The following is a 1,153,433-nucleotide window of genomic DNA, read 5'->3' as shown; positions in this document are numbered from 1 at the left end:
AGTCTGGTTCTGTGGTGTCTGGCAGCAGTGGGTCTGTTGCAAAGGCTCATGGTTTGTGTGTGTGGGCCCTTTTTATTGGTCCATGGGTGGGTGTGGCAGTGTTTGAATTTTGGGTGGGTGTGTTATAAGGAGTGGTGGTGTATTGGGCCTCTGTTTGTTTTTGACAGTTGCAGGTCAGTGATTGTGTTATTTTAGTGGTTGTTGGCCATGTTTAGTGGCTGTGTGCCTTTCGAATGGTGTATTGTTGAGTTGTTTTGTTTTGTCCTTGTTGTGTACGTGCGTTTTGAGCGTGTGTACGGTGTGTACATGGGCCATTTGGTTGTACGATTTGGTCCTTGTGTGTGGCTTTGTACGACTCGTACATGCGGTTGTGATGTTGGGGCATGGGGTGCGCTCCGTACTTAGGAGGTTGTGTTGGGGGTGCGCCAGGAACGTACTGGGGTGGGGGTACGACTGGAACGTACTGGGGTGTACATAGACGGTGGTACGACACGTACAGGGGTGGGGGGGTGTACATAGACGGTGGTACGACACGTACAGGGGTGGGGGGGTGTACATAGACGGTGGTACGACACGTACAGGGGTGGGGGGGTGTACATTGACGGTGGTACGACACGTACAGGGGTGGGGGGGTGTACATTGACGGTGGTACGACACGTACTGGGGTGGGGGTACGACTGGAACGTACTGGGGTGTACATGGACGGTGGTACGACACGTACAGGGGTGGGGGGGTGTACATAGACGCTGGTACGACACGTACAGGGGTGGGGGGTGTACATTGACGGTGGTACGACACGTACAGGGGTGGGGGGGTGTACATTGACGGTGGTACGACACGTACTGGGGTGGGGGTACGACTGGAACGTACTGGGGTGTACATAGACGGTGGTACGACACGTACAGGGGTGGGGGGGTGTACATTGACGGTGGTACGACACGTACAGGGGTGGGGGGGTGTACATTGACGGTGGTACGACACGTACTGGGGTGGGGGTACGACTGGAACGTACTGGGGTGTACATGGACGGTGGTACGACACGTACAGGGGTGGGGGGGTGTACATAGACGGTGGTACGACACGTACAGGGGTGGGGGGGTGTACATTGACGGTGGTACGACACGTACTGGGGTGGGGGTACGACTGGAACGTACTGGGGTGTACATGGACGGTGGTACGACACGTACAGGGGTGGGGGGGTGTACATAGACGGTGGTACGACACGTACAGGGGTGGGGGGTGTACATTGACGGTGGTACGACACGTACAGGGGTGGGGGGGTGTACATTGACGGTGGTACGACACGTACTGGGGTGGGGGTACGACTGGAACGTACTGGGGTGTACATAGACGGTGGTACGACACGTACAGGGGTGGGGGGGTGTACATTGACGGTGGTACGACACGTACAGGGGTGGGGGGGTGTACATTGACGGTGGTACGACACGTACTGGGGTGGGGGTACGACTGGAACGTACTGGGGTGTACATGGACGGTGGTACGACACGTACAGGGGTGGGGGGGTGTACATAGACGGTGGTACGACACGTACAGGGGTGGGGGGTGTACATTGACGGTGGTACGACACGTACAGGGGTGGGGGGTGTACATTGACGGTGGTACGACACGTACAGGGGTGGGGGGGTGTACATTGACGGTGGTACGACACGTACTGGGGTGGGGGTACGACTGGAACGTACTGGGGTGTACATGGACGGTGGTACGACACGTACAGGGGTGGGGGGGTGTACATAGACGGTGGTACGACACGTACAGGGGTGGGGGGTGTACATTGACGGTGGTACGACACGTACAGGGGTGGGGGGGTGTACATTGACGGTGGTACGACACGTACTGGGGTGGGGGTACGACTGGAACGTACTGGGGTGTACATAGACGGTGGTACGACACGTACAGGGGTGGGGGGGTGTACATTGATGGTGGTACGACACGTACAGGGGTGGGGGGGTTTACATTGACGGTGGTACGACACGTACTGGGGTGGGGGTACGACTGGAACGTACTGGGGTGTACATAGACGGTGGTACGACACGTACAGGGGTGGGGGGGTGTACATTGACGGTGGTACGACACGTACAGGGGTGGGGGGGTTTACATTGACGGTGGTACGACACGTACTGGGGTGGGGGTACGACTGGAACGTACTGGGGTGTACATAGACGGGTGGGGGTATACATATACGGGGGGTACGTGTCGGACGTACGGGGGCTGGGGGGAGTGTTGGGCGCGTATGCGGGCACATGTCTCCATGGTTGCTATTGGTGTTCGGTGCGGACGGTGTTTTTTCCATACGGTTGTAGGCTCGGACGCACGGGATGGATCGTGATTCCTCGGTCGGACTTGGATTTTTACGTTTGTAAGGTAAATCGTCCGAGGACGTGTCGGACACATTTTCCGACCCGAGGACGTGTGGGGAATGATTCCCGGTGCGGGTCGTATGGACTTTTTACCATGCGAATCGTGATTGCCAGTTCGTACGGCACTTGTACGATTCGTACGGTAAAAAGACCCGATACGAGTCGCACGGGGGAATTTTTTACCGGATCGTGATCGGCACCACAGTGTCTTTTCCAAACCAGCAGTTTTAGATATTTTGTTTTCTAAACAATCTAGTTTTGATCTCAACTTACCCGTCAAAATAATAGTGATTCCTTCATGTAGTATTTTATCGATGGCTTCCATTTTAACAATTTCTTCATTTTCCAATTTTAATAATTCTTCAGTGTCGGCATTAAGCAAATCACTGACTTATTTTTAGCAATTTCCACGTACACTTTTGCGGCAACTGCATTTTCATTTGGAAAGACATTGCAAAGTAATCGACTCTCCAAAGCTTCTTTCCCTTTTTTTGAAAGAATTCCAATTCTTATATCTTGAAGAATACTTCCATATTCAGCATCATTTGCCTGTCGCATATTTGTTGTCAGTTCTTTGTATTCAAAATTACTCCAAATGTTCACATTACCAACACAGCCAAGAGACTTTCTGGTATCTTCATGGGCAAGTGTTTTAAATACCGGTTGTCCTTTTACCGGTGTCAGTTGCAGTAGATCTCCAAAAACTATGACGTGTTTTCCTCCAAATAACACGTCATACTCTGTTTTAAGAATTTGCTGCATTCTTAAATGCACAAAGGCAAGCATCAAGTTTGAAACCATGCTCACCTCATCAATAATGAGAAGTTTCATTTTCTTCAGCACTCTTGAAACTTCACAAGCTTCTCCAGATAGCTTGTTGTATTCCAATTTATTCTCATGCTCTACTGGCAGCATTAGTAAACGATGTAAAGTAATTCCTTTAATGTTATGTGCTGCCAACCCAGTTGGAGCAGTGACAAAACAAGACAAATGCGACTCAGTTGTTTTTTGCAGATAACTTGTAATTACTTTAATTAAGAAACTCTTTCCTGTTCCAGCTTGACCACTCACATACATTCGGATAGGTTGACATGATGTACATGAGCACACTCTCTTTTCATGAAGTAATCCATGGTCAATCTGCTCTTTCACTTGCTGATATATTTGTTTCTGTTCAACATTTAGTTGCTCTTCCAAGTTTCCTAACTGTATTGCATCTTCTTGTGCTTGATACGTTGCTGTTTCCACCTCATTCATTGCAATCGCTGCTTCATTTTCAACAATTGGTTGTCCTAGTGGATCTTGACTCAGTGCAGCAGAACTTTGACTGTCTTGAGAACTGTCTCTAGCAATCTCAGCTGCAATTGTAGCTTCTTGATCAATTTCATCATTCAACATTTTCACATAATTTGCGAAAGCACTGCATTGTATGTTATCTTTACAAGCATTAAATGAATCTTCATAGCTGGGAAAATCTCCAAGTAATTCCAGTTCAGAACGCCATGGTTTGAACATTTGCAAAAGGGCTAAATAGTAAAATTCCCTTTTGTCAGCAGTGTCGCAACTCAGTTTTCTGTGATTAATTAAATTTCCTTTCCTTTGTTTCACCAGACATCCTTCAGAACCAATCACTCCATATTATCCATCGTTGATGTTCTCTGTAATATTCCGTTTAAAAGTGTAGTTTTGCAGCACTTCATAGAGGCACATGTTCTCAAGATGATGACTTCTCTTTGGATAGTATGTGTCCAACATATTGGTTTTCAAAATATCTGTACTTTCAGGGTCATTTTCTGCTAAATATTCAATTTCTTGAACAGATTTCAGTACCCGATTTCGCATTCCTGCAAGACCTAGACTCACCCAAATGATTCTTCTACTTTTGGAATATAGACTTGCAGATCATAACCAATCTGAACATTCATATGCTCCAATTTCACAATGCAATAACATCTTCAAACTGAAACTGTATAATTTCTTACTTAGACTCTTCTCGTGAGAAATCTCTTCCCACATTTCTTTCAATTCAGTCTTGTCTGATTTAGTAATGTAAGACATTACATATCGAGCAACAGCAATGGAATTGTCCGCAACATACTGAATATCCATGTTAGCGTTCCACATGGATAAAATAACTGGATTGTAGTAATTTATTTATTTCAATTCTTCGCTTCTTCTTGAGTTGTAGGTGTTTTTCGGAGACTTTCTTGTGATGGTATGTCGTACAGCTGACATAAAACTGTTCACTCTTCCTTTGGCTAATACAGGACGTGGAAATCCAAAACGACATTTGGTATAGAACTTATCCTTTGACTTGTACTTTCGTCGACAGTATTTTCCACACCTGTGGCTTTGAAATCGTAAGACTTGTTGTTTTAAGTTTTTCTCTTCTCTGCTATTTGGAAGAGCACATGTAGCATAATCTTCAATGAAAGACAAAACAGTTTCATCTAAATCTGTTCCAAATTTGGGGGCGTCCTTGACCCATAACAACATATGTATGTGAGGAGCACCTCTTGCTTGATGCTCCTTTCTCCAAAAGAAATTCACAGCTTCTCCAAGAGGAGGATTCTTTTTATTGCAGATGAAAGACATCATAGCTTCAAATCTATGATTGAAATATCTGCATACATTAACAGGATCCAAGGAGCACAATTCTCCAGGTGTCTTGTATTCAATACTTTTTATATTGGAATTTGCATTTCGAAGAAATTCAAATAAATTATCCCAAGCGTACTCAGCACAGCTTAGGGTAAGAAACCACGTAGGAGTTCCCAAGTTCCGTAGCATACATTTCAGTTCTCCATGTCGACGGTACCAATATTCATTAGTCCCACGCTGACATGCCATCAGATTAATCAACTGAGATTCTAAATGGTCATCTCTCTGATGCACTTTATCCATAAAATCCTTTGCAGTTATATTTTGCAGATGCATTCCAGTTTTTAAAATGTGATTTACTGCATATGAAAGTCCATACAAGTCACTTTCAAACAAAAGATGAAACATATAAGTGATACATTGTCGAAATCTTGGATCTTCTGCATATAATCTTGTTGTCCGATATTCAGATGCAGGAATCTGCACAGGACGTTCATCATATCGTCCACCTTTTCCTGTTGGAAACAACTGCGGGAAACAACGAGCTTCCAAGCTCTCTTCCCATACACTCATGGGACTTCCTGTTACTTTTTTCATTTGAAACAACTCAATTGTATTCCCCATCACCTCTTTGGAATTAAGTGGATTTACACTGTAATGTTCATAGATCTCTTCACATCTGGACATGTCCACTTTTTCAATTTGTCCACTTAATGTTTCACTAACTTCTGCTAAATCTATTTCTTCTTCTCCAACAAACACATTTCTATAGTACTCATTATTTTTTATCAGATACAATGATGCCTTTTGCACTTTTCTAACATCCACTAACTCTTGCCAGATTTTCTTATTCTTAGTAGGAACACCATTAACTAGAATTACTAGTGGCTCATTTTCTGCATGATCTACACCAATAGTTTCAACATTTTTCCTTCAATCTAATGTTAAATACACAACTCTTCCTTTCATTCCTCTTTGCATTTCTGATGGAGGTAATTTACTTGTTTTGGGCTCCATACGAACAATAACCTGAAACGGGTGAACACATTGTATCAGAATAGACTCATACGTATTTAAATCAATCAGCTCTGGAGGAATAGCAACCAACTCTAGATTATTATGAACAGCTCTAGCAGGCATTTTATTTTCATCTAATTTATTATAACAATATTTGCAAATACGCTGCTCACATCCCAAATCAAAACAATCCTCTACCAACAAATAAGTTGCAAATTCCATCCACTTATCATTATCTTCTATTTCACTTTTAAATACAGATTGACACCCCTAGTCTGATTTTTATAGTGATTTCGCCGACAACAAATACAAGAAACATTTGGTCTTTCACCTGAAATTACCTTAAACTTTGTGATTTCATCCTCAAATTTTTCTGTAATTACAGGTTCTACATTGTCTTCAACATTTTGTTCTACTAATGTGTCAGTTTCTTCACTCTCTTGCTGAGGCCCAAAGTAACAAAACTCAATATCCTCACAAACCTGCTTCACATCTGAAACTGACCCACGTAAAAGAGCACTGTTCAACTCACTTAACTTTAGTGCTGGACTTTTTGCATAATACAACCTTCTCACTAACTTCTGCAATTGAGTATGATGAACTGCTAGCATTCTGAAATGGTGAAAAACACTTTCACAAACTTTCCTAGAAAGACATGCCAGAGAATGACCTTGCAAACCAGTATGTTTTCTCACTCTGCAAGGGTCTAGTCCTTGCAACAGCTTAATCTTTTGTTTTACACTTTTTTTAGTATAGACTCGTAAAAAACTACATAATTTTTCAATAGATTCCTGTCGTACACTACAAACACTACTGCAATCCCAAGTGTACACAGGGTTTTTAGCACGTCTCCCTAAAACTTCATCAGCTATCACTTCTTCTGCATTTCTTTTAATCATTTTCTCTTTCTCCATTGGACAACCATCACTAACCTCATAACCTCTACCACTAGTGTCAACTGCATACAATAATTTTTCACATAGTGAATAACTCTCTTCATTAAAAAAAGGCTCTGAACTAGAACTGTGTTTCCATTCTCCCAAAAAAACATCACAATTTTTTTTTATTAATAACTCTTTTCCTCCTACTTTTGGCCTTCATTACAAGTATTGGTTTATCTAGTGATCGAATTCTGTTTAACAGTAAAATAAACAGTTTACTTTTTACTTCAAAAGCCTTTTCCACAATGCTTTCAATATGCTTCTTCTTTTTATAAAATAAAGCTCTCTTTTTATATTTCTTCACATCTTTCGGAAAATTATGCACTACTCTCTTGTAAAATATTTTTTTGCGTAATTCCTTATACTGATTTTGTTTTCTTTTACCATACTTTATCTCCTTTGACTGAACATTTGCTTTTCTACTTTTCCTCTTATTTTGATTTTTTTTCTTACTTAAAACTTTTTCTGAAGTTGCAGCATTCTCTACATTCTGTTTGCTCCTACAAACATTTTTAATAAATTGCTTCGTGATCTTACCAGAATTTTTTTTCCTTTTAGCCACATTATCTTGTTCATTCAATACTTGTGGTTGATGTTTCTTCAAATAATCCTCCTGTCTCTGTTCTTTTCTTTTTCTTTTTTTTCTGGCATAATTTCTCAATTTTAACGTTGAAAAACAGTATCTGCAAAAAAGAATCACAAATAAATGTATATTAACAACTTTCAAATTTACAGTATTCCATTACTGTACAAACACATTTTATATAAAAACAGACTAAGAAATTATACCCTGAACCTCTAGTGGGACGACGATTAAAACACTACATACATAGTGCATACTACTTTGAAGCAGTTCATGCCCTAAAGCCTACTTCACTAAAAGACTACATGCTAATTGACTGAATGATTACACTACTAAAAGGAGACACACTGGGTGAGTACCAGGGTGTTTGCTAAAAGTATATGAATACTAACTGGGGAATTGAAGGTGCAAAAGACAACTGTGTAGCTGATTAGAGAACTGAATGCATACTGCATACGCATTTAAAGCAGTCCATGTGCTAAGGCCCGGCTCACTGCATGAGTACTTCGGTACTGACTGAATGATTAGACTACAGCAAGGAGACTGCCTAGATGAATTTATAAGTGGTTGGGTTTTCGCACAGGGAATGGATTAGTACTTGGTACTGAATGGGTCACTAGAAGAGTGCAAAGGGAGTGACAGGATGTTTGCTGGACTATATAGATACTGACTAGGGAATTGAAAGTGTAAAAGACAAGTCTGTAGGTGGTTAGAAAACTACATGCATAGTGCATAGGGGTTTGAAGCACTCCATGTGCTAAGGCCTGGCTCAGTGCATGAATACTTAGACAGTGACTGAATCATTACAGTACTGTAAACAGAGTGTCTTAGTGAATTTACAAAATGTTTGCGTTTTGGCACAGTGAATGGATTACTACATGGTGCTGAATGGGTCACTAGAAGACTACAAAGGGACTGACAGGGTGTTTCCTAGAAGTGTATGGATACTGACTAGGGAATTGAAGGTGTGAAAACAACTGTATAGGTGGTTAGAGAACTACATGCATACTGCATAGACACTTGAAGCAGTCTATTTGGTAATGGTTGGTTCACAACATAAGTACTTAGAAACTGACTAAATCATCAGACTACTTCTAGGACAGTGCCTGGGTAAAAATTTTCAGCTCTGGTGCAGTGAAGACAATACTACATGGTACTTCACTTTAGTGTCAAATCATGACTCATTTTATCAACACATAAGCAAAGACTGGCTTCTAATGCTACTAAAAGTTGACAACATGACAGGTTTTATAACAGTTATCTGTCAGCAAATACACAATCTAACCAAACGCTTCTCTCACAGTGGTTCCCAAATGCACACAGACTCACAGTGTGATTCTAGACAAGCACCACTATCCCTGGGAGTTTACCAAAACTCATTCACTACACTGGAAGTGGTAAGCGAACTGCACACAATCTACATATTTCACGACTACACTTTACTGTCAATACCTAACACATTTAATGGAAGCTTAAGCCATAACTGTCTTCTAATGCTACTAAAACTTGACAACATGACATGTTTTAAAACAGTTATCTGTCAGCAAATACACGATGTTACCAAACGCTTCTCTCACAGTGGTTCCCAAATGTACACAGACTCACAGTGTGATTCTAGACAAGCACCACTATCCCTAGGAGTTTACCAAAACTCATTCACTACAGTGGAAGAGATAAGGGAACTGCACACAATCTACATATTTCACGACTGCACTTTAGTGTCAATGCCTGACTCATTTAATCAACACATAAGTAAAGAATGGCTTCTAATGCTACTAAAACTTGAGTACATGACATGTTTTAAAACAGTTATCTGTCAGCAAATACACGATGTTACCGAAAGCTTCTCTCACAGTGGTTCCCAAATGTTCACAGACTCACAGTGTGATTCTAGACAAGCACCACTATCCCTAGGAGTTTACCAAAACTCATTCACTACACTGGAAGTGGTAAGGGAACTGCACACAATCTACATATTTCACGACTACACTTTACTGTCAATACCTAACTCATTTAATGGAAGCATAAGCCATAACTGTCTTCTGATGCTACTAAAACTTGACAACATGACATGTTTTAAAACAGTAATCTGTCAGCAAATACACAATGTTACCAAACGCTTCTCTCATAGTGGTTCCCAAATGTACACAGACTCACAGTGTGATTCTAGACAAGCACCACTATCCCTAAGAGTTTACCAAAACTCATTCACTACAGTGGAAGAGATAAGGGAACTGCACACAATCTACATATTTCACGACTGCACTTTAGTGTCAATGCCTGACTCATTTAATCAACGCATAAGCAAAGACTGGCTTCTAATGCTACTAAAACTTGAGAACATGACATGTTTTAAAACAGTTATCTGTCAGCAAATACACGATGTTACCGAGCGCTTCTCTCACAGTGGTTCCCAAATGCACACAGACTCACAGTGTGATTCTAGACAAGCACCACTATCCCTAGGACTTTACCAAAACTCATTCACTACAGTGGAAGTGGTAAACGAACTACACACAATCTACATATTTCACGACTGCACTTTAATGTCAATGCCTGACTAATTTAATCAACGCATAAGCAAAGACTGACTTCTAATGCTACTAAAGCTTGAGAACATGACATGTTTTAAAACAGTTATCTGTCAGCAAATACACAATGTTACCAAACGCTTCTCTCACAGTGGTTCCCAAATGCACACTAACTCACAGTGTGATTCTAGACAAGTACCACTATCCCTAGGAGTTTACCAAAACTCATTCACTACACTGGAAGTGATAAGGGAACTGCACACAATCTACATATTTCACGACTACACTTTACTGTCAATACCTAACTCATTTAATGAAAGCATAAGCAATGACTGGCTTCTAATGCTACTAAAACTTCACAACATGACATTTTTTAAAACAGTTATCTATCAGCAAATACACGATGTCACCAAATGCTTCTCTCACAGTGATTCCAAATACACACTAACTCACACTGTGATTCTAGACAAGCACCACTATCCCTAGGAGTTTACCAAAACTCATTCACTACAGTGCAAGTGGTAAGGGAACTGCACACAATCTACATATTTCACGACTTCACTTTAGTGTCAATACCTAACTCATTTAATGAAAGCATAAGCAATGACTGGCTTCTAATGCTACTAAAACTTCACAACATGACATGTTTTAAAACAGTTATCTGTCAGCAAATACACGATGTTACCAAACACTTCTCTCACAGTGGTTCCCAAATGTACACAGACTCACAGTGTGATTCTAGACAAGCACCTCTATCCCTAGGAGTTTACCAAAACTCATTCCCTACAGTGCAAGTGGTAAGGGAACTGCACACAATCTACATATTTCACGACTGCATTTTAGTGTCAATGCCTGACTCATTTAATCAACGCATGACTGGCTTCTAATACTGCTAAAACTTGACAACATGACAGGATTTAAAAGTTATCCTTCAGCAAATAAACAATGTTACCATATGCTTCTCTCACATTGGTTCCCAAAAGCACACAGACTCACAGTGTGATTCTAGTCAACAACCACTATCCCTACGAGTTTACCAAACCTTATTTACTACTATCGAAGTGGTAAGAGAACTGCACACAATGTGCATATTTCAAAAGTGCACTTTAGTGTCAATGCCTGACTCATTTAATCAACGCATAAGCAAAGACTGGCTTCTAATGCTACTAAAACTTGACAACATGACAGGTTTTAACCCCTTCGACGCTCATGACGGAACGGTTCCGTCATGAGCGTCGGTTGAGCTGTGCTCATGACGGAACCGTTCCGTCATGACCACGCCTGCGCAGGTAACGGTCAGCACCGCGGGGGAATCCGCCCCGCATGGAAGGGGTTAAAAGAATTATCTGTCAGCAAATACAAGATGTTACTAAATGCTTCTCTCACAGTGGTTCCCAAATGCGCACAGGCTCTCTGTGTGATTCTAGACAAACAAAACTATCCCTTGCACTATACCAAAACACATTTCTTCATCTACAAGGAGCACTACATTTTACTGCAGAAACATAACTCATTTCACAAATTCATAAACAATGACTGGTTTCTAATTCTACCAAAATATAAAAACTGCAAAGTTATCTGTCTGCAAACACATGAAAAAAACAAATCCTTATCACAAAATGGTTTCTACATGCACACACACTGTCAATAACATTGTAGAGAAAAAAAGTACTCCCTACACTTTAGCAGAAGAAATACATTAGTCTGATTAAAATAAAAATAGTCTACATGCATCCCCTAACAATTAATTAACTCACCTTTCAAGTTGTTTTGTAGATTAAGAAGTATATCAGTCACACACACCAGATTTTCTTATACAGAATCTCTGCACTGTGCACCTCTCAGCAGAACCAAAGAATGGCAAAGTTTCCCTCTCATTTTCCACACATATACATGTAAACATCAAATCACATTCCTTCCCACATAAATTCAAAAGCAAACACACATTTCTATTGGTTAAACATTTCAACCCTTTCCAAATGACATAAACTTCAACCCTTCCCCCAATCTGCCTTCTGCCCGTTACCATAGAAACAGGTCATGGAACACTGTACTGAGCACACAGGTCACAAGTTCAGCACACACAATGTTGCTAATCAAAACAGCAAGTGTGCTTGACTTCTCAACATATCAGCTTATCATATATAATGTTCCTTACAATCAGTTTTTGTTAACCAATAAGAATCATGCGTTTAAAAAACAGAAATATGCAACCTACCTTTCAGTGTAGAAGGTTGTTAAACAACCAATGATTTCTTGTCTTTTTTCAAAATTGCATCTTAGCCACCATTTTAGAAACATCTTACTTTCCAAACTGCCATTTCATTTTGAGAGACCATCTGAGTGCATCCAGACCTCCTTACAAGATGCTTACAGTGTGGATTGTGGGACACAGCTACATTTTCTGGAGCCAAAGGTATGCAGAAACCAAAGGCATTCACAAAGACCTAGGTTTGCCAAATGTAGACATTAAATGGATTGGACAGAGAGGGTTAAAGTGGCACCAATTGATGCCATTGGTGAAATCCTTCATGCAAATCCAACACCCTGACCTCATAATAGTGCACTGTGGTGGCAATGACCTAGGCCTTGGGTAGGTCTGGAAATGCTTATGAAGGACACCTTTGCAGAACTGATTTCACTTTTCCCTAAATCTTCCTTTGTGTACTCTAACATATGCCAATGGCAGAAATGGAACTGGTCCGATCATTTTTGTCCACAGATTGAGAAAGCTAGGAAACATGTGAATAAATCTGTTTCTGCTTTTCTCCAAGACTACAGAATGGGGTCCATTTACAATAACAATCTGCCCTTTCATATGCAAGAGATGTATAGGAGAGATGGAGTACACTTTACTGATGAAGGAAACAGAGTCTTCCTCAACAACTTTAGACTCTATATAGGTACTTACTTATAAGTACCAAAAACTCTCAATGAACACAATGGCTCTTTTTAGAGTCACTCAAGAACAAAACACTTAAGATTAATCTTTATCTCCCAACAATTTCATTTTTTTTCCCTCGGATCCGCGAACCCACCGCGAGAGAATCCGTGCATCCAACGGAATAGGATGCGCGCACCGTGCGAGCATTTTGCCGGTTTAAAAAAAAAAAAAAGGGGGGCCCCAGGGGGTCCTTCTGGGACCCCTAAGCACCTCTAGAGGGTCAGAGTATTTCCACTCTGCCCCCTTTATATGTTTTACACACTTATTCCCCTTACTAAAGCAGCGTCGCTTCTACCGAGGCAGAAAATGGCCGCCAACAGTTCCTGGTTTCGAATGTAGAGAGACACTCGACAGCCAATTAGCATTCAGCGCGCGATCGGGAGGGTGCGCGCTCGGTTCGGGGAGGGTGCGCTTACAGTGCGGGTACGGTTTGCGGATCCTCCGCGGCCATAGATATCACTAACTTTTTTACCCTAATTTTCTCAGGAACTACTGAACAGATTCACACCATATATGCAAAAGGCACGAGTCTGAACTGAGGACTACCTCTTTGCCTAATTTGGTGTCATTCCGTTCAGCAGTTCGGGCTGTAGCTGCGACAACAGATCCTATGGGAAATTGCATGGGGAAAATGCGTTTTGTGACCCCCCTTTTTTCTCGGCCCCCGCTTGACGGATCACAGCAAAACTTTCAGGGTAGGAGCGGAGCGGAGCTGGCCAACAGTTTGGAAAATTTCGTGAGGATTCGTCAACCGGCGCCAACGTTATTCCAAATAAAATGTTGCGGATTTCCTATGGAAAATAGGTCCTAACTATAACTATCTACTGGTGACCGCCAGTAGATGATATATATATTACATATTCAGGACAGAGGAGTAAGTCCCTGAGTCCTGTAATTGCTGCCAGTAAATGTTTTCTCATGTTGCTGGCAGCCAATAGGATCACTAGCTCCCATGGGAGCCAATGGGCACAAGGGAAAAATGCTCCCTGGGCCAATCAGAATGCTCTATGCAATGTTTTTAACTCCAATAACCACTGAAAATCCCCTGTTATAGGTATCTCTAGTAGCTCTCATGCTCTAAAATAAGTATAACTCCCTCCCTGCCATGAACAGTGTTCTCATCCATGATGTTATTACATATGTTTCAATTATGTTATCAACAATGAGATTAAACATGTCATGAGTGATGTAATATCTGGGGTTGTTAGCAGTACATACCTAGGGCGTGAGTTACAGTTACTTTAGGGCAAAGGTTTTAATGTGCAGAGACTCCGCAAAATAAACCATAATACTAGTAAAATACTTTTGCGAACAGCAAACAACTGTAAACTTCAACAAAACTGTAAGTTTACCTTTGTGATTCAGTTCCAGTGTATCTTTTTGATTTTCAAAAAGCAGTGCTTTTCGGAACCCATTTTGTTGCTCGTTCAATTTTCACTGCCTTGGAAGCTCGAATGCACAATTGTTTACAGACATGTACGCTTCTTATTCTGGATGAATTCTGTATAAAAAATACACTATGCACCAGTGCCATAGACATTATTTCTCCATCATTTACAAAGCATTTAACATTCTTTGTGCATGATCTTCTACATATGTTGGGAAGCCCTGCAAAATATTGACTACGATTTTGGGACAAGGTTAAGTCACTTTTGAGGCGCAGCCCTATCACAAAATAAATATTCCCATTTCCTACATCCCACAACGTTGATTTGCGTGGCTTTGCATGGTTTAATAAATAAAAAAAGATAGCAAAGCAGGGCATAGTGCTGCCTTGAATTACTTTGCATTGGATAGACACTACATGGATAAAGCATGAGTATTCCTGTTCATCTACCCATGTATTCTGATGCAAACCCAGATTTACAGACATGTTTAAACCTGGGTTGTGCCAAAATGGTGCATGTACCCGACAGAGGCGTAATGAGGAGAAATATATTTATTTTTCCTTGTTACTTTGTCTTTCCATGTGTTGTGGCACACATAGAAAAAGCAATATCCCTTTAATGATTGTTTTTCTGCGGGAGGGTGTGCCTTCCTGCACAAAAACTATCCTGCCCCTAGCTCAGGCACAGTTGTAGTATGATCCAATGGTGCCTTCATTGGCGCAAGCCTTAATACAGTACGCCAAGTGCAAGAAGAGAGCAGAAATGCCCCATATCTTTGTTAACATGGAGTATGCCTGCTCTCACCCTTTCATGCAAAGCAGCGCAGCAAGTTCTGGAATTCCTTCATGTTTAATAGGCTTTTATGGTGATGCTTTTGCTTGGTCTTCCAGAACATTTCCTTGCAAAAATACCTTGAAGGACAGACGTTCTCATGATCCTGAAGAGCAGTAAACATTTTGTCACTGCACTTATAGTTTTCAAGTCTAAATGTGAACTTGACAACTGTAGTTTCCAACTCATACGTGACCAACCTACCATTGAACAAGCCATTGGACATAGCTAGGAGCATTGGAACATCAGAAAAGGATGCTAAACAATTAGACCTGTATACGTGCTGATCACCTATCAACATTCATTCAGGTATTAATGTGGTGACACAAGGAATTATCAAGAAGGTTCAAAATTCAACTTGTTGTACATATCTCCAAACACATTAGTTGCTAAAAGCATAGTGTGTTTCAAGTTTGGCTACTGCTACCATTTAGACAACTTGAAAGTTGTCAAATATTGGTCAAATTTGCCATGAATGTGGCAAAATAGATCAATTCAGCAAAGCATGCAAGAGTTGAAGGAGGGGTAAAGAATATATTTTTGTATATCTCACCCTCACTTTTTCCCCCATTATTGGCAACTTTAGACTGATGCTGCTAGCGTTTGGACTCTGTAGGTGCACTAAGTCCTGCCAGACAAGTCTCTGACCCCTTAAAAGATATGTTTCTAATTTGCTCAGCCACAATTTGCATACGTGTACTTACTTATAAGCCCATAGTATATGGTACCGGCAGTACCCAGGGTCTGTAGATTTACTTTTCCCTCATGGACTGAAGCATTAGTTGTGCCACAAAGAGTGTGACAAGTTAAAACGTGACTCCCACATTGCCATTGCAGGCTGGTAGAGCAGTTTTTAAACTGATAACTTTATCTTGCCAAATTGGGTAATTGCACAGGCCAAACCTTCCTTTTTAATATGTATAAATCTCCCCTAAGGTAGTCCTAACAAGGTGCTGTATATTGAAAATTAAAACATATTTCTACATGTCCTGGTAGTATAAACCCCACATTGTGGTTTTACTGTAGGACGGCTAGAAGCCCCATTGGTGAGTACAGGTTACATGCTAACAACTCTGCAGTGCCACCTTCTGAATGAGACTACTAAATATGGTGCTTCAAGTTATCAAAAGAGTTGTTGCATCAAACCTGACTTGTGGCTCAAGTTAATGTAACATTTCAACAAACGGCAATTTTAAAAAGTTTACACTTTGTTACCCACAGTTTTTCAGTGACTGTTTAGGGTTGCACAGAAGCTGCTTTCCTCGAGACAGCTTTCTTCTCTCCTGGCCTGAGATGTGATTGGCTCTTAGGCAGGAAAATAAAGGGACTGCCATTGGAAGAGGTGTGGCCCCTCCTAGTAGGAAGACAAAAGAGGATGTGAGCCCAAAAGGGGAACTTTAAAGAGGAAGCCGCCTTTGATGGGCAAATGGTAGTCATACCCAAGAGGGGTTTTAGCAGGCAAGCTGGCATCAACGACATAAAGGACAAAGCTGTTGCCCAACTGGTTTTTTCTGTTGGCGTGAGCAGTCTCAATAGCCACACATATGGTATCGGCCAGCGAGCTCCATACACCAAAGGAAGGTTTTGGCCATTTTGGGAGTGGGCAGAATTGTGCATTCTGAGCTAGCTAGATGCCATACTTCACAGGAAGTCATCATTAGACGAGAGGGTACCTGGAGGCCCATTGCCTAGTAGTCGCTGCATCTCCCAAGGGTGAGAACTAGGCATAAGAGTTGCATCCTTTTTACCCAGACCTCAGATCACACCTGCACTGGAGATAGGACTGCTCTGTTGTTCCCTGAATTCAGCAAAGAGAGGCAGCATCCCAGACTAGACTGGACTTGCTGCACCTTAGGCTACCAAAGAGAGTACTGAGCTTGTGGTGTCCCACTTGAGAAAAGTCATTCCAGAGTGCCCGATAGAGAAGTTGACACCAGGAGTCAGGTTTCTATCTCCCTCTTCCAGCCACAGAGTCATAAAAGAGGAAGAAGCCTGCTTTGGCAAGTTGGTAACTATGAATGCCTGATTGCCCCTGACTGCTGAAGTGCAGCCTGGGAAACTGAGTCCCAACCCTCAAAAGTTGCACCCAAGTCAACTGGACCACAGAGAGCAATCAGAGTGCAGCTTGATCACCCAGCAGGGAAGTTTCCACAGTTAAAATACATGGCTGGTTTTGCTATATTTAGAGCCCACTTATCCAGTGGTAACTCGTTTTTTGGCTGGACTGCACACACACTTCGAGGGACATGGACAGTTGTGGCCAAATCACCCTACCATGTTTGTGGACCAAGGGGTGGCCCCAGGATGACCACCAACACCAACCCAGCATCTTCAGCATCCTTGATCGTCTTAAGCATCCTGCATCCATTGTATCAGAACCACACTACTGAAGTCTACGGCGGTTTGCCCACAGAGCCTGGAACTCGACTGAAGACTGATTTGACTGTGAGGTAACTGTTCTCCTGGAATTTATTGGTTCCTGTGACTGGCTCGCTGCCAGATCATGTCACCCTGAGACTGTGGTTATGAAAGCTTTCGAGTTACTTTACATAGCTAATTCTAAATCGCGAGTCATGGAAAATTACAATGATTTATTGCATGACTTAAAAACTCTGATTTATAGTTTTTTTTTTTTAATTCATATCTATTTGTCACCGAAATGTCTATTTAAAGATAAAAATGCAATTAGAAATTGGTGTCCGAATGTTAGTGTGTTCTATTTTCTTCTTATTCAGCAGTTTTGAAACTTCTAAATGCTTTAGACATGTTCCTTTGATAAAGCCTGCCTGCTCTGAGCAACAGCTACCCAGGACTGAGCTAAGGTTCCAAATGAACCTCACTGGACCTGATGTAGAATTGTGACTTTATTAAATGGTGAGTTCACGCAACCATACCATAAAATAAACCACTTTTCTCACAGGTTGGAATCAGTTTTGCAGTGAATGAAGACGCCTGAGATAGTAGGGTTGATGTGTCTAATGCCTTGAATGAATTAGTCCTTGCCATAGACTTGGTTAGCACTTATGATGATGCATCATCTAATATACTTGAAGACCTTAACATGCAAGTCAAGATTGACCACTTAAGTGTTGAGTTGTGAACTCTGAGCAGGAATAACAATAATTTTGGGTGAGAATTATTAAATGGTATGGAAACACAAAGGGCCATATTATCAAGAACGGCGTTAAAATTATTGCTGCTTTAGCAGCAGGAAACTGCTGCTAAAGCAGCGATAATGGGCTTGATAATATGTCCTTGAGAATTCCAATATAAGCCCATGTTCTGGTGTGAAGCTGGGTGAAGTGATGAGGCAACTAAAGTAAGTGAAACTCCTTTATTAAGTTGAAGAGTAGAAGCACCCCCAGCTTGCTGGTAAACAAACTCTCAGGTGAAGGCAGCCCGTCAGCATTCCAAAGCTGCCTTCACAGCAACATTCTAAGACATACCATTACAGAAGTAGTAAGGGAGGGGGGGGGGGAGTGCGGAACGTACCAAGTGGCAAATTACAACACATCTTCCCCCTTAAACAACTGTCATGAAGAGGGACAGAGAATGGCTAAATCCTACAGGTGGCAAGGGCCGCCTAACGCAGGCCAGGCGGAACCCCTACCTATCATACCATTCTATAATCCTTGTGCCAACTAGGGGGGTTGGTTTGTCTGAGCCCCCTTCCCTCTTGGGTCTCCCTTACTCTGGACCTGAGGTCCTGATTACCCCTTTGCTCCTCTACAACAGTCTCTCTCGAGCCCGTGGCAACCCGATCCATGCTCCACTTTCTCCCATCTTCCAAGATGACCACATTTCTCTTCACCTCTCTTATCCTTTCAGGAGCATAGTATTTATCTCCTTTGCCCCCCAGGCTCACTGGTTTTCGAATACAAACACTTTGTCCTTTGCTCAAGGACCTCTCCTTCGCACCCCATTTGCTGTCATATCTCTCTTTGTACCTTCTTTGCCTGGCATCAACTTTCCCTCTGTACTCGTCCGGATTGACCCACACCGGATCCTTGGGTTTCAACCAATTTGGAGATAACTTAGAACCCGCTTTTCTTCCTCTCAACAGTTCAAAGGGGTTGTGACCCGTTGAAAGGCTGGGTGTTGTGTGGTAGGACCAGAGCATGTCTCTCAGTGCCACTTCTATGTTCCCTCCAGACCTGACCGCCAGTTGGATACATTCCTTCAACATCCGGTTAGCTCTCTCCACCTTTCCGTTGGCTCTAGGACAGTACAATGGGGTGCGTATGTGTTTTATGGACATATCTCTTAGGAATTCTCTCATTTCCTCTGACACCAATTGTACGCCGTTGTCCGTGATCAACGTGGATGGAATGCCCTCCTTTGAGAAAACATCACTTAGGAATTCTACTATGGTTCTGGTGTTGATGTTATTCATGAATTTGTGGGTTACCCAATTAGAGTAATAGTCGATGAGTACTAACAAGTACCATTTCTGTGGCCCTTTGGCCTTAATCGGGCCTGTTATGTCGAATCCTAATTTATCCCACGGAGACTTTGGGATTTCCACAGGACTGAGCGGGGGTCACCTTGTACTTTTGGATTTATCGCTAACCCCACACACGTAACACTCCTTTACCTTCTCTTCCATGCTTGAATCCATGGCTGGGAACCAATATTCAGCTCTCATCCTTGCCTTGCATAGACTCCTACCCAGGTGTCCCTCGTGGGTTAGGTCTATGATCTGTTTCCTTAACCCCTCAGGGGGGACTATTCTGCCCGCCTTGAGGAGGTACTCTCCTGCTATAGACAGCTCGTTGCGTACATTCCAAAATGGTTGTATGTGCTCGGGTAGATCTCCACATCTGTTTGGCCATCCTTTTCTTACCCATTTTTTTACTTCCTGGAGTGTATTGTCCAGTTCCATTTGTTCATCCCATTGTTCTTTCACTATAGCCGGGAGTTTAATTTCCAGGACACTCCCCTGGGCACTGACATCTTCTTCCTGACTCTCCACAGGGGCGCCTTCACGAAGTCTCAAGGGCGATAATTTTAACGCCGTTCTTGATAATATGCCCCAAAGTGTTGTAACCTCCAATGTCACAAAAGTTGCGCTTTAGGGAGGCAAAGTCGATGTTTGGGTTATTGTTGGGCTCACATTGTTTTCAAAGAAAGAGCCATCAGAGGTAACATTATGTATCCAAAAGATAGATTCATGTTTTCGAGTGGTGGCTTCAGATCATATACAAAATAATATTGAGACGTGGAGAGGAAGTGCAGGTCTCTGTAGTTGAGCAGAATTTATTTTCACACCTACATATTGTAAAAGTACATATTTTAAATGTTTGTTGAAACAATAAAATAAATATATTTTAAAAAATATTCCCAATCTTTTTCCCTACAACACCCTGCTACAAAAAATAAGAAAAAAACTGAATGTTATCACAATTATTACTATAAAATATAAAACACAATTCAAAATTCAAAACAACAAATGTAACCAACATTTTTCAAATTAAACATTTTTCAAAAATACAAACATATAAACACATTTTTTTAAATGATACTAATAACAATATTTGGTCAACAATAGATAAAACAATGATGCTAAAAATACATTAAAAGAACAATATTCTTACCTGCGACATTCCTTTTGGCGATATTTTCTGATTCATAATATTCTTGCGACAATATTCTGGTCTCATGTATTTTGTCCAAGCACCCACACGCCATTTCCGAATTTCTTCTGTTCTGTGGAATTACATATATCAGGACTCTACTCTATTGAGGATAGAACAATAGTTTAGTTGAGAAATTAAAAGAGTTCTAATTGGGTGTGTGCAAAAAGCTCATAGGAGCAGAGAGGATGTGTGTGAAACTAAGAAGCATATTGCAGTCCTACAGGGCCACTCCACTTTTAGCCATGGCCTAAACAAATTTAGATTTGACGAGTCCAGTGTGCTATTGGTGTAAGAAAAACAAAGGTGACAGGTCGGTAAGTTTTTTTGGGCTGAGGCTAAAAGCAGCCACGGCCTGTCCAAGTAATAGCAGTGGAGGGGTGGGGCCGTGTGGGGGGTATTTCGATGGACGATGACAAGGGAAAATTAATTCATTATTTATTTTTCCCTCATCATCGTCTGGCGAAATCCCCCACACACGGCCCCACTGCTCTTACCTGGACAGGCTGCGGCTGGCTAAAGGTAGGGTACATGTTAGAGCTCAGAGTGTTGGATGATAGAAGGAGTGTTTGTGTAGTGTTGGTGGTTAGGCCAGATTGAAGGATCCTTTGCTGCTAAGAAAAGGTTTATCCTGTTAGAGTAAAGAAGAATCATCACAATCGTGTGTAATTGGATAATTATCAGTGGTTACCAATGGGGGGGCTAGATATAGTGATAGAAGTGAGACAGATCTCTAGAAGCGAACCTAATTCTCTGCCGGTTGGTGTGTATCACGTCAACTAGGCACCCAGATATTTGGGAAACTAATGGACTTAATTTTTCATTTGAAATGATGTACCTTTTTATAGACCTGTGCATTTACGTCATTGGTAAATGATTATGATCATCTATTATATTAACAATGCCGATTTTTGCTGTTATGCCTCAGAACTGTAGAGTTTGTTTATATCTCTTGATGTTCCACATAATTTTGTATACTTATTTTTTTTAAGATTCTCTCTAATAAGTTAATTTCTTTTGCCTGATGGAGGTTTGTGAACACAGGACTAAGATCCATGAAGAATTGCATCATGGGACATGGAGCATGTTGAATATCTTGAGAGGTTGTATGATAGCACAACGCATGACTTAACCACACCGCCTTAACCACGACTGCATCCTTACCTTATATGTCCTTACCATGTAATTTTGTGGTAAACACATGAGTGGTAAAGGACATGTGTACTATAGGTCATAACCCTGCCCTCAGCCCTGAAACCTGTCCCTTTTCTCCTACAAGGTGTTCACTACATCCGTAAAGTACACTGACCAAGCCTCCCACGCTCTAAGGCCTAAAACTGCACCCAGCCCTTAATATTGTCCCTTTTCGCCTGCCTGCCCTGAGCCCTACACACTGTTCCTACACCTTAAAAACTACCCCAGTCCCGTGCCCGAGTTCTAAAAACTGACCTCTACCCTGCATACAACCCCAACTCAGCCCCACTGCCCTGGAACCTAAAACTGCTCCCAGCCCTGAAAACAGCCCGTTCCCCACTCGCCCTGAGTTCTACAACTGACGCCATGCCCTAAAAAACGACCCCGACCCCAGCCCCCCGCCCTGAACCCTACAAATTGTCTCCTAAACCTGTAAGGTACCTCGACCTAGCTCCCCCTGCCCTGAGTCCTAAAAACTACCCCACCCCAAAAAACTACACCCACCCCCTCATAACCCAGCCCCAGCCCCACTTACTTTACCGCGTACTCTCCCAATCCTTCCTCTTTCTGTGCCCGCCCATCCACTGTGCATCTAGACCACACATTGCCTTAACCACACATATGCGTTGTTAAGGCATATGCAGGGTTATGGCAAGCATGGTTCGGCTTTCAGGGAAATGGCACTTGTGACTGAGCCCATGTTGTTAAGGCCGTTTCCCATTCTATTGATTTTTGGGGGCCATTGGCGGCTGGCAGGCTTGATGGGAGGATAACTTGGGTTGTGTCACCAATAACATCTGTGTCCACCTTGCTTTTCAAAGGGTATGACGTAGTTCTGATTGTTGGCAGGACATAAGGCTTATTTGAAGGCTAATCATTGCAGAAAAGTCCATTAGACTGAACACATCATGGGAAGTTGTTGGTACCGTAACATGCCTGACTTTCACGGAATTAAATTAAATCTTACTTTAAGTATGGTGCTTCCTATGAAATGTGTAAAACATGTAACAATCCAAACAACAGTTGCTGATGGTTTTATCTAGGACATTTCACCAAGATATAAAATGATGCACAACGCTATTTATTTATACCCTTTCCATTACATGGCTCCCTCCTTTTCTGTTGTTTAAGAATTCTCTTTTTCAATCTTGTGTTTTTGTCACACTAGTTCTTCTTAGCCTCAAACATCTTTATACATTATTATAATATTACTATAATATAGTAACTGAAGGCCAGGTGTACACATTTTTTTGCAGTGGGATACACTCTGATTCGGAGTTATTGACTGAAAAATGCTTTCTCTAATGTACTAATCCTATTTTAGGACTCAGCAAACCAAAGTTTTGCTGACTCCTAAACAGGGATTGCAAACCCATATTGATTCGGGATTTGGAAGGGGCACGCTGTATACATCCCTTCTAAATACCAGATCAGTATGAGATGCATTAATGTTTTGCAACCAAAATCCAGTCGCAAAAGACCGAAAATGACCGACTCCTGAATTTGAGAGGTAAGCCATTCCCAAAAGGGAAGGAGTCAAATTGGAATCCTTAACACTATGTGAGTGCTAAAAAGACGTTTTTTAAAGAGAAGCCACTGGACCACTGCCAAGACTCAAATCAATCCAAAAAAAGCTTCACTGTTTCCTTTAAGAAAAACAGGCAGATTTTTTATAAAAAGTTTACTTTATTTAAATGTGCATACAGAAATGATGGTCTACTGGATAGGCCACAACCCTTGTAATGGCCGTCAATCAGACTGCGTGCTGCAATGTGCGACCTACCTCCACAATATTAATGAAGTAGGTCAGGATACAACTCTCTCTGAATTGGAATTTTAGGAGCCAACCTCTCAGTACATAGGACTGTTCATAAAATTCTTTACTTGTCACAAAAATACTGGTCAACATTGCGACTAGTTTTTTGCGACCAGTATGTAAATAGGGTCCCCGTAGAAGTTGCTTACAGAATAATGAAACTTACTAGGAAACCAGAAAAAGACAAAATCCAAAAGTGGCGAACATTAAGACCAATATTTATCAATGAAAACTTGTAAAAACTGTTGCACCTCTTGATGTCCTAATAATTTATTAAAGTGATTATGTGCAAGGCACTAAGGAGTTTGCTGAAACTATTTTTAACTATAAGTCTCAACTTGGGTTTGTGTTTGCTACACAGCTTCCGGGTTGGACAAGACCAATGGATGGTTAAGCTAATTAAATATTAATCATTAAAATTACGTCTGGATTTATATCCAATTGATTAGGTTGCTGAAAAATAGCTATGTCATCCTAGGAAGAAGGCCAGGGAGTTGCCCAAACTAAATTAATATGTCTAAAACAGGTAATGCAAATGTTCCATTGAAAAGATGCAGTTTGCAAAATCACTTCCTTATACTCTATGGTCTAATTCATATAAAAGGTTTCACCTGCGTTCTTTGTGCTAAAGAAATATTGACACAGAATTTAAAGATACAACTATTATGGTGTGTGACATAAATGCAAACAACCCTCCTAATGGCCACTGAGAGTGTTTTATTAATTTTAATTAGTAAAAAAATTGTTTAGCTGTTGTTAGGTTAGCATAACTGGGCCACGAATTGATGATATTAGCCCTCAGCTTACTTCCATTCACATTCATTTTAAAGCTGCTGAAGAAAAAGTGTTGCTTTTATTTTCCATGAATGAATTTTCATGTTTTAGGTTTCTAGCTGATGTGTTTCCTTTTCAGAAAATAAACTAATTGGCTTTGTTTTAATGTTGTTCTAGGCGTTGCAATTTTTTTTGTATTAATTTGTATTCCTGGAAAACAGAGACATGCACCAGGAAAGGTGCTGTGCAAGTAACATTTTCAAGGCCTGCTCCCCATGCCTTCACTGCACTTCATTCATTGCCTAAATACTTATTATGTATTGTTTGCTTCAAAAGTGCAATGTCATCTCCTTTGTTTGCACGGTAAAATGTGCTTAATTATTATTCAGAATGTATCTGTTTTCTAAAACTTTCTTATTTCATATAACACAATATCTCTAATGTTGATGTGTACATGTTATGTTGTTAATACATCTCTATCATGCTGAATCTTACCATGTCGAGTGTGTGGTTTTTCACCGTCTTAAACCTATAAACTGTGCCCTTTCTGGGATATGTGCCAGACTTTCTTTATCTTTCAAACTGAGCAGTTTCTATGCCAGACTGTTCTCTGACTCTAGACCTTTTTTCTCTCAGAATCAAAGACACTGTCCTTGCTGTATTGTGTGCGGATTTATGGTTAGATCTTTTGATTCTTTCCTCGGAGTCAGATTTTTTGTTGGTCATCATGCTGATTTATATTTAGATTTTCCTTGACTTACGAATAGAATAGATTTATGCTGGTTCTTTGCTGAACTATATTTTGGTTCTGGCTATTTACTTGCTTTCATAAGGTGACCTTTTGTGTCTCAAAATTTACAGTGTTGATGCATTATTAATGCTGATTCGAAGTTGACTAACTATTATTGCCTTTTGTGATGATTCATAAATTTATCGTTTTGACTTTTAATTTTATCCAGTGAAGTTGTTTTTATTTTTATTTACACAAGGGCCCCCCATCCTTTGGGATTCCCACAGCCCAATCCCGCAAATCAAACCTTTTGAGGTTAAAAGCATTGACACCACCTTTTCATTGGGGCGTATAAAAAATTGCTGTGTGCAGCAATGGCAGTTCACTGTCTGCCACATTACAACTTCCAAGGTCGATGCGGCAGTGGATCGTCAGCTGTGCCAGGCAACAGTCATTACCTGGCAGTGGTGCAGGAGCACCACAACGCAATATGCTGAGTGGGGACTGGCGCAGTCCCGCTCACTATATAACTAGTTCCTGGACTGCCAGCCTTTTCATGGTAGAGCCCTGCCATGAAAAGGCTGGCAGTGCAGGAACAAAGGGGACCCTACAGGGTCCCCATGGCCCCCCACCATGGGAATACATTCATGGGGGCACAACATGCGCCCCCCTGTTTGTACACTCACAAAGTTCAAGCATGGCATGGACATTCACGTTCATCCATACTGGAACTTCTTTGCTGTTCTCATTGCAGTGCCTGATTTCTAGGCACCGCCATGGGAATAGCAAAGAACCGCCGACCGTATTATGTGTTGTGCATTTCCAACTCGTAATATGATTGGCGGTCCTTGTCAGTCTTCAAGGGGTTTGGCACAGCGGAGGCGGCGCAGCGCCAAAGTGCGCCAAACTCGTAATCAGGCCTAGAGAATACAGATCGTAAAACCTCTTTTGAGGATTTGAAACATTAGGAAGTGTAAAGAGGCTCTAGCATATTTACAACTGCTCCAGTATGTGTAACTGTGTGTAGATTTATTTCCGCCACTGTCAAATATAGGAGATTAGTTGCAAAATAACGATCATCACATTTTAGCCCTTGTTGAGGGATAATATTTTACAGCTGTACTGGGTGTTTTTAAATTTTTAGGCACTAAAGCACTTTACTTGGATTTTATAATGAACTGTATGGTAAATCTTTTGTATATACTGTGTGACTGGTATTGCTTGTAAATGGATACATTCCCTTACCAGCTTTTTTATATGTATGCTTTCATTGTTTGTTTTAAACCGAATAAAGCCTTGTTGAACTTTGAACCTAGGCAAATGTAGGAAAACAAGTAGGTGCTTAGATGTAGTTCACATGCTACCCATTACATCAAGATTTTAATAATGTACAGGAATACACTGAGTATTCAGCACTAATGCTATTTGCATCAGATTATTTTTGCACCTGCTATTAGTTTGCTTACTGATCCTCTATAGTGGTATACTTGCCATATAAGGTCTCACGTTATACCATCAGGAGACTTGTTCAAGTAGAAAATTTCTCCATGCAATACATTCTCTGCATAAGCCAGTCTCTAATTGGCAAACGTTATTGAAAGCAGCATAATGCAACATTTTGAGAAATTTGAACAGTTTTCTGTAATATGAATAATATGAAATTCTGGAATTTCTTATATTTTTTAGGTGAAAATTAAATTCCACCCATGCCTTCTATCTGTCAACCACCTGTGCTAAATTGGATTACATATAATAAACTCTTTGGACAAAATTGTACAAGTCAGGGATTATGAGCCTCATTTACAAGCCCATTGCTCCGCCGGTGCGTCACTTTTTTAGACTCACCAGTGGTACTGTATGCCTGCCCATATATACAAGCCCACAAAATACCACCCTGCGTGACTTTTCATGACTTTGTTAATATGGGCCTCTTTCATGCATTAATCTGTGTGAAAGGGGCATTACAGTGGTGTTGCTGTGGATGCTCCCATGCATCATCCATGGAACCTAAAACATTCCCACATTTGCAAAGTTTGCAAACCTGAGAATGTGTCAGAATCCTTCACCTTTCCAGGGGAGGCGTTCTAGTGTCACAACAACTTTTATTTCTCCTTGTTTTATGTATCTTTCTATGTGTGCTGCTAAATAAATTTTGCAGCACACATAGAAGGAGCAAAACATCAATAATGATTGTTTTTGTGCAGGAAGGTGTCCCTTCCTGCACAACAATAATCATGCCTGCAATGCAGGCACCTTGCACCATGCCATAACGGTGTCTGCGTTGGCACGGGAGAAAATGACAATAATGCATCATATCATGCAGCAGGAAGTTTTGCTGTGCTGCCGTGCGTCAAAATATGGTAAATCAGGACTTATAGTTTAGAAAAAGTGAGGAAAAATTATAGATGTTAAAAAACTAACGGCCTATTATTTTGCGTCACTTTTAATATGGGAAAAAGTGACGTACCGGTGGCGCAAGAGGATTGTAAATAAGCGCCTACCTTTTTTCATTATAACTTTTTTGAACATACACTTGGATATTTGTATATTCACTGCTAGACACTCGAGGATACAGAAAGCTCTTATACATTTCCATTTTCTTGAACACAAACAGGAACATTGCAATAGTGCTGTAGGCAAAGTAACACTCGCCCTACTAGAATACACAGCTTGCATGGCAGGGAGGCAATTTGTGAGGCGTTTTGTAATAATTTCGCACGCCACTAGGTGCCTTACTTGCCTTCTGTAAGTGGAGCTCCACCAAGCCCAGGCAACAATAACCTTTTGAAATCTAATACATAGGCATGAGTGAAAAGGTCCAGAATGCACTGCGATGTTGTCTAAAACACCAGGGTTGGGGAGAAGTGCAGCCACTTGACAGCTCGGTCAAGCGTGGCTGTAAAGGAAAATGGAGTCCATGCAATGGCAGGCTTGAGTAACTTAACAGTCTATTAATACTGTTATAACAAATGATTCCTCCAAAATCCACAGGAACCAGCTGGGCACTGCAGGGACGTGTTTTTTAATATGTATGCAATGTGTGTACGTCACATTGCTAGAACAAACCTGCACTACTATATGATTATTGTTAGCCTAAAATATCTTATGTAATGTCTGCCATTATTTGAAATTACATATTATTTATATGTTCTCTGACTTTCTTTTGTGCCTGCAGGATATTATTTCTATCAAACAAAGGAATTATGGGCCCACATAATACCCAACGGAGAGGTTTTCAATTAATGCATGTACCACTCCATTTAAAAATAGTTGCCACAGGAACACGAAGAAATGAAAAACCGGCTCTGAAGATAGGGGCCACTGAGAGAGCAGACACCTGCTTCTGACAGCTGTGGCTGACAGTTCTGCATTTTGGGACCTGCATCTGAAAATTAAAAGTTTACTTTTCGATTCTAAGTTCAAGTGTATGTTTGGACTGCGCGCATTCTTCTCTTGTTTGATACACTCGCCTGCACCTGTCTGGCTGACAGCTTATTTACATAAAATGCAGCGGTTCCTATTGCTTTCCCAGCTGTCATGACAGTAGCTGTATTATCTCCATTTTGCTGGAGCAGATGGTATTGCATCTTTCAAAATTACTTAGGTTTAGTAGGTTTCTTGCTTTAAAGTGAAGTACTGCAAATCTGCCCTAAAGTGACTATTTTCTCATGCCGTTTTTTAATTTAATTGTCTCCAAAGGACAGTGAGTGGTTTCAAATGTCATGCTCCAAGTGGAATAATATCTCATGAATGCACAATGTCATTCAACATGCGTTATGTTCTTATTTGGTCAAAGTGTCAGAAAAAGTATTAATCACACTGGGGCAGATTTATAATAACTGGCGCATCCCTGCATATCAGCAGGGATGCGCCAGTTATTTTGCGCCCCAGCTCCGCCATCATGAATGCGCCGCATTTATAATGCGGCGCACCATGGGGCAAAAACGGCACAGATGCGTCACGCATCTGTGCCGTAAAAGTGGCGCATTGCTGGAGTTGCGTCGCAAGCGCGACGCAGCTCCAGCAATGCTCTGGGAGGCCCTATCTGCACAATGCTGCGTCAATCCTTACGCCTGCTTCAAGCAGGCGCAGGGTTTTGACGCAGCATGGGCTCAAAAGTGACTGAGTGAAATCTTGTAGATTTCACTCAGCCACTTTTAGGAGGCGTTCCTGCGCCGGAACGCCCCCACCTGCCCTGGAACGCCTACATGTGGCGCAGGGCTTTACAACGTGACGCATCTCCCAGATGCGTCACGTTGTAAATACCCTGCACCATGGCGCAGGATTTGCGCCGCTGCTGCGTCACAAAAGTGACGCAACGGCGGCGCAAAAGTGGCGCAAGTGCAACATAAATCTGCCCCACTATTTTTAATATTTTATCATTTGCAGATTTACTGTATCTCTGGGGGATCCTGCATGCTGGGAGATTTACATTTATTCATCACGTTGTATTTTTCCTAATAAAAATGTACATTTAAATATTAGCGTTCCCCACGCACAGATCAATAGAGAGGAAAAGAGTGCCTGTGCAAAGTCACCAGAAGTGACAGACATTGGTGCAAAGTTTACATTCGCCATTTACTTTCCAGTTTAAAACTTTATTTGTACGGGAAAGTTTTTTAAAATATTGTATCGTAGAACTACTCACTACTTTGATATTAGGGGGCATCCCGTGGGTCGCACAGTGGTATTCTCATGCTGCTACCCATTGTTTTTGGCACAAAGTTCTTCCTACTAACATTTGCAGATAGGGTTTTAAAGCAAAAGAATGCCTACTTGAGGCAAGAAAAAAATAGGAGAGTGTATTTTTTTTTCAACAAATTACGCAGCACACATACAAACTAGAAGTGTGTGCAAGTATATCGAAGTAAAGTATTTGTACTGGGAAGATATCCTTTTAGTACAAAATCTATGCTAGACATCACACACACTGTTTCATTATGGTGTAAAGTTTGTGCTGGCACAAGGCCTCCAAATTGTGTGCCAGCTCTTGGGAACAGATCACCAGTGCTATATTTTAGTAGCTATAGTGCTGTCTTTATCTCTGACTCAATGCAGACAACAGCTTTGTTGGATTCACTGTGTTGCATGACCTATTAGGAAATCTCCCCTTTTTGACTTGGCCTCTTTACAGGGTTATCCAAAACATTTTGCCTTCTTCCTTCTATTTTCTCTGACCTGTGTTTGTTGGCTCTAGGACTCTGGGCATTGTACCACTGCTAATCAATGCTAAAGTGCATATGCTCTCTGTGTAAATTGTGTTGGTGATTGGTTAATCCATGATTGGCAATATTTGATTTCCTGGTAAGCCCCTAATAAAGTGCACTGTGTGTGTCCAGTTCCTGTAAATCAAATGCTACTAGTGGGCCTGCAGCACTGCTAGTGCCACTCACATGAGTAGCCCTGTAAACATGTCTCAGGCCTGTCATTACAGTGTCTGCAAGTGCAGCTTTAAACTGTCATGTCAACTTGCCAATTGCATATACTTGCCAGGCCCAAACCTTCCCTTTTATTACATGTAAAGCACCACTAAGGTAGGTGCAAGGTAGACCCATGGGTAGGGTGCAGTGTATGTAAATGGTAGGACATGTACTGGTGTGTTTTACATGTCTTTAAAGTGAACAACTGCCAATTTTGTTTTTCACTATTGCAAGGACTACCTCTCTCATTGGTTATCATTGGAGTTGCCTTGTAACATCTTACAAGTGTAATTTTCAATTGGGAAGAGATAGAGATTTGGAGTTTGGGTTCCCTGAACTCAGGATTTAAGGACACATATTTCTGTGAAGGTGATTTTTAAAATGTGTGTTTGAAAATGCCACTTTTAGAAAGTGGAAATGTTCTTGCTTTAACACCGTGTGCCTCTGCTTGCCTGTGGAATCCTCATCTGCTAGAGTCTGACAGTTGGGCTGTTTGTTCATTCACTCCAGACAGTCACACAAAGGGAGCTGAGGTGTGCCCTGCATAGCCTGATTGCCCATCACTAGGCTGATTTGCCTTCCTGAGCTAGAGTGGTGGGAGACGTTGTCACTGATGCCTGAATAAGGCTGTGCCTGTCCTCTCACAATGCTGTCTCCCCCCCCCCCCCCCTTAATGTGTCTAGAGCCAGGACAGCGCAAGGCCGGATCTGTGCAATACAAAGACTATCCTTTGAAGTATGCCTACTTCAAATGCAAAATGGGGTATAATCATTGGACCTGTGACTCCACATTTTTAGAACACTTCTGAATCAAAAGGAGATTCTTTCAAGAAGAAGAGCTGGAGAAGCTGTAAGAGGAGTACTGCCATTCTGCTTGTTGCAGTGATGTGGTGGCCTGCTGCTTCTGTCTTGGGTAGAGGAAGGACTGGACTTTACTCTCTCATCCTGCTTGTCAACGTTCTCCAAGGGCTTGTGTGTGCTTGATTCCTGTTGGAAGTCTCATGGCCATCAAAGACTTTGTCTGCAGCTCCCCTGAACTCCTCTGACCTGCCAAGAGGTGCCAATTCCAGCTCTGGGCTCTAAGAGGTGGTTTGCTGCTTCAAGGAATGGAAATCCACAGATCGCCCTTCAGTCCGTGTTTTTCCTGCTGTAAGGTGCTATGGGGTTCAAAAACCAATGTATTGCTGTGGTGCAGCCGGGAAATCTATTCGGCGCCTGTTGTGTGGCTGAGAGATCGGCGCTGCCGAGTCCTGAGAACAGTGTCTCCGACGTACAAGATCCCAGCTCCCACTTCGATGTAGGCCTTGCTATGGGGCTGAAGGAATTGACGCATCACCTGTCCATGGCTGTGAAAATCGATGCAGTGCCTGTTTTGCCTCTGTATCGATCCAGCAAGCCTAGCCTTTCCACACATCGTACCTGTGTGCCAAGTCTTCAGCGTTCCGTCCATCATCCCCTTTGGTATCGCTTTGTTCGCCCTAAGTTGGCAGGGTATGCCCAGACGTGGGTCCCTTGCTCACTTTACCACTGGATTCAAGATAGCCTGGCTGATGAGAGTTATGAACCCGAAACTGGTCCCAGGATGCTTGTTTCCGGTCCAGGGAAGACATGGCTTGGCAGTTCGGGCTGGACTGTTCCCATGAGGCACAGGGTCAGACTGATTTGCATATGGCCATGTCTGAACTGGGGTGGTGGAGTGAGCTAAAGAATGATGATGGATTAAACCCAGATCAGTTGACTGGGGTGAGTGTTTGATTTGCTCAAACGCTCCGTCCATCATCCCCTTTGGTATCGCTCTAAGATAAGCCTGACTGCACGTGCCAAGTTATCAAAGAGGTGAGCAGGGGTTATCTTGCGTGAGTAACTCACTTACCCTGACTAAAAGGAAGGGTCCCTACTTGGAGAGGGTGCATACCACTGACGTCTAGAGACCCCCATTTCTAACACTGGTGGTCTGCAGTAAGGATAAGACTTGTGTTTGTACTTAACATACAGTGATTGGTGTACACTACTTCATGGTGCAAACCATTATGCAACCACATACTGTTTTACTTTTTAAATTCTTTGATCGCCTTCAGGAAGTTTTTGTTGATACTTGGAACTCTGTTTGGTTGCTGTATCTGTGAGGCCTTGACAACACGGGAGTCAACTTCTGGCACCCTTACATCTACTCTATGAAGAAGCTAAAAGTCTTTTGCAAGGGGAAGGGGCTGCCTGTGAAGAGAAGATCCACAAGATGGGATCTTGTGGCAGCCCTCAAGTGCTATAAGGAAACAATCTTTTCAGAAACACTCACAGATGATGATTAGTACTCAGAAGGACTTCTCTGAAAGTCTAAAGCATGTAAGTCCTTGGAACTCCCCAGAGGATCCCAAACCAGGACCCCAAGAGGGCCTTGCTTCTTCTGTAACATTTTTAAATTTGGATGAAAGCTGTATTCAGTGCATTGCTTGTAATGCAACCTCTGAACAAAAAGTTAATTCAATTGATTTTTGTTTTTACTGTGCTTCTAAAATCAATATCCAGTATGGATCCATTTCTTAATACTAAATGATAAGAAACAAGTACAACTTATCATCTGCTTCATTTTTCATTGCTGCAGTTTCGGTAACATAGCCATTTTTTATAACATAGCCCCAGTTGAATACAAACCAAATTTAATATGTACGAGAGGGACATGCATTGCATTTTTTTTTAAATATTTATATTATTATTTTTAAAAACAAACATAACATAAGTAACTTCAGTTACAGTAATACAGCCTCTGATGTTATTAGTCATCATAAAAAACAATTTTTCTTCAGACATTTTACATATCCTTTAGCAGCTCAGACACGGGGTAACCACAGATTTAAAACAGTTCCTTAGGGCCACCCCCACCCCTGAATAGCCAGGTATACTCAGGTTATTGAAGTATTAGGGAGAACATGTCCATTAGGATCCAGTTGAGCATCCCCACTATTGCGTCGAGAACATAATATTGCCTCCATTTGCACCATTCCTTATGAAATTTCTTCGGGCAGCCCCTCGCCTTGTAGGTGACCCTTTTGGGTGCCATATACATATCCATCCCTGCCCTCCATTCTCGCAGTAGTGGTGTGTCCACGGCTCCCCATTTCCACTCCACCTCTCTTTTCGGCACTACCAGCACCAGTGCAAGGAAGATTAATTGAAGTCTACCCAGATCAACATCATATAAGATACCCAATAGTATAAGTTTGGGATCTAGGGTACCGTGGCTTCTAGTATTTTGCCTAATTCCCGCTTTATCTTTGCCCAGTAGGTTTGTATCCGGACGCATTCCCTGATAATATGGTAAAAATCGCCTTCTCTGTGTCCACATCTCTGGCATTTAGGATCCTCTGCTCGTCCCATTTTATGTAATCGAACTCGGTCATAATATGTTCTATACAGTATTTTATATTGTATGAGGCGAAGTGGTGATTTAATCGCCACCTCTCTGAGGTTCATCAGATCTGCATCCCAGTGTATGTTTTCTAGCTTGCTCAAATTACCTTCCCAAGTAGACCGCAACCTGCCCAGTCTGTCTGGAGCATTATTATTCAGAGTCTTGTACGTTAGTTAGTCGTGATAGACTCCTGAAGTAGTCTCCCCTCTAGTGGTGCATTTTCTGGCAGTGTGGAATCATCCCTCTTTTCCGCTAGCCAGGCGTGTCTAAGCTGTGCGTACTTGAGGAACTGGGATGGGTGCAATGAGAATTCAGCCTTGAGAGCATCAAAGCTTTTTAGTGTACCATTGTGGATAATATGTCCTAGTGTGGAAATACCTATGTTATCCCACCCTCCAAAGCCCTTCAGTTAGTGCAGTTCTTTGAGCCAGGTGCAGTGCCACATGGGTGTCTCTTTGGTTGGTTTATGTTCCCATCCCATTGCCTTCGTAGCCCTTACCCAGGATTCTAAGGTAACCTGAGTGGCCTGGGGGAGCTTCCCCTTGCCTTTGCCACCATATAAATAGTGCAGAAATGCGTGGCTGCTCATGATTGCCCTTTCTAACCTGCAGGTAGGGTGTGCCCCTGGTGAATGTATCCACTCGTTGATTGAGGTTAGGTGATCCTCCCAAAAGTAGGCTTCTATATCAGGTAATGATATTACCCCAGTGTACTGATTGCGCTGTAGTGTATGAAGCGCAATCCTGGGCTGTTTCCCTAGCCGCAGTAAATAACATAATTTTGTTGCTATCTCTTAGAAAACTGTTTGTGGTAGGGAGAAGTATGTGTTTTGTAGGGCATAAAAAAATTGTGGTAGTGTAATCATTTTGAACAAGGAGGCCCTGCCCAATATTGTGAGTGGGAGTGATTTCCATTGTTGCACTTCTTTCTTAAAGTTCTTAAGTATGCATTTCATGTTTCTCTGATAGCAGAGGTTTTTATCTGTTATAAGGTAGATTCTCAAATAGGGAAACCCACTGTGTGGGCCACGTGTGTAACACACCTGGGCTGTATATCAAAGATGTATGGCTATTGATTGTGTAACCCCGGTTCTGTCCATAGTTATCTGTGATGTGGAACAGGTTAGATATCGTTGTGTCTGGGTGTGTAATATATAGAAGTAAGTAATTCGCATACAAAGAGATCTTTTCAGCCATATCGTCCATAGGGTGATTAGAAATCCCTTTATCACCGGGTGTTGGCGCACCAAACAGGGTAGAATCTCTATCGTGAGAGCAAAGAGTTGTTGGGACAGCGGGCATTCCTGTCTCGTACCACTTCTTATGTGGAAATCTTTAGAGGTCCTTTTGTTTACCCGGACTCTTGCTCTAGGTTCTTTATGCATTAGTCCCACCCATTTCCTGAAATTGGGGCCTAATCCGAATTTAATCAGGGTGGCCTCCAGGAAGGGCAAATGGACTGCGTCAAATACTTTCTCTGTGTCTAAAGATAGCAACATATATGGAGTGCCTGCAAGACAAAAAGAAAGATAAGATGGTGCGTCATGCATCCAGCCAAGGAGAGAGAGAGAGAGAGAGCAAGAGAAAGAGTGAGAGAGAGAAAGAGAGAGAGAAAGAAAAAAAGAAAGAGAGAGAGAGAGAGGAAGACAGAGAAAGAGAGAAAGAATGAGAGAGAGAAAGAGTGAGATACAAGGAAGAGAGTAAGATAGAAACAGTGTGAGAGAGAGGGAGAGAGAGAGAGAAAGAGTGAGAGAGAGGAAGAGACAGAGAAAGAGAGAAAGTGTGAGAGAGAGAAAGGAAGAGATAGAGAATAAGAGAGAGAAAGAGTGTGAGTGACAGAAAGGAAGAGATGGAGAGGGAGAGTGAGTGTTGACAGTGTGGAGAAAATCTTCACAGCTCCCCTTTCTGCCACGGTGTCTCCAACCACATGCCGGGATATAATGCAGCCCTCAAGTTTAGTCATCTGAAATATAGTATAGAAATAGTAATGGCAGAGTACATACAACTGCACACGCGTAATTCTCTGTTTCGCCCCTGCGCACTCAGGCTGCTGCACCCCATCTACTCCCATCGCCCAGAGGTGTCTGTCCAGCCTGCGCACTCAGGCTGTTGCACACCATCGACTCCTGCCACCCAGAGGTGTCTGCCAGTGTCTGCGCACCCAGGCTGATGTACCCCATCCACTCCCACTGCCCAGGGGTTTCTGCCTGCTGCTGGGCACCCATGCTACTGCACCCCATCCACTCTCAGTGCCCAGAGGTGACTGCCCTTTCCTGCGCATCCAGGCTGCTGCACCCCATCCACTCCAAGTGCCCGGAGGTGTCTGTCCGCTCTTCTATACCCAGGCTGCTGCACACTATCCACTCCCACCCCCAGAGGTGACTGCCCACTCTTGTGGGCTGGCCTGACGTATGGCAGTCCTGCATGAGGCTGTGAACAATGACTCCGGAGCTCTGGGCATGGTACCGTCCTGGTCTGTATGAGGAATCAATTGATGCGGGTGTCCCTGTTGTAGTGCTGCCGCCACCGGGCCGCAAGCGCCAATGTGTCACCCAGTACTCTTGGTATTGTGTCCATTATTACATTATTATTGGTGGGTGACTTGCGTTCTTCACACATGTTTGATTGCCACATCTCGCTACATTTAGCTATTGTGTAGGTGAGGGGCCATGCCGTTTTGGGAAGGTCCGCTGTCCTGTTGTGCGCTGCCTCGGTGGTAGTGGGGGGTGGTCCGTGGGGAGGTCCTGAGGGTGGTGGCAGTGGGTTTTGTGGCCTTCTTGGGTGTCGGAGGTGCATGAACAGTAGCTCTATGACGTGTTGGTCTTCAGATTTGGCTGCTCGTTGAAAATATCGGGAAGTGGTGTTTTTGTGTTTTTTTTGTATAGGAACGCCTACTCTGTATATTATTTGCGTTAGTTGTTGCTCTAATTTGTGGCAATTTTTTTGGGCAGGAGCTATTGCTGGAAAACTGGCGATATCGGCTGTTTTAACCAGTTTGAGAATTGAATGATAATTTAAAATCACTGAAAAAGACTATAGGTTTAATGAACATTATAATTAGAAATTAACATTTAAAAAACCTTTGAAATTCACTGAAAAAACCCTAGATTTAACAGACATTTTAGTTAGAAATTAGCAGTTACAAAACCTTTCAAATTCACTGAAAAAACATAAGTTTCAGGTATGTTATACTTAGAAATGAGCATTGAAAAAACCTTAGAAATTCACTGAAAAAACCATAGGTTTCAGGGATGTTATAGTTAGTTGGTCATTTCAATTGTACAAAAACAGAGAAATTCGAACGCTATAACTCGCGCCTCCGCAATGCACTGCTGATGACGTCACATATTACATCACTCATGACATGGTCAGTGACATCACTGATGACATCACTCATGACATCTCAAATGACATCACTGATGGCATCACTGATGTCATCATCCACGTGATGATCTGATGCACCTCTTCACACACTAATATAACCTTTGATACACCCACTCTAAAATACTGACTACCATTTTCTAAACCATAGACAAATCAATAGCAGGTACTATATACCCACTTCCTACTTTCTAGTTATACACACACATTCATTCATTCACCCATACAGTAACTCATACATGCAGTCACTCATCAATACAGCACTATTATATGTACTCATACACCTATACAAACACTCATACACCGTCACTCATCCATAGAGTTATTGACACACCTAGCTAGTCATGTAAAGAATCTATAACACTGCCGCTTACTCACCTATACAGCTATACATTCACTATCTAACCTATTCATAGAGATACTAATGTATACTCTTATAAAATCACTAACACAAGCACACACTCATTTATATAGATTCAACCAAATCTCTAGGAATAACACTAGACCAAAGCCTAAACATGCAGTCACACATTAACACGCTGGCTAAAAGTGCAAGATTTCACCTGAGCTACATTAAGAAATTGAAACCTTTCATTGAAATGGCGGACCTCAAAATGGCAGTTCAAGCATTAGTAATCTCGATGATCGAATACGGATGCACAACACTTTCTGGGCTCCCCAAAATTGCAACAGCCCCTCTAAAAGCCTGCTTCAAGGCAGAAACAAGGTTCATAAGAGGGTCAAAAAAATTCGACCACATCTCTCCTCACCTGAAAGCACTGAACTGGCTACCTTTTGAAGCCAGAATTCAGCTCAAACTAGCGTGCATAACACACAAAGCTCTACACTTCAAGTCACTAAGATACCTAGCTCAGAAATTGGTGATTTCTGGGAGAAACGGACAATCAAGGAGCACCAGAGACCTAGTGCTGAAACCACAGATTTTCCGCAAAAAATAAACTTATAACAGAGCGTTCTCAGGTGCCGCACCGAGAATATGGAACCTGCTACCTCCAGACATCAAAAGGCTACCCAACCATGCAACATTCAAGAAAGAAACCAAGATCTTCGTAATGAGTAAATTCCTACCGTAAACAATACAGAGCATCCACACATGGCTCGCCCAAATACTCTCGCTCAAGGACACAAGAGTTTTGTTTTTTTTCATATTTTTTTTTCAAGAGCTAATGTCATATGTCCATTACAGGGTCTTGCTTCCCTTGAGGACATGGTCCCTCTAGTCTTACAGCCTGCGAACGTACTATAACAGTTATCAAAAGAAATAGATGTGTCAACTTTGAACTGGAGTGGAATATATTAAATGCTATACAGAACTCTGTACCGGAAAAGTTACCATGTCCTGAACTGTGAAACGCTCTGATACCATACGGGGTCAAGTTTGCGCTACAAAAAACACTGAATAAACTATCTAACCAAGTAAGCAAAACTTATATTTCAACTACAATGTACTTGTTAGTAAACTTTAAAATGTAAAATAGCAAATAATAACACACTCCCCAACTTCTATCTCTTTATCTTGACTTCCGAAAAGAAGAATCTTCGAAGCCTCCATAAAAAAACAACTATCACAAACCTGCCAAAAGATATACTGGCCCGATTCACAAAGGGCCTCCGCACTCATGGTGGAGGCTTCCCAGTCATGGCGGGGGCCCTGTACTCATGGGGAGACCTCCGCATTGCAGTTTCTAATGTGCACGGGCCACCCCGCCACAACTGTGAACAGGCCCATACGAAAGTAAATATACAAAAATCAATAAAACACTAAAAACTCACCCAAATAGCAAGTAAAAATAAACCTAATGACCTCAACCTATACAAACTACCAACAACTTAACATTTAAAATGAAACTGATTTTTGTTTCATTCAACAGAAAAGAAAGCACCTGCTCCACATTTGAACACCCCCAACAGAAAAGCTTCAAAACAATGTGAAACATCTAAGCGGTGCATGTATATAAATGTAAAACATAGAAGTAGTTGCATAATTTTACATGTAAATAACAAATGTACAAACTTTGAAATATTGTATTTATTTATACTATAACACTACTATGACATACAATGATCCTGGCAGCAAAATACAGAACATCGCAGAAAGGAAAGCAGTTACAAAATCACATGAGCTACATCTACAGCCAAGAAAGTGTATCAACCTAAAATATAAATTGGAAATTTAGCTAATATTATTTTTAATCCTTGCTATTCTATTCTTAGCATTTCTAAAATGATTGGCTACCCAACAGGCCTCCTAGTGCTGATAGATCATGCCAGTTTCAGTATCCTCAACACAGTTAAATGAACAACAAGGTCTTTAGCTGTTTACTGAAACTTATCTCATCTTTAGTCTTCTGTAACACAATAGGCAGAGAGTTACATCATTTAGGAACCAGTCAAGCAAAAGATTTTCCTCCACTTCTTGATTTGTTGATCTTGGGATCTGTCAGTAGACATAGAGCAGAGGAACATGTTGTTCTCTTGGGAAGGTTGGGACAAACCAGGCAATGTGATAGTTTCGGGGCTTGTTATGTACGATCTGTTGGGCAGCTGCATAGAGACTTGAACTGTATCCTCTTAGAAACTGGCAGCCAGTGCAAAGAGGCTAATGGGGGAGATAAGAGTTTGGTGGTCATGGTACCACTGTTGAAATGGTATCCAAGTCACCGCCGTATGGTTGGCGGTCCACTGGCCCTATTACGATGCATGCGGTTTCATAGATGAAAGATCACCATGGTCCCACCGCTGCTGCCAGGAAATCCTGCCTGCAGTGATATAGGCCAATGTGTCTGTCAGAGGGTGGACTGCCAGTGTTACCGCCAGCCCAATCACGATGTGCTTTCCCACCGATAAGTCTGTGGTGGTTCAACCACTTCACACGTCCTGTGCTGCTATTGAGCCGATGCTACTCATCCTACAGCTGCTGTTCCTGCTTGATGTTGTCCAAAACCGACACCGTCATGAACACAACAAATGGTAAGCTATATGCGTACCTGTTTGTATGGACTCCTCAGCAAATCAATGCCCCACTGTAGAAATTTCAAGGAGTTTGGGGTCCCAGTGCCAAACATATTTTGTGGGCCCTGTTTGGAATAGTTGTCAATGAATGATCCGATTACAGCTTTATGATGCGCTCTTTGGCCAGGTCACTGACACTGCACACGTCCACTCTACCAAAGTCGGCACGTCTTTACATTTCATAATCAGGGATAGGGATGTGTGCATTAAATTGTGTCACAACAACACCTCCTCATCAATATTACAGCTAATCATCTCTATGATGCCCTCACATTGCTCACGTGCTAGGTCCTGATGTGATATCAAAGATATATCTGTATGGATCTGTATGAAATCTCTGTAATGAACTCTCACACGTCACCAACATTTAAATGTAATGTTAGGTAAATTGGATTCAAAATAATCAGTGTGAGAAGCATCCAAAGGTCACAATCTAAATACTGTCTGCAGAATAGGTATGCCTCTACCAGGGGTACCCCTGAAAAGCTGGGGCCCTGGGCCGCAATCCAATTTGCCCATGCCTCAAATCCTCTGTGTTCACAGGACCTGCAGATTGAAGTATATCAGGGACAACCAATATCATAACAAAGTGCCTTGCATATGTGGGAAATGTGTAAGTGCAAGTCATGAAAGCAAACACAGCAGTAACAGCAGTTGTCAGACATTTAGATAAAGTATATGTAAGCTACACACACGAAAATTGACACATGTCCATAAAAATGTCTGCAAAGGTATGACAGTTTAACACCATCTTGTGTGGATGAACAAATATCTAACTTGCACACATCAAACACATATCCAATCTACATCATATAAAGAAGTGCATGCTAAAAAATGTTGATATTGGACTAGCCAATCCAAGCTGAAATACTTACCATATGAAATACCACCCAATGCAATGTCAGACCCAATTGGAATTAATTCTACTTATCCATCCATTGAACATTTCCCCTTGTCCAGTGTGACTCCAGCACTGGTTCCTAGGTCACATCATACTAACCACTTCAAATAGAACATCAATCAGGGTGAAACAACCAAACACAACTGTAGTCACATATCCCAAAGATTCCAATAACATCATATAGTTTGAAACGTAATGGCAGGACTAATGTGTTCTAAACAAATCAAATGTTTAATTTTGCAAAAACAATTAGATGTAGTAAACCAAAGGCCAATGGCCAGTCCATTTTCACACTGTGTGCTCCAGCACAATGCTGTGCCACTAAACTTGCCTTTCATGACACTGTCAGGAGAACCTCCCCAGGAAGGGGTATCTAGTGGGCAGTCCAGGCATGTCAGTGATGTTACTTGGCAGGGGAGTGGTTGGTATTTGCATGGGTGAATTTGGTTTTGGGAGGGATGGTCTTGACTTTGGGAGGGGTGTCTTTGGTTTTGGAAGGAGTTTGGGATTTCTTAGGGGTATGGCTGGGTTTAGTGGTGGGGAATCAGGTATCTCAGATGTGGCTTGGTATGTGGAAGGGGTGATTTGAGGTGTGGAAGATGTTCTTTTGGCTTTAGGGGTTGACTTTGACAAATGTAAGGGCAAATAAGACACATTAATGGGGAACATTGGCAAGACGTTGGGGTTGGGATGTAGAGGGAGTAGAAGTGTCAGGTGTGAGTTGGTATTTTATTGGTGCATGTGTCTGTGTGTCTTATGTATCTTGTTTGTGTTTTGTAGGTGTAGGTGTAGGGCTTACTGCACATCTCACATCACAATAGTGATGTTAAGTACACACAGTGCAGTGCTCCATAACCCATTACATGATTGTCCTATGTAGGGACCACATGATGGTACAACATTAATCTGAAATCACTCTGAGACTCAGAGGGACATTGCAGCCTGTGGGAATGGAAAGGATGGAGTTGATCAGAGTATAATATGTATGTCAGATAGTTACCTGTTCCTCTGGTGTGCTGGCCATACAGGGCAAGGACCTCTTCTACCAGTTTCTCCAGCTCCTCTAGAGAGAAGGCATTGGCTCTCACCTGTTTGGCCTTTTATGATTGCTCTGAGAGGTGGCAAACGGCTGCTAAAGTGGAGGAGGTCTTGACAGCAGCAGTGTCAGGAGGCAAGTGAGTTATTTTTCAATCAATGGTGTACATGTACACCACTTAATGTCAGGGGCTGTCTGGGACTATGTCAGGAACACAGTCAGGGACTTGGGCAAGGACTGGGAACGGGATAGAAAACGTACACAGAGAGGAGTGGAGCGCTGCCCAGGATCACACAGGCAGTTAGGTGGAAAAGGTATCCAAAGGGGAAGCCTGTACAAGTGAACAAGATGGCTAAGACTCAGAGGTACACAGCTACAATGACCAACCTTGGCCTGAAGGGAGCTAGGGCTTAAAAGAGCTCACAGTAATCAAATGCAGCAGGTGTAAGCAGGCTAGCAGCAGCCAGCTTTTCTATCTTGACCGTTTCACTAATTTTTGGCCCCCTCCCTGGGACACCCGTTAATTTAACGTGTCCATTCCATGCCGGAAACTGATGGGGCCAGTCATGAATATTTTATAGATGAGTCATGGTTCTCATCACTCTGCTACCATATTTTTAATCTCTTTTACCCACTGCACCAGAAACAATGGTTACAACTGACACCCTAGCTGCAGAGATCAGTCCTTACATATGTATTGTGAGCAAATGGCGAAGAGTGTGCGCACATTGGTGTTTCTTAGGGGAGCATGAGGGTGTGATCCTCGATACATTCACAAATGCAATAATTCTCTCATTAGTTTTTTAGATTGGCCGCTGCATCAACTGGTACTACACCATTCTGATGCAACTTGATGGTAAAAATAGGCTAACACACCACACCACCATCTGCTTTTAGTGTAGACACCTAAACCCCTTTTTTCACTAGGTCCTGAAGAATTGCCACCAAATCCTCCAACTAACAGGCAAGAAACATGTTGACTGTATGAAATTGAGCGCAACAATCTGCAACATCATTGCAGAGAGTCGCCACTTCAGCTTTTTAACCAGGGTGGAAGGCAGGATCATTAAAATTACTTTTCTTGACTCTTCCAACTCCCTGTTTTAACTCACAAGGTCTTCTTGACTTACACTTTTGCACTTCTACACTCTCTAGGCCCCTTACCCCCACTGCACCAAACAGCAAGGAATAAAAGATCTCTGCCAAAGAGCCCCTGCATAGGGTGTCCGTCGGGTATTGCAGCGCCGACCCGACGAGGAGCATGCCCGATGATGAAGCATGACATGACACCCAGCAGGATCTGTGAGGGCCCTCATTCCGAAAGGAAGGATTCCTTGTCCTTCCTCTCGTTTGACACTTTAGGATCACACCTTCTCTGTTTTCGTTACCTTCCTCTTCTCCCCCTCCTTAGGAAATGCATACCCTTTTGTTCTGTATTCTAAATAGGGCCTGAATGCTGGACCTTCCAAGCCCTTAGTCCCTCCCTCTTGATTGTGCTAGAATTGAGCAGCTCATTAGATGTGCTGATATGTTGCATTTTAGATTAAGGAATGAACATGGCATATCACAAACATTTAAAGCCAACACAGTGGAGACGTAACATGCATATTTGACCATTCCAAGGCCTAGTTGTGTACAATACAGGAGGACACACAATTTGGTTGTATATTTAGCAGTAGTCACCATGTGAGCAGTGCAGAGTGAGTGGAGCACCTGCCACTTCTAATCAGCTGACACACAAATATTTGAGGTACACTGTTAATATGGTATCACTCATGCCATCAATAGTTTCAGTTGAGGAGACCAGGACAACATCAAGCTAAGTAGACAGACATGTCTCTGAATAAAGTATTGTATGTAGATTGGTCAGTCCATGATATATGAAAATCATGTCAGACAAGTAAGAATTGTCAGATTTACTATTGCATTTTTTTTTGTTACCGAAACAGACCCTAATGGTAGTTGTAGTCATTTCAATACCTACTTCCAACACTTGACACATGAATAACTTCAGTTTTAATATGGCAGACAAATGAGAATGTGAAAATTCATTATTGCATCTTGTTTGCTGTGACAGAAACAGGGCCTCCTGGTAGTTATAGTAATTTCAATCTCTACTTGCCAACACTTACAAAATGGTTGGTGTAACATACCTGTTGTTAAAATGCAGTTGAGCTGGACCATACATTTAAATATTGACACATGATGATTTAATAGCAATACACTTACAGAAACCAGTCCAAAATGTAGAATGTAAGGGAGATTGATACATGAGTTCTTATATTAAACAATACATATTTGACACTGACAATGAAATACTCTGATACTTTGAGTATTGCATGGTAGGAAAGTGGATAGACAACACCATAGTAAAAGCTGGGATGAGAGCACACAGGACAATGAAGTGTTGTGACAGTTAGTGAGGTATAACTTACCAGATTCTACTCCCTCAGGTATTTGTGGAAAGCTCTTAATATGCAGGATGGCCAAAACCTTCTTCTCCCAGGGAAAGAGTTGGAGGACCAGTGCTAGTCTTCTGTAGCTCCAGGTGTTGTTTGGATGCCAGGGAAAGCACCTTCTCTCTCAGGTAATTCCACCTCTTCCTTATTTCCTCCTTTGTGTACAGGGTGGTAGCTACAGCATTCAGTCAGTTGACTATTCTGTGCCACATTTCCCTTTTTCTACTGAGAAGGGTATGTTGGACTTGGGCTCAAAACAGTTGTGGCTCTTCTCTTATGATTTCATTCCCCATGACTGACAACTTAGCCTCTGAAAAATGTGGATATTTTTTAAATGACATAACTCTAAATTAAACGGAGTGACAATGACAAAAAAAACACCAAGGTATGACAGAAAACAATGCAACAAAAGTGTGTGGGGAGTGTTAAATGGAATAGGGAAAAAAGGGCTGCTTTATCTCAACAAAAAAGGGTGATCTCTGTCTTGCTGTGCTGCAGTGGAGACGCAAAGGATCTTGGTCTGAGATGTGGTGTGTTTTACAGTGGGATTTGCAGGTGTTTGCACTTGGCCAATGGATGTCAGTTGTGTTGTTTTTGTTTCCATCCAATGGCCACTATTCTGGTGCCTTGCTGAGAGCATACAGGGATGGCCTACCACCGTCGAGGAACCACCACAAGGGGACTGCCAGTACAACTGTGTTTTTGTAATTGACTCAGTAGGAAGCCACAGCCTCGACAAAGTACGCCTCACAAACATTGCAGTCCACTGTGAGTCAGGCAGAACACACTCTGTCAATGGCGATTGGAGGTTCAGGTTGCATGCATCGTAATATGGTGGTTCTTGGGACTGCTGCCGGCGAAGTATGTCAGTGAGACCTCCAAACTCATAATCGGACCCAAAGTTATGTTTAGGTAACTTTAGTAATATTGGAGCAGCTGCACTTTGTACCACTTGAAGTCCTCTTATAACATACTGAGGACGTCCAAGGTAAAGCGAATTACTATAATCCAATCGTGATAGCACCAATGCTTGCACCGCCACTCTCCGAGCAGAAGAGGGTAACCGTCCCAACATTTTCTGAGTGTTGTCAGCAGACCAAAGCAACTAGCGGCTAGCTTTCTAGCTGTGTCTCTAGGATAAGCTTACTATCAAGACATACCCCAAAATGTTTTATAGCTGATTTGGGGATGGAATGGTTACCAAATGAGTCTGGCCAATGCAAGATGACCCAGCGAGTGGGTTCGTTCCTTACTACTAATACCTCAGTATTGTCTCCATTAATCTTTAGGCAACAGGCTGACAATCATTGTGCTACATCATTTAGGCAGACATTCAGCTGGTTAGAATCTGCTGCTGTATCAGGGGTAAGTGAGATGACAATCTGAGTGTCTGGATGTGACACTATCAAAAACCTGTGTGAGTGCACAATCTCTGCCAGAGGACGGGCATATAAATTGAATAAAGTAGGAGTTAGTGATGAGCCCTGAGGCACTCCACACTTTAGGGTGTGTGATTCCGAATAACGTCTGCTGTCACGAAAAGAGGCAAGCCATTTCAGAGCTAGACTGGCCACTCCAGCCTCCTCTAGTCCATTCATGGGGTGTGATTTTGTGTCAAAAGACTCATTCAGATCCAGTAATCTAACTGGAGCTGATCCATCTTGGTTAATAATATTTTTCAGCTCTACCATAACAGCTAAAAGTGGCATTTCCATGCTACATTCTGGTTGGAAACCTGTTTGTGTGAAATGAAGTACCTTATAGTTTTTCAGAAATTAAGACAGGTATTGGTTAACAAAAATATTTGCAGCACCTTACTTATGCCTGATAGAAGGGATATTGGCCTATAGTTTTCTGCTAGTGCAGGGACTGTTGAAGGTTTCCTCAACAAAGGACTATTAACCACATGTTTCCAAGAAGGTGGCACCACGCCACTCTGAAGTGACTGATTCAAAATGTCCACTAGAACACTGTAGATTACATTTCCCCCTTACATAAAGGCAGTGAGAGGAGCGAGGTCAAATGAGGAACTTGATTTCACTGTCTTCATCAACCATACTATGTCCACTTCCATAACATGGGGAAGGCCAATAGATCTTCATTTGATACACTGTACTGAAGGGTCCGATTAAAGGACTTACAATGCTGTTCTTTTTCTGCAAAGGTGGTATAAATGTTATTGACTTTTGAAAGAAAATACTTAGCCAGCAAATTACAGCATGAGTCAGGTAGAGGGGGTATATTTTGCATTTTGGCATGATTCATAAAAGAGTTAACTATTTTAAATAGCTCTTTTGCGGGGGCGTACCCAAGCAGCCGACCAAGGGGCATATTATCAAGACAGGCGATAAACTTATCACCACTTTAGTGGCAGAAAACTGCCGCTAAAACAGCGATAATGGGCTTGATAATATGCTCTATGGAATTCCAATTGAAGCCCATGTTAGATGTCCTTCACATCTAACATGGGTTTCAATTGGAATCCCATAGAGCATATTATCAAGCCCATTATCGCCATTTTAGCAGCGATAATTTTATCGCCTATCTTGATAATATGCCCCCAAGATGGTTGTGTTGGCTTGCAGCTCTACCAGCATCCCCAGTAAACCTTACCACTCCTGAGCTCTTGCATAGCCATCCTCACGACACAGTATTGTACAACATTGCTGATTACAGTGTGAAGCAGACTGCTGAAGTGGAGACGGCTCTTGACCGGCCCCACCTCGTGCATGCCCTCTGAAGGCCTGGAGGGGCATCCCGGGCCGGCTGTGGAGGTGTAGTTGTGTGAGCCCCTCCGGGACGGGGTTGCAGAGAGGTGCTGCTTCGCAGAGGGCCGAGGCATAGGCTGCTGGGCCAGGACCACATCAGAGCCCTGCAAAGGGAGAAGAAGCGGGTGCGGTGTCCTTAGGTGACTGAGGACCACCAACACTCAAGGGTGAGCGAAGTTGAGACCGGACCTGCCAGGGGCCTGCCGCCGTGAAAGGAGGGACGTGAGTCTCGCTGTCAGCGCTGGAGGGCCGAAAGACCCCTGACAATCACCGCAGAAGAGGTAAGCCTGGCCTTCTTCTCCCCAGAGGCCCTGCGGTGACAGGGGCTGTAGGTGAGCTTGGGGAGCCACCTGAGTGGGCCACAGTTGGCCGTCTGCCTTGCACTGGTGCTACCTCATGCTGTTGCCTCTTGCCTCGAACACTTGCTGAGTCCGGGCCGTTACTGTGCCCTTGAATTGCATTGAGCCTGCGGTGCCGGGGATGGGCGCGGTCTTTGGTGGGGGTGAGGTGGCCAGTCTGCAAGGCCAGACCAGGACACATCCTTGACCCTGCGATGCCGCATCGGCTGATGTGATTGCGCTATTCATGGTGAAGTTCTGGTGCGCACATGTTTATCCCCTCCACATCATCTCCTCACATTTAGAAAATGTGTGCCTGAAATGGCTGTTCCACAAATACTCTGACTGCCCAAGAACACTGCACTGCTGACTTATCCTAGGCTAGATGTGTAGCCTAATTGAACAGCGTAAAAAGGGGATGAGTGATCCTTGATAGCAGACGGACGGAGAAACATTGCACAGGATCTTGACGCTCTGCTAACCTGGGAAAGGGGAAAGCAGAAACCCTGTCCCACTATAACAAAAGGGGATTCCACAGTGCTCCCCAATGGAAGGCCGCTAGGGGTCTGGTGGTGCAGTTAACAACATCTCTGTATTTTCACTACAGGAGCTACCTTGCAGGACATTGCCCCCGGCACTGACCCCCCTCCCCATTGCCCCCTGGGCCTGTACTATGGTGCAGGGAGACCCCAAACAATACCGTCTAACCTTTGATAAATCTAAAGCCTCAAGTACTACTCTGGCACCCGCAATGGCGGAGGGGGGGGGGAGAGAGCCAGAGACATCCATGACACAGCCAGCTGGAACTGATGCCCTTATGGTCGTACTAACGTCTGGAATTTGGGTGATGGAGGGCCACTATGAAGTCCTTCACAGGAGGCTGGATCCAATGGGCCAGCAAATATAACGCCATGAGAATAGGCTGGATGCTCTTGAGGGTAGGATATCAGATCTGGAGGATGGAATGTCACAAGCCACAAAAAAAATGGAGTGGCTTGAAAAAGCCATGAAAAAAATGGCTCTAAAAAATGAAGGTTTATGAGCGTGGGGCAGAAGGAACAATATGCGGATTCTTGGACTCCCTGTGACTACAAACACTGGCAGGCTAGACCAGTTTGTGGATAACTTGCTGACATACCTCTTCGGTAGAGACTCCTTCACACCTACATTTGTAGTGGAGAGAGCCTACCTGTCCTTGGGTGCACGGCCCAGCCCCAGCTGCCCGCCAAGACTGCTCATTGCCTGCCTATCGAACTTTAGAAACCGGGACACGGTCCTGCGCTGGGAACGAGATAAGGGACTGCTCAACTAGCATCGCTATGCCCCGATTATCTTTCCTGACTTCACAGCAATGATACAGGAAGCCAGACGGAAATACACAGGAGTGAAAACTACGCTTCGGAACCCAGGCCTACAATACAGAATACTGTGAGTGCTTACGATGTTCAACACTCCGTCCATCATCCCCTTTGGTTTTGCTTTGTTCGCCCTAAGTTGGCATGGTATGCCCAGACGTGGGTCCCTTGCTCACTTTGCCACTGGATTCAAGATAGCCTGGCTGATGAGGGTTATGAACCCGAAACCGGTCCCAGGATGCTTGTTTACAATCCTGGGAAGACATGGCTTGGCAGTTCGGGCTGGACTGTTCCCATGAGGCACAGGTCAGACTGATTTGCATATGGCCATGTTTGAACTGGGGTGGCGCAGTGAGCTAAAGAATGATGATGGATTAAACCCAGATGAGTTGACTGGGGGTGAGTGCTTGCAATGTTCAACACTCTGTCCATCATCCCCTTTGGTTTTGCTTGGTTCGCCATAAGTTGGCAGGGTATGCCCAGACATGTGTCCCTTGCTCACTTTGCCACTGGATTCAAGATAGCCTGGCTGATGAGGGTTATGAACCCGAAACCGGTCCCAGGATTCTCGTTTCAGGTCCAGGGAAGACATGGCTTGGCAGTTCGGGCTGGACTGTTTCCATGAGCCACAGGGTCAGACTGATTTGCTTATGGCCATGTCTGAACCGGGGTGGCGGAGTGAGCTAAAGAATGATGATGGATTAAACCCGGACCAGTTGACTGGGGGTGAGTGCTTGCAATGTTCAACACTCCGTCCATCATCCCCTTTGGTTTTGCTTTGTTCGCCCTAAGTTGGCAGGATATGCCCAGACGTGGGTCCCTTGCTCACTTTGTCACTGGATTCGAGATAGCCTGGCTGATGAGGGTTATGAACCCGAAACTGGTCCCAGGATGCTTGTTTCCGGTCCATGGAAGACATGGCTTGGCAGTTCGGGCTGGACTGTTCCCATGAGGCACAGGGTCAGACTGATTTGCATATGGCCATGTCTGAACTGGGGTGTCGGAGTGAGCTAAAGAATGATTGTGGATTTAACCCAGATCAGTTGACAGGGGGTGAGTGGTTGCAATGTTCAACACTCCGTCATTCATCCCCTTTGGTTTTGCTTTGTTCGCCATAAGTTGGCAGGGTATGCCCAGACATGTGTCCCTTGCTCAGTTTGCTACTGGATTCAAGATAGCCTGGCTGATGAGGGTTATAAACCCGAAACCCGTCCCAGGATGCTCGTTTCAGGTCCAGGGAAGACATGGCTTGGCAGTTCAGGCTGGACTGTTTCCATGAGGCACAGGGTTAGACTGATTTGCTTATGGCCACGTCTGAACCGGGGTGGCGGAGTGAGCTAAAGAATGATGATGGATTAAACCCAGATCAGTTGACTGGGGGTGAGGGCTTGCAGTGTTTAACACTCCGTCCATCATCCCCTTTGGTTTTGCTTTGTTCGCCCTAAGTTGGCAGGGTATGCCCAGACGTGGGTCCCTTGCTCACTTTGTCACTGGATTCAAGATAGCCTGGCTGATGAGGGTTATGAACCCGAAACCGGTCCCAGGATGCTTGTCTCCAATCTAGGGAAGACATGGCTTGGTAGTTTGGGCTGGTCTGTTCCCATGAGACACAGGTTCAGACTGATTTGAATATGGCCATGTCTGAACTGGGGTGGCGGAGTGAGCTAAAGAATGATGATGGATTAAACCCAGATCAGTTGACTGGGGGTGAGTGCCTGCAATGCTCAACTCTCTGTCCATTATACCCTTTGGTTTTGCAAGAGAAAGGATATCATACTTGTACTTGGCTTGAAAATTGGATGAAATACACTGAAAATGATGGTCCTCTAGCTTTTGCACAGTATGGAACATTTAATATTAGAATTCTTGAAAATTTGAGGACACAATTACATGAGATGAAACCGCCACCAAGACGTATGAAATTCAAAGCACTTAAATGCCTGATTACAAGTTTGACGAACAAGTTACTCCATCACAAACGCGACGTATATCCCGTCCGCCGTATTACAAATTCAATTATATTCAATTGGATATAATGGAACTAGTAATACGGCAGATGGGAAATCCATCATGTTTGTGATGGAATGTCGTGTCTGCCAAACTCGTAATCAGGCCCTTAGTGAACGGGCGCATATAGCCTACCAAAAGAAAAAACTGAAATATCAGGGAACGTATAAGAATACTGTAAATACATATACAGAAGCCAGATGGGGTGCACAACAGAATGCCTGGAGAACTGATATAGCAGAGGGAACTAAAACGTATCCTGTAATAATTGCAGCGAAAGAAGTTGGAGAGAAACTAAAAGAAAAGAAAAAACACATTGAGGAATGAAGGCACAAACTCTTGTTGGAGATAGCGATGGTAAATTTGATGATGAGTTTCTCAATGTATTATTGTTGAATCATCTTCCACCTTAAAATGAGAATCAGAATCTTACAAATTCAGATATTGGGAAAATTCCTGATGCACCTTTCACGCCAATGGAAGGAAAAACAGAAATTCCAAATACTGCTAGTCAGACTGTTCAAAATCCACCAGATGCTTTAACTGTTCCGGTGACTATAAGTCTTGTAGTTGTTTTGTATCAGCCTGGGAACAGAGGGAGCAATGTACATATGCTGGCTGTCCCTGCTGGGACAGATGTTTCAACTTCTACTCCAGCATAATTTAGATGGAGACAGCCTACGCTGATGCCTTTGATCCCAACTCTAGTTGATGTTCCTTATAGAAAAAGTGCTGGTTCAGTTGTGCATTCGACACAACGCAATTACTTAAATGGAAGGACAGGGTAAACCAAACCTTTCCATGCATCTGTGAATGATGTTGTATCACCTTCATGAGGGACTCAGAATGCCACGGGAAACACTCTTCTCTCGGGAACACCAGACTCTAATGTGTCTCTTTCGCATTCACCACCTACTATCGGAAGAGAGGGTCATTATGGAGGCTTACTTTTGAATACTTCCTACTTGTCCTACTTCTCAGGAATTCGATGACGGGCTTAAGGGTATAGATACTCCTTTAAATGACAAAGGTGCTGGAATTTATTAAATGAATGCCCCATGAATGGACAAAACTAGATCCCTTGATGCAGCAAGATTCAAAGTGGAGTTAGAAGAAATGATTATAGGAACAATAAGTCTTACTAGAATACTCAGCTATATGGGCAATAAGTTATTGTTCATTTTCAAAGACATTACCAGATGTGCTCGAAGCACTCATGAAAAATTGTCTGAATTGTAGAATTTAGTGGCATCGATATCAAAAACATGAGACCTTCAGGAATGAGAGTGCAAATTAAAGAGTTTCTTGCTATCCTTTGGAAAGGGGGAGAGCTGGAAAAATGGGAAGGCCGGTGGGCTAAGAAGAAGGAAACAAAGAGAGTTACAATACATATGCTTCCCGACATTAAATATGATGGGGGTGAGAAGGTGAGGATGCTCACCATAAGGGAAGTACCTTGAGGAGGATACATACACGTTCCCTGGACTAGACCAGACATATTGCCTTTAACAAATGACTTTCTGAAATTGAAAGACAATCCAGTCGAATGGTAGAAATAGTTTGAGCGGTTGGTGAAAGTTTTAAAGGTTTTGTTGAAGGATCTAGATACCTTATTTGGTATTGTGGTTCCAAGTGATTTGTGGACAGAATGTACAATTACTGTTGATTGGCCTTAAACAGAACCAGCTAAAAATCCCCACACAGGTGCACCATCTGCTGAGGTAATGAAGAAATATAATCAAGCCATTACCTATTTGAACGGCAACATTTCTCCTAAGGAAATTGATTTGATAAAAATTGACATATCGACTCAAGAACTGAAGGAAACAGTTTGTGCTTATTATGAGAGATTGCCACAAGCATTAAAATAATACAGTGGAATGGAAAATGTGTCAGAGAAAGATATGGGACATTTCATTAATTGATTTATTTTCGGATTGAGGCCAGAGATTAGCAGCATGATTCACCAGCATTTGATTTGTTGGCAAAGCCAGTCAGTCAACAAGATTCTACTGTATGCGAAATACTGTGGAGATGAAATTGAATTAAAGCACAAGAACCTTTAGTAGAAATGAATGGTTGCACAAATGAAAGCTGTTCAGAAAAATAAGAATGGGTCAGGGATTGACGGTATGCTTGTTGTACAGGGGTGTTATCAGCAAACTCCTATGATGTGAGTTATAAATGGAGTTCAACAACAGGGTATGCAGCACCAAGGTAGAGGTCAAGGTATTTCAATTGATGCACTGAAAAAGACTAATCCATGTCACATTTGCTGCAAGCTTGGGCTTTGGAAGTGCAAATGTCGATATAATCCACTAAATCAGGAAAATGGTGAGCAAATACAGAATGTTAAACATGCACAATCACAGGTAAGTGGCATGACAAAAGACTCAACAGGTACACTGACAAAGACATCAGATTCAGAACGTAACCCAAGCCCCCATGCCTCAAGCGAATGGCCAGGTCCAAAAATATAATTTAAATAAAGGATTTAATGCAAATTCAGAATCCTTCAGCAACCAAAATCTGTCCCAATAATAGTCTTTGATTCAGATAGGTGATGCAGACTCATCTCTCACAAGGACGGTGCCTGTGAGGGGAGAAGAAATGCGTGCTTGGCGCATCCTTAGAGGTAGATTAGAGTGCCCCCTATGTGGACGGCAAGGTAAATGGGACTATTATCTCATTTCTTGTTGACACTGGTGCTACCCGTTCTACCGTGTAAGAATTCAAGTTGAGGGAGTTGCTAACAGGCAAATGTTAAACCCAGTAACAGAACCTGTGTCTGTCAAAACAAGTTCTTTTGAAGATTTATACAAATTTTTTTGACGAGATTTGTTGTGTAAACTCAATTGTTCAATCTAGTGTACTCCAAAAGGGATTGAGTTTCATACAAACAATTAGGGTGGCTTTTTTAAATTGGCTAAAAAAAATCAGGAACTGAAAGATTGGTTCCATTATTAACCAAAGAGGTCTTGCCTCTAGAATTTAACTTGACACTGTGTCACCAGAAGTCTGGGACTTTATAGGAAAAGACATTGGTCTTATTAAGGGTGTTGCTCCAGTTAGGATAACTGGGAAGCATAATGCTGAATTTCCACGAATCCCACAGTATAATTTGAGTCCTGAAAATATTGCAGAGATTACTCCCTTGATAAATTAGAATATTTAACAAGGAATACTGAAAGAAATAATGGGAAGTCCAAGTACCTCTCCTCTTATGGGTTTGCAGAAAAAAAATGGTAAATACAGCATTGTTCAGGATTTGTCAAGGGTTAATCAAATTGTGGTTCCATGTTGTCCTGTGGTACCGAATACAGCTGTGATATTATTTCAAATTCCATATGAGGCTGAGTGATTCTCTATCGTTGATGTGCCAAGCTTTCTTTTGCCTTCCCTTGCAAGAAAATAGTCAATATCGTTTCGCTCTTCCGTTAGGCAGTCATGTCTTGGCAAGGAGCTGAATCCCACGAGGGGACACAAAAAGCCCTTCTATATTAATCAGATTCTGAAGAAATATTTGGAGTCTTTGGCGATGCCAAATTTTTCAGTCCTTGTCCAGAACATTGATGACCTGCTGGTAGTGTCAAGTAAGCAGGAGGGTATTCAGACAAAATATAAAAAATGTAATATCAACTTACATAAATATCGAGTTGCAGATATCGTGCTACAGAAATATCGTCAGCAAGAATATCATTCATAAGGATATCGATTTTAAGGTAAGTGATATCGATGGTAAAAAAAATTAAAATGTTGTTATAGATTACACAAATATTTATGTTGGTAATATCAATCTAAAAAATATTTGTGTTTATTTTAATATATATTATTGTATAGGCTATAAATTGTATACATATTGTTCATGTTTTTTAATATAGTTTGTAAATTTTTTGTAGTTTTAAAATTGTATGTACTAGTTTGTTGTCATTCTCAGTACCGTAGCGGGTTGTGGGATTTATAGGGGTACAGGGTGGGAAGTAAATGAATTATAATTTATCAATAACTAATTTGTAATTAATATTAATTATTTAATTGATAATATTTTGGTAAGCTGAGTTTTAGGTGTGTGGTATGGGTTTGTATGGGCATGGGGTGGGAAGTAAATTAATTATACATATTATAAATGATGTATTATTATAATTAAATATTTAGTTGATAATTAATTATGTGAATTGTGTAATACATAAAAATAAAAAAATTGTTTTGGGTGTGTTGTGGTTTTAGAAAGGGTAAAGTGTGTGTAGGAAATAAATTATAATATTTAATAATTAGTCAATTGATAATTAATTTTGCAATTTGTGTCATTATGATAGTCTTTAAATTATATATAAGGTTTGACTTGCATTTGTAGGGGTAAAGTGTAGGCAGCGAATTAAATATAATTTGTTTATTATTAGTTAATTATTATTAATTGTTTAATTAAAAATAATTATGTAAACGATGTAATTAATTTTTGTTAATTGATAAATTAGGTGTTGGCTTTTAGTGTTGTATGGATAAATGTTGGGAAGTAATTAAATATAATTATTTTATTATTTGTTATTTATTGTTAATATTGTAATTGAAAATTAATTATGTAAAATGTGTAAATATTATAATTTAAAGACTTTTTTTGCTGTATGTTCTGTAGTTTGTAGAAATAGAAGGTAGAATATTATTTAAGTAATACATTTCAAAATATATATTTTTTTAATTTATGTTATTTACTATTGTGTATGTTAATTGTTTTCTGCTTTTTAATTGTAAATAATATTGTATGTATTTGTTGATGTCATTGTGAGAACAAATGGCCCACATAGGATGGCAGGCAAACTTATGTCCGCCCGCCAACAAATTGGAAACGGGACCGCCTAGCCGTCAGCAGTCCCACCATAGGGATTGCAGGCGGTCGCATTGTGTATTCTTTGTATCGCGGCGGGTGCTGCAGGCTGCAACACCCGCTGCAATGTAAAACATGTACCCTGTACATATCCTTGCAATACATGGTAGGCACCATGCAGTGTCTGCCACATGGTGCAGGGATATGTTATAGGGCGGCACCATAGATTCCCCCCAGTGCAGACATCAGAAGGCAAGGGGGGGAGCGGGGCCTGCTTCGGGGCCCAAAAGTCCCTTTCCGCCTGTCTGTTCATGGCGGGTTAACCGCCATGAAAAGGCAGGCGGAAAGGGACATTTTATAGCCTATGGCGGTGCCTGGTAGGCACTGCCACCATTATAGGGAATAAGGCCCCCCGCTGCACCGGTGGGAATCAAGGAGCCCATGAGATGCATAGTGATCGGTCTTTCCGACCACCACCCATCTGCCCGCCATTGAAATATGGCGGGCGGATATGATAGGTTCCTCCGTCATCCTAATCTGGCCCATAGTTTGGTATTTTAGTTATAATAATATTTGTATTTATTTATGATATGTATTAAAGATTCTAAAAATATGTAATTTGTTTTTTAAAGAATAAATATACATATAATTTTTACATTTAAATATCTATATGTTGGGGTACTTAGTATAGTTTTGCAAATATATATATTTTTTAAGTGAATTAGTCTGTTTCTAATGTTGCATAGAGTGCAGTAAATGTAACCCTTTAGAATCCAACACTTTCACTACTGTTGCATTGACTGGAGTGAGAATAGTACATTTAACACCTCCGCAATTCAACACTTTCCATACTGTTGCACTGACTGGACTGGGAATAATACGTTTTGCCCCTCTGAAATCCAACACTTTCCCTACTGTTGCACTGACTGGAGTAGGAATAGTACATTTTCCCCCATGCAATCCAACACTTTCTCTAATGTTGCATTAACTGGAGTGGAAATAGTACATTTTAACCCTCCGCAATCCAACATTTTTGCTACTATTGCACTGACTGGAGAGGGAATAGTAAATTTTACACCTCTGCAATCCAACTCTTTCTTTACTGTTGTACAAACTGGAGTGGAAATAGGAAATGTTAATCCTACTGAGTCCAACAGTTTCCCTACTGTTACAGAAATTAGAGTGGGTACAGTATATGTATTACTTGTATACTTTTATAGTTTAGTTTATATTGTTTATCTTTATATTTTTATGTTTTTGTGTATTTGAAATTATCCTAATGATAATTATTAATGTTTTTTAAATGCAATATTGTTATGCGTAAATTGTAATTTTTTAATGCGGTTTACATTTTTTCATTTGAAATTAAATATGCATTTAAATAACGTGTTATTGCCATAGGGTATATGTATAGATAAATATATTTATTTGTTATATTACTACTTTTAAAATAAATAAAATAAATGATTAAATTGTGTTATAAATTGAAAACATGAGTTTAATTATATTTTTAATTATATATATGTAGTAAAATATATAGATATATATTTATATATGTGTGTGTTTTTGTTTTTGTGAATACGGGGCTGAATACGATGTCGGTCGGATCGGGCATCTGACCACTGTGTCTGTAGAACAATTCCAACCGCCAAGGCCCTGAAATAATCTCTGCCCTATTACTATGAATGCAACGCAAATTGCGGACTGATTCAGCCAGAAAGCTCTCTACATGGTCCGCTGCGGTCGATAACTTTGCCAATAGGGATTCCGATGCTGACAGCACTCTGGTCCAACCACCGAGCAGATTACAATGAGATCGATGTACTATCGGTCGGATTCTGCAGTCATCCCACAGCGATTGACCTCCAAGCTACTGCTGCCACCAAACATCACAACTGTGTGAATAGGAAGTAGCATGCCTACATTTCAAAGTATAAAACACATCCCATCCCTGACCATGATCCTTTGCCACTACACTAAGTGCAGCTGCAAATACTACTTTATTGGAGAGAAAGAGAAGGCAGCCATCACTATCCCAAACAACCCCACATACACACCCCATACACATTTGGCCACACACCATTTCTTTCTCTTCTGGTCAATATATATTTTGCATCACCCTCACCACCACACTCACTTTTCACCCTTTTTATTTTCAAATGGCACAAAAAAAGCCAACATTTTTCTGACAATGAGTTGTCAAGGATTGTGGATGAAATCATTAGAGTAGAACCAAATTTGTTTAGAGTCCAATTCCAACAAATCTCTGTTCAAAGGAAGAATGAAATGTGAGACAGGGTCATCAACAAGATCAATAGTGTCTGTACCATGCTGTGCAGAAAGGAGGACATCAGGAAGAGGTGGCATGACCTGAAGATAAGGGTCAAGTGTCTCATCAACAGGTACCACTTGGTGGGTCAGAAGATTAGCGGTGGGCCTGCTGGGCCACCATTAGACCTTGGAGCCTGGGAGGAGAAGGTGCTTGCCATCCTGCACACTGACAGCTTAACTGAAAATACCTGGGGGACTGGAGAATGGTAATTAACATTTCACCAACTGGCACAACCTATCAATATACAGTTTGCACATAACTCACCTTTGCTATAGTCCATCATATCCAATTGTACCATACACATTAGCTAAAATATCATGTGTTATTGACAGTTTCAAATAGTATTCCTGCATATGTATCCATCTCCATCACATCCCAGCCGTGGGAATGTTGTCTGCAAGTGAATTCCTATCAAATTATCATCACAGGGCCCATATAGTGTGCCTATGTAAAACAGTATGTGCCAACAGAACAACATCTTGCCAACCGGTGTGTTACACAATGCAGTTTTTCCAAATTGTAACTGAAAAGACTAACATTACCATCAGGCCCTGTTGTCTGAGCACCTAACAGCATGTACTGCCCTCCTTTCCCCATAGCTACTTGGAAGCCAGGTTACTTCTCGGCATCACCTCACTGGTAGGAAGCCATTGCTCAGGTGTGGGTTGAGACAGAATGACAGGACTGCAACCCCCATCAGGCCTTGTTGCCTCAGCACCTAACAACATGTACTCCTCTCCTTTCCCATAGCTACTTGACAGGCATGTCAATACTCAGCTTCACCTCACTGGTAGGTAGCCATTGCTCAATTGTTGGCTGGGCGAGAGAGTCAGAACTGCAACTACCATCAGGCTCTGTTGTTTGAGCACCTATCAACATGTACTCTTCTCCTTTCCCAATAGCTACTTGGCAGCCATGTCAATACTCAGCTTCACCTCACTGGTAGGTAGCCATTGCTCAGGTGTGGGCTGGGACAGGGAGGTAGGACTGCAACTATCATCAGGCCCTATTGTCTGAACACCTAACAACATGTACTCCTCCCCTTTCCCACAGCTACTTTGCTGCCATGTCACTACCCAGCATCACCTTACAGGTAGGTAGCTATTGCTCAATTGTGGGATGGGAGAGGTAGTCAGGACTGCAACTACCATCAGGACCTGTTGTCTGAGTGCCTAACAACACGTACTCCTCTCCTTTCCCCATAGCTACTTGGCAGCCATATCAACACTGACCCCTATGTCCAATGAATTGCACATATTGCACACAAAGCTCTGCTCAGGCAAATGTCCTCCTACTCAGCCTGAAATCCACCCAGTCCTCAATAATGAAAAGAATAAAAACATACCAGACAGTCAATGAAGTGTGTAACAGAAATTTCATCAATGTGTGAAGGTAGCTCAACCTACATGACTTGTGTATCATTGGCAATGCACAGCACACATGATAACCAGTAAAAAATGTGCAACACATATGTCAATAGGCCAGTATTTGACACACCTAGGAGTTTGATCTTAACAACACCAATGTGACATCTACAATGGTCTTGCATTAAGTTATTGGGATATGCCATGTCCATCCCTATTGTCAACATGAAATAGAGCACTTCACCTAATGAAAATGCCACACATTCTTCATGTAATGGAAGTCAAATAAACTGTTGTTAATCTGTCAAACACAACGGCTATAGTCCATAATGTCTACCTGCAGCCCTTTTGCCCCTTACATGCCTCTACTCAATGTGTAACGGAAGATGTGTAATGTACATACTAGACTTACAACTAGGACAATCTGTTCTATCGCAACAGGTGGATCATGCACAACATCTGCAGAGATGCAAGATTACGACAAAAGTCCAGCTCCAACCCAGGGTCAAGACTCCAGTGATGCTCAAGCTCCTGCACAGATGTACATGGAAAAACCACCTGGCCCTTCTGGACAACCTTGGCGTACAGAACCAGTGAGTCTCACTGTGCCAAGGACCACACTTCCCACCTCAGTGACAACACCATAGCTGACCACTGCTCCAACCACCTGTGGACCTAGCTCCAGCACCAACATCACCTGCACCCTAGTCTGAGCTCTGTGGGTGAGCACTGACACCACTCTCACTAAGAATGGAGGGGCCAGTGGGAGGGTGCAACCAAGGTCACAGGGCCATGGGGGTGGGGGAAAGAGGGTCATTGTGGGCCAGAAAAGCAAGGCCACAGGTCCCACTGAAGGCCATGGCAACATTGCTGATTCATCGGGCATATGAGGGCATACAAGGACAGGTGGGCCAGGGACTTGAGGAACTCCAGGAAATGAAACAGCTGCAGAGGTCCATAGACCAGCCTTATATACCAATAATGACAATAGGGGCCAACTCATTGGGGTGCTGAGGGACATCCACATCACCGTCTGCAGGGCTTTGCCCCCGCCATCTACCCATTCTTGTGGCCAAACTAAATCTGGGCCATCAAATTTAGCGACTGACACAGGAATGGATGCCCCAGCAGAGGGTAACTACACAGACTCCTCAGAGCCTGCAGAAGTGGACCCCCTGCAAACAGAAGCCGGATTTCCCAAAACAAATGCAGGAGATTCGGATGGCAAGGCACTGACCCAACCCAGGAAGAAGAGTCACCCCTGATATCTCCTTTCTGTGCAACATATTGACTTTGTTGACTATTCCTGTCCACATCTCAGTTCTGATGGCAGGAGTTTGTAGGACTTTGAACTTCAGACAACGTGATTACAACTAAAATGATTTAATACGTCACCACTCACATCTTTACCTCTGTGTGTTCACCACTGCACTGAAAATGTTCTGTAAATAGTTAAAATATACTCTTCAATAAATGCACTTTTCGCACACCCAGTCATTCTTGTTGTATCATTGTAATCTGTCACACAATAAAGTGAACACCCTGTCTATCGCCAAATGTGAGTAGAGCCAAAATGTGTAGTCATGGACTTGGCAAATTTGTGAAATATCCACATGAGTATACCAAACATGTCAACCAACACACACATAGAAGTGTACAGCTTCAACACATCTTTATTACAATGTTCAAAACTTAGGTGGTCATGATGTTGTCCACAGAGTAAATTGACCTATCTGTGAAACGATCACTGTCAGTAACCACAAATGTCATGGTCAGACCTCAAAAACAGGTTAGGAGAGGATACATCAGACCATGTAAAAATCAGTAGTAAGGTTACAAATGTGTCAGAGAAACAGCTAGTGCCATATGGACTAACCCATAATGGGAATCCCACATCATATATATCACTAGGTACCATAATAGGGGATCAACACAGTAACTGAGCACAAGTACACTCCAAACAAGTGTAGCAGCATCTGGTGAAATATCACATAGATTTGCCAGTGGTGTGCAATAGGCACTGTGGCATAAGATGATGACACACATGAACACCTAGATTCAGCTCATAGACAATGAGTGCCAAGCCAATGTGAAGCTAGTCAAAAATGTTCTGGCCAAACAACCACATTGTGTAGTTGAAGGTAATGCCACACATGTTGCCAAAGGATCACCACATGACAGAGCAGAAATCCTATGGTGTAATATGAACTTATCATCCTATCGATGTGCACGCCGCCATGTTACCAGAGTGGTACAACAAACATCTGTGCCAGACATTCCCAGATATATCCCATGTCCAATTTCCACTCCAGAACTGCATCTCACACCTGCTGACGTCACTACCCTGAAATGTCCAAATGACAAAGAAAGGGTGAAGCTACCTACAATAGGCAAAAAGTCAGATATCAGGTAGGCAAATCACAAACAACAACAATCACAGTCTACATCTGCAGTACATGGTGCATTGAGAAAAGAAAACTACACAAATCAACATTGTGTGAATTTGTGATGAGGTGGTACTGCTGCTGACGTCAGTTGTGTATTTGTGGATCCTGATGGTGATGGCTACAATGAAGAGCCCAATGGATACCTGTCTCACTACAATCCTTTTTGTTTTACCAGTGCTCAGCACCGGCAGGACTCCACTCACTGTAAAGGCCTGAGGCCTCCTCATGTCCAGCTTCACTACACATGTTTATTTGCAAGTTGTCCCAGCATGAGATGACTGGGATACATATTCCTCAGACACCAGCAAACATGCAGACACAAGTGTTCACCTGCTTTATGATAGAGACCCATTGATTAACTACGGGATCTCAGTGGAGGGATCGGTATGTCACTTACCCACAGTTGTGTCCACGACGTTGTCAGTTTTCCTCATCATCGAGCAGATATAGGAGCGGCAGGAACCATGTTGTCACAGGATGTGCTCAGCTGTGTGGAGGTGGGTTTCGGCCTTATGTGCCTCCCTTTCTGCCAGCTCTGATGAGCTGGTTGGACCGCCTCGGCACCCTCATTGGAAACGCGCATCGTATTTGGGCTGGCGGTTATACCTCTGTTTCGATCTCCGAATCGCTCTGATGGGCCTCTCCAATGCCACCTCAGTCAGATGTTATTGTCAGAGTTGGAGGACTGTTGCAGCCAGAATGCTGTGTATTTGTGCGCATCGTAATATGTTGCTTGAACCAGCCACTTCCAACGTGGCTGCGGTGGTCTGAACACCTCCGACAGGACTGCAGAGGCTGGTCCGACCAGCACCATAATGAGGCCCTAAGTATAATAGTTATATTTAATTTTAAACTAATTAAGCATATTTAATTTATATTATATTACTGTTACTTTTTAATATATTTAAGGTTTAACATTTGTATTTATATAAATATATTTTTAATGATATTTTGTACATCAATATTAGTAACAATATTTTTAATCCTATATTTTTGTCATTCACATAATAAGTATAGGATGATGATATTTTTGACATCGATATTTCTGTCACAATATTTTTGTAGGACGATATTTTAAGCTTCGACATTTTGTCAGTGAACCACACAGGAGGCTTCCACACTCAATATCATTGTCTTGTTGAAACATTTAGCTGAGAATGGATAATAAGTATTTCCACCCAAGTTGCAATTTTGCAAAAAGAGTCGTCCTGTATCTCAGACATCACATTGAAAAAAGAACAAGGAATGTGTCCCAAGATAGAATCAATACAATTCTAAATGAGTTCACCCAGTAAACCAAAGTAAGTATGTACTTTTTGGGGAGTGGTTGGCTACTGTCGTCAATGGATTCATAACTTTTTCCTGACTGCAAAGCTTCTCCAGAGGTTGACACACAAAGATGTCTCTGATCCAGTGCCCTGGGATGACAATTGAATGTGCTCTTTTACTGAACTGCAAGGGAGCATTTATAGAGCACCAGCCTCAGAAATACCAGATTATAACACAAACTTTACTCTGTTGTGAGTGAGCACAAGGGTTGTGTATTTTCAGTGCTAGCTCAAATGCATGGTACTATGCATAGACCTGCAGCATATTTTTTTACTGCTCTTGATCCTGTGGCCGCCGCATCGCCTGTAAGTTTGAAAGCTGTTGCAGCCACATGTGTGAGCTTGGAACAAAGTGAGAGGATTGTCATGGGACATCCATTGAAAGTTCATGTGCCTCATTCGGTCGAGGTGTTGCTTACTCGTACTTACACACAACATCTTACCAATAGCCGCCTTTCCAAGGATGAGAAGATTATTTTGGGAGCAGAGAATGTTACACTTATGAGATGTATGAGTCTGAATCCTGCAACCTTAATGCCCCTTCCTGGAAATGAGATTGTGATTGATGAAGCTGATCAGGATTGTCTGAATGTTACTGAACTGTGTATGAAGCCTCAAACTGACAGACTTGGTACTCTCTTGCCTGAATCAGATTATGTGCTGTTTTGTTGATGGATCTTGGTTGCGAGATGTGGAAGGAAAGCTGAAGGCTGCATATGCTATTCAAACGGTTGCAGGTATAAATGAAGCTTCATGATTGCAAGGAGTGTTTTCTGCACAAGTGTCTGAGTTGGTAGTCTTAACGCAAGCTTGTAGCATCTCTGACTAATTGTGAGTCACCATTTTCACTGACAGTCAGTACGGATTTGGTGTCGTACATGACTTTGGGCAATTGTGGTCACAGCGGCGTTCATGGTTTGTTTGGTTCACCTATAATGAAGAGAATATGAGCAACCTTTTGCTGTCACTACAGTTGCCCACCCAAATTGCCGGGATGAAGTGTGCTGCCCATCGGCAGGGCAATGATTACATTATGGTCGGCAACCGCTATGTGGATGAGACCGCACGCTATTGCACACAAAATTCTTACACCATCAAGGAGGTCTGATGGGAGAAAACACTGATGTCATAGATTTAAAACTGTTGTTATCCACTGGAGACAACTGGGAAGAGGAAAAAACCAGACAGGATGAAGTACCAGAAATTGAGAAACAAGGGTGGATTAAGGCAGGTTGTACTAGGAGACAGGAAGATGAGGTGTGGTATACACTGATGGGATGCCTGTGTTACCAGATATTTTGCTGCCTCCCATGGCGCCAGACTATTATGGTCCTGCACATGTCGGGAGAGATGCCATGATGCATCTCTTTTGCCAAACATGGTTTAACCCAAGGTGTAGGTCAGTCGCTAAAACCCTGTGTCACAGATTCATGGTTTGGAAACAACAGATTGCAGGAAAAAGGACTTCAGTCACAATGTGTCATGTAGAAAGATTTGTAGATCTTTTTACTCGAATGCAGCTTGACTTCATTGAAATGGGCGCTTAAGGAACCAGAACTTAGAATAGTGGGAAATCAAGCTGTGTTAGCTTTAGATTGGCAACGTAGAGTAAAGCTATGTATATAACAGCGAAAGACTGAAGTTAATACAAACTTTGTTGGTTCAAGTGAATATGGCCATTCATTCCAAGTTTTGGGAAATTGGGGATTATTTTTAGGGGGTGTGGATAATGGGTTTCATGGAATTTATTAAATCTGTGCAACTTATTTACAGACTGCCCAAAAAAATTGTACGGATCTTGTTACATGGGAATAGTTTCTCCAAAAATTGAGATATCTTTGGCGATATAATACCATCTTTTGGAGTGATACTGAATTCTCATAAATTACGAAAAGCTCTCTACCATAGTAAATAAAATAACTACTGACACTGCTGGTGGATTCTTAGTAATGGATGCTGAAACGATTGCTTTGAGATCCATGGTTCTTCAAACTTGTCTTGCTTTGCATGGCCTTCTCACAAAGGAAGGCAGAGTCTGTCAAATGTTAATGGTGCAACATTGTTGTACTTACATTCCAGATAAATGTAAGGAACTGAAAGGATATATTAAGAACATTACCTATCTTGACAGAGACCTGAAACATTTAAAGGCTGATGGTGCCTTGGAATCCATAGGGAAAGGATTTTCCTCTATAGGTAGATGGTGTGCAGACTTAGGAAGTGGATTGTTGGGAAAAATCTTGAAACCCATCTTGACAATTGCTATCTGTATAGTAATTTTGATTGCCATCTTCAAGATTTATAGTCATCTGAAAACATAAAATTAAACAAGCAGTATAAAAAGAAAAAGGGCTGAGATAGAATTAGAAGGCATGCAAAATAAATCTTTTGATGAAATAAAGACATTAGAAGACTCTAGGCTAAAAGTTATGAATACTTTAGAGCTGTAAGATGTGAAATCAGATAAGAAATAATGTGATGGCTTAATTTGCCATCAGAAGGGGGACTAAGGCAGCTGAAAAGCTGCAAAAATCCCTATATGACACACAAATGGATTTGAGACATTTCAAGTAATTCATGAATACATGTGCACCATGTATATGTTAAAGAGACATGAGAAATAAACTGGAGAAACTTAGTTACAGCATCATAAAAACACACAGAAAATTATAGGATAGATGAAATCACATTCATATAATATAGGTGTATATTTCATTAAGCAGCCTTAGCATAATTATTTCAATGTGTAATAAAATGGTAAAGTGATGTACTCATGTTGTATAATGTTCCTTACCATCCTATTGAGATAGTAGAATTGTGTGAAGGTTTAAAGAAATCAGGGGGGATATTCTCAAGAACGTGCGATAATCATCACCAAAATAGGTTAACAAAATGTTTCATATCGCCGTCTAACACAGGAAAATAACTCAGTTTTAACTTCCTATTCACAACACGGCGGTAACATGTGATAGATTCCCGATAATGCGTCAAATGTCTGCGATAAAATCACCGAGACGGTGATAAAAATCCAAACCCGAATGTGAAAAAAGTTGTGATTTGGCCAACCGCTATAAAAAAACAGCGATAATCTGTGCCAGGCCTGCAATTCACACACGTCAGGCGGGAACAATCACTATAAAATTAGAAAAAAACACAAACAAGACCAAAACAACTGCGAAGAACAATGGAGGTAGCCGGAGCAAGTACAGAGGACAACCAGAACCCCACAAGCCCCACGGAGGACCAGCCTGGGACCCCGGGGTCAGGGAAGGGCAAGGAGAAGAAGAAGAGGAAGACGCAGTTCAGTCCGCAGGAAAACAGGATCCTGATAATGGAGGTGGTAGAACACCATCAACTACTGTTCGTCACCTACACTGTGTCATTGGCAACAAAAAATGGAATATGGCTGTCCATTGTGGACAAGGTGAATGCAGTCGGAGTGCTGAGGAGGCCAATGGAAGAGGTCAAGAGGTGCTGGAATGATGTGAAGCGCAAAACCAAGCAGCCTCGGCAACAACCAGAAGGCAGCCATGTAGACTGGAGGTAGGAGTTCAGCGTCACAGGAGGAGCCGGATGAGATAGAGGAAATGGTGTCCACAGTCATCAGTGTGGAGATGGTGGCAGTAGTCAGGGGATAGGACACTGCTCAACATGACCTGATACAACAGCAACAGGGTGGGTAACGACCAGGGCCTGGGGGGACGGGGGGAGATGGGCACAATTTCACACATGCACAATTAAGTATAGCACAGTGCACTCCCACAATGTCTCTGGACCATGTCCCCAATCCCCTTGGCAGACTTTCGCACACCTAGAAACAGCAAGTAGGCCCCCGTCGACTATGTGCCCAGAGGGGGCCCTTCCCACACACCACCAATCTCACAACCAAACCATGCACATGTGCTAAACCCAGCAAAGCGGCGTGTCTGTGAGCAACACTGACAATGCATGTGACACTGCATGACGAATAGCATTGCTGCAGTCAATATATCATGACATGTTACAAGCCACGACACTGAGGTGGCTGAGTGAGGACCACATCCGTAAAGGAGCTGGTCACACTCTGACACATCCACATGCACAAACAACCCCTGATGTCAGCAACACATCTGCGGACAAACCATGCCCCAGACTCCCAACTCCCACCAAGAGCCCAATGTACCCAAGTATCCAACATCTCAGCACTTTATAAGCACAGAAGTCAAAGACACACCGCCTGAAAGGGATAAGGGACAGCAAAATCCGAGCTGTAGGGGCAACTCTTCCAAAATGCAGCACACACACATAACATTCAGAGCACATCAACATTGAGAACAATGTGGTACAAACTGCAACACATGCACAATAGAACAGAGGACACAACTGGTGCCGGTTGTGTGTAGAAACTGGCCAATCACATTTGGCATAGCAGGGAAATGTGAGATGATAATGTACAAGTACAAACACACATCCGTGATGTTGTTGGAATGTCCACTGTCCCGCATCAAATAGGCAGCTCCTCCCAAACAGTCACAATGTATATTGTCATGCAGTCTGTATGTAAACTTGTGCAAAGCGCCAACATTCATGTGAACACAATGTTAAACTTCATCTCCCCTTCACATTGCAGAGGGAAAATCAACACCTCCTGCAGAACAGACCGGACATCTCTTCACTGATGACGTCGAGGACCTCCACACCATCAACCCCGACGCCCTCCAGCAGTTCATGGACAGCCTCAGCACCCCACCTCCTGGAGCAGAGAAGCCCAGCCGCATCGAGGAGACCCCACCCCCTGCACAGACCACACAGCAGGAAGCACCCACCACCACGGCTGTCTCCCAAGACTCCCACGAACAACGCATGGCCTTCCAACACCGTGTGTTGGGGTGCCAGGAGAAGATGGCTGAACAGGTGAGGGTGGGGTTTGACCTCATGGCATCCAAACAAGATGCCATACGTGGGTGTCTAAGTCCCATCAGGGACCACTCACAGTCCCTAATGGACACACACAGTCCGCTCCATGTTCTCCAAAGATCCATGGCTGACATCACTGGAGTCCTGACTTGGAGACAAGAACAACTGTCTAGTTATAGTGGCTCCAGCGATGTCAGCCGGGAGTTGGGACACATGTGGAGGATCATGGAGAACATGGAGTGGACGCAGGCGGAAAGAATGGCTGCCATGGCTGCACACCAGCGAGAGGTAGCTGGGTTCTTCCATGCCCTGAAGGCCCTCATCATGGCATTGCTGCCACAAGTCCTGGCGCAGATGAATGCTGCTGCTACCACACTATCCACATCTCCGCACCCTGAAGTGTCAGTGCTACACAGTGCGGCAGACAAAACAACACCACCCACATGTGAGGTACATGATACATCAGAGGATGAAGATGCAGAAGAATCTGCCTCAGTGGTAAGAAGGACGCAATAGCATTCATCTGTGCCATATGGCCTGTTTCTGCTTGGTTCTGCCTTTTGCATCATCACCTTCCACTGTCCCCCAATACACTCTGCGACACTCACCTTGGACCTCAACATGGACTGCCATATCCTGTTTGGTTACCAATGACATAGCAATCAGACTGCGGACTGAACTCTTCCTCTTCCGATGAACTTGTCATTCCCTAAAGGAGTCTGGCTGCCCCTCCACGGGGTAACAATGTAAAGTGGGGTTTTTCATGGCCATGTACTGCTCCAGCTTCAACACTCTACTGAATGTGAATAAAACATTCAAATTCACACGGATGTGTCATGTCTATGATCAATCAAGTATGAAAGCATGGATTAATGTAGGGGCAGTGATTCCCCCTCACATCCATGTTGCTAATGTTGTGGGACTTGAGTCACAGGGTGCAACTCTCTGCATCACTGTGGTACATATTTGAGCCCAAATGATGCCCTGTGGTCTTTTCTTGGTCACAAATGACAACCTTTATTTCATGAATTTGGACACATTTGACACGCTGTTGATTGGGATTACGTACTATCTTTGACACCTTGAAATGGCATTTTGAATACGTGACACCCTTCACAGGCTCTCTGTACAGAGGTGACACACCCACCATCTAATTGCCATTTGTGAGATTGGTAGCACTAAATGTTGCACTCACACTTGTCAGAGTAATGTACTTATGCAGAGTAGTGACATGCACATTGGAATGTGTGTTGGAATGATTTTATTTGCATGTGCTGTGCCTGTGGTCATTTTGTCTTGTCTCATGATTGCTGAGGACAGTCACAATGTGACGTGCTCATGTGAAGAAATTGTTGATGATTGTGTTCCTTCGGGCTGTTCCTGCTGCAGCTGCAGTGGGGTGTGGTCCACCTGCCTAATCTTCATCATCATCGTCCGGTGCATCTGGCACTTGGATCCATAGGGCATTGGTGCATACACATATGTTGTGCAACACTCAACATGCAATCTTCATCTTGCATACTATTTCCAGGCAGTACAGGAGTCTTCCACATGTGATGTCCAGGCACCTGAAACGTGACTTTAACACGCCAAATGAGCACTCCACAATGCCCCTGGTGCGTTTGTGGGCCGCATTGTACTGCCTCTAGGCCTGGGTGTTCGTGTCTCGGAGGGTGTCATCATCCACGGGCAGAGTGCATATCCTTGAATACCTGTGACAGGGGAGAAAGATATGTGTCAATCGGTGGTTATGCATTCTGTTTTGGCAGGCTTATTAGTTAAGTAGAGTGTGACGTGTGCAACTTTGGGATTCATGTTTGACATGTATTGCTTGTGGCAAATGAGCGGCATCCATGTGTGTTACATTGCCCTACAGCTGCTCCTCACTCCCCCGAGCCTATTTACTTGTGTGTGCTGCGCGGTTGCATCACATGCACTCCTAAGACGCACCATTGTCATGACTGTCTGCGCATATCCTCAAGCCTGACAATGACACTGTGATATTGGCCGTTGAAGGTGGTTGGCCAAGTGTGTGTAGGCCTATGGTCAGGATATGGCAGACACTGAGACACACGCAGTATTTACTTTGTGGGCCATCCCGGAAGTGAACCACACCCAGAGCCCAGGGCTATTTATTCTCACTCCTACGCTGGACTGGCGTACGCCGGTCCAGCCAACTCCGCTTACGCTTACAGGGGGAAAGACATAGCTCCATGTCCAAGGTCTTCCCCACTGCCTGAGGTGTCATGGTTGCGTCCACTGTCCACAACACTACAAACACCAGCAGTATATGTCCACAGGGACATGTCTGTGCTCTGCATACTGAAGTCTGTCCAACACATCACCACCACACTTGGCATTGTGTACATTCTTATTCATGGGTCACTTTCCTCCTTTGCACATTTTTGGTTCCCACCTCTCCCCACATTCAGCGATTGTGTGGCAGAGGTGCCATGACGTGAATGGTTTGTTTACATGGCTGGCCACTTTTACCACAGTTACTTGTGTTGTCGTGTCTGGTAGGTGGACATTTTGTTTGGCATGTTGTATTTGATTTTGTAGCATGTGCATTCCCACAGTTGTGAGTTGCATGATTGTGGAGTTGAGGTGTGTCGTGTGTTCATTTGGTACTTACCAATGAGCAGTGCATTTCCATTGGTGCCATCCTGGAAGCGATGGTTGATGATGGACTGTCGGAAGATGTAGGAATCATGCACACTGCCTGGGTAGTTGACGACGACCTTGGTGAAGAGTCCCCGGTGGTCCACTATTGCCTGCACATTGATGGAATGCGTGTGCTTTCTGTTGCGGTAATTGTGTGCAGTGTCGGCAGGGGGCACAAGTAGGACATGTGTGCAGCCAGTTGCCCCAACACGTGCAGGAAGCCAGCTATGGCGTAGAAGCCTTGCTTAGTCTCCAGCTGTTCCTGCGCAGTGTGGGGGAAGTAAGGGTGCTGGGGTACCAAGCTGATGATGGCATTCAAGACAGGTGTGAGGAACTTTGATAGGGCTGGCTGTGAGACTCCTCTGACTCTGGCAGTTGTTGGTTGGAAGGTACAAGAGGCCAACAGGTGCAGCACAGCCAGCAGCTTTGTCTGCGGAGGGATGTTGGTACTCCACTGTGTTGGTACCGTCAGCCTGTGGGCAATGTGGGTCAGGATGCGGTGGATGGTTGTCCTTTTGGGCCTGTAGTGGGCAATGACATCCTCTGGCGTTAAGTCTTTGAGGCTTGTGTGTTTTCGGAAGGTCCGCTGTCTTGTTCTGCACTGCCTCTGTGGTTGTCCGGGAGGGTCCAGGGCTGAGGGTGGTCCTGGGGGTGGTGGCATGGGGGTATTGTGGCCCTCTTGGATCTCCGAGTTGCATGATCAGTAGCTCCATGACATGTGTTGGTCTTCAGATGTGGCTCTAGGCTGGGCTCTCTTTCATACTGCAGGTTGTCGTGCTGCTTAACACCAGTAAAAGGCATGTGTTAAATCCCTGCTGCTAGCGCACCTTATCGCCTGTTTTTGGATTGCATCGCAGATCTGGCTGGACGTTGAGAATATCGCGAAGCGGTGTTTTTGTGTGTTTTTGCACGGGAGCGCCTACTCTGCATATCATTAGCATTAGTAGTCGCTCTCATCCGTGGCGATGTTTTTGCAGCAGCTATCGCTGGATAAGTGGTGATATCAGCAGATTGCACCAGCTTGAGAATAGTGCGATAAATCTATTGCCACTTTTGCGAAGCTACAGTGCAGATAGATTGGCGATAAGTCCTTGAAAATATGCCCCCAAATTTAATTTAATGTGTTAATCAGGGTTTTCCATTCTGAATTCCATTTTCTGCATATGTGAAGATTGAGCACCGAATGAGAAAAGCAAAAAGTGGTGGTACACAGTCATATTGAGTGTAACGCCCCTGAAACCCTTGGACAATAATCTTCATGTATATGCTAATTTAGAACACTTGAAACGAGATTAATATTTTATGATTTGAAATATTTGTACACATAAAGTTTTAACTTCTCTGAATCCATATAAGTTGAAATAGGCTAATAGAATATTGCTTTACTTCTATGAAATGTATATTTCGCTACTTATATCCTGTATTTTCTTAAATTGACTACATTCGAGGCCTGCATTTTACTCTTCTGTACTGTCTTATACATGTGAGATGCTTTCTCAAACTTACATTGTGAAGCAAAACTGTTGCTTCCTAGAAGGAGTTCTCACTCACTCAGAGGGACTTTTGCAACAAAATGTTATACTTTGGGAACCTTTGCTATGGGGAACTGTCCTCTTGAATGCACTCACATGCCTGCTGCTAAAGTCATTGTTTGGAGCTTTACATGTCCTGGCTGACCTACAAGCTACTTGATCAGTACCACCTTATCTATTGTATGTTTCTTTCTTTATGCCACATGATAATCATCTTATATTAACTGACTAATGAACTGAGTGGTCCAACAAGATGAGGTGACCAAGGAGATGTCAACCCGGAACTAAAGGACTATATTATACATTGATCTGATGAATGAACTTTTTGGTGGGATACGATACGGTTTAGTTCTGTTAGTCGGACAGATTTAAGAGAGACTGCTTTTGGCTTTCCTGCAACTCTTTCCGTTGATGCGCATCACTTACTGACTTTGCTGGCTTCCTCCTTTTGGACTGGTGCATATGCTGTGTGCACCATTCAGGGACTTCTTCCCAATGTGACACTGCACAGGAGCTGTCATGGTTCATGTCCTTGCTGAACTCTCCTAATCCTTTGTCACCTAATGGCAATTCCAAACTAACTAGACTATTCTGTACTCGTTAGTAAAGAACTGCTTATTATTAATGTGATGTCCTTAAATTTTAAATCTTTTATAAACTAAGCTTTAACCAGAAACCTGAGGCTATGGTTTGTCACGACTTTCCTTTTAAATCTGATTGTGCTTTCTAAATTTGTATTTTAATGCCAAGGAGAGATCAGCTTAGTGAAATCTCCGAATATCAAGTACTAATGTTATTGTTTTGTACAGCCCTAGCAGTAATATTGGTTTGCAAAATTTTGGTCTTGCTAAACGTCTTCAGAAGGTTCGGACTTGCAGTAGTAATCCTTTACATGTATAGCCTGGTTTAAAGAGTCATATACATTAACTTAATTATTAGCCTGTAAATCGGATATTCAATTCCTGATCCTCATTAGAATCTGGATATTGGATCCCTTATATAGTTATATTCAACCCCACAGTGGCACAAAACAAGATCTATTTGAGGATCAAGTGAGTCACAATAAATAGATCAGATAAAGAAAAAGGGCCCAGTTTCTGTTGGAACAGTGTTAACATACCTTGCCTAACAAGCTGCTACCATCAAATGTAAGATGGAACCTGATTTAATTGCAGAAGAGGTTTTGAATGTGTTGTTTCATGGATGTTTTTAATCCATAGTCTGTTTGACAGTAATCATAGCTTGTGTGTTAGACTCAAAACGATTATAACTTCAGGTTGAGATGGCAATATATGTGCATTTACATAACGTTTTTGAAACCTTGAAATTAATGTTTTCCATTCATAACAAAACCAAAACTTAATTTTTGTGAGCTCTGATGAACTAAGTGTGTGATGTTTGCTATATTTTTAGCACTTACTAACATGCAATTAAATTGTAAGCAAGTAACTGAATGCCACTGTGAATTATAATTTAAGATTCTGAAAGCAATAACAACAAAACAAAAATGACATTGATAAGCCATTTGACTACTCGAGGGAAGGTCCTGGGGATGCTGTTGCATCAACAGTCTTTCTCCGCAAAAATACAGCTTTTAGTTGGTTTTGAAAGCCTACATTTAGTACACTTTAATGATGCTGCAGTCTTTTTAACAGCATTGCCTTAGAGGAAGAAAATACTTAACTATCAGAGACAGATATTTTATTAATGTTGGTTTTCATGTTGACATATAGCTTAAGCCACAGGCCCAACCGCTAACCATGAAACATGCTAAAAAAGGAACGTGGCAGAGCCGTTAAGATGTGCTCTGCTGTGTTCAAAGAAAATGAAGCATGCTCCATTTAGAGCGATCAGATGACTTAAAAACTGAAAACTAATCTCTAACAAATCACCTTATGTTTCAAATCGTTATGTAAATCATCTTCTCTATCAAAGTTAGAGCTAGTCTAAGGTTCTCAGTTGTCTGTGACTACACTCAAAATGCTAACAAAAATCAACCACAGCTTTGGAAATTAATTTAAAGCAGTCGGCACATTTAAGAACATGGAAAGCTTTTTTTCCGCAAGCAACCGATTTGAAAAGCATAAGTAAAGTAATGAATAGAAATAGTACAAATATATATTTTCAAGGATGGAGACTTGCAAAGCACTGCTCATTGTGACTTGAATGTGTTTTGTGTAAGATGGCAATGGAAACTGCAATTTTATGTGTAATGTAAAAGCCGGACTCTAAATCTCATTATTCACTGCTATGATGTATATGCAGTGTAAGTTGTTTTTTCACTGGTCACAGTGCATCATCAGGGGAGGCAGACAGGGGCAGCTCCTCTGTTATGGTGGAGGAGAATTGCCCCTCTGCTGAGAGGCTGCAGAGGCAAACTTTAAAAATAAAATTATGATAATACCATTTTATTATCATTTTAGTTTTTTCTCACCTATCCATTTCCAGGGCGTGTCCAGGTTATCCTGATGAAGTGTCACATCAGAAGGATGGAGGAGGAATGGTTGGTACTGTAAGCGCTCATGTTGGCTTGCACATCCGTCTTAGGTTGGCCAAATTGATGTGCGCCCTTACATTTCTCCAATCCAGCTGCGCTGCACAGCCGGATGGAAAACAGGCCCAGGCTTCCTGTGCCTGAGCGAGCCTCAAGTCAACCCGCTCAGGCCAATCACACTACTGCTCTCATGCTGGTACCACTATGCAAGCAGCGCTGTGATTGGCACCTGAGAGCCTTTGCAGTGTGCACCTGCTTCAGGAGAAGAACACTGAGGTGGCAGTTTTAGCTGAAGCTCAGTGCGTTAATTTATTATTTCCAAATCCCCCCACCCCACCCCACCCCTGCATTTGCATTGCTCTACCACTTCTAAATCAGAGCACCTGGAAGTAGGAGCTTCCCTAGTGCTGTCCCAGCCTCATCTCGGTCACCTCAATCAGCAGGGACACATTAACACTGCAGAGTAGAGGGTAATGTTCAACATACAAGAAAGCTAGAGGTGCATTACATTTACAATAATTGCAAGGTTTTCAAAATGTTTCCACAAAGATCAGGAATCAGTAAGAAATCTTCTCTTCATTGTTGCATCATATGTACACAGCAAAACCAGCCAACGCGTTTCGTCCATTTACAAATTGACTTCTTCAGGGCACATCAAGAGTGGAAAATTCTACTGCAAAGTCCAATTTCATAAAAAACTGTATGCTTCATCTGTTCAAACCGTCAATATGAACATCAGTCATCCTGAACCGGTCCATCAAAAAGTTATAGAGTCATCAACATCTCCCCCATCATTTGGTTCTATGCTCATGTGTATTACATATTTCAGCTGTTTGGAGAGTCAGGACATATCTGACCCTCATTAAGCACTGCAATTGATGCCAATCGGGAAAACCAAGCAACTCCTCTCAACCTGGGTGTCAGGAAATACAGTAGAAAAATGTTGATGATGATAATACCTTTTTGATGGACTGGTTCAAGAAGACTGATTTTCGTGTTGGGGTTTTCAACAGATTAAAGTTTTTAATGAGATTGGGCTTTCCAGTACAATTTTCCACTAATGTGGTGCCCTGAAGGTGTTGGCTGGTTTTGCTGTGTACATATGAAGTAACAATAAAGAGAAGGTTTCTAACTGATTTGTGATCTTTGTGGCAACATTTCACAAACCTTGTAATTATTGTAAATGTGGTGCACTGCTAGCTCTTTTGTATATTGATTCTCCTTAGTTTAGGGAGGCACTTTTGGCAGAAGGTGTCCGTAGAGCGTGCACACAGAAAGATACTCTCTCTTGTGAATATCAAGTCAACTAACTCACCAAGTTCTTACTAGGAACTGTTAGTCGGAGGCATCTTTAGAACTCTGTATGAAAGCAGACTTAAACCCTTAAAACCCCTAGTCACCTATGTATGGTGTAAGCAAACCAATTAAGATATGTAATTATATCAAAGTAGGCCTACAGACTTTGCAACAGGGTGTTCAAAATTCAATTAGATATAAATGATAGACATGTCTATATAAATGAAAATGTCAGTGCATTCTCCAAATTATGGAGACACTTTCAACCTAATTATGATATCGGTCAGATGAGCGCCTGATCGACATCATAGCAGAATGGAACCGCCCGGCCATATGTTGGTAGTTCCACCTACTGTATTTGGATGCGACTACCCCATGAGCGGTTGGAAACATCAATTTTGCAATTGCAGCTTGTGCTGAGGGCAGAAAATCCGCTCGCATTCTACGAGCCACTGCATGTTCAAGACTGATTCCGGTTACTTGAGCGCTTGACGCCGTGGTTTACCGCTCCACCACAATTCTACGGGATACCGCGCACTCAACGCGCATTTCCCAGTTGGATTCCAGCCCCGGTCGGGACCCGCTGAACAATTCGCTGCTCCTTCTGTGTGCTGCATCCTCCACGGCCGCGCTACCCACGCCGTACCCGCACCTTGGCTATCTGCAATCTTTCCTTCCTGACCCCGTGTGGTCAGTGTACCGTCAGGGTTTTGCCGGTCTAGCCCATGCGGCGCTCCCGGCTGACTCACTGCTAACTTCCCAGGCATTTCTGTCATCAATTTGTCCTGAAGAGATCCCACTATTTCCAAGGGAATCGAAACGTCGTCGACTACCATCTCTAAACTCTATAATAATTGTTATCTAACTGTTGAGGTATGAGATGCCGATTTGACTTTTTGTTACTGCTTATTTTTGTGCACTAAAAAGTCACCTTTTAAGTCACCTGCCTGGGTTTAGGAAATCGGCTGATTTCCCCTTTTACCCTGTCACAGTTAACTCACTCACCGGTTTATTATTATTTGGTTTGTTAAACAATTGTACTGCATCGACTAATATTCCTTGCATTGACTACATATATAAACCCAATTTCTCATTGTATCAATTGTGGTATTATATCTACTTTATGTGAGTGGGACCATTGTTCCTTAAAAATATGAGGGCAGAAAAGGCACACAGCACAAGCTAGAATTGTAAAGTGGATGTTTTCCAACATCCCTGCACCGTGTGTCACTTACCATGCGGTGCCTGCCTCAGGGTGCTGGGATGTTTACAGGGCACCATAGGTTCCCCCAGGGCCCATAGCGGAGAGCAGGGGGAAGGGGGCCCTGCTAGAGGCCCCCAAAGTCACTTTCTGCCTGCCTTTTCATGACTGGGGGACCTCCATGAAAAGGCAGGTGGAAAGTGACATCATGATCCCGATGGCGGATCCGAGGCTGGCTCTGCCTTTATTATGGGATTTTTATTCCGCCCCCCACCCCAACGGGCACTGTGAGCCTATCGAAGCGGAGGTGTATTTCCATCCGACCATCAGTATTATAATACCACGGTCGGGCAGAAACCATAGATGTCGGATGAAAAGCCTCAGACTAATGGTCAGGTGGCTTTCTGTCCGGGCCCTTTGTGTTTCATTATTAAAAATACAAACTTAATGACTTTAACACATTTTCAGTAACAAATATATAACAGAAATGAATAGTTTAATGAAAAAGCTGATTTCTATTTTCACACTAGGTTTCCTTGAAACCTCTAATGATACAAAAGACAGTTGAATCACTCACACTCAGCCCTGGGAGCAGCTCGAAACACTATTTACATTACATTGGAGTCTCTGATGCCTCTCCCCAGGAAAACTTGGGTTTAGATTTTCTCCAAAGTGGAGTTCCACTTCTGCCCCTGGGCAGCCCCTAGAACTTGACAATACACTTGTTAATTAATGCCTCGGCCCTTCTAGGGCAGTACAGCCAAGAGTAGGCACATTTTATCCCAGTCCATATGGCTTATGAGGCACTTCTTCTCTTTAACCCCTTCGATGCTCATGACGGAATGGTTCCGTCACGAGCATCGGTGCTCCTGTGCTCATGACGGAACCATTCCGTCATGAGGACAGGGGCACGAAATCCCTCTGCTGCAGATAGCAGAGGGATTTCCTTTTCTCCCCCAGAGCCTCAGGAGCTGGGGAAGAGCTTCCCCAGCTCCCGAGGCCCCCTCCCTGGTTTCTGTGAAAGGACGATCAGCGCGCACCTCGCGCTGTCGTCATTTCACAGAAACCGAAACTAAAATGAACCTTTAGGTTCAGTTCACTTTCACTTTCTACATGTTCAGGGGGCTATCTCAGCCCCCTTAGCACGTAGAAAGACGGGAGAGGTATTGTTGGAAAGGGGAGAATCTCCCCTTTCCAATAGTACCACTCGCCAGTGGATCCCTGCTTGGGGATCACCACAGGAAGGCGATCCCCAAGCAGGGATCCACCCACTAGGCACCAGGGAGGGGGAGCGGCCCCTTGGGCAAGGGCTTTTGCTCCCCCATAAATATTTTGGGCACAATCAGTCTTTCTGCCCCCCCTGGGGGGTAGATGGGGGCAGTAGCCCCCAATCTGCCCCCCCCGGGGGGGTAGAAAGCCCACTAGGCACCAGGGAATTCATGTAGATTTTTTCATTAGGGGTGGGGGCTGCCCAAAACGGGCATGCCGATGCCCCCACACCCCAAGGCACAAAATCAGTCTTTCTGCCCCCCCTGGGGGGTAGATGGGGCAGTAGCCCCCAATATGCCCCCCCCGGGGGGGGTAGAAAGCCCTCTAGACCCCAGGGATTTTATGTTATTATATTCATTAGGGGTGGGGGCTGCCCAAAACGGGCATGCCGATGCCCCCACCCCCTCTAAGGCACACAAGTAGTCTTTCTGCCCCCCCTGGGGTAGATGGGGCAGTAGCCCCCAATCTGCCCCCCGGGGGGTAGAAAGTCCACTAGGCACCAGGGAATTCATGTAAATATATTCATTAGGGGTGGGGGCTGCCCAAAACGGGCATGCCGATGCCCCCACCCCCCTAAGGCACACAATCAGTCTTTCTGCCCCCCCTGGGGTAGATGGGGGCAGTAGCCCCCAATCTGCCCCCGGGGGTAGAAAGCCCACTAGGCACCAGGGAATTCATGTAGATTTTTTCATTAGGGGTGGGGGCTGCCCAAAACGGGCATGCCGATGCCCCCACATCCCAAGGCACAAAATCAGTCTTTCTGCCCCCCCTGGGGGGTAGATGGGGCAGTAGCCCCCAATATGCCCCCCGGGGGGGTAGAAAGCCCTCTAGACCCCAGGGATTTTATGTTATTATATTCATTAGGGGTGGGGGCTGCCCAAAACGGGAATGCCGATGCCCCCACCCCCTCTAAGGCACACAAGTAGTCTTTCTGCCCCCCCTGGGGTAGATGGGGGCAGTAGCCCCCAATCTGCCCCCCGGGGGGTAGAAAGTCCACTAGGCACCAGGGAATTCATGTAAATATATTCATTAGGGGTGGGGGCTGCCCAAAACGGGCATGCCGATGCCCCCACCCCCCTAAGGCACACAATCAGTCTTTCTGCCCCCCCTGGGGGGCAGATGGGCAGTAGCCCCCAATCTGCCCCCCTGGGGGGGCAGAAAGCCCACTAAACGCCAGGGATTTTATGATAATTTATTAATTAGGGTGGGGGCTGCCCAAACCGGGCATGCCGATGCCCCCACCCCCCTTAGGCTCACAATTAGTCTTTCTGCCCCCCCTGGGGGGCAGATGGGGCATTAGCCCCCAATCTGCCTCCCCGGGGGGCAGAAAGCCCACTAGACGCCAGGGATTTTTTGGGGCAAATTTTTATTAGGGTGGGGGCATTGGCATGCCCGTTTTTGGCAACCCCCACCCTAATTAAAATTTACCCAAAAAACTCTCCGGCGCCAAGTGGACTTTCTGCCTCCCCTGGGGGGCAGATTGGGGCATCAGCCCCCAATCTGCCCCACCGGGGGGGCAAAAAGCCCACTAGACGCCAGGGAGTTTTTTGGGGAAAATTTTAATTAGGGTGGGGGTTGCCCAAAATGGCCATGCCCATGCACCCACCCCTCCCCGCAAAAATTACAGCCTTCCTGCCTCCCCGGTGGACAGATGGGGCAGTAGTCCCCAATCTGCCCCTCCGTGGGGCAAAAAGCCCACTAGACGCCGGGGATTTTTTTAAGCAAATTTGAATTAGGGTGGGGGCATTTGCATACCCGTTTTGGGCAGCCCCCACCCTAATTAAAATTTGCCCCAAAAACTCCCTGGTGTCTAGTGGACTTTCTGCCTCCTCTGGGGGGCAGATGGGGGCATCAGCCCCCAATCTGCCCTGTTGGAGGGGTAAAAAGCCCACTAGACGCCAGGGATTATTTTGGGGCAAATTTTAATTAGTTTGGGGGTTGGCCAAAACTGACATGCCCATGCCCCCACCCCCTCCCTGCAAAAGTTACAGCCTTCCTGCCCACAGTAGGGGACAGATGGGGCAGTAGCCCCCAATCTGCCCCCCGGGGGGCAAAAATCCTACTAGACGCCAGAGATTTTTGGGGGAAAATTTTTATTAGGGTGGGGGTATTGGCATGCCCGTTTTGGGCAGCCCCCACCCTAATCAAAATTTGCCCCAAAAACTCCCTGGCATCTAGTGGACTTTCTGCCTCCTCTGGGGGGCAGATGGGGGCATCAGCCCCCAATCTGCCCTGTTGGAGGGGTAAAAAGCCCACTAGACGCCAGGGATTATTTTGGGGCAAATTTTAATTAGTTTGGGGGTTGGCCAAAACTGACATGCTCATGCCTCCACCCCCTCCCTGCAAAAGTTACAGCCTTCCTGCCCCCCATGGGGGACAGATGGGGCAGTAGCCCCCAATCTGGCCCCCCAGGGGTCAAAAAGCCTACTAGACGGCAGAGATTTTTCGGGGAAAATTTTAATTAGGGTGGGGCCATTGGCTTGCCCGTTTTGGGCAACCCACACCCTAATTAAAATTTACCCATGAAACTCTCTGGCGCCTAGTGGACTTTCTACCTCCCCTGGGGGGCAGATGGGGGCATTATCCCCCAATCTGCCCCACCGGGGGGGCCAAAGAGCCCACTAGACGCCAGGGAGTTTTTTGGGGAAAGTTTTAATTAGGGTGGGGGTTGCCCAAAACGGCCATGCCCATGCCCCACCCCCTCCCTGCAAAAATTACAGCCTTCCTGCCCCCCTGGGGGACATATGGGGCAGTAGTCCCCAATATGCCCCTCCAGGGGGCAAAAGCCCAATAGACGCCAAGGATTTATTTAGGCAAATTTTAATTAGGGTGGGGGCATTAGCATGTCCGTTTTGAACAGCCCCCACCCTAATTAAAATTTGTCCAAACAAATCCCTGGCATCTAGTGGACTTTCTGCCCCCCCGGGGGGGCAGATAGGGGCAGTAACCCTCAATCTGCCCCCCTTGGGGGGCAAAAAGCCCACAGGACGCCAACGATTACGCTGGCTTTTTTTATGTGTGGGGGTGGGGGCTGCCCAGAATGGGCATACCAATGCCCCCACCCCCCAAAAATAGCCACAGTGTTTCTGCCCCCCTTGGGGGCATATCGGGGCATTCCCCTCCCCCCGATGCCCCCCCCCGGTGGCAGAAAGTCAACTAGGCAGAGAGTTGTTTTTAGCAATATGCCTACCTGTGGATTTAGGGCCCTAGCGCAGCCATCACATAGGGAAACCTACCACACCCACACATTTCTGAAAACTAGACACCCGGGGGCTTCCAGGGAGGTATGGCTTGGGTAGATCCCCCAACGTTTCCTTACCCAGAATCCCCTGCAAACCTCAGTTTTAGCTGAAAAAAACACTTTTTTCACATATTTTTGTGTTGGAAAGTTGTGGCATCACCAGGCTCACACAAATTTCCCACCACCCAGTGTTCCCCTAGGTCTAGTGGTAAAAATGGTGCCTCACTTGTGTGGGAGGCCCAAGTACCAGCGACAGGCAAGGGCCCAAAACGTAGTGAGGCGACATCAAAATTGCCTATCTCAAAACCACCTGGTTTTGCAAGAGGGGTCACCTGGGTTTTTGGCCCTGTGCTCGGCGGCACATAGGGAAACCTACCAAACCCATACATTTATGAAAACTAGACACCCGGGGGCTTCCAGGGAGGTATGGCTTGCGTGGATCCCCCAATGTTTCCTTACCCAGAATCCCCTGCAAACCTCAATTTTAGCTGGAAAAAACTATTTTTTCACAAGTTTTGGTGTGGGAAAGTTGTAGCTTCACCGGGCTCACACAAATATACCACCGCCCAGCGTTCCCCCAGCTCTCCCGGTAAAAATGGTGCCTCACTTGTGTGGGAGGCCCAAGTACCCACGGCAGGCAAGGGCCCAAAACGAAGTGAGGCGACATCAAAATGGCCTATCGCAAAACCACCTGGTTTTGCAAGGGGAGTCACTTGGGTTTTTGACCCGGTGCTTGGCGGCCATCTAGGGAAACCTACCAAACCCACGCATTTCTGAAAACTAGACACCCGGCGGCTTCCAGGGAGGTATGGCTTGCGTGGGTCCCTCAACGTTTCCTTACCCAGAATCCCCTGCAAACCTCAACTTTGGCTGAAAAAATCACTTTTTTCACACATTTTGGCGTAGGAAAGTTGTGGCATCACTGGACTCACACAAATTTACCACCACCCAGCGTTCCCCCAGGTCTCCCGGTAAAAATGGTGCCTCACTTGTGTGGGAGGCCCAAGTACCCGCGGCACGCAAGGGCCCAAAACGTAGCGAGGCGACATTAAAATGGCCTATCGCAAAACCACCTGGTTTTGCAAGGGGGGTCACTTGGGTTGTTGGCCCGGTGCTCGGCGGCCATCTAGGGAAACCTACCAAACCCACACATTTCTGAAAACTAGACACCCGGCGGCTTCCAGGGAGGTATGGCTTGCGTGGATCCCCCAACGTTTCCTTCCCCAGAATCCCCAGCAAACCTCAATTTTAGCTGAAAAGATCAATTTTTTCACACATTTTGGTGAGGGAAAGTTGTGGCATCACCGGACTCACACAAATTTACCACCACCCAGCGTTCCCCCAGGTCTCCCGATAAAAATGGTGCCTCACTTGTGTGGGAGGCCCAAGTATACATTTAGGCCGACCCGCACAAGTGAGGTACCATTTTTCTTGTAGGACTTTGGGGAACGCGGGGTGGGTGGAAATTTGTGGATCCACGCAGATTCCGGAACTTTCCATCACAGAAATGTGGGGAAAATGTGTTTTTTTGTCAATTTTTTACGTTTGCAAGGGATTCTGGGTAACAGACCATGCTGGGAGGCACTCAAGTCACCCCATCCTGGATTCCCCTGCTTGTCTAATTTTCAAAAATGTATAGGTTTGCTAGGTTTCCCTAGGTGCCGGCAGGGCTAGGGTTCAAAAACTACAGCTAGTCACTTTGCCAAAAAAGGGTCATTTTTCACTGCAAAATTGAGGTGTGACCACGTTGCGTTTTGCGCCGTTTCCTGTCGCGGGCACTAGGCCGACCCACACAAGTGAGGTACCATTCCCCTGGGTGTCTAGTTTTCAAAAATGTATAGGTTTGCTAGGTTTCCCTAGGTGCCGGCAGAGCTAGGGTTCAAAAACTACAGCTAGACTCTTCACAAAAAATGTGTAAATTTTCAGTGTGAAAATGTGGTGTGTTCACCTTAGGTTTTGAGCCACTTCCTGTCGTGGGCACTATGCCTACCCACACAAGTGAGGTACCATTTTTATCGGGAGACTTAGGGTAGTTCAGATTTGTAAAGCAACTGTTATTACCTATTGATTTTTGATGCATTTCTCCCTTCCAAATGAAAGACATTGTGTAAAAAAAAAGTCATTTTGAAAAATGACCAATAAATGTCAAGTATGAGTATTCCCAATTTCGAAAATGTGCAAATATGCACTGTTTCTAAACTCTGTAATTTGTTCCCATTTCAGAAATACATAGGTGTCTTTCATACCAAGTTTTCCATGTATACATTTTCACACTATAATTGCTATATACCCGGAACTAAAAAAAAAAACATTACAAAATGCTGCTCAGTTTTTTACTCCGGGTTTGTTGGGCTCTTGGTGAACCTACAAGTCCTATATATCCCCACAACCAGGAAGGTCCAGCGGATGTAACGGTACATTGATTTCTAAGAGATGTCATAATTAGAAGAAGTTACAGGTGAAAACGTTGACACAAAAGGCTGCTTTTTTCAACTAATTTTTAATTTTTCCTATATTTAACTGTTAGTTTCTATAAAGAAACCTTGATGGATCTACACAAATGACCCCTTGCTGAATTCAGAATTTTGTATACATTTAAAAAATGTATAGCTTTCCAAGATCCATTATTGCTTTTCTACCCATTTCTACCATTATCTGGAAGGAGGTTGAAAGCACAAAAAATTGCAAAAATAGGGTATGTCCCAGAAAAATGTCAAAACTGTGTAAAAAAAGTTGGATTTCTAACAAAAATCTGTCATTCCCTAAAAGCTGGAGAAATGGTGATTTCAGCCCCACAAACCCTTTTTTGATATCATTTGCAGAGAAAAACCCAGACGCTTTCATTTGCAGCCACTTTTCCCCATTTTTCACAAAAAAAACAAAATTTTGCTGTATTTTGACTAATTTCTGGGAACCCTCTAGGAGAATCCACAAACCCTGGGTACCTTTAGAATCCACATGATGTTGGAAGAAAAGGACGCAAATTTGGCGTGGATACCTAATGTGGTCAAAAAGTTACAGGGGCCTAAGCGCGCACTACCCCAAATAGCCCAAAAAAGGCTTAGCACAGGAGGAGAAAAGGCCTAGCAGCGAAGGGGTTAAGACTTTACCCTTTGCAGTGGATGCCACTAGCTGTTAAATGTTACTTTTCATTTTTGCCTTTTCATGAGTCCAATCATGGGCATTTCATTTGAAGTAGGAATCTCTGTCCCAATGGGACAGCCACGAACCTCCACACACGAACTGCAATGCAGTGCCTGAGTCTGCACAGTTCTGCAGTTCTTCCATTATCCAACATTCTCAACTTTGAGTTCAGGTGGGGGAAGATGCATGCTCCTGATTTCAGTGTATTCTACTTTTTCAGTGTGAGGAATAAGGGAAAATGTTCGATGATTGTGCTTGGTTACAGGTAGACCTCTCCACAGAGATGCCATTGGTACAGTTCTGGGTATTCCTGAAGTGATGATGGTGGTCCTGTACCCCTAATGGGGGGACTTTGTAAACATAAGAGAGGGAGTGGTAATGGTCCCCCAGGCACATTTAAAGGTATATGGGCTCCCCTAGGGACTACGTGGAAACCATTTGGGATTTCCTTATGAGGTGGATGGCATTGACTCACAGATCAAACACTGCTGTACTTGTAGCACTGTACTCAAGAGGCTACTTCTTTATGTGAGAATGCAATTCCATTAAGATTTTTTTGATATTTTGCTCCTTGTGGCACAATCCAGCAATCAGGAGTGATTTGGTCCTCCTAAAATTCCCTTGATTAAATCTGGATATCTTTCCACAGAGTTTTGGCACTGTTGTTACGTTCTTCTTTAAATAAGCTCCCTATAAGTGTCTTACTGCCCAGGACTGGTGGTCTGCCGACCTGAGGTCAACATGGTGGCAACAACCGACAGTCTTCACAGACGAGCCCTCTGCCTGCCTACACTCTCCATACACCTAGGCCTTCACTCCTTGGAGGATGTCTGTGTGTCTAGTAGCAATCCTCAAAACTCCAAAGAGACCCCTTCCTTCAGGGTTCACAGGGGGCCACCCTCTTCTGGCATTGAGACGGAGTCAGGGAGCTAATGCCACTAGTTTTGGAGATAAGGTCTATAAATCTTCCAGAGTGGGCCCCTCATACTTCAGACAAGGGCTCTGACTGCTCCATCCTCTTGTAGCTATTACCCATCATCTTTTCATCCCTTGCCTCTGACAGGGTGTAGAAATGGAAACAATAGAATGAAAGTTCAAGAAACCTGTGTGTCACCTTACCAAGTTACTTAGCCAGTTCCTTGATGCACATGACTCTTCCCATACTAAATGGCAATTCAAGGGAACAGTCCACTGCTTGGCCAACCTCTAAAGCCTCATTCTAGGGAAAAAACAAGATTAAGACTTAGAGCAGAATGAAAGCACACTTCCCCTTTGAGCCAGGTCCAGTCAATTCATATCTGGTTTCTTCCCTCCAAGCAGCGGCGGCTCCTCTTAAAGGGGCGGAGGAGCTTCCCCTGCCTGCTGTGAGCGCAGCAAGTTCATGTAAATAATGGTCATTTGCATTACAATTTTATTACAGGCACAGCACAAGTGTCATAGTGTGTGGGCAAGGGTGGGGCTGATGGCAGAAGCAGGATCAGGATGACTTGTGAACATGTCAGTGCGGAGTGCGCATTTCAGATAGGCTGGATGTCTTGTGAGGGCCAACCTGACATGCACACTTCAGACTGCACGAATCCCAGGGGTTTTAAACTGCCAAGGATTGCAGGCACAGCCACCTAGGTTCAAAAGAGGTGCTGAGTACGCCTGTCTAACCAATCCTGGCACTTCTCTCACGCTGAAAACAGCATGAGAGCAGCTCCAGGATTGGCTAGGTTTGCTCTGGCTGCAGGAAGTCAGCCACCTTCTGTCCCTTCCCTTCACTGCGACCCAGCAGCCATATGCGCGTGCAGCGCACACCAGCCTCTGCTGACACTTCCAGCCAGACTAAGCTGCAAGCGGTAGGACAAATAAAGAAACAGCTGTGAACATGTATACACTCCTTTTAACTTACCTGAGGAAGGGGGTTGCAAACTGGGGAGTTTGATTGGGTTACATCTGCCAGTAGCTGTTAATCTTGCTACGCCACATGTTCAATGGACAAGGAGAACTGTCATCATCTCCTAACTCCTCTTAAAACCAGATAAAAATACTTTATTTTCTTTTACCCGGGTGCTTTGAAGCAACCTTAAAGTTGTGCAAGTCCTATAAAGCAAACCCAGTAACAATGTGTGTGTTTTGATCATGTGGCAGGGTGTGGCTTTTTCTGGCCAGCAGGTGAGGTGGGTGTAGCTGGGATTGACGGTTGTTGAAGGGTCCAAGGCAACTCCTAGGGGAGGCACTCTTTTCACTACTTACTGTGTGTACCGTCAAACTGTCACAGGCTGCTTTGCCACTATCCAGACACTGCGAATACGGCTCTCTAATGTGCTCCCCAAAGCGGTTTCAGGGAGCTTATAGTCGCCCAATGATTTCAGGAAATAAAACACCAGCTTGGTACTTTCTAAAAGAGGGAGGGCGGTGACTGCAGAAATAGTTCAGGGCTCTGGAAACAGGGATGTCCCTGGCAGTGGGACACCGTGTCCTGTGCACCAGGCAGGTGCCCACAGCTCCAGAAATAGGTTTGTAAGAATAACTAATATGATGAAAGTCAGAGTCTTAAAATCCTGTTGTTTTGATGCAAGGATGGTGGAATATTCTTTCGCCAGTGAACCAAATTCATTGCCTGCATGCAGACTTGCAGAACATTGCTGTGTACGGTTTTGACCAAATCATGAATTTAAAAAACCATTTGCAGCCCAACCTGCTTTCTGCAATCTGGTCTAATCTGGACCATTCACACCACACTGTTCCACGTACAGCGGTACAATAATTCATGTTTGTGATGCTCGTGCTAGGATTAGCACATACTCGGCTCACCACACTGTGATTCTATGCAGATCCCTTAATCTCTGTATGCCTAAAAAGCAAAAGAAAATTCTGTAATGTGGTCTGGTTTTGTTGGAAACCGCCCCAATGCCCTTGGGACAGATTCAAGCTTTTGAAAAACTGACAAAAAAGCTTCTCTGTAATTTAGCTGTGGATTGATCATCAACGCTATATCAAACAGTGCAAATGTATTTTTTTTATTAAAGAAAACAGACCAAGCAGTAAGCTTATGCATGTGAATATTGCAAAATCATTTCAGTTATCTTGTACCTTAAGTGCACTTGCACGTCATGCACTGCTGTCTCGTGCAGCACTTACGTGAGAAATTAAGAAGTCGACCACCCCTCAGATTTGTATTCACCCAGGTTAACAGGTTGATGTTTTAGATAGCACATCTTCCTCCTGCCATCCGTACCCACACTGACTTCTGACATTGTGTACAGCAGAGAGCCTTCAGCAGTGGGGCGAACCAGTATCAATGTTGGGGGAGGTACTGCATAGCTATGCCTGGGATATGACAAGATGGAGATGGAAGAGCAGCCACGAGGGCATGGGCTGTAAAGTCAATGATTTGAGGTTCTGGTGTTTGGCAAGATAATTAAGTCACATGACAATAAGGTTTACTCGCAATGTTTATGACTGTCAACTCAAATCAATTGCATTGTATAGTATTGTATTGTTTGGTATACACCATTTGTATAGCACCTCCTATGAAGAAAGTAAAGCAAGACAATATCTGAATCTCAGCTTCCTGTCCTCAAACCTACCCTGCAAGACTAATCACCTTTGCAATATGAAATGGGAGGCAGTAAGTGAATATTATATTAGCTTTGAGGGTTGAAACACTTGCTGTAGAGTTCTTTGTGTGATAGGAATGTTTAAGGGAATTATCATAGTCTTAAAACAACTCTGGTAGAAAATGCATTTTTTGGGAGAGGTCTGTTTTTGTCCAGCAACAGTTGAGGCCAGGGCCAGACTGGGAACCGAAACCGGCCCTGACAAACTGCTCGGCCGGCACCCCCTGTGGGGCAGGGGGGTGCGGCCGAGCTGTTTGCTAGAGCCGGTTTCGATCAATTTTGTTACATGGGGCCGATATTGCCGGCCCCTGGTAACAAAAACGGTCCCCCAGGGGCCAGAAACCGGCCCCATCCTGGTGGCCCACAGGGGAAACGCCCGGTGCCCGCTACGGCCAGTCCGGCCCTGGTAGTGAATCATAAGGTAGAACAGAGGGCTAATGTGTCGTGTGCAATGCATATCATGTAACATACAGATCACAGAGTTGTATTTTATGAAGATAGGTAAGTGGACTACTGCTTTTAACACTGAGATCATTTTGTTACTTCCAGTTCAGGAGTTGCAATCCTTCTAATTTAGCACAGTAATCAATTTACTGGCATCAAGGAGTTGCATGCAGACTGTAAGTGATGTGTATGTGTACTGTTTGCAAAGCAGGAATCTGGCCAAAAAAGGCAGAGAAGCTTTGCTGAGGGTCAAAGGTAAGCATAGGCAATGAGTGATAGGGATGGTAGCTGGTTAGTGATGTGTTACTGCATTGTGATTAGGGCTCCTGATTTTATGGTATTTATTTTCATGACATTTCCGTCTGTATTTATCCATATTTATTTGTTGTCAACTTTATCTGTATTTATCCATTTTTATTATGGCTTTTGAGAAAAAAATAAGGTGGAAACTGGTATATTTGCATTTTTATTTAACCAATAAATATGCAGTCATGCTTGAATGCCTTCCAGGTTTTAGTGATATGAACACCCACAGAAGATAAATCAATGCACTTATATGAAAATATGCACATTTCAGTATCAGCCTTATGCATATCTACTGCTGTTTAAGCTCTTTACTCAAAATCCTTTTTTTAACCCCCTTACCTATCAATTCACACAGTTATTGGCCTGGCAGTCAATGCAAAGTGTATTTAGAATCCCTCAAAAAGCACCAAATTCCGTTTTTATCCATATTTAAAAATAAATACAGACAAGAAAATAAATGGTTTTCTGTCTGTATTCAGCTGCACAAACCAGTAAAAACGGAAAACAGGGAGCTTTAATTGTGATGCACTATTCTTTTAAGAAGTGTGGTTTCAAATCTTTCCTACATTATAGCAGCGTTAGGGTGGTGTTGATGGCTATGAGGACGTTGTTTCAGATCCTAGGTGCAGAGATGGAAAAGGCCTGCTGTCTTGTTTTATTCTTTTTTACAATTCTTAGTCTTCAGTCTGAACGTATCCTGGAGGACCGCTTATATGTTGGGCTTGCATGCTTTGCTATTCATCGCAAACTTCTACGGCCCTCCTCTTTGAAATGTCCCTAGCCGTCATTGCCTTCAAGGCTTTAAAGAAAACGCCAGTGTTGAATGAAGCCATATATCTGCCTGTCTTCCCTTTGTTTCATGTGGGATAAACCTACAACTAGTTAAAAGGGAAGCCCGGCTAATCAGCTTGTGGAAATGTTAATCCTCACCTCTCTCTCTGCCAGGAGAAGAGCATTGCGCCACGAGAACATCAATTTTTACCATGTTCTTGTCGCGCAAAGCCCTGCTCCATATTTACAATGTGGCATTAAGCCATGTTTGTGGCTTAACACCACTTTGTGACTATGGTACCATTTAACACAGGTATCTGCGTGAAAAGGGCATGCAATGGGTGTTGCTGTGGACATTCTACCACGACACCCATTGTTTTTTGACACTGCCTCAGATTTAAAAGGATGTGTCAATCTAAAGCAGTGCCAAAAACGAATGTCATTCATATTTCTCCTCATTTTTGCTATTACTTATTCTTCAGCGCACATAGAAAGAGCAAAACGTCAAGAATGATTGTTTATGTGCAGGAAGGGACACAATAATGCACATAAACAATCATTAAATAATGATGATATGCTACTTCTATGCATTCTGCAGCACACTTAGGAGTAGCAAATCGCCATTATGGATTGTTTATCAATCATTCCCTGCAATACAGGCACTCTTGCACTAGGATGCAAGGGGCCCTGCGTTGGCACTATGAAGCTAAGTTTAGCGCCAGCGCTAGGGGAAACACAGGGGTGCGCCGTTTTGTTGTAAATATGGCGCATCCCTGTGTTTTGGAACTGTCGGAGCATGGGCTGCCAAATTCGGCGCTGTTCTCCGCGCTGACATTTCCTTGTACATATACACCTGACTGTCCCAGTGTAGGCCTATCATTACATCGAATTTTGATTCGACAGCTGGGCAGCAGAGTAATTAACTTGCAAAGTCGAATAAAGCAAAACTCAACTAAGCCTGAGTCCAGGTAATATGTCCTGTTTTATAAATACATGAATGAACTCACATTGAGGATAATTGACTCTGCATATGTGTTTGGTAATCTGGCTTTGGTGAAAAGGAACACACCATTGACATTTCTACAGTGTAACAATATTTGAGGCATGCTAATGTGAAACCCGGTTCGAAATAGGCCACAGTGAAATTACCTAATCCTGTGCAATTCCAGCATTTCATATTACGATTATTAAACAACATGGATATTACACCACGGACCCATGTAATATAACTGAGAACATTAACGAAGCAAACAGAAGACACTGTTCACATGGTGCTTGATTTTGCCATTAGTTTCAACACAGAACGCATCCTTGTGGCAAAAATAGTGCTTTTTGAGCTAACAAGTACTGCAAAATGTTGAAGACAGCATTTCCTGGAATAATGCATAATTTCACATAATTGTTTAGGAATTTGCCGTATTTTCTGAAAAGGAGATTATGCAAATAATTAAAATAGTATATATTTATACTTCAGCCATAAAGAAATGGAGGCATTGCTTTTAGGATTCCCAACTGAATTATAGGGGCAAAGTCACGAGAAAATACAGCATATTCACAAGTATATTCACAAGAAAATTCGGAGGGCAGCATCATGCTCTGACATTTTCAAAACAAAGGTATGCACCGTATTCACAAGAATATGGCAAACCCCAGTGTTTCCCCTAGTGCTGGCACAAAGAAAGCTGCCTAACGCCAGCACGGGCACCCTACCGCCATGTTACAAGGGTGCCTGTGCTGCTAGGGTGCTTGTTTATTTTCAGGAAGGGACACCTTCCTGTGCATAAACAATCACTAAGGAAATTCAGACCTTCTATGTGTGCTGCAGATAGCAAAAAACGAGGAGAAATTAATTTCTCCTCATTGTGCCATTTTGATTGCCTGGTATTCCATGGCATTCATGTTTGGCGCTGCCTCAGCCTTGTAAATCTGCGCCAGCATCAAAAAGCAATGGGTGTTGCAGTGGAATGCTAAAAGTAACAGCCATTCCATGCCCCTTTGCCACAGAAAACAGCGGCAGAAAGGGGCAAGGTGTTAAGTCAAGCACAGTGGCTTAGCGCCACCTTGAAAATAAAGAAAACGGTGCCTCGCAAGCCGAGCATCAAAAAAAGTGACACTTCGATGGTGCTCAGGGCTTGTAAATATGCCCCCTAGTGTCTTAGTTGACCACAACCAATTTACTCTAAGCACCATCTGGTAAAATATTACATGTGCACAGATGCCATTTTGAGTCAGACAGCATTCTTTGTCACTTAGTCTGCATATATTTGCAAACGAATCTAAACACGTGTTCATTATTAACCTACGCAGAGATTTCTACCTAAGCAGTGTAGCAACCCACTTAAAAGGTGGGCAACAAAAGTTACATTATTACGTTCAATAAATGACATTGCGTTGGGGTGCCCCTTCCACAGAAGAGGTCCAAATACCAAAGGTTCAGAAGTGCAACATACAGTAATGTTTCACAGGTTAAAAGCCACTTCATCATATTGACAAAGACACAGAACTTATTTATATCTATGATATTTTGAGACATACCCCATGCCAATTAGCAACTTCTTTTATGGTTCCTAAACCAAAACACTCTGATGAAAAAGCATACGGTATACATAGGTACCAGACTGTCAATTGTTTGGAGATAGCGGTCATTGTTTTAATTTGAATTGTGACTGAGCTTGCTTGTTTCTGAAAAAGAGATGCCCACACGGCTAAGCCTGTTACCTTATTTTATATACTTGCTCCATATTTGCTAAATTTGCCAAAAAGTTTACTAAAATCTTAAACAAATGTGTGTTAGGAATGACAAGCCCTATACAAAATTAAGAATAGTTACAGTTAAGTGTCTACAAAAATGTAAGGAAAATATTATGTAAAAGTCAATTTAAACAGAAAGTGATAGAGGAAGCAAAATGTACTTATTTGAAGACAACTAGTGGTGGTTCAATAGTTTGATGAAAAGTCCTTTCGTGGAATGTTTAAAAAATCAAAAGAGACTAGCACACAAGTGTATGTGGTCTACCTGAAGTGGGGACTTAGGTCAATTAAGGATTGTCTCTTTCAACAGAAAGTGCTCCAAAGGGAGAAAATGTACAGTGGACAGAAGGCTTTATACAGCAAGGTAGTTTCATAGTGAGATGCACAAAATTAATAGACATCGTTTTGGAAAATTGATTGTTAGTAGTGATATGTATTGACTTAATACTAGTAATATATGGCCATAAACGCTGTAAACGGTTCAATTATAGTCTCAATAAATGATTCCCTTGCTCAACCCTTGGTAGGTGGCAACAAGCAGGCAGGCATAACTTAGGAGACAGATGTGTAAAGCATTTAAAAACACCAATACATTAAATTAGACACACCACACAATAAACATCGAACTTCAATTTAAAAAAATAGGTGCTATTTTTATGAACAAATAGATTCCAAAATGAGATACATCCAAAGGAAGTAACCAGAGATGTACATTTTTAAAGATTAAATGTAAAATTTGCGTTTAGAATCACATAGCATACAAAGGGTTAAAAAAAATCAATTTCTGGACCGGTACAAAGTCAAGAGTTCTTTACACTTACTTCCAGAAGTGTATTTTGATGCAGGAAAGTGGTCCACAGCACCAGCCAAGGATTCAGATGCTCTGGTATGCCTCTTGGGGTCTGGGACTACAACTCCCACAATGCACCTGGTCAGCTTATGAAGCTTTTTATAAAAGTTGCTCCAAACTACTCCAAACTTCAGGGACTTCTTGCAGAAAGTATCCTTGAGGGTTCAAAGTGTACACGCCACCAATCCAGGGGTCTAGGACCTCTGAGATGGTACTTGGGATGTTGGGACTGCAATTTCAACAATGCACCTGGCCAAGTCCACTGGATGCACTACAGGTTGGGGCCTTCTTGTGTGGAGATGATGCAAGTGAGCTCAATTGACCTGCAGCTTGCAGGTAGTCCAATCCTTAATCCTTCTAGAAGTAAGGCAAAGTCCTTAGGGCTGAAAACCCAGAATGTCCAGCAGGTGCGATCCTTCAAAGTGCAGACCTTTGGGGTACAGATCAGGTTCCCAGCACGGCAGGCCAACCTCTCCTTGTAGTTTCAGGCAGCAGTTCTGCTGAGCTATGTAGCTCTCCCATATTTATTCACAGTTTCTGGGCGTCAAGCAGGGGGGCACCCCTGACCAGTGGGATGCAGGGTGCCACCCGGGTGTATGATCACTTTCTCCAAAGTATGGCATATTCTTGTCCCACAAAGCATAATTTGTGTAGTATATTGTCTTGATGTGTTTATCTTGTCACATGCGCTTTGCATGAGCTGCTTCTCATGCCAGCTGGTGCCATCACAATGCATTTAGAATGTGGGCGCTCTGGCAGTTGGTTACCTGCTGTTGAGCCATTAGCCTTCACTACACTACTGGGAACTGTTGTAGAAATAAACTTACCTTCAAGTTTTTTGCCTCAACGCTTTTTACTTCTTTTTTGGCGATGATCCCAACTCCAGATGGATGCAGCCCACCCCATGGAGTGATTGCCCTTGCTTCAGCGTTTTTTGACTCCATTAAAAAAAACATAATGTTTAAGAAGAAGAATTTTTCTGACGTAATCTCTGCGAAAGTCGTCTGCTTCTGCCTTTTTCGTATCGCCTGCATCTCCTTCTTTCGAATCACTTTTGGACATCCGGTTTTCCTCTGCCAGTGCTCCAGGTCAGGCCATTGTTCCCTGCTTGGCCTTCTTTGCATGTCACATGCACAGAACTTTAGAAGGACTTTGCCCCTACTTGCCACCCAGCGCATCATCCTTAATGTGCGGCCATTTTGAAGATCAGCTCAGCTGACACATACCCTGCTGCCACTGTTTTAAACTTCCAGTGATTGCATCTTCATGAAGGAGTGCTTCTATTAGCATCTGTTTTTGGTTTTAGTGAAGTTATTATAGGGTTTAAGGTGAGCAAGAGGTAAGCAGACATTTTGCTTTTTGGTCCATTTGGACAGATCTTTCATATCTATCAGTTTCCTCCTATTTTCTATCATGCAGCAATATTGTAATCCACCACCGCACTTTTACAGAGTCTAAGTGATCAACCCATCAAGTGGCAGAAGTTGTTAGGATTGTTTAACGACTTTATGCTTGCCATAGATGCATATCAATTTTCGGAAGCTAGGAAGAAGGGTCTACTGTTAAACACCATAGGTACAGATGCGCAAAAAAACTTTGAGCATTTACCTGCCATTCAACCCCCTCCAGGTGTTGAAAATTATGATGATTTTTTGTGGACCATTGACAGACTTAAATTACATTTATTTGTGGAACCTAATAATGTCATGGAGAAATTAGATTTTTATTCTCACCATCAGTTTGCTAATGAGGCTATTGAGAGTTATGTGGCAGACTTGCGCATATTAGCTTCTTCATTTGAGTTTGGTACCCCGGTGATCAATACATCAGAAATCAAGTCACTGGGTATATTCATAAGAACGTGTGATAACTACCGCAAGAGTAGCGTAAGGCAACTTTCAATATCGCAGCACATCGCGGGAAAATAATCCTGTGACAACATCGGATTCACAACAAGGCAGTACCATGCGATAGTCTGCAGAAACCGTGAACAATTTCTGCGATGAAACCAGCTCAATGGAGATAAAAACACAAACCACAACACCAAAAAACCTGCGATGGACAAAACGCGATGAGGAAATCAGCGATAAGCAGTGCCTGCAAAACACACCTGGCGGGTGGCAAAAATCTCCATAAAAGCAGAAAAAACAAACTGACCTACACCCAAGCACCATGGAGGCAGCCTGAGCAGGCGCAGAGGATGAGCTCAACCCCACAAGCACCCAGGACGACCAGCCTGGGACCTCGGGGACAGAGAAGAGCAAGGAAAAGAAGACGAGGAAGACGAAGTTCAGTCCACAGGCGAACAGGATCATAGTCACGGAGGTGATGGAACACCATCAACAACTCTTCGTCACCTCCAACGTGTCACTGGGCACCAAAACTGCAATATGGCAGGACATCGTCGACAAGGTGAATGCCGTCGGAGAGCACACGCGGACAATGGACGAGGTCAAGAGGCGAGGGAACGACATCAAGCTGAAGACCAAGGAGAAACTCTCCGCCAACCAGAAGACAGCAATGCAGAAAGGAGGTGGGGGCCCAGTGCCACAGCTGGAGCTGGATGACATGGAGGAGCTGGTGTCGACAGTCATCAGTGTGGAGACTGTGACCGGAGTCGGGGGACCGAACACTGATCCACAGGACACAACTAACCCTGGGCATTGTTCGCGTAGTAGCGCTACGCGTAGCTATGCGAAGTGCACGTAGCACTACGCAAACTGCGTAGTATGCTGTTCGCGATGATTGCAGTGCTGGATGCTTGTTCGCATTGTGCAATCGTTGCAAACTGCATCTTGCACAGTCCAAGCGGTCGTTTTCTGCCGCTCGAGTAGATTTTTACTCGAGCGGCAGCTTTCTAAATGCGGACTGGTAGTTTCTCATCGTGAGCGGTAGCGAGCATACGTGACCACTCGCAATGAGAAACCTCGCCGGGAGGTTTATTTTCCATGCCCGTGATCGTCAACTTGATGTTGCTGATCGCGAATGAGGAAAAAGTCTCGCCGGGATGTCATTTTGCTCGCTCGCGGTCACCAACTTGATGTTGAGGACCGCGATTGAGCAAAAAATGCCAACTACGCTACCCCACGTGTTTTTGCACTGTGGTACGTGCAATTTATGTAGTGCGAAGTAGCACAAACTACGCAAACTTCACGAGCGTAGCATAGTTTTCCGCCCAGGGTTAGACACAACAAAACCGCAACAGGGCGCGTGACCACCAGGTACTGGGGGGACGGGTGGAGATGGGCACAATGGCACACATGCACAATCAAGCAGGCCACAGTACACACCCACAATGACACTGGGTCATCGCCCAGATCCACAGACTGTCACAATGTACAATACCATGCTGTCAGAATATCAACCTGTACCATGTGTCTACACACATGTGGACACATTGTAATACACCATCTCCCCTTCAAATCACAGGGGCACCATCAGCACCTCCTGCAGAGCAGTCCCAGCCACTCTTCACGAATGACAAGGAGGACAACGCCAGCATCGACACCCAAACCATCCAAGACATCATTGACTTCATCCGCCACTCACCTCCAGGCTCAGCGCAGCCCAGCTGAGACCCCACCCACCACCCAAACCACCCAGCAGGAGGCACCCACAGCCCGGCACCCTCCCAAGATCTCCAGGGACAACATATGGCCTTCCAACGCCGTGTGCTGTAGTGCCAGATGGAGACAGATGAGCAAGTGCGGGTGGGCTTCGGCAACATGGCTGCCAAACTGGACGCCATCCTTGGGTGTCTACGTCTGCCCCATGGTTCCCAATGAGTCCTGACTGACACCACTGGAGTCATGACGCGGAGGGAAGAATACCTGTCCGCTCAGAGTGGCTCCAGCGATGCCAGCCCTGAGCTGGCACACATAAGGAGGCTCATGGAGGACATGGTGTGGATGGAGACGGAACGGATGGCAGCCACCGCTGCACATCATCGAAATGTAGCTGGTATCTATCATGCCCTACTAACCTCCACCATGGCATTGCCGCCACAAGGCGTGGCGCAGATGAATGTTGCTGCCCCCACACCATCCACATCCCCACACCCTGGTGTGTCAGTGCCACCCAGTGCAGCAGACGTATCCACTCAGGCCCCTGATGTGTCAGTGGCACACAGTGCAGCAGCCGGATCCACTCGGGCCTCTGATGTGTCAGTGGCACACAGTGCGGCAGACGGTTCTGCAACACCCACAGATGGGGCAGGGCACACACCCGGGGACAAGGACGTGGATGGGATTGTGGTCTGATGGACCAGGCACTAGCATTCATTACCGCCACCTGACCTGTTTCTGCTTGGTCCCGCACATGGCCTCATGACCTTACACTGACCCACGACACACTCCGATGCACTCACCTTTGACCACGACATGGACTGCCACTTCTGGATTGGTGACCAATGACACGGCGACCAGTCTGCGGATTGTACCCTTCCCTTCAGCAGGACTTGTCATCCCCGGATGGACTCTCGCTGGCCCTCCATGGGCCCATATTGTGTAGTGTGCTGGGCATTGCCCTGAACTGCTCCAGCTGCATAACTGCACTGGATGTGCAATAAACATCCATTGACGCACTGCTGTGTCACGTCTTTCAGCAGTCATGTATGCATGTGTGGATGAATGTAGGGGCAGTGATTACCCTTGCGTCAATGATGCTCATCCTGTGGGATGCCAGTCAGAGGGTGCTACATTACATTTAGTGTACCGGGTCCTGTGGACAATACAACAGGGACACACGCATCACTCACTTCCATGTCCGGACATGTACTGAACCACATCCAGAGCACACGTGTCATTGTGGCAAGCCCTGCACTGGTCTGGTGTGCTGCAGGCCAGGCCACTCCTCTTACATTCAGAGGGGGGGCACACATAGCTACCTGTCGCAGGTGTACTCGCTGGTGGTGTGCAGGTCACTGGTCTAGTTGTCAGCATGTCACAGCCACTCCCTGAGGGCAGGTTTGCGCGCACACCACACCCATCCAGCACAGGCGTCACAGGCCATGTGACTCCACCAACAAAGGGGTCTGACGACGTCACACTCTCCTCTGACTGTGACGACTGGATGAGGGACTCCACGGTTCACAATCATGAAGGGCCCAAGAGTTTTATTGCGCACAGGGTTAGTGGCAACCCAGGCCTGTGTACGGCAGGGCCGACCACCACGTGGCGCTGACTGGGGTTGCAAAGGGTTAGTCGCACCGGGTGCATTGCGGCAGGCACAGTGGCACCTTAAGCTGCTGAGCGGGTGAGCACCCTGCGATGATGCACTGTCCCGGTGGTCCGGGCAACTCAGGTTTTGTAGTGCCCTGCTGGACTGCAGTGTCGGCCAGAGCCAGCAGGCAGCGCAGGCCTACCACCTCGTGGCCTCGCTTCCGGGTCACAGACTTTGTGGCACCCATTGGGCTGTGATCGTGTGTACAAAAGAAACACAATTGATGTACGGAATGCTGAACAAATCAAAACTGAGTGGGGGGGTGCAGCCTGTGATGTTGCCGGGTGCACTGGTATGTCCTCTGCCATGGAGTAATCAAGACCCAGCACCAAACATGAGACCTGTTGGCCTGCGTAGCGTGGCTGCATGGTGTGGAGGGTGCCATGTCCACAGGCCTGGGCTTGTGGCTTGCAGCGGCACGTGGTGGGACATCCAGTCTACATGCCGGTGGCGGTAGGTGAGCAGGTAGGCCTGGGCGTGCATGAGCGGGCATGCTCCGTGGGCAGCGGGTGCCTTTGTGATGACTCTGCCTGGGTGTGCATGGGCAGGCAGGCGCTGTTGTCTAGTGCAAGTGTGTGTACTGTGCCAGTCATGTATCTGGGCTCTGTTTCAGATGATGGCTCTGACTCAGATGTGTGTCCTGGTGTACTGCTCTACATACAGGCACATGGTTGGAGACACACCGGTGGCAGCAGGTGAGCAGTGTGGCCTGAATGCGCAGGGGCGTCTCTCTCTCACTCTTTCCCTCTCTCTCTCTCCCTCTCTCTCTCTCTCTCTCTCTCTCTCTCTCTCCCTCTCTTCTCTTCTTCTCTCTCTCTCTCACCCTCTCTCCCTCCCTTCTTCTCTTTCTCTCTCTCTCTCCTCTCTTCTTCTCTCTCTCTCTCTCCCTCTCTCCTTCTCTTCTTCTCTCTCTCTTTCTCTCTCTCCCTCTCTTCTACTCTCTGTCTCTCTCTCTCTCTCCCTCTTCTTCTCTCTCTCTCTCTCTCTCCCTCTCTCCCTCTCTTCTCTCTCTCTCTCTCTCTCTCCCTTCTTCTCTCTCTCTCTCTCCCTCCCTCTCTCTCTCTCTCTCTCCCTCTCCCTCTCTCCCTCTATTCTTCTCTCTCTCTCTCTCTCTTCCTCTCTCTCTCTCCTTCACTCTCTCTCTGTCCTTAGATGTGCGCAGGACACACCTTCTCATCATGTTTTTGTCTTGCAGGCTGTGACCTATAGACTGACCCCCGGGGAGCCGCCATGTGTCTTCATTTAATTTCGGTGTTAATGTTATTAAAGTTGTATTTGCTTCTTCAAAAGAGAATGTGTGATGCTCATTTCTGTGATGACACATGCATTTCAACTGTTGTGATTGTGCGACATCATGCAGAATATATTGTACATGTTTTTGTGTAGCTTATGTGGCATGCCTTTGTTGGGGGGACCAGGGAGGGGTGGTCTGGGGGGTGGTGTAGGTGGGTGTTGTGGCCCTCTTGGGTGTTCGGGCCACATGATGTGTGGCTCCATGGCATCTGTTGCCCTTCCGATGTGGCCCTGGGCTGGTCTCCCTTTTGTGGTGCTGGCTGCCGTCTGTCTTAACACGAGGTCAGAGCAGGTGTATTGCCGGTTTAGTGTTTTTTTATCACCGATCTGTCTGGTCGTTGAGAATGTTGAGGTGTGGTGTGGTCGTGGCTTTTGGCACGGGAATGCCTACTCTGCATCTCATTAGCGATAGTTGCGGTGATCCTCTGTGGCGATGTTTTTTGCGGCTGTTATCGCAGGTAAACTCGTGCTGTGGGCTGTTAGCACCAGCTTGTGAATGGGGAGGTAAATGTATCTCCACTTTGGCTGCGATAAAGTGCTGATGACTCGGCGATAAATCCTTGTGAATGTGCCCCACTATGTACTGTGCAAATAAAAAGGTCCAGGAACAACTGCTTTGTCATAAGAACCCCAAGCTCAGTGAAATGGTTGAGTTTGCCAAAGGGATTGAAAGAGCCACTAAGTTGTATAGATCTCAATGAGGAGAGTCATTCTGATATAGAGATGGTGCGCAGTGCTAACACTATCAAGTATAGAGGCATCAAATTTTGTAAGTATAAGTTTCCCAGTAAATCTAGATGTTCCAGATGTGGATCTAATGTACATGTAACAAGTCAGAATATCCAGCATTGGCAAAATCCTTTTACATGTGTGGAAGATTTGGTCACTTTCCGGTGGTCTGCTATGTAGCATTAATCTGGTTTCAGAAGATCAGATTGGTAATGCGCAAAAACCAGGGGAAAAGAATAATATGATTTTGGTGGTTCATGGATCTACAGATAAAATAGAAAATAGAATCTATTGAGTTGTTTCTTACACAGGTGAACACAGACTCATGTCAGTCTCCATCTAGTGAAGTATTGATGGATGGTGTCAGAACACAGATGTTGATAAATTGTGGATCATCTTTTTCGTTGTTGTCTGAGACCTTTTTCAAGGAACACTGGAAAAAAAGAATTCTTGAGGAGAATTACATCAAAGCTTTAGGTTATGGCAAAACTGTTATAAACATTTGTGGATATTTTGTGTGTTCTATTTCTATCTTATCTCACATAGGTAAAGTCTATGTGGTCAAAAATGGGCAACATATTTTGGGCTGGAGACACAAGGGCAATTAGGTCTCCTCCTTGATGCGTCTGCTGATGTGCCTATATATTGCATGACAATCCAAGAGCAAGGTATTGGAAATGTGATTTCTGGTTTTAAAGATGTATTTAGGAATGAACTTGGCAATGGCAAAGGTTTTACACATGAAATCTGGTTGCGGGGTGCACAGTCAGTTCGGCACAAACTTAGAAATGTACCCTTGAGTGTTAGGAATGTCCTGAGAAAGTAAATGCAACAACTACAAGCTGACGGTGTGATTGAACCAGTAGATGCTTTAGAATAGGTTTCTCCGATTGTTTTAGTTTAAAAAATGGTCCTTTAAAGTTATATGTGGACTTGAGATCCCTTAACAAACAAATTATAATTAATTGTTATCCCTTACCCAAAAATTGAGGAACTGTTCACCCAGTTACAGAGCTCAAGATATTTCACATCCTGGGGTCTCATGTCTGTATATCATCAAATCCTTTGAAAGAGAAATGCAGACACTCCTGATGGTACATTCAGATATGTACACATGCCCTTAAGTGTAGCTTTTGCCTTTTCTGTTTTTCAAAAGCTTATGTTCACACTGTTCAAGGGTATGCATGAGGTTAAGGCTTTCCAGGAGGATACATTGGTAATTGCAGACTCTGTAGAATTGCACAATTCCAGTTTAGCAGAGACATTATACTATTTGCAGATCAGGAAACCTACCCTCCACTCGGAGACATGTAAGTTGTTCTGCCACAGAGGTGGAGAAACTTGGGCATGGAATTTCTGGAAGAGGGATTTCTCCTAAAACCAGCCTTGTTCAAGCGATTGCTAATTTAGCTACTCACAAGGATAAACTACGGTCAACTTCGGATTATGTGAATTCGATTCCACATTTTTTCATATTGCCTTACCTCTTAGAGAACTTCTAAAAAAGGAGCGCAATTTTTGTGGAACATAGATCACCTAGGTGCTTTTATCAAATTGAAAAATTTTATTGTAACTGTGTTACTGTTGTTTCCTTTTGATCAGAAATTGAGTTTCTATTTAAATGTGGATGCCAGTGCGAGGGGTTTGGGTTTTGAGAGAACTGGGGCTCTTGCTGCGAGACCTTTGTCAAGTGCTGAAACAAGATATTCCACTATAAAATGTGAGGCATCGGCTTAATCTTGGGCAGTGGAATATTTTGAAACATTTTTGGGGACAAGAATTTACCTTAAAAGTGATAACAAACCCTTATTATCTGTGCTTAACAGAAATGGTACTGGAAGGGTATCTGCATGTTTGGTCAGGATTTTATCCAAGCAGTATGAATTTTATTTCCATGCTATTCACATAAATAGTGTGATTGCAGACTGTTTATCTAGGTTACTGGATGTCAGTAATGTATGTGTCAAGGAATCATCTGAGGAGTGTGTTGTGGCTTCAATTCTTACTTTGTTTGGTGGAGAATTATCCAGGGAGGCATGAGTGAAGAGTGATCAGGATGATGAAGAGCAGTTGAAAATCATCAATTTTATTAATAGGGGTGGGCCAAGTGAAAAGATTCTAAGTTACGTTTTACAAATTATGTGGAAAATTAATGATAACATTTCCATGGAAGGTGAATTGATGCTCAAAGGAGACTGTAATCAACCAATCAATCAATCAATCAATCAATCAATCAATCAATCAATCAATCAATCAATCAGGGATTTGTAAAACGTACTACTCACCCGTTCGGGTCTCAAGGTGCTTGTGGGCGGAGTGTGCAGCTCTGTTCAGGTCATTCGAAGAGCCAGGTCCCGCATTAGTGCAGTGTCAGGCTTTGCCGGACGTGAAGAGGGAGATCGTTCCAGGTCTTGCCTGCGAGGTAGGAGAAGGACCTTCCACCCTCTTCATTCCTGTAGAAGCATGGGACGGTGGCTAGGGAGAGTTCAGCTGAGCAGGTGTTTTTCTTGGGGGCATGGAAGGAGAGGCAGTTGTTGAGGTATTGTGGTTCGATGTTGTGGAGGGCCTTGTAGGCATGCTTGAGCAGCTCAAAAGTTATTCTTTTTTTACGGGTAGCCAGTGGAGGTCGCTGAGGTTTTGGGTGATGTGGTTGTGCCGTGGGATATTGAGGATTAGTCTGACTGCAGTATTCTGGACAATATTGAGTTTGTAGAGAAGATTTTTGTTGATTCCGGCATAGAGGACGCTGCCATCGTCCAGTCTGCTGGTGATGAGGGTGTGAGTGACAGTTTTACTGGGGTATCCATTTGAATGTTTTACGTAGTATGTGGAGGGTGTTGAAGCATGCATAGGAGACGGCGTTGATCTAGTGATTTATAGTGAGTGATGAGTCCAGTATGATTCCTAGGTTACGTACATGGTCTGTCGGGGTGGGTGGGTTTCCAAAGGCAGTGAGCCACCAGGTGTCATCTCATGCAGAGGGGGTGAAGCTGAGGATGAGGACCTCTGTTTTCTATAAGTTTACTGTATTATTCCTCCAAAGGGGTTCCTACCACGATCATTCAGTTGGCTCATTCTGGCCATTTGGGGGAGGCCCTCACAAAAAAAGAATTAGAGAAGTTTTATGGTGGCCCTATCTAGATTTAGAAATTTCAACTTTTGTCAAAAATTGTACAACTTGTGTTAACTCAGATGAAACATTGATTATGATTAAAGTTACCCAACATAGTTCAGAATTTCTCAATAAGCCATGGAGTAAACTTGCTTTGGATATTTTAATCCCTCATGATACTTTTTTTGCTGGAAAGATGTATGCTTTTCTTCTTATAGAATATTTTTCTAAATGAGCAGAACTTAAATGGATTGCTCATCCCACTACTGAGAACACCATCCAATTTTTACAAGAAACATTTTATAGAGATGGGTTACTGAGCAGTATTATCTCAGATAATGGGAAAAAATTTGTTTCTGTAAATTGTCAAAGTTTTCTGAATAACGGGGGTATTACACATCTCAAAACTGCTTTGTATTTACTGAACATGAATTTATTTTTATTTATTTTATTTGATTTATTTGAAAGGTTTTATATAGCGCTAGCTACACCCAAGGGTATCAGAGCGCTTTACAACGACAATGAGAAATAAATTTGGACACAACAATAGCAATAGATAAAGCAAATTACACACAAGGTTATACAAAAATAAAAGGAAAAATTAGGATTACATTTTTGGCAGATTGCGTAAATTGTAAACAGAAAACAAAATGAGAGGACCAGAATGAAGTTATAAGTAGTGATATAACAGTATGCCAGGGAGGACTTATTGCACATGGTAAGGGGGGAGGGTATGGTGAGCGGAGATCAGGTGAGTAATTACCCCAATAATTTATTGAGAAGGTGAATTTTAAGGTTTCTTCTGAAGCTGTCGTAGGAGGGGTTGCAGTGAAGGTCTTTGGGAAGGGCGTTCCAAATGGTTGTGGCCTTGCCGGAGAAGGAGCAGGATTTCGAGGCGTTTTTTTTTTTAAAGAGGGGGTATGAGAAGAAGAGTGTTGGAGCTTCTCAGCGTACGAGCACTGCCAGCTCTTTTGAGGTTGGTTGAGAGATAGGTTGGAGCATTCTGATAGAGGGCTTTGTGCATAATACATGCAATTTTGTAGGGGGATCTGCCTTCGATGGGGAGCCATTTGAGGGTCTTGAGGGCAGGGGAGATGCAGTCGATGCGGTTGCAGTTGGTTGTCAGTCCTGCTGCAAGGTAGCGGACGGACTTAAAGGGGGCAAGGTGGATTTTGGGAGTACCAGAGAGAAGGGCATTCCCGTAATCAATTTAGGATAGGACAAGAGATTGGATAATTAGTTTGAAGTCGTCAGCTGGTATGATGGGTTGGATTTTTTTTAGATGTCGGAGTGTGAAAAGTGCACTTTTTGCAGAGTTTTTATATGGGAGTTGAGTGTAAGTTTATTGGTGATGGTGATGCCGAGTGATTTGACAGATTCGGGGAGGGAGAGAGAACAGTTAAGGGCATTAAGGTCCATGTTTGGATGGGGAGAGGGTTGTTTTTTGGATGGGGAGAGGGTTGTTTTTGGGAGAGAAAAGGATGATCTCAGTTTTGTTAGGATTTAGTTTAAGATGGTTATTATGGAACCAGGATTGGATCTTGGTAAGTGTAGTGTTAAGGTGTAGGATATCGGCATGGGACTTTATTTTATAGTACAGTTGTGTGTCGTTAGCATATAGGTGATAGTTGATATTTGCTTGTTTGGGTATGAGGGTCAGGGGTTCCATAAAGAGGTTGAAAAGGGCGGGGGAGAGGATGGATTCTTGAGGAACACCTAGGGAGAGTGGGGTTGGCCTAGAGAGGCTGTTTTGAATTTTAATTTGTTGGGTTCTATGTTGGAAGTAGGATGTGAACCAGGTAAGGGCCGTGCCATTAATGCCGAAATGTTCTTTGACTGCATTGAGTAGGGTTGGGTGGTAGACTGTGTCAAATGCTGCAGTGAGGTCAAGGAGGATGAGTAGGTAGCTCTCGCCCTTGTCCAGGGCTAAGTGAATATCATCGACTATGTTGAGCAGTGCGGTTTCAGTGCTGCAACCTTTGCGGAAGCCAGATTGAAGGGGGTCTAGGAGGTTAAATTTGTCAACGTGTTTGTCTAGTTGGCGGAGGGTGCATTTTTCGAGGGCTTTGGAGAGGAGGGGGAGGTTGGAGATGGGGCGGAGATTGGTAGGGTCATTGGGGTCGGCTTTGGGATTTTTGGGGATGGGGTGAGTTGTCCGAGTTGGAGGGAGATGGGGACATTTCCTGTAGAGAAGGAGGCGTTAATGATGTTGGCCCAGTAGGGAACGATGACGTGTTTGAGATCTTGGACGAGTGCAGAAGGGAGAGGGTCTTTAGTGTGGGAGGAGGGTTTGAGTTTCGTTAGGATGTTGAAGACTTCCTGTTCAGAGACAGGGTGGAAGTTATGCCATGTGGCGTTATTTTTGAGCGGTAGGATATTGGGCAGGCGTTCAGGAGGGATGTTCGATGGGATGAGGAGTGAGTGAGTCAATGGTGAGTTCAAAGGGAGAGGTGCATGGGGTGTAGTATCCAGGGGGTGTTGAGGGGTGGGAGAGTGTTGGGGGTGGAGGAAAGCGCGGTCAATTTTATCAATTTTTTCACTGAAAAAGTTTGTGATTTCTTCACATTTGTTTGTGGAGGCCACCGGGTTAGGGAGTGCAGGTGAGATTTGACTTCTAATAATGTTGAACAGTTCTCTAGGTCTGTGTTTGGCACGAGAGAGTTTATGACGAAAGAATAATGGTTTTTCCGAAAATATGTGTTTTTTGTAGGAGGATCTTGCATTTCTGGGTTCATTCCAGTGGAGGTTAACCCCTTCAGTGCCCGCCCCTTTCCCCGCCCTGTGCCGGCCGTTGAATTAGCGGGCGGGGTTTGTGACGAGCTGGACTCGTCATGGGCACAGCGCCACCGCGGCCCATGACGAGTCCAGCTGGTCACGGGCATTGAAGAGGTTAAGATCTCCAAGGAACAGATCATTGGAGAAGGAGAGTAGCGATTTAGTAAGAAGGTCGGATAGTTCTTCGGCAAATGGAAGGGATTCACCAGGAGGGTGGTATATGCTATGGAGCCGGATTGGGGGGGAGTTTTTTATTTTAAGTTCGGCTCCTAGGTATTCAAAGGTTGCGTAGTCAGTGTTAGAAATAGGGGAGAGTTGAAGTTCTTCTTTATAAATAATTGCTAAACTTCCCCCTATTTTTTCAGTTCTGTGTTGTCTGAGAATAGAGTAGCCAGGGGGGGCCAGAAGGTCAAGGATGGGTGTAGATTGGTCTTTGAGCCAGGTTTCAGAGAAAGGCAATGTCAGCATCCTCGTTGAGGATGGTTTCAGAGATTTCGGTCGCATGTCGGACAGCCGAGCGGCAATTAACGAGCATGCAGGAAAGGGGTATAGAATTTGTATTAGGGGCGGGGAGAAGTTGAATGCTGGTGAGTTGAGGGGGGTGTCTAGGGGCGCTCGGAGCCTCAGGGATTCTGCTAGTCCCCAAGATAACTGGGATCTTGGAGTGAGTGGGGGAGGGGTCATTAGGAGGGGGATTGTTAAGGTAGGCATTGCAGAGGGCAGAGATGTTGTGGGCGGAGTTGGGATTCAAGTTTTGAAGGGGTCTGTCAGAGGGGGTGAGGAGAGGTGATGTTATCCAATGTTTGGGATATGGGTGTTTTCTGTGGCTAGTACTTGGTGCAGAGGGCAAGAGGGGCAGGCTATGGGTTTGTGGGAATTGATCCATTTGAAATCCTTTCTGAGTAGGGTGAGTTCAGTAGTTAGGGTAGAGAGATTGTGGTTTAAATTACGAAGTGTCTGACAGAGGTTGGGTAGGAAGGAAGTGGAGGTGTCTGTGCTGGAGGAGGGGTTAGGGATGTAGTAGCTAGGGAGGGGATGTTGGCAGCTTGGAGAGGCCGTTTTGCTAGGGGGGCGATAAAGCAGGTGGTTGGGGTTGGGGAAGGTTAGGGGAAGGGAGGGGTGTGTGTGCCGCTGTTGAGATGGAGGGCTGGGAGTTACATGTGATGGCCTGGTGGGGGGAGGGGGGAGAGGGGAAGAGGAGGGGGGAGAGTATGAGGGGTGAGAGGGGATGCGGTAGCGGTAAGAAGGGTGGACGTGTAGTTTGTGAGGGAAGGGGTGATGATCTGAGGGGTTGCGGTCATCAAGGGACTGGAAAGAGGGGTACAGTGGGTACAGGGGAGGTTGCAGGGTGTCAGCGTAGGTTGGTCATTAGGACGCATGGGGGTTAAGAGGAGTGTATCATCGGGGTGAGGACGGTTGGATCCAGAGAGGAGGGTAGGATAGGAGTTAGTGCGAGGGCTGAGTCAGTAAGGTTGGGAGTAGCATGGGGTGAGGGGTTGGTCTCTGGGGGGCAGAGGAGAGTTGAGAGAGGGTCTGGAAGGGGGTTGGTGAGGTGATGGGGGATCGGATTGTGACGGGGGATGGTTCAAGAGAGGGTGACAAAGTAGGAGTTGTTGCACGAGGACTATCATTGGGGAGAGGGTTGGGAGTATGGGCGGTTTGGGAGTAGATAGTAACAGCAGGTCGGAAAGAGTGTTAAAGAGGAGTTAAAAAATTGCGAGGTGCTGTTCAGAGGCTTGAATCAGGATGTTTCCAGTTTTGTAGATGGAAATGGTTAATTCACCAGGGAAAAGAGAGGTTGGGGAAGTGGCGAGTTTGTGACCATGGGGGATTTTAATCGAGCTAGATACTGGGAGGTTTTGTAAAAAGGTGCTCTTCCATTTGGAGGGGCGTTTGGTGTAGAAAATATAGTTGGTTTTAATGGGGAAAGTGAAGCTGTGGTAGTTGTCTTCAATAAGTGTTTCAGGATGTCGGATTAGGAGTTTATGTTTGAGGTTCTTTTTGGCATTTTTTGAAAGGTTGGTAGGGTATGGAATTGTCCAAGAGTTGGGGCCATGTTTGGAGAGTGCAGGGAGCTTGTCAATTAGAGCCTGAGAGGGGCGTGGTGTATGGGTGGGATTGGGGAGGGCATGGTTTAGAGGTTTGGCTGGGGGGGGAAAATGGCGGCTGACAAAGAGAGATGGGCAAGGATATGGGGGAAGAATGGGGGAAGGGGATTTGGGTAAGAGCGATGAGGGGGTGGGTGTGGGAGGGGTGGGCGGGGGTTAGATTTTGGTGACCCGGCTGCAGATTCAGGGGGAGGAGAAGATATGGGTAGGTAATGAGGAAATTTGTGCAAGTTAGCGGAGTGCAGGGGGAGATTAAGATTAGGAAGGTTGCCAAAAAGAGGGCGGAAAGAGGTCTAGGTTGGTGACCGAGCAGGGGTTCAGTGCTAATAAGATAGGGGGGGGTAGCGGGTTGGGGTAAGGGTTGGGATGAGGTGAGCAGGAGGGTAGGGGAAAGGTAAGAATCTGAGTTCGGGTGGGCAGTGGTGATTCTCATAGGGTGAGGGGTAGGGAAGACTTTGTATAGCAGAGAGGGGAATAGAATGGATAGGGAGGTGTCTGGCAATACATTAGTGGTCTTGTTGGGAGATTCAATAGGGTGGTGGTTGAGACAGTTCAAGCTGCTTTAGCTAATAAGTTGGATATTAATAAATTGATCTGTGAGAAGATGTGGGTGTATCATTCTTCTTCAAACCTCAATACTGGTTTCTCACCTTTTCCCAGGCTTAAATGGCGCATTCCTAGAATATCTGTAGTTCCTTCTTGGAAAAAAAGGTTTGCCTATTATAGATTTATCACAGATGATCCAGTCTGCTGAGGAGAATGTGCAAATAAAAAAGAAGGAGGATGTAATTAGTGGTGAGGTTAAAATATGTTCTAAAATAAAACACTTGTATTCAGACTGAGGATTGTGTTAAAATCAGTCTTCCTTTCTATGTCAAGATGGGTAACTCTAAATTTTCAAAGGCTTTCAAGGTGATCAGAATGGGTAAAACTTCTGTGACTCAATAATGGGTCAGTGTTAGCACAGTTTTCTGATGAATTGTGATTTGATGGTGACAATAGTCAATCAATTAATTAATCAATATATCTTCATTCGGAGGCCAATAGGCAACCATAAAAGCAGTATATGAAAACAGTACTAACAATGCAGTTTATAGCAGCAATTCCAAATGTGTACCTAACTATACAATAAAACTCAGAATAAGACAATATCTGTAATCGATGAGGAATACAACAGTAAAACAGAGTGCGATAATTTAAGATTAAAAAGATCAGTAATTACATCCAATCAAGTTCTTTCACCAAGTTCATAGTCCATCCAATAAAGGAAATCCATGAGCACAGAATCCCTAGAAAATGCTTAACTAAAGTTAAGTAAAGCCAGAATACTGAAGGAGGACAAAAACCTCATATTGGGTCCATCATGCACTCCCCACCTACCCTGGCAAACATAAATAAATCGTTATCACTTACAGGGACATAAAGGTACCAATGGCAGCATGTGTACAGGGTGCTTATCCTGAGATCAAGATAAATCTAATTCCTGTATCCCTTTACTGTTGGAAGGCTAGGAGAATATTCTTTCTGGGATAAAAAACTGCCCATAACAATGATGACACACTAAAACAGACCTCAAGGTAAGGCAAAGATTGTATATAAAGTTATGCAGGTCGACATTGCATGCAGTGTAGAGGTTTTATGATTGGTATAATATATCTCTTCCTCTGGTCGTTATAACATTTACAGAAAAGCACCATATGCACAGTTTCCTGTTCCATCACATCATCACAGTTACATTTAGATAAAGATATTGACCTGTCATTCATATTTGGAAAACTGACCAGTCAATGAAAGGTGTCCAGCCGTAAACGAGTCGAGAGGAACCTATCTCCTGCTTTAAAACTGCTTAAAGATAGGGTTGCATGTTAAAAGTAGTTAAAATCCTTTGATTCTTCAGAACATTGGGTTTGGGGATTTCAGTTGTCAGCCTTAGATTTTCCAATTTCCTACTTATGAGGCCAAGTGTTTCAGGTTTATTAAAATACTCAGGGTGACTTAGGTCATTACAAAAATGTTTTACATAAATGAACCACGGCATTTACTGGTATTTGCTTGAGTTGAGGCAATCCATGATTATAAACACGATTTAAATCAGTGTGTTCGCTCGTCCATACTTTATACCAGAGTAAGATTGGCTGTAGCATTATTAGGTCCATAATAAATGGGACTCCAAGTTCAGCATGGCATACTTAAACTAGGGCACTGATAGGGGTCACCAGGAGGTACCTAAAGAATGTGTTCTCTATCAATTGTATGTCACTACATTTCTTATGAACTCACACGCCCGCCACATATAATACAACACTGAGACATTTAGCTTTATCAACTCTGGTGGGTTAGAACCCAATTGTCTAGTAAACCCTCTGAGAGCCATACAAACTTTAACACATTGCAGTATCCTGTTGGCAATCGCCTTATTCCATAAGCCCTAAATATCTAATAACATTTCCAAATAGGAAAAAGTACTAGTAAAGCCAATAGATGTGCTGTCTATATTCATTGATCGGCACTCAGCAGTGTTCCTCACACATTTTATAAGAAAGGTTTTGGATTGATTGACTAAGAGATCAAGATCCTGCATGTATTCTGTAAAATTTACCAGCAGTGTCTGGAGGGCTAATGGGGTGTGTGCCATAATAATGGAATTGATTACATAGAGGAGGGATGATACAGGTTGGGTTCCTACTTGGGGGACGTCTTCACTTGATGCTTCAGGTACCGCTCCCAAATTATTTATATATAAAGAGAACAGGGAAGGAGCCAGAACACAGTCCTATATCACCCCCCTCTCCACCCTTAAGGGTTCAGTACGCTCCCCACTAATACCATATTTAACCCTGGATTTACATTCAGAGTATAGATCCCTCAAGAAACTAATAATCAATGTCTCTACCCTCTGGTCTTTCATGATCAACCACAGTTTAGCATGCATAACACAATCAAAGGCGAGGATAGATTGAAAAAGGCTAGGTACATATTCCCTGCTTTAATTTTGACGTACTTCATGACTAGCATACTTACTCTGCTCTATTATCCCAACCCCAGGATAAAAACCATATTGCAAATCTGACAAAATGTTATGTGTATCAGCCCATTCTTGTGTCATGTAGTTCCTAAGAGTCCTCCAGGATGTGCATTTTGGATGAACTAAACTGAGGGATTGGTGTCCCAACCGCTTTCGGACACCCCACAGAATATGTCAGCTGTCAGACCAGCAAGCTCTATAGTGCCATTACCTCCCCCCCCCTCCGTTTTCTACAGTGGGGTAGGTAGTTTCTGGCAGCCGCTGAACATGACAACCCTGATTCCCCAGGGATCATGGAAAACAGTACAGTACTTTTCGCTCAGACACTCGTGCTTGTTTTCCCTCAGAAAATAAACAGGATAGCGATTAGGACATTTCAATGAGTATTGATTGGTCCAGCAACAGCCTTGTGTAGAACATATATGCTGCTACAATCAGGAGACAGAAGCATACAAAAGGGATTGCTAGTACCAATATAGTAAATAGTAGATACATTTCAACCATAGTGCTAATAAGATGAACAGAAACAGTTCAGATAAAACAGTAGCACATACATAGTCCTAAAATGTGCACCCTAAGTAATGTTGCTAAAATGTACCTAACCTAACCCTGAAAAGTATGTAAATTTCTGTGCGAATGTGGCATAACTAACTTTAGGTGGTGTTGGGCAATGTTCCCATTGGTGGTAAGTGTTCACAATGCATGGAACACTAGCTCTGAGCAAAAAGAGATGACCATAATGCTGGCAGGTGTGTCTTCAAACAATTGCCTTTAAGAAAATGTAGCAGATTGTTCTAAATCTGAAAGCATAGCATTTACAGTCTTGATGTCCCAATCATCAGAGAGTGTACTCGGGGTAATGAAGTCATTCATTGAAATATTGAACATGTGTAGAATTTTCAAATGTTCAGTAGGACCATAAACATCATATGAAACTCTATCTCAAACTATACCATCTGGTACTGGAATTGCTAAAATGTTTACTAGGAATAAGTCTCTCTGTTCATGGTGTGATGACGTATGTGGTTTCAGGAACAAATTCACTGGTTGTACTGCTGAGCGTTGTGGGAGGTAATGTCCATTCAGTAATAGAAATAAGACATTTACTATACCAATCCAAATTAACAGGAACATGATCCCTAATGCAAACCAAAGATTCAGCCAAGGTGATGCCTAGTAATTCTTTTTGAGCCTGAGATAGAATTGTCGAAGTTCTTCATTTTTACAGATGGGTGGCATTTCCTCAGGTTCACTTGGATCTGAAGAAAAGTCATCAAAGTTGATGAAGTAGCCAGACTCAGTTTGATCTGTCTTTGGGAGCTCAGCAGTGTTGGTAGAACTGGTAGTTGCTTCTTGTGAAGGCACATTGATGTAAAGGTCATTGTTGGGCCGAATTGCAATTTGAGTTTCAGTTTCATTTGGATGTTGTTCAATTTCAACAGGTGTAATTCGTACTCCGTTATTGGCTACTCCGACATGTTGCACAGAGGAGTCTTGAAATGTTATTAGTCTTTCCATCTAAACTTCCTGTATAGTAGCGAGAGAAGATCTGCGGCTACTCAGGATTCTACAAAGCCTGCTGGTGAGAATCTGCCACATAGTGTGGCTTGATAAGATTAACCCCTTCAGCGCTGCGCGGATTCCTCCGCGGTGCTGAAGGGTTCGAGCGCGGGCGGGGCCATGACGGAACGGTTCCGTCATGAGCACAGCTCAACTGATGCTCATGACGGAACCGTTCCGTCATGAGCATGGAAGGGGTTAATGGCAACAAGTCGTTTTTCTTTTTTGCTGGGCGAGAGAAGTACTTTTCTTGATTCTTGAACTGCAAGGACAGGTACAGGTGTTCGGTAGGATGACCCAAACTCTTTCTTGTCCACAAGATTTTCTCTGACCAGGCCCCCACCCTTTGAGACCCAGACAGGTCATGGTGGAACTGGTTTCACTTCTCCAGCGGTGGTGTGTTTTACTTGGACATTGCTTTGCAATGCCCAGACTTCATTGAGTTTTTGTAAAACAGCCAAATGATCATTCAACTCCAATGGTTTTACATCCGACACTGTTCTGGCACAATCGAGGTCAGGTACCCACATTCTTGTCCCAAACAGGATCTCATGGGGCGTACATCCTCCCAAGGATTTTTTGGCATATTATTCAGTTCCCTCTGTACCCCATATAGGTGATTGACCCAACTACGATCCACACCTAATACCCTTGCTGTTAAGGATTGCCTTAGGTCCCGGTTTTTCCTCTCCACCACTGAATTTTCCTTGAGGTGGTAAGGGAGGGGTACCGCAAGGCCACGGCCATACTTTCCATGGTTTTCTTGTAAGCCTGAGCGATAAACGCAGGGCTGCGGTCAGAATGTAATGTGTCAATTGCTTAACTCCCGATAAAGACTCTCAACTTTTTTGTAACAGTTCAAGCATCAGCCAAGTGCTGAGGCCCAACCCATAGAAATCTCGAGCATGAATCGACTGCCACCAAGATATACTTGTAAGCCCCGTCCGAATTTAAACCTTTCATCTGCTGACAGATGTCGCACTTTAAGACATAAGCCTTTGTTTGTTTAGACAAACTTGGCCACCAGAATCGCCGCTCCTGCATGTGCCGAGTCCAGACCCTCATGTGTAACTAGAATCAAACCTAATCTGCGATCAGTGTTTGGTATAACTCTATCCTCTACTCCTGGAATTTGACCGTACAGTGTGATTGCAGCAACGGCAGCAGTTCGCACTGTCGCGTTGGCAGCTTCATCAGCCAGTTAATTCACTTCAACGTGTACGTCAACATGCTGGTGACTCAAGGTGTAAATAACTTGAGCCTGTGGCAGGCATGCTTTCAGCTTTGCCACTTGTTCCCATAACAATTTATGCTTAATTGTGCAACCCCTTGGAGTCTCTAAACCCATTCTCGCCCCAGTAATGAAGATATTCACTGTAAGACTGCACACAGTAAAATGAATGGCACACTGTCAGTGTGGGGAATTCCTAATCCGTATACTGTAGTGCCTATATCAGGGCTTTCAGCTCTGCCATCTGCGCTGTAAAATATCCTAGAGATTGTGTAGTTGTATTGCTGGGATGGAACTTGCTGTCCTGCATACGTCCCTTCACCATAGCACATGCAGCGCTATATTGCTCTTTACTTCCTATGGCAGGCTGAACAGATCCATCAGTGTAAATGATGTATTCATATTTCTCTAGAGGCAAGATTTCATACGGCAGAGTGTATTCTTGTTCGTACTGCAGGAACGTTTGTGTTTTTAATGTAGAATTGTATTTGTAATCTACATCTGTTGCAGTGAGAGAATTAGCCCATTGTACTCATCGTGGATGTATTGCTTTCACATTTGGAATGGTCGCTTTGGTAAGAGCTTCTAAGGTTGGTACCGGGGTTACTTTGATAATGCATTTCCGCTGTGCTAGTGCTTTTTCTCTCACAACTGCATTTGTGCATAAATGTGATTTATATGCAATCGGAACGGTCTCACCTTCATTGAAAGTGATGTAGGTATATCCTGATAAACCCATAATGACCCGGATCACCAAATTAGTGGTATTTAACCGTGTGTGCAAATGTGTAGATGCTATCATGTCAGCCTGTACTGAACGGAGAGTATCTTGTTCTGTTGCGTGGTGTGAAATCAGGTCTGAATAAGTCATAGAAATGTTTTACTCTTTCTGCATAATCTAGAGTGTGTATGCTACCAAAATCTAGAGGTCCTAAAATGGATTGCAAATCTTTGAGAGTCTTAGGAGGTTGGAGCGGAGTGTATTTTTCTAAAAAGTTGGCTGCCAGGTTCTTGCCTTCACTTGACAACACGTATCCCAGAAATAGGACATTGAGATGGGCAATCATTGATTTCTTAAAATTAAATTTGTAGCCCAAATTGTCAAATCCAACAATTATAGGGGCATATTATCAAGACAGGCGATAAAATTATCGCCGCTTTAGCGGCAGAAAACTGCCGCTAAACAGGCGATAATGGGCTTGATAATATGCTCCATGGAATTCCAATTGAAGCCCATGTTAAATGTGAAGGACTTCTAACATGGGCTTCAATTGGAATTCTATAGAGCATATTACCAAGCCCATTATCGTCGCTTTAGCAGCAGTTTTCTGCCGCTAAAGTGGCGATCAATTTAGCGCCTGTCTTGAGAATATGCCCCTTATTGTTCAACCTGCACAAGTGTTCAGGTAATTAATCGTCCCTCAGATAGATGCCATCTACATAGTTCACTGCCTCCTCGTCACATGTTTGTAATAATTCTGACACTCTTGCTGAGAATAGCCCCGGGCTTTTCTTATCCCCTGAAGCAAACGACAAAAATGTTGCTGAGTGCAGAGCGCAGAAAATGCTATATTCTTTATAGCTTTATTCTAGCTGAAGAATCCATTCGAGATATACAATATTTTGCATTTCTTCCGCACAATGTTATTCATTAATGCGGCACTCACTATGTGCATTTTGAACTGCTAATGTTTGTGTGCATGTGTTTAAATGTGGGTAATCTAAAACTAAACAATATGATTTGTCAGGTATTATTACTGGAACCAAAGGATTATTCATCGGGGAGGTGCAAGATTCAATTACACTTAGGTATTCTAGTTGGTCTAAGATTTCTTTGACCTGTTTGTTTGCATTGTTTTTAATAGGGTACTGTCTCTTTGGATTTGGAGTAGATTTTAATTAGTGTTGTGGTGAGTAGACTCCACATCCCACCCTACATGGTTGCAGCATAATGCTGGAGCTAGCCCTAGTGCCCACTCATGCGTGCATTAATTTTTTTAACATTCTGGAACGAGGTCGGGGAAAGCAGGCAAAGTTACGCTTTCACCTTTTGGGCACTCCAACACAAATTCAGGTGGCCATTTTCTTTCTGCTAACAGGATGTTATATCCAAATGTCAAATTCTCCCAAAAGAGACCTTTCATTTTTCTTGATATGTCCCCCTCTATCTGTAGTGTGATTTCGTATAGTCTATGTGGGTCACTCACTCTGGTATCAGGTGTTTCCACGGTGATAAGTTCATTCAACATTGCTGTCACCAGAAAATCCTTCAGTTTCTGGCAAGCTATTGTTACTTCTGCCGTACTGTCTAGCATAGTCAGAGCCCATTCCCTGTTCAGAAGCTGAGTCCTCATTAATCTGGGCATGTCTAATCTTTAAACCAGCTACTTTCTTCTTTTTAAATTGGGTAACTTTTTGTGCTCTGCCGAACAGAATTTTCTCTCGTTTGGAAGGTATTGTCTCTATCACTGATTTTAGTGTCTGTGGGTTAATTGTAGGTATTGCGTGATGTGGACCGGCTGGTGCATGTCTAGCAGGTTGGACTGTCAATGTTTGCATGACGAACTGGACAATCTGTCTGTATAGCCTGACTATGTATTTGTATGATGTCGGAGGGATGGGCAGAAACAGAAGCCAGGAGGCCGTAATGGGTTAATAGTGGTGATTTTATTCTTCAATCGTACAAGTTCGTTATAGGAAAATCTTTACATATGCATGTATATATAAGGCTGTTCTGAATGTCTTTAGATCATTTCTTCACACTCTTGCGCTTCTTTCTTCCTTCTTTAGGTATTCCCCTGCCGGTGGACGGGATCCCGGGAGGCTTGGAGGGATGGAAGTACACAACAAAAGGAAGCGGTAAGTATGTATGAATAGGAAGGGGAATTATTCTTCCACCACACCCAGGTGAATTACGGAAGTGTCAAAAAAAAATAATTAAAAAAAAAGTAGGATACACTTTATCTGTAGGGCTTTTGTTTTGTTGCCCAGATTTCATTGCATTCTTGAACGTTCCGATTTGGAACAAGTATCTTTCCCTGGAAAGGGGGTGGGGTAATGCTGGATAGTGAGGCAGGAAAGTGAGGCAGGAAAGGGAGGAGGGTGAACAATTTCTCAAGGCTGTTTAACACCCAGAGTCGGCGCTTGAGCCTTTCTAATGCGGCCTTGAAGATCCCTTACTCCACCCTCCACTCACCAACACATCCTTGTGCCCGCAGCACGTACCGCCTCAAGCCGCAACCCTCCTGGGTTGTGGTAGCTCCTGCGCATCTCCCGGCATCCACCACTCTTCCCACCACACGTCTGGGTCTTCATAAGCGTCGGGGTCTTCTTGAGCATCGGGTTCTTCTTCCACCGCAAATGCCTGTGTTCTGTAGGGGGTCGTCTGCTCATCCGGTCCTGTTTCTAGAACCGCTCTCCCCGGAATCCTCCTTCGCGTCTTCCTGGTTCCTGACGACCTTCCTCTCTGTCTCCGGCTCCTTTACAACACACCTCAGGGCACCGGATTTGCCTTCCTGACTCACATGCTTGATCTGGATTGGCTCTGATCCTGGAACCACGGTAGCTCCGCCCTGGGAAGGGGAAGGATAGTTCTTGGTTAGCGTTTGATGCACTACAGGATTTTTCTCCTCATCCGCGGCACACGGGAACCAAGGTGAGTAGTTCATTGATCCCTAAAGGCTTCAAGGGGGGGTTTAACTGCGGGACTTCCTCACATCTGACTTCATCCACTGGTAGTGTATCTATCTTGGGATGTGGAGTGTATGTTGCTAAGACCGGCCAGGTCACTACTTCTAAACTGAGAGGACCGAGTCTCACAACAGATGTTGTGTGTGGGAGGGTGCCTTTAAACCTGTTTTTATGCTGATTGTAAGTTAACAGGACTTGAATGTCTTTGTACGGAATTCATTCTTCTGGTGGTTCAACTACAATGTTTATGTGGAACAATTTAGTCACCGGATCTGCAGGTTGGAGCTGAACCCACAAATAGAATACCTCTGATCCGAACATCTCGTGTGCCTCAATCACAAAGGTAACACAGCCACCTGTTGCTGGTACGCTGTGTTCTAACAGTTTTATAGTTACTGCATGTCTGCAATTCACTGTGATGTTAAGAGCATTTGCATGTTCATCTTACCCCGACATACTCGCAGGGTCAGTCATTTTAAAAGAGAAGATAAGTTAAGAGGTAGGGTTTTGCACAGTGTGGGGAACCTTTTATCCTTAAAAGCTTGCTAAACCTTCAGCCAATACACAGAGTATATCAGCTCAGCTGAGGCAGATTTCCCTCCCCACTTCAGACGTCTCTGAAAAGGTGTGAGTAGAGGCTTTCTGAGAAAGCACGACTGAACTACTCAGATTTTCACTGTTAATATAAGAACCAAACCCACGTTTGGCCAGATGTTCCTAGGAGTGCAGAAAAACAATAGAGAGAGTGAGGGTAATGAGGATCCCGAACCCCCAGTCTGGATATGAGTATATAACAGAGGAGGGAGAAAGATTCAGTCGAAAGAGATTCAATCGAAAAGAAGGGGGAGAGATAGAGAAAGGAATAATTCAGAGCAAAAGAATTTCCTATTTGGAAAAAGACCCATCACTCACCAACCTGGTTGGTGACATGCTTCATCATCTGGGTCCCACCCTGACCGCCGAATGCCGTCAGGGTGTGCTTCGACGCCTGGAATTCCAGCGGAGCGGGTTTTCGTGTATATGGGTGAGTGAAAACGTGAGTGAGGAAAAATAAAAGTGATATTTAAAAGTGTCAGCGGTGATCTTCCTAATAATTTAATATGAAGTCACTTGGCACAATTTAAAACTGTGAATAGATATCGTAACTGGTATTAATGGCCAGTGATATCAGTGTTGGTATGTGTGTTTGGTCAACATGCTTCAACCTTTCTAGTATTTCTTAGGTTTTCGTCAGGACCAGGAATTTATTTGAGGAACGGGGGGTCTGCACTCGCTAAGGTGCACCCACACCCTGAACCTCTGTGTACTCCACCTTTATTAGAGAGTAGTTTGTTGTGCCTTCAAGCCGTTCTTGAAGGATGATTCGGATCTGTAAAAGTAAAAAAGAGAAACTTTCTATTGGACTTATTCCTATTAACTCTCCATGCTCACTTATTATGGTATGCAATATGAAATGTGAGTCGTTGCATGCAATCTATTGCAGATTATTGAGGGTATTTATTGCATGCCTCAATCCATGTATAGGGCATGCATTGTAGATCTGGTCGAAAAAAATAATCATTATTAATATTCTCGCGTCACGTGCATTAATTGTGCCTGTCTACTGGCAATACAAGAAAGGCATACGTGATGATTCACACTGCTGTCAAACATTTCTAGTGCAGTGCGCGTATATTGGTAGAAGTACAGACAGAGACAAACAGACAAATAAGGAGAGCTCAAGGACTCACGTTAAAAAGGCTAAATATAAAGCCTCATGGTTCCCGTGGGGAGCGTGGGCTCTGAACCATTGCTGTGATAGAGAAGGAAAAGAGATTTTCAGCATGATTTGTCTTACCTTGATCTCGTAAGGCCCTTCTATAGTTGGGATAAGGATACACTTACGTTCTCTCACCGGTATGCCCGATTACACACCTACTTCGGGGTCCCACAGTTCCCAAATGCTGAAGCATGTCACCAACCAGGTTGGTGAGTGATGGGTCTTTTTCCAAATAGGAAATTCTTTTGCTCTGAATTATTCCTTTCTCTATCTCTCCCCCTTCTTTTCGATTGAATCTCTTTCGACTGAATCTTTCTCCCTCCTTTGTTATATACTCATATCCAGACCGGGGGTTCGGGATCCTCATTACCCACACTCTCTCTATTGTTTTTCTGATGATTTAGCAGAGCACAGCTGCGAGAGTGCATGTATCTGTGACAGAGACAGCACAACAATGGGAGAGAATCAGGGACTCACGTATAGCGTTGAAGATGTGGACGATATATTAGCAGAATCATCAATATTTGCAGACCCTACCATTTCCCATACCATCTCCCAGTCAACTGACTGGGAAACACTCTCTGAGAAGAAGAGAAGCAGAATTAGGACCATTTTACACGGTACAATTCTAACGGAATATTTACGCAATAACACCGCTCCCCGTATCTTTCTAGACGACCATGTCTTCAGAAAGGATTGGGCCCAGATAACCTGCCACTGCACACGAGACTGGTTAGTGCTCATTATAAAAACTGCAGTCAGACTATCTGAAGTCTTAATGATTGAAATACAACTCACTGAAAACCACATAAAAACGACCATCACAGGGTATAATAAGAAACTAGAGGAAATGAATAAGGATCTTAATGAATACAAAGAAAATCTCACACAACAAAAAATACAGAAGTTTCATAAAGACCTTAAAAAATTCTCTTATATAAAATCATATCCCTACTCTGACCCAGACTATGTAGCTAGTTCCAAACAAGACAGAAGCACGGATCAATCCAGTGATGATTCCTCCATGAGCAGCGACTCCAGTTCCGGAAGAGGACGAGGCAGAGGACAAAACCAGTGGCCCAACACAAATTACAAAATGAATCCCTATCAAAATCCATACCTTCCTCCCCCACAACACTACCCAATTTATGGTTGGCAACCCCCTTTTCAACAACCGTTTTTCCCACAAAACACCTTCAGGCCTCCTTTTTTAGGGAGGGGAGGGAGAGGGAGAGGAAGATGGAGAGGGAACACACAGGTACACTGGGAGGACGACGACAGTGTAGACAACAATACCAGGAGCAAAACGAGGGAGCAGGGCCCAGGAACAAGCAAGAGTTAATAACTAACCTGTCCTCTAGAAACCTGACTGAGTCTGAACAAAATGTTCTAAACAGAGGATTAGGGTTTGTACCGACCCCTAACCTTGATAGATTCAAGGTGCATGCAGAATTAGGTTTCTTTAGAAAATTGAGATTAAAAGCCTTTTTTGAAAAGGAAGAGGGTGGCGCAGCGTCCACCAGTACCAATTCTATTGTGACTGGTTTTAGAGGGAAATCCACTTTCATTCCACCTCCCCATACTACTCCTCCTGAGGTTCTAACTTTCGAACAGGCGGTCTACAATGACATAGAGAAACTTTCCCCGAAAAAACCTTTTATGAATATGACTAAAACTGAACAGGAATCCCTAATAGCGCTACGTAATGACGACACCATCGTCATAAAACCTGCCGATAAAGAAGGTGGGATAGTCATACTGGACAAAACATCTTATCAGGCTGAATGTAGGAGACTCCTCGAAGATCGTAGCAATTACAAACCCCTCACCTCGGACCCGACTGTTGCACTGAAACAAGAAATCTCCAATCTTGTCAACAGCGCTGAAGAAAGAGGAGATATTTGCAAACAGGAGGCGAATTTCCTAACCAGTAACGAGGGTAAAATACCTTACTTTTATGTACTTCCTAAGATGCACAAAAATAAATCTCCCCCACCAGGCAGACCCATCGTATCAGGCATAGGCTCTGTCCTCCAACCCCTCTCTGAATATAGTGACTTCTTCTACAAACCCATGATACAGAAGACATCCACATATCTGAGTGACACCAAAGATGTCCTCAATGTATTAAAAGACATTGAGACCAATGAAGAAACCATCCTTGTCAGTTTCAACATAGAAAGCCTCTATACTAATATCCCTCAAGAGGCTACATTGGCAGTCTTAGAAAAAGCCCTGGATAACGCCGTTTGGGACCATAATGTCCCAAGAGATTTTGTCCTCAAATGCGCAGAACTCGCCCTAATGAGGAATTATTTTGAATTTGAAGGTCAACTTTAACTTCAAATAGGAGGCACATCTATGGGGAGCATTTTTGCCCTGAGTGAAGCGGGCCTCTATGTTTTTGATTTTGAGGAACAATTTATTCTCGGGACTAACAGACCCTTCTCCAAGTACCTCAAACTCTGGCGAAGGTATATAGATGATGTACTGGCAATCTGGCAAGGCCCAATGACAACATTGCAAGATTTCATCATTTGGCTCAACACATGTGACCCCCATCTAAAATTCACACACAGCATTGATAAAACCACTATGATATTTTTAGATGTGGAAATCCGCAATGAAAATAACAAACTTGAAACAAAAACTTATACCAAGCCAACATCCAAAAACAATTTACTACAATATGATAGTTTTCACCCGAGAGCACTGAAAGAAAATCTACTCTATGGCCAGTTCCTTCGATTAAGAAGGAACTGTAATAAATTGACAGACTACAAAACACAGGCCTCTTTTCTCTCCAGAAAGCTCTCAGAAAGAGGCTACCCTCAGCGTATTTTGGACAAGTGCCAAAAACGGGCGAGAAACCAACCCCGAGATGCCCTGTTAGAAGAAACCAGTAGACCGATACAGAAACCACCCCTCACCTGTGTGACAACCCATAACACTATGTCAAATCAGGTGACGAACACCATCAGAAAAAGATGGTCAATCCTAAACACTGGCAATCTGTAATGGGAGAAGCCTTTATTCTCACACAAACAAGCGAGAAGTCTAAAGGACTCACTGGTTAACACTCGACCGAAGAAAATCACTGCAGTTGATGCAGCCACAGTCCTGAGCGTTTGGGGACTACCCAAAGTTACAGGTCACTATCCCTGTGGGAACTGCTCAGTATGTCAAAACACTGACACTGGAAAACAATAAGATCTGGACACAAAGAAACCATACCAATTGTAACAGTTGCAATGTAGTCTACCTCATAATATGCCCCTGTAATCTGCATTATGTAGGCATGACCACTCGTAAAGTTAAACAACGCATAACAGAGCATCGTAGCACTATCCGATGCAAGAAAGCGACTACTAAATTGACTGAACATTTTATCAGCAATAACCACACTCCAAATGACATGACTTGGACTGTTATTGAATCTGTTGAAAGTCAGAATCCACTCTTTGAAAAGGAACAACGATGGGTGTACCGTCTGTCAACCCACATAACAGGGCTGAACGACAATATACCATGGAATTCGGTACTCAGTGGAGGAATCTGATCCCTGTTATCTCTTCTTCTCAGTTCATTGTTATAACACACACCAAGGTTTCAATCAGAATCCAATGTTACTTATTTCTCTGCAATATACCTCTTTACTGCAGAACCCTTATTATTTACGCGAAAAACTGAATTTTATGCTGAGGCCTATGACTCAGCTAAAATATCTGCAAAAACACCTCTTTATTGCAGAACCCTTATCACCCTCACGAAATACTGAATTTTACCTTGATCCCCATGACCCAATGAAACCACACCCCCAGTCACAAGGGCGGAAGCATTTTCTCTTAAATACCGACCGTGACAGCCACAGCTCCAGCATTCGGTAACTGTGGGACCACGAAGTAGGTGTGTAAACGGGCATACCGGTAAGAGAACGTAAGTGTATCCTTATCCCAACTATAGAAGGGCCTTACGAGATCAAGGTAAGACAAATCATGCTGAAAATCTCTTTTCCTTCTCTATCACAGCAATTGTTCAGAGCCCACGCTCCCCACGGGAACAATGAGGCTTTATATTTAGCCTTTTTAACGTGAGTCCTTGAGCTCTCCTTATTTGTCTGTTTGTCTCTGTCTGTACTTCTACCAATATACGCGCACTGCACTAGAAATGTTTGATAGCAGTGTGAATCATCACGTATGCCTTTCTTGTATTGCCAGTAGACAGGCACAATTAATGCATGTGACGCGAGAATATTAATAATGATTATTTTTTTCGACCAGATCTACAATGCATGCCCTATACATGGATTGAGGCATGCAATAAATACCCTCAATAATCTGCAATAGATTGCATGCAACGACTCACATTTCATATCGCATACCATAATAAGTGAGCATGTTAATAGGAATAAGTCCAATAGAAAGTTTCTCTTTTTCGGATTTTACTTTTACAGATCCGAATCATCCTTCAAGAACGGCTTGAAGGCACAACAAACTACTCTCTAATAAAGGTGGAGTACACAGAGGTTCAGGGTGTGGGTGCACCTTAGCGAGTGCAGACCCCCCGTTCCTCAAATAAATTCCTGGTCCTGACGAAAACCTAAGAATTACTAGAAATGTTGAAACATGTTGACCACACACACATACCAACACTGATATCACTGGCCATTAATACCAGTTACGATATCTATTCACAGTTTTTAATTGTGCCAAGTGACTTCATAGTAAATTATTAAGAAGATCACCGCTGACACTTTTAAATATCACTTTTATTTTTCCTCACTCACGTTTTCACTCACCCATATACACGAAAACCCGCTCCGCTGGAATTCCAGGCGTCGAAGCACACCCTGGCGGCATTCGGTGTTCAGGGTGGGAACCAGATGATGAAGCATGTCACCAACCAGGTTGGTGAGTGATGGGTCTTTTTCCAAATAGGAAATTCTTTTGCTCTGAATTATTCCTTTCTCTATCTCTCCCCCTTCTTTTCGATTGAATCTCTTTCGACTGAATCTTTCTCCCTCCTTTGTTATATACTCAGTTCCTAGGAGTGCCCTAGGACCTGCGTGTTTTGGATGACCAAAACTGAGGGCTGACTGTCCCAACTGCTTCCAGACACCCAGACAGGATATGTCACCCGTTAGACCATCTAGCTCTACAAAGCCACTACCATACCCCTGTATTCTACAGTGGTATATCTAGTTCTGGCAAACACTGAAAATGCCAACCCTGATTCCTCAGGGATCATGGAAAACAGTACTGTACTTTTCGCTCAGACACTCGTGCTATCTTTCTCTCTGAAAATACACAAGATGGTGATTAGGATGTTTCAATAAGTATTTATTGGTCCAGTGACAGCCTTGTGTAAAACATATGTGCTGCGACAATCAAGAGACAGAGGCATACAAAAGAGATTTCTAGTACCTATATCATAAATAGTAGATTAATTTCTACCATAGTGCTAATAAGATGAACAGAAACAGTTCAGATAAAAACAGGAGCATTTGCATAGTCCTAAAATGTGCGCCCTAAGTAATTTTGCTAAAATATACCTAGGCTAACCAGGATGTGTAGGTGTATGTGTGTATCGCTACGTGTATCTGTAGCCAAGAAACCCCCAGTGATGAACCATCCCCCTCACCTGATGGTTGGGAATGAAGGACCCCATCTCTGCGTCAACAATGACAACCCGCAAGGGATGTCAGACCACTGCTTGTCAGAGATTAAGTATGCAGGACCCCCGTCTCAGCTTGGAAGAAATTCTCCACAAAATTTGTAGGGGGAGTGCAGGTCTTTTATACTAAAGTGGTCACTCCGTGGTTTTCGAGAATTAATTTATTTTTAAAACAACCATGACCATGGATGTTTTGAAAACAATCATAAATGTTTTGAAAACAATCACCAATGCTTTTCTAAGCAAGTGTGATCATGCACAGCTGGCTGTTGGCCAAGGATGACCCTTATAGAGAATACTTCTGCTGTGCCTGGGGACATGTTTATGTACCTCAGGTACAGGGATTATGATAGAATACTTAGAGCCTGGTGTTGAGGAGACAGGAGCAAGCTACTAGGTAATAGGTCACCTGCTTAGAATCGCTATTGTCGTGTGGATGGGACCATATATGTAAAAATAGGGTATACATCGATGAGACATAACAATTGCAGTCTGTTCAAAATAATACAGTCTGCGATCTTCTCCAGGGAATCGAGTAGAGAAATTGGTCTGTAACAAGCCGGGTTGTTGATAGGAACGTTTAAAGTAAACTGACTGTGCAACTTTCTCGAATTAATAAAGTCAGTAGGGGCTTCTATAATGCGATCTTCGCTTTATATAAGTCTACAGGGATTGCGTTTGGACCTCGTTAAATTCTTCCAAATAAAAGGGGACCATGAAGAGAATCTGGGGGGAAAATGGTTGCAGTGTGGCTATCTCCCGGCTCTGCTGCAGAAGCCGGAGTTGGTAGAGAGTAAATATTGGTAAAGTGCTTTATCCAATCTTCCTCTGTTGTAGCTATCTCTATTGTGGGGACCTCTTCTGCTCTCAATAGTGCAGAGTTAATTGCTCTCCAGAAAGCTCTGTTATCATGGATTCTTAGGCCTTTTCCCTTAACTGTGATTTCCTGAAACTTCACCACCTTCTTGTATTCAAGTCTACAAGTCTGCACCTCAATTCTGCATCTGGAGGTTTTTTGTAGAGCTTCCTTTAGCCATTTATGTGCCCTTGTACATGTCGTATCGAACCATCCCTTTCTCTTCGGTCTTGCTTTTTTGTTAACAAAAAAGAGGCTCTCCTTCACCCCCTGTGTGATTGACCAAAAGGTCTTAATAATATCATTTGGCAGAGCTGATTCATCTAGGCTAATCTCAAAAGCCTCTCCTTTAGCAACTATCAATTTCTTCAGGAATCCCTCTGGAACAATCTGTGTCCAGCACTGGGAATACCCATTTAAGCTTGCTAGGTCAATTTCTTCTACTTGTAAGGTTGGTTTATCATGCTGCACCCTGAAGAATAAAGTTAACAATAATTCGATCCTTAGGGGCTAATGATCACTTAGTGAAATCGTGAGAGTATGGAAGCTGAAAGCCTGGGTTGCACACCTATTAGAAAGTAGAATGTGATCAATGATACTGTGTGCGTTTCTCCCGTTGATAGTACACTCGCATAATGGGAGTAAATCTCATTTGCAAGGGCAAGATCAAACTTAAATATTAGTTCATTAATCTTATCCCCATAAATATTGTGGTAGAAGTGAGTTTGATCAGCCTTTTCTACATTTGTCAATCCACAATTTTTTGTTGACTTTTCATTGCACAACCGTAGATTAAAAACACCTCTCCAAAGAATTACTGTATGCTTGCTATTGTTTGTCTCAATGTGTTCCATTTCATAATTAGGTTTGTATAGTGTATCTACGATAACTAGCATAGTGGCATTATTTCAAAAGTTAATTACTAGTCTGGTGGGACCCTGTGAGTCACATAGTATTCATTTGTAATGGGGGTTATGTGCTACCATGGTGATGGTAAATTGTATGTCATTAGATTCATTTGTACACAATCCCCCCTTTGATCATCAGTGCAGAGATGGGATAACAGGGGTAAAGTATGTTTTGTGCACATTCATATGGGTGGGCTCCGTGAGCCAAGTCTCTTGTGTACATATGAAGTGGAAACCAGCTACAAACTCTAGCCATTCTTGATTTTGGACCTTGCTCCACAAGCCTGGCACATTTCAAAAGACAAAGCCAAGCGTTTCACAGGTGACAGATGCAAGACTGGACTTATCATTAATACTCGAGGCAGCTGACAAATTACTTCTAGGATGTTGAACAGTTCTATCCTGTGGTGACGTAGATCCCTCACTGTCTAGGTTGGTGGTGATCGTTGAGACTTCCTCACTAGGTAAAGTAACCTCTCAAGTAAGTCTCTCACTAGCTAAATTAGAGGATATGAATAGATCTCCTCACTCACAAATGAAGCCTCTCTGTTAAGTCAACCCTGCCCATCCAAGTTTGCCAAGCTGTGGAAGTGGTTATAGGTTGGTAACGCAAAGTTAAAATACGGTGTGCATCCTGGGTTGACTAAACACCGCAATCTACCCCTATCATCCTCTTTAACAATTTGATAGAAAGAACCCAGGGGTAGGGGAGAGATAGAAGTTGTGGAAATAATAGAGATCCTAGTTTTGCGCAAAACAGTATCCACCAAACGTGAAGTTTTAAAAGACAGGACTATACAATCACCATGATTAATTGTTTTACCTTTCCCCACCCATTTGACCCCCCTTGCCATTTTAATATCATTAAATAGCAGGTAAGTTAAACCTGTTCTTACACCCAATCAATTTAGCAACTTGTTTCTTAATGCAGTCCAATTCTTCATCCTATTGGGGGGTAAAGGAGGAACATTGGCCAAAACAATCACATATGGGGTAGTTGCCGTGGGGGAGATCAAGCTGGTCATCTAGTTGTTCCATTTGATCTCATGGATTATAAGGTATAGATGAAGTTATTGCGACAGAGTCTAGAGGTCTGCCTTCACTCATCTTGGGGCCAGGAGCTTACTGTATTTGGTGTCTCCCCATCACTCATTCTACCAGATTGGGTGCTTGGGTGCTTGGGTTGATGGGTGCATAGATGTGAGGGTGCAGACTAGGGCCAGCATAGGATGCTTTATTTGCTGCATGCTTAGCTCAGGCCTCTGCGAGATGCTGGCTGGTCATGGTGTGTTTTGTATTTAACGTCTTCCCCTTTACCAGAGAATTCAGCTGATCAAGACAAGAGTTGGTTTTAGTTTCCACTTTTGTTAAATGAGTTTTTATAGCCCCCAGTGCGTTACTGAATTTCTGCTCAAATGACTTAAGTGCCTCGCATAGGCGACTAACGTGCTAATCATAAAGTTACTGAGAGCCGTATTGCTTTCAACCGATACCTTTTCTATTTGATGTGTATCTTTATTTTGAATATTTATTTTCTTAATACGTAACTCTCTATGGGATCCCTTGAACCATTAAGGGAGACATTGGTCAAAGTTGCAGAGGTTATTACAAGTTCTCCACATGTTAACAGTGATTCTTCCAACGAAGATATTGGCCTATTTATGGCCCCCATTACTCCTGTAATATATTTTAATAAAGACAGGTGTTATTTATCTGGGGACTGAGTCAAAGACTTATTCGCAAGAGCAGGGTGTTTTATTGTACCCAAAATACTTTAAAGGAGCTAAACATAATGACAATAAAAGCACGAAATCATCAAACATCAAAACAATAGGATGAAAACTAAATTCCGGTTAATACAAAAATGATTGAAAGGATATTGAAGCGCCTTCCCCTGAAATCGCAACACTAGTACAGCCCTCCCCCTGATATTTGTGAATCCAGGACCAGCAAAGCACAGTTCGATGGCCCTTTTCAGAGTACAAGAGTCAATACCCCTCCTCTCCGTTTTAGTGAGGTTAAGTTTTCAAGTCCTGGAATACATATACAGGGAGTAGACGGAGAGTGACTTACAAATACTGATTTGCCTTTCACAAAAATCACCAGGAAAAGTATATAGATAGATAGTCAAACATCACAAAGTACCTTACTCTGGACGCAGCTTGATGGTATTTTCCATGCGGCTTACGGAGGCCTTGTAGTCCTGTGCTCCGACTTTGGTTCCCCCCGGGTTGGGGCAGGCACGAGTAATCTAGGATGTCTAGCCTCAGGAGCATCTGCAAACGTTGAGGGGAGGATGACCACCCTCCAGGCGAGATCAATATTGGGCGATCTGATAGCGATGCAGATCATAACCACCAAGGGGTGCTGGCCCCGCCCCACCTGCTCCTGTCACCGACGGGCGCTGGACGGACCTGCCCTTGGCCTGGGCTTCGCCCTAGCGCATACCGCGCTGCGGCTGGTTTCATGCAATTTGTTGCACAGCACCTTGGTCCCGGCCCTCCTCCTGGGCATAGCAATGCCTCTTGGGGTTTGTAGTCCCAAGCACTCTCCCAGCCGCAGTGACAACCGGTTAGATTAGGTGACAATAGTCAAATAAATTATTAAAATGGGGTCTGGTGATGATGGTGTGATTTGTTATACTGTACTGATGGACTTGAGCTCACAATAATTTACTTTTAGAGATCCTACCAATGCACTTCCTTGTGGAAACATGAATGAAGACTCATGCGAGTTACCTCTTTCATCAAAATTGTCAACAAGTGATAGAGGGAGATGTTTCTAGTGCCATATCTCCAGGTACTAGTGATTTGAAAGGTTTTTCCACTCCTACTGGAAGTGATGGTTCTCTTCCTGTGGTGGAAGAGGTAATTGACTCAAGCGTTCAGTGCAATAATAAAGCTGGTGATATGCCTGATATTTTAAGATAGGAACATGTTGGTGATTCAATAGACAGTTCTGTTCATGATACGGAATTGTTAAGTATACCAAAGAGGTCCTCTGTTCCCCCCTAAAAACTGGATGATTTTGTTTTAAGTTGAGTTCTTCTCATTATTATTGGCATTACGTTACACTCTTGTTACTGTTATTTTAAGTCAGCCTGTTTTAGGCTTTTCATAACACGTTCAGGTTTTGTTGGTCTTCCACTGTTCTTTTGTCCTTCATTCCATTTTCTTCAACTCTCTTTTTGCCATGTATTTTTAGTAACCTTGTTATTTTCATGTTCGGTATTGACATCCTACATTTTCATTGTGGTTTTATTATAAGGGAGGAAGATGCGTAGACTTTTGTCTTGATGTGTTTATCTTGTTACACACTCTGTGCGCAAGCTGTTTTTCATGCTAGCTAGTGCCATCACAATACATTTAGAATGTCAGCTCTCTGGAAGTTTGAGGAAATATGAATTTTTATGATCAATTGTGTCCCCTATCTAGACCCCAACGGCTCCATATACATGCCACAAGTACATGTATGTTCCCTCGCTTCAAGCTATGAAGACGCAAATGCAATTGTGTCCAACGTTAATATGTCCTCTTTCAGATCTGCCATGAATGGGTCAGATATTCCGTTCCTAAGTATGCCTTGCCACCGTCTTTATATGGTGTACCTTTCACGTTTTCCAGCTCTGGCAAGGTAGGCCCTGAATTCTGCCATCGAGCTTTTCCTGCTTCTGCCTCTGAATGCTCCAGCCTGGACCTGCATCTGTATCCATGAACTTTGTCTTACTTCCTGCGCGGTTAACGGTGCCTAGCCCGGCCTGTTGCCTGCCAAAACTGTATTCAGCCTTCAAGTTATCTGCCCCGCTCCTCGAGAAATGCATTCCTGTCTAGTAGCTTAGGTAAACATCACTCCAGCTGCAGAGCAAAGGGCCCGGCCTTACTGTCTTCTAGCAAGTAATTCATGACTTTCGTTACCATGGTAGGCCCATGCCCCCTCGCATCTCATGTAGACACTTAGACGCTTGTACACACACTAGCAGTCAGTATAGAATAGGCTTTGTCCGAAAAGACCTTTCCTTCTAGATAATATAGTTCCTTAAACACAAGATATTAGATATGATTTGGGACTAGGTTGTCCTGACATCCCAGACCTCTGTCTCCTCATGTAGGGCTAAATGTCAAGTTCCCTTCACCCTCTAGTTACACGTCAATCACACGTCATGCGGCTGCGCGCGCATCTCTGCCATGTATTTTTGCTGACTTTGCAGGATTCTCTTATGGATCCACCCACTTGTGTCATCATCATAATGACGTTTTTAGTATACGCCTCTATGCACGCCTATTGTAACGCCTTTTTATTACGTATGTGTATTCTTATCTCTCTTCTCAGCTGTTACGCCTCCTGCATCTGTCTTTATTGTAATACATTTACTATATATACTATAACCTGTCAATAATGTATTGCTGATCCCTTCCTGAACCTTCGTGGTGACGGAACTCGATTGCCTGGTTCGAACCATCATTCTTTTGTAAGGAATAAATTCCCTTTTATAACCTCAAATACCACGGATTCTGCCTCTTATTTTTCTGAGTTATTCTTACTAGACTTTTACCGCATAAAAATAGTACAGGTAATTTAAATATTTACCACATAATTGGCGCCCGAACAGGGACACCTCTCACACCCCACGCGCCGGAGGTGCGTTGCAGACCCGGTCTCCTGCCGCAGCCGGACGGACAATTACGCGTACCCGCAGGATTTCCTGTATCTCCCTCAGGCCAACGGGGGCGACTGAGGCTGCGATCAACACCCAGACGAGGCGGTGAGGAGTGCGGAGAATCCCGACCAGAGCCTAGCTGAGAGAGCAAGATCCGAGGTATACAGAGGCCCACCAGATTCCGAAGTTCCGAAGTATCTAAGTCACGAGTCGAGTCCAGTCCAGTTTGGTCTAGTCCAGTCCAGACTTCCGAGGCCTTCCGTTCCGTGCTTCCCGGTGAGTACCGTTGCTGGGGACGCATCTAGACGTGCACATTAGTTTGTGCCGGTCAAGACGGGTTTGGGTACACAAACCTGGTCTGCACTGTTTTAGCAGTGTATCTGTACTGTTTAGCAGTACATACAGTATATTTAGTATTATGCAGTTAACTAGTTTTATTCTAATTATTATTGTTCGTTCTAAAATGTTTTGATATGTTTTAAATGTCGTGGTATGAGTGATTGTTCGATCTTCATTATTGTGGTTATTGTAATTATTGTGTTCAAGACCGAGTAAAGAATTAAGTAGCAAGGTTCAAGATGTCGTTTTTTTCAAAATTAAGACAGATAAAAACTAGAAAAGGGATACTCGAGGAAGCTGTTCCCATTCCACCTAGGGACACTCCAGGGTACTTTATGTACCATAAGCATGGCCTAGATGCCGTATTATATCTTGATCTATGGGTGGACTACACCAAGGATTTAGCAGAGAGTCAGAGATGGCCCGTTGCTGGAACATGGGATGCAGATTGCATCATGAGAATAGAAGAAGTATTATGGAAAAAGAAAGCCAGACAGTCACAGAAAGATGCCATTGAATTATGGCGTAAAGAATCGCATAGGCGCACAGAGAAAGCGCTCAGAAAGGAAGAGAAAAGTAGGGAAGATTCAGAAAGAGCCCGAGAAAACATATTAATTGACGAAGGTACCCGAGTAAAAACAGAACAAGTAGACAGACAACGAAACACTCTTATGAATGGTATGTATCCTCTTCTGGCCAAGGGTTTGCCTAAGGCCACCCTGGAGGTACCAAAAGATCTGCCACCTCCATTACTCCCGATTAAAGTACATCCCAAGACCGCAAAAGACATTTTCCTTTCCTCCTATTTAGATGATGCAGCCCCCGAATATGCTAATGGTGCGCAGCAACGCACACCACCTGTTAATAACGCTCGACCCCAAGATCAGCTGCACCAACCTCCGCAGCAACAAACCTCTCCTCACGTTCAGACCATTCCATCTGTTTCTACAGTCCTTCCTGCACCCACACTCTCTACCCTACACCCAACAAATCCTTTTGGACTTGGCACCTCAGGAGGTGCGACAGGAGGTTTTTCCACGCCACCGCCAGCAACTAGATTGACTTATAGGGATTTAGCACACCAACGTACACCGCAAAGAGCTAATGACAATATATTAAATGAGCCTCTTACAGATAGTAGATATGACCCAGTGCCAGGTAAACACGACAGAATGTTGCTATCTTCAGTACGTTTACGACGAGCCGCAAACTATTTAATGACATTACCAGGAATGGTTGAACATTTAGACAAAATATATCGCTTTGTCCAAACAGGGCAAGGTCCTGAAAGTATTGGCGAGGCCATGGAATACCAGAAAGTAGATATACAGAGATTATTGTTACGTTTTTTCATAAACTGCTTGATCAGAAATAGAGATAGGCCTGAGGTAGAGCCGGAGGAAATGCAAGTACTTACCAGGTGGGGTCAGAATATAACCGACGGAAAACATGATAAACAGAAGTATATAGAAGTCATGTGCCGAAAGATCAGAAAAGAAGTAGAACGAATACATGAAAGAAGATTAGAAGCAGATAAAACTGAATCGGAGGAAGAGGAGGAGGAACAGTCAGAAATGAACACAGGACAATTAGAATTACCAGCTAGACAAACGATAGCTTATGTAGGAAAAGGAAGATCTTTCAAATATCCAATACGTCCGATGCATCCAGAATGTAACAGAATTTTTCAAACAGCTATCTCAAATCCAAGGACCCCTGAACACTTATTCCAGGCTACTGATAAATTACTTCGAGAACGAAGGGGGTACCATGTGCTTGATTCTATGGATGAAAAAGAATTAGCCAGGTCAGCAGTACAATGGGCTGACAGCTCTGAAAAATACAGTGATGATGCGCTAGCACACACGTTTCTGAATCTCACCCCAGATGAACAGCGTTTAGCTAATATATACATGATACAACATCTCCTTATATTATATAAAGGCCAACACTCCGATCCTGGTCCCCTACCTGATATACTGATAGAACTACTCCTGAATAAATGGAGAAGTCTAGGTACCGATCTAATTAAAGAAATTCTAGAATACCGACATAGATATAGTGCCTTTTTGTGTCCAGAACATGATCCAGCTCCTTCCATGGAGAGAAAAACGTATTACATAGACAGACAGAATCCCTTACGCGAAGTACACCCAGTTAGAAATGATGATAATACGTTTAGACGCGTGTTTGTGTACACGCCCATAACTAAAATAGAACTATTGGAAATGAAAAAATTAGTGCCCAGCCATGATAAGGATCCAGCAGGTTTCCACCGTGAACTAAAGGACATGTTACTCATGGGTGATTATACCTATCCTGACATTATGAAAATATTGAAAGTATTATTGCCTGCCGGTATTTATGAGAAACTCAAAGAAAAGGAGTGGGAAGTGGGAGACCAAAAGATTGATTGGACAGTATTAGAAAACGAAGAAAATGCCCAAACCGCAGGCGTAGGGCTTGGGGACAAAACTAAAGCATTACCAGGATTATTGGTACAAGTGTTGCCACGTTTATTAACTACGAAAAAGGAAGACTGGGGAGCAATCTCAGCTTGCAAACAGAAACCCGATGAAGACACTAGTGATTTTTATTCCCGATTTGAAAAATGTTTTGGTATTAATAGCGGCCTGAAAGCAAGTAGCGATTCATATCCACATCTTTTTGTAACAAAACTAGTCGAGAATTCCCTGCCACAGGTCAAAAACAGAGTATTGAAAGTTGAGAGCACTTGGCAAGCTAACACTCCTTCACAAATGTTACAAATGTTACAGTATCACCAGAACAGAATTAGAGAAGAACAAGAACACGAACACAGACGTATGAAAGACACGAAAATGAAAATGCTCGTCGCTCAGTCAGTTCCAGCTGACGGTCATAAAAAGGGTGCGACACAGTCCAGTAATTCAGCGATTCCCGTTAAAGGGACATGCAACTATTGTAAACAGCCAGGTCATTATATAAACGATTGTGCAGTTCTGAAACATAATATCTCTACGGGTAAAACCAAGAAGAGACCACGTCCGCCTAGACAGGATCAGATCCAACAACAAGCACCTCAACATGTACAGCCTATGCCAGTTCCACAACAGACCGTAGTGGTACCGCAGCCACAGTCTATTGCCGCAACACAAAACACGACACAACAGATGTACCAATATGCACAAAATGACTATCCAGATTATCAGCGCTACACATGAAATAGCCTAGAGAGGGAAGTTGGCTTACCCCTTATTGAGGTTCCTGTAGATCAAGAGGGTCCTTCTGTACAGAGTCAAGTATTAGGGAAAGAAAGAAAGTTTTTACTTGATACAGGGGCAAGCAGAACAACTATAAGTCACGACGAAGTCCCAGGGGCACCCCTCTCAGGCTCACAAAATATTTCCCTTGGTTTTTCAGGAAAGACTACTATTAACGAAGTATCGCAACCGCTTGCACTTAAAGTTGGTCCATTGACACGGACTACAGATCTATTGCTTACAAAATCTTGCCCAGAAAACTTGTTAGGTATAAAAACATTGAAAGCTCTAGGAGCTATAATATGTTGTTCTCCGGACGGAGTACGACTATTTTTGCGTGACTTTAAAGGTCACTACGTGTCAAGAGACATGGATCACCGGTTACAGAATCTACCTGCACATTTATGGGCAAAAGGCCCCACTGATGTAGGTTGTATGCATATTACACCATATCGAGTCACACTCAAAGCAGGAGTGGTATTACCACGAATGCGACAATACAAGTTACCTCCAGATGCTGTAGTGGCTTTACTGCAAATCATTGACGAGCTCATTGCACAAGGAGTGGTTGTGGAAACCGACTCCAATATATGTAATTCTCCGATCATTCCGATTCTTAAACGAACTGATCCAAAAGCACCCCCAGTATATCGATTAGTTATTGATCTGCGCGAATTAAATAAATGCATTGTACCACAATACCCCGTGGTCCCAGATATCTCTTCATTACTGACAGCCATTGATTCAGAAGCAACGTTCTTTACTGTAATTGACCTCAAGAACGCCTTCTTCAGCGTCCCAATCGATCCGGAGAGCCAATATTTGTTCGGATTTAGTTTAAATGGACGAAGTTTTAAATTCGCACGCGCACCTCAAGGATTTACAGAAAGTCCTAGCATCTACAGCCAAGCACTGAAAAGACAACTTGACAGTATCCACATGCCAGTAAACACTGCACTGCTTCAGTATGTCGATGATCTGCTGATCACCGCCCGAAGCGAACCCGAATGTGAAAAAGCATCACTGACGGTTTTACATTTTCTGGCCGACAAGGGGCACAAAGTGTCCCCTTCGAAGCTGCAATTCTGTGCCCAGCAAGTTGTGTACCTTGGGCACTTGCTGTCCAAGGGGGGGAGACAGCTCACACCTGACCGCATCCAGTTAATTGTAGACATGCCCCCACCCAAGACACAAAAGGAGGTACGGGCCTTCATAGGCCTCACTTCGTACTGTAGGCAGTGGATCCCCCAGTACGCATTTTTAGCAAAGCCACTCATTCAGTTGACAACCCAGGAGGCAGCGACATCGACTGTCCTCCCTTGGACTCCAGAACATACACAAGCTTTTGAAGACTTAAAGAAAGCTTTATGCCAAGCACCTGTTTTAGCGACACCATGTTACAGTAAGCCTTTTACACTCTTTGTTACGGAACGTGAAGGTACTGCTTTGTCAGTACTCACCCAGGAACAAGCAGGATCACACAAACCATGTGCTTACTTTTCTAGCACTTTAGATCCCGTAGCTCAAGCTCTTCCTGCGTGCCTGAAATCAGTTGCAGCGACAGCTCTAGCGATCAGACAAAGCGATTCCATGGTATTAGGACATCAATTGACAGTACAAGTACCACATGCAGTAGAGGTTCTCTTGAACCGGACACAAACACAACACTTGACTATAGCACGACTGACAGGTTACGAACTAACATTATTTCAGCCACACATAGAAATCAGACGTTGTAGTACATTAAATCCTGCCACACTTTTGCCATTAAGTGGAACAGACCCACTGGCACATGATTGTATCGAAGTCATTACTATTACGACAAAACCCAGACAAGACTTGACAGATGTCCCATTACCAGACCCAGACCTGACACTTTATGTGGATGGTTCATGTATGAGAACAAGTATAGGAGAGTTAGTGGCCGCTTATGCAGTCACGACAGACACCGAAGTTATTGAAACAAATTGTATTGACACATTATCAGCTCAAGCAGCAGAGCTTATTGCTCTGACACAAGCCTGTATTCAAGCCAAGAATAGAAAGGTTAACATATACACAGATTCACGTTATGCATTCGGAGTTGTACACGACTTCGGAGTCCTTTGGCGAGAGAGAGGTTATTTGACTTCTCACGGTGCCAACATTCAACACGGTCCCCTCATTCAAGCTCTGTTAGATGCAATACATCTACCTACTTCAATATCTATCATGAAGTGCAAAGCCCATACAAAGGTCACCGATATTATTTCCCAGGGTAACGACCTAGCAGACCGAACAGCTAAGCAAACAGCACAGAATAGGAATCACGCAACGGACGTGACAAAGACAATAGTTCCGACATCAACACACTGCATGACAGTTAGGGATCCCGCCCTTGATATAATTGACATACAGACACATGCTACACCAGAGGAAATAAAGAAATGGACTGAATTAGGAGGGATCCAAACAGATCAGGGATGGATGACGAAGGGAAAATCTATATGGTTTCTCCCCGACTCAATGGTTCAAGTTATCATTAACACAATACATAGTCCCGCACATCTAGGAGAAAAAGCTATGTTAGACAGTATTCAACACATTTGGTTCAACAAACACTTACGAGCTGCAGCCAAACAGAAAGTCCGAACTTGTATGATTTGTTGTCAGTTCAATCCAGGTAAAGGCGTACCTGTAGAGCAGGGTGGATTTCAACCTCCCGATCACCCTTTTGAAGTCCTCCAGATGGATTATATCCAGATGGAACGATGTCGAGGATTCAAATATGTCCTCGTAGTTGTATGCGCTCTTTCCCGTTGGACAGAGGCATATCCCGTCTCAGATTACACTGCCCCGACTACTGCCAAACAGTTAGTTCGAGAATTCTTCCCACGGTATGGTTTGCCCCGTGTCGTGTACTCAGATAACGGCCAGCCGTTCTCATCCGAGCTAATGAAACACATTTCACTCTTGTTAGGCTATCAATGGAAATTCCTCTGTGTCCGACATCCCGAGGCAGCAGGTCTCGTGGAACGTCATAATCAGACCCTAAAAATTCGACTTTCTAAAATCTGTAGAGAGAAAGGTGTCAACTGGATAGTAGCCTTGCCAGTTGCACTATTTTACATGAGAATGGTAGCACATTCTCGAACAGGGCTATCCCCGTATGAGGTGGTCTTCGGTAGGCCACCAAATATGTGGGGGACGCCTATACCTCGTAAAATTACTGACGTTGATTGTAACATGCTGACAGATTACCTGGCTTCCTTGATGTCTGCACTACAATCTTGTCGTTCACAGGTAGCTGCAGCTTTTCCCGATAACACTGAGGTGAAGCCCCATGAAGTGGTTCCAGGTGATCTAGTGCTTGTAAGAAACTTCGACAGGAGGAGCCCGCTGGAGCCTCGTTTGCAGTCGCCAAAACTCGTTCTTCTCACCACAAGGACAGCCGTGAAGATTGAGGGTCGCAAGGGTTGGCTACATTCGAGTCATATCAAGAAATTTCATGGACTACCATCGGATTTGAACTTTCAGCCCTGCATTCCCTCACAGACTGACTCAAAACTCCCCCTGGTTGAAAAATCCGAACAAGAGAACTATAAACTGAAACTAAGGTCTAGCAAGTCAGACAATTCGATTGTTTAAGTCCTCTCCAAGGTGAATCGGTTGAATTTAGTCTTTGACATGTATCCTCTAGACCGAATTAGAGAAAGAAATAGACAGAAACAGCTCGAGAAACATGCATATTGTAAATCACTTCATAGCCACTGTATAGTAACATTGTTGATTATGTTTTTTCTAAGTCTTTTTATTATTGCTGCAAGTATGCTGTTGCACATGTACTATCCTATTTTCAAGCGTGCTCGTCCTGCTTACAATGTTACTGTCGAACATTCTTTTAGTGAACTACCTCCGCATGAGTTGTCCTATAGATTTGCGCTGCGCAACAACACATTCATTAGTATGTTACATCATTTCCATCAGACCAGCAATGCTACAAATTGTTGGATATGTGGCCGACTTCCTCCCTATCAGAAATACAAAGGAGTTCTGCCTCTCTTCCCGTACCCGTTCACACACAATGGTTCCTGTGGAGCATGGTTTAGTTTGATTAACTCTTTAGATTTAAACACTGTAGTTTACCAGAGCAACTGGGTATGGGGAAACCTGAACTCAGCTTTACTTAAAGCCTGTTATCCTAACAAGGAGGGACTTCCCAAAAGAACAGGAACTGATCTAGAAAATGAAGTATATGGATTAGGTAATTTTAGACTTAACCTCATGATTCTGAATGTTGAATCTGAAGCTGTACTAGTCTTGCCTGCTATGTCAGTATTACCAGTCAAAGGTGAATTCTGTGTAAGAAAGAATGGTTCAGTACACCTGGGTCATAGTAAATGTACTACTGTGATCGAATTCAGTGATAAAGGCAAGTCTACATTTAGAGCTTTCCGTCATTCCTACTTTATATGTGGTCATACCGCATATATACGCCTACCTCTAGATTGGGATGGTACCTGTTACATTGCATTCCTTCTGCCACCTGTTTTCCTAGCCCCTCCTGATTATCATAGAAATACCAATCTAGTACACCATAGACCCCAGAGAGATATCCCGATTGTTGACTACACTGAAACAGCATGGGAACAATATACAGACTTCAATAAAGGTCTCTTTCCTTACATAGGTGTGGTCTCAAATAGTAAACTGATATGTAGATTAACCAGAACCCTTGAAGCAGTAGTGAATGAAGCTACTTCCGCCCTAGGCAACTTAACAGAGGAGCAGTCTGCGATGCGGATTGTTGTTCTCCAAAATCGTCTTGTCCTTGACGTCATCCTAGCCGATAGGGGCGGAGCCTGTAGGGTCATCGGATCAAGTTGCTGTGTTTTCATTCCAGAAAACGCGCCATCCGTATATAAAGCCATAACTCGTCTTCACAAGATTGCAAACCAGATACATCAGAATCCAGGCACCTGGACATGGTCCGGTTGGATCTGGAGCGTGTTGTCAGCCTGGGGATGGAAAGTCCTATCCTTCCTAGGTATTGGCCTTCTCATAGTATTCAGTTGTTGCCTGTGTCTACAATGTGGACCAGCGATTTGCGGCCTGTGTGCCACATCGTGTATTCCACGTTCAAGTTTTCATTCAAGATCCCGGAAGAAGAAAGAAGAGCAAATGATGTTACATGAACAGATTGATGGATTCCTGAAGATCGATATTTCATGAAGGGTCCGTAGGGGACAAGGAGGGAATGAGGAAATATGAATTTTTATGATCAATTGTGTCCCCTATCTAGACCCCAACGGCTCCATATACATGCCACAAGTACATGTATGTTCCCTCCGCTTCAAGCTATGAAGACGCAAATGCAATTGTGTCCAACGTTAATATGTCCTCTTTCAGATCTGCCATGAATGGGTCAGATATTCCGTTCCTAAGTATGCCTTGCCACCGTCTTTATATGGTGTACCTTTCACGTTTTCCAGCTCTGGCAAGGTAGGCCCTGAATTCTGCCATCGAGCTTTTCCTGCTTCTGCCTCTGAATGCTCCAGCCTGGACCTGCATCTGTATCCATGAACTTTGTCTTACTTCCTGCGCGGTTAACAGTGCCTAGCCCGGCCTGTTGCCTGCCAAAACTGTATTCAGCCTTCAAGTTATCTGCCCCGCTCCTCGAGAAATGCATTCCTGTCTAGTAGCTTAGGTAAACATCACTCCAGCTGCAGAGCAAAGGGCCCGGCCTTACTGTCTTCTAGCAAGTAATTCATGACTTTCGTTACCATGGTAGGCCCATGCCCCCTCGCATCTCATGTAAACACTTAGACGCTTGTACACGCACTAGCAGTCAGTATAGAATAGGCTTTGTCCGAAAAGACCTTTCCTTCTAGATAATATAGTTCCTTAAACACAAGATATTAGATATGATTTGGGACTAGGTTGTCCTGACATCCCAGACTTCTGTCTCCTCATGTAGGGCTAAATGTCAAGTTCCCTTCACCCTCTAGTTACACGTCAATCACACGTCATGCGGCTGCGCGCGCATCTCTGCCATGTATTTTTGCTGACTTTGCAGGATTCTCTTATGGATCCACCCACTTGTGTCATCATCATAATGACGTTTTTAGTATACGCCTCTATGCACGCCTATTGTAACGCCTTTTTATTACGTATGTGTATTCTTATCTCTCTTCTCAGCTGTTACGCCTCCTGCATCTGTCTTTATTGTAATACATTTACTATATATACTATAACCTGTCAATAATGTATTGCTGATCCCTTCCTGAACCTTCGTGGTGACGGAACTCGATTGCCTGGTTCGAACCATCATTCTTTTGTAAGGAATAAATTCCCTTTTATAACCTCAAATACCACGGATTCTGCCTCTTATTTTTCTGAGTTATTCTTACTAGACTTTTACCGCATAAAAATAGTACAGGTAATTTAAATATTTACCACAAGTTGGTCACCTGCAGTTGAGCCAGTAGCCTTTGCTCTACTGCTGGGAACTGTTGTAGGAATAAACTTACCTTCAAGTTATTTGCCTCAACATTTTTTGCTTAAATTCTCTCAAAATCCACCTTGGAGATTGTTTCTCCTTTGGGGTTAGACCTGGGTTCCGTAACACACTACTTCCAAACCCCTGGCTAATCTGATTACTGAGGCCCCTCTGGGGGTGCTGGATGTGGGGGCCGGCCTGTGTTGTTCCTAAACTGTCATTCTACCTTTGAAGTCCAGTTTGGCTCCCCCATCCTTTTCCTGTCTTTTGGCTTCTGCAGCTAAAGTATGTTGCTTCATCAGGGCCAAGAAATATAAGGTTCAGATTAGCTGTTAAATGCTACTGGAACTATGTTTTACAGAATTATAAGTGTGAAGGAAAATTAAGTGTTCTTCATTTTTTACAGATCACCCAGCAAAAACAGGCTTTCAGCATTTGGACCGAAATTGTGAGAATGCTATTTATCATATTAACACTGCAAGATGATATACAGAGTATTTGTTATGAGCATTATTCGAGATTAATATGAAGAACACTTAATTTTCCTTTACACTCATTATTCTGTGAAAAATAGTTCCAGCAGCATTTAACAGCTAATGTGAAACTTATATTTCTTGGCCCTGATGAAGCAACATGTTGTCGTGAAACACTTGTGGTGTCATGTAGTTCCTACTTATCCGTAGGATCTGGGCCTTGTTTGGACAACATAAACTAAGGGCTTGGTGTCAAGACTGATTCCAGACACCTCCGCAGGATCTGTTGTCCTGTAGACCAGCTAGCTCACAGTGCCACCATAAGCCCCCCTAACCTTACCATGGAGTGAATGGACTCTGGCAACTACTGAACATGACAACCCTGATCACTCCCGGATCGTGGTAACAGTACAGAATCTTTTGCTCAGTCACTCGTGCTCACTTATGCTCAGAGAAGTACAGAGAATAAACAGTGGGATGATTTCAATATATTTATTGAACCAACGTTATTCTTGTATAAAACACATGTGCTGCAATGATTAGTAGACAGAAGCAGATAAACGTGATTACAAGCACTGAAAGAGTAAACAGTAGATACATTCCTACTATGGTGCTGAAGCAATGATTATATGCAGGTATATATGCAAAATACAATAATCTAACAATGTGGACCCTACTCGAAGTGTACTTAGAGTGTGTATGGGTGTAGAGCCAGGAATTCCCCCAAGGGACGATCCAACACCATTCCTGATAGGAGAGAGTAAAGGACCCCGTCTTCGTCTCGAGTTGGACACCCGTCGCAGAATGTCAGACCGGTGTGTGGTGATTTCTCAGTAGGCAGAAACCTTCAGTGACCGCTGAAGTACCTCCTCTCCCAAACTATCGAGATGCCAAATATTTATAATAAAAAACAGCCTTCGCGATATGCGTGTTAGATTAGAGATGTTATGGATATGTAGATATCGCTGTTTTCTTGTGGCTAAAGATAGGACAACTTTTGTACGTAGTGCCTTAGAGAGGCCTAGTACATGATGTTCAAGGAATTGTGATAATCTTGTGCAAAGTTGGATGTGTAAACGAATTAGTTTCGGAGAAACACATGCAACATTGTCGTGCATGCAAATGTGTGCAAAAGTTCACCGCTGAAATTTTATTTTCTAGGACAATGTAAGAAATAAGCAGCTTTGCTACGTGGGCCTAACACAGAAATATAACATTGGCTGATGAAGAATATCTTTTGATGTATAAAGTATTTAATAAACTCTCAATTGATTAACTAAATTTTGATTACCTAGTTCTACTCATTCAGTCTTAGACCTCAAAACCAGTTATTGTTTACCATATTAAAATAGAGTCTATACAAAAATATAGTTTAACTAAATCATTTTATTTACAACATCAATAGTTCATCAGTTTTGCCTATATTCGTCATACAAATCTTTAATATGACCAATTTATTTATTACCGACAACTGAAGATTAAAATATATATATATATATATATATATTACCTACTGGCGGTCGCCAGTAGGTAGTTATAGTTAGGACCTGTTTCCATAGGAAATCCGCAACATTCTATTTTGAATAACTTTGGCGCCGGTCGACGAATCCTCGCGAATTTCTCAAAATAGGTGGGGCGCTACGCTTAGCTCCTACCCTGAAAGTCTCGGGGGGATTCGTCAAGCGGGGGCTGAGATAAAAGGGGGGTCCCAAAACGCGTTTTTCCCATGCATTTTTCCATAGGACCTTTAGACAGGGCTACAGCCCGAACGGCTGAACAGAATTACTAGAAATTTGGCAGAGAGGTAGTCCTCAGGTCAAGGAAGTGCCTTTTGTAGGTTTGGTGTAAATCTGTTCAGTAGATTCTGAGAAAATAGCCTTTAAATCAATATATATATCTGAGCCAGCTTACGGTACGCTTACCGTAAGCTTACCGTACGCGTACGGTGGCGTGCGCGAGCGCGATTCTGATTGGCTGTTACATCTAAGTAAATATTCGAATCGGTCGAAACCAGGAAGCGGCGGCCGCCATTTTCTCTCTCGCACTCTGAGGGGGGGGCTGTAAACAAAGGCAAAAAACATATAAAGGGGCTGTTTAGACAGCGCCCATGCACATAGCCATGTTAGTTGAGTCCTCAAAGATCCCCCAAGGCCAAAAACGGTAAATTTTTATTTTTTGAAAATTTCGCCGATTACGCTTACCGTACGCGTACGGTGCGCTTAAGTTAAAAATTTTAATTAAAAAAAAAAAACACTCTCTGTGCATGGCATATTATTGTCATCACTTACAAATTAAATTTAACAGATTACCTATCACAAGGAAGCGCATAATATGTCCTCCATGTGCGCACGGTGCGTAACGTGGGCACGCGGTGCGCGTAGCGCACCGCGTGCCCACCTTGCGTGTACGGCACTAACTGCGTAAAGTGGTCGCGCGGTGCGCGAAGCGCACCGCGTGCTCACTGTGCGCGCACGGTGCGCGAAGCGCACCGTGCGCGCACGGAACGAACTGCGTTAAGTGGGCGTGCACGCCACGAATGGCGTAAAGTAACTTAGCATTTAAAAAAACGTACAAATTCACTGAAAAAACCATAGGTTTCACACACGTTATAGTTAGGAATTAGCATTTAAAAAACCTTGCAAATTCACTGAAAAAACCATAGGTTTCAGACATGTTATAGTTAGCGGAAATTTTACTGATAAAAAACCAATGAAATTCCCCCGTTATAGTTAGTGCAGGCAACTATAACTCACGCGACCGCAATCTTCTGCTGATGACATATGTGTCTTTATGAAAAAAAAATATTTGTAATATATGTATAGCTAAAAATTTATGGAAGAAGACATGGGCAAATAAGTGTCTAAATACAGTATTAGCATCAGCAGAGGATTGCGGTCGCGTGAGTTATAGTTGCCTGCACTAACTATAACGGGGGAATTTCATTGGTTTTTTATCAGTAAAATTTCCGCTAACTATAACATGTCTGAAACCTATGGTTTTTTCAGTGAATATATATATATATATATATATATATATATATATATATATATATTATCTACTGGCGGTCGCCAGTAGATAGTTATAGTTAGGACCGTGTTTCCATAGGAAATCCACAACATTCTATTTGGAATAACTTTGGCGCCGGTTGACGAATCCTCGCAAAATTTCCAAAATAGGTGGGGCGCTCCGCTCCGCTCCTACCCTGAATGTCCCGGGGGGATTCGTCAAGCGGGGGCTGAGAAAAAAGGGGGGTCCCAAAACGCATTTTCCCCATGCAATTTTCCATAGGGACCTTTAGTCCAAGGTACAGCCCGAACGGCTGAACAGAATTACTTGAAATTTGGCAGAGAGGTAGTCCTCAGCTCAGGGAAGTGCCTTTTGCAGGTCTGGTGTCAATCTGTTCAGTAGTTCCTGAGAAAATCAAAAGTAAAATCATATATATATATGTGGGCGGAACCTAACCACACATCTCATCCTGAGATCTTATTGGCTGTCAGCACTTCAGCCAAGAAGTGTTGGCAGCCATCTTGGGACCAATATACATGATAGCACCTCATTAAAAAGCATTGCAGTTAATAGAAGGTTTTAAGACTTTAGTTACATTATAAATCATTTGTTGATGGTACCATACTCATTTTTGGAATTGTGGTATGTTCTAAGGTGATTTCACCATGTGAAAAAGCCTTCTGCTGGGATATCATGATTGAGAGAAAAATATTTTCTCATGCTTTTCCCACAGAGGTTTGGAAGGTGATCTATAAGCTAAACTGAGAGCTTAATTTCTGTAAATTCACATTATCTTTCTCAGTCATGTGAGAATGAAGTCTGACATTCTCAGTAAAACATGTACATCCATCAAGGACAGAGACTGTCAGTTGATTCCTTTGTGTTCCACTGCAGCTTCCCAGAGTGCTCTAAAGAACAACTAGAGCGCTAACAGTCTTACTTATGACAAAAGTATGGCACAACTGAAGCCATCTTGATTGGAATAAAGTGGTAACTCTTAAAACATTTAATTTAAAAAGGAACAAAATGAGGGGGTTCATTTTTCCATAAAAAGTATGATTAGTGCTGCAGAAAGAAAAATATGGGCACATTTTGAGTGACTTCTCAAATCCTCTTCTATTTCATTAAAAAAATCTGACATGCAGACTGAAACATGCCCTTTCAATACCAGCAGCAGTTTTCCCTGGTGAGCAGTAGCTTTACTACAGTGATCTAATGAGCAAAAAGAGTGCTAAAATTCTGAATTTATGGCAAATGTGTGACACATCTGAATGCCTTCTTGATGGAATCAAAGTAAAAAACTGAAAGTATTTCCTACTGAGGAGAATGCAGTAAATGAGGAAATTAGGAAACTTGATAGCAAATTAGTCTCCCAAGATGGCCACCAGAGACAAAAGAGCCCAAATGTAGCCCAAATATCACCCAGATGTAGCCCAAGTATAGCCCAATGACAGAATGTCCCAGAGTGTTCTTAAAAACAACTAGAACGCTTACTGTCTTCATTATGACAAAAGTATGGCACACCTGAAGCCATCTTGATTGGAATAAACTGGTAACACTTAAAACATTTAATTTAAAAAGGAACACAATGAGGGGGTTTATTTTGCCCTAGAAATTATGATGAATGCTGAAGAAAGAAAATGAGGGCACATTTTGAGAGACTTCTCAAATCCTCTTCTATTTCATTAAAAAATTCTGACATGCAGACTGAAACATGCACTTTTAATACCAGGAGCAGACTTCCATGGTGAACAGGAGTTTTACTACAGTAATCTAATGAGCAACTAGAGTGCTAACTTTCAGAATTTATGGCAAATGTTTGACATATCTGAATACCTTCATGATGGAATCAAAGTAAAAAACTGAAAGCATTTCCTACTGAGGAGACTGCAGTACATGAGGAAATTAGGAAACTTCATAACAAATAAATCTCCCAAGATGGCCACCGGAGACAAAAGAGCCCAAATGTAGCCCAAAATCACCCAGATGCAGCTCAAATATAGCCCAATGACAGAAGTGTGCAAAACACTTATTATTTTGTGTTTTTGCAGTGTTATATAGTGCAGACTTGTCAGGTATTGGAGTGCTTTACATGAGCATTGGTTACATCACACAAGAACAAATTCATTTTGGTTGTAGACATGGGGAGACTAAGTGATTTGACCAGAATCACAGAATGTCGAGCTGAAGCAGAAACTCCAACTTGGTTCCCCAGTTGCAAAGTCTGCAGTTCTGGAAGTAACACCACATCCTCTCCCCTAAGTGCAACATTTAATCAAGTGGTCAACTGGATAAAAAAACATAAAGATAACAAATAATTTAAAAGTGCTTTGTCACTATTTGAAAACTCAGAAAATATGTCCTTATTTTAGTCTTTTAGAGCACTAACCATAATTATGATGCCAATAAGACCCTCTCATATATGTAATTTCTAAAGGAAATGCTCTAGGTATTACAGTTTTGATTACATCAAGATGACGTCAGGCGTTCCACACTTTTGTAATAAATATAGAATGTTAGCAATCTAGTTGTTCATTAGGATACTGTTGAGAGGCAGAGGCCAGGGGCACGGACTCTGAAAATTGAAGGCAGGTAGGAGGGTGCAAAGGCAACAATTTAACCACACTGAGCAGGCAGGAAGGGGCGTGGCAGCACAACAGACTATGGAGGGCAGTGGAAAGGGGGGCAGGGGCAACAAACCAACAATACAGGACTTGCAAGAGAGGCTGTGGCAATGTAATAGACCATCGTGAGCAGAAGGAAGTGGCAATGGTAGTACAACCATACATGCCAACAGACCCGATTCAGCCAGGAAACGTCAAATGTTTTTAAGCTCAAATGGGCTTTATTTGATCTGTCTCCTGTCTACAATCTCCTCTTTTTCAATGTAACTCTAAGGGGAAAATCAATACCCCAGTTTTTTTTCAAAATCTCCCTCTTACCAAGTTCAAAATGTTCGCAAGTATGGTACATTGGATCATGGAAGGAAATTGGGTAGGGACATGGACTTGGATAACAGAGGACAGGAGGGACATGTAGAGGTGCACCAAACTGACCCTGCAGGGCAGGCATCAGGGTTGCAGCAGCACAATACACCACACAGGGCATGCAGGACGGGAGTGCAGCACAACAATCCATAGGAAGCAAGAGGGAGGGGACAGGAACATGCACATGGACAACAGAGAACAGAGGGGCAAGAGGCAATGGTAGCTAGCTGACCATAATGGACAGACAGGAGAGAAAGCTGCAGCATAACAGACCATAAAGGGCAGGAGGGACGGATCAGGGGCATTACAATGGAACAGACAAGCCAGGAGGGAGGGAGTAGGGGTCTGCACATGTAAACAGAGGGCTGGGGGCAAGGGGGCAGGGCAGGAGCAGCAAGATAGCCATGGAGGTCAGGCAGGATGGGCACTAGAAGCAAGACACACCATGAAGAGCAACAGTGAGACTGTGATGGCATACACACAGACCATGGAGGGAAGGTGGGAGGGGGTCAGGGGCAGCTAACTGACCACACAAGGAAGGTGGGAGGGGCCATGGCAGCACAGAAGACCATGCATGGCAAGTGGGAGGGTTAGTGGCAGCACAATGGCTATGATGGGCAAGAAGGAGGGTGCAGGGGCATGCACAAAGGACGATGGAGGATAGAAGGGAGGGTCAGGACCTGTGCACAGACAAGAAAGTTCAGGGGAAGGGGCCTCACAACAGACCGCACGGTGCAGGCAGGAGGAGCAGTTGCAGCACAACAGACCAGGGAGGGCAGAAGGGTGTGGCAGTACAATGGACCATGTAGGATAGGAGGAAGAGGATAGGGGCATGGCATGTGGACAGGCAGGGTGGAGGTGGCAGGGACAGGTTACAGTCATCTGACAATGCTAGGCAGGTGGGAGGGGAGTGGCAGCTCAACAGAACACTCAGAGTAGATAGGAGTGGCAGGGCCATGGAACATGGTGGGCAAAAAGGATGGAGCAGGGGCATGCACAAATACATCGGAGGGCAGGGGGAAGGAGAATAGGGGCAGCAAGCTAAGCACAGAGGCTAAGCAGGAGGTCAATGATGGGCCATAGAATTGGGCAATGGAGGGCAGGAGGAGTGGACTGGTACATCATACTAAATTGAGGGCAGTGGCAGCACATCAGACCATGCATGGCAGGAGGGAGGAGGCTAGTCCATGGATTCACACAACAGAGGATAGGGGGAAGGGGGATGGGGCAGCAAGCTAACTGTTCAGAGAAGGCGGGTATTAGGAACTTTATTGTTTTTAAAACATGTGTCTGTGCGAACTACTTAAAATATGAACAAGTATGCAGCATAATCTCACTTTTATTCAGGAAGAAGTGGACGTTTGTGACTGTGACTCCGGGCTCACTTGGCAGAAACACCCCCTGACCCTCCACCCCCTATCGCAAAATGTAATGCCCGTGAAAAGGGTAGGTGAACACAGTGTTATATAGAACATAGTCCTGAGAGCACGATTGAAAATGAAAACAAGATATAGTGTATGGTATAAACTATGCACCAAAAAGTGTGATATAAGATGAACCGGGCGTGAAATATAATATGCAATACATTGTGTGCAATGACAGATTCATTGGAGAGCGCGAGATAGCACAGGCACTAGCGCGTGCTATGCGATATGCGCCTTGGAGTGTAATATGCACAGGGCAGTGTTGTGTAACCTAACTAGTCTCTAAAGTTGTAATATAAAATATGTGCTGGGGAGTGTAACGTTGCATATGCACTGTGATAAAGATATGGATCCCAGATTGTAATATGTATGGCATAGCACTGTGCGTTATAACATAGGCATCGAGGAAGGCACGTTAGATGGGGCAATATAACCCGTGCGAAGACATGTCTGATGCCCTACCGGGCCTAATCCCGGTAGACACCCTTGTCATTTATTTATACAAACATGGGTAGCTATTGACGGGCACATTTAATACACATGCACACCAAACCATTCAAAGGGGATTTGACAAAAATTCGACCAAAACTTTGCAAGAAACCCCCCTCACGGTTAATAAAACACACATCCACTGCCGGATGTGTAATACTTTTTATTTTACTCTCTGGAAAGGGGACGAACATCACTTGAGAGTCACAGCGCGCTCCTGGCAGAGCCCAATGCTGTGTTACACCCACCATTGCCACACACCTCTGTGTTGTATTCCACCAGCTAGTGCATATGCTATGACACTCTCTAGCCCATGTGCACTGTAACACCACCCCGTGAATATGTCATGCCACACGCATGACATATTCACGGGGTGGTGTTACAGTGCACATGGGCTAGAGAGTGTCATAGCATATGCACTAGCTGGTGGAATACAACACAGAGGTGTGTGGCAATGGTGGGTGTAACACAGCATTGGGCTCTGCCAGGAGCGCGCTGTGACTCTCAAGTGATGTTCGTCCCCTTTCCAGAGAGTAAAATAAAAAGTATTACACATCCGGCAGTGGATGTGTGTTTTATTAACCGTGAGGGGGGTTTCTTGCAAAGTTTTGGTCGAATTTTTGTCAAATCCCCTTTGAATGGTTTGGTGTGCATGTGTATTAAATGTGCCCGTCAATAGCTACCCATGTTTGTATAAATAAATGACAAGGGTGTCTACCGGGATTAGGCCCGGTAGGGCATCAGACATGTCAGAGCTTCACTAGTGGTGTAAATACATTCCACGTGGATTCATTGTATGCATAGTCGCTTTTAATGAATATCACGCAAATCGTCATGGTGATAGGTACGTACGGATTGTCCAGCATGTCCTAGGTGTGTCTATAAATATATATTTTTTTAAAATAATAAAAAAACAGTGGCCGGCCCTGGCGATTGGGGTCAAAAAAATATAATTAGGAGAAAGGCCCTGGGGGATGGGGTCATCAGGGCCAATAAATTAGAATAAGAAGGGGAACCACACAGCCCCCCTTCTTAAAAAATTAAAATAAATAAAAGACTGACATCGTGCCGGAGGCCACGCCACCTCCTTGCAGCACTCTGCAAACGCACCCCCTGGCGAGTTGTAAGTTGGGGAATTAATTCCTCTTCAATACTGAGGGTCCCTGAGGGCCAACTAGCCCAACAGGCATCTCCAGTATGCGCCACGGAGCTGTGCTGCAGACAGGTGTTGTGAGGCCAAGCCCCTTTTTCACTTCTCTGCAACGCAGCTCTGTGGCGCTTACTGGAGGTACCTAGTGGTCTAGTTTGACCCTAGGGACCCTTAGGATTCAAGGGGACTTAATCTCTCAACTTAGAACAGCCACAGGGCGCGTTTACACAGTGGTGAAGGGAGGGGACAGGGCCTGAGGTGACATGTGCAAACACGCACTATGGCACGTTTTAAATTGGGGATATAATTTCCCTTCAATACTGAGGGCCCCTGGGGGCTAACTAGCCCACCAAGTGCTTCCAGTAATCGCCACTGAGTTGCATTGCAGAGAGGTGGTCCAGGCCGTGCCACTTTTTACACCTCTCTGCAACGCAGCTCTGTGGCACTTACTGGAGGTACCTAGTGGGCTAGTTGGACCCTAGGGACCCTCAGGATTCAAATGAACTTAATCTCCCAACTAAAAACGGACACAGGGCGTGCTTACACAGTGGTGAAGGGAGGGGACGGGGCCTGAGTTAACATGTGCAAAAACGCCCTGTGGCCTGTTTTAAGAGGTAGTTTTAATCCCCCTGCCCTATTATATACTAGGGGCTTACAGAGGAGGTCATGCTAATCACAGGGGGACCCCAACGCATAATGTTCCCTAGTGTATGTAGGTGTTTTCACTGTATTCTAAGTGTCTTTTAACATAGCACTGGCTCTAGGACTGGTTAGTCAGACTCAGTTACCACCAGTATCCGTCTGAAAAAGTTGAGGGTACAGGATGGTTTTGCAACAAGGATTCTTTCTGCTCTTCTTTTTGTTCTTTCTGCACGTTATCCTTCTTCCTGCACTTTTCTTCGTCTTTGAGGACTTCTGTTGCTTCTTTCTGCACTTCTTTTTTTTCTTTCTGTGCATTTTTTCTTCTTTCTTCACATGTCCTATCTCAGTAGGCATAGTTAGAAATTAGCATTTAAAAAACCTTTGAAATTCACAGAAAAAAACATAGGTTTCAGGCACGTTATAGTTAGGAATTAGCATTTAAAAAACCGCAGAAATTCACTGAAAAAAACATAGGTTTCAGGGGTGTTATAGTTAGCTGGACTTTTCACTTGTACAAAACCATTGAAATTCCCCCGTTAAAGTTAGTTCAGCTAACTATAACTTGCGCGCCCGCAATGCACTGCTGATGACGTCACATATTACATCACTCATGACATGGTCAGTGACATCACTCATGACATCACTGATGACATCTCAAATGACATCACTGATGACATCACTGATGACATCATCCTTGTGATAGAGTGGCAGACCTCCTCTCACCCTAATATAACCTTTGAAACACACATTCAAAAATAGAGACTAAAAATTTCAAAACAATGGACATACCAATACCAGTTGCAACAACCTCTTCAGTAATTCTAAGATCCACATACACATCCACTCATTCACCAACTGTCCTATACAGTCACTCATACATGTACTCACTCATCATATGTACTCATACACCTATACATCCTGTTACACAATGCCACTCATCCATAGAGTTACTCACACACATAGTCACTCATGCTAATAAAGAATCAAACATACATTTACTTGCATATACAGTTATACACACACCACCACACTTACTTCTACGGAAACTTACACATACTTAGTCTTTTAAACAATCACTTATAGAAACACATACTTATTCATACAGGAACTCTTTCAATCTCTCACTCTCACATATACTCTCTTATATACACCAATAGTCACATATACTAGTTTAAAACATATGTAGTTACTCATAAAGACACTATTGAGACAGTCATTCACTCACTAAGACACCCATACACACACTCATCCACCCATACAGTCCTGCACACATGCTGTCTTCAACACATACAAACAGTGAGTCACTCATTCATGCACCTATGCACTACGTAATACCCCCCACCGAACCATGCAGACACTCAGACTGATACTCAAAAAACCAACTAATAACCTATATAGACACCCATGTAGCTACTCACCAACCCATGCAGCCACTTATACACAAAGCGAGAGACTGATACAGATATTTACATATTTAAACATTACTCACTAAGCCATGTATTCACTATGATACACTTAATCAGTCAGTTACACAATCAATTTTTCAAAAACAAATCATCCATTTAGACACTTATATACCCATTTATTCTTCCATCGACCTTGAGATATACATATATAAAACATATCTAATTTTCAGAAAAACAGACATTCACTGGATGATGTCATCAGTGATGTCATCAGTGATGTCATTTGAGATGTCATCAGTGATGGCATGAGTGATGTCACTGACCATGTCATGAGTGATGTAATATGTGACATCATCAGCAGTGCATTGCGGGCGCGCAAGTTATAGTTAGCTGAACTAACTATAACGGGGGAATTTCAATGGTTTTGTACAAGTGAAAAGTCCAGCTAACTATAACACCCCTGAAACCTATGGTTTTTTCAGTGTATATATATATATATATATATATATATATATATATATATATATATATATATATATATATATATATATATATATTACCTACTGGCGGTCGCCAGTAGGTAGTTATAGTTAGGACCCTGTTTCCATAGGAAAACCGCAACATTCTATTTGGAATAACTTTAATGCCGGTCGACGAATCCTCGTGAAATTTTCAAAATAGGTGGGGCGCTACGCTCCGCTCCTACCCTGAAAGTCTCGGGGGGATTCGTCAAGCGGGGGCTGAGAAAAAAGGGGGGTCCCAAAACGCGTTTTTCCCATGCATTTTTCCATAGGACCTTTAGACACAGCTACAGCCTGAACGGCTGAACAGAGTTACTTGAAATTTGGCAGAGAGGTAGTCCTCAGGTCAAGGAAGTGCCTTTTGTAGGTCTGGTGTAAATCTGTTCAGTAGTTCCTGAGAAAATAGCATTTAAATCAATATATCTATCTGTGGCAGCTTACGGTGCGCTTACGGTAAGCTTACCGTACGCGTACGGTGCCGTGCGCGAGCGCGAATCTGATTGGCTGTTAGATCTTAGTAAACATTCGAATCGGTCGAAACCAGGAAGTTGCGGCTGCCATTTTCTCTCTCGCACTCTGAGAGGGGGTTGAAAAACAAAGGCCAAAAACGTGTAAAGGGGCTGTTTAGACAGCTCCTAAGCACCTATCCATGTTGAGGGAGTCCCCAAAGATCCCCCAAGGCCAAAAATGGATTTTTAATTTTTTTGAAAATTTTGCCGATTACGCTTACCGTAAGCGTATGGTAAAAATAGTTTAAAAAAAATAAAATTATCCATACTCTCCCCACCCCGTGTGCAAATGGTGCCTGATGGGCACCACTTGTGCATGGCATACGAGATTCCTTAAAAATTAAAATATTACCTTTCACAACGAAGCACATCATATGTCCTCCATGTGTGCACGGTGCGCGAAGCGCATCGTGCGTACATGGCCCATCTAGCGTAACGTGGGCACGCGGTGCGCGTAGCACTAACTGCGTAAAGTGGGCGCACGGAACGAACTGCGTTAAGTGGGCGTGCATGCCACGAATGGCGTAAAGTAACTTAGCATTCAAAAAACCGTACAAATTCACTGAAAAAACCATAGGTTTCACACACGTTATAGTTAGGAATTAGCATTTAAAAAACCTTGCAAATTCAGTGAAAAAACCATAGGTTTCACACATGTTATAGTTAGCTGGACATTTTACTGATAAAAAACCATTGAAATTCCCCCGTTATAGTTAGTGCAGGCAACTATAACTCACGCGACCGCAATCCTCTGCTGATGACATATGTGTCTTTATGAAAAAAAAATATTTGTAATATATGTATAGCTAAAATTTAATGGAAGAAGATATGGGCAAATAAGTGTGTAAATACAGTATTAGCATCAGCAGAGGATTGCGGTCGCGTGACTTATAGTTGCCTGCACTAACTATAACGGGGGAATTTCAATGGTTTTTTATCAGTAAAATGTCCAGCTAACTATAACATGTGTGAAACCTATGGTTTTTTCACTGAATTTGCAAGGTTTTTTAAATGCTAATTCCTAACTATAACGTGTGTGAAACCTATGGTTTTTTCAGTGAATATATATATATATCCAAACGAAGAGTCTGACAAAAAAGAGCGCCTCCACCTTGCGGGTTGGGGCCTGTCTCAGGTGTGCCAGACACCTCCAATATTCCACAGGACAACACGCACTCCCTCTACAGCGTGAAAACAGGCCAACTCCAATCGTGCATCTGAGTTTCTTTGTTTGAGGCAAGATAAAGGTAGGCATTACGCGTTTCAACTCATGCGAGTCTTAATCATATGCCACTGTGTGTTTGGCGGGTTCGTTAGATTTTAAATAACGTGACTCCTAAACATTGAAAAGGGACAAATGTCCGCTTAATCACAGTTTTTAAAGGGGCAGTCAGTTAATATATTAATGGATTTCTCGTAATGTATTTACAAGCAGCAAAAGTAAGTACCATTATTTAAATTTCAGTCAGGTTAAATCCTTTGAACAAAAGTGTTCATAAATACATGTTCCACTCTGCTGCTTTTGTCGTTTGTGTAGTCACAGTACCACAGTTCCCATAATGCTTCAAAACTGACCTTTGTTCCCCACAATTCATTATTCAATATTTGTTATTGGCAAAACTTCAATCGTTCCACGGTGCTCCAAATGCAGTCACTGCTTTAAACGGAAAGTTCCATAAGACGGGCACAGTGTTTCAAATGACATCCTGCTACCACCAAAAAATCTTACAGCTTGTGACTTGCCTTTCGAACTGGTATCCTCATAGCACGAAGTGCACAGGGAAATCCCTTCTGCATACCCTGGCTGTAAAAAAGTTCAATCACCAAGTTGCGGAGGGCCTCTGAATGCGGCCCTTCCATCAAAACTCCAGTCATGTTCCATATCGCATCCGGTGGGCACTCTTTACATGAAATCCAAACGAAGAGTCTGACAAAAAAGAGCGCCTCCACCTTGCGGGTTGGGGCCTGTCTCAGGTGTGCCAGACACCTCCAATATTCCACAGGACAACACGCACTCCCTCTACAGCGTGAAAACAGGCCAACTCCAATCGTGCATCTGAGTTTCTTTGTTTGAGGCAAGATAAAGGTAGGCATTACGCGTTTCAACTCATGCGAGTCTTAATCATATGCCACTGTGTGTTTGGCGGGTTCGTTAGATTTTAAATAACGTGACTCCTAAACATTGAAAAGGGACAAATGTCCGCTTAATCACAGTTTTTAAAGGGGCAGTCAGTTAATATATTAATGGATTTCTCGTAATGTATTTACAAGCAGCAAAAGTAAGTACCATTATTTAAATTTCAGTCAGGTTAAATCCTTTGAACAAAAGTGTTCATAAATACATGTTCCACTCTGCTGCTTTTGTCGTTTTTGTAGTCACAGTACCACAGTTCCCATAATGCTCCAAAACTGACCTTTGTTCCCCACAATTCATTATTCAATGTTTGTTATTGGCAAAACTTCAATCGTTCCACGGTGCTCCGAATGCAGTCACTGCTTTAAACGGAAAGTTCCATAAGACGGGCACAGTGTTTCAAATGACATCCTGCTACCACCAAAAAAACTTACAGCTTGTGACTTGCCTTTCGAACTGGTATCCTCATAGCACGAAGTGCACAGGGAAATCCCTTCTGCATACCCTGGCTGTAAAAAAGTTCAATCACCAAGTTGCGGAGGGCCTCTGAATGCGGCCCTTCCATCAAAACTCCAGTCATGTTCCATATCGCATCCGGTGGGCACTCTTTACATGAAATCCAAACGAAGAGTCTGACAAAAAAGAGCGCCTCCACCTTGCGGGTTGGGGCCTGTCTCAGGTGTGCCAGACACCTCCAATATTCCACAGGACAACACGCACTCCCTCTACAGCGTGAAAACAGGCCAACTCCATGCGTGCATCTGAGTTTCTTTATTTGAGGCAAGATAAAGGTAGGCATTACGCGTTTCAACTCATGCGAGTCTTAATCATATGCCACTGTGTGTTTGGCGGGTTCGTTAGATTTTAAATAACGTGACTCCTAAACATTGAAAAAGGACAAATGTCCGCTTAATCACAGTTTTTAAAGGGGCAGTCAGTTAATATATTAATGGATTTCTCGTAATGTATTTACAAGCAGCAAAAGTAAGTACCATTATTTAAATTTCAGTCAGGTTAAATCCTTTGAACAAAAGTGTTCATAAATACATGTTCCACTCTGCTGCTTTTGTCGTTTTTGTAGTCACAGTACCACAGTTCCCATAATGCTCCAAAACTGACCTTTGTTCCCCACAATTCATTATTCAATGTTTGTTATTGGCAAAACTTCAATCGTTCCACGGTGCTCCGAATGCAGTCACTGCTTTAAACGGAAAGTTCCATAAGACGGGCACAGTGTTTCAAATGACATCCTGCTACCACCAAAAAAACTTACAGCTTGTGACTTGCCTTTCGAACTGGTATCCTCATAGCACGAAGTGCACAGGGAAATCCCTTCTGCATACCCTGGCTGTAAAAAAGTTCAATCACCAAGTTGCGGAGGGCCTCTGAATGCGGCCCTTCCATCAAAACTCCAGTCATGTTCCATATCGCATCCGGTGGGCACTCTTTACATGAAATCCAAACGAAGAGTCTGACAAAAAAGAGCGCCTCCACCTTGCGGGTTGGGGCCTGTCTCAGGTGTGCCAGACACCTCCAATATTCCACAGGACAACACGCACTCCCTCTACAGCGTGAAAACAGGCCAACTCCATGCGTGCATCTGAGTTTCTTTATTTGAGGCAAGATAAAGGTAGGCATTACGCGTTTCAACTCATGCGAGTCTTAATCATATGCCACTGTGTGTTTGGCGGGTTCGTTAGATTTTAAATAACGTGACTCCTAAACATTGAAAAAGGACAAATGTCCGCTTAATCACAGTTTTTAAAGGGGCAGTCAGTTAATATATTAATGGATTTCTCGTAATGTATTTACAAGCAGCAAAAGTAAGTACCATTATTTAAATTTCAGTCAGGTTAAATCCTTTGAACAAAAGTGTTCATAAATACATGTTCCACTCTGCTGCTTTTGTCGTTTTTGTAGTCACAGTACCACAGTTCCCATAATGCTCCAAAACTGACCTTTGTTCCCCACAATTCATTATTCAATGTTTGTTATTGGCAAAACTTCAATCGTTCCACGGTGCTCCGAATGCAGTCACTGCTTTAAACGGAAAGTTCCATAAGACGGGCACAGTGTTTCAAATGAAATGTTTAGGAGTCACGTTATTTAAAATCTAACGAACCCGCCAAACACACAGTGACATATGATTAAGACTCGCATGAGTTGAAACGCGTAATGCCTACCTTTATCTTGCCTCAAATAAAGAAACTCAGATGCACGATTGGAGTTGGCCTGTTTTCACGCTGTAGAGGGAGTGCGTGTTGTCCTGTGGAATATATATATATATATATATATATACATATATATATATATATATATATATATTTGAGCAAAGGCATACATACCTTCAATTGCATAAACCACCACCCATATGCAAATTAGGGGAAAAAATAGTTCGCTAACGCAATGCATATTAACTAAGCATTTGTGCAAGCAGAAGTCATTGACAAATAAAATCATGTTCTTGATCGTGAACGCCCTCTCGTTAAATCCTGAATAAATATCTTCAAATGCTAAGCAGCTATTTCCAAGGCCAAAAAGTCAGTTCCTCCAAAGCCAACATGTCAGTCTCCCCTATTTGCTGAAATAACGTAAATAGAGTGCATAATTGGGAACGATATCGAATATTGCTGTTTGGCATCGATGTAAGGAAGAAAAGCTAGCTAACAGTCACGAATATTTTTTCACAGCTGCCATTAGCTGACGAACCATTGAATTTAATCAGGCGAATACATCTTTTAGCAGATTTCATCAACTAAACTTTGATAAACAGGCGTGTTATCACTGTGCGCTGTGCATGGAACTACGGGCAATTACATCGAATGGGAATCCCGTGGAGCGATAGGGTACGGTGTGACTGGATGAACGAACGGACGCCAGAGGCGGTTTAATGTCGACAACAACATGACATTATTTGACTGTCACCTACAGCTATGAAATCCAGATAGGCAGCAGGACGTCCTGCCACACATGGTAAATATTTCTGACACCAGCATGCTGTATGCTATCAAAAAAATGTCAAGGCACGTGAAGTTTCCGAAGCCACAATTCATCTTGATTTATTGTTCCCAGTGCATTACAATGACGGTAATGTGATCGCAACCTTCGAGCGTATTCCAGGCAACCTATTCCAAGCTAGGAAAGTGCGTCATGTGAACAGTATTTACAGTTGGGTTTGCAAAAAGCAGGAGAAAATGTTGCTGTTGATCAAAGGGAAACATTGTGGAAATATGTCTATTTTTCTCCTGCTAAATACCATCAAAGGGCAGCCAGCATGAAAGAAATGTGTGTTTCGCTCAAGATGTGTGACTTGCTCTTGCAATATTAATGAACATCGACTAGATGCCTCAGGAATTTTGCTGTTGCAACGCATTAGCAGAGGCCCTAAGTGCTAGACATTAAGAACAACATAATTGCAACACAAAACAATGTTCTGCATTTTGATGTCATTTGAAAGTAGAAAATGCAAAGGTTTTGTGAATATACTTGGTAAGGAATGAATCAGTGTTAGACCTGGCCCTTTTGACAGGTTTATCCCCAAACTTTTTGTCTCCCATTTTTCTGACCCTGTTTTCGTTGGCTATACGATTATGGGCACTTTACCACTGCTAATCAGTGCTGAGGTGCATGTGCTCTCTGTATAAATTGTGAAATGATTGGTTATCTATAATTGGCATATTTGATTCTCTGGTAAATCCCTAGTAAAGTGCACGGTGTGTGCCATGGCCTGTAAATCAAATGCTACTAGTGGGCTTGCAGCACTGGTTGTGCAACCAACATGAGTATCCCTGTAAATGTATCTCAGATCAATCACTGTAGTGTCTGCACACACAGTTGTAAACGGCCATGTTGACCGTGGCAAGTGCATCCACTTTGAATGAATTAACAAGTTTGTTTGAGGGACGCACTCTAAGCAAAATTAGCAGAGTCAACACAAGAGTTTGATTCACAACAAGAACACCAACTTGAATCTAGTTATACATTGTTTGGAACAGCGAAAAAATATCACACAACTATGATTCCTGATTTTGGAAACCCTGAAACTCAAGGAGGGTGTAGACCCGAGTAAAACACTGTTACAAAAAGAAGTCCAGGGGATTAAAAAAATCAACACCATGATGTTGTTTCGATTGAAAGACAAACTCGATATGAGCTGCTGCTTATGAGAAGATGCAATTGATAGGAGTCATTTCCCATGAGTATATAATATCTACGTGAGTCATATGTGGGGGCGGAGCTTGCCTGAGCCCAAGATGGCCACAAAGAACGAGAGCTCCGCCGAGGCATCTAACTATTTGTTAATTATCCGACTTTTGTGCTGATCTATTGCCAAAACCTAAGCTGGCATCAACATCGGAGAGTGCCGAGATCACATCATGCCGTTTTGCTCGCGCCACAACCCTCTACAAGTCACGGAGCCGGCGATCGGCGCGGAGGCCTAGCGCTAGGCTGCGCAGGCTGGATTTGTGGTGTGGGCGGTGTGCCGGCTGGGACCGAGCAGTCGCTCCCCCTACATGCGAGCCTGCGGAGTGAAAAAGACAGATTCCCTGTGGAGCCGGCACCTGTAGAAGAGCGTTAAATACCTGGTACCCCGGAGAGCTGCGGTAAGCGGCGGATGGCTGCAGTGGTGAGGCTGGGCTTCAACCCAGAGCGTACGCTCTGTGAGACCCCTGTTGCAGAGCAACGTGTGGAATACACTGCAGGACTGGGGACCATGTGATTGCGGGGAGGCCCTGGTCCTGGATGCTGCTGCGAGAGCCGCTGGGTGGAGTGAGGTGTCGAGTTTGGCTGCCATGGACCCCCCTGGAGTGTGCTCCTCCATCCTCCCCTGGCCAGCCAAGTAGCAGAAGTACGGCCTGATGAAGCGGAGAGAGGCCCGGTGCGTCCATTCTGGGAAGCTGTACTGGAGCACTTTCTAAAGGCGGCCTGCCCAACGGAGCTGAGGTGAGGTGACCTCTCTATAAATAGCTACAAGTGGATTGCTGACTCCTCAGAGCTGCTGTAGGTGCCCGCACATAGATAACGACATTTTGCATTTCTGCACCTCTACTATGAGGTAATCTGGCCCCACGGTCCCCCCCCCCGCGGGGTGCTTATAATTTCCCAAGGGCTGTCAACACATCTCCTTGAAATTGTCCGCACAAGCGGCCTAACGTGGCAGGTTAGCACTCTGAAACACTACATGGCCTTGAGCGGGGAGGAAATTCACAACCTACATCGGGTCAGCGTGTGATCTAGAGCAACCCTAGCTCATCTCGCAGACTCAGTCCGCAAAGTTCTAATGAAGAACTAATAGTAGCAGCAACTCGTCCACTCTCCCGTGCTCTACATAGTGTTGGCGCTTGCGAGCGGTGCCGCAAGCCTCTGATGCACGTAGCGACATTTGCTGGGAGCAGACTCGGTCAACTGATTGAAAACTTGCAACACTACTGGCGGGCCCGCTGGCTCTCAGAGTCACTGCCATCGGAGGACGCCCGACACCGGGTAAAGGTGCCCTGGAGGTCTGTTGAGTCTAGAGTGTTGCTAGTTTTTATACCAACTGGAAGTGCAATAAGGCAGTGCCTCCCCCCAAACGGTAAGTTCTTGGCGCAGTATTCGCTGTAGATTACGGTGTCTGTCAATTGAAAAGACATTGACAGCAGCTAGTCAGGTGGCATAGCGGTGTGACGCAGCAGTCTAATTGAGTGCACTGAGCTCATACTGGGAAAAACATCGACGAGTAGGCCATGGGAAAGGTGGATAAGACACAACCCAAGCTCCACTTTGAGCAACGGAAGTCCAGACTCAGTGAGCAGGACCCAGAAGAGGACCTGAACGCACATGCAGAAGTGCCAGATGCTACGGAAGGTGATATCCGCACCATACTGGCTGCCATGCAAAAGAGCTTGCAAAAGAGCTTGACCACCATCGACAGTAAAATTGACTCTTTGGCACAACGTATGGACTGCTTGACAGAACGTATGGATAAGCAAGTCGAGCAACGAGAAATGACGGAGTGAGGAGTCACGGAAGTGGAAAAAGCCCAGACAGAATTGGACTCTGAGCAACAGCAGATGGGCAAAATGTTGCGCACCCTACAAGATAAGGCAGAAGACCTTGAAGCTTGTTCTCGTAGAAGAAATATTAGAATTATGGGACTTCCGGAGTCCACAAATGTGGGTAACATGGAACTCTTTCTGGAGAAGCTTCTAGAGACACTGTTAGGTCGCAATACAGTCTCCCCGATATTTGTGGTAGAGTGTGCGCACCGCTCACTGGGGCCAAAACCTCCCCCTGGAGCAATGCCGAGGCCTATCATCGCCAAACTGTTAAACTACAGAGATAAAAAACGCGGCATTGAATGCAGCCCAGGAGAAGAAATCATTGCATTATGAGGGATCTGCTATTTTGCTCTATCCGAACTTCACGGTTTGTGTGCAGGAGGCACCAAGACAATTTACACCGCTGAAGAAGCAACTAAAAGAACAAAATCTGGACTATGCCATGTTGTACCCGGCAAGACTACGAGTTAATAGACAGGGCCGCTATTGCATCTTCACGGACCCTAAAACTTTACGCTAAAATACTGGCAGATTCATGGAATCATGATGACGGAATATCTATGTGCCAATGTGGCTCCACGGGGTCTCATCGTCAGAAATGAGCCATTCATCTGTCAACAGGACAAAGTCTTCAAAAAGGATTGGTCACTCATCTCGTGGCATTGCACAAGAGATTGGCCGATCCTTATTATAACAAGCATTTGCAATGCAATAGGTCTCGCATTTACATGAGTTTGAGCTATTGACATTGTAAATGACAATGCCTTTTATTTGTGTTTTCGTTTTAAAACATAAATAAAAAGCATTGTCATTTACAATGCCAATAGTTTAAACTCTTGTATACTGTACACGTAGGTATTTTATATATCTGCAGTGATAGTTATCTCACACGTATATTTACAGTGATGGTGATCTCACACTGATATCTGTAGTAATAGTGATCTCACACCTATATCTGCAGTAACAGTGATCTCACTCTTATATCTGCAGTGATAGTGATCACACACCTATATCTGCAGTGATGTTGATCTCACCTATATCTGCAGTGATAGTGATCTCACACCTATATCTGAAGTAATATCTGCAGTGATAGTGATCTCAAACATATATCTGCAGTGATAGTGATCTCACACCTATATCTGCAGTGATAGTGATCTCACACCTATATCTGAAATAATATCTGCAGTGATAGTGATCTCACACCTATATCTGCAGTGATAGTGACCTCACACCAATATCTGCAGTGATGGTGATCTCACACCTATATCTGCAGTGCTAGTGATCTCACACCTATATCTGAAGTAATATCTGCAGTGATAGTGATCTCACACCTATATCTGCAGTGATAGTGATCTTACACCAATATCTGCAGTGATGGTGATCTCAAACCTATATCTGCAGTGATAGTGATCTCACAAATATATCTGCAGTGATAGTGATCTCATACCTATATCTGAAGTAATATCTGCAGTGATAGTGATCTCACACCTATATCTGCAGTGATAGTGATCTCACACCAATATCTGCAGTGATGGTGATCTCACACCTGTATCTGCAGTGATAGGGATCTCACATCTACATTTGCGGTGATGGTGATCCCACCTATATCTGCAGTGATTGTGAACTCACACCTATATCTGAAGTAATGGTGATCTCACACCTATAACTGCAGTGATAGTGATCTCACACCTATAACTGCAGTGATAGTGATCTCACACCTATATCTGCAGTGATGGTGATCTCACACCTGTATCTGCAGTGATAGGGATCTCACACCTACATTTGCGGTGATGGTGATCTCACCTATATCTGCAGCGATTGTGAACTCACACCTATATCTGAAGTAATGGTGATCTCACACCTATATCTGCAGTGATAGTGATCTCACACCTATATCTGCAGTGATGGTGATCTCACATTTATATCTGCAGTGATGGTGATCTCACACCTATATCTGCCATGATGATCTCACACCTATATCTGCAGTGATAGTTATCTCACATCAATATCTGCAGTGATGGTGATCTCACACCTATATCTACAGTGATACTGATCTCACACCTATATCTGCAGTGATTGTGACCTTACACCTATATCTGCAGTAATAGTGATCTCACACCAATATCTCACACCTATATCTGCAGTGATAGTGATCTCACACCTATACCTGAAGTAATATCTGCAGTGATAGTGATCTCACACCTATATCTGCAGTGATAGTGATCTCACACCAACATCTGCAGTGATGGTGATCTCACACCAATATCTGCAGTGATAGTCATCTCACATCGATATCTGCAGTAATAGTGATCTCACACCTTTATCTGCAGTGATAGTGATCTCACACCTATATCTACAGTGATACTGATCTCACACCTATATCTGCAGTGACGGTGACCTCACACCTATATCTGCAGTAATGGTGATCTCACACCTATATCGGCAGTGATAGTGATATCACACCTATATCTGCAGTGATAGTGATCTCACATCTATATCTGCAGTGATGGTGATTTCACACCTATATCTGCAGTAATAGTGATCTCACACCTATATCTGCAGTAATAGTGATCTCCTCCTATCCGGAACAGATGGAATCTTGGTACAGTGCAGAGAACCAAGTTGGAGGACCTTAGGGGACGGAATGCAATGTAAGATGTCATCAGCTCTTGAATGTAATTTGGCCCTGTTCTTGCTTGTGTCTTAAACATGTAGCAAAGAGCCTGAAATTGGATCAGTTTAGAGATTGTCAGCCAGTGCAGTTCACGAAGAAGGTGCGAAACAGAGGCATGTTTGGGAAGTCAGTAGAGCAGTCTAGCTGCTGAATTCTAGATGCTCTGCAGACGCCTCATGGATACCTGGTCTACTCCCAAATATAAGACATTACCGTAATCCAGTCTGGATATAACTAAAGCCTGGATCACGATCTTCTGACCAGATTGGGGGATCATCCAGAGGATCTTCCTCATCCATATCAACACAGCGGAACAGGTAGCGGTAACTTTAGACACCTGAGGTTTCATTGTTAATTTGTTATCAAGTTCAAAACCAAGGTTCTTAACCTTGGAAGACAGAGTTTAAATAAGTCCCAAGGAGTAGGGCCAGTGTTAAGGGCCCAAAACTGGGCATGTTTATTCAGGATTATGACCTCAGTCTTATCACCATACAGCCTAACAGAATTAGCACTCATCCAGGTGGCCACTCGACTCGAGCCCACATTAAGGTCAGAGGGTCCATGATCCTGGACAGATGACAAAGAGAATATAATTTGTGTGTCATCTGCGTATGAAAAAATAGTCAGTCACAACTCTCCACTATGTTTGCCAAAGGCCTGACAGATATTAAATAGCAGAGGGCTTAGCATGGAGCCTTGGTGGATACCAGAAGGTAAAGCTTGAATTTCAGATCCGGCACTGGGTGAGTAGACTAGAAATGTACGGTCCTTGAGAAATGAAGTCAGCCACACAAGGGCCTTTCCTTCCAGGCCCAAAGATGATAGGTGTTCAAGCAAGATGGAGTGAGAGACAGCAAGGTCTAATAAGATAAGCGCAGCTGTACCGCCATCATACAGGAGTTGTCTAAGATGTTCGGTGACTCCAAGGAAGGCGGATTCCATACTGTCTTGCCCTGAACCCTGACTGTGAAGGATGACAAAATATTGGGCCTCTACATAGAATGTGACATGAGCATTAACATGCTTCTCTAAAATTTTGAAAAGCACAAGTAGCCAAGACATTGGTCCGAAGTTTCAACAGATCGAAGCGTCCAGATTTGGGTTTTTTAGGAGTGGAAGCACCAAGGCATGCTTTCAACTATGAGGGACAAGGCCATCATGTAATGAAGTGTTCAAGAGATTACCCATCATATGTAATTGTATTGGATCCAATGGGCAAAATTTGGACGGTGGTAGGGGATCCAATGAGGAGCCTGATTTGATAGCTTACAGAATAGTGAGAAAGGTGAAGAGGTCAAAAGTAGGCCAGAGTGACATAGTGGGGGTTAAATTAAACCTATTCACACTGTTACAAAGTACTTGTTGAAGCTGGTTCATTCGCTGATTAGGAAGGTATAAAACACCATGGGGTAGATTTACAAGCCCTGTGCGCCACTTTTGCGGCACCGTTGCGTCACTTTTGTGACGCAGCGGTGGCGCAAAGCTAGCGCCATGCTGCGACAGATTTACAACGTGACACATCTAGGGAGATGTGTCACGTTGTAAAGCCCTGCGCCACATTAAACCCGCGTCAGGTTTACTGTATGCAGGGTGGGCGTTACATCGGAAAAAGCCTCAGAAAAGTGACGCAGTGAAATCTACAAGATTTCACGCAGTCACTTTTCCGACGCTGGTGCGTCAAATCCTTACGCCTGCTTCAAGCAGGCATAAGGCATGACGCACCATGTTAGGGATAGGGCAGGTTGGAACAGTGCTAGAGTTGCATCGCGCTTGCGACAGAACTTCAGCACTGCGCCAACCTTACGCTGGCAGATGCGTCACGCATCTGCTTGTCCTTGCGCCATGATGCACCGCATTGTAAATGCAGCGCATCTGCGGTGACGCAAGGGCAAACTTGCGTAACGCATCTTCCCTGGTACATCCCTGCTGATTTGCAGGGATGCGCCAGGGAACGTAAATCTGCCCCCAAGTGAGGAGCTGGGTGGAATGAGGCTAGATGGCATCCAGTGATTTACCAACCCAAATGTCAATTAGTTTCAGATTATGATCGGTCTTCTCCATTATAACAGGTTTCCTGTGTAAAAGTTGGGAGTTTAGCATCGAAACATCCAGGTTAGGCCAGACCCTAGTATTAATAGCTGTTTTATTCAGCACATTCACAGGGTTAGCAATCTGCTTGGTATACAGTTGCTTGTAAAATTCCTAGAACCAGAGCTGCATGTAGATGTTAATTTTTTAAATCAAATAGAGTTTAAAAGGTAGAAAATGAATACATGCATATACCCAGCAAGAGAACATACTATCAAACAATCTTTAGTTATTAGTAAAGGTGCATCAGCAAAAACATACAAAAAGCACGAGCCAATCTAATTTCAGAGTACAATACAAAGGTTCTAAAACTCGTGAACAAACTTTTGACTTCTAAATAATATTCTTTTTTTAAATGAGCCATGTTTTGCAATCCTTGAAACAACATTCCTATATATGGTACCCGCAGTGTAACATGCACAGAGCTAGCAGTGGGCTCTGGAACAGAACCCTAATGCATATCTTTCCTGGCACGTCCCGTCTCGACTTAACCCAGAACATATGGACCAGTCGCTTTGAGGGACGAACGTAAACAAGGGCTGCTTTAGATTAGGAATGGTTTCAGAAGGCAGAGCGACAACTCTCGTCAACATTTTCGGAACTGTATACGGCTTCCCTTTGAGCTCACTCCCCACTTCACCGGGTCAGAGGCTGTCCCTTTCATCCCACATCAAACTCCGGTAACAACTTTTTACTCCATAAAGAAGGTCTCTGTTGGGGACATAAAAGGTAGCTTTAAGCGGGTGCGCCACATGTTGGAGCCTGGTGAACTTCTGGTACACCAAGTGCCTCGACATGGCTGCCCCCACCGTCAACCTGTCCGCAATCTGGCTTTGTTGATAAACTCGGCGACTTTCACCATCCCTTCCGCAGGACCACTCTCCGGGGCCCACAGCCAGAAAGAGCTGAGGAGGAGCCGTGGTGACCTCATGGAAGGGCTGAACTTCAGAGCACTTGTGTGTGCACGGGAATTTAAACACCACTGTAAACGTGCTCGGCGTGCAGACTCCCTGCAGTGACTTTTCAGCGTGCGCAGGATGGGACTGCCATGGGCCCCACGTGCATGCATTTGCTGAATGCGTCAAGGCGGCCACGTGGGGACATTCCTACGCGGTGGCCCGCTGGACGTGTTATAAGTATTCGCACACGTCTGGCAGGCATTGGCTACAACATGCAGTTGCCCAATTTTCTACAGAGGTGCATGGAGCCGTAACAGTCTATTTCTGGACTTTGCAAATACAAAAGGAGGACAACACCCCAGATAAGGTGCGTACTATGTGTGCATGTTTACAGCGTTAACAATGATGGGCGAACATCACTCTCATACTGCTGACACTACAAGTGTTTGGTGCTTTTAAGGGGTGTCCCTTAAGGTATGCATATAAGACCCATAATGGTATTGGTACATTTCGGATCGAGGACATCAAAAGTCTTGAAAGTACTGTGTAGGGTGACTTGAGGGCTGTGAGAAAGCAAACTACGGACGTTGAATGACAACTTCAAACTACAGACCAGGGAAAATAGGTAAAATCCTCAGATAGCTGTAAACCCCCGAGCCATGTCATGAAGGAATACCTCAGGTAACCAAAAATTAACAAGGCTGAATACCGCTAACAAACACTGCGGTCTCTTGTTGTCAAAGTGAGTTATAGCATCCGTCAATTATATTTTAACGCAAAATATACTGTGCAAAAATAGCGTAATTTTAAAACATGACAATTCAACTATTAACATAAAGGTGCTTTTAAATCCCCCTCAAGCCCCGAGGGTAAAAGGCACACATGTGCTAAAACAGCAACGGTCTACAGCTCCATGAACAAGCGCGCGGTGGAAGCATGTGAGCACGCGGTGGGAGAATGTGAGGCAAAGAGGAGACGCCTTGCACGTGCACATCACCTGTCCGTGCGCGCACATGGTTTGTCTCCCTTCTAGCACCAAACCGACAACAATAGTCTCGCCAAGGCGAAGCACCGCATGCGCTGCGTTTGCTAGGTGAGACCTAAAAACAGCTACTAGACTGGCACAAGAAATGAAAACTCAAATTCAGGATTTAGAGATCTGCCTTAAGTCTTACCAATCGGTGACTTCATTGAAGAAGAACCTTGAAGAACTGAATAAATCATTGAATGATTTTGAACTATCGCTCAAGCAGAGCAAGTTTATAAAACTCAAGAAGGACACAGCCAACTTCAGCCACGAGAAAGTCTACCCCTATATCAGGGAGGACTATGTGCCCGCAAGGAGGAATAATGGCTACAATACGGACAGCGAAGGATCAGACACCGGCTCAGATCATTCTCACTCCAGTTCAAATAGTAGGAATACCGGCAGAGGCCGGCAATCGTAACGGAGGAGTTACAATAGGGGTCCACGAGGCAACTGGGGACATTTTCAACAAATCCTCATATATCCATCACCATTTTTCTATGGTCCCCCACCCCAAATGCTATTACACCAGCCATTCTACTACCCATGGGAAGCACCACAAGTTCACAATAGACCACAACAACAGGAGAATTTACATGAGCCTTTTTTAGGGTTTGGGAACTAGAGGGGGAGGACGAGGAAACGGAACAAAGTCCATTGGGCAACGAACCAACAAACACCACGAGTAGCAACGTGGAGCATGATCGGCTCCCTCAACCCACAACCAGGACCGAGCAATCAGCCAGTCTAGTTGTTAACCTGAGTGGCACCATTATGACTCCCATACAACAAGGTGTCCTGGAGAAAGGACTTGGCTTTGACCCGACATCTAACGTGGACAAGTTTAAGGTGAGCTGTGAAATAAATGAGTTCATAAGAAAACTCAAGTTGAGAGCGTTCTTCGCGGATAGACCGAACGAAAACGAGAATGAAAGAGAAGATGCTACTGGACTTAAAAACAAATCATCCTTTACACCCCCAACCACCAGCATACCGGTTGAGATCCTGGCCTTTGAAAAGGCGGTAGTGAAGGAAATAGGTGATCTGGACCCTATAATATCAAGGTTTTCCATAATACTTCCAGAGCAGAAATACAAGCTATCAGGGAGCTCTCAATGAATGATGACCTAGTTATAAAACCTGCAGACAAAGGGGGCGCAGTAGTGATCCAGACTAAAGATGCATATCGTACTGAATGTCTCCGCCTGTTACAGGACCGAAGGAGCTATGAACCATTGACAACAGACCCTACAGAAAGAATCAGAATAAGAGTGGTCAGCATGGTGGAAGAGGCTTTGGCACATGATTGGCTCTCAAAGAAGGAAGGCGATTTCCTTGTGAATAAGAAACCAGTCACACCGTATTTTTTATACCATCCCAAAGTTACAAAAAAATCTAACGAAAACCCCCGGTTGTCCCATTGTTTTGGGAATAGGGTCAATTTTGGAACCCCTTTCAAAATTTGCTGACGCTTTCTTACGACATTTAGTCCAAGGTACAGAGACCTACTTACAAGACACTAAAGACATCCTACACATTCTTAATACCTTGCCATTTAATGGGGAATACAATGCCTCATAGGACTCGATATAGAGAGCTATATTCTAGCCTCCCCCATACAGAAGCTTTGGAGATCCTGGAGACAGTGGTCTTCAGTACTGACTGGAAATACCAGACACCCTGCCACCTGTCATGGGGTGCTGCCATCTAGCATTAACCAAAAACCTTTTCGCCTTTGGGGACCAGCTCTTCTTACAGAAGCACGGAACTAGTATGGGCAGCACATTTGCTCCAAGTGTGGCAGGCTTGTACCTCCATCACCTTGAACATCAAAAGATCTTGTCATCCAACAACCCCTATAGAGAGAAAACAGGACTCTGGAAGAGATATATAGATGACGTTTTCGTCATCTGGAATGGGGATGAAGACTCAGCAGAGTCTTTTCTCGCCTGGCTTAATGAACAGAACCCTTTCCTGAAATTCACCTATACAATCTCCAGGACCTTGATGGTCTTTTTGAATCTGAACATCATGGCCTATGGAACAGGTCTGAAGACAACCACCCATTTCAAGACCACAGCAAAAAACTGCCTCATGAGCTTCGATAGCCATCACCCAAGACATCTGAGAGAGAACCTACCCTTCGGGCAGTTCTTGCGTCTCCGGAGGAACTGCTCTGAGCTGAAGGACTTTAAACAGCAAGCAATTGATCTCAGTGCTAAACTGAAGGCACAAAACTACCCTGACCATATAGTTTCACGCGCTCTGAAGAGAGCAAGGAACAATGACAGGCAAGCGCTGTTGGATCATGTAAAAAAAAAAACAGACAGCACATGCCCCATCTGTATAACCACATACAATAGTGCCTCCAACACCATCATGAAGATCATAAACAAACATTGGCATAACTTGAGTGGCTGCTCAATAACACTACAGAAACCAATGTTCTTGCATAAGAGGAATCGAAACTTGAAGGACCTGCTGGTCCACACGAGCCCGAGACAGCCCTGGGTTGATGCACCAAACCAAGGTTTTCTAGCATCCACCAGTGTCCAAAACCCCTGAGGCAACTGCAGTGTGTGCCCCCTTACTAGAACGAGCAAAAAAATTATCTTCAAGGATGGCACCATTTTGGAAAAACAAAAATTGACAAACCGTGAGTCCAGAAACGTTGTATACCTCATCACATGCCCCTGCAATTTATATTATGTGGGCATGACATCCAGAAAAGTACCAACACACATTTGCGAACATCGTGGTACACTAAGGTGCCAACGAACAACCACCAGAATGACATCTCATTTCTTGGAAATGAAACACACTCTATCAGAGATGAAATGGACCATAATTGAATTGATCCCCAATGAAGCAGACCACCCTGAAAAAGAACAGAGATGGGTCTATGGACTCAAGTCTCACGACAATGGATTGAATGAGAATATTCCATGGCGCCAGTTTGCCTCGCCCTTATTGATTACTGATTACCCTCGGAGGTCATGATACACATACACTCTTCATGCCTTGGGGTCATCATGGATTCATTCATGTTTATTCAGTATGTTTGGTCTCTAATACAGTCTAGGGCCATATATGCAGTTTTTTATCCATACGTTTGTACAGGTCAATCCACCTCGGTCCTGTTTGTTAATTTTTTTCTGGTCACTGTGTCCACAGTCCATCGATTACTAGACTTCTAAATCGGTATCATATTACTTCTGACTTTTTTTAAGAAAACCACCCCAGTTCACTTCATTCATAGTTATATCTATGTTTCTTTTCTTACTCAGCACATGAACGATATCACCTTGAGATTATTCCTCCCATATGGCATATCCCCAAGGCATTTTGTGGTTTTCAGCCTTCTCATGTGTATCAATAAAGTTATATATGGAAGTAACGATCCTAATATGAGAGATCGAGGCTTTCAACTCTACCGGATCATTTTGGGACTCTGACACCCGTATCGATTTTTGGGCACAACCGTCTTGTTATTTCCACAGTTTTGAGTGTTTTGGAACTATTGCTCAGCAGAGTATTGCTTCTTAACAAATCCGGAAGTCATGGGTTTGTCGTTTACTAACCGCAAGACGCAGTCTAGTCTTTCCCTGGTTTAGCCGCATCAAACGTGCATCACGTTTAACGTGTTCAAATAGTTCCCCGACCCGCGACTCCAGTAACTTCGGAGCACGGGCATGTTTTCTTGAGAGGGAGTAGCATGGACAGAATAAGTAGGGCTGTCATGCCCGGTATTCAGGACATACGCTGGGTTGCATTACGATTCCAAATAGCTCATGTTATTTTTCCATTTGGGCATAATTATAGGGTTTGACTACAGGTGTCCCTCTACATACTCACCATTGGACTCATGGGGCCCACTGATGGTCAAATTATAAGTATGAAACCTTCCTCCAACACGTTTTGCTGGTGACATTTTTATTACATGTTAAATGTTTGTATTGTCTTGTACGTCTTGTTTTCACAGGTTCACGCACTCCGTGTGGTATAGTGTAATTAGTTATCTCACCACCACGTAATCACCATGTTCTACAGACTACTATTCAGACCGTTAGGTCATGTATTTTTTAACCTTTTCACTTTTATATCCTTGCAGATCTTTTTTGATATGTAACACAGACCAATTTAGGTGCTGTATATTTATTTTGACTTTTTCTTCATTATTATTGTGTTAAGTGTGACACTTGGAGTGGGAACATTATTTTTCCTCCTAGGTCCTGAAGAAATGCCTTGGGGAAAGGCATGAAACTAGTCGACCAGAAGGGAAACGATAGGTACTGATGCCTAAGGTTTTCCCACATATCCCAGATTTTAACATACCTCCTTTGGGGTAGGGAATAAAATTTATTTTTGAACCCACAAATTTGGTATTTTTTCATCTTTGCAAAAAAAACACTCCCTTTGTATTCTATCATATGTGGTTAGGTTTATAGGGGCCCCCCTATATTTGACAACTTAGTGCTCCCACGTATTTGCTGGTAGCAGCACGCCCCTGTCCGTAGAGAACAGGGATGGACCCTATAATGAAGCATGCCACCAATGGGCAACCCAGATGTGTGTGGGTTTTATGAAAAGGAAAATCTTTCTCTTTTCTTTATATTTCTCCTGCAAGGTATTGTGAAGAACTCCCCCCTTCTTTCCCTTTAGAGGGTGCCTTTTTTGATTAGTTACATTGTACTGTTGGAAGACAGGCCCATACTCCCCCCTATTGCTTTTGATACCTGCATGTATACACAGAGGGGTAATCCGGGCACTGAACGCCATAAACCTTACAGCGATTGGTGATATGTTCACTAAGGGCATTGCAAAAACGTGGGACGCAGTGGAGACACAGGGCCAGCAAAATACATCAAGATCAATCAAATCTACACAATCTGTTGAACCCCACAAGATCCACAATAAAAAGTTGGTCTTAAGAAAACTTGCATCACTATTTGTCCATTCTTGCACTCAGTCTAAAAGACGTCGAGAGCCCTAAACTATCAAAAAACAGCATTCATCACAGTGTTCGCCCTAACGTTTTTTTTTTTTTGCTAAGGCACATACTACATCTAAAAATTCTATGTTCCCCAAACATACAAGTGCTTCATTCCGATGTTTCATATAATATTTTATAAAAAGTCACTTTAAAATCAGATGAGTCTTATAAAAATAAAGACAATCTAGTACAAGATGAACGTTAAAATTTTGAAACCTTAATCCACGCCTACAGTTATTCTCTGTCTCCAAAATCGCATCAAACTTTTCCAGCAGTAGGTACCGAAAATTCAAAGCAACTCATATTTTAATAATAATAACCGTAGCCGAGCATCTGGAAGGGCAGATGTGTGCAGGAACCCCCTCTGGTTTTCCCAAGATTCCAACATATAGTTAGGTGAGGGTTTCCTCTCTACCTACTCCACATCACACAACCTAGACACTCTTCTGCAGTCCTCTTTTAATTCACCTTTAGCGAGGTGGGAGGCCTCAGACAGCTTACATTTCTCCATTTTAGCGATGCAGCGATTTTTCCTTTTTCTGTTTCTGACCAGCCCCGCCCAGCCCAGCCCAGCCCAGCCCAGCCCATTTGAGTTAACTCGTTACAATTTCGTTAGCACAGAGGGCTGATACCTTTTGAACTTCTGAAGACCAAATTTTGTCCCAGAATCGCAGGGTTGATTTGTATGCCAAATAATTCCAGGCCTGCAAATCCCCTCCAATCTTATTGCTGGGCCCATCGCACCTTTTGGGAAGCCTAATAATTTCTTCAAGCATTTGCCTTCACACTTCTCCCAGTTTAACTCCATACTTGGGATCAGGAACTCGCTCCCATATAGGCATTGATTGAGTACACTAGCATTATAAGCGGTCAAAAGGGGCCTCCGAAGCTGTTCTTAAAACGTACTTCTATTGTCTCCACTAAATCTTTATGTAGAGTCAAGATCAGCTTTTTAGAGAACATCATACCCAAGTATCTGTACGAGGATACCAACTCCACCGTCCTACTACCCAGCTTCCATTTAAATGGTTCCAATTTTTTTCCAAAGGCTATTGTAACTTTTTCCATATTTACCTTGGCAGGTGTCTCCAACCAGTTGATCGCGTGCTACCAGTAGCTCGCAGCAACCTTCAGAGTAGCTCCCAGCCTGGAGTTCATTTTAACTATGAAATCCAATAAATAGGTGTTGCGTTTTTTTTTTACGTTAAGGAAAGGCTATATTTATTTTTCATTATGAACAGACCGCAGATAGCAGAGCCTGATAATAAGCAGTGGTCCACTCAGATTTATGACAAATGTAGGTCACAGAGGTAAAGAGCGGAAGCACTCTCTCGGAATCACCTTGGACAAGCACCTGAACATGAAGAATCATATCAGCAATTTGTGTAAGGGAGCTAATCATTTGATGAGGACACTCAGAAATATCAAACCATTCCATCCACTAACTGATTTCAAGCGCTTGTTCTACCGAGGCTAGACTATGGCAGTGCTACGCGTTGTGGCCTCCCCAAATACACCCAGGATCCACTAAGAGCATCACTGAACGCTGCGGCTAGATTGGTCACAGGTACCAAACGAAATGCGCACATATCCCCAGTCCTAAAATTGTTTAAAAGGTTGCCTTACGAAGGTCGAATTCAGTTAAAGATTGCCGTTCTGGCGCACAAAGCCCTCCATTTCAAAACTCCCAGGTTGAATTATCCTGTGGTGGTAGAGCCTCAAGAAGCGCTAACTCCTTCCTCTTGAAACCACGCATCTTTAATAAAAAGTGAACCTGCCACCGAGCCTTCTCCAGCGCTGCCCCGAAGATATGGAACTTTCTTCCACCAATAGTTTGCTGAATCTCTTCCACAATTGCTTTTAAAGTGGAAGCCAAAAGATTCCTAATGAACAAGTTCTTATCTTAATTGGGTTAGGATCATCTGCTCTTAGTCGTTGATCCTACAACCATTAGACCCTCAGTTGATGCTGTTCTTCTTTGCCTTATCATGTGCCCACCTTGTATCCCGCTATGTACATGTTGATTGTATTACTCGCCTTTGACCCCTTTGTCATGTAATCATGTGGTTATTCTTCTTTGTTATTCCTACTTGATGTCGATATTGCATTTATTATCTTCCTTCCATCCTTTTGTAAAGCGCTCTGATATACTTCGGGATCTTGTTCGCGCTATATGAATCTTTATAAATAAAATAAATAAATAAAATGAATAAGATACGCTGCTGAATAGATTTCAATTCCATAAGATGCGGCAATCGCTAAAGGAGGTTCTGGGCAGTGACTTAGCCGAGCCGCCTGATGTGGCTGCTCTTACATTTATGATAAAAACAGAATCACCGGTACAGATTGTATCCAAGATATATAAATTGGCTCAGGGCTACCGGGCTAACCATTACACAAAGGCTAGACTGGCTTGGCAGGTTGGTATTAGGGGTGGGCGGAATTTACGTAGTCGCGCTACACAAAGCTCCGCGAAATGGTAAAAAATCTCAGCGAACACGCAGAAATTCCGTGGACAGGCAGAATTTCTTGTTAGCGATGCTTTTTTCCTGTTCGGGATCGCTGTTTGCGTACTCGGGGGGAAATATCTTTCAAACATGCATTTTGAAAACGCGAACAAGCAAAAAATTCCGCAAAGCCACGGAACGCAGAATTTTGGGCAACTCCGCGTTCTTCGCGGAATGCGAAATTACCCAAATTACCCAAATTCCGCGAGTGGAACGGAATTTCCTGCCCAGGCCTAGTTGATATAGGGAAAGACATAGATGATGGAATGTGGAAGTATTGCTGCGAGAGCACGAAACGTATCTCTCTAAACGGCCACCATAGGCTGATGCACTTTAAATTCCTTAACAGAGTATACTACACCCCAGAAAGATTGCACAGGTATAGACTGCGGCACTTCGCTGATTGCAAGCGCTGTGGTGAAAGCCCGCCTGATTTTATTTTCACCTAGCATGGTTGTGCCCAGGGATTGCCAGCTTTTTGGGTCCTGATTTTGAAGACTTTAGGGGACATCACTGCTATAACAATTACTCCGGACACTATGCTGGCTTTACTGGGTTATTCCCTACACTTGCCAAAGCCTATTAGCAGGCTGGTTGATATGGGGCTGCTGATAGCTAGACGTAGGGTGGCGATCTGTTGGTCCCATGGCCCGACTTCAATCATGGCCTGCTGGTCCAGAGATATGGTATACTATAGCACGCAGACTGAAAACTATAGTGAACTCCTCAACCCCCATGTAACCTCCCTAAGAACATTTGGGAATTATACCAAACTTATTTGTCGCCAAAGATAATGATGTCGGGAGTGAGGATGCCCCTGCTCACGAGTGAGTTCTTCAGAGGCTGCCAGACTGACTGTGATTGATGTGCCAGACTCTGCGGGCGATTCAGAGACTCATTGCTATACAATTGCTTGATTAACTGTGATGTTGGGATGAGAGGCTATATATAACTGGTGATGCCTTTCTGTGTTGCAAGTTACTGTTATATCACACAGGGGTTTAGGCCTTGTGATGAGCAATGCGGACACGTAAAAAACACGATGTGGAAACTAGAATGCGTAATGGACTGTCATACTGTATGTTATGCTTATGGAATTACAAATGAAATGTCTCTGATTTCTCTTTTTTCCTTTCTGTTTTGTATCAAAATGTAAATAAAGTTAAAATCTCATATGTACAGCTTCCATCTACGTATACTCGTTTCATACCATTAGGAGATTGCAGTTACACTCACTAGGTCGCTTTCACATTCAATACCACACATACAAGCATGCACAAGTTTTGTAATCTACTGTTGTGTACTGTATAAATGAATATGACATGTAAAAAATACTGACTGTCCTGTGATATTTGTTGTGCAGGCATGCTTTCAAATTTAGAGACAATCGCTGCTGTACACCTATCCTGTTGTCTCTCGCTACGAAGGACACGATGGGGCATATCAACAACAACCGGCGATAATTATCGCTGAGCGCACTTAGCGCTCGGATAATTATCGCCGGCTGGCGCCGATTTTTATCGCTGAGATAGCGTGCTATTAGCAACGCTTATCTCATCAGCGATAAAAATCCTAGCACTAACTGGCTAACGTGAGATTATCGCTGGAAACCCAGCGATAATCTCACGTTAGCTAGTTGATAGGGACTCACAAACTTAGCCATGATATCCACCTTCCATAGGATATCATGGCTAAGTCAGTCCTGAAGCAGGCGTAAGGAAAGTAGCGATAACAGAGGATATCGCTACTTTTCCTGACGCTATGCTTCATAGCGTTAGGCTTGCTGATAGGAGAAATGTTGCTTAGCGACATTTCTCCTGTCATGTCAGGTCAGGAACGCCCACTTTGCATCTCATTAGAGATGCAAAGCTGGGCGTTAGGAATCCTGACGCTAAAGCAAGGTTTCACGCGTTAGCGTGACTTTGCTGATTAGGCAATAAAATTATCACCGCTTTTTGGCCGAAAACGGCCACAAAAGCGGCGATAATTTTTTATCGCCTGCTTGATGATATGTCCCATAGTTGGTTGAAAAAGTTTAATATTAAGATGGCCATCACAGGAACTTATGAGTTGAGGAAATTCGGAATAACAGCATTGTAGTTTGAACACAAGTAATTCCGAGCGTTGAAAATACGGTCAATAATGGATTTTTTTTAGTGTATTCTTAAATTGAAGGAAGCTAATGTATACCCCCCACATGCACAATAAAAACACACTGTGAGATGGACAAGCACAGTGGTGAGATGGCTGCCGTAGTATACGCGAGTAGAGCATGGTTGTTGTGGGGGCGGAGTTAACATCAGTCTGAAGGTACGCTACGTAGCGATGGACATGAAAAGGCATGTTTTCACAGGGCATGTTTTTACAGAGCATTCTTTTGAGCAGACTAGGTCCTTGGTGCTTTTTGGTTTGTTTCAGGTCCGGGTCCAGATCTGTGTATCTTGACCCCTTGTGTATCTCACACAAGGGGTCAAGGGGAAGTGTACACTACTAAGTAGTAAATTGAGTCCTGCACTGCGTCTAAAAATGATTATGCTCACACAGAGTATAGAGTAGTGAGGCACAAGAAGAACGAAATAAATGGAAACAACAGGTGGAGGCACTACAGGTGTTTGGACGAGAACCCTAAATCACCCGAGGGTGACATGCTTCATCATTGGATCCCTCCACACGCTTGGAACCACAACATACTCAGTGTGGGCTACAACTTTCCCGTAGGAAACGAGCAAGAGTGTTTTTAATAGCACGTCTATGTGTTAGTACCTATAGGGTGAGGGTGAGGGGCAGAGTGCAACTAAAAAAGTGTCTTAAAACTATCTCAATGAGAACAGACCAACTTTATTTCTATGTCCTAATGGAGAGAGGTTAAAAGCATAGTGAGACAGGGTTATTCACCCGGTATACAGTCAACATGTTTCTGCCTTATGTGACTAAGACAGATGTTTGATTGAACCACTGGAAACACAGCAATCTCGTAAGGTATGTCGGTGCCGCATGTGCACAGTAAGTGTTTGGGTTGGTTAGCCGTTAAGTGATATTGGCAACACTCATATTCTTTCAGATTCTAAGGAGTGAGTCTATCCCCCCTAGGATCGTATTTTAAGACTCTGTTTTGCAGTGAGTATATTTAATACTGTCAATATCTCACTGCCTATATCAGAAGCGAAGTACTGTTGGTCACACAAAGCCAGTGAGGGTCACAGTGGTGATCGTTTAACAAACATTAGAGTCACGGGAGATCAGGAAATTTGTCTATGATAGTATGCTTTCACAGTGATCCCCTTGGAAGTTGGCAGACAGCTTGGATGTCACTCAGCCTAATAATCACATGGTAGATAATGCAGTTATTTCCTGAAATTGGCCCACTGTGATGTTGGAAGTTTTTGGAAGTCAGTGTACCTTAACTGATCATGTCGGTTTGAAAAAAAATCATATTTAGGAGGCCCCTGACGAAGGGACCATGTGTCCCGAAGTGCGTGAGGCATCATACGAATAGGATGGAGTCACATCAAGAAGAATTTTGCATTGATGTTTGTTTTCTGTATATATTGTGTTGATTTAAAATGAATTCTAATGTGTGATTACTCATAATTATGTACGTAATGATGAAAGAAAGATAAATCGTTTGATGATCAAGCTGTTGTAATTTGATTTGTCATCACAAAATGTTCTTTTGGAATATTTTGTGAATGTTAAATACACATAGTTGTGCACACAGTTGCTCAGGTACATGCTTACTTGAAATATCATTTGAATGTTCACCCACTTGCCAGGTGATAGCCCTCCCTTTTCTTACATGTAAGGCACCCCTCAGGTAGGCCCAAGGTTATCCCATGGTCAGGGTGCAGTGTATGTGAAGGGTTGGACATGCACTGGTGTGTGTGACGTCCTGATAGTGAAATACGGCAAATGTTGTTTTTCACTGTTAAAAGGCTATCTGTCCCACAGGCTAACATGGGAGTTGCTATGTATCATCTTACAAGTATACCTTTCCATAGGGACAAGATATAAAAATGGAGTTTAGGATCTCTGAATTCTGAATTTATTAACACACCTTATGGTGAAGGTGGTTTTTAAAATCTGTGTTTGAAAATGCCACTTTGAAAAAGTGTGCATTTTCTTACTCTAATATTCTGAGTGCCTCTGGCTGTTTGTGTATTTAGCATCTGGTTTTGGAGTATCAGTGGCTGGGGATGTGCATTCCCTCAGTCACTGGGGGATTGAAGTGTGCCCTGCTTTGCCTGGGTGACACATTGCTGGGCTGAATAGATCTGGTCTGCATTTAGAGTGGTGGGGAGTTTTGTGTGCACCTAAATAGGTTGTGTCTGTTTTTCACAATGCTGTCTCCACCCCCTGTGGTCATGCTGCACCAGGGGGGACAGGAGTGGTTTGGACTGGGTACAGAGACCCTTGCCACAAAGAGAACAATAATAAAATGGGGTATAAGAACAAGGCCTAGAACCCCAGGATTTTACATTACTTCAAGAAACAAGAGGACCCTGCCATGAAAAAGAGCAGAAGGACTGTGTGAGGAGTGCTGCATTTTCTGAGTCATGGGTGGGTTTCCCTGCAGTTGCTGCTTCTGTCTGTGGTGTAGGAAAAGGACACACTCTTTTGCCCCGCTGAAGTATCCTGCTTGGGAAGGAAATCTCCAAGGACTTGTGTGTGCTTGCCTCCTGTTAGAAGTCTCTTCGAGATAATAGACTTCAAAGAAAGACTGGACTGTTCTTCACCATTTTTTCTCTACTAAAGAAAGAAAAAAAGACTGCAGAAGTACTGTGTTTTCCAAGGCTAGTGCATGGTTCCTGGGAGACAGTGTGTGTAGAGCTCTCCCTACTTCATCAATCCTTGACAAAAATAAGCATGTGTTGAACGCTTTATTTTAAAACGTGTGAGGAGTGCTTTGTGTCCTGCTCCCTGGTCAGCACTGTTTATAAAACGACCGGCGTTGGCTCATCATAGCGTGTGCAGGGCTGCACTGTCCCTTGTGGGTTTGAGCTGAAGGAGAGGAGGAAGAGCTCTTCCCCTCCCTCACAGCCGTTGTGTGTACCCGGTGGACGAAGACAACACAGAAAGCCCCAGACCGGAGCACTGACCACGTGGGTCAGCAACGTAGCCAGGAAAAGGCTGTGAGGCAGCCAGGAGGGGCCTGGATCCCCCAAGCATGTCCGCCTGCACCACCTTCAAGAGTTCTGAGTAAGAAAGAGGGAGAAGCAGGCTCCGCAGCTGCACCGCCCAGCTCCAGCCCGTGCACTGCCCATCACAAGACGGAGCTGTGTGATCTCAGGTGTGCTGTGGGCAACTGGGAGATGAGCGGAAGGACTGAGCCTGTGCACCGGGCTGACATGAGCCCCCTTTGTTTTGACCCCAAGGCCAGCCCGCCGAGCAGGGAGAGAGTCTCGGCGGAGGTCTCGCTCAGCCCCATTCTTCAGAAGTACCACTGCAATCTTGACAAACTGGGCCAGCGGTCCTGTAAAATGAGCAGTGGTAGTGCACCGGGAGGTGTGCTCAAGAACGGTTATTACTTGTGTGCTAACCCAAAGGGGGGGAATCTCTGTAGTGTGCTTCCGTGCAGCTGGTACCTAGTGGGGATTGAAAGCCCCATTGCCTACTTCTACCACCATCAGTGACTACATAGTTCCCTATTATTTGGTGATTTATGGGGCTCTCACTGCTGCATGTTCCTGCCCTAATGTTATGATGTAGGCCTTAAACTGGCAAGAGTAACGAGTGTTATGTACAGGGGCAGTATGAGGTTTTCTGAGGTGTTATCACATGTGCTTTACATATAATACAAAGAGTTTGATGGCCTAATGTTGTGGGTTTTTGCTAGTCACACCTGGACATGATTGGGGGACGAGTAACCCTCTCAGCCACTGCACTAAATGCGGTGTTATGCCTAAGGTTTTCAGTTTTTAGAACCTGTTCGATGTAAAAGTATTTACTTCAGTGCGCTACATAGGTTGTGACAATTGCATTGTGGCAAAGTGATTTATAATCCAGGTGAGATTATTGACCATTGCCTTATGGCAAAATGAATTATGTGATTGTGGTCTAATGTGTTTTAGGTACAATACAAAATAAAAATGTATATAACCTTATGTGGAGTCTCTGTTTGTTGTGTGCCTAGTGTGTCACTGGTGTGTGTTTGTGTGTTGAGCAAACGCTTTACACATTGCCTCTGGGATAAGCCTGACTACTCTGCCAAGCTACCAAGGGGGTGAGCAGGGGTTATCTTGGGTGTGTAACTCCCTTACCCTTACTAGGGTGGTCGGCTCTGCCTGGGTTAGGTGCCTACCATAGCTAACCAGAAATTGAGTTTCTAACAATCAGGTAGACATTTCAAACTGTTTTTTCTAGTGCTATGGTTTAAAATAATCCCGTCTGACAGTATGTTGGCTGTGGTGGAAAAATAAGGCAGTCAAAGAAAGCAAAAACAGCCATGATGGCAATTGATGATGTGAGCGCTGATGTAATGACTCGTGGAGTGTAGACATTTTTAATTGTGAATAGAGATTCAAGCGAATTAAAGGTATTTCATAATTTATGAAGAAATATGAAGTTTCCTAATTATACCCAAGTCAGGCATAGTTTTGCATAATTCCTGTATGTAAATGTACTGGGCAACACAGACAGAATGGCAAACTGCAAGGATTTGTGAATTCCTACTTTAAAGTGAGTTGGCTACCCCTGAGTTATAACCTAAGGCACTTGTAATATACTGCACAGGTTATCTGCCACGTTTTGACTGAGTATCCACTGAGTGACACTGTATTGCTGCAGATTTAAGGCAATATTTATCAAAAATGTACGCAACGCAGCAGGTCATCTTGCTGTACTGTGCTGTGTGACAGAAAAAAGGCAGAAAAATTCAGTTTTTACCAATATACGGCACATTCTTGTCCTTTCCTAGCACTGGTGCACTTTTGGCTGCCTAGAGTCTTTGCAGTCTCCCTTGTGCCATTTCGCAAGAGTTCCTGTGTTGCAGGCAGGATTGATTTTGCGCAGAAAAGGACAATCGTCAGAGATATTTTCCTCTTTCTAAGTGTGCTGCAGAATTCAGCACACTTAGAGAGAAGAAACAAAGAGGAGAAATAAATATACTTATCCTCATTGTATCTATGGTGGGGAAGCGTACAATTCTGATGGATTCCTAGGTCTACCAATGTTGGTTAATCCGTGAATGTGTCAGAATCAGTGATTTGCACTATCTTGTGTTACTCTAAATTTATCAAGCCACACAGGTCCATGCAAGGTGGTCGTCCATGGCTTGATAAATTTCATTTAGGTTTTGGGTTGTCCTTGCATGGTGCAAGGGTGATACAAAACCTTGATAAATATTCCCCTTAGTTTCCATTTTCATCTTACTGCCAGCGGTATTGTAGTATAGTTCCTATTTCCCTTATAGGCTCTGAGCATTGGAATAATATACACTTTAGTTGTGGCATTGGACTGAGGTCAGTATGCCTCTATCGAGTACATTAAACTTAATTACTTTGTGTGCCAGCTAATTCAGAGGCCACTAGAAACTCCTTGACTAAGCAAGAAGGGAGTAGTTTCTGGCAACCGCATAAACATGACAACTTTGTTTCCCTGAGAATCTGAACATGTCTCAGAATCGTGGAAACAACAGATAACAGTTTCACTCAGTCAATCGTGCATGCTTAGTTTCTTCAGAGTTACACAGAAATAGATAGACGGGCGTTTCAATAAAAAGGATTTATTGAACAGTCTTGTTTCTCGTGTAAGAGATATGAGCTGTTGCAATCGCAAGACAGTATGCGAGATATAACACATACAGTGTAAGCAGTACGAAGAAATAATACTGCAACAGCATTGTATTCTAGCTATGACATACATACATATACACATACATAAATAACATAGGCTAAAAGGTGGATACTCGTTTTAATGCTTCTAAATAGTTCTACCCCAGTGCACCTAACCTAAGTGTAGTACAAGGTAAGAAGTAGGCGCTGTATTCTATAGTATGGTAAGCTATAGTTTGGTATGCCAAGAGTCCCTCTAGGTTCTAGTCAGCTCCATACCTTAGAATGAGAGAGGTGGGAATCTCTTTCCGGGTCTCAAACTCTAACACCCCGCGAAGGGTGTCAGAACACTGAAAGCTGGATTCTCTGCATGCAGGGATGACAGCGTCTGGTCAGTGCGTAAGTCGAGGACTCATATTCTTCCGAACTTGCCTTGGCGAGCCGTATCGAACTGTGTAGTCGAGCCGTGGTTTGCCATGGTAGGGGAAGGTATATTTATACCTGAAGGTGCTTAGGAATGTTAGCATTGACGTAAAGTCGGGCAGAGGAAGAAGTCATGAATGAACCCCCAAGGAATAGAAGTTCATGTATAATAGATGAGTTCTTGGAGAAATCAATAATCCTAGCTAGGGAAAGTCCCAAAGGCTTAAGGGTCTGGTTTCTAAGTACTCGTTGTGACGTTGGGATGGGCGGATGTAGGTGACCATGCCTGTATTTGGATGGCATGGCTAATGTCTAAATAAGGACTGGGATTCTCTGCCTAAATAAGGGCAATGCGAATTGTGCCGATATAAGGACATGATTTAGGAAAACCTATGTACGGACATCTAAATCGAAACAGAAACACCCACTCCACTTTCAAATGAACGATAATACAAAATGCTAAACATGAAATGCTAAACATTTAAAACTGAGTACCGCATGTGTGCTAAAACATTTGTAAAAGCATACTAAAAATAAGTCTTTGTTTAAAAAACTTTTGCTAGGCATGAAATGCAAAGGATACTGTACATATTAAAGCAATGTTTCATTCTAAGCATATGTTTACAGTGAATGCTAAGTGAATGAACATAAATATATACAGATGATGGGTGAAATAAGGGTGACAATGTGTCCCTGGAAGTGTTCAAAGAAGTCTGTTCTCTATGAATAGTTCTACTTTAGCCATATTACTTCGCCATATAAAGAAAAATTCAAATTTAGAAGAAAAAATAAAATTTATGAAAAAGTTCCAAGGTTTTGTCTTTGTTTTGAAAAATGAAGGCCAAATTCGTAGCTTTCCCGGTACACTGTGAGCCGAATCAAAAGTCAGTGTAAGGAGCTGGTGAAAACATGAAATCCTCTATTCCTGTAGACAAAAGATCGTCTACCGATGTCGGTGATAGTTGGAATACCTCGTCTAGAAGACTAACTGCACATAGATGTGAAGCATCGCCAGTAGCAATGTTCCCTTCCGATGTTACCTGTGTGCCTGTTGATCCATCTCGAACCTCAGCAGTAGCATTTTGCGTCTGTGAGATCTCAACGAATGCCGTCATCAGGATTGGTAGCCTCTGGAACAACACAAAGCATTTGACGTTATCGGGTCCAGCAGAGTATCGATATCCGTTGGCATGACTGATGGGAGTGTTAAACAGATGTCTAGCACGCATTCTTCGCTGCAAAGCAGGCAGTGTAGAACAGGTAAGATGCAATCTTCCCAGATTGGTCTGAATGACAGAAACCATGTGGTATTTTAATTCTCGTAGACGAGGTAATCCCAAAAGTTGTACTATGCGCTCACGGCACTTCCTTTCCAGGAGAGATTTCTCCAAGGTGCTGGGAGTGACGCTGGTGGATTGGCTTGCCATAGCGTAGTAGTAGGAATAAAAACAGGATTCCTGCAACGAGTGCTAGAAGTAGCGTCATACCACCAAACACCGAGTGCACTAAGTTTGGAATGATTCCGAGGACTGCTTGAAAAGGTGTTAACAGTCCTGAACATATGGTCTTAAATACATGCACAATACCGCTCATATCAGACATGTTTAAGATACGTCCCAACATTTCTGTGAAATGTGTAGGGCAGTTTGTACATACCAGAACCTGTATCTCAGCCGAAGTCCTTGCAATTTGTAGATCATAGGTTTCTTTGGCAGAGTTCAAAAGGCACGGTCTGTTGTAACAGAATGGCTTTCATTCTGCTTAAAGTATCAATTCGTATAGAAGATATGTTCAGTGAAGGGCATAAAGGCGACTCCCTGACTGTGTTTATTTGGGGGAACAAAACTTGCATACAACAAGTGACCCTGGAGCCAACCGTTACTAGATATGGGATACCTGGCAACATGCCACAGCAACTCTGATCATTCAACATGAGGTAACTCCCATTTGAAAGTTGTCCAAACGTTGGCTTAATCACAGCAGCTGGTGAACCTTGCGGGTGGCAGGATACATTTGCAGTAGAACCGCTACAGGCCCAGTGTAAACTAATATCCCGACATATGGGTGAAGCGCTTAGTGCATTTTCACAGTGTGTGCTGCAAAGAAACACATCACGCCCCTCACTCCAACATCTGTGTGTGTAAGGTAAATCCCAGGATGTTTTGATGTATTCTTTACCCAACCTTTCAATCAATCAATCAATCAAATAACTTTTATTCAGTTGATATACATAAGCCATATAACAGACAGCATATAAAAACAAAATTATCCTTGATATAAGTACATAGAAATTCATGAGCATATGATAATCTTAATACGTAAAGTGCAAATGCATTAATACAGTACAAATGAGTATCCTTATTTACTGGCAGACAAAAACAGTAAGTGCAAATTACATATTAAAACTAGAATTTATGGAAGATGTAACTAGTCAAGGACTAGAGTGCAAAATGCAATAATACAGTACATAAGAGATCCAAATAGACTCAATATCAAGAAATAAGTGGACATAGGTTTCCTAATACCAGTGGATTTCAAGTTAAAAAGAGGCTAAATAAAAACACAAACCTGGGTCTTCTGATTTAAAAATTGATTTTGTGGGAGATGTAACTAGGCAGGGACTAAAGTGCAGAATGCAATAATACAGTACATAAAAGATCCAAATGGACTTAGTATCAGAGGTAAGTAGGCATAGATTTCCTAATACCAATAGATTTCAGAATTAAAGTAGCTAAATGGAAACACAAACCTGGGTCATCTAATTTAAAAAGCAACTTCATAGCATCTTTAACCGACCTGATATTATAATATAAGAAAAAAGGTTTCAGATAAAACTTTCTAAAATTTAAATAAAAATTACAAATTAATAAGAAATGGCAGCAGCTTTGGTGAGATATACCATCACATGGGCAACATTGGGCAGTACTCTGTTTCATGACTGGGAAATTGACAAGGTGATGTAATGTGCCCAGTCTTAAACGTGTCAGCACATATCGGTGTGATGCTCTAGTCACAAATGACAAATAAGGTTGAAAACCCTCTTTAACTTCCAGTTGTTGGTAGAGCATAAAGGTGGTTTGTTTATTAAGTGCACTAAAACAAGCCTTTAATTGCTGTGTACAGAAAGCTAATTTTATCTCCTTTTTAGAAACAGAGGCTATACACCCGGGGTCCGACCGTATATCATAATTAAAAAGAATTTTGTACCAGTGCGAGATGTATTTAAGCCATGGTATTTTTAATCAATTTTCCATTTTGACACAGTCCCGTATAATAGATTGACTAAACCTGGTTTCTTCCTTTGACCAAATTAATTTCCATAGGAGGAGAGGTCGTAATGAAGCAGTGTCCGATATGTAAGCAATGCTCACTTCCCGGTGAATAACTTCCGTAGAGGCGGAGGGGAGGGGCACATAGCAAGCGTTTTAAAAAGGCATTTTCTGCTTGTAAAAGAGAAGTCGCTTGAGTGTCCCCCCAAATCCCAGCACCGTAAAGGGCAGCAGAGACGCATCTTGCTTCATAGATTGCCATCATATCTTTTATACAGCGGTGGCCCAATTTAGTGGTAAATCTAAAAATGCCGGTAATATTTCTCTCCATCTTAAGACGGGCATTCTCCTGTTCCTGTGCCCATGACCCATTTCCAGCAAAAGTGATACCCAAATAACAGAAAGATTTTACAGTTGATACTTTAAAATCCTCTATATAAAAGCGTCTAACTGCTATAGGGTTTTTGCTGCAAACCATAACAAAGGTTTTTGATTTATTAATCAAAAGCTTTCTTTTAGTAATGAATATAATAAAATTGTCGATAAGACGCTGGTGCCCAATGGGGGTCCGAGATAATAAAACCGCATCATCCGCGTATAAAAGAATTGGGATGGGGTTTCCTTCAATCCTTGGTGCATCAGCTTCAAATTTTTTCAGGGCGGCATCGGCATTATTAATAAATAAAGAAAACAATAATGGAGCCAGCACACACCCCTGGCGGATACCTCTCTTAACTTTAAAGGAGGGGGTATATTCGCCTGAAGATCCATACCGCACCTTACTGGTTAAAACTTCATATAATCTTGCTAGAAAATAAACTATATCTTGTGGTGCACCAATTTCGAGCAACAGGGGCCATAGAATCAAATGATCAACTAAATCAAAAGCGCTAATCAGGTCGGCGAAGCATAAGTATAAGTTTCCCTCCTTTGCCCCTGTATACTTCCCGATCAAAAGATCCAGGTTTACACACTGCTCTAACGTTCTCAAACCTTTCCTAAATCGGTATTGGGCATGTGAGAGGATCATCTTTTCTGTAGCCCAATCTTCTAATCTTGAGAGTAAGACCCTACTCAAAATCTTTATAGAGGAGTCCAACAATGAGATTGGGCGATAGTTACGAGCATCAGTCTTTACTCCCTTCTTATATATTGGAATTATTATTGACTGTCCCCATGATGTAGGGAATAATGTTTCAGAGGCAACATTAAAAACTCTGGTTAAAAGGGGTAACCATAAATCCATATTATTCTTATAAAGGTCAATCGGAGCCCCATCTGGACCGGGCGCTTTACCGCCCTTACTACTAGACATGCCATCTAAACCCTCCCCATTACTAATCATCAGAGGTATAGTTGGCCATTGAGCGGGCATATCATGTGGAGTGGCAGACGGGGTATTACTATCAATAGAATTAAAAATATTTGAAAAATGTTCAACCCAGGAGTTACTAGTGATATGGGAGTTAAGTTCTGGTACATGATCATCTTTCAAAAAGGAGCTATTAACAGTGGTCCAGAATAGCTTACTATTTTTTGTATCAGTTGCATAACGTAATTTTTCCCATGCATCATCTCGGAGTTCGGCTTTTCTTATCTCCAAGGCAGAATTATACTCTATTCGTAAATTCCTGAATTTTTCCCGATCTCGTGGATTGCACCCCAGGGCTTGTTTAAGATGGTGTAAGGCAGCTGAACAGTTCTTGTCGAACCAGCCTACCTTGGGGTTTCTTTTAACATGGGCAGGTTTCGTCAAAAGATTCTCAATAACTTTATTGATCTTATTAAAATTTTCAAGCAAAGATTGAGAATCGGTCTCATCCCTTAAACAAAGTTGTAGTTCAACCTGGCATAATTTAATAACGTCACTCTGAATTTGTGTTGGATTCAAACCTGTCCATTTTATCCGCACACCGTTAGTTCTAATAGGGGCAATACATGGACTGGTAAATGCATCAATGGGGTTTTTAAGACACCAAGAAAATAAGTTAAGGGAGATACTGCTGTGGTCACTTATAGGTTGCTCCGTTACCCATGGTGAGGAAAACAGGTGTGCACTATTACTAGAAATTAAAAAATGATCAATGTTAGACCTTACATTCCTCCCTGTAAATGTAGGACATTTCACATTATTTTTGTCCATAGTACAATCCAGCATTTCCAGATCTAATTTAGCAGTAACATCATTCAAAGCAACACCATAGTCACAATGGGGGAAATGCATATAATCATCACTTTCATTTTCCCCGTTCCTATGCCCACATACTTTAGTCAAGGATAAGGGACATGCCTGAATATTAAAATCACCAACCCAAAGGATTATATGCGAGTTCCTAATGGTGCTGATCCATTTGTCAACTTCTCACTCCAGGGTAAAAACAACTGACCCTCGAGTTGAGTTGAACAAGTTGTTATAAAAGTTGATCAAAATTACATCCTTTCCCGCCATGGACTCCAACCACATAATCTGGGCATAAGCACCAACAGTAATACAAGACTTAATATTACATTTATTCAGGTTGATGGCAATCATAATCAAAAGCCCCCCCTGGCTCTACCTGAGGTTGATGGCAAAGCCGGTAGCGAATGAGTAATATAGCCCTCTACATAAAGTGGCTCCGTACTCCATGTCTCCTGGAGACATACAATATCATGTTGGGCTGAAATAAAATCTAACCATGCCGGGGTACCAATCTTACTCTTAAAACCTGATATATTCCAAGAGGTTACTAAATAACCAATACCAGGTATAGTGTTGGTGGCCTCAACAACTTCCGGTAGTAGGACGTTATCAACTACTTTATCATTGGGGAATGATGAAATTAGAGGGGGACAAACATAGTTGACAGTGGTGGGAGAAAATAGAATTAAACTAGAAATATACCCACCGACCGGCTTTACCCCAGGAGATTCCGTATTACCCAAATTAATAATATCTTCGGCCTCCGTTCCCCATACAGGTTTGGCACATGCATATCGATCCTGTTGTGCCTGATTCCTCTGTGGGTGTCCCTTACGTCAATCATTGGTGTTGAGGTCACTCAGAGCCTGAAATATATTAGCCAGTGGAATGGCAGGATGAAGTAGGGAGCAAGAGCTCGAAAGGGCTAAAAAAGATCTATTTCTGGGGCGGTTATCAGTTTCCTGTGCTGGCATTAAGTGTCTATAAAAATACCCTAAGGGGAAAAGAGTGATATTAAATTACATACAGGAAGGAGGGGGTGCATTATTAAGAGTTTTACTAACCCAACTTGGGGATCGAAAATTAATAATAATGCAATCACCTTCAATACGTTTTTGTAACGGACCAACCCAGCTCACTCTGTGTGTGGTCAGGATCTGGTTTACTCCGGCTATTGGATATCCACAATTTTTTGTCAGCCAGAACACCACTTTATTCAGGAGAGAGCCATGATCTTCTGTCTGTCCTACTGGGAGTTTGGTACATTAGTAAGGACAGCAACATAGGCACTACACTCAGGCGGTAGGTTTACGGACACACAGGATCTACCGTTCCTAGGGGTCGCAGTTCTTAATTCTCCTAATTTTACGGGACCCAGTAGGTTGGAGTTACATAATTTTGCTTCTTCATTATCTTTCGTAGGTGAGGCTGATCTGTGGTTATCAGTTGATCTACTCATTGGCAGGGCTTTTGGGGCTTTTGGGTTTACCCTATTTGCCTCATCTATAATGGGAGGCCTATCCTTTGGATTAACAGGACAGTTGTTAGAAAGTACTGGGTTAAGCTCTAACATTTGCGCCCTACTACTCTCACTAGTAGGGCTTTCATTAACTTTAATAATGGAAACACTTAGCATATTAACTTCGCTAATGAGGGAATCCAATTTATCATAGAGTGGCCTAAGTAATTCTTTAACTTTATCAGTTATGACTTCAAGTGTTAGATCAAGTTGTAAATGGACGATTTTGTCCGACTTTTCACCTAATAGGCCTTGTTTTCCTGTAGGGTTATCCTTTTTATATCTTTTTGGCCTAAGGTTAGGTTTAAGATTTCCCTGACCCAGAGTACTCTTTCTGCCACATCCCCTAGTATTTTTCATGGGCAATGTGCACGCTGGAGTAAACAATGTGGGGGATATGGATAACCGAGTACAATCTTCGATAATCTCACCCTCATTGGCAGTGGCCATATGTGTCACCTCGGATATCTGTGGGTCAATCATTAAATCAACTGGGCAAAGCTCACATGGTGAATTTGCAGATGCCATTACCTCATCCCCCTGTGCGACACCCGGTTGACTATGGCCCATAGATAGCCGCCTCTCCGTGCGGTCTATCTCCTCTGATAAGACATTCACAACCTTAACCAAATATAAATCTAGCGAAGTACATTGTCTATCAATAGATGGTTTACCAGTCTTCCTTTTTACCATGACAAATATAGGGTTGTATTATTCTCTTACTTATTAGTTTATCAAGTCCTGAATGTCAGAGAGTTAGCCCTGCCCCGCCTTTGTCGGTCACAGATGGGCAAGGACGGGCCCGCCCTTGGCCCGGGCGCGACCCGTGTGCGTCCCGCATTGCGTGGGGCGGGGTTGCTTTTATCCGTGCTTCCTCTGCGCTGTTTCAGGCATCACAGAGCCGCGCCGCGCCTGCAGGGGATCCTGTGATCTGTAGTTCTCCTCTCCACGGCGTCGCTAGGGCTGCAAAATGGAAAGCGATGGCCGTTCCCCTCACGGCGTAGAGAGCAGCTGGTAAGCCGTTTCCCTCACAGCAGAGTAAAGGTAATTATAAGTCCATAAGCGCGTCCCGCGTTGTGTGGGGTGGGGTTGATTTTATCCGCGCTTCCTCTGCGCTGTTTCAGGCGTCACAGAGCTGCGCCGCGCCTGCAGGGGATCCTGTGATCTGTAGTTCCCCTCTCCGCGGCGTCGCTAGGGCTGCAAAATGGAAAGCGATGGCCGTTCCCCTCATGGCGTAGAGAGCAGCTGGTAAGCCGTTTCCCTCACGGCAGAGTAAAGGTAATTGAAAGTCCATAAGCGCGTCCCCAACCTTTCATATTTGCCTGCTATATTTGTTTGAGGCAATACTGAAAATGGAAAGTTGTAACAGGCAGAGTTATTTTGCCATGAATGATTCCTTCGGTAGCTGGTTTGTCTGCTACTGTAAATGGCAATTTTTACCAGTTTTTCAATGCTCAGCATGGTATGCTTTGCTCCCCTTTGTGCCTGTTCGATCTGTTTATCAGTGAGATTGTATTCTGACGACAGAGACAATGTGTTGATGAAATACCAAGGCACATAGCCTGCACGCAAGTTTTGTAGCATCCAGCCTAATAACAGAATAGAACGTAATTGAGACTGGCCTTGTCGCAGCAGGACCAAATCTTGTTCCACAAGCAGAGGATACAATGTTGCCCAGTGAATATATCCTGGATGACAGAGTCGTTAACCCATTGTTGACCATAGTGAGGGATTTTTCTAAATTAATACGATCAATTTCTCATATTCTTTCTGCGGCGTCTGCTTGGGTAACCTTCCATATTTCAATATAAGCAGCATAGATGCCGGCATATATGAAACATTTTTGACGTGGTTTCTTGGACCTAGCAAGAAATCCCTAAAGTCTGCGCCTTCTGTAAGTAAAGATAAGTGTTGTTTCACATCCTCTAGTGTAGATGTCTGTAGCCAATCAAGGCATCATTTTCCTACACTGTATGTTGTTACTACCCCTGGATGCTGTCTTTGAACATAACGTTGGTCTGGCCTATTGATTGCAAAACTCTGTATTCTGTTCAGGAATCTTTCTTGACAGATGTTTGTGTCTGTGGGCCAGAGCAACCATTTTTCTCATTCAGGATCTGATCTGTTGTTTTGTAAAATTGTATGGACGTCGACCTCCCCCTGTGTAGTGCTATTACTTGCAGGCGTAGGTATGGACGGTGTGTTCATGTCTTTGATCTTGGCTAACCGAAGGCAAGACATTTGTTGGACAGTGTCATTCAAAAACATTATTTGCTGTGGGATGATGCAGGCTCTAAACAAAGCTTCTATCCCCTGCACCTGCCAATCTTTTGTACCCCAGACAGATTTTGTGCTAATTGTGTCTTTCCAAAAGTCGAAACCCTGTCTAGACAGTTGGACAATAAAGGCTGCAGAATAAATCTGTTTTGTATTAGTTAACATATTTTTAATTCCTGTTTTGTTCACATTTTTAAAGTAAAAGGTTTCCGGATTGGATGTGTTTTACTCTGAAAAATATGGAAACGTCATTGCAAACATTTTTGAGCTACCCCTTGGTGGTGTAGGACAATGTTTCCATTGGTTATACATAAATACATTTCTAGGTGTTGCAGATCTATGCAAGAAATGATGACCATAGAGGTTGTAACAATAAAGCTGTTCATAGTCTGATGAACCCTCTAAGAATTCATGGTTAGAGAATGCAGCATACCTTTCTAGATCAGACATCATGTTATTAACGGTCTCAAAGTCCCAATCATCAGAATGGGTACTGGAGGTAATAAATTCACTTAATGAAATCTTAAATAAGTGTGGAATCTTCAAAAGTTCAGACGGGCCAAATATATCATAATCCGTTTCGTCCCAAACTATATCATCCTTTATAGGAACGGCTGTGATGTTCACTGCTGACAAGTCTCTTGCTTCACAATGGAATGATTTGTGTGGTTTCAAAAGTAAGTTCACATTTTTACTTTCTGTGTCCAAGTGAATATATCTTCCATTTATCAGCATGCTCGGAGTCATTACTAAAGCTAGCCAAAGCAGAAAGAAAAGTATTCCAGAAATAATCCACAGTTCAATTCAGGAGATGAAAAAAGTCTTGTGCTCATTCTTTGAAAGTTCTTTTGACTAGCATTGTTTCTGGTTCGCTTGTATTCTCAGAAAACGTATCAAAGTTAAGGAAATAGCCAGAGGCAGTTCTGTCAATGGTTGAAATTGCATCAGGATTCGTTGAAATTGCTGGCAACAGTTGATCACGTGTTCCGTTGGTGTAGACAGGTGTATCAGGACGAACTGTTATTTGGGTTTCAAGAGGAATGAGTTCCATAGCATTGTTGCTTAGTCCTTCATTTCTTACTACTAACTCTTCGATGGTGATGAGTATTTCAGTTTGAACCTCTTGAATGGTAGCTAGAGGAGTGCGTCTGCTACTTGGTCAGAGTCCACAAGGTCTACTGCTGAGTATTGGCCACATAGTGTGGTTTGGTGAGGTCGATCAACACAAATCTTTTCTCCTGTCTTCCAGCAAGGGGCGGCAGAAGTACTGTTTGTGATCCGTGGATGGTTAGGACAGGTACTGGTTGTCTGTAAGAAGGCCCAAATTCCTTCTTGTCCGTGACCTTCTCTCTGACTAGATCCCCAAGCTTTGGGATCCAGGCAGGCCTTGCTGGGAAGACTGGATTTTCCCCAGTGGAGGTTGGCTTCAGGAACACGTTGCTTTGTTTCGATCTTAGTTCATTTAAATCTTGTAAAACAGCCAAACAATCTTTGATATCAAATGGTTTATTTTCCACCACTGTGCCTTTACATTCGAGATCAGGAACCCACATTCTTGTCCCAAATAGGACCTCATATGGAGTGACCCCCCCTAGAGAATTGTTTAATGAGCGTAGAACCCCATAAAGATGTTTGGCCCACCCATCACCCAAACCTAATACCTTAGCTGTTATAGACTGCTTTATGTCCCGGTTTATTCTTTCCACCACATAATTTCCCTCAGGATGGAATGGAGAGGAGTACTGCAATGCAACACCCAAACTGGCCATGGCTTCTTTGTAAGCCCGAGAGCTAAACACAGGGCCCTGGTCAGAATGTAGTGTGCCAATTGCGTATGTGCCGATAAAGACTCACAAATCTTTTATAACAGTTCGAGCGTCAGCCGAGTGCTGAGGTCACATCCATAGGAACTTTGAACACGAATCCACTGCGACCATGATATATTTATAGTTATCATCCCTTTGCAAGGGACAGCAGTGATCCAGGTAAACACAAGCGAATGGTTCATCTGAAATTAACAAGGGTGTCTGCGCAGGACGTTTCACTTTAGAGACTTTAATCTGTTGACATGTTTCACATTCCAAAACATAGTTCTTGGTCTGTTTCCTAATGCCGGGCCTCCAATATCTCTGTTTTAATAATGATACTGTGGCAGAAACACCTGGTGGGCAGAGGCTATCCCTTCATGTGCTGCTAGGATTAGTCCTAATCTACGTTCCATGTTTGGAATTACCCTATCCCCCACTCCAGGAATTCAAGCAAACTGAACTTTGTTCGCATCAATTATATACGAATGGAAATGTTTTAGGTAATGCTGAACCGCTGCCTTTGCTTGAAGCATTGACAGCCAATAATATCTCACTGTCTATGCTAATTTTTGAACGAGTGATCGCAGCTACGGAAGCCGTTTGCACAGCCCCCTTCGTGGCTTTGTCAGCAATGAATTCCCTGCAACGTGAACTCCATCACATTGATGACTCAGCGTGTGTATCACGTGAGTGTTTTGTAGTCCGTTTCGCAACTGAACTACTTGTTCCCAAAGCGTTTTATGCTTCATTGTGCCACCTTTTGCATCTTTGAAACCATTTTGAAGCCAATTCTGTAAATATTCATTGTATGATTGAACACAGTAAAAAGAATCGCACACTATAAGTGCGGGGAATTCGTGATCTGTATTTTCAAGTGCCAATTTGAATGCTTGTAGTTCAGCTCGCTGAGCTGTACAATCTCCAAGAGATTGTGTTTTAGTGACCATTGGTCGGAATTTACTATCCGCATGCGACCTTTAACGATTGCACACGAAGCACTATAAGCTTGCCTACTTTCCGTAGCTGGTTGTGCTGATCCGTCAGTATAAATTATAAATTTGTCCTGATCAAGAGGGAGAATCTCAATAGGCAGAGTACATTCATGTTCATATTGCAGGAATGCTTGTGTTTTTAAATAAGGATCAAAAACATATTCAACATCTGTTGCAACAAGAGAATTAACCCATTGTATCCATCTTGGATGTAAAGCTTTTGCATTTGGAAGTCTCGCTTTTGTAACTGCCTCTAAGGCTGGTACCGGTGTCACGACAATAATGTGTTTCCCTTGAGCTAGAGCTCTTTCTTTTGCTACAGCGGTTTGAACTGCCGTCAGAATGTTTTGCGTCGAAGTGAAGCGCATTTCCGCTTGTGTATATATATGTGATTTGTATGCAATTGGTATTTTTTCACCTTCATTAAAAGTTAAGTAGGTGAATCCGCATTGACCCGAAATTATTTGGATCACTAAATTGCGTGTATTTACGCATGTTTGTAAGTTATTTTTATGCTAACATGTCAGCTTGAAGTGAACGCAGGATATCTGTGTGTGCCTGTGTCCAATTTTAGATTTTGAAATCAGGTTTGATTAATTCGTAGAGAGGTTTAACCCTTTCTGCGTAATTTAGAATGTAAGTTCTTCCAAAATTTAGGAAACCTAGAATCGACTGTAAGTTTTTCAGCGTTTTTGGAGGTTGGAGCAGCGTACACTTTTCTAAAAAGTTAGCTGCCAGGCTTTTTCCTTCACTTGAAAGCTCATATCCTAGGAAGAAGACATTGAGATGGGCAATTCTTGATTTTTTTAAATTGAATTTGTAGCCCTCAGAGGCGAAGCCCAGTATAATGGTATTCACCCTGTCCAAGTGCCTATCCAGGTGATCGTCTGTCAGATAGATATCATTGACATATGACAATGCCTCGTCATCATATATCTGTAGTAACTCTGTTACTCTTGCTGAGAATAACCCCAGGCTGTTCTCGAACCCTTTAGGTAGTCGACAAAAGTTTCGCTGGATCCCCATTATTGGGAAAGCTGTCAAGTACCTACTTTCAGGTGCTATGTTTTGAGAAAAGAAACCATGAAATGTCTAATGTGGTTTTATATTTTTTACGCAGAATGTTATTAATTAATGCTGTACTGTGTGCATTTTGTACTGCAAATATCTTGGAACAAGTGTTCAGGTGTCTGTAATCGAAAACTAGAGAATGTATATTGTCTGGTTTGGAGGCAGGAAACAAAGGATTGTTCATTGATGAGGTGCATGTTTCAATCACCCCTTGGTATTCTAGTTGACCTAAAATCCCCCTGACCTGTTTTTTAGCTTCTTGCTTAATTGGGTACTGCCTTTGTGCAGTAGGTTGATTTTTTAACTGTATCTTATGGTGAGATAAGGACTTATCCCATCCTACATGATTTTTGTATAATGCTGGGGCCTGGGCAACTGCCCATTTCCTGGCATATGTATATTTTAGGTGTATTGGGACATGGTTAGAGAAGGCTGGCATAATGATGTCTTCGCCATGTGGGCACTCCCTGACAAATTCTGGTGGCCAGTCCTGTTCTGCAAGAAGTATATCATAGCCCCTTGAAAGTTTCTCCTAAAAGAGTGCTCTCACTTTTCTTGGTATGTATCCCTCCATCCGGAGTGTTATTTCATATAACCTTTGTGGAGTACTAATCCTGGTGTCTACAGTCTCAACTGTGATGTACTCATTCAAGTCCACTATCTCCAGAAGTTCCTTCAGGTTCTGGTGAGCTATTGTTACTTCTGCTGCACTGTCCAGCATTGTCTGAGCCCATTCTCCATTCTTGAGTTGTGTTCTCAGAATTCTCGGCATGTCTGATCTTCAGATCTGCTACCTTCTTCTTGGTGAATTGAGGTTTTGATTTGTTTTTCTGAACGTGTTGATCGTCTTTGGACTTCACATGTTCTTCTTTGTGATCTAACCGTTCTCTTCTTTTGGATGTCTGTGACGATATCTGAAAGGTACGAGAGGAACATGTATCAATATCTTGATACCTGTCAGGTTTTCTCAAATTATCCCTATTCCTGAGGTTATACCTCCTTTAAGAGGGTTCCTTTTGAGGAGACCTACCTCGGGATTGAGAACGTTTCTCTTTTGAATGTTGTTTGTTATTTTCCCACTTATTTTTAGAAGATGTAGGATTGTGTTTAATGGAGTCCTTCTCAGGACCTTCAGACAGTTGTGGTTTAATTGTGTAATTCTATTAATTCTTGTATTTGAATAAGTAATTCCTTGTCTGATATTGCTTCAATGTCCGGATGAGGTGTGTTGCCGTCTATAATCGGCCATGTTGCTCCTGGTCTACCTAGTAGACCGAGCCTAATGTGATTGTAATGTTTTAGGGCGCCTTTAAACCAGAGATTATGCTCCTGGTATGTGAGTGGAATTTCAACATCCTCGAAAGGAATATATTCCTCAGGTGGTACATCTTCTTTATAGAAGTGAAACACTTTTGTTACTGGATTTGATTCTGGGAATACTATCCACGAATAGAATATATCTGAAAAGATTCATGTGCCTCTATCACAAAAACTGCTCTACCGCCTCTTGTTGTTAGATTGTGTTTTATAGGTTTTAGAGTGATGGCTCTCCTTAACCCCTTCGATGCTCATGACGAGCTGGACTCGTCATGGCATACAGTGGTCGTGCGCTCATGACGAGTCCAGCTTGTCATGAAACATCGCCCTTGAAATCCCTCTGGTGCGGGCACCAGAGGGATTCCCTTTATGCTAAAAGAGCCTCAGGAGCTGGGGGAAAGCTTCCCCAGCTCCCGAGACCCCCCTGGTTTCCCTGAAATGACGATCTGCGCAACGTTACACTGACGTCATTTCAGTGAATTCGAAACTGAAATGAGCCAAGAGGCTCATTTCAGTTTCAGTTTCTACGTGCTCAGGGGGCTATCTCAGCCCCCTGAGCACATAGAAACTCAGCAGAGGTATCGTTGGAAAGGGGAGAATCTCCCCTTTCCAATGGTATCCCTCCCTAGTGGATCCCTGCTTGGGGATCACCCCAGGAGGGCAATCCACAAGCAGGGATCCACCCACTAGGCACCAGAGAGGGGGGAGTGGCCCCTTGGGCAAGGGCCTTTGCTCCTCCCATAATTATTTTGACATAATTAGTCTTTTTGCCCCCCCAGGGGGTAGCCCCCAATCTGCCCCCGGGGGGGTAGAAAGCCCACTAGAAACCAGGGATTTTCTTATGGGGTAAATACATTTATTTATTAGGGGTGGGGGCTGCCTAAAACGGGCCTGCCGATGCCCCCACCCCCCAGGCACAAAATAACAGTCTTTCTGCCCCCCCTGGGGGGCAGATGGGGCAGTAGCCCCCAATCTACCCCCCGGGGGGGCAGAAAGCCCACTAAACGTCAGGGATTTTGTTATTGCACCATTTATTTTTAGGGTGGGGGCACCCCATTACAGCATTTCTGCTCCCTCTGGGGGGGGTAGATAGGGACAGTAGCCCCTAATATGCCACCCCTGGGGGGATAGAAAGCTCACTAGACACCAGGGATTTTCTTATGGGGTAAATACATTTATTTATTAGGGGTGGGGGCTGCCCAAAAGCCCCCACCGCAGGCCACAAAATTACAGTCTTTCTGGCCCCCTGGGGGGCAGATAGGGCAGTAGACCCCAATCTGCGCCCCCGGGGGGGCAGAAAGCCCCCTAAACACCAGGGATTTTGTATTTAGGGTGGGGGCTGCCCAAAATGGGCATGCCAATGCCCCCCACCACCATTACAGCCTTTCTGCCCCCCCTGGGGGGCAGATGGGGGCAGTAGCCCCATCTACCCTCCAGGGGGTAAAAAGCCCACTAGAAGCCAGGGTTAGTTTGGGGCAAATTTGAATTAGGCTGGGGGCTGCCCAAAATGGGCATACCCATGCCCCTACGCCCTCCCCCGCAAAAATTACAGCCTTCCTGCCCCCCCTAGGAGGCAGATGGGGCAGTAGCCCCAATCGGCAGCCTGGGGGGGGGGCAAAAAGCCCACTAGAAGCCGAGGATTTTTTTGGGCAAATTTTGATTAGGGTGGGGGCATTGGCATGCCTGTTTTTGGCAACCCACACCCTAATTAAAATTTGCCTCACTTGTGTGGGTCGGCCTTGTGCCCACGACAGGAAACGGCGCAAAACACAACGTGGACACACCTCAATTTTCCTGTGAAAAATGACCCTTTTTTGGCAAAGTGCCAAGCTGTAGTTTTTGAATTATAGCTCTGCCGACACCTAGGAAAACCTACCAAACTCACACATTTCTGAAAACTAGACACCCAGGGGATTCCAGGGAGGTATGGCTTGCATGGATCCCCCAATGTTTCCTTACCCAGAATCCCCTGCAAACCTCAATTTTAGCTGACAAATGCACTTTTTTCACACATTTTTGTGTGGGAAAGTTGTGGCATCACCGGGCTGACACAAATTTTTTACCACCCAGCGTTCCCCCTGGTCTCCTGAAAAAAACGGTGCCCCACTCGTGTGGGAGGCTGAAGTACCCGCGACAGGCAAGGGACAAAAAATATAGTGAGGCAACATCAAAATTGCCTATCTCAAAACGACCTGGTTTTGCAAGGGGGTACCCTGGGTTTTTGGCCCGGTGCTCGGCGGCCACCTAGAGAAACCTACCAAACCCACACATTTCTGAAAACTAGACACCCGGGGGATTCCAGGAAGGTATGGCTTGCGTGGATCTCCCAACGTTTCCTTACCCATATTCCCCTGCAAACCTCAATTTTAGCTGCAAAAATAATTTTTTTCACACGTTTTTGTATGGGAAAGTTGAGCATCACCGGGTTGAAACAAATTTCCTACCACATAGCATTCCCCCGGGTCTCTCGATAAAAACGGTGCCTCATACATGTGAGAGGCCCAACTAGTGAGGCAACATCAAAATTGCCTATCACAAACAACATGTTTTTGCAAGGGGGGTCACCGGGGTTTTTGGCCCCGTGCTCGGCGGCCATCTAGGGAAACCTACCAAACCCACACATTTCTGAAAACTAGACACCCGGGGGCTTCAGGGAGGTATGGCTTGCGTGGATCCCCCAACATTTTCTTACCCAGAATCCCCTGCAAACCTCAATTTTAGCTGAAAAAAATCACTTTTTTCTAGGGGTGGGCGGAATTTGCGTAATCGCGTCACGCAAATCTCCGCGAAACGGTAAAAATCTCCGCGAACATGCAGAAATTCCGCGAACACGCGGAATTGCTTGTTCGCGATGCTTTTTTCCTATTCACAGTTGCTGTTTGCGTGCTCGGGGAGAAATATCTCGCGAACACGCATTTTGAGAACGCGAACAAGAAAAAATTTCGCGAAGTCGCGGAAAGCAGAATTTTGGGCAATTTCACGTTCTCCGCGGAACGCGAAATTACCGACATTCCGCAAATTCCGCGAGCGGAATGGAATTTACCGCCCAGGCCTACTTTTTTCACACATTTTTGTGTGGGAAAGTTGTGGCATCACTGGGCTGACACAAATTTCCTACCACCCAGTGTTCCCCTGGGTCTCCCAATAAAAACGGTGCCTCACACGTGTGGGAGACCGACCTACCCGCGACAGGCAAGGGCACAAAACATAGTGAGGCAACATCAAAATTGCCTATCACAAAACAACCTGGTTTTGCAAGGGGGGCCACCTGGGTTTTTGGCCCAGTGCGTGACGCCATCTAGGGAAACCTACTAAACCAACACATTTCTGAAAACTAGACACCCGGGGGCTTTCAGGAAGGTATGGCTTGCGTGGATCCCCAACGTTTCCTTACCCAGAATCCACTGCAAACCTCAATTTTTAGCTGAGAAAATCACTTTTTTGACACATTTTTGTGTGGGAAAGTTGCGACAACACCGGGCTGAAACAAATTTCCTACCACCCAGCGTTCCCCTGGGTCTCGCCATAAAAACGGCGCCTCACTCGTGTGGGAGGCCCAAGTACCCGCGACAGGCAAGGGCCCAAAATGAATTGAGGCGACGTCAAAATTGCCTCTCACCAAACAACCTGGTTTTGCAAGGGGGGTCACCTGGGTTTTTGGCCCCGTGCTCGGCAGCCATCTAGGGAAACCTACCAAACCCACACATTTCTGAAAACTAGACACTAGGGGGATTCCAGGGAGGTATGACTTGCGTGCATCCCCCAACTTTTCCTTACCCAGAATCCCCCTGCAAACCTCAATTATAGCTGAAAAAATCACTTTTCTCACACTTTTTTGTGTGGGAAAGTTGTGGCATCACCGGGCTGACGCATATTTTCTACCACCCAAAGTTCCCCATGGTCTCCCGATAAAAAGGTGCCCCACTCCTGTTTTTATCTAAAGGCTTTGGGGAATGTGGGGTGGGTGTAATTTTGTGGATCCACCCAGATTCCAGAACTTTCCACGACAGAAATGTGAGAAAAATGTGGTTTTTTGGACAAATTTTTAGGTTTGCAAGGGATTCTGGGTAACAGAACTAGGCCTGAGCGGTAAATTCCGTTCTGCTTGCGGAATTTGCGGAATTTGGGTAATTTTGCGTTCCGCAGAGAACGCGGAATTACCAAAAATTCAGCGATCCACGGTTTCGCAGAATTTTTTGCCTGTTTGCGCTTTTAAAATGCGTGTTCACGAGAAACAGCGTTCGCGAACAGGAAAAAAGCATCGTGAACAGGCTGAGCAAGCAATTCCGCGTGTTTGCGGAACTTTTGCGTGATTGCGGAGATTTTTTACCATTTCGCGGAGCTTTGCATAGAGCGACTTCGCAAATTCCACCCATCCCTAAACAGAACCTGGTGGGAGGCAGTCAAGTCACCCCATCCTGGATTTCCCTGGGTGTCTAGTTTTCAAAATTGTATAGGTTTGCTAGGTTTCCCTAGGTGCCGGCAGAGCTATGGTTAAAAAATTACAGCTAGGCACTTTGCCAAAAAAGGGTCATTTTTCACTGCGAAATTGAGGTGTGTCCACGTTGCGTTTTGCGTTGTTTCCTGTCGCGGGCACTAGGCCGATCCACGCATGTGAGGTAACATTTTTCTAGGAAGACTTTGGGGAATGCGGGGTGGGTGGAAATTTGTGGATCCACTCAAATTCCAGATCTTTCCACCTCAGAAATGTGGGAAAAATGTGGGTTTTTTTGACAATTTTTTAGGTTTGCAAGGGATTCTGGGTAACAGAACCTGGTGGGAGGCAGTCAAGTCACCCCATCCTGGATTCCCCTGGGTGTCTAGTTTTAAAACATTTATAGGTTTGCTAGGTTTCCCTAGGTGCCGGCAGAGCTATGGTTAAAAAACTACAGCTAGGCACTTGCCAAAAAAGGGTCATTTTTCACTGCGAAATTGAGATGTGTCCACATTGCCTTTTGCACCGTTTCCTGTCACGGGCACTAGGCCGACCGACACAACTTAGGTACCATTTCTCTCTGAAGACTTTGGGGAACGCGGGGTGGGTGGAAATTTGTGGATCTACGCAGATTTCAGAACTTTCCAGCACAGAAATGTGGGCAAAATGTGTTTTTTGGACAATTTGTAAGGTTTGCAAGGGTTTCTGGGTAACAGAACCTGGTGGGAGGCAGTCAAGTCACCCCATCCTGGATTTCCCTGGGTGTCTAGTTGTCAAAAATGTATAGGTTTGCCAGGTTTCCCTAGGTGCCGGCAGAGCTAGGTTTAAAAAACTACAGCTAGGCACTTTGCAAAAAAAGGGCAATTTTTCATTGTGAAAATGTGGTGTGTTCACTTTGGCTTTTGAGCCATTTCCTGTCCAGGCACTATGCCTACCCACACAAGTGAGGTACCATTTTTATCGAGAGGCTTAGTGTAATTCAGATTTGTAAAGCAACTGTTATTACCTATTGACTTTCGATGCATTTCTGCCTTCCAAATGAAAGGCATTGTGTAAAAAAGAAGCCATTTTGAAAAATGACCGATAATTCTCAAGCTAGTATGAGTATTCCCAATTTCGAACATGTGCAAATATCTATTGTTTCTAAACTCTATAATTTGTTCCCATTTCAGAAATACATAGGTGTCTTTCATACAGTGCTTAATTTGTGCCGGTGTTTTCCGGTGCTAAGCACCGGCACCTATTTCTCAGGGCCGGGTCTATAGAATTTGTGAGCATAGTTATGTTCCAGAGGTGTGTGTTGCAGGTGCTTACTTTTTCAGGGTGGAGTTTATTTCACTGCTTGAGGCTTGATCGGGGTCCATCAGCTGCGGAGCAAGGAGTGAAGTGGTGAGCAGGGCTGTGGTCGGAGGCACCTTCAAGGCTCTGCAGGGACAGGCAGGCCTTAGCGCAAATTGAACAGGCAGGCCTCGGCGCGAACGGAAGAGGCAGGTCTCGGCACAAAAATCGGCTTCCGGGGCAATCCTAGCAGCGCGAGAGCTGGTTGGTTGGTTGTCCCTATCCAAGACCCCGGCCACAAATGAGGGTTACACTTGACACAGCTCAGGGGTCCTGCGCTCCCTGACACCTTGCATAGTTTAAATGCAAAACTTTCCTTCAGACAAACTCCGAGCGCTCACCGTGCTCGGGGATAACAGGAGCGAGATCCCCCCTCCCCTCAAGCCTCCATCTCGGCTCTCTCTGGGCCGGACGTGGCTGTGTCAGTCGCCAGTGCTCTCGGTGTGTGTGTGTGTGGGGGGAGGTGTGCTGGGGTTTGTGTAACAGGGAGTGGGGTGAGAGGGGCGCCGGGGAATCTTAGTTGTTCCTGTTTCTAGGCCATAACTTTGGGAAGGGCAGAGTAACGGGACATGCTAGCACAGCTGAGCGAGGCGCAGAGACCTGCCAAAAAGGGACGGGGTGTGAGGAGGGAAGGGAAAAAGAGGTGGCGGGAGAGGAGACGATAATGAAAAGTAGGTCTAAAATGGGGACGAGAGAGAACAGAAAAGAAGAAGCGCAAAGAAAACCGGAGGAAGGTGAAGCGCAGAGAGCGAGAGTGTGAGGAAAGAGAGAAAGAACACTAGATGGAACAGAAACGTACAGACAACTTGGAAGAGAAGGGGAAGCGAGAGGCAGGCAGCGACAGAGCCGGAGGAAAGGGATGAGTTCATGCATATTTATATTCAACTGTTATTGAATCGATTTGATAAAGTTTATGTGTAAATATCATCTGTGAATATAAGGTTTGTTTGTGTAAGGACTGTTGTATTGTGTTCGATTTTTGTTTTTTAAAATTCCAAATAAGTCATAATCAAGTGATCTGTTTTGTTATTTTATGTTATAATTATTTGGCATCGGGCTGTTAGGGGTATTGCCTTATAAACCCCACTGCGAACTGTGTCTTGTCACCTTCTTTTAAAGGATTTCATGGCATACTGGATCTTTCAGTGCTCATGCCAAGTGATTTGTGCAGTCAGTGTGACAATGTTTGATTGTTGATAATGATATGTGTTGTCCGTTTCCTGGGTGTGGCCGGAGGTCTATCTACCAGGCTTATGCGCCAACTGGTGATCTGGTTTGTTTATTATCAAACACAAACATATGTGTTTTTTACTTGATGTTGTGGGTGCTGTTTGTGAACTTGGATAGCCAACTGATGCCTTTCGTGGGCTGTGTTGTGTGGAGTTAAGGAGCTCTGTTTACACACATTCTGTTGTATGTTGGTGGGTCCTGATGGTGTGTGCAAGCGCTGTTGTGGGCACAGTAATATACATCTAAGTGGTACATCTGTGCAGTGCTGGAAGTGTGTTAGGTGTTCCATCTAATATTTTGTATTTTATGATGCTCTGCGCTATTTAGAGCTGTTGTGGGCACACTGACACCCGTGACTCTATGACATATGTATATCTGACCTGGGCCAGATGTATCAAAGGGTTTTACCCATACTGTGTCTATGGGAAAATGTGTTCATACATATGGTCCCTGGTGTTTGTTTGCCCAGAGTTCTGTCTAACTCAGTATAATATTTTGACTAATTAATAACATGGCGTTACTGAGCGAGGATTGCCAGGTTGAAGACATTCCACCCAACCAAGGCAGTAACCAGATGGAAAATAAACTATCTCCACCCCCCTTCCCACTTTGAACCAAACGTTTCAGGGATGGGAGTCGTATAAAATATCTTCTTGTGCAAGGAATAAGATGCTTCCAAATTACTTTACCCTTTTACTACCATGCAGTGAGTAGACCGATTAGGGCAGCGTTCTCATTATTGCAGTTTAACAACCTCTTTCATTATGCCGTGGCTCCTGTTATATCTGGGTCTGGATTCTTGCAAGGTTCTCACTTTGCCACCTTTCCACAGCACTGCATACAGGGACTAGAAGTAGGCGGGAAGCGCTAGTTCCTGGTTTGGAATGTCCCATGAGTCTGTGCATACCCCTAAACTTGCATGTTAAAGGGTATTCACTAACTACTCTGCAATGTATAGCATCACTCAGCAATTGCATATGACTTTTTAGCTTGGCACACCGGAGAGAATACGCTTTTTAGAGATTCAGCGAGCAACACTAAATTAATGCATTTCACTTAATTAAGGAGAGCAGAGGCTGCCAGAGCAAGGACCACAGTTTATAATTTTGAGGTTAAGACATCTGTAATTGAATTCCTCCACACTCTTTACTAAGTTGTCTGGCCTGTCATTTTTTCTGAGTTTGCGTTATAATAATAAATTCCAGCGTATCACGCGGCTAATGTGGCGATGGGGTGGAAGGATCGTCTGACCCGGGCGTCACCACTATACGCGTCCGAGCAGTTGGGCTCCCTGTGGACCTCGAAGGGCTTCGAGAAGTGGGACATGATAGGCATTAGCAAGGTGGGGGATCTCTGGACGAGGGGAGGATTTAAAACGTTCGAGATGCTGCAGACGGAATTCCACTTGCATGGCAGGGAGTACTTTCGGTATTTGCAGATCCGTCATGCACTGGGCTCCGTCGTCCCGGACGTTGCATCCATCCCGGAGTGTTCCCCCCTTGAGGATAGAGTGCTGGATGGACACGTTCCGGACAGCACGATCTCACTGATCTACAAAAAACTGATCAATGACCGCACGGGATTGCTGACTGCCCTTCGTGAGGCTTGGGTTGCCGATGGACTGGAGCTGGACGACGAGGACTGGACCCTTGCGGTGGCCTCCCCGAAAGAGGTGGCCATACCGGCCCGCCTTCGCTTCGTCCAGCTGAAGATACTCCACAGACTCTACATGACGGGGCCGAGGCTTCTGCGTATGGGCTATGCTGTGGACGGGTTGTGTAAGCGTGGGTGTGGCGCTTTGGGGACCTTTCTGCATATATTGTGGGAATGCCCGGAGGTGGAGCGATTCTGGCGTGGTGTGCATGAGGTCCTGCGTGTGGTTACGCATGTGGTGCTGCTACCCGAAGCGAGGAGATGCCTGTTGAATGTGTGGGAACCTACCGACTACTCGGCGCCACAGACGTGGTGGGTGACTCTGGGATATATGGTGGCCAAGCGTGATATTGCTCAACTGTGGGGATCTCAGAGGTCCCCGACTGTCTCGGCCTGGAAGGAACATATGGATTGGTGCATGTTTCGGGAAAAGGTGGTGTATGTTGCGAGAGGTAAGCCTGGGACATGGGTGAAAGCCTGGGGCCCCTGGAACGCCTACCGCGGGGGAATCTGTACTCCACCGTTATTGCCCGATCCGTCGCCTGCCCCATCCCCGTAGCCGACCCATCTTCCCTGTTCCGGGCATTGAGTTTTACCCAGCCCTAATCCTGATCTCTTCCCCTTCTTGATACTCCTATGGATTGGTAGGGTCCCCCTCTCAGGGGAGCACATGCTGCTATTTCTGATTGTAGATTGCCTTGTGGTTTTTGTTTTTTTCTGGTTGTTATTTCAGTTTAAAATGAAACCGTACAGTGGGGTCCGGATGGTGTGGCTATCAACGCTGCTAACTCCTGTGCATCTTCCTTAGCCGCAACGCGCGCTCTACAATGTGTATCATATGCTCCTTTTGTTTACTAGCGGCCGGCCGGAAGGTTGTAGGCCCATCTTTGTATATTTTTTGAGTTTTGTAATAAACGGTTTAAAAAAAAAAAAAAAAAAAAAAAAATTCCAGCGTATAAATTATTAAGGGCCCATATTAGCTCTCCGTACATCCAGTGGTCTCTCTGTATATGTGTTAGCCTGTCTTCTTATCTATCAGACCATGCGTCAGCTTCATTGTATGTTTCTATGCCTCCAGGTCTGTGTCCTGGTCCGTGGTAGGTAGAGCCTCCAAGACAGAGCATGCACTGATGTAAGGCATATTGTGGGGTTTCTAAGACCATACATTAGCTTAGAGCCCTCCCATTGATTACAACTGATTGGATCTCCTGCCATTCTCTTTTGCCTGCTTCTTATTCGAAGGGTTTCCTTCTCCAACCTGTGTCTGCCCCTCCCAAGAGCACTGCCAATTTACTTGCGTCCTTCCCAGTGCTTAATTTGTGCCAGTGGTGTCCCACAAGAAAGCCTAGGGTCTTGAGTTGAGTAGAGCCAACCCAGGTCCACCCTTCTTTTCAAAACATTGGAGGAACAGAGGAAGGCAAACTCTGAAAAGCAAAGCTTACAGCGATTCCATCTCAAACCCCGCAGGGTTTGGTAACTGCCCCCTCCCAATGAGTCTGGTGATAATTATACATCCAGGGATTTCTGGAGGAAAGGAAGTAAGGAAATCAACAGAACGTATAAAGATCACCCCCTCTCTATGCTCCTTCTTTAAGGTTCAGTCCAAAACACGAGAAGCACATAACTCCATATCCCCTTAGACCTCTCCTAGTGGTCAGAGCAGAGTCACAGGAAAGCTACACCAGAACTGTGGAGGGGGCAGGGGAAGAATGGGCTGTCCCTCAGTATCTGCTTTTCTTCCCCCATTCACACCTCACTCCTTTGCTTCTCTCCATTTTTCCTTCACTTTCTGCCCTACGTCCACGTTTCCTCTTAATGGCCGCCTCCCCTCATTAACTGCTTTTCATTTTACACCTTTCCATCTTTCATTTACACTCTCCTTTCATGCGATCCCCGCTGTCTGCTCTTCTTCCCTTGCCTTTTACTCTTTCCACTTTTCATTCTCATCATGTTTCACTCCAATCTTGCATTCCCAATCTCCTGCTTTCCCCACTTCTTTTCACATGCTTTGTCTACCTTTGTATCTTTGTATCTATCCTTGCCTTCAGACCTCTCCTTCTTCCTCCCTTTCCCTTTCATGTTTTTCCTTCTCGTACATATCTTTATATCCACTCCAGGAATCTGTGTTTGATCTCAGGGTCATACATTTAAATCTTGGTGTGGTCACTAAGTCTTTCATCTTTCTGGGGTCGATAAAATGAGTGCCATTGAGCTGGATAGCAACATTTTGAATTTGGTGTCAAGGCCAGCTCTGGTGAATATGTGCTTTACAAAGGACACATAAATGTATTTTAATCTTTTGTTTTTCAATTTCTTTGCAATATTATACTGTCATTATTCCCTCTGTCCCTGCTTCATCCAGTACCTTTCAAACTCGCATACATTCCCTTGACCTCCTTTCTTTCCTTCGTCCCATCTTTTTCCTTTTTCTCTTCCTCTGCCCCTCCAGCCATACCTCCTTTCTTCTTTCCATTCTTGCTTCCATACATCCTCATTCATTCCCCATCCTTCCTCCCTTGGTGCACTTTTCCTCCATTTATTCCTTACTTTCTTTTTTTCACTTCTCCTTCCTTCACCCCATTCTTTAATTTCTTCCTTTCTTATCCTTAAACCTTCCTTCTGCTCTTCTTCCTTTCTTCTTTCTATTTATCCATTACACATTGTTCACTTCTATTCTCGCACTATTCCTTAATTTTTTCCTTTCACTTTTTCTTATTTTCTCCTTCTTTCATCCATCACTTATTTGTTTCCTCACTCCAGTACTCCCCTTTGCTCCTGCATGTGTTGCTGCCTTCTTTAATGTATTCCTTCCTTCATCCTTTCCTTTCTTTTGAACAGCGCAGTGCAAGCACATTCTCTTTAGTTTGCAAAACTGCTTCAAGTACTCAAATGAACTTTCCTAAAGCTCCATTTTGAGTTTTATATACATTCTCTAATTTGAGTTCATTTTTAAGATGTTGTCATAGGCTTCCTAAATGTTATATTATGTTATGTAATATTGATTTGTATAGTGAACTAATCACTCAAGAGGGTAGCCAGGTGCTTGGGCAGGTATGTAGGTGTGAGGCCCCCGAGGTAGCGCTGATGTGTTGAGGCTTATGGGGATGGGCGGAGCCAATAAATTAAGTGGGTGGATCCACTGGAGGAAGTGGGAGGAGCTGGGGGAGTGGGTGTGGCTTTCTAAAAAAAATGTCAGCACCTGCACTTAATATTTTACAAATTAAGCACTGCTTTCATACCAATTTTTCCATGTATACATTTTCCCACAATAATTGCTATATACCCGGTGGGGAACAACCTTTACAACGCAACTTTTACAACGCACTACACTTACAACGCATTTTTTACAACGCAACATCCACTACAACGCATTCCATTACATTGCATGACACTACAACGCATTTTTAAAAACTACCTTTACAACGCATTCCATTACATCGGATACTACCTTTACAACACATACCATTACAACGCATAATATTACATTAAAACCCCTACACTATCCAACACTTACCCTACTGTTGCACCCCCTGGAGTTAGAATAGTAATTTTTACCCCTATACTATCCAACACTTACCCTACTGTTGCACCCCCTGGAGTTAGAATAGTAATTTTTACCCCTATACTATCCAACACTTTCCCTACTGTTGCACCCCCTGGAGTTAGAATAGTAATTTTTACCCCTATACTATCCAACACTTTCCCAACTGTTGCACCCCCTGGAGTTAGAATAGTAATTTTTACCCCTATACTATCCAACACTTACCCTACTGTTGCACCCCCTGGAGTTAGAATAGTAATTTTTACCCCTATACTATCCAACACTTACCCTACTGTTGCACCCCCTGGAGTTAGAATAGTAATTTTTACCCCTATACTATCCAACACTTTCCCTACTGTTGCACCCCCTGGAGTTAGAATAGTAATTTTTACCCCTATACTATCCAACACTTTCCCTACTGTTGCACCCCCTGGAGTTAGAATAGTAATTTTTACCCCTATACTATCCAACACTTACCCTACTGTTGCACCCCCTGGAGTTAGAATAGTAATTTTTACCCCTATACTATCCAACACTTACCCTACTGTTGCACCCCATGGAGTTAGAATAGTAATTGTTACCCCTATACTATCCAACACTTACCCTACTGTTGCACCCCCTGGAGTTAGAATAGTAATTTTTACCCCTATACTATCCAACACTTACCCTACTGTTGCACCCCCTGGAGTTAGAATAGTAATTTTTACACCTATACTATCCAACACTTACCCTACTGTTGCACCCCCTGGAGTAAGAATAGTAATTTTTACCCCTATACTATCCAATACTTACCTTAAATGCAATTTAATATTATGCGTTGTAATGGTATGCGTTGTAAAGGTAGTATGCGATGTAATGGAATGCTTTGTAAAGGTAGTTTTTAAAAATGCGTTGTAGTGTCATGCGATGTAATGGAATGCGTTGTAGTGGATGTTGCGTTGTAAAAAATGCGTTGTAAGTGCATGCGTTGTAAAAGTGTGCGTTGTAACGACATACATCCATACCTGGTACATAATAAAAAGCCATTGCAAATTGCTGCTCAGTTTTTGACTCTGGGTTTGTCGGGTTCTTGGTGAACCTACAACTCCTATATATCCCCAAAACCAGAATAGTCCAGTGGATGTAACTGTTTATTGCTTTCAAAGAGCTGTCATAATTAGAAGAAGTTACAGGTGAAAACGTTGACACAAAAGGCTGTTTTTTGCAACTAAATTTCAATTTTTCCTATATTTAACTGTTAGATTCTATAAAGAAACCTTGAAGGATCTACACAAATGACCCCTTGATGAATTCAGACTTTTGTCTACTTTTCTAAAGTGTATAGCTTTCCAGGATCCATTATTGCTTTTATACCCATTTTTGCCATTAACTGGAAGGAGGTTCAAAGCACAAAAAATAGCAGAAATAGGCTATGTCCCACAAAATTATCTGTATTTTGGCTAATTTCTGTGACCCCTCCTGGGGAATCCATAAACCCTGGGTACCTTTACAATCCCCATGATGTTGGAAGAAAAGGACGCAAATTTGGTGTGGATACCTTATGTGGTCAAAAGGTTACAGGGGCCTAAGCGTGCACTACCCCAAATAGCCAAAAAAAGGCTTAGCACAGGGGGGGAAAAGGCCTAGCAGCGAAGGGGTTAAATTTGGATGGATGTTTATAACACCCTCATCAGTTTCATTTAAAACTGTAAGATTAAAAGCTATTCCGACTTGGTCAATCGCAGCCTCACTGGTCACGGTATTATTATCCCCGTCTTGGGACATTTTTTCTGAAAAATATAGAACAAGTTTCAAGGAAACAAAGATAAGGTGCACAATATTTTGGAACACAGTGTCCTTCAATGTTGAACAAACCAAACAGCTAATACATAGAATTTTCGTCCTACTCAGCTATGGTGGTTATTAACCCTACCCACTCCAGACGTCTGATGGAGTATTATGAGTAGGGGTCTCTGAGAAAAGCACGACTGAGTTACTCAGTATCTAGCGTTAAATTAGTGCCTTTACCAAACCGTTGGGCGCCATGTAGTGTAGTTCTTATTTCCCTTATAGGCTCTGCACATTGGAATAATATACACTATAGTTGTGGCATAGGACTGAGGTCAGTATGCCTCTATCGAGTACATTAAACTTAATTACTTTGTGTGCAAGCTAACTCAGAGGTCACTAGAAACTGCTTGACTAAACAAGAAGGGAGTAGTTTCTGGCAACCGCATAAACATGACAACTTTGTTTCCCTTAGAATCAGAACATGTCTCAGAATCGTGGAAACAACAGATAACAGTTTCACTCAGTCAATCATGCATCCTTAGTTTCTTCAGAGTTACACAGAAATAGATAGACGGGCATTTCAATAAAAAGGATTAATTGAACAGTCTTGTTTCTCGTGTAAGGGATATGAGTTGTTACAATAGCAAGACAGTATGAGAGATATAATATGTACAGTGTAAGCAGTAAGAAGAAATAATACTGCAACATCATTGTCTTCTAGCTATGACATATATTCATATTCACATACATAAATAACACAGGCTAAAAGGTGTATACTCGTTTTAATGCTTCTAAATAGTTCTACCCCAGTGTACCTAACCTAAATTAAGAAGTAGTTGCTGTATTCTATAGTATGGTAAGCTATAGTTTGGTATGCCAAGAGTCCCTCTAGGTTCTAGTCAGCTCCATACCTCAGAATGAGAGAGGTGGGAATCTCTTTCCGGGTCTCAAACTCTAACACCCCGCGAAGGGAGTCAGCACACTGGAAGCTGGATTCTCTGCGTGCAGTGATGACAGCGTCTGGTCAGTGCGTCAGGCGGGGACTCGAATTCTTCCGAACTTGCCTTGGGGAGTCGTATTGAGCTGTATAGTCGAGCCGTGGTTTGCCATGGTAAAGGAAGGTATATTTATACCTGGAAGGTGCATAGGAATGTTAGCATTGACGTAAAGTCGGGCAGAGGAAGATGTCATGAATGAACCCCCAAGGAATAGTAGTTAATGCATAATAGATGAGTTCTTGGAGAAATCAATAATCCTTGCTAGGGAAAGTTCCAAAGGCTTAAGGGTCTGGTTTCTAAGAACTCGTTGTGACGTTGCCTATATGAGGACATGATTTAGGAAAACTTATGTACGGACATCTAGATCGAAACACAACAGTATTTTCTCTGTAGGTTCATACTTTTTTGATATGTGTCTTTATTAAAATTTTGCACAATCATTTCAATCTTATCCCTATACTAACCCACATTTATCAGATTGCTTTTTATATTGAATCTGTTTCACATTGTTAATGTGCATACTGATTTTTTTTTAATCACAATTAGTATATATTGCTCTAACGGTCATCCTTACTTTTTTTTTAAGGTGCTAAGCAGTGCTGTGCTAAATGTTGTGCTTTGGCAGAAAAATAAAATGAAAAAAACCTTGCACCTGTCAAGGTTTATCAGTTTTGAATATGTCATGCAGTTAGTCGTAGAAACAAATATCCACATTTTAGTGGGCAAAGCTAATTTCAGCAATTACTGGACTTTTGATACATCATCATTTATATTGTTGCTCCCCCCCAAAAAATGGTCTTTGGACCTGTTCAGAGGACAATCACTCGCTCACCTCATTCTATTAACTAGAGCATTGTTCTGTCTCCTGAGGTTGGCTTGCATTGAAGAGAAACTGTTTTACATCTGAAAAAAAACCTCAATAATCATTTTACTTTTCTCATACAAACTTTGTATACAGAAATACATACTTTTTATAGCAGTATGTTTTTCTTAAAATAATCTTATCAGAACTTGACCATAAAAAATACTTTTTGTCCACAATTTTGGAAGGCCTAACACTAAAATGCCTGAACCCTCTTGCAAACTCCCACCTCCAGGTCAGCCCTGCCCTCCTTTTTTCCAAGGCTATTTTGTAGCTAGACTACTGCCTACACTTTCAGTGCACCTAGCAGCTATGAGCACTATTATGCTCCCTACTGAATACCTACTGGGTGCTTGTGTCTGTATCACTGTATCTGAACAGGTGGCTTATTAAATGCTTGCTCCTGGCAGCTCACTTGAGCCTGTCACATTGTGCTCCCAGCTCCAGCATAATCCCTCTTTGCTTTGTACCATGGTTCTTCTGCTGTCAGACCCTAACCTACACTTTCAGTGAAACCAGCAGTTACCCTGACGCTGCCCCATTGGGTGCCCTCATTGAGCCTTACTGTCATTAGTGTTACCACCACCAACACTGTTACCATTATGACCACCCCATTACCATCAAGTTTACCACTAAAGAATTACTGCCACCACCATCACTATCATTGTTATTTCCAGCACCAACTTTGCCAGCAACATTGTGACCACAAATGTTGTCATTATCACCAGCCTTACCGCCATTAGCATTGCCACCATTACCCCACCACAATGTCATCATCACGGCAATTTGGAATTTCCAACATAACCAAAACTACCAATACCTCCACCATTTTATCCCCATTCCTTTTACTAGCTTCACCATCACCACTGTAACCACCACTATTACCATTCCAAACTTCATTACTAATACAATTACCATCAACACTATTACTTCTTGTACCAACCTTATGACCATCAACAAAATAACACTGTCACTGTTATCAATACTACCAATACCACACTACTGTCACCACTATTACCATAACTCTCCACCAGTAGCATCACCGTCATTACCACTGCCACCACAACCATTACCAAGAACATCAATGCTGTTATCATTACCAATACCACTACCACCATTACCAATACCATTACTACCAGCATTACCACCACTACCATTACAACTATCATAACTATTTCCACCACCATTGAAACCACCACCATTACCATCATCATAACAACTCCCATCACCATTGTCACCAGCATTACCACAGCACCTTTATCATCAGCAGCATTTCCAGAACCATCATTATTTTTACCACCAACAACAATTCCAGCATAACAGTCCCCACCATTATCAACAGCATTATTAACTTCACCACTTCACTACCTACCATTATCACAAACACTGCCACAATTTGCAAAAACATTGCCATCACTTCAATTTTAATAATGACCTCTACCATTATTTCTTCTGCATCTACACCTACTACCACCACTATTAGCATTATCACCCTTTATATCACTGACATCATTATTACAAACACTCTCATCACAATTGAAACAATCATTATCACAACCACAATCATTACATGCATTGTGGCCACCATTTTCAAGACCAGCATCACCATTGCTACCAAAGCCAACAAGTCTGGCTTTAAAAAGTTAATACATTCAGCAAATATAGCCTGAATGTGTTCGTTTTTTAAAGACAGACCTATTCACTTTGCTAATGAATGTGTATGTCAGTTATTACTGTCCATATATATACAACTTATGAATTGCCTTCCTAATAAATGAATTGACAGGACATACATTTTGAGGCAGAAACGTTAATTAGTGTGTTTTGATGGAGACTTTAGAGGCAAAGGAACTCTTGGCAGTCTGCATTTGTTCAAACAATAGCAATACATTGTTCTAGTATTAAATAGGAGCATCAACTAATGAAGGAAGCTGCAAGTTCTTCAGAAGTCCACAGCAAGGGCATTCTTTAATTGAAAGATGAATGTCCATATATTTTCCTTTCTATGGAAGCTGCACTTAGCTCAATGTGCCTCCAGAGCTTAATTGGCAGTATTTAGTGGATCACACTCCAGATGATCTGAGCCAGATGCACCAACACTTTTTTTTAGAAAGGCCTTCAGCACTAATCTGTTTGGCTAACTTTGCCCCTGTAAGAGGTTACTTATAGTTGCCTCATGTGGGGGGTTTGGTGCTATAATACTATGCTGAGTCAATGATGTATCATTTGGTTAATTTATTGAATCACTGGAATGCTGAATCGCAAAGGGGCTTATTCCGATGGCGGGCAGACATTAGTCCGCCCGCCTTCGTCGCGGTGCTGGGACCACCCACCAGACGTGCGGCGGTCCCACCACTGCAACTAGGATGTGCCCTCCATACTGGCGGGTGGATCCAGGACATTTAACATTGCAGACGGCACTGCTGGCTGCAGCACCATATGCAGTGCTAAAAATGCCATGCTGTGTATTTCCCTGCACTACGTGGCAGGCCCCACGCGGAGCCTGCCACGCAGTGCAGGGAAATGCAGGGGGGTACCATAGGTACCCCCTCAGTGCACCCCCCATCACCAGGGGCCCCCAAATCTAACTTCTGCCTGTGTTTTCACAGTGGGATTACTGCCACGAAAAGACAGGCGGAAAGGAAATTAAAAATCACAATATCAAATCATCACATAAAGTACATAATAAAAACATATCAAGGTGCCACAGTGCCCTGCAGCAATTAAAAAACATAGTCAAAAACCATGATTACTACAAATAATATCTCACGATTAAAACAGCTATCAAACACCACATGAAAGGAGCATGAATAAGTCAGTCAAAGTATGCCTTTACAGGGTTAATTTGAAACGACTGTGAACAAGGCAAGGAACAATAAACTCTGGCCACTATGCTTCTTGCCCCAATTCAAATGTAAAACAACTTCCTGCTTCGACGCGTTTCGGTAGGACTAAATGTCAATAACGTGTGATGCACATAAAACATAGCCTAATGTTTAACTGAAGACATTTAGATGATTTGGAGAAGAAATAATAATTAAGACAGAATAAAATGTTAGATGTCAGTGGCTTTTCAAAAGGCACAAATTAGGATCTAAATATTAAGATTCAGATGCTATTGAGTCAAATAATGACTGGTAAGCAAAAGAGATATGATTAATTATGAAAATGTTAGGTAGAGCAATTTGAAATAAATGGATATCACTTTTAAGGAAAGTGACTGACAATCTGTATATTTGGTCTTTATCTAATTATTGGCTAACATCTAATTTTTTGAAAACAAGGAAAGGGGCTCATAAAGTCCAAAGAGACAGAGCACCAAAATCAACAATTAAGTTATAAACATTTCCCTTTGGACTAAAGTACTTCGTATTACTCCATACAACACCTATAATGGCACTAATCCACCCTGTCACACTTGGAAGACCTCCATTTGAAATATAGCAGTCCTTATAAAAAATGTTTTTTATTTTATTAAAATATCAAAATGGAAAATCACAATATCAAATCATCACATAAAGTACATAATAAAAACATATCAAGGTGCCACAGTGCCCTGCAGCAATTAAAAAACATAGTCAAAAACCATGATTACTACAAATAATATCTCACGATTAAAACAGCAATCAAACACCACATGGAAGGAGCATGAATAAGGCAGTCAAAGTATGCCTTTACAGGGTTAATTTGAAATGACTGTGAACAAGGCAAGGAACAATTAACTCTGGCCTCTATGCTTCTTGTCCCAATTCAAATGTAACACAACTTTCTGTGTTGACGCGTTTCAGTGGCACTAAATTTATAAAGCCACATTCTTCAAGACTAACAAGAATATTCCTTCCTCGTTCAATTTCAATCAAATAATATCAGCACAAGCGAGGCAGAGTCTCCATCATATTTAAAGACACTATCAGCTGCACCACCTACATGGACATCTCCTACACCTACACGGTACAGATCATGTTCAAAATATGCATCTCAGCCAATTGCTTCCTGAGCAGAACACTAGTATACAGACAACAAGGACCCTGCACCAATTTTGTCAGCGACACCATGGACTTCGCTGCATCCCTTATCATCAACGACAGTAGCATCATCCTACTTAGAAACTCTAACTTACAGCTAAAAAACCGCACCAAACCTAACTTTATGTCCCTTCTAGATAACCTCCGAAACCTCCACTTCCAACATTACTTTACTGAACCCACCCACAATGCTGAACACCTATTATACCAGATTTCTCCTCAATCAACTGCATCACATTCGACACAGCAGCAATTAAGACATGGACTGGCCACACCCTTGTGAGTTTCACAATGCCCATCCCGTATCAGTACAGACCTACCACCAATGGACCCACCAACCACAGCTGGGAAAGCATCACAGAAGTTGACTGGGATTCCACCTTCTCTGCAAGCCAGCCTTAGCACACCAGCAATTTATAGAAAGCATCAACTGTTGAATCACTACATGTGCTGACACCCTGGCTCCCCTGAAGCACAACGTAACAGAAAGAGATCAACCTTAGGTGAGCCGGAACACAGAGGACCTCAGAGTAACAAAATGCCACTGCAAGCAACTGGATCACAGATGGAGAAGTCAAGTAACTGCAGATAAAGAAATATTCAAATATGTCTTAAGGCACGACCACCAGAAGATATGGAACCCCAAGCCTACAGTTTTTACAGACCACATCAACACCAGCACAACAGTAGCAATGAAATCTTCCCCATGTTCAAAGCTTTTGCTGCAACTTTTACTGCCTCCAGCAACATTATCCCCTGTCAAGACCTTTGCAACAAGCACTAGAAATTATTCTGTAACAGAATCACTTCCATACACGGCAACTTGAACCCTAAACTGGAGCTTCTCACTATCGCAACTCAACGTCCTTTCACTGATAAAGAATGAACCCACACCTCATGGCCTACCATCACATCCATTAAAATTGCCACTACCATGAAGCCCATCCACTTGGGAGCCCTATCTGACCTGCCTTCACTAAAGGACTCCTACCGATAAGCAAAGCACAAATACTTGTCCACAATGCCTCCATCGACTCAGCCTCATTATTGGACACATGAAAATATAACACCATCACTCTCCTACTCAAGAATCTATTTGCTGACCAAGCCACACCCTCCAACTCTAGCGCTTACCATACCCAGCCAAGATCAGAGAGAAAATAATCAACCAACACCTCAAAAGCTACCTTGGCAACCACTATCTCCTCAATGCCACAGAGTCTAGATTCAAGCCCAACCACAGTACACAAACAGCACTCATTGCCACCACAGATGACATCTACATGATCATTGACAGAGGAGAAACCGCTGCCTTCATTTTCCTGAGCCTCTATGCAGTATTTGAAACAGTGTCACATCCATTCTCATCAGACACCTGCATGAGATTGGAATCCAAGATCCCACTCTCCACTCGATCTACTCCTCCTTGAAAGATAGAACAGAAACTGTTAGTCTGGCACCTTACTTCTCAGTAGCCTGCAAACTCATCTGAAGAGTGCCTCAAGGTTCATCACGGAGCCCTATCCTCTTCAACACGCACATAATCTCTCTGGCCAACATCATCCACCCACATGACATCAACATCCTCTCCTACACAACTCATGCTTTTGATCCTGGACAAGACCCCAACACAGGAAACAAGTATGTCACCTGCATGATCGAAGTTGCTAACTGGATAAAAGCCATATTTATCAAGCTCATCATCAACGTCAGCAAAGTATACATGACTGTAAATGACCACACAAGTCAACGCCATCATTGCATCCTACTTCCACATGCTGAAGATGATGAGAAAGATCATCAAAACCCTCCCAAACCCTAGTCAGTAGTAAGTAGTAAGTTGGACTAAGGAAACACCCTCTATGCCGGGATAACAAGCATCTCACCAGAAGATTACAAACCATGCAGAAATCAGCAGCCAACCTCCCACACAGAATTCACATCATAGCAACCCTCAGGCACCTCCACTGGCTCTTGAAACCCATACATGCTCATTTCAAACTCCACACATACACATTCAAGGCAATACACATGTTGGGCACCGCCTACCCAAACAGTCACAGCTCCTTTGACTAACCACCCAGACACCTTTACTCTTCAGTACTCCTTCTTGCACACATCCCATGCATACACAGAACCATCTCAGGAGGACAGCTTTCTCTCACATCTCTCCTAAAGTATGGAACAACCTCCTATGCCAAATCAAAGCCTTCTCCTTTCTTCTTCAAATCTGCAAGAAACTGAACAGTTGGCTTTTCAATTAGTCAACCTACCCAAGCCAGGGTTACACACAAACACCTTCTCAGTGTCAGGATACCCTTGTGAGTGATAATGCGCTTTACAAATACACATATCATAACATGACACAAAATGAGATAAGATAAGATAAGACAGCATAGCATAATATAACATAAAATAAAATAACACAACATGACATAACAAAACCTAACGTGCGCTTCCTGTTGGGTCTTAGTGGTTATCCTTATCCAATTTGGTAATAAAGTTGTAACCCAAATAGACATGTTCACATTCAATATCCAATTTTTTGTTGGTAAACCACCAGGACTATGAACTTCTAATTCCCCCCCTCACACCCCACAGACAACATAAACATAATTTTATTTTACTGTACTTCGAGTTTAGTTAGTAAACAATAGCGCTCCTGAGCGCCTTCTGCTCTCGTTGACGGTTCACTGGGGTATAATCCAGCATCGTCTGGCCAGTTGCACACAGTTGGTAAACCATTCTAAAAACATCATTTTTTGGGTAAAACAGCCCTTGCAACACAGATATCCTTGGAAGTTCTGAAATAAGCAATCAAAGCAGGGATGGTGCAAACACACATCCATGTTTTAAACTGTTTTACTGCATGTTTGGCCAGGTATTTTTCTAGAATCTCCCACTCCACTTGAATGTAGTTAACCAAGTGTAGTATTTCAGCAGGCAAATGAAACCATTGGGCACAAAAAACCTCAGTACCTTCATCAAAACAGGGGCCTTTTGATCTCATTAAATGTTACATGGAAGTCAATAAAACAACAAAGCTTGACAGTTTACTGAGTCGACCCGTTAGCCAGAGGCAACCCCCTGCTCCAGGGAACTGTAACTATCTCTAAAGTCATTTTTTTCTGGTGACATAAGTGATTTCTCCTCCATCCATTCTCCCATTTGTAACAGGACCAAAGTTTCAAACATATTTGAAATGGTAGTCATGAGAAATATTAAACAATATGATTTATTTTATTTCTACTTACTTTTTTGGAGATAATGCATAAAGATAGTGGGTTCACCAAGATTGTTATTAAGTAGTTGGAGGAGCATGGAAGTTGCCCAACACTATAGCCCTACCTATGTTCAGTACATTATTTATATAGCACATAGCTGCCTCATTTACCAAGTCCAAAAACCTTTGAACATTCACAATCACTTTCTGCATTATCTGATGTCTTATAAATCTCTATGAGAAGATTCCCAGTGACTACTAGGAATTCTTCTTTGGCTGCCAATTACTTTCTGTTTACGTTGTTTACCTCTGCTTTTGCAATGAAGTCTTACGCATTCCATTACATACCTATTAAAATGTGATGATGAAAGATGTGTAATTTCGGAACTTTGAGTCTTTCATTAGAACATCGCTTGCCTTTCTGAGTAGGTGAATAGGTTGAGTATTGATTCCCTGTCATGGTTCCATAGACATATTATCCAATTAATTCTATTTGCTCTAGCTACCATTGTGAGGCTTAAACATAGTTTTCTTTAATCAGATTCTTATTATTTTTACTTAGTGCAATTTCAGTGTGACATGTTAGATCATAATGTGACTGCAGGATTCTTTCCACAACAATGTTTTTGAATCCAGGATTCCTACTCTGTTGCTAAATTCATAAAGCTGTGAAGTTAAATTGTTTTGGGATTCTCAGAATCCAGGTTGCAGTTCTAACAATATACCCCTATTGATTCCTTATTTAGTAGTTATATATGTTCCACATTGCAAATGCCCCAGCCTTTGTACGCTGAAATAGGGACTTAATAAATGTATGTCCCGCCAGTTCTTCAGATTGCAAAATCAACCTAATATGTACTCACGTTCCTTTATGTCCAAAGCTTTGCGCAGGCACTCTGATGCCTTCTCTCAGCCTTGTTAGCACTTAGTGCAGCTGTGACATTTATAGTGAAGGATCTTTCAAATATGTCCTCCCTTCTGTGCACAAAACAATTTAACTGGTTTATGAACTTTAGTTCACCAAATCTTACAATCTGTGCCTTTCTTATAGTGACACTGTCTGATCGTTGCTTTGCCTCTCTGCAGTGTTAATGTCTTTCTCTTTCATTTTATGCCTGTCTAATAATCAGTTTGCCCCAACAACATTTTTGTTATTAGCTTTTTTTTCTTAGTGGATTTCTTTTTTCCATTCACCCTCTGTGAAAACACGTGTGGTTTTGTTTGCAATATGAGCTGGTTTGTGCCACATACCACTTGTGGCTGTCTGATGTAAAAAAACAAATCCAGATAGCCATTAATTTGTAGGTTTATTCTCAATACCACATCTAAGCACCATGCCATGTGTCTTCCTTAATAGTTCTGTTTAAACTTTGCTATGATATATCCATTTTGGGAGGGACGTCTCACTTTCTCTTTAAAGCTGTGTCCACACTGTACAGATTTTTAATCCTTTGTGAGTTGTGATTTCGCATCTCAAACCATCATTAGACTTTTCTTTTCCATAATGTAATTAAGTATCGTCTGAATATTGCAAGGCCGAGTGCTCCATTTATCACACTGAAGGCACACAAACCTAATATTGTGAAGCTTAGGACTTTTGTTCCAATACTCCACTGTAGGTGCTTGCCTTTCTCTGAGTTTATATTCCAACATGCTACTCTGATCATGTAGATTTATGCATTCATATTGTATTAATTATGATACATGCTTAAAGTGTATTTAAAGGCTCTCTCCATCATTGTAAACATTTTCTTGTTTCTAATAACTCGTAGAATGAGTCTTTATGACTATTTGTCATCATTCTCTCACACAATGCTTTGTTTTTCCTGTTAAAGAAATATGTAATTGCTTGTGGAAACATACACGCAAATTTGGCAATGACAGCGCCTATGTACAAGAATCTGGTATGAAGTATTGAGAGTGAAATGTAACAAATGACTGTACTTTGAGTACTATGCTTGCATTTAACCTCACTAACACAGGACTACGATAGTTTGTGTCATTCCTTCACAACTGCTGCTATCATGTAATATTGGGCCTTTTTGTCTGATGGATAGCCAGCATCTAATATAGCATTCCCAGCTTGTCTTCAACATGATTCAGAATCCAAAAATCTTCCCTTGTTGCATCTTATAATATTACATTTATAAGTAGGTGGTTAACGGGCATAGAAAAAACATTATTGAATACATTTTAAATAATACGTATTTTCATATTTATTCAATATTGTACATATTTTACAAACATATTTTATATACACTTTATTAGTTTTATTAACATAAACATTAATAATATATATAAAACAATTTTATATGTGTTATAATATGATGTAATATATACATTACAATTTTTGTAATAATTTTTGGTACATTGTTGTACAAGTTTAATTCTTTTTTAACACTTTAAAACATTTGATTAAACGTTTTTTAAAATTATTGGGTATTTTTCCCATTTAATCCTATGGGTCTACTTTTATTAGGTGGCCATTTTTTTCTACTGCTAACTAAATTTATTAGTGTATTGGAGTTGTTATTGGGTCATTTGAGGATAGAAGGAGCCGTGTTTGGGTGCTGCTGTTCATCGGTAAAGGTAAGTACATTTTTACTTATTTTTAAGGTGTTTGAGAAGTAGGGGAGATGGAGGAAGGTTGTGTATAAGATGTGTGTTTTTATGATTGATAAGTTTATTGTGTGTTTTCTTGTTTTTTCCATGCTATTTGGTGTTGCGTTGGTTTCTTATGTGTTTTGGGAAATAGAGTGTTTTGGTGTATAAGTTATGTATAGTATATGTATTGTTAACTATTTTTGTGTACTTTCATCATATGTATGTATACATTTGGTATTGTAGTGTTTTGTGTGAGAGGGTGTTTTGTCTATTTTTTGCAGGTTTTCATTATTAGTACATTTGAAAGGGAAGTTGGACATCTTGTTTTAAAGGAAATCTGAATTTGTTTTTTATAGATGAATTTCTTGATCTATAGATTGTCTTGTTTTACGCGTTTCCTGGAGAGGTTCTTTAAAAAAAAAAGTTTTTTATGGAACCTACAGGCTTTGGATTTTCTCAAGGTATTGCTTATTTCACCTACATCTTTTCAATTTTGGGGGCTTTTTACTTTTGATTTTACAAATGTTTAGTGGATTACTTTTTTTAAACTGTGTCGATTTGGAGAGAGATCTACTACAACAAAATTGTAAGTTTATTTCATGTATTTACTGTGGGTGGGTAATATGATATACTTAAAAAAACGTGATATATTTATTACGTGGTTTTGTTAACAGTATATGATGCCATTTTTAAATTGTACATACTTTGTTAGTTAGTTTTATTTTTAATTAAAAATGTTTTTTAAATGCTAATATTAATATTTTATCTCAGTGAGTAATGTAAAATTTAGCATTATTTATTCACTGATATAATATTAATATTTTATTAGTATTAAAAAAACAATTTTTTATTATTTTGGTTTACTATCTTGCAATTTCTAAGTTGCCTGGTATAATTTATATGTAATTTAGAGGAGAGATTTGGCTATTATTGCCAAGTAGTCCAGTCCTTTGACATTTAAAAATATTCTTACTTTGCAATGCAGCATTTCATACATTTTTCTGGTTTGTTTGCTTAGTTAAGGCCATAGTTCTCTAACTGATTGTTCTATTCTAAAAGTTCTTGGTTGTTTTGCTCTTTTTGTAAGGCTTCCAGTAAATTGTATAGCGAAGGTTCTGACTAGTGTGGATTGGAAGGCATTATGCCATCCTTCCACTGCATTGCTTGTTTTTGCCTCCTGTGCCTGGTGCTGTTGTAGACATTCTTCCATGGTATCTGGAACTCTGCTTGGCATCTGTGTCCTGACCTTTGCAGTCTTCCAACACATGTATCCTCAAAGTAGTCCATTAGGGGAGTCGGTTTGTCTTCATTATTTTAGCAATAGTGGCTTTCAATGTTGCAATTGTTGGCTACTTCTGTGGCAGGGACGTAGGCTAGTGCAGACATTTTTTAACTTTAAAGGCAAATTGGCTGTTGGTGGTGTATTCCACACTTAAGGCCTGATTACAAGTCTGGTGCTCCACGGAATGCCAGACTCGTGGTGGCATGGCGGTCTTCCGACTACCCTATTACAGCTAGGGTGGACAGACTGCCATTGCACCACCTCAACCACCATGGATCAGAGATCCCTAGTTATGGAGCAGCAGGCTTGAGGCTGCAATATGCTTGGTGGGATCGCTGTGGTCCCGCCAAGCCTATTCCAAGTTTCTTCTCTGCCACGGGTTTCATGGCAGTTCCTCCTCCATGAAAACCATGGTGGAGAGGATACAAAGGAGTCCTTATAGGGCCTCTGGGACATGGGGTGCATGTAGGGGGCACATGTTATGCCCTACTCTTGGCATGCACGTCTGCACCTGCACGGCATGGACTGCACCAGTCCATGCCATGCAAATATTACATTTGACGTTCCTATTGCGGTGCCTATTTCCTAGACACCATCATGGGTGCACCAAATAACAGCCCCCCCAGTGACTGAAAAAGTAATAATCTGGCAGGTTTGGTGGTGCGATGTCAGGGGGGGTCCCGCTCCCGCAAACTCATAATCAGGCCTTTAATGTAGATTTCCGTTGGTGACACCATATACTATGATTAAAATGATAGTGGCATCATATATTGCTGTGGGAGGGTATATTTTTAGGATAGATTGGATCATAGCTTGTTCTAGATAAATAATCATTTGTGGGGAGAGTAATTGTTTGTTTGTTGCTAAATGTGCGTTAGCAGTTCCATGTAGGTACTGCCTTGTTTGTTTGGAAGTAATGCATGCACAAAAGGTATATTTGTTTTTTGAAATTCACCACATGTGGTGTATAGTTGATGGAATGGTTTTGGACACATTTTGAATGTGCCATCCGTCATCCATGTTTGACATTGGGCTAGTTTGAGTAAATTGTTAGGGGTAGCAAAGATTAGTATACATTTATCATTACTTTTGTTATCATATAATAGGAATTGTTTCTCTCTATGGGTCATTGTAAGTTCTGGTGGTCCTGTTAGGTCATGTTATAATGTGGTTTAAATTGAGTATTGATTGAAAATAGCCTGTTAGATGTTCTGGCACAAGGGGAAATATATCTTTCAGTATTTCTGCTATGTTTTCTTGGATAATAGTGCTTGCTTCTCTTATATTTATATTTTCTAGCACTTCTCTCACTTCTATTCCTGTTATACTTGGTGGGTGGTTATGCTATTTTTCATTAATTACTACTGTTTAGTTTAGTAGTTCCCCTTCCATAACATGAATTAGAATAGTATTTTTTACATTTCCAATGAATATGTTCTGTAGTAGCATTTTCTTGACTGAAGGTGTATCCCACATAACACAGTAACAGTAGTCCCTTCTGTGATGTTGTAAATGTTGCACCTTCTGTCGTCTTTATATGCTGTAATAATATGAATGTAGAAAAATATTTTTTTACTAAATGTTCTTTATTAATATTCCTTTGGCAAGCTTCTTTGTGAAACAGTTGTTTGATTCTGTTGGAAAACAAAACATAGTTTTATTTATTGCATATATTACATATTTGATGTTTAATGATGTTTAGTTTATTTGGACTTTAAACTGTTGCAGCATGTTTAAAGCTGTTTTTTACATGTACTTAAATCTTTATGTGCTTTTTGATGTCTAGGTGTCAATGGAGTTTAGTTGAAGTTTGGATAATCTGTTGAAAAGGAGAAACGTTAACAACCATGTTAGTAATTGTTTATTAATAATTGTTATTATAAGTTTAAATTATTTAACTTTCTATTTTACATATAATTCATACTTTTTTGGAGAAGTGGATGTACCGTTGTATATTTGCAGAGTTGTCTTTTACAGGGAAAATCTGGCAGAGTTTCCTCCTCTTAAAATGCTTTTTGTTTTGTGAGATATTTTTTCTGTTATTACTCTCGCTTTTATATTGTTTATTTAATTGGTTAAGCTATTTTATTGCTTACAGTTTTGTATAGTTTCATGAAAAGAAATAATATTCTTTATGAATATAAATATGTGTTCCATGTAAGTAGGGAGTAAATATGTGCAATATATAAGTTAGAGGAGATCTCTGTTAATATACTTTAAATGTATTATTTTGGTTGTGTAAATTATTATAATTTATTTATATATTGTAGGCATTATGGTAGGATACATTTGTTGTTGTTTGTTGATGTAAATAACATGTTTCTCATAATTGTTAATACTATTTTTCTCTTGCTTTAATGATATTTATGTTGTCGATATAGTTGATTTCCATATTTTTTACATAGTCTGTGTTCAGTTGTAAGAGAAAATATTTTTTTCCAATATTTTTGCTTTTGATATATGTTAGAGTAGATACCTTTGATTTTGATATTTATGTGTACAATATTAGTCATTTTTTAAATTAATTATAGGAACTCAATATTTTTGTAAATGATATTCATCATCATCATCATAACTTTATATCGATCACACAGATCCAAAAAAGTACACAGCAAAAGATTAAAAAACAGAAGTATAAAACATTTTCAGATAAAAATGTTAAAAACCAATTTCATAAAATAGTTGTGCAAAATACAGGGTACAACAACTCTGGAGAGACTAAAGTGCTTCGTGCAGATAATTTCAAACACCTTATCCACAGTGTATACAAGAATCTTGAGAGGCCAAAAACCATTACTCTTCGGGTATCAGTACACAAGATTCTCATCACCTCGAGATAGTGACCCAGACCTGCAAGTCTACAGAGCGGGAGTATCGATTTTTTCCTTGGAGAAGAATAATGTGGACGGAAGAAAAGCAGATGAACAATGGATTCCGGGCAGACTTTACACGTAGGGCACAGATCGTCAGTAAAAGAGCTACGGCACCACTTAGAACAAAACAGTCTGGTGGGCAAGGTCTTTTTTCAGATCTGTAAGAAAAGTTTGCTTGCCATGGGAGGAACAATTTCATCAATGCTAAACACAAAACAAGGGACAGGTTTAAAATTCAAAAAGTTGTTAGTCAGACTGATCACAGGTTTTACCAGGTCCTTTGCAAGTATCAGTTCCTAATACATTTCTTTCAACTTTACCCTAGGAATTCTTTCCTGGTTGGACCACAATGCCTCCATCCCCTACCTCCCCAGTAGTTCCCGTAAGGAAGTGAACCGCCTGATCGATGTAGCCCTAGGGAATTTCTAAAGATCAGACAAAGCCTCTTGATAGGTTTCAAGTTCTTTCACTGTACATAGCCTGTACCAGAACATTAACAGTTTATAGTTCAACTTGTGTACCAGCTGCCTGTGGGCAAGGTCCATGTGCAGGGGTATAAGAGGGGAGCTAGATGGGAGATCTACCAGTGATCTTAAGAATCGGTTTTCAATGGATGTAAGGGAGGTTGGATTACCCAAACCTCACAGCTCTGCACCATAAAGTGGCCCCCCTAGGACCTTGGTGTTGTAAATTTCAAGTGCTGAAGCAATTTGGCGGGAAACCGTCTTCCTATGTATTTTACTAATGTGGGCGCACTGGTGGATTAGTTGCAGCTTTACTTTCTCAATGTGGGCAACTTGCTACAGTTTGGTACTACCAGCCCATACAGGTCTTTTTGACAATGTATTCATTCCTCTGTTAAAAATCATGTACTTGGTGTTGGCCTCATTTAAAACCAGACCCCTCTCATCACAAAACCGAATAAAATCATTCAAAAGGCCCTGCAGAGATTTAGAGATTACAAGTGTGTCATCTGCAAACAATAATGCAGGCACTATTCTTATGCCGATTTTGGGGGCATCACAGCCTTCTCTAGCTAAAAAATCAACCACTCCATTAATAAAAAGAGTAAAAAGAGTGGGGGCTAACACACATCCCTGTCTCACTTCATGTTGAACAGGGAAGGTTCCTGTTACTTGGTTGTTTGCACCCCACCTGACCTGCACTGCGTTAGATGAGTGTAGTCTAATTAAAATTTCTAAAAGGTTTGCCGTGATGCCCATCTCTTTCAATACTCTCCAGAGTCTGGCCCAGGGGGACAAGATCAAATGCTGTGCACAAATCAACAAAGGCCACATTAATCACCCCCCTTAACAGCTACTTCCTTCCAATAACTACAGAGAAGGCGGAAGGCCTGGTCCAGAGTATTGACTTTTGTACAGACACATGCCTGAAAATCACTCAAGATTTGGAACTCAGTCATCCAATCCTGTATCCTTCCTAAAACCCACTTACAAAAGATTTTCTGAAGAGATTCAATAATGCTTATCGGCCTATAACTCACCGGCTTAGCTCTGTCCCCTTTTTTGTAAATGGACACTTTCTCTGCAATCCGCCACGATGATGGTATGGGAGCACCAGACATGATCAGGTTTGTTACCAGATTTATGCAGGAACCCCAGAGAGATGTATCCTCTCTATACAGATCATTGGGAATTCTGTTTGGTCCTGGGCCTTGCGCGGGCACACTAGATGAAATCACCATTTGGCTTTCATCCATAGAGAAAACCAGAGTTTCACCTTCCCCACCAAAGATCGCAACCCACATCTCACTTGTCTCATTACTTGCATAAGTGCCATTACCATAAAGAGAGCCAAAGCGAGCAACCCACTCTTCTGGCCGGACAGTGTATTCCAAGGCTGGCCTGTTTCCCTTAAGCCAATACGCTGCTTTTCTCCAAAAAGTCTTGGGGTCTTTATCTGTCAATGCAGGGTGTAGGGACAACCAAAGAGAACCCTCCCAATCCTTTTTAGCTCTGTCAATGGCCTGCCTGTACTTGACTCTGCAAATTGCAATCTCAGGACCTCCCTTTCGTTTTACTGCACAAATAAGCGCCCCCTTAGCTTTCCTGCAGTCCAGATTGTACCAGGCGCTCTTTGTGTCCTGCATCGGGTCTGTGCAGTGTCTCCCCCTTTTCCACACTTTAGGAGGCGCCTAAGCATATCCCTTATCTCACTAAAAAACAACTCATGGCCCAGACTCTCCACAGCGTCCTTAGCAGGAGTTTTGCGAAGTCCTCAATCACCCGCCGCACTTTGCTCTTAACTGCTTCAAGGGCTACCGGTTGCTCTTCCACCCAACTCCACTTGATTGAGCTTTGGTTGTTTGTAGCAGAAAGCACACCCAAATCAGGACACCCCCTGATATCGGTTTACGGGGTGTCCGATTTAATGGGAGTAAGGGCAAGGGCTTTATGGTCACTCTCAAATCTTTTAATCACTGCCATATCATCCACTAGTGGCCAGAGATTGGGAGTAATTGAGCAATAGTCAATTCTACTTGTGGGGCCAGGTCTATTAAAAATGCACTCCCCATTAGGATCAGATCTAGTTCTCCCAGTTGTTGCTCTTAAATCATGCTGTAGGGTAAGGGCGAGCACCTGGTCTCCTCTCTTTGTCCATCTTACTTTCGGTAGGTCTAAAGGTGGAATTGACCACTCACGATCCCAATACTCAGTCAGGTCTGGAGAGGTAAGGGCAAAGGGTTCAAAAGTACAATTAAAGTAGTCCGCCACTAATACAGGAACACCATCTTGGTACTCAGCCAAAGCATGATCTAATATGTGAATTGAATTTGTTTCCTCTAGGGCATGGACCACTCTATTATAGACAATAAAAATTGTAACCTTCCAACCACTGTAAAGAATCAGCTCAAAGGCTAAAACATCCTGCGAGTCAACAAGAAGGAGCTTGACTTTAGGCCCCAGTGCATTTTTCACCCAAACTGCTGGACCTCCAGAGGGTCTACCCTGCTCTTTCCTAGTAGCATCAACGGCGTAGGCAGACCCCACTTCTAAATGGAGTGGACATACTCCACGTTTCCTGAAATAAGATTACATCATAGGTGTCCACAAAAGTACACCAATCTGGATCAGATAGTACGTTCCATACTAGGACCCTTAAAACAGGGAAGACAGGGGCCCCTCCTTCTGTAGACCCACATCTAGGAACTATACCACTAGTTACATTAACAGTGGGGGACCCACCACAAGTCTCAATATTACATGCTAGACCTCTAAAAATTAATTTACATTTTCGATAATTCAGCAAAATTGATATTTTTGGTCTTGATAATATGCCAGTGATCCATAATGTCATGAACTCCCAAATGTAGTGTAATTTCGTTCCTACTCACAGACAATCCCACTAACCTTGCTTTCGCCCCAAACACACTAAGAAGTCATCCCTGCTCGAGGTTGCAGACACTCTAAAGCTAACTTTAGATGATCGGAAGAATGCTGTGCTGATCTTATTAGATCTATCAGCCGCATCTGATACCATTTCCCACAACATATTACTGCAGTGGATTAAAAAGTGTGGCATCTCACATCTGGCCCTAGCATAGCTGGGATCATTCCTTACTGGCCATAAGCAAACATTTCCACATTTTCATTACGTTTAACCCTTACGCAGGGTTTGTTTGTATGGGTCTTGTCCCACTACATTAGGTTACGGGTCATGGTCCCATTTACTCTAAACATGTTACAAGGAGACACTTTCCTTGCGTGTGTAGGACACCTTGTGCTGCACAAACAATTTTGATGCAGGGTTGAGTTCCTCTGTGTGCGTAAGACACCTTGTGCACACGTTTTTTATTTGTTGCAAGGTTTTGTCCTTGTGTGCCTTCTCACACGGAGAGAATATATGTTTTTCACGGGTTGTCCCTGGTTAATGGTGGTGGCAGGACAATTGGGTTTCAGTCCCTTTAGTCCACACGACTTGTCTCCCTACATGAAGAGCACAAACTTAACATTTTTGTCCCCTGTTTAAGTTGGGTGCAGGAAATTGGGTTTTAGTCCCTTTGGTCCACATGACTAGTCTCCTTACATGGAGAACTTACATCTTGACATTTATTTTTCGTTATTAGAGGAGGGGGATGGGTATTCTGTATCCATCTTTACTTCTTGTCTTTAGTTCCTTACTCTCTCGTGATGCGGTGTTCCCGTCATCCCTGGGTTTGGGTTTTGACTCTGATTTAAATAGTTCATTTCCACTTTATGATGTGGGCGGTGTTTCCTTCATCTCTGGGTTGTGGACTATTTACTATTGCCATACTTTTATGTTTATAGTTTAATGCATTGGTTTTGTTATTCTTCTGTTCAATAGGAAAGAGTTAATGTAGTATTCTGATGTTATGGTTTTTCTCCTATGTTATCTCCTATGTTATCCTGTCCCTAGCTGCTCAGTCTGTATGAGTGTTCTGAGTGGAATGTTGGTGTGTGGGCTATGAGTGGAATGCTTGAGTGTCTGGATGAGTGAGGACAGTTGGTGGATGGGGCTGAGCAGCTAGCAGGCTACTCCTGGTGGGGCTGTTAATGATGACTTGCAGGCTGCCCTACAACACTTGATGAGACTTTATTCTTCCTGTTTATTTACCTGAATAAACCTACTTGGATTACAAATTACCACCGTGTCATCATTACTACACAGTAGTACTAGGATCATTTCCATCCCCTGAAAAAAACCACTTACCTCTGGAATCCCACAGGGCTCATCATATATATGATCCCACTTATTTCATTGATCTCCTCTTTTGGAATTAAAACCACATCATATCCTGACTATACACATCTTATCCTGGCCTTGTATAAAATGTCTATTAGCTCTGAGATGAATTTCAAAAGATGTTTAAGGGAGGTCCGTTGGTTGATGCAAACTAACTACCTGAAGAGTAACGCTGACAAGATGAAGATCATGCTTTTAGGCAATGATAAAACATTTGATCCTATGCCATAGTGGCCTAATTCTGCCCCCCCTCGCCTAACACCATAAAGGTAGTAAAAGACCTGGGCTTGAAATGTTACTCCTCTCTATCATCCTGCACACAAGCTTTGGCAGAGGCAGGAATGTGCTTTAACATAATAAAATTACTAAAATAATAATTTGACTACCTTCCCCTTTCAGCAACAAAAACAGTGGCATTTGCACTGATTACATCCAGGTTAGAGTATTGTCATGGTATATATACAGGTACCACTAAACAAACTCCTCATAAACTGTAAGCAGTACAACATGCAGCTGCTAGGCTAGTGCTAAAACTGCCAGGTTGTTTATCGTATTTTGTTAATCCTGGCGACAGGGCAATTCTGTGCATTCACAGCTAGTTATGGCAGCAGGAGGACGCTACCGGTTTCAAGGCTTCAGGCCCCCATTCATTGCTCTGTCACCAGGATTAACAAAATTAACACTGCCATCGCGTATATCTGCACCGCCCTGCAGTACAGCTTCCTGCAAATTGCATCACTAATCGCAAAAGAAAATCTCTGCCCAACTGCCAGATCTTCCACCAATTTCGTGCAAGCTCTGAGCACGCTATTCAAATAGAACTACCATCAGTCTACCCGAGGGTATCTGTGGAATTAACAGATCCTTTTTTCGCCATTAATTAGCTCACTTATGTCCTGAAGATGAACCCTACTAATTGGGTTTGAAATGTCGTCGACCACTCTACAGCATGAACTCCACTCACTGTGTATAAATTATTTGTGGAGTTCAACTATATTGTTGTCAATGCGATATCTTTTTAAAATGCACTATCACTACTAAGGGTGGGAGGACAACTCGGTTCTGCCCACGGAATGTGCGGAGATTTGCCCTTCCGCGATAATAGGCAGAGAAACAGGGCAAATCTCTGCACACTCGGGGCATAACGGAAGTTGGCCGCCCGCCTCCCGCCCGCCTCCAGCCCATCTTAAATATATTACAAAAACAATTGTTAAGTAACCTTACCTTATCGGCGGCATTCCCGGGCTTCGATCCTTCTCCAGCGCGTCTTCTTCTGGGAACTGTGCACGCGCGGGAGACGGCGCATGCGCAGTTCCCAGAAGAAGACGGGCTGGAGAAGGATCGAAGCCTGGGGACGCTGCGATAAGGTAAGGTTACTTAACAATTGTTTTTGTAATGTATTTAAGACTGCGGGTGGGAGGCGGGTGGGAGGCAGGCGGGAGGCAGGATGTGCATAAGGAACTATGCGGAGAGTGCGGGGATTGGTTTAATCTCCGTGCCTCTCCGCATAGGTCCCTTACGCACATTACACCCACCCTTAATCACTACTCACATTACGCTTTCTTTCAATTTATGTGTGAGCACCTGAATACTAAGCACATTTGACAAATAAATATCCGTCATTTTCTGACATACATGACCCTTTGTAAATCTTTTTCTGCTCCTAACTGAATTTAAATCTCATACATGTAATAAGTAGTGCCCCCTTCTGGGTCACCATTTTCGATCTGAAAATGAATTTTATTCAAACAACAGTGCCCCGCTCCGGGTCACCTTTTTCGATTTGGACCTGTGAGGCCACCCCTGAACCATTGTTCTTTAAAAGTAGGATGTGATCAATGGCTCTCCAAGCACTGACCTATAATATTGAACTTGTGGAATAAACTATGAGGCTAAATCATAAAGATATTTCTGGGAGTAAGTCACAAATATTTATGGGGAAATCTTTGTGAATCAGGATGGTAGGCTACTGGTTTCCTACTATATTTCATGAGTAGTCATTGGTCACTTCTAGCTTACTCCAGGAATTCATGAGTAAGCCAGGAGTTCTACAGTAGAATGTGACAGCAAAAAGTTGGTCAATTGGGCCTTATATATCGCTCCATCAGGGACCACAATTTCACAAACATGTTTCTCCTCAATTGCTTTCGCTCATTGATTTATAACACATACATTCCAAATGGCAGAAAGAAATGTTAGTCCATTGTGTGCACAGTAATGTGATAAATTATACATTTTTCATATTTGATTTTCCCAGCAGCTGTGCATATTAACAATTATGTTGCATGCATTGAAGCATTTGAATGTATTCTTGACTTTAACTCACTAGCTGCTAGCCACTGAGTCCATCATATTGCGAAAGTCATGCTGACAAAAGGAGGCAAACTGTTCCAATGTTTATTATGTGCTCCCATTGCTAATGGCAGATCATTTGGCACATGCCAACATTATTTATGCCCCTTAGGCCAAATCACATCACTGATACTTCCCTCATATTTGACCCATACTGCCGCAATGTGATTTTATTTTTTCGGGGCTATATGTAATGACAAAATCTGCTTTAAAATGAATATATAAGGAAGCAAAACTGGCAAATTAATGTAAATTAATTTTATATTTTTATCATAAAGTACAACAAAATAAAAATGCAAAAGCACTATTGGCTTAATTTGTAAATGAATATTAAAAAAGTGGAAATATATTAAATGAAATAAAAACTATTTTTCTGAAGTGTAAATTAAAAAATACATATCTATTTTATAGTCATTATGCATTAATAATTACTAAAAGTAATGTATAGATTATATTAAAATTAATCAATTATATTTTAATAAAAAATCCGGTTACATAAATCTTTCAATTTAAATAGAATGCTGAAATAATGTATAATTAAATGATAAATGTGGACCGTTTTTATGTATGATTTTAACATTAAGATATATTTATTTATATGTTTTACTACTTCAAATAATTTAATTCATTTTAATTGAACATTATTTCCTTTGAGGTTTCATTTTAATTCCCTACCTCCATTATTTTCCATGGTTGGGTGTTGCGGTATCAGAAGTTCATCATCTGTGGTGCTGTACTTACTAATGTTTTTTACTAGTAACTTACACTTGGATTTTATGAAAAAGCAAAAACTAGTAAACTTATTAAAAAGTGTAACCTATTCAAAAGTGTAAGTAACGTTTGTGAAGCAGGCCCTTAGTGTCTAATGTATGCCACTCAGGTGCCAATTCCGATCCGGGTCGGAAAGCACCACGACCGGGAGTGTTTTCCGACCAAGTCCTGCAGTCCGACCGAGCGAGTACGATGCGGCCGTATGCTGCCGGACTCGGTTCGGTCAGACTCCCATAGAAGTTAATGGGAGCCGGTCGTACGATGCTTACATGGGCTCCCATTGACTGAATGGATACGTCTCGGACAAGGGCACCCCCTACAGTGGGTATGCATTGGTGCCATCCACATCGTACATGCCTGTGTTGGGGGGACCCTTGGGTCTCCCCCTGTATCTGAGTTGTAGGGCTGCGGGTGTCAGGGGGTCCGACCCCCAAAGGCAACCACCCAGACGTTTTGCGAGCAGGACACTCCGGCTTGCACAGGCTGTCTGACGCGTGCATCGTACTGGCTCGGTCGTAAATCGCATCCATTGCATGCCGCGGTTAGCTTACGACCGAGACGTATGGAGCGGTTCGGACCAGGAAACAACTCGGTCGGTGAATTTCACGTAGCTCGCATCGTAATTGATCGCTCGTACAGCTGTACGAGTCGGGCAGAAAACACGCGTATGGCTCGTACTTTTTCCAGCCGGATCGCGTTCGGTGCCCTTCCGACCCGGATTGGAATCGGCCCCTCAGTCTCTAACATTTGCAGTTGCATAGCACTGTGTATATATGATTGTTAAATTAAGATATATATTAACAAGAGATTATTTAATGTGTAAATAATAGATATACAATCAGCGAGTTATAGTTGTTTGACTGTATGAGTGAAGTAAGATTGTAGACCGTAATATAAGTCGATTAAAACATGTTTGAATAAAAGACCCTTATAATAACTATTGCATAGTATTTCTGATGTTTGTGTAGTGTACATTTGTTGTGTAATAGTGTTGCGATATAATAAGACATAACTATAACTGAGGGCCTGATTATGATGTTGGACAGACTTTTTTCCAACCGCCATCCCTTCGGAAACAGGACCGCTCAACTAGCTGTTGGTGGTCCTGGAACCGGTATCACGATTCAACCGCCTTTTACGATGTGACCACCTTTAAGGTGGGCGCAATGTGGATCTTTTGTATTGTGGCATGTGCTGCGGGCTGCAGCACACAAACCCCAATACAAATTATACACTCTGTACATATCCCTGCACTGTGTGGCAGGCACCATGTGATGCCTGCCACATGGTGCAGGGATATGTATGGGGGCACCATAGCACATGTTGGAGAGTGAGGGGAAAGGGGGGCCTGCTACGGGCCCCCAATGCCCCTTTCTGACTGCCTTTTCAGATGGTAATTACAGAGAAGTTACTAATATATGCTACAATTTATCACCCATCAGGGTGCAGGTAAGCATTTTCTTTCATTCATCATCATATATTGGGGAAAAACATTGATCAAATAGATTGTGAAAAAAAACTTCAACTGTGAGTTGTTTTTTCATTTGTAATGTGATTCCTACTAATTAACTACATTTCTTACCTACAGCAGTAACTTCCTTTATAAGCCATCAACCATGGTAGTCACATATTGACATATCTACTGTAGGTAGTATGTAGTACAAGAACAACATATTTCACAGATGTTGAAGTTTTCATCTAGACTTAATATAAGAAAGTAACAGTTCATTAAATTTTTTCTGCAATCTGTGTTTAAAGGTTAACTTACTGTCCTTAAACGGTATGGCCAGGATGGCGGCTGCATGGGACATGCTCCTGCGAGCTCCATCTTGAGCTCACTAATCATCCTACATTATCCACACGATCCAGCCAAAAATCACAAAATGTGTGGGGGACTCAGCCGGTGAAAACTGCTGCAGCTCTGGCTTGAGAGCTGCTGTGGCTGCTGCAGTGCACATGTAGGTGTCAAAGCACGTCATCACTGGAGCTGAGATTGCAATGCTGTGATTGCCTGGGCTCGTGAAGAGGCGGAGAGACTCCTGCTGACAGACTTCCGAGGGCCTAGCTGACAAATCCCTGCAGAGAAGTGGGAGTGGCAGAGTGCTGGGTTGACCCCCTGTGCACTTGGGGGGGCCTGGCCGTGCACTGCCAAGGTCTAACCAAGAAAGAAGCCCTTTGCATGAGACCATGCGATGCAGGTCGCGACAAGTGAGTGACGCTAGGCAGGAGCTCACAACAATGATTGGAGGCACTAGGACCCAAGAAGAAGACCCCACAAAAAGGGCAGACTGCTTGTGAATGTCATGAACTGCTCAGAGATGGTGCTGGAGCCAAGAGTAGGAGGCATATGTCCTTTCCTGCCTGCACCACGGCCTGGAATATTCTTGGACCTTGTGGTAAGTTCACGGGGATGGCCATGTCAATGACCTGTTATTGGAGCAGGGTGCCATGTGAGCACCTCCGCATAAATGATAAAATAAAACACGGGGAGTTGGGGATTCCTGGGGTTTAATTTACTCCTTGAAGGAAGGTCCCATATACCCCCTCCTTTATTTTTACCATGCCCCTGGGATTTGTCCCACCTGGGGGCTTTAGAAAAAATATTGCCATGGATACACAGATCCATCCACGAGTACATGGCAAGATTGAAAATAAACTGCTTTTTACCCCCCGGCAGGGTACATGAATGCCCCCCCACCACATTGGGGGGTCAGGGTATTCCTATCCTGCCCCCATTTTATTTCTTTTTTATATTATTTTGGGGTATTCAGCTTCAGGCTGAGTCCCAATATTGCTGTCAACACTTCCTGATTAAAGTGTTAACAGCAAATCAAATTTAATTATGATCCGCGAGTCCAGTCACCAGATATCTATATTTTTTAAAGTTAGATAACTAAAAAACTACTGAACGGATTTACACCAAATCACAAAAAGCTTTCAGGACCAACATCTAACTTTCTGCCAGATTTGGTGTAATTCCATTCAGCAGTTCAGGCTGTAGTCGTGTTTAAAAAATGAAAAATCCCCAAAGACATAACTTGGGGAAAATGTGTTTTGGGACCCCCCCTTTTTTCTCAGCCCCTGCTTGAGGGATCACCTCGAAAGTTTCCACACTGCAGCTGAACCAAAAGGAGAAGTTTTGGGGAAAGTTTGTGGAGATCTGTTAAGCGGGGACAAAGTTATTGGCAAAACAAAGAATGATTCTCCTATGGAAACATTGCTCCTAACTATAACGACCTACTGGCCAATTTATTTGATATATATATCCATCAAGAAAGTCCAAATATCGAAGGGCGCTCTTTACAGATGGTGCCTTCAGCAAGGCTGGACTGCGCCTTGAAATATGTTGGTCACCAAAGTGTATACATGGTGACCAAGACCTGTGTGGTTATAACGCGTAGGTGAAGGAGTAATTGGCTTGATCAAATAAAGAAAAGTTAAAACCCTAAGGCTGTGCTGATTTATACTTTGTCTTTGGTGATCAATATATATATATATATATATATATATATATATATATATATTCACAGAAAAAAACCATAGGTTTCAGGCACGTTATAGTTAGGAATTAGCATTTAAAAAACCTCAGAAATTCACAGAAAAAACCATATGTTTCAGGGGTGTTATAGTTAGCTGGACTTTTCACTTGTACAAAACCATTGAAATTACCCCGTTATAGTTAGTTCAGCTAACTATAACTCACGCGCCCGCAATGCACTGCTGATGACGTCACATATTACATCACTCATGACATGGTCAGTGACATCACTCATGACATCACTGATGACATCTCAAATAACATCACTCATGACATCACTGATGACATCATCCAGTGAATGTGTGTTTTTCTGAAAATTAAATATGTTTTATATATGTATATCTCAAGGTCGATGGAAGAACAAATGGGTATATAAGTGTCTAAATGGATGATTTGTTTTTGAAAAATTGATTGTGTAACTGACTGATTAAGTGTATCATAGTGAATACATGGCTTAGTGAGTAATGTTTAAATATGTAAATATCTGTATCAGTCTCTCACTTTGTGTATACGTGGCTGCATGGGTTGGTGAGTAGCTACATGGGTGTCTATATAGGTTATTAGTTGTTTTTTTGAGTATCAGTCTGAGTGTCTGCATGGTTCGGAGGGGGTATTACGTAGTGCATAGGTGCATGAATGAGTGACTCACTCTTTGTATGTGTTGAAGACAGCATGTCTGCAGGACTGTATGGGTGGATGAGTGTGTGTATGGGTGTGTTAGTGAGTGAATGACTGTCTCAATAGTGTCTTTATGAGTAACTACATATGTTTTAAACTAGTATATGTGACTATTGGTGTATATAAGTGAGTATATGTGAGAGTGATAGATTAAAAGAGTTCCTGTATGAATAAGTATGTGTTTCTATAAGTGATTGTTTAAAAGACTAAGTATGTGTAAGTTTCCGTAGAAGTAAGTGTGGTGGTGTGTGTATAACTGTATATGCAAGTAAATGTATGTTTGATTCTTTATTAGCATGAGTGACTATGTGTGTGAGTAACTCTATGGATGAGTGGCATTGTGTAACGGGATGTATAGGTGTATGAGAACATATGATGAGTAAGTACATGTATGAGTGACTGTATAGGACTGTTGGTGAATGAGTTGATGTGTATGTGGATCTTAGAATTACTGAAGAGGATGTTGTAACTGGTATTGGTATGTCCATTGTTTTGAAAATTGTAGTCTCTATTTTTGAATGTGTGTATCAAAGGTTATATTAGGGTGAGAGGAGGTCTGCCACTCTATCACAAGGATGATGTTATCAGTGATGTCATCAGTGATGTCATTTGAGATGTCATCAGTGATGTCATGAGTGATGTCACTGACCATGTCTTGAGTGATGTAATATGTGACGTCATGAGCAGTGCATTGCGGGCGCGCGAGTTATAGTTAGCTGAACTAACTATAACGGGGTAATTTCAAGGGTTTTGTACAAGGGAAAAGTCCAGCCAACTATAACACCCCTGAAACCTATGGTTTTTTCTGTGAATTTCTGAGGTTTTTTAAATGCTAATTCCTAACTATAACGTGCCTGAAACCTATGTTTTTTTCTGTGAATTTCAAAGGTTTTTTAAATGCTAATTTCTAACTATGCCTACAGAGATAGGACATGTGAAGAAAGAAGAAAAAATGCACAGAAAGAAAAAAAAGAAGTGCAGAAAGAAGCAACAGAAGTCCTCAAAGACGAAGAAAAGTGCAGGAAGAGGATAACGTGCAGAAAGAACAAAAAGAAGAGCAGAAAGAAGCCTTGTTGTAAAATCATCCTGTACCCTCAACTTTTTCAGACGGATACTGGTGGTAACTGAGTCTGACTAACCAGTCCTAGAGCCAGTGCTATGTTAAAAGACACTTAGAATACAGTGAAAACACCTACATACACTAGGGAACATTATGCGTTGGGGTCTCCCTGTGATTAGCATGACCTCCTCTGTAAGCCCCTAGTATATAATAGGGCAGGGGAATTAAAACTTCCTCTTAAAACAGGCCACAGGGCGTTTTTGCACACGTTAACTCAGGCCCCGTTCCCTCCCTTCACCACTGTGTAAACACGCCCTGTGTCCGTTTTTAGTTGGGAGATTAAGTTCATTTGAATCCTGAGGGTCCCTAGGGTCCAACTAGCCCACTAGGTACCTCCAGTAAGTGCCACAGAGCTGTGTTGCAGAGAGGTGTAAAAAGTGGCACAGCCTGGACCACCTCTCTGCAATGCAGCTCAGTGGCGCTTACTGGAAGCACTTGGTGGGCTAGTTAGCCCCCAGGGGCCCTCAGTATTGAAGGGAAATTATATCCCCAATTTAAAACGTGCCATAGTGCGTGTTTGCACACGTCACCTCAGGCCCCGTCCCCTCCCTTCACCACTGTGTAAACGCGCCCTGTGGCTGTTCTAAAATGAGAGATTAAGTCCCCTTGAATCTTAAGGGTCCCTAGGGTCAAACTAGACCACTAGGTACCTCCAGTAAGCGCCACAGAGCTGCGTTGCAGAGAGGTGTAAAAAGGGGCTTGGCCTCAGAACACCTGTCTGCAGCGCAGCTCCCTGGCGCATACTGGAGATGCCTGTTGGGGGCACGTTTGCAGAGTGCTGCACGGAGGGGGCATGGCCTCCGGCACGATGCCAGTCTTTTATTTATTTAAATTTTTTAAGAAGGGGGGCTGTGTGGTTCCCCTTCTTATTCTAATTTATTGGCCCTGATGACCCCATCCCCCAGGGCCTGTCTCCTAATTATATTTTTTTGACCCCAATCCCCAGGGCCGGCCACCGTTTTTTATTATTTTTCAAAAGTATATATTTATAGACACACCTAGGACATGCTGGACAAACCGTACGTACCTATCACCATGACGATTTGCGTGATATTCATTAAAAGGCGACTATGCATACAATGAATCCACGTGGAATGTATTTACACCACTAGTGAAGCTCTGACTTGTCTGATGCCCTACCGTGCCTAATCCCGGTAGACACCCTTGTCGTTTATTTATACAAACATGGGTAGCTATTGACGGGCACATTTAATACACATGCACACCAAGCCAGCCAAAGGGGATTCGAAAAAAATTCGACCAAAACTATGCAAGAAACCCCCCTCACGATTAATAAAACACACATCCACTGCCGGATGTGTAATACTTTTTATTTTACTCTCTGGAAAGGGGATGAACATCACTTGAGAGTCACAGCGTGCTCCTGGCAGAGCCCAATGCTGTGTTACACCCACCATTGCCTGATGAGTGCCACACACCTCTGTGTCATATTCCACTAGCTAGTGCATATGCTATGACACTCTCTAGCCCATGTGCACTGTAACACCACCCCGTGAATATGTCATGCCGCACTTGTCTTCGTTCGGGTTATATTGCCCCATCTAACGTGCCTTCCTCGATGCCTATGTTATAACGCACAGTGCTATGCCATACATATTACAATCTGGGATCCATATCTTTGTCACAGTGCATACGCAACGTTACACTCCCCAGCACATATTTTATATTACAACTTTAGAGACTAGTTAGGTTACACAACACTGCCCTGTGCATATCACACTCCAAGGCGCATATCGCATAGCACGCGCTAGTGCCTGTGCTATCTCGCGCTCTCCAATGAATCTGTCATTGCGCACAATGTATTGCATATTATATTTCACGCCCGGTTCATCTTATATCACACTTTTTGGTGCATAGTTTATACCATACACTATATCTAGTTTTCATTTTCAATCATGCTCTCAGGACTATGTTCTATATAACACTGTGTTCACCTACCCTTTTCATGGGCATTACATTTTGCGATAGGGGGTGGAGGGTCAGGGGGTGTTTCTGCCAAGTGAGCCCGGAGTCACAGTCACAAATGTCCTCTTCTTCCTGAATAAAAGTGAGATTATGCTGCATTCTTGTTCATATTTTAAGTAGTTCGCACAGACACACATTTTTAAAACAATAAAGTTCCTAATACCCGCCTTCTCTGAACAGTTAGCTTGCTGCCCCATCCCCCTCCTCCCTATCCTCTGTTGTGTGAATCCATGGATTAGCCTCCTCCCTCCTGCCATGCATGGTCTGATGTGCTGCCACTGCCCTCAATTTAGTATGATGTACCAGTCCACTCCTCCTGCCCTCCATTGCCCAATTCTATGGCCCATCATTGACCTCCTGCTTAGCCTCTGTGCTTAGCTTGCTGCCCCTATTCTCCTTCCCCCTGCCCTCCGATGTCTTTGTGCATGCCCCTGCTCCATCCTTTTTGCCCACCATGTTCCATGGACCTGCCACTCCTATCTACTCTGAGTGTTCTGTTGAGCTGCCACTCCCCTCCCACCTGCCTAGCATTGTCAGATGACTGTAACCTGTCCCTGCCACCTCCACCCTGCCTGTCCACATGCCATGCCCCTATCCTCTTCCTCCTGTCCACATGGTCCATTGTACTGCCACACCCTTCTGCCCTCCCTGGTCTGTTGTGCTGCAACTGCTCCTCCTGCCTGCCCAGTGCGGTCTGTTGTGAGGCCCCTTCCCCTGAACTTTCTTGTCTGTGCACAGGTCCTGCCCCTCCCTTCTATCCTCCATCGTCCTTTGTGCATGCCCCTGCGCCCTCCTTCTTGCCCATCATAGCCATTGTGCTGCCACTAACCCTCCCACTTGCCATGCATGGTCTTCAGTGCTGCCATGGCCCCTCCCACCTTCCCTGTGTGGTCAGCTAGCTGCCCCTGACCCCCTCCCACCTTCCCTCCATGGTCTGTGTGCATGCCATCACAGTCTCTCTGTTGCTCTTCATGGTGTGTCTTGCTTCTAGTGCCCATCCTGCCTGACCTCCATGGCTATCTTGCTGCTCCTGCCCTGCCCCCTTGCCCCCAGCCCTCTGTTTACATGTGCACACCCCTACTCCCTCCCTCCTGGCTTGTCTGTTCCATTGTAATGCCCCTGATCTGCCCCTCCTGCCCTTTATGGTCTGTTATGCTGCAGCTTTCTCTCCTGTCTGTCCATTATGGTCAGCTAGCTACCATTGCCTCTTGCCCCTCTGTTCTCTGTTGTCCATGTGCATGGTCCTGTCCCCTCCCTCTTGCTTTCTATGGATTGTTGTGCTGCACTCCCGTCCCGCATGCCCTGTGTGGTGTATTGTGCTGCTGCAAACCCTTATGCCTGCCCTGCAGGGTCAGTTTGGTGCACCTCTCCATGTCCCTCCTGTCCTCTGTTATCCAAGTCCATTTCCTTCCATGATCCAATGTACCATACTTGCGAACATTTTGAACTTGGTAAGAGGGAGATTTTGAAAAAAAACTGGGGTATTGATTTTCCCCTTTGAGTTACATTGAAAAAGAGGAGATTGTAGACAGGTGACAGATCAAATAAAGCCCATTTGAGCTTAAAAACATTGGACGTTTCCTGGCTGAATCGGGTCTGTTGGCATGTATGGTTGTACTACCATTGCCTCTTCCTTCTGCCCACAATGGTCTATTACATTGCCACAGCCTCTCTTGCAAGTCCTGTATTGTTGGTTTGTTGCCCCTGCCCCCCTTTCCACTGCCCTCCATAGTCTGTTGTGCTGCCACGGCCCTTCCTGCCTGCTCAGTGTGGTTAAATTGTTGCCTTTGCACCCTCCTACCTGCCTTCAATTTTCAGAGTCCGTGACCCTGGCCTCTGCCTCTCAACAGTATCCTAATGAACAACTAGATTGCTAACATTCTATATTTATTACAAAAGTGTGGAACGCCTGACATCATCTTGATGTATTCAAAACTGTAATACCTAGAGCATTTCCTTTAGAAATTACATATATGAGAGGTTCTTATTGGCATCAAAATTATGGTTAGTGCTCTAAAAGACTAAAATAAGGACATATTTTCTGAGTTTTCAAATAGCGACAAAGCACTTTTACATTATTTGTTATCTTTATGTTTTTTATCCAGTTGACCACTTGATTAAATGTTGCACTCAGGGGAGAGGATGTGGTGTTACTTCCAGAACTGCAGACTTTGCAACTGGGGACCAGGTTGGAGTTTCTGCTTCAGCTCGACATTCTGTGATTCTGGTCAAATCACTTAGTCTCCCCATGTCTACAACCAAAATGAATTTGTTCTTGTGTGATGTAACCAATGCTCATGTAAAGCACTCCAATACCTGACAAGTCTGCACTATATAAAACTGCAAAAACACAAAATAATAAGTGTTTTGCACACTTCTGTCATTGGGCTATATTTGGGCTACATCTGGGTGATTTTGGGCTACATTTGGGCTCTTTTGTCTCCGGTGGCCATTTTGGGAGATTTATTTGTTATGAAGTTTCCTAATTTCCTCATGTACTGCAGTCTCCTCAGTAGGAAATGCTTTCAGTTTTTTACTTTGATTCCATCATGAAGGTATTCAGATATGTCACACATTTGCCATAAATTCTGAATGTTAGCACTCTAGTTGCTCATTAGATCACTGTAGTAAAACTACTTTTTACCATGGAAGTCTGTTCCTGGTATTAAAAGTGCATGTTTCAGTCTGCATGTCAGAATTTATTTAATAAAATAGAAGAGGATTTGAGAAGTCACTCAAAATGTGCCCTCATTTTCTTTCTTCAGCATTAATCATAATTTCTATGGCAAAATGAACCCCCTCATTGTATTCCTTTTTAAATTAAATGTTTTAAGTGTCACCAGTTTATTCCAATCAAGATGGCTTCAGGTGTGCCATACTTTTGTCATAATGAAGACAGTAAGCGCTCTAGTTGTTTTTAAGAACACTCTGGGACATTCTGTCATTGGGCTATACTTGGGCTACATCTGGGTGATATTTGGGCTACATTTGGGCTCTTTTGTCTCTGGTGGCCATCTTGGGAGACTTATTTGTTATGAAGTTTCCTAATTACCTCATTTACTGCAGTCTCCTCAGTAGGAAATACTTTGTTTTTTACTTTGACTCCATCAAGAAGGCATTCAGATGTGTCACACATTTGCCATAAATTCAGAATGTTAGCACTCTTTTTGCTCATTAGATCACTGTAGTAAAGCTACTGCTCATCAGGGAAAACTGCTGCTGGTATTGAAAGTGCATGTTTCAGTCTGCATGTCAGAATTTTTTAATGAAATAGAAGAGGATTTGAGAAGTCACTCAAAATGTGGCCTAATTTATCTTTCTGCAGCACTAATCATACTTTTTATGGAAAAATGAACCCCCTCATTTTGTTCCTTTTTAAATTAAATGTTTTAAGAGTTACCACTTTAATCCAAGCAAGATGGCTTCAGGTGCGCCATACGTTTATCATAAGTAGGACTGTTAGCGCTCTAGTTGTTCTTTGGAACACTCTGGGAAGCTGCTGTAGAACACAAAGGAATCAACTGACAGCCTCTGCCCTTGTTGGATGTACATGTTTTACTGAGAATGTCAGACTTCATTCTCACATGATTGAGAAAGATAATGTGAATTTACAGAAAATATGCTCTCAGTTTAGCTTATAGATCACTTTCCAAAGCTCTGTGGGAAAAGCATGAGAAAATATGTTTCTCTCAATCATGATATCCCAGCAGAAGGCTTTTTCACATGGTGAAATCACCTTAGAACATACCACAATTCCTAAAATGAGTATGGTACCATCAACAAATGATTTATAATGTAACTAAAGTCTTAAAACCTTCTATTAACTGCAATGCTTTTTAATGAGGTGCTATCGTGTATATTGGTCCCAAGATGGCTGCCAACACTTCTTGGATGAAGTGCTGACAGCCAATCAGATCTCAGGATGAGATGTGTGGTTAGGCTCCGCCCACATATATATATGATTTTACTTTTGATTTTCTCAGGAACTACTGAACAGATTGACACCAGACCTGCAAAATGCACTTCCCTGACCTGAGGACTACCTCTCTGCCAAATTTCAAGTAATTCTGTTCAGCCATTCGGGCTGTACCTTGGACTAAATGTCCCTATGGAAAAATTCATGGGGAAAACGTGTTTTGGGATCCCCCTTTTTTCTCGGCCCCCGCTTGACGAATCACCCCGAGACTTTCAGGGTAGGAGTGGAGCAGAGTGCCCCACCGATTTTGAAAATTTTGCGAGGATTCGTCAACCGGCGCCAAAGTTATTCCAAATAGAATGTTGCGGATTTCCTATGGAAACACGGTCCTAACTATAACTATCTACTGGCGACCGCCAGTAGATAATATATATATATATATATATATATATATATATATATATATATATATATATATATATCCCAAAGTTGCCCTGTTAGTAGAGACACACTCACAGTGGATGAATCACCAGGATACTTTTATTCAAAATCGGCATTCCTTCCCCAATGTAATACCGTTGCCTGACGCGTTTCGGAGCGGGCTGCTCCTTCCTCATAGGCTCTGAAATGCAAACCACAGTTCAAGTGAATCAACCCTTTCTTCCTTTCTGCATGCTCCCGGTAATTGCCCTCTGGTGGGCCTCTCAGGTGAGTCAAGTCTTTGCATGCTGGGAGTTCGAGTCCGCTTCACTTCAATTCATCTCCTCGGGTGGAGTCCGTGATTTTGCCACAGTCTTCGTTATGTAATTTTAACCCTCCAGTGGGCCCCAGGGAAAGCCGGCCGATTCCAATTATGCATCCACTGCGCTGCTTTGGCTCCGATATTCAAAACCAGCAGCCCCAGATTCCATTCTCCTGGTGGTTTGCCAGACTCCCAAGCTTCTCTAAATCCTAACTGTAGAAGAAGCTTTTTGATATTACACAGCCAGCCAACTCTATGTGAGCCCGGAGTGTTTATCACTTCTCTGAGGCCCTCTGTGTACCTTAATAACTCGGGGGTTCACCATAAGCGGGCCCAAAAAAGCAGGGGACGCAGTCTTGCCAAGTCCTTGATTGCACGCCTGCCCAGGTCACAAAATAAGGGTTTAAGAGGGGTGTGCCTTGGGACTGAGACCAATTCCCTCAAGAATTTAATTTCTGACCCAGAAATTTCTTTAACATCATCGAAGCCCCAAAGCTCAGCACCATATAGGGCGGAGCTGACGGCTTTTGCTTGGTAAATCACTAAGGCGGGTGCGATGGGTCTGCTCTGTGAGGAGCGATGTTCTTTGATAATGGCCCCCGCAACCCGCTTGTGATTAAGGAGCATCTTATCTAAATGGGGTCTCCAGCTAATGTTATCAGAGATTCTAATGCCAAGATAATCAAAAGTTTTCACAAACTCGAGAGGGACCCCGTCCAACTTAAGAATAAATTTAGAAGGTCTACGTAAGTTAAACGAAAGAAGTTTGGTCTTTGAGGTGTTTATGATCAGTCCTCTTAAATTGCAGAACAGGTGAAATCTATCCAAGAGCTTCTGCAACCCTGCTGGGGTCTTGGAGATTAGCAGGGTGTCATCTGCAAAAAGGAGGGCGGGAACCTTTTCGCCCGCCAGGGCCGGAGCATCTGCTGGAATGTCTTGTAAAAATGTTACCACCCGGTTCACAAATAAGGAGAATAGGGTGGGTGCCAAGACACAGCCCTGGCGAACTCCCTTATTAACAGGAATTTTTGCTGTTTTTTGATTCTGGGTTCCCCATCTAATCTGAGCAAAATTGCCCTCATGTAGGCGGATCAGAAGGTCAAGGATTGGCGTAGGCAAGCCCATTTCCCTCATGACTGACCACAAACGGTCACATGGGACCAGGTCAAAGGCAGTCTTCAAATCTATAAAAGCTAGATGAAGGCTGCCTTTGCCGATCGTGACAACCTTCCGGTGCAAAAGGAGGAGTCTAAAGGCCTGATCAATTGTGCCTGTATTTGATCTAAATCCTGCCTGGTAATGAGACAGAATATTATTCTCATTGACCCATAGCAGGATTCTCTCCAGCAAAGCTCTGCCAACCACCTTCTGACCAGCATCAATGAGGCTGATCGGTCGGTAGTTTGCAGGGTCCCCTCTAGAGCCCTTTTTAAATATTGGGACCACCTCAGCTCCTTTCCATGAGTCCAGAACAGGTGATCCATTAATAAGGGCATTGAGCAAAAGAGTAAAATACTTTGCCCAATTTCGAGAATCAGCTCGAAACAAGTCACCGGGGAGACCATCGGGGCCAGAAGCCTTAGCAGGGACTATTTTATTAATGGCAATCAAAACCGCAGACTCAACAAAAGGATCACATGTATCTATAGTGGAGGTGGTTGCTATTGGATGATGTAAAATTCTAGGGCTTTGTACATCCTCCCCAGAATAAAGTTTTTTGAAATGTGTAAACCACTCTTGGCTAGAAATATGATTGGGTATAGTGTCAAAATCCGAACCTGAGGACATTCTACACAATTTCCAAAAGGAATTGCCGTCCTTAGCCAGACTGGCGGCTTTAAGATCCTGCCAATGGGATTCCTTCCATACGCGTTTTGCTTGCGTTACCGCCTTTCTGTACTCTTTCCTAGCTCTTTGCACTAGGCAAGAGTCAGAGGTTTTAACGGCGGATATTAGTATAGTCTTTTTTTGCCTGCACTCTGAACTATACCATGAGCCTGCTACGCTATGAGATTTGTTAGAGGTTCTCAAAGGACAGTGTATCAAAAAAAGTGAACCTATCTTCGTGACTGTGTCGTTATGAATGGTCCCCACCCTTAGGCACCCATATGGATCACTACATGCTTTTTGCAATTCCATAATATTGGCTAGCAGGACCTCCTTTATGGCTATCATTTTCTGCTCATTACAAATAATTTTGGGCCATTTGAGGTATCTCCTGCAGTTTGATGGGACTACTTCTTTGGAAAGAATAATGGGACCTACACCAAAGCCTGATGAGACAGAAGACCATGGACTCTTCAGAGTTAAGCACAGAGGATTATGGTCGCTTTCGACAGATGGAACTATGGCCATATCCACTGCGTTTTTCCATAGTCGCCGATCAATCAAAATATAATCAATTCGCGATGGGCAAGACATTTTATTTAATGTGTTAGCTCCGTGGAGATCGGATGGGAGACGACCATTGGCTGCTCTTAGGCCAAATTCTAATGTTATAGCATTTAGTTGAATTGCTACTGGTGTCCATTTTTAATTGGAGATAGTGTTAAAGGTGGAATAAACCACCAGGCATCCTCATTCTCCACCTCAAGAAAATAATCTGTGGCCAAGGGTTTGAACGTACAGTTCATGTCACCTGCCACCAAAATAAAGGAATCAGGTGAACACAAAGAAAGTTCGTTTCCCAGATCTGTTAGTATCGATGATTTGGAGACACCACTTGTTCCTCTGATGTAGACATTAAAAAGCTCAATGACAGGGCCGCCCCTAAACCCTCTCAGCGTCAATCTCATTATGTCAGTGGAAATGTTGAGAAAACCGCAAACCTCGAGATTGAGGGCGATGCTCACCCAGACAATAAGTCCTCCCGAGGGGCGTCCTCGCCCCTTAGAGGTTGCTGGAACACAAAAACAGGCATAGCCATGTTTATGTAATGGAGCAAGGCTCCAGGTCTCTTGGAAGATACATATATCGTGGCCTGCAATCAACTCATTCCAATCTGGAAGAGAAAGTTTGGTTCACAGGCCAGCAATGTTCCATGAGATTATTTTAAGATTTGGGAGAGGGGGCGGTGAGATGTCGGTAGCGTTAACATGAGATAGATGCAATTGGGGTGTGTTAGCTCCACCTACTCCGATGGCATTAATATTATGAATCCTAACAGAAGATTTTTGGAGTTGGGCCATTTGCATATCATAACCAGAAGAAGTACTTGGATTGCTTGACAACATCACATCAGGAATTAGTCAGTCAATATTATCAAGCACAGAGTGGTTTGCCTCTTTTGGGTCCTGTTCTACACCCCTTCTCCTCTTAAATTTAACGGGGGGTGTTGCCTAACTTGGATGCAAAAACAACAATTGATGGACAGAATGCAGAACAATGTCATACATTCACCCCAGTACAGAGATCTGGGCCTAAATCCATCGTTTTTTTGCTCACCATGCCATTCCAGTTTGAACCCAGCCATATGCAAATCAGTCTTGACCCTGTGCCCCATGGGAACAGTCCAGCCCGAACTGCCAAGCCAGGTCCTCCCTGGACTGGAAACAAGCATCCTAGGACCGGTTTCGGGCTTCCAGCCCTCGTCAGCCAGGATAGCTTGATTCCAGTGGCATGGAGAGCAAGGGACTCACGTCTGAACATACCCTTCCCACTCGGGGTGACAAATGCAAAAACAACAATTGATGGACAGAATGCAGAACAATGTCATACATTCACCCCAGTACAGAGATCTGGGCCTAAATCCATCGTTTTTTTGCTCACCATGCCATTCCAGTTTGAACCCAGCCATATGCAAATCAGTCTTGACCCTGTGCCCCATGGGAACAGTCCAGCCCGAACTGCCAAGCCAGGTCCTCCCTGGACTGGAAACAAGCATCCTAGGACCGGTTTCGGGCTTCCAGCCCTCGTCAGCCAGGATAGCATGATTCCAGTGGCATGGAGAGCAAGGGACTCACGTCTGAGCATACCCTTCCCACTCGGGGTGACAAATGCAAAAACAACAATTGATGGACAGAATGCAGAACAATGTCATACATTCACCCCAGTACAGAGATCTGGGCCTAAATCCATCGTTTTTTTGCTCACCATGCCATTCCAGTTTGAACCCAGCCATATGCAAATCAGTCTTGACCCTGTGCGTCCATCATTTGTTTGTTGTAACGCATTTCGCCCTAAGTGGGATGGGTATTCCCAGACGGGGGACCCGTGCTCACTACGCCACTGGAGTCAAGCTATCCTGGCTGATGACGGCTGATAGCCAGAAACCGGTCCTAGGATGCTTGATTCCGGTCCAGGGAAGACATGGCTTGGCAGTTCAGGCTGGACTGTTCCCATGAGGCACAGGGTCAAGACTGATTTGCATATGGCCATGTCTGAACTGGGGTGGCGTAGTGGGCAAAAGAACGATGGATTTAACCCAGATCTCTTGACTGGGGGAGAATGTCTGCATTGTCAGCATTCCGTCCATCATTTGTTTGTTGTAACGCATTTCGCCCTAAGTGGGATGGGTATTCCCAGACGTGGGACCCATGCTCACTACGCCACTGGAGTCAAGCTATCCTGGCTGATGACGGCTGATAGCCAGAAACCGGTCCTAGGATGCTTGATTCCGGTCCAGGGAAGACATGGCTTGGCAGTTCGGGCTGGACTGTTCCCATGAGGCACAGGGTCAAGACTGATTTGCATATGGCCATGTCTGAACTGGGGTGGCGTAGTGGGCAAAAGAACGATGGATTTAACCCAGATCTCTTGACTGGGGGAGAATGTCTGCATTGTCAGCATTCCGTCCATCATTTGTTTGTTGTAACGCATTTCGCCCTAAGTGGGATGGGTATTCCCAGACGTGGGACCCGTGCTCACTACGCCACTGGAGTCAAGCTATCCTGGCTGATGACGGCTGATAGCCAGAAACCGGTCCTAGGATGCTTGATTCCGGTCCAGGGAAGACATGGCTTGGCAGTTCGGGCTGGACTGTTCCCATGAGGCACAGGGTCAAGACTGATTTGCATATGGCCATGTCTGAACTGGGGTGGCGTAGTGGGCAAAAGAACGATGGATTTAACCCAGATCTCTTGACTGGGGGAGAATGTCTGCATTGTCAGCATTCCGTCCATCATTTGTTTGTTGTAACGCCTAAATTGGATGGCAGATGAATCTGAAGAAGAGGTTCTAAACTCTAAAGATAAAAGGCCTACAGCCAAGGAGTGGTTAGCCAGAGTAAGTTCAACGGTTTCTGTGAAATTATCCTCTGATCTATGTCTTTGTGCTCGGATAATATCATCCCTTATTAGGGATCGACAACCTCTAACATGGCGTATCCAATGGGTAACCTTATTTTTTAGTGATCCTTCATCTTCTCTACCTTTTGCTAGCGGAACCCCGACCATATAGACCGTAGGCTTATTAGGGGCTAGAGATGTTTTGGCTAGATTGGAGGGCATAGGTAGACTAGAAGCAAGATCACTACGCAATTGGTTGGTCTGACTAAAAAGGTTAGGTGGAGTGGGGGTCGAATGGAACTTCTTAGGAAGGTTAACAGAGTTAGGGCCAAGTCTATGCGCTGCCCTTGGTTCTATTCTGCTACATTCAGATAAAATAACAGGGGAAGTGTGAGTTTCGGTATGTCTTAAGGTGGCAGGCTGAGTTGGAATACAAAATGCAGGATATAGAGGTTTATCAGTAGGGGTTAATGCAAAATGTGGGACAGATTTTTTGATAATCGACATCAGTTCAGAGATTAGCATTTTCATTTCACCAATTTCCTTTCTTAACAAATCAACAGTTTGCCTGACATCTAATGCCCCCCACCCGTTCGATCTTGGGGCCCATATTCCTTTGTCATATTAGTCAGAAGTCGCTGGTCATGTTCTAGGTCCAATTCGGGTAGTGTAGCCAAATCAGAATTATCAGTTAAGACTGCATAGTGGTTGGAGCACACAATCACTACAGGGTCAAGGGGTGCTGGGATTACATCAGTAGTCATAGGATCTGGTCCAAGATTAGCCGCCAAAGCGCTTCCCTCATCACTCCCTTGCTCCTAATTTTGGGGTGCTGGTTGACGAGGGAGTATTTTGCTAAACATTTGAGGGATGGACTTAGTGCCAGATCGGTATTTTCTCGATGTGAGAGGTTCCGTACCGGGTGTGGTTATTGCATCCGGGGCAGCTTGTAGTATCTGTTCACAGTCCTCAACCAAAGATTCAATACGATCCATTGCGGCAGGGCTATTCAATAGGACTTTCTTACAAGATTTCTTGGATTTTTTCCGTTTGGCTGCCCCACCTATGTTTGCTTGGGACACTCCAGTAGCATCTGGCAACTTCCTCTTGCCCATAATTTACAATGTTAATGTCAGAAGGTCAACTTAGATGACCAAACCAGGAGGAGAAAATGGGGACAAAAGGAAAGGTACAATACAGATGAATATCCCCGTACTAGTTGGAACGTTACCTTTAGCAGGACGCCAAGGGAACCACAATACCTTAGAAGGTAGGCCCAGCCCAGCCTTGTACAGCCCCGGACGGCCACAGACGGCCCGCCCTTTGCCCGGGCCTGGCCCAGCTCCACCCGCGCGCGATCCCACGACGCGGGGGCTCTCCTCGAGTTAAGTACATCTCCGGCGGCCGCCGAGGAGGCGTGTGCGGCTTCCTGCCGCTAGTACTGATGGGGGATGTAGTCCTCCCCTCACTGTGGCCGTGCCGGGATGCAAGAACGGCGGCAGGGGAGACAGGCGGCAGGCGAAGGGAGCAGCAAGGTACAGTAGCCTGGGCTTGTTAGGCAGCAATGGACAGAGCCCCCGCTCCACCGGGGCTCTCCTTGAGTTAAGTACACCTCCGGCCGCCGAGGAGGCGTGTGCGCCTTCCTGCCGCTAGTACTGATGGGGGATGTAGTCCTCCCCTCACTGCGGCCGCGCCGGAATGCAAGAACGGCGGCGGAGGCAGGGGAGACAGGCGGCAGGCGAAGGGAGCAGCAAGGTACAGTAGCCTGGGCTTGTTAGGCAGCAATGGACAGAGCCCCCGCTCCACCGGGGATCTCCTCGAGTTAAGTACACCTCCTGCCGCCGAGGAGGCGTGTGCGGCTTCCTGCCGCTAGTACTGATGGGGGATGTAGTCCTCCCCTCACTGCGGCCGCGCCGGGATGCAAGAACGGCAGCGGCGGCATGGGAGACAGGTGGCAGGCGAAGGGAGCAGCAAGGTACAGTAGCCTGGGCTTGTTAGGCAGCAATGGACAGAGCTGTTATAGTTAGCTGGCCATTTCACTCGTAAAAAGCCATTGAAATTCCTCTGTTATAGTTAGTTCTGCTAACTATAACTCACGCGCCCGTAGTCCACTGCAGTTGATGTCACATATTACATCATTCATGACATGGTCAGTGACATCACTGATGACATCACTGATGACATCTCAAATGACAACACTGATGACATCATCCAGTGAATGTGGTTTGGTTCGTTATTTAAATATGTATTATATATATTAAGGATCGGTGGACAACACTGTTCCGCCCACGGAATGTGCAGAGATTTGCCCTTCTGCCTTCCGCGATAATAGGCAGAGAAACAGGTTACTTAACAATTGTTTTTGTAATGTATTTAAGGCTGCGGGCGGGAGGCGGGCGGGAGGCAGGCGGGAGGTAGGCGAGAGGCGGGATGTGCGTAAAGGAACTATGCGGAGAGTGCGGAGATTGGTTTCATCTCCATGCCTCTCCGCGTAGGTCCCTTACGCACATTACGCCCACCCTTTAATATATGTAGCAATCTGCATTGAAGAATGAGTGGATATATAAATATAAATATCTGGATGGAGGATTTAGTAGCAATGTGATTGACTGTTTACTTGACTAATTTATAGTGTCTCACTAAATATATTGGATAGTGACTAAACTGTATGAATATCTGTATCACTTTGTCAGTTGTTGTGTAAACTGCTGCACCAGTTGGTTACTAGCTATGTGAAAGTCTATATTAGTTATTGATTAGTTAACTGAGTATTTGTATGGAAGAGTGAATGTGTGTGTGGTTCGGTGGGGGGTACATGTCCAACAAACTAGAAAAATAAAAGGCAGTGTATGTGACAGTTGTATATAAATAAGTATACATAAGACTCAGTGATTGTATGAGTGACTATATGGATAACTGTATACTTGTAATAGTGATTTTATAACACACTAAGTATATGAGTTACTATCTATATGAATAAATGAAGTGGTGTTTGTATAAGTGTGTAGCTGAATAAATGTAAGTATGATCCATTGTTTGCATAAGTGAGTAGGATGACTGCATAAGTGGATAGGATGTGTGATGGTGTGTAATGCCGATATAGGTGTATAAGTATATTTGATAGTGTTCTATTGATCATTGACAGCATGTATGAGTGAATCTATAGGTAAGTGATTAGATGTGCGTGTAGATCTAGGAATCACAAAGTGGGTTTTTAAAAACTTGTATTGGTGTGTCAATGGATTCAAATATGGTACTCTGTATTTTACAGTGAGTGATGAAAGGTTATACTAGTGTACGATGATGTGTATCTGATTGTCACGTGGATGATGTCATCAGTGATGTCATTTGAGATGTCATCAGTGATGTCACTGACCATGTCATGAATGATGTAATATGTGACATCATCAGCAGTGGATTGCTGGCACGCGAGTTATAGTTAGCAGAACTAACTATAACGGAGAAATTTCAATGGTTTTGTACGAGTGAAATGTCCAGCTAACTATAACAGCCCTGAAACCTATGTTTTTTTCAGTGAATTTCTAAGGTTTTTTAAATACTAATTCCTAACTATAACATGTCTGAAACCTATGGTTTTTTCTGTGAATTTCGAAGGTTTTTAAATGATAATTTATAAATGTAATAATAGTTATATGTATTTTTTTATACTGATTTTCTACAGTTTTTTAACTGTTTATTTTTACGTATTTTATTTTTTAAATTACATTATATATTTTTAATATAAATGGAAATACAAATGTTTTTTAAAATATTGAAACTGCTGCGTGCATAGTGGATAGGGGTTTGAAGCAGTCCATGTGCTAAGGCCTGGCACACTGCATGAATACTTGGGTACTGACTGAATGACTAGAGTACTGCAAGGAGAGTGCCTGGGTGAATTTATAAGTGTTTGGGTTTTGGTGCAGTGAATGGATTAGTACATGATGCTGAATGGGTCACTAGAGGAGTGCAAGGGGAGTGACAGGGTGTTTGCTGGAAGTGTATGAATACTGACTGGAGAATTGAAGGTGTGAAAGACAAGTGTGTAGGTGGTTAGAGGACTGCATAGTGGATAGGCGTTTGAAGCAGTCCATGTGCTAAGGCCTGGCTCACTGCATGAATACTTACACAGTGGTGAAGGGAGGGGATGGGGCCTGAGGCGCGTTTTAAGTTGGGGAAATAATTCCCCTTCAATCCTGAGAGCCCCAGGGGGCTAATTAGCCCACCAGGTGCGTCCAGTAAGCACCCCTGTGCTGTGTTTCAGACAGGTGGCCCAGGCCGTGCCCCTTTTTACACCTCTTTGCAACGCAGCTCTGTGGCGCTTACTGGAGGTACCTAGTGGGCTACTTGGACTATAGGGACACTCAGGATTCAAGGGGACTTAATCTCCCAAATTAAAACAGACACAGGGCGTGTTTACACAGTGGTGAAGGGAGGGGATGGTGTAGATAAGTGGCTCTATATATACTGGACCAAAGTAAGGTACAGTGTGTATAGAGTCCCAAGTCCCCAGAGGTTTGGCAGAGGTTAAAGTTAGATATAACCTTACTCTCTAAAGTGGTAGCTTGGTCAAGCAGTTAGGCAGTATCAGAGGACATTGTAAAGCATTTGTTGTACACACTCAGTCAGCAAATGGTCTCACACACTCAAGAACTGAACTAGTCTAGGGCAATTGTTTTGTTTCAAAATATATAGTTGTTTTATTTTAGAACCAACAAGGTATCAAAACATACTTTCTCAGGATGACTTACTTTAGTTAAATACTTTTCAAATAGTCAATAGACTTTTTGAATGCAATAGTTACAGTTTGTTGCAATAGGCAACACAATTTCAAACACAATGCAACATTGAGCTCAATGGGAATTTCTTGTTAAATGCAATTAGTTACTTTGTAGATTACTTTTCTACCCACAGGACTGGATCCTAGATTCAGTCCCGGGACATGAGTTGTAAACAGTTAAGTAAAAGTGTTTTGGTTACAGTAGTGATTTTTAAGGAATATTATTGTATTTTAAAAGTTGACACTTAGAAACTTTTTCAGTTGGAATTACCGATGTTATCCTATAGAAGGAAATTCAATTTGCAGGTAAAGTATGTTCATGTTACTTTTTTAATCCAGTGCTGAACTCCTAGGTTTAGCACTGGGGCCGCTATCTAAAACAGGCAAGTAATTACGTTTTTATTGTTGGCACGATTTTTAGAGAATATTTGTAAGTTTCAAAAATCGACACTTAGAAACTTTTTCAGCAAAAAGCATGCAATGATATCATACGGAAGGAAATTCAAGTTACTGGTAAGTACGGTTAGAATTACTTTTCAGGATCAGTACTGGGCTCAAAATGCAGCACTGAGGTCTCTCCTGATATTGGGTGAGTAAATCGGAATTTGCAGTTCGGCTGATTTTAGAGGAATATTTGTAAGTTTCAAAATTCCACACTTAGAAGAATTTCCAAGTGAAACAAGTCAATGTTAGCCTATGGAAGGAAATTCAAGTTACTGGTAAGTACGGTTAGAATTACTTTTCAGGATCAGTACTGGGCTCAAAGATGCAGCACTGAAGTCTCTCCTGATAACAGGTGAGTAAATCGGAATTCGCAGTTCGGCTGATTTTAGATCAATATTTTAAAGTTCCAAAACTCCACACTTAGAAGAATTTCCAAGTGAAACCAATCAATGTTAGCCTATGGAAGGAATTTCAAGTTACTTGTAAGTACGGCTAGAATTACTTTTCAGGATCAGTACTGGGCTCAAAGATGCCGCACTGAGGTCTCTCCTGATAACAGGTGAGTAAATCGGAATTCGTAGTTCGGCTGATTTTTCTTTGGTCCAGTATATATAGAGCCACTCTTCTACACATCCCCTCCCTTCACCGCTGTGCAAACGCGCCCTGTGTCCATTTTAATTTGGGAGATTAAGTCCCCTTGAATCCTGAGTGTCCCTAGGGTCCAAGTAGCCCACTAGGTACCTCCAGCAAGCGCCACAGAGCTGCGTTGCAGAGAGGTGTAAAAAGGGGCACAGCCTGGGCCACCTCTCTGAAACACAGCGCAGTGGCACTTACTGGAAGCACCTGGTGGGCTAGTTAGCCCCCAGGGGCCCTCAGGATTGAAAGGGAATTATTTCCCCTACTTAAAACATGCCTCAGGGTGTGTTTTCACACGTCACCTCGAGCCCCATCCCCTCCCTTCACCACTGTGGAAACGCGCCCTGTGGCCATTTTAATTTGGGAGATTAAGTCCCCTTGAATACTGAGTGTCCCTTGGGTCCAACTAGCAAACTAGCCCACTGGGTACCTCCAGTAAGCGCCACAGAGCTGCGTTGCAGAGAGGTGTAAAAAGGGGCACGGCCTGTGCCACCTCTCTGAAACACAGCGCAGTGGCGCTTACTGGAAGCACCTGGTGGGCTATTTGGCCCCCTGGGGCTCTCAGGATTGAATGGGGAATTATTTCCCCAACTTAAAACACGCCATAGGGCGTGTTTGCACACGTCACCTCAGACCCGGTCCCTTCCCTTCCCCACTGTGTAAACACGCCCTGTGTCCGTTTTAAGTTGGGAGACTAAGTCCCCATGAATCCTGAAGGTCCCTAGCGTCAAAGGAGCCCACTCGATACCTCCAGTAAGCACCGTTGCAGAGAGGTGTAAAAAGGGGTTCGGCCTGGACCACCTCTCTGCAACGCAGCACAATGGCGCTTATTGGAAGCACCTGGTGGTGCCACAGGACGTGTTTGCCCATGTCACCTCAGGCCCCGTCCCCACCCTTCGCCCCTGTGTAAACGCGCCCTGTGTCTGTTTTAAGTTGGGAGATTAAGATCCCTTGAATCCTGAGGGTACCTAGGGTCAAACTAGCCCACTGGGTACTTCCAGTAAGCACCACAGAGCTGCGTTGCAGAGAGGTGTACAAAGGGGTGTGGCCTCTGAACACCTCTTTGCAACGCAGCTCCCTGGTGCATACTGGAGGTGCCTGGTGGGCTAGTTGGCCCCCAGGGACCTTCAAGATTGAAGAGGAATAAATTCCTCAACTCAAAACGCACCACAGGGCGCGTTTGCACAATGGTGAAGGAAGGGGGTGGGGCCTGAGGTGACATGTCTGCAAAAACGCCCTGTGGCGCGTTTTAAGTTGGAGAATTAATTCCTCCTCATTCCCGAGGGTCACTAGGGGCCAACTAGCTCACCAGTTACCTCCAGTATGCGCCAGAGAGCTGCGTGGCAGAGAGGTGTTCAGAGGCCATGCCCCTTTTTACAACACTCTGCAACGCAGCTCCGTGGCGCTTACTGGAGGTACCTGGTGGGCTAGTTGTCCCCCTGGGACCCTCAGGATTGAAAAGGAATTAATTCCTGAACTTAAAATGCGCCACAGGGCGTGTTTGCACACACATCACCTCAGGCCCCTCCCCCTCCCATCACCACTTTGCAAACGCACCCCGTGCCACGTTTTAAGTTGGGAGATTACCTCCCCTTGAATCCTGAGGGTCCCTGGGGTGCAACTAGCCCACCAGCTACCTCCATTAAGCGCCACAGAGCTGCAAAGGTGTAAAAATGGGCGTGGCCTCAGAACACCTATCTGCAATGCAGCCCCCTGGCGCATACTGGAGGTTCCTGGTGGGCTAGCTGGCCCCCAGGGACCCCCAGTATTCAAGGGGAATTCGTTCCCCCTTTGCAAAAGTGCCAGGGGGCGCTTTTGCAGAGTGCTGCAAGAAGGGGACGTGGCCTCCGGTGCGATGCAGGTCTTTTTCTTTTTTTCTTCAACAGCAATGGAAGGTTTTTCAAAACGAGCGGTAGCAGGCATCTGTGACCGCCCTCATCGAGAAATCTCGCCGGGAGGTGGTCTGGAGTAAGATTTTCCTCAATCACACTTACCAACTTAATATTGGCAGGCGCGACTGAGGAAAAACTCAGGGAGCGGAGTGGAATTTCACATCCAGGTCTAATTGTTAGGGCAGGAAAGTTTGCCAACTTTCTAAACGTAGCGTTTTCAAAATTGTTAAAATCAAATTTTACTATTAAAGAAAATTTTTAATTACAATTTCTCAGACACCAAACATGACATTTCTATCTGCTCTCATTTGAAAGCTATCACTTATTAAATGTAATAAGTAAATCCAATGTTATTCTATGGGAGAGGTAGACCTTTCAAGAGTTTTTGTCACTATCAGAACATGTAAAATTTAAAAGTACATGTCCAACCTTTCAAATACACTGCACCCTGCATTGTGGGATATTTAGGGCCTACACTAGTGGTGACATATATGCATTAGGAAGGAAGGTTTTGGCCTGGAAAGAGGTTTATTTTGCCAGGTTGAAGTGGAATTTTAAAACTGCGCACACAGTCTGCAATGGCAGGTCAGAGACATGTTTTCAAGAGCTGCTTAAGTAAGTGGCACAATAAGTGCTGCAGGCGTACTAGCAGCATTTAATTTAAAGGCCTTGGGTAAATGTATTACTACTTTACCGGGGATTTACAATGAAATAAATGTGCCAATTGGGTGTAAGTCAATGTAACCATGTTTTAAAGAGAAAGGGATTCATGTTAGCACTGGTTACATGTGGTAAAGTGCACAGAGTCCTGAAAATCAACACAAACGGGTTAAAAAACAGGAGGGTGGAGTAGGAAAAGTTTTGGGATGACCCAAGAGAAAGGGCTAATGACAGTACTCTCCAAAGTTTGAAGCAAACTAAATTTGTATGGCACATTTTCTCCAGGTTACAGGCTGTGAGGATGGCAAATGTGTTTTAATTTGCCCTCCAAGTTCCACTGAATGCATGATGCTTATTTACAGACGTTGCAAAACATCCTGCATCAACACATGTGCCATTTTGTTTGTGTAATGTGACAGAGCGCATGCTCTGTATACTTGGAACATGACCCATACCTCAACGCTACTACGTATAGCCAACACAGATATGATCATTCACGCAGGAGAAACAGGGCCAATCATTGAAAACACTTTTGCCATTCTTAAAGCTAGATTTTGCTGCCTACACAAAAGTAGTGGAGCTCTAAAATAATTATCTGAAGGGACTGTCTAAGTAGTAGCAGCTCGGGCTGTGTTGTACAGCACTTCAACCAGGAATGGATATCCTATGCAGCCTGAGGTTGACAGCTCTGATGAGGTGGAAGACCTACCACTACAGAACTAAAAGCATGATGCCACATGATGGCATAAGGACTACAGAAGGAGGGGATAAACGTACATACATTATAAACCACTATTTCCAAGGTAAGTGTCTTTAAAGTGCAAAATGGACTACAGCAAAAAATACAATAGTCACAATGTAGATAAGTAATTTTTCTTTCAATGTTTGTGACAGGGAATTTAAAGACCCTAAATTACAGAACATTAGAATATTTCTTAATGTATAAATGATGTTTACTTCAAAATGTACAGAACAAAATAACATTTATGTTTAGCTCCCATTCAACTTGGTCGCAGTTGGCCTTGCCATAACTGTCTTGCTAACATGTCCCTTCTCTTTGCACAACCTGGCTATGAGTACTCCTGTATCTTATCTCATCAGACACAGGCAAACTACTGGAAGCCTCCTCATCTTCTAGAGCCGGGGTTGCTTGATCGCTGGAACATGTTTGCGTAGTTTGCAGCATTTTCAGTGATGAAGTAACCTGCTCCAAACCTTTAGCGACATCCTTGCTACAGTGTGCCTTTTCCTGTTAAATATATATGGTTCTTCTTCTAAGCATCCCCGTAGCAGTTGCCAATTTTTCAAAATTCTTACAATTCTGAACCTCATGGATATGCTTTCTAAAACCGGCATGACATTCTCTTTTGATCTGTTGCTGAGTATCCTCATGAATTTCACCACATAATGGTTTCATTGAAATTATGAAAGCTAATAAGGGAAACTAATCCTGCATCCATATTTCAGCCAATCATGTTCATAGTATCAAATTTCTTATTTTGTACTTTCAACATAGATTTCTCTATGCGGACAAATTCATCTCTAGATGGTGTTGCACCTCGCTCATCATGTGTTTGAGTAGGGCGTACTCTTATTGGTAGTGATCTTTGCCTTCTTAGTCTTTGGATATAGACGCCAGTTCTACGTCTTGTAGGCGGATGTACTGGTTTAGAAGATCTAGCTGTTTGTCTTCTGGCAGGCACATTCACAAAGTGTAATAGGACTTGTAATGTCCATTGGTGTATGAAGATCAATGGCATGGAGAAGATCTGGGGGGCAAGGAGGCTGTAGCTTCTATGGGTGAGAATTGCCTGCTCCCCCTATGGTACTTGGGGGAGCAGGCGGGGAATGGGCTGTACCTCTGCCTGTTGTCCCTGCCCCTTTTCACCTGCAGTTTTACTGGATGTGGATCCCCACCTGGTAAAAATGGGTCTGGGAACAAATTTATCAAAGTGTTGCATTGCCCTTGACAAGGTAGCGCAAGGGCAATGAAACACTAAAGTAAGAATTACCAAGCCATGCAAGGTCACCTTGCATTGGCCTGCAGTGCTTGGTAAATCTTGAGTATTGCAAGTTAACGCCTTGAGTTACTTTTTCTCCAGGAAGGCATTTCATGGGTGGAGCATGGGTATTTCATGCATCCACACATGGATGTTGGTGCATTCCCAGATGTACCATGGGTGGTAGACCTGGTAATGCATCAAAATGATATGCCTTCCTAGGGGAGGCATAACAAGAAGAAATATCTTTCTTTCTCCTCATTATTTCCTCTTCCGACGTGTGTGGCATTCTGCACCACACAAAGAAAGAAGAAAAAGCCTCAGAGGATTGTTTTTGTACAGAAAGGTGCCCTTTCCGGCACAAGCACAATCCTACCTGGAATTCAGGGACCCTTGCACTATGAGACAAGGGGGCCTCCATTGACACTAGGCAGCCAAAGGTATGCCAACCCAAGGAGAGGACAATAATGCACAATATAATGGCAAATATGGCGCATTCCTGCCCTATCCATATTTATAAATCTGTCCCCTGGAGTTTATGATCCCCGCAATTTGAGGTCTGCAAATACAGGACAACTAGTAGTTGTCAAGAGCACTGTCCTATGACTACCATCTGATAATCGCATAAAGACAAATGTGATCTTCTGGTCAGCCTTCTCGCCATTTGAGCCAAACAGTAACTGTTTTTATTTGCGGTTTTGTGTTGCACAAACTCAATCCAAAGGTATCGGAGCATTAACACGAGCACTGTTACATTACACTAAGTCACATTTCTTTTTTTTTTTGAGACACAAGGAGATTGATTTGCCCAGAATCAAAAGCAAGATGAGCCCAACCAATGCCTATGAAATTGACATACATCTCTTCAGAGGTTTTCCAATATCAATCAACATCACCATCGGAGTTCTGCATGACTTTGCTCCATTTCCGATACTCTTCAAAATGTATATGCTTTAATTGGTGCAAAGAATACCTTCCCAGACTGCTGACTTTATCAAGTATGACATTGAAACCTAGATCCAACAAAAACTACCGGACAAGATGAGGCTACAACAACACGGTGTTGCTGCCTTCTTTATGTTCAAATGTTCAAAAAAGGGTCCATCAAAGCTTTGTCTTAATTGCTTGTGGTGTTCTGTCTGTGTAAATGTATATTATATGTGCCTTTCTGTAGCTTCTGGTCTATATGATTGGGACTTCACAGGGTTCTGGAATTGAATTCTCTGTGGGGTCAAGGGGTTTTGACTGTTGAAACCGAGAGTTGGATGAGACAGAATAAAAGATTTTGCTTATCATCTTCCAGTGTCAACACAGAATATTTGACCATCACACTGGCGACAACTTAGCTTGGATAGTCTGAGGACTATTCTGTCTTAATGCGCTCAGTTGGATAGAGTTGAAAAAGCAGGAGCGAAACGTTTTCTTGTTAAATTAGGAAAAAACACAATAAAACTGCATTTTATCCTCTTGAATCTAACGGTATGGGAGAGCACCTTAATAAAACTGTCAAGGCAGGGATTCCATTGGCTGGAAATAGTGGGATGGACTAAAATAAAGGATTTACAGAATCCGTTAGTGTCTTATCGTCTCTCTCTGCATATGACTACTGGAAAATCTCCCTTTGAATTATTCAGAGAGAGAAAATCAAAATTCCTTACTAGTGCCAGGGTGGATGGTTCGGAATAAAAGTTATGCGAATGTTTCGCATGAGGATGTTTGGAGGAAAAGGGAAATAAAATAACTAACTAAAAATAAAATAACTGTGAGGAAAAAAGTTTGAAGTAAAACATGTGGTGAGAGAAATGAAAGTTAAAGCTGGGGAATGGATACAAATCCTGATTCTAAGTTCACAGAACCCAGAAAAGTTATCAAGTTGTTTAAAAGTGCTGTCAAACAAAGGATGGCAGGAATTGGAATTCAAGCAGAATGGTTCTATTAAAAACAATTACATGTGAACCGAAGGCCACTGATTTTCTCTCACAAAAGAAGATATGAGTTTTGATCACCGTAATAAACAAGCATTGGCATAGCCAATAGGTCTCGCCTTTGGGACCTTATGTGTTTAGCCATGCAACAGTTGCATGACTAAATACTTATAAGGTCCCAAAAGCGAGACCTATTGGCTATGCCAAGCGGCCGTGCGGCCGCGAAAGTGATCGCGATCAAACATCAAAGCGGCCGCGAAAGTGAAAGTAAATCGCGGTAAAGCGCAGTGCAGCACGCACCCCCGCGCACATGCACTGTAGCTCTAGGCTGGCCTGGTAGCACTTTTTGGAGCCCTCTCAATAAGTCTCGCCAGACCAGCGCATGCGCTGGGTCAGGCGAGACCTAAAAAAAGGATGCCATTGATCCGGCCCAGAGGGATCTGTCCAGACCAATGAGAATTTGTAAGATGAAGTGTTTATATTGTGTGTTAAGTCTTTTAGTATTTTTTATATATATTTTTCTTCTTTTGCACATGTTGAAGATTCAACTGTCGGTTTAATTAATGTTTTCAAAGGGAAGATGTGTGGTGTTCTTTCTATGTCAATGTATAATATATGTGCCTTTCTGTAGCTGCTGGTCTCTATGGTTCTGGAATGGAATGGTCCGTGGGGTTACGGGGTTTTGACAGTTGGAACTGAGAGATGATTAGACAGATTAAATGATCTTGCTTACCATCTTCTGGTGACCGCGCAGTATCTTTGACCATCACATTCCTACATGCAAGGTTTCTGCTGCTCTGACAGACATTGCTTTGCAGCAAATTAACAGGATAATGGCACGTTGAAAAGATATTAGGCTTCCATCATGCTTCTAAGTTTGGGATTCCATCACCAGTTTTTATCGGTGCAGTGTTTGAATGTTTTTGTCGCTTATAATCTGCCATTAAATCAGAGTTTTTTAATTTCTAAGGTCATATGCTGGTGCCAATTGCTTCAGTTTCTTACGTTTCATTCTGATTTCATTCTTTGCTCTGTAGCATTTCCTCATTTAGAATGTACTTGGTTTCGCCAGGTGATTTTCACATTTAGGTTTCATTCTGATAATGCACTGGGCCATTTCTGATGCACTTCACCTTGCTCAGTAGAGCAGTAGGTGATTGCAAAAGAGAGTGGCAGAATGATTGTCCTCCCTGAGGTTGTATTGCTGGAAGATGTTCTTTTCCATTCTGCTGGGCTTTTATCTTGTGCTACCACATGCTTTAGGTTTCCAGCTGTTTGTTGTCCTGATGTCATTTATGTCAGTGAATCCCAGACACTCCTTTCTCAGAAGCAGCATGTGGAAGTCAGCAGGATCGATTTTCTGTTTAAAATTATGAGAAATGATTTTTGCATTCTCAGAAATATACTGTTTTGGCCATGTTGCTATGAGCCTTATCTATGTCCAAGCAGATGTTTAACCTTTTAATCATTTTAACTCTTTTGAAATGTGTTTACCGCTCCAGCTCTGTATCTAATGTATATGTATGTACATGTTCGTATTCATGCTTGTTGCGGCTAAATTCATCTAATTGTTTTCAAAATTAGCTTAGCTGGTGGCTATTGTCATTAAGGAAAATGTGTCAACATCAGGGAATCAATTGCTTTGATTCCGCTAAAGCTTTTAGGGCCAGATGTACAAAGCATTTTTGTCGTTGCAAACGGCCCATTGTACAAAAGGAAAAATGTGATTCAGTATCTTGTTGCAATTCAATTGTTTATTAAGATTTGGGACTCAAAAAGAGGTCCACCTAAAAAATTACCAGAGGATCACAAGATAAGATAACACTGTACATTGTGCAAATAAAGACCTTTAACATAATATATTGTTTTTATAAAGGACAAAAGAGGAGTCGCTCACTTTTAGAGGACTAGAAAATGAAATAGCATTTCATAAAAGTACAATTTTGTACCAATTAAGGTCACAACCATAAAATCAACAGAAGATATAGCTTAAACGAGAAAAAAAAGCGTATATAATTGTAACGGAAACATCCTAGCAGCGATAATTAAGTGCAAAATTCAACAGCTAGTATAAAGATAATAATAAAAACAACATTGAAGTAGAAGAGGACAAATATCATAATGAAACTAGATTGTAAAATACCGTAATAATTCCTTTACCACAGCAAATAAATAGAATTGATTATGTACACAATTTCATGCAATACAAGAAAAAAGAGAATGACAAAGAATCTAGTTGCTCAAGTCTGCAAATGGAAAACGTCATTCAGTCTAGCAGCAACAGTTCGTGCAGAGTTCCATAAATGATTTAGAAACACTTTAAAAACAATAAAGGGAAATTAAGGACAATAATATAATGAAGTTAGATATAGTTACAATTCCTTTACCACAACAGATAAATAGAATTATTTGAGTACATAATTTAAATAAGTACCAAAATAAAATAATTGGTATACAATCAAAGACTTTACTTACATTCTTATGGTGAAACATCAACCACACTAAAACTAATTTAAAAACGCCTTAAAAATCTTGAAGATTTTTTTGTAGACTAATTCATTCTTTGGGAAAAGGAGAAGCTCATGAGCTAAAACTACAGATTTGATATCGTTCTGAATAAACAGAGGATGTAACAGATGTAAGCGGTGACGTTATAGGACAGGGCATACAAACAGAATATGGTCAATGTTTACACCAATTGCAATGTCTTCCTGTGCTCGCAGGGTGAGACCAACTTGCGGTTAAGTCATTTAAAGGTGAAAGGTTCATACGGAATAAAATCAAAAAGCGAAGAAGCACATGGTCTAAATTCCAGAATACATTTTTCTGGGCAGCTCTCTTCTGCGATCTCTTAGATAGCTAATAGTACAGCTATTGCTTTATATAAACGTTTTGAGTTCTGTGGGTGAAATAGAGGGAGCACTAGCTCCTCTTGTGTGCAAAAGAGATTTATTGCTGAGGTGAAGTTGGTGAAGCTCCATTCTTCAATTTTAATGGATTCAAAAGCATACAGGAGACAGACAACATGTGCAAAAAATGCCTACAGCCCATTTCATTATAGAATCTACGCATGTGATATGGCTTTACGGGAGCAATGATCAATATGGTTTTTGTTCTTAGAGTTACCGGATAGCATTTTACCCAAATAAAGGTAGGACTCTACAATCTCGAGTGTCTCGGATCCTATGCTCTATACAAAGTTACAAACTTTTCTATTCTTTCCAATTGTTTTAGAATCAAAATTGTACTTTTTGAGGTGTTTATATTCAATTATTGAGGCGCCATATATTTTTATAGAGCTTTCAGCTTCTTACTCAACCCAATAGGGGTCAGATCCATAATTATAATATAATGTGCGTACATTAGATATGGAAAAGGGCGGCCACCTACCTTCGGTTCATCCCCCTCTTGGGAAGAAAAACAGTCTGGAAGATCCACCACATAAAAGGAAAAGAGGATCAGTGCTAAAAGACAGCCTTGCTTCAGGCCATCTTTTGTATGAATTGTGGCTGAAAGGCCTTGAACTCCTCCCAGAAGAACATGGGACCATGTATTAGAGTACAGAGCTATTATGACAGATAAAAGGGGGGAAGGGATTTCCATTTTTTGAAGTTTTTTCCAGAGTAATGGGCGATCAATCTTATTGAAGGCTGTTGTAAAATCTATAAAAGCCATAATTATGTGTGAGTTACAAAATTGAGTGTCCTCTTCAATTAATTTGCAACATACAAATATTATCTATGGTACAATGGTCTTTCCTAAATCCGGCTTGTTTAAGAGGGAGAATTCTCTTTTCAGACACCCAATCATTAAGGTGATCCAGTACACTACGCGCAAAAACTTTCCCAGCTGATTCTAATAGGGCTATTTGCCAGTAGTTGTCCGGGAAGTGCCTAAGCCCTTTTTAAAAAAGAGGAATTAAAATACCACCAGACCAGGAGGGACTCTTTCCTAACTGGTAGCAATATCTAAAATGAGGGGCAAGGAGTGTGGCCCATATCAGGGGCTCCTCCTTGATCAAAGACATGGGAATTTGGTCTGGGCCCATAGCTCTTGAGGACCTCATTCTTATAATGAGACCTACAACCTCCCACCTTGCTAAAGGGAAACTAGATGCCATCTGACTAGATGGATTACTTGAAGAAGCAGGGCTTCCCAAAGAATTAGGGTTAGCTGAGTACAAGTCTGTTAAATACAATTTTCAGTCTTCCGCTCAAATGGGGAAAGGGAGAGATGTTGCCCTTGAGTCACAGCAGTCAGATATTATTTCCCAATACTTTTTAGCCTTATTCTTTGAGGCTGCCTCCTTTAGGTGGAACCAGTTAGAGTCTTCCTTTTCTTTCCCGAGGGAGCGCTTATTGCTAGATCTTTTCCTCTTTAGTAGAAAGATTAATTTATGGTGATCCAGGGAAAAGTTCAAGAATTGGGCCGTCACTAAACTATTTATTTCCTTATTTAAAGAGATTGGAAACGTATCCAATGGCTTAGGCCAAGGAGGTTCAAAAGTGACCTTACAGGATGCAACCAGAGAGGTCATATTACAATTGAAGGAGACCACCAGATCTAAATTAGAAATAGGCCTGGCCGTAGTTCATGGAGTTTTGCTACACGGAGCTCCGCAAAGTGACAAACAACTTAGACGACTGTTGGTTTCCTGATATTGATAGTGGCTGGTCATCTATTAACGTTAATAAGGTCTGTTTTACTTTAGAGGATGCCTTAGCATTCTAGTGGATTATGCCATGTGTTTTATTAAATCCCACAGGATTATATTTGAAGTTTCTTGAGTTTATTTCAGTTAAAATTACCTACAACTGACAGGAGATCAATATGTGGTTGTTAAGGGAATTGTCCAGAACTTCCATTTGGGACAGCCTATTAAATGTGTCTGAGGATACAATTCAATAATCAATAATAAATCCCCTAGTAAGCGATTGGTGGGTGGCTTTTCTGAGGATATAATTTCCAAGTCTCCCATTAACAATTAATAAGTGTCTTTCTTAGGGCTTCTAAGAGTGTCACCATTCTTCTGTATAACTGACTATTTTTGGAAAACAAAGCCAGAGAAATGTTTAAAGCTTCATTTTTTTGGGAATTGGCAAATAATCTTATACCATGATTTGAGACTTTAGCGTTAAGGTAACCTACCAATATTAGATGTAGACAGTTCTCTCTTGCCATGGTTGAGGAGATGAAAATAAAAGTTTTTCTATTAAAAAGGAATGAGAGGACCTGGGGGGGTATAAGCATTTACAATTAGTAGAGGCGCATTACTATCAGAATTCTTCCCAAAATAAATTTTGACAGCCTGGATTAAATTAGAATCATGACTAATGTCTTTATAGACCCATTTAGTATTGGTTCCGAGAAGTATGCCTCCTTTAGCATGACCTATATTCACCGGGAGCGCAGGACTGCCTAAGACAATGTAATCCTCTATAGACCAGAATCTTGTGGACCAAGATTCTTGTATGCATATTATATCTGCTTTTTGTTCTTTTAAAAATTGTAATTTACTTTGGACATTGAATAGGCCGGCTGAATTCCAGGCAATCAATTTAAGCCCAATACTAGGAGTCATTTCCCATACCTTAGCCCTCTTGAGCTGTTAGAATTTATGGCCACAGCTATCCAGTTCCACTTTTTGTCAACCTCAGCTTTGGACATTGTTTCATTAATCGTTCTTTCCCAAAGCAAGGAAACTCTCCTACAATTTTTCCCTAAAGAAACCCGTAATTCTTTTTCTCTCTCCTGGAAGAGACAGATACTGGGGGAGGTACAGAGGAGCTGGTAGGCAGACCACTGATACTTTTGGGGTAATGTGTTGCTTTCTTAAAAGCACTCTCCCTTAATGGAGCGAAGACATCAATTCCACAACTTCACAATTTGTCACTGTTCATGAGTATAAGGTTAGATATCACTTTTGAACAAAAGACCACTCTCGCCACCCCAGCACAATTTGTAATTCGAGAATGTCAGAGAAACAACCTAAAAGGAAATACCTTTTCATGATTAGTTTGTGATCAGAAATTTAAAAACAATCAAGGAAGAGAGGCACTAACCTCAGACCATTTGCCAGACTATCCCAGAAGTGTAATTCCCAACAGGATTACTGATAGTATTTACCCCTATTGAGGAAGAAAATACAGTAGCTTCGGATTAAGACTAATTGACCATTGACAGACTAGAAGCTGGGGGAATAGATGCTTGTAAAACCAAGGCTGAGTCCTGGTAGTCGCTTGAGACAGGGGAGAGCTTCTTGTAACGGCTTTAGGCTGATCTTCTTCCCTCTCCAGTAACAATGGAAGAGGATTCTGGGAGGGATTTGAGTTGAAGTGCCGTCTCTTTACTCTTTTTTTGGTTATTCTACTAAGCTTTCTCCCTTTTTGTTTCTTCTTCTGAGTTTGGGCACAATTAAATTTCCTTTCAGTTTTCATAACCTCTTCAACAGAATTATCAGTTATAATGTCCTTTTTTTTTTTTAAAACAGGGAAAAAAGCCTGATTTTGACTCATTTGTTTCACGTTAGAGCCTGTAGTATCCCCAGATGAAGGTAAAGAAACCTCAAGATCGAAAAACGGCTGTAATGAAAAAGGCTGATTTATTTCAAATAAAGGGCTGATTATGATCGGTCGCAAAGGCTCCGAACGGGATTCTGATTTTTCCAACCTGTATCGAAATCAATGTTTTCGTCCAATACGAAACACTTCCGACCGACCGATTACGATGGAAAGTTAACCGTTCGCTGTTTCCGACCGGCATTTGGAGACTCCGAGTTGGTCAGAGCCGAATCATACGAGTCTATGGACCGCGTTACCGACCAATGTATTACGATTTTGTTTCGGACAGCCTTTCAGAATTTGTCTGTCCGACACAAAATGGCTGTCAGAAACTGACTTTGTGGCCCGTAGCAGGCCACCCTTCACCAGGAGGCCTCCAGTTGGGGCCTGTGGGGGTACCAATGGGACCACTCTTTACAACCATGCACAGTGTGAAGGTTTTCCACAAGCACCCCTTTTTTTAATGGGAGCCTGTGTTGTCGGTCAGACCACAGGCTCCATTGAAGTCAATGGGAATCCGACCAAACAGTGTTTCCGAAACATTGTAATCAGAGGGTCGGATTCCCCGAACTCGAGTTGGCGGAAATGTTTCTTACAAGGAGTTGGTCGGGATGCTTTCCGACCGACATCGTAATGAGGCCCTAAGTCTACATTACCCTTCCCCTTACAAATCCTCCTACTGATGAAGGGGGTGCCACTTGGCAACCAAAGTCTCGACATGCATAAATGGGGTAAACATAAGCCTGAGGGGATTTAGTAAATTGAAGAGTTTGACGTGGCAGTTGTTCTTCTTTGGGAGAGGTATCCTTTTTTGAAGGAGTAGATGAAGGCATGAATCCTTTACGTGTTGAAGTTCTTTGTTCCAGGATTACAAATTTAGTGAAAGGTAAAAGAGAGTCCAAGATGCTGTCAGAATTGGCTATAGATCTTTCCATAAGAGCCGATGTAGAAGACAAGACTCTTTCCAGACAATTTAGGAAATCAGATAAAAGAGCGTTAATCTCAGGTTCATTATTTGGCCCATGCAGACTAAATCAAGGGTGACTGATGCCCTAGAGTCAACCTTGAAGTTATATAGAGATAATCCGCTGCTAAAAAGCTGCATCTGAACAATGGTGTTGGAACTGCCCCTGTGTTTGATAAAGGAGAGATATTAAAGGGTAGTTTAAATGCATGAGGGTGATTAGCGATAAAGTCCATATTTGTATCTGGGAGGGTAAAATCTTCAGGTAGAGAACCCTCCTCTCTGAGTGCAATCCTGCCCCAGACCTGGACCCCTTTTCAGTGGCTGAAAGAGAGATTTGATGTAATAGAAGAAACTTATCTGCTTTAGCTGAAACGTTTACCCCCATGTTTCCACAACGTGCTTCAGATATATTCACCATAGCCGCCACTTTATTTAGTCCTGACTCGCTTTTAGAGAAGAAAGTAGAGATTCTGTTGAAACCTTTCACGAGGTTTGGCTGCAGTGATTTATTTCTGAAGAGGTTAGCTTTAGTCTTCTTGCAGGCTTTTAGGAAGACCAATCTTCCAGAACAAAGTTTTTGGGTGGTCATAATCCACACTACATACACTGACCTTTGTTCAAAGATTGCTTTTGTATTCTCTCCTAGAACAGCCGTTTCTAGTCAAGAAAGATGCTGAACTGAGCTTGTGTCAGGGATAGCTTACAGCTCATGGAAGATAGTGGTTCGCAGTGGGTACTCTTTTACTTTATGTTGCTTTATGTTGTCTGCTGTAAAGCTATAAAGAGACTCAAAGACCAGAGGGTCAGTCCTGACCAGCAATGGTGTTGGTCCGAATGCCCTCCATGTAAGAAAGATGTCAGTCACTGGGCCGAACTCCAGGCAGACTTATAGCAGGGAAAGTAAAAATGGGGAAGGGAGGTGGGCCCCGAGCTGGAGCTCACCAGGTCTGCCGCAAGCCGCTCCGGACCAGGCAGGACTGCTTCTGTGAAGATCCAGGCTCTCTCCTAGCAGGTTGTAGCTCCTACACCACACTGAGACCTTACCTCCACTTACTATTGCTCAGCTCCAAAAGGGCTCCAGCTCAACTTCAATGAGGAATCCACCAAAGAGACCGTCTGTCTGCCCTTTTATCAGATGGGATGCCTCAGAAACTACTGGAGGTGCTTAGGTGGTCCGCAGTCTGTAATTCGGCGGATGATGAAAAACCCCCTGGCTCCTGGGAGTTCGGCCCCTTCATCTCCTGCATTACACTGTTCTCAGCAATCTCCCGGCTTCCTGCTTTCTGCTACAGGTGACGTCACTAACTGAGTCTCAATAATCACTAAAGATAACTTGTTGCCGAATCGCAATTTGCATCTGCAATTCGGTATTTGGAAGAGGCATGTTTAGGGCGTTTCCTCCAAATACTGAATCAGTATTGTATGTATTGCTTTTTGCGACCAAATTCCAATCACAAAACATGAATACTGTACCACTGGTTTAAAAGTTGTGGTAACCCATTCGTGGATGGGAAAAGGTCTACTTGGGGCCCCTTCCTCGCTGAGAATGTTACAAAGCACAGTGGTCCATGGGACCACTACCTGCTCAAAATAAATTGTTTCATGTTTTTTTTTTTTTACATGCATTCTGTTTTCCTTTAAATAAAACAGACTGCAATTAAAGAAGAAAAAATTGCTTTATTGAAAAGTAATCACAGACCTTATGATCTGCTGACCCCATCAGATCACTTATGAGTAACTTTACCTCTTTTGGTAATTCACAAGATCAGAGTGTGAAGCTATTCAAAAGTGTAGACTAATATTTACCAGTCTAAGGGCCTGAATACCAGTTCAGGGGTTGTACTGTCATAATGCCATGGTAGCGGTCCCAAAATGAATGCAGCTTTGACAGTCCCAAAAAGACCAGCGTGGCGGTGTTCTCCTGCCTGCCGGATTACGATGTCACCGCTGGCCCATATGTGTCAATGCAGGTGTGTATATTTTGAATAATAAGTGTAAATGTAGTACACATATGTATGACACATGTGAAAAAGTACCTGGAACAAGTACTTTCTCATTGCTGGAGTGCGAAATGGACTTACATGGATTTCGTCGCCAACATGGTTGTTTTCTTCGGGGTCAAGATGCTGTTGTGAAGGGGGTCCTGGAGGAGGGATCCATGTGAAAGACTTAAGGTAAGAAAAGGAAATCGGTGAAATTTCATCCCAATTTCACCGACTTGAAGCAGGTGGTCTTTACGCCACAGTCAGCTTGATGGAAAGCCAACTCCCAATTCCGACGGCAGTGACCTTGTCTGTACCACCAACTGACAGCTGCTTTACCTCTATTGCCATTACGGTGGTCTGCAAATGGCTGGTGGCAGGTGGACCTTCAATTAGGCAGCGGTAAATCCGATGCAGTTTCATTGATGTTTCCCTTACCGCCGAACTCGTGATCAGGCCCTAAGTTTCCAATCTTAAAAGAAAACAGTAGTAAGTTCAATAGAGAGCCTGACTGTGAAGCCTTCCTACTGCAAAATGGAAAAGTACAAAATGTAATTAAAAAAATGTGTAAAAATATTTTAATGTCAGATTTTAATTTTAATTAATTTTATATATTCATGTTAAATATAGAAGATAAAACATTCTATAGCACATTAGCTTGATTTTGAATGTAATTTTTAATTTAAATATATGAAATTGAATAGAAATAGTTTTTCTGAAGTTTAAATTGAAAACTAAATTCACATCTCAAGTAAGAAATACAAACATACTTATTTTTGCATTTAATGATTATTAAAAGAGATGAACAGAGATAATTATAAGTAATTTAATTTAATTTTAATAAAAATGAAGGCCACATTCAGTTGTATTTTCAACAAAGGCTATTAAAATATTTCATAATTAAATAAATAAGTGTTCTTACTTTTTTTAATACTAAATTATAATTGTTAATATTTTTAAAACATTTTTAAATATTTATTGAAGTTTGCAAATAGCAGTGGGCTTACTCTTTTGTGGGTGGAGGCATGCCCCCCCCCCAAGCTCCACCGTAGCTATCCCTAATACGCTCCTTACTCCTCCCCAAACTTCTCCTATTTAAGTAGTAAGTATGCTCCTTTTTCCAGCCACTCCCCCTTATCCTTCGTAAATGTACGTGTGAGGATGTACCCATGGAAAAGACAGGAGAGGTGGAGGTGGAGATTTAGATTCACAGGCTAATGAATAGAATTTTGTTGTTCTTTAGTAGTACTATTGTAGCACTACTAAATGTAATACAAAATTGCAGTTTGTGAGTAAGCCCCATTATTTCCTAATGTCAATAGACTTCACAGGAAACATAAGCATCAGGCACTAACGAGTTAGTTTGAAGAATCAAAGAGCATTATAGTTATTCTTAAATATCATCAGTTAATAGGCTCTAGGTGTGAGCCTGTGGAAATCTCAGGTTGAGTACAAGAAGCCCATTTGTGAAGTGATGCAGTTCAAGTTAGAGTGCTAGTGAATATAATAAGGAAAAATCAAGCAGTGACCATAAAATCAGTTGGCGGGAAAAACTAGGGAGATGATTTATAGACTAAGGGACTGGATTACACAATGGTCAATTAGTAACGTCCCATTGAGGATGATGACGTTGCTTTGTTACAAGATCTAATGCTAGATTTAGTGACTTATTGAGCTCCATTAAGAATAGGAAATAAGAATGTAGTACTTATATCTTAAGAAGGCTAAGAAGGCTAAAATTAAAAATTGATACAGAGTTATGTTCTAATACATATTTGGTACATGCAAATTACCAGTTATAGTTTCAGATCGCTCACTGATATATTTATTCATCCAAAAGAAACACAATACTACTTGTAAAATCACAATTGTTTAGTTGAAAGCCCGAAATTGATGTTATTATCGTATGACTATAAAAAATGGATTGAAATTAACAAGGCATAATCAGCCTTTGGAGCTGTGTTGGGTTGGTTCAAAGACTTTCTTGGAGGTAAAGTTAGTGGAGTTAAATAAAATGGAGCAGTAGTTAACTCAGTTACAGTAGAGGTTAATACAAGATCTATCTGTTAATAACAAAGTGTGGGAGAGGCCTATTCTACTTAGGTTGGAAAGAGAAACTGTAAATTCTAATATGTTCTTGGAATGCACATTAAAAGAGAGGAAAATAACATAGGTCAAGTGTAAATAGGAGCACCCAAGATAAGAGCACCAAACACAGTAAAAAAAAGAATTCTAAATGAGAAAACTAGCTGCATAGTTGAGGACCCAGGAACAAATGGGTGAGAGGGAGTATTCTTTAATTTGTTAAAGAAATTATGGGCCTAGCACAGAAACCTTTTTTGCTTTTGGTTAATTTTGATACATAATTAATAGAAAAATCTGAATTGCAAATTGCGTCTTGAAAATTATTTTATATTTTTACGGATTTTCAGTTGCTTTTTTCAGATATCCAAATAGCAATCTCATATTTTTCGCAAACTAAAAATGTTGAAGCAGATGATGACACCACAACCAGGAAATACATTTCCTGGAGCCAATTGCTGACTAGAAAATTCCATAAAAGAAGTACACAGAAAAAGAAGAAGCTTGAAACAAACAATGGCAAACCAGGAGCTACGGATAAAGGATGGTGCAGAAGAAAAAGGAAACAGACATTTTCTGATTTAGACTTAGAGAATTCTAGTAGAACAAGGTGGTTCTAATATTGACAAACAGTGTAATTACCTTTTCCAGAAGCAACAAGAAACAATTTGTCTTGGAATTCCTAAAAGTATAAATGGAGTAGATGTCACACAATGTTGGAATAAATTTAGATCTCTCACAACAAAAAGCTGGCTTCAAGGAGGAGTGAAGTAGCTCAAACTGAAGATACGTTAAGTAAAATTTGCACATTTGTGGAAAATTACAAAGATCTTATTGCATAAATGCCCTTTGCATGTGCATATTTTTAAAAACATAATCCAAAGTATATGACTACAAATCCCATAATGAAGTTCAAAGGTAATCATAAATATTGGAAGTGATGGCTGTACTTTACTTCTTTATAACTGAAGTATGTATCCTAGAATGTTTCTACCATTGAACGCATACAGAACAGTTATTCAAAAAATAAATTAATAAAAATAACACTGAAGGATTGAATTAGTCTTGAAAATGAGTCTGAGGAATCAGCCAGGGGTCAATCCACAGCATTTGCACCCATAGCCCAACTACAGATAAGCAGATCTCAACGGGTTTCACAAATCAGGACCACAAGACTACGCCATGAGAAAAACCTATGAGATCACCTCTAATACAAGCTCAATCTGCAGTCAGCTTACATCTCCTCTGGATCTGAAAAATGCAAGTTGTCGGTCTGCTATTAGGTCAAAGCAAATATATATTTTAAGAGACAAGAAGGAATATCATCCCTTTATGGTGCTAGAAAAATCAATGTTGTTTGTTTCATAACAGCAAGTAAAGGCTATGTGGATATTAGGTCAAAAGTCGAGGCATACTAAAACTATTCAGACTGGTTTTAATGCCATTAGAGAAGGTCATAGGTACACAGGGACATGACATCACAAATGGATTTGTTAACACAGGTTGCAAATGGTTTTTTAGAGGTATACATTAAGAGTCTATTAATAAACAATGCAGGCACAGACATCTTGCAACCAGACCGCATGGATTTGGATGATCTGTTGATATGTTAGCAACTTCTTCACGAGGTATATCTAGCAGAACAGTAAATTTACAAATAGAAGGTGAGACATTTTAGTTGGGATGTATCAAAGGGCCTAGTACACTTGCAAATAGAGGAATTGCAAACTATTCACTATGCAACTACTGAGCAAGGACCTGTTGCAGAGAGTGAAAAGATCTTCAGCCTCAGCAATGATTCTGTCCATAACATACCTTCTGCACATCATACCAGGAGACAAGTTTCAGAGGGGCAGGAAGTTGTGGCTTCCACTAATACTGAAAGTGCAAATGTATGCAAGAAGCAGAGGGGATATAGACATTAGAAAAGAAATGAACTACATGTGAAAATAACATGCCAAGTTTGCTTTTACAATGTTTTTTCACACAGATATTTTGATGGAACCACTACTGTTTGCATTATTTTTACCCGCTTTTGTGCTGAGAATATCCTGTTGACATCCTCCACACTATTTCTGCACACTACATGGGTGCGGGAAATCCTCCGGTGCTTGCAACAGAGGCTCCTCCGCCTATTTTCACTTATGGGGGCGGGTGTGCAATCACATCTGCCTCAGCTACGACCAACTCTCCCCCACCTATCAATGAAGTCAGTCACACATCCCATCAGATGGTGCGAGAAGGAGCAGGCGAGTTAGCTCTACACATGTCAGGTGAAGTTTGCTCTCAAGTTTGAGAGACTACTTTGCTGGAAAGGTAATAATATCCCCTTTCCAGCAATGTCCATCTAAATTGATTCCTGCTCCTGGGTCGTTGTTGTGTTGCAATCCCACTAGGCATCAGGGATTCCGTCTATGTTTTTGGGGGAAGGTGGTCCCCCTGACATGGGTTGACACTCCCATGGGGCATAAATATAGATATAGAATTTCATTTCCCTTGAAAATCAGACCCCAGAGGAGGGTTCAATCGGCCACCCCTGGGAAGGACATTTTTAGCTGCCATTTTGTTTGCGATTGTAGGTGTCTTAAGCATTTCTGTTGCCCCAGCAAGCAAAATAGTATAGACATGGATAACGTGTATACTATTGTGGGTGGAAGTAAAATATAAATAGTACAATAGCATAAGTGTGATGAAGTGGGCTCACCCATTGCCCCATAGTGTATGATGTGGTAGGCGGAGAGCAAAATATGAAAAATGCAATAAATGATCAATGGCAGATGTGAGCTGACAAATGGCCATATGCTGTGGTACAAGGAAGCAACATGTGAATGGCACAATAGCACATCAATGGGTGGAGTGAGGAGTTATCTTGCAATAGGTTTCTGGTGTATATTTCTGTGCTCTTTCATATCTATATACAGGCATGGAATGGGACCATTTAGAAAGCCGAAGCCATGTGCAATTGCTTACCTTGTTTGCCTATGTGCACAGTTAATCCTCATCTCCTTCGGTGACTGTGGATCAAAGAATGGTATTGATAGACAGGGCTGCATAGCATTTTCACTGTCACCTACTACAGTAAGTGGTATGCTAATTTAAGTTTGATGTCATGACACAGAAAATGTAATATTGAAATAGGTTTTTATTGCCTAACAAGTACACAGCTCCAAGTTCTTCTCTTGCAAGATGGTTGTAAAGTGCACAATGTCAAAACATACAAGGAATCTGGATATTGCCCGGGTGACATGCAACACTGTCAGTAACAATGAACTCACTGTTACCTATCACTAGCATACTTAGCCAATGGTCACTTTCCAGTTTCTTTATGGAAACTTTGTCCTTAGTGGTGGACTTACTCATAGGTGGGTCCAACCCAGTTACCTTGAAACTCCCCTTGTATGTTAGAGAAAGATATCTGGGGATATATCCTAAACAGTATTCTATCTAGGCAATTACAGTATTTCCTGGAGCTTACACTTTGTGGTATTCTATCTGCCGCAGGTCATTTGTCCTGATAGGTACCTGACACTAGCAGGTGTAATATGCATTAGACCGGCACATTAATGAGAATGACCTGAATTCTATGATTTTCTCTCTTTAACAATAGAAGTAATTAATTTATGAGGTCAAAAATATTACTATTGCTTAGTCAGCATTTGCTGTAACTCTTCTCCCTCTGTTTGTTCGAAGTATTGCAATTTGGACCACAACAAACCTCTCCAATCTCCTTCTCTGCTGTCCTGCTACAATTCTCATTCTTCCCACCATTTCATAAAGTGCAGCCATTGTGAAAAATTCTGGACTCTTTTTATAGTTTGCATCTGGTTACCACCTGCTTTCGATTAATGATAGGTTGCAAGTGCAAAATAAACTTTCAACAAGTATTTGTAAACTGCAAATCAATAGTTCATATCAATTTCAAATTGCAATTTCAGAGTCACACATGGGAACTATTGCTGATTTACTCACTAGGTACCTTATCTATTTGCTATGCTATTTCGGTGTTTCAGACATTTTACTCTGTTTGTTCATCCATTCTTTTTCAGTTATAAACCAGCTTGTAACTGGTGTGCAATTAGCAAAACATTTGAACATCTGGCCATAACTTAAGAAATATTGCATCTCAATATTGATCACTTCTTGAAGCAATATTATCTCTCCCAAGCTCTAAATCTCCAGTTGAAGGTGGGATACCTACAGCAGCGGCTGGCATGGATGGGGGGTGGTAGGCCGGGGGGGCGGCTAGATGGGGGAAAGAAAAAGTTAAATACCACTTACCTCTTTGCCTCGTCTCTCCTCCTCGCCATATCTCTCCTCCTCATTCCTCCCTCTGCCAGAACAGAAAGCACCCAGGCTTCCAGGGCCCCTGAGCCAGCATTGTGATGGTCTGAGCGCCATGGTTTGGCACTCAGATGGGGACTGGGGGCCTGGGAATGTTCTCCACCCAGGCTGTAATGCAGCCTGGGTGGAAAACATGCAAAGTGCTCATAAATGTTTGACCCGCCAATCAAACATTCATGCACACTTCAAAGAGTGCCCGCTACTCCTACTCTGTTCTGATAGCAGAGCAGCCCACCCCGCCAAGCTGCTGCCCTACTGCAGCAGGAAAAAATAAAATGATAATAAAATTGAGTTATTATCATTTATTTTTCCTTTATGTACACTGCTTTAAAGCAGTGTGATGACGCTCCTCTGTCTTAGCCGAGGAGCCGCCACTGGTTGCCTATTGAAGTTTAACATGTTTTTCAAAAGAGCTAGTGCAAAAGCTAACTATGCATTAAAATGCCATCTTTCAAGTAGAGGAAATGGCTAGAACATTTCGTAATGAGTAAGTAACGTGTCAATTTTAAAACCTGAGAAGAAGGTTCAATTGTGCAGCTCAAACCATTCAATAACAAATGTAACCTCAGTTTGCAAGATTCTTATAAAAAATACTGTTGATAAGACTAGCCAGAGTGATCCTTAATCCCAGGCCAACTACTGCAGGCCAAGCATATTATCCAGTAGAAGCGATTGCCCTAATGATCCACCAGCATTACTTCAATTACTATTCTAGATCTCTGGTATGGTGAACTGGATGTTTTTGGGACCTGTGTTAATTGGAATGACCGTCACACCCCAGTTTACCAGGGTGATAAGTCCTAGTATGAGGGTAGGTTTACTGAGATTTTTGTTAATGTAGAACCTGTGGGTTCATGGCATGCTGCATGTGACACATAAAAATGTCCAGTTTCTTCATTACTATCTACCCTGTTCTCAGAACCTTAATCTGCACAGATATGGGTGAGGAATAATTTAATGGGGGCCTGGAGTTCCCTTGACCCTCTCAAATTTAACTTCAAGCACATAACTTTGCATTATTTTAGCATTTCACCAATACTCTATACAAATTAATAAAAACCTATCTATGTTATCCGTATAGCTTATGATTATTAGTAAGACATATATAGATTGATTCAGATGATGAAAATGTTCCATCTATGGAACTAATAGGGTACAATGGAAACAACTCAACTCAATATTTTGGAATTGGGGTTACTTAAAAAATATCAGCATTATATAAAATAATTATACAAGATTACTAAAGAAGATTTGTAGTGCCGAAATCAGATCCCCCTTTTCTATGGTGGGACATGTCAACGTTGTTAAAATAAATATACTTTCTCCAATGTTTCTTCCTTTTTCAATCTCTGTTTTGTTTCCTCAATGCAGATTTCATTAGGAAATTGAATTAGTTAATTATTTATTTTGCATAGGCTGGAAAAACCACTAGGGTGGCCAGGATTAAACTATGTTTTAAACATAAAGACATAGGATATAGCCTCTTCCATTTCAAACAATATTACCTTGCTGCACTATCTTTGTTTATGTCACAAATTATTTTCCCTAGAGTGGATGATGAATACTCTAAGGAAATGGCAGACAATTTAGGACTCTATGGTTTATTACACAGATTTTATGAACAGAACCATTGGCATCAGATTATGTTTATTTCTTTGCAATTATTGTGTAAAAATGATAACTGGCTCGGCAAGATTCGCCCCATTGGATTTGTTGGCTATATCCCTATGTGAAGAACACCAAAATAAATGAATTTTCCAAAATATCTCACAGAGTCACTGGGTAGAAGGGAAATTAAAGATACTAAGGGCCCCATTATGATGTTGGGTGGAAAGTTTCCTCCTGACCACATCCCGGATTCAGAAACTGACCAACTCGCGGTCGACGGTCCCGCCCAACCATTATGACGCAACCGAACACTGTTCGGTCAGAGTCCTATTGATCCCTATGGAGCATGGGTACTGACTGGCAACACAGTTCAGGGTTTACAGGGGGGTCTGGAGGCCACAGGATGTATGGAGGCCTGCTAGGGACCCTCAAAGTCACTTTCCGACAGCCTTTTCAGGTCAGACAGGATGACTCGGAAAGGCTGTTGGAATTCGACATCGTAATCGGTCAGTAAGAAACGCTGTCCATAGAGCTGCATGAGGCGGTTCCAACTTACACGACTTCTCAGAGAGCGAGTTAGAACCGATTTGGAAGGACTGCGAACATAGTAATTGGTCGAGTGGATTGTAAACTGACCGTGTTGGTCAGAGGCTTGCTGCCCGATATCGCAATGCGGCCCTAAGTGCCTGATTAAGCATAATTGTATTTCCGGGTGCAGTAAATTCCACCCAGCAAATAGGATTTATCGTCCACACTCTGAAACTATGAGACACTATTTGAGTTTTTGATGGGTCCAGTGGAATCAGACTTACTGAGTATTTCCCACACCCAGTATATTCACTTCTGATACATAACAGTGAAGGTACATGTGAGACACTCACCTCCATGGAAAAGCACATTTCAAGTTTGGGCTTTTGGAAATTCTTGTTGCTGACAACATTCCCATCCTCTTTGTTAGTGACCTTTGCAGCGAGATATGAAACAATTTAATTTTCTTATGGCTGCTAATCATCAGAGGAAGTCAAATGTTTCAGAAAGGGAGTTAATTGTTTGGCAGAGAAAGATGCAGATTTTTGCCATCTAATGTTGAAAACTGTTCCTAAAGTGTTCATCAGGATTTGGCAGCAAATAGCAGATAAGGTTAATGCTGTTTCCACTCATCCAAGATCAGTGGAAAACTGTAAAAAAAAGTATTTAATGACTTAAAAAGAAGAGTTTGACATCTGCTTAGCAAGCACTAAAAGAAATTCTTGCAAACAGATGAGGGCCCACCACCTGAACTGAAACTCATGCCATGGGAGGAAAAAATGTGCACTATTCTTTAACATTTACCTCTGATTACTATGAATGCCACTAATTTTAAGTTTTTCTTTTAACAATGTATTTCAATAAGTATTTTAGTTAGCAGAAACGCAGATAACTTGAAGGGGATTCAATGTAAATATTCATAAATGTGAAAATGTGAAAGGCAATTTTATGTAGCACTGAAACTAAGCTAATTAATATATGAATTATATATTAACGTGTTATTGATACATGAAATTCACATGTGTGTACAAAAAACATATTCTATATGCAAATGTCCAACTTTTATTCATATAGGGCCACGTGTACTAACAATTTTTAAGGTCAGAAACGGCGTATGAGGCTGTTTCCGACCACAAAAATGCTTTTACATATGTATGAAACACAAATTGCGATTCAGTAACATGTTACCAAATGGCAATTTGTGTTTGCGATTTGGTATTTCGATGGGGCGTGTTTAGGGCGTCCCTTTCAACTACCGAATCTGCATGGGATGTAGGAATGTTTTGCGACCGAATTACGGGCGCAAATCATTAATATTTTACCGACTCCTTGAAGGAGGTGGTATCCCATTCACAACTGGGAAAGAGTCCCCAGAGGGTCCCTTCCCCTTTGTGATTGCAAAAATAAAATTAACGCAGGCAGTGGTTTCACATACCACTGCCTACTCTAAAAAAATGAAACTGCAAAGGGGCATATTATCAAGCACGGCGTTAAAATTATCGGCGCTTTAGCGGCAGAAAACTGCCGCTAAAGCGACGATAATGGGCTTGATAATATGCCCTTGAGAATTCCAATAGAAGCCCATGTTGACACCAGGACATGGACTTCTATTGGAATTCTCAAGAGCATATTATCAAGCCCATTATCGTCGCTTTAGCGGCAGTTTTCTGCCGCTAAAGCGCCGATAATTTTAGCGTTGTTTCTTGATAATATGCCCCAAAGTTTCTTTTTTCTTTTTAAATGCATCTCTTTTTCCTTTAAGGGATGAGGAATGCATTTAAAAAAAAAAGAATTGCTTTATTTAAAAACAATCACAGACATGGTTGTCTGCTGACCTCAGCAGGCCACTATCCCTGTGATGGCATAGATTTTTAAGGGATTGCAAATTGCAGCCTACCTCATTAATATGCATAAGGCAGGCCTGCCTATGTGTGACCCATTAGGAATCGCTAATGAAAGTCAAAAAAGTTTCATACATTAGAAATAGTGATTATCTAATTGCGATTCCAACAAAATCGCATTTAGGTAGTCGCTACTTGAAATAATGATACACATGGCCCTTAGTTCTGTCAAAATTAAGAATGTCCTACCTATCAATTAATTTATGTATGTTTTCTTTATTTTTAAGGTGAAACTGTTAATGAAGATACTGGCGAGGAAGATGTTCCATCAACATCCAACAACATCCTCAGAGAAGAACAAACCAGAAGTTGAAGATCAAATGAAGGTAGCACTCTCTAACAACTGCCGCACCAACTCCATGAACAAGTTTGTCAGCTCCTTCAATTTACCCAGGTACTTTTTTTTTGACAGTTTAATGAAGCACAAAAATGACTAGCGAGTATCAGAGCGCTATACAAAGCAGGACAAGGGTTGGTTACAATAATTGTAGACAATTAAAAGATGAAAATCGAAATTTGAACAGACTTAAATATAGTTAATATGGCGCAGTAGATCTGGGCACAGCTAGGTGCTCGGTGGCCATAAAAGTGTCTAGCCGTGGAGAAAAAATTGTTTGTGGTACATTTTAGTGCTCTGTGCTGACGGTGATATTTGTATCAGCGAGGAAGCATTTCTTCAAGTGTGCAAATGCAATACAAAATTCGTTTTGAAAAGCTGGCACCGAGAGAAGTGAAATCGGCCTAAAATTCTTTAAGTCTGCTGGGTCTGCATCTTCTTTCTTCAGGATTGGTTGGACAAATGCTGTTTTCCACTTAGTTGGGTAAGTGCCTGTTTTCAAAGAGGAGTTCCAAATGAAGTTGAGTAAGGGGTTCAGCCAAGAGGCTAATATTTTATAGAACTTAGGTTGGCAAGGGTCGGCTGGGGAGCCAGACTTAACTTTGTACAGCTCCAGCATAGAGATATCTAGACTAAAAGGGCGAAAATCAGACCAGCATTCCACATGCTGATTCGTAGGCAAGGTCTTAGCTGATGGCCTAGATGGAATTGTCTTGGGGAAGGAGGCATAGATAGTTTGAATTTTAGTCTGAAAAAAACTAGCTAGATCTTCGCATAAACTGGCTGAAGGGGCATTCGTGCTTTTTAAGACTTGTGGCTTCAAAAAACCCTTAACGATCTTAAAAACTTCTCATTGCGTTTTAGTTTGTGGAATCTTTTTAATGCTGTTCTATATGTGCACTTGGCCACTGCGTCATACTTTTTTCGCCATAATCGCTCAAGTCGTTTGCATAGGCTTTTCTCCTGGTGGAGTTCCGGCGAAAACCAAGGGGCTATTGGTTTATTTCTGGCCAGTTTCAAGGTTTTCATGGTGGCTACTTTATCAAGCGCTACGCTAATCCAGTTATCGAAGGCCAGCGCATCATGATTGGGGTCTCCTGTGAGTAGAGGGAGTGTTTCCTGTAGTTCTGGACCAATACACTCGGGTAGAACCTTCCTCAAATTTCTTCTATCTTCAAACTCTAAACTGGGCTGGCTGGTACTAACCAGGCCAGTTAGAGTGAAGGGAACCAGTCGATGATCCGTCCAGGTCAGTGGTAGAGGATCCATCCCCCTAAGGGTATGATCGTTGGAAAAAATCAAGTCCAGTGTGTGGCCAGCTGCGTGGGTAGGTGCAGACACCATTTGTATCATGTTTAGACCTGAGAGAGTATCGGCCAGTTGTAGGGCCAATTATCATTGTCCATATGGACATTGAAGTCACCAAGAACTAGAAAGTTAGAGTATTTTAGGGATAAGTCTGCAATAATATTAAACAACTCCTGCCAATGAGAGGACAGGGAGTCTGGAGGTCGATATTCCAATAGTCCTGCATGAGAAGAGGTAGGAGACACTCTAATGCAAAAGGACATTGCCTCTATGGATCCTACAAAATTTATTTTTCTTGACGATATCTCCCAATCTTTCCTAAGAATTACTGCCAATCCACCCCCCGTCTATTATCCTCCTGGTTGGCTGCTACCATCCAGTTGCCCTCTGGGATAGCCAGGCCTATATCGGGATTAGAGCTCTCTTTTAGCCAGGTTTCAGTTAAAAACATAATATCCCAGGAGTTTGCTTCTAGTTTGAGCCACATGTCATCTGCATGCTTTGGCAGGGATCTGCAATTAATTAAGCAGGCCTGCATCTCCAAGGAGGGTATCTGTGAGTATGCTGTAGATGGCAATGACAGAGCACCAACCAAACTCCTGCCAACCTTCCCTGATCGCTTCTCCAAGCAAAAAGAACAAGCATCACATTGTGCTCCCAGTTCGTCCCTCCTCCCCTCCCATGTAGAGAAGTCTATACATGATGGGTTCAAGCACCCCACCCGGGAGAAGGCGAATAACTCCTTTCTAGACCAAGCAATTCTAGCTACAGTGTTGGCTTGGGCAGCATGGCTAGTGCTAGTCGTGGGCCGATTGCGGACGGGCGCAGACGGGCGCAGACGGGCTTGCCTTTGGTGGGCCTTCGGCACACCATCGGCGCGCCCGCTGCGCACATCCGCTGCGCGTTCGTTTGAGCATGGCACTTATATGCTAATTCCACCCATGAAAATGCGATTGAGAGGGGAGGAGCCATGTCCCTCCGCAGCAATCGGCAAAACAGCCGTGGCGGACCGGGGACGGGCACAACAAGTCTAGGTATGTGCAAATTAGTCAATATTTAAAAAACAAATACAGCAAGTACAGAGTAAGTTTAACAGGATTTAAAAAGCAATTGCAGTTCCCACGAGCAGCATGCATGCTACTAACCGCTACGCGAGCCCTCCAGTCTGCCATTTATATGCTGATTCCACCCCCGGAAATGCGAGTGAGAGGGGAGGAGCCACGTCCCTCCGCAGCAATCGGCACAACAGCCGTGGCGGACCAGGGACGGGCACAACAAGTCTAGGTATGTGCAAATTAGTCAATATTTAAAAAACAAATACAGCAAGTACAGAATAAGTTTAAAAGGATTTAAAAAGCAATTTCAGTTCCCATGAGTAGCATGCGTGCTACTAACCGCTACGCGAGCCCTCCAGTCTGCCACTTATATGCTGATTCCACCCCCGGAAATGCGAGTGAGAGGGGAGGATCCACGTCCCTCCGCAGCAATCGGCAAAACAGCCGTGGCGGACCGGGGACGGGCACAACAAGTCTAGGTATGTGCAAATTAGGCAATATTTAAAAACCAAATACAACAAGTACAGAGTAAGTTTAAAAGGATTTAAAAAGCAATTTCAGTTCCCACGAGCAGCATGCGTGCTACTAACCACTACGTGAGCCCTCCAGTCTGCCGCTTATATGCTGATTCCACCCCCGGAAATACGAGTGAGAGGGGAGAAGCCACATCCCTCCGCAGCAATCGGCACAACAGCCGAGGCGGACCGGGGACGGGCACAACAAGTCTAGGTATGTGCAAATTAGGCAATATTTAAAAACCAAATACAGTAAGCACAGAGTAAGTTTAAAAGGATTTAAAAAGCAATTTCAGTTCCCACGAGCAGCATGCGTGCTACGATCCCTTTGAAATGTAAGTAAGGCAAGGAACAGCTCCCAGCCATCATGGCAGGATGGCCCAGACTTGATCCCCTACTGTTCACTATCTGGGTCCAATACGCATTTCTAATGTAGGGACCATTAACAGGATTGACAACCCAAAACTCCTGAAAGGCCTTAGAAGCTTTTGGGCAGGATAAATGCCAGTTTTCTAAAAGTTGCATTTCCAAAATCTTTTCAAAATTTTAACCTACAATCTGACTTTACCATTAAAATCAATTTTAAATTACTATTAATTTGAGTGCAAATAGGACATCTCTATTTGCTCCTAATCAAAGGTTTGCACTGTTATAAATGAATCCAAAGTAATTCATTAGGAGAGATAGGCAGTACAAGCATAAAATATTAATTTTGGAGTTTTTCACTTCCAGAAAATGTAAAACCTAAAAATACACGGCCTGCTTTTTTAAATACAATGCATCTGACCTACGGACTGTTAGAGCCTCCCTTAGAGGTAGCTTATATGTATCTCAAAAGTTAGGTTTAGGCCCAGAAAAAGGTTTATCTTGCCTAGCCGAGCTGACAGTTTAAAACCTCACCACAGGCTACATGGCAGGCCTGAGATGTTTTAAAGTGCTACTTTCGTGGGTGGCACAATGAATGCTGCAGGCCCACTAGTACCATTTAATTTACTGACCCCGGTCAAATGTAGTACCATATACTAGGGATTTTCAAGTGAATTAAATGATGCAATCAGCTCAATTTTACCATGTTTTAAGGAGAGAGCACAGGCACTTTAGCACTGGTTAGCATTCATAAAGTTCACAGAGTCCTAATGCCAACAAAAACTAATTCAGAACACAGGAGGGTGGGGGCAGACCCTACAGAGGGCCAAGTTAAACAGACATATATTTTTTAATAGTTTAGTAAAATATGCAGAGTTGAGATATCATTAGACCTTTTCCCTTGACTTCCTGGGTCACCCCCAGGGGCCATTTTTAGGCAAATTTTAAAATTAGTTTGATCGTTAAAAAGAGTGACCACTTATTGCCCAAAGATGCTTTCTGCTAAAACACCCCTAATTGGTTAAGAAAATTGTAATATATAATGAGGAAAGAAGAAATTGTCTACAAAAGAAGTCAGCATAAGACGTTTTATGAAATATAGGATTATTTAAATATTGTGTTACTACAGATTTTATTTAATGAGCATTTTGGAATAATTTAAAATCAGTTCTTGTTAATTACGTTACTGGACATGGAACTAAACGGTCTTTGCATGTATATCCATAAAAATAAATAAAAACAAATAAAAAATGGCTAATTTGACCTAATCTGTGCCTTGTTCACGTGGGCATATGGATTACTGGGCCTTCTCGTGGTATACTTTGTTTTGGTGTGCATTCACACAGCTCCCTATTGACTTCTGTTTGGGCTGGTGGTGTGTAGTAGCCCTGCATGTTTTATTCCAAAGTTTGGGGACTATTTACAAAAACATTTTGGCATATGTAAAGTAGTACTTCTCTATAACTCTTCTATATACTCAAATACATGTGTTAGTGCAACTCAAAACATCTACATGGTAATGCAATTGAAATAGTCAATGAATATTCATTTACAATTAGTAAAAATAAAAAGTCTGTTTCGTCTTTGCACTTTTACTAACAGGCATGTAAGAGTATGTAAAAGAGTACTCCTGTAGTACTATTTCCTGTACTTATACATGCTTTTGTGAATGAGTCCCTATAATTTGCACGCCTATTTCTCACACCTCATGCTCTGTCACGTTGCTAGGTATTGCACCTTGAGACAAGATTATCACTCTTGTCACTCACGCACAACACCTAAGGATCACAACAAACACACCACTCTGCCAACATGCACTCCCCAACAGTATAGCAGGCTACCCGTTCAAACATGTGCTTTGCCACCCCACACAGCGGTATGAAGTGCAATATGAGCGCTACAAAACACGTACAATGCAAGAAACTCGCACATAATATATCCATCACCTTAAAGTATAGATTACTTTACTGATCACCACTCTATCTAAAATGATTTACTGTAAACCATAATACAAATTCAATAATGCAACGCAGACGTTCCCATAATCTAAGAATCAAAATAAATAAACATACAGCATTTTTAAACCATTGAGCGCTAACCTACCATAATATTTAAAAGCAAACATATTCGTATAGGATTTAATTTCACATATTTTCTTCTTTCAAGGCTTTCTCTGATGTGTGCACAATTCCACAACCCTTTCTATTTTCTTTTTAATAGGACAAAGTCATGCGTTCCCTTTTGGTTTGCTCGGTTTGACCCAGCACACCTTTAAGAAATGGAATCAAATCTCTGTGAAGTCTCTGTCACTGAAGTAGTTGTCAGGTTAACTCAATCACCAGCCCGCCACCGTGTCAGGAGGAAAGTTCACATTAGGCCCATTGTCGTGATGCTTGAATTGTCAGACTATGATACTTTTCTCCTTGTGGGGAATCTTTGCTTTCCTGTAAAAGCAATGACATTTTTTTTGCAAAGCCATTTTTGCTCTACTTGTAAGTCAGCTATTTCACAGCCAGAGAGGGAAATTGGCCTTTTGGCGGCACAGAGTAGATATCAATGTTTATTTGCAAAGACACATTCGACCCTCAAGTAAAGCGTTTCCGGCCCTGTGGATGGCTCAGAAGGATGGCATGTGTGCATAGGCTGGAAACTCATGGCTGTAGGGTGAAGGCAATTTTTTCTGACAAGCATACGCCCTGCAGACACCGCTGCTCTCAGGAAGAGTTATGCATCTTAGCTAGAGAGGAAACGTCATGGGTGTATTACAGCTTCAGGATCGATGACAATTCAAAATGGAAATCTCTGCCCAAGGATTACAGCAGCCAAGAACACTCTTCATCAGGCCGCATTTAGAGAGTCTCGGGACGTAACCAACAAGGCCCCTGGGGCAACCATTGCTGAAATATGCAGCCCTACCTATATGATGCATTTCTCAGGCATCTATGCCAGGAGCATCTTGGTGGCTATAATGATACACTATCCGTCAGGGATAAAGCAGGAGGAGATGTGAACCCAAGATCTAAAAAGAATGTATTCACTTTTATTTTTCCAGACATATAGGCTATTGCACAAATCATTAATTATGGGGCGGGGGGGGGGGGGCAGAATGGGGTGCGGGAATTGAGCCACATATAACAAAATTATAACGTTTGTGTTACTCCTTCCAGGGAAGTTGCTTTAGGTGGTTGCAGGAATTTTAACAGAGTTCATCAGCTTTTATAAGTTATATGCATTGGTACTTGAATATTACCAGAATTGTGAGATCCGGCACTCGTGACGCCTATCACAAGTGCCCAGGTGCAGCACAAAGGCATTCACAGCGACCAACATAGCTTGGTGCTGACACTAGCATTGTGCCTTACCTGGTGGCTGCAACTCTGGTGGAAGCAGACAGGGGGAAAGTTCCCATTTACCACAAGTAAAGGATGACAACGCCATGTCTTGCTGAAATATAAATTTAATTGTCAGCTGCTGGACGCGTTTCGCCTGTCCTGCAGGCTTGATCACCAACAGTTTGCAATAAAGTTTTCAGCCATTTTAAGTGTCACGAATAGCGTGTCACGTGTACAAAACTACTATCAAAGTGTATCAGAAGACAGACTAGTAGTTCCCTAATCTAAAACTTGATGTTTCATTATTTTATGCAATTTATCTGCATTTGACGGCAACAATTGCGTGATGGTTGATATTTCTGTAATAACAAAGCATCATATTTGAAATTATGGGCACGTGCCCGATTCTTATACAAACTACGCATGACCACAAAAAAGCCTAATGGCGATCTCCCATAAAACAACTATATGTACATATTACTACATAGTCATTAAATTAAATATTCTAGTTGAGCTCATGTCAAAAAATAATGTCCTAGTGGGCCAACAGTAAAAGGAGAATATTATTGCATATATAAAGGGTGTGTCTTCTGAAACTGCAAGTGCTCGACTAAAGTGCAAACATAATAACCTAAAAACAAAATCTATATATATTCAGAACAGTTCACATTTACCACAAGTAAATGATGACGACGCCATGTCTTGCTGAAATATTAATTTAATTGTCAGATGCTGGACTAAAGTGCAAAAATAATAACCTAAAAACAAAATCGTGAATGGTTAAAAACATTGCAGAAAGGGAGCAGAGATTCATTAATCATATCAGCAGTTCACAAATGAGTAGGTAGGATAGTGCTGCCCCTGTACCTCAGGCCACATGGGCACTGAAGCACGTATACAGCAAAATCCTACCTGGTCATAAACGTGTGTTGCAGCACTTAAGAGCCATCAAAAATGGTGATAAAACCTATCCGGTGGCACGCCATTTCGAACGACACCACCAAAAAAATACAGAAGGGTTATTGTATTTTGTGATTGATGCAATCAAACCTAATGTGAGAGGTGGAAACCGGGAAAAGTTTTTGAGAAGATTAGAATTGTCACAAACCCCCCCCCCCGTTCCCTTAATGCAGGGGTCTTCAAACTGTGGGTCGTGATCCCCGGGGGGGTGTGGAGTGATACAAAGGGGGTCACGCATTCCCAGGCACACTTCTGCCCAGGCCCATAGAACAACACGGGCTTTAGCCCCCTTCCTCCCTGTCGAGTGTCTCAGCCCGGGCTGCTGCAGCTGTGGGCTTGGCTGGGCAGTGTCTGGAGTCTTTTCTCCGGCATGCCCAAGTTTTTGACAGGTCGTTAAAGACCATTTGTATATTTGCATGCCTTTGCAAACTGGTTACCGAGGCTTAGTTTTTTTCTGGTTCCAGCACCCCCTGGGCCCCCACTCTGCCTATTCCTTACATTTAAACAGTTCTGTCACACACAGTTGTGAATAAAACTCCAGGAAGGTAAGAATGCCACAGTTCAACAAATAATGAAATTAACCAATAACAGAAAAAACATTCATACATCTTCAAAGGTTTTTTCTGTACACACATTGTTTTTCACTTTTGCCGATTTCATTTAGAAGAATAATTTATCTTATAACAACATTATATACAAGTACCATTGCATCTCAGCACTCCAACTCGTGATAATATGGACCTCTGGATGTGCTGGAGTTGTAAACATTTTAAAGCACTGAGTATGTAGGCTTAGGGAACCGTTTGTTAACCTGCAGCATTGGCAGAGCCATGAATCCAGGCTTTTTGCCCACTCCTGCTTTGGGACCAAAACTTGTTGTGCTGCCTGGTCCAGAGCTGGAATTTGATGAATATGCAGATTTAGATGTAGATGAAGTCCTGGAATAATTGGATAATGCATTTCATGAAAAGGAATATAAAGTAAGGTTGCCAAAAGAAAAATGCCTGCCTTGTGTTGTTTAAAGAGCCTGCTAAGACCTCCTCTTGACACTAAATAGAGTTATTAATAAAAAAGTATGTATTCATTTGTTATGTGACTTTTCTGTCTTTGTTCTCTTTAATTATCAGTCATGGATCATTGAGGCAACCCTAGAACACAATTAAAAGTGATTTCTATTTCTATTTGCTCTTCTAAGTATGCACAGATAAATACGGCTTTAGGTGACTGCTTATTTTTGTACCATCTGGGCCATCAAAATAATGAGCTGGCAACCCTAACCACAGGACTGAAAGTTTGTTGCCGGATCAGCATATTATTTATTTCCTCCACCCTCGATCTCTGATTAATGCAATAATAGCAATAGTTTAACTGATATCTTAAGCCCTACAACGCCGTCAATAACATGCTGAATTACTTCAAGTGTCTGGGAATACACCCTGCATTCAGACATCTCCCTCCTTATTCTCACCCTTCACTTTCACGCTCACCCTGCACTCACAGTGATCACAATGCACTCACAATATTCACCCGCTCACCCTGCACTCACAGTGATCACTCTGCACTCACAATGCACTTGCGCTGTTCACCCTATACCTCACCCTGCAGTCACATGAGCACACAACTCACCCTGCACTCATGTGACACTTCACTCACGTGTCCACCTCTTGCTCAATCTGCAACTCACTCAAACAAGACCATCACTAAACATGCATTAATTCATCCCACTCTGCACTTACATCCGCATCCAAATTCATATGGTCACCTCACTCACCCTGCAGTCACTCCTCTTACCCTACTCTCACACTGTAGCACCTCTCACCATGCACTCACATGGGCAGTCTTGTCATCCACACAGTGCATTGGGTTAATGTTCCTGCTACAAAAACATGTATCTTGCAGATCACAGAATTGATTGTGAGTAAATTATGAGTAGCACTATAAAAAATGAAATGTTTGCCAGAAAGTTGTTATAGAGAGATGAGGCGCAATGTTGGTGAGTGATGGTGAGGGAATTAATGGAGAAGGAGGAAATGGGGGGGGCACCAAAATAGACTGTTGCATTGTGTGCGACCAGTGCTAGGGTCAGCCCTGGCTGGGAGTGTTATGCCCTCACCACCCTGGCCCCCCACCCCCGAAGTTCGGGTCTAGTGGCTCCCCTGCTTCTGCCTATTATTATTATTATTATTTACATTTGTAGTCCGCTACTGTTACCAAAAGGTTCCTGGGGCTAGTAACCATCTGCTGCCTGAAGGCAAATGAGGAACACACAGAAGGGGAAGGACAACCCGTCAAATGGGGTAACCTACAGAGCATAAAGCCAGGTTTTTATATCTTCCTATAGGATAATGGATTCTTGGTGGAGCAGAGCAAAGGAGGGTGCACGTTCCATAGCTGCGCGGGTTGCACAACAACAGTAGGACAGAAAATGTGTGCCTTCCTGAATTAGGGAACAATAAGCAGTTTGGCACAGGCCGAGAGGAGCATACAGGTCTGACCCGTATGCTCGGTGAGAAGAAATGAGAGGATGAGAGAGGACAGCAAAGCAGTGAGAGAATTCAATTGAAGAGGTCAAGGATGAGGAGAAATGTGAAGTGCCGAAGGGAAGTGCAGACACGCAAGAAGTGAGTGTGAGCCAAAGGTGAGGGCTACTGTTAAACTGTGAGAGAAGATAGTTGAGAGATGATCTGTGACCTAAAAAAAGAATTTGATACGACATGGGTGAGGGAGAGCAGCGATAGGGGAAGAGAGGGAGTACTGTGGTGGGTGCTGAGCAGTGATTAATTTGTCATAAAACATGTGACAGGGCCCTCACCAGTAGGCCACTGCCACTTTAACCACCCACCCATTGCCTGGCCTGCGCGGCCAATGACAATACCTAAGACTACCAACCACAACACTTGTACAAATGTGACTATTCAGACTATTTCAAGACCCAAAAGCTATCAGAATGGCGTGGGCGTCAGGAGTTTATCGTTTTAAATGTATATTGAATTACCAATCATAGCACTTGTACAAATGTGACTATTCAGACTATTTCAAGCCCCCAAAGCTATCAGAATGGCGTGGGTGTCAGGAGTTCATTGTTTCTAATGTATATTGAACTACCAACCATAACACTTGAACAAGTGTGACTATTCAGACTATTTCAAGCCCCCAAAGCTGTAAGAATGGTGTGGGTGTCAGGAGTTCATCGTTTCTAAGGTATATTGAATTACCAACCATAGCACTTGTACAAATGTGACTATTCAGACTATTTCAAGCCCCCAAAGCTGTAAGAATGGCGTGGGTGTCAGGATTTTATCGTTTTTAATGTATATTGAATTAATAAACAGCTTTTCTGCTCATCTCTAAATTACACAGACAGAGCCACTATGTGGAAGTCTGTCATAGTGCCAGTGTGCACAGTTAGGTGCCAGTGCGGAGCACCGGAAACCACCTGCTTAAATTAGGCACTGGTGCTGAGGTAATTGGGGAGAGGGACGTTGGTTCAAGAAGGTGTGAAAGTGCAAAGGGGAGATGGAAAAGATGAATGGGAGACTGGAGAGGTGTAAGATACAAATAGACAAAAGTTTGAATGAAGAGACTTGAGGTGAATGAGAAGTGCTGAGGGGCATGGAAGGTGACGGGGCCAGAGAGGCCATGAGATAAATGTGAGAGACTGTTAGAAATGAGGGCAGTGAAAAGACAGAATGGCAAGAGGTGATTAAAGGTGAAGTGAGAGGTTGAATGGGGAGTGTTCAGAAGTTGTAAGAAGGGGTGAAAGAAAATGGCATGCAAAGTGAGACAGGGATCCAGGGTTGGGAGATGAGAGAAGAGGGATGGAAGGGAGGGGGTGAGAGGAAAGTGGCATGGGTAAACTGCTTAACTCTGCACAAGATCTCCAAGGTTTTAAGGGACCTCTGCTGCTCCCGGCCAGGGCCAGGTGAGCATCTAATGTGGCAGCACATATTCCTGCAGAGTGGAATGCCCTTCACAAAGATTGACTAGACATCTTTCTGATGTAAATTGCTGTATTTTGGTTATAAACTGGTACTGATGAGATGAAAAAAATTAAAAATGGAAAGGCCGGCCCTGGGGATGGGGTCCCTGGTGCTATAATTGGTCATAGGAGGGAGGCCACGTGGCCCCCCTCCAAATATTAATAAAACAAAATACAATTCTGGCCAAGCCCCGGGGAATGGGGTCCCCGGGGCTGAAATTGGCCTCGGGAGGGGGGCCACGCTGCCCCCTGCCCATTTTTTTTCTTCTTTTTTTATAAAAAGGGGTCAGGCCCTAGGGATGGGGTCCACAGGTCCCCAAAAATGTTAAAAGAAGGGGGGCCACAGAGCCCCACTTCTAAAACAAAAGAGAAAAAAAAAACGTCATCTCCCTGGAGGCCCCGCCCCCTACCTGCACCACTCTGCAAATGTGCCCCCTGGCGCGTTGTAAGTTGGGAAAGTAATTCCCCTTGAATACTGAGGGTCCCTGGGGGCCAACTAGCTCACCAGGTACCTCCAGTACGCGCCACAGAGCTGTGCGGCAGAGAGGTGGGATTATGTGTTATGGAGAGTAGTTATGTTGTATAGTAGTCTGTGTTTTGTAGTGGTAATGTCAGGTTTAGTCTTCCTCGTTTCCATAGAAGCTCAACTATGAACTCAATGAGACAAAAACAGAAGGAATCACTGAGGAGCACTTCTGAACCTAGTCAGAGGTATGAGCAGGGCCACTGGAATTACGCGACTGTTTGGCTGCACCGACATTCGCACAAATATACATTTTCCGCATTAGCCACATACTTCATCATCTGCTCCCTAATCTGTAGATTTGAACAAAAAAGCCTTGTCTCAAGCTCAAACGGCTCAAACGTTACCGAAAATGCAGTGACAAGTGTTACAGCGTGTTGGAAGGTCCTTTGCAAACCTAGAATTTTCACCTGTTACTTATTGCTAAATGTCGATGTTAAATTGGTACTAATGGTGTGCAAGCCACTCTTGCTTCCTGCTGTGCTTCTCTCTGCACCTCATTTGCCTCTTTCTGCATTTCTGTTATTTCTTTCTGCACATTTCTTTCTTTTTCTGCACTTCTCTTGCCTCTTTCTGCAAATCTCTTCTACGTTCTGCATCTCTCTTGGCTCTTTATGCATGTCTGTTGCCTCTTTCTGCACCTCATTTGCTTCTTTCTGTACCCTCTTGCCTTTTTCTGCACCCTTCTTACCTCTTTCAGCACCTCTCTTGCCTTTTTCTGTACCCCTCTTATGTCTTTCTGTACCCTTTTTGCCTTTTTCTTCACCTTTGTTCCTTCTTTCTGCACTTCGTTTGTTTCTATCTGTACCAGACTTGCTTCTTTCTGTACCCCTCTTGCCTCTCCGTCCACCCCTCTTCCCTCTTTCTGCACTTCTGTTGCTTCTTTCTGCACTTATCTTGCTTCTTTATGCACCTCACTTGCCTCTTTCTGTACCCCTATTGCCTTTTTCTATACCTCTCTTGCCTCAGTCTGCCCACCTGTTTCCTCTTTCTGTACCCCTTTTGCCTGTTTCTGCAACTCTCGTATCTTTCCACAGTTCTCTTGCGTCCTTCTGCACCTCTCTTGCCTCTTTTTGCACCTTTGTTGGTTCTTTTGCACTGCTCTTGCTTCTTTCTGTACCTCTCTTGCAAGTTTCTGCCCCTCTTGCAAATTTCTGTACTTCTTTTAACTGTTTTGCACCTCTCTTGCCTCTGTCTGCACCTCTGTTCTATCTTTCAGTATCTCTTTTGCCTGTTTCCGCACCTCTGTTGCTTCTTTCTGCACATCTATTGTCTCTTTCTGTACCCCTGTTGCTTCATTCTTCACTTCCCATGCTTCTTTCTACACATGTCTTGCTTTTTTCTGTCCTCCTGTTGCCTCTTTCTGCATTCATCTTCCCTCTTTCTGTATCTTTCTTGCATCTTTCTGCATCTCACATGCCTCTTTCTGCACTTCTCTTGCTTCTTTCTACACCTCTTCTGCTTCTTTCAGCAATTCTCTTGCCTATTTCTGCACTTCTCTTCCTTCTTTCTGCACCCTTTCTGCCTCTTTCTATACCTCTCTTACCTCTTTGTGCACCTCTCCTACCTCTTGCTGCACTCCTTTTGCATCTTTTTGCACCTCTGTTGGTTCTTTCTGCACTGCTATTGCCTCTTTCTGCATCTCATGTGCCTCTTTCTGTACTTCTCTTGCTTCTTTCTAAACCTCTGTTGCTTCTTTCAGCAATTCTCTTGCCCGTTTCTGCACTTCTGTTCCTTCTTTCTGCACCCTTCCTGCCTCTTTCTGTACCTCTTTTGCCACTTTGTGCACCTCTCCTACCTCTTTCTACACTCCTCTTGCCTCTTTTTGCACCTCTGTTGGTTCTTTCTGTACCCATCCTGCCTCTTTCTGCACCCCTCTTCTCTCTTTCTGCACCACTATTGCCTCTTTCTGTACCTCTGCTGCTTCTTTCTGCACTTCTCTTGCCTCTTTCTGCACACTTTGTGCCTCTTTGAGCACCTCAGTTGCTTCTTTCTGCACTTCTCTTCTTTTTTTCTGCACATCTCATGCCTCTTTCAGCACCTCTGTTGCTTCTTTCTGCACTCTTATTCCTTCTTTCTGCACCCCTTGTGCCTCCTTCTGCACATCTGTTGCCTTTTTCAGCACCCCTGTTGGTTCTTTCTGCACTGCTCTTGCTTTTTTCTATACCTCATTTGCCTCAACCTTCCCTTCTCTTCCTTCTTTCTGCCCCCCTCCTGCCACTTTCTGTACCTCTCTTGCCTCTTTTTGCACCCTCCTACCTTTTTCTGCACCCCTCTTGCCTCTTTTTGTACCTCTGTTGGGTCTTTCTGCACCTCACTTGTCTCTTTCTGCACTTCTTTTGCTTCCTTCTACACCTCTGTTGCTTTTTTCAGCAATTCTCTTGCCTCTTTCTGCACTTCTCTTGCTTCTTTCTATACCTCTGTTGGTAATTTCCGCACTTCTCTTGGCTCCTTCTCCACCTCTGACTTTGAGGTAGTTTTAATCCCCCTGCCCTATTATGTACTAGGGCCTTACAGGGGAGGTCATGCCAATCACAGGGGTACTCCGACCCATAGTGTACCCTAGTGTATGTAGGTGTTTTCACTGTATTCTAAGTGAATTTCAGGGTAGCACTGGCCCCGGGCCTGATTAGTCAGAGTCAGTTACCACCAGTACCAGTCAGCAAAACGTTGTGGGCACAGGATGACTTTGCAATAAGGTCTCTTTTTACACCATGTTGGTTTTTTGTGCATATCTCTTGCTTCTTTCTGCACCTTTCTTTGTCTTTCTGGACTTCTGTTGCATCTTTCTGCTTTTCTTTTACTTCTTTCTGCAGGTTTCTTCCTCTTTCTGTGAATGTCCTACCTCTGTGGGAATAGCTAGAAATTAGGATTTAAAAAACCTTTGTAATTCACTGGAAAAAAACATAGGTTTCAGGGATGTTGTAGTTAGAAATTAGCATTTAAAAAACCTTAGAGATTCACTGAACAAACTATAGGTTTCAAGGATGTCATAGTTAGAAATGAGCATTTAAAAAAACCTTAGAAATTTACTGAAAAAAACACAGGTTTCAGGGATGTTATAGTTAGTTGGACATTTCACTCGTACAAAGCCTGAGAAATGTGATCGTTATAGTTACTTGAACTAACTATAACTCGCGCCCCCGCAATGCACTGCTGATGACATCACATATTACATTATTCAGGACATGGTCAGCGACATCACTGATGACATCATTGATGACATCTCAAATTACATCACTGATGACATCACTACTGACATCATCGATGTGATAATATGATGCACCTCCTCACACCCTAATATAACTTTTGATACACCCAATATACAGACTACCATTTTGGAAACCATAGACACACCAATACCAGTTACTACATACCCACTCACTGATTCCTAGGTCTACACACACGTCGACTCAGTCACCCATACAGTCATGCATACATGCAGTCACTTATCAATACAGCACTATCATTTGCACTATATACCTATACAGATACTCGCACATCGCCATTCATCCTTAGAGTAACTCACACACCTAGTCAATCATGCAAAGAATCATTCACACTACTATTTACTCACCTATGCAGTTATACACACACCACCTCACTTATTCAAACAGATACTAACACATACTTACTCTCTTTCTCACCTGTTGCCTGTGTGGACTGAAGAGGGAGCTTTGGACTGCGAGCACGCTGGAGCTGCTCTTCCTTTAATCTCCTCAATCAACTCCTCGCGGAACCCGCTCCGCGGGTCCCGCTTCGCCTCTGGTTCTCTGTTTAGCGCTGCTGGAAGTGCGCTGTGACTGCGAGGTATTTCATCAGACAGAGCCTCTGTGGCGGTGGTGTGGGCAGGGCTGCGAGCGTGGTCAGGCGAGGACTTCAAGTCCCAGGAGCGCCTGACCCTCGGCATCACCAGCAGCTGACCCGCTCTCCCTGCTGGCTCCTCCCCCGCCTCAGCGCGGCTAAAACCAGCGCGTCAGTTTCACTGTTGGTTTTCTCACCTGTTGCCTGTGTGGACTGAAGAGGGAGCTTTGGACTGCGAGCACGCTGGAGCTGCTCTTCCTTTAATCTCCTCAATCAACTCCTCGCGGAACCCGCTCCGCGGGTCCCGCTTCGCCTCTGGTTCTCTGTTTAGCGCTGCTGGAAGTGCGCTGTGACTGCGAGGTATTTCATCAGACAGAGCCTCTGTGGCGGTGGTGTGGGCAGGGCTGCGAGCGTGGTCAGGTGAGGACTTCAAGTCCCAGGAGCGCCTGACCCTCGGCATCACCAGCAGCTGACCCGCTCTCCCTGCTGGCTCCTCCCCCGCCTCAGCGCGGCTAAAACCAGCGCGTCAGTTTCACTGTTGGTTTTCTCACCTGTTGCCTGTGTGGACTGAAGAGGGAGCTTTGGACTGCGAGCACGCTGGAGCTGCTCTTCCTTTAATCTCCTCAATCAACTCCTCGCGGAACCCGCTCCGCGGGTCCCGCTTCGCCTCTGGTTCTCTGTTTAGCGCTGCTGGAAGTGCGCTGTGACTGCGAGGTATTTCATCAGACAGAGCCTCTGTGGCGGTGGTGTGGGCAGGGCTGCGAGCGTGGTCAGGCGAGGACTTCAAGTCCCAGGAGCGCCTGACCCTCGGCATCACCAGCAGCTGACCCGCTCTCCCTGCTGGCTCCTCCCCTGCCTCAGCGCGGCTAAAACCAGCGCGTCAGTTTCACTGTTGGTTTTCTCACCTGTTGCCTGTGTGGACTGAAGAGGGAGCTTTGGACTGCGAGCACGCTGGAGCTGCTCTTCCTTTAATCTCCTCAATCAACTCCTCGCGGAACCCGCTCCGCGGGTCCCGCTTCGCCTCTGGTTCTCTGTTTAGCGCTGCTGGAAGTGCGCTGTGACTGCGAGGTATTTCATCAGACAGAGCCTCTGTGGCGGTGGTGTGGGCAGGGCTGCGAGCGTGGTCAGGCGAGGACTTCAAGTCCCAGGAGCGCCTGACCCTCGGCATCACCAGCAGCTGACCCGCTCTCCCTGCTGGCTCCTCCCCCGCCTCAGCGCGGCTATAACCCTCCCTTGTGACACCGCAACGCGGGAGCGCGCCGGGAGAAGCCCGGGACAAGGGCGGGACCGTCTGAGGCCGTCAGAGGCTGAAGAAGGCTGGGCTGGGCCCCCTCCCTTGGTTCTCCGGTATTAAATCTGTGTGACACTGCCTCTATAGATTTGTATTGTATTTTAGGATTCTTAGGTTTCTTATTCTACAATTGTTATTAATTGATTCTTACTCCCCTTCTAATACAGTCTCATGACGGCTAAAAAACTACGCTCTGGGCGAGTGATTGTAGGGAGATTTGGGTCTAAAACCAAATCTAACCCCCTACGGAACCAAATTGCAACTTCTATGCAATTGAAAGGTCAATGTCAGCTTTTCAATTTATGGGACAAAGGGAAAGATAAACCCACTGATCTGCAGCCCCCGAATGAAATCCCAGGGTTTAGCGATTCGGTGCCTGTTAATGGGGTCATTGATGTTTCCTCTAGTTTAAGCTTGGTTGCTAGTCAATCTTTGCCTATTCTAGTTAGTCCCGAAGTACTAAGGGGCTCGCCTTCGGCGTCAAACAATGTACATCTGAAACAGAATGCTCCCCTTGAATCTTCGGGTAATATGCCCTCAAAATCTGATAAAATTGTCCCCTCCCAAGTTGCACTAATGGATGTTCCTAAAGTTTCAGTGAATACTGATCCTTTGTCAGCCGCGTTAGTTAAATCCCCTGTAGTGGGGAATGATTTTACACTGCCTGACATTGATTTAACAGCTCATAGGGCGCGGGTGGGATCGTTATATGGGAACCCTAAAGGTGTGCCTTTGGAGGAAGCAATAACTATTTCGAGTACCGGTCCTCTAAGTAGCACACCTTCTAATAAACTAGATTTTTCCCTTCCACAATTAAACTTTACATCTTGTTCAGGTCCAGTGTTGAACAATTTAGCTGAGGGTTCTCCAAATATTAATGGGTGGCTAATTTCTAATTCTTTGTCCTCTTTGGAATCAATTCTTTCTTCGATTTTGAGTTTACTTGAAAAGTTTGTGGGAGGTTCGGAATGTATTTTTGACACTGTAACGCAAATTTTGCAAGTTCTCTTGCTAAGTAAAAATGAGTTAGTGTCAGATCTTCCCATACCATCGGCTTCTCTGTTGGTGCCCCCAAAAATAAGCGCTCCTTCCGCTTCGGCAGTTTTGGATTCAGCTCAATCTTCTCCTTTGACAGAAGGTCAAAGGGAAAAGAAGCCTGTAGTTCTTCCTGCTGTCCCCAATCCTTCCAAAGTGGTTTCGGCTGGCGCTAATTGTATAGCCCCAATCAGTGACAAGATAGAGGTAATAGTAACATCTCCTCTCATTCCCAAATCCGAAATTCCATCTCTCTTTCCGATATTCTCCTTGCCATCAAGCAAAGAAGAGGAGATTCCCAAAGTAAATACTGGATTGATGGGAAAAGTGAGTCCCCTGAAATACAAAAAGATTAGAATGAAGAAGAGGAAACCCATCCGAAGATTCGCTAAAAAAAGACAGAGGAAACTTCTTTTTGATAAGAATGCTGAATTAAGTCTAGAAGATTCTCCGCAGGTGGAGCAGTCTCCTACCTCTCATGTAGAAGCTAGGGTTGTCTCGCCTAAAGAAGACGCCCCTTCCTCTGGTCTAGGTCCTATAAGCTTTACCAATCCTTTCCTCCCCAAGGTTTCCCACCCTTCCGCCAATCCTTTTTCAGCATATTGTAATGTTAAAGCAGGATCTTGCCAAGTTATTTCTAAGGTTACCTCTTCTTCTGTCATCCCGTCCCCTACTTCCCTAAATCCTTCAGCAAGACCCTTTCAGGTTCCATCCTCAATGACAGTTATTCTCCCAAAAGAAAAAATAAATGTGGATACTTTATATCTTGATTTTTTTCCCTTATTTGAACCAGATTTAATTTTAAATAGATCTGCCCTACTGATCTGTTTTAAAGAGATCGAAAGTTTGAAATTAATTCAAACGTCCGATTTAGATATTGTATTTCTCCTTAACTCCTTCGTGGGGAAACCAATAAGATCAACAAGGGTGAAATTCCATTCGAAAGTTGTGTTAAATCTTGTTCTACAGTGGGCAGAGGAATTACAAGTTAGAGGGATAGATGTCATGCCACATTTTGGGGAAAAATGTACTCAAAGTATTCTCGCCAATTCTTCACTATCACTTCCCTCTAATACGGGTGTGCTGTTGTCGGATTGGTCTAATCTCAGATCAGAGGACCTAAAAATTTGTGTGGCTAGGAATGAAAGGCTAGTTTCATACAAAAACCCTCCCCTTAAGCAGACAGTGAAGGATGACCAATCTAAATGGAGTTGGTTACCTGGAGTTCTAGCGAGTAAATCTGCTCCCTGTTCTAAACAACATTCCAATTTTTAACAGAGAGCTGAAATTTATCTCATGGAACACTGCCGGATTCAAGGATTATAAGGAGAAATTGGGTTTCTTGCATTCTCAAAAGGCAGATATAATCTGTTTGCAAGAAACCTGGGTTGAAGGAAGATTAGCTTTGGAAAAAGACTATTTTATTTTGGAATACAGCGCAACCAGCACTAGAAGAGGCCATGCTAAGGGAGGGTTAGCATGCTTGTTATCTAACAGATTGCAATGGAACTATTCACACTATCTAGATCCAGGGAAACTGTTTCAAGCAATAACCCTAAAAGATGTATTTGAGGATTGCCCTAATAGATTGTTGATTGTGGTTAACATTTATATTCCCCCCAATTGTAGTTTTAATGCTGGTTTAAAAACTTTGTTCACTTTTTTAACTAAAGCGTTGGATGTCTCCCCAACTCCGCATGTGTTAATGTTTGGGGACTTAAATTGTAATATATCTAACTGTGGGTCGGAGTTGTTTAGAAATATTCAATTGGAAGAGTCTTTGAATATACCATCTGCCCAGTTCCCCTCCAAAATTAAAACTAACAAAAGAGGTAAACTTATCTTAGATGGTTTACTTAAAGTTGAATGCTTAATAGTAAATTGGAGGCTTCCGTCTGACACCCCGGCAGCTTATACTCGTAAATCTAATAAGGGAAAATCTATTATTGATTTTATCATGGTAGATTATGCCGGTTTTCACCTACTGAAGGATATGAAGGTCATTGAGTCTATTCTTAGTGACCATAATGCATTGATGCTTTCTGTCTCCGTTAATCTTCAGAAAGTGGATCCGTGGAGTCTGGATATAGATTTTGTGAATTTTGATTCCAGCTCAGGGAAATGTTTTTGGAACCCTTGTACTGTTGAAAATGTGGTGCCTCTTTTGTATTTTACTGTTGAGAATTTACCCCTCTGGGAAGGGAGAGAGCTGTTGAGTTTTATTAATTTTTTAGATTCTGTATCTGCTAGTGCAAAAAAGAAACCAGGTGTGAAACAATCCCTCGTATTCCCTCATCCTCTACGGGCTATAAATAGAGAAATAAACAAAGTGGTAAGGGGACAATTTTTATTCTTTACCGAAGAAGCTAAGTCTAAGTTGTTTATCTTAAAAAGAAGGAGAGGTAGGCTTAAGGCCCGTTTAAAACGCTCTAAGGAAGATGCCCTCTGGATTCAACTGAGGGAAGCTTCTTATAATGGCCAAGCCAAGACATTCTGGTCCTTAATCGGCAAAGGTTGTGGTACCAGAGCCAGTCCTACGCCTATTGCCATTGAGGAACAGGTGTGGGTTCATTATATCGAGAAGTTGTACAGTAACAATAATTCTCAAGTTTTTAATGTTGAATCTGATAATGTCTCACGTATACTTGACTGTCCAACGGAAAAGGAAATTGAATGTGCTATTAAGAATATGCGCTCCTCTGGTGCGATGGGTCCTGATAAAATCCCAATTTCAGTATTAAAACACCAGAGTGAACTTTGGAGTAAAATACTCTTTCCAGTGTTTAAATTTTGTTTTTCTAGTGGAACAGTCCCCCCCTCCTGGAAAGGAAGTATTATTGTCCCTTTATATAAAAAAGGGGCAAGAGATCTACCGCAAAATTACCGTCAAATCGCTTTGCTTGATGCCATTGGTAAGGTTTTCGCAAAATGTGTGCTTACTTTAATGAATCAATGGGTATCTGAACATAAAATCCTTCCCATGGAGCAAACAGGTTTCAGACAAAATCATGGAACTTTAGACAACCTGACTGCATTGCAAGTTATTAATGAAAAATATGTGAAAGTCCGTGGTGGTCAGGTATATGGCGCCTTTATTGACTTCTCCACCGCCTTTGATAAAGTAGATAGAATTTTGCTGTGGAGAAAGTTATTTAACTTAGGTATGCCCCCATTCCTGATTAAGTTAATTCGCGCCCTTTACTCTGACACCTGGTGCAGAGTTCTACTTGGAGGTGAACGTGGTGTATCTAAATTAATTCCCACTTCCAATGGGTTGAAGCAAGGTTGCCTTTTGGCTCCATTGCTATTTTCCTTATATACAGTTGATTTACCCGTCACACTTTCTGCTTGCGCCGGTATTGCCCCGTCCTTGGGTGGAGTTCCAATTGCATGCCTTATGTATGCAGACGACATCCTGATTTTGGATCTCACCCCAAAGGGCCTGAACAATCGGTTGCAAGCACTCTCTGAATATGCGGAAAGTCATTTCTTATCAATAAACACGGCAAAAAGCAAAGTGATTTGCTTCTCTGGTAGAAAGAAGCCTAAATGCCTTAATTATCCATGGGTTGTGGGGGGGAAAAACTGGAATGTGTGAAATCTTACACCTTCCTAGGTAAAATTGTCACTTATAATTTAAGTGACAAATTACACATTGACAATAACTCTCGGAAGGCTATTTCTCAGGGAAAGAGTTTAGTTTCCCTGTATAAAGCCACAGGTAGAAGGCATTTTTCTATTCTTTTAGATGTTTTCAGAGCGAAAGTTCCGGCCTCCCTGTTATACGGAATTGAGTTAATTGATGTAAAAAAGTGGAGTTTTTTAAACTCTGCGGAAGGGAAAATTTTACGCAGTTTAATGTCTGTAGGTACAGCAAATTCGACTGCTTCCTTGAGACAGGAACTGGGTTTACGTAGCAGCTGGGTTCAAGGTCTGGCAAGTATCATACGTTGGGTAGTAGCTTTATCTAAAGGTGAACCTAATACCTTAAGAGATCTTATAAAAAATGAATTATTAGGATCTTTTAATGATTTCTCCCTGATTGTAAAAAACTTCAGATTTGCCGTGCTGCAATTGAAATTGGATGAGGAGACTTTATTTTTATTATCCTCTCATCAATTAAAACTGTTCTGAAGTCAGCCTCCTGGGAATTGGGGTTTTGTCAGGATAGAGACTTCTGTTTAGCGAAAAAAGGTGGTACGCCTGTTATCGAATCTTATATTCTGCGGAAAGCTCAACCGTATATGTATTGGAACATCTCCCATGGCGTCAGACGCCTTGTGTACTTATTAAGACATAATTTGCTTCCGCTGAAAGTTCTACATGCCAGCTGGTATGGTCATTCGGCATGCTGTGATCTTTGTCAATTGTATGATCAGGACTTAGATCATGTCATGTTTGTTTGTCCTGCACTGATGTCTTGCAGGCGTAGATGGTTAAGACCAATTTGCTTACAACTCAACATATTATCTGCTTTTTCATTTAAGGCAGCCTTGATTAACCCACCTAATGAAATGTTTGCTTTTAAACTGTACAACTTTTTAAAATGTTTTTTGGACCCGTATTAAGATGTCTCGTGTAATTGTGATGGAATAATATTTTATGTATTTCTTGTTTTGTATGTATATGTTGTTTTATGTGGACCTCATAAAGAGTTCCTTATCATAATAAACTTGAAACTTGTTGTGTGTACTTACTCTCTTTTACAATCAGTTTACAGACACACACTCATCCATACATCCACTCTCACAATCACTCACTCTCACATATAGTCATTTATATACTCCAACACTCACATATACTGCCTGTCACATATGTAGTTATTCACACATGTACCACTGAGACATCCATTCACTCACCAACACACCCATACACATACTCACCCACCCATACATCCCCTCACAGATGCACTCTTGAACCCATACACCCGGTGAATCACCCACTCACACATCGATGCAGTGAGTCACACACATCCCACCCACCTACACAGACACTCAGGCACCCATACAGATACTCAGACAAGAAATCAATACCCAATTAAACACTCATGTAGCTACTCAACAACCCATGCAACCACTTACACACCAACAGACAGACTGATACAGATATTCACACAGTTTAGTCACTAACCCATGCATTCAGTAAAACACGTTTAATCACTCACTTCTACAGTCAATCACACAGCTACTAAATAATCCATTCAGACACTCATACACCCAGTCATTCTTCAATACACCTTGGCGTATATATATATATATATATATATTCACTGAAAAAACCATAGGTTTCACACATGTTATAGTTAGCTGGACATTTTACTGATAAAAAACCAATGAAATTCCCCCGTTATAGTTACTGTAGGCAACTATAACTCACGCGACCGTAATCCTCTGCTGATGCTAATACTGTATTTAGACACTTATTTGCCCATGTCTTCTTCCATTAAATTTTAGCTATACATATATTACAAATATTTTTTTTTCATAAAGACACATATGTCATCAGCAGAGGATTACGGTCGCGTGAGTTATAGTTGCCTACAGTAACTATAACGGGGGAATTTCATTGGTTTTTTATCAGTAAAATGTCCAGCTAACTATAACATGTGTGAAACCTATGGTTTTTTCAGTGAATTTGCAAGGTTTTTTAAATGCTAATTCCTAACTATAACGTGTGTGAAACCCATGGTTTTTTCACTGAATTTGCAAGGTTTTTTAAATGCTAATTCCTAACTTTAACGTGTGTGAAACCCATGGTTTTTTCACTGAATTTGCAAGGTTTTTTAAATGCTAATTCCTAACTATAACGTGTGTGAAACCCATGGTTTTTTCAGTGAATTTGTATGGTTTTTTAAATGCTAATTCTTACCTATAACGTGTGTGAAACCCATGGTTTTTTCAGTGATTTTGTATGGTTTTTTAAATACAAATTCTTATATTAAACATGTGATTTTTTTTTGTTTTTGCAAGGTTTTTTACATCTTTTTATTTTTACTTTATATTCTCTTTAAACACTATGCTTAAATTTTAAAAATGCTGCAATATATTATTTTTTCTCATTTTTTTTTTACCAAACAGGTATGATATATTAGTATAACATAGTGATTTTTTTTTCCAATTTTTTTTTTTTTATTTTTTTTTTACGTGCGCGTACGGTAAGCTTACGGTAAGCGTACGTTTTGCGTAATGTACGTAATATTTCTACTCTTTTTGCGTATGGTTACACAATTTACGTAGACGTGCGTAAGCGCATACGTTACACGCGTACGTTACGCGGAAGTGTTGGGGCGTGCCTGTTATGCGCATGCGCGCGTGCGCGTGTCTTTTGTACGCGCATGCGTACTTTTACCGTAAGCGCTCCGTAAGCGCTCCGTAAGCGTAACGTACGCGCACGGTGGGTCATGTGATCAAGAAACAAAACTTTTGATTGGTTTAAAGTACTTTCAGTTCTAGAACTCTCCTACACCACACCCATTCCCCTCATTTCTGCTTGTGATCCCTTAGGAGAAGGAGCTGAGTTGTCTTTGGGATACGATGGCAGACCAGCACTCGTCTTCTGAGAGTGAGGCTAGCAGCACCACCATCGGGCAGAGAAGGAGGAAACAGAAGAGCTCTTTTATATGGGAGTATTTTACGTTTCCTGAGGGCCAGAAAAAAGTAAATGCTGCTTTAGTGACTTGCAAGCTTTGCCGGCGTGTACTTTCTAGAGGTAATCCTAACAAGAAGTATTCCTTCGGGAATCACACTATGTTAAGACACCTTGAGGATGTACACCCTAGGACACATGCTCGACATACTGGAGGAAACCCTTCAGTAAGTCGACCAAGCACATCCACAGCAGCTCAGCCGAGTCCATCTTCGGCAGCTCAGCTGAGCCCTTCATCTGTGGGGGGAGATTCACCTTTTTCTGGTCCTCTGGAAACTAACCATCGATTTGCGGTGCTCAAATTGCCATGGTGTAATTGTTCGTGGGGAGACCAGTGTTCCCCTAATTAACAACAGAATAGACCAGCACATTTGTCCTACCAGCTAATATTCCCATTCTTCCTTTCCTCTGTCCCTGCATGAACACAACGGCTCTTTTAAGAGCCAACCTTACCTCTCAACTTTTTTTAATTTTTTCTTAAAAACTTTTTTTTTTTTTTTACCCTACGCGTAAGCGTATTTTTTTTTTTTTTTTTTTTAAAACACTAAAAAACAATTACCACATTACAAGGTCCTTGAGGGATTAATAACGAAATACTGAAAATCTGTTTGAGGAGAAGTGGAAAAAAGGGACCATCAAATTTCTGACTAACCTGACCCACCCAAAAATTTAATTATCAATTTAAATTTTATTGAAATTGCTTGAAAAAATGGTTTTATTTTTCGAAAATTTTCTTTCTCAATCTGAAAAAAAATAAAAAGTATTAATATTTAATAAAACATTTTATAATACAGTACACGTATTTACATATTTTCCAAAAACAATTTTTTGCCATTTTTTTGCTGTTTTCAGAATATATTGCATTTCACTATAAATCGTGAAAGCAATTGCATTCATCACTTAACAGCGGGCAAAAAAAAAATAACAATCTCAAAGATTGTTTTAAAAAAGCCCAGAATCTCTTCTCACTTAAACATAACATTATAGAAATGCAAAATATTCAAAAAAAATATCATCTAATAACAATAACTATTTCTAAAAAATACCGTCTGACAATTTTGTTACAGAAGCATAATCACAAAAATAATATATCTCAAATAACTCCACAATACATCTGATTACCTTTCCTTTAGGCCAAATGATAATTTTAAAATTCTTTTTTGATTAAATTTCCAATGGTAATCCAATAAAATTCCAAAATTTAAATTGTACAGATGTTACCGATTCTCTCTAAAATTTTGGTTTCCGAAAGATTAATTAGGAATTAAATAACTCCACAATACATCTGGTTACCTTTCCTTTAGGCCAAATAATACATTTTAAAATTCTTTTTTGATTAAATTTCCAATGGTAATCCAATAAAATTCCAAAATTTAAATTGTACAGATGTTACCGATTCTCTCTAAAATTTTGGTTTCCGAAAGATTAATTAGGAATTAAATAAGTCCACAATACAATTGGTTACCTTTCCTTTAGGCCAAATGGTAATTTTAAAAATCTTTTTATTTGAAAATTCCAATGGTAATCCAATAAAATGGTAAAATTGTTTTGTACAGATGTTGCCAATTCTCTCTAAAATTTAGGTTTCAGGAAGATTAGATAGGAATTTGCTAAATCAAAAGGCAAACGTTGCTTAAAAACCAATTGACAATCATTACACATTGTCCAGCCTTTTTTACATTTTAGATAAACTGTGTAATGACCAGAAGTTACAGTAGGTCCATCATGGAAAATTATTGCAACTGTTACAAAAGTTTTTCCTGAAATTGATAATTGCTGTCCTGTAAACTTCTTTATTAAAGTATCCAAGTTTGAACCATCAGCTCTACATCGTTGCATCATTAAAATTACATACTGTCCGTATTCCTTTAAAATTAACGTTGAAAACATGTCAGATTTACACTCACCGCATTCCATGCTATGATTAGCATCTTTAACTAATTTAGCAAAAGTGACTATTTTACTCTCTGGCAATGTTAAATAAATAAACCTTTCAGAATCAACATTAGAGCCACATGTATTGAAACAGTTTTCACAACTATGTTCCCATTTATAAGAGAGACCAAACATATTTTCAATTTGTACCCCTTCTTCTTCCAGTACCTGAAGAAAATACATCAAGAATTCCTGTGCGTCTTGCTGTACATTTTGAGTAAAATGTGTACATCCTGAACATACATCTAAAAGTTTTCTAATTTCAGTGGCACTTTCTATTTTAGTTTTATCATTACTCAGCTTTTTAAAAAGGAGACTCAACTCAGAACAGAATCTTTTTCTCTGATTTACTATTATCTGCTCTTGCAAACTTTCAAGATAAAATACAACATTCAGCACTACATTAGCGTAGCAGTTGACACCAGAGCTATTTTCAAAATGACAACCAACAACCTCTTCAACATTTTCCTTTTTCTTTTTGCTTGCAATTACATCACTCTTCTTTTTTTTCCTCCTCTCTACATTCTCATTACAGATATTCTCAATTCTCCTTTTTCGAGAAACAACACGTTTTTCCAACACAGGATACTGACCTAAATGAGGAGCATAGGTTCTTCTTAATCTATTATACTCCTTTACACAATTTGCATCAGCACTAACTTTTGAGTCATCAAAGTCTTTCATAAATAAACCAGATAATGTTTTCACTCGTGACAAAGCAACATAAGCCATACCTTCTTTGAACACAGTTGAACCAATGTTCACAAAAGCACAATCTACAGTCAATCCTTGAGACTTGTGAATAGTTACAGCATATGCTAGAGAAAACGGAAACTGCTTCCTACGTACATATAAGTCTTTCACAAGCATGAAACGAACTGTACAACGACAAATGTCTATAACTTCTTCTATCTAATCAAATTTTATTTTTAAACATTCAATTCCATCTTTTTTCTGGTAATTAATAAAACCCACAACTCTTCCCATAGCTCCATTCACTAAACCTTTTTCAACATCCAAATTTCTCCTTAAAAATACTCTACAGTTCATGCAAACATATAGATTTTTTTCTAAGCCAGCAGTTTTGGAAATGTTCTTCTCTAGTGAATCCAATTTATTTTTCAGTTTGCCTGTTAATGTAATAGTAATTCTTTCATGCTGAATTTTTTCCACTGCTTCCAATTTCCTAATCTCTTCCTTTTCCAATTTCAAAAGTTCCTCATTGAATATTGAGCATTCACGTAGAGTTGGCATTAAGCAGATTACACTTTTCTTTTCTGCAATGTTCTTGTATATTTTCTCTGCAACTATTTCTTCCTTTGGGAATAAATTATGTAGCAACCGACTCTGTAATGCTTTCGTGCCAGCTTCAGTGAGTAGTCCAATTCTGATATCTTTCAGAATACTTCCATATTCTTCATCGTTTGCTTGCCTCATATTAGTAGTAAGTTCCTTGTACTCAAAGAAGGACCAAATATTTGCATTACCAATGCTTCCTAATGACTTCTTTGTGTCTTCATGTGTCACAGTATTAAACACTGGTTGTCCTTTAACTGGAGTAAGCTGTAGAAGATCCCCAAAAACTATGACATGTTTTCCACCAAATAACACGTCATAGTCTCTCCTTAGAATTTGCTGCATTCTTAAATGCACAAAGACAAGCATTAAGTTTGATACCATGCTCACCTCATCAATAATGAGAACTTGCATCTTCTTCAATACTCTTGAAACTTCCAAGCATGCTTCTCCAGTTAGCTTGTGGTATTGTATTTTGTTCTCATGCTCCACTGGTGACATTAGCAAACGATGTAAGGTGATTCCTTTTATGTTATATGCTGCTAACCCAGTTGGAGCAGTAACCACACAAGACAAAGTTGAATCCGTTTTTTGCTGTAGGTAGCTTCTGATGACTTTTATTAAGAAACTTTTTCCAGTTCCAGCTTGTCCGCTTACATACATCCTGATTGGTTGAAATGATGTGCATGAGCACTCTTTTTTTTCATGTAGTAATCCGTGATCAATTTTGTTTCTGATCTCTTCATAAATTTGTTGCTGCTCTTCATTCAGTTGTCTTTCCAAATTTGGTAAGTCTATTAATTCTTCTTGAGCTTGATTCATAGCCGTTTCCACTTCAGTCATAGCTATTGCAGCTTCATTTTCTACGATTGGTTGTCTTAGGGGATCTTGACTGAGTGTTCCAGAACTTTGGCTGTCTTGAGAACTGTCTCTAGCTACTTCAGCTGCAATTGCAGTTTCCTGTTCAATTTCTTCATTTAACATTTGGACATAAGTTATGAAAGTACTGCATTCTATGCTGTCTTTGCAAGCATTAAAGGAATCTTCATAGCTTTGAAATTCTCCCAGTAGTTCGTCCTCTGAACGCCATGGTTTAAACAGCTGTAAAAGAGCGAAGTAGTAAAATTCCTTTTTGTCAGTAGTGTCGCAACTCAGCTTCCTGTGATTTATCAAACTTCCTTTTGTTTGCTTCACCAAACATCCTTCCTCACCAATGACTTTATATTTTCCATTGTTGATGTCTTCTGTGGCTTTCCGTGAATAAATGTAGTTCTGCAGCACTTCATAGAGACACATGTTCTCAAGATGATGACTTCTCTTTGGGTAATAAGTGTCCAACATGTTTGATTTCAAAATATCTGTACTTTCTGGGTCATTCTCGGCCAAATATTCAATTTCTCCAACAGATTTCAGTACCCGATTTCTCATTGCTGCAAGGCCTAAACTTGCCCAAATTATTCTTCTTGATTTCGAGTAGAGACTTGCAGAAGATAACCTATCTGAATATTCGTAGGATCCAATTTCTCGATGCGATAACATCTTTAAACTGAAACTGTATAGCTTCTTACTGACAGTCTTCTCGTGAGAAATCTCTTCCCACATTTCTTTCAATTCAGTTTTTTCTGATTTAGTAATGTAAGACGTTACATATCGAGCAACAGCAATGGAATTGTCAGCTACATACTGTATATCCATGTTAGCATTCCACATGGATAAAATGACTGGGTTGTAGTCATTTATATTTTTTGATTCTTCTTTTCTTTTTAGGTTGTAGGTATTCTTAGGTGATTTTCTTGTAATAGTATGTCTCACAGCTGACATAAAACTGTTTACTCTCCCTTTTGAAAGAACAGGTCTAGGAAATCCAAATCGACATTTAGTGTAGAATTTATCTTTGCTCTTGTATTTCCGTCGACAGTATTTTCCACACCGATGACTTTGGAAACGTAAAACTTGCTCCTTTAACTTTTTCTCTTCTGTACTTTTTGGTATAGCACATGTTGCATATTCTTCAATGAAAGATAACACTGCTTCATCAGTATCTGTTCCAAACTTTGGGGCATCCTTGATCCACAACAGCATATGAATATGCGGAGCACCTCTTGCTTGGTACTCTTTTCTCCAAAAGAAATCCACAACTTCTCCAAGAGGTGGATTTTTTTTATTGCAGATGAAGCACATCATGGCCTCAAATCTATGATTGAAATATCTGCAAACATTAACCGGATCCAATGAGCACAGTTCTCCTGCTGTCTTGTATTCGATGTTTTTAATGTTTGAATTTGCCTCTCGTAGAAAATCCAGTAAATCATCCCAAGCGTACTCGGCACAGCTTAGGGTAAGGAACCATGTTGGAGTTCCTAAATTCCGTAACATGCATTTTAATTCACCATGGCGTCGGTACCAATATTCATTCGTCCCACGCTGACAAGCCATCAGATTGATCAGTTGTGTTTCCAAATGATCATCTCGGTGCTGCACTTTCTCCATAAAATCCTTAGCAGACACATTTTGTAAATGTACTCCACTTTTTAAAATGTGATTTACTGCATAAGATAATGCAGACAAGTCGCTTTCAAATAAAAGATGGAACAAATAAGGAATACTTTGTCGAAATCTTGGATCTTCTGCATATAGTCTTGTAGTCCGATACTCAGAAGCTGGAATCTGTTCTGGACGTTCATCGTATCGTCCTCCTTTTCCTGTAGGAAACAGCTGGGGAAAACATCGAGCTTCCAAGCTCTCCTCCCATACACTCACGGGAGTTCCTTTTGCTTTCTTCATCTGAAACAGATCAATAGTGTCTCCCATAACTTCTTTTGAATGAAGAGGATGTATGCTAAAATGTTCATAAATTTCTTCTTCCTTTGACTTGTCCACTTTTTCAATTTGTCCAGTTGGTGTTTCTGTATCTTCTTGTAAATCTTCTTCTTCTTCTTCTATATAAATTGATTCATACCATTTGTTATTCCTTTTCAAATACAAATTTGCTCTTTGTACTTTCCGTACATCTACCAGCTCCTGCCAAATCTTCTTATTCTTTGTAGGTACACCATTAACCAGAATAACTAATGGTTCACTTTCCAAAGTATCTGCATCAATAGTTTCCATATTTTTTTTCAAATCCAAGGGCAAATACACCACTCTACCTTTTAAACCTCTCAGTAAATCTGAAGGAGGTAATTTACCAGTTTTGGGCTCCATACGTACTATGGTCTGGAACGGATGAACACATTGAATGAGTATAGACTCATATGTATTTAATTCAGAAAATTCGGCAGGAATAGCATCCAATTCTAAATTATTATGTACAGCTCTGGTCGGCATTCTATTTTCTTCTAACTTATTATAACAGTATTTACAAATACGCTGATCTTCACCCAATTCAAAACAATTTTCAAGAAATATATATGTTGCAAAATCCTTCCACTGATAATTATCTTCATTTTCACTTTTTCTGTAGAGATCAACATTCCTGGTTTGTTTTCTATAATGAGTTCTGCGGCAACAAATACAAGTAATATTTGGTCTTTCATTAGAGATTATTGCAAATTTTGTCATTTGATCATCAAATTTCTTACTTACAGAGGGTTCTACATTCTCTTCCACATCTTCCTCAATAACTGTGTCATTACCTGCACTGTCTTGTTCTGGACCAAAGTAACTAAACTGAATTTCATCAGTAACCTTCTCTACATCTGATACCGATCCACGGAACAGAGCCCTATTCAATTCATCTAACTTTATTGCTGGACTTTTAGCAAAATACAATCGTCTCACAAACTTTCTCATTTCAGTATGATGAACAGCCAGCATCCTAAAATGATGAAAAACACTTTTACACACTTTTCTAGATAGACAAGCCAGAGAATGTCCCTGCAAACCAGTATTCTCTCTCACTCTGCATGGATCTAGACTTTGAAGCACCTTAATCTTCTGTTTAACACTTTTTTTACTATATTCTCTTAGAAACTCACGAAATTTATCAATAGATTCCTGACGCACAGTGTAAATACTACTACAACTCCAAGTATACACTGGGGCTTTAGGACGTCTCCCCATAACCTCATCCGCCATCACTTGTTCCTCATCTCTTGGAACCATTTTCTCCTTCTCCATTATACAACCATTTTTCACTTCATAAGCACGACCTCTGGTGTCAACTGCATGCAGCAAACTATTACTTTGAAGATAACTCTCTTCATTAAAAAAAGTTTCACTACTTGAACTATGCATCCATTCTCCTAAAAACACTTTACAAAAGTTTGTTCTTTTCACTAGTCTTTTCCTTTTGCTTTGTGATTTCAGTACTTTGACCATTTTATCTAATGTACGCATCCTGTTCAAAATTAAAATGAATAGTTTCCTTTTTAATTCTAAAGCCTTTACTACAATGGCTTCAATTTCTTTTTTTCTCTTATAAAATTTTGCTTTTTTCTTATATTTCTTGACATCCTTTATCAAATTGGACATAACTCTTCTCTGAAACATTTTTCTACGAATCTCTTTAAACGCTGTTTTTCTTTTTAAGTTAATCTTTATTGTTTCTGAAGGTATATTTGCATTAACTAAATGCTCAATTTTTTCCTGTTGTTTTCTATTTAAAACATTATTTCCAGTACAGACATTTTGTACATTTTTCCTTTTTTTGAAGATATTTGTAAAAAAATCTTTTGTCTGCTTACCAGAAGACTTTCTCTTTTTCCCAACATGAGCATCTCCAACTAACTTAGGTCCTCCAGTTGTCTTCAAATATAGATTTTTTTTGTGGTTTTTCCTTAGTCTGGATTTTGTAGGCATCTTAAATTTTGTTCACTGCTCTTCAGCAATACCTGAAAAAAACTAAAAAAAAAATCCTTTATTTTATTTAAATATATTACTATATTTTTTATGATCTTTTCAAATCTTAAAATACTACGTACCCCTTTCCTACAAGTGAAAATCACAATAAAACCATCACAAATTAAATATCTAAAAACAATTCCTGTGTGCACACAGAGTCATGGTTTGATATTAAGCAGAAAACGAAATTTCTTTGCCAATTTGAAAGCACACTTACTACTCTTTTTTTGGCAAGTGATAAGTACTTTTACAGTCTGACACATTTTCAATCCACTTTTCAGATTCTGAAAACAGCACATGTCCAAACAGCTTTTTGAGACCAGGAACATGTGTAACCTGGGTGAATGACTACACTCCAGCAAGGGCAACCAGCCTTAGTGATGCTGAATGTATTTGCATTACTCACTGCAACCTCAAACCCCACTCGGTTGTGAATACTATGCATGATTCTACAGGGTAAGCAGCTGGGTGTGTGCAAAGACTCTGCTTCTGCAGAAAAATAGCTGCCCCTTTCCTACTAATGCAAATCTAAAATTACCAGAGTAATACGCAATAAATCTCTGTCAACAATTCCTCTTTGCACACAGAGTCATGGTTTGATATTAGGCAGAAAACGAAATTTCTTTGGCAATTTGAAAGCACACTTACTACTCATTTTTTGGCAAGTGATAAGTACTTTTACAGTCTGACACATTTTCAATCCACTTTTCAGATTCTGAAAACAGCACATGTCGAAACAGCTTTTTGAGACCAGGAACATGTGTAACCTGGGTGAATGACTACACTCCAGCAAGGGCAACCAGCCTTAGTGATGCTGAATGTATTTGCATTACTCACTGCAACCTCAAACCCCACTCGGTTGTGAATACTATGCATGATTCTACAGGATAAGCAGCTGGGTGTGTGCTAAGAGTCTGCTTCTGCAGAAAAATATCTGCCCCTTTCCTACTAATGCAAATGTAAAATTACCAGAGTAATACGCAATAAATCTCTGACAACAATTCCTCTTTGCACACAGAGTCATGGTTTGATATTAGGCAGAAAACGAAATTTCTTTGCCAATTTGAAAGCACACTTACTACTCTTTTTTTGGCAAGTGATAAGTACTTTTACTGTCTGACACATTTTCAATCCACTTTTCAGAATCTGAAAACAGCACATGTCCAAACAGCTTTTTGAGACCAGGAACATGTGTAACCTGGGTGAATGACTACACTCCAGCAAGGGCAACCAGCCTTAGTGATCTTGAATGTATTTGCATTACTCACTGCAACCTCAAACCCCACTCGGTTGTGAATACTATGCATGATTCTACAGGGTAAGCAGCTGGGTGTGTGCTAAGAGTCTGCTTCTGCAGAAAAATAGCTGCCCCTTTCCCACTAATGCAAATGTAAAATTACCAGAGTAATACGCAATAAATCTCTGTCAACAATTCCTCTTTCCACACAGAGTCATGGTTTGATATTAGGCAGAAAACGAAATTTCTTTGCCAATTTGAAAGCACACTTACTACTCTTTTTTTGGCAAGTGATAAGTACTTTTACAGTCTGACACATTTTCAATCCACTTTTCAGATTCTGAAAACAGCACATGTCCAAACAGCTTTTTGAGACCAGGAACATGTGTAACCTGGGTGAATGACTACACTCCAGCAAGGGCAACCAGCCTTAGTGATGCTGAATGTATTTGCATTACTCACTGCAACCTCAAACCCCACTCGGTTGTGAATACTATGCATGATTCTACAGGGTAAGCAGCTGGGTGTGTGCTAAGAGTCTGCTTCTGCAGAAAAATAGCTGCCCCTTTCCTACTAATGCAAATTTAAAATTACCAGAGTAATACGCAATAAATCTCTGTCAACAATTCCTCTTTGCACACAGAGTCATGGTTAGAAATTAGGCAGAAAACCAAATTTCTTTGCCAATTTGAAAGCACACTTACTACTCTTTTTTTGGCAAGTGATAAGTACTTTTACTGTCTGACACATTTTCAATCCACTTTTCAGAATCTGAAAACAGCACATGTCCAAAGAGCTTTTTGAGACCAGGAACATGTGTAACCTGGGTGAATGACTACACTCCAGCAAGGGCAACAAGCCTTAGTGATGCTGAATGTATTTGCATTACTCACTGCAACCTCAAACCCCACTCGGTTGTCAATACTATGCATGATTCTACAGGATAAGCAGCTGGGTGTGTGCTAAGAGTCTGCTTCTGCAGAAAAATAGCTGCCCCTTTCCTACTAATGCAAATCTAAAATTACCAGAGTAATACGCAATAAATCTCTGTCAACAATTCCTCTTTGCACACAGAGTCATGGTTTGATATTAGGCAGAAAACGAAATTTCTTTGCCAATTTGAAAGCACACTTACTACTCTTTTTTTGGCAAGTCATAAGTACTTTTACAGTCTGACACATTTTCAATCCACTTTTCAGATTCTAAAAACAGCACATGTCCAAACAGGTTTTTGAGACCAGGAACATGTGTAACCTGGGTGAATGACTACTCTCCAGCAAGGGCAACCAGCCTTAGTGATGCTGAATGTATTTGCATTACTCACTGCAACCTCAAACCCCACTCGGTTGTGAATACTATGCATGATTCTACAGGATAAGCAGCTGGGTGTGTGCTAAGAGTCTGCTTCTGCAGAAAAATAGCTGCCCCTTTCCTACTAATGCAAATGTAAAATTACCAGAGTAATACGCAATAAATCTCTGACAACAATTCCTCTTTGCACACAGAGTCATGGTTTGATATTAGGCAGAAAACGAAATTTCTTTGCCAATTTGAAAGCACACTTACTACTCTTTTTTTGGCAAGTGATAAGTACTTTTACTGTCTGACACATTTTCAATCCACTTTTCAGAATCTGAAAACAGCACATGTCCAAACAGCTTTTTGAGACCAGGAACATGTGTAACCTGGGTGAATGACTACACTCCAGCAAGGGCAACCAGCCTTAGTGATCTTGAATGTATTTGCATTACTCACTGCAACCTCAAACCCCACTCGGTTGTGAATACTATGCATGATTCTACAGGGTAAGCAGCTGGGTGTGTACTAAGAGTCTGCTTCTGCAGAAAAATAGCTGCCCCTTTCCTACTAATGCAAATCTAAAATTACCAGAGTAATACGCAATAAATCTCTGTCAACAATTCCTCTTTGCACACAGAGTCATGGTTAGAAATTAGGCAGAAAACAAAATTTCTTTGCCAATTTGAAAGCACACTTACTACTCTTTTTTTGGCAAGTGATAAGTACTTTTACTGTCTGACACATTTTCAATCCACTTTTCAGAATCTGAAAACAGCACATGTCCAAAGAGCTTTTTGAGACCAGGAACATGTGTAACCTGGGTGAATGACTACACTCCAGCAAGGGCAACAAGCCTTAGTGATGCTGAATGTATTTGCATTACTCACTGCAACCTCAAACCCCACTCGGTTGTCAATACTATGCATGATTCTACAGGATAAGCAGCTGGGTGTGTGCTAAGAGTCTGCTTCTGCAGAAAAATAGCTGCCCCTTTCCTACTAATGCAAATCTAAAATTACCAGAGTAATACGCAATAAATCTCTGTCAACAATTCCTCTTTGCACACAGAGTCATGGTTTGATATTAGGCAGAAAACGAAATTTCTTTGCCAATTTGAAAGCACACTTACGCCTCTTTTTTTGGCAAGTGATAAGTACTTTTACTGTCTGACACATTTGCAATCCACTTTTCAGAATCTGAAAACATTACATGTCCAAACAGCTTTTTGAGACCAGGAACATGTGTAACCTGGGTGAATGACTACACTCCAGCAAGGGCAACCAGCCTTAGTGATGCTGAATGTAATTGCATTACTCACTGCAACCTCAAACCCCACTCGGTTGTGAATACTATGCATGATTCTACAGGGTAAGCAGCTGGGTGTGTGCTAAGAGTCTGCTTCTGCAGAAAAATAGCTGCCCCTTTCCTACTAATGCAAATCTAAAATTACCAGAGTAATACGCAATAAATCTCTGTCAACAATTCCTCTTTGCACACAGAGTCATGGTTTGATATTAGGCAGAAAACGAAATTTCTTTGCCAATTTGAAAGCACACTTACTACTCTTTTTTTGGCAAGTGATAAGTACTTTTACAGTCTGACACATTTTCAATCCACTTTTCATATTATGAAAACAGCACATGTCCAAACAGCTTTTTGAGTCCAGGAACATGTGTAACCTGGGTGAATGACTACACTCCAGCAAAGGCAACCAGCCTTAGTGATGTTGAATGTATTTGCATTACTCACTGCAACCTCAAACCCCATTCGGTTGTGAATACTATGCATGTTTCTACAGGATAAGCAGCTGGGTGTGTGCAAAGAGTCTGCTTCTGCAGAAAAATAGCTGCCCCTTTCCTACTAATGCAAATCTAAAATTACCAGAGTAATACGCAATAAATCTCTGACAACAATTCCTCTTTGCACACAGAGTCATCTTCTGATTCTATGCAGAAAACAGTATTCCTCATTTATACCAGTACACCTTAATTTATGGTGAAAACATAGTCCATAATATTTTACATGTTCCTTACATTTAAATTTCTCCCACAACACAAAATGATAAACACAACTTCAACAAAAGGAATTCCAATTCTATTATTCATTTCTTAATTTACCACATACATCCCCTCTCAAACTCATAACTCGCCTTTAAAATTAGTTAGTTGTGAAAGAAATGTGGCACTCAAACAGCAGATTATCAGAGCCAGGATCTCTGTTCTGTACACCTCTCTCCTCTCAGCAGAACCAGATAATGGCAATGTTTCCCTCTCTTTTTCCACACATATACATGTTAATTTCAAATCTCAGTGCTTCCCCCTTTTTTTCAAATGTAATCACACATTTCTATTGGTTGAAAACCAACCCTTTTCCAAAAGTACCCTTCCCCCAACTTGACTTCTGCCTAGTACCCTTCCCCCAACTTGACTTCTGCCTGCTACCATAGCAACAGCTCATGGAACACTGCTGTGTGGAGTCAGGTCAGAAGTTCACCACACAATGTTTCATTTTCAAAGTGCAAGAGTGCTTGACTTTTCAAACCTAACAGCAAATCCATAGTAATGTTCTTTGGTAACACATTTTTCTGTACCAATACAAAACATGCTTCTATAAATTTACACATACAGCCTAGTTTTTAGTGTAGAATGGTGTGAAACAGCCAATGAGTTCTTTTTATTTAAAAAAAATATGTATGCCTCCATTTCCAAACTGTCTTTCATTTCTTTTTCCCATTCTACTGAAATACACCTCCTGAGTGCATCCAGATCTCCTTTGAAGATGTTCACAGTGTGGATTGTGGGGCACAGCTATGTCTGCTGGAGTGAAAAGTATGCAGAGAAAACAGGTATGGTGAGAGACCTTGCTTTGCCAAATGTAGACATTAAATGGATTGGTCAGAGAGGGTTAAAGTGGCACCAATTGATGCCATTGGTGAAATCCTTCATGGAAATCCAACACCCTGACCTCATAATAGTGCACTGTGGTGGCAATGACCTAGGCACTTTGACTGGGGTAGGTCTGGAAATGCTTATGAAGGAGACCTTTGCACAACTGTTTTCACTTTTCCCTAAAACTGCCTTTGCGTATTCTAACATATGCCAAAGGCAAAAATGGAACTGGTCCAATCATTTTTGTCCACAGATTGACAAAGCAAGAAAGCACGTCAACAAATCTGTTTCTGCTTTCCTCCGAGACAATGGTATGGGTTCCATTTACCACAACAACTTGCGTTACAACATGCAAGACAAATATAGAGGAGATGGTGTACACTTCACTGATGAAGGGAACAGAGTCTTCCTCTTGAACCTCAGACTCTGCATCGGTACTTACTTGTAGGTACCACTAAAAAATCACTTCATAAACACAACGGCTCTTTTTAGAGCCCCCTAATATCTAAACACTTAAATCTGAATTTTATTTCTTTTTTTATTTTTCTTTTCTACCGTACGCGTACGGTAAGCTTACCGTACGCGTACCCCGCGATTTTTTTTTAAATTAATAAATGTTTTTTTCGTACTTTTGTGTCCTTCTTTGACCCCCTTTCAAATGTTAGGGGGTCTGTAACTCTCTTCCTTGCCCCCTTTTCACGTTATCTCCCTTTTTTTCTGTGTGAAACACACGAAATGGCGGCCGACACTTCCTGATTTCGTCTGATTCGAATGTTTACAGTCATGGACTCCAAGAAGGCCTGCCACACCCTCGAGAAGGCCTGGCTCCTCGACAAGACCACCGACAACATGACCGCCCTCAAACTCGCCACCCGCAGACATCACCAGCTCATCCGCACCACCAAGAAGAAATCTTTGAAGGAACGACTGGACAAGAACGCCCATGACAGCAAGGAGCTCTTCAACATCGTCAAGGAGTTCTCCAACCCCAGCACCGGCAACAACGACATCATTCCCTCGCAGGACCTCTGCGACTCCCTCGCCTCGTACTTCCACCGCAAGATCGCTGTCATCCACAACAGCTTCGGCGTTCCACCCCCACACCCATCGACTGAACCTACGCACCCCGCCGCTATCCGCCAGACATGGACCGAAGTGACCCCCGAAGACACGACACGCATGATGAACACCATCCACTCCGGATCTCCGACCGACCCATGCCCCCACCATGTCTTCAACAAGGCCGTCTCTACCATCGCACCCCACCTCCGAGACATCATCAACGCCTCCTTCGACACAGCCACCTTCCCGGAGAGCTGGAAGCACGCCGAGCTCAGCGCACTACTGAAGAAACCAACAGCGGACCCGACCGACCTCAAGAACTTCCGCCCCATCTCGCTCCTTCCCTTCCCTTCCCTGCCAAAGTCATCGAGAAGGTCGTCAACAAGCAGCTGGCCGCCTTCCTCGAGAAGAACGGATCCCTCGACCCATCGCAATCCGGATTCAGAGCCAACCACAGCACCGAGACCGCCCTCATCGCAGCCACCGACGACATCCGAGCCCTGCTCGACAAAGGTGAAACAGCGGCACTCATCCTCCTTGACCTCTCCGCAGCATTTGACACTGTCTGCCACCGCACCCTAGTCCAACGCCTCAACGACACCGGCATCCAGGGGAATGCTCTGGAATGGATCATCTCATACCTCTCCAGCAGAACACAGAGAGTACGCCTCCCTCCGTTCCGCTCTGAGGCCACCGAAGTCATCTACGGCGTCCCGCAAGGATCGTCGCTCAGCCGTACACTCTTCAACATCTACATGAAACCCCTCGCTGCCATCGCACGCCAACACAACCTCAACATCATTTCCTATGCCGATGACACCCAGCTGATTCTCTCCCTCACCAGAGACCCCGACACCGCCAAAGCCAGCCTACACGAAGGGATGAAAGACGTCGCCGAATGGATGAACATCAGCCGCCTGAAGTTGAACATGGACAAGACAGAAGTCCTCATCCTGGGACCGTCGCCCTCTGCATGGGACGACTCCTGGTGGCCCCCAGCCCTGGGCACCGCACCCAAGCCAACGGACCACGCACGCAACTTGGGCGTCATCCTGGACTCCTCCCTATCGATGACCAGACAAGTCAACACCGTCTCCTCATCTTGCTTCCACAACCTCCGCATGCTCCGCAAGATCTTCCGATGGATCCCGACCGAGACCAGAAAGACTGTCACCCAGGCCCTCGTCACCAGCAGACTAGACTACGGAAACACCCTCTACGCCGGTACAACAGCCAAGCTTCAGAAAAGACTTCAGCGTATCCAGAACGCCTCCGCCCGTCTCATCCTGGACGCCCCCCGACGCAGCCACATCTCGAGCCACCTGAGAGACCTGCACTGGCTCCCTGTCAACAAGAGGATCACGTTCAGACTCCTCACCCACGCACACAAATCCCTTCACGACCTGGGCCCAAGGTACCTCAACGACCGCCTGACCTTCCACACGCCCACCCGACAGCTACGATCCGCGAACCTCGCCCTCGCCGTCGTCCCTCGCATCCAGAGAGCCACCGCCGGAGGAAGATCCTTCTCCTACCTGGCGGCTAAGACATGGAACTCCCTGCCCGTCCACCTGCGGCTGACCCAGGACCACCTCGCCTTCAGGAAACAGCTCAAGACCTGGCTGTTCGAGCAGTAGCAGACCCCCTCCCCCAAGCGCCTTGAGACCCTTCCGGGTGAGTAGTGCGCAATATAAATTCCATGATTGATTGATTGATTGATTTATTGATTGATGTGACAACCAATCAGATTTGAGCTCGCGCACGGCACCGTACGCGTACGGTAAGCTTACCGTAAGCGCACGGAGCGCGCTTACAGATATATATATTGATTTAAATGCTATTTTCTCAGGAACTACTGAACAGATTTACACCAGACCTACAAAAGGCACATCCTTGGCCTGCGGACTACCTCTCTGCCAAATTACAAGTAATTCTGTTCAGCCGTTCGGGCTGTAGCTGTGTCTAAAGGTCCTATGGAAAAATGCATGGGGAAAACGCGTTTTGGGACCCCCCTTTTTTCTCAGCCCCTGCTTGACGAATCACCCCGAGACTTTCAGGGTAGGAGCGGAGCGTAGCGCCCCATTAGTTTTGAAAATTTCGCGAGGATTCGTCAACCGGTGCCAAAGTTATTCAAAATAGAATTTTGAGATTTCCTATGGAAACACGGTCCTAACTATAACTACCTACTGGCGACCGCCAGTAGGTAATATATATATATATATATATATATATATATATATATATATATATATATATATATATATATATATATATATATATATATATATATATGAATATATATTTAAACTTTACAGAAACACACAGGACCCGATTCACAGAACTAACCTAAGACAAAATCCTAAACTTACTACTTTTGTTATTAACAGAAGTTAGGATTTTGTCTTAAATTTGTCTTAAGACAGACTTAAGACAGACTTAAGACAAACTTAAGACAGACTTAAGACAGACTTAAGTTGGGATTTTGTCTTAAGTTTGTCTTAAGACAAATTTAAGACAAAATCTTAACTTCTGTGAATACCAAAAGTAGTAAGTTTAGGATTTTGTCTTAAGTTAGTTCTGTGAATCGGCCCCACAGTCACTGGATGATGTCATCAGTGATGTCATTTGAGATGTCATCAGTGATGTCACTGACCATGTAATGAATGATGTAATATGTGACGTCATCAGCAGTGCATTGCAGGGGCGCGAGTTAAAGTTAGCTCAACTAACTATAACGGCTGAATTTCTCAGGTTTTGTACGAGTAAAATGTCCAACTAACTATAACGGCCCTGAAACCTGTGTTTTTTTTCATATATATATATATATATATATATATATATATATATATATATATATATATATATATATATATATATATATATATATATATAAAGTTAAATAAACTTTGCATGGCTTGAACCTTCTGGAGTGCTAATTTATTATTCTACATGGATTTTGGATGCAGGGGACTTCTGAGTTATTGTTAGCGGGCCCTAATCCCACTCTCTTACACTGACTCCGCAAGTTGGATGTGGTCGGAGGACAGGAGGGAAGTTATATGTATATATATTTATATATATATTAAACAAAGGCTTTTGCCACTGCTTAGTTATAGGTTTTTTTCCCGTAATTGTATATAGCTCAAACTTGACATGAACGAGTTAGGTATCAGAGCGCTTTACATGAGTAAAGTTGCGTTACACAAGGACACATTAATTTTTTTTGTTAGGCCCTGGGAGATTAAGTGATTTGCCTGGAATCACAGAATGTTGAGCGTCATTGCCGAGACTCGAAACCCAGTTCGCCAGATTTAAGATCAACCGCCCTAGCTGTTAGGCTACATCCTCTCGCCATAGTTAGGCCGAGAATCCATAGGAAGACCGTTATTTGTTTTACTAATACCTTTTGCATCGTTTGATGAATCTGCAAAATTCTGTTCCAAAAACTTTGACCCACCTCATCTCTTTCCTGGGAAGTTTCAGAGTGAATTGTCAAGTGGGGGCATGAAAAATTGAGAGTCACAAAACATTGGCTTCCCTTATTAATTCACATTGGAAATTTGGGAAGCGATACAAAAAAAAGTGACTGAGTGGAATTACCCATATTTAGCAGAAAATGTGAACGTTATTTCGAAAGCGTGCTGTTTGTTATTTAATGTAAACTCGGTCAGACATTTTTGAGAAATTAGCTTTTAAAGAGGTGATCGAGGTGGTCATGAAGGGTTTAAATAATTAGATATATTCAGATAGTTGGCCTCATGGGAGTCTCACAGTACAGTCATTTAAAAAATATGGCCCCTTGATTGGCCAAGGGAGCTTTTTCTCCTGTCAGCATTTTAAGTACTGTGGGACTTGAGTGGCTGGCTGCTACTGGAAGAAAACTGCTGCGGCTGCCATTCCAGGATTCAAAGACTTGGTCATCTCATTCTGAAGTAAAATAAAGAAAGTATTAGGGGCTGGCTAGGGATACCCTGACTCCATAGTACTGGTGGGCATCCAAGGTATCCTCTCATGGCACTAAAATCAATAGGGTATTTTCACAAGAACATGTCAGCATAAAAATCAATGCCACGCCGCAAAAATGTGAAACGCCCAGTGCGGATCACATCCGTAAAGGAGCAGGTCACACTCCGACATATCCACGTGCACCCACAACACATGCCGTACAATACACACAGCTGACGAACAATGCACCAGACCACAAAATCTGTCCAAGAGCACACATGACCAAAGTCATAAACAAATCAGCCCCCGAAAAGCTCACAATTCAAAGGCACCCCACCTCAAAGGGAGAAGGCTACACGAAATCAGAGCTGCAGGGGCAACTCCCCCACAATGCAGCACACACACATAGCAAGCACAGAACATCAGCAATGACAGCAATGTGGCACAAAGTGCAACACCAACACCACAGGACAGGGCTCACAACAGGTTCCGCACGTGCGTAGTAACCGTCCTCTCACATCTGGCATTGCCTGACACTGTGTGATTACAATGTACGGGTACTACCACACATCCATCATGTAGTCAAAAAACACACTGACTGCCATTAAATAGTCTGAATGTAAACATCTGCAAATCTTCAACATACATGTGTTACTCTGTTAACCTGCATTTCCCCTTTACATTGCTGAGGGACAAGCAACACATCCTGCAGAGCACACCATACTTCCCATCATTGATGATGAAGAGGACAACCTGCACACATGTGAAGATACCCTCCAACAGATCATGGACAGCCTCCGCACCCCATCCCCAGGAGCAGGGCAGACTAGCTGCCTCTAGGTGACCCCACCACCTGCACAGACCACACAGCAGGCAACACACACCACCGCAGCTGTCGCCCTGGACTCCCCCACCAATACATGGAGTTCCAACAGCGTGTGTGGGCTTGCCAGGTGGAGTTGGCTGAACAGCTGCAGGTGGGTTTCGAGCTCGTGGCAGCCAAACTCGATGCCATATGTGGGTGTCTGAGTCCCATCAGGGACCACGTACAGTCCCTATCGGACAGCCCCTGTACGCACCATGCTCCACCACAGAGCTTGGCTGACCTCGCTGGGGCCATTAATCGACTACAAGTACTGTTTGGTCAGGCAGGCACCAGCAATGACAGTACAGATTTGGCACAGATGCAGAGGTCAATGGAGACCATGGAGCAGATGCTGGCTGTAAGCATGGCTGCCACGGCTGGACACCAGCGAGTAGTAGCTGGGAACTTGAATGCCCTGCGGTTCATCATCTTGCCATTGCTGCCACTGAGCCTGTCCCAGATGACTGAAGCGGAAACATCGACACACACATCTCTGACCCCTGACACACAGTGATGCTGCCCCTTCACCTCTACAGTCTGATGTGTCAGTGGCACACAGTGATGCAGCCATCACCCCGCAACACACACCGGACACCTCAGACACAGAACCCTTATCAGGGGAGTAAGATGGGGATCTGGGAATTACTGTGTGAGGAAGGAGGCAGTAGCATTGATCACCGCCAAGTGGCCTTTCTCTGCCTGGTTGTGCCCTATGCATCATGCCCTGGGACAATACCGCCCATTGACCCCCAGAACACTCTGCAACATTCCCCCGGACCCCGACACAGACTGACATATCTTCACTGCTGGACAATTACACAGCAATCCTGCTGCGGACTGCACTCCCCCTCTTCCTAATCACTTTTCAATCCCCAAAGGACTCTAGTTGCCCCACCACTGGGCTTCCATGCAATGTGGGCTTGGATGGTCATGTACAGGTTCAGCTCCGTCAATCACCTGAATATGAATAAAACATTCTAAATCACAAAGATGTGTCATGACTATGTTCACTCACGTATGGAAGTATGGCTGGATGTAGGGACAATGATTGCACATGAAGGTACACCCTGGCAACTGACATCTATGTGCATGTGTATCCCTGAGACACATGGCCAATTGGATGACTGTGAAGGTGAGTATTAGCTGTGTCCCCATTGCACATCAACAACAATCTCACAACCCCCAACATAAGCACACGTTCATGTATTCAATAGGGCTGTGTGTAGGAATGACCGAATCGGTAGCAGGCCAGGAGTGGTGTCCTACATCACATGTGACAGGAGAACTTCACTTCACATACCTATACACACACACATCTGTGTGGACACATTCTGTTATGATTTATGACATTGCTCCACATGGTCAGAGGTTGGGTACCATACTCACATTGCTGAAGTCACGTAAGTGCACAGGTCGGCCAGCAACTATCCCAGAACATTGCCTGGCTCACAGAGGTGGAGCTTGCAAAGGTGAGCCACCCCCATTGCACATGCATCAGTCAGTTCCTCCCTGTGTAGGGATGATGCTCATTGTGGCACACGGGTGGACAATCTAATCAACACACATCACAGTTAGACACCAGTGTAGTGGCATAGACTTTATTGGCATGTGCGAGTCAGTACGAACGAGGCTACGGCCACGACAGGCTGGGACATGCTTAAGACACTTACACGTAGCATGGGAACATGTCGATGTTCAGAAAATGGTCAGTCAAAAATGGACAACAATCATCACGGATGGCAACGGTCTCAGCCCACCTTGCCATTACCCCGTGTGAGGGGGCATGACTCACTGCCCATGGGATCTGCATAGTGCTCTGCCACCGGAGTGCACTGATTGTCTGCTCTGCTGACAGTGATCAGGTGAAAGGGTCCAACAGGTTCACATGTCGTGCTACAGTGCCATGTGTGTACTCTCCCCCCAGCAGTGTGTCCGAATTGGTAACGTTGCCAAATTACGCTGTGTTGCTCCGACCATGGACCAGCATCAACTTGCACAGGGTTGTGTACACACGCATAGTTCCACACACATGCATCCAGTGTCCTGACGAAGGCAGACATGTCCTCTGTTGTGGTGGGATATGTGAGCATTCCCCACGATGCAACAAGTTGTTGGGACCTGTGCTGTGGGTGCCCGTGGAGCTTCATGCGCAATGTGTTCCAATAGTACATTGTTGTCGTGTTCAAGGAACACCAGGGTGAGCCAATCCATTAACTGGTCCGGGCAGGTGTGCTCAGCCCACGCAGTTTCACCAATCCTCAACACAGCCCAATAGGGGAGCGCCTCGATGTGGTCACTGCACACGAGGAATTGTGCAATCTCCCATTGGCAACTGCCAATACATACGCAGTATGTCAAGGCATCCCATGCACGGCTGTCTCGATTACACTCCTGTTTGTGATCCAACAGGTGGCGCAGACACAAGTCATAATTAATCTATGGTTGTGTGGGATAGGCAGACATCCATGGGACACTCGTAAGTGCATGTTTGGCAGTGGAACCAGGGCTGGACACAGATGACATAGGCCAGGCGGAAGCTCAGCCGGTAACTGATCCGCAGCACTGCCAGTGGCAGTGCGCCCAGTAAATGCAGCATACGTGCACGGTACTGTTCCACGTGACAGGGGTTGTGCATGTGCCCAGGATGGACTGCCATTGCGTTGGTGTGTCTCGTGGAACCGACATTCTTCTGGACTGCGGCAGTTATGTGGAGGATATGCCACAGCTCTGAGCAATGATTTTAATGTGTGTGAAACGTTGGGGAGAATGGGTTGCTGTTTCTGTGAGTGTCAATGGCATCCCATGCGGGGGTACCTCAGGCAGGGGCTTCTGTGTGTGGGGTGTGGATAAGTCGGATAGTTCATTGGCGCAATGCGTGGTGTGGGAGTCATCCCCATCTGCCATGGCATCTCTCTCAGGGTGTTCCAGCCGCATTCTGGACAAAGGTCGGAGGTGTCTGCGTCCTCCCGCCTTCTGCATTGGAACAATGGAGCATTCATCCCTGATGTTTGTCTGACTGCTACTTGGTTTTTGGAATGTGATGTGGCTTTTGCACTGGGTTTGGGACAAGGCCTTAGGCTCATGGTGTACGGATGGCGATACACACACACATGTTGGCATGTGGAGCCAGGGGGGGACAGCCATTACAACGCGGGTTTTACCACGCGTTGCTATTACATCGGTAAAACCACGCATACCATTACATCGCATGCGCTTTTACAACGCATGCGGTGTAATGTTGCGGCTATCCAAGTCGTTGTGAGGAACCTGAGGCTGTTTCCTCACAACGACGTGGACCTCTGACGACGCAGGAAGCAGGAACCGGGAGCAGAGACAGCGATGCTGGACCCACGAGGAAAGAGGTACGGCTGATTGTGCTTAGGGTGGGGGCAGTGGTTAAGGGTAGGGTAGTGTAGTGTAGTGTAGGGGTGGGAGTAGTGTGGGTAGTGTAGTAGTGTTTTAGGGTTTAGGGTAGTGTAGGGGTGGGAGTAGTGTGGGTAGTGTTGTAGGGCCCGATTCACAGAACAAACTTAAGACTAAATCCTAAACTTAGTACCATTCTGGTATTCACAGAATGCACCTAGTACTTCTGGTATTTACAGAATGAACTTACTACTTTTGCTATTCACAGAATGAACTTAGTACTTTTGCTATTCACAGAATGGATTTACGACTCCTAAACTTACGTCCGCACTCGGGCCGGAAATTCCGGCCCGGAGGCGGAGCTTCCGGCCCGGAGGCGGAGCTTCCGGGCCGGAGGCGGGGCTTCCGGGCCGGAGGCGGAGCTTCCGGGCCGGAGGTGGGGATTCCGGCCGATTTAGCTATGGCTGAAATCTCCACCTCTGGGCCGGAAGCTCCGCCTCCGGGCCGGAAGCTCCGCCTCCGGGCCGGAATTTCCGGCCCGAGTGCGGACGTAAGTTTAGGAGTCGTAAATCCATTCTGTGAATAGCAAAAGTACTGAGTTCATTCTGTGAATAGCAAAAGTAGTAAGTTCATTCTGTGAATACCAGAAGTACTAGGTGCATTCTGTGAATACCAGAATGGTACTAAGTTTAGGATTTAGTCTTAAGTTTGTTCTGTGAATCGGGCCCGTAGTGTTTTAGGATAGTGTAAGGGTGGGAGTAGTGTGGGTAGTGTTGTAGTGTAGTAGTGTTTTAGGGTTTAGGGTAGTGTAGGGGTGGTAGTAGGTTGGCTAGTGTAGTGTAGGGGTGGGAGTAGTGTGGGTAGTGTAGTAGTGTTTTAGGGTTTAGGGTAGTGTAGGGGTGGGAGTAGTGTTGTAGTGTAGTAGTGTTTTAGGGTTTAGGGTAGTGTAGGGGTGGGAGTAGTGTTGTAGTGTAGGGGTGGGAGTAGTGTGGTTAGTGTTGTAGTGTAGTATTGGTTTAGGGTAGTGTAGGAGTGGGAGTAGTGTGGGTAGTGTAGTAGTGTTTTAGGATTAGGGGTAGTGTAGGGGTGGGAGTAGTGTGTTGTGTAGGGGTAGGGTTGTCACTTACATTGCATACTTTTACCACAAGTATAGCTTTACCACGCATGCCTTTGCGTTGTAATGGCATGCGTGGTAAAGGCATACGCGTGGTAAAAGTATGCGATGTAATGACATGCGATGTCATTAACATCGCGTAGTAATACCCGCGTTGTAATGGCAAGCATGGTATTAGTATGCGTTGTATCGTCATACATCCGAGCCAGGTGCCAGAGAGGCCTTGCGCTGCTTGTGCAATCTCACTCCGTCTCTCTCCCTCCCTCTCACACTCTCCTTCCTTTGTTGGGCACATTGCACACCATCTTCTCTTAGATTTTGTCTTCCAGGCTGTGTCCTACAGATTGTCCAGTGAGGACCCGCTGGGACTCATCCGAATGGTTGTTTTGGCTTTTGTTTGAATGTTGTTTTGTGTTGGTGATTGCATTGCTGTATGACTGATTCTTTATTTTCTGGCCACGCATGTATGTTGATTTTCCTGCTTGTGCGACATCAGGCAAAATATTCGTTTTGGGATTCGTGGTGTTGGTGTGCAGTTTCTTTGTCCGGGGTTGGGGGGGAGCCAAGGTGGAGGGTTGCGGGCCTGGGGGTGGTGTCGGTGGGTGTTGTGGCCCTTTTGGGTGTCCGTGCTGCATGTTCAGTTGCTCGGGGGCATCTGTTGTTCTTCATGTGTGGCTATGGGCTGCGCTCTCTTGTCTGGTGCAGGTTGTGGTCCGAATTTGCACCAGGTCTGAGCAGGTGTTAATTTCCTGGTGCTAACGTGCCTTATTGCCTGTTTTGTGTTCCTATTTCAGATCAGTCTGTCCGTTGAGGATGTTGCAGAGTGATTTTGTCACTGCTTTTTGCTCGGGAACGCCTACTCTGCATCTCATTAGCGATAGTTGCCGGGGTCATCTGTGGCGATCTTTGTTGCGGATGCTAACGCGGGAAAAGTGGTGTTGTCAGCTGTTTGTACCGGCTTGTGAATGGGGAGGTACATTTTTTACGACTTTGGCTGACCTAAAGTTCCGTTAAATCGTAGATAGATCCTTGTGAATATACCCCTATATTTTTTGGTTCGCCAGTACCATGGTACACCCAAGGGACCCAGTGCAACCCTCCTGTGAGGTACGGCAGAATTCCCGCAGGAGGAAACTAACAAGCTTCACCTCCATGGTATTGTAGGTCTGTGCAAGCTTCATTGGGTGATGCTTGTATAGAGCTGTGGTACCACAGGGCTACAGTTTGAGAAGACGTACAGTGAGGGCCCTGTGATACCACTAACAAATTAGAAGTTACATTAATAACTAAAATGGAGAGTGGGAGTCCAGGAGAGATTGGCGTTCATGGGGGTTGAGTTTAGGGCCTGGCCAAAGGCAAGGACCCTGCGGCCAACCTCTTGCTGAGAAGGCTAGCCGTTGGGGTGTTGGTTTGAAGCAGTGGGGGTTGGGCGCAAAGCTTGGCTGGATGCCAGGACATGCAGCCAACCCCTAGCTATACATAGCCTACTGCTGTGCATATTGGGATCATGGCTATCCACCTGCAGTTGGGTGCAGGGCCCAGCCAGGTGCTCTGCCCTGCAGCCAAGCTTTTGCTGTGCACATCCTACTGTTGTGCCCAACTAGCGATGGCAGCCTGTGGGAGTTGGGGTGGAACTGGTGGATCGGTACCGCAATAGCACTGTAATAGGGTCTGGCCATTTAGAATGTCATCAGAAATGTCTTCAATGATGTCATTTAACATGTGATGAGTAACGTTATAATGAAGGTCCTAAGCAGTGCAAGGCAGCGACAGAAGTCGTAGTTAGCTCAAATTATTATAAATTGTGAATTTCAGTGCTTTGGGGTATTAATGATTTGTTTTTGTGTTATTTCAATACCAAACTATGTCACTTTAACTTTTGTTTTCTCATCGAATTTCTGTTTTTTCTTAAAAACATAAGCTAAAATCATATTACCATCTAACTATAACATCACTTTATCCTATGTTATAACAAAATGCAGTTTGTGAATCGGGCCTGGGTGTTTTTTGGGTCTATGTCTATTTGATGAATTCTTTACTAGTTACTCGACAATTAGAGCTTTTTTCCAGCTAAACCATTCTTTTCCGGCATGCAATTCATGTAAACGAAAGAGTAGTATCTCAAAACGTCCGAGCTGCTCACCAAATCGTCATCTTAATACCCTTTCGAGCTGCATTTTTGAGGTATGTTTTGTTCAATGTGTAAGCTCTCTACATATTTTCCAAATGTGTTAATGACACAATACATACTGAGTCTGTTCATGCACACTTCACACTGAAAAGTACAAGAGACTTTTGCTTCCTAAAATGCTTTACTCCATTCGAAAAATGTACCTCTTTTCCAATGCAGTGTGTGAAAACAGAGGAGCAAGTCTTTCAAAAACTACACATTGAGGGAAACTATTCCTACGTTTATCTTCAGCATATTGCAAAAGCCACTTTCTGTAAATATTTTCAGAATGAGGACTGTCATAAAACATGCATGAAGTGAAAATTTTTCTTTAGAGCACTTGTTATGCACAAAATTGACACACACCTCTCCGATAACAATGACGCCTTCTGCTTTTGATTATCTTTTTCTATATCGGTAAACAAAATATTCAGCTTTGTCAATTTTTTTAGCATTCAACTGAAGTGTTATCCCCTCCTCAATAATATATGTATACAAGTACATTTTCACAAACGTGCAAACATGTACACAATACTCAAAAGTTTAACACTTTGGGGCAGATTTACAAGCCCCTTGCGCCAATTTTGCGTCACTTTTTACATGTTAAAAATGATACAAAAGTGGCCCAAGGGCCTTGTAAATAAGCCCCGTTGTGTTTAATAATCTGCATCTGTAACTAATTCTCGATACGATGCTAACGAGGGTCTGCTCATCGAACTGTAGGGCTGTGTACAATGGTGTACTTCTTCTCACAACATTTCCTGAAGTTCCATAAACTTTTACAAAATTAGTGAAATATGAATTGTCGATAACTTGCATAATTTTTTGTCCGTAGCCCACCTTCTTTATAAAAAGTCTTATGATATAACAGCAGGAGGCAGGTTCAAGCAGAAAATGGCTTGCAGGGAGATATTTCCGGTGTATCTAGCAATACTTATTAACACGAGAAGCACATTTGAGTAAAAAGAATTATGTGAATCTGAATAATGCATACTTTTCGGAAATTCAATTAATTTCACATAATGTAAAATTTCAGAGACCCGTAAACAACACAGGCATAATTAATATTTCACCCAGGTATATTGACTACCAGTGCCTGCTTCACACATCATTTTCAGAGCGAGATGCTCACCTTGTCCAACAGTGACTATTGGTCACAAGGGGGCATATTATCAAGGACGGAGTTATAAATTATCGCCGGTTTAGCGGCAGAAAACAGCCGCTAAAGCGATGATCTGGTGTGAACATGGGCTTCTATTGAAATTCTCTGCGGCATATTATCAAGCCCATTATCGCCGCTTTAGCGGCAGTTTTCTGCCGCTAAACCGGCGATAATTTTAACACCGTCCTTGATAATATGCCCCCAAGGTTCATTGGTCACGCTGAGAATGAAAGGTAGCTACTCAGTTTGCCCATAAGAGCTAGCTTCTCACAATGTTCACTCATTCTGGCTCCTCAACCTGCCAAGCAGTGACAGTGACCATCTACAGCTTCCTCCTCACAACAGTATCCATGTGTAGCACACCCTCACACTGTCCACTGGGGACTTTTACCCATACATACAGCCTAGAGCATCTCACACCGCCCAACACTGTCCAGTTCTCAAAGTGCCAGGGAGTTCATTTTTCGGAAGCTGTCTATCAGTATGAGCTCTGGTATGGGCCACTGATGTAATTGCATCATACTGACAATCAGTGCGAGCTCATCCTATTGCCTGACATTACCAGTTTGTCACATATTCCTTTTCTGACTACCAGTGCCACCTCTCACGCTGCCCATCAATGTGAGCTTCTCACACTGTCTACTAGTGCTAGCCTGTCCCACCTCCCTCCAGAGTTGGCAGGTTACGTTGCCCAGCCATAATGCAGCTCACGTGGGCCACTATTATTTAATCCTTTTTTTACTTATTTATAAATATTTGCATGAGCATACAATGCTCAGAAAGAAAAAAAAAACAAAGAACTAACTTACAGGCTTCAAGTCATATACCGTAGTCATACATCACTTTTCATAGTGTCCGTTTGAAATACAATCAAACATTTACATCTTATATAGCAAATCATGTTTGTACAGTTGAGTGCTTTTGGAGATAATCAACCAAATACATCCAATAATCCCTGGGTCTGGCTCCTGCAGGTAACTCTTCCTCATAGGTGTTGAGGGTATCTTTACAATAAGCCATATCTTTAAACCATTGTTTGGCTCTCGGGATATCCTCAGTGCCCCAACATAGCGAGATTCTACGTTTAGCCAAAAGCAACGCTATCATACAGAATTTACGTTTGGTGGATTTCACATTAGTGACTAGGCCCAGTAGACACGAACGAATTGAACAGGCAATAGAAACTCCCAACATTTCACTGAGCAGCTTTGTAATTTCAGTCCAATAGGCATGAATATCAGTACAGTACCAGGCCAGATCTATAAAGTCAGCACAATCTACTCCACACCATTGGCATCGTGCATCTGGGCGAAGGCCATATTTGTGTAATTGCGCTGGAATATGGTATGTTTGATGCTAGTATTTATAATGAAGTATACGTAAATTGCCATTTGGTGTTAGCATGCTAGTGGTGGTGCAACAGATAGCCCAGTCTTCCTCCGTGAGAGGAATGTCGAGCGTGCCATTCCCTCTCGCTAGTGCTTTATGAGTAGTTTCATTAATATCGCCTTGTAGTTGCGTGTATAGCAGCGTCACCATATGAGTATTGTTGGGCGTGCTGATAATCATTTGCAAGGTATTTAACTGCGGTGGCTCATTGGGATATGTGGGATAGAGCTTCTTAATGGCTGCTTGCAGACTATGACAGGTGAACCGAAAGAGTAATGTCTGATTACTAATGTGTAATAGGTCCTTTAGTTCAATAAATACGCCATTATAATAGAGATCCCCCATTGTGATTATACCCACATTTCGTAATAAATCAGTGAGTACTTTTTCTTGGGTAACTGACAGCTCTGGATGAAAGTGTAGGGGGAGCGCTGCTGCGTAGAGTGGCAGCATATTGGCTAGCTTTCCTATCTTTTGCCAGGCTGCATTAGTTGTATGAATGGTGTTAATTTCACGAGGGTGTAGGCGAGCCCGACGATATGGCAGAATAGCATTCAAAGGAATGGGATGTGCATCCCCGTCTTCGATGGCAATACGGGGCAGAAATGGGATGGGGTGGTACCAAAAGTGCGCGTATTGCGCTTGAGCACATAATAATATAGGAGGAAGTCCGGGACCTTAAAGCCCCCTTTAGAGAAAAGCAGAGTCAAAGCCCTTAACTCAATGCGTGCTTGTTAGCCCGGCCATATGAGGCAATTTACTACAGTAGTTAGTTTTTGGAATACCGCTTTTGGTGGGGTAATTGGAATGTTATTAAAGAGGTAGAGGAGCTTAGGCAACACGACCATCTTAACAATGGTCAGGCGGTCAGCCAGTGAGAAGGGCATATGTATCCAACAGTTCATCTTTTCCTCAATATTACTAATGGTTGTCCCATAGTTTACACGGATGTCTATTTCAGGGTCACGATGAAACCATACCCCGAGATATTTGACTGGATCGGTTTGCCATTCAAGTGGGAACTCTGCCTGGTGTGGGTGTGTGGTGTCTGTCAATGGGATAATAAGGGATTTAGCCCAATTCATTTGGAGTCCAGAATGATGACCAAATTTAATATACTCTCTCAAAATCAGAGACAGATTAGTAGGCGGGTTTTAACATTTAGCACCATATCGTCTGCGTATAGTGAGATATTGAGGGGCCTTTGTATAAATTGAAGAGCTGCCTATTTATGACTTTGCCGTATCTTGCAGGTCAGTGGTCATGGGCGATTGCAAATAGTAAGGGTGGCAAGGGACAGCCCTCCCGTGTTCCCCGTTTAATCCGGATAGCATCAGATACATATCTGTTAACTCGTATCCGCGCTGTAGGTTTCATATAAAATATTCAAATCTATTGCAGAAAGATTGGGGGAGATCCCATCCTGTGCAGTATGGTGTGACGGTATGGCCTTTCGATCAAATCAAATGCGTTTGCTGCATCCAAAAGGACTGCAGCTGCTTGAAGTTCTGGGGCCAGATAGTGGGACAGTGCGAAAAGTGTGCGGGAATTATGTACGGTGGAGCGACCTGGGATAAAGCCGAATTGATCAGGCAATAGAAGATTATTCATTAAAGGTTGTAGCCGTTTCGCAAGCAGCTTAGCTAAATATTTTGTATCAGTATTTATTAAAGACAGTGGCTGGTAGGATTCACATTTCTCTGGATCTTTATTCGGTTTTAGTAGGGCAATGAGCATGGCTTCCCTCAGTGTTGGAGGGAGAATCTGATTACTATGGGCGTCCCCATACATTTCTACTACGCTTTATAAAATTCACTGGTAAAGCCGTCTGGTCCCGGCGCCTTTCCATTGGGAAGGGACTTGACTATCTCAGTGACTTCTTCTACTGTTATTGGTTGTGATAAATACTTCCTCTGTGCATCAGATAACCAGGCTATTGCTACATCCTCCAGATACGTCATAGTCTCAGTCTGTGTAGCCGTGACTCGCGATGCATACAGATCGCCGTATGTGTTCATAAATGCATGTAGGATGCCCTTCATATCGTAATGAGGTGTGCCACTATCATCCTTTATTGAAAACACTGTGTGTGTCGTATGTCATGCGCAGATTTTACGCGCCAATGTTCGGCCCGGCCTAGCCCCTTCACCATATGTACGTGCAATGTGATGTTTTGACATATATTTAAGTTCCTCATCTGCGAACTCTTGGTATTCTGTCATAACCTTCCTAATATCACCAAGTATGGATGTGTTGTGCGTTTGCTCATATTCCCGCTCTAGGGCACTCAGTCGTACCTCTCGTTGAGTAAGCTGAGTTTGGATGTCCTTTAGAATGCCCGCGTTCGTGCTAATACAAACACCACGAATAGTAGCTTTAAACGCTTCCCATAGTAAACTGGGATCATCTACGGAGGTCTTATTAAAGCAAAATAATCAATGATCGCTTGTTCTATGGTGTTAGTGTAGGAGGAATCCATTAGGGCTTTGGCATTAAATCGCCATATGTACGGCGGCAGTGTATAGTAAGGTAGTTCCACAGTTAACAATACTGGTTTGTGGTTGGAAAGGGTCTTGGGTAAATGCCTAATATGTGGAGTCCAGCATACTACCTCCTCTGTTCAGAGGGTCTGCCAGTTATCAATACAAGACCAACTATTATGGATCGTGGAGTTATATGTTGCTTCCTGATGCAGGGGGTTGCGTGTCCTCCATATGTCTACCAGTTTAGATTCTTCCATAATATTTTGTAACACAGCCACTGCTTGCCTATGTGGCTCTCTAGAGGTGTCTGATCTATCTAGCTGCTCGTTTAAGGATAAGTTAAAATCTCCACCCCATAACCAGGTGACATCTGGAAAAGCCTCCAGCTTGTGCCAAATTGAATTATAGAACCCTGGATCCTCAATGTTTGGTCCATATGTATTAATTAAGCCTATGCGGTGGCCTCTGAGGTGTCCCGTGACTATAATAAACCGGCCCAAATCATCCGCTATTGTGTGCTCTATGTGAAAATTATTCCCCTTTTTCACTAAGATTACCACTCCTCTAGAATAGGAGGAGTATGATGTAGTTAAGACTGCCTCCGCCAATCTGCTTCCTATAGTACATTTAGCGGATGGAGCCAAATGAGACTCTTGCAAGTGTGCGATATGTACGTGTAGTCTATCTAGATAGGCAAATATCTGACGTATCTATTTTGGGTTATTCAACCCCCTAACATTCCACGTCAGTAGATTGAGTTGTGGCGATTGCAGTCTATCTTTCATCATTAATGTGAGCCATAGTTATAACATATTCTTGCTGAGTATGCGTGGTCCACACACCTGTCATACCTGTTAAGATCATAAAGTTGCGTGTATGACTACTAACGACTCGAGAAGTAGCAATGTAATGCTGTTGAGGTAGCCTGTGTAACAAAGAACAGTTCCATCCCCCCACCCCCCTCCCACTTTGGTATCCCAATCACACCAAAGACAAACCCACTTCAACAGTTTCAACATAACTAGATCTGCATTTGGGGAGCTCCCTCTTGGGGGAACCGCTGAGTACTCGCAACAGCATCCACTGTGGTGGATGTGGTCAGGGAGCGCGCCATTCAATCGGGTGGATATAATACCTCCTGAGACAAGTCAAGCATATCAACAAACGCATAAAAATATAACGGCATCAGTGTGACTTACCCTGAGATAGTTAGTAGCATGCTTCTAATACCCCACTTACCCCTCCTACTATAAAGTCATATATACCAGGGTAATTATGTGGGAGTGCCTGAGTATCATAAAGATAAAAGACCGGAACAGGCTTCTCATCCTGAATGGTGCGTACTACCAATTTGCTATTATCTATATAGTTCACATATCTACAATGGTGGACTGTAGTTTAAGAGAAGTGCCCTGCCCCGGGGCAAGGGCTATAAATTTACATGTCTATGACAGGTTATAGCACTACACCGTCCTGAAAGTCTATTGATTGACACACACAGTTCAGATCCCCATGTGTATGGGCATTCAAGTTCTTTCCGCCTCTGAGGGTCCGACCATACCTGTCCCCGGATGGTGTCCATAGTATCAAGTGCTACTGCTGATACATTGCAAGTGGGAGACAGTTAGCCACCTTTCATGTTCCAATGGTAGTGCTCAGTGTGGCGAGGATGAGGACCCCGATACAATACCCAAAACCAGATTTTCACAGAGATGAAGGTTGCCTGTACTCCATGTCAACAGTTCCCACACCATGGCAGTCTGGAAACATGCGTAGAAATCAAGTCTTCCCCGGTCCGGATCTTCGACACAATGTCCAAGGTTAGTACCTCACCGGACTACAATCTCGCTTGTTCCTCATGTCGACAGTATGCACGCCGGGACAACCGGTGGACAAGTGTTGAACGATTGGCCCACAACTGTGCTCATTTAGTCAGAGTCCTGATCTGTCTCTTTGCGCCTTGCGCCTTCCGCTTGGTGACTGTCTTCTTTATAAAGTCCTGTGCAGCCTTCGGTGATTGGAGGATAGTTACTCGCCTGTTGCATGTCACCCGTAGCCTTGCAGGATACAGCATCACATATTCAATGCCCAGCTCCCGTAGTTTCTTTTTGACGGGGTTGAACTCTCTGCGCGCTGTCTGAACCGCCATTGTAAAATCCAGATAAAAAGCCAGATTATTACCTTGGTAATTGACTTGTTGTTTCTCCCTAGCCAGTCTCAAAATGGTGTTGCGGTCTCTGTAATTAAGCACACCGGCAATTATTGGTCTCGGTGGGGCACCAGGAGGAGGCTTGGGTACCAGCGATTGATGCGCCTGCTCGATGATCAACATTTTGGAGAAGTTATTGGCTCTAAACACCTCACGTAGCATGTCTTCCACATAGGTTTCCATTTGTCCCGTATTTGTGCTTTCGGGAATTCCCGCAATGCGGACATTGTTGCGGCGTGACCGCGCCTCTAAATCCTCGGCCTTAATTTTGAGGACCTCCAGAATTTTCTCCATGCCTGTACATTTACGTGACGTGCTGTGTGCTTCATCCTCCACAGCGGTTATGCAGTCTTCTGCTGCATCGAGATGTTCCCCCTGCTTATCTAAATTGTTGGATATATGGTGGGTGAGGGAGTCCAATTTCCCATTTATAGCTTGGATGCTTTGCTGTATAGCATGGAGTGCGGTTTCCATGACGGTGCTGGTAGTTTGTTCTACATCCAACTCCGTATCTGAGTGCGCCATTGACCCTTTAGTATGGTGCTTGGTTTCGAAGGACAGCTTTGATTTTTGTCTATCCAGTTTACCCATTCTAGCAGTGTGGTGGGACTCAGCAGGTACCTCCGGCAATAAGCAAGAGAGCATACTGCGCAGTCAGGTAGTTAAAGTGGCAGCCGGCAGTCTGGATATGAGGTGAGAGCGCAGTAATAGGAGCAGCGGTACCTATGGATCCCAGGAGTAACCACTTGATCCCTACCTCAACAACCTCCTGCTGATGGGCAGTAATGTTGTGGCAAGGTCGAGCAGGATTGAAGAATCAAAGGCACCCAACAGCTTGATGCATGCGACAGGGGGAGGATGCCAACTATGCCTTCTGCAATAGCATTCACTGACCGGCCCCCAGTTAGCGTCGATCAGTATGTACCACACGTTCAGCCAGAGGTCAGTGCAAGCTGCGGGCATTCACCATGCAGGGTCGGGCACAATGTTCAACGGCTCAGGCACGCCATCAGCGATCTGCACAATCCCGCTAGGGTGCAATGGTATTACACCGGTGAGTACGTCCACATCTTAGACTGCATGAGGCGCGGCCGCAAAAGTATCTGGAGAGAGATGGAGCCCCGAGGCAGCACCAGAGGTGACGATCGGCGCTTCATCAACACAGGCGACAAGAAATGGCGCAGCGGCAAGGCATGTCACAGGGCACTGCCCAAGGGCTCCTGCACTCTCGCCTATTTAGGAGGGATGTCGTACCACCACCAAGTACAGCCTTCGCATAGCCCGCACAGTTAGTTCATTTTCCGCCCAGGTCCGCAATTTTGTGCAACTCCCCAATCATGTCATTATCGTCACATATCGGGTGCCTCACCGGAGTAAAATCGACCCAATCTTCAGTGGGGACAGATGGCCCTTCAGTGCGGAAGCAGCCCGATTCTTTGACAGGTCTGCCAGTACACAGCGTGCATAATCTTACTGGTTCCGCCGTCTTTCATCACTCACAGTCGCTGCCTTTCTCGATTGATTTCCTCGCCACCAAGAGCTTAGTTGAGGAAGCGAAACTCCCCCTGATACAGCGCAGGCATTCCGATGCAAGGGGCAATGTCTTTTAGAAAAAGTAATCACCCGTAACCATGATTGTTAGCAGATAACTTTCCCCGACCGGCGGAGCAACCTCAGGGAGCAGCCATCACGCAGCGCGGCTTCTAGCGCCCCCCACTATTCTTTAATCCTTATCCTGCCAACAAGGGCCAGATCGTTATACTCTGTAGTGCCAACTCCTTGCACTTCCTGCCTGTGTCAGCTCTTCACGCTGTCCACCAGCACCTGATCCTGACACTTGTGAGCTTCTCAAACCGCATGCCAATGGCAGTCCATCACAAGAACCCTTTTATGCCTGTTTCTTCCACTGTCCATGACTGCTTGATTTGCATGCTGCCCCCCAATGCTAGACACTTATATGATCAATCAACGTGATTGTCTCATTCTTTATCCACTTCACGGTCATCATGCAAGATTCCCACACAGTTCATTGCTGTTTATGGAGTCAAATATATGATATGCACAAAATATTGTGTCAAGAATATCAAGAACAAAAATATCATGAAGGTAAGTTTACATGGGTAAGCAAAGTTTTACTATACATAACTCCACATATATGTTCCTTGACACTATACATATCTTCAAGGTGTGTAGATGTGGAGTTAAGGATAGTAAATGTAAATCTATACTTACCTATTTGCACTTACCTTCTCCATAATTTCATCCCCGTTATTTTTTACACAATATTCTGTCCACAGGATATTTTTTCCTTGATTTTCTGTCAGTAACCGTAGCTCATTACTACCCTCGCCTCATTCTGCTGTTCGTGTTTGCTCTCCGCACCTTCTAGCAGTGCCACCTTCTCAGATTGACTGGTAGTGCAAGCTACTGATACTGTTTAACAATTTAAGATTCTCCCACTGACTGTCAACTCTCTTGTTTCATTGTGTGTACACAGGGTTTCAGCTTCCCATAGTAGCAAAAAGCAGTGGATCATTATAGTTCCCAGCTCCCCAAACAGTACCACTTGGACACCTCCTGACAATGCCCAGCAGTACCAGCTTCTTATTTTAGCTGCAGTGCCAAATTCTCACACTGCTCACTAGTCTCTCCTCTTCACATTACCCCCACAACCTGATCCTTACATTGACCACCAGTGTCACCTGCTTATTTTGGCCAGTGCTGTCAAATTGTCACACTGCCAACTAGTCCCTCCTCCACTACAGCTTGCCCCTCACTTTGACCAACAAAGTGGGCTTCTCACAGCACCAACCAGCGCTAGCTCCTCGTATTGTGTACCAGGGCGCTACAGTAATTATATTTGCCATATATCCTAAACCCCCTGAATAGTTATTAAGTGTGCTGTAAAAACACCAATGTCGTTGTCCTCGTTACAAGCAATAAATATATATATATATATATTCTCAACAATATCTTCAGAATATTTTTTCCTATTTACATTACCAAAAACATTTTATAGGAGACATCTATTGAAAAAATCCATTAAAGTTTAAGTCAAAAAGATCCGTAGAAATGGAAATACGTGTACTTGTCAAGATCTATCCTCTTCGAATAATAATGGACGCAACTCACCTGACACAGCCCCTTTGTCCTTGTTTATCAAAGATGTTTCACCCCTGGAACAGAGCACTGGTTTTAAGAACACACCACATACCTTTAGTAAATGAAATATAAGCGAATCACCTGCCATGTCGTCCTCACATACTTAAGAAAGTAATGTTGTTATGATGCTTACTTTGAATATGAACATTTTGTGACATTTAGCCCAAGCTGCGTTCTTAATGCTTTTAGTGATTATGTGTACAGTTTGTACTCTTACAAAGGTGACCGTGTGTGTGGGTGAGCAGAAGTCAGGTCTGTTCTCCAGTTCCTTGCAGAAGAAGGTCGTCTACCCGAGAAAGGTACGGAACACTTGCAAAGTATAGCTAATGTAAAGACTAACATTAAATTGAAATTCTTTATCTTGACTCCTAGAAGAAGATGGTTTTGATTCAGGGAATTTAAGAAGTAAATGTTCTCTCAGTTGCCACGCATTAAGGCCTTATTTATGAAGACCTTTCAAAACATTTGAGCCACAGTTCCGTTACTTTTCGTGACGCAGCGGCAGCGTAAACAATGCACCAAGGTGCATCATATCTAGGCAGATAAGTCACATTGTAAAGCCCTGTGCCACGTTATACCCGTGTCAGGTATAATGTATGCAGGGGGGTGGCCCCACATAATAAAGGGTCACAGAAGTGTTGCAGTGATATCTATGAGATTTCACTGCGACACTTCTAGGACTCTACTGTGTCAAAACCTTACGTCTGCCCCATGGCTGGCGTAAGGATGACGTAGTGAAGTGGGAATAGGCCTACCCCATGCATTGCTGGAGTTGCATCATGCTTCCAACACAACTCCAGCAATGCGTGACTTTTGCGTCAACAGATATGTCAGGGTTCCTGATGTATCTGTCATTCCTTGAAACATGGAGCACCGAACATTAAATACGGCACATCACATCCATGGTTTCAAAAGGAGGGCACAGTGAAAACTGTTGCCTCTCTGTTTTATCGCAGCAATGCAACTGTTTTCATAAATGACGCCCTAAATCTTTTTCTCAGAAACCTCTCAATAGCTTTTTCTTTTGTAAACACTACATTAGTGCTTTACTTCAGAGTGGCAGATGACTTCAAATGTGATATTGGTTAAACCATGTAAATTCTAGAGGGCATGGGATTTTATGTCAGAAAATTGCAATCAGAAAGATCGCCTGACATACAAATAGTAGGACATATTTGCTAGAAAATGGCGGAGGGTGGAGCTGCACCAAATTGGGTAGCTCCAGCATTTTCAAAATGCAGAATTGCGCCGTATTTATTACAATATGGCGTAACCCTTGTTTTATCTAGTGCTAGTGCTAAATTTAGTTGCCTAGGGCCAACGCAAGTAAGGGAATGTTTGTTTATGAGCAAGAATGTGTCCTTTCCTGCACATAGACAATACATAAAGGCTATTTATTACTTCTATGTGTGCTGCATTGTGCAGCACACATTTAAATAGCAAATCATCATTATTTAATGTTTTTTTATGTTCAGGAAGGAACGCCTTCCTACACATAAACAATCATTTATGGCTTTTTGCTCTTTCTGTGTTTGCTGTATAATGCAGCACTCTCAGAAAAAGCAACTAACAAGGTGAAAAAAAAGCATTTCTCCACATCCGCCACTCTAACGCCTGCCCTTGCATGGCATTAGTTCTTGACGCTGCCACTGATTTACAGCTTCAAAAAGCAATGTGTGTTGTGGTGGAATGCCCACAGTAACACCCATTGCACACACCCTTTCACGCAGATACATGCATGACAGTATAGCATATTTGAAAAGTGGTGTTAAGCCACACAAAGTGGTTTAACACCACTTTGTGAATATAGCTCAGGGTATACCACCACTGGAGCAGTGGTGCTTGGAGCTTGTACGTATGTCCTAGCATGTCCTATGTATAGCTTACAAAAATATGGTCCCATTTGACATAGGTTTTGAAATATTAACTCCAATAGGGCTATATTCTTGTACTCCATATTAGGACCCAATATTTATGTCAGACACTATTCTGACTACAAAATTAATGTACCACACATCAAAGGATTGTCCTCTTCACATTCCAGCTATTTGTTTTTTTGCAATGATAGTTATAACTTAATGGAACATTAATCATGTATATATTACTATAGTGTTTAGTAATGCTAAGGCTAAAGAAGCTCTAATATTCTTTAAATTGTTTTTAAAGTGCACATTTAATTCAACCTATGCTCATCTACAGGTTCAATGTCGGTTGGTGCTTGTGACATTGTGGTCCTTCTTCTCTGTTGTTTCATCCGAGTAACAGAGTGATTCTTCTTCAATGTCCCCAGTTGCAACATTAATCATTCATAGATTGCACGTCACAGACCGAAATATCATTTTTCGCTTAATATTAGTTCTCTACTATTACCATAGTGTTTAGCAATAATAACTGCTGAAGAAGTTCTAATTGTCCTTACATTGTTTTTAAAGTTCACCCTGTGCTCATTTGCAGGTTTGGTGCGTGTAATATTTTAGTTCTTCTTTTATGTTGCTTCATCCCAATAACAGGGTGATCCTTCTTCGATGTCCCCAGTTGCATGAGCCTTTATGTTTTTTAAAGTATTACTTTATATCAAACTAAACATGATCCCTTTAAGGGTATCTGAAGTGATGCTGCCAATATTTTTACTGCCCCAAGGCTCTTCTCCTCTTGTACCCTCCCTCCACCCACATGCTTAATGTGTATGCACTCTTAAAGTTCGAATGTTCCTAGAAATAAGGTGGTTATTTCTAACTATTTTAACCGATAGAATAAGTAGTTTATTAGCAGGTTTTTGAATCTATGCCCATTTTCAGCTTGAATGTCACATAATGCATGTGATATTATGGTCCTTCTTCTTGGTTGCTGGATCTGATTGCCATTGTGGCTCCTCACCTATGCCACAGGTTGCAAGTGCCATTATCGTCCTTCTTCAGTGTCACTAGCTAAATGTGCCACTACATTCCTTCCTCTAAATAGCTGGTTGTATGTTCCTTTATGGTCTCTCTTAAATACAGTACTTACCTAAAATAATGAATCCAGTCTTTCTTATATAAGTTGTGCCTCATTTAATAAATATTTTCAGTTCACAGTTACTTTGCAGTAGCATTGTAATAAATTGCAGATGTTCTTCTTGAATCCTAGGACGCCGACTGACATAATTATTGTTTAAAAAATATTCGTTCACTGGGTGTAGATTGTCTGTTATTAATTCCAATGTGGTGATATTTTTGTGAAGATATTTAGGACCCTATATTTTAGTCAGATGATAGTTAGACTGTAATGTTCTGTTAGCACACCAGTGCTGAAGAACGCCAACCAGCAGAGGAGCAAACAGCTGTCACTTCAAGTCATTATCCATTTGATATATCATTTAACCTCCTGGGGAGTGGTTACATTGCAATGCATGAGAGTTATTGTTTTCAGCATGCAGCAGGAACTATTTTGTGAATGCAAAGCTATGTTGAAACAAAGTCTCCATCCTCAAAAGCAACACATCCTGCATTATAAGCAAATACATATTCAAATTATGATCTTAAATAGAATTTGGAAGTATTTGATGGTGTGTTGTGTTATTATTGATGAAAATTATATTTTGACAGAAGAAACTGCATCAAAATGTATTTTCTTTAAAAAAACACCCAACAAAATGTATCCAGCATTTCCACACAGTTAGGAATGGGGGTCTCTAGTTGGCAATGGTTTGCACCTTTGTCCAAATAAGGGGCTCTTACTTCTAGTCAGGAAAATGGGGATACACTCCAAAAATAACCCCTGCTCACCCCCTTGATAGCTTGGCATAAACAGTCAGGCTTATCTTGGAAGCAGTGTGTGAAGCATTTGCACATAACCAACATTAATACAGTGAAAACACTACAAAAGGACACCAAACCAGTTTTAGAAAAATAACCAATATTTATCAGTGTGAAAAAGACTAACATACAGCAATCAAAAATAGGCACTTTGCAAGGATGACTTAAAAATGCAGTTCCTTCAAGTTGGTAGCTCCGTCCGGTGCTTCAGCGGTGCTGAAAACAACAGAATCCAACAGTTCCGGTGGACCTCATCGGTGCGGACAGGGGTTAGTGCCAGCAGACTTGTAAACAGTACCGTTGGTTCCGGCCGGTGTGGGCCAATCATGGCAACTGTCACAGATGTGATGTGAAGCATACCAGTGTGTCGTGCAGTGCCATCAAGTCGCGATGCAGGCAGTGGCTTGGTGACTGTCATCCAGCGGCATTGGTGAGACCAGGGCTGTGGTGCATAGTGAGGCGGTGCTCGTTGCGGTGCTGACAGGTCACGGTGCAAGTGGCAGTGGCAGTTGATGGGAGCTGTCATCGGTCGGCCCAGAATTTGGTGTGGGACGGGCCAGTGCGTCATGTAACCTATGAGCTGTGCCCCCAAACCACAGTGCGGTCACTGGTGTCACAGGCAGCAATGCCGTTGGTGAGACTAGGGCGGCAGAGTGAAGTGAGGCGGTGCTATGTGCAGTGCCGTTAGGTCGCAGTGGAAGCAGCAGCTTGGTGGTGGCAGCAGATGTCATCGTTGGTGAGATCAGGGTAGCAGTTTGAAGTGCGGCAGTGCCTCCAGGACAAGGAGCTAGCAGTGGTGTCTGTGACGGTGTCAGCTGCTTTCCCCCTTTGTGGCAATTGAAACAGCAGTTCCAGAGGTGGTACCCATAGGTAGGTGAAGTCTTTACTGTCCCTGAGACTTCGAGAACAGGAGGCAAGCTCTATTTTAAGCCATTGGAGATATTCAGCACAAGTAAAGAATGATCAGTCCATTCCTTTCCCTGCCCAAGGCAGAAGCAGCAACTGCAGGCCAGCCCAACAAAGCAACAACACAGCAACAGGGCAGTACTCCTCTGAGCAGTTCTCCTAACTCTTCTTCTTGGCAGGCTCCTTGATTCCAGCGAGTTCTAAAGTTCTGGTGTGTGGGCCCCAATATTTATACTGCATTTCTCTTTGTTCTCTTTGGCAGAGAGGGTCTGTGCTCAGTCCAAACAAGTTTGGTACTCTCTGGCCCAACTTCTTGGCAGGAGGTGGAGATAGCATTGTCCAAGGCAGACCAGGCCTATTCAGGTGTAAGGAAATCTCCTTCTACTACTCTAAATGTAGCCAGGTTTATATAGCCCAGCCCTGACTCATCGAGGAAAGGCAGGACACACATCGACCCTCCCCCAGTGGCTATCTTTAGAGAATGCACATCCCCAGCCCTTGTCACTCCAAAGCCAGATAGTCAATCCACAACACAGCAGAGGCACAGAGGATGGCTAAGCAACAAAATACTTACTCTCTAAAAGTGGTATTTTCAAACACAGAATGTAAAAATCATCTTTACTAAAAGATGTATTTTTACATTCTGGGTACAGGCATACTAAACTCTGTTTCGCTATCTTGTCCTAATGGGAAGATATACTCGTAAAATGTTAAAGAGTATTCCACATTCTATCCTATTGAACAGATAGCCTTTTGACAGTGAAAAACTAATTGCATTGTAGTTAACTATCAGGACATATCATACACACCAGTACATGCCCTACCTTTCACATACACTGCACCCGGCCCATAGGGGTACATTGCGACTACCTAATGGGTGCCTCACATGTAATAAAAGGGAAGGTTAGGGGTTGGCAAGTGGATGTACTTGCCAAGTCAACATGGCAGTAAAAACTATGTGCAGTCACTGCAGTGGCAAGTCTGAGAACCCTTTGAATTGCTGTTCTTGTGGATGGTACTGTCAGTGCTGCAAGCCCACTAGCAGCATTTGATTTACAGGCCCTGGCACTCTCAGTGCACTTTACTAGGGACTAACCAATAAATCAAATATACCAATCATGGAAACACCAATCCATAATCCAATTTACAATAGGAGCACTTGCACTGGACAGCCGTGAGAAAGTGCACAGAGACATTAAAACAGCAAAAACAGGGTCAAAACCAGGTAGCTAGAAAGCAGAAAGACAGGGGAAACACGCCAAAAAATGCCAGCTCTAACACACACTTTTCGAATGGGCTGTGTCATTAACATAATCAGATTTGAGGTTCCACTTGCTGGTTTGTTTTCTTTGTGAGCAAGCCTCTCCTAAAAATTGTATTTGTGTTTCTGTGTTGTAAGAGGCATTGTGGACTTACTCTAATGTTGTCCCATATGCTGCTTTATTCCTTCTATTTTGCTGATTGTATGTGCCTTTGTAGTCCTTCATCAATGTTGCTCGTTGCATACACCACTGTGATGCCTGTTCGTCACTGGGTATATGTTCCATTGTTTTCCCTTCTAAATATAAAACTTTGAGAAACACAATGATCAGGTTTACTCAAGCTATGAGCCAGTGCAGGGTGATGAAAAGCTGTGGAGGTTGTATATGATATTTACTTTCAGGGAAAACTGCATTTTGCACTTGAAATGTGCCTTTTTCTCAATGCCAAAAGCACGTTGCTGTTCTTTTCTATCACATTGCATTAAGAGGGCCTTCTTGGGATGTTACTTGGATGTATGTGTGTAAACCCCTAAAGGTTTTGACTCAAGTTCCACCTACATAGATAGCTGGAGACCATGCGTTGCATCAAAAACGAATTCCACCTTGAAAAAGTCACTAACAAGGAGACATTTTTTGATTTCTCAAGAACCCACACATTGCAAGTTTTCTGAAGTGCCCAAGGCCCATCCAGGGAATGGGATCCTTCTGTGTTAGTATAGGGATAGGAATCTTTAAGTGAAGTGTATGCTTGCAATAAAAATCCTATGTGCTAGACCTGTCAGCCTTAGAGTGCTCTTATCCCCAACTTTTTCCCTACTTCCTCTACTTTATCTGACCTCGTTTTTTCTGGTATTAGGACTCTAAGCACTCTACCACTGCTAACCAGTGCTAAAGTGCATGTGCTCTCTCCTCTAAACATCATGATATTGGCTACTACCCTATTGGTATATTTAATTTACTTCTAAACCCCCAGTAAAAGGCACTACATGTGCCCAGGGCCTATAAATTAAGTGCAACTAGTGGGCCTCTAGCACTGATTATGCCACCTGCTTACATAGCCCAATAAAGATGGCCCAGGCCTGCCAATGCAGAGCCTGTGTGTGCAGTTTTAAACTGCCATTTCGACCTGACAAAATAAACCTTTTTCCAGGCCCTAAATTTAGTTTTTAATACATATAAGCCACCCCTAGGGTAGGTACTGGTCAGCCCCGAGGGAAAGGTGCGATATAATTAAAAAACAGTGCATATACTTTTAAGTTTTACATGCCCTGTTAGTGAAAAACTTTGAATATATTTTTTCACTACTACAAGACCTATGTCTCCCACAGAAAAACATTGGGGGCTGCCTTATTACCTTGTATAAGTGTAATTTCCAAATGGGAACTGGTTCAAATTTGGTGTCTCTGGAAATCAAACTTCAAATCCTAACATGATGAAGTTGGATTTTAAATTACAACTCTGAAAATTCCACTTGTAGAAAGTTGGCATTTTCTTGCCTTAGGGCCTCATTATGAGTTTTGCAGTGCAGGAGCAGGACCGTCCACTCCTGTTCAGCCAAACCAGTGTTTGAACCACCCACCAGATTCAAAGTTTTCTCCTGTCAGGTGGGTGGTTATTTGGCATTCCCACAGCGGTGCCTATGAAATAGGCAAAGCAATGGGAACTTCAAAATCAGTACCTGCATGGCATAGACTGTAGCAGAACATGCCATGCAGGTACTGGGATGCATGCTCACAGAGACATGTGCACCCTCAACATGCACCTCATGGCCTAGAGGCACAATGGGGCCCTGTAGGGGCCCCCTTTGTTTCCTCACCACAACACTTTTTATGGCGGTCGCAATGCTATGAAAAGTGTGGCTGAGAGAAAACTCGGAATATGCTTGGCGGGGCCGCAGTAGACCCGTCTAGCATATTTCTGCCTCAAGACTACCGCGCCACCACCAAGGATCTCTGATCCCTGGCGGTTGTGGTGGGTCACGGCAGCCCTACCACCCTGGTCATAATTAGGGGTGGGTGGAATTTGCGAAATTCACTTTCGCAAATTATCGCGAAAATGTTAAAAATCACCACAAACACGCGGAAATATCGCGAAGATGCTGAAGTTTTTTTCCCGCCCATTCGCGGTATTTTCTGCGTGGTCGCAGCTCGCCAACTTACCCATGTGGTTGCTCGCGGGCGTGGCCATCTTGTTTTCACTTGTCTCGCGGTGCATGATCACGAGAAGAAAGACGTGATCGTGCGACGCATGACGTTACTGCGGGCGCGAACTGTCGCGAGACAGCGGAAATGGCTACCAACAATCCAACATCTCGTGGAGAACGCGACCGGATCGGGAAAACTTGACGGCGAACGCGGGGATTCAGGTAAGGCGATCGCGCGCACGCGAGAATGTATTATTTTACAGCGCGAGCAAGAAACAAATTATCGCTAAGCTGCGGAATGCGGAAATTTTGACATTTTCGCGCTTTCCGCGTAACGCGAAAATGCCAAATTATCGCAATTTCTGCAAACGGAACGGAATTTTGGCTCAGGCCTAGTCATAATAGGGTGGTCGGAAGAACGCTGTTCCCCCACAAGTCTAGTGGTCTGTGGACCACTAGACTCGTTATAAGCCCCTTAGCTATTTGATGCCTGCAGCCTGTCTTTGGTCACCTGATTGGGTGTATTTGGACTTTGTGTATTCGTCCTAGACAGCCACACACAATGGGAGCTTAGGTGTGTCTCAATGGGCTGTCCCTAGCAGAATGAGAGGGAGGAGCTTGGCACAGCCTCACTTACATAGGCTGTGTATTGTCCCCACACAAATGGTTGCATGCCCCCTATAGTTAGTCTGGAGGCAGGGTAGGAGAGGTAAGAAATCTGTGAACTTCAATGCATGTCTTTGAAGTCTCCCCCACTTTGAGGGCACCACTGGGTATATACATACCAGACCTCAGACATCTCCACTTCAGTACACTTCTGGACCTGTGGATACTCTGCCAGAAAGAAGGACTGTTGTGTTATTGACGGACTGTTACTCTGATAACTCCAGAACCCAGAGTGACTCCTGATCTGAAACCTCAGGGACATAACTGGCTTCCAACCACTGCACCTGGACTCTGCCATCTGTGAGTCTACCCTGCCAAGTGGTACCACCCAGTCCTGGACCCTTGAAAGAAGGCTTAAGGTACTTGCCAGTGGAACCGATGCATCTTCTCTGCTGCGCGATGCATTCCTGAGCAGAGGCGACACATCTCCTCGGCTGAGTGTTGCATCCCCGAGCAGAACCGATACATTGCTACTTCTGATAGATTAGACCAGTCACAATAGACTTGCATCCCTACTGCAACCCACATCTTGGAACTGATGCATCACCTTTAGAACCGCCACTGCGTGTCGCTTTTCCCAACTCAGGTCCTGGCATCTCTCATCAATGAGAGTCTTAACCATGAAAACAAAACTCCACATCGCAGCTTCACCACTCAACGGAAACAATACCTCATCTCAGCTGTGCAATGGATCCTCCACAGCAAACTTTGGATTGCAAGCCCCGTCCGCGGAATCCTCAATGTCAATGCAACAGGACCTAGCACTGCAGCCTTGCCGCATCTCAGAACCGACGCATTACCTCGGTTGCGTGACACATCACCTCAGCTGTGAGAGACATCTTCGACACGGATCCAGTACCCCATTGTGGTCGACTTGAACTTGTGACTTTGTCCCAGCGTGGAAGGACCAGATATCCCCAATAGCACTTTGGGGCAGATTTACAAGACCCTCTGTGTGACTTTTGCACCACTGTTGGGTCACTTTTGTGATGCAGTGGCAACGTAAACAATGCGGCCAAGTTACAACGTGACGCATCTATGGAGATGTGTCATGTCGTGAAGCCCTGAGTCACATTGTACATGCGTCAGGTATGATGTATGCAGGGTGGGCGTTCCCACGCAGGAAAGCCTTGTAAAAGGGATGCAGTGAAATCTACAAAATTTCAATGCTCCACTTCTAGGACGCCACTGCATTAAAAACGAGGGACGCAGTACAATGAGTATAGGCCTCAAAATCCATTGCTGGAGTTGTGTCGTGATTGCGACATTACTCAAACAATGCGTGTCTTTTGGGCCAACGGATGAATCATATTTTCTGACGCATCTGTCAATCCTTGCGCCATGGTGCACCGTATTGTAAATATGGCGCAACCATGGTGGCGCAAGGGTATTGCAGGCTGGCCAAGGAAACTGACACATTTCTACAGATGCAACAGTTTCTTGTATAGCTGCTGCTTTGTGCTTTTTGGCACTATTTCTCACTATAAAATGTAATGACCCCAGTTCTACTCATTAGGTTTTTGTAGTTTTGGCCTTGTTTTATTATTAAACTAGGCTCCATTTTTCCAAAATGGTGTGGGATCCTTTTGTGTTGTGTTTTCACTGTTTTAATGTGTGAAGTGTTGCACAACTTCTTTACACATTGCCTCTAAGTTAAGCCGGGCATCTCTGTGCCAAGGTAAAAGAGGGTGAGCATAGGTTAATTTAGGGTTTGCCTGATCCTTACCCTGAATAGGATTGTGGTTACTGCTTGACCAGGGCTCAGACCCCAGTCAACCAGTAAACCAGTTTCTAAAACTATACTAGAAAGTACTTTCTGACTTCTACACTGATTTGCATATGGCTGGGTCCAACTGGAAATGCATGGTGAGCATAAAAACTATGGATTTAGGCCCAGATCTCTGTACTGGGTTGAATGTATGACATTGTTCTGCATTCTGTCCATCAATTGTTGTTTTTGCATTTGCCACCCCTAGTGGGACAGGTATGCCCAGATGTGGGTCCCGTGCTCTCCATGCCACTGGAGTCAACCTATCCAGGCTGATGAGGGCTGAAAGCACGAAACTGGTGCTAGGATGCTTGTTTCCAGTCTAGGGAGGACCTGGCCTGGCAGTTCGGGCTGGACTGTTCCCATTGGGCGCAGAGTCAAGACTGATTTGCATATGTCTGGGTACAAACTGGAATGGGATAGTGAGCAAAAAACGATGGATTGAGGCCCATATCTCTGTACTGAGGTGAATGTATGACATTCTGCATTCTGTGCATCAATTGTTGTTGTTGCATTTGTCACCCCCGAGTGGGACGGGTATGCCCAGACGTGGGTCCTGTGCTCTCCATGTCACTGGAGTCAAGTTACTCGGGTTGATGAGGGCTGAAAGCCCAAAACTTGTCCTAGGATGCTTGTTTCCAGTCCAGGGAGGACCTGGCCAGGCAGTTTGGGCTGGACTGTTCCCATTGGACACAGGGTCAAGACTGATTTGCATATGGCTGGGTCCAAACTGGAATAGCATGGTGAGCAAAAAATGACGGATTGAGGCCCACATCTCTGTACTGGGGTGAATGTATGACATTGTTGTGCATTCTGTCCATCATTTGTTGTTTTTGCATTTGTCACCCCGAGTGGGACGTGTCTGCCCAGATGTGGGTCCCGTGCTCTCCATACCACTGGAGACAAGCTATCCGGGCTGATGAGGGCTGAAAGCCCGAAACCGGTCCTAGGATGGTTGTTTCCAGTCCAGGGAGGAACTGGCCAGGCAGTTCGGGCTGGACTGTTCCCATTGGGCGCAGGGTCAAGACTGATTTGCATATGGCTGGGTCCAAACTGGAATAGCATGGTGAGCAAAAAAACGATGGATTGAGGCCCAGATCTCTGTACTGGGGTGAATGTAGGACATTGTTCTGCATTCTGTCCATCAATTGTTGTTTTTGCATTTGCCACCCCTAGTGGGACGGGTATGCCCAGATGTGGGTCCCGTGCTCTCCATGCCACTGGAGTCAAGCTATCCAGGCTGATGAGGGCTGAAAGCACGAAACTGGTCCTAGGATGCTTGTTTCCAGTCTAGGGAGGACCTGGCCTGGCAGTTTGGGCTGGACTGTTCCCATCGGGCGCAGAGTCAAGACTGATTTGCATAAGTCTGGGTGCAAACTGGAATGGGATGGTGAGCAAACAAACGATGGATTGAGGCCCAGATCTCTGTACTGGGGTGAATGTATGACATTGTTCTGTATTCTGTCCATCAATTGTTGTTGTTGCATTTGTCCCCCCGAGTGGGACGGGTATGCCCAGACGTGGGTCCTGTGCTCTCCATGTCACTGGAGTCAAGCTATCCGGGCTGATGAGGGCTGAAAGCCCAAAACCGGTCCTAGGATGCTTTTTTCCAGTCCAGGGAGGACCTGGCCAGGCAGTTCGGGCTGGACTGTTCCCATTGGGCGCAGGGTCAAGACTGATTTGCATATGGCTGGGTCCAAACTGGAATGGCATGGTGAGCAAAAAAACGATGGATTGAGGCCCAGATCTCTGTATTGGGGTGAATGTATGACATTGTTCTGCATTCTGTCTATCAATTGTTGTTTTTGCATTTTAGAGAACCAGTGCAGGGGCTGACAGCAGAAGTAAGCCAATCTTCTCTGTGTTTTCCTCCTCCTGCAATTCATTGCTGCAAATTTGAATACTGTGCTGTGTTGCATTAGACATTGTTAAATCTGGGCCAATTAATCCAATGTGATAAGTATAAGTACAGCCTCACAATACATTTTTTCGAAATTATATCAATGTCTTTATAGGGCAAATATATTACATTGAATTAGCTCTTTTTCAATCTCGGGACACATAGTAATGTCCTGTTATAAGAGGAACAGTGCGTTGCTCACCCTCGGGACCCCATGTAACAGCCTGTGGTACTGTTGGATTGTGTTGCCTACTCTCAGGCCAACACACATTGGCAAAACCAAGATGTCTGGATGTTATGTGCTAATGCATTCAAACAGCATTTGAGTATGGCCATGTTTGCATGTGTCAGACCTTATGAAGTCAGACCAGATAACTTTATCAGTGTTTTTCTTTTTTTTGTAGTCTAATGAATTGTAAATCACATTACGTTGGTAATGTAATTGTATGGCATGTGTTATTTTTGATGGGTTTTTTCCTTGAAGTGAATCGTTTTTGATGATAATGAAGATGATAAAGACACATTAGATCTTCTCATTGTCAGCAGAAGTTTATTGGGCTATCTTAAAACAACTCCTCGACTCACCAAACAGTAAAGATTAATGAGAGGCACAGAGAGGGGAACAATTGTAAAGATTCTCTGTAGTTTATGGCAACACATTTTGCCACTTTGATAAAGATGTGAAGATAGCACTCTAGCTGAAGCTAAATGTTTATTGAAAAATCATATTTAAAACAATTTTATCTCGGTATTGACCGAAATGCAGTTCTTACTTCTTTCTGTGCTTGTCATGTTTTACTCCACAATATACAAATAGATTTACAAATTTGATCCGCCACAGTTACTCTACAGTTTAATATGCTTTGCATGTTGGAATCTGCTATTTTTTCACTCTTTAAAGCTAATATCTGTTGAACAGGATTCAGCCCTTGAATGGTCTACCTAAAGTGGCAACCTTTCATTTCCAATACAGCCACTGCTACATTAGACAGTTTAATAAAAAGGTGAGGACACTAACTAGGCTGACACAGGAGAATGCGTTACATTAATGTCCATCATAATATATCATAACAATTGGAGTAGAAAACGTGTGTGCAGTTACACATATGGACAGGTCAGGACTGGTGCAGTATGTTGTTTGCTATTTACATACTAGAAAAACGTCTGTGATTTAAAGGATGGCAATGCAAGCCTATTGCTTGGGGCAGTGACTTAGGGGCCCATTACGATGTCGTTCGGATGAACGCGCAACCAGCATCGTAGCAGAAATGGGACCGCCTAACAGGGAGTCAGCGGTCCAGCATCCCAAATTACAATGCAACCACTGTCACAGCGGTTTGAAAGTGCACCTTTCCTATTGCGAAAACAAGCCTTAATAGGAAATATAGACTTTTAAAACATCCCTGCACCATGTGACAGGCACCGCATGGTGCCTGTCACATGGTCCAGGGATGTTTAGGGGAGAACCACATAGTAGAGGGTCATGGCAAAGGGTCTCTGCTAGGAGCCCACAAACTCATTTTCTCCCTGCCTGTTCATGGCAGTGGGACCACCGTGAATGGGTAGCCAGAAAGTGAAATCGTAATCCCGACAGCAGAGCCCATCGGAAGCAGAGCAGTCAGACGGAAACCTCTGATGTCAGGCGGAAAGCCTCCGATGAACTGTCGGATGACTTTGCGCCCAATATCGTAATGGCCCCTTTGTATTTAATGGTGGAGGTGAATGATTTGATCTTCTTTGAATAAGGGTTGTTTTGCCTATAAGGATCGAATCTTCAAATTTGTTAAATATATATATGTATTTTTTTTAAACTTACAATCCTTTAAACAGCTGCAAACATATTGTCCAACAGAGATGAATTTCATAGGCAATTACATCTTGTCACCTGGAGATGAATTTAATTAGGTGACACTAATCTGTCTGCTGTAAACTGGACAAAAGACAGGTTGATGGTAGGCAGTTCTTAGGATATTTCGTTTCACTGCCTCAAATATATTGATGGTGTTTCTTATTCAGTTCATATTCACTGAAAAAACCTTCCAAGATTCTCTACCTGCAGAAGTCCCTTGGGACGATTGTCCATTCCCTTCATAAACACATAATGAAAGTCTTTGCAATTTTGAAGAGAACACTTGTATTTTTATGCAGGTAACATGAGGCATGCTTTTAAAATAAACATTAGGTGGAATAATTCTGATTGATTTAATTCTAAGTTTGTAAAAATGCATCCTGGCATTGGTAGATTCACAGAAATAGCATAGCCGTGGTGCAATGTGCATGGGGGCCCCCCCTCCGGATTTTATCCGGAGCACTCAGACCGGAGTAATGTGCTGAGGGGGGGCCCTGCAGCTGCCCCCCCCCCCCCCCCACTGCGGGGAATGCAGGGGCATGTGTTACACCCCTGAGCCACCCTAACGGGAAAAGGAAAGGGTAGAGAAAAGCCAGGTTTTCAAGTTCGTCCGGAAAGCTAACAGGGGAGTTATGGACTGAAGGCTGTCTGGGTGACAATTCCAGTGGCTTGCTCCAAGTGCACAAAATGCCTGGCAGCCACTTGAGAACGAGAAAACCATGGGGCCACCAGTAGTCAAGCTGAAGATGAATACAGAGAGTGGACGGGTGAATGATGTCTCCACTTATTGCAGATATACTGAACCAGTTCGGCGGAGGGCCATATACACATGACACAATGCTTTAAAGAGGATTATTTGGCTTTTGGCAGCCAAATGAAGTGATTGGAGGCAATAGAGCATAGGCACGGAGCTTGGAATGTGGAGAATGATGGGGCTGCAGCATTCTGAATCTGCTGAAGCCACTGTAGTAACAGGAAGTAGATCCAAGGAAAATGGAATTCCATTAGTCGAAACAACCTAACATTGTACCCTGAACACAGTTGACATAAGTTAACTTGCTTATAAGTCCTTAAAATATGATACCAGGGGTACCAAGGTCTATAAGTTGAAGTGTCCTTCTTGGACTGTAGCTCTTATAAATGTGACCAATCAAAGCAAGACTTCCAGCTTGTCATTACTGGCAGCCAGGCAGTTCTCTAACTGCTAACTCTAATTTGCCATTCAAAATAATGACAAAGTCCGAATCTTCCATTTTGATATATAATAAGTCACCCCTGGGCCAGACCTATTGAGCCGTAAGGAAAGGTGCTATATGTTAAAAAGGGGAACATCTGTTTAACCTGATCTTGCAGTTGGAACTCCAAAGTTGTTGTTTTTGCTGGACAAAGGCTAGTAGCCCCATTGGCAAGTACAGGGTTACTCACTGACAATTCAGCTATGCTAACTTCTGAATGGGACTATGAAAGTTGGTACTTCAAGGTATCAAAACCATTGTTGCATTAAACCCGCCTTGATGCCCAAATCAAATTTAAATTAACTTCTAGGTAATGGCAACTTTAGAAAGTTACGACTCTACTGCCTAAAGATTTCCAGTAACCATTTACGGTTTCTAGCCCCAAGACAACCTTTTGCCCTCCTGGGGGAAAGGAGGTGTAAATGACTCTCAAGAAGGAACACAGAGGGCTTGCAGTTGGAAGAGGCTTGGAAGGCCAAACTGGGTGTGAGACCAAACGACAAGCTTCAAAGGAGAAGCCACCTTTTAAGGCCAAATAATGGACCTACATGAGAGGGGCTGCTCTTTTGTTCTGGCATAAAGGTTGGCGTTGGGGACAGAGAGGGTGAAACAGATGACAAACTAATTTTCCCTTGGGTATGTAACCCTCAGATAGTCACACCTCCAGGGTGAGCTTGATGGAGCAGGGTTTTTCCTTTTAAACCGAATACCTGTTTCATTTTCGCATGTTATAATTAAAAGTACTACTGATTAATTAATAACTACTAAAAGTTTGTCGAGTTTGGTTTAATCAATCTTATTAACAGAAGAATTACACGTGGGAACGCTATTGCATGGCTAAATAAATAAATGAACTAAGTTGGTGAGCAAATTGACGAAATAGATGTTGCTTATGTGATGTTATTGTGTTTTGCGCTTATAATTAATATGCATTAATAGCTTTTGATGTCGCAAATGGCTAGATAAATACATACACATAAGGGTATTAGCAGGGGAATAACACTGTATAATCATTTCCGTGCAGTAATTCTGTTTTATGTCTTATTTCACTTAAGTTGACCAATATGGCCTACCAAAAGATGGCTACCACCCGCAGCCGCATTCGAGTTGATGGAAAATTTTGCAAGGAGGCTTCGTGCTGCCTGTGACCTTGTCCCCTTGACGAACTGAAAAGCCATGATCATGATGACAAATCCAGGAAGGATGCCAAGAGCCCCGAACATGATATTTGTTGCAAAACCAAATACTGAATTTATGAACTTGTAATGATCCCAAGACTGGGATACAAATTATCCAAAAGAGACATCCGTAGAAGGAACGAATTAGTTATGGACCCCTTATTTTTCTATTCATTATTTGGAACGATCTATGTGTGAGAAAATCTTGCACTGTATCTCAAATGTACCAAGATGACATTATTTCCGCCATTCATTCGTTTTAAACCAATATGATTGTAACATTTTGAAATGTAATTTTAGTATAAATATTAGTAGACTAGAGAGGTCTAGCGCCACTTCTTCCCGAACTGATGATCCGAGGTCCCGATGCTGACGGAGAGGACGGTGACTCTACATGACGGCTAGAAACTTTGATTGTTTTTACTGAGGACCGGTTCTGACTTAGGATCTGACATTTAGCCAGAATAGGTAAATATGAGAGAAATGAATTTGCATTTAATTGGCTTTTCTTACAATTTTAGATAAACAAATATTCTGTTTGAATCTCTGTGTCGGGTGGTTATTTTATTGTCATGTTTATTGAATTTATTTGCATATTGTATAGAAATGTTTTTCGCCAGATCCATAGCAACTAGTAGATGCCATTGACCTCAGGGTACATGCAGATTGGTTAGGTATTGAAAGTGTTTCCCCTTATACATGGCACGGATAGAGTGGTAGGATGAATGTTGGTGAAATGGGCCCCACCAGCGTGTGATGTGTGTGTGCGTGTGTGACTGTGAGATCACTCCGTCCGTGGAAGTAGAGGGGATTCGGAAGCTCCGATCTGCACCAAGCTACCATGCTCCACACACCAAGAATCAGGTTCTGTAATCTTGGGTGTGGGCAGAATATTGCATTCTTGGCTAGCTAAATGTCACATTTTGTAGGAAGTCATCATCAACACGGAGGGGACCTGGTAGCCCATTGACTAGTAGTCTCTGCATCCCCTGGAGGCCAGTTCTGGGAATAAAAGTGGCAGTCCTGGCACCCATACCTTAGATCACATCTGCAGTGGACTGAAGAAGAACTGTCCTGCTTTTCTCTGGACCTGGAAAAGAGAGACTGCACCAAAGACTGAAATGCGCCTGCTGATCTTTGAGCTAGAAAAGAGAGGACTCTGCCTGTGGTACCCTGATTGGCGTAAATTGGTCCCCAAGCCCCAGACAGAAAAAATTTCTTCACAAGTCACTTGACTGACTTCCTGTTACAGCTAATTTGTCATTTTAGTAGCCACAATCGCTTGAGCACAGCAGACTGCTATTGAAAGCCTAAGTGCAGCCTAGGAGACAGAGCCCCAACACTCAACAATTCCCTCCAGCCTCCTGAACCCCTGAAGAAATATCAGATTGCAGTTTGGTCACCAAGATGGACACTAGCCTTAGTTAAAGGGAACTACTGGTTTCGCTGGACTCAGAGATCTGTGGACTAGTGGCAACTATGTTTTGACTGGACTTCAACCGAACTTTGAGGCGCACCGACCCCTGTGGCCAAAATTGCCCCTCTATTTTCAAGCATCAAGGGGTGGCAGTAGGAAGTCCCCCTTCACTGCATCAACATCCACAGCATCCTTCAGCGACGTCATTATCTCGTATCCCTTGGCACAGGCCTACTCTAATAATGTCTATGGTGGTACGCCCATAGAGCCTGGAACTGGATGGGAGACTGCTTTGAATGCAAGGCAATTGTCCGGCCAAGCCTTATTCAGTCCTCGGTGGCTCACTCCTTGTTGGAGCTGGTCACCCTCACAGGGCTGGAGTACTTCTACCCAACTGTACTAATGTTTTACAAGTACCTGCTAGCCATGGCAGTTGGCAATGTTAGTTTGCGATTTTAATGAAAAGCAGTGATTTGTAATTTGCTTAATAATTTCTAACTCCTGAACTCTCTGGTGAATTTTGTGTGTTTTTTGTCCGAAAACTCAGAAAAAAAGCTATTTTTATAAATTGGTGTCAGATTTTCTTTACGTCACGTTTCTTTCATAATCAACTGTTTTGGGACTTTTTAATGCTTTTTACTTGTTCCTTTGACAACGCTTGACTGCTAGAAGCCTCAGCTACCCAGGGTTGAGCGATGGTTTTGCAAACGAGCCTGTCTGCAACCCAGATGGATATGTGAGTATATTACACGGTGAGGTTGCACACCCACACCATATAATAAACCACCTACACATACATGCTTGTGGTCTAGCAAGGAGACCCGATGCAGTTGGCTTTTTCAGGCGAAATCCTTCAAAAAGTCCCTTGTTTCTTGGTGGGATACAGACACACATGTCTGCTCGTCAGTGAGAAGCCAGGGTGCTGTCCGGATTTTTCTTACCCACAAAAGAAATCAAAACATCACCAAGATGCTTGCTAGGAAGTGTAGACATCCTAGTGTTCCCCAATGAGCAGCTGACCACTGATTTTATTTTTTCTTAGCATTAAAACTATTCCAAACAAAGTCCCAATCTTTGCGAGGGCGCAGAAGCAAACATCGACGCTCTGGCCCATTGGGGTGGAGAACAGACACTGCTTTGATTTTTTCCAAGCATCAAAAAATTCCAAAGAGAGCCTGTGTCCTTGCACACTCAAGCATGTTCCCCAGTGAGGAACCCGGATGAAAATTGGATTCTTTCATATCCAAGAAATTTTCAACAGCTTGTCACTGGAGCACAGATGCACATGTCTGGTGCTGGGAGCATGTGGCACTAAATAAAACCTACAAACCCCAGACATTTCAGACAAGTATATACGTGGATGTGTCCTTCTTGGTGTGGTGTGCATGGATGCTACCACTTTTGCGTATCCAGAATGCCCTTCACATAATTGATACGAATTTAAAAAATGAATGCCTGACGTTTCTGTGACAAAATGTCCAGGATGTATGGGGAACAGCAAATCTCCCACCAGTCATTTTGCCACACTTTCTCCAATAAAAACATTACCTCACATGGATAAGTGGGCCTATCGTAACTAAAAGGAACAGGCCAATTTGTCACCGTACAAAGTCATTATAGAATCAATGTGACTTGCACACTATAACAACTTTGACCTCTTCCTTTCCTGTGCAATAGGCTCACTGACACATGTGCGGTAGATTTATTGATGGGAGAAGTGTGGAAACATAAGACGATAGGAAAGTTGCCATTTTCTTAAAATTCTGGAGTTTTCTTTTAAAGAAAATGGAAGAATTTTGATTTTTGTACCAAAACATCGATATTGGCATGGCATTTTAAGGAATAAAACATGTTTGGCTTCATGCAAGCCACGTCACTTTGGACTCACTCCCTCCTTCCCCTGTGGTTCTAGTTTTCAGTAATGTCTGCTGTTGTGTGGTTACCCCCGGGTGCTGTCTGAACCTGCAAAATAATCCTACTGACATCTCCATGGACTTTTCCCCATCCAAAACATCCTCTGGTGTCTAAAGCCTAGACCCCTGTTCAAACCTATGAAACCCTACTCGGGCCTGATATTTCCACACTCAGAAACCCTAGGAAAACACAGATTTGGAGGAAGCCATGGGGGGCATATGTTCTTGTGTGAGAATGATTGCAGAAAAGAACCATATTTTGAGGGAGAAAATGTTAGAAAACTGACAAATGTCTTGTTTATTGCATTATTCTATTATTCTACTCAGGGATCAAGTGGAATGTATCCCAGCAAACATTTTACAAAATGCAATACAACCAGCATATTTTCTGTGGGCACTCTAAACTTATAGAAACCCCACAGAGGTCACATGTCCCCAGGTTCAGGATACTTGGAGGAACAAAGCTGTATGTCAAGCCTTGACATGTATATGTTCCTGTGTAAAGGAAACTAGTGGGAATTGGTATGCTTAAGCAAAAAATGCAAATAGGTTGACAAATGTCATGTTTAGGGCAATCTCTGTGCCAGCTAATCAGGGTGAGTGAGGTCAGGAACCAAGCTAGAGAAACCATAGGTTGCGAAGAGGTAGGTTTCCACTCAGCCAAGGAGTGATACCTTAGACCAAACAAAGGTATCCTAAACCGGCATTCAGCTTGCAGCTACTTCTCAAATCCCCCAAAATACACTGCACCAGTTTCTCAGCCTTCAGCAGCCTGAACCCACAAAAAAGCAAACATGCCTGTAAGCCTCAGGCTTCGGAGACCCAGAGGAACACATCTGAGGGTGAAGCCTTGGCAGCAATATATATTCTACATGAGGGAGACTGGAGGGAACTGCCATGTTTTATTGAAAAGGTTAGTAGAATTCTGATAAATGTCATGTTGAAAGTGTTGTGCTGGCCAGCAACTCATTGCGATGAAGGTCCGGCTTCCATCAAATGATTCCTTTGGTCATACATAACTAGAGAATATATCATTTTTATACTTTTCTTATAGTTCCTAGTCTGGTAACTGTCAATGAAAAGTGCACATATAAATTGATTCTACCCTCATTTTAATTTGGAGCAGGACTGAAAATTTTTAAGGTCAAGAAAACACAACAGTACAACTCTCAACCAATTTTGAAAAATCAGAAACGATTTAATTACCAAAAACCACCAAAATAATAATAAATTGATAACGAGTCCCCTATGTACTTTTTTTTTCTTTTGATGAAAAAACACCCCAAAACACAAATTGGCAATGAAATGTTTTTGTTTATGGTTGACCTAGGTGTCAATTTCAGACTGATAACGATGGAGTAGATGTTGGGTAAACAAAACAGATTGCACCTGCCAGTTTGTACATTCTGAATTAGGCTACCCTTTGGAGCTCCAAGCCCTCCATCAGGGCAAGAGAAGAAAATTCAAGTCAAGTTTATCATCAGCAAGCTCCGCTGAAGCCTACACTTTTGTGCAGAAAGAATCAAGTGGAACAACGTCATGCTATTTTGCTGATAAGCTCTCTTTGTGTCTAGGGTAGATATGGTGCCTAGACCTGCTTCAAGGTTATTCCTTTGGGTTTAGTCACCTTTTTGGTTTCAACAACCTAACAGAAGGGCAAAATTGGAGGCTGTGGATGCACAGGTTTCCATGAGGCCAAATATCTGTGCTGCATGCATCTAGTATGCTCAGAGTGTGCCATCACTAGGGCAGCGTCTGCCCCATGCCCTGGTTCTCTGCAGGTAGTTAAATTGCTAAGTCTCAAAGGTCACCCATCCAGGTGTCATGTCATTGGGGAGGTCATCCATTTTGATCGTTGCAGCACAATTCGTGTCCCTGGGTGCCAGGAGGAGAACGATGTCCTTGGGCCTTCTTTCTAGAAGTCAATCGAAACGAGTTTTTTTTTGTCAAGATGGTTTCCCCAGGTTCAGTAAAGGTGGTAATGAGGTAGTAGTAAGGTGTCATCTTATGCAGTGTGCTAGCAAGTGATTGATGAATTCCCCACACCCAACCTGGTCTAGATTTGTTATCCGAATTCACACCTCCCTTATCAGCACTACCTTTCTCAATATCCCGCAAACCTTCCCATAATCTCTCAACCTAAATGGCTCCACCTTTCTCATAGCTGCAGAAAGCTGATACAACCTGATAACCATTTCCCTATGGAGAGGTGGTGCCCTCCCCCCTATCACCGCTGAAACTGGGTTTTCCTCCCTCTGGGGACACTGACAGAAAGGATAGGGGGGCTCTAGATAGGATGGCTCTAGATAGGGTGGCTCTAGATACCAATAGTTCTGGTGTCAGATAGGCCCATTTGATATCTTCACATTAAAGGAAGAGGGGTGGAAGCTGTTATTTATCCCAGCTATTCTTATCCCCTTGAAGATGGCTAATCCCTGCAATCTGCCCATATTTACACCATCCCTACCGCCCTGCTTTCAGAAGCCAAACCAGTGTCTTCCTGAAAGAGAAACAGCCAAACAGGATTTTTTTTCAGTGCTTGGAGCTGGGCTGGGAGGCATTTCAGATCTAAACAGTTTACTCTCAGGCAGCACAACATCCACTTTATTAAAGTTCCAATTACTCTAAAGTTATCAAACATCTTCTTTGATCATTGAGTTGCATTTTGAAAAATAAGCTCAAAATATAATTTAATTGCACTTCTAGGATTTTCGCAAGCCAATACAGAAAAAGGTGACTTTTTTCTATAACTAGGACTGTCATGGAGAAAAAGACAGACAAAGACAGAGACAAAAGGCTTTTTGAAATTGTTCAGTGTGTCGACCTACATTTCCTAATATCTACCAGTCCCACATTTATATATTAAACATCCAGCCTGTGGGCTCACTAATCACTGCTTTGGGGTCTTTTAGCTAATATATACAATAGTTTACCTGGCAACAGCAGTGTTCCTTGTCATTTATCACTGAAGTACCTTTAAAGTGCAGCCGAGTCAGGACTTAATGGTGCTCTCTCGGGGGAAATACTTGTGTTGTGTATGTGGAGTGTGTGAACACCTACTGCAGCCCACATGTGACATTTGACCTCCCTACCACTAGCGCAAATTTGAGAACGTACAAATCACTTACTTGAAATTAAAAAAATCTAATTACTTACAACAATTTTACACTACTACTCAAGGGACAAATCAAATGCTTGATAGCATTGAATGTAAAATTCACTTGATTTGAGGTTTCAAAGTACCAGTGTTATATGCAGGGGTAAGACATGGTTTAGAATTGGGTGGTGATGAAAACTTCCCCACTTTCTGACGGGACTGATAATTCTGAAAAGAACCCATCTGTGAAATGTTCTCCACGCTAGAAAAAACAGTAGAGGAAATTCCACTGATAAATTCTCCTACAGGTTTCCACACTTCTCCAAAAGATAAATGGTTTTCCATTACCATCCAACTTTACAGGAGACTCTCCACTTTGATTTATAATGGAAAATCCTCCAATTTCTGGAGGAAGCAACTCATGGTCTTTTCTCCACGTTACAATCTCTGTGGGAATTGAAATTCTACAAATGGATTCTCCTTTAAACTTACATCCGAAACCAAAGGATTTTAATATATACCACCAAACCCTAAGGGCCCAATTTTGTTCCCGGCACAGCTATATCTACGTGGGAGTTAATGCAAACTCGATTCTATAGTCAGTGGGTGCTAACTGGCACCCTCCATGGTCAGGAGGATATCATTCCTCTGTTGAAACATCATGAATCTGTGTGAGTAAAGACATCTGGATATGGGAATAAACATGCAAAAAAGGGACTGGTAATTCCAGACGGTGCATGTTTTTCCCATTCCATCCATCGAGAACCATAATTGCATGATGCTGGTGTGGTCTACCTTTTAGAAAAGTGAATTCCAGCCAGCCCCGGTATTTCCGGTTGGAAATGTGAATTACAGACCCAGGGTTTCCCTGTCCCTGTTATCCTGCAATTCAGAATCTGGGACCAATTTAGGCGCTTAATTTTTCGGTATCGTGCAGTGGTAAAATGTAATAATATATATAGCTTTTATATGTTTGTTCTCTTCCCCTGCAACATTATCTTACATTGACAATACATTTACTTCATGGCTGCCTCAGTCTCGTTTCTCAAGATGATTATGCGCCCCGACATAGTACAACGTGCTGACAGGAAGTGATACTAGTCATTTCACACACAGTGTGATTTAACAATAGGTGGCATTGCACACAGCAGTTAGGACAGAAAAAATATGTTTTCCTTGTTTATTGTCATTTCCAATAACTCTTCTTTTGCTCATACACCAAGGGCAACGCTCTGACAGAACAATCTTCAACACCATGGTAGCAGCACATAGCTTCAATAAAAGTCAGAGCTTTAAAACGTTTTACCATAATTGTAATCATCTCAGATGCACCTAAAAAGCAGTAAGGTGCACAGGAGCTCCTTATGGAACTGCCCTCTGGTCCTTTTTATTCCAACATAAATGAGATGCAAAGATATTGAATGAATCATTGCACCAGCTAATCGTGATATAGAATTAATTTGCATAATCATGGTTGACACAGCACCGTGGCTAGTTGAAAACGGTCACAAAAAGAACCAGCCTTTATTTAATAAACGTGCTTTTAGTTTAAAACAGTGGTTTTCAGCATTTTCTGTAATTAGATCTTCTTCAGATCAATTAAAATGATCCCGACCTACTGATAATATTAGTGCTGTAACAGTGAATACATCAGGTAAGATTCCATCAGTGGTCGCCATTTGCAAGATTACCAGCAGTGATCACCTTAGCTCATCAGGCACAATTGAAGCAGTAATGTAAAAAAGGTTTTGCAAATGTGAAATGCCTCTTGGTGGGTAATACATAACTGACATAGCTGCAAAGCCCTCTGCAGAAAGGTAATATTATCTCCCCAGTGCCTCATCGTTTATCACTGAAAAATCAGCTTTCAAAAGATTTGAAACATTCATACATTTTTTGCCAAACATCAGCTTATGAGTTCTGAAAATACATTTTGACTTGAATTTTGGTATACTCATTCAACTAAGCTAAAGCTGATTATTAAGTAAGCTGGGCTACTACACACAGGAGAACTACTTAGAGGTAGCTGGAGAGCTACCAGCAGCTCACAAGCTCAGTGGCGGGTGGCAGGGAACGGGGTGGTAAGCCCGTGGGGGTGGCTGGGGACAAAAATAAATTAACAAACACGCAATTTTGCCGGCCGCTGTCAGCTTCAATCCCTTGTTAGGATGCCTTCTCCTCAACTTCAGCGAAAGCAATAAGCACACAGGCTCCCTTCCTTAAGCTAAACACAATGCTGTAATGCAGTGTTGTGATTGGTCTGAGTGCTGTGGTTTGGCGATCAGATGAGGACAGGGAGTCTGGACATGTTCCCCACCAGGCTGCGTAATACAGACCGGTGGGGAACATAAAAAGTGCACATGGCGGTTTGGCCGGCCCAAGACGGGCGTCCAAACAGTCATGCGCACTTAGAGTGTGCCCACCACTTCTCCCTCTGTGACTCCAGCTTAACCTAGCCCGTAATGAAAAATAAATTGATAATAATTTGGTTATTTTCAATTTATTTTTCCTTTCTCCTGCTCTAACAGCAGTGGGGCGATGCTCTCCCGCCTTAGCGGAGGAGCCGCCTCTGCGAAAAGTACTCGTTGGAGAAACCTGGTTTAAAATAATACATGTGGAAATACAGGCGAATGCTCCCTCACACAACTTGTTTACACATTTAAAGCAACATATGCAGTCATCATTTTCTTTTCAATTCAATGGGTGATCAATTCGGAAAAAGACACATGCCTTCTTATTTAAGATCATTAATGAGACCGTGAGTGGTGTTTATATAGAAGATCTTCTTCAATCACAACAGAACAGTTTAAATTACCGTTACCACACAACGCAGCAACAAAGACTGATTACACAAAGTAATGCTGTGCTGGCAAAGGCAGAAGTAAATAGGCCTTTGCCACTTGTTACACCGTCAATTGGAAATAAGGATGAATGAGCACCATTGCTATTTTTACCACCTGTAAACCTTGTACCAGATGCTCTTCCATACATGATGGGCATGCTTGGGGCGTCTCTTCTAGCCGTGCTGTATAAATACAGTAAAAGCCATTGAAATTATGCGGCGACGTACTATCAAATTGTGCAGCAGAGTGGACTAGATTATGCAGCAAGAAAAGGCAAATGATGGGGCTTCATTTTATACATTGTTCAGCAGCGTTGCTTCAATTTTATCCTGTATATGCGCATCCATAGTGTCTGGGCAAAGGTTTCACGCCATTAGCACCCGTTCAACATCTGCATGCAGTCATCGTCAGCTAACCAATTCAACTCTGCAGATGGCTGCACTGCAAACAATATGTCAAACTTTTTAGTAACAGCAGAAAGCCAACTTGCAGCGCTGTGTTTCACGAAACTAAGAGAGCGGAAATTGACCACATCTACGAAGATGTGGCGCACTTTGCTCCCTTCTAGCGCTGGTGCGCTGTGTGATGCCTGATTAATGCAAACATGCCTGCGTTATGGGCAAGATGTTTTTCTTCAGAAAGAAATATCTTTCACTCAAAAACAATCCTTAGAGGCGTAGTCCTTTTTCTATATGTGCTGCAGAATACAGCACATGGAACGAGGAAATAAAAACAGAAATAAAGATATTTCTCCTGCTTATGCCTCTGTGTTGTAGGAGTACATCTTTGGCACAATACCAGGCTTACTGCCTTTAGTAAATCTGGGACCAGCTCCCCCGCTGCTGCTCAATCTAGCATTCGCACCCTGCCCTCTCTACCTTGTTTTTGCTTGTTTACCGCTCAGCTAATTCATAATTGATACTGTTGTAACTGTAAACTATAAATCTAAATTCTGTATATCTACCACACTGTCAGCAGCTTCTTAAAATGTCTCTGTATTTTAACCATAGTGCACTCCTCTGTCAGTGACTTACTTTTGCCTAATTCCATTAGCAGCATTATGTTAACTCTGTTACATTGTATCATTGTATCACTATTAACTCTGGAGCAGTGTTTCAGCGTTGTATCACTGTTAACTCTGTAACTTTGTTTCTCATTGCCTGGTTTTTCACTGTATGCCGCTTCCTGCTGTTTTCTTCCCGCCGTTTCCCTCCCGCCTTCCTCCACCCCGGCCACCACCTCAGCACCCTTCCCTCCTCCAAACCTACTTTTTGGAGGCTGCAGCGTGGCTCCATTGAGCAAGCATCTCAGCCAGCTCCCTCATTGTTACTCAAGCACCTGTTCGCAACCTGCCCTGACTACCTTGTTTTTGCTTGCTTACCACACAGCAAATTTGTAACTGACACTGTGTAACTGTAAACTATAAATCTAAATTCTGTTTATATACCCCACTGTCAGCAACTTAAAGTGACTCTGTAATTTAAACATAGTGCACTCCTCTTTTAGGAACTTACTTTTGCCTAATTCCATTAGCAGCATTGTATCACAGTTAACTCTGTGTCATTGTATCAGCATTGTATTACTGTTAAATGTGTAACTTTGTTTCTGTTTGCCTGTTTTTTTGCAATACGCCGCTTCCTGCTGTTTTCTTCCTGCTGTTTCCCTCCCACCTCCCACCACCACATCCACGCCTCAGCACTCCTCACTCCTTCCTACTTACTTAATGGAGGCCGCAGTGCGTCCGTGACACTGGTGTGCCTATGGCAAGCCCATCTGCGCTCATCCGCGCCAGGACCACACCCCGCACCAGGAACCCTGGCTCTCTTGCAACCTGAAGATACACTGCGATGAGCTCCGAGCCCTGGACCCTGGATTCCACAACAACTGCATACTCACCTCACCTCGATCCACGGTAGGACCGCTGTCCTACCAGCATTGCAACTTCTCCTGCAACACCAAAGCACCCGCTCATCTGGTGAACACCAACATGCCCGTGCGCAATCTACTCCACTGCATCCTGCTCAACACTCAATCACTCTGCAAGCACAGCACAGAGATCTGAGATACCATCACCTCCCTCACCTCCAGCATCATCTTTCTCACCGAAATATGGCTCAACTCTACATTTGCAATAGACATCGCCTCAGCAATACCAGACAGTTACACGATCGCACACTAAGACCGCATCAACAAACACGGAGGTGGAATCTCCATTATCCGCAAAGAAACTATCCTCTACACCACCATCATGGGCAAGACCACCTCAATCATGGAACACCTTTACTCCCAACTCCAAAATGACAGCAAAACCACCATCAGTGGCACACTAGCCTGCAGACCTCCACAACCTCGCCTCAGCTTCTGCAGCGCCATCCCCAAATGCATCACCCTGCTCACTATTGACTCCAAGCACTACATCTTCCTCGGAGACCACAACTTTCACCTCGATGACCTTGATGACACCAACACCGCAAAAAGCTCCTGGAAAGCATGAAGAAGATCAGCCTCACTTAGATAGTCACCAACCCCACACACATCACAGGACATACACTCTACCCTATCTTCACAGCCAGCAACAGAGTAAGTACAGCCATGTCACTAAGCTCACCTTGACAGACCAAGCCATCATCCACTTCACTATCACAGGATCCCACGGTTCAACCACCAAGCCTCCCAGCACCCGTCACCACATCTGAAACAATTATCTGAGACCCAGTGGGCTGAAGCTCCCAACACCTCCCACCTTGACACCTCATCCAACCAAGAACAAGCTGTAAAAAACCTCTCCACCCGGGTCACCGACTGCTCAGACAAAACTGACCCTGTCAAGCACACCCAACCGCAAAACAAAACCTTCAAACAAGCAATCTGGTACACTGCAGGATTAAGAACCCTTAAATGCACATGCAAGCATCCTGAAATTATATGGCACACCAGCAGAAAGAATATCAAGCGTGTGGGGCAACATTTCACCCCACAACCCAGTGGCACAGCAAACATTATATGCCAAAATCATCTGAACATTCCGCAAATTTACAAAAAGGTATTCCGTGCTTTTGTTTATCTTGTCATCTTTCTTCAATATTATGCCACGGGGATGTGACCCTGCTGTTTCACACTCTTCTAATGCTCTGAATGTGTCTATCCGGACTTCGTTAAAGAACACGATGGAAAAGCAAGGTGGGTTCGAAGCAGTGTTCTTTTATTAGACCCAATGCATTTCGGGCTATTCACTGGCCCTTCATCAGGGGTTACTGTAAATAAACAAACATTCTCAATAAAAAATGTTTCAAGTGGACTTTTCACTTTTCAATATTTACATTTGTGTTACAATAATAACTTAATCACCTCAAAATAATGTGCAAAACGATCTATATACTATATTTCCTCAATTGCAACATTTTTTCCTTGATTCAAACATTGTTAATTGTTCCTACCCGATCACTCCTCAAAAATCTATCTCCCACGAATTTCATTAACCCTTTTACCCTCGAGGTAATTTATCACATAGTCCAAACCCACTTCTGTGTGCTGCTCAGTTAAGCTCATTACCACCTGATCCCGTCATTCTTTCTGCACGTTCATCTCTACTGCATACTCAACCCAGACCTCCTTCCATCGTTCCATATCACCTATTCATTTTCTTGATTATTCTAAACTTCAACCGCTCTAGATTTAAACCCTCTTCACTCGCACTTCCTATCTGCCATGACTCATTTCCATTCTCGCAGAATTACCCTCCTTTGTATACTTCCTATCTATCCATTCGAATCTCTTTCTTAACTCAACCTGTCAGCACGTACCTACCAAAGATCGCTTTCTGCTTACATTTCAAAAACGCGTTATCTCCCCCATGATGTCACCAACTTTTGAACGCAAACCTCCCGCCCTCGTTCCTCTCTCCATTGGACCGCGTGATTAACCACCTGATCTCCCTCCAAATGCCTACCAAAAAACCTCTTTTGTCTTAAACATATACCTCCCATAGTGCACTTTTTCTCATTACCACAATAAAGAAAAAAACCTTTTAATTAAATAACACATATTGACAAACGTCCCCCCAAAAAAACACAGTATCCTCAACTCATTAATATTCCACAATGTAAGTCTCTGTGAGAATGTTTGACATAGTCTCAGTTCGAACTTGCTTGATGAACTCGATGTTAATTGCCATGCACGTGGTGATGTAAAGAAATCCAATTTGCCATAATCACGCAGTGGGTGCTATCCAACACGGGGGCAACAACATTAACATCTATCAAGGGGGTTGGATGCACACAGAATTTTCTCCAAGTTAGTCTGTTTAAATGCTTGTCCTTAACAACAGCATGCTTATCACTGGGTGAGTGCCTTGCCCTGTAGCACGCGTTTCAATGAATATCAAGCATGTGGGGCGACATTTCACCCCACAACCCAGTGGCACAGCAAACATTATATGCCAAAATCATCTGAACATTCCACAAATTTACAAAAAGGTATTCCGTGCTTTTGTTTATCTTGTCACCTTTCTTCAATATTATGCCACGTGGATGTGACCCTGCTGTTTCACACTCTTCTAATGCTCTGAATGTGTCTATCTGGACTTCGTTAAAGAACACGATGGAAAAGCAAGGTGGGTTCGAAGCAGTGTTCTTTTATTAGACCCAATGCATTTCGGGCTATACCAGCAGAAGGCCCACGGACCAAACCACTTTCAAGACATCCCTTAACCAATACATCCAGCTCCGGAAAAAAAAATAAGGCGTGCCCTCGCCAACTGCATCAAAGCCAGCTCCAAATACAGCAAAGAACTCTTTAACACTGTCAAAGAGTTATCCAACTCCTCAGCCACTGAAAACAACACCACCCCCTTCCTGGAACTCTGGGACACCCTTGTGAACTTCTTCCACAACAAGATCGCCACATCTACAAAAACTTCGAGCCCCATGCCACCATCACTGACACCCTCAACAGCCTTACTACTACAAGTCCAAATCCCTACTACTCGCTCACCACCTGGGACCACCACTAAAAACTCCACTGGCATCATGAACTCCATCCTTTCTGGAGCACCCTCAGACCCCTGCCCCCAACCACATCTTCAACCTCAGGAGCAAGATAATCTGCCATGACCTCACTGCCATCTTCAATGCATCCATCACCACAGACACTTTCCCCGAAGAATGGAAGCACACAGAAGTCAAACCCCTTCTCAAGAAACCATCGTCCAAACCCAGGGATCGCAAAAATTACCAACCTATCTCTTTGCTCCCTTTTCCAGCCAGAGTTCTTGAAAAGGCAATCAACTGTCAACGTATGGAACACCTAGAAAACTACAGTCTTCTGGACACCTCTAAAGCCAGATTCGGCACCAACCACAGCACCAAAACTGCCCTCATAGCTGCAACCCACAACATCAGAACCCTCCTTTGCAAATGAGAAATTGCAACCCTAATCCTCCTTGACCTCTCAACTGTGTTCGACACTATCACACCACACCCTCATCAAGAGACTCCACCACATTGGAATCCAAGGAAACGTCCACAAATGGTTTACCTTCTTCCTCACTGGAAGAATCCAGGGAGTCTGCCTACATCCTTTAATCTCAGAACCCAAGAATGTCATCTGATGTGTCATCTAAAGTGTCCCCCAAGGTTCGTCCTTCCGCTCTACATTGTTCTACGCCTACATGACCGTCTTGGCAACATCATCAGAACCCATGGACTAAATATCATATCCTATGCTGACAACACTCAGTTAATCCTCTCCCTATCAGAAGACCCCCCACCACTATGGCCAACTTCTGCAGATGCATGACAAGTGCACCAACTGGATGAAAGACAACTGCCTAAAACTTAACACGTGGAGACCCTCACGAATGATTAAGCATTCGTAGCAAGTTCTGATTGATTGATTGATTGATTGTGTCAAATTCCATGGGCGGATGCACAGCAACTCCCAAGTTCTAACTATGAAACATCTACCCCAACAAAATGTAATGCAACACAGTCCAAGCCCGTGTGTTGCATTACATTTCTTTAAAAAGGCACGCAAGGCAGCACAGATCACCCCTTGCGTGGCTTTGCTAATCCCATTTAAGGACATGCGTTGCCTTGTGGCGGCTTACATCACACAAGTACAATGCAAATAATTAGTCAATCTGGCCCCAGGGACTCTTTTGCTATATTTATTTCTGCAAATAGTATTTGCCCTATATTATTCTTCACTGTAGCTATATTTCCTTTCAAGTTTTTCATGATGGATGACTATCATTTTGAAATAAAAATTATTTTAAAAAAATATAGAAATCGGATACTCTTCAGTCTTCGAGAGTAATCAGTAATGTTTAGTCAATGGCATAGATGTAATAAACTTTGCACAGCACAGTGGAGTATGAAGCTTGCAGTGGTGCTTTGCATGAAGGGTAAAGATTGTGCAGCACTGATGATGAAAATATTGTGTTAATAAATAGCCCCCTACTGGCATTTCATTGTTTTCTGATGCTAGTGAGGTGCACTATCTCGGCTCTCCATAGCCTCACTATGCACTGGCTACTCTTTCTTATTTTATTGTTAATAATTAATTAAAAGGCATATGCAAACTTCACAACGTGATAAACCTCCGGCTCGCAATGGTGGAAATATTTTAGATTAGTCTGCGTGCAAGTTGCCATATCATCATTATTAAAATGTCCTTAGTATCCTAGTTCCTTCTGGGCAGGGAGGTAGGTGGAAAAGGAAAATACACAGGAAAGTACAAACGAGCAGAACTCTTTTAAAGTTGGCATTCAGCGGTGGACTGGGATAAAAAATAGGGTAAGGTAGGAGACGGTTTCCAAGTGCCCCCTTGGGAGCTGAACTGTCTCTATTTAACTTCCCCTCCTTTGTCTATCAATTTATCTATCTAAACGTCTTCCTCTCTGCCTACCTTTACATCTAAGTCTGTCTCTCAAAACCAGTGTCAGCTTAAGTATTTCAAGTTTTCTTTTGTATGACCCTTTTAAATTTAACAGAAAATCGAGATTTTTTTTTTGTATCATATGGGCTTAAAATGGGTAATAAAATATAAAATTTGTTCTGTACAGGGGTTCCCAAAAATGTTTGAACTGGGGCCCCCCAAAAACTTACACCGGCCCAACGCCAGGCATCAAAATAAAAGTGGACTCCATTGGTGATTCGGATGAGTAAAAAAAGTGACCCACGTTTGAAAATCAAGGCAGCTTTGAAGTTGTAAAGACATGGGGGCAGATTTGCGAGTTCTGGCGCATCTCTGCAAATCAGCAGGGATGCGCCAGAAAAGATGCTACATGCAATTCTCTCCCTGAGCCACCACGAATGCGTCGCATTTACAATGCTGTGCACCGTGGTGCACAGATAAGGAGATGCATGTCGCATCCTGTGGCGTAAGGGCGGCGCATTGCTGGAGTTGTGTCGCAAGCGTGACGCGGCTCCAGCAATGCTCAGGGGTGCCCTATCCCTAACATGCTGCGTCACTCCTTATGCCTGCTTCACGAAGGCGCAGAGTTTTGACGTAGCATGGACGTAAAAGTGACTCAGTGAAATCTTGCAGATTTCACTGCGTCACTTTTACGAGGCGTTCCTGCGACGGAACGCCCATCCTGTGCTGGAACACCCACATGAAACCTAATGCAGGTTTCATGTGGCGCAGGGCTTTACAACGTGACGCCTCTCTCTAGAGGCGTCACGTTGTAAATAAGTCGCAACATGGCGCATGGTTTACGCCTGCACTGCGTCACAGAAGTGACGCAACGGTGCCGTAAATGTGACACATGGGGCTTGTAAATCTGCCCCATGTTATATAGGTGTTTTACAAGGTATGGAGACAGCATGCATTTGTGCTTGTTTCAGGCAATATTTGTGGTTATATAAGGGAAATCCACAGTAGAAATCCAGCAAGCCAGACCATAAAACAGGCTCGCAAACATCCAAAAGAGAGGCCTACACACTGATCTGTTAGACTAGAACTTCTGGCACTGACAGTTTGCCCTATAGGCCATTCCGACCCGGCGTTGCATTCAGTGGCGTAGCTAGCCCTTACGCCGCTCATGGCGGCAACTGTGTTTGCTGCCTACGGTGGGGGAATGGAAGAACGGGGGTGATTGTGATCCCTGTGGCCCCCGCCCGCGACAGTCACAGGTAGAAGTGCGGGGGTGGAGGCCGCCTCCCCCAAAACTCATCCCACCCGAGGGGCAACACCCCCCTACACCCTTGCTACTCCACTGGTTCCATTAATTTTTATATAAGTGCCCAGGTAAAAGAGAGCATGCCAGTGGAAAATGTCACTACAGGAAAAAGTGGCAAAGGGGTACTGGCAATAAAAGACTTAAAATGGGAAAAAATGACGTACCAGCACCGCGAGGGGCTGGTAAATAAGCCCCTGTGTTATTATATGAGATGTTTAATTAAACGCCATGGTCAAATTACTAAAAAACTCAACAAAAGCAGGCTTTGGGTCCTCCAGAGAGCTGTTGGTTCTATGTATATTAGAATGTGATATGAGTCGCATACAAATGGAGTGACATGCAAACATTACTGACAACGATTTTGAAAAGGTGAACAACAGATGGAGCGACCTCTAATATTTTGAGTTCTTAAATAATGCTTCCTCCTGCATTTCCATCATTTCGTAGCACTCTAGATAAGCAGCTACTATTCGTACTTTACGCCGATCCACTATATTAACCGACGTCGGCGTGATAAATGGTTGAGTCGGCCATGTAAAGGTTGACTACTTCAGGTTGTAGATAAGTCTCAGCAAGATTCCTTAACCTCCTGCGCTATCTTATCTACATTAAATGAAAGCCATATAGGACAGCGTTAATGTTTTCTATTTGACTTGCGTTGCTTGAGATAGCCCATATTTTATATCTTAACATAAGACGAGTGAATGGTCCAAAATTTAATTTCGAAGACTAATCTTAAAATAGATTCTCTGTGGCTTTAAAATGGCACAGGTAATGGAAACACTGGAGTTAGAGGATGCTTAAGGCCACGCGAGCATTATGCCATTGGGCATCTGCTGACGCAGACTCAGCGTTAGGAGACAAAACTGCAAGCCACAGGTAAGGATGGTTTTGCTTTCCCATTTAATTCTTGCTATTAGAAGCTATTCTGTTGGCAATACAAGACGAGAGTGTCAGCAAAGGCAATTTCCCACCACTTCGCAGCATCCGTAAAGACAAAAAATTGCAATTATACTAACAAAGCCACTTTAGCACATCAACAGATGTTAATAGAAAAAAGATATATCCCAATAGCCCCCATTGATTTTTCAAGACACATTCTGCTGCGTGCTGCAGAAAAAGCCTGCTTTCCCTGTTCGTGTTTATTTGCAATAAACTCTCTTCCAAATAGGAAAAGCTGGACAAAATTGAAAGGAGAAAACAACTATTAGTTTGAACTCAGAGTTATAGTGAGTGGATTGACGGGACCCACATGGGCAAATCACATTCATGAGGGATGTAAAAGACTGCAATAAATAACATCGTAACGTTTTTAAAGATAATGAAAAGCTCTTAACCGCCTAACCCACCATCCCAAGTGCTAACCACAATTTGAGCCAGACTCAGTATTACAGCATGTGCTCAAATTGTGCATTCAGGGTATTTTTTCACCAGGTCAAACCTATCGCACTTTTAATCGATATATAGTACATATGCCATCGTTGTGCAATCTACAATAGGGCATAACATGCATTTCTAGAGAATTGTTTCCCATTCTGAGGTGCGCATAGGGGAATCGGGGCAAAATGAGCACACGGTGAACATCAACAGCTGCAGAAGCAGTATTTAATAGGTGTGACATTTACATCTCGAAGATACCACCAGTTGTTCAGCAGTTTGGGACAAATTTACTAAACTGTCACCCAAAGTAGAGCAGTAGTCTAAAATGCAGTGCAGTGTTGCGTGACATGGCTGGAGCAGGAGAGTCCCATATCTACAGAGACATAGCACTATTTTCCCCTCTCCCTAGCACCGACGCACAATTTTGCTGCTGTTCACCATACACACTCTTTTGCGACATAGTGGAAGGGTGTGTGCAAGAGACTTGCATGGGTTTTGCACTGGAAGGGTTCCCTTCCTGTGCAAAATACTATGCCTAGACACCTTCTAAAACTTTTCCTACTTAGGGGTCAATTAGGATGGCGGTCGGAAAACCACCCTGACCGCCGTGGTAGCAGAAATTAACTGTCTGCAGGTACCGCGGCAAAACCGGTGGTCCGATTAGGATCAACCGCCAGAAAAATCTGACCACGGCAGAACGATGCCACGAAAGCCTGCCGGTAGTGGGCGGAGCAGGTGAAAATCTGTCCGTGGCTGTCGGATTTGTGGCGAAAAATCCCTAAACCGCCACACAGCCAGCGGAGTGACCACACGTACAATTAGGATACCATTGAGGTGACAGCAGAATGATCCGCTGTTTCCGACCGCCGCGATCGCAAACAGTGATGAATGGGAGAGCCGGCGGAAGGGCTGTTGCATACCCACTGCGGCGGCGGCTCCGGAACAAATATGGCAGTCGACTAAAAAAACACACAACAAGGCCACCCAGTGCACACATCAAACTAGCTCAGCCCCCCAAAACACCTAACACACCCCAATGACACACCCCCATGGCAACAAAAAAATGACAAATCCCAGGACAATCCACACAACACACCTGACAGCAATACTCCATTTTGACACACCCACATAGCTGAGTATAAAACCAGCCCCTTCCCTGACCAGAATCCTTTGCAATACTCCACCCCTGAAGGAACAAATCCCTACAGCACAAAGGAGAGGCAAACCACCACACATATCACCAGCACAACAACACATACACACATCCCACTTACATCACCCCCACCACCCTCACACCTGTACCTCAAACCATTTGCACATCACACACCATGGCACAAAAGAAAATGCTCAAATTCACTGACAGTGAGTTGTCAGTCATGGCAGATGAGATAATCAGAGTAGAACCACAATTGTTTGGTAACCTGGTCCAAAAAACACCATTAGCCACCAGAGCACAAATATGGGGAAGGATAGTCAACAAGGTCAATGCAGTAGGGACCACCCCGCGCACCAAGAAGGAGATCATGAAGCGGTGGCATGACCTCAAGAGGCAGGTGAAACAGAAGAACTACAAGAACCGTCAGCTGGCTCAGATGACTGGCGCTGGCCCTCCCTTTCCACCAAGAACATTCACTGCACGGGAGGAAAGGTGCTTGCCATTCTGCATCCAGAGAGTCTCACAGGAGTAGCCGGGGGAGTGGAGGGTGGTAAGTAACAACAAATGTCTACCATTACACTTCTATATACTGTTTGCACAACTACAGATCTACACCTCCTAGGCCCAAATTGTTTCCCATTCTGAGGTGCGCATAGGGGAATCGGGGCAAAATGAGCACACGGTGAACATCAACAGCTGCAGAAGCAGTATTTAATAGGTGTGAAATTTACATCTCGAAGATACCACCAGTTGTTCAGCAGTTTGGGACAAATTTACTAAACTGTCACCCAAAGTAGAGCAGTAGTCTAAAATGCAGTGCAGTGTTGCGTGACATGGATGGAGCAGGAGAGTCCCATATCTACAGAGACATAGCACTATTTTCCCCTCTCCCTAGCACCGACGCACAATTTTGCTGCTGTTCACCATACACACTCCTTTGCGACATAGTGGAAGGGTGTGTGCAAGAGACTTGCATGGGTTTTGCACTGGAAGGGTTCCCTTCCTGTGCAAAATACTATGCCTAGACACCTTCTAAAACTTTTCCTACTTAGGGGTCAATTAGGATGGCGGTCGGAAAACCACCCTGACCGCCGTGGTAGCAGAAATTAACTGTCTGCAGGTACCGCGGCAAAACCGGTGGTCCGATTAGGATCAACCGCCAGAAAAATCTGACCACGGCAGAACGATGCCACGAAAGCCTGCCGGTAGTGGGCGGAGCAGGTGAAAATCTGTCCGTGGCTGTCGGATTTGTGGCGAAAAATCCCTAAACCGCCACACAGCCAGCGGAGTGACCACACGTACAATTAGGATACCATTGAGGTGACAGCAGAATGATCCGCTGTTTCCGACCGCCGCGATCGCAAACAGTGATGAATGGGAGAGCCGGCGGAAGGGCTGTTGCATACCCACTGCGGCGGCGGCTCCGGAACAAATATGGCAGTCGACTAAAAAAACACACAACAAGGCCACCCAGTGCACACATCAAACTAGCTCAGCCCCCCAAAACACCTAACACACCCCAATGACACACCCCCATGGCAACAAAAAAATGACAAATCCCAGGACAATCCACACAACACACGTGACAGCAAGACTCCATTTTGACACACCCACATAGCTGAGTATAAAACCAGCCCCTTCCCTGACCAGAATCCTTTGCAATACTCCACCCCTGAAGGAACAAATCCCTACAGCACAAAGGAGAGGCAAACCACCACACATATCACCAGCACAACAACACATACACACATCCCACTTACATCACCCCCACCACCCTCACACCTGTACCTCAAACCATTTGCACATCACACACCATGGCACAAAAGAAAATGCTCAAATTCACTGACAGTGAGTTGTCAGTCATGGCAGATGAGATAATCAGAGTAGAACCACAATTGTTTGGTAACCTGGTCCAAAAAACACCATTAGCCACCAGAGCACAAATGTGGGGAAGGATAGTCAACAAGGTCAATGCAGTAGGGACCACCCCGCGCACCAAGAAGGAGATCATGAAGCGGTGGCATGACCTCAAGAGGCAGGTGAAACAGAAGAACTACAAGAACCGTCAGCTGGCTCAGATGACTGGCGCTGGCCCTCCCTTTCCACCAAGAACATTCACTGCACGGGAGGAAAGGTGCTTGCCATTCTGCATCCAGAGAGTCTCACAGGAGTAGCCGGGGGAGTGGAGGGTGGTAAGTAACAACAAATGTCTACCATTACACTTCTATATACTGTTTGCACAACTACAGATCTACACCTCCTAGGCCCAAATGCATTCATGTGCACCACACACGACCCAACACATGTCTCACAGATGTAACATTCACTTCCTCTGAATCACCCCAAAGGTAGCCAGCAACATTCCTAGGGTTGCAGTTGTACAGGCAGCTAGCACTACAATTTCCACCAGGCCCCCTTGTCTCACCCCTGTGAAGTATGTAGCACTCCACCCCACCCAGAGGCCTGTACCAGCCATTGTATTGCAACAACAAAACTTACAGGTAGGTAGCCATCTTCCCAGGGAGGGGTGTTTAGGTGTGGGAGGCCTGCACTACAACTCCGACCAGGCCCCCTTGTCCCACCCCTGAGCAGGATGTAGCACTCCACCCCACACAGATGCACGTGCCAGCCATTGTATTTCAACAACAAAACTCACAGGTAGATAGCCATCTTCCCAGGGAGGGGTGAGTTTTTTGGTGGGAGGCCTGCACTACAACTCCCACCAGGCCCCCTTGTTCCACAGTTCAACAAGATGGAGTACTCCCCACCCAGAAGCATGTGGCAGCCATTGCATTGTTTACCTTCAACTAACACGTAGGAAACGATCTTCCCAGGGAGGGGTGTTTGGGGGTGGGAGGCCTGCACTACAACTCCTACCAGGCCCCCTTGTTCCACAGCTCAGCAAGATGGAGCACCCCCCACCCAGAAGCATGTGGCAGCCATTGCATTGTTTACCTTCACCTAACAGGTAGGCTGCCACCTTCATAGGGTGGGGTGTTTGGGGGTGGGAGGCCTGCACTACAACTCCCACCAGGCCCCTTGTCCCACCCCTGAGCAGGTTGGAGCACCCCCCCACCCAGAAGCATGTGGCAACCATTGCATTGTTCACCTACACCTAACAGGTAGGCTGCCATCTTCCCAGGGTGGGGTGTTTGGGGGTGGGAGGCCTGCACTACAGCTCCCACCAGGCCCCCTTGTCCCACCCCTGAGCAGGATGTAGCACTCCACCCCACCCAGAGGCATGTGTCAGGCATTGTATTTCAACAGCAAAACGTACAGGTAGGTACCCATCTTCCCAGAGAGGGGTGTTTGGGGTGGGATGCCTGCACTACAACTCCTACCAGGACCCCTTGTTCCACAGCTCAGCAAGATGGAATACTCCCCCCACCCAGAAGCATATGGCAGCCATTGCATTGTTCACCTTTACCTAACAGGTAGGTAGCCATCTTCCCAGGGAGGGGTGTTTGGGGGTGGAAGGCCTGCACTACAACTCCCACCAGGTGCCCTTGTCCCAAAGCTCATCAGGATGGTATACCCCCCACACCCAGAACCATGTGGCAACAATTTCCCTCAACTGTGTCACAGAACAAGTAGGTAGACGGTGAATGCACCCTGCCATTTCTCTCAAAAAGCATGGAGCCATATGACCACACCAGCCCTCACATGTCATCCAACTTGGCATTGATCCAATAGCCACTTCCAGTGTGCAGACAGAAAAGCGTATGTAACTGTCACAGAAACCAAAGTGTGACTCACTAAATCACATGTTGAAGAAATTCAGGGCACAATCATGCACAGAACTGAATGCTATCTGTAAGTGCCATGGGGCAGAGCATCAAGGTGCATATGAAAACAAAACAAGCGTGGTCAGTAGTAAAAAGAAAGCAAAGCACATGATATGACAATGGTATGCATGAGACTACAATGGCTAGTTCATGCTCAGATGTAATGTCTTCCATGCAGAGTAAACAACAAAGATGCTTCACATAAAGTTGTTATGCTGCTAGTCTTTAGATGATGACATGCCCTTGTAATCACACAATCTGCACGTTGCGAATGGTATCTATTGACATGTCACACCATGGACAAGTAATGTATGTACCTCCACATCATGAAATGATGCTCAAAACTGTGCAGACATACAATGTTATATCAATGTAAACTGTGTGGTGCATAACATGTAACATGTAACAACAAAACATCTAATACCAAGCTTGAGGGGTGCACTCCAATGTCCATTTCCCCTCTGTTCCACAGGTGACCAAGAACTGACAGCTGCAGATGACCACACCAACCTACAGAGCCAGTCACCCCCCAGAATATGGGCTCTCTGATGCAGACTCCCTAGATTTCTCAGATGAGAAGCCAGAAGCCGACCCATCAGGAATGCCAGGGCGCAACAGGTCCCAGGACCCCACTGTCCCCACTGCCACAACCACAGCAACAACACTGACCCCTGCTGTAACGACCTGTGCGGCCTACACCACCACCAGTGCTGCCTGCAACACTGTCCCTGCCTCAGAGGATGCCCACCCCACCCCACCCTGGGACCGAAGCCCTGGCCAACATCGCCAGAGTTCTTGGGGCCTATGAACAAGCCCAGGGACACATGGGCCAGGCTCTGGAGGAATCCTGTGAGCTCCGCCTGCTGCTGAGGTCCATAGACACACGATTGGGCCAAATCTTTGACCTCTTGGGCCAGCTAGTGGGTGTCCTGAGAGACAGGCCAGCGGCCCAAACAACATCTCAACCTACCTCCAGTGGCCCTCAAGATGACAATTCCCCCTCCTCCCCTGCGGCCACAGAGAGGGGTGAGTCCTCAGACACCGCTGAGCCCGGAGCAGAGGTCCCCCCCTGCCAAACGCTTAAGGGGCCGTCCAAAGAAATCCTAGGGAGGATCACAAGGCAGAGAACCAGTCAAATGCAGTCAAGGAGCCAGCCATGATGGCACCCCTCTTCACCTTGCCATTGATTTTGCTGCCTGTCCTTATCCACACTACCAGGTTAATGGCATGCGACTGTTGGACTGTGTCACCACATCAATGTGGTGACTACTCTATTGTCTCATCTACAATCACTGACAACTCATTGATTCACTTTTCACCTTTTTGTAAATATTCACTTCCCTGTCACATATACCCATTGTAAATAAACACTCCTTACTCACCTATGTTTTCGTATCAGCTCCATGTTTAGTACAGGATGTACAATATTGACTCAGATTACATGTACCAGGAGCATGGATTGTTTGGAGGCATTGAGAGGCAGAAGGGACCTAGGAAAATACAAAAGTACAATATTCGCTTGTCAGGAGATGGCATCACAGACATTACACAACACTTGTCATCAAGGTACTCAAATCTGCACACATTACAATGAGCAACAGCACCGACATAGACATCCTGTAGCTTTGCACAACTACCCTGTCCCGGAAACATTAGCACCCAGCACAGAGCCAACAACAGGCAGCTGTCACAAATCTCCCCTGGGCCTTTTCACCAACAACACAATCCGCAGACAATTGCACTGTTGTATGTTTTTACTCACCTTCAAGGGACGTAGCGGTTGATGAGCTGTTGACACAGGTCAACACCTTTCTCCTCTCCTCTATCCTCGTCAATGGACATAGGTGGGTGTGCAGGCAGTGGCCTCGGCTGCTCATCAGCGTCCAGGAGCAGGGGGATCTCTTTGCGCAAGGCCAGGTTGTGGAGCATGCAGCATGCAACTATGATCTGGCACACCTTTTGGGGAGAGTACATCACTGCACCTCCTGTCTTGTCCAGGCAGCAAAATCGTGACTTAAGTAGACCAAAAGTACGCTCCACCACACGACGTGTCCTCCCATGGGCATCATTGTAGCGGACTTCACCCGGGGTCCTGGGATTCTGCAGTAGGCTCAGAAACAAGGCCGGTTGGGATATGCAGAGTCACCTAGGTGTGAGACACACAGAACAAACTTGTAACATAACTGTGGCAGAGCACAGAATGTCATACATACAGCACGCTACTTGACTCTGAGTACTCACCCACAATCCATGCAAGCTCTGGAAGCAGATTTGCCATTAGCTGTGGCACGATGCTGTTACGCAGGATGTACGAGTCATGGGCAGATCTGGGAAATTTGGCACAGACATGTGAGATTATCATATCTACTTGGCACACCGCTTTCACATTGATGGAATGGAAATGTTTCCTATCCCTGTAGATGTGTTCACGTGTCTGTGGTGGAACCAGGCCAACATGTGTGCAGTCAATGGCACCAACAACATTAGGGATGTGCCCAAGGGCATAAAAATCACCCTTCACAGCCACCAATTCATGCCTCTTGGGGAAATGGATGTATCTGTCCTTGTTGGTCATCATAGCGGACAGGACATCACGTAGCACCATGCTGAACATAGGTTGCGACATCCCACCTGCGCTGGACACCGTGTACTGGAATGATCCAGTAGCAAAAAAATGCAGGGCCGCCATCACCTTAGACGTTGGCATGAAAGCAGTCGGATATGTTCTGCGAGGCCGCAGGTGGGGCTCCAACAGAGCACATAGGTCTTGTAGGGTGGGTCGATCAAGACAAAATTTCCGCATGATGTCCTCATCCTCCATGTCCGCCAGCACTGTGAAGGGACAATGCACATTTGGGTGCCTCCTAGGTGAGATGAAAGGGGACACATGCCAATGCAATTCACCATGAGATGTGTCCAGCATCCTACGTTTTGACTGACACAGCGCCAACAATGACTGGCATCACAATTCAGCTTACAGCACCACTTACATGTAGGGACACCTTGAGCTACACTATTCGTACACTTGTCCAGTGTTCACACAGTCAGTACCTCCCAAACAGATTCCGACTATGTGAATGCCCAAAGGTACATGTCCACATCTTGCGTAACCAGCCCTGAGAGTAGTTCATACAGCATATGTGTGAAACAGCAACACTGCTGTACCTGCCACACCTTCTTGCGTAGGTCAAACAGGGCACACATCAACAAAACAATGAGCACAGTCTGTGCATTGAGATCATGTATGTACGTGAGCAAAGCATACTACACAGTGAAATAGGCACATTGTGTAGTCAGACCTTCATCACTGTGTGTTGCTTAGCCAGATCACACATTGATATGTGTACATATTGGAGAGTCCATCACATCACTGATCTGTGTACATGCACAACAATATCATAAGTGACATGTGAGGGAGTACATGCCAATGTTTGCAATCATGTTCACTGACATGGCATCTTTAGTCAGCAGTGGGCTAAATGTTACACTGGCATTGTTTGCACTATCTTGTGGCATGATTCAGATGTCTACTGTACACTGTTGAGAACTGGCCATTGCCATTGACACAGCATGATGTGTAGGCCTGGGCGAAGCACTACGCTACGCTCACGTAGTTTGCGAAGTTCGCGCTACTTCGCGCTACGCGAACTGCACGTAGCACAGTGCGAACACGCGTAGCGTAGTGTTGCGTAGTGCTGCGGTCATTTTTTGCTTGCTCGCGGTCCTCAACGTCAAGTTGGCGACCGCGAGCACGCAAAATGACATCCTGGCGAGACTTTTTCATTTGTTCGCGATCGCGAGCATGGAAAATAAACCTCCCGGCGAGATTCCCAACGCGAGAAGGTCAGGTTTCTCATTGCGAGGGGTCGCGTATGCTCGCGACCGCTCGCGATGAGAAACTACCAGTTCGCGTTGAGAAAGCTGCAGCTCGAGTAAAAATCTACTCGAGCAGCAGAAAACTACAGCTCGCACTGTGCAAGATGCCATTTTCAATGATTGCACAGTGCCGGTTGCTTGTCCGCACTGTGCAATCATTGAAAACAACATCTTGCACAGTGCGAACATGTTACTTCGCAGTTCGCGAAGTGCTACGCGTAGCTCGCGTAGTGCGAACTTCACTTTGCGTAGCTTCGCGAAGTGCTACTTCGCGAACTACGCCCACCCTTAATGATGTGTCCATAGGTGCTGTTAAATTGCTCTGCCACCCAAATCACAGTCATAGGTACAAATTTCATGCTGCCAACTCGCGGTAGCGACCGCCTGGCCCCTGCGGTGTATCACCGCCAATGCCCATGCCCTTAAAGCCAATGGGACACGCAATCACGGTAGTGATACAGATTGGGAAATGGCGGTTGGCATGCTCCGCCACTCAAATCACGGTCATAGGCACAAATGTATAGCAGCCATATTGCGATAGTGACCTCCTGGCCCCTGCGGTTTGTCACCGCCAATGCCCATGCCCTTATAGCCAATGGGACCCGCAATTGTGGTAGTGATATACAGATTTGGAAATGGCGGTTGGCATGCTCCGCCACCCAAATCACGGTCATAGGCACCAATGTATAGCAGCCATATCGCGGTAGCGACCGCCTGGCCCCTGCGGTGTGTCACTGCTAATGCCCATGCCCTTATAGCCAATGGGAACCACAATCGCCGTAGCCAAATGCAATTTTGAAAATCGTGGTAGGCATGCTCCGCTACCACGGGGCCGGTCACTGGATGAAATGAAAGAAGCACGATCGCGGTAGTGACCGCCTGGCCCCTGCTGTGTGTCACAGCCAATGCCCATGCCCTTAAAGCCAATTGGAACTGCAATCGGGGTAGCCAAATGCAATTTTGAAAATCACGGTAGGCGTGCTCCGCTACCGCGGGCCAGTCATTGGATGCATTTGAAAAAAGCTGAGCTGGAACCCCAATTGCAGCAGCTTAGAACCACTGAAACTACCCCAGGAGGCTATATATGTGTGGGAGAGAGCCTCACATTTCCACCGCTTCCAGACACTGCTGGCTGACACTCTTCACCACCAACTGCTGCTGGTCCTGTCTCCTGGACCCAGTGATGGCGAGGACTGAGAACATCAGGGCCCGTCCCTTCACCACAGAGGAGCTGGAGGTCCTGGTGGACGAGGTGCTCACACAGTATGGAGGCTATATGGTGCTCCTAATGTCATGGTAAGTGTTTCACAGTGAAAGTAGGAGAGTGCAAAGAGTGCACACATGAAGCTGATCTGCTGCAGTATGTGCCTGTGAGTGTGGGTTGGTGTGATACACTGCATAGCATGCTGACTTCAGGAAATGGGGTTTGTAGCCTATTTCACACATTCCCCGGGCTGCATTTCAAGATGGGAGGGACATGCAGTCTTTTTGCAGCCATACAGTGACACTGCAAGTATGGAAAGTGGGAGTCAGGACAGACTTTGCCTATACTAATGGATCTTTGAGTCCATGAGGTTTTCACAGGCTCATTTGTGAAATGAGAAAGACTTTACGTCCAGAGGGTACTGATGGAAGTGTGTTTGACTCTATATTGCCACCATGGATATGTAAGCATTATGTACAAGAGTGAAATGCCTGAGGGTGACACTCTTGGCGAATAATTCACATATGACACATCAGATTGCTGTACTTTGGAAATATCATACTTCCATCGTTTTAATTACTTGTTCAGACTCGCATGTGTAGGCACTGTTTGCCCTCTCATATTGTACCTGCATGTGAATGTTCTGATGGCCCACGTTAAACCTCAGTGTGAGCCCCCCTGGCCTGCACAATCACTGCCCAATTTGACAAGGACCATCACTGAATGGACAGTGAGATATATTGGTTGTCTGCTACCCTATCCATCAATGAGCTATCTCAGGTGGATTGCACAAGACAGACCTTGTGAGAAGGGTGCTAGATTGTAATATCATGTCCCTATATGTGACCTCCATGACACAGTGAGCCATTCACAGGGCAAGGACATTGAGGGGTGTGCAGTGTGTGACACAGTGAGTTTGCCCCGACACATCATTTACAATGTAATGTATGTCTTGCTCACTCACAAACTGAATCGCAGATGTGGGCCTCCTTCACATTGCTTTCTGTGCTGTCATTCAGCATGTGTATGAGATGGGCAGGTACTGTGTCCATTCTCATACCTGCATGCATTTTGGTATGATTATTCCATGCGTATGTACTACGTGTCATGCTGTATTGTGTCTGCTAAACATATCTGTGAAGCTGTACTGAGTTTGTGCATGCTCCTGTATTGAGAGATAGCGGTACATAACCCAGTGTCACTGAAATTTACTCCTCTTGTCTCCCATGCCTGCAGCTCAAAGTCTACCAGTGTAAGGCTGTATGGAGGGCCATTGCATGCAAGGTGCGGGCTCTGGTTGTCTCCAACCAACCGCACACACACTGTCACAAGAGGTGGGATGACATCTGCCGGCTCAGCAAAAACGTGGCAGAGATGACGCTGGGGCTGCTCCCTCGGACTGGCAGGTTGGCGCGCAGGAGCATGACACCACTAATGGCCTGCATCTTGGCAGTGACACAGCCAGAGCTGGATGCACGTTTTGAGGCACCATCACCAGCAAGCTGGGGGTGAGTATTCTGGGAAGGGTGACTTTGGTTGTGAGTGATTGTATGTATTCCAACCCTGAGCCAGTGCTGAGCTCTGTGATGTTGCTAGTGTGATGCAATGGCTTGTAAGTGGCCTCTCTGTTGGATGCAGCTGTCATGCATTTTCCCTACCTGTACTTTCTCATGTCATTGATGTAATGGCACTTGCCGTTGCATTCTGATTTGTGTCCTTATGGCATGGGCTGCATTGGGGGAGTCTGGGACATACCATGGCAGTGAACGGCAGTGTGCCTCATCTGAGTGTGCTTTCGTCAATGTGTGCAGTGCTTGACCTCAAAATTCTGAGAACTACACATCTGACACCAATGTGCAACTGTAGTTGTGCACCAAAGCAAGACATGGTGGATGGCCATTGCAAAATAACATTTTGGAGTCTGTATCTGTGTTGTCCCCTTATGGTGACTCCAAATGTGACTGTGACAACATGATGGGATGTACTTCTTTTTCACCCACAGGGACATAGGTATGCTCAGAGGGATCTGTGTGTCTGGTTACACAGAGGCACGGGCAAGCTATTTGGCTGTTTGGACATCACATGAGTCAATTATGCCAAGTTTGCATGTTACCATGCAATCTTTGAGTTTTGAATTAAGGTTACACAATGTGACTGCACAGGGTGGTGTGCAACATGGGGGTATCACCATCGTGTTTTGTGCTTTGTTTGCTTAGGATGTTTGTGTGTATGGCACTAATCTGAACCTATGTCTCTGTCTCTTGCAGCATCTACCGAGGGCACAGAAGGACAGGGGATGGACACCAGTGGTGAGGCATCAGGCACAATTGCTACACACGAGCACACTGACACTGATATGACCAGCGCCTCGGAGGGGGACAGGAGTGTGCTTGAGGAATCACAGCCAGAGACATCAACCTCAACATCATCTGATGCCAGCAGTGACTCCTCGATGTTGGTGGGCACAGGGAGTGGGAAATCTGCCTCCTCTTCCACCACACATCATCCAATGCCCACCCTCCCAGCTACTTCCACTAGTGCTGCCAATGCTCGCACCAGTAAGAAGGGAAGAGTGTCCTTCCCCCCAGGCACTTCTGCCCCTGCCCCTGTTTCCCCTGCTGCCCTCAGTGTTGAGGCCGTGGACCTTTTGCACCAGCTGTGTGTCAGTCGGACAACTCTCCTGAATGCCTTCCTAGACCATGACAAGAAGTTGGCACAGGTAGTTGCATTCATGGAGGGCATTCATTCTGATATGAGTGGGCTACACAGGACGACCCAGTCTTTGTCATCCACAGTGAAGGAAGCCATTCAGCTGTCACAAGCTCAGAGTCCAGCTCCAGTCCCTTTGGCCACCCCCCTTCCAGTGGCTACATTTGACGAGAGTGACCACACACCACAGCCCTCAGGCTCAAGGTACACCACATGCAGCACACAACAGCAGCACCCCAAGCAGGCCAGAATGCGGACACCATCCCCCAAGCAAACAAAAGTCACACCGGAGCGCAAAGGCAAAAGCCTTTCAGGTGACACTTAGGGGCATCAAGCCAAGAAGCAGGCCTCAGGCTCACATGCCTCAAAATCATCCCCATCCAGGACACTCCCATCTCAAAAGCGTCTCCCAAAGACAAGCAGACAGTTGCCGTGCCTGCTGTGAAGCTGGTGCCTGCTAAGAGTCTGCAGAAAAAGCCCTCTAAGGCAGATACACCCACAACCTCAACTCCCACCCACACCCCTGTGATGCTGGGAAAGGAGGGCACTGTAGGGGGCTCAGCTGGTCAACAGGGGATGGAGGGGAAAAGGCAAGGCCAGGCCAAGCGTACTGCCAGATCCTGCAGATCTCCAGAGGGAAGCCACCGCCTGCACCTGATGCACCTTTGGTGGAGAGTGTGCCTGTTGTGCCTGCCCCACCTTCCACTCCTATCAAGACCAAAATTACCTATTGAATCCCCAAGAAGTGGAAAGGCACCCCTCCACATTCTCCCTCACACACTGTGTCTCACGGCAGCATGTCTCCGCCTCCATGTGCTAACAACACCAACAGGTCCAAGCAGCCCTCCAGCTCCCAAAGCCACTGATGGCTCTACCTCAGCTGGTCCTCTCTCTCCCAGGTCCAGTCCTCTCTCCCAGGTCCAGTCTGAGGCTAAGTCCCCCTCCCACAACTATCTCTCCCACAGCGGTGCCAGGACTACCCATTGTTATCCCCCTAGCTGTGTTGCTGACCATGGCAGTGTATGGTCTCACTGATTCCCTGTGCAGGTTCTCATGCACACATGTACCTACTTTGAACCATGGACTGGCCACTGGCCTTGTTGTTTTTAATTTGGATGCCCATTCCCTGTGCAGATTCTCATGCACACATGTCCCTCCTTTGAACTGTGGACTGGCCACTGGCCTTGCTGTTTGTAACTTTGATGCCCATTCCCTGTGCAGGTTCTCATGCACACATGTACCTCCTTTGAACTATGGACTGGCCACTGGTATTGTTGTTTGTAACTTTGATGCCCATTCCCTGTGCAGGTTCTCATGCACACATATCCCTCCTTTGAACTCTGGACTGGCCACTGGCCTTGCTCTTTGTAACTTTGATGCCCATTCCCTGTGCAGGTTCTCATGCACACATGTACCTCCTTTGAACTATGGACTGGCCACTGGCCACTGGCCTTGCTCTTGTCTACATTTGATGCCTGTTGGAGGGAGGACCACCGGGGAGTCAAGGGGACCACTCCGGGGCACCTTCCTACCGCAAAGTTATAGCCGAGCGCCGCTGAGAAGCCTCCTAGGAGAGGTCTTTCTCCTATGATCGTACTAGGCCCAGTAACACCATCACACAGGACTCCGTATCGGTTGCTAATCTAGGTATTTTATCAATAGAAGCACATTCGAAATATTTACAGGGGGATCGAGAGATCCAGAAAGAGTCTCAATGTCTTTGTAGGGACAGGGTAGCGGGACAGTCTTAGTACCAGCCTGGTACGGGGAAGCTCTGCGCCAGACCTTGCGTTAGGCCGAAGGTGGCTCCGGGGACCGGAGCGGCAGGTGCTGGTCTCAAAGCAGCTCGGACGTGGAGAGCCGCGACGATGTCTGCAGGGCTTGGGTGGTAGTTCCGCTTGGGTCGAGCCGCGACACAGTCAGCAGGGCTCCGGTGGTAGGTCCGCTTCGGTCGAGCCGCGACGAGGTCAGCTGGGCTCTGATGGCAAGTTCAACAAGGTCGGGCCGCGACAGCGTCAGCAGGGCCCCAAAGGTTTGTGAAGGTCCTTAAGCACGGTGGAGCCGCGACGTAGTCAGCAGGGCTCAGCGCGTGGTTCCAGGATGAGTCTTTCTCCCTAGGGTCAGCCGCGATCCGATCAGCAGGGCTCTTGACTCCGGGATACAACTGCTGTCCTGTTGCAGGGTCGCCCCAGATATAGGTCTGGAGCCCTTTGATGTCCGGACCCTTGCGCCCGGGGGGGCAGAGAGGCCGGGTCGGGAGCGGCCAGACGCTCGGCAGGAGAGGCGCCAGGCCCAGGAGAGCTGTGGGGCGATCGCACCTAGGTGTGGGAGGACGGTTGGGGGTCCCATCAATACTGCCCTCCGCCGGGAGTGGGGAAGTGTTCACGTGGTTCCCCCTGGCCAGTTGTTGGTGCCTTGATGTCGGGGCTTGCTGGGGCCGAGGCCGGGTTGAGCAGGGTCACGTAGGCTGGTGCGCAGAGTCACGTACAATCCAAAATGGAGGGGCCCCGAGGTGCAGGGGACCTCGTGCGGCTTGGCGAGGGGGAACAGGACCACGCCACGAGGCCGGCTCCAACAAGCGTCCCCCCCAGCTGAAGGCAGGGAGAGTCACCCATCTCCTTGGGGGTTCTCCTCGCCGAGGTGGAAGAATCTGGATAGGCCGTCGGCATTGGCGTGGTCATTGCCGGGCCGGTGCTCTACGGTGAAGTCCATCCCTTGCAGCGAGATGGACCATCGCAACAATTTGGGGTTCTCGCCCCGCATCTGCATTAGCCACCGCAGGGGCCGGTGGTCAGTCTGGACTCTGAAGTGGGTGCCGAAAAGGTAGGGCCGGAGCTTTTTGAGAGCCCATACCACGGCGAAGGCCTCCCGCTCGATGGTGCTCCACCTCTGTTCTCGGGGCAGCAGTCGGCGGCTGATGAAGGCCACAGGTCTGTCGAGGCCCTCGGTGTCCATCTGGGAGAGGACCGCCCCAACCCCGTACTCCGAGGCATCTGTCTGAACCACGAATTCCTTGCCGTAGTCAGGGGCCTGTAGTACAGGGGCAGCGCACATTGCCGCCTTGAGGGTTTCAAAAGCGGTCTGACAGCGGGGTGTCCAGTGCACCGTCTTGGGCTGCTTTTTGGAAGTGAGCTCCGTGAGGGGGCCCACAATACTGCCATAGTCTTTGATAAATTGCCGGTAGTAGCCTGTGAGGCCTAAGAAGGCCCGGACAGCTGTTTGGGTGGCGGGGGGCTCCCACGCCTGGATGGCATCGACCTTCAACTGGAGGGGCGCCACCTGGCCACTCCCCACCTGATGGCCCAGATAGGTCACTGATCCTTGACCGATCTGGCACTTGCTGGCCTTAATCGTGAGCCCGGCCCTTTGGAGAGCGGTCAGGACTTCTCTGAGGTGTCCTAGGTGCGCGACCCAGTGGTTGCTGAAGACTGCAATGTCGTCTAAGTAGTCCGCGCTGAAGGCTTCTAGTCCGGCCAGGACCTTGTTCACCAGTCTCTGGAAGGTCGCTGGGGCGTTCTTCATACCGAAGGGCATCACCCGAAAGTGGTAGTGCCCATCGGGGGTAGAGAAGGCGGATCGTTCCTGGGCGCCGGGGGTGAGCCTGATCTGCCAGTACCCAGCGGTGAGATCAAAAGTGCTTAGGTAGCGGGCGGCCCCTAAGTGGTCGATCAGCTCGTCTGCCCGTGGCAGGGGGTGGGCATCGGTCTTGGTGACTGCGTTTAGGCCCCTGTAGTCCACACAAAATCTGAGTTCCGGGGGGGTGCCGGGGGCGGCGGCCTTCGGCACCAAGACCACAGGGCTGGCCCACGGGCTGTCGGATGGCTCGATGACTCCGAGGGCGAGCATCTTGGAGACCTCCGTTTGTATGCAGGCTCGGACCCGGTCAGGCACTCTGTAGGCGCGGTGTCGCACAGGGGGGCTGTCCCCGGTATCCACGTCGTGGACACACCAGGGGGTCACCCCGGGCGTGAGAGAGAAGAGGGCAGCGAAGGGTTGCAGCAGCTGCCGGCAGTCATGGCGCTGTTCTGGGGTCAGGGTGGTGGAGAGTTTGACGCCCTCCAGGGAGCCGTCTTGGTCCGAGGACCCCAGGGGGTCGGGTAGGGGCTCGGAGTCGCTTTCGCCCCCATCGTCGGTAGCCAGCAGCAGGCTTAGTTCGGTTCGGGCAAAGTGGGGTTTGAGACGGTTGGCGTGTAGGACCCGGAGGGGGTTCCTTGGGGACTCCATGTCGACCAAGTAGGTGACGGGGCTCTTCTTCTCAACCACCTTGAAGGGCCCGGTCCATTTGTCCTGAAGGGCGCAGGGGTCCACGGGCGACATGACCCAGACATGCTGGCCCGGCTCGAACTCGATGGTCGAGGCATTTTCGTCATACCAGCGTTTCATGTCTTCTTGGCTGGCTTCGAGGTTGGCTTTTGCCAGGGCCCGGAACTTCTGAGTCTGGTTCCGCAGGGTCAAGAGGTACCTGTAGACGTCGGGGGGGCATCTTGGACGCTCGCCTCCCAGCCCTCTTTAACCAGGCTGAGGGGCCCTCGGACGGGGTGCCCATACAACAGTTCGAAGGGGCTGAAGCCCAGGGATTTCTGTGGAACCTCTCGATAGGCGAACAGGAGGCATGGCAGCAGGACGTCCCATCTCCTCCTCAGGGGCTCTTCCAGGCCCTTGATCATTCCCTTCAAGGTTCTGTTGAACCGCTCGACCAGTCCGTTCCCCTGGGGGTGGTAAGGGGTGGTGAACTTATAGGTGACGCCACATTGTTGCCAGAGGGATCTCATGTATTTCGAGATGAAGTTCGTACCCCTGTCGCTCACCACTTCTCGGGGGAACCCCACCCTGGAGAAGATGCCCATCAGGGCCCGGCCCACCACCGGAGCTGTCACAGTTCGGAGGGGGATGGTCTCTGGGTATCGGGTGGCGTGGTCGACCAGTACCAGGATGAAGCGGTGGCCCAGGGCGGTTCGGGGGTCGAGGGGCCCCACGATGTCGATCCCTACCCGTTCGAACGGGGTGTGGACGGCTGGAAATGGTTGGAGGGGGGCCTTGACTCGACCCCCAGTCTTCCCGCTGGCTTGGCAGGTCTGGCAGGACCGGCAGTGGTGGTCCACGTCTCTCCGCATCCGGGGCCAATAAAAATGGGTCACCAAGCGGCTGTAGGTCTTGTCTCGCCCGAGGTGTCCGGCGAGGGGCACGTCATGCGCCAGGTTCAGTAGGAACTCTTGGAATCGGAGGGGAACCACCAACACACGGCCGGCTCCTAGTTCGGCGACTTTCTGTTCGCTATATAACAAGTCATTGTCCCAATAGATCCAGTGGGTTCCCGTGGGGTCCCCCGTGGCCTGGGCGGCCGCTTGCTGTCGGGCCCCCTCGAGGGACGGGCAGGCCTTCTGTTCTTGTTGGAACTGTTCGCGGGTGGGGCCCCCGTCGTGGCACCACTGGGCCAGCTCGGGGATCTCGCTGAGGGAGGCGGCCTCGTCGGGGTAAAGTTCAGATGGCCCGGCCTCATCGTCAGGCTCCTCCGTGCTGGAGGAGGGTGGCAGTTCTGGACCCGCAGGCTCGACGGGGGCCGCTGCAGTGGCTGGTTGGGCGGTCATGGACCGGGTGGTGGCGCAGGCCCATTCAGGCAGCCCTAGCATCCCCAGATGCTCTCGGCGCTCCACCTGGGCCCAGGGGGAGCTCTCCAGGTCGTTCCCCAGGAGGCAGTCCACTGGAGCGTCATCGCGGACAGTTACTTTCAGGGTGCCTGACACTCCTCCCTACTCGAAGGGGATCCGGCCATCTGGCACATGCTTTCGGTGTTGTCCGCGGTCCGGACAGGGCATAGGACATGCGGCAGGATCTGTTCGGGGGTCACCAGGTGGCAGCGGACAGCGGTCACACTGGCCCCAGAGTCCCGGAGGGCTTCGGCCCGTTGCCCATTGATGGTGACCCACTGCTGGTACTTCTGGGTGTTGCTCGGGATGGGGGCTCGGGGCACCATTTCTCGGGTGCCCAGGCATACGAGTGACATGGCAGCCGGTTCCCACTCGGGGGACCCGACGTCGCGGTTTTCCTCCTCTTCTTCTCCTTCCCCCAGGGCTGCAGCGGCTATTTGTCGGGGAGGGGGCCCAGCGGTCCCGTTTCGTCAGTTCACGGGGCAGGCCGGGTCGCTCGCTAAGTGGCCTGTCTGTTGGCAGCCGAAGCAGGTCACTGTTGGTCGGGGTCCAGGCCTGGCGATGGGGGTCCCCCTACGGACCAGGGTCGGGGACGTGTAGTTGGCGGCTTGGCCTCTTGGCGGGCTTCGGGGCGGCGAGGCCGGGAATTCTCGACTGCGGTGGGACCCTCCTCCTCCGCCCCGCTGGCGAGGAGGTCCCGTGGTACTCCGTTGGTAGTCCCCCACGGGGTTCCGGGGGACCCGGGTGTTGACCCATCGGTCGGCTTCGGCGGCGAGCTTCCGGGGCTCGGTCAGTTTGCTGTCAAGGAGGTGTCGCCTTAGTTCGACAAAGCAGTTTTTGGCGAGGTGCTCCCAGACAATGAGGTCGAACAGTTTGTTGTACGAGGTGACCTTGCTCCCTTTTATCCACCCTTCAAAGGCTCTGCTGAAGAAGTCCACGTATTCGACCCATGTGGTACCGGGGAGCTTCTTGCAGTCCCGGAAGCGCTGCCGGTACATCTCGGCTGAAAGTCCGTAGCGGGTGAGTAGGGCCTCTTTCATGTGATTGTACGAGGTCATCACCGCGTCGGGGAGTTGCAGCAGGGTATCCCGGCCCTCGCTGAGGAACCTCCCCCATAGGCCGGCACCCCAATCCTTCCGGGGTACCCGATGGGAGGTCATGGCTACCTCGTATGCTCGGAACCATTGCTGGATGTCGTCGTTTTTATAGTACTCCTTGACGACATCCTTGGGGATATGAACCTTTGGCTCGGTCAGTGGCAGAGCGTCCTGGGATCCGGGGGTGCTGGTCTCCCCCGTTTTGGATTTCAGTTCGAGTTCCTTGAGGCCCCTCTCGTGCTCGAGGGTTAGCCGTTTCTCTTCTAGTTCTCGATGCCGTTTCTTTTCTTCGATTTCCTCCTGCAGCCGTAGTTGCTCCAAGGCCAACTTTTTCTCCGCCAGCAGGAGTTCACCGTCCAGCCGGAGTCGTGCGAGTTCCAATTCATGTGTCCGGACCCTCTCCCGTTCTCGCATTTCTTCGTGGGAGAGGCCGGCTTCCGGGATGCTTCGCCCCCCATCTGCCGGGGTCATGGTCGGCGGCAGGTTTTCGTCCCGGGCCGAGGTCCCTTCGCCTTGGGGTGGAGTGGCCTCAGATTCTGCCCAGGATTTCAGGGCTTTCTGCATTTCTTCCTTGGTGCCCAATCCTGTGGTTGGGATCCCTTTGTCCTTGCAGAATTTTTTCAATTCTTTGTGGGTGTATTCTTCCAACCTTTCTTGCTGGAAGGTTGCGGCCACGGTTCTTTCTTGGCTGCTCATGGTTCTCTTTCTTTTTCCGTCTGGTTAGGCAGCGGGTGCGTTACTTGCCTGTACGATTGCGTCTGGCTCGGATCCCGTCGCTGGCCACCAAATGTTGGAGGGAGGACCACCGGGGAGTCAGGGGGACCACTCCGGGGCACCTTCCTACCGCAAAGTTATAGCCGAGCGCCGCTGAGAAGCCTCCTAGGAGAGGTCTTTCTCCTATGATCGTCCTAGGCCCAGTAACACCACCACACAGGACTCCGTATCGGTTGCTTATCTAGGTATTTTATCAATAGAAGCACATTCGAAATATTTACAGGGGGATCGAGAGATCCAGAAAGAGTCTCAATGTCTTTGTAGGGACAGGGTAGCGGGACAGTCTTAGTACCAGCCTGGTACGGGGAAGCTCTGCGCCAGACCTTGCGTTAGGCCGAAGGTGGCTCCGGGGACCGGAGCGGCAGGTGCTGGTCTCAAAGCAGCTCGGACGTGGAGAGCCGCGACGGTGTCTGCAGGGCTCGGGTGGTAGTTCCGCTTGGGTCGAGCCGCGACACAATCAGCAGGGCTCCGGTGTTAGGTCCGCTTCGGTCGAGCCGCGACGAGGTCAGCTGGGCTCTGATGGCAAGTTCAACAAGGTCAGACCGTGACAGCGTCAGCAGGGCCCCAAAGGTTCGTGAAGGTCTTTAAGCACGGTGGAGCCGCGACGTAGTCAGCAGGGCTCAGCGCGTGGTTCCAGGATGAGTCTTTCTCCCTAGGGTCAGCCGCGATCAGATCAGCAGGGCTCTTGACTCCGGGATACAACTGCTGTCCTGTTGCAGGGTCGCCCCACATATAGGTCTGGAGCCCTTTGATGTCCAGACCCTTGCGCCCGGGGGGGCGGAGAGGCCGGGTCGGGAGCGGCCAGACGCTCGGCAGGAGAGGCGCCAGGCCCAGGAGAGCTGTGGGGCGATCGTACCTAGGTGTGGGAGGACGGTTGGGGGTCCCATCGATACTGCCCTCCGCCGGGAGTGGGGAAGTGTTCACGTGGTACCCCCTGGCCAGTTGTTGGTGCCTTGATGTCGGGGCTTGCTGGGGCCGAGGCCGGGTTGAGCGGGGTCACGTAGGCTGGTGCGCAGAGTCACATACAATCCAAAATGGAAGAGCCCCGAGGTGCAGGGGACCTCGTGCGGCTTGGCGAGGGGGAACAGGACCACGCCACGAGGCCGGCTCCAACAATGCCTATCTGGGTAATATGTTATAAAGACAGTTACTCCTGCTGTCTGCTTCGTCAGTGTCCTTGCTTAGTAACAAGTTTTCTGTATGGGTATGTTTTAATTGTGACACATGCTCTGTATGCCACTTTAACATTGCCAATTGCTTGTTTTACTTTTTCAGAGTTTGCCAGAGGTGACAGGCACATTAGTTCTTCTCGACACTGAGGCTTGAGTGTGCAATGATGGTTGTTTGTGATGATCTACTGTTTCCATAATCATTCTATGGTCAGGTTTGCTAAATTGTACACATGTCATGTTAGGATGCACTCCCAGCACAGAGGGGAATTCTATCCACAGGATTACAGGCAGGCTGGCCAGGGTCCATCATTTCTGTGTGATCTTTCTTGATGTGTGAACAGCAGTGTTGATGTGTGGTCATCTTGTGATAGCCTGTCTTCTTAGTCACATGTGTACATTTGAATGTGTGCACTTGAGTGCTCATGAAGTATGAAGGGGTGACTTTGTCAGTAGTGTTGATGTGTGTGTGCCCCAGCAATGCCACCTGCACACATGTAGGACCCAGGAGCTGAGTGACTGTTTGTTTGAAATGTCAGCCCTGTGCTTGTGTGCACATGTAGGAGTTGTGGGTTGTGCACTGTGCAGTGTGTTGGTTTGTCCTTGCACTCCTGGGGGACACCTATGTGTTGATGCTGCCAGCTGTGAGTGTGCGGCTGCCGAGTCTGTGTTGTGTTTTGTTGATCAGCCATGTGTCTTGTTACTGTTTGTGCTCACTATACAGACCTGCTCAGCCACACTGACATTGTTGGTGAGTTTTCTCATGCATTTCTGTCACTTGACCCATTTTTTGCTCTAGCATGGTATGTGGGATGTGGAGTCATACCATCCCCTATCTGTGCTTCTGATGCCTACCCATTGTGAGTGCCTCCTCTATGTGTTTGTGTACAGTACACTCCTGACCTGTCCACTACTGACGTACACACCACTCCAATTTAATCTCAGTTACCCCTTGGGTTGCCAGTGTGTGAGCCTCCCCACCACTTCATTTGTTGCACTATGCTTTGTGGTGCTGATCTGTGCACAGGACCAATGCGCCCCTCAGGACAGTTTTCCAATTATGCATGTGTAATTTTCTTGTACTGGTTTGCAGTCATTGTAGCTCATGTGCAGTGCAACATTTTGTGCTGCACAGTCCTCTGGTCATGTTGTTTGCACCTGGGTGTCCCTGAGCTGTGCATCTGTGGGTGTTGGGTAAGCTGTATGTGTGTTTGCTGGGGTACTGCTACCCTTCCTGAGTGTGATGTTGTCTGTGTGCTGTGCTGATTTGTGTTGTGGGAGCAAATGGTGTGGCACTGGGATGTGTGTGCTGCTGATTTTGTTGGTGTGCACACACTGCTTTGTGTGCATGCAGTGTTGTCAGTGTATGTTGCCTTGTACTTGCCTGGTGTGCATCCGCCTGATGTCCAGCTGAGTTTGCTATGTAATGGATTGCATTGTGCATCTGTTGTGTTTTTTTGTGGATGTGTGCAGTGTTTGGACTGTGTTGGCTCTTTCTGCTGACAGATGCTCTGTGTGTGTGATGTCCTACTTGCATGACATTGTGTGTGAGTAGTTTGTGCATTGAGATACATTCTGATGGGTGTTGCAAGTGTAGTGTGCATTACTTGTGTTTCTGTCACATGCAGCAAGGTGTATTATTGTTACTGGGCTGGTTTTGAGTGCACAATAGAGTTATGTCCTCCTATATTTGACCTGTCACTTGTCAGGATTGTACATGTGCATGCTTGTGGTACACTATGACACCAAATAGACTTGATGGGTGGTGTGGTGTCTCTGTCTGTGTTAGCTTATTGTCCCATTGATCACAGTTTGTGCTCCTGATTGTTTTGAGATGATGCAATTCTTGTTTGTGTTGGGGTATGGTGTCTGTGCGTCGGTCTTGAGTGATAATGTTGTGTACTCCTGTTCTGTCTGGGGTCCCATTGCCTTTGAATGTTTGAGTGGCCATATGTTGGGCTTGTTGTGCTTCTGTGTATGGTGTTTGTGAGCTTTGTGTTTGGCTATTGTTTGGTTCAGGCTTCCCTGAGTGTGTGTGTGATGTTTGTGAATGCACCCCGGGGAGTGTGATTGGTTGTCAGTGTACTCACAGGACATCATTTGCACCATTCTGTGTGTTTGACACTGGAGTTGAGTGATGCAGGTGTGTGTTGGGTAGAGGAGGGGTATGTGTGGAGGTCCAACTTGTGTTTGACAGTCAGGGAGTGTGACAATGAGCCATGTGTGTTGTGCTGATGACATACACATGTCAAGTAAATTGATACAGATGTGTGGCTGATCACTGTTTGACCTCAGACACTTCGGGCCCGATTCACAGAACTAACTTAAGACAAAATCCTAAACTTACTACCATTTTGGTATTCACAGAAGGCACTTACTCTTTTTGGTATTCACAGAAGGCACTTACTCATTTCGGTATTCACAGAAGTTAGGAGTCCTAACTTTAGGACTCCTAAATGCCTTCTGTGAATACCGAAAGTCATAAAATTAGGATGTTTCTCAGTTTCGTAGTAGTATAGTTAGGACTCCTACCTTTAGGACTCCTAAATGTCTTCTGTGAATACCGAAAGTCTTAAAATTAGGATTTTTCTCAATTTAGTAGTCCTAAGTCTAAATTTAGGACTACTAAATTGAGAAAAATCCTAATTTTAAGAATTTCGGTATACACAGAAGGCATTTAGGAGTCCTAAAGTTAGGAGTCCTAACTATACTACTACTAAACTGAGAAAAATCCTAATTTTAAGACTTTCGGTATTCACAGAAGGCATTTAGGAGTCCTAAAGTTAGGAGTCCTAAACTTAGGACTACTAAATTGAGAAAAATCCTAATTTTAAGACTTTCGGTATTCACAGAAGGCATTTAGGAGTCCTAAAGTTAGGAGTCCTAACTATACTACTACTAAACTGAGAAAAATCCTAATTTTAAGACTTTCGATATTCACAGAAGGCATTTAGGAGTCCTAAAGTTAGGAGTCCTAACTTCTGTGAATACCGAAATGAGTAAGTGCCTTCTGTGAATACCAAAATGAGTAAGTGCCTTCTGTGAATACCAAAATGGTAGTAAGTTTAGGATTTTGTCTTAAGTGAGTTCTGTGAATCGGGCCCTTCCTATCCTTCCTGTGCCTATGCATGGCTTGCCTTGATGTCTTCCTGAGTTGTTGTATGGAAGTCACTTTGGTTTGATTTGACTCACTGTGCCACCCATGTGTGATTTGATGGCCTAAGGGTGGTGTGATATGTTCCTTCTCTTGCATGTGATGAACACATGCTTTGTGGCTTGCTCCATGGCTTTCCATCACTGTCCACTTCACTTTTGGCTAGGCCACTTATTGTACTCCATTGCTGCTGACATCTGGTATGTTTATGTGGCTGTGTGTCAGTGTGGGGTGTGTCTGAGTGACTTGACAGGCAGTGTGGACAGTTCAGTATATGTTCATGTGCAGTGTGAGTCTTCATTTTGTGATTGGACTCAGTTTGCTTGACATGAGTGGAGGGTAGGTGTGAGAAGGAAGGTTGCCCTGCCCCTGAGCTTCTGTGCAGGGTGTTTCTCTTCACCCCAACCTTCTGAGACAGGCTCCCTGGTTGTTTGGTGTGTGTGGTGCAGGGTCTGGGTACACCTGGCTAGTTAATTGTGCAGGGGAGCACAGGAGGAGCACGCAGCATGTCCCCAAATGGGTGTGGGGGCATCGTGTGTGAAGGGTGGAGGTTGGGCCCTGTAAATCATTGTAGACTGCCCATGCCTGGCGCTGGCCCTGCTTACTACATTGTGTGCAGGTTTTCTCACGTCTTCACCTCTGCAGTGACGAGAGCAGGCAATTACAGTGATTTCACGGTAGATGGGTGACCCAGATGAGGAGTGATTTTGTGACAGGTAGGACATGTGTGGGTACACTTGTGGATGTGATCCTGTCCCCACCAGAGTGTCTGATGTTGACAGGTTGTATATCAGCCCAGGAGTTGTGTGTTGTGGTTGTGTGCGGAGTTGTGTGATTGCATACCAGCGGCGTTGTCCTTGACGGTGCATTACTTGCTGGTAGTGGAGGAGGTACAGCACCAGTAAGGCTTGTAGAGCTGGATCCATTGGGTTCATGACCGTGTGGAGGGGACCAGGAGTCTGGTTTCACGCTCCGCTGTCGTGCTTCTGCCGTCTCTGGTTGGGTGGTTTCTCCGCTGCGGTGTGATGGGCTGTTTGGGGCATCCTGATTTGTACGGTGGGCGGGACATCATTCCGCATGGCAGTGGGTCTCTATTGGCTCCCACCGCCGCGGTGGCGTGCGCATTTGTATGGCGGTTCGCATCACTCCATGGTGTACGGGACATGGGCTATGTTTGCCCATACTAATATGGCGGGCGCGATGACCGCTGCTGGAGGGCGGAATAATACATTTTCTGCACCCGCCAGCACCGCAGTCGTGCCTCCACCTGCCATCCTAATAAGACCCTTAGGGGCAGATCTATGTCGGAGATGCGCCACTTTTACGCCGCCGTTGCGTCACTTTTGTGACGCAGCGGCGGTGTAAACCCTGCGCCACGTTGCGCCATATTTACATCGTGACGCATCTATGGAGATGCGTCACGATGTAAAGCCCTGCGCCACGTAAAACCTGCGTCAGGTTTCACGTGGGCGTGTCGACATAGGGGGGGCGTTCCGTCGCAGGAACGCCCCTGAAAAGTGACTCAGTCAAATCTATAAGATTTGACTGAGTCACTTTCCCAACGCTGATGCGCCAAAACCCTGCGCCTGCTTGAAGCAGGCGTAAGGCTTGACGCACCATGTTAGGGATAGGGTTGGTTGGAACAGTGCTGGAGTTGCGTCGCGCTTGCGACGCAACTGAAGCACTGCGCCAACCTTACGCCATTGGATGCGCCACGCATCTGTTTATTCCTGCGCCATGATGCGCCGCATTATAAATGCGGCGCATCATGTGTGGCGCAAGGGTAAACTTGCATGACGCATCATTCCTGGCGCATCCTTGCTGATTTGCAGGGATGCGCCAGGCAACATAAATCTGCCCCTACGTATATATGCTGGACAGTGCAGCACATGTGCAAAGTTGGAAAAGAAAGGAGCAATGAAAACATTTCTCCTTGTAAAGCCTGGTTTCAAAAGACGTAATTTTGTTATGAATAACCCTGTCTCACATTTATAGAAGATGGGGTTTTGAATCAAAAGGAGTAGGTGATTGCATGAGATACCCATGTAACGCTCCTTTGAGGCTAAAAAAAGCAAAAAAAAACAATTTGCACTACTTTGAGTTACTTTTAGTAAATTTCTTGTGCAATACAAGATTCAGGGAGCCACTAGACGAAGTCGCGGTGAAGATTTCTACGTTCTGACAATTTTGGAAGTCAAAGATCTACAGCAGGACAAAGCTTCAGGCTGAAGCCTTCAAGGATGAATGTGCTAGGTCAAAATTTGATTTCCTGACAGAATCGCACTTTAGTGGTATTTTAACCTGTTAATTGCTTTTTAAAAACTGCATTGTGTATCGCTGCATTAGCGCTTTAAGAAAGGGAAACCTTAACTGGGGGGAATCAATCAGCAAAGAGCATTGTGTCCAAGGTGGGCAGAGCTATTAGAGCTCCTCGCCATATAATGCCAGAATTAGCGAGGACACGCAGTTGAACAAGCTAAGTGAAAATGTGATTTTCTGAATTCCTGACAGAATTGGACTTGATTGTCTTTTAATATGCTTATTGCTTATCAAAAAGAATATTGTGTATTGCTACATTAGCACTTTAAGAAAGGGAAATCCTAACTAGGGGAACCAATGAGCAAGCAGCTTTGTGTTATTAGAGCTCCTGGCCATTTGATGTCAGATGTAGCATGGACGTGCCATTGGCTCCTCAAAGGCGCACCAAAGGCAAGTTATTCTGTGCCTGTCCACTTCTGGCCAGGGACAGAGGCCAGCCAATATGCCCAAACCTTCTCCTATTCCCCAGATGAAATCAAAGAACTTCATTCAGTATATATGACTTTATTGCATGATTTAAAAAAAAACCTTTGCAAGTGCAAAATATAAAATGTAACACATTGATGAGTTTTATAAAATTGAACCCCAATTCCTATAAAAAAAAAAAAGGAAAAGGTGCCCGGCTCCCCACATGTCCGAGCTCTCTTGTTATTACACTACCCACAAATGCCTGTGATGATGGTCCCTTAGGGGCATTTGTGGTCGTGAGATTGTATATTAAGTCCCAGAATTAGCCAGCCTATACGACAATCCCCCTTTTTTTTTTGTAGCAGTTTTGTTTTGAGATTTCCAACAGATTTTCATGCATCTAAATGCCCGCATGGAAGCTTGTCCAGCTGTTGTTGAGATCCTGAAGTCTGAGACACTACCTGAGGTGGTGGACGACTTATCTCCTCCACCAATGTTTTTGCTGCACGGTCCATAAACTTTACCAGTTCACAGTTTAAGTTTGTGTTCCGTGGGTCAAAACATGCCAATACTGCAGCTCTACATGATCTAACTTCCTTATTGTTCCAGCCCCTCCGTAGGAAGGACCTTCTTTCCTTCATGAGGCTTGGGAACAGGCCTAAAACATGAATTATATCTTCCCTATGATAGCCGCAGAACCGACATGGTTCCTGAGTTTGATCTCTTTTCCATTTGGGAAGGTGACAGGACAAGGGTATCACCCCTAATCTTAGTTTTAAGAAACAGAGTTTAGTGCGTGCACTGAATGGTAAAGTTAGATAACTCTGAGATGTCAACTGTTCATATGATCTAAGGGTCATCCAGCAGTGGCTTCTTTTTGCAAGACTTGCCTTATCTTCCATAGAGGAGAGCCTTTTTGCGCTTATTTTTGCTAGCCTTTTGAACTCATTTTGGCTAACGTGTAGATCCCATACTTTGCTCAGGCCTAAGATGTTTAACCCACTTGACAAGTAGCCATGCCCCGCTAGCCATCGTTTTGTTTTCAGGTTTGCCCAAAGATGTTGCGCTAGGCTGCCTTCCTTTGATATCCTCAGTTTATGGCAGCTCACTAGGATGGTCATCATTCTGCCCAGTGATTGTTTGCAAATTCCCAATTCCAGCCTGATTTGTGCCAGAGACGTATTTGATGGCAGCTGGAAGACTGTTCTACAGATTTTTGCGATAATTTTATCAAGTTGGCCACTGTCCAAACCTTTTAACACCTCAATTCCGTATGTTAAAGTTGGAATGATTTTTGCCTGTGCCACCTGAAGTGTTGGAGCGAATGTTGGGCCGAGTAATTTCCTGTGGATAGAGCTGAGTGCAAATGCTAGCGCTGTTCCTTTCTTTTTTTGCTCTCCCAAATGGCTTTTGTATCTTCCGTTGTTGTTGAAGATGTGATGCTTTCCGAATTTAAGACCCATGCCAACTTCTTGGGCCTTCCCGGACGAACCGCCAAGATTTTAGTTTTCTTATTGTTTATCTGAAGCTCGTTCTTAATTGAGTATGCCGCAGTTGCATCCATGAGCCTTTGTAAACCTATCTTTGTATTGCTTAGGAGGACCACATCGTCGACGTATAGTAGGTTTGACAGCTGTAGGCTGCCTAATTTAGGAGCATGCGAATTGACTGTATTTAAATTTTCCGGGAGATCCGATAAAAATAAGTTGAAAAGTGTGGGGGCCAAGACGCATCCTTGTTTGACTCCTTGCGTTGTTAAAATTGGTCGAGACAGTCTAGAACTGTCACCAATTTTGATCCTGACCCATGTGTCCTGATGTAGTAGCTGTACTGCTCTTAGTAGTCCATTTGGTATGTTCAATAAGGAGAGCTTCTGCCATAGCTTGGCCCTATTAACCTTATCAAACGCCAATTTGTAGTCTATGAATCCCATGTAGAATGATCTAGTGCTAGACTCTGCCTGATCTATCAAGCAAGAGAGGGCCATGAGAATGACCGTAGTGCCAGTGTCCTTTGTAAATCCAGTTTGGTTTAGAGGGATTACTGAGCATTCCTCGGCCCATGCCCGAAGAGAATTGAGCAGCATCCCTGCAAAGTACTTCGCCTCGTTATCGAATAGGGCGACTAACCAATAATTTTCTGGGGATTTTTTGTCCCCTCCTATAAAAATTGGAACGAGAATTGCTCCTTGCCAAGAGGGTGGGTTGGTGTTATTTTCTAAGATGGAAGTGAAGAGTGGAGCTAACTTGGAGGCCCAGAAGGCTGGATCTTCCTTAAACAAGGCTGGAGGAATGCCTCCAGGTCCTGGGGCCCCATCTTTCCGACCCTTTTTGATCAGCTTTTCAATTTCGTCCTCCGGGACTAAACTGTGCTCAATTCTGTTGATATCTTTCCAACCCTTTTTGGACAGCTTTTCGTTTTGGTCCACCGGGACTGTACTGTGCTCAATGCTGTTGACATAGTTTTGACTGTCTGTATGCTTTTCGGTTTCTAGGCCTTTATGAAAATGCTCTTCCCTGATTAGCACTTTGCGAAAGTGATCCGGAGGCAAGTTAGCCACTGTTGCTGCATTGCTGCCCTCTATACCAATAACCTGATTAAGGGTGATGGTTTGCTGATCGTTAAAGTGACTATACAGAAAGGAGAACCACTCGGACTCCAGTATGTTTGATGAGGCAGCTTTCTGGACACAACCTCCAAGACTGTTTATCGTGCGCCAGAACCTCGCAGAGTTGTTTGTCCTGATGTTGCTGTATAATTTGGCCCAAAAGGAGTTCCAATGAGCCCTTTGATGTTCTCTTTTTACAGACTTTAAGTGCCTTTGAGCTTCTCTCAGTTTGGTTATCGTTGGTGAGTCCATTGGCTTTATTTTTAGTTCCCGCCATAACCGGTTCATGCTTCTTTTCGCCGATCGTATCACAGGATCCCAAGAGATCGACTGTTGGGTCCCTGTCGCTTTTACATGCATTATTGGTTTTGTGTGTTTGGCAGACAGCTTCCTCGCGAAGTTTGTCCAATTTACAATTTGGTCTTCGGTTATTGTGCTGGTGTTCTCAATCATGTATTTTGCCTCCATTGCTACCTGCTTTAGGTTTTTGACCAAGCACTTAATTCGTTTTAAATTGATCGTAAAGCTTTCGAAAGATTGTGCCCCTGCCTTGGCATGTTGTACCAGCCTAGTGCTAAGCAGTATTTCTTAAGGGCTGTGGTCGCTTTTTAGTCTGTTGCCAAACCTGAAGCCGGAGATTTGATCCAAGAGGGGAAGGCTGACGAAAGTATAGTCAATTAAGGATGCACCAGTTTTTGATAAAAATGAGAGGCCAGGTGGCTTGTCAGGAAAAAAGCGCCCGTTAAGGGCTCTAAGGCCAAGATGTTCAAAATTTCCTTCTAAGGTGCGGCCCTTCGGGTCCTCCTTGGTCCATCCGGGATGGTCCTGCGGTGGTATGGCCCAGTCGCGTTCCTGTGATTTGATTACCTCGTTTGTTTGTAGGTCAGACATTAGCCACATGTTAAAGTCTCCAGATAGTATAATATCTGCGTCTGAGGATCCAGATCTCATTCCCAGCACCGTTGCTATCACCTCATCTGAGAGGGTTTGCCTGGACACGGAGTTTGGGCGGATGTACACATTTATTACAATTATGGTCCTGGGCTGGCCTTTGTAGGTGCTGAAAGAAATTCCCACAGACTGGAGAGAATGGGAAGAGCTTGCGAGGTCCCATGAGGAAATTGCGTTGTTTGATGATATGTAGATGGCTAGGCCTCCGCTTCCTTGTGCGGAGAATTTCGTTTTTAAAGCTGGAGTGTGGTGAGTTTAAAACCCTTCCAGGTGCTGCGGCTCCGCGAGCCATGTCTCTTGAAGCAATATGATGTCAAATGTCCGTAGGTAGGAGGTCATGGCATTGTCCCCCAGTTTGTTTGATAGCCCATTTATGTTCCATGAACTTCATTCAGTAAGATTCAAGTTATACTCCCCACTTCTGCAAAAACTATGCAACTTAGGACTTTCAAATACTACCATTGCCATGCTTAATCTTGGTGGTATGAATGGCCCATCACCCACCAACAGAATTATGTACACTAGTCACACTATGTACAGCCCCAATCCGGACCATCTTTTACCTAAACACTTGCTCCATAGTGAAACATTAAATAGAGATCTTTCACTTACTAGACTCTGAATCACCAGACATCCTTTTACTGCCTGAAACATGGCTCACTGAAGAATCCTCCCCTGATATCCTTGCTGCCCTCCATGATGACTATTGTATTCTCCAAACCAACCAACCAGCCAGTAAAACAGGAGGTGGCATAGCCCTAGTGATTAAGAACCACTTCAGGTTCTCCAAACAAACTTTGCTAAACATTGCTGAGGTTGACAGCCTCATTATCAAATTGAAATCTTTGACTTCTCCCCTTGTACGCCTCCTTACCTATAGACCCATAGATTGCATGCAGCACTTTCCACAGTTATTTTATGAGTCAATCTCCCCTTTCTTCGTTGACCATGCAAATTCTGATAAGTCGGAGTTCGAAATTTGGTTTCTGGTTGGCAGAGGTATGCACTCTGTCCATGCAGGAATCACAATCCTAGCAAGGGTAAGTGTAGAACACACTAAAGGTTTATTTGTGCTCACCCTCTGGTAGCTTGGCACAAAGCAGTCAGGCTAAATTTAAGATGCAATGTGTAAAGTATTTGTGCACACACACACAAAGTAACATAGTGAAAACACCACAAAAGATCTCTAAAACAGTTTAGAAAAATATTCAATATTTATCTGAGTAGAAAAAGACCAAAACAACAAAAATCCAACATACACAAGTCAAGAAATGAATTTTGAGGATTAAATGGAAATGCAGTGCTCAGAAGTTGATAGCTCCAACTGAGGCTCTCTGGTCACACTTGACCAGGGCAAATACAAAAGTTCAGTCACACCACAGTAGATCGCAGGCCCAAAAGAGGAGTCTTGCAGACCCGCTGAGAGTACCTTATATGCGTCAATGCTTAAGGACGATGCGTTAAAATATGGTGGTGATGTGTCGCTGTCGCAGGGGATGCATCATTTCCGAAGTCAGGCAAAGTGGTTGATGCATCGATGTCAAGAGCTCTGTGTGTCGTTTCTCATGAATCAATGTCGAACTGCTGGGCCGAAGGCAATGGGTTGGATAGAAGCTACTCTGTGTCGGGGATGGGGCATCGCAGGCATCGGCACCAAATTTTCTGAGACTCATGCAGCAGTGGTGATTCGGAGGCACTGCGTCGGCAAATTCGGGCCTCCATTGTAAGTTGAGGTCATTGCATAGTGCACTCAGACAGCAGTGTCCACGGCTTTGGATCAGTCAGTGATAATGTGTTGATTCTGCAGGGAATGCTCCAGTTCCAAATGACACTTCGGGTTCGATGCTATTGGTCTCTTGGGTTGAGCACCAAGCACACACTTTCAATGGCCCGGAATTGGATTTGGCACCACTTGGCGGAGCAGGAGTACCAGCAGAAGAGCCCAGGTGCTGGTAGCAAGCTGCAGGTGAAGTCTTTGATATCCCTGAAACTTCAGAAACAGAAGTCAAGTCCATACACACCCTTGAAGAACCTTTTGAGATGCAGTATGTAGAGAGTAAAGTGCAGTTCTCTCATTACCAGGCAATAAGCAGCAGGCAGCAGGCCAACACAGCAAAGCAAGCAGCACAGTGGCAGTCCATCCTGGCAGCACAACAGCTCTTCTTCCTGGCAGAATGTCCTCAGTCCAAAAGTGTTCCGAGTATATGGTGTCCGAGGTTCAGTACTTATACCCATTTTAGCCTTAGTAGAGAGACTTCAAAGAAAGGTCTTTGTAGTGCGTAAGACCCAGCCATTCCTGGCCTTGGCTCCAGCCACACTAGAGGGGGTATGCATCTCTTTGTGTGGGGACAGGCACAGCCCTATTCAGGTGCAAGTGTCAGCTTTCCCTCTCACTCTAGCTCAGAAACACCCATCAGACTGACAATGGGTCATCAGGATATACAGGCCAAATCTCAGCTCCCTTTTTGTATGACTGTCTAGAGGGAATGCACAAAGCCCAGCTGTCATCCAACCCAGACATGTATTCCCAGGACTGCCAGAGGCACAGAATGGTTAAACTTGTAAAGTGTTATAATGCAGCTCCTATTATGACCTCTGGGAGAGGTAGGTCTTGCTGTGAAAAACGAATTTAGCAGTTTTTCCCTGAGCTCATGTAAAACTAAACAGAACGTGTCCTACCTTTTAAATGCACTGCACTCTACTCTACTCTAGCTACAAGGGGCTACCTATGGCCTACCTTAGGGGAGTATTACATGTAATAAACGGGAAGGCTTGGGCCTCGCAAGGAGGTGAGTTTGCCAGATCGACATATCAGTTTAAACCTGTACACACAGGCTCTGCAGTGGCAGGCCTGACACAGGTTTGAAGTGCTACTCATGTGGGTGGCACAATCAGTGCTTCAGACCCACTAGTAACATTTGATGTACAGGCCCTGGGCACATGTAGTGCACTGTACTAGGGACTTATTGGTAAATCAAGTATACCAATCATGAAGAAACCAAATGCCATTACATTTCAGACACAGGGCGAATGCATTTTAGCACTGGTCAGCAGTGAAAAAGTGCCTAGAGTTCTAAAACCAGCAAAACAAAGTCAAAAAGAGAGGAGGAAGAAGGCAAAAAGTTTGGGGTAACCCAGCAAAAAGCGCCATTTCCAACAGTCAGTGACTTCAACTACTGGGCAACCAATGACAAGAGAGGACATTTATCTATGATCTTCTCTGACCACCTTAGCAACTTAGACCACGAACAGCATGTGATCTCCAACTGACATCAAAGGCCACACGTTAGAACAAGTCTGGACAATGTATCTATCTCTGTTCATCCTCACAGTATCCAAATGCGTGTGGTCCAATCACCATCTAATCAAATTTTCACTAACCGGACTGTCCACCCAGAAACCACCACCTCGTCCTGGAATTTTTTCAAGGAGATGGTCAGAGGTCGACTTGAACTCCTACTGTGACTTCTTGCAACAACCATTCAGGATCTAAAAAATAATTTGTGTTTATATGGAAATGTGATCTCTGACTGGTTTACAACAGCCAGTGATATCAGTCCCCAACCATGTAAATCAAAACAGACTAGATGACATGACGTCTCCAAATGGTTTACAGACGATCTAAAGCTAGCCAAGCTCGAATGACGCTGCTGCAAACGTAAATGGTGGAAGAATTATTCATCTGAAGCAAAGGAAATCTCTGTAAAGCACCTCAAATATAGAAAATGCACCTTTTCCAAGTCAAATCCACATTTTTTACTAACAAAATCCTTTCGTCTATTGCAAATCCAAGAAGATTTTCGGAATTGTCTTTGAACTCTCAAATCCTGACACTACTTATTGCCTTCACTCAGACTCTTTGTGATGCACTCCATACCTTCTTCATCAACAAAATTAGGATTTTTACAGAAAGCAGTCCCACAAGTTCTCTGTTAAATAAAATTGCCCTGAAAGATATGAACCCCATCACCCTAGCTTCATTTCCCAACATGAGCAAGGATTGCCTCAAGGACTGGCTGATCAAAGTAAAATCAGGCTCTCCAAATGACGCCTGCCCCCCAAAAGTTTTGAAAACGGTACCCTTCAATATTCTGCATTCAGCTGTGTCCCTTCTCAACCTCTCCCTCAACCTAGGGAAAGTACCTAGTATATTTATGGAGACTATGGTGGCATTCCTCCAGAAAAAAGTTGACGAAGACCCACTCACATTGAAAAACTATTGTTCCATATCCCTGCAATCTTTATAAGCAAAGGTACTAGAAGCACAAGTAGCATAAAACGTTTGTGCCTTCATAGAGGGGTTCGAATTTCTGGACCCATGCCACCCAGCCCATTCTACAGAAGCAGTTATCCTCTCTCCGTGATGGACGACATGCATGAATAATGTGATAAGGGCTTCACCCAGGCACTGGTCCTACTCGACCTGTGAGCGATTTTTGACATGGGTGACCCTGATCTCCTGGTGGACCGTCCCGAGGCCGTGGTGCTACAGAACCAGTGCTTGACTGGATTATCCCCTTTCTAAGGGACCATTCCCAATCAGTTCATTTTTCCCCGTACAACTCATCTAAAATCCATCTAGACTGTGGAGTCCTACAGGGATCGTTCCTTTCTCCACATCTCTTCAATTTATATATTTGCCTCCTAGTCCACACACTCAAAAATAGGAACTGTACAGTTTATAGCTTTGTGGATGACATGCAACTACTCTTCAGGATTAACAACTCTCCTGAATCTAATGAAAGTTTTCAAACTACAATGCTGTTCATCCACAGCTGGATGAACAGCAACCATCTAAAACTAAACTTGTACCAATCCAAAATAGTCTACACTGGGAAAAAGCTCAAATATTGGTCAGCATCCTTCTGGCCTACATAAATGGTAGCCCCCCCAACCCTCAAAAAATCAGTAAAGAGCCTTGGAGTTCTTAATGATGAAGCCACAAATTGGAGCAGTGATTTCCTCATCCTTCTTAATGCTCCACAGAATCAGAAAAATTGCAAAATCCCTTGTCCCTTACTCAAGCTATTATTCCTCTATTTCTCTCTAGTATAGATTACTCCAACTCCCTATATGTGGGTTTACCAAAATGCCTCATTCATAGGCTTCAAATTGTCCAGAATCGAGGCAGCCTGATTAATATATTGACAAACCAAATGGTGCCACATCACCCCTTGATGAAAGATCTCCACTGCTTGTGGAACAAAGAACAATCTTCAAAATTGGTTTCATTGTTTTCAAGATGCTTAATAAGAAAGTCTTGTTTTCATTACTTCCCGAATCCACAAGTAGACCCCAAAACGCATACTGCAGTCCACCCTTATGAACTACCTGACGATACCTAAATCCAAAAAGAAGAGAATGGGTGGCACCATATTCTCAGTCATCACACCAAACATCTGGAACTCCTTTTCCTAGCCACAACATAACATAACAGCTCCATGAGGCCAGACACCAATTTGCTGCTGTAGAGAAAAACAAAGCAGGAGCTGCCGCGAAGTCACAAAAAACAGTCATTCACCTTGGGCAGGTTGCCCAGCAGGTAAGTCCTGGTCTCCTATCGATTTTCAGAGCACTTTTTGGCAGAAAATGTTTTAAGTCCAAAGTTTTGGATTTGGGCTATCTGGGAAACTTTAGCACTACTTCCAAGGGTCCAGGACTGGAGGGACATCACTTGGAGGATCAGGACTCACTCAGGCTGGGTCCAGGTGCAGGTTTAAGATGGTTGTAGCCTTCTCTATTCCTGAGGCCTGCCAATTAGCACTTGGAGTCACTCTGGAAGTCTCTGTTCCAAGCAGGAAAACAGTACTCAAACATCTGGGTAGTCCTCCACCACGCCTGGACGGCGTCAGCTGCCAGAAACCCTGCCTCTTCCCCATAATTGGTAAGTTTATGATGCTTATATCATACACTAGTGCATATCTAAAAGAGAAAAGGAGTCAAACCCCTGGTCCATTATGCCCCAAGGGATTACCCCTAGACCAGGACTTCTTTGTGTGTAAACATTGCAACTTAAGGTGCTCCCTATCCACTTCTCAGGTTAGGTATATACTTCCATCTAACCGTAAAATTGAGCAGAAATTCTAGATACAAGAAGGCAAGGCTCGGCCTAAAACACTTGCCCCCCACAACCCCCCCCCCGCCCCCAGGCTACATTGCATTTACCTGAATGCCCGCTCCGTCCCCAAACATGCAGAGTAACTATGGGACCTCCTGGACACAGAAAGTCCTAACTAATGTTTTAGTACAGAAACCTTGCTACACCCTGCAGCACTTTCAAGTGTGTCAATAGCATTCTCCTTGGAATATAGTCTACTCAGACTTGATAGGCAGTCCAGAGTATGTTATGGGTGTGGCAATTGCCTTTCATCATACTGTAAATGTGGAGCTACTGAAATCATGTATTGCAGACTGGGCAGAGGTGCTCATATTTAAACTTGAGACTTTGTCAAAGTCTGCTTGGGGAGGGACATCGGTTTACCACCCGCCAGGCACACAGAAAGAGTTCAGTATTAGGCTAACTGAGTGGTTGGCACCCCATGTCTTAGCATTAGACAATTTTATGCTGATCGGTGACTTCAACCACCATGCTGAGCTCAGCTCGGATCCAGACACAATAGGAATATTTTCGGATATGGACTTGTTAGGTCTTTCCCAAAAGGTGGTTGGCTCTACACACATTGCAGGACATATGCTAGACCTCAGATTCACTAATTCACCCTTCATACAGGCAGACGCCCCCATTCCACAGATCTGGACAGGCAGACGCCCCCATTCCACAGATCTGGACAGACCATTATACTTTCAATTTATATCTGGACACTGTAAAACCTGACGTATTGAATGTAAGAGCCCCTAGACTGACAAGATCTAGGAGGAAGGTAGAACCCTCCCTCTTCAATGCATCCTTCTCTCCACCTACTTGATATCAACCTAGCCTTAAACGATTTTGAGGGAGCTCTCATCCAGACCTCCGCTCAAACTCAGTAGGAACAAGAAGAACATAGTATCATCCTGGAACTCTGAATCCCTAAAAAGGGAGAAAACAGCATGTAGAAAATTAGAATGCAGGTGGAGAACTACCAAAACTCCTGTAGACAAAACCAACTACAGAACTGCGCTCAGAACTGCGCTAGGAAAATATCACTCAATTATTAAAGAAGCAAGAAAAGCTCATATATATCAAAAGAGAGGATCAATACAATAATGTAGATAATTCAATAAGAGAACTCTATAGACTAGTGAACACATTCACAAATCCTATAAACTTTGCTTCACCAATTCCAGCCTCTTAGGCTTTCTGCGATAATCTCACTAACTTCTTCGAGGAACAAATTTCCAAGATCTATAAGTCCTTTCCAATGGTAAGACCCTGGCAAGATCAATTCTGACTAACCTTTCAGATACCACTGATCTTATTCTCTTGGATAACTTTAATCTGGTTGCCCCAGAACAAATTCTGATCTTGATGAATAGAATGAAATCAGAGTTCCCAGATGATCTTGGTTGAAAGTCTAAAAAAGTTAAGATTGTAAAGAAGCATCTATAATGCCTAGACAGTTAGCAAAAGGTGTAAAACTGTGAAATGTGAATAAAGTGTGCTAAATCCTTAACTCACTAACTGATCTTACTTGGAACATGATCTTCCAGCAATAACTTAAAAAATAATTAAAGAAAAACTTGTGAAGAATTTATTGGAACTGGAACGCTCAAGCTGATGAGTCACATCACCTTGAAACTGAAAACAATGAAAAAACATTGCAGGAATGTGGGATAGGTGCAGTAATCAGCCTACCTGAAATCTGTTGGGACGTAGGCCAGTCAGTGAGATGCAGGGTTGTGAATCTAAAATTTCCTAACTAAAAAAGCACTGGGTTGCAAGGTAGTAGGTGAGATGACAAGATTCAAGATGGACTTTTTCAATGAGGAACAGGGTCAGTACTGATATGTAATAGGTCGGACTGTGTCTAAAGTGGCACAGTGGGAGAAAACCAATGGGTTTGAATGGTACTCCGAGTGATTGCCACTGGTTATACTATTTCAATAATTCATCCCATCACCTTTTAAGATATTTCATTGCTACTATTAGCCTGGAAACATGAGACTGGTGTGCTTTCCCAGCATACTATTGCCGATGTTTGTGAATTCCGTAAAGTAGTACATTTGCACCCTTTCATGGAGTACTTCTATGAGTGCAGATTTACTACTTTTTGGGTCACCTGATCACTATACATTTACTTAGGATCCCGATCAAAAAAATGAGAAATGAGAATGATGAGAAAATTATACAGGCTTAGCTCAGGGCCCCAGACCTAACTGCCAAAACAAAATTACATTTGAAGGGCGTCACACTACAAACACCCCTCATTGCCCATCCCTCCTGGGCCTAGTAGAGCTCCTTGGGAACGTATGACTATAGTCACGTACAACACACGCCCTGGACTCCCTGCCCTGGGATTACAAATTTTAAATGTATTTTCACTGCACACACTCTTCTTCGTCTCTGCTACAAGAAGCGATGATGGTAGAATTGTAAAATCAGTGCATCTTGGCGGAGCTCCATGTTTACAGTCCACACCTGTTGGATTTGGCCCTTTTTGCAGGGTCATCCCTGACCTTTTGGCCTTCCTAGTCTTTTTTTCTGGCCTGGTGTTGGTGTTTTTAGGACTCTGGGTCCTTTAACACTGCTGTCCAGTGTAAAGTGTGTGTGCTCTCTGTGGTGAACATGGTAAGATTGGTCTACACCTGGTTGGTGTATTTAATCTACCTGTCAGTCCCTTGTAAAGTGGTATCTCAGATACCCAAGGCCAGTGAATTAAATGCTACTGGTGTGCTTGCAGTGCTGCTTGCGCCACCCACCAAAGTAGCCTTTCAAACCTGTCCCAAGCCTCTGCAGGGCCTGTGCGCGCAGTTTACTGCTGCTGTGACGTGGCACATAAAGTGGGTGCCAGGTCTGTGACTCCCTTTTACTACATATCAGTCACCCCTATGATAGGCCCTAGCTAGCCCTATGGGCAAGGTGCATTGTAGGTAAAAGGTAGGACATGTACCTTCATTGTGAGACATGTCCTGGTGGTGACAAACAGCCATTTTGGTTTCTCACTACTGTGAGGCTGCCCTCTCATAGGAATGCATTGAGGATTCCCCAGTAAGCGTTTCAGTGGTAATTCCTCATATGAGAGGTGCAGCGTGGTCAAGTTTGGTATGCTTGGAATGGTAATAATAAATGCTGCGTAATGGTGTGGGCAGATTTATTATCACAATTTTACAAATGCCACTTTTAGAAATGGGCATTTCTGTGTGCTATGTGTCTTTGTGCCTCCCTGATGTGTATTGCATGTCTGGCTCTGGAGTGACAGGGGCTGGTTAGGTGTGTGGCTCCAGAGAGGCTGGGTACTCAGCGCTAGGCTGAATAGGCAGATCTGCATTTGGAGTAGTGGGGAGAGTAGTCCCTGACCTTGAATAGGTCTGTGCCTGCCTTGTTCAATGCTGGCTCAGCCCCCCTGTGGTTTGTCTGAGAACAGGACATACTCTGACAATGAGGGTGTTTGTGTCCTGTAAATAAAGGTTGGAGTGCCCCCCAGAACTGGTTTGGACCAGGTCTAGGCCTTTTCTAGGAGGACAGAACAAAGACATATGGGGTATAAGTACTGGGGCTGTGACCCCATGAGTTGTGCTTACTTGTACCTACTTCGAGCTACGTTGCTGCAGGACGGCTGGGCAAGGAGGAACCGCTGTGGGACCCAGCTGCTGCTTCCTGGGGGTCCCTATGTGCTGGCCTGCCTGTGCCCAGATCTGCCCCTAATGACTTTGGACTAAGTGCCCTGCCAAGCGCACTTGACGTGAGGAGGGCACTGCCCAGAGTTGAGGGGGGTGATTGGCAGAGATTGCGTGCTGAAGCGCTTTCACTTCTTTACCTTTGAGCCCTAGAAGTGGGCTCAACATTCCTACGTGCAGGGGGAAGGGCGGGGCTCCCTTGTGGAGGAGAGAGCCCCGTGGAGCCCCGTGTTTAATGCCATGGAGGAGGCTCACTCATGTTGGCCAAGGAAGAGCCCAGCGGCAGGAAATCCCAGTCGGGGATTGCCTGAGCAACAACGCGGGCAGAAGTCAGGCAAGTTCCTGATTGTAGGTGGGGCCGGCGGGAGAAGCCAATCATGCCCAACCCGGCCGTAAGCCAGGCAGGAGAAAGCCTGGTTGTGGCGTGGCCCGCACCTGACGGTGGGAAGTCGCCGAGCCTGAGATCCAGGCGGGAGCCTACCCCACTTGGGTGAGTGCCTAATGAGGGACCAGAGCCTCGCAGGATCCCTGTGGCAGTCCTGCTGCATCCCAGTTCCCAGAAGGAAGTGGAGCCGGTGAGTGAGAAGGAAGCTGAGCACTGTTGGTGCTGATTTCTCTTGCATTCTTACAGCTACACCGCCCGATCGCGGGTAGCTGCAACAACGGAGGCACCTATTTTGCATCCTCGCCCCATGGGAGTACAGGCCGGTGGAGGCCTCATGAGGAAAGGAGTCCCGGAAATGAGGGGCTCCCAAGGCACTGTTGGTGCCTAGAGTTTTGTACCCAGCTGCACCGCCAGATTTCGGGCAGCTGGAAAGATGAGGGGGCATTGTTTTACATCTCAAGAGAGACAGGGGTGAGTAGCACCCTCGCCCCACACTTCTGCTGCCGGCCTGTTGGACCTGCACCCAGCTGAAGTGGCAGCTTAGGCCCTGACTATTTGGATATAGGGCATGGCGGGGAAGTTCCCGATGGGCCCCCGAGGAAGGCCAGTTGGCCTGTGAGCACCTGAGGTGCTGGTGAGGTGCAAGGCCCTAATTTGATGCATAATGTGTTTATGCCTAATATGTTTATGCTAGGTGTACCTTTACCTGAGATTACTGGTTGGTCCCTCCCCAAATGTGAGATGTGATGGTTAAGCCTAAAATGTTCTGCATATGTCAAGTGTCTGTACCAGTAGTTACTGGTGATTTTATTACTTACCTGGTCTAATGGTGATGACAGTGGCCCAATGGGCCCTGTCCTGCATATAAGTCTCCTGTAAAGTATTGCCTAGTGCCAGGTGGCACAGTGTGTATTTGTGGCTATGATCTAATTAGTTTATGAGTAATACAATGGCTCTTCTTCATATAACCCTCCGTGGAGTTTCTTGTGTGGTGTGCATAGTGTGTTGCTGCTGTGTGTGACTGTTGTGCAAAGACTTTACACATTGCCTCTGGGATAAGCCTGACTACTCGTGCCAAGCTACCAAGGGGGTGAGCAGGGGTTATTTTCAGTGTGTAACTCCCTGGCCCTGCTTAGAGTGGTGGTTTCTGCCTGGCTTAGGTGCATGCCCTAACCAACCAAAAATCCAATTTCTACCAGAACCTTTTACAAATCATTGTATAAAGTGATTCCCATTCCCATGTACTAAGCCTGGGTTGTAAATAGAGAAGGGTCCACAGGCAAATTAACAGGGCGAGCACAGCCAGAGCACAGCCATTGGTCTGGCTTGATACTGAGTGTCCGTGCACAAGCTGAGCCATGAAAACATTTTGTATATATATCATGCAACAAACATAATGTAAAAATATGACACAATCCCTTCAAAATTAAAAAAAGTGTATTTCTTTAACAAGTGGAAAGTTCTCACCTTAGTACATCAGATTACATCTCTACATAGAGAGACATTTATTAAAAGTGATACTTCTTAATAACATTCATGAGTCGCACCCCAACAACGCCATTGGTGAACTAAGAGGTAAGCTAGTAGTCATGTAAACCCTAAACGTGGCCTAGATTATTATTAAGCCTGGACAGAGTTCCTAGCATTTGATTTCCCTCACTCGCCAACTTAATGTCGGACAGTGCGAGCGAGGAAAAACTTCGCTTCACAGGGAGGAGTTTTTCAGAACACTGCATGCTCCGTGTAGTGCAGAAAACTGTGCACTCTCCGCGAGTGGAGCCGAGTGAACCACCCATAGCCTAATTATTATTATAGACAGAGCAACATTAGAGTCTATGAAATCAAATATGAGGTGCTTGTATAGCGCTCATACTGAACTCAAGTATTTAAAAGTGCACTCTATGTGATAATAAAGAAAAAGGAGGCTCTGCTCAGATCTCTGTCTCTGTCTCTCTCTCTTTCATATGCATCAAAGGTCAATTTTGTCTTTTCATTCTTGGTGAGAAAAATGACAGAGATAGCAGACCCGACCCAGGGCCCCCAGACCCAACCTCTAAGCCAAGGATGCACTTATTTGGGGGGTGTCACACCCCAAACACCCCCCTGAAGCTGCACTCCTGGGAATGTGAAAAGTTAGAGCCCTGCATCCTCTTCAGAAGTCTAAAAGGCAGAAAGAAAGAAGCAGAAAGTGCATGGCTTTTATACTGATTCATACCCAAAATCTGGAGCCGTACCCAAGAGCTGGAACCAAAGGAAGTTTTATAGGCCACCAGAGATTTCTAACTAGGTGCAAAATTTAAAACTGAGTCACACCCAAGGTCCGCAAGGGCATGACAGTTCCCCACTTCAACCTCTCACCCCACCAGTTTCAGCTTTGCATAATATCAATGGTGAAACTTTCTGACCAACCTTAGAGCATGTATCTGACTCATGGCTTCCCATCTACTCTTCTCGGGCCATACCTGTTGGAAAATGCATTCAATCCAAACCTGCAAGTATTTCAAGTTCAAAATGATTATCTACCAACACAGATAGAGGCTTGAGGGATACACATGCATCTTCGCGTACCTTGTTTCTCAATGAGGCATGGTAGATTTGATGTATAGTCATAGTGGGAGCCAATATTTTGATCACTGCTATAGGATTACTTTTATTCTCAACACAAAGGGTCCAGTGTACAAATCTGGAATTCAATTTTCCCTTTGATATGCAAATGCCTGGCAGACAACCATGCTTTATCTCCTGGATTCAACTATGTAGCCAGCCCACGGTGAGATTCTGCGTGCAAATTTTAGTGGGCTTTAGTTTCTGTGAAATGTTTCTGGCCAGCTTACAATTTATCACTAAATTGCCCCTGAATTTCCTGCAACGGGGGATTATTTTGAGGTTATGTCATATCAAACCTAATCATGCATATCTGGTACCCTTCGTTGGAAGAAGAATAGAGAGAGAATGCCAAGGAGCTGTGGGTCGTGTTGCTTGCAAATTCTGCACTACAATGAAGAGGCTGCCTCAATCATCGGAATCCTGTATGAACGTGAATAGTACATATTGTTCAAGCATTAGGTTGGTTTTCTCTGTCCGACCATCATTTTGACAATGGTGGCCAAAGGAAAACCTGGCATTGATGTCTGTCATGTGTGAACACGGCTCACTATTAGTCAGAAATAAACTGTAGTAGGTGCCTGGTGGCTCAGCCACTTCAAGTTTGCTCTCATGCCTGCCCCACTTGCTCAGGTGCCTTTTTCTTCTTTTTGGTTTCTCTTCCACACTCATACACCAGAGTGGGTTCCTGCCATTTTTCAGCCCACCTCCTGACTTCTGCCTTTTCCCAGTTCCTACTTATTGGTGCCTGCAGAGCGACAGCGCAGTGGATGTGTGTGGTTGATATATGCAGCAGGTATGCTGCTGATGTGCAGAAGGTGTCCAAAAGGCTAGCCAGTCTCTGCCTGGACAGTGCCCGGTGCTAGAAACCCTGGGGCCCCACCACCCACAGCATCTCTTCCGGGGAACTTCATCACCTGAACCCCAGACACAGAAGAATCCACTGCTTCTGAGCCGCACCCAACACAATGGTTGGGCTCTTCTTGTACTCACAATGACACTTTTCACCTAAGTCACACTCCAGTCGCATGTGGGTACTCAGCACTACTCCTGTCCACCACACCCACACACCCACCATCTACCACCAACCACTTGCATGCAATTCAACGCCCACTCCCTAAACAAACACGCCACTGAGGTCTAAGAACTCATCCATAAACACTCAGCAGACCTCGACTTCCTGACAGAAATATGGCTCATCCCGTCATCCATCTCAGAGATCACTAATGCCATCCCAGCAGTCTACAAGATCCAGCACAAGGACAAAAATTCAAAGCCCAGAGTAGGCATCAAAATGATTCACAAAGAAAACTTAAAGTGCATCGCCACCAATGACCCTGATACCACCTTCATAGAGCACCCCCACATTAAGGTCCAGGTGGATGGCAAGTCCACCAATATGAGAATCCCTGCGTACCAAACACTGAGCCCGACAGAAATTTAGCAACCTCATCATCGACCTCATCAACCCCACCGACCTCAGCTTTAAGAATTTATCTTCCTCTGTGACTTCAACATACATATGGACCACGCCGCTGACCCCAACATCACAGACCTGCTAGACGGCCTCCACAACACCTGACTCATGTAGCTCGTGACAGGCCCCAAGCACACAGCAGGCCACACACTGGACCCCATCTTCTCCACCAGCAACACAGCCAAGGTCAGCCATACCCGTCTGTTCACTTGGAAGGACCAGTTCATCATTCATTTCAAACATTCTCACCCCATTGCTCACGCCCCCACCCAGGGCCGCAACTGTAAAAACATCACTTAACAAGCATGGACCAACACCCTTAACCTACACAATCCCACTCTCTCAGATGGTACAGACAGAAACGTCCAATGCCTCAACGAATGGATGACCACCTGTACCAATATCCTTTCACCCTCCAAAGCCAACAAATGCAGAAGAACTTGAAAACATGCAAACTGGTACACAGACACCCTCAGGAATGCCAAGACATACTGCAAACATCTGGAAAGGAAGTAGTGATCCTCTCAGAAGCCCACAGACAGGAACACTTACAAGAACTCTCTCAGATCCTACCATCATGAACTGCAAGAGACCAAGAAGAGGGCTTTGTCCTAGAGAATTCAGGCTAGCAACAGCAAACCTAAACAACTCTTCACAATCATTAAACAATTCACCCACCCTGTAGCCGCATCAAACTCCATAACCCCATCTCAGAACCTCTGCAATCAACTCTCAGATTTCTTCAACAACAAAATCTCCAACATCTACAAGAATTTTAATCCTCCACCTCTTCCCATGACCCTTCCTCATTCACTGGCCCTCACCGCAGGAGCCCCATCGCTCTCCAGCTGGACCCCGATGACAGCTGAAGAAACCACAGAGATTATGGCTTCCACCCACTCGGATGCCCCCACAATAAGCTCAGATCTACAAGCCATCGACAACACATCTGTTGCCACCACCACATTCCCGGATGCCTGGAAACACACAGATGCCACCCTCTCCTCCAGAAATCATCCACAGATAGAGAAGTCATCAGCAACTATCGACCCATCTAACTGCTTCCTTCTCTGGAATAATTATGGAGAAAGCAATCAACAGCCAGCTCTCCCACTACACAATCTCCTTGACCACTCACAATCAGGATTTTGCAGCAATAATAGCACCGTGACAGCCCTCATTGCAGCAATGGGTGACAGTCGCACTATCATGGACCAAGGTCACTCTGCAGCCCTAATTCTTCTCAACCTCTCTGCCGCATTCAACACAATCCCCTATCACATACTCATTGCCAGACTCCACATCGCAGGAATTCAAGGGTCAGCCCGCCAATAGATATGCTCCTTCCTGACAGGTAGAAAGAAATGGGTTAGGCTGACGCCTTTCACCTCTGAACCCACAGACATCATCTGCGAAGTCCCGCAGGGGTCATCCATCAACCCCACCCTCTTAAACATTTACCTCATGCCCATTGCAAAGATCACCGCTCCAACTGACTCAACATCATCTTGTTTGTTGATGATATGTAAGTCATTCTGTCCTTCTAAGAAGATCCCAACAATACCAAAAATAACTTAAAATGCTGCATGGCGGAAGGCGCCAAATGGATGTGCACCAGCTGCCTGAAATTCAACACCAAAAAATCACAAATTCCTGATTTTCTGACCCAACAACTCCCCCTGGGATGCCACCTGGTGGCGCACCAAATTGGTACTCGCCACGACATCCACTGTCAGGGCACGTAACCTGGGCATCACCCTGAACGCTGAACTCTCCATGAAACCGCAAATGAATGCTGTCATATCTGTATGCTTCAACATTCTCTGCCTTCTTAGATAGATCTTCAAATAGCCCCCCCTGAACACGAGGAAGACCACCGTCACTCAGGCTCAGAACACAAGCAGGTTATACTGAGGCAATGCCCTCTAGTACGGAATTCCTGCCCACCTCACACACAAGCTCCTAACCATCCAAAACATCAGAGCAAAACTGGTTCTCAACCTTCCCTACCACACCCACATCACGCCTTACCTCTGTGAACTCTACTGGCTCACCGTCCAGAAAAACTGCCAGTTCAAGACACTCACCCTCGCCTACAAAGCGCTCGATCAGAAATGACCCGCCTACCTTAACTGTCGACTGCACTTCCACCAACCAACCCAGAACCACCGATCTACCTCGCTATCACTTGCACACCTATGCAGAAGCAGGACAAGTGGCCGCTCATTCTCCTACCTAGCATAGACTTGCAAAATCATCCCTCAGGACATCAGAACAGCCACCACATTCACAACATTCTGCAAGAAAGTGAAGACCTGGCTCTTCGACTAATGCTCCTGACCTTCTGCATATACTCAGCACCTGAATTCCATCGTGGGTGATTAGTTTGCACTCCACAAATCCTTTTCACATTGTATTACCTTACATTACCACAACCTTCTATCAGTAAACAGTACTGATGGCATGCATGAAGTCATAGTATGTTCTGTAGGAAGACTTGCTAATTTCTTAACTGTTGGTTGACCCTTTAATTTAAGAGATATAAATGACCAATTTTGTAAAATGGCAGTAAGGAAAAGTAATAGCAACTTCCAAGTCCAAGCATCAACTGACACACATAGAATATAATGAAGAAAGAAGATAGAATGTTCAAATAAGATTTTTTATGAGCTCCAAAGGTTGACAAAGTACACACACAAGAAGACAAGTTAAACTGTATAATACCAGGTTGTGTCAATCTATATGTGGGCTCTGTGGCATAATGGACTCATTTACATCCTCTTTGATCTGCGCTGTCAAGAAGACTCATAATAACTAGGCCTGGGCCAAAATTCCGTTCCGTTCGCGGAAATTGCGATATTTTGGCATTTTTGCGTTCCGCGGAAAGCGCAAAAATGTCAAAATTTCCGCATTCCGCACCTTAGCGATAATTTGTTTCTTGCTCGCGCTGTACAAAAATACATTCTCGCGTTCGCGCGATCGCTTTACCTGAATCCCCACGTTCACCGACAAGTTTTCCCGACCCGGTCGCGTTCTCCACGAGATGTTGGATTGTTGGTAGCCATTTTGCGCTGTCTCGCGACAGTTCGCGGCCGCATTAACGTCATTTGTCGCGCGATCACGTCATTTGTCGCGCGATCACGTCTTTCTTCTCGCGATCATGCACCGCGCGAGTATGAGAAGATTGAGATCTCGAACACGTCATTCTACATCGCAAGCCAGAGGATGAGGATGCGGGCACGTCTAATCGAACGCGAACAGGAGAAAGAGACCCCGAACACGTCATATCCAACGCGACAGGGACAAAGAGAACGCGATCATGTCATTTTCGACACGCCGGCGGAAGTAATGTGATGCTCGAGAACTCAACATGTAAAATTTTCAATTTGGAGAGGAATATCAGCTCTAGCAGCATGAAACCTTCTGCAAATGCTGATTTTGGATGAAAACAACTCCTTACATTGACTTTTGGCTGTCCTTTTTTGTGCAAGGAGTCCTTTTTTTAAAAGGTGGAGAGAGGGAGGAAGTGAAGCAGAATCTCCAACTTCCTGTTCCTGTCCAGCAGGCTCCTCCCAGTGCTTTGTCCATCTCCTGCTCATTCTGCCTTTGGATTTGGAGATGGAAAGATCACTCTTTTTGTCTGCTGCATCATTGCAATTGGATTTGAGGATTTTTGGAATAGGATATTTTACAAGTAAGTGGTTGTTGTGTTTGTTTGATTGTGGGCATTGCAGTTGTTGTAACTACAATTTATTTTTGATAATTAATTATCATCATTCCTTTTTTTTATTTTTTTTTATTTTGTGGGTAGTAGAAGTAGTAGGCCCGAGCTAGCCATGGGCATGGCCTCATGGGTGTGTGTGTGCATGATGAAGCAACTGTTCCTTTTGTTGTTTTTTTAATGTATTTCATTTTCAAGCACATTTAGGGCAAGGATGGCATTGGATTGAGTTGGGGAAGTGTGCTTTTTGGGGGTGGCCTTTGTGATGTTGTTAGGCCTGGCCATGTGGCTGGTGGCCATTTTGAAGCCTAGGCCTGCAAGCTTGCCTGGCCTTGTCTGCCAACAGGCCTGCTTTTTCATCCACTAGGATCAGAGCAGGTAGCCACAGCTTTATTAATCAAGTGTTTTCTGAGTGATCTGTTGAATTTAGACATCATTTAGGGCATGGATGGCATTGGATTGAGTTGGTGAAGTGTGTTTTTTGGGGTGGCCTTTGTGATGTTGTTGGGCCTGGCCATGTGGCTGGTGGCCATTTTGAAGCCTAGGGCTGCAAGCTTGCCTGGCCTTGTCTGCCAACAGGCCTGCTTTTTCATCCACTAGTATCAGAGCAGGTAGCCACAGCTTTATTAATCTTGTGTTTTCTGTGTGGTCTGTTGAATGTAGACATCATTTAGGGCATGGATGGCATTGGATTGAGTTGGGGAAGTGTGTTTTTTGGGGGTGGCCTTTGTGATGTTGTTGGGCCTGGCCATGTGGCTGGTGGCCATTTTGAAGCCTAGGCCTGCAAGCTTGCCTGGCCTTGTCTGCCAACAGGCCTGCTTTTTCATCCACTAGGATCAGAGCAAGTAGCCACAGCTTTATTAATCAAGTTTTTTCTGTGTGGTCTGTTGAATTTAGACATCATTTAGGGCATGGATGGCATTGGATTGAGTTGGGGAAGTGTGTTTTTTGGGGTGGCCTTTGTGATGTTGTAGGGCCTGGCCATGTGGCTGGTAGCCATTTTGAAGCCTAGGCCTGCAAGCTTGCCTGGCCTTGTCTGCCAACAGGCCTGCTTTTTCATCCACTAGGATCAGAGCAGGTAGCCACAGCTTTATTAATCAAGTGTTTTCTGTGTGGTCTGTTGAATTTAGACATCATTTAGGGCATGGATGGCAATGGATTGAGTTGGGGAAGTGTGTTTTTTGGGGTGGCCTTTGTGATGTTGTTGGGCCTGGCCATGTGGCTGGTGGCCATTTTGAAGCCTAGGCCTGCAAGCTTGCCTGGCCTTGTCTGCCAACAGGCCTGCTTTTTCATCCACTAGGATCAGAGCAGGTAGCCACAGCTTTATTAATCAAGTGTTTTCCGTGTGGTCTGTTGAATTTAGACATCATTTAGGGCATGGATGGCATTGGATTGAGTTGGGGAAGTGTGTTTTTTGGGGTGGCCTTTGTGATGTTGTTGGGCCTGGCCATGTGGCTGGTGGCCATTTTGAAGCCTAGGCCTGCAAGCTTGCCTGGCCTTGTCTGCCAACAGGCCTGCTTTTTCATCCACTAGGATCAGAGCAGGTAGCCACAGCTTTATTAATCAAGTGTTTTCTGTGTGGTCTATTGAATTTAGACATCATTTAGGGCATGGATGGCATTGGATTGAGTTGGGGAAGTATGTTTTTTGGGGGTGGCCTTTGTGATGTTGTTGGGCCTGGCCATGTGGCTGGTGGCCATTTTGAAGCCTAGGCCTGCAAGCTTGCCTGGCCTTGTCTACCAACAGGCCTGCTTTTTCATCCGCTAGGATCAGAGCAGGTAGCCACAGCTTTATTAATCAAGTGTTTTCTGTGTGGTCTGTTGAATTTAGACATCATTTAGGGCATGGATGGCTTTGGATCGAGTTGGGGAAGTGTGTTTTTTGGGGGTGGCCTTTGTGATGTTGTTGGGCCTGGCCATGTGGCCATTTTGAAGCCTAGGCCTGCAAGCTTGCCTGGCCTTGTCTGCCAACAGGCCTGCTTTTTCATCCACTAGGATCAGAGCAAGTAGCCACAGCTTTATTAATCAAGTTTTTTCTGTGTGGTCTGTTGAATTTAGACATCATTTAGGGCATGGATGGCATTGGATTGAGTTGGGGAAGTGTTTTTTTTGGGGTGGCCTTTGTGATGTTGTTGGGCCTGGCCATGTGGATGGTGGCCATTTTGAAGCCTAGGCCTGCAAGCTTGCCTGGCCTTGTCTGCCAACAGGCCTGCTTTTTCATCCACTAGGATCAGAGCAGGTAGCCACAGCTTTATTAATCAAGTGTTTTCTGTGTGGTCTGTTGAATTTAGACATCATTTAGGGCATGCATGGCATTGGATTGAGTTGGGGAAGTATGTTTTTTGGGGGTGGCCTTTGTGATGTTGTTGGGCCTGGCCATGTGGCTGGTAGCCATTTTGAAGCCTAGGCCTGCAAGCTTGCCTGGCCTTGTCTGCCAACAGGCCTGCTTTTTCATCCACTAGGATCAGAGCAGGTAGCCACAGCTTTATTAATCAAGTGTTTTCTGTGTGGTCTGTTGAATTTAGACATCATTTAGGGCATGGATGGCATTGGATTGAGTTGGGGAAGTGTGTTTTTTGGGGGTGGCCTTTGTGATGTTGTTGGGCCTGGCCATGTGGATGGTGGCCATTTTGAAGCCTAGGCCTGCAAGCTTGCCTGGCCTTGTCTGCCAACAGGCCTGCTTTTTCATCCACTAGGATCAGATCAGGTAGCCACAGCTTTATTAATCAAGTGTTTTCTGAGTGATCTGTTGAATTTAGACATCATTTAGGGCATGGATGGCATTGGATTGAGTTGGGGAAGTGTGTTTTTTGGGGTGGCCTTTGTGATGTTGTTGGGCCTGGCCATGTGGATGGTGGCCATTTTGAAGCCTAGGCCTGCAAGCTTGCCTGGCCTTGTCTGCCAACAGGCCTGCTTTTTCATCCTCTAGGATCAGAGCAGGTAGCCACAGCTTTATTAATCAAGTGTTTTCTGTGTGGTCTGTTGAATTTAGACATCATTTAGGGCATGCATGGCATTGGATTGAGTCGGGGAAGTATGTTTTTTGGGGGTGGCCTTTGTGATGTTGTTGGGCCTGGCCATGTGGCTGGTAGCCATTTTGAAGCCTAGGCCTGCAAGCTTGCCTGGCCTTGTCTGCCAACAGGCCTGCTTTTTCATCCACTAGGATCAGAGCAGGTAGCCACAGCTTTATTAATCAAGTGTTTTCTGTGTGGTCTGTTGAATTTAGACATCATTTAGGGCATGGATGGCATTGGATTGAGTTGGGGAAGTGTGTTTTTTGGGGTGGCCTTTGTGATGTTGTTGGGCCTGGCCATGTGGATGGTGGCCATTTTGAAGCCTAGGCCTGCAAGCTTGCCTGGCCTTGTCTGCCAACAGGCCTGCTTTTTCATCCACTAGGATCAGAGCAGGTAGCCACAGCTTTATTAATCAAGTGTTTTCTGTGTGGTCTGTTGAATTTAGACATCATTTAGGGCATGCATGGCATTGGATTGAGTTGGGGAAGTATGTTTTTGGGGGTGGCCTTTGTGATGTTGTTGGGCCTGGCCATGTGGCTGGTAGCCATTTTGAAGCCTAGGCCTGCAAGCTTGCCTGGCCTTGTCTGCCAACAGGCCTGCTTTTTCATCCACTAGGATCAGAGCAGGTAGCCACAGCTTTATTAATCAAGTGTTTTCTGTGTGGTCTGTTGAATTTAGACATCATTTAGGGCATGGATGGCATTGGATTGAGTTGGGGAAGTGTGTTTTTTGGGGGTGGCCTTTGTGATGTTGTTGGGCCTGGCCATGTGGATGGTGGCCATTTTGAAGCCTAGGCCTGCAAGCTTGCCTGGTCTTGTCTGCCAACAGGCCTGCTTTTTCATCCACTAGGATCAGAGCAGGTAGCCACAGCTTTATTAATCAAGTGTTTTCTGTGTGGTCTGTTGAATTTAGACATCATTTAGGGCATGGATTGCATTGGATTAAGTTGGGGAAGTGTGTTTTTTGGGGGTGGCCTTTGTGATGTTGTTGGGCCTGGCCATGTGGCTGGTGGCCATTTTGAAGCCTAGGCCTGCAAGCTTGCCTGGCCTTGTCTGCCAACAGGCCTGCTTTTTCATCCACTAGGATCAGATCAGGTAGCCACAGCTTTATTAATCAAGTGTTTTCTGAGTGATCTGTTGAATTTAGACATCATTTAGGGCATGGATGGCATTGGATTGAGTTGGGGAAGTGTGTTTTTTGGGGTGGCCTTTGTGATGTTGTTGTGCCTGGCCATGTGGCTGGTGGCCATTTTGAAGCCTAGGCCTGCAAGCTTGCCTGGCCTTGTCTGCCAACAGGCCTGCTTTTTCATCCACTAGGATCAGAGCAGGTAGCCACAGCTTTATTAATCAAGTGTTTTCTGAGTGATCTGTTGAATTTAGACATCATATAGGGCATGGATGGCTTGGATTGAGTTGGGGAAGTGTGTTTTTTGGGGTGGCCTTTCTGATGTTGGTTGTCTTAAAGACATGCTTTTGTTGTATGTGTCTGGTGTGTTGGTGTGCAATGCATGCACCCTGCAGACCTTTTTGGGGCCTGTGAATGTTCGTATTTCCATTGTGTTGCATTAAAAAGGCAGAGCAGTGTGCTTTAGCATGCATCCTTTACCTGGATTTGATAGGCCTTTTGTCAGCTCCTGGTGTTTCCCAGGCCCCCGGCTTGTTTGTGATTTGTGAGTGTCCATGTGGGTGGTGGCCTTTTTTGGTGTTTTTTTGACTGTGAGTTATTAGTGTCCTGCTTTTGCCATAGGCCTGCATGGTTTTCCTATTGGCTATTTGGCTTACTGCTTCCATCCATCCACCCCCTTTGCCAGCAGCAGCTCCATGGATGCTGAGATGCTCAAATAATTTAATGGTCCACCCCACTTTCATTACATTTTTATTTTGGTGGTTATTATTAACTTTCATATCCTTCCTGAGAGTGTAGTGTGTGGCTGTACACAGTAGTATAACATAGCTCTAGTGAAAAAAAAAGTCATAAATGGCTAGACTATCTTTTGTTTGCACTAGTACAGTACTAAGTAACTGAACCACAACAACAAATGCAACATTTCACTGATGTTCTTCTCCTGTCTTATTTGCTTTTAGGTGCACAAAAGACTAGGAGGTGTCATCAGCATCACCCGGCTACCCGTTGTACTGCCAGCCAGACAGAAGTCCTGCTGCGCATCACGTCCACGTGTGACCAGAACTTGTTGTGCATCTGCATCCTGCCTGACATCTGAAGAAGATGGCCCCAAAGAAAGGTACCAGGTCCAGTACCAAGAAAGTTGCCGGTGAGAAGAAGGAACAGAAAAAGGAAGTGCCATTAACTACGACTGGTGGTGTGCCGGTCAATGTTTTTTTTGGCACCAAAGCGTTGTCCGGGAACCAAGCTGGGAGCAGCACAGCGGTCCAACCCACTAACCTAGGCCCAAGGGCTTTAGTTAGGCCTGAGCGGTAAATTCCGTTCCGTTCGCGGAATTTGCGGAATTTGGGTAATTTCGCGTTCCGCCGAGAACGCAAAATTGCCCAAAAATCTGCGTTCCGTGACTTCGCGAAATTTTTTGCTTGTTCGCGTTCTCAATATGCGTGTTCGCGAGATATTTCACCCCGAGCACGCAAACAGCGATCGCGAACAGGAAAAAAATATCGCGAACAAGCAATTCCGCGTGTTCGCGGAATTTCTGCGTGTTCGCGGAGATTTTTTACCGTTTCGCGGAGATTTGCGTAACGCGATTACGCAAATTCCGCCCACCCCTAGCTTTAGTGTCGCAGAGGTAGCCAGTCTACTAACGAGCAGCGATGTTGAAGAAATGTCATTACCGCAAAGTAGTACACAATCAAGTTCAACGCAGGCGCAAACTCAGCAGATCAGTGTGCAGCCGCCGCAACAAGAACAGCAGCAGCCGCCGCAACAAGAACAGCAGCACCCGCCGCAACAAGAACAGCAGCACCCGCTGCAACAAGAACAGCAGCACCCGCCGCAACAAGAACAGCAGCACCCACCGCAACAAGAACAGCAGCAGCCACCGCAACAAGAACAGCAGCAGCTGCCGCAACAGCCCACCATAGTAGTTGTTGCTCCTGACTTAGTGGCATTTCAGGAAATCGAGCTTCCTGCAGACAAAGTGGAGCAAAGTCAAACCACTGTTTCAGAAGATCTATTGTCTTCCAGACCACCAGCAAGGAAAAGGAGGCTTAGTCCATCATCTTCTTCTTCAAGCCCCGCTTCTGATGATCGTGATGACACTTGGATCCCACCAGCTCGGTCTGAGAGTGATATACGCCACAAGACAATGCTTCTGAAAAGGAAGGTCCCAGAAAAACTTGGAGTTATGGAGGTAGATGTAGAAGAGGGGGGTGATGATGTTGATGAAGACGAGCCAGTCATCACGCACATTACTCCCGCCCCAAAGGGATTGGAGACCAACATTCTCACCCTATCCAGAAAGGCTGCTACTGAGCGGGATGTAGCACGGATCTCACCAACACAGGTTACACCACCACTACCTCCATCTGCCATATTTTCCAAGGCCCGGCAGGGACCTACATCCAGCTCAATCATCTCAGTAGGTAGTGGTAGTAAAAGTCACAGTGTAGGTGCACAGGGGCACACATTTTCAAACACCCCCTCTAGTTCATCTGGTGTTGAAAGTGGCACATCCAGCAGTGCCAGAAAGTTCTCCTCCCCAGTTTGGGACTTCTTTTCTGTTAGCGCCAAGGAGAAGAACGTTGCTATATGCTCAATTTGCCAGCAAGGTGTTCGGGGTGGTAAGCTTGGTACAAACTATGGTACTGGAAGACAAGCAAGTCATCTAAAAATACACCACACTATCGTGTGGGAGGATCACCTACTTAAGTTAAAAGAAAGTAGAAAAACTCAACCCATTGAAGTTGGTCGGGATGAATCAGAGAGCGATATTATTGTGGTGGCAGGTGAAGAAGAGGGAGGCATTTCTAGCCCTGTCCCCAGTAGTGCAGTAATGCCCACATCCTCCTCAGTAACATCAGAGTGGCACCGCAGTAAGAGCCATACTCAGAGTCTGGGTGAGACACCAAGGCGACCGGCGAGTACCTCAATGAGACAATCTGTGTCGTTGAGCCGTAGTGGGTTAATGAAAACAGCCCCACTAAGGAAAGTAAGCCAGCCTACCGTTGAGAGCATGTTTAGGTTGGAGGGGCAGTTCCAATGCAACCACCCAACGGCACGATTGTACAATGCGAAGCTGGCTAAAATGTTAGCGCAGGACCTTCTTCCTTTTTCATTTGTGGAAGGGGTGGTTTTCCTTGAATTTGTGTCTGCCATCTGCCCGAAATGGAAAGTTCCCAGCCGGTCCTATTTCGCAAGAATTGCTGTTCCGGCACTACATCATGATGTGCTGGAATTGGTTGGACACGCTTTGCAGAAGAGTGCTGTGCACAATATCCACCTGACAACAGACATGTGGAGCAGTTGCCAAGCCACAGATTACATGTGCATCACTGCACACTGGATCTCTTTTGTGGGGGTTAAAGATAAACTATCTGCACGAGGTGTTGTTGACACAGCTGCGATTTTTGAAGGTACTCGGAAACATGCAACTGTAGCCATGTTCGCCATGGAGAAATCTCATACGGCTCAAAACATTTTACACGAGTTTCGCACCAAGGTTTTGGAATGGCTGCGGCCCAGAGGGCTTCGTATTGGTTTTGTTGCCACAGACAATGGCAGTAATGTACTTAAGGCCATGGAACTTGGTTCCCATTTCAGGGTTCCGTGTTTGGCGCACTGCATAAACATTATAGTTCAAGACTTTCTGAAAAAAGAACCCATAGTCAGCAATTTACTGGCCATCTGCCGAAGAAAATGCACTCATTTCAGCCATTCTTTTAAAGCTCGGAAGCAGCTGAGGATCATCCAACGTGAACTTAGGATGCCAGTCAAGGCACTCATCCAGGAGGTGGCAACACATTGGAACTCAACGTATTACATGCTTAATCTTCTGTACGAACAGCACATGTCACTCCATGAATATGCCTGGAAAAGAAGAGGGGATGCTAGTGCTACTGTTAAAGGCATGATCTTTGACATGGAGCAATGGAGCCTAATTAAATGCCTGACTGAGATGCTTTCTCCTTTTGAGGTCTTCACACGTGAAGTCAGCAAGGAGGACTGTGCAATGGGCCAAGCTATCCCATTATTGCAAATGCTAGAGTATGAGCTGAATAATGTGTCTGAATCATACAAAGGTGTAGAGGACAGAAGGCAAGCCCATGACTTGGTGGAGAGCTTATCCCGGCGCTTAACTGAAAATGTAAGGTTACAAAATAAAATTTTGTCACAAGAACACTACATTTGTGCCACAATTCTGGATCCACGTGCAAAATTGGGACTACTAAAGACATTCCTTGCTTTTTCCGACAATGATGTTGCCCGCTACAAAAGTTGTATAGCTGAAGCAGCCAGTAAGTTGGAAAACGAATGGCTGCTAATTAAAAGCCTGCAAGATCAACCCACAAGAAGTACTGATACTGAAGCAGGCCATGCAGAATCAAGTGCAACTTCGTCGGCTGAGGGCAGTGCGGTTGGCTCACAATCACAACACTCACCATCACTATCGACTACAGAAACAATAACTGGATCATTAGGCCGAGTACAATCATTATCATTACAGGATTGGTATGTAAAGATGGGCCTTTGTAAGCACAGTGCTGATGCACAGAAAAAACAGCACAAAAGCTTACCAGCAGCAACCCTGAACATTGAGCTGATGGTCCAGGCCTATCTGGATGACCCAACAGAGGTATACGCTGATCAAAACCCATTGCAGTATTGGTATAGGAAAAGGTCTGAATGGCCACAGCTCAGCAGGCTGGCGATAAGCTATCTGGCTTGCCCTGTCGCAAGTGTCTCTTCCGAACGTGTTTTCAGTGCTGCTGGTTCCATTGTAACATTGAGAAGGACCAGTCTATCTCCAAAAAACGTGGAGAGGTTAACAATGATCAAAATGAATCAGCACTTCATACCACCGAATTACACAATACATGAATCAACGGAGGAAGATGAGGACAGCAGCTCAGGTGACGGAAGTATTGTGTCAGATGATTACCTACTACTGGCTGAACCCCCAGAGTTTGAGGACGAGCTATACTTCCCTGACAATTAGGCTCGCACTTACTGTCTTCCTCCCTTTTTTCCCCCTTTGTTTGTGTCTGTTGTTCAGGTTATAAACTTGTGAATCACAACCAATCCATTACCACCGTCTTCTACTCTTCTAATTTAATATACAAGTTTCAGGTGTCTGCTATTTGACAGTACAGTCCTCCGAATCCAGCTCCTCCGCTCCATCATACTGAATCTCCTGCTCAATTCCATTTCCCTCATGATTGATGATTGGATGATGGTAACAACAAATTCAAACTTTCCTAGTCCTTCCAAAAGAAGTGGACCATGAATCAGATGACTACTATAGCTATCCTCCTTTCAGAGCCGAGAGAAACTGGCCATTAACTGAAAATAAGATGGAACAGGTAATGATTGATGCCATGCATTGGACGCAGAGTCGCAGACTGAATGATTTAGATTTTGTTGTGTTTGTTGTGCATGAATTTATGTAATTGTGCACTGCCACTAATCAACTTTCTACAGAACACACTAATTTCCCCCTTCTTGCAATTAAGAAATTGGTACTTCTCCTGCAGCTTGGTGACCCATTGCTTTTAATTCAATACAGGAAGGGGACTCACTCAATCTGCGCAATGAGTATGATTGACACAACAGCTCCGTCCATCATGATGATGGCGAAATAGACGGCCCGTTAACTTAAGATAAGAAGGAACAGGTAATGATTGATGCCATGCATTGGACGCAGAGTCGCAGACTGAATGATTTAGATTTTGTTGTGTTTGTTGTGCATGAATTTATGTAATTGTGCACTGCCACTAATCAACTTTCTACAGAACACACTAATTTCCCCCTTATTGAAAATAAGAAATTGGTACTTCTCCTGCAGCTTGGTGACCCATTGCTTTTAATTCAATACAGGAAGGGGACTCACTCAATCTGCGCAATGAGTATGATTGACACAACAGCACCGTCCATCATGATGATGGCGAAATAGACGGCCCGTTAACTTAAGATGAGAAGGAACAGGTAATGATGACAATTAATGGCATGCATTGGACACCTGACTCTAAGCTATTGGTCTTTGTGTTTGCGTTGTTTGTTTGTTGTGCACAAAGTGATGTCAAAGTGTACTAGTAATCTATCTTTCTGTACACAATAAAGAATGACTCAAGTCAGTAATATTTATATTTCTACTCTTGTTGTGTCATAAAAATTTTACTTATACTGCAGGCCGATCTTCACAGTCAGTCAGTAAAAGTATCAGAGATGATGATGATTAAGTCAGGACTCAGGAGGACGTTTCATGAGTGGCATAAATGGAAAAGCCAAAAGGTAAACACGTCAACAACAACAACCACAGCAGACCCAAATGTCTGTGTAGAAGTTGAATAGAGTGTAGCGGTGGGATGACTGCAGTGCATTGATTTTACTAACTTAAACTGTAAAATGCTATGTTTGGAATGGATAATGTGCTTTGCGTTTGTCCAACTCTTTGAGAGAAAAAAAAAGAATTTTAAGTGTTAAGGTAGGATGTGCTAAATGCTAAGCACTGTGGGCCTGCTCTCTCCTGTTACTGTTGAAGGTCAATGCTGGAAACAGACTAGAGTAGAGATGATGCATAGATGCCACCTCGGAAAGTGTTCTTGTTGCACTACACCATCACTTGTGAATTTGTTTTAACTTTCTTTCTCAATATCCCCTTTGGTTTTCAATCTACAATTACAGGCCAGGCCTTGCCCGAAACTTTGTAAAACATTACAATGCATATTAATTACCTTACCAATCACCTTTTTTTTTCCAGCCGGGCAGTGGCGAGTGGCGAGGCGACACACCCAAGATTGATGGACGAGAGGAGCAAGAGGAATGCCGAGATGCAAAAATCCAGTCCACATTTTTTACCAGGATAAGACAGTAACAGTATCCACTTTTATCTTCTTTTAAATAATTTGATTAATATCTTGTATACAATCTTTACAACAGTGTGTTCTTGGCGTTGTTATTATCAATCATCATTAGGTTTGCTCTGTGTAATTACGATTCTTCCCTACCAATATTTAAAATTTCTATTTGCTATCTGTTAAAGTATTAAGGCCGGCACAACAGAACAAGAACTAGAAGTGTATGTAATACGGGTCTCTCATCATCATGCATGCATTGCCTTTTTCTCCCTTAACATATGGATTTGGTAGTCTTCAATGATTGTCGTTTGTTTGTCTATGTATGCATACTGTTTTTCTATGTCAAACCTTTCCCAAAAACCCCCTTCCCATCCATTCAACAAACCCTAACCCTCTTCCCCCGGGCTGTGTGACTTATTGTCGAGGTGTAACTAAATTAAATGTACAACAATACTTAATCACACACTTGCTGGGGCGGATGTGGTGAAAGCAACACTACTTCAATTTCAAGGCAGAGCGATTATCTTCTTCTGCTTGGCCACCCATGAGTAGGATATTTCAGAGGTTATTTTTTTTAACAAAGGAACATATACCTCAGCATGAATTGCCACCATTGATTGGATTTGTTTCTTGTCATTCCTCATATACAGCACTAACTGTTAGGCTTTAGGCCTAGTCAAGTGACTCGACACAACTATAGTTTGTAGCTCTGTCTAGTAGCCTATCCTCCTAACCACCATTCTGTTTTTTTGTCAAATATTTGAGCATATTATTGTTGTTCGGTAAGTTCTGTACTGTACTTCATTCAACTACTCCTAACAGTCTCTCATAGGCGATTGACTGTCTCCTTCTCTTTTTTTGCAAATGCTGCCGCCCTGCCAGTGTCTACTACTACTACTATGCTGCTACCACCACCACCACCACCCCAATCATGGCATGTATGAAAAAGGAAACCATCTTCACCATGCAGGCAGTGCTGTGCCACAGTTGGACATAAACATCAAGCACTGGTAAGAGAGAAGTTTGGGGAGGCAGAATTAATAATGGACATGTTGTCAATGATTTCATTTTCACACACCACTCCAAAGAATGCATAGACTACAGGACAGACTGAAAGTACTAGAAGAACCAGTCAATGAGTGAGGTGTGTTGCATCTATCTGTTTATGTCTTATACAGTCAGCCAATTATTGAAATCAAACACAAGCTATGGGCGGCCATGCACCAGCAAGGAAACAGTGTGATGTAAAACAGTTACCCCACCTACAAAACATTAACAACATTGCATGTAACATAGAAAAATATATTTAATTTACCCTAACAAAAATAAACTAAACCCACAAAAGCTGACCCACCCCCCTCCCTAACCCCAACCAATGTCCATAGAAGTCCGTAACACCCTAACAAGTTCCCACCCGCCCACCCAAACAAGAATTAAAAAAGGGGCAGAACAGGATGACAGGGACTAAGTGGTGGGGCGGGACTGAAGGAGGACACGCATCTGGCGCATCTCATCCTCTAAACGGGCGACGCGGCGTCTAAGGCCGCGGCAGTTGCAGCCACAGTGGGGGGGCACCGGAGATGGCACCGTGGCGGCGGGTACCCGCCAGACGGTGGCGCCGTACCGCTGGAGGGCAGTGGCTGGGGCCCGGGGCACTGGAGGAGGCTTGAACAATTGCTGCCGCAGTCTCCTCCTCCTCCTCGGCTAGGACCACCAGCTGCCGGTATTCCCGCTGGATTGCCTCCAGCTTCCGGCGCCGTGCCTTGGCGGCCATCTCCTTCCAGTCGAGTTTCGGAGTAGATGTGTATCAAAAAGAAAAAAAAAAGACAATTGTAAAATATACTCTTAGAAAAAGAGTAGGACAAGGTAATTATTTATACACATAGTGGCATGGTAGAGTAGCACTATAAAATAAGGCACAGTAGTACATAACATTTTAAATGTCACCCGTCCTTCTTCCTTCCACCCGTATTTCACTTTTTAGTTGAACAGTGCACCAGGTGCTCTTCTCCATAAAACTTTTAAAGCGGAGTTGAAATCAGATAGATGAGGCCATTGGTTACTCAATACTCCGGCTCCTAGTCCTATGCCAATTAAAGGGAATTCTAGTCTTCTAGTTCACTCTTCAAACGTCCCCAACAACTCATACTTACTTACGACATCGGATAGCGGGCGGACTTTGTCCGCCCGCCATCCTCATGCTAAAAAGGGTGGGGGTCCCGTGGGGACAATTAATTTGGATGATGCGCCCGGCACAGTGGCGGGCGCATCCTGTTTTTTTTTTTACATTCTGGTTGGCTTCGCTGAAAGCAATGCTAAAATGTTGTGCTGCTTTTCCAAGCACAACATGACGGGCCCCGCACGGAGCCTGTCACTTTTTGCTTTGAAAGGCGGGGGGGTACCATAGCATAGGTAGGTACCCTCCATGGGGGCCCCCAAACATACTCTGCAATGTCTGCATGCCTTTCCATGGCGGACGGCAATGCCGCCACGCAAAGGCATTCCAAAATGCAGATTATATGGCTGGCGGTGTGTTCAGAGAGACACCACCGCCATATTGAACCCTTTTCCGCCTGGTCGACATGTGGGGGGTCTGAATATTTTCTACAGGGATGGCGGGAGGTTTGCCCCTGCGGTGTCGGCAGTGAATTCCAGCCGGCCCGGCGGGGGCAATACGCCCACCATCCTAATGGGGCCCTAAGTCACAACTGTACAGTATACATATACATACAGTACACCCTTGCAGTGAGTGTACTGTCAAGTTCAACAATAGTTAAGGATTATGAATCTAACTTACCACCGCCTGCCATGGGTGCTGCCACTCCCCCTACCGCTCCGTTGCTATCTGCAGCAACTGCCGCATCCTCGCCCTCCGCGTCGCCTTCGCTGGCCCCGGCAATGGTGGTCGGTAGTGTGCCTAGAAAACATTACACATTTATTAGGCGTCATATACACCTCCCCCCTATTGATCAGTAGCTAGGTTGAAAAATGAGTTAATACTAACATACATCACTAGTACAAATCAGGTAGTAGTAGAGTAGACACTAATAGTTATATATGATCATTGTAGCCTTTGCCTAATTAGCCCTAGCCATGCTACCATTTTACCTTTGTGTCTTTTATTTTTGCACATGTGACGTTACCTTGCAGCTTCTTGTATAAGACACCTTTGAGCCCACATGACCTGCCTCACACTGCTACTGTCTAGTCTACGCGCTGCATACAAGCGGTCAACAAACATTAACAAGCCACTTTTTTAGGAAGTACTGGTGTACTACTGTTACTGTTAGTCCATATTGCTTATCCATATATGCTACACTTTTTGGCATGGCTGAGAAATGCTTGCAGGTTGCAATATACTAACGCACACCATTTCATTTTTCGCATTACAGACGCGAGATTCCCTTCTACGAACCAGAGCTTCTGAATGATGCAACAACTACCAGTACTAGGTTCTTCTAAGGTGAGGGGTCCCTTCACTCACATCTTCATTTATGAATTTATATAAACTAAATTGCTATGGGATGGTGGTGCTGCCTTCCACCACTGTTCAGTTATCATGATTTAATTCCCAACTGTATAAGTGTAACAATGTATATTGTTTTAATGTTATTGATTTTCCGGTTGGTGCTGCATTTATAAGAAAACAGTGTACAGACCTTCTCAAATTGAAATAAACATTTTGAACTTACATAGACTTGGTGGTATTTGGTGTGGACTAACTTACACGAGTGAGCAAATTAAAGTAAGGGTGTGCATGTGAATTGCTTCCACGACTGAGAGGTTGGGTGTGTTATGTTCTGGGTTGTCTACTTGTTGGGTATCTTGGGGGGAGGGTTCCGAGACCTAATAGTTATGACAAGACAGTACTAATGTCAAGCAGTGGAATTGTGGTGGGTGCGGAATTTCTGATTGAGGTGTGCAAGGAAGGTCCAACCTACCATCACCAACATCCTATTTTCTGGTGCAAATGTCTGTGTATGTGCAAGATCCCTACAACAGTAGTATGTCCTATAGGGTATCATATCAAAATAGGAATAAATCTGGTAGGGCTGTTGCTGTGAATTTTCAAAGCCTCAAGATCTATAAGAGTAAAAGTAGTACAAGACAACGACCCAACGGATTGGACTCAATGGCTCGAGCTACTGGTGAATATGAGTTTTTTATTACAACCTTTCACAAAGAGTGGCACTGGCCAACTGTGCAAGACTAGCTACTACAGTACAGACAGACTGATAGTATGTAGTACTACTCAGAGTCATCATAGCGGAGGCAGGGATAAGATTTTTGAAACCGTACAGATCGAAGGATAATTGGTGGTAAAAAAATAGCATTTGGAAACAAACAATAGTTTGGGAAAAATATGGGGCAGTACAAGTTATGGAATAAGAAATATTATTAAAAACAAGAAGACTTACTGGGGCCAGCAGAGGAGCCCTCAGCGGTGTCCTCCTGGTGGTGTTCTTCTGTGTGTCCCGCCGACTGCCAAGTCCCTGTCGGTCTGCCCCTGGGTGCTGTTGAACAAGAAAGATATAAGAAAGAGACAAACATTGATGGATGGTGTCAAACAAATACAATATTTTTCAACAACGCTCAAAAAACACTTATATAAACAACAATTGCAATAACTAAATTGACCGATCTCATCTGGTCAACAAGTAATATCGGGGGATTCGCAGTTCGACTACTTAAGTTACTATTTATCAACAGTAATCCAGTCTTCCATTCTGATTCCAGAATACCAAGTTACAACTAAGCCTAAGTACAACATACCACCCAACCTAGCCCACCTATTCCAGGCATGCCAATTGTACATTAAGTATGCATTTCCACTGTATTCCTCAACAATGCATATGGTCAAATCATGGAGGACACATGAACATGACTACATGTTTTGTATACACCAAATTTGGGTTTGATTGATTGGTGCTGATTTGCTAGTGCTAAGTAACTGCTAAGCCTACCACCACTCATTGAACAAACTAGAAAAGGTTCTAATAAAGACAGCCGTACTACCAGCACGTCACGTAACTGAGTGAGGGGGCATCCCGCATACCACTAACAAATTAGAAGCTCATACAAAGTACCTAAACCGAAGTATCAATCCGCCCCTATCTATTAGTGAGAGGACAAAGTAAGGAGTGGACTAGAGTCACTGTAGCATTACGTAACTTAATTTCTCTAAAATAAACTTGTAAAGAATCACGCTAAGCAAGCGCAAACGCAAAGCTGCAAACAAGTAAGATTAGCGCAGAAGAGCACCTGTGTCAAAAAAATCACAGACTTTTAAACGTAATTAACCTGGAATGTAAGCAGCAACATTCTAGCTGGTTGGAAGAAAAAAAAGATATTCGCAATATATAACACAGAGCAGAAGAACAGACACAAAGTAGTAATAATTAAATAGGTACTCACCAAGCCCCGGGACCTCCACTCCCAGCAGGTCCAGCAGGTCCTGCTCACGGTCCAAGATGTCGGACCACTGGTGCGTCAGCTGCGCCTGGGTGCGCCGAACACCAGAGAAGCGGGACACTGCCCGGCGCACCTTCCCCCACCGCTGCCGACGCTCCCGGAGGCCGTACCCGGACCCAGGCCTGCCACCTGCTGCCAGGGTTGAGGGGAGGTGGCGCTGCACAAAGAAAATTAGTGCAGCCAACTCCACCTCCCCAAATAAGGCCTGTGCCTGCACCCCTTGTGGGTGTCGCCTTCCGCAAGGAAGGCGGTCGCGGCTCTGGCTGCGCCGGCGAACAGCCCTACCCTTGGACATGGTTCTGGGGACGGGGCGGGAAAGAAAAGGTAAAATAAATAAAGGAGTAAAGGAAATAAATAGCAGGCAATAGAAAGAGAAAAAGTAGCTAAAAAACAAAAAAAAAGTAGACAAAAACCAAAAATATAGAGGCAGGAAAATAGTTAGAGAAATAATAAGTAATAAAGATCCAAAAAAAGTGGCTATAAACAAAGGATTGAAAAGATTTTGGGAGGATTCAAAATCAGGCCCCAGAACCATGCAATAGAGTGAAAAACAAGATGGCCGCGCCCATTGCGACCATGTGCGCAAGTTCGCGCTATATTTTCTCCCGAGCAAGCAAAAAGCAACGCGATCAAGTAAAAGCGGTCGCGAACAGGAAATATCGACCGCGAACGGGCGCGAACATGCATTGCGCGACCCGGAACAGGAAGTAAGCATCGCGAGAGGGCGGGACAAGTGAAATCAAGATGGCCACGCCCGTGAGCAACCGCATGGGTAAGTTGGCGACCCGCGATCACGCAAAAATTACCGCGAACAAGCGGGAAAAAAAGTTCCACGTCTTTGCGATATTTTTGGCGTGTTTGCGGGGATTTTCAGCATTTTCGCGATAGTTTGCGACAGTTAATTTCGCAAATTCCGCCCACCCCTAATAATAACGCATGCAACTCAATCTTAAATAGTCACTGGCAGAGCCCTTTGTCCCATTTTCCTCCTGTTGGTGAAACACTACATATTTGATGCAACTGAGGAGCAATACATAATTGGCAAAAAGCTACATTTTAAATATTTCTGGGGTAAAATGCTTGGATTTTTGTAAGCAATCCATTGTGTGAATTAGTGTGTGTGTCTGCAAGTGGGTGTCTTTGTTTAAGTGTACTTCTATGATGGTGTGTGCGTACTGAGATTGCTTATCCTATATTCATACTGCAAACATAGCCACTATTACATGTATTACATGTATTCCAGACAGCTACAACAGTGATATTTCCCACTATGCCTTGCTGCTAATAACAAAGTTATTTGTTGCTTGTCTTTTACCTACAACCAACTCTCTGCCGTATTGCTGCAACAAGACTGCATTTCTCTCAACCAATAGCCCAACTATTTTCTTTCTCAACTGGTAATCATTACGTTACCTCCATCCAATATACTCAATATTGTTTGAATATGATTCAACATATGTCATCACTATTTGAGTCAACATTGTAGCACTGTATTGCCCTTAAGGTGAAATTAGTGCTTTCGTAGATGATCTTACTAATTTGTGGACCCTTTCCACCCAATACCTCACTCATCTTACTTGGGGACATGAACCTAAATGTGACCAATCAATTGCCAAATACCTTGTCAATCCAACTCTTATCAAATCACTCTCTTTTCAACACTCACTCTACACCCATGCTTAACCTGGTAAAAACCCTTAAAAAATACTGACTCATTGAGCTTTGCCCCACATGCTGTTGAATATTCTCCCTCTGACAAAGCCTCTATAAAAGTCTGGGTCAATGCCCTTACTACCCTATGCTCTGCTTCCAACAGGAAACATTTTGACTGCGGCCCACTTTTCTAAATCAACGCCATAATAACCTTTCACTTGTGCAGCATCCTACATACTTTGCTAATCTAAACATTATTAAAAAAACTTGTGCAGCATCCTACATGCTTTGCTAATCTTAACATTATATACAAAATGTGACTTTTATAATTACCATCACCAATGCACATTCTCCCCTACTACATCTTGTTCACAACCATTGGTCCCATGAATATTTGGGCAATGAAGACCAAAGTGAGAGCTCGCCTTCACAAATGACAGAAAGACAGTTCACCCAAAATTTCAAGATGGGAGGAAGTGCCTTTTTAGCTCTCGCCTAGCGTTGCAGTGCGAATGCGCTGCCATCGCTTTGCGAGGCATGCAGTATATACCGTAGTGTGGAAGCTTTGTGGAAGCTCCGCCCACTTTCTGCCCATTGGCTTTTGTCTTAAATGCTGCCTTCCGATCGGTTTGAAGCTTGTTAGTCCCTCCTCATTCATCATTTGTATCCTTCCACAGCTATTGGCCCCTTTACTCCTGACACTATTTTCTTTTAGGTCTCGCCTAGCGTTGCAACGCGAATGCGCTGCTATTGCTTTGTGAGACATGCAGCATATACTGTAGTGTGGCAGCTTTGTGGAAGATCCACCCACTCTCTGCCCATTGGCTTTTGTCTTAAATGCTGCCTTCCAATTGGTTTGAGGCTTGTCAGTCCCTCCTCATTCATCATTTGTATCCCTCCACGGCTATTGGCCCCTTTACTCCTAACACTATTTTCTTCCCTGTCTCCCCACCCCACCGCCCCCTCCCACAGTCTTTGACTTCTCACTCTCCCCCGCCCCCCCACCCCCTTTCATGTTTTCTTGCCTGCCGGCACTTCCGTTTTCATCTTTATTATTGCCCCCTTGAAATATGCAAGTTAAAAATGCGTGCTGTAGAAAAACTTCTCGTGTATAATGAACTAGATTTTAATGTTACTCTAAATATAATAAGGCTCTAGGCAACATTCGGGGTATGCATGGCAACTGACGCCTCTTAGTTCACAAATGGCATTGTTGTCGGGCGGGAGGAGCGGCAGTGTTTTAACACATGCTTAAAACAAGCACTTAATAACGTCCTCTCAATTCAGTGCCATAATCTTCTGTACTGAGGTGACGCACTAAAGAAATTCCCTTTTTTTAATTCTGAAGAGACATTATCGCACATTTACATCATGTTTACTGTATGATTAACATGCCGATCATTTTCACAGCTCGCCCACTGGCTTGTATACGCTTGGCTCGTCTCCAGGTGGCTCTACCTGTTAATTAATATATTGGCTCGCGCACCTCTAACAAAGAGAGATGAATGGATACATGACAGTGAGCCCGGTAGATGGTAGAGAAATAGACTGGTGCAGACAAACAGACAAAGTCAGTCTCCATTGCCTCACGTCAGAATCATCACTTTCAATAACCTGGAAATCTGCTGGCAACTCCCACATGCCCCAACCTCCTCCCCCTCACCTATTCATAGCAGAAGTGGCAGATTTTGAGCTGTGTCCTGCTGGTGCAGAGGAGCACGGCAGAGTCTGTATAAGCGCTGGGATCCCTAGCCTCTCCGGGCGGGCACCTAAGCTTTCCGGGTGCGTTCACACTCAGGATAAATGAATACATTTTGTTCTGTGCTTTAGTCGTTCCTCTGTGAGCAATGTCTGGTAGATAAAGCTTTGTGTTAATAAACACATTCAGAGAGGTGGTTGTGTACAAACAAACAACAGCCACAATATCGTATGCTTTGAACGTGTATTTAAATACCTGCTCATCAAGTACCTCATTGGCTGATCATTCCATGGCACTACCAAAATTACATTTGGACACATTTGCTCAACTGTAAAACACTCCCTTCTATTGGTCATTTAACAACTCGGGGCTTTGGGGTTAGGTAACCTACTTTGGATGCTGTGTAAAAGAGTAAATACAAAAATTACTGCAATCAAACTAAGCAACCAGTACTGTCTAAAACACTGTGAAAACTGACACGCATTCTGGCATTTTGTTTAGTTAATGTCGATTTTCTCATAGATGCGAGTAAAGTACTCTTAATATCTTAATGAAATCTGCACACTTATAACTAATAGCACCAGGCGACGTTTGACAATTCGGCAATTAATACATTTTCATGTACCCCCGAAGCCCTCCTGCCCCCCGCCCCCCTGGCAAACTTGATTCCCTCCCAGTGTTTGGAGGATAACCAAGATGCAGGAGAGTGAGTCAAATAGTCTAGAAAATGAAAGAGAAGCCGGGATTCAGATTCACATGCTCCAATCCCGACTGCGTTGGTTAGTCTGTAAGCACAACTTTTATTAATGAGTTTCGCATTAGTAAATCACCACGGTGTGCATGTGTGGCGACACTTCACCCATGAGGTATGTGCCAAGCAATTGCTGACACAATCCACACTTTGCGTCCTTTTCAATATATTTATTACGAAGTGCAGGACCTTTCCAAGGGATTTTGCACACTACATACATTCACTCTAAAAATAAAATGTGTAGGTAAAAAACATTGCCATTTACAATGTCAATAGCTCTAACTCACAAATGCGAGACCTATTTGCATTGCAAATGCTTGTTTGACATAGTAAGTACCCACCCAGGCAGTGGAAGGGAGCGTTAGGTGATAAATTAGTATGCACTAATTAGGGAGGGATTTGAATGTTGGTTAACGGTTTAAAAAGGAGTGGTTTGTGGGGTTGGGAAACACTGTCATGGAAATGGATGCCGGGATGAAATTGTAAATGCAGTATTCATAGGTATGTGAAGTTTTGAGGCTGAGGTGGGGGTGTTGTTGAGAGCGTGTGAGTGGAGATTGTGATTGACAGAAGCTTGAAAGATTTTTGGGTGGGGAAGTTGAAGATGAAAGGCAGTGAATGCAGTGTGTTCCTAAGAACACGGGGCCTGACCTGCGAATTTGAAGCCGATAGTGTGAAGTCTGTATGTTGGAGAAGAGTGTGCGAATGAGAGAGGTTTTAAAGAAGCTAGCATTGTGGAGTTGAGATGAGTGGGGGTGAATGCAGTGTCAGTATGATTAAGTATAGCTGAATGCTATGCAAGTGTCGGGAAACTGAATAGTGACTAAAAGCAAGGGTTTTGATTGGTACGTTTTTAGTTGTTAGTGCGGAATGGGGTAGTAGGTGGGTTAATGGGATGTAAATAGAATCACGGTGTAGGGAAAGTGTGTAATCAGGTTAGGTTGGCACCAGGGGGTTTTATTTATATTTTTGTTATTAAGAAAAACATCTTTTAACAGAAATGAACATGGACAGAGAAACAGTTTCTGTTTCAGTGGGCAACCGGGGTTGAATCAATGTAATATAACTACTACAGATTGTTAATTTTGTTGCATGAAGAACAATGTAGTAATGGTAGTTTTCTAATTAATATTTTCAGTGACCCCTGAAGAAGGGCTTGTTTTAGTCCGCAATGCATTGGGTTGTAATAAAGAAATACTGCTTTGGATGAATCATGCATTTTTATCGTGTTCTTGACAGAGGTCTGGATGGGCACCTCTTGAACATGGGAAGCATTAAAAAAGCATGACACCGTGCATGTGGACTAAAAGGGAGAGCATGAAAGTTTTGGAATAGAAAGCGGAGTCATATTGAGTTAAATGGAGTAAAATTAACGAGCGATTTGGAGCATTATTGTAAACCTACTCTCGCTGTGCTACTGGGCTTGGAGTGAAATGACGCTCCTCACAGTATGGTTCAAGTACCCACTTCCTGCCTGATGTCTGATGTCATTTTATGCTGTAAATACACTGGGTCCCTGCTAATCAGGTCTCCAGTGCCAGATCTCTTTCCCAAAAACGATACCACGATTGGCACAACTTCAGTTACCCTTATAAGTCCCTACTAAGTGATATCCCTGGTACATAGGCCATGGTTACTGAAGAGGGTCCTCTGGGGCTGCAGCAATGGTAGTGACCCCAGGGACCCCTCACCAGGCTATGCACTCCGCCATTGTAGGCTTCATGTCTTGGTGCAGAGAAATCCTAAGAGACCACGTGGCGCACAGCCCTGTGTGCCATGCCTCCTATACACTGCATTGGATATAGGTGAGGCACCGTGCTGCAGGCCTTTAGCCGTAAGGAAGGGTGCGCTATAGGCTACGTGTGGGCATATCAACATGAGAAGATATGCCCCTACAATGTCCAATCCATCCTGAGATGTTGTAAGTTCACACGGAAGCCATACAGAGTACATAGGCTGGATACTTGTCAACACACGTTTCCTAGCTCCATGATGGCTTCACTGATTTCTGAGGTGTTTGGTAGAAAACATCTTGTTCTTCTAAATCCTCACAGATGCCAATGTTGGATTTAATAATACATTCACACAGTAGACCCTTTTAGAGGGTCCCCTGTAAACCTGCCAAGCACTGGTGTGGTTCCTGACTTGTTTTTGCCAGCCTGCCACTACCAGACATGTTTCTGACCTCATGGGGTGAGAGTCAGCACTCTCATAGAAAAGAGACAAAGCCTGCCTTAGGCGGAGGTGTTTCACGCCTCCTACAGGACAGGATGGCCTTCCTGTGCAGGAAACGTCAAAGGCAATGCCGACTTTGAAATCCACCCCAGGAACCTCAAGATAGTGGGAGAGGCCAGGCTCCCTTTCCTGCTCTTCTTTTGGTGGGGGGAAATGCGGAAAAATTAGTTAGACTAGGAAGAGGGTCCCCACTTAGCCTACATCACCCCGGGGGGGGGGCAGGTGAGGTGAACCCCGCTCGTGAAATTCCACCATCTTGGGATGGTCAGCATCCCTCCTATCAGGACTAGGGTAGTGCCTCTTCCTACAGGAAGTGGCCACTAGGGGGTGTAGACACCCTAAAGGAAAGTAGCCCATTGGATACCACCAGTCTCCCCTTGTAATGCCCCTGAATTTAGTATTTAGGTGGCACTCTAAGACTTAAACATTAGATTTAACGGACAAGAGAAGACCAGGACAAAGAAGACCCTCTGTTCGAGAACTGAAGCCCTGCTGCAGATGAAAAAGGCGTCAATCCCTGCCTGCTGCTCCCAGTACTCGATAACTGCTGCTGCTGTGTTTTAGGGAGAGGGAGAGGTGTGGCGCCGTGGCCAGGGCGACTGACACTGGACGCTGGGGATCACGGTTCGATCCCTGGCTCCGGCGGCAGGGGTCTGCCCATAACCATGCGACTCTGGGCAATAGTTTGCTTAATCTTCCCAATGGCCCCCAGAGCCGAGATACCCCTTCGGGGGTGATTTGTGCACTATACAAGTATGGGATATACATTTATTTATTTTTTATTTGTCCTGAAACCTGAAAGGACTACAAGAACCCTGGTGTACATCCAGCCTTCAAGAAATTGCTTTGAAGCTTCCTTGGAGTAAAGGTATAACTCCCTCACACAGCAGGCACCAATCCCAAGAAGTCCAATTTTCAACTTGATGCTTCCCGATGACCTCGACGCAGCACAGGAGCAAGAAAAGATACAACAGCCCCAGAGGGTCAGATCTGTCTCTCCACCAAGATTGGAAAAACCAGGACGTACCGGAGTGACAGCGTACTGAAACCCAGGGTACCAGACCCCCAACAGCAAAGACCAAGAAGAGTCCACTCCAGACTCCTGAAGCACCAGAAGTAAGCACCCCTTGATGGATTTTAAGACACCCGAGACCCACTTCCTGAGTGGCCCAGCTGCTCCGAGAATGCCCATCCAAGTTGCCCGCTCCTGACCGCAAGGACCTCAAGATCAGTGTGAGTCCAGAGAGGAACCCACCCTCATGGGCCTATGACATAGGTCCCTGAATCAAAGCACATGGAACTTGGGCTGAAAACACGATATAGTTAAGACAGAATATGAACACATGCAATAACATGGAAAAAATATATATATATTTCTTGTTTTTTGTGTTTTTTTATATATATATATATATGTATACAATATACAATTCATGTAATCAGATACTTTTTATAATTTTTTTTGTATATAAACAATTTAGTAAAGTGCAACAAATATAAATAGACAATACACAGTATTGGAATAATCAGATAGAAATATGCCCCGCTCAATACTAAACACATGCATACACACACTCATTCCATCATAGTTCACTAAAAATAAAACAGTCAAGTTGACAGAATTCCAGCAAAAAGATCGTATGGAAGATGAACATATATATCATCCAGGTGGAACGCATACGGTACAGATGGATTAAGAGATGCCGGAAGCAACGGCGCCAACGCGCGTTTCGGTGTAGGACCCGGGAAGGGGTCACACCTTCATCAGGGCCGGGAAGGGGTCACACCTTCATCAGGGCCCAGACTGATAGGTAGAGGGGGACATAGGCTATACCTAGGTTTGATCAAAAAGAGATATATAAGCAAAAAACATATACAACAATGACAAACACATATAATGCATGGAATCTGATATATTATGATTCAACATGATACATTGTCAGTGAGAATCAGCTCAAGTAGTGCAGAAAAATCTTTTTGATATCACAGACATAGTTTATATATAGGGTTGATCCGGTGCCCGTGGAGAACAAGTGTGAACAAGCGCCTCCAGAATCAGAAATTAGTTAGAACAAAGATCTATTAGATATGCCAGCTATAGAACAGGATCAGAGGTTCATATAAGAGAACAAGGGTGAACAAGATGGAGATAAAGAAATAGAAAAGAAAAGAAAGGTAAAAAGATGAGCCAATATACCATAGATGTAACCGTCGTGCACGGACAACAGGCAAGTTAGGTGTTAGTTGCTACAGAATCCCATACAAGATAGATCTAGGTGGTCTTACGTGTATTCGTTAAAACGTATATCCTGCAGCTGAGGGTTTAAAAGGACATCAACCCAAATGGGAATACAGCTTGATTTGGAGATTCATCTCAGTACTGGGGAGGTCTGTAGGAAATGAAAAGCAAAACTAGCTGTTAAAGCTGTCCATACTTTTTTTTATATATGGAGGTTTGGAAAGGGGCTGGAGGGGGGCACGTAGGAGGTCATAATAAATGCCTGAGAGACCTACCAGGGGACTAATGTATATGGTGACGTCTTCCTCATGTGCTGAAAATGTCGCAGTTATTCAGCTTCAGATTAGGTAGCAGGATATATATAAAATGTGAAAATACACAACTCGTAGTAAGTGCTGGTAGATCTGAAAGAGAGATACAAATCGTTAGCGTGGTGGATGTGTCGGGAGTTGATCTAGCTTCGAAGATATAAAGTTCCCGATGGAGTAAATTAGACAGGACGGGTGTTGGCAAAGACCCACCTGTCAATACAGTGCACCGTAGTTGCGTGATAATTGAAGATCAATAAGTTGTTTGGCCATCAAGACGAATTCAATAAGTCAGGGTATGTATATAGATACATGGCACTGGTATCTAGATATAATTCGTCTCCTAGATGTAAGGGGGACAAATGATCCGCAGTTAGCAGGGAGAAAACAGTAAATCAGCATACTGCTACCCTGTATATATGAGGCAATAACTGTTAACATTGCAGAGATGCGGAGACTATGGATACGAGTAAACTGTCCGAAACGCAATGGTTAGGGGTTATTCCTAGCGTTACACCCAGGTATATACGTAAAAGATCAAAGCAAAGGCGGTGTTCGGGACAGAAACAGAATTCTTAATTCATTGTTACCGATCGTAAAGTCGTCTGGCCACATGTATCGGATACAGTCATTAACACCACGGGTCTAGAACCTGGAAAGACATTGCAATGGTCCGGAACTAAGAGCTTACCGATTAATTCGAGCAGCGTCATTCGTTCGTAACGATCCCACAGTAGAAAAATCTAAAGTAAGTTCCGTCAGGGGGTATCGTTCTATTTCAAACGATCAGGCGGGAGTCGCCCGCCAATGAGAGGGTACGTGACGTGGGCTGCAGGGAAGTAGAAAGAGGGCTATGTAAGATGCCAAAGGGATGGTATTCCCTTTGGCCAATTTCTCCGTATCCGGAGAAATTGTTCACATTTTAAGGATTTCCTGATTCAGGCCGATATCCTTAAGACCAAACTATTGAACCGAGGTTACCCTCATAAGCTAGTCAGGAACTCCTTCAAAAGAGCAAGATACTTCAACAGAGAATCCATGTTTGAGCCTAAGGAGACTAACCGCCTAGACAAACTGGTATACGTCACCAAACATTCGAACATCAATCATCGATCAGACAGACCATAAATTCATCATGGTATCTCCTAAATATCGGCAATGATGAAACCAAAATCCCCAAACCAGTGTTTGCCTTTTGCCGCAACAAGAACCTCAAAAACTTTCTCACTAAAGGAAAAATCATGGAAAAAAAGAACTCCATCCAAACTGCTATCTCTGGATTAGAACCTATCAGGGGTAACGACCGTTGTGGTAACTGCCAGGAATGCCCTAACGCTATTGTGGGGGACACTATTACCATCAACAGTCGTCCCATCACTCTCTCTGAAATGACCAACTGTCGATCATCCAATGTGATCTATATCATCACATGCCCCTGTGGTCTTATGTATGTCGGGGAGACAGGCCGTGAGTGCAGAACCAGGATGTGTGAACACAAATCCAACATTAGATTGAAGAAATCTACCGCACCGTTAGTCAATCACTGGCTGACTGCCAACCACAATGATATGGACCTTAAATGGTCCATTCTTGAAAAGATCCGTTCCCCCCCGGGCAGAGATCCTAGTACAATCAGAAAGAAAAGAGAGACTTTCTGGATTTTCTATCTGGACTCTGTTCGCCACGGCCTGAATGAGATCATTCAGTGGAAAAATGCCATCACATTGCCCATTGTCTGTCTTCCCTTTATTGCCATGTTATTGGTGGGAACTTTCACTATATACTTGTGAATGGGTCTACCCTATATACTCTTTATACCTGGCCGTTTATAAACCCCTACATTTCATACCCTAAGTCTGTACACCATTTTCTAACTACTATCTGCCTGTAGCCTATCTCACGCTACGGGGACTTTTCCAATATGGCCGCGCATTGTCGATTGAAATCCAGCCATTACATAGCCCTCTTTCTACTTCCCTGCAGCCCACGTCACGTACCCTCTCATTGGCGGGCGACTCCCGCCTGATCGTTTGAAATAGAACGATACCCCCTGACGGAACTTACTTTAGATTTTTCTACTGTGGGATCATTACGAATGAATGACGCTGCTCGAATTAATCGGTAAGCTCTTAGTTCCGGACCATTGCAATGTCTTTCCAGGTTCTAGACCCGTGGTGTTAATGACTGTATCCGATACATGTGGCCAGACGACTTTACGATCGGTAACAATGAATTAAGAATTCTGTTTCTGTCCCGAACACCGCCTTTGCTTTGATCTTTTACGTATATACCTGGGTGTAACGCTAGGAATAACCCCTAACCATTGCGTTTCGGACAGTTTACTCGTATCCATAGTCTCCGCATCTCTGCAATGTTAACAGTTATTGCCTCATATATACAGGGTAGCAGTATGCTGATTTACTGTTTTCTCCCTGCTAACTGCGGAACATTTGTCCCCCTTACATCTAGGAGACAAATTATATCTAGATACCAGTGCCATGTATCTATATACATACCCTGACTTATTGAATTCATCTTGATGGCCAAACAACTTATTGATCTTCAATTATCACGCAACTACGGTGCACTGTATTGACAGGTGGGTCTTTGCCAACACCCGTCCTGTCTAATTTACTCCATCGGGAACTTTATATCTTCGACGCTAGATCAGCTCCCGACACATCCACCACGCTAACGATTTGTATCTCTCTTTCAGATCTACCAGCACTTACTACGAGTTGTGTATTTTCACATTTTATATATATCCTGCTACCTAATCTGAAGCTGAATAACTGCGACATTTTCAGCACATGAGGAAGACGTCACCATATACATTAGTCCCCTGGTAGGTCTCTCAGGTGTTTAATATGACCTCCTACGTGCCCCCCTCCAGCCCCTTTCCAAACCTCCATATATAAAAAAAAGTATAGACAGCTTTAACAGCTAGTTTTGCTTTTCATTTCCTACAGACCTCCCCAGTACTGAGATGAATCTCCAAATCAAGCTATATTCCCATTTGGGTTGATGTCCTTTTAAACCCTCATCTGCAGGATATACGTTTTAACGAATACACGTAAGACCACCTAGATCTATCTTGTATGGGTTTCCGTAGCAACTAACACCTAACTTGCCTGTTGTCCGTGCACGACGGTTACATCTATGGTATATTGGCTCATCTTTTTACCTTTCTTTTCTTTTCTATTTTTCTATCTCCATCTTGTTCACCCTTGTTCACTTATATGAACCTCTGATCCTGTTCTATAGCTGGCATATCTAATAGATCTTTGTTCTAACTAATTTCTGATTCTGGAGGCGCTTGTTCACACTTGTTCTCCACGGGTACCGGATGGACCCTATATATAAACTATGTCTGTGATATCAAAAAGATTTTTCTGCACTACTTGAGCTGATTCTCACTGACAATGTATCATGTTGAATCATAATATATCAGATTCCATGCATTATATGTGTTTGTCATTGTTGTATATGTTTTTTGCTTATATATCTCTTTTTGATCAAACCTAGGTATAGCCTATGTCCCCCTCTACCTATCAGTCTGGGCCCTGATGAAGGTGTGACCCCTTCCCGGCCCTGATGAAGGTGTGACCCCTTCCCGGGTCCTACACCGAAACGTGCGTTGGCGCCGTTGCTTCCGGCATCTCTTAATCCATCTGTACCGTATGCGTTCCACCTGGATGATATATATGTTCATCATCCATACGATCTTTTTGCTGGAATTCTGTCAACTTGACTGTTTTATTTTTAGTGAACTATGATGGAATGAGTGTGTGTATGCATGTGTTTAGTATTGAGCGGGGCATATTTCTATCTGATTATTCCAATACTGTGTATTGTCTATTTATATTTGTTGCACTTTACTAAATTGTTTATATACAAAAAATTTTTTTTAAAGTATCTTATTACATGAATTGTATATTGTATACATATATATATATATATATAAAAACACAATAAACAAGAAATATATATATTTTTTTTCCATGTTATTGCATGTGTTCATATTCTGTCTTCACTATATCGTGTTTTCAGCCCAAGTTCCATGTGCTTTGATTCAGGGACCTATGTCATAGGCCCATATATATACTCAGAAGGGTGGGTTTCCTCTCTGGACTCACTGATCTCTAATCCCCGTTACTCCCGCCCTCCATCCCTATCCTGGGTTCCCCCTTACTTAATCGCAAGGACCTCAAGAGGCAAGATGGCCAGCTGACCTGTTCGCTTTGCACCCGGCCCCGCTGGCCCCAGCACCGACCAAACTGCCCAGCTCCTGTGGTCCCCAGGTTCCTGCGACCTCCGCCCTCCGAGGAGACCCACCAGAATCACCCGTTAGTTCCTCTGTGGAGTGACTTTTCAAGTGAAACAAAGGCCTATTCCCGAGCATAGAGTCTATTTCCAAAGATTTCTTCAAAGAATATCAGTCCATATCCCCAGTCATTCAGGATCTTCTTTATTTTCTTGTTTCACTCAAAATCGTAGATTCTGTCAATAGGTGGTTCTTAAACGTCACAGTACATAGCTGATATAATCAAAAGGTAGCCAGCCAAAACGTGTTTCGTCTTGGGTATATCGCCCATCGACTTCCTCAGGGCTCAAAGAAAGTTCTATTTTCAATCGAGGGATAATATTCTTCTAGTATTATAACGAAAATCGGTCAAAGAATCAGAATAAGTCCTAAAAATAAAATGTATATGAAAAACTCAATAGGGTATTAATCAAGTATCAGCAAAGATAAGAGGAGTGTTTGTTAAGGTTTTTTACCTTACGATCACGTCTATTTCAGCAAACAAACATATAGTGTGCGTGAGTATTGAGTAACCGGAGAGTGCTCCAAACAGTGTGAAAATCTTCGTACTTCATACTAATAGACCTTAACAACATTGATTGCCAACAAGAACCAGTGAGACCCCGCCAGACCAAAATAGACATCAGGGGGAGGGGTTGACGAGATTAACCCAGGGATAGCTGTAACCTAAACCACTCGGGAGCACAAGGATTTAATTTGCCATAAGAATGGTTGTATAAGCAAGACAATCACTAGTACTTGGAGCCCCCAGGTAACGACCAGCACAGAAAGGCTCATTGGGAGAGAAATAAAAATTGTTTCCTGGAATATAGCAGGCTTATCTACTAAATTTAAGAATGAGCAATGGCTTTTATATATAAGTGAATTTCAGATAATATGTTTGCAGGAGACATGGGAACCCACAAACAATAATTTTTTCCTAGAGGGATATAAAACCTTCTTTTTCCCGGCACAGAAAGCAGCTCCAGGGAGACGGAGGGGAGGGTTGATTATATTCATAGACCTTACATTACAGGGAAGATGGTCAGATCTGACTTGGGACTCAGAAGTTGCGCAGGGGCTCACATTTTTTAATAAGGTTTATAGGTTGCTTCTTATAAACTTTTATAATGCAACGTCACATGGACAGGGTGACACCAGCCTGTATGAACTGAATACCAGACTGACCCAGACACAGGAGCGGGGGCAGATGGTGCTGCAGTTGGTTTTAGTAGGTGATTTCAATTGCCACTTGTGCCCAAATCTGAGGGTATCTCATGGGGACTGGTCGTCTTGTGTGCTCCTTGAAGGCCCACACATGGAACACACAAAAGAGGGAAGGTTTCTAAGTGGCTTATTAGATATGCACGCTCTAACACACACGATGGACCTAACTGTTGCCAAACAGGATAAAATGGTTCATCCCACCTTTAGGGTAGAGGATATGCCTCATTTATTGACTACATCTTTGTTTCTGTATCACTTAAAAACTGTGTATCTAGGTTCTATATTGGGTATAGCGCCTTCAGTGATCACAATCCCCTTTCATTATTCCTTGTTGACGCATGCAGCCAGCCAGTACCCCATAGGTCGGGGCCACGGATCAAGGCAGGATGCTGCGATGGACACATGCCAATGGTGAGGCATTTTATAGCTCTTTATTTAAAGAAGCAGGGCAGGTTATCCTGAAGTGTTTAGATCCCGAAGTGGAAGGGGTGGAATTAGTGGAGGCTTTCAGGAGCATCGCGCAAATGGTTGATAACTTGCTGAGATCTCCAGTACACGCAACCAAAATGGACAACCAAAGATGGTTTGACCCAAAATGTTCACATGCCTTAAGAGAGTTGAAAGCCGCCTTAATGATTTCACCAAGAGACAGGGATCGGGTGACTTCTTGTCGTAAAAAATATAAGTTAGCCATAAAGGGACGCAAGGACCACTGCAACAGCAAGCCTGGGAAGACTTGACAGAGGCAATGGCACTGAAGGACTCTACTGCCGCTTGGAGAGTCATAAATAAGCCCTGTTTTCATGATGCTAATAAACCTGGCATAAGTAATAACATTCTGCTGACGCAATGGCATGATCACTTCCAAGGGCTTTATAATTATCACCTAAGCTCGGACCAGACGCAGGAGTTGTACCTAGAGCAGAATACACCTCCACCTATATTTTCTTTGGGCGAGGTTAAAACAGGAATTGAGGCCTTCTCCAGGAATAAGGCACCAGGCCCAGATGGGATTCCACCGGACCTTTTTTTAAGTAATGTGGATTTATGGGCGCCCCTCCTAACTAGGGTCATAAACGCAGCAGTGGACACAGTAATGCCAGCATCATGGTCCAAGGATACGATTGTTTCCAATTTTAAAAAAGGTAATAAGGATAGCCCTCAATGTTATTGTCCGATTTCTCTCATCGATGTATCGGCCAAGGTTTTAGGGCGGGTGGTTTTAAGTCGGCTGACAGATTGGGCAGAGGACCATCAAGTTATAACTGATGTCCAATTTGGTTTTAGGCCAGGAAAATCAACCACCGATCAATGTCTTAACCTATACCTTATAACAGCCAAATACACTGTGTTCAACCCAGGGACGATGTACTTGGCCTTTATGGACTTGACCGTGGCCTTCGACAGAGTAAACCGTGGGAAACTATGGGCAATTATGGGTGGGCTTGGGGTGGATCCGGGGCTTATTAACATCTTAAACTCCCTACATCTCAACAATCAGATAGATTAGATACAATCAGGATGGAATGTTAACAGAATCCTTTAAATGTTCTAGTGGGGTCAGACAGGGCTGCATACTATCACCCTTTCTGTTCACCATATACATAAACAGCCTTGACCATGCACTGAGCACTTTACAGGCTGATACTCCCAGGATAGGTACCCGCAGGATTCCCGTTCTGCTTTATGCAGATGACGCTGTACTTCTTGCTCGCACTCCCAAAGGCCTGCAGCTCCTAATAGATGGTTTTGTGTCATTTATGGGGAACCTGGATTTGTCACCCAATCTTGCAAAATCTTATGTCCTGGAAGCAGGGAAGAAGCCAAGCAGATCCTATAACTACAAAATTGGTTCTTACTGTTTAGGAAAGGTACAGTCCTTTTCGAATCTGGGGATTTTATTTGACGGCCGATTACATTTTAAATATTTATTAGAAGAGAAGTGCCGAGCCATGACCAGGTGTACTGGATCAATAATGAATTTTGCACACAGGTTAGGATGTTGGACCCCAGAGCAGATTTTAAAATTATACAGCTCCATGTGCTGTGCCAAAGTGCTATACGGAAGCGAGGTATGGGGATTTATTGAGGCTAACAAACTGCAAATTGAAGAGAATATGTATCTCAGGCGCCTGCTAAAAGTCCCCCAGAGCACGCCAGCTCACATTATTCATGAAGAACTGGGCGTCAGATGCATTACGGATATGATGGCAGTTAAACCCCTAGTCTGTTGGGTAAAGATCTGGGCAAATGAAGAGGCGGCATTCAGCAGGCTGGTCATATAAGATTGGCTTTCCCTAGATCATGTTCTTAAAATCCCGTGGCTAAAATACATGAAGGAGTCCTTTGAGAAAATGGGAAGTGCAGACTTATTCACAAATCCTTCTAAAATGAGTATGCGGGATAAGGACTTGGTCAATGATCCGTTTTTTGAGTACTCCTCTGCACTTTGCGAGGATAGAGAGCTTGCCAAGTCGTCGGTGAGAGAACACCTAGCAGTTAAGTCTACTGAGGGCCTTGAAACATATTTGTCATGTCTAAGCACCCATGATAGATTTTTAATGACTCGGTTTAGGTTAAATCTCTTACATCATGTTCTAGCAGATCCAGCAGGGTTCACATTGTCAATAGAAATGAAGGTGCACTGTGGCTGCGACCACAGGTCTCCACAGGACACCCTTCATTTCGTTCTATTATGCCCATTTTATTCATATCCCAGAAGTCTCTTCCTGAAGGATCTCCTAAAAAAAGCTAGATTCAGACAGGCGGGTGTGGCTCTGTTATTTTTAAAATTGGCCCCAGATGTTTTTACACTTTTTTGTATTAGTAACTTTTTAAGGGCTTCATTTAGATTGAGGATCACAAAGAGCGGTGGAAGCCAATAGACTTTCCGCTTGCCACTCTTTTATACTGTTTTTATAAAATGTCATTGTCATTTTTCACTATGGCATGCTATAGGCCTAATTTAAGCCTGAAGATGAATTAGATGGATTAGGGACATGTAATATGTGACGTGTAAATTCCTTATTTATCTGTTGAAGTTGCACTATGCAGAAATTCATGGGGTTGAACTTTTTATAATGCTTGATTTGATTTGATATGTACCTGTAACCTTTTTTTATATTGTGTATCTTTTATGGTATTTTCATATGCCGCATAAAAATTGTGTTATTATTATTATTATAATATGTCTAATACTTTTTGAACTATTGCAGCATTTGACACCTTTCACCACCTACTTCTCAAGCCTATCTCACCGACATCACCTTTCCAAACGTAAAATTGTCCTCTTTAAATTATCGACAGACGCTTTGTAAAATATTTACTGCAGAAAAACGTGAGGTGCAAATTTGCATTTAGTTGTGTTGTACTTTACCGAATCCTAGTACGATGAGGTCACCTTTCCACTGTTGCATCTGCAGCAAGCTGCGTTATCCCGCTCAAATAAAATGAAAGCGTTTCTAAATCAGTCACCTCTAAAATATATATCAAACAGACTTGTGGACAGAATATTTTAAATGAATAATGCTACCCAGAACATTTTCGACAAGACAACCTTGAATGGGACTTCAACTGCGGAAAGCAGAGAAAAGGTCGACAAAAGTATCCATTTCATTTACAGGAAGTCGAGAAATATTACCTTTGGCTCCGCTGCTGAAGAGTAAATGTGATTCTAGCCAGAGTCGAGCGTAATTCGGAAATTGCAATGTCCATTTACTTTACTACTCGCCAGATTGAGGTCAGTCACAGCCATGTGTGGTTTAAGTATTTGAGGCCGGTGGGCCTGAGAAATGCACTCGTTGCGACTGCTGCGCGTGACAGGTTTTATAGCATATGACGCACGCTGAAGTAGAAGAGAGGTTCTCGTTTTCATCATCAAGATTTCGAACTCTCACTCGTTTCAGCGTTTCCAACTCGATAGATTTCAAGGCTAAGTGTATGATGTGTGTGGTTCTGACGGGATCAAATGTTATTTTATTTCCTGATTAAAATGTTTTCTGACCCTTTTTACCTTGGAGAGATTGATTCGCACTGAGACGGTTTCTTAAGATTCTGCATGAGTATTGCCGAGAAAGGCAGGAAATTATGCTACATAGCTAATTATTAACATTAAGGAAACGCATAGGCACATTTCAGTTAAATCAGATTTTTTTTCAAATACATGTTTAACTGACATTTTTTAAAAGCACTATGATAAGAAGTTTCACCTTCCTACGGTGTATCTCTAGCAATTGTGTGACGTACGCTAGGCCCCTTCCTCCTCCCTGCTGGACGTGAGCACTATAATTCCGAACCATGCACAAGCAGAGGTTTGCACAGGGATCTGAGTCCAGAGTTGTGTAAGAATTATCCCACTACCGATGTTTTCCCTTGACAGATTTCAGCAGGTCAAACCTACAGACATATATTGATGGATAAAAGCCCCAATAAAGGGAAGACATGGACAATTCAGTGTTTTTAAAAGCAGAATCAGAACGTTATGCTTCATTTCCAGGTGAAAACGTGGAATAGGTGGTATTTGCCAAACATGGTATATTCGTCACCCCATGGTAATGGTACATACCCACATCCGACCAACTTGTATTGAGAGCATATATGCTCATTTTAAAAAGGTTTCCCATTTGTTAATATGGAGCCTGGCTTAAACTTTGGCAGGTCAGGAGTCGTACTGTGAGTTATTAACTGATAAAGGTTAGTCCACTGTAAACTGACTTTCCTTCAAATAGGTCTCTCCAGTTTGGAGAAAAGCTCTCCATAGCCAAAAATTGTATGTTCTTGTTATATCCCAGTGACAATGTGGACGCGCCCGGCAGCCAATCTAGTGACATTTGAAATGTTATTCCCTATAATTGATAATTTTTGAATTGGGACACATACAACCTTCATTTTTGGATAACATCTGTTTAGGAATTCAAACATAAAAACACAGCGCTTTACAACATATGTTCACAAGACTACACATTGTGTACATTGTATATATCACCCACTCCCTGCCTGAATACACGATTAATATTTAAATGTAAAGAGTCTGGCTTCCTGGAATTAATTCTGTTCATACCATAGAGAGATTAAGGGTTTTAGCCACTGAACAGTTGCTATGGCGCGGGGAGGAGGAGTGAAGTGTTTTGCATCGCAGTCCTTTAGTATTTCTAGGACCCTTCTCGAGCCTAGGAATCAACTACTTGAGAGAGGGGGGAAATTATGCTTTTTTTTTTTTTTTTTTTTTTTTCTTTTTTTTATTTTAACTCTTTTTATTAACATTTGCATCATAGTACATACACGGGAATGTGAGCATTATTGGTATTCAATAGATAATATTTGGTAGAGACATCCATTATCTGAGCTTTGAAAATGCATCACCTTTCTGGGGCTTTTATGGCCAAAGAGTCACTCACTCTCCCGGCATAAGCACAGTGGGGAGCATAGCAAAATCCGCGGAGCTTCACTCATTCACCCTTCACATACTGGATAATCCCTATTTGCAGAGTTTAGCTTTGACAGGTTATTCTTGTAGACCTAGTCGTTTCCCTTAATTGTCAAATGGACATCATGTAGTTATGATAGCTATGGCGTTCAGAGTGGAAGTAGTAATTGATTAATCACCTTTGTTCCCCACCATCTTCTTTTGTTTGATGTGACACCATTAAAGTCGCTTCTGGGATTTGATATTACTACTTATTCACGAGTAATGCCTCATTAAACCACAGTTCACTTATGAGCGGATTCTCCAAACAGTTCACTAGTAACAGACTGAGTTCTTACGCTGCACACAGGATTAAATTGACTCTATAAATCCCGCCTGCCAGAGGGATTATAAATTTGATTCTCCATTTCCACATCAATAATCACGGAGAAAAGCAAGACAAGGTCACATTACCCGTTCCAGACGGCATTTAGATGCAGGCGAAAGGGTCTGCCTTTCTTGTAGAATGTTCTAGTAAGCTGCGGTGCATTTCCGATACAAAATAAGATTGTTTCCACCCACAAAGGATTTCCGTATGATTTTACAATTCGCCAGAGACTGGCATCAGCTCAGCCTCAAGAAAAACAAAGGACCGTTTAAAATTGGGATTTTGTAAAGAGCTTTGAAAGCCTCATTATATATGTACAGTTAGCAGTTTTCTTTGCAAAATATAAACAATGGCTTTTCTATAAATCAAGTCAAAGTATGCTTTAGTCGAAGGATATTCATAAAAGCAAGATACAATATACAATAACAATTCATTAGATACATTAAAATACTATTAAATACAATACATTTCGATACTACATACTTTTACAAAATCTAGTTAAATTAGATCCATAAGGGAGACATTATTTCATTTGGCAGCGGTGCTGTTCAGATCAGATGCGGGTTGACATAATTAAAGCCCTGGATTAGACATTCCGCAATAATTACAGTGGATACTTTTTGTTAAAACAATGATATTTAAATAATTAAAAATTTTAAAAGAAATTACATACGATAAAATGCTAAACATTAGCAGGGGGGGGAATAGTAAAAAGACTAGCAGTCTCCCCCGGTTCCAGAGAATAGTCAACTGACTAGCAGTCTCAATCTAATCATCCACGCCCATCCTAGATACTTTGCAGTGGCAATTGAAATCCAAGGCAATGTGCTGGTGCATATAATGCGTAGAGCAACAGTGCCACTAGTAGTTCCTAGATTTTTGCACATTGGAGTAAGCCATATACGCCGTGGAGCAGCATAGATTTCACAAGAAAACAAGAAATGACCAATGGTTTCATTTTTTGTACCACAGGCAGGGCAAACAGCACTATTTCCCGCTTCCCATTTTGCTGTTAAAGATCTAAGGGGAAGTGCTCCAGCTCTTAGTTGGAAGAGAAGCTTCCTATCTCTTGGCTTGGTTATGATATCCCAGTAAGGCTCCAGATGGGGGTACATCTTGGCCTCGAGCTTTTTGCTCCCTTGGAACGTAAGGAAGGCCTTTAAAATTTCAGATTAAAGAAAAAGACCATTGACCCACAGTGAATATTTGCTCTTCAAGAGACAATACTATGATCTTGTTCCCTCCCCCAGTTGCGTCTTTGCTTTGCCCTAGTGTGGTGACTCTAATTAATTATGGCTATTCATTTCAACAGCTTATGCACCTCCTACCATATAATTGTTCTGAGGATGAAGTAGTTATTCCTGTTTTGATTTCCCCCCCAAAAAATCAGTACCAAACCCTTCCCACACATCAGCTCTTGTTCTTGAAGAAGTCAACATGACATAATTATGCATTTTCCTAAAAACGTGTTTAGTCTCTGGCATTCATTCTGCAAGACAATATGGAAAACTGGAATCCCTCAACCCCCCTTCAGCATTCTGTTGTATATGCATTATGAGGCTTCCTTTATGAATTTTGAAATCCTGCCCAAAAGACATTGAAGTATACCTAGCATGACCACCAGAGGCAACATCTTCAGTTAATGTTTTTACACCGATTACACTTCCAGCACCACAGAGAGTGTCCCCTGAGAATTCCAGAGCTGAGCCCTATCCAATGTATCCACGTTTGCCTTCCCATTTAAATGTGACTTCATAATATATGCTATTTGTCTTTGATCAGTTTATGCAAATTTTGATTCAGACAGAGGCCATTTGAAGCTAGGGAGTTACATCCTGTCCTTTGATGGCCCATTGGTCTGGAAGGATCAAACCATACATGTTAAAAAAGGTACATGGAAGGGCTTTCTTTGCTTTTGTACCCTTGTTTTGCTTTGATTCGAATTGAAACCTTTATCTCTTTTATCAGATTCTTTATTTGCTGAAAATAACTACCTTTAAACTCCCACCCATCCACAACTTTACCTTAAAATTAGGGTGTTTAGTTTATGGAATCAAGTCTTTTCTTCGTTTTCACCTGTTGCCTTTAATACACAAAATCTCCATATTTCTATTTGTTCTGCTTGGACTATATTCATGCATGCTGTATCCAAGTGATGGTTTGTAATCTACTCCTCTCTGTCTTTACTTATAAAGCAAACATCTGCTTCACTGTCAATGAAATGATAATGGATTTGTGATTTCAGCCTCACAAGAATGGATGGAGATAGTGGAGTCTTGACATTGCACCAACATTTGCGAGGCACCGACAGCACCCTTGTATTATCTAATTATCTAATTTAACTATCATTTCTGGTATAAGAAGATAGTTATCACTGATGTGTAGACTGTTGAGTTACCCCAAAATCCAACCACAATTTTCACTAGTCCAATCCATGCCCTCAAGTTCTCAATGATCAAAATTGGAGAATTAGTGGTGTTCTGGCATTTCGGGCTGGTTGCAGCATCCTTGGAGTGTGACTACAGTAGGGCTATGCATCGTTGAGAGTGTTGTCAAGCTCTGTGGTGTTTTGTGAGAACTGATGAGGTGGTATGTTCCGCAGTGCTGTGTTTGTTTAAGTCTAAAAGAGCTTCATGCTGTTGGTCGGACTGTGATGCTGGCTATCTGGTTTGCTTGTGCCTAAGAAGAAAAACATGCTTTCTTGAAGATTTGAAGCTTTGGTATTTGGACTCATTGTAGTTTAAGATCCTGGGATGGATATTAAGTATATTATGTTGTAACTTGTCGGTTACGGTTTGTGGTGTGGATCATGATGCATTATCGGGTCACACTGAGATTGGGAACCTCTATTTTGAGATTGTACCAATAAGGACTGGTGTTGGTTAGCCATTTGTGTAGTGGAGTAGACCACACAAGTCAGGTCGACTTCCTGCTGGTCGAAATTTCAATTTGTGAGTGTTTAGATGTCCTTTTGTGTTTTTCCCCTGTTCCCTTTAGCGTGATTGTGTATCTCAAATTTTCTCTAGTGCGACAGTCATCTTGTTTTCGTTAATGTACCAAGCTGAGACGGTGCTGAGTGTGAGCTGCTGTGACATGCTTAGAGTTGCGTCATAGGGTGCCATGCAGGTATTGGTCGATTGGTCACTTTTTGTGATCTGCACTGGCATTGGTTATATGTCAGAGAGTGTTGCACTGCGAGTAGAAAGCTTTCTGGTTCTGAACTGGGATTGGCGGCTAGTGTTGTTGCATACTGTCCTGTGATTTTCTGGGAGCTGTTGGTTATTTCCCTTGCCATTTAATTGAATTGATTGTTATGAGTTCAGAGAGTTAACAAAATGTATAGCTTTATTCAGAGAAGATGCAAGAATAAATATCTTTAAAAGCATGGAAGCCCCTCCCAAGGATACACCTGCACAACATAACCACCAATTTTGGGTTTCACAATTGAATTTGGCTTAAACAATGGACTAAGATCACTGCTGCATCTGGTCACCTTAAAACCGGGGGATAGAAGTCCCAGTGCAGGATCCTGTTCATTATTGTTCAGTGAGGGGAGTGCTGTGTAACAGAAAAAGCAACTGGGAGCCAGGTGGAGCCCAGCGCAGTTCAGTACTGCAACAGTGAAAAAGATTATCATTGTGACCCACTCCATTAGGTTAATGGGAGAAGGTGGTCATGTTGGAAAACTGCGGCAGTTAGAGTTTGGTGAGCATGTGTCATCTAACCCACTTCACTAGTTTGGATGTATCTCTTCCATACCTTAAGGCTCTTTTGATGGGGGTTGTCAGCTGGATAGATGTGGATTGATTCCAAACTGTGCATGTACAGATTTTCCATGCTTGGGACAAAATGACTGTCCAGTGAAGTCCCAGTCACCTGCCAGTAAAGCTGTTCTTGCTATTGAAAAATATTTTCTGTCATGGCAATTGTTGCACGCTCTGTCACAAAATAAGTTAGGGTGAGATCATCTCATTCTCTTTGTTCCAGTAATTCCTTGACAGTCTGTAAGGTATCATCTTTTGGAATGCTTTTGTACAGTGATTCCACATTGTAAGAAACCAGGTAATGTCGCTCAGGATCAAAGGGGATGTCAGCCAATACATTGAGTATATGTTTGGTGCCCTATAGATGAGAGGGCGTTTCAGTGACCATCAGTCCAAGAAACCAATCAGCAAACTGAGAGAGAGGTTGTAACAGGGAGCCAATTCCAGACAATGGGTCTACCTGGGGGTGGTCATCTGAGTTTACGGATCTTTTGTGGAATATAAAAATAAGAAATACTAGGGTGAGTAATCAATCGGAACTTAGACTCACCCCTGGTGAGCCAACAGGCATCTTTCCCTCTTCCTACCATAGTCCTGATGGTCTTCTTTTGTGTGGTAGTGGGGTCCCTTTGCAACAGAATGTTCCATAAGATGACACCTTACAGACTGTCATGGATTTCCTGGAACAAAGGGAATAGGATGATCTGACAGAGACTTCTTCCTTGATGGAGTGTGCAACAATTGCCATGAAAGAAGTTTTTTTTTTTCCAATATCAAGACCAGCTTTACTGGCAGGTGACCGGGTGTTCATTGGGAAGTACCTTTGCCTCAAGATGGGAAATCTGTACATGCACAGTTTTGAAATATGCACATCTATCCATCAGACAACCTCTATCAACAGAACCTTAAGATATGGAAGAGATAAATAGACAACATCCTGGTGTTTTGGGAAGGTGACTTCCCCTCTGTGAATGATTTCTCAGAATGGCCTAATACAAGAAATCCTCATCTCAGAATTACTTGTGAGTACAGCAAGGTGGCTCTTCGATTCCCGGACCTCCTGTAATACCTGAAGGATAGAGGTATATACTTTGAGCTATAAAAAAACCTATGGCATGTAATTCTCATCTGTGCTACAACAGCTTTCAGCCAGGGGCACTTCAAAACAACTTACCATAGGCCAGTTCCTGAGGATCAGAAGGAACTGCACAGAACTGGCCAAATTTAGGGAAACGCGGCCACACTCAGCACCCAGTTGTCTCAGAGACAATACCCAAGGGATCTCATCAACAGGGAGGCAAAGCAAGCCAATAATACCAACAGAGAAGCTCTCCTGCAGACGTACCCAAATAGTGACTTAGACAGATTGGTGTGTGTTAGCACAAATAGCCACCTTATCAGCACTGTCAAGAAATTAGCACTTTCTGTACATAGGAGTCAAGACACCAGCAAAACCTCTATTTGCACTTAAAACGAGTAAGAATATTGGAGACATGGTGATCCATATGAGACCACAGGCACCACTCACAGGATGTTCAGTTTGTTGACAGACACAACCCACTGTCCGCATTGACCTTGGCCTAAAGACACCTGAGGAACTTTTTATCAATACAAATTGCAACACCGAAGTGGTCATCTATCTCCTCAGATGTCCTGGTATGCTATTTTATGCAGGCATGAACACCCGCAAGGTTTGAATGAGTATAGTGGAACATCAGAGTTCAATGAGATTAAAGAAATCCAGCAATAAGATCTCTAGACAATACCTTGCCTCTGGCCACACAGAGTATGATATCAGTTGAGTGGTCATGAATAAATCTTGGTCTCACCGATCGTAGGAATTCTAGAGTCAGTTCTCATTCATAAGGAGCAGCGCTGTATCTTCGGACTTAAAGGTAACACACTAAGTCTGAATGACGATATTCTGTGGACCAAATTTGGTTGTTAGTTGGTCGCCGCTAACATAACATACTGGAGGCTATTGCACCTTTGTACACAGTACCAATACATTTCCATCTTGGTTATTTACCAAGTTCTGTTGGGCATGATTTTTTTATGTAGCCCAGCTAGTCTAATCCTCACGTTGCTGAAAACAACAAGAGAGGGAGGGAAGAAAAATAAGGGCCACTCTCAGTCCCCCAAAGTAAGTATTATCAAATCAACGAAAGAGTGTGCCTTGAGTTTATTGATAGAGCACAACTGTAGAATCCAACTAGGTTTCTTAATAAAGCCCTCACTCACCAACCTGGTTGGTGACATTCTTCATCATCGGGCCCCAGCGGGAGAGGCCGAATGCCACCCCGGTGTGCTTCGATGCCAGAATTACTGCGGAGCTGGTGGTGTGTGTACAGTGAGTAGTGAAAGTGATTTTTAAAGATGTCTTGGTTGTGTCAAAAAATAAACTTTATTAGAAGCCAATCAGACATGTATAAAAACAGAGTGTAAGACTTAAAAGCTGAATAGATTGTTCAGCCAAGTCCCCTAGGATGTGGTCAACATGTTTCTGCCTATGTGTTGTATTTAAACAGGAATTCGTCAGGACCAGAAAGGACGTGAAAACCTCGGCGGTATGGGCTTGCTAAGGCCCACCCTAACCAGAGGTTGTAGATGTGAAAAATTAAAAATATAAAATTAGTATTGTTCTGGTGTCTCTCGCATTGGAGAGGAACCAAGTTTATTATGAGGTGTAATCAGTAACTACCCCATGGGTCTCGGGAGGGGGGTGGTAGCTACAATGGCACACCGCCCGCTCAGCTAGGCACCTGCTTGGCACCTAAACGATCCCTCGATAACCGGACCCCGATGGTGGTCCGGTTATCGAGGGATAGTTTAGGTGCCAAGCGGGTGCCTAGCTGAGCGGGCGGTGTGCCATTTTCATTTTTCACATCTACAGCCTCTTGTTAGGGTGGGCCTTAGCGCGCCCATACCGCCAAAGTTTTCACCTCCTTTCTGGTCCTGACGAATGCCTGTTTAAATACAACACATAGGCAGAAACATGTTGACCACATCCTAGGGGACTTGGCTGAACAATCTATTCAGCTTTTACGTCCTACAGTCTGTTTTTATACATGTCTGATTGGCTTCTAATAAAGTTTATTTTTTGACACAATCAAGACATTTTTAACAATCACTTTCACTACTCACTGTACACACACCACCAGCTCCGCAGTAATTCTGGCATCGAAGCACACACAAAATCTCCAGAATTCTGCGCTAGCCAGGGAAATCAAAAAGGTCGAACGTGCCTACAGCTGTCTTCACTGTAATGTTCGAGACTAACACCTGACCAGACATCCATGTAAGTTGAGCAGGTTTCGGACTCTTTTTGTTAGTCAAACCATCAGAAAAAATGTTTGCAACCCCTGTCTCTGTTTGAGAGTAAGTGTCATTTTAAAATGCAGAGGAGGTAAAAAGGGGTGGAGAGGGAGAGGCCAGTAGGCTAGCTTATAAGAGACTGACCCATCGTATGAGGGAAGCCCAAGGTGTATTCAAAAAGGCATAGACTGCACTTAGACCACATGAAATGACACGTGGGACTGGAGGCCTGCTTTGGCAGTGAATTAGATCTGGAATTTCTGAGTTTGAGTTGCATGGTCAATATGTATGTGTCACTTTCATAGTTATCTAGACTGTTTCTGTTTTATACTGTTTCTGCCAATATGTAACCTTGAGCCTCAACTTTGGTTGATTTTGATTGCAGTGGCTCAGTTTATTTGGTGATTCACAATACCAATCATGGGTAAAACATGGTTTGTTAAACATAGAGGAGATGTACTTGCAAATTGTTGGATTGTGTATTGCATTTCAGGTTTTAAATTTGACCAATCTTTTGACTTCTTACCAATGAAATATGAGTAGCTTCCTGGTCGAGGACCACACTGCTTTTTCTCTTATCTGTCTTGTATCAAGACCCTGCTGGACTATGGGGTGAAAGAAAGCTTCAATATGCAGCTACCTATGTTATATGACATCTCTTTATTGATGTAATAACTGAACTTTCACAATTGCTTTATTAACCTTCCTGCTTTCTCAAATTTGCTTGAAAATGCACCATTTGTCCACTCTTCTTTCAAAATGTTCTTGGGGGGGAAAACCCCCCGGAACCCTGCTTAGGTTGTTTGGGCTCGCTCGCTACGCTCGCTTGCTACGGTGCAGTATGATAATCATTTTACAGCCCACCACTTTCAAATGTCACCAGCCACCACTGATTGGAGGTCACAGAATGCACTCTCCCCCGAAGGTCACTCCACCTCTTCCTAATTTCCTACTGTGTGCGCAAGTTGTTTGGTACAGCATTCACTCTGTGAACTATTCTGGTCCACATTTTCCTTTTCTGTGCTATAATTGTAATTTGTACTTGGGCTCCAAACAATTGTGACTCTAATCTAGTGATTTCATCCACCATGACTGACAATTCACCTTCAGTAAAACAGGGATTTTACCTCCCTGCCATTCAGAGATTATGAACTTAAATAAATTAAATAACCCACAAGAAGTTAAAGAAAAAGGTCTAAATGAACAAAAAACAGAGAGCAAAAAACTGAAAAGAAATTGAATACAGTGGTAAAGTGCTCTGGTATAACGTTATGCTGTGCTGGAATGGCAAAGGATCACAGACTAAAAGGGAGTCTCTTTCATAGTGTGGTATGCAGGTGTAAACAATTAAGCAAATCACATCAGGTGTGTGATGCTAGCATCCATACTACAGCCACAGGACTAGTCCAAGGTTGACCGCATCCTGCAACAGAATCACGCCGCCGGCAAACCACCGCTAGAACACCACCAGCACAACTGTGAAATCTAAATAGGTCCAGTGCAAATCCATCACCCTGACGGCATCGGAGTATTATTTGCCAGCAGAGGAGTCCGCTGTGTCGACAGCGATGAACCGCGTACGCAAATGTAAACACTGTAGACACAGACAGAGAGTCGGCATGTATACATATACATAGGGTGGGCAGGATTCCATCAGCTTGATAGAGTACTTGGATACTCCACAGTGGAATGACAATGATAGTACAGCCAAGATCTAAATAAGGCCCTCTATCATCATTCAGTATACTGACAACCTGATAGTAGTATCAACAGCGCAAGAAGCATGCAAACAAGATACCATAGCCTTGTTTTAACACATGGCTGAAAATTTGATAACGCATCCTGGGCTAAGCTGCAGCATTGTTGGAAAAAAGTCCTGTATCTAGGACATCACATTGAAAAGGGAGCAAAAACGTGTTCAGAAGAGAATTTCCCTTATATTGCAGATTAACTTTCCCATGATGCATAGCAAAGTCGGGATGTTTCTGGGAAAGGTAAGCTACTGTTGCCAACTTTTCTCTAGTGACAAATCCTTTTCAGAGGCTTACACACAAAGATATTTCAGAACACCTACCATGGGACAACAATTGCAAAAAAAGCTTTTCTCAAGCTGAGAGATAGTCCTGGCTTTAGGAATGCCAGACTACGAGAAACCTTTTACTCTTTACTGCGCAGAGAGGGAAGAATGCTCCCTACTAGTGTCAACTCAGATGCACGGAACCTTAAAACTTCCTGTTGCATATTTTTCAGACACTCTTGAAACAATAATGGCAGCATTCCTGAGCTGCCCAAAGGCATTGGAGGCAGTGGTTGTCATCACCCCATAATGTGAGGGAATTTTGATGGGATACCCTCTAACAGTCATTGTGTCCCACTTTGTGGAAATCCTACTTACCCGCTCGCAAACTCAAAATATGGCCCATAGTAGGCTGACCAAACATGTGCAACTAATTCTTGCCTCTGAAAATGTGACAGTAAAGAAATGTACATGTTTTATTCCTGTTAGGCGATTGCCGAAGGAGGATGAAAATGATGACTGGTGTATCATGCCTGCTTGATTTTAAGAGTCACTATACCAATAACCAATACAGGTTTGGTGTGGTCCATGATTCTGGACAGTTGTGGTCCAAGCAGCATTTCATGATCTTGTCTGGCTCTCCGATAGGAAATGGACAGTATGCTATGGAGCTTCTTTAGGCATTACAGAAGCTGGCTGAAGTGGCTGTGGCGTAGTGGCAGCACACAGGAGCTGAAATGATCTCACAACTACAGAACATAATTGCCAGATATTGCACCCTTGAGTCTTGCACCCTTAATGGAGAATTTTCAAATGAATTGGAGCATGACACTTCCTTTAATTAGGACAACATTTGGGTGTCTGTTGATGATCGCCCTTTGTTGTCTGAATTGGTGTTATACACATGGCATGTTATTTTCATGATGCTACACATTTAGGTCAAAGTGCTATGGTCTGTCTTTTGTCAAATCCCAAGTTTCATGTAGTTGTAGCTGAGTTGTGTCATCAGTGTGGTATGCATCAACAGTTAAATGAAGGTAAAAGAAAACCAGTCTTCCCTGGTCACATAAGTAGATCAGGTGGTCCCTTCAATCGCATGCACCTTGATTTTCTTAAGATGCCCGTATGTAATCGACTTGTTTACATTTTGGTGGTAATCTCTTTCTTATCCGGTTGTGTTTAGGTATACCCAACCAGAAGAAATGACGGTCATACTGTGGCAAATTGCTGTTTAGAGAATTGATCTCTCATTTTGGGACTCCTTTGATATTGATGAGTTTGAGAAGCATTCCGGTTCAGAGGACAGGACTTTCCCCCCATGAGATCCTTATAGGAAGAACCATGATACTACCTGCTTCACCTGTGTCTTCACTTCTAAATATTGCAGATAACATGGTTCTTGAATACAGCAAATATCTGGCTGATGTGGTGTGCTGTGTCTCTCATTTGGTTGAATTAGCGACTCCACTCTGGAGGCAGGAGCAGTACCATGACCTCAATCGAGGCGACTTGGATTTGGAAATCGTAGCTGGGTCCCAGATGGCATGGCTCCTTCTAGGTTATTTTGGTCACTAATACTGTTGTAAAATGTTGAGGTCTATCGAACTAGATTAATTTGTCACACACTCAAAAGGTGAGACAAGTTGTAGAAGAGGTGGTAACAGCCGCTACTGAAGCACAAAGGCTGAATCCAGCGCAGCCTGAGAGCTCAGAGGGAAAAGACAAAGAGTGTGATTAAATCCCTCAAAGTCATTCAGAGACTGGTGCAAGCCCTATGGTGAATGAGTCACAAGTACCCACAGATTCCGCATCAGTAGGAGCTGCAAGCAGAGATTCGGAACCTGCAGAAGGTATGAGCAGTGTGACCAGAGGGGAGACCAGAAAAAAAGGGGTTATCAAAAAGATCAAGTACAAAGAGTTTCCATGTCCAGAGAACACATCCAAGATGTCAATGAGGAGACAGAGTTCAGTTAGCATAGTGACAGTGATTGTGAACAGACAGAGGTCAGGAAATAAAATAGAATGAGGGTGCCTAGTCAAACATTTTCAGCTCCTGATTGGACATACTTTGCAGAGAGTGAAGCTGCCTTGAGCATACTTGTTGCTGATGAGCCCCTGACTGATTTTGATTAACCTCTATGATTAAAACTGCCACATTTGGTTTTGCCTGACTTGATTTTTGATTATGCCGAAGTCAACTGACATTTCTGAATAACTGAACTTTTGAATTGAACTTTGCAACATCGTTTAGGGCCATGGCCTTATTAGAAGAGTAGGGATATCACATTTGAAAAAGATTGACACAGGTTTAATGTCTGATTTAAAGCATCTAAACCTGAATTTGTTATGAAAATGTTATCAATTGTGCTGAAATGACAAAAATCATTTACCAACAATTGCTTGTTTGAATTTGCTTTGATTTGAAATGTCCTTGCTGATTCACAACAAACCACGGTAACCCTTTCACAAAATAAGTGTAGAGCAATAGTGGCCACTGCATCAATCATCTTTACTGTCAGTTTGGGTGCTGCTCCAGAGCATGCCACTCCTACAGTTAACAGTACCCCGTTTCTGAAGCAAAGCAACCTAGTTAAGGGGGGAAATTCTTACACAAAGATAACTTTGAGGGAAACTTCACTTCTAATGTCTTTTTAGTCTTTTGATTGAGTATACTCATGTAATGCATGCAAAGGGCTGTTAGGTCTTCATCTGTGGCTGAAGGGATGGTACATCATCATATTCCACTAACCTGTCGTCTCACCTGTAGTTTAAATTTGAGCCTGCTGTATCGTCAATGATAGTTTCAGTGTTACTACTCAAACTATAATGTGTTTTTTTCTGAGGTGCCCTCTTTAAGTTTTTAAACCCTCGTGTTAATGTCCAGTCTTTGGATACCGATTGGTATTTTGTCAAACCTTTATCTAAACTTGACACTTCTCGAGCACATAGATAAAATCTAATTTGCAAGTTGAGCTAGCTTGAGAAAGATTGAATTGACGATTTAGAAGACAGACGGGAAGAGATTGAAACAAAGGTACAGAAGGGAAGAACGGAATCACGACAGATTTTGAGAAAGGAAGAGGAGTAAAGAGAAATAAAGGTACAACCAAGATTGACTTTAGACTGGGAGAAACATGGAAAGTTATGTCTTACAAAGCAGAAAGGGGTTGTTCTGATTCAAATAATGGGATGGAGTGAATGTCATCATAGATTTCAACTTTTAGATTTTTTTGAGTGTGTCTTTGCTGGAGATCACCCTCTTATTCCTATTATTATTATTTTTTTCTTTAAAGAATGCTTAGTTTAATCTTCCTAAAAATTAGTGCAGGAGCTGCTATCTAGGCTTAGTGTTCCCCAAGGTACATCAAGCAGAGAAGATGGGAGATAAGTTTCCTGGGAGCGTTTAAAGTAGTGCTTCACAAATAATGGAGGATATCTTTGGGGTGATGATTCCCCCCGTAGGTGTAGCTTTGAATGATGTGAAAATAATAATGTTGTCTACCTTAGGGGATAGGCTTGCAGTAAGCACATCAGGTGCACTTTTGGCTATCACCACTGAACCAGTTGCTATCAGAGCAATGGTTCTTCAGAACAGAATTGCTTAAGATATTTTGCTCACAAAGAATGGTAGTATGTGCAAGATGCTTTGCGTTCAACAGTGCTGCATTCATGTGCTGAAAAAGAGCCAGGATATGTCAATTATATGAGGAATCTCACAGAGGTGTCAAAGGATTTGAAGGAATTGGAAGTAACAAGCTCTTGGGAGGAAATTGGGAAGGGATTTTTAGAAGCCGGTAAATGGTTTAGTGAACTTGGTAGTGGGCGTCTAGGAGTTATTTTGAGACCTATATTGATTATTGCAGTCTGTATAATTTGCCTGTTGTGAAAGGTAAATTGATTTAATCTGATGAAGAGAGAGATAAAAGGCCGGATGATAACAAGAGAGTGAGGTTGAGGGCACCAAAGGAAGCTAGACGTAAGCAGCAGACAGAAAACAGGTTCTGAAAGTGTCAAAGAGAAAAATGGTGAATGTTTCGTGTCACAGCTCCAGGACCATCAGAGGAGGGAAAGTAATGACAAAAATGTGATATTGTTATTTGCGCTCAAATAGCATGTTAATCTGTAACTCTCATAAACATACATGATTTTCACATCATTTAATCATTTTGTACTTGAATTATGTCACAGTTATGTTTAGTGTTTTTCACATGTAGATCTAGCAGAGTAAACCATATACATATATTTGATTAACTTTCATTAGCTTGTGTGCATTTAAAGTTAGCGTAAGTGGGCCTATGTGCTCCACACCATTTTGAAATAAATTCTGTATTTTGGCCTGATGTGCATAACATTTTTTTCTGTCTCAGATACCAAAGTCACAGTGTGCTCATTTAAAACTTTATTCTTTGCTAGCTTGCATTTTGAAGGATGCAATATAGTGATTAGTTGGTTTGGACTGAAACCTCAACACTTGCAGTGGATGACAAAGCTGATGAGTTGATACTCCTTTGTGAGATATTATGAAGATTGTGATGAGAGAAAGAGTAGAAGGCATTGTATTATTTTATGAGAAGAAGGACATCACCAGTCACGGAAAGTACACAAGGCTTTGATTGGTCATCTTTTGATGGGAAACCGAAGATGGTATCATTTTGGACAAAATTGTATAGTTTGATTGTACAAATCTTGTTAGTTAGTTAGATCACTTGCATCTCTTCACATTTCCTGGCAAAAGTCTTCTCTCATCTCCTGAGATCAATGTTCCCTACTTTTTTGGTTGCAGCGATATTCTAGAGAGCAAGTTCCTTTCTTATGAATTTAATAAGAACCTTTATCTGCTTCCTCTTTCTATTCCATATTTGCTGATCCCAACTGCTTTTGAAATTTCCCGACCTACCCACAACTTTAGCTTAGAATTTGGGTGTTTCTTTTATAGAAAAGAGTCTTTGCTTCGCTTTGCACCTTTTGCCTTTAATATATTAAACCTCCATGTTTTCAATTGTACTGCTTGAATTATATTCCTGGATGCTGTGCCCAAATGAATATCACTTTTACTCAATTCAATTGATTTGAGATACAATTTTACTATTCTGATTAATAAACCTTCAAGGTTTGCAATGTGTTTCTCTATGTCTTTACTTGTGGGGCAAAAAACTGCTTCCCTATCAATTAAATGCTAAGGAATTTGTGATTTCAGCCTCAGTTCAAGACAAAGGCCCTCCGGGTGGAGATAGTGGAGATTTGAGATTGCGTCAAGAATAGCGAGGCACAGAGACCATCCTTGTCTCATCTAATCAAGCTATCACACTGTACCAAGGATGTCAGGTATACCAAGTAGGAATGGCGAAAATTCTAATGTGGAATGCCTTTTCTTCGATACACTTGCCAGCCAAATTAAAAACTATTTAGTTCTCTTTGGTAACAGATGTGCGAAAGAGGGTACAACATCTTGCACACAGTCAACAAAATAAATAATAAATAAAACTCATGTATAATATTTTGGCCGAAATAGGCCTCCATGAAATTAACATAACCTGATTTGCGCATGTAAACCAAGGCAAGTGTGTTCGTGCTTCTTTGTGAATGATAATGTGGGCGAACGTGTAGTGATATGCTTTTGAACATTTGTATCACTGTGCAATTGTGGGTGTTCCCAAGAAGTGGGAACCAAAAATAGAGAATATCTTTTCAAAGGTACGTATGGCTTGGTTAAACTGAAGAAGAAACCAGCAGAAGGGAGTAATGCAAATAATAAAATACGCTCACACATGATGAAATCACATAGTAGAAGGCCTATTAGCAAAGGAAAATGACCACAGCTACTAAAGAATTACTCCAAACAGTGCTTGTTCAAAATTGCACCTATACATCTTGAAGTTACAACCTTTCATTAATTGTGAATGACAACGCCAAACTCAGTAGCAGCCCATGGTGGGGGTGCTGACGTGGGGCGATTGAGGGGCAGGGCGTGCGCAACGAAATCTGTTTTATTTATTTATATGTTTACCTACCTCTAATCAGCCGTAATCCGTAGTTTACTACCCCCAACCTTGCCCTTCCCCCGCCCCACGTCAGCGCCCAGAAGCACTCCCACCACGGGCCGCTACTGGCCAAACTTGTAAAACAAGGAGGCATATTTACAAGGCAGTGGCGAAGCGTGTTGTTCAGACAAGAAGGCTAACGACTCTTCATCACTTCAGAAACACAGGGCTGCACCATATCTACTAGAATATGGTGCAGCCCTGGGTTCCCCCCTGCGATGGCGCTAACTTTAGCTGCCTAGCGCCAACACAGGTACCCTTGCACCATAGTGCAAGGGTGCCTGTGTTGAGGGGAAGATTGTTTATGTGCAGGAAGGTCCCCCTTCCTGCGCATAAAAATCTTTAAATGCCATTTTGGAACTTTTATGGGGCATACGTAAAGGAGAATGGAGAAACGTTAAGCAACCATTGCTAACGCCACGCTTCTCCATTCTGAAAATGCAGAGAAGTGTTGTATCCACAAGAATGCGGCACACCCCTGCGTGTCCCCTAGCGCTGAGTTCAGCTGCCTAGTGCCAACACAGGCACCCTTGCACCAAAATGCAAGGGTGTCTGTGTTGGGGGGGAGCATGTTTATGTGCAGGAAGGTCCCTCTACCTGCACTTATGTGCAAGAAGGGGGACCTTCCTGCACATAAACCATCATAGGCAAATTGCTTTTTCTATGTGTACTGCACAAGGAAGCCCACATGGAAACAGTAAAAATTCGGACAAATAAAGCATTTTTCCTTGTTTCGCCTGCTTAAGACCAGGTTTTCCCTGGTCGTAATGTTTGCACTGCCTCCTATTTAAGCTGCCCTTGTAAATAGGGGGCAGCGTCAAAATGAATCGGTGTTGCGGTGGAACGCCCACCACCACACCCATTGCCTTCCCCTTTCAGGCTAAATACAGCGTGAAAGGGTGCCTTATTTACAAGACAGCATTAAGCCACGTTAAGTGGCTTAAAGCTGCTTTGTAAATAAGGCGAGGCCCCTATCGCCATCACAACGTCACCGAAAGTGACGTGGTGGTGGCAATAGGGGCTTGTAAATGTGCCCCTAAGTGTGCTGCTTAATGCAGCACACATAGAAGTTGCAAAACTGCATTTTTTTTAAAGATTGTGTGGAGGAAGTGGAACCTTCCTGCACATAAACAATCTTAGGCAGTTAGCTGTTTTTAGGTGTGCTGCACAAGGCAGCACAAGTGGAAACAGCAAATTCGAGGAGAAATAAAGCATTTATCCTCGTTTCGCCTATTTAAGACCAAGTTTTCCCTGGTCTTATTGTTGGCGCTGCCTCCTATTTACACCAGCCTTGCAAGCAGGGGGCAGTGTCAAAATCAATGGGTGTTGCGGTGGAACGCCCACCTCAACACCCATTGCCCTCCTCTTTCACGCTAAGTACAACCTGAAAGGGTGCCTTATTTACAAGGCAGCGTTAAGCCACGTTAAGTGGCTTAACGCTGTCTTATAAATAAGGCGAGGCCCTTAGTGCCACCACAACATCCTGAAAAGGGACAATGTGGAGGCGATAGGAGCTTGTAAATATACCTCAAAGTGGCATATTATCAAGCACGGCGTTAAAATTATCGCCGCTTTGGCGGCAGAAAACTGCCGCTAAAGCAGCGATGATGGGCTTGATAATATGCCCTTGAGAATTCCCATAGAAGCCCATGTTGACACCAGAACATGGGCTTCTATGGGAATTCTCACGGGCATATTATCAAACCCATTATCGCCTCTTTAGCATCAGTTTTCTGCCGCTAAAGCGGCGACAATTTTAACGCCGTTTCTTGATAGTATGCCCCAATGTTCGGTAAATGTCATTGCCAAACAGGTATACACAACGTTATCAGAACAACAACCTTACTCCGCCTACCGACATGCAAAGCCAACAATTGTTCTCTGAAATTATGTTCTGATGCACTAGGAACAATGATTACAGCTGCAAAATATGTTGCAAATGAGCGGTCTTATAAAGGTGCAGGGCACAGTTAAGCTACACAGAGCCCCACCTTCCTTTAAGGATTGTGAGGGACAGAGAGGATGTACAGATGAGGGGTTACACTCTGGAATGTCTGACAAAGACCTGTCAAAGAGATACCTCTTCTCTCTACACTTGATCCTGGACATTGTCACAGGACGTGAGCTAGAACTCACATCATCAACAGCCCACTCCCACGACATTCGTGCCCACTTCCTGGAAGTTGCCGCACTGCACTTCCTGACTACTGGTTCATTCCAAAGGACCAGGGACATCCCAGTAGGCATCTGACTGGACAACCAACCCAGTTGGGTGTATCAGGTCCTGTGATGGTTAAAAAAACAGGTGCAGCAGTACAGGAAAGCTAAGTCCCACTGGGACAGGCAACATTTGGCACGGCAATTTTTCGCGTACCTATGCCACGTGATGCCACCACTGCCAACATCACTGCTAGGCAATTTCCCTAGTGCAGCACAGTGCAGCGTAGCTTTCTTAAATCAATTATTGCAGGATTTGCAGCACAGATTGGTACCAGTGACCAAGGGGACTTTGATGCGTGGTATCTGGCTTCGACCTCCAATATTTATGTTCACATAGGTCACACATGTCCATTCCCAAAAATAATTAGCTCACCTGATACTTCACGCACATGTTAATGCATGTGCGATGCATAATTTACTCTGTGACTCATTATCATTCCTGCTATTTTATCTCCTCTGCACACAGGTAACAGCATATCATTATTCATAGCGTTTCCCTCGATGGCCTATTACTGGACCTCAAACAGGGCAGAAGAGAGCGCAAACACTGACACGAGACATCTTTGGGCTGACCTTTGCTCTCCTGATATCTCGCCTCAGATGTCTGAGCCACACAAGGGTTGTGCTCCTATAGTCCAATTAAATCTCACATAATTTGGTATAACGGTTAATATAACACATATTGGATACGCTTTGCATATGCTTTTGTGCAGTGTTCCAGGCCATTCCCCATTTTCTGCACGGACACCAAACTGTGCAATAACACAACCTGATAAAAGAAACTTTTCACGCAGTCAAGGTTTAATACATTCTGCACATGCATGCTCCTAAAAACAAAATGTATGTCAATTTGTATATCTTTCACTTTTTAACAGTCTGTCTGCCATAAGTAAAATGATTGGACATAGATTTAACATTACACTTGTGTCTGCCATTAATTCAAGTGGAGACTAATATTAGATTCAGCCGACAATTTGACTACATCAAAGTGATCTGTGTTGAAAGATACGTGTCAATACAAAGGTAGTACTGTGTTCTTTAATGAGAAGGTTTGCTCCGTGTGCGTCTGCCTTCTATGTAGCGCACAACTATGCTGCATTACACAATATCCAGTAAACCTTATTAAATCTGAAAATAATTAGGAGCATGTGTTGGTTCTTTCGTCCTATTCTCATTGTGCTTCTTTTGCGCACCTGTGTTTATGTTCACATTTTTACACGTTTTTACATTCGCCCAATATCTCACGTTTGCTTTTTAATCTATTCGCTTCTTATACCATTCACAAACAATTATTAATAATTAATTAATAATTAACTAATAGGTCATTTGAAATTTCCCAACTTTATACTCTGTCATTATTATTTGAACGCCACGTGAGCAACGAGTGTTGGTTAATAAGCCATGCATGAAATGTATCTACGTATCCTACGAAAACACAAGTACATCACACTCAACAGAGACAGGGGCATTATGCAGACCTAGGCTGGCAGAGGTCAGGGGGCACCCATTCAACCTCAAGGCTATGAAGAATCTGAGGCATGTGGGTGTCTCGGGTGCTCCTCGATACATTCTGCAAGAATCTGGGGGCATCATTTTGCCATGCCACTGTGAACATGCTTACCCAGCATATATCTCAGATACGACCTTGACTCATTTGACGGAGGCAAAATGTTTTCAGCAATAGCTGACGTTTATTTAAGATTAGATGGGGCATGCATTGAGAACACATGCATACATCTACATGGAGATTGTGAGTGGTGTGTTAGGAGAAGGTGTGTGATGGGGAATTAAAAGAATATGCACTCTTCATATGCGGTCAGCGGGAAAGTTATTTACTATTTTGGGAATTGGACCTCCACCCTCGAATAGTTTGGGTCAAGGTAGTTCTTAGGACCTGCATCTGCACTTAAGGAGTGGCGAGGAGCTATGGGCTTGTGCAGGGGAGGAGCAGACGGAGCAGGTTCTCCAGGTACAATAATTAGATGTACGGCATTGGCACCTAGCATGCTAGATGCCAGGATTCTTAACCCCTTCGCCGCGGCAGGAATTCCGTTGCGGCGCTGGAGGGGTTTGGGGGCAGTTGCGGTGGCGCTGTGCTCGTGACGGAACCACTCCGTCACGAGCCACGGGTGAGCTGTGCTCATGACGGAGTGGTTCCGTCACGTCTCCGCCCACTGCGCTAATCGCCCGCACAGGCGGGGAATTAGCGCCGCGTGGGCGGAGCGGCTGCCAACGTCCGCAGCATGACGGAACCACTCAGTCATGAGCACACGGCACCCGTGGCTCATGATGGAGTGGTTCCGTCATGAGCGGGGAAGGGGTTAAGGGCGGCAGGACATCATTATCCCATCTGGTATACTCATCGTGATTCCTGCTTGTTTATATTGTGACACGGTAGGAATCCACCTATTATATTTTTCGCCTTTTTATGGAGTGTTTTTTTTCCTGGTATTATGACTGTACACTCTGACACTGTTATTCGGTGCCTTGGCAAGCGTGCTCAGTCCCTAAATTGTTTTCACCCAGATTGGTTATTTAACCTTACATGTACAATTCTCAAGAAATGTTTCTAAAATTACACAAGCTTTCTCACCTTTTTGCTCCAGTCAGAGGCCAGTTTCAAGTGAATCATAACTTTCATCCATTCTTCAAGAATTACATGGTTTCATTAGCAGGAATCATAGGATCTGCTGATGTGGACTATGGGGCAGATTAATGAAAAACTCACTCAGTGCAGCACAGCAAGTCAACTTGCTGCTCTGCGTGACAGGGAAAGGATGGGAATACGCTGTATATAAGGAAATAAGGTGCATTTCCACCTTTTCCACTGTGCTGGAAGCCTAGCACCTATGCAGGCACCCTTTCACCATGGTGCAAGGGTGTTTGCGTTGCATGCAGGATTGTTTTTGTGCAGGAAGACACACCTTCCTGCACTAAAACAATTCCGAGAGGCAAATTCCTCTTTCTATGTGTGCAGATTGCAGCACACATAGAAAGTGGAAATAATGAGGAGAAATAAAGATATTGTTCCTCATTACACCTCTCAGGGAAAGAATATCTTTATGGCACATTCCCAGGTTTAGTGCTGGTAAATCTGGAAATGCGTCAAAAACCATGGGAGTTGCTTGGGAAGACCCACATCACACCCATGGAATGCCTCCCTTGCACAGAGTAAGGCAACGCAGTAACTTGCACTTCGTTGCTTTATTCCAGATTTATGAAGCAACCCAGGACCCCGCAGAGTATGGCCTTCTGTGGCTTCATACATCTAACTTAAGATTTGCGCTGTGCATGTTCCATGTTTTGTGCTGCAAATACAAGGCAAACCCCTTGTAAATAGGCCTCTATATTTCTTATGCAGATCACACCCAGTTGAACCTATTTTTTAAATGTCCTCAGTCTCTGCTTCCGTGGACTCTCCAATCTAGTGTTTCTCCAATTTAGACTTGGATGAATGTGAATCTGCTGAAGATCATTACCAGAAAGAATGGTGTTTTCAGGCTTGTCCAGGACAGCCTATGGAATCAATGACCAGCTGTACAGACCATATTTGCAGTTGACCACAAAATGCATTTTCAAATGTACAAAAGGCAAAACGTCCTTCAGTAACTTGTTTTGTGAATTGCATTTTGCATTTGCGATTCAATATTTGGATGAGGGTTGTTTAGGGTGCCCCTTCCAAATACTGAATCGGTATGGGATGCATTATTATTTTGCATCTGAATTCTAGACACAAAACAGTAATACTTGAACAGCAGCTTAAAAGTGGAGGTAACCCATTTACAAATAGGAAGGGGTCCCCTCTGGGACCCTTTCCCCTTTGAGAATGTCAATAATATTTTTTAAGAGGAGGCAGTGGTCCAAGGAAACGCTGCCTGTTCTTGAAAAATGAAACTTAAACGTATCCTATTCTTTCTTTCAACACATCTCCTATGCCTCACAATATCTGTGGAGATAGAACTTCCAGCAGTGATGCAGATTGGGGTGTATAAAATCTCCCTACTTCCACGGATAAAGTAATTTCACAGTTACACGCACATACACTCACCATACACTAGGGCCCATTTCACTAACATACACTCAAATACTCCACCAGTATTGAACCTGTAGAAAGAAAACTCCTAAACTCTTAAACCCCACAACTACACCGAGGTCGATAAGACCTAGTTATTGCAATTGTCATAATCTAAACAATCTATACATCAATAATCAAATAGAGTACTCAATAATTGACAAGAAATAATCACCAACACCGTAATTAAAATTATGATTCTTTATCTAAAATTAGTCAAAGAAATTAATCAGAATAAATCATTTTCTCATAATTACCTATTCTAGCTAAATGTCAGAATGGATCATCAGGACAAGTCTCTCAGTAGAAATCTCCCAAGTCACCGTCCTCTCAGCATCGATCTTCACCAACGAAGGTTTAGGAAGCAAAATCTCGAATGCAATGACACGGACCCTCTCTAGTCTAGTATATTTATAATGAAACTTGCAATATTAAAGAAACATTAAATGTTTTACACGTCCGCTGAACCACTGAGCAGAGCGAGCAGGAAAGGATGTAGCATCGCTACATTTGGAAAATCTCCGCTCAGGAAATCACAAAAATAAAAAGACAGACCAGGAACAAAAAATAAAAAAGTATCTCTTTACAGTCCACATTTCCTCAGCTATGACACAATGCTCAGAGTTCTTTCTTAACAGCTCCTTTGTCCTCCAAGGCTGTCCAATACATCTGGAAACCTGCCCAGAACTGCTGTTGTCCTCACGGAAAGTTTTAACCAGGCAAGGACTGTGATCAAATGTGTTCAGCAAGGCCTTCTCATCACAAATTCTCACTCGAGGCCAGGCTGCAAACGGCGGACATGTTTGGTTAGGCCAAAATGGACCATCTTAATTAAAAGAGACAAAAACAACGTTCCCACAGCATAGTGATTAAACAGTGTTAACCCCACTAATACCCTTATGTGTATGTAATTATCTAGCTTTAGCAACACAGAAAAGCATTAATTCAAAAGCGTTTCGTGCCTAAAATAAACAGCACTCAGCAACGTTTATTTAATAAAACATGCACATTTATTAAATAGCAATACAAAAGCATTCCCTCGTGTCGGTTTTCTTCTCATTAGTATGTTGGTAAGTTTAAACATATACACAAAACAAATAATTAGTAATTAATAATTAATAATGTTAACTTATGACAAATAGACAAACCAGAGCTTCAAAACCCTATAGATTTTCATTAGAAAATCCTGCTCCAGCAATCCCCCTTTGGTGATTTTTATCACCAAATAACCCAAAAAAAAAAAAATTTAGTGAAAATTTAGTCCCATTTTAGGAGAAATTGGAAATTTCTTTTTCCTCCTTACACAACACTACACACCAGACACTCTTTCATCATCCCTCTTTGTTTCTAAATAGACACTCTCCCTTAATTCTTCTAATTCAATTTCTTGTGGTTCTCTTTTCAACCTTTTATTTCTCTTTTCATTATTTCTTTTAATTAATTTATTTTTCCCTCCCCTGTTTTTACAACACAAACACACCAATCTCAATATCAATAAAGCAACAATTATACAAGTTAAAGGAAACAATATCTTACCTATAATAGTACTACCTATTTTTGCAATAAAACTCTTAACAGCTATCACCTTATTAGCTAATTTAGTCCAGATACTTTCAGCTTCAAGTGTTACTAATTCTTCATGCAAATCAGTAATATTTTTGATATAGACCTTCAGGTCTTTGCTTTCGTCTGGAATGTAAGTGCAACAATGTTGAACTTTCAGCATTCCACAAACTCCACCCTCCTTAGCCAATAGAATATCAAGAGCAAGTCTATTTTGCATAGACATGGCACGTACGGCAATTAGTTCCGTATTCACCAAAAGAAACCCTCCAGCGGTATTTGTCGATAAGCGATCCACCACTGTTGACAGTTTCCGAATCCCATAAGCATTTAAAGAAATTCCCACTGCTGGAATTAAAGCTCCAAAAATGTCACCCACTATTTCAGACCAAGTTTCCCTCTTGAAGCGCATTAGTGAATTAATATGTTCTACATCTTCTATTCTATCTATATGAAAAATCTTTGGAAAAACCAGGCCCACATAACACGTGCCATACCAATGGTCAGGAAACTTGTAATAAGCCTTGTTCCCACAAACATAATACACTCCTGGAAAAATTGTATCTTCTCCACCTCTGAAACCCCATCCTGTTGCAATGAAGTATGTATCATGACATTCACTAGTCCCAACAAAATATGTATCATATTGGGATTTCCCTCTTGTAATGCACAGCTTACCCTTCTGTGGTGCATCTAAAGCTAAAGTTGGACTAGCTCCATTTCTCAATTCTTTTCCCATCTCAATGTCCCAAATTGTCTCACTCACTTTATATTTCCCTGCCTTTTCATGCATACTCAATCTCCTTTCCTCCACCATGTTCAGGAAAGCTTTTTCCTCTTCTTCCAAACTACAAGTTAAATTATTCTTAAAAATATAATCTAATGTTAATTCTTCTTTCTCAATAAAAATCTCACCAAAAATGTTAGCTTCTTTAGCTGGATTCAGCTCTTTGTTCATTGGCAAGTGTCCAAAAATACTATCTTTGTTAGACATCTTATAATCTATTTTCCCTAACAGATAAAAAACACTACTTAATACACTACAAGAAATTCCATACGTAGCTGGTAAATGGTGATAAGTAACACCCTCTGAAACGGATGCAGGTAATTGCATACAAACGTAGCAATCCCTTACTTCCATTGTTTTCACATATTCGTATAACAACTTTGAAAAAACATTACTAGAAAAATCATTAATTGACCTATCTTTATGCATGTAAGTATTACTAATTCTAGTTGGAACTACTTTTTGCGAATTCCTTTCTACATTTGTCTCATTCTCAGTATGTATCTCAAATGTACCTATTGAAACTCTAAATGTAACTAATAAAGCTAAAATACCCCATAGTAGCATTAATAATCCAGTACAGCAGCAGCACATTCTACACCATCTTATCTTATGCTGTATTTATAGAGCGCACTGACACCAAAGGTTTCCTGGCGCTATGATTGAGATTGGAGGTGGGAATCATAGTTTACATGAGTTTTGAGAAGAGCCATGTTTTTAGGCTCTTTCGGAAGCTTAGTAGGGTACCAGAAGTTTTAATGTGAAGAGGGAGGGAGTTCCATAATTTGGGTGCCAAGTAGCTGAATCTACAGCCGCCCAGTTTTTTTAGTTTGGCCGTCGGCGTGGTGAGAAGATGAAGATGGGCAGAGCGGAGGTTACGAACCGGACAATGAGGGTTCAGAAGGGATTCTAAAAAGGCAGGGCCCTTGGACTGCCGGGCCTTGTATACCAGGCAGCCAATTTTAAAAGCAGCTCGCTGTGCGATAGGCAACCAGTGCAGCTTGGCCAGGAGAGGCCTGGCGGATTGCCATTTGGGAGTTTTGCAGATAAGTCTAGCTGCCTGGTTCTGCACCAGCTGGAGACGATGGAGGAGGGACTTGGGTAGCCCCCAGTAGATTGAATTAGAAAAATCCAGGCGGGAGAGGACGAGGGAGATGACAATTTGCACCAGGGATTCGTGGGAGAATAAGTGGGAAATCTTGCGAATTTTGCGTAGCTGAAACATGCTGGCAGAAATGGTGGTACCAACATGAGTTTTAAGAGAGAGATCAGTGTCGATGGAAACGCCCAAGCTTTTTACCGAATTCAAAGGTTTAGGTGGAATGCCAAGCTCCTTAGGCCAGAAGTGAGGGCCCCAGTATAGAGGGCTGGTACCAGGCAGGAGGAGTTCCGTCTTCTCAGGGTTTAATTTGAGCTGGTTGGAGATCATCCATTGTTGGATATGCAGCATTGCTCCCTGAAAGTTAGGTACAGCATCCTGGGAATCTAATGGAAAAATGATTTGCATGTCGTCAGCATAATTGAGGACAGTGCAATTCCAAGAGCTCAGTGAATGGATAAGTGGGCGCAGATATAAATTAAACAATAATGGAGACAGAGAGGAGCCCTGGGGGACTCCACAGGTGGTGGGGACCTGGGTGGCGGTAAAGGGGCCTAGATGGACTGTTTGAGCTCGGCCCGAGAGGAAGGACTTGATCCATTCCCAGGCGGGTCCCTTGATGCCTGCCTGTCCGACACGGTGGAGAAGGATGTCATGATCCACCGTGTCGAAGGCGGCCGAGAGGTCCAAAAGGACCAACGCCTGAGGGGACCCTCTATCGGCATTCTCCCGAAGGGTGTCCAAAACTTTTAGAATGACTGCTTCGGTTGAATGCGCTGGTCTGAAGCCTGCCTGGTTAGATACCAAGAACCCGGAGCTCTCGACGAATGCCGAGAGGCAGGTGGTGACGTAGGCCTCGAGAAGTTTAGAGATATAAGGCAGACGAGAAATGGGCCTATAGTTGGCAGGATTGGCGGGGTCGGCTCCTGTCTTCTTTAAGAGGGGGACCAATATGGCTTCCTTAAAAGCCCTGGGGACCGAGCCGGAGCTGAGGGAGGTATTCAGAAGGGGGAGAATACAATCAGGCAGAGCAGAAAAGGTTGCCCTAAGAACTTGGGGGGGGCAGCAGTCCCTAGGAGATCCAGATTTAACACGAGTGGTAAGCTCAGCGAGAGTGCTGGCGGTGACTGGTGGAAACTGTATGAAAGAGCAAGGGTTAAAAGGGGAGGAGTCAGGAAGGCTAAGAGGGGTAGAGGGAGGAATAGCATTCTTTATGTTTACAATTTTTTGGATGAAATAAGAATTGAGCGAATTACAGGTTTCCTGGGTGGGGGCCTGGGTTGGAAGTACTCTGTGGTCAGATGAGAAATCGTTGAAGATTTTAAAGATTTCTTTAGATTTATCACTAGCTGTATCGATTCTTTCCGTGATGTGTAAGGCCTTTGCTTTAGTAATAGCGTTCTTATATTCATTCCGGGCCCTCACAAACTCGGTGCGGTCCTCCTTGGAGTAGCCCCGTCTCCAGTTTCGTTCCAGGTGACGCAGTTTAAGTTTCTGTGCTTTCAGTTCCTCTGAGAACCAGCGATGAGAGTTACCATGTCTAGTATGAGCAAATTTGGTGAGAGGGGCGAATATGTCGCTGGCTGATGACAGCCAGGTGGTGATCCCATCCGACATAGAATCAATATCTGATTCGGGGAGGGTAGTGGGGTAGGTGTTGGTCAGGTGATCAATAAATCCCTGGGAATCATAAGAATTCCATTTGCGACTCAGTCCCCCGGGGAGGGGAGGAGCCTTAAGTTTCCCTTTAATTGAAATAGTGACGTCAATCAGGTGATGGTCAGACCAGATGTAGATGTGCCTTCTTAAGAAGGCACATCTACTTTGATTATTCTCTATGTTAGCCATTTTACTACTTTGACCTTGTCTTTTGACTTAGCCTCTACTACTCCACTACTGTAATTTTTCAAACTTTGGATTACTTCAGACAGCTGAATTTCAGACTTTCTCATTTTCACTTTCTCCAAGTGATTTCTTCAGTTCACTCAATTTGGATATTCATCACTTTTCACTCCTCCTTCTTCAGCAACATCAAATTGTATCAGATCATCAACAACATCCTGTGCATCTGACTCTTCTCCAATGTCAGTCAGGATAACTTTTAAGATTCCAACAGATTCTTCCTTTTCCTCAACCACTTTTCTCAAGATCCCCTCCGGATTATCTCGAGTCACTGTTTCTTCTTCTCCTTCTTCAGACAGTGCCACATAAGACCATTCCGGTGATCTGTACTTTTGGTTGGGTCTTCTAATTCTTTTTATTTCCTCAGGTTCTCTTGACTCCTTTTGCTCCTTCCTTTTTACTTCGTTTTGACTCGACACTTCATTCACTTGTTCAGCTTTTGATGTATTCCCTCTTATCAGTCTGTATCTCAGCCTCTTTACTTTGTTATTAGGCCAAAAATCTCCTCTTACGACCTTTTTCGGTCTTGTTTCTGTATTATTTCTTTCTCCAATCCAAGTTCTCTTTCTCAGAACTCGACCCTCTGATTTTCCATTCTCACTTTCATCCGATTCTGTTTCAAATGCCTCTTGTTCTTCAGCAGTTTTCTTTCGCTCCACAGTCTTTTTCACCACTATTTGAGACTTCCCTACTTCTTTCCCTCCTCGGGTCTCCGACACGCAATCTTCTTGCTGTCTACTTGTCCCTTCACCTAGCTTATTAGAAGTGTTCCCTACACCTCCTCGGGGGTCTTCCGCAATCTGTCCCTCTCTATCTTCTTCTGACCCTATTTCTTCAGATATAATCTCAAGTGGTTCTTCAATCTCCTCCTCTTTTGATTCAGGAGTAATTTCTGTGGAACTGCTCTTTTCTTTTCTTTTTCCTCCACTGCTTTTTGGAACTTCAGGCTCTCTTTCAGAATCTGATCTCCTTTCTGAGATTCTCAATGGTTCACTTGAACTTGAAGCCTTTTCTGCTTCTTTTCCTGAACTTTGATTCTTTCTCACTGGTTCTGGGTCTTCATCATCACTGGAATCTGACTCTTCAAAATACTCTCTACCAGTCCCATCCTTTGGGTTTGGAACTCTCAGAGTATGACTCGCATGCACCCAGTTTTTCACACCAGCACACTTCACTGCAGTCGTCGTAGTTAGAATGACTTGTCTTGGTCTTCCCCACCTCGGAACCAAGTAATTTCTTCTTCTGTGAACTTTAATCCTCACCCAGTCTCCTGGACTCAGATCATGAGCTTGCTTCTTCTCAAGTGTAGTAGCTTCTTCTCCAATCTGGTGAAACACAGAATGAACTGCGTCAGCCAGGCCTTTCCAGTAATCCAAAATCATGTCATCAGTTATTGTCATCAACTTATTGACAGGTACATATGCATGTCGCATTGCACGTCCCATTATTATTTCATGCGGACTTAAACCAGTAGTTCTATCTGGAGTAGATCTAATAGTCATTAGCACTAGAGGCAAGACATCCGGCCATTTTATGCCAGTGGCTAAGCACATCTTACCAATCCTGTTCTTGATTGTGCCATTTATCTGCTCAACCACACCAGAAGCCTCTGGTCTGTATGCACAATGTAGCTTCTGCTGTATGCTTAATGCTTCACAAATCAAACTCATGAGTTCATTATAGAAGTGTCCACCTCTATCAGACTCAATCGTTACCGGAAATCCGTACCTAGGAATCAACTCTCTTAACAGTAACTTTGCCACTGTTACTCCATCATTTCTCCTAGTCGGATAGGCCTCAACCCATCTTGAAAACAAACAGACTACAACTAGTACATATCTCAGTCTGTTCACTTGGGGCATTTCAATGAAATCAATCTGCATTCTTGTAAAAGGACCTCCTTCTCTGCCTATTGTTCCCAGACTCACCACTGTCTTTTTCCCAGTGTTAAATTGCTGGCAAATCAAACATCTTTGACAGATACTTTCTGCAATTGTCCTGAACTTCGCATTGTACCAGGTTTGCTTAAAAGACCTAATCATTGAATCCCTTCCCAAATGTCCCTGGCCATGATACATCCTTGCCATTGCTGACAGCATGGAATTCGGCATTACTGGTCTGCCATCTCTATAGACCCAAACATGGTCTGTCTCTCTTGGGGCACAACCTGCCTTAATCCAATCTTTCTTTTCTTCCTCCTCTGCCTCATCCTGCAACTGTTTCACTTCATCCCATGTCTCTAAGACATTAGTAAACATCACAGAACAAAAAGACATTTCACCTTCTCGTTCCCGATTAATGGACTGGTTATTTTTGGCACAATATTGAGCAATGTCATTTGCATAACGGTTGCCCACTGTCACAAAATCATCTCCTTGTCCATGAGCAGCACATTTTACAACTGCTAATTCTTTAGGCAGCTGTATCGCCTCAAGTAATTTCCCAATCACTTCAGCATTCTTTATTGGAGTCCCACTCGACGTCAAGAAACCTCTTTGTAGCCAAAGTTGGCCAAAGTCATGCACAACTCCAAATCCATACTGACTATCAGTCATCACAGTCGTTCTCAAATCTTTCCCAATTTCACAAGCTTTTGTCAATGCCACTAATTCAGCAACTTGCGCAGATTTCACTCCTTTCAATGATGATGCTTCCATTACTTCTGAAACCTTACACACTGCATATGCTGCACATAGCACACCCTCATCATTCCTCAGGCATGATCCATCCACAAACAACACATGATCACTCTCATGCAAGGGAAGATCCCTTATGTCTGGTCTCGGTTTTGTACAGTAATCAAGCACATCCAAACGATTGTGATCATCTTCTGTTTTCACACCCACATTTTCAATATCCGGCAACAATGTTGCTGGATTCACATTCACACATCTCTCAAGAGTCACATTTGATGCTCCCAGAATGACTTTTTCATATTTAGTCAACCGACTATGTGACATGTACTGAGTTCTGCTTCTCGTCAAAAGAATTGCCACATTATGAGGTACGAATACCCTTACAGGATATCCCATTATGATTCCCTCACTCTGTTCTAGGCTTCTGCATGTTGCAACCACAGATTTCAGACAACCTGGTAAACCCACAGCTACAGGGTCAAGTGTCGATGAGAAGTACGCAATAGGCCTTCTCAGTAATCCATGCTTCTGAATTAACACTGAAAGTGCACATCCATTTCTCTCACTGCAGTACAATTCAAATTCTTTTTCATAATCTGGCATACCCAAAGCAGGAGCTTCACACATTCTGCTTTTTAACTCTTCAAATGCTGCCATTTGTTCTCCATCTAGTTCCAATGGGTCTGTCATCTCACTTTTTGTCAGCTTAATCAGTGGCTTTGCTATCAGCGAGAAATTAATTATCCACTGACGACAATAACCCACCATTCCCAGGAACATTCTCACTTCCCTCTGGGTCTTTGGGGCCTTCATTTCCCTGATAATTTTGATCCTGTCATCAGTCACTTTTCTCAGACCTTTCTCAATATTGTGTCCAAGATAATGCACCTCTTTCTTGCAGAATTGCAATTTGGCTGGAGATACTTTTAACCCTCCATCTGCCAGATGATTTAATAAAGCTATAGTATCTACTTCACAAGCTTCACGTGTCTTTGATGCCACAAGTAGGTCATCAATATACTGCACTAATACTGAGTTTTCAGGCATGATCAAACTCTCCAATGACCTTTTCAATAACTGATTGAATATTGAAGGACTCTCTGTATACCCCTGTGGGATACGACACCATGCTAAAATACGCTGGCCAAATCTAAATGCAAAAATCGTCTGGCTGTCATGATGCAATGGAATTGAAAAGAAAGCATGACACAAATCAATCACTGTATACCACTCAGCATCATGTGGAATCTGATACAAAATCACTGATGGATTTGGCACAATAGGACAACATGCCACCACAATTTGATTAACTTTTCTCAAATCCTGTACAATCCTGAACTTCCCATTAGGCTTCTTTAGCCCCATTATCGGTGAATTACACGGACTACTCAGTAGTTCTCTCAGAACTCCCTGCTGAATCATTTTCTCAATTATAGGAGTTATTCCCTCAATTATTTCTGGTGTCATTTTGTACTGAGGAATGTTAGGATAAATAATTCCCTCTTTCACTGAAATTTTCACAGGATCTACATTATTCATCAATCCCACATCCTCTCCAGTAAAATCCCAAACTGTCCTTTTCACTGTGTCTCTCAGCTCTTGAGGCAAATCCTCTGGATCAAACACAGCATATGCACCAATTAACTCACTCTCTCTATTTTCTAGAGTTATTCGGTACAAAACATCCTCATCTGGTGTTTCAAAAGCTATTCCATCTGGTGTACAAAAAATTGTACAATTCATTTTACAGAGTAAATCCCTACCTAACAGGTTCACTGGACTTGTGTCACAGACGATAAATCTGTGCATGTCTGAAAATTTCCCTATTTGTACTCTTACTGGTTCAGTAAGACGTGTTCTGATTTGTGTATTGGCTACACCAACTACTTGGATTGCTTCATCCGAGAGAGGAAGATTTCTAATATCTGTTGACCTGACAGTTGATCTTGTCGCACCTGTGTCTACTAAAAAAGTAACACCTTCTTCATTTATTTTTCCATCCACAAATGGTCCTGCCTGGTCTATTTCTAGAGTTGCACCAAGTATGCACTCTTCCTCCTCTCTTCGGCACCGTCAATAATCACCCTCAGACTCACTCCCTTCATTCTTTAACAAGTACTGTTGTACCTGGTTAGAACGCCTTGGTTTGTTTACCTGCTCATCATTGTAGAATCCCGAATCCGGATTATACTTTTGTGCTCCTCTATTCTGCGGCAAGGGCGGTTTTGGCTCTTGACTCTGCTGTCTCACAACTTTCTGCTGTTGCTGCTGTTGATTATTCCCCTCGTTCTGCACCTGTTGATTTAAGGATTTTCCCTCATTATTCACTAATGGTGGATTGGTACACTCAGATCTCCAATGTCCCAATTGGCCACAGTTGTGACATGGGAACTTCTTTTTAGCTTCCTCAAGATTCCCCTTTCCTTTCCCTGCATACCTAGGTCTATTCCCTGCATTATTTCCTGCATTATTCGCCTGTTCCACCAACTGTGCTTCCTGTCTCTCCGCAACTTTCACTTGTGCCCACATTGATTTCTCTTTCAGCTTTCTCTGTTTTGCTTCAATCTCATCACTGAAGTATTTTGCATGTCTCAGAATCTCATCTATTTTCTTACTCTGCCAATCCACAGTATGCTCACGAATTCTTTCACTAATCTCAGGTCTCAGGCCATATACAAATCTGCATACAAAATGACTCAAATCCTTGTCACCCAGGTGTTCATCTCCACTGAATTGTTTAAATGCCAGTATCAGCCTCTCGTAAAAAGCATGAACTGATTCTTTTGCTTCCTGATGTGTTCGATCTATTTTAACCCAGTCTGTTTCTTTTGGAAGTACTTTATTTTTCAGGTATACAATCACCTGCTCATACTTTCTCATTACTTCTGGATCTGGTGCTCCTGTTCTCTGATCCCTTGGATATTCCTCAGTAGGCCAACTCACAACTATTTTACACTCAGCCCACAAGTCTGCTGGAACAATTATTTCAAACAGACTATTCAGGTCAATCCACAGCACTTTTGACAATTTCACAAACCTGTCTACCTGCCTATACCACTCGACGGGCTTTTCTCTCAATCGAGGAAAATCATTCGTAAATGATAAAATATCCTGTCTGGTCCATGGAACATGTACATATCCTCCTCCAGGTATTTCTCTCATAGGATTAGTATCCACTGTTTTTTCCTTTTCTCTCACAGGAAATGCTGAATAAGTCCTATCCCCTGATTCTTCTCTCTTTTTGTACCATCTATCCTTCCACTTCTCAACATCACCCCATTTTCGCAATAAAGCGATCATCTCTTTAATCTGTCCTGTTCTACCAGTACCATTCAAATTCTCTATGTCTTTGTCTGTGAAATCCATCCTGTAAGACTTCTGCAAAACTTTCACTTTATCAATGTCAACTCCATAGTCATTTGCTATTGCTCTTAATCTGTCATGTGTATTTCTCGCTCTCCAGGTGATGTTCTTACACATAAACAATAATTCACCATCATGATGATTTTTTAGAATTTCTGTTGGAACTGTCCCTGCAACAAGCTCTTCTAATTCTACACGTAACCTAGCAACATCAATTGCTTGTGAATCTTTATCCCTCTTTTGAAGAACTTTCATCCATTCATTCAAATCTTCAGCTGTTATTTCAGTAGATTTTCTCACTGGAACCACTTTCTTCTGCGGTTCTAAAATTGGCATCCCTGAACAACTAACTTCACCAACATCCAGTCCTGAATTAGACTCCTCTAATCCTTCACTACATGTGTCATGTCTGAATTTTCCTGCCCTTTTTCCTGAATCTCCTGAAGGACCAGCCAAACTTGTCAATCTATTCCCAACATATGGAATAACCAAACCATTCTCACCCGTCCTCTGCTTATCAGAAACAGGCATAACCGGACCTATGGTTACGGGTACCGTAACAGCGTCTAGATTCTTTGTCAGTTCTTTGATCTTTTCAGTCAACTCCGATGTAGTTCTGGCTAGTTCTCTCGTATTTTCGCCACTGCTTCTTTTCTCTCTTTCCCTAAAAGGATTACCACTTCTTAACTCAGGTGTCACATTTTCTGTCTCAATGATACGCACTGTATCTCTTATCGGAGAAACAACTGGTGTACTCTCTTCTGGTTCCGGTCTATATGGAGGTGGTCTTTTGTAAATCATGTCATTTAAAACCTCATCCTCATATTCATTAACTCCATATCTTCTCACTTCTGCCTCAGGAACCCTTTCTGCTCCCTCTTCAACTGTTCTCACAGGATATAGTCCCTCTAACATACTAGCATCTCGCCATCTCGTCATTCGATCATGATGAGTTTCACGACCATGTCTCCTCCCGAACATATACCTATAGTTGCCTCCAGACCTCTGTTTCTCTCGCTCATGTACTTCCTCTTCCCATTCCACTAAAGCCTCGAACTGTGTCGGCCTTGGTCTTGGGTCAAGACATAACATTTTTTCCCGTAAATTTTTCAACACGGCCAGATTAAATGAACCATGTTCTGGAAATGCCAAAACTCCATCTTCTTTGGTATACCTAACCCAATTTTCCAACCATATACAGGTATGATACCCATATCTCGCAGCCATGAAGGATGCAGGTGTTTTCGATAGAGGTAACAATTCACCCTCTCTCGTTTTAACATCTTTATCCTTGTCAAACCAATTTTTAATTTTTCTGTACAAAGATTTTTTCTTTTTCTCTTCTTGGTAATACATTTTAACGCTTACCAAAACTTTCTAATCCCTTCCGTAATACAACTGCACAATATGATTTTTCTAACCAATAACAGCGCGACTCACACTAACGCACCAATCCTGGAACGTTACGTCACTAGAATAGCTCCACCAATCCTTGCGCGGCTCACACCAACGCACCAATCTCAGCGCGAGCACTATTCTGATCTAATATCCAATCAGAGCGCGGTCTGTTTGACGTCAGCAGTCGCTGCAGTCGCTTCTGTCTCCTGTCTCTTGTCACTCGTCTACCCCTCCTTTACAAAATTTCTCAGTAGACTCCGTGTCAAATTTCTACAAAATCTATTAGTTACAACATATAAACATCTCCATTGTCTGCTTCGCTAACTACAGAATAGTAAAGAAAATCTATTTCACAAGAATCAACGGGATTCTTTCATACATTCCTTAACTGTTTCCTCTAGGACTTGTCCAAAGAGTCTTACAGTCAACTAAATATACGAACATTCACGCACATTCATACAAGAAAATATAGTACATACACTCAGAATCCTGCTTTTCCCGAGAACAGCGAACAATCTGCTCCACTACAGAATTATAACACACATCAACCAAGCAGCTTACTTCTACCCAGTTTCTCAAACAAGCTCAGAGAATACCTATTACTTCTCCCGCGATAAGCTTTAACGGCGAACCTTACGGATCCCTGGGACTTAAAACCAGAGTTTCACAGATAACCTTCACTACCATACGCACTCCTTATATACCAGAAATATCTCTAATAGTAACATACAGCAATGTCACTGATTCCGAATCCAGACAATGTGACGCGCAACTTCGATTGTCACACGTTTTCTTTTACCTGCATACATACAGGACCAACAATCCCGTCTTTCCCGAGAGCAGCATATACTTCCCTCTGCCCTACTACGGAACTGCTACTAGCTTCCAAGTTCCAGAAGCACTACATATAACTCAACATGACGACTCCAACATATAGTATTAGTACATATACCAACATCAATCAATAATCAATAAGCTAATGTACAAGCAATCTAATCAGATCAAGACAATCATCAATAACCATCATCACTCTGCTACCAGGAACTTGATGCAGATTGGGGTGTATAAAATCTCCCTACTTCCACGGATAAAGTAATTTCACAGTTACACGCACATACACTCACCATACACTAGGGCCCATTTCACTAACATACACTCAAATACTCCACCAGTATTGAACCTGTAGAAAGAAAACTCCTAAACTCTTAAACCCCACAACTACACCGAGGTCGATAAGACCTAGTTATTGCAATTGTCATAATCTAAACAATCTATACATCAATAATCAAATAGAGTACTCAATAATTGACAAGAAATAATCACCAACACCGTAATTAAAATTATGATTCTTTATCTAAAATTAGTCAAAGAAATTAATCAGAATAAATCATTTTCTCATAATTACCTATTCTAGCTAAATGTCAGAATGGATCATCAGGACAAGTCTCTCAGTAGAAATCTCCCAAGTCACCGTCCTCTCAGCATCGATCTTCACCAACGAAGGTTTAGGAAGCAAAATCTCGAATGCAATGACACGGACCCTCTCTAGTCTAGTATATTTATAATGAAACTTGCAATATTAAAGAAACATTAAATGTTTTACACGTCCGCTGAACCACTGAGCAGAGCGAGCAGGAAAGGATGTAGCATCGCTACATTTGGAAAATCTCCGCTCAGGAAATCACAAAAATAAAAAGACAGACCAGGAACAAAAAATAAAAAAGTATCTCTTTACAGTCCACATTTCCTCAGCTATGACACAATGCTCAGAGTTCTTTCTTAACAGCTCCTTTGTCCTCCAAGGCTGTCCAATACATCTGGAAACCTGCCCAGAACTGCTGCTGTCCTCACGGAAAGTTTTAACCAGGCAAGGACTGTGATCAAATGTGTTCAGCAAGGCCTTCTCATCACAAATTCTCACTCGAGGCCAGGCTGCAAACGGCGGACATGTTTGGTTAGGCCAAAATGGACCATCTTAATTAAAAGAGACAAAAACAACGTTCCCACAGCATAGTGATTAAACAGTGTTAACCCCACTAATACCCTTATGTGTATGTAATTATCTAGCTTTAGCAACACAGAAAAGCATTAATTCAAAAGCGTTTCGTGCCTAAAATAAACAGCACTCAGCAACGTTTATTTAATTAAACATGCACATTTATTAAATAGCAATACAAAAGCATTCCCTCGTGTCGGTTTTCTTCTCATTAGTATGTTGGTAAGTTTAAACATATACACAAAACAAATAATTAGTAATTAATAATTAATAATGTTAACTTATGACAAATAGACAAACCAGAGCTTCAAAACCCTATAGATTTTCATTAGAAAATCCTGCTCCAGCAATCCCCCTTTGGTGATTTTTATCACCAAATAACCCAAAAAAAAAAAAATTTAGTGAAAATTTAGTCCCATTTTAGGAGAAATTGGAAATTTCTTTTTCCTCCTTACACAACACTACACACCAGACACTCTTTCATCATCCCTCTTTGTTTCTAAATAGACACTCTCCCTTAATTCTTCTAATTCAATTTCTTGTGGTTCTCTTTTCAACCTTTTATTTCTCTTTTCATTATTTCTTTTAATTAATTTATTTTTCCCTCCCCTGTTTTTACAACACAAACACACCAATCTCAATATCAATAAAGCAACAATTATACAAGTTAAAGGAAACAATATCTTACCTATAATAGTACTACCTATTTTTGCAATAAAACTCTTAACAGCTATCACCTTATTAGCTAATTTAGTCCAGATACTTTCAGCTTCAAGTGTTACTAATTCTTCATGCAAATCAGTAATATTTTTGATATAGACCTTCAGGTCTTTGCTTTCGTCTGGAATGTAAGTGCAACAATGTTGAACTTTCAGCATTCCACAAACTCCACCCTCCTTAGCCAATAGAATATCAAGAGCAAGTCTATTTTGCATAGACATGGCACGTACGGCAATTAGTTCCGTATTCACCAAAAGAAACCCTCCAGCGGTATTTGTCGATAAGCGATCCACCACTGTTGACAGTTTCCGAATCCCATAAGCATTTAAAGAAATTCCCACTGCTGGAATTAAAGCTCCAAAAATGTCACCCACTATTTCAGACCAAGTTTCCCTCTTGAAGCGCATTAGTGAATTAATATGTTCTACATCTTCTATTCTATCTATATGAAAAATCTTTGGAAAAACCAGGCCCACATAACACGTGCCATACCAATGGTCAGGAAACTTGTAATAAGCCTTGTTCCCACAAACATAATACACTCCTGGAAAAATTGTATCTTCTCCACCTCTGAAACCCCATCCTGTTGCAATGAAGTATGTATCATGACATTCACTAGTCCCAACAAAATATGTATCATATTGGGATTTCCCTCTTGTAATGCACAGCTTACCCTTCTGTGGTGCATCTAAAGCTAAAGTTGGACTAGCTCCATTTCTCAATTCTTTTCCCATCTCAATGTCCCAAATTGTCTCACTCACTTTATATTTCCCTGCCTTTTCATGCATACTCAATCTCCTTTCCTCCACCATGTTCAGGAAAGCTTTTTCCTCTTCTTCCAAACTACAAGTTAAATTATTCTTAAAAATATAATCTAATGTTAATTCTTCTTTCTCAATAAAAATCTCACCAAAAATGTTAGCTTCTTTAGCTGGATTCAGCTCTTTGTTCATTGGCAAGTGTCCAAAAATACTATCTTTGTTAGACATCTTATAATCTATTTTCCCTAACAGATAAAAAACACTACTTAATACACTACAAGAAATTCCATACGTAGCTGGTAAATGGTGATAAGTAACACCCTCTGAAACGGATGCAGGTAATTGCATACAAACGTAGCAATCCCTTACTTCCATTGTTTTCACATATTCGTATAACAACTTTGAAAAAACATTACTAGAAAAATCATTAATTGACCTATCTTTATGCATGTAAGTATTACTAATTCTAGTTGGAACTACTTTTTGCGAATTCCTTTCTACATTTGTCTCATTCTCAGTATGTATCTCAAATGTACCTATTGAAACTCTAAATGTAACTAATAAAGCTAAAATACCCCATAGTAGCATTAATAATCCAGTACAGCAGCAGCACATTCTACACCATCTTATCTTATGCTGTATTTATAGAGCGCACTGACACCAAAGGTTTCCTGGCGCTATGATTGAGATTGGAGGTGGGAATCATAGTTTACATGAGTTTTGAGAAGAGCCATGTTTTTAGGCTCTTTCGGAAGCTTAGTAGGGTACCAGAAGTTTTAATGTGAAGAGGGAGGGAGTTCCATAATTTGGGTGCCAAGTAGCTGAATCTACAGCCGCCCAGTTTTTTTAGTTTGGCCGTCGGCGTGGTGAGAAGATGAAGATGGGCAGAGCGGAGGTTACGAACCGGACAATGAGGGTTCAGAAGGGATTCTAAAAAGGCAGGGCCCTTGGACTGCCGGGCCTTGTATACCAGGCAGCCAATTTTAAAAGCAGCTCGCTGTGCGATAGGCAACCAGTGCAGCTTGGCCAGGAGAGGCCTGGCGGATTGCCATTTGGGAGTTTTGCAGATAAGTCTAGCTGCCTGGTTCTGCACCAGCTGGAGACGATGGAGGAGGGACTTGGGTAGCCCCCAGTAGATTGAATTAGAAAAATCCAGGCGGGAGAGGACGAGGGAGATGACAATTTGCACCAGGGATTCGTGGGAGAATAAGTGGGAAATCTTGCGAATTTTGCGTAGCTGAAACATGCTGGCAGAAATGGTGGTACCAACATGAGTTTTAAGAGAGAGATCAGTGTCGATGGAAACGCCCAAGCTTTTTACCGAATTCAAAGGTTTAGGTGGAATGCCAAGCTCCTTAGGCCAGAAGTGAGGGCCCCAGTATAGAGGGCTGGTACCAGGCAGGAGGAGTTCCGTCTTCTCAGGGTTTAATTTGAGCTGGTTGGAGATCATCCATTGTTGGATATGCAGCATTGCTCCCTGAAAGTTAGGTACAGCATCCTGGGAATCTAATGGAAAAATGATTTGCATGTCGTCAGCATAATTGAGGACAGTGCAATTCCAAGAGCTCAGTGAATGGATAAGTGGGCGCAGATATAAATTAAACAATAATGGAGACAGAGAGGAGCCCTGGGGGACTCCACAGGTGGTGGGGACCTGGGTGGCGGTAAAGGGGCCTAGATGGACTGTTTGAGCTCGGCCCGAGAGGAAGGACTTGATCCATTCCCAGGCGGGTCCCTTGATGCCTGCCTGTCCGACACGGTGGAGAAGGATGTCATGATCCACCGTGTCGAAGGCGGCCGAGAGGTCCAAAAGGACCAACGCCTGAGGGGACCCTCTATCGGCATTCTCCCGAAGGGTGTCCAAAACTTTTAGAATGACTGCTTCGGTTGAATGCGCTGGTCTGAAGCCTGCCTGGTTAGATACCAAGAACCCGGAGCTCTCGACGAATGCCGAGAGGCAGGTGGTGACGTAGGCCTCGAGAAGTTTAGAGATATAAGGCAGACGAGAAATGGGCCTATAGTTGGCAGGATTGGCGGGGTCGGCTCCTGTCTTCTTTAAGAGGGGGACCAATATGGCTTCCTTAAAAGCCCTGGGGACCGAGCCGGAGCTGAGGGAGGTATTCAGAAGGGGGAGAATACAATCAGGCAGAGCAGAAAAGGTTGCCCTAAGAACTTGGGGGGGGCAGCAGTCCCTAGGAGATCCAGATTTAACACGAGTGGTAAGCTCAGCGAGAGTGCTGGCGGTGACTGGTGGAAACTGTATGAAAGAGCAAGGGTTAAAAGGGGAGGAGTCAGGAAGGCTAAGAGGGGTAGAGGGAGGAATAGCATTCTTTATGTTTACAATTTTTTGGATGAAATAAGAATTGAGCGAATTACAGGTTTCCTGGGTGGGGGCCTGGGTTGGAAGTACTCTGTGGTCAGATGAGAAATCGTTGAAGATTTTAAAGATTTCTTTAGATTTATCACTAGCTGTATCGATTCTTTCCGTGATGTGTAAGGCCTTTGCTTTAGTAATAGCGTTCTTATATTCATTCCGGGCCCTCACAAACTCGGTGCGGTCCTCCTTGGAGTAGCCCCGTCTCCAGTTTCGTTCCAGGTGACGCAGTTTAAGTTTCTGTGCTTTCAGTTCCTCTGAGAACCAGCGATGAGAGTTACCATGTCTAGTATGAGCAAATTTGGTGAGAGGGGCGAATATGTCGCTGGCTGATGACAGCCAGGTGGTGATCCCATCCGACATAGAATCAATATCTGATTCGGGGAGGGTAGTGGGGTAGGTGTTGGTCAGGTGATCAATAAATCCCTGGGAATCATAAGAATTCCATTTGCGACTCAGTCCCCCGGGGAGGGGAGGAGCCTTAAGTTTCCCTTTAATTGAAATAGTGACGTCAATCAGGTGATGGTCAGACCAGATGTAGATGTGCCTTCTTAAGAAGGCACATCTACTTTGATTATTCTCTATGTTAGCCATTTTACTACTTTGACCTTGTCTTTTGACTTAGCCTCTACTACTCCACTACTGTAATTTTTCAAACTTTGGATTACTTCAGACAGCTGAATTTCAGACTTTCTCATTTTCACTTTCTCCAAGTGATTTCTTCAGTTCACTCAATTTGGATATTCATCACTTTTCACTCCTCCTTCTTCAGCAACATCAAATTGTATCAGATCATCAACAACATCCTGTGCATCTGACTCTTCTCCAATGTCAGTCAGGATAACTTTTAAGATTCCAACAGATTCTTCCTTTTCCTCAACCACTTTTCTCAAGATCCCCTCCGGATTATCTCGAGTCACTGTTTCTTCTTCTCCTTCTTCAGACAGTGCCACATAAGACCATTCCGGTGATCTGTACTTTTGGTTGGGTCTTCTAATTCTTTTTATTTCCTCAGGTTCTCTTGACTCCTTTTGCTCCTTCCTTTTTACTTCGTTTTGACTCGACACTTCATTCACTTGTTCAGCTTTTGATGTATTCCCTCTTATCAGTCTGTATCTCAGCCTCTTTACTTTGTTATTAGGCCAAAAATCTCCTCTTACGACCTTTTTCGGTCTTGTTTCTGTATTATTTCTTTCTCCAATCCAAGTTCTCTTTCTCAGAACTCGACCCTCTGATTTTCCATTCTCACTTTCATCCGATTCTGTTTCAAATGCCTCTTGTTCTTCAGCAGTTTTCTTTCGCTCCACAGTCTTTTTCACCACTATTTGAGACTTCCCTACTTCTTTCCCTCCTCGGGTCTCCGACACGCAATCTTCTTGCTGTCTACTTGTCCCTTCACCTAGCTTATTAGAAGTGTTCCCTACACCTCCTCGGGGGTCTTCCGCAATCTGTCCCTCTCTATCTTCTTCTGACCCTATTTCTTCAGATATAATCTCAAGTGGTTCTTCAATCTCCTCCTCTTTTGATTCAGGAGTAATTTCTGTGGAACTGCTCTTTTCTTTTCTTTTTCCTCCACTGCTTTTTGGAACTTCAGGCTCTCTTTCAGAATCTGATCTCCTTTCTGAGATTCTCAATGGTTCACTTGAACTTGAAGCCTTTTCTGCTTCTTTTCCTGAACTTTGATTCTTTCTCACTGGTTCTGGGTCTTCATCATCACTGGAATCTGACTCTTCAAAATACTCTCTACCAGTCCCATCCTTTGGGTTTGGAACTCTCAGAGTATGACTCGCATGCACCCAGTTTTTCACACCAGCACACTTCACTGCAGTCGTCGTAGTTAGAATGACTTGTCTTGGTCTTCCCCACCTCGGAACCAAGTAATTTCTTCTTCTGTGAACTTTAATCCTCACCCAGTCTCCTGGACTCAGATCATGAGCTTGCTTCTTCTCAAGTGTAGTAGCTTCTTCTCCAATCTGGTGAAACACAGAATGAACTGTGTCAGCCAGGCCTTTCCAGTAATCCAAAATCATGTCATCAGTTATTGTCATCAACTTATTGACAGGTACATATGCATGTCGCATTGCACGTCCCATTATTATTTCATGCGGACTTAAACCAGTAGTTCTATCTGGAGTAGATCTAATAGTCATTAGCACTAGAGGCAAGACATCCGGCCATTTTATGCCAGTGGCTAAGCACATCTTACCAATCCTGTTCTTGATTGTGCCATTTATCTGCTCAACCACACCAGAAGCCTCTGGTCTGTATGCACAATGTAGCTTCTGCTGTATGCTTAATGCTTCACAAATCAAACTCATGAGTTCATTATAGAAGTGTCCACCTCTATCAGACTCAATCGTTACCGGAAATCCGTACCTAGGAATCAACTCTCTTAACAGTAACTTTGCCACTGTTACTCCATCATTTCTCCTAGTCGGATAGGCCTCAACCCATCTTGAAAACAAACAGACTACAACTAGTACATATCTCAGTCTGTTCACTTGGGGCATTTCAATGAAATCAATCTGCATTCTTGTAAAAGGACCTCCTTCTCTGCCTATTGTTCCCAGACTCACCACTGTCTTTTTCCCAGTGTTAAATTGCTGGCAAATCAAACATCTTTGACAGATACTTTCTGCAATTGTCCTGAACTTCGCATTGTACCAGGTTTGCTTAAAAGACCTAATCATTGAATCCCTTCCCAAATGTCCCTGGCCATGATACATCCTTGCCATTGCTGACAGCATGGAATTCGGCATTACTGGTCTGCCATCTCTATAGACCCAAACATGGTCTGTCTCTCTTGGGGCACAACCTGCCTTAATCCAATCTTTCTTTTCTTCCTCCTCTGCCTCATCCTGCAACTGTTTCACTTCATCCCATGTCTCTAAGACATTAGTAAACATCACAGAACAAAAAGACATTTCACCTTCTCGTTCCCGATTAATGGACTGGTTATTTTTGGCACAATATTGAGCAATGTCATTTGCATAACGGTTGCCCACTGTCACAAAATCATCTCCTTGTCCATGAGCAGCACATTTTACAACTGCTAATTCTTTAGGCAGCTGTATCGCCTCAAGTAATTTCCCAATCACTTCAGCATTCTTTATTGGAGTCCCACTCGACGTCAAGAAACCTCTTTGTAGCCAAAGTTGGCCAAAGTCATGCACAACTCCAAATCCATACTGACTATCAGTCATCACAGTCGTTCTCAAATCTTTCCCAATTTCACAAGCTTTTGTCAATGCCACTAATTCAGCAACTTGCGCAGATTTCACTCCTTTCAATGATGATGCTTCCATTACTTCTGAAACCTTACACACTGCATATGCTGCACATAGCACACCCTCATCATTCCTCAGGCATGATCCATCCACAAACAACACATGATCACTCTCATGCAAGGGAAGATCCCTTATGTCTGGTCTCGGTTTTGTACAGTAATCAAGCACATCCAAACGATTGTGATCATCTTCTGTTTTCACACCCACATTTTCAATATCCGGCAACAATGTTGCTGGATTCACATTCACACATCTCTCAAGAGTCACATTTGATGCTCCCAGAATGACTTTTTCATATTTAGTCAACCGACTATGTGACATGTACTGAGTTCTGCTTCTCGTCAAAAGAATTGCCACATTATGAGGTACGAATACCCTTACAGGATATCCCATTATGATTCCCTCACTCTGTTCTAGGCTTCTGCATGTTGCAACCACAGATTTCAGACAACCTGGTAAACCCACAGCTACAGGGTCAAGTGTCGATGAGAAGTACGCAATAGGCCTTCTCAGTAATCCATGCTTCTGAATTAACACTGAAAGTGCACATCCATTTCTCTCACTGCAGTACAATTCAAATTCTTTTTCATAATCTGGCATACCCAAAGCAGGAGCTTCACACATTCTGCTTTTTAACTCTTCAAATGCTGCCATTTGTTCTCCATCTAGTTCCAATGGGTCTGTCATCTCACTTTTTGTCAGCTTAATCAGTGGCTTTGCTATCAGCGAGAAATTAATTATCCACTGACGACAATAACCCACCATTCCCAGGAACATTCTCACTTCCCTCTGGGTCTTTGGGGCCTTCATTTCCCTGATAATTTTGATCCTGTCATCAGTCACTTTTCTCAGACCTTTCTCAATATTGTGTCCAAGATAATGCACCTCTTTCTTGCAGAATTGCAATTTGGCTGGAGATACTTTTAACCCTCCATCTGCCAGATGATTCAATAAAGCTATAGTATCTACTTCACAAGCTTCACGTGTCTTTGATGCCACAAGTAGGTCATCAATATACTGCACTAATACTGAGTTTTCAGGCATGATCAAACTCTCCAATGACCTTTTCAATAACTGATTGAATATTGAAGGACTCTCTGTATACCCCTGTGGGATACGACACCATGCTAAAATACGCTGGCCAAATCTAAATGCAAAAATCGTCTGGCTGTCTTGATGCAATGGAATTGAAAAGAAAGCATGACACAAATCAATCACTGTATACCACTCAGCATCATGTGGAATCTGATACAAAATCACTGATGGATTTGGCACAATAGGACAACATGCCACCACAATTTGATTAACTTTTCTCAAATCCTGTACAATCCTGAACTTCCCATTAGGCTTCTTTAGCCCCATTATCGGTGAATTACACGGACTACTCAGTAGTTCTCTCAGAACTCCCTGCTGAATCATTTTCTCAATTATAGGAGTTATTCCCTCAATTATTTCTGGTGTCATTTTGTACTGAGGAATGTTAGGATAAATAATTCCCTCTTTCACTGAAATTTTCACAGGATCTACATTATTCATCAATCCCACATCCTCTCCAGTAAAATCCCAAACTGTCCTTTTCACTGTGTCTCTCAGCTCTTGAGGCAAATCCTCTGGATCAAACACAGCATATGCACCAATTAACTCACTCTCTCTATTTTCTAGAGTTATTCGGTACAAAACATCCTCATCTGGTGTTTCAAAAGCTATTCCATCTGGTGTACAAAAAATTGTACAATTCATTTTACAGAGTAAATCCCTACCTAACAGGTTCACTGGACTTGTGTCACAGACGATAAATCTGTGCATGTCTGAAAATTTCCCTATTTGTACTCTTACTGGTTCAGTAAGACGTGTTCTGATTTGTGTATTGGCTACACCAACTACTTGGATTGCTTCATCCGAGAGAGGAAGATTTCTAATATCTGTTGACCTGACAGTTGATCTTGTCGCACCTGTGTCTACTAAAAAAGTAACACCTTCTTCATTTATTTTTCCATCCACAAATGGTCCTGCCTGGTCTATTTCTAGAGTTGCACCAAGTATGCACTCTTCCTCCTCTCTTCGGCACCGTCAATAATCACCCTCAGACTCACTCCCTTCATTCTTTAACAAGTACTGTTGTACCTGGTTAGAACGCCTTGGTTTGTTTACCTGCTCATCATTGTAGAATCCCGAATCCGGATTATACTTTTGTGCTCCTCTATTCTGCGGCAAGGGCGGTTTTGGCTCTTGACTCTGCTGTCTCACAACTTTCTGCTGTTGCTGCTGTTGATTATTCCCCTCGTTCTGCACCTGTTGATTTAAGGATTTTCCCTCATTATTCACTAATGGTGGATTGGTACACTCAGATCTCCAATGTCCCAATTGGCCACAGTTGTGACATGGGAACTTCTTTTTAGCTTCCTCAAGATTCCCCTTTCCTTTCCCTGCATACCTAGGTCTATTCCCTGCATTATTTCCTGCATTATTCGCCTGTTCCACCAACTGTGCTTCCTGTCTCTCCGCAACTTTCACTTGTGCCCACATTGATTTCTCTTTCAGCTTTCTCTGTTTTGCTTCAATCTCATCACTGAAGTATTTTGCATGTCTCAGAATCTCATCTATTTTCTTACTCTGCCAATCCACAGTATGCTCACGAATTCTTTCACTAATCTCAGGTCTCAGGCCATATACAAATCTGCATACAAAATGACTCAAATCCTTGTCACCCAGGTGTTCATCTCCACTGAATTGTTTAAATGCCAGTATCAGCCTCTCGTAAAAAGCATGAACTGATTCTTTTGCTTCCTGATGTGTTCGATCTATTTTAACTCAGTCTGTTTCTTTTGGAAGTACTTTATTTTTCAGGTATACAATCACCTGCTCATACTTTCTCATTACTTCTGGATCTGGTGCTCCTGTTCTCTGATCCCTTGGATATTCCTCAGTAGGCCAACTCACAACTATTTTACACTCAGCCCACAAGTCTGCTGGAACAATTATTTCAAACAGACTATTCAGGTCAATCCACAGCACTTTTGACAATTTCACAAACCTGTCTACCTGCCTATACCACTCGACGGGCTTTTCTCTCAATCGAGGAAAATCATTCGTAAATGATAAAATATCCTGTCTGGTCCATGGAACATGTACATATCCTCCTCCAGGTATTTCTCTCATAGGATTAGTATCCACTGTTTTTTCCTTTTCTCTCACAGGAAATGCTGAATAAGTCCTATCCCCTGATTCTTCTCTCTTTTTGTACCATCTATCCTTCCACTTCTCAACATCACCCCATTTTCGCAATAAAGCGATCATCTCTTTAATCTGTCCTGTTCTACCAGTACCATTCAAATTCTCTATGTCTTTGTCTGTGAAATCCATCCTGTAAGACTTCTGCAAAACTTTCACTTTATCAATGTCAACTCCATAGTCATTTGCTATTGCTCTTAATCTGTCATGTGTATTTCTCGCTCTCCAGGTGATGTTCTTACACATAAACAATAATTCACCATCATGATGATTTTTTAGAATTTCTGTTGGAACTGTCCCTGCAACAAGCTCTTCTAATTCTACACGTAACCTAGCAACATCAATTGCTTGTGAATCTTTATCCCTCTTTTGAAGAACTTTCATCCATTCATTCAAATCTTCAGCTGTTATTTCAGTAGATTTTCTCACTGGAACCACTTTCTTCTGCGGTTCTAAAATTGGCATCCCTGAACAACTAACTTCACCAACATCCAGTCCTGAATTAGACTCCTCTAATCCTTCACTACATGTGTCATGTCTGAATTTTCCTGCCCTTTTTCCTGAATCTCCTGAAGGACCAGCCAAACTTGTCAATCTATTCCCAACATATGGAATAACCAAACCATTCTCACCCGTCCTCTGCTTATCAGAAACAGGCATAACCGGACCTATGGTTACGGGTACCGTAACAGCGTCTAGATTCTTTGTCAGTTCTTTGATCTTTTCAGTCAACTCCGATGTAGTTCTGGCTAGTTCTCTCGTATTTTCGCCACTGCTTCTTTTCTCTCTTTCCCTAAAAGGATTACCACTTCTTAACTCAGGTGTCACATTTTCTGTCTCAATGATACGCACTGTATCTCTTATCGGAGAAACAACTGGTGTACTCTCTTCTGGTTCCGGTCTATATGGAGGTGGTCTTTTGTAAATCATGTCATTTAAAACCTCATCCTCATATTCATTAACTCCATATCTTCTCACTTCTGCCTCAGGAACCCTTTCTGCTCCCTCTTCAACTGTTCTCACAGGATATAGTCCCTCTAACATACTAGCATCTCGCCATCTCGTCATTCGATCATGATGAGTTTCACGACCATGTCTCCTCCCGAACATATACCTATAGTTGCCTCCAGACCTCTGTTTCTCTCGCTCATGTACTTCCTCTTCCCATTCCACTAAAGCCTCGAACTGTGTCGGCCTTGGTCTTGGGTCAAGACATAACATTTTTTCCCGTAAATTTTTCAACACGGCCAGATTAAATGAACCATGTTCTGGAAATGCCAAAACTCCATCTTCTTTGGTATACCTAACCCAATTTTCCAACCATATACAGGTATGATACCCATATCTCGCAGCCATGAAGGATGCAGGTGTTTTCGATAGAGGTAACAATTCACCCTCTCTCGTTTTAACATCTTTATCCTTGTCAAACCAATTTTTAATTTTTCTGTACAAAGATGTTTTCTTTTTCTCTTCTTGGTAATACATTTTAACGCTTACCAAAACTTTCTAATCCCTTCCGTAATACAACTGCACAATATGATTTTTCTAACCAATAACAGCGCGACTCACACTAACGCACCAATCCTGGAACGTTACGTCACTAGAATAGCTCCACCAATCCTTGCGCGGCTCACACCAACGCACCAATCTCAGCGCGAGCACTATTCTGATCTAATATCCAATCAGAGCGCGGTCTGTTTGACGTCAGCAGTCGCTGCAGTCGCTTCTGTCTCCTGTCTCTTGTCACTCGTCTACCCCTCCTTTACAAAATTTCTCAGTAGACTCCGTGTCAAATTTCTACAAAATCTATTAGTTACAACATATAAACATCTCCATTGTCTGCTTCGCTAACTACAGAATAGTAAAGAAAATCTATTTCACAAGAATCAACGGGATTCTTTCATACATTCCTTAACTGTTTCCTCTAGGACTTGTCCAAAGAGTCTTACAGTCAACTAAATATACGAACATTCACGCACATTCATACAAGAAAATATAGTACATACACTCAGAATCCTGCTTTTCCCGAGAACAGCGAACAATCTGCTCCACTACAGAATTATAACACACATCAACCAAGCAGCTTACTTCTACCCAGTTTCTCAAACAAGCTCAGAGAATACCTATTACTTCTCCCGCGATAAGCTTTAACGGCGAACCTTACGGATCCCTGGGACTTAAAACCAGAGTTTCACAGATAACCTTCACTACCATACGCACTCCTTATATACCAGAAATATCTCTAATAGTAACATACAGCAATGTCACTGATTCCGAATCCAGACAATGTGACGCGCAACTTCGATTGTCACACGTTTTCTTTTACCTGCATACATACAGGACCAACAATCCCGTCTTTCCCGAGAGCAGCATATACTTCCCTCTGCCCTACTACGGAACTGCTACTAGCTTCCAAGTTCCAGAAGCACTACATATAACTCAACATGACGACTCCAACATATAGTATTAGTACATATACCAACATCAATCAATAATCAATAAGCTAATGTACAAGCAATCTAATCAGATCAAGACAATCATCAATAACCATCATCACTCTGCTACCAGGAACTTGATGCAGATTGGGGTGTATAAAATCTCCCTACTTCCACGGATAAAGTAATTTCACAGTTACACGCACATACACTCACCATACACTAGGGCCCATTTCACTAACATACACTCAAATACTCCACCAGTATTGAACCTGTAGAAAGAAAACTCCTAAACTCTTAAACCCCACAACTACACCGAGGTCGATAAGACCTAGTTATTGCAATTGTCATAATCTAAACAATCTATACATCAATAATCAAATAGAGTACTCAATAATTGACAAGAAATAATCACCAACACCGTAATTAAAATTATGATTCTTTATCTAAAATTAGTCAAAGAAATTAATCAGAATAAATCATTTTCTCATAATTACCTATTCTAGCTAAATGTCAGAATGGATCATCAGGACAAGTCTCTCAGTAGAAATCTCCCAAGTCACCGTCCTCTCAGCATCGATCTTCACCAACGAAGGTTTAGGAAGCAAAATCTCGAATGCAATGACACGGACCCTCTCTAGTCTAGTATATTTATAATGAAACTTGCAATATTAAAGAAACATTAAATGTTTTACACGTCCGCTGAACCACTGAGCAGAGCGAGCAGGAAAGGATGTAGCATCGCTACATTTGGAAAATCTCCGCTCAGGAAATCACAAAAATAAAAAGACAGACCAGGAACAAAAAATAAAAAAGTATCTCTTTACAGTCCACATTTCCTCAGCTATGACACAATGCTCAGAGTTCTTTCTTAACAGCTCCTTTGTCCTCCAAGGCTGTCCAATACATCTGGAAACCTGCCCAGAACTGCTGCTGTCCTCACGGAAAGTTTTAACCAGGCAAGGACTGTGATCAAATGTGTTCAGCAAGGCCTTCTCATCACAAATTCTCACTCGAGGCCAGGCTGCAAACGGCGGACATGTTTGGTTAGGCCAAAATGGACCATCTTAATTAAAAGAGACAAAAACAACGTTCCCACAGCATAGTGATTAAACAGTGTTAACCCCACTAATACCCTTATGTGTATGTAATTATCTAGCTTTAGCAACACAGAAAAGCATTAATTCAAAAGCGTTTCGTGCTTAAAATAAACAGCACTCAGCAACGTTTATTTAATAAAACATGCACATTTATTAAATAGCAATACAAAAGCATTCCCTCGTGTCGGTTTTCTTCTCATTAGTATGTTGGTAAGTTTAAACATATACACAAAACAAATAATTAGTAATTAATAATTAATAATGTTACCTTATGACAAATAGACAAACCAGAGCTTCAAAACCCTATAGATTTTCATTAGAAAATCCTGCTCCAGCAGCAGAGCATACAGAAGCCAGAAACTGAAAGTGAAACCAAAAGTCATCCATTTGTCAAGCTTGGGGACAATCAAGGAACATTCGTTTTTTCCATTGTACAAAAACACTTTTGGAGTTGAGGTGGTAGAAAGGTATGTTGCTTTTCATTTGCTTATGAATTTACAGTATTTTACAAGACCAGATGTCAAATTTAGCCCTTATTCACACAGTTCTCCCTAAATATGACATCAAAGTCTAACAGATGAGATAGTTGAAATCTGATTTCTGTTTTGGGAGTTTTATTCCCCACCTCTATATGTCTTTTAAATATTACATTTGTAGCTTTAACCTATCCATATTTCATATTTTTTTCAATAGAAGACAATGTAGGAGAGCGATCAAGTTAAAGAAGAAGTTGGCCGTCCAGCTGTATTTATGGAACACAAATTCCACATAAACGATATTTGTTCGTGTGGACCCTTTGTCTTTTTTTCCACGTGTTTCTTTTTATATTCTTAAATGCATCATATTCCGGAATACTTCAAAGGAAAGTGCTCCCCTAAATCAGCACTGAATTATGGGTCAATAAATAACAACAGTTCCTCATAATATTTTAATAAATTGCATGCAGTATCCCAATAAAAAATCTACACATCCGTGTTTGGCTGAATGATGTGATCACTTCATCTGAGTACTAGCAGGCTGCCACTTTGCTGGTGATGCTACTACTATGAGGCTAAGACAAGAAGCAGATCATACCCAAATCATAAAGGCAATATGTTTATATTCTTGTACCTCTGGCCCTTGTTGGTGATTTGTATTCACAGAGAGAAACTACCCATGTTCTCGTCCATATAGCAACAATTTCTTTGCACACTCATGGTTGTAATCATGATTGTTGGGAAAGAATAGTAAGTGGTTCCAGATGAACTACCAAACCGATTGAAAATGGATGCTAATCATGCAAAAATGATTTGCAACATTTTTGTATGTTTTACGAGCGGGTCTGGCACAGGTAACAGTGGTGGGGCGGGGGTGAGGCGGGCAGTGGGGGTAGGGGACATGCGACCGAATAGGGAAAGGAAAAAAACAGTTACTTTGAGCTCACTGCATCGCCAAATAAGCGATGCCGTGAGTGCAAGGTAATTGGTTTTATTTATCTTTTTATTTTACTTTCCCTATCCCATCGGCTGCCCCACACAGCGCCCCACCCCCATCAGACGCACCTAATGATTTATTAATTTGTGCAGTGAAATGTCAAGTTGCAGGCGTTTGTAGAATTGCCTGGCTCATGGACAGTAATTATACCGAAAAGTATTTGCAACCCCCTACGATTGTCTATGAACAAAGGGGTGGAACTTTGTAAACTACAGCAGATCACCATCCTTGTGCTGCCATTTCCAAGCGGGCAACCTTTTCTTTAAAGTAGCCCCTGTTCAGGATGACATTGGGGCGATCAGGCAAGAATCCTCTGGCACACTGCCTACTCTCCCAAAGACCAGCTGGCACAATTTCCTAAGGGGAAGCTGGCCCATGTGAACAACTTTCCCTTTGCGAATGAGTTACCTCCTCTATTGACTGGTTTACAAACATAATTGCAGTCACAAACCATTTATGCATCTCATTCTATTTAAAACATTCCTTTCACGCCCAGTCCTAATTACGATTAGGGGTGGGTGGAATTTGCGAAATTAACTTTCGCAAATTATCGCGAAAATGTTTAAAATTATCGCAAACAAGCGGAAATATCGCGAAAATGCAGAAGTTTTTTTCCCGCATGTTCGCGAGATTTTCTGCATGGTTGCGGGTCGCCAACTTACCCATGTGGTTGCTTGCGGGCGCGGCCATCTTGTTTTGAGTTGTCTCGCGGTGCATGATCGCGAGAAGAAAGACGTGATCGCGCGACGCATGACGTCACTGTGGGCGCGAACTGTCGCGAGACAGCGCAAATGGCTAAAAACAATACAACATCTCATGAAGAACGCGACCGGATCAAGAAAACATGTCGGCGAACGCAGGGATTCAGGTAAGGCGAGAATGTATTATTTTACAGCGCGAGCAAGAAACAAATTATCGCCAAGCTGCGGAAACCGGAAATTTTGACATTTTCGCGCTCTCCGCGGAACGCGAAAATGTCAAATTATCGCAATTTCCGCGAACGGAACGAAATTTTCGCCCAGGCCTAATTACGATTTAGAATGACTCCGTAAAAGCCTTTTTCGATTTAGAAAAACTTCTCTGGTTTTGATATTCACAGGATTTGTAACATTAATACAGTTTCATACATCTTGCCTACAGTTCTATTAGAAAGGCCTGAAGCCAAGCTCTTTCTGTTTAATAATAAGGACATTAAATAAATATGTTGTTTAGTTGGAAGGATACTGCAGAGAATATGTCATTTGGGAACTATCATTGTCTGCTTTCTTTCTGGAAACTTCTCAAAGAGAAGCATGGCAGAGAGATTTGTGATGTTATCTAAACGTTTCTGATGAAGGACGTTGCAAATGGGACATTTCATTGTCTGATTCTTTCACTGGTGATTTCATTATAACAGCAAAATCATTAAATAAAAAAAACATGTTTAAACATCCTTTGCATTAGTTTTATTCTATGAAGTACGCAATGTACTCTTTGGTAAATATTCTCTTTCTTTTGAAAATTAGCTGCCAACACAGTTTTCAAGGACAAGGGAACAACCTTATCTATTCCATTTAAAGATGTTAGACAATATTTTATCTTTCGTATTCTCTCTCATAGCACAGGGAATACAAATATGCTACACGGAGTACTTCAGAAATGCACCTATGAATATCCTACTAAACACATTTAATTAAGTATATATAGCTTTAAACACCTTGAGCAAACAGGACCGGAAGTGCATTGTGAGTGACTGCTTGCATTGTGACTCATTTAGTAAAAATAAAACCCCGAAGCATATACATTAGGAATTTGCTAATCGCTATTGAAATGCACAAAAAATGTTAGCAAAAACGTGCATCAAAATGAAAAAAGGTGCATACATGGAAACTTGCCAACCCAGATGCACACAATCCAAAGATCTTAAGTGAGGCCAAAAATGCATCTGCAGGCTTTATGCAAAAATAACTTGTTTGCAGTGCAGTATGTTTCACTGTGATGTCACCGGCTTCCCCCGTATCTTTGAAGTGATTTCCAGATCCCTCGCAGCTTAGAGGGGGTGTTCAAAAATGTGCAGACTGTCCTGCTCATTTTCCTAAATGAAGCAGGGACCAGCATATGACTCATTGCAAAATGTTGTGTTTGCTGGGATGAAGGTCAGCACAGGACAGGGCTGATACTAACAGCTTAGCCAGGGAAGTCCCCGGGTGTTTGAAAATATGAACAGTACAGCCCAGCAATAAGGAGACTCTCGCTTCAATTATGTGAAATGTGACACAATACACTGACTATCCTTGGAAGACACTGTAGTAATCAAGTCCACACTGGTAGGTATGATTCAGATGATTTATTCAGGTTAGTTACAGGATCAGTGGTACAGTTACATGATCAGTAGTACAGCCAGTGTAAAGCCAGAGAAGAGACAGTGAAGAGCCAGAGAAGAGCCCTTAAGGAGCCCCACCAGGAGCAGCCAGCCAGGCGCTCAGCCCATCTCCAACTGTGTGTTTCACAGATCAACATTCCACATGACATCATCACCCAGTGTTCCACTGATGGAGAAGTAAATAGGAAGAAACACACTGTACCAAGATATAACAGACACCAATCGAGTTTTGGAGGATCTAAGTATGTGTGCGGGCTGTGGACATGGAGAGATGAAGACAGTGATTTCATGCACCTTTGCATGTTCTCATAGATGTCACATTTGCAGAGTCATTAAGACCCCTGGGGTTGCATTGTCGGTCCTTTGCACATGCAAAAGCTGTGGCACATCTCTGCTTCTCGTTTAGGTCTTCATGCCATCATTTGAAAATGTACGCAATGGGTTGTAAGACAATTGCCCCTTGTTTTTTTTAAGTTTCAAAAAAGTAAAGTTTATTGAGGTCTAGTCAACAGAAAAGTAAAGAAAAAAAAAGCGAAAAAAACAAGCATGTAAAATAGAATACAAAGTAAACTCACAATGTGAGATGGGAAGATAATCATATACATGAAGTTATGGTTCCATCATCAATATAGATTTATGAAACAAGTCTAGCAACATATTAAAAATACAACAGCATATTACTAATGACTATAATTCATCATGCTAATATAAGAAAGTAGAATGTCAAGGAGGTTTTAGGACTTCTTGTGCAGAGCTAGCACAAGTGTGGGAAATGTTGGCATCAATCAAGAATGTTTGTTACTGGGGACCATAACTGTGAACGCTTTATAGCAAGAGACATAGGGTATACAAATGCTGTGTCAAGTCTGTGATTCTGGCAAACTGCGTACCACCAAGCCTGGAAGGATAAATCAGAAAAGGATTTCCAGTGCTTGGTAATTTGTTGAAACTGAACTCCCAAAAGAACGTCCAAAACCTGCATGTTTATATGAGAGTGAGACCAATCTTCAGAAAGGGAGCCCAAAAATATATTAGACATTGAAAGGTGTATTGAAGAATTTAAAATGGAGGTAATCTGCTTCCAGACACATGATCAAAATGTATGCACATAAGGATGAGTAAAAAGCATATGTTTTAAGTCAGAATTTATGGAGGAACATGACCAGCAAGTATTAAAAATGTCGGCATTTATCTTATGAAGAAGGGCCGGGGAAAGAAGTAGTCTGTTGTAAATAAAGAAAAGTGTTTGTGTGGTGTGAGCTGCCCTTGAGGACTTGTGTATCTTGAGCCATATTCTATTCCATAGTTGGAGGGGATGAGTTGTATCCAAATCACGTTCCCAATCCACCTCCACTTTGGTTTTGTTCCTGGGGCAATTGGAAATACTTAAACAGGTATAAATAGTTGATGCCTTAGGACAAGTACTGAGACATTCATGAAAAATGTTGAGAGTAGAATTAGGCGAAGCAGGAGTATGAGCAAATTGAGTAACAGTGGTGCTTAATGCAGAGGACAGTACGTGATATTTATTGCTAAATGAGAGAGGAAGATCAAAAATAACTTTGGCCTGGGAAAAAGACAAAATTGTATCATTAAGAATAAGTTGATTAACCCGGATAAGACTTCTTTGCCTCCAAGATTTCCAATATATGGGCTTACCATTAATCAATACATGTCTATTATGCCACATAGTGGACTGTAAGAAAGAGTCTTTATCAATGTTATTACCCGGTAGAAATGGGCCTAATAGCTTGTTGGTGTGTTGCAAAAGAGGATTACAAAGTTTATGAAGCTTCCGTGTAAATGATAAGTATTCTTGAAAAGAGAAAGGGGTAAGATAGGAGTGTTCAAGGGCGATCTAAAGAGGAGAATCAATTGAGAGGTCATGTAACCAATGAGACAATTGACGCAAAATAAAGGCTTTGTGATAGGTAGGAAAGTCGGGGATATTGACACCACCTTCTAATTTAGGACGAATACGTTTTGATAATGACATCCGAGCCTTCTTTTTATTCCAAAGAAAAGATGAGAATAGGGAATTAATTTTTTTGAAAAACTTCTGCGGTATGGACAATGGGATATTAGAAATGGTGAAGAGAACTATTGGAGATAACATCATTTTTATAGTGTCCAACCTTCCCCACCAAGAGAGATATAATGGATGCTATCTATCTATCTATCTACCTATCTATCAGGGAGGACATTTTCAGAGAACATTTATCATTATTAATGGAAATTGATGATTTGATTGAATTGGAAAAGTACACACCTAAGTATTTGATATGATGTGAGTGTCATTTAAAATTAGTAGAGTGAAAGTCATCCTTAAAGGTGAATTTAGTCAAGGGTAGAATCTCACATTTGTCATTATTAAGTTTATAGCCGGAAAACGCAGAGTAAGACATTGTTTCTTGAAGAAAATGTGGAAGGAAAGATTGGGGTTGTGAGAGAAATAAAAGAATGTCCTCCGCATATGCTGCCAATTTGATATGAGTGTCACCAGAGATAAATCCAAAAATAGCCGGGTTTTGGGAATTTTTTTTATAAAAAAGGTTCTAAGGCTAAATTGAAAAGAAAAGGGGATAAGGGACAACCCTGTCTAACTCCCCTACCCAAGGTAAAGTAGGAGGACGTAAGACCGTTAGCAAAGATTGCTGCTTTATGAGAGGAGTATAAAAGAGAAATTTGGTTAGTAACTTTGGGTCCGTAAACCAAACCATTTAAGAGTTGAAAAAATAAAAGACCAAGAAACTCTATCAAACGCCTTTTCTGCGTCTAAAGCAATAGCTGCTAGAGGCTCAGAAATATGAGATGATTTAGAAAGGATGTCAAAAAATAAACGTTTATTATTGGTTAGGTAACGACACTTCACAAAACCCGATTGTTCTCTACCCAAGAGGTTAGGAAGAAGTGGTTCTAATCGAATGGCCAGAGATTTTGAAAAAAAATTATAATCAATATTCACTAATGAGATGGGCCTGTAATTTTTGCAGAGACGGGGTCTTTATTTTCTTTGGGAATGAGGCAAATCAGTGCTTCCAAAAAAGAACCAGAGGAAGAGCTTGCTTGTGAAAAAGAAAGTAATAACCAAGGTAATTTAGGGAGGAGTAATTGAGAAAAATGTTGAAGAAACTCAACAGTAAAACCGTCAGGACCAGGGGCTGTATCTTTTTTAAGTGTGAATAACGCACTGTGTAATTCTTTTGGAGATATATCAGATTCCAGAGAATCAAGATTCAAGGAAGTGTCGAAGGATTTATTAATGGAGGAAAGATAATCTGAGATGGAGTTATCAGCAGGGGAGGGAATAGGAATCTATAAAGATTCATAAAAGTTATAATACTCCTGCAGAATTTCAGAATCATTATATTTATGGGAATTTTGATTATCAAGTATTGATTCAATGCTAAATTTCTGTTTTTTAACTTTAAGATAGTTTGCCAATAATTTACCTGATTTATTTTGGCCACCATAAACGTTTGCTGTGGATTTAAGAAGATATAAAGAAGCATTATCAGTGGATTCTTTATTAAATGTAAGTTTAGTAGCTATAAGTTCGGCTAAAGAGTCTTCTAATTTATGGTATAGTAAGAGTGCTCCTAATTTCTTTATCAATGTAAAAAGATCTGTGGCTTTCTTACGAGCTGCATGACGCTTTTTTAGATACAAAATTAATAATAAAGATCCGAGTTGCTGCCTTAAAAGTATCCCAAATCGTATGTAAAGGAAGATTATCTGCGTCATTAAAGCAAAAATCTTCTTCAAAAAATGAGGCAAAAGAAGAGGTAAACACAGGATCAAGTAAGAAGGAATTATTGAATCGCCAACGTCGAGGGGCAGAGGAGGTATGAAGTATATCTAATGAAATGGAGACAAGGGCATGGTCAGAAATCAGTATTGAACCAATCTCAACAGATAAAATGGATTGTGTAATGTTATGAGAAGTGAAAATGTGATCTATGCGTGATTGTGTCTTGTGGACTGGTGAGAAGTAGGTGCATTAAATAGAAATTGAGAGAAATTGAGAGAAATAAGGTGACATAGAGGGAGAGACGTATACAAACAAAAATGGGAAGACACATACCTACAAATGTCCAAAAATGAGAGAGGGGAGGGTGAAACCACATGGAAGTGCAGTATAACCGGATATAACGGAGGGAGGCACAGGTATGACTGGATATTACATGGTGCGAGAACACAGGATAAACACACAACGGGGATACCTATAGGAGAAAAGATACAATTTAACTGTAGAATTAACAGCAAAAAGTTCATAATATAATCAAAACAACAAGACCAAAAATGTCTGGAACAGAGTAGAAAAAGGAAGGAAGATATTATTCAACACTGTAAAAAAAAAGAGAGAACAACAACAATAAACAATTAACATTATCAGCCAAATTGAGAGGGGGAGGCATTAGAGGTATCCATAGTATCAGCTTTACAGAAGTTGAGAAAACTTTTCAATTTAACAGGATCTTCGTAGGTAGTTGTTTTGTTCTAGTATGTGACCTTGAAAAGACAGGGATGAAAAAGGACATATCTAGCGCCAAGGTCACGGAGATCAGGCCTCATCTTTAGAAAATCTCTACGTCAGTCAGCAGTACTCTTAGCATAGTCTTGTGAGAAAAACAGCATGTGCCCCAACCAAGAGACAGAAGCTGATAAGACTATAAGAATGTCAGTATATTCCAGGAAATACAAAATGACGCCTCTTGGACGGTTAGGAGCAGAGATATCAGCATGTTGACGACCCAACCTATATGCACGTTGTATGTTTAGAACTGTTTCCGCAAGCAAACCCAACACTTTAGGCAGAAAAGATTTTAAGAAGGAGATAGGGTCTGCACCTTCCGTGTTCTCCGGCAAATCATAAATGCGCAGATTTTTCCTTCGATTTCTGTTTTCTAAATCCTCAACATGCTTCTGTAGGTGAGATACTTGTGAAGAGCATGTACTTTGGATTCAGTCACATTATATGAAGAAACACTCTGCTCCACCGCCGCAAGTCTTTCGTCTAGTTGGGACCATCTATCAGTCAGAAATTGAAGTTTTGAATATGTCTCTTCCATAAAGGGTTTTAAGGCACGTATTTATTCCAAGAGTAAATCTAATGAAGTAGGCGGTGGTGATTTTGCAGGAGGTGGAGGATCTTTTATGGGTTGTTTAGAATAAGCTTTGACTGAATTAGCTAGTGTGGGTACCATCAACTGCATCTGCACGGGTGCGCCATGCTTTGGTGAAGATGCAGAAGCAGATTCCATCATGGCAAATTTCTTAAAAATTATAGAGTTTTTGATAAGTTTGTTAGATGCTGATGGAATAGAAGAAGAGAGTCTCCGCAACCTACCCATAAATTGAGCAAGAGTATTCTGAGAAAAATATAAGTCAGTTGATAGCCCAAAACCAGTTGTAGAAGAGGGACAAATAAAAAAAGGAAGCTAAAAGTAATCAACGAATAAAAAAACAAACAAAAAAACAAGCAAGCTGGTATGACACAAGAATCAATTATAATTGAGAGTAAAAATGTCACTTGTCATTGAAAATGGCGATTACCTGCACACGGGATGATGTTGAGGAATGAAGAATATCAAGTTAGACTGGTTGTCTAGCCTCAACACCACAAGAAAAAACAACGTTGCAAGCGCATTCCTGAGGGGAGAACTATGGTTGATTAAAAAATATGCGTGCTTACAACATCAGCAACAGTGAGGGTAGAGCTCAGCCATATAAAATTAGAAATCAGGAGACAGGATAATGAAGAGGGTTCAAAATATTAACTGATGAAGAGTACGCATTTCTGCAACTAAACAGTGATTCTTTGCATCCAGGATAATGTCATCGGAGAAAGAATATCAAAATATACGGCTTGTAAATCCTAAATGCCTCAACAGTATCCACCGTTGCGACCGCATTCCTGAGGAGAGAAAGCCATTCGATACAAAAATAAATGGACAACGCCTCTTTAACAGCCACCCATCCAATTCAGCAATATCCAGCCCAAGGTTGCCAAAGACCAAGGAATAGCAAAATAAATGAGGCTCAAAGCGTTAATGATAGTGGGCGCGATATGCGAACCGCTGCACTTTGACGAGGCGGAAAAATCCGACGCGCGAACCACAAAATGGCGGTTGCGTCTTTGGTGACAGGAAGGATTCAGAAATACCTTCTAAATATGATGTTGGTGTGCCGCCCATATAGCCAATACGTCGTTGAGTGCTCCCAGAGGCATAACCCTTTCCTCAAACAGCTGACGGGCCAAGAAGCTCGCACATAGCGGACTTTCTCTGTGCCAGTCCGCCGGAGCTCATGAGTGTCCGCCATCTTCCGTGGGGGGCAAGCCACTCCCCCAATTGTCCCTTGTTGATATTAATGAGACAGGCTGCTTGTGACTTTGGAACGGTCCATGTATGCTGTAGTGGATTTGAAAATCAAATCACGTGATAAACAAAGGAGGAAACTGGTTTCAGTTCAAAGATGAACATTGCACTGTGATCAGACTCCTGTTAGACCTGGCCCTTTATGCAGATTCTTGCCCAAATGTTTTGCCTTTTGCCTCCTATTTTTCTGACCTATTTCTGTTGGCTTTGGGACTCTGGACACTTTACTACTGCTGATTAGTGCTAAAGTGCCTATATTCTCTGTCTAAAGAATGATTTTGGTTATCCATGATTGGCATATTTAATTTACCAGTAAGACCCAATTAAAGTCCACTGTGTGTGCCCAGGGCCTGTATATCAAATGCTAATAGTGGGCCTGAAGCACTGGTTGTGCCACCCACATGATTAGCCCTGTACAAATGTCTCAGGCCTGCCATTGCAGTGTCTGTAAGAGCAGCTTTACACTGCTGTGTCCACCTGGCAACTAGAGAATCAATGTTATATAAAATGCATATATCTCAAGTAACTACGTTGTCATACGATCGTACCACCAAACGATGCTGAGAAAGCTAGAAACATGATGTGGGCAGTGCTTAAAGTGCCCACACATGTGACCAAAGTGTACCTAGCAATTGAATAAAGAACCCAAATGTGGGGAGGCACTTGGAAATCCCAGGGTAAAGATGACTGCGACACATGGAGTCTAGGATGGGAGTTGGATACAGAATAAAAAATATCAATCACTAGAAAAGTCACTATTAGAGCCATAATGGTAGTGTCAAAGACACATGTTCAGTACAATACAATTACATATTGAAAGATATATGGCAACAGAATTGGATAGTTGTTAGATAATGGAGATTAATCTGTGGTTCAGCAAAAACCTGCTTCTGGACAAGTCAGTGAATACGTATTGAATGTTAAAAACAAAGACAAGATTTAAAGCAGTTCCCAAAGTAGCTGGCCAAAAATAATTTAACTAAAGATTCAGGCTGATCATTTAAAAAACATACAGCAGGAATCAGTCCGAAAATTCAAAGGTTGCTCCCAAGCATGAAATAAGAGGTGAGATCGGCAATTAACTCTGCAGTTGAAAAAAAGGAGGAGAAGCCCATCTGATAAAATGTAATATGGACAGGAAAAAATATTGAGAGCAGTAAAAGCAGCATATTCAAGGCGTGGGAGGAACATTTACTTGGGTACAAAAATCTCTTGGGAATCCCAGGTGTAGGAAGAGCTACTTGTAGAGGGGAGAAGACCAGCCAGCAGAAATGGTCCAGAGTATGCCATGCAATAAGGTCACATATTCAAGAGAGCATGGAAAGAAAAGAAAGAGAAAGAGAAGATAGGCTGTTTCCCATGTTAGCTATAGCCTGGACATTAACAGAGGACAAATTAAATATTCTGTCTGAGTAGAATGGGAAGTGAGAAATAGGCATAACTGTTCATAAAAAATGTAAAATTGAAAAAAAGCCAATTTTTAAATAAAAATGAGCAAATAAGCCTGATTTCATTAAAGAGTTTAATGTCTGGGCAGTTTCTTCTGAACATGGGATTGGAGCAGTGTAGGCACAGGTAAATGATGAGGGCTAGCTTCAACCAGTTACTGTTATTAGTAGGCAACTCCTGGACTAATGATGCTGTTTTTTTTACTCTGAAGGCACACTGAGGCCTGCTAACCAGACATCAGTGCCAGGGCTTTGACCCTTAAACGTTATATGTATGATTGGTTCATCGACAATAGGCATAAGTTAACTTACTTATAAGTCCCTAGTATAAGGCGCCAGGAGAATTGAGGGTCTGTTGTTGAAAGTGCCAACCCTGGACTGTAGCACTAATTGTACCACCACAAGTGTGTAACAGCAAAGCATGACTCCCAGACTGCCATTGCTGACTAACAGAGCAATTTTCAAATTGCTACCCCAACTTTGTCATTTAAAACAATGACATAGTTCAGATCTTCCATTTTGATATATATACCAGCCGTAAAGCAGGCCTTTCGAGCCCTGAGGTAGGGTGTATTAGAATTAGATTGTAATTTTTACTGTTCAAGGCTAGTAGCCATATTGGTGAGTACAGGGTGGCTAGCTGATCACTCCACTGTGCTCAGTTCTGAATGGGACTACTAAAGTTTGTACTTCAAGTTATCAAAAGAATTGTTGAATTAAACCTGACCTGAAGCTCAAGTTAAATTTGATGTCACTATTGAGTAAATAGAAACTTTAGAAAGCTTATACTCTGTTGCCCAAAGTTTTCTGTTGACTGTTTACAGTTGCTGGCCACAAGACAACATTTTGCCCTCCTGGGAAGAGGTGTAAACAACTCTCAGGAAGGAACACAAAGTGCCACCATTGGAAGAGGTGTCACCTCTCCATGGAAGGAAGGTCAAACAGGGTGCGAGCCAAAAAGGAATGCTTCAAAGGAGAAGCTGCTTATGTAGGGTAAACTGTGGACATACATGAGAGGTCTGATCTTTTGTTCTGATAGGCAGGTTGGCATCGGGGACAAAGAGGGGAAACATATTGGGAAACCAGTTTTCCTATGGGCATGTCGCCCTTTACGTAGTCACACCTAGGATGGACTACCAATCTTCACAAACCAAGAGAGGGGTTTTGCATCTTGAGAGCAGGCAGAATATTGCATTCTGAGTTATTTAGACGCCACCATCTGTAGGAAGTCATCATTAGGTGGGATTGGACCTGATAGCCCATTGGCTTGTAGTCATTGCATCACCTGATGGCCCCTTCTGGGCATAAAAGCGTCATCCCAGCATGCGGATCTCAGATCACATCTGTAGTAAAAGGTGAATGAAAGACGGATTGTCCTGTTGTTCCCTGAAGACAGCAAAGAGAGGCTACACCAAGACGTGACTGCACCTGGGTCTACTTGGGCTAGCAAATAGATGACTGTGGCTGTGGTCTTTGCTTGAGAAAAAATTGTCCCTGAGCCTCAGACAGAAAGCGTGACTCCTAGAGCCAGTTGGCTGACTTCCTGTTACAGCTGCAGGGCCACAAAGGCTTAAGAAGAACCCTGCCTTGGTGAATTGGTAGCCAAGATTGCCTGACCTGCAATGCCTGCCAAAGCACAACCTGGGAGACCGAGTCCCAACCCTCAAAAGTTGCACCGAGTCTGCTGGACCCAGGGGAGTCGTCGGAGTGCAGTTTGGTCACTCAAGTTGGGATTTATCACCAGCTAAAGGGAACCGCTAGTTTTGCTATAACTGGAGGCCAGTGGTGACTGTTTTTTGGCAGGACTTCCATCAGACTTCGAGGGGCATCTATCCCTGTGGCCAAAGTTACTCCCATCATGGACCAAGAAGTAGCCCCAGGAAGAGCCATATCACTGGATCAGCATCCTCAGCATCCTTCAGCATATTATATCAGTTGCATCAGGACCACTCCATTGAAATCCATGGCGGTTCACCCATGGAGTCTGGTAGTGGACTGGGGATGGCTGTGACTGCAAGGCATCTGCCCAAGTAAGGCTCCTTGGCCCCTGACTCACTGTCTTCCCCTGTGACTCGCTTCCTGAAAGAATTTGTCACCCAAAGTGGGTTGGAGTAGAAGTTTCCAACTTTACAAAAGTTTTCAAAATATTTCCAACTAACCGCTAAAGTTTTCAATGATTGTTTTCAATTTGATTCAGAAGCAATCATTTAATATTTGGTTAATAGTTTATATCTCTTGAGCCCTCCAGTGGATATTGTTTAATTTCATCTCTAAAAATTCATAAAAATAAGATATAGCATATAGTAAAGCACTCTCTTCACACATACATTTTAATATGGCATTTTGTTGCCCTAAGTGTTTACTTGATGCAGGCTACTCCACATTGGTAAATGAAAATATTAATCACACTTTTCATAGTTGTAACCACTTGGTTTCAAAGGCAAATGAATATACCATACAATATGAAAAATGTTACCTCAATTCCTATCTGTTTGGAGAAAGCCTTAAATGAAGATATTACAGTTGTTCTGGACTCTAACAATATTTTGAACCCCTTCTCAACATGGGTTCAGGCCAAAATATTGCACTGAATCAGCTCTAGTGGTAGCAATAGAGAAAATCCACAGGTTGGTGGATAAGAATGGCAGAGCAGCGTTGATATTGTTAATGAGCTCAATGATGTCTTGTGCGCATAATTCGTCCAACTCTTTTTTAAATCCAATCGAGCCACCAATGGAATTCTTCTAACCTTATACATCACAGGTTCTGCTCATTCCTTGAGTTGCATCTTGTGCCTAAATCCCCTGAACTTTCCCAACTTGTCTGTGAACACCACCAGTTTAATGGCAGATTTCCTGATAACAACATCCTTGTTCTGAAAACTTTTCCAGTCCTCTTCTCCAATCAACGTAAAAGGTGACCCTGAGTCAACCATCATGTTCACACACACACCTCCAACATCTACCCAACAATAAGGTCTCCTGACCATAGAGACATCTGCGTAGATATTCTGAATCTGTTGTTCGACGTTCATTGCTGACAACCTTTTCTTTCTACTTTTCCTTCCCTTTGGATTTACATACTTTTGTGAAGCGCCCTTAATTGTTAGAAATAGTACATAATTTGTTGATACCAGGACAAACATTTTTCATTTCCAAAATAATTGGCACTCCCACACCTGTAACATTTCAAATTCTTGGACTTGACTTTGCTCTTTTTACTATATTTGGTCTCCAACTAAGCCACTATTTCTTTCGATGATGATTGAGATACAGACATTTGTGCCATATAGGATGCCAAACTTTCAATGCCTGCAGGTAACTCTATAGACTTGTTCAAGGTTAAATTGGGAGTGGTCAGCAACACTTCTTGATCCTTCCTGTTATTAGTATGCTCCACCACTTGATCTATTATCAATTCATCTTCAAAATCTTTATACTCACATGTCAATGCTAAGGTTCTTAGAGCCCCCACATAACGTCCTACATATTCACCAGGCATTTGATGTCGTCTGTAGAATTTATGCCTTTTCGTAACCACATTTTAAAGGGGTCTAAACCTTACATCCAACATTTTAAGTGAAGACGCATATTCATATTCAAAATCCCCTTCACCCATTACAATTTGACATGGAAGACGCTTTAATATTTTCCTACCTTCTGGACCCAAACAATATTTCAATAGCACAAACTTTTTTGTTAAGAAAATCATTTCCATCAATAGCATCCAAGTGTGACTCAAAACCTTTCTTTAATTGCTCCCAGTCTATGGAAGGATTTACAGGACTAGGAAGAAATGAAAATGGAGGAATTTTACTTTCTTGTATATTTCCCCCCCAAAAAGTGCTGTAAACCTGCCCAACTATTGGCCTGATTCCGATGAGGTTAGGAAATCATTCAAAACAAATCAGTTTGGGAATGGTTTCCGACTCGGATTGGGAGAGTCTGACCAACCTTGTACGATGCAACCGGATGCTCCCATATAAAATTTGGTTGGCCTCCCATTGACTTCAACGGGTCCCTGTGTTCCAACTGAATGCATAAGCCCCCATTGCAGAAAGGGGTGTCTGGGGAAAATCAAGCACCCTGTGGCAGGCGGGGGGTGCCTGCCACACTGTAATTGGCTGGTAAGTGGGTACCCATGGGTATACCCACGGGCCCTATTGGAAAGGCTCCTGGTGAAGGGGGGCCCGCTACGGGCCCCCAAAGTCTGATTCTGACTGCCGATTTGAGTCGGATGGTACTATTCGGAAAGGCTGTCTTTATCCAGCATCTTAAACGGTCGTTCGGAAACAGAGCCCATAGAGAAATACGATTCAGCTCTGTACGGCTCAGTCATTCCAAATGCTGTCGGGTTCGCATTGGGATATTCCTAACGCCTAACTCGCATCGTACTCGCTCAGTTGGAAACCTTTCCGATTCGGTTGGAAAGACACGTTCCCGATCCGATTCGGGCGGAGCAAATACTGCTAGGAGACCTTCCTAACCGCATCGGAATCTGGCCCTATGTATAATAAAATATTAATTTCAACAACCACCTTAGCATAAAATATAATTCTTCGAGTGCACCTTACTGATGGGGTTGGTATTGTATTGTGGTTCAATAGAGTACCAAGTACAATGGATATGCCAACATGGCACAACGCTACATATTATAATATGTGCATCACGAAGCATCAAAAGTGCATTAGAATCCTGTTCCTGGATGACACAGAAGGTTACAATGTGTGCATCACTGAGCAAATTGCAAATATGCTGTAAAGGAACTGCCACACTACCTGAGAAAAGGGGTATCCTGTTCACAGATGACACAGAAGGTTATGGTTTGCACAACACTATTCTGTAAAAGAAATGCGTTGCCTTTGCTGCCATTCAAAAGGCGTGTGAGTGTGCTTTTTAAAAATAGTATGCACAACTAGCTGTGCGCATCACTGGGTGAACAAACACATTTGATGACAAAATATAGTGATTTAAGGTGTGTGTCACTGACACACACTGCACATTTCCTGAAAGACAGCCAGGAAATGACGATTGTGGAAAACCAGAGTGCTCCCAATATGCCCAAGATGGCCACAAATAAAGTGACAACACAACTGGTTGCTGTCTGGGCTTGCTACATAAAATGGCTGCCACTGAGACGTATGCACACGACTTCTGTATTGCTTGCTGCTTGGAGTTGGTACACTCAAGATGGCCCCCCGGTGGCATGCCGCAGTAATGTGCCACTTGAAAGTAAGCACTGTACAGCTTGCTTTTTGAAGTCCGCCACCTACCTGAAGTTGATACACTTATGATGTCGTCCGCTGTAACGTGCCGCAGTGGCATGCCATTTGGTACGTGATTAGCGCTGTACCTCTTGCCTTAAAAGACCCCAATAGAACTGCATGACATTTTTATAGTTTATACCTTCAGGGAACGGACCCGACAGACAGGCCCCTAGGAATGAAACGGCAACAAGATTACTCACATGATAAAGGAAGTGTCATTGACTGCCAGAAGAACACCAAATGTCCTCCAGCGCCCTTCAAGCTAAAAACCCTGCCAGTCTCTCATCATTAGTGAATGGAAGCTAATACACTAATGTAAGTTAATTCTTTAGTTAACCTCCTTCGTATACTAGTGGCAGGAATGCAGGTTCACAGCAATTAGCACATTTCAAGTGATAAATTCCACAGCTCCACTATGCTGTAACCACCCCATACTGTACTTTCCAATTGAGACCCCTACACAATGCATTTTTAACTATTTGCATATTCAGCAACATGCACCAACCCGTGCAATACATTTGAGTTACGTTTGGAGGTGACTGATCTGTGGTTTACCATGCAGTACATCATCCCTATAATTCATATTATGTGGGATTCATTAAGACAATATTGGTAGCACATTCTAGTACAGTGCAGTAATTGAGCAAGTACAGTCATAATGTTCTGGCTGTTTGGGAATGAACAGACTATATCATAGTTATTGGGATGGAAACAGCCACCTGCATGGCTCAGTAGATTGTGCACACCTGCCTTGATTTCCTCTGTTAGTTTTTCATTTTTCACCACAGCACACACGGCCATCACACCAATGTGCTCAAGTCTTTCTGAAAGGCATGAGACTGAGAGTGGAGCTTTATGCTTTAGGGGGACAATCATACCCCTAGTTTACTGGAGTGACTACTGTCATCGCACTTGGTAGCAGCAACAGGATATAATAGAAGGAGCAAGCCTTTCTTCCTGTTATGTTCAGTGGAAGAGTTGTTCAGCAGCCTTTCCAGTTTAAAAAGTTTGAACACTTCCTTTAAGCACCATCCTTTGCCTAACCCTTATGGGCATGGCATATATATTTGATGCTTACTGTGTTGAAGCAGGAATACATTTTGAAATTCCCAAATATGTATGGTGACAATATGGAGACTGCGGACAAGGCTTCCTCACATGAATGTGGTCAGGAACGGGGTTATCATCTTCTGGGAGTGCCCCAACCAAATTATTAAAACCACCCTGATTAGGTCAGAAAAAGCCCCGAGAAAATCTCTGCCGAGCTCCTAGTGACTGTGGCACAACCAACAGACAAATCACCAGAGAAATCCTAATTCAGTCAATCAGTCGAAAAATAGCATTGTAAAATAAAAAATAAAAAAGAAGAAAAGAAGATAAATATTACATGATAAAATAACCCACTTAGGTCTTCTAAACTGGAGAAGGAAAACTGAGAGTCTTAAAGCTCTAAGGCAAAAGCACCAAGAAAAAGTAAAGCGTCAATCAAAAGCCACTGTTCACAGTTCATAGGACCTAGGCGCAATTTCAGACTGACTGCAATGAAATGGAAGTCAGGTACTCCAAGCAGGACAGCACTGTCAAGGATTTTACCTTCTAACAGAAATGGAAGTCAAATCATTGCAGCTGGCCAAGGGGTCCAAGGCTGTTGCTGGTAAGAGTTATCAAAGGCATATACATAATCAAGCTGTTGCTGATGTCAATGGTCCTGGTATTAAAAGCTTTAAGCAAAACAAACCAAGATTTTCAAGATTCAGATGTAGCTTCCTGGGTTGCATAGTTTTTCTGCCTCAACCTGGAAAAGATTTATCCTTCAGACTTAATCACTTTTTTTCAAATTCCACTGATGTGGCAAAGCTGGAAGTTGGAAGGTATCTGGCTCCATGAGGCCATATGCCTTCTCAGTGAGGTCCCACTGGTTGACTTTGTAGGGCAGCAACTTGATCCAAGTGGGATAAACCTTGGGGCATATTTACTAGAAAATGACCGAGTGTGGCACTGCAAGCCATCTTACTATGCCAAGCTGCATCATTAGAAAAGTGCAGGGATGCTTCGTATTTACAGCAATACGATGCATTATTGTGCTTTCCTATGCGCTGGCGCACATTTGGCTGCTTAGTGCCAATGCAGGCACCCTTGCACCATGTTCTGAGAAGGTGCTGGTTGAAGTGCGGTGATATCTGCAAGACAGCTGTGGTCTGCCATGAGGCATGAGTGCACATTGCAGCTTGTCTGTGGGCAACCAGAAGGGTGATGTAATGTGGCAGCATTGACTCTGCACTTTTCAATGACCCCGCTGACTCCAATGATGAGCACAAGCTTCGCTGATGCCTTTGGCTCCAATTTGAAAACTTGCTCATCGTACACTGTAAAAAATTAAGAACTCCATTGAACACACAGAAAGTGCCTAGATGGCAATTATTTTTTCTTAGATGTCAGTAAGAAGTGTCTGCCATCTTACTCAAAAACATTCCTATCAAGAAAAGGTTTTTCTCATTCTTACATATGTTCTGTGATCCACACCAAAACATTGCCATATTCTTCTTTGGATCCCATCCAGATTAAATTAATACATAATATAGTGATTGTTTTTAGGCATCACTGAGACAATATTTTGTGCTTTCCCCACATCCTCTATATGGCTGTGACACAACACAAAATAGTTATATATTTTTAAACAAAAAATATTTAAAAGTGATGCCAAGTAAATGCAACAAGGTACTTAAACAGTAGGTAACAGTAGTCTGTCCCTAAAATTATATAAACAGGGTACCACAATAGAAGGCATGAATCACCAAACTTTTTCTTATTACATTTTTTTGCTTAATGCTTTTGTAAGTCTCCACTTGTCTAATCTGCCACGTTTTGCAAAGGCAACTTTTAGCTCCTGTGATCAAACCTTTACTGCGAATGCAAAATAGACGACTCATTTGATTATTGTTATTCATAGCTGCTTAAATTATGCATCTCATTATTAGTTATGACCAGTTCATGATCTCTGGAGCATGCTATGAGCAACCCTTCGCTAATGAGCATTCCAGATATAGAGCACTACAGAGTGAGGATTGCCCCATCATGAAAGGTCGGAATAGTTAGAAGAAAAGTTTGGAGATACTGTTCAAATGACTGATTTTGAACTCTTTAAAAGTATGTGTTAGCTGCTTTAGCTGCTTTTGGTGCACCTTCAGCAAATATAATGTGAAACAATGAACTATAGGGAAGATACTAATGGTGACAAGGTGATTAAAGGGTGGTACATAAATATTGAGAGTCCAATTCACAAAGGTTAATTTGGTCATAAACGTGAGTAGGTTTGAGTTCATTCCCAAACTCCTCTCCTTTACTCCCCATAGAAATAGTCCACCTCTCTTATAGGATAGGAGGGGGAATGATTGTGGGTGTAGTGGAAGGGCTTTCTGAAAGGGGACCATTATTTTTACTGCAGAGAAAAACAAAAGGTGCTTTTTCATAGAATGCCCTATTCCCCCTGGGTATTCAGACAAAATATCGGAACAAAAATATAGTGGTAGCCAAAATATTGTGTCCAAAAATATTGTGATATGGAAATATTGTTTGCAAGAATATCATTGTCAAGAATATCCATTTAAGGTAAGTAAAATCGATTTTGAAAATATTTAAGTCATTAATATAATTTACAAAATATATTTGTTAATAATATTGGGGCTGATCATGATGTCGGTGGGTTCGACACCGACAGCAGGTCAGTGTCAGACCCACCAATATCTGCCCCTGCGCTCTGCCCTGCAGTCCCGCTCCTGTGGTCTGCCATTGCGGTCATTATGATGCCGTGGGCGGAGGCATCGGGCGGAGGGACCATCCGCACTGCTTCTGAAGGGCTCAAGGAGCCCCTTGGAAAGACATAGCAATCCCCTAATGACGGTGGCTCTGCCGTAAGGATTATGATGTCATGTCTGACAGCCTTTCCATGTCGGCCTTTCAACATAGAAAGGCTGTTGGAAAATTACTTTGGGGGCACCTAGTAGGGTACCATTTCCCCCTGGCCCTCCGCTATGGGGCCTGGGGACATCTATAATGCCCCCGTAAACATCCCTTTACGGTGTGGAAGGCATGTTGAGGTGCCTGTCACATGATGCAGGGATGTTTATAACATGTTCACAAATATCCATTTGTCAATGGACGCTTGTGCAGCAGCCCTTTACGTCCACCATAGAAGCTTTCATTGACAAATGGATGTTTTGTGACCGCCCTATGGGTGGTCGCATTGTAATCCTGCAGTCAAAACCGCCAACCTAAGTTCAAGGGGTTCCAGACTTGAGCAGACTTGTGTCTTTATTTATCGTAATTAGGCCCATTGTTTTTTAATTATTGTTATGCATTTTAGTATATAATTTAAATATGTATGTTTAACATTTTTGATTAATTATTGTTTATGTTTTTAAATATTGTTGTTAAACTTCTAGTAGTTATTCAATTAAATGTAATACATTTTTGTGATTTTTAGTACCGTAGTGGGTTGTGGGTTTATAGGGGTACAGGGATGAAAGGAATTTAATTACAGCTGATTAATAATTAGTTTTTAGTTATTATTAACTAATTTAATTGATAATTAATGTGTATCATGAGTATGTGGCTACCTTTTTCACCCAACAGTGCAAATTTCACATATAGGCACAAGTTCTAAATGTAGTACTTTCACTCAGACATATGATGATTCTGGGATTGGATATATCATATTTAGCATTGTACCAAAGATGCCTGACGTTTTGTGTTTGGCAAAGGCTGTGCTAGTCTTATCAGTTATGCATCACCCATGTGACTTTGCTATATGAGGATTTGGGGTTGTCACATTAATGACAGGAGTGGATTGTGCTTGTTGTGTTCAAGATATTTAATCTACTTGTTCTGGGACACTGATAGGTGCTGCAAAGGCTAAGTGTGTTAATTTTGTTTCAAACATTTAGCTGAACTCTATTTATTTCAAAGGGCAGTCTTTATGTACATTAAAATGGCATGTTGGGAATGCTAGGCTATGTCAATTCCTTTTAGCATATTAGGAGTGATCTACATTTGTCTGTGTTTGGTCATCCAATGCCCCTTCAAGCCCCCATGTGATACAGCTGAAGGCATATATTTTCTGCATGACACTGCACAGCAACACTCTCCTTCTTGGCTCAGTTTATGCAAGCAGATGGAACCTTAATCTTTGGTAACAGCAGTGGTGTAGAGGATATTGAGTTCAGGGTGGATGCTGTGTGCCAGTTCGGGTTGGCGCTGGCCATGGACAGATGCCCAGGGCCTCACAAATGCTAATGACTACAGGGCCCGGCAGCAGAGTACTGCCATTAGGAGGCGGTCAGTATCACAAGCTACAGGTGGTCAGCCCCTCCCTTGGGTTTTGAATCCATGGTAGAGCAATGTGATGCACAATTGACACACAACACCTCTCACCTGAGTCCCTTATGAATGGCCAGAAATAGCAAAATGTCTGACACAAACAGCCTTTCGGGTATAGACTGTAATGAGTTTGTTTAATTTGAGTTTCTTTTTCTAACAGATCTGCCCTTCCGTCACTCCTCACTCTGTCTAAACAATGCATTGGCATAATGACAGCAAATAGCCAGAGCACTTGAGGGTGCTATAGATGAGTCTGGCACCTGCCCCTGCCTGAATATAAAGCAGGGGATCCTATAGGATGCCCAAAAAATATTAAAGTTTAACATCCATTATGCCATCATATCACAATGGGCACTGCTCACTAGGTATGATGGCAGAGGGAGAAGAGTGGTGTTTTGTGTCCACTTTTCCAATAACTAATCTTTTGTTTGTACAAGTTATAACTATGCTAATTTACACACACATAATTTGGAGCTGAGCATATGATAGCTGTATTTAGTAATTTGTGTATCTGAAAATAAAAGAAAACGGTTGCAAAGTGCTTGATGCTGGCCCTGATCAAACAGAGATGGACTTGAATGGTTATGAAGGCTAGTGGATTGCCATGTGCTACATGTGGTCAGCCTAGTGGACTGTGAGTCCACAGAAGTGGTGGGGTCTGTCTGCTGTGCAGGGGCTACAGGGACCTCTGTTAGACTCATGCACTAAATTGACAGACAAGGGAAGAGGTGGGTGTGAAACTGTAAAGCATAGCTGCACATGTTGGGTGAGAGATAAATGTTTGAGGGGCTCAGCTAGCTCAACAAGGGTAGAGGTGAGAGAGAGTTGTGATAACGGTTTGTGCACAGAGGTGAGACTCAGACGTAAAAGGGGCTGAACAAGTAAAAATTAGGTGAGAGTGAAAGGAAGGAGTAAAGTTCAAAGGCAGTGCTTGGATAGGATACATAAAGTATCCTCATTATTAAAATGGGGATTGGAGGAAATGCAGGGGTGTGGATATCAGAGTGGAAGACCTTGAAAAACTCATGGAAGCCTGGATGAGGTTTGCTAGGAATAGGTAGATGTGAAAGAGGCAGAACCAGCTAGACAAGGTTAGAGGCTAGCAAGAGATGAGAGATGAAGTATATAGCACTACGGTGAAAGGTGGCTGTGATAGAGGCAGATACAGAGAGAAAGGTAGTTGTTATTATACAAAATTATTAGAGGTACGGAGCATTGAAATGAGATGTGGATGTAAGAGAGCCACAGTGAGACAAGGTAACAGGTTGTTGGGGAACAAAGTGTATGGGTGGATGTCAAGTGGATACACCAGCTGTGAAAGTTAGGATGCTGGCTGGAGAGATGCAAGGTGTTAGCCAGTAGATGGATGGTGTGTTTAAATATCTGGATGCTCTAGTTTGTCAAATTACTCTTAATAGGCCTTAAGCAGAGTAGACTGAGTTAATGCTGAGAGGCTAATGAACGAGGCCAGATTCTCTGAGCAATGTAAGTCTCAGGGTGAGAGATGTTGTGAATTTAAGAGGTATATATTATGGTGCATCTTGGCACAAATGAGTGTAACAAACCCTGTGGAAAGGGGAGAAATGGGGATGATAAGGGTACATTACACATGATACGGTTAGCAGCTGCTGAGTTATTGATGAGTACATTAAATTGTGAGTACAGCATGAAGGGGAGAGGTGTTGTGTACATAGAGGTGAAGAGAAGTGCAGGGAATGTAGGTGTGGATGTAAGAGTGGCAGGACCAGAATGAGAAGATGAGAGTCTGGGTGGAATGGTAAGAGTTCAAGGGTAGAGCACAGAAGTAAGAGATGGATTTAGCAATGGCAGTACCAGAGGGTGATTGTAAGTAGCTTGTAGTTGAAGGAGAGGTTGGGAGATGAGCATGTAGTTTGAGGTGAATGTGAGAGGGCTCAAACCAGCAAAAGTGGAAAGGTACACATAGAGAGGATAGGTAGATGTAAGTATCCAAGATCTGTTGCCAGATTTAAGTAAGAGATGTACTTAGGGTTTGCTGCTTTTTGCTGTCTGCCACTGAGTGTTCAGTTCAGTAGAAACGGCTGCTAGTAGGCCACGAGCATGGGCAATACCTATTAGCATTACAGGGCACGTTCCCACCACCCTGCATGCCTTGGAAGAGTTGTGTGTGGGCATAACTGCTAAGTTTCCAATTGTATGTGGATTTTGTCACTGATTGGGCAGTCTTCCCCTTGGATACTGCCCTTGGATGGAGGTATTGAGGGTTCATATTTTCTTGCCTGATGCAGATCCATTAAGTAGGGGGCCAACAATTAGGGAACATAGCCCCCCAAGGAAAGACGTCACAATGTAAGTTGCTGGCCCACCTTGGGGCAGACTACTCCTAAAACCCCTCTCCACACTTCCCAGTACACTACACACTCATCAGTACTATTGGCATTATACATTTCAATTTCATAGGTATGGGGACTACAAGTAAGAGCCACGCATCATGACCATATATATCAGGAGGCGCAGGGAACAAATAGCACTGTTACAAGAGACCCACTTGGCACAGGGACAGAAGAGCCAATTCCAGAAGTGCTTGCAGAGTCATTCTTTTTCTACTGTCTACTCTTGTTTTGCAAGGGGATCCCATGGGTGGGTCTGTCTGGGTGTCCCATTTAGCCCATTAGATACTGCCATAGAGCCTGAAAGGCAATATGTCTTTGTAGAGGGGCTCCTTTATGATTGCCACTATTATTGGGCAGTGTTTATGTGCTCAAAGTGGCTCAACAGGCCTTCCTTCTGCACCTATCCCTCATCCTCACAAGGTGGGACCATATCCCCTGGCTTGTGGGTGGCAATTTCTGTTGTGTTCAAGAGCCGTGGCTTGACTGTTCTCACCCCCTACCATCCTCTCCGATGTTGGCAGTGCCAGCTTGCCTTACACAATGTGTTGCGCTCTGGTCCCTCCCACACTGTTGATGGATCCTACATCCGGAGTGCCAGGAGTACTCTTACTATTCTGCAGTACACAATCTACACATTCGGATTGATAATGTTTGTTATCACCACACACTACAGCCTGAGTTGCTAGATGCTGAAGACCTGGGGAGAACATTCCCAGACCATAACCCTATGCACATACATATTGGGTGTGGGGCGCAACAACCACCTGTCCACACATGTTAAACCCTTGCGTGCTCATGACCGAACCACGCCGTCATGAGCCACGGGCAGCGTGTGCTCATGACGCCGTGGTTCCGTCATGCTGCGGCCGCTCCTCCCACGCGGCACTGATTCCCCGCCTGTGCGGGCAAAATAGAGAGTGGGCGGAGTCGTGACGGAACCACGCCGTCATGAGCACAGCTCGCCCGTGACTCATGACGGCGTGGTTCCGTCACGAGCATGGCGGCGCCGCGCTCACCCCGCACCCCCCCCCAGCGCTGCGGCGGAATTCGCGCCGCAGCGAAGGGGTTAAATGCAGCCTACGTTGTTGGTGCCCGTGCATTTTGTGAATGGGGGGAACCATCTCCAAATATTTTACTGACAACTGGGACACAGCCACTTCTAAGATGTTGGAGGAGTGGGAAGCACTGAAAGCAGGACTGAGTGAAGGGTGCTTAGGACTTTGGTGGGGGCTAGGGCCAACATCCACAGGGCTTTGATGCAAACGGAGGCACCACTAGGTCAGCAGGAGACTGCGGTCCTGTTGCAGGCAGGAAGGTTGCCCACACTGACAGATACTCAAACACACCACACCCATCTCATTGAGCAACTGTGTTGCATTGACTTCAAAACATGAAAAGCTAAGATGCACACGGAGGGAGATAAGTCAGGGCAACTCCTGACCTACCTCCTCCATGGCATAACACCAACCCAGAAAAGTTGAATAGGGCGGTTGCACTCACAGGTAAATTGTGGTTAATCTGGTAATCTCCGTGTAAATGTTTTGGTGCTGGTGAGACCACCTCCTAATCGTAGAGGTGTGGTTCAAACTGAGAGAATACGCGTCTCTGGGAAAGACGTCCTCACAATAGCACTCAATAGCGGAAGAGCCGCTGTAAGGAAGTGATACAAGTGATATTTCTTAGTTCTTTGCTTTTTAATTCATATTAACTTCATATGATCATTATCGTAGTACTTTTTGGTTCATGCTGACATTTAGTGGATTCAGACCACAAGAGTAATGTACTACACTATATCCATCATGTAATGTTGAGCCAATTTTTTACAGATATCCCCGATGCATTTCGGGACAAGCCCTTCGTCAGGGGAAATTCTACGAAAAAAATTATAAAAGGAGGACATAAGGCTGGGATCCAGGACGTATGCAAAATATAGAGAAAGTAAACGGTAACAATGTCAAAAGTACTGGCAGTGTGGTAAACAACGTAACAACGGTAAATCAGTAACGGCACAGGGACCGTGTGAGGTGAGCGCTTAACGGTGCAGTGAAGGAAAGCTGGTACCGGAAGCTAGGGTGACAAATTATTCGTATCCTGTACAGAACTAGAGCAAGTTACGTGCTACGCAAGAAAGAAATAGGAAATGTCAGCTATTCGCGACGTGAATAAAGTTATAACGAAGGGGTGATGCGTGCTGCATATTAAATAGCGTTAGTGATGGTCGTGAAAAGAAAAGGGCGTGAGACTAACGAGTGAGAAAAACGAGTGAGAAAAAGATAGTTTACTAGGCTACCGCAAGCAAATAAATACCTGAATGGCCACAATGGTGTAAACGGCGAAGGAATCTCGTCGGGAAGAGTGAAAACATACCACCTAGAACCCGGAAATAAATATATGTAACCCGGAAGTGATGGGCAAAGTGAGGACGCGCGAGTCGGTCATGTGATTAATAGGGTTAGAAGAAAGACTAACGCAAGTGACTGGATGTTCATGAATAAAGTAATTCAAATGTGAGAAAATAAGAATAGAATAATAATATAAAAATAATTTAAAATATAAAAATAATAATTAAACAAATTCAAAAAGGTGAGAAATAAAGCACGTGAGTAAGCGAGAGGAAACAAAGGAGAACAAGAAAAAGACATGTGTACTAGAGCAAAAGAATAAGGCGGAACAAACGGAAAAAAATCCAGAGTAGGAAAAAAATAGAGTGGTGGTAAAGAATATTAGGAAAGTACAGCGACAGAAGTGCATTAGAGGGTACATGATCAAAATTACAGGAAGCAGCTGTATTCAAAACGTTCATTGAGACCATGCGGGTAAACCGAATTCAATTTATGTATCCAGTAAAGTTCGCGCTGTAACAACACAGCTCCATTGTCTTTTCCTCTTTGCATTTTAACTTGTTCTAGAATCAGGAATCTTAGTTGACTACAATTATGATTATTTTCCATGTAGTGTTTTGCTACAGTAGATTTTGTATTCTTGGTTCGGATGTTGCTTTTGTGCTCTATAAGTCTCGTTTTCATTTTTCTTTCCGTTTTGCCCACATATGGAAGTCCACATGGGCATTTGAGCAGGTACACAATATTGTTACTGTCACACGTGGCTGTAACTTTGAGTTTGATGGGTGTTCCTTTTGAGGGATGCATGAGGGTCGTACCCTTAATGATGTTGTTGCAGCCACCACAATTTAAGCAAGGGATAGTGCCTTTGAATGTTTTCGCGGAATCTGGATAACACCAACCCAGCACATGACAATGATTATTGATCATCTGAACCAGATGCACACTAGTCAGGCAGCCATCCATGAAGCATTCATGGTGTATTGTCATGGCCTATATGATTCCCCGTAGCCTGAGAGCAAGGTAGATATTTTCAACTTCCTGACTGGATTGAATCTGCCTGTACTTGATCCTGCAGCAGGCGTGGTGATTAACATCCCGTTGGCTGGAACCCTAGACAGACGGAGTGATTATGAGCACTGCCACGTTAAAAACTTCAGAGTCAGACGGTCTCCCATCCAAGCTCTACAAGGCCTATGAGCCTTTACTTGCCCCCAGGTTACTGTAGCTCTATCAGGCCACCTTGAGTGAGTGGACCCAACCTCAATCCATGTGAAAGTCCTTGTTGGGATCACTGGTAAAACCCAACAGTGACCTGACGGAACGTATGTCCTACCATCCATTGTCCATGCTAGGTATTGATTATAAGGTAGTGACGCTCCACCTGCTGGTACACATTCTGCATCTAGTGCATTGGGTCCAAAATATTTTTATCCCTAATAGATCCACCACACTTAATATTCGGAGGATAAATAGGGTGCTGAAGCTGGCCCTGGGGAGGTGGCTCTACGTAGCCTGTCTAGTGCTGGCCTTAGTGAGGCTTTCCATACAGTTGATTGGGAATACATTTGCTACTCTGTCAGAACTTGGCATTGCGGGGCATTTGCAACAAGAAATATGTCTTTTTCCAACCATGCCGACTGCCCGAGTCAGGTTTTTAAAATACATATCACTCTCTTTTATGGTGAGCAGAGGCACTTCTCAGGGCTGTCCCCTTTCCCCACTGCTCTTTGGCCTGGCAATGGAGCCACTGGCCCAGCAGCTTTGTCAGGATTGAGAAGCATGCGGAGTTCCACTAGATGCTGAGGTACATATAGTATCCCCATTGATGCAGACGACATGCTGCTCTATATTCAGTATATCTGCAGGGGGATTACAGATATTTCTGAGATACTAGCAGATTTTTAGAGTGTGTTGAGTTTGGATATTAAGTGGGCCAAGCCTTGTGTTCTTCCCCTCTATGCAGACTATCTTCCACAAGAGCCTATGGCAGGAGAGCAGAGGGTGATGTGGGAGCTTCGGGGGTTTCGGTACTTAGAGATCTGTAACTATCATGATGCATATGACCTCATTGTGGAAATCTGAATAAGGTCATATCCTCATTACGTCCATAGATGGTTTTTTGGAGCACTCTCCCAATGATGTATATCAAGATGATAACGCTCCCCTACATCTTGGATTTTTTCAATCACTTAGTGGTGGCTGTGCCTCGTGCCACCTCCAGGGAGTTAGACACCTTGCTGGGATGGTTCATCTGGAATAGGGGCAGGAGAAGTGTGGTTCAGAAGAGGCCCCGGCTGCCGGTGGAAAAGGGTGTCCTGGGTATGGCGCTTTTTAGAAAATGTTGCATGCCAGCACCTCTGTAATGGCCGGCTTGATGTTTGACTGGGAGGCAGTTGTATGAAGTGGGCAGGTTACCAACATGCAGGACATAGGAAATGGGGTGATCAATTTTGCTCCCTCGAGTGCAGATCCCCATTGGAGCTGACAGCCTGGTGAAAGTGGCTTATTTGAGCTATGAGATGAGCTTGAGGCTACTGACAGACATGATCCCGTACTTTACATCTGTTAGTCTGCACTTCCTACCACTGTTCCATACAAGCATTGTTAGGGAAGGACTGACAGCTCGGAGAGACACAGGATTGACCTCAGTGGGGGACCAATTCAAGGTCCAGGAGCTCATACACTTTGGCCAGTTGCAGGAAGATCATGACATTCCAGTGGGCCATTTCTTGGCACATGGAACACTAATATCTGAGATGGGACGCCTGTGGAGAGTCACTGACACTGAACCGGAGCATCACCCACTGATCTACATCCTGTACGTCATTGGTGCAGGGCAGAAACTAGTGACCTTGTTTGTCAATGCCTTGGCGCACACGAATACCGACCCTCTGTCATGCATTCACCAGCTATGGGACACTGATATAGGACGATCCATCATGGCCAAGGAGTGGGAATGCAGTATGCACTACAGATGTAAAGTATCTTGTAATGCCAAACTCCAGTACATTCAATTCCATATGCAGAACAGGGCATGTCTCACCCCTGCTGTCCTACACTGAAAGTTTGTGTCCTCCCCTCTAAGCCCACGATGTCATGCACCTATTTAGGATTTGATACATATGTTCTGGGCATGGCTGGATGCAGCGAACCTGTGGTCCAGAGTCACAGATGTACTTGACACAGTGACAGGTTGGGTCAACCTCCTTCCATTGGAGGGGACAAAGCTGGGGATATTCAGGCAGATGATGGTTCAAAAAGTATCCAATCGATCATAGATTTGGCAATGCTCATAGCACACCAGGCCATTTGCAAGCATTGGAAGTCCACTGCACTCCTAACACTGCAGTACTTGGGTGCAGCGACTCTCTAATGGGGTAGAGCTGAGGCAACCACTCTGCGCAGGGAGGAAGTAGTGTGCTTCCACACGATTGCAAACCTGTAGGGCAACGTGTTACAGGAGTTAAAGGATACACAGGAAGATCCACTGGATGCGTGAAGAACTTTGGAAACCCAGGCTCATGGACACGTGGTCATGGACCTATCAGAGGTCATCCAGACATGGCTAGATTAAATAGCTGCTCTGTCATGTGAGGCAGACTGGGTGCCTGACATCTCCTCCTTCGATTATGGGGACCAAGGGGAGAGGGGGTTCTCAGAATCCACATATGGTAAAATGGCAACTATTAACAATGGCTGAGTCCAGGAGACAACAGGAGAGGCAAGGGAAAAGAAAGGTTCCTGGAAGCCTTAGATTTGTGGAAGGGTATGATAAGGAGGATGATGATGATGAGGCAGTGTGGGGATCGAAAGGTGCGAAGGACAACAAGGGGGAAGTGTAGCTTCTTTTATTCGGTTTTTCACTGAGGTTTAACTGGATGTCCAATTTCATTCGGATAATGCACCTTATCTGTCCTCTGTACTCCTTTGCTTTAGGGCCTTTGCAAGTCTTCCTCCCATTCTCCTCTCTGGAAAGGTAGTAATAGCGTCTCACCCTTGAGACAAAAAGAAAATAGTGGCATTTGGTGAGTACTAGTAACGGGTGCTTATGTCAGTGTAGGGAGTGAGAGATCACCAGGTGACTTCCTATAGCGAGCAACTTGCATTTGTGAAGGGAGGGTGGTCAGATAGGATTGAGGGTTTACGGCTTCCCACTAACGCTGAGTCCCTCCCTCCTCCCGGCCAACCATGAGAGCCGTGCACAAACCTGACAAAGCCGTTTTCCCCACGTCAGTTGCCTCTTTTGTGTCCCCTCCTGGACGGTGTTTTCCGGGTTCCTCCTTCTCTCTCTCTGATGCTGTCTCATCTCCCTCTTTCATTGGCTCCCCTTCAGCGATGATGGTCCAAGGGGCGGAGTTGCTCTGAGACCCCTCTCAATTAAGGCAGCCGCTCGGTATCGTGTGTGCAGATGCCTCCGGAAGGGATTTTTGATCCTGTGTCCACTTGTGCTGATCCATCGGCTGAAAGAAGGGAAGAGGTTCTTTTCCATGAGGGAAACACCACCTAGCACTTTCCCCGTCTGCTCCTGCTAGTACAGTGCGCTCTTCGTGATAGGCAGTCATTGTGGGAGGAGACACAGAGGAGACTGACATTGCTATTCAACCTGTTCCGAGGGATGTGGCACAGGTATTACTGCCAGCTCACATATTTGCAAATACCCAACAGAGACCTGCACCAACCCCTCCTTAGGAGAGGTATTCACTGCAGAGATGCAGTCGACAACAGGCCCACTTACCTCAAGTTCTTCTTCAGGCATTGGCAGTGGCATAGTAAGTAATTGTCTCCAGTTTGGAACTTTTTTAAGGTTAGCATACAAGGGCAGCACATTGCAATATGCAGTATTTGCAATACGCATGTTTGTCGAGGTAAGCCTGGTTCACTTTATGGTACTGGAGGCCAAACAACGCATATTAAAAACATAACACAATCTCGTGGGAGGAGTCCTTTCAAGCAATGGTCAACATAGTTGTGGTGGTGAGGAGAGTCTTGGAACATCAGCTACAAGTCCAATCATGGTGCGAGGTGATGATGAGGAAGACAAGGGTGAGATCCATATGCAAAACAGCCCTGTTCCCAACAGCGTGCCAGCAGAATTCCCCAACTCAGCAACTTCACAATGGCACAAGAAGACTCAGAGTGAGATGGAGAATCCACGCCATAAAGTGACTATGCCACCACAAAGCACATTGAGTCCAACACCACCATCTACTTCTGGAAAGGCACCTGTGTCAGTGATCCCAGAAAAGAAGAAAATCCAGGCTACAATTATGCGCATGTTTAGGAATGAGGGACCCTATGAGCAGAACCACCCAACCACACATTTGTACAATGGGAATCTGGCAAAAATGTTAGCTCTGGACCTCCTCCCTTTTTCTTTTTTGGAAGAAGTGGGATTCTGAGAATTTTTGGAAGTCTATCGGACTTATTTTGCCAGAGTTGTTGTTCCAGCGCTGCATCACTATGTGCTGCAGTTGGTTGGATAAGCTTTGCAGCAAAGTGTTGGTCACACCATCCACCTGATGAAATGCATGTGGACCAGTTGTCAGGTGACTGACTACTTGTGCATCACTGCACACTGGATCTCTTTGGTGGGGGTAAAGCAAAAAATATCTGCAGGTATTGGCCCTGAAGAAAATTGTAAGTGCATTTAGCGGCATCCAACAGTGGCATGTTCACCATGAAGAAATCATATACAGCTGGATGAATTTAACAGCAAGTTATATGAATGAATGCGATCCAGAGGTCTCAGAATTGGGTTTGTTGCCACAGACAAAGGCAGTCACATAGTCAAGGCAATGTCAGACAATGGCTGTTTCAGGGTCCTGTGTTTGGCCCATTGCATCAACCTGGTGGTGCAAGAGTTTCTCAAAAATGAAAACATAGTCAGCAACAGAATGAGTACCTGCAGAAGAATATGCACTCATTTCAGCCATTCTTTTAAACCCAAGAAGCTGTTGTGGATAATTCAGTGTACTAATAGAGTGCCAGTTAAAGCCCTGATATAGGAGGTGCCAAAACGTTGGAGCTCGACCTATTACATGTTGCAACGTCTGTTTGTGCAGCACAAACAGATCAATGACTATATTATTCAAATAGGAGGGATTGCAGTTGGGAAAGCTATGACAATGTTAGAAGACAACTGGGGCCTAGTTAAATGCCTGACACAGATGCTACCCCCCCTTTGAGGTTTTCACACAGGAAGTTAGCAAAGCGGACAATATGAACAGTCAAGTTATCGCATTATTGCATCTGCTATAAGACCAGGTAAAGAAGGTGTCTGAAAGGTTCGCCCCCTCAGGTGTTAATGAAAACACAGAAGTGCATGCCTTGGTTGATAGCTTACTCTTTTGCTTGACTTGTAATGGCAGGCTGGAAAATGACATCATCTCATCCAAAGAGTAGATCTGTGCCACACAACTTGATCCATCGTACAAAATAATTCTGCCACTTTAATTCCTTTTTCTGAATGGGTTGTTTCAAAATTCAAGAGGTGGATTGTTGAGCAAGCCAGAGACCTGGAAGAAGAAAGGCTGGAACTTAGAATCCTACCCTGCAGTTTTGGAGTGCCGCCGTCACCTTCCAGAGAGGGCAGTCTCATCGCAGCAAACAACACCATCAACTAGAACAGCGCTAACAACAGAAACAGAAGGACCAGACCCAAACTCTCTGCATTATATTGGTTCCAATCAGCAGGGCTTAAGTCCAGTGCAGAGGTGATGGCAAAAAACGTCAAGCAAGTGGTAGCATCAATGACCATCCACAGGATGTTCCACTAGTATCTGAATGATGCAACAGAGATCTATGTGTTTCAAAACCATTGATGTATTGATAGCAGAAGAAGACCCAATGGCCAGAGCTCAGCAGGCTGGCAATAAAGTATCCAACTTGTCCTGTAGCGAGTGTGTCTACTGAGTGTGTGTTCAGTGCAGCTAGTGCAGTTGTTACAGTGAAAAGGACCAGTCTCTCACCTCAAAACATGGAGGGATTGACTATGATCAAATGAACCAACATTTCATACCACGTAAAATTACCGTACCTGAAACAGCATAGGAGGAAGATGATTGCCCCGAATCGAGTATGTTAGCTGGCCAACGTCTGGGTGGACCACCTGAGTATGAGGACAAACTCTACTTCCCTGACTTAGTATGCCAGTACTCCCATAGAACCTTTTAATTATTTATTATTCAACTTTTATCTTTGCAACTAAAAAAAAAAGTGGAACATTATTATTTTTGTGTCAGATTTATGCTGCCCCACAAATGTTTAGTCCCATATATTGCCCGATTGCAGTTGGCCCAGTGTGCATTGAAGAAGCCTCCTCAGTTTCTGCCTGCCCCAGGCATGCCCATCATTTTATGCATCACTTAGCACTAGAAGGGCTGCTCCAGAAGATTGTTGATTTACAAGACTGCCAAAACCAAAATTCCAATGTGTTGCTTGTGTCAAAGATTAATTGTGTACCTACTTTCAAACGTACCTGTGCTTAGATTGGAAGAGGTAACTACAACTTTTGCAATGGTGACTGAGTGATTGTGTGAGTGATGATTCATGTGGTGGCAGACAGTGAGGGAGGGTATTGAATTGGGATTTGAGAACTTGCTTGAGATGATTTGCAATGTTTGGGGCCTCAATGATGGGCGATCGTTTTTTCCCTAGAGGTGGTTTGGCCTTTACAAACTTAATTAGCAAAAATTATTTAACCTGTACAGTCCACTCCTCTGATCCTTCTATTTTTTCATCATCTAGGAGGGCTGCCCCAGACGATCATTTGATTTACAAGACTGACAATTTCTAATCTGTTGCTTGCATCAAAGAGGAGATAGTGTACCCATCATCGAGCTTGGATTGAAACAGGTAACCATTGCACTAACAAGTGATCTGATTATCGAGTGATTGAGAGTGATGATTGATGATTCATGTGGTGGCAGACATGAGGGAGGGTGTTGAACTGTAATTTTGGAACTTACTTCAGATGATTTGCAATGTTTGGAGACTGAATGATGGGTGATACTTTTTTCCATGCAGGTGATTGGCTGTTTCACACTTTACTTGCAGGGTCCTCTCCTTTTTTTCCTGGCGTTTTAGAGACCAGAACAGTCACTTCAGTTAACAAACAAAAACCTATGCAAAATACTGTAATTCTGTTTCCCGACTTCTTCTTCAGCAGCAGTGCACTAAAAGTCTATCTTGCTCCGGTCATATCTGGTCTGGGACGGAGTTACTCAAAGTCAGGAGGAGGCTGGAAGAACTCAGGGTGGGAGCTGCGGGACTATCTCATCAACACCTAGAAACAAGACGTTATCAACTTCAAAGTTAAAGCAAGAGTCCTAGCCCTAGAATTCCGATATATGAAATGTAGAAAGATGCGAATTGTAAAATTCTCCTGTGTGTGAGTGTATGTGTCTGTGTGTGTGTGTGTATTGCACTGGTGGCAAAGGTGAAACTCTGAGCCTCCTTGTTTTTTTGCTCTGTCTCTGAGTCTACTAGATACACTCCTCATGAAAGGTGACAGCTGAGCTCAAAACTCCTGGTTGCCTACCGGACCAATCCAGACATGCACCCAAGAGTGATGGACATTCCAGAGGAAAAGGCAGATGCACCACCTAATTTTGCAATAGAGTGTCATTTTTCTTTTAGCAATCATATTTGCAAAACTGAGTGGTTTGGTTCACTCCTAACCAAGAAGACAGAACATTTAGATATCTGATAACTTGGGCCTCAGGGGCAGAAGGACTGTTTGAAATGCATGTATCTGTACTCTGTCATATCCATTCCTTTGTTTCTTTCCACAACAGATTAATGACAAATTATGTGCTGCTCATTGCCCAGATGAATGTTGTCCTTCTGTAGTGTTTGTCTTTGTCAAACCTTTCCCTAAATCCGCTTTCCCATCCATTCATCAAACTACTAACCATCTTCCCCTATGCTGTGTGATTTATTGAGGTGTGGCTTAAGTTACACCATCAATGGATCACGCATTTGGTGGGGTGGATGTGGTGAAAGCAACACCAACTCACTGCAGGATCTTCTAATCAATAGCCCACGCTGGCCATCTTTACCCACCTGTGGATAAAAGTGATCCATAATTTAGAGACAGAATGAAAAACACCTAACCTAAGCATGTCCACTCCAGACTTTGAGTCCTTTTTTTATGACTCAAGGAATTTTTAACTATTAGTAGCTCTGCATTGCTCAAGTTACTAATATTGCTATTTTTGTTATTTTATCACTATCAGGACTACTTGTTGTGTCATCATGTAGTATTTGGGTCTCAATTCTTTGTAACGATTTAATGTAACACACTAACTCAGTCTTTTTATTTCCATTTAGGTACCTGCCATGGATAATCTTCTTAATTAATCCTACAGTTGGAGCTCGCCTGGGTGGAAGGAGGACCTCACTTGTGAAGTTTAGATGCCCTCCCTGTTATTGCTTCATCTTTATTCAGGTAAGACAGCTAAGGAGTGAAGAGAACTAATTAAGTTAGTAAGCAAGTGACTAACTGCTACTGCAAGTAGTTGCTTATCTAGGTTGTTGTAGACAATATAGATCATGGCAGCATCCCCCCTAATGCTCAAGATAGTTATAGACGTATAACTCTATAAATAAGCACATAAGCAGGCTGCCTGAAACCAATAGGTAGCAGTGCAAAGCAAAAGTAAAACAAACTATTTCAGCCATACATTTTGATAAAATATACTAGGTTTCCCCTGTATTTTGCTTGCAAACAGACACACCCTCTCCAACCACAACAGGCCCACCCCTCTCCCCAATGAAAGTGACCCAACCACAAATGTCCATAAATATGAAATGTCCAACGAATAAAAACAGATCCCGACTCCCACCCTCTTCACCCACAACAAGTCCCTCCCACCAAAACAACGTTTTTTAAAAAGGACTTGAAGAAGGCATTGCACATTTGGTTCTGGAGCTGGTTCAGGCTCTGCTTTATCCTGATGAGCTGGCTCTCCATAGTGTCCAGTGCTGCAGTATGCACTGTAGTAATAGGTCGTCAGAGTGGGAGGGGTGGCAGCAGTTGTGGTCAGCTGGCAGCAGCACCAGTGATGGCATGGCCAGGATGCTGGAGGCTGAGGGGGACCGACTACACTGGGGCCCAGCTGAGACAAGCTATTTCTGCTGCTTCATCGTCCAGTGCCATCAGGCACCAGTGTTCCTGCTGGATACAGCCCAGCCTCTGTCACCATAGACAGGCCACTATCTCCTGCCTCGTGGGTAGTATTGGTGGACCAGCAGGAGTAGCATATTGAGAAAAACAAAAAAGCCAAACTGTAGATAATGCTCTGTGCAAACAATTGTTTTAAATTAAGGGGTCGCCCAGTAGCAGAACATTGCTGGTCACCTAGGTCCATTGGAATTTGATTTTATTATTATCAGGAGAGTCACAAAGCACATTTTATGTTCTATCCACACATGCCTTGCATAAAAAGCACGGACTGTGTTGCAGAAAAGTATTAGTCAGAACAACAAGAACACCGGATTAAAAACACAGCACTTGAGAGGACCGAGGACCACACAGGCTGAGAACCACACGCCCCAGGAGCCCTCAGGGCAGCGCAACGCTCAGAGGTCCCGCCCCCTGACACCGGGACTGTTTTAAAGCACCTCGCGCCTCCCGCTTCGCGGGAGACGCTTCGCGGCACTTGAGAGGACCGAGGACCACACAGGCTGAGAACCACACGCCCCAGGAGCCCTCAGGGCAGCGCAACGCTCAGAGGTCCCGCCCCCTGACACCGGGACTGTTTTAAAGCACCTCGCGCCTCCCGCTTCGCGGGAGACGCTTCGCGGCACTTGAGAGGACCGAGGACCACACAGGCTGAGAACCACACGCCCCAGGAGCCCTCTGGGCAGCGCAACGCTCAGAGGGCCCGCCCCCTGACACCGGGACTGTTTTAAAGCACCTCGCGCCTCCCGCTTCGCGGGAGACGCTTCGCGGCACTTGAGAGGACCGAGGACCACACAGGCTGAGAACCACACGCCCCAGGAGCCCTCAGGGCAGCGCAACGCTCAGAGGTCCCGCCCCCTGACACCGGGACTGTTTTAAAGCACCTCGCGCCTCCCGCTTCGCGGGAGACGCTTCGCGGGAGACGCTTCGCGGCACTTGAGAGGACCGAGGACCACACAGGCTGAGAACCACACGCCCCAGGAGCCCTCAGGGCAGCGCAACGCTCAGAGGTCCCGCCCCCTGACACCGGGACTGTTTTAAAGCACCTCGCGCCTCCCGCTTCGCGGGAGACGCTTCGCGACACTTGAGAGGACCGAGGACCACACAGGCTGAGAACCACACGCCCCAGGAGCCCTCAGGGCAGCGCAACGCTCAGAGGTCCCGCCCCCTGACACCGGGACTGTTCTAAAGCACCTCGCGCCTCCCGCTTCGCGGGAGATGCTTCGCGGCACTTGAGAGGACCGAGGACCACACAGGCTGAGAACCACACGCCCCAGGAGCCCTCAGGGCAGCGCAACGCTCAGAGGTCCCGTCCCCTGACACCGGGACTGTTTTAAAGCACCTCGCGCCTCCCGCTTCGCGGGAGACGCTTCGCGGCACTTGAGAGGACCGAGGACCACACAGGCTGAGAACCACACGCCCCAGGAGCCCTCAGGGCAGCGCAACGCTCAGAGGTCCCGCCCCCTGACACCGGGACTGTTTTAAAGCACCTCGCGCCTCCCGCCTCGCGGGACGCGCGCGGGAGTGCGCCGGGCTAAGCCCGGGCAAAGGGCGGGCCGTCTGTGGCCGTCAGGGGCAGAAGGAGGCAGGGCGGGGCCATCCCCCTGACATCGGATTCCAGGACATCTGCCCCACTTCAGGTACTGCTGCTGTTCGTTACATTTACTTTCTTGTCCCATGAGCGTTGCTGTGGAGGTGTTCAGCTTTAGTGTACTTTGGCTGTAATCTGGGTCTAGTTGTAGGGGACAGTCAATTTCGGCCATATTCTATGATGTCTGGCCCTAAGAAAAATAAGGTGGTCACGGGGGCTGGCTCCATGAATAATTTTCTTGTTAAGAGGGTGACCAAAATCAACGAGGATAGAAGAGCTTCCTTGGGCAAAGTAGACGCTCTGGATTATGCCCCCTCCCCAGCTACAGCTACTACACTGGAGGATTTCCTAGATGGCGATAGAATCTTGGACTGTACGCCAGAAGACCATAACTCTACTGAACCAACCTGTAATACAGTAGTTCCTATTCACCAGGAGCATGATAATGCATTAATGGTCTCTACAATGAATGATACGTTATGCCCTGACTCTGAGGAAGAGACAGAAATATTGGAAGAAACTAGGGGAAAGAGACCTTTTAGATCATGCAGAAGGCAACAAAGCAAGAGGGGGGGTAAGACCATCCACAGGAGAAGAGTGGAAAATCACCGGCCGGATAGTTACATTTCCCCCAAATCCAAACCAAACGCAGAGATCACGAAGGAACCCAATATTACACTGAGCCCAGAGCAGTTTGATTTGCTAATTAAACGTATTGAGGCAGCGGTAGACCTAAGACTTAAGGCTTCCATTGACTGTCTTACAGTCAAATTGGACACCGCAAATGCGGAGATTAAAAGACTTGGAGGTCTACTGGATCAACAGCTGGTTAAATTCTCTCAGGTGAATCCCTTACCCCCTCAAAACAGTTTAGCAATACCTAAAGTGACGGGAGGTAGTGCTACAAAAGCCCCCAACTCTCTTTCCTTGATCCCTCCTGTTATTAGCCCGGTCCGCAATCCTACTGTTCCCCTAGCAATCCACCCTCCACCAGCAGATTTGGATGCTGATCAGGCGAGGGGATTGCTGAGACCTGGCCCCTTATATAACAATAACGTTGTACAAAGTAGATGCGTCAATACTATTAATTTGCCCCCGGATTGCGCTCCTTATGTCATCGTACTTGCAAATGTTCCGCTGTTTTGCTCAGGTAATACTGAGCCGCAAGTGGAAGCGCTTGATTCCCTTAAAAACAAAGTGGTGGCCTGGTTAGGCGCTAAATGCGGTTTCCCTTCCAAACATGCTGGAGATATTATTACGACGAGGAGAGTGAATTGGATTGGCCCATCAAGGAAATCTTGTAGAGGGGATTGCGTGGTTGTGAATTTTAAATACCCACAACATGTGGCCACTGTCCTCCTGCGGGCAGCATCCCTGTTGGAGGACAGTAATAGTATCCGAGTTCGTCCACTGGGGTATTTCTACAACAAGGCCAATTTTCCCTCCTTGTCCAGACCAAGACCTCATCCATTTACCCCGGTAGGGCCCAGTCGGGCTCAGCAATGTTCTTTGCAGGGCCGTGATAATTCTAGTTCATTGGGTCCCCCCACTACAACGTATAACAGGTTTAATGTGCTCTCAGGCCTCGACCTCTGTGATTGACGGGGAGAGGGAGAGGGTACAGAGGACGCCGCTGCAGCGGCCCCAACATCAATGGTCCACGTACCTTCTTCTGAGGCGGTCAAGAACAACTCACCAGAGATTATTACTAGTGACAATGGGGACACGGTTAGGCTGTTATCTTGGAACATTGCTGGGTTGCGGGCTAAGAAGGGAGACCCCAATTGGGAAAACTTTGTAAAGAGTTATGACGTTATTGCCTTGCAAGAGACTTGGGACTTGGAGTGTGACTACTGGATAGATGGCTTTACATCCTTCTTTGTCCCTGCCTTGCCTTCCCCAGCTGGACGGAACAAAGGCGGCCTCATGATGCTGGTTTCGGTGAATTTAAAAGGCAAATTGATTATGTTAGACTGCGCTTCCAAAAATTTTATCATTCTGGAGTTAACCTTAGAGGATGGTGGTAAATTATTGTTGGTTAACTGTTACAATGCTCCCAATAGTAATCCAGAATCCTCGCATTTTAATTGGTTATCAGATTTTTTAATTCTCTACGGAGACAAGCAAACCACTCTGTTTCGATTTATTTTAATGGGTGATTTTAATGTTCATTTGTGTTCAAAATGTGTTATGGTGGAATCGGAGGGGCCAGGCAGCGTGTCACCCCCTCATTTAGAACACACACAGAAGGGTCGAGCACTTGAACATGTACTGCAGGAAAATGAGTTATTTGAACCTGAATTTTATGACAATACTACACGGGTTGCCACCTACACGGGAAGGGCTAGCGATTCGATAATTGACTTTATTTTTATCTCGAGATATTTTCTTAATTATGTGATTACATATAATGCAATTGCTATGCCCATGAGTGATCATAATCCGGTTGGTTTGATGTTAACAAATAGTGCCTTCTTGTCAAAATCTGTTGGTCTCCAGCGGACTATATTGCCTGTAAAGGAAAAGGATCAGGGGAGAAGACTTAAATGGGAGTCGGTTGTGCCACCCCATCAGCTGGGCACAATGATATTATATCTTCCTTTGAAGATATTTGCCGGTTTGTGTCTAGCAGTCTTTTAGCCAAAGGGCAGGGGGCTAAACAATATCCGGCGAAAGGTTGGTTTGATAAAAATTGCAGTAAAGCTCATAACCGCCTTAAAAAAGCCCTCAACATCCGCCCAAGGGATAAGGAGCTTGTGGCGCGATTAAGAAAGGATTATAACACGGCCATCACTCTGCGTAAAAATGAATTAAAAAGCAAAGCTTGGGAGGATTTAAGGGATAAAGCTACTCTAAAAAATAGTGCTGAGTTTTGGACAATAATAAATTCTCCATTTCTTACAGGCGCTCAAAACTCAGCACAGGAATTAAACATCTCAGAGGTCGATTGGCTATCCCATTTTGAAAAAATTTATGACAGTCACAGGGAGCCGGACCCTTTTATAACCCCCGTAAATGGTAGCCCCATGGAGCCTGTGAGTTTTGAAACCTGTGAGGTACTTAGAGCCATAGAGGAGACAGCAGGGCGCAAGGCCCCTGGCCCCGACGGAGTGCCAGCGGACATGTACAGGGCAAATCCACTGTTTTGGGCAAACATTTTAACTAGAGTTTTTAACGCTGCCGCAATAGTGGGTTTCCCTGAGTCCTGGTCTCTAGCTACAATCGTCCCAATATTTAAAAAAGGGCAGAGAGGAGATCCAAAATGCTATCGACCTATATCGCTTCTGGACTCCTCGGTAAAAATTTTAGGCAAGGTTGTCCTGGCGAGGATCTCCGCGTGGGCCAAGGGAAATAACATCCTATCTGAGGCACAATTCGGCTTTAGGTCAGGGAGGAGTACTGAGGACCAATGCCTCAACCTCCACCTCATACTGTCCAAATACACCAAAGCAAAAGGGGGCAGCTTATTCCTTGGTTTCATGGACCTGTCCACAGCTTTTGATCTTGTTAATAGATCTAAGCTGTGGGCAATGTTGCTGGAGATGGGCCTCGACAGTTCCTTGGTACACTTTCTGGCGGAGCTCCACAAAGATCTGAGGGCCCGTATTAGAATGACCACCGACGGAAAGTGTACCGAGAGCTTTAGATCCACTAGAGGGGTCCGCCAGGGATGCATCCTGGCGCCAATGTTGTTCACGCTCTACGTGAACTCTTTGGAGGGTTACCTAACGTCTGCCACAAAAGATTTCCCGAGCATGGGGGGTGCACCAATTCCGGTGCTCCTCTATGCCGATGACGCGGTACTCATAGCTAGGACCCCAGTTGCCCTACAAAAGTTACTTGATGCCTTTTGTAACTTTATGACTAGTCTCGACCTGGTGATCAACAAAAGTAAATCACATACCATGTCTGTAGGATGTGGTATGCGTAAAGAAAAATCCTTTTTCTGTGACGGAGAGGTGATTACTAGTGTCAAGGTCTTTACCTACTTGGGTGTGATTTTTGATCAGAGGGGAACCTGGACACCGCAGCTAACATCTAAAATGAATGCGGTAAGAAGCTCATATGCTGCAATTCTGAGTTTTGCTAAGAGATTGGGGGGGAAACCTATGGAGGCTATTATGGCCATCTATAAAGCCAAGACAATTGCAATTGCTAGATATGGTGCAGCAGTCTGGGGTTACGTTAATTCTAAAGATATCCAGACTGAGGAAAACAAATTTTTTCGCTCACTGCTGGGTTTACCCCAGTCAACTGCTACCTTCTCAGTACACCTAGAGCTGGGAATGGATTACATCCTAGACATAATAAATCTAGCTCCACTATTGATGTGGATAAAGCTTTGGCTTAACCCAAACCTTATCCTTAATCATCGGATCATCAAAGATTGTCTCCAACTTGATCACAGAAGGGACATTCAGTGGCTGTCTTACATTGAAACTATGACAGCACTTTTGGGACGCCCTGAAATTTTTAGTAGACCTGAAGCCTTGTGTAGAGCTGACCTGCCGTGGGTGAAAACAAATTTTCTGAGAATTCGCATGGCCGAGCGCGAAGCCCACGATTTATGTAAACCCTCTGTGAGGGCTCATGTTCTGATATCTCCATCCTGTGTGCTGGCTCCTTATTTAATAACGGTAACCAACCCTTTTCATAGATGGCTTTTATCCAAATTTCGGTTTAACCAAATTTATACGGTGCTGTGGGATGTGAAAGACTGGTGCAAGCTGGAGGAATCGGCCCCATGCAAATGTGATGGTTTCTCTATTCAGGATAATGCCCATTTTTTGTTCTTTTGTTCCTTCTATCATGAACCTCGCACAAGATACTTAAAATCTATTTTGAAGGACCTGGGCTTTACCCAGTATAAGCCTGCACTGTTATATTTACAGATGTTGCTCTCTCCTCTAATTATGTACTGCACTGCTAGTTTTTTAGCCGCATCTGTGAGATGCAAGAGAGTAAGGCTAAGATTGGAAGAACAATAGAAATTTGGATCCATCTATATTGCTCATTCGAGTGCTTTTTTTTTTTTTTTTTTAATGTATTTTATGCAATTATCGCCCTTTTAACCTGCTTTTTAAATTTATCAACTGTTTAATACTGTATTAAATTTATCAACTGTTTTATAGATGAACTTTTGATATTTGCTGTAGAATGCTTTTATGATTTTAATTAATCGAATAAAGTGGAACTTGACTGACTGACTGACATTGATTTTTTTTTTTTCTTCGAAAGGCTTTTCAAGTAACTTAACAGACACTTTGAGTGAAAAAATAAATGACCTCTCATTAATGAGTAAGGCATTATGCACTATGGAGTACAAGTTGTGTGTTGGGCTGAAATACTGGAGCCATACTCATTGCTAGTCAGCGAGTCGGGTATTTTGCTACTGTCTGCAGATGGGGCAGCTGCTATTGACAATTATCTATTTTTAATTCCAATGGCCCAGCCCTTCCCCAAATGTCTTTCTCTTTTTTCCCTCACTTTAAAGAGACAGATGAATAATAAATATGGTACTACGCCACATACCTCGAGTATGAAATGCAGATATTATCCTGCCTATTGTAAGTAGACATTGGGTCAAATTATGCACTGTACTATGGGGAAAGGAACGGGCTATATAGATTGCATTTTGCACGTTTGTCACAGTGTATCCCATACACCAAACTTTTTTTGATTTTTTGTTTAGTGAGGTTTTTTCTTAATAACGAGCAGAATAAACACAACCATAGTCGATGAGAATGAACATACCAGCATGTTAATGACATTACAGAGATATGTATATGCACATCTGTGACCGTGGAGTCCTCTGATGGCCACGACCCCATATCTGAAACCCAAGGTGAGCACTTAATTTGTAGATTTCAGCCATACCACATACACAACAAATATGGCTATACAAAGTAGCAGAGCAACTATCCAGATAGACAAATTGAGAGATACCAATCATCGACCATTTGTATACAGTGCGTAAATTGTCGGAGAGGGAGGACAGTCAAGACTAGTTATCAGTCTTCACAGGGTGTTCCAGGAGATACGATTTACATGGGTCCCAGATATTGCGTGGTCGGGACGAGAGTGGGAGCAGTTCGGCATAGGTGCATGCTTGGTCCTGCCGGAGTGTTATGTCGCTAATCCAATCCTTGAATTTGGGCGCACGTCCGCGGCCCCATCTGCAGGCCACACGCCGTCTGGCTAGTAAGAGAGTGAATGAGACAAATTTACGGTACGTCACAGGTATCTCCTCTCTGTATCCGAGAAGCGCGGTGAAGGGGGACAAGGGGATTTGCAATGAGGTCATCAATGCCAGTGCAGTGAATACCTGCTGCCAGTAGGTAAGGACTGAGCTACAACCCCATGCAAGATGAAGAAAGTCAGCGGCTTCCGCACTCCATCTGTTGCATTGGTTTGTTTTGCGTAGTTTGTAATTGTGTAGTTTAACGGGAGTGTGGTAAATACGGTGTAAAAACTTGTAGTGAGTGATACGCAACCAACTACTGGAAGAGACTTATTCAGTCTGCCTGCAACAATACAACCACTGTTGGTCCGTGCTCTCATGTTTGATGTCAGCCGCCCATTTATCTGGGGAAGTATAGGGGGCGTAGACCATCTCTGTGTACATGCATACCAGGTGGGACGCATTGCTAACGCGAAGTACATGATGCAATGGGGTGACAACCGGGGGCTCCTGAGGGTATGAGGGAGTGCACTCTTTAAAACCTTGCTGCAGGTGGACATTGAGGAAGATGTCCATGGTAGAGGGCTGTGTATCTCTAAATAGTTGCTGTACGGTGCGAAACGTGCCATTGAGATAGAGGTTACCCCAGCAATGAATGTTATGTTTAGTATTTTTTGTGTTGAAATTTTTTATTAGCATTTAATAAGTACAATACATAAATAACTTAAAACAGTAGCTAACATTATATATTATCAGATATTTAAAGATATAAATAAGCTATACATCCTTGGGATAGAAAAAGGTGAACAAGCAAATTCATCAGAGCATAAGATAATTGATACATTAATAGAAATATAAATAGAAAATATAGATCTAAGTGCAAGACAATAGAGAATACTTAAGATAAATACATTTACAAAATTCAAATGAAGGATTAAGATAGTAAAAAGCTGAGTAATAAAATCCAAGAGTCAAATACAGAACTGAATATGATTGTTGAATTATTACATTCTTAAGTTATTGCAATTATTAAAAGTGTTACATTACATTTTAGCACATATTAAGAAGATAAATAGAAGAATTAAATATAAATATAACAACAACATTATAACAGTGTGATAGAATATTTTTAAAATGTTCTTGCCCTCTAAGAAAATTAAGCAGTTACAAGACATAAATTGAATCATCACATTTCTTAACTATATTATTGCAATCCATGTCAGAATAACTAAATAGAAGAAATAAGATATAAAGACATCATCATAGTACAGGACCGGAGAAAAATAAAGAGAAAATAGCATGAATAAATTAATTAATTAATTTGTTTGAGTATTTAGCAAAGGATTTGCAATGGTATTTACTACAGAAACGTCATATGTTTGTAGGAAAGGAGCCCACACTTGATTGAAGAGATCGGATTGGTGAAGCGCTTCCCATATCAGATGGAACCACAAAGGCAGCTATACAAGAATTTCCCTTCCATTGGCAACTTTCACGTTTAAAATACTTGGGCATTTTAGTAAATAAAGGAACAGAGCAATGATTACAGACAGTATAGGCCCTTTAATCACACAGATGCAACATGATTTTGAAAAATTGAAGATTTTAGGATTATCTTTGTGGGGAAGAGTACAAGCTGTGAGAATGGTCACACTCTCATGTTTTATTTAAACACTTGGAATGCTTTCAGATCCCTTTATCTATGTTGTGTCTCATAGATTCAAAGATCAAATCCTTTCTCTGGGGTTCTATAAAACCGTGTTTAGCTGTAAACAAATTAAAAGCGCATCATTCTTATGGGGGGTTGAGTCTTCCATCTATTGAACACTATACTCTGGCATTACAATCATCTCAAATCACGCACATGATAACAGAAAACTCCAATACGCCACAATGGGTACACATAGAAAGGTAGCGTTTGTCTACAGAATTGGTTCTCTCTGCCCTTTGTGGGACAGGCACAAGTCACCTTGATCCTACTATCCTTTACTGGCTGCAATGCGCAAAACATGGCAGAGAGCACATCATATCCTAGGTTTTAATCCACGTATTCATGATAAAGCTTCAATTTGGAACAACACAGGTATACGCATCAAAGGGTTATGTTTAGTTTTGTGAAATACTCCTTCCTGCAAGACAGGCATCCTTGGGTAATATGTAAGCGGGAGCAGCGGGGAATATAAGATGGGGGCTTGTAGGCAGCGAGTGATATGGCGCCAAGCTGCAACCGTACAATCTACAGAAGACGGGCATGATGTGCGAGGTGTGGGTGTAGTCAATCTCATACACCAAACTTGAGATCAAATAATGCACTTACTCTATTTTACTCACTGACATTGCCCGCCACCACATCTTATTTATAACAAATTAATTCACTGGGCATTAAGGAAAGCAACTTGACTTTTCTCACTGCAAGGTTGGGTAGAGGGATTAGGGGGGTTGGGTAGAGCTTTTGATATAAAATAGAGGTGTTATTACACTGATTATCGATTTGCCATCTTTGGCTTATTCAGTCACTGTACTAGTCAATGGAATTAAAAGGGGAACATTTTGAACAGGTGTTAAATAAATCTGTTATGGGAAACCATGAAATATATTTTGGAATCACTTCACATGGTTTTGGTAGGATGGAATGGTAGAACTTTGGAAACAATAAAGGACTAGCTGACTATGGCCTAGAGTACCAAAAATGTGTATTTAGTCTTACTCTTACAGTACCACAAGGTTGATAGGAGAGAGGGAAAGATTACCAACAAAGCAGAAGATAAGAGAAGTAGAGACTAGAGACAGGAAAAAGTCAGCTACCAAAAAAGAAAATTATTTAATGTAAGGGGAAAACATTGAGGTAGGGCGATCACCTGTACCTGGTGGTGAAGTCTGGCAGGTCGCATGGAGAGACGTCGCTGACCTGTGTGAGAAGACCACCTTTAGCTCATTGGAGATGTGAATGGTACGCACCAACGCACCGACGTAGGGAGGTCTGCGTTGCATACTATGATCCACCACCACACCAGGGTGCACAGAGGGTATTACCAAAGGTGGGCGGCGCCTCTCTGCATCACAAGCCATATGAAGTTATGCTGGCCGGATGCTGTGGAGGGTGAGACCCCTGAGCTGCGCCAAACTTGTGTGGCAGGAGCGCTGCAACTTCACACCTAAGGGGGCCCTGCTGCATCAACTGCATCGGGAGGTTCACCAGCAGAATTGCCGGTGACTGCGGTACCCAGGCTTGTGAAATCCCACCTGGCTGAGGCTCCTGCTGGCTGAGTCACAGATTTGGAGAGAGTGCAGCGGATTGTGCCACGGTGTCAATGTCCAGGTAAGGAGAAGGTGGGACACGTAGCGGAGGAGGCCCAGTGGTCATGTCGCCCAAGCCTAGCACCTGTAGATAACACACCCTGGTGGCGGCTCATCTGCTATGCAGTGCAAGAAGAGGAAAAATCATCACATGATGATAACTTCCTGATGTAATAGTGCTATGTTTCCTTTGCAGGCGGTAGGGTGGGTCGGGCTGCTCCACTCACGGAGTAGGGCAAGGGCGGAGTGGCATGCCCAGTCAAGTGCGCAGTGACTGTTTGGTTGGCCCACTCATGCCGCCCAAAAAAGTCATGCGCACTGTCCTGTTCGCAATGCAGGCTGTATTACAGCCTGCATGGAGAACATGCCCAACCCTCCAGCCCCTGGCTGAACGCCTTGTCCCGGCACCAATGACCAATCCCAATGCCACATTGCAGCATTGTTATTGGCTTAGGAGAGGGAGCCTGGCTGCCTACTTCCTGTTCCTGGAAGCAGACTCAGGAGAGCAGTAGCAACGAAGACACGGGACCCAGCCCCGAGTTAAGATTTCTCTCATTCAAAAATTTACAACACCCACTCACACCCCCCCCACGTCCACGCCCCATCCAGTGTGCTATCCGGTGTTTCCCACCTCCCAGCTGTCCAGTCCCCCCTGCAGCACTTCTCAATGGCGGCTGCTGTGCGGCCATGCGCAGCAGGAGTACCACTGGTTTGTCAAAGGTATATATGAAGTAACGACGCATACCCTTACATCGCATTCCATTACAATGCATACTAATACTAGGCATATTGCAACAGTAAGAAAGGTGTTGGATAGCGGAGATGTAAATATTACTATTCCCACATCAGTGAGTGCAACCCTAAAACTAACCCTTGCACCCCAAAGCAAACTCTGAACCCTAAAATTCATTTTTGAGGCAACAAATTACACCCTAAAAATCCTATTTGACCCAAATGCACACCCCAGTTTTCATGATTGACCCCAAAACACACACCAAATTACAAATGTTATTCCATAATACACCCCAAATTTCATTTCCTACACCTGAAACCCACCCTAAAACTTAAAAATATCCCATTACTGACCTCACAATGCGTTGTAATGGAATGCGATGTAAAGGCACCTGTGTTTATAGCCAAGCCAGTCTGTGTCCGTCTGCCCCTGGAATGTGCTCACCACCAAGCACCCTTCTTCTCGGACACTCCACCGCTACAATGCCAGCACCCTCCTCGCCATCAACTGGACACCACATCGCCTGCCAGGACCAACCTCTGTTCCAGACCGGACATCGCCATCGCCATCACTGACAGCTACTAAATCACCCGCAAGGACCACCCCGACATTCCAGGAGGAGGCATTGCCATCACCTACAGAAGCACACTCCGACTGACCACGCACTGTAATGACCAAACAGTGATCATGGAACACCTCAACTTCCAGATCCGGACCAACCCCAAGCCCATCCTTTGCAGCACCCTTATGTGTAGACCCCCGGGCCATGGACCTCATTCACCTATACCATTGTGAACCTCATTGCACCCCAGGCTCTCCCATCCACCGATGACATCCTACTCAGTGAACTCAAGTTCCACCTGGACAACCCCAGTGACCAGAATACCACCCCCTCCTGGGGAAGCTCCCCAACATCAAACTCAAGCAGCTAGTCACCACAACATAGCAGGACACACGGTCGAGCATGTCTCCTCCGCCAGCAGAACCTTCAACTACAGCTACACCACTGGACCCTCCTGGACTGACCATCATTGTATACAACACGTCTTCACCATGCCCACCGTACACCACCGCTATCATCACCCCCCCCCCACAGCTAGATCAAGGCCACTGAACAACATCTTGTCAATTCCCTCAGCACCACCATTCCACTAACACTTACAGACGATGACACCGCAGCGTGCAACTGCTACTGATGGATCTCCAACTGCACCAACACCCTGGCACACCCCTCAAGAACGGCACTGCAGTCCCAATTGGGTACAGAGTTGAGGAGTGGTTTGGGCTGCCCCTGAAAGAAGATGGCTGAGATTGGGGTGCGGTCTCCAAGCTTCTCTGGTTACTGGGGGGGGGTTGTTTCTTTATGGCTCCCAGACAGGGTCTTAGAGTATCTACCTGGAATGTGAACGGCCTAGGGGACAAAATTAAATTGGTATAGTCCTGCAGTATATTCACCGTCAGGCCCTTGATATAATACTGCTGCAGGAGACTCACTTGATAGGCAATACATGCATGGCGCTCGACAAGAAGGGATACCGCATGGGCGTTCATTCTGGGTTCACCACAGGCTCCAGAGGAGTGGGGATACTTCTCCGTAAGGGTTGTCCATATATCATACAACACACCTGGACTGACGTGCAGGGCAGGTACGCAGCAACCTCAGGGCTTTGGGAAGGTAGAGTAGTCAATATGGTCTCTGTATATGCACTGCCTGGTTTGCAGCGCCTGACCCTGCAGGAGATTGGAACACTGGTTTTGGACCTGCCAGTGGGCTCCCTGATATTGGAGGGGCGGGACTTCAACCTAGTTATGGACGGCCTCCGTGACAGATTTCCGCCTAGACAAGACCCACAATGGGGCTCTCAACTCCAGGGGTTTGCTGACGCCCTGGGAATAGTAGATGTGTGGAGATGGTGGAACCCTCAGCACACACACTATACACTCCAGTCGGAGCACATGGCAGTCAATCCCGGCTTGATTATATGTTCACACATTCACAAGATATACAAGACTTCGTTGAACCTACAACTCTGGCGCGTGGTATATCTTACCACTCCCCTGTGATGGCAGTCTTTGGTGCCCGGCAGGTCAGACGCCCAGGTACTATTAGAATACAGCCGTGGGCTTTGAAGATTCCCCACATCAGGGTGGGTCTTCGCCAAGACAACAAATTTTACTTCTCAGAAAATGTCTGCTTGGTCGAGTCGGCGGTCACACTTTGGGGAGCATGTGGTGCGGTAATCAAAGGGAGTGCACTGTCGCGGATGGTGGGCCATAGACATGAACGCAACAAGAGGGTGGTCGAGTTTGAAACTGACATTTTACACTTAGAGAAAGCCCTAGCCTTGGAGCCGAATCCCGAGACACAGCATAGTTTCGGCCTTAAGAGACACGACTACAAACAACTTCTGCTAGAGGACGCTACTCAGCGATCACTGGCCACACGGCACGTATATATGAACATGGTGAGCATACGGGTAAGCTTCTCGCGTGGCTGGAGCGCAAGGAACAGGCGGCAATGTGGGTTACAGCGATAACGGGCCCGGATGGCACGCTTATCACGGACACACAGGGGGTAGCTGACGTGTTCGCGGCTCATTTCGAAGGCGTCTATCGGGTCCCACAGAATTCTCAGGCCTAGTGTGCAGCAGACCTCCTCGCCAATATTAATGTGGTACGCATATCGCCTCAAAATAGCAAGTCACTTGACGCCGATCTCTCTGTGGCAGAAGTCCAGAAAGCAATATCAGACGTCGATCAGGCAAAGCAATGGTTCCTAATGGGCTGCCCATCGAACTCTTCAAACCTTTGGCCGTGAAGGTGGCGCCCCACTTGCTGAACCTGTATAACGAGTGCTACGCACTGGGCCATCTGCCGACTGAAATCCGTGATGCGGCAATTGTGGTGATACATAAGTCTGGAAAACCGTCGGAAGAATGTAAATCGTACCGTCCTATCTCTTTGTTGCCAGTAGAAGTGAAAATACTCGCCAAACTTATCACCAATCGCTTACTCCCCTATCTACCTGACCTGATCCATCCGGATCAGTCCGGCTTCATGCTGGGTTGGAATACAGCCCGGAATCTCCGTCGCGTGCAGGGGGTACTGGGAAGGGTTGACACCATCGAAGAAGACGCTTTCTTACTGTCACTCGACGCCACTATGGCGTTTGATACGGTTGAATGGGAATATCTCTTCGCAGTGCTTGCCCGTATGGAGTTGGGTCCCAAACTGATTGGGTGGATTAGGTTGTTATACGGGCAACCCATGGCACATGTCTCAGTCAATAACCACCGCTCTACCTCTTTCCCCCTCCAGCGGGGCATGAGACAGGGTTGCCCTCTGTCACCACTCCTTTTTGCCATGGTGCTGGAACCCCTGGCGGTCTGGGTGAGGGGCGACCCCGAGATCAAGGACCCACGATCATGAGGACCGTATATTGCTCTACGCGGACGATCTATTATTATATTTGGCCTCACCAGCACGATCTATACGTCAGGCTCTACACATTTTTCACATATTCGGGGCACACTCAGGATATCGGATCAACTGGTCCAAATTGCAAATGCATGCCCTTTGGGGCGAACCTCCGCCCAGCCCAAGGGGTTATGACATACCTGTGGTGGACCAATGTTTTATATATTTAGGCATATTCCTCAAGCCCGACGAGAATCTTTTTTATGACCGGAACCTTAAGAAACCCCTGCAACGTCTGCGATCGGATGTCACGCATTGGAGGTCACTGCCCCTCACCCTGCTGGGACTTGCTTCAATGTTTAAGATGCTCTCTCTCGCTCGCTTTCTTTACGCCTTGGAAAATGCTCCATACCCGATCCCTGACTCCTATTTCTCTCAGATCGAAGGGGTGGTGCACGAGTTGCTCTGGGACGGTCGGCTCCCAAGAATAGCCATAACCAAACTTACCATGGGGTGGTATGACGGGGGGATAGGTTTGCCAGACCTACGCCTTTATTACCAGGCGTCACAATTAGTCCCCATCAACAGATGGGCATTTGGACCCATTTCACACCAATCACCATAAATTACGACTGACAGGCTCCACGGCCTGTACGGTTGAGGTGTGGCACACAGTACAGCGCAAATTGGGGTGGCACAACCGTCTCACAAAAGCTGCTCCGCTGTGGGAGCCTGATCTCTTGGGACACCTTAGCACATGCCCGGGATTTGACAAGTGGGACCTGATCGGGATTTCCAGGGTTGGGGACCTGTGGGTTAAGGGTAAGAAACCCACGTTCACAGACCTGCAAGCGAAATACTACCTCGCCCCCACGGAGACCTTTCGATATCTACAAATCAGCCATGCGATTGACTCAGCCCTACCCCGAGACTGCCCCCTCCCGGACTCCTCCCCCCTAGAGGACCGACTGTTACTAGATCCTATGGACCGCAAAGTAATCTCCCTTACCTATAAAAAGTTAGTGAATAACCGGATAGACCCGATGTTGAAACTGAGAGTGAGTTGGGAGCGTGACCTGGGCGAGTTGGAGGAGGATGATTGGAGGCAGGCATTCGCCTCCCCCAGGGAGGTGGCAATTCCACAGAGACTCCGTTTGATCCAGCTAAAGATACTCCACAGGGTCTACTTTGACGCTCAACTGCTGTTTCAGTTAGGTAGGAGGGCGGATGCACTCTGCTTACGACACTGCAACCAGACTGGTACTTTCACTCACATACTCTGGGACGGCCCCCACATACATACCTATTGGACTGATCTCACCAGGCAACTGTCCAGGGCCTGTGGCAAACTCATTCATCCCTCCCCCAAGACTTGCCTCCTTAACATCTGGGACGCAACAGACCTCACCCAAATGGAACAATCGTGGGCGACAATGGGCTGGACCATAGCAAAACGTAATATCGCTCAAAAATGGGGTTCAGAGGTGTTACCATGGGTGAGAGACTGGGCGACTGATATGGATTATGCCATGGTGGCTGAAAAGACAGTGTTTAAGGGGTGTGGATGCCCCAAAATGTGGGACGGTAAATGGGGGAAATGGAACAAGTATAGGGGAGATATATGTGTTTCTCCCACGGTGGAACTGCGGAGGGAGAGGCAGACAATACTTGCTCTACGGGATGGGACAGAAGAAAATGTTTCAACGCGTGGCCACCACTAGAACTCTGCGGGTTGGAAGATGCTTTTTACTTCCCTGGGGTCTCCGTTGTCTGTTCATATGTTATCTATCACAGTGCTGGCTCAGTGCCGCACAAAACAAAGTGTTCAGTATCCTCTTACTCTGTATAACTGATGGACTGTCAATTCGAACTGATTTTCTCCTTGCCACTGATGATCCTATGATGCCTGAATTGTTGCTGGTTTTTTCATTAATAAAATAGTTTATTAAAAATAAAAAAAGAACGGCACTGGATCAGTACCATACGCTTGCCTGATGGCAGGCATAAGGGTGACACAGTGCAACAGGGATAGACTGGCCCCATGCATTGCTGGAGTTGCATCATGGTTGTGACACAACTGCAGCAATGCGTGACTTAGCGCAGTCATATACATCAGGATTCCAGATGTATCTGTCATTACTTGCGTCATGGAGTGCTGTCCAGTTAATACAGTGCGTCCATGGTGTCGCAAGAAGGGTGTAGTGAAAAGTGATGCAACACTGTCTTGTTGCAGCGCTGCAACACTTTTCACGACTGAGGCCCAGGAATGCGTTCTATCTTATTGATGGTGCGCAATCCTGCCCTGTAGTTTTGCAGCGCAGCAACATTGCTTGCAGCATTGTCCAGCACAAAACCCTGCTGTAGAGAGGCCCCAAGTGCTATCTCCATTTTTAAGACTAGCTATTTGCTGGTCTTAAAAAACTGCCTCTAACTGCAGTTAGCGGTAGTTTTTTTGGTCCTCCAAAGTTCAGGAATCCCCTTGTAAATATCGCGAAGTGAGGTTAGCTGCCATTTTTGCACGGGAACGACTCACTTTCATGTCATTATCGCTAACAGAAGTGGCAATCTTTAGAATGGACGTTTTCGCAGGAAACCTCTGTTAGCAGCAGCTTGTACATAAGGCGATAAAAATCTTGCCACAAAACCGTCGGAAAAGTGCTGCTAAGGCAGCGTGAACTCCTTGTACATATGCCCCAAAGTGTTCTACACAGGCTTACACTTATCCAGTTATCTGACATGTTTCGTGGTTGTGAAGGGACTCTTCCTTTGTATCTAGGCACTTTGCAAGTACCGGGAGACCGCATAGGTTAAAAGTTCTCTGGTGTCGCTGTTAAAGAGTCCTGCAGCTTCCCAGTTATGTATCACACCCATAAGGTTGCATGTTGCTAACAACCATGTTTTCTGGGCCTTCCAGTATAGTGGACAGAATACCATGAAGTGGGTCTCCTTTTTCTCTACCTTTGGGCAGTTTGGACAGAAATCGGACTGAGGGAGTGCATTGGCCCATTTAGAGGTGTGTGATCTCAGCGGCAGAACTCCACATCTGTATTTCACGTATACATTTGGATTGATATGGGTACATCCTATTCATGTATGGTTCAAAACCAGGTATGCACTAATGATTCAGAAAATTGTCTGTGAGGCTGTTGGATTGTTGCACTTCCCATGTTTGGAATAGGACTGCCTCCCAGTAAGACTGTTTTGCTTTTAGTGCATCTCCTTTTACTATTAGATATGGGGAAGTCCATAGGTTACTCATGCCCATTCTGTAAGATGCTTCTTTAATGTGTTTTAACCACTTATATTCTCACCCAGAGAACCACTAATATTGTCATGCACACGCTCAGAGATCTACAAAGACACTGATGTGGTCACTCACCTACCCATTGATATTCTTAGACAGTCACTCACATATCCAATCAGACACTCACTCAGACACTGATGCACCCACTGACCGACCCATTCAGAGACTTGTGTACCGACTCACAGACCGACTCAGACACTCATGCACCCACTCACAGACCCACTCCGAGACTGTTACACTTACACACAGACTAAATCAAACATTTACACACTCACTCACAGACCCACTCAGTCATGTGCCCTCTCACAATCCCACTTTTCATTCAAACTACACACGTCATCCATAATCCGGAAATGGCCACACAACATTCCAAACAATAGAGTTTACACAGGGATCCTCACAAACTTGCTACACTAAAACCATACACCATCACTGCAAACACACCTACAAATAGTCATTCTTAAAAAGCATCTGTAAAGCAAATTACTGTCATGGAGAGAACATAGATTGCTCTAGAAACAGCATCAATAATATGCACCACACCAACATACTCATTAGAATTTGTTAGATAAAAGTAGCATAAACACACCACAACCTCAATGCCCAACATCGCATCATTACCAGGCTAGGGATACTCTAGTAATCAAATACCAGATCGCCAGAGTAAACAATAAAGAAAACACAAGGTAGGAGAAGGATTTCATTAAAAATCTCACTAACTTTGTTAGAAGAGCTTTCTTCTATCCTCCCAAACATACGGTCACGTCTCTCTACAGTCAATAAGCAGTTTGAATCTTGCACTAATATAGAGACAATTACAACACCCTATCCCAGTCTTTTGAACATATATGATGTTTTTCTATCTCAGTTGTTACTCACTCTGCGCCCTACCAACTAAAATATTGCAATCCTTGGAAAGCCAACCATACAGACTCAAGCTGCTGATCCTTTAACCTGTGTCATATCTTATGGAATGCCCGCCATGGTCAGTCCAGATCAAACTCCTAAATCTACAGGATAATTAGGTGGATTTGTACTTACAGCAAGTCAGATGCCATACTCCAAAATCAATTGGTGGTGTAGTAAAACAACTCACCTTTATTAAGGCTCTAAGAAGTTATGGTAATGCTGCCCATCAAAGTCATCAGTGCCCTATTAATAGTAATTGTGGGGCAAAGAGTACTGTGTTCACGTCGAAATCTGGGAACCTTGTAATTAGCATCACAGTTTGCAAACTCCAACTAATGCTCAAGGGACACCATAGGCAATCAATAGAGTGTACTAGAAATGTACTTTGGCAAAATTAGGTATTTCACATGAACGCGAAAAACAGCATAAAATTAAAGAAGCATACAGTTGTCCAACACTGAAGGACTGATCAGAATGAATACAGGCACTTGCATTTTTGTAACCAATATGGAAATGCATTCCTCTATATATACCTGTCATGTGTGCCATATATTTCACATCATTTTAAGCTTTCCCTTTCATGTGAGGCATCACATTTACTGGAAGATCAAACTAAAATGTGATGTCCATTAACAGACAGCTGGTATAAGACTAACAGTCTTTGATTTTTATTCATTTGGATAATAATTCTAACAAATATGAAAATGTTCCTGGGTGGTTAATTTTCTTGTAGAATAAAATGCATATTAATTCTTGTAGACAAGACGTTGTATGGATAATAGTGGTTTATTGTGCAGCACATTGGAGGTGTAACGATTGTTGAAACAATTACATTACATCCGATATGGCCACAGAGAGTCTGTTGGAAACATGCTATGCGTTGGAGATTTTACAGTTAATGAAAATGCTTTACATTAGCGAAAATAGGATGTTCAGTGAAATTCTGCTGGTCTTTCTATTCATGGGAGCAATATTTTGCACAGCATACACATAGGATTTGAAAGTTTCAATGTTAATACAATTGTGATATCCCCTGTATAGAAATGCATTGAATCTTACACAATAATGGTCTGAAATCATGAAAATACCAAAAAAGAATAATCTGTCTAATATTTGCTTTAAATATTTCCATTGGAAATAGATCGGTTGGGAGCATCCTCACAATATTTAGTGTTAGAGGTTAAATTGAGCAACAATCAACAAGTATTTTATTCAATTGTTGATACAAAAAAATTCATAAAATCTGAAAATGTCATATATTCATAAAAACACAACTATAACATACCAAAGTTCATGTGTGTGTTTTACGGAAGAGAAATAAAGAACATAAAACCAGTAGCTAGACAAAGTACTTGCAACATGGTATAATGGAAACAAAGGTTTGCATTGAGTAGCTTGAAAGCACCTAATTCCCTTGTGATAACAACTGTCATCCTATGACTATGAAGCTGGGTTGGTATGTCACAGCATCGACTGAACATTATTTTGTGGAACAAAAATATAATTGCAAAAATACTACTATCACTAACAAAAATGTCGGAAGTCAAAATCTCAAGCACACACTAAAAATAATGTAAAGTAACCAAAGTATCAAGTGCAACAATATTGACAACCCACTTATCATATTTAGATCCCAAAAAGAATACACACAAATAAATGTGCAAACAAAAAATATATATTACACTTATCAAAAACACCAAAACCTAAACATTTAAAAGTGCGTATGAATTAAATCAGCATCTTCCTTAAATAGTAAAACAAATAGAAGGATCCCAACTTAAGCATGAACCAAGGAAAACCAAAAACAAAGCAGTTGTCAAATAGGGAAAACCACCTAATTAGAAATTAGTGTAAATAGATGAGATGATAAAAAAAATCTTTATTCTACACAGCTGCCCAACAACAAAGCAGAGAATCGCTTTGTCTGAGTCTGAAACTTCCAAGACCTAAGAGTGTCACTCTGCAAAAATAGACACACTTTACCTGCTGCAAAGTAAGTTAATATATATTTAAAAATAATTAAACAAATTCTTTTTTTTTGTTTTATATAGCGCATACTAGACCTGAAGGTATCAGAGCGCTTTACATGAGCAACAATCGAGTTTCACATGGACGCATTAATTTGTGTAAGGCACAGGAAGATTGAGTGATTTGCCAGGAATCACAGGGTGTTGAGCATCCTTGCTGAGACTCGAACCCTGTTCCCCAGCTCTTAGGGCAACCATTCTAGCTGAGCGACATCCTCTCCCCACTCCTAGACAACAGTTAAATAAAAATACCAGTAATAAGAATTCCATTATAGGTTGGTAAATACATTTCTATTCTTCGAAAAGATCAAAACCTCAAAAAACTGAAGAAACAGCTTCAAAAATTATACCAGGAAACCATGAAAAAAAAGCTAAGTATGAAAATAGATCTATTAAAAACTTGAAACTAAATATAATAAAGTTAAATACACTATTCAGAACATGTAAAAGTAAAATGGCATTTCTCACATGTATATAATTCACTCATTTAATAATGCCTGCACAGCCGCTAAAAAAGCCAAATCTTTGTAAACATATGTGTATGATACCTGTATTAAAGATAGTATTCCAACGTGATATCCCATTACAAATGTACCAATAATTTTTCAAATGGTTGCTAATTAGGTGATAAAATCAATCAATATAAAAACATTCGGAAAAATCAGCAGCCCAAAGAGGCTGGGGTAAGGTAGTCATATTGTGGAGATCAGCACCCCTGATGGACCAATCAGGTAGGTGCCCATCTGGAAACATTTATGGAAAATGAAAACTTGCAGCTAAGGTGTATTAACAAAATATATATATTTTAGCTGTGGCACAAAAATGAACAAATACAACTACACATAAGGGGTGCTTAACTGTTGAAAATATAATAGTACTTCAGTGCATCTTGTTATACCACATGGTCTAATTGGAGGAACTAAAAAACCTTTTGCAGTAAGCCAGGTAATACTTGCATAAAAAGGTGATATGGAGGAGGCTCTGGGTGAAGACTGCACAGGGACAGAGTAACATGTTACTAGGATCAAATGGGCCCAAGGGGAAGCTTAAATGCCACCTCACGATGTCACGTGTGAAACTGGTTAAAAGGACTCTATTCCAGGTGGAATACATCTATGACAAGTATGGCTCCATTTAAGGGGTTGTTTTCAAGTTAACATAGGCCCTTATAGAAGTGTTAGCTAGTTCACCTTCCTCTCCAAGCTACCTTGTCTTCATATGAAATGCATTTCTGACCCAGGTTAGGTCTGCCTTGGATATAGTGGTGGGGGAAGAGAAGAATTCCGGTCTCCCCAGGCCCGACAATTCGTGCTTTATGCATTGCAGCCATGGAATAGCCCAGCCTATATCAGAGGCGAGACATTCCATGATCACGTTCCTATTTAGACCCGAGTGCAGGTTCACCCAGATGGTGCACAATAGCACCAAGGGAGCAATTTGAAGTGGTCTTCAATAAACCCAACCTGAACAATATAGGTGGTACAAGCCGGGGGTACACCAATGAGGCAACACAGTGCCCTATTCTCTTCGGTCTGTAAGGCAGTAATGTTGGAATATCATTCGGGCCTCATAAGTGAGAATGGGGAAGCATTTGCTACGGAAAACCTCCAACAGAGGAAACATGGGCTTCCTGCTAATGCTTAAAGCTAGGCTAGAGATAGACCAGTAGCACTAACAAACCTTTGGGAGGCTTTATACTTACAGGGACCCCAGTTTCCCTTGCAATCAAGGAACACACCCAGGTAAGAAAAGTCCTGGGTAGAGGGAACCTGGTAGCCTTGAAGGTATATGCTGCTTGATTTCCCACATTTGGGCCCCACAAAACACAGCATAGGTTTCCAAGCAATTAGTGGTTAAACTCAGGGACTCAATAAAACTAACAACCTCCTGGAAAAGGATGTTTAAGCTCTTGTTGGTTCACCCAATAAAACAGCGTCTGCTGCATAAAGTAACACGGGGTCTTTTTTCTTGCTTACCTTTGGGACATCCGAAGCACAGGCAGAAAATGCCACCTCAAGGCCATTAACAAGAAAAGAATTGAGGCCAGTACACAGCCCTGGCATATGCCCTTCCCCAGCGGTAAGCTAGAGGTGCGCTCGCAGTAGGGCCGTAACTGATGGGCACTGACAAATCAAAATATAAGGCCTGTAAAAAGTGAACAGACATTGGATCCACCGGAGGTCACTAAACAATGGCTACAACTTCAATCTTACCACACTGTCGAATATGCTAGACAAATCCATGAAGGTTAGGCAGATGGAGCCTCGCTTCACAATGGTGCACTACCTAATAAGCAGGTGTAAATTGAGACACTGCTCCACTGTGCCCAGTCCCTCCTCGAAGCCATATTGCACCTCAGACAGTGTGTTTCGACTCCCTAGCCCAGGACAACAAGTGCTCCAACACATCCCTCTCTGTGATTTTTAGCACAGAATCCAGCAGGGAGATTGGGCGATAACAGCTCAGAGACTGCGGGTCACCCTTTTTGAAAAAAGATACAATGGTGGCGGTGTGCCATGATTTTTGGAGGCCAGGAAAAGTAAAAGCATGAAAACAATTCCATTGTTGTGGGGTCCGCACTTCCGATGCAGATTTGTACATGTGCATAAGGACCCCATCAGGTACTGGAGCCTAATTCGTCGGAGAATTAATGATGGCTTCCCAAATCAAATTTCAAAGAGATTGGGAAGACCGCCTTTGGCTCCAGGCTTTCCTGGGAATTGTCTGATTGGTAAAGAACACTGAAGTGGCTCACCCAGGCCTCTGGGCTAATTCTGATAATGACTGAGTTATCACTGGACTCCAGGGTACCAATTTCCTTTTTTATTTATTTTTTCATATTGTATTTATTGGCATTTTCAAACAATGTTACAGACATTTCGAAACAACAAGCCAGTTGCTAATCGGTACATAATACAACCACATATTACCATAAATACTGATGATATTACAAACGTGCACGTTCCTGTACATAATACATGATAGGATTAGAAGCCATCATAATACAAAAACATTGGCTACCATTCAGATAATAGCATAAAGACCATTATATCCCATCTCTAGGCAATGTACAAACAGTTGCTCTCGGCAATGTGAAAATTGTGTCCAATGTGTATTATGCGTTTATGACAGTACAGCAACCACTTCCAGACCACCTGTGCTTGCCTACAGAGCCACAGATGCCTCCAACGTACCTTCCTCCTCCTCCTGTCTCTCTCGAGCCCACAGTACAAAAGGCACCCATATGTCTCTAGGCCTAGATGCCGATGGCATCAGCTCCCAAAAGGTGGTCAATTGTGAATGACCAAATGCTACATCCTGGAGCCATTCTTTCACAGAAGGGGCACCCTTCCTCCCCCAATGCACGTCATTTAGCGAACAGGAGTAACATAGCGTGGAACTTCCAAACTTTAATTGGCGTATTCTTCACATAACCCAGCAGGCCCTGAAGGGGGTTTGGATCATCCCTTACACCTGTTATCTGGTGGATCGAAGTGAATATGTTGGACCAGAATAACGACAGCTGATGGCAGCTCCATGCCATATGTAAAAATGTAGCCGGGGCGAAGCCACACCTCCAACAGCCGTCATCCTCCTTCAGTCCCATGCGATGTAAGCCTGAAAGGAGTCCTATAGAACCTGGGAAGGTACTTAAAGTGTATTAAGCGGAGCTTGTAGTTGGGAGATAGGGCCGTGAGTTGGTTGCAACAATAGGCCCATTGTTATGTTATGTTATGTTGTGTTATTTTCCACTTGTAACGCGCACAGCTACTCAAGAGTATCCCGGCCCATTGTTACTCTGTGAGTGGAATTTTCAGTTCCTCATTCCATGCCTGGAACGCCTGTGGATGCATCAGGGGGGCTGAGTTTTGCTTTTGAGTGTAGATTTGTGTAATTTGTCTTCGCGGTGAGTCCGACTTAAGCACATTCTCTAATGCAGGCAAAGTTGGCGGGGGCTCGGGAAGGCGTTATGTAAAGACCGACATGTGGTTCAGAGTTTATAATATACGAAAAGTTCAGAGAAATGTATAGCCCGCCCCTCTATGGAAACTGGTGGAGATCGAAATGTCTCCTTCAGATATAAGTCTGCAAAAATACTGAGACCCATTTTTTGCGCTAGTGTTTTGCTAGCACCCTCCCACATGGTGGGTAACATTGGGTTGTGTGCCAGTGGCATCGATGGGGCATATAGGATGGGAATGTTGGCTCTTGTCTATACCATCTCGGGGTCGCTTGAAGGCTCGATATAATGCTACGCAGGGGGACAGGCACAGCAGCGTCCGCTTCCACAGCTGTGTGAGGTTGAAATGGAGTCGAGTTCACCCAATGATGAATGACCTGAGCCTGAGCACTCCATGTACATAGTGGCATGTCCATTGCCCCCAGGCAGCCCTGGTGTAGGGGAAGGGTCAAAAGTTCCCATGAAATCCGTGCCTGCCCGCCTGCCCAGACCAGTGAGACAAGCAGTGATCTGAGGGTGTTAAAAAAGGGTTGTGTGAGGGGAATTGGGTTGTTTACGAATAATAGTAGTTTTGGCAAAACCACCATCTTGGCCAGTGCTATTATCCCAGCTAAGGACAAAGGGAGTTTAGCCCACGCAGTTACTTTTTCTTCCAGCCATGTTATAGCCCGCCCATAGTACATGTCCCATATGTCCTGCATATTTCTACTGATCCATATGCCCAGGTATTTCACCGGTTCGACTGCCCACTTAAGAGGGAATTCAGTGAAGGTTGGGTTGGTGGCGTCTTTTAGGGGGAAAAAATTATTTGATCCACTTAATGGAGATGCCAGAAAGCCCCCAAATTTAATAAATTCCCAAAAGAGTGGATCTAGGTTTGTAGCTGGATCAATAACATGCAAGGAAATGTCATCGGCATATAGTGAAATAAGAAGGCTCCTCGTGCTAAACCCAATGCCACCAGCTGTGTGGTGTTGTCTGATACATGCTGCCAATGGCTCCATTGCTATTGCAAAAATCAGAGGGGACAATGGTCATCCCTGCCTTGTACCACGCGAGATGGCAAAAGGATGTGACAGCAAATCGTTCACCCGGATACGAGCAGACAGCTCCGTATTTAACAGATGAATTAAACTAAGAAACAGAGGGCTGAACCCCATCCGGCTCAGAATTGCAAATAGATACAGCCACTCTAGCATGTCAAAGGCTTTTGTAGCGTCTAGAAAACTGCGGCTGCTTGCAGGTCAGGGTGTAAATAGTGTACTACTGTAAAAAAGGTCCTGAGGTTATGCGATGTAGACCTCCCAGGAATAAAGCCCAATTGATCCCGGGCAAGCAATTAGCGGAAGAAGGGGCTGTAATCAATTTCCGACCAGCTTCACCAAGATCTTCACATCCACATTTATTAATGACAGCGGTCTAAAGAGTCCATTTCATTCTGGGGTTTACCAGATTTTAACAATGTAATTATAATTGCCTCGCACATTGTCGGTGATAGAATGCCCGATGTCTGAGCCTCCTCAAATAGCGCTATTAGGTGCGGCGCCAGTTCCTCCACATAAGCCTTATAGAATGTGGTGGTTAAACCATCCGACCCTGGGGCCTTATCCAGTGGTAACTCTTTATGACCTGAGCGACATCTTCCACCATGAATGGGGTGTCCAAATATTCTCTATGTCCTCGACCCAACCAAAGTAGCTCTAATGAGTCAAGGAAGGGCTGAAGACCCTCCTGAACTGACTCCTGGGTGGTAGTGTAGAGGTCATAGTAGAAATGAGAGAACGTATCTAAAAAAAATTTTGGCCTCTAATCACGGAGTTCTGAGCACCCTTCAGTTCAGTTATGTAAGCTGTGGACCTTGGGGCACGAAGCATCGCCTCCAGAGTTCTCCCCGGCCTGTCCCCCTCTCCGTGTCTCATGACCGAGGTGTGTTTCCCTAAAAATGTCACTTCGCATTGTGCCTCCTCCTCGAATCCCAGCAGTTTCTCCTTCATAAGGGCCAATATCCTATGATCACTAGTGGAGTAAAATAGCGTTTCCAACTCTTTGATTCGTTGTTCTAAAGTTGCAAGCGTACCTCGAATGGCCTTCAATACTCCAGCCTGATGAGCTATGCAATTCCCCCTAATTACCATCTTAAATGCCTCCCATAAAGAGGCTTCAGTGCTAACCAGTCCATTGTTAAGGGTAAAATAGTCAGTGATATCCTGTCTAATCTCCTCTTTGAACATGTTGTCCAGGAGGGCATCCGACGGCCAACGCCAGGTGAACAAGCGTGGAATTGAATTTGGCAGTGTTAAGCGCAAAAGACATGGTCCAATAGGGACAGAGGAAGATGAGAGACCTCACTAGTCCACGAGGCCACGTCTTGGGACACCAGCCAGAAATCTATTCTGGACCATTCCCTATGGTGTTCGGAGATGCAAGTCCATTCCTTGGCCAGTGGGTGACTGTGCCTTCAGATGTCGACTAGGTCGCCGTCTGCAATAATAGCCTTCAATGCAGCGCTAGCTGAGGGGTGTAGCGATCTAGATATCCCCTTCCGATCAAGTTCGTCCTCAAGTATAGAGTTAAAATCGCCTCCCCAAATAATGGTTTGGCAGTTTGTCGCCCTCACTTTTGCCCACATATCTTGGAAAAAACTAGGAAAGTCAACATTAGGACCATATACTGCAACTAGTACAATCTGGACCCCGCCTAGTGCACCTCGTATTATGATGAATCTGCCCTCTGAGTCAACCTGTATTTCACTTTCTTACCAGTATAGACCCCTTCTGACCAACACCGCCACCCCTCTAGAGTAGTTTGAATAAATGGATGAATACACATGACCCCATCTACTGTGCTTTAGCCTGGGAGAAGGTGTAACATTTAGGTGTGTTTCCTGTAACATGCATATGTCTATATGATGCCTTAGTAGATATGAATGAACAAGTCTCGACTTCCTGCAGTCATTCAGCCCCAGGATGTGCCATGTTAGAACATTTAAGCTTGTCATATGGTGGCCGGCAGGTTGTAGTTCAAAAGTACATTGGGAACATAGTACGTGTCAGTGGACAATAATACGGAATGGTGGTATTCTGAACTGTAAAGCAGTGTACTGGCAACAAACATAACAACGAAACATCCCCAACCCACCTACCACTCTAACCCCCGAATCAGGTTGTGAAAAACCCTTCCCAAACCTCCTACAGCAAGAGAAATAACTGTTGGGAGCTCTCCCAGAGGGGTACGGTAACGCCGGCAGACTCCCCTGCAGGAACAGGGTGGCCAAGAGAACTGCAGAAAGACACGCTTATCATGCAACAATTTTAAGTGATACCAATATACCGTGCCAGGCAGGCAAAGAACACAAAATGGCAATGAAGCTCAAAACGAAATTATATTTGTAGGCCTTAGCCTAACTCAGTGCATAGCATAACAGGTAGGGGGCACAACAGTACACAATCAACATTAGTCATTGTTGCTCAGTCGGTCCGCCAACGAGTCAGCAGAGTTAGGGCCTCGTTTAGACTTTTTCCAACCAATGTGTTTTAACAAACTTTAGGGCCGACTTAGCGTCCGTAAAGAAATGTGCAGTACCATCGTGTGTTACCTTAGGCTTGGCGGGGTACAGGAGCGCATAGGGAATCTTAGCCTGAAGCAGGATTCGTTTTGCAGGAAGAAAATCACATCTCGTCGCCTGCAGAGCTGGCATAAAGTCTGGATAAAAGGAGATGTTGTTACCTTTGTGTGTGACAGTCCCCTTCTCTCGGGCCAGGTGCAGGATAAGATCGCTGTCTTGGTAATTAAGGATTTTGGCCAGAATGGGCCTGGGAGTAGCTCCAACCAGGGGTTTGGGACCTAGGGCGCGATGAGCTTGCTCCACAGCAAACACCGGAGATAAGTGAGGATCGAAGAGCTTGTGCAGCAAATCGGTGATGTAGGTCTCCATCTTAGAAATGGCCGTCGTCTCCGGTATTTCGGTGATTCGCAGGTTGTTGCGGCGGGCCCTGGCTTCCAAGTCCTCGTTCTTTGCCCGAATCATGCCCAACACTTTATCCATATGTAACAAATGTTCCTTAGTTTCAACCTGAAACTCGTGGAAGTCCGACGCTTGATTTTCAAGAACATCTAAGTGAGTTTTGTGAGATCCCACCTGTGTTTTAACGGCATCTAGCTGGGTGGTGAGCGCATCCAGCTTGGTATCGATGTTCCAAAGCCTCGATCTCATCTCCAGCATCAAAGATCGCAGATCCTCCCCACGGTCCTCTTTCTGTGACTCAGGCGGTCTTTCCATGCTGCTCTCAGGGTCTGATTCCGCGAGCCTCGTGGTCCTCCTATTGTCGAAGTTCAGCTTCGGTTGTTTTGCGTCCTGTTTGCCCATGATCGACCTAGGCATTGCGAACTGACTGCACAAAGAACTCAGCCGTATCACCGCGCTGGCGTACCTCCCGGACAGATCCAGCTCCCAATACTCTGCACAAGTATCACTTCTTCCCACATACCATAGCTAGGAGGGGGACGAACAGTTATTAGAGGCCACACTAGGCTGTTGACAGTGCATGCCGCACCCCAGTAGCCTATCCATTACCGGACCGTGCCAACCGTCCCAATACTAGAGTCACCAGGACACATATTGATTCAGTAGTGGACCCAAGTAGACACCGTTGCAGGTCGTGTAATCAGGGTGGTCCCACCGGTTGCAGTGACACAAAGCATGTCAACTCTTATTGATTCGCCTTCTTGCACTCCGTCATTACACTTGCCCAATTGTGCACACTGGGGGTACCCAGGCTGGCGCTCACTTCGATGATCCAGCAGCTGCTTGTCACCTCAGGCATATGTAGCACTCCCATCCACTTGCCCGAGTTACCCTCTGTGTAGAAGTTCCCCTATTGGCCCACAAAATGGCACCCGGCTCAGCGCCCAACCTCAACTTGCTCAGCAGGGCAGCCTGTGCCCGTTATATCCAAAGCTGATGCAATGCATGAGTCACAGATGTCTAGTGGTCTCTGCTGGACCCCCTCTGACCTCTGACCATGTCACAGGATTACAGTGGGATATCTCCCCAGGCACCTGGCCAGCTCAGAACCGCTCCGCGGAGTTTCATCAGCTCCGCAGGTGTATGCCTCCAAGTTGAGTCCAGTGCTGCCTCCTGGGCTGGCTCCTCACCTCATGTGCTCCGGCGCTCTTCTCCAACACCTCTCTCAAGCGCGGAGTCAGTTGGGTGCCTCGGGTGGAGCACGTGGCCTACAAAGCCAGGAGCGCCACGGGCTAAAGTTTCAGGCATGTCCGGCCCCCACAGCAGCCGCTTCAGGATACACAGCTGGACTCTTCTCCGCCGGGGCTCACCGCTCGCTGCAGGAATGGCTGCAGGCATGGAGATCGGCGCACTCGGACCTCTGCTCCTCATGCACCTCCCAAGGGTGTTTTTAGCACAGCAACAGATCTCCCATTTGTGCAGATAAATGTAGGATTGAATCTTGGCCGGCGGAGCTCGCTCAGCTAGCGGCCATTTCACGGCTCGGGAGAACACACCCAGGGTACCAATATCCTTAACAACCTTCTGAAGGTTACAGAGTCCTTCTGCCTGCAAGACTGAACCAGCCACCCCCAGTACTCCATTTTGATCTCCTTACACCTACTGCAGATGGCTCCTTTGTATACAGCTGTAAGCTCTTTGATCTTCTGGCTGTCTCTGTGCTTCTTCTTTAGTGTCCTAAGCAAGTTTGTGGAGGCCTTTATGTAAGGGGGATCCACTTGGCTTCCTGGGGTGGCTGACCTACATGGCTTCATACAGAGGCTACTAATAAGTTTATAACTGGCCCCAGTTGGGTAAAGCAGTTAGCCCTGAACCGCAGGTAATCCAGGGGGGGTTAGGTGGTTCGTACACACATCTTTCAACATGACTCCCAGGTCAGCATTCTGCCATGCTAGGCAAAGCGCCTGGGACTTAACAATTAGAGATGAGGGAGGTATTCCACAAGCCCTACTTTCGATATTGTGGGTGCTAAGGTCCAACCGCAGGGGATTTTGGACACTCAAAGCTGTTACAATGGTGCCCCCTTTTGTGACCCTCCTCATAAGGGCCCTAGATACAAACATTTAAACATTTCCCCCAACATAAGTCCAGTAGTAGGTGGGATCAAAGGCTTCACAAGCATTAATAGGATCAAACATGTTAACCACAGTCAGGAGGGCCCTGCCTTTCTTATCCTCCTGCTGGGGGAACACCCCTTATGGAAGCTTTTTACAGGATTGCTAGCTCACCAGCCTTAGGCGAGTGGCCAAGTTTAGTGTTAAAATGGCCACCAACCACAATATAGAACCCCTAGTTCAAACAAACTAGTTCAGCATCAAGAACCAGTATAAAATTAGACAGGTTGGTAATATTGGTACACACATCCACACCAGAGTCTGTTATAAAAATTGATAAAAACAACAAGTGCCACAGGGCTAGTTCAGCAAGAATGATTGAATTGCTGAACTCTCAGTACATAACAGGGACATTTTACACTCCAAGGTGACACAAAAGTATGCCATTTAACCCCCCTTGGTGCATCCAGCTGAGAACCAACTAGCTGAGACCATGTAGGGAACATATCCATCCACACTTAAAAGCTCTATAGTCCAGTTTTCTTGTAGAATTGTCATATTATAACTTGAGACTAGAGCGGCCCAGTTGCCGTCGTTCTTTTTATTAGGTAACTCAGCTACATTCTAGAAGATTATTTTTACCAGGTGGATAGTGTCGACCAGACTGAACGAGCTGGCAATGGTGTTGACACCCTCAGAAGGGGTGGCACACAGGGGCGTGAAGGACCTTTTTCCAGGAAGAATCTGCCAGATACAAGAAGCGGAGGAGGAATGGGGCAGACTGGAAAAATAAAGCCTCAAACCAAGGCTTTCAAGAAGCCTGAGTGGGTCTTGGTAAATTTACTGAAATAAGTAAACCGGCGTAATTGTACTGTACCTGAGTCAGTTCACATCTGTCAGACTCCCCAGGGGTTCAAAACAGTTCTCCGCCCGGATGCTGGAAGACAGTAGCTGTGCTTCTTTGGCACCCAGAGTATCCTCCACATTGTCTTAGTAGACAGGGTGAGTAACTGTGGGCCTGTAGAAACCGCCAAGGTGTATGATCTTGTCTTTGCTGGGTTTATGCCAGCCTTGGAGTAATGCCCCAAACAAGTTCCCTGCTATACTCGGATTCTAAAAAGTAATGATCACACAGTCACCCTGGAATACCTTGCAACTTCCCAACCCAGCCCACACTTCTGACTATGAGAACTTCATTGTGTAGCTTGTCCGGGCATCAGATGTAGACATGAATCCAGTGGGTGGATCTACAGATGAAGTCCTCAGTTGACTTAACTATGCCAGGTTGGAGGGTTGGCACATCCGCGAGTACAATGACATAGGGCCAGGCAGCAGATGGAAGGTCGCACCTAGAAGTTGTGCCCTCGACCAATCCCAAATGGCTGCTGGAGGTGGGGATGGTATTGTGAGCAGCGTGGGTCCCTCTTATTGGCCCCGCCCCTGATGTACTATTGTAGCGTGGGGGGTTACATGAGATGCGATGGGGACTTCTTTACCTACGCCCTCAACAAGCCTAAGCTCTTACTTGAGTTTGCAACCTCTGGCTGGGGGCTATCTTGCTGTACACCAGGAGTGACACTATTGCCAATTGTGCAGGCTTCTCTGGGGCATCTAGGTCACGCTTATGAATGAGGTTGGTTAACTTTGCTTTGATGGATTCCAGGCGGTCAAACATACCTTTAAATTTGGCATCCACAATCTTTTCAAACATATTACCCAGCCCCTCAAGCTTACCCTTGGCACTGTCCTCAAAGGGTTCACCACATTTTATAGCCTCGCTCCTTTTAGAGCCTGGATGGGATCTAAAAAGTTCTTTGATTTCAGTGTGCTGCCTTTTTTTTGTTTAGAGTTTAGGGGTTTGGCTGGCTTTAGATAGGACTTAGATGGTGGTGGCACACTTGAAGGAGGCAAGGCAACAGGAGATAGAGCTTGTGTTTGTGGGTGAGTCTTGGGATTGATGACCACAGCTGCCTGCTTCTTCTGTCTGACTTATAAACGCAGAAAGGAAGTCAGAAAATGTTTCCACTTCACTACTAGGGGTAGTGGGGGAATGGGAAAACCTTCTTTCTACATTCAAGATTTCTTTATTGATTTCTTCCACTACCTTTACAATATATTAGTGAAGCATTTTGGCTTTCCTTCTCACCGATGAGCCCTGTGTTCTAGGTTTTAGATCTGCTTAGTCATCCATACAGTGCCGGCACAAGGTGGAAAACAATTTGAGGAGTAAATATGCTTACAGGTAGACCCCTTTTCACAGAATAGCGGCAGCTGGGGGATAGCTCCCACACTCAAGATGAACAACCACTGGAGAAGATGCAGCCTTGGATAGGCAACATAAGAGAGGAAGGAAAATTGCTTAGGAGGGCGATGTTAGAGGAGTGGCCCAGACCAGCCTCGCTCGGCTGTGGACGAGTTCACCCGGGCACATCCTGTGTTGTGGGAATCCAACAGTGCTTTTAAAGTGTCAGCAGGCATGCAGGAAATGAGGCCCCTTCTTGTGACAGGATGAATGCTGGGGACGGAGTCTCACCCCAACAAGGCCTCACTGAAGCATTGATGCAGGCACTGGTGCGGGCATAGTAGATGAGGGCAAGGAAACCACCCGATTATGTGTCCCCACAGTGTAATCACTTTTCAGAACTGGAAAGGATATTTGATCATTAACTCAAAGACTCTGTAGTAGTGTTCTCAGTTTTTTTTGTTTTAATATTAATTCTTTGGCCTTAATTACAGGTAAGTTATGTCCCTCGAGACTCGCAGGCCTGGAACTTTTTCAAGCCTTTAATTTACAGGAACAGACTCCTGGGGTGGACATGCCTTGGCCACTGCAATCCGCACCTTCGGCTCCACTTCTCCTCTTCCTCCTTCCTCTCCCACTTCAGTCCGCTGGAGTCAGGGCTCACTGCAGCATACAGGCACCAGTGCAGGGATGCTTAAAGATGTATCCCTACTATTCCTGAACATTTTCTAGGACAGATGACTCTAATCCTCAACTCCGAAGTATAAAAAAAGAAACCAGCAGAATGGAAAGACAAGTTACGCCAGCAAAAAGAGATTTGAATAAATTTACATTACTGCCCTCCTAACTGCCCTTCTAACAGATACCCATACAAAACAAAACTTTATTTGATATAATAATGAAAATAATATAATGATATAGTATTCAGCACATCTAACAAAAATAGCGGACAGAGGTGTGAGTAAAAAGTACTGGTATAACTTGTATAACTTGCACTTTGCATTATTTTACACTGTATTTTCCTCCGAACTTGGGTCAACATTTTGACAGTTGATGACCGAGACCGTTGCTTTTAATTACTCATAGAGGTGCATATCAGCAACAGCCGGCAATAATTATCGCTGGATTTTATCGCTGAGATTGCGCGCTATCAGCGACGCTTATCTCCAAAGCGATAATAATCCAAGAGATAGCTGCTGAACGTGCGATTATCGCTGGAAATCTAGCGATAATCGCACAGCGAAAGGCAATAGTTTGATGATAGGGCAGGGCAGACTTAGCCATAATATCCACCTTCCGCTGGATATAATGGCTAAGTAAGATTGAAACTAGGCGTAAGGAAAGTAGCGATAAGCGTGGTTAGCGCTACTTTTCTTATCGCTGTGCAGGTTAGCGTGCAGATTAATAATAAGAGAAATGTCAGTTAGTGACATTTCCCACGTTATTCTGGTGAGGAACGCCCACTTTGCATCTCATTAGGGATGCAAAGCTGGGCGTTAAGGGAAAGGGCGCTGAGGTGTGAGAACATGCGCTAGCGTGTCTTTGCTGATTGTGCAACAGAATTATCGCTGCTTTTTGCCCAAAAACGGACGCTAAAGCGGCGATAATTCTATCGCGGCCCCTTGCTGATATGAACCTGTATTTTCTCCGGTTTTAACTAGCTTTCTTTATTTTAATGGGGGGGATAACTTACCTTCTCTGTGTGGCTGTACTCTCTGTTCGGCCGTGGCTGTATTCCAGTTTGAGCAGAGAGAGTTTCCTTTGGGGTTCTTAGTTTTGCTCCATAGCTGGCCGCCATTTTCGTTTTTGACGGTCCCGCTTTTTCTTACTTCCAGGTTCTCAGGCATTTATGGAGAGGGAAACCCGGGTGCACAGCGGACGGAGGTGTGAGTAAAAAGCGCTGTTATAACATACATTTTGCATTATTTAACACTCTATTTTCCTCTGACCTCGGGTCAACATTTTGACAGTACAGGACCGAGACCGTTGCTTTTAATTACTTGTCGTATTTTCTCTGGTTTTAACTAGTTTTCTTTATGTTAATGTGGGAATAATTTACCTTCTCTGTGTGGCTTTACTCTCCGGTCTGCCGCAAGTGTGTTCCCATATGAGCAGAAAGAGTTTCCTTTGGGCTTCTCAGTTTTGCTCCATAGCTGGATGCCATTTTTGTTGTTGACAGTCCAGCTTTTTCTTACTTCTGGGTTTTCAGATATTTATGGAGAGGGAGACCCATGCGTGCAACGGACGCGTGCAGCGGGCACACAACTCGTTCACCGAAGGCAAGTCTGTCTGCTCCCATCCATGCCTGGACGGCGCCAGGGGCCAGGAATGCTGCCCTTTGTAATTCTGTGGTTAGAACCTACTCAAGGGCCTAACTTTTACAGTGGCGCCCTGAGAAACCACACGAGGTGTGTGTGGACAAGCTTAATCTCATTACAGGGAAGGCTGAGTATTGTCAACACTGTCAACTTAGCCTTATTAACGGTGTGGCTACTGTCCCGGGCACTCTTAATAGGGCTTGGGGGCCAGGCATGGAGAGTTTATTCAGGGCAGGGACAAAGGAAGGGCCCAAGGCTAGCTATAGTCGGGTGGTATTCATTAATGCAAGTTCAATGCTTAAGCATAAATTTTAAATTGCCTTGACCGTTCAAACACTTAACCTAGATTGCTTTTTCATCATGGAGACGTGGGCCAGGGACAACTTTGGCCATGACCTAGTAGATGCTGTCCCTCTTGTTTACAGTATTCTTAGATGTGACCGGTTAGGTCGTAGGGGTGGCGGCTTGGCTCTAGTGGCACGTGAAAGCCTAAGCTGTACACTTAGTCCTGTGGAGAAAGGCCAGGTATCTCATTAGAGGCAGTCTCTTTTGGGATTAAGATATCTGAGAATTACACTTTTGCAGGCCTTTTGATATATCGCCCACCCGGCCCGCGATCTAATTTCAAGGAGACTTGGTGCAATACCGTGGAACCTTTTGTTACCATTGCTCAGTATACCATCCTAGGGGACATTAACTTTCATTTCGATAACAAGCAGGACAACTCCTCAGTTATTTTTTTGGATCTTATGACAAACCTGAGTTATGGGTAACTGGTTCAGTCTCAAACCCATATAGCAGGTCATACCCTGTATGGCATTTTCACTAATCATAAGAACTTGGCCATTGAGGCAGTCCAGCCCCTTAGCTGGGTTGATCATTGACTGATTGGGTTCAAAGTACTTATGCCGCACCCCAAAATAGGTGAAAAGGGCCCCTCTCCCAGGCATATACGCTGCAGTTGCGTAAAGAAAATCACTACTGGAAACTGGGAGACAGCTCTAGCAACGGTTCTGGATGCTACAAATAGCTTTTACCCTTCGACTGCAGAAGGTTTCAGTGAGTGGATTAATGCAGCCTTAGATATTGTTGCCCCGTATAAAAACTGTGTCATAAAATGAATGAAACCCTCGGCCCCTTGGTTTTCAGCAAAGCTCATGTCCCTTGGGAGGAATGCCGCAGACAAGAGCGGAAATGGCAGTCCAACCCTTGCCACAGGGAAAAGGAAAGCAGAAGACTCTTCTTCAGAAATATAAACAAGCTATCTCTCAGGCCAAATCATGCTTTTTTACAGAAACGATTAAGTCTGCAGACAATTCGTCCAGTATGCTGTTTAAAGTCATAAAGGAGATTTCTGAGCCTACAGTTGGTGAACTCCTCTCAAGAATTATGTGACAAGGTTGCAGACTTTTTTCAAGATAAGGTCCTTAAGATTGTTCGAGATCTCGTCCCCTGTGGAGGAGAGGTACTATTCTCTGCTGCCTCCACTTAGGATTTTAGGAAGAGTCTTTTCTCTTCCTTTCCTCAGATTATGTTTTAGCAAAAGATGGAACTTCTGTTGGATGTAAAATGGGTGCTCCATCGGACCCATGCACACCTGCCACACTCAAATTTGCTCTGAAGCCAGTTGCCAAATGTATGTGTGAGATATTTAACGACATGCTTCAATCCGGTAGCTATACGGCCATTTGGAAAGATGCCATTGCTTCACTGCTTCTTAAAAAACCTAACGCTGACCCCATGGACTTGAAGAATATTCGCCCTATCTCCTTTTTTTCCTGCCCCGGCTAGGATCCTGGAGAAATGTATTAATAAAGAACTGATTAAATATGTTAAATCCCGAAATGGGTTTCGAGCCGGTCACATCACTGAGTCACCCCTTATTATGGCTACTGACTGTATTCGCGCTCAGGTAGATAAGCGCAGGGCAGCGGTTCTGGTAAAGCCCAACCTTTCGGTGGCATTTGACACTGTCTCCCCAGTGAATATGGTTCAGTGCCTGTGGCAAGTAGGTATCTCTGGGAAAGCCTTACAGCTTTTACAGTCATTTATGTCAAATAGGGCCCATATTGACAGCTATTGGGGCTTTAGAGCGAAGGCCTTTAGTCTTCCCTGAGTGGTGCCCCAGGGCTTATCTCCGAAGCCTACACTTTTCAATCTTTATGTGACTCCCTTGGCTGAGTTGAAGTGGTCCTTTGGCGTCCATGTCCTATGCTATGTGGAGAATAACCAAATCATCATCTCCATCTCAAATGACCTACAACAAGTGGCGGAGAGGTTCAATCAGTGTATGTCTAGCATTATTTGCTGGATGAAAGACAATCCACTGAAAATCAACGTGGACAAGACTGTGGTGCTGGTGTTTGGCTCGCAGAATTCCATCTGGTCAAACTACTGGTGGCTGGAGTTCTGTGGTCCCCTCACGGTCCCGGTTATGACAGCAAAGGATCTGGGGGTCATCTTCGATGATGGTCTGAGCTTTGACACACAGATCAGCCGGATGGTTAGTCCATGTTTCTATATTCTAAGGATTCTCAGAAAAGTTCGGCCATTTATTCCATCCGAACTGCACCAGTCAATTATTATCGCTCAGATTACCTCTCAGCTGGATTATTGCAACGCTCTGTACCTGAACCTCAATGGCATTTCCCTCAATAAGCTCCAGGTGGTACAGAATGCGACTGCCCATCTTATTTTGAAGATTCCCAAACGTCAGTCAGCCAGGGAGGGGATTTGTTCTTTTCATTGGCTTCCCATCAGGAAACGTATCAGCTTTAAAGCTCTAAGCATGGTATATAAAGTCATGCACAGCAAGGGTACGCCATAAATGAAGTCTCTTTTTCAGTGGTGCACCCCTTTGAGGCTCTTGAGATCTGCTTCACAGAAAAAACTTGTGATCTCCAGATTTCGGAAGACAAGATGTGGTGGCCGGTCATTTTCGGTAGCACCTGTCAAGTTATGGAATTAACTACCCATTTTGTCTCCAAAGTGTACTCTTATCCGGTTTTGAAAAAACATCTCAATACCTGGCTTTTTTCATCCTAGGTTATGACCTTGCACCTCGTCTTGGTCTTCTCTATGTCGCCACAGCACCGTGACACCTACGGGTATAAGTGCGCTCCACAAGTGATATCCTATCCTATCCTATTCTTAATATCCTAACACAATCTAACATCTGGCTTATTGAATGGGACATTTGGGATTTGATGGGAGGAATGCTTGCAAATAGTCTGAATCACTGCAAATCATAAGTGTAGCAATACAATGTATTGATTTTCATTCACTGTTACTCTTTACACAGTAGCCCACCTTATGCAAATCGGAACTTTTCTGCACTTCATGGAAACAATCCAACTAAAACAGCCAGGGTGTTATAATTATCATGCTTTATTCTCTTATAGGCTTCGCTCATTTTAGGTTACATGTACTGATAGTTTAGTTATAAGTGACAAATATAGAATGTATATTTATTAGTCATTGGCCATTGCAATGTGATAATCCAGTCTGCTTGGATATATATGCAGTGTATTTAATCTGAATAGAATTCTATGGTCTAAATATTTGTTGATGAGTTGTGAACACAGTTTCATAGAAGCTGATCATTTTATTTCTCATTTCTCATTATCAGTAGCGGTCCGTGGAGGGAGTTCGGTGGGGCAGTGAGGTGGGGAGGGGAAATATAAACACTGGAATATGGATGAACGGAGGTAAGTACACATTTAAATAAATAAAACGAATTCCTTTACGCGTGCTGCATCGCAGAATCCAGGGATAAAAATATTGTTTCTAGTATTGTTTTTATTATCGTTGTAAAAAATATTCATGTAGAAAATGTTGTTGTATGTAACATCCTTTGTAAGACTTATTTTGTATGAAATGTATTGTAGTGTGCTTGATTGTATATGTTCATTATTTGTTTTATTTGTTCTTTTAGTACGATTATTTATAATTATGAAATTGTTGAAATTTGTAGTTTTAGTTGCACTAATGTACATAAATAAGGATTTTATACTTCTGTTTAAGCTGGATATTGGAGTTTTAGGAGATAAGTGTAGGGAGAAGATTCAAAAGTTTTTATTTTAAAGCAAATTTTATGAGAATAATTTTATTGATATGCAAATTAATATTTTAAAATGATTACATTCATTTTGTTACATTAATGTTTTTTTAAAAAATTTAAATTAATATTAATTAACATTTTACTGGTATGAAATGTAAATAATTCATTTTAGATATTACAAAAACACATTTTTAACATAATTAAAAAGATAAAACTATTTAAGAGTATATTTTTATAAAGCAAAATATTTAGAAAGAGCTTTTATATAAAATAATAATGAAAATATATTTTTGTTTAAATATGTAAATATAGCTTTGTATTTTTGAACACCTTCCCCCAATATTGTTAGATTGGAGTCAGAATAGTAAATGTCGCACCTTTAGTGTCCAACACCTTCCCCCAATATGGTTAGATTGGAGTGGGAATACTAAACGCAATACTCATAGTGGCTGTCCAACAACAGCCACACTGTGGATCCGCTCACAGTATTTTGAGTGTGGTGACCGGACCAACACAAGACTGTCGTCTCCACTGTGATCAAGGATCTGATGCGGTGGAGACAGTGATGACAGGGGCAGCAATATGCAGGCGGTGCTGTTGCGGCACCGCTGAGCATATTGCAAGTTGCCTATCGACCGCCCATTTCATGGCGGTGAGCCCACAATCAAAAGGGTGCCAGAATGGTAACCTGCTGCTCTTGGGCTTGTGGAAGCATGCGGGGGGCACATGTAGTGGCCCCTTGGATTTGTACCCCCAGTTCCTGCACGGTGTGGAATGTATGCCACACCGTGCAGGAAGGTGCAGTCGGCACTCTGAGAGCAGCAGTCTGCATATCAGGCTCTTCAATTAGCCTGACACTGCTAAATTCATCTGCCGCAGCACCAGTGGCCCGATCAGAATTTAACTCAGAGGGCCTGATTACTATTTCAGGCAGACCACCCCTAGCAGGCCTTCGGTGGCGGCCTGCCTGACATATAGGGCAGTGGATTATGAAACCTGTGGTCGGAGCGCAGCGGGTAGGGAGAAAGACTGCTGCCTACAACAGGCTCAAGGAGCCCGTCGGGGTGGTGGTCGGAGCCTAATCCCTACAATGGAGGCGGTGCCTGTGGAGGCACCACCGTAGGGATTAGGATGTCAGTTTCTGACAGCCTTTTCATGGCGGTCCGACTGCAACGGAAAGGCTGTCAGAAAGTGACTTTGAGGGCCCCTAGAAGGTCCCCTATCCCACGTAGGCCTCCACCATGTGGTCCTGGGACACAAGTGGTGCACCCCAAACATCCATGCACACGGTTACATGGATGCTTAAAAACATCCCTTTTTCTATTGCCGCAAAACAAAAAGGGATGTTTATGACCGCCTGCACAGCGGTTGTGTCGTAATTGGGCTTGAGGGACGACCAACTCCTTGTCAGATGGTCACGAGCCTCAAACGATGGTGGTCAGATGCTCATCCAACCGTAATCACAATGAGGCCACTAATCTGGCAGGCGGCAGCCAAAGACGTATTAAGGCCTTTACTTTCGTTTCTGCAAAGTTATGTGCTATGCTGCCTCTGTAATTGTATCTGAAAGTAGTGTAATAATATGAATATATACAATATTTTACAGTTTGTATATGTGTTATTTGCACGTAAACTTATGGAACTACTTTATTTTATATACTTACATGTACGTTCTGTTTAGATGTTTCACATGGTTTTGCAGCTTTTCTGTTGGAGGTATTCTAATGTAGAGCAGGTGGTTTATTTTGTTTTGAATAAAAAAAAATGTCAGTTTAGTTTTAAATGTTAACTTGTTGGTCATTTTTACAGGTTGAGGTCGCTGGATTTATATTTACTCTCTATTTGGGTGAGTTTATAGTTTGTTAATAATGTATGTATAATTACTTTATTATATCTTGCTACTGGTTTGTGGTAGTTGTTTGTTTCTGCCCGTTTATTGCTTTTTCAAGTCATAGTTCTGTCTTTTAGGAAGTCTATGCAAACAGATAGAAGTTTGATAGTGTTTTATTAATTATTTGTTATTTTACATTTTGAAGTTTATTAACACATACGTTTAGTTTAAATTACAAGTTTTTCTTACTTGGTAAGGTATTTGCTTAGATGTACATATTTCTTCTTTTGTGGTCTTCCAGCAGTGTTTCCTCGTCTTATAGCATGTGTTGTTTTTAGTGTGCTTTTATGTTGTTAATTTAATTGTTTGTCTGATTGTATTGGTCAACGTTGCTTATGTTTTTATTTTATTGGTTGGTTTGGTTTTAGCTTGGATTTGTTTATCAGTTATTTATGATTTATTTTTAATGTATGATATATAGTTGGACAGCTTTGAATATTAGTGTATGCATATTTATTATTATTTAGGTTGGTGTTTAAATGTTTGTAGTTATTGGTAATATTATTTTCGGGTTGCATTGTTATGATTTTAGGTATAAAATGTATTGAGGTCAATGGTAAAGATTTTGTTAAGGTGATTTATTTAAATTTAATTTAAACATGTGTAAAAAATGTTTTAGGTTTATTTCCAACAATTGTTTTATGTAAAAAGGGATTTTTTTATTATTTATTATTCAATTATTGTTGCAATAATATTACAGTGGATATTGTATGAATTTATATTTTTGACATTTATTATATTTATTTAAAGGTAATATTTTTGTTTCCTATATTTCTGTTTTCTATAGAGGTAAAAATTGATATTTTTGGCTACAATTTTTTTGTTATCGATATTTGTGGTTTTACTAGTTAAGTAAAGGAAGTCAATATTTTTGTGATCAGCATTTAGAGTCTGAAAGTATTGTGTTTCGATATTGTATGCATTGATAATATGTCAGTGATCCATATGTTACACAGCGGCGGTCACAACTCTGGGGCCGATTCCGATGTCGGACGGACTCTGGTCCGTCCGACATAGGTCAGGGGCCGTAACCGACCGACCTGCTGTCGTCGGTTATGGCCCTGCAAGTACGATGCGACCGAACCCTGTTGGCTCGCATTTGTATGCTTCACAATGGGAGCATGCATTCTGAGCGGAATGCATGCTTGCATTGTGAAAAGCAGGGGTGCAGTTCAGCCCTGCACCCTGTGGCCGGCACCCCAAGGTGCCCGCCACCGGGTGCAGGTATCAACAGAGAGACACCATAGGTGCCAACTGGCCGCCATTCGGTGGCCTCACACCCATGGGGGCCCTACTGGGGCCCCCCAAAGACTGTTTCAGACTGACTTTTTGTGCCAGAAAGACCGGCACGAAAAGGCAGAGAAAAACTGCCATCGTACTCCCTTGGTCATGAAGAGGCGGGCAGGGGAGTACTGAAGGATTTCCGGATTGGCAGACGGTCTCTCTGAGCCTGTCGGAAGCCATCCGGAAATTAGAGTCGGATTCCTTTCCAACCGAGCCCATCGGAATGGCTCGGTCGGAAAGTAATCCGGCCGACACGTTCTGATTCGGTTGGAAGGGCTCCGACCATCGTTTCGGAGCCCTTCTTGCCGAAATCAGAATTGGCCCCTCTGTAGTTATAGTAAAGAACTGATTTCTGTAGGGAATTTTTTTTTGTTTGTTAATAATTTTGGCAATGTTTAAATAATCTTCAATCAACTTTCAAATAAAAAAGTATCATCCACCTCAGATCCTTCCTGACAAGTCTCAGGGTGTTTCGTCAGGGGGAGCAGGTAAAAAGAGGGGTCCAAAAAAGCATTTTCCCCACACCGTTTCCCATAGGAACTTTAGACAATGCTACAGCCAAAATGGATGAACAGAATTACACCAACTTTGGCGGAAAGCTAGAAAGTATGCTTTTTTGATTTGGTGAAAATTCATTCATCTGTTTAAGAGAAATTAAACTTCAAAATGTACACCTATCTACCAACACTGTAAAACCAAGGGACTACATAGAGAGTACCAAGGGGAAAAAAAGACAAATGAAGCACTCTGATTGTGCAAGAGCGAGCACTGTTTTTGGCTGGAAACTACATGAAAAAGAAGTTGCAGCTGCCATTTTAGCCCTTGGGTTATCCTTCATTGTGTCCCAACAATTAGAATAAAATAAACTATAAGGGGGTAGGGTATAGGGACCCAGGCATTTGTGGAAGAGCAAAACAACATTTTTTTGTGCTACTGTGGACTGGCACTGCGCTTGCAATACTCAATGTGGGCCCCTGAAAAAATTGGTTGGAGTATCAGCAAGGGAACTCTCCTGGGCTTGAAACTAAAATTGCTCCAATCTGAGCTTTCCAATTAAAAAACAATGGTTTCACCACCAAATCTATGTGCGACAGCTATCGAACCTCATGGAGCCCTCTTTGGCTACAGCCTGATGCCTTGTCCCACTGAAGACGTTGGACTTGAATTTTCCAGACTAAGTACCAAGGTAAATCTTTCAACCAGGTCGAACCAGGTCCTGTATCTGGCATGTGATCCATCGTGCTAGGTCACAAATCATGCAGAAAATCAGGTCTACTGAGGCCAGTTGACTGTAGTTGGCACTTAATGCTTTTTGGTACCATTTCTGTGAAATTCATATCTCCGGTTCCCTTAAGTGGATTTTTGATATGTTGGTATCATTTTATATATTAACATTTGCTCTTTTTTCTAAATTAGTTTGGGACTTCCCTGTGTTGTGTTTTGACTTTATTACTGTTTTGCTCCTGCATAAACACTTTACACATTGCCTCTAAGTTAAATATGTCTGGTTTGTGCTATAGCTGCCAGGATGTTGAGCTCAGGGTAATTTAGTGACTTTAGTTATTTGCTCTGACAAGAATTGTGTTTTTTGCTTAAGGTGGGTAGTCACCCCCCCTTAACTAACAACCCAAGTTCTTACACTGCACTTTCTATAAGTTTGCCCAGGAATGATCCTTTGGCTATAGTTTTGTTATTGTTGGGAATTTGAGGATGCCTTTGGTTTTCTTTAATTACGTGTATATGTATGTCTTTATTAAGTCTTTTGAAAAAACACCTATCATTAAGGAGTTATTGATCAGTGTGCTGAGATTATTGTGTCCAGATCTATACTGAAAGGTAGATGGTGTTTTAGAGCCTCCAAATTAAGCTTGTTCCAAGGTCGATAGTTAGTTGTGGGTAAGCTGAATTTGCCTGGGGTGAGATGTAGTGTCTTGTGTTGGAATTGAACCAGTGTTAGCCTGATAACATAAACAGAAAAATTATTTGGAACATGAGTAGTCTGGGTTTCAGAAAATGAAATTCAAGGTAAACCCTGCAGTGTCTGTGGGTTTGGGAATAAGCTGTTGTAAGATAAGAATGTCTGGGCTACTGAGGATCATTCTGAGATGAGGCATATTAGGGTTGTCAAACTTTATGTTCAGATTACCAAGGATGCATAGGTTTGAATATTGTGTAAGAAGGTTTGAGACTGTGCCTGAAAGGTGTCTCGGAATATTCCATAACTAAGTGGTGGTCTGTAAAGAAGAAGAAAGTTTCATGAAAATAATGTGGTAGGGTTGCATCCGACAAGGAGGGCCTCACAACCTTGTAAAGAAACATCTTCAGCTTTTGTGAAAGTTGTTTCCTTAAATATGACCACTAAGCCATGATAGTCATAGTTTCATAGCCTAGTGAGACATCTTCAGACAATACTAGTGCCATGTCTTCCCCCAGCCATGACTCATTTATGAAGAGTAAGGGTCTGATTATGGCTTTGATGAGGGGGCAACGTGCCATCCACTATAGGACCGCCAAAGCCGTGGTGTGACTGCCCAAGAGATTAGGAGATAAATCCTGGTCTGGTGGGCGGTTCTGTGGTGGTCTGATGGCAGCTGCTGTTAGGCTCATAGAAGAGCCTTACATGCAGACCGCAGCCATTAGGGCATCAACTGCACCTTCCTGCATGGTGTGGTATTTATGCCACTCCACACACAAACTGGGGATGCAAATCCAGAGGGGCAATACATGTGCCCCCTGCATGACCCCTCAGGCCCAGGAGTGACAGATACTTGCCTCTCTGCCATTTAATGGGTGGTGGACAAGCAACTTGTTATATGCTCTACAGTGCCATAGCAGCACCGTCTGCATAATGCTGCCTCTGTCAGCACCGCCTCTGCCCACAGGATCCTTGATCCTGGCAGATCCGTCGGTCTTGTGGAAGTCAGACCATCACCACGAGTACCGCAGTCCAATCATAATCAGGCCCTCATTCATGTACTGTACCTAGCAATTGGACGAAATCTGGTACTTGTTTTTAGACATAGAATAAGTATTTATTAGTAAGCAGGTTCAGAGATTTTGTGATTGTGTGCTGTGGGAGAGTGTGTGTTGTCTTTAGATGATGTAGGTCATATGTTATTGGTGATGGTGCTTACTGTAGCAAGACAGTAAACATGTGTTTTTGAGTATTGTTTGCCTTGCCCAACAGGTTTGGAAGACATTTTGTAGGGTCTGTATGTGTGTGGGTGGTGAGGAGAGTGGTTGAAATTGGTAGGATGGGCTGTGGAATTGTCTTTGATTAGTTATATTTTTGTGGGATGTACAATGGGATGCAATGTTATTAAGAGTGATGTGGAATGGCTTTCTTTTGCATATGGCATAAGATGGGAAATGTATGGGTGAGGGATAGTGCTGGTAGTGGAACATGAGGGTCTGGTTTTATGCTCTAAATTCTGCAATCAATGACAGATGGGTGAGTTGCTGTATATTTGTAGAGTAAGTGGTTGATGTTTGTTGCTTGGAAACTGTGAGTTTGAGATGGGGAGAATGGGCATTTTTTGTGTTGGCATTAAGAGCAGAGTGGATACATGTTGATATGATGGGGTGGATTGGAATTTTGGAATGTTAAAGTTGTTACAGAGAAATGTAGTGTGGGTGTTTAGTTTGTTTTTTGGACTAGTATTGCCTTCTATTCCTGCAGTGACTTGAGGCATATGATTTGTATATGAATAAATGGGGTGTTGTGGATGTTGATGGAGAATAGTATTCTTCCAGGTTTTGAGTGATTAAATTCTCAAGGGATTAGTATATACTTGGCCAACACATGTTTTTGAGATTCTCCTTTTTCTCAAGGATGCAAATGAACATAAAAAACAATAACATATTCTTAGATTCCATATACACAACCCATTATATACATAAAGCTACAAATGCACCCATTATATCCATAAAGCTACAAATGTACACAAAGATTACACACTAGCTATTGTCTTGTGCTCCAGATCCTAGTCAAGATCCTAAATCATTGAAAATACAACTTACGACCAGGTGGGGCCTCTTAATATCACATGACATCTAATACACATTGTATTATTATTGCATCTTGAGATTTATTTCCAAACCACGTTGTATATTTTTTCAAATTTCTTTGAAGCATTACATACAATTAGGATCATTTGAAAGGTGACAAAGTCTGTTTGCTTCTTTATCATAATCTAAAATGTTCATGATGGTGGTAACATTACATCCTTTGTCTGCCTGTCTGAGAAGGATTGAGTTATCATTCTACAAACTCTTTGAAGCTTGAAATTCATTTTTATTCAAATTAAAATGAGATTTCATTCACTTAAACAAGTTAAATTCATTAAGTACCAATTTATAGAAAACATCAATTACATTATTACTGCCCAAATCATAGATACATTTAGAACTTGGTTTAAGTCTACTTTCCAGGAGTGACAATTCCGTTATTCCCAGTGCATCAGTGAAATCCTCAATGTCTGCGGTGCTGCCTTCTTCCAAACTCATAAGTGTTGTGACATCTACTATTGCCTTATAGCCTGCTGTAGTGGGCTATATCGGCCATTTCAGGCCACCTCCTGCATTAAAGACCCGAGCCTAAGGCAATGGACCTCAACAAGGGAGCGGGCCTTTAATGGCTCATATAACCTGCTACGGAGGACTATAAGGCTATTAGAACTTTGCCCTCCTAGATGGCAGAATGTTCTAATTAGTAAAACAAAGGACTCACGGAGCTGAGGGGGTTAAAATCCCCTCAGACTCAGTGTAGACTTTGTTCACAGCAATAGCTGCGAAATGAAAACATTGGAATGTTGAAGCTATAGGCTTCTACCAGTCATTAGAAACATGGAGCGCTCAACATTCGAATGTTCTAATTTTGGTAATTAATAGTTCTGGGGCTAATGTCTTCTCTTATTGAGACATTAGGTCTCTGTTTAAGAATTTATCAAAAAATGCCTTCTATTTACTCTTCTCATAAATCTTAATCTGCTTTGACTTGTAACTCACCTATGTGTCTCAAGGGAGCAAAACTTGATCTCTCACTCAACACTTTTAATTTTATTGGAGTAAGTATTATCTGTGAGAGATTTGTGGGAACGATTATGTTTTACCTTCTCCTTTTCTCGTCTGCACTCTTATTTGTATCCATACTTTTCTGTCCTGTCTCCTTTCTGTCCTACTTTTTTCACTTTGGTTTGCCACACCTTAGTGAGTGAGTAGGGGAGGGCTCCACCAATTTTGTCTAGACAACAGAGCCTGGCCTTTAGGAGACCAAAAACTCGCTCCAATGGTTGCCGTGTTTTGTGTTTGCCCATGGACCTCATCGAAGCGGACTTACCATGGCATTGTTAGATTCCTCAGTGGTGCCAACAACCATGGTCAGTTGGGATAAGCTGGCTGTCCTAGTTGAAAGACGAAAAAGTCCCAAAATTATGTAACACAATTTCAGATCATGCAACTAGCAATACCATAAGAAATAATATTGAAAGAGTGCACTGACCAACAAGCCAGGCCCTCTCAGGTCCGAGTTGAGACATTTGCAGGTGTATTGGGCTGTTCCGTAGTACAAAGCAGTCATGGGAAGAGCCAGGGAAACATTCACAGATGCTTGTGATGTACAAATCAATTAAGCAGACAACTTGCACGCTGATTGAATAGAAGTTCTTTCGATTCAGGCAACTTGTTCTCAGGCGTGTGGTGGCACTAAGATATTATGTGTGCTATCAATTGTTCCAACCACATGTGGTAAGCAACCCAAACCCTATGAGTCACTCTTCAAATTGGCTAAATCCTGCTGTCATTGAAAATGGATGAAGCTGTTGATGTGTCTCATCATTGAAGATAGAACTTCTTGTAGCACACCACTGAAAGCTGGTAGTGATATATCATCAGATACTGCCACAGTGTATTGGAAGGATCCAGTGGCCACAAAATGAAGGACAGATATGATTTTGACAATTGGTGTATTAGATGTGGGATTTCTGTTGTGAGGCTGTAGATATGGTTCCAGCTGATGACATAAATCTAGTATAGTTTGCCTATTCAATCTGATATTCTTTATTTACTTCCTTTCTTCTATGGTGGCAAGGTCTGTAAATGGGCGGTACATTGGGGGCTGTTGTCTCCTCACTCTCCCAGGGTTCATATGTCTGCACTAGAGAAGCATGTGAAAATTTCCTACATGACCCACACCAACATATTTGATGAGTAACACAAAATGTGAATGGGTTAATGCATATTTAGAAGCAACATTTGCTTCTTGTCCTTTAACCATTACAAATGAAATGTATGGCCTTGATACGAATCTGAAAAATAAATGTGTAAATAAACCATTTCAAACGTATTATTTACACATTTCAACTTTTTTCCTCCAAAAATACAATGCACAGAACTGTACACAACAGAGTGCTAATATCACGTTTCAGCAAATAACATACTATACATAAATGTTTATTTTCAAAAATAAATGTCCATCGAAGTGTGATTATTTGAACAAAATAGCCCCCAATTTAAATGGCAGTGATGCACTTAACAGTCACTAACATGCTAGTTTGAATTCCTAAAATTAGCGGTGCCAGACCTCGTTGATAGGACATTTGGAACCAGACGGCGGCAGCGGCAGTCGACCATGCAGTGGGTGGTAAATTCCACTACAGACACAGCCAGAAGCTAATGTTGGTGAACGTAATGGGAGTAGGCCATGGCTGTGTCTGTCTCAGCTGACGAACGCTTACATCGCATACATGTACACAGCAGTTGGAAAAAAGCTCACATGCTGCTATCAAGACCTCCTCCACTTTTGCTGCTGTTTCTGACCTCAAGGAACAACCATGCCAGGTCCAACAGCTGAGAGTGACCCAGTCTTTATGCCAGAGGAGCTGGTGTTGCGTGTAAAGGCGGTCCTTTCCCTGTATGACCAGCTCTAAGGCTCCCCAGAGGAACAGGTCCATGTCTGGCATACATATATGAATATTTCTAACTGGCTCTTTTCCATGTACACAGTCTACAATGTCCCTATGAGTTCCAGTGAAGTGTAGTGATTGATGCTAAATGTCATATAATGTGGTTCTTACATAGGACAATGATGTTAGGAAATGGTATGCACTCTCCAATGTCAAATTTACAACACAATCAGTATGTGTGGTGTATTAAAGCCCTAGATTCAAATCGGTGTGTATGTAGAGATCAAGGCATGTATATGTCTGATGTACTTGTGGTAAGTTGCCAAAATACATAACGGTAAGTGGTAAACACATCATATACGCTTTACACCTAGAGATATGTATGTACTGTGTACAAAAACATTTAAAATGATGTTAGTTGATGATAGCCCCACAAATCACCCAGCCTAGATCAGCCCCAAAAATGTAGTTTGGGAGCTCCCAGCAGCTCGCGGTCCACTTATGAGAGGCACACAGCCTTGAGATCACTTATTGGATTGGTACAAATAAACCCTTGTAATAATGTGGCATCACGATCATCAGGCTGCAGATAGCAAGGCCTGTCATTGACCAGTGCTCGTTCATGATCATGGGCCAGGCTGGCCCTGAGTCACACGGTCAGGTCACACAACTGAAGAACTGAGGTGCAGCTGTCAACATTTGAGGTGTGCTTAGATTATGCCCCTGAATGCTTTTAAATGGACAACTGTTGAAAGTGAGAGTTCCCTGAATTCTTGAGTTAGCACTTCTTTTTAATTGACTCACATTTCAAAGAATTTTATGTTCAAACTTCAGGCACCTTATTCACATTGGCCACAATTCACTGTGCCATAATCATTAATGTTTAGCCTTCAGTAGTTTACAATCTATAGCACTGGTCAGACGTAGGCCACACCAAAGATTATGTAGGGATGGGGATATCAACAGGTCACTATGAAAGCGTATATGAGGATACATACATGTTGAATAGTAACTTATGACTCTTGACACATTTTTAACAGCAATAAGGACAAATAAAAAGTACCAATACCATTGTTTGTTCTTTCCTTTCATGCATCCATAAAGGTCAATGCCCATCAGAAGTGCAACATATTGATGGACTTCTCCAAGATGGTGTGGACCCTGGGGGTCTACAACTAGTGCAGCGTCCGCTGTCACAAGAGGTGGGAGGACCTAAGATTCAGGATCTGGATCGCAGAAGTCTAACTCGGGAAGTCCTTCCAATGTGCGAGGGGCTCACGCCGCACTCTGATACCCTTAATGGCCAATATTTACTCCTTTTTGGTTAGTCAAGATTTTTGCCATCAACATTCAAAGTGACCCATGTCCAACGCTCAAGAGTTTTTGAAGGTGTAAGTTTGGTACAAGGTGTATGATGATATGCTTTGTCTATTGTTTTTGGATAATGAGTGCAGATGGAATACTATACAGGGCAAATTGAGCTAGCTAAAAATTCTACTAAGACCATCTTTCAGGTAGTGAAACAACGGGTGACAGCTGCGCTCCCTGCTTTTACGGATTATTGTAATAAGGTCGCTGACTATTTTATTGATAAGATTGATAAGATATATGCCACCTTTCTGCAACTAGGGAAGAAAATTATTGCCCCAGTTCTTACCTCACTACTGAACCTGTCCTTTATCATGGGGCAAGTCCCTAGCAATTGGAAACATGCCATGGTGATCCCACTGTTGAAGAAACCTTCATTGGACCCCGCTCTTCCTGAAATTTAAGACCCATATCCCTTCTTCCCTATGTAGCAAAAATTGCAGAGAAACATCTGAATGGCCAACTCTCTAGGTTTTTGGAAGAGAGGCGGGTTCTTCATAATACCCAGTCCGGCTTTAGGCCTATGCATAGCACGGAGTCGGCTCTCCTCCTGGCAGCCGAAGTGTTGAGTATTGCGGCTGCTGAAGGTAAGACCACTGCCTTGATTCTGCTAGACTCAAGTGCCGCGTTCGACATGGTGTCCCTTGGCCTCCTGCTTGAGAGTTTACGGGAGGTCGGGGTCGGAGGTGTCACGTGGATTTGGTTGAAGAACTTTCTGGAGAATAGATCCTTCCAGGTCCTGCAACACCCTTTTAGTTCCAGAGTCTGTCCTTTGAATCAGGGGGTGCCGCAGGGATCAGCTCTCAGCCCCATTCTGTTTAACATTTATATGTGCCCGCTTGCAAATGTTATTTTGAGACATGTAATTAAGCTGGTGTCATACACTGATGACACTCAGCTGGTTGTGACCCTGGAACAGAAGGAATCTGGAAGGGCTGCCAATTTCAAAACTTGCCTGGGGGAGCATATGGACTGGATGAGACTGAGTTGTCTCCAGTTAAATGCAGGGAAGACAGAGGTGATGGTGGTTGGAAAACAGCCATCTCTCTGGTTGCAGCATTGGTGGCCGGAGGAACTAGGACCTAGTCCAGTACCGAAAGCCAAGGTGAAACATTTGGGAGTGTGGTTCGATGAAAATTTCTCCTTCTCTGAGCAAATTTCTGCTGTGGCTGGTACATGTTTTGGCATTAAAATGCTACGTAAGATTCTGGACCTCCTCCCCCTGGATGCTAAAAGAACTATTGTACAGGCTTTGGTCACGTCTCACCTTGATTATTGCAATCTGTATCTAGGGGTGACTGCAAAAAACCTGAACATCTTTCAGAAGGTCCAAAATGCCGCAGCCCGGCTTATCCTGAATATTAGGAGGAGGGCCTTGGTGGGGGAAGCTTTGAAGGAACTGCATTGGCTCCCAATCCAGGCCAGAGTCACCTTTAAGGCCTTATGCTTTAGTCATAGGATCCTTAGGAAAAGGGGGCCGTGTTTCCTACTCCCCCTCCTGATGGTCTACCAGCCCGCCTGCAATTTGAGATCATTCAGCAGTGCTAGATTGACTGTGCTCAGGGTGCGGTAGGCTTGGGCTGCCAGGAGATCCTTTGGTTTCCTGGCGGCCAAGGCATGGAATGAGCTCCCTGTGGATCTTAGGACATCTGAGTCAGAGTCTCTGTTCCTCAAGAAACTGAAAACCTGCCTCTTCCGTCACCCTTCGGGAGGTCAAAGGTAATTGGGTGCCATCTCTGTGTGGAGGTCTGCGTAGGAAGTTGGTTATCATGGGAGGGTTGCTGAGTTTCATTTTGTCCTTGCGCGGGACACTCCGTTTGGAGTAACCATAGTGCTTTACAAGCTTCCTAATAATAATAATGATCCCACCTGATTCCAATCCACAGCCATGGGACTGTTCTGAGAAATTAAATGAAATGAAATGAAAAAAGGATTTATAAAATGCAAACAACTACCCGAAGGTGTCTAGTTGCTAGCTCGTCCAGCAAATTTGCCATGAAGCCTAACCAGATCAATCAGAAATTAAGCAGCTAGGTTTTTGAATCTTTCCTAAAAGCTAACAGAAGAGTTTCACCTTTTAAGGCTAAGGAAAGAGAGTTCCAGAGTCTGGTAGTGCCCACCAGAAAGCTTCCGCCTCCCCAGGTACTTTTCCCAAACCTGGGAATCACCAGATTGTGGGCATGGGCAGAGCACAGCTGACGGGTGAGACCATTTACTTGAGAATTCTGTTTAAAAAAGATGTGTCCTGTATCATGTACCATTTTAAATGCTATACAAAGAGCTTTGAACTCAATGTGTCTTTTTACTGGAAGCCAATGTAATTGTCTTAATGCAGCAGTGGTGGATTTATGCTTAGGAATGTCTAGCAAAATACACGCTGCAGCATTTCGTACAGGCTGAAGTTTTGTTCGACATTTTGTCCTTAGATTAATAAAAAGGCTGTTATAGTAATCAGCTCTGGGCAAGACCAGAGCTGAGATGACAAGTTTGCGAAGATTAGCAGGTATGAACGAAAAGGTTTTTCTGAGTAATTTTAAATGTATAGATGTACGCAAAGGTGACAATATTTACATGCCCTTCCAATGTAAGCTTGGAATCAAAAGTGACTTCTAGATTTTTCACTTTGTTTGTTGGGGTGGGCAAAGAACCCAGTTCCGGCAACCAAAAGGCTGGAAACCAAAAGGTGGTGTTGTCACCAAAAAGTAGGACCTCTTTAGGTCTCGGCTAGGCAGCGCAATGCGCTGTCTCGTTGAGACATGCAGTAAATACTTTACTATGTTTGTAAACGCCTCTTTTCACTTTGTTATTTTTATTTGTTATTAAGTGTGCCTTTCAAAATGTTTTAGTTCTTATTGGTTAATATTGTTTCAAGTCCCTCCTTTTTGACTGCTGGGCACGCATATGGCTACTGGCCCCTCTACTTGTATTAGTTCGGCTTGTTGTTGTATGCTGGGGTTTTTCTGACTTTTTATTTCATGTGCCTGGCTTTGTTTTCCATCTGACGCAGGCGCGTGAGGCCCATAGGGTTCAAAGGGCTTCAGCCCCTCCCGATCTTGTGCTTCCCGGGGGCACACACAGATAGTTTTTGAACTGCTGGAGGCTGGCTGGCTTGGCGTCCGTCTTTTTGCAGACACACTTGAGTGCTTCACAGGTCTTCAAAAGGCAGGGCACATGATAACAGGGCTTTGTTGTTTTTCCACTTGGTTGGAGACCCTGCATCTCCACTCCATCTATTGCTGGAAGAATTAGCCCTTCCCGTAATTTGGCTGTAGGTGCTACTCTGCTCTGAGGTGTTTGGAAACAAATGCGATCAGATCCCTGAATGTAAGGTGCAGAATAACGCATGATACGTGTTTTGCTTTATTTCCCTGTGAGGTGTTTTTAAGCTAATGCAATTTCTTAATGTAACCAGTGTAATGTTCCAGATCGTGTGTTTATGTGCTTTGCTTTGTTTTCCCATTTGCAGTGTTTTTGAAGTACTGCGATTGCTTAATCTTAAATGCGTAATATTTTCAAATGTGTGTGGTGTTTTGTGTTAAATAAATTGTATTTAACTTGGTTTGCTTTGTATTTTGTACTACTTGTTTAACAAGTATTGTGAGTGCTGTATTTAATGTGCGTAATGTGTAATGCCAGTGCTTAATTTGTTGGACAAAAAGCAGAACTTTAAAAATGGCCCAAAACACATCAAAATGTTTTGCTCTCCAGCAGTCTACAGTCCTATAGGTTCCAAATAAAGACCTACAGGTAGGCCTTTATTTGGGACTTATATGGCTGCAGAGCGCTGGAAAGTTAAACGTGGCAGTTGCTACTTTGCTTTTAGCCCCGGTATTTCATATTTTACTAATTATGCACTAGTTGTGGGGCTTTATTTGGGACTTATATGGCTGCAGAACGCTAGAAAGTGAAACATGATAGTTGTGGTTTATTTGATTTTTAATAGGCAAGTTAGTTTATTTATTTCCAAATAGTTTGCACACAATTCACCAGGGAATTAGTATTTAGAGTGTAGTTTCACATCGTGTGGTTTTGGGCATTTTTAAAGTTTTGCTTTTCAGATCAGCACTTCATGTTTTACAAATTAAGCACTGGGTTAAGGCCTTTATTTTGAACTTATGTGGCTGCAGAGTGCTGGAAAGTTAAACGTGGTAGTTGCTGTTGGTTTGCTTTTTGGTGTTTAAGTTTTTTTATTTAATTGCAAATAGTTTGTAGACAATTTATTCAAGGGAGGGAGTATTTATAGCACTACTTAATGTGTAAAACATGAAGTGTCTGGGCTAAAAGCAAAGCAACAACTGCCATGTTTTACTCTGCAGCACTCTGCAGGCACATATGCCCCAAATAAAGAGCTACTTACAGTGCTTCATTTGTAAAACATGAAGTGCTGGGGATCTAAGCAAAACTTTAAATATGCCCCCAAACAGGTCAAAAATAGGATGAGAAACTACACTCTAAATACTCCTACTGTTGAACAAAGTGTATGCCAACCATTTGCTATTAAATAAACTAACTTGCCTTAAAAAATCAAACAAGCAGCAACTGCTACGTTTTACTCTCCAGCACTTTGCAACAACATAGGTACTCTAAAAAAGGCTTACACGAAGGCCTTTATTTGGGACTTATGTGGCTGCAGAGTGCTAGAATGTTAAATGTGACAGTTGCTGATTTGCTTTTAGCCCCGGCTCTTTATGTTTTACAAATTAAGCTCTGGGTGGAGGCTTTATTTGGGACTTATGTGGCTGCCGGTTGCTGGAAGAATAAACATAGCAGTCGCTGCTTGTTTGATTTCTGACAGGGAATTTTGTTAATTTAATTGCAAATAGATTGCAGACAATTCATTCAAAGAAAAGAGTATTTAGAGCAGTGCTTAATTTGTAAATTATGAAATACCTGGGCTAAAAGCAAATAAGCAACTGCCACATTGTACTTTGCAGCATTCACCTGCTAAATAAGTTTCAAATAAAGGCCAATATCCAGTGCTCAATTTGTAAAACATGAAGTGCTGGGGCTAAAAGCAAAACTTTAAGAATGCCCCAAAACAACTCAACAAGGGCTGAGAAACTGCACTCTAATACTCCTTCTCTTGAATGCCTTCTGTGCAACATATTTGCTATTATATAAACAAACATGTCTTTTAAAAAACAAACAAACATCAAATGTTACGTGTTACTCTCCAGCACTCTGCAGCCACATAGGACCCAAATAAAGGCTTACACATAGGCCTTTATTTGGGACTTGTGTGGCTGCAGAGTGCTGGAAAGTTAAACGTGGCAGTTGCTGCTTTTCTTTTAGCCACGACACTTCATGTTTTACAAATTAAGCACTGGTGTAGTCCTTTTTTGGGAGTTATATGACTGTAGAGTGCTGCAAAGTTAAACGTGGTAGTTGCTACTTTGCTTTTAGCCCCGGCTCTTTATTTAAATACAAAAAGTTTGCAGACAATTCATTCAAGGAAAGGAGTATTTAGAGCAGTGCTTAATTTGTAAAACATGAAGTGCCAGGGCTAAAAGCAAAACTTTAGAAATTACCCAAAACATGCAAAAATAGGATGAGAAACTACACACTAAACTCATCAATATGCCGAGACCGATTGGCATTGCCAATGCTTGTTTTTATTGGAATTTAATTTTAGACAGTTAGCGGCCATCCACTGTCCGACTTGACCGAGACAAGTATGAAACTGTGAGGCTGCGTCAGAAGGGGTACTGGTCACAGAGAATTTGGGTATCGTCAGCCTAGGAGATTGCTGAGAATCCCAAAGATCAAGTCAACTGAGCCAAAGGAGCAACGTAAATATTAAAAAGGGTAGGGCTCAATGACAATCCCTGGGGAAATCCACAATGCAGTGTAAAACTGGGTGATTTGAACTCAGAGAGAGCAACAAACTGTTCTCGATCAGACAGAAATGACCCAAGTAGTGCCAAAGCTTTCCCTTTAATGCTAATCCCATGAAGGCATTCCACCAGTTTTTTTTATGGTTGACGGTACTGAATGCGGCAGAGAGGTCAAGCAGCACCAGTGCTACATTGCCCCCAGCGCCGACCATCTGCCTGATCTGTTCAGATGTTGAGATCAATGCCAATTCCTTACTATGATGCTTCCTGAAGCCATATTGAGTAGCATGCAGGAATGCATATTCCTCAATATAGTCAGAGATTACCATATTCATGGCCTTCTCTGTCATTTTGGCAGGCAGAGGGAGTCTTGAGATCGGGCGATAATTGTTAGGGTCGGGAAGACACATGGCACATGGCATCCTGTTGTTTGATGTAATGAGGGACAGTTGTAACAAACAGGCAACTGGTCTGTTTTTTTCTCAGGTGTGATGCTCCTTCACTGATGTGGATGATGTCATCATCATCATCATATATAACTTTATTCAGTCGTTTGTACAAAACACCATCAAAGTATGCAAAGATAAAACATAAATATATATACAATTAAAATAGTATTAAACCATTCTGAGCACAAGTAGGAATAACATCCTGAATTGAGTTAAAAAACAAGATTCAAATGTACATAAATACAATCAACAAGGTCAAACAAAAAGGGATACAGAAACAGAAACAGCCACCAGGAGTTTAAGATGCTGGGCTATATGTACCAAACTGATGTATAACATACATAAGCAGTATGCAGTGGGGAAGGATTAAAAAACAGCTATTCCTGTGAAAGAGATTTTTTGAGAATCAGCCAGAAAGAGAATAAAAAATGGCTAATAGCAAAGACTATTGGCCCCGAAGTATCAGTTTTTAAAATCCTGAACACAATCTGATGTTGCCTGGTGCCCAGATTGAGACATATCGGTCTAATCCATCTCCTGCGTAACTGCCGATACTTTGTGCAAAAAGACAAAATATGCCCTTCGGTTTCATCAACTTCATGGCAGGCAGGACAAAGATCTAAACCTGATGTACAAACGTTTGGCAAGAGGAGTTGAAATCAAGTCAAGAAAAGATTTGAACGAGGAGCAAAACTTAATATTTAAGAATCTAGATGTCAGCTGTCCATTTGATTGGTTATTGGTATATTGCTCCCCTACTACACCCCAGTACGTAGCTTTAAGGATCAGGATATCATATTTGGTGAGCCTTCCCACAGACCCTTCAGGTTCAGTAGTTTATACCATTTGGCGATGTGCCTGAACCAGAGTAGTTGTTTTGCCCCATTAAGCGCTAGGATCTCACGCATACAGTTACGGTAGTCAATTAACTGCAAAGTAGTCCATAGGCGCAACCAGTAGGTTAGTGGTCTTAAGGCGGCCGGGTCGCCTATTCTTTTTATCCCGAGATCACAAAAGAGTGGGGTGAGTGGTGTTGTTACTGGTAGCGTGATGAGAGCCCTTGCAAAATTATTCTTGCAAACTATTAGTTTATTTACAGAAGTGAATCCCCATATCTCTGCTACGTACAGTGCTCCACTTTGGGCTTTTGCACGATAAATTTCGAGGGCCGATGAGAGTGGTTGGGTATAGGATTGCTTTAAAAATCTTAACACTGCTTTAGATCTTTGGCATAGTATTAGAGTACTCTTTCTTAACTGATATTCCCAAATGAGTTTCTCATTTAAGCCTATGACTAAATAGTCAAAAATGTTCAATCGCTCCAGTGGTTCGTTTAGGATCTTAACCTGTGCTTTCCCGAACACCATGATGTCATGTTAGCCCTATTTTAGGTGACATAGCATACTAGGCCCTTATAATATAGTTGATGTACCAATTGTCACATTGGTAAGTTGGGATTCTACACAACCCAGAGTGAGCGTGTGATCCAATATGACTAGTGACTGCAGAATTGATGGCTACATATTGGTATCAAATACACATCCAAAATGTGTTAAGCATCAGAAATACTATTTCATACATGTAAAGCAGTGACAGATTTACATGATGACTTGCTGCTTCACAAATGGGTGCATAAGGCAGTCTGCTTTTGGCCAAATAATTGAAATAGGGATACAAATTTTATGAAACACAGACAGGAATGTATACACAATGGTGACAGAGAGTACCAAATACCCCAAGCCATTCCTCAATGTCCAGATGAACAATCAATAAATGGAGTAAAATGGAAATCCTGAAGGGATTTTGGAAGATGGGATGTTCTATCACATGTATGTAGGAGTATGCCAGCAGCAAGACTCAGATTCAGGCCAAACTCATAACTCATTAGGCAAATGCAGAAATGCATCAAGGTGCACAATGTTGCATTGTGTGATTCACATTTCAATCTTTGAAGTAAATATTATATATGAATCATTGTGTGCAATGATTTGTGTGATGTTTTACAAGGTTATGACTACAGTGAAAGCCAGAATGTTTCAAAGGCTATGTATTTCATTATGCTGCAGTAGTCATTTCTCAATCACCACAAATATTAGGTTCAGACTGTCTTCAACAGCATAGGTATGTAAATAGCTTGTGCTACATTGCTAAGCTACTTCAGAATGTTGACACTTGACATACACTTTACTGACTTGAAGTGAGTGTTACCATTGTGAAATGTCCTAACAAAGTTAACCTGTTTTCAGTGTATGCAAATATTAGTACAATATTGCAGTATATGTTGACAGGCATTGATTCAAATTTAACTTATGGAGAATGATAAGTATGCATATTTTAGGGCCTAGTGGACACACAGTACAAATATATTGGTGTATATCCTTTTTAGCAACATCAGTTCATTGCCCCTACTACTATAGCGGGGCGACTTAAAGACCATATTCCAAGTGATACAAAGTTTGTCTCTGGCTTTAGTCCTCTTTGAAAGTGGGTGGCAGCAAAAGGAGAGGTCAAAGCCATTGTCTCAAGGCTCTCTAACACTTGCAGCACCATTTCTAGTGCACTGGAGGGGGCTGCAGCTGCTGAGGGTGGTGACTTACATCTATCTTCTCCCTTCAGTATGGTCCCTATGGCGTCACCAGTGGTTCTCAGCCAACAGGGTTGTGCCGAGGGAGATAGGGGCGAAGAACTGGCTGAGACCAGGATCATATCCACCCGCAATGCCAGCAGCAAGAAATAATGCCATGACGAGGCCAGCAATTGGTCACTCTGAGTTTTCTGAGCAGGACATACCCTCCTTGTCTACAATTCTACAGGCACTGTCTTTTCAGAGGGCCAAGGCTCCGTAATATTACACTCAAGCAGAGGTAGGCAGTCAAGACATCAAGCTATCTCTTACTGAAGTTACTCCTTGCTAGTAACTTCGTCTTCAGACTTTACTGAACTACAATAACGTGTGGCAGTAGTTGAAGAAGTTAACACTGACACCGCAAGTGGTGCTAAAGCGTGCAAAAACCAGGTGGCTTTTCTACAATCTAAAGTGGAGGATCTTGAGAACCATCAATGGCGGCACAATCTACGAGTCTTTTGCATGCCAGAGGGGAGAGATGACTCAGATCCATGGACGTATATTGTCAATCTGTTTCAGCAAGCATTTCCTGAAATATCAGACTGGGACATGGATTCACAAGTTCAACAGGCGCACTGTATAACTTTTACTATCCCACAAGGAAATCATGGCAATCCGCCCGACCACATCCTGTCTTGGTATTCTTAGGCAACTTCTTGTTACCTTAAGCAATATATGCCAAAACGCACCCTTCTACTCCTGTTAAATTACACACCATTACTATGTTCGTGCGCTCGGATCTGTGTAAGTCTACAATGGACCGACGATGGAGGATGCGGCAGCTAATCGACCCCTTCAAATCGGTGTGCTCACAAGTTTATCTACAGGAGCCTGCACATTAGAAGATCATAATAAATTGACTTTTGTACTTTTTCAGCATGGACCAGGAGGCTAGACAGGCTCTGTCAAAATGGCAGGCTGAAACTGCGGGTTGAGATGTGTTAAGCGCCCAGATATAGAAATTGAGCATGATATGCCTGGCTGCTCTTTCACTTTCTCTCATCCTATTCCTTCCGCTTCTCCAGCACCCACCTTTTTTTCTTCTCTTCTCGAGATTTTTAATCTATAAACCCTGTTTGGGGTGGGGGAGTGGGGCTGGGGGATGGGGAACGGCTAATAATGTGTGTTATATACTATTTTCTTTAATGAAACAGCCCAAACTCTTTACTTCTGTTTGAGGTACGATGGGAAGATGAGGGGCCGTTGGATCTTGGGGGGTCTGGGTAGACCTCCACCTTAAGCTGTCAGTCAGCGACAGCTCGGGTGGGATGATTCCTTTCAGTTGGCATTGGGGGGCTTAGGGGTGGGGCTCCCTTAAGGATAGGGGGAGGGTTCATGCCTTGGATATTGGCTTTTCACTGGGTGATGAGGGCGGGGGAGTGGGAGCGGAGAGGTGGGGGGTTAAACAGACATTTAACAGTTAGAATAGTAGATGGTAAGACTAAGATGCCAGAGGTTCGGGAAATTAAAACTATCCAATGTCTGATTTAAAACTTATGTGCTGGAATGTCACAAGGGTTGAATCAATCTCGCAAACGGTGCTTAATTAGGGAGGAACTTTGTATTCTGAAACCACATCTACCAGGCCTAACTGAGACTCATTTAGCATACAAAGACAGGCCTTTGTTGGGACAGCTTGGCTATGACACACAATATGTACATCGCAGACAGTCTCTATCCGGGGGGGTTGCTATATTGAAATCAAGGAGCCTAGCAGCCACTGTAATGCGTACCTTGTTGGAGAGCAGAAGGAGATAGGCCATCATTCAGCTGCAGATAGCGGGCCGAATTGCTATGATCTGTGCCATATACAGTCCCAAATCCGACTGCCCCGAGAGCTTTGATTATTTATGTGCTGAACTACTGGGTTTGGATGGGGATTTGATAATCCTGGGCAACTTTAACTGCATCTCGGGCAGTAAAATTGACACCACTAATAGCAAGATACGGGTAAGAATGGCCAAGACCAGAGCGGCACTGCGGGAGCTGTTGCATATTCACCAGCTTGACGATGCTTGGCGGGTACTGTTTCCAACATTGCCAGGATATACATTTTACTCACACCCGCATAAACAGTACTTCCATATAGATATGATCTTCATTAAGGGATCACTTCTGGAAAATGCTTTGGTGGAGGTCTGCCCTAAGATGATATCAGACCACAGCCCTGTCATGCTGACTTTAAAGAGACAACTCAGAGCTAGAAAAGCCCCCTGTCTTTCTCATTCCCTAGACACTTACATAGCAACCCTGAATACTTGGTATATATTAGAAGGGCTCTGAAGGAGTATTTGAATAACAAAATTGGCACAGCTAACGTTTCAAGTGTATGAGATTGTATGAAAGCATTTGTCAGGGGGAGACTTTGCGTTTTATCCTGGTTCAAAACTGACGGTCTGCAGAGGTGGTTGAGCAGGATCGGCGAGATCACTTAGATTTAGAGCGTCAGCACGCTGGGGAAATCGCTGTCAGGGATCCCGGAGCACAGCTAATTTATCTTAAAATTGGATCAAAAATCAATAGGGGGTTAGTGGATAAGATCTCGTCTGATTATCATAAGCACAAAACTCTGCAATATGAATACGGGGAGAGGGTGAGGCGGGTGTTGGCCCTTCATATTGCCGACCAAAAGGCCAGGACCAATGTTAAAACTATTAGAGGGGAGGGTGGCCAGTCCTTCACTCAATCACAGGACATGGTGGAGCAATTTAGGCTGTATTATGCTAACCTATATTCATCTGCCCACTCATTCTGCCGAACATACCTGTTATGAATATCTGCAGGCGAGCCATTTGCCCTGCTTGGACTCTCTGAACAATGAAGAACTACAGAAAGACATTACGTTGACTGAGGTCGAAGAAGCTTTCAAGTCCTTACCCTTTGGCAAAGTGGCTGGCGAAGATGCCATTCCACTCAAATTTTATAAGTTCTTTCAGGATCTATTGGCACCTGTCTATATGCAGTTGAGTTGTAATATCACTAATGAGGGTGACGCTCCCGACTCATGGAGTGTAACTAATATTGTGGTTTTTCCTAAAAAGGGGAAGCCAATTGAAGATAGAAGTTCTTATCGTCTGTTATCGCTGATTAATGCTGATGCCAACATTCTCTCTAAGGGGCTTCCCGCTTAGCCCCTCACATCCATAAGCTTGTATCAGTGCAACAGCACAGCTTTGTTCCCGGTAGAGATACAACGGCCCATATAGGTACTGCCAGAGATGCTTTCGACGTCTCACGCAAATTCAATATACTGATGGGCATGGTTATGCTCGATGCGGAAAAGGCGTTTGATAGAGTGGCCTGGGAGGCCTCATGGCTTACCATGATGTCATTCGGCTTTGGCTCCAAGTTCATCTCTGCTGTACAGAAGTTGTGTAAGAAGCCGGTTGCTACTAACAAATTGAATGTCTTGACATCTGCTATCCTTGACGTCCAACGGGGTACATGGCAGGGATGCCCATTGTCACCTCTGCTATTTGCCTTCTATATCGGGCCATATATAAGGCATCTTTCGCTCATGGAGGTATCTCCCCAGTATGCCTCAATGGTATGGAGCTTAAGGTCAAGGGGTACGCTGAGGATATTGCAGTCTTCTCTGTCAATCCTGGAGAACCCATTTCACATATTATGCAAGAGGCTGAGTTATTCGGTTCCTTCTCAGGCTACAAGTTGAACTTAGCCAAAACTCAGACAATTATCAACTTTCAATCGGAAGCCTTGCCCCCAGCATTAGAGGTCACACGGACTGCAACTTATCTTGGGGTATGTAAAACTGTGTCGGCTAAATTGCGTAGCTGGCATCGGCTCCCGCTAAGGATCGATGGGAGCTGTAACATTATAAGAATGAATATCCTCCCCAAATTTCTATATTTGTTTTGCCCTATACCATTGCAGGTCCCTTCATATTTTTTCAAGAATAAAGTGTCATAGGTAGCTTCATCTGGGCATATAGGCGCGCCTGGCAGGCACTCAAGTTTATGAAATTAACCTATGCATTAGGGGGTTTCAAGCTCCAAGACTTCCAGCTTTACTTTTGGGCTTCTTTTGTCAGTCAGATTTGCGGTTTGCTCTGTGGGCTAGATGCTGGCCTAACCATGCTATGTTATCAGCTCACCTGCGGTCTATTGGTGGGGTTCACGCTGTATAAAACATCTGATCCTAACTACTTTAAAAGGGTAAAGTTTAAGGTAATCAAAGACATAACTCGGATCTGGTTAGACATAGGTAAGCAAAACTCTCTTCCGGTGTTGCATCAATACACGGTGCAATGGGGTAATCCTATGCTGCCTAATATATTCCAGGACTGCATTGGGAAAGACTGGCAATGTAAGGGTATTACCCAGCTGGCTGAACTTTACGAAGGACGGGGGTTTTGTTTTTTTGCCGCACTCAAAGTTGAGTTTGGTCCTTAGCAAAAAACGTTTTTTAAATAATTACAGGTTAGGGACTTTTTCACACATGGCAAAAAGCTATTAACAATGTCAAGCCCGTCGGAAATACTGGTCGGAATATATACATGTCTCGGCCAAGGGCCTATCGGCTCAGCCTATCAGAAATTCCTGGCTTGCGCCAATGATGATAGTTTGCTGATCGCGGCTAAACTAAGCCGGGTTCTACAGGCTGAAATAGCGGTAGGGGACATACAGGAGTGCACGGATGTAATAGACCAAGGGATAACATCGGTCAATTTAAAGTTGCAACAGCATCAGGTAGTACATATGTTGTACTACACACCTGAGATTATATCTAAGTGGGCCTCCCGATATCAGAAACATGATTCTGCCCAAAATGCCATCTATATGCTGCAGACCTCAGGCAAATGTTTGACGACTGTCCAAAGCTTGACGAGTTTTGGAATGGGGTCTCCAGTATTCTCACTTCACTTCTTGGCCCAAATTTTCAGCTTACCGAGAAAGAAATTTTCCTAGGGATTAGAAGTGAGGTTGCTGGTGCTCGGAGACTGTTGGAAACTATTGTTATCGTATGTGCCCGGTTATGTATTGCTAGAGCTTGGGTAGATAATGTCAGCCCTAGTGTTAAAGAATTATGGGTATTACTCGTACAGGTCCAAGAGATGGAATTTGCCTTGGCTCAAATTCAATCGAATCTGGGCTGATCGTCTATGGGAGTAGCAAGGTACTGCTCACTCATGATATTCTCCCTCATGGCTCTATGATAAATGTTCTTCCCTATTCTCTCCTTTTTTCTTTCTTTTATTCCTTTCGGGTGGGGGGAACCTTATCGTTTCTTCTAAAAATGTTGTCATGATTGGTACTTTTTTCCTTATTTGATCTAGTTGTTGTCTTTTCTACTCTTCTACTATTTGGTTATAATAGATCTTTTTTAGAATTGTCTACACTTCTAATGTTATTTACATAATATTTGTCTTACTTTTGGCTTAAAATAAATAAATAAAACATGTATATATGTATTACAACAATGCTTTGTGATGTGCAATCTGCCCACTTGGGCAATACGGACTTTGCAATATAGAAAGCACAGCTACAAAATTTCCGCTGTAAATAGATCATAAGGTGAAGCGGAGTAACTACATTGTTTGAAACCAAGACAATCAAATTATAGTCTTAGTAGCTAATCACTGTATTATAAATTTTGTAATGGTGAACTTGCGACAACATGTTCCTTACTTCGAGTTGATTGGCTTTCATTGTGGACTGTTACTTTCAAAGGTACAATTATGGATATGTTGACGGCAACTCAAATATAGCGGGACACGCCGATTTGTTTGTATTGTGATACGGAGTGAAGCAACTCCGGTCCCGGAAGTCTGTTTTCTATGTCACCTATTGAAACACGATCACATGTTTATTTAAACGAACACCTAATGTTACTACGGCACTCGTGAACGAGGGAGTCAGTCCTGAAACGAGTAGAGTGGGCCGTTTCTACACAATAAATTACTGCATTCAAAAGCCTAAAGAGTCCGTGACTGCTGTTTTTTTCGTATTTTGGAAAGATACCAGCTTTGGTGAATATATTTATTAGACTAGAAATTTGTCATTGAAATATGAACTTCAACTCTTTATTACTTTGTATAAAGCTATAATATTTATTATAAATGATTTGTAAATGCCTAATATCATGGAATGATTTATTAAATTATTAATGACTGCAAAATTATACTATATATTTTATGTAAATATTCAAAATGCTATATAGTGTTTAATATATTACTACATATATTTTCAAATTTCCAAATGATTATTAGAATTTCTAACCCTATATTTGTTTTGTATTACATTTAAAAAAACAAAAGTCATAGATATTCTCACCCCAAGTCCTTTTGTATGTGGACAAAATGCAGATTTATTTTTCTATCTTCAAACCCACATTTATTCAGGAAAGGTGCATATGACTGAGAAGGGGCAGATATACTGTTTCAACTTCAAACACACTTTAATTTTGGGAAAGTGCAATTCATTGGGGTGGTCAGATTTAGTATTGTAACTTCCAGACCACTTTTGTTCTGAAAACATGAATATAACTAGGGAATCAGAATTCCTGGTCTACTTCTTACCTCAGTTTTATTTGTTAATCATGCATACATTTTGGGGGCCCATATTAACTACTCAAATCTTTGGTAAGGGAGATCAAGGGACTTAAGGAACCTAGAAGAGTGGGGAGATCCTTTCATGTGTACAGAGGATGTGGGTATATGTATTCCCTAGAAACTACACAATAAACATAAAGGTATCCCTCTGCTAGAAGAGCCCATATTCAAGAGGGTGAATGATAGGTGCCACACCTATACACCACCTCAGTAGGAGGTGGGGAAAAGCGAGATTAATCCTTTTTTATAAGTAACCCTGACCCATGCTTCATCATCGGGTTCACCCCGACCTCTAAGAGTCAGGGTGGGCTAGACCATATTCCAGGGAGTTCTTTGTATATTGGATTTGATGGAATTAAATGGCGTAGAGTCTCTGTGCCTTTTCCATAGTAATTTTTAATCTTTCATATCCACCCTGCTAATAAATGGACACTTTGGGAGAGGATGAGGAATTTTTATTTAGCTGTTATATCCCCCCTAGATAGTCATATACAAAGAGCTCCCTGGAACACAGTCATATTAACTAACCTAACTTAACTCCAAATTCGCCTTTTTTGGGGAAGAACACACATATAACTGAGTCCCAGGAGCAGATTTACTTTTATAACTCCAAACCCACTTTTATTTGGAGAAAGTGCATATAATTATAGGAAGGGTTTGTATTCATCTTTAGCAGTAAATTTCAAAATTACTTTTATTTTAGAAAAGTGCATATCATTGGGGGAAGCATAATATTCCACTATACTACCCCAACTAAACATTTATTGTGAAACAGTGCATACAATTGGGGGCGGGGAGACAGATTTATTATTCTAACTCCAGTTTTACTTTTATTTGGGGTAAGTGCATATAATTGGGTGGATCGTATTTATCATTGTAACTCCATGCCATTTTAATTTGGGGAAGCGAAGTGAATATAATTGGGTGGGGAGGGGGTCAGATTTGCTATTCTAACTTCAAACCCACTTTTTACTTTGAGAAAATGAATATAACTGGGAGGCGAGGTCAGATTACTATTCTAACTCCTATAACACTTTTAATTAGTGACAATGCACATCATTTTTGTTAGATTATCTATTCAAATGCCAAAGCCATTCATTTTATTTAGCAAATTAATCAAATATTATTAATAATGCAAATTACTTTAGAAAAATTAATACACTCCCCTCCCAATTGTCCTATAATCTTACTAACCTGTCAAAATATCTACAGCAATGTACATATTTAATTACATAAATAAACATTTATAATGCATTGAATATTACTTCTAAAATGAATTAAGATGTTATAAACCACATTCCATCAAATTCCCCTGCAAACCATATAATCAATAATAAACTAAGTCAAATAATTTCCCAATTAGCAAATGGAACAACTAAATTAACTTACTCACTAAAGTGATATCTAACATCAAGGACAGTTACATAACTAATTTAATGAATTAAATACTACCCAACCACCAATATTCATAAAAAACAAAATTATAATGTAAATCATAATATTTTAATCAATATTTAAATATAATGAACACTGAAAAAATACATATAATAGATAGAAAAAACATACTATCCAACAAAGCAATGTGAATTATATTTTAAACAAACTAAAAAACAACATTCCTCTGATATTTTTCTCTATGACATTCTTGATGTCTCGATATTTTGCAAACAAAATATTGGCCCAACGATATTCTGTGGCCAATATTCAGTTCAGATACTTGAGGCAGACCACCATAAAAATGGTGATGAGTATTATTAGATGAGTAAGAGTATGGCGATGAAGAGTAATTTTGAAAAAGAGACATTCGTAAACGCAATTCAGCATCTTCACAAATGTTATATATCTCATGGGGTACTTCAAGTACCCCTGAGGATGTTGCAGTACCATCAGTCTTTTGTCCCAAACATGTGTATTTTTCACAAAGAGGAAACATTATAAATCCTGTGTTTGTCACTTAGTTTATTCATTCTGATTTCGTCTTACATATATGTGTGTTTGAATGCAATGACATTTTATTTAAACAAATATATTTGCATTGGAATGAATTGATTTAGATCACAGAAGGTAAATTCTCCAATAAAAAGTGGATTTGCCGTTGCTTATGTTAATGAACGTAGAGCATGCTTATTTCAATACATGCAACAGCTAAGAATTATATTGAGAGCAGGATGTACATACAACATAGAAGCCAGCTGCAAAATGCCTAAACTGTTTGGAACACATTGATTTGGAAAACCTTGAGGCTACTGGGTAAAAGGCAATGTGTCTCATATGAAAAATGTTTGGACCTAGTTGTTTTCTGTTTACAAAAAACATTGCATTTGCTTATTATAGTTATCACAAATAATGGATATGGACACTTAAGAAATCAGACATGAAGAGAACTGAAGAGAAATACTGGCACAGCACATACGTATTACAGCAACACAAATGTTTGCTAATTTGACTATACTAGTTGTATATCTCTTACTGACTGAATACATTTGTACCATGTGCACCACCTGTATGGCCCTCCATGAGCCAGCTTTGCATGTACCAATAAGCCTGACAAAAAAAGTAGTTTCCATTTTACTTCCAGAATAAGAACAGGAATTTGAATTGCCACAGATGAAGAGGGTGTGGTATCCAATAGATGAGGCTCAAAGATCAAAATACTCTATTTCTGCTAGGTAATGCCTAATCATATTTTGTCCAGCAACAGCAGGCGTGAGCCTCTGAATCTGGATGGTAACTCAGAAGGCAGAAGGGAGCAAAACCCAAAGAAGCACTTGTAACATAAACAGATCAGCTTAAAATGCATTTATTTATTTTTATGTATTTATTTGGTGTTTTCTATAGCGCGAACATGACTCTGCGTAGGTGATCAGAGTGCTTTACAGTTGCATATCCACAAACAAAACCTTATATGTTACCAAGTCATCAGTTATTGTACCATGACTAGATCTAAACACTAAGCTTAAAATACATATATACAAACTCACAACGGGTTAATGAACGACGAGAGGTAGCAAGAAAACAGTCATGACAGGTCCGTAGACAATAGCTATACTGTTGAAAATTAAGGGAGATATTTCCTCATTTGCTTCCTTTTGAATGCCGTGATGGATGGGATTCTTCTAAAGTTAGGGGGGAGAGCGTTCCAGATTCTAGGAGCTGCCCCGGAGATGGCTCAGTCATAAGTTCTTTCCTTACAAAAGCGAGCCGGTTTCAGTAGTAGGTCTGCGTGGCTCCTGAAAAACCGGCACCCTCTTGATAGAGTGAGTTTCTGGGCTAGGTAACCTGGTGATTTTTAATGTATCGCTTTGCGAGTGATGCATGTCAACTTGAATTGAATTCTTGCTTTGAGGGGCAACCAGTTGAGTGCTTTCAAATGAGGGGAGATCATAACGTAATCCTGTCTTTAACTGGCTGCCATGATGTGAGCCCTCTTCCAAAGACAGATCAAGGACATTGAGCTAAATTTGTTTGTATTTGTCATTTAGACCTCTGAGGGAGAGAAGTTTTACTCTCTCTGTGAATGACAACTTGGATTTTCACATAGAAATGCAATAATTCAATTGATGTAAAACACTTTCAGCCGGATGTCTTTTGGGTCATAATAATGTAGACATACATTTGAAATGTAAAATTAGCATAAACACATTGTTAAATAAGAGTTGGCCAAGCCAATACCATCTTCTGTTAATAGCAAGGCTTTTCAACGCTTGATTTTTTTGTCATGGTTTTTGTGAAACCTTATAGTTGGGGAAGGTAGCAGGCTTTCACCAATATATCAATATCTGTGATGGCAAATCATTAATATTTTTGAAAGAAGTTGTTCTAATTAGGATGATCTCAATATCAATTTAGGAAAAACGAAAGAGTGGTTTCAACGAAGAGGTTACAAGAGAAACAGTGTAAACAGAGGTTGGAAAAAAAGCTCAACAAAAGGATTCATCAGAGGTAATGATTATAAAAACGGCCAAGCTATCAACATCGGAGGAAGAAAACTAAATGAGATTAATACTAACTTACAATAAAGAACACAAAGAGACAAGAATAACAATCCAAAAATATTAGCACTTGATACAATATGGTCAGGATATAGGCCACCAATTACAAGACCATCCATTAATCACATTAAATAAAGCTCCAAGTTGGGATAATGGTGTCAGTGAGGGATAGAAAGTGGGTAATTGGAATGTTGAAGGAGCGGTATCACAGGTGGGTTCCAGGAACAGCAGTTGCTGCCTGACTGGGGGACCGGTGGCTGAGTAGTAATAAACTAAATTTAAATATACTATTAGGCAAATATACCAAGGCCAAAGGGGGCAGTCTTTTTTTTTTACTTTTGTCATTTTAACTGCGGCATTTGACTGCGTTATTCATGAAAAATTGTGTTGAATCTTAGAAAACATGGGGGTGGATACGTCTCTATTATTGTTTTTAAGGCATTTATATGCGGGGGAAATAACAAGGGTCTGGTTTGGGGAGGGGGGAATGTTCTGAACACTTAAAGGTGATGAGAGGAGTGAGGCAGGGGTGCGTCCTGGCTCCATTTCTCTTCACGTTATATATAAATGATTTAGGAAGAACACTGGAAAATAAGTGCCAGGACCTACCTTTAATAGGAAAACGCCCAATACCAGCATTAATGTATGCCGATGACGCGGTCTTAATGGCCCGTACTCCAAGGGGTATTCAGAAACTAGTGTGTAGTGTTGTAAATTGTACGTCAAATTTAGGCTTAAATGTGAATATACCTAAGACCTTTGTGATAAAATGCGGGACTGGAAGAATGAAGTGCAGGCTGCTATTTTAGGCATTAAACAAATTGAATGCACTGACACCTTTTCCTATCTTGGGATTTTATTTGATAGAAGAGGGTCTTGGACTCAGGCGATCAAGGCTAGGAGGCTACAGTTCTCAAAAGCTACGGCTGCCTTAATTAATTTTAGTTGGAAGTTGGGAAAGCGGGCCCCAGAGGAAGTTTTGCTAATATACAAGGCTAAGTGTATTAGTACTGCAACATAGGGTGCAGGCATCTGGGGATACGAGGATGTAAAACCCCTGCAACTTGTGGAGAACAGGTTTTTTAGGTTTCTGCTGTCCGTTCCCGAGAGTACCTCCACTTTTATCTACCACCCTGGTTTGCCCTACATAATGGATATTTGCAAAATTCAGCCAGTCCTGTTGTGGCACAGGATTTGGACCTCTAAACAGATGCTGTTAAATAGACAGATTTTAGAAGAAAGTTGCAGGCTGGATGGGGCGACACACATTAGATGGCTTGAGTATGTTAGAAATGTTATGTTTAGCCTAGGTTATCCCGAATACCTTTTAGATCCTACAAGTCTTTGCCTAGTACAAAGGAAAGATTTAAAAGATAGATGCTTATATCAAATGGAAGAAATGAGAAGGAAAAGTGAGATGAATACAGTAACTGTTCAGGCACACCACCTTACTCTGACCACATTTAAAATCCAACCCTATATAAGTCGCACCCCAGTGGATTTTAATAGTAAATGTATGCGCCAGCTGTGGTGATTAAGGTGATGCAGCTGAAACATAGGATGAATATGTATCCATCATTATGACATTGGACAAGAGATTCAACCCAAGAAAAACAAAGTTTCAGAACGCCAAAACGTTCTTTAGTTGGATCAGCTGCCAGGAGAGTTGATGGATGATTTAGTTGGCATTAAGAACAGACTTGAGGTTACTTGTAAATATTGTGAACTTAAGGACAAAATAATTCATGGCCACAGATTGAGAGAACAAACAATAGAAAGATTCAAGGCAGAATATTGTTTACTGAAGATCTGAATCTTTATTTGGCTTTAAGCATAGCAAGGGGCATAGAACACTTTGAAATGTGTATGAGGGAGATAAACATAAGTTCAAGGCCAACCAAATGTTACACTGATTACTAAACAATCTGAAAGATGGTACATGAATCCAGAATCAGATAAACTTAAGGGTGAAATCTTTCACAGTAACAGTACTTGTGAGAAAAATTATCTAGTGGGTTTCCGTTGTGGTAGCAAATCTTATTTGGGAAATGCCAAATTCTGTGTTGCTCTCAACCAGATTTGTTTTAAATGTGGAAAAAGGGGGTATTTTTCAACGGTATGCAAAGCTTTAGTGAGTCATAAGACAAGGCCTGCCTCAATTGTCAAAGCCATTAAACAGTCTTTCTCTGAAGACAATGATAATGTTGTGCTAATGTTGTCCTCCCATGGGTGTGAGTAGGAAGGAGTATTTGAGTTAGCCACATTTGAGAATTCAGAGAGAAGAAATTTGCCTTATTGCGTTATCTCCATCAACAAAAGTAAAGTTAAGTTGAATAATGAGTGCAAATTGCCTAATCTTGATGGTGTGCAATTCAACATTTGTGTTACCACTACAGACGTTTATGTGGTGAAGAAGGAGTCAGACTTGCTAGGGTTGACTGACCAAGGGGAACTTGAGATGATGTTAGATCACAATCATCCTGCCATGGTTGTGTCCAAATGAAAGTTTCTTAATTCTTCATCCAATATGGTCAACTTTGTTAATAAGCGTGGGTGGATGGATGAATTTCCATGTGTTCATGGTTGAAACGAGAAAACTGAAAGGTTTCAATTGCATTTTGTTGAAACAGGGTGCTGAGACATTCATACATAAAGTTCACAAGGTTCCTATGTGTTTAAGAGAATAATTAAAATTGCAATTGGAGGACCTATACAATTTGGAGATTATCGAACCCATGGAGAATTCAGAATAGCTTAGTCCAGTGGTTATAGCAAGGAAGTTGGACAAGTCTTTGAGATTATGTGTTCCCTTGCGGGACCTGAATTTAAAAATCTAGGTTGATCGACATCCCCTTCCCAACATCAATAAGATGTAAGTTTCATTGAATAGAGCAGAGATATTTACTACCATCAACATGTCAGGTGCTTATCATGAGGTTGCGCTCTGCGAGGACCTAGGCACTTGACTTCCGCAGTTACACATGAGGGAACTTTTTGTAATGTGCATATGCAATTTGGTTTAGTGTAAACTTCCTCTGTGTTTCAGAGGTTAATAAACGATTAATTTAAGGGCATGAAAAGTGCCCTCTACTTTCAAGATGACATCCTAATCTATGGCAAAAATGAAAATTAGTAAAACATGAGGGTTAGATAGATGTTAGAGATCAATGGTACTAGTGTGCTAACAAGTAGAAAAGACAAGTGTAAGTTTATTCACTTGGCATGGGTTATTTGGGGCATTTTGCCTCTGGAAGAGGCATCGAGCCTAAAGTCTAAATTTTAAAATCTTTTGTAAAGGCACCTAATCCAGACCAATAAAGACCAATTGAGATCCTTCCTTGGTCTCTTAAAATAATCTGCAAATAAATAAAAACATTTGCTAGCGAGGCATCTTGTCCATGAAATCAACATTAAAACCTGTGTTAAATATGTAGGAAATGAATGAGTGTGACAGTGCATTTGAATCAGACAGAAAATACATTATCCAACACACAAAGGAGCGAGAGGTTTCACCCTTGCTTTATCCTTTCTCAGCTCATATGCAAACCCACACAAAATGGAAGAGAAAATCAAATAAAGTTTGGTCCTCTATGGGAAACTCTCGGTAGGTTTTAAAATTGCCCTCACCATTAAATAGTGGCATGCTTCATCATAGGGTGTGCTACAACACTCTGGCGCAGACCAACTATAAGAGTGGAGCAAACAAAAACATTGTTTTCTAAGGGCAAGGTATTTATAGTTAGGACCAAAGTTTCCACAGGAAAAGCATTTTTTGTTTTGCCACTTTTGCGCCGCTTGACAAATCTTCACTACATTTTCAAAAACCTTCCCCTTTTTGATTCAGCTGCTGTGTTGATAGTTTTGGGGTGATCTATCAATTGGGGTCCGTGAAAAAAAGGGGGGGTCCCAAAACGTGTTTTCCCCATATTATCTAAGGGGATTTTTCATTTTTTGAACACTACTACAACAGAATTGAACCAAATTTGGCAGTAGGCTAAATGTCAATCCAGAATTCGTGCTTTTTGTTATTTGGTGCAAATCTGTTCAGTAGTTTAAGATGAAAATATAGATATGAGGGGATGTGGATCCTTGCAGGGGACTTGCGGATCCTACTGAAATTTGAATGGCTATCAACACTTCAACCAGAAAGTGTTGGCCACCATCTTGTGACTCGGCTTGAAGCTGAGTCCCACAAAACATGTAAAACATTAAGAAAACGGAGTAGGGTAGGAAGACCCTGACACCCCGGATATGGTGAGGGGGTCCCGCAGGGGGTTAAATGCATTTGTTTAAATATCATTTTGCGGCAAATTCGTGCGTGCACTCGCAGAATCGACAGCAAAATTGAAAAAAAAGATGTCATGAGTGATGTCATTTGAGATGTCATGAGTGATGTAACTGACCATGTCATGAGTGATGTAATAGGTGAGGTCATAAGCAGTACATTGTGGGGACGTAAGTTATAGTTAGCTCAGCTAACTATAATTGCTGAATTTCTCTGGTTTTATACTCAAATGTCAGCCTAACTATAATGTTCAGTGATCGCCAGTAGGTAGTTATAGTTTGGACCATGTTTTATAGGAAAACCTTTTTAGACTTGGCTATATTTTTGGTGCAGTTTGAAGAATTTTCACAAAACTTTCCCTAAAAAAGTTTCATAGGGAGTCTTTTTATGTATGGAAAGTTTTGGGGTGATCTGTCAAGCGGGGGGCAGAAAAAATGGGGGGAAGAAAATTCAATTTCCCATGTTAATTCCTGTAGGAGCTGTGAACACAACTAAAGCCCGAACCGCTGGATGGAATTACACCAAATTTGGCAGGAGAGTAGATTTTGGTTCGCAGATCACACTATCAGTTATTTGGTGTAACAGTCTTTTAAAAGTATGGCAAATCTGACCGCCATCTTGATGGAATCAAGGTGGAAAACTGAAACCATTTTCTGCTGCAGCTTCTGCAATAAATAAGGAGATTAGGGATCTTCATGACAAATTAGTATCCTACGATGGCCACCAGAAAGAAAACAGCCCAAATGTAGCACAAGTTTTACCCAAATGTAGCCCAAGTATAGCCCACTGTCACTAGTGTGCAAAACACTTAGGGCCTGATTACGATGTCGGGTGGAATCATGTATGCTCGTCATTGCCGCGGTCTCAGGACCGACCGACCTCCAGTCAACAGTCCTGACACTGCCAATACAATGCGACTGCACAAGTTGTGTTCGTAGACTTCAATTTCTCTATGACAGCTTGTGCTGTGGCCATAAACTGACCGTAGCACAAGCCCCCATGGAGAAGTGGTAGATTCTGTTAATCCCTGCATCGCGTGGGAGGCACCTTAATGTGCTTGCCACGCGGTGCAGGGATTAAAAGGTGGGCCTCATAGGTGCCCCCTTAGCCCCCAACAAGAGGCCGTGGAGGAATGAGTGCCCTGCTAGGCGCCCCCATAGTCGCTTTATGACAGTCTTTCCATATCGGAAAGCCCGACGTGGAAAGCCTGTCTGAAACCAACATCATAATCCCGACTGCAGAAACACTATCCCCAGGGATTACGTTGGGGCATCTGAATAGCCGAGGGACTCCTTAAACCTTTTGGAATCCAGCCAGAATGACTGGCCAGTTTTATTTTTTACCGCTGGCATTGTAATGAGGCAGTCAAAAGTGAAACCAAAGATGTCGGTCGGAAAGACTCCGACCAACATCCAAATAGGGCCCAAAATTGTTTTGTTTTGCAGTTTTATTTAGGGCAGACTTGATACAAAGGTATTTAACTGCTTTACATGAGCATCAGTTACAGTACACAAGAACAGATTCCTATATCCAATTGGATAAAAATACATAAGGATAGCAAATAATTAGTCACTATTTGAAAACTCAGAAAATATGTCCTTATTTTAGTTTTTTAGAGCACTAACCATAATTTACATGGGAATAAGATTAACCCTGGGTGTTATACTACGCTTCGCCCACGTAGTGTACGCAGCGCTGCCTGCTTCGCAGTTTTCGAAGTAGGCGAAGCAGGCAGCGCTACGCACACGCCAGGGCGAAGCGTAGCTGCCTGCCACCCACCACCCGCCTCCCGCCCGCCCTCCTTTTAAAATAATATCATGCATGATAAAATAATTAAATGTAAAGACTTACCTGCAGCGCGGCGTCTCCGGTACTCCCTCTTCCTCGTTTCCAACTTCTTGTGACAAATGCGAATGTGCGGATGCCCGCGCATGCGCATTTCTCGCAAGAAGTTGGAAACGGGGAAGAGGGAGCCCCGGAGACACCGCGCTGCAGGTAAGTCTTTACATTTAATTATTTTATCATGCTTGATATTATTTTAAAAGGAGGGTGGGCGGGAGGCGGGCAGCACGTAGTGGGGCTACGTGGAGCGCGCGAGTGTGCGTAGATTTGAGCACACTACGCGCTGCTCCACGTAGCCCCACTACGCCCACTACGCCCAGGCTTAAATAAGATACTCTAATTTTTATAATTTCTAATGGAAATATTCAAGGTATTGCTGTTTTGACTACATCAAGATGACATCAGGTGTGTAATAAATATTGAATGTTAGCAATCTAGCTGTTCATTAGAATACTGTGGAGTGGAAAATGTCAGGGGCATGGAGTCAGATAATTGAGGGCAGAGAAGACGGTGCAGAGGCAACAAGTTGACCCCGATTGGCAGGAGGGAGAGGCAGTGGCAGCACAATGGACCATGGAGGGCAGGGACAACAAACCAATGTTGCAGGACCTGCAAGAGAGGCTGTGGGAAGATAACTGACCATTGAGGGCAGAAGGAAGCAGCAGTGGCAATACAACAATATATGCCAACATACCCGATTCAAGAAGGAGATCCCTGATGTTCTTAAGCTAAACATTGATTTATTTTATATGTCTCCTGCCTAAATTCCCCTTTTTTTCAATGTAAGTCAATAGGGAATATCAAACGATTTATTTTATTTGTCTCCTGACTAAATTCCCCTTTTTTTCAATGTAAGTCAATAGGGAATATCAAACGATTTATTTTATATGTCTCCTGCCTAAATTACCCTTCTTCTTCAATGTAAGTCAATAGGGAATATCAATTCCTCAGGTTTAAAAAAAATGTACTGTACATTGGATCACAGAGGACAAGAGGAATGGGGTAGGGACATGGACTTGGTTAACAGAGGGGAGAAGGGAGATGAGCAGGGGCACCAAACTGACCTTAGAGAGCAGGCGTTAGGTGTTGCAGCAGCCCAATACACTACACAGGGCAAGTGGGATGGCAGTGCAGCACAACAGACCATGGAAAGCAGTAGGGAGGGGACAGGCCCATGCGCATGTGCACAAAGTGCAGAGGGGAAAGAGGCAAGGGCAGTAAGCTGATCATACCAGGGAGGCACGATGGACAGTTATAGCATAACGGGCCATGAAGGGCAGGACGGAGGGGGCAATGTAACGAAAATGGAGCAGATGAGGCATGAGGGATTGTATAGTGGCCTGTACATGGAAAACAGAGGACAGGGGAAAAGGAGAGGGGCTGAGGCAGCAAGTTGACTCTGGAAGATAGGCAAAAAGGGCACTAGAATCACAACACACCAGGGAAGGCAACAGTGATATTATAATGGCAAACAAACATGTAACAGAGTAAGTTGGGAGTGTGGGAGGGAGCAGAAAGCTGGCTATACAGGGCAGGTGGGTGGGGCTGCGGCAGCACAGAAGGCCATGCATGGCAAGTGGGAGGGTTAGTAGCAGCACAATGGCCATAGTGGGTAAGAGGGATGGGTATGGGCTTCAACACAGGCTAGAGAGGGCAGGGGAAGGGTCTTTGCAACAGACCACATGGGGTAGGAAGGAAGAGAAATTACAGCACAACAGAGCATGTAAGGAAGAAGGGAGTGCCAGCAAAATGAGCCATGGAGGACATTGAGCGAGGGAATAGTGCCATGGAATTCAGACAGGCAGGATGGAGGTGGCAGTAATAGGATGCAGTCATCTGACTATGCTAGGCAGATAGGAAGGGCCATGGAGGCTCAGCAGAACACTCACAGTAGATAGGAAGGCCAGTGGCACATCCATTGGACATGATGAGCAAAATGGAGGGAGCAGGGGCAAACACACAGGGTCCGATTCACAAAAGTAATCTGAGAAAAAATCCTAACTTTATGTCTTTTGATATTCACAAAGGGCAACTACTCCTAAATGCCCTTTGTTAATACCAAAAGTCGTAAAGTTAGGATTTTGTCTCCGATTACTTTTGTGAATCAGGCCCACAGACATATTGCAGGGGAAGGAGGATAGGGGCAAAAAGGTAAGCACAGAGGCTAAACATGAGGGCAATGATGGGGCATAGAATTGGTCAACAGAGGGCAGGAGGAGTGGGCAGGGACATCAAGCTAAATGGAGGGCAGTGGCAGAACATCAGATCATGCAGGGCAGGAGGGAGGGGGCTGGTGCATTGACTCAGACAACAACAGTAGTGAGGAGGTAGATGGGGCAGCAAGCTAAGTGTTCATGGCAGTCAGGAAGGGTAGTGGCCGAACAACTACCACAAAGGACTGTAATCAGGAAGCAGTTGCATGGAGGTGGACAATGGATGGCAAAGAGGAGGGGACTGGAGGAGTAAGCGTGGGTGGGGGCAGCAAAATGCCAGGGCAAAAAACCTATACATTTACTGAAAAGACTATTGTTACAGGGATGTTATAGTTAAGAACTGGAATATAAAAAAAACCTTAGAAATTCACTAACAAGTTATGGTTACAGCGACGTTATAGTTAGGTTCAGATTTGACAAAAAAACATAGAAATTCAGCTGTTGTAGTTAGAGTTTTTTCAAGTAACTATAACTCCCGTCCTTGCCATGCACTGCTAATTACCCCAAATAATACATGACTCATGACATCTTCTATGACATCATTGATAATATCACTGTAACATTTGAAGTAAAATTGTTGATGAAAAAACTGTGCATGGCGAGGGCGCAAGTTATAGTTACCTTAGCGCCCAAGTTACAGTTATTTGAAATTGTTTTGCCAATAACTTTGGTGCCACTTGATGAATGTTCATAAAATTTTCCAAAAACTTCCCCTTTATGCTTCAGCTGCTGTGTTGAAAGTATCGGGTGATACATCAAGCAGGCCCAAGAAAAAAGACTACAATGGAATTACACCAAATTAGGCAGAAACCTAGATGTTGGTGCAGAAAGCATACTTTTCGTAATTTGGTGTAAATCCATAAAGTAATTTCAGAGATATTTAAGCTTAAAAAATATAGATATCGGGGGACGCGATTCTTTGCAGTGGACTTGTAGATCCTACTAAAAGTTTGTTGGTTATCAACATTTCAGCCAGGATGTGTTGGCAACCATCTTGGGATTAAGCTTGAAGCGGATTCCTACAAAAAAGTAAAGAATAGATATAAGGTTGCATGGTAGTTATACCCTGACCCCTCAGATATGGTGGGGGGTGTCCATTATTTTGCTAATTTGTGGGTTGCCATGTAGATCCCCGGAAAAACAGAAAAAAGGTGTGTGCACTCCCATGCATCTATTATAGGATGCTCTCATTGGTGGGCAAAATCCCATGGGGCATTGTTTTATAATACTGTGGGGGATGCCCATTCAGCACACGTTGTACCCTAAGGACCGCCACCTCCCATTGGCAAACAAGTAAAGTGATGCAGGTGGGGCCTGAATGGTCCCTAGCAGCCCCAGTGACCAACACATCCTCAGGGCTATTGATTAAAATGTGTGTGGTAGAGGCCCATAAAGCCTCCCTTGCAGACCTGGTAAGCGCATCCTCCCTGGGGTTAATTAATTAATGCAGGGGCTCACTAGGTCCCCCTGCAGCCCCAGGGACCCTCACCTCCTCGGGCAATGAATAATAAATAGAAATGCGGGACACGCATGCTCCCTCGCAGCCCCAGGGACTGCCACCTTCCTGTTGCAGGCATTCTGCACATGCAGAGAACTATGCACAGAAAAATGCGACTTTGGTGTATACTGGGTAAGCCTTGCCACCACCTTAGTGCCCAGGAACCCAGGATCAACTAGCTATAGTGTCTCACTCGCTCTCCTACTCACATCCCAGAACACAACACTCCTGTATCTCTCAGGAATCGCGGTAACAAGACACACCTTTTCGCTCACATTCTCCTAATTATCCACAATAATATCTGACAGAAACACGAAAATAGTTGAAAATATTTATTTCAACTATTGTGCTCTAAAATGCAGTATGCGAGCCACTACCAGCAGCAAAATGCATAATATCAATACAATTAGCATTGCAGCAAGGCCATATATTATAAAGGGAGATATCATCTTACAAATACAGTGGATAAAGGACTCTAAGGCCTAACCACCCTCCACTTAGGAAGCAGAAGTATTATTATATAATAGTAGATGTCTGGGCTTTGTCAGCAGACCCCATACCTTAGGACATAGATCGTATTTCTACATCCTAGGTGTGCATTGCTATTCTCCCTGGAAAAGTCCCTCTCCAACTGTGTGTTACCTAAACATGCATCCTATAATATAAAAGTATGATTCCCCAGCAAATACAGCTGGGTTGGTATGTTTTGTCAAAGTGCTAGGGCCTGACAAGAAATGAATAACATAAGTCAGTTTTTATCGACCTTGCTCACTATGTTCATACTAAACTCCGTGAACAGGCAGAGAAGGAGCCTGGCAGCAGAGAGTTCTCATGTGAAAGGCATAAACAAAGCTGTGCAAAATAAAGACATGCAGTGACATGTGCAAAAGCAGCAGCATGGCTACCGGGCTCATGCCAACTTAAAGATGTCGATAATATCTCTGGTAACCATGTGACATCCTCCCCTTGGCCAGGTTGTAGTGCATAGACCAACAGGTTCCAAAGATAAGCAGAGCCAAAATTGCATAATGTTTTTTTAAACAAATATATATATATGTATATTTTCCAAAAAGTGCTCAGAAACGAGGCCGCACTCCCCTGGAAGTGAGTTTCACAACCACTTTATTATAACATGCAGCTATTCAACTCGCTGGTAAAATCCTCTGCCTTACACGTTTCGAAGCCTGCGTGCTTCTCGTCAGAGGCCAGTGTCAGGAGTCAGATATTCAAAGCTACCACACCCCTGCTGCATGCTTAAAATACCTTCACAGGCTTCCCGTGTGCCTTGGCAGTCTCGTAGTTGTCACAAAGCATGCTCGGGTTTGTAGTAATTTATGCATCCTTTTTTACCCTCCAGTGGGTTTGTCTCCTGTGCCACTCAATTCGGGATTAAATTAAAAGCCCTCCAGTGGGCTCTAGATAAAACTCTGCATGTTAGATTTCAGTCACCTTCTCGCGCCAAATTAAAAGGGGTCCCTGCCCCTCTTATGGTCCTTCTTTTATTTTGTAGGTGGTGCGTCGCCCCCACGGCCGGAGCCACCGTGATAGTATCTTTTCCAAAAGCAGCAGGCATCTCCAGGATCTCCTCATTCATCTGAGGATGAATTTTTGGAAGAACCACCACGCCCACAAAGATCGCAGCCAAGCACTTCAAGGGTGGATACATCTGTGCAAAACTTGGACATCCGTCCACAGTTTGCAACCCTAAAAGTGCTCTGCATAAAATGCAACGCTGTACTATGGTATGGAGAGCAGTCGATCGACCTTATCTGTCGAAAGCAAGAGAACCATCATTGCTAGATTTTTTTTTTTCCCCTGAAGTTCATTGTTTTGTTCCTCCAGTTCTGTTTTTCCTCTTTTTTTTCAAGAAAAAACAAAAAAAATTACAAATTGTTCAAAAAAACAAGAAAAAATATATAAAAGAAAAAAGGAGAAAAAAGTTCTTCTAAGAACTAACTTTCCTGGTTGAAAAAAAGAGATATATTTGTTTGTTAGTGTGTGAAAGTTTAGATGAATGTATGTGTAGTACGTAATTGACTGAACGAATGCATTAGTAGCGTATGGTGAATGTATAGGTGCAGAACTATGAGGAAGTGCTGCAGCATCACACAGTAACCTCTTTAACTGCAGCGTGCTGTAGTACTTCAGAAGCACAGGGATGCAACATATGTACATAAATATATTTGCAAATCTATGTTTCTCTTTGCACGGCTGCTTAAACTGCAGCAATAAGGTGACACAGGCACCCTTGCACCATGGTGCAAGGATATCTGTGTCATGTGGTGTTTGTTTTTGTGCAGGAAGACACACATTCCTGCACAAAAACAACCAGAAAACACATTTTTCTCCTTCAATGTATGCTGAACATTTTAGCATGCATTGAACGTTAAAAAATGAGGAGAAATGAAAACAATTCTCCTTGTTGTGCTTTCCTACACCAATTGGAGAATGGTGCAGCATTCACACACATGTCGAGATTAATGATTTCTGATAAATCTGGAAATGTGTCTTGTTCTTATAGAACACCCTTTCAACGCAAAGTGGTGTGTATGATGAAGTTGTATTTACACGGAGAAAAAAAGGTACACAGAGTGCCTTTTCCTCTCATTGTAAATATCAATGAGTGTCTTGCGCAATAACTATGTTACAAAAAGTGACATATTTCTTGTTGGAAAATTGCTTGCAAATGATAGAAGGTAAGCACAGAGTTTTGTCTGCAAAGATGCTCAAAGAAGAATGATTGAAATGATTGCGGTCCTTCAATAGGTACAATGGGAAATATTATGAACCACTCAAATCAGTTTTTTTTTTAGGTCACATGATATGCTATGACAGAGAGATTTCAAAACTACATAGGTATAAACAGGGTGTTTTGAAAAACGTATTCAAACTTTGTAGCTTCTTCCACATCTGCCCATTGTACATTGTACACAGGTGCTCTTCTGCGCTACTACTAATCTTACTTGTTTGCAGCTTTCCGTTTGCGCTTGCTTAGCGTGATTCTTTACGAGTTTATTTTAGAGAAATTAAGTTACGTAATGCTACAGTGACTCACGTCCACTCCTTACTTTGTCCTGTCACTAATAGATAGGGGCGGATTGATACATAGGTTTAGGTACTTTGTATGAGCTTCTAATTGGTTAGTGGTATGCGTGATGCCCCCCTCACTCAGTTACGTGACGTGCTGCTAGTACGCCAGTCTTTAGAACCTTTCTAGTTTGTTCAATGAGTGGAGGTAGGCTTTGCAGTTAATTAGCAGTAGCAGATCAGCATCAATCAAACCAAAATTTGGTGTATACAAAAAATGTAGTCATGTTCATGTGTCCTCCATGATTGGATCATACACATTGTTGAGGAATACAGTCGAAATGCATACTTAATGTACAATTGGCATGCCTGGAATAGGTGGGCTAGGTTGGGTGGTACGTTGTACTAATTCTTAGGCTTACTTGTAACTTAGTTTTCTGGAATCAGAATGGAAGAATGGATTACTGTTGATAAATAGTAACTTAAGTAGTCGAACTGCGAATCCCCCGATATTACATGTTGACCAGATGAGATCGGTCAATGTAGTTATTGCAATTGTTTACATAAGTGTTTTTTGACCGTTGTTGAAAAATATTGTATTTGCTTAAGTTGACACCATCCATCAATGTTTGTCTCTTTCTTATATCTTTCCTGTTCATCAGCACCCAGGGGCAGACGGGCAGGGACTGGGCAGTCGGCGGGACAGGAACACCACGAGGAGGACACCGCTGAGGGCTCCTCTGCTGGCCCCAGTAAGTCTTCTTGTTTTTAATAATATTTCTTATTCCATAACTTTTACTGCCCCATTTCTCCCGAACTATAGTGTGTTTCCAAATGCTATTTTTTTACCACCAATTATCCTTCGATCTGTACGGTTTCAAAAAGCTTATCCCTGCCTCCGCTATGATGACTGAGTACTACTACATACTATCAGTCTGTCTGTCTGTACTGTAGTAGCTAGTCTTGCCCAGTTGGCCAGTGCCACTCTTTGTGAAAGGTTGTAATATAAAACTCATATTCACCAGTAGCTCATACAATCCGTTGGGTTGTTGTCTTGTACTACTTTTTACTCTTGTTGATGTTTAGGCTTTGAAAATTCACAGCAACAGCCCTACCAGATTTCTTAATATTTTGATATGATACCCTATAGGACATACAACTGTTGTAGGGATCTTGCACATACATTTGCACCAGAAAATAGGATGTTGGTGATGGTAGGTTGGACCTTCCTTGCACACCTCAATCAGAAATTCCGCACCCACCACAATTCCACTGCTTGACTATAGTACTGTCTTGTCATACCTATTAGGTCTCGGAACCCTCCCCCCAAGATAACCAACAAGTAGACAACCCAGAACATTAACACACCCAACCTCTGTCGTGGAAGCTATTCACATGCACACCCTTACTTTAATTTGCTCAATCGTGTAAGTTAGTCCACTCCACACCAAATACCACAAAGTCTATGTAAGTTTCAAATTTTTATTTCGATTTGAGAAGGTCTGTACACTGTTTTCTTAGCAGCACCAACCGGCAAATCAATAACATTAAAACAATATACATTGTTACACTTATACAGTTGGGAATTAAATCATGATAACTGAAGTGGTGGAAGGCAGCACCACCATCCCATAGCAATTTAGTTTATATACATTTATAAATGAAGATGTGAGTGAAGGGACCCCTCACCTCAGAAGAACCTAGTACTGGTAGTTGGTGCATCGTTCAGAAGCTCTGGTTCGTAGAAGCGAATCTTGCGTCTGTAATGCGAAAAAAGAAATGGTGTGCGTTAGTATATTGCAACTTGCAAGCATTTCTCAGCCGTGCCAAAAAGTGTAGCATCTATGGATAAGCAATATGGACTAACAGTAACAGTAGTACACCAGTTCTTCCTAAAAAAGTGGCTTGTTAATGTTTGTTGACCGCCTGTACGCAGCGCGTAGACTAGACAGTAGCAGTGTGAGGCAGGTCATGTGGGCTCAAAGGTGTCTTAAGAAGCTGCAAGGTAAAGGTAACGTCACATGTGCATGGCTAGGGCTAATCAAGCAAATGCTACAATGATCATATAACTTAGTGTCTACTCTACTACTACCTGATTTGTACTAGTGATTTATGTTAGTATTAACTCATTTTTCAACCTTGCTACTGATCAATAGGGGGGAGGTGTATATGTTGCCTAATAAATGTGTAATGTTTTCTAGGCGCACTACCGACCACCATTGCTGGGGCCAGCGAAGGCGACGCAGAGGGTGAGGATGCGGCAGTTGCAGATAGCAACGGAGGGGGAGTGGCAGCACCAGTGGCAGGCGGTGGTAAGTTAGATTCATAATCTTTAACTATTGTTGAACTTGACAGCACACTCACTGCAAAGGTGTACTGCATGTATATGTATACTGTAAAGTTGTGAATTAGGGCCCCATTAGGATGGTGGGCGTATTGCCCCCGCCGGGCTGGCTGGAATTCACTGCCGTCACAGCAGGGGCAAACCTCCCGCCATCCCTGTAGAAAATATTCAGACATGTCTAGGCGGAAAAGGGTTCAATATGGCGGTGGTGTCTCTCTCACCACACCGGCAGCCATATAATCTGCATTTTGGAATGCCTTTGCGTGGCGGCATTACCGTCCGCCACGGAAAGGCATGCACACATTGCAGAGTATGCTTGGGGGCCCCCATGGAGGGTACCTACCGATGCTATGGTACCCCCCCGACTTTCAAAGCAAAACGTGACAGGCTCCGTGCGAGGCCCGTCATGTTGTGCTTGGAAAAGCAGCACAACATTTTAGCATTGCTTTCAGCAAAGCCAACCAGAATTTAAATTTAAAATAACAGGGTGCGCCCGCCACTGTGCCGGGCGCATCATCCTAATTAATTGTCCCCACGGGACCCCCACCCTTTTTTAGCAGTCGGATGGCGGGCGGACAAAGTCCGCCCGCTATCCGATGTCGTAAGTAAGTATGAGTTCTTGGGGACGTTTGAAGAGTGAACTAGAAGACTAGAATTCCCTTTAATTGGTATAGGACTAGGAGCCAGAGTATTGAGTAACCAATGGCCTCATCTATCTGATTTCAACTCCGCTTTGAAAGTTTTATGGAGAAGAGCACCTGGTGCACTGTTCAACTAAAAAGTGTAAGACAGGTGGAAGGAAGAAGGACGGGCGACATTTAAAATGTTATGTACTACTGTGCTTTATTTTATAGTGCTACTCTACCATGCCACTATGTGTGTAAATAATTACCTTGTCATACTGTTTTATTAAGACTATATTTTACAATTGTCTTGCTTTTTCTTTTTGATACACAGCTACTCCGAAAATCAACCGGAAGGAGTTGGCCGCCAAGGCACGGCGCCGGAAGCTGGAGGCAATCCAGCATGAATACCGGCGGCTGGTGGTCCTAGCCGAGGAGGAGACTGCAGCAGCAATTCAAGCCTCCTCCAGTGCCCCGGGCCCCAGCCACCGCCCTCCAGCGGTACGGCGCCACCGTCTGGCGGCTGCCCGCCGCCACCGTGCCATCTCCGGTGCCCCCCCCCCACTGTGGCTGCAACTGCCGCGGCCTTAGACGCCGCGTCGCCCATTTAGAGGACCAGATTCGTGTCCTCCTCCAGTCCCGCCCCACCAGTTAGTCCCTGTCACTGCCCCTTTTTTAATTCCTGTTCGTTCTTGACTCGTTTGGGCGTTCTCTATTTCTATGGACAGTCGTTGGGGTTAGGGAGGTGGGTGGGTTAGCTTTTGTGGGTTTAGTTTATTTGTTAGGGTCAATTAAATATATTTTTCTATGTTACATGCAATGTTGTTAATGTTTTGTAGGTGGGGTAACTGTTTTACATCACACTGTTTCTTTGCTGGTGCATGGCCGCCCATAGCGTGTGTTTGATTTCAATAATTTGCTGACTGTATAAGACACAAACAGATAGATGCGACACACCTCACTCATTGACTGGTCCTACTATGCATTCTTTGGAGTGGTGTTTGAAACTGACATCATTGACAACATGTCCATTATTGATTCTGCCTCCCCCAAACTTCTCTCTTACCGGTGCTTGATGTTTATGTCGAACTGTGGCACAGCACTGGCTGCATGGTGAAGATGGTTTCCTTTTTCATACATGCCATGATTGGGGTGGTGGTAGTATAGTAGTAGTAGTATACACTGGCAGGGTGGCAGCATTTCCAAAAAAAGAAAAGGAGATAGTCAATCGCCTTTGAGAGACTGTTAGAGGAGTAGTTGAATGAAGTACATCACAGAATTTACCGAGCAACAATTATATGCTCAAATATTTGACAAAAAAACTGAATGCTGGTTATTATGAGGATAGCCTACTAGACAGAGTTACAAACTATAGTTTTGTCGACTTGGCTATGCCTACAGTCTAACAGTTAGTGCTGTATATGAGGAATGACAACAAACAAATCCAATCAATGCCGGCAATTCATGCTGAGGTATATGTTCCTTTGTTAAATAAAATAACCTGTGAAATATCCTACTCATGGGTGGGCAAGCAGAAGAAGATCATCGCTCTGCATTGAAATTGAAGTAGTGTTGCTTTCACCACATCCACCCCAGCAAGTGTGTGATTAAGTATTGGTGTACATTTAATTTAGTTACACCTCGACAATAAGTCACACAGCCCGGGGGAAGAGGGTTAGGGTCCGTTGATTGGATGGGAAGGGGGATTTTGGGAAAGGTTTGACATAGAAAAACAGTATGCATACATAGACAAACAAACGACAATCATTGAAGACTACCATACCATATCCATTCCATATGTTAAGGTATAAAAAAGGAAATGCATGCATGATGAGACCCGGATTACATACACTTCTATTTCTTGTTCTGTTCCGGCCTTAATACTTTAACAGATAGCAAATAGAAATTTAAAATATCGGTAGTGAAGAATCGTAAACACAGAGCAAACGTAATGATGATTGATAACAACAACTCCAAGAACACACTGTTGTAAAGAATGTATACAAGATATTAATCAAATTATTTAAAAGAAGTGAAAAGTGGATACTGTTACTGTCTTATCCTGGTCAAAAATGTGGACTGGTTTTTTGCATCTCGGCATTCCTCTTGCTCCTCTCGTCCATCAATCTTGGGTGTGTCGCCTCACCACTCGCCACTGCCCGGCTGGAATAAAAAGGTGATTGATTGGTAAGGTAATTAATATGCATTGTAATGTTTTACAAAGTTTTGGACAAGGCCCGGCCTGTAATTTTAGATTGAAAACCAAAGGGGATATTCAGAAAGAAAGTGAAAACAAATGCACAAGTGATGGTGTAGTGCAACAAGAACACTTTCCGAGGTGGCATGTATGCATATGCATCATCTCTACTGTAGTCTGTTTCCAGCATAGACCTTCAACAGTAACAGGAGAGATCAGGCCCACAGTGCTTACCATTAGCACATCCTACGTTAACACTTTAGAGTCCTTTTTTTTTTCTCTCAAAGAGTTGGACAAACGCAAAGCACATTATCCATTCCAGACATAGCATTTTACAGTTAAAGTTAGTAAAATCAATGCACTGCAGTCATCCCACCGCTACACTCTATTCAACTTCTACACAGACATTTGGGTGTGCTGTGGTTGTGGTTCACGTGTTTACCTTTAGGCTTTTCCGTTTTATGCCACTCATGAAACATCCTCCTGACTTCATCATCAGCTCTGATACTTCTACTGACTGAAGATCGGCCTGCAGTACAAGTGTAATTTTTATAACACAACAAGAGTAGAAATATAAATATTACTGACTTGAGTCATTCTTTATTGTGTACAGAAAGATAGATTAACACTAGTACACTTTGACATCACTTTGTGCACAACAAACAACGCAAACACAAAGACCAATAGCTCAGAGTCAGGTGTCCAATGCATGCCATTAATTATCATCATTTATTACCTGTTACTTCTCATCTTAAGTTAACGGGCCGTCTCTTTCGCCATCATCATGACGGACGGTGCTGTTAAGTCACAGTCATTTGCATTGCGCAGATTGAGTGAGTCCCCTTCCTGTATTGAATTAAAAGCAATGTATCACCAAGATGCAGGAGAAGTACACATTTCTTGTTTGCCAGAAGAGGAAAATTAGTAATTACTAGTGTGTTCTGTAGAAAGTTGATTAGTGGCAGTGCACAATTACATCAATTCATGCGCAACACACCACAAAATCTACATCATTCAGTCTGCTATTCTGCGGCCAATGCATGGCATCAATCATTACTTGTTGCATCTCATCTCGTTAACGCTGCAGGCCGTCTCTTTCGCCATCATCATGATGGACGGTGCTGTTAAGTCACAGTCATTTGCATTGCGCAGATTGAGTGAGTCCCCTTCCTGTATTGAATTAAAAGCAATGTATCACCAAGATGCAGGAGAAGTACACATTTCTTGTTTGCCAGAAGAGGAAAATTAGTAATTACTAGTGTGTTCTGTAGAAAGTTGATTAGTGGCAGTGCACAATTACATCAATTCATGCGCAACACACCACAAAATCTACATCATTCAGTCTGCTATTCTGCGGCCAATGCATGGCATCAATCATTACCTGTTGCATCTCATCTCGTTAACGCTGCAGGCCGTCTCTTTCGCCATCATCATGATGGACGGTGCTGTTAAGTCACAGTCATTTGCATTGCGCAGATTGAGTGAGTCCCCTTCCTGTGTTGAATTAAAAGCAATGTATCACCAAGATGCAGGAGAGAAGTACACATTTCTTGTTTGCCAGAAGGGGAAAATTAGTAATTACTAGTGTGTTCTGTAGAAAGTTGATTAGTGGCAGTGCACAATTACATCAATTCATGCGCAACACACCACAAAATCTACATCATTCAGTCTGCTATTCTGCGGCCAATGCATGGCATCAATCATTACCTGTTGCATCTCATCTCGTTAACGCTGCAGGCCGTCTCTTTCGCCATCATCATGATGGACGGTGCTGTTAAGTCACAGTCATTTGCATTGCGCAGATTGAGTGAGTCCCCTTCCTGTATTGAATTAAAAGCAATGTATCACCAAGATGCAGGAGAAGTACACATTTCTTGTTTGCCAGAAGAGGAAAATTAGTGTGTTCTGTAGAATGTTGATTAGTGGCAGTGCACAATTACATCAATTCATTCATGCGCAACACACACAACAAAATCTACATCACTCAGTCTGCTTTTCTGCGGACAATGCATGGCATCAATCATTACCTGTTGCATCTTATTTTCAGTTAATGGCCAGTCTCTCTCGGCTCTGAAGGAGGATAGCTATAGAAGTCATCAGATTCATGGTCCACTTGTTTTGGAAGGACGAGGAAAGTTTGAATTTGTTGTTACCATCATCCAATCATCATTCATGAGGGAAATGGAATTGACCAGGAGATGCAGTATGATCGAGCGGAGGAGCTGGATTCTGAGGACTGTAGTGTCAAATGGCAGACACCTGAAACTTGTATCTTAAATTAGAAGATTAGAAGACGGTGATAATGCATTGGTTGCGATTCACAAGTTTATAACCGGAACAACAGACACAAACAAAGGGGGAAAAAAGGGAGGAAGACAGTAAGTGCGAGCCTAATTGTCAGGGAAGTATAGCTCGTCCTCAAACTCTGGGGGATCTTCCAGTAGTAGGTAATCATCTGACACAATACTTCCGTCACCTGAGCCGCTGTCCTCATCTTCCTCTGTTGATTCATGCATTGTGTAATTCGGTGGTATGAAGTGCTGATTCATTTTGATCATTGTTAACCTCTCCACGTTTTTGGGAGATAGACTGGTCCTTCTCAAGGTTACAATGGAACCTGCAGCACTGAAAACACGTTCGGAAGAGACACTTGCGACAGGGCAAGCCAGATAGCTTATCGCCAGCCTGCTGAGCTGTGGCCATTCAGACCTTTTCCTATGCCAATACTGCACTGGGTTTTGATCAACGTACACCTCTGTTGGGTCGTCCAGATAGGCCTGGACCATCCGCTCAATGTTCAGGGTTGCTGCTGGTAAGCTTTTGTGCTGTTTTTTCTGTGCATCAGCACTGTGCTTAAGGCCCATCTTTACATACCAATCTGATAATGATTGTACTCGGCCGAATGATCCAGTTATTGTTTTTGTAGTCGATGGTGATGGTGAGTGTTGCGATTGTGAGCCAACCGCACTGCCCTCAGCCGACGAAGTTGCACTTGATTCTGCATGGCCTGCTTCAGTATCAGTACTTGTTGTGGGTTGATGTGGCGGGCTTTTAATTAGCAGCCCTTCGTTTTCAAACTTGATGGCTGCTTCAGCTATACAACTTTTGTAGCGGGCAACATCAGTGTCGGAAAAAGAACGGAATAGTCCTAATTTTGCACGTGGATCCAGAATTGTGGCACAAATGTAATGTTCTTGTGACAAAATTTTATTTTGTATCCTTACATTTTCTGATAAGCGCCTGGATAAGCTCTCCACCAAGTCATGGGCTTGCCTTCTGTCCTCTACACCTTTGTAGGATTCAGACACATTATTCAGCTCATGCTCTAGCATTTGCAACAATGGGATAGCTTGGCCCATTGTACAGTCCTCCTTGCTGACTTCACGTGTGAAGACCTCAAAAGGAGACAGCATCTCAGTGAGGCATTGAATTAGGGTCCATTGCTCCCTCTGAAGGGTTATGCCTTTAACACTAGCATCACTGCTTCTGTACCAGACATAATCATTGAGTGACCTGTGCTGTTCGTACAGACGATCAAGCATGTAATACGTTGAGTTCCAACGTGTTGCCACCTCCTGGATGAGTGCCTTGACTGGCATCCTACGGTCACATTGGATGATCCTCAGCTGCTTCCGAGCTTTAAAAGAATGGCTGAAATGAGTGCATATTCTTCGGCAGATGGACAGTAAATTGCTTACTATGGGTTCTTTTTTCAGAAAGTCTTGCACTATAATGTTTATGCAGTGTGCCAAACACGGAACCCTGAAATAGGAACCAAGTTCCATGGCCTTAAGTACATTACTGCCATTGTCTGTGGCAACAAAACCAATACCAAGCCCTCTGGGCTGCAGCCATTCCAAAACCTTGGTGCGAAACTCTTCTAAAATGTTTTCAGCCGTATGAGATTTCTCCATGGCGAACATGGCTACAGTTGCATGTTTCCGAGTACCTTCAAAAATCGCAGCTGTGTCAACAACACCTCGTGCAGATAGTTGATCTTTAACCCCCACAAAAGAGATCCAGTGTGCAGTGATACACATGTAATCTGTGGCTTGGCAACTGGTCCACATGTCTGTTGTCAGGTGGATATTGTGCACAGCACTCTTCTGCAAAGCTTGTCCAACCAATTCCAGCACATCATGATGTAGTGCCGGAACAGCAATTCTTGCGAAATAGGACCGGCTTGGAACTTTCCATTTCGGGCAGATGGCAGACACAAATTCAAGGAAACCCACCCCTTCCACAAATGAAAAAGGAAGAAGGTCCAGCGCTAACATTTTAGCCAGCTTCGCATTGTACAATCGTGCCGTTGGGTGGTTGCGTTGGAACTGCCCCTCCAACCTAAACATGCTGTCAATGGTAGGCTGGCTTACTTTCCTTAGTGGTGCCATTAACCCACTAAGGCTCAACGACACAGATTGTCTCATTGAGGTACTCGCCGGTCGCCTTGGTGTCTCACCCACACTCTGAGTATGGCTCTTACTGCGGTGCCACTCTGATGTTACTGAGGAGGATGTGGGCGTTACCACTGCAGTGACTGCACTACTGGAGACAAGGCTAGAAATGCCTCCCTGTTCTTCACCTGCCACCACAATAATATCGCTCCCTGATTCCTGACCAACTTCAAAGGGTTTAGTTTTCCTACTTTCTTTTAACTTAAGTAGGTGATCCTCCCACACAATAGTGTGGTGTATTCTGAGATGACTTGCTTGTCCTCCGGTACCATAGTTTGTACCAAGCTTACCACGCCGAACACCTTGCCGACAAATTGCGCATATAGCAACGTTCTCCTCCTTGGCGCTAACAGAAAAGAAGTCCCAAACTGGGCAGGAGAACTTTCTGGCACTGCTGGATGTGCCACTTTCAACACCAGATGAACTTGAGGGGGTGCTTGAAAATATGTGACCCTGTCCACCTACACTGTGACTTTTACTACCACTTCCTACTGAGGTGGTTGAGCTGGATGTAGGTCCCTGCCGGGCCTTGGAAAATATGACAGCTGGAGGTAGTGGTGGTGTAACCTGTGTTGGTGAGATCCGTGCTACATCCCCCTCAGTAGCAGCCTTTCTGGATAGGGTTAGAATGTCGGTCTCCAATCCCTTTGGGGCGGGAGTAATGTGCGTGATGACTGGCTCGTCTTCATCAACATCATCACCCCCCTCTTCTACATCTACCTCCATAACTCTAAGTTTTTCTGGGACCTTCCTTTTCAGAAGCAATGTCTTGTGGCGTACTTCACTCTCAGACCGAGCTGGTGGGACCCAAGTGTCATCACGATCATCAGAAGCGGGGCTTGAAGAAGAAGATGATGGACTAAGCCTCCTTTTCCTTGCTGGTGGTCTGGAAGACAATAGATGTTCTGAAACAGTGGTTTGACTTCGCTCCGCTTTGTCTGCAGGAAGCTCGATTTCCTGAAATGCCCCTACGTCAGGAGCAACAACTACTATGGTGGGCTGTTGTGGCGGCTGCTGCTGTTCTGGTTGCGGCGGCTGCTGCTGCTGTTCTGGTTGCGGCGGCTGCTGCTGCTGTTCTGGTTGCGGCGGCTGCTGCTGCTGTTCTGGTTGCGGCGGCTGCTGCTGCTGTTCTGGTTGCGGCGGCTGCTGCTGCTGTTCTGGTTGCGGCGGCTGCTGCGGCTGTTCTTGTTGCGGCGGCTGCTGCTGCTGTTCTTGTTGCGGCGGCTGCTGCTGCTGTTCTTGTTGCGGCGGCTGCACACTGATCTGCTGAGTTTGCGCCTGCGTTGAACTTGATTGTGTACTACTTTGCGGTAATGACATTTCTTCAACATCGCTGTCCGTTAGTAGACTGGCTACCTCTGCGACAGTAAAGCCCTTGGGCCTAGGTTGGTGGGGTTGCTGGACCGCTGTGCTGCTCCCAGCTTGGTTCCCGGACAACGCTTTGGTGCCAAAAAAAACCTTGGCACTTCCTTTTTCTGTTCCTTCTTCTCACCAGCAACTTTCTTGGTACTGGACCTGGTACCTTTCTTTGGGGCCATCTTATTCCGACGTCTGGCAGGAGGCAGATGCACAACAAGTTCTGGTCACACGTGGGCGTGATGCGCAGCAGGACTTCTGTCTGGCTGGCAGTACAACGGGTAGCCAGGTGATGCCGATGACACCTCCTACTCTGTCTTTTGTGCACCTAAAAGCAAAGAAGACAGGAGAAGAACATCAGTGAAATGTTGCATTTGTTTTTGTGGTTCAGTTACTTAGTACTGTACTAGTGCAAACAAAAGATAGTCTAGCCATTTATGAATTTTTTTTAACTAGAGCTATGTTATACTACTAGTACTGTGTACAGCCACACTACACTCTCAGGAAGGTGATGTCTAAAAATTCAACAGATCACATAGAAAACACTTGATCAATAAAGCTGTGGCTACCTGCTCTGGTAGCAGTGGATGAAAGCAGGCCTGCTGGCAGACAAGGCCAGGCAAGCTTGCAGGCCTAGGCCTCAAAATGGCCACCAGCCACATGGCCAGGCCCAACAACATCAGCAAGGCCACCCCAAAAAACACACTTCCCCAACTCAATCCAATGCCATCCATGCTCTAAATGATGTCTAAATTCAACAGAGCACACAGAAAACAGTAGATTACTAAAGCTGTGGCTACCTGCTCTGGTAGCAGTGGATGAAAGCAGGCCTGTTGGCAGACAAGGCCAGGCAAGCTTGCAGGCCTAGGCCTCAAAATGGCCACCAGCCACATGGCGAGCCCCAACAACATCAGCAAGGCCAGCCCAAAACACACACTTCCCCAACTCAATCCAATGCCATCCATGCCCTAAATGATGTCTAAATTCAACAGAGCACACAGAAAACAGTAGATTACTAAAGCTGTGGCTACCTGCTCTGGTAGCAGTGGATGAAAGCAGGCCTGCTGGCAGACAAGGCCAGGCAAGCTTGCAGGCCTAGGCCTCAAAATGGCCACCAGCCACATGGCCAGGCCCAACAACATCAGCAAGGCCACCCCAAAAAACACACTTCCCCAACTCAATCCAATGCCATCCATGCTCTAAATGATGTCTAAATTCAACAGAGCACACAGAAAACAGTAGATTACTAAAGCTGTGGCTACCTGCTCTGGTAGCAGTGGATGAAAGCAGGCCTGTTGGCAGACAAGGCCAGGCAAGCTTGCAGGCCTAGGCCTCAAAATGGCCACCAGCCACATGGCGAGCCCCAACAACATCAGCAAGGCCACCCCAAAAAACACACTTCCCCAACTCAATCCAATGCCATCCATGCCCTAAATGATGTCTAAATTCAACAGAGCACACAGAAAACAGTAGATTACTAAAGCTGTGGCTACCTGCTCTGGTAGCAGTGGATGAAAGCAGGCCTGCTGGCAGACAAGGCCAGGCAAGCTTGCAGGCCTAGGCCTCAAAATGGCCACCAGCCACATGGCCAGGCCCAACAACATCAGCAAGGCCACCCCAAAAAACACACTTCCCCAACTCAATCCAATGCCATCCATGCCCAAAATGATGTCTAAATTCAACAGAGCACACAGAAAACAGTAGATTACTAAAGCTGTGGCTACCTGCTCTGGTAGCAGTGGATGAAAGCAGGCCTGCTGGCAGACAAGGCCAGGCAAGCTTGCAGGCCTAGGCCTCAAAATGGCCACCAGCCACATGGCCAGGCCCAACAACATCAGCAAGGCCACCCCAAAAAACACACTTCCCCAACTCAATCCAATGCCATCCATGCTCTAAATGATGTCTAAATTCAACAGAGCACACAGAAAACAGTAGATTACTAAAGCTGTGGCTACCTGCTCTGGTAGCAGTGGATGAAAGCAGGCCTGTTGGCAGACAAGGCCAGGCAAGCTTGCAGGCCTAGGCCTCAAAATGGCCACCAGCCACATGGCGAGCCCCAACAACATCAGCAAGGCCAGCCCAAAAAACACACTTCCCCAACTCAATCTAATGCCATCCATGCCCTAAATGATGTCTAAATTCAACAGAGCACACAGAAAACAGTAGATTACTAAAGCTGTGGCTACCTGCTCTGGTAGCAGTGGATGAAAGCAGGCCTGCTGGCAGACAAGGCCAGGCAAGCTTGCAGGCCTAGGCCTCAAAATGGCCACCAGCCACATGGCCAGGCCCAACAACATCAGCAAGGCCACCCCAAAAAACACACTTCCCCAACTCAATCCAATGCCATCCATGCCCAAAATGATGTCTAAATTCAACAGAGCACACAGAAAACAGTAGATTACTAAAGCTGTGGCTACCTGCTCTGGTAGCAGTGGATGAAAGCAGGCCTGTTGGCAGACAAGGCCAGGCAAGCTTGCAGGCCTAGGCCTCAAAATGGCCACCAGCCACATGGCGAGCCCCAACAACATCAGCAAGGCCACCCCAAAAAACACACTTCCCCAACTCAATCCAATGCCATCCATGCCCTAAATGATGTCTAAATTCAACAGAGCACACAGAAAACAGTAGATTACTAAAGCTGTGGCTACCTGCTCTGGTAGCAGTGGATGAAAGCAGGCCTGCTGGCAGACAAGGCCAGGCAAGCTTGCAGGCCTAGGCCTCAAAATGGCCACCAGCCACATGGCCAGGCCCAACAACATCAGCAAGGCCACCCCAAAAAACACACTTCCCCAACTCAATCCAATGCCATCCATGCCCAAAATGATGTCTAAATTCAACAGAGCACACAGAAAACAGTAGATTACTAAAGCTGTGGCTACCTGCTCTGGTAGCAGTGGATGAAAGCAGGCCTGTTGGCAGACAAGGCCAGGCAAGCTTGCAGGCCTAGGCCTCAAAATGGCCACCAGCCACATGGCGAGCCCCAACAACATCAGCAAGGCCACCCCAAAATACACTCTTCCCCAACTCAATCCAATGCCATCCATGCCCTAAATGATGTCTAAATTCAACAGAGCACACAGAAAACAGTAGATTAATAAAGCTGTGGCTACCTGCTCTGGTAGCAGTGGATGAAAGCAGGCCTGCTGGCAGACAAGGCCAGGCAAGCTTGCAGGCCTAGGCCTCAAAATGGCCACCAGCCACATGTCCAGGCCCAACAACATCAGCAAGGCCACCCCAAAAAACACACTTCCCCAACTCAATCCAATGCCATCCATGCCCTAAATGTGATTGAAAATGAAATATATTCAAAAAACAAAAGGAACAGTTGCTTCATCATGCACACACACACCCATGAGGCCATGCCCATGGCTAGCTCGGGCCTACTACTACAACCCACAAAATTAAAATAAATTTAAAAAAAAAAAGGAATGATGATAATTAATTATCAAAAATAAATTGTAGTTACACAACAACTGCAATGCCCACAATCAAACACAACAACCACTTACTTGTAAAATATCCTATTCCAAAAATCCTGAAATCCAATTGCAATGATGCAGCAGACAAAAAGAGTGATCTTTCCAGCTCCAAATCCAAAGGCAGAATGAGCAGGAGATGGACAAAGCACTGGGAGGAGCCTGCTGGACAGGAACAGGAAGTTGGAGAATCTGTGTCACTTCCTTCCTCTCTCCACCTTGTAAAAAAAAAATGACTCCTTGCACAAAAAAGGAAAGCCAAATGTGAATGTAAGGAGTTCTTTTCATCCAAAATCAGTATTTGCAGATGGTTTCATGCTGCTAGAGCCGATATTCCACTCCAAATTGTAAATTTTACGTTGTTGAGTTCTCCAGCTTCACATTACTTCCGCCGGCGTGTCGAAAACGATATGATCGCGTTCTCTTCTTTGTCCCTGTCGCGTTGGATATGACGTGTTCGCGGTCTCTTTCTCCTGTTCGCGTTCGATTTCATGTGCCCGCGTCCTCATTCTCTGGCTCGCGATGTAGAATGACATGTTCGAGATCTCAATCTTCTCATACTCGCGCGGTGCATGATCGCGAGAAGAAAGACGTGATCGCGCGACAAATGACGTGATCGCGTGAAAAATGACTTGAATGCGGCCGCGAACTCTCGCGAGACAGCGCAAAATGGCTACCAAAATCCAACATCTCGTGGAGAACGCGACCGGGTCAAGAAAACTTGTCGGAGAACGCAGGGATTCAGGTAAGGCGATCGCGCGCGCGCGAGAATGTATTGTTTTACAGCGCGAGCAAGAAAAAAATTATCGCTAAGCTGCGGAATGCGGAAATTTTGACATTTTCGCGCTTTCCGCGGAACGCGAGAATGCCAAAATATCGCAATTTCCGCGAACGGAACGGAATTTTGGCCCAGGCCTAATCTGTTGTCAATTTTTCATAAACAGAATGCAACAGAGAACAAAATCTTTTTTCCCGATTCTGCATAATTTGTTCTTGCAAACCTTCAAGATATAAAACAACATTGACCACTACATTAGCATAGCAGTTGACACCAGAACTATTTTCAAACTGATAACCAACAATGTCTTCAATAGTGTCCTTTTTCTTTTTACTTGCTATAACAACATTATCTTGTTATTTTCCCTTCTCTACACCTTCACTACTGATATTCTCAAACCTTCTTTTTCGACCAACCACACGCTTTTCAAATACAGGATATTGACCTAAATTGGGAGCATACGCCCTTCTTAACCTATTATACTCTTTTACACAGTTTGCATTGCAGTAACCTTTGTCTCATCAAAATCAATCAAAAACAAACCAGATATTGTTCTGACTCGCGACAAAGCAACATATCCCATACCCTCTTTAAATACGGTAGATCCAATGTTCACCAATGCACTGTCTACACTTAATCCTTGAGATTTATGAATAGTCACTGCACATGCCAAAGAAAATGGAAATTGTTTCCTACTGACATTTAAATCTTTAATAAGCAAAAAACGAACTGAACAACGACCAATTTCTTTAACTTCTTCAATCTGATCAAATTTAATTTTTAAAAATTCAATTCCTTCTTTTTTCTGATAATTAACAAAATCCACCACTTTACCCATTGCTCCATTAACTAACACCCTTATGCATCAAGCCAAAATCCAGTCGGTAAAATACCGATTCCTTATTAGCTCCCGGTATTAAGTAAAAAATACCCAATCCCAATGCATCAACCCAAAAGCAGAAATCGGTATTTCAGGAATCCTTAAATAGCGATTCTTTAAATAGGGATTCCTTAAATACCGATTCCTTAAATAGCGATTGCATTTAAGGAATCCCAAAGTGAGATTCCTTAAATGCAATGCATCAAAGTTAAAAAATTAGCGAATTCGCTAATAAGGGGAGCAAATTACCATGAAGATGAACTGCATGGTAATTTGCAAAAACTTTGAAAAATGCACTTTTGTGCATTTTTCAAAGTGTCATGTTGCGCACACACATGCCCTTAGAGCATGTGTGTGTGCAACATATGTGCACATATCATTTTCAGGGGTGCAACAGGGTGTCCTTTTGACACCCTGGCACCCTTGAAAGTGCTCCAGCTATTAGCGATTCGGTAATACCGAATCGCTAATACAGAATGGCTTTACATTCATTCCTATGGGCCTCCAAGGCCATAGGAATGAATGGGTAGGTATTCCTTATTACCGATTCGGTATTACCGATTCGGTAATAAGGAATGTTAAGGAATCGCTATTTGAATAGCGATTCCTACATGCATAGCCTTTTGCTATTCCTTATTAGCGATTCCTTATTTTTCGCTAATAAGGAATCGCAAATGCTAATGTTGATGCATATGCCCCTAAACCTTTTTCTACATCCAAATTACGCCTCAAATTTATCCGACAGTTTACACATGCATATAGTGTCTTTTCAAAACCAGCCGTTTTAGATATTTTTTTTTCTAAAGAATCCAGTTTTGTTTTCAACTTTCCCGTCAAAATAATAGTGATTCCTTCATGCTCTATTTTATCGATGGCTTCCATTTGTGTAATTTCTTCATTTTCCAGTTTCCATAGTTCTTCGTTGAATATAGAACACTCGCGCAGTGTTGGCATTAAGCAGATCACTGATTTATTTTCTGCACTTTTCATGTACACTTTCTCAGGAGCTACATTTTCATTTGGAAACAAATTGGAAAGTAATCGACTCTCCAAAGATTGTTTGCCATCTTCTGTCAGAAGTCCAATTCTTGTATCTTGAAGAATACTTCCATATTCAGCATCATTTGCCTGTCGCATATTTGTTGTCAGTTCTTTGTATTCAAAATATGTCCAAATGTTCACGTTACCAACACTACCAAGAGACTTTCTTTTATCTTCATGTGCAAGTGTTTTAAATACTGGTTGTCCTTTTACCGGAGTAAGTTGCAGTAGATCTCCAAAAACTATGAAGTGTTTTCCTCCAAATAAAACGTCATACTCTGTTTTAAGAATTTGCTGCATTCTTAAATGCACAAAGGCAAGCATCAAGTTTGAGACCATGCTTACCTCATCAATAATGAGAAGTTTCATTTTCTTCAGGACTCTTGAAACTTCACAACAAGCTTCTCCAGATAGCTTGTGGTATTCCAATTTGTTCTCATGCTCTACTGGTAGCATTAGTAAACAATGTAAATTAATTCCTTTAATGGTATGTGCTGCCAACCAAGTTGGAGCAGTGACAACACAAGACAACTGCGACTCAGTTGTTGTCTGCAGATAACTTGTAATTACTTTAATTAAGAAACTTTTTCCTGTTCCAGCTAGACCACTCACATACATTCGGATAGGTTGAAATGATGTACATGAGCACCCTTTCTTTTCATGAAGTAATCCATGGTCAATCTGCTCATTCACTTGTTGATATATTTTTTTCTGTTCAACATTTAGTTGTTCTTCCAAGTTTCCTAACTATATTACATCTTCTTGAGCTTGATACATTGCTGTTTCCACCTCATTCATGGCAATTGCTGCTTCATTTTCAACAATTGGTTGTCCTAGTGGATCTTGACTCAGTGCAGCAGAACTTTGACTGTCTTGAGAACTGTCTCTAGCAATCTCAGCTGCAATTGTAGCTTCTTGATCAATTTAATCATTCAACATTTTCACATAATTTGCAAAAGCACTGCATCGTATGGTATCTTTACAAGCATTAAATAAATCTTCATAGCTCTGAAAATCTCCAAGTAATTCCAGTTCTGAACGCCACGGTTTGAACATTTGCAAAAGGGTTAAATAGTAAAATTCCCTTTTGTCAGCAGTCTCGCAACTCAGTTTCCAGTGATTAACTACATTTCCTTGCCTTTGTTTCACCAGACATCCTTCGGAACCAATGACTGCATATTTTCCATCATTGATGTTCTCTGTAGTATTCCGTTTAAAAGTGTAGTTTTGCAGCACTTCATAGAGACACATGTTCTCAAGATGATGACTTCTGTTTGGGTAATATGTGTCCAACATATTCGATTTCAAAATATCTGTACTTTCTGGTTCTTTTTCTGCTAAATATTCAATTTCTTCAACAGATTTCAGTACCCGATTTCGCATTGCTGCAAGAACTAGACTCACCCAAATGATTCTTCTACTTTTGGAGTATAGAATTGCAGAAGAGAACCGATCTGAGCATTCATATGCTCCAATTTCATGATGCAATAACATCTTCAAACTGAAACTGTATAATTTCTTACTTAGAGTCTTCTCGTGAGGAATCTCTTCCCACATTTCTTTCAATTCCGTCTTTCCTGATTTAGTAATGTAGGACGTTACATATCGAGCAAGAGCAATGGAATTGTCCGCAACATACTGAATACCCATTGTTAGAAATGGCGATTTCTGGTTGGCTAGGGCTTGCGCCAAAGCCAGGCAGAAACCACCACTCTAGTCAGGGCTGGGGAGTTACAAGCCAAAGATAACCCCTGCTCACCCCCTTGGTAGCTTGGCACGAGCAGTCAGGCTTAACCCGGAGGCGATGTGTAAAGCGTTTGCGCTCGCACCCAGCAACAACACCCAAGGCCCACCACAAAGGAAACTCCACACAAGGTATTATATAAAAATAGCCTTTGTATTATACCAAAACACATTAGATAATATTCACACAATTTACACTGTGCCGACTGGCACGGGCAGAATTTACAAGGGATTATATGTACAGGGGACAGGGCCACATGGACCACTGTCAGGAATTAGCACTTTTTAGAACTTAGGATATAAAATTACTGTAGCACAAAACAACACATGTAGCTCACAACCAGTAACTACTGGTAACAGGTAAGTACCACCCACGCAACCCTAACCACCTTAGGAAAATATTACGCAGGGAATCAGGACCTCACTAGCACCACCTGTACTAGGGAGCAAAACAACCACCTAAGTATCACAATACCTGTAGTGGTCTAAGCACAGTACACATGCTGTATCGCAACACATTCAGAGGTGTAGGGAAGGAAAACACATGATGCATAAAATACATTCAGCGGTGTAAAACAAGGCACATGACGCATAGAAACACATTCAGAGGTGCAGGTTAACACAATTGCGCAAAACTCACATAAGCCACCACCTGTGGCAGTCCCTAGGCCAACTGGCCTTGTAGGGGGCTAGGACGCCCTATGTCCAAATGTCAGGGCAAGGCTGCGCAGGCTGCGCAAGCCCAAGCATGGAGGGCACAACCTACACGTTGCAGCTGCCCACTAAGTGCTGGGCAGCTGTGGAACTGAGCCTGTACATCAATCTGTCCCACTTGGAGCCTCTCTGGGCTCTGAGAAAACAATGCCTGCTGTTGGAGCCACGTGGGCTCTAGAACCAATGTGGGGGCGACGTTGGAGCGGCCCGCTGCCTTCCGTGGCCGCTCTGCTCACCAAGAAATGCCCCCGTATACGTTGGAGCGGCCCGCTGCCTTCCGGGGCCGCTCTGCTCACCAAGAAATGCCCCCGTATACGTTGGAGCGGCCCGCTGCCTTCCGGGGCCGCTCTGCTCACCAGGAAATGCCCCCGTATGGTGGAGCCACACTGGCTCTACACAACTATGCAACGTTGGAGCCTCTCGGGGCTCAAGGATATCGACCGGCACCCTCGATACATGCGCGGAGTCCCCCCAGCCCTTTGCACTTACAGGGCTGCTCTCCGGGGACTCCCGCGTCGTCTCCGCTCTCCACCGGCTGCACCTCCCTTCACCCCGGACTCTTCCTGGGCAGTGCGGGGTGTCACAAGAGAGCTCCCGCTCCTCGGGGCTCTCTCTCTCTTCGTAGTTCTTCCTGCTTCGTGGAACGGAGCGCGGGGTAGGCTCCCGTCGGCTTCCGGCTTGAGGCCCCGCCCACGTCCCAGTCAGCGCTGCCTGACTTCCTGGGCTTCCCCGGCAGCAGCGGTGATTCTCTGGCCGTAAGAGGTGTAGGCTCCCTCGTAATTAACGCAACTAAGCGGTGTGGGCACCCGCCAACCAAATAATTAAATAAGCAGGGTGGGCACCCTCCGACGAGCACACAATGCGGGGTGGGCACCCGCTACAATTCTCGGCACCACGAGGGGGGATCCCTACGCCGGGGATTCCCTCGATTAGGCAAACAGTTCAGTGCGGCAGAGGCGTCACTGAAGTGCTCTCTCAGCGCTGGGGTCCAAGATAAAAGCGCTCCTAGCGCTATAAAGCAAAATAAAAGCGCTCCCAGGTGCTTAGGGATAAAAACAAGATCCAGAAACAAAGAATTCAGATGCAGGGGGCAAGGACTGGGCCCAGGGGCCAGCTCACAGGGCCCTCCAACAGGGAGGCAGTCCCCAGTGGCGGTCTCTCCTGGCGCCCAGCAGCAGCAGGCCCCCGTCAAGTTGGATCAGCAAGAGAACAACATGTAAGGGGACACAGCCCCTTTTTATACAGTGAAACCCTTTGTCTCAAGGTGCAGGGAAGGGGCAAACCAGTTACAACTGGTTCCTGAGCACTTTGTTTTGCTCAGCCCCTCTCTCTATTCAGAGAACAGGCCAGGGTCATCAGTCGCACCACAGGGGGCGGAGCCAGCATTGTGTGGGGAAAACCCAGCCCCATTCAGGACCCAGGTATACTCCTCCCACCCATCTAGCTGCTGATCTCCCCATTCACCACTGGGTGACTCATCCTGACTCTGGGGATTCCCTAACCCGTCACATGACCTCAACCAGCCAATCGCCAGACAAGGTACACATTTCATACTGCACACAGAAGTGCCCACTTCTAGAAGTGGCACTTCCACACTAGGTACATGCACGCCACACACATCATCGTGCAGCATTTCATCACAAGAGTCCGTACATACCAAACTCGCACCTGCACTCCCCATGCATCAGGAACTACCAGGGACCCATACATTCCCCATGCATTCCTATGGGAGGGCAGGCCTATCTCACCACATGCACTCAGAGTGCGCACGCACTTTACTCTGGGACACAGGGAAAGTGCATAGAAACCAAAAATCACTACCGCCATGTCACCAGTAAAAGCAAAAAGTTCAGGGGTGAACCTGCCAGAAAGGCCAAGTCCAACACCCATGTTTGCATTCCACATGGATAAAATAACTGGATTGTAGTCATTTATGTATTTTGACTCTTCGCTTCTTCTTAAGTTGTAGGTATTTTTTGGAGACTTTCTTGTGATGGTATGTCGCATAGCTGACATAAAACTGTTCACTCTTCCTTTGCTTTGAATAGTACAGGACGTGGAAATCCAAAACGACATTTGGTATAGAACTTATCCTTTGACTTGTACTTTCGTCGACAGTATTTTCCACACCAATGGCTTTGGAATCGTAAGACTTGTTGTTTTAAGTTTTTATCTTCTCTGCTATTAGGTACAGCACATGTGGCATAATCTTCAATGAAAGACAAAACAGTTTCATCTGAATCTGTTCCAAATTTAGGGGCGTCCTTGATCCATAACAACATATGTATATGAGGAGCACCTCTTGCTTGATACTCCTTTCTCCAAAAGAAATCCACAACTTCTCCAAGAGGAGGATTCTTTTTATTGCAGATGAAAGACATCATAGCTTCAAATCTATGATTGAAATATCTGCATACATTAACAGGATCCAAAGAGCACAATTCTCTAGGTGTCTTGTGTTCAATATTTTTTATATTGGAATTTGCCTCTCGAAGAAATGTAAGTAAATCATCCCAAGCATACTCAGCACAGCTTAGTGTAACAAACCATGTAGGAGTTCCCAAGTTCCGTAGCATACATTTCAGTTCTCCATGACGACGGTACCAATATTCATTAGTCCCACGCTGACATGCCATCAGATTAATCAACTGAGATTCTAAATGATCATCTCTCTGATACACTTTATCCATAAAATCCTTTGCAGTTACATTTTGCAGATGCATTCCAGTTTTTAAAATGTGATTTACTGCATATGAAAGTCCAGACAAGTCACTTTCAAACAGAAGATGAAACATATAAGGGATACATTGTCGAAATCTTGGATCTTCTGCATATAATCTTGTTGTCCGATATTCAGATGCAGGAATCTGCACAAGACGTTCATCATATCGTCCACCTTTTCCTGTTGGATACAACTGCGGGAAACAACGAGCTTCCAAGCTCTCTTCTCATACACTTGTGGGACTTCCTCTTGCTTTTTTCATTTGGAACAACTCACTCGTATTCCCCGTCACCTCTTTGGAATGAAGTGGATGTACACTGTAATGTTCATAGATTTCTTCACATCTGGACATGTCCACTTTTCAATTTGTCCACTTAATGTTTCAGTATCTTCTGCTAAATCTATTTCTTCTTCTCCTACAAACACATTTCTATAGTACTCATTATTTTTTATCAGATACAATGATGCCTTTTACACTTTTCTAACATCCACTAACTCTTGCCAGATTTTCTTATTCTTAGTAGGAACACCATTAACTAGAATGACTAGTGGTTCATTTTCTGCATGGTCTACACAATAGTTTCAAAGTTTTTCTTTAAATCTAACGGTAAATACACAACTCTTCATTTCAATCCTCTTTGTAACTCTGATGGAGGTAAATTACCTGTTTTAGGCTCCATACTAACAATAGCCTGGGTGCACACATTGAATGAGAATAGACTCATACGTATTTAAATCTATCAGCTCTGGAGGAATAGCAACCAACTATAGATTATTACGAACAGCTCTACCAGGCATTTTATTCTCATCTAATTTGTTATAACAATATTTGCAAATACGCTGCTCAGATCCCAAATCAAAACAATCCTCTACCAACAAATAAGCTGCAAATTCCTTCCACTTATCATTATTTTCTATTTCACTTATTAAATACAGATTGACACTCCTAGTCTGATTTTTATAGTGACTTCGCCGGCAACAAATACAAGAAACATTTGGGTGCCGATTACGATCCGGTAAAAAAATTCCCCGTACGACTCGTATCCGGTCTTTTTACCGTACGAATCGTACAAGTGCCGTACAAACTGCCAATTACGATTCGCATGGGAAAAAGACCATACGAATCGCATTGGGAATAATTCCCCACACGTCCTCGGGTCGGAAAATGTGTCCGACACGTCCCCGGACGATTTACCGTACAAATGTGAAAAGTGAAGTCCGAACGCGGAATCACGATCCATCCCGTGCGTCTGACGTATGGAAAAAACACCGTCCGCACCGAACACCCATAGCAACCATGGAGACATGTGCCTGCATACATGCCGACCCCCCCCAGCCCCCGTACGTTCGAGTCGTACCCCCCGTGTATGTACACCCCACCCGTGTATGTACACCCGTGTATGTACGAGTCGAACCCCCCGTGTATGTACACCCCCACCCGTGTATGTACACCCATGTACGTGTCGTACCCCCGTGTATGTACACCCCCACCCGTGTATGTACACCCGTGTACGTGTCGTACCCCCCCCGTGTATGTACACCCGTGTACGCTCGAGTCGTACCCCCACCCGTGTATGTACACCCGTGTACGTGTCGTACCCCCCCGTGCATGTACACCCGTGTACATTCGAGTCGTACCCCCACCCGTGTATGTACACCCGTGTACGTTTGAGTCGTACCCCCACCCGTGTATGTACACCCGTGTACGTGTCGTACCCCCCCGGGTATGTACACCTGTGTACGTACGAGTCGAACCCCCGTGTATGTACACCCCCACCCGTGTATGTACACCCGTGTACGTACGAGTCAAACCCACCCCTGTGTATGTACACCCCCACCCGTGTATGTACACCCGTGTACGTACGAGTCGAACCCACCCCCGTGTATGTACACCCCCACCCGTGTATGTACACCCGTGTACGTACGAGTCGAACCCCCCGTGTATGTACACCCCCACCCGTGTATGTACACCCGTGTACGTGTCGTACCCCCCGTGTATGTACACCCGTGTACGTGTCGTACCCCCCCGGGTATGTACACCCGTGTACGTACGAGTCGAACCCCCGTGTATGTACACCCCCACCAGTGTATGTACACCCATGTACGTACGAGTCAAACCCACCCCCGTGTATGTACACCCCCACCCGTGTATGTACACCCGTGTACGTTCAAGTCGTACCCCCACCCGTGTAAGTACGACCCGTACCCTCACCCGCGTACGTATGGAGCGTACCCCCCACCCCAACAGTGTATGTATGACCCGTACCCTCACCCGCGTATGTATGGAGCGTACCCCCACCCCAACTGTGTATGTACGGACCGTACCCCCACTCCAACCTTGTATGTACGACGTGTACCCCCACCCGCGTAGGCATGGAGCATACCCCCACCCCAACAACCTAAGTACGGAGCGCAGCCCAGGCTTCAACATCACCACCTTCACACAACATCGCGCATGTACGAGTCGTACCAATCCAGACACAAGGACAGCACTGTACAACAAAATGGCCCATGTACACACCATACACACGCTAAAAACGCACGTACACAACCAGGACAAAGCAAAACAACACAAGAATACACCATTCGAATGGCACAAAGCCACAAAACATGTCCAACAACCACAAAAACAACACATTCACTGACCTGCAACTGCCAAAATCCATAACAGAGGCCCAAAACACAACCACTCCTTATAACACACCCACCCAAAGTTCAAACACAGCCACACCCACCAATGGACCAATAAAAAGGGCCCACACACACAAACCATGAGCCTTTGCAACAGACTCACTGCTGCCAGACCCCACAGACAACCTACAGCACCATACTAGAACCTTTACTACACCTTACACTTGCACACCTTCACACACACACCTTCACAAAAAACCCCTCATCACATTCACACACACACCTGCACAACCACACCCACACACCCACAACCATCCACACCCCCCCCACCATCCACACCCACACCCCTCACCATGCCCACTAACAAGAATCCAAAGTTCACTAGCCGAGAGTTGGAGGTCCTTGTCGATGAAATCCTCAGAGTTGAGCCACACCTCTTTGGAACATTGGTCAGACAGACCAGCATTTCAGAAAAAACAGCCATGTGGCAGACGATCGTCGATGCTGTGAATGCTGTTGCGGACACCAGAAGGACCAGGCATGAATGCCAAGCCAGGTGGTACGATCTGCGGAGGAGGGTCCGAGCCAAAATGACCGACGACCACAACCAGGCTAACGTCACTGGAGGAGGGCCGCCCCGCAGACCCGTACAATACCATCCCTGGGAGGAGAGGGTGATGGCCATACTGCCGGTGGTGGCAGTGGACAGATTAGAAGGACTCCGAGACCCGGGTGAGTACACAAACAACTCACCTCACATGGGGGGAACATCATCCACAACCAAACTCACAAACAGGCATGCAACCACCCCAAGCTATCGCATGACTCAACCACACTCCATGAACACGCACATGCCACTGGCGCCACCATGCCCCATGCACCCAGCTGGACAATGTCAAGTCACAGGCCACAGAAAACACCAACACATGACACGGTAAGCCGGATGGCGGGAGGGTGGGCCCCAAAAATCACATAGTGCAAATCAGAAGCAGACAACAATGCCCCCTGCCCATATGGCCTAGGTCACAGCCAGACAAACAGTGTGTCCCCACACAGGAATGACTTGCCAGCAAATGGCGGACGCCTTGCATCAACACATGGGGGTGACGGCACGTTCTTGCACATGACAGCAGCTAATGAACAGCCAACACTGTGAAAGAGTGGCAGCACACACCACCACAGCAGCAGTGCAGACACAGACACTACACCCAATGGGTGCCTGGAGATCAGAAACAAACTCACATCAACAAGCCAAGGGCCATTCAAAGATCTGCTAACAGTGTGTGCCCAGGAAGCTGGGCTGAGGTGACAGAGGGTGACACACAGAGGGAGGGAGAGGGGGACAGAGAGGGAGGGAGACACAGGGAGACGGACAGAGGGAGGAGGCTGACACACAGAGGGAGGGAGAGGGGGACAGAGAGGGAGGGAGACACAGGGAGACGCACAGAGGGAGGAGGCTGACACACAGAGGGAGGGAGAGGGGGACAGAGAGGGAGCGAGAAAGGGACACACAGGGAGAGCAAATCAGCCTTGTGGTGTGTGGGAATGTCTGCTCGTCAGCAGGTGGACTGAGTGCATGTTGACAAGGGTGGCCAGTGCCAGAACCCCCCCTCTTCTCCATGGCAAAACACAGGGCCATGTCACAACCTGTGCACGAGCACAACGACAGCTACCTGCATCATATAAGTGTGTGGAACAACTCCATGTGCCCACGTACAGTGCTACACGGAAGGCGCCAATGCATGGCTCGCCACACCTGCCCATTCCACTGCTGACTGCAGTCACAATTGACGCAGCAAGTAAGACTGTGCCACACATAGGTAAAGTCGCAAAAGCTGTGCCCAAGGGACATACCCATGCACAAGTGCACTGTGAGTGGAATGCAAGACATATCCAAATTCCCAGAGGAAATGTGGCAACTTTGAAACCAATGAAACATGGATGTTGCATGGAACAAAATTAACATTGTCTCTCTCACACACAGGTCAACGTTGTGGATCACCCCCCAACACTGGGGGGGAAGACTCACAGGACCCGGCTCGTCGGGATGACGGAGCCACCGGCAGCGACTACTCTCACCACTCTGTGGACGAACCCGACCCCGACCAACCTGGCCCCTCTGGTGTCCAACGACCTGCAGCACCTGCGTCAGGTACAACTGGGCCAACCACCACCCCCACTCCTGCCACATCCCAGGAGACACCCAGGATCCCTGCCCCACCACCACAATGCAGCCAGGCTAGCCAGGAGGGACACGGTGTCCCGGGCACCCAGGAGGAGGCAGGCGACAACGCCAATGCCACCCCTCAGGGGTCCCGGAGACCCGATGTGCCCACAAGGGCAGGCCAGGTGCAAGTGGGCAGGGGTGATGGGAGTGGAGGACGGCGGAGGCGCGAGCCTGACCGGTTGGCTGGGAAACCGGTATATTCCCATGTCCGAAACATCCTGGACACATACCGGCAGGACACCACGGGCATGGCCCAGGTTCTGTCCATCCTCGAGGAGATCAAGACCCAGCAGGCCCAGCAACATGCGGAGCAACATGACTGTCTACTGCGACACCAAGGGCGGATGGAGGACAGGCAGGCTGAGCTCGTGACGGTGTTCACGGGAATTCACAGTACACTCCGTCGGATGGCCGACAACATGGGCAACCCTCCCTGTGCCATCAGGCGTAGAACATCACCACCCACAGGGAGGGATCAGGAGGAGGAGGAGGAGACATCCGATGGAGCATCCCAAACATCGTCAAGGCCTGCTTCTGAGGGTCCCCGCAGGAGGGCGGGTCGTCCACGGAAAAGACCGTGAGGGTCGGCGCAACAGCACCATCTCCCAGGACACCTGGCCTGGCACCTGGCCCACTGGAGCAACAGCAGCACAGCAGCAAAAGACATTCTCTGCCACATGGACTTGCTGGTCACTGTCTGACCAATGTTGACAAAGACTGTGGCATGGACTTCAAATCGCAAGGACACCAACTCCCCTAGTGAACTTTGGATTCCACACACCCGGAAAGCCCCTCATGTCAACCCCCCCCCTACCCCAACCAAAATAAAAAGTCACACCATAAAGAGAAGATGCCTACTGATTGCATTATTACCTTACATGTGTCTTGTAAAGTCTAACCATGCCTGAGTTCTCATTTGACTTCAACCATCCACACCCTGGGGCCTGAGTCTGGCACCGGACACACATGGGCCACATTGTATTAGGCAAGACAGACATGGAGCACCATACACACCCGTGATGGGCCCAATCAGCTGAGGGGGTGGCCGCACAACCGTGCCGACAGACATATTGAGTACAGCGACAGCCATGCGCAGAGGTCAGGGATCATGTGGAGTGTCCTGGGGGCACCCAGGTATGTGTGGACAGGTGGCAGAACCATGTCCTGCAAGCTTGAGTCAGGTGGATGCAGAGAATGGTGGCCTGGCCAACGTTGGATGTATGGGGATGGCACATGTCACAATACCCACACAGTCATGGACATCATGCACAATACACAGTCTAATCCCACACAAACAGCTTGCATCTTGCTACTCGACACATAGACACATAGCCACTATCACGGAAAACCATGCCAGACATGCCGGATGCACCGTGGCAACACACCAGCATTGACTGAGAAGAGGCACCTTGGAGGCATAGGGACACCTTTATTAGTCATGTATTCGGGATTGCAGAGGCAACTCGGAGTACACATGAACGGGTCATGTGGAGTAACATGTGGGTCCAACACTGGCACCCCCCTTCTGCAGCACAAATGCGTGATAGCCATGGAACTGCCACACAAGTGTCGGCTAACAGCTAAACACCCCCTGCTGCTCACGGAGAGACTGCCATACACCATTGATCCTCTGATGTGGAAGTCCCACACCATTTCAAGCCAATGCAAACCGTATGTGTCCGAGGGCAGTGTACCACACATTGATGCCATCATCACATTCCACAATCCTATCACTGATGACTGTCAACAAGTCTGACCATCTATTCAGGTGTACCCAGCTGCATGTCATGTGTACCATGGTGATGTGACATGTCTGCAGAGGAACCAAACATCGACAGGGGCAGTGTGCATACATCGTAAACAACTGCCACACCCAATATACCCCTGATGCATCCCTTCCCCTAAGGAGACTTCCAAACTTGTCCGTGCGTGTAACGCTGAGTCAGCACACGATGACGTGTCCATGAGGAATAGCAGTGCCACAACAATGCAACCAGCAGACAGCATGCGCAAGTACCTGGGGATGAGAGACACACAAGAAGTCAGCCACAAAAAGCACAGCCGCTTGCATGTGCATGTACTCGACACATGTAAGGATGACAACATGCCAGGTCACAATTATGACTGGGGAAATACACTCATCACTGGCACCATCACTCCAGTGACACATCCACACACACCTCTGACTCACGTGGCATACATGCAGATGGACACACACATCGCAACACATGCCACACGGGGACCAATGCGTGCACACACAGACACTGGTACTCACCACTAAGCAAAGAAGTCGCGTATGAGCCGAGTCCGGATGTCCTCTTGCGGAACCACATCCTTCACATCACTAGCCCCATTACCAAGACCTTCGTCCTCCACGGGTGGATGGTCCTGATCATCTTGATCCAGGATGAGTGGCACAGCTTTCTCAACTGCCATGTTGTGCAGCATGCAGCAGACCATGAAGATTTTGCAGACCTTTGCCGGGGCATATGGGAGGGCGACGCCGGTCTTGTGGAGGCATCGGAATTGGCTCTTCAGGAGGCCAAATGTCCTCTCTATCACTCGCCTTGTCCGGCCATGGGCGGTGTTGTAGCGGAGCTGGGCCGGCATGATGGGGTTGCGGAGAGGTGTGATCAGCCATGGCATGTTGGGATAGCCAGCGTCCCCTACATGGAAAGCACATGGACATAAGTAGGACAGGAGAAGCGGTCGTGCTGGAAGTCTACGCAAAATACAGGACAGACAGAGTGTACCCACCAACAACACATGCTCGTTCGTTGCGCAGCTGCGTCATCATTTCAGGCACCCTGCTACGCCTCATGATGTAGGCATCGTGTGCTGATCCTGGAAAACGAGCACAGACATGTGAAATCACCATGTTGGACAGACACACCACAAGGGCATTGATGGAGTGGTAGTGCTTGCGATTCCTGTACGCTACCTCCTGTGCCTGTGGTGGTACCAAAGCCACATGTGTCCCATCTATGGACCCAATGACATGGGGCATCCCTCCCAGGGCATAGAATCCACGCTTGACACCAGTCAACATTTCAGGGGTTGGGAAATGGATGAACTCATCCAGGTGAACTAACATGGCCTCTAAGAAATCATGCAGCACACGGCAGAACATGCTCTGGGACATGCCACCAACATGAGCTATGGTATTTTGAAAGGTACCCGTGGCAAGAAAATGTAGGGCTGCCATTACCTTCAGCTTGGGTGTCAGTGTCGTAGGATACCTGTGCAGCGGTTGCAGGTGTGGTGCCAGCCTCGCCGTCAACTCCAGAATCAACGGTTGGGGGAAGCGGTAGCACCGGATACAGTTATTCTCCCGCATGTCAGCCAAGTCCGGAATTGCTCGGGGAAGAGGCGGCGCTCTGCAGTAATTTGGAAGTGACAAGGAAGAGTGAGTGCACTACAACAACAATTTTCTGGTGCTGAGCACATGTTAATCTGTCAATACACATTTGCGACATACGGAGTCAGGTATGTGCCACATGCCCTGGACACGTATGGCTGGCAGGTGACACTCCTACCAAGGCCCAGCTACACACGGAGATTGTGAACCTCCACATGCCATGACATGGGATTAGCTGTGTCCCAGTGTAAGTGAACAGCCAGACGCAACACAGGAGTGACATACATTCACACATCAGCAGAAGTAGGATGTCGATTGCAGAGACTGGTAGCGGAACACTAGAGCCACAGGTCACATGACATTACACTAGGACAGCCCACACGCCTTGCCATGAAGGTGTACATGTGATGACTCACCACACATTCATAGAGAGGATGCAGACATGTCCTTGTTACGCTACTCCGTGTCCCATGCATACATACACACCTCACATCCGATACCACATGTGGCTTGGTGTGCGGAACAGTGTGCCATGTCCATCTACACACAGACACATGTTGGTTGCTGCAACAGCTGATGCATGTGAGGGAGCTCCAACATCAACCTAATGGGAACCCCCCACACATACATGACATAGTCACATCATGCACCGTGGGTAGTGACATGTCTGGTGTGGTAACCCCTGTAGCGGGCATCAGGGGACACTTGCGTGTGTTGTTGACCGTGCCATGCCAGTGACTCTCATCCCAAGTGTGCAGTATGACATGCACACATGTCAAAGGAGTTGAGGGCATGCCTGGCACACATTGCACCGTCACACATAACATCTGTACACATCTCATCATACATCTGGTGCCTTCTCTACACAGGAGTAATGTGCCACATCACAGCCTTTCACACCTGTGCCCCACACATGTAGTACTGCCCAGACAATGCCTTGATGTCCATCCATGGACAAGTATGTCAGCCCTATTCCTTCCTGTGTGCTGCCTGTCACCACTGTGATGTGTGAAAGGCACCGTACTTTCGCTAAGAGGGCCTGTGTACGTTCCCTATCACTATGGGTGTTCTCGCGTATGCGTACTCATAGTGATAGTGAGCGTACAGGCGTGTGTACGGTCCGTACCACTATGAGTACACATACGCGAGAACACCCATAGTGATAGTGAGCGCACAGGCGTGTGTACGGTCCGTCTCACTATGGGTGTTCTCGCATATGCATACTCATAGTGGTACGGACCGTACACACGCCTGTACGCTCACTATCACTATGAGTACGCATACGCGCGAAAACCCATAGTGATAGTGAGCGTACAGGCGTGTGTACGGTCCGTCTCACTATGGGTGTTCTCGCATATGCGTACTCATAGTGGTACGGACCGTACACACGCCTGTACGCTCACTATCACTATGAGTACGCATATGCGCGAAAACCCATAGTGATAGTGAGCGTACAGGCGTGTGTACGGTCCGTACCACTATGAGTACGCATACGCGAGAACACCCATAGTGAGACGGACCGTACACACGCCTGTACGGGCCGTTGATATGCATTTGGGGTGCCCCAGGGCCCCGGGACGCACCGTACCTGTGTGTGAAGCTCCAAATTACATAGGGGACACATGAGGGACAAGTATAAAGGCCTACATGCATGCATGCTGGTTGTCATGGAGACCCAGTTTAAAGTTTGAATTTTTTTAAGCAGGTGCACAGCAGTAGTCAGTTTGAATGAATCTACTTTGTTGCAATGTGCTTCTGGAGTTGACATCATGCTGAAGAAAAAAACACAATAAGAACCCACTGACTGTGCTAGGTTTGAAGGGATTGGAGGAAACATAGAATGCAAATGTGAGTGACCAATCACTCTGTACTCCTGTGCATGAAACAGGCCAGCAAGGCAGATATAAGGCAGCCAGGTCCCATGAGGGAGCACTTGCCTGCACATCTTTGTATTCGACGACCCAGCTGCTGCTACTGATTCCCTGGAACCATGTCAAGGTCTGTGGAGAGGTCACAGCCTTTCACCCTAGAGGAGAACCTGGCATTGCTGGATGTGATCCTCCCACAGTACCCCCTGCTGTATGGCCGACCAGGGTATCAGGTGAGTGCAGAGTCCACTAGCACAGACTGTGTCCCTTTTTTGTGAGTGTGACTTCTGCCATTGTGTCCAGGTGTGACACACATGCTATGTACTGTACGGGGGTTCCCAGGGGGGGGAATGCCTGATGTCTCCCAGCCAGAGCATGCTGTGGTGCATGTCTGCCGTCCTCACTAGCATTGTGTTTACTGTGACAATCACTGCATGGGGCATGCCACATTCTGCCTGTCTTGTCCTCCTGGGAATGTAGCCTCTACAGTCCTCATGTGATTATGTGGTCAGCCCAGTGTGACAGGTGACTGTACCCACAGATGTGTGTTAGTTCTGTGTACCTGTGCTGAGAGTGTCCACATGATGTGTTCGTACCCTGGACATCGGTGTGTGTGTAAGTCCCCTGTCATGTGGGTGGGTGCATATGTGGAGTGTAGCACCCGGGCTGCATGAGGGATGGATATACCCTGCCCATGTGATGTGAGCAGGGAGCAGTGCTGTGTGTCTGACGTGCAGAGCCAGCCCCACACCTGTGAGCCCCCCCCGTCTAGTGGCACATGTGCAGAGTGAGGTTTGTCGCTGCATTTGGCAATGGCAGGTGAATGTCCTGTGCCTGTGTGTGTCTGTCTACTCTGCTGCGGTAGCGTCAGTGGCCTGTGGCATGTGACTGCTTAGAGGTGCTGCACATTATCCTGGTGTAGCTTGTGATGCACAGTGTGAGCCTGGATCATTGATTGTGTAGTTTCCCTCATTCCACCTGTGTACTTTCAATGGCACGTACTGCTTTTGCCCTTCCCCAGAGGATCATGTCCCTATGACAAAGGTGCAATGCGTTGGATGCATACTATGCCTTGTTGTAAACAGCAAATTTGTTCTAATATGTCTCTCTGTGACATATGCCTGGTGTATTGATGTAGTGTCACTTGTTCATCCTCACAGGTAGGCGCCTCTGCCAAGAAGCAGATATGGCTGACCGTCGTCAGTGCCGTGAGGAGTGCGGATGGTTGCAAGCGGCGCCTGGCCCAGGTGAGGAAACGCTGGCAGGATATCCGGTGCTGGACGGGGAGGATCGCACGGGTCCTGCTGGGGGACTCACCTGAGACCCATAAGAACCGCGGGCACTGCCGTCTGACCCACATCCACAAGCGTGTGCTGGTGGTGGTATTTCCAGTCTTGGAGAGGCGCTTACAGGAGAAGCAGCAGCAGGAAGGGGGTAGGTACATGTGTGTTTGTTGTGTGTCACCAGCATGTGTAAGTGCACAGTTGCATGGATACACTGCCAGGGTTTTAAGGTGCTGTGCAGATCCAGTTACCCACAGTATAGCTGTGCTCTCCTGCCTCCCTTCCCCTCCTTGCAATGTGTTCCCTGGTCTGTGTGTAGTCACTCCTTCACAAGGTAATGTAGGCTGGCGCTTTCTCCACGTGAACTATGCCTGTAGCATCATGTGTGGGGGTGGTGTGTAACAGGTTTTGGGACCTTGCCTGTGCCCTGTCCAGTTCAGTACATGTGGGTTCCATGTCAGTTGGCACTGATGCTGAGTCCAGACATGGGAGTTAGTCTCTCAAGTGTCATGCCTTACAGCGCGCATGTCCTATGTTGTGGCCTGTGACATGATGTGCATGAGTGTGCGATACGCATAGTGCAGGGATGGTGGTGTGTGTTGCAGTCATTCCTATTCAGGACCATGGAGTTGTGTGGCCACTACTGTCCCCTGGGGCATATTTTCATAGGTGTCATGTGTGTCATCACAAAACGTGGACACTCTCAGTGTCTACAGCATAGGTTGTGCTCTGTGCCATTGTCCCCTGGCACCATGTATATTGACGTGAAATGTAGTACAAGTGTCCACTGTACAGCCTGACCTGATTTTCCTTGTTCATAGTCACAGTGGCCAGTGCCTGTGTGTCTTGTTACAATCATCTGATGATGGCCATTTGTACATGATTATTTGGACAGGCACACCTTGGGTATTTGGCGTCCAATCTTGCATTTATGCAGCCCCTGTGTATTTCACCCAGACTAAGAGATGTAAGTGCCACCTGTGTCTCAACAAATTGTCTCATGTAGGGGGTGCTTGGTGCGGGCCAAGCCTACATGTCAAAACCAGAATTCTCCTTGCTAGGTCTGGCCAGTGTGTGATGTTTGTCTGGACATACACTCAAGGTGCAGTGAGCCAGTCATGGTGGGCATGTTTTCAGTATTACCTATGCAGCATGTGCCTCAAGTTCATGGATATGGTTCCTCCTCATCCCTATTTTCGGCAACGCTGTGTGGTGCAGATGCAGTGCTGGATTGTCCCCAGGGCCTGGCTCCTATGTCAAACTCCATTTCATGTCATTTGCTATTGGGTCATGCTCTCCATGGATTTTCATTGGCATGGTGGGTCAACCAACTGTGTGCTGCATGCCCTACATCTGTACCTTGTTTTGTAGATGTCACTGATCTTTCTTTGCAGGCTATGCACTGTAACCTATGTAGATTGGACTCATGTGACATATGTATACAGGTGTGTGTTTAATTGCTGTCTCTTCACCTTGCCCACAGCATCGTCGGGGGACACGGAGGGAGACATGAGCACAGACGGAGCAGAGGGACCGAGTACCAGTGCCAGCGTTGACATCGTGGCTGGCACATTGAGTGGTACTGAGGCGGAGGAGAGTGAGGCCGAGGACCTGTCCACTGGCACGACAGAATATGAAGCTGACGGGTCCGAGGATGAGCTCTCCAAGTGGGCGGAGGCTGCACCAGCAGCTGACAGCGGCAAAACATCGCACCCCGCCCCCTCCATTGCCATCAGCCGCCTCCCACTTGCTCGTGTCCCTTCCCAGCGTGCCCGGTCACCACATGTCTCCTTCCTGCCAGGCACCGCACCCCCTGCCCCTGTCTCCACTGCTGCCGCCAATGCCGAGTCTGTGGACATCCAGCGGCAGTTGCAGGTTGGTCAGGCTGCGATCCTTAATGTCCTCCATGGCCACAGCCAAGTGCTGCACAACATGGAGGCATACTTGGAGGGCATTTTTTCATCGCAGGCTGACCAACGCCAGTTGCTGAGGTCCATAGACTCGACACTGACTGCAGCAGTGGGTCTCCTGCAGCGCCACGTCCCACCCCCTACCCCTGCCCCATCCACACTTCCCACTCCCATGCTTGTCCCACGTACACCCAGACGTCAGCATGCACCCACCACAACAGACACAGGCACCACACCAGCAGGGAAGGTCATACGCACACCTCCTGGCACGCACACACAGGGTGAAGTAGGCACACCCACTGGGTCGGGGGGCAAACGTAAGTCATGCAGCCAGAGTGGCAGTCCGCATTCCACCCAATCCACTCCCTCCAAATCCCCTCCCCTCAGCTCTCCTGGCCACATATCTGGCAAGGACTCCTTCATGGCCGCTCTGTCCCTGAGCCCCACTGTGACACCACCCCGCAAGCGGTCAAGGGAGTCCCCGGTCAGGGTGGTTGAGTACCCCCCCGTCCACACCCTCCCCCAGTGGCGCTGCGACCCATCCCTCGGCCCCCCCCTCCTTGGGGCCTGTGGTTCCTTCGGGTGCAGGGGAGACGCTGGAGGACCTTGCTAAGGTGTGCAGCGCCATCCTAGCCTCCGCCTTTGGCCCTGCCCCACCCCCTGTGGTGGAGTCCTCCATCCCTGCACCCACGATGCCTACCCTTCGCCCTCATGTCCCTGCGGTGCCTGGTCCTTCCCCCCCACATGATGCCCTCCCCGCTGTGGAAGACGAAGGAGTCTGACTGTGCAGGCAAGCTAGGGGACACGCGTCCCACTGTGTCCCCCATCCAGCTGTGACTCATGGACTGCCCTATGGGCTTTGTAAATATTGAACTTGATCCACACACACATTATTTGGAATTGCTGAATAAAGCCTTTTATTTTTCCTTAGAACACTACTGCTTTTGTAGTGTTGCTGTTGGTGGGGCTGCTACATGATTTTGGGTGGTGATCATGTGTTGGGTGTGTGGGGAATGTAGTAGTGTGCTGGTCATAGGGGGGACCCTGGTAGCTGTGTGCCATCACAAGGTGTTAGCTAGGTTTCTCTGTTCATGTCAGCAGTTACTGCATGGTGAAATTGTCCCAAGGTGTATTCCTTCCTCTGTGTACCCTGACATCTTCCCTGCAGGGTGTTCCTAATATTTAGCGCTGAGCTGTGTGTACATTAGCTGGGTGTGTGACGGACCCCTTCAACTTTGGCCATGCATGCAGAGCGATGTCTCCACCTGCATCATTCGTGGCATCCTTGGTGATCACTGTACTTGTGTATGTAGTCTGTTGACATGACTTCATGTGGACATGTTCCCTTTTAGGCTGTATGCATGTGTGTACTCCCAGCCTCGCACACATGTGTTACATGTACTGCAGGGTCTTTGTGCACCTGACTGACAATTGTGGCAATTTGATCTGTGGGTACTCCACCCTTATTTTTTTCCATGGGCAATGCTGGGGGCCTCTGCACACACCCCTCCTGTCTCTGGGCACTGCTGGGAGGACTCTGCACACACCCCTCCTATGTCTGGGCACTGCTGGGAGGACTCTGCACCCACCCCTCCTGTGTCTGGGCACTGCTGGGAGTGATAGGCACCCACCCCTCCTGTGTCTGGGCACTACTGGGAGGACTCTGCACACACCCCTCCTGTCTCTGGGCACTGCTGGGAGGACTCTGCACACACCCCTCCTGTGTCTGGGCACTGCTGGGAGGACTCTGCACACACCCCTCCTGTCTCTGGGCACTGCTAGGAGTGATAGGCACCCACCCCTCCTGTGTCTGGGCACTGCTGGGAGGACTCTGCACACACCCCTCCTGTCTCTGGGCACTGCTGGGAGTACTCTGCACACACCCCTCCTATGTCTGGGCACTGCTGGGAGGACTCTGCACACACCCCTCCTGTCTCTGGGCACTGCTGGGAGTGATAGGCACACACCCCTCCTGTGTCTGGGCACTGCTGGGAGGACTCTGCACCCACCCCTCCTGTCTCTGGGCACTGCTGGGAGGACTCTGCACACACCCCTCCTGTCTCTGGGCACTGCTGGGAGTGATAGGCACACACCCCTCCTGTGTCTGGGCACTGCTGGGAGGACTCTGCACCCACCCCTCCTGTCTCTGGGCACTGCTGGGAGGACTCTGCACACACCCCTCCTGTCTCTGGGCACTGCTGGGAGTGATAGGCACCCACCCCTCCTGTGTCTGGGCACTGCTGGGAGGACTCTGCACACACCCCTCCTGTCTCTGGGCACTGCTGGGAGGACTCTGCACACACCCCTCCTATGTCTGGGCACTGCTGGGAGGACTCTGCACACACCCCTCCTGTCTCTGGGCACTGCTGGGAGGACTCTGCACACACCCCTCCTGTCTCTGGGCACTGCTGGAAGTGATAGGCACACACCCCTCCTGTGTCTGGGCACTGCTGGGAGGACTCTGCACCCACCCCTCCTATTTCACGATATGTACGCTTAGAACATACACGGGTGTGGGTTCGCTCCATGCATACGAGGTGGGGGTACGTGTCGTACATACACTGTTGGGGTGGAGGGTATGCTCCATACGTCCGCGGGTGAGGGTACGGGTTGTACTTACACTGTTGGGGTGGGGGTACGCTCCATACATACGCGTGTGAGGGTACGGGTCGTACTTACACTGTTGGGGTGGGGGGTACGCTCCATACGTACGCGGGTGAGGGTACGGGTCGCACTTACACTGTTGGGGTGGGGGTACGCTCCATGCATACGCGGGTGAGGGTACGGGTCGTACTTACACTGTTGGGGTGGGGGTACGCTCCATACGTCCGCGTGTGAGGGTACGGGTCGTACTTACACTGTTGGGGTGGGGGGTACGCTCCATACGTACGCGGGTGAGGGTACGTGTCACACTTACACTGTTGGGGTGGGGGTACGCTCCATGCATACGCGGGTGAGGGTACGGGTCGTACTTACACTGTTGGGGTGGGGGTACGCTCCATACGTCCGCGTGTGAGGGTACGGGTCGTACTTACACTGTTGGGGTGGGGGTACGCTCCATATGTCCGCGGGTGAGGGTACGGGTCGTACATACACTGTTGGGGTGGGGGGTACGCTCCATACGTACGCGGGTGAGGGTACAGGTTGTACTTACACTGTTGTGGTGGGGGTATGCTCCATGCATACGTGGGTGGGGGTACGTGTCGTACATACACGGTTGGGGTGGGGGTACGCTCCATACGTACGCGGGTGAGGGTACGGGTCGTACTTACACTGTTGGGGTGGGGGTATGCTCCATACGTCCGCTGGTGAGGGTACGGGTCGTACATACACTGTTGGGGTGGGGGTACGCTCCATACGTACGCGGGTGAGGGTACGGGTCGTACTTACACTGTTGGGGTGGGGGTATGCTCCATGCATACGCGGGTGGGGGTACGTGTCGTACATACACGGTTGGGGTGGGCGTATGCTCCATACATCCGCGGGTGAGGGTACAGGTCGTACTTACACTGTTGGGGTGGGGTACGCTCCATACGTCCGCGGGTGAGGGTACGGGTCGTACTTACACTGTTGCGGTTGGGGGTATGCTCCATGCATACGGCGGTGGGGGTACGGTCTGTACATATGCGTCCCCACGCTATGTGATGCTTGTGCGGGCCGTACCCAGGCCTTTGCCACGTGGGTACAGCCGTCCCGCCATTGTTGGGATGACATAGGTGTGGGCGTGGTACGACTCGTACCCACGCTCTTCAGGCGTGGGTACGGGATGTACCTGTATTGTTGTGTTGCCGGTTCGCGTCGTCAAGCACTTCCGTTGTGGCGGTCGCTGGCTTTGCTGGACGTGCCCCCGCCCCCACCCCCTCGTAGGGATGTATGTCGTTACAACGCACACTTTTACAACGCATGCACTTACAACGCATTTTTTACAACGCAACATCCATTACAACGCATTCCATTACATAGCATGACACTACAACGCATTTTTAAAAACTACCTTTACAACGCATTCCATTACATCGCATACTACCTTTACAACGCATACCATTACAACGCGTAATATTAAATTGCATTTAAGGTAAGTATTAGATAGTATAGGGGTAAAAATGACTTTTCTAACTCCAGGGGGTGCAACAGTAGGGTAAGTGTTGGATAGTATAGGGGTAAAAATTACTATTCTAACTCCAGGGGGTGCAACAGTAGGGAAAGTGTTGGATAGTATAGGGGACAAAATTACTATTCTATCTCCAGGGGGTGCAACAGTAGGGTAAGTGTTGGATAGTATAGGGGTAAAAATTGCTATTCTAACTCCAGGGGGTGCGACAGTAGGGTAAGTGTTGGATAGTATAGGGGTAACAATTACTATTCTAACTCCAGGGGGTGCAACAGTAGGGAAAGTGTTGGATAGTATAGGGGTAAAAATGACTATTCTAACTCCAGGGGGTGCAACAGTAGGGTAAGTGTTGGATAGTATAGGGGTAAAAATTACTATTCTAACTGCAGGGGGTGCAACAGTAGGGAAAGTGTTGGATAGTATAGGGGTAAAAATTACTATTCTAACTCCAGGGGGTGCAACAGTAGGGAAAGTGTTGGATAGTATAGGGGTAAAAATTACTATTCTAACTCCAGGGGGTGCAACAGTAGGGTAAGTGTTGGATAGTATAGGGGTAAAAATTACTATTCTAACTCCAGGGGGTGCAACAGTAGGGTAAGTGTTGGATAGTGTAGTGTAATATTATGCGTTGTAATGGTATGCGTTGTAAAGGTAGTATGCGATGTAATGGAATGCGTTGTAAAGGTAGTTTTTAAAAATGCGTTGTAGTGTCATTCTATGTAATGGAATGCGTTGTAATGGATGTTGCGTTGTAAAAAATGCGTTGTAAGTGTAGTGCGTTGTAAAAGTTGCGTTGTAAATGTTGTTCCCCTCTCGTAGTGACCAGGGCCTGGGGGTCAGGTATGTCCAGGGCATGTGTGCTGTGTGACTTTGGTGGGGGTTTTGTGGCCTGCCCCTGCTCCTGCTCCTGCCCCCCCTTCCCCCCTCCCTTTGTTGTTCTGACCTTCTGCGGCGTCTGCGTCCAAACCTGTAGAGGAGGTCGACTGCTATGAGGGCCGGGATGACACGTAGGTTCGGGTCCATGTCTGTCCGTCGCGTACAGGTACTCCTTGTTCGAGTCGTCCTGATTTCCCGGCAGTTTTTGGCAGCCGGAAAATATTCACCGTGCGGGATGACGTCGGTGCGAATCGTGATTCCTGGTTCGTGAATGGCAGGCTGCGTGCGTCCCGACGTCACGTTGGTGCTTTCCCGGATCACATTTGTATGTTTATTTTCATCGGTCGGGGTTTTGTACGATTCGTACGGAAATGGTGTTTCCGTGCGAATCGTAATTCCATGTTTGTATATTTTGACGACCGGGTACGCGTCGGACGGAGAATATGCTCCGTCCGACGGTTCGTACCCGGTTTTTACCGGATCGTAATCGGCACCTTGGTCTTTCACCTGAAATTACCTAAAACTTTGTGATTTGATCTTCAAACTTTTTTGTAATCACGGGTTCTACATTGTCTTCAACATTTTGTTCTACTAATGTGTCAGTTTCTGCACTCTCTTGTTGAGGACCAAAGCAACAAATCTCAACATCATCACAAACCTTCTTCACATCTTATACTGACCCACGCAAAAGAGAACTGTTCAACTCATTTAACTTTAGTGCTGGACTTTTTGCATAATACAATCTTCTCACTAACTTCCGCATTTGAGTATGATGTACTGCCAACATCCTGAAATGCTGAAAAACACTTTGACTCTCTGGCTTGTCTTTCTAGGACAGTTTGTCCTAGAAAGACAAGCCAGAGAGTGGCCTTGCAAACCAGTATTTTTTCTCACTCTGCAAGGGTCTAGTCCTTGCAACACCTTAATCTTTTGTTAAACACATTTTTTACTATATGCTCATAAAAAACTACATAATTTATCAATAGATTCTTGTTGTACACTACAAATACTACTGCAATCCCAAGTGTACACAGGGTGTTTAGGACGTCTCCCTAGAACTTCATCAGCTATCACTTCTTCTGCATTTCTTTCAACCATTTTCTCTTTGTCAATTGGATTACCATCTCTAACCTCATAACCTTGACCACTGGTGTCAACTGCATGCAATAAATTATTGCTCTGTAAATAACTCTCCTCATTAAAGAAAGGCTCTGAGCTGGAACTGTGCTTCCATTCTCCCAAAACAAATCACAAAAATGTGTTCTATTAATTACTCTTTTCCTCCTACTTTTGGCCTTCATTAAATGGATTGGTTTATCTAGTGATCGAATTCTGTTTAATACTAAAATGAATAGTTTCCTTTTTACTTCAAAAGCCTTTTCAACAATGGTTTCAATATGCTTCTTCTTTTTATAAAATAGAGCTCTCTTTTTATATTTCTTCACATCTTTCAGCAAATTATGTACTACTCTCTTGTAAAATATTTTTTTGCGTATTTCCTTATACTGATTTTGCCTTCTTTTACCATACTTTGTCTCCTTTGACTGTCCATTAGCTGTTTTGCTTTTCCTATTATTTTGATTTTTTTTTCTAGTTGAAGCATTCTCAGAGGTTTCAGCATTCTGTACATTCTGTCTGGTCCTACAAACATTTTTTAGAAATTGCTTTGTGATCTCACCCGAAGATATTTTCTTTTTAGCTACATTACGTTGTTCATTCAATACTTGTGGTTGATGTTTCTTCAAGTAACTCTCCTTTCTCTGTTCTTTTCTTTTTCTTAATTTTTCTGGTATGATTTCTCTATTTTAAGGGTGAAAAACAGTATCTGTAAAAAATAATTACAAATAAATTTATATTAATAACTTTAAAATGTATACTTTTCTATTACTGTACAAACACATTTTATATAAATACTGACTAAGAAACTATAGCCCTGAAGTACAAGTGTGATGATGGTTAAAACACTACATGCATAGTGCATACTACTTTGAAGCAGTTCATGCCCTAAAGCCTGCCTCACTCAAAGACTACATGCTTACTGACTGAATGATTACAGTACTATAAGGAGAGAGACTGGGTGAGTGACAGGGTGTTTGCTAGAAGTGTATGGATACTGACTGGTATATTGATGGTGTGAAAGACAAGTGTGTACGTGATTGGAGACCTACATGCATAGTGGATATGTGTTTGAATCAATCCATATGTTAAGGCCTGTCTCATTTCAATAGTACTTGGATACTGACTGAATGTTTTGAGTATTGCAAGGAGAGTGCCTGGATGAATTTATAAGTATTTGTTTTTTGGCGCAGTAAATACATTAGTACATGGTGCTGAATGAGTCACTGGAGAAGTATAAGGGGAGTGACAAGGTGTTTGCGGGAACTGTATGAATACTGACTGGGGTATTGAAGGTCTGAAAGACAAGTGTGTAGGTGGCTAGAGACCTGCATGCATAGTGGATAGACGTTTGAAACAGTCCATGGAGTAACACCTGGATCACTTCAAAACTACCTGAGTACTGACTGAATCATTAGAGTACTACAAAGAGAGTGACTGGGTGAATCTTTTTAAGATTTTGGGTTTTGGCGCAGTGAATAGATTAGTACTTAGTGCCAAATGAGTCAGTGGAGGTGTGCAATTGAAGTGACAGAGTGTTTATTGGAGTTTATAGATACTGACTGGGAAATTGAAGGTCTGAAAGACAATTGTGTTGGTAGTTAGAGGCCTCCATGCATAGTGGAAACACATTTGAATCAATCCATGTGCTAAGGCCTGCCTCACTCCATTAGTACTTAGGTACTGACTGAATGATTATACTATTGCAAGAAGCGTGCCTGGGTGAATTTATAAGTGTTTCAGTTTTGGCGCAGTGAATGCATTACTACATGGTGCTGAATAAGTCAATGGAAGATTGCAAGGGGAGTGACAGCGTGTTTGCTGGAAGTACTTGTATACTGACTGGGGAATTCAAGCTGTTAAAGACAAGTGTATAGTACGTTAGAAGCCTGCATGCATACTGGATAGACATTTGAAGCAGTCAATGTGGTAATGCATGGTTCACTGCATGAGTACCTGGGTACTGACTGAATCATTAGACTACTGCTAGGAGAGTGCCTGGGTAAAAATTTTACGTTTTTCGGTTTTGGGGCAGTGAATAGATTAGTACATGGTGCTGGATCAGTCACTGGAGGAGTGCAAGATGAGTGACAGGGTGTTTATTGAAGTATATAGATAATGACTAGTTAATTGAAGAAGTGAAAGACAAGTGTGTAGGTGACTAGAGGCCTGCATGCATAGTGGATAGACGTTTAAACAGTCCATGAGCTAAGACCTCAGACACTGCATGATTACCTGGGTACTGACTGAATCATTACACTACTGCAAGGAGAGTGCGTGGGTTAATCCTTTTAAGTTTTTGTGTTTTGGTGCAGTGAATAGATTACTACATAGAGCCAGATGAGTCAGTAGAGGTGTACAAGTGGACTGAAAGAGTGTTTACTGGAGTTTATAGATATTGACTAGTTAATTGAAGAAGTGAAATACAAGTGTGTAGGTGACTAGAGGCCTGCATGCATACTGGACAGACGTTTGAAGCAATCCATGGGCTAAGGCGTGGGTCACTGCATGAGTACCTGGGTACTGACTGAATCATTAGAGAACTACAAGGAGAGTGCCTCGGTGAATTTATAAGTGTTTGGATTTTGGCTCAGCAAATGGATTGGTACATGGTGCTGAATGGGTCACCGGAGAAGTGTAAGGGTAGTGACAGGGTGTTTGCGGGAACTGTATAAATACTGACTGGGATATTGAAGGTGTGAAAGACAAGTGTGTAGGTGGTTAGAGGCCTGCATGCATACTAGATAGACAGATGAAACAGTCCATTATCTAAGGCCTGGGTCACTGCATGAGTACCTGAGTACTGACTGAATCATTAGAGTACTGCAAGGAGATTGCCTGGGTGAATTTATAAGTGGTTGGGTTTTCGCACAGTGAATGGATTACTACATGGTGCTGAATGGATCAGTAGAGTAGTGCAAGGGCAGTGACAGGGTGTTTCCTGGAAGTGTATGGATATTGACTGGGGAATTGAATGTGTGAAAGACAAGTGTGTAGATGGTTAAAGGACTTCATACATAGTGTATAGGCGTTTGAATCAATCCATGTGCTAAGGCCTGCCTCACTCCATTACTACTGGGATAATAACTGAATGTCTACAGTATTGCAAGGAGAGTTCGTGGGTTTATACATAAGCAATGACTGACTTCTAATTCTACCAAAACTTGAGAACGGGAAAGGTTTTTAAGCAGTGATGTGTATGCAAAGATATGAAGTACGCAAATGCTTCTCTGACAATGTTTCCCAAATGCACACAGACTCACAGTGTGATTCTAGACAAGCAACACTATCCCTTGGACTTTAAAACTCATTCACTACTCTGGAAGGAGTAAGGGAACTGCACACAATCTACATATTTCAGTACTGCACTTTAGTGTCAAAGCCTGACTCATGTTATCAATGCATAAGCAATGGCTGGCTTCTAATGCTACTAAAACTTGACAACATGACAGGTTTTAAAACAGTTATCTGTCAGCAAATCCATGATGTTACCAAATGCTTCTCTCACAATGCTTACCCAAATGCACACAGACTTGCAGTGTGATTCTAGACAAGCAACACTATCCCTAGGAGTTTACCAAAACTCATTCACTATTGTGGAAGGTGTTAGGGGACTGCACACAATCTACATATTTCAGTACTGCACTTTAGTGTCAAAGCCTGGCTCATTTTATCAATGCATAAGCAAAGACTGGCTTCTAATGCTGCTAAAACTTGACAACATGACAGGTTTTAAAACAGTTATCGGTCAGCAAATACACAATGTTACCAAATGCTTCTCTCACAATGGTTGGCCAAACGCACACAGACTCACAGTGTGATTCTAGACAAGCAACACTATCCCTTGGACTTTACCAAAACTCATTCACTATTCTGGAAGGGGTAAGGGGACTGCACACAATCTACATATTTCAGTACTGCACTTTAGTGTCAAAGCCTGACTCATTTTATGAATGCATAAGCAATGACTGGCTTCTAATGCTACAAAAACTTGACAACATGACAAGTTTTAAAACAGTTATCTGTCAGCAAATACACGATGTTACCAAATGCTTCTCTCACAATGCTTACCCAAATGCACACAGACTCACAGTGTGATTCCAGACAAGCAACACTATACCTAGGTGTTTACCAAAAGTCACTCACTACTCTGGAAGGGGTAAGGTGACTGCACACATTATACATATTTCAATACTGCACTTTAGTGTCAAAGCCTGACCCATTTTGCAATTGCATAAGCAATGACTGGCCTCTAATGCTACTCAAACTTGACAACAAACCAAATTTTAAAGCAGTAATCTGCAAGCAAATACATGATGTTACCAAATGCTTTTCTCACAATAATTGCCCAAATGCACACAAACTCACAGTGTGATTGTAGACAGCCAACTATCCCTTGAACAAAATACATTCACTAGTCTACAAGATGTAAGGTGACTGCACACATTGCAGAAAATGTTCTACTACACATTAGTACCAAAATGTTTCTCTCAAAATGATTCCTAAATGCACACAGACTCACTGTGTGATTCTAGACAAATGACCCTATCCCGTGCACTGTACTAAAACACATTTCTTAATCTAGAAGAAGTACTACATTTTAGTGTAGAAACATGACTCATTTTGCAAACACATAAACAATGACTGGTTTCTAATTGTACCAAAACATAAAAACAGCACAGTTATCTGTCTGCAAACACATGAAAACACAAATGCTTATCACAGAATGGTTTCTCAGTGCACACACATTGTCAATAAGATTGTAGACAAAAAAAAAGTGTTCCCTGCACTTTAGCAGGAAAAATACATTAGTCTGATTAAAATCAAAATACACCACATACATCCCCTCACAATTAAATAAATCTCCTTTCAAGTTGTTTTGTAGATTAAGAAGTATGTCAGTCACACACCAGATTTTCTTATACAGAATCTCTGCACTGTGCACCTGTCAGCAAAACCAAAGAATGGCAAAGATTCCCTCTCATTTTGCACACATATACATGTAAACATCAAATCACATTCCTTCCCACATTAATCCAAAAGCTAACACACATTTCTATTGGTTAAACATTTCAACCCTTTCCAAATGACATAAATGTGAACCCTACCCACAATCTGCCTTCTGCCTGTTACCATAGAAACAGATCATGGGACACTTAACTGAGCATACAGGTCACAAGTTCAGCACACAATGTTGCTAATCCAAACAGCAAGTGTGCTTGACTTTTCAACATATCAGTTTATCATATATAATGTTCCTTTCAAACAGTTTTTGTTAACCTATAAGAATCATGCGTTTAAAAAACAGAAACATGCACCCTAGTTTTCAGTGTAGAAGGTTGTCAAACAACCAATCATTTCTTTTCTTTTTTCAAAAGTGCATCTTATCCGCCATTTTAGAAAAATCTTACTATTCAAGCTGCCATTTCATTTACAGAGACCATCTGAGTGCATCCAGACCTCCCTTCAAGATGCTTATAGTGTGGATTGTGGGACACAGCTATATTTTCTGGAGCCACAGGTATGCAGAAAACAAAGGCATTCACAAAGACCTAGGTTTGTCAAATGTAGACATTAAATGGATTGGACAGAGAGGGTTAAAGTGGCACCAATTGATGCCATTGGTAAAATCCTTTATGCATCTCCAACACCCTGACCTCATAATAGTGCACTGTGGTGGCTATGACCTAGGCACTTTGACTGAGGTAGGTCTGGAAATGCTTATGAAGGACACCTTTGCAGAATTGATCTCACTTTTTCCCAAAACTGCCTTTGTGTATTCTAACATATGCCAAAGGCAGAAATGGAACTGGTCCAATCATTTTTGTCCTCAGATTGAGAAAGCTAGGAAACATGTGAATAAATCTGTTTCTGCTTTTCTCCGGGACTATAGAATGGGGTCCATTTACAATAACAATCTGCGCTTTCATATGCAAGAGATGTATAGGAGAGATAGAGTACACTTTACGGATGAAGGAAACAGAGTCTTCCTCAACAACGTCAGACTCTGTATAGGTACTTACTTATAAGTACCTAAAACTCTCAATGAACACAACGGCTCTTTTTAGAGCCACTCAAGAACAAAACACTTAAGCTTGATGTTTATCTCCCAAAAATTTCAGGTTTTTTTCCTTGGAGTCGTGCACCCAACGCGCTAGGAACCGCGCACCCTACGCGAGAGAAATCGTGCACACAACGTGTTAGGATGCGCGACTCCTAATTTACCATAAAAAAAATTAAATAGCCCCTATCACTAATTTTTATTGTCCCAGGGAACCACATCTCCCGGGGTTTATTAAAACACGTTGGGGACCGTGGGGGGAGCCCCAATGCCCCCACGGTCCCAGCCAGCTCTCCGCATCCTTCGGGAGCCAGCATTGCTTTTCCACATGGAGAGCTGCTGACATGCAGCTCCCCGTGTGGAAAAGCAATATCGTTTGGATTTTGAAAGAGAGAGCAGGTTTCCCTGCTCTCTCTTTCAAAATCCAAACGAAGTTTGCTATGGGAGGGCGGGAGAATCCCGCCCTCTCGTAGCAAACAACAGTGTCCTAGGGATGGGCACCCCAGGACACTGTAGGAGCTGGCCCTGGGGGGGTGGCGGTCCCCAGGGCCTTCGAGAGCTCAAGGAGGGGGGCCACACAGCCCCCCTCCCTCAAACAATAAAGCCCCGGGGGTGGCGGTCCCCGGGGCTGGGGGGCCCCCATTAATTTTTACAGATTTTCCCCCGGGATTTGGCCCCCCCGGGGGCTAATCATTGAGGAAGCGCGGAAGCCCACGCTTCGGATCTTTTTTTTTGGCTGGATCCGCTCACCCTGTGCGCATTTTCCGGTTTAAAAAAAAAAAAAAAGGGGGCCACGGGGGGTCCTTCTGGGACCCCCTAGGCAACACTAGAGGGTCAGAGTATTTCTACCCTGCCCCCTTTACATCTTTCAAACACATATTTCCCTTACTTAATCAGCCTCGCTTCTACCGAGGCACAAAATGGCTGCCAACAGTTCCTGGTTTCGAATGTTGACAGACACTTGACAGCCAATTAGCATTCAGCGCGTGATCGGGAGGGTACGCGCACGGTTTGCAGAGGGTGCACTTAGGGTGCACATATGGTGCGCGGATTCTCCGAGGCCATAGATATATATGTACTTTTAACTCTCATTTTCTCAGGAACTACTGAACGGATTTACACCATTTATGCAAAAGGCACGAGTCTGAACTGAGGTCTACCTCTTTGCCAAATTTGGTGTAATTCCGTTCAGCAGTTCGGGCTGTAGCTGTGTAAACAGGTCCTATGGAAATTGCATGGGGAAAACGTGTTTTGGGACCCCCCTTTTTTCTCGGCCCCCGCTTGACTAATAACTTTCAGGATAGGAGCGGATCGGAGCTGGCCAAAAGTTTGGAAAATTTCGCGAAGATTCGTCAACCGGCGCCAGACTTATTGGGAATAGAATGTTGCGGATTTCCTATGGAAAATAGGTCCTAACTATAACTACCTACTGGCGAGTGTCGGTAGGTAATATATATATATATATATATATATATATATATATACATATATATATACCCAGGTCCTCTGTACAAAGTCAAAGGATGACGACGCTGTGTCCAGGTTCAAAAAGAGTTTTATTGCTTACACAACCGGCTGTGTAAGCAATAAAACTCTTTTTGAACCTGGACACGGCGTCGTCATCCTTTGACTTTGTACAGAGGACCTGGGTATATGAATCGGGCTTTGCTGGGGTAGCCCGTGGCAGACGACGCACCCTCTGGTCTGGTGTGTGGCGGCAGTTACCTGAGCACGGAGGAGCAATATATATATATATATATATATTCCAACACTACATTGCAGTTCTTCGTGAGAAAAAACAATGCTTCACGGCACCCAAAATGCTTTAAGGCAGAATTTTATTTTGGCAAAAACAACTCTACATGTTTTGGAAAACTTCTTCCCTTGCTCACGAGTGTTGAGGCTTGGTGAAACAAACACATAAATATCACCAGTCACGTGACCTGTGACTTCCGTGTGAAGAAAAGTGAAAGCAGACTTTACCAAACATTCGACAAACTCGGACCAAAGCTATTAACAATAAATATTGCCTCCCCTTTCAAACATAATCTTTTGTTGCCTCCATATTATCGGACCAACAGATCGCGATTACTTATATTTTCAATTAGTTCATATTTCTCGTTTTCGTATTTGCTTCTTTTTTTGATATCAACAAGTGGCTCGAGCTGAAGCAATTTCTTGTTGGGTGGATATATATATGTATATATATATAATATATATATATATATATTATATATATATATATTCAATGAAAAAACCATAGGTTTCACACATGTTATAGTTAGCTGGAAATTTTACTGATAAAAAACCAATGAAATTCCCCCGTTATAGTTACTGTAGGCAACTATAACTCACGCAACCGCAATCCTCTGCTGATGACATATGTGTCTTTATGAAAAAAAAATATTTGTAATATATGTATAGCTAAAATTTAATGGAAGAAGACATGGGCAAATAAGTGTCTAAATACAGTATTAGCATCAGCAGAGGATTGCGGTTGCGTGAGTTATAGTTGCCTACAGTAACATTCACATAGCACATTCTTACGCTCTTATACAATCACTGATACAAGCTCACACTCATCCATACAGCCACTCTCACAATCACACACTCTCACTTATAGCCATTTATATACTCCAACACACATATATACTGCCTTTCACATATGTAGGTACTCACTTATGTACCACTGAGATATACATTCACTCACTAACACACCCATACATACACTAACCCACTCATACAGTCCATCACCGATGCACTCTTGAAACCATGCATCCAGTGAATCACCCACTCACACATCTATGCCCAGAGTCACACACACCCCACCCTCACAAACACTCAGGCACCCATACAGATACTCGGACAACCAATCAAAAACCCATATGGACACTCATGTAGCTATTCACAAACCCATGCAGCTGCTTACACACCAACAGACAGATGGATGCAGACATTCACACAGTTTGCTCACTAACCCATGCATTCAGTAAGATACGTTTAATCACTCACTTATAGAGTCAGTCACACACCTGCTAAATCATCCATTCAGACACTTATACACCCACTCATTCTTCAATACGCCTTTCCCTATATATATTAAACATATTTAAACTTTACAGAAACACACAGTCACTGGATGATGTCATCAGTGATGTCATCAGTGATGTCCTTTAAAATGTCATCAGTGATGTCACTGACCATGTGAAGAGTGATGTGATATGTGACGTCATCAGCAGTGCATTGCGGGGGCGCGAGTTATAGTTAGCTAAACTAACTATAACAGGGGAATTTCTATGGTTTTGTACGAGTAAAATGTCCAACTAACTATAACGCCCCTGAAACCTATGTTTTTTTCAGTGAATATATATATATGAGAATCCATTGTGGGTTTTCGTTTTCACAGTGCTTTGATCACCTGGAGTGTCCTGACCTATCAGAGTAGGACTACTGACTCAAAACGAGGGCGGGAGACCCACTTGTTGGTGACAACAATTTGGACTTTACTACAGAACTCTGTGGTATAAACAGGACACGCCGCCCGACCGCAACTTGACCCGACACGAAGAGTCCCTTCGATACTACGTGGGAAGAGTTGGGATCGGTGACGGCGGAGTGAGGGACACGCTAAACTGCTACACCACTCCCCTGCAAGAACTCGGTGAGCACTGTTGTGATTAGGGCTGACACCGCCCACTTGGGACTGCACTGGCTCTTAGGTGTCTGCTCTATGAGAATCCATCGTGGGTTTTCGTTTTCACAGTGCTTTGATCACCTGGAGTGTCCTGACCTATCAGAGTAGGACTACTGACTCAAAGCGAGGGCGGGAGACCCACTTGAGGTAAATCCTGGCAGTATTGATAAAGTTTGGATAAAACAAAACGCGTCTGCATAAATGCCGGAAATAAATGGATTTTTAACAGCATTCCCTGGAGTCTCGTTGGTGTTCCTCTCCTTGTTAATTCAGGGGGATTGGCGCAGATATATATATATATATATATATATATATATATATATATATATATATTCACTGAAAAAACCATAGGTTTCAGGGGTGTTATAGTTAGCTGGACTTTTCACTTGTACAAAACCATTGAAATTCCCCCGTTATAGTTAGTTCAGCTAACTATAACTCCCGCGCCCGCAATGCACTGCTGATGACGTCACATATTACATCACTCATGACATGGTCAGTAACATCACTCATGACATCACTGATGACATCTCAAATGACATCACTGATGACATCACTGATGACATCATCCAGTGAATGTGTGTTTTTCTGAAAATTAAATATGTTTTATATATGTATATCTCAAGGTCGATGGAAGAATAAATGGGTATATAAGTGTCTAAATGGATGATTTGTTTTTGAAAAATTGATTGTGTAACTGACTGATTAAGTGTATCTTAGTGAATACATGGCTTAGTGAGTAATGTTTAAATATGTAAATATCTGTATCAGTCTCTCACTTTGTGTATAAGTGGCTGCATGGGTTGGTGAGTAGCTACATGGGTGTCTATATAGGTTATTAGTTGTTTTTTTGAGTATCAGTCTGAGTGTCTGCATGGTTCGGTGGGGGGGTATTATGTAGTGCATAGGTGCATGAATGAGTGACTCAGTCTTTGTATGTGTTGAAGACAGCATGTGTGCAGGACTGTATGGGTGGATGAGTGTGTGTATGGGTGTGTTAGTGAGTGAATGACTGTCTCAATAGTGTCTTTATGAGTAACTACATATGTTTTAAACTAGTATATGTGACTATTGGTGTATATATGTGAGTATATGTGAGAGTGAGAGATTGAAAGAGTTCCTGTATGAATAAGTATGTGTTTCTATAAGTGATTGTTTAAAAGACTAAGTATGTGTAAGTTTCCGTAGAAGTAAGTATGGTGGTGTGTGTATAACTGTATATGCAAGTAAATGTATGTTTGATTCTTTATTAGCATGAGTGACTATGTGTGTGAGTAACTCTATGGATGAGTGGCATTGTGTAACAGGATGTATAGGTGTATGAGTACATATGATGAGTGAGTACATGTATGAGTGACTATATAGGACTGTTGGTGAATGAGTGGATGTGTATGTGGATCTTAGAATTACTGAAGAGGTTGTTGTAACTGGTATTGGTATGTCCATTGTTTTGAAAATTTTAGTCTCTATTTTTGAATGTGTGTATCAAAGGTTATATTAGGGTGAGAGGAGGTCTGCCACTCTATCACAAGGATGATGTCATCAGTGATGTCATCAGTGATGTCATTTGAGATGTCATCAGTGATGTCATGAGTGATGTTACTGACCATGTCATGAGTGATGTAATATGTGACGTCATCAGCAGTGCATTGCGGGCGCGGGAGTTATAGTTAGCTGAACTAACTATAACGGGGGAATTTCAATGGTTTTGTACAAGTGAAAAGTCCAGCTAACTATAACACCCCTGAAACCTATGGTTTTTTCAGTGAATTTCTGAGGTTTTTTAAATGCTAATTCCTAACTATAACGTGCCTGAAACCTATGGTTTTTTCTGTGAATTTCAAAGGTTTTTTAAATGCTAATTTCTAACTATGCCTACAGAGATAGGACATGTGAAGAAAGAAGAAAACATGCACAGAAAGAAACAAAAGAAGTGCAGAAAGAAGCAACAGAAGTCCTCAAATACGAAGATAAGTGCAGGAAGAAGGATAACGTGCAGAAAGAACAAAAAGAAGAGCAGAAAGAAGCCTTGTTGCAAAATCATCCTGTACCCTCAACTTTTTCAGACGGATACTGGTGGTAACTGAGTCTGACTAACCAGTCCTAGAGCCAGTGCTATGTTAAAAGACACATAGAATACAGTGAAAACACCTACATACACTAGGGAACATTATGCGTTGGGGTCCCCCTGTGATTAGCATGACCTCCTCTGTAAGCCCCTAGTGTATAATAGGGCATGGGGATTAAAACTACCTCTTAAAACAGGCCACAGGGCGTTTTTGCACACGTTAACTCAGGCCCCGTCCCCTCCCTTCACCACTGTGTAAACACGCCCTGTGTCCATTTTTAGTTGGGAGATTAAGTTCATTTGAATCCTGAGGGTCCCTAGGGTCCAATTAGCCCACTAGGTACCTCCAGTAAGTGCCACAGAGCTGCGTTGCAGAGAGGTGTAAAAAGTGGCACGGCCTGGACCACCTCTCTGCAATGCAGCTCAGTGGCGCTTACTGGAAGCACTTGGTGGGCTAGTTAGCCCCCAGGGGCCCTCAGTATTGAAGGGAAATTATATCCCCAATTTAAAACGTGCCATAGTGCGTGTTTGCACACGTCACCTCAGGCCCCGTCCCCTCCCTTCACCACTGTGTAAACGCGCCCTGTGGCTGTTCTAAGTTGAGAGATTAAGTCCCCCTGAATCCTTAGGGTCCCTAGGGTCAAACTAGACCACTAGGTACCTCCAGTAAGCGCCACAGAGCTGCGTTGCAGAGAGGTGTAAAAAGGGGCTTGGCCTCAGAACACCTGGCTGCAGCGCAGCTCCCTGGCGCATACTGGAGATGCCTGTTGGGGGCGCGTTTGCAGAGTGCTGCACGGAGGGGGCATGGCCTCCGGCACGATGCCAGTCTTTTATTTATTTTATTTTTTTAAGAAGGGGGGCTGTTTGGTTCCCATTCTTATTCTAATTTATTGGCCCTGATGACCCCATCCCCCAGGGCCAGTCTCCTAATTATATTTTTTTGACCCCAATCCCCAGGGCCGGCCACTGTTTTTTATTATTTTTAAAAAATATATATTTATAGACACACCTAGGACATGCTGGACAAACCGTACGTACCTATCACCATGACGATTTGCGTGATATTCATTAAAAGGCGACTATGCATGCAATGAATCCACGTGGAATGTATTTACACCACTAGTGAAGCTCTGACATGTCTGATGCCCTACCGTGCCTAATCCTGGTAGACACCCTTGTCGTTTATTTATACAAACATGGGTAGCTATTGACGGGCACATTTAATACACATGCACACCAAGCCATTCAAAGGGGATTCGACAAAAATTCGACCAAAACTATGCAAGAAACCCCCCTCACGGTTAATAAAACACACATCCACTGCCGGATGTGTAATACTTTTTATTTTACTCTCTGGAAAGGGGACGAACATCACTTGAGAGTCACAGCGTGCTCCTGACAGAGCCCAATGCTGTGTTACACCCACCATTGCCTGCCGAGTGCCACACACCTCTGTGTTGTATTCCACTAGCTAGTGCATATGCTATGACACTCTCTAGCCCATGTGCACTGTAACACCACCCCGTGAATATGTCATGCCACACTTGTCTTCGCACGGGTTATATTGCCCCATCTAACGTGCCTTCCTCGATGCCTATGTTATAACGCACAGTGCTATGCCATACATATTACAATCTGGGATCCATATCTTTGTCACAGTGCATATGCAACGTTACACTCCCCAGCACATATTTTATATTACAACTTTAGAGACTAGTTAGGTTACACAACACTGCCCTATGCATATTACACTCCAAGGCGCATATCGCATAGCACGCGCTAGTGCCTGTGCTATCTCGCGCTCTCCCATGAATCTGTCATTGCGCACAATGTATTGCATATTATATTTCACGCCCGGTTCATCTTATATCACACTTTTTGGTGCATAGTTTATACCATACACTATATCTAGTTTTCATTTTCAATCGTGCTCTCAGGACTATGTTCTATATAACACTGTGTTCACCTACCCTTTTCACGGGCATTACATTTTGCGATAGGGGGTGGAGGGTCAGGGGGTGTTTCTGCCAAGTGAGCCCGGAGTCACAGTCACAAACGTCCTCTTCTTCCTGAATAAAAGTGAGATTATGCTGCATACTTGTTCATATTTTAAGTAGTTCGCACAGACACAATGTTTTAAAAACAATAAAGTTCCTAATACCCGCCTTCTCTGAACAGTTAGCTTGCTGCCCCATCCCCTTCCTCCCTATCCTCTGTTGTGTGAATCCATGGACTAGCCTCCTCCCTCCTGCCATGCATGGTCTGATGTGCTGCCACTGCCCTCAATTTAGTATGATGTACCAGTCCACTCCTCCTGCCCTCCATTGCCCAATTCTATGCCCCATCATTGACCTCCTGCTTAAACTCTGTGCTTAGCTTGCTGCCCCTATTCTCCTTCCCCCTGCCCTCCGATGTCTTTGTGCATGCCCCTGCTCCATCCTTTTTGCCCACCATGTCCCATGGACCTGCCACTCCTATCTACTCTGAGTGTTCTGTTGAGCTGCCACTCCCCTCCCACCTGCCTAGCATTGTCAGATGACTGTAACCTGTCCCTGCCACCTCCACCCTGCCTGTCCACATGCCATGCCCCTATCCTCTTCCTCCTGTCCTACATGGTCCATTGTACTGCCACACCCTTCTGCCCTCCCTGGTCTGTTGTGCTGCAACTGCTCCTCCTGCCTGCCCCGTGTGGTCTGTTGTGAGGTCCCTCCCCCTGAACTTTCTTGTCTGTGCACAGGTCCTGACCCTTCCTTCTATCCTCCATCGTCCTTTGTGCATGCCCCTCCACCCTCCTTCTTGCCCATCATAGCCATTGTGCTGCCACTAACCCTCCCACTTGCCATGCATGGTCTTCTGTGCTGCCATGGCCCCTCCCACCTTCCCTGTGTGGTCAGTTAGCTGCCCCTGACCCCCTCCCACCTTCCCTCCATGGTCTGTGTGTTTGCCATCACAGTCTCACTGTTGCTCTTCATGGTGTGTCTTGCTTCTAGTGCCCATCCTGCCTGACCTCCATGGCTATCTTGCTGCTCCTGCCCTGCCCCCTTGCCCCCAGCCCTACTCCCTCCCTCCTGGCTTGTCTGTTCCATTGTAATGCCCCTGATCCGTCCCTCCTGCCCTTTATGGTCTGTTATACTGCAGCTTTCTCCCCTGTCTGTCCATTATGGTCAGCTAGCTACCATTGCCTCTTGCCCCTCTGTTCTCTGTTGTCCATGTGCATGGTCCTGTCCCCTCCCTCTTGCTTTCTATGGATTGTTGTGCTGCACTCCCGTCCTGCATGCCCTGTGTGGTGTATTGTGCTGCTGCAAACCCTGATGCCTGCCCTGCAGGGTCAGTTTGGTGCACCTCTCCATGTCCCTCCTGTCCTCTGTTATCCAAGTCCATGTCCCTATCCCATTTCCTTCCATGATCCAATGTACCATACTTGCGAACATTTTGAACTTGGTAAGAGGGAGATTTTGAAAAAAAACTGGGGTATTGATTTTCCCCTTTGAGTTACATTGAAAAAGAGGATATTGTAGACAGGAGACAGATCAAATAAAGCCCATTTGAGCTTAAAAACATTGGACGTTTCCTGGCTGAATCGGGTCTGTTGGCATGTATGGTTGTACTACCATTGCCTCTTCCTTCTGCCCACAATGGTCTATTACATTGCCACAGCCTTGAAGGAGGGTAGATTTTGTATCACAGGGGGCCCCTGGCCCGTTCTGTCCACACCTGAAGTATGAGACCCTTGTCCTTGCCCTGCCAGCTGCATTTGTAGGCCGTATTAAATTGACCAGCGGGTCCTGTGTTGCTATATAATTATCCTGAGACATCCTTACCACTCAGCCAGCATAAAACCCCTGTGTAGGCCCTTCTGTTCAATATGTAGGCCTCTTTGTTAAATTGACCATAGCTCTGCAATTTTAGTGTATAGCAGTCTGAAGGCAGGTCTGCGAGGCCTTCTGATCCAAACTAGTAGCCCCCATCCTACCCGAGTGCTCCGTGCTCGGTATCAAAGTTCAACATCCCCCTGAAGCTGTCGACATACAGTAGGCTGCATCCTGGACTGGTACTTGCTTCCTGGGCAGGTTTCCCGCTTTTAAGGAAGTGGCAACCGCAGAGCGTCAAGTTAGGAGAACTGAGGAGATTTTATACATGAATATATTGAATTCCCGTACAATACCCATTATTTTCTGCTTGCTCTATGGAACTTACGATAAGCGATTGGCCTGAGAGACTGACCTTTTCACCCAGTCCATTGTCAGCATTAAGTGGGTAAATGACGAAATGTCTGGTAAAATCTGCAGACGAAGCTTTTGGGTAGCATACGTAGGTAGATGTAGCGTGCAAAGGAGCCCACAAAATGATATAAAAAGGGAGCACCCACAGATATCGACGGACTACCTCGCCGTCTGTATGTAGGTTAACAGGCAGTGCAGGTTTTCCCCAAGAGCTGGGAGCTCTTGTCTTCCTTTGCTTAAAATGTCTTGCTCTGCTTTGCTTGAAGTATCTTATTCTATTTTACCTATATGAAATGTCATGTTATGTTTAACCATTGTTCTCTTTACTTTTGCATTTAAAAGATGTTGTATTGTAATTGCAGGAATGCTTGCTCTAAGAGTAAACGTGAGTGTTCCTAGGTAACATTTTCCTTGGTGTAACTTGTTTCTCATGATGCATTTATAGATGTGTTTTCTCTCTCTCTCTGTCAGTACATTAATTGAGATACAGAGAATATTATGACAGCTGTATGATTATCTGGATTCTGTATTTTGTACTTTATGTCTCTATTCTGCGGTTTCTTTGAAGTTGCATCTTCTCATTAAACTGCCATTGTATTCTGCCTCCAATTCCATGTCTCATATGTCTGTTTTCTTCATTTTTGGAGCAAGCGTTCCTAGGCACCCCGGCTCAAATTAAGGTGCCCCTTTTGTCCCTGACTCACTCTCCTGCTCAGTTCTGTGGTGGCTCCCGGGGATCTGGGGATCGCCCCTAGCTTCCTTGACCCGTAATAGATCTTCCCTCCAACAGCCTCTCTTGCAAGTCCTGTATTGTTGGTTTGTTGCCCCTGCCCCCCTTTCCACTGCCCTCCATAGTCTGTTGTGCTTCCACGGCCCTTCCTGCCTGCTCAGTGTGGTTAAATTGTTGCCTTTGCACCCTCCTACCTGCCTTCAATTTTCAGAGTCCGTGCCCCTGGCCTCTGCCTCTCAACAGTATCCTAATGAACAACTAGATTGCTAACATTCTATATTTATTACAAAAGTGTGGAACGCCTGACATCATCTTGATGTAATCAAAACTGTAATACCTAGAGCATTTCCTTTAGAAATTACATATATGAGAGGGTCTTATTGGCATCAAAATTATGGTTAGTGCTCTAAAAGACTAAAATAAGGACATATTTTCTGAGTTTTCAAATAGCGACAAAGCACTTTTAAATTATTTGTTACCTTTATGTTTTTTTATCCAGTTGACCACTTGATTAAATGTTGCACTTAGGGGAGAGGATGTGGTGTTACTTCCAGAACTGCAGACTTTGCAACTGGGGAACCAGGTTGAAGTTTCTGCTTCAGCTCGACATTCTGTGATTCTGGTCAAATCACTTAGTCTCCCCATGTCTACAACCAAAATGAATTTGTTCTTGTGTGATGTAACCAATGCTCATGTAAAGCACTCCAATACCTGACAAGTCTGCACTATATAACACTGCAAAAACACAAAATAATAAGTGTTTTGCACACTTCTGTCATTGGGCTATATTTGGGCTACATCTGGGTGATTTTGGGCTACATTTGGGCTCTTTTGTCTCTGGTGGCCATCTTGGGAGATTTATTTGTTATGAAGTTTCCTAATTTCCTCATGTACTGCAGTCTCCTCAGTAGGAAATGCTTTCAGTTTTTTACTTTGATTCCATCATGAAGGTATTCAGATATGTCACACATTTGCCATAAATTCTGAATGTTAGCACTCTAGTTGCTCATTAGATCACTGTAGTAAAACTACTGCACCATGGAAGTCTGCTCCTGGTATTAAAAGTGCATGTTTCAGTCTGCATGTCAGAATTTTTTCATGAAATAGAAGAGGATTTGAGAAGTCACTCAAAATGTGCCCTCATTTTCTTTCTTCAGCATTAATCATAATTTCTATGGCAAAATGAACCTCCTCATTGTGTTCCTTTTTAAATTAAATGTTTTAAGTGTTACCAGTTTATTCCAATCAAGATGGCTTCAGGTGTGCCTTACTTTTGTCATAATGAAGACAGTAAGCGCTCTAGTTGTTTTTAAGAACATTCTGGGACATTCTGTCATTGGGCTATACTTGGGCTACATCTGGGTGATATTTGGGCTACATTTGGGCTCTTTTGTCTCTGGTGGCCATCTTGGGAGACTTATTTGTTATGAAGTTTCCTAATTTCCTCATTTACTGCAGTCTCCTCAGTAGGAAATACTTTCAGTTTTTTACTTTGATTCCATCAAGAAGGCATTCAGATGTGTCACACATTTGCCATAAATTCAGAATGTTAGCACTCTTTTTGCTCATTAGATCACTGTAGTAAAGCTACTGCTCACCAGGGAAAACTGCTGCTGGTATTGAAAGTGCATGTTTCAGTCTGCATGTCAGAATTTTTTAATGAAATAGAAGAGGATTTGAGAAGTCACTCAAAATGTGCCCTAATTTTTCTTTCTGCAGCACTAATCATACTTTTTATGGAAAAATGAACCCCCTCATTTTGTTCCTTTTTAAATTAAATGTTTTAAGAGTTACCACTTTAATCCAAGCAAGATGGCTTCAGGTGTGCCATACGTTTATCATAAGTAGGACTGTTAGCGCTCTAGTAGTTCTTTGGAACACTCTGGGAAGCTGCAGTAGAACACAAAGGAATCAACTGACAGTCTCTGCCCTTGTTGGATGTACATGTTTTACTGAGAATGTCAGACTTCATTCTCACATGACTGAGAAAGATAATGTGAATTTACAGAAAATAAGCTCTCAGTTTAGCCTATAGATCACCTTCCAAACCTCTGTGGTAAAAGCATGAGAAAATATTTTTCTCTCAATCATGATATCCCAGCAGAAGGCTTTTTCACATGGTGAAATCACCTTAGAACATACCACAATTCCTAAAATGAGTATGGTACCATCAACAAATGATTTATAATGTAACTAAAGTCTTAAAACCTTCTATTAACTGCAATGCTTTTTAATGAGGTGCTATCATGTATATTGGTCCCAAGATGGCTGCCAACACTTCTTGGATGAAGTGCTGACAGCCAATCAGATCTCAGGATGAGATGTGTGGTTAGGCTCCGCCCACATATATATATGCTTTTAAATGCTATTTTCTCAGGAAATACTGAACAGATTTACACCAGACCTGCAAAAGGCACTTCCTTGACCTTATGGCTACCTCTCTGCCAAATTTCAAGTAATTCTGTTCAGCCGTTCGGGCTGTAGCTGTGTCTAAAGGTCCTATGGAAAAATGCATGGGGAAAACGCGTTTTGGGACCCCCCTTTTTTCTCGGCCCCTGCTTGACGAATCCCCCCGAGACTTTCAGGGTAGGAGCGGAGCATAGCGCCCCACCTATTTTGAAAATTTCGCGAGGATTCGTCGACCGGCGCAAAAGTTATTCCAAATAGAATGTTGCGGATTTCCTATGGAAACAGGGTCCTAACTATATCTACCTACTGGCGACCGCCAGTAGGTAATATATATATATATATATATATATATTTGCTTTAATCAAAAACATCTAAAAGATTACGAGCACCGTGGTACGCAAGGCTCTCCAAAAGAGCATTGTTGTCGTTGTGCAAAAAGAGGGAAGCCATCCAATTGAGCAGAGTGAACTAACATTCATGTTCCTCATAATCCAGTGCATCCAGCAGCACAATAGGGCAACTTGCGTGATATTCGATGAAACTTTCCTGCAAGAGGCATTGGGTTGCTTCACAGTTATTCCAACATGCCAACACTACAAGTGCAAGAGACACACAATTGATGGACGGAAAGCAGAACAAATTCACCCCCAGTCAAGAGATCTGGCTTAAATCCATCATTCTTTTGCTCACCATGCCACCCCAGTTGAGACCTGGCCATATGCAAATCCTTCTTGGCCCTGTGCCTCATGGGAACAGTCCAGCCCAAACTGCCAAGCCAGGTTCTCACATGACCGGAACAAGCATTCTAGGACCAGTTTCGGGGTTTCACCCCTCTTCAGCCAGGATAGCTTGATTTCAGTGGCACAGTGAGCCAAGGACCCACATCTGGGCACTCCTGGCACACTTAGGGCGAGAAAGCAAAAGATACAGCAATTGATGGACGGAATGCAGAACAAATCAAAACATTCAACCCCAGTCAAGAGATCTGGGTTCAATCCATCATTCTTTTGCTCACCATGCCACCCCAATTCAGACCTGGACATATGCAAATCAGTCTTGACCCTGTGCCACATGGGAACAGTCCAGCCTGAGCTGCCAATCCAGGACCTCCCTGTACCGGAAACAAGCATTCTAGGACCGGTTTCAGGGTTTCACCCCTCTTCAGCCAGGATAGCTTGATTCCAGTGGCACAGTGAGCCCAGGACCCACGTCTGGGCATACCTGGCGCACTTAGGGCCAGAAAGCAAAAGACACACAATTGATGGACAGAATGCAGAACAAATCAAAACATTCACCCTCAGTCACGAGATCTGGGTTAAATCCATCATTCTTTTGCGCACCATGCCACCCCAGTTTGGAACCGGCCATATTCAAATCAGTCTTGACCCTGTGCCTCATGGGAACAGTCTAGCCCGAGCTGCCAAGCCAGGTCCTCCCTAGACTGGAAACAAGCATCTGAGGAACGGGTTAGAGGTTTCACCCCTCTTCAGCCAGGATAGCTTGATTCCAGTGGCACAGTGAGCCCAGGACCCACGTCTGGGCATACCTGGCGCACTTAGGGCGAGAAAGCAAAAGACACACAATTGATGGACGGAATGCAGAACAAATCAAAACATTTGGCCCCAGTCAAGAGATCTGGGTTAAATCCATCATTCTTTTGCTCACCATGCCACCCCAGTTTAGACCTGGCCATATGCAAATCAGTCTTGACTCTGTGCCTCAAGGAAACAATCCACCCCGAACTGCCAAGCCAGGTTCTCCCTGGACCGGAAACTTGCATCCTAGGACCGGTTTTGGGGTTTCACATCTCTTCAGCCAGGATAGCTTGATTTCAGTGGCACAGTGAACCCAGGACCCACGTCTGGGCATACCTGGCGCACTTAGGGTGAGAAAAGACACACAATTGATGGATGGATAGCAGAACTTATCAAAACATTCACCCCCAGTCAAGAAATCTGTGTTAAATCCATCATTCGTTTGCTTACCATGCCACCCTAGTTTAGACCTGGCCATATGCAAATCAGTCTTGACCCTGTGCCACATGGGAACAGTCCAGCCTGAGCTGCCAAGCCAGCTCCTCCCTGTACCGGAAACAAGCATCCTAGGACCGGTTTCAGGATTTCACCTGTCTTCACCCAGGATAGCTTGATTCCAGTGGCACAGTAAGACCAGGACCCACGTCTGGGTATACCTGGAGCACTTAGGGGGAGAAAGCAAAAGACACACAATTGATGGACAGAATGCAGAACAAATCAAAACATTTGGCCCCAGTCAAGAGATCTGGGTTAAATCTATCATCCTTTTGCTCACCATGCCACCCCAGTTTTGAACTGGCCATATGAAAATCAGTCTTGACCCTGTGCCTCATGGGAACAGTCCAGCCCGAACTGCCAAGCCAGGTTCTCCATGGACCGGAAACAAGCATCCGAGGACCAGTTTAGGGGTTTCACCCCTCTTCAGCCAGGATAGCTTGATTCCAGTGGCACAGTGAGCCCAGGACCCACGTCTGGGCATACCTGTTGCACTTAGGGGGAAAAAGCAAAAGACACAGCAATTGATGGACAGAATGCAGAACAAATCAAAACATTCACCCCCAGTCAAGAGATCTGGGTTACATCCATCATTCTTTTGCTCACCATGCCACCCCAGTTTTGACCTGGCCATATGCAAATCAGTCTTGATCCTGTGCCTCATGGGAACAGTCCAGCCCGTACTGCCAAGCCAGGTCCTCCCTCAACCAGAAAGAAGCATCCTAGGACCAGTTTCGGGGTTTCATCCCTCGTCAGCCAGGATAGCTTGATTCCAGTGGCACAGTGAGCCCAGGATCCACGTCTGGGCATACCTGGCGCACTTAGGGCGAGAAAGCAAAAGACACACAATTGATGGAAGGAATGCAGAAGAAATCAAAACATTCACCCCCAGTTAAGAGCTCTGGGTTAAATCCATCATTCTTTTGCTCACCATGCCACCCTAGTTTGGACCTGCCCATATGCAAATCAGTCTTGACCCTGTGCCTCATGGGAACAGTCCAGCCCAAACTGCCAAGCTAGTTCCTCCCTACACCGGAAACAAGCATCCGAGGACTGGGTTAGGAGTTTCACCCCTCTTCAGCCAGGATAGCTTGATTACAGTGGCACAGTGAGCCCAGGGCCCACATCTGGGCATACCTGGCGCACATAGGGCGAGAAAGCAAAAGACACACAATTGATGGACTGAATGCAGAAGAAATCAAAACATTCACCCCCAGTCAAGAGATCTGGGTTAAATCCATCATTCTGTTGCTCACCATCCCACCTCAGTTTAAAACTGTCCATATGCAAATCATTTTTGACCCTGTGCCTCATGGGAACAGTCCAGCCCGAACTGCCAAGCCAGGTCCTCCCTGGACCGGAAACAAGCATCCTAGGACCGGTTTTGGGGTTTCACCCCTCTTCAGCCAGGATAGCTTGATTCCAGTGGCACAGTGAGCCCAGGACCCACGTCTGGGCAAACCTGGCACACTTAGGGCGAGAAAGCAAAAGACACACAATTGGTGGACGGAATGCAGAACAAATCAAAACATTCATCTCCAGTTAAGAGCTCTGGGTTAAATCCATCATTCTTTTGCTCACCATGCCACCCCAATTTGGACCTGGCCATATGCAAATCAGTCTTGACCCTGTGCCTCATGGGAACAGTCCAGCCCGAACTGGCAAGCTAGGTCCTCCCTAGACCGGAAACAAGCATCCGAGGACCAGGTTAGGAGTTTCACCCCTCTTCAGCCAGGATAGCTCGATTACATTGGCACAGTGAGCCCAGGGCCCACGTCTGGGCATACCTGGCGCACTTAGGGCGAGAAAGCAAAAGACACACAATTGATGGACGGAATGCAGAATAAATCAAAACATTTATCCCCAGTCAAGAGATCTGGGTTAAATCCATCATTCTGTTGCTCACCATCCCACCTCAGTTTAGACCTGGCCATATGCAAATCAGTCTTGATCCTGTGCCTCATGGGTACAGTCCAGCCCGAACTGCCAAGCCAGGTCCTCCCTGGACCGGACACAAGCATCCTAGGACCGGTTTTGGGGTTTCACCCCTCTTCAGCCAGGATAGCTTGATTCCAGTGGCACAGTGAACCCAGGACCCACGTCTGGGTATACCTGGCACACTTAGGGCAAGAAAGCAAAAGACACACAATTGATGGACGGAATGCAGAACAAATCAAAACATTCACCCCCATTCAAGAGATCTGAGTTAAATCCATCATTCTTTTGCTCACCATGCCACCCCAGTTCAGACCTGGCCATATTCAAATCAGTCTTGACCCTGTGCCACATGGGAACAGTCCAGCCTGAGCTGCCAAGCCAGGTCCTCCCTGGACCGGAACAAGCATCCTAGGGCCGGTTTCAGGGTTTCACCCCTCTTCAGCCAGGATAGGAACGATGGATTTAACCCAGATCTTTTGACTGGGGGAGAATGTTTGCATTGTCAGCATTCCATCCATCATTTGTTTGCTGCAACACTCCAAGTGCAGCCGCGCACATTATACGGTCGTCACCAGAACAGTCCTGGTCATGGGCCAACAAAGGACCCACCAACAGATCCTAATCCGTGTCAGCGCCTGATGTAGTGGAGAGGCAGATATCCAAGTCCCAGTTGAACGGGCACAGTCGACAGTAGCACACAGGTTGCAAGCAAGCAAAGTAAGCAAAAGGTAAGCCTATAGCTCACACTCAGTGTAACCAATGGCAAAAAAAAGTTGCTGCATTCGTTCACGGTAAAGTTGCAATAGGCCTGGCCTGTGCAGAACCACAGGATGGACATACATTGAGTAGCTGGAGCAGAAGCACCAGTACTCCACTCGCCAATTATAGGATAACTGGAAAACCACCGAAGGCGCTGGAAAAAAGAATGTATAAAGGCCGGTATTACTCCAAAAATAGTTTGAAAAGATGAGCCTACAAGTTTAAAAATAAAGCAAGGCCTTCAGTATCAGATGCAATAAAAATTTGATGAATCAGTTCCCCAAAATGTAGTGGGAGAATTGTAATCAGCGTGACTGAATTTCATTAGACATCCTAGCCACCTACAATTAGAAGGTCTATAGAAAGAGAAAGCAGCCGGGTCACAAGAGACTGCACCACCAGAGTCAGTCACTAGCAGTATGCGATATTGCCCACCTCAAACGTTCTGCTGCTTGTAGAACGTGAATAAATACTTAGAAATGAATTGAATGAGAGGCAATATAATAGCACAGATGAGTTAAATACAACACAGAACAGATCACATAAAGATGTTTTATATCTTCCGTCTTTTTATTGTTCTTGTTGTACTTCGTAAAAAACAGCCAGCCAACGCGTTTCGCCCAAACATGCCCATGTTTGGGCGAAACGCGTTGGCTGGCTGTTTTTTACGAAGTACAACAAGAACAATAAAAGACGGAAGATATAAAACATCTTTATGTGATCTGTTCTGTGTTGTATTTAACTCATCTGTGCTATTATATTGCCTCTCATTCAATTCATTTCTATATACAATTAGAAGGTCTCTCGAGCAGAAGTGAGAGCGACTTCTTATTGAAACAAAAGCACTTTGAGTCTGCTTAGTTTATTGAAGTCTGTTTTCAAAATGGGAATGGAAGGCCACAGCAAGCTAGCTACAATCCCAGGCAGGGGAGGAAAAAGGACATTGCTGCAACAAGTAACCTTTTGGGAAACCGTAACTATATACGGAATCCCTGCCCGTAACCTGCAGCAATTGTTGTTATCTAGGATAAGATAACTATTGTTGGAAAGCAATGTTAGTGTGGGAATTATTGAGGGAACTGGTGATCCTTTTAGAAAACAGGCTAAATTAAGCGCTGATACATTAGAAGCGCCATGCAGCTGAACTTGTGTACAAACTAAAGCTTGCCCCACTGTAGAATCACAGTCCTCCACTGTTAGGAAAACCTCTTTATCGTCATGCAACCAATGAAACGTAAACGGTAAGGACCACATTTCATGCAGAAACGTACTACCCAGGGGTACAAATCTCCTGATAGGAAATTGTTTCATACATGCACTAAATTGAAAGAGGGAAATTGGTAAAGAAATAACCCCATGTATTAACCATACTGAGGAATCAGTCTCCGCTATTGAAAATAGTAGTTAACTTCTCAATATGTAACAAGGTGTAGGTGGAATCTTTCATTGACATGAGCTTTTGTTTATCGGTCAAATTAAATGGTAGAAACAGAGCAGTTTTGTTCAAATAATTCCAAGGCACTCTTCCATTTTCCAATGTTTAAAAAGTCCAGCCAAATTGCATTACAGAGCGCAACTGGTTTTGACCATGATACAAAACAGACACATAATTTTGCACAATGTAAATAACAGATGAAACAATATTGTCCAGAGTGTAAATACGAGACGACAGAGTATTAATGCTGCTGTCTACAACTTCCAAAACTTTACACAGGTTATTCTGATCTAGCTGATGCAATCTGAAAGAGCCTCCGCTTGGGACAGCTTCCAGATTTCATTAAATGCTGCATATGTAAAATGTCTAGACGAGGAGACTGTGGGCCTACAAGGAAATCAGCCAGATCAATGTCACCATTTAAACAAGAGAGATGTTGTTTAAAAGAGGATAACAATGACTTTACTAACCACTGTTGACACAATTTACCCACTGAATATGTAGTAACTGTATGTGATTGAGAAAAGCGAGGGTCAGGCCTACTGAGCCTAAGCCCCTCCGTTGAATTTGAAAAACGCAACTGGTACGCATTAGTGTTGAGTGGCCAAAATAACCATCCCAAGGGTGCAGTAGTGGTTGAATTGAGGGTACCATTTAGTACCATATCTTGTAAGTCCTCTAGAGAGTAATTTGTATATTGTTGCCAGCTGTCATAAACTGCTAATGATGGGAATGAAGAAGAATTTAAATTGTTTGTGTTAGCCAAACCAAAACATGTAGTTTGCTGTACAGTCTAATTCAGGAACAACAGCTGTGACTGTATCAAACAATCACGATGCAATGATTCAATTCCCTGTACCTGCCAAATTTTGCTACTCCACATTGACTTCAAATAAATTGTGTCTTTCCAATAATCATAACCTTTCACTGATAAATCGGTTATGAAAGTCAAAGAATATATCAATTTAGTAAGAGTCAGCATGAATTTTGAGTGTGTTTGTGCATTCAATTTTATCAATTTTATAATAATAGGATCTCCAGTTTGTTAGATTATAGCTAGAAATGTATACAAACTTATTTTTCTGTGTTTGTGAACTACCTTGAAACGGGGCAGGACAATGTTCCCCTATTGTTAACCTGAGTGCATACTGTGTTTGATTTGTGTAAAAAATGATAACCATAATGTTGGAAACAGAAAAATCAGCATAATTGGCAGAATTTAAATACAAATCCTCAGTTTCCAAAGCAGTGTAATGTTTTAAATCTGAGAAATATCTAATGTACAGCATTAATATCCCAATTGTCGGAATGCTGGCCAGGTGTGATGACGTCACCCAATGACACTCGAAATACGTATGGCATTCAAATAGTCTCTGTCAGGCCATATATTTCATATTGAACGTAAGCCCAAACAATGTCATCTACTAACAGGACAGCAGAAATGTTTACGTGGGATTGGTCCCTTTTCATCATGATGAACCTACAAGTCCTACATATCCCCAAAACCAGAAAGGTCCAGCCGATGTAACGGTATATTGCTTTCATAACTCTATCATACTCAGAAGGATTTACAGGTGAAAATGTTGGCACACATGGTTGTTTTTTTCACCTCATTTTCAATTTTTCCTATTTTCAGCTGTTAGTTTCTATAAAAAAAACTTGAAGGATCTACACAAATGACCCCTTGCTGAATTCCGAATTTTGTTTACTTTTCGGAAATGTATAGCTTTCCAGGATCCATTATTGCTTTCAATAGATTGAAAGCACAAAAAATAGTAAAAATGGGCTATATCCCAGTGAAATTCCAAAACTGTGTAAAAAATGTGGGGGCATATTCTCAAGGACTTATCGCTGAGTTGTCGGCACTTTATCTCAGCCAAAGTGGCGATAAATGTATCACCCTATTCACAAGCTGGTGCTAACAGCCGATAACACCAGTTTTCCTGTGATAGTAGCCGCAAAAAAGATTGCCACAGATGACACCGGCAACAAAAGCTAATGAGATGCAGAGTAGGCGTTCCCGTGAAAAAGCCGCGACAACACCACTTTGCAACATTCCCAACAGCCAGATCGCCGATAAGATCACAAAACATGTGATAAGGTGCGTTAGCAGCAGGGATTTAACACCTGCTCTTACCTAGTGTTAAGTCGGACGACAACCTGCACCAGAAAAGGGAGCCCAGCCCAGAGACACACCTGAAGAACAACAGATGTCATGGAGCCACTGATCATGCAGGCTGGAGCCCCAAGAGGGCCACAACACCCACCGCCACTACCCCCAGGAACCCCACCCCGGGCCCTACTCCAGGCACCCCCCCACCCCCCCCCGGACAAAGATATTTCACGTCAACTTCACGAAATCATGAACAAAACAATTTGCCTGATGTCTCACAATTACAACAATCAACATTCATGTGTGGTCAGAAAAAGGAGAATCATTTATTTATCTTTGAATTTCCAAACAAATTATTTATTAAAATTAAACTCAATACAACTATTTGCAAGAGTCATGGTGGATCTTCTCTGTAAGTCACAGCCTGCAAGACAAACTTCAAGATAAGAAGGTGTGTCATGCGCTCATCAAAGGACAGAGAGAGAGAGAGAAAGAACAAAAAAGGGAGAGAGAGAGACAGTGAAAGGAAGAGATGGAGAGAGAGAGAGAAAGAAAGAGAAAGAGAGACAGTGAAAGGAAGAGAGAGACAGAGAGAGAAAGAGAGAGACAGAGGGAGAAAGAGGGAGACAGTAAAAGGAAGAGAGAGACAGAAAGAGAAAGAAAGATACATTGAAAGGAAGAGAGAGACAGAAAGAGAGAGAGAAAGAGAGAGACAGTGAAAGGGGGAGAGGGAGAGAGAGTGCCGACACTGCGCACCCAGGCCTCACTGCTCACCTGCTGCCACCTGTGTGTCTCCAACCATGTGCCGGTATACACTGCAGTCCACCAGGTCTCTTATCTGAAACAGAGTCCAGATTCATGAATGGCAGAGGTCATATCATTGCACATGCCATCATCGCTTGGCCTCCCCTGCGCACACAGGCTGCTGCACCCCAGCTCCTCCTGCCGCCCAGCGGTGATTGTCTGCCCCTGCACACCCAGGCCTCACTGCTCACCTTCCGCCACCGGCGTGTCTCCAAGAGGGCCCACCACGTGCCGGTGCAAGCTTCAAGCCCGGGGCCCGTGGCCTTGGAAGCCTCCACATCATGCGGCACTGCATCGCGGGCCACAAGGTCACACACTTGATTCTGGGTCTTGATTTCGCTATGGCAGAGATCATATCAGTGCACACGGCATCATCGCAGGCTGCACACCCACCCAGCTCTTTAGGTGCCACTATCTCTGTGAACCGCGAGGCAACGCCACGTGGCGGTAGGCCCATGCCACCCACTGGCTCAGGCCTACACTGCGGTCCAGCAGGGCTCACACAAATCCTTACTAGTCCGGACCGCTAGGACGGCGCATCATCGCAGGCTGCGCACCCGCTCAGCACTTAAGGTGCTCCTACCACAGTGCACCGAAAGTCACCGTCCCGTGGCGGTAGGCCCGTGCCAGCCGCAGTGTATACGGTGCCACCAAGTCTGTGCAACGCAAGTCATGGACCCTTTATGATTGGGTCTCGTGATATGCCAGGCGGACGCAGCCATGTCACCTCCAGCAGTGGGGAAGAACTGGGACACGTAGCGACGTCCCCCCCATAATACATAGGCCGAGTGGGCTGGGTTGGCGTACACCAGGCCAGCATAGGGGTGTGAATAATTATCCCTGTGCCCTAGTCATGGTTCATTTCTGGGCTGGACAGGAAACCAACTGATGCGTGTGTTTCTGTCACAGTGTCGGCGCCACATGGCCCGCAATCGACAATGTTGCAATGTTGCATGCACCCGGAGGGCGGCCACGCACGAAGGGATTGTACAAGAAGCGCAAGACTGCTCGGGCTCTCGGCTCATACATGCCAACTGTTGTGTGTGTATCGCTAGTGGTGCACCATAGGCCTAAGGCCTAGCCTCATTTGCAGCGTGAAAGCCACATCAAATATCCAGAATGCAAGCAGTAGTCAGACTAACATTAGGGATGAAAGCACCTTTGTCTCAATGCAAAAGGCGGAAGGACATCTGCACCTCCGACCTTGGTCTTGCATGCCGCAGGCACACCCTGAGAGAGATACCATAGCAGATGATGACGACTCCCACACAACGCACAGTGCTAATGAAAGAGCAAAGTATCTACACCCCACACACAGAAGTCCTTGCTCGCAGTACTCTTACATGGAATGCCCTTGACACTTACCCATACGTCCAAAAGTTACACACACATACGACTCATTGCTCCGAGCTGTGGCATATCATCCACATAACAGCCGCAGTTCAGAAGAGTGCCGGTTCTATGAGAGCCACCAATGCAATGGCAGAACAAGCCGGGCACATGCACACCGCCTGTCACGTGGAACTGTACCGTGACCGAATGCTGCCTGTTAGTGTCTGATGCATTGGTCTGCATGGTGTGGCCCTTGTCTTGCCCGTACTGACACGCACATGCTAATCAAGTCTACACAACTTCACTAGTGTTCAATTGTGATGAGTGTTGATTAGAATAACAAATTGTGTGCCTCAATGAGCATTGTCCATACACAGTGAGGGACTGACTGATGCATTTCACTTAGGGCTGAGTCTCTATTGCCAGCTCCACCTCTGTGAGCCAGACATTGTGGTTGGGATAGTTGCTGATAGACCAGTGCTCTAACGTGTCTTCAGCAATGTGATTATGGTGTCCAACTTCTTGCCATGTGGATCAATGTGATCCATCACTACAGGCTGTGTCCACCCAGATGAATGTGAGTAGGTATGCGAAGAGATGTTCTTTTGTCAAATGTGATGGGGGACACTACTTTAGGTCCACCAACGTCTTTGACATTTCATACACAGCCCTATTCCTAACATTGCATGTGGCAAAGTTGTAAAATTGTGTGATTGTTGTTTCAGAGTAATGAGGCCACAGCTAGTGCACACAATCCCAGTCATCGCACTGCCTATGTGTGTCACGGTCACACATGCACATTGCTTTCATTTCCCATGGTGTACCTTTTTGTGCAATCAATATCCTTACATTCATCCATAGTTTCATACTTGATCGATTATGCACATGACGCATCTGTGTCAATTTGAATGTTTTATTCACATTTGGTGGAGTGTCGGAGCTGGAGCAGTACATGCCCATGCAAACCTCACATTACATTGTAGACCAGTGTAGGGCCAGCCAGAGTCATTTAGGGAGTGGCGAGTGCATTGGAAGAGGTAGAGTACAGTCCGCACTGTGATTGCTGTGTCATTGTTAGGCAAACAGAATATGGCAGTCCATGTCAAGGTCCAAGGTGAGTGTCGCAGAGTGTTTCGGGGGACAGTGGGAGGTGTTGTTACAGGGCATGATGCAGGGGGCAGCACCAAGCTGAAACAGGGCATATGGCGGAGAGGATTGCTACTGCCTTCTTCTTGCTACACAGGTGGAATCACCCGCATCTTTGTCCTCTCTGTCCTCTGTCTGACATGTGGGTGCTGATGTTTAGTCTGCAGCACCGTGTGCTGCTGACACATCAGGGGCCGGAGGTGTGTGTGTGGAAGTACCAGCAGCATTCATCATTGACTGCCTTAGTGGCAGCAATGCGATGATGAGGACCTGCAGGGCATGGAAGATCCCAACAACTTTTCACTGGTGTACATCCGTGGCAGCCATTCTTTCCGCATGCATCCGCTCCGTGTTCTCCATTATCCTCAGCATCTGTGCCAACTCTTGGCCGACATCGCTGAGGCCACTCTGACTAGACAGTTGTTCTCCTCTCAGAGGCATGACTCCAGCGGTGTCGGGCATGGATGGTTGGACATCATGGAGTGAACTGTGGGTGTCCGTTAGGGAGTGTAAGTGGTCCCTGATGTGACTTAGACACCCATGTATGTCATACAGTTTGGCTGCCATGTGGTCGAACCCCACCCGCACCTGTTCAGCCACCTCCTTTTGGCAGTCTAACACCTGGCCTTGGAATGCCATGTGTTCTTGCATGAGGTGCTGGGAGCCAGCCATGGTGGTGGGTGCTTCCTGCTGTGTGGCCTATGCAGGGGTTGTGTCTCCTCGATGCAGCCGGGCTGCCCTGCTCCTGGAGGTGGTTTGCCGTAGCTGTCTATGAGCTGTTTAGGGCGTCGGTGTCGAAGGTGTGGAGCTCCTTTTCATCATCACTGATGAGTTGTCTGGTTGGCTCTGCAGGAGGTGTTGTTGTCCCTCTGCAATGTGAAGGGGAGGTGCATTTTAACATTGTGTTGACATTTATGTTGATGCATTGTTCAAGTTTACATACATACTGCATGACAATGTACATTGTGACTGTTTTGTAGGAGCTGACTATTTGATGCAGGACAATGGACATTTTAACTACATCACGAATGTGAGGTTGTACACATACATTCTCATCTCACAGTTTCTTGCTATGTCAGATGTGATTGGCCAGTTTCTACGCACATGCGGAAGCAGTTGTGTCCTCTGTTCTGCAGTGTGAGTGTTGCACTTTGTACCACATTGTCGTCAATGTTGATGTGCTGTTGTTGCTATATGTGCGTGTGCTGCATTGTGGGTGAGTCACCCCTGCAGCTGTGATTTTGCTGCCCCTTATCCCTTTGAGGCGGTGTGCCTTTGACTTGTGTGGTTCTACAGTGCTGAGATGTTGCAGACTTGGCTAATTTTGGCTCTTGTTGGGATTTGGTACTCTTGGGCATGGTTTATCCGCAGATGTGTTGTTGCCGTCAGGGGTTGTATGTGCACGTGGATGTGTCAGAGTGTGACCTGCTCCTTTCCGGATGTGTTCCACACTCAGCCACCTCAGTGTTGTGGCATGAACCATGTCATGATAATTGGACTGCAGCCATGCTATTTGTCATGCAATGTCACTTGCATTGTCAGTGTGGCTCACAAACAGGCAGCTTTGATGATTTTCATGTGTGCATGTGTTGGTTGTGAGATTGGTGCTGTGTAGGGAGGGTCCCCTTTGTGCCCATAGTGGACGGGGGCCTACTTGCTGTTTGGATGTGTGCTGCAGTGTGCCAAGTGGATCAGGGACATTATCCAGAATCATTGTGGGTGTGCAGTGTGCTCTACTTAATTGTGCATGTGTGCCATTGTGCCCATCTCCCCCGGCCCTGTTCGGTACTCACCCTGGTGCTGTTGTGTCAGGTCATGTCGAGCAGTGTCCGGACCCCCAACTCCTGCCACCTTCTCCCCACTGATGACTGTGGACACCATTTCCTCCATCTCATCCAGCTCCTGGTGTTCTGCTGGACAGCCACCTCCAGTCTGCATTGCTGCCTGATGGTTCTCAGCGAGTTTCTTCTTGGTTTTGCGCTTCGCGTCATCCCATCGCCTCTTCACCTCTCCAATTGTCCTCCTCCTCACTCCGACTGCATTCATCTTGTCCAGGATTTCCTGCCATATTGCATTTTTATTTGCCAATGACACGTTGGAGGTGACGAACAGTTGAAAGTGTTCTATCACCTCCGTGATGATGATCCTGTTTTCCTGCGGACTGAACCTCGTCTTCTTCTCGTTGCCCTTCCGTGACCCCGAGATCCCAGGCTGGTCATCCTGGGGGCTTGTGGGGATCTGGTCGTCCTCTGTTCTTGCTCCGCCTTCCTCGGTGGTGCTACGCAGATAAAATGATTTTGTTTGTGTTTTTCGGTGCTTTTATAGTGCATTTACCCACATGACGCGTGGGAATTGCAGGCCTGTCTCTGGTTATCGCTGATTTTTGTATCGCGATTGGCCACATCGTAACTTTTTTTGCGTTTGTGCATCGCGTTTTTTCGGTGTCGTGTTAGTTTTAACTCAATCATTTGACGCGTTATCAAGAGACTATGATGCCACCGGGTTGAGAATACTACGTTAACACTGTATTATTTTCCCGCGATAGACTGCGATATGCAAAGTTGCTTTAAGCTAATTTTGCAATAATTAACACACGTTTTTGAGAATATCCCCCTTGGTTTTCTGACAAAAGTCTGTCAGTCCCTGAAAGCTGGGAAGATGGTGATTTCAGCACCACAAACCATTTGTTGATACCATTTGCAGGGAAAAGAAACAGATGCTTTCTTCTGCAACACCTTTTCCCATTTTTCCCCCAAAAAACTGAATGTAATTGTATTTTGGCTAATTTCTGGGTCTCCTCCAGGTGAATCAGCAAACCCTGGGTACCATTAAAATCTCCATTATGTTGGAAGAAAAGGGCGCAGATTTGGTGTGGATACCTTATGTGGTCAAAACGTTACAGTGGCCTACGTGCGAATTACCCCCAAAAAAAACAAAAAAGACTTAGCACCTAAGGCCAAGCGTCGAAGGGGTTCAGTAAAGAGCACATGCACTTTAGCACTGATGAACAGTGATAAAGAGCCCAGATTCTTAAAACCAGCAAAAACGAAGTCAGCATAACAGTCAAAGCAGGAGGCCAGAAGACAAAAAGTCAGGAGAGACCATGCCGAGGATGCCAGGTCTAACACAAGGTATTTGAGAACATGGATTTCAAAAAGGCCAAGCTATAATTAGATGTTTTGCATTTTTCGCACTTTATGAATATTAATAATGGCATTGTACGAGAATAATTATTTGAAAATCATATCAGTAATACACAATTATGCCTCGCTTTTTGTGCATTTTTTAAAGTAAACATGATAAATTAAACCTCAGTAAACAACATGTTAATTTTTTCTAAAAACACGTTATTTCGCTTCCACTTCTATGCCACATGTTAACGTTTAGTATTTGGTGCTCAGTATTATGAAATATGAGCAGAAATAATGTTCACAGAAAAGGGCAGTGAAATACATGGTGCGACTCTGTTGCTACCTCACTGTCTTTGGCTTGCCCTCGCATTTCATTAGCAGACTGCGAATCTCTGCCCTCGACATTATCATCTGTCAGAAATGCCTGGCAAAGTGCCCGACACCTTTTTGGGCATAATAAAGAATGGTGATAAAAGATTATCTGGCCTGAAACTGCTGCCAATAAAAATAATAGCGCAATGCATATCGATCATTACTGATATTTTTATGAACTTCTCCCAGTTTGTTTCAAATGAATTACGACTTTTCTCAGCGCGTGTATATGTCTGCTAATGAAACACTATATAGTTTCTGGAAACTTAATATCTTCCTCTTCTGGTTTCAAAATTATTTATAGCGTAGAAAAATAATGAAGGCTCTTTTGCGCCCGTACCCGCGTAATGCTGGCCAGCCGTTGTAGCGTGAATAAGCCATACTGACTGACGGAAGGACATTTGTTGATGTTAGATGCCTAGGCTGCTAAACTGCGCTACGTATATAGAACTCTCGCAACATGGCTGACCTACATAAACTCACCACAAACAAAAGGGTTATTTAATATTGGTAGCAGTATCCTTGGTGCGAGTGCCCCACAACGAGGCTCGTTAACGGAATCATCAAATGTTTGCTACGAATCCGTCATTTGTACCCGGGCAAGGCTGTGAAACTATTTCACGCATGCGCGAGAAAAATGTTTATTAGCGGTGGGAAAGGGTGCTTAGGGAAACATTATATCCATCCTTAGTGGGGAGCATGTTGTTGAATGTTTATTTCAAACCAAACAAAAATGAATATATTGTTTAAATGTAACACCAGAAAACCTGGCCCCACTTAGTGTAGCTATGTAATTTACTTTACAATTAATGAGAGAAAAAGCACAGCGGAAGATGCTGCTTTAAGACGTAAGTATCCACACGTACACATGAAGAAATAGTTGAGGCACTGTAACCAAACCTCTGACAGCGTTACCTGTAAATCTAGCGCCAACTGCTACAGCGTTGAGTGATGTTACGCACAATTTGATGTAGCAGGCAGCTGGTTCGGACTGTAATGCTGTATGCACCATTAACATAAAAGCCAAATACGATTCTATCTTTAATTCATAAAGTACAATTCTTCGAGTTCATTAACTTCTACTCTCATTTAGCTAGCTTGATAGGCTGTGGTTTCAATGTGTAGGTCTCATGCTGAAATAAAAGTTACAAGAACGTAATATCACTTTTCTACAACACTCCCCTAAACTGGACTTCTATGCAGCCAGTAGCATGGACGCTAAGGCCGTTTTCAAATTATTCAAAATATTAACAACGTATCGCTGTTTCCTTTGAAAATACTATTTTTGACTCTTTTGATACATTTTTCTCTTCCAACGAATCTTCACAAAAAAAGCAACGGAGAACCAGTTTTCTTTCGGCCACTACATCTGCCAGTGCAAAAACGCGTTAAGAGAAGATGGTGGCAGTAACTATAAAACGTAAGTGTGAGACACTAATTAAATATATACTTAAATATATAATTATATATACCAAAATATATATAATGAAATGCTCAGCCCTGAGCTCCCGTTAATTTAACCCCTTTGCAGAAATGTTATTGGGTTCAGCCAGGATAAAAGATAATCAGATTTAAGGACCCATTTATGTACATTTAGCCTATAAGCCTTTCTCAGGATAAAACATATTAGCTACATTTAATGAGTGATGTTGTGTTACTAGCATTTTTTTTACATGCGGTGAATGAAAAGACGACGTCAATCATAGGAGCTGTGCACTTGTGAGCAGCAGCTACAGAAGCAGTCTGCGTGGGAGATTCCAGGAATAATGCTCTAGTCATGCGATTACAAGTACTACTTTAAGTACAGCCAGATTTGTTTACATCTCTTCAGTCATTTATCGATTGGTTGTCCCCGTTACAGACACAGTACTATGTCAGATGTCTGTTGGTCCATTTGGTGCAAAGAATATTTTGGACAGAATTAAGGTGCTCATTTAACAGAGAAAATATGTGAAGGGACTAAGAAAAATGTTAGCAGAGGAAGGGCAGTTTTAAGAAGAACAAGATACAATTCTGACAAATCTGCAGCATCCTTTGGAAAGGTTGAGTGTGGTGGTAGAGCTTCTAAGAGGGTTTTTCAAGGGGAACATTTGGACTTTCCATTAGAGACATTGTTGGAGGCAGCAAGTTCAAGTCAAGTGTGGCTACTTACTGGAAATCCGATACAAAAACTTACCTTTTCCCAACCTCTTCGGAATTTAGAATGTATAGTCTTCCTACAGGGCAAGGACAAATAGACCTACTTTGATACCTTGGAAAAAATCACAATGAAGGTAAAGATTTACCTGCTGGTTTATGTGGTCTGTCCAGTTATAGCTCAGAAGCTTCAGTTCAATCAGTCCTGATGGATACCACAAGACACAGTGCCAATACACTGACAATAAGAGTGGGCGCATGTGCTAAGAACCCGCGGTATCTTATAACCATGAAGTTTCCACAACATTTCAATAGAGGGCTCATTGCCCACAAGGGGAACAACATGCTACTATACACTTTGACCCTAAAATCTCAATCTCAGCAGTAGCGGCCACCATTGCTCACTGGTGAGGGGGGGTGTGAGGGGTCGCCGGTGGTGGGTTTTGCAGGGGGTGTTGCATGGGATTGTGGGACAATGAAAAAAAAAAATTAACTTACCTTTCCGCCGGGTGCCCCGTCTCCTCGGCTACTCCTCTACATCTCTCCTGCCACCAACAGGAACAGGAAGCAGGCAGCCAGGCTCCCTTCCCTAAGCCAATCACAACACTGCAAGCAGCGTTGTGATTGGTCAGGATGCCGCCCAGCCAAGGGCTAATGAGGTGGCCATGCTCTCCATGCAGGCTGCAATGCAGCCTGCATGGAGAAGGACAGATTGTGAATGGCTGGTTTGAGCTGCCTGAGAGGGCTGACCAAACAGTCTTTGCACACTCAGGAGTGGGCAAACCACTCCTCCCCTGCCCTGCTCAAAGAGCAGACAGCCCTGCCCACCCACAAGCCCGCAATGCACAAAGCTAACATAAAATGGTAATAACTTTTAGTTATTACCATTTTATGTTTTGGCTTTCTCGCACTGTGAGAAAGCAGTGGGATGACACTCCTCCACCCTAGTGGAGGAGCAGCCCTTGAGTCTCAAACCAATTATTTGTTTGAAGATCCCTAATCCAGACTTCAGGCCATGGTCTTCTACTGCAACAGCAGCCATAGGAAAGCTATCCTCTCCAGCAGGTGCATTCACAAGCACACTTCCCTGGAGATCTTCTCTAAAGCGGAGAACTCCAGGACCACTGCATGTATGTATATATGTATGTATGTATGTATGTATGTATGTATGTATGTATGTATGTATGTATATTTATGTGTGTGGTATTGCTATAGTGCTAACCAATACTGAATGCAACAGTGTGTTGTACACAGTCCTGTCCTTCATCTTATGAATGACTTTTCAATGTGCCCACCACAGGATGTAATAGTCAACTTGGATCAGCACAACTCTCCCACAGGAACCTGACGGCAGGTTCTTAAATATCCAAATATGGGGAAGCTCTTTTTTTCCTAGAGTGACATCATGCAGACTCCATGGGGGCTCAATATATATCTGTGCTTTCACTGTGTGTGCGTAGGGCCTCATTCTGCGGGTTCCTTTCTCCTAAATCATCTCTTAGTGGTAACACACTAGGCCTGGCTGTCTAGCTCAGAGTCTTCATGCTGAGACAGCACTTGCTTTTTGTTATCCAGAACAGGGTTACCATGCATCACAGACTTCCAAGGATGTCACAGACAATCCGTGTCATATCAGGTCTGCGTGGTCTGCAGCTCTCAAAATCAGTCTCCCGCATTATCAGACAACACATCCTGGTCAGAAGTAGCAGCTCCAGGTTCTGTCAAAGGGCGCTCGTCTTCAAGAGCAGGCAACGCCTGATGTTATGATTGCAGGACATGCCTGTTTCCTGCCCTTTACAATCCCCTTTGGTTCCTGAATCCTTACCTAAGGGGAATTAAACTTACATTTACTCAATATGGGAGCCTGAATTTTCACACTCACACACACCAACTCCGAATTTTTCCAGATCATTGCAAAAGGACAGTATATTGGCAGACTTGTGAAAAAGGGAGCCAGCCGCCTTTCTTCTGGGCAACTAGTTCTCCACACTTCAGTCTGTTCCAAACGAATAGGCAGCCATGCTCACTTTTATGTCTGCTGACATTATAGGAGATCTGAATAACCAACCATGCATTCTCTAACCTTAGATACCTTCATGAATGTGTTTGAAATTAGACACATTCTGAGTCTGGATACTTGGAGAAAACACGCCTGGTTATTTTTACGCTATATTGATGACATTTTTGTATTATGGCGAGGCACGCATTCTTCTTTAACCTCTGCTTTGGAACATTTGAACACCATCAATGACCGCATACAGTTTACTCACAGCATAAATGACATCTCAATAGCATATTTAGATGTCTTATTAATCAGACGGGGCAACAGAATTGAGACCACCCTTTTTGAGAAGCCAACAGATCGGCATAATCTATTGCATTATCGAAGTCTTCATCAGCTCCCATTGAAAAAAACATTTACCTTACTTGCAACTCCTACGAGTCAAATGAATTGTATCGGAGCATTCTGAACTACAGACGCAGATTAATAATATGGTATGTCATTTCCAAGAACGTGGATATCCTAAAGAAATTCTTCAGCAAGCGGTTATAAAAGTCAACAACAAAACTCGCAGGGAATTACTGCAGCCTACAGCAAGATCTGACCAATCCAGAATGGTGGTATTGACATACTCCACCATGAGCCATCAATACAAGCATTCCATTAAAGCGCACTGGCCATTGCTGGCATACGAACCAGATTTTAGTGGTATTTTTTGCAACGAACCAAGATTTGCCTATACTAGAAGCAGAAATATCCAAGAACTCATCAGACCCATGGACAAACCACACCCAGTTTCGTATCAAGGGACCATCCCATGCCATAATTGTAGCAACTGCCACAACATTATTAAAATCAACACTATCATGCACCCCATGCGAGGAACACCGATCAAGTTGCATGTTACAGCCACTTGTGACACCGCTAATGTAATTTACCTTTTAAAATGCCCGTGCAGCTTCATTTATGTTGGAAAAACAAACAGGAAAATAAAGACTCGGATTCACGAGCATAAGAGCAATATCCGAACGAAGAACACCAAGTCAACTGTGGCTATCCATTTGAATGAAAATCATCATAACATTGCACAACTGGTTTACCATTCTGGAGGTGGTGGAAAAATCATAAGGAAGAGACTAAAACAACACCCTCTTGGGAGAATCATTGGATTTACCGATTGGATTCCATGAAACCCAAGGGACTCAATGATCGCTTGGAATTCGCATGTTATCTGTGACTGTTTACTATTTTTTGAACCCTGAACTTGTTACCAGTTTTATTTAGCCTGTTCTTGTTCTATCTTTGACCGCTCTCCCTTATTGCTTTCACTCTTCTTTTTTTCTTTCATTTACTCTGAGCAATATGTGCATTATACATCTTGCGATTCATATGGTTACCACTAACAGTTGTTCACATTTGAGGATATATCACACACAACATGGCGCTCGACTTTTCAGCACACCGTGCACTCGTTAGCGGCCCAGTTGTTCGCGCTGAAACCGCAAGTCCGTTCTCACTGTCCTTCACCGTTAATTAACCATGATACTGACTACGCGGTTACAGCTCATGCAGAGCACAAGAAACACGCTTTACTAATGCGTTTCACTATCGGAAGGTAAGATACCGGTTTTGAATCTATGTCAGAGCTGGTTTGTTAGTTAGCGTATGACTTGTTATTTTCACCCGCGAATGTCACACCTTTTATACCATCACCGCGTGCTTTCAAAATCACCGTTATTTTCACCTGAAAATGACACACTTTTTAAACTAACACCGCGTTCTTTTTAAATCACTGTTTTTCTTTTTTGGCGTTACACTGGCGGTTTAATTTTGTACTTCAGACTCACGTGCAAACCAGTAATTGGTTTGAACGTCACTCGCGTTATGGTTTAGAGATCTATCGATAAACCCTGGGGCCACTTTCACTGTGGCGTCGGGCGTGTTAATTCATCACACAATGTCTTCATATCCACATGCACTTTTTTGTTATTATTTTGATGGTGTAACTTCAGGGTTACCTGTATCATCTTTTATGACATGTGTTTATTGATATGCTTGCATGGTTTCACTCACCTTGAGCACCAGAACACCGGCAGAGAAGGTAGATGCAAATTGTCACTTAATGAGGAATGAGATTGATCATTCAGGACGTGGTTACCCCCTAAGTTTATTGTTTTTCTTGTTTAGATTCCCCCTGATGAAGGGACACCTATGAGCCCGAAATGCATTGAGATCAGTGAATAAGATTCCGATAGATGTTGCCATATGAGGACATGATCCTCGTTGATTTGAATAAGAGTATAACTTTAAGGAGTGAATAAAGTTTATATGTAACAGCAAAAAGTCGACCTCTACATCTCAAGAGTTGGATATATTGTTTCAAACATTATCAAAATCGCTGATGCGATTCGGACCGCTGCGCCCAGAGGGTCGTTCTCTAAGGTTAGAGAACGTATGATTGGTTATTCACGACTTTAACACTCTGTGGTCCTGAGAGTGAGAGCTCTGTGGCACACGTCAGAATTCATAACAATAAGAAGCTTGTGCGCAATCGACCCCCACTTGATTATAGGAGATCTGGCCACCTAGGTGATTCACCGAGGATTCTAGCTTTTCAACGACCATCATCTGACCTGCATTGTTGTCCCACAATGTAGTCACGTGGGTGCTCTTCAATGAGACCAAGAGGAGTTAAATCTAAGAGTTGTCAGGCATCCGCTTTACACCAACATTCAAGGTCATTCATTAAATATTTAAAATCACACTTAATCATAATATATCTGCAGTGGCCTCTGCTTACTTTACAGACACTATAATAAAGTCAGCCAGAGTCAGGAATGCAGCATTACTGTTCCTAAAAACATGCTTTCCAACAAACTGTACAATTTACCTAAATCTCCACATTCTAAAGGTTTGCACTGAACCAAAGCCATACATAAAAGAAACCAGTTAATAGAGTCAGTAGACAGACATGCAATGGCTGCATTTGCTAACTCGCAGATAAATAAAAGAGTGTGTCCGTAATTGTATATGGACATCACACAATCCTGGAGATACATATCAAAAGTGACGCACCTGCGGTGCAAGGGGCTTGTAAATAAGCCCCATAATATGCGAAAAATCATTTCCCCCCTGACAAAAGCTTAAGAAACAGTGCGTTCTCACCGTTTTCCCAGCGAGAACATGAAACCCATAACTGGAAACAAACAACTTCTGAGTCTCACATGCCTATACTTCCATTGTAAAGACATAGGTAAAGTCCTATATTTCTGTGCTATTTTAAAAACGTAGGTTTTTAAGACCTACTACGTGTGCCTTTTCTACTCTACCAACTGGAAGCCTCCATGAAATGAAATCAGTTTTGCATGTTTCATAATCAGTGCTTCAAACTCCGGATGTGGTTGCTGTTTATTCATCACGACATAAATTATAAACTGATGTCACCTTAAGATCCTTGTGCCCCAAGCTTGACTTGTTCCCTATCTGCCATGGTAAATATTTCAGCCTGCATAGCGGTCGGATCTTTTTTATTTTTTTTTACTTTATTTTTATAAGTTTTTATCCATACATACATTTTTTATCTGAATTCGCCGCCGTTGGTCTAACATGGTATAAAAATAGTATAGAGTACATTTTCGGTCGGGTCCCCCATTGCTGGCTATATTTTTATGAAGAAATAGGTCGTAAGGTAAGAAAGTACAGGACAGATTAGAATAAGTCGAGGAGGAGGATAGGACAGAGATACAACTGTATATACCCTCTTGGACTGGTCGTAGTTTTGTTCTGGTCCTTGACAGGTCTCTTGATCAGAGCTGTTTCTTATGGCGGCTCGTACGGGACCAGGGCTTTGTCCAGAACTTCCCACAGACCTCTGGATGACGCTTTCCATGGGGAGTATTGCACTGCCAGGTTATCTGGTCCCCTGAGGTGGATGACCCAGTTGAGCCAACCCTTGTAGGAGGTTTTTGATGTGTCTTTCCAGTTCGTTAGCACCAGTTTGACCGCTGCTGTCAAGAGTAGGTCCAATAGTTCTCTCTCTCCCTCTGTGGGGAGGTCGGTTCGAATGAGCACCGTGGTGAGTGAGGCAAAGTTCCTTGTAATCTTGCACTTAAAGACATTGTCTATGAAGTCAAACACCCTATCCCAGAAGTTATTGAGTGCTGGACATTGGAAGACCAGGTGTTCCAGCTCTCCCTTCCCCATGTTGCAGTTCCAGCAAAAGTGGGTTATCTCTGAGGCCTAGTGTGTGTAGGCGGGCTGGGGTCCAGAATGTTTTGTGTAGCAGCCATAGTTTGGTTTGAGCTAGGACTGGGGTGATCGTATTTCTGGTGCATGAGGCCCACATCTTTTCCCACTCCTGTTCGTTCAGCGGGCGGAGTATACGTTTATCCCAGTATCCCTTTGTTTTGTTGTTGAGTTTGGACTTGAGGGGCCTTAGTGTTTTGTATATTTTTGATGCTTGGTGGCCTAATTTATTTATGTTTGCAACGTATTGGAAGATCGAGGGCACGGTGTCTGTTATTTTCGATTTTGTTAGGGCTGTCTTTATCTTTAGAAATCTTTACAGATCTAGGTCTTCTAGTTGGTGGGATGTCTTCAGTTCAGAGAATGTACTTGGTGTTGCTTTTTTTTCTAGTTGGTATGGGTGTGAGGGTTTTCCCCTTGTATTTAATATTGTTATTCAGCCATAATGCTTCTGATTTGGAGACTTTGATGCTGACCTCCATTTTTTTGTCAAGTTCTAAGAGCGCTGTCTTGGTATTCCTCAGTATTGGGTTGTTCGCATATGGGTATGCGTTTATTGTTAGTAGGGCTAGATGGTTCAAGTTGTTCAGAATGGCTTTTTCCACCTGTATCCACACTGGTGTGTATTCTGGTGTCTGATCTACCCACTGTATGCCTTGTCTAGCTAGGAAGGCTAGTTGGAAGAGCTTGAAATCTGCTAGGTTCACCTCCCTTGCATTTATGGTAATCTTAGTTTTTTGATACTAATCATCTCTTTCTTGTCGAGCCAAAGGAATTTGGTGCACATTTTATCTATCTTTTGGTGGAAGTCCTCTGTTAGGAAGATGGGGAGCATGCCTTACAGATAATTTATCAGAGGCGTGATCATCATTTTTAATGTTTCAATTCGCCCCCACCATGTCATAAATGTAGGTGACCATAATTGTTTCTTTATCTTTACCAATAGAAGTTTCTCATTGTGCCATATTGTGGTTATTAGGTCACTGCCGAATAATATCCCCAAGTATTTGATGTGGTTTGTCTGCCAGGCCAATCCTGAGTCCCCCAACACTTCCCTAGAGCAGTAGATATTTAGTGGCTTGCACTTAGATTTTTCATTGTTAAGCTTGTACCCTGAGAGTTCTGAGTATTCTTTTATCATGAACATTAGCGCTTTTATTGAAACCTTGGGCTGCTCTGTCATTATCAGGATGTCGTCCGCATAGGCTGCCAGTTTTATAACCACTCCCTTAAAGTTGATCCCTCTTATGTTTTCATACAATTTTATGTCTTGAATTAGGGGTTCAAGAGCCAGGAGGAAGAGTGACGGTGAGAGCGGGCAACCTTGTCTGGTTCCCTGTTGGAGCTTGAACGTTTCAGAAAGTGAACCATTTACCATGATGCGCGCTGTGGGGGTCTGGTACAGGGCCATTGTCATTCTGATGTATTCATCCCATAAGTTGAAGTTGGTTATGCATTTCTCTAGGAAAGCCCAGGACACCTTATCAAAGGCCTTCTCTGCATCTAGTGCTATGGCCACTGCTGGTGTCTGTCTCGCTGAGACTTGTTCTAGTACATGACAGAATAAAAGTGTATTGTCGCTGGCCAGACGGTTTCGCATGAAGCCGACTTGAGTGTTACTTATTAGTTTGGGTAGGAACTTATTCAGTCTGGCCAACAGGATTTTGGCGTATATTTTACAGTCCACATTGATAAGCGATATGGGTCTACAGTTTTCCAGAAATTGGTGGTCTTTGCCTTCTTTCTGTATAAAAATTATTGTCGCTTCTGTCATAGATAGGGGGACACTCCCCGATGTTGCTGTTTGGTTAAATACCTTTTTCAGGGTTGACGTTAGTTGGGGTAGAAAGGCTTTGTAGAAGTCGGACGTGAAGCCGTCAGGGCCCGGGGCCTTGGTTTTTTTTGGTGATTTAACTGCCATTTCTATCTCTGTGCGGCTGATTTCTTGTCCTAGTTTTGCTGTGTCTGCTTGGTCTAGTTTTGGTAGGTTCAGTCTTTCTAGATATCTTTTGCATTCCTCCTTGTCGAGTGTCTTATGCGTTTTATAAAGCTCTGAGTAAAATTCTTTGAATGTCCTGAGTATTTCCTTGTGTCTCGTGTGTGTTTTGTTGTGTCGGTCTGTGAATGTTGAGATCGCTACCTGGTTACGTTTGTGCTTCAGGTATGATGCCAACAGTTTCCCTGCTCTATTAGACTCGCAAAGGTTGAGAGCCTTGCATTTGTCGAACCACAATCCCGCTGTCTTGCTTATGATTTTTTTATATACGAATTTTTGTTGTGTTAGGGTGAGTAGAATTGTGTTGTCTTGTTTGTTGTTTATATGCTCGAGTTCTAACTTTTTTATATCTTCCTCTAGCTGGGTCAACTGAAGGTTTGCTTTCTTGTTTATTCTTGCCTTAATGTTGATTACTTTACCCCTGATAGTTGCTTTTAGCGCCTCCCAAATGGTAGTAATGCTAACCTCTCGGTTGTCATTGTTGGCTATGTATTCCTATATGGCTTCCTCAATTTCTTTTTTGTTGCCCGGGTCTAGGATGGTGTCATTCCTAAAGCGCGACCGTTTAGGAATTGCTTCGCTGTGGGTGCCACTTAGTTTTAGGTTGATGACTGAGTGATCAGAGACTAGCCTTGGTTCGATTGCTGATTCTTCGATCATATGTGTGTGATTCCCTGAGATTAGGATGTAATCTATCCTCGTGTATGATTTATGAGGGTTGGAGTAGAAAGTGTAGTCCCTGATGGCGGGGTGTTGTAGCCTCCATGCATCCTTGAGATTGAATTTGGAGCACATGTTCTGTAGTACTGCATGGGAGTTGGTGGGGTGGTATTGGCAGGGGGATTGTCTGTCTATTAGGGTGTCTAGTGGAATGTTGAAGTCCCCAGCGACGACAATGAGCTCATCTTGCGGGATTTTGTCTAGTGAGTCGGATACCTCTGCCCAGAAAGTAGGGTCGTCTGTGTTGGGACCATACATGTTTGCTACGTGAACCCTTTCTTCCCCTCTGGAGAGGTTTGTTAAAAGCCGTCTGCCCTCTTTGTCGTGTATATGAGAGTCTATTGTTAGCTTCGATCTCTTGGAGACTAGGGTCAACACTCCTCTCTTCTTTTTGTCTGCAGGTGAGCTTGCTATCTGCGCTATCCATTTGGCTCTGACTAGTTTGGCGTCCTCCTTGTCTAGTTTTGGTTCCTGTAGCAGGACTATGTCACTTTTGGACTTTGCTAGGTAGTCAACTATCTTCCTGCGTTTAATGGGATGGTTTAGGCCCTTGGCATTAAGAGATGTTATTTTGAGATCTACAGCAAGTGTGAGAGTTTTGCTACTAGCCATTTGCTTTGCTGTGGTGTGGCAGTTACATATGCCCAGCACTCAAGTTTCTGCGTAGGTGCCCATATCTCTGGTAATGAAGCCTCCAGTCTACATACGTCTGAACTAGTAAGCCGGCATTTGAATTAGTATATATAGTTTGGAAGGAGAAAAGAATGGAAAAAGAATAGAATGAGTACCTGAGATGTACTAACATTGCCCTCCCCCCCCTCCGGAGCCCCCCGCCCCCCCCACCCTTTCCTCCCCCTTCTTCATTAGGATACGGAAGGTGCGACGGCAGGATCGCCATTTCGCCTCCCGGAGCTTATTTTTCTCGTAAAGTCAAATTGTAAGACTCCTTTTTGTTTTCGAACTTCGCTTGTTCCAGGTGTAACAGTGGTTCTAAACAGACCCCCAACAGAAAGAAAGGATACTTGTAGTCCCTGAGTTTTACTTTTCCTTCTTCATGCCCTCCTCTTGACACTGTGGTCTGGTTTTTTTGGTTCTCCCGTCTCTTTTTCCTGTGCTCATGAGGTAGCTGTTGGTGGTTATTTGAGGTAGTGGTGTTGAATCGGCTCCTTGTTTAAAATTTTGTTTTCCACCGCACCCCCTTCGTTATTAAGCTCTGGCGAGGGGCCTCTTTTTGCTGTTCCATGCAGCGAGGTGTCCATGGATTGTGCCTGAGGTCCCTCTAGTTATCTGTGTAGATCGTGAGGGTCTGTGAAGAAGTGTTTTTTTCCTTTGTCTATTATTTTAAATTTTGCGGGAGCCACAAACGAGAATTGTATGTTCCTGTTTTTGAGTTTCTGGCGAAGAGCGAGGAATCCCTTCCTTGTGTCCACAGTAGGCTTCGAATAGTCTTGAGTTAAAATAATTTTGTGGTCTTTCCAGTTGATCTGGTGGTTCCTCCGCGCGTAGTTAAAAATCTCCTCCGTATGTTGTGATCGCAAGGGCTTGCATATGATGGGTCTTGCATATTGGGACGTCGGTGTCTTGACAGCAGGCACCCTGTAGGCCTTGTCTAGCTCAAATTGACGGTTGAACTTTAGGTTGGTGAGTTTGGGGATTAGGTCCTCAAGGAATGTGGAACAAGACCCCGTTGCATCCTCTGCCCGTTCTGGGATCCCGAGTATTCGTATGTTCCCTCTGCGGTGCTTGTCTTCCATCTCTGTTGCTTGCTTTTGTAGAGCGTTCGTGACTTCTGTCAGCGCTTTCATTTCTTTCCTCATGCCTTGCCCAGCATCCTCTGTGTCACTGATCCTCTGTTCCACTGCTGATAGTCTGATATTCACAGAATTCAGGTCTGCTCTAACCGCTGCAATCTCTAATTTGATTGTTTCTGTGGTGAGTTTTGTGGATTTCGCCAGGTCATGCACCTCCGCTAATTTTTTGAGAATCGTTTCTAGGGTACTATTTATGTCCGGTCTTTGTTTGACTGGCTAGTCAGATGTCAATGGTTCTCCCTTACTTTTCTTCATTTGCTGCTGGTGCAGCCTGTTTTCTCTGTCAGTCATGTTTCCTGTCATTTTTGTTCTCAGTGCTTCTTCCTTGTTGTTTTTGCCTTGAGCCTTTCCTTTGTGCCTTGATTTCTCGGCCCTTTTGACTCACCCGTTTTCCTGTTTCGTCTTGCTTTTGTCCCCTGCTTGAGACTCCTGTCACAATTATCTTGTGTGTCCTTGTATACGTGCTCCCCCACCTAGCGTTGTTTCGTTGTTTCGCCTTGTATTTCTATCATAGTTTATATATTTTTTTGATGATGGTTTGCTCTTGTTGCTCTCGATCGTGCGCTGTGTCCCCTCCTTCCTGTGTGCCTCCACGGGTCTCTGTGCTGTTGCGGGTTGCCCTCAGGAGGTTGGCTGTATGTGCGGGGGGTTGCACTAATTATGTCTCCTTCCTTGTTGCTCTCGCAATTTTTTGTTAGCGCTTTTTTATTTGCAACCCGGTTTTTGTCACCCTCCTACAGTCACCTTTTTTGACTAACACCTTTCGTGCTGTGTCTTATTTTTCCTACACCCCCCCGCTCTCTTGCACTTTGTCGTTCTTTGCGGCCGATAATGTGAGCGTGCTCTGTTTCGTTTCATTCCGTTTTGTTTTTATAACCGCTGTTTTCTGTGCTCGAGGTGCTTGGAGTGTACCGATTGCGATTTCGTTTTTTTTCCCTCTTCAGTTTTTTTTTCTCTGCTCTGCTGGCTTAAATCCTCCTGACCGCATTGTTATACAGCCTATTTGTTAAAAGCTGTTTCTGCACCATTTTTAACTAAGGATTAGTAGGAATATCTTGTATTAAACTACCTTCTTCCTCTAAATCCTTTTTTAACATTCCCACTTTACTGCACTGCACTGTTTGTATATCATTTTCCGGTATATACCTGCACATCCTGCCTAAGCTAGTGACTTCGCTGTCTTCTTTCCTTCCCCCCTCCCAGGCTTTATCCAAGTGCTCTGGTTGACACCGATACCACACATAATACTCCTGGTTGGAGTGGTTTATTGTGGTGGGAAGGTCGGATATCCAGATGATGACACCTACCAATCACTGGTTATTGATGGAAATCCACTGCGACCAACTAGCACTCTAAGGTCTTTCTCTCTCATGCTTTTTCATTACATCTATCTTTCTGTTGACCTTGCTCAGCACATAGACCGACAGACTCTTTTTTGTATTATTGACTACTGAACAGGGGATTAAGTCTGTCCGGGTCTTTAAACATTCCCTTGGACCCTTCCTCATTTGTGTTTTGGCTTAAATCCTCTCCCTATTCCCTGACTGCGGTCCGCTCTGGTTTGCCCCCTCTGCTTGCTAGCGCTTGCCTCCTCAGTTTCAGTTTTGTTTCATTTTCTTTCCCATCCGGCGCCATTTTGTCCTTCCACCCTCCTCGCGCCGGTCTTACCACTCCGTGCTTTTTTTTGTGTTGGTACCGGCTCACTCAGGGTAGCGTGCACTAGGCGGGCTGGGGGGTTGCAGACACCGTGTGGAGGGGCGGGGGAGGTCTCAGACCACTGTAGGCTTCAGATCGGTACCGCATCCCTTTGCTTTAGAACGCTCGCCAGCTCCCCCGCTCACCTCCGTCCCCCGCTCACCTCCGACGCCTCAAAGCGCTTCTGTTCCACTTCGTCTGTGGGGAACGCCATCTTCTCTTGAGGGCTTTTCTGCCGAGAGACGGACTCTGACCCCTCACTGTCGCGTTGATCGCATTGGTTAAGTCCGTTTCCTTTGTTCTTTGCCATGGACGCCATCTTATGTCTTACTCATGGAGGTTCTGCATTTCCACCTTTGTTTACCGTCCTGAGCTCTCATTCTTCTCAGAGGTGGGCGCATACCGTGGCGTAGACGTTCCGACGGCCCGGGGCGGCTTCTTTCTTTGGTATGCCTCAGGATTTCACGGAGTATTCTCTCTTCGCTAGCTCCATTGTGGCTCATCAGCAGGATCAGGCAGCCATTAGCTCTGCCGTCCAAGCCTTGCCCCCCTAGTGGTCGGAACTTAATTTTGCACAAAGTGAAACAAAACAGGCCTCAAGTATGCGGTATTGTTTGAAAAAAAAAAATGCAAACCGACTTGGGTTTGTAGTGTGTATTTCTGATAATCCAAACAGAGCTCTCTAAGTAGGGCAATGTGCAACATCAGCCCAAATAGACAATTTCCAATAGAAGGTGACCATCCCAGGACTTAAGGTAGGCATCAATTTACTTGTGATCACTCGGAAAATTGGGGCCAAGAGAGGCCGAGACAACATCTTCCTTAACATCTCAAAGGAATCATTAAGATCTATAACTGTTGATCTCAGCGCCTCTTGGTAGAACACGAACCTTCCTCACTCCTACAACCATAGCCCCAGTCGCAGTCCGTGGAGGGAGTTCCATGGGGCAGAAAGGTGGGGCGGGAGAGGGGCACGGTGGGGGGTACTAAACACCGGAATATGGATAATTGGAGGTAAGTAAACAAATAAATAAATACAACGAATTTCGTAGCGCGCGCTGCGTCGCATTTTGTGATGCAGCGCGCGCTACGAAATTCGTTTTATTTATTTAATTGTTTACTTACCTCCAATTATCCATATTCCGGTGTTTAGTACCCCCCACCCTGCCCCTCCCCCGCCCCGCCTTTCCGCCCCACGGAACTCCCTCCACGGACCGCGGCTGCATAGCCCTAAATACCTACAGTCATATAATTGCTCTACATTGATCTAAATACCAACAAACTTTCTTAAGGATTTTTCAGAAAAATTATATAGCCTGTGCTTTCCTTTTGTTAATGGTGAGCTCATTAATAAGGCAATATGTTTTTAATTCTTTCAGTGCACTTTATAGACTGATTGCAGATACCAAAAAAATTAGAGTGTCCTCTGCATATTGTAACACATTTAATTGGAGGCTGCAAAATGGTGGAGAAAATATGCTTACCTTGCTCAAGGATACACCAACTACTTCTGTTTAGTGGTTAAACCACAGGGGCTGCCAACACGCAGCCTTGCTTTAAAGCTCTGTAAATACTTTTTCTGCTGTAAATTCCCTTAGACCAATTTTGAATTTTACCCACGTATTAGAGCTTAGGGTAATACAGCCTTATACTCTAAGTCTTATCTGGGAGATGGTCACTTTTCCCTGCGACAGGAAACCTATTGTTTTACCTTCTACTCCATGAGCTTGGCTCAGCAGCAGGAGGGCAGAATCAAGTCTATGGTCGGCAGCAGCACTAGCTTGCTGTCAGATCCTGAAAGGCTTTTATCGGTAGTACAAGGGGTATCCCTAGGGAGCCCCACTGTGCATGGGATCATACTTAAAACAGTGGAATCGGTGTTGGGGTATAATTCCAACATGTTTGATAGCAAACATGACTGGATTCGGTGCACCCAGTATAGAGTTAGACATCTAGTAATGACTGCTGGCAATCATATGTATAAAGATGGCTGACCGCACTAACAAAGCCTGGAGAATTGATTCCAGGGTTTGTTGCGATGTCCTGCTCCTGCAGGGGCACCCTCCCACTATTAACCAAGCATCCTGCCTTCAGGACTGAAAGGCCTGCTGAAGGGGAGACTTATAGGTTTTTAGTGCAGTGATATCAGATATAAGAAAACTTATATCTCTTGTGAGGGGTGCAAGCACCAACTCACACAGGCTGCAATGGCGGGCTCTCAGTCAGACTAGTCAAAAAAACACTTATACCAGGCAAAAAATGGGGGTAACCATGCTAGAAGGATTCTACCTTCCTACAGCTGGCATGATGCTTTCTGCCCCCACCAGGCGGGAGACTTTGTACACCCACCTGACAAGAGCAATATTTGTTAGTGACCCAGGGGATGAGGTCCACTGGGCGAATATGGGGCTCAGAGAGAGGGGACATGCAGAGGCTCCCCTCCATAATTTATTAAAAAAAATATTTTCAGGTCCAAGGGATGGGGTAATACGTGAATCAAGGAGGGGCCACGCCCCTCTCCCCATGGGCTGTATTATAGAAAGTGCCAAGTAGCCCCAACAAGCAAGTGCACCAGTTTTATTGTCTCCAGGGTCCTCTGGTGTTACAGACTGGGCCTAAGACACTTGTGCAGACACTTCTGTATTAAAGAGAGCACTGGCACACATGTAGCACCAACGGTATCTCAAGAGGACATTCCCTCATTTGCATACGGACATGGCCCCATGCAAACGAGGGAATTTCTTTGCCTCTGCGCTGTATTACGGATGCGACTGCAAAGGTAAAGAAGCTGTCAGGAGGCCACAATAAGATGGTGCACAATGAGTGCCCCCCCTGAGGGCATCCCTCTGGAGGGGTTAGAAGTGGTCCCATAGAGCCTCCTAAAGGTTATTTGTATTTTTATTTTAGGACGCAGGAGCTCAGTCCCAGAGACCAAAATGGCTGCCAAAGTTCTCTGTTGATGTGAGGCAGCCAATCAGATGTTATCTTTTAATCTACTAGCCCGCAGTACTCCTGCATCTTTGGATATCTATACATTTTAAATCCTAATTTCTCTAAAACTATGTAAAGTATTTACACCAAGACACAAAAAGCACACTTTCTGGGTAAAGATCTAGCTAACTGAATTCAGCTGTTTCTGCTGTAACTGTTTCTAAAGTTCCTAAGTGAAACTGATTGGGGAAAACACATTTTCAGAGCCTTCTTGTTTTTTACCTCTGCTTGATGGATCACCTCAAAACTTTGGAGCTGAAGTGGATGAATCTTTTTTTTTGGGAATGTTTCATGAAGATTTGTCAATCACTAAAGTTATTAGCAAACCAAAATAAGAATTTTCTATGGGAACCTGGCCCTAACTATAATAACACTGTGGCAATTGCCACTTATGGTTACTATGACCCTGATTATGATGTCAGGCGATAGGATCACTGACAGGCCGCTGGTGTTGGTCCGACCCCTGACATCCTTTTGGTCTGACCTCTGTAGTTTGATACTTGCGGTCAGACCCTAGTCTGTTGGATGCAAGACCACCAGCTCCGTTAGGATCATAGATCCCAAAGGTTCGTAAATCCGAACAGCATCCTACAATGGCTGCTGTGCCAAGGCAGGCACTACCATCAGGATAATGATATCCCTTTCTGACAGTCTTTTCATTGCAGGAACCCTGCCTTCAAAAGGTTGTCAGAAAGGGATATGAGGGGCCACAAACAGGTGCCCCTACAGGTGTAGACAACATAAAAGTGGCAGTAGGGATACATGTATTGCTGCCACTCACCTCTGTGCACCATGTGCCATACACGACATGGTGCAAAGCACACAGTGCACCGAAGTGTAGAAGGCACTGCACCGCAGCTGAATCTGCTTCAGCCCTTCTAAATGGTCAAACCATGAGGCCTAGGTGGGACCGACAAATTTCCAACCACCAGCCCAAACAGGTGCCACTACAGGTGTAGGCAACTTAAAAGTGCAATGGGGATACATGTATTGTCACCACTCACCTCTGTGCACCATGTGCCATGCACGACATGGTGCAAGGCACACGGTGCACGGAAGTGCAGAAGGCACTGCACCACAGCTGAATCTGCTTCAGCCCTTCTAAATGGTCGAGCCATGCGTCCTAGGTGGGACCGCCAACTTTCCAACCACCAGCCCGTCAGTCATATCTTAATACCGCGGTTTGACCACAGCATGCTCATTGAGCAGTCTCCCGACTGCCGCAATAGCAGCCGGTGGTCCAAAGAGCTTTTTTGTTTTGCTTATAACTTTTATTCCGTATGCTGAATCTTTACAAAACTCTCTCGAAAAATTCATCCACTTCAACTCCTTCACTGAAAGTTCTGGGGTGATTGGTCAAGCGGGGCTGAGAAAAAGTGGATCCAAAAATGTAAAACTGGAGTCTGTGAGACAGTAGATTAAAAAAACTGGAGGGCCAGATTCATCATGGGCTTGCATTGCCCTTACATCATGCAAGGTCACACAAGGGCAATGCAAGCCCTTTGGTGGAATTTACTATGCCAAGCTGAGCTACTTTGTGTGGCAAAGTAAGAAATATGTTTATTTCACCTTGTTTCTATCTCTTTCTACATACTCAGAGGATTGTATTTATGTTTCCCTTCATGCACAAAAACTATTGTGGCTGTACCGCAGGCAGCCTTAAACCAAGGTGCAAGGGTGTCTGCATTGGTGCTTGGCAGTCACAAGTGTTCCTGAGCAGAGGGAGAGCAGGAATGTGCCATACATTAGTAGATATGGCATTCCTGCCCTTTCCATTTGACACAGCGCTGCATAGCAAGTTGTTGTGCTGTGTTGCATAGTCCCAAATATCAATACCTCTGCCCTAGAGTGTTTTGATTGATGGTGAGGGCTTTGTTTCCCATCGACCAGTTTGGCCCCATGTGACTGAGCATTCTTATGGCTGGCCACAGCATGAAATTATTTTTTTCTGCTGCCAATATAGGACATGGAGACTCGGTCTCTGTGTCCTGAAAATTAACAGACAATTAAGTAGTAGGGGACAGCTACATTGCCCCCTCTGCCTTTTCGAGTTGGATCCAAGAGGGACTCGTTTTTCAGCTGTTGATCCATTGTTACTCTTGGTACTCTTGGAAAACATTTTGATTGATTCCGCGGGTCCCAGCAAAGCCACCCCTCATGAGTTCTGTGGGACTACAGTGGCACCGAGAGCAACCCATAAGCTCTTGCAGGAATCCTACAAGATAAATAACCCTGATACCAACAGCAGCAAATCCATAGCAGCCAAAACGATTTCTACATCAAATGAGGCACCTATGCAAAGATCATTAGCAGCCCAAATAATCGACCTACTAGAGGAAATTAGAGCGCTCAAAGCAGCTGGGGGTAGTCTCTCTGAATCCCTCAGTAAGGTACTCACTGATGTTCAATTTGTCAAGCAACACCTGGGATCCAATACACTCAGCCCAGTAAACGACGAAGGGGGTCAGTTTGCCCCCATCTGTTAGCAGGGGAACCTCAGTGTCATAACATAGGCAGTAGCGGCAGTAGAAAAACATTGTCGAGCGCTAAGGCTGCCCACCGAGATTTTAGACATCCAGGTGGGGTAGATCATAACAGGTCTGGCTCTCGGCAACCCACAACTTTGAAACAGGCCCGGTGTTCTCGATCCAGTCCCCCTCTCCTGCAGGCAAATATGAACCCCGCTCCTCATGGCACCGATAGGTCCCCCGCCTTGAAGCAGACAGTTTACCTGGGTAATGTACCAAAGCTTACCCCCAGGTTACACATAGAGGATGAGGGCGCTTTGATTAACAAGTGCAGTCACTGGATCTGGCGAGTGAGGGGATGCCAGTCTGTAATAAAGGACGACATAGTCACGGCTAAAACACTCTCTTTTCTGGGAACAGCCACTGATGCCATTGCAATCACATTGTCTCACAGAGATCTTGTTAAAACCTGGCAGCCTTCGATCTACGTACTCAAAACCTCTTCTCAACCAACATTTGTCTCAAATACAATCTTCCAGAAAGGCAAGTGAGTTGATGCCTGCTTACTCTGTAACAGCCCAAACCAGTGTGTCCCCTCTTAGAGAGATAGATTGAAGGTTTCCCCCACCCTCTGCTGTCAGTACTCAGGTCCCTAAACTAGCATATATTAGCGAGCATATCAAATCCTCCCCTGAAGCAAATTTGCCATTCGAGACGAGCCGTTCTATCAGAACAGAGAGTGAGGTAGGCCATACACCAGGAACCATAATATCTAGGGACAGATCAACACCAGATCTCCATTTAACATCACGTAGCATAACAGTTTTATCCTGCAACATTGCTGGGCTGAGGTCTAAGGGTGCCTTCCCGGATTGGAATTCCTTCATTTAAAAGTTTGACATCTGTGTTTTCCAAGAAACCTGGTCCATAGAAACATTCAATAACCCGGGGTATCAAAATTGTTATTTCCCGACTACCCAGGGTAACAAGGGTCATCCATCGGGGGGGTCTCACACTCTGGGTTAGACAGGATATTGGCCTTAAGATACTGGCATTATCAACAGAAAGTAATAACATCCTCACAATCAAGCTGGTGTGTGGCACCTACGGAAACATTGATATCTATAATGTATACGCTAGATGCCACAGAGGGGGGCGAAGGTCAGAAACTATCCTTGCCATAAGCGAGTTCTTAGATAATCTTTCCTGGGATACCTCCATTCTTATAGCGAGGGACGTAAACTTGTTCGATTCTCTTAATAGCGAGGAAAGTGACCTGGCAGGGGAGGAGGATGAACTGTGGCGTATTCCACACTTGGAAATAACCCCAATTAAAAGATGGACAGAAGCAGCCATTCAACTGAAAGCCCTATGTCTAGAATATGGTTTAAGGGCAGTCAATGGTAGATCCACTTCCGACAGGCACGGGGCAAACACGTTTAATAATGGACATCACTCAAGTCGCATTGATTATCTCTTGATTAGCCTGAATCTATGGCATACCCTCGAGGACATGGTCGTGCGGGCATGCATGGAGACTGATCATGATTTGAAAATAAACATGTAGGAAATGAATACAAGGTGGATCTATGCTAGCAACAATATGTGAACAGAAACAAAAAGTTATTCAAAAATACATTGTTTTATTGATTTTTAATATAAAAAAGTAGTTTTTAGAAACATATTTTTACTATAAATATAAATATAAGAAGCTATGAAAATTAATACATTGTAATACAATCAGAGTGCATTTGCTAACTGGTGCCTCATTCAGTTGGTACAGTTTGATACATGAAATAGGATATACCTGGTTGCAACCATCGCTCATACCTATTCATCTTGTTATACATGAATGTTGGCTGATATTTGTGTTATGTCTAGGTAGGATCAAGCACAATATATGCACCAAGGGCTATACACGTAGATTACACTGCAAGAGAAGACAGACAACCTGTCAAGTCCAAATGCTGGTATTTAGTAGCCGTCATATTGGAATGTCGATGTTTCTACAGAGTAATGGAACCCGGTAGGGGAAATGGGATGGTACAGTGATCTTCCACCAACTTTCTTAACATCAAGGCTTCCTACCATACCACATTACCACAATTATTGGATGTTATTATAGGTAACTCATAAGTTTTCTGATTTGGGTTCTTCTGTCTGAATTCTCATGAAAACCCTCCCCCCCTTTCATCCCTTTACCTTTTCATTGTGACATTGCCCTGTTTTTAATTCAATGTATACATTTCTTTATTGAAGAGGTCTGATCTATTGCAAGACAGAGCTGGTTTGTAGGATCTACAATATGTGTCCAGATGTATATATGTATATATGTGCCTAAACATATGTGTGTTCTTTCAATATGTACATCTTCTCTTCCTTTAGACATATATGGCTACCTGATGAAGGCGTCCCGCCGAAACGCGCGTAGATTGTAACCATGTTAGCCATGATCATATTGTATGATAGTCTGATAATTATTTTGTACTGATTCACTCTAATGTATTTGTCTGTAAATAGCCCTTGATACAGATTTTGCGCGTGATCCTATCTGGACATAACATAAATATCAGCCAACATTCATGTATAACAAGATGAATAGGTATGAGTGATGGTTGCAACCAGGTATATCCTATTTCATGTATCAAACTGTACCAACTGAATGAGGCACCAGTTAGCAAATGCACTTTGATTGTATTACAATGTATTAATTTTCATTGATTCTTATATTTATATTTATAGTAAAAATATCTTTCTAAAAACTACTTTTTTATTTTAAAAATCAATAAAACATGTATTTTTGAATATATCTTTTTTTGTTTCTGGTCACATATTGTTGCTAGCATAGATCCACCTTGTATTCGTTTCCTACATGTTTATTTTCATATAACTTTGTTACCCTGATGTAGGAAACTCATTCCAGGTGTACCCCCTTTTTCCACACATGGAGACTGATCATGACCCACTCTGCTCTAGGTTTGTGTTCACGGAATTACACGCACAAGCCCAAATCCATAATTCTCCTATTAACGGTGACTTGCAACTTTCAAATGATATGTGGAGAGTCAAATGGCCCATGATCTTAGAACGCCCGGAAATACTGTCCTCTAATACCTGCAATGTTGAAAATATGTTAGCAGAGATGGAGACCTCTCTCCATAACTCCAAGCCACTTAAAGAAATAACGCTGTTCCACAACTCATTATTCACCAACATGCGTTCCTATATTCAAAGACCCTTTAAGGCCAAGGTCAAAGGCACCCAGCCAAGGCACCACTCGTATAACAAAGAGTGCAAACAAGCCCATGGTGCCCTGGGGAAGGCAACTAGATCAGGTGACTCGGCTGGAGTACAAATTGCGAGGACCGGTTACAAGAAGGCAATGTTAATTGCAAAACAATCCTAGGACGAGAACAGATGGCAGGATTTTAAACAGGCTTGTAGCAGTATTAATGCTCAACGCTTTTGGAACCTGGTAAAATGAGGTAGGGGGGAGTTGCCTAGCCCCCGTAAAACTATGGAAATCACATCTTGACGTCATAGCACTTAAACATCGGCAATTAGCGGGTGTCCTAAGAAAGGAATTTAAAACATTTTTTACAAAACCTCTCAGTCCGGTATTGCAAATTTATAATACCAAGGTGGTAAGCTCAGTTTTATACGGTGGAGAACTATGAGGCCATAAGAATCTGACACAGCTAGCAACAGCAGAAAACATGTTTCTTAGAGCAATAACAAGTCTCCCACAAAGTACACCCATTCTCCCTTTGTGGAATGATTTAGGTAGAAAATCCCTGGTGGATCGAGCCAGGTTACGGCCTATTCTATACTGGCGCAGAATCTGGTCCACGCTGGAATTGGCCACATATGCAGGGGGTCTAAGGGACATTATCGACACCAACCATTTCCACAAAATCAGTTGGCTGCGTGATAGTAGAAGTCTTTTGACCAGAATGGGCCTAACGTACTTATGGGACACCCCATTTTGCACCCAGCTTCCCCCAAAAGATTTAATTAAGGATAGATACTGGGAATTGATCGAACACAATGCGATTAGAAGTCATGATTGTACTTCTTTAACAGGGAGCTTTTTGCATATAAAATCATGGTCGTGCTTTCAGTTCGATTGGGATGCCATTACAAAGCCCTTTGGTTGTATTTTCAATTTAGAGCAGGTAGTTTACCACTAAAGTCGTTCACCGCCAAATGGATCACCTCCGATGATAATAAATGCCCCACTTGCATTGGTCTAGTAGAAACATACTTGCATGTGTAGTTTGTTTGCCCCGCATATTCTGGCCCTCGCAAAGCATGGTTGGCGCTGACTTGATGAACATGGGTACTAGATCTTGCTGTGTCACCAGATTCGGAGAAGTCTCACAGCCAGCCACATCCAAGTCCCTCACACCTGTCCTGAACATCACCATCAGCCTGGTACCCCAGTCCCTATACGTCCAACACAATGCGCAGGATGCTGGAGACCAAGCAAGGACTACAAGCCATAGATGGATGCACGCATGTGTTGGGGGCAATCCACAGCACACATGTCCTACCTGTGCTCCCTGGTGACACAGCACACAATCACCACAACAGAAAGCACACGTCTCACATCAATGTGCAGGCAACAACCGAACACCGTGGAACCTCCCCCAATGTCGCCTCCAAATACCCAGCCAGTGTGCGTGATACCTCCATCCTCTGACAGTCCATAAGCAACCAGCGTTCCCAGGATGGCACCAAGGGAAATGCACAGCCCCTTGGCAAGTTCCAAATGAACACCCCGCTCACCTCAACTCCACAACCATGCAACTCACAACTTCGGCAATGCACACATCACAAAATCACAACCAACATGCAAAACAACATGTCCACACACCAGACACGACAGAACAACTCAAAATGGTAACCTGGGCAAGCCATGAATTTGAACCATCAATGGCATGGCTCCCCAGCCACACAATAGCCAAATGCGGGGAGAGGTGGCAACCAGGCATGTGTGAAGGATGCAGGAGAACCATGATTGGGAAAGTATACAATTCCAAGAGTGGCGGAGATGTGCTGGACAGACCGCAGTATGCAGAACACACCCATTTCCATGGCGACATACACCTCTGGTGTATGGAGTGTAGTGGACAGTGGATGCAACCATGTCACCTCACCCAGTGGGAGAGTTTGTGGATATGTTGCCAGTTACGTCCCCCCCGTAAGCGTGAGTGGAGTGGGATGGCCCGGCATACGCCAGGCCAGCATAGGGGTGTGAATAAAAAGCATGTAGCCCTGGGCGTGGTCCTCTTCCGGAAAGCCCAGCATCTCTGCCAGGGCGGCGCCTCTTACCATGCCATAAGGCCAACACCGTACTCGTGAGCGGAGTTGCCTGTGATCCTGTGCGCCTGCCGTACCCCAACCCGCTGGACCCCAAACCCGTCTGGCCTGCCCCTGCGCAGGCAGGCCACACTGATCACCTTCCAACACCGGCGTGTGTCAAGGAGGGCCCACCAGGTGCCTGCGCAAGCTCCAAGCCCAAGGCCCATGACCTTGGTAGCTTCTTCAGACCATCACGGCCTCCATGACACAGGCCCACTTTAATCCTTTCTTGTTGACGTACTTTACTGCCGCCTCCAGCCTACACCACAGACAAGTAGGTCACACATTTGGAACTGAGTCTTGATTACATGATGGCAGGGTACATAAGTTCATTGCAGATTTTATATCAGTGTACTCCCTTCGATGTGGTTCCACCAACTCTGTGCGTGGCATTCTTACGACACATGTCTGTTGTCCCCTGCTGACTACTGTCTTCGCCAACACTACGGACTAGTAGGTCACACATTTGGAACTGAGTCTTGATCATACATTGTCCATGTACGCACAAGAAGGAAGATTCTACTTCACTGTACTCCCTTTGGTCAGGTGGCAGCAACCATGTGCATAGCATCCCAACAACACGTGGCTGTGGGCTATTGCTCACCGCTGCCCCCGCCCTACAATGCGGTCGAATAGGTCACACACACTTTCGAATTCAGTCTTGATTTATTTATGGCAGACTTGATGTCATTGTACAGGCCTCATCGCAGACTGCATCCCCTTTCAGCCCCGGTGCCACTATGTCTATTCTCCGAAAGCCATGGACTCTTTCTGGTTGGACTTTGGTGGCGACTGAGTCCATGGACTTGGGGTTGTCGTCACCATCATGGCGGTGATACTGTCTTTGTGGCAAAAATGAGCCTGTGGCATTCCACCCCTCCATTTGCTGCTTCCGGACAGCTTCCACCCTCTGCATCATGCCCTGGAGGACACCTTCCACTGTCCCCCGCAACCCTCCGCAACATACACCTCGGACATTGATAAGGACCCGCTCAGGTTGCATGGCCCATCTGACTGCACCGCAAATCACCTTCCCGTGGCTGGGTGCCTGTGCCAGCCGCAGTGCATCCAGGGCCACTAATTCTGTGCTGGGCATGTCCGGGACTCCTTCTTCTGAGATTTGGATGGCCTCTGAAGCGATGGCTTTGGGGTCATCAATGCCATTTGTCTGTGGCCCTGCGCTGTCCGCAGCCTCTGGCTTTAACTGTGGGCCACCAGGGCTCACACATCAATTTGAGTCCTGACCGGCTTGGATGTTTCATCACCGCAGGAGGCACATGCCACCACCGCCAGTACCGACTCCAACCGCAAAATGCCTGTGTTGAAATGGTCGTACTGGCAGACTGACGGAGATGCCTCCACATGTCGTGGATGCCATCTTCTGCCTGATCCCCTGCTCAGCACTCCAGGTGCCACTGACTCAGTGCACCATGAATCATCGTCCATCACTGTCTGGGTTATGTACTGTGGTGGGTTCACGCAGCAATGTCACCTCCAGTGGTCTGGGAGACCTGGGATGTTGATGAGGAAGATGATGGAGGTGCGACACCCCCCCCACTGCAGCTGCATCATGTAGGTCCCGAATGGACAGAATCCTAGACATTCTCTTCACATGAGCGCGCTCAGCTCTGGTGCCCCAGACTCAGCGAACTGCAACTCACTGACACTTCTGTTTGCTCATTGTTTGCCCTCTGGACTTGCACAGGCTACCGCCATGATGCTCCGCAGTTGTCCCTGTAATGCTGGTGTTGTCTGTTTCCGTATTCATTGTGTTAACTGTTATATTTGTTGCCAGCACCAACAACTCCCTGAGGGCTGGCTTGCACCCACCCCACACACATCCAGCACAGACGTCACTGTACTTGTGCCCCTGCCAATATAGGGACCGGGTGCACGTGCCCTTAGCCAGTTCGACATAATATCTGCATGTGTCCCTGTGGTCTTGTTGTATGCATGAGGGCCCTGGGACCTACAACATTACATTGTTCTGTGTACAGCGGATGCAGACATGTCACCGCAGGCAGCGGGTTGGAGTTTGGACATGTAGCTTTGTCGTCACCCACTCAATTCGTAAGGGAAGTAGACTGTGCCATCGTACGCAGAGCCAACGTGGGTGTGTGACTGATATGTGAGTGCCCCTGAGCGTGGTTCTGTACTGGGAATGTGCATCTGCGTGTGTTTCTATGGCAGTGTGGGTCTCCTTTGTGGGGTGTAGGTGGTCCCTGAAGGGTAATGGACAACCATGTATGTGTTCTGTTATGCCTTCCATGGGTTCTGACCACACCGCACCTGTTGGGCCACCTCCTTTTGGCGTTCGGACACTTGGCATTGGTGTGCCATATGTGTGGGTCGGTGAAGTGTTGTGTGCCAGCCATGCTTGCGGATGCTTCATGCTGTGTGGTCTGTTGCAGGGGCTGGGTTCTCCTCTAGGTGGCTTGTCTGCCCTAGTCCTGGTGGTGGGCTGTGTGGGATGTCCATGGGCTGTTGCAGGGCATCAGTGTCGAAGGTGTGGTGGTTGTCTCCGGCATCACTGATGGGTTGTCTGGTGTGACCTGCTGGAGGTGTTGTTTGTCCCTCTGCAATGTGAAGGGGAAATGCATACTCACATGGTATTGACATTTATGTTGGTGCATTGTTCTTGTGGACATGCAGACTGTGTGACAATGTACATTATGACTGGGCGGTGCTGGCAATTTAAGTTGGGACTGTGGGCATTTGGACTACATGACTGATGTGAGGTTGTACCCGTACATATGCATCTCACAGTTCCCTGCTCTATCCAATGTGATTGGCCTGTTTCTGCGCATGGGCAGACCCAGTTGTGTCCCCTGTTCTGCAATGCTGGTGTTGCACTTTGTGCCACATTGTCATGGGATGTGATGTGATTGCTATGTGTGTGTGCTGCAGTGTGCCACAGGGATGGGGGACAAGTCCCAGAGTATTTGTGGTTGTGCAGTGTGCTACACATCGTTGCGCATGTGTGCCATTGTGCACATCTCCGCCCGTCCCCCCAGTTCCTATTAGATCCTCACCCTGTTTGTTGTTGTTTCAGGTCCTATTGAGCTGTGTCCGGACTCCCAACTCCTTGCACCGTCTCCACACTGATGACTAGCCTCCATTTCCTCCAGCTCCTCCTGTGATGCAGGACTCCCACCTCCTGTCTCCATTGCTGCCTTCCTGTTGGCAGCGGGTTTGTGCCTGGTTTAGGTTTCTGCGTCATGCCAGTGCCTCTTGGCCTCCTCCATTGGCCTCCTCGACACTCCGTATCCATTCAAGGTAGTCTGCTTGTTGGTCAGTTGCTGGTAGAGTTCTGTCACCTCCGTGACGCTGGTCTTGTTTTCCTGCAGTCTGCACACCGTATTTCTCTCCCTCTTCTCCTTGGGCTTCCCCGACCCCATTGTTCCTTGCTGATGGTCTGTGGGGGTTGTGGGGTTCGCATTGACCTCTGCACTGGGTCAGGGTGCATCCATGTTGCTACCTGCTTTGACTTGTTTCTGGTGTGTTGTTTCTGTGGTTTTTATGGTGCGTTTTCACACCAGATGCGTGGAGTGGTGTGGCTCACTGGTTAGAGGCAGCAGACCCGGAAGCAGAGGACGGCCCGGGACCAGGGTTCAATTCCTGATGCGGCAGGGTCGTGGACCAGGGCCAGCGGACTCGATAATTCTCGCCTCGGTGCCTACTCTAACCAGGGATCACACTCGGCAACTCTGGGCATTAGCTTGCCTCATCTCCACAACGGCCCCCCACATTCGCTGGGGATGCCTGGTTTCACCTTGGAAATACTCAGGAGGGACCATCTCACAGGGATAGCCAGGACGGGTTTCCCAGCGGTCTACAGTGCCACGACGCCTCAGGGCAGCAGTGCGCTTTACAAGACACATACATTTACATTTACATTTACATTTGCAGGCCTGTGGCTGGTTTTCACAACTTTCTGTACCGCGATTGGCCCATCGCATGATTTTTTGCATTCGCGTTTCGCATTTTTGTGGCGTGGATTTTTGCGCGGCCATTTAACGCATTATTTGGTGACTATCGCATGCTACCACCGCGTTGTGAATACTTGGTTGGCACGGCGTAATTTTCCCGCGATAGGCTGCAATGTTGAGAGTTGCGTTAAGCTACTCTTGCGTAGGTTATCACACATTCTTGTGAATATACCCCTAAGAGTAATAAATAAAACTGTAGTTTACCGTTCTGTAACTATCCTGGTAGGTGTGCAGGAAACTTACTGAAGAAGAAGGGGTAGGTATAGAATCATGAACGATTGAACATTGGACTGCAGGATTTTTATGTTACAAAGAAGAAAACAAATACATGACCACTCTTCCGCCACAAGCACCCCTGACTATTTAGAAAGCATGGAGGCTTCCAGCCGAAGCCTGCAGCGGATTAACAACTCTAAAATACCCTATGCAGTGAGGTGAGGTACATTAATATAGTTAAGTTGTGCTGTTTAGAATCAAAAAAATAAAAGAGCTGAAGGGCTGCTCCATGCAAAACAATTTAAAAATACTAAGTGAAAATAACCTATGTAAGTACACAAAAAACTGGATACGCATGAGTAAATAATGACAAAACTAACTCTTGATTTACATTCCATTGGTTGCATCTTCATGACAGTCAGTAGAAAGGAAGTAAGCAGTGGTAAGAAGTGGGTGCAGGCTCAGTTCGCACCTTGTATTCTTGGCAGTTTTGACTGTTCCCTGTACAACCCTCAGAGTCCCTCTCTTCCACATGGAGTAACCAGAGTCTATGATGTAGCCCTTCCTCTATGATTGTTCTCTGATTGGTGCTTTATATCGGGAAATGAGTGTCCGGAAGCTAGAGTAGCATCAAAGGATATTCGGATATACATGTTTATGCCATTTTACTCATTACATATCTGTTGTGACTTGGAAATTTTATATTTATTTAACTTGTTATATGAATTGTTGCTTTGATGGACCACATTCATTTCCCTGAGGAAAACCTTGCTGCTGAACCAAACTTCCAGCAGCACCTGCCCAACTCTGCTGGTGAAAATCATGTCAAGCAAAAGCTGCATAAGCCCTCTTATCAGAGTCCATTGCATTCAAACCCTGTATGATTAGATGCTATCCATCCACTTCATGATCAAATCATCAAAACCTGAGAGTCTTATGTTCTGAACTCTTACCCTACTTTAGTTTCTACTCCAACCTAAGCAACAGTAGGGAGAGTACTGGACTTTGCCTCAGACAGATTTACTATTCCCACTCCAAGATAAGCAAATGTAGGAAGAGTGGTGCACTTTGGTTAGATTTGCTATTCTTACTCCAATGTAAGCAACAGTAGGCAAAGTGTGGGACCTTGGGGTGTTCAGTTTGATATTTCCATTTACATCTGAGCAACAGTCAGGAATGTGCTGGGTTTTGGAGGTGTTAAATTTATTATTCCCACACCAACATAAGCAAAAGTAGGGAAGGTGTTGACTTTGGAGGGGGATAGATTTACTTTCCCATTTCAATTTATCCTACAGGAGGGAAAATGTTGGACTTTGTAGGGGTCAGATTTACTATCCCCACTCCTACATTTTAATAAAATATTTATATATATACACACACACACACAAATAATACATATTTAAAATAATAATTGTAATAACTAAATATTGAACAAATAAAATTACATTGAAAAATACAAAATTTATCATGCAAAAAAGATCTAATATTTAAAAAAATACATATTTTGCATTTACCCTATTTCTTGCCTACTACCCTAAAAAGCAAACAATGAAAAACAATTAATTAAAGAAAATAAATAATATTTTTAGAAATAAAATATTATTCATATCAAATTGTTTCATTAATATAACAATTAAGTTGATAACAATGGATTTACAATGAATTAACAGAGCATGCGTATTTGTAAAACACACGTTCACCCGTAGGTATCTTGGTGCTGAATAAAAAATGTTTGTTGTTACCCAACCCAATGGTACTCATTTTATTAACCTCAGATGAATGAAAGGCTGAGGATTTGAACCTGTGACCATGATGTTGAGCACAGGCACCTAGAGTAAATGCCACCAGACCCAGCTCTTAATTAGCACTGTTTAACATTCAAATAAATTAACCAACAATTAATTAAAAATCAACAAATAACTAAAATTACAATTTGTCAATTACTGTTTATATTTAATTACTAATTGAAAATTGAACTACACAAAACATTAATTGTAAATATTTAAAAAAAAATCCTTTTCAAAAACCTCCCCAACCTAATTCCCTACACAGCCCACTACGAAGTTAACAATTTCTAACTAAATTAAAATAAACTACATTTCATTTAAAAACTTATAAACTATACTAGAAGAAATTAAACACAAATATTATTATAATTCTAATAACTAATACACATTCAACTAAATTAAAAGAAGGTATTTTATACAACTATATATTTCTCTCGAGTATAGAAATGATATAAATACTTAAATAACAATATTCTTACCTTCAACATTATGTGACACATTACTTTAGACAGCACAATATTCTGACCAAGATATTTGTGATGTGTGATATTTTTGATTTAATATTTTAGTCAAGCACCTTCAGAAGCACTAACTCAACTCCCCATGCATAGGAAAGGAGGTTTACAGGAGCTGGCTGGTGAAATATTCAGTTGTAAATTCTGTACTAGGTTTCTTCCAGGCCATATCTTTCTTTGTCCCAAGGTGTTCTTCATTCTCCAGACACCAAAAGGACATTTTGCTGCGAGAAGAAGGCTTTACTGAACCCTTGCACCAGTGGTGTTGGTAAGCGGCTAGCATCATTATACCCCAAAGCATCTCTCTAGTTCCAAACCTGGATAGGTAGTCACTAGGGGGCATATCATCAAGGACCGGCGATAATTATCGCTAAGCGCACTTAGCGCTAGGATAATTACCGCAGGGTAACGTGGAATTTTATCGCTGAGATAGCGTGCTATTAGCAACGCTTATCTCAAAACCGATAAAATTCCAAGCACTAACTGCCAAATGTGAGGTTATCGCTGGAAATCCAGCGATAATCACACAAAGTTTAGCGATAGCTTGATGATAAGGCAAGGCATACTTAGCCATGATATCCACCTTACATAGGATATCATGGCTAAGTCAGTCTTGAAGCAAGCGTAAGGAAAGTAGCGATAACAGAGGTTATCGCTTCTTTGCTTGTCGCTTTGCAGGTTAGCGTGCCCATTGATAATTGGAGAAATGTCGCTATGTCAGGGCAGGAACGCCCACTTTGCATCTCATTAGAGATGCAAAGCTGGGCGTTCAGTAAACAGGCGATAATGCAAGGATTCACGAGATAGCGTGACCTTGCTGATTAGGCAATAAAATTATCGCCGGTTTTCGTTCGAAAACGGACGCAAAAGCGGCGATAATTTTATATCGCCTCCTTGATGATATGCTCCTGACATCTTTAATAAAGGAGAATCAATATTGTTTTGTCTTCTTTGGTTCTAATCAGCTTTCTTTATGAAATTGTCTTGTATGGTAACCAGCCCCGGCCAGTGCAGGTAAGAGTGGTGGGGCCAGGTTAGGGGGGATTTCGACAAACGACCACTAGGGACAATTAAATAAATGATTATGTTTCCCTTGTCTACGTTTGTCATAATCCCCCAACGCCCCAACGCTCTTACCTGCATGGACCGCGGCTGATGGCAACTTAAAGGGCAAACAAGTCTGCCATTGAGGACTCCTTACCAAATCAGTCTTAAATTCATAGCTATTCCTCTCTTAAGCTTTGAAGAAACATGGCACATTTAAGATCTAGGGATATGTTTTCAAGTTAAGGCTATCCCATAGTGCTTTTCAATGCAATTATTCGTCATAGCAGAACACCAAAGCATAATGGGAACAGTTTTGGGGATATGTGACTTCCTACAAAATGCTATGGGTTTGATAAACCTACCATCCAAATGCAACCCTTCAAAACTACATGAGGGTCAATAGCTGAAAGAGGCTGACCCAAATTCTACATTACCAGCACCACATCTTATATGTATTCAGGCCCAGATTTACAAAGAGCAAAAGCAAAGTTGCAGAATTGTGTTGCATCAACTGGAGAGAGCAGAACGGTGGCATATCTACAAAGCAGTGGTGCTGTTCTGTTCATTCCCTGCACTGGCGCACATTCAGCAGCCAATCAACAATGAGGTCTCCTAGTGAGCTAAACCTGTCTATAATGAAGGTTGTCCTCTATAAGCAACTCATATGTGATTAAGGCCTTATTAGAATGTCTCAATTACTTCTGCGTTCAAAAATACCAGATGTACCGAGAACGAAAATGCAGGTAGCACAGCAGAATGCTATTCATCCACCATTACCAAGAGGAACACTAAGCATCACACGCTTACTCCTAGGGCAACCAGAGTCCACTCTGCACTCTCCTTTGCAGATTACACTCAGCACTCTTTACCTTAAATGGTAGTGAGTGGCAGTAAGTGGGAGCAGTATCATCTCACAGTTAGCAAACATGGCAACTTTTAAGAGTACACTCCGTCCTGTATGTCTTCTCCCTCAGTCTCCTTGACAAACCCTCGCAATGCTTCTGCTACCAATTGGACAACGAGAACCCCGAAAGCAGCTCTGCTTCTCTGATTCGGGAGCACCAGGAGGGCCCAAAGACTCAAGAATGCTTTCGCAGGGAAAACAATTTAATGAAAACATTAACACAAAAATTGCACGCATGTTTTAGCCCTTTAGCAAGGACATTACACTCAAATTAAAGATTAAGGGGCATTTGTAGCAAGTTTTTTACCCGTTCGCAAACGGCCGATTCTCAGAATCATCCCAAAAGGGCTTTGCAAATTAGAGAATCGCAAAATTTGCGATTCTCTATTTTGTGATTGCATTTGATGAAATCAAATTGCGATTCCTTAAATGCAATGTATTAAGCACAGAAAAAGTGTGATTTGGCCATAAGGAATCGCAAATTACCACCAACTTAAAGTTGGTGATAATTTGCGATTTCTTTGAAAAAAAATTTTTTTTGCTTAGGGCATGTAGGTGCGCCATATGTGCGCACATACATATTTCAGGGGTGCAACAGGGTGTCCTTTTGACACCCAGGTGCCCTTGAAATTGCATTCTCATTTTGCGATTCTCAAATTGCGAATCGCAAATTGAGAATGTCTTCCCATTCATTCCTATGGGCCTCCTAGCCCATAAGAATGAATAGGAAGGTATTCCTTAATTGCCATTCGCAATGTGCTAATCGCAATTAGGGAATGCCAAGGAATCGCAAAACATTTGCGAATTTTTCGTTACATCCCGGTTTGGGATTCTCAAATAGCGATTCCCTAAAAATCACTATTTGAGAATCGCAATAACGGTATTTGATACATATGCCGCCATGTCTGACTTTATGTGCAAAATAGGCGTTTGGTGCGTGAATAAACACAAGGAATGTTTCTATTTCTACTTTGTAATGCATAGTGGATAGTTTTTTCAAACTTTTCAATTGGCATAACCTTAATGTTGTTAGATCAAACTGTTTCTCGGATTTACTGAAATGAAAAGCCTGGCATTTTCATTGCTATGGTGGTTTCGGAATAAGATTAAACATATTTATGGCTAGTAAACCTGTTTTAATGCATCTAAATTTGAAATGGTGTTGCTTTATAATATTCGAAATCGTGATAAGAGGTCAAAATCAAAAAGGAAGATTAAAATGTGCTGATCTGCAGTGGTGCCTTACACAGGATTCTACCATCCGCTTTGTTGTTTGATTCTCGGGTGAAAGATCTCGCAAGAAGACTGACAACGAGGCGGTAACCTATGAGCAAAAACTTTGCATCATTTCTTCTGAATGATGCGTTGTGGAAGTATTTCTACAAATTTGAGCGGTCCAAAACAGTCACATAATATTTTTTAATTTTAAATGATATCCTTGTCTTGCTATGACTATTTTTTATTTAGGTCTGGAGTTATCCAATTCCTTTCCCCCAAAAAAAGTTTCCAAAGCGTATAAATATATAGATACATAGGTACAGGGACTTCAGTAAGTCCTCTTCAAAGATTGTCTTTTGCTTCCGCTCCCCACAGCGAACAACATAGAGTAAAGAGTAAGGTTACGTCAGCATGTTGCTTGTGCACTATGTGGACATGTGTCTATAAAGCAGTCCCCTTTAACTCCATGAACTCTTACGTTGTGTAGCTGGAGAGGTGCACAGCCAGCAGTACAGCAATACACAAAACATAAAGTACACACTGGTTTGCTGGTTTAACGGACCTACCTGGAACAGCGCAGGCCAATTTCTTTAGGTGCAAAAGTCGAATATATGATGTTACAACGCAAACAATTACAACGCATGCTTTTACAACGCGGTTTATACATCGCAACTACCATTACATCGTAATGATTTTACAACGCATGCCATTACAATGCATTTTTTAAAACTACCATTACAACACATTCCATTTCAACGCATTCCATTACAGTGCATACCATTACACCGCATAATACTTTTAGGGCAACAGTAGGGTAAGTGTTGGATAGTGCAGGGGTAAACATTACTATTCCCACTCAAGTGAGTGCAGCAGTAGGGTAAGTGTTGGATAGTGTAGAGGTAAAAAATTACTATTCCCACTCCAGTGAGTGCAACAGTGGGGAAGTGTTGGAAAGTGTAGGGGTAAAAATAACTATTGGTAGGTCTTGGACTCACTCAAAAGAGAGGGAAGAGCAAGTCTTGTATCTTGTAGCACTCACACACCCTGAAGGATGTCATGCTTCATCATGGGGCAGTTGTTCCTCGTTGGGCCGGCGCTACAATGCCCTACGAGTCCCCCGAAGGGTCACTTTGACGGAGATCTTTTGTGAAGTGCCGTTTGGTGCATATGCGTGTGTGGGGTGAGTCCTATGTGGAGGGTGACAAAGTGCATGCAGAGAGATAAAACTGACTAAGGGTTGCCAGAAGAAATACTTTTAATGTGGTGGTACCCTTATCAGAATAAAAAACCCATAGGTTAGAGGTTACCCCTGTAGGCGCAATGTTCCCAAGTAACTATGAGGTCGACATGTTTCACGCCTATATGTCATAAAGATCCCTGGCCTTTCATCAGGTCCGAATAAACTGTGAGTGATGTGTAGTGCACATGAATAGTGATATAAGGGTAAAATTACCCTCTAGACAATCAGTGTGGGCCAGAAACTAAGAACCATTTAGTTAAGGCTACAACTAAATTGTCGAGTTCACTCCTGATCGTGACCTAATAGGGAAAGCAGAAGTACTCCATAGGCTAGTGGCGTAGGGTGCCCGCACTTACCGGGAATTTAGCTCGGGTGTCAGCTCATTCACACCTGCCCTGTCCTGACGCCTGCCCGAAACAGGACTAAGGGGTAACCTCTAACCTACAGGTTTTTTAGTCTGACAAGGGTACCACCACCCTAGGGTGCACAATTTTAGATAAATAACACACATAAGGCATGATTATGATGTAAACTATTGTGCCCTCCTGCCTCCCAGGGGTGCAGAAAGACTGTGCGAAGTGTTTCGGGGGTGGGGGCATTGGCAGGCCCATTCTGGGCAGCCCTCACCTTTAGGGGAAATTCTCCCCTTTCCAACGATACCTCTCCTGTGTGTTGCGCTGCTCGATGGGGCTGAGATAGCCCCACGAGCTCTGAAGCAGTTTCAATATAATGACATCAGCACGCCATGCGCGCAATCGTCATTACATTGGAAATTTTTAAAAAGCCTCGGAGGTTGGGGAAGCTCTTCCCCACTCCCGAGCCCCCCCCAAAAAAAGAAATCACTCTGCTGTTTGCAGCAGAGAGATTTAGTGCTCATGTACACATGACGTAATGGTCCCATCATGAGCAAATGAGCACTGGTGCTCTTGATGGAACCATTCCGTCATGAGCGCCAAAGGGGTTAAAGAGCTCACTTTACTTTCTGCTTCTACTGTGACTTTCATGGGTAGCAGTGGCATTCCCACGGGAACAAAAAGGCAACATAGCACATCACTTGGTAGACCTCTCTCCCCCAAAATGACAGCCCTGGCTTTCCCTTGAGGCAGGCATTGAGTACACGCAGAGTTGTTGCTACTGCACCAAATGTAAACATCTCTAGGACATCAACCTTATAGCGTTCTTATAAAGAGAAGTAGATCTGTGGAACAAAGATGCATTTACATGGTGTCTGGAATGGCCGTACCAACCCATGTATGATGGTTCGACAGGTATTTTATTACACTGGGAATGTACTCGGTGGGCTGGAGTCCTTGGAAGCTGGTTTTGAAAGCCAGGACTACTCCTGCTGCCTCTGTCATGTTTCCCAGCTCCCTATGTTAATTGCAGGAAACACAGGAAGACAACATTTGACTGCAAGAAAAAGGGAGGGGAGTGGAAGGTAAAGAGAAAGTGATCAGAAAGGGCTAAGAGAGTGAAAAGAGGGAAAGAGAATGGATGGATGAAAAGAGAGAGAGATGAACGGAGTGGGGCTGGTTTAAGTATTTTTGCACCCCTCAAAATAACCCTGCCATCATATATCAATTTCAATTCAATGCGGTGCATTAAAATGACCTACGTTTTGCATGAAAGAAGTGAAGAGTGAGGATGGGGCTCTGAAAAATTAGGTTGTTGGTTTACTCAGGGTGAGCCCTGGTCAAGCAGCAGACTCAATCCCTTGCTGGATGAAACACAAAGCAGCACTAAATTAACCTGTGCTTAACCCTGGGTAGCTTGGCATCAAAAGCAGTTAGGCTTAACTTAGAGGTGATGTGGAAACTATTTATGCAACACACAAATAGTAATACAGTGAAAACACAACACATGAAAAGTCCCACACTAATTTCAAAAAAGAAAGTATATTCAATAAACTATTTCGCACCAAAACAACAAAAATCCAATCGATAGAACTAGAGTTGTGAATTTTTAAAGTAAAAAAAAAAAACCTAGCACATAAAAGTCAATAGCACCAACTGCAAACATCTAGTAGCCCTGGACCAGGTCAAGGTTGAAACACATTGTCAACTCTAATGGAGCGCGGTATGGATACAAGAAGTATATTGTGTCTGGTAAGCACTGACCTTCGGTCCTAAAATAATTTTTAAGAAAAATGTTCTGATAAGGTAAAGTTCAGTGGGGCAAGGCTGCAGGATGTGTTGAAGGAGGGAGCATCATTGTTGGTAGCCTTAGGTTGAAGCCACAGTGAAGATTTCTATGTTCGGAATTAGTCTCTGAAATGGAAGCCAACAATCTCCAGCAGAACGAGGCAGAGAGCTGCAGAAGAAGACAGTTCATGAGGCCTGATACCCCTTTGGTGAAGGACCGCTGAAAAGGACTTGCTGCTGCATAGAAGAACTTAGCGGAAAAAGCTGCAAGGTAAATTTGACCTGCAATGCACCATGAGAAGATAGGCAAGCAGGTTGGTCCCAGTCTCCTTCTGGTTCTCAGAGCAGTTTTTAGCCATCTGGACACCTTTAGCACCTCAACCATGGGTCCATGTCGTGGTGGAACACCACTTGGGGGGTTCAAGACTCACCCAGGCTGGGTCCAGGTCCAAGTTTGATATGGTGGAAGCCTTTTGAGTGTCTGTGGCTCTGAAGAGGAGGCTAGCAAACTAGCCCTTGCAGTCACTCTGGTAGTCCTCAGTTCAGGTGAAGATGCAGGGCTGCTAAACAGAATTGGGCCCCTGAAATACAAATAATAGAGTGGCAGAACAAAGGGAAGTGAACTGCAAATACAATTAATATTGCCAACTCCACATATGATATTGGTATGACTCATTAAAATATAACAAGGAATACTCTTGAGCCAAAACAAATACTATTAACTTATTTATTGGTTCCATTAATCTTTGTCTGTAACATTCATATTTTTAATGTATGTGAGCAAATTCACGTGCCATATCATTTACAGATTTAAATACATTTTCACTTTACAGAACATGTGATACATAATACATGGAACAAAAAGATGATAATTCACAAGCCACCCAACATTCCTCTTGTGCTAAAATATTGCTTAAATCATTCTGACTCATTCAAACCATAAACCATTAAAAACAGTATAAAATGTGGAGCCAGACTGTACTCTTGAACACAAGATGTGTTAACACATAATTCTCTCAATACAATTCCATAATTTTGATTTTAATGAAAAACAATTTTAATGGTAAATGAAAAACAATTTTAATGGTAAATGAAAAACAATTTTAATGGTAAATTACACAACACAATTTCATCCCTTCCTAGTTATGACAATTGTAGTATGTTTTTCTGGTTCCCATTCATGTTGCAATGGCACCGATGTGCATTTCGATGAAAGTCCAAAATACATTACCACCTTCTTCAGGGCGCTACAAAACATACCAGAAATAAAAGTTGCCAAAAGAAGAGGGAAGACGGGGGCCATCCACAATTAATTTAGAACATCTGAAAATAGGAAAGCATTGAGGTAATAAACTTAAACTCACATTTATAAAGGATGTGTACTCCGACAACTAACATCCAGTGGGGGCAAACGCCCACCGTGTCAGCACTGAGAGAGTCAGAGTCCTTACCAGGGAGTCTCAAAGCATCATGTGTAGATATCTAAACCCAAGATATAGCAAATGAACAGAGTACCATCACCGGTGCTAAAGAAAAAAAAGAAAGAAAGGAAATACAACCTCTGGAAAACACACATACAAAGCCTGATGTTTACATACTAATGATAGTGCCACAGGTAATAATTTCCCTAGTCCAAATGACCCCAAAGGTGAGGTACTACTGATGATCATACCTGCATGTGTTTTACGAAGATGAGGTAAGTGAAACAGGTGCTACCCATATAGGTATCCCAGGGTGCCAAGCAAACTTAAAACAGGGGCCTGATGGGGTGGAGCCCTCTGAAGCAAAAGGGAGGTAAGAATATAAGGCATAAGTGGGCACCCCAGAAATAACAGCTACGGAAGATAAGTAACAAGTTAGGTACTTACCCAGAGTGGGGGCCAAATGAATAAAGCAACTGCCCCAGAATTTCATGCTACGGACCTACTGATGTCTACTGGTAATGATTCAATAGAGTTTGCAAACTGAGGCTTCTCTGGAGAGTCGCAAAATGAGGAGGAGCCCTCCACAGAAAGATACAATGCTAATGCTGTAGCAGAGAGAAGCTAAAATATATTTTTTGCATAGGGCTGGGAAGCGCACGTTAACAATGGAAATAACTTGCTCCATATAGAGAAGACATGAGTCATAGTTCAGCGTTTGGATAAATGAAATACCTGGGGCACAGATAGAACCATAACAGGCAGTTGAGAAACGCATGTCAAAAATAAATAAACCCATAGTTTAGCTCCCAGGGGCACTCTAACTGTACCTGATGTGGGTCTGAATCCTGTTCCAATACTTGCACATAAATTGGTCTAAGGAACAGACCCACAGATACTCAAGGAACAAGATTTTCAGGATGGTAGTCTTAATGCATAGTAGCTTTCTCAGTGGTGTGAGATCTGCAAGGGGAGTGCCGGTCTATATGTACATCAACACAGCTTAAGAATCCTGAACATGGATAAAATGGCAGACAACCACAGTCACAAGGATAAGTGCCATAGAGCAGGGATGTAACACATGCCCCCGCAGCCCCATGCTCCAGGGGTCCCCTCAGCACAGCACTCAGGCCAGAGAGGTCCTGGTTCAGCTCAAAAGGGGGCCCCTCCACACACCTTGCAGGGAGGCCCCCTCAATTTTCGTTACGTCAGTGCCATAGATGTATGGGACACAGGGCAGGAGCATGCAGAAGTATCCCAGAGTCCCCGCTCAACTTCATAATCTAAGTGCCGGGATAAAGTAGGCCAAGTGCCACAAGATGGTGCAAATAGGCTTAGCATCACCCCTCACATGCCCAGGAGTGTCTAGACATGCAATTTACCAATATATGGATGCAAAGCCCCTCCTGTCAAATGCAGGTCAGAACCCAGGTGCTGCCAAACTCCTCCCATGGTATGATGAGGTGAGAAGACCCAGGTATTAATAGTAACACCTGAGTAAAATAATGATAAAACCCACCGGCAGGTAGGATGGCGAAAATTAGCAGCTACGATTAGAGCATCAACTCGGGCGCCATTTCGGGCAGGGAAGACACTCTTCCAACAGATGGTGTTTAAAACTAGTGCTTTAGCTATGGCACAATTTTGAATGAGGAGAATGCATCCAAATGGAACAAAACCTCCCTAAACCTGGCGCAAGCACTTATACAGAAATATGGAAAACATTCAAAAATTAAACAGGGGTGTAACACATAGACTATGGCATCTACGGGAAAGACCTTAGGTAAAAACCTAGCCAGGCTTCTGTTTCCTAACTACGAGGCAACCTGCAGTTGCCTTTTTCCTGACCATGGAGGACACAAAATACAAAGATTACAAGAATACAGTGTTCAGAACCCAACTGCACCCATGAGGGTAGAACATAATCACATAGGTGACTAGATATCCAATTACAGGCAGATAGCATAGAAAGCAGGGGACACATCTTTCGAGATTGGCATCCGCCGTGAGGGAAACGGCTGTCGCGCTGAACGCGCCCTGGTCGCCCTGCCTGCCTGGGACTCTGCACAGAGGCGCCGTGAGGGGAACGGCAGTGTGAGGCTCCAACTACACTCCCCAGCAGCCTTAGTGCATCCGTCGCCGTCACGCATCACGTGACATAGCTGGTGGGCCTCATCTGGCCGGGAAGCCTCCCGCAGCGCGGGACACATCTTTCGAGATTGGCATCCGCCGTGAGGGAAACGGCTGTCGCGCTGAACGCGCCCTGGTCGCCCTGCCTGCCTGGGACTCTGCACAGAGGCGCCGTGAGGGGAACGGCAGTGTGAGGCTCCAACTACACTCCCCAGCAGCCTTAGTGCATCCGTCGCCGTCACGCATCACGTGACATAGCTGGTGGGCCTCATCTGGCCGGGAAGCCTCCCGCAGCGCGGGACGCGCGCGGGCTGCGCCCGGGCGAAGCCCGGGCCAAGGGCGGGCCCGTCCTTGCCCGTCGGAGCCAGGAAGAGACAGGACAGGGCATCCCCTCTAACTTCAGAGGCCACGAGTCACAAGGTACTGTGTCTTGCGCATCAGCCAACTCCTGAGACTGGTTTATTTTGAGGGTTTGGTTATGTAACTGTTTTATTGCTTTAATACACCTTTAATACACCTTCCGCTGTTGCTATAGCCGATTGGTCACAGTGCTGTATCACTGTTGCAGTGTCTAGAGAAAACACAGCGATTCCTGCAGTTGCTGGGAAATGGGCAAGAGAAAGGCAATGGAGAGCGGGGGCCCCACAGGAAGCAAGAAGGGGAAAAAATCTAAGGTTTTAAAGCATGCTGCTAGCAACTGTGTTATGGCCAGAATCGAGAACATAGTTTTGGATTGTGAGGACATTCTGAGTGGGAACTCTACTGGGCCTGTTGGGGATAATGTGGAGAGGTTGGATAAAACTCCCCAAAAGGGTATACCTTCTATGTTCTTAAAAAAGAAAAAAACTCCTAACACAACTGCTTCACACCTGAATCCAATTCCCCACAGCTCACTAATGGAGGACACTAGACTTACCTTAGTTTTGGATACCTCGGTCTCCCACCCTAAGTCTCCAGTTAAAGGCGATCACGATTCCAAGAAAGCTTTAGATGATTCCTTTCAATCTATCCCCTGCTCCAACCGCTTCTCAGTGCTAGAACCTGCATTAGATATAGCTGAGACTGTAGCTTGCCTCCTTCCCAGTAGATGTGGACACACCGAGCAAAAGGCTCTTCTGTCGCCCCCATGTAGCTGCAAAGAACTTCTTGAGAGCCTTATGGAGAAAGTTGACTCACTCCAGGGTACAGTGACCACTCTCAGCAAGATCATTGAGGCTCTCAATGTAAAGCTAAATCTTTCCCTGCCTCTTGATATCGCCCAACCCTCTCCAACTATTCCACCTGTAGTTGCACACACTGCTAGCTTGCAGACCGTTTCTTCCCAATTGGTCCCGCCTAGACGACCTGGTGTTTTGCCCCACCCTCCAAGCACGTCTTCCCCCTTGCCATCCAGCTCTACCTCTACGTCTAGCTATGCGAAGAAAGCTAGTGTAATTAGTTCCACTCGTCCTATTGGAACCTGTAGAGGGGGCACTCCCAGGGACTTTGAAACCCACCCCGCCGCTAAGCAGGACGCCCCGGCATCTACTCATAAGGCACCTGGCGCATATCATTTGGGCCTAAATCATAAGAAGTCAGTTTTCTTGGTCAAAGTTCCCAAACTTCCCCCCAATCGGGGTCTGGAAGGGAGTGTATCACTTTGTAATAAGGCTATACACTGGTTGCGCCAGGTCCGGGGCTGCAGATCTATCATTAGGGAGGATATAATCAGGGTAAAAAGGCTATCGACCCATAATTCCCCGTTTGACTGCTTAGAGTTGGAACTTGTGGACGAAAATCTGGCGGAGAATTTAGTGGCTCTTGAATTTCGCTCTTCTTCTCCCGATTTTTCATCCATTCAAATTAGACGATCACCATTATGGCCCCCAATAGGAGTTACACCCCACATGCCATCGGGGGAAATAGGGGGGGAATCTGGCTTGAACAAGGTGGACTGACTGCCAACATTACTCAGCCCCGGTCCTAGAATCTCAAATATCCTCATTCCCCAAGACGAATTCGAGACTGTGGACACTCTTTCTAATTCGACACCCCATGCTCCAAATACTTCCACACTCCATATTATGTCTTGGAATATAGCGGGCCTGGAAAAGAAACTAGCCATCCCCGAATGGAATGCCCAGGTTGAAAAATATGAAATTTGCCTATTCCAGGAAACTTGGAGCTTGAAACCCCTACACAAGTCAGGTTATACCACCTATTTCTGCCCGGCAGTCAGATCAAGAAAGGGACGTCCCTCTGGAGGCCTGCATATATGGGTTAGTGCTTCACTGAATTGGTCAATTTCCTCTCACAATTGCATCTCTCATGACATCTTGCACTTAACAGTAGGTGGAGCACACAATAAACCCTCATTGGATCTTTTTAACATCTATGCTAGGGGAACCAAGGGCACCCTGGGATCCGCTACTATATCAACGCTGGAAAGCATTCTTTCCGGCATCTCCCCGTCTTCGTACATTCTTATAGGGGGTGATTTAAATTGCACTTTCGAACCGCTTGGTGCGGAGGATTTTTTGGGTACCGCTGAATTAGATGCCAAATGGAGTATCCCGACCCTCAATCTCCCTCCGATCAGAAAGTGGTCCCAGAGGGTTATCCAATTAAACGCCCTCGTCCAAGAGTTCAACCTTAGAGCCGTAAATGGAAGATCCATTTCAGACCTCCATGGGGCATTCACCTTTAATAGGATTTGTTCTCCATCTAGGATAGATTATATTCTCTTAGATGTCAGGCTATGGTGTGATCTGCTAGACATGGAAGTTAAACCCTCCACAGATAGTGATCACAACCCCTTATGCTTAAAATTAAATAATGTCTGGCAAGTACCTGGTGCCGACGCAACTAGCCGAGCGTTCCTGTCTACTAGAGAAGTGGTCCCTAGTAATTGTTGTAGACGCCTCAAATGGCAGAAAGTTGTGATTAAGGAACACAAATTGGCAAGCATAAAGGGCAATCTAGAAGTAGAGATTAGCAATTTTACATCTTATGCCAATTCCGCTTTGTCCCTATCTAATTTCCATAAAATCTATCAAGATTTTATTTTGAATCTGAGCGCCTTCTTTACAACTAGAGGCAAGGTCATCACTGGAGGCCTACAGGCCAAGGCTTCGAACCCCTGGTATTCTGTTACTTGTAAGGAAAAAAGGGCGGCACTCATTCTGGAAGTTAAGAAAAAAGACTCCGCCGCAGTCATTAGAGCTAGGAAGGAGTATGCCAAGGCACAAAGGGAGGCAAAGAAAAGCTGGGAGGAGGATCACTGGGCTAAACTAAAACATGCTTCATCTGAGAAAGACTCGAAAGGCTTCTGGGATTTAATTAACAAGAGGGCTAGCACCATTAATCCCCCACTGGCCAATCATATCACCGCCAACCAATGGCTGCTCCATTTTTCTAAACTATACACAGAGGACGTTAATGCTCCCTCTTCCCTTGATATGGCTCATTCATCCCCTACCAGAGCCCCCAGTCACCACCGGGATCTCTTTGCCTTAAGCGAGGTAACGACAGCAATCAAAAGCATAGCCCCTGGCAAGGCGGCAGGTCCCGATGGCCTCCCTGGAGACTTGCTTTTACACTTCGCTGAGCCTTGGGCAGCCCTTATCCTTCTGATTCTGAATTTGATAGCCAGAGGTGCACCAGTACCTGATTCTTGGAAGGGCGCCGAGGTGGTCCCCATTTTTAAAAAGGGGAATAGGGAAGACCCTGCCAACTACCGGCCAATCAGTCTAATTGACGTTATTCAGAAAGTTGTTGGCAGGGTCTTACTAGCTAGGTTAGGCAATTGGATGGAAGACAACAACATTCTTTCCCACTTTCAAGCAGGTTTTAGGACCAAGATGGGAACAATCGACCAAGTCTTCAGACTTTTCATGATTTATTGGAAGATAGTACTTCTGGGCAGGGGCAGCTTGTACCTTGCCTTCATAGATCTGAAGACCGCTTTCGATTTAGTTCCCCGGGGGAAACTTTGGCTTACCCTACAACAACTTGGTGCTCCCCCTTTGGTCCTAGACATGATCCAGCGTCTACACCAAGGCAATTACGCCAAGGTTAGATGGGGGTCCCAGGGGCAATTGACTGAGAGAATCGCCGTGAACAGGGGAGTTCGTCAGGGATGTGTGCTGGCACCCACCCTGTTTTCTCTTTACATCAACGGGGTGGTTGACTTTTTAAGCCAGGACCCGGCCGATGCACCATCACTGGCCGGGGAGAAGATCCCGACTCTCCTGTTCGCAGACGATACTCTCTTGATTTCAAAATCCCCGGGGGGACTCCAGAAACTTTTGAACAACTTTGCCTCTTTCTGTGATTCACATGGTCTGATAGTTAATACCACCAAAACTAAGACCATGTGCATCAACCCGTCCAATCGTTTTAAAAACCACTTCACCCTAGATGGGGTAACGTTGGATAACGTGGAGGGTTTTGAATACTTGGGAATCTCTCTTGCAAAAGACATGAAATGGGGCCCACACCTTGCTAAGATGCTCTTAAATCACAAGAGGACGTCTGGTGTTATTTTGAGAGAGCAGCGTCTTACTGGGTGTAGGCCTGTGGCCCCTGTCCTTGTGGTCTACGCCGGCAAAGCATTGTCCTCAGCCTTGTATGGCTCCGAGCTCTGGGGCTTTCAGAATGTGAGTGATCTTGTCTTGACGGAAAATAAGTTTATGAGAGACATGCTTTCCCTACCTTCCTCGACGCCCTTGAAGCCCCTATTTTTTGATCTAGGGAGACACTCACTCCAGGATATAGTACGCTTGCGCCCCCTTTTGTTCTGGGCCCGCATAAAAAGGACTCCAGAACTCTCCCATTACGCTGCAGCTTTTGACGAACTAGTTGCAGCGGACTCTGGGAGCAAGATAATATGGCTAACTGACCTTCGAAAACTTCTAATTTCTATTGGTCTAAAGGAGGCCTGGCGCACCCAATCACCACCCACAAAACAGGTTATCAAAAAATTGTACTGGGAATGGGTCCAGAAGCTGGTTATCCAAAATCCCAGATTGGGGAAACTGACGGAGGGATTCTTCCAACACAAACACACTCGCTCACTAGAAACTTATCTGGATTTTATTCAGACCCCCAGCCACAGGGTACTATATATGAAGCTAAGGTTCGGGACCTTGCCGACCAACAGCTTTGTTTCGCATTGGAAAGGGCCAACTATGCCATCTTTACCCTGTCCGGGTTGTGCCTACCATAACGAGACGCCGGCTCACCTCTTGTTTGCCTGTCCGGCGTATAGGCTCCCCAGGATGAGGTGGCTAAAACCGGTCTGCAAACTATTGGGCCCAATGTGCCATCGTAACGCTCTCCGCATCCTCTGCACTGATACCTCCTCCCTCACTCTGATATGTGGGGTAGCTAAATTCTTGGGATCCGCCTGGCTAATTAGAAGCAAGTTATTAGCCAGGAAGCCTGTAGACGCTGATGGCGAACACCTGTCCCTCTCATATATTGGATTTTAGTCTACATATTTTAGATTCAGTCTTTTTTCTTTTAACAATCGAACCATGAATTTTTAACTAATTGTGGAATTTGTATTATATAAGCTTTCCAGAGGATGATTTAATGACTTTTTAACCTATTTTATTTATGTAAATAATGTGTATACTTGGAAATGTATTGCTTTTATGATATTTTTTATATCGAATAAAGCTTATACCACCAGTGGATCAAACCAGGCAGAACAATGGAAAGAAAGGGAAGGAAGTTAATTAACAGCATTCTCCCATGGGATTATTTCATTGAGTCCTTGTTGTTGGGTCTCCAGGGTGAAAATCCAATAAACTTCCCTTCTCTTGCACTGTTGGTTATTGTCCAGCCCTTTCCTGGATTTTATTTTTTCCCAAAATGATCCAAGTGAGATCTCTTTCCGACCAACAGCGCTCCATACTTCCTTTTGCAATTAGCAGACTTGTGCTCGCTGTAAGTTTGTCTGAATTGGCAGCTATGTTCTACAGTTGTCAGAATAGGGTGATTTTTCTTTGTCCCCATTGTAAGAAGTTTGCCACCATGGCTCCTTCACAGGCATTGCTAGAGCCGCATTTCTGGTTTCCATTCACTGGCCTTTATCACGTTATAGACTTTTGACATATCATTCCTGTTGTCTACTTGGGATTTCACCAGGATATTTGTCAAGTTACGGTTGCGCTTGAATGCAAATGTGGGTTTAGGTAGCTTTTCAGTTGTGGGGTCAATATTGAGGATGTGCAATTGGGAGTGCACCATCTGTCTAATCTTGTGATCAGGGTTTGAATGTCGTACTACATATCAGTTTTTCTTTGTTGTGTGCAGCTCTGAAACATAATACCCCTGTCATATTATCTTGCTCTTTTAAAAGAGTTGTGGTCAAGGCTTCTGGGGTACCATCTGGACAGAAATTTGTTCTTCAGGTTCTCTGCACTGGTAAGGAAATCCTGGATATTAGTGAAGTTCCTACAAAGATATCGGAACTGGCTAAATGGAATTCCCTGCTTCACACACTGTTATGTTATGTTATGTTACAAATGTTATAAAGCGCAACAGCTGCCCCAGCTAAGAGGTGTCCCGGCGCTAAGCAGCAAGAAAATAGCATGCGCAGAAGCAGAGGAGGCCTACAAGGGACCAGTATTAGATCATGCGTCTTGTGTCCTTCATGAGTGCTAGTAAGGCACTCACCAGAGGTTTGAAGAAAGTGTTCAGGTACTTCAACAGTAGTTCTATGGCTGCTTCCATGGTGGATACAATGGCGTGTAATGGTGGATCCCGAGTGTTTTTATGAGTCTTCGGAACTCCATAGATTAATGGTAACTTAGTGTTGGTATGGTTAAAAAAACTTACATTTTTGCTTACAGATAATTCCATTTCTGGCAGCCTTTTTGGTAATGGTAGAAATCTGATTTATGATTTTCTTTGCCAGGTCTCCTTTGAATTTACAGTAGTGGTTAGGCACATTAGGCATCTGTTTAATTTTATTCTTGTATCCTTCCATATTTAGAAGGATTCTTTCTCCCCTTTTCACATGGTTTGAGCATTATCTGCTGCTTGTACCCCAACATTTCAAATGCTCTATTTGTTTGGGCAGATAGATTGTAAGGTAGCTTGCGTACACATTTTAACACGTTCTGGGTCTTAAGAGTCACTGCTTTTTAAAAAATGTCAACTTCGGACCCAAACCTGGGGGTGCTAGAGGGCGCACAGCGGTATGGCTGCCTGCTAAGTCAGCTCCGCCGGTCGGGACCATGAACTAGAGGAAAAAAGCAGCATGCGGGAGTCCCAGCGGATCGTAAAGACGAAAATACAGGGTCGGAACAGCATGGCATGGTAGTAAAGTGCAGAAGTGGGCAGACGGAGCGGCGAAACGGTATCGCAGAGCGAACTGGGGAAACGGCCTGCTGGAAGAGATCGGAGGCTGACAAGATGGCGGCGCCCGGCGGAATCCCCAGTCCGAAATGAGCCCATCAAGCTCACTTGGAAAAGGCGGACCAGGCTGGCGCGGACACCGTAGAAGCCCCGTGGCGCTGTGACTGAAGCTGGCACCGGGTGATTACAGAGAGCCCCAGAGGGTTACGTGGTAAGAGTGAGGCAGCGGGAGAGGCTCGGGACGCAAAATGGCGGCCGCCATTGCCGGTGAAGAAGGGGAGCACAAGGGCATGAACTGGCTCTGCCGTTGCGGCGCTTGTACCCTGCGCTGCGCTGATGGACCATGTGCCAGCTTGGAGTGCGGTTGCTGAGAGGCACGAAAGTGGGCATTTATGGACACTATCATCGCTGGTGGGGGAGGGGCGCGGCCAGAGATGGACCGGCCCTGACGCTAAGCTGTGCACTGCCGAACCCGTGCTGCTGGACACATGCATTACGCCGGTCTCAAAGAGCGTACCGGTGGCACTGGTTGGCGGAGCTGGATTGGCAGCATATGTGCGATGTGGAACTAGCCTCTGAGGTGTGTCCATGGGGGCGAAGAACAGCTACATTGGTGTTACTCGATGAGGACATACATGGTAAACTGGACTCCATAACACTACGGGTAGACAACATGTCTGCTAAGCTGGATGGACACGGGGAGTGGCTGGTGGAAGCTGAGACCCGCATCTCAGCGGTGGAAGATGAATCGCATGCCACTGCCCGGAAATGTACGGATATGGAGCCGCTGTTGGATGTCATCAAAAACAAGGCGGAGGATTTAGAGGCACGGTCACGCCGCAATAACATACGTATCGCGGGCATTCCGGAGTCCGCAAACATAGCGAAGATGGAAACGTATGTTGACGAGTTGGTCCGAAGCGTGTTTGGGGCACAGAACCTCTCCGCCATCTTCCTTGTAGAGCGCGTGCACAGAACCTTGGCCCGAGGCCGAAGCCGGGCATGCCTCCAAGACCCATAGTAGCCCGGGTCATGAATTATCGGGACCGAGATGTCATCCTTCGCATGGCACGTGAAAAACGCCAGGTCAGCTATCAGGACAATGAGCTGGAGTTCTATCCAGACTTCACTGTGACAGTGCAGCTAGCGCGTAAAGAATTCAACCAGGTTAAAAAGAAGCTGCGGGACTTGGGGATCGAATACGCTATGCTCTATCCTGCACGCCTGAAGGTGACACATGAGGGTCGAGCGACCATTCTTCAGACGCCTAAAGCTGCACAAGATTTTATCAAGAGGATCAATAGTAGGCGTAAGGAGCAAAAACGCACGGACCAAAGCACAGATTCGGACTGACCGTTGCATAAGGGAAGGTAACATGAGTGGATCTGCTGGAATGGACGGCTGCGAATGTTGCATATGCGGGGGGGAGGGGGTGCGTCGGCTCCTGCCGTAAATGAGAACTGTGTTGAATTTGGGAGCGGATGGCGGACCCGGGGTAGACACTGAACTGTTGCAAATGGCCTGGTGGCGGGGGCGATTTATGATCCCCTTCTGTTCCACAACATGGGTGTCCCTAGTGTTTCATTTCTTGCGGTTAAGTAGATGGGGTGGGTAGAGATATGGTATGATTGGTGGAGAAGACACCCCTACGGACATGACATGGAAAGACGTCATAAGAAAATCAAGAAACGGTTATTGATCAGGCTGTCCTGACCACAATGTTGTAAAGTATTGTCTCGCTTGCATCACAAATGTGTACCCGACCACGTCCTTTAGATTGGATGGAGTTGTGTGCTCTTGGTGGATCCCCCACGTGGGTGTTCCCCACATCAAGTTAGGTTATGACGTTTGGTTTCAATGGGGACTGTCTTTGGCAGAGTCGGGTTGCTGAAGTGGGTGGGGGGTGGAAGGGTTGGAATTGGGAAATGTTTAGTAGGCCATGGTGCATGAGAAGCATCGCGGAAGTCCGGGGATGCATTAGGTGGCACACTCAGAAAGATGAGTTCAAGGACACACACGGAGATACCAATTGCAAGCACATAGATGTCACAGTATGGAAGTACTGGATACATGGTACACGAGAGTCAGCTGCATAGTAAACAGCTAAATTTCTTGACATGGAATGTCAGAGGGCTCAATAACCCCCAGAAAATCAGACACATATTGGCATATTTGGACCGCCACCACATAGATATTGCATTTTTGCAAGAGACGCACCTCGTAACAACTAGGTCTATTGGGAGCAGATGGGCGGAGGCAGTCCATAGCTCGTCCTACTCCTCGTATTCAAGAGGGGTCATGATCCTGATTAAGAAGGGGTTGCATTTTGATGTTGATACTACATTAAAGGACGAGGTTGGGATGTTTGTTCTAATAACGGGCAGGCTACGGGGGCAACGACTGGCACTGCTGAACATATATGGTCCGAATGTGGATGATCCTGACTTCTACCACACACTATGGAGCAAAATTAGTACAGTGCCTGATATTCCGCTGATCTGGGGGGGCGACTTTAACATAGCACTTCAGGACGGTTTAGATAGATCACGCACCACGACTGAACCCCACAAAAGGGCCCTGCATGATATAATGCTTGACAGGGGTCTTGCTGATATATGGAGGATGAGGAATCCCGAGAGTAGGGAGGCAACACACACGACAGCGGCTCATAACAGTTGGTCTCGCATTGACTATTGGTTGGGCTCTGCTGAAGTAATGCTATGGGCACGGTCAGTGAGTCATTTACCTAGGACACTGTCAGACCATAATCCAGTCCTGCTCACGTTAGTTCTGCCACATTATGTGCCACCACCGTTTAGTTGGAGGTTCAATGCGAGAGCACTGTCTGACCCACTATATTCCACCGCAATAAGTAAAGCCATCAAGGAATATTTTGAATTCAACGCGCCCACCACAGGGGATCCTGGGTTGCTGTGGGAAGCGTTTAAAGCCAACTTTCGGGGGATTTGTATAGGAACCAGCGCAGGCATACTTAAAGATATACGTCAACAGATCGTTATGCGTGAGGGGAAACTACGTGCGTTAGAGCGCGAATACGAACAAACGCAAAACACTAAAACGTTGGGTGACATCAGAACTATCTTATCTGAATACCAAACATTTGCAGAAGATGAGCTCAAGTATGTATAGAAACGCCAGGTGGCCAGGGCCTACGGTGAGAGTGGTAGACCGGGTAAAAATTTGGCAGCTAAAATCTGCGCTGGGCGGGCACCACAGATTGTCAGGGCGGTGCGTACTGGCAGGGGGGACCTGCAGTTTGGAGCACAGGATATACTCAGGGAATTTCGAAATACGTATGGCGAATTGTATGAATCGCAGCCCACGGCGTCAGTCGATGAGATCGGGGAATATCTGGATGATGTAGCGATAGCGTGGCTGTCTGACGCGCATAGAGTTTACCTGTCGGAGCCTGTTACTGTGGAAGAGGTAGTGGAGGTGGTTAAATCTCTGCCAAATGGGAAAGCACCGGGCCCTGATGGGTTTACATGCGAATTTTATAAGGAATTCATTGCTCCCTTGGCGCCGCACTTAGTAGCAATGTATGGAAACGCTCATGACAAGATGTTTCTGCAGCCCACGCTGCGGGAAGCACTTATAATTGCACTATTGAAACCGAACAAAGATCCTGAATGCTGTGATTCCTATAGACCGCTGTCCCTCATCAATGTTGACGTAAAGATTCTTGCAAAACTCTTAGCTAATAGGCTTCAGCCGTTGATGACCCTGTTGATACTGCCGGACCAATCGGGATTTATACCCACCAGATCCACAGCGCACAATACCAGAACGCTGTTTGCACTATCGCATTACCTGAACCCCACGACCAAGGCTGCTGCAATCCTCCTGGATGCGGCTAAAGCATTTGATTCGCTGGACTGGCCATATCTACACACAGTTCTGCGCAGAATGGGTTTTCCACTTAGGTTTCTGCAATGGATACAACTGCTGTATACGGCACCGACGGCACGTATAAGAGTTAATAAATATATCTCTGAACCAATGCCTATAGAAAGGGGAACAATGCAGGGATGCCCGCTGTCCCCTTTATTATTCGCGCTAGCAATGGAGCCATTGGCATGTAAAATATGGCAAGGGCATCACTACTCAGCTCTACAATTCCCGCAGAGGCCACTACATATTTCGCTATATGCAGATGATATGATGCTATATGTACGTGATCCGGAGACGAATCTGAATGCATTGCTGCGGGAGTATGTTAGGTTTGCACAACAATCAGGCATTAACATTAATTGGGCCAAGTCGGTGGTGATACCGTTGACAGACACCACACATCCGTACCCTTTGGAGTATCCAATTGAATGGCAAACGGAGCCGGTAAAATATTTGGGAGTTTGGTATCACCAGGACCCGGAGCTTGTCATCGCACTAATTATGGAAGGGCTGTTGGGGCTTTGGAGGTAAAATTAGACAGATGGATCCAGTTGCCCTTATCACTAGCAGATAGATTAGCCATCGTGAAGATGGTTATCTTACCTAAGTTACTGTGTCTGTTTAATAATATATCAATTAAGCCCCCGGCTGCGGTGTTTCGTAGAATCTCAGCAATGGTCCTTCGGTTGATATGGGCGGGGAAGCAGGTCAGGATTGAACTAAGGGCTCTAATGCTACCATATGCCCAGGGAGGGTTCAAAGTGACGGATTTCCTGTTATATTATTTGTGCGCACAAGCGCAGTATGCGCATTGTTGGTATCACCCCAGCCCATTCTTGACACACGTTGCCATTGAGGAGGGAGATGCGGCACCAATTCCATTGCAGGCAATTGTTACACATGCAAGGGCTCCGCTACACAAACAAGATATAAACACAATAGACGCTACGAACAGCGCGTGGCGAACAATGGGCAAAAAAGCGCATAAGCTGCCATTATATGCACCTGCATTACCGCTGCAGTACCATCCAGAACTGTCGGTCACACACGAGAAAGTGGGTATGGGGCTACTGAGGCAAGTGGGCATTACTACTATGGGGGATTTGTTTAATAATGGGACATTTCAAACACTGGATGAGCTGACATTCATTAGTAACCAAACGTTATTATTTAAATTCACGTATCACAGACTACAAGGTGCCCTAAAGAAACTATACCCCTCCTTCCCGGAGGAGCCACCTCCACTGCGTGCTTTACAGTTTTTGATCACTACCCCCACTTCCATGAGATTAGTGTCGAAGCTATACGGTAAACTGCAGGAGGACATAGCAGGAAACACGTATAAGTCACTGGGAAAATGGAACAATGCCCTGGCTGACCCGCTGACGTTGGAAGAATGGGAGTCGGCCTGCTCTTTGACAGGGTTATTAACACCAAATGGCAATCTATGCATGCTGCATTATAAATATCTACATCAGACCTATTATACACCGGCCAGACTTTACAAAATTGGCCTGGTACTGTGCTGCAGTGGCGGAATACTGGGGAAAGGTCGTGCAGATGATAGGTGCCCTGGTGGGTATGGATATTGAATGTTCAGCCCGAACCTGCCTGCTGGGGATTGTGCCTGAATTAAGGTCTACAAAGCGTAAATTTTGTGTGATTGCACTGCTTCTGGCCAAAAGAAGAGTGTCGCTATGTTGGAACAGTAGGCAGGTACCTACAGTAAAAAAATGGATACATGATTTACCGTATTGTAAAGATACTCTAAAAACGTATGAGGAAGAACTTCCTAGGGGGTCGAGACCTAGAGATTATTGGAAGTACTTGATTGACTATTTACGAATGTACCCAGTCGAGTAATTGTGTATTGCAACCCTATTATGGACTAAGTGCTATTGATGTTGCATTGGACACTGAATACTGATGCTGATCTGGATGATGGATGCTGTTGTATCATGGCTTGGTTGTTCTTTGTATATTTTATTGTTGGATGTATTTCTAAAATGTTAATAAAAAAAAAATAAAAAAAAACTTCTGACCCAAACCTGTCAAGGCAAGAAATAAAGGTAGATTGAGTTTTAAGGCCTGAGACATTTGTTTCACATCCCATTTCCTTATTCAGAAAATATTTTTTAAGCCTAAGTCTTTTGTAAGTCAAAATTTGTCAATGATAGTACTTAGCACAAATGACAGTCCCTGTGAGGAGAGCTTGCGTACATTGATCTACTTCTATAGTGGACAGGTTGAATCTGGGAATGGGGTTCAATCCCTACAGTATTGTTGGCACCTGGTATATAGAAAATAAGGTGAGGGGTCCAAGTTCTGGTTTCTGCCCCTTGATTGGTTCCTGTCAGTGACCCTTCTGGATCCTAAATATGATTGTTATGATTGGCCTCACCTGTTACCATATGTAACAAATTTATTTTGATTTGAATTTCCCATACCTCCATGTGTCTTAGAATGTCAGGATTTTCTTGTTAGTCCAATTCTGATTATCTGGTGGATATGTGCTCTCTCTTCAGGCATTGTAGTAATTTTCACCAAGATACAGGTACATTCACTATTGTAAAAAAAACGAATATATTTTTTCAGCGTATCTGTCATTTTCTTGGGTAAATAATTACTGAAGGAGTCCAACTCCAGGTTCATTCTCGCGATGCATTACTTGGCTTCTTCTAAAGCATTGTTTTTTCTCAAATTCTCTTCAATTGGCTCAATTTATTTGATCAGAATAGCCACTACCTCTCTCGCTATCTCTATAATAAGAATCATCCATTCACAAGAAGAAGATTAGATAACAGGGACCACTTCTCCATAAATGTCCTAATTTCTACTAATAAACCTGGAACGTTCCTTACCCTTAGGCAATTAGGAATAATTCCAGCCTTGCGGTACTCGAGCATAAAGTCAGCGTGTGACTCAATTTTCTTTGCCTTCTTTTCCAGATTCAAAAGTTTGTTCTATTCATCATTTAGACCCTTAGGGGTAGATGTGAGTCTAATACCCACATTTGTCTCCCCTAAAAGTCGTGTAAAGTCTTGGTCACTGAACACAAACGTTTTGATGCTCTCCATGAATGGCGGGGTGCCTAGTATATGTAGCGATAAAGGAAACTCACCCACATCATAGAGGGAGACCTAAAGAATCTTCGAACTGAAAGGACAAGGACCAGCAAACAGTATTTAAAATAGGCCACCACCCGAGAGTTCCAACACCAGAAGACATGGGTATATGAAATGAAAAAATATAGAACAACATAAGAAAATTACATGTGTTTTTGGTACACTTACTTTATTTACATGAAAACCCTCACAGCAACTTGCTGGGAACAGTCTGCTAAACACAAGAGGGACCTTGAAATACAAATAATGGAGTGGCCGAACCAGGGGAAGGGAACTGCAAATACAATTAACACTGTCAACTCCACATCTGGAGGGCTCAAGGCAGGCTCTAGACAGTAAAACAGTCCTTCCAGGTGAAACAGCAGTCTTTCAGAGTGCACAGGAGATCACAGCAGCAGGCAGTCCTCTGCGAGTCCTTCTGCAGGTCCATTAGTTAACTGAAGAGTTGGTGTCTGAGGTCCTATTTTTGTACCCTGATGCCCTCCTTCTGGAAGGTGGGAGATGTTTTTAGACAGTGGTTTTGAAGTGCAAGGAATTTCCTGGCTCCCCTGCCCTGCCTCCAAGCTGGCTAGAATCACAATGAGGAGGCGTTATGTCCTTTGTTTGAAGGCAGAGCAATCCCTAATCATTTGCCAGTGGGGCTGTGCTCAGCTCCGCCCCCATGTTACCAGCAGATCACCAATTCAGGCTCACCTAATAAATGTATTGTGTGACTGTCTGGGAAGACTTCACAAAGTCTAATTGTCATCTACACTCAGTCATGTGACCCAGGCCAGGCTGCAGGCCCAAAAGGGCTAAGAGCAGGAAAAAGCCAACCTTCTAAAGTGTCATTCTTGAAACTGGAATAAAAAAAAAAACTTTACCCTTAAATAGGGTTTTTCATTACAATTCCGAAGACACCAAACACGATATATCTACCTGCTTTCATTTGGGAATTACAACTTATTGAATGTAATAAGGAATCTCCGATGTTATCCTATAGGAGGGTTAGGCTTAACAGTAGTGAAAGCGAATTTAGGAGTTTTTCACTACCAAGACATTTAAAACTAAGAAGTACATGTCCAACCTTTCCATTACAAGGTACCCTGCCCTATGGACTACCAAGGGACTACATTAGGGGTGACATATGTAATAAAAGGTGAATTTAAAGCTTGTCAAGGGGTTTTAATGCCAAGTCTACATGGCAGTTTAATACTGCATTCCAGCTGCAGTGGCAGGAGTGGGACATGTTTTAAAGTAGTCCTTAAGTGGGTGGCACAATAAGTGTTGCCATTCCACTGGTAGCATTTAATTTTCAAACCCTGGTTATATGGTATAACACTCTACAAGGGACATATCAGTAAATTAAATATACCAATTGGATATAACCCATTTTACCATGTTTTAGCAAAGTGAGCACAAGCACTTTAGCTCTAAGCACTGGTAAAGTCCACAGAGTCCTAAGGCCCAAAAAAACGAACTCACCAAAAAGTAGAGGGATAAAGACAAAATGTTTGGGGGTGAATCTGCAGAGAGGGCTAGGTCCAACCGGCTCCCTGCTGGACTATGGAACACTTTTTTAGTGCATATTCCTTTTTATTTCTAAAGGTACGCACTTCAGCTCTACATTGCACATTTTGTTTTGGTTGCTTAGAAATGCGCAGACTTACACGCTCTGAAGTACTGGGTTTTTCAGAACCAACCCAGCGGTGCCAGGGGACACACCCAAAGACTTCGAGTTCTTCCTGTTTCAGACCACAGAAACACAGAGTCTTCTAGATGAAGTCAAAGATCGTATTTATTGGCTGCAGACCAATCACAGGTATCCGAGAAGTACAGCACGGTGTATGTTCTCAGGAGACTGCTCCCAACCAAAAAACAGTCTTTTCTTATATACAAAATATTACGCTCCGGGCAACACCGCCCCTACTTTACAAGTGGTCGTTTACATATTTTCGCTTCAAAGAAACAGCACAGTCATGATGATAATCCCACATTTCAGCTCGGTCAGCACATAATTATTTACCCAGCGAGGCTCAGAACCCTCATCAGATATCAGCAGACCCCAATAAAACGGACACCTCCTACTCGTAAAATAAGCCATAAAGCGGGAAACAGAGTCAGGTGTGAAAGAGATTGGTCAAGGTTCGTGTGGGAAAGACGACTTTATGGTGTGTCAAGCCCTGGTGCTAATCGCATTTGGCCGCAGTGAAAGGAACCGGCCGAACAGGACTGACCTCGGGCAGTGGAGTCAGTTTGCACAGGTCACAAAGAAGTCACGGAAGGTGTGCGTGTCCTTTAGGCCTAGGCATGTCCTTAATTTGCTGCCTATGTGAGGGCAACCACAAAATGGTTACCATTCTAAAATGGAACCCGAGGGTTCGATATGTAGTGTCGTATACACGGTGCATTCATCGGTAAGATATGACGAAAACACTCATAAATACCGCATTAGTCATTTGCGGTTCGCTGATACCAAAATCGGCATGGTGGGACCATGCCTCCAACATGGTTCCGAAATTTACAGTACCACAGACCCTCCTTTTGCCCTTACATAGGCAATAACTATACTCATACTAATCAGAGTCCAGGTCTATGTTCATAAGGCCATGGAGATGTTGCTGTAGCATCATCCTATTGCTCAGCTCGTCCCTTTATACAGGTCTTCTTACACATGATGTAATACAGAGGCTACACATTACAGGAGCACACTGTACACATAGACAGAACAGGAAAAGAACTGCTAAGATCGTCCCAGTGACTATTAGGATCTTCCATCCCCAAGCTGATATCAGTCCCCAGAACCACCCCATTATCGACCAATCTCCTTTATCCATGTGAATGGATTCGGAAACCTTATGCAGTTTGGAGATGGCTTGATAGACTGTCGGAGTGTTATCTGGTATGAAAATACAACAGCTTGATTGGATAACCTTACATACCCCACCATGGTCTGCAAGTATGACATCTAGAACCATACGGTTCTGCAACGTCATGAGGCGATCCGCTTGGAGCTCAGCTGTCAAGTTACCAAGGGCACCAGCCGTTACATTGACAGTGGTTTCAACTACACGAGTCAGTTGTCTCAGGTTCCGACTATTGACCATTGGTCCCCAAAACGGCAGGAAACCCAGGAAAAAGTCTCCCGCTTCTTGACCGGCAGTATCCTCCTTACTAACAACGCCTCTCACAACTCTGGTCTTGTGATAATCAGAGGCGGCAGTAAATGTCGGCGGTAGCAAATTTGCAACATAACACGTGCCCGAGAAATCAGGGGGCAACCATGTATATGCTCGATCATTACAAACAAAGTATGTACCCTTGGCAGCCAAAAACGCAGGGGAAAACTGTGATGGGAAAGTGTACGTTTCAGCACAGTCACTCTTCCCTAATTGAGCTCTTGGGTTCTGACCATTACCTTGTAAACAGAACCGACCTATGTGGGGTACGACCCAAATCGGGGATGGACTTTTACGCTGTTTCTCGCCCAAACTAATGCTATACCCCGTCGCGTTCCAACCCACATAAGCTTGCAACTCATCCTTTGGAATAGATGAATATGCATCGATATCTCTGCTCATATCAGCAACTCCTTTCATCAAGGCCTTATTGTTCATGCTAGGTCTAGTGGAACGCGGCGGTCGTGGGGAGTAGGTTTCAAGCGCAAAAAGAAACATAGTCTGGAATGCCCATGATGACTTATTATAGCTAAACGGCAGCTCTAGATATGGGATACCCTTATTAATGGTATGCGGCATCAAACCACACACCCAGCAATTTGTCGTATTCATAACTAGTTGGTGCTGGTGCAGAAGTTGAATAAACGAATTGTTTACGAACTCAGAACGTCTAGCTTGTTCGTGTTCAGGCAGAGGGTGGAAAGAGTGTGAGGAAACAGTAGGAGGAGGTATGGGCTGTATAGTGGGTGCAAACGGCACTTGAAAAGACAATAATACATAACCTACGGAAAACATCATCATGCTAAATAGGACAAACAGACATAATATTACAAAACGTTTGCTATTCATTACTTTACATATTCTGCTCTTAAAATTTATTTCCTCAGCGGGTCTCTTCATCTCGAAAAACTCCATCCTCTAATGGTGCTGTCCGCGGCGGATGAGTGTCTTCTGCTAAGGAGTACACCTGTCAGTCCAGGGAACGCCCTAGACCAACCAGACCGTTGACCTAACGTCTCCGGCTTGTACCCCAAAGTCTTGGCACCGCGACCCTACAGCTGAACCCGGATGGCGGTTCGAAAAGCAAAAATAAGAACGTTTTTCAGATGGAAGAGAGAGCTGCAAAAGAAAAATAATTTTTATTTGTCCATAGTTCTCGGCCTCAGATTGTAGCGACTTCTTGTAGGTACTGTTTGGTCTTGAAACAAGAGTTCAGGCTCTGTAGTGTCCAATTGAATTGACGGTGGCACAGTTTCTTGCAAGATGTCATCGCTTTCCTTCTCAGAAAGCGTTCCTTTTACTCGTGCATCGCTAAACGGCAGAAAACGAGGCACAGTCTCAGTCTCTGAGTCAGCGATCCCTTTCTGGACCCACTGGTCATAAGGCAAAGGCAAAGGGACTCTCTTACAGTGAATGCCGTGCACCCAGTTCTTTTTCCCTTTCACTCGAACAGCTGATCTCGTCGAGAGAAGGACGAGATGGGGGCCGGTCCAACGGGGCTCGTCATTTTTCATCTGCTGAAAGTTTTTGACTAGCACCCATGACCCAGGATTAATGGGATGCCCTGGAGCTTCAGAGACCTGAGGCAGGGTATCATGCACCTGTTGGTGTAAAACACGCAATTTAGCCGTCAATTCATACAAATAATCAAGCAGTACTGGGTGTTCGATCTCACTGAATTTTGTAGGCCTTGGCACTCCCCATATATTGGCCGGGAGGCCAAACACGATTTCATAGGGACTAAGTCCCACTCGTGAATGCACAGTCATTCTTGTTGATAGGAGTGCTAAGGGCAGAGCGTCCGGCCATTTAAGACCAGAACTCGCTTGGATCTTGGCTAATTTGAGCTTCAATGTGCCATTATAGCACTCTACTAGTCCAGCTGATTGGGGGTGATATGCAGCGCGGAATTTCTGCCTTATACCTAGTCCCTCACATACATTCTTCTTCACTCGTCCCACAAATTCACTCCCATTATCACTCCATACCATTCTTGGCATTCCAAACCTAGGGAAAAAATCCTTGACAAGGGCTTTAGCTGTGGATAAGGCAGTATTGTCTTTTAGGGGATATGCTTCTATCCACCTTGAAAAAGCACAAACAACAACGAGTACGTATTTCAAATTATTGCACCTTTCCATGTGGATGAAATCTAGCTGTAAAACCTCAAACGGATACGTTGGAGGCGCAAAATGACCAGCTGGAGTTGGGGTTCCCCTACCAGGATTGTATTTCAAACATACCATGCAATTTTTGACCACATTCTCTGCACACTTGGGAATTCCAGCATTCTGCCATACTGGAGCTAACAACTTACAAATCCCTTTCACACTGATATGCGCCATTCCATGTGCCATCGTGACCACTGGAAGCACATATGCATCAGGTAACAACCATCGCCGGTGTTCTGACAAATCAATTCAACAACCATTTTCATCCAATTTTCCCTTACTTTCTTTCCACATGCTCAATTCTTTCTCTGTGGCTTCAGCTTGAAGGGACTTCACACTCTCTATCGTGTCTTCACACATTCCAAAATCACCAACCCATCTTGCAGGGCCTGCAACATACATTCGATGTGCAGTTTCTTTCGCGATTTCGTCAGCAAACGCATTACCACGACCAACATCATCAATAATCTTCTTGTGTGCACTGCATTTCACAATCGCGACTTGTAACGGTAAGGTCAGTGATTCAAGGAGATCATTCGCCAACTGACCATTCTGAATCTTAGTTCCATGCGAAGTCAGGAACCCACGTTCTTTCCACAAGCGCCCAAAACTATGGGCCACGCCAAAGGCATACTGACTGTCATTATATATGTTCACTTTCATTCCTTTCGACAACACGCATGCTCTTGTAAGTGCAATTAATTCTGCTGCTTGAGCCGAATTATGTGGTATACGTGCAGTTTCAACAATCGTGTGCAAAGTCGTGACAGCATATGCAGCAGTCGTATCACCATTCGGAAGCTTGAAGCACGAGCCATCCACCCATAAGGTACCATCACACTCAACCAGGGGAGTATCTTTAAGATCCACTCTCCCTTTTGTTTCTTCTTCTGTTCTGAACAGACAATCATGCTGTTTAATCTCATCCGTGTCTGCTGAAATCGGTAATAATGTAGCTGGATTCAACGTATTGCACCTCTTTATGTGCACATGACTCGCTAGCAGTGTCAACTCGTACCCTGACAATCGAGCACTAGTTAAGTGATGTGTCTTGGTCCTGTTTAACAATGTGTCCACTGCATGTGGAACCATTACAATCAACGTGTTATTCATTACTAACCCAGCAGACTGTCGAATAGACACAGCTGCTGCCGCTGTGGCTCTCAAGCAACTTGGCAATGCCTTAGCTACTGGATCCAAAGTTGACGAAAAATACGCGCACGGACGCTGTCTGTCTCCAAAAGACTGTGTCAGCACTGACAACTCACAACCTTCTTTCTCGTGAACATACAATGTAAAAGGTTTACTGTAGTCGGGGGTACCCAACACAGGAGCCGAACATAATGCCTTACGTAATTCCGAAAAACTTTTCTGACACTCTTCAGACCATGGGACGGGATTCGGTGTATCTTTGCATGTTAATGCTATCAAAGGTTGTGCCAGCAAAGAAAAACTCGGGATCCACTGCCTACAGTATGAAGTAATACCCAAGAAAGCACGTACATCTCTCTGTGTTCTAGGCACGCTCAGTTGTGCAATGGCCTGAATTCTTTCTGGGGTCAGTTTCCTTCCCTCCTTCGATAAGAGATGACCTAAGTAGGTCACTTCTTGTCGACAATATTGCATTTTTGAGAGAGACACTTTGTGATGAAAAGCAGACAAATGACGCAACAATGACAATGTAGCTTCTTTACAAATGTCCTCAGAATCCGCGGCGATTAGTAAATTGTCAACATACTGAATAAGGGTAGCACCACTAGGTAAGACAATTGCATCAATCTGCGCTTTTAAAGCCTGACTGTATATTGATGGACTTTCACAGTAGCCCTGTGGAGCGCGTTTAAAGCGGAAGCTGCGACCTCCTAAACTAAAACCAAAAATATCCCTGCTTTCCTCTGCAATCGGGATGCTAAAGAAAGCATTCTTTAAATCAATTACTGAGAACCAAGCAGCGGAAGCTGGGATCATAGTTAACAAGGCAGTTATATCAGGGACAACTGGAAACTGTGGCACAACTATTTTATTTACCTCTCTAAGATCGATCACAAACCTGTAAACAGGTGGCTGAGAGGGGTCAGTACGTTTTAATACAAGCAAAACAGGACTATTGCAAACGTTGCCTCTTGTCTCTTCAATTACATCCTTTTCAATCAAATCATAGATGATCGCTAACAACGCTTTCTCACCTTCATTAGAGATCTTGTACTGGGGAATGCGTGGCAATATAACATTGGCTTTCAAAGTGACCACATATGGCGGTATTTCAAAGAGACCCAGATCGTTAGGACCAGTAGCCCAAAGGACATCCGGGAGAGACGACAATTCAGCTGGCAGTTTATTCTTTGACAAATACATTGGAGAAATCACTTCCCTACCCAGTGTAAGTTGTACTCCCGAGGGGGAACAATATAATGTTGCATGTAATCTCTTTAACAAATCCAATCCTAACAGGTTTTCACCAAAACCTGTCGTTAGGATAAGGGGTGCTTTCAGCTCACAAGGTCCAACAGAAAGAGGCATAGGACTAGAGATCGGGTTCCTAACCGGGGCGCCAGAAAAACCTACTGAAACATTCATTTCGCCAGACAAAGGCGCGCCAGGGAGTTTTGAGTGCATAATTGAACTCTTTGCAGCACCAGTATCCAACAGAAAAGTCTCTGACACACCCGCTGTAGTCACCTTAACATACGGTCCACTCTGATCCACTGGCACTGAAACAACTCCCTCTCTTTGTCTACGGCTGTCCTAGTAATCATTACCTTCCGCATTTCCATCTTCTGCATAATAGTCGTTATTATAGTACTGAGCTGTCCCACCAGTTACATTGGCCTGCTGATCAAAACTGTTCATCGTATTTTGAGGCGGAAGAGGACGCGCGTTCTGGAGAACATTCCCACGCCCTCTACCCCTAGGAGCTTGCTGACCACCTCTACCTCTCGCGCCATAAGCATTATTCGTGCGCTGCAACAATATAGGACAACTATATTTAAAATGACCTTCTTGTTTACAATACGAACACTGATTGGGACCCACAGGAACACGCCGTTGGGAATACCCGAACCTTTGCGAGTTACTCTGAAACTGTTGGGGTTGTTGACAGTTACTCTGACCTTGCTTATAGTTATTCTGATCTCCACGTGGCGGGTAAGCCTGCTGTAAAAGAACCTTCGTCTTTAATTCTTTTGTTTTCTTGTCTGCTCTATCCTTCTCATATTTATCCCTATTTTCGTAATACTGTGCAGTAGCCAGTATTTGCGCTGATGAGGAAACAGCCCAAGAACTCTCTGAATCTTTTAATTTCTTACACAACTCGGGGAGCAAATTATGCACAAATTTATCAACAAATAACCGTTGACCACCTTCCGTACTCATGTCTTGACCACTTTGGTCGATAAATGTTTCTTCAATCCTGGTGAAGAAATCAGACACTGTTTTGTCTTTCTTTTGTTTGCATGTGGATAATTTATCCCAATTCACACGCATCGCTGGCATTAAAGTCTTCATGTAGGTAATAATTCTACCAGGGAGTTCTGCTACTAAGGGCTCAGGTTTCGCACCACCAACTTGTCTAGTGTCTGTAGCAATGATATTAGCCCATGTGCCACCTAGTTCTGCAGCATGATCTGTATTACGAATCAATCCCCACAAAGGCTGCGGAACAACATTCCCGAACAACATATCAATGTCAGCTAAATTCATGACACACGATTCTGCGGTTTGTGATAACTCCTTATAATATCCTGCAGGGTTTTTACGGGGGTCAGGCAAAGTCTGCTTAAGCGCTATCACTTCACCTCGCTTCCATGGCACGTGTACCCAAACACGCTGAAAATGTGCCTGAACAGGTGGATTAGCATTTGCATCACCAGGTCTCCAAACTGGGGGAACCTCACGCATCGGATATTGGCGCGCTTTTACCTTTTTGCCTACAGGGAACTCCTGTTCGAACAACGACTGATGACAATCCCCATTCCTGAAGGACAACAATGTCGTAACTGCTCTATCAACATCGCGCCCCACAATCGTGCCTTTCTTAAAATCGAACTGTACATGACACAACTCCTGCGGGCTTGAATCTAGACCATGGTCTTCCAATTCCTCACAGAGGAATTCACACATTTTCTCGAAAACATATCTCTGTTTTGGTGCTTCCCATTGATGAAAAACATTTACAACAGATTCCACATCATATCTTGAAGGAAAAACAACCCATTTATGTGCCATGCGGTCTAATACTTCTTTCTCTTCAGAACCTGGCAGCTGACTACGCAACTGCGTACGTTATGGACCAGGGGTCGTACTAGATGACCCGAAGAGAGGTGACATGAAACTAGTGACCGCACTAGCTATTCGTTGTCGTGTAGAAGGAGAAGTTGAGGCAAGAACAGGGGGAAAAACAGAGGGAAGAAAAACGGGTGCAGATACAGGTACAGGGGTCGTATCAGGAAGAACGCCGAGGGAGGCAGCTGATGTACTAGGTAAAGTCGCAGGGAGTGCAGAAGAGATAGGCAGCGAAGCCGGTGGCCCTTGAGAGGGCTGCGCCGTAGGCATAGGAGCCGGCTGAGGGGGAGCTGGCGGCTGCGGGAAGGCTTGCGGCAAATTGACTAGAGGCTGTAAATTTAAGGGTTGCGGAGGTGCTGTAGCACTCTGCACATACGGGGTTGGTGAACTCAGCAAATGTGACATTAAGGGATCTTTCTCCTTTTCTTTTGACGCATCTTGCTGAAGGGGCGGCAAAGCTGGGTAGCATTTATCAATCACTAGTTTACGTTGCCTGTGCAGCTGCTCATTCATTTGTTCTTCTTCATTATCTTTAAACTGTAAGGCTGCTTGCATTATCGACATACCTTTCTCTCTTTTATTTTTCTTCGCTAATTTAATTTCTTTCTGTTTGGCTTCCTTTCGCCATAGGCGGAAAGAATCAAACATCGCCGGCCGGGCTTTCTTTTTAAATAATTTAACTTCTAAGTTATCTAGGATTTCTGTGTCGAAACTACCATTTTGGGGCCATTTTAAAACACCATCTTTCCTGGTGTATCGGATCCATACTTCATTATACGCAATGGGGCCCACGCCATGTTTCACATAAAGCTCATATGTTGGAGTTCCAATTGGAGGAACCGGACATGAATCCTCTAATCGGGAGTCCCTATTACAACCCAAACAAAACAAATTTCCAAATATACTAGAACCAGGCATCTTCGCTCACTAGTCTAGTTTCAAACTTCAAAGGATTATCGACACGAGTCCTTCAGCTTTGGCACTTGCAAGTTCCAAATCAAAAGCGATCCCGAAGGGATACCAAACTAAGAACCAAACTAAGAACTGGGAGACGCTCCACTTATACTTAACTGAGGTATCGATGACGTCACCAGAAGACTCGTTAAATCGTTTCGCTCTACCAAATCATCAAGGGTCCTAAACAGGGCGATAGTCAGGGCAGCAGTCCTTTGTAGCTGTCGGGACGCGGAGAACCTCGCAGTAAAGACTTTCGGACCACGTCGACATGCAGGGGTCGATGAAGTGGCGGCCTTCCTCCAGAATTTTCACACGAAGCTCCTCACGAACCTCTGGCTTGGACCGGTACCGCTGAAATCGCCCCGAGTTGGGCGCCAAATGAAGCACTGGGTTTTTCAGAACCAACCCAGCGGTGCCAGGGGACACACCCAAAGACTTTGAGTTCTTCCTGTTTCAGACCACAGAAACACAGAGTCTTCTAGATGAAGTCCAAGATCGCATTTATTGGCTGCAGACCAATCACAGGTATCCGAGAAGTACAGCACGGTGTATGTTCTCAGGAGACTGCTCCCAACCAAAAACCAGTCTTTTCTTATATACAAAATATTACGCTCTGGGCAACACCGCCCCTACTTTACAAGTGGTTGTTCACATATTTTCGCTTCAAAGAAACAGCACAGTCATGATGATAATCCCACATTTCAGCTCGGTCAGCACATAATTATTTACCCAGTGAGGCTCAGAACCCTCATCAGAACTCAGCAGACCCCAATAAAACGGACACCTCCTACTCGTAAAATAAGCCATAAAGCGGGAAACAGAGTCAGGTGTGAAAGAGATTGGTCAAGGTTCGTGTGGGAAAGACGACTTTATGGTGTGTCAAGCCCTGGTGCTAATCCCATTTGGCCGCAGTGCAAGGAACCGGCCGAACAGGACTGACCTCGGGCAGTGGAGTCAGGTTGCACAGGTCACGGAAGGTGTGCGTGTCCTTTAGGCCTAGGCATGTCCTTAATTCGCTGCCTATGTGAGGGCAACCACAAAATGGTTACCGTTCTAAAATGGAACCCGAGGGTTCGATTTGTAGTGTCGTATACACGGTGCATTCATCGGTGAGATATGACGAAAACACTCATAAATACCGCATTAGTCATTTGCGGTTCGCTGATACCAAAATTGGCATGGTGGGACCATGCCTCCAACATGGTTCCGAAATTTACAGTACCACAGCTCATCACAAGTGGAGCTTAGACCACAACATGTAACCTTGGAAAGGGAAGAGAGCTAGATGCAGGCAAAGGATGAAAATATGCAAAACTGTCACAAAGTACAGGTAATTTGTTTTTTTATGACAAACAGCTTTTATGTCTAAATATGAACTACTGGTATACACAAGTAAAATTTCAGCTGCAAAGTCTCCCTTAGTGGATTTAGAAGAAGTTTCTTCACTTCATCTGTGGCAAACATTTGCATCTCTGAATTCTGTGAAAATCATGCTGCATTCTATTTTTTAACCTCTCTTATTCAGGTCTTCCCTTAGCCCTACGTTGCAGCAATCAAGCACAACAGTCACACCCCGCTGTGACTACTTCTCATTTATCTAAAGGTGGTTCTCCAATAGAGCGCAGGAAGCAAGGAGATCATTGATATTGCTGGGAGACAGCAATCATGGCCTGTAAAGAGGAAAACCTGTGGCAAGCTCAAAACTGGCAATTTAAAAATATGTGAAATTGAGAAGTATATAGCTTTCCAGCAGTACATACCCTAATATGAAGACTTATTATTTCTGAATAGTTTTGTGTGACTGTGGGTTTGAAAAAGATACTGGTATGTTGCAATTTTTAGCTTGGACAAATTGGTTGGAATCCTCGGTCACAATTCCCTGGCACAGTCTCCATGTGATTACCTGCTCCTAATCCTATTGTTTTATTAGCAGTCTGGTATGTTGTCTTGCACAGGAGAACCACGTCCTTTACATGACTATGGAATGCTGTTTGACAACAGAGTCTCTTGTGTGATTTGGAGTTGTACTCGTTGTAATGTAGGTGGTTACAATTCCCATGACCAAGCTATGACGCTAATAACGGCTGGTGGTATCTGATAATAGTTAAGGCTTCCCGTTTTCAGTTTTTTTCTGATTTTTACAGATAAATACAGACAGAAAAGCATCCTTTGTCCTGCCGGTATTCACTTTAAATATAGAAAATACGTCTTCTTTTGGATGATTCTCAATAATGTCATTCATGAGTGCTTGGTCTGTACCTGTGCAGATAGACAGATAGTAAAGTTAAAAAAGACAGATAAAAAGTATTCCCAATGAAACGGGAAACAGCAGATGTACAGCTGTTAAAACATATTTTACACTAAACTTAAAATAATTATGAATAAATACAAATATAACGTTCTAAAAATAGTTATGGAAAAACACAGATAGCAATGTTAACAAAAGAAATACCATAAAACAGGGATCCTAATAAAGCGTTGTAGTGATGCTTTTTCATGCACCACCAGTTGTTTTGGGCAGCTGATGGGTACCGCAAAACAGAAATTGGATGAGGCATGGCAAGTGCCAAATCGGAGTGCCCCCATATTGCATATCAGAAAGAGGTAGTAGAGGCATGGTTTGTGGAGGAGCCGTGGACTCGGCATGGGAAGTCTGGTGATTTTTAGCACGGGTACCACATCTTCCCGCTAGAGACCAGTAACCTCACACGGAAGGCCAGTAGTAATCTGGTGACTGGGCACCGTTGAAGTATTGCTTAAGTGGTGAGGTCTTTGGACTGGTGTCGTACTTTAGAATTTGGGACCGCGTAGGAGGCAAGGCCCTACCCCTGTCAATCTCGGTAATAGTGAACCGCGAATGGTTAATGCGGTATGTACAAGTGCTTTGTGTAGCGTTTTAGTTGAGGATGCACTGTGTATACGCTATTATACATCACTAGGTGGGTTCCATTTTGTATCGGTGGCCATCTTATGGTTGCCCTCACATAGGCTATATAGCATGAAGCGAATGCGGGCCTTTTAGAGCACATGTGCCTTTCCTTGACTTCTCTGTGACCTGGCCAGCTTGGCTCCGCTGCCCCGGGTCAAAGTGGTCTCACGAGTTCCCCGTCCTCTGGCCACCTGTGATTAGCATCAGGGCTTGGCACACCATAAAGTCCTTTCATCCTACACGAGCCTCTAGCTAATCTCTTTCACATCTGACTGTTCCTGCTTTATGGCTTGTTTCCCAAAACAGGAGATGCTCATGTTTATTGGGGCCTATCGATATCTGATGTGGGATCTGAGCTTTGCTGTGTAAATAATTGCGGGCTGGCTTAACTGGAATGTGGGATGGTCATCATGACTCTGCTTTTTCATTTGTAATGTATACTCTAAATGACCATGCCATAAAGCCAAGGAATGTATGCCTGAGGCAGGAAAATCTGTATTTAAGATGAAGCTCGTTTCTGTGATTTTCAGCAGTCTCCTGAGAACATACACGCTGTTGTACTTCTAGGACGCCTGTAATTGGTCTGCAGCCAATAAACTGATCTTTGACTTCACCCAGAAGACTCTGTGTTTCTATAGGTCTGAAACAGGAAGAACCCAGAAGTCATAGGGTGTGTCCCCTGCACCGCTGGGCTTAAAATACCCAGTACTTCAGTTGGCGCCCAACTCGGCACGATTTCAGCGGTACCGGTCCAAGCCAGAGGTTCGTGAGGAGCTTCGTGTGGAAATTCTGGAGGAAGGCCGCCACTTCATCGACCCCTGCATGTCGACGTGGTCCGAAGGTCTTTTCTGCGAGGTTCTCCGTGTCCCGACGGCTACGAAGGACTGCTGCCCTGATTAATCGCCCTGTTTTGGACCCTTGACGATTTTCGTAGAGCGAAACAATCGAGAGAGTCTTCTGGTGACGCCATCGATCATCAATATTCAGTTAAGTATAAGTGGAGCGTCTCCCAGTTTGAATTTGGTATCCTTCGGGATCATTTTGATTTGGTTCTTGCAAGTCCCAAAGCCAGAGGACTCGTGTATTCACGAGACTATCGTATTCGATAATCCTTTGACGTTTGAAACTAGACTAGTGAGCGAAGATGCCTGGTGCTAGTGTATTTGGTAATTGGTTTTGTTTGAGTTGTAGAAGGGATTTCCAGTTAGAGGATTCATGTCCGGTTCCTCCAATTGGAACTCCAACTTATGAGCTTTATGTAAAACATGGCGTGGGCCCCATTGCATTTAATGAAGTATGGATCCGATACACCAGAAAGGACGGTGTTTTAAAATGGCCCCAGAATGGTAGTTTTGATACAGATATCTTAGATAATTTGGAAGTAAAATTGTTTAAAAAGAAAGCCCGGCCGGCGATGTTTGATTCTCTCCGCCTATGGCGAAAGGAAGCCAAACAGAAGGAAATTAAGCTAGCGAAAAAAGATAAGAGAGAGAGAGGTATGTCAGTGATGCAAGCAGCTGTGCAATTTAAAGATAATGAGGAGGAACAAAGGAATGAGCAATTGCACAGACAGCGCAAACTAGGGATTGATAAATGTTATCCTGTTTTGCCACCCCTTGTGCAAGATGAGACAAAAGAGAATGAGAAAGATTCCCTAATGTCCCATTTGCTAAGTTCGCCATCCCCATATGCGCAAAATGCCACAGCACCACCACAGCTTGTAAATGTGCAACCTCCAGTAAATATGCCGCAAGTCTTCCTGCGGCCGCCAGCTCCTCCTCAGCTGGCTCCTATCCCTGCAGTGCAGCCCTCTCAAGGGCCACCAGTTTTGCTACCTGTTACCCCCGCGCGTTCTGCGACTTTGCCTAGCACACCAGCGGTTTCCTCTGGTGCTCCTTCTTGCACTACCCCGGTACCTGTATCTGAACCCGTCTTCCTTCCCTCTGTCTATCCCCCTGTTTTCGCCTCAACTTCTCCTTCAGCACGACAACAACTAGCTAATGTAGTTACTTGTCTAATGTCGCCTTTCTTTGGGTCATCTAGTGCGACTCCTGGCTTACAGCGTAAGCAATTGCGCAGTCAGCTGCCTGGTACCGATGAGAAAGAGGTGTTAGATCATCTGGCGCGTAGGTGGATTGGTTTCCCTTCACTCTATGATGTGGAATCAGTTGTTAACGTTTTTCACCAATGGGATGCCCCAAAACAGAGGTATGTCTTTGATAAAATGTGTGAATTCCTCTGTGAGGAATTGGAGGATAATGGTGCAAACCCAAACCCGCAGGAGTTATGCCGAGTGAGATTCGATTTTGGAAAAGGTATGATTGTGGGCCCCGATGTCAATAGAGCAGTTGCGATCTTATTATCCTTGAGGAATGATGATTGTCAACAGTCGTTGTTTGAACCAGATTTCCCTGTGGGGAGAAAGGGAAAAGCGCGACAATACCCTATGAGAGAAGTCCCTCCGGTATGGAAGGAAGCTGTTGCGGCTGATGCCGCTCATGGTATTGCTGCTGCTCCAGCACATTTTCAACGTGTTTGGGTACATGTCCCATGGAAGCGATCTGAGGTGTTAGCACTTAAACAGACATTACCTGATCCCCGTAAAAACCCTGCAGGATATTATAAGGAGTTATCACAAACTGCAGAATACTGTGTAATGAATTTGGCTGACATAGATATGCTGTTTGGGAATGTGGTTCCACAGCCTTTATGGGGATCCATTCGTAATGTAGATCACGCTGCAGAATTGGGTGATACATGGGCTAATATCGTTGCTGCAGACGCTAGACAAGTTGGTGGTGCAAAACCTGAGCCCCTCATAGCAGCGCTCCCTGGTAGAATTATTACCCACATGAAAACTATAATGCCTGCAATGCGCGTAAATTGGGATAAACTATCCGCATGTAAACAGAAGAAAGATGAGACAGTGTCTGATTTTTTCACCAGGTTTGAAGAAACGTTTATCGACCTCAGTGGTCAAGACATGAGCACTGAAGGTGGCCAACGGTTATTTGTTGATAAATTTGTGCAGAATCTACTTCCCGAGTTGTGTAAGAAATTAAAAGATTCAGAAAGTTCCTGGGCTGTTTCCTCTTCAGCGCAAATACTGGCTACTGCACAGTATTATGAGAATAGAGACAAAGACGAAAAAGATAGAACAGATAAGAAAACGAAAGAACTAAAGACAAAGGTCCTCTTGCAGCAGGCTTATCCACCACGTGGAGGACAGAGTAATTATAGGCAAACACAAGGTATCTATCAGCAACCCAACAGTTCCAGAACAGTCAGCAAATGAATGGGTATTATCAACCACGAATCCCTGTAGGGCCCAACCAATGTTCATATTGTAAAGAGGAAGGTCATTTTAAATATAGTTGCCCTAGATTGAGGCAGCGTAACGGTAATGCGTATGGCGCAAGAGGTAGAGGTGGTCAGCAAGATCCTAGAGGCAGAGGGCGTGGAAATGTTCTCCAGAACGCGCGTCCTCTTCCTCCTCAAAATGCCATAAATAGCTTTGATCAGCAAGCCAATACGACTGGCAATACAGCTCAATACTACAATAATGATTATTATGCGGAAGACGACATGCACAAGATAATGATTACTAGGACTGCCGTAGACAGAGAGAGGGAGTTGTTTCAGTGCCAGTGGATCAGAGCGGACCTTATGTTAAAGTAACGACAGCAAATATAACGGAGCCCTTTCTGCTGGATACTGGTGCTGCAAAGAGTTCAATAATGCATTCAAAACTCCCTGGCGCGCCTTTGTCTGGCGAAATGAATGTTTCAGTTGGTTTTTCTGGCGCCCCAGTTAGGAACCCGATTTCTAGTCCTATGTCACTTTCTGTTGGACCTTGTGAGCTAAAAGCACCCCTCATTCTGACAACAGGTTGTGGTGAAAATTTGCTAGGATTAGATTTGCTAAAAAGATTGCATGCAACGCTATATTGTTCTCCCTCACGAGTACAACTTACATTAGGTAAGAAAGTGATTTCCCCAATGTATTTGTCTAAAAATGCAATGCCACCTGAATTGTCATCCCTTCCGGATACCCTTTGGGCTACTGGTCCCAATGATGTGGGTCTCCTGGAAATATCGCCATATGTGGTCACTTTAAAAGCCAATGTCAGATTGCCACGTATTCCCCAGTACAAGATCTCCAATGAAGGTCAGAAAGCATTGTTAGCAATTGTCAGTGATTTGATTAAAAAGGGTGTAATTGAAGAGACAAGAGGCAACGTTTGCAATAGCCCTGTTTTACCTGTCTTAAAACGAACGGACCCTTCACAGCCACCTGTTTACAGATTTGTGATTGATCTTAGAGAGGTTAATAAGATCGTTGTACCACAGTTTCCAGTTGTCCCTGATATAACTACCTTGTTAACCATGATTCCAGCCTCCGCTGCATGGTTCTCAGTGATCGATCTAAAGAATGCTTTCTTTAGCATCCCAATTGCAGAGGAGAGCAGAGACATTTTTGGCTTCAGTTTAGGAGGTCGCAGTTTCCGCTTTAAACGCGCTCCCCAGGGCTTCTGTGAAAGTCCATCAATATACAGTAAGGCTTTAAAAGCGCAGCTTGATGCACTGGCTTTACCCAGTGGCGCTATTCTAATTCAGTACGTTGACGATTTGCTAATCGCCGCGGATACTGAAAAGCTTTGCAAAGATGCTACCTTGTCATTGTTGCGTCATTTGTCTGCCTTTCATCACAAAGTGTCTCTCTCAAAGCTGCAATATTGTCGACAAGAAGTGACCTACTTAGGTCATCTCTTATCGAAAGAGGGAAGGAAACTGACCCCAGAACGAATTCAAGCCATTGCACAGTTGAGTGTGCCAAGAACACAGAGAGAAGTGCGTGCTTTCTTGGGCATTACTTCATACTGTAGGCATTGGATTCCTAATTTTTCTTTGTTGGCAAAACCTTTGTTAGCATTAACATGCAAAGACACACCGAATCCTATCCCATGGTCTGAGGAGTGTCAGAAAAGTTTTTGGGAATTGCGTAAGGCATTGTGTTCAGCCCCTGTGTTGGGTACCCCTGACTACAGCAAACCTTTTACATTGTATGTTCATGAGAAAGATGGTTGTGCATTGTCAGTGTTAACACAGCCTTTCGGCGACAGACCGCGTCCATGCGCGTATTTTTCGTCAACCTTGGACCCGGTAGCGAGGGCATTGCCAAGTTGTCTGAGAGCCACTGCAGCCGCAGCTATGTCTATTCGACAGTCGGCTGGCCTAGTGATGGATAACACATTGATTGTTATGGTTCCACATGCTGTGGACACATTGTTAAACAGGACCAAGACACAACACTTAACTAGTGCACGATTATCTGGTTATGAGCTGACACTGTTAGCAAATCACATACACATAAAGAGATGTAACACGTTGAATCCAGCTACACTATTACCAATCCCGGCAGACCTAGATGAGATTGAGCAACATGATTGTCTGTTCAGAACAGAAGAAGAGACGAAAGGAAGAGTAGATCTTAAAGATACTCCCCTGACTGAGTGTGATGGTACTTTATGGGTGGATGGTTCGTGTTTCAAGCTTCCGAATGGTGATACGACTGCTGCATATGCTGTCACGACTTTGCATACGATTGTAGAAACTGCACGTGTGCCACAAAATTCGGCTCAAGCAGCAGAATTGATTGCCCTTACGAGAGCATGCGTGTTGTCTGAAGGAATGAGAGTGAATATATACACAGATAGCCAGTACGCCTTTGGCGTGGCTCATAGTTTTGGGCGATTATGGAAGGAACATGGGTTCCTGACTTCGCATGGAGCTAAGATTCAGAATGGCAAGTTGGTGAATGATCTCCTTGAGTCGCTGACCCTACCATTGCAAGTTGCGATTATGAAATGCAGTGCGCACAGGAAAATCACTGATGATGTTGGTCGTGGTAATGCGTTTGCTGATGAAGTCGCGAAAGAGACAGCAAAAGATGTGAAGACTCAAATGTATGTTGCAGGCCCTGCCAGATGGGTTGGTGATGTTGGAATGTGTGAAAACACAATAGAGAGTGTAAAGTTCCTTCAAGCTGAAGCCACAGAGAAAGAGTTAAGCAAGTGGAGAGAAAGTTTGGGTAAGTTGGATGAGAATGGTTGTTGGATTGATTTGTCAGAACATAGGCGATGGTTGTTACCTGATGCATATGTGCTCCCAGTGGTTACTATGGCACATGGAATGGCACACATCAGTACGAAAGGAATCTGTAAGTTGTTGGCTCCAGTATGGCAGAATACTGGAATTCCTAAGTGTGCAGAGAATGTGGTCAAGAATTGTATGGTATGCTTGAAGTACAACCCTGGTAGGGGAACCCCAACTCCAGCTGGTCATTTTGCGCCTCCATCATATCCATTTGAAGTTTTGCAGTTGGATTTTATCCACATGGAAAGGTGCAACAACCTGAAATATGTATTGGTGGTTGTTTGCGCTTTCTCAAAATGGATAGAGGCGTATCCTCTAAAGGATAACACTGCCCTATCCACAGCCAAAGCCCTTGTGAAGGAATTTTTCCCTAGGTTTGGAATGCCAGGAATGGTGTGGAGTGATAATGGGAGTGAGTTTGTGGGCCAAGTGATGAAGAATGTGTGTGAGGGACTAGGTATAAGGCAGAAGTTTCACGCTGCAAATCACCCCCAATCAGCTGGATTAGTAGAGCGCTACAATGGCGCACTAAAACTTAAACTGGCCAAAATACAAGCGAGCTCAGGTCTTAAATGGCCTGACGCTCTGCCTCTAGCACTCCTGTCCACCAGAATGACCGTACACTCACGAGTGGGACTTAGTCCTTACGAGGTAGTTTTTGGCCGCCCGGCCAATGTATGGGGTGTGCCAAGACCGACGAAATTCAGTGAAATCGAACACCCAGTACTGCTTGATTACTTGTATGATTTGACGGTTAAACTGCGTGTTTTACACCAACAGGTGCACGATACTCTCCCTCCGGCCTCTGAGGCTCCAGGACACCCCATTGATCCTGGCACATGGGTGCTCATCAAAAACTTTCAGCGGAAGACCAATGATGAGCCCCGCTGGATTGGCCCTCACCTCGTACTACTGTCTACAAGATCAGCTGTTTGAGTGAAGGGGAAGAAAAACTGGATCCACGGCGCCCACATCAAAAGAATCCCTTTGCCTCTGCCGTATGACCAGTGGGTCCAGGAGGGCATCGCAGACTCTGAAACAGACACTGTACCTCGTTTTGTGCCGTTCAGTGATGCACGCATAAAAGGCACAACTTCAGCGCAGGAAAGTGACGATATTTTGCAAGAAGCTGTGCCACCGTCAATTCGATTGGACACTACAGAGCCTGAACTTTTGTTCCAAGATCAAACAGTACCTGGCCGTTCTCGTTACGATCTAAGGCCAAGGCCCATGGACAAATAAATATTCCTTTCCTTTCACCTTTCTATTTTTTGATAACCAGAGCTCTCCCATCTGAAGGACTTTCTTGATTTTTGTTTTTCGAACCACCATCCGGGTTCAGCCGCAGGGTCGCGGTGCCAAGACTTTGGGGTACAGGCCGAAGACGTTAGGTCGATGGTTCTGGTTGGTCTAGGGCGTTCCCTGGACTGACGGGCGTACTCCTTAGCAGAAGATACTCACCCGCCGCGAGCGGCACGATTAGAGGATGGAGTTTTGTAAGATGGAGAGACTCACTGAGGAACTGAACTTTAAAACAAGAATGTGTAAAATTATGAAAAACAAACGTTTTGTGTTTCTATGCCTGTTTGCATTATGTAGTATGGTAGTGTTTACTGTAGGATTTGTATTCTTCTCCTCTCAAGAGCCCATTGCACCCACTGTACAGCCTATACCTCTTCCTACTGTCTCCTCACACTCTTTTCACCCTTTACCTGAACATGAACAAGCCAGACGATCAGAGTTTGTGAACAATTCGTTTAGTCAGCTCTTGCACCAGCACCAATTAGTCATGAATACGACCAATTGTTGGGTGTGTGGTTTAATGCCACATACCATTAATAAGGGTATTCCTTATCTAGTGCTGCCGTATAGTTACAATGGATCGTCATGGGCATTCCAGACCATGTTTCTCTATGCACTAGAAGTCTACTCCCCGCGACAACCGCGTTCCATCAGACCTAGCACCAATAATAAAGCTCTAATGAAAGGAGTTGCCGATATGAGCAGAGATATTGATGCATACACATCCATTCCGAAAGAAGAGTTGAGAGCTTATGTAGGGTGGAACGCGACGGGGTATAGTATTAGTCTGGGTGAAAGACAGCGGAAAATCTCATCCCCAATCTGGGTCGTACCGCACATAGGTCGGTTTTGTTTGCAAGGTAATGGTCCGAATCCTAGAGCTCAACTGGGAAGAAGTGACTGTACTGAAACGTACACTTTTCCGTCACAGTTTTCCCCTGCGTTTTTGGCTGCCAAGGGTACATATTTTATCTGCAATGACCGAGCATATACATGGTTGCCCCCTGACTTCTCGGGCACATGTTATATTGCAAATCTGCTACCGCCAACATTTACTGCCGCCTCTGACTATCACAAGACCAGAGTTGTAAGAGGCGTGATTAGTAAGGAGGATACTGCCGGTCAGGAAGCGGGAGATTTCTTTTTGGGTTTCCTGCCGTTTTGGGGACCTATGGTTAATAGTAGGAACCTGAGACAGCTGACTCGTGTGGTTGAATCCACTGTTAATGTTACGGCTGGTGCCCTTGGTAATTTGACAGCTGAGCTCCAAGCGGATCGCCTCATGACTTTGCAGAACCGCATGGTTCTAGACGTCATACTTGCAGATCGTGGTGGGGTATGTAAGGTTATCTAATCCAGTTGTTGCATTTTCATACCAGACAACGCTCCAACAGTTTATCAAGCCATCTCCAAACTACATAAAATATCTGAGACCATACACGTGGATAAAGGAGATTGGTCACTGGTGGGGTGGTTCTGGGAACTGATATCTGCCAGGGGTTGGAAAGTTCTGATGGTCATTGGAATGGTCTTAGCCATCCTTTTTCTGTTCTGTCTGTGCATACAGTGTGCTCCTGCGATATGTGGCCTCTGTGCTACATTATGTGTAAGGAAACCTGTATCGAGGGACGAGCTAAGTAATAGGATGATGCTACAGCAACATCTCCATGACTTCGTGAATATTGACCTAGACTCGGATTGAAATGAGTATAGTTATTGCCTATGTAAGGGCAAAAGGAGGGTCTGTCGTACTTTAGAATTTGGGACCGCGTGGGAGGCAAGGCCCTACCCCTGTCAATCTCGGTAATAGTGAACCGCGAATGGTTAATGAGGTATGTACAAGTGCTTTGTGTAGCGTTTTAGTTGAGGATGCACTGTGTATACGCTATTATACATCACTAGGTGGGTTCCATTTTGTATCGGTGGCCATCTTATGGTTGCCCTCACATAGGCTATATAGCATGAAGTGAATGCGGGCCTTGTAGAGCACATGTGCCTTTCCTTGACTTCTCTGTGACCTGGCCAGCTTGGCTCCGCTGCTGTGTGTCAAACTGGTCTCACGAGTTCCCCGTCCCCTGGCCACCTGTGATTAGCATCAGGGCTTGACACACCATAAAGTCCTTTCATCCTACACGAGCCTCTAGCTAATCTCTTTCACATCTGACTGTTCCTGCTTTATGGCTTGTTTCCCAAAACATGAGATGCTCATGTTTATTGGGGCCTATCGATATCTGATGTGGGATCTGAGCTTTGCTGTGTAAATAATTGCGGGCTGGCTTAACTGGAATGTGGGATGGTCATCATGACTCTGCGTTTTCATTTGTAATGTATACTCTAAATGACCATGCCATAAAGCCAAGGAATGTATGCCTGAGGCAGGAAAATCTGTATTTAAGATGAAGCTCGTTTCTGTGATTTTCAGCAGTCTCCTGAGAACATACACGCTGTTGTACTTCTAGGACGCCTGTAATTGGTCTGCAGCCAATAAACTGATCTTTGACTTCACCCAGAAGACTCTGTGTTTCTGTAGGTCTGAAACAGGAAGAACCCAGAAGTCATAGGGTGTGTCCCCTGCACCGCTGGGCTTAAAATACCCAGTACTTCACTGGGAATTTAGATTGTTTATGGGGAGGCCTCACCCCGACTTTGCAAATATCAACTGCTGTGTTGCTAAAGGTGGCGGATTGTAATGACTCATGTGGAAGCTAACTGAGGTATTATGGGACGGGTAGTATTGGAATTGCTCACAGAGAACTGAATGGACAAAACGCCATAAATACCTGTACTGCCGGTTGGCCTAAATGGAACAACTCTGAAAAATGATTGAGCTCTTGGGCATAAAAGGAGGCACAAGTACTGAGATTAAAAGGCAGCATGGACTGCAGAACCCAGCTGGGGTTTACTGCGGCATTTGTGGGCTAAGGAGTATAAGAAATAGATTCTGCAGTTGCAGTTTGTGATAATCCAGTCCCAGGTTTTATTGAAGCAATATTGAAAATGGTGGAAACCAGTAATATTGCAGATTATCAGACGAAAAAAACAATATTGATGTGTTTGTATTTCTGCATTTAAGGCTGGCATTTGGATTACAGCATGTGGAACAATGGGGGAAATTTACATTGGGATGTAGAGCAACAAATGATGAAGTGCATTATCTATGTTTACTGTTTTTTACTATTTAAATGAAGCACGAACATGGCATGTTTTTAGATTGAAAATGACAGTTGATCTGTCAAAACGGGTCTCTTCTTAATTAATTATATGCATTTATTTGACTTGCTTATAATTTTGGCCCTGTTTGACGAATCTTCACAAACGTTTTTCAAGAAAGTACCCCAATGGTTCTAGCTGTGCTTGGAATGTTTTGAGGTGATATGTCAAGCGGAAGACAAGAAAAAGGAGGTCAGAAAAAGTGTGTTACCTATGTCACTTCTCATAGAAAGTTTAGACACGACTACAGCCCGAACCACTGGACATAATTACACCAAATTTGGCAGAAAGATAGCTCTTGGTCCAGAAAGTGCCATTTTTGTTATTTGGTCTAAATCCATGCAGTAGTTTTGGAGATGTTACAGAGAATCCAAATTTGCATGTCTATGGTCGGAAATCCTCAGAGAACATTGCCGATCTTGTGACGAGATCTGATTAGCTGCCAACACAACAGGAAGTGTTAGCAGCCATCTTGGGACTCAGCCTTAGCGGTGACCCCCCCAAAAAAAGTAAAAATATAGAAAAGGGGGCATGAATTCCCTGACCCTCTAGCCCCCGACAGGACAGAAATCATATTTGAAAAAAAAGGTTGCCGCAAAATAGCGAATATTCACTAATTTGTGGTAAGAATAAAAAAAAGAACAAGTACAGTCTCCCTGCTTGTTTTCATTTAGGCCCCTGAGTGGATCAGGAACCACCACAACCCCAGAGCTTTAATAACATATCAGAGGGATGCCTCGTGGACTCTCCTTTTTGGCCCAGTAGGACCCTGGGGACAACCACCTCCCCGGGGCAAAAAGTTTAGCTAAAAGGGAAGGGGGCACCCCTCCCGGGCCGTATTCGGCACCAGAAACCACCACGTCCCCGGGGCAGGTACTTCAAGCAAAACGAAGGGGGCCTCGCGGCCCCCTTCCTGGAGCCATTAATGCACCTGGGGACCGCCAACCCTGAGGGCAGCTCCTATGTCCCACTATGTCCCCTATGTAGTGCTGTTTTTTTCTCACTTGGTGGGGGCTATGACAGCTCCCGAAAAGTGAGAGCAAACAGTAAATCAAGTCCCAGCTGATGGGTGCAGAAAAGCTGCTCCCACCTGCTGGAAGTGGACTTTTTATCTGTTTCCTGCCCGCACTCAAGTGGGCAGGGAAACAGATTAAAGGCTAATCCTGCACACTGGGAGTTGCATATTTAGCAGATCCCTCCATCTGAACCAATGACAGGGACTGCGGACATTGAGGCTCCCCCGTGGTCCCCAACATTCCAAACTGGGTACCCTGGATGGGGTCGAGAGCACCCAACATGAAGAGGCAAGGTCCCAGTGTATGGGCTCCCTGGGGCTGAAATCTGCCCAGTGTGGTGGGCTGAATGGCCCCCTGCCCCATTAAGTTTTGGCTAGGACCCCTCCCAAGTTTAAATGACTTTAAATATTAAAATATACAAAATTACCTGAAGCTCTGCTCCCATCCACCTTAGTGGTATGTAGTGGTCTTCCAGCCTTTTGCCACGAGGATCGACAACTTACCATAAGGCCTTCCAGTGAGTTTCCAGTCAATTTTGGTGACACATTGTCGATGCCAAAGAAAATGAGGACATCTCCACCAAACAAAGAAGCACTTGCTTCAGAAAGTCAAAAGGAAGTACCCTTGTTTGGTGTAGATTCACCTCTTTGTAATCTCAGTGTCTTCTCTATGGGAGGATTCATGTTATCACAGATTTCTGGTAACCCTGGGTGTAGTGTGCGTAACGGGGCTACCCGGAGGTCCACGGAGTTGCAAACAAACTTCGTGGAACTCCGTGGAGCTCTGCTACGCCACCCGCCTCCAACCCCCTATTAAGAAGTAAGTTAGCAGTAATTAAAAATAAACTTAAAACCACTTACCTCTTTACTGCGGTATCCCCAGGCTGCCCTCCTCCTCTTCCTCACTGTATCAATGCTTGAGAGAACTGTGCATGCGCATGTGCCCGCGCATGCGCATTTCTTGCGAGAAGGCAAATCTCCGCACACTCCGCAGGTGGAGCGGAGGTCTCCGCCCAGGGTTAATTTCTGGATGAAGACAATTCCTTCTTGTTGTTGCAGTTTCTAGCACTAGACCAAGTATTAGAATTACAACTGGATTGATCTCCACAGCAATCCTCACAGTGCCTTAATTACACATGATGAACTTTGCAAAACGACTTTCTTACTTCTTTGCAAAAACGCAACATCTAGGGGCGTTCTTTTTGTTTACATTTTCTTTTTAAAACGGTGACTGTATGTTTATCCCCTGGTATTCACACTTTTATGCCTCCTATGTTTGGAGTCAGGCATGTGCTTTTGAAACTACTGGCAGTGCCCACTCCTCCAAGAGGGATACAATGACAGCCTAACTGACAGCTCATCAGAGACCCTGTCCCCTTTGTCCACCACTCTGAAAACGCACCTCCTGGTGCATTACTCGTTGAGGGATGAAGTACCCTTGGATGGTGAAGGGCCTTGGGGGCAAAGAACACCTCCTGCTACCACCAGTAAGTCCCACACAGTGAGATTGCTGAGAGCTCATCTGAGGACCCACCCCCTTTCTTAACCACTCTGCAAACGTGCCTCTTGGTGTACTAGTCATTGGGGGATGAAGTCCTCTTGAATGCTGAGGCGCCTTGGGGGCCAGGAACCCCTCCTGTTCCCACCAGTAAGTCCCACACAGCGGCATTGCTGAGAGCTCATTATAGGCCCCACCCTCTTTGTCTACCACTCTGCAAATGTACTTCCTGGTGCACTACTTGTTGGGGATGAAGTCCCCTTGGATGGTGAGGGTCCTTGGGAGCCCATAACCCTTCCTGTTACCACCAGTAAATCCCACACTACTCATTGGTAATAATGACTCCTTGGATGCTGATGATCGTTGGGGACCAAAAACCCCTCCTGTTACCTTCAGTAAGACCCACACAGCGGGATTGCTGAGAGCTCATCAGAGGCCTTTCCCCCTTTCTCCACCCACTGTACAGACCCATACAGCTACTCACACACCCACTCAGAGACCAGTACAGCCACTCACAAACCCACTCACACACCCACATAAGCTATTCACACATCCACTTACCCATCCATACAGCCAATCACACAGCCACTCACTCACCCATACAGCCACTGACACAAATACTTACTCACCAATACAGCCACTCACACAGTCACTCACTCATTCACATACCTACTCACACATCCACTTATACACCCATATAACCTCTCACACACTCACTCGCATACACACTCGCACGCCCACTCAGACACCCATACAACCACTCACACATCCACTTATATACCCATACAATCACTCCCATTCCTACTCAAACACCCTCAAAACCATTCACACATCCACTCACTGATGTATATTGTCACTCACACACCAACTCACATACCCGTACAGCCACTCAAACCCACTCACAGACCCATACAGCCACCTATACACAAATTCACAGTTCCAAACAGACACTCGCATACCCATACAGCCACTTGCACATCCAGTCACAGATCCATACAGCCACTCACACACCCACTCACATACTCATACAGCCCTCAGAAACCCTCAAAACCCTCACACTCACCAACCCATACCATATATTATAGTTTAGTTTATTTTAAATTTGATATAGACTTCAACTGAGGTCAGCAAATACACAGACATAGTTTTAAAACATTTATAATGATACCCATAGCATCAGCTTTAAACATATCTAAAGTTAAAACATTTCATCATGGTTTTTTACAACATAAAAATAAAGTTCATTCGATATTTGTATGGCTATTAACAGATACATTCATCCAATAGGTTTTTCCAGAGCTTAGATACCATATATTATATATATTCCCTGAGAAAACAGAAGGTTACAGGGACGTTATAGTTAGGGTCAGATTTCACTTGTTACAGTTAGCTGAGTTAACTATAACTTATGCCCCCACAATGCACTGCTTATGACCTCACATATTACATCACTCATGACATGGTCAGTGACATCACTGATCACATCTCAAAAGACCTCACTGATGACATCATCCAGTGACTGTGAGTGTTTTTAACATGTTTATGAGTGTTAAATATATATATATATATATATATATATCAAGGTGTATTGGTGAATCAGTGGGTGTATGAGTGTCTGGATGGATGACTCAATGGTTACATGACTGACTATAAGTGAGTGCTTAGGTGTCTCACTGAATGTATGGGTGAGTGACTGGTTGTGTAAATGTGTGTAGCTGTCTGTCAGTTGATGTTTAAGTGAGTGTATGAGTATATTAGTGAGTACATGAATGGCTATATGGGTGATTGATTGGTTGTCTGACAACCTTTATGGTTGTCTTGGTGTCTGTATATATCGGTGAGGAGGTGTGTGACTGCCTATATGGATGAGTGAGGGGGTGAGTCAGTAGCTGTATGTAGTACTGAGTGTGTGAGTGAGAAGCTGTATGGGTGAGTGAATGTGTGTATGTCTACGTCAGTGACTAAGTACATGTTTCAGTATGATTGAGTAACTGGGTATGTGAAAGGCAGTATATGTGAGTAACAGGGTATATGAGTGACTGTATGTGTGAGTGAATGAGAGTGGCTATTTGGATGACTGCATGCTTCTGTCAGTGACTATATAGGTGACTATGTGTTACTATTTGTAAGAGTAAGTAAGGGTGTGTGTGTAACTGTTCTGGTGCATTAGTGGTTATATGATTGACTGTATAGGTGAGTGTCTAGGTGTGTGAGTTGTTCTATAGGTGACTCACTCATTGTGTGAGTTTTTGCATGGGTGTCTGAGTGGATATGTCAATGGTTGTATTAGTGAGTGAGTGGGGGTATGAGTGGCTGTGTGAGTGAGTGAATGTGTGTGTAGATCTATAAATCAGTGAATGGGTGTGTAAGTACTGGTATGGCTCTGTTAATAGATCTGCTAATGGTTGTGTGGGAGTGGCAGTGGGTGTATAAAAGATCTCTAAAGGGGTTTGAGTGGATGCGTCAGAGATGCTGTGGATGATGTCATCACTGATGTCATTTGAGATGTCATCAGTGATATCATCAATGATGTCACTGACCATGTCATGAGTGATGTAATATGTGGGGTCACAAGCAGTGCATTGCGGGGGCATGAGTTATAGTTAACACATTTAACGATAACATCAAAAATTATTTGGTTTTGTATGAGTGAAATCTTACCCTAACTATAACATCCCTGTAACCTTTGGATTTTTCAGTGAATTTTTAAGTTTTTCAAAATGCTAATTTCTAACTATAACATCCCTGTAACCTTTGTTTTGTTTCAGTAAATTTCTATGTTTTTTTAACTAGTAATCACGTTTTCAGAGTGGTAAAGAAAGAGAGCTGAGCCTAGTACCAGCTCTTAGGAAACCCGCTGTATAGGACTTACAGGAGATACCAGTAGGGCTTTGTTGACCCCAATGTCCCTCAGGGGTAAAGTGTACTTCATTCCCAATGAGTAGTACACCACGAGCTGCGTTTGCAGAGTAGTAGAGAAAGGGGATGTATCCTCCGATAACCTCTTACCAGTCCCACTGTGTGAGACTGACTGTAGGTAACAGGAAACGGTAGTTGGCCCCCACCAACTTTCTTGGGGCCCAACTACCGCCCCTGTTACCTCCAGTAAGTCCCACACATCAGGTTTGCTGAGACATCATTGGAGGCCATGCCCCCTTTCTCCACCGCTCTGCAAACATGCCTCATGGTGCACTACTAGTAGGGGGATGAAATCCCCTTGGCTATTGAGGGTCCTTGGGGGCCAACTACCCCTCCTGTTACCTCTAGCAAGTCCCACACAGTGGTTAAATTTTTTGTCAACACAAGCTCTCAAGCTGTATTAAAACAATTTAGAAGTCCAAACACATTGGTAATTGAAGTAGAAACATCATTTATTAGGCACATAAGGTATAGCGATGTTCATCTGTAGAATCCATCTCTTAACAGGTGCTTGCTTCAGAAAAACAGCTGACATGTTTTGTCACCAACACCAACACCACAAGGGTGAGATGACACCCCAACACAATATATGTACACTAAATAGGCTCCCTGACAATCTTTCAAAATTTAGCAATACGTGATGTATCCCTCCCAACACTATCAGTATAAGAATTGGACATACAAAAAAATATTTAAAAGATTGTCCTCACACACCACGAGGTGTCATGCTTCATCAATGGAAAACCCATGCTCTCCAAAAACCTGTTTGGTGGAGAATAGGCCTTCACCTGGAGTCAGGGAGGCACTTCTAATTAAGAATGGACCCGTGACTTAAGTATTTTTTTTAAAAAACAATGTGGCATATTAAAAATTATTTAGTCGCTAGACATGACATTTGGGGGCTCATTTGGATAGCGGGCATATGGCGGTGGCGATCCACCCGCTAAAAACCACCGCCCGCTTCCAAATTTCCCCCATTACATTACCATGGCGGGGGGGACCCCGGCGGATGGAAAAACCGTCCACCGGTTTTCCGCCTGGTCGCAGAGTCGACTGGGCGGAAAAGCAGCTAACATGGTGAAGTGTCAGGGAGACACCGCCATTAATATATTAGCATAATGCAGGGATGTGCCTTTCTGTGGTGACAACGCCGCCACGGAAAGGTATGCGGTTTTTGCCTATGGTACTCCCCTGCAGTTCCATGCACAACTTGGCAGGCACCGCGCGGTGCCTGCCACGTTGTGCATGGAAGCGCACAACATGCCTTCCTGGCATTGCGGCGGGCTGTGCTGAGAGCACCGCCTGCCGCAATGTCAGGAATGTAGGATGCGCCCGCCAGTGTGGCGGGTGCATCCTAATGTCTGCAACGGGACCCCCACACCGATGGCGGGCAGTCCCATTCTCCGACAGGATGGCGGGCGGACGCATCCTAATGACCCTCTTGGTGTTTAAAATCAGTTGTGGAGATAAGGGGATTTAGTACCCCATCACCACTGTTACCGTCAACATGTTTCTGCCTTGTGGCTCAATTGAGTCCATGGCTTTCTTCAGGACGGGCATATTGGATCCTAATGAGGCAATCATGCTTTCAGCTTTGCCTCCAAGAAAGAGTGGCTTGTGTCTCCCTCTTAACTAGTCTGGGTTTCAAATACCTATGGATAGACAAGAATATCCTTAACATTCTATACTCTATGTGTAGGAGATGCATCATAATGCATGTATATTTGTAAGCATGCAAGCATTGCATGCTTCGTGGTTTGTGGCACTACACATGTGAGGTAAAATCATGTCATTTTTATAGTTGTGAGACCAGACCACAATCTTACCCAAATGTTGAGTCTTCTGCTCCGAATGGAAGAAGGGCACAGGGACCCCTGTAGTCACACTCTTAAGCTAATAAGGAGGTGTCTGAATTATAGCACACAGCATGCATGTTCATTCACAAACACACATATCTAGGGATATCATGTCCCTCTGCTCATTCCACCTCTTACTTCATCAAGGTGCGTCCTTTACAGTCAACCTAGATGTGTCTGCTCCTTCCTCGAGATGTGTGTGGAGTGGAGCAGAGGATGCGTTTTTATGCTGGTGTTGATCCGCAGTAACCAGGTAATTGTCTGCACCTGCATAGGAGGAGCCCGGCGTTCTCAAACTGGAGCTACCTCCATTCAGGGTGAGAATGGTCCCTATGTCATTCAGCTACATAAGTCCGAGGCAGTTCCTGAATGAAGGCTCATGGGAGATGTGTTTCTTGATGTCGGCATCAGTAATGACGGCCAACGTCTGGAGACATGCCAAATCGGTGCATGAGGCTTGAGATGGCATGTCACAAAGGATAGATCTGAGTATGTTTAAATGCACATTTGACGTGCTTGTACTGTATATACAATTGTCACTATAACAACCAATGGGGCATTATCATAGTGCCCAATTTCGAGCGCATTGTACAAGTGACTGATGTTAATGTGGAATGATAATTTCAAGTGTTTGTATAAGTCTATATATATATTCTAACCTACTGTCTCCCTTCTTCTTTTAATTTACGTATCAGACCTATAAGACCTAAGGTCTAGGGTGCTTTATAGTTGAAGTGAATACATGTATTCAGGTTAGTCATATTGAGACATGTAAGCTTATATGTGTGAATGGCTCTATGGAGGAGTGAGTTGTGTGTGAGCACTGGTATGGGCCTATGAACTGCTATATGAGTAGTTGTGTGGGTATGTGAATGGGCTTATGAGTGGGTATATGGGGGTGTGAGTCAGTGTGTGAGTGGTTATGTGCATTATGTCATCAGTGATGTCATCTGAGATATCATCAGTGATGTCATCAGTGATGTCACTGACCATGTCACGAGTGATGTAATATGGGAGGTTATAAGCAGTGCATTACAGGGAATTAATTTATAGTTAGCTCAGGTAACTATAACTGCTAAATTTCGCTGGTTTTGTACGAGTAAAATCTGAGCCTAACATCCCTGTAACCTCTGGTTTTTTTCAGTTAATTTCTAAGGTTTTTTAATTCTATTTCCTAACCATAATGCCCTGTAACCTTCGTTTTTTTAAGTGAATTTTCTAAAGTTTTTCGAATTTTATTTCCTAACTATAACATCCCTGTAACCTTTGTTTTTTTAAGTGAATTTCTATGTTTTTTTGGCTGGTAGTCGCGCTTGAGAGTGGTGATACACAGGGGCCGGCCTCTGATATGCTCCCAGTAATCCTGCTTTGTTGGACTTACTGGAGGTAAAAGGAGGACTTTTGGGCCGTCAAGAACTCAGTATCCAAGAGTACTTCTTCTCCCAACCAGCAGTACACCAGGAGGTGGGTTTGCAGAGTGGTGGAGAAAGGGGACATGGCAATCCGAAGACCTCTCAGAATTTCCACTGTGTGGGACTTACTGGAGATAACTGGAGGGCTTGTTGGCCCCAAAGAACAATCTAGAGCGGGGGCGCTAGAGGGCGCCGAGCAAGATGGCTGCGCTCGTGTGAGGCTCTTGCCGTTCGGGCTGCCATCCGCCAGATATCCGCGTCATCTCGTACGAGAAACCACTTTAAAACACTGAAAAGGCTTGGGGCAGATGAGGCACTGAATGTGCTTTGGCAAAATTGCAATTGAGCAGAGGAGACCGAGTTTGCCTTCCCTAGCGCCGGAGCTGATTTTTACAAGATGGCGGCGGCCGCGGAGGACGACTGAATTCCGGAGGGCGTGAGTGAAATCTCGCTGATTCGGGTTTGAGTAGCTGGCGCTGGCCGGAGGGAGTGTAGGCGGCCCGCCGTCCCTGCCCGAGACGGTGACTCTGCCTGAATCTGCAGCGCCCAAGGATCTAGCGGAGAGTACTGCATACTGATAACCTGGTGAGGTCTGTGTTACCTGTGAGCGCGGTCTCGCCAATGGAGGGACTCCCGCTGCCACCCTGCACAGGAGGGTGTGACTGTGACTGTGACGGCTTGGCCGTAGGGGACTGGGGGATTGGACCGGACACCGGGGCGCAGAAGCGGCGCCCTGCTGGGCCGTCCGCGATGCCCCTTCCCCCTCCCCCTGTGGTCTTGAGAGAATCAAGGACTGCTGGCGGGCCGCTGGAGCGCCCTGGATCAGCGGGGGAGCTTGCCTGCGGGAACCACCTAGGGCTCGAGCCCTACGGTGCCAGAGAGAGAATCCTAGTGGAGGCTGACAGGAGGACATTGAGGGTGAGCTGGGATTGCGGCCTGGGAACCGGGGCCTGGACCCTGCCGATCCTGCCCCTGGGGCTGGCTGCCCTGGGGAGGGAGACAGAAACTCTTTGGACCTACATTGCCTGGTAGGGACCAGCTGGTGTAAATATTTCCCTGCTCCTGCAGGAGAAAGCTAAACCGGCATTGCTGCTGTTGGGGGAGCAGGGGGACTGCATGCGGAGGCCCCCCTTACCACCCCACAAGATAAGTTACTGAATGAAGCGGTGAGTGCACCGGGAACCAAACGGAGCGGAGTCCCGAGTCAGGCAGCGTGGAGGCCGGGGAGAGGCTGGACACTGACATTGGAGGGGTAGAGCTCGCTTTTGGCTGGCCGCTGTGAGGACGCCGTCCCTTCTTGCCGCTTGGGGTCTAGAGATTTCCTAGTGATCTGCGCAACACGGTGAGGATAAACCTAAGAAACACACTCAGGGCAGAGAGAAAGTGAGGAATCTGGTGCTCGTGGTCGACCACTCTCCCCTATCGCTTTGGTACTTGACTGCACCTCCCAGGTCCTGGAGATGGGGAAACTGGACGGCCGCCAGCCAAAGCTGACCTTTGAAGCGCGAAAAACTACCCGCTCACAGGCAGAACAGGAGGACGATCATGTGGACTCCCAGCCCCCCTCCATGGCAGATTTAAAGGAACTCCTGCTCATCATGCAGTTCAGCTTGACCTCCATCGAATCTAAGATGGAGTCAATGAATGCACGGCTGGACGGACTCACGCATAGGGTAGATAAGCATGAGGACTGGTTGACGGAGGCGGAGCGCCGGATTTCGGACCTCGAGGACACTGCCACTGCCACCACATCTCGGACTTTGGATTTGGAGAGGGCTCTAAAAGTGCTTGCGGCTAAGAATGAAGATTTGGAATCCCGTTCTCGCCGCAATCACCTTCGCATCCTTGGTGTATCCGAGACGACGGCTACAGGGCGTATGGAGGAATTTGTGGAGCGTCACCTTATCACTCTGTTTGGGAGGAAAGCCTTCCTGCCACTTTTGGTGGTGGAGTGAGCGCACCGCACCCTGTCTGCACGACCTGTCCCGGGGGCCACTCCCCGACCAATCATATCTCGAATACTAAATTAACGGGACCACGATGCCGCCCTCCGCCTATCCCGAGAACACGGGCAGCTCTGGTTTGAAGGCATGGACATCTCTCTCTACCCCGATTTTACCATGGCGGTGCAGGAGCAGAGGCGTAAGTTTATTCTAGTCAAAAAGAAATTGCAGCAGCTCAATCTGCCCTACGCTATGCTTTTCCCGGCACGGCTGAAAATCACGCACTCGGGGAAACAGGTTTTTTTAATAACCCCAACAGGCACAGGACTTTCTCAAAGGTTTGCCGAGACAGCAGGTGGCCCGCGCCTCTCCTCCGAACCCCCTGGAAGAACATGGCGGTGCCTCTGACATAGAGTGATGAACTACCGCATTGACCCTACACTATCCTTTGCATAATGGACAGGAACTTGCCGTCACGATATCCCTCGCGGGGTGCGGGGGGAGACGCAATACGGCACAGACACTGAACAGGATGATCTGTATGGACTTCTGGGGTGCGCTGCTCAGAGCTACTGAGACTATAATGTACTGGATGGGGCGGTCTACTTTATCCTGTAGAACGCTGATATTTTCGCACTGATCACCCAGTAAGCCATAGACTTAATATCTGAACTGGTACGTGATGATTTTCTAACGTTGCCCGAATGCCCTCACTTCTGCAAGGAGGTTTTCGACACCCTCTAGAGCTCACCCATCAGGCAAACCCATCTACTGCTTGTATACCTTATACAGCTCTGATTGTTTGCTGTTTTTACTCAGTTGTATTGTTTAGGAAGAAGAGACGATGTCTCTAGGGACACGGGATGGTGGGGGGGAGGGAGGGATGGGGACCACGACAGGAATGGGCTGCTGATGTGGGAGGGGGGAAGTTTATCTCTGGCCAGAGAACTGGTCAGATCAATGCCTTGCCACAAGCCAATGTTCTTCAGACCCTCGTTGCACGATCGATCCGCAACTGCCACTTAACACACATCGCTGATGAATATGTCTTCTTACGCCTGTCGCTATGACTGATCCCCCGACTCAGCCTACATATCGGTTCCTCACATGGAACATACGAGGACTAGGGGACCCGCGCAAGCGCCGACATATCCTAGCATATTTAGACCATCATAATATACAATGTGCTATGCTGCAGGAAACTCATTTTAATCCTAGTGCCTCCCCTACCTTTGCCGCTAGATGGGCCAGCTCTGCCAGTTTCACTTCCTACTAATCGTATGCATGTGGCACGTGCATCCTCGTGAGGAAAAATCTTCATATACTCCTATTGGGTCTCTGGTGGATAAGCAGGGTCGATATTCCATTGCTTGGGGTAGATTAGCCGCACAGACCTTTACATTGGTGTCATGCTATGGGCCTAACTCTGATGACCCTGATTTTTTTTAGAATACTCTGGGGTAAAATATTGGAAATAGGTTCCACACACTTGTTATGGGGGGAGACCTGAATGTCACTATTGAGCCTGCTTTGGACTGCTCACACCCAAAACCCCGCCACTGGTCCACATCCCAATCTACTTTAAAAATGATTATTGCTGATCACAGACTTCTTCCCGCGCAATGAAAACTCGGTTAGGCACTACTCCACTATTTGGGAGGCATTTAAAGTCACCATTCGAGGACTGTGCATTGCTAAGAGCGGAGGGGTCCTGAAAGATATCAGGGCCAGAATGCGGAGGCTTGAGGGTGATCTGAAACATATTGAAGCAAAAATACAGACAGCGCCGGCCCTCACATTTTTCAAAACACAGACCTAGAGATCAAGGATGATGACGGCCAGACCCACAGGGATACGAAGGCTATAGTGGCAACGTTCCAACGTTTTTATAAAGGTCTGTATAAGGCTCAAAGAGACCACTCTATCGATTTTGACTCCTTTTTTGAAGATACCACGATTGCGTGGTTGGGGGATGGTCATCGGGACTTTCTGTTGCGTCATCATGAGGATGAGGAGATGATAGCCGCTATTATGCAGCTGTCATCCGGGAAGGCGCCGGGACCAGAAGGCCTCCCGGCGGAATTTTATAAAGCCTTTCATCACCTGCTCATCCCGATCCTACAACATGTATATGAGGAGGCTAGAGTATCTGGTTTTCTCCCCCCTTCTATGCGAGAAGCTCACATCATCTCCATACCCAAGCCAGGAAAGGATGCCAAATATTGCGAGTCGTACAGACCCCTTTCTTTAATAAACGTGGATGCGAAAATCCTAGCTATCTTAATTGCTAACCGTATCAGCCTCCTGATGACCGCACTGATCCTCCCGGACCAGTCAGGCTTTGTGCCTACTAAAGGTACCTCCCATAACTTGCGCACGTTGTTTGTGATGCTGCAGGATATTGATCGAGAAACCAGCGCCGCAGCAATATTCCTCGATGCTACCAAGGCGTTTGATTCCTTGGAATGGGACTACCTTGCTTTCGTACTGCAGAGAATGGGGTCCCCCCCCTTTTTGGTCTGGATCAATCTGCTGTACTCGGGCCTGCAGGCGCGGATCCTTATTAATGGGGCACACGACAGGGGTGCCCCTTGTCACCCCTACTATTTGCTATAGCCATTGAGCCGTTAGCAGCGAAAATCCGACAACATCATCGGGAGTATGTCCTAGTCTATCCGGAGAGGCAAATTTTAATATCATTGTATGCGGATGACTTGACGCTCTATCTGCGTAAACCAGACGTAAGCCTTAATCCAATTCTTCGTGTCATGATAATGTTCAGTAGACTGTCGGGAGTAAAGGTGAACTGGGGTAAGTTCCAGATATTCCCCTTGACTGAATCTACCCCGCGGTTCGAGCCGGATTATCCCTGGCTTGGTGCGTGGAATCGGTTACGTACTTGGGTATCCGTGTTTCCCGCTGTCGGGAAGAGTTGATGAGGGACAATTATGGACGCGTATTATATCAATTAACGGACAAAATAACCAGATGGATTGCGATGCCCTTATCAATGGCTGCCAGAGTATCTTTGCTTAACATGGTGATTTTACCTAAGCTTCTCTATCTGTTTACTAATATACCGTACGCTCCGAGACGCTATTTTTTTAACAGTATCAAGTCACAGCTGATCAGATTGATATGGGGCGGGAGGAAGCCCAGACTGGCTTGGGAGGTCCTCACGTGCCCTTTTGACGTTGGAGGCCTGGAAGTCCCTGACATTGGCTTATATTTTATCTGTGCTCAGGTTCACTTTGTGGCCTACTGGATCCATCCACCCCTATACATGCCTCATTTGGCAGTGGAAGATGGGTATATGGCCCCCACTCCTTACTCGCATACTTGAGCGCTCCGGCCGTACCTAGACACCTGGCTTCCACGACTGTCCAATGCACCACCGTGCTTGGTGGGATCTGGCGCAGAAACTCCAAACCCCCCTTTTGTACTCACCTCTGGTACCTCTGCGAGGACGACACGACATACTGGTTACACAGAGGGTGGAGGGTGTTGGATGTTACGGAAACTTTCTCGGCTCACTTGGGGTCATCTGTACACACAAGGGACTTTTTGCACCAGTGAAGAATTCTTTGGTGCCTCCTCCCCTATCCCACTAGAGCGTTTCTATTATGTGCAACTAAGACAAAATGTTTGTGCCCTTGCGCCCTGCTTTCCCCTGGAGCCATCCATTATGGTCCCCTTGCACATCCTCATGCAGCAGGATTCCACAGAACATGTAGTCTCGCGCCTGTATAACATTACACAGAAGGAGAGGGAGTGGGACCCCGCCCCGGCTAAAGCAAGATGGGAGAACAACATGGGACACCCCCTCACGGAAGAACAGTGATCTTTCTGCTGTCAGCAGACTGGCAACATTTTGGCCAACAGCAGACTATGACTCATACATTATAGATATTTACACCAACTGTACTATACACCTGCCCGATTGCATCGTCTCCGGCTGCGTGACAATGACCGCTGCGACCTCTGTGGAGCGGAGGTGGCAGGGTTTGGACACCTGGCCTGGGACTGCTCACTGGTCCGGCACTACTGGGGGGTGGTTTTTAACGCATTGGATGAGATGACCGGGGTGCGCGTACCTTATACCCCCCTTGTGGCACTTTTGGGGTACACTGAGAAATTGCCTGTTAAGATCCGAAAATACACTTCTTTGGCCCTTCTGTTAGCAAAAAGACGGATTGCATGCCGCTGGGGGAAAGGACGCGCCCCAAAATTTAAGGAGTGGATGAACGGCCTTATACTTTTTCAAGATCAGCTTCATACTTATGCTGAACTTCTCCCACCTACAACTTGCCCATGGGACATTTGGGCCCCTCTGCAAATATATCTCCTACAACATACTGATACTGATGATCCTAACTCAGCCCAGCTCCCGGGGAGGGGAGGCTGAGAGGGGCGGGGACACCGAGATGAGGTAAACTCATGAATGGATAGTGGGAACGGTCTGGCGGGTGCTATGCCATCTGTGGATCTGAGAGTGGCGGCGGGGAGAGAGGCGGGCACATGGCGAGGAACGGTGGCAACGATCATTGCTGTAGACGAGGAACAGTGGCAAGGGAACTGTGGCCTTTTTACCCTTTTTTTTCTTTTTTTTCTCTTCGTGTTACTAATGTTTATTAAAGACCTGAACAGTTGGCTGAATAACTTGCATGCCCCCCCCTTACGCGGCCGGCCCGATGGGTTGTAGGTGGCTTGCTGTGAATCTTCCCCTGCCCCCTCCGTTATGAACTCCTGTGAGATGCAGTGCCGGCTCGCTGGGATGTAGGCACCTTACTGTGTCAACTTTGCGAACTGTCAATAAAGGTCTTGAAGAGGAAAAAAAAAGAAAAAGAAAATTCTAGAGCCAAGGGTACTTCATCCCCCAACCAGCAGTGTCCCAGGAGGTGTGTTTGCAGAGTGGGGGAGAAAGGTGGAATGGCCTACGAAGCCCTCTCAGCAATCGCGCACTGTGGGATTTACCGGAGGTAACTGGAGGGCTTGTTGGTCCCCAAGGACCCTCAGAATCTAAGAGGACTTCATCCCCCAACCAGAGTGGTGGAGAAAGGGGGCGTGGTCTCTGAAGTCCTCTCAGAAATCCTGCTGTGTGGGGCTTACTGGAGGTAATAGGAGGGCTTGTTGGCCCTCATGGACCCTCAGAATCCAAGGGGACTTCATCCCCCAACAAGCAATATGCCAGGAGGCGCATTTGCAGAGTGGTGTAGAAAGGGGGCATGACTTCCGAAGACCTCTCAGCAATCCTTCTCTGTGGGACTTACTGGAGATAACATGAGGGTTTGTTGGCCCCGAAAGACCCTCTGGAGCCAGGGGACTTCATCCCCAACCAGCAGTGCACAAGGAAGCACGTTTGCAGAGTGGTGGAGAAAGGCGGCATGGCCACCAAAGTCCTCTCAGGAATCCCGCTCTGAGGTAACAGGAGGGCTTGTTGACACCCAAGGACTCTCTGCAGCCAAGGAGGGCTTCATACCCCAACCAGTTGATTGCCAGAAGGCACATTTACAGCATGGTGGTGAAAGGGGGTGGGGCCCCTGGTGACTTGCCTGTTATTTCCCTGGGCCATTTTTATCCTGGGGACCCCATTGCTCGGGCCAGGCCTTTTTTCAATGGGAGAGGAGGACTGCATGGTCCCCTCTCTCCAGGCCGATTTTGGCCCTGGGACACCATCCCCTGGGACCCAACCTTTTAAAAAAAGTTATTAAATTAAAGGGAGAAGGGCTGAGTGGTTACCTTCCCTGGGTGATTTCAGCCCTGGTGACCCTATCTCTCAGCCTTGTCCTCTTTTTTTATTTTGTATTTTTTTCATAAATAAGGGGAGGTGGGCTGCATGGCCACTCTTCCGGGTCGATTTAATCCCCAGGTACCCCATCCCTTTGGGACCTGCCTCTCTTCTTTGTGCCCTGGCCTCATGCCTGCCACAGTCCCTGCCAGCTCCTCAACTACTGCAGGAGGCGGCATTACTTTGATAGAAAGAGAGCTTCTAAACAAGCCATCTAAGTCTCCAGAAGTGGGACCACGTTGCCCCCTCCATTCTTGATTTTGCCCCAGAGAGGTGGAGGACCCCAGGGCTGTGGGGGCCATGCAACCCCCTGCATTCAATTTAAGAAATGCCCTGAGGAGGTGGAGGTCCCTGAGGCTGCGGGGAGGTCCACGAGCCCCCCACATTTATTCAACTTAAAGCCCAGAGGAATTGGCAGCCCAGGGGCTGGGGGGTCCAAGGGGCCCCACATTTAAAAGCAAATATGCCCCGGGAGGTGGTGGTACGGGGCAGAGGGGTATCTGTATGGGCCTCCCCTGCATTGATTTGTAAAGAAGCCCCATCAAGGTGGTGGTCCCAGGGGCATTATAAGGCCCAGGAGTGAGGGCCCGTATGTCCCCCCTCCTTCATTTGCAAAATTTCGCAAGGACATGGCCCACCCCGTAGTCGAAAATTGACGAAGCGCAGGAGCCTGCTTTTGTTTTTTTAATATATTTTCATCAGGATCTGTGGATCACTTTGCAATAGTTCATTGGTAGCGCACAATACTAACTGAATGTGCCACTCAAGGCAATTTTGCGTTGAGTGGCACATTAAGGTAGTCTTGTTTTTCTGGCATCAGCTATGTACCAGTGTTCAGTGTTTTATTTCTCTACAAAGCATTGAAATGACTCATTATGCTAAATTACGTTTTATAGTGTGGGGTCCATGCCTGCAGCTCTTCGTCCACTGCTTCTGGCTTATAACTTTAAAAAAAATGATGTATATTGCCTTGAGTGGCATGTTTGGGTAGTCTTGTTTTTCTACCATCAGCACACATTCGTGCAATGTTATAAAGGGAAACTAGAAGTACCACAAATCAATGTGCTATGCTAGTTCTTTGAAGCCTTGTACTGGCTAACGGTAGCACACATATGGAGCCAATTGGCCGCTATTCAGGACAGCTCACCAACCTAGCCGTACCATAATGCTGCTACACAGACTACACAGGCAGTTGTCACTAAAGTTTCACTTTCCTGCTGTGCAGGTTCCCTTCGGTGTGCTTAACTGAGTGTGGGATAGTGGTTTTTGTAAGTGGCGAGCTGTCAACTGATAGTGTCTTGTTCAACTGCCCCCTCTGATAACCTTGAATTTTTAGTCAAGACCACTTTGGATTCAGAGAAATAGGTGGGCGAAGCCAATAGAGTATTTGGGTGGAGCCAGTAGAGGAAGTGTGATGAGCCTGGGGATGTGGGCATGGCCTCCTACACAACTCTAAGCACCTGGACTCAATATCTGACAAATTAAGCACTGAAAGGGACAAAGGGGTATATTCACAAGGACTTATCTCCTAGCTATCTGCACTTTAGAGCACCAAAAGTTGCGAAAGAATCATCTCCCCACTCCAAGCTGGTGCAAACTGCCCATATCCCCAGTCAACCCACGATAGAGTATGCAAAAACATCACCATGGATGAGAGCCACAACTAACGCTAATGACATGCAGAGTAGGAGTTCCCGTGCAAAAACACACTAAAACACCACTTCCCGACATTCTCAACCACCAGCCATATCTGCAAAAACAGAAGTTAAGGTGCGTTAGCAGCAGGGATCTAACACCTGCCTTCCACTCGTGTTAAGCAGGAAGACTACCTGCTGCATGAAAGGGAGCCCAGCCCAGAGCCACATCTGCAGACCAACACATGGCATGGAGACATTGATCATGCAGCCCAGAGACCCAAGAGGTCCACAACATCCACCGCCACCACCCCCAGGACCACCCCCCAGGACTACCGCCCAAGTTGCACAGAACAGGACAGCAGAAGTATAGAAAATGGCATGGCCCCTCAGCTACACAATAGCAGAATGTGGGTAGAGATGGGAACCAAGTATGTGTGAAGGAGACAAGTCGCCCATGATTTAGAATGCACACAATGCCAAGTGTGGCTGTGATGTGTTGGACAGACCTCAGTATGCAGAACACAGACCTGGCCATGTGGACATATACTGCTGGTGTATGTAGTGCTGTGGACAATGGACACAATCATGTCACCTGAGGCAGTGGGGAAGAGCTGGGACATGGAGCTAAGTCCCTCCATAAGTGAAAATGTTGCAATGTAGCAGGCACCCGGAGGGTGGGCCCGCACAAACGGAGTAATGAAGGAGCGCAAGACCGCTGGGGGTCCAGGATCATACATGCCAAGTGCTGTGTGTATCTGTATTGCCGCAGCATTAGTAAAATGCCCAGCCACATTAACAGTTGCAGTGCAGCCAGGCATGTTCTTCATAGCTGTGTCCGCCCCAACCTCACCATAGGCCTACACTCACGTGGCCCAGCACCTCAAATAGCCAACATCACAGTGTAATTGTCAGGCATGTGGACATGCACAGAAAGGCATGACAATACTGTGCCTTGGATTACAAGTGATGCAATCTCGCAGCGCACACAAGTAAATGCAGCTGTGAGGCAATGTAACACACAGTGATGACGCTCATATGCCACATGCAAGACATGTCACAAATGAATCCCAAAGTGGCACACATCCCATCCAACCCCCAACAAGCCACTTCACATCTCATGAACGCAAGCAGATTCCAAACTCACATCAGGGATGAAAGCTCCTTTGTCTGTAATATCAGGCGGAAGCACATCTGCACCTCTGACCTCAGAAGTGCATGTGCCCGGCAACCCCAGACAGATACAATTGCAGCTGATGCCTACTCCCACACTACCCACAGCCGGACAAGGGACCAATGTATACACAACCCACACACAGTAGTCCTTGCTTGAGGTTTTCTTGGATAGAATGGCCTTCACATTTACTCCCACAACATCCCAGGTGTACAACCAGTGCACACTAAAACAACTCATTGATCCGAGATGTGGCATTTCATCCACATGACTTGCGCTGGTCACAATACTGCCGCTTTAACACGAGCCTCGAACGCAATGGCCGAACATCCCGGACACATGCACAACCCCTGTCATGTGGGACTGTACCGTGCACGAATGCTGCATCTACTGGGGGCACTGCCAATGGCAGTGCTGCGGATCAGTTACCGGCTGAGCTTCCACCTTGCCAACGTCACCTGCGTACAGCCTGTGTTGCATTGTCAGTCATGCATATTCGAGTGGTCCATGGATGTCTGCCTATCCAACAGGACGGTAGATGACCTGAATTTTGACATGTGTTTGTGCCCCTTATTGGCCCACGACCAGGAGTGTCACCGTGATACCTGTTCATGGGACACCTGGATACTTGGCTTACATGCTGGCAGCAGGACCTGGGAGATTGCACAAACCCTTGTATGCAGTGACTACATTGAGCCGCTCCCCTATTGGGCTGCACTGCTAATTGGTGTAAGGGGGTGGACGCAGCACATTTGTCTGGACCTGCAAATGGATCTCCTTGCTGTCCTGTTTGATGAAGTCGACAACGACCTCATGTTGGAAATGTTAGACTACGAAGCTGCAATCGCTTTCATGGACAAGCAACTACGTACCTGCAGCCACAACAGATTGGAACACCTTGCAAATATCCCGACACCTTGTTACATCTTGGAGATCTGGTCACATATCCCATGACAACAGTGGACATGGCTGCATTCGCATGGACTAGGAAAACATGAGTGGACAACAACGTACCTTGACACACACCTGTGTATGGTGAGGCACTCCCCCAGACTGGACAGAGGCGCTTGGCAACATTCCTCATTCTGACATACGCCAGCATTGGTCTGCATGTTGTGACACTTATCTTGCCCGTAATGACACACATATGCTAAGAAAGTCTACGCACTTTCATTTGTATTCAACTGTGATGTGTGTTGATTTGAATGACAATGTGTGTCTCAATGCCTATCTGGGTCATGGCCGGATGTGATTGCTGTCAGTGGTGTACAAACAAATCATGGCAGTCCATATCCAGGTCCGAGGTGAGTGTCGCTCAGTGTATAGGGGGACAGTGGGAGGTGACATTCCAGGACAAGATGTAGAGTGCAGAAACAAGCTGTCCCTGGACATATGGCTGAGATGAATGCTACCACCTCATTCTAGCCACAAGGCCAGAATCATCATCTTCCTCGTCCTCTGATGTGTCAGGTGCCTCACATACAGGTGGTGGTGTTTTGTCTGCTGCACTGTGTGGCACCTACACTACGGGGGAAGAGATGTGGATGTAGTAGTAGCAGCAGCATCCATCCACGCCAGGCCTTGTGGTGGCACCCTCAGCTGGTCTGACATCTTCTCCTGGCACCCTTATACACAGCGTTGGAATGCCATGTGTTGGTCGTGGGTGTCCTGAGTGACAGCCGTGGTGGTTGGTGCTTCCTGCTGAGTGGTTTGTGCAGGGGGTAGGGTCACATGGATGCAGCTGGGCTGCCCTGCTCCGGGAGGTGGGGTGCCGGAGCTGTCCCTAAGCTGTTGCAGTGCGTCAGTGTACATGTTAGGGGGATCCTCTTCATCATCAGTGCTGAGTTGTTGGGTCTGCTCTTAATAACTTAATAACGTAAATATTGTGCCTATAGATCAAGCACGTAGGGTGAGGTGGGAAAGGATTACCCCTGACAGTTTTATTGACAGTTTAATCACCAACTGTGCACAGGAGTTTGGGATATGCTCAGACCAGGACTCCCAACCACTATCTGTCCTTGATGCCTTTGACCGGATTACAAAGCAGGTCGCTTCAAACTTAACTGTAACTTGTAGACGGAGGCCCCCAAAATTTAAAAAATGGTTTGATGGAAACTGTAAGAATACCCATAAGGAACTCATGTGGGAACTCAACCAAAAACCCAGGGTGGTCTCACAGGTTAAGAATGCAAGAAGGGCATACAAACTGTCAGTGGAAAGGCGGAAAAGGCAATTAAGGAAGATGGCGTGGGAGGAGCTTAGTCAGGCCAGCGTGCTGGCCAACAGCTCTAGATTCTGGTCTGTTGTAAATAGCCCATTGTTTGACGATACACCAAACGCCAGTAAAGATTGTTTCGTTCCTGCTGAGAGTTGGGTGCAACACTTTGGGAAAGTGTACAGTGATGTGACACCCGGAACTACCGCAGGGACATTAGAAAGTGATTGTGTATGCCACCCTCTTGTTTTTTACTATTGACAAAGTCCATACGGCGATTAGAGCAACTTTAGGGGGGAAAGCTCCAGGTCCCGATGGAGCACCGGCTGACCTTTACAAGGCAGATCCTAAGCTATGGGCAATGATTTTAACCTATGTTTTTAATGCAGCCTGCCTGTCTGGTTTTCCCCTGACTTGGGCCAAGGCGGTTATCATACCGATCTTTAAGAAGGGTGCAAGCGATGATCCGGCTTGTTATAGGCCTATTTCACTCCTTGACTCCGCGGCCAAAATTATGGGGAAAATTGTCCTGGCCTGTTTAACAGAGTGGCTTAATCAAGAAAATATTATATCCGATCTCCAATATAGTTTTAGGCAAGGGAAAGGTACGCTGGACCAATGCCTTAATCTCCATTTGGTGATAGGGAAGTATACAGTTGTAAAGCGCGGGGATCTCCATCTGGCCTTTATGGACCTAACCTCGGCTTTTGACCTTGTAAACAGATCAAAACTCTGGGTGACCCTTCAGGATATAGGGCTAGATGTTGATTTAATTTCATTTCTGGCAGCCATCCATGAAAATACAACAGCGGCTGTGCGCTTCAATGAAGATGATAGCCTGATTGATTCATGGGCAGTAAAAAGAGGGGTCCGGCATTCTGGCCCCCTTGCTGTTCACCCTCTATTTTAATAAGTTTGGGGATTCTCTAATTTCTTGCTGTAAAGATATCCCCAGAGCCGGCACCACAATGCTTCCCGCATTTCTGTACGCTGACGATGCGGTGTTGGTGGCCAGGACGGCTAGGGGGCTGCAAACGCTTTTAAATTGTTTTATAAATTTTATGGAGTCATTGGACCTAATCAATAATTTTAAAACATCACATGCTATGTCCATAGGTTCAAAAAAGGCAAGGAAGGTTAAATTCTATTGCAAGGGTCTAGAGTTAGTAAAAGTCCCCGCTCTCCCATATTTAGGGGTACTTTTTGATGACCGGCGCTCATGGTGCACGCAGCATGCACACAAAAAGAATGTATTAGCTAGAGCATCGAGGGTCACTTTAGACTGCAAAAAGAATAGGACCAAAACCAATACCCGCACTTATGAAGATCTATAATGCTAAGTGTTTCCCTGTGGCGACTTAAGGGAGCGACATCTGGGGTTATACAGATGTCAGAAAAATCCAAGGGGTAGAAAACATTTTTTTACGTAGATTGCTTTCAGTCCCTGCTTTCACGCCAGTTTTTAATATACATGAGGAATTAGCAGCAGGTTTTATTTCTGACCAGATTGCGGTTGCCCCGTTATTGCGTAGGCTGAGAATTTGGGCACAACCTACTCCAAATCTTAATCAATTGATCATCGAAGATTGTCTCACCCTGGAAAAGGTGTTAGACATTCCATGGATTAGATATATTAAGGACCAGATGGAAATTCTTGGCTGCCCCGACTTATTTTTGAGTCCCACTGCATTGGGTAAATCGGCCATTAGAGTCCTCAAGCAGCAGTTTTTAGATAGACGAAGAGTACTAAGGGAGGAGAATGAATTGAAAAAACCCATGGTGAGAAGATTTGTTACACTGATCCTGGGTCGACAGATGCAACCATACTTATCTTATATAAACAAACTGTACCACCTTTTTGTTTTGACAAGATTTAGGCTGAATATGGTTCCCTGGCTCCTTGCTTTTCCTAAAGGGTATTTCAAAGAAGGAACATTAAATCCTTGTCCTTGTGACAACTTCTCGGACCAGAATACTCTTCACATAATATTCTTCTGTGCATATTACAACTCATTGCACAGAAAATTCATTATTCCCTTGCTTAGAGGATGTAACTTTGAACAAGTTAGGCCGGCGCTGTTATATTTACAAATGCTAGCGTCACCCATGGTCTGTTTTGGGTTAGCAAGTTTCCTAACAGGAGTAATCAGGTGCAGGAATAGGTCATCTATGAACTCCCCTGTGGACACAGGCTTGAATTACGTTATTTAAAAATTTACTCTTACGTTTTTTACATGTAAAGTTGGATAAGTCTAAGTTGGGCTAACTGTATCCTTCTTATTTATTTATTTATTCCCAGGCCTAATTATGTGTTAGTGGGCTGTATTCCCATTTTTTGTTTTTATTTTTTTCTGTTATGGATCCTTGAGGTGTGCTCATTTTTGTATGAACTGTCGTGTTATTTGAAGGAGCGTATTTTATCCTATTGTGGATAATGAACTTTGAGTGGAGCAGGACTCTACAAAGATTAATAAGCGTCTCATGGTTTTTTATTTTTTTTATGTCTGTTTACATTGTTACAAGACGGGGGATCTTAACTGATTTTACACCTATGTATTTTATGATTGTAGATTTGATCTGTCCTGTTTTATTTGTACTTTGATGGCTATAATCAGCCGAATAAAGTTAAATTTAACTGACTGACTGGGTCTGCTCTGCAGGAGGTGTTGATTCTCCCTCTGCAATGTGAAGGGGAAAGGCAAATTGGCAATGTGTCCACACGTATGTTCACGCTTTGCACATGTTCACTGTCAGACTGCATGGCAATGTACATTGTGCCTGTGTATGAGGAGACGCCTATTTGGAGCGGGACACTTGACATTTCTACGCCATCAGGGATGTGTGGTTGTAGTTGTGCTGGGTCATCTCCCAGTTTCCTGCTATGCCACAAGCGAATGGCCATGTTGTATACAAAGGTGGCAGCAGTTGTATCCTCTGTTCTCTTGTGTAAGTGTTGCAGTTTGTACCACGTTGTTGTGAATGTTGGGGTGCTCTGCATCTTCTGTGTGTGTGATGCATTGTGGGTGAGTTGCCCCTTTGGCTCGGATTTGGCTGGCTCTTATCCCTTTCAGGTGGTGTGCATTTCACGTCTGAGCTTATGTAGTGCTGGGATGTTGCAGACTTGTGTGAATTGGGCTCTTGGTCGGAGTTGTGACTCTTGGGCATGGTTTGTCCGCAGGTGTGCTATGCTTAATTGTGCATGTGTGCCATTGTGCCCCTCTCCCCCGTCCTCCCACTCCCTGGCCGTTACTCACCCTGTTGCTATCGGCTCAGGTTAGGTTGTGCAGTGTCCGGTCCCCCAATTCCTGCCGCCGTCTCTCCAATGATGGTCCCAGGCTGGTCCTCCGGGGGAGTTGTGGGGTTCTGGTTGTCCTCTGTACTTGCTCAGGCTACCTCAATGGTGCTTCGCAGTTGCATGTGTTTTGTTTGTGTTTTTTGTTGCCGCTTTTATGGTGATGTTTCCAGCTTGACTTGTGGTACTTGCAGGTGTATCTCCTCATCGCTGCATTTTTTCTCGCAGTTGTGCACATCGCACATTTTTCATGTTTGGGGTCAGATTTTTATCTTCGTCCAGGTGATTTTATCGTGGACATTTGACGCGTTATCGGGAGGTTATCGCATGTTACCGCCGTGTTGTGAATATGACGTTGTCACGGAGTTATTTTCCCGCGATGGACGGCTATATGTGAGATTACGTTACCCGATTTTGGCGATGATTATCACACGTTCTTGAGATTATCCCCCAAAGTGTCTTGGAATTTCTAGAGCAAAGTCTTTAAGCATAGGATTAGCACAGGGCCATCCACGCCAAGCTGCAAAATAACAAAAGCCTTTTACCACTCCAGGCACAGTATCACAGCTCTGTTTTGGTAAAATACCATCAAAGCCAACCTGGAATGGATAATAACATTGCCTGACACGTGTGTTGCTATCATTTTAGCTCTTCAGAGAGGATTAGCTTTGTCCAGACACAAGGGAGCACCCAGTATAAGTTAAAACATTGCCCTTTCAGACTTAGAGTGCTGAAATACATTATGTAAAGGAAGCAGAAAACTCTGGGTAGCTCCCAAGTTTAGATGGAGAGCAGCACCTGTATAGAGCACCCTACAACACCAGTGACATTCTGAATCTGCGCACCTTAAATGTTTTTTTTTCTAGCAACAATTTTAAGCATAGGATTAGCACAGTGTCATCCAAGCTGAGCTAGAAAGGGACAAAGTATTTTCCTTTTACTACAGCAAAGCTTTAAGCATAGGATTAGCACAGTATCACCCATGCTGAGCTGTTAAATAGCAAAATAATGTTCCCAGTCCATTCAAAGTTTTACAGTTCTATATTAGTAAAAAACCATCTAAGCCAACCTGGAATGAATAATAGCTTCCTCTGACGTGTTTTTACTAACATTATATGGCTTCAGAGTGGTTAGCTTTTCCAGACACAAGGGAGCACGCATTAAAGGTAAAAGCAATACCCTTTCAGGCTTAGAGTGCCACATAAAGTATGCAAAAACAGAAGCTGAGAACTTTCTGCCAAACTTGTTGTAAATCTTTTCAGCATTGTGGCCTGTAGCCGTGTCTAACATTCCAATGGAAAAACGAATGGGAAAAATGCATTTTGGGACCTCCCTTTTTCTCGGCCCCGGTTTTACCGATCATTCTAAAACTTTCCATGCTCAAACTAGTTAAGAAGTAGCACTTTTTTGGAAAGTTTTGCAGAGATTTATCAGATGGTGCTAAAGTTAATAGCAACACAACATTTTTTTTATTCCAAATTGTCAGATCCTACCTGATGCATTTCAGCCTCATTTTCTTTATATGTAACTCCCTTCAATACACCACCAACAATCTGAATCTGCTCACCTCAAATGTATGTTCTCTAGCAGAGTTTGCAAGCGTAGGCTTAGCATAGTGTCATTCATGGCGACCTAAAGAGTGACAAAACCAAGCCTTTTGCAATTTTTACAGCAAAGTCTTTAAGCATAGGATTAACAAATGCCATCCACACCAAGCTGAAAAATGACAAAAGCCTTTTACATTTCCAGGCACAGTATTACAGCTTTTAATTGGTAAAATACCATCCAAGCCAACCTGAAATAATAAAAGTTACATCAGAAAAGTATTTCGCTCTAGTTAGAGCTAATCAGAGAGGTATAGCTGTGTGCAGCCACTAGGGAGCATCCAGTATATGTCAAGACTTTTAGGCTCAGAGTACCACATAAAGTATGCAAAAGACAAGCAAGGAACTCTGGGCAGTTCCCAAGTTTAAGTGGAGAGCAGCTTCTTTATATGGAGCACCTACAACACCACCGAAAATATGCTCACCTCAAATGTCTCTTTCTATAGCAGAGTTTTTTAACCAAGCACTTGCTAATTCTATGCTTGAAGACTACGCTGTAAAAATGTCAAAAGGCTTTGTCATTCTATAGCTCATAATAGATGGCACTGTGCTAATCCTATGTTTAAAAACTCCGCTAGGGAAACGGACACCTCAAGGGCAGGACTCTGAAGATTGTTATCAATAATTAGACTAAGCTGAGGCAAGGTAAATGAACTGGGAAGCCATTTGCTAATGATTTCATAGTCTAAGCGAAGGAGAATGAAAACCATTAGATTGGAATAATCCTCAAACTTAGTGTTAGTTCAGTTCGGAGATTTCCTTCTGAAAATTCCTTTTAAGTCCATCACTCTACCAAGATTTTGGTCCACTATCTGAGTGTTAGTGCCAGATGTTATTTGAATATTGTCAGGGTCATACACAAATTGTATACAAATATAGTTTGTATAGGATGAAATATGAAATTATCAATCTTTGCATCTTTATTAAATGTATTCCTGCTACATGTGTTACAGTATATTTTCGCATTGGTTGCCAAGTTTTGATGAGATGTCATGCCTGATAATGTAGAACCTCTGTTTGATCAGACCAAACTGGGCCTAATTTATGTGTTGGTGGAGAAAGAACTCTGTCACAATGACGACAGAGCTCCCTCCTCTCCAACATAGTGGCAATCCCACCTGATTTAAATTTGAATGGACCATGATTTAATCACAGTTTCAGGCTAAGCAAAGAACTTAGGGCCATATGTAGGAAGCCAAATTGCGATCGCAAATGCTGAAATTCGCAGAATTTCAGCGTTTGCAATCGCAATTTGGACAATGTGCTATGTAGCACACAAAAACCCACACGCAAAATAAGGAATCCCAAAATTTGCGATTCCTTATTTTGCGAATGCATTGAAGGAATCCCAAATTGCGATTCCTTAAATGCAATGTGGGAAGCACCCAAGTTGTGCGATTTTGGCTTAAGGAATCGCAAATTGCCACTAACTTCAGGTTGGTGGTAATTTGCGATTTCTGTGAAAAATGCACTTTTTTGCATTTTTCAAAGTGCCATGTGGCACACATACTTGCCCTAGGCGCATGTATGTGCGCCACATGTGCACACATGTTTATTTCAGGGGTGCAAAAGGGTGTCCTATTGACACCCTTGCAACCTTGAAATTGCATTCTCAATTTGCGATTCTCTAATTGAGAATCGCAAATTGAGAATGTCTTCCTATTCATTCCTATGGGCCTTCTAGCCCATAGGAATGAATGGCAAGGTATTCCTTATATGTGAATCTCAATTTGCGATTCCCAAATAAGGAATATGTGGGATTCGCAAAATAGTTTGCTAATCCTACCTACATTGCGTTTTACGGTTCTCTAATTGCGATTCCCTACAAATCGCAATTTGAGAATCACAAAACACGTTGTACCTACATATGGCCCTTAACCCCTTAGCTGCTGTGCCCCCATGCTGAGTCCCTTATGATATTTGGGTCACTCCGCACCTAAGCCTTCATAACTATTTTCACACAAAAGGTACCCAGGCCAAATTTGAAATAATATTTCCATGTATTGATTCAAAAGGCACCAAGGCTTTTTGGGTATCGCAGGAGGCAACTGATGAAATAGCCAAAATAAAGCAACATTTGGAAAAATTAGAAAAAGAAAAGTGCTGGGCAAGAAAGCATATGTTTTTTCTCTAGAAAGTGCAATCACATAAGGTTTGCTGTGCTAAGATCCTCACCATTTTCCCAGCTTTCAGGAACAAGCAGAGATTTTTTTTTTTAAATTACTTTCTACCACAGGTTTTTTATATTTCTCTTTTGCAGTCATCTTTTTTTCCTACTTTTGTGTGGTTTCTTTATTGTGTCTAGTGGGTTTTCTTACCTCCTGGATGAGATTGAGGGTGAACTCACCCAGTCTGCCCACAGGCAATTCTGTTGGGTCCATTATGTTGGGTCCAGTATGGGTTTAAGGCACAGCATGATGCCTAGATAGGTGGCCTTTACCTCTTATTTTATTCAATAATATCCCTGGCATTTAGTGGTCTTTCTGGCACCTGGGTATTCGAATTGAGCATGAATCCCCCAATATCCTCCCAAGGGTGAGTGAATAGACTGCTGTGGCTGCTATAGGGTGCAGGCATGCATGGGCTGGCTCCCCTGTTTTCTTTTGTTATTTTCCCTAGTTTCTAATAGACTTTCTCCCTCCAAGTGAAAGATTGAACTGGACCCCTCAGTCTGCCCCCTGTAGGGCAGCAAACCCCTTGAGCCCATGATGGGTTGGTGGTCTGGCCCATTCTCTGAGCATGTTGCCCACACCCTTTCTTTTTTATATTCCCTGGTGTACATTCAGCTTTCTACCTGCCTGATGGGGAGATTGGGGCAAAAAGACAGCTTCTTTTTTTAAGTGGGGGACCTCTTGCCCATGTCTGGGTGTTGCTTCCCCTTCCCTGGTGTCTATTGGATTGACAGTGCATAGCTCCCTGGTGCCTTGTGTGTGGATCCCTGCTTGGGGATTGCCCTCTTTCAGCAAACCCAAAGCAGAGATCTACCAAGGTAGAGGTATCGCTGGAAAAAGGGTGGCCCCTTTTCCAGCTTTACCTCTTCAGCTTGGATAGGTGCTCAGATGAGGGGAGTATGGCACTCAAGCACTTGTGCACACACCAGAAGCATTTTCTTAATCAGTGTGGTGGATGAATCGTTTCCACCCACCATGCTGTGAAGATAGTGTGGTGGACATGACCAGTTCATCCACCGCATTTAATTGATTAATCTAAACCCTCAGATTACGTTATCAATCCCACCCAGTTACCATCAGATAAGAATCTTGAAAAAGATCCCCCTCTTCATGCCAGCATACATCAGAGCATGTATGGTGAGCAGATTTATTATCTCGAAGCTTCTATCTGATCTTATCAAAACTAAAGGCTCCGGAGGCAAAAAGCTACTCATAATCATGGGTGTACTCCACTTTCTTAGTACCTACCACAGAACAAAATAGGAGAAGGCCCACTCATCTATTGAAATGTTGGTGTCTTTTTAAAAGGATTTTTATCCACAAAGAACTCTTTGTGGTATGCTTCAATATGAGTCCTTTCCTGCAATGTGCTTACATCCTTGTAGGCTCAACTTCTATTATCGGTGGAGCATATATTATGCTACATACGCTGGGACAGTTGCAGTCCGATAGGACAAGAATAATGGAGATTACTTCATTTAAAGTGTAAAGCCTAATAGATTCTGAAAGTACTGCTATTTACACCAACCCTTGATGAATACATGGTTTGGATGCGCATTAGATGTCTCTAGTTCAGACCGTCGATTTACAAATTTTACCTCGATTGATTCAGTGGCCCTTCTCTTATAACTTTTGTGATAATAGAGGGAGCACTTAGGACTTCTTTTTGTTCTTGTAATCTGAATGGTTAAAATTGCTTAAAGGAAAAACTATTAGAGAAATGAATTGTAAGTGTCCTTTGGTAAATCTAAAAACAAGTATCAGGTGTTGTCAGAGTTTATTAGTTCTCCTGCATCTTGTGACAGGTTTGGATTTTTCAGTCGGTGACTTCACTGTCCTTTAGGTCACCCGGCTTTCCTAAGGACAAAGTTGAGATTGCTGTTAATTATAGTATAGTGTATGAAGCTCTGTTTGTATTTATGTGGCAAAAAATGTTTTTTGCAGCACAAATTTCTCAAGCCAAATCCAATCCCAAAGACATTTTTAAAACCATTACTAAACTGGCCACTCCCAATGTCCCTAAGAGTTTAGCCAGCCCAGAACTTTGTGATAAACTGACTGACTTTTTCCAACAAAAGGTGGAATCCATTTTAACTCATTCACAATAGCTCATAAAGGGGAAAAGGTGTTGCCACCCTTGGCAGAATCAAATAGTCTCAACCCTACACCGGTCCTAGACAAATTCTTATTGCTAGAGACACCAGACATGATTACATTTTTGAGTTCTATTCGATCAGTGTCGCCCACAGATCCATGTCCAGCGTCTGTGCTGAAACAAATTCCAGAAGTCATAGGGTCAGCCCTTACACCCTTGTTTAATGCCATATTCATATCGGGCAATTTTCCCAGAAAGTGGAAGAAGGCATCCATTCCTCCAATATTAAAAAAAGAGACCCTTGACCCTAATTACAGGCCAATTTCACGGCTTCCTCTTCCTGCAAAAATCGCGGAAAAAGCCATGAATATCCAGCTCAGTGCATTCCTCCGAACCAAAAATATACTTGACCCGTCCCAATACGGGTTTAGAGCAGAACACAGCACTGAGTTGGCCCTAATTAAATCCACAGAGGAAGTAAGGGAGGCCTTGGACAGTTGAGGTAATGCAATACTGATCATGTTGGATCTGTCTGCGGCCTTTGACATGGCCCATCATGAAATTTTGATGGACCAGTTGTCGGAAGCAGGGGTAAAAGGTGCGGCTTGGAACCTCCTGCAGTCATTTCTTTCTGATAGAATGCAAACAGTGGATCTGGACAATAACAGGTCAAAGACATTCTCCCTCCCATGTGGGGTGCCTCAGGGCTCGTCTCACAGCCCGACGCTTTTTAATGTGTTAGTGGCAACCCTAGCAGGCTTGATAAGATCCTTTGGCTTCCAGCTCACCTCCTATGTGGATGACACTCAAATAGTGCTGTCGCTTAGGGACGGGGCAGAGAAGGAAAAAAGGACACGCTTTCATGATTGCATGAAAGCCATCTCAGGGTGGATGTCCTCTAATTGCCTAAAATTAAATTCAAGCAACACAGAGGTTATCATGTTTGGGAACAACCCACATATTGTGGACGCCTGACTGGTGGCCTGAAGATCTGGGTATCTGCCCTGTACCCACTAGGAAAGCAAAAAATCTGGGGGGGATAATGGATAATAAGCTTACTTTGGTGATCACATAAGTACGGTGGTCTCGGCCTGTTTCTTGGCACTCATAAGAAAAATTATGTTTTTTCTTCCCGAGAACAGTCTTAGGACAGTGGTCACGGCACTCATCATGTCATGGCTAGACTATTGTAACAGTCTATGTTTGAATGGCCAAGAACAACACATTAACAGGCATCAAATTGCTCAGAATGCAGCGGCCAGACAGCTGTCAGGGATACCAGGGTGCATTTTAAAGCCCTTTGCACAGTTCTTAAAGCCCTCAATGGAGTAGGCCCCGACTTCCTGAGGCGAAAATTCCACTGGTATGTCCCTAGAAGGACCCTTCGCTCCGCAGGAGCAAAACAAGTCCTAGTTCCTTCGGTCAAGAAAGTTAGTTGGGGAGGTAGGAGTTGTATCACTAGCGCCTCAAAGGCTTGGAACGATCTCCCATTTCACCTGAGGAATTCGATAGATCTCCTCTCCTTCAGAAAGAGTCTGAAAACATGTTTTTTACCCAGTAGTACCCTCTACTATGATATCCAGCAGGTAGTGCTCAGCGCCAGGACACCTTAGGGTAACCGTGCGCTTTAAAAGTTCAATTAACATAACATAACATTACCATTCATTCATTCACTACAAATGGACCGCTCTTCAATTCCCAGGTCGGTATTTTTCTTACGGATATTAATTGCCCCCCCAGGGGTCTAGAGATGGGCAGACCTTGTAGGCACACATTCATCAAAGATCACACCAGTAGTACCATCCATTCATCGTGCTAGTGCCTGAATGGTGAACCCCAAAAATTATTGCACATAGATCTATCTATGACTTTGTTGTTATTTTTCGTTACAGCTTATTGCCAAGGTACTCTCCTACGGCCCCTTGAATTCAGGATCCCTTCCTATTTTGACTTTATCACACGTTTAAATATCTTGATGATGAGGCTGCACTTTCTCTCTTGTTGCACTATCTCTCTGGACCACTTTATCTCTTTGCTTACAAATTGAATGCTGTGGTCGTGTCACAACAGCACTGCAAACCCAGCTTGTTTTTGAGTTGACCAGTGTAGATAATTTCTGTTCTGTCGCTATGAAGCATTTTGGTGTAAATTATGTGCTGCAAAAACAAATAGGCATTCATTCATTCATTATTACATTCATTTATTCGAATAGTACTGAAGTGGCAAAGTTTTCGTATAATTAGAGCCACGGCACTGTTCAAATCTTTGCATCTGCATATTTAGATATTTTCTTTGCAGTTTGCTTGATGGGATTATGCTGGTGTATTTCATGCTTTCTCCACATGATATCGCATGTTGGTGGGGTCTTCTTATGGTTGGTCTTGTGGGTGTGTCCTTAAGCCATAATCAATGGGACTTTGTTTAGATATTTTTACAATGCACTTCACATGGACTTTGTCATTTAGCGATACGGTCATTTAACAGCTTTTGGGAATGAGTTTCTATTCACAGAATTTAGGGGCATATTATCAAGCACGGCGTTAAAATGATCGGCATTATTGACACCAGAACATATGCTTCTATTGGAATTCTCTAGGGCATATTATCAAGCCCATTATTGCTGCTTTAGCCGCAGTTTTCTGCCACTAAAGCGGCGATAATTTTAACGCCGTTTCTTGATAATATGCCCCTTAATCTTTACGTCTTCAAAAAGGTTTTGGTGTCTAATTTAGGGCTTTGTTGATCGGCCACTTATTATTTTTCTTACAGTAGAATCCACTAGACTTCACACAATTTACAGTATATGTGTAAATTACAAATCCTTTAAGAAAAAAGCTCTACTATTTGCAAATGTTACTTTTCATACTAATGCTTAATTAGAGTCTTGCCCACTCTTTGCTTCTACTCAAAAGTAGTTCTGATTTATAAGTAATGAAATAGGAAACCATGGACAGATATTTTGCTTAATTTAGTCGCTGTAATCTAGCGAGGTTACACTCACACTATAATTGACCCTTGTAGACGTGCCCTTTCTCTTTTATTAATCTTCCAAATTGCAAATGTCTGCTTATTCAGACTTGAAAAGCAAGATTAATTCTAGTTTGAAATATCAAGAGTTTACACTGAAGTATTTCTTTTCAGACAAGGAGGACAAATGTTTGAATGCATAAATGTTGATTTTTTTTAAAGATGACTTTACCACACATCGGGCCATATCAGCAACAACCGGCGATAATTATCGCTAAGTGCACTTAGCGCTAGGATAATTATCGCCGGCTAGCGTGGATTTCTATCGCTGAGATAGCGTGCTATTAGCAACGCTTATCTCAAAAGTGATAAACATCCTAGCGCTAACTGCCAAACGTGAGATTATCGCTGGAAACCCAGCTATAATCCCACAAAGTTTGGCAATAGATTGCTGATAGGGCCTCACATACTTAGCCATGATATCCACATTCTATAGGATATCATGGCTAAGTCAGTTTCAAAGCAGGTGTAAGGAGAGTAGCGATAACAGAGGTTATCGCTACTTTTCTTGTAGCTATGCTTCTTTGCGTGAGGCTTGATAAAAGGAGAAATGTCGCTTAGCGACATTTCTCCCGTTATCCTGGGGAGGAACGCCCACTTTGCATCTCATTAGAGATGCAAAGATGGGCGTTAGGAATTCAGGCGCTAAGGCAAGGTTTCACGCGATAGCGTGACCTTGCTAAAATACTGATAAAATTATCGCTGCTTTTCGGCCGAAAACGGCCGCAAAAGCGGCGATAATTTTATATTGCTGCTTTGTATATATGCCCCACACTCTTTTCAAAGTTTAGCCAATAATGCATTTCTCTTCCCCCAAACCCATGATGTCTGAATTGTATTTTAAATGAACCTTACATCCATAAACTGAGGTGCAACTCAATGGCTGCAATAGTTTAATGGTAGAAGTATTTGCATTGAATATACTTTACCCGCCATAGTAACAGCACTTTCTTATATAGCCTGGCATTCTTAATAGTGCATCTTTAATGTAGAGCACTTCAACGTTCACATCCAACTAATTATTTTTATTTGGAATACTAATTTTTGATGGATTTGTTCACATTTGTAAATTGTGTGATTTTTACTACATCATTTAAGAAATGTAACAAGATGTAGATTTTAACAAAAAAATTTATCATTCCGGTAATTCACATAGCAGAATAATGTTGCGAACTAGGATTTGCATGCGAAGCAGTAAGCCTCCAAATTGTATGTTGCAAACACAAAAATGCAACACTCTCGCTGAGTGAGGATTTTCAATGAGAATGGGACAATATAGTCAGACTAAAGACCGAAGAGACTTGCATTCTTTACAATTTGTTTACGATCTAGGCAGAAGATGGGGATAAAAAGAGTGGGGTTTTACTTAAATCCCAAACCTACACTGTTTAACAATCAGAGGTTGAAGTGCATAAAAAATAGTATGGGAACTATCATTAGTGCAATGGGAGTGGGATCAGCGAATCGAGGGGTGAGGAACAAGAAGTGTGCGAACTGGTGGTATGAAATTAAGCCTGAGCGGAGTTCGGGAACTCCACGAAGTGCAAAAAAAACACTGGCACACTACACGGAGCTCCGCAAGCGGCGGAATGTGCTAGATAAAAGCCGTTCACGGGTTTTGTCAGAGCCAGGTGTTTGTGTGGAGTTTTTTGGAACTCAGCGAGCTCCGCGTACTGTGGAGTGTGGAAAACTCCGAGAGCGGAGCGGAGTTCACCGTCCTGGGTTATATAAAATGAAAAAAAGGTTGGGAACACCATTCCCAGAAGACCACCCCTCCCCCAGTTGAACCACTGTCAGTGATACAGGATCCTTCTGGATCATGGTGTGCTTTGAAAAAAGTTCCAAGTTATACACCTTGCTTCGGGCCTAGGAAAGTATTAGAGATTCCTTTTTTTCAAACCACATCACCTTTTGTAGCGTCGGTTCTGAAACATCAGAGCAGAGCAAAGACCAAGTCATGTTTTGAATACAGGGAGGGTCTAACGCATATCTGGCAGCCATCTTTCAGAACAGTTTTTGCCCCCGAGGAAGCCATGGGCTATGTTGCACCTCATTACCTTTTAATGAATAGAATAAGTTTTCACATTTCCTCAGGAGCCCGAGGTTTTAATGTGATCGAAAAGTGAAAACACGGAAGTGATGTGCAAAGGTGATCCGCCTAAAACAGCTCTCCATTACTGCCAGTAGCTATCTGTTTTGCTAGATATTTGTCACTGCACCAAATTAATAGCAGTGTGCGACACTAGCCCCTACCTAGCGCCTTGCCTTGTTATATCCACTGCATATTAGTTCTAGCTTGCTCCCCTGAGCATGACTTCTTGTCATTTGTCTTGATTTGAGTCTGCCCTGTCCAATCTAAAACTACAAAGAAAAGGCAACAGCTCTGGTGACACATATATGTCTTTCAGCCTGTATTAATATGAGCCAGTTAATGTCCCCGGTGGCAGCTGGGCCTAGCCCCTTAAGAGAAGAGGAAACACGCTCTGCATCCCGCGTCATTGTAGGGCCTAGCATGAAACACGAGGCATGGCGAAGTGCTGGGTGCACCGTCTTTCACTGGGCTCGGCAGGGCCAGCAGCTTCCCAGGGGTCTGGCCAGTGTTTCCTTCCAGTATAATCACAGTGCTGCAAAGAACACCGTATTCCCTGGCACACTTTCCAACTCTTTCTTGGGGAGATGAACATTTTTAGAGCTGCCATTCCTGGGTATTTTGTATGAAAATTAGACCCATGGGATTGCAAGGTGAGTTACTTTTCTAACAATTTATGCCAATGAGAATATAGTGGTAAAGATAAGGGGAGCGTTTTAATGTCGTCCCTTCAAATACAGCTACCGTCCCTGCCTTTCTGCAGACTTATGTAGTCGGTAACACATTCGCTCACAGTACTTTCTCACTTTCCAATCGACTTCTGCAAGAACCGAGCCTTCCAACATTAGTGTTGTTTTTTAAATTTGAGACAGAGAACGTTTTAATTGTCGCAAGATCCATTACATATATAAAACAACAAGCCATGTTCATAGGTATATATTTTTTTAAGAATGTTTAAATACATTTATGCATGCATAGATAGTCCTAGACATCGTTAGCATATCACCAACAATTATCTAACTCATTTGCGTGATTTGAGGTAAACAGAGTGGCCCCAGAAGAACAGTTTCCAGTTGGTGTATTGATTATCAAAATTTCCCATTCTAGGGCTGTCTTACATAAAGTGCCCCTGGGGCGCAACTGGCGTTTGTGTCCGCTTTACGTGCCCCCGGGGCACTTTGGTATTACAGAAGGGGCCAAAGATGCTTGTACAATGTGCAGCCCCTTCTGTAATACCGATAGCACTGCAGGGGGCATTCCCTCATTTGCATGGGGGCGTGCCCCATGTAAATGCGGGACTCCCTTTGCCTCCTCACCAGCGCCCTATTACAAACACGAGCACAGAGGCAAAGAAGTCCTCACTAGGTGCAATGAGATTGCGCCATCTAAAAGGTGGTGCACTCTCAGTGCACCCCCTGAGACCAGCCCTCTGGCGGGGAGAAAGGGGGTTCATGGACCCCCAGACATCCCCTTGCAGCTGACCCTCCCTCCCGGCTCCTTACTTAAGGGGACCGCGGCGGACTGGACAGTGTGACCCCCTGTGCCCCACAGGAGGTCGCTCCCCTCCCACTGCTGCTGCCTGACGCCTGCCTGCTGTAGCGACCGCTGCGCCGCTCTTCCTCACCTCTGCTGACCTGCTTGGAGGTACAGCCCTCCGCTCGCTGCCTGCTGCGGCTGCCCATTTCACTCGGCATCTTCTTGGGCGCCGCTGCCCCGGTCACTCTCCTCCCTGGTTCCCACCTGTTTCCCGCCGCTGCTGCTTCCCGCTGCTGACCCCGCAGCCCCGCCTCCCCTCCTTGCCCATTGGACACACAGCCTCCCGCCTCCCAGCTGACCCTCCCTCCCGGCTCCTTACTTAAGGGGACCGCGGCGGACTGGACAGTGTGACCCCCTGTGCCCCACAGGAGGTCGCTCCCCTCCCACTGCTGCTGCCTGACGCCTGCCTGCTGTAGCGACCGCTGCGCCGCTCCTCCTCACCTCTGATGACCTGCTTGGAGGTACAGCCCTCCGCTCGCTGCCTGCTGCGGCTGCCCATTTCACTCGGCATCTTCTTGGGCGCCGCTGCCCCGGTCACTCTCCTCCCTGGTTCCCGCCTGTTTCCCGCCGCTGCTGCTTCCCGCCGCTGACCCCGCAGCCCCGCCTCCCCTCCTTGCCCATTGGACACACAGCCTCCCGCCTCCCAGCTGACCCTCCCTCCCGGCTCCTTACTTAAGGGGACCGCGGCGGACTGGACAGTGTGACCCCCTGTGCCCCACAGGAGGTCGCTCCCCTCCCACTGCTGCTGCCTGACGCCTGCCTGCTGTAGCGACCGCTGCGCCGCTCCTCCTCACCTCTGCTGACCTGCTTGGAGGTACAGCCCTCCGCTCGCTGCCTGCTGCGGCTGCCCATTTCACTCGGCATCTTCTTGGGCGCCGCTGCCCCGGTCACTCTCCTCCCTGGTTCCCGCCTGTTTCCCGCCACTGCTGCTTCCCGCCGCTGACCCCGCAGCCCCGCCTCCCCTCCTTGTCCATTGGACACACAGCCCCCCGTCTCCCAGCTGACCCTCCCTCCCGGCTCCTTACTTAAGGGGACCGCGGCGGACTGGACAGTGTGACCCCCTGTGCCCCACAGGAGGTCGCTCCCCTCCCACTGCTGCTGCCTGACGCCTGCCTGCTGTAGCAACCGCTGCGCCGCTCCTCCTCACCTCTGCTGACCTGCTTGGAGGTACAGCCCTCCGCTCGCAGCCTGCTGCGGCTGCCCATTTCACTCGGCATCTTCTTGGGCGCCGCTGCCCCGGTCACTCTCCTCCCTGGTTCCCGCCTGTTTCCCGCCTCTGCTGCTTCCCGCCGCTGACCCCGCAGCCCCGCCTCCCCTCCTTGCCCATTGGACACACAGCCTCCTGCCTCCCAGCTGACCCTCCCTCCCGGCTCCTTACTTATGACGCCCCCTGAGCGACCGCGCAGCGGACGCGCGCAGCGGGAGCGCTGAATGAGCGCCGAAGGTGCACCAAAGGTAAGCCTGTCTGCGCCCGTCCGCTCCTGGACCGCGCCCAGCGCCAGACCCCCTGTCCCCCGCAGACGCCAGCCCACCCGCCTGACCTACGACGCCACCGAACTCAACGCACTCAACGCCGGCCGATTCCCGGACTGCTTCCAAGCCACCCCGAGACGCACCCACGGACCCTTCTGCTGCAACTCCTGCGAGTTCACCTGCATCCGGACCTGCACTACACCAGCACCGACCAAGACTAAGACGAGCAACAGCAGCAACCACCTGAAGTGCATCCTGCTCAACACCCGCTCCGTCCACAGACACGCCGTCGAGCTCTGGAACCTGCTCGACACCACAACCCTAGACGTCGCCTTCCTCACGGAAACCTGGATGAACGCCTCCTCAGCGCCCAACATCACCATCACCATCCCGGACGGCTACAAGATCATCCGGAGGGACCGCGTCAACCAGATAGGAGGAGGCATCACCATCATCCACAGGAACACCATCCGCATCACGACCAACACCAACGACTCCCTCACACCAGCCGAGCACCTGCACTTCCAGATCCACATCAACCACAAGACCACCCTCAGAGGCACCCTCATCTACAGACCCCCGGGACCACGCACACAATTCAGCGAAGACATCGCCGACTTCATCAGCCTGCACACCCTCCCCTCCGCTGACTACATCCTCCTTGGGGACCTCAACTTCCACCTGGAGAACAACAACGACCGCAACACCACCACCCTGCTGGACAACCTCGCAAACCTCGGACTCAAGCAACTGGTGACCTCCCCCACCCACTACGCCGGACACACACTCGACCCCATCTTTTCATCCAGCAAGGACATCACCTTCAGCCACGCCACCGGACTCCACTGGACGGACCACAACTGCGTCCACTTCAGCTTCAGAAGGACCACGATCCACCACCACCAGCAACAGGTTGCACGCCGAAGTTGGAACAAGATCACAGCCGACCAGCTCGCAACCTCCCTGAGCAAGAACCCACCCACCAGCGCAACGAACCCCAGCCAAGCGGCCACCAACCTCACGAAGTGAATCAGCGACTGCGCAGACGACCTCGCCCCCCTGAGGGCCCCGCCTAGCAGACCCGGCAGCAAGAAAGCCCCATGGTTCACCAACGAACTCAAGAGCTCCAAGAAGAACTGCCGAGCCCTCGAGAGAGACTGGCGCAGAGACCCAACACCTGTCAACATGACGGCCCTCAAGCTCGCCACCCGAAAACACCACCAACTGATCCACGCCATAAAGAAGACAGCATTCAAGGAACGACTGGACAATAACGCACACAACAGCAAGGAACTCTTCAACATCGTTAAAGAGCTCTCCAACCCCAACGCCGGAAACAACGACATCACCCCTTCGCAAGACCTCTGCAACTCCCTCGCCTCCTACTTCCACAACAAGATCGCGGACATACACAACAGTTTCAGCACTCTACCATCGCACGCCACGACCGAACCACCGCCCCCCACCACCACCCTCCGCGCCTGGACCCCGATCAGCTCCGAAGACACCGTCCGCACGATGAACTCCATCTACTCCTGATCACCGACCGACCCCTACCCTCACCACGTCTTCAACAAGGCCGACGCTGTCATTGCACTCCACCTGCGAGACATCATCAACACCTCCTTCGACACCGCCACCTTCCCGGAGAGCTGGAAGCATGCCGAACTCAGCGCTCTACTAAAGAAGCCATCAGCCGACCCCGCCGACCTCAAGAACTACCGCCCCATCTCGCTGCTCCCGTTTCCAGCAAAAGTCATCGAGAAGACCGTCAACAAGCAGCTGGCCGCCTTCCTCGAGACAAATGGTTCCCTCGACCTCTCGCAGTCTGGCTTCCGGGCCAACCACAGCACCGAGACCGCCCTGATTGCAGCCACCGATGACATCCGAACCCTGCTCGACAACGGAGAAACAGCGGCCCTCATCCTCCTAGACCTCTCCGCGGCCTTCGACACGGTCTGCCACCGTACCCTAGTGCAGCGCCTCAGCAATGTCGGAATCCAGAAGAAGGCACTGGAGTGGATCATCTCCTTCCTCGCTGGAAGGACACAAAGAGTCCGCCTCCCCCCGTTCAGATCAGAAGCCACCGAAGTCATCTGCGGCGTTCCTCAAGGCTCTTCGCTTAGCCCAACCCTCTTCAACGTCTACATGAGCCCCCTCGCAGCCATCGCACGCCAGCACAACCTCAACATCATCTCCTACGCCGACAACACCCAGCTGATCCTCTCCCTCACCAACGACCCCGACACCGCCAGAGCCAACCTACACGAAGGGATGAAAGAGGTAGCCGAATGGATGAAGAACAGCCGCCTGAAACTGAACTCGGACAAGAAGGAAGTCCTCATCCTGGGATCCTCACCCTCCGCCTGGGACGAATCCTGGTGTCCCCCCGCCCTAGGCAGCGCACCCAAACCAACAGACCATGCACGCAACCTGGGCTTCATCCTGGACTCCTCCCTCTCCATGACCAGACAAGTCAACGCCGTCTCCTCGTCGTGCTTCAACATCCTGCGCATGCTACGTAAGATCTTCCGGTGGATCCCCACCGAGACCAGGAAAATGGTCACTCAGGCCCTCGTCACCAGCCGTCTGGACTACGGCAACTCCCTCCACGCCGGAACCACCGCCAAACTCCAGAAGAGACTCCAGCGGATCCAGAACGCCTCAGCAGGACTCATCCTGGACATCCCCCGCCGCAACCACATCTCCGGACATCTGAGAGACCTGCACTGGCTCCCGGTCAACAAGAGAATCACCTTCCGTCTCCTCACCCATGCACACAAAGCCCTACACAACCAAGGCCCAGGATACCTCAACAACCGCCTCAACTTCTACGCTCCCAAACGCCAGCTTCGATCGACCAGCCACGCCCTCGCCTCCATCCCCCGCATCTGAAGAGCCACCACAGGAGGAAGGTCCTTCTCCTACCTCGCTGCCAAGACCTGGAACTCCCTCCCGACCCACCTCCGCCTTACCCAGGACCACCTCGCCTTCAGGAAGCTGCTCAAGACCTGGCTGTTCGAGCAGTAGCGGACCCCCTCCCCTAGCGCCTTGAGACCCTCTGGGTGAGTAGCGCGCTATACAAATGCTTTGATTGATTGATTGATTGCAGGTGGGTGCAGTCACTGACTGCACCCGCCTGTAAGGAGATCTCTATTCCCCTTTACAAGTACAGGCGGGTTGCCGCCTGCACTGTGAAAAGACAGAGCAGCTGTAAAGCAGGTGCTCTGTTTTTAACAGGGATGCACTGCCCTGGGGGCTGCAAGTGTTTACGGCTGCCCTGGGGGTAGAGCATACATGGTAATGGGGTGCCCGGCGCAAACAGTAAAAATACACATTTACCTTAATACGGCACTAAATTGTGTTTCTGTTACTCTAAGGCAAGCTCCCCCTTTGCGACATTGAAACATCAGGAGCAATTCAGACAACTTTAACTTCTAAAATGGGCATTGTCTAACATGGATGCTGAATCGTCAAACTGCCTGAGGAAGCAGAAGTGACATCATGTAGCTTTTGACCCTCTATGTCATCACAAGTTGACATCCCATCCTACCCGTAGTCTCTTAACAGCATAATATATGTTTCTGAAACACTAATATTAATGGAAGTAAACTACAAAATGTAAGCATGGTCTAAGGGCCCTGTTTGCATTATGTGCCCTCCAGCGCAATCATGGCACCTTTGAATATCCCTAATTCATTTCCATTTTGTCTTGTCACTCGAAAGGATTGTAAAACAACTGATGATATTTAGGTGCACTACCAGCGCCCTTTCAAACCAAAACCCTACATTCATGCATAAAATACATACAGGCACTCATGCATAAATAAATGTGCACATTGATACACATTTGAAATGTTAACTGAGCTGGATTTAGTTTACCTTTCGGTCCTGTTCATCTGAAATGACTGATGTTATGTATTCTTAGGCATCCATACATTGATTGTGTTGTACCTGGTATATGTGCTCAAATTCAAACACTTTCATTTTTTGTCATGTAAATCAAATAATAACTTCATCCAAAGAAAAACCCACAATAGCCATTCTATGCACCTGCATTTTGCCTAAAGAATGGGCGCTTTGACGTTTAATATGTGGGAAAAAAGCAAAAGTAATGCAAAGTAAATAAACACTACAACATAATAGTCATAACTATGGGTACTTTGCGAAAAAAAGTTATACCGTTATTGTTTTTAAATTTAGACGATTTAAAAAGAGAGTCAAGAAATGAAAGGTTATTTATCAACAGATACTTTCATTTTGTGTCGTGGACAGGCAAACATTATTCATACACAGCAGACATAATGTTTTGAATAATATATACTATCTATTACGTATTCTAAACTTTCGATGATGTTTTGGAACTCATAAATATATATATATATATATATATATATTTTCACACAATCCTTCACGGACAATTGAAATCGCTTTCGCACAAAAATGCTTTTCCAAGTTCTTTAATTTTCTAAAAATATCCAGGTTGAGAGACCAACCGACGTGTTTCGTTCTCACAGTGAACTTGATCATGGTAAGGCTGAAGATATTCGTTTCAACCAATAAAAATACTTTTTCAATGACATATGAGGAAGTGTTGGGCAAAATCAAATGAAAAAAACAAGGGAAGAAACACTAAAAATGAAAACAAAAACAAAACCAACAGCAACCCTACAAAATCCGGAACAGGTAAGCTTGATTATGGATTATTCTTGCGAATCGAAAAAAATTGCCAACATCTTGAGTAAAAATTGGAAGATACTCCAGCCTGACCCCACGGCTGGGAAAGTAATGGGAACTCATCCAAATATAACGTTCCGTCAGGCAAAAAACTTAAAGGACAAAATATTCCACAGTCACCACCAACAGAAACAAAAATCAAAAGGAACTCAATGGTTGAAAACAAGAGGCTTTACCAAATGCCATAACTGTAAAGTCTGTCAGATAGCCAGGAATACGACAGAGGTGAAAATGGAAAACAATAAGATGTGGCAAATAAGTGAACTAATAACCTGCAAAAGCAAATATGTTGTTTACGTGATAGAGTGTCTGTGCTCTATGAAGTACGTAGGAAGCACAATATGTGAATTGAAGAAGAGGATACTTGAGTACGTAAGAGCAATAGTAAACAAAGACTGAGGAAACGCTGTAGCTAAGCACATGGAGGCTGACCATGAAGGAAACTGGAAGTTACTGAGTTTTTAGACGATCGAAACAATACCAAACAACAAAAGAGGAGGCAATCGCGAGAAAAAACTACGGCAGAGAGAATCAAGATACATTTCAAATTTCAGAACTTTTGCTCCCTTTGGGCTAAACCAGAGTGAGGAACTGTATGTCCATTTATGAACTGAATTGAATTTTTGAGTGAACCTAATGTATGTAACACAACCAAAACAACACATAATCATATATTTACACAAGGCCAAAATTAGTGCATAAACTTAAGAACGTATGTAACAAAATAGGAGGAGGAAGAAAAAGGCGAAGTCACACTAATGCGACAGAAATGATGGTTTGGAGAGGACCCACTAGAGGGCGTAACTAGACATTGAGGGAAGATAGGACCTTGTCACAATAGAAGAAATCACATCACAAGCCTTAACTCGTGTACACAGAGAGAGAGACACGAAGCTTTAAAGAGGATAACACTTGAAAAACAGTGACTTAGCGCAAACTCTGAAAAAGTCTTTACGTTACAACATCATACGTAAATAGAGATAAGCATTACACTATTTAAGTACCATATGGACATGGGTCCAATCAAGTAATTGAATTTTTGTAATGTATTAGATCGATTGTTACAGCACTAACTCGCTTTTAGAATAGTTTAAATTAAACACACACACACTTAAACACACAAACAAAATATTAAAAAAGGAATTTCCAAGTACGAAAACACTATGATTCCCAGAACACCTTAAAATGGGTCTCAGATCAAGATTTGGGTCACATGTCATTGAAAAAGTATTTTTATTGATTGAAACGAATATCGTCATCCTTACCGTGATCAAGTTCTCTGTGAGAACGAAACACGTCGGTTGGTCTCTGAACCTGGATATTTTTGGAAAATTAAAGAACTTGGAAAAGCATTTTTCTGCGAGTGCGATTTCAATTGTCCGTGAAGGATTGTGTGAAAATATTTAACAGCATGGCTCTACCTGGAAATCCGCACCGGTGTGATGCGCTGTGGGTCTTAGCGAACATGAGCCAGGAGATGAGGAGATATATAGGTTTCAGACATGTTATAGTTAGGAATTAGCATTTAAAAAACCTTATATTTATATTATTTTCTTTATTGTTTATTTTTCTTCAAATTTTTGGGGGGAGACGGGCACCCAAAGCGTACCTTTCTCGATCGCTGTGCGGAACCTAGCTGCCATTTTAGGATTATTTTGTAGGATCCGGGTAGGATGTGCGAAGGGTGCATATTTTCCTGCGCGATTACTTTACGCGACGCTCGCGCGCATGCGTGTGATTTCATATTCATGTTTGACGCGTTAGGAGTCGCGCACCCAGCGCGTGCACACCAGGGGGGCGCGCTGAGCGCCGCGCTGGGTGCGCGACTCCTAATTTGCCCGTAAAAAAGAAATTTGCACCTATCTCTAATTTCTATTCTCCCTGGGTACCCCATTCCCCGGGGCCTATATACAACGTTGGAAACCGTTTTGCACACTTCTGTCATTGGGCTACATGTGGGCTACATCTGGGTGATATTTGTGCTGCATTTGGGCTCTTTTGTCTCTGGTGGCCATCTTGGAAGATTTATTCATTATGAAGTTTCCTCATTTCCTCATTTACTGCAGTCTCCTCAGTGGGAAATGCTTTCAGTTTTTTACTTTGATTCCATCAAGAAGGTATTCAGATATGTCACACATTTGCCATCAATTCTGAATGTTAGCACTCTAGTTGCTCATTAGATCACTGTAGTAAAGCTACTGCTCACCACAGAAGTCTGCTGCTGGTATTAAAAGTGCATGTTTCAGTCTGAATTTCAGAATTTTTTAATGAAATAGAAGAATATTTGAGAAGTCAAAATGTGCCCTAATTTTTTTTTCTGCAGCACTAATCATAATTTCTATGGCCAAATGAACACCCTCATTTTGTTCCTGTACAAATTAAATGTTTTAAGTGTTACCACTTTATTCCAATCAAGATGGCTTCAGGTGTGCAACACGTTTGTCATAAGTAAAACTGTTAGCGCTCTAGTTTTTCTTTAGAACACTCTGGGACATTCTGTCATTGGGCTATACTTGGGCTACATCTGGGTGATATTTGGGCTACATTTGGGATCTTTTGTCTCTGATGGCCATCTTGGGAGACTTATTTGTTATGAAGTTTCCTAATTTCCTCATTTACTGCAGTCTCCTCAGTAGGAAATACTTTCAGTTTTTTACTTTGATTCCATCAAGAAGGCATACAGATGTGTCACACATTTGCCATGAATTCAGAATGTTAGCACTCTTTTTGCTCATTAGATCACTGTAGTAAAGCTACTGCTCACCAGGGAAAACTGCTGCTGGTATTGAAAGTGCATGTTTCAGTCTGCATGTCAGAATTTTTTAATGAAATAAAAGAGGATTTCAGAAGTCAAAATGTGCCCTAGTTTTTCTTTCTGCAGCACTAATCATACTTGTTATGGAAAAATGAACCCCCTCATTTTGTTCCTTTTTAAATTAAATGTTTTAAGAGTTACCACTTTAATCCAAGCAAGATGGCTTCAGGTGTGCCATACGTTTATCATAAGTAGGACTGTTAGCGCTCTAGTTGTTCTTTGGAACACTCTGGGAAGCTGCAGTAGAACACAAAGGAATCAACTGACAGTCTCTGCCCTTGTTGGATGTACATGTTTTACTGAGAATGTCAGACTTCATTCTCACATGACTGAGAAAGATAATGTGAATTTACAGAAAATAAGCTCTCAGTTTAGCTTATAGATCACCTTCCAAACCACTGTGGGAAAAGCATGGGAAAATATTTTTCTCTCAATCATGATATCCCAGCAGAAGGCTTTTTCACATGGTGAAATCACCTTAGAACATACCACAATTCCTAAAATGAGTATGGTACCATCAACAAATGATTTATAATGAAACTAAAGTCTTAAAACCTTCTATTAACTGCAATGCTTTTTAATGAGGTGCTATCATGTATAATGGTCCCAAGATGGCTGCCAACACTTCTTGGATGAAGTGCTGACAGCCAATCAGATCTCAGGATGAGATGTGTGGTTAGGCTCCGCCCACATATATATATGATTTTACTTTTGATTTTCTCAGGAACTACTGAACAGATTGACACCAGACCTGCAAAAGGCACTTCCCTGAGCTGAGGACTACCTCTCTGCCAAATTTCAAGTAATTCTGTTCAGCCGTTCGGGCTGTACCTTGGACTAAAGGTCCCTATGGAAAATTGCATGGGGAAAACGCGTTTTGGGACCCCCCTTTTTTCTCAGCCCCCGCTTGATGAATCCCCCCGAGACTTTCAGGGTATGAGCGGAGCGGAGCGCCCCACCTATTTTGAAAATTTTGCAAGGTTTCATCAACCTGCGCCAAAGTTATTCCAAATAGAATGTTGCGGATTTCCTATGGAAACACGGTCCTAACTATAACTATCTACTGGCGACCGCCAGTAGATAATATATATATATATATATATATATATATATATATATATATATTTTTTTTTTTTTACCAATCCTGGCAACATCGAAAGACAGGCACCGACTCCGTGAGAATATGGCAAAGAAAATTTTAATCCAACAAAGACCTAGACGCCTTTCGGCGGCGAGCCGCCTTGATCACTACATCAGGTACATTTAGATTTTCAGTATTTATGCTAAACACTCACATTTGGTTGTCACAGCAACCTGTGGTTTGACAGTAGACATAGACATTTCCATATGTCTGCACATACATGACAATACAAAAAAGTAATTTGATAAATGAAAACTTGATAAATGAAAATTAAATTACTATTGTTGATAGGTCATCGCTATGTTAGCACAATAGTAGTTAAATTAAAATAATTTAATCTGTACACATCGTAACAATTTAATTGTGTAGGTTGGCCCTGTGACAAGAATAGACATAGAGGTTGATTTGCAGGTGCGGGCTTTGTGTAGATTGAAGCAAGAACCGGTAAGTTTGTGTGAGAAGTTGGCCTGATATATGCTGACCACTAGTTATAGTGGGCCCCTTGTATCAGTCCAAACAACCCCTTATTGGTTATAGGTTAAAGACAACCTTTATTGAAAGCTATCCTAGTGATAGCTATGGAGAGCAGCCTTCAGGCAAAGTCTTGAAGGAATGTAAAGCAGCTTGTTTTTCCAGTCTATAATCTCTTGAGTCACTAAATGAAAGATATCCACACCAGGTATATATATAAAATATATGTATTTAATACTAAACACACCCTCCTAGTCTCTTTATTAGACTAGAGGTCAAAACACATAAGTTACACTTCAATAATCACAGTAAAAAAGCACAAATACACGTCAGGCCCTAGGGGCGAGCCAAACCACATACTAAAATAGTGGTATAAGAACCACGACTTAACTAGACACAAGGCCTAGAGCCTGTAAAATTGCTGGGACCCCAAGGAACCACCCAAGGTAGTGACACAGGGGACCCACGGGGGCCGTGTGCAGTGTTTGAACACAGCCGCAAGCTTCTATGGGGAAAGTCGTGGTTAGATTTTTAAAGATTAGGGACACTTAGAAATGAGTCAGGACTAAACCCTTTTGGACTAGGAAGTTCTAGGGCTAGCACCCATGGGAGCACCTGAGTACTCGTGTTACCTTACCCAGGGAAGCTGGGTGCATAGGTGTCTTTTGGTGTCGGGTCACGTCATAGATTTCAATGGGAGCTGGCGAAGAAGTGCTGCTGCCGTGAAGATGCGAAGTGTCCGAAGAGATCCAAGCCTGGATCGAAGATGAGAAGAACCTGAAAGCAGAGGGGACAGAGTTTGGGTCACTTGCCAGTGACCAGGAAGGCGACAAGCAGATGCCCACCGATGTCGGGTGATTTCAGGTGAAGGAGGTGAAGCTTGGCTCTTCAGCCACGAGGCCAAGGAGGTGTCGAGGACAACCAGGAGCTGGATTTGAGCTGTCCCACAAAGGATGTCTAGTGCTGCAGCGTCGGTGCCCGGATTGGACACAACAAGCCTTGGCAACAGCAACCCACGTAGAAACGAGAAAGATGCTTCGGTGCAGACCAGCAAGGTCTGTGGGACTCACCACTTGGATGGGAGTCAGGAAACATCTGGAGCAACTAGGAAAGCCCAAGGAAATGCAACGTTACCACCTCAGGGACCCACCAGTCAACGGACCAGGGATCGCGAAGGGACCTCGAGACGAAACACAAAATGGCGGCCCACGGGTCACCAGGCCGACAATCTTCGGTGGGTTCAGTGCTCGAGGTGGGGGCTACAAGTCAGCCCAAGCACGACTTCAAGAGACGTCGAGAAGTCAATGCACTTGCAGAAATGCACGGTCAGATTCCACCTTCCTACATAAACCCCCAAACAAAAGGAGATAAGGCTAACCTTGCCCAGTTGAGCCTTTATTGACTAAGTGGCCATATAAGGAAGTAGCTACACTAGCATGGTTACCCCCTGTCTTATGGTCCACTAAGTTATCCCTCACCCTAAGGGTATGAGAGGGTCTCCACCATGGGGAATCGCTACCTGTGGTGTGTTTTGGTAAAGGAGAAGGCTGGTGAGGTGTCTGAGTAGGGAAGAGAGTCCCTAATAAAGTTGGTCTCAGCTTCCTCAGATCACTGGTCAGCATGTATGCCTCTCTTTCCATGACTGAGTTGTACTTTGCTCTAAGGGTCAACCTTTGGCTGCCTACTGCGGAGGTTGGGTCCCTTTGGGTGGAACACTGGGGGGACATGGCAGGTTTGGAACCTTTTGGTCCCAGGTTTGCCCTTGCCCAACAGAGTCCTTCTGGGGGAGGTCCTTACTCAAATGTATGGGAGATCCCTCAGTGTGTTGAGGAATTTTCACCTGCCTAGCACTACTAGACTGGGTGCCCCTAATCTGCTGACGGGGGGGTTCCTCTGGACAGGGGGCCCTGTGGGGTCCACTGACCTCCCTGACCTCTGCAGCCCTGGGCTGACTAAGGCAGGGTAGAGAGGGCCAGGTTACCTGCTCCAGACTGGGTACCACCTTGGAAGGGTCCCCTGCCATCAGAGGTGTTGCCAGGACAAGCCTGACTACCTCTGGGCAGTTCCTTCACTAGGGGTAGGATCAGTTCCCTGAGGAGGCAGACCCTTACCTAAAGTCTGGGGGGATGAAGACTTTTCTTCAACCCCTGGGCTCTCTTGTGGGGGAGAGTGGGCTATTTTTTCAGGCTCCATCACTCCAAAATTTACCTGTGGTTGGGCTGTGGCCATCACAGCCCCACTAACTCTTTCAGGGATGCCCAGCATTTTTAGATGGGCTTGGTGTTCAACTTCAGCCCAGGCTATAATTTCCAGATCATTGCCCATCAGGCAATCTACAGGCAAGTTTGGGGATACTGCCACTCTCTTTGGGCCTGTGACCCCTCCCCAGCTGAGATTGACTCTGGCCATGGGGTGATCTGTTCTGACACCATCAATGTTGGTCACCTGGTATTTAAACTCAGGTAAAAGCTGCTGAGGGGGGACTAGTTTCCCTGTCACCATGATGACACTAGCCCCTGTGTCCCTGAATGCCATAGCTTTCTGACCATTAATTAGTGGCTCCAATCTGTATCTACCCAATGCATTGGGACCTATGGTAAAAGTGGCAAATCCCATACCACCATCAGAGTCAGAGGAGTCAGGTGAGGAGGCCCTCCTTAGATTAGGGCCTACCTCTGTTCCACTTGCAAAAGCACCTAACTTTTTGGGTGCACTACTCCCAACTGGGGGATTACTACTGGTAGTACCAGGAGGGGAGGTAGTGTTAGTTGGTGGAACATTTTCTTTATTGCCAATCCTGGGGCAACTGGGATCTGTTTTCCAGTGTCCAGGCTTTTTACAGACATGGCAATAGGGTTACTTTTCAGGAGAGGAAGGAGTTTGGGACCCACCCCTAGAAGAGGACTTTTGGGGCCCTGTAGGGGACTTATCCTTGGATTTATCCCAACCTTTCTCTTGGGACTTGGTAGAATCTTTCTTCTGGTCACCACCCTGATTCTTATTCCTAACCCTGGTTCCGACCGATTTGTCTGCCCTCTTTCCCAATTCTTGGGGAGAGGTCAGATCCGAGTCCACCAGGTACTGGTGTAAAAGTTGGTGTTGACAATTGTTAAGGATCTGCTCCCTCATAATCAAATTATACAACCCTATAAAGTCATGCACTTTGCTGCCATGTATCCAACCTTCCAGAGCCTTAGTAGCACAATCTACAAAGTCAACCCAGTCTTGAGTCTGAGCCTATGGGGTGTCTCTGAACTGCAACCTATACTGTTCAGTGGTTAGGCCAAACCCATCAATCAGAGCACTCTTCAAGACCTTGTAATTGTCAGCATCCTCTTCTCTAACAGTGAGGAGCTTATCTCTACCTTTGTCTGCAAAGGAGAGCCATAAGATTGCTGCCCATTGCTCCTGGGGGACCCTTTGTACTTTGCAGGCCCTTTCCAGTGCAGTTATCCATTTGTAGGCCTGGGCCAAAATTCCGTTCCGTTCTCGGAAATTGCGATATTTTGGCATTTTCGCGTTCCGCGGAAAGTGCGAAAATGTCAACATTTCCGCATTCCGCAGCTTAGCGATAATTTGTTTCTTGCTCGCGCTGTAAAAAAATACATTCTCGCGTTCGCGCGATCGCCCTACCTGAAACCCCGCGTTCACCGACAAGTTTTCCCGACCCGGTCGCGTTCTCCACGAGATGTTGGTTTTTGGTAGCCATTTTGCGGTGTCTCGCGACAGTTCGCGGCCGCATTAACGTCATTTTTCACGCGATCACGTCATTTGTCGCGCGATCACGTCTTTATTCTCGCGATCATGCACCGCGTGAGTATGAGAAGATTGAGATCTCGAACATGTCATTCTACATCGCGAGCCAGAGGATGAGGACGCAGGCACGTCTAATCGAACGCGAACAGGAGAAAGAGACCCCGAACACGTCATATCCAACGCGACAGGGACAAAGAAGAGAACGCGATCATGTCGTTTTCGACACGCCGGCAGAAGTAATGTGAAGCTCGAGAACTCAACAACGTAAAATTTTCAATTTGGAGAGGAATATCGGCTCTAGCAGCATGAAACCATCTGCAAATGCTGATTTTGGATGAAAAGAACTCCTTACATTGACATTTGGCTTTCCTTTTTTGTGCAAGGAGTCATTTTTTTAAAAGGTGGAGAGAGGGAGGAAGTGACACAGAATCTTCAACTTCCTGTTCCTGTCCAGCAGGCTCCTCCCAGTGCTTTGTCCATCTCCTGCTCATTCTGCCTTTGGATTTGGAGCTGGAAAGATCACTCTTTTTGTCTGCTGCATCATTGCAATTGGATTTGAGGATTTTTGGAATAGGATATTTTACAAGTAAGTGGTTGTTGTGTTTGTTTGATTGTGAGCATTGCAGTTGTTGTAACTACAATTTATTTTTGATAATTAATTATCATCATTCCTTTTTTTTTTTTTTTAATTTTGTGGGTAGTAGTAGTAGGCCCGAGCTAGCCATGGGCATGGCCTCATGGGTGGGTGTGTGCATGATGAAGCAACTGTTCCTTTTGTTGTTTTTTGAATGTATTTCATTTTTAAGCACATTTAGGGCATGGATGGCATTGGATTGAGTTGGGGAAGTGTGTTTTTTGGGGTGGCCTTTGTGATGTTGTTGGGCCTGGCCATGTGGCTGGTGGCCATTTTGAAGCCTAGGCCTGCAAGCTTGCCTGGCCTTGTCTGCCAACAGGCCTGCTTTTTCATCCACTAGGATCAGAGCAGGTAGCCACAGCTTTATTAATCACGTGTTTTCTGTGTGATCTGTTGAATTTAGACATCATTTAGGGCATGGATGGCATTGGATTGAGTTGGGGAAGTGTGTTTTTTGGGGTGGCCTTTGTGATGTTGTTGGGCCTGGCCATGTGGCTGGTGGCCATTTTGAGGCCTAGGCCTGCAAGCTTGCCTGGCCTTGTCTGCCAACAGGCCTGCTTTTTCATCCACTAGGATCAGAGCAGGTAGCCACAGCTTTATTAATCAAGTGTTTTCTGTGTGATCTGTTGAATTTAGACATCATTTAGGGCATGGATGGCATTGGATTGAGTTGGAGAAGTGTGTTTTTTGGGGGTGGCCTTTGTGATGTTGTTGGGCCTGGCCATGTGGCTGGTGGCCATTTTGAAGCCTAGGCCTGCAAGCTTGCCTGGCCTTGTCTACCAACAGGCCTGCTTTTTCATCCACTAGGATCAGAGCAGGTAGCCACAGCTTTATTAATCAAGTGTTTTCTGTGTGATCTGTTGAATTTAGACATCATTTAGGGCATGGATGGCATTGGATTGAGTTGGGGAAGTGTGTTTTTTGGGGGTGGCCTTTGTGATGTTGTTGGGCCTGGCCATGTGGCTGGTGGCCATTTTGAGGCCTAGGCCTGCAAGCTTGCCTGGCCTTGTCTGCCAACAGGCCTGCTTTTTCATCCACTAGGATCAGAGCAGGTAGCCACAGCTTTATTAATCAAGTGTTTTCTGTGTGATCTGCTGAATTTAGACATCATTTAGGGCATGGATGGCATTGGATTGAGTTGGGGAAGTGTGTTTTTTGGGGGTGGCCTTTGTGATGTTGTTGGGCCTGGCCATGTGGCTGGTGGCCATTTTGAAGCCTAGGCCTGCAAGCTTGCCTGGCCTTGTCTGCCAACAGGCCTGCTTTTTCATCCACTAGGATCAGAGCAGGCAGCCACAGCTTTATTAATCAAGTGTTTTCTGTGTGATCTGTTGAATTTAGACATCATTTAGGGCATGGAAGGCATTGGATTGAGTTGGAGAAGTGTGTTTTTTCGGGGTGGCCTTTGTGATGTTGTTGGGCCTGGCCATGTGGCTGGTGGCCATTTTGAAGCCTAGGCCTGCAAGCTTGCCTGGCCTTGTCTACCAACAGGCCTGCTTTTTCATCCACTAGGATCAGAGCAGATAGTCACAGCTTTATTAATCAAGTGTTTTCTGTGTGATCTGCTGAATTTAGACATCATTTAGGGCATGGATGGCATTGGATTGAGTTGGGGAAGTGTGTTTTTAGGGGGTGGCCTTTGTGATGTTGTTGGGCCTGGCCATGTGGCTGGTGGCCATTTTGAAGCCTAGGCCTGCAAGCTTGCCTGGCCTTGTCTGCCAACATGCCTGCTTTTTCATCCACTAGGATCAGAGCAGGTAGCCACAGCTTTATTAATCAAGTGTTTTCTGTGTGATCTGTTGAATTTAGACATCATTTAGGGCATGGATGGCATTGGATTGAGTTGGGGAAGTGTGTTTTTTGGTGGTGGCCTTTTTGATGTTGTTGGGCCTGGCCATGTGGCTGGTGGCCATTTTGAGGCCTAGGCCTGCAAGCTTGCCTGGCCTTGTCTGCCAACAGGCCTGCTTTTTCACCCACTAGGATCAGAGCAGATAGCCACAGCTTTATTAATCAAGTGTTTTCTGTGTGATCTGCTGAATTTAGACATCATTTAGGGCATGGATGGCATTGGATTGAGTTGGGGAAGTGTGTTTTTTGGGGGTGGCCTGTGTGATGTTGTTGGGCCTGGCCATGTGGCTGGTGGCCATTTTGAAGCCTAGGCCTGCAAGCTTGCCTGGCCTTGTCTGCCAACAGGCCTGATTTTTCATCCACTAGGATCAGAGCAGGTAGCCACAGCTTTATTAATCAAGTGTTTTCTGTGTGATCTGTTGAATTTAGACATCATTTAGGGCATGGATGGCATTGGATTGAGTTGGGGAAGTGTGTTTTTTGGGGTGGCCTTTCTGATGTTGGTTGTCTTAAAGACATGCTTTTGTTGTATGTGTCTGGTGTGTTGGTGTGCAATGCATGCACCCTGCAGACCTTTTTGGGGCCTGTGAATGTTCGTATTTCCATTTTGTTGCATTAAAAAGGCAGAGCAGTGTGCTTTAGCATGCATCCTTTACCTGGCTTTTTTAGGCCTTTTGTCAGCTCCTGGTGTTTCCGAGGCCCCCGGCTTGTTTATGATTTGTGAGTGTCCATGTGGGTGGTGGCCTTTTTTGGTGTTTGGACTGGGAGTTATTAGTGTCCTGCTTTTGCCATAGGCCTGCATGGTTTTCCTATTGGCTATTTGGCTTACTGCTTCCATCCATCCTCCCCCTTTGCCAGCAGCAGCTCCATGGATGCTGAGATGCTCAAATAATTTAATGGCCCAACCCACGTTCATTACATTTTTATTTTGGTGGGTAATATTAACTTTCCTATCCTTCCTGAGAGTGTAGTGTGTGGCTGTACACAGTAGTATAACATAGCTGTAGTTAAAAAAAAAGTCATAAATGGCTAGACTATCTTTTGTTTGCACTAGTACAGTACTAAGTAACTGAACCACAACAACAAATGCAACATTTCACTGATGTTCTTCTCCTGTCTTATTTGCTTTTAGGTGCACAAAAGACAGAGTAGGAGGTGTCATCAGCATCATCCGGCTACCTGTTGTACTGCCAGCCAGCCAGAAGTCCTGCTGCGCATCACGTCCACGTGTGACCAGAACTTGTTGTGCATCTGCATCCTGCCTGACGTCTGAAGAAGATGGCCCCAAAGAAAGGTACCAGGTCCAGTACCAAGAAAGTTGCCGGTGAGAAGAAGGAACAGAAAAAGGAAGTGCCATTAACCACGACTGGTGGTGTGCCGGCCAATGTTTTTTTTGGCACCAAAGCGTTGTCCGGGAACCAAGCTGGGAGCAGCACAGCAGTCCAACCCCACCAACCAAGGCCCAAGAGCTTTAGTGTCGCAGAGGTAGCCAGTCTACTAACGAGCAGCGATGTTGAAGAAGTGTCATTACCGCAAAGTAGTACACAATCAAGTTCAACGCAGGTGCAAACTCAGCAGATCAGTGTGCAGCCGCCGCAACAAGAACAGAAGCAGCCGCCGCAACAAGAACAGAAGCAGCCGCCGCAACAAGAACAGAAGCAGCCGCCGCAACAAGAACAGCAGCAGCCGCCGCAACATGAACAACAGCAGCCGCCGCAACAAGAACAGCAGCAGCCGCCGCAACAAGAACAGCAGCAGCCGCCGCAACAAGAACAGCAGCAGCTGCCGCAACAGCCCACCATAGTAGTTGTTGCTCCTGACGTAGGGGCATTTCAGGAAATCGAGCTTCCTGCAAACAAAGTGGAGCAAAGTCAAACCACTGTTTCAGAAGATCTATTGTCTTCCAGACCACCAGCAAGGAAAAGGAGGCTTAGTCCATCATCTTCTTCTTCAAGCCCCGCTTCTGATGATCGTGATGACACTTGGGTCCCACCAGCTCGGTCTGAGAGTGATATACGCCACAAGACAATGCTTCTGAAAAGGAAGGTCCCAGAAAAACTTAGAGTTATGGAGGTAGATGTAGAAGAGGGGGGTGATGATGTTGATGAAGACGAGCCAGTCATCACGCACATTACTCCCGCCCCAAAGGGATTGGAGACCGGCATTCTCACCCTATCCAGAAAGGCTGCTACTGAGCGGGATGTAGCACGGATCTCACCAACACAGGTTACACCACCACTACCTCCAGCTGCCATATTTTCCAAGGCCCGGCAGGGACCTACATCCAGCTCAACCATCTCAGTAGGAAGTGGTAGTAAAAGTCACAGTGTAGGTGGACAGGGTCACATATTTTCAAGCACCCCCTCAAGTTCATCTGGTGTTGAAAGTGGCACATCCAGCAGTGCCAGAAAGTTCTCCTCCCCAGTTTGGGACTTCTTTTCTGTTAGCGCCAAGGAGGAGAACGTTGCTATATGCTCAATTTGTCGGCAAGGTGTTCGGCATGGTAAGCTTGGTACAAACTATGGTACCGGAGGACAAACAAGTCATCTCAGAATACACCACACTATCGTGTGGGAGGATCACCTACTTAAGTTAAAAGAAAGTAGAAAAACTAAACCCATTGAAGTTGCTCAGGATTCAGAATCAGGGAGCGATATTATTGTGGTGGCAGGTGAAGAACAGGGAGGCATTTCTAGCCCTGTCTCCAGTAGTGCAGTCACTGCAGTGGTAACGCCCACATCCTCCTCAGTAACATCAGAGTGGCACCGCAGTAAGAGCCATACTCAGAGTGTGGGTGAGACACCAAGGCGACCGGCGAGTACCTCAATGAGACAATCTGTGTCGTTGAGCCTTAGTGGGTTAATGAAAACAGCACCACTAAGGAAAGTAAGCCAGCCTACCATTGAGAGCATGTTTAGGTTGGAGGGGCAGTTCCAACGCAACCACCCAACGGCACGATTGTACAATGCGAAGCTGGCTAAAATGTTAGCGCTGGACCTTCTTCCTTTTTCATTTGTGGAAGGGGTGGGTTTCCTTGAATTTGTGTATGCCATCTGCCCGAAATGGAAAGTTCCCAGCCGGTCCTATTTCGCAAGAATTGCTGTTCCGGCACTACATCATGATGTGCTGGAATTGGTTGGACAAGCTTTGGAGAAGAGTGCTGTGCACAATATCCACCTGACAACAGACATGTGGAGCAGTTGCCAAGCCACAGATTACACGTGCATCACTGCACACTGGATCTCTTTTGTGGGGGTTAGAGATAAACTATCTGCACGAGGTGTTGTTGACACAGCTGCTATTTTTGAAGGTACTCGGAAACATGCAACTGTAGCCATGTTCGCCATGGAGAAATCTCATACGGCTGAAAACATTTTAGAAGAGTTTTGCACCAAGGTTTTGGAATGGCTGCGGCCCAGAGGGCTTGGTATTGGTTTTGTTGCCACAGACAATGGCAGTAATGTACTTAAGGCCTATTTCAGGGTTCGGTGTTTGGCACACTGCATAAACATTATAGTGCAAGACTTTCTGAAAAAAGAACCCATAGTCAGCAATTTACTGGCCATCTGCCGAAGAATATGCACTCATTTCAGCCAGTCTTTTAAAGCTCGGAAGCAGCTGAGGATCATCCAACGTGAATTTAGGATGCCAGTCAAGGCACTCATCCAGGAGGTGGCAACACGTTGGAACTCAACATATTACATGCTTGATCGTCTGTACGAACAGCACAGGTCCCTCCATGAATATGTCTGGTACAGAAGCAGTGATGCTAGTGTTAAAGGCATGACCCTTCAGAGGGAGCAATGGACCCTAATTAAATGCCTGACTGACATGCTGTCTCCTTTTGAGGTCTTCACACGTGAAGTCAGCAAGGAGGACTGTACAATGGGCCAAGCTATCCCATTGTTGCAAATGCTAGAGCATGAGCTGAATAATGTGTCTGAATCCTACAAAGGTGTAGAGGACAGAAGGCAAGCCCATGACTTGGTGGAGAGCTTATCCAGGCGCTTATCTGAAAATGTAAGGATACAAAATAAAATTTTGTCACAAGAACATTACATTTGTGCCACAATTCTGGATCCACATGCAAAATTAGGACTATTCCTTGCTTTTTCCGACAATGATGATGCCTGCTACAAAAGTTGTATAGCTGAAGCAGCCATTAAGTTTGAAAACGAAGGGCTGCTAATTAAAAGCCCGCCACATCAACCCACAACAAGTACTGATACTGAAGCAGGCCATGCAGAATCAAGTGCAACTTCGTCGGCTGAGGGCAGTGCGGTTGGCTCACAATCACAACACTCACCATCACTATCGACTACAGAAACAAAAACGGGATCATTAGGCCGAGTACAATCATCATTACAGGATTGGTATGTAAAGATGGGCTATTGCAAGCACAGTGCTGATGCACAGAAAAAACAGCACAAAAGCTTACCATCAGCAACCCTGAACATTGAGCGGATGGTCCAGGCCTATCTGGACGGCCCAACAGAGGTGTACGTTGATCAAAACCCATTGCAGTATTGGTATAGGAAAAGGTCTGAATGGCCACAGCTCAGCAGGCTGGCGATAAGCTATCTGGCTTGCCCTGTCGCAAGTGTCTCTTCCGAACGTGTTTTCAGTGCTTCTGGTTCCATTGTAACATTGAGAAGGACCAGTCTATCTCCAAAAAACGTGGAGAGGTTAACAATGATCAAAATGAATCAGCACTTCATACCACCGAATTACACAATGCATGAATCAACAGAGGAAGATGAGGACAGCGGCTCAGGTGACGGAAGTATTGTGTCAGATGATTACCTACTACTGGCTGAACCCCCAGAGTTTGAGGACGAGCTATACTTCCCTGACAATTAGGCTCGCACTTACTGTCTTCCTCCCTTTTTTCCCCCTTTGTTTATGTGTCTGTCGTTCCGGTTATAAACTTGTGAATCGCCACAAATCCATTATCACCGTCTTCTACTCTTCTAATTTAATATACAAGTTTCAGGTGTCTGCCATTTGACAGTACAGTCCTCCGAATTCAGCTCCTCCGCTCGATCATACTGAATCTCCTGCTCAATTCCATTTCCCTCATGAATGATGATTGGATGATGGTAACAACAAATTCAAACTTTCCTTGTCCTTCCAAAACAAGTGGACCATGAATCAGATGACTACTATAGCTATCCTTTCAGAGCCGAGAGAGACTGGCCATTAACTGAAAATAAGATGGAACAGGTAATGATTGATGCCATGCATTGGACGCAGAGTCGCAGACTGAATTATTTAGATTTTGTTGTGTTTGTTGCGCATGAATTTATGTAATTGTGCACTGCCACTAATCAACTTTCTACAGAACACACTAATTTTCCCCTTCTTGCAAATAAGAAATGTGTACTTCTCCTGCATCTTGGTGATACATTGCTTTTAATTCAATACAGGAAGGGGACTCACTCAATCTGCGCAATGCAAATGACTGTGACACAACAGCACCGTCCATCATGATGATGGCGAAAGAGATGGCCCGTTATACTTAAGATGAGAAGGAACAGGTAATGAATGATGACAATTAATGGCATGCATTGGACACCTGACTCTGGGCTATTGGTCTTTGTGTTTGCGTTGTTTGTTTGTTGTGCACAAAGTGATGTTAAAGTGTACTAGTAGTAATCTATCTTTCTGTACACAATAAAGAATGACTCAAGTCAGTAATATTTATATTTCTACTCTTGTTGTGTCATACAAATTATACTTATACTGCAGGCCGATCTTCAGTCAGTCAGTAAAAGTATCAGAGATGATGATGAAGTCAGGAGTATGTTTCAGGAGTGGCATAAAGCGGAAAAGCCTAAACTAAAGGTAAACACGTCAACAACAACCACAGCAGACCCAAATGTCTGTGTAGAAGTTGAATAGAGTGTAGCGGTGGGATGACTGCAGTGCATTGATTTTACTAACTTAAACTGTAAAATGGTATGTTTGGAATGGATAATGTGCTTTGCGTTTGTCCAACTCTTTGAGAGAAAAAAAAAGGACTCTAAAGTGTTAACGTAGGATGTGCTAATGCTAAGCACTGTGGCCCTGCTCTCTCCTGTTACTGTTGAAGGTCAATGCTGGAAACAGACTAGAGTAGAGATGATGCAAAGCATTCATGCCACCTCGGAAAGTGTTCTTGTTGCACTACACCATCACTTGTGCATTTGTTTTCACTTTCTTTCTCAATATCCCCTTTGGTTTTCCATCTAAAATACAGGCCGGGCCTTGCCCAAAACTTTGTAAAACATTACAATGCATATTAATTACCTTACCAATCAATCACCTTTTTTTTTCCAGCCGGGCAGTGGCGAGTGGTGAGGCGACACACCCAAGATTGATGGACGAGACGAGAGGAGCAAGAGGAATGCCGAGATGCAAAAATCCAGTCCACATTTTTGACCAGGATAAGACAGTAACAGTATCCACTTTTAACTTCTTTTATATAATTTGATTAATATCTTGTATACAATCTTTACAACAGTGTGTTCTTGGAGTTGTTATTATCAATCATCATTAGGTTTGCTCTGTGTTTACGATTCTTCCCTACCAATATTTAAATTTTCTATTTGCTATCTGTTAAAGTATTAAGGCCGGAACAACAGAACAAGAACTAAAAGTGTATGTAATCCGGGTCTCTCATCATCATGCATGCATTGCCTTTTTCTCCCTTAACATATGGATATGGTAGTCTTCAATGATTGTCGTTTGTTTGTCTATGTATGCATACTGTTTTTCTATGTCAAACCTTTCCCAAAAAACCCCTTCCCATCCATTCAACAAACCCTAACCCTCTTCCCCAGGGCTGTGTGACTTATTGTCGAGGTGTAACTAAATTAAATGTACACCAATACTTAATCACACACTTGCTGGGGCGGATGTGGTGAAAGCAACACTACTTCAATTTCAAGGCAGAGCGATGATCTTCTTCTGCTTGGCCACCCATGAGTAGGATATTTCAGAGGGTATTTTATTTAACAAAGGAACATATACCTCAGCATGAATTGCCGGCATTGATTGGATTTGTTTGTTGTCATTCCTCATATACAGCACTAACTGTTAGACTGTAGGCATAGTCAAGTGACTCGACACAACTATAGTTTGTAACTCTGTCTAGTAGGCTATCCTCCTAACCACCATTCAGTTTTTTTGTCAAATATTTGAGCATATTATTGTTGCTCGGTAAGTTCTGTACTGTACTTCATTCAACTACTCCTCTAACAGTCTCTCAAAGGCGATTGACTGTCTCCTTTTCTTTTTTTGGAAATGCTGCCGCCCTGCCAGTGTCTACTACTACTACTATACTACCACCACCACCACCACCACCCCAATCATGGCATGTATGAAAAAGGAAACCATCTTCACCATGCAGCCAGTGCTGTGCCACAGTTGGACATAAACATCAAGCACCGGTAAGAGAGAAGTTTGGGGGAGGCAGAATTAATAATGGACATGTTGTCAATGATTTCATTTTCACACACCAGTCCAAAGAATGCATAGACTAGAGGACAGACTGAAAGTACTAGAAGGACCAGTCAATGAGTGAGGTGTGTCGCATCTATCTGTTTGTGTCTTATACAGTCAGCAAATTATTGAAATCAAACACAGGCTATGGGCGGCCATGCACCAGCAAGGAAACAGTGTGATGTAAAACAGTTACCCCACCTACAAAACATTAACAACATTGCATGTAACATAGAAAAATATATTTAATTTACCCTAACAAAAATAAACTAAACCCACAAAAGCTGACCCACCCCCCTCCCTAACCCCAACCACTGTCCATAGTAGAAAAAAGTCTGTAACGCCCAAACGAGTTAAGAACAAGAATTAAAAAAGGGGCAGTGACAGGGACTAACTGGTGGGGCGGGACTGGAGGAGGACACGCATCTGGCGCATCTCGTCCTCTAAACGGGCGACGCGGCGTCTAAGGCCGCGGCAGTTGCAGCCACAGTGGGGGGGGGGCACCGGAGATGGCACGGTGGCGGCGGGCAGCCGCCAGACGGTAGCGCCATACCGCTGGAGGGCAGTGGCTGGGGCCCGGGGCACTGGAGGAGGCTTGAACAATTGCTGCCGCAGTCTCCTCCTCCTCCTCGGCTAGGACCACCAGGCGCCGGTATTCCTGCTGGATTGCCTCCAGCTTCCGGCGCCGTGCCTTGGCGGCCAACTTCTTCCGGTTGAGTTTCGGAGTAGCTGTGTATCAAAAAGAAAAAAACAAGACAATTGTAAAATATAGTCTTAATAAAACAGTAGGACAAGGTAATTATTTATACACATAGTGGCATGGTAGAGTAGCACTATAAAATAAAGCACAGTAGTACACAACATTTTAAATGTCGCCCGTCCTTCTTCCTTCCACCCGTCTTTCACTTTTTAGTTGAACAGTGCACCAGGTGCTCTTCTCCATAAAACTTTCAAAGCGGAGTTGAAATCAGATAGATGAGGCCATTGGTTACTCAATACTCCGGCTCCTAGTCCAATACCAATTAAAGGGAATTCTAGTCTTCTAGTTCACTCTTCAAAAGTCCCCAACAACTCATGCTTACTTACGACATCGGATAGCGGGCGGACTTTGTCTGCCCGCCATCCTCCTGCTAAAAAGGGTGGGGGTCCCGTGGGGACAATTAATTAGGATGATGCGCCCGGCACAGTGGCGGGCGCATCCTGTTTTTTTTTTTACATTCTGGTTGGCTTTGCTGAAAGCAATGCTAAAATGTTGTGCTGCTTTTCCAAGCACAACATGACGGGCCCCGCACGGAGCCTGTCACGTTTTGCTTTGAAAGGCAGGGGGGTACCATAGCATAGGTAGGTACCCTCCATGGGGGCCCCCAAGCATACTCTGCAATGTCTGCATGCCGCCACGCAAAGGCATTCCAAAATGCAGATTATATGGTTGGCGGTGTGGTGAGAGAGACACCACCGCCATATTGAACCCTTTTCCGCCTGGACATGTCTGAATATTTTCTACAGGGATGGCGGGAGGTTTGCCCCTGCGGTGACGGCAGTGAATTCCAGCCGGCCCGGCGGGGGCAATACGCCCACCATCCTAATGGGGCCCTAAGTCACAACTGTACAGTATACATATACATACAGTACACCCTTGCAGTGAGTGTGCTGTCAAGTTCAACAATAGTTAAGGATTATGAATCTAACTTACCACCGCCTGCCACTGGTGCTGCCACTCCCCCTACCGCTCCATCGTCGGTATCGGCAGCAACTGCCGCATCCTCTCCCTCCGCGTCGCCTTGTTCACTGGCCCCAGCAATGGTGGTCGGTAGTGCGCCTAGAAAACATTACACATTTATTAGGCGTCATATACACCTCCCCCCTATTGATCAGTTGCAAGGTTGAAAAATGAGTTAGTACTAACATACATCACTAGTACAAATCAGGTAGTAGTAGAGTAGACACTAATAGTTATATATGATCATTGTAGCCTTTGCTTAATTAGCCCTAGCCATGCTACCATTTTACCTTTGTGGCTTTTATTTTTGCACATGTGACGTTACCTTTACCTTGCAGCTTCTTAAGACACCTTTGAGTCCACATGACCTGCCTCACACTGCTACTGTCTAGTCTACGCGCTGCGTACAAGCAGTCCACAAACATTAACAAGCCACTTTTTTAGGAAGTACTGGTGTACTACTGTTACTGTTAGTCCATATTGCTTATTGCTTATCCATAGATGCTACACTTTTTGGCACGGCTGAGAAATGCTTGCAAGTTGCAATATACTAACGCACACCATTTCTTTTTTCGCATTACAGACGCAAGATTCCCTTCTACGAACCAGAGCTTCTGAATGATGCAACAACTACCAGTACTAGGTTATTCTAAGGTGAGTGGTCCCTTCACTCACATCTTCTTTTATAAATTTATATAAACTAAATTGCTATGGGATGGTGGTGCTGCCTTCCACCACTGTTCAGTTATCATGATTTAATTCACAACTGTATACGTGTAACAATGTATATTGTTTTAATGTTATTGATTTTCCGGTTGGTGCTGCTAAGAAAACAGTGTACAGACCTTCTCAAATTGAAATAAACATTTTGAACTTACATAGACTTGGTGGTATTTTGGTGTGGACTAACTTACACGAGTGAGCAAATTAAAGTAAGGGTGTGCATGTGAATTGCTTCCACGACTGAGAGGTTGGGTGTGTTATGTTCTGGGTTGTCTACTTGTTGGGTATCTTGGGGGGAGGGTTCTGAGACCTAATAGTTATGACAAGACAGTACTATAGTCAAGCAGTGGAATTGTGGTGGGTGCGGAATTTCTGATTGAGGTGTGCAAGGAAGGTCCAACCTACCATCACCAACATCCTATTTTCTGGTGCAAATGTATGTGCAAGATCCCTACAACAGTAGTATGTCCTATAGGGTATCATATCAAAATAGTAATAAATTTGGTAGGGCTGTTGTTGCTGTGAATTTTCAAAGCCTCAAGATCAATAAGAGTAAAAGTAGTACAAGACGACGACCCAACGGATTGGACTCAATGGCTCGAGCTACTGGTGAATATGAGTTTTATATTACAACCTTTCACAAAGAGTGGCACTGGCCAACTGGGCAAGACTAGCTACTACAGTACAGACAGACTGATAGTATGTAGTAGTAGTAGTACTGAGAGTCATCATAGCGGAGGCAGGGATAAGATTTTTGAAACCGTACAGATCGAAGGATAATTGGTGGTAAAAAAAAAGCATTTGGAAACCAACAATAGTTCAGGAAAAATATGGGGCAGTAAAAGTTATGGAATAAGAAATATTATTAAAAACAAGAAGACTTACTGGGGCCAGCAGAGGAGCCCTCAGCGGTGTCCTCCTGGTGGTGTTGTTCATGTCCCGCCGACTGCCCAGACCCTGTCGGTCTGCCCCTGGGTGCTGATGAACAGGAAAGATATAAGAAAGAGACAAACATTGATGGATGGTGTCAAACAAATACAATATTTTTCCACAACGGTCAAAAAACACTTATGTAAACAACAATTGCAATAACTACATTCACCGATCTCATCTGGTCAACATGTAATATCGGGGGATTCGCAGTTCGACTACTTAAGTTACTATTTATCAACAGTAATCCAGTCTTCCATTCTGATTCCAGAAAACTAAGTTACAACTAAGCCTAAGTACAACGTACCACCCAACCTAGCCCACCTATTCCAGGCATGCCAATTGTACATTAAGTATGCATTTCCACTGTATTCCTCAACAATGCGTATGGTCAAATCATGGAGGACACATGAACATGACTACATTTTTTGTATACACCAAATTTTGGTTTGATTGATGCTGATCTGCTACTGCTAAGTAACTGCTAAACCTACCACCACTCATTGAACAAACTAGAAAAGGTTCTAAAGACTGCCGTACTAGCAGCACGTCACGTAACTGAGTGAGGGGGCATCACGCATACCACTAACAAATTAGAAGCTCATACAAAGTAGTGTACCTAAACATCAATCCGCCCCTATCTATTAGTGACGGGACAAAGTAAGGAGTGGACTAGAGTCACTGTAGCATTATGTAACTTAATTTCTCTAAAATAAACTCGTAAAGAATCATGCTAAGCAAGCGCAAACGCAAAGCTGCAAACAAGTAAGATTAGTCGTAGCGCAGAAGAGCACCATAATCACAGAAGACTTTTAAACGTTATTAACCTGGAATGTATTGATTTGTAAGCAGCAACATTCTAGCTGGTTGGAAGGAAAAAAAATATTCGCAATATATAACACAGAGCAGAAGAACAGACACAAAGTTGTAGTAATTAAATATGTACTCACCAAGCCCCGGGACCTCCACTCCAAGCAGGTCCAGCAGGACCTGCTCACGGTCCAGGATGTCGGACCACCGGTGCGTCAGCTGTGCCTGGGTGCGCCGGACCCCAGAGATGCGCGACACTGCCCGGCGCACCTTCCCCCACCGCTGCCGACGCTCCCAGAGGCCGTACCCGGACCCAGGCCTGCCACCTGCTGCCAGGGTTGAGGGGAGGTGGCGCTGCACAAAGAAAATTAGTGCAGCCAACTCTTCCTCCCCAAATAAGGCCCGTGCCTGCACCCCTTGTGGGCGCCGCCTTCCGCAAGGAAGGCGGTCGCGGCTCTGGCTGCGCCGGCGAACAGCCCTACCCTTGGACATGGTTCTGGGGACGGGGCGGGAAAGAAAAGGTAAAATAAATAAAGGAATAAAGGAAATAAATAGCAGGCAATAGAAAGAGAAAAAGTAGCTAAAAAACAAAAAAAAAGTAGACAAAAACCAAAAATATAGAAGCAGGAAAATAGTTAGAGAAATAATAAGTAATAAAGATCCAAAAAAAGTGGCTATAAACAAAGGATTGAAAGGATTTTGGGAGGATTGAAAATCAGGCCCCAGAACCATGCAATAGAGTGAAAAACAAGATGGCCGCGCCCATTGCGACCATGTGCGCAAGTTCGCGCGATATTTTCTCCCCGAGCAAGCAAAAAGCAACGCGATCAAGTAAAAGCGGTCGCGAACAGGAAATTTCGACCGCGAACGGGCGCGAACATGCATTGCGTGACCCGGAACAGGAAGTAAGCATCGCGAGAGGGCGGGACAAGTGAAAACAAGATGGCCACGCCCTTGAGCAACCGCATGGGTAAGTTGGCGACCCGCGATCACACAAAAAATACCGCGAACAGGCGGGAAAAAAACTTCTGCGTCTTCGCGATATTTCCGGCGTGTTTGCGGAGATTTTTAGCATTTTCGCGATAATTTGCAAAAGTTAATTTCGCAAATTCCGCCCACCCCAATCCATTTGTGGATGTCCTCCCCACTCTGGTAGGGAGGGACAATCTTATTCAGGTGTCTATGGTCATGAGACCTTTCCCTATCTCTAGGGATGTTGCTGCCACCATGGGACTCTAGTCCCAACTTTTTCTAGCTCTGTAGAGCTCTAGGGACTCCTTATCTCCTGCTACCTGCTTTCTTCTGATTTCAAGCTGAGCATCCTCGTACTTAAGCAGTCTCTCCCTTCTCTCCTGAGAGGTTTCCCTCCTATGAGAGGAGATTGAGGTCCCTATAGATGAGTTAGAATGGTTAGACTCCACTGAGGGAGATCTTGACCTACTTGGCCCACCACCAACTCTCCCAGGAGGGACAAAGAGGGGTCCATATGGTCCTCTCCATCACTGTCTAGGGGAGCTGGATTTTCCAGGTTCAGATCATTGTCATCTGCCTGGCCAGCCTCAGAGGTCAGGTCATGGGGAATTTCACCCCTAGGCCTTTCCTCAGGTGCTGTCCCACCCACTCTGCCTAGCCCTTCAGATCATAAAGATCTGCTAAGGTCATCCAGCCTGAGTACCTCTATGAGATGCTGGTTGGTTGGACTTTTGCCTGTCTTGCGTTTCCTAGTTGTACATAATGCTCTCAATTCCATGAATGGGAGTCAATCATACTGGGAATCTTGAAGCCCATTGGTTTCTGGCAAGGACCTACTGGTTCCTGGCCTTGAAGACATTGCTAGTGTGGTGTGGTGTATTGCACTACCTACTCTAGTGTGGCCTACTAAACTCTCTTGAGTTGTAGAAAGGGTGTGCTTTCCCTTATACACAACTCTAAGTTCAGTAGAACTTATTGTATTGTAAAGCTTGTAATATATGTACCTAGGGTACCTTTAGTGGTTTTCAGTTAGTTACTCAATTGAGATTATCTGGTAAAACAGTAGCAAGCTGGAATCCCACATGCTGTACACCAATGTTAGAAGTTGGCCTGATATATGCGGCCCACTAGTTATAGTGGGCACCTTGTATCAGTCCAAACAACCCCTTATTGGTTATAGGTTAAAGACAACCCTTATTGAAAGCTATACTAGTGGTAGCTATGGAGAGCAGCCTTCAGGCTAAGTCTTGAAGGAATGTAAAGCAGCTAGTTTTACCAGTCTACAATCTCTTGAGTCACTAAATGAAAGATATCCACATCAGGTAAATATATAAAATATATGTATTTAATACTAAACACACCCTCCTAGTCTCTTTATGAGACTAGAGGTCAAAACACATAAGTTACACTTCAATAATCACAGTAAAAAAGCACAAATACAAGTCAGGCCCTAGGGGCGAGCCAAACCATATACTAAAATAGTGGTATAAGAACCACGGCTTAACTAGACACAAGGCCTAGAGCCTGTAGAATCGCTGGGACCCCAAGAAACCACCCAAGGTAGTGACACAGGGGACCCACGGGGTCCGTGTGCAGTGTGTGAACACAGCCGCGAGCTCCCGTTAGTTTCTTTGGGGAAAGTCGCAGTTAGATTTTTTAAGATTAGAGACACTTAGAAATGAGTCAGGACCAAACCCTTTTGGACCTAGGAAGTTCTAGGGCTAGCACCCACGGAAGCACCGGAGTACTCGTGTTACCTCACCCAGGGAAGCCGGGTGCATAGGTGTCTTTTGGTGTCAGGTCGCATCATCGATTTCAATGGGAGCTGGCGAAGAAGTCTGCAGTCAGGCAGCGGGGCTTCCTCCGAGGCACTTTATTTTGGTGGAGCATGACAGCAACTCACTGCAGTAACACTCAGCACTACAGTTACCAGGAGGCCGAGCACGGCCACGCCCACTGGGGCAGGTGCCTTGAGTTAACTTTAGTGCTTGAAATATTGCCGGATGCGGTGCCAACACTGATGAGCCTTTGACAAAGTGCATGAAGCACGAAACGCGTCGGCTGGACATTATGACTGCAGATTTCCATGGTGTGCCTGTGCAAAGCCTCCATTAAAGATCTTAGCTTTACCTTCCTGTGTGGGTCCTTCTTGTTGCGGGCAACTCTTGTTTGAATTTTTTACGGCTGGTCCAAGCCATGGAGGGAGCCCCGCTGCCTGACTGCAGACCCGATGTGACGCCAACCGGCGGAGCAATTGAAGGGACATGTGCCGGTTTTTGGTGGCGGTAATGTATGCGGGGCATTACGGGGAAGCTGCAGTAACCCACTTGGGATTTTATTTTCACTTTATTTTGGTGGAGCATGATGGCAACTCACTGCAGTAACACTCAGCACTACAGGTACCACGAGGCCGACCGTGGCCATGCCAGCTGGTGCCTTGAGTTAACTTTGGTGCTTGAAATAATGCCGGATGCTGTGCCAGCAGTGATGAGCCTTTGACGAAGTGCATGAAGCACAAAACGTGTCGGCTGGACATTATGACTGCAGCTTCCCATGGTGTGCCTGTGCAAAGCCTCCATTAAAGATCTCAGCTTTACCTTCCTGTGTGGGCCCTTCTTGTTGCGGGCACCTCTTGTTTGAATACAAATATATATATATATATATATATATATATATATATATATATATATATATATATTACCTACTTGCAGTCGCCACACTACAGCCCGAACTACACCAAATTTGGCAAAGAGGTAGTCCTCAGTTCAGACTCTTGCCTTTTGCTTAAATGGTGTAAATCTGTTCAGTAGTTCCTGAGAAAATTAGAGTTAAAAAGATAGATATATCTGGGCGGAGCCTAACCACACATCTCATCGTGAGATCTGATTGGCTGCCAGTACTTCATCCAAGAAGTGTTGGCAGCCATCTTGGGACCAATATATATGATAGCACCTCATTAAAAAGCATTGCAGTTAATAGAAGGTTTTAAGACTTTAGTTACATTATAAATCATTAGTTGATGGTACCATACTCATTTTAGGAATTGTGGTGTGTTCTAAGGTGATTTTACCATGTGAAAAAGCCTTCTGCTGTGATATCATGAATCATGTTTGAGAGAAAACTATTTTCTCATTCTTTTCCCACAGAGGTTTGAAAGGTGATCTATAAGCTAAACTGAGAGCATATTTTCTGTAAATTCACATTATCTTTCTCAGTCATGTGAGAATGAAGTCTGACATTCTCAGTAAAACATGTACATCCAACAAGGGCAGAGACTGTCAGTTGATTCCTTTGTGTTCTACTGCAGCTTCCCAGAGTGTTCTAAAGAACAACTAGAGCGCTAACTGTCCCACTTATGACAACCGCATTGCACACCTGAAGCCATCTTGATTGGAATAAAGTGGTAACTCTTAAAACATTTAATTTAAAAAGGAACAAAATGAGGGGGTTCATTTTGCCATAGAAAGTATGATTAGTGCTGCAGAAAGAAAAATTAGAGCACCTTTTGAGTGACTTCTCAAATCCTCTTCTATTTCATTAAAAAAATTCTGACATGCAGACTGAAACATGCACTTTCAATACCAGCAGCAGACTTCCCTGGTGAGCAGTAGCTTTACTACAGTGATCTAATAAGCAACTAGAGTGCTAACATTCTGAATTTATGGCAAATGTGTGACACATCCAAATGCTTTCTTGATGGAATCAAAGTAAAAAACTGAAAGTATTTCCTACTGAGGAGACTGCAGTAAATGAGGAAATTAGGAAACTTCATAACAAATAAATCTCCCAAGATGGCCACCAGAGACAAAAGAGCCCAAATGCAGCACAAATATCACCCAGATGTAGCCCACATGTAGCCCAATGACAGAAGTGTGCAAAACACTTTTTTTTGTGTATTTGCAGTTCAAACTTGTCAGGTATTGGAGTGCTTTACATGAGCATTGGTTACACCACACAAGATCAAATGTATTTTGGTTGTAGACATGGGGAGATTAAGTGATTTGACCAGAATCACAGAATGTTGAGCTGAAGCAGAAACTCCAACCTGGTTCCCCAGTTGCAAAGTCTGCAGCTCTGGAAGTAACACCACATCCTCTCCCCTAAGTGCAACATTTTATCAAGTGGTCAACTGGATAAAAAAACATGAAGATTACAAATAATTTAAAAGTTCTTTGTCGCTATTTGAAAACTCAGAAAATATGTCCTCATTTTAGTTTTTTAGAGCACTAACCATAATTGTGATGCAAATAAGACCCTCTCATATATGTAATTTCTAAAGGAAATGATCTAGGTATTACAGTTTTGATTACATCAAGATGACGTCAGGCGTTCCACACTTTTGTAATAAATATATAATGTTAGCAATCTAGTTGTTCATTGGAATACTGTTGAGAGGCAGAGGCCAGGGGCACGGACTCTGAAAATTGAAGGCAGGTAGGAGAGTGCAGAGGCAACAATTTGACCACACTGGGCAGGCAGGAAGGGCAGTGGCAGCACAACAGACTATGGAGGGCAGTGGAAAGGGGGGCAGGGGCAACAAACCAACAATACAGGACTGGCAAGAGAGGCTGTGGCAATATAATAGACCATTGTGGGCAGAAGGAAGAGGCAGTGATAGTACAACCATACATGCCAACAGACCCGTTTCAGCCAGGAAACGTCCAATGTTTTTGAGCTCAAATGGGCTTTATTTGATCTGTCTCCTGTCTACAATCTTCTCTTTTTCAATGTAACTCAAAGGGGAAAATCAATACCCCAGTTTTTTTCAAAATCTTCCTCTTACCAAGTTCAAAATGTTCGCAAGTATGGTACATTGGATCATGGTAGGCAGGAGGAATTGGGGTAGGGACATGGACTCGGATAACAGAGGACAGGAGGGACATGGAGAGGTGCACCAAACTGACCCTACAGGGCAGGCATCAGGGTTTGCAGCAGCACAATAAACCACACAGGGCATGTGGGACGGGAGTGCAGCACAACAATCCATAGAAAGCAATAGGGAGGGGACAGGACCACGGACATGGACAACAGAGAACAGAGGGGAAAGAGGCAATGGTAGCTAGCTGACCATAATGGACAGACAGGAGAGAAAGCTGCAGCATAACAGACCATAAAGGGCAGGAGGGATGGATCAGGGGCATTTTAATGGAACAGACAAGCCAGGACGGAGGGAATAGGGGTCTGCAAATGGAAACAGAGGGCTGGGAGCAAGGGGGCAGGGCAGGAGCAGCAAGATGACCATGGAGGTCAGGCAGGATGGGCATTAGAAACAAGACACACCATGGAGAGCAACAGTGAGACTATGATGGCATACACACAGACCATGGAGGGAAGGTGGGAGGGGGTCAGGGGCAGCTAGCTGACCACACAGGGAAGGTGGGAGGGGCCATGGCAGCACAGAAGACCATGCATGGCAAGCAGGAGGGTTAGTGGCAGCACAATGGGTATGATGAGCAAGAAGGAGGGTGCAGGGGCATGCACAAAGGACTACGGAGGATAGAAAGGAGGGTCAGGACCTGGGCACAGACAAGAGAGTTCAGGGGAAGGGGCCTCACAACAGACCGTGCGGGGCAGGCAGGAGGAGCTGTTGCAGCACAACAGACCAGGGAGGGTAGAAGGGTGTGGCAGTAAAATGGACCATGGAGGACAGGAGGAAGGGGATAGGGGCATGGCATGTGGACCGGCAGGGTGGAGGTGGTAGGGACAGGTTACAGTCATCTGACAATGCTAGGCAGCTGGGAGGGGAGTGGCAGCTCAACAGAACACTCAGAGTAGATAGGAGTGGCAGGTCCATGGAACATGGTGGGCAAAAAGGATGGAACAGGGGCATGCACAAAGACATCGGAGAGCAGGGGGAAGGAGAATAGGGGCAGCAAGCTAAGCACAGAGGCTAAGCAGGAGGTCAATGATTGGCCATAGAATTGGCCAATGGAGGGCAGGAGGAGTGGACTGGTACCTCATGCTAAATGGAGGGCAGTGGCAGCACATCAGACCATGCATGGCAGGAGGGAGAAGGCTAGTCCATGGATTCAGACAACAGAGGATAGGGAGGAGGTGGATGGGGCAGCAAGCTAACTGTTCAGAGAAGGTGGGTATTAGGAACTTTATTGTTTTTAAAATGTGTGTCTGTGCGAACGACTTAAAATATGAACAGGTATGCAGTATAATCTCACTTTTATTCAGGAAGAAGAGGACGTTTGTGACTGTGACTCCGGGCTCACTTGGCAGAAACACCCCCTGACCCTCCACCCCCATCGCAAAATGTAATGCCCGTGAAAAGGGTAGGTGGACGCAGTGTTATATAGACCATAGTCCTGAGAGCACGATTGAAAATGAAAACCAGATATAGTATATGGTATAAACTATGCACCAAACAGTGTGATATAAGATGAACCGGGGCGTGAAATATAATATGCAATACATTGTGCGCAATGACAGATTCATTGGAGAGCGCGAGATAGCACAGGCACTATAGCGTGCTATGTGATATGCGCCTTGAAGTGTAATATGCACACGGCAGTGTTGTGTAACCTAACTAGTCTCTAAAGTTGTAATATAAAATATGTGTTGGGGAGTGTAACGTTGCATATGCACTATGACAAAGATATGGATCCCAGATTGTAATATGTATGGCATAGCGCTGTGCGTTATAACATAGGCATCGAGGAAGGCACGTTAGATGGGGCAATATAACCCGTGCGAAGGCAAGTGTGGCATGACATATTCACGGGGTGGTGTTACAGTGCACATGGGCTAGAGAGTGTCATAGCATACGCACTAGCTGGTGGAATACAACACAGAGGTGTGTGGCACTCGGCGGGCACTGGTGGGTGTAACACAGCATTGGGTTCAGCCAGGAGCATGCTGTGACTCTCAAGTGATGTTCGTCTCCTTTCCAGAGAGTAAAATAAAAAGTATTACACATCCAGCGGTGGATGTGTGTTTTATTAACCGTGAGGGGGGTTTCTTGCATAGTTTGGTTGAATTTTTGTCGAATCCCCTTTGAATGGCTTGGTGTGCATGTGTATTAAATGTGCCCGTCAATAGCTACCCATGTTTGTATAAATAAACGACAAGGGTGTCTACTTGGAGAGTACCCACCGGCGGGGGCACCTGGCTTAAGCACCGTAGGGCGTCAGACACGTCAGAGCTTCACTAGCGGTGTAAATACATTCCACGTGGATTAATTGTATGCATAGTCGCCTTTTAATGAATATCACGCAAATCGTTATGGTGATAGGTACATATGGTTTGCCCAGCATGTCCTAGGTGTTTCTATAAATATATATATTTTTTAAATAATAAAAAACAAAGGCCGGCCCCGGGAGATGGGGTCCCTGGGGCCATAAGTGGCCTGAGGAGGGGGCAACGCAGCCCTCCTCTCCTAAAGAATTAAAAAAAAATAAGGCCATGACCTGGGGGTTGGGGTCCCCGGGGCAGATTAAGGCCTTGGGAGGGGGGCCACGCAGCCCCCTTCCAAATTATTTTTTTTCAACAAAAAAAATTAGGGTGCAGGCCCTGGGGTATGGGGTCTCCAGGGCCAATAAATTAGAAAAAGAAGGGGGGCCACACTGCCCTCATTCTTAAAAAAATTAAATAAATTAAAAACCAGCATCGCGCCAGAGGCCACGCCCCCTCCTTGCAGCACTCTGCAAACGCGCCCCCTGGCCAATTGTAAGTTGGGGAATGAATTCCCCTTCAATACTGAGGGTCCCTGAGGGCCAACTAGCCCAACAGGTATCTCCAGTATGCGCCAGGGAGCTGCGTTGCAGACAGGTGTTCTGAGGTTATGCCCCTTTTTACACCTGTATGCAACGCTGCTCTGTGGCGCTTACTGGAGGTACCTTGTGGGATAGTTTGACCCTAGGGACCCTTAGGATTCAAGGGGACTTAATCTCTCATCTTAGAACGGCCACAGGGCGCGTTTACACAGTGGGGAAGGGAGGGGACGGGGCCTGAGGTGACGTGTGCAAATACGCCCTGTGGCGCATTTTAAGAGGTAGTTTTAATCCCCTGCCCTATTATATACTAGGGGCTTACAGAGGAGGTCATGCTAATCACAGGGGGACCCCAATGCAGAGTGTTCTGTAGTGTATGTAGGTGTTTTCACTGTATTCTGAGTGTCTTTTAACATAGCACTGGCTCTAGGACTGGTTAGTCAGACTCAGTTGCCACCAGTATCCGTCTGAAAAAGTTGAGGGTACAGGATGATTTTGCAACAAGGCTTCTTTCTGCTCTTCTGTTTGTTCTTTCTGCACGTTATCCTTCTTCCAGCACTGTTCTTAGTCTTTGAGGAGTGTTGCTTCTTTCTGCATTTCTTTGTTTTATTTCTGTGCATTTTTTCTTTCTTCTTCACATGCCCTATCTATGTAGGCATAGTTAGAAATTAGCATTTATAAAACCTTTGAAATTCACTGAAAAAAACATAGGTTTCAGGCACGTTATAGTTAGGAATTAGCATTTAAAAAACCTTAAAAATTCACTGAAAAAAACATAGGTTTCAGGGGCGTTATAGTTAGCTGGACTTTTCACTCATACAAAACCATTGAAATTCCCCCGTTATAGTTAGTTCAGCTAACTATAACTCGCGCGCCCGCAATGCACTGCTGATGACGTCACATATTACATCACTCATGACATGGTCAGTGACATCACTCATGACATCACTGATGACATCTCAAATGACATCACTGATGACATCACTGATGACATCATCCTTGTGATAGAGTGGCAGACCTCCTCTCCCCCTAATATAACCTTTGATACACACATTCAAAAATAGAAACTAAAATTTTCAAAACAATGGACATACCAATACCAGTTACAACAACCTATTCAGTAATTCTAAGATCCACATACACATCCACTCATTCACCAACAGTCCTATACAGTCACTCATACATGTACTCACTCATCAGATGTACTCATACACCTATGCATCCTGTTACACAACGCCACTCGTCCATAGAGTTACTCACACACATAGTCACTCATGCGAATAAAGAATCAAACATACTTGCATATACAGTTATACACACACCACCACACTTACTTCTATGGAAACTTACACATACTTAGTCTTTTAAACAATCACTTATAGAAACACATACTTATTCATACAGGAACTCTTCCAATCTCTCACTCTCATATATACTCACTTATATACACCAATAGTCACATATACTAGTTTAAAACATATGTAGTTACTCATAAAGACACTATTGAGACAGTCATTCACTCACTAACACACCCATGCACACACTCATCCACCCATACAGTCCTGCACACAAGCTGTCTTCAACACATACAAACAGTGAGTCACTCATTCATGCACCTATGCACTATGTAATACCCCCCACCGAACCATACAGACACTCATACTGATACTCAAAAAAACAACTAATAACCTATATAGACACTCATGTAGCTATTCACCAACCCATGCAGCCACTTATACACAAAGTGAGAGACTGATACAGATATTTACATATTTAAACATTACTCACTAAGCCATGTATTCACTAAGATACACTTAATCAGTCAGTTATGCAATCAATTTTTCAAAAACAAATCATTCATTTAGACACTTATATACCCATTTATTCTTCCATTGACCTTGAGATATACATATATAAAACATATGTAATTTTCAGAAAAACACACATTCACTGGATGATGTCGTCAGTGATGTCATCAGTGATGTCATTTGAGATGTCATCAGTGATGTCATGAGTGATGTCACTGACCATGTCATGAGTGATGTAATATGTGACATCATCAGCAGTGCATTGCGGGCGCGCGAGTTTTAGTTAGCAGAACTAACTATAACGGGGGAATTTCAATGGTTTTGTACGAGTGAAAAGTCCAGCTAACTATAACGCCCCTGAAACCTATGGTTTTTTCAGTGAATTTTTAAGGTTTTTTTGAATGCTAATTCCTAACTATAACATGCCTGAAATCTATGGTTTTTTCAGTGAATATATATATATATATATATATATATATATATATATATATATATATATATATATTATCTACTGGCGGTCACCAGTAGATAGTTATAGTTAAGACCTATTTTCCATAGGAAATCCGCAACATTCTATTTGGAATAACGTTGGCGCCGGTTGACGAATCCTCGCGAAATGTTCCAAACTTTTGGCCAGCTTCGCTCCGCTCCTACCCTGAAAGTTTTGCGGTGATCCGTCAAGCGGGGGCCGAGAAAAAAGCGGTGTACCAAAACGCGTTTTGTCCATGCAATTTCCCATAGGATCTGTTGTCGCAGCTACAGCGCGAACCGCTGAACGGAATGACACCAAATTTGGCAAAGAGGTAGTCCTCATTTTGGACTTGTGCCTTTTGCATATATGGTGTCAATCTGTTCAGCAGTTCCTGAGAAAATTAGGGTAAAATAGTTAGTGATATCTATGGCCGCGTAGGATCCGCGGACCATACCCGCACCGTAAGTGCACCCTCCCCGAACCGAGCGCACACCCTCCCGATCGCGCACTGAATGCTAATTGGATGTCGAGTGTCTCTCTACATTCGAAACCAGGAACTGTTGGCGGCCATTTTCTGCCTCGGTAGAAGCAAGGCTGAAGATTCAACGGGAATAAGTGTGTAAAACATATAAAGGGGGCAGAGTGGAAATACTCTGACCCTCTAGAGGTGCTTAGGGGGACCCAGAAGGACCCCCTGGGGCCCCCTTTTTAAAAAAAAAAAAACACGGGGAAATGCGCGCACGGTGCGCGCATCCTATCACGTTGGATGCACGGATTCTCTCGCGGTGGGTGCGCGGATCCACGGCAACGTTTTTTGAAAAACGACAAGAAATCATTGGTTATATGACAACTTTCTACACTGAAAGGTAGGGTGTATATTTCAGTTTTTTAAAGGTATGATTGTTATTGGTTAACATAAACAGATTGTAAGGAACATTATATATGATAAGCTGATATGTTGAAAAGTCAAGCACACTTCCTGTCTCGTGTAGGAACATTGTGTGCTGAACTTGTGACCTGTGAGCTCAGTGCAGTGTTCCATGACCTGTTTCTATGGTAACAGGCAGAAGGCAGATTGGGGGAAGGGTTGAAATGTATTTCAGTTGGAAAGGGTTGAAATGTTTAACCAATAGAAATGTGTGTTTGCTTTTAAGTTTATGTGCGAAGGATTGTGATTTGATGTTTACATGTATATGTGTGGAAAATGAAAGGAAAACTTTTTCATTCTTTGCTTTTGCTGAGAGGTGCACAGTGCAGAGATTCTGTAAAAGAAAATATGGTGAGTGATTGATATACTTCTTAATCTACAAAAGAACTTGAAAGATGAGTTATTTAATTGTGAGGGGATGTATGTAGACTATTTTGATTTTAATCAGACTAATGTATTTTTCCTGCTAAAGTGTAGGGAGTACTTTTTTTCTCTACAATGTGTGTGCATGTAGAAACCATTCTGTGATAAGCATTTGTGTTTTTCATGTGTTTGTAGACAGATAACTGTGCTGTTTTTATATTTTGGTAGAATTAGAAACCAGTCATTGTTTATGAATTTGTGAAATGAGTTATGTTATGTTTCTATACTAAAATGTAGTACTACTTCTAGATGAAGAAATGTGTTTTGGTATTGTGCAAGGGATAGTGTTGTTTGTCTAGAATCACACAGTGAGTGTGTGTGCATTTGGGAACCACTGTGAGAGAAGCATTTGGTAACATCGTGTATTTGCTGACAGATAACTGTTTTAACTTGTCATGTTGTGAAGTTTTAGTAGCATTAGTAGACAGTTATGGCTTATGATTTGATTAAATGAGTCAGGCTTTGACAGAAAAGTGCAGTCCTGAAATATGTAGATTGTGTGCAGTTCCCTTACCAGGTGCAATGTAGTGAATGAGTTTTGGTAAACTCCTAGGGATAGTGGTGCATGTCTAGAATCACAGTGTGAGTTAGTGTGTATTTGGGATCAGTGTGAGAGAAGCATTTGGTGATATCATGTATTTGCTTACAGATAACTTTTTTTAAACCTGTCATGTTGTGGAGTTTTAGTAGCATTAGAATCCAGTCTTTGCTTATGCGTTGATTAAATAAGTCATGCTTTGACACTGATGTGCTCTACTTAAATATGTAGATTGTGTTCAGTACCATTAACTCTTCCAGAATAGTGAATGAGTTTTGGTAAACTCCTAGGATAGTGTTGATTGTCTAAAATCACACTGTGAGTCTGTGTGCATTTGGGTAAGGATTGTGAATGAAGCATTTGGTAACATCGTGTATTTGCTGACAGATAACTGTTTTAAAACCAGTCAGGTTGTCAAGTTTTAGTAGCATTAGAAGACAGTTATGGCTTATGCTTTCATTAAATGAGTCAGGCATTGACAGTAAATTGCAGTCGTGAAATATGTAGATTGTGTGCAGTTCCCTTACCACTTGCACTGTAGTGAATGAGTTTTGGTAAACTCATAGGGATAGTGGTGCTTGTCTAGAATCACACTGTGAGTTAGTGTGTATTTGGGATCAGTGTGAGAGAATCATTTGGTAACATAATGTATTTGCTGACAGATAACTGTTTTAAAATCTGTCATGTTGTGAAGTTTTAGTAGCATTAGAATCCAGTCTTTGCTTATATGTTGATTAAATTAGTCATGCTTTGACACTGATGTGCTGTACTTAAATATGTAGATTGTGTGCAGTCCCCTTACCCCTTCCACAGTAGTGAATGAGTTTTGGTAAAGTCCTAGGATAGTGTTGATTGTCTAAAATCACACTGTGAGTCTGTGTGCATTTGGGCAAGGATTGTGAGAGAAGCATTTGGTAACATTGTGTATTTACTGACAGATAACTGTTTTAAAACCTGTCATGTTGTCAAGTTTTAGTAGCATTAGAAGCCAGTCTTTGCTTATGCGTTGATTAAATTAGTCAGACATTGACATTAAAGTGTAGTCGTGAAATATGTAGATTGTGTGCAGTTCCTTTACCACTTCCACTGTAGTGAATGAGTTTTGGTAAACTCCTGGGGCTAGTGTTGTTTGTCTAGAATCACACTGTGAGTCTGTGTGCATTTGGGAACCACTGTGAGAGAAGTGTTTGGTAACATCGTGTATTTGCTGACAGATAAGTTTTGTAAAACATGTCATGTTGTCAAGTTTTAGTAGCATTAGAAGACAATTATGGCTCATGCTTTCATTATATGAGTCAGGCATTGACAGTAAATTGCAGTTGTGAAATATGTAGATTGTGTGCAGTTCCCTTACCACTTGCACTGTAGTGAATGAGTTTTGATAAACCCATAGGGAAAGTGGTGCTTGTCTAGAATCACACTGTGAGTTAGTGTGTATTTGGGATCACTGTGAGAGAAGCATTTGTAACATCATGTATTTGCTGACAGATAACTGTTTTAAAACGTGTCATGTTGTGAAGTTTTAGTAGTATTAGAATCCAGTCTTTGCTTATGCGTTGATTAAATGAGTCATGCTTTGACACTGATGTGGTGTACTTAAATATGTAGATTGTGTGCAGTACCATTCACTCTTCCAGAGTAGTGAATGAGTTTTGGTAAACTCCTAGAATAGCGTTGCTTGTCTAAAATCACACTGTGAGTCTGTGTGCATTTGGGTAAGGATTGTGAGAGAAGCATTTGGTAACATCGTGTATTTGCTGACATATACCTGTTTTAAAACCGGTCATGTTGTGAAGTTTTAGTAGCATTAGAAGCCAGTCTTTGCTTATGCTTTGATTATATGAGCCAGGATTTGACATAAAAGTGCAGTCCTGAAATATGAAGATTGTGTGCAGTTCACTTATCACTTCCACAGTAGTGAATGATTTTGGTAAACTCCTAGGTATAGTGGTTGTTGTCTAGAATCACACTGTGAGTCTGTGTGCATTTGAGAACCACTGTGAGAGAAGCATTTGGTAACATCGTGTATTTGCTGACAGATAACTAATTTAAAACCTCTCATGTTGTCAAGTTTTAGTAGCATTAGAAGCTAGTCTTTGCTTATGCATTGATAAAATGAGTCAGGGTTTGACACTAAGGTGCAGTACCATGTACTATTCTGTTCACTGTGGCAGAACTGAAAATATAAATGTTTTACCTAAGCACTGTCCTAGAAGTAGTCTGATTATTTAGTCAGTTTCTAAGTACCAAATAGACTGCTTCAAATGTCTATGCAGTATGCATGTAGTGTTCTAACATACTACACACTTGTCTTTCACACATTCAATTCCCCAGTCAGTATCCGTTCACTTCCAGCAAACACCCTGTCACTCCATTTGCACTCCTCTAGTGACCCATTCAGCATCATGTACTAATCCATTCACTGCGCCAAACCCTAATAAATTCACCCAGGCACTCTCCTTGCAGTACTCTAATCATTCAGTCAGTACCCAAGTACTCATCCAGTGACCCAGGCCTTAGTATATGGACTGCTTCAAACCCTTATCCACTATGCATGCAGTCCTCTAACCACCTACACAATTGTCTTTCTCACCTTCAATTCCCTAGTCAGTATCCATACACTTCCAGGAAATACCCTGTCACTCCCTTTGCAGTCCTCTAGTGACCCATTCAGCACCATGTACTAATCCATTCACTGTGCTAAAACCCAAACACTTATAAATTCACCAAGATACTATCTTTGCAGTACTCTAATCATTCAGTCAGTACCCAAGTACTCATCCAGTGACCCAGGCCTTAGTATATGGACTGCTTCAAACCCTTATCCACTATGCATGCAGTCCTCTAACCACCTACACAATTGTCTTTCTCACCTTCAATTCCCTAGTCAGTATCCATACACTTCCAGGAAATACCCTGTCACTCCCTTTGCAGTCCTCTAGTGACCCATTCAGCACCATGTACTAATCCATTCACTGTGCTAAAACCCAAACACTTATAAATTCACCAAGATACTATATTTGCAGTACTCTAATCATTCAGTCAGTGCCTAAGTATTCATACACTGAGCCAGGCCTTAGCACATGGACTGCTTCAAACCCCTATGCACTATGCATGCAGTCTTCTAACCACCTAGACACTTGTCGTTCACACTTTCAATTTCCTAGTCAGTATCCATACAGTCCAGCACTTGTGACTGCCTTTGCACTCCTCTAGTGACCCATTCAGTACCAAGTACTTATCCATTCCCTGTGCGAAAAGCCTAGCACTTATAAATTCACCTAGGCACTCTCCTTGCTGTACTCTAATCATTCAGTCAGTACCCAAGTAGTCATGCAGTGAGCCAGGCCTTAGCACATGGACTGCTTTAAATGCCTATGCAGTATGGATGCAGTCCTCTAATCACCTACACAGTTGTGTTTCACACCTTCAATTCCCTAGTTAGTATTCATACTCTTCTAGCAAACACCCTGTCACTCACCCAGTGTGTCTCCTTATAGTACTGTAATCATTTAGTCAGTTAGCATGTAGTCTTTTAGTGAGGTAGGCATTAGGGCATGAACTGCTTCAAAGTAGTATGCACTATGCATGTAGTGTTTTAACGATCGTCACACTTGTGGTTCAGGGCTATAGTTTCTTAGTCAGTTTTTATATAAAATGTGTTTGTACAGTAATGGAATAGTATAAATGTGAAAGTTATTAATATACATTTATTTGTGATTCTTTTTTACAGATACAGAACAGGAGTGTTTCTCATCTGTTTGCACTCTTCTCGTGCAAGATTGTTTGGATGAAGGTTCCTTAGGTGTTTCATCATACTTGCTGTGCCGCATGAGTATTTTTTGTTAGGATCCCCTCGTAACAGAACTCTTTGGCAAATCTTGCGAATGAAGAAGGTGGCATTGGTCTTTGTTTGCCCCTTGGAAAAAGTTAAAAATTGCTTCACCACTGAAGAAAAATGTTGTGGGCGTGGTGCCTTCTGCAAAACATTTTCCTCAGATTCGGTAAATATTTTAAAGCGGCAACATTTACAGTTTTTGTAAGTTAAACTTATAAAATTTTGTTAGCTGTATGCATTTTATATATCTGTGATTTGTTTCTTGTGGTATTTTGTTGAGAATACCATGTTGTTTTTTTTTAACAATCTTTCTGATTTTGCAGGTCTGTCGTCGACATCCGTGGTTCCCACAGGAGTGTTCCGCCTTGTTGTTTTGGATTATTGTTGTTACATTTTGTTTATTAGTTGATTGTTTATATTTATGTTAATAAAAAAATAAAGTTTGAAAATAGTTTATCGTTTATATATTTATTATTATAAAAAATAAAGTTTGGAAAAAAAATTAATAATGTTTTTGGTTGTTCTCTTAACTGCTGTGGGACTCTTTCTTGTTCTTATTACTGTTATTTGATGGAGTCCACCATGGTGTTAAATTTTGGGGCACTTATCGCTGGAATACTGGTGATATCTGCAGTTTGCACCAACTTCTGAATAGTGTGTTAGATTTATCTCAACTTTACTTCCGTTAAAGTGCTGATAATGAAATGGAGAGTAGCCGTTCCCATGCAAAAAGACACGAGGTGCACCTTTGAGATTTATTCTAAATACTAAAATCCTGTATTGTATTGCACTGAGGTATTGGCTGCACTTACAGTGTACACACAAAATCTATTAAGAAATCTCATTGTATTTATATTGATTGGGAATAGTGCGTCAGGTGCTGGATCTTGACGAGATACACTGCTCAGTTCGTATATTGTTGTGCACACGAAAAAAATCACATCACAACTTTCACACCAATTGCAATGCGAAACAAATTCCGGCGATAAGACACGTTAGCACCAGGGATTTTACACCTGCTTTCTGCTGGTGTTAAGCAGGACAACTACCTGCACCATGAAAGGGAACACAGCCAAGAGCCACACCAGAACACCCACAGGTGCCATTGAGTCAATGAGCATGATACATGGATACCCATGAGGGCCAGAAGACTCATCTCAACAACTCCAGGACCGCCAATGTCCCCCAAACCCACATCTTAGTAAGTGTGTCCCTGTGGTCATTGTCTTAGCATGATAGGCACGAGCCCTGCAACATCACAGTGTGCTGTCACCTCAGCGTTGGCAGTGAGCCTGGATGTGTAGCTACGTATGCATCCTCTTGCATGCACAACTGGCGTGTGCTGGTCTGTCGTTCACAGGTCAGTGCAGGGGTGTGCCTATCCGGCAAGGGGAAAGGGGTGTCTCGGACAGGTCCGTGTACAGGAAGTGCGGTAAGTGTGTCTCTGTGTTCTGGTGTGGCCTGTTACAAGAGCCGCAGCAGTCGATGTTGTAAAGTGGCATGCACCACCTCCAAACGGCACTGTAATGTTGTAGTTGGAATGTAGCAGGACATGCACAAATAGGCATTACAATGGCGTGCCGTACGAGTGCACGAGATACAACAGCTCACCGTACAAAAGTGTGGGGGCTCGTGGGAGGGAGGAGAAGCCGTTTGGCAACATAACAGACAGTGAACTTGACCATGTGCCACATGCTGGGCATCTCATCCATGATGACCACGGTCGCAGACATCCCACAACACCAACGACCGGCCTTTGTTCACATCCTGTATGAATGCAGCATGGTTTTCACTTCTATGCTCGTTTAGTGGTGTGATGTTGGCAGGTTGTGTGACTTGTGCTCGTTGTTGGTGTGTTTCATTTTGGCCATTGTTAGTCTATATGTGTGTTGTACTTAATTGTACATGTGTGCCATTCTGCCCATATCCCCCCCTTCCCCCACTCCCTGCTTCTTCCTCTTCCTAGTGCTGTTGTGTCTATAATTTTGTTGCTTCACACATAAATACATGTAAAGAATAAATTAGAATAGTTCCTTGATTCTTTTAGGTTTCAAAACTTCTCTATTGGTTTCTTTTTATTTTTCCATATGAACCGTTTTTTTTAATATTCAACAACACATAGAAGTCAGAAGTGCAACGTATTCTATCAACACACTTTCTAGAACATTCTACAATACGTGCAGGTTAAAAGTTCATCAATTTTTAAAAACTTTACGATATTTTTTTGTACCATTTTCTTGAACATTTAACGACACGTGCAGGTTAAAAGTTGACGATTGTTTTAAGTTCGAACAGTGCCTTCCAAATGCAAGTAGCAGGTGTGGTTGAGCTGAGCAAATTTTATCCTATGATATGTACTCCACGTTGAAACTGCTTTTTCTTAACCAATCACAAAGATGCTTTTCCACAAAACTAATGTGCACCCTACTTTTAAAAAAGAATGCTTTTCATGATATCTTCAGAGATAAGTTATAGATAGGAATTAGCATTTAAAAAACCTTTGAAATTCACTGAAAAAAACATAGGTTTCATGCACATTATAGTTAGGAATTGGCATTTAAAAAACCTTTGAAAGTCACTGAAAAAACCAAAGGTTTCAGGGGCGTTATAGTTAGGAATTGGCATTTAAAAAACCTTAGAAATTCACTGAAAAAACCATAGGTTTCAGGGGTGGCTGGACATTTCCCTCGTTCAAAACCCTAGAAATTCCCCTGTTATAGTTAGTTCAGCTAACTATAACTCGCGCCCCCGCAATGCACTGCTGATGACGTCACATATTACATCACTCATGACATGGTCAGTGACATCACTCATGACATCTCAAATGACATCACTGATGACATCACTGATGACATCATCCATTGAGTATGTGTTTCTGAACAGTTTTATCATGTTTAATATATATAGGGAAAGGCCTGTTGAAAAATAAGTGGGTGTACAAGTGTGTGAATGGATGATTTTCTAGGTGCGTAACTGAGTCTATAAGTGAGTCATTAAATGTATCTTACTGCAGACTAGTGACTAAACTGTGTGAATGTCTGTATGTGTCTGTGTGTTGGTGTATAAGTGGCTGCATGGTTTTGTGAATAGCGATATGAGTGTCTATATGGGTTATTGATTGGTTGTCTGAATATCTGTATGGGTGCCTGAGTGTTTGTGTGGGTAGGGTGTGTGTGACTCTGTGACTAGATGTGTGAGTGGGTGATTCAGTGGGTGCATGTTTTTAAGAGTGCATCTGTGATGGACTGTATGGTTGGGTGAGTGTATGTATGGGTGTGTTAGTGATTGAATGTATATTTCAGTTGTACATGTGTCAGTAACTACATATGTGAAACGCAGTGTATATGTGTGTAAGAGTATATAACTATCTATATGTGAGAGTGTGTGATTTTGGGAGTGGCTGTATGCGCCATAGTGCAAGGATATCTGTGCCATGTGCTGTTTGTTTTTCTGCAGGAAGACACATAATTTGTTAGTATTTTTATGAGTAAGTGAACTTGAGTGTTTTTAACTGTATAGGTGAGTAAATTTTACTGTGATTAATTATTTGCATGACTGACTAGATGTGTCAGTACCTCAATGGATGATTGGCGGTGTGTAAGTGTCTATATAGGTGTATAAATGCACAGAGTGACTGTAAGTATGAGTGACTGTACAGGTGAGTGAGTGGACATGTATGTAGACCTAAAAGTCAATGAGTGGGTGAGTAGTTATTGGTATTGGAGTATCTATGGATGTCAAAATGGCCGTCTGAAATTTTGAGTCGGTGTATCAAAGGTTATATTAGGGTGTGAGAAGATGCACTAATTTATCACATGGATGACGTCATCAGTGATATCATCAGTGATGTCATTTGAGATGTCATGAGTGATGTCATCAGTGATGTCACTGACCATGTCATGAGTGATGTAATATGTGACGTCATCAGCAGTGCATTGCGGGGGCGCCAGTTATAGTTAGCTGAACTAACTATAACAGAGGAATTTCTAGGGTTTTGTACGAGGGAAATGTCCAGCTAACTATAACACCACTGAAACCTATGGTTTTTTCACTGAATTTCTAAGGTTTTTTAAATGCCAATTCGTAACTATAACGCCCCTGAAACCTTTGGTTTTTTCAGTGAATATATATATATATATATATATATATATTTTTTTTTTTTTTTTATTTTTTTTCCCACACATATATAAAACATATTTTACGATTATTTGATTTATAAAAATGAATAAAAACTAAAACCAGGAAATTGTCATATACAAATGATCATATCATTATATTAAAAACATCAATCAAAAAAATACATTTGCCATACTTCTCCCCATATTACACTAAAACTCCAACAACCACGAAAACAAATTACAATTACAAGAAAAAAATATTGAAATTACACAGTATTTTAAAAAATAACAACACTATCAAATTATTATATTAAAACTCCAATTCATAATATATTTATATAATATCTAAATTATTAAAAACAATGTAATAATTAGAAAATAAATATTCTAATTAATCAATCAACAATAATGACCGTATTTTTAAAAATATGTATTACATATTTTAACAAGTTTGTTGATATAACTATCACATTGGCAAATTAAAACAGCAAAACCTTAAAATATATTACCTAATCAAAATATACAGTAAAATAATTAAAAATAGCTAGCATGAATATGATACCAATTTGTTAAGCAATAACTAATAAAAATCTAGCAAACAATTAAAAATATTATGCACAACCATACCTAAAAAAACTTACCTTCACTAGCACTATAATTTTAACACAATATTTGTGTCACTTTATATTTTTGAAAAGGTATCTTGATGGAATACCGATTATTCATGTTGAAGCCCACTTGCTTTGTTTTTGATATCTCAAAAACTCCCCCCAAAGTGGGGTTTGTTTCTCAGAATCAAATAAAATAACAACAGCCCTAGGATGTATGAACTTTTCTCCTTGTGCATTGGAACTGTTGATGATTTTCTCTATTAAGGGTCCAGTTTTTTTTTTTAGAGGAGCCAACCCAAAGATGGTGCTACTGGGGAACAGGGACCCAGGAAAGAGACTCAACTATGGGCCAGATGTACAAAGAATGGAATCCCGCCAACCTTTTGTCCTTGTGGCCCCTTTCCCATTTATGAATGCCTTATTGTTATCTTTCAGTTGTCTGTAAAACGTTCATGTTTTTGTGACTGGATTTCATTCCCAAAGCATGAATACATACAATTCTGATTGGGTATTTGAAAGAGACACCCTAAACATGCCCCTTCTAAATACTGATTCGGTATGTATTCACAAACCCTGAATTTTAATTTCGTAATGGCTTACATACCAACAGGCCTTTTTGAGGTCACAAACATCCTGAGTCTCTGAATTGGATGCTTTGTGACTACAAAAATCATTTGTACATGTGGCTCCTATGGCGTCTGCAAACCACTCAGACTGGCTTTATCTCAGCTGGATTCGAGAATGTGTACAAACCAAAAACACACCCGATGAGGCAAAAGCACATGTACAGATAACTGTATGCAGGTATAGTAAAAACATTCTTGCTCAGAACAGGGAACATTTAACAAGTCAGCCTGCACACAGTTCAGACTGGATAATGTGTGGCCTCTACCCAGACACAACGCCACTCGTCCATAGAGTTACTCACACACATAGTCACTCATGCGAATAAAGAATCAAACATACTTGCATATACAGTTATACACACACCACCACACTTACTTCTATGGAAACTTACACATACTTAGTCTTTTAAACAATCACTTATAGAAACACATACTTATTCATACAGGAACTCTTCCAATCTCTCACTCTCACATATACTCACTTATATACACCAATAGTCACATATACTAGTTTAAAACATATGTAGTTACTCATAAAGACACTATTGAGACAGTCATTCACTCACTAACACACCCATGCACACACTCATCCACCCATACAGTCCTGCACACAAGCTGTCTTCAACACATACAAACAGTGAGTCACTCATTCATGCACCTATGCACTATGTAATACCCCCCACCGAACCATACAGACACTCATACTGATACTCAAAAAAACAACTAATAACCTATATAGACACTCATGTAGCTACTCACCAACCCATGCAGCCACTTATACACAAAGTGAGAGACTGATACAGATATTTACATATTTAAACATTACTCACTAAGCCATGTATTCACTAAGATACACTTAATCAGTCAGTTATGCAATCAATTTTTCAAAAACAAATCATTCATTTAGACACTTATATACCCATTTATTCTTCCATTGACCTTGAGATATACATATATAAAACATATGTAATTTTCAGAAAAACACACATTCACTGGATGATGTCGTCAGTGATGTCATCAGTGATGTCATTTGAGATGTCATCAGTGATGTCATGAGTGATGTCACTGACCATGTCATGAGTGATGTAATATGTGACATCATCAGCAGTGCATTGCGGGCGCGCGAGTTTTAGTTAGCAGAACTAACTATAACGGGGGAATTTCAATGGTTTTGTACGAGTGAAAAGTCCAGCTAACTATAACGCCCCTGAAACCTATGGTTTTTTCAGTGAATTTTTAAGGTTTTTTTGAATGCTAATTCCTAACTATAACATGCCTGAAATCTATGGTTTTTTCAGTGAATATATATATATATATATATATATATATATATATATATATATATATATATTATCTACTGGCGGTCACCAGTAGATAGTTATAGTTAAGACCTATTTTCCATAGGAAATCCGCAACATTCTATTTGGAATAACGTTGGCGCCGGTTGACGAATCCTCGCGAAATGTTCCAAACTTTTGGCCAGCTTCGCTCCGCTCCTACCCTGAAAGTTTTGCGGTGATCCGTCAAGCGGGGGCCGAGAAAAAAGCGGTGTACCAAAACGCGTTTTGTCCATGCAATTTCCCATAGGATCTGTTGTCGCAGCTACAGCGCGAACCGCTGAACGGAATGACACCAAATTTGGCAAAGAGGTAGTCCTCATTTCGGACTTGTGCCTTTTGCATATATGGTGTCAATCTGTTCAGCAGTTCCTGAGAAAATTAGGGTAAAATAGTTAGTGATATCTATGGCCGCGTAGGATCCGCGGACCATACCCGCACCGTAAGTGCACCCTCCCCGAACCGAGCGCACACCCTCCCGATCGCGCACTGAATGCTAATTGGATGTCGAGTGTCTCTCTACATTCGAAACCAGGAACTGTTGGCGGCCATTTTCTGCCTCGGTAGAAGCAAGGCTGAAGATTCAACGGGAATAAGTGTGTAAAACATATAAAGGGGGCAGAGTGGAAATACTCTGACCCTCTAGAGGTGCTTAGGGGGACCCAGAAGGACCCCCTGGGGCCCCCTTTTTAAAAAAAAAAAAACACGGGGAAATGCGCGCACGGTGCGCGCATCCTATCACGTTGGATGCACGGATTCTCTCGCGGTGGGTGCGCGGATCCACGGCAACGTTTTTTGAAAAACGACAAGAAATCATTGGTTATATGACAACTTTCTACACTGAAAGGTAGGGTGTATATTTCAGTTTTTTAAAGGTATGATTGTTATTGGTTAACATAAACAGATTGTAAGGAACATTATATATGATAAGCTGATATGTTGAAAAGTCAAGCACACTTCCTGTCTTGTGTAGGAACATTGTGTGCTGAACTTGTGACCTGTGAGCTCAGTGCAGTGTTCCATGACCTGTTTCTATGGTAACAGGCAGAAGGCAGATTGGGGGAAGGGTTGAAATGTATTTCAGTTGGAAAGGGTTGAAATGTTTAACCAATAGAAATGTGTGTTTGCTTTTAAGTTTATGTGCGAAGGATTGTGATTTGATGTTTACATGTATATGTGTGGAAAATGAAAGGGAAACTTTTTCATTCTTTGCTTTTGCTGAGAGGTGCACAGTGCAGAGATTCTGTAAAAGAAAATATGGTGAGTGATTGATATACTTCTTAATCTACAAAAGAACTTGAAAGATGAGTTATTTAATTGTGAGGGGATGTATGTAGACTATTTTGATTTTAATCAGACTAATGTATTTTTCCTGCTAAAGTGTAGGGAGTACTTTTTTTCTCTACAATGTGTGTGCATGTAGAAACCATTCTGTGATAAGCATTTGTGTTTTTCATGTGTTTGTAGACAGATAACTGTGCTGTTTTTATATTTTGGTAGAATTAGAAACCAGTCATTGTTTATGAATTTGTGAAATGAGTTATGTTATGTTTCTATACTAAAATGTAGTACTACTTCTAGATGAAGAAATGTGTTTTGGTGTTGTGCAAGGGATAGTGTTGTTTGTCTAGAATCACACAGTGAGTGTGTGTGCATTTGGGAACCACTGTGAGAGAAGCATTTGGTAACATCGTGTATTTGCTGACAGATAACTGTTTTAACTTGTCATGTTGTGAAGTTTTAGTAGCATTAGTAGACAGTTATGGCTTATGATTTGATTAAATGAGTCAGGCTTTGACAGAAAAGTGCAGTCCTGAAATATGTAGATTGTGTGCAGTCCCCTTACCAGGTGCAATGTAGTGAATGAGTTTTGGTAAACTCCTAGGGATAGTGGTGCATGTCTAGAATCACAGTGTGAGTTAGTGTGTATTTGGGATCAGTGTGAGAGAAGCATTTGGTGATATCATGTATTTGCTTACAGATAACTTTTTTTAAACCTGTCATGTTGTGGAGTTTTAGTAGCATTAGAATCCAGTCTTTGCTTATGCGTTGATTAAATAAGTCATGCTTTGACACTGATGTGCTCTACTTAAATATGTAGATTGTGTTCAGTACCATTAACTCTTCCAGAATAGTGAATGAGTTTTGGTAAACTCCTAGGATAGTGTTGATTGTCTAAAATCACACTGTGAGTCTGTGTGCATTTGGGTAAGGATTGTGAATGAAGCATTTGGTAACATCGTGTATTTGCTGACAGATAACTGTTTTAAAACCAGTCAGGTTGTCAAGTTTTAGTAGCATTAGAAGACAGTTATGGCTTATGCTTTCATTAAATGAGTCAGGCATTGACAGTAAATTGCAGTCGTGAAATATGTAGATTGTGTGCAGTTCCCTTACCACTTGCACTGTAGTGAATGAGTTTTGGTAAACTCATAGGGATAGTGGTGCTTGTCTAGAATCACACTGTGAGTTAGTGTGTATTTGGGATCAGTGTGAGAGAATCATTTGGTAACATAATGTATTTGCTGACAGATAACTGTTTTAAAATCTGTCATGTTGTGAAGTTTTAGTAGCATTAGAATCCAGTCTTTGCTTATATGTTGATTAAATTAGTCATGCTTTGACACTGATGTGCTGTACTTAAATATGTAGATTGTGTGCAGTCCCCTTACCCCTTCCACAGTAGTGAATGAGTTTTGGTAAAGTCCTAGGATAGTGTTGATTGTCTAAAATCACACTGTGAGTCTGTGTGCATTTGGGCAAGGATTGTGAGAGAAGCATTTGGTAACATTGTGTATTTACTGACAGATAACTGTTTTAAAACCTGTCATGTTGTCAAGTTTTAGTAGCATTAGAAGCCAGTCTTTGCTTATGCGTTGATTAAATTAGTCAGACATTGACATTAAAGTGTAGTCGTGAAATATGTAGATTGTGTGCAGTTCCTTTACCACTTCCACTGTAGTGAATGAGTTTTGGTAAACTCCTGGGGCTAGTGTTGTTTGTCTAGAATCACACTGTGAGTCTGTGTGCATTTGGGAACCACTGTGAGAGAAGTGTTTGGTAACATCGTGTATTTGCTGACAGATAAGTTTTGTAAAACATGTCATGTTGTCAAGTTTTAGTAGCATTAGAAGACAATTATGGCTCATGCTTTCATTATATGAGTCAGGCATTGACAGTAAATTGCAGTTGTGAAATATGTAGATTGTGTGCAGTTCCCTTACCACTTGCACTGTAGTGAATGAGTTTTGATAAACCCATAGGGAAAGTGGTGCTTGTCTAGAATCACACTGTGAGTTAGTGTGTATTTGGGATCACTGTGAGAGAAGCATTTGTAACATCATGTATTTGCTGACAGATAACTGTTTTAAAACGTGTCATGTTGTGAAGTTTTAGTAGTATTAGAATCCAGTCTTTGCTTATGCGTTGATTAAATGAGTCATGCTTTGACACTGATGTGGTGTACTTAAATATGTAGATTGTGTGCAGTACCATTCACTCTTCCAGAGTAGTGAATGAGTTTTGGTAAACTCCTAGAATAGCGTTGCTTGTCTAAAATCACACTGTGAGTCTGTGTGCATTTGGGTAAGGATTGTGAGAGAAGCATTTGGTAACATCGTGTATTTGCTGACATATACCTGTTTTAAAACCGGTCATGTTGTGAAGTTTTAGTAGCATTAGAAGCCAGTCTTTGCTTATGCTTTGATTATATGAGCCAGGCTTTGACATAAAAGTGCAGTCCTGAAAAATGAAGATTGTGTGCAGTTCACTTATCACTTCCACAGTAGTGAATGATTTTGGTAAACTCCTAGGTATAGTGGTTGTTGTCTAGAATCACACTGTGAGTCTGTGTGCATTTGAGAACCACTGTGAGAGAAGCATTTGGTAACATCGTGTATTTGCTGACAGATAACTAATTTAAAACCTCTCATGTTGTCAAGTTTTAGTAGCATTAGAAGCTAGTCTTTGCTTATGCATTGATAAAATGAGTCAGGGTTTGACACTAAGGTGCAGTACCATGTACTATTCTGTTCACTGTGGCAGAACTGAAAATATAAATGTTTTACCTAAGCACTGTCCTAGAAGTAGTCTGATTATTTAGTCAGTTTCTAAGTACCAAATAGACTGCTTCAAATGTCTATGCAGTATGCATGTAGTGTTCTAACATACTACACACTTGTCTTTCACACATTCAATTCCCCAGTCAGTATCCGTTCACTTCCAGCAAACACCCTGTCACTCCATTTGCACTCCTCTAGTGACCCATTCAGCATCATGTACTAATCCATTCACTGCGCCAAACCCTAATAAATTCACCCAGGCACTCTCCTTGCAGTACTCTAATCATTCAGTCAGTACCCAAGTACTCATCCAGTGACCCAGGCCTTAGTATATGGACTGCTTCAAACCCTTATCCACTATGCATGCAGTCCTCTAACCACCTACACAATTGTCTTTCTCACCTTCAATTCCCTAGTCAGTATCCATACACTTCCAGGAAATACCCTGTCACTCCCTTTGCAGTCCTCTAGTGACCCATTCAGCACCATGTACTAATCCATTCACTGTGCTAAAACCCAAACACTTATAAATTCACCAAGATACTATCTTTGCAGTACTCTAATCATTCAGTCAGTACCCAAGTACTCATCCAGTGACCCAGGCCTTAGTATATGGACTGCTTCAAACCCTTATCCACTATGCATGCAGTCCTCTAACCACCTACACAATTGTCTTTCTCACCTTCAATTCCCTAGTCAGTATCCATACACTTCCAGGAAATACCCTGTCACTCCCTTTGCAGTCCTCTAGTGACCCATTCAGCACCATGTACTAATCCATTCACTGTGCTAAAACCCAAACACTTATAAATTCACCAAGATACTATATTTGCAGTACTCTAATCATTCAGTCAGTGCCTAAGTATTCATACACTGAGCCAGGCCTTAGCACATGGACTGCTTCAAACCCCTATGCACTATGCATGCAGTCTTCTAACCACCTAGACACTTGTCGTTCACACTTTCAATTTCCTAGTCAGTATCCATACAGTCCAGCACTTGTGACTGCCTTTGCACTCCTCTAGTGACCCATTCAGTACCAAGTACTTATCCATTCCCTGTGCGAAAAGCCTAGCACTTATAAATTCACCTAGGCACTCTCCTTGCTGTACTCTAATCATTCAGTCAGTACCCAAGTAGTCATGCAGTGAGCCAGGCCTTAGCACATGGACTGCTTTAAATGCCTATGCAGTATGGATGCAGTCCTCTAATCACCTACACAGTTGTGTTTCACACCTTCAATTCCCTAGTTAGTATTCATACTCTTCTAGCAAACACCCTGTCACTCACCCAGTGTGTCTCCTTATAGTACTGTAATCATTTAGTCAGTTAGCATGTAGTCTTTTAGTGAGGTAGGCATTAGGGCATGAACTGCTTCAAAGTAGTATGCACTATGCATGTAGTGTTTTAACGATCGTCACACTTGTGGTTCAGGGCTATAGTTTCTTAGTCAGTTTTTATATAAAATGTGTTTGTACAGTAATGGAATAGTATAAATGTGAAAGTTATTAATATACATTTATTTGTGATTCTTTTTTACAGATACAGAACAGGAGTGTTTCTCATCTGTTTGCACTCTTCTCGTGCAAGATTGTTTGGATGAAGGTTCCTTAGGTGTTTCATCATACTTGCTGTGCCGCATGAGTATTTTTTGTTAGGATCCCCTCGTAACAGAACTCTTTGGCAAATCTTGCGAATGAAGAAGGTGGCATTGGTCTTTGTTTGCCCCTTGGAAAAAGTTAAAAATTGCTTCACCACTGAAGAAAAACGTTGTGGGCGTGGTGCCTTCTGCAAAACATTTTCCTCAGATTCGGTAAATATTTTAAAGCGGCAACATTTACAGTTTTTGTAAGTTAAACTTATAAAATTTTGTTAGCTGTATGCATTTTATATATCTGTGATTTGTTTCTTGTGGTATTTTGTTGAGAATACCATGTTGTTTTTTTTTAACAATCTTTCTGATTTTGCAGGTCTGTCGTCGACATCCGTGGTTCCCACAGGAGTGTTCCGCCTTGTTGTTTTGGATTATTGTTGTTACATTTTGTTTATTAGTTGATTGTTTATATTTATGTCAATAAAAAAATAAAGTTTGAAAATAGTTTATCGTTTATATATTTATTATTATAAAAAATAAAGTTTGGAAAAAAAATTAATAATGTTTTTGGTTGTTCTCTTAACTGCTGTGGGACTCTTTCTTGTTCTTATTACTGTTATTTGATGGAGTCCACCATGGTGTTAAATTTTGGGGCACTTATCGCTGGAATACTGGTGATATCTGCAGTTTGCACCAACTTCTGAATAGTGTGTTAGATTTATCTCAACTTTACTTCCGTTAAAGTGCTGATAATGAAATGGAGAGTAGCCGTTCCCATGCAAAAAGACACGAGGTGCACCTTTGAGATTTATTCTAAATACTAAAATCCTGTATTGTATTGCACTGAGGTATTGGCTGCACTTACAGTGTACACACAAAATCTATTAAGAAATCTCATTGTATTTATATTGATTGGGAATAGTGCGTCAGGTGCTGGATCTTGACGAGATACACTGCTCAGTTCGTATATTGTTGTGCACACGAAAAAAATCACATCACAACTTTCACACCAATTGCAATGCGAAACAAATTCCGGCGATAAGACACGTTAGCACCAGGGATTTTACACCTGCTTTCTGCTGGTGTTAAGCAGGACAACTACCTGCACCATGAAAGGGAACACAGCCAAGAGCCACACCAGAACACCCACAGGTGCCATTGAGTCAATGAGCATGATACATGGATACCCATGAGGGCCAGAAGACTCATCTCAACAACTCCAGGACTGCCAATGTCCCCCAAACCCACATCTTAGTAAGTGTGTCCCTGTGGTCATTGTCTTAGCATGATAGGCACGAGCCCTGAAACATCACAGTGTGCTGTCACCTCAGCGTTGGCAGTGAGCCTGGATGTGTAGCTACGTACGCATCCTCTTGCATGCACAACTGGCGTGTGCTGGTCTGTCGTTCACAGGTCAGTGCAGGGGTGTGCCTATCCGGCAAGGGGAAAGGGGTGTCTCGGACAGGTCCGTGTACAGGAAGTGCGGTAAGTGTGTCTCTGTGTTCTGGTGTGGCCTGTTACAAGAGCCGCAGCAGTCGATGTTGTAAAGTGGCATGCACCACCTCCAAACGGCACTGTAATGTTGTAGTTGGAATGTAGCAGGACATGCACAAATAGGCATTACAATGGCGTGCCGTACGAGTGCACGAGATACAACAGCTCACCGTACAAAAGTGTGGGGGCTCGTGGGAGGGAGGAGAAGCCGTTTGGCAACATAACAGACAGTGAACTTGACCATGTGCCACATGCTGGGCATCTCATCCATGATGACCACGGTCGCAGACATCCCACAACACCAACGACCGGCCTTTGTTCACATCCTGTATGAATGCAGCATGGTTTTCACTTCTATGCTCGTTTAGTGGTGTGATGTTGGCAGGTTGTGTGACTTGTGCTCGTTGTTGGTGTGTTTCATTTTGGCCATTGTTAGTCTATATGTGTGTTGTACTTAATTGTACATGTGTGCCATTCTGCCCATATCCCCCCCCTTCCCCCACTCCCTGCTTCTTCCTCTTCCTAGTGCTGTTGTGTCTATAATTTTGTTGCTTCACACATAAATACATGTAAAGAATAAATTAGAATAGTTCCTTGATTCTTTTAGGTTTCAAAACTTCTCTATTGGTTTCTTTTTATTTTTCCATATGAACCGTTTTTTTTAATATTCAACAACACATAGAAGTCAGAAGTGCAACGTATTCTATCAACACACTTTCTAGAACATTCTACAATACGTGCAGGTTAAAAGTTCATCAATTTTTAAAAACTTTACGATATTTTTTTGTACCATTTTCTTGAACATTTAACGACACGTGCAGGTTAAAAGTTGACGATTGTTTTAAGTTCGAACAGTGCCTTCCAAATGCAAGTAGCAGGTGTGGTTGAGCTGAGCAAATTTTATCCTATGATATGTACTCCACGTTGAAACTGCTTTTTCTTAACCAATCACAAAGATGCTTTTCCACAAAACTAATGTGCACCCTACTTTTAAAAAAGAATGCTTTTCATGATATCTTCAGAGATAAGTTATAGATAGGAATTAGCATTTAAAAAACCTTTGAAATTCACTGAAAAAAACATAGGTTTCATGCACATTATAGTTAGGAATTGGCATTTAAAAAACCTTTGAAAGTCACTGAAAAAACCAAAGGTTTCAGGGGCGTTATAGTTAGGAATTGGCATTTAAAAAACCTTAGAAATTCACTGAAAAAACCATAGGTTTCAGGGGTGGCTGGACATTTCCCTTGTTCAAAACCCTAGAAATTCCCCTGTTATAGTTAGTTCAGCTAACTATAACTCGCGCCCCCGCAATGCACTGCTGATGACGTCACATATTACATCACTCATGACATGGTCAGTGACATCACTCATGACATCTCAAATGACATCACTGATGACATCACTGATGACATCATCCATTGAGTATGTGTTTCTGAACAGTTTTATCATGTTTAATATATATAGGGAAAGGCCTGTTGAAAAATAAGTGGGTGTACAAGTGTGTGAATGGATGATTTTCTAGGTGCGTAACTGAGTCTATAAGTGAGTCATTAAATGTATCTTACTGCAGACTAGTGACTAAACTGTGTGAATGTCTGTATGTGTCTGTGTGTTGGTGTATAAGTGGCTGCATGGTTTTGTGAATAGCGATATGAGTGTCTATATGGGTTATTGATTGGTTGTCTGAATATCTGTATGGGTGCCTGAGTGTTTGTGTGGGTAGGGTGTGTGTGACTCTGTGACTAGATGTGTGAGTGGGTGATTCAGTGGGTGCATGTTTTTAAGAGTGCATCTGTGATGGACTGTATGGTTGGGTGAGTGTATGTATGGGTGTGTTAGTGATTGAATGTATATTTCAGTTGTACATGTGTCAGTAACTACATATGTGAAACGCAGTGTATATGTGTGTAAGAGTATATAACTATCTATATGTGAGAGTGTGTGATTTTGGGAGTGGCTGTATGCGCCATAGTGCAAGGATATCTGTGTCATGTGCTGTTTGTTTTTCTGCAGGAAGACACATAATTTGTTAGTATTTTTATGAGTAAGTGAACTTGAGTGTTTTTAACTGTATAGGTGAGTAAATTTTACTGTGATTAATTATTTGCATGACTGACTAGATGTGTCAGTACCTCAATGGATGATTGGCGGTGTGTAAGTGTCTATATAGGTGTATAAATGCACAGAGTGACTGTAAGTATGAGTGACTGTACAGGTGAGTGAGTGGACATGTATGTAGACCTAAAAGTCAATGAGTGGGTGAGTAGTTATTGGTATTGGAGTATCTATGGATGTCAAAATGGCCGTCTGAAATTTTGAGTCGGTGTATCAAAGGTTATATTAGGGTGTGAGAAGATGCACTAATTTATCACATGGATGACGTCATCAGTGATGTCATCAGTGATGTCATTTGAGATGTCATCAGTGATGTCATCAGTGATGTCACTGACCATGTCATGAGTGATGTAATATGTGACGTCATCAGCAGTGCATTGCGGGGGCGCCAGTTATAGTTAGCTGAACTAACTATAACAGAGGAATTTCTAGGGTTTTGTACGAGGGAAATGTCCAGCTAACTATAACACCACTGAAACCTATGGTTTTTTCACTGAATTTCTAAGGTTTTTTAAATGCCAATTCGTAACTATAACGCCCCTGAAACCTTTGGTTTTTTCAGTGAATATATATATATATATATATATATTTTTATTTTTTTTCCCACCCATATATAAAACATATTTTACGATTATTTGATTTATAAAAATGAATAAAAACTAAAACCAAGAAATTGTCATATACAAATGATCATATCATTATATTAAAAACATCAATCAAAAAAATACATTTGCCATACTTCTCCCCATATTACACTAAAACTCCAACAACCACTAAAACAAATTACAATTACAAGAAAAAAATATTGAAATTACACAGTATTTTAAAAAATAACAACACTATCAAATTATTATATTAAAACTCCAATTCATAATATATTTATATAATATCTAAATTATTAAAAACAATGTAATAATTAGAAAATAAATATTCTAATTAATCAATCAACAATAATGACCGTATTTTTAAAAATATGTATTACATATTTTAACAAGTTTGTTGATATAACTATCACATTGGCAAATTAAAACAGCAAAACCTTAAAATATATTACCTAATCAAAATATACAGTAAAATAATTAAAAATAGCTAGCATGAATATGATACCAATTTGTTAAGCAATAACTAATAAAAATCTAGCAAACAATTAAAAATATTATGCACAACCATACCTAAAAAAACTTACCTTCACTAGCACTATAATTTTAACACAATATTTGTGTCACTTTATATTTTTGAAAAGGTATCTTGATGGAATACCGATTATTCATGTTGAAGCCCACTTGCTTTGTTTTTGATATCTCAAAAACTCCCCCCAAAGTGGGGTTTGTTTCTCAGAATCAAATAAAATAACAACAGCCCTAGGATGTATGAACTTTTCTCCTTGTGCATTGGAACTGTTGATGATTTTCTCTATTAAGGGTCCAGTTTTTTTTTTTAGAGGAGCCAACCCAAAGATGGTGCTACTGGGGAACAGGGACCCAGGAAAGAGACTCAACTATGGGCCAGATGTACAAAGAATGGAATCCCGCCAACCTTTTGTCCTTGTGGCCCCTTTCCCATTTATGAATGCCTTATTGTTATCTTTCAGTTGTCTGTAAAACGTTCATGTTTTTGTGACTGGATTTCATTCCCAAAGCATGAATACATACAATTCTGATTGGGTATTTGAAAGAGACACCCTAAACATGCCCCTTCTAAATACTGATTCGGTATGTATTCACAAACCCTGAATTTTAATTTCGTAATGGCTTACATACCAACAGGCCTTTTTGAGGTCACAAACATCCTGAGTCTCTGAATTGGATGCTTTGTGACTACAAAAATCATTTGTACATGTGGCTCCTATGGCGTCTGCAAACCACTCAGACTGGCTTTATCTCAGCTGGATTCGAGAATGTGTACAAACCAAAAACACACCCGATGAGGCAAAAGCACATGTACAGATAACTGTATGCAGGTATAGTAAAAACATTCTTGCTCAGAACAGGGAACATTTAACAAGTCAGCCTGCACACAGTTCAGGCTGGATAATGTGTGGCCTCTACCCAGACATGTAAAGATTTTGGCAGGAAATCAGACAGTGCCTTTCCTTCGATGAAATTCAGAGATGGGAATGTTAAGAGGCAGAGACCTGATAGGGCAGAAAGAGTCCAATTTTAATCTTCAGTACAAGTTAAAACCTTTTATTTGCAAGAATGGACTCCAACTCCATGCTATAACTTCTTCCTTGAGGCGACAGATCCTTGCCATTGTATATGAGTGGAAACCAGATCAAATCAATAGATTTTCAGCATTTTTTACAGTTTTAAGTTCAGTCAATGAAGTGCGTTTAAGTACATTTTAGTAAATGTTTTTATTTGTCTTTTTATTTAATTAATAGATCAGATAAACTTTACAGAAATCATCAAGTAAAAATATGTTTTGAGTTATCAATAATAAAAACTAACAGCTTGTTCCATTAAGGAATTTGTCTCTATCCTCTCCAAAAGGAACCTAACCTACCAGAGCTCATAAAGACTTCTTGAAAAAGAGCAAGATCAAAGGAGCATCTATCTAAAGTCTAAATTAAGTTGAACTCCCAATAAAAGAGTAGTTCTTTGAAACTCAGCCGAGTCTCATCTTCTCCAAAACTTTAGCATACAGTCACAGTAGCAACTGTACAGAAATAAATCTTAATCAGAAAATTAGTAGACAGACACAGCAGTAGTTGCACCCATTTGGGCAAATGCATAAAGAAACTGTCACCTACAGTGTGTCAGACAACAGCAATCACCGTCAGCAGTAGCTCACAGTGAAATATGCAAATAGCAGGAGTGGGGCAAGTGGGAATACAAGAGAAAGCATGAAGGGCACTTCAGCTAGCTATAAACACACCCTAATATTAAAGGAAATAAGAACTTGCTAACAACAAAGTTGCAGTCTGATCATTCCCATCCAATAAAAAGTCATCTTCCGATAGTAAGCAGCTTCGTTCTTCCTTTCCCATGACAAACACATGGAGTTTAAAATCCACTATAAAATTGTATCCATTTAAACTATAAGATTTGAATAACAGGAAACTTTTAGCCTTGATTCCCATGGAAGATTATTGCAGAGTCTATTCTATTACTTTTTCAATGTTTCACTGAGGAATTGTAAACTACACTAGAGACAGAAACATTTACTTGCAGATCTCCAGTAAGGTAATGATTTTCGCATTTTGTATTAGCATACTGTTGTGGTGTGCTTCTTTCCACATTCCAAGCTGTCCAACCTTGGAATGCGGAATCCACCAACTGTCATACTGGAAGTTCTGTTAGGATCAGTTGCTTTTTGGGAGCTGGCGAGGGTTGAGCAATAAACCTTCTTTCTTCAAGTGTCTACATCTGTGTGGTCTCCTTCACTTCGACAATTTTGTCGACGATCTACGAGTTTGCCTTACCTCGGAGGAAACGGAGAAGAACCTACGTGGAAAAGAAACTGTGAGTAGGGTTTCACCTTACTCAGCAGCGCGGAAGATAATCCTGCTTTCGTTAGTTTACTGCCACCGCTTCAGGTAAATTTCGTCATTTTAGCTCCCGATTGTTATTGTAGCCCGTAATCACTCAAAAGAAAGTTACGAAGATAAAATTGGGCAACAACGTCAGCTTCCTGTCACAGGACAGGCATAAAACATACGGACAGCAACGCAAGCGTTTTCACTTATTTCTAAAACGTGGCAGACATTTTGTTAGTTAACAAAGGTCGTCACGATATTTGCACAGTCTTCAGCAAGAAAATAAGTGAGAGGCATTCACAAAAAGTAGAAACAGAAGGCGTTTCATTTAATAAATATAACGCCACAGTTTCTTGCGTTAAAGATTAATCGTAGGAGAAAATATATGCGGAAAGCGTTTAGAATACACAACTACAATGAAAGCTGTGCAACACTGTGACACGCACACACATCTATTATGCGTGCCAGTTTGATTGTCATCTCATGTTGAAGGGAATTGCACAAAGTACTACTAAAACTGTGACTCGCACATAAGATTAATCACTCTACAAGTGAGGAGAGATTGAACTTTATGTGCTAAAATTTTAGAGTGCTGTGCAACACTGTGACACGCACACGTTTATTTTGCGTGCCAGTTTGAATGTCATCTCGTGTTGAAGAGAATCGCTCAAAGTACTACGCAACACTGTGACAACCACACATGATCAATGTGCACATCATTCAGCAATAAATTGTGTAATAACGTGACACACACACATATTATGTTTTTTTGTGTGTCAGTCAGGAAAAGATTCCACATCGTATCACACAATAGGGTTTTCATCTTATCGGTGTGCAGCACTGTGACACGCACACATTTAATTATTTTTTTTTAAATAATTTGCTTGTCAAATTTTCAACAATTAATCTACTGTGATACGCACACACATCATCTTTCATCGTTTTGCGTGTAAATTTGTAACAGTTTAAAGTACTGCTGTGACACTTACGCATATCATTTTGGTTTTATTTGCATTGTTTTGCTAATTTTATTCATTTTTCAAATAAGCATGCAAAGTATTAATGCCCCACCTCCTTTTCTACAGGCTCCAGGAGATTCATCTATTCAATGGCGTTCGTGATATAGGGCTTTTACTGAATATCTGGGAGCTATTGGTGGAAACAGGTATTGTGCAGAAAGAAAAAAGTTATTGTTGGAACATAGTTTAGGATTAGAAGGTCAATCTGTATATGAGCATTTACCACCTTATGAAGTGAGAGAAGAGGATGATAATATCGATAAATATCAAATAGCAGTCAAAAAATTAGAAAAGTAATTTGATGTTTTACCCAGTTTAATTGTTAATAGACATAAGTTTTTCACACAAGAACAACAACAAGATGAGTCAATTGTAACTTATGTGGCTGTTTTACGCACATTAGCGGCAGAATGTGAATTTGAAAATTTTACGTCTCAACTCATCAGGGATCAAATTGTTGTCAGGTGTGGGATAAAAAAGTACAAGAGAAATTGTTGACATTAAAAAATCCTACTCTAGAGGAAACAATAAATATAGTAAAAAGTATTGAACTTTCACGTAAGTCTTCAAAAGAATTTACAAAGAAAACAGAATCTGGAGTGTCTGTAGTTAAGGACATTAGTAAAGAAAATACTAGTTTTATTCAAAAGGGTACTAATAACGTTTTTACAAAAAAAAAAAGAGACCAAAGAAAGTTTTTTCAATCAGAAGAATATCTGTTTCAGGTGCGGGAATCCTAGGCATGGTTTCAATGGACGTCCTTGTCCTGCTTTAAATGTTAAGTGCAAGTTATGTGGCAAGACAGGACATTTTGCTAAAGTATGGCAGTCTCCCAAAGAAAGTATCAGGGTTAATTCTATTGATGACAGTGAAATTAGTGTGGATTCTACAAATGAACAATTCGAGAGAGATTACATTGTGGTTGTACAGGGAGGTAGTGAGGTCGATTGAATCGACCCATATGAAGATATTGTGGTTGATAGTAAGACTGTTAGTTTATTAATTGATTCAGGTGCCAGGATGACAATGGTCACTGATGAATTGTTTAAAAAAACGTGTGTCAACAAACAGCTACATCCTCCAGACAGAAACCCCGTTATGTATGATGGTAGGAAGATAGAACTCACAGGGTATTTTGAGTGTCAATTGATGTTTAAGGAAGAGATGATCATAGGGAAGGCCTACGTAGCAAAGAAAGGTTTGAATATCCTAGGATGGTATCATCAAGGATTATTCGGAATGACTTTGAGACCTGGAAGGAGAGTTCAAGTATCATTAGTCACAGAAAATTCCGTGTGTGAACAGTCGGGCCAAAAGAATAATGGTGTAAAGTGGATTAAGAAATTCGATGACGTTTTTTGTGAAAAGTTGGGAAGGATAGCAGGTTTTAAACATTTGATTAAGGTACAGAGTGGCACCACCCCGGTTAAGCACAAACTGAGAAATGTCCCTTTTAGCATACAAGAAGAATTGTGAAAAATGTGTGAGGATGATGTCATAGAACCGATTGAATCTTCACTTTGGTTATCACCATTAGTTATTGCACGGAAAAAAAATGGCCAACTTTGTGTGGACCTTAGAAGTCCTTAGAAGTCTGAACAAAGTTATTTGGGTGGACTCTCATCCTTTACCACGCATTGATGACATTGTTTCCACATTCTCAGGATCAAAAGTTTTCAGTAAGATCGATTTGGCATCCGCATACCATCAAGTTGTCCTGGATGAATCATCAAAACAGTTTACAGCTTTTGCTTCCCCAATTGGAACTTTCCAGTTCAAAAGGATGCCATTTGGATTGGCATCTGCTGCCTCAGTTTTCCAACGTGTTTTGGAAAAGGTTTTAAGTGGAATAAAAGGAGTAGTGACTTTTCAAGATAATATTTTGGTAGCAGGAAAAGACCTTGAGCATCATGACGAGATCATAGATATGGTTTTGATTAAATTACAAAAAGCAGGAATTGTGGCAAATCAAAAAAAAAATTGCATTTGCTAAAGAACGCATAGAATATTTGGGTCATGTGATTTCTGAAAAAGGAGTTTTACCCAGACCCGGTTTGGTTGGTGCCATTTTAAATGCACCATGTCCAACAACCAAGGAACATGTATCATCTTTTCTGGGTCTTTGTGAATTGTATGCAAAATTTGTCGAAAACTTTTCAGCCAAAACAGTGAACCTAAGGGAATTGTTAAAAAAAAAGAAAATGTTTGAGTGGTCGTCTTTTTGGCAAAAAGAATTTGAAAATTCTACAGAAGTATTAGCACCTTTCAACCCTTTGAGAGAGTGTATTATAACTGTGGATGCGAGTAATGATGGTTTGGGTGCAACACTGTCTCAAAAGAAAAGTAATGGAAAATAAGTCACTGTAGGTTTTGCCTCAAGGTCACTAAAAGAGAATGAAAAAATATTTTCTGTGATTGAAAAAGAGCTTTTAGCATATTGTTGGGCGGTGGGGAGATTTAAGTGTTTTATTGGGGAAGAAGATTTGTGTCACAAACAGATCATAAACCGTTAGTGAATATTTTAAGTGGAAGTGTCATTAGAGACCATACCCCAAGACTTTCAAGATTAAGTGCAAAATTGTTGCAGTATGACTTAATAGAATACGTCCCGGGTGGGAAGAATGTACGGGCAGATTATTTATCTCGCTCTCCTGTGTCAGTCGATCTTTATCCGGATGAGTGTGATGAAGATTGCGACGAATGTCTTATATCATCTATAGATGTTTGTCAGGGACAAGGGATTAGTGAAGAAGATGGTTATCAAACATGGAAGATGATGGTGATTTAGTCATCATTAACAAATTTGTGATTGAAGGATGGCCTAAAGAAAGAATGTTACCTGTCCATTTGCAAGTCTACACTAAAATTGCATATCAACTTTATGTTCAAAAGAATGGTATTTTAATGAGGGATGGGAGGTTTGTTCCACCTTTTGGTCTGAAACAAAGGATTATTGAGATCGGTCATGAGGGACACTTAGGCTAGACGATTACTAAAAGAAAAATAAGAGAGGATTATTGGTGGCCAGCAATGGACACAGATATAATTAAGAAAATAGAAAAATGTGTCATTTGTGCAAATAGTGACAAGAGTATCAAACTCACCACTACTCTTCCTCTTCAACCGTGTGCTTTACCTGACGGACCATGGAGTAAGATTGCTGTAGATTTTATTGGTCCATTCAACATTTTACCACGTGGTTTCAAATTTGCCCTTGTCATAGTTGACTATTACAGCAAGTGGTGGGACGTTGATTTCATGGATGAACCTAAAACTGGTTTTCTTTTAAATTCTCTCAAGAAATGGTTTCTTAGGGAAGGCTTTCCAAAATAAATTGTTTTGGACAAAGAAGTTCAGTTTATTTCTAGGGAAATTAGGGAGTTTTTGGAAAAAAATGTCATGGTACATAAACGCATTGCCCTGTACCATCCACAAGCAAATAGCCTAATGGAAAAAATTAATCGCACTTTGGTTGAGTGCATTCAATGGTCGGTTCAGAATTCTGTTCCTGTTCAGGAAGCTGTGGATAGTATGTTGTGGTCCCATCATACCACTCCAAATGCTATGACTGGTAAAAGTCAGTTTGAACTTCTGAGGGGACGGATACCATCATCAAAATTGTGTCCAGCTTGGTTAAGGTCTTATCAGTCTAAAAATGGAAAAAGCAATGCTATTGATGAAGATATACGCCCCAAAGTACTGTTGTCTCAGAGCAAGATGAAAGAGTATTTTGACAACAGACACAAAGTTCGTGAAGATATTTCAGACATCAGGGTGGGGGATTGGGTTCGGATTAAGTTTCCCACTCATGTGGTCAAAGGAAAATCTAAATTCAAGGATCCTGTTCAAGTTGATGCTGTTTCAAAGTATGCTATTAGAGTTAATGGTCATGAGTGGTGGAATAAGAGTAGAGTGCACAAAGTTGGGGTCATGAACAGTGAAGTGAGTGTATTTAATGACCAAAGTGATACCTTTGACAAAGAGGGAACCTTACTCAATGTTTCTAAGGGGGTAATAGATGCTTCTACTGAAGTGCTTCGAAAAAGCAAGAGATCTGTATCAAGACCCAAAAGATTTTGTGATGTATAGAATTTTGGTTTGGTGTGAAATATTCCATTGTTAATGTATCTTACAGAAGCAAGATATATTCTTTATATTATGTGTAGTATAGGGTCAAATATACTGCACAGTCAATTAACTCTTATGTATTTAGCCTTTTAATCTTTCAGCATTTCTGTTTTATAAGTATTTGTGAAAGGAGGGAAATATGTTGTGGTGTGATTCTTTCCACATTCCAAGCTGTCCAACTTTGGAATGTGGAATACACCAACTTTCATACTGGAAGGATCAGTTAGGATCAGTTGCTTGTCGGGAGCTGACGACGGTTAAGCAATAAACCTTCTTTCTTCACCTGTGTGGTCTACTTCACTTTGACACATACGTATTTTGTTAAACACAATTCTCTGTTCAGTATTATATCAAAATCTGATAAAAATACATTTTGTTTTAGTTCATCCAGAAAACGAAGCCTAAATAAGAAATACATTTTATAAACCTAGCACATTCTGCAGTTATGACAGAATCTAAGCAAGTCACATGAAGGTCAAGCTATTGAATATATTTGTGGATGGTTCAGCATTTTCTAAAGAACATTTAGGGCCTCATTACGATGCCGGTCGGATGAGCATCAGACCGACATCATGTCGGAAACGGGACTGCCCGACACAGAGTCATGGTCCCGCTTCCTAAATTATGATGCGATTGCCTTCAGGGCGGTCGGAAAGTGTAGTTTTCCCATTGCGGGTTGTCCTGTAGGCCGCAGCACAAGGTGCTATAGGAAACATACACTTTCTAAACATCCTGTGCCTGCCACACAATGCATTGATGTTTAGTGGTGCCCCCCCCAGGGCCCATAGCTGAGGGCCACAGGGGACAGGGGAACTGCTAGGGGTCCTAAAAGACCCTTTACAACAGCCTTTTCTTGGCGGAAGAGCTGACATGTAAAAGCTGTCGGAAAGATGCATTTCGAATCCCCACGGCAGTGCCCGAGCAGGCACCGCCTCCATTTTGGGGATTACAATCCACCCGCTGCCACTTCGGTCTTCTTGAGCCTGTCGGAGGCAGAGCGGATTTACCCTGCAGGCACTAGTCATGCCGCCCGTATCATAATACAGCGGTCGGACTGATACCTCAGATGTCAGGCGGACCATCACCAATGAGTTGTCAGGAGGCCTTCTGCCCGACATCGTAATAAGGCCCATATTTGATAATGTAAAAGTCTACTTAAGGCCTATCAGTGAAAATCAACCCCTGGTGCGTTTTACACAATTCATTTACATGTCATTTCAATAAATTTTTTTGTGTTTAAACTAAGGCAAGCTAGCAATATTATTAATCAATTTTATAGGCAAATTATTATCTACTGAGACAATCCCCTATCTGATGGTTGTATTAACCATCACACTAAACATATTTCACTTGCGGAGTAATTCAATGCTCACTCTCATCATCTTTGAGTCTCGTCTTTTTCTCTTTTGACCTCTGTATTTTTTAGATTTCATATAATCATCATTTATGTTACCATTTCGAGCCAAATCTTTTCAAAATCTCTTTAGAGATGCCCTTTCCCTCCTTTTTCGTAGAGAACATCTGTAGCTCAAGAATAATATATACAGAAACAGAAAGAAAAGCCCTATTATTTTGTGAACAAGAAAAAAACAAAGAGATAAAGCATGGAGCGCAGAAACTTTTCAGAGACTCATACCCAGTCACAGTTTTGGGTTGCATCCATTATCGTTCTTTAGCTCACTTCGCCACCCCACTTCAGTACCAGCTATGTGCAAATCAGTCTTGACCCTGTGCCTCATGGGAACAGTCCAGCCCAAACTGCTTAGCCAGGCCTTCCCTGGATCGGAAACATGCATGCTGGGACCTGTTTCAGGGTAAGACTCATCATCAGTAAGGCTAGCTCGAATCCAGTGGCAAAGTGAGCAAGGGACCCATGTCTGGGCATACCCTGCCAACTTAGGGTGAACAAAGAAAACACAAGAAGATAATGGATGGAGGACTGAAACATTTCAGACACTCACCCCCAGTCACAGAGCTGGGTTGAATCCATCATCGTTCTTTAGCTCATTGCGCCATGCCCATTCAGACCCAGCTATATGCAAATCAGTCTTGACCCTGTGCCTCATGGGAGCAGTCCAGCCCGAACTGCCAAGCCAGGTCTTCCCTGGACTGGAAACAAGCATCCTGGGATCGGACGTGGGTCCCATGCTCTCCATGCCACTGGAGTCAGCTAGCCTGGCTGTTGAGGGGTGAAACCACAGAACTGGTCTTAGGATGCTTGTTTGCAATCCAGGGAAAACCTGACTTGGCAGTTCAGGCTGGACAGTTCCCATGGGGAACAGGGTCAAGACTGATTTGCATATGGCTGATTCTAAATTATAATGTCATTGGGAGCAAAAACACGATGGATTTAGGACCAGCTCTTTATACTGGGGTGAATGTATGACATTGTTCAGCATTCTGTCCATCAATTGTTCTTTTTGCATTTGTCACTCTGAATTGGACAGGAGTGCCCAGACCTGGGTCCCATTCTCTCCATGCCAGAAGAGTCAAGCTAGCCTGGCTGATGAGGGGTGAAACACCGAAACCGGTCCTAGGACGCTTGTTTCCAGTCAATTGTCACGCCGAATGGGATGGGTATACCTAGATGTGGGTTTCTAGCTCTCCATGCTACTGGAGTCAAGCTAGCCTGGCTGATGAGAGCTGAAACCCTGAAACCAGTCCTAGGATGCTTGTTTCCACTCCAGGGAGGACCTGGCATGGCAGTTCGGGTTGGACTGTTCCCAAGGGGAGCAGGGTTAAGACTGATTTGCATATGGTTGGGTCTAAATTTGAATGGCATGGGGAGCAAAAACAGATGGATTTAGGCCCAGCTCTCTATCCTGTGGTGAATGTATGACATTGTTCAGTATTCTGTCCATCAATTGTTCTTTTTGCAGTTGTTACTCCGAATGGGACGGGTAAGCCCAGACATGGGCCCTGTGCTCTCCATGCCACTGGAGTCAAGCTAGCTTGGCTGATGAGGGGTGAAACTCCACAACCAGTACTAGGTTTCTTGTTTCCAGTCCAGGGAGGACCTGGCCTGGCAGTTCGGGCTGGACTGTTCCCATTGGGCACAGGGTCAAGACTGATTTGCATATGGCTGACTCTCAATTGAAATGGCATGGTAAGCCAAAAACAATAGATTTAGGCTAGCTCTCTGTACTGGGGTGAATGTATGACATTGTTCAGCATTCTGTCCATCAATTGTTCTTTTTGCTATTATTATTATTAATATTGGCATTAGCACAGCTTTTAGAATTCCTCATCTTGCTGTAGAAAACCAATGTCCAATCATTTGAACTCCCCTTCCAAAATTTTCAGAAACACCAGGTGTGTCGAATTCCTCTAATTCAGGTTTCAAGTCTGAAATGTTCTTTGAAAGGTTCTTAATTTCCTTACTCTCATCAGGAATATATGAACAGCAATGAGTTAATTTAAGCATCTGGCAGATTGCACCTTTTTCTGTGAGTATGATATCGAAGACAAGACGATCCTGAAGCACCATGGATTGTATAGCAAATAATTTAGTGTTACCTAGGAGCAAAGCTCCAGAAGTGCTTGTTGCCATTTTGTTGACAACTGTTGATAACTTTCTAAACTTTTCACCGTTTAGTATTTCACCATCAGCTGCAATGATGACCAAATATATCTCCTACTAATTCATTTCCAGTTTCACTTCTACGTTTATGTCTGTGTGTGGGTATCATTGTTAATGCATCTAAATTTTGAAAATTGTACATTTTAGGAGTTAAAACACCTAAACAACAAATAACTTCCCCATCTGCAGGTAGCAGAAAACAAGCATTTTGTCCAAACATAAAATAGACTCCAGGAATCACAGATCAATCTCCTTGTTAAATTTTCGTTTTGGGTAAACCATTTTCTTTCTAATTTCAACTCCTTTTTTCTTCAAGAACATTTTCAATACATCACTATGCTTATCTTTGCTACGTGTTATGTTTATGTATCTCTCTTCTAAGGCTATAATGTAAGTTTTCTCTAAGGGTTTCATCAAGCAAGTCAGGTTATTTTTGTAAGCCTTAACACTATCTATGGGTATTTAAGGAAAAAACATAATACTAAGCAGTGTCCATTATGTTGCTTGCAGGTGTAAATTCATACTTTCTATCAGGGGTACTCTTGAAAGAATTCGGTCATAGTTAGAATAAAGATTATGTTTTCGTCTGTGAAAACAGGATACTATAAGAAATAGCATAAGATAATGGCATGTGATAGTAAGTAACATCTTCTGAGGCAAATGTTGGTAAATCAGTACAAACATAGCAGTCCTCTGAATCTATAGGACAAGTGTTTTCTTGCACTAATCTACAAAACAGATTTGTGGAAAAATATTCTTTTTTGTTACTAACCAAAGAAGTTCTCAGTTGATCTTCACCACTAAGGTATGCATGTGGCTTAGTTGTATTACTATTTCAATGTTCAATTCTGTGGATAAATACAATCCTATTAGTACTGTGGTAATCATTACTACTGTTATTACAAAGATTGAGGAAATAATATATTTACACTTGTTTCTAATGCAACACATTTCTCTTGAATCAAGTTAGGCATCTCTTTGAATCCGGAGCTCAACAATCCAGCAGTTCAGTTGTTCATCAGTTCGATAGTTTTTGCACTTCAATTTCTAATTAGACAATCCTTAACCCTACTCCATGTTCTTCTATTATGTTATCCCTACGCTTGTACTGCAGACTCAGGCCTAGGTTGATATTCTGTAAAATAAGAAACTAAAATAATAAAAGTCTAAATAAAAGTCTAACATAATAAAAGACTAACAGGACAGTTCTTTTTCATTGATCAATTATTGTTATTCTGGTTTCAGCTTATTAACAGTTATTTATTTCAGCTTTCTCATTTCTCCTTTAAATCTCGAAAACAGGCTGGCTCATACAGTTTAGATTTAACTTCCCACAGATCATCTAGTGTAACACTCAATATTTGATCAATATAGTATGTCCACTCGGGTGCTGAATACCTTCAAGAAGGCACTCTTCCTCTCCCTAATCTTCTGAGTGATAGCTTGTTTTGCTCTATACCACTTTGCATCACTTGACTCAGTTTCTTCAGGTATAGTTGCTGGAATACAATCAACTGATGTACTTTTTCTCAGTCTTTCTTGTACACAGGATTGTGCCCGTCAGTTCTGTGAGTGACTCTTTTTATTCTAGTGCTTGTTCCTTCACCCGGATCTCCCAGTAGTACTGATGGATTATCAGTGGTGTCTATGTTTTGATGAACAGTCTCTGCTACTGTTTTGTTAGAGACTTCAATACTAGTTTATGTAACATCAGGCACTTGAATCTGCCTTTGACTTGCAAATCTTCACTCCTCTCTTCCTCTTGCTGTTCTTGCGGTGGTGGTGCATCTGGCCTGGGTGGTCTATCAACTGGTGGTGCAGTCATTGATGCCCTTCGCACAACTGCTTTTTCTGAATTTCTCACTTTCTTTTTTTTTTTAAAAACCTTTATTTACGTCAACATGGTACACAGCTATTCAGCCGACATCCCGGAGGCCCGGCAGCACGATGAGAACAATACGTAGGAAGGTCCATAGCTATACATCAGGAGTATCAAAGGTTTAGTTTTAATGTAAACCATAAAATAAAAACACAAGCAAGGCAGAGCATGTAATAAGCATGCGCTAGTTCTCAGCTGGGGCGAGGTCCCACTCCCATCAGTGGAGCAGTACACCATGCCAAAGAAGTGAGGGGAAAGCAGAGGTACGGACTCCAAATTTCTCACTTTCTTGATGTGAAAAGCATGAGTCCAGTTCAGAACTCTCGCACAGCTTTTCAGCAGTATTGGTCTTGAGGATTATCTGATAGGGGCCTTTCCATCTTGGTTTCAAGCAAGTCCTCGGAAATCGCCTCTTGATCACAACCCAGTCACCAGGACTGAGGTAGTGGCACTGTTCTTGGTGCAGGTCTTTTGTATCAGCTGTAACCTGATAGGAAACAGAATGGACCACATCAGCCAACCCTCTGCAGTAATCGAGTTTCATATCATCTGTGATGATATTAACTGGATAACCTCTACCTCTACCCTGTGGCACATTAAATCCTCCTTGATTACCCCAGAAACCAACCTGTGGAAGAACAACACCTTGCATTTTTCTTTGATTTCCTGTAAAAGAAGGATTCTGAAAACCTTTCTGAGCCAACCTCTTCTGTTCCAACATACCCTTTTCTTTTTCTGCTTCATTTCCAGCACATCACTGCACTACTTTGATTATCTTAGAGCTTCATCATGTGATTTATTCTACCAGCAGATCATGCTTTGTGTTATATGCAAACTGACCTCTGGCTTCAGTCCTAAAACAAATGGAGACACAAAATGCCCCATATACTTTTCTTCGGGTTATTCGCTTCCACAATGCTGCTGAAGCACCTGTGACAATCTCTCATAGACCTCATGAACAGATTCTTTTGGCTCCTGGGTCATTTGATTAATCTTAACCCAATTCAAATCATTTGGAGGCAAGCGACCTTTCAGAAAGGTAATAACATCTTCAAACTTCTCCATAACCACTTGAGAAGGTGCATGTGTCCTAGCATTTCTCACTGGTTCCTCTCACAGCCATTGTACAGCAGTCTTACACTCAGGCCACAAATCAGTTGATACCACAGTATCAAAGAATGTATATCAGCCATAACACCTTTGAAATCTTTATAAGCAGTTCTACCGGTGAGTACAGTGCATTGATCTGTCTTTCAGTTCTGGGATATTGCTCGCAAATGCTGTGAGATCCCCTCTACTCCAGGGCACATGTACATACATCCCTCGTGCTATTTCTCTTGAGGATAGGCTGTGGTCTCTCCCTTATTATCCTCATCTTTTTTACCTGTCGAATCAGCTTCCATCCTTTTCTTTTCATGTTTCTTTGTACACTTGATTTCCAATTTTTCAGTCTCACTCCATCTGCGAATGCATTTCTCATATTTCATAATGTGCAACAGCATTCCTGAGCATGCATTTTTTTCTATTGCTACATCATTAAATTGCACCCTGTATCTTTTCTGTAAGTGCAACTTTTTAGAAAGATCAATTTCATATTCCTGGGCTAATCCTGTTAGCTTATCATGTACCATGTATCACTCGGCGGCGGGCGGTGTGTGAACGATAGGTGTCCGATCTTTGACAAATGTGTGACTACAAGACGACACCATAGCACACAAGACCCGCATGGTGCACAGTAGCACCATACAGTAGAAAAACTACTGGATGAATAAGAAATTTAGGTGAGTGCAATAGGCTTCATTTGTGTTGTGCATGAAAATATTGCTAAACACAAGGCAGAGACACCGAAGAGTAAACATCCTAGCCCTGAAGAAGGCCCCAGACCCGGAAGGGCTATTATCGAGGGCCAAAACATGTTGGCATTATAGAGAGCGTACATTTGAATAAATTGCATTAAAAAAAAACATTGACATCACGTTTGTATCATATACCCCAGGTACCCTACGAATAAAATACAGATTTTGGATATACCTGGAGGTATTTTTAGTATATCACCTATCTGGTTCCCTGCATAACCAGTTGTTATTTTATAAAAGAACTCCCAGAACATCTTTGGTTGAGTCCGCCCAGGTAGTACCATCTTACCTGGGTGTGGAAAGACGCCTATGATGAAGCATGTCACTATTAGTGAGTGAGGCGTCTTCTACAATATCTCTGGATATCCCATCACTTTGAGTGGTAATAGGACATACCAGTTGTTCAGGGATCCCCCGGTAAGAAACAGTTTTTTGAAAAACTGAATATCCTTTTGGAAAACAGTAAACAGCAGTTGCCTTTAGTGATAGTATAGTACTTGGGAGATTGCAACTGTGCTGCTTCTCTCATTGTCCCCCATGATAAAGAGCTTATCATGTATGACAGTTGCTCGATTAGGCATTTCCTGACACAGGGAAAATAATTCCTTCTTTTGGTATTGTTCTAAATGTTCTAACTCTAAACACCCTTTCATTATTTCCTCCAATTCCACTTTTAATTTGATAATGTTCAGAGGTCTTTCTTTTTCAGAGTCTAACATTTCTTGTAACCTTGCAATTTCTGTCTTTCGAACCGGAAGACTTTCCTCTTCAATAGAGTTTATGTCTCTGGGGGTTACAGGAGCTGTAAAAACTAATGTCCCACAGTCAATAGGTGTTTGTACTGTCTGTGGTGGTCTCCACACAACAATTTGTGAATTCTGTGAAGTCGGCACAAACCCTGTTACAGGCAGACCTCCTGCCGCTCCTCGAACCTCTGGCACCAAATTCACATTTTGTGGGGCATTTAGAACTGGCCTAGGTAAAGTCTGCACATTTACTGGTGGTACTGGTACTGTATTAATGACTACAAGTGTACTGGTAGCAGTTGAAACTGCTACTTGTGATCAAGACAAAACTGGTGGAACAATTTAAATTATCTGCATAGGTCTCTCAATCTGTACTGTACTAATTTCTACAGGTGCAGACGTCCCTCTACTACTTGTACTGGCACTCAATTCACCTTGTTTTATTGATGTTGCATAAGGTGGAGGTCTTGTAGCCAACATTTCCCCAAAAATGTCATCCTCTGAATCCTTTTCTGTCTCTCCTTCTATCTCTTTCTTTTCTTAGTCCTTCGCTATTGACTTCTTATTATTTCCTTTGCTGAGGGTTCTGTTGTAATGACTGGATACCGTCAAGTTCCCTCAATTATAACTTTCCATATGATGTCCTTCATTCCATGGAGCATCTGCATAATTATGCACTGCTCTCTTTGTCCTTCTCTGATATTTCTCCTTCTCCCTATCTCTGGAAGATTTCTCCCATAAATGTAAAGCCTCATATTATGCAGGTCTAGAGATTGGCTTCATCTCGTATAACTACCCTTTCAAATTGTTAAGAATTCTCATTTCAAATGTCTAATATCTCAGAAAACTTCATGGACCTTCCTACTCTGTGATCTTGCACCACTGACAAAGCCAAAAACATGTGTACAACCCATGTTCTCTTTTCATAGTGTCAGGTGCGGTGGGCACAGTTAACAGCGGTGGGGTGGGGCGAGGCGGGGAAGGTTAATAGTGACAGGATAGGGAAAGTAAAATAAAAATGTATAAAACCTCTTACCTTGCGCTCGCCGCATCACCGACTTGGTGATGCGGCGAGTGCCAGGTAAGTGGTTTTATTTATTTTACTTTCCGTATCCCATCATCTGTCGACAACCCCCACCACGCACTGCCTCTGTCTCGGCCCACCACTGTTACCTGTGCTGGTCACGCCCGCATAGTGTTTGTAGGCATACCCTCAGGGGATGCCTCTTCTCCCTTCTATACTGGAATAGTAACAACCCCCTTCACCAAATTCTTAATTTCTTTAAAAATGTCATGATTGCAATACATTGAAAGGCAAAAACAACTTTAATTCAATATTTTGATTTTGTTTAAGGTAAATCAGATTCTTTTAACCAATCCTGTGTTAGCTATCATTTCTCAAAATCCAGTTAACAAATCTCATTGAAATATTCACCCAGCTTCTAACTAATATCAGGTGGACATAGTTACGTCACCAACTAATCCCAGCGCAAAAGTACACCAACTGACCAATCACAGCATGAACCCTATGATGTACAAATTTACTCCTTGCAGTAGTTCACCCTCCTTTACAATTTCTTCATACTTACACAAACTTACAACTAATACAATAAACATCTCAATTCTTGTTTGCTTTGCTGCAGAAATATTAGTCTTTCAATCGTTGAAAAAAACCACAATCACAAATGAAATCTTAATCTGAGAAATATCACTCTAATCAATGCCACATCCCCTTTTTTGCACAATTAGGTTCTGCTAGCATCAACCAATGTTAACACAACAATATTTTTTGTATTTCTATCCTAAGTAGAAATGATGGTACCTCACACCCTTCTGCAAAAACCTCTGCAAACAAGAAATTATTCTCTTATCTCAATTATGTATATTAACGGATCTTAGACTACAGCGATCCTGAAACTCTTCACCTTCTTCACAATAAACAAATAACATCAAACCAAATCACAACTCATCACCACACTAATAACCAAAACACAATTAGAATTAGCAACATATCACCCTATTAAAACTCACAATACTCCAACTCCAAACAGCAATCTCCTTCGATTACCGTCTTGTCACATATTCAGGTGCGGGGCATTGACTTTTGGAATTTAGATATTTTAATCGAACTTGGGAAATTATTCATGGTTCCATTCAAGGTGTGAACCATCTCTCCAACCAGAAAACTGATAGTGCAAAAAGAGTAAAATTTTACTCTCTGGTACAATTTCAACCTTTCTAAATTACAAGAATGAACTGCAACTCCATGCTATATCTTCTTCGAGGTGACAGATCTTTGCCCCCGTATATAAATGGAAACCAGATCATATCAATCGATTATCAGCATATTTTACAGATTTTTTTTCAGTCAATGAAGAGAGTCTTAAGTAATTTTTTTAAAGTAATATTTCCCATTAAGAGAATAATAAGTTCTTTTTATTTTATATTTCTATTTAAACAATAAATCAGATAATTCATTACAGAAATCATCAAGTACAAATATGGTTAAAATTATAAACAATGAAAAATAACATCATGTTCCATAAAGGAATTAGTCCCTATCTTATCTAAAAGGAACCTAACCTACCAGAACTCCTAAAGAGTTTCTGGAAAAGAGCAAGATCAAAGGAGCATCACATTCTAAATTAAGTTGAACTCCCCATAAAGACTAGTTCTTTGAAACTCAGCCAAGTCTCATCTTCTTCAAAACATTAGCATACAGTTGCAGTAGCAACTGTACAGAAATACATCTCAGTCAGGAAATTAGGAAACAGACACAGCAGCAGCTGCATCTGTCAGGGCAAATAGATACAAAAATTGTCACCTACAAAGGGTCAGGCAAAAGCAATCACTGTCAGCGGTAGCTCACAGCGAACATTGCAATATCAGGCGTGGGGCAAGAGGGAATGCAAGAGAGAATGAATGGTGCTTCAGCTCGCTAGAAACACACACTAATATATAGGACATGAGAACATGCTAACAACAAAGTTGGAGGTCTGATCATTTCCAATTAATGAAGAGTCATCTTCTGATAGTAAACAGCTTTGTTCTTCCTTTACCACAACAAACACGTGGAGTTCACGATCCACAATCATATTGTATCCATTCATACTATAACATTTATATAACAGCGAACGTTCAGCCTTGGTTCCCATGGAAGATTATTGTAGTGTCTATATCTTTTTCCATTTTCAATGTTTCACTGAGGAACAATGAAGACGGAAGCATTTACTTGCAGATCTCCTGTTAGATAATGATATTCGTGTTTAGTATGAGCATTCATTTATTGTTAAACACAATGCTCTATTCAGTATTAATTTATAAAAAAGAAATGTATGCAAAAAAGAAGGCAGCAGGCGTGACCCCTGCAGGTAAGAGCAGCGGGGTGGGGGGACGTGATGGGGGAGTCAACATAGGACGGCAAGGGAAATTTAATAAAAAAAAGAAAACCATGTTTTTCTTTTTATAATTTAGGTTTCCCTCATCATCGTATGTTGACTCCCTCCCACTCCACCCCCGCCCCACCATTCTTACCTGCACAAGCCATGTCTGGAAGGCAGTAGTGGTTCTCAAGACTGAACTGGTCAGTTATACTTGTGCCCACTCCCAAGAGGGTGACAGTCCGCAAAAACTCTCATCAACTCCTAAAAATCTACTTTGTGAGAGGGCAACTTATTATCACATTCCTTATGCAAATTTCCATGTAAAGTTTGCTGTAATCACTTCTAATCCAACGATTATAATCTAAACCATGTAAACCATTTTTGATGCAAAGAATTGATTCTCCAAGCACTGAGATTTTTTCAAAGGTTCTTTTATTCTTATGTCAAGTCCAAGCTCCTGTTGTTCGACAGACCCAGCCAAAGGGGTTTGTCTCTATATTGAGACTTCATCTGGGCAATAAGGGCCCGATTCACAGAACTAACTTAAGACAAAATCCTAAACTTACTACCATTTTGGTATTCACAGAAGGCACTTACTCATTTTGGTATTCACAGAAGGCACTTACTCATTTCGGTATTCACAGAAGTTAGGAGTCCTAACTTTAGGACTCCTAAATGCCTTCTGTGAATACCGAAAGTCTTAAAATTAGGATTTTTCTCAGTTTAGTAGTAGTATAGTTAGGACTCCTAACTTTAGGACTCCTAAATGCCTTCTGTGAATACCGAAAGTCTTAAAATTAGGATTTTTCTCAATTTAGTAGTCCTAAGTCTAAATTTAGGACTACTAAATTGAGAAAAATCCTAATTTTAAGACTTTCGGTATTCACAGAAGGCATTTAGGAGTCCTAAAGTTAGGAGTCCTAACTATACTACTACTAAACTGAGAAAAATCCTAATTTTAAGACTTTCAGTATTCACAGAAGGCATTTAGGAGTCCTAAAGTTAGGACTCCTAACTTCTGTGAATACCGAAAGGAGTAAGTGCCTTCTGTGAATACCAAAATGAGTAAGTGCCTTCTGTGAATACCAAAATGGTAGTAAGTTTAGGATTTTGTCTTAAGTTAGTTCTGTGAATCGGGCCCTAAGTGTCTCATAGTAAAACTTCCATCTATCCTGTTCTCATCAATTCCACTCTAATTGTATTTTTGCAAGGTTTCTCCTATGTGGGTTAAAAAGACAATCCCGGGAGTTATGCAGGTATGACAGAATCTAAGCAAGTCACATTAAGGTCTAGCTATTGAATACATTTGTGCATGGGTCAGCATTTCCTAAAGAACATTTATTTACTAAAAGAAAAGTCTAGTTAAAAGTGAAAAGTGAAAAGTCTAGTTAAGGCCAACCAGTACAACTTTGTTTTGCTTTTTTAAAACCACTTGCCTACTCACCTGCACTGCGCCCCGATCCTGGCGCTTGGACCCTTCCTGGCTGCCTCTTCCCTGCACGCGACCAGAGACCAGACCGCCGCCGCTGATCGCCCCCTCCTCGCTGACTCTCGGAGGGGACGGGCGGCTCCTCCATCTTGGGCGGGTCTGTCCTCGGCGCTGCAGCGCTTTTGGCTCCTCCCCCCTGTCACGCCCCCTTGACCCTCCCCCCTCATGTGTCGTCCCCACATAACTGTTCCTGTCTTCCGGCGGCGCAGCGGGCGGGCGCAGCGGGCGCGACGAAGGCGCACCGAAGTAGCGCCTAAGTTAAGCCCATCTGCGCCCGTCCGCGACGGGCCGGGACCAGGGGCCGCTCACTCTGCTTCTCGCCTGGTTTACACTACTGCCCAACTTACTGCAATATCTGCCTTTCCCTCTCCTGCCCCTCTCCCCCTTCATCACTTACAATCACTTGGTATTCTTTCTTCTCCTTTACTTCGCCCGACTCTTGTTTCTCCCGCTTCCCTTCCTCTCCCCCCCATTCTCCCTCCGGTTACTCGTTCCCTTCTGGCCCCTACGGCTGCCTCTGCCTTTCTACTTAACACCCGGTCCGCAGTTAAACACCAGATAGCACTTTTTAATCTTTTAACCACTGATTTTCCTGACTTTTTATTTCTGACCGAAACCTGGTTCACTCCTGACTCTCTCCCTGATCTGCTAGCTATCCTCCCTGACACCTATTACGCTCTCCGAGCTGACCGCCCGGATGGCAAGGCTGGCGGGGGGGTGGCGATGATTGTCCGGTCGTCACTTAAATTTCAGCTCCTCCCTCACCCCCTTATTCCTAAAGTGGACTACCTGGTGGCCCGTTCCCTCAACCTTCCTTCTCCCCTCACTGTGGTTCTTGTCTATCGCCCCCCTCAATTGATGCCTTCCTTTGTAGCCTCCATCCAGGAGTTGTTGGCCACTCTTGTGGTCAACAACTCCTCTGTGCTCCTTCTTGGTGACTTCAACTTCTGGCCAGGAGACCTTAAGGAAGACCTTTCTTCAAAAGACTTCTCTGCCACTCTTCAATGTCTGAATCTTACCTCTTATGTCACAGCCCGACCCACATGCATGGTCATATACTTGACCAAATCTGGTCATCTTGCCCCCTTGCTTCACCTCCCTCCATCTCTCCCTGTGTCTGGTCTGACCACTTTATTATTTCTTTTTCTGTTCACTTAGGTATGGTTGTCAAACCCTCTCCCCCTAAAAACCTTCTAGCTCGCAACTGGAACCAAACCGATCTTGATTCCCTCTCACTCTCTTTGGCATCCTCTGCTCCTGACCTCACTTGTCTCCCCCTTGAATCTCAGGCTAAAGCCATAAGTACATGGCTTGCTGCTTCGTGTGACCGTGTGGCCCCGCTTAAAAAGATCAAAGCGGTCCGTCCATACGACGCGCACAAATGGTTCTCCTCTGAGCTCAAGGCACTAAAACTTGATCTCAGACGGGCGGAACGCCTTTGGAGACGTCAGTATTCCCCTCCTCTGCGAGTTCAGTACAGACAACTCCTTACCAACTACAAAAAAGCAGTCCTTAATGCCAAAACTTCCTACTTCACGGAGAGAGTATTGCTCTCCGTGAATAAACCCCGTGAAATCTCCTCTTTGGTTCGCAATCTTGCTACTTCTGATCGCTCCACCCCCAGTCTGGTTCCCTCCCAACCCCTTTGTCTGTCACTTAATAATTTTTTTATCGACAAGATTGCGAAAATTAAAGCTGACATCCCTATTGTGCCTCAGCCTACCCTCACCAGCCCTGTTACCCTCCCTTCTTCTTCCCTCGACACTTTCCCCCCTATCTCCCTCGACTTGTTTCACAACTACCTGTCTAAAGTTAAATCTGGCTCTCCTTCGGACGGTGTTCCTGCTCGGATCCTCAAAATCCTCTTCACTAATTGTCCTGGTCCCCCTCTCTCTTTTCTCAACTCCTCACTGGCCTCCGGTGTTGTCCCTTCTTCCTTTAAATCTGCTGTTGTCCTTCCTATTCTAAAAAAACCTGGTCTTGATCCTTCCCTCCCAGCTAATTTCCGTCCCATTTCCCTTCTTCCCTACCTGGGTAAGATCCTAGAGACCCACGTCACTTCCTGCCTCTCCTCATACATCGAGGACAATGGCCTTTTAGCTTCCCACCAGGCGGGTTTCCGCCCTGACCATTCTACAGAAGCGGTGGTTCTAGCGGTCTTAGATGAACTCAAGGGCAAGGCAGATGTTAACCTTCCTCAAGCCTTGGTGCTTCTCGACTTGTCCGCTGCGTTTGACACGGTCGACCACTCCATTCTTCTTGACCGTGTCTGCGCAGCGGGCATTCGGGGCGCGGCCCTTTCCTGGCTAGCATCCTTTCTTCAGGATAGGCATCAGGCTGTTCATCTCTCCGGTTTCTCTGCCCCTTCCTGTTCGGTCACTTGTGGTGTTCCTCAGGGCTCTTCTCTTTCCCCCCTCCTCTTTAATCTGTATATCTGTCCCCTTGTTTCTTCTCTTCTCAAGCTGGGGGTCTCTGTATATAATTACGCAGATGACCTCCAGCTTGTCTTTGATCTGTCTTCCTCTCCTGATTCTATTCCTAAGTTCAGTTCCACCCTTATCTTTATTTCGGAATGGATGAGCGCCAACCATCTTAAGCTCAACCCCGATAAGACGGAACTTGTCCTCACGGGTGGTCCCTCTAACCCTTGGTCCCCTGAACACTGGCCCCCCTCTTTTGGCCCCCCCCCACGCCATCTCCTTCCGTCCGTACCCTTGGCATCAAAGTCAGTTCTGACTTAACCATGCACAGCCAGATTAGTTCTGTTGTGTCTTCATGTTTCCTTTCTCTCCGTCTTATTCGGAAAATATCACGCTTTTTCACCACCGACGCGCTTAAATCCATAGTCTTGGCTTTAGTCATCTCACGCCTCGACTATGGCAATGGCCTGTACGTGGGTATCCCCTCCCACGAATCCCGACGTTTACAGGCCATTCAAAACCAGGCTGCCCGTCTCATTCTCTCCCTTCCCAAATCCTCTCACATCACCCCGGTCTTGAAATCCCTTCACTGGCTCCCCATCCGCTTCAGATCCCTTTTCAAACTTGCTTGCTTTGCCTTTCGCGCCCACTCCCGTTCTGCCCCTGCCTATATCACTTCCCTCATTTCTTCCTATGTTCCCAGTCGCACTCTCCGTTCTTCCTCTCTCTCTCTTCTTCACATTCCCCGCTTCCGCAAATCCAGATCCGGGGGCACTCGTCTTTCCGTCTTGGCTCCCCAGTTCTGGAATAGTCTTCCACTTCATCTTCGCTCCATTCCTATTTTCAGCCATTTCCGGAAAGCCTTAAAAACTTTTCTTTTTTCTTTGGCTTTCCCCTCTTAGGTCCCCTGTGTCTCCCTCTGTGAGCTCTGACCCAGGTCCCCCAGCGCCAGGAAGCCGCTTGGCAGCAGTGCGCTTTATTAAATATTGTTTTCATTTCATTTCATTTCATTTCATTTCATTTCAACTTAATGTATTGTGCATTTTGTACAATTTACTTGCATGTCATTTTAATACATTTTTCTTGTTTAAACTAAGACGAGTTAGCATTATTATTAATCAATTTTATAGGCAAATGTTGTACTTCGACAGACCCACGGATCAGTGGGAGGGAATGTACCAACCTGTAAAAATGTAATGCACATAAATTCACCAATCAAAAGACCTACTAGTGCAAATGTAAACTTTCAAATGTAATTAATTGCAAAAGGGATGCCCTGTGCCAGTACCCTTTATCAAATTGCTGATATAATGATTACCTTTGCTACTGCATGTTCACATCTGAAAAAATGGTAGAAATGAAGGATGAAGTGAAAGAAAGAATGACAGAGAGAATGAAGGAAGTGAAGGAGGAAGGGAGGGATGGATGGAAAGAGGTAGTAATAGAGGAAGGGAGGAATGAAAGAAGGAAGAAAATGCAGAAGGACATTTTTTAATTAAAATAAGAATTGAGTAAAAGAGAGAGAGAGATTTATAGAGAAGAAATGATGGTGAGGTGGCAGGATAGCATGATGAAAGACTGTAAGCTATGATAGAAGAGAGAAAAGACGGAAAGAAGCAAAGTAATTACGGGAAGGTGGAGAGGGGGTTACCGGTGCAGTCTTTTGGGGCTTATGCTCATTTAAACGCGCATGGCGCGTGCTCGCAGCGGGCGCGCGCAGCGGGCGCCCCGCGGCGCGTCGAAGGCGCGCCTAAGGCAAGCCCGTCGGCCCGCCCGCGCTCTTACCGCGCCGTGTGCCAAAAACCCTGGCCATTTTTCTCCTGTTGATTCTATTTTATATAGTTACTCTAGTAGGCAATTACGAGCCTTTAATAAATTTCCTAGGCGTTTGTATCTCTCCTGCCTCGGATTCGGGGCCTACACTTCAGCTATACCCGGCCTGTCTCACACCTTTGCCAGAACTTGGTTTTTGCAAAACACTTAGAGAAGTCCGTGATTTTAACTCTAAGTTATCTAAGGACAGGTCTACGGATGTGTTTCAATGCCTATTAATCAATTCACGCTCACTGGTTAAACATAGTGTTGAGTGTGCAACACTACTGGAGGATAAAAACATTAAAATGGCTTTCATTACCGAGACTTGGTTGGATGAAGCTTCAGGGACAGATCTCGTGAAAGCCATACCCCCTGGCTTCTCTTGCTACACGGCTAATAGACCTTCCAAGAAAGGTGGAGGGTTGGCTGTGATTTATGATAGCTCTATGAAAGCCACTTTCGTCACTAATAATTATTCTAGTTTTGAAGCCCTCTCCTTCGCTCTCACTTCTTATCATGGGTACATTTTTAGGGGTTTTTTAATTTATAGGCCGCCGGGTCCTAGGAGTCCGTTTTTAGCAGAAGTGAGATCTGTCCTCGAGGAGGGTATGCCATGGGACTCATTTACCATCTTTGGCGATTTCAATTTCCATCTAGAGATAGAGGGGGATAGAGATACTGGAAAACTGATTGATCTTATGGGCAGTCTTGAACTTAAACAACTGGTTCAGGCCCCCACCCATCAGGCTGGGCACAACCTGGACAGAATTTTCTCTAACTCTTCACAGCTCTTGGTTTCTGACATCCTGCCTCTTGCCTGGTCTGATCATTATGCTATCAGGTTTGATGTTACTGGTCTGGAGGATCAGGGTAAAACTCCGGGGGTGTTGAAGCCCAGGGAAATTAGATCCTGGAACAGGGTGGAAGGAAATGACCTGAGGGATCTTCTTTCTTCCTCACAAAGACCCCTCCCTGTAGAGGTTGATGAAGCTGCCTCTACGTATACAGCTTGGATTGAGGAGGCTTGCCTCACTCTTGCTCCCAAAAAAATGATAGTCCCCAAGAGGCTACAACCCTCAGCACCATGGTATTCACTAGAGTTGAAAACCCAGAAATTAAAATGCAAACAATTGGAACGGGCATGGAGGAAGAACTACTCCCTTTCAGCCAAGGATATTTATAAACAAAGTATTCTGTGCTACAAACACTTACTGACTGAAACTAAGAGAGAGTTTTTTGCAAGTCAGATTAAACTTGCAATTAACTCAACAAAGGAACTCTATAAAACAATAACAAGGCTAGCGCACCCATTGCCTACTCCCCTTACACCGACCAGGGATTTTTGCGAAGAAATTGCTATCTTTTTTCAGGCTAAAGTGGCAGCAATCTTCAATACTTTTAAAAATCCGGTTAGTGTTAACTTAGGCCCTACTGATTTTTTGGTTTTAAAACCCTCTCTGGATATTTTTCCTCCCATAACATATCCAGAGACTCTCAATTTTTTGCTAACGGCAAAATCTGGATCACTCGCCGATCCATGCCCTGTGGCAGTAGCAAAGTTGGCACCCGAACCCATAGCTTCAACTCTGACGGTGCTTTATAATACTATGTTCTCTCTTGGGCAGTTCCCAAAATGTTAAAAGGTAGCTTCGGTACTTCCTCTACTGAAAAAGCCTAACCTGGACATGAACGACCCTAATAACTTTCGTCCTATTTCACGCCTTCCCATACCGGCAAAATTGGTGGAAAGATATTTGAACACTAAGTTAAGTATCTTCTTGCGTGATACCAATGCCCTGGATCCCACCCAGTTTGGTTTTAGAGAAGGACACAGTACCGAGGCCGCTCTTCTCAAATCTACGGATGAGATTAGGAGAGGGCTGGACCAAGGTGGTAAGGCAGTGTTGATCCTGCTGGACCTCTCCGCGGCTTTCGACACGGTCCATCATGGGGTTCTAATGGACCGTTTATCGGCCTGTGGCATACTCAATAAAGCCTGGTCTCTTCTAAAGTCCTTCCTCTCTGACAGACGACAGTCAGTGGCTTTGGGTGACTTCATCTCGACCCCTTTCTCTCTTCCCTGTGGGGTCCCACAAAGCTCTTCCCTCAGCTCCACGCTTTTTAACGTGTATGTTGCCCCTCTGGCCCCGCTGATTGAATTGTTTGGCTTCAGTCTTACATCTTATGCCGACGATACTCAGATTGTAATATCTATGTTACCAGGTCAGGAGAGGGCCTCAGGGGAGAGACTACATGATTGCATGGGGGCAGTAGGAGACTGGATGTCTCAAAACTGCCTTAAACTTAATGCAAGCAAAACTGAGGTGATGTTAATCGGCAATAATGCTAATATGTGGACTCCTAGTTAGTGGCCAGTGGCCATGGGTACTCTCCCAGTCCCCTCCCAGAAAGTAAAAAATCTGGGAGTAGTGTTGGATGATTGCCTCTCCATGCAAGCTCAGGTGAATGCGGTTGTCTCTACCACCTCATACGCTCTTAAGAGCTTGAGGAAAGTGCTCCCGCTCCTGCCTGCGGATTGTAAATTTTCAGTGGTCACAGCGCTGATTATGCCTCGTCTGGACTACTGCAATGGTCTGTATTTGAACATGCAGGAGGGTAATCTTTGTAAACTCCAGATGCTTCAAAACTCAGCAGCCAGGTTGCTTACGGGCACATCGAGATCTACTCCAATTTCTGGCGCAATAAGAAAGTTGCATTGGCTGCCGGTAAAAAAGCGAATCCTTTTCAAGGCCTTATGTTTTGTTTTTCGGGCCTTGCAGAACACAGGCTCTCTTTATATGAGACAACAATTTCGCTGGTACATTCCGGCTAGAACTTTGCGCTCCCTGGGAGCTAAACTCATCATTCTGCCGAGTATACGGAAAGCCAAATGGGGTGGGAGAAGCTTTGTGGCGGGTGCAGCTAGGGCCTGGAATGAACTGCCCTTTGCCTTGAGGAATTCAAACGATCTTCTTTCCTTTAGGAAAGCGCTCAAAACTTGGTTGTTTTGATTCTTCTGTTTGCTAAGGTGTTGGGAGCTCTACAGCAAGCGCCGGGACACCCTAGGGTAGCTGCGCGCTATATAAGTTCGCCTAACATAACATAACATAACAAGGTGGTTGAAACGAATGAACAAAGGAGGGACATACCAGGAAATTCAGAATGTAGGGCAGGGGCTGAAGGAAGCCAAGATAGCAGAAAGAACCGAAAAGGGAAGTTACTAAAAAAGAAAGGAATGAAGAGAGGCAGACAGGAAAGAAGCAAGCGACTGAGAACTGCAAAAGAAGAAAGGTGGAATAAATTAGAAAAAGCGAAAAGTAAAATATATTTAAAAAAGAGAGCAAAGGATAATGAAAAAATGAAGGGATAAACGATCATGCATGCCAATTAATATCACTGTTGTAATTTCATCTTTTGAAGAAATGTACATGTTCCAGGATACCAAATAAGAATTTTGGTAGATTTAGCCCTAGCATATATTTCTAGAATCTTCTGTTTAATAATCATAAACCAATGGAGAAAACAACCTCCCTCATACTTCTCGAAATGTGGGTGACAGTGATAACATATGCCTTTCTCAATTAGTTGTTCTACTAGATAAAGGGATAAGCGACAACAAACTCCAGGAGGCTAAAATGGTAATTGTCAATTCAGCGCCTCATAATCCCCTTAGGTAAAAAGTAGCACTTTTTAAAAACATTTCTTGATGTACAAGAGGAAGTGTCACCATCTGCCCAACTGTGACATCTTGACACATTACTTGCCCAGCAATTATACCAGAGTGGCACATTTTAGTCCACTATTTCAACACCTTGCTAAAGTTTTAGTCACAGTGTCAACTGTCAGTGACAAAAGTACGGCTGTATTTGATAGACTATTTTGCCTGGTGAAATAATCACATGATAGCTGTTGAGTTATTTGCATGTCCCAATTTATTTATAAAGTTACAAGTTTTCAATTGTGTGATGATGACTGAACAGCATGACACAAATACTGCAACTAGAGACAGTTTTCTTTTTCATTTGTTAGCCATTCAGTCCGGAGCAAAACTTTGTTTCCTATGGTGAGTAGTTATAATTAAGGGCGAATAGGGACGGTTAAGCGTTCTGGAAAATTTTTACTCCATTTCATCAGCAATGACAACACTATAATATTAAAATCCCCCAATACACCCGAATTTCTGCCTTATTTTTCTTTTAATTATGAGTTGGGGCAGCAAGACATACTACCTGGCAGATTTATCACAAGTAGCAACGAGTGTTTCAGTGGGATCCAGGATAGAGGGCATTGTGAATGCCCTATTACTTACTGGTAATCTTCAGTACTCCTGATCCCGTTGTCCTCACCCCATTCCATACTAATGGAGATGACTATATCCACAACAGAAAAAAAAAAAAAACAGGGTAATGCTGGGACCCCTATCCACACCCCACTAGGAGTACATAATCAGTATCTACCCGGCATACCGCCTGAACACCAAACCCCGATAGGAAGGCCTGCAGTCCGGGAGGGAGGGAGGGGCATAAGGAATGGGACAAGGACAACAGGACCAGGAGCAATGAAGATTACCGGTAAGTAATAGGGCATTACCCCTAGGTCCCTCCAGTCCTCATCCCATTCCTTACCTATGGAGCATACCAAAGCCAGAAACCCGGCCTTCCCAAACTCCCAAGAACACCCAGGACACCACACCAAAAAGCAGCATCCCAAGCAAAAAAAATGAGAGAACCACAGGAAAAATACAGGCAGGAATACACAGCCCGCAAAGCCCCCAAACAAAGAACAGGGCTGTACCCCCCAAAACACGCAGGAGAAGACCAAAAATAACAAAAAAGTAGCTGAACCATGAAGCTGCCACCCAGAGGGCAGCCAACCTCCCCCAGGAACACCCCTGAACCAACAACAGAGGAAGAGCATCCGACAAGGAAGCACCAGAGACCACCTGCAACAGAAGGACAGCGGAGAGGTGACCAAACACACCAGGAAGCCAGGGCCACACCAACAGAGACACAATCAAGGACCGGAAACACCAGCACCCCAGAAGCAAAAGGCACCAGCAGCCGCAAGGAGACAATCAACCATAGAAAACAAGGACAAGCAGGGCACCAACGCCCCACTGACCCAATCTCCAAAACCATCAAGTGGAAGTGAGCCAGCCCGAAGGTGACAAGGCAAAGACAACCAACCAAAGACAAAATGGAGGCAAACCACAGAGACCCCAAGCCCAAAGACGAATCCCCAAGGGGGCCGAAGCAACAAGGTCCCCAGAAACAAGTGCACACAGGAGACTAAAACAGAGGAAGCACCTCACAGGGAATAAAAACCCCAGAAAGGCACCCATCTTGCCAGAAATCCACCAATCCTAGGATCACCATGCAGCTCCACAGACCCGGCAGCAGAACTGACAGAGAGCGACCCCCAGCAGACAACAGAAGAACATCCAACACAGCTGAAAAGACCCACACTGACCCCACCAGTGAGCAGAGGGAAAGCAAGGAAAGACCCAACAGGCCCAGCCCCAAACCAGGAGACAGAGGGTGACACAGGCAACCAAAGGACCATCCACAACAATCCCAGGGAGGCCCACAGCAGACCAGCCCAGACAAAAGAGGACAGAGCCAGTCAAGAGAGCCAAGACACCGACCCAGAGGACCAACCAAGGGCAGGCCCACACAGACTAAACCAGGAAGAGAGGGAGAAGCTGTAGGAGAGTAGGATCTGCTTCTTATAGTTACCCCCACTATTTGCTAATGTTTCACTGTTTTTTACTTAGATTGACTGCGATCCTGCTATCCAGGACCCCAGTCTACCTGCTTTCTCCTCAAAATTGATTGCATGTACTTTAGGTACACTCCAGATTGGATTCTGGGGTACCCTTATAAGTCCCTAGTTTATGTATTACTATGTACCCAGGGCATAGGTACCCCAGAGGCCTCCCAGGGGCTGCAGCATGTATTGTGCCACCCCTGAGAGACCATTCAAAATGGCACTACAGGTCTGCTACAGTAGCCTGTGTAAGTTGGTGCATGCACCCCTTACTTAGATATAGGTTCACTATATCTATTCTAAATCACTGCACATATAAACCTATCAGTCACCCCTATGGCAGGCCTTGTCAATCCTGAAGGCAGAGTGCTGGGTTTTATGTGAGCTGGTGCCCCTGCATGAGCAGAGCCTTTCTGCAGCCTTCGGAACCTATTTTCCGGGGTTGTTTGTGATGCAGCCAACCATATATACTTAAGTGCATTATAACCTCGCGGTAGATGCTAACTTTAAAACGGCTGCATAGAAACATGTCGTGTTTGGTGTCAAACACCTTGGAATCATACCTCCCCACCAGTAACTGGCATGGGAGGTATGATTCCACCCTCCTAGAGGGACAAATGTGACATACCGGGCTACCCGGTACCAGCTTTCTCGACCTGGGCATCACAAAATGGATGCTGCCAGCCACAGACACGAGTCTGCCCTCCTGCTGCTGAGCCAAGCTCGAGCATGGGAAGCCTTGACAATAGGTTTCCTATCACAGGGAGGTGTGACCACCTCCCAGACAGCATTTAGTGTTTTGGGGCTGGGTGGGTGCACTCTGAGAGTGCTTTGATGCCTGCACTGGGGGCACATTTGGTGTCCCTGTGCATAGTCCAGCTCATACCAGTTGCAGGAGTCATTTGCTCCTGCTCTGGCACGAAACTGGACAAAAGACATGGGTGTAGCCACCCCTCTGTCCTGACCCTCCCATAGGTGGGTCCCCAGAGTTTGTCCCACCCCTTCCTTGGGTATAAAGTAGGAACCCCTGACTACAGGACTTTAGATTTTACCTGGACTAAACTCTGCTACAGGAACCAAGTACTTCAACGATCTGCACGACGCTGGATGACTGAAGAATCTCCCTTGGAGTAAAGGAGTTACTCCCCTGCAAGGCAGGCACCTAAAACACATCTGACCGGTTTGCATCTCCCAAGCTCCTGAGGACTCCGAAGATTTCTGCAACACAGGAGGTGGGTTCCTGAGGTCTCTGAGGTTGATCAGCGCTCCTAGCAATTCTGAGGCCCGTATCCCTCGCGGGCACTGTGCAACCCAAACCCCTGTGCACCACGTACATTTGCAACAGCATATGCTTTTTGGTAATCCCTGAGGCTGTGCTTTGGGCTACTTGTAGTCCTGACCCTGAGCAGCAATTCCACCAAAGATTTCCGGCCTACACTCCACGAGTGTTCCGTAGGCTGGTATTTTGTGATTCAGCTCGATGTCCCTTCGCGATCCCTAGTCCGTTGGCTTGTGGGTCCCTGTGAAGGTAACTTTGAATTTCAGTGGGCTTTGCTAGTTGCTCCAGACATGCCCTGACTCTCCATAGCTTGGAGAGTCCCCAGGACCTTGCTGGTCCTCACTGAAGCATCTTTCCTCTGCAGCATGGGTTGCAGTTGCCAAGGCTTGTTGGTGTTTGATCCGGACACTGACCCCCAGCACTCGACATACTTCATGGGACAGCTCACCTTCGGACTTTGGTTGTCATTGATGTCTCCTGGTCCCCGTGGCTGCAGAGTCAAGCTTCACCTGTTCTCACCTGAAACACCCAACATCGGTGGGCATTCGTCTATCATGCCCCTGGTCACTGTGAAGTGACCCAGACTCTGTCCCCACTGCTTTCAGGTTCCTCTCACCTCGGATCCAGGCTTGGATCACACTGGACACTTTTCATCTTCACGGCAGCAGTACTTTTCCGCATCACGCCATTGAAAACAACGAAGGTTTCCGACATTACTTGACCCCTATGCACCCAGCTCCTCTGGGATAGGTAACATGGGTATCTCAGTACGCTCAAGGGTGCTGGCCTTAGAACTTTCTATTTTTAACTGGGTTTGCTTAAAGTCCTCTCCGAAGTGTCATTAATCTTTAAAATTCCAACCGCGACTTTCCCATAGGATAGGAACATCCAGAACCAACTGCCAGCCCAAACCACCCAAACTGGGAGAAGGAACCAGGGCACAGGTACAGGCCAACAGGCCAGGGCCAAGGAAACCACCCAGAATGCAGGGGACACTGGGACACAAACCCGGAATCCCGCCCAACAAAGGCATGGCAGCAGTCAGAAGGAAGCAGGACTGACAAGCACTAGAACACCAGCTGCCCAAACACTAACTGGAAGGACCAGGCAGAGAAACACGGACCCCACCAGGACAGACAATGGCAGGGGGAGAACCAGAGGGTAGAACCCAAGAAAGCACACCCTCCCACTGAAAAAATTAGGCCAATAACAGGACCTCACCCGAGGAAAAGCAAGGGGCAGACCCTGGCAGACCCTGAACCAGACCCGGGCGCAGCACCAAGAGTGGGGAGAGGCAAAACCCCCAAGGCCACTGTGACCAGGGGAACACAAAGGCCAAACAGAGCCAACAGGACAGACCCCACCCCAAACATTACACATCAATGGTGAAATTGATGTGGGGGCTGACCACAGGCGCAAAAGACATGACCAGAGAAGACCAAGTCACCGGCCGCCAAAGAGAAACCCAGGAACCTGGAAGGGAGGAAACCACCAACCGAACCACCAGCTGACCACTGGCTCTGAGGACAAAGGGCGACACCAAGGAACCACCCCAAGTGAACCCCAAGAACAGCCGCAGAAGAGCCACAAGAAAAGGAGAAACAAACAGAGCGGCCCAGAGCCCAACACCACAGATGTCTCCACAGGCCCCGAGAAGCAAAAAGACCGAACAACAGACACGTAGTCAAGACACAAGGTCACCAACAGGGTTTCTCCACTGGCCCAAAAGGAGCATCACAGGGCCAACAGCCACAACTCTGAAACCCCCAACCACTGAGGGCAAAGAGAAAGGAGCAGAAAACAGCAAACAACCAGACCACACAGGGAACACAAAGTGGTAGAATGGCAGGGCGGAAGACAAGCAGCCCACACCGGCACGCCAATGCATGGGTCAGCCAGCACCAGGGGAAGGCAAGCACAGAGGAGAGGCCAGAGCAAAGGTCAAGTAGGCCAGCCAGGCCCCCAGCTACACAAGGCTCAGAACTGCCGATCATCAAGGGGCCGAAAGACCCACACCCAAGCAAGGTGCAAAGCCCCCCGCACAACCAGGAAGCCCGCAACCAGAAGACAAGGGCAGAGAGGGCACCACCAACTCGAGCCGCACAGGCCAATGAGGGGCTAAACAAAGGGACAATGAGGCTAAGAAAGACAGAGGCAAGGATAAGGCCCCACCACAAGAGCGGAAGATATGTGGCAACACCTCAATCCATGATCAAAGGAGGAATAAGCTCAGAGGGCCCACAGTCGCACAACCCACCGAGGGAATCAGGGACCGGAAGAGGGACTGGGCAGAAACCAGACCCAAGCAGACACAGCAACAGCAGGGCCACCAAAAACCCAGACTGACCAGGGCCCAGAGACATCAGAGGCACAAAACCAGTCCCTGAACCACAACGCACCAGCCAGAAAAAAAACAGCAGGAATGTTCACAGGAATGCCAAAGGACCAAGCCCAAATGGCAAGACCATGCTCCAAGCAGAAAGTGACCGGACCAAGCCAGCACCGCAGGGACCCTTAAAACTGGGCCAACGGCAACCAGGTGCACCAGGGGCATCCTGAGCACATCCCCATAGCTGTTACTATCCTAAGGCTGTAGCAAAGCCAGGCCAGAGAGGAGGCACAGTCTGGAGAAGGTGAGCAACAGGTTCCCCCAAGCAGGAGCAAAACCTGGAAAAGCTGCAACGTGGCACACACCCCCAGGGAGGCCAGACCACACTGGCAGCCACACCAATGCCCCCACCAGCCTTCCAGAAGCAACAGCAGAGAAACAAGGGAGCAGCAGAGGCAGATGCGAAGGATGACCCACAACACCCAGTCCCCACCGGCAGCAAACGACCCGGCAGCAGGGAGGACATCGACACCCAAAAATGGCCAAGGCACCTGGAAAGGAATGAAAGAAGGGAGAAGAAACCGCAACACGGCACTCACCCCAAGCGCACCCCACAACCCCCGTGCAGTGTAACAGGCAAACACAAGCACTGGCAACCAGGCACCCCAGGGGTACTACCAGCTCAGCCCACAAGCCATTCAAGGGCAGCTGCAAGTGACCAGTGAGAGGCAGCAGAAGCACAGCACACCAGGGAGCCACAGCACCAAGGTCCACACCAGGCAAGAGAGCGGGCACAACACCAAGCCTCCACTGGCGACTATGGAACCCAAGAAGCAGGTAGGCTGGGAACACCAAAGGCCTGATGCAACTCGCAAGAAATGTGTCAGACACACAGAAGAGCAAGGAAAAGAGGGACAAGCAACATCATGCGGCATTCACCCCCAGGGCAGACAGACTCCACAGAACACCATCTACACCCACCAACCAGCCCAGGCACAGTCCATCACGTCAGCACCGGACAATCTGGAAAACACCCTGAAAGAGAGAGCTAACAGGGACACAAACATACACCAAGCAACAGGGAGGCCAGGGTCTCCAAAGTCCAATGCCAGGGAAACAGGACAGGAAAAAAACTGCAACATCCAAAAACATAATACTGCGTTCAGCATGGTATTCCCATTTCTGGATCTAAAATTTGATGAAGGTCAGTAACCGCAGTGGGGATATCGGCTACATTTTTTTAACTTTGGGCCCGGCATCTTCTGCATTTATCAGCCATCTTGGATTCAGGACCCTAGAGTTAGGGTGAGTACCAGAAATCTATGGGTGAAGTTAAGGATTCTAGCCAGTTCATTTAAGTATGTAGAACCTCTGAATACTATTAGGCTGCCTGATTGTGCAGTTTTAGGATAACTTGGGCAATCACATTTTAAAAACTGAAATATGCGATTTCTCATCTTCTTCTTCATAGCAACGCCACTTGTGCAATTAAGTTTAACCTGCGTGCGTACATGGATTGATTTACTTGTGTAAATACGTGTTTTGTATTGCCAAAATGTGAATTTATACAAGCAAATGGATTTTCTAACAAACAAAGTTAAACTAGTAAGGTGTAAAATAATTTGTGAGTAAATTTGCTTACAGCGGTGGGGAGTGAGTGTACTATGGTGGGCATTCCTGTAAAAATGGGATAACACCCACACGTTTGCAGGTTTTTGGGTATTCACAACATTTTATAAGGCACATTCCCACCATGTATTCTGTTGCAGATATACTCTTTTCATGAGGAGCACTAAATCTATATCGAAGGCAAGAAATGAGAGGGAACAACCCAAAACTTGGTGAGGGTGTATAGGATGGGAATCATTAATCGAGAAACATATTTTCTTCGTGAAGTTGCCCTATTTCAAAATATTTAAATATTAGTAAAGGCACACTTTTCACATCTACACACCCAAAAAGGCCTTATCAAAGCAGGAATGTAAAACATGACTCCATTCCAATTGGAAAAATGGAACTGTAGTAGCTTCCCAGAGGTCCTGCCGGACTCTTCTGTGTATTCCAAAAAAGTCGGAAAATTGCTCCAGATGGTGGACTACACGTCCTAGTATACATTTCAGGCTTTTCTGGGGATAAGCACTCTATGCTTTTCCACATTTATTATCCAAACACATCTGTCCATGTTTACTATGCAAATTATAATTTACCCTTGCCCATTGTAATGACAAATATCCCTGACACACCAAACAGCCATTCCCTGCAGGTTATACATTACGTTTTTACATTTTGAAGACAATCTGTGGGACCCAAAACTTTAAGTGGTCACTCAAACTCCAAGTTGTTGCTCATCAGGCTTGGTATTTCCTGTGATATGAAGATACTATCTCTACTAATTTGTAGTTTAAAGATGTTAACCCCTATTCTAATGTAAAAAAAAAACATCTTCATAGGTCCAGCCTGTAGGGAGTTGTTATAGGTTTTGTTGTCCTGTGGCTACCTGTAGGTCATATACTTCTTGGACTTCCTGCATAATTAAAGTCCAGTGGCTTTGGGTACACGGGACCATCTGTGTTTATTTTTTGTGTGTTTGAAATGCTCAAGAGCATTAGGTTTATATTTTTTGAAATTATGATTGCAAACATCACAATACATTCTTGCCGGAGATAGTTTGTGATCACTATTAATTCGGTGTTCATTAGGGTTGATGCCCGTTAATGGCAAACATCTGCATTTTCCAGCATGCAGTGTGAAAGATGGTTGGATGGATGCTGCCCACTAAGCATACCAAGAATAGCCCATCTCCTTAAGTCTAGTTCCTTTGTTGTTTCTTTGTGTTTCATGGCCGTCCTTTCTGGAATACACAAGATTTCCAACTAAATAAGTACCTGGAGAGTGTATATAACCAGCTGTATGAAGGCAGTTGCTATTGCAATAGATTAGGGGAGGATTGCAAGAGACAACCTTTGCTGAAGTCCGTTTGAAGAGGGAAACACTGCCCCAGGTGTTAGGAAATGCAATGACTTCAATTGACAGTAGACTGCTGCTTAACTGCTGTTCTGGATTTCTCACGTAGCTTACAGAACACATCTTGGGCACAGACGTGCAAGGATTCTGCTGCTAATGGTTCATCCAGAATGTGTAATAGAAGGCTTCTTATTTCCTCCTGACACTAAAGCCCGAAATGAAACTCAGCTGGCCACCCATATGTGGCAGCTCAAATATCCTGTGTGGGAGTCTCCAGACAGCTGAAGGAGATTGAAGTTAGAGTACCTTGAAGCCCTGTTTACACCTCTCAAGAGACGGTATGAGGGCTGCCTCGAGAAACAGTATCTAGAAGTGCGAGTGTTGATCCTGTCTGGTTTATTTTTGTGTGATTTCACGATTCTGCTGTTTTGATGGAATCCCATCACCCAGTTTACTTGTGCCCTAGATGAATTAAGAAAGATGTGTGTGTTCCATAGAAAGCTATGTGCTTGTCAACTTGCACCTGTTGCCATGGGCCAGGCTTTGGTCTGTCACTTTTTATTTGATGATTAGTCCTGGTTGAGTGAATATCCGCTGACCAAGAGCTGCTAGGGCCCCATATAATGAGACATTCCCTTTTGCTGGACCATCCTGGCCTGATCCTAATATCAAGAAGGAGACCCATTTCCTAGTTGCAGTAAATTTCCCAAGCTTCGAAATAATGTTACTGTGGTTTCTGGTTGAAAATGCACTGAGAGAGGGGAGGAGCCTAGCGCGCAACTAAGATGGCCGCGTAGGTGCGAGGCTCCCGAGGACCTCCGCGACCTCCTACGTTTATCCTGTCTTCATCCTGCATCGGTTGAGGGGACTGTGTCGGTGAGCCTGAGCCGAGGTGGTACCCGTTTTCGAATCGGACCTCGGGTGCCGGAGTGAGCACCGATTGAAGTTTGCGGCCTGCTTCGCTCCTGACCCCGGACTCGCGTTTGGGGGCGACCCGGTGGCAAAGTGAACAACAACGGCGGGCTGGGCCTGGCGAGTCGCGTACCCCGCACTTTCACTTTCACTTTCGCGCCCCCTTGCCGTCTTTGCAAGTGGGATCGCGGCGCTCTTTGTGTTGGGGTGACCTCTCTGGCTGACCCAGCCTGCCTGCCTGCTGTGGCCCGCTCCGCCGTCCTGGGGTGACCCCCCGGAGCCCGTGGCCTTGATTGCTTGCCTTTTACTGCGTGGCTGGTGAGGGTGTGAGACCCGCGACGATGGCCACGAAACAAGATGGCGATCGGTTAAAGGCCAAGTCGACCCGGCGTGGCGCCGCACATCAGGCCAACATCATGGACCGCTACACCCTCCCGAAAGGATCTCCCGGTGGACCGCACAAGTCCCCTGAGTGCCCCCCGGATGCCCCGGATTTGCCCACAGAGCTGACTCTGCAAGACGTCATGGGCGCCATTGCTGAGATGAAGGCCTCGGTGGGCCAGCGGTTTGACACCTTAGCCCATAAAATCGACGCGGTCCTAGTTGATGTCAACCTGGTGAGGGCTGATCTCTCCAAGACCAACGACCGGGTCGATTCTTTGGCCCACACCGCGTCGGGCCTCACGACTGAGGTGGCGGCCCTCCAAACCGAGGTGCACCGAATTCGTCAGGCGAGTGCGCTCATGGATCGGCGCCTGGAGGACTCCGAGAGTCGGGCCCGGAGGAATAACATCCGCATCATCGGAGTACACGAGGGACGGGAGGAGGCGGCGGCGGATCTCTTTGTGGAGGACCTGATCATTACCCATCTCCAGCCTCGGGGACTGAGTAAATTCTTTGCCGTGGAGAGGGCTCATAGAGTTCCCGGGGGAAAGCCGAAGGTCGGAGCCACTCCGCGGCCTCTCATTGCCCGTATTTTTAACTTTCGGGACAGAGACGCGATTCTACAAGCCTCCAGACTGCAAGGGCCGATTAAGCTGGAGAACATGGAGGTGAACTTTTATCCTGACTTCACCCAAGCGGTCCAGAAGCAGAGACTGAGTTTCCTGGGCGTCAAGCGGCGGCTTCGGGACATGAACTTAAAATACGCCATGCTCTTCCCGGCCAGGCTGCGGATAGAGGTGGATGGTCGCACGCACTTTTTTGATCGTCCTGAAGTGGCCGGGGACTGGCTGGATACTCTGTCTGGGGGTCGTGATCGGGATGGCGGGGGGGGGCGGCGGGAGGAGACGGCCCACTGGACCGGGACTGAGGTGTTGATACTGGGCCTCACTCTGGATGGATATGATGCCACTTTCGGCCAAGCTTAGGGTTTTTCGTTCTTCTGTATTCGTTTTTCCCTCCTTTGGAGGTGGTGCGGGGTCTAGAAGGGGTACTCTTTCCTCCTCTAGGGGGTCTAGCTAGTTTCATTACATAGGGGCGACAGGCACACTGCAAGTTGGGGGGGCTGTCTGGGCTCATGCAGGGGTGCAGGGAGGGGGGAGTTTTGTTGGGGCGGTTGGGTTGGGGTGGGGTGTTGTTCGTTTACACCACAAGGCAAAAGTATCGGTGTGCTATTTCTAAAGTGCTCTTTGGGGGACGAGTGATTGCTTTCGTTTATGATGGGGGGTAGGGGACTGAGTCTTTTGTCCTGGAATGTTAATGGACTGGGGGACAGGATAAAACGAGGTGTGGTCCTGCAGTTCCTGAAACGAATTTCACCCGATATAGTTTTTCTGCAGGAGACACACCTCATTGGCAACTCCTTTCGTGCTATGAATCGACGGGGCTACCGCCTTGTGGCCCATTCGGGCTTCACGTCTGGTTCAAGGGGTGTGGGCATCATGGTCAAGAACTCGCTCCCGTTGGAAATTGATGAGGTGCTCCATGATGACAGGGGACGTTACACGGTTCTGGTGGGTAGAATGGAGGGCAGAGTGGTCGTTTTTGTGTCTGTCTATGTCCCGCCAGGGTTGCAGACGACCACCTTTGCGGATCTGGGACGCCTCCTCCTTGGCCTTCCGGAGGGGATTCTAGTGGTTGGGGGGGATTTTAACGCTGTGGTTTCCGGAACAGAGGATCGTCACCCCCCTAGGGATCTCCCCCGTGCCCAAGCGTGGTTGTCTGGCCTCTTGGATACCTTGGGGCTGGTGGATTGTTGGCGTTTGAAACATCCCACGCAGCTACAGTACACCTTTCATTCTGGGGCCCATGGTAGTCTCTCAAGGCTGGATTATGTCCTGGTGCCGGCGGCGCATGCCGGGAGGATTGGGGAGGTGCGCCATTTGGCGCGGGGTATTTCGGACCACTCCCCGCTCTTGTTGCACTTTGATATTCTCCCGAGGGGAGAGGGTAGGGTGGTCCCGATTAATCCTTGGTACCTGCGTGACCCCACCATTCGCGCAGAGTTGGTTAAATCCCTTAAGCGATACTTTGACGATAATGTGGGGTCTGTGTCATCGGCGGTCTCTCTGTGGGAGGCGTTCAAGACGGTACTCCGGGGGGAGGCCCTGTCCCTTATTTCCCATTCCCGGAGGCGCGAGCGGGAGGAGGTGACCCGTGTTGAAGGTGAGATAACCGAGTTGGAGGGTGATCTAGAATGTGGGGTGACGGATGACAAGTTGCATGTTCTCCGACTCAAGCAGGCGGCCTATAAGGCCCTCGTCACGGAGGCGGCCAGGGGCCTCAGTAGAGAGCAGCAGGGGAGACTGTATGATGTGGGTGGTAAGGCTGGTAAATTGGTTGCGTGGCTGGACAAAGAGGAGAGAGCGAGTCGAGTTGTCCCAACGATTGAGAAACAGGATGGTGTGTGTGTCACTGAACCGGAAGAAATTGTTGACTGCTTTGCAGAATATTTCCGTGGGGTGTATTCCCCGGTGTCCTCCCGCTCGGAAGAGGATTCCCATGCCCTGCTCGGAGATATCGCGCTGCCTTCCCTTTCGGAGGAGGACAGAGTGTCGTTGGACGCCGCCCCAACATCTGAGGAAATTGCCCTCGCCATACGTTCGGTCGCTTCCGGCAAGGCCATGGGTCCTAATGGTCTTCCCATCGAGTTGTACAAGCTGCGACCGGATACGCTGGCGCCGCATCTCCGTGCTATGTTCCTCGCGGCCCACTCAGCGGGTTCCCTCCCGCTAGACCAGCGTCTGGCTACTATTGTGGTTATTCATAAGGAGGGGAGGCCGCGGGACCGGGTCACATCCTATCGGCCTATCTCGCTGTTGAATGCGGAGCCCAAAATTCTCGCCAAGGTGTTGGCTACTTGGCTGGTTGGCGTGGTGTGCGACTTGATTCACCAGGATCAGTCCGGCTTTATCCCTCATCGCAACACTGCGCTTAACCTGCGGCGCTTGCATGGGGTGCTCGCACGTGTCCCGTTCATACGGGAGCCGGCCATTTTGGCGTCCTTGGACGCCACTATGGCGTTTGACACACTTGAGTGGCCATATATTTGGGCGACACTCGCGAAGTTTGGGTTTGGCCCAGGATTCATCGGTTGGGTAAAATTGTTGTACTCGGGACCGCTGGCACAGGTGGTTGTGAACGGTAGAGTGTCGGCTCCGTTCGAGCTGGGCAGGGGCACGCAGCAGGGCTGCCCGTTATCACCGCTCCTTTTCGCGCTTGCCTTGGAGCCCCTGGCGGAGTGGCTGCGGTGGCACCCTTCTATCCGTGGTCTCCGTTGGACCCCTGAGTATGAGGACCGCATATCTCTATACGCTGATGATATTCTTCTGTACCTGGCTTCCCCACGTAAATCACTGATAGTACTGGTTGATGTATTGCGCTCATTTGGCCTCAACTCCGGCCTTGTCATCAACTGGGCTAAATCGTGTGTGTATGTTCTCTCTGGGGAGGATCCTATCCTTCCGCGGGGTTGTCCTATCCAGATCGCCCCACGGGGATTTAGGTACCTGGGTGTCTTCATTACCCTGGACGCGGAGGCCCGATATAGTCAGAATTTGCTTCCCCCCCTCCAGCGCCTGAAGGAGGACGTCGTGCGTTGGAGGCGCTTGCCACTCTCGCCGCTCGGCCGGGCGGCATTGTTTAAGATGATGTCGCTGCCACGTTTCCTGTACGCTTTACAGAACACAATGGACGTCGTCCCGGCGCGCTGCTTTCGCGAGGTGGAGAGTCTGCAGCGCCGACTGTTTTGGGAGGGTAGACCGCGTATCGCCCTGGCGAAGCTGACGCTCCCGTGGTATGACGGGGGGGTCGCCTTCCCGGATATCAAGCAATATTATTGGGCCTCCCAGCTGGCTGCGATCAATCACGGCCTGTACGGGCCCGCTCTAAACCCTGCCTTTGAAATGGATAAGATGTTACTGCCGGGTGGTGATTATAATCGGGCGCTTTACTCTAGCTCGCTCGACGCACGTCTGACGGGCTCCACGCGGGTCATGGTACGAGTGTGGCACGCGGCTAACGTGGCGATGGGGTGGAGGGACCGCTTGACCCGGGCGACGCCACTATACGCATCTGAGCGGCTGGGCTCCCTGTGGACCTCGAAGGGCTTTGAGAAGTGGGACATGATAGGCATCAGCAGGGTGGGCGATCTCTGGACGAGGGGGGGATTCAAGACGTTCGATGTGCTGCAGACAGAATTCCAGCTGCAGGACAGGGAGTATTTTCGATATCTGCAGATTCGTCATGCGTTGTGCGCCGTCTTTCCGGACGTCGCCTCCATCCCGGAGTACTCCCCACTGGAAGATAGAGTGCTGGATGGGCATGTACCGGACGGCACGATTTCATTAATTTATAAAAAACTTATCAATGACCGTTCTGGACTGCTGACTAGCCTTCGTGAGGCATGGGTTGCCGATGGACTGGAGCTGGATGATGAGGACAGGGTGTCTGCGGTGGCCTCCCCGAAAGAGGTGGCCATACCGGCCCGCCTTCGCTTCGTCCAGCTCAAGATACTCCTTAGGGTCTATGTTACGGGGCCGAGGCTGATGCGTATGGGCTATGCTGTGGACGGGTTGTGTAAGCGTGGGTGTGGCTCTTTGGGGACCTTTCTCCATATTTTGTGGGAATGCCCGGATGTGGCGCGATTCTGGCGTGGTGTGCATGAGGTTTTGCGGGTAGTTACGCGTGTGCCGCTGCTGCCCGAGGCGAGGAGATGTCTTCTGAATGTGTGGGAGCCAACCGACTACTCAGTGCCGCAGACGTGGTGGGTGACTCTGGGATATATGGTGGCCAAACGTGACATTGCTCAACTGTGGGGTTCCCAGAGGTCGCCGACTGTCTCGGCGTGGAAGGATAACATGGATTGGTGCATGTTTCGGGAAAAGGTGGTGTATGTTGCGAGAGGTAAGCCTGGGACATGGGTGAAAGTATGGGGCCCCTGGAACGCCTACCGTGGGGGAATCTGTACCCCGCCGTTATTGCCCGATCCGTCACCGGCCCCGTCTCCTTAGCCAGTTTGTCTTTCCGGTTCTGGGCAATGAGTCTACTTAGTCCCCGTCCTGACCTTTTTCCCCCCTCGATACTCCTATGGACTAGTGGGGTCCCCCTCCTCGGGGAGCACATGCTGCTGTTTCCGATTGTGGGTTGCCTTGTGGATTTGTTTTTTGTTGTTATTTATATTAAAAAGAAACCGTTATGTGGGGTCCGGATGGTGTGGCTGCCAACGCTTCTTCCAACTCCTGTGACTTTCCCTCTGCCGCGGCATGCGTGCTATTGTCTGTATCACATGCTCCTTCTGCTTGCTAGCGGCCGGCCTGAAGGTTGTAGGCCCATCTTTGTATATTTTTTGGATTCTGTAATAAACGGTTTCAAAAAAAAAAAAAGAAAAAAAAAAGAAAATGCACTGAGATGTGATTGTATGATTAATTTGCTTCTTCTTGTTCCCAATGGTCATGATCATGAGGATGGCAAAGCACAATATTTCGCATATCTAATAGAAATTATCTCAGTTTGGGGGAGTTTTAATCCTTCATTTAACAGTGGTGTGGCTGATGGTACAGGCGTGCAAATATCACTTAAATCATGCAATAATTACAGTGGCTGCATTATGTTTTGCTCTGATTCTCAGGGTTGCTCTGGTGTTTATGATCATAATCATGAAAAAAATATAGGGATTGATTCAAAAATATAAAATTACACTTTTGAGTAACTTTACTCTTTTTTGGTATGCACAAACTACGGTTTAATAGTAACTTTACGATTACAAAGGCTCTGCAGTCGGGCAAAGTCTGCACAGAGAAAGATAGGCCTGTCCTATAATTTTATGTGCAGAGTTCTCTGCCCTGACTGCAGAGTCTCCACAGTCCTAAAGGTACCATTAAACCGTAGTTTGTGCATAGCAACAAAAAAACTTACAAAAAAGTGAAAGTTTACATTTGTGACTCAGGCCCACAGTGTTAAAAGCTAAGAGCCCTCTTTATTGTTATTGATTTGTACTCTGTCATAGTTCACTAGTGTAATGGTTTTGTCGTTTTTAGGTCTCGCCTGACTATCGCATAAGCGATTGCCCAGCGAGACTTATGTAGGGGCTTCAGAAAATGCTCCCAAAGGCTTCCCAGGCGGATCGGGTGGCGGTTACGTGCACAACCACGTGCATTCCATTTGCCACCAGCTACTTCCTGCGCGTGCGCCGCCTCACGCATTCAGAGAGATTTAGTAAGGGGCACAAGACCTTAGGAATGCGGTTTATGGCTAGTGCATGTGAGGCATTTAAGCGCGAAGCTGGCATCTGGCATCGGACTTGAAAGCAGCAGACTGCTTTCACCAGCGTGCGCTCGGCCTCACTTCCTGCATCCCCTCTTACAACAATTAACTTTTGTTATAACTCACACCCCATATGCTCGTTCCCTCCCACCCTTCCTTTGATGTCCGCTTTTCTTGTTGTTTACAAACCACGCCACAAACTGCTGCACGCCACACACTGCTGCACGCCACACACTGCTGCACGCCGCACACTGCTGCACACCACACACTACCGCACACCACACACTGCTGTGCACACTGCTGCATTACACACTGCTGCATTACACACTGCTGCATGCCGCACACTGCTGCACGCCTCACACTGCTTCACGAAACACTGCTGCACGCTTCACACTGCTGCACGCCACACACTGCTGCACGCCACACACTGCTGCACGCCACACACTGCTGCACTCCACACACTGCTGCATGCCTCACACTGCTGCACGCCTCACACTGCTGCACGACTCACACTGCTGCACGCCGCACACTGCTGCACACCTCACACTGCTACATGCCACACACTGCTGCACGCCACACACCCAGCTGCACGCCACACACTGCTGCATGCCACTGCACGCCACACACTGCTGCATGCCACACACTGCTGCATGCCACACACTGCTGCACGCAGCACACTGCTGCATGCCACACACTGCTGCACACCTCACACTGCTACACGAAACACTGCTGCATGCCTCACACTGCTGCACGCCTCACACTGCTGCACGCCACACACTGCTGCACACCACACACTGCTGCACGTCACACACTGCTGCACACCTCACACTGCTTCACGCCTCACGCTGCTGCACGCCTCACACTGCTGCACACTGCACACTGCTGCACGCCTCACACTGCTACACGCCACACACTGCTGCATGCAGCACACTGCTGCACGCTGCACACTGCTGCATGCCGCACACTGCTACACGCCGCACACTGCTACAAGAAACACTGCTGCACGCCACACACTGCTGCACGTCACACACTGCTGCATGCAGCGCACTGCTGCACGCCGCACACTGCTGCACGCCGCACACTTCTACACAAAACACTGCTGCACGCTGCACACTGCTACACGCCACACACTGCTGCACGCCACACACTGCTGCACGCATCACACTGCTACATGCCACACACTGCTGCACGCCACACACTGCTGCATGCCACACACTTCTGCACGCCACACACTGCTGCACGCCACACACTGCTGCACGCCACACACTGCTGCATGCCACACACTGCTACACGCCACACACTGCTGCACGCAGCACACTGCTGCACGCCACACACTGCTGCACGCCACACACTGCTGCACGCAGCACACTGCTGCACGCCGCACACTGCTGCACGCTGCACACTACTACACGCCACACACTGCTGCACGCAGCACACTGCTGCACACCGCACACTGCTGCATGCCGCACACTGCTACACGCCGCACACTGCTACAAGAAACACTGCTGCATGCCACACACTGCTGCACGCCACACACTGCTGCACACAGCACACTGCTGCACGCCGCACACTGCTGCAAGCCGCACACTTCTACACGAAACACTGCTGCATGCCACACACTGCTGCATGCCACAGACTGCTGCACGCCACACACTGCTGCATGCCACACACTGCTGCACGCCGCACAATGCTACACGAAACACTGCTGCATGCCACACACTGCTGCCCGCCGCACACTGCTGCACGCCACACACTGCTGCACACTGCTGCATTACTCACTGCTGCATGCTGCACGACACTGCTGCACGCAGCACACTGCTGCACGCAGCACACTACTGCACGCCGCACACTGCTGCGCGCTGCTGCACGCCACACTGTGCTGCATGCCTCACACTGCTACACAAAACACTACTGCACGCCACACACTGCTGCACGCCGCACACTGCTGCACGCCACACACTGCTGCACACCACACACTGCTGCACGACGCACACTGCTGCATGCCTCACACTGCTGCACGCCTCACACTGCTGCATGCCGCACACTGCTGCACGCCGCACACTGCTGCACTCCACACACTGCTTTTATGCGAGTTTATGCTACTGACATTGTAAATGACAATGCCTTTTATTTGTTTTAAAACCAAAACATAAATAAAAGGCATTGTAATTTTACAATGCCAATAGCTCAAACTCTTATAAATGCGAGACCTATTGCATTGCAAATGCTTGTTCTTTTTTATTTTCGAGTTTCACTGCACATGTATTTATATTTTGGAATAATTTAAAATGCTGTATATTCGCAACTGCGTCTGGGTAATTAACTGCATCTTTACTAAAGCTGTAATTAAAGTGTTGTATTTTACCTCGACTGAACCTACACTTTTGCCTTTAAGCTAGGACTTGACTTCTAATCTACGTGGAGATTAAAAGAGACCTAGAAAGACAAAGTTATGTTACAGACTGGGGGCCACATTTATGGGGTTTTTATCTTTGGGCAGCGCAGCAAGTCACCTTGTTGCACTGCCCTACATCAAATTAAAAGGGAAGGATTGCACAGTATTTGTTAAATACGATGCATTCCTGTCCTTTCCCCCTGCGCTGGAGCTGTTTCGGCAGCCTAGCGCCAACGCAAGTGCAAAGGTGCCTGTGTTGTTGGCAGGAATATTTTTGTGCATGAAGGAGCACCTCACTTCATGAAAACAATCCATGGAATCGTTTACCTCCTTCTATGTGTGCTGCAGAATACAGCACACATTGTAAGAGGAAAATACGAGAGAAATAAAGATATTTCTCCGCGATATGTCTGCCCTTGGGAGGCATAAGACTTTGACGCATTCCCACATCTACAAGTCCTTCTAAATCTAGAAATGTGTCAAAATCCATGAGAGTTGTGCGGGAACACCCACTGCAATGCCCATGGAAAGCTTCCTTTGCGCAAAGTAAAGAGAAACAGTGATTTTTGCTGTGTTGCCTTACTCAAGGTTTGTGAGGCCACTTGAAGCCACGCAATGTGACTTTGTGTGGCTTCATAAATCTGACTCAGAGCCTTGCATCACACATGTACCACTTTGAGTGTCACAAGGCTCTCATAAATGCGTAATTATTGTATGGACTGTGTGTTCTATCCAAATCTTTTATGCTCAATGTACATTCCTATATCTGCTGTAAATGCAGAGATAGTATACCATGACTCCATATATTACACTGGAGCAAACAACCTGCAATCCATTCAGAGGTTATATCATTTTCTTCACTGCACCATAACAAAAGCGATCCGTGCACTTCATTTTTTTCTTCTTCAGGTTATATATCACCTTGAATAATCTCTGGGCTAGAGCTTGTGCTGCAGACAGTAGAGCTCATAAATACAGGGCAAGAATTGCTTCTTTGTCTTTCTGAGCTCTGTTTTTGGGAACACCGAAATTTTCTGAAATTTTGTTTGACTTTGGTTGCTAATTGGCTTAGAGTTATAATTTATTGAACACTATCGTAGTTACATGATGAACCCACCTACATATATATATATATAGAAGTAAAATCAGAATTAATGGCCCTCTTTCCCTCTCACATCCTTCCCCAGTCCTCTTACTACCTTAGTCCTTCTCATTACCAGCCATTACCTGTTGAGATGTGCTGAAAAAACTATTCACCATAATGGTTTACCTCCTCCCTGTATTCTTGTCACTATTCGACTATAAACATTTTATAATTCTGTATTTTATACTGCAGGGTATAGGTAGTGATCCTAGGGGGTCTATGTCTCTTTGGCAGGGCTATCGTTTTGTAGAATAGTGTCTAAGTGAGTTTTTATGACTTTAGTGGAACAGGCAGCGCCACAAGTCACCTTGATGCGCTACTCTGCGTCACATGGAAAGTGTAGGAATGTGCTGTATTTAAGGCATACAGCACATTCCTGTCCTTTCCCCCTGCGCTGGCACACAATGGGCAACCTAGCTCCAATTCAGGCACCCTTGCACCATGGTTTAAGGGTGCCTGCTTTGCAAGCAGGATAGTTCTTGTGCAGGAAATGAGGCATATTCCTATATCTATGTGTGCTTCAGAATGCAGCCCACATAGAAAGAGGAAGTAACGAGGAGAAATAAAGATATTTCTCTTTGTTATGCCTCCCCTGGGAAGGCGTATATTTTTGGTGCATTCCCAGGTTTACCAGGATTGGTAAATCTGAAAATGAAACAAAAAACATGGGAAAGAACCATGCAATGCCCATGGAATGCCTCCCTTGTGCACAGTAATGCAATGCAGTGATTTTCTCTGCATTTCATTGCTCCAGAATTTTGAAGCCATTCAAAGCCCCGCATAGTGGCTTTGCATGGCTTCGAAAATTTATTTTATGGTTTGCGTCACTCTTGCACCACGCTGCGTGGTGCAAGATCAACCCAAACTGGATGATTAAATATGGCCCTTAATCCTTTTGCGGGGCTACACCCCTGGAAACCCACAGAAGCAATATGAGCAATCCATAGACATATAGGTTAATTAGGTACAACGAGTAAAATCTCTTTCAGAGACTATTTAGTCTGTCACTTCAGAATCCAGTGAAGAACAAGATATATTTATTTTTCTATCATAGCTTTAGCATTTTATTTGTGTGTTCCTTGGTATTACTCAGGTATTAATAACATTATGTAGTCCCACCAGAACTACATGTGGTGTGTAGAATGTAGTAAGTAGCATGAGCTTCTATCAGAAAACGCTGATGTGCTTCTTTTAGATGATGCTTTATACATTGTGTATGGTACAATGTGATGATGAAGATGATAGAATATTCACGGAGATGGTGCTGATCTCCTGGGCCATTCATGCTTATACACTTGATATTTCCTGAATTGTATTCATAAATACAAGTGAAAACTACACTCTTGGATGGACATCATGCTTCTACAAATTGGCGATGAGCTGGGTTTGCACCGGTAATTTTTTGGGGACAAATTCTCAATGTTAAGGTACAGTGGCAGTTTGGTTTGGGGCCCAGGGATCTATGAACTGTGCCTGCGGTAAGAGGGTACAAAGTTTGAAGGAAGGGTACATTCCACTGTTCCTAGCTGTGGGATATCAGCATTTCCGTGGAAAGCTCTGATTGTGTCTACTTTACGCAGGGGCCGATTCACAGAACTAACTTACAAGAAAATCCGAAACTTACTACTTTTGGTATTCACAGAAGGCATTTAGTAGTCTTAAATTAGGATTTTGTCTTAAGTTAGGATTTTGTCCTAAATTAGGATTTTGTCTTAAGTTAGGATTTTGTCTTAAATTAGGATTTTGTCTTAAGTTAAACTTAAGACAAACTTAAGTTAAACTTAAGTTTAACTTAAGACAAAATCCTAACTTAAGACAAATTCCTAACTTAAACAAAATTCTAACTTAAGACGACTAAATGCCTTCTGTGAATACCAAAAGTAGTACGTTTAGGATTTTGTTGTAAATTAGTTCTGTGAATCGGGCCCGGTGTGTGTGAGCAAGGAGCCTTTCTAACTTTGCATTAAGTAAATGTAGCTGCAAGGAGCAGAACATGCAGCAAAGCACATGAAGTGGAGGCAGTACTAAGAAAGGCACAGTGCATGAAGGGAAAGCGACTGCGAGCATGGGTCGAATTGCAAGAATAATTAAGAGGCTTATGCACAGATGTTTCTGACTGTTCACAGCATGTGAAGTGAAAGAAGCTACAAGCATGGATCACCTCATGTTGATAATAAAAAGACTCATGCACCTGGTTTTTAAATCATATATCACAATTACCACGCTCTCACCTGTACCACATGTAGCTAGAGACACTGGTTGTACTGGGGCAGGACAACTTTTCTACATCGGAAGCAAAGGATATTTCTGCTGGCTAGAGCATCAGCTGGTCACAGCAGGTGGTCTCAGAGGAACAGCGAAATCTGTGCATTTTGTACGTGTCAAAAGCGATTGGCATGCTACAAGGTATAAGCAAAATTGTTACATGGTGTCAACATTGATTGGCACGCTACTTTGTTGCAAAAGTTTTCTTTTGCTATGGCTTTTGTGCCAACAGTGATTGGCATGCTAAATTGTGGTTTCTGGCACTAACTTCAGAGTTTCTGTTGTGTAGACTGCAACTGGCAAGCTATTTTTTATATATTCAGAAATTTGATTCACATTGATCAGTATTATATCCATTTCATACGCTATATGAAATTTATTTTGTGATATAGAATTTTTTTTACATTCGCCAGAATATTCTGGTCTGGATAATGATGAGATGGATTTATTCCAAATTGCGGTAAAACAACTTAGTACATACTTTGAAGTGAAAGTTAATCTAGTAGTTTAAAGACATACATTTTTCACTAATGATCAAGGCCCTAATAAACCTTTCAACCCATATGTCTCTGGGTTAAAGATGTTGGAAAGTTATGGGGAGTTTGAACAACTGATTCATGGCCAAATCATTAGTAGGTGCAATTCGAAAAAGATACAGCAAAAACTGGCATCATGCAAAAAACCATTGTTGGATGAAGCAATAGAAATGGCTAAAAGTAGATTGTTCACAACAGGTTGCAATTCAATTTATAGCTGTAAATCAGCATATTTCTGTTGTGAACATTAGTTCTCAGAATAAAGTAGTACTGAAAACTACAGTAGAGGTGTTAAAAGTTCTCTTGGTTGCTTTCACCTAAACTGACATGTTTTCAGTGTGGATAAACTATGCATGTTTCAAATTTCAGAAATTGACCTGCATTTACACTGGAATGCTGGGAAAGCAAGAAAGTGGGTCTCTTTGGGAAGGTATGGAGAGGGGCAGGCGCATCCCTGCTAGGAGTGTTCAGAACCAGGGGGGGAGGGGAGTGAAGATTATGAAGATGTTGAGAAAAGAGTAGAAGAGTTAGTATTGTCAGTGGACTGTGTAGAAATAAACAGAGTGCGTAATGAAAAGAAGGATGGTGATCCCCTGGAGTAGGAAAGTAGGATCTGCTTTTTATGGTTACCTGCACTTTTTGCCTTTTGCACCCACTGTTTTGACTAGTCTGGCCGGGATCCTGCTATTCAGGACCCCAGCCTATGTGTTTTCTCCCTTAAATTGATATGTATGTACTTTGGTACAACTCCAGACTGGATACTGGGGTACCCTTATCAGTCCCTAGTGTATGGTACAATGTATCCAGGGCATAGGTACCCCAGAGGCCTCCCATGGGCTGAAGCATGTATTATGCCACCCATGAGAGGTCATGTAAAATGGAACCTCAGGTCTGTTACTGCAGCCTGTGTAAGCTGGTGCTTGCACGACTTACGAGAGATATAGGTTCGCTATATCTGCATATATCACAACACTTAAAACCTTATAAGTCACCCCTATAGCAGGCCTTAACAATCCTGAAGGCAGGGTGCTGGGTTTTAAGTGAGAGGGTGCTCCTGCATGAGCAGGGCCCCTCTGCGGTCTTCGGAGACCATTCTCCCGGGCTGTACGTGATACTACCAGACATATAGGTAGAGGTGCATTATAACCTTGCGGTAAATGCTATCTCAAAAACGAATGCAACGAAGTATGTCGTGTTTGGTGTCAAACACCTTGGAATCATACCTCCACACCAGTAAATGGTGTGGGATGTATTATTCCTCCCCTCAGAACCGAGGTTCTGGGGATACCTAAGTCTACCGGTACCAACTTTCTTGAGCCTTACAGCACAAAATGGATGCTGCCAGCCCCAGACACGAGTCTGCCCTCCTGCTGCTGAGTCAAGCTCGAGCAGGGGAAGGTAGCACAATAGGTATCCTGTCATGGGGAGGTGTGACCACCTCCCAGGCAGGATTTAGTGTATTGGGGATGGGTGGGTGCACTGTCTCGCTCTGGGGCACATTTGGTGTCCCCATGCTTAGTCCAGCTCAAACCAGTCCTGGGAGCCATTTAATCCTGCTCTGGCATGAAACTGGACAAAGGACATGTGAGTAGCCTTCCTGTGTCCTGTCCCTCCCCTAGAAGGGTCCCTAGAATCTGTCCAACCCTTTCCCGTGGGTATAAAATGGGTTACCTGGCTACAGGACATTAGATTTTATGTGGACACGATTCTGCAAAAAGATACCACTACACTTCGACCGTCTGGACACGCTGGACTTCGCTGGACCTCCGATGGGCTCGACTTCATCTTCCCTTACCGACCCCAGTCTTGCCACTGTCCGTGATCCATACAGACTCCCTGCTGGACCCTGTGTACCTCCAAGGCAACAGAAGAATCATCTCCCTTGGGGTGAAGGAGTCACACCCCTGCAAACGCAGGCACCATAACTCATCTGACCAGTTGCTCCTTTGGACTCTGAAGACTCCAGCAACACAGAAGGTGGGTTTCTGAAGGTCTCTGAGGTTGAGCTGCCCTCTTACTGTGTTTGAGGCAGATATCCCTCATGGGGACCGTATACCTGTACTCCTGTGCACCGTGTCTATTTGAGGCTGCACATGCTTGTTTTTGTGCAACAATTCCGTGCATTGGGCCATTTGTATCCCTAACCCAAGTAAATTTTTTATGAGAAGGACTTTGGCATCCTTGCACTCTGTGCCCTGCTCGCTGGTATGCTGTTAAACCACCAGAGGTCCCCTTGCGACTCCTGTGCTTTCGGCCTGTGGTTCCACTTGAGCATCAACTTGGCTCCTGTTGGGCTCCCCTGGTTGCTCCAGGCCTGCCCTGACTCCCCTTGCTGTGGTGAGTCTCCTGGTCCTTGCTGAGACAGGTCAACACCAAATTTGACCATCCACATTGTTTGCCGCTGCCAAGACTTGTTGGTGCTCCCACCGGATACCGACCCCTCAGCACTCGATATCCTTTGTGGGACAGCTCATATGCAGCTCCTGGTTGTACAAGATGTCTCCTGGTCCACACAACTAAAGAGTCAAGATCACTATCAACACACCTGAAGCACCCGACATCAGTGGGCATTCGTCTACCGAGCCCCTGGTCACTCCAAAGTGACCCAGACTCTATCCCCTCTGCTTTCAGGTTCTTCTCATCTAGAATCCATGTTTGGATTCCACCGGACACTTTTTGTACTTCCAGCAGCAGCATTTCTCTGTCGACATCCATAGATAACGACAAGGGTTTCCGATGCCACTTCGTGCCTATGCACCCTGCTCCTCTGAGATAGGTGACTCTGGTACAAAGGTATCCACGGGCAGGCTGGCTCTCAAACTCTGAAGTTCCAAGGGTTGTCTTCGTAATCTGATGGAAGGGTCTTAATCTCTGATTTTCCAACCGCGACTTTCCCATTGAATTGCACGGAGCGCGCGGTCGTGTTCTCACTCTGCACCCGCCCTCCGTGGGGTCCCAACTCACTCACCTTGGGTGGTTCCTTGGGTCGAAGCGATTCTACACCTTCGAGACTAGGTCTAGTCCAGAGTCATGGTTCTTGTACCTCTTATTTAGTATATGGTTTGGTCTTCTCCTGGAGCCCACTATGTATTGTGCTACTTACTTTGATTCTTTGCAACTGTATTATTTGATTTGTCTCCTATCCTCAAGTAGAGGATACATAGAGGGTGTTATATATAATAAATACATATTTGTATAACTACTGTGTGGTTTCCCTTTCATTTAACCAATACTATAAGGTTGCAGTCTGGTAAAACAAGGTGCTTAACATTCCTTAGCCTAAAGGATGCTCTCCATAGCTACCACTAGGATAGCTTTCAATAAAGCTTATCTTTGACCTAATCACCATAAGGGATCTTTGGACTGGTACAAGGCGCCCACTTTAATTAGTGGATAGCATATACCAGACCAACTTCTCACACCTGGTATCTGTAAAACTTGATGGCATCACCATGCCTCTTCTTATTGATTCAGGTACAAGAATCAACATTATATCTATTGACAAGTATAGAGAATCTTGGTCACACAAGGATTATTTGCTCCCAGATGTATTGACTAGAGCATTTGATGGCAGTAGAATAGATTTAGTGGGATATTTCTGGGGTGACCTAATGTTTGAGAATGAAACTATACAGGGAATTGTATATGTAGTCTACAAAAGTATAAATGTGTTAGGATAGTTGTATCAGGCTGAGTTCGGCATGAAAATCATACCTGGTAAGTAGTGTCCTGTTTAACTAATAAATTCAGTCTGTGATCAGGTGCAATAGGAGGAAAAACTTTGAAGTGTGTTTGAGGATAAAATTGGTCAAATAAAAAATGTTGTACATACCAATTAAGGTCAAAGAAGGGGTACCTCCTGTGAAACATAGACTCTGCGATGTACGACTTATAATGTTAGTTGACACAAATGCTGAAAACTATGCAGCATAAAGGAATCATTGAATAAGTTGATGCCACGTTATGGCTCACACCAACAATGTCAGCAATAAAAAGACCGATGATTTATGTTTATGCATGGACCTCAGATCTCTCTGGGTGGTGATCTATATGTTGCCACTCATTGAGGATCTGATTACAGCTGTTGATCACTCCAAATGGTTTTGAAAATTGGATCTTCGTGCGGTGTTCCATCAGGTAGTGTTGGATGAACCATCTCATCATTTAACAGCTTTTTTTACACATGAGGGTGCAGTCCAATTCTGCCGTTTGCCATTTGGACTGGTCTCAGTAGCATCTGTATTTCAGAAGGTTATACCAGAATGTTGTAAGATATACCCAATGAGGTTGTCTTCCAAGATGACATTTTAATGCATGTGGATACAAAAGAGTCACATTCAAAGGTTGCGGAGAAAGTGTTGCTGACGTTCCAGAAAAATTGACTTACTGTTAGGATAAATGTCTATTTGGGGTGAATAAAACTGAATATCTTGTCCATGTTCTGTAAAAGGATGTGGTGAAACCTAAACCCAGTATTGTTAATGGTTATTATCAATGCTCCCCATCTGACTTATAAAGATCAGTTGTGCTCATTCATTGGTTTGTGTGAGTTTTATGCAAACTTTATCATAAATGTTTCTAGTCTCACAGAGTGTTTCAGTGGTCTATTAATGAAAGGAACATACTTTTTTTGGACTATGGCTTGTCAGAAAAACTTTCAGCTAATCAATCAAAGCATAGTAGCAGCTCCAGGCTTATATTGAGGGACACGAAACATATGTGACAGTTGATGCCAGTTCTTATGGAATGGGAGCAGTGCTATCACAAATGGTTGGTGGAAAAGAAGTTACTGATGGATTGCATCCAGATGAATGAAAGATGTGGAATCAAGGAATTCAGTGACAGAGTAAGAGAGGTTTGCATGTATTTTTTGGTATCGAAAAATTCAAACAGTTTCTGCAGGAAAGAAAGTTTTGGTTAAGGACAGACCATAAACCATTGGTTAATACATAGTGTGGGGATAAGATAAATAAAGCAACATCTAGGTTGGCAAGACTGGCAAAAAAAGTTATTGAAATTCAACTTTACTGTCACTCACATTGAAGGAGGAAAGATTGTAATGGCAGATTTTCTATCTAGACTACCCATTGAGAATGGCGAGTTGGGACAGTAATGAACAAGACGATAGAGCAGAATGCATCATTGCACGTGAGAGGACAGGATCATTTGTTTGGAGATGAAGAAATGGTGAAATGCCCGCAAGAGTAGTGATGTATTAAAACAGGTTATGAACTTTGTTATTTCAGGTCGGTCTAAGGAAAAGTCAGTTGATGCAGGATTACAACTGTTTTGCCCAATTGCTGATGATCTGTCTCTAGAAAATAATTTGTTGGTTAGAAATGGCAAATTGGTGCCACCAAGGTGTTTCAGAGAAAGAATACTAGAAATGGCTCAATCTGGCCACTTAGGGACGTTGGCTGCAAAATTCACAGTTAGGCATGACTTTTGGTGGCCTAGTGTGGATCGAGAGCTGGAGATGTTAGTAAGGGAGTGTGTGCAGTGTTCTTATAGTGACAAACATTTTGCCACATCTACAAATGCCCTGAAGCCTAATTTGTGTCTAGACAGATTGTGGAACAGAGTGTCAGTACATTTTTTGGATCCTTTCCAGGCTTTACTAAACAGCATGAAGTATTTTGTTGTGTTGAGAGACCACTTATCCAGGTGGTTGGAAGTGAGAGGTGTTTTAGAACCCAATGATGAGTTGGTTATTTGTTTTTTATGGGAATTTTTTAGCAAGGAAGGGGTCACTGAAGAACTGTTAACTAACAACAGGGTACAATTCACATCCTCTGCGTGGTAGACTTTTTAACCAAAGGTTGGGTGATGCATTTACGCACACTGCTGTGTCACCCCCAAGCTAATGGTAAAGCCAAGAGATTCAATAGGGTAGCAGTCAAGTGTATTCAAAGTTCTGTTAAGGCTAAAGGTGATCATGAAGCTGCAATCAGAAAATTAGTATGAGCTTATAGAAGAACTCCACACTCTGTTGCTAGTGCAGTACCATTAGAGTTGATGAGGAGCAGTAAGGTTGCGTCTTCATTGAATCCTTTTTGGAAAATTTAGGTCTTGGGTGGAAAGTGTGATGATGTTGGATGAGAAATACCATGCTTGGACAAATTGTAAAACTTGTCCTACTTTGTATGTGTGCTGTACAGTGCAGCACTCATGCAGCGTTACTGTTTTGCACAAAGCCCCGCCTACTAATGTTAATAGGTTGGGTTTTGCTTCATAAAGCATGGGTGGTAGCATGGGAATGCCTATGTGTCATTCATGTAACGCCCCCTTGACGCTAAGTAATGTTTTGCAGATCTACAAGCTGGTTTGAATTACTATTCCTCACAAACCAATGCAAATTCGTATTTGCGTTAGTTTGTAAATCCACAAAAAGGTTTTGCAATGGGTTTGCATTAAAAAAGTAATGCAAACTTGATGATATTTGTTTTTTTATTTGTATTTTATTTGTTTAGTATTTTTGTATTGGCAATATATACATCTCTCTCAGGAAGTGGGGCAACAACAACCAGACATCTAAATTATGTCTCTGAACTGTCAATGTTTTATTATTGCAGTGGTAATTGGCTAATGATTTGAATTTGCGACTGTGAATTATATGCATTACATTAGCCATTATCAGCATGTTCCCTCATAGTGCAGGCTTCAAACCAAATACACACTTTCCTCCACAAACCACTCAGAGGACCGTGGCACAGCTCAATTTAACATTTCAAGTACTTGATTGCACTGTTCCCAAGCCAAGTACTAGTGATCTAAAGTCCCGGCTGTCCAAAGCTGCCATGTATATGCTTCAATCAACTAGCAGTTCAAATGTGTTGCCAACATAAGATTACTACAGGGCAGAAGCAAATACAATTTTGTTAGTGGTGCAAGTGAACCAGCATAAATAACAGTCATTGGGATTAGAGAACTATTTGTATCTATTTCTGATCATTGGGTACATTTGTAAGTGCTAGCTTGTTCCTTCTCAACCTACTTTGAGACCTATCCTTTTTACATGTATTTTCGCTTTTGTTGTGTCCTTTGGTTGACCTTTTCTATGCTTGTTTGTCATACATGTGTTTAATTTGTGTTGGGGGGGATGTGGCCTAATGACTAGGGCGGTGGACCTCAAATCTACCGGGTTCAAGTCTCAGTAAGGACGCCCAACATCCTGTGATTCTGGGCAAATCACTTAATCTCCCTGTGCCTAACAAAAATGAATGTATCCTCATGTAACGCAATTGGTTCTCATGTAAAGCGCTCTGATACCTTCAGGTCAAGTTCGCGCTATATAAAACTCCGTAAAAATAAAAAAATAAAATGTTATTGCTCCAGTCACACGTAAAGTGCACGAATCTCTTTGTGTTCAGTTTCGCTGTAGAACATTTTTACATAAATAAAGTAATACACAATAGGATGAATGCTTGCCATGAGAATGAGGAGTTTTTATGGCACGAGGTTAATATTTGACTTTCAAAATGGGAGATTGAGAGAAGCAGAAATGCATGCCTATAGGAAGAGAGAGAATGGTGGGAGTTTAGCTTCAGAATTTGACTAATTATGTTGAACTTTTAAAGCATCTGTCATGATTCTGCATTTTTTCCAAAACAGCAATTAATACTTTCTAAATTAGAATTGTAAATAATACTACCTTAGTCTGCTGACACGAGGGAACATATCCTTATGAGTTTATGGCGTACGAAACAGTATGAGGCATGCTTTCAAGGGCATTGCGCCACTGGAATGTCACATTTTGCAACGCTCCATTCGACGCGGTGCCCTGCTCCATATTTACAAGGCGGCGTTAAGCCACTTTGAGCAACACCGATTACTTTTTGACACTTCTCCAGATTTACAAGGATCTGTAAATCTGAGGCCGTGTCAAAAATGTACGCCTCCCAAGTGGAGGCATGAGAGTGGTGCAACAAGGGCACTTTTATTTCTCCTAATTTTTTACTCTTTCTATGTGTGCTGCATTCAGAAGCACATATAGAAGGCGCAACACATAATTAATGGTTGTTTTTATGCAGGAAGGGGCCTCTTCCTGCACAACAACAATCATCCCTGCAGTGGAGGTGCAAGGGTGCCTGCACTGGCACTAGGCTGCTTTTTTTTGCCTCGGCTCAGGGGTGAGTACAGTATTGCTCCTCATTGTTGTAAATCCGGCGCATTCTTGGACTTATAAAATGACGCAACATGGCGCAGCAAAATTGCTTGTGCACTGGGCTGTGCCATTTTCTTGTAAATATGCCCCAATGTTTATAACCAGTCACACAGTGGAATAGTTTGGCTAATATCCAAAATCATGCCATCCATCTTCGGATAAAAAAAGATACATTAAAATGCCACGTTATGCTTAACTATTCCTCACTTCAATGCAAACTCATCCAGACTCGTTTACCTATATTCAACAATGTCAAAGACTTAACCTATGCATTTTTTGGAAATAGCTGAGATATTTATTTGCCGGCAGCTATTCGAAATAAACTTCACGGAGAACATTACAAAGCGGCGTGCCACAGATTAGTGGGAGAACATAGTAACGCACAGCGTTGCCTTGCAAAGACTTTTTCCCCCAGGCCGCTGTTTCCACCTTCAGATCCAGCTGGTGATAGCGAGCCTTGGAGAGCATGCCTCCTCACATTGCGGGCATGCAAGGCGGCCAAGTATTACGACTTATCAAAAATAAGATTAGAGCCTGCAGTGGAAAGCCAGTCTTTTTTTCCTTTTTTTTTTTTTATCAGCGCTCCGCCTGAAATCTGCCCTAAAGCTATGTCCATAAACAGCTAAAGAAGTTCTGCTTTAAGCTGAGAATAAAAAGGAACGCAACCTGCTGAAAATGCCTTTTTCAAGCTGTAAAAGCTTATTTCTGGCAAACATTACATTCTGAATATGATTCTGTGTCTGAGTCCATCTGTCCTTTAAAAGCGACCGTGAAATCTCTGTCGGAATGCAGACTGCTAATAACAAAGGCCACAGGTACACAACCAGAGCTCTCCATCAGCGCGTGTTAACCTGTCTCCAGGCACAAGGGATGCAGGGCTTAAGAACAGCACATTGGTCCTTAAATAACATTGCTCATTATTTGGCCATGTTAGTCTCTTATCTACACTGTGCTGTTGGAGCGGCACAATTTGTCTTCTTGCAGCTTCAAATGCTAACTTGTAATGTTTTTTATAGTGTACGTATTCCTGAATGGTTTAACTTAATTCCTAACGCACAGAATGCGAAAGAGCCCTTAAGTGACATTACTCCTCTTTATATGCTTATCTGCAGCACATAATCAGTGACACTAAATGTATGCAAAAGTGGATGACCAAATTATATTGCAGCGTTGACTAAGTTATGTACCACAGCAAAAATAAAAAAAGAATTATGTCATGAATCGTATACTATGTAGTATACGAAACAACTAGAGCTACATTATGCTGCATATTGTGTCACAAATTCTAGCTATTTTAGCTTTGTAATACACATTAATGCAAACGGATTCCAAAAACTATAAACACCATGTAAGTTATCTAGCAAATCAAATACACTCATTCAACAGAATCTATTTAAAATGTTATTTTGCAGTGATCCACATTTTATTAACACTGTAATTTCCACTTTCTAGTATAAATTAGATTATGCAAAACATATGATATTGCTCTAATGACATGTTACTTTTATTTGGTGCATTCCTGTTATGTTTTGAAGTATCCCTTCAATTTCTTGTTTTCCCTATGTGGTAATTTGTGGTCTATGTAGTGTTCTTATATGTAGTGTTATAATAAATGGGATAAAGAGGAACAAGGCCAAAGGCAGAGTTCCTTTAAAAGCTTATGGAACTCAGAGGTGATTTACAATATCTTTAACATGTATGCAGGGTGTACTTAATCCCTTGTGATACATGGTCAAACCATCACGTTTTCCATAAACTACTTAAATCCTTGGTGTATAGTTCTTTCATATGAAATAGAGAGCATGTTTGCAAACATGAAGAATAAGAATAGAATATTATAGCTAGCCTATTCTCCATTGATATAAAGTGGTGACACACTGTTTTTGGAAATGAAATGATGCCATGACTACAAAAAAAATGATCCGCACGGAAAAAAAGACTTACATTCGGCTACTTTGGTACTACATAATAGGTACTGAACCTTAGAACACACCAAAGGGCTGGTCTCTTTCCTATGCTTGTGGTGCTGCAGATGCAAACAAGTAAAAAATGCCCTACCCCAGATAATATGGGCATTTTTGAACCGTGAATCCTGTTAGTCCAGATTATGGACAACACTGTCAGACATCATTCCTTCCATCCCTTCATTAAACTAGCATTGCTCCATGATATCAGTTTCTATTGATGATAGACAGTGCATATCCCCTTCACTGACAGTGACAAAGGTATGTATTCTTCGACGCTGAAAATCAGCAGTTGAAGTGACACTGGAGGAATGGCTTACAGAGCCATTTTGCATTGTCAATTATGAGAAGATCATATGAGTACGGGACCGGATAGTAGTTAATGATCACATTTGGAGTCAATTCAGTATTGAATCTGAAAAACATTCAGATCAGTGAGTTTTTGTGGACCTAACCAATGTTCTTCTCAGTCACGTGAGCTGCTCTAGCCTGCCGAAACATGGTTGATCTACTACCGTTGGAAGGGCAGTGCATGGAACCCTGTAACCTTTATAGTTGGCCCTAGAACATAGACTTGAATCCTAATGGGATTTTTACCTTCTGACCACTGGTAGCCATTTCCAACAACTTATTAGGGAACATATCTTTTATGTATGTTAACTGATAAGTATTCCACTAGATCTCAGCAGGCCGTGTTCGAGATTGCTTGAAATTTTCACTGTTTCATTTTGTTCTAACTAACCTGTTTTGTTTTGTCTTGCTCCAGTCTAGCATACAAAATTGTAGTATGCTGTTTAAATATTTTTGTACCTCATTGTCCCCCTTTTCTGTGTTTCAATCTTTTATTCTTTGTTGGTCTCTAACAGCTGAAATTCAGGAGAAACAACAAAGTATATAATAAGTGACAATTCGCTTCATTTGCAATATTAGGAAATACAATCATGAATCTAAAGCAAAAAGGGAACATCACTGACTGCCTGTGGATTGGACAATTCATAATAAATGTGTGTGCCTTCTAGGAGAGCCCTCTTATTCACCTGAGAAATCAAGCCTTAGATCCCCTGCTACTTGCTACGATCTCCAAAACAATTCCAACAGGAAAGGAAGTCTCTTTTCCAGATTTTTAGAAGCCAAAATATGGAATCAGCTAACATCAAATATGACACAAATTCCTCATTTACAAAAAGGCTCTCAAGACTCACTTTTTTTGCCAGTATGCATTTCCCTGTTTTTCTGTTAGATCTAGTACTTCGGCATCAGGAAGCCTTTGGTGCCAGTGGCTTCATGAGAATCAAAAATGAAAAAATTAAATCCAATCTGAAATCTCAAAGCTGAAGTACCTGTTCCTCTATAACAATGATTGATAGTTAATTTTATGATTTGGACCCTCATTATTCAGATAAAAAGTCAACTGTCATGTGGAAAGTGTTTTTGAGATGATTATTGTTAGAAATTGGCTCTCTAGATGGCAAAGGTATGCACCCTGCCTAAGTAGGCTTATCTAAAGAGGCAATGTGTAAATAAAGCATTTGTGCAGCACAGAATAATACAATGAAAATATCACACAAATACTCCACACAGGTTTAGAAAAACAGAGAATAATTTTATTAATGAAACAAGACCAAATCAACAAAAATCCAATAAGTAGAATTGGAGTCATGAATTTTTTAAGAATACATCAAAATGTAGTGCTTAGAAGTCAATTGCACTGAGAGGTTACATAAGGACACGCTTTACTGGGGCAAATACAAAGTTCAGGCTGGTTACTGCACACACGCAGGGCCAACTGAAATAGTACCTTGAATTAGGCAAACGTCAGCGTCGAAGACCCAGTGCATCAGTTCTGACCCACATGGTCAGGTGGATGTATCGATGTCGAGCCTCGTAGTCGAGACCCATGTGGCATGGAATGGAATGGAATAGGTTTTTATATAGCGCGGTAGCTACCCGCAGGCGTCCCAGCGCTTTAGCAGAATACAGGTGGGTGAAGCGGGTCGAGGTTATCGGCTGAAGAAGAAGGTTTTTCGTTTTTTTCGGAAGAGCAGGATGTTAGGTTCTGAGCGGATAGAGAGTGGAAGGGAGTTCCAGAGCCTTGCCGCGTTTGTTGAGAACATTTTTCCTCCACTTCTTTCTCTTTTGAACCTGGGATTGATGACTTGGAAGGCGAGGGTCGACCTCAGCTGCCTATTGGGATGGTAGGGGGTGATCAGGGTGTGATTCAGGATTGCTCCTTTCCTCCAGTAAGCACGGTGGGCGATGCACATGCTTTTGAAGTTGACTCTATCCTTTACTGGCAGCCAGTGAAGTGCTCTTAGTTCAGATTTCACTGATTGCCGGCATGGAATGCGCAGGAGAGTGCGCGCAGCGCAGTTCTGAATAACCTGCAGTTTTTTCAGGGTGGAATCGGGGACTCCTAGGTATAGGGCATTTCCGAAGTCCAGCCGGGAAAGGATTAGACCCTGGACCATGATCTGTCTGGCCTTAAAAGGGAGGAGCGGTAGGATCTTTCGTATGAGTCTAATAATGCTCATGCAGGTGGCTGCTAGTTTGGTTGCCTGGTGGCCGAAGGTTAATGCGTTATCCAGCCAGATACCCAAGCTCTTGATGGTATCCCTGGCTGGGGGTGCTGGGCCTAGTGCTGGCGGCCACAGAGAGTCAATGGATTTTTGTGGGGAGCTGCCCAGCACCATTAGCTCTGTTTTGTCGCCGTTCAGCTTCAAATAAGACTGGCTCATCCAGGACCATACTGCTTCCATGCAGCCTCTGAGATCGCTGGAGTAAGAGGAGGGATGAGTCAGGGTAACCACCAGTTGCGTATCGTCGGCGTAGGACACGACTTGAACGCCGAAAGGGCGTATTATTTCTGCGAGGGGGAGCATATAAATGTTAAACAGTGAGGGGCTCAAGGACGAGCCCTGGGGAACCCCACAACTGAGGGGTTTACTGGGCGAGGTGGTATTACCCTCACAGACTCGGAAAGAGCGGCCTGAAAGAAAGGAATGTAGGCAGGCCGCAGCAGTGGAGGTTATCCCTAGCTCTGACAGTCTGTGGCGTAGGATGTCATGATTCACAGTGTCGAAGGCGGCACTGAGGTCCAATAAGATAATGGCCGCAGTGCCGCTCTGATCCACGATCTTTCTAGCTCCTTCTGTTACTGCTAATAAAGCAGTTTCTGTTCCGTGCATGGGGCGGAACCCCGTCTGTGAGGGGTCCAGACCCCCTTATGGTGCAGGTGCACGAACCCCTTATGGTGCAGGTGCAGCGTCGTAGTTGAACCTCGCTGTTGGGTCCTGCGTTGTTGCCCAGCCTCGCACAGCTGTCCTCGGATCATCACTGCATTGGTTGGTTCCATACCACGCATAGTCATCACTGTGTAAAGTCTGATGGTTCTAGACAGCAGAAATCGCCTTTGATGGACCCAGGATAGGATTGTCACCACTTGGCAGGGCAGGACTCACATATGAGAGAGTCCAGATGATGTTGCAGAGTTGCAGGAAGTCTTTGATGGCCCTGAGACTTCAGAACAAGGGGCAAGCCAGCAAGCCCTTGGAGTCCCTTTGGATTCAAGTGAGATGAGACCAGTCCTTGACCTCAGCAGAGCAGAGATCAGCAGGCAGCAGGGCTGCTCAGCAAAGCAGAAAGCAGTTCCTTCAGAGCAGCAGTGAGGCAAAGTGGCAATCCTTGTGGCACAGCAGTCTTTAATCCTGGCAGAGTTTTTCACAGGCCCAGGAGTGTATTGTTTTGGTAGGGTCAGAACCCCAGTACTCACACCCAAATGTGTCTTTGAAGTGGGGTGACTTCAAACCAGGCCCTTGAAGCTCACAAGTCCACTTTCATCCCAGCAAAACTTAAAAGTACATGTCCTACCTTTTAGTTACACAGCACCAAACCCTTAGGGATACCTAGGGCCTACCTTAGGGGTGACTTATGTGTACCAAAAGGGGAGTTTAAGATTTGTGAAATTGTTTAAAATGCCAAGTCCAAGTGGCAATATACTGTACACACAGACCTTGCAATGGCTGACCTGAGACAGGTTTGAAAGGCTACTTGTGTGGGGGCACAACCCGTGCTGTAGATCGACTAGTAGCATTTAGATTACAGGCCCTGGGTACATGGTATACTGCTTTACAATGGACTTCTAAGTAAATTAAATATGCCAATCATGCATACACATATTCCACTACGTTTAGTAGAGAATCTAATGCGTTTTAACACTGGTTAGCAGTGGTAAAATGCTCAGAGTCCTAAGGCCAAAAAATCGAAACAGCAAAAGAGGATGTAAGCAAGCAAAACGTTTGGAGGAAGACCACCATAAGGATGAAAGGTCTAACACTTATATTCAAAACAATTATATCTACTTATATCCATGAGACTGATATGCAAAGTGAGCCTAATGTGCTGTTAAAAACCACCTGGTATCCTTTCCAATTCTACACTAGTGCCCTAGGTTAAACACAGGGATTGTTATTCTATTCAAGTGGCTTATGCAAATATCAGGATGGAGAATGAAAGGTCCTGGGCTTACGTGGCAAATTAAGAGGCATGTAAATCACACAATGTTCTATTTATGGCTTAAACATAGATAAACAAACAATTTTATTCCAATAGCTTCCATACATTAGTTGTTTAGTTGTTTTTTGTCAATGGTATAATAGTTGTAGACTTTTAAGCAATGCTAGATTTGTTTTGATTTAACCAGGACTTATAGAGCGCACAAAGAGACCCATGGACATCAAGGCGCTGTAGTTTAGCACAAATGCAGTGGAGTAATAGGATACAGAAGATACAGTGCCTATTTACAGGGTAAACAGGCAGGATTTTAGTGCTTTCCTAAAAGGTGAATTCATTTCCATGGATGCAAGACAGAGGGGGGGGGGGTGTATTCCAGAGTCTTGCCAGTGCATATGAGAAGGCTCTGCAGTCCCATTTCTTCCTCCATAATCTGGGCTAGAGTTTGCGCACAACTGTACTTCAATTTATGTTCCCTCTTGAACCTCCACCTTCATTAAAAAATGAACTGAGTGGTTGAGATCTAGAGAGAGAGAGAGCGAGAGAGAGAGAAAGAGAGAGAGAGAGAGAGGCTTTGCTTTTTCTCCTCCAATATGCATTGCACTCATTATAGGATAGATGTCTTTCGCATCAGTCGATATCTCATCTAAAGTGTGAATTATTTCAATGTAGGAACTCAACTCATTTAAGATCCTGCTCCTACTGTGATGGTATTGGGCAGATTACTGAGATCTGAAGCAGGAGACCTGACATGCCAAGAAAAGATTAGAGATGCACTACAACACTGCTTTAATGAGAATGTCACAGATGTGATGTGGGATACAGAAGATACAGTGCCTATTTACAGAGTAAATAGGCAGTATTTTAGTGCTTTCCTTAAAGGTAAATGCATTTCCAAGGATGCAAGACAGAGGGGGAGGGTATTCCGGAGTCTTGCCACTGCATATGAGAAGGCTCTGCAGTCCCATTTCTTCCTCCATAATCTGGGCTAGAGTTTGCACAGAACTGTACTTCAATTGATGTTCCCTCTTGAACCTCCACCTTCATTAAAAAATGAACTGAGTGGTTTAGATCTAGAGAGAGAGAGAGAGAGCGAGAGAGAGAGAAAGAGAGAGAGAGAGAGAGAGAGGCTTTGCCTTTTCTCCTCCAATATGCATTGCACTCATTATAGGATATATGTCTTTCGCATCAGTCGATATCTCATCTAAAGTGTGAATTATTTCAATGTAGGAACTCAACTCATTTAAGATGCTGCTCCTACTGTGATGGTATTGGGCAGATTACTGAGATCTGAAGCAGGAGACCTGACATGCCAAGAAAAGATTAGGGAAGCACTACAACACTGCTTTAATGAGAATGTCACAGGTGTGATGTGGAATACAATACGGTGTGTGGCAAAAGCTTTATCAGAAGAGATCTAATCAGACACACACAACCATGTTTTCAAAGTGGGCTCTCCAATCACAGACTTCTAGACTAGAAGAAAAGCGTAAATTTATTATTTTCACAAGACACAAAGCAAGAGCTGAACTGGAACACCTATTCATGGTTGTTATGCTGTACAAACTCTTTTCCATTAGGCAGAGAAACAGATCCTGTCAACAAAATTTAAACCCATATTATCCTAGGATCAAAAAATCAGTATTGTAGGGGCTTGGGCTACCCCTTAGCTGGGGTAGTTAACAGTGTAGTACTGTTACGGAGAAGTCCAAAAAAGGAAGATTATTATGTGTTTATCATCATTCACACCAATAGTGAATAATTCTGGCTGGCTACATTTGACAGGTGGAGCCAAGATCAACCTACATCCCTCCGAAATCTGTATTTGGAGGAGAAATTAAAATGAGGAATGTTTGATGAGATGAGTTCTCCTTACCAATCACACATATATGTAGACTGACATAACACCTTCAGTGGGCCAATATGGAATGAAATATCGAAAACGTAATTAAAGAAATACCAACATGAAAGGATATTTCTAATTTATTTAAAAAGCTTGGATATGCAGACGAGACCCTAAACATCACAATGTATAACATTTGGGCAAAAAAATTCGAATCTCGAATCCGAGATACCAGATGACATTTGGGTGAAGGAATGAACGAAAGCAACTAAGACATCTATCTGTTCATAACAAGGACAGTGCTTACAAAACTCTTCTATAATGGTACTGACCATCTACAGCTATATTCAGGATATTCAATCAGGGCTAAAGATAGTGTGGACAGTTGGAATCAATATTGTACATGTGGTGGTCATTCTCCAATGTTGAGACATAAGGTGTGAAAAACTATTGCATATCAAATAGAACGCTGAAATATTAAATCCCAATCAGTCCTAGGAGCATGCTTTTAGATGACACAAAGCAGGGAATTGGATATCCCTTTTCCATTGAGATGGGCTGAATTATCTCCCACTTGAAATTGACAGCAAAGCACAGGAAAACACTGGGAACTTGACCGCTACATCTCCATTAATCATGCAGTGCACAAACAAAGAAACATTTTTGCCAGGTATAAATTAACTGTATAAGTATGGAACACAATGGGATCATTTAAAAACACATGGATCTCCGTTAGGGTTCTCATGCATGTTCACCCTCAAAAAGTACTGTACTCTGGCTTAAGCAACGTGGATTGTCCTGAACAATAGAGAAGTTATGTAGACACTCAAATTACATATAGAGGTATAATTGTTGGGGGTTACTTCCCATCTGGCTGGGTAGTGATGAGGAAAATGGCGCACTTTCATTGATTTCTTGATTTGGCCCTTGAAGAAATGTGATCCTATCCATATATTAGCAAAAATAGTTATTATACTTGCATGGGTGACTTACCCTAAAAATTGTTCTTCAAAAATCACTTATTATGACTTGCCTTTCAAAAACACTCTACAAAAGTTGAGAGTTTTAATTACCTGGGTATAATCTTTTCAGACAAATTGAGCTAGGATGCCCTGCTAAAGCAGAGGGCCTGCAAATTTACAGGGGCTATTGATGCTATTTTTAGATTTTCTAAAAATCTAGGATACAAGCCAATGAGGGAGTTATTAACTGTAAATAAAAGTGAATGCATTCCCCTAGGGGGCTATGGAGCAGGCGTGTTGGGGTACGTTTCTTTGGTCGCCCTCCAGAAAATTGAGAATGAGTTCTTACATACGGTGCGTGCCACTCCTTAGAGGACATCCAGCCCTCTTGTCCATCTGCAGGCTTGACTACCTTTTTTAGAGGATCGAGTCCTGTTAGCAACCCTTAATGTTTGGCTTAAGATCTGGCATTCAACTCTTATTAGTTTTTCTTGTTCTGTTATAAAAGATTGTTAGAGGCAAGATGGAGTCTTTTTAATCCCTTGGCTTGACCATTTTAAAAGGGGTCTCACTCATATAGGCTCATCTAATCTTTTTTATTCACTTAACGAAATTGATAATACATCTAAGTCCACGATGAAAATCTTTTTCTGTCAGTATAAAAACCAAGATAGATTTGACAAAAATCAATGATTGATGACAGTTCAGGTCTATCTTGATTTAAAGCAGGAGGCAGGGATGGAGCGTTATTTAACATGGGTCACAAATAACGAACACAGATTTTATCTGACTCGTTTTAGATTCAGCACCATGCATTTCATCGTAGCGTACCCCTGTCGGGGTACGTGGTTTCAATCCTGGTCCCCTTGTCCTTCTGACAGTATCTCTAAGCAATCAATGGCACATTTAATGTTTTTTTGAAAATTGTACCATCATTCCAGACAACCTTGGTTTTAGCAGACCAACACCCAGAACAAAAGAAGCATAGGGGGAATGAGGGAGGAAGAGAAAGACCGAAAACAGTGTCAGTATTAGAAAGCAGAGCAGTAAAAGCAGAGTGCAGAGAGAGAATATTGGTGAATGAAAGAGACGTGGTGAAATCAGAAATAAATAGCCTTCCTATTTGTCAACCCTGATATTCAGCAGAGTGTTAGGTCCGAAATTCGCTTTCCCGTTGTGAACTCACATTAGGTTAGCAATATGTGGCTAAATAGACACCATTTGTATTCATGTTATGCAACCCACTGAATTATCCTCGCAACATGTAGGTTTTAGTTAGCTTGCGTGACTCCATTTTGCATTTTGCAATCATTAGAAGACTGCTTGGGCTGTTTTTGTACTAGGCCTCATTTCTCTTTTCGCTTGCCTCAGCAAAGCACTGTACTTCGTTATTATTTTTCCCTTGTTCAAGGCTGTAACTCGACTTGCTAATGAACTGTTATTCTATTTGCACATTCCGATCTCTACATGTAGCTCTGCTCCCACGTTAGGAAACGCTGAGACTCAGCACAGTGACCTTGAGTTTCTGTACCTCCAATGTTCACGCCCAGCTCAGGCCAGTAACTTTCCGCTAGAGGTGTGGCCGAAGTCTCCAGAAGGGTTTATCTTGTATTAGCGTACCCTAGGATGTCAGTCCCCTCGACAGACATCTTAGGGTGAAGGTCTGACTGGGCTCCTCTGCAGAGTAAAAACTGAATAAAGTAAGTCTGTATTCTCTACTGTCTGACCGACTCTTCATTTAGGAGAAGGCATAGCAGGTGGTTTTTATATAACCCGCATGGCCCTAGAAGGTCCCGTCCTTCAAGAGGCACCGATGGGCTAAGAAAAATGTGGGTCCTACAAATATCTGGATACTGCTCTTAGTTTGCCCAACTGCAGAGGGATTAATGACATGGAAATAGTGTTTTCCTTCTTTTGCTTCACAGAATTGTTGAACGCATGGCATTGCTGGACCAAATGTTTAAGAATATAGGAATTAGGAAAAGATTTTTCACTCCCTGCAGCATTTCCAGACTTTTCAGTGCTAAAATGCTCTCCTTTACACATGGCAAAATGTGCATACAGCCAATTGACACATTTAATTTACTTTAAGTAAAGTGGTACTTCAGGTATCCAGCCTATTAATGAAATGCTTCTAAAGGGCCTGTGGAACTTATTATGCTCCCCACTTAAGAAGTTCTTTAAAACATGGCTCAGACCTGTCACTGCAACTTGTGTGTAGTTGTAAACTGCCAATCCAACCCAGTAAAATAAACTTTTTGCTAGGCCTAAACCTTCCTTTTTAATACATATGGCACCTCTAGTATAGGCCCCAAACAGCCCACAGGGCAGGGTGCAATTTATTTAAAAATCTGGGCATGCGCTTTCAACTTTTACATCTCTTGGTAGTGAAAAATTCCTAAATTCATTTTTCACTACTGTGAGGCCTGCCTCTACCATATGATAACATTGTGTTACCTTATTACACTTAATAAGTGATAACTTCATTTTAGGAGCAGGTAGGAATCTCATGTTTGCTGTCTGAGGAGTTTTAATTTCAAACCCTCTATAACAGTGATGTCAGATTTTAAGACACAATTCTAAAAATGCCATTTTTGGAAAGTTGCCACTTTCTTGTTCTAACCATTTGGAGCCTGCATCTTGTTTCCTGGGTAAAGGACTAGGTGTAGTTGGCAGTTGGCCTACGTGTATTCCTCTCAGACAGTATCACAATAAAGGGACTGGGCTTTGGCAGGAAGGGCCCATCTTTACTTGATGGGGGGTGGAGCTGTCACCTACCATACTTGCACTTGATGGGCATTGGCCCTTCCATTCCCAGAGAACTTCACATAAGCCTATTGTGCCCCAAGACAAACTGGGACCAGGGTAGGGAGACAGGAAATTCCAGACACTTCTGTACGGAAAAAACTCCAGAAGCTTCTGGCACTTCACAAGGGGCATCAGGTATAAAAATAGGACCCTAAGACCCACTCACCAGTACACTCCTGAACCTGTGGATAGTATAGAAGATGGACTGCCCTGCATCCAGAGGAACTGACCTGCTGCTCGAGGCCTGCCCTGTTGGCTGAGAAGAGAGACTAGACCTGCTCCCCTCATCTCAGGCTACCTGAGCAACCTGAAGGTCTAGTTAATAATCCTTCTGTTCTGAGTTACAGGGACACCACAAGCTCCGGAGGACTCTCTGCAATTGCCTAGTTGACCTGCTGCACCGAGCCTGCCTGAACTTGCAACTGGACCAGCCTGAGTCCTACTGGCTGTGCTGAAGTGAGTTCCTGATCCCCAAAAGGTGCCTCTCACGTCATGGACCATTGGTGTAGCATCAATTGAGCTCCTCCTTGAAGAAAAGGAGAAATTCTGAAGTTTTTGGCTATTTTCAACCTCAAACAGGCTTGTTTGCACTGAGATTTTGCCGCCTGCACCTACTGTAGTGAACCTGACTCTTCGTGCTACAGTGACCTCAGGAAACGACCCATAGTGCTACATCTGTTACAACATCAACATCCCGCAGTGACAGCCAACTCGAAGCTCGAGTAACGGCTGTCAGCGATGCCCAACAGGATCTTTGCACTACAGCAACGACCATCTGTGACGCCCGCCCGGCTCTTCGTGTTACAATGACAACCATCTGTGACACTCTGTCTGCTCCTCGCGCCCTCCTCCACCACGACATAACTCTTCATGCTGGACATTAGAAGGTAACTTTTTTAGCTGGACAAACATGGTCCCTCAATCTGGCCCATGCTCTATTGCAGTCGGCCTGAACTTGTGACGGTGACACGGTATTGTATGACCAAATAACCATGAGTTTTTTTAAGAAGCTATACTTTCCTTAAATCTTTCAAATTGCATATCGTCGGTTCTACTGATTGGATTTTTGTCATTTTAGTTTCAAATTATTCATGAAATATTACTGTATTTTTCTAAACTGGTGTGTAATCTTTCTTGTGTTGTTTTCTTACTTTATTACTGTTTGTGTGCTGCATAAATAAATTCCAAAAATGCTACTAAGTTAAGCCTGCGTTACATATAGGGTAACCCAACGGTACTGGGACATGGGTATTCAATAGTACAAAAAAGAATGGCCCCAGTAGACACTATTAAACAACAAAGATGCTTGCACAATTACTCACAATTAACAGAAAGAAATACATATACTCAATTATCAAGAGACGTTGTTTAATCACACCCTCGTTTCAGCAAACATATGTAAAAACACTTCAGTATTATGTAAACATTGTGCCCGAAGAGGAAGGAGAGGATAGTGGGGGAAGTTCGTGATTGGGTAAGGGATAAAAATAGTGTGAATAGTTCAAAAGATTGGTGCAGTCACACAATTCACAGTTGACGTCCAAAATGCTTATTATTTAGCCTTATAGGATGTTAAACAATTGCTAGCCATGCCCATACAATGAAACACAGTATCAATAATCTGTTGTTTAAGGGCTGAGATGGATAAGAATGTCGACGTTTCGACCCCTGTTCAGTGTAGGTTAATTTCCACCTTACTATGTGGTCTTCCTCAGAACTCAGATGTGGGAGGGGAGTGTGATGGGGCACCTAAGGTAAGGGAATCAAAGTAAATGGCGTGAAAATTCTAAAAGTTGGAACAAAGGTTATGGGCAAAAGCTCCAAATATTTACCAGGGGGGAAGCCCTGCATGGAGGGCTGTGACACAAGAAGGTCGGGCACGTCGGCTCCAGGGGGAAGAGAGCGCGCTACCAGCACCTATAACAATAAGGTGTAGTAAGAATAACCCATACTTTCCACGGAGTGACACCTGGGTAGCCGGCCCTCATCTAATGCCAGCATACAGTACTGTCTGAACCATTAATTAAGCACATTACTTACAGCGTAGAGGAACAGGTTAAGCTCCCTCAAGGTCGGCCGTATTCTTTAAATGCCTGGCCAAAAAATTAAAATGTGAAAAACGGAGATGTGAGTATATATTAAATAGAGCCGATAATACGACTAATGCTACTACCGGAGATTAATTTCCATCAACAAAATGCCTGCTCTATTGCGAGAAGTCCTTAATCAACACGAGGGAATACAATCTGGGAAGAGAAAAAGGGGAAGCATCACTCTCCCATCCCAAATGCAAATAAGGTAAGGTACAAGTGCTACTACTAGGGTGCAAGAATCACTCACCGCTCCTCGGTGGTCCCGTTACGTTTAAATGGCAGCCCTGTGCCTGGATCTGTAAACGTAACAAAGAAACCCAGGGGGGTGCATTAGATCCGAAGGATCATTGTCTCCCATGAGATTAAGAGAAAAACCTCCAAAGGAAGGTTCAAGCCTAGCACTTAAAGTCGCTTACCGTGGGGTCTGACGCCAGTCACTGCAATGAAGTCTTGGGAAACGAAGCCATTAAAGTGCGAGCATGTTCCGCGCACATATTGGCAGACGCTAGATGCTGGTGACGGCTGCATCACTACAGCCCGGTTTGGAGCATAGACAGAGACGATAGACGTTGGTCCATGGTCTCTGCTCTGCTGAAATGATTGGCCCTTATAGGACCGGGGTGCCTAGTTACTTCAAAGATTAGTTTACAGTCCCTGATATAGCATGAAGAGTGCACATAATTCCTAGAAATGTAGCAAGACATAACCAATTATGTATGTTCTGCGGAGGACTAGTGGGCCTCGCCTATTCTTCTGATATTAGCAGGTGTTCATAACCATTGCAAGAAAACATTGTTTAACGTGCAGTGAAACACATGTCATATGTACATAGTATTATCTTGCGAAGTGCATTAGTGTATGAGAAAACACAAGTACGAATTACGTGTTAACAGGAACAAATCACATGGGAAATGCATACACATCATTCATGGTTGCATCATGCTGTGTAAATAACCACTGATATAAACATGTATGTGAGCCACATAGAAGTCCATAATTTAATTGTCAACCTGCAGGGGACAAAAAAACTGGATATAACGTACTTAATCTAACTAGCATTACTGTATCACGGTACCCAGTACTCATTACATATTTATTTGTATGGTCAAAAGGAACATCGATCTTTCCATATTTATAAGGTCAAATGGACATGGATCAGATAGGAGATCTTTTACTGAGGGGTTATATGACAGCCACCCGGTAACCGCTAAAATTTAGGCGAGGCAGGCTAACTGGGCATAGCTGGCATCTTATTCATTGAGTCCATTGCTGATGGAGTCAAAGCGTGTCATCCATTTACTTTCTCTGAGGTTCAAGATGGAGCCTATATGTCCTCCTCTTGGGCCAAGGGTCACCTTCTCAAGGACAATCCATTTGAGATCTTCAGGTCCATGCCTTGCGGTTTTAAAATATTCAACCAGCGGTGCTCCCTGGACATCACATTTTATTCTACTGCAGTGTTGCAGGATTCGTGCCTTGATTATTTGCTGGGTCTGGCCCACATAGATGAGTCGACAGGGGCATGTAATGCAGTAGATCACCTCACTGGTGTTGCAGTTGGTCGATGACCTTAGATCAATGCCGTGCTGTTTGTACACAAAATGCTTGGTCTGTACAGTCATCTTACAAGCTTTGCATTGCCCGCACTTGAAGTGTCCAAGTGTGACTGGTAAGTTCCAAAGGGTTTGTAGAGTGGGTGGCTCTGGACTGTCTAGAAACGAGCATACGACATTGTCCCTGATACTCTTTTCTTTCTTAAACGAGTGCATTGGTGGAGTCAGTTGTTCAATAACGTCCGATATCAAACCCCAATGTTTGTTTACAGTCTTCCTGATGGTACTGCTCTGGGTACAGTAAGTCGTCACACAGATCATTCTTTGAAGGTTGTCATTGGTCCTTTCTTGCACAGTAAGTTGCACTTCACGAGGACTGTACCAGGCCCTCTTCTGGGCTTTCTTGATCAAACGTTTGGGGTAGCCTCTTTCCAGAAGTCTAATACTTAGATCATCAGATTCTTTCATGTAGTCCTCTTTCTTGCTACAATTCCTGCGGATCCGCAGGAATTGACCTACCGGCAGATTGTCCCTTAGACCACGAGAATGATGACTATTGTATCGTAGAAGAGAATTCCGCTCCGCTGGTTTCCGATACAAGGTAGTGGATAATTTGTTATCTTCATTGAAGATGGTGATGTCGAGAAAGTCAATGCGGTTGTTGTCAGACTGCATTGTGAGTTGGATATCCTGGCTTTGCTGGTTGATCCAACCATGGAATGAAGCCAATTGCTCTTAGGGGCTGACCACAGCATCAGCACGTCGTCGATATAGCGCCTCCACAGCGTGACCTGGTTGAGGTATGGATTGATCACATTCAGAACATGTCTGTGTTCAAAATTGTCCATGGAAATAATGGCTGGGTCGGGCGCGAAGGTAGCCCCCATCGCGACACCCTTAGCCTATAGGTAGGTAGAAGCTACCTTGAAAGAAGAAAAAATTCCTCATCATGGCGAAGGAGAGTAGGGCAATGAGAAAAATGGTTGGGACTGCCACAGGAGCTGGGCGTCGGTCCAGTGCTTACCGAATAACTTCAAGAGCTGCAATTTGCGGAATGCTTGTATATCACTTTATAATCCATACCTCAACCAGGTCACGCTGTGGAGGCGCTATATCGACATCACCATCTTGAATGAAGATAACAAACTATCCACTAACTTGTATCAGAAACCAGCGGAGCGGAATTCTCTTCTACAATACAATAGTCATCATCCTCGTGGTCTAAGGGACAATCTGCCGGTATGTCAATTCCTGCGGATCCGCAGGAATTGTACCAAGAAAGAGGACTACATAAAAGAATCTGATGATCTAAGTATTAGACTTCTGGAAAGAGGCTACCCCAAACGTTTGATCAAGAAAGCCCAGAAGAGGGCCTGGTACAGTCCTCATGAAGAGCTACTTACTGTGCAAGAAAGGACCAATGACAACCTTCAAAGAATGATCTGTGTGACGACTTACTGTACCCAGAGCAGTACCATCAGGAAGATTGTAAACAAACATTGGGGTTTGATATCGGACGATATTGAACAACTGACTCCACCAATGCACTTGTTTATGACAGCAAAGAGTATCAGGGACCATATCGTACGATCGTTTCTAGACAGTCCAGAGCCACCCACTCTACAAACCCTTTGGAACTTACCAGTCACACTTGGACACTTCAAGTACAGGCAATGCAAAGCTTGTAAGATGAATGTACCGACCAAGCGTTTTGTGTACAAACAGCACGGCATTGATCTAAGGTCATTGACCAACTGCAACACCAGTAATGTGATCTACTGCATTACATGCCCCTGTGGACTCATCCATGTGGGCCAGACCCAGCAAATAATAAAGGCACAAATCCTGCAACACTGCAGTAGAATAAAATGTGATGTCCAGGGAGCACCGCTGATTGAACATTTTAAAACCGCAAGGCATGGACCTGAAGATCTCAAATGGATTGTCCTTGAGAAGGTGACCCTTGGCCCGAGAGGAGGAAATATAGGCTCCATATTGAACCACAGAGAAAGTAAATGGATGACACGCTTTGACTCCATCAGCAATGGACTCAATGAACAAGATACAAGCTATGCCCAGTTAGCCTGCCTCGCCTAAATTTTAGCGGTTACCGGGTGGGTGTCATATAACCCCTCAGTAAAAGATCTCCTATCTGATCCATGTCCATTTGACCTTATAAATATGGAAAGATCGATGTTCCTTTTGACCATACAAATACATATGTAATGAGTACTGGGTACAATAATACAGTAATGCTTGTTAGATTAAGTACGTTATATCCAGTTTTTTTGTCCCCTGCAGGTTGACAGTTAAATTATGGACTTCTATGTGGCTCACATGCATGTTTATATCAATGGTTATTTACACAGCATGACGTAACCATGAATGATGTGCATGCATATCCCCTGTGATTTGCTCCTGTTAACACGTAATTCATACCTGTGTTTTCTGATACACTAATGCACTTCGCAAGATAATACTATATACATATGACATGTGTTTCACTGCACGATAAACAATGTTTTCTTGCAATGGTTATGTACACCTGCTAATATCAGAAGAATAGGCGAGGCCCACTAGTCCTTCGCAGAACATACATAATTGGTTATGTCTTGCTACATTTCTAGGAAGTATGTGCACTCTTCTTGCTATATCAGGGACTGTAAACTAATCTTTGAAGTAACTAGGCACCCCGGTCCCGCAAGGGCCAATCATTTCAGCAGAGCAGAGACCATGGACCAACGTCTATCGTCTCTGTCTATGCTCCAAACCGGGCCGTAGTGATGCAGCCGTCACCAGCATCTAGTGTCTGCTAGTACGTGCGCAGGACAAGCTCCGCTTTAAAGCCGAGTTCAGGAACCGGCTTCATTTCCCAAGACTTCATTGCAGCGACTGGCGTCAGACCCCACAGTAAGCGACTTTTAGTGCTAGGCTTGAACCTTCATTTGGAGGTTTTTCTCTTTATCTCATCAGCGACAATGATCCTTCGGATCTAATGCGCCCCCCTGGGTTTCTTTGTTATGTTTACAGATCCAGGGCTGCCATTTAAATGTAACGGGACTGCCGAGGAGCGGTGAGTGATTCTTGCACCCTAGTAGTAGAGCTGGTACCTTACCTTATTTGAGTTTGGGATGGGAGAGTGATGCTTCCCCCTTTTTCTCTCCCCAGATTGTATTCCCTCGTGTTGATTAAGGACTTCTCACAATAGAGCAGGTATTTTGTTGATGGAAATTAATCTCCAGTAGTAGCACTAGTCGTATTATCGGCTCTATTTAATATATACTCACATCTCCGTTTTTCAGATTTTAATTTATTGGCCAGGCATTTAAAGAATACGGCCGACCTTGAGGGAGCTTAACCTGTTCCTCTACACTGTAAGTAATGTGCTTAATTAATGGTTCAGACAGTACTATATGCTGGCATTAGATGATGGCCGGCTACCCATGTATCACTCTGTGGATATATGGGTCATTCTTACTACACCTTATTGTTACAGGTGCTGGTAGCGCGTTCTCTTCCCCCGGAGCCGACGTGCCCGACCTTCTTGTGTCACAGCCCTCCATGCAGGGCTTCCCCCGGGTAAATATTTGGAGCTTTTGCCCATAACCTTTGTTCCAACTTTTAGAATTTTCGTGCCATTTACTTTGATTACTTTACCCTAGGTGCCCCATCACACTCCCCTCCCACGTCTGAGTCCTGAGGAAGACCACATAGTAAGGTGGAAATGAACCTACACTGAACAGGGGTCGAAAAGTCGACATTCTTATCCATCCCAGCCCATAAACAACAGATTATTGATACTGTGTTTCATTGTATGGGCATGGCTAGCAATTGTTTAACATCCTATAAGGCTAAATAATAAGTATTTTTGACGTCAACTGTGAATTGTGTGACTGCACCAATCTTTTGAACTTTTCACACTATTTTTATCCCTCACCCAATCACGAACTTCCCCCACTATCCTCTCCTTCCTCTTCGGGCACATTGTTTACATAATACTGAAGTGTTTTTACATATGTTTGCTGAAACGAGGGTGTGATTAAACAACATCTCTCGATAATTGAGCACATGTACTTCTTTCTGTTAATTGTGAATAATTGTGCAAGCATCTTTGTTGTTTAATAGTGTCTACTGGGGCCATTCTTTTTTGTACTATCTAAGTTAAGCCTGGCTGCTTTTGTGCCAAGCTACTATTGGGTTTAGCACAGGTTAATTTAGTGACTTTTATGGTTCACCCTGACAAGGAGTATGGCTGTTGCTTGAAAAAGCTCACACCCCTTAACCAGTAACCAAATCTCTCACAGTTTGTAGCAACAAAACAAGTCATTTCTCTTTCTGGAATTGCATTCTACCAAGATGCTGTCATCTGTGGGCTTTCTTCTTTCGCAATATTGCATGTTGTATTATTTGCATACTAACGAATATCTTAAGGGCAGAGGTGCACATGGGTTTACTCTCGAATATCAAATTAGTAATATCAATGGAACAGAATATTGAGGACAGTATATCAAAAATAAAATATCGGCAGGTAAGTAAGTCTAGATTTTCTATACCTAACGTCACATATATGCACATATGTGTTACATTAATCTTCAAGATATCCAGATGAGGATTTAGGAATAGTAATTCTATACTTCACTGTATGCACTTACCTTTTAATATTTTGTCCTTCTATATTTTTTCCTCGGAATTAGTATGCCACGATATTGTTGATGTAAATGTTCAGTATCACAACCATGCACATGTAAGCTGTAATCTTTCTTTGTTATCACATGGTAATCTTCAGACTAACAATGTTCTCTGGGTTCTCATCAGTGCATTCCAGATCATGGTTAACATTGTGGTATCTGTCTTTGAGACATCTACAATGGACAGATATGTGCAGCTAGGAAACCTCTTCTTTGGTCAATTGTTCTATCTGAAATCTAGAAATTCCTTTTCTTCCAGACAAAAAACAAAGAAGAACAAGGACCAATATTTACATGAGCTCCCATTTATTTAAACAGTATCTCTATCTTTCTTTGGTGAATAAATATTTCACTATCCTTTGTTTCTTTCCGGTTACACATTTCACTTCCATTTAGGTGTGCCCATTGCAACCAATAAAAGAAGAGAACAAGAGAGTATGGAGGGATAAATCTCTCATGTATTTGCGCACAAGGCACAATTAATTATCTTGACGTTATCAATAACTTTTCAAGAGACAATTACCAATGATTCTGTTTCACAACCATGCCGTTGGGCTGGTCTCTGGCACACCAATTGGTTTCACATAAGTTAACCAAAAACACAAATAATGATATATGTATACACTTTACACAAAAACATACAAATACACATATATATACACTACATACAGTTTCTACAATACCCTAACAGTTCAAAATACTAGTGTTCACTCATAAGTCTGAGTGATACACTTAGAGATAGTCCTATTCGCACATGAGGTATCACACCTCTCTACTTTTTCATTATGCGCATACAGAAACTTTTAGCATGCTTATATTGATTGGACTCCTCAATTATAGCTGTTGACGCGGTCGCGTTCCAGACGTCAATTTCTTCTGGCCTCCTCAGGACAAGGGTACAACAATATCTTGTATAGCTCCAAGCACTCTTTTATTTCTTGGCACTCGTTTCACAAAAATTGCCAAACGCAGTCCTTCCACCTTAGTCTCTAAATCTTCCGTTATCAACACCGCAACTAAATCTGCTCCGGTGTCTGTCAACAGAGGTCCAAAAAGCCCAAGTGTGTGGGAGCACAAATAGCACTAGAGGGGGTTGAACTCAGTGCCCTGACATTTAGATTTGATATACCACCATGTGTATCGCCATATTATTCTTTAGTAAATAAAGGGGTTGCAGGTGCTGAACCAGTAACCTCAGTAAACTGTTAGTTCTATTAGTGCCCTTTTTCATGTGTTAAAGTTCACCTTCCAAGTGACTTTGTTGCCTCCTGAACCCAGATGTTCACCTTGCGTCCCTTCATCATAAAGAAAGCAAGTATCACACAGTTGTAGGTCTCATCCTGTATTTAAGCCATACCAAAGATGGCATTGAAATGTTCAGATATTTTAGGCTTTGCATTACGGGCATTGAAAGGCTCAGAAGTCAATCACTTCATAGTGGAGGAAGATGCTCTAGCATGTAATTGGGCAGTCAGAAATGTCATGTTCTTCCTATGGGGTTTAGCATTTGTAGTCTGGACCAGTGCTAAGCTGTTGAACTATGAATTAGGGTTGATTTTCAGTGAGGTTTAGAAGGAACCCACCCCTTCCCGAAGTACACTTTGGGGCAGAGATCTTAATGTAGAAAGCGTAGGAGAAGCAAACGTATAGATCTCCGACTGTAGGTTTGTGAATTGCATTTTGTAGTCCCTGAAGTATTACTACAGAAGTACTGCTTTACGGACTCCAAAATGCCCTTTGATAATCAGTTCCAGGGTCTCATTACAGAGTTCGGTTTAATTCCAGGAGATAATACTGCCTGAGCAACTAATGATACAGTGGGTGTGATTTTTCCTCAGTGTTGTATTACCAAAGATTGGAAATGGGGAATAGTGCGGTAGTACTGCATGTTTTCCCCCTTCTGAGCCATGAAACATGGAATATTGTGTTTCTCTACAGAGGAAAATAAGTCTGGGAAAGAGCTGGGAAAGTGCCATATATGTGCACATCTTGCACTCCCGACTCAAATGCAAAACCCTGTGTGTGCCCAGGTCGGCATTACCTATCCACTAAGACTAAGGGTCTTGTTCTGCCTTTATAAAATACGAACACATACATTGTCATCTTTAACCATTTGCTAAAATAACCTTGCACATAATGACGTACAAAACTAATAAGAAAAATAAGATGCAGTCGTTAAAATAATCTCCAAACCTACATTTTTAGACAACAGATAGCACCATTCCCATAACAATGGATACTAACAGTAAACATACAATGAATACGCAGATACATTATAGGAATAATGTGCTCATTAATATTTCAAGCTACCCTATAAGCAGTGGCTAGCACGTAAAGGTGAAGAACAGCTAAAAAGAGAGGTTAAAAGGACAGGAAATAAGACATCTGAGTTGGGCTTCCATTGGGAAAGCTAGAAAGAACATGCAATAGGTCTTGCCCTTGGGACCTTATGGGTGTTTGGCCAGAGCTATTGGCTTTGTCAATGTCTATAAGCTATGTTGTAGAGCAGTGTGGCTGCTGCTGTGCAGCATGTTGAAAAGTTATAACAAACAAGTGTCATAAGACTTTTTGTTATCTTATGTATAACCAAGAAGACAAAATGCACATCTGAACGAGCCTATTAAAAAAAGAATTACCAAATAAAAAGTCTCCTAGTTTTTTTGTCCTTGCAATGCTGGAAACTTTTTCCTGTCTGTCCTAATGCTTGATTATTATAGCTTTTTTTTTGTTATGGGGGGACTTAAACAACGGAAGAGTGGAGGTTGAAAAAAAGTACCTGAATTACAAAATGCCAGATTCCGAGGGCAGCCTCAGGTGGTGCTGAGTGATGGTGAGGTGGTGCTGAGGTGGTGGTGTGCTGGTGCGGAGCAGATGTTCAGGCGATGCTGAATGATACTCAGGTGGTACTGAGTGATGCTGAAGTGGTGGTTTCCTGGTGAGGAGGTGATGCTCATGTGATGCTGTGTGATACTGAGATGGAGCTGAATGATGCTGAGGTGGTGCTGAGTGATGCTGTGGTGCTGGGTCACACTGAGGTGGTGGTGCTTCACTGCACTCAGGTGATGCTGAGCTGGTGCTGAAGTGGTGCTGCATTGGTGCTGAAATGCTTCTAGGTGGGGCTGTGCTGGTGCTGATGTGGGACTACACTTGTGGTGGTGCGGTGATGCAGAGGTGATGCTGTGTGGATGTTGAGATGGTGCTGTGCTGAGATTGAGGTAGTGTTATGCTGGTGCTGATGTGGAGCTGCACTGGTGCTGATGTGGTGCTGCACTGATGCTGAGGTGGTGCTCTGCTGATGCTGAGTTGGTGCTGTACTGGTGGTGGTGCACTGATGAGGAGGTGGGGCTGTGCTGATAATGTGATGGTGCTGTGCTGATGCTGAGGTGGTGCTGTGGTGGTGCTCAGGTGATCCTGAATGATACTCAGGTGGTGCTGAGTGAAGCAAACAAAACATTTGAGACCAACGCAGCCCTGCAGACAATCTTAAAACAGTAAAACATACATATTTGTGATATAGTCCGTATAGGACAAAGAAATGTTCCGCACTGCAAATTCCAATGTTGTTCAGATGATGTTTATGTATTTCTCTTAGATGGTACAAGCAACAGATGACACGTGTTTCATCACGACAGTGACTTTTCAAGCCTAGATGCTCACAGTAATGGTCACTGGTCTGAAATGGTATTCCGAAAGGTATCCTCCAGTCAAATGGGAGATGCAGTGTGTTATGGCACTGCATGTCATGATGGTGGAGAACACAAAACCAAGCTATGTATCCTGCAATTGATCAACACTTGGGAATCGCAATTCTAGCTTCATCAGAGAAGATATCATACCGTGTATGTACGAGTCGTACCCCCACCCGTGTATGTACGAGTCGTACCCCCACCTGTGTATGTACGAGACGTATCCCCACCCATGTATGTACGCGCTGGGGGTCCGCACCGTACATACACGGGTGGGGGTATGTCTCGTACATACACGGGTGGGGGTACGACTTGTACATACACGGGTGGGGGTACGACTCGTTTATACACAGGTGCGGGTACATCTCGTACATACACGGGTGGGGGTACGTCTCGTACATACACGGGTGGGGGTACGACTCGTACATACATGGGTGGGGGTACGTCTCGTACATACACGGGTGGGGGTACGTCTCATACATACACGGGTGGGGGTACACGGGTGGGGGTACGACTCATACATACACGGGTGGGGGTACGTCTCGTACATACACGGGTGGGGGTACACGGGTGGGGGTATGACTCGTACATACACGGGTGGGGGTAGGTCTTGTACATACATGGGTGGGGGTACGTCTCGTACATACATGGGTGGGGGTACACGGGTGGGGGTACGACTCGTACATACACGGGTGGGGGTACGACTCGTACATACACGGGTGGGGGTACGTCTCGTACATACACGGGTGGGGGTACGACTCGTACATACACGGGTGGGGGTACATCTCGTGAAGGTAAAGAAAGGCCGTAGGGCAGCAGCAAGGATCTCCCTCCAAGGATAAGGCGGCAACACCTGTACACTGCTCGCCCAATGGGCAGACTTTGATGAGGAGGGATAGTGCATACATGGTATGACAGCGTATATGGTGTATGCAGTGTGTCCTCGCGCCCAGTCAGACATCTAGAGCAGGCTCCGCCATCTAAATCTGTGAGAGGGAGCCAGCCGTGGTGGTGGAGGGGAGAAGCTCGACTCTCCAGGGAGTGCCAGGAACCACAAAGGGGGAAGGTGACCCATTGACAAAAAAATGAAGATTGGTCTGAAGGAAGAGAATAGGGAAGTACGGATAGATATTCTTTGAAGAGCTCAGCAAGAAATCTTCACACAGCCCTGCAGGGCAAATCAAGCATCACCCTGAACCAATAAAAATTTAAGCAACAAGAGGAGAGCAGGCGGTCAGGTGGCAATACTTATTTTAAGCTAAATAGCTCAAGTTTAGACATTAAAGCTTTGCCTACCAGAGCCAACGGGAGTGAGATTATTAGGGGGCCACAGTTAAAGCAGAAAATAAAAATAACTCCTACCCTAAGGTCTTCTTTTAAGATTTTGCCAAAAACATCTATGCATAGAGGGATGGCGGCTGACACATGTGATCTCTGGGGCAGGCACTGTCTAAAAGGGATGGTGAAGGACGGTCCTCCTCACTAGTTGGTCAGGTATGTTATAGAGGGACAATCCCCCTAGAATCAAATGGGTATCAGATCTTAGCTGAGATGGAGAATGGAAAGTGAGAAGGATAGATGGAGGAAGATGCAGGAGAGGCAGTAGGGACAGTCCAAATATCAGTATTAAGTTCACTGGAAGGGCAGTTGCCGATTTATACTATGAACATAACTGGAATGGCATCTCAGCACCCTATAGTCTAACTGAATACAATGAAGGACTGGCAGAAAAAATTAGATGCCCTGGTGCTAAGGACCGAGGCTCTGAAGGAATACATTTCAGAAGTAAAAATTGCAAGGCACTCAAGAAAGAGGAGACAAAGGGCCTGAAACAAAGAGAGAGAGAGAGAATGTCAGGGCAAGCTACAGTCTCTTGAAAACAGTGTCAGAAGAAATGACTTAAGAATCTTTTATGTACCAAAGGGGATTCAAGGGGAGGACATCAAGGCCTTTACTGTAGCCCTGCTCAAGTCAGGTGGGGTCTGGGAGGATACAGAGGAAACTTTGTTCAAGGGCATGCAAAGAGTGCACAGTGAACCATTTAGAGAGCATCCTAATAAAAGTAAACCTAGAAGAATGTTTTTGAATTTCCTCACATATTCTATAAAAGAACGGATTCTGGCTAGGGCACTTAAGCAAAAATCCCTGAAGGCAAACAATTGTACTTTTTAAATAAGGTCAGACATCTCTTGGGCCAACTTGAAGAGACCGTGAGAGCAGAGGAAAAGAATTTAAGAATTTAAGAGATTAGGGGCCTCTATCCAGCTAAATTTCCCACCCACCCTGAGGGTAATGCACAATACCAAAATCCATAAATGTAGGTAGTACATGGAAGCAGATGAGCTGATTGAACACCTAAAGAAGGGAAGCCCACCATTAGGGTAGATGTACATATCTCTTGCTGTCTGTTCTAAGGATAGTATGCCGCCACATAATGTGAGCAATGGTAGAGTAGCTTGAGAGTTAGAGAGTTGAGGGTCTAGAGCTTGAGATTGACATTCTGGAAAGGCAACTAATGGATTGTAGTTTGGCAGCGAATAATAGAAGTGTGTTAAAGAGAGAACTTCAGTAGCGAAGGGTGCAATTACTCTGGTATTAGATGCAAGGGTGAGGTCCAGGTCGGAGGAGGGAGATGAGTAAGATGGCACACTTTGAATATTGTGATTAGTAGGGAAACTGCTAGCATGGAAAGTAAAATCAGATCTAGCTAGGAACATGGGGAACAAGATTAAAAATGAGGAGACAGGAACATACCTAACAAACAGACTAGATGTTGAACAGGCCTTTATCAAGCTTTTTGAAGATTTGTTTACAGAGAATCCAGCTATTGCAGAAGAGAAGGTTAATAAATGGTTAGATGGAGAAGTAAACTTTCAGACGAGAAGAAGGGGTGTTAGATCAGGAAACCATACAGAGTGAGGTATAGCAACCGAATATGTGACGTCACCTCACATGCATTTTCAACGCATGCCTTTACAACTTGGCCAGTACAACAACCGTGTTGTTAACATGCATACCATTACAACCCAAGTCATTACATTGACTTGTTGTAGAGGGCGCTGGAGTTTGGAATAGTATAATTTACTACTCCAACTCCAGTCTGTGCAACAGTAAGGAAGGTGTTGGATTTAAAATCCAACACCTAAAGCCCCCTACAGCAAGTCGTTGTAATGACTTGCTTTGTAATGGTATGTATGGTAACAATGTGGTCGATGTTCTGACCACATTGTAATGGCACCGCATTGTACCGACAGCGTTGTAAATGCTGTTTCCCATAGCAACCAATTAACACATATAAGAAAGGAAGAGCTATAGGCTGGGATGGTCTTCCAAATTAATTCTTGAAGGAATTGGGGGGGGGGGTTCAATTATACCTCTTATGACAAGGGTTTTGGGGAAATTCTAGAGGATAGGACCCCTCTGACACCCACAATGGTGGAGGCAATGAATACTTTAATTTTGAAACCGGACAAAGACCCTACTTCATGCAACTTCATGCAACTCCTATAGGCCCATATCATTTTTAAATTGTGATTCAAAATCTTTGCTAACATCTTAGCCAGAGGACTGGGCGGGGTCGCAGAGAAACTAATCCATGAAGATTAAAATGGCTTTACAAGGGGAACATTCCTCCATTAGTTGACTCATGAGTTAATAGGTTCAATAGATGTTGCAGCTAACCTTAATGCCTTACTTGTTATTTTAACATTGGAAGCCACCAAGGCTTTTGACATGTTAAACTGGTCTTATTTAAACACAGTTTTGAAACATTATATTGTAAGGGATGAGTTTCATATGATTTATAAAACCCCCTCAGCCAGAATCCTTCTTAATTGCAGGTTGTTGTCAGAATTTAAAATAACTAGGGGCATGAGGCAGGGCTGTACATTTTCTCCCTTGCTGTTTAAACTATACATAGAAACTTTGGCATGTCAGCTAAAACTGGAGAGTGAAATAACTAGGCCTGGGCGAAGCACTACGCTACGCTCGCGTAGTTTGCGAAGTTCGCGCTACTTCGCGCTACGCGAACTGCACGTAGCACAGTGCGAACACGCGTAGCGTAGTGTTGCGTAGTGCTGCGGTCATTTTTTGCTTGCTCGCGGTCCTCAACGTCAAGTTGGCGACCGCGAGCAAGCAAAATGACATCCTGGCGAGACTTTTTCCTTGTTCGCGATCGCGAGCATGGAAAATAAACCTCCCGGCGAGATTCCCAACGCGAGAAGGTCAGGTTTCTCATTGCGAGGGGTCGCGTATGCTCGCGACCGCTCGCGATGAGAAACTACCAGTTCGCGTTGAGAAAGCCGCAGCTCGAGTAAAAATCTACTCGAGCAGCAGAAAACTACAGCTCGCACTGTGCAAGATGCCATTTTCAATGATTGCACAGTGCCGGTTGCTTGTCCGCACTGTGCAATCATTGAAAACAACATCTTGCACAGTGCGAACATGTTACTTCGCAGTTCGCGAAGTGCTACGCATAGCTCGCGTAGTGCGAACTTCACTTTGCGTAGCTTCGCGAAGTGCTACTTCGCGAACTACGCCCACCCTTAGAAATAACCCCCTTCAGATATAATGTCTGGGAAAAGAATGTCTCACTTTATGCAAATGATCTGTTGATCTACAGAGCAAACATTCAATCAACACTCCCAACCACTCAGCGGTTGATAGTAGATGTTGGCAAAGTTTAGGTTATGTGGTAAATCCCCTAAAGATGGAGATAATGGTTTGGAATGTTAAGGGAGGGAAATGGCTCATAATAAAGGATATGAAATATCTTGGAATTGAATTGTCCGAGATCTAGACAAGATTGCATAATGTAACTTTAAAAGGGTTTTGGCAGAAACTGCTAAGGTGCTGGTTGTATTTTCTGCTAACATTATTTGGAAGAACAGACCTGAAAAGACTGACCATCTCTCCAAAGTTCACCTTTCTTTACAACGAAATTCCACTGTATTTTCAGAAGTGGTTAGAGGAGCTGCAAGAAAAAGTGAATTCCTCTATTTCAGCATCAATGGGAGGATGGATCTTCTAGAGGAAGCTTCGCAGAAGACATTGAAAGGGAGGACTGCCAATACTGGATTTTCAGCTATATGCATGGGCCTACTTTAGAAAGAAAGCCCGGGAGTTAGTTACTTGCTCAACGCACTGTTGAAAGAGATGAGTGGAGGAGAATCCAAGTTCTTGTACAAATTTGGTGATGTGAAATTCTAGAAATAGGTGAGGCTAAAGGTTCAATAGATGATGGCATTCATCTGGGCACAGATGAGACAGCTAATGAGGATCCCATACTATAGTAAAATTGCTCCAGTTTGGGATTTGCTGGGCACTCCAGAATGTCTGGAGAATAAGCTGGCAATGCCACTCAGTGAAATAGGCATATGTGATTTGATCCAGTTGCAACATGAAGGAAGTTTCGTACCTGGGAGGACCTGCAGAGAGAGACTCGATGGAACATCTCTAAGTTTAAGTATCTCCGAAATGACAGCTGGACACAAGCAGTGAGGATGGACAATGGGAACTCCAACAGGTTAGAAAAACATCTGGTGAAAGCGCATCCACAGAAGAAAGAGGTCTCACTATGGTCTCAGCTGATGCTGGAGACTATGGGCAGAAATGTCAACCTACCTGAGGTGCTTTGGGAAGGATACCTGAAGAGGCTGCAGATCTAAGATTTATGGCAAGTATCAATATGTACCCTTAGCATGGTAAAACCTGCCAATTTAGGAAGGAACCATCTGTTCTCCCTCCACAGTGTGTATTGGGCAGGGGAGTCAGCATCCTGTTTGAAAGGTGGATTAGAAAAGGCTGGCAACATCCACATGTTCATAGACTGCCACAGGATTCAACAATATTGGCATGACATGAATAAGATCATGAGTAACATACCGCAAGTGAACATTAAGGTAAGACTTGATCTGATTTTAGGAAGCACAGTGGGGGTTGTGAAGCTGAGTAAGGACAAAAGTATGTTGCTGTTCTACCTAATACTGTTGGCAAGAAGGACAATCTGTCGAAAATGGATATCCAAGTTACCACCCACTAAAGCTGAATGGTTGGAATTGGTCATGTATACTCTTAGAATGGGCACGAGCAATACATCTGCAAGAAAATCTAAGATATGGTTATCTTTGATCATATGGAACGGGAAGAGCACCAAGGGGGGAGGAAAAAGAATAATTGAGGACCAATCTAGAACTATGGTTTTGTCTTTCCAACCGCCCCATGATTATACCTGACCAGGATCCTGGACATCAGACTGGCATAGAGTGAATCCATAAGGGTTGTAAAAATCTTGCCAAGCTTGAACATCTCATGATTTTCTAAACAAAACATAAGGGTGGCACAAGGAGAGCTAAGCTTGTTAGCTGGAGATGAATGAGGGCAACAAAAACAACAACTCAGGGCCATATTCACAAGAACATGTGATAACTACCGCAAGAGTAGCGTAACGCAACTTTCAATATCACAGCCTATCACGGGAAAATACCCCGTATCAACGTGGAATTTACAACAAGGCGGTACCATGCGATAGGCACCAGATAACGCAGACAATGTCCGCGGTACGACCACCCCGACGAAGATTAAAACACAAACCACAACACCAGAAAACCTGCGATGAGCCCTTCTGCGATGAGGAAAGCAGGGATAAGCAGCACAAGGGCAGCAATACCTACGCGCAATGCACAAGAACATCATACTGAAAATACCACTGAACAAAATACAGCAACAGTGGAGTACCACGGATGCACCCTGGCAAACTGCAGAGGACAACATGCACACCCCAACATCCAAGCACCATGGAAGGACAGAACCGACAGGCACACCGCATAAAAGAGACCAGTGGCAGGCAAATCTGACCCGCTGGAGCTACACAACCACTGTGCAGCATACGCACATAAGCAGAAGTGCACCTCGATATTAACAACATCCCGTACAAACAGCAACTCCTCCACAACTGAACACAGGACACACCTGGACCGCAAAATGTGCAAACCAGGCAAATCACATCTGTCACACCAGGGATATGTAACATGACAAAGCACAATTCCAAACGTTAACCTGCAAAAATGCTTAATCCACACACGCAGTGCAATTGGACAGCTACTACAGTCCCATGATTGCCACAGCCTGACACAATGTGACGTGCTCATGAGAAGTAGGTGTCAATGATGGAGTTCCTACGGGCCATTCCAGCAGCAGCTGCAGTGGGATGTGGCCCACCTGCCCCTTCACCATCATCATTGTTTGGTAACTCTGAAACTGGGATCCATGGGGCACTTGTGCGAACACAGATGTTGTGCAACACACAAGATGCAACGATCATCTTGCAAAAGATGTCCGTGCTGTACAGAAGCTTGCCACCTGTGCCATCCAGGCACCTGAAACGTGACTCCAACACGCCAAATGAGCGTTTAACGATGCCCCTGGTGAGTATTGTAGTGTCTCTGGGCAGATGTGTCATCATCCAAGGGCAGAGTGCATATCCTTGATCACCTGTGACAGTGCAGGGAGAAAAGAGTCAATACTTTGTTCGTCAGGATGTGATGGCAGGCCCACAAATGTAGTGATGCCTGTGCTGGCTGTGTGTGGGGTGAGTGTAAGCCAGCCCTCAGAGTGTAGCCCTGGATTACCATGGAGTGGTGTAGTCGTGTCTTGTAGGTGGTCGTGTAGTCTGACATGTCGAATGTGGCTTGGACACGTGTGCATCTCCACTGATGTGCTTTGTGCGTTGGTGGCTGTGGGATGTGTGATGTGTTGATTTGGTACTTACCAACGAGCAGTCCCGTTCTATATGTGCCATTCTGGAAGAGTTGGTTGATGATGGACTGTCGGAAGATGAAGGAATTGTGCACACTGCCTGGGTAGTTGGCAACGACATTGGTGAAGAGTCCCCGGTGGTCCACTATTAACTGCACATTGATGATATGTGTGTGCTTTCTGTTGTGGTAGCGCTGTGCAGTATCTGCAGGGGGCACAAGTGGGACATGTGTGCAGTCAATTGCACCCAACACAGCCTGGAATCCGGCAATGGCGTAGAAGCCTTGCTTTGTCTCCAGCTGTTCCTGCGCAGTGTTGGGGAAGTGAAGGTACTGAGGTATGAAGCTGAGGATGGCATCTAGGACAGGTGTGATGAACTTTGATAGGGCTGTCTGTGAGACCCCTCTGACTCTGGCAGTTGTTGGTTGGAATGGCCCAGAGGCCAACAGGTGCAGCACAGCCAGAAGCTTTGTCTGAGGTGGGATGTTGGTTCTCCGCTGCGTTGGGACCGTCAGCCTGTGGGCGATGTGGGTCATGATGCAGAGGATGGTTGACCTTTTGATCCCTTAGTGGGCAATGACTTCTGCGGGCGTTAGGTCTGTGAGAGTGGTGCGTTTTCGGTAGGTACGCTGTTTCACTCTGCGCTGCCTCTGTGGTGGTCCGCGTCCTGGGGTGGTGGTGGTCCAGGGGGTGGTGGCGGTGGGTGTTGTGGCCCTGTTGGGGCTGCGAGCTGCATGTAGAGTAGCTCCATGGCGTTGTTTGGTCTTCGGGTATGGCTGTGTGCGGGGCTCCATTGCTTACTGCAGGTAGGCGTCCATCTTTACCTGCTTGAGGCCGGTGTTAAAAACCTGCAGACAACGCGGCTTATCGCCAGTTTTTGGTTCGCTTCGCAGTTCTGTTAGTTTGTTGTGAAAGTGGTGTTGTTGTTTTTTCGTGTGTTTTTGCACGGGAACGCCTATTCTGCACCTCATTAGAGTTAGTTAGGGGTGTCCGCCCTGGTGTTAGATTTTGGGTCAGTTATCGCGGGAATACTGCCGTTGTCTGCGGTTTGCACCTGCTTGTGAATGGGGTGTTACATTTATCTCCACTTTTGTTGCGCTAAGGTGGTGATAAATCGGAAATTAGTCCTTGTGAATATGGCCCTCAGTAGTTTGGTAACAAGTTACATAAGAAAGTCATGTTAAAATTATAGTCTTTTCATAAGTTTTTGGAGCTTTTTGTTTGATAGATTAGCTTAAGTCCCTCTTGGGAACACACACTGAGAAGGATTTTGTAAAACATCTGAGTGTTTAAAAAATTGATAATTTGAGGAAAATGGTTGCTGAGCTGAAAACTAATGGAGTCCCTGGAGTGTAGAGCATTGTGTACAAGAACTGAATGTTTTATATATTTTTGTTTCTTATACTAACCCAATGAAGGATTCTAAGAACTAGGTAAATGCAGTCTGAACCACTAATTCCTGTCAACAGCCTTTCTGCTGCATGTAATGCCACCTTCAGCATTTTAGGCTGTGTCATTGATTTCGCAAACTGTGGTGAATTGACATATATGACTTTAAATAAGAGATGGTTGTATAGCACTTTTAAAGTCAGATTTCCATATATACTGGAGCTAAACTAATAAAGGAATATGAGTTATTATCAAAGGTGTGTAGTGCAAAATCAACTATTTAGAATGTGGAAGTCTAGAATGAAGGGGATTTGGATTCTTCATAAGGAAACATATTTTTGGGGTGGACTGAAACTGTAAGCATGTGCACATATTTACTGCGCATTTACATATGTGAACTAAACCAATATTTGTGTTTCTTCATATGTAAATGTTCAAGAATGTGAGCACTACTGGACATGTTTGAATGTCTGAACTTCCTGAGAGCTCTCCTGCATTGTTCTGAACATTTGAAAAGTGTGGAAATGTTTACTTATAGGCTTAAATCTGCAAGTGTAATTGCACATTTCTCCGGGGAATTGGACCAACAGTATTCTTATGTGTACCTCAAATTGAAAAATCCATATATTCCAGTAGAGCAACTATTGCAATATTGAGCTGATAGATACCCAGACCTGCTGTTTATATTTAGTGTATATGTTCCTTAAATTGTCAAACATGATTATTACTCTGAAAGGTGATGTGTCAAATTGAAATATGCAATATGTTCTGACTGGGTGTTAGGGATAAACAGTTTTAATGCACAGTTGACACATACAGCCCTTGCTATAGTGGCTCACCTGGAATGTGAGAGGCTGAGACAATTGGCACCATTTAAATTAGCAAACCACATCTAAACTAGGAAAAGGGAGGAGCTCCTAGAATGGACAACACATGCTGATCTATATTTAATAAAAGGAAATGTCAGAGGGCATAACCTACCATAAATATTCGGCCTTGGGTCTTTCGTGTGCTCTAGTAGATTAAAAGAGCTGTATAAATCGGTTTCATTATTGTTATAGACTTTCAGTGAGGCGAACAGGTTTAGCAATCTTTGCCATTGTATTGCTAAATATAGATTTACTCTGCTTAGCTGCACATCTCTGTGCCTTAACAATATATGTATATTTTCAAGATATGTACACACTGAGTTAAGAATGGTAAATGTATTCTTATGTCTGTGCACATAACTTGATGATACCCTGGTAGTCAATATGTTGGCATTTATCTTTTTGTAGGCTAATGTGTTTGATTGTGACATCTTGACATATATTAAATGGTCTTTGTGCCGTAACATACCATCATATTCCTTTTGCATCTAAACGTTTCTCGCCATTTTGGTTTGTTGCCAAAGGTTTGTGGGGTCCCTTGGATCTAAGGGCCCCCTGAATCTAAAAACTAATTTCATGCCCCTCCATGACACCCTCGGTGCGCCCTGGGATGGAGAGAAACTCCACTAGTTTTCTCTCACCTTAGTCTCGAGAGAGTAGCCATTTTGTTCACGTCCACTCAGGATCAGGCTAGTGATAGCATTGATTACGAGGTTCAATAGATGCTACCTGGGATGATGCCACTATTCCAAATGTAATCCAGTAGCCTGGAACAGATTGGGGACCCTTCAAGTCAGCTTTTAGTTATATTTAGAAATGTTAACAAGCGTTATCTGTATGGACTATGCAATATTGATTGAATTAGAATTAGAATATGTATGCACTCAAAGCATAACCAGTTCAAGATGGGGAATAGATGCTACCCCCTAAGAACAACATAGACAGCGCACCCTTAATATCCTCTTCCTTTCCTGCGTTTTATTCTCCTGAGCCTAAATAGGTAAAAATCCACAAGACTTCCCAGCAGCGTCGATAAGTCTAGGTTGTACTAAGTCCTCCACATGGCAATACAGGCCCTTAGCTTGCTGAGCACCTTCTTTGACATAGACCAGTATAGACCTTTCTGTGATATTTCCAGAACGCGAGCCGCTGCCTTGAAACTTTGCTGGCCTTCTGAACTGCTACTGTTTTCTTACCTCTGCAGCCAGCTTAAAGAGTCCATTGACATATACATAGAAACGTGTTGCCCTTTCAACTCCTTCATCAGAGAACAGAGTAGGGCGGCTTCACTAACCAACTACTACAAGCACAGGCAAACTGAGTTGTGACTGTGCCTCATGACTACTCACACTCATGGTATGACCTTTTATATTTTTGGCTCAACCTTTACTGAACAACCTTTTATTTTTTTGCACTTATGCCCAAATCTGTCTTCATGTGCAGAGGTCCAGCACCTGGATGGCCTTAAAATGAACTGCATCCAGAAGGTGCACGTGTGTACCCTTGATCACACGGGGTACTAAAACAACAGATGTCCCTGAAAGGATTTCATTTGAACAAAGTCATTTTTAAGGTTCTAGATACTCGAACTACTCCCACATTAAATGAGACATCAATTTTGTGAATATAATGCACAAGATCAGCCCTGGAATCACAAAACATTAAGACATTTGGGGGCCGATTCCAATCCTGTAAAAAGGCCCTACGAATAGTCGTACGGAGCGTTTTCTCCGTACGACTCGTACCAGGTAAACTCATTTCACAACCTAGGAAGTACGATTCGTACAGCAAGCCTTTTTCTGTACCAATCGTACAAAATACCGTACAGCCAAAAAATACCCACGATTCCGATCCGGAAATGCTTGTACACGACGTCCGTACGTATTTCACCAGCGTTTTCCGGCCCAGCAAGTACGATTCGTACTGATGTCACTCCGTACGGCTCTTTGTTTATGGGAGCCAAACACAGCCGGAAAAGGAGAGTCCGACGCGAACAGCAACGCCACGGAGCACCGGTATGTGACGTACAGCCCTGAACCCCAACGTACGTGTCATCCCGGTCCTCTTGGCCTACGACCTGGTGCACCGCACCCGACGCACACGGCGCAGAAGGTGAGAACAACATGCGTGGGTACGGTGCGTACCACACGTACCCCTACGGCACCATGACAACAGTGGTACGGACCGTACCCACGCATGAATGCGTGGGTACGGTGCGTACCATACGTACCCCTACAGCACCATGCCAACAGTGTACGCACCGTACCCACGCATGAATACGTGGGTACGGTGCGTACCCCTACGGCCCCATGAGTCCTCAGGTACAGACCGTACCCATGCATGAATGCGTGGGTACGGTGCGTACCCCTACGGCCCCATGAGTACCCAGGTACGGACCATACCCACGCATGAATGAGTGTGTACGGTGCGTACCCCTAGGGCCCCATAATTAATCGGGTACGGACCGTACCCACGCATGAATATGTGGGTACGGTGCATACGCCTACGGCCCCATGAGTCCTCAGGTATGGACCGTACCCACGCATGAATGCGTGGGTATGGTGCGTACCCCTAAGGCCCCATGAGTACTCAGGTACGGACCGTACCCACGCATGAATGCATGTGTACGGTGTGTACCCCTATGGCCCCATAATTAATCAGGTATGGACCGTACCCACGCATGAATGCGTGGGTACGGTGCATACCCCTACGGCCCCATGAGTCCTCAGGTACGGACCGTACCCACGCATGAATTCGTGGGTACAGTGCGTACCCCTACAGCCCCATGATTAATCAGGTACGGACCGTACCCACGCATACATGCGTGGGTACGGTCCGTACCACACGTACCCCATTACGGCAGCAAGAAAATTTGGATACAAGGCATACACACGCCAGGAATGTGGGCATAGAGGACTGGCCCAGCATGTTACCTACAAATTGTTGTGTGTGTGTAGGTCCTGGCCAGCAGTGTACAGCTCCAAGGGGGTGCGTGGGTGGGTGCAGAGGCCTCCCAGCAGTGATTGATTGATTGATTGATGAGGGATTTTTAATGCGCTACTTTGCCCGAAGGCGTCAAGGCGCAACTGATGGAAAGCAATCAGCCAGATCCAAGATAAGGAGAGGAAGAAGCTTTAAGGGTAAGCTTCAGAGAAAAGCAAAGTTTTAAGGCCTCTGCGAAACAGAGTAAGAGATTCCTGATTCCTGAGATCAAGGGGAAGCTCGTTCCAGAGTCTGGGGTCAAGAGCGAAGAAGGCCCTGCCTCCCCACCTTGCTTTCACAACGCGTGGGACGGTTAGCAACTTCTGACTGGCAGATCACAGGGCCCTACCTGGGGTGTAGTACGACATCAGAGACCTAATGCCCTCGGCCCCTGCATCATGAAGAGCCTGGTGGATGATAATCAGGGTTTTAAATTTTATTCTGGCATGCACCGGGAGCCAATGAAGATGTTTCCTGATCGCAGTTCCTGAGGAGTGTCTAGGGGCATTAACGACAAACCTTGCTGCCGCGTTCTGGACCACTTGCAGCCGATGAACCAGTTTGTTGCTCATCCCAAGATAAAAGGCGTTGCAGTAATCCAAGCGCGAAGATAGGAGGGCAACCGAGACTTGTGTCCGGGCGTCAGGGGTGAGGTAATGGGTGAGCTTTCTCAGCACCCTTAGGACCCCACAGCAGGTGGAAACGGTCCTATTCACTTGCTTATCAAAAGCAAGTGAGGTGTCAAATAGGACTCCCAGATTTCGGGCAACGGGGGATGGCTGGGGGCATACTCCCAGGGTCGATGGCCACCAATCGGCTGACCGAACCTCCTTGTTTCCCCCGAACACAAGGATCTCAGTCTTCTCCCCATTCAACTTTAGGAAGTTTAACGTCATCCAACCTGCCACGGCCCCCATACAGTTCCTAAAGTTTAGGGCCGTGGACCCAACAGATTGTGACAGGGAGACCATGATTTGGGTATCATCGGCGTACGAGAGTACTTCCAGTCCAAAGGACCTGACAAGCCTAGCGAGTGGGGCCACATAAACGTTGAAAAGTGTAGGGCTCAAAGAAGAGCCCTGAGGGACCCCGCACTGCAAAGGCTTGGCGGTGGAGAGGAAGTCACCCAATTTAACCCTTTGCTCCCTGTTGTTAAGGAAGGAGGTAAGGAGACTAAGAGCCAGACCCTCCACCCCCATCTTACTGAGACGGGAGGCCAAGATAGTGGGGGACAGGGTGTCAAACGCGGCTGTAAGGTCGAGCAGGATCAGAAGTGTAGTCTGACCCCTGTCGACCTTAGCGCGGATATTGTTGACCACCACTGTAAGAGCTGACTCAGTACTATGCGCCTTTCTGAAGCCGTGCTGAGATGGATCAAGCAGGCAGCTTTTATCAAGAAAGGCGCTGAGATGGAGATTCAGATGAGCCTCCAACATCTTGGCCGGGGCAGGGAGAAGGGAGATGGGACGAAAGTTTTTTAAAGTCCCAGGGTCCAAAGTGGCCTTTTTTAAGAGGGGCTTTACAATAGCTGTTTTCCAGGAGGCTGGAAAAGCACCACTGGATACAGCCCTGTTCATAACTGCCAACAGGGGGGGGATTAGAGTTGCCCTACAGTTTTTTAAGACTTTGAGCGGACAGGGGTCAAGAGGAGAGCCTGACCTAAGAGAATCCAAGAGTTTATCGAGGTCCTTGGCCGTGAGAAGGGGGAAACTGGGGTAGGTTTTGACAGGGAGAGTAGTATTCCCAGAATCAGGAGAGAAGGCCCGAGTGAGATTATCCGTCTGGAGGGCTGTGTAAATGTCTAAAATTTTGGTGTGGTAAAAGGAAGAAATCTGATCACAGAGTTCTTGTGAAGGGACTATGGGGTCTGGGTGATGGACAAGGGATAGGGTGTCTACAATTTTAAACAGGTCTCCAGGGGAAGTAGGAGAGGAAGTGAGGTTAGAGAAATAAGATTGTTTTTCAACCAGCACCTCCGCTTTATAGCTCTTAAGGAGATTTCTATGCTTAGTCCGACCTACCGCATCGGGCTGTGCTCTCCAGAGCCTTTCTTGCCTCCTACATGCCTGCCTCTGAACTCTGAGAGAGTCGGAGTACCAGGGCGCTGAGAGGCGTTTCCTGGCGCTATATAGAGATTTGAGGGGGGCAGGGGTGTCCAATGCCTTTGCGATAGTGCTCGCAAGCTCCCGTGCCGAAGAGTCGATATCCTGAGAGGGAAGAGACTTGAAATTGGCAATGAGGGGACCCAGGGATTGATCAGTCAACCCCCGGAAACTCCTCTTCTGCACCCAACAGTTTATATCTTTTCTAGGGGCGAGAGAGGCACATGGAGTGAATTCCATGGAAACTGCGTTATGATCGGACCAAGAGAGGGGAAAGGAAGGACCCAACTCCAACCTAGGGTCATTCGTGAAGACTCCATCTAGCGTATGGCCGGCAGTATGGGTAGGAGATAGTACCTTTTGAAAAAGATTGAGGGAGGCCAGCAGATGCACGAGGAATAGCGTATCACTAGAATTACTATTTTCCAAGTGGAAATTAAAATCCCCAAGAATGGTAAGGGAGGGCCTATTTAGAAAAGGCTCTATAGCTTTCAGAAGGTCGGAGCCAAACGAGGATCTGGAACCTGGGGGTCTGTAAATAAGAATACCAGAGAAATTTTCTATGGGAGAGGAGCTAAGGGAAAAGAACATGACCTGAAAAGAATTATAGGGAGAAGGAAGAGACTCCATGCGACAGGTAAAGGCGTTCTTATAAATTATACCTATTCCCCCCCTTTACGGCCCTCTCTATCCTGTCTTACCATGGCATAGCCGTCAGGGAGAGCGTTAACCAAATCAGGGCCTGCTGAGTCCGAACCCCACGTTTCAGTTACAAAAACACAGGAGGGTTTCCTTTGAGATACAAAGTCTCTGAAGGCTAAATTATTTTTGACCAGAGAACGGGCATTGATGAGAAAGCCTAATTCTTTCAGGGGGGGTGGGGGCTACTATTTCCCAATTTTCCTGAAGGAGTTAGTAACAGGTGCCGGGAGTTCTGTCCCAGACTCCTTCAGACATCTACAGTTCAGACTACGGCGCAGTTGCCCAGGTGAAAATTTATGATGACATTTTAACACGGTGGGTCTGAGAGATTTAAGGGTGCTGATTGAGTACAGCCGGTTAATAGGTGGAAAGCTAAGACACCGGGCAGCATCCCTGGCCCCTTGCGCCTCCTTAGCGCTGACGGGCGCAGACGGGCAGGACTCTGGCATGACTCCGGCCTGAGTTCGGCCCGTCCGCAGTGCGCGTCCGCTGCGCGGGGAAGACGTCATCCCCTTATATAGACGACTAGAGCGCGTCCGCGCGCTGGAATACCCCCAATATGGCCACCAAAACCAGGTTCGCCTCCCCGGGGCCGAGCCCTCAGCATCGATGCTCAGCTGAGAGCGGCCCGGGCAGCGACTGGTCGGGGAAGCACCTTGGCAGGTGACAAGGCAAATTACAGTCTCTGGGGGAAGTTTCAGACACAAAGCACAAATAATAATATAAACGCTATTTTAAAACAAGCAGAGTGAAAGCTTCTTAAATCAAGCAAATCGAACAGTAAAAATTAATTAAACAGGGCAGGAGTGCAAAGAAGAACCTCCCGGCTTTTCGCCTCAAGAGGGGGAAATGCGACTGGCTAACATGTGCCCAGACATATGAGAGGTGGGTGCATATCACTCCCAGCAGTGCCCAGACATATGAGGGGTGGGTGCAGAGGACTACCAGCAGTGCCCAGACATATGAGGGGTGGGTGCAGAGGACTCCCAGCAGTGCCCAGACATATTAGGGGTGGGTGCAGAGGACTACCAGCAGTGCCCAGACATATGAGGGGTGGGTGCAGAGGACACCCAGCAGTGCCCAGACATATGAGGGGTGGGTGCAGAGGACTCCCAGCAGTGCCCAGACACATTAGGGGTGGGTGCAGAGGACTCCCAGCAGTGCCCAGACATATGAGGGGTGGGTGCAGAGGACTCCCAGCAGTGCCCAGACATATGAGGAGTGGGTGCAGAGGACTACCAGCAGTGCCCAGACATATGAGGGGTGGGTGCAGAGGACTCCCAGCAGTGCCCAGACACATGAGGGGTGGGTGCATATCACTACCAGCAGTGGACAGACATATGAGGGGTGGGTGTATATCACTACCAGCAGTGCCCAGACATATGAGAGGTGGGTGCAGTTGACTACCAGCAGTGCCCAAACATATGATGGGTGGGTGCAGAGGACTCCCAGCAGTGTCCAGACATATGAGGGGTGGGTGCAGAGGACTACCAACAGTGCCCCGACATATGAGGGGTGGGTGCATATCACTACCAGCAGTGGGCAGACATATGAGGGGTGGGTGTATATCACTACCAGCAGTGCCCAGACATATGAGGGGTGGGTGCAGAGGACTACCAGCAGTGCCCAGACATATGAGGGGTGGGTGCATATCACTACCAGCAGTGGACAAACATATGAGGGGTGGGTCTATATCACTACCAGCAGTGCCCGGACATATGAGGGGTGGGTGCAGAAGACTACCAGCAGTGTCCAGACATATGAGGGGTGGGTGCAGAGGACTACCAGCAGTGCCCAGACATATGAGGGGTGGGTGCAGAGGACTCCCAGCAGTGCCCAGACATATGAGGGGTGGGTGCAGAGGACTACCAGCAGTGCCCAGACATATGAGGGGTGGGTGCAGAGGACACCCAGCAGTGCCCAGACATATGAGGGGTGGGGGCAGAGGACTCCCAGCAGTCCCCCGGACACATGAGGGGTGGGTGCAGAGGACTCCCAGCAGTGTCCAGACATATGAGGGGTGGGTGCAGAGGACTACCAGCAGTGCCCAGACATATGAGGGGTGGGTGCAGAGGACTACCAGCAGTGCCCAGACATATGAGGGGTGGGTGCAGAGGACTACCAGCAGTGCCCAGACATATGAGGGGTGGGTGCAGAGGACTCCCAGCAGTGCCCAGACATACGAGGGGTGGGTGCAGAGGACTCCCAGCAGTGCCCAGACACATGAGGGGTGGGTGCAGAGGACTCCCAGCAGTGCCCAGACATATGAGGGTGGGTGCATATCACTCCCAACATTGCCCAGACATATGAGGGGTGGGTGCATATCACTCCCAGCAGTGCCCAGACATATGAGGAGTGGGTGCAGAGGACTCCCAGAAGTGCTCAGACATATGAGGGGTAGGTGCAGAGGACTCCCAGCAGTGCCCAGACATATGAGGGGTGGGTGCATATCACTACCAGCAGTGGACAGACATATGAGGGGTGGGTGTATATCATTACCAGCAGTGCCCAGACATATTAGGGGTGGGTGCAGAGGACTACCAGCAGTGCCCAGACACATGAGGGGTGGGTGCATATCACTACCAGCAGTGGACATACATATGAGGGGTGGGTGTATATCACTACCAGCAGTGCCCAGACATATGAGGGGTGGGTGCAGAGGACTACCAGCAGTGCCCTGCCATATGAGGGGTGGGTGCAGAGGACTCCCAGCAGTGCCCAGACATTTGAGGGGTGGGTGCAGCGGACTACCAGCAGTGCCCAGACATATGAGGGGTGGGTGCAGAGGACTACCAGCAGTGCCCAGACATATGAGGGGTGGGTGCATATCACTACCAGCAGTGGACAGACATATGAGGGGTGGGTGTATATCATTACCAGCAGTGCCCAGACATATGAGGGGTGGGTGCAGAGGACTACCAGCAGTGCCCAGACACATGAGGGGTGGGTGCATATCACTACCAGCAGTGGACAGACATACGAGGGGTGGGTGTATATCACTACCAGCAGTGCCCAGACATATGAGGGGTGGGTGCAGAGGACTACCAACAGCGCCCAGCCATATGAGGGGTGGGTGCAGAGGACTCCCAGCAGTGCCAAGACATTTGAGGGTGGGTGCAGAGGACTACCAGCAGTGCCCAGACATATGAGGGGTGGGTGCAGAGGACTACCAGCAGTGCCCAGACATATGAGGGGTGGGTGCATATCACTCCCAGCAGTGCCCCACTCCCAGGAGGATGGATGTCATTCACACACTGCATGACACACCACATGTGGGTGTGAGGACATACAGCACATGTATACCCACCCATGGCGGATGCACCACAATACACACCCGGATTTAATGCCACCAGACTGTATAGTCATGGAAATGCATACTAAAATAAGTTAGCCAAGGGGAACACACACTGCCACGCACATCACAGGAGTGATAGGAATGTCCAGGTGCTGATCCAGCCACCCATATGATGTCTCTCATGTAAGGAATATGGTTCACTGCGGCTAGATACAATGCCCACAATTGTGAGTCAGGTTCCCAAATACCCTGCATTACACGTGGCATTTGTTTGTTAGGCCGTGATTACACACATGCATAGTGCTGAAAAGGGCCAATTGCTCCCTCATGCCATTCCTACATACACAAAACACAAGTACAGTGACTGGCAAGATTGGCACAGACGAGTTAGCAGGAGACATCGGTGAGCATGCACGGCCATTGTTGAAGGGATCCGTCACCAACAAAGGATATGTTGACATAGGTCAGCACAACAATTGTGCAACTGTTTGCAGGTAACATGTCAGGTGCCACAGAGAAAGGAACACTTCCTGTGACAATGTCTCACAATCCAAAGGAACACACACTACCAATTAATATTTTCACAGACATTGAGATGGCACACAGATACCATGGTCCACCTCATGACCATCATACTAAAACATTTCTCAGAACCCTAACACATTACCAGAACACCAACGTCATGGGCCTCATCACCAACATCAAGTACCTGAAATGCAATAGTGTGGAAACTAAAAGAAAAGGCTTTATTCAGCACACAAAAAAAGAACTTGTAATAAAACACTATTTACAAAGGCCAATGGCCAGTCCATAGTTCAAGTCCAAGGGTGGACGTATGCGAGTGTGTCCACCCCTACCTTGCCTGCACAAAGTCACCTCAAGAGTTGACGACCGGGGGGGGGCATCATCAGTGGGAGTACCAGGCACCGCAGGGACAGGAGTGGGTTGGGTAGGTGTGGTGGGTGCAGGGCTGGATGTATCCACCACAGGGGGTGGTGCAGCACCAAAGGTGGTGGTGAGCAGCTCGCTGCACACTGCAGCCAGGGCGTCCAGAGGAACCCCTGCACCGGAACGAACACCAGGGCCAACGGAGGGGGGGGTGTCCGAGGGATGGGGTGCAGCGCTCTCAGGGGAGGTGGTGGACATGGGGGGGACTCAACTCCCCTGGCCGGAGACTTCCTCAACCGCTTGCTGGGTGGTGTCACAGTGGGGCTGAGGGACTGACTAGCCCTGTCGGTCACTTTGGGTGATGTCTTGGCAGGGGAGCTAAGGGGAGTGGATTTGGAGGAAGTGGGTCGTGAGGACTGTGGCTGCATGTCTGCCGTTTGCCCCCAGACCCTGTGGGTGTGACTACATCCCCCTAAGTGTGCGTGCCAGGAGGTGTGCGCTGTGCCTTAGTTGGGGGCATGCTGGATGTGTCTGTTGTGGTGTGTGCCTGTGACTGTCTGTGTGTGCTTTGGACAGGCATGGGAGAGGGCAGTGTGGATGGGTCTGGAGTAGGGGGGGGACGGAGCACCGCAGGAGAGACACTGCTTCCGTCAGTGAAGAGTCCATGGACCGCAGAAACCTGCATTGCTCATTCATCGTTGATGACATGCCCTCCCCGAACAACACCAACTGTGTGAGCAGTCTAGTGTGTTCATGGAGGACATGCAGCATCGATGCCTGACCAACCTGCAACTGTTGCAGTGTGTCCACAGACTCTTCACTGAGGGCAGCAGGGGTGACAGGGGCAGGGGCTGCGGTGCCTGGTCTGAATGAGACACGGTGGGACCGTGCACAGACAGAAGGGACGGGAGCAACTGGGAGAGCGGAGATGGCAATGGAGGAGGCGGGTACAGATGGTGGGATAATGCCAGATGTTGTTGCATCCTCTGCCTCCTCAAGGATGTCAGCCTGGGACCCGTCGGTGTCGTACATGCTCTCGCCTCCTGACAGGTCCTCCGACTGACTCCCCTCACCCTCCGTGCCACTGTCTCTTGCTGACTCCACAGCACTGGTGGCACTGTCGCCGGGTCCCTCCTCAAGGTCCATGCCGGTGTCTCTCTCGCGTGTGGATGATGATGCTGTGGGCAAGGAGAAGAAACCAGAAAGCATCAGTCACCTGTATACATCTGACACATGAGCACAAGAACAATAGGTCACAGTGCATATCAGGCAATGCATCATGAGTAACAGCTCGATTACTCAGCACATATGTAACCCCTGTACTGCCCAGTTGGTAGACCCACCATGCCACTTTGACACCAGGAAACTCAATACACAAAAGGCCACAACTTGAATGAGCAATACACTGAGAAGCTAGTGTCTGTGAACCGGTGAGCACAGCAATACAATGAAGTCATGACACCTCTTGTTTACCCTGAAAGAAACAGGAGTGGTGCACTCAAGGTTAACTAACACACCTCAATACTCAAGGTGTCACCACACTCAGAGACCTGTAAGTCCCTTGGAACACAAAACGAACAAATGTTGGTACCTTGGGACTTACACAACTTCAACCAATCTACATGTTTGGGATGTGCCAATTGGCCATTTTGCAAAAAGAACACTGATGTGCCTGCATGCAAGATGTTGCACAAGGCAGTGCACACAAAAGTACATTGACACTGTCATTGAAGAAGCTGGCCCCTTTTCGGAGGAGCCACTGTTAGAAATAGATTGTGTTGCAGAAAGTACATATACATGGGCCCACGGAGGTCTGGACGTCTTGACACTCGTTAGTTTGTATCACCGACAACTAATGAGTCTCACAAAATCTAGACCACCGTGGGCACATGTATATGGAGAATCTGTGACAACATTTATTTAAAACAGTGGCTTCATTGAAAATGTGCCAGCTCATTCCATTACAGTGTCAATGTACTTTTGTGTGCACTGCCTTGTGCGACATATTGCATGCAGACACATTAGTGTTCTTAACACAAATCATCAAATTTCCACATGTTAAACATGAACAACTGTTGACAAGTGCTGTGAGTGCCAAGGTACAAATCATGAAGAGTAACAACTTGAATCATGTCAGTTGTCACCAGGCCATCCGTCACCTGATTACACAGTTGGCTACACATATGACCTACTGCCGGTCATCTGGAGTGGCACCCATGTCCACACCCAGGACAATGCATAAGCCAATGGGACTGCAATTGGGTGTTAAAATGCCTGCTGTACTGTAGGGACACCCTCATGGCGAGCCTGAATGTACACACAGATGTCAGCACACACAGTCCAAACTGCGTTGCATCAGAACCACACATGTGTCAAAAATGTATGAGCAGGATTCTTGTTGGTAAAAAAATGACACAGGCTGCAAAGCACGTACATTGAGCACTGGCCAGCATCACAGGGGCACTGACCAGTGTATTTTAGTCCAGGCAATTCTCCCACACAAGTCAGATCTGCCACTGAAAAATCAGAGTTGCACATGTATGCCTCTCCCGCACCCCCTCCCCCAATACCTGAGTCCATGTGATGTATACATATCAAGAAGTGACACCTCTTATTCAGGGTTACAACAACTGTGCTTGCAAAATAGCTTCATTGACACCACATCACCTCGTGGGGCTGACAATACAAATTTGTGACAAACAACCATCAACAGATTGTTGTGAATAGCCACACAGGCACTGCCCAGTGTGAGTAGGCACAAGCAACATGTTGTATCCCTGTCCAGTGGACGCATGTAGCACACATTAACCAAATAAAATCAGGGCAGGGAACAATGGCACAGAGGCAGACTGTTGGACCTGGCCCATCTGGCAGGTCCGCCCCTGAAGTTTTTATGCTATATGTAACCTGGGGATGGTGATTCCCCCTCTGAGGGAGTGTGAGGAGAGAGCGACCTCCCCTTCCATAGGAATACATGGGGAATGGATGAGTCCTCAGTAGTTCCCGGTGCGTAGGGTGTGCAGGGTCAAGTCTGGTATGGATGAACTCGGGAGGTTGAATGCTGCGCAACGGTATATGAGGTATGAGTGTGTCTAGTGCAGAAGTCCCTCTTTTGGAAGTTGGCATATTTGTGGAATATGTGCCTGGCGTATGATTGGCCGGGGCTGGCTGGTGAGCCTGGCTCCCAGGATCTGGGAGGGTCTGCCCGGTGGTGAATGGAGTGTTTAGCATACTGATGTGAGGGGAGGAGTGAGCCTGGGTCTGCTTGTGGATTGACCGTCTGGTTTGAGTGTCATGAATGAGGCTGGGTTTTCCCCAGACACTGCTGGCTCCACCCCCTGGGGTGCGGCTGATGTTCCTAGCCTGGCCAGTGTAAAGAATCCCCCATAACCAGTTCCAGCTGGTTCTCCCCCTGCCTGCCCCTTCAGACCAAGAATGTGTGTATAAAAAGGGTGCTGGGACACCCTGGACTTGTTCTTGTTCTCCAACTTGAATCTACCCGGAGCTGCTGCTGCTGGGGCTCAGGGGTGGCGTGCCTCCCTGGGCCCTGCCCTACTCCTGGACTAAGGATGGCCCCTTCCCCTCTTTGGCGCTGTTGGGCCCCCCTGAGGTCCTGGACTACCGACGGACTTTGGTAGCCTGCATCTAGCGCTGGGGGAGCGCTGTCCCTTCTGCCCAGCGCCTGGAAGCGCTGCTCCCTGCCCCTGCCGCTTTGGGGTCCTTCACTCCGGCACCAGCGCTGGTAGCGCTACATTCAACGAGCCGGTGCCCACCCGGCGTCTACCCCGTGCTCCCAGTGTTCGATACCCCCAGCGAGTGCCTACCTCGCTTTATTCTCTGCCCGTGTGCCTTACGAGGGAGCCCACTCCTCGTCGATTTCTCCCCGAGTTCACCGCCGCCGCCCGGGACCCTAGTGACGTCATCCCCGGGCCGCGCTGGTATTGGCTGCCGGCCCGGGATTCCCCACTGGCGTCATCCCCCAGGCTGCGCCGTGATTGGCTGCCGGCCCGGGAGAAGGAGGAGAGGCCGGCCGAAGGAAAACGACGTAGCAGGAGCGGCGGGAGCTCACTCCGCGCCCCTGCGATACCCCCGTGAAGCTGCTGACCTTCCCCGGGGCTCCCGAGAGAGAGAGAGCCCCGGAGCACAAGGAGAAGGCTGGCGCAGCGAAGGAGACCGGCGCACCAAAACCGGTGAGTGCTGCTGCGAGCCCCAGGGAGGAGGGGCGTCGGGACACGTTGTCGGTGTCCGCCCCCCCTCGAGTGAATCTCCGGTTGTGCCCGAGGCCCAGGAGGCCTCCCACGAAGCCCAGTCCCCCGAGAGGGACTCCACGTGCCCCCCCAATGGTCTGAGCCCTGCGAGGCTCCACCTGTGGCATTGCCCCCAGAGCCCAAGAGGCTCCACCGTATCATTGCCCCCAGAGCCCGAGTGGCCCCACCCGTTGGCACCCTTTTCCCCAGGGCCGGTAAGGCTCCCACGGGGTCCCTCAGTGGCCCAGCACTTAGTGGGCCACTGCTACGTTTAGCTTTGCCCCGGGCTCCCTGCCATGAACATCGAGACACTTGGGCACCTTGCCCCAGAAAGGCCCGCTGGCCTGTGGATTGCCATGGACCAGGTCTAATGTGATCCCTACACGTATTCTGTGTTGCACCTCTACGGGTGCTCCTGTTGTTGTGTACCTTGTCCTATTTTCCCCCCTTGAATACCAGATGTCCCCTATGTGATTCCTGGCCGTGGTCCCTTGGCCCTGTGCTGTACCTTCTTCCCCGAAGCCCCTACCCGTGCCCCTGGCACCTTGTACGATGTGTGTTCCTATGTGTCCTGCTTAATACAGAATCTATTTTTCATTACCTACTGGCGGTCGCCAGTAGGTAGTTATAGTTAGGACCACGTTTCCATAGGAAAACCTCAACATTCTATTTTGAATAACTTTGGCGCCGGTCGACGAATCCTCGCGAATTTCTCAAAATAGGTGGGGCGCTATGCTCCGCTCCTACCCTGAAAGTCTCGGGGGGATTCATCAAGCGGGGGCTGAGATAAAAGGGGGGTCCCAAAACGCGTTTTTCCCATGCATTTTTCCATAGGACCTTTAGAACGAGCTACAGCCCGAATGGCTGAACAGAATTACTCAAAATTTGGCAGAGAGGTAGTCCCTAGGTCAAGGAAGTGCCTTTTGTAGGTTTGGTGTAAATCTGTTCAGTAGATTCTGAGAAAATAGCCTTTAAATCAATATATATATCTGAGCCCGCTTACGGTACGCTTACCGTACGCTTACGGTAAGCGTACGGTGGCGTGCGCGAGCGCGATTCTGATTGGCTCTTAGATCTTAGTAAACATTCGAATCGGCCGAAACCAGGAAGCGGCGGCCGCCATTTTGTGTATTTCACTCTGAAAAAAAAGAGTGAAAACAAGGAAAGGGGGCAATGAGGAGAGTTACAGACCCCCTAACATTTGTAAGGGGGTCAAAGAAGGACAGAAAAGTACAATAAAAACATTTATTGATTTTAAAAAAAATCACGGGGTACGCGTACGGTAAGCTTACGGTAAGCGTACGGTAAAAAAAATAAAAATAAATAAATGAAAAGCAGATTTAAGAGTTTAGAAATTAGGGAGCTCTAAAAAGAGCTGTTGTGTTTATGAAGTCATTTTTTTAGTGGTACCTACAAGTAAGTACCGATGCAGAGTCTAAGGTTCAAGAGGAAGACTCTGTTCCCTTCATCATTGAAGTGCACACCATCTCCTCTATAAATGTCTTGCATGTCATAACGCAAGTTGTTGTGGTAAATGGCACCCATACCATAGTCACGGAGGAAAGCAGAAACAGATTTGTTGACGTGCTTTCTTGCTTTGTCAATCTGCGGACAGAAATGATTGGACCAGTTCCATTTTTGCCTTTGGCATATGTTGGAAAACACAAAGGCAGTTTTAGGGAAAAGTGTAAACAGTTGTGCAAAGGTGTCCTTCATAAGCATTTCCAGACCTACCCCAGTCAAAGTGCCTAGGTCATTGCCACCACAGTGCACTATTATGAGGTCAGGGTGTTGGATTTGAATGAAGGATTTTACCAATGGCATCAATTGGTGCCACTTTAACCCTCTCTGACCAATCCATTTAATGTCTACATTTGGCAAAGCAAGGTCTCTCACCATATCTGTTTTCTCTGCATACTTTTCACTCCAGAAGACATAGCTGTGCCCTACAATCCACACTGTGAACATCTTCAAAGGAGAACTGGATGCACTCAGGAGGTGTCTTTCAGTAGAATGGCAATAAGAAAAGAAAGACAGTTTGGAAATGGAGGCATACATATTTTTTACAAATTAAAAAGAACTGATTGGCTGTTTCAAACCATTCCAGAATAAAAACTAGGCTGTATGTGAAAATTAATAGAAGCATGTTTTGTATTGGTACAAAAAAATGTGTAACCAAAGAACAGTACTATGGATTTGCTGTTAGGTTTGAAAAGTCAAGCACTCTTGCTCTGTGGAATTGAAACATTGTGTGTCGAACTTCTGACCTAACTGCACACAGCAGTGTTCCATGAGCTGTTGCTATGGTAGCAGGCAGAAGTCAAGTTGGGGGAAGGGTACTAGGCAGAAGTCAAGTTGGGGGCAGGGTACTTTTGGAAAAGGGTTGGTTTTCAACCAATAGAAATGTGTGATTACATTTAAAAAAAAGGGGGAAGCACTGAGATTTGAAACTTACATGTATATGTGTGGAAAAATAGAGGGAAAGTTTGCCATTATCTGGTTCTGCTGAGAGGAGACAGGTGAACACAACAGAGATCCTGGCTCTGATAATCTGCTGTTTGAGTGTCACATTTCTTTCAGAACTAACTAATTTTAAAGGTGAGTTTACAGTTTGAGAGGGTATGTATGTGGTAACTTAAGAAATGAATAATAGAAATGGGAATTGTTTTTGTTGTAGTTACACATGGTGGTTTCATAATGTGTCAGTGTGTAAAAGTGATTTACATTTGCCCCTGAAAAAATAAAAGAGCAGTAAGTGTGCTTTGAAATTGGCAAAGAAATTTCGTTTTGGCACTAATGTGAAAACATGACTCTGTGTGCATAGAAGAATTATAGACAGAGATTTATTGCGTCTTGCTCTGGTGATTTCACAGTTGCATTAGATGGAAAGGGGGAGCGAATTTTTGGGGGAAGAAGCAGAGGCTTAGCACACACCCATGTCCTTGCCGTGTATAGTCATGCACAGTATGTACAAGCCAGTGGGGTTTTCAGGTTTAAGTCTGTAATGCAAATACATTCAGCATCACTAAGGCTGGTTGCCCTTGGTGGAGTGTAGGCAGTCACAGAGAATGCACATGGTGGTGGTCTGAAAAAAAAACAGCTTGGACACGTGCAATTAAATAAAGCAAAAATAGTGGTTTCATAATGTGTCAGTCTGTAAAAGTGATTTCAAATTGTAAAAAGAGATTTTCACTTGCCCCTGAAAAAATAAAAGAGCAGTAAGTGTGCTTTGAAATTGGCAAAGAAATTTCGTTTTGGCACTAATGTGAAAACATGACTCTGTGTGCATAGAAGAATTATAGACACAATTTTATTGCGTCTTGCTCTGGTGATTTCACAGTTGCATTAGATGGAAAGGGGGAGCGAATTTTTGGGGGAAGAAGCAGAGGCTTAGCACACACCCATGTCCTTGCCGTGTATAGTCATGCACAGTATGTACAAGCCAGTGGGGTTTTCAGGTTTAAGTCTGTAATGCAAATACATTCAGCATCACTAAGGCTGGTTGCCCTTGGTGGAGTGTAGGCAGTCACAGAGAATGCACATGGTGGTGGTCTGAAAAAAAAACAGCTTGGACACGTGCAATTAAATAAAGCAAAAATAGTGGTTTCATAATGTGTCAGTCTGTAAAAGTGATTTCAAATTGTAAAAAGAGATTTTCACTTGCCCCTGAAAAAATAAAAGAGCAGTAAGTGTGCTTTGAAATTGGCAAAGAAATTTAGTTTTGGCACTAATGTGAAAACATGACTCTGTGTGCATAGAAGAATTATAGACAGAGATTTATTGCGTCTTGCTCTGGTGATTTCACAGTTGCATTAGATGGAAAGGGGGAGCGAATTTTTGGGGGAAGAAGCAGAGGCTTAGCACACACCCATGTCCTTGCCGTGTATAGTCATGCACAGTATGTACAAGCCAGTGGGGTTTTCAGGTTTAAGTCTGTAATGCAAATACATTCAGCATCACTAAGGCTGGTTGCCCTTGGTGGAGTGTAGGCAGTCACAGAGAATGCACATGGTGGTGGTCTGAAAAAAAAACAGCTTGGACACGTGCAATTAAATAAAGCAAAAATAGTGGTTTCATAATGTGTCAGTCTGTAAAAGTGATTTCAAATTGTAAAAAGAGATTTTCACTTGCCCCTGAAAAAATAAAAGAGCAGTAAGTGTGCTTTGAAATTGGCAAAGAAATTTCGTTTTGGCACTAATGTGAAAACATGACTCTGTGTGCATAGAAGAATTATAGACAGAGATTTATTGCGTCTTGCTCTGGTGATTTCACAGTTGCATTAGATGGAAAGGGGGAGCGAATTTTTGGGGGAAGAAGCAGAGGCTTAGCACACACCCATGTCCTTGCCGTGTATAGTCATGCACAGTATGTACAAGCCAGTGGGGTTTTCAGGTTTAAGTCTGTAATGCAAATACATTCAGCATCACTAAGGCTGGTTGCCCTTGGTGGAGTGTAGGCAGTCACAGAGAATGCACATGGTGGTGGTCTGAAAAAAAAACAGCTTGGACACGTGCAATTAAATAAAGCAAAAATAGTGGATTCATAATGTGTCAGTCTGTAAAAGTGATTTCAAATTGTAAAAAGAGATTTTCACTTGCCCCTGAAAAAATAAAAGAGCAGTAAGTGTGCTTTGAAATTGGCAAAGAAATTTCGTTTTGGCACTAATGTGAAAACATGACTCTGTGTGCATAGAAGAATTATAGACAGAGATTTATTGCGTCTTGCTCTGGTGATTTCACAGTTGCATTAGATGGAAAGGGGGAGCGAATTTTTGGGGGAAGAAGCAGAGGCTTAGCACACACCCATGTCCTTGCCGTGTATAGTCATGCACAGTATGTACAAGCCAGTGGGGTTTTCAGGTTTAAGTCTGTAATGCAAATACATTCAGCATCACTAAGGCTGGTTGCCCTTGGTGGAGTGTAGGCAGTCACAGAGAATGCACATGGTGGTGGTCTGAAAAAAAAACAGCTTGGACACGTGCAATTAAATAAAGCAAAAATAGTGGTTTCATAATGTGTCAGTCTGTAAAAGTGATTTCAAATTGTAAAAAGAGATTTTCACTTGCCCCTGAAAAAATAAAAGAGCAGTAAGTGTGCTTTGAAATTGGCAAAGAAATTTCGTTTTGGCACTAATGTGAAAACATGACTCTGTGTGCATAGAAGAATTATAGACAGAGATTTATTGCGTCTTGCTCTGGTGATTTCACAGTTGCATTAGATGGAAAGGGGGAGCGAATTTTTGGGGGAAGAAGCAGAGGCTTAGCACACACCCATGTCCTTGCCGTGTATAGTCATGCACAGTATGTACAAGCCAGTGGGGTTTTCAGGTTTAAGTCTGTAATGCAAATACATTCAGCATCACTAAGGCTGGTTGCCCTTGGTGGAGTGTAGGCAGTCACAGAGAATGCACATGGTGGTGGTCTGAAAAAAAAACAGCTTGGACACGTGCAATTAAATAAAGCAAAAATAGTGGTTTCATAATGTGTCAGTCTGTAAAAGTGATTTCAAATTGTAAAAAGAGATTTTCACTTGCCCCTGAAAAAATAAAAGAGCAGTAAGTGTGCTTTGAAATTGGCAAAGAAATTTCGTTTTGGCACTAATGTGAAAACATGACTCTGTGTGCATAGAAGAATTATAGACAGAGATTTATTGCGTCTTGCTCTGGTGATTTCACAGTTGCATTAGATGGAAAGGGGGAGCGAATTTTTGGGGGAAGAAGCAGAGGCTTAGCACACACCCATGTCCTTGCCGTGTATAGTCATGCACAGTATGTACAAGCCAGTGGGGTTTTCAGGTTTAAGTCTGTAATGCAAATACATTCAGCATCACTAAGGCTGGTTGCCCTTGGTGGAGTGTAGGCAGTCACAGAGAATGCACATGGTGGTGGTCTGAAAAAAAAACAGCTTGGACACGTGCAATTAAATAAAGCAAAAATAGTGGTTTCATAATGTGTCAGTCTGTAAAAGTGATTTCAAATTGTAAAAAGAGATTTTCACTTGCCCCTGAAAAAATAAAAGAGCAGTAAGTGTGCTTTGAAATTGGCAAAGAAATTTCGTTTTGGCACTAATGTGAAAACATGACTCTGTGTGCATAGAAGAATTATAGACAGAGATTTATTGCGTCTTGCTCTGGTGATTTCACAGTTGCATTAGATGGAAAGGGGGAGCGAATTTTTGGGGGAAGAAGCAGAGGCTTAGCACACACCCATGTCCTTGCCGTGTATAGTCATGCACAGTATGTACAAGCCAGTGGGGTTTTCAGGTTTAAGTCTGTAATGCAAATACATTCAGCATCACTAAGGCTGGTTGCCCTTGGTGGAGTGTAGGCAGTCACAGAGAATGCACATGGTGGTGGTCTGAAAAAAAAACAGCTTGGACACGTGCAATTAAATAAAGCAAAAATAGTGGATTCATAATGTGTCAGTCTGTAAAAGTGATTTCAAATTGTAAAAAGAGATTTTCACTTGCCCCTGAAAAAATAAAAGAGCAGTAAGTGTGCTTTGAAATTGGCAAAGAAATTTCGTTTTGGCACTAATGTGAAAACATGACTCTGTGTGCATAGAAGAATTATAGACAGAGATTTATTGCGTCTTGCTCTGGTGATTTCACAGTTGCATTAGATGGAAAGGGGGAGCGAATTTTTGGGGGAAGAAGCAGAGGCTTAGCACACACCCATGTCCTTGCCGTGTATAGTCATGCACAGTATGTACAAGCCAGTGGGGTTTTCAGGTTTAAGTCTGTAATGCAAATACATTCAGCATCACTAAGGCTGGTTGCCCTTGGTGGAGTGTAGGCAGTCACAGAGAATGCACATGGTGGTGGTCTGAAAAAAAAACAGCTTGGACACGTGCAATTAAATAAAGCAAAAATAGTGGATTCATAATGTGTCAGTCTGTAAAAGTGATTTCAAATTGTAAAAAGAGATTTTCACTTGCCCCTGAAAAAATAAAAGAGCAGTAAGTGTGCTTTGAAATTGGCAAAGAAATTTCGTTTTGGCACTAATGTGAAAACATGACTCTGTGTGCATAGAAGAATTATAGACAGAGATTTATTGCGTCTTGCTCTGGTGATTTCACAGTTGCATTAGATGGAAAGGGGGAGCGAATTTTTTGGGGAAGAAGCAGAGGCTTAGCACACACCCATGTCCTTGCCGTGTATAGTCATGCACAGTATGTACAAGCCAGTGGGGTTTTCAGGTTTAAGTCTGTAATGCAAATACATTCAGCATCACTAAGGCAGGTTGCCCTTGGTGGAGTGTAGCACTGTGGACATGGGCTTTTTAAAAAATCTGAAAAGTGGTTTCATAATGTGACAGTTTGTAAAAGAGATTTTCACTTGCCCAAAAAAAAGAGCAGTTTGTGTGAATTCAAATTGGCACAGAAATTTCGTTTTGTGACTATTGTGAAAAGAAATTTAGTAATATATTTAAATACAATAACGGATTTTTTTTTTAGTTTTTTTCAGGTATTGCTGAAGAACAGTGAACAAAATTTAAGATGCCTACAAAATCTCGAGTTCAAAAAACGCTAAAAAAAAAACTATATTTGAAGACAACTGGAGGACCAAAGTTAGTAGAAGATGCTGATGTTGGGAAAAAGAAAAAATCTTCTGGTAAGCAAAAAAAACAATTTCTAAACAAAATATTCAAAACAAAGAAAAATGTACAAAATGTCTGTTCTCGGAAAAATGTAACAAAAAATAGAGAACAGCAAAAAATTGAGAATTTAGTTAATGCAAATATACCTTCTGCAATTGAAAAGTTTAACATAAACAGAAAAACAGCATATAAAGAGATACGTAGAAAAATGTTTCAGAGAAGAGTTATGTCCAATTTGATAAAGGATATAAAGAAATATAAGCAAAAGGCAAAATATTACAAGAGAAAAAAAGAAATTGAAGCCATTGCAGCAAAGGCATTAGAATTAAAAAGGAAACTATTCATTTTAATTTTGAATAGGATGCGTACATTAGATAAAATGGTTAATGTACTGAAATCACAAAGCAAAAGCAAAAGAGTAGTGAACAGAACAAACTTTTGTAAAGTTTTTTTAGGAAAGTGGATGCATAGTTCAAGTAGTGAACCTTTTTTTAATGAAGAGAGCTATTTTCAAAGTAATAGTTTGCTGCATGCAGTTGACACCAGAGGTCGTTCATACGAAGTAAAAAATGGTTGCATAATGGAGAAGGAGATAATGGTTCCAAGAGATGAGGTACAAGTGATGGCAGATGAGGCAATGGGGAGACGTCCTAAAGCCCCAGTGTACACTTGGAATTGTAGTAGTATTTGCACTGTGCGTCAGGAATCTATTGACAGATTTCGAGAGTTTCTAAGAGAATATAGTAAAAAAAGTGTAAAACAAAAGATTAAGGTGCTTCAAAGTCTGGATCCATGCAGAGTGAGAGAGAATACTGGTTTGCAGGGTCATTCTCTTGCTTGTCTATCTAGAAAAGTGTGCAATAGTGTTTTCCATCATTTTAGGATGCTGGCTGTTCATCATACTGAAATGAGAAAGTTTGTGAGACGGTTGTATTTTGCCAAAAGTCCAGCAATAAAGTTAAATGAATTGAATAGGGCTCTGTTCCGAGGAACGGTATCAGATGTAGAGAAGGTTGTTGATGAAATTCAGTTTTGTTACTTTGGTCCTGAACAAAACAGTGCAGAGAAGGACACAGTAAATGAGGCAGAAGTGGAAGAGAATGTAGAACCTTGTGTAAGTAAGACATTTAATGATCACATAACAAAATTTGCAATAATCTCTAATGAAAGACCAAATGTTACTTGTATTTGTTGCCGCAGAACTCATTATAGAAAACAAACTAGGAATGTTGATCTCTACAGAAAGAGTGAAAATGAAGATAATTATAAGTGGATGGATTTTGCCACATATATATTTCTTGAAAATTGTTTTGAATTGGGTGAAGATCAGCGTATTTGTAAATACTGCTACAACAAGTTAGAGGAAAATAGAATGCCGACCAGAGCTGTACATAATAATTTAGAATTGGATGCTATTCCTGCTGAACTTTCTGAATTAAATACATATGAGTCTATACTCATTCAATGTGTTCATCCGTTCCAGACCATAGTACGTATGGAGCCCAAAACTGGTAAATTACCTCCTTCAGATTTACTGAGAGGTTTAAAAGGTAGAGTGGTGTATTTGCCCTTGGATTTGAAAAAAAATATGGAAACTATTGATGCGGATACTTTGGAAACTGAACCATTAATTATTCTGGTTAATGGTGTACCTACAAAGAATAAGAAGATTTGGCAGGAGCTGGTAGATGTGCGGAAAGTACAAAGAGCAAATTTGTATTTGAAAAAAAATAACAAATGGTATGAATCAATTTATATAGAAGAAGAAGAAGAAGAAGATTTACAAGGAGACACAGAAACACCAACTGGACAAATTGAAAAAGTGGACAAGTCAAAGGAAGAAGAAATTTATGAACATTTTAGCATACATCCTCTCCATTCGAAAGAAGTTATGGGAGACAATATTGATCTCTTTCAGATGAAGAAAGAAAAAGGAAATCCCGTGAGTGTATGGGAGGAGAGCTTGGAAGCTCGATGTTTTCTCCAGCTGTTTCCTAAAGGAAAAGGAGGACGATACGATGAACGTCCAGAACAGATTCCAGCTTCAGAGTATCGAACTACAAGACTATATGCTGAAGATCCCAGATTTCGACAAAGTATTCCTTATTTGTTCCATCTTTTATTTGAAAGCGACTTGTCTGCACTGTCTTATGCAGTAAATCACATTTTAAAAAGTGGAGTACATTTACAAAATGTGTCTGCTAAGGATTTTATGGAGAAAGTGCAGCACCGAGATGATCATTTGGAAACACAACTGATCAATCTGATGGCTTGTCAGCGTGGGACAAATGAATATTGGTACCGACGCCATGGTGAACTAAAATGCATGTTACGCAATTTAGGAACACCAACATGGTTCCTTACCCTAAGCTGTGCCGAGTACGCTTGGGATGATTTACTGGATTTTCTACGAGAGGCCAATTCAAACATTAAAAACATCGAATACAAGACAGCAGGAGAACTGTGCTCATTGGATCCGGTTAATGTTTGCAGATATTTCAATCATAGATTTGAGGCTATGATGTCCTTCATCTGCAATAAAAAAAATCCACCCCTTGGAGAAGTAGTGGATTTCTTTTGGAGAAAAGAGTACCAGGCAAGAGGTGCTCCTCATATTCATATGCTGCTGTGGATCAAGGATGCCCCAAAGTTTGGAACAGATACTGATGAAGCAGTGTTATCTTACATTGAAGAATATGCAACATGTGCTATACCTAAAAGCACAGAAGAGAACAAGTTAAAGGAGCAAGTTCTACGTTTCCAAAGTCATCGGTGTGGAAAATACTGTCGACGGAAATACAAGAGCAAAGAAAAATACTACACTAAATGTCGATTTGGATTTCCTAGACCTGTTCTTACAAATGGAAGAGTCAACAGTTTTATGTCAGCTGTGAGACATACTATCACAAGAAAATCATCTAAGAATACCTACAACCTTAAAAGAAAAGAAGAATCAAAAAATATAAATGACTACAACCCAGTCATTTTATCCATGTGGAACGCTAACATGGATATACAGTATGTTGCTGACAATTCCATTGCTGTTGCTCGATATGTAACGTCTTACATTACGAAATCAGAAAAAACAGAATTGAAGGAAATGTGGGAAGAGATTTCTCACGAGAAGACTGTCAGTAAGAAGCTGTACAGTTTCAGTTTGAAGATGTTATCGCATCGAGAAATTGGATCCTACGAATGTTCAGATAGGTTATCTTCTGCAAGTCTCTACTCGAAGTCAAGAAGAATAATTTGGGCAAGTTTAGGCCTTGCAGCAATGAGAAATCGGGTACTGAAATCTGTTGGAGAAATTGAATATTTGGCTGAGAATGACCCAGAAAGTACAGACATATTGAAAACAAACATGTTGGACACATATTATCCCAAGAGAAGTCATCATCTGGAGAACATGTGTCTCTATGAAGTGTTACAGAACTACATTTATTCACGGAAAGCTGCAGAAGACATCAACAGTGGAAAATATAAAGTTGTTGGTGAAGAAGGATGTTTGGTGAAGCAAACCAAAGGAAGTTTGATAAATCACCGGAAGCTGAGTTGCGACACTACCGACAAGAAAGAATTTTACTACTTGGCTCTTTTACAGTTGTTTAAACCATGGCGTACAGAGGATGAACTACTGGGAGAATTCCAGAGCTATGAAGATTCTTTTAATGCTTGCAAAGACAGCATACAATGCAGTACATTCTCAACTTATCTGCAAATGTTAAATGAAGAAATTGAACAGGAAACTACAATTGCAGCAGAAATAGCTAGAGACAGTTCTCAGGACAGCCAAAGTTCAGGAACACACAGTCAAGATCCCCTAGGACAACCAATCGTTGAAAATGAAGCATCAATAGCCATGAATGAAGTGGAAACGGCTATGAATCAAGCTCAAGAAGAATTTATAGACTTAGAAAATTTGGAAAGACAACTGAATCAAGAGCAGCAACAAATTTATGAAGAGATCAAAAACAAAATTGATCACGGATTTCTACATATCAAAAAAGAGTGCTCATGCACATCATTTCATCCAATCAGGATGTATGTAAGCGGACAAGCTGGCACTGGAAAAAGTTTCCTAATTAAAGTCATCAGAAGCTACCTAAAGCAAAAAACGGATTCTACTTTGTCTTGTGTGGTTACTGCTCCAACTGGGTTAGCAGCATATAACATAAAAGGAATCACCTTACATCGTTTGCTAATGTTACCAGTGGAGCATGAGAACAAAATACAATTCAACAAGCTAACTGGAGAAGCATCCTTGGAAGTTTCACGAGTATTGAAGAAGATGCAAGTTCTCATTATTGATGAGGTGAGCATGGTATCAAACTTAATGCTTGCCTTTGTGCATTTAAGAATGCAGCAAATTTTGAAGACAGACTATGACGTGTTATTTGGTGGAAAACACGTCATAGTTTTTGGGGATCTTTTGCAACTTACTCCAGTTAAAGGACAACCAGTGTTTAATACTGTGACACATGAAGACACAAAGAAGTCATTGGGAAGCATTGGAAATACAAATATTTGGTCCTTCTTTGAGTACAAGGAACTTACAACTAATATGAGGCAAGCAAACGATGAAGAATATGGAAGTATTCTGAAAGATATCAGGATTGGACTACTCACAGATGTTGGGAAAAAAGCATTACAGAGTCGGCTGCTACATAATTTATTTCCAAAGGAAGAAATAGTTGCAGAGAAAATATACAAGAATATTGCAGAAAACAAAAGTGTCATCTGCTTAATGCCAACTTTACGTGAATGCTCAATATTTAATGAGGAGCTTTTGAAATTGGAAAAGGAAGACATCAGGAAATTGGAAGCAGTGGACAAAATTGAGGATGGAAGAATTACAGTCACAGTAACAGGCAAACTGAAAAATAAATTGGACTCACTAGAGAAGAACATCTCCAAAACAGCAGGATTAGAAAAAAATCTTTATGTTTGCATGAACTGTAGAGTGTTTTTAAGGAGAAATTTGGATGTTGAGAAAGGCTTAGTGAATGGAGCGATGGGAAGAGTTGTGGGTTTTATTAATTATCAGAAAAAAGAAGGAATTGAATGTTTACAGATAAAATTTGATCAGATAGAGGAAGTTAAAGACATTTGTCGTTGTTCAGTTCGTTTCATGCTTGTGAAAGACTTATATGTACGTAGGAAGCAGTTTCCGTTTTCACTAGCATATGCTGTAACTATCCACAAGTCTCAAGGATTGACTGTAGATTGTGCATTTGTGAACATTGGTTCAACTGTGTTCAAAGAAGGTATGGCATATGTAGCTTTGTCACGAGTCAAAACATTATCAGGTTTATTCATGATAGACTTTGATGACTCAAAAGTTAGTGCTGATACAAACTGTGTAAAGGAGTATAATAGATTAAGAAGAAGCTATGCTCCTCATTTAGGTCAGTATCCTGTGTTGGAGAAACGTGTAGTTTCTCGTAAAAGGAGAAATGAGAATATCTGTAATGAAGATGTAGAGAAGAGGAAAAAAAAGAGGAGTGATGTAATTGCAAGCAAAAAGAATAAGGAAAATGAAGAACAGGTTGTAGGATGTCATTTTGAAAATAGCTCTGGTGTCAACTGCTACGCTAATGTAGTGCTGAATGTTGCATTTTATCTGGAAAGTTTGCAAGAGCAGATAATAGTAAATCAGGGAAAAAGATTCTGTTCAGAGCTCAGTCTCCTTTTTCAAAAGCTGAGTAAAGATAAAACTCAAATAGAAAGTGCTACTGAAATTAGAAAACTTTTAGATGTATGTTCAGGACGAACACAGTTTTCTCAAAATGAACAGCAAGATGCACACGAATTTTTGATGTATTTTCTTCAGGTAGTGGAAGAAGAAGGAGTTCCCATTGACATTTTTTTTGATCTCTCTTATAAATGGGAACATAGTTGTGATAATTGTTATAATATATGTGGCTCTATTGTTGATAATGAAAGGTTTATTTATTTGACATTGCCAGAGAGTAAAACAGTCACTTTTGCAAAATTAGTTAAAGATGCTAATCATAGCATGAAATGTGGTGAGTGTAATTCTGACATGTTTTCAACATTAATTTTAAGGGAATACGGACAGTATGTAATTTTAATGATGCAACGATGTAGAGCTGATGGATCAAAATTGGATACTTTAATAAAGAAGTTTACAGGACAGCAATTATCAATTTCAGGAAAAACTTTTGTAACTGTTGCAATAATTTTCCATGATGGACCTACTGTTACTTCTGGACATTACACAGTTTATCTAAAATGTGAAAAAGGCTGGACACTGTGTAATGATTCCCAATTGATTTTCAAACAACGTTTGCCTTTTGATTTAGCAAATTCCTATCTAATCTTCCTGAAACCTAAATTTTAGAGAGATTTGGCAAGATCTGGACAAAATAATTTTACCATTTTACTGGATTACCATTGCAATTTTGTAGAAAAAAGATTTTTAAAATTATCATTTGGCCTAAAGGAAAGATAACCAATTGTAATGTGGACTTTTTTAAATTTTAATGCAATTTTCAAAAACCAATAATTTAGAGATAATCGGTAACTTCTGCACATTTTAAATTATGGAATGCTATTGGACTGCCATTGGAAATTTTTTCAAAAATGATTTAAAAAATTACTATTTGGCCATGTGGAAAAGTAAGCAATTCTATTGTGGACTAAATAAATTATTCAAAAAATTTTCGTGAACCAAAATGTTACAGAGAATTGGTGAGATCTGGACAGATTAAACTTTAGAATTTTAATGGTTTTCCCTTGGAAATTTATTCCAGGAAAAAAAAAAAAATACTATTTGGCCTAAAGGAAATAAAATCAGATGTATTTTGGAGTTATTTGAGATATAATATTGTGATTATACTTCTGAAACAAACATATCAGACGGTATTTTAAAGAAAAAAGTATTGTTTTTAGATGATATTTTTTTAGAATAATATGCATTTCTGTAATGATAAGTTTAAGTGAGAAGACATTCTGGGCTTTTTTAATACAATCTTTGTGATTGTTAATTTTTTTTGCCCGCTGTAAAATGATGAATGCAATTGCTTTCACAATTAATAGTGAAATGCAATATATTCTGAAAACAGCAAAAATAAGGCAAAAATATTTTTTTGTAAAAAATGTAAATATGTGTATTGTATTATAAAATGGATAAAAAATATTAATACTTTTTTCTTTATTTTCAGATCGATATAGAAAATTTTCGGAAACTACAACCATTTTAAAAACTATTTTTTAAAAAAACAAATGAATAAATATTTTTTTGAGTGAGTATGGTAAGTTAAAAATAAAAATTGTAGTCTCTCAAGGACTTTGTAATGAGATAAATGATTTTTAGTGTTTTTTTTTAAAAAATAAAAAAAAGGTACGCTTACCGTACGCGTACGGTAAAAAAAAAAAAAAAAAGTTTTTAAAAAAAAAGAAAAAAAAAGATGAAAGATAAGGTTGGCTCTTAAAAGAACCGTTGTGTTCATGCAGGGACAGAGGAAAGAAAGATTGGGAATATTAGACGGTACGACAAGTGTGCTGATCTATTTTACTGTTCACCAGGGAAACACTGGTCTCCCTATAAGTAATTAGATCGTGACAAGTGGCGCACCGTACTTCAACCCTCGCAAACCGAGGGTTAATTTCCAGAGGGCCAGCAAAAGGAGATTCTCCCCCCACAGATGAAGGGCTCACCTGACCTGCAGAAGAAGGAGTCTGCCCTGCAGATGATGGTCCAGGCTGAGCTGCTGTGGATGTACTGGCTCGTCTTTCTGAAGAGTTACCTCCAAAAAGATGACCATGTGTCCTTCTGTGTACTTCCTGGAGGTGTCTCTTCTTGGTGTGATTCCCAAAGGAATACTTCCTGTTAGGATTACCTCTAGAAAGTACACGCTTACACAGCTTGCAAGTAACTAAGGGTGCATTCACCTTTTGCTGGCCTTCTGGAAAAGTAAAATACTCCCAAACGTAAGAAGGCTTTACTTTCCTCGCTCTCTGCCTCAAGACAGTGCTGCTGGTGCTAGCCTCACTCTCAGAAGAGCTCTGCTGTTCTGCCATCGTATCCCAAAGACAAACCAGCTCCTTCTCCCAAGGGATCACAAGCAGAAATGAGGGGAATGGGTGTGGTGTAGGAGAGTTCTAGAACTGAAAGTAGTTTCAACCAATCAAAAATTGTGTTTCAAGATCACATGACCTACCGTACGCTTACGGTACGCTTACGGTACGCTTACGGCAAAAAGTACGCGTGCGCGTAAAAAAGACACGCGCTTGCGCGCATGCGCATAACACTCACTCCCCGGCACTTCCGCGTAACGTGCGCGTGTTGCGTAAGCGCGCACGCGTCCTACGCGCGGCTACGCAAAGTACGGAACTATACGCAAGCAGCGTAGATAGATTACGGGCGTTGCGTAAACCGTACGCTTACCGTGAGCTTACGGTACGCGTACTATAAAAAAAAAAAAAAAAAAAAAAAAAAAACTGGAAATAAATTTTACATGTTTATTTTAAAAAATATATATAAAAAAAATATTTAAGGATTTTAAAAATTTAAGCATAGTCTTTATAAAAGATAAGAAAATTAAATTAAAAATATGTTTGAAAAAAATGAAGAATAAAAAAAAAAATAGCATTTAAAAAACCTTGCAAATTCACTGAAAAAACCATGGGTTTCACACACGTTATATTTAGGAATTAGCATTTAAAAAACCTTTCAAATTCACTGAAAAAACCATGGGTTTCACACACGTTATAGTTAGGAATTAGCATTTAAAAAACCTTAGAAATTCACTGAAAAAACCATAGGTTTCACACACGTTATAGTTAGGAATTAGCATTTAAAAAACCATAGAAATTCAGTGAAAAAACCATAGGTTTCACACATGTTATAGTTAGCTGGACATTTTACTCGTAACAAACCAATGAAATTGCCCCGTTATAGTTAGTTCAGCTAACTATAACTCGCGCGCCCGCAATGCACTGCTGATGACGTCACATATTACATCACTCATGACATGGTCAGTGACATCACTCATGACATCACTGATGACATCTCAAATGACATCACTGATGACATCACTGATGACATCATCCAGTGAATGTGTGTTTTTCTGAAAATTAAATATGTTTTATATATGTGTATCTCAAGGTCGATGGAAGAATAAATGGGTATATAAGTGTCTAAATGGATGATTTGTTTTTGAAAAATTGATTGTGTTACTGACTGATTAAGTGTATCTCTCACTTTGTGTATAAGTGGCTGCATGGGTTGGTGAGTAGCTACATGGGTGTCTATATAGGTTATTAGTTGTTTTTTTGAGTATCAGTCTGAGTGTCTGTATGGTACGGTGGGGGGTATTACGTAGTGCATAGATGCATGAATGAGTGACTCACTGTTTGTATGTGTTGAAGACAGCATGTGTGCAGGACTGTATGTGTGGATGAGTGTGTGTATGGGTGTGTTATTGAGTGAATGACTGTCTCAATAGTGTCTTCAGGAGTAACTACATATGTTTTTAACTAGTATATGTGACTATTGGTGTATATATGTGAGTATATGTGAGAGGGAGAGATTGAAAGAGTTCCTGTATGAATAAGTATGTGTTTCTATAAGTGATTGTTTAAAAGACTAAGTATGTGTAAGTTTCCGTAGAAGTAAGTATGGTGGTGTGTGTATTACTGTATATGCAAGTAAATGTATGTTTTATTCTTTATTAGCATGAGTGACTATGTGTTTGAGTAACTCTATGGATGAGTGGCATTGTGTAACAGGATGTATAGATGTATGAGTACATATGATGAGTGAGTACATGTATGAGTGACTGTATAGGACTGTTGGTGAATGAGTGGATGTGTATGTGGATCTTAGAATTACTGAAGAGGTTGTTGTAACTGGTATTGGTATGTCCATTGTTTTGAACTTTTTAGTCTCTATTTTTGAATGTGTGTATCAAAGCTTATATTAAGGTGAGAGGAGGTCTGCCACTCTATCACAAGGATGATGTCATCAGTGATGTCATCAGTGATGTCATTTGAGATGTCATCAGTGATGTCATGAGTGATGTCACTGACCATGTCATGAGTGATGTAATATGTGACGTCATCAGCAGTGCATTGCGGGCGCGCGAGTTATAGTTAGCTGAACTAACTATAACGGGGCAATTTCATTGGTTTGTTACGAGTAAAATGTCCAGCTAACTATAACATGTGTGAAACCTATGGTTTTTTCACTGAATATATATATACTTGGTGTGGAGTTCCTTTGTGGGAGGCCCGGAGGTTGTTGTTGGTGGGTGCGTGCGCAAATGCTTCACACGTCCTCCGAGATAGGCCTGGCTGCCCGCGCCGCATTGCCTAGAGGGCGAGCAGGGGTCGACCTTTCATAGGAGTGGTGGTCTCTGACTGGCTGTGGCGCAAGCCCTGGCCGGCCGGGGGTCCCATTTCCTACACTGGTGTCAGAAGTGGGATCCGGACTTGTGTTTGCGCAGTACCCCAACGATAACTGGCCTCCCTGCAAAACTCTGTTTTGTACATGGTCGCAAAGAAAGGAGATTATTGTTTTAAGGGGTTACGTAAATGTCCGCTCTGTGAAAGATGTGTTCGAGTCAGGTGTCCCCCCCGTACCCCGCTGAATATGGTTTAGGCGTCAGGTGTCGCCCTGGCTGAATTGACGTTACCCCGCTGAATGTGTTGGAGGCATCATGTGTTCCGTGCACCGCTGAATGTGTCTGATGCGTCAGGTGTCCTTCCTTACCCCGCTGAATGTGTTGGAGGCATCATGTGTTCCGTGCACCGCTGAATGTGTCTGATGCGTCAGGTGTCCCCCCCGTACCCCGCTGAATATGGTTTAGGCGTCAGGTGTCGCCCTGGCTGAATTTACGTTACCGCGCTGAATGTGTTGGAGGCATCATGTGTTCCGTGCACCGCTGAATGTGTCTGATGCGTCAGGGTCCTTCCTTACCCCGCTGAATGTGTTGGAGGCATCATGTGTTCCGTGCACCGCTGAATGTGTCTGATGCGTCAGGTGTCCCCCCCGTACCCCGCTGAATATGGTTTAGGCGTCAGGTGTCGCCCTGGCTGAATTTACGTTAAGTTGTATCCTGGACAAGGAAGACCTGCTGGCTCGGCCGCGGCTTGCCTTGGGGAGAGCTGAACATTGAGACCTGCTGGCGCTGCTGCGGCTTGCCTTGGGGAGAGCTGAACGCTTAGTTCCCAGGTGGAAGACCAGTGGAGGGAGGAAGTTCCAAAACTGATAGGAAGGTGTGTTCTGAGGGTGTTCCCCCTGGGAGGACGCGGAACCTCAGAAGTAGAGGTAGGGTGGGGCATTCTTGCCCGTGACCTCTGGCAAGCCTGAGGGTGCGGACCCTAGGTGGAAGGAACAGTGGTAGGCGTGGCTACCCTGAGAAAGGGAGTGGAGAAGGGCTATTGTGGGCCCGGGGTTACCACCCCCCACTCCGGATTAGCAGGGACCAGTGGTATCTGGGGAGCCCAGGGCCTGGTCCTAGTCACAGACAACTAAGGCGTACCAGTAGGATAGCCTGGTTGGGCCTATGTCTTTATTGTTTTTCATTTTTTTCACATTTTTAGCCTGTGTGTGTCTATCGGTCCAGGTAGGCGTTGAACTGGAGGGTGGCTCGGTAGCGCGGGCCACGTCCATGTTCTATCGCCCTGCAAGCAGGGAAGTCCATCACGGTAGTGATTGGTCTACCCTGCCTTTGGGCTGGGAGGGACGTGTGTTGGACCTGGCCCATCTGGCAGGTCCGCCCCTGAAGTTTTTATGCTATATGTAACCTGGGGATGGTGATTCCCCCTCTGAGGGAGTGTGAGGAGAGAGCGACCTCCCCTTCCATAGGAATACATGGGGAATGGATGAGTCCTCAGTAGTTCCCGGTGCGTAGGGTGTGCAGGGTCAAGTCTGGTATGGATGAACTCGGGAGGTTGAATGCTGCGCAACGGTATATGAGGTATGAGTGTGTCTAGTGCAGAAGTCCCTCTTTTGGAAGTTGGCATATTTGTGGAATATGTGCCTGGCGTATGATTGGCCGGGGCTGGCTGGTGAGCCTGGCTCCCAGGATCTGGGAGGGTCTGCCCGGTGGTAAATGGAGTGTTTAGCATACTGATGTGAGGGGAGGAGTGAGCCTGGGTCTGCTTGTGGATTGACCGTCTGGTTTGAGTGTCATGAATGAGGCTGGGTTTTCCCCAGACACTGCTGGCTCCACCCCCTGGGGTGCGGCTGATGTTCCTAGCCTGGCCAGTGTAAAGAATCCCCCATAACCAGTTCCAGCTGGTTCTCCCCCTGCCTGCCCCTTCAGACCAAGAATGTGTGTATAAAAAGGGTGCTGGGACACCCTGGACTTGTTCTTGTTCTCCAACTTGAATCTACCCGGAGCTGCTGCTGCTGGGGCTCAGGGGTGGCGTGCCTCCCTGGGCCCTGCCCTACTCCTGGACTAAGGATGGCCCCTTCCCCTCTTTGGCGCTGTTGGGCCCCCCTGAGGTCCTGGACTACCGACGGACTTTGGTAGCCTGCATCTAGCGCTGGGGGAGCGCTGTCCCTTCTGCCCAGCGCCTGGAAGCGCTGCTCCCTGCCCCTGCCGCTTTGGGGTCCTTCACTCCGGCACCAGCGCTGGTAGCGCTACATTCAACGAGCCGGTGCCCACCCGGCGTCTACCCCGTGCTCCCAGTGTTCGATACCCCCAGCGAGTGCCTACCTCGCTTTATTCTCTGCCCGTGTGCCTTACGAGGGAGCCCACTCCTCGTCGATTTCTCCCCGAGTTCACCGCCGCCGCCCGGGACCCTAGTGACGTCATCCCCGGGCCGCGCTGGTATTGGCTGCCGGCCCGGGATTCCCCACTGGCGTCATCCCCCAGGCCGCGCCGTGATTGGCTGCCGGCCCGGGAGAAGGAGGAGAGGCCGGCCGAAGGAAAACGACGTAGCAGGAGCGGCGGGAGCTCACTCCGCGCCCCTGCGATACCCCCGTGAACCTGCTGACCTTCCCCGGGGCTCCCGAGAGAGAGAGAGCCCCGGAGCACAAGGAGAAGGCTGGCGCAGCGAAGGAGACCGGCGCACCAAAACCGGTGAGTGCTGCTGCGAGCCCCAGGGAGGAGGGGCGTCGGGACACGTTGTCGGTGTCCGCCCCCCCTCGAGTGAATCTCCGGTTGTGCCCGAGGCCCAGGAGGCCTCCCACGAAGCCCAGTCCCCCGAGAGGGACTCCGCGTGCCCCCCCAATGGTCTGAGCCCTGCGAGGCTCCATCTGTGGCATTGCCCCCAGAGCCCAAGAGGCTCCACCGTATCATTGCCCCCAGAGCCCGAGTGACCCCACCCGTTGGCACCCTTTTCCCCAGGGCCGGTAAGGCTCCCACGGGGTCCCTCAGTGGCCCAGCACTTAGTGGGCCACTGCTACGTTTAGCTTTGCCCCGGGCTCCCTGCCATGAACATCGAGACACTTGGGCACCTTGCCCCAGAAAGGCCCGCTGGCCTGTGGATTGCCATGGACCAGGTCTAATGTGATCCCTACACGTATTCTGTGTTGCACCTCTACGGGTGCTCCTGTTGTTGTGTACCTTGTCCTATTTTCCCCCCTTGAATACCAGATGTCCCCTATGTGATTCCTGGCCGTGGTCCCTTGGCCCTGTGCTGTACCTTCTTCCCCGAAGCCCCTACCCGTGCCCCTGGCACCTTGTACGATGTGTGTTCCTATGTGTCCTGCTTAATACAGAATCTATTTTTCATATATATATACTTGGTGTGGAGTTCCTTTGTGGGAGGCCCGGGAGGTTGTTGTTGGTGGGTGCGTGCGCAAATGCTTCACACGTCCTCCGAGATAGGCCTGGCTGCCCGCGCCGCATTGCCTAGAGGGCGAGCAGGGGTCGACCTTTCATAGGAGTGGTGGTCTCTGACAGGCTGTGGCGCAAGCCCTGGCCGGCCGGGGGTCCCATTTCCTACACAGACCTATGCAGCACACGCAGAGAATGTGCACAGTGTTGGATGACACACATGATTAGGAGACCAGGGTGTCCCAGGGGACTGTAGTGGGCACACTGCTCCATGGTCCTGGACTGAGCTGACTCTACCATGTACAACCGTCATGGCACTATGCATATCTCACACTCATGCACATCATGTCTGAGGCCACAACATTGCACATGCATGCTGCAAGGGTGTCCAGTTGAAGGCTCACACTCCTATGTTGAGAATCAGCATCAGTGACAACAACTATGGACCCCCTACATAGTGAACAGGTCATGGCACAGGCAAGGTACCGACACAAGTCACAGACCACCCTCCCACATGATGCAGAAAGCAATGTGCACTTAGATGTACTGGCACAATAGATGACCATGTGCAAATGTGATTACACACACACCAGGGGACTCATGTAAAGGAGAGGAAGGGATGAAAAAGATCCCCACGTGACATTTAGAAAGAGAAAATGCACTGCACATATGAACTCTGGGAGTGTATTCATGCAAAATAGCACTTCCTAAAGCTGGCGACACATAACACAACAAAAAGCCATGTACCTACCCCCTCCTTGCTGCAGTCCCTCCTCTAACTACCTATCGAGGTCAGGGAAGACCACCGCCAGGACACGTTTCATGTGGTGGGTCAGGTGTCAGCGCCCACCGTGGCGGCGAAGTGGAGAGAGCTTCAGCTGGACCTGGGGGATCCGCCGGGTCCAGCACCGGATGTCCTGCCACCTCTTGCGGACCTGGGCCAGCTGCCGATCACGCCCCCCCCCGCAGTCCTCATGGCCCTGACGACGTTGGTCCAGATGACCCCCTTCTCGTAGGCAGTTACCTGTCAGGATGACAAAGTGACACAACATCAATACACCTGCTCCATGTCCCAGAAACACACATCAGAACATCTTTGAAATGTTGAACAGGGCATAGGATGCTGACAGGAATAGCCTCATTCACAACATGCAAGTGGCCTGTGTGCAAGCGTCAATGCAGTACATGGCATTGAAAGTCTACAGGTGGCAAGAGGGGTGCAAAACACTCAATGAACATGCCACACACTGTGCAGCACATGCAACAGCAGGCTGATGGGCAGCACGTGCCATGCAGTCACATGTCCCACTCCACTGACGCACCCTCAGCAGACTAGACAGACACACCCAGCCACTGAGCACTGGCCTGTCAATGACTACAGCGGATACAACCCTCACTCTGCACATGTGCCATTTGCCAGGGGGAGTCACAGGGGTCGTGCCAGCTCTGCAAGTCATACACAAAGCACGGCTCACTTGTCACATCAGATGGTTAGATCAGTAGCCTTCAACATGCAGCTGTGGTGCAACACTTCACATAGACACTCACCCACATGACAAGGAACATTCACACACGTCAATGTACATGAGGTTGTACACGTCATTTGGACACTCTCACCACAGGTCCACCCAATTCATACACATCTGTGGGTACAGTCACCTGTCACACCGGGGGGAACACTGAATCACCTCAGGACAACATGAATTAAAGCACCCAAGGATTAGCCAGGCTGAATGTCTCATGCACTATGCAGTGAAAGTCACTGTAAGAACCATGCAAGTGAGGAGTGCACACAGGAACTACATGATGCACTGCATGAGTGACATAAGCATGCCTCCCCCGGGACACACTCTGAACAACATTGCATGTCAGTCCCACCTGGACACAATATTGACTGTCACACAACAGGTGCATAGGCAAAGGTAATGGACTTTGAACTCACCTGCTCCCCTGGTCTCCCATACAGGCTGGTGTACTGTGGGAGGAGGACGTCCAGCAGGGCCTGATTCTCCTCCAGGGTGAATGGCTGGGCCCTCTCCACAGCACGAGACATGGTCCAGGGAAGCAGAGACAGCAGCAATGTTGTCGACAGGAAAGTTGTGCAGGCAAGTGCCCTCTCATGGCTTCTGGCTGCCTTATATCTGTCTTGCTGAGGGGCATTCATTTTGAGGAGTACATAGTGATTGGTCTGAATCATTTGCATTTTACGTTTACTCCAATCCCTTTAAACATACACCAGTTACAGCATTTGCATCGTTAAAATTTAGAGCATCATGTCAAGTCAACAACCACTTTGCAACATTTTATTTTGTGGCCAACTGACTTTTCCAGGACACCTGCTGGAAAAATTTGAAGAGAAAACTTAGTATCCATGGCAACCTGCATGCATTTAGGGCCTAATACCTGCCCCCTATGTGTCCCCTATGTAAATTTGAAAGCCACACACAGGTACGGTGTGTTTCACACGTACCCCTACAGCACCAGTTGCACAGTGCGTTTGACATGTACGTGTAGGCACTGTTAGTACACGTATGTGTACAACTGGTGCGTACACGTACGTGTACCGGTACGTGTAGGCACTGGTGCGTACACGTACGTGTACAACTGGTGCGTACACGTACGTGTACAACTGGTGCGTACACATACATGTACAGGTATGTGTAGGCACTGGTAGTACACGTACGTGTACAACTGGTGCGTACACGTACATGTACAGGTACATGTACGCCATGGTAGTACACGTACGTGTACGTACCAGTTGTACACGTATGTTTACTACCAGTGCCAACATGTATGTGTAAAACCAGTGCCTACACATACTTGTACACGTACATGTATGCACCAGTTGTACTCGTATGTGTTGGCACTGATAGTACATGTATGTGTACAACTGGTGCGTACACGTACGTGTACAGGTACGTGTAGGCACTGTTAGTACACGTACGTGTACAACTGGTGCGTACACGTACGTGTACAGGTACGTGTACGCCATGGTAGTACGTGTACGCACCAGTTGTACATGTACGTGTACTACCGTGGCATACACGTACTTGTAAACGTACGTGTACGCACCAGTTGTACACGTACGTGTACGTACGTGTACGCATTTCACACGCTTACAATGGTGATACAGCCGTACACATTCCAGGAATGGAGGGCTACGAGTCGCACATGGATGTCCATCAAGTACTTATCATTGCATACTTTCAGGTGCAGACCCTAGGTGTGTTAGCCAGTGATCTTGCACAGGTCCTTGCATCTCATTGCACAATTGATGTGTTCTGACCTGTGGACTCATGTCATGTGTGATGGGGCACGATGTGGCACACATCACCTTGACACGTGCCACATGTGCGTCTGTAGACCAACTGTGTCATGCATAGCAGCAGTGGGTGGCACAGTCATCAGCACCCGCACCTCTCTGCTGATGCCAGGGACAGGGACACTTTATGAACTGTCCTGTCACGATCAGCGTGCCCCTTTGGGACTATGTCGGCTGTGTGTCATGTGTTCACATGAGCTTCATGTCAGTGTCCCGTCAACGGCATCTGCTGTTGGTGCATCCAACAGGGGTCTGTGTGGAGATGGGCATGTAACACATCTACGCACACCATGCCACTTGTGGATTCCCAAGGCTGTAGGGTCTGTGTGCATGGGACATCATATATTTTCAGTCATACATGTGTTTGTCGTCTCAATGGCTGTGTCTTTGTGTTGTCACGTGCACCCCTTCATCGCACTGTGTTTGACATGTACATTTGACTTTTCATGTGACCTGTGCGTGTGCCTTGCAGTCAGCTGTCTGGATGAGATGACATCCTTCAAATGCAGCTATTTGGTTGTGTGTCACTCCGGTGATATCTGTGGCTCTTCACTCAGACTGGCCCCCAAATCTTTTCAGGGCATGTCATGTTGACTTGACAATCAACAGGTGTATCATGCATTTTCTAGGAGTGCCAGCAAGCTGCCATCTGTGTCCTGGATGTATTGCACACATCCGACTCCATAGTTACCTTATGTGTATTAGCAGTGTAGCATGTGCTATGTTCATTGACATTGATGTTTGCCGACTCTCAATCTTCATTCCTCTAAACTATGTTTTGCAGGGCACCACCTGTCCTAAGACTAATGCCAGACTTGGGTGCCATGATGGAACGTGCCTGCATCCACCGTTACAGATTCGCTCAACAGTTGATTGAGGACCTGACAAACAGGCTGGCACCACACCTCCAACCGCAACACAGGTATCCTACTGCGCTGACCCCCAAGATGAAGGTGATGGCAGGCTTACATTTTTTTGCAACAGGTACGTTTCAATTGACCATAGCTGATGTGGGTGGGATGTCCCAGACTATGTTCAGCCGTGTCCTGCGTGATATTTTAGCAGCCATGTTGGAGCACCTTGATGAATTCATCAAATTTCCAACTCCAGAGGGGTTGAGGGATGTCAAGGGGGATTTCTCTGCCCTGGGTGGAATGCCCCATGTAATTGGGTCCATTGATGGTACACATGTGGCTTTTGTACCACCACAGGCACAGGAACAAGCCTATCGCAACCGCAAACATTACCACTCGATAAATGCCCTTGTGGTGTGTCTTGCTAACATGCTGATTTCACATGTCTGTGCACGTTTTCCAGGATCAGCACACGATGCCTACATCATGAGGCATAGCAGGGTGCCACAAATGATGCTGCGGCTGCACAACGAACGAGCATGTCTTGTTGGTGGGTATAGTCTTTTTGTCCTATGTGTTGCGGTATCTTTGTCTCTTACGGCATCTCGTGACCCACTTATTTACATGGTGTTTCCATGTAGGGGACTCTGGCTATCCCAACATGCCATGGCTGCTGACACCTCTCCGCAACCCAAGAACAGCTGCAGATCACCGGTACAACAATGCACATGGCCAGACCAGGCGAGTGATTGAGAGAACGTTTGGACTCCTGAAGAGCCGATTCCGGTGCCTGGACAAGACAGGCGGGTCCCTCCCTTATGCCCTGGAGAAGGTCTGCAAAATCTTCATTGTGTGCTGGATGCTGCACAACATGGCAGTTGAGAAGGCAGTGCCACTCATCCTGGATCCAAATGAGCAGGAGCATCCACCCGTGGAGGATCAAGGGCTTGGTCACGAGGCTAGTGATGATGAGGAGGAGGGGGATGATATCCGGAGTCAGCTCATACGCAACTTCTTCTCATAATGGTGAGTCACTGGCTATGAGTGTGCAAGCTTGTAGCGTTGAGTGGCATGTGTTGCAATGTGTGTGTCCAGCTGACTGAATGCACAGTGACTTGAATGTGTGTTCTGATGTGTCACTCGAGTGATGATGTCATGCAACACAGTTTTGCAGAGAGACTTGATTGGCAATTTACATGTGTCCAACATTGTTGCTGTTTTGTACACTTCCATGTGTGCGTTGAGAATCTTTTTTTGGTGACTTCTTGTGTGTCTGTCATTCCCAGGTATTTGGCACATGTTGTCTGGTTGTGTCATCGTTGTCCTCCTGCTATTCCTCGTGTGGATTGCAACGTGTGCTGAATCAGCGTTCCATGCATGGACATATGGAAATGTCAGTTTGGGAAAGTATTTCAGCAAGGCTTTTTTGTGGTGATACAGGTTGTGAATGTGTGGTGACTGCTTCTGTGCATGTTGTGGTACCATGCATACATGTCTTCTCACCATGGAGTATATGACATGTAGCATCACTCCCATGACATGATAGTCAGCCTTCTTGACAGTCATCTGTAGTGGAATATGGCGTCTGATGAAGGCTTCAATGTGTGTGTACCTTGGCTCTGAAACATTGCAGAGGCTACGGGTGGACATAGTGGGGGACATCACAACAACATGCTCTATGGGGAATTGCAGCCTCTCAGTGTGCAGCAGGATGTGTTCTGCTCATCCCCTTACCTTGTGTGCCAGTTCATTGGGATTGACACCATCCGTGTTGTGAAGGGGGGGTCCAGCGTATGTCCCACATGTTCTGTCAACTGACCTGTGAGACTGTTAATATGGAGGCATATCCCTTTGTGTGTGTATGTGGAATAAAGGTGTTCAGCACAATCCAAAGTGCCTCATCTCGGTCACTGCAGATCTCTTACCAGTTTGCATGCGTCATCTATGGCAGAATTGACAAAGATTGAGCATATGAGTGTATGTGTACTTTGGCAACATGCATGCAGTGCTTCATGGCTAATGATCTCTATTGAGTGAGCTGACACTCCTTCCTTGACATACACCTGTTGCACTGTGCCTTGCAGACCTCCTTGTCTTTGTTTGTTGATTTTTGCATGATTTCTAACCCCTTCCCCCTGCTGCTGCCTCACCTGCGGCCCCGCCACTCCGAGTGCCCTGATTCTGCAACCCCCACACCTCAGAAATGCTCAGCCCTTCCCCCTCCACCCATTTGTAATGCAGCCAGCAACTTTTCTGTGCCACTGTAGCCCCAGCACCATGCAAAATGCCGGACCGTCTGCGCCTGCAACATGCACAGTGCACAACCCTCTAGTCTTTACATGACCCACATCACACAACAGACTCATGCTGCAGCCACTCTCCAAGCAATGTCCTTGTAACAATCATCCTCCTGCCATCAGGCAACCCCTAAGCACACACACGACACCTTTGCATGCTGAGTGTGCTACTCCAACTGCCTACACAGCGCTGCCGAGCCTCCCAGACCCTGTAATTCCAACCAGGTTATGTGCCTCCTACTCCACACCCGCTCCATCCACCAGCACGCCATTGGACTCTGTTACCTCCTCAACACTACAGCCCCACACATCACCTTCATGACAGTAACCTGGACAAAAGCATCCTCAGCACATGACGTCTTCATTGCCATCTCAGACGGATACAAGATCACCCGCAGGGATGCCAACACCATTCCCGGGGGCTGAGTAGGTAATTATTGACAAGTACACCCTCAGAGTCACAAGTCCGGGTTCGCAGCAACTGCCTAGCAACCCTCGGAGTAACACTCATCTACAGATCTGCAGGCCTACATCCACAATTCCGCTAAGACATCAACATGTACATCTGCACGGAGGCCCTCACCTCCACAGGCTACATGTGGCTGGGGGCCAGTAACTTCTTGCTGGAGGGGACACACACCATCATCCATTATTGGTCCATCAACATTTGAATCCATGTCTCCAACAAGCAACACAGTGCCACTCACCCCACTACCGATCCCTCAAAGATGCCTGATGTAAGTCACCACAGACAAGCTGTGTGGGACACTCAAAACAACACCACCGCCACACCCTGCAAACTCACACACTGGATCAGCAACTGATCCATCAATCTTGCCAAATTGACGGACTTTCCTGTGAAGCACAACAACAGTTAAGGCACCTGGGACAAGGCAGACCTACTGGACTCCTACAGACCTAGCCGGACTCTTGTGCAAACCTTGCAACACAAGGAGCCATCATTTTCCTTACAGCCCTGGGAAACACCACACACAGCCATCACCATATCATCAGCAAGGACAAGTGGAGATCCTTCAGATAGTGCAGAGACACCCAAACACACGACATCAAGGAGCTCTTCAGCATTGTGAGTGAACTGACAGCAGATCTCCATCCAAGACACCCCACCCTTGCAAGGCAGATCCCGTGCCTTGCTACTTTGTACCACTGCAAGCTCATGGCCATGGACAACAGCCTTGGCACACAGAGGCAGACAGCACTATTTTCCGCTGGACAAACCCCCCTCAGGTCATGGACTCCCGTCAGCAGCAAGTACACAACCGGGATCATGTGCACCATCCACTCTGGCTCTCCATCAGTCCCCTTCCCACACAACATCTCAACCACATCATTCGCCATCCTTGAAGCCCACGTCCTGCGCGTCATGAATGTCTCCTTTGAGTTAGCCACATTCCATGGCTGCAGGAGGCATGCAGAGCCCCAGGCCCTTCTTAAACAACAGACAGCAGTACCGCAGGATCTCCTGGTACATCAGCCTACTTCCCTACCCAGCAAATGTCACCAGGAAGACATTCAACTAGCAACTGTCCAATTTCCTACATGCAACCAGCTCCAGCCAATTGGCACCCGACCGTTTTACACAGTAATCACACCACTGCAACCGTCATCATTGCCAACACCAACGACTACTTTGCCCTGCTCACCAATGGTGAGACCACCATCCTTGTCCTCTCAATGCCATTCTACACCATGTGCTACCACACTGTCAGCTCACACATCTCCAACAGTGGTATCTAGAGGAGGGCCCAGGATTCACTCAGGAAGTAGCTCACCAGCAAGTCCCAGGGAGTCTGCCTCCACCCTGCAACATGTAGTGCACTGGGGTCATCTGGCCCATGCCACAGGGCTCTTCTCTCAGTGTAACAATATTCAATGTCTCCATGACCCCCCTCTGCACCATCACATGCACACACAACCTCATCATCTGGCATGCCATTGACACCCAGCTGCTCCTCAAACTCACCAAAGAGCCAGCCATTGCCAGATCCAAAGTTCAAGAAGGCATGAGATCCGTTGATGAATGGCTGAACATCAGCCATCTGAGGCAGGAATTGGATGGGACAGAGGTCATCACCTGAGGATTGGCCCCTTATGGCTGGGTCAACTCCTTGCGTCCCACTGGTCTGTGCACCGCACCAGCACCCAGTGGCCACGCTGGCAAGCTGGTGTTCATCATGGACCCATCGCTCACAATTAACATGCAACTCACCAACATCTGTACCTCATGCTGCAACACCCTCCACATGCTGCTGATGGCCCCCAGATAGATCCACTCCAAGGCAAGACAGACCGTCCCCCTGGTCCAGGATGCCAGCCGGCTCAAATACAGCACCGGCCTCTACAGAGGACAACAGCAAACATGCAGGAGAACTTATCCACATCCAGGGTGCATCCGCACACCTCATCTGCAACATCCCCCGCCCCAGCCATATCACCGTCCACCTGAGAGAGGTACAATGGCTCACTGTGTGCTGCAGGATCACCTTCAGACTCCTCAACCACACTCATGTGGCAGTCCACAACCCCAGACCCAAACCGACCTTGGACGTGTGTCATCCAACACCCCGTTGGCCCTACTCTATGCAGCCCACCTTGCCCTGGCCACCATTCATCACATCCACATAACCTCTGCATGCAGGAGATAGTTCTCCCACTTCGCAAAACAGACCTGGTACTCCCTCCCCGGGCACATCAACATGACCCATGACCTCTACACCTCCATGTAACTCTACTAAATTGGTCTGTCAGAGCAATATAGCAAGCCCCCCCTCAGCAGCTTGAGGCCATCACGGGTGAGTGTTAGGCTCCATGTCTGTATTTTGTGATACATTGTGAGCCATGTGTGTCCTCGACTGGACTCAGATCCAAGTGTATGGATGGCTGGAGTTAGTTCCACACTCAGGCATACTTTAACATATCCCCACACGTAGGTTGTGGACTCATGCTAAATGACTGCAACATGAAATTTAAATTATAAAAATTTTAATTTCGAGCTCTGGGGCGTGATTTGTGCACAGAAAATGGGGAAATGCAGGGAACATAGAATCCAAAGTTCACAGGGGGAGATGGGATCCTTGGCATTTGAAGTCATCAGAGTCCAGCCCACAGTGTTTGGCATCATTGGTCAGACTGTGACCAGCAAGTCCATGTGGCAGATGATGTCAGTCAATGGGGTGATGCTGTCGCACATGAAGGCCAGGTGCCTGGCCAGGTGACCTGGGAGATGTGGATGGCCCGCTGCCTCTCACGGTCTTTTCCGTGAACGACCAACCTTCCTCCGGGGACCCTCAGATGCAGGCCTTGACGATGTTTGGGACGCTCCGTCGGACGAATCCTCCTCCTCCTCCCTCCCTGTGGCTGGTGCTGGTCTGCGCCTGGTGTCACAGGGAGGGTTGCCAATGTTGTCGACAATCCGACGGAGTGAATGGCTTATGTCCCTTTGCACCACCAGGAGCTCAGCCAGTCTTGCCTCCATCCGTCCTTGGTGTTGTTGTTGACTGGCGTGTTGCTCAGCCTGCTGGTTTTTGATCTCAGTAAGGGTCCCCACTACCTGGCTGATCTCCCTGGTGTCACGCCGGTATGCCTCCATGATGTTGCGGATGTGTGACATACCGGTCCCTTCAGCTGGCTGGTCAGGTTCTCGCCTCCGCCTGCCTCCACTCCCGCCACCCCTGCCCACACGAGCCGGGCCTGCCGTTGTGGGCACATTGGGTCAACGGGACCCCTGAGGGATGGCAGTGGCGGTGTTGTCTGCCTCCTCCTGGGTGCCCGCCGCACCTTGTCCCTCCTGGTCAGACTAGCTCTGTTTACTGCGGGCAGGGCTCCTGGGTGTCTCCTGTGATGTGGCAGGAATGGGGGTGGTGGTTGGCACAGATGTTCCTGAACCAGGTGCTTCAGGGGCTTGGACACCAGAGGGTCCATGTCGGTTGGGGTCATCCACGGAGTGTTGAGAGGCGTCGCTGGTGGTGGGGTCCGGTTCCTCCCGAGCCTGTGACTGTGATTCTTCCCCTTCATTGTTGGGGGGATGTTCATCACGTTGCCCTGTGTGTGAGAGAGAGACAATGTTAAAGCTGTTTAATGCAACATGCATGTTTCATACACATTCAAGTTGGCACAGTTCCTCCAGGTAGTTGTATGTGCCTAGCATTCTCCTCAATGTTCACTTGTGTATGGGTATGTTGCGGGGGACAGATTGATATGTTCGCCAGAGTCTTTGACATGTCCATTTGTGGCTTGGATGCTTCTTCGGCTATGTATTGGTGTTGTTGTGTTACATGTCCATCGTGGCAGTGGGTAAATCCATTGCCTGTCCTGGTGGTGTGTGCTTGTGTAAGGGGTGTGTGTGACAGGGCCTGCTGGTGGGTGTAGTGTGATTTAGCCCTGGGGCTCCCAGGTGATGTAGCTGTCCCCCCATGGAGCATGCTGCCATGACAGTGAGTGTGAGTGCCTATCCTAGATATCTGAACTTGTGGTGTTGGTGTTTGTGTTTGCACTGGTCACAGGAGGGCCTTGTGCTGCCTACACCAGGGCCAAGTGTGAGCTATCTTGTCAGTACTTTCCCAATCCCTGTGCATTGCGCATGGTGCATGGGTATGTAGCTGGGCCATATGGGATGAGGGCAATTGTGTCTGATTTGGAATTCAAACATGCGTTTTGGTGCACCCACCCTCCCAGCATACGGGACATCCATTCTTGAGTTGGTGCTTCGTGTAGCATGGGACATGGCATGGCCTTGCTTTCTCAATGGGGCATACACATGTTATTGGCATTCGCGTTGTTTGTGACTGTGGTTCTGGCGGGTGAGGGCTTGGGGGTAGTTGCGTGCATTAGGTGTAGTTGGGGTGTGGATGAAATTACCCCCATGTTACGTAAGCAGTTTGTGTACTCACCAGGCTCTGGAGGTCCTTGTAGTCCATGTACTCCCACCGGCGGAAGCATGGCCATCACCTTCTCCTCCCAGGGATGGTAATGTACTGGTCTGCGGGGCGCACCACCTCCAGTGATGTTGGTCTGGGCGTGCTCTTCATTCATTTTTCTCTTGACCGCCCTCCGCAGATAATGCCACCTGGCTTGGCATTCATTCCTGGTCCTTCTGATGGGTGCAACAGCATTCACCCTCTCGACGATTCTCTGCCACAGGCGTGATTTTTCAGCTATGCTGGTCTGTCTGACCAATGTTCCAAACAGCTGTGGCTCGACTCTGATGACTTCGTTGACAAGGATGTCCAGCTCCTCTCTTGTGACCTTTGGATTCTTGTCAGTGGGCATGGTGTGGGGTGAGGGTGTGCATGGTTGTGGGTGTGTGGGTCTGAATGTGACGGTGTGTGTGTGAATGTGGAGAGGGGGTATGTGTGAAGGGGTGTGTGTGTAGGTGTATATGTTTAGGTGGATGGGTGCAGTGGTTTGTGTGTGCTCTGTAGCAGTGGTGAGTCTGTTGCAAAGGCTCATGGTTTGTGTGTGTGGTCCCTTTTTATTGGTCCATTTGTGGGTGGGGCTCAGTTTGAATTTTTGGTGGGTGTGTTATAAGGGGTGGTTGTGAGGTTGCCCCTCTGTTTGCCTGTTTGGATGTGTCCAGGTCAGTCCTTTTCATTTCTTGTGCAGTGTAGACGTGTTTTGTGGTGTTGTGCGAGTCGAATAGGCCCTCCTTGTGCTGTTTTACAGTGTCCGTGGTTCAGTACGGTACAGGGGTACGAGTCGTACAGCCACACCCCCCATGCGTTGTGTATGTACGGCGCGTACACGGACATTGCTATGTACGGTGCGTACACCCCATTGCTTCTGTACGGTGCGGGTGCGTAGACCACCAGCGCGTATGTACGGTGTGTACCCGCAGCGCATATGTACGCACCGTACCCCCATTGCGAATGTACGGTGCGTACCCGCAACATCGCGTACCCACAACATCCACCGTACATACGCGATGTTGGGGGTACGCACCGTACATTCGCAATGGGGGCACGGTGCATACATACGTGCTGGGGGTACGCACTGTACATACGCGCTGGGGGTACGCATCGTACATTCGCACTGGGGGTACAGTGCATACCTACGTGGGGGGGTACAGTGCGTACCTACGCGCTGGGGGTACGGTGCGTACCTAGGGGGGGACGGTGCGTACCTATGTGCTGGGGGTACGGTGCGTACCTACGCGCTGGGGGCACGGTGCGTACATACGCGCTGGGGGTACGCACCGTACATTCGCACTGGAGGTACGGTGCGTACCTACGCGCTGGGGGTACGGAATGTAAATTCACACTGGGTGTACGGTGCGTACCTACGCGCTGGGGATACAGTGCATACCTACGTGCTGGGGGTACGCACCATACATTCGCGCTGGGGGTACGGTGCGTACAAACTTCGCTTCATAGTGGGCAAAATCATTCCCCGTGTATGGGACGTTTTCCGTACGAATTGTAAATTATAACGCCGGTCCGGATCGTACTAGTACGGTCGGACTTCATTTTTACGATTTGTACGGAGAAGTGTCCGGGTCCGTCTCGTACTAATTTTCCCGCTACGATTCGTACGGATCGGGCCTATCCGTATGTACTTTTTTCCCATACGGATCGTACTTCACGGGTCGGACGTGACTTGTACGATTCGTACGGAAAAAAATACGGATACGAGTCGTAGGGGAAAAAAAATACAGGATCGGAATCGACCCCTTGATGTTAAAATTGCTACTCACGGTTAGAAGAGAAATGAAGCTAATTATGCTAATGGTGTCGAAACATGGCCAGATCATCAGCCAAGAAACAAAGTGTCACTTGTGAAACCTAATGATAAAACTTGCGGAAATTAAAAACACTGTACAACAGGTAGATAATCATCACAGCATATGTAGCCACCCAGGTGAACAATCACAAATTAAATTGCTGACTAATAATATCTTAATAGGTTTCAGCCCTTTGTTACTATTAACAGGTGGTCTTCTTCAATAGAGGGTGTTCAGACTGCATTCGTCACTGACGGCTTGTTCTGTAAAAATAAAGTATGAAAAGTCAGCAATACGTGCCAAATATTGCAACAAAATTTGGAATGTAAAACATATTTCTGGCGTTGCTCATTCCACTTTTTCAAGACAAGACCGGTTTATTTTGAAGAAATGCATCCATGTACATGTCCATAGACAATATTTCCAGTCTGTCAAAATCGAGTCAAATGTCCCATGGACAGGTGCATTGCATCTTATCTTATTCAAAGTTACCTCCTGCAAAAGCTGTCAGAAATCACAGGTCACATAAATATAGCACTCGCTAAAAATATAAGGAGTTAGTCAAGCAGTCGGCAGTAGAATAAAAATCCATAAACCCAATCCCAAATATGCTTAGAAATGAACACAAGGTGGATGGAAGGATTGGAAAGTGACAACGAAAGCTGATTTTTTGTGATTTCATCTAGGGCTATGCATTTTAATGAAGTACATCTTCTAGTTTGCTCATGATGTTTTTAAGGCTACTATAGACCATTGTAAGGGAAGTGCCTCTGTAAACACCACAGCGTGCCGTTTTCTTCAAGAGAGAATTACTGAGAAATACAACAAACAGAGAGGCAGCTGCACACTGAGACAAAGTACACGCTTCAATAAACCCTGTAACTTCATTAAAAATCCCATGTCCCTAGTCTATTTAGATAAACTAAAGGGTGCTCACAACAACCATAGACAGTTAATGAAGCAAAACTATTTGTGTACAAAATACTCTTTGAACGAAATTGGAAAAGGCAACTTAATTTATGATTTACATAATTTGAAGAAAAAAAGTGGTTGCCAGGGGAACAGACAATTGGAGAATAATTTATTAAGCTAACATTTCTCAATATAGACTATTATGTACCGTGGGTATTTTGTTAAAATGTAAAGCCTCTTCATCCAAAACAGAAACAACTTCTCTGTTCATTATGTGGTTTCAGCTCAAGTATTGGATTCAGAGGCAAGAAACATGCATCAGGTGGACAAGAATAGAATATCAAGTGCTGTCAATCACTATGCTTCAGTTGACGACTTTTCCAGAACGATGAGCCCTAGTCTTGGCGCTTTATTCAAGTTTCAGTTTGCCTTCTATTTCAAAAGATAAATAGAGAAACCTGACTGTCTCATAATTGCCAAGTGAAGCATGGAAGTTTAAAGCTGAAATTGCTAACCAAGTTAATCCAACTCATGGGCGTTTCAAATTTGACTGAACGCATTTGGAAGAATTCGGTATTGCAAATCTCTTACTGGGCTGTAGGACATCATTTGGGCGGGGAGGGTAGTACAGAGCATAGCCAGAGTCATTCTTGTATTTCCGTGGACATCTCTGGGATACGCCTAACTATAATTTAGGGGTGGGCGGAATTTGCGAAATTCACTTTTGCAAATTATCGTGAAAATGTTAAAAATCTCCGCAAACACTCGAAAATATCGCGAAGATGCAGAAGTTTTTTTCCCGCCCCTTCGCGGTATTTTCTGCATGGTCGCAGCTCGCCAACTTACCCATGTGGTTGCTTGTGGGCGTGGCCATCTTGTTTTCACTTGTCTCGCGGTGCATGATCGCAAGAAGAAAGACGTGATCGCGCGACGAATGACGTCACTGCGGGCGCGAACTGTCGCGAGACAGCGCAAATGGCTACCAACAATCCTCGTGCGCACACGAGAATGTATTATTTTACAGCGCAAGCAAGCAACACATTTCTGGTAAAATGCGGATTGCGGAAATTTTGACATTTTCGCGCTCTCCGCGGAACGCGAAAATGTCAAATTATCGCAATTTCCGCGACCGGAACGGAATTTTAGCCCAGGCCTACTATAATTCAGACCTATAGAAAGGAGGTTAAGTACGCTTTTTTGAAGCACTGGAAAAAAGTTAGGAATGGGCCCTGCTGCTGTTCTGTGACAAACACTCCTTCAATTCTTTCATTTGTAAATATGGAAAGTCAACTGCTTCATAGCGGAAATGTGCATATTTCCTGAACTCGCTCCGAAATTTCAAGAAAGCCTAAAAGGAAATAAAAGTCAGGTAGTGACAGAATCAGTTCATGGACACATGATTTCTTCAGCTCTTAAACAGATTTAACATTTTCTCAACAGCTATTGTGAAGGGATTCTGTGAAAGCTGGCTGCCTGTTCATTGGAGCATGGCATGCAATACTGTAATCCCAAAGCTGAAGCCCACATCACCATATGGTTGTCGCTTTACACAAATGAATGTTTGTGTTTTTTTAGTTGCACTTCACATTCACAAAGCAGATTCTTTCCACCCAGGGAATTACTGTTTAATATAGTCAGTGAGCCTGAGTATCACGAGTTTTTCTCTGCCACATTCAGAGGCCCAGTGGCGAAAAGTACTTATATGTAGTTAGGGGAAACATTCACAATTTTTCCGACAAATGCTACCTCACTGATTTCTTTTGTCCACTGACCTGCCCACTAGAGATGTTGTAAGACTTGGGCAAAGTGGGCAATTGCGCAGGGCCCAAACCTTCCAAATGGCTCCTTCGGAAGGCAACCACTCTCTCTCTCTCTCTCTCTCTCTCTCTCTCTCTCTATCTCTCTTTCATTATGCCTACCTCTACTTCTGACACAGTCTTTCTTTGCCCAGTGTCATCTTGAGAGTTTTAGGGGCCCACAAAACAACATATTTCAATATCTTTTGCATGAACCCCGTTTCTGAACATTCGGTTGGCATCATGCAGGCTTCAATTTGCTGAACATGGATAATAAAATTCAAATTTGATTAAGTCAGAAGTCCACAAAATATGTCTAGCCCCAAATAGTCTTAAGACAACACTGCTGTCCTCAAAGAACAGATGGGCAGTGTGGAATGGGAGAAACCTTAAAAGACTCATTCAGAATAAGAACTGTTTTTCGGTTCTCTTGCAGACTCTCTCAGCCTATCCTATATTCCCACATCAATAATGAATATGATGATACATTAGTCCTTCCTCTATGATCCACCTCTCACAGTTTCCCCCTATGCTCCTCAAACATGGAAATTATACCTGTAGCTTAGCTATTCTTCAGGCCTCCTGTCCACAATAGAAGAACTGAATTATGGCTGGTGTTCTGCCACCGTACAAATAAATAATTACAAAGATTGTAGGCACCCTCGTGGGTGTCAGTAATGTTATTACAGATATGTTTTTTTTTTGTTTAAGAGAAAGTTTATTGATGCAAGATAAAATGCAATACAATATAATGAGAAAATGTTAACATAAGAAAAATCTGTATGCAAACTAATAAGGCAAAAGAGATGAAAAGGAAAAGAGGAACAAAAAAAAGCAAAGGGCAAGGAGAGTCAAATGTCAATATATCATAACTACTAAATACATTTTAGTAAGATTTAGAGCAATAAAATGTAAAAGAAATATAGGGAAGCTGAGCAAAATGGCTAAATAGAGGAAACAACAGGAAATAGATATGCATATACATTAAAAAATACTACTCATGGAGGTTTAGGAACTTCTTCAATTCGAGGATCATGAGTTTGCGAGGCATGTGCAGATACATCAAGAAAATGGGTAATAGGTAACCATAAGAGGTCTCTCTTAATGTCAAGGGAGATGGGGTGAACATATGCTCTGTCTAACCTATGGTTATAGCAAACTCCATACCAGCAAGCACGATAGGAAAGGTTGGAGTTATCTTTCCATGACCTAGTAATCTGTTGGAAGGTAACTGAAAGGAGTACGAGATTGAGAATGCCAATCATCGGAAAGACTACCTAAAAATATGTTAACAAAAGAAAAAGGGACTTGGATATGAAAAATTGTATTAATCTATGTCCAGACTTGTTTCCAAAATCTATGAACCTGAGGACATATGAAAAGCATATGCTTTAGGTCTGCTGGGTTTGCATTACAGTACAAACAAGAGATAGAAAGAGTAGGATTAATTTTGTGTAGTGAGATGGGAGAAATAAAAGTCTGTTGTAGATGTAGAACAAAGTTTGGGTAGTATTAGCAGCTCTGGAAGATTTTCAAATTTTAATCCAAATCTTATTCCACGTAGACGTAGAAGAGGAGGATTGAAGATCAGTCTCCCAGAGCATTTCCACTTCAGTTTTATCCCTAATGGGTGAAAAAGGTGATAGAGATTGGTAGAGTTGTGATGCTGATGGGGAGAGGGACAGGATGGATAAAGCATGCGGGGGTGAAGAGGAGCGATGAGTTGTGGATGTCATGGTGTGATAGGATGTTTGCATTAGAGAAAGCAAAGAGGTATATTTGGAAAGATATGATGAAGGAAAGGAAAAGCATGATTGAGCAGAAGAGAAGGACAGCCAGGTAGCCTCATGACGGAGCTGATGAACCCAATGAAGACCCTTAAAATGCCAATCATTCCGAAATAACATTTTGTTATTTCATTTAATATCCTTATTATTATTAGAGTTATTGAGTATAGGGAGAGAAAAAGGAAAGGGTTGTTGAGGAAAGGATACGGTTTGTTGAAAAGAAAGGAGCTGAAAAAAGGACTTTCAACCTCAACCCATAATGGTAGAGAACGGGAATCATTGTCTTCTAATAAGAATAACAAGGCCTGCCTGAGAGAGAATGCATTATGATAGATGTGGAAATCTGGGAAGTTGACGCCTCCTAAGAATTTAGGGCGTTTAAGTTTATGCGGGGTGTTTTGTTGTTCCATAAAAATTTAGATAATATGGAATATATACTTTTAAAATGGGAGGTGGCAAAAGTTATAGGGATATTGGAAAGATAAAAAAGAATAACAGGAACTAACATCATTTTGATTGTATCAAGACAACCCCACCATGATAAAAACAAAGGATTCCATTTAGATGTAGCAGACTTCAAAAAGGACTGGAGTTCTCTTAAATTAATTTAAAAAGAATCTTTAATAGAGGGTTTAAACCATAAACCCAGATATTTAATTTTGTCAGCGCTCCATTTGAAAACGGATGTAGTATAATCCGCAGAAAAGCACAATTTTTTTAATGGAAGAATTTCACATTTGTCAATATTTAACTTGTAGCCAGATGCAGAGGTGAAGGATTCTACTTCTGATAAGAAAGCCGGGAGAGCTGATTGCGGATGGGATAAAAAGCAAAATATAATCTACGTAAACTGATAATTTCAATTGGTTACAGCCATATTTAACACCTGTGATTTGTGAATTTAAGTGGATCTTTATTAAGAAAGGTTCCAAGGCAAAACTGAAGAGAAGTGGAGAAAGGGGACAACCTTGTCGTACTCCACTGTGCAGTTGGAAATTTGATGAAAGAAGACCATTTGAGAGAACAGAAGAAACTGGGGAGGAATAGAGTAAAGAAACATAATTTATAAATGTAGAACCAAAACCAAACCAGGATAAAGTAGAGAAAATAAAAGGCCATCCCACTCCATCAAAGGCTTTCTTAGCGTCTAGAGAGATGGCTGCTAATGAAACTTTATAGGATCTAGCTTTAGTAAGGACATTGAAAAAGAGTCTAGTATTGTCAGAAAGGTGCCTGTCTTTAATAAAACTACATTGTTCACGACCAATTAACAAGGGTAGAAATGTCTTTAAACTAAACGCTAGGATTTTAGCAAAAGTTTTATAATCAAGATTAATTAGAGAAATAGGGCGATAATTCTTGCACAGAGTATGATTGTTGATGTCTTTAGGTATTAAACAAATCAGAGCTTCTTGAAAAGATCCTCCAGATTTTTTAGAAGAAATAAAGAAGTGAAATAGTTGATACAGTTTGGGAATAAGATAACAAGATAAATGAGAATAAAATTCAATGGTAAACCCATCAGGTTCTGGGGCTTTACCCTGTTTAATAGTGTGAATAGCATTACTGATATCAGATTCTTTAATGTCGTCACTTAACACCGAAAAGTCTAGATCTGGAGAGGAAAGAGGGGTAATAGAAGAGAGATACTGAGAGATTGTATCTGGAGAAACAGAAACGTCAGGGGTGTAGAGAGACTGAAAGAAATGAGTGAACTCCGACAAAATGTCTTCATTTTTATAAAGCAATCAATTATTGGAGTCAAGAATAGAGCTGATCTTAGTACATTCTTTCTTAATTTTTAAATAATTGGCTAGAAGTTTCCCTGCTTTATTCTGGCCACCATAATACTTGGCTGAGGATTTAAGTAGAAATGAGTTGGCAACGTCTGTGGAAAGTTTGTTGAATTAAAATTTAGCGCAAACGAGCTCATCCAAACAAGATTTAGAGTCAGAGATAACGAAGGAAGATTCTAAACGCTTAATTTGTGTCATAAGATGTTGTACTTTAGAGAGAAAGATTTCTTGTGATGGGATACCAAAGAAATAATAAAGTCTCTGGAGGCTGCTTTAAAAGAGTCCCAAACTATTTGAGGAGATATAGAAGGGGATTCATTTTCAGTAAAGAAAGTAGTAGCAAATGATTCAAATTGTTGGGTAAAATTAGGGTCTAGATGAAGAGAGTTATTAATTCTCCACCTTCTGGTGCCTTGTGTAGGAGAAGAGATATCTAGACTTAAGGTAACCGGTGCGTGATAAGAAATTAGGATAGAACCAATGTCAGATTGTAGGATATGCTGAGTGAGTGATTGTGAGGTAAAGAGGTAGTCAATGCGAGAATGTGAAGAGTGTGCTGTGGAAAAGAAAGTATACTCTAAAAGGGTTAGGATACATAAGCGCCATGAGTCTACTAATGACCGTGGTTGAATACTGGAGGTAAACTGGGAGAACACAGTGGACGGAATGAATTTAGAAGTGGATTTAAGATCAATAATCAGATCCATAACCATATTGCAGTCACCTCCAACTAATAAATAGTCATCTTGAAAGGACATTAATTAGGATAAAATAGTGGGCCAAAAAGTGACATCGGGAGCAGTAGGAGCATGAAGGTTAAAAAGAGTCATGGGGATATTATTAAGTAAAAGTGAGACAGAAACCCATCTTCCTAAGGTATCTGATTCTTGAGTAATAATCTGTAAGTCAAGACGTTTATGACATAAAATGATAACGCCATTGCGATGACCTGTGCCTGGGAATGCAAAAATATTACCTACCCATAATCTTTTAAGTTTAAGAATTTCTTTCTCTACAACATGAGTCTTGTAATAAAGCTATATCACAATTCAAGTAAGATAAATGGGAAAGAACCCTCTGACGTTTGATCGGGGAGCCTAAACCTTTAATGTTCTATGAAACATCTTTTAACGCCATTTATAAGAGATACAACAATATAAACATTGCATGATAATCAATATACCAATTGAAATTTGGAGAACAGTAAAAAATATCAATGAATAATGCAGTAAATATGCAGCTATACCAGATAATATTAAATTGCTTAGTAAAAGAAAATGGGATGTAGTTATGAAGAGGAGTATAGAAACAAAAGAGAAAAGAAGAGCAACAGAAACAGGAAGAAAGAAAGAAGAGAAAGAAGAGAAAAGAAAAGAAAGAAGAGAAATAGAAAGAGGAAAAAAAGAGGAAAGCGAAGAAAAAGGCATTATTTAGAAACAAGGAGATTCAGAAGTAAGAGAAGAAGGATGAAGATAATACAATGAAGAAAGTAAGGTAAATACATTGAAGAACGAAAGCAAGGTAGAAGATTCAAAAACATACTGATTTACTACAAATACCATAAAAGGATGAGGGTGATGAAGCCACATAGCGAAAATGGCACAGCCGACCTGGTGGATCAGGGAAAGGAGGACAACATCCGGAACAGACCAGGGAGGACATAGATCACATGCGCAAAATTACTACCTAGCAGATAAAAAAGATAAAGAATATGTACAAATGAGAAATACGTACTGTGGTACATTAACACAACAAGAAATAGGCTGAGAGAAGAAATATCAAAATGATTAGATATGAAAAGCACAAAGAGATATAAGAGAACTTCAATTAAACAGGGACAAAACAAGATGTGTCCATATCATTTTCACGTCATTGGTCCAAAAACCTCTGGAGGAGAGCAGTATCTTCATAAGTCGTCGTTTTCTTTCGGTATGTAACTTTGAAGAGGTAGGAGTTGAAAAGTCCAAAACGAGCATTGAGAGTACTGCGAGCCAGTGGTAAAGCAGGAAATTTCTTCCGACGTTCTGCTATTGTCTTGGCATAGTCTTGAGCAAAGAAAAGGGTGGAGTTCTGCCAGGTGATACGATCTTTAGATTTAGTAGTTTGTAAGATCCTTAATAAGTCAGTATATTCTAAAAAATAGATAATGACTCCTCTGGGTTTGGATAAAGAACTTGCTATAGTTGGATTCCGACCCAAACGGTGAGCTCGTTGGATGTTCAAGGCAGGAGACAAAGGGAGACCAAGGATCTGTGGATGTAATGTTTTAATGAGGGGGGTACGGCGCGTACATATGGGGGCTGGGGGGGTCAGCGCGTACGTACGGGGGCTGGGGGGGTACGGCCCGTACATGCGGGGGCTGGGGGGGGGGTTGGCGCGTACGTACGTGGGCTGGGGGGGTACGGTGCGTACCGGGCCACCTACTCTGGTCTTTTCGCGCCGTACTTCGCTTTTCCGGCACTTTTTGGGTGCCGTGAAAATATTGCCGTCCGGACTGCTGTCGGTTCGAATCGTAATTCCTGGGTCGTGAAACGCTGCCTGAAAGCGTCCCGACGTCACGTCGCAGCATTCCCGGACCACATTCGTATGTATATTTTCGTCGGTCGGTGTTTTTTACGATTCGTACGGAAATGGTGTTTCCGTGCGAATCGTAATTCCATGTTTGTAAAGTTTTACGACCGGGTACGAGTCGGACGGAGAAAACGCTCCGACCGACGGTTCGTACCCGGTTTTTACCGGATCGTAATCGGCACCTTGGTGTCCTAACAACTCCCCAATCATTCTGCTGGCAAGATGTAAATAGATTTTGTGCATCTAAGATCAAGTTAGGTACACGATGGCTTGACAACTCAGGGTTAGCAGATACTGAAGTTATTAAAGGAAAAGGCAGTGGAATATATCATATAATTTCACAATATAAGATATATGTGATGTAGTACTCATACGCCTTTATGTACATTTTAAGGATATTGCAAGTCACCGAGGCGTTCCATGACCATATAAAGGAAGGAGGCCAAATTCGAATTCCTTGATAAGATTTGGGATTCCAAGGTGACTTAACATATCTTTATCATGTACAGTTGATGGATACTTTATCCCTTATAATAAACGATCACACCATTGCCTTTCCCACTAACCACTTAAATACTTCGTATGTAGCTCTTTCTTATGAAATGAGAGAGCACGTTTGCAACCATGAAGAATACTAATAACATTTCTAGTGCAAAGGTAAAGATATCAACAAGAGATGTTAAATATGTGTTGCAAAATAATATTGGAATCAGTTTTTGTTTCAAAACAAAAAAAGGTGCAGTAGCTGGGAATGTGTGGAAACATGTAGAAAGATTGTACCTTTTCTACAATTACCTAAGGAATGCAATAAATAAACATAGGATCTCCTTCCTGCTTGTCACCTTACAGCTTGGAATACAGATCAGTTGTAAGAAAAACAATAGTTTGCTTTACTCTTTTAAACATCCACTTTAATTATGTTCCATGGTCCGACCTGCTGTTTCCCTGGCTGATGGCAGGTATTTGTCATTTCTTTAATAGGTGACTGTTTTGTGAGAAGTCGCTGATTATAAAGAGATATGAGACTGCTGTTTAACGGAGGCATTGACAAATCTCATGTATTATAAAGTATTATTATCTAAATACAGTCTATCTGAAATCAGGGCTTTGGCAACTCTTACTCTGTGGCAGAGGGCAGACCTCTGTAGACTCTGTTTGTCGAGTCAATTTCAATTTGCGTAATTCTGACTCAGGTGAAAAAAAAAATAATCTTTGTGAATCACACAACTTTTTTCTTGAGTCAGCATGCATTTTTACTGAAAGTTCACGAGTAAGTCGCAGCTAAGGCTCAAGTAAGACACACCTACTCATATAAAATGATGTGTAAATGAAGTTAGTTGTGTCTCATTTAAGGCCTATGTGTGATGTAGTCATGTAGCAAAAACCAAAGGAAATGATGGACGGAGTGTTGAACATTGCAAGCACTCACCCCCAGTCAACCGATCTGGGCTTAATCCATAACCGTTCTTTAGCCCACTCTGCCACCCCAGTTCAGACATGGCCATATGCAAATCAGTCTGACCCTGTGCCTCATGGGAACAGTCCAGCCCGAACTGCCAAGCCATGTCTTCCCTGGACCGGAAACAAGCTTTCTAGGACCGGTTTCTGGCATCTCAGCCGTCTTCAGCCAGGCTTGCTTGAATCCAGTGGCAAAGTGAGCAAGGGACTCACGTCTGAGCATACCCTGCCAACCTATGGCGAACAAAGCAAAAACCAAAGGAAATGATGTAGTCATGTAGTCGTGGGAATTCAGGAGGAAGACAATTTTTCATGGAAAAGTATTTGGGTGATTTCCAAACCTTTGTTTGGTGAATGAGGGTTTGTTACACAAGCAATTTTATGAGTTGGTCACCTCTAATCCAAAAACACAGTTACCCACAGAAAACCCTTTGAGAATCAGACCTGCGTGCCAGGTATACTTCGCATTTGAGGTAGGAGTAAGAGATGACTAAGCATGAAATAAATGGTGAATCGAGCCTAAACTATCTAGGCAAATCTCATGCAAAATGCCTCAATCGACTGTGGAGCCATACAAATATGTTCATTCATTTAAAAAAAATGTGTGGTTGACTATTTCAGGACCCAACTGCCTCTCTGTAAAGCACTTTTGATATTTATTTTATTTTAATTGGTGCAGACACGTCCTTCTAACATTAATAATGTTGCCTTACGCCAATGCACACACCCTGGCAATAGATTGCAAGGGTGTGTGCTTGATTTCCAGCGAATGTTTTGTAGTGGAAGGCTTAGACATAGTTTAACACTTTTTTGTATGTTGATACTGTGCTGTACAGTTCAGCACACTTGTAAAAGTTGAAAATGTTTTGAGAAAAGTAACGTTTTCTGAAACTTTATATCTGCCTCGATGAGGCATTAGTATTGAGGCAAAGTTCTGCCTACCTGTTTAGTAGAAAAGGCTTTGACTTAAAAATCAATGGTTGGTTGTACAGGAAGACCCATGCACCCAGTGCTTAACTTGTAAATGACTAGATGCTGGGGTCCAAATTTTTACACAGAAGCCTGTTGCCAGTGCTATTGAATGTCAGGGGTACCAAAGATGCCTTGTCTTGATTTCATTACAGGCTTCTTTCCTTCACCACCAGACACTCCCTACCCCTCAACCTCATTCTTTCTGGTTCTTTCTCATCACTACTTTCAAAGTTTGTCAATGTTTTTCCATCGTTCTCTTTCTCCTTCTTTCCCTCTTTTGTATTTTCTCTCTATTGTTCTGGGTGAAAGTCTGATGAGGAAAAATAAGTGCTGGTCCACAAAATTAAAGGCCAGTGGGCCCTACTTAAAACTGCCAGCTCCAATTAAGCACTGCATGTACCACCCATTGAACCTCCCCACCTTGATGCAAAGTAGTCTACAGTAGCACAAAGCGATACTGTGTTACTTAAGATTTGCTCACAAACCCCCATATGGTTTTGCACAGAAAAATATATCTCAAACCAACACTTTGCACCACTTTTGTGACACAAACCAATCACAAAATGTTAGTAAATCTTACCCACTACATAGATTATAGGCCTGTTTCATAAAAATGTTCTGTTCTCTAAGTAGATGTGTCTTAATCCTGTGATATGTGTCCATTATTCCCGAATTTTCAGGCCTGATCCACAATGCTATTTTGTGAGTAGTTATATCTTACTTCAGGTAGGTGTAACCTACCCATGAACTGGGAGTTAAGCATGCTTACCCCTGGAAAAAGATTTGGAGCTCATTTGGACACTTACAAGCACTATTGCTGGACTTCTAGCAGCACATTCTAGCTCATCAGTGTAATACCTGGCTCTTGAAAAACTATTTTCGAAGTGCAAATGTGAGAGTTTAGAAGTGGTTGGACCCTAACCAAAGGGAGATATTCACATAAATGTGTGTGGAAATAGAAAAATAAAGGATATGCACTGGGAGGGCAATGCTGATCCACTAACACACCCACAAAAGCATAAGGGATGGAGTCTCAGTCACAAAGAGAAACATCCATATGTGTTGAAATAGTACTGCAAGCTAAGCAAGATTAATAGCAGATTCATCCAGGAACATGGTGGCCACTAGCTGAACGGCCGCAACCTCCTGGGAGGAAAGTGTTTCCTTCTGCGTCCGCGGCTTCCCCTGCCCCCCTCCTCCCCTCGACTGCCACTTACCTGCACATCCCGTCCCGATGTGCCTTACCTGGCCGCCCTCCAGTACCACTTCAGCTCAATTAAGCTGTAAGGCAGGGGAAATTCCTTGCTGGTAAACAGCCACGAGGGAACTGCAGAGGTGCGGGACAGCCTGTGTTCAGGTCCAGGTCTGCCGTGGCAAAGTCAGCACAGGAAGACAGGAAGGACAAACTAGCCTTCCACAGGCTGCAGCAATATTCCTTGAGCCACTTGGCTGCCTACAGCCCCTGAAAAAGAACTGGAGGATCATTCTGGATACAGCAAAAGACGTCTGGTGGGTTCCAAACCCTTTGTCTATGGAGAAGAGCAGTTTACCCTCAGAGAAGGCAACCAAATTCAGTGGTAAGGTCTTAAGGTACACTCTGAGCAACAGAGCAGTAACAACAACATTGAGGGTAAATCCTGGGTTTGAATGTTCCCCAGTATATTTCACTTCTTGTGTTAAGGAGATTGGGCGGGGTGAAACTATCTACCCAGTAAGGCAGTAGAAACTGAGTTTACTATGGTAAATCCAGGGAATCTGGGAAAGTCTGCAAACCTGTCTGGGAAAAGCCCACAGGGAAGGGGTAAAAAGATCCCACCCCTTCAGATTAAGGTAACCCCCTCCCTTAAATTCTTTCTAAAAAGTTTTGACTCTTCCAACATTACAAAACTAAGAAAGAGAAGTGGAGTGGGGCGTAACCCAGATGACAGCTAACATGGAAGTTGCTCGTAAATTGGCTAGCGGAGACATCCCACAAAATAAGAACGCTGGCACTGAAGAAGACAGTGGTTCCTGAAATGATCTAAGAAGTGCATCCCAGATTTCTACGCACAATAGATATGAAATCCTTGCAGTATCAGAATGAGCTGAGATCAGAGACAGCGGATCATCAAGGAGCTTTTGAGGCTGGGGAGACAGTTATGTGGCAAGTGGACAAGTCATTGGCCTCTATCCTCTTAGGATTAAAAGATGAGATGAAGAACAGGCTCAAGATATCTGAGTCCAATCGGGTAGACATCCAGGCCTCTTGCTCTGTCCTTTCTCAAAAACTAAAAGAAGTGACTGTTCGAACTGGAGCATTAGAAGAGGCGATAGGTCTTATGAGACAAGATATCACAATAAACTCCTCTGGGTTAAGTCTGCTTGCAAAACAGCATCAAGGATTAAGAGAAGATCTTGGGAGGATTGAAACCCCCTCTCGGAGGACTAACCTTAGGCTCCTGAATGTTACAGAGGTGGAGGAGGGCTCCAAAGTTAAGGCTTTCATAAACAAGATGCTACACGATACGGCTCTCAAGGATAGGCCTGACATCAATCGCGACGTGGAGATACAACAAGCACATAGAGACCCCTTTAAAAGGAACCTCCAAAGGCAGAAGACATGAAAAATCTCAGTGAATTCCTCACATACTCAGTGAAAGAGGTGATAATGAGTACAGCTTTAAGGAATGGCCCTTTCACGGTCGGACCTTATTCACTTTTGATAAGATCAGGCGTATGCCGGACAACTGATCAGAAGCAGTGGGAATTAGGTAAAAGAATGGTGGAACTACATAACTTAGGGGCAAAAGCTCAACTAAAATTCCTGGCAATGCTCCGGGTCATGTGGAATAATCAAATGCATAATTATCAACCAGTGAGAGAGGTAGACGCCCCGATTGAACTCATTAAAAAGGCGATGGGCTTCAGAATTTTTGCTAAGATAAAATGTGCTGGGGGGGCATAAAGGGGATTTCACCAAAGCTAAGTTAACTTGAGTATAATTAATCCTCCTCAGGGAAGCTCATCAGGCAGTCCAAGCCTGCTAGCAATGGGGTTTCCCAGGGTGGATTGGTGGGGGGTCACTGGGGTGTGGTAGGGCACAGGGTGGGGAGAAGTGGGAGAAAAACTAAAAATAAGTCCTCAATGTCACTTAACCGAATAGGGTCAACCGCTTGCACAATGATAATGTATTTAAATGAGGATCCTATGTCCCCAAATAATGATGGGGAGTAGTAGGGAGATCTCATTTATAATATGAAATGTAAATGGCCTTAGAATTGAAAATCGGCAGAGACTGGTATTTGGATATCTAGAAGATAGCTTGGCCCATATAATTATATTACAAGAGACGCATCTAATGGCCAGCTAGAGCAGAACCTTCTTTTCTAAATTTAGATGGATAGAAAGGTACGTTGCGTCAGAGCAGACAGTGCATTGTAAGCGCGGGCCATCTTGAATGGGAGGGGAGATGGGGTTGAGGTGATATCTTCAAAAACAGATAGCTCTGGTAGGTGGGTTATGGCAACCCTGAGATGTGATGATTTAGAGTTTATGTGTGTTGTTTTTTATGGGCCAATGATCCCCAATATATAATAAATCTTGAGTGTAACTTAGTGGGGATTACAATTCAGTTAATAATAGGGGGAGATTTTAATACCCTCCTGGACCCTCTTTTAGATAGATCCACTAGGAAGTACCATGCTCAAGCCCCCGGGATGAGACAAGCTCTTAAAAACATGCTGCATGATATAGGCTTAGTAGGGTTCAAGAAGGGGCTATATTTTTAATTTCAAGAAATATGGCCATTTATTTAGGCTGGATTATATTTTGGTGGATAAAGCCCTAGTCGGAAAAATTAAAGAAGTTAACCTTTTGCCAGGGCATATCTCAGGCCATGCAGCAATTAGCATGATGCATAAATGCTTTAGAGGTCAAGGTAATGCACATCGGACATTAAAAAGGGCAATCTTTTTGGATATAGACATAGTTGCAACTTTGAAAAACGCTAGTGTAGACTTCTTTAAAGTCAATGTCGGCTCGGCTCCAGTGGCTATATATTCTGGGATACTTGTAAAGCTTATATTAGAGGGGTGTTGAAAAGCCTCAAAAGAGGAGAGAGCCGGTCAAAATGTAAAGAAACTGGGAGCCAAAGAGAAGAAGACAGATTCAGCCCACTAAGTTGAGACAAATCCCATCAGCCATGTATGGTAAAATGCCACTGCAGAAATATGTGTTGATTTGTCCAGTAGTTTAAGGGATGTCAGAGTGTTCCCAGCATTATGTGGGAGTACGCCTCACCTCACCCGGCAACTGCTCGGTGTACTGAGGCCCCGCTCTCTCCGTCGGTACTCTGACATCCCTTAAACTACTGGACAAATCAATGACTGTTTGATTTTGGTAGGGTATTGTCACGGTGATGTTCTTATCAAAGTATCTTTGTAAACACATATTTCTGCAGTAGCATTTTACCATACATGGTCCTGACGGAAGCCAGGTAACTGTAACCTTTTGGCTGAAACATGTCGACCTCTATTGCTATAAGATAGTTATTTTTTCAAACTATCAGTTTTTCACTTGCTTTTTTAATCTTGGCAATTTGTTGACACCGAATAAAGTTGGGTGGTGTTATCAGGTAGCCATTTTTAATACACTTCTCTTCTGTTTTGCACTGCATCTCACATCTTTCTCAGTACCACTATGTTTTGAGACTTTTTCTCTGGAAGACTGCAAACTCATTGCATATACACAGTGATGGTTCCCCTGAAATAGGGTGCACTGCAATGAGTTGATCCACCTTACTCCCAGATGATTATGTTCTGCCAAAACGGTGGGCTGATGGGATTTGTCTCAACTTAGTGGGCTGAATCTGTCTTCTTCTCTTTGGCTCCCAGTTTCTTTACATTTTGACCGGCTCTCTCCTCTTTTGTTGTTTGTGTAGTTGTTGGGGGTTTGGAGTTTGCCTGGTCATTAAAGATTATTCCCCTTAGACCCTCCATGAGTGTTTTTTGTTGTTAGTGTTGAAAAGCCTGGCATATGGTAAAAAATACAGCTGAACTCAATAGATTAGAGGAAAGAGTGGGGACATTGGAAGCTGAGATGCAGCAGCAAAATGCATGTCACAACAGTGACTAGGAGAGATTATCAAGCAAGTTGGAGGAGGCCAAGTTAAATATATAAGGCCAAATTATAAGCAAAGTGTATAGGGCATTGGCAAGCCAGGTGTATGAACCAATTTGAATATGAGGAGAAAGTGGGGGCATTGTTAGCATGGAAGGCGAGGTTTGAGAGGTCTAGAAACTTCTTTAGGGAATTGGTAATAAATTTGCAGGGAGATGTTGTGAACAAGGCTGAGGAAATACAGGGCCTCTTGGTATCCTTCTTTACTGAGCTGTACACAGAGGAGGTCCATCCTGACCCAGAAAGACTTAGGGGGGGATTTACAAACATTTTGCCCTGGTTTAGTGCCACAAAAGTGGCACTAACCAGCGCAAAATGTTTTTTTCCTATTTACTTTTCAGCACAAATGTTGTTTTGCGCTGGACAGCAACCCCAAAGTAGTAGAAAGCAGCACAAAGCACTTCTTTACATTCCTTAGCACCAAGGGGGTGTTACATGGGTGGGACATGGGCGTTCCCATGCAACCGTACATGCCTTCTAACACAAAAACATATTTACAAAGATTTTTAGACATGGGTTTGCGCCAAAAGTTAAAGCCACTTCAAAGAGGCACTAACAGGAGACATGCTTTCATTTTTCTATGCTTTTCCTACTTTGCATGCGTGCTGCACTGTGCAGTATGCATACAAAGTGGGAAAAGCTTTGTTTCATGTATATGCATAGTAGTTTGTACAGGAAGGGTACCCTTCCTGTACAAAACCTATGCTAGCACACACCCTAGCGCTATGGCCCTAAGGTGTGTGCCTGGCGCATTGCTGCTGAAATCAGCGCAGGCGCAAGGGAAAAGGGAGGAGAGAGCCATATCTATGAAGATATCCTGCTTTCCAGCTCCCTCCCCATCGCACAATGCAGCGTAGCCTTGCGGAGGGCTGAGCTGTGTTGAGCAAACTTTTTGAAAATCTCCCCTTTAAAGCTTGGCTGGAAAGCCTAGGGCTTTTGGGGCTTGCAAGGGAAGGTAGTGAACATATGGAAACCCCGATAACTGAGAAGGAAATTAGGACACACCTTCAACGATTAAAGAAGGTAAAGGCTGCCAGTCCTGATGCAATACCCTCAGCACTCTATAAGATCGTAACAGAAGAAATTGTTTCAGAATGGGAATTATTATTTAACTCAATTTACTTGCGAGGGGGACGGATCCCAAATTTATTAAGGAAAGAGGCCACAATTGTTTTGGCTTGAAAACCAGCCAAAGACCCCCAGAAGGCAGATTCCTATTGCCCTATCTCCCTGTTAAATGCAGATTATAAAATCTTTATGAGAATTTTGGCAGGGAGATTTGCCAAGTAAGCCCCCAATTGCTGTATCCAGATCGGAAAGGATTTGTGCCAAAGAAGCAAATTCAAAAACTTATGCAGCAACTAATAGGAACTATTGATCTCGCCACCACTTGTTTGACTCCCTTGTCCGTGGCCACAATTGATGTGGCTAAGGCATTCAATCAAGTTTGTTGGGCTTAGCTATGGATGGTCCTGGTGGTAAAGGGATTTAGTCCAGGTTTTATCTCAACTCTCCGAAACCTATACGAAAACTCATCAGGTAGAATTCTCCCTAATGGCTATTTGGCCTGCAGTTTTAACATTCAAAGGGGCACTGGGCTTTTATAATCTCTCTTGTTTGATTTTTATATTGAGCCATTAGCATAACTGCTTAGGAAAGATAACCATGGTCTGCCTTTTAACTCCACCCCTTTTAACAATAAGATAGCATTGTACACTGACGACCTAATCAACTTCTTCACAAATGCGCATGCGCGGACGCCCGCGCATGCGCATTTGTGAAGAAGTTGCAGCTGAAGGAGGAACTGGGAGCCCCGGGACGCCGCACCTTAGGTAAGATATTTTCTTACTTTTAAATACTTTAATGTATTTTAAAATGAGGGCGGGCGGGAGGCGGGCGGCGCGTAGTGAGGCTACGCGGAATGTGCAAGTGTGCATAGATTTGGGCACACTACGCGATGCTCCACGTAGCCCCACTACGCCCAGGGTTAGTACATGGTCAACAACTCGAAAAGAAAAGTAATGTGCTGGAATGAAGATGGTTGGAGGGGGAAAGTATTTATAGAGTTAATATATCTTGGAACTGTTATTGTGAAACCAGTCAAGGAAATACCAGAACACAATTTCAATAAGGTGACTAAGGAAGTAGATATCATGTTTTCAAGATAGAACAACCTGCCGCTAACAATTTATTGAAGAGTCAACCTTATTAAGATGTCGATCCTCCCCAAATTCACGTATCTATTCAACTGCATTTCCCTTACTTAGATTCAGGGGAAAATATGCAGCGTTATGTAGGTTTCCCGTGGGGCAAGACTGGCTTGGAAGAAGTGGAGGCACAAGCTTGAGAACGGGGGCTTAGCCCCACCTGATTTAAACCTATATTACATAGCATTTCAGTTTCAAAACTTCTGAATGCTTCTTGGAATACCAGACAGCTCAACATGGGGGAATCTTTTAGGTGAAATGGTAAGGGTGTTTGGAGAGTGGGGTTTTCTGTATAAGTTTAGAGCTCCAAAATGTTTTAAGAAGGTGAGGCTAAAGGTTTTAAAGACAGCTTTAAACCTTTGGCGTAAGGTGGGGAAGACACCAAATATAGGATATTATTCTGATTTTGCTCTCATTTGGAATTCTCCCGGCACCTCAGAATGCATGAAGAATGGGCAGAGTCTCCCATTAAGGCAGACAGGGATTGTGACTTAGGGGAACTTGATGACAGTGCAGGGAATCTTACCACGGGAAGTCCTGAAAGCTCAAATCTGGGATATCCTTTATAGGTTTAAATATGTGCAGCTCTCCTCCTGGTTAGCAACCTCTACCTCTGAAATCGGGGTACTGGGAATTTGATAGGCCTGGGTGGTAAATTCCGTTCCGCTCGCGGAATTTGTGGAATTTGGGTAATTTCACGTTCCGCGGAGAAAGCGGAATTGGCCAAAATTCTGCGTTCTGCGGCTTCGTGGACTTTTTTGCTTGTTTGCGTTCTCAAAATGCGTGTTCGTGAGATATTTGCCCCCAAGCACGCAAACAGCATTCGCGAACAGGAAAAAAGCAACGGGACCAAGCAATTCCGCGTGTTCGCAGAATTTCTGCATGCTCACAGAGATTTTTTACCATTTCGCGGAGCATTGCGGAGCTTTGCGGAGCGCGACTACGCAAATTCCACCCACCCCTAGAATTTGAGTACTCTCTTCAGGCTAGGAGACCTAAAATGAAGGAATTTGCCACTTGGTACTTGAAGCTCCTGGATGCTGAAGATAAAAACATGTTGGCACCATGTGGGTTGTGGAAGGATACTTTTCAAGGGTGGACATACAAACATTATGCAATAGGTCCTTGAAACTGTTATATTCGACTGTCAAGCCCTCAAATCTAAAGAAACATATTTTTTTTACTATCAAAAGACTCTATTGGACACCCCACAAAATTGCCAAGTTCGTAACACAGCCCACTCCCAGGTGTAGAAGATGTGGCTTTTTGAAAGCAGATAATGAACATGTCCAAGGATTAATATATTCTGGGTAAATATTGAGTCCATCTTAAAAGATATTCTGGGAGTTACCAGTGTATTAATTTGCATATTAGTTTTATTGGGGTGGATAATATCACACATAGTAGATTGAGCAGGGATCAAACCTTTCTTATATTTTATCTGATATTGCTAGCCAGGAGGGAGATTTGTAAACATTAGATGGACCCATCACCTCCAAGTGTAATAAATTGGATTAATGTGGCTTAATGGATCTGCCGTCTGCATTTGAAAAGTACTCCTCGAAGGATGTCTGCGGTGTGGGATGAGCTTATCAGATGGTCTGGCCTTGAGGGAAGAGCCACAGATAAAACATAAAATCCAATGATTACACCAATGGCACCATTTAAGATTATAGCCCGGCAGGCTGGATCAGTGCGGTGGGGACAACGTGAATACAATAGATCTAGTGGCGGTCAGAAGGGGTTTGGTGGTCTAAGCATTGCAGACACTGTTGTGATATGAGGTCAAAACTGAAGTAGACTCACCCAATCTCTTATAGGAATTGAACAAAGACCAATGGAATTAGTGCATTGTACAAGAGGGAATGTAATGAAATATTAAGCAAATAAAGATGGATATGTGAAACCAAACAATGCAAAAGACACATTTTAGAACAACAACACAACAATGCATGAAGACACAAAATTGAGCAAATGTTAGAGTAGAGACTGAAATATCAGCAACAAATGAAGGCACACAGCTTAATAGACAAAATACCACATTTACATCTTGAGTACAAATGAAAAAAGTGTCACGGTCACATGAAGTAAAATCACAGCCCACTGCATATGGAAAATTGACAAGCAAGTGTCGAACTCTGGGCCTCATATACAACATTTTGATGCACAGCAGTGCAGCAAGCATTCCTGCTGCACTGCTGTGCGTCAAAAGAAAAGGGCAGGAATGCGCCATATCTACAATATACGGAACATCCGAGTCCTTTTCCCCTGCACTGGTGCACAATGGGCTGCCATGCACCAACACATGCACCCTTGTGCCATGGTGCAAGGGAGTCTAAATTGTATGGGTGGTTGTTTTGTGTGCCGGAGGGGGCACCATCTTGCACAGAAACAATCACAAGAGGTGTTTTCCTCTTTCTATGTGTGCCAAAGAATGCAGCACACATAGAAAAAGTAAAAATGAGGAGAAATAAAGGTATTTCTCCTCATTGCTCCTCCCTTACTCCTCCCCAGGATGATTTTGATGCATTTCCAGATTTACAAAGCCTTCTAAATCTAGGAATGCGTCAGGTTCCATAGATGTTGCATGGAAACATCCACAGCAACACCCATGGAACGCCCCTTTCACACAAAGTAATGAGTGAAAGGTGGCCATATTTACAAGGCCCTGAAAAGCCACATAGGGTGCTTTGCATGGCCTTGTAAATATGGGCAGGCACACTGCTTCACTGGTGCATCACAGAAAAAGAGACGTACCGGCGGTGCAATGGGCTTTTAAATAAGCCCCTCTGTGTCCAACAATCATGGAAGTACACAACTACAAATCCAGCAGGTAGAATTGGGCTAAGTAAGAACTCCTCCCCACCCCAGCTGGAAATAATCAACCCTGGGATAATTCATACACATGTCAATACTATAATTAACTCAAACAAAAACAAAACCAGATTTCCACAATGACAGTAACAATATTTGTAGCAATGTCCATTTTTATCAGGAAAAAATTTATAAAACAAGAGGGGATATTCAGGCAAACAGTCACACTATTTTGGATGAAGTTCACAAATAAGGAAGGTGCACTCAGAAAAAGTAAATCAAAGCAACCAAGTATATTCCATTGTTCTTCTTTATTCTTGAAATCGTTAAAAACGGCCAATGCGTTTCGTTCCTAATTGCCAAAGGAACTTCTTCAGGGCTGAAATGATTACATAAAACCAATTACATAAAAGAAGATTACGTCAAAACATGACATGACTCAACATATAAATAGAGACACACGTAAAAAACATACTATTGACATAATTAAAGTAATAGACAACCCACATAACTTGTGTTGACATAAACAAACATCACAAAAATATCTAACAAACAAAATACAATCCATTAATACATGCATATATCGCAATTTTCTATAAACCACCTTCGTATGCATAAACGGGCTCGTAAGGAATATATTCAAACATCATTTTTCTGTAAATGTGGGAACCAATTATAAATGATCAATTTGAATTAAAAACAATAAATAAAATGATCATAAGCCTGGAATTAGAAACAAGAAAGGAAATCAAGGAAAAGAGGGAAAGAAGAGAGAGTGGTATGTATCAGATTCAGAATGAGATTAAAGACATCCAGAAAACACCCGAGACACAATGTGAATCCAAAATTACTAACAGAGAGTGCTCATTTGAAATGGAATCTCACCTAAAAGTCAATTAGGTTGAAGAATATTGGAACAACAAATATACGGTGTCCAAAATATCCAGGTAATAACTTCTTTACAATATTCGAAAGGATGTGCATTGATGACACATCAAGATTCAAATCTAATAACTGAAAGAAAGTAACCATTATGTAGCGTAAACTTGTCAATATAAAAACAAACCACATCATCTATAACAGTGTCCTACGCCAAAGACTACCCCAAAGAAAGGGGCAACCCGCCCTCACACAATGATGACATAGGTGGCCTCATTGGATGAAAAAAATTATTGTCGCACCTATAATTAACCCAACATAGGGATATAACCTCCAAAGTATAGGTAGATACTGAAGCAAGTAAAAGGATCACGGAGTGTACTTCTGAACAAAAATTGAAGATGATTTACATTGTGTTGCATAATCTAGATCAAAAGAAACAAAAAAGAGAGCCAAGAATGTGTTATTCAACACACAAAAGGCTAATACGACAAATGAAAGAAAACATAGAACCTCAAAAACTTACATAATTACTTCAAAATTAGATAAATGATTCAGGTAAATATTTTAATTACCTGTACTATTTTTTATGCGGTATAGTCTAGTAAGAATAACTCAGGCAAAATAAGAGGCAGAATCCGTGGTATTAGAGGTTCTGAAAAGGGCTTTATTCCTTACAAAGGAATCATAGTTCGAACTAGGCAATCTTATTCCATCACCACGAAGGTTCAGGAAGGGATAGGCAATACATTATTGACAAGTAAATATATATATAAGAAAAGCATTGCATTAAGACAGATGCAGGAGGCGTAACAGCTGATAATACAGATAAGAATACACATACGTAATGAAAATAGGCGTAAATACAGGCGTATACTAGAAACGTCATTTAAAATGATGTCACAAGTGGGTGGATCCATAAGAGAATCCTGCAGTGTCAGCAGAAATATTTGGCAGAGATGCGCGCGCAGCCGCATGACGTGTGATTGACGTGCAACTAGAGGGTGAAGGGGAATTGACATTTAGCTCTACATGTGGAGACAAAAGTCTGGGGGGTCAGGTCAACCTAATCCCAAATCGTATCCAATATCTTTGTTTAAGGAACTGTGTTATCCAAAAGGAAAGGTTTCTTGGACGGAATCTATTCTATACTGACTGTTAGTGCATGTACAAGCGTCTATGTGTCTACATGAGATGCGAGGGGGCAGGAATCTTCCATGGTAACAGGGGCTATGAATTACTTGCATAAAGACAGCGAGGCCGGGCCCTTTGCTCGGTAGCTGGAAGGATGTTTACCTAAACTACTAGACAGGAATGCATTGAATGAGGAGCGGAGCAGATAACTTGAAGGCTGAATACAGTTTTTGGCAGGCAACAGGCCGCGTCAGGCACCGTTAGCCGCGCAAGGAGTAGGACAAAGTTCATGGATACGGATGCAGGTCCAGGCTGGAGCGTTTCAGAGGCAGAAGCAGGAAAAGGCTTGATGACAGAATCCAGGGCCTACTCGCCTGAATTGTAGAACTAGAAAAGTAAACCATATAAAGTCGGTGGCCAATCATATTTAGGAATGGAATATCTGACCCATTCATGGCGGATCTGAAAGAGGACATGTTGACGTTGGACGCACATGTATTTGCGTCTTCATAGCTAGAACTGGAGGGAACATACATGTACTTGTAGCATGTACATGGAGCCGTTGGGGTCTAAGATAGGGGACACAATTGACCATAAAAATTCATATTTCCTCAGTATGAGAAGCAAAATCATACAAAAACGCGGTAATGGGAACAAGACAACTACTAGGGCGCCCCATATATATTCCCAATCATAATTTGAAATGCTCCAAAAGAGTCCAAGGGTGTATAAAGTTGAATTGTACACACAGACCTGCATCGAAATCAGCAAGTCAAGTGGACATAGTGCTGTACGTGGAGTTTACGAAATAACAAGTAATGTCCTCTACGTTATTAACAATATCCATGTACCCACATAGTACCACCCAAATCTAAGCCAAGTTGTTAAGAAATATTTTGTATGGTTGATAAAGAGGAGTGGAGATTTCACTAACTTCTACAAGTGATCTTTGTCTTGGTTGTGGAATGCGACCTGGGGCTAGTGTCACTTCAATGACATCCTTGTCTAGTGAAGGTGCTTGTTGTACTGCATTTCATAGTTACTGACTCATTCCAAAGGACCTATTTCAACACAGTTGGTTTCTTATCACCAAGATAATCAAGATACTTGCACCAGGTTTAATAAGGACGTAGCAGCCATTTGCATCAAGACATTACCATGCCACAGCCAGAACAGGACAGGTAACATGAAGTATGGCAGTTTTATATTTTTGTCCACTTCCCAGGGGTACTTGGACAGATTGACTACAAATGTCACATTACAGTCAGATAGACACACCACACACCTTTATTAGAATCAATAAAGCCGGCAGTCCATCAAGGTGTAATCTTTCTGTTATGCGGGGGGCTAATCTATCCATGTGTATGTATTTCCCCTAGTGCAATACATGTCATCGACTCAGCTACCATTAATCAACCATTGCCTTGCAACTGAAGGTGTTCAGCCTAAATGCTGTTGTAAACATTCTGTGTACAGTAATATTCTTAAGAAAATATTGCTATGACAATAATATTCCTGGACACATTGCAGGTGAGAATGTATTTTTCTTTACTTTTTATTGTTACTGTATATTGTTTTATGCAATATCATTGTATATAACATCAGTTTTTTTGTCATGTTGTATCGGTTTTAGTTTTATACATTGTAATTATATTTTCAGTAAAGTTTATTTTTGCGTATTGGAACTTATAAAAGAATTATATGTTATTAAAAGATTTTTTTAACATACAAATTTTATAATATTTTAAAAATTGAGAATTTCTTAGATTGCAATTGGTTAATTAGATTATTGAATATGTATTATAATAAATGTACGCATATTTTTTTAAATTTTTAATTCGTAACTTGTGTATTAACTATTATCTGTAGTGTAGTGTTAGTGTATAGTATATATATCATAAATGTTTTGATTTTTATATATCATAAATTGTAAATAATATTTTAAATGTATATGTCTAATGTTTGAAATGAATTTATTATTTATTTGTAATTGGTGTTTAGGCATTCAAATTATTTAGAATAATTTTTCGTTGAAAGTAGAGTCTGTGTCCACAAGGACGGCCACTAGGGCAAGGCATTTAGGAATCAGCCACAGTCATTAAATGCTTCATGGATGAGCCCCTATCATTGCCTTTCACTTCAGATAATTTTCCATGTCCTAATCTTTCACAAAACTAAATCCGAAGATGTCCTCTGGGGAAAAAGAATCCCGTGCTATTTCAGCTATCATTTAGCATACATTCACCACTTATTACTCGGTCATTCATACGCGTTTCTGTATTGGCACACAAATTCCTCACGTATTAAAAAAAAAATTCACTTCAATTTATTATATAAATCTTTACACATAGTATTTTATCAGACATCAATAATTAAAAGACCTTTGTTGCTACATTAGGTCACAATAAAAACATATATGTAAAAATACAAAATTAAAAAACACAATATGACATAATCCTATCTATCACTGTCTACCAAGGTGCTAATGAGGAAAAAATACAATAGACAATAATATCTGTCATTGATTACCACACTCAAACCAGACAGTTGGACCAACTTAGAAGGTGTTTCAATGTGAAGCATCAAGGTCTACTGTCCATCGGTATATAGGAAGATTTGTGGGTTTTTTTGGAGGGCGTCGACGCGTTTCGAAGGACTATTCAGTTTATGCCTTCTTTTTCAAGACCAAACATTATTTTTCAACTCCCGTATTGAAAAATCTATAAACATAAACATATACATATATTTAAAAGAACATTTAAACAAGGGTTATATATCATCAACGGTATTTCTATGTTTTATGCATCATGATTCTAATATCCCATCTCTTGTTATCCAACAATAGAATGGTCAATAATGCTAATCCAAAGAATTATTCATATTTATTTGCCTGATGTAGTAGACCAATTTATTCGATACTTTAGGTACTTTAATGTCATATTGAAGTAAAAAAAAGGGAAAGAGAATTTTTTAGTATGTGCCAATACACGACCACATTCACTCTGATGCTATTCAGATATTCTTTTTCTGTTATTCACACCCTAAACAGTGCACACTAATATGATCAAAACCTCACAATCTCACTCAAGTCCACCCAAATACTCCAACTGTTGTAATAAAGTACAAGGTCCAAAAATTATTTTTAATCTAAGAGCAGAGAGGGTATATCGTCCTTCCCCTTACCTCTTCCCGTATTTATGATGTGGGGAACCAACTATGTGCTTCTGATTGTTGGCCGCCTTAATTCTTTTGGAAAAGTGATCCCAGGTTGCTGTGATAAATCCTATGGAGACCAGATATCATTAGTCTACCCATAATAATTAAATCTCTAATCACGTTGTTATGTTTCATTGATATGATATCTACCTGGTTCTTTTATTTTGAATTCCTATTCGTTCTCTCTGTCGATTATCCTCGTTTCTCCCTTGTTTCCTTTCGTTTAATAAAACAGAGGGGCGGGAAGCCATTTTGTAGAGATATCGCTATTCCGTTCTCCTCTGTGTTTCTCGCGGAACTTAGCTACTTATTTATTTCGCTCCGTATTCCCAGTCTCATTGTTTTGGGGCCTTGAGTCGATAAACTTGGCGAGTCATACCCCAGATAGCGAGATACCAAAAATAGAAACGAGGATAATCGACAGAGAGAACGAATAGGAATTCAAAATAAAAGAACCAGGTAGATATCATATCAATGAAACATAACAACGTGATTAGAGATTTAATTATTATGGGTAGACTAATGATATCTGGTCTCCATAGGATTTATCACAGCAACCTGGGATCACTTTTCCAAAAGAATTATGGCGGCCAACAATTAGAAACAAATAGTTGGTTCCCCACATCATAAATACGGGAAGAGGTAAGGGGAAGGATGATATACCCTCTCTGCTCTTAGATTAAAAATAATTTTTGGACGTTGTACTTTATTACAACAGTTCGAGTATTCAGGTGGACTTGAGTGAGATTGTGAGGTTTTGATCATATTAGTGTGCACTGTTTAGGGTGTAAATAACAGAAAAAGAATATCTGAATGGCATCAGAGTGAATGGGGTCGTGTATTGGCACATACTAAAAAATTCTCTTTCCCTTTTATTTTACTTCAATATGACATTAAAGTACCTAAAGTATCGAATAAATTGGTCTACTACATCAGGCAAATAAATATGAATAATTCTTTGGATTAGCATTATTGACCATTCTATTGTTGGATAACAAGAGATGGGATATTAGAATCATGATGCATAAAACATAGAAATACCGTTGATGAAATATAACCCTTGTTTAAATGTTCATTTAAATATATGTATATGTTTATGTTTATAGATTTTTCAATACGGGAGTTGAAAAATAATGTTTGGTCTTGAAAAAGAAGGCATAAACTGAATAGTCCTTCGAAACGCGTCAACGCCCTCCAAAAAAACCCACAAATCTTCCTATATACCGATGGACAGTAGACCTTGATGCTTCACATTGAAACACCTTATAAGTTGGTCCAACTGTCGGGTTCGAGTGTGGTAATCAATGACAGATATTATTGTCTATTGTATTTCTCCCTCAATAGCACCTTGGTAGACAGTGATAGATAGGATTATGTCATATTGTGTTTTTTAATTTTGTATTTTTACATATATGTTTTTATTGTGACCGAATGTAGCAACAAAGGTCTTTTAATTATTGATGTCTGATAAAATACTATGTGTAAAGATTTATATAATAAATTGAAGCGAAAAAAAAATTTAATACGTGAGGAATTTGTGTGCCAATACAGAAACGCGTATGAATGACCGAGTAATAAGTGGTGAATGTATGCTAAATGATAGCTGAAATAGCACGGGATTCTTTTTCCCCAGAGGACATCTTCGGATTTAGTTTTGTGATTCAACTCTAGTCCTTTGGGTTGCCAAGGGTTCCTCTCTTTATTTATACACTAATCTTTCACAAACCAGTGCCCGCCTCTCTAAAGAAGAGCAGTGGCTGACGGTCTCCTTTGCATTGTGTACCACTGACCCCTTTCTTGCTCTCACTATCCCTTTCCGGCCCTACATCCTCCAGGATGGATCTGAGGATGGCTTTAGTATGTGTTTCATGCAAAAGAAACTTTTGATGGTATTTAGGAAACACAGCAGGGCCCAGGGTCAATTGGCGAACATTTGGGGTGTTATCCTTCAGGAGTCTCAGACTGACTATCATCAGGATTTCACATATCTGCTGTCCTGCTGTCCTTCTGGACTGCTTTTTATTTTCGCCCAAACATACACCTTGCCACTGCTCTTTGTCTGCCCCATCCATTCTTCCACCAACCCCATGGCTGCTTCTTGTCCGATTGTGGAGGTGCATGACCCTAGTTCTTCCGCCTCTTCTCGCCTGTAACTGAGGACATGATGTTTTTAAGAGTAGAAGAGGATCATGACCAGTTTATTCTCCCCTCTAGCTAAGAGACCACCACTTCCAGGGAGAGATAGTTTTTTGTTACATTTTTACTTTTTTGTATGCTGGATTATTTTTTCAAAGTTCTCCTATTTGTATTGTTTTTATTTGTATTTTCCTTCATTTTTTATTAATGTTTGTTTTAGACCTCCATGGGCTTTGTCTACTTGGACTCCTTTGATGCATCCCCCTCAAGGAACTTATATCCTTCCTGGACACAGGACTGTATTTTTGCTTGTTATATCAGTCTTATTTTTTTTACAGACCAGGGGCCGTTTTACACATGGTGCCCTGGGGGTGCAATGAGCTTGTGTGCCCACTTCTTGTGCCCTTGGGGCATTATGATATTACAGAAAGGACCGCAGATGCTTGTGCCTCCCGTTCTGTAATACTTGTATTGATGATGCTCATGTAGCACCAGCGCTATCCCAAGTGGGTGTTCACTCATGGCCCCATGCAAATGAGAGAATCATTTTGCCTCTATACCCTATTACCAACACAGGCACAGAGGTAAACATTTACTTAGAGGCGCACTGATAGTCTGCACAAAAATGTGGTGGACTGTCATTCGGCCCTCAGAGGGCACCCTCTTGAGGGGCGAAGAGAGGTCACATTGACCCCCAAGATATCCCCCTGCAGGCAGGGATAGTCACTCACTGCACCCGACTGCTAAGGAATCTACAACGCTTCTTTAAAGTGCAGATGAGTTGAAGCCTGAACATGGCAATTTGGAGCAGCTTTGAAGCAGCTTTGAAGCTGCTGCTCAGTATTTCGCTGAATGCATTGCTCTCATTCAATGAAATAGGGCACACTGTCCCTGTTTGTGCCTGGTGCACCCGCTTAAAGATGCGCTCTGGCATGAACAAGGACGATGCGCCCTATATGTAATATGGGCCCATATGTCCTACTTGTTCCCCATTTCCCATTTTTCATGAAAACACAACTTTTTCAGAGTCCTTTATATTTATAAATGCAATTTCCTAAATCATATTATGATTTCTGCCATCCATGCATGCCAGCTGCATTGGAAAGTCTGTTGTTGTATGGGTGATATATGATGGGGACACTGATGTAGGTATCACAACACCTGCATATGCTGTGCATATTACACACATCTCACACCTGTTCTTTAGCTCACACCAGGATGCATTATATTAGTCATTGCAGTTTTTTATGTGATGTAATGTGGTGGATAAGGACTGGGTGGTACCATAGCCCTCCTCATTCTAGTTAGAAATTGGGTCTCTAGTTTGCAGAGGTTTGCAGCTTGTCCAAGTAGCAACCACAGTCCTAGTCAGGGTACTTCAACACACAACCTGCATTAAAATGTGGTCAGTTTTGTTTAACTCAAGAGGGAATGTGTAAACACTTAAATTACAGTAACACACTGAAAACACCACAACAAAGACTCCGCACCAGTTTAGGAAAATAAAGTATCTTTCCATGAGTAAAATAATACCAAAATGACCAAAATCCAATAAGTTAAACTAGAAATATGAATTTTCAATGGTGAAACTGCAATATAATGCTTAAAAGCATAATGTGTCAAGCGGGGACATCTGGTTACATTTGACCGGGGTAAATCCAAAAGGTCAGGTCGACAGCGAATAGAGCAAGGGTTGGATAAAGAGTCACGCAGGTCCTGCTGAAAGCAGTACCTTTCTGGAGGATGCGTTGACGGTGAGAGCACAATGCGTTGGTTCTGGATAACGCAGTCAGGTAGATGCGTCATCTATCGGCCTCGCAGATGGGTCCTGTGTCGTCATCGATCCCCTTTCTGCTGAAGGCGATGCGTCATCATTGATCCTCGCTGTCTGGTTTCGCGTCATCATTGAACCCCTTATGATGTAGGTGCTACGTCATCTTCAAGCCAACCAGATTGGTCCCACATCGCTATCGAGCCGTACAGGGGTGCCCTCAAAGCAGTGCTACATCGATTTCGAAGGAGATACGTCTGTTTTTCATCAGCGTAAAGTCGATGATGCATGGGTTTTGAAGACAAACAGCTGAAGAACCCACTTATAAGGTAAAGGACTGGATTAGCACCTCTTGACAGGGCAGGAATAACAGTTGGCAGAGTCCAGCAGCTGAAGCAGAGTTGAAGGAAGTCTTTGATGGTCCTGAGACTTCAAAACGGGAGGCATGACAGCAAGCCCTTAGAGTCACTTAGGTTCTGGGTGGATGTAGAGATACAGGTCCAGTCCTTCTCCCTCTCAGGCAAGAGGCAGCAGGCCAACACAGCAAAGCAGTACAGCAGAGAAGCAGTCCTTCCTGGCAGCACAGCAGTCCTTCTTCCTGGCAGACCGTCCTCTAATCCAGAAGTGTAATGAAGCTATGGTGTCAGAGGTCCAGTACCTTTACCCATTTGAGCCTTTGCAGTGGGGGAGACTTCAAAGAGATGCATTTGTAGTGCACAGGTCCCTGTCTTACTTGCCCTAGCTTCAGACTAACTGCAGGGGAGTAGCAGCTTTTTGTGTGGGGACAGGCACAGCCTTTTCAGGAGCAAGTGTCAGCTCCTCCCTCCCATCCTGCTCAGGATGACCCATCAGGATGTGAATAGCTCACCAGGCACACCTCAGCAGCCTTTGTGTGTGGTTGTCTGGAGGGAATGCATAAGACACATGTCATTCACCCCAGATGTGTATTCAGACACAGGCAATGGCAGTTAATAGTAACATTTTCAGACTTGCACCTTAAAATGCAACTTCGCCATATGTTGGGACTTTATATTGTGAGTCCAGAGAAAACCAAACTTCAAATGACTATCTTTTCCCAATTGGAAACACTTATAACATTTTAAAGTGTAATCTCAATGATACCTATGAGAGAGATAGGCCTTGAAGAAGTGAAAAACAAATTTAAGAGTATTTCACTACCAAGGCATGTAAAACTGAAATGTACATCTCCTACGTTTTTAAATACGCTGCATCCTGCCCTTAGGGCTGTCTAGGTCCTGCCTTAGGAGGGACTTACATGTAATTAAAAGGAAGGTTTGGGTCCTGAAACTAGGTCAATTTTCCAGGTTGAGATGGCAGATAATAACTGCACACACAGGCAGTGGCAGGCCTGAGACTTGTTTAAAGGGCTAGAGAAGTGGGTGGCACAATCAGTGCTGCAGGCCCAGTAGTAGCATTTAATTTACAGACCCTGGGCAAATACACTACACTTTGCTAGGTAATTATAAGTAAATAAGGTATGTCAATTGGGGATAGGCCAATGTTACCATGTTTAAGCTACAGAGCACATGCACTTTAGCACTGGTTAGCAGTGGTAAGGTGCCCAGAATCCAAAAGTCAGCAAAAAATGAAGTCAGCAAAACAGGAGGTCAAACGTAAAAAAATTCTGGGGAAAGCACACCAAGGATGCCAGGCCTAACAATTCTTATATAGACTCTCTACCACAAGAAATTAGCAAGCACTATTAGTTGAAGGAGCATGAGAGTCAAGCTCCCCATCCAGATGTGTTGTAATAAAAAAGGTATGTGCCATTGAGCTACTTGCCCTGGTCAAGTATGACTATGGCAACCTGCACAAACCCTAAAAGAAAAAATCCCAAGTAAATTTACTGACTTAGGGGCCAATGACGATGTTAGTTGGAAAGGCTCCGAATGTGATTCAGATCGTCTGAATGGGATGAGGAATCCGTCTTTCTGACCAATATGGAAAGCCTTCCGACTGACCAATTATGATAGTCAGAAACCATTTGATCTTTCCGACTCGGTTCTGAACAGCATTCGGAGTAACCAAGTTGTTCAGTGCCGACTCGTACGGGTCTGCAGAGCGCATTTCGGACCGACTTATTAAGATGCCGGATTAAGAAAACCATTCCGAATCAGTTGTTCGAACATGGATAGGCTGTCGGAATCCAACTTTGGGGGTCTGTAGCAGGCTCCCCTTCACCCGAGTCCCTTCAAATTTCCAACTATGCATAGTGTGGCAAGCAATATGGAGTGCCTGCCACAGGGTGCACAATTTTCCCCACCCACCCCTTTTTCCAATGAGAGCCTGTGTAGTCAGTTGGAACACAGGCTCCCATTGAAGTCAATGTGAGTCCGACCGAATAATGTTCAGAAGCATTGTAATTGGTTGGTCGGACTTGCAGAACCCAATCCGATCGAAGCGATTTCGAAACCGATTGAGTCGGAAGAGTTTACGACCGACATTGTAATCAGCTCCTTAGCGTTGATTCTGGCTAAGTGGGAAGTTGCAACACACTTGAAGTCGGCACATGGCCTTTGTTTGGCTTGATGGAGAAATTAACTAGTTAAGTGGGCGTGCAGGAGAGTGCTGTGTTGTTTCAGGAGTTGAAAAGATGGTTGGGAAAGATTGAACGGGCACGACCACGGGAACGCATTTTGAACTGCTCGGTGACCCCAAGAGGAGACACACCAAATCGTTCTCTGGGTTCTCTTGAGGAATTAGGGGAGCGAAATGGGTAATTTTGTATAGATTCGTTAGCAGAGGACATGGAGCCACTGCAGTAGCCATAATGGTGTCTTTTATTCGGCTGCATGACTAGGGGTAACTATAGGGTGGGGAGTAAGTTGTGTTTGTTGTCTGGTAGCTGCAAGGATATGATGGTTAATGTAATATTTTTGGCACCCAGATCATATGTATTGTTTGTACTTAAATACAAAAACTTCTACTTCTTCGAAAGATGTACCTACTTGATTGATTCTTTTTACTATTTACTACATCTTTTTGAGAGCTACATATTTTTAATAGATTTGTTATAGGAAGCATTTGTTTGCTTACATCTTTATTCTTAATATTGTACAAATTTGAGCTGTGACTTTTAGCCACTTTATTTAATAATTTGGCATGCTGGTCCTATTTAAAAATATTTATTGCATTTTATGGCTATTTGTTGGCTGTATTTGCTCGTGTGACATTTTTATTCTATTTATTGCATTTTATAGTTATTTATTAGATGTATTTGCTTGCATGCCATGTTTATCCTATTTAATGCATCTTATTTGTGTTTGCAACATTTGTTTTTTACTATGAAAATAATAAAATATGGAATAGATAAGAAAGTGATTTGTAATAAAAAAAATAACACCTTCTTGACTTAGGTGTAAAAATGGAGACAAGATTTCTTTCCTCCAAATGCTTTGAATGTTATAATGCTTCTGTACAGTGCAGCACACTTGTAAATTGGTAAACTTTTTCATTGTATAAAACTAATGCTGAAATGGTAGTTTTCAAGAATAAAACCTATGATTGACATCACACAAACACCCTTGCACTGTGGCGTGTGGTGTATGAGTGCATTGGCACAAGACACCTTAAGGTACACTAGCACTAGAGGAGACAGCAGCATCATTATATATTGGTAGAGATTGTATTGTTGTGCTCTTTGCTTTTCACGCAGGCAGTGCAGCAACTTTTCTCACTACTCTGCATGCATACTTAGTAATTCTGCCTCTTCATTTCTCCAAACTGAGCACTTTTAGAATCAAATGACTACTAATATGGATAATATATGACTCCTTCACCTTGTATTCCAAATAGTCTTGAATAATATTTCCTATACATTGATTTACACACTTGTTTGACTTATTGTCACTGTATAATTTGTTGAGCTGAGTAGTGCTATAAAGTAAGTAAATGAGAGAAGGGCTAAGGAGAGATGAGAGGCAACATTGGAGTGAGGAAATCCATGAAAAAGGTTGTCGCAGAGGGGGTCCGCCAAACAAAGATTCTTGTACTGGATGTTACCAATGCTATAGCTGACCCTGGATTACCCATGCCCTTGACTGGAATAAACCTCCAACCTTTACCAAGGAGAGGATAGACTAAGAAAACGTGTTAATGTCAACAAGCTACCTGGGACAACCCAGGCACATGAATGTCTACTCCAAACTATGATAGCAGATTTGCTCCCATTTCATATTACGCCATTACTTGTGTGATATTACATGTGAGTTAATACACACACATACACACACACATAATAGAGTAGTCCCTTCCCATTCATGGAGCATTCTGAAAAAGTTAAGATGTCCCAGAAAGGGTTTTGAAGCTTTTATGTTTTTTTTTTAATTAACTCAGATGGACTACTTTCAGACAATTTTTCAGTCGTTTTGCACTTCTGTGGGAAGATTTGCAGTGCATCTGTGACGCATATATACACATTTAGGGGTGCATTTATCACTATTTCATGCAGCACAGAGCAGCACGCCACTTTAAAGAGCAGGAATATATTGTATTTAACATGATGTGGTGCATTTCTGCCCTTTCTTTGTGCTGGTGCACAATGTGATGCCTAGTGCCTATGCAGGCAACCTTATGCTATGGTGCAAGGGTGCCTGCAGAATGCATCACACAGAGAAAGAGATAAAAACTAGGAGAAATAAAGATATTTCTCCTTGGTGGGCCTCACCTAGGGAGATGTAGCATTTTGACTCATTCCCAGGTGTGCTAGTAATGGCAAATCTGGGAATGCATCCAAATCCATGGTTGGATGCGTGGGAACACCCACACGCCACACATGGAACACCTTCCTGGGGCAGAGTAATGCAAAGCAGTAATTATTGCTGCGTTGCGTTACTCTAGATGTACATAACTGTGGCCTGGCGTGGCTTGATAAATCTGACTTAGCAGTTGAATCGCCCTAGGACCCCCATGCTTGGTGCAAGGGCAAAGCAACTCAATGATAACTCTGCCCCATAACATTTAAAACATTAATTGTAACGTTTACCTTTTCCTAAAAAAACTCTACACTTTTAGATTTGTTTCTATAAATGTGTTTGTGCATGCAAGAAGAATAATGTGCCTAATTCGTTTTATGTTGATGTAGTAAACTAAATTATTGTTGTTCATGCTTGAAAGTTCACTATGTGAGAAATTGTTTTTAATAACTATACTTTCATCTTGATTGTTAAAGCACATTAAAAGTTAAATTCAGCTGATAAAATATTACATCCCGAAGGAATTTAGAATAAACACAAAAAATCATAATTACTCAAATATGCAATGCAATCACAAAAGCGTATAAAGCAAATAAACATGAGAAAGAAAATTATTGCTTGGCTCAAATAAAAAAATGTTTTACCTAACCTAATCAAATTTACAGAATATGAACATATTACAGGGCATCTTAGTTATAAATAAAACAAAACACTTTCATATTACAGGAGCTGTGTTGCCCACATTTAGAGCTGCTCTCATTTATAGCCTCTGTTCCAGTCCATGTGTCTATAATTAGGTGGCCATTGGTGCCTTCTTACATACAGTACACGACAAAAGCATGACATAAGCAAATACTAAACTAATATCTGCCTCTTAGTGCTAAAGGACGTTATGAGTGAAAAACACTATTTAAGTATCAAGTAGAGCTCCTTAAATTTGTCAAACACCCTTCCAAATAATCAAAAATAAAATATTATAATACTCAGAAATGCTGTGAGCATTCTTCAGTAGCAGGTTGACAAGACAAGGCGTAGTTCACACTGAGGATCTAGGTAGCCAGAAGTTGATATAGTGCCATGGGAATTGTTTCTAATTTCTTGTTTCCAACTGATTCCAGTCTTAACACACAGAACTAATACAAAATTGTTTGGGTTCTAGCTATTTCTCAACAAGAGACAAAGATGCCTTACGTTACTTTGCACTGGGATGATGCTCCATGGGTTGAGAGTGGATGTTCCCATGCTCCTACCCATAGATCTTGGCACATTCCTAGATTTACTAACACCAGTTAACCTGGGGATGCATAATTGCGGTACACTTTCCCAGGGGAAGCATAATGAGGAGAGATGTTTATTTCTCCTATTTGTTTCCATCTTTCTATGTGTGCTGCATTCTACACTGCACACAGAAAGAGAAAAATGCCTCAGAGGATTATTTTTTGTGAAGGAATGTGTCCCATCCTGCACAAAAACAATCCTAGCAGTGACAGGGTGTTAGAAATGGGATTCCTAGTTGGCTAAGGTATGCACCCAGGCCAGGTAGGAACCACCACTCTAGTCATGGTGAGCTAGATACATACTAAAAGATAACCTATGCTCACCTTCTGGTAGCTTGGCACAGAGCAATCAAGGTTATCTAAAGAGGTAATGTGTAAAATATTTGTGCCACACTTACCCACAGTAATATTGTGAATACACCACAAAAAGACTCCACACAGGTTTAGAAAAATAGAGAATACCTTCAGAGTACAACAAGATCAAAATGACAATACAATGAGTAGAAGTCGAGATATACAATTTTGAAGAATAAATGCAAAAACAGTGCTTAGAGGTCAATAGCGCTAAAAGGTTACTTGAGGTCATGGAAGACCAGGGCAAATCCAAAGTTCAGGCTGACCGCAGTCGAGGGCAGGCCGGCTACAGGACTCAGATAACAAGATACCTTGGATGGAGCAAAGGGTCGATGTTAAAGACTCAAGGCGATATGTTAAGGAGATACCATGCAATTGTCAATGCATGGACGGAGGCGAACCTCGGTGTCAATCCGTGCTGTCAATGGGAGCTTTGGTTTTGAACCTCTTTGCGCTAAAGTTGCTGTGTCGATATTGAGTCATGCTGTCAGTCAATGTTGAGCTGACTGTAAAATTGCTGTTGTCGAGCTGCTGCCGCTTTGGCAATGAAGGTGATGCGTCTGTTCTGATCAGCTCAAAGCCACTGCTGCATCGACATTGATCTGGAAAAAGCTGCAAAAGCCCACTTCTGAGGCCCAGAACCTGGAGGGGGCACCTCCATGGATGGAGGCAAGCATCGGTGCTGATTCTTGCCATCAATGGGAGCTTCGGTGTCTCACCTCTTTGTGATGCAGGCATTTCATAATTTTGGAGCCGTCCTGTTCATCGGCACCGAGCCAAGCCAGCTGTAAAATCACTGTCATTGAGCAGCTGCTGCTTCCGAATTGAAGGTGACGCATCACTTTCGATCGGTCAAAGTCACCGCTGCATCAATGCTGATGTAAAAAAAGCTGCACAAACCCATTTCGGAGGCCCAGAACTTAGAGAAGGCACCTCAGGCAAGGATAGGACTCACAGAAGGCAGCATCCAGCAGCATGCCGGAAGTCTTTTTTGTCCCTGAGACTTCAGAGAACAGGAGACAATCCCGCAAACCTTTGGAGAATATATCATGTTACAGCGCATGCCATCACATTGCATTCTATTACAACACGGTCGTTACGACCATGTTGTTAAAACGCGATACCTTTATATCGCAAGCCGTTAGATCGACTTGCTGTAGGGAGCGCGCTGGACTTAGGCATAGTATAATTTACTATTCCAGCTCCAGCCTGCGCAACAGTAGGGAAGGTGTTGGAATAGTAAAATATACTATTCCTTATGTTAGAGTGCCCCCTACAGCAAGTCGTTCTTATGACTTGCGATGTAAAGCTATTGCATTCTAACAACACGTATATTGTAACGACTGCATTTTAATACTAACGCGATGTGATGGCAGCGTTGTAAACGCTGTTTCCCACCCTTGGAGGTCACTTGGAGAGAAGGTAGAATCCAACTCTATTTCAGCAGAGGCAGGGAGCAGCAGGCAGCAGGGCAACATGCAGATAATCAGTCCTTCCAGAATAATAGTCCAATTAAGTCCATTAAGCAACATAGCAGTCATTCTGACGAAGTTCATTTCAAGGTCCAGAAGTGTCTGATTTTAGGGGGTCAGAGATCCAGTACTTATACCCAAAAGTGCCATTGATGTAGGGGGTGACTTCAAAGCAACTCTCAGAAGTGCACAAGGATCCCTTTCAACCCAGTCTTCCCTGCCAGGCTATCTGTGGGGTGTAAATCAGTGCTTTGTTTGTGGACAGGACACTACCTATTGAAGTGTAAGTGCCAGCCCCTCCCATTCCTATTTGCCCAGGAAGACCCATCGGATTGCAGATGAGTGCTCTGAATGCAGACGGGCCTCACCGTCCTGTGTTTGCAGCTTTCTAGAAGGAATGCATAAAATGTAGCTGTCACCCAACCCAGATGTGCATTGGAGACAGACTGTCAGGCACAAAGAGCAGTAAGTAGAAGGAAATGTCCACTTTCTAAAAGTGGCTTTTATAATAGAGTAATGTTAAATTGAACCTCAAAATTAAGGAGGACTTATCATAACAATGTAAAACATGTGAAGCATGAAAAAGCTACTCCTCTATGAACAGGAATTACAGCTTAAAAGTGTTTTAAGAAATTAGCAATGCTGGCCTATGAGAGAAGTAGGCCTCACAGTAGTGAGAAATGAAATAGGCTGTTTGTCACTACCAGGACATGCAAAACATACAAGTACATGCCCTACCTTTTACTTACATAGCACCCTGCCCATCAGGTTACCTAGAGCCTTCCATTGGGGTGACTTCTATGTAATAAAAGGGTACTTCAAGGCTTGGCAAGTAGTTTTAAATGCCAAGTCAAAGTGGCAGTAAACTGCAGAAACAAGTACTGCAGTGGAAGGCTTGACAAAGGTTTGGAAGGCTACTTCCATGTATGGCACAGTAAGTGCTGCAGCCCACTAGTAGCATTTGAAGTACAGGCCCTGAGTATATGGTATACCACTATGCAAGGGACCTATTAGTATAACAAATATGACAATCCAGTATACAACAATGTCATCATGTTTAGGAGAGAAGCACATGTACTTTAGCACTGGTTAGCAGTGGTAAGGTGCTCAGAGTCCTATGGCCAACAAAAAAGAATCAGCAAAATGCAGGGCAAAAGGCAAAATGTCCAGCGAAAGACCACCCTGAGAATGCCAGGTTTAACTGATGGGACCCCTGTCTCCATAGTGCAAGGGTGCCTGCTTTGAGGCTTAACAGCAACAAGTGTGTCAGCACAGAGGGAGAGCAGCAATGCACCATGTCTTACTAGATATGGTGCATTCTTGCCCTATCTATTTGACACAGCACAGCAAGTTGCCTTGCGCCAAATAATATTAAATTTTCCCCTAGTGTTTATTATCTTCGTAAGGCTTTAAGCTATATTTTCCGGAATACTATCATTTTTCATTTTTGAATTTTGTCTTGTGCAGCATATAGAGAAAAGATGCACAACACCTTAGTTATCAAAACAGTGTTTCAGTGAGTCGATCGTTAGCTGCTTGGGAATAATGTGATTCAGCAGTCACAAGTTTGCGCCTCGGCAAGCTAACAATAGATTTGTATTCATATGCTGCCAATGAAGGGGGTAAGACTTTTGTTTTCCATTTAAGATCACCTAAGGCAGCAGCTATTTAAAAATAATATTATTTTAACAGTAATTGGTAACGCATATATTCAGGGGTGTATTACTTAACTACGTCAACACCATTGAAAAAGTTGTCCTTCGAGTAGGTAGCAACTATACATTGAGGAAACTAGGATAGAAACTACCTTCCCCAATATCTTTCATCGCAATGCAATATGCGGCTGAATCTCACAGCTAGGAATGGCATAATTTCACACAGCGCACCTCTGCAATTCTCTACTGAAATCCAGCTCTGCAGTCCTTCAACTGAAATACCAGTATTTGTAAAGCACACAGCTACCTCCAAAGTGGTGTCCCCGCACTGGGGGCCATCAGGAAGATTAAGTGAGTTATTGCCCAGAGTCACATGGTGCTAGGCTAACCTGCCACAGGCACCAGGGATTGAACCGTGAACCCTGTAGTCCGAAGTAAGGCACCCGAGCCGCTGCCCCACACCTCTTCCACTCGCTCAGTGATACATTCTCTTGTACCTATTCTTGAATCCAAGTTTCAAGCATGCTACAGGGGGATACTGTGGTATGTTTGGTTGTTAGGAAAATAGAACGTTTTGAATCAATTTTTGTTTGGTGTGCTTTTTCATATAATTTTTGCACATCTGCTAGAACATTGTTTATGATAATTTTACTGTATGGTTTTCAGAGAGTTATAAATTGATACTTGTGTCATCAAAATGTTATTACATTTAAAATGTTTTCTTCTGTTTGCATACATCAACTTATGACAGTTAATGGCAAACTGTATACTTAAACAGGGAAAGACAGTGAAGGTCTATCACTTTTTGTTAATAGGAAGGATTTCATGACCCAGTGTTTGAACATTAGAGTTTGCATGGCAGGGATATTACAGTTCAGAGCAGATGTCTTCCAAAACAAAGTTTTGAAGTTTAGTGCAGCTTTTTTTAAACCATGTTTCTACATTGGTCTATGTAAAGAAGTCCTCTTTTTGTATGGTCACCTCTTGGTTTTTACGACTGATGCTGCTGGTTTTTGGACTCTGAGAGTGCACTGAGGCCTGCTGACTAGACCTCAGTTTACAGTGAACAGACGCTATAGTGCATGTCAAACTGGCTGTACTTAATCGGAAATGGCTAACTTACCTGTAGGTCCCTAGTAAATAGCAATCTGGTACCCAGGGCATGCAAGTTAGAGCGGTACTATAAATCTTGCAGCACTGAATATGCCACACTGTAGGTCCCTGAAATAAAACAAGTCCTCCACTACAGACTGGCAAACTATCATGCACTACTAGCCCAACGTTGCCATTGAAAGCAATGACAAAGTCACCACTTTCCCTGGACATATGTATAAGTCCTCCCTCTGGCAGGCCTACCGGGCCCTAAAGGCAGGCTGCAACATGTACCACATGTAGGGCATGTTCTTTGCATTTCCTGACAGTAAAACACGCAAAAGTGCTATTTTTACCGTGGAAAGACTCGGTCGTCCGATTGGCGAGTACAGGGTTACACACTCACCCCTCAGCTGTGCTAACTCCTGAACAGTGAGACCAAAGAAGCACTCCAAGATATCAAACAACTTGTTACATTAAGCGTGACTTGTGTCTCAAGTTGAAACTAATGTAACTAGTTGCAGTGCGTAGCTTTAGCAAAGCTGCCACTTTGCTGCTCTTAAAACACCTGTGCCTTCCAAGGCACAAATGGATCCTGCCCCATGAGACAGCTTTCTGACCTCCTGAAGAGATGTGATAACAAGTTTCAGGAAGAAGAACAATGAGGGTTTGCAGGCCAGGGAGGTGTCACCTCCTTCCTGCGGGAAATCACTTTGTTGTTAGCTCCAAAAGGCAGGCTTCAAAGGTGAAGTTGCATTTGAAGGGCAGATGTGTAAAACAAGGGAGGAGGGTGGCCCCTTTGATGAGATAGACAGGTTGGCACTGGAGGCAGTGAGGGGAAACCAGTTGCCAAACCATTTTTCCCAGTAGTGTTTAGCCCTGAGGCAACCACATCCGGGGCAGGGGGTCTAGGGAGGTCTGAACGCAGAGAGGAGTCTTGCTATCTTGGAAGTGTGTAGAATGGCATATCATGGGACAGCCAGATGTCACACTCCACAGAAAAAGGTCACTAGGTGGGAGGGAACCTGGTAGATCATTGGCTACCAATCACACCTGTGCTGAGGGCACTTTCTGAGCTCAAAGGGGGGGACCTCTGGCACCTCTGTCACCTAGACCACAAGTCTCGACTGACTTGAAAGGAGGACCAAAGCAGGAGTGCTGCACTGAGGGACCAAGGAGGACTTTGCGGGATGTCGACCCTGCAACCAGGACCCCTTTACCAACTTCGTGGAGCAAGGAATCCCTGAGGGAAGACCCTAATCCACCACATCACATCCAAAGCATCCTTAGAGCATCGTCCGCATCTTTCATCCTTTGACCAGGACCACTCCATAGGAATCCATTGCAACACAGATAAAGTGCTTGGAACTGTAGAAAGACTGCTTCTTCTGTGAAGGTAGCTGTTCTTGAGGACCTTGTTGGTCGCCCTGATCAGCTCTCTGTTGAAGTTCTTCACCCCAAGTACTTCTAACTGACGTCATTGACAGTTATCTAAGGTTTCTTTGAAAATTATTTAAGTGTCCGATTTGTTGACTTTGCCAAGGCTTGCTTATCTTTGAGTGAAATTGCTTTGATTTATTATTTCTTGTAAAATCAATATCTCCAGAACCCTCCAGTGACCTTTTTCATTCTAGTGTCACCATTTTCATAAAAGTACAATCTATTTTTATGAATTGGTATCGGATTTCTTGAGTGGTGTATCAATTTCTTCTTCAATTGTTTTAGTGCTGTTTGAATGTTTAACACTTGTTCCTCTGTGTAAGCCTTGCTGCTCAGTGCTACAGCTACACAAAGAATGAGCTGGGCATTTTACAGACTAAACCTACTGGACCTAAAGGGGCTAGTAAAGGTATTACACAGTGAGGTTGCACAAACACACCATATCATATAACCTATTTCCTCACAGTCTGTGTGCCACAAAATGAGAGCAGGCTGGAAGAGGAAATTAGGGTGACTATACATTCCCTGTAATGTTTAACATACTGCAAATTACACTAGGATATAAATGGCCTCATTTTATAGAAAGCATCTAGCAATGAGAGATGTTAGTCTGTTTGGATAAGGTAGTGAATGAGTCTGGGACACCTTTAGCAAAAGTGATAGACCTAGGATTATACTATATAATAGGTAAGGAAGCCACGGTTAGGCCCAATCGCGTCTGACTGCAAGACCCCACTCCATCTGGTCTCTACTGACTATTTAAAAGGACTCAAAGAATTTGTATCATGTGTCGAAGAGTGGGTAGGGCATGCCTGTTAATAGCTAGGCTTAATAAATTACACTGATTATGCCAAATCATCCATCTCACTGGCAGCCTTACACAACACCAGATGACATAACTGTTACTTATGATTTTACTGTTTTACATATCTTGAAGTTTACATGACTGAGTTTATATAGCAATCCCTATATCTGTTTGTTGTACATATTTACAGTACATGATCCATTTGCTTAATAAAATATTCACACTAAGCTAATTGTCCACCTGGAATCTCACTTTTGTGAGAAGACAGTGTTGTGGAGCAAGGCATTCTCTTTGACCTGAAAGGGTAAAGCACAGGCTTATAGAGGAGGAGTGGTGAGGAGCATGGCTTGGCAACCCTGGAATACGGCGGTGCCCGAGTGAAGCACCTCGCGGTGGCTTGGGCCGACCTCCATACACCACATTCTCCTCGTCATGGTGTGGGGCTTCTGGTGAGGGAAGAACTGCTGCAACTGAAGGAAGCTCATGCAAACGCTTTCCAAGTTCCTCTGAGCTCTTCAACTCAGTTTCACTAGAGGCGCTTATCACCTCAGCATAACAAAGAACACAGCTGCCATTTTGTACCGGACCGGCTCCCTGTAGCAAGGAGATACCGGTTAGGTTGTTTGCCTCCTGCTCTTAACGGCACTCTTCAATGCCATAAATGCACAACTCTTGTGACTCTTCTTGGTTATTTTATGTTTCAATTGCATTATGAATCCTGTGGGGAAGCCTTAACTACTATTTTTGCTGGTCACCATTTTGGATGTTTTTCTCCTCTCTCAAGTAGAGCGTGCCCACTCTTGTGTGTGTAGCCATTGGGTTCTTATCTTTGCCTACCTTTGACTTATATGGATAGATTGAAAAGAACGGGCCCTTCTACTCCATGCTCTATGCCATCATTCATTAAAAACGCTACTATTTTTACACAATTCTCTAGAATGGAGGACTCCCTGGCATCTATTTCTAAAGATCCTTCCCCACAGGGACTTGCTCCTTTCTGCAACAGAGAAGGCCTCCACGAAAAGGTTGAAAAAGGGACCACCTTCCCTGCCAAAGTCCTCCTCTCCTGTCTCTTTGGATATGTTGTTAGAGGAGATACGTGCCCTGCGTCCCTTCATTGAAGAAACAAATACAAAACTTCAATATCGCACAGATAGTTGGTCCCTGATGGATGAGAGGCTCACTGTGGTAGAACAAAGTCTGTCATCCATTTGACATACTGATCTCAAAGGCAGTGCACTTCAATCTCAGGTCTCTTCACTTCAAAAGCAGGTTGAGGATTTAGAGAACAGAAATAGAAGAAATAATTTGCGCATTTATGGTTTAGTGTAAGGTATGGAGGGTTCTGAGCCACTATCTTTTTTCAAATCCTTCCTCCCTAAGTTGCTGAACTTGCCAGAAGGAATAGTTCTCAATATTCAATGTGTTCACAGACTAGGTTGTCAGCCTACTGTTACCTCTAACTCACGAAGTCCAAGTGTCATTTCATATTTTTTAGAATATAAGGACTTACTCAAAGTCCTAGCAGCGGTCAAGTCAACTCATCGTATCTCATGGTCAGTCACCACGTTATATTTCGCCCAGGACAATGCAAAAGCTACAGCAGACAGATGCAAGGAATTCCTAAACATGCAACCTGATCTTCACGCCCTTGGAGCGCAATAAGATCTTTTTCATCCTTGCTTATTCGTGGTTACTTATAAGATCAAAACCACATCTTATGAGGATCCCATCAGGGTTTATGGATGGTTACTGTTTGTGCCTGCCCTTTTCTCCTTGTCCTATGTGGAGCTGTCCTTCCCAGTCCTCTGTGCAGTAGGGATTGGACGACTCATCTGTTCCATGTGGTCCCATCCCCAGTCTCTTTCTGGAATTCTTAGGTGCGTTTTATTCTTCTTGTTTTTTATTCCCTTCTTTTATCTCCTTTTTTCTTCATTTGCACCTCCCTTTCCTCTATCGTTCAATACATTCCTATACATTGTTCTACTACATTCCTTTTTCTATTTATTCATACTCTTCGTTTTTATGTTCTTTATATACTACTTCATTATCAATTTGAAGGGCTGTTCTTTTACATGGTTTGCATTATGTTTCTTAGTTGGTCTGTCTAGATTATGGTCTCGTGTTTTATCTGTACAAATTCTACATTCATTAAAATCATTTCTTGGAAGGACAAAGGTTTGAACTCTCCCATAAAGAGACAATGTGTCCTTCCACACCTGTCAAAGCTTGAGGCATATATAGCCCTTACACAGGAATCCCACTTTACAGCAAACAAATCCATAAAATTGAAAAGGGGTTGGGTGGGTGAAGTCTTTTTCTCACTAGATGATGAAAAACGAAATGGGGTTCTCACTCTATGCCGCAAAGTGATTTCTGTGAAATTACTTTCTCAATGCTCAGATGATGATGGACGATGGTTATACACTAAACTGTTGACAGGGTATGCTCCGGTATCTTTCTTTAACATATATGCTCCACCTGTTGGTGACCCATATTATTGGTCTCGTCTTTCGCAGCAAATTGCACATTACATAGATGATAACTTTATCTTAGCAGGTGATTGCAATTAGGCTATAGATATTTCTATAGACCGTGTCTGTTCAGTCTCTTTCATACCACACAAAGCGCATAAATGTTTCATGGAAACCATAGAACAGTACAAACTTATTGATACTTGCAGACTTTGCAATCCTACCCTGAAGGAATATACTTATTATTCTCCAGTTCACCTAACCCAATCATGAATAGACTATTTTTTTTATTTCACATAACATTCCTTTAAGAGCTGCAGTCATCGGGTCCATTCTAATTTCCGATCATGCTCCCATTTCTATTTGATTGGATATTTTACAAAGGCCCAACTTACTTAAAAGATGGCGTTTTAACAACGCTCTCCTTTTGGACCCTTCATTTACCCCCTCCTTTTGTGACCTTTTTCAATGAATATTTCTCTTTTAATCAAACTGACAGCTTACCTTTTTAGCATTTGGGATGTGTTTAAAGTGGCTGCTTGTAGGATAGGATATAGGTTTTTTAAAGCGCTCGAATGCCATAGCGTCTTGTGACTTTATTATTGGTTTTGTCTCAAAAAAACACATGACTTCACGTCAGCAAGCCAAGAAACTCTTGAAAAAGTTAAAGAGTGGAGCATTCCTATTACTCATCTAAATCAAAAGAGTGCCTATCTGAATTTATTAAGGCTGAATTTCAATTTATCAAGGAATTGACAGACAATGCTTCACTGTATTTATTATATTAAAGTCTAGTGCAAAATTATGGTGGCCGAAATAAATCTGGTTTATTGCTAGCAAACTATCTCAAGATCAAACATAACAAACTTAACATTGAATCCATTATAGATACACAACACACGCTGAATTTTAACCCCTTCGGTGCTCATGACGGAACGGTTCCGTCATGAGCCACGGTTGAGCTGTGCTCATGACGGAACCGTTCCGTCATGACCACGCCCGCGCAAGATTCCGTCAGCACAGCGGCGGAATCTGCGCAGCATGGAAGGGGTTAAGAACTCTGAAATCCTAGATTAATTCCTTCATTTTTATGACACATTATACACACGGGAAGACCCTCATTCAGAGATTCATATTTCCCAGTATCTCTCTGATGTTCATCATCCCCCTGAATCCCTGATAGATCTCTCAGCATCAGAATCTGACATACCCCTAAAAGAACTTCACACTGCTCTGCATACAATTAAAAAAGGCAAAGCTCAAGGTACAGATGGCTTTACAGTTGAATTTTTCATGCACTTTGTACAGCTACCTCTCCCTAAATTGCATAATCTCTTAGATACCTTTTTATTTTCTGGCAATTCTTCTGTTTTTATTTTAGATGCCCTAATCTGTCTCATTCCTAAAGAGGGAGAAGATTTAAAATACTGTAAAAATTCAAGACCCATTTCCTTGGTTAATATCAATTAAAAGATTTTTTCTAAGGCCCTAGTTCAAAGGATAGAATCATATCTCCCCAACATTTTGGTCAGGGAACAGTCAGGTTTTGTCAAAGGTCGTTTCATCTCTGACAATATTTGCTTGTTTTTTGACATTTTATCAAAATCTTCCCATTTACCCCATTCTTTTGCAGGAATAGCCCTGGACGCGGAAAAAGCGTTTGATCAAGTACATTGGCCCTATCTCTTTCAAACACTTGAATGGTTTGGTTTTGGTCCAAATATTATATCTTTAAATTCTATTCTTTATTCTCACCCTGGTGCAGCTATTTATGTTAATGGCCTTACTTCTTCATACTTTACTTTGAGTAGAGGTGTCTGTCAAGGCTGTCCTCTTTCCCCATTCCATTTTAATTTAGCCCTGGAACCCTTTTTGACTAGAAAAGTCAGAATAAAGATATACATGGCTTTGATTTGAAAATTAAGCTGGCAGTTTTTGCCAATGATATATTATTATTCATGTCTCAACCTCAACTTTCTCTCCCTACTTTTTTAAACAAAGTTAGGGCTTATTCTTCAGTATCTGAATACAAATTCAACAATGACAAATGTGAGATTTTACCCTTGATCAAGTTTAATTTTAAAACAGACTTTGCCATTTCCAAATTTTTATGGAGACCTTATTCCATCAAATATTTAGGTTTATTTTTTACTCCTTCCATCAAAACAACACTCTCTCTGTGCATGGATAAATGTATACAAAAAATGTCTACTCTAACAAATAAATGGCATCCTCTTTATTTATCCTGGTGGGACTGATTAAACACCATTAAGATGATGCTATTCCCATAATACTTCATACGGTTTCTAATATCCCAATATCTAATTCTTCCAAATTCTTCAAGAGAATTAGCTCTATATTATCTCTGTTTCTGTGGAATACCAAAATGCCTTGTTTGTCAATTTTGAAGTTAACATGCCCAAAATCAGAAGGTGGGGTAAATTACCCTGATTTCTCTGTCTATCACAAATCATTTTTGGTTTGCCAATCCTCTGTGTGGCTTTCTGAGCCCCCTTAAGATTGTCCACTATGGGTTGAACTGGAACGCTCTTTCCCATCTCCCTTCTCATTTCAGGATTACTTATCTTTCACTCACAAACCACACGCATTATCTACTCCCATTCTAAAACATTCCTGTAACAATTTAAAAGGTTGGGTCATCGTCGGCACCCAGAGATCTTGACTCTTTCCTTAAATCCATAATTTTGGCATAATAAGTTTATATTGATTCGTAACAAACCTTTCTACTGGAAATCTTGGAGACATAAAGGTCTTATCTGGGTCCATCAGCTCTTTGAACAAGATAAGGTTATATCTTTTTTTCACCAGGCAGTTGTCTCTTTTGCGGGAGAATAATATACATAAAGGTTTTATGAAGGAAAGACAGCTCTCAGACTTAACCCAGGACTTGGCCTGTGCTATAGATGCAGCTACTGTGACGGGAGTCCCCTCTCTATAATTATGGTAGACGCAGCCAAGGATTTTAAGTCAGTTGGCCCTATTCATATGAAGTAATTGAACAAAATGGTCTGGGAGGTTATGTGGTCTGGGAAGTCATTTCCTTCAGGCAACTAAAATTATGTATTCTAGCCCTACAGCAAAGATATTGGTCAATAGTTCATTAACGCCAACCTTCCATATAAACAGAGGTAAACGGCAGGCCTACTCTCTCTTGCCCCTTTTGTTTAATCTGTATATAGAACCTTTAGTGAGGGAAATCAGAGCAGAACAAAGAATTCTTCCATTCTGTTATCTCGGGTGGTTCAAAAAAGAACCTCTATATGCAGACAATTTAATAGCTCATACAAGTGACCTTGCGCTGTTACTTCCGGTAATAATGGATATGGCAGAAAATTTGGTTGAAATCTTGGGATATTTAGTCAACACAGATAAAACAGAGACTATGACGTGCAACAGGCCCACCCTTAATCATTCAAACAAAACAGAAATCAGATACTTAGGAATCCGATGACGAAAGATCTGGAAAAAATGGCATATATCAACTTTAACAGAATAGTGAATGAGACCAAAAAGCTCTTGCACGGTTGGGCCTCCCTCCTCATTTCCATGTTAGGAAGATCCAACATAGTCAAAATGATGATTCTCCCAAAAGTTACCTTCTTTTTTAGCTCTCTACCCGTATATTTTAAACCAGCATGGTTTAAGAAATTACAAGGAGAACTTAGTAGTTTTGTATGGAGGAGCAAGATTGTAAGAATCTCATGGGAAAAACTTAGGGAAAAAAAGATAGAGGGCGGAATAGCATTCCCTGATTTCCAGCTTTATTATTGGGTTTTTTTCCTGAAAAATGCTAGACGACTTCTGAGGGACTGTCAAGAAATGCAATGCGATATAGGGTTCTAACAAAAAACCTAGCAGAGGAAGGCAAATATTTCCTATTTGAATTCGGCAATCTCAAATATTTCAAAAAAATTTAATTCAAGACTCTAACCGCAGCATGTAAAGCATGGATTCAAATCAGGAGAATCTTAGGAATTTCATATTATAGTGGTTTAGCACCAATTTGGAGATCCCCAGGGACCAAGCTTTGTCTGGAAGATAGTCTGGTGATCTCAATACTAACTGCGGGCCTACTAAGGTGGGGCCAACTTGCCAAACAAGGCTCTTTAGCATCAAGGGTCTCCTTGTGGCGAAGTACGAACTATAATCTGTCCAGATTTAAGCACTATGAATTGGCAAGCTGGTCATGAACTCAGACTAATCAGGGGATGGACTCCGAAACTGAGAAGAAATTACAAAATAACCAGAGCTATAGAAAGGAAGTCTCTAAGTGGTACTGGGCCCTGGTACAGGGGGAGGATGGCCCCCCGACTCTACCGGAAGAGATATGAAAGCTGGTCCTGCCGGGTTGCTACATCTTACACTTATGGCAAGTATCTATATCTACACTTTGGTAGTCAGTAAAGCTTGCACCACTTAGGAGGAAACACTTATTCACTTTATAAAGGGTCTACTGGTCCCCCAAGAAGCTTGCAAAGATTGGTGGAAACAAGAAGAGATGCTGCCGAAGTGTAAGTTGGAGAATGCGGATGATGTACATCTTTTTTGCAGTGTCCAGCTTTCCAGTCTTTCTGGCAAGAAGTGGGTGAAGTATTGAAAAAACCTTTGGGGGCCAATATTGATGTAAGCTTACCGCTGGTTATCTTTGGGATTCTGAACTATGATAAGACTCCTGGGGGGAAAAATAAGATCTCACTTATTCTTTGTACTAATAGCTATTGAAAGCAGAGAAATTTATAGAAAATGGGTCTCGGTTTTATCACCTATCAATAATCAGACCTTTCCTAGATCACGGCTTCTGCCTTTGTCACATATGAGGACTTCAAAAAAAAAGCCAGTTGTCTCTTTGATCTCCCCTCTTCGTTTCAATGTAAATATACACTCCTGCAAAAGGCTCTTTATCCTGCCCATGCTCAACTTCCTTCTCCCCCTACACCTTCTCCTTCTAACCGCTTACATTCTCTTCTCCTTACTCGACCCAGAGCTTCTATTATATGCTCTAATTTCCTTTTGTCACATAATACTAAAGAGAAAACTAAAGTAGAACTATCTTGAGAACACGATTTAGAAGTAGATTGGTCAATCCTTTTTAGAATAAACTGTGGACCAAAATTAGGACATTTTCTAGAGCGGCAAACACTGCACAAACACTTTTTTTTATTTATAATAGACTTCTTTTGTGTCCTACAGTTATTCACAAGAGGTACACTGAACTCCCTGACACTTGCTGGACTTGCTCCTGTACATGTGCTGATTTAAAACATTTACTTTTTACTTGTCCTTATGTTCACAATTTTAGGAGAAGTGTTGGGTCTCAGATCAATTAAATTTTTCATTCTACAACCCCCTTCTCCATTGCCAACATATTTTTAGGAAGTCTTTTGCCAGACTGGGATGCCTTTGCCTCTAACATAAAGATTTTAGACCTTTTATTAGCAGTTGCTTTTCAGCAAATTACTAAAAATTGGAAGGATTTCAACAAGCTATCTTTTCAAACTTGGTGGTATGCAATTTGTCATAACCATAGACTGAATACAACCTATGTGTACCCTGTGTCTATTGCCATGCAACGGCTGCATTTATGGTCACCTGTTACAACGTTCCTTGATAGTAATGCTAGGTGTTATCTCTCAGACTCCTATCCAACAAGAAGTCTCTAAACCTCCATGACTTTCCTCTTCTTGGTATTGCAATTATTTGCTCATGCCTAAATATTAACATTCTTCACTTATTGTATGCATTGCATTATCTTTTGGTCATTTTATGTTAATATTGCTTTTTTCAGACCATTTAAAATTCTTATTTATTTCCAGCTGTTCTCTTTAATATTGTATTCTCGTGTATGTGATTGTTCTTTATTTTATTGTACGATGTATTTGTATATTGATTTCTCCTAATAAAACTACTTCTGAACTGAAAATAGAGGAGTAGTGATGATGAATTCCTATCTTCAACCTTCAACCAGGGCTCCTCTTTAAGCCCCACCCTGTTTAACCTTTATGTGACCCCTTTGGCCAAGACCATCAGGCAATTCGGCTTCACAATTCTATCCTACGCTGATGATACCCAAATTGCGGTGTCCATCTCTAGCAATCCAGAGGAAATAGCTGAGCGTTTTACCAGTGTATGTTCCACATCAATAACTGGATGGGAACTCACTGTATGAAGCTTAATGGTTCAAAGTCTGAGGTACTCCTATTAGGCTCTGACACATCCTTTTGGTCACAACATTGGTGGCCCCCCAGTATGGGTGCTGTCCCTACTCCAGTCCAGAAAGTGAGGAACCTGGGTGTTATCTTCGATAACAGACTGACCTTCCAACAACAGGTGAACAAAGTCGTCTCATCAGTGTTCCTCACTCTAAAATCAATTCATAAAGTGCGCTCCTTCATCACCCCTGAAGCTGTAAAGACGCTAGTGATAGTCCTAGCCTTGGCCAAATTGGACTACTGTAAGGCACTATATCTAGGCCTTCAGAAACAACACATGATTTAACTTCAGCGAGCACAAAACGCTGACGCTAGATTACTGCTAGACATTCCCAAATTTCAATCTATCTCCGAAGGTTTCGAAAAACTCCACTGGCTTCCTATCAAGAAAAGGATAGACTTCAAGGCCCTATGCCTAGCATATAAAGCTGTACACGGAAATGGACCAACTTTCCTAAAACAACACCTCACCTGGTACCATCCATCTAGGCAACAACGCTCAGCGCAGAGCAAACTCCTCCAGACACCTAAATTTAAGAAAGCTAGCTGGGGAGGAAGAAGCTTTGTACTGGGTACTGTGAGGTTATGGAACTTGCTCCCGCTAAATATCAAAAGCTGCCCAACACTGCTCGGTTTCAGAAAACTCTTAAAGACATGGCTGTTTTCAAACTAATGCACCACTTCCGGCTTCCTCCTCCGCTAAGCGCCTAGACGCCCCAGGGCAATCGTGCACTATATAAATTCCAAAACCAAATCAAATCAAAAGAGAGGAGTAGTGATGATGAATTCCTCTCTTCAACCCCGGCACCTCTCACAGCTTCCAGGTCGTTTCTGGTGGAAATGCTGCATAGTGTGAGTTTCCTTTTATTCAAGTTGAGTTGCTTCTTTCATACAAGCTAGTATCCAAGGAGAGAACCTTCTAAAGGTGCCTTCTCTGTAGGCATGCCAGGGTGCTGCCCAATGTTTCCATTAACTCCTTAAAAAAAGCACATGTGGAAGTCAACATTAAACTATGCACACCAGCCCTGAGACAAATTCAGTTTTGTGACATACATAGATCGTCCATAATTACTCCATTGGAAGCTAAACACATTCACCTCAATTGCTCAAAGCAACAGGATGTTGAGCCAATGCTGGTACTCGAACCTGGTACCCAGTACACAGGCTGGAAGCTCTGGCTGTTAGGCCACATCTCCCTTGTTTGTGCTACATTCTGTTTAGACGGTTGTGCTGACTTCTTTCATGTCCTGTATTGTTATATTGCTTTGTGTGATGTTACTGTGTTATGTCAAGGCACCCTGCTAGGCTTCCAGCCAAGAGCAACACATCCCTTTAAATGACAAGTTGCAACATTTCACCACTGTCTAGAACTGTAAAATACAACTCCTCCAACCTTTCAACTATATAAGACTCCAGTCAGCCCCTAACTGTGGCAGAGGTATGGCCTGAATTAGCGCTTTCCCTACTGACTTTCGTGATGGGGCCCTGGGTTGTGGTAATACCATAGCAGTTATACCATAGCAGTTATAGTTTCAATTCGGTATCAAACTTCGGTCGTTCCTCTGCGAAGCACCCAGATGGAAGCCCTCAGCGAGACGCAAAATGTAATTACGCCGCACCTCTGTATAGATACAAATAATGTTTCAATTACAAGGATGTGTAAGAGCAGACATCTTTTTGTTCTAAAGGACGAGGGCATTTAATTGGAAGGCCATGGTTTGAGTCGCAGTCTCGACAGGACGAGAGGCAAGTTATTTTCGTACATACATTGAACTGGTCTTCCGTTTACTTCCGCAGATCATTAGCGGCCTTTTCATCTTACTCTTCAAAGGGGTTTTACTGGATCACCGGGGGAGCAAATATATAACATTGATTCAAATGAGTAATAAAAGTCTCGGAAGCAGCGGGACGCGGCATGAGTGTTCTTTTTTGTTCTTTTCATCCCATACATACGTCGCAGATCCTACTGCAGCGCACACTTGAAAAGGCAGAAGCCAGCCTGGTTATTGATCAGGTGTGTTCATGAGTGAACTTCAGCACACATTAATGAACAAAGGCCCCGGTGCACTCTGGTCCGGCTGGCTGCGGTGTGAAGGTGTTAGCTGTGTGGTGTTATAGCCACCCTGCGTACTGAGAACACATTTGTAGTTTAAGTCAAACGCTTGATGTTTGCAGAGTTGCACATACTACAGAAAACGCATCTACAGTCCTGTGAATGATTAAAATAAATCATTAAGAAGGGAAAGCCGAAATGCTGATCAAAGAAATGATTCAATAACATTATTTGAGAAAGGCTGCTAATGATTACATTGCTTCAGTCAGAAGTCATTAAATCTTATGCACAATTCAAATTCACTCGAAGGAAATTCGATTTTTTTTCATCGGGTGCTGTACTCATATGCAAAACAAATTAAAAAAATCGGATCTCTTGTCAGGATTTATCACCAAATCTGTGTGGTGACCTTATCTCACCATATGGAAGTGTTACCCCTGTTGCGTATTATTGTACATGCCTCAAAACACCATTGTCCCCATGCAATTTAAGTTACAATAACATTATTTACTTTTCTTTTAAACTCTCACTATTCAAAGCACAACTTTCTGTTGTTTTCTTAGCTAGAGCTGTATCTTTTCATATCACCTTTATAAAAAATAAACACAAAGTAAATTAGATAATCTCATCTTTTTCGATTTTATGATGTCCTCAAGAGTAAATTATTAGACAGAAACTTCAGTCCTGAGTTAGAGTTTGGAGGAGAGAATATTCCATCGCAAATGCAATGTATACCCTGTCCATCAAGCTCTTGGTCCACCTGACTATTTATAGGTGGGTGTATTTTAAGCATATATGCAATGGAGGCTGCTCCCGATCTAGAGTGCACTGTGTTCTATATTTATTTTTCTGATGTTCGGAGATAGTAAAACAAAGGTAATGACCCCCACACCATAGGCCACAATTCCTATAGAGAGTGATCGTTTTTTCAGTTTTTAAATCCAAATCCTGCTTTAGGATCTTGTTATTAAAAAAGCAAAAACTTCTAAAAAGTTTGACAGGCAGCTCTCATGTTTGACCAGTGGCTGCCAGGATGATTCAAGGGTGGCAAGGCACGTGCGGACACACAGGTCAGGGATTATGGGACTCGGGAAACAGTGTGCAATGTAAAAAAAGGACCTTGCCTGCGCCGGTTCCAGCTCTCTCCTCCTGCTCTCCTCCCAGGAAGCACAGCCAGGCTCCCTTGACCAATTTCAATGCAGCAATGCAGCGTTGTGATTGGTCGGCACCCAGGCTCCCCTAACCAATCACAACGCTGCAATGCAGCAATGTGATTGGTTTTGAGCATCCTAGTTGGACGCTTAACCAGGGAATAGGAGCCTGGGCTTGTTCTCCACGCAGGCTGTAATGCAGCCTCCATGGAGGTCAGGGAAAGTGCGCATGACTGGTTTTGGTGGCTGAGAGGGCCCACCAAACAGTCATTGCACACTTAGGAGTGGGCAAATCACTCCGCTTCTGCTCGGAGAGCGGATAAGAAGCCCTGCCCACCCACCCGCTTTAGCATTGTTTTACGTAAGTTAGTACTCGCTGCGCCATTTTGTGTAAGGGTGCCATTTTGTATCATGATCAAAACTAATTCTTTGCCATTTCCGAGAAACGGCTTTCTCATGGTTATGTTTCTTCAGAGCTGAGTTTTGCTACACTAATGAATGCACTGTTCTTATTAGCGCATACCTTTCCTTTAGATGTAGGCCTTCTCCCACTTGTGTAGTGGTGGGTACAGGCAGAGTGACCTTGACCTTGAATAGTAGATAATGTGAGCCCGGCCTCAGAATCGAAACTTACTCCTTTGTAATTTACTGTCCAGCTGCATCTCCCTGGAATATTCCATGGTGGGCATCCTTCCATTAGTTTTGAAGTGAACATCATGTATTGTTATGCTTGCTGATACCAGTTCGTTTGCAGCACTCCTAGCGACTGGGCAGACAGGGCTCCGCTCTGAGAGTACCTTGAATGAAACTGTTATTTATTTGTAGTTTCTACTGTCTGACTGACACTTCATTTGGTGCGGAAGGCTGAGAGGAGGTCGCAAGTGACCCGAGTGACCCTAATCGAGCCACTTCCTTCAGCCTGCAAAGCAGTGTTCACGAAAAATAAAATGATGATAACACAAACAGTGTTGTTATCATTTGATGTTTCTACTACCACTGCTTAAAAGCAGTGGGGCGACGCTCCTCCCCCATAGAGGAGGGGACACCCCCGGGTTTGACAGAGCTGTCCATTAAACTTTTAACTCACTTACAGGACCCGCCATGATGTGGAATCATCAGAGCAACTGAGTATTTTACTTCTTCGCCCTGACAGAGTAACTGCCATACTATGCACTTTAAATCAGGCCCCATTGATTCCTAATCGCAGGACCTTAGTGGTGATCTATCTCATCAGGCATTTTCCCATGGGGCTGGAACCACTGGAGTATAGTTTTTAGCGAGGCTTGCTTTTGAAGGCCCATGGCCAACACAGGCATCTGTGTCACTCTCTCCAGCTCCACAAGATTTTTTGCAGCATGGACAGTAAACAAATAGAGAGTGAACTAGAGAGGAGGGAAGGAGACAGAGAGATAAGAGACACACAGAAGGAAGCAAAAAGAGAGGAAGAAGAGAGAGATCAGCGACAGCAGACGATGAAAGAAACGAGAGATGGAGGGGAGAGTTAGGAGCAGGAAAATGGATGACAGAAGAGAGCATGTAATGTAAGGTGAATTTGTAGATCACTGCTTGTCACCCATGAGGATATCCAAGTGCTGAAGAGAGGGAGGAGGGGACAGAAGCATTGCTGGTTCGACATTTTTTTCCATGGGTGTTTTTTGTTCCCAGTCCAGCACCACCAAATCGCATTCCATGAAGTAAGTGGCAGAATGGTCTGCAGTGGTTGAACCATGTATCAATGGAATCAATCAAATAATTCTTCGATTAAGTGGAATTTAAATAAACATTTTTAGCTTGTGTCCAACCTTCACCTCAAGTGAAAAAATTTAATTTTTGTTATCGATAACATGGATAGCTTTTCTTTACCCTTTCAATGAAGTGTTGCAGATTCCATTCCTGGGATTACAAGGGCTGACTAGAACTAAGGACCCTTCTTGTTAAGTAAGACTACAGTCTTTGCCCATGCTTATCTGATTTCTGTGTAGGGCTATGAAGAATTGTGAAGGGGCGTCTGAGCCAAAATAATGGGCACTAGAGAAAAGATTGAGTACTGGCATGAAAATATAAACTACTTGAGAAAGGATACACGGAGCACGACGTAAACAGAAGCAATATAATGATATTCAACAGTTGAAAAAGATATATTTGCTCAAAGGATATGTATTAATAGTTTTCCTTCTAATCTTTATTTTTAAAATCTAAATTAAGAATCCTACGGCTGGAAATTGTTGCTGCCAATGGAGATTCGATAAAAAGCTAGTTTTTGCCAATTATCTTAAAGCAGAATGGAGACTCTGACTTATTATTTCCTTTATATTTAGTGTTAGTTTTGGTATGGGTTTGATGTCCATCTCATGTGTCTCCTTTTCATTTGATGCCCTTCCTCGCTGCTATCATGTTTGTACTGCTCAGGGGCACTTCGGTATCACAGCGTTCTGAATAGTTGACTTGTATCCTTCCACTGCTGATGGTGTTTGCATTCAGGGGTCAACTTTCTTCTTTCCCTTAAAGCATTTCATGTGAGTGCATGTAATTTCTTGCTTGCTACCCTATGTGCTACGTCCCCTTAGTTAAAGATGGTATTGTATGTAAATAGCCAATGATGGCCCAGAAATTAATGACCACATTTCAGACGCCATCATGAACCAACTTCAAATCACCAAAATTCCAGGGTAGAACAAATTGTATCATACACTCTTTGGCCCACAATTGCAATGCACTATAGCTTCTTTGCCTTGCACTTAGCCTCAACGGCATAGTTGTTGCTGCTGAAGGGATAAAGTTAGGTCCAGTCACTGCCTTCGTGACAAACGACACAAAGGGTCACCCTTATTCTTTGTATTTATCAACAGTAAGAATGTATTTATGACTCGTTTAACCCAACTGTTATGCGTTTTATGCTTAATGTATTGAATAACATTTGTGGTAGTTTCCAAAATAAATGTATTGGATTTATAGGATCATTTAGGGAAGAGGAGTTGGCCGAACGGCTAGGGCAGTCAACCTCGAATCTGGTGAACTGGGTTTGAGTCTCGGCAATGACGCTGAACATCCTGTGATTCTGGGCAAATCACTTAGGGCCATATGTAGGTAGCTAAATACCGGTCGGTAACGGCCGAAATTCGGTAAATATCCCGTTACCGACCGGTATTTAGGCATATGATATGTAGGAGGCATGATTTAAGGATTCGGTAATTTACCGAATCGGTAATGGATCGGTAAAATATTGAATCGGTAAAATACAGATTCGGTAAATTACCGAATCCTTAAATTATATGTAAGGAGCACTCAAGTGAGTGTTTTATTGTATTCAGGATTCGGTATTTACCACCAAATACAGGTTGGTGATAAATATCGAATACCTTTCAAAAATCTATTTTTTGCTGTTTTGACAGTGCCATGTGGCAGACATACATGCCCTTAGGGCATGTATGTGCGCCACATGTGCACACATGCACGATTCAGGGGTGCAACAGGGTGTCAATGTGACACCCTACCACCCTTGAATATGCTCCCCCTATTACCGATTCGGTATTTACCGAATCGGTAATGGTGAATGGCTTCCCATTGATTCCTATGGGCCTCCAGGCCCATAGGAATCAATGGGAAGGTATGCCTCATTACCGATTTGGTAAATACCGAATCAGTAATACCGAATCTTTCCGAATCGGTAAAATTTACCGATTTTTTACCTACATACTATTTACCGATTCTTAAATACCGAATCGGTAAAATTCGGTATTTATGAATCGGTAAATAGTATGTTACCTACATATGGCCCATGATCTCCCCGTGCCTAACAAAAATGAATGTGTCCTCATGTAATGCAACTGGTGCTATGTAAAGCGCTCTGATACCCAATTCTGGTCAAGTTTGCCCTATATAAAACTCTGTAAATAAATACAGAAAATTATAATATTCAAATACAGTGTAACTCTATTAGATGTTGGGGGTCTGTAGATGGTGGTGGTGAAGCAGATGATGGACTCATTCTCACATTCATCCATGTAAGATACAAGATTACAAATTTAGAACAGTTTTTGTTTTGGCATGGATAACCTTTAGCCTGGTAAATTTGATAGGATCACTGAAAGAATATTGAACAAAAAAAATTGTGTGGACAGGATATTGTGTCAAAAATCTCAAGGACCAAAATATCGAGAAGGTAAGTGAAAATAGGCAAGTATAGATTTACTATTCTTAACCCCACATTGATATATCTTGAAGATATATATATATATATCGTCAAGGCACATGTACGTGTAATTATATATAGTCAAACTTTGCTTACCTATTGAAACTTACCTTCATAATATTTTTGTCCTTGATATTCTTGACACAATATTTTGCCCACACGATATTTTTCTCCAATATTTTATCTAAACACTAGTTTTAACATGTGTGGGAACACACCCAGTAACATCAAGCTGCCGATTCCGAACAGGTAAAACCCGGGTACGAATGGTCGTACGGAGCGTATTCTCCGTACGACTCATACCTGGGAAATCCTCCTTACAAAGCAGCAAGTACGATTCGTACAGAAATACCATTTCCGTACGAATCGTAAAAAACTATGTGCAACGAAAAAATACCCACAATTCCGATCCGGGACATCGCGTATGTGACGTCCGGACGGAGTCAGGCAGCGTTCTACAGACCAGCAAGTACGATTCGTGCCTACGTCACTCCGGGAAAGTGAGGACGAAGCAAAGAAGGAGCTGCGGGACACGACGGACAGCCATGGACCCCATCCTATGTGTCATCCCGGCCCTCCTAGCCTACGACCTGGTGCACAGAAACCGATGCAGATGCAGCAGAAGGTCAGCACAACACCCAGGGGCAAAGGGGGGGCGAGGGGCAGGAAACATAACCTCCACCAAATTTGTAAAATACCATATACTGTCCTAACAATACCTCCAGGGTCTGGTCACTTCGGGGGGCGTGTCCACCAATCCCCGCGTACGCGTACCCGTCACCACTACAATGGTGGTACGGGCCGTAACCATGCCCTCAGAGCGTGGGTACGGCCCGTACCACGCGTACCCCTACATCACTACTCCAATGGTGGTACGGGCCGTACCCACGCTCTGAGGGTGTGGGTACAGCCTGTACCACCATTGGAGTGGTGATGTAGGGGTACCCATGGTACGCGCCGTACCCACGCCCTCAGACCGTGGGTACAGCCCGTACCACCATTGGAGTGGCGATGTAGGGGTACGCGTGGTACGGGCCATACCCACGCTCTGAGGGCGTGGGTGCGGCTCGTACCACCATTGGAGTGGTGAAGTAGGTGTACGCGTGGTACGGGACGTACCCACGCTCTGAAGGCATGGGTACGGCGTGTACCCCTACATCACCACTCCAATGGTAGTACGGGCCATACCCACGCTCTGAGGGCGTGGGTACGGCCCGCACCACCATTGGAGTGGTGATGTAGGGGTACACGTGGTACGCGCCGTCCCCACGCCCTCAGAGCGTGGGTACAGCCCGTACCACCATTGGAGTGGTGATGTAGGGGTACGCGTGGTACACGCCGTACCCATGCCCTCAGAGCGTGGGTACAGCCCATACCACCATTGAAGTGGTGATGTAGGGGTACGCGTGGTACGCGCCGTACCCACGCCCTCAGAGCATGGGTACGGCCCGTACCACCATTGGAGTGGTGATGTAGGGGTACGCGCCATACCCACACCGTCAGAGCGTGGGTACGGCCCGTATCACGTGTACACCTACTTCACCACTCGAATGGTGGTACAGGCCGTACCCATGCTCTGAGGGCGTGTGTATGGTGCGTACCACGTGTACCCCTACATCACCACTACAATGGTGGTACGGGCCGTACCCTCGCACTCAGAGCGTGGGTACGGCCCGTACCACGCGTACCCCTACATCACCACTCCAATGGTGGTATGGGCTGTACCCACGCCCTCAGAGCGGGGGTACAGACCGCATCACCTGTACCTCTAGGGCACCAGTACATTAGTGATACAAGGCGTACACACGCCACAAATGTTGGCTTAGGGCCTGGTGCAGCATATAACCAGTATATTGGGGTGTGTACATGGCCAGGACAGCAGTGTACAGCACCAAGGGTGCGGGTGGGTGGGTGGGTGTCTGCCAAGGAGTCCCAGCAGTGGACATAGACATGTGAGGGGTGGGTGCAGAGGACTCCCAGCAGTGGACAAACATATGAGGGGTGGGTGCATATCACTCCCAGCAGTGTACAGACATGTGAGGGGTAGGGGGCAGAGGACTCCCAGCAGTGCCTAGACATATGAGGGGTGGGTGCATATCACTCCCAGCAGTGGCCAGAGACATGTGAGGGATGGGTGCAGAGGACTCCCAGCAGTGGACAGACATATGAGGGGTGGGTGCATATCACTCCCAGCAGTGGACAGAGACATGTGAGGGGTGGGTGCAGAGGACTCCCAGCAGTACCCAGACATATGAGGGGTGGTTGCATAGCACTCCCAGCATTGGACAGACATGTGAGGGGTGGGTGCAGATCACTCCCAGCAGTGGACAGACATGTGAGGGGTGGGTGTATATGACTCCCAGCAGTGGACAGACATGTGAGGGGTGGGTGCAGACCACTCCCAGCAGTGGACAGAGACATGTGAGGGGTGGGTGCAGAGGACTCCCAGCAGTGGCAAGAGACATGTGAGGGGTGGGTGCAGAGGACTCCCATTAGTGCCCAGACATATGAGGGGTGGGTGCATATGACTCCCAGCAGTGGCCAGAGACATGTGAGGGGTGGGTGCAGAGGACTCCCAGCTGTGCCCAGACATATGAGGGGTGGGTGCATATCACTCCCAGCCGTGGACAGACATGTGAGGGTTGGGTGCAGACCACTCCCAGCAGTGGACAGAGACATGTGAGGGGTGGGTGTATATGACTCCCAGCAGTGGACAGAGTCATGGGTGTGTGTACATCATGATCAGATGAGCACAACTCCATGGGTGTATGTACGCATCCCTAATGTTCGACTATGTTGATAGTTTCATAACAACACATCACTGACAGCAGTGTCCCACTCCCATGAGGATGGATGTCCTTCCCCCACTTCATGACACACCACATGTGGGTGTGAGGACAAATGACACATGCATACCCACCCCTGGCGGATGCACCACAATACACACACAGAGATCATGCCACAAGACTGTATAGTCATGTCAATGGCCACTACACTAAGAGAGCGAAATGGAACACACACTGTCACGCACATCCCAGGACTGATAGGAATGTACAGGTGCCGGGACAGCCACCAAGATGTTGCCCCTCATGGAAGGAATAGGGTGGACTTCCCACAGATACAATGCCCACAATTGTCAGTCAGATGCTCAAATACCCTGCAGAACAAGTACCAAATGTGTGCTAGGCTGGGATAACACACATGCATAGTGTGGAAAATGCTGATTGTCGCCATTAAGGCATGACAACATACTCAATACACAAGTACAGTGACTAGCAAGGATGGCACAGAGGATGCAGCCGGAGACATTGCTGAGCAGGCATGGCCATAGTTGAAGGGATCCATCACCAACAAAGGAAATGTAGACACAGGTCAGCACTACAAAAGTGCAACTCCCTGCAGGGTAGATGTCAGGTGCCACAGAGGAAGGAACAGTCCTTCGGACAATGTCTCCAAACACAAATAGCACACACGACCAAATATACCTTGCAGAGACATTGTGATGGCAGGCAGATACCATGGTCCACCCCATTAGCATCAGACGACAACTTTCTCCTGACAGATAACACATTACCACCACTCCAACTCCGAGACCATCAGCACCCACATCAATACCTGAAATGCAAATGTGTTCAAACGGAAAACAAAATGCTTTATTCAGCATTAAATGAAAAAGTAATTAACGACACTATTAACAAAGGCACATGGCCAGTCCAGATCTGAAGTCCTTGGGGGGCACATGGCCACGCGTCTCCCCTAGCTTGCCTGCACATTAGAACCCTCAGGTTCCTCGACTTGGGGGGGCATCATGTGGGGAAGGACCAGGCACCACAGGGACAGGAGGTGGAAGGGTAGGTGTGGTGGGTGCAGGGACGGATGCCTCCACCACAGGGGGTGGGGCAGAAATACGATACCTAACAACCGATTGTATTTGCTGTCTCAAAATTCCTTTTTTCTCTGTGGAGCACGCGCTATTCACTCCAGGGCCTTTAGTATTTACACCTAAGCCAAACAGTTGTGCTTTTTGGGGACGGCCCAGGCTAGTCGTGGTGCGTGCTTGCTTGTTCTAATAGCACAAGGGCTTCCATGGGGAACGAACTGTGGGCAGAGGAGCGAGGAGCGAGGAGATTAATTGGACTTTTTACTATTAAATTATAACTACATTGTAGAAGATCTTCTGCAAATGGTTGAAAGATCCAGTCTTTTATCTGAGTAATTTAACCAACTGTTTTTTTATCATACACAAGTTATTCTTGGGTCTATAGTACTCACACCTAAGTCAAATTGCTGTTCCCTCTAGGGGAGGTCCAGGCAACTTTGTGGTTCATGTTTGCCCGGTTTAATAGTATAAAGGCTCTCTATTGGGCAGGCATTTGTGGCAGAGGAGCGAGGAAACCAATTGGACCTTCTTAATCTATAATTGCACATTAGAAAACTCTTTGTAAATCTCCTAAAGATCCCGCCTTTTTTTAACTGAGCTTTTTAACAAATAGGATTTTATTTTATTTTACCAAGGATAAATATGAGATTTTGTCTCATCTTTTTATCTGAATGATTCTATGTCTTTATGGCCATGGCCGAAACAAAGAAGTATTTACTGAGGTGCACGGAAATGCTTCAGAAAATGAGGTTTTAGAAATACTGCCGCTTGACCACAGGCCATGAAGATTACTGTCCAACCTAGTGAGTCGACCATAGACTCCTTTTCTTTCCTTTTTCCAAAGGTTGAGGTCAGCTCGGCGTAGCACACTGCTGTCAGGTCGTCAAGTGTCTCCCCTTCACCCGAAGACAACACAGCCTCAAAGGAGGGGGGGGTCGGAGTGATGGGGTGCAGTGCTACTGGGGGAGGGGGGATCAGGGGGGCTCCACTCCCCTACCCGTGGCGTGCCGTTCCCGTTTGCGGGCTGGAGAGACAGAGGGGCTGAGGCCCAGCCCAGCCAAGTAGGCCTCTTTCTCTGGATGTGTGGTAGGGGAGCCGAGGGGAGTGCCTTTGGAGGGACTGGTTAGTGTGCCATGCAGCCTCGGACTGTGGCTGCGTGTATGCCTGTGTGCCCCAGACCCAGTGGGTGTGCCCTCATCCCCCTGAGTGTGCATGCCAGGAGGAGTGCGCTTGCCCTTACATGGTGGTGTGCTGGCTGTGTCTGGTGGGGTGCGTGCTTGTGAATGTCTGTGTGTGCTTGGGACAGGTAGGGGAGTGGGAAGTGTGGATGGTGCATGGGTAGGGGGGGACGAAGCGCTGCAGGAGTCTCACTGCTGCCGTCAGTGAAGAGTCCATGGACCTCAGCAACATCCGTTGGTCAGACATCGCTGATGACATGCCCTCCATGTACGACACCATCTGTGTCATCATTCGGGTCTGGCCATGGAGGACATTCAGCAGCGATGTCTGTCCAACCTGCAACTGACGCAGAATGTCCACAGACTCTGCAGTGAGGGCAGCAAGGGGGACAGGGGCAGGGGGTGCGGTGCCTGGCACGAAGTAGACACAGTGTTGCCTAGCACGGACAGAAGGGACCGGAGCAACTGGGAGGGCGGTGATGGGAATGGAGGGGGCAGTGACAGATGTAGTGCTGCTGCCAGGTGTCATAGCAGCCTCCGCCCCCTGGAGGAGTTCAGCATCGGACCCATCTGCGTCGTAGTCAGTGTTGTCACTAGACAGGTCCTCTGCCTGACTCCCCTCGCCCTCCGTGCCACTTGCTCCCGCAGACTCCGCAGCAGTGGTGGCAGCGGCGCTGGATCCCTCCTCCACGTCCATGCAGGTGTCTCCCTCGGTGTCATCCGATGATGCTGTGGGCAAGGTGAAGAGACAGAAAATAATCAGTCACCTGTACACAACAGACACATGAGTCCCAATTAAAATGTCACAGTGCATATCAGGAAATGCATCATGAGTAACATCTAGAATAGTCTGCACATATGTAACCCTGCACTCCCCAGTTGGTTGACCCACCATGACACTTGGAAACAATGGAGATCATGACACAACAGCAAATAACTTGATATCGAATTATACTGAGAAGCTAGTGTCTGGGGACAGTTGAGCACAGCAAGAATATTAATCCATGCCACCTCTTGTTCACTGTGAACGAAACAGTATTGGTGCACCCAAGGCCAAATAACACACCTTAATACTGAAGGTGTCCCCACACTCTGAGACCTGCGAGTACTTAGTAAACCATAGCCAAAAACATTGCAATCCCTTGGGACTCACAACACTTTACACAATGTACATGTTTAGAATGTGTGAATGTGCCACTTTGTGAACAGAAGACACATCTGCCTGCATGACAGAAGTCACACAATGATGTGCACACAAAACTACTTTTACACAGTCATTGTATGAGCTGGCAGCCGAATTCTAAAAAGCCACTGTAAATAAGAAATGGTGTATAAGTAAGTACATATACATGGCACCACGGTGGTCTGGATGACTTGACACTCGTAAGTTCGTATCAGCACCAACCAAGGACTTACACACATGCAAACACACTGTGTGAACATGGATATGTATATTCAGAAGACAAGTGGTAATCAAACTGTGCCTTCCAGTGAAATGTGACTGCGTGTCCACGGAAAGTGTAAAAGTACTTTCTTTTGCACTTCCCTGGGAGACATCTGTCATGCAAGCACATTATTGTCCTTCACAAACAACTAGCAAATAGAAGCATAGGGAAAATGCAGACATGTTGACAAGTGTAGTGAGTGTCAAGGTACAATACTTATTGACTGAAAACTTGAATCATGCCACCTGTCACATGGCCATCCGTACCATGATGACACAGTTGGCAACACATCTGATCCACTGCCTGTCATGTGGAGTGGCACACATGTCCAAACACAGGACAATGCATTAGCTAATGGGCCTGCAATGTGTCTGGATAAGGAGCACCTGCACTGAGGAGACACCCTCATGGCAAGAAAGAATGTCCACACAGATGTCAGCACACACAGACCAAACTACGTAGCATCTCGCCCACACACTGGTGGCAAAAATGGATGAGCATGAGCCATGTATTTCCATTTTTGACACATGCTGCAAATCACAAACATTAAACCCAGCACAACATGACTGTCTCACTGCATGTAGAGTGTCTGTCCAGACAATGATCACACACAGGTCAGACACGGCAAGGAGACATAAGGTTTGGACATGTAGGCCTTGCCCGCACAAACCCCACATACCTGAGACACTGTGATTGAGACAGATCAAGAAGTGATACCTCTTAATCTGGGTTTACTCCAATGTGCATCACAAATTCCTAAATGTACTCACATCACCTCGTGAGGCTGCCAACACATATTTGTGACCAACAACCATCAACAGATAGTTGTACATAGACACACAGGCATTGCCCAGTGTGAGGATGCACAAGCTAAATGGGGTCAGCATGTACAATGGGCACATGTAGCACACTTCAGAGAAATAAAAATGAGGGCAGGGAACTATGCCACAGAGGCCAAACTATGCTGAACACACAGAGAATGGGCACAGTGTTGGATGACACACATGATTCAGAGGCAAGGGTGTCTTAGGGGACTGTAGTGGGAACACAGCTCCATTGTCCTGGAATTATCTGACTGTAACCTGAGCTACCGTCCCTGCACTATGCATATCTCCCACTCATGCACATCATGTCTGAGGCCACAACATTGTTAATGCATGCTGCAAGTCTGTTCATTTGAAAACTCACACTCCTATGTTGAGACTCAGCATCAGTGCCAACTAACATGGACACCCAAATGACTGTACAGGACAGGGCACAGGCAAGGTAACAACACATGTCTCAGACCCCCCCCCACATGATGCAGAAAGCAATGTGCACTTGGATTAACTGGCACCCTAGATGACCATGTGCAATAGTGATTACACACAGACCAGGGAACACATGTCATTTAGGGGAAGGGAGGAGGAACTGCCCTGTTTGACTTTGGGGAACATGATATGCACTGCACAAATTAACCCTCGCTGTGTATCCAGGCAACTGAGCACTTACAAAAGGTGGTGAGACACAACAAACACACATGTACCTACCCCCTTCCTGCTGCTGCAACTCCTGTAACCGCCTATCCAACTCAGGGAAGACCACCGCCAGGACCCGCTTCATTTGTTGGGTCAGTCGTCGGCCCCTTCCGTGCTTGTGTGGAGGTGAGTCCTTGAGCTGCCACCGAGCGATCCTCTGGGTCCAGCACCGGATGTCCTGCCAGCGTTTCCTCACCTGGGTGAGGCGCCGACTGTGACCCTCCACAGATCTCACGGCCCTGACGGCCTGCTTCCATATCTCCCCCTTGGCGTAGGCGGTTACCTGTGAGGATGACAAAGTGAGACAAAATCACTACACCTGCTCCATGTCGCAGAGACACACATTTGAACACCTTTGATATTTAGAACAGGGCATATTATGCTGGCAACCAATTGCACCTTTCTCATAGGGACATTAGCCTATGTGGAAGCCCCAAAGCAGTACATGGCATTGAAAGTACACAGGTGGCATGAGGGGTGCAACACACTCCATGATCATGGCACACGCTGTGCATCACATGCAAAACCAGGCTGATGGACAGCACCTCCAAGCAATCACATGCCCCAGGCCACTGACGCAACCTCAGAAGAGTACACAGACACAGGCACAGATCAATCCCCTGCCATTGGCAACAGCAGATACAAACCTCACTCTGCACATGTGCCACTTGCCTGTGGGGTGTCACAGGTGTGGTGCTAGCTCAGCAAGTCAGACACTCCTCACGGCTCACTTAAACCCCTCAGATGGGTGGAGCTGTTGCCTCCTCCATGCAGCTGGGGTGCAACACTCCACATAGACACTCACCCACATGACAAGGAACATTCACACACATCAATGTCCAGGGGGCGTACACATCATTTTGACACTCTCAGCACAGCTCCACTCAACTCACACACATCTGTGGGAACAGTCACCTGGGGCCAGGGAATCACCTCTCGACAATAGGACAAAATTCGGCATAAGGATTGGGTAGGCTGAATGTGCCATGCACTATGCAGTGAATGTCACAGTAAGCCCAATGCAAGCGAGGAGTGCACCTAGGAACTACATCATGCTCTGCATGGGAGACATAAGCCATTCCCCCCCCTGGGACCCACGCTAAACAACATTGCATGTCTGTCAAACCTGGACACAATGCCAGAAGTGACAGTCACAAAAAAGGGGCACAGTCAAAGCTAGTGGAGTCAGCACTCACCTGCTCCCCTGGTCTCCCATACAGGCTGGGGTACTGTGGGAGGATGACATCAAGCAATGCCTCATTCTCCTCATGGCTGAAAGGCTGGGCCCTCTCCACAGTCCCTGACATGGTCCCAGAGGAATCACAAGCAGCAGCAGTGGTGTTGAGTGTAAGGTAGTGCAGGCAAGTGCCCTCTCATGGGTTCTGGCTGACTTATATCTGCCTTGCTGGGCTGTTTCATTTACAGTAGTACAGAGTGATTGGTCAGTCTCATTTGCATTCTACGTTTCCTCCAATCCCTTTAAACATACCCCAGTGAGGGCCTTTGCATGGTTCAAAATTTGAGCATGATGTAAAGTCAACAACCACTTTGCAACATTGTATTTAGTTGCCACTGCCTATTCCAGGCCACATGATAGAAAATTTGAACTTGAAAATTGGTATCCATGACAACCAGCATGCATTTAGGCCCCAATAATTGTCCCTCATGTGTCCCTATGTAATTTAGCTATCCACACACAGGTACGGTGCGTTTCACATGTACTCCTACTGCACCAGTTGCACACTGAGTTAGCCACGTACGTGTATGACCAGTGTGTACACGTACGTGGACTACCAGTATGTGTATGACCAGTGTGTACACATACGTGGACTACCAGTGTGAACACGTACGTGGACTACCAGGGCGTACACGTACATGGACTACCAGTGTGTACACGTACGTGGACTACCAGGGCATACACGTACATGGACTACCAGTGTGAACACGTACGTGGACTACCAGGGCATACACATACGTGGACTACCAGGGTGTACACATACGTGGACTACCAGGGCATACACGTACATGGACTACCAGTGTGAACACGTACATGGACTACCAGGGCGTACACGTACGTGTACGACCAGTGTGTACACGTAGGTGTACGCCCTGGTTGTCCATGTACGTGTACGCCCTGGTTGTCCACGTACGTGTACACACTGGTAGTCCACGTACGTGTACGCCCTGGTAGTCCACGTACATGTTCACACTGGTAGTCCACGTACGTGTACGCCCTGGTAGTCCATGTACGTGTACACACTGGTCGTACACATACGTGTATGCCCTGGTAGTCCACGTACGTGTTCACACTGGTATTCCACGTATGTGTACGCCTTGGTAGTCCACCAGTGTGTCCACGTACGTGGACTACCAGGGCGTACACGTACGTGGACTACCAGTGTGTACACGTACGTGGACTACCAGGGCGTACACGTACGTGTACACCCTGGTAGTCCACGTACGTGTTCACACTGGTAGTCCACGTATGTGTACGCCCTGGTAGTCCATGTACGTGTATGCCCTGGTAGTCCACGTACGTGTACACACTGGTCGTATACATACGTGTACGCCCTGGTAGTCCACGTATGTGTACACACTGGTAGTCCACGTACGTGTACACACTGGTCGTACACATACGTGTACGCCCTGGTAGTCCACATACGTGTTCACACTGGTATTCCACGTATGTGTACACCCTGGTAGTCCACGTACGTGGACTACCAGAGTGTCCACGTACGTGGACTACCAGGGCGTACACGTACGTGGACTACCAGTGTGTACACGTACATGGACTACCGGGGCGTACACGTACATGTATACCCTGGTAGTCCACGTACGTGTTCACACTGGTAGTCCACGTATGTGTACGCCCTGGTAGTCCATGTACGTGTATGCCCTGGTAGTCCACGTACGTGTACACACTGGTCGTATACATACGTGTATGCCCTGGTAGTCCACGTATGTGTACACACTGGTAGTCCACATACGTGTACGCTCTGGTAGTCCACGTATGTGTTCACACTGGTAGTCCACGTACGTGTACGCCCTGGTAGTCCACGTATGTTTACACACTGGTCGTACACGTACGTGTACGCCCTGGTAGTCCACGTACGTGTTCACACTGGTAGTCCACGTACGTGTACGCCCTGGTAGTCCACGTACGTGGACTACCACGGCGTACACGTACGTGTATGACCAGTGTGTACACGTAGGTGTACGTCCAGTGTGTACACGTAGGTGTACCCACTGGTCGTACACGTACGTGTACACACTGGTCATACACGTACGTGTGTACGGTCCGTACACACACCCGTACTCCGGCGGGAACAACAGTGTGATGATACGGACCGTTCACACGGCCTCAGAGCGTGTGTACGGTGCGCTTCACAGCTTACACAGGTGATAGGAGGCTCACACAAATGGAATGGAGGTGTCAGACTCATGCACGGCTGTGCATCAAGTCATAGTCATTCCAGTCCTATATGTGCAGCGCCTAGGTGTGTCAGTCAGTGATGTGGCACATGTCTCCTCATGTTTTAGCACAATAGATGTGTGATGACCTGTGTACACATGTCATGTGTGATGGGGCAGTATGTGTCACACTTCCCCTTCCCACAATGCACATGTGTGCATGCAGTACAAACGTGTCAAGCACTGCATCACTGTTATGGCACAGTCACCAACACCCGCAAATGTCCCATGATGCCAGGGACAGGGACACTAACACCTGACATCTAAGTAACAGCGTGCCCGATGTGAACATGTCCTGTGTGTGTCATGTGTTCCCATGAGCTTGGTGGTGGTTTTCCGTCAACTGCATCTGCTGTTGCTGCATCCAACATGTGTCTGCGTGTAGATGGGCATGGCACACATATACGCACACCATGCCACATGTGGATTCACACGTTACATGTGTGTGGATGCTTCAAAGATGATTTTATGACATGAGGACATATCTGCGCCTTATCCATGTCTGTGTTTTCGTTTTTCACGTGTACCCCTTCATCGCTATGTGTATGATCTGTACATTTCCAATGACATGTGACCTGTGCGTCTAGCTTGCCGCCAGCAGTCTGTATGCAGATTTGTGGATGTATGTCGCTCCTGTGATGTCTCTGGCTGTTCACTTACACTAGCCCACAGCTAGTTCCGGGCCATGTCATGTAGAACGTGACTATCAACGGGTGTAGCTGGCTTGTCGTAGGAGTATCACCTGGCTGCCATACGTGTCCTGGATGTGTAGCACAGACCTGACTCTGTATTTAGCTGATGTGTAGTAGCAGTTGAGCATGTGTTGTTAGGTACTCACTCTTCGTTCTTCCTTCCTATTATCTGCAGGGCACCGCCTCTCCCCCGACCAATGCCAGACTTGGCTGCCATGAGGGAACGTGACAGCATAAGACGTTACCGCTTCTCGCAACAGTTGATTGAGGACTTGACCGCAAAGCTTGAACAACACCTCCAACTGCGACACAGGTATCCTAATGCGCTGACTCCCAAGATGAAGGTGATGGCAGCCCTACATTTTTTTGCCACCGGTACCTTTCAATTCACCATAGCTGATGTTGGTGGCATGTCAAAGACCATGTTCAGCCGTGTCCTGCATGATTTTTTAGAAGCCATGTTGGAGCACCTGGATGAATTCATCCATTTTCCAACTCGTGAGCAGTTGACAGGTGTCAAGGGTGAGTTCTATGCCCTGGGAGGGATGCCCCATGTCATAGGGTCTATTGATGGCACACATGTGGCTTTGGTACCACCACAGGCACAGGAGGTGGCCTATCGCAACCGTAAACATTACCACTCTATAAATGCCCGTGTGGTGTGTCTTGCTAACATGCTGATTTCCCATGTCTGTGCACGTTTTCCAGGGTCAGCACACAATGCCTACATAATGAGGCGTAGCAGGGTGCCAGAAATGATGCTGGGGCTGCACAACGAACGAGCATGTCTTGTTGGTGGGTATACTCTGTTTGTCCACTGTTTAGTGCTATTTTATTATCTTACAGCATCTCCTGACCCACTTCTTTACATGATGTTTCCATGTAGGGGACTCTGGCTATCCCAACATGCCATGGCTGATGACACCCCTCCGCAACCCCAGAACAGCTGCAGATCACCGTTACAACAACGCACATGGGCAGACCAGGCGAGTGATTGAGAGGATGTTTGGCCTCCTGAAGAGCAGATTCCGGTGCCTTCACAACACAGGCGGGTCCCTCCCATATTCCCCGGTGAAGGCCTGCAAGATCTTCCTCGTGTGCTGCATGCTGCAAAACATGGCAGTGGAGAAGGCTGTGCCACTCATCCTGGATCCGGATGAGCAGGAACATCCACCCGTGGAGGATGAAGGGCTTGGTCATGAGGCAAGTGACGATGAGGAGGAGGAGGAGGACGACATCCGGAATCAGCTCATACGCAACTTCCTCTCATAATGGTGGTCCATGGGTCTGAGTGTGCACGGTTGGAGCCTTGTGTGGCATGTGTTGCAATCTGTGTGTCCAGCTGACTGTATGCTAAGTGACTTAGATGTGTGTTCAGATGTGTCACTCGAGTGATGATGTCCTTCCACACATTTTAGCTTAGACACTCAATTGTAATATAGCATGGTGACAGACTTATTCCTGTAGAGTAAATTACCATGCATGCGGATGACAATCTCTTCCCTGATTTCTTGTGTCTCTGTCATCCCCAGGTTGTTTGGCATGCTGTCTGCTCGTGTCATTGTCGGGCTCCCGCTATTCCTCATGAATATTGCAACGTGTGCTGAATCAGCGTCCCATGCACGGACATGGTGAAAAGTCAATTTGGTTAAGGATTGCTGCACGGCATTTTGGTGTTGGTAGGTGTTTGTAATGTGTGGGCACTGCTCCTGTTCATGTTGTGTTACTATACATACATGTCAACACACCATGGGGCACATGAAATGTTGCATGACTCCCATGTATTGATAGTCACCCTTCGTAGCAGTCTTCTGTGATGGGACAGTGGATTCTGATGAAGGCATCAATGTGTGTACAACTTCCCTCTGAAACATACGGGATGCTACGGGTGGACATATTGTGGGACATCCCCATGAGAGGATAAATGGGGAATTGAAGCCCCTCCGTGTGCAGCAGGGGGTGTTTGGCTCACACACTTCACTTGTGTGCCAGTTCAATGGATTTACAGCATCTGTGTTGTGAAGGGGGTGTCCAGTGTAGGTCCCACATGTTCTGCCAAATGACCTGTGAGTCTGTTCCTATTGATACATTTCCCTAGGTGTGACCCTGAGTAATAAAGGTGTACCTCACCCTCCAAGGTGCCTCATCTCTGTCAATGCTGGTCTCTTGCCACTTTGCATGCGGCATCTCTGGCATAGTTGTCAAAGATTGGGCATATGAGTCTATGTGTAGTTTAGCAACATGCATGCAGTTCTTCAGGGATTAGAATATCCATTGTGCATGATGTCCATGGTTGTGTATGTATTTGAGCATGTTGGTTGCCACAACAGACCGTCACCACCTGCTGAGGGTGTGTATCCTGTGCGCAGTTCGTCCTTCAGTTTAAAGATCCGGTGTCAGTCATCTTTGGGGATTGTGCATCTATTGTCTCTGGGTGTGCCATGGGGAAACGGACACTCCTCATTTACATACGTGTGTTGCAGTAGTCTTTTCTGACATCCTTGTCTTTGTGTGCAACTAGTGGCATAGTTTCCATGTCATGCCGCCTGCTGCTGCAGCCCCTGCAGCGAGGGCACTGAGAGTTTACAGATTCGGCAACACACACACCTCAAAGATGCTCCTCCCTTCCTCCCTCCACCCATGCATTTGTCTGGCATCAGCTTGTCTGTGCCACTGTTGCGCACACGCGGTGCCAAAGGCTGGACCTTAAGCACATGCAACGTGCACATTGCACGAACCTCATGTCCTCACATGACCCACATCACATTACAGTCTGATGTTGCAGCCACCCTCCAAGCATTGTCCATCCAAGGAGCTACTGCCTGCTCTCAGCCATACCCTAGACGCACACACACCACCTTTGCATGATGATTGTGCAACTCCAAATGCCTACACAGCGCTGCCCCGCCTTCCAGGCCCTGTCACAGCTACCAGGTAATGTCCCTCCTAATCCCCACCGGCTCCGTGCACCAGCAAGGCCATGGGAGTGGGACTCATGCCGTCAGCATGTAGTATAGTGGCATAATCTGGCACATGGCCCAGGTATCATCTCTCAGCGTGTCAATCCTCAATGTGTCCAGGTCCCCCTCACCGGCATCACATGCACACAGCACCTCTTCATCAGCTCGTATGCCATTGACAGCCAGGTGCTCCTCACCCTCACCAAAGACGCAGCCATTGACAGTTCCAACATTTAAGAAGGCATGAGATCCATTGATGGATGGCTGAACATCAGCCACCTGAGGCTGAACTTGTGCAGGACTGAGGTAATCATCTGAGGATTGTCCCCTTACAGGTGGCTCAACTGCATGTGTCCCACCCGCAAGAGCCCTGCACATGCACCCAGTGGCCACGCACACAAGATGGTGTGCATCATGGAATTGTCACTCACATTTACCATGCTAATCACCAGCATCTGTAGCTCAGGGTGCAACACCCTCTGCATGATGCACATGATCCACTCCAGGGAAAGACAGACCATGCCCCAGGAGCACAACACCAGCCGTGTCAACTACTGCCCCGCCCTCTACGGAGCGAGTACATCCTAACACTCGGGAAACCAGTCCACATCCAGGCTGCATGTGCAAACGTCAGCTTCAACATCATGCGCCCCAGTCAACTCACCGTCCACCAGAGATAGCTGCAATGTATCACTGTGTGCTGCAGGATGACCTTCTGACTCCTCACCCACACTCAGGAGGCAGGACACAACCCCAGCGCCCACACCAACCTTGGCCGTCTGTCATCTGAGACCCCAATTTGCCAACTCCGTGCATCCAACCTTGCCCTGGCCACCATTCTTCACATCCACCGTACTCCAGCATGCTGGACATAGTTCTCCCACCTGGCAAGACATACCTGCTACTCCCTCCCCGGCAACATCCACATGAGCCATGACCTCTACGCCTTCAGAATACTCTTCCCAATTGGTCTGTCCGCACAGTAATGCATGCCCCCCCTCAGCAGCTTGAGGCCATCACGGGTGAGTATTGTGCTCCATGTCTGTATAGTATGAGACATTGTGACCCATGTGTGTCCTGTCCCAGACTCAGATTCCAGGGTATGGATGGCTGGAGTTAGTTCAACACTCATGCCTAGTTTGACATTTCCCCACACGTAGGTTGTATACGCATGCAAAATGAATGCAACATGTAATTGTAGAAAAAGAAATTTATTCTCGGTGGGGGGCCTGTTTAGTGTGGACAAATAGGTGCTATACAGTGTGCATGGAATCCAAAGTTCACAGGGGGAGATGGCATCCTTGCAAGTTGGAGTCATCAGAGTCCAGACCACAGTGTTGGTCATCATTGGTCAGACTGTGACCAGCAAGTCCATGTGGCAGAGAATGTCATTGGATGAGGTGCTGCTGTTGCGCCAGAGGGCCAGGTGCCAGGTCAGGTGACCTGGGAGATGTGGATGGTCCACTGACTCTCACGGTCTTTTCCGTGGACGACCCACCTTCCTCGGGGGACCCTCCGATGCAGGCCTTGACAATGCTTGGGACGCTCCGTCGGATGAATCCTCCTCCTCCTCTCTCCCTGTGGCTGGTGCTGGTCTTCGCCTTGTGGCACAGGGAGGAGTGAACGGCTTATGTCAGTTTGCACCGCCAGGAGCTCAGCCAGTCTTGCCTCCATCCGTCCTTGGTGTTGTTGTTGACTGGCATGTTGCTCGACCTGCAGGTTCTTCATCTCGTCGAGGGTCCCCTTCATCTCTGTGAGGCTACCCACTACCTGGCTGATGCCCCTGGTGTCACGCCGGTATGTCTCCAAGATGTGGCGTATGTGTGACATACCGGTTCCCTCAGCTGGCTGGTCAGGTTCGCGCCTCCGCCTGCCTCCACTCCCACCACCCCTGCCCACACAAGCCTGGCCTGCCGTTGTGGGCACATCAGGTCTACCGGACCCCTGAGGGATGGCATTTGCAGGGTTGTCTGCCTCCTCCTGGGTGGCCGGAGAACCTTGTCCCTCCACGTCAGACTGGCTCAGTTGTTCTGTGCCGGCAGGGCTCCTGGGTGTCTCCTGGGATGTGGCAAGAATGGGGGTGGTGGTTGGCACAGATGTACCTGACGCAGGTGCTGCAGGGGCTGGGGCACCAGAGGATCCAGGTTGGCTGGGGTCATCCACAGAGTGCTGAGAGTCGTCGCAGCCGGTGGGATCATCTTCCTGCCGAGCCTGGGCCTGTGATTTTTCCCCCCCAGTGTTGGGGGGAGATCCATGACGTTGCCCTGTGTGTGAGAGGGAGACAATGTTAATTCATTTTCATGCGACATCCATGTTTCATACATGTTCAGGTTGCCACAGTTCCTCCAGGTAGTTGTATGTGCCTAGCATTCACATCAATGTTCACTTGTGGATGGGTATGTTGCAGGGGACAGATTGAAAGGTTATCCATGGTCTTTGACATGTCGCATTTGGCCTTGGATGCTTTTTTGGCTGAGGCTTGATCTTATTGTGTCACATGTCAATTGTGACTCCCTTGGCTGCCCCGGGGGTGTGTGCTTGTGTGAGGGGTGAGTGATCATCACTCAGCCCGACGCTGTTCAACATCCACATGGCCCCCCTCACACAAGTGGTCCGCCACCACAACCTCTAAGACATCTCCTACACCGACAACACCCAGCGCATCCTCTCCCTCACCAAGCACCCTCACACCGCCAAGACACACATCCATGAGGGTCTGAGGGCCATAGACGACTGGATGCGGAGTGGCCATCTGACACTGAACTCGGACAAGACGGAGGTCCTCATCCTGGGAACCACACACTCAGCCTGGGGCGACTCCTGGTGGCCAATTGCTCTGGGGACATCACCGACACCCACCAAACACGCACGCAACCTAGGATTGATCCTTGCATCCTCCCTCTCCATGTCCAAGCAGGTCAACGGCGTCTCCTCCTCCTGCTATGACACCCTACGCACGCTCCGCCGGATCTACTAGTGGATCCCGACTTAAACAAGTAGAACAGTGACACAGGCCCTCGTCAGCAGCTGACTGGACTACGCCACTGTACTCTACGCACGACTCCCATCCACACACCAATGGCGGATACTACGCTTCTGCAACGCCTCGGCACAAGTGATCATCAACGCCCCCCGCCACATCCACATCACCCCCCTCCTGAGAGTCCTGCACTGGGTCCACATCGACAAGAGGATCACCTGTACGCTCCTCAGCCACGCACACAAGGCACTCCACACCCATGGACATGCCTACCTGCACATCAGACTCAGCTTCTACACCCCCACCCGCAAGCTCCGCTCCAGCATCCTCGCCCTCACAGCTGTCCCCCGCATCCAACATACACCCACCTGCAGCAGATCCTTCTCCGACCTTGCCGCAAGGAGCTTGATCACACTCCCAACCCACCTACGACTGACCCAAGACCTACTTGCCTTCTGATGTCTCCTCAAGACCTGTCTCTTTGAGCAGTATTGTAACCCCCCCCTCAGCACCTTGAGACCCTCACAGGTAAGTTGCGTGCCTTACAAGTACCCAGATCGATTGTTGATTGATTGACGGTGCCTGCTGGTGGGTGTAGTGTGATTTTGCGGTTGGTCTCCCAGGTGATATATCTGTCCCCCCATGGCGCATGCTGCCATGTCAGTGAGTGTGAGTTCCTGTCCTAGTTATCTGAGCTGGTTGTGTTTGTGTTAGATTTTTCAGTTGTCACAGGAGGGCCTTGTGGTGCCTACAGCAGGGCCAAGTGTCAGCTACCTTGTCAGTACTTTAGCAGTCCCTGTGCATTGCGCATGGTGCATGGGTATGTACCTGGGCCATATGGGCTAAGCGCATTTGTGTCTGTTTCTGAATTTTACTATATGTTTAATGATCCCCACCCTCCCAGCATCCCGGACATCCTGTCTTGGGTTTGTGGTTTGTGTAGCCTGGGACATGGCATGGCCTTGCTTTGTGAATGGGGCATACACATGTTAGTGGCATGAGCGTTGTTTTTGAGTGTGGTTGTGCCAGGTGAAGGCTTGGGGTAGGTGAGTGCATTTGTTGTAGTTGGGGTGTGGAAGCCATTCCCCCCATGTTACGTGAGTTGTTTGTGTACTCACCAGGCTCTCGGACTCCTTCGACTCCGTGTCCTCCCACCGGCGGAAGCAGGGCCATCACCTTCTCCTCCCAGGGATGGTAATGTACCGGTCTGCGGGGCAGCCCACCTCCTGTGATGTTACTCTGGGCATATTCCTCGTTCATTTTGCGCTTGACTGCCCTGCGCAGATCGTACCACCTGGCTTGACATTCATTCCTGGTCCTTCTGATGGGCGCAACAGCATTCACCCGATCGACGATCCTCTGCCACAGGCTAGTTTTTTGGTATATGCTGGTCTGTCTGACCAATGTTCCAAAGAGCTGTGGCTCGACTCTGATTTCGTTGACAAGGATGTCCAGCTCCGCCGTTGTGAACTTTGGATTCTTGTCTGTGGGCATGGTGTGGGGTGTGGGTGTGGATGGTTGTGGGTGTGTGAAGGTGTAGGTGTGTGTGTATGTGTAGAGGGGGTCTGTGTGAAGGAGTTTGTGTGAAGGTGTGTGAGTTAAGGTGTATGAGTGCAGTTGTTTGTGTGTGATGTCTGTCAGCAGTGAGTCTGTTGCAAAGGCTCATGGTTTGTGTTTGTGGGCCCTTTTTATTGGTCCATTTGTGGGTGTGGCTGTGTTTGAACTTTTGGTGGGTGTGTTATAAGAGGTGGTTGTGATTTTGGGCCTCTGTTTGACTGTTTGGATGTGCCAGGTCAGTGTTTTAGTAGTTTTTTGTCCTGTGGACGTCTTTTGTGGTGTTGTGCGAGTCGAATTGATGGTCCTTGTGCTGTTTTACAGTGTCCTGATACAGTACGAGTCTTTTTTGCATAGGTATGGTGCGTCCATGGCTATGTTGTTGTTCAGTGTTCACGTGTGCAGTAGTGTTGTACGACTCGTACATACGCGATGCTGGGGTACGGTGTTGGGGCATGGTGCGTCCAAGTACGGGGCTGGGGTGGGGTGTACGGGGCGTACATACGCGGGTGCGGTGGTGGGGGGTATGGCGCTTACATACGCGTATGCTGGGGTACGGCGCGTACATGGGGGGATGCTGGGTTACGGTGTTGGGGTACGGTGCGTCCGAGTACGGGGCTGGGGTGGGGGGTACGGCGCTTACATATGCGTGTACTGGGGTACGACACGTACATGGGGGATGCTGGGGTACGGTGTTGGGGTACGGTGTGTCCGAGTACGGGGCTGGGGTGGGGGGTACGGCGCGACCATACGCAGGTTGCGTGGGTGCTGGGGTGGGGGGTACGGCACGTACATGTGCTGGGGTGGGGGTATGGCACGTACATGTGCGGGTGCTGGGGTGGGGTGGGGGGGTACGGCGCATACATATGCGGGTGCTGGGGTGGGGGTATGGCACGTACATGCGCGGGTGCTGGGGTGGGAGGGTACAGCACGTACATACGCGGGTGCTGGGGTGGGGGGTACGGCGCGTACATATGCGGGTGCTGGGGTACAGTGTGTACATGTGCGGTTGGGGTGGGGGGTCCGTACGACTCATACCCCGTGCCCAAGTGTACTGGGGTAGTGGTCATACAAAGTTCGCTCCGTACGGGACGTTTTCCATACGCTTGGGGATTCGGAACGCCGGTACGGATCGGACTTGTGTGCTAGGACTTCAGTTTTACGAATCGTACGTAAATATGTCTGGGGTCGTCTTGGAGACTTTTCCCGAGGCAATTTGTATGTAATTTGACAGTACGAATCGTACTTGCCCGTTTGTACGGGACTTGTACGACTCGTACGTAAAAAAATACGGATGCGAGTCGTACGGGAAATATTTTTACCGGATCGGAATCTGCACCCAAATGTGCTCAGACCCATGTCCAGTATCAGGGAAAACCTGCAGAATCTAACTAGGTAAATCTGGGACCCATATCTGGTAACTTGGAATGGTTGGGAACTGGAGTGTGGATACTGATTGGAATCAAAATATCCATCCCTGGTATCTTCACGTCCTACAAGGAATGGGGGCCCAGATGCAAATTTGATTGTCATAATTTAAGCAATTGTTCAGTAGCACAAGACAGTAAATATAAACACATATAAGTGGAACTTAAGTCACTAATGACTGCTGTCTGCCAATGTATAGAATTGATTCATCCATTTCAAAGATGGTTTCCTATGTATGTCAGAGATAAGTGATGAATAATAATGAAATATATCACAAACAAATCAGTTGCTTATGCATAGTAACAAGATTTTTGTGTGTTGAGATGTCATGCATAAGTGTGGGGATGATGTCAAGAATGTAGATTTGGCTGCAGTTGTGACCTCCAGTGGGGTTTCCAATGCAGGGCACAAAGAGTGGACTGTGCAAATGAATCACAGCTGACTGTGCCCCTAACATCAGTGCTTTAAATGGACCAGTGCTAACCAGTACTAAGTACCTGCACTGCTCTTGCCTTGATTGCCAGAACTTCTCCTTGTGCTAGCAGAGTACCGGTACTCCTAGTGGCAGCTCTGAGGTAGGGGTTATGCAGCGCAGGTGCTGTTCAATACCAGGTTTTTAGAAGGAGTGTATCTGTAAGCTGCTCTGACAGTCATTGGCGAGGGTAGTCCAGTGCTAGGTTGCTGCTGCAGCCTTACAGTTGGAGAAAAGGAAGCAGCACAGAAAACATACTCACTTTATTGTGTGAAAAAAGTTGTTTTATTGAAGACAGGTGCACATCACAGCATAAACCTAGGTATTTGCCTTACAAAACTAAACCTCACAATACAATAGTCACCTAGGATCACTTACCCCCACCGCTAAGATTCCCACCCCCTTACATCTTTATCTTACAAACTCCTACCCTGGTATTGAACTGTTGACCTTTAACTCCACTAACCCTTTAACCTACATCTCTTAACACCTAACTATCTAAGTATTCTAAATCTTAACTTTTAATGTCTTGCTTCATACAGTTGTAACTTTATTGCCACCCCCCATTGTCCTGATTAATCAACCTTCACAACAATAATCTTAGTCTAGAACAATGCCAATTTAACGGCCAATTGCTGAGCACCTGCTTCAAACAACAATGATATAACAAGACCCCCAACCCTGCACATCTCTGATCAACAAAAGGCAGCCTATGATCAGAAAAACAACATGCACAAAATTCCCCAAAAAAATCAAAGGAGTGAGGGAGGGAAAAATGTTTTCCTCTGTGCACTGGCCACCATGTGTCACCTTCCCAAAATGGTGACTGTTAACTTAAAAGAGCCAATTATAGATTTGGCTGCAAACTAGACCACATGTAGCCCAAAGATAGCCCATAAGTGGCCTGGGCTGGTCCATTTTCCTAATATCCCGAGGAAGCACACCTCCCGACAGTCGGCTGCCCCCAAAAGACCAATTGGGCGAAAGTGGAGCAGCACAGACCACATACACTCTTTATTGAGTGAAAAAGGTCACTTTATTGAAGACAGATGCACATCACAACATAAACCTAGGCCTTCGTCTAACAAACCTAAACCTCACTATACAATAAGTCACATATCGTCACTTATCCCCCACCCCTAACATTTGCATCCCCCTTACATCTTTATCTTACACATATGTAACTCCTACCCTGGTATTGAACTGTTGACCTTTAACTCTGTCAACCTTTAACCTACATCTCTTAACATCTATCTAAATATCCTAAAGCATAACTTTTAGTTTCTTCCTTCATGTAGTTGTAACTTTATTGCCAACCCCATTGTCCCGATTCACCAATGTTGAAAACAATAATCTTAATCCAGAATCATACAAACATAAATTCCAACCACCACTCTGAAAAGGCCTCCCCAGACTTTTCTGACCCCCCCAGGACCCGCTGCCACACGGGCGTACATTCAATGTTCTTTCTATCACTTCTTTTAACTGCAACAAGTATCATTCCATCCCATGGTGAGGCAAGTCAACCTGGTCCTCTCTTAAAAATCCTGCAGAGTCCATATTTTAAATCAGGGTGTCCACACGACCAAAAGTTTATCCTTACAAAAAACCTGCATGCCCCCCTAACTTTTTTGCAGAGCCTCGTCAACTGGGGAGGGTTTATTCACTCCCCTCCACTGCCTCCTAGGCATAAATTCCACCCATAGGGTGAAACATCCTGACCATTATTTTTTGATTTCCAGCAAAACCTTATTCATCTCCTTCAACAAAATCAGTCGCCTGCATGCCTCCATGTCATTCTCAACCAAATAAATCACTAGAACAACTGGACATCTATGCCTTCTCAACAGCTTATTTAAACATTGCAACAGCTCTCGCCATCTCATAACACCTTTCCCATGCCAGGTAACTTTAAACAGATTTTTGTCGCACCTGAGTCCAGCATCTTGACCTTTTTGTAGTTTGTGCCTTTCTGCCCACCTAATAAATGAATATCCTACGATCCAAATAGACAGCTCAATTGCCTCCAGACCCACAACTGCACCTGAGATTAACAGCATAAGTGAGATTTAACTCAAATGTCTCATACCGTCAACAATCCACCTTCCCCCAACCGCACGTACCAGCTAACGCACTCGTTAAGACAACCTCACCCAGCTGCATGAAAGTACCCCTTGCCCCAGCATTGCTGTGCAGCCTCTGTGGCTACACCAATCATGAAAGAGTGGGTTCCCCTAGTACTGGCCCCAGGCTCACTAATGCCTTATGCAGAACCCAAAGGAAAATGACGAAAAAACACTCCCTGACCTTCATAATTAATCTACTAATATTAGCTTTGTGCCCCAATACACTAGACACAGGCCGTGAACTGTGAGAGCCTGCAACACAAGTGTCTTACCCTTGGCTCTTTGATCTGCCTTAGATTGACGAAGGTGCAGCTCAATACAGCTTTCCGCAGCCCCCATGTACTCCCAGTCAAACCAGTAAAGTTCTTTAATCCCTAACAGTTCTGGCACACGGAAAGTCCCCAAAAACATCCATAACATTAACGTCGAAAACAAAATTGTCTCCTCCATTCTGTTGCATTTTGTCGACATTGACCTTAATACATTGCTGAAACGTTGCCTTAAAAATGGCCTCCTCACTCAGGGACAATGAACCCTTTCCCATCCCTGTAGCACCCTCCTTCCAAGTTCCCAGGCCGATGGAGCATAGCCCAAGAGGAGACTGCCCGTTTCTTTTCTTTTTTCTTAAAGGACTTGAATGCCATGACGAGTCTTGGCATTGTTTGTGTCTTTAGGAGGAAGATACTACCCTGATTACTAAAAAGCCAGGTTTTGAGAGATTTCCCGAAGGACAAACAGTTAGGGCTGTTCTTCAAAATCATGGGGGGAGAGTTCCATAGATTTGCAATTTCCAAAATAAAACTTCTACCTCCCCATGAGCCTCAATTAGTGTTGGACATCACCAGAAACTTGGTTGCAGATGATCTACGTTTCCTTGACAGGGTATACCAAAAAGATCTGCTCCACAACCTGGAAACAAACATTTTGTAATGCCTTACAGGCTATTCATAATACTTTGAATTCAATTTATTTTCCTACCGAAAGCCAGCTCGAACAAGGCCCAAGACACAGATTGATTTTTGAGCATTCCCAGAAGAAGCTGTGCTGATGCATTTTGCAGCATCTGAAGGAGGAATCTTTTTGGTATATTCAGAAATAGAGCACTGCCATAACCCAATTTAGATAAGGCCAATGAGATCACAACAGTTTTTTTGAAGATCATGTGGAATAAAAGGGCAAATCTTTCACATAGTTCTCAGAATGATGAATACGGATGGCACTAGGGCATTAACCTTATTTTCCAAGATTAAGGTTATTGTCAAAGACAAAACCCAAATTTATAACTTTCTGCAAAGGCAATTAACCCATTCCCTGAGGCCACCAGCTTGGTGACCAGAAAGAGGTGTCATGGCCTAAAAGTAGGACCTCCATTTTCCCGGAGTTAAGCTTTAGGTTGGCTATCCATCCCATACAGGTGCTAAATTTTGATGCTGTTACTTCTGGATTGCTAGATACCAAGACCTCTATTTGAGTGTTGTCGGTGTATGCTACAACAGAAAAACCAGTGGGGTGACATAAAGGTTGAAAAGAATAGGGCTCAACGAGGAAGCATGTGGCACCCCGCATGGTAGGCAAAACTGGTCAGAAGTGAATTAGCTCATAGCAAAGTGTTGTACCCTCTCCAAGAGGCGGGAATTCATCACGCTAAGAGCAAAACCTCTTATACCAAGCTTGACGAGCCGGTCAATCAAGATGTCATGATTGATTGTGCTGAAAGCCGCAAAGAGGTTCAATAAAATCAAAGCAGCTTTCCCACCTCAATGAATAATGGACCTTAACTCTTCTCATGCTACAATGAGAGCTTTCTCAGTGCTATATGCATTTCTAAATCTAAATTGTGTTGAATCCAGAAGCTTGTTAGCATCTATAAAAGACATGAGTTCCATATTTAAAGCCTTTTCTAAAACTTTGGATGGTAACCTTAGCTGAGAGATGGGCCTATACCTACTGGGCTCTTGTGGATTATGAATAGGTTTTTTAAATAAAGAAAGGATGGAAGCTTTCTTCCATTCTTCAGGAAAATATCCTGATTTAATTATCTCGTTAGAGATCGCAGTCAGGTGGGTACTTACAATTTCTGGAATAAGGTGTACAAATTTTGGTGCACAAGGGTCTAGGGAGGAGTCTGTTTTGGCCGACATAAGTAGGCCTAACACCTTGGTACTAAGTGAGGAGAATGTATCCAGGACTACAGGGGTAAAAGATACTTCACTTTCTGCCTGATAATCAGCAGCATTTTCTTTATTGGTTACAAACTTATTGGAAACATCCTCCAACTTGGTAAAAAAAAAACTCGCAAGTTTATTGCAGGAAGCTTGACTGAGCTAAAGAATGATGATGGATTCAACCCAGATCTGTGACTGGGAGTGAGTGTCTGAAAAGTTTTAGCACTCTGTCCATTATCTCCTTGTGTCTGCTTTGTTCACCCTAAGTTTGCAGGGTATGCCCAGACGTGGGTCCCTTGTTCACTTTGCCACTGGATTCAAGCTAGCTTGGATGATGAGGGGTGTTACACCGAAACCGGTCCCAGGATGCTTGTTTCTGGTTCAGGGAAGACCTAGCTTGGCAGTTCGGGCAGGACTGTTCCCATGAGGCACATGGTCAAGAATGATTGGCATAATGCTGGGTCTGAACTGAGTGGCAAAGTGAGCTAAAGAGTGATGATGAATTTAACCCAGATCTTTGTCCATCATCTCTTTGTGTTTGCGTTATTATTAATAGACTCAGGCATCTTTTCTAGGCTTTTTACTGTACAGCCTTCTTGGATTGGAGAATCTTATTAGAGAAATAACTAATTTTTTCCTTCAAGATTAGCTTTTTATAATCCAAAATAGAATGCATAAAGATCTCTCTGTGCTGTGGGTCATAATTTAATCTCCGCCTATGCTCTTTCCTGCTACAGAGCTGTTTCTGGGCTCTAAACCTTTTGGAACGGCCAGGGTTTTGAAGGGGTTTTCCTCTGATAGGTAAAACATTTTTGGAAGAAAGTACATCTATCACCGCTCCAATCCAGGAAGAGAGGTTCTGTCAGGCTGAATTAAGATTTGTCATAACCCCGGGCTTTTTGCCCATAAATGCAATTCCCTCCAGTTTCCCTGCTATCGTAGTCCTAAATAAGCCCTTCTCAACCATTGCCAGTATGAACTGAACTACATCCTCTTCTCTGCTCCAAACCTCGGACCTCCGCCTGGTGCCACCGGATATAAACTCCCAAGCCTACACATAAGACCTTCTGGTAGATTCTGCCAAAGACCCTACCATCAACTGAAGCGTCCTCTTTTGCCTATGGCGCACATGTACACCGGCATAGGTGGCTTGACATTGTCTGCCTCCATGGCCAGTCCCTGAAACCTCTTCCGCTGTGAATGCGACAGAGTGTCCACAATGTCATTGTCTACTCCCGGCACATGTCCAGCTTTCAATGAAACATCATGTCTTAAACAACCCAATCTCAACAACCGCAGAAGCTTGAATACCTGCGCATCTCTTGCAGACTGTTTACAATTTGCACCACAGCCATAATGTCAATTCTGAACAAAACCTTCTTGTGCCCCAATTCCTGACACAAGAGCGTCACTGTTACCACTAGTGGAAAAAAATGGAGAAACCTGATGCTCCTTTCCCAGTGTTTTAATTCCATGGGCCACTAATCAGCACACCACCTGCCTTGCCAATACAAATTGAATTCCAAGCCCCCTGCTGCATCAGAATATATCTGCACGTAACAGTTTCAGGGCCACCATTGGTATGCCATGGAACTCATCCAAAACCTGCCCACATACTTAAGTCCTCCTTTAAATCTGCTGACATTCACTTGTGGTGATGAGGCAGGGATAGTCTGGCTAGGGACATACTCAGCCACGCGGAAAAAGTCCTTCCAGTTTTACTACTTGACTTGCAAATTACAAGAGGCCTAGCAGAACCTGCACCTCCTTGATGGTCACCTTGGGCTTCTCTAACATGGAGTCTAGCATCATTTGCACATGCATTTTTTTGTCTGCCAGGAGGTGCACCTCCATAGACACTGAGTTGAATTCAATACCCAAAAATGAGAATACAGTGCTTGGTCAAATTGTCTTTTCCGGAGCCAGTGGCACCCCAAGATCACTTTGAGCACTTGGAAACTTGCCTACTGTTGCCGGCAGCCCGCAGAACTTGTTTAAAAAAAAAAAAGAAGTGGTCAAGGTATTGCATTCCTTTTCCTGTATGTCACATAAAGACACACTGAGGGGCATATTCTCAAGCACTTATCGCCGATTTAGAAGCACTTTTCCGCCACAAAAGTGGCAATAGATTTACCGCCCTATTTACAAGCCTGCGCTAACAGCCAACATCATCAGTTTACCTGGAATAGCTGCCGCTAAAAACATCGCCAAGGCTGACAGTGACAACTAACGCTAATCATATGCAGAGTAGGTGTTCCCGTGCAAAAACTCACATTAATACCACTTCGTGATATTCTCAACCACCAGCCAGATTGGTGATGCGGTCCAAAAACAGGCGATAAGGCACGTTAGCAGCAGGGAATTAAGACCTGCTTTTTTCTGGTCTTAAGTAGGACGAAAACCGCAGTATAAAGGGAGCCCAGCCCAGAGCCGCATCTGAAGACCAACAGATGCCATGGAGCTACTAATCATGCAGCTTGGAGACCCAAGAGGGCCAAAACATCCACCGCCACCACCCCCAGGATCACTCCCACTCCCAGGACCACCCCCCCCAGACAGCCACCGAGGCAGCGCAGAACAAGACAGCAGACCTTTCGAAAATGCACCAGCCTCAGAGACTTAACGCCAGAGGATGTCATTGCCCACTACAGTCTCAAAAGGAAAACCATCCTCCGCATTCTGACCCACAGAGCCTAGAGGCTGACGGTGCCAACTCAGTGGACAACCAACATCCCTCGGCAGACAAAGCTGCTGGCTGTGCTGCACTTGTTGGCCTCTGGTACCTTCCAACCAACAACTGCCAGAGTCGGAGGAGTCTCACAGCCAGCCCTATCAAAGTTCCTCACACCTGTCTTAGATACCATCATACGCTTGAGTTGATACCCAGCACCTTCACTTCCCCCACACTGCGCAGGAGCAGCTGGAGACCAAGCAAGGATTCTATGCCATAGCTGGCTTCCCGCACATGTTGGGGGCAATCGACTGCACACATGTCTTAATTGTGCCCCCTGCCGACACTGCACACAATTACTGCAACAGAAAGCACACGCATTACATCAATGTGCAGGCAATAGTGGACCACCAGGGACTGTTCACCAATGTCGTTGCCAACTTCCCAGGCTGTGTGCATGAATCCTACATCTTCTGACAGTCCATCATCAACCAGCGCTTTCAGGATGGCACCAATGGAAATGCACGGCTCGTTGGTAAGTACCAACAGAACACACCACACACCTCAACTCCACAATCATACAACTCACAACTGTGGGAATGCACACGTAACACAATCACATACAACATGCCAACCAACATGCCCACCTACCAGACACAACAACACAAGTAACTGTGGTAATAGGGGCCAGACATGTAGACAAACCATCCACAAAGGCATAGCCCCTCTGCCATACAATTGTAGAATGTGGGGAGAGGTGGGAATCAAGAATGTGCGAATGAGGCAATGGACCCATGAATGAGAATGTACACAATGCCAAGTGCAGCGGTGATGTGCTGGACAGTTTTGAGTATGCAGAGCACAGACATGTCCATGTGGACATATACTGCTGGTGTCTGTCATGTTGTGGACAGTGGATGCAACCATGTTACCACAGGCAGTGTTGAAGACCTTGGACATGTAGCTATGTTGTCCCCCCTGTAGGCATAAGCATAGTGGGCTGGGCCAGCGTACACCAGTCCAGCGTAGGAGTGTGAATAAATAGCCCGGGGCTCTGGGTGTGGTTCACTTCCGGGATGGCCACCAAAGTAACTACTGCGTGTGTCTCTGTGTCTGCCATATCCTCACCTTAGGCCTACACACACGTGGCTGGCCACCTTCAACGGCCAAATTTACACAGGCGACGAGGTGGCTATGTCACACACCACCCGGCGCACATCTCGTCATCGCCTGCGGGGGCGTGTCTGCCAGGACGGCACCCCTCACCCTGTCACGAGGCCGCTGCCATGACCGGTGGTGCCTGCGCGATCCTGTGCGCCTGATGCACCCCAGCCCGCTTGTCCCCAGACCCGTCCAGCACCCAGTGGTGATTGTCCTCCCCTGCGCACCCAGGCCTCAATGCTCACCTGCTGCCACCAGCGTGTCTCCAAGAGGGCCCACCATGTGCCGGTTTAATCTTCAAGCCAGAGGCCCACAAGCTTGGCAGCCTCCTCAGTCGATTGCTGGCTTCCGAACAACAGGCCCCCAGCGCACCCTGCGGCAGTGCACCGCAGAGTTCTGTGTGTGCTGACTACTCCCTCGGGCCTACACTGCGGTGCAGCAGATCTCAGACTAATCCATTCCAATCTGGACCTCCAGGCCTACTGCATCATCGCAGACTGCACACCAGCTCAGCTCTTCAGGTGGGCCTACCTCAGTGCACCTCAAGTCATTGCCACGTGGTGGTAGGCCCGTGCCCGACGCAGTGCCTCAGGTGCCACTACCTCAATGCACCGTGAGTCACCATCCAGCCTATAGGCCTACTGCATCATCGCAGGCTGCACACCCACTCAGCTCTTCAGTTGGGCCTAACTCAGTGTACCGCAAGTTCAGGGGGTTCCTCTTCTTCTTCTCCTTGCCCTTCTCCTTCCCTGAGGTCCCTTGCTGGTCATCCGGGGGGTTTGTGGGGTTCTGGTTGGCCTCTCTAGTTGCTCCAGCTTCCTCCTTTTTGCTTCTCAGTATTTAAAAATATATATATATTTATTGCAGCTTTCATGGTGATTTTTCCTGCCTGACAGGGGAATGGCAAGCCTGGCGCTGCTTATCGCTGATGTTTTTATCGCTGTTGGGCCCATCGCAACTTTTTTCACGTTCGGGATTCCTTTTTTATCGCGTCCTGGTAATTTGACGTGTTATCGGGAAACTATAGCCTGTTGCTGGCATGTTGAGAATACGCCGTTAACACGGCGTTAGTTTCCCGTGATAGACGACATTATGTATAATTTTGTTAACCTAGTTTGGTGATAATTATCACCCGTTCTTGAGAATATCCCCCGAATAAAGGAACTATAGCACTAGGGGTGGGCGGAATTTGCGGAATTAACCTTCGCAAATTATCGCGAGAATGTTTAAAATTATCGCAAACAAGCAGAAATATCGCGAAGATGCGGAAGTTTTTTTCCGGCATGTTCGCGAGATTTTCTGCATGGTTGCGGGTCGCCAACTTACCCATGTGGTTGCTTGCGGGCGCGGCCATCTTGTTTTGAGTTGTTCTCGCGGTGCATGATCGCGAGAAGAAAGACGTGATCGCGCGACGCATGACGTCACTGCGGGCGCGAACTGTCGCGAGACAGCGCAAATGGCTAAAAACAATACAACATCTCATGGAGAACGCGACCGGATCAAGAAAACTTGTCGGCGAACGCAGGGATTCAGGTAAGGCGATCGCGCGCGCGCGAGAATGTATCATTTTACAGCGCGAGCAAGAAACAAATTATCGCCAAGCTGCGGAAACCGGAATTTTTGACATTTTCGCGCTCTCCGCGGAACGCAAAAATGTCAAATTATCGCAATTTCCGCGAACGGAACGAAATTTTTGCCCAGGCCTATATAGCACTCATACAGAACGAAAGAGATGTAAAACCCCGTGAGTAATGCTTTGTCTATGTGCCAGTGCCCGTCAAACTGTATACCCAGCAATTTAAAGTCCTCTGGGTGTACTGACAACAGCCTGAAGGCTGAATTAATGTCACACTTTTCTGTTTTGGCCCCCATTTCAATCTGTTCCACCACTGCCGTGGCCACGTTCTCTGACGAATAGGAGACCAATGTTACCTCTTGCGGTTTGAAATCATTGTCAGCTTTTCCTTCCAGCCAGGACACTTGGTATATGATCGGAAACTGTCCTTTATCTTTTTTTAGGGACCACACGATGGTGTGATATGATCAAGTTCGGCATTGGTCAGTCACTGAATGGCCCCGCCATGTGACCCTCCTGAACTTTCTTTTGGAGCTTCACCCACACCACCTGTTTATGTGACTGCATCAACATCAAATTTTCTGCCCACTTCTGTGTTCTTGGACCCTCGTATCCCAGCCTGAAACCTTCCCAAAACCCCTCGCTCAACAACTTAACATCCACCCTCTTTTGGTATTGTGCGAACTAGAAATCTTAGTGCTCCACATCAATTGGCGTGTGAGCCCTTGCCCATGTTGCCATGTGTGCCTTGTCATCCCAATCGCCATCCCAGTTGCCATGTGTGCCTTGTCATCCCAAAAAACCTCCCTAGTTACTCTGCTGTCCTCTGGTGTTGTGGCACTTGTCCTGTGTGCTTCACTTGCCACTACTCCCTGCTGTGCAGCACAGCCAGCAAAGCTGCTGGCTGTGCTGCACTTGTTGGCCTCTGGTACCTTCCAACCAACAACTGCCAGAGTCGGAGGAGTCTCACAGCCAGCCCTATCAAAGTTCCTCACACCTGTCTTAGATGCCATCATACGCTTCAGTTGATACCCAGCACCTTCACTTCCCCCACACTGCGCAGGAGCAGCTGGAGACCAAGCAAGGATTCTATGCCATAGCTGGCTTCCCGCACATGTTGGGGGCAATCGACTGCACACATGTCTTAATTGTGCCCCCTGCCGACACTGCACACAATTACTGCAACAGAAAGCACACGCATTACATCAATGTGCAGGCAATAGTGGACCACCAGGGACTGTTCACCAATGTCGTTGCCAACTTCCCAGGCTGTGTGCATGATTCCTACATCTTCTGACTGTCCATCATCAACCAGCGCTTTCAGGATGGCACCAATGGAAATTCACGGCTCGTTGGTAAGTACCGACAGAACACACCACACACCTCAACTCCACAATCATACAACTCACAACTGTGGGAATGCACACGTAACACAATCACATACAACATGCCAACCAACATGCCCACCTACCAGACACAACAACACAAGTAACTGTGGTAATAGGGGCCAGACATGTAGACAAACCATCCACAAAGGCATAGCCCCTCTGCCATACAATTGTAGAATGTGGGGAGAGGTGGGAACCAAGAATGTGCGAATGAGGCAATGGACCCATGAATGAGAATGTACACAATGCCAAGTGCAGCGGTGATGTGCTGGACAGTTTTGAGTATGCAGAGCACAGACATGCCCATGTGGACATATACTGCTGGTGTCTGTCATGTTGTGGACAGTGGATGCAACCATGTTACCTCAGGCAGTGTTGAAGACCTTGGACATGTAGCTATTTCATCCCCCCTGTAGGCATAAGCATAGTGGGCTGGGCCAGCGTACACCAGTCCAGCGTAGGAGTGTGAATAAATAGCCCGGGGCTCTGGGTGTGGTTCACTTCCGGGATGGCCACCAAAGTAACTACTGCGTGTGTCTCTGTGTCTGCCATATCCTCACCTTAGGCCTACACACACATGGCTGGCCACCTTCAACAGCCAAATTTACACAGGCGATGAGGTGGCTATGTCACACACCACCCGGCGCACATCTCGTCATCGCCTGCGGGGGCGTGTCTGCCAGGACGGCACCCCTCACCCTGTCACGAGGCCGCTGCCATGACCGGTGGTGCCTGCGCGATCCTGTGCGACTGCTGCACCCCAGCCCGCTTGTCCCCAGACCCGTCCAGCACCCAGCGGTGATTGTCCTCCCCTGCGCACCCAGGCCTCAATGCTCACCTGCTGCCACCAGCGTGTCTCCAAGAGGACCCACCATGTGCCGGTTTAATCTTCAAGCCAGAGGCCCACGAGCTTGGCAGCCTCCTCAGTCGATTGCTGGCTTCCGAACAACAGGCCCCCAGCGCACCCTGCGGCAGTGCACCGCAGAGTTCTGTGTGTGCTGACTACTCCCTCGGGCCTACACTGCGGTGCAGCAGATCTCAGACAAATCCATTCCAATCCGGACCTCCAGGCCTACTGCATCATCGCAGACTGCACACCAGCTCAGCTCTTCAGGTGGGCCTACCTCAGTGCACCTCAAGTCATTGCCACGTGGTGGTAGGCCCGTGCCGACGCAGTGCCTCAGGTGCCACTACCTCAATGCACCGTGAGTCACCATCCAGCCTATAGGCCTACTGCATCATCGCAGGCTGCACACCCACTCAGCTCTTCAGTTGGGCCTAACTCAGTGCACCGCAAGTTCAGGGGGTTCCTCTTCTTGCCCTTCTCCTTCCCTGAGGTCCCTTGCTGGTCATCCGGGGGGTTTGTGGGGTTCTGGTTGGCCTCTCTAGTTGCTCCAGCTTCCTCCTTTTTGCTTCTCAGTATTTAAAAATATATATATATTTATTGCAGCTTTTATGGTGATTTTTCCTGCCTGACATGGGAATGGCAAGCCTGGCGCTGCTTATCGCTGATGTTTTTATCGCTGTTGGGCCCATCGCAACTTTTTTCACGTTCGGGTTTCCTTTTTTATCGCGTCCCGGTAATTTGACGTGTTATCGGGAAACTATAGCCTGTTGCTGGCATGTTGAGAATACGCCGTTAACACGGCGTTAGTTTCCCACGATAGACGACATTATGTATAATTTTGTTAACCTAGTTTGGTGATAATTATCACCCGTTCTTGAGAATATCCTCCGAATAAAGGAACTATAGCACTCATACAGAACGAAAGAGATGTAAAACCCCGTCAGTAATGCTTTGTCTATGTGCCAGTGCCCGTCAAACTGTATACCCAGCAATTTAAAGTCCTCTGGGTGTACTGACAACAGCCTGAAGGCTGAATTAATGCCACACTTTTCTGTTTTGGCCCCCATTTCAATCTGTTCCACCACTGCCGTGGCCACGTTCTCTGACGAATAGGAGACCAATGTTACCTCTTGCGATTTGAAATCATTGTCAGCTTTTCCTTCCAGCCAGGACACGTGGTGTATGATCGGAAACTGTCCTTTATCTTTTTTTAGGGACCACATGATGGTGTGATATGATCAAGTTCGGCATTGGTCAGTCACTGAATGGCCCCGCCATGTGACCCTCCTGAACTTTCTTTTGGAGCTTCACCCACACCACCTGTTTATGTTACTGCATCAACATCAAATTTTCTGCACACTTCTGTGTTCTTGGACCCTCGTATCCCAGCCTGAAACCTTCCCAAAACCCCTCGCTCAACAACTTAACATCCACCCTCTTTTGGTATTGTGCGAACTAGAAATCTTAGTGCTCCACATCAATTGGCGTGTGAGCCCTTGCCCATGTTGCCATGTGTGCCTTGTCATCCCAAAAAACCTGCCTAGTTACTCTGCTGTCCTCTGGTGTTGTGGCACTTGTCCTGTGTGCTTCACTTGCCACTACCCCCTTCCCTGTCGAATTGCACGAGGGTATGCCTACCTGCGCTTTTCGAGCACTTGCACCAACATTTACAGTACTCTTGCATACACAGGCCTTTGTTAATATCCCCATATAACAAACAACAAAGGCAACCTTACTAAATAAGAACCAGGGAATTTAATATTATCAAAGAAACAACTGATCTTATCAGAAAATATAAGTATAGTTTATATTAAACAGGCACGGTAGCATTACAGAACTGTAGTAGGACCCTGATAGAGAAAGCCGGAAAAATAGACAACACACTTGTTTTAGCATACATGAATCTAGTCTGTATTCATGCATGTAAATGCAGACAGTGCAGGATGTCCAACATAAACGTAACCCCAAAAAAAAACAGAAACCACAATACAATGAATAAACAAAATGATTAAAACAAGAAAGGCTTCCAAATATCACATAGATACCAATTTACATTTCACAACATTTGAGCATGAGCCCTGTTTACATTGACAATCAACATGTTGGATGAAAAGATTAATTTAGTCACAATTCAACAACGTTTCGATCTCTTAAACAAAGTGGAGTATCATGAGGACCAATTGATTGAGAACACCTGATGCAGATGTGGAAAGGCATAATAATGTGAAGAAAAAGTGCACACCAATATTGTGTGAATGAGGAAGGGGTTACTCACTTGGGGTACACTGATGATCAACGCAGCAGTGAGGCTGACATTTGCGGCCCGCTTTTTATATTTGAACACACATATGCATTCCAAAATAATTTAATTAAGTGAGGCCGAACTAAACCAGCTTCTTCTGCCCTACTCGTGGGTTGTGCAGATCCCTGCCACTGCACCAATATCATAGGCAAAATGTTCCTCCCATCTCTATGGGGCTACTGAAAGGGTATGTGAGTAAACACTTCCTCAGTCACACGATATTGGTGTGCACTTCTTTTTACTTCAAATTCTTACACCTTTCCTCATTTGCATCAGTTGTTTAAGGGGTCAAAACGCCATTGACTTGTAACTAAACAAACAATTTATCCGCCCCTTTGATTGTAAAGAAAACTCATGCTCAAATGTTATTTACTGTAAATTAGTTGTTTTTGTGATATTTGGAAACTTTTCTTGCTTTAATTATTTAGTTTATTCATTGTATTGTTTTTTCTGTGTTTATTTGGTTCTGTTTATGTGGGACACCCTGCACTGTCTGCATTTGCATGCATGGATGCAATTATCTATGCATGCTAAAACAAGTTTGTTGTCATTTTTGCTTGCATTCTCTATTAGCGTCCTAATACAGTCATATCATGCCATTGAGTCTGTTTAATGTATAAGTTATACATATATTTTCCAGTAAGACTCCTTGTTTTTTTGTTAAAATCTCAGCATCTCCAAAGTGTCCTCCTTGAGTCTTAGCAGTTGCCTCCACCTGTCCTCAAATGGGAAGGGCTGAAAGGGCCTAAATACCAATTGAAGGCCACTCCCCATAAACAGTCTTTTTCCGAACTTAGCTGAAATCATTGTCTGCTGAATAAGTCATTGTCTCTCTACCCCCAATATCCCTTAGGGTCTCATAATTACTGCACTCAAGACTCATCATCGTGCTGCACCCGGGATTACTCCTGAAAGTGATCTGAGCCTTTCTGATCACATCCATATATTTAAAGAGCAACACACACCTCTCTGGGTATTTTTGTGCAGTATACGCTGGCAAAAATGAAAAAAGTCATGCTCCAGTTCTCAATTGGTGTTGGCCCTTTAGGCCTCTTTGACAATTCATACTTCTCCTCTTTGGAAACGTATTTCATCATAAGTTCCCTGTGGAGCAACTTCAACATCTCGACCTACTCCCCGTTCCATATCCTCTCTTTTGTTGTCAACATTAAGTGGGCCCCAAGGGACTTCATCACACCCATATATGGTAATTTCTTAATCTTGAGTTCTTTACTCTTCTACTTGTCCATGTCCTATGCTCCCACGTTAACCTGTTATCCCTCCCATTCATTCCTATCCTGCATGGTGACCTGTATGCCTTTAACCCCTGTATCTGACGTCCCTGCCAATGGTGTTGTGACTGAATTGCACTTAGAAGGCTGTGCCTCCATTCCGCTCGGCATCCTTGGCATACAAACATTTTAGCGAATGCATGTCCCCCATGCCTCAGCTCCCCCGCTTTGGCCCTAATGGACACCTTCTCCCTGTCACCGTTTTGTGCCCCACAACACCTAGCACTCTTACCTACCACCAAGGTCAGCCTCCGCTCTCGATCCAGCCACCTAACCAGCTGCAAGGAGGCATCAACACCAACTGCAATGTGACGTGCTCTCTGATCGTCATGGTACTCCTGTAAAATACTAGGGACAACCACGTTATCTGTTCCCCCTTGCATGCATTGATTTGCCACTACATGTGTTTCTCTTCCACAGGGGCAGCATCATGCGCCACTTCATTTTCCTCCAGGCTCCACTCATCGTAATCCAAGTGAGGAGGAGCTTCATCAAGATCCCACAGCTCTGTGGGCACCACCTCCTGCGTATCTGAACAACCATCTGTTGTATTTGTAATCAACTCTGCACTTGCACAGGGCGGTAATGTGCCCTCGGCCATGCCCCGCAAGCTGTGACTCCGTACTGCTCCCCTCTGCCCCGGGGGCTGTACTGACCAATCCAAGTTGATGCACTGCAGAGCCTACACCAGGCTTTCATGTGGCAGTATTGTAGTCATTCCATATTGGCAACCGTCTGGCAGCACTAGACCATGCCTTCTCTTCTCTTTGGGGTTATTGAGCTGCATCAAGCTCTCCCAAGTCTGCTTGACTGCTGTGATGAGGAGTCTGCAATAAAAAGGGGAAATGTGGTGTGTGGGGGTTAATATCATACCGGCCTGCACATCGCCCAGCGCAGGCACCCAAAGCCAGTGCCCCCTATGCCCTGTCTATCATGCCCTGCATTCTCATCGCTGTTCCAATGCTCCTGCCACCTTACCGTGGAGCTTCGCGCGGCCCTAGGCCTTCTCGTCACCACAGAAACTCCCCAGGCTGCACTGGGGCCCGCTCCTCACCCTATGCACATATATCCTCTGAATTGGCTTGGCATCCAGTCCCCAAATATAGCCCCATCAGCACCCCACAGACGTCCTGTTCTTGCACATATCTCCACTCCAACATTGCTGCTACCAAGGCCATCGTCGGGCCCGCCATGTGGTCCTTAACGTCCCCCACATCATGTCCTGTGTACTTTCAGCCTGGCCGCAGAGGTTAACCCAACTCGCTCTCTTCTGACCAGCATGACCCCAGTCCTGAGGGTGCCCTTTCCAATGATTCATCCTGTGCCAGCAACACCAGTTGCCAAATCTGTGCAACCATTCCATTGTAGTCCTTCCCCCATCTTCCTGACAGCTTAGTTTCTCCTCTTTCCCCAAACGGGCTCCCCCTCTCACCACTGGCACTGAAAAATCTGATGGGGCTACCCCTGTGCCACTCTGTCCACACTTATTGCCTGACATCCACCAAAAGGTCATCACATGGCCCCTCCCCCTGATCTGCTCCCCACCTTAGTACTTTACTGTGCCCAAGGGCACCTTTCTTACAGCCTTTGTCTGACCCTGCTCAGGCCCCACCCCTCCAATAGGCCACAAATTGAAGCGCAGGCTGCCATGCCACACTCCTCCCGCTGCGCCCAACCCTGGGGCCACTCTCTTGCCTCTACAGCAGCCCCTGGTGCATACCTTGGCCTGCATAGCCTCCGTCTTATAACTGCACAGCGGTAAACATGCCAGGATAGCTGCAGCAACTCTGCTTGTTTCTAAATGTTCTGCACGTGCAACAACATGTATGCCTTGTACTAGGAGATCCATGCGACCTGACGCTGCTAGCATTCTTGTGGCTTCTCTCAAATGAGCATCTTTAATGTCTCTTATTAAACCTCTACACTATGTTTTCCTCTATGCTCCGGCCACCGTGTCACCTTCACAAAATGGTGAGTGTTAACTTAAAATAGCCAGTTATATATTGGGCTGCAATCTAGACCACATATAGCCCAAATATAGCCAATAAGTGACCTGGGCTGGTCTATTCTCCCTACAGATGGCTGACTACCAAATCCCAATTCCAACTGATAGCGCAACAGGAATGAGGAAGTGTAGCTAGAGCTCCCGACATTGAAACTGTTGCATTGTCAGTTAGAATGTAAGGCTACAGCGGCATTCGAGTGCTGGAATACATTCGCAATTGACTGTCAGATCACTTAACACCCTTCGGCTAAGTTCAACACATATGTGCAGTGAGTAATGGGTGCTTTTTTGTAGTTTTATATAGAGAAAACAAACCAAACCTGAGGGTATTAAAGGGCTTTAAGTGTAAAGTACAAGTTCTACATGCAAGCATACGTTTAGTTTTTATGACATGGGTAGGTCAAATATTTAAAGATTAGAGCACTTGTGTGAAATAATTTTGCACTTCTGGGTTTTAATGAACTATATTCTTTGTTTTAATTGTAGTTTCTCAATTTTTTCATTTTTTTGGGTGCCAGTGGGTATCACCTCCTGATTCTGAGGTGTGGCAAATAGATACTGTGATATAAGGATTCTCCAACCAGGAAAAACTAGCCCACCTGGCACTCCTTGGGTATATTGGTTATGTAAAGTAATACTAGTGCATAGAAATGTAAATCATTTTGTCTTTTTCTAGTCTTTCTATATAATTTGTAAAAGAAATCATGATGTACTGAAGATTGTAATGTGAGAAGAACATTACCTCTGCGAAAGTATAAAGCAAGACTAGAAGAATAAAAAGAAAAATGTATTTACATTTCTATGCACCATTATTACTTTACATAAACAATATACCCAAGGAGTGCCAGGTGGGTTTTTTTTCCTGGTTGGAGAACGCTTATATCACAGTATGGGTAGATCAAATCACAGTGTCTGCTCAACATCTCCTGATTCTGGGTAAATCACGTAATCTCCTTGTGTCATTAAAAATAAAAAAGGTAAAGTGAACATAAACAGTCCTGAGCTCCCAATATCAATTCAAACTTTATAGTCGACACTATATCGTCGCTGTTGTGGTTCTTTCTTTTATTTACTTCTGTTTTCAGTTTTTCATAGATATCCATTGAAAGACACAAACTTAAAGCCTTATTTCTAATTTTTCATAAATATCCAATGAAAGTACAAACTTGTGTGTTTTGTCTAATAGAATTTCAACCAGAGACTTCATCAGGGCTACATCCCTTATATGTCCAAGACTTATCTGTAATGACGGTTGCATGCCCTCAAAATATTTACGATCTCAGAAAGTTAGAACTGGAACTATTAAGGATTAAAACATTGGCGTCATCGACGAGTCTTTTTTCTTGGCCCTCTTTTTGTTTTATTCCATTTTTATTCAGCCCACACCTCGAATATAGGAAGGGACTCATTTTGGCTTTCACTGAATTATATTTCAGATACTACTTGGAACCAATACTGGCTAATATATACAACTATGAGTTTGTGCTCTCATTGGATATAATTGAATATCTGAAACATGGATTATTATGGTTGAGCAGTGTGAAATTTCCATGGTGGCTACTTTCTGGTAAGGCCCCTGATTGCAATTATACCTTGATATTGTTGATTACAGACCATAGAGAGATTGCCAGTAATGATATGACGTTTTACTATCTTCAGTGATCTGAGTATAAGGATATATAATACTCATTTGGGAGACTTACCTGGAAGTATTTTATGAGGGTGAGTTTGAACGTACTCTCTGGACAGTTGACACTCTACGTTAAATAGGGATCTTAAATTAACAAAATATCACTTAGTCACATAAGATACCCACTTATGGTAAGTGCTGATGGTAGATCTCTTCTATCCATATTGTTTTAACTTACTTTTGATTATGTACTTTGCTGTGCCTTATTCACTTTGACACTGGGTGTCACATCTTGGTCCTATTACCTTGAGAACCATCCTACCACTTAAAAGTTAATTTTGTGTGCAGCACTTTTTTGGTGTTGGTGATAATATGTGCAATCTTAATGATACTAATACTCACTGTGGTGATGGATTAGTAGATAGAAGAGTGCACAGAAATATTAATCATGAGATTATTCCCCCCCACCCTTTTGTAGCCCTGATTAAGTCACTGATTGAAATGCCATTAGGTGAAGCACGTGTTGGGCATGTGTTTATACTTTCATTGGATATATATGAAAATCTGGAAATAAGGCTTCAAGTTTGCGACTTTTGCCATATATATGATATATACGAAAAACTGAAAACAGAAGTAAATAAAAGAAAAAACCACAACAACAACGATACAGTGTGGACTATCAAGTTTGGATTGATATTGGGTGCTCATGACTGTTTATGTTCACTTTACATGGGAAGCAGAAGTTTTGCATTAAAGCATACTTTTTTATTTTAAGGAGATTACGTGATTTACCCAGAATCAGGGGATGTTGAGAAGACGCTGTGATTTGACCTACCCATAAAATAAAAACAAAACGTATGCTTGCATGTAGAACTTGTGCTTTTTGTGTAAAGCACTTTAAACCCTCTATATGAAACATAAAAAATGTCCCCATTACTCACTGCACATATGTGCTGAACTTAGTCAAAGGGTGTTAAGGGATCTGACAGTCTACTTAGAATGTATTCCAGCATCAAATGCTTCTGCAGCCTTACATTCTAACTGACGATACCAAAGGTTCAATTGATATTGGGTGCTCAGGACTGTTTATGTTGATTTGCTTTGGAGAATTGTCCTCAAGTGCTGGAAGGGTTTGTGGCCCTTCTGGTTCTTGAAGCACTATTGCAAATATATTTCTCAAGACACTACAATACACTGTGTTGCGTAGCTTATACCCTGCCACTTTACCTGTTTCATTATCCCATGTAAAGTGCTCCAATGTCCTTGGCTCAAGTTTGCGCCATATAAAGCTGTAAAAAAATAACAACTACACCCTGTACATATGAGCCAAACTTGGCTGCTTCGGAATAGAAAAATCTTTGTGAGCAAGCATGCCTTAGCCAACAAAATTGTTACACCTAAGCGTGTTGAAAAAACAGAGGCACTCTAAGAAAATATGTTAATTCGACTTCAATATTCAAGTGTAACTCACATCTAAGAAAAAGCAAAGGCACTACTATACCTCCTCATGGAGTTTGGATTTGAAATATTTCATAATGTAAAAGTCAAAAAGTAGTAAGTACCATGTGCTTCCACCTGAGGCTTTTGTGACACAAGTGAAAAGTTTTAGACCACTGCAAATCAGAGGTGTACATTTTTGCTGCAAGAGATTTATGACTTTTCTGCAAATGAAGCTCTGCATAATATTCAGCTTTTGTATTATCCATAGCAACCCAGTCAAATGTCACAGTTCTAGAGAAATGATTAACTTTCTTCTGTCTCAGTTCTGTTACACCATTGTCAGATTGACCTTTCTGTAATCTACATCCCTGGAAATGCTAACATAAAACAGGCCCTACACTTCTTGTGTTGCAGGGTAGACTGGGAGCATGCATCTCATTGACATTCACGTTGTTTGGGCTGTGGGTCTGGATTCAGGTAGTCAGTGGGTCAGCTGTACTTTGTTTTGTATTAAAAAAAGAAATTGAAGTAACGTAATATTTGAATAGATTAATTCACTTTAAAACGGTGCGTGTAATGCTTTCAGGCAGCGATGCAACCCGGGATAATGTGATGACATCTAGAGAATGTCGAGTCTAAAATCAAAGTGATCCTCCAATGGTATGGTATACAAATGACAATCTATAGAGAAAAAATACCTTCAGTCAGGTAGAGGTGTACTTCACAGAAATAAAAAAATATTTTGAAGATATATTATAAAAAATATACAACATTTTGAGAATTGCAAACAATGTAAATATATGAGATCAGACATGACATGAGCCAGGTCTACACTAACGTTTTAAGCATAGAACTTCTATTATACGCTGGACCACTGGAATAAAGAGGAAACGAAAGACCAAATCATACAGCAAAGTTGACTAAACTATGTGGCAAGAAATTGTAAATTATGCATTAAGTGGCACATTCTGTGTGATTAGTTCACTCTTTTACCATTTTAACATACATTCATACAAAATGGTTCTCAATGCTATAGACAATATATGCAGATCTCTTAAAAAAGAAAACTATAATCAAAATATCTCATTGTTAATGTTATACAGCAACAACTAAGGTATTTGGTCTGCGAGGGAGCACCAGAATACTTTATTATCACTGTTGTTTCTCTGTCGTCTTTATTGAAAGGTTTAAAAGACCAATAAAAGCCAGAAAATGGCAAATAGTCGAATGCAGATATGATCCCAGGTAACAAACGGGTAGTCACACTCAGAAAGCAAAGCATTGAATGCACCGCACAGGTTACAACTGGCATTGAAAACATTTATAACATCTCTAAGAAGACCTATCCATGGCATATCACCAAGCAATATTAGGAAAAGGTCAGCAAAACGGAAACATGTAGTTAGAAATATTTTACATAGCCAATAAGGCAAGTCGAGTTAACAGTGCTTAATTTGTCAAATAAAAACAGGTGTCAGGGTCCTTCTCAGGAGGGCACTGCCGCCAGCACCACCCATTGCCCCTGACAGCACTTCCAATGACAGTACCAGCACAATTAGTATCCATCACACTCCTACAAGTATGACGATGCAGACATTTAATATACATTAACACTGACTAATACTTGAAGCCCAAGCTTATCTTGTAGCTTTGGGTGGCAGGTTTTAGTCATTTTTGATGTCTTTTGAATTATTAACCACCTGTTGGTGTGATCATCACAAAATTAGCAAACAGCACCACCATGTTGACAATAAAGTGCCAGTGCCGAACACCAGAAACCACCGGCTCAAATTAAGCACTGGTTATAAAGTCTATAGCTACACCACAATCTGCTATGGCAGAAGGAAAACATGCATAACTGATTTGTCTCTTTTGTTTTATGTAAGCGTAAGCGAGTGTTCATGCCTTCTCAAATCATGACATCTTATTCCTGATGGTCAATGTTAATTTTTATTCTGCAAATGGATGCCAGCCCTTCGACCATCTAGACACATACTTGTCAAGTCATAAATGTTAGATTTCTGATTGATCATCAGCCTAGCAGTCAGTCACAACTGTGAGACCAACTTACTAGATAAAGATGATCAAGGGTGTACACCTTCCTCTTCAGCATGTACTCCAAGTCCAATCACAAGGCATTTGTTCACTGGCAGTGCCCTGATATGGGCAAAACATCTTTAACGTATTTAGCCTGACCACAAGTGTACCACTTGTGGTACTAGGTGTCAGCTTTATTACATCCCCGCCAACATGTGTTGACCTTACAAAAAGTGCATTGATTTCATTTGTAGTCAAACCATCATAGCATTACACTACAGACATTTGCCTTCCATTGTTTACAAATGGAGGATTTGGTTATCATCTGCCAAATATTAATCCAGGCACATCCAGAAATATTGATCTGTGGATCCTAAGACCAACTTCTTAGAAATGCATGTGATAGAGGCATTGCCCCACCTAAACTCACCCTTACAAGCATTATCTTATCCTGCCTATTGAAAGTGTGTGAGTTAGGCTATATGTGTCTTGCACTCCAAGTCTAAAATCACTAAGACATTGATCCCAACTCTTGAGACTGCCATTGGTGTACGAGGCACCTAGGATCAGGGGAGTAACATCAGCTGAACTACAGAATGCTCTGTTATGCCTGGTTGGAAGTCAGATTTACTATTTTTTGTTGACGAGGGAGAGGTGTTTTACCAAAATATTGACTCCAAACTATTTTGGGTTACACATATCATGGCCAGACTATCATGATCTTAAAAGTATTGTGGGACTTAATATCGTAGGTTAGAACATTGTTTTTTATATATATTTAATACCTTTTGTATCTAGTTGTATATAATATTGCTTATATAATACAGTTGCATAAAATAATGTGTTTGATAAATGTATGGAGGTACATTCAGACATATACATACAACTGTTTTACTTAGTATAGTTTTATAGAATTTCGTTTTTAATTAGTTTGATAAATATTTATTATTTTAATCGTATTCATTACTCATATTCGTATTATAAAACTATTGGAGTTTAATTTGTTTTTATATAGTTTATAAGTTTTTATATGAAATATATTTTTTTAAAATATAATTAGAAAGTGTTAATTTCATATTGGGTTGTTAGGTTTGTAGGGGGTAAGGGTGGGAGGATGTTTAAAATGTTAATTTTTGTTTTTAATTTCTAGTACATTACCAGTGAAACCAACCCTGTTCTAAAGGGCTCAATGAGCCTGTTGGCTAGTCAGAATGGGTGCATAATCCCTTAAGGATGGCGTTTCTGAAATCTGGATTATGATGTTGCTTTCCAACAGCCTTTCAATGTCGGCCTTTCTGACATGGAAAGGCTGTCGGAAAGTGACTTTGGGGGCCCCTAGCAGGGCCTCCTTTTGCCCTAGCCCTCTGGTTGTGGCCCTGGGGGGCACATTTGGTGCCACCCTGAATATCCCTGTACCGTATAGCAGGTACCTCCCGGTGCCTGCCACGAAGTGCAGAAATTCCACAAACTCCCATTTTTCAATGGGAGCTTGTGGTGCTTACAGTTTCCGCCTGCTGCACAAGCTCCCATAGAGAAATGGGAGTTTGCCACCACACCATGTGTGATCGCATCCTAATTCAGTGTGCTGAACCACCGAGCTATGGTCAGGCGGTTCACACACCGAGACGGTGTAGGTGGAAGGCAACTCTGACCAGCATTGTAATGAGGACCTATATATCTGTTTATTTAACAACTAGAGTGTGCTAAGTAATTTTTATTCTTTTTAATTGATTTAATTTTGAATATGTTAGTTAATAATCAATTTAATTTCACAGTAGTACAATTGTAATCATTTATTGGTGATTGTTATTGATTTTAGGTGTTCATTTTTTACGGTGGCATGGAGGAAAGTGTTTTAGTATAAAATATGTTTTATATTTTCCTTAATTTGCAATTTTGTATTGGTAATTTCAAATGTTTTTTGTTTATATTTATATAAAAAGGCATTTTAAATATATTTTAAATTGTTTTTGGTATATATTTAAGTCCAATAATTTCTATATTTTTTCAAATGTTGGAGTGGGGATAGTTCAACACTTTCCGTACTTTTGCCAATGTTGGATTGAAAAAAGTAAATCTGACCCTTCCAAAGTTTCCCTACTGTTGCTAATATTGGGGTGTTAATAGTAAAATTGGCCCCTTCAAAGTCTAAAATGTTCAATTCTATAGCTCAGTTAGGAGTATAAATATTTGTTTTATTTTTTTCTACTTCTCTAAAATAATTTTCAATCATTTATAAACATTAATTACGTTGTTATTTTTTATATTATATTTAATTGTTTTTTTTGTCCCTTCCTGGATAAAAACAACCCTGCCTGCAACAGAAGCGCCCTTGCACCATGGCGCACAGGTACCTGCATTAGTGCTAGGCAGCCACACGTGTGCCAGTGCAAGGAGAGGGCAGGGTTACGCCATATCTACATATAGATGGGTTATGTCTGCCCTTTCCATTTGATGCAGTGCATTACAGCAAGTTGTCCTGCTGTGTAGGGAAGCATTACATTTTGATAAATCTAGACGTTGATGTATAACCTCTTTCCTGGAATATTTTTTTCCTTTCGAAAAGCATTCTCACTGCTACAGTTTCTGCTGGCACATTATTTCCTACTTATTTCCTCTGTGATGTGTCTGATGAGGTCTTGGCCAGGGTGTGTCTGAATAAGCGCTGGGATGCCCGAGGGTGACTATGCGCTATAGAAGACTGATTACAATTACAATTATATACGGATGCTATGAACAAGATTCTTGGGGAAATTACTGGATGCATACAGGAGATTGTGACCTGCAGTTTTCTTACAGAAAAGCCTAGTCTATAATTAGTCTATTCACCTCAGTCTTGAGACCCAAGAACTCCAAGGAATATTTGTCTTTGTGAATTGTAAAACCTATATTGAGATCATCAACATTCAGTTGTTTCACAAAATCTGTTGCAGGGTGATTAGAGCATTTCCAAATGACAAAAATATTGTCAGTGAAACATACCCAGAGCTCTATGTGTTCATCATAAAGATGGATGTTACTGGTGATCTGATCCTCCTTCCAAACCATTTCAAGACCAGCATAGCTGGGGGGCGTGGGGGGAAGCAGGTTCCCATTGCAGTGTCATGGGTTTATTTGAAATTGTTCCTGTTGAAAATGAAAAAAGTTGTTATTCAGACAGTACCAAATCATATCCAATAACATTTCTGCATGAAAGACGAAAGAAAGGGATTTTGCTCTCAAATAATTTTGACAGGCTTGTATACCTAAATCACAGGTATACAGGTGTAAAAACTATTTACGTCCAGACTCAATAGTAGATAACCTTCTTTCCTGAATATTCCTTTGAGAATTCTGAGGAAGCCACCACTGTCGTTTACACTGGATGGTAAGGTTTCCACAAAAGGTCTCGACATAACAAGATGTGTTTTCCAATAAACATCCCATTCTTTCAACGATAGGTCTACCAGGGGAATTGTTGGACTTTTTGTGCAAAATAGGAAAACAATAGATAATGGGGATGGTGGTGTTGTTACATCTTAGGTACCTTGGTCCCCCATAGTTTCAACAAAAAAGTACTGGCACACTGTAGCAAAAACTTCCTTGTTACTCTGGACTAGGTAGGAGGAAGTGTACGTTATCACAGATCTCCAATACTCGTTTATAATGTCTGGAGACAGCCCATCCAGAATGCTACAAATTTAACAATTAAAATGGATAGAAAAGTGAGAAAAGGAGAATGTGCAGTCAGTCCACAAACGAATACACTCTACAAAGACCCTCAATAATAACGAGGTGAAAAAATATGTAGAGAGAGAGAGAGTACCTCACGTGCGCACCACCAGAGGAGCTACTGGTTGGTTCTCACCAGCTTGCCCACGTTTATTTCATCATCGGTCACTCTCTCTCAAGAAAAAAGTGTGCAGTGTCCAGTAGAAAACACAAAACACAAGACAGTGTAGTGTGAAGAACACAAAAACAGATAAATTGTGCAGACAACGACAAATAAAAAATAGTGAAGGTGTATAGACTCACAAATGATTGTTTTATTCTGTTTAGGAGTCTATCACCCTGTTAAAAACCACAGCATGTTGCATACCTTAATAATGACGGCCAACATGTTTCATTGCCAGTAAAATTTGTGGCAAATTCATCAGGGCAAGAAGGGGTCAAGAATCACCTTCTCTGGACACACACTGCACTGGAGTCTCCAGTGCTGAGGTACCGCCTGGTTGTACAAGAGACAGGGTGCAGGCACCAACGACGGTCGTGCTTTGCTGAGCAGGAAGGCGATAGTTAATAATTTAGTACGCCCCTGCGACTGGTTGGTGGCTGGTATGTGGGCCCATAGCTCCAACTAGTCCTTTTAAAGGTATACACCTTCACTATTTTTATTTGTTGTTGTCTGCACAATTTATCTGTTTTTGTGTTCTTCACACTACACTGTCTTGTGTTTTGTGTTTTCTACTGGACACTGCACACTATTTTTCTTGAGAGAGAGTGACCGATGATGAAATAAACGTGGGCAAGCTGGTGAGAACCAACCAGTAGCTCCTCTGGTGGTGCGCACGTGAGGTACTCTCTCTCTCTCTACATATTTTTTCACCTCGTTATTATTGAGGGTCTTTGTAGAGTGTATTCGTTTGTGGACTGACTGCACATTCTCCTTTTCTCACTTTTCTATCCATTTTAATTGTTAAATTTGTAGCATTCTGGATGGGCTGTCTCCAGACATTATAAACGAGTATTGGAGGTCTGTGATAACGTACACTTCCTCCTACCTAGTCCAGAGTAACAAGGAAGTTTTTGCTACAGTGTGCCAGTACTTTTTTGTTGAAACTATTGTTGATTGGAGGGCGTTCTGGCACGTTTTCCCTCTCTAGCTCCTTTTGTGATTGAATACCTTGGTCCCCCAACCAAGTACTTTCTCCCAATATATGTTATTGGCCTGGTCAATAGCTATTTTATTTGTCTGTTAATAGAGGAGGCTTCAGCTCCACATGACCCCCTCCCCATTAACTATCATGCCGGGCTCTGGGGTTGGGGTCCTCAGAGCCACGATCAGCTGAGGGAGGGTGGCTGCATGCCCTCTCCCCTTTACATAATATACTGGGCCCCATAAGATGGGTTCCCTGGGGCTGTAACCAGCTCAGGGAGGGGAGCTGCGTGCCCATTTATCCTATTTAATATTTCTGCTAGGCCCCAGAAGATGGTGTTCCCAGGGCTGTGATAGTCTCAAAGAGGGGGCCGTGAACCCACTTCCCCTTTCATAAAGATGTTAGGCCCCAGAGGATTGGGTCCCCAAGGCCATCATGGGCTCGGGGAGTGGAGTCCCATACAAGCCCCACCGTAAATAATAAACTACATTGATCCGCAGGCCCCAGGGGGTCATATTTATTTTAAAGTGATGTGACCATCATTTTGGGGATTTTTTGCGAACCTGCAGGAGTGCCACATGATTGCAACATTTTTATTTTTTACCTTGGCCAGGGTGGGGTTCCTCTGGAAAACATTTTCAGGACAGGGGACTAAGTCACTGAGTTCTGTAATGGCTGCCGCAACATTTTTGTTCATGTTGTGGCCAGATAATCAGATGACTCACCCCGGCTGGAGTGAGATGGCCCACGGGAAAAATCCCAGTCGGAATGCTGTATTTTTTAAATGCTGAGCTCACAAGACTCTAGTTAGAGCCCCTTGCCCCAAACCATCCAGACATCCAAATAGTTGTGTGCCCAATTTTTCCTTAACTACTGAGAAAATGTACACCAAATCACAAAGAGCATGCTTTCTTTACAAAGATCTAACTTATTTAGATGTTTTGGCTGTAGCCCTTTTAAAAAATCCTTATAGAAATTGCATGGGGGTTTTGCGCTTAGGGGCCCCCCTTTTTCTTGGCCCTGGCTTGACAGATCATTCCAAAACTTTCCATTAACCTAAGCAAAAAAGGGCACATTTTTGGAAAGTGTTGTGAAGATTCATCAAACCGCACAAAAGTTATTAGTAAACCAAAATCGGTATGTCCTATGGAAACGAACACCTAACTATATCTTTTAAGTGGCTATATATCAGAAAGAATATCCATATATATGTGTGTATTTATGGATATGATTATTATATTTTGATTGTTAATCATTTTAATGTGATCTACTTCTATTCATTGTTTTATTAATAATTTCATTTTGTAAATATATATATGTATATATATTTAGACTATAATATTTTTTAAATATTGTATTTATTTACTTTTCATTGAATTATTATTTCAAACTGTAATATCTACATTACATTAAATGTAATATAGCCTTATAGCCCGCTGTAGCGGGCTATACCGGCTATTAAAGGCACGCTCCCACGTTAAAGGCCTGAGCCGCAGGCGAGGGACTTAAACAAGGGACCGGGACTTTAATAGCCGGTATTGCCCTGCTACAAAGGGCTATAAGACTATTAGAACATTCTGCCACTAGAGGGCAGAATGTTCTAACAAATAAAACAAAGGCCTCTCGAAGCGCGATGGGATTTAAATCCCCTCAAGCTGCTAGAGGCCTTTGTAAAACATTGGAATATTGCTCTGCGGGCCTTTACCGGCCCGTAGAAGCAGGGAACACTCTATTGTCTTCAATGGAGCTCCCAACATCCAATGTACTAATACTGTATAAAAAACTTAATATACTTCCCTCTTTTTGACATTATTCTGGTCCACAATATTTTTATCTTTATATTTTTGTTTACATACAAAGTCTGCACCATTTTTTGGTTCTAATAGTGTTTTTGAAATATCTGTGTATCTCAACATTTTGCCTCCCGATATTGTGTCATACAAGCTGGTTTTCCCCAGGGTTTCCTGGAAGCAGTATCCAAGACATTAAAGAAGTGTCTCACATTATCTCTTGATTGGCAGTCATTTATAAAGCCAGCTTGGCATGGACAAACAAGAATATACCAAATGTCTTAAATTTAGTCATGAATTTCATAGTAGAGATTTTCACATCGCTGCTCCCAAACAATCCGTCTAAAGGAGCCACTCATCAAGGCGGAGAAGGAAGCAACAAATATATCACTAATTACCTTTTAGAAGGACGTAAAGCAGCCATTGGATCACTGAGCCTTACTGCCCAGTAGCTAGGCCTGGGCGTGGTTCGCAGAGTTTTTTTACGCAGAACTCCGCAAAATTACAAAAAAACTCATCGAAATTCCGCGAGTGGCGTAGTGCAGTACAAACTGCAGTTTGTGCTGGTATCCCTGCCGCTTGAGTAGAAATTCTGCCCGAGCGCCAGCTTTTGCTCATGAACTTACCACTCGCGATCGCGAACTTACCGTTCATGAGCGTGGAAAAAACTCCGTTGCATATCGCGAAGTGGAGTTTTCTGCTGTCCGCGAGCTCCGCGGAGTGCAGAGTGCTGAAAACTCTGCAAACGGAGCGAAGTTCACCGCCAGGGCCTGCCAGTAGCTCAGATATGATTCAACAAATTCTGCAGCCTTCCTGCCACATGGCCACCTGCAGTTCCCGTCCTGACAACGGCTGGGGTGGGATTCAGTCCTCCGGTCCATTACGAGCCCAGAGGGGTGGGGCCAGCAACAAATGCATCAAAAGCATACCAGCACACCTGTAGCACGGGTCCCTCAATTCTGCAGTATTTCTGCCAGAAGACTGCCTGCAATGCCAGTCCCTACAACGGCTGGGGTGGAACTCGGACCCACAGTCCACCACGTGCCCAGAGGAATGGGGCCAGCACCAAAAACTCTAAAAGTGCACCAGCACCTACCACAGCACTGGTCCCTCAATTCTGCGGACTTACTGCCACATGACTGCCTGCAGTGCCCAGTACAACTGCTGAGGTAAGGCTTGGTTCGCAAGTTCACTGCGTGCCTGGAGGGTCAGGGCCCGCACCAAATGCACTAAAAGCAAGCCAACACACCCACAACACAGGATGCGCCCGGGCAAAGACTAGACCAAGAATGGGCCCATCTGTGCCCGTCCACTTCTGAACAAGGCTGAGTTTGGTCTTACCTTCTTGGCCCATCAGTTTTGCCCTGATTAATTTTGCCTTTTGGTGGTGGCTTGGCCTTCACTGATATTGAAATATTTTGCTGCCCCGGACTTGCCATTGAAGAAGTAAGTGAGATTTGCATCCTTGTACCTATCCTACTTCCTTAAGTAATGAATGGTGTTGCTATTTATTTCTAAAGCCAACTGGGAAATAATGATTTAGAGGGCCTTTACCCTTGCAGCCTAAGGCACTTATTCTGGGTCTTGTCTGCTACCATGGGTAAACGTAAACCAGGGAATGCGAAGCCAGCTGCAGGCTCAAAGCACACTACTATAGACTCTTTCCTGGTGTGAGCTGTGGGTGTCATTTCTAAGGAAATAGATCTAGTGGAGCACAGGTTATTCTTGGGGTTAGTAGGGCTAAGTGTGCTAAGTGGGCCAGTGGAGGCTACTGAGAGGTCTATGACGATCACCAGGCTGGACAGGGAACATGGTCAGGTTAAGAGGCCTAATATTTATGTGGTCCCAGAGGATCTTTCTCTTCAGCAATCTCCTCTTAGGACATTGATAGTGGCTTCCACTCTAGGTTCTGTTTCTTTAGTTCGCTCACCAGCAGCCAAAGGCAAGAAGAAAAGCTGGATCGTTGTTGCCACTCACCCAAGCCCAGATGATTCCTCTGTCTGGGTTCGTTCAGGGGATGACAACTATCATGCTCCTACAGTTAAGTCTCCCTGGGCCTTTATTCCATGCAAACTGAGGGACATTATTAAGGACACCATTAAGGATCTACTTTTGCCACTCAGGGAGAAGCTGGATGGGCTAGAAGGAAAGCTGGAGAAAACAATCTCCCTCTGTCAGAACATGACAAACCAGAGTATGATCGATGCTACTTTAGAGGCCCCTCGGACCAGAACCAGGGGCAGGTTCATTCTATCTCTAGTCAGGGTTGCGGTCGAGCTTATGCCAGGGATCCTTCATTAGGGCCAACCTCCCAGGTCTTGACAATAGAACGCTCCAGTGGGAGACTTGGAGACCCATATTCCTCGGTGTCCAACTACGCAGCAGAAAACAGCCATGTGTAATTCACATGCAAACCAACTAAAACCCATTGCTTCCCAACCTAAGAAGCAAGGAGCACTGTGACATTTTCCATACACACTCAGTTCCTTTTGATCCTGTGATGATTAATCAACCACCAGCTAATTGCCAGTATGTGGCTGTCATGGTCAACGTCCCCACATTGAGCCCTGGATCAAGTGAAACATCGGAGTCCTTAAAGAACAAAGTCCTCCATTGGCTTAACAGGAATCACATTTCCCCATCTGACAGAACTTATCCTACTAGCTAGAAGAGTGGGATGGCTAGGGCCCTTGAAGACAATTTGTGAGGGAGATTGTGTTGCTATCAATTTTCAGAATCCAAGCTTCGCCACTGAATACTTGGCAGGATCAATGCTGTCCCCCCATTTTCTGGGAACATGGCTCTTTTTCCATTCAATCTCTTTTATCAACACCTGTGTAACACGGATCCAATGCATCAAGTTAATCATTCTCTTCAGCGAATTACAGGGCAAGATCTTTTCTTCCCGTCTGTATTTGAAGAATAGGTTACAGTATTGAGTTCGGTTCAAGAGAACCTTTGACTAAACCATGGTGAGTTTTGCCCAATGATGCATGGGGCTGTTAACTTGGGAGATAATCAGGTGGATGTTGGTACAGCCTTGCCTAATGTTGGGGCTTTAGGTGTTGCAGGCACTACTGGGCTAGTGAAAGGCTCTACAATTGCCACTCAAGGAAATAATTGTCATGTTAATCCAAGCCCAGGTTGTCTGCATACCAGTGAGAACAATATAAGTAATACCCCTCTAGATCTGGATGGGTTTTACAAATTTGGCACATGGAATGTAGGCAGGCTTTTAAATAAGCTGGGAGCTACGGAGAGGGTTAATAGCACTTCTGGTTTTGATGTTATCTGTTTACAGGAAGCATGGTGTACAACCCTGAAACATTTTAAGGGCTTCTTGTCCCACTTTTTAGGTGCTATACCTTCACACACCAGGTAGGCCAAAGGCAGGTTACAGATTATTATCTCTAATATGCTACCAATAATCAGTACAAATCTTTCTTTGGTAGTCCCACATT

Source organism: Triturus cristatus, chromosome 5_2 (assembly GCF_964204655.1).
Source record: "Triturus cristatus chromosome 5_2, aTriCri1.1, whole genome shotgun sequence".
Lineage (NCBI taxonomy): Eukaryota > Metazoa > Chordata > Amphibia > Caudata > Salamandridae > Triturus > Triturus cristatus.
The sequence above is the reverse complement of the archived record's forward strand: the minus strand, read 5'-3'. Positions refer to the sequence as shown.